Raw genomic sequence first — 1,153,433 nt, 5'->3', positions numbered from 1 at the left:
AAAGAAGCCTGGCACATAACAGGTAGCATTATTGAATAAATTAATGAACAGAATAATATAATTTACCAACATATTTATTCAAAACAAAATTGTAAAATATAGATAGTTAATAATTTAGAAATCTAAGAGTTAAGAACTTGCCCCAGATCAAAGGATCACTAAGAAGTAAATGAGTATGATTCTTTTGATTCCTGGTCAGTGGTCTTCTGAATGTAGTACACTAATGCCATACTGATCAGACCAGAAATTATTTAATTAAAACAGGAATGAGATACACCTTGCAACTTCCAATTTAATTCCCATCAACAGAATACCATTCACCCTGAAAGTTAATATATTTTTTCATAAATGCTATCATTTCTTTTCTTATTTTTCTAGTAATTGAAATATACTTAGACTAGCTTACAGAAAGGAATTCTATTGTCAGCCATGACAGAGTAGCTGATGTTGGATTAATCTCTTAAAGAAAGAAAAAATACACAGGAAATATTTGAAGGCAATAGAGAGCAACCACCACAGGCAGAATGGGACAGGTTAGAATATCTGAGGGAAGAGAAGGTGAGCTCCACCTTACTTTGTCTTTTTCCCTGAAGATGTTGATAGTGCAGGGATATATTTATAGTGAAAAACTGAGTCTTACTAAAGAGAAAGATACTGGAGTTCAGGGTTGCCAGATAATCTGAGATTTGAGGAGTAACATCAGGGGGAGGAGGGAATTCACCAACATAGCCTCAAACTGTGTGTGCAAATTCCCCTCTAGGATTTTACTGATCTCTAAAATGCAAATGTGCAGGACTAAACTGATAGAAACCTAGTAGAAAGTGGCATTGAGGGGTTAAAGTGCTGAGTAGAAATTTTAGCAGCTGCATGATGCTAAGGTTGAGTTCAAACAGTGCCAAGATGGAGGATTGTAAATATCCCATTTTGTCAGCTGAAACCCAGGAATGGCTATATCTTAGAAGTAACTGCCAAGACCCAGAAGGAAAGGTTAAGATGAAATATTATATTTTTGAAAAACATAAAACCTTTGGCAGGAAGAAATGACCTAATTATGTTCTTTCTGCATGACAGAAGAAAGATTAATCCTCCATGGAAGAATATAGTATCTTCTGGAACCTTAACCAAATTTCAAATGCAATATCCTGTATGCAATTTAAAATTATGTGGCAAGCTAAAAGAAGATCCAATGACTAACAAGAAAGAAAAGAAATTAGAAATAAATCCAAAGAGGATTTAGGTATGGAAGTTTTACACAGGGGTATTACAATAACTGGTTTGTATATTCAGGAAAACAGAGGCAAACATAGAAAATTATAGGAGAAAACAGAATTGATAGAATACAAGTCAATAGGATATTCTAGAACTGAAAATACCAATTCAGTGAACCAATTTGATATCATATTAGGCAAACATAGTCACAATAAAAGGGGGGGAAATTAGTGAAACAAAAGGCAAATCACGTGGCAGTAGACAGACTTGTATGAATTATTAAAATATAAAGATGATACAGAGGTATATGGTGTTTTAGTGATTTTTCCACTTATTCCAGGAGTTCTGAATGTATCTACAGGATGGAGGAAAGACAGAAGTGATGTAGAAGTTTTAGACTCCCCTTGTCTCTAGGGCACACAGGAGAGCTTCTGGGCAGGAATCAGAAAAGCTACTGGCTTAAGTGACTGAAGACTTCTCTCAAATGAATTCTAACACCTGGCTACTTTGGCATTCAAACCCTACTACTTGTCCAAGCAGCTTTACTCCTATTGAAGTTCTCTTTTCTCATGTGTAAAATGGGAAAGATAATCCTATTTCCCAAAGTGGTAGTGAGAACTAAATGAAATGTTTTACAAGATTGTACTATATTACAACCCCCTAGGTCAATTCCTGGCACATAATAAGAGTTCAACAAATCCATCTTTGTCTTGTTTCGTTTCTTTCCTCCAAGGTAAGAGTTCTAGTCTGGGGATAATTGGTTTCCCAGTGGTGAAATAAATGGTCGCATAAGCTCAAATTTTTTTAAAAAAAATTATTTTATTTTCCAGTAAAATGCTTTTTCCTGCTTTATGTAAAGTACTTTCCAGTGACCACCCACTTTTCCATCTTTTGTACTTCCTACATAAGCTAATTAAGTTAATGAATAGCCGCCATTCATCTGAGGCCAGCTAACTGATTATCTTTAGAAATAATATCATGAAAAATCCTCCAGTGTTAGCTAAACACATTCACAATTCACATTCAAAACTGATTAGTGTATTTGTTTGCCTATTTGAGCAAACAAACACAAAACCAACTCTGAAATTGCTCAGATGCAAGGGAAAATTAAACATTATTGGAAAAATGTGTCAATATTCCTGTCAAGTATTTAGAGTATTTCTTACTCTAAAAAAATTTACCTTACTCTTCTCTATATGCTTTTCAACTCCTAGGTGATAAAGATTTATCTGAGAAGCTTTTAATCATACCATTCAAAGGTATGATTGGCCCAAATACTTATAAGTATCATTGTATTTATTTTAACTGGTTATAAATTGCATTTAATAAAGTGCCCAAATCTCAAGTGTACAATTCAATGAAATATGAACACCCCTTTAAACTGCCATCCAGATGGACATATAGGTCTTTCCCATCACTGTTATCTCTGACTTCTAACTACACATATATTCAACTTGTTGACAGTGTCCCATCTCTTTTGATCTTTTTTTCTCTGTGTTTCTGTTTAGACATTTTCAATTGTTCAGCTTTTGTGTTTACTAATTTTCATCCTCTTTATTTAGTCTGCTGTTAATTATATCCAATGAGTTCTTAATTTTAGTTATTGTATTATTTAATAGAATAATTATTTGACTCTTTCTTGGTAAATATTAATCATCTGTTGAAATTCTCCATAATTTAACTCAACCCCATTTTCTTTAATTTTCTCCATATTTAGTGCTCTTCCTCCTAACAGCTCTTCTCTGCTAGCATTGCATTGTTTCGTCTTGTACATAGACAGCTCAGAAGCCAGCCAAGTATCTGAAGTCAATTTTTACACAGAATCTTGGTGCTTCTTATCTGCATCTACCTTTGCTTTCGTGTCTTTCCCAAAATGTCTCAGTGTTTTTTCTTTCCCAGTGAGGCTGGCAGTCATGCTTGGGCTCTGCTGCAGTTGGGAAAATTTTCTGAAGGGAGGCTGAGGTGAATGTGAGGCTCCTATCATATACCTTCCTTCTCTTAGTATGGCAGCTTCCAGTTGGTTGGTGTCTAATGCCTGTAACATTTTGTTTTATAGATTTTGTACAGCTTTGATACATTCGTTTTGGCCAATTTTTTATTTAAATGGAATCCTTCATTACAAATGTTTTGTGTTTGCCTTCACCCTCTCATATATTGGGTCAAGTAAGTTTGTTTATTCATCCCACATTATGAATACACCACAATTTTCCCCACAGTTCGTATTGCCAGGTTTTTTTTTTCTAATTTTATTCTCTGGTATGATTTAATTTGCATTTTGCCTTTAATTTGTATTTTCCTAAATATTAATGAAGTTTCTATCTTTGAATTTGTTTAGTGAATGTTAGCTTATTTCCTTTCTGAAATGCTTCTTCAAATCTCTTGTTCACTTTTCTATTATATTGTCTTTGTTCTTATAGAATTATAAAGGTTTTTCATATATCCTGAAATCTTTGTACCTTTGTGTTTTACAAATATCTTCTCAGACTCTATAATTTAATAGTGTCTTTTAATGAACATAATTTCTTAATTTTCATGTAGTCCATTTTATCAATGTTTTAGGTATGACTAGTCCTTTTTGTGTCCTATATAAAAAAACTTTCTTTACCTCAGCATGATCAAAGCATTCTCTGATATAATCTTGTATAATGCTTATTGTTCTTCTGTACAGAATTATATTAGCAATCTATCTGCAATAAATTTTATGTACTTACAATTGAAATAGGGGTAAAGTTTTATTTTTGTCATGTGCATATGTAACTGAACTAGCACAGTGTTCCCCAAAACATCTTCTCACTGTAATGTAGTGTCATCTTTGTAATATAATGTGTCTTTTCTTTTTTTAAGCTATTTGCTTCAGTTAATATTTATCCTCACTTGTATAACACCATACTGCTTTAATTAGAAAAGATTTTAAAAATCTTGACAAAGGGTAGGAAAATACCTCCTTATGTTGTTTTGTTTTGTTTTCTATCATTTGTTAGTCATTTTTGTGTCTTCGATTTTTCATATTTAATTTTGTAATTAGCTTGCATTTTTCATATAAACTTTTCTTAGAGCTTCATATTTTATTGAATATGTAATATATTTATGTAATACATATATAAATATATGTAAGCTATATCTTTTACATCTTGATCTTGATGTAAAAGATTATATATTCAGATGCATACATAAATTTGTGCAACATTGGTGAAAAATTTACCTCTTTATAATAAATGTTTTCCAATGCATGATTATATTCTCCATGTATTGGATCTACTTTATTTATTTATTTATTTAAATAAATAAATTTATTTATTTATTTTTGGCTGCGTTGGATCTCCGTTGCTGCGTGCGGGCTTTCTCTAGTTGCGGTGAGCGGGGGCTACTCTTCCTTGTGGTGTGCGGGCTTCTTATTCTGGTGACTTTTCTTGTTGTGGAGCACGGGGTCTAGGAGCGCAGGCTTCAGTAGTTGTGGCACACGGGCTCAGTAGTTGTGGCTCATGGGCTCTAGAGTGCAGGCTCAGTAGTTGTGGTGCATGGACTTTGTTGTTCCGCGGCATGTGGGATCTTCCCGGACCAGGGCTAGAACCTGTGTTGCCTGCATTGGCAGGAGGATTCTTAAACACTGTAACACCAGGGAAATCCCTGGATCCACTTCAAATTCTCTCAAAGTAGTTTATAATTTTCTTAGGTTTCCATATTTTAAATGCTTTATATCTTGGACTTAATTTTTTTTTCTGATTTAAAAGGTCTTTTAAAATTGTATGCCTAATGGGTTTTTTGCCACTTCTTTGATGCTAAATCAGCAAATATGCTAAATGTATTAAACAATTCTAAAAATGTATTTATAGATTTATTTTAATTTTCTCTGTACACAAATGTATCATCAGTAAATGATTACTTTGATTACTTTATTTCTGATCTTTGAGCCATTTTGTTAATTTTATCATATCACATTTTCAATAATAGAAGTGGAGATTTACTGAACTGGAGACATAGCTTGTATCAATATTATGCGAGGATTAACCTGTTTTTCCTTCTGGTGATGTCCTTTTAGGTGTTCTTATAAAAGTTTTTATGGGTACATAAACAGGTGACAAAGTTCTCTTTTTCCTTCATTCTGAAAGAACTTAGGAAAAATGTACATTTATATGTTCCACAAATATTTGATTAATTCACCTGTGAAGCAATTTGAGCTTAGTGTTTCTGTAGTGGGAAAATAAACATTTTTAATAATTATAAAACTGTTCACTATTTTTCATTTTCTTGTATCAATTTTGGTGCACTTTGCTTTTCTAATTCCTATCCAGTTTCATTGTAATTTTCAAATTAATTTTCATAAAAATTTTGTAATACCTTCTCAAAATTTGTTAATGCCGGTAATATATGAAGTGTTTTACTTTATTTTCATGACACTTGTGATTATTTTTCTTGATTATTTTCACCAGAAGTTTGTAAATATCATTAGACTTTGCAAAGAAACTTCTAGCTGCTACTGATTTTCTGAAATTTTTTTTGTTTAATAATCTTCTTTCTCTTCAAATTTTTACTATTCCATCCTTCTGTTTTCATTGAGTATAATATGATTTATTTGGGTTAATTTACTTCTTCCTGAAAAAAATATATTTTGCACTTTAACTTATAATTTCCTATTTATGCCAATTATGTCAGTTTCACCATGTCATGCTCAAATCTTCTTGAACATGACATACATACATATCTACACATACATTTGTTTGCTTTTCTATCAGTTACATAGATTTGTGTGCTAAATTCACCCACTAAGATTTATTAATTTTCTATAAAAATTTATTTTCTATTAAAAACTCAGTTTTTCCCTTCCTATGTAGGGAAAAAAAACAGTTCTCCCCTTTTATGTTTCTCTTCCCTGTGAGTCCCTTTATTACTTACACAGAACCATTTAGTTCTTTTTTTTTTTTTAATTGAAGTATAGTTGATTTACTACATTGTGCCAGTCTCTGCTGTACAGCAAAGTGACTCAGTTATACACATATAGACATTCTTTTTTTTTTATATTCTTTTCCACTGTGGTCTGTCACAGGATATTCAATAGAGTTCCCTGTGCTATTCATTAGGATCTTGTTGTTTATCCGTTCTAAATGTAATAGTTTGCATCTACCAACCCCAAATTCCCAGTCCATCCCTCTCCCTCCCTGCTCCCCCTTGGCAATCACAAGTCTGTTCTCTATGTCTATGAGTCTGTTTCTGTTTTGTAGATAGGTTCATTTGTGCCATATTTTAGATTTCACATATAAGAGATATCGTATGTTATTTGTCTTTCTCTTTCTGACTTCACTTAGTATGATAATCTCTAGTTGTATCCCAGAACGCTTTACTTCTGACACTTCTGGTCAACAAATGTGTGGAGGTTTTCCGTCCACACAAGCAATTCTCTGTGACACCATCTTGGTGTCCTACAATTTAACTCAATTCTAACACTTTCTACCCAGTGATAGGGTCATATCCCACAAGTTAAGGGCTCAGTTACTTAAGACTTCCTCCCTGCTCCCAGCTTCAGACACCAGTTACAAGTCAAAATTATCGCTTGTGCTTCTGACCTACTGGCTATAGATCTGAGGTTCCAATGACCCCCCTACTTGGGTTCCATTAATTTGCTAAAGCAGCTCACAGACCTCAGAAACACTTAATTATGTTTAGCAGTTTATTAAAGAATATGATGATACAAATAAACAGCTTGATGAAGAGATACACAGGGTGAGTTCTAGGAGGGTCCTGAGCACAGGAGTTTCTGTCCCCTTGGAGCTGGTGTGCTTCACATACCTGGTATGGATGTATTAGCCAACCCAGAAGCTCTGTGAACCCCCTAGTATTGGGAATTTATTGAGGCTTCCTCACTTAGGCATGATCTATTACTAACTCCAATTATAGTCCCTCTCCCCTTTCTGGAAGATAGGGGTGTGGGGCTGAAAATTCCAAGGTTCTATTAATTGCTTAGTCTTTCTTGTGACTAGCTTCCATTCAGGAGTCATCATAGCTCACTCAGAGTCACCTCAGTAGAACAAGAGATGTTCCTTGTGCTCTTATCACTTAGGAATTTACAAGGGTTTCAGGAGTCATGTGTCAGGGACTGATGTCAGAGATAAATATTAGAACAATAGATGTGCCTGGTGTTCTTATGACTCAGGAAATTACAAGTGTTTTAGGAGCTCTGTAAGAGGAATCAGGGGCAGAGACCATTATGTATACATTTTTCTATTGTTTCATAGCCCTAAACTGTGTACTCTATTATCTTCAGCTCTCTTTGATATGTACCTGATCATTTTTCTTCCTCAACAAAACCTATGCTCCCTGATTTATACTTAGGAAGCTAATGTTAGTAGGAATACAAGTAATAGTAGTAGTAGTAGAAGCAGTAGTAGTAGTAATTGTAAAGTAATTCATGGAATTACCATGTCATAGACGCTCTTAGAAATTTTCATATAGTATTTCTGATTTTCATATTCCCATTTTTTAAGTAAGACAAGTGGGGCTTATATATTCATCTTTCCCAGGCTTCTAAGCTACTAAATGGTAGTCCTAAGTTGTGATACCAGATCTATCTGCTTTAAAACATGTGCTTGTTTGAGGTTGTTTAATAATCCGTAGAAAAATTTCTGCATATGTTAATCTCAGGGTAAGTGCTCGTTCATGCTTCTTAATCGATTCACCTTAAATAAGTCCTTTTGTGTTTTCATCCTGTTAAAATTTGTGAGACATTATTCAAATTTGTTTTACATAATATTTCAGTAAAATTAAGTAAATAAAACAATCTTGCCCAAGTTATCTTCCTTGTTACATACAACATTTGTGATTTTTTTCTTCTTTTCATCATTGACCAAATAAAAGCCTGAAGTTTTCAACTCTGCTCTTAATTTAGTTATTATGGTTCAAGTAAGTTGTTTTTCCAAGGTGTTTTCATGCTGGACTGGGAGCCTCTTTTCTCAGCACATCTCCTGACTTAGCAACCTCCACTTAAAGTATCCATACCCCTTCTCTCATCAAAACCTGCTACAGGAGATAATTAGATATTGATTATTTATGATATATCAAAATATACAGCAATGATCAAACTCCTCCATCGTGGATGATCGGTGTTCTCAATGGTCGCTGAATGGAGGGCTTGTTCTATGGTTAGAAGAATTCCATGTATCAATGACCACATGGGGAAGTTGTGTGTTCTTATTTCCTCTAATATTATACATTTGCTTATTTACTCTATGATGCTCTTTCCACTACTACGTACGTCTGTAGGAAAAAGTTTCCATGTAAGAAATGGAGTTACCAATCAAATCTCCTCTTTTGTAAAATGGGGGCTTAACTAAATTATTTGGAGGTAAATGTTCTTTGATTACTTGATGTTACTGCACAACAAAGATCTCAATAATCGTTAGATTCATCATTGTAATTTGTTTAAATTACTGTTCTTCTTATGTAAAAGAAAGGCAAAACTCATTTTCCAATTCCATCAAACTGTTTAACCCAGGGAAGTCTGCTAAATTCATTCAGTTCTTGTACACAGTACACCAACCTTTGTGTGACATTTTAGAGATATTTCTGAAGTGTTAATGCTATTGCAAAGACTGGAATTTATATCAAACATTTTTTGAAATCAAGCAGTGTGTTCAAAGTTCCTTTGAACTTAATTATAAATGATTTAAAGTCTAATAGTCTTCAGTAAATGATTTATTATAACATCTAATGCACAGTCTTTTCAATGGTATAATAATTTTCTAGTTCATTGCAGCCATTTGAAAATGACATAAAAGCTTGTTTCACTTAAAATATCTTCTTGTTGCTAATGATTTATTGTTGTTCTCCCAAGGCATTCCAAATAGTTAATAAAATTTTCTTATCACTACAGTTTTAAAAAAGATTTTATGAATTCCACATCACTGCATCAATCATTTCTGTAAAAAGAAATCATCTTTTTAATTGATAATATTTTGTAAAACCAAGATAATGAACAAAGATATAGATAGAAAGATGACTGATAAGATACATAGATATTTAAATTAAGCACTAAATCAGACTATGTTCTAGGTACTTCAAATATATAAGAGGACAAAATAAGGGTCCTATATTTATGAAGCTTAATTCTAGCATGTTAAAAATCAAAGGAATTCAATAGTTCCCTTATCCTTAAAAGCTTCCAGATTAGTAACAGTACATTACTATGCCATTTTAATATATAGAGCCAGAGGTTTACTTTCCTTTACCACTCTCTTACTATATGTTATCAATCTTCAAATTTTAATGAACATTAGTGTTTTCATTCTTCTTTTCAGTAGAAACTTGATTTCTTATATGTGTTATAAGATAACTTTATATTTTACTCCATTACACAGTATTGTCTCATATTAAATCCATCTGTGTAAGCACACAGAAATTCTTTCATGTTCAAAGTTCTTAACACCTGCCTTAAATTGTATCCATGACAAAAAAGTATGTGTGTCAAACACACACACACACACACACACAGTAGCAATCAGTTGAACAAAAATGCAAGTAGCATTTCAAAACACTTCCATACTCTTACTTTGATATTTAAAGTATGTAGATATTTTGAGCAATATTAGAAAATATTTACACTCCCAGCAATTGTGAGAAGTTATAACTAGAAAGTGATTATGATGCAACATTTGGCAGATAATTTCCTAAGACATTTCATGTTTGAAGACATGCTAAGTATTCATTTGTCTTTGTTCTCTTAAATTCCTTTACTAAATTTTGTTTTAATTTGAATATCTGGAAATAACATACCTAATTCAGTTTCCTGCAGAAATTCCTTTACCAAATACCTAGGTATTTAGCTTTAATAGAAAGCTGATATGAGAATTTTAGATTGAAAAAAATTATTTCTGAGTCTGTTGCACATCTGTTGAAGACAATGGCATTTAGATAAGATCCCATGTAATAAATTCTGAAAAAATTTTGTCCATTCCTATAAACACATTTACTTTCATCAGATAGAGAAAACTTGTAATGAAACGTGCTTCCATTCCATGTTGCCAGGAAATGCAGCATTAACTCTTTAACAATAATAATAATAGGGTAATAATGATATAATAATTATTGTATAATTGAATACTTATAAGTATTGTATAATTATATATTATTACAATAATGTAATAACCTTATTTTAACCTTGTAATAAGGTTGAAAATATTAACAACCATAATAATGAGAATTCAGGTGTCAGTTTCATCTATGTCTTATTCTTTTTACTGTTTTGTTTCATTTTCTTTTTAAGAAGAGTTTTTATGAGGTAGAATTGACTTACTTCACATTTAAAAACACTCAAATTGATAAATTTTGATATATGTAACATCACGAGTATCAAGATAAAGAAAACATCCCTCATCATCCAAAAGTTTTCCTCTGCCCATTTGTCATGTGCCTCCTTTGATCGTTCCTGCCACCACCCCCCTACTTCATTACCAAATGAATATTGATGTACTTTATCCCTATATAGATTAGTGTGAATTTTCTACATTTTAAGATTAATAGATTCATATATTATATAGCATTTTTTGTCTGGATTTTTTCATTCAAAGTAATGATTTTAAGATTCATCCATGTAGTATATATCAATAATTAATACCTTTTTATTGTTAAATAAGATTGCACTGTATGTGTATACACTGTATGTGTATAATACAGTTTGTTTTTCCATCAACCTGAAGATGAACATTTGGGTTGTTCCTAGTTTCACAGTATTACAAATAAAACTACTATGATCATTCATATAAAAGTCTGTATGGATATTTGCTTTTATTTCTCTTGGTTATATACCCATCAGTGATATGAGTGTATCTTATGATATGAGTGTATCTTTTGTTTAAGTTTTAAGCAGCTGCCATATAGGTTTTATTTTTTTTTAATTATTTATTTATTTTTGGCTGTGTTGGCTCTTCCTTGCTGTGCGTGGGCTTTCTTTAGTTGTGGGGAGCAGGGGCTACTCTTTGTTGTGGTGCATGGGCTTCTCATTGCAGTGGCTTCTCTTGTTGCAGAGCACGGGATCTAGGTGCACGGGCTTCAGTAGTTGTAGCTGGCAGGCTCTAGAGCACAGGCTCAGTAGTTGTGGCACATGGGCTTAGTTGTTCTGTATCATGTGGGATCTTCCCGGAACAGGGCTCGAATCCGTGTCCCCTGCATTGGCAGGCAGATTCTTAACCACTGCGTCACCAGGGAAGTCCTGCCATATAGGTTTTAAATATGGCTGTACCATTTTATATTCTCACCAAGAGTTAATGAGAATTCCAGTTATACCATAACATCACTAATACTTGGTATGGTCAGTCTTTTGTATTACATCGTGGTTTTATTTTTTCATTTAATTAATGGCTAAAAATGTTGAATATATTTTCATGTAGATGTTTGCCAACTGTATATCTTCTTTGGTGAAGAACCTTTTCAAATATTTTGTGTATTTATAAAACATATTATTTGTACTAGTATTATTGAATTTTGAATCATTTATATGGTGCGAGTACAATACCTTTATCAGGCATATTTGCAAATACATGGGCTGACTCTATGGCTTGTCTTTTCATTCTCTTAGCAGTATCTTTCAAAGAACAGTATCTTTTTAATTATAATGAAGGCTGATTTATCAATTTATTCTTTTACTGATTATACATTTAGTGTCATACTTAAGCAATCTGTGCCTAATCTTGTACAGGTGGGTGAGACTCCTTTCTGAATCCTTGGCATATGATGATGGATCCTACAGCTCCTACCTACAAAGGCACTTTTTCCCATAGATGAATACCAAATTGTTGTAGAGGGGAATATGATGAGGGATGTCTTATTTGGTCATGCTGTTGATGTCACTAAGGTAAGCATGTTTACAGGCACTACAGTTGTTGTGATAAACAAACAGACATTCTCCTCAAAGAGCTTATATTCAAGGCAAAAAGACAATGAATAAACAAAGTGTCAGTAGGTGGCACATCTTGGTGAAGAAAAATAAAGCCGAGTCAGAACAAAGAATGATAGGCAGTACTACTCTGTTATAAAGGAGATCAATGAAGGCCTATCTTTTAAAATGTTATTTAAGCTAGACTTGAAAGATGAGAATAAGAGATTCAAGTGGTTATTAGGAGACAAGACAGAGCATCCAGTACAAATGCCCTAGGGTGAGAGTTTTCTTATTAAATTAAGTCATGTAAAATAGCCAAAAATTGACTGGTTTTCACCTACAAAAACACCTATTTCATATGTTCCAAGCTTCCATGTCAAGGAACTATGAAGAGGCCAGTGTGTGTGTGAAGAATGGGAATTGAAGTGTTCAGAAAGATGGGGTCATGGAATAGATCATTTAGCACCTTGTAAATCAGGTATTAGGGTTCATTAATATTAGACAGGTATTAGGGTTCACTCTGAAAGAACTGGAAAGCTACTGGAGAATTTGGAGGAGAGGAGTAACATGATTTAGATTTTAAATAGGTCACTCAGACTACCCTGTTGAATCCAGGTTGGTAGAAGGGTAAAGTGAAAATAAGAAGACAAATTTGTAAACGATAACAATGAAAGTCCTTGGACTTTGACCCAGTGTGGGTGCTGTAGATGTGCTGAGATGTAGTTAAATTCTAGACATATTTAAGATAAATTTTCAACCATAGTTTTAGACAGTTTAACATGAATTTGAGAGAAAGAAAGGAGTCAAGTATTCCTCCAATAGCTTCTGCCTGAGCAAACTGAAGAATAGAAGAATTGCTAATATGGGGAAAAACACAAGAGGGAAAATGTATTCTTAGGAGTGGAAACATAAGTCAAGACAATTCAATTTAAATAATTTTGAGAAATCTCTTGGGCATCTACATAGTTATCTCAAGAAAGCATCTGGATATATGAGTCAAATTCAGGGATGATATTTGGACTAGGTATGTAAATTAGGGATTCAGCATATACATAGCATTTAAACTCATAAAATTGAATGAAATCATCTAGAAAGTGAACATATAATCTATAATAACACCAACAACAGCAAATATATCTGGGCTTGAAATAATTGAATTGAGTGTTCTAATTACCAGAAATAAAAAGAGAAAAAAACTGTCAGAACTGTAAGCATGATTTAATGCTGAAACAACCTTGAAGTTCCAGAGGCTGATACAGGCTCTAAAAGTTAGGGGCCGATTATGTAACATCCACACGTGAATATTAAAATACTTCCTAGGTGCTCAGAGTTGAGGCTGTTGGAACTGAACTCCTGTACAAAGCTTGGTTATTCTAAGAATGCTCCATCTGTGAAAGAGGAACTAGGAAAACTCTGTTCATGTTTCCTGCAATAGAGCAAGATTATATGCCATCTGCCTTATCTCTTGATTAGGGAAAAATAACCCAGGAGCAGTGAAAAGTCAAGACCGCATAAGAGTTTTGGGGTTGAATAATACTTCCTGCAAGTTGCCCAGTTTCAAAGCCCAGACATTATTAAAATTGACCACTACTGTTGAAAACTATAGTAGGAAAAATATCTCTATTTAGAGACACTTGAACGATCAGAACACATGAATACTCTGTAGGGGAAAACTATTAAACCTCATGTAAGATAGAGCTAGTATCTCCCTCAGGAGTTAAGGGAAGGTTTCTTGTGGTGCTGGAAGTGTCTCCCTCTGAAGCAAAGGATAGGCACAATCATTATTCATTGTGTAAGATTCATGTTCCCCCAAATCAATATTTCTTTCTTGTAATGCAACCCATTGTGTTTAAATGTGTCATCATGCCCTCTTTACTTTTTCCTGTGGGAAATGGGGCTTGGAGATCCAGTGTGAAGATGTTGGTACTGATAATACTATGTTGAACAGGTCTTTGCCTCTGACTAGGAGTATCCTGTCTTATACCAACATCCATGAAACTATGGAAGGCTGACTTGTTACCTTGCAAGTAGGGTAAAATCTCACACTTCTTCCAGCTCTTAACAATATTCTCTCTTATCTTTAAATATATTCTTGAGCTCTCTTTCTGCTTTCAATGTCTTCTGTCATCTTGTGTCCTATGAACCTAAATTTCTAGGCAGTTAACTTCTCTTTGTTCTTTAAAAATCTACGTTAGGGAGCTTCCCTGGTGGCGCAGTGGTTGAGAGTCCGCCTGCTGATGCAGGGGACACAGGTTCGTGCCCTGGTCCGGGAAGATCCCACATGCTGCAGAGCGGCTGGGCCAGTGAGCCATGGCCGCTGAGCCTGCGCGTCCAGAGCCTGTGCTCCGCAACGGGAGAGGCCACAACAGTGACAGGCCTGCGTACCGCAAAAAAAAAAGAAAAAAAATCTACCTTAGGTATGCCTTCCTTGAGAAATGTTCCCTGTCACCATTTTAACTGGTTTTCATTATACTCCCATAATACCTCATATCTTAATATTTCTTTCTTTTTATCCTTACGAAGAAAATTTCTTATTTCTTTTCCCATGGCTAAATTTTATCAAATCTGCTTATTCTTAGTGTTCCTAGAACCAGATCCATGTGATCTAGCACATGGATGACTTTAAAGAATGAGTTAATAATATCTCCTGACCCGTGTTAGAATGCGCCAAAGATCTCTTCAAATTTTTTCTCATATATACTCAAACCTTTTATCAACTATTTATGACAAACAGCTAAGTGACAGAGTAAAGGAGTGATCGATTATTTGAATAAAACCTTCAGAGCTAAGGGTGACTCACTGAAACAAAAAATGTAGTTTCATTGTCACATTTATCTTGGAAAAGTATGTTTACAAGGAAAAGGATAAGGTTATCACTTTATGTATATATATATATATATATGTATATATGTGTATATATACACACATATATATATATAATGAAAGGAATTTAGCATTCTGTTAACCTTCTATCTGAATTCTGAAATCTGGAGGATTCTTTTTTATTTTCAACATCTTTTTTGGAGTATAATTGCTTTACAAAGTTGGGTTAGTTTCTGCTGTAAGCAAAGTGAGTCAGCTATACGTATACATATATCCCCATATCCCCTCCCTCTTTTTTTCCCCACTGCTGAAGAAATAATTAATTTTATTTTATTTATTTATTTATTTAATTTAGTTTTTAACATCTTTATTGGAGTATAATTGCTTTACAATGGTGTGTTAGTTTCTGCTTTATAACAAAGAGAATCAGCTATATATATACATATACATATACATATATCTCCATATCTCCTCCCTCTTGTGTCTCCCTCCCACCCTCCCTATCCCACCCCTCTAGGTGGTCACAAATCACTGAGCTGATCTCTCTGTGCTATGTAGCTGCTTCCCACTAGCTATCTATTTTACATTTGGTAGTGTGTAAATGTCCATGCCACTCTCTCACATTGTCCCACCTTACCCTTCCCCCTCCCTATGTCCTCAAGTCCATTCTCTACATCTGCATCTTTATTCCTGTACTGCCCCTAGGTTCTTCAGAACATTTTTTTTTAGATTCCATATATATGTGTTAGCATTCGATATTTGTTTTTTCCCTTTCTGACTTACTTCACTCTGTATAACAGACTCTAGGTCCATCCACCTCACTACAAATAACTCAATTTCGTTTCCCTTTCTGGCTGAGTAATATACTATTGTATATATGTGCCACATCTTCTTTATCCATCCGTCTGTCGATGAACACTTAGGTTGCTTCCATGTTCTGACTATTGTAAATAGTGCTGCAGTGAAAATTGTGGTACATGACAATTTTTGAATTATGGTTTTCTCAGGGTATATGCCCAGTAGTGGGATTGCTGGGTCATATGGTAGTTCTATTTGTAGTCTTTTAAGAAACCTCCATACTGTTCTCCACAGTGACTGTATCAATTTACATTCCTACCAACAGTGTAAGAGGGTTCCCTTTTCTCCACACCCTCTCCAGCATTTATTGTTTGTAGATTTTTTGATGATGGCCATTCTGACTGGTGTGAGGTGATACCTCATTGTGGTTTAGATTTGCATTTCTCTAATGATTAGTGATGTTGTGCATCCTTTCATGCGTTTGTATGCCTTTTTTGCAGAAATATTTATTTAGGTCCTCTGCCCATTTTTGGATTTGATTGTTTGTTTTTTTTGATATTGAACTGCATGAGCTGCTTGTATATTTTGGAGATTAATCCTTTATCAGTTGCTTTGTGTGCAAATATTTTCTCCCATTTTGAAGGTTGTCTTTTCGTCTTGTTTATGGTTTCCTTTGCTGTGCAAAAGCTTTTAAGTTTCATTAGGTCCCATTTGTTTATTTTTGTTTTTATTTCCCTTTCTCTAGGAGGTGGGTCAAAAAGGATCTTGCTGTGATTTATTTCATAGAGTGTCCTGCCTCTGTTTTCCTCTAAGAGTGTAATAGTGTCTGGCCTTACATTCAGGTCTTTAATCCATTTTGAATTTATTTTTGTGTATGGTGTTAGGGAGTGTTCTAATTTCATTCTTTTACATGAAGCTGTCCAGTTTTCCCAACACCACTTATTGAAGAGGCTGTCTTTTCTCTACTGTTTATTCTTGCCTCTTTTATCAAAGATAAGGTGACCATATGTGTGTGGGTTTATCTCTGGGTTTTCTATCCTGTTCCATTGATCTATATTTCTGTTTCTGTGTCAGTACCATACTGTCTTGATTACTGTAGCTTGGTAGTATAGTCTGAAGTCAGGGAGCCTGATTCCTCCAGCTCCATTTTTCTTTCTCAAGATTGCTTTGGCTATTCGGGGACTTTTGTGTTTCCATACAAATTGTGAAATTTTTTGCTCTAGTTCTGTGAAAAATGCCATTGGTAGTTTGATAGTGACTGTATTGAATCTGTAGATTGCTTGGGTAGTATAGTCATTTTCACAATGTTGATTCTTACAATCCAAGACCATGGTATATCTCTCCATCTGTTTGTTTCATCTTTAATTTCTTTCATCAGTATCTTACAGTTTTCTGCATAAAGGTCTTTTGTCTCCTTAGGTAGGTTTATTCCTAGGTATTTTATTCTTTTTCTTTCAGTGGTAAATGGGAGTGTTTCCTTAATTTCTCTTTCAGATTTTTCATCATTAGTGTATAAGAATACGAGAGATTTTTGTACCTTAATTTTGTATCCTGCTACTTTACCAAATTCATTGATTAGCTCTAGTAGTTTTCTGGTAGCATCTTTAGGATTCTCTATGTATAGTGTAATGTCATCTGCAAACAGAGACAGTTTTACTTCTTCTTTTCTGATTTGGATTCCTTTTATTTTATTTTATTCTCTGATTTCTGTGGCTAAGAATTCCAAAACTATGTTAAATAATAGCAGTGAGAGTTGGCTACCTTGTCTTGTTCCTGATCTCAGAGGAAGTGGTTTCAGATTTTCGCCACTGAGAATGATGGTGGATGTGTGTTTGTCAAACATAGCCTTTATTGTGTTGAAGTAGGTTCCGTCTATTCTGATTTTCTAGAGAGTTTTTATCACTATTGGGTGTTGGATTTTGTCAGAAGATAAATTTGCATCTATTGAGATTATCATATGGTTTTTATCCTCAATTTGTTAATATGGTGTATCACAAGGATTGATTTGTGTATATTGAAGAATCCTTGCATTCCTGGGATAAACCCCACTTGATCATGATGTATTATCCTTTTAATGTGCTGTCGGATTCTGCTTGCTAGTATTTTTTTGAGGATTTTTGCATCTATGTTCATCAGTGATATTGGCCTTTAGTTTTCTTTCTTTGTGACATCTTTGTCTGGTTTTGGTATCAGGGTGATGGTGGCCTAGTAGAATGAGTTTGGGAGTGTTCCTCCCTCTGCTATATTTTGGAAGAGTTTGAGAAGGATATGTGTTAGCTCTTCTCTAAATGTTTGATAGAATTCACCTGTGAAACCATCTGGTCCTGGGCTTTTGTTTGTTGGAAGATTTTTAATCCCAGTTTCAATTTCAGTGCTTGTGATTGGTCTGTTTCTATTTTCTATTTCTTCTTGGTTCAGTCTCAGAAGGTTGTGCTTTTCTAAGAATGTGTCCATTCCAGGTTGTCCATTTTATTGGCATATAGTTGCTTGTAATAATCTTTCATGATACTTTGTATTTCTGCAGTGTCAGTTGTTACTTCTCCTTTTTCATTTCTAATTCTGCTGATTTGAGTCCTCTCCCTTTTTTTCTTGATGAGTCTGGCTAATGGTTTTTCAATTTTGTTTATCTTCTCAGAGAACCAGGTTTTAGTTTTATTGATCTTTGCTATTGTTTCCTTCATTTCTTTTTCATTTATTTCTGATCTGATCTTTATGATTTCTTTCCTTTTGCTAACTTTGGGGTTTTCTTGTTCTTCTTTCTCTGATTGCTTTAGGTATAGATTTAGGTTGTTTATTTTAGATTTTTCTTGTTTCTTGAGGTAGGATTGTATTGCTATAAACTTCCCTCTTAGAACTGCTTTTGCTGTGTTGCATAGGTTATGGGTCATCGTGTTGTCACTGTCATTTGTTTCTAAGTATTTTTTGATTTCCTCTTTGGTTTCTTCCATGATCTCTTGGTTATTTAGTAGTGTATTGTTTAGCCTCCATGTGTTTGTATTTTTTACAGTTTTTCCCTATAATTGATATCTATTCTCATAGAGTGTGGTCAGAAAAAATAGTTGATACGATTTCAATTTTCTTGAATTATATAAAGCTTGATTTGTTACCCAGGATATGATCTATCCTGGAGAATGTTCCATGAGCACTTGAGAAGAAAGTGTATTCTGTTGTTTTTGGATGGAATGCCCTATAAATATTAATTACGTCCATCTTGTTTAAAGTGTCATTTAAAGCTCGTGTTTCCTTATTTGTTTTCATTTTGGGTGATGTGTCCATTGGTGAAAGTGGAGTGTTCAAGTCCCCTAATATGATTGTGTTACTGTCAATTTCCCCTTTTTTGTCTGTTAGCATTTGCCTTATGTATTGAGGTGCTCCTATGTTGGATGCATATTTACAATTGTTATATCTTCTTCTTGGATTGATCCCTTGATCATTATGTACTGTCCTTCTTTGTCTTTTGTAATAGTCTTTATTTTAAAGTCTGTTTTGTCTGATATGAGAATTGCTACTCCAGCTCTCTTTTGATTTCCATTTGCATGGAATATCTTTTTCCATCCCCTCACTTTCCGTCACATGTGTCCTTAGGTCTGAAGTGGGTCTCTGGTAGACAGCATATATACAGGTCTTGGTTTTGTATCCATTCAGCCAGTCTATGTCTTTTGGTTGGAGCATTTAATCCATTTACATTTAAGGTAATTATCAATATGTATGTTCCTATTACCATTTTCTTAGTTATTTTGGGCTTGTAGGTTATTATTTATTATTTTATAATTAATTATTTTGTTATTGTAGGTCTTTTCCTTCTCTTGTATTTCCTGCCTAGAGAAGTTCCTTTAGCATTTGTTCTAAAGCTGGTTTGGTGGTGCTGAATTCTTTTAGCTTTTGCTTCTCTGTAAAGGTTTTAATTTCTCCATCGAATCTGAATGAGATCCTTGCTGGGTAGAATAATCTTGGTTGTAGGTTTTTCCCTTTCATCACTTTAAATATGTCCTGCCACTCCCTTCTGGCTTGTAGAGTTTCTGCTGAAAGATCAGCTGTTAACCTTATGGGGATTCCTTTGTATATTATTTGTTGCTTTTCCCTTGCTGCTTTTAATATTTTTTCTTTGTATTTAATTTTTGATAGTTTGATTAATATTTGTCTTGGCGTGTTTCTCCTTGGATTTATCCTGTATGGGTCTCTGTACTTCCTGGACTTGATTGACTATTTCCTTTCCCATATTAGGGAAGTTTTCAACTATAATCTCTTCAAATATTTTCATTCCCTTTGTTTTTCTCTTCTTTTTCGGGGACCCCTATAATTTGAATGTTGGTGCATTTAATGTTGCCCCAGATGTCTCTGAGACTGTTCTCTATTCTTTTCATTCTTTTTTCTTTATTCTGCTCTGCAGTAGTTATTTCCACACTTTTATTTTCCAGGTCACTTATCCGTTCTTCTGACTCAGTTATTCTGCTAGTGATTCCTTCTAGAGAATTTTTAATTTCATTTGTTGTGTTGTTCATCATTATTTGTTTGCCCTTTCGTTCTTCTAGGTCCTTGTTAAATGTTTCTTGTGTTTTCTCCATTCTATTTCCAAGATTTTTGATCATCTTAACTGTCATTACTCTGAATTCTTTTTCAGGTAGACTGCCTATTTCCTCTTCATTTGTTTGGCCTGGTGGGTTTTTACTTTGCTCCTTCATCTGCTGCGTATTTCTCTGTGTTCTCATTTTGCTTAACTCACTGTGTTTGGGGTCTCCTATTCACAGGCTGCAAGTTTGTAGTTACCATTTTTTTGGTGTCTGCCCCCCATGGGTAAGGTTGGTTCAGTGGGTTGTGTAGGCTTCCTGGTGGAGGGGACTGGTGCCTGTGTTCTGGTGGATGAGGCTGGATCTTGTCTTTCTGTTGGGCAGGACCAAGTCCGGTGTTGTGTTTTGGGGTGTCAGTGAACTTAACATGATTTTATGCAGGCTCTCTGCTAATGGGTGGTTTTGTGTTCCTGTCTTGCTAGTTGTTTGGCATGGGGTTTCCAGCCCTGGAGCTTCGTTGAGTGGAGCTGGTCTTAACGTTGAGACAGATATCTCTGGGAGAGCTCTTGCCAATTGATATTATGTGGGGCCAGGAGGTCTCTGACGGTCCAGTATCCTGAACTTGGCTCTCCCAGTTCTGAGGCTCAGGCCTGACACCCAGCCGGAGCACAAAGGTCCTGTGAGTTACACGGCTTTTCTGCTGACAGCGTCCTCTTGGAGCCTGGCTCTATCGTGGCCGGTGAACCCCGAGTAAACTCAGTAAGGTGAAATCTGGAGGGTTCTTGATCCATTTTCTGAAAATTTTTACCTGATTATTGTATTTCACTAATACAATAATCATAGTCTTATTTTACCTTTTTAACTATAGATTGTATATAATATATTTATATATTTATGTTACATGAATTCCTTCCATGGCTCAGCAGCTTGTGTGTAACAGATTATAAATCTACCTCCATAGATAATCCTCCTTTCTCCAGGAAATATAGTGTGTACTCCTGTAAGACAACGTGGCACAATCTCTCCTCTTAGGTTTACATTTGCTCTTGTATCAGTCTTGAATAATGACTTAGATTTCTGTGATATTTAGCTCCATACTATGGACTTTTGTCCCCTACCCACCTGGTTACTGTCAATGCACAATACTAGATTTGGGGGGAGAAAACTGTGCTTACTTTAATTTCCAAGTCAAATTGGACAAAAAACTCTTTACACAATACAGATAAAGCTTTTCTTTAGATTTTAACCATATTCAATAAAACTAATGTGAAATTAACGAAATAAAACAGAAAATTGCTGACTATGAATTTTCATTGAGCCCATTGCCCTGATAATTCTCTGTGGGATCCTTTATGTGTTACCCTCCTTTTAAACATGGCTGTTTTCATATCTAGCTCCCAGCCTGTATTCTTATGAGTAGCCAATTTTTTTCCACCATCTAAGTTTCAGTTGTTCAGTTTTCAACAGCTCTAACTAGAACACTAATCAGAGACACATTTCAGCTTTGCCAAGGCCAATCCAAGTGCATTTAGATATTTTTTTCAGCATTAGATAAGTATTGTGCCCTGTCTTTTGTTGCAATAACTGTGTGTGTGCACACACACACACACTTTTCCAAGAATAAGCAAGATACATGAACATATATGCACACGTATATATACACATATGTATTTCATATGTATATACGTATGTTTATATAGAGAGGAAAACATTTCTCCAAAAAATATGTTGTTTGCTTAGTTTCAATTTTGTCGTATGCACTTGGCTTTTGAAATAATCACATAGAGCCATTTTTCTCATTAAAGGCAACACTATATCATTTCTTACACTGTGTTTCACTTATTTACTTCATTTCATGGTCCCTTGGGCATTGAGTTGTGATCTCTACATCCTATCTGTGTGACCTCATTTTTCCCCCCAATTTCTGCTATTCCCATCAAGGTTTTAAAGATTATAAGGCCAAATTGCTCAGTTGGAAGTACCATAACATTTTTTCACACCTGCTATCTCTACAAAATGAAGTTGCCCCAGTCATACAGTCCAGATATATTAGATCAACTCTGCTTTTCATTCTTTCCTTTTATATCTCTTCATTCAGAGATTGTAACCTTTCCCTTGTGAAGCTGATAATTGAGCTCTCTTCCAAGTACCATACTCTTTTGCCCTAAGCTTGGTGAGAAATCATCAGTATTTAAATAATTCTTTAAAATTCTATCTTCTTTATTAATAAAGTGAATAGTTAAGCCCTTGGGTCTGTGGAGTCAGAACAGCCAGCTGGAAACCTCTGTAGCTGTGGGATAGCTGTGGAATTTGGGGCAATTTACCTTACTTGTTTCCTCCTCAATTTCATCATCTATAAAATGGTGACAATGTGGGTAACTCTCTCAAAATGTTTTTATGAAGAATAAATGAGGTAGTGCTTATGAAGGCATAGAGTTAAAATTTAGTAAAGCGACCTATTATTTTATTATTTATATGGTAACATATAAAGTGACTTATTATTTTATTATTTATATAGTAGCATGTGAAAATTTTACCTCTCACAGATAAGCACTCCATAGATATATCTGATGACACCAATGATGATTTTATGTACAGTATCTCTCACTACATTTACAAATCAGAGGGAGGAACATGTTGAGTACATAAGGTTTTAAAATAACAGCAAGAACAGATTTAGTTACTTCAAGATTTTTTTAAAGTATCATTTGTAAGATGCAGCTGTGGTTTGAAAGTTTTTATACAATATACAGTAATTAGAACTTTCTTCCACTTTCATTTACTGCAAATGAGACACACTAATTGATGAATTTTCCTGCATGTACCAAAAAAAGTCAGATACTTATTGAACACATCTAATGTGGTTTTAAAATTAAAGAAGAATAAATAAATATTTTAACTTTAAGACAGATACCCCAAATATTTATCCTAGGGAACTAAGACTTGCAATTTAGATGTCTTATCATCTTAGCAGCTGACATTAGCAAACACTTTACATTCCACTAGAATTGACTCTCAATGTATTAAAATTGTGTTGGGTCCTAAACTCTCTTCTTAAAAATTATAAATAGCACAATAATATTATTTCAAATTTGACTGAATTCCTACTAAATATTAAAATACCATACATAGAAACTTATTTTGTATGTTTTTATATAAGCATGTATTTCTGACATTATAAAACTTTAAGGAAATGTATAATTTTCTAATGAAAGGAAGACAAATCTTATTTTTAATTTAAATCTTATTTTTAATTTAATTGATTTATATATATTATGAGCTGAACAATCCTTATCATTGCATTAAAGATGTCACTTGTTTTGTTATGATGAACAATTGGTAACATAAATCTGTAACCTACACTATCATAGATTCTGCCATTTGGCACAGTATGGTTATTTCTTGTAGCCAACAGTATACATGAACATGGCTTTGCCAAGGTAAAGAGGAAATATAGGCTATTATTGCTCCCTTGTAGGTCTGTCAAAAAGAGCATTTAATATACTTATCATGCATTGCAATAGTAAGTACAAATAAGATAAGCATGATGAAGATAAACATAAAAATAATTCTAAATAGGGAAAAATTTGTTAAATATTTAACAGTTGAAATATGCAGTGATTTCTGGTTCAAGAAATCACCAGATTAGATTAAACAAAAATCTCCACATTCCCTTTCTCCAACTCCCAGTGATGTAAGTATAATAATTGTTTTATAAAACACATGTTATGATCTGAAATTCTGTGTCCCCCCCAAATTCATATATTGAAATCCTAACCCCCAAATCTGATGGTATTAGGAGGTAGGGGCCTTTGAAAGGTTATTAGGTTGTAAGGGTGGAGCCTTCAGGAATGGGGATTAATGCCTTATAAAAGAGGCTCCACAGAACTTTCTTGCTCCTTCCACTATGTGAGGATAGAGCAAGAAGATTCAGGCTATGAACCAGGAAGAGGGCCTTCATTAGGAGGCAGTCATGCTGGTGCCTTGATCTTGGACTTCCAGGCTCCAGAACTGTGAGACATAAATAGTTGCTTACAAGCCACCTGGTCTCTGGTGTTTTGTTATAGCAGCCCAGATAGACTAAGACAACACTAAACGCATAGCAGTCCTGAGAAGAAAATGAGTGTATAACAAGGGAACCAAACATTTAAAGAAATCTTAGAACCCACAGAACAGATCTTGCATGGGTCGACATATAAGAGCAAAGAGGCCTGTAGTCTAAAATATCAGAGGAAAGCAAAATCTTTCTCACAGAACTCACAAAGGAGAATTAGTTTGGAGTAAAATTTATAAACAAAAAAGGTATAAAAGCATAGGTCATGGAAGAAACAGCAGTCACTAAATCCATTAAGAAAAGCAGAGTAGTCAGTTTCCTTCCCCTTTCATAACCTAGTTTACCCATACATATCATACACGAACTAAAATTTGAAAATATTTCTCTGAAGAAGATGGAGTATATCTCAGGAAGGATCAATTTTAGATATTTGTGTCTGTCAGAGAAGCTGAGAGTGCCTCAAGATAACCTGTACCATTATAGTAGTCTGTGACAAGAAAAAAACGCAGTAGTGTCCCAGAGTCAGTTATTATAAATGGCTTTCTCCCCTTCAATCAAGGCATCTTAAATTCAGAAATATGCATTCAGAAGCTTAAAATTGGTTCAAATGTGATTTAGAAATCCTACTTGTAGGAATCAGCTCTAAGTGAAAAAAATCAAAAATGTGTTGAAGGTTTATGTCCAAAGGTAATCATTGCAATAATGCTAGAAACAGGAAATGGATACCTTAACAATGAATTATTATGCAATTATCAAAAATAGTGTTTATGAAGAATATTCAGTGGCCAATATGTACAGTACAGTACCAATATTTTAGCAGTAGTTCTCTCTGTGCCAGAGATATGGGTGATATTCCTCTTTATTATTCTATATTTCTCCAAAATTTTATAAGTATAGTTGATATATTTTATGAGAACAGTTTCTTAAAATTTATAAATATACTATAGACAGTAAAAATCAGTAGATAATAAGTGCTTAAGTAGTGTTGAATCAGAGAGGAAGAGTATAGGGATTCTCCAGGACTACTCAGTGAATACACAGAAGGCTGAAGACTTCATATTTGTACCAAAATTTTAAGAAGTGAAGTCAAAGAAATGTGACCATCACTCATGATGAAAAAGAAATGATGGTAGAGTGCAGAGGATTTTCAGGTCAGTGAAACTACTCTGTATCATACTGTAATGGTGGTAAGTGTCATTATAAATTTATCTAAACTCGTAGTATGTACAACACCAAGAGTGAACCCTAAGGTAAACTATGGATTCTGGGTGATAATGATGTTTCAGTATAGGCTTATCCATTGTAACAAATGTACCACTTTGGTGGAAGATGGTGATAGCAGAGGAGGCTATGCATGTGTAGGGGAGGGTTATATATGGGAAATCTCTGTACCTTCATCTCCATTTTGCTGTAAACCTAAAACTACTTTAAAAATATAAAATGTATTTTTTAAAAAATGATAATCATGATACATAAATATAGGATGTCAAGGAAGGTATCACAAATAGATCAATTTAAAACATAAGGCCACTTGGTAGTGTATATATGTCTATGCTTCTCTCACTTTGCCCCAGCTTACCCTTCCCCCTCACCATGTGCTCAAGTCCATTCTCTATGTCTCTGTCTTTATTCCTGCCCTGTCACTAGGTTCATTGCTACCTTTTTTTTTTTTAGATTCCATATATTTGCGTTAGCATACAGTATTTGTTTTTCTCTTTCTTACTTCTCTCTGTATGACAGACTCTAGGTCCATCCACCTCACTACAGATAACTCAATTTCTTTTCTTTTTGTGGGTGAGTAATATTCCATTGTATATATGTATCACATCTTTATCCATTTATCTTTGTTGTACAACAGAAACTAACACAGCATTGTGAAGCAATTATACTCCAGTAAAGATGTATAAAAAAAAATAAGGCCATTGATATAATCTATGTATTTCAGCAATCTTAGAAGTTTATGTTTGCATTCATTTATTTAAAAGTATTTTTATTATGTCATATATATTAAGACCTAAATTATATTAATACTTTGTCACTACTGCAATAAGACACATGTAAAACACCTTGATTATTAGGTGATAGTACATATATCTTTGTTAGCCAATAGCATTGGAGTGTCCATGTATTCCTAAGTTAACATGACAAGCACAAAACTGGATGATATGCAGATATGAGCCTTGTAATGGAACATACCAAACAGGGGTCATGGAAAATACACCTTTTGTTTAGGACAAGCCCTATAGTCAAAAGAGACTTGGATTCAGTAATGGTCACTGAGAAAATAAACTTGTTACGCTTTATATGATTTCTGCTTCAATACATATAATTACTATTTTATCAATAACTTTAATATGTCTGCTGATATTACACCAATACCAAGTTCATGACAACTTAGGATAAAAACTGAAATATGTGACCATTTTGTAGTACTTCACATAATGAATTAAAATACAGTATAATAAAGCAAAAGTCCAGATTTCAGAGTCAAAATGTGAATAGCTTATGTAAATAAGTAACTAGGCTTGTTTTTTGAGTGTTCTTGTACCAGTAAGAGTCCAATATCCCTAGTACCCCAAATACATCTAATCAGCTAAAGTGTCAAAACAATCTAAATCTACAAGCTTAATTTTCCCATGCACTAATCATTTTCCCACTTAAACTCATATAGTTCTAGCTTGAAAATAGCAATTTTACTAGAATTATTATTGTCAAAATTTTGTGAAACATTTGTATTATCTGACTATGTACTTAGCACTTCACAGAACATATGGTATCAATGACTGCCAACTAACTAAATAATAATTAATATTGGAAACTTAAAAAGAAAAATTTTAATATTTTTTAATGTAGAGTAAGGGCCATATTAACAATAAATAAATAAATAACCCCAAACAGGATATGTTCTCAATGTCAAGAGTAGAATTTTAATTCAGACTCTATCATTAGGCAAAGTAATTGTGAGGCAAAAATATTAAAGGCATTTATTTATTTATTTTTAGCTAATATTCTTAGTTTATCTTTTAACAAAGTCAGAGTACATTTTGATTTCAACTCAAATTTTCCAATTTCAAATTCATTCTTGGGATGCCAACCACAGAAGTCTTCACAAATAGCACTGGGAGTTTCTTGAAGTCATCAGAAGGAATACATATCAATCCTTGAAAGATTTAGGAGGGGCTGCTTGAGGTTTTGAGGCACTACTTATTCAACTCTATTACTAGAGAAACATATATTATAAAATATCTTATCATACAGTACAGATAAATATTGTTCAAATGCAGCATGATAAATATAGGGACACATAATATTGATGAAACTAACTTTTTCCTGTTATATTGAAATATAATTGACAAATAAAGCTGTATATGTTTAAAATATACACAGTCATGCTTTGATATTTAAGTTAATGTATCCATCACCTCACATATCTCGTGTGTGTGTGTGTGTGTGTGTGTGTGTGTGTGTGTGGTGATAATGCTTATGATCTAGTCTGAGCGAATTTCAAGTATACCATACAGTATTACTAACCATAGTCATCATATATTAGATCCCCCAAACTTACTCATATAATAGCTGAAAGTTTATATGCTTTGAGTGACATGACCCCATCTCTCACACACCACAGGTCCTATCAGCCACCATTCTACTCTCTGTTTTATTGAGTTAGACTATATTTGTCTTTTAGATTCTACATATGAGTAACACACAGTATTGGTCTTTCTCTGTCTGACTTATTTCACTCAGCATATTGTTCTCCAGGTTGGTGTTGTCACAAATGGCAGAATTTCCTTATTTCTTATGGCTGAGGACTATTCTGTTGTATATATTTCACATTTTCTTTATCCATTCATCTGTAGATGGACACTTATGTTGTTTCCATATCTCAGCTTATGTAATATTGCAATGAATATGGGAATGCAGATATTTCTTCAAGAAAGAAGAACAAGATTTTGTTTCCTTCAGATATATGTCCAGAAGTGAGATTGCTGGATTATATGGTAGTTTTATTATAATTTCTTGAGGAAACTCCATGTTGTTTTCTATATTGACTATACCAATTTACATTCCCACCAACAGTGTACAAGGCTTTCTTTTCTCCACACCTTTGCCAATGAATTGCTTTTTATTATTGAAGTATAGTTGATTTACAATATTATAAACTTTCAGGTGTGCAGCATAATGAGTCAATATTTTTAAAGATTTTACTCATTGTAACACATCTTTTTGATAGTAGCCATCATAACAGATTTGATATGACACCTTACTGTGGTTTTGATTTGCATTTCCCTGATGATTGGTGATGTTGAGCATCTTTAATGCACTTGTTGACTATTTGTATGCCTTCTTTGGAAAAATGTCTATTCAGGCCCTTTGCCCATTTTTTAATTGGATTATTTGGTTTTTGCTGTTGACCTATATGAGTTCATGTATATGAATATTTATATATTTTAGATATTAACCTCTTATTAGATATATGACTTGCAAGTATTTTCTCCCATTCCATAGGTTGTCACTTCATTTTGTGGATTATTTCCTTTTTTTGTGCAGAAACTTTTTAGTTTGATATAGTCCAACTTGTTTACTAATACTTTTGTTGCCTGTTCATTTAGTATTAGAATCAAGAAATCATTACCAAGACCAATAACAGAAGTATTCCCCCTGTGTTTTCTTCTAGGAATTTTAGTTTCTGGTATTACACTTAAGTTTTTAATCTATTTTGAGTTAATTTTTATGAATGGTGTGTGATAGGGATTCAGTTTTGTCCTTTTGCCTATGGATATTCAGTTTTCCCATCACCATTTATTGAAGAGACCATCCTTTCCCCATTGTGTGTTTTAGATGCCCTTGTCAAAGATTATCTGACTGTTTTATGTGCGGGATTATTTCTGGGCTCTCTTCTCTTCCATTGGTTTATATGTCTGTTTACTTGCCAATACCATACATTAGCTTTGTAATATATTTTGAAATTAGGCAGTGTGATATCTCCAGCTTTGTTTTCCTTTCTCAAGACTGTTTTGACTATTTGGGGTCCTCTGTAGTCTGTGTAAATTTTAGGATTGTTTTTTCTATTTCTGTAAAAGATGCTATGGAATTTTGATAGAGGTTGCATTGAACTGTAGATGACATTAAGTAGCATGAAATTTTAACAATATAAAGGATGTCTTTATATTGGACATATAGGATGTCTTTCTATTTATTTATATCTTCTTTAACTTTTTCATTAATGACATTTTTCACCTCCTTGGTTAAATTTATTCCTAATTATTTTATAATGTTTGATGCTATTATAAATGAGATTGTTTTCTTCATTACTTTTCAATAGTTTGTTGTTAGTGTATAGAGATACAGCAGATTTTTATATGTTGATTCTGTATCCTACAACTTTACTGAATTTGTTCATTAGTTCTAACAGTTTTTTGGTGGAGTCTGGAAAGTTTTCTATATATGACTATGTTATCTTCAAAGAAAGACACATTTATCTCTTACTTTCCAATTTAGATGCCTTATATTTCTTTTTCTTACCTAATTGCTCTAGTTATGACTTCCAGTACTATGTTGAATAGAACTGGCAAGAGTGAGCAACCTTGACTTCTTCCTGATCTTAGAGGAAAAGCTTTTTTACCCGAGTGTGATGTAAGCTGTGGGCTTTTCATATATGGTCCTTATTATGTTGAGGTACATTCTTTCTATACCTAATTTGTTGAGAGTTTTTATCACAAAAGTATGTTGAATTTTGCCACTTTCCTGCATTTATCAAGATGATCATTTTTTTTCTTTCATTCTGTTAATGTGGCATATCACATTTATTGATTTGCATATGTTGCATATTTGCATCCCAGTAATAAACCCAACTAGATCATGGTGTGTAATTTTTTAAATGTCAGGGTCCATTTAGGAAACAGAAATACCACCAGTTATTATTTTTTTAAGTTAATAAATAATTATTAATGAGAATTGAATATGTATTAATTATGTAACTGGAAATACAGTGAACACTAAAGTGTAATAGAGTTAGCAAGTGCAGGAAGCAGCTTTCACTCCTAGGGCTGGGCAATAAAGGGAGAAAGCAATGGAATTATTACAACATAAAGTTTGGAGGAGCTTCACAGAGAGGAGGCTAGAACAGCTGAGAAGGGGACATAGCTCAGCTACTGACATTACCTCCAAATTTAAAGGAGGGGTCCTATCGGACTGGGACATTGAACTCTGCTGAGAATGTGCTGGCTGACTCGGGCTGGTGTCTCTGAGAGGGCATGAAATTGGTTTTAATACAAACGGGATTCAGCTGTCATGGTGGGTACAAAGTGCCAATGCCAGGGGAAAGAAGCATTGCCAGAGTAATGCTTCCAGAAATAGGAAACAACAAGGAAGTCAACCTCAAGCAAACAAGAAAAAATAATGTACTCTCTTTCCTCAGTATTTTAGTTTCCTGTTACATGCCTACTGGCAAAGGTTAGTAGGAAGCAGCTGACAAAGCAGAAAAGTGGTTTGCAGAGTCCCAGGTGCAGCCTCTCAAGATGAGTAGAGAAGGTTGTGCTTGGAGCTGAAAAACCATAACTTAATAACCAATATATCTTAACAATCTAAGTGACTTACACAGCAAGAAAACAGATTAAAGCCGAGACTTTAGCATTCTTTCTGCGTGTACTGAAGTAGCTTCACTTTCCTCTATATCAATGAAAGGAGAACAGAACCTGCAATTTTTGGCAGCACGTATTATATCAAGTGCATACCAGATTGTGGAACTCAGTCACCTCATCTGCTGAAAGTCTGAGATTGTATCTAAACTTTCTAGACCATACAGAAATAATCCAAAGATAAAATTTTGAAATGAGATAAGCACTACAGAGTATCTTAAGCATAATTTAAATCAAGAGAATTAACAAAATAGGTTTTCCTAAGAGGTCATTTTTACTTCGTCTGTTCTCCATACAAATCCTGAAGGCTCCCGTCTGAATTGTGTGGCGGTTGATTAGTAAGAAAAGCTGACTTCACCAAGCCTACAAGTGGCATATTGCTTTGATCAATGTCTAATATGTGGAATCTTTATTTACAAGCCTGAAAGAATTCTCAAGAACAAATTTGGTCCTGTCTACTACTTTCAGGAAGGGCATGTGTTATATCACCATTTTAATCAATTAGCACATTTAATTCTTGGAAGGTTATGTAATATGCTTAAAATAGGGCATTATAATTTTTTTTTATTTTGTAGGACATAAAATTAAATAATTTAAATTGTCCTTTGTTACCAGTTTTAGATTCTTATTTATTTAACCAGATGAGTTATGTAAGTTACCAATTCATATTTATATCCAAGAAAAACACAAACATGCTTACTTATGCCAATAGTATGCTAGAATCATCTTGTACTGACTTACCATATATGATTGCTAAATTTTCAGAAAATTTTCAGAATATGTTGAACTCAGATGTTATTAATGGTTAAATTATATAAACTTGCAATTAAATAAATTATATTAAAAACAAAGGTAATAAATACCCAAAACTTAATACTTTCTATTTCTCTGCAGTTTACAATTATCTGTGTTTTTGAGGTAATTATGCCTGTTATATCTGCATGGTGGGATTATTATAAATGATGCGCTACTGAATATCTCTTCCCAGCTCTATGTTCAGTAATGTCAAGTTGATAGATTGGCACTCAGCTATGGTGAGAGAATTTACACCTCAGAAATTGGCAAACACTATAAATCAGGACTTGATTTATTATTTTATTGATTATCTAGAGCAGAGGCTGACAAAAAACATCCTGTGGATCAAACATAGTCCAGAACCTCTTCTCACACATCTCTTTTTAACACAGCGATACCCATTTATTTATGTATTATCTAGGGTTACTCTGGAAATAACAAAGATGGAGTTGAGCAGTTGTAACTCTATGGAAAATATCAGATATGCTGACCTAAGGGCTCTACCCTTCCCTTTTCCCTCCATCTAGCATAATTTTGCCCTAGATATTCATGTTGTTATCCTTCATACTCCTCTGCTCAGATGTTATCACTGAGGGTTTTTTTCAGATCATGCTCCCTAAATATTATTATTTTCCCCTTTCTCTGTCCTATTTTTCTGACATATATTTATTTGCATCACAAACAGACATTAGTGTATTTGTCAACTATTCTGTATTTTTTTTCCTCGCCCACTAGAATGTAATCTCCACAGGAACAGAGGTTTTCCTGTTTTGTTCTTCACAGTATTTCTCATGCTGATGAAGGTCTGGGAACTAATAGCTGCTCAACAAATTGTTGGAAAGAAGAAACTTAGGAAGTTAGGAATGGAGGAAGGGAGGAAGAAAAATTTTCTTTAATGTTATCTGTCCAATGCTTTTTAACCAAAAAATATAAATCATTTTGGAGAGAATCCAGACACATTCTGACTCATCCTTTTAATTCTCATTTTCACATCTTCTTTGTTTCTAATGCTCGGCACTGTGATTATATGTACCCTTGAAGCAATTGAGTTTTTTAATATTCTCAGTTTTTGATGGAAAAATTAAGTTCTTGCCTAAATCAAAACTAAAAAAGCATTGCCATTTATCTGCTAGCATCCTTTATATTAGATAAAATATAAGTACTCTAAGATAATTCACACAAGAAACTACTCTTTTTGGGAGCAGCCAGCTATATTTTCCTGATAATTTTTTAATGCTTACTGTCATGAAGGCTATAGTAATATTGAATATAAAACACTATATTGACAATAATTGTTACTAAAAAATAATTTAGTGGCTTAAATATTGAGATTTACCTCCCTGAAAGCAAAGGTGTATATCTATGATAATCATTGAAGCCCCACTGCCCTGGGGATTCTAATTCCTTGACAACATCTGTGCTTCAATTTTTGTCTAATGTCAGAAAGATGACCATATCTATGACAAATTTCAAATTAAAATAATTATCCTGGGTAGATTTTCATTCTTTTACATTAGATTGGAAAATATAAAGATGTGGGCATTGATTTATCTATCCCCAGGTAGGCTTAATATTACATCCTTCTAACACAAGCTAACAAATTTATATTGAGTGCCAGATGTTAGGTGTTTTATTAGACACTGGAGTAGTATAATGGTGAATAATGTACAAAAATAGTAGCTAAGATTTATTGAGTACTGTATACCAGTTACCCTTCTAAGTGCTTTGCTTGTATTAATTGATTTAATCTTCAGAAAGGAAAGAAAGCTAGCTTCTCTTTGCTTATTGTGTCTTTTAAGTTTTCAGTTATCTACCTCAAAATTCAATATTTTTCACTATCCAAATTATTCTCCTGATCCTGGATAGCAGAAAACACACACAGATACATTTACTGCTCTCAAAATTATATTATTATTGTTATGTAGGAATCACTTTCTTAATGATCTCAAGGTTATTAAAATCTGATGGTATCACTAGTCTTAAAATTCTGTTGTTATTACCTTCATTAACCAAGCTGTGTAAGGAAATCAAGGCCCAAAGAGAAAGATTAGAATAATAACAACACCTAGATAGCACTTACTGTACTCCATCCTCTGTTCTATATTCTTTAGCTATATTAACTCAGTCTTCACTGAATAAACTCATTTGAGTCTCAAAGAAACTGTTTGAGGCAATTACTATTATTATCATCCCCATTTCTGAGACTGTGAAACTGGAACTGCAGAGAAGTAAAGTAATTTGCTTGAGGTTACACAACAAGCAAATGGCAGAGCAGATTGTTGAAGCCAGATAACCTGGCTCCAGGATAAATTGCTTAAGAGAAGATTTTTAATGTACACAGATAATGAGAAGCTAGAATGATAAGGGAGAAAGATAAGAGACTTTAGTTTTATACACACATTGATTTAATCTCACTCATGTACTTTCAAGCTGTGAACTACCCAGCAAGTAGACTAAGCATGCTAGGACTCAATATCTTCATATGTAAAAGAGTGACAATTGAGGGTTGTGGTGAGATGAGAAATCACATCTGATAATCCAATACCTGATAACACAATAAATAATTTTAATAATTCACATTACCTTTTTTGGATTTTGCTAGAGGATATTTGTATATATAATAATATACAGAGATTTTCTTTTTGATTTAACTTTAGCTGTTTTTAAAAATATGAAAACAAGTAGAGCTTTTTAATAATAAATTATGAATGAGAACACAGAGATAGTCCATTACCTAACAATATTAATAAAGTTGAAAGTGTGAAGAATTCTTAGAAAGTACCTTTTAATTATGAAGCAGTGTTTCTAAACTTTGAGGAAACTTTGTAGTTTTCTCCTTTTAGGGTTTGTTTCCCAATATGAATAACATGAGATAGCTAACCTTAGAACTCATTTAGAAATATTCAAATTGATTAAAAGTCACAAGCAGTTACTTCAACTCTTGTACCGGTGTTTATTCCTGGCGACATACAATTCCTTCTCATAGAATATTGGGAATTTGCTCCAAGTAATTTAAGCAGAAGAGAGAGAAAGGCAGAGGGGTATGGGGGAAGAGAAAGAAGAAGGAGAAGGAGAAGGAAAAGGAGAAGGAGAGGAAGAGGAAGAGGAAGAGGAAGGAGAAGGAGGGGAAAAGGAAGAGAAAGAGGTAGGAGGAGGAGAAGAAGAAGAAGGAGAGAAGAGAAGAGAGAAGAGAAAGAAGACAGAGGAGAGAGGAAGAGAGAAATACTGGTTGAGCTCAGTCATGGTATTTAAAGGAGTATGCAGCCATGTAAGAACAAAGAGAAAGCCTGGGGACATGATGTCTGTTAAGTACTTAACCCTGGTTAATTTAATGAGAAAAATCCACAGTCATCTTTTTTTCATCTTCTGCGGTGGTGGAAATTTAGAACATGTTTTGTGTCACATTCTCATTCCACAAAATTTCCTTCATATTTGAAGATAATACAAATGCCAGATGAATTTCTCCACATGTGTACTTACCATGTTGTAGTATGCAGCTTTCACTTTGTTACATTCAGATTATTTGCCTCTATTTATATACTATGACAGGATGAAACGAGCCAAAATATAAGAAGTATCTACTATATCTATCATAGTAAATAATGGTTTTACATTATTAAAGAAAAACATTTATATCCTTGTTGAAGGACGGTAAGGCAGGCTTTATTCAGGACTATGGCCATAGGTATAGGAATTACTGCGATGGGGTTTTGTGTAGGAGAGAGAGATTGGGCTCAATTCTGAATACAACAAAGAAAAGTGGGAATTTATAGCCAAGAAGCAGGTTGGGGAGGGTTAGTGGATGGAAAATTACTAAGATGAAACATAAGGTAAGGGAGATTTTGGCCAAACCAACTAACAGAATTCTTGCTGAAGGCAGGCTGGGGTGATCAGATATCACCTGAAAGATGGTGGGGGATGAGGAATTTGGTCAGATAGTGAGGGTGAATAGATGTTAAGGGTGGAGGATTCTGCCTAAACCAACTTAGCAAAATTCTCCGGCTCTTAAGGACATGCCAATGACGGGGCTTAGTTGAAAACGGGCTCAGAGGAAACTGACTAGAGTTTGGTCAAGGAAATAATTTATTTTAAAGTATTTCTTAATATTTCTCCGTCTTCTTCAATAGCTTCCTTACATCTCAACATAATTTTTGGGAGGAAAATCAGTAATAGTAATTTCTTATCTAAATTCAGTTGACACAGTGTTGCCTCCAATTACCAGCTTCATGAAAGCAGCTTGAAATACAATATTTTTCTGATGATGAACAGAAAAAGCTTCTCAGCAGAAAAGGTTCAATGCACTTTGCACATTCATATGCACATTTAATGACAATGAAGGTGTCACTTGATTTCAGAATTTTAAGTTATCATAGAGGCAAGTGGAATGTTTCAATACAAGTTTAACATTATAGCATATTATTTATTATAAACTCCCAAGAAACAAGCCAGTTTCTCTACTGCTGAAAGAGGAAAAGCAAGTTTAGGATTAAAGCTTCCTTTTCATCTCTCCTCAGATTTGTGTCTATATTTCTTTTACCCTTCCATTTTTCAAGCAGCTTCTTCTAGTCTGTATTTAGAGAAACAGCTGGCCGTTATTTTGTGTCAGTAGCCCCATGAAGTAGCTATGGGGTTTCTAGAAAAAAAAAAAAGATAAAATTTAAAAAGTAGTTCTAAGTGTGTTTGCCAGGTGGCAGCTGAACTGTTTACAAATTAAAATTTTAGGATGGCAAAAATTTATTAAGATTTGAGGGTGGACAGTTTTCCAAGAACTAGTGATGACAGTTACATAAGCATTTAGACATATTCGTAGATTTAATATGTTATTTGTAGCTGTCACTCTAGAAAAGTTTACATGCTGGGAAATCATGAGCCTCATGCTAGAACCTGCAAATTTTCTAAGATTAAAGCAAAGCTCTGGATTATTTCTAATTCATCATTCTACCATCTGTTTAATGTGGATTTATCACTAGTTACTGGCTTGGAGTAAGTAATCTTTAAAATCTCTATTCAATCTGAACAGTGATCTGTAAAATTTTATCCATCAAGCAGCTGTAGGACTCCTATAACTCATCCAGCATCATACTTAATACAAATTCAAACCAAAAACAAAAAGGATTTATATCCAGTTGTGGCCAAATTGTAGCTCATTGCTGTAACTTGTCCTATGAATCTGAGGATTGCAAAAAGAACAGCTGCATGGGCAGTGCTACACTTTTCTTATTAACCATGCTCAGTTAAAAATTTCCGGAGAGGAGGTTTTTATCTTAAGGGGCTGATTGACTATGGCACTGATGTAAATTTACTTAAGTTGCAGAGCCTGGTTATAACACTAGGTCCCTATTTGTCTGATAATAAGATCTCAATTTTTTGTTGATACTCAGAGTGTATCATCCCTAATGGTCCTAACAGTTATGAAGTTCTAAGATGCTATAATTATTTTTATTTTTCCTCTTTTATATTTTGCTTTGTAGTATGCACACATAAAACAACAGGTTTTCACTTGTCATAAAGTCCATTATGTAAATATACCTATATTTGTATAGTATTCTATCATTCCTGTACATTTTATATTTAGGTGCCCATATTATCTCTGAGGATGTGAACTCATATTTGTTTCTAGGCTAACCAGTTTTAAAAACCAAGGCAGGGACTTCCCTGGTGGTGCAGTGGTTAAGAATCTGCCTGCCAATGTAGGGGACACGGGTTAGAGCCCTGGTATGGGAAGATCCCACATGTCGTGGAGCAACTAAGCCTGTGCGCCACAACTACTGAGCCTGCACTCTAGAGCCCGCGAGCTACAACTACTGAGCCCGCATGCCACAACTCCTGAAGCCCATGTGCCTAGAGTCTGTGTTCCGCAACAAGAGAAGCCACCACAATGAGAAGCCCGCACACCGCAATGAAGAGTAGACCCTGCTTGCTGCAACTAGAGAAAGCCTTCATGCAGCAACGAAGACCCAATCCAGCCAAAAGTAAATAAACAAATAAATAAATTTTTTTAAAAAGTAAAAATATTGATAGTAATAGACTAATAGTATACTTGTTGAGATATATGAAGCTGTGAAAATCAAAGATTGTCAAAGAAGGTAGTAAAAGATATAGAAGTGTTTATTTTTGAAAAGAGATATCATCAGACTGAACCTAAATGTAGAAGGGCAAAACTGAAGGAGGACAAGTTTGAAGTTTTATTAAATAACAAAAGAAACAGGTATACTGCTTAAGAAAATTCTAGTAAAATAAAAAGAGGACGTCACTTGTAACTTATGAAATGAAAGGAGAAATAAATTTCATGACTCCAGTTTTATGGAATGTAAAATATAATTAGATTCTAGAAAAACATAGGTAGACTCAAATATCATAGATATATCTTGTACAATTTAGGAAAGGTAGGACTGTTCATAGGAGGACTTAACAATTCATGTTTGTTACCTCATAAAGACCTTTTCAATCATTGAAAATCCCCTATTCCATCTGATCTACCAGTTTGTCAGTCAAGGTGCCCAGGCAAACTCAATTTAAGTTGTACATGTTGAAAGGATATTTCTATTTCTATGTTAGTTAGGATTATTTTTGTTGAATGCAGAGATAGCTTTAGTAAATCAGGGAATTTCTTAGGAGTTGATGTTTTTTCTTGACGGATATGTTCTACTAAGGAAAGGGCATCAGTTCTGCTGGACTTCAATAAGACCTGGAACAAGAGATTTGAAAGTTCTCAGCATATTTTCTTCTCTCATCTCTGATTTTCTGTGTGACTCAGACATGTCTATATATTTGAAATGACTATGGTTTCTGAGCTTCAGTCATTGACCTGGAGGAAAAAAACCTCAGGAAAGAGCTCTACATGACCTAGTTTTGTCTGGTTTCTGTGCCAAGAAAATGTGGTTAGCAGAGGGTCATTTTACATAAAATGGTGTTTTTATTTGGTAATTATTCAGATGGAGGAGAGTGTGCATTCTCTGAGAACTTTAAATGCCAAAGAGACAAACCTTAAACAATGATGATACAATATATTTTGCAATCAGATAGGAAAACATAAAGATTGAAATTATACACTGGAGGTGATGGTGTGCAGAAATGGATGCTCTTCTAAATCCTAAACCATGGGATAAATTTCTAGCACCATTTCAGTGTTGTCAACACTATATATTACAAATGAAAATTATCCTCATACAGTTAAAAATTATTAAGAAATCTAATTATAACCCAAAGAATAAATGGGCATAGATTATCAGCACCTCACTATAGAAATGTAAATGAGAGTAAATGCCCCAAATCATTCATGACTAAAGATATGCAAATTAAGACAAAGTGATATATCACTTTTTAATTAAAAAATTAAAAGCCATGGGATATTCTTGTTTGGTCCTCACGAAGCTTGCTCCCGGGAGAGCTGCACTCTAATATAATATTTTGGGGAGTATATTTTTGTTCAACTTTCTGGAGGACATTTACTCTTGTAAACCAAAATGTACTGTTAAAATATATCCTTCAGACAAAATAGCAAAATTTTCATATTTTAAGAAGTGTTATGCTGTTTATAATAGAAGAAAGCTAAAAGGAAAAGAAGTAGTGGATTTGTGAAATAAATTATGATAGTATTACATGGTGGAATATTATACAATGAAAAGGAGTGTTTGCTTTCACTAATATGGAGAAAAGAGAGGGAAAGAGATTAACTCCTTAACCACAAAAATATTTCATTCACTTTGTGATAACACCTAAGACCTTGCTTTTTTCCCAGAAACTATACCAGCCTGAAATCCTTTCAAGCTCCCATTATCTGATCACCTTCCCACTACTCTCTATAATACCCTCATGACAAATAGTTAACCTCACTGGGAATTCCCAACTGGAATTCCATTGGCTCCTTCTCTTTTTAGTATCCACAACTTTGCTTTTATCTTCTTCTTTATCAAATTTAGATTTCAGGGCTCATAATTATAAATGTGCCCTTGCAGATATCCTCAAATATCTCTTCTTTCTCTCGTCTCTCCCTCACTCTTTTTCTCTCATCTCCTCTCTTTCTAATTTTATTCACAGGGTGAAATGTCAATCCTGGATTAAATTTTCTATACATTGTCCATGAATTCACCTTAGGAACTGACCTTGCTGAAATAAATCTCACAACTAGGGCCCAGTGATTTTATTTTAAATTCATTATCTCCACAATATCTAATCTATGTTGGTTGACTGATAAGCTGACTTCCCTATGATCTGATATGCCTATGTTATAACTTCTCCTTTTTCCTGAAACTTCCAATTACGTATATTTTTCCAATAACCTCTACTCATATTTCCTTAAGAAAATGAAAGCTATTACATGGACTTATCTGCATATTCATAATGTCACATGCAAAAAACCTACTTTTTTCTTTACTTAATTTCTGCCTTCCCTCTTGTTACAGTGGAATATTTTCATGTTCTTATAAATTATGAATTTTTCTCCTTGAGCCATTTCTCACACACTCTTATTCTCTCAAAGACCCCTTCCCTCAGTTATCCTCTCTATCCCCACACAGAGCCAACCTCTTATTTTATACGCCCAAATTCTTATAAATATGTCATCATGTTCTATTAAATCTCATCTTGGAAGACAAAACAGAAAATTTTTATCCCACATATCTCCTATTACTCACTCATTAAGTTGGCTCCCACTCCAGACAAATCTTCAAATAAACTTTCTGTATTAGCTGTCTCTACTTCTTCACATACAGCCATTGTTTCAAAAACAACAAACTGGACTTTTTTTCTGCACTTCTTATCACTAAAATTCTTTATTCCAGGTGCCCAGCAACTTCCACAGTGCTAAATATATATATTTATTTAGAATTTATGTATGTATTGAGATTTTCTGCCGCTTTTAATATTGGTGGCTACTCCATTCAATTGAAGGCCTTCTTCATCTGGAACCATACCCTTCTGATATTTATTCTCTCACAATTCCTTTTTGCTCTTTGCTTCCATTATTAGATCTTTCTTCTATTCTTAATTCTGTATACGGAAGCTTTCCAAGGATTTATCCTGGGAACAGTTCTTTTTGTTTTGTCCAAAATCTTTTCCTGTGAGATTACTACAAACGCCATTGCTTGAAATAGTGTTAAAAACTGGTATTTCTCAAATGTATCTTGAGCCATTATCTCTCATTTTAGTTGCGTACTTTTTCATTCAACTATCCATTTGATGTATATTTCTACCTGAAACTGTGTTGAAAATTTCAAAAATAATATATCGAAAACAATATTCCTGATTCTCACAGTTGAAAATGGCACCACCAACCCTCCTGACTCAGCACATAGATTATTTCCATTCCTTCTTTCCCCACCTCTATTTCTTTATTAAGTTCTATTCTTTTTATCCCCAGTATATGTTTTAATACTGATTATCACTGTTGATTTCCACTGACATTAATTATAGCCCAAGTCACCATTATCTATTATTCCTCCAAGTTTATCTTCCTTCTTCCAAGTTGTTTTATGTTTTCCAATAGATTCTTCACAGAACAATAGGAGTAACCTATTAAAACAAAAACAACAGAAACACACTATATAGCTTCACGATTAAATGCGTGCTGTGGCATATCACTGATAAAATCCAAACTCTTTATCATGAATCATAAGACCTTGCTTGCATGATGTGGTTCTGCCTTGCCCTTCAACCTCATGTAATACTGTGTCTCTCTTTACGGCTCTGCTGACACTGGGAGATTCTCTTTTCTTCGAACATGCCAAGACTTTTTGAATTTAGGGCATTTGCATACTGTTTCCTCTAATGCTATTATTCTTCCATTATTTCTTCACAAAGTTGTCTCATTTTTCTCCTTGAAGTCTGTATCATTTACTCTGTTTCTACCTTCAAATAATATAAACTTTGTTCCAACTGGCCTGTAAAATAAGAAAATCGATTAGCCCATATATTGGAAGTCCAAATGGTATGCTGACTTCAGGATATTTTATTCTAGTGGCATTGGCTCTAGTTCTCTGAGGGTTACTTCTGGGGGGTGACTTGGATCTCAGTGTTTAAAAATGGCTACATCATTTCCAGGCTTCATAGCTGCATTCCATAGTATCATACATGGAGACAGGTTCTTTTCTGCTGTTTCTATATTAAGATTTTGTATTTTTAATATCCTCAGAAAGACAACTTTATTCTTTAAAACTAGAATTCGCAATCTTTCCTGAGTCAATGCCTATAGAACAGGAAATAACAGGAGCTATTTTAATTAGTCCTGTATCATCTGTCTCATTCCTAGGTACTGTTAGCATCCCTCCATACATATAAGTTGTGGTTATGCAAATGCAACTCAGAGTATTTTCTAAGTGAAAGAGAGACGGTAACTACCATCTCTTCTGCAAGAACTCAGTTCAAGTATCCTATTTTCAGATACCATCTGTGGTCATTCCAGCTAACACAGCTACCTCTAGCTTCCTCACTGCTCAAGAAGATGCATGAAGGTAAAGACTTGTTAACTTCCATAACTTCTTCAATGCCTGGCACATATTAGATGCTATGTAAGTTTTCTATTGCTGCTCTAACAAATTATCACAAACTTAGTGAATTAAAGGGGCACAAATTTATTATCTAACAGTTCTGGAGGGCAAAATCCAAACTGTATCTCACTGGGCTAAAATTAAGGTTTTGGCATGGCTATGGTCCCTTCTGGGGACTCTAGGGGAAAATACCTTTTTTATGTCTTTTCCAGCTTCTAGAAGCTGTCCACATTCCTTTGCAAATGTCTCCCTTCTACCTTCAAAGCCAAAAATGGCAGTTGAGTCTTTCTCACAATGCTATACCTCTGGTTCTGACTCTACCTCCCTCCTCTTCCATATTTAAAGGAACCTTGTGATTAAATATGGCCCACCCAGAAAATTCAGGATAATCTGCTCATCTTAAGGTCAGCAATCTTAATTCATCAGCAAACTTAATTCCCTCTTCCTAGGTGACATAGTACACTCACAGTTTCCAGGAATTAGAATGCAGACATTCTTGGAGGGCTATAGTCTGCTTCCCACAAATGGTAAATTAACATGTAAGCTATGTAAATAAACAAAAATTTTAAAAATACTAATATAGTAAGAAATATGTGGTTTAAAGCAAATTAAAAGGTAACAAAAAACATACTCATAAATTGTCAACTATTAAATTTGTTGCTTAAAATTGTGTTAACAAGGCAACATCACTTATAGAAAAATATATTAAATAATGACTGTATGTTGCAGACAATGCATCTCAAAATTATAAGGTGTTACTTATAATAATCATTGAAAAAGTGAAGTGTACAGTTCTAGGAAAACACCTAAATTAAACAGCTAGATATGCAAAGCTCACTAAAGTGCTATCAAAAAACTAAAGAAGATAACTTTCAGGAAAAAGACTGTCATTTGTTAAATCAAAATTGTGGATAATTTGGTATTATAGATGCCTAAGATGAATATTGACATGAAGATGAGGCAGGGCTTCCGTGGTGGCGCAGTGGTTGAGTCCGCCTGCCGATGCAGGGGACACGGGTTCGTGCCCCGGTCTGGGAAGATCTCACATGCCGTGGAGCTGGTGGGCCCATGAGCCATGGCCGTTGAGCCTGCGCGTCCGGAGCCTGTGCTCTGCAACAGGAGAGGCCACAACAGTGAGAGGCCCGCATACCGCAAAAAAAAAAAAAAAAAATGAGGCAGAAGCAGAGGCTTAGATGGAGGAAGAGGCAGGAGCTGAGGAAGAGAAGGAGGAGGGAGAAAGAAGAAAAGGGGAGAAAGAAGAAGTGGAGAAAAAGAAGTCACAGAAGCAGCAGTGGTAGAAAGAAGAGTACATGGCAGCATGAATTCTAGAGAAAATGCAAAATAAGGCAAAATCCAAAGGTGGCCTTTATGTGTATTTATTTTATATTGAACAATTGACTGAATAATGTGATGGGAAATAGAGGGGAAATGATGAGAAAACTGTATCTTCTTCTAACAACTTTGGGTTAAAAGGTAGGGATTGTAGAGCTAATATCAAAGCAGGTTAATTGTTAAGATACTACAGATTACTTCAACATCAGAATTTATATAGAGGGAGACATGTTCATGGGTTTACTATAAAGCAACTATGAAGACAAAGGCCAGTACAAGTTGAAGAAAGGAGAATCATACCAAGTTCTAATAAATGCTACGCTCAGAGAGAGGAAGATAGAACTATTCACCAGAAGTCTGTGGCTCCTGAATCATAAAGAAAACAGTTATGAGACTAGATGAACTTCAGTTTTCTGTCTCCCCAGATGCACTTCACTTCAGACTTACGTGCATCTATACTGCTGAAAGTTGCCTGTTTCCTTCCCATATGAACAGATTGCCCCATTTTCAGGCTATGGTTAACCTGTTTCAATTCTATATCTCAGGGTCTTTGACACATATTTTTGTTCTTCCTCATATGTTAAACTGTTCTAAATTGTCCATTTTCCTATCAAAATGTATGATCTATTCCAGGTAAAGTCTCTCCCATTGTAGAGGAAACCTAACCAGGAGAGAGTGAGATAATATATTCAAAGTACTGAATGAAAAAATCCTGCCAAACAAAAGTACTTACTCAGCAAAGCTGTCCTTAAGAAATGGAAGAGACAGAAAGACTTTCCAAGACAAAAATGCTGAGGGAGTTCTAGACCTGCCTTACACGAAATCCTTAGAGGGAGCACTTCAGTTGAAAGTAGGATTCTAATTAGCAACATTAAAACATATGAGAGAATAAAATTCACTGGTAAAAGTAAGTATATAGTCAAATTCAGAATACTCTAATACTGTAATAATGGTATATACATCAATTTTAACTCCAATATAAAATTTATTTTAAATAAGTTATAAAGTTATTTAAAAAACTATACCTAAAATAATTTGTTAGTGGATATGTCATATAAAAAGATGTAAACTGTGACAGAAATGACAAAGATGTAGCAGATCATCAGCAAATATCATAATTGTACCTAAATTATCACTAATCTAGGTATGCCCAGAGTTTGTATCCTTCTCTTTCATATAGCTCAGCTTCTTACTTACACTTGTAAACTTTCATATGAATGAACAGTCATAACATACTGAATAATGACAATTGAGACATTGTTAGTGAGACAGGAGGTTGAAAATGCATTATTTTAACAGATGAAAAATAGAGCTCTACTTTAGGAGAGTCATTACCACTATTTAGGACAATATGTTGGCAGGATACATGGAGGTGGAAGATGAGGTCCTGAGACTATTGACTAAAAGAAAAATGTGAACCAAAAGAGTTCACTTTCATGAGGAATTGACACTTAGATGAGGAATGGAAGAGTGCAGAAGAACTCTGTGTGTGTGTGTGTGTGTGTGTGTGTGTGTGTGTGTGTGTGTGTAGGGGAGTTGTAGATATGAGAGAGAGAGGTGGGTAACATGAAAGGGGGCAAGAACCAGTAGGTGGAGAACACTGGCAAAATTCACTCCCGGAGATGGTATGACCATGGTATTGGAAGGATGGAGATGTCTAATATGCAATTTTAATTTGCTGCATTTTCTGTAATGTGAACTCTGATTCTCTGAACTCTCAACAAGTCTGATGCTCATAACTGTAGTGACTTGGAGTGTAAAGTAATAAGGCAGTAAGAGGACAAATGAATGGTTTTGTATTCAGCCCTCTAGTTCTGATGACCATGCTGATGAGCATCCTTTTTTCTACAGGGAAAGTACATCCTGAAGGTTCAGTTCATGACCATCACCAAGGTGAAATTTATCTACCACTGAGCTAAAGAGTTGCAATGAAGCTGCAGTTTGGAAGTAATTTAGGATATTATGTGGGTCAGCCTTCTTTTCTCAAATACATTAGGGGGAAGTGAGATTAGAAAAGGAGAAGCTAACATCTGGATTACAGTGATGTAAGCACTTACTTGCAGATGGAGGGTGATTTAATTATTCTAGGAATTCCTATCTCTGTCGATACAGTGCAGTTAAAATTAAAAAAAAAAACTTCTATGTGATTTAGAATGCCTCATAGAACTTTATTTTTTTTAACATCTTTATTGGAGTATAATTGCTTTACAATGTTGTGTTAGTTTCTGCTGTATAACAAAGTGAATCAGCTATACGTATACATATATTCCCATATCTCCTCCCTCTTACCTCTCCCTCCCACCCTCCCTATCCCACCCCTCTATTTGGTCACAAAGCACCGAGCTGATCTCCCTGTGCTATGCAGCTGCTTCCCACTAGCTATTTTACATTTGGTAGTGTATATATGTCCATGCTACTCTCTCACTTAGTCCCAGCTTACCCTCCCCGTGTCCTCAAGTCCATTCTCTATGTCTGCGTCTTTATTCCTGTCCTGCCCCTAGGTTCTTCAGAACCTTTTTTTTTTTTTTTTAGATTCCATATATATGTGTTAGCATACGGTATTTGTTTTTCGCCTTCTGACTTACTTCACTCTGTCTGACGGTCTCTAGGTCCACCCACCTCATTACAAATAACTCCATTTCATTTCTTTTTATGGCTGAGTAATTTTCCATTATATATATGTGTGTCACATCTTCTTTATCCATTCATCTGTTGATGGACACTTAGGTTGCTTCCATATCCTGGCTATTGTAAATAGTGCTGCAATGAACATTGTGGTACATGACTCTTTTTGAATTATGGTTTTCTCAGGGAATATGCCCAGTAATGGGATTGCTGGGTCATATGGTAGTTCTATTTGTAGTTTTTTAAGGAACCACCATACTGTTCTCCATAGTGGTTGTATCAATTTACATTCCCACCAACAGTGCAAGAGTGTTCCCTTGTCTCCACACCCTCTTCAGCATTTGTTGTTTGTAGATGGCCATTCTGACCGGTGTGAGCTGATACCTCATTGTAGTTTTGATTTGTATTTCTCTAATGATTAGTGATGCTGAGCATCCTTTCATGTGTTTGCTGGCAATCTGTGTATCTTCTTTGGAGAAATGTCTATTTAGGTCTTCTGCCCATTTTTGGATTGGGTTTTTTGATATTGAGCTGCATGAACTAATTGTATATTTTGGAGATTAATTCTTTGTCAGTTGCTTGGTTTGCAAATATTTTCTCTATCACAGTATGTTATAATCCACATGATGTGAACTTTAAATCATGTAACTTTGGGGCAGCAAATAGCAGATTTTATTGAGGGTGATGGAGCAGGCACAAGATAAAAGAGAATGAGGGGTGAGAGTAATATGAAGAGGAGAATATACTTTAAATTTTGAGATTCAGAAAGCAACCAAAAATGAGCAGTCTTTTGAGTCATGTTCTTCTACATGCAATAATCCATCTGTCAGATAATTTTTTTCAGTCATTTAAAGTTTGGCTTGTTTATGAACCCCACCACGTTCCCCAAATGCCCCATCTGCAGTAATACCACTTGCCAAGGGCATTCACAGGCAGAGGGTATCTGGAGAACATGTTTGCCTTCCAAAGTAATACACAGAAAATCATGTCATGTCAAATTCTGACTAATATACAGATATAAGTAGCAACTGTTAAGATGAGAAAAAAATCTCTACTGTTGCTGAGTTCTAAGCAAGTAAATCAGAAAACTTCTGCATCTTAAGACTGATAGGAAATAAAAGGGAAAACTCCAGCATAATTAGGTTATCAAATGCAACAGCAGAAAATACCAGATTAAAATAAAATGTAGGAGACTAAGACAGTGTCTAAGATATATGAGAATAAGAAGCTTAAAAATAAAAATAATAAAATGTTCTTTAAAAAAAAGAATAAAGTAATTTTTTACTACTATACAGAAAGTATCACTGCATCTTCATTAAGAGACACCAGGGCTTAGCATCAGGTTCACAGCATGGTATTACATATATATTATTTGTATATGTCTTAACACACTCATTTATTGTCTTTTTTTTAATAAATTTATTTATTTTATTTATTTATTTTTGGCTGCGCTGGGTCTTCATTGCTGCACATGGGCTCTCTCTAGTTGCGGCGAGCGGGGGCTACTCTTCATTGCAGTGCATGGGCTTCTCATTGCAGTGGCTTCTCTTGTTGTGGAGCACAGGCTCTAGGTATGCGGGCTTCAGTAGTTGTGGCGCACGAGCTCTGGAGCGCAGGCTCAGTAGTTGTGGTGCATGGGCTTAGTTGCTCTGCAGCATGTGGGATCTTCCCAGACCAGGGCTCGAAACCGTGTCCCCTGCATTGGCAGGCAGATTCTTAACCACTGCACCACCAGGGAAGTCTCTCATTTATTGTCTTTATTCATTGTCTAGTCTAAGGATACCTTTAAGTGTTTTTAAGAATAACTTTTTAAGTGGGTAGAATAAACTGGTTCTGAGATCTCTTCCCCAAATGAGTAGAATACTATCTTTACAAGGAGTACTGCAATTTACTGTCACCCTTATATACACAGGAATAATGGCAAGGTGTGAATAGAACAAACACAGCATGTAAAATTGCTTTCAATCTCAGTATTTATTCCTCTTATGAGTAAAAATGTCATTTTTGGAGTTCTTTATTCATTCTAGAGACTACTATGTACCAGGCTCTGTGCTAGTCTGGAAAACAGAGGCAAAGAGAGGGGTCTTTAACAGCATTGATTAAAGAAAGCTTCCTCATGGAGGTGACAAGATAAATCTTCCTGAAAAACAATAATAAACCGGGCAAAGAAAGCATGGTGGTATTTTCAGTGGCACTATTCTGGGATGTCACATTAGTGACCCATAAGGAACGAAACATGCCCTCCTTTATCTTTCTTTGTACAGTCCTGTCCACACTGATCTGAACTTAGCTACTTGGCTTCCAACTATAGCCAATGAGATCTTAACAATGTGATGTAAGCAGAGGTTCATATGTACTGTTTTAAACTGTTTTGTGTCCCCACCCAAATTCATATGTTGAAGCCCTAAACCACAATGTGACTGTATTTAGAGATAGGGCCACTAACAGAAGTAATTAAAGGTTAAATGTGGTCATAGGGTGGGTCACTCATCTGATAGGATTAGTGTCCTTATAAGAAGAGACACTAGAGAGCTCACTAGAGAGCTTTCTCTCTCTGAATGCAATCACCAAAGAAAGGCCACGTGAGGACATAGAGAGTTTGCCATCTGCAAACCGTGAGGAGAGCCCTCAGCAGAAACTGAATTGGCTGGAACCTTGATCTTGGACTTCCAGACTCCAGAGCTGTAAGAAACAATTTTCTGTTGTTTAAGCCACCCAGTCTGTGGCATTTTGTTATGGTAGTCCAAGCTGACTAAGACATGCATTTTCACATGAGTTGGAATGTGAAATCTGGTACCTACCCACACTTTTATGGAAGTCCAGACTATCTTCTTGTATAGAAAGGCTGCATGGAAAATCCCTGGAGGGTGAGACACCACGTGGAAGAAAATTGAGAATCCAACTCTCTCCCACATTCACACGCAGCCATATGAATGACTCAGCTGACACAACATGGAGCAAAGGACCCATCAAATTTGCACAAAATAAGTGTAACAAATATTAAATTATTGTTGTTTTAAACCACTGTGTTTTGTGATCGTTTGTTTTGCAGCAACTATTAACTCGAACAGGCAAATGGCTTGAAAAAGATGCTGTATTTGGGAACATGCAGATAGTTCAGTTGTGGTAAAAAAAAATGTGTAAGGTGAGAAAGAGATGTAGTTCATTAAGGATACTATCAAGAAAACAATTTATAATGGAATTAGAGTATTTAGTATAATAGTATAATAATTTGTTCTTTATTATTAAACTAATACATACAATTTTTGTCTGAATTGTACATTGTTTTGTTAATTCACTATGTTGGAACACAGTGATAAACCAAACATATATAGTCTCTGGCTTGCAAGAAAACTTCGAGGAAATTTGGTTTAAAAGGTGTGACTCTACAGCTTCCTATCTTCCCCCTATGTAGAAAGCTAGAAAGAGTATCTTTCCCACCATAATAGGAAAAAAGATGGATAATTTACATTATCATTATGTTTATATAACCCAACAGAGAGCTAGGGTTACAGGGCAACCAAGTACTATGAAATCTTAAGGAAAGACAGGCACCTCAGAGAGGGGACACATGTGAACACTGGCTTACCTGTAGCAACAGGAGGACAATGGGGCCCCCATAAAGCAGGAAAGAAGAATTCAGCTACAAAGTTTAACAAATTACTAAAGGCTAAGTGTGTTTGTGTGTGAGTATAAACTCCTAGGAGCTGCAAACACAAAGTGAGTACACACACACACACGTACACATACACACACACTGGCCCTTCTCTGTGGACCACTCTGGTATCCCTGAGAAAGCCTTTATTTTACCCTTAGTAAGTGAGTAGACTCCTAAATTTAATTCCAAGTTTATAAAGCTGAAGCTGTGTACAATGATGACCCTGCCTCTTAGTGTCTCTATTTTTTTTTCAAGCAGAGTTTGGTGTACTGAGTAATAAATGGAACATATAAGCATATATGCCTCATCCCTTCTGATGATGAGAACATGAGTTTCTGCAAGTGATCCAGACTATGGCACCAGCCTAAATACTCTGGTTTGAGTTGGGGAACTGGAGGATCAATTTCAACTTCATCAAATCTCCTCAGGCACTGTCCAGGTATAAATGAGCATGTGTAACAGAACAGTGGTTCAGTGGTGCAAAGTTGGGAACATATGATGGCTGTGGCAGAACTTTGATCTTTTGCTCTTTGTGGATTTTTGCATATCTAATTCACGAGCTGGGGCATTCTTACTTAGAACAGTTTATAGCTGACCAAACTAGTTGTAGTCCTGCTTCGATATCCCATGAATGGCTCTAATGTTTTAATACTGGCTTTTATGCTCATTAGCAAACACAGGTTTACATTTTTGCAAACTCCTGGACTCCATTCCCAAGCCATGAACACTGATCTGGGACTATTTATAACAGAAGGAAATGGCACATTTTAAATAATTTACACAAAATTTTTTCTCTGTTCTTATTCTCCCTAAGAAGAGGAAAATGTTATATAATTCAATGAATTCTTGACCTATAATGGTTAAGTAGTAAGATACATATTATTATCAGAGAACATAAAATAATTTTGCCTTTAAAGGTTTTGAATATAATCTATGACTAATATAAAGTATACTGTTTTATTTATTATTTTTCTTTTTGCTATACTTGAATCTTGATGAAAGGTTAATGAAACAGGTCTTTGTAAATGTATGACCTAACCAAAATCTAACACCAGACCATCCATGTCATCTTTCCTTAGGCGTTTCATAAGTCTTCAGATTTAAGACACACACAAGCCTAAACCACCAGGCTTGGTGTACTATATAAATAAAGTGTTATCAACTAGTAGCAGAAAAACAAAAAGGAACATTACATAAAGAAGTAATAAAGAGTCTTTGTGCAATTGCCCGTATAGTTCACTGATGGAATTGTCACACAAAACTCTAGGACAATAATTTGTGTTCAGAGCTTGAATCTGAAACACATAAATTTAAAATATCAAGCAAATATAAGATCTTCATGTTATAATTTCTTGACTTCAAGAATTTTATCTTGATATCTACCAAAGACTTTTAGTTCATTGTTTTATTTAGATATTCAAGTCTATAACAAATTTATTCATGAAGGGTATTTCGGTATTGCTGAGGCAAAGATGCAGATCACCATTGTTTCCTTTATCTTGTATTTTGAAAAGAAGATTCATGACATATGATTTGACTTTGAATTCTTTGAATGCTAGATGGTAAATGAGCCATAAATTTCTTCATTGTAGGAATCATATTGGAAGGATTATCTACATTTGTTTTGAATTTCCAGTTCAGATTCTCAAATTTGAGCCAAAACTATAATATGAACAGCTGGTAAACAGTTCTGGTATCTCTGATAATTATCAATATAATGGAAAATTTGAGAAATAACAGAATAAATTACCAAAAATTTATACTGATTCTCTGAAAGCACAAATTATTTTGAAGTAATAAGTTAACCCATTTAAGGAGCTTTGTAGTGACCAACTCACTAAATTACTGTTGTCACCTGGAAAAGTACAAATTTAAAATAAGAAAACCTAGATTTGAATGCTGGCTCAGCAATTTGTTATTTGTTTGTTCAGGATGAAGTTAACAGTATAAATTTCAATTCTCTCATCTACAATAGGGTAGATGAAATTAAATAAATAGATTCTGGACCATCATAGAGCTGAATTATTATTATTTTTTAATTGTGGTATGGTTGATTTACAGTTTTGTATTAGCTTCAGGTATACAGCAACCTGAATTCAGTTTCACATGTATAACTGTGATTCAGTTATACATATATTTATATTTTCAGATTCTTTTCCCTTATAGTTTGTTACAAAATGTTGAGTGTAGTTCCCTGTGCTATACAGTAGGTCCTTGTTGATTATCTGTTTTATATATAGTAGTGTGTGTATGTTAATCCCAAACTCCTAATTTTTCCCTCCCCACCCCTTACCCTTTGGTAACCATAAGTTTGTTTTCTATGTCTGTGGATCTATTGTTGTTCTGTGTATACATTCATTTGTATCTTTTTTTTAGATTCCACATATAAGTGACACCATATGATATTTGTCTTTTTCTGTCTGGCTTACTTCACTTAGGATGATAATCTCTAGGTCCATACATGTTAGAGCTGAATTATTGTTAGCTTGCGTTGTTATTGTGGAGGGAAAACTTTTTTCTGCATTCCACACTTTCTAGGAAAAGGTATTTCCATCTACAATTCTGGCCATTGGATCTACACACAACTATTGCCTAAGGCATTACCTGAGTAGTGGAAGACAAATATTTTTTAAAAATCCTCAATTAGGTGTTGTTAATCTACCAAATATCCTAAATTAGCATATTAATTCTCTTGTCCTTCTCTGTAAACTTAAACTTTCCCTCAGGTGGAGGGTTGGGAATAAGCAAGCATATTCTCATACATTAGCCACGCTTTCTTTCATCTTTATTACTAAAAAAGGTCATATTACATTTCCTGTATGATCTCTCTCTTGTTTTCTGTCTCAATTAGTTTAGAACTACATTTAAATAGAGGGGTATTGATTATTGGGTCCCATTTGAACAATAATTATCACCCATCTCATGGCACAATTTTGAGGGAAAAGGGATAATCTGTGTAAAAATGCTTAGAAAGAGGCATGACACATATTAAACGTTAGCTATTATAATTTTTAATATTTTTCAAAAAATCTAAACATTCTCAAGAAGTAATTGAAGTACAAAGAAGATCAAAAGAGTTTATGGCTCTTGCATGTCATTTTCACTAATAACAACACATCACATGAGTGTAAATGATTTTCCAGTTCACGGCATGAATTAGACTGCATTCCAAGATATTTTATTCTTGCAAAAGATTTGTATGTGTGTAAATATCACATCTTCTCCTAGTCATCTCAATTAGTCACACTGTACTAGCAAATATCTTAGTGGAACAAAAATTTCAGAATAGGATTAGAAATACATATGATTTCAATAATAAAATAAAGGTAATGATAATACTTTTAGTGCTTGAATAAAGAAGTAGATTCTAACAAATAATATATTTTACTGTCTTTTGAAGAAAACAAACATATTCAAATAACAATTTTGATCCTCGCCGTCTTGTCTATTAAGAATTCTAGTATCTTAGGTTTTTACAGTGTAGTAGGAGATGAGCATAAGCATTTAGGTATTAAATAGACAGAAAAAAGCAGTTTGTATTTGGAACAATTTTACAACTTGTTTTTGACATAAAACTAGACTTCAGCTATAACTTTTTGATGACTCTAGACCATGATTCAAAAATGAGTGTCATAAAAATTATGCTAGATCTTGAATGTATCCTATTGATAGAATATATTCAAACATATTAGCAAAATAATTCACATCTGATCTGAGAGTCTTACAAAATATGTAATACTGTGTGGAACATTATACCCTTTGAAAGAATTTCACATCAATGAACTAGCATTTTCATCATACAGATTCTTCAGGTACTATGAAATATTATTATTAATAGACAGAAGAATAGACACTTGGAGAAGTAAAGAAATCCCCCTAACTTGAAGAGGGATTAATAGTAAGATTTTGATGCTGTTCCATTGCCATTAGATCCAGGTATCCCAGCAAGTTTCTCTTTTTAGCACATAGAGAAAATGACTTTTTTTTTTTTTGTACAATGCACTGAGGTAAAAAAACCAAGGTTTCTCAAACCAGAAGGTACAGCACTGGGCCACCTGTTCTCCCAGCCCAGCTCTCCCAAATGGTGAGGATTTCAATAATCAGCCTTAATAATAAAGTACTGAAATATTTAAACAACCATTAGAAAGCTTTGATAGTATTTTGCATGTTTAGATTTCCTGGTGATGTCAAGAACGTTATTAATTATACACTGTTGTTCACTAATTTTAGTTCATTATTATATAGCATGTATACATCATCTTCAGGCACTGTAAGACTTTAAAAATTGTTTTATAGTATGCCTTAATTACAAATAAACTAGTTATATTAAAAAGCAAACACTTTTTCACCAACCATTCAATTTTGTGCACACAAGAGTAAGAATGTATTTTAGATCACCACCATTGTTCATTTTTACTTTAATTGAAATGTTTAATAAGAATTTTAACGCATATCAAATAGCATTTTGTGATATAGTAGATTGAGTGGTTTAATAATATTGCTTATTGAATTTTTCCTGATTTTTCAGAACACATAATACTGGAGACAATGAACAGAAAGAAAGAAATTAAACATGTAATTGACATATTTAAAAACAGAAAAACATAGACTATACTTCTCACTCCAGCTTCATTATTGCCTTGAGACAGACTTTTATAAATCATTCTAAATTAAAACTTAAAAATCATATATTTGATGTTCTGAACTGCCATAGAAAAAAAGAAAAGTTATTTCAGACCAAATGTTAATAAGGTGGTGGATTACTGGCTATAACACTATGGAATGCTAATTGATGGTAGAGATACTAGCTCTAAAGGAAAGATTTTAACAATAATGTTCTCTGATGATATTGTTAGTGCAAGTTCATGTGCCCGATGCACAGTGGGGCCAAACAAACTGAAACATTGGAGTGTGGAGCAGAGAAAGATTTATTGCAGGGCCACGCAAGGAGATGGGTGGCTCAAACCCTGAGGTCCCCAAGGGTTTTGGCAAAGCTTATATAAAAGCCAGGTAGGGAGGGGGTTTGCAGGGTATGTGATCAGCTCCTGCACATTTCTCTGATTGGCTGATGGTGAGGTAACAGGGCGGTGTCACAGGGGTTAACATTATCAGTCCTTTGGCTCCAGGAGACCTGGGGTCATCAAGTAGATAACATCTTCCATTTGGTGAGGGGTTTTCACATCTGTAAAACAACTCAGGAAAATTGCATCAAATATTGTTATCCAGGTACATCAAAGAGGAACTAAAGTAGAGGATATGGGGGAAGGGCCTGTCTCAGGGAGGTCCCAGAGGGCCCTGCTTGGTTATAGTATTTAAGCAGGTAATATTTTTATTTTAATATACATACTCAAAGAAAAAAGTTACATAAAATTTTGCTGTTATTTCATTGAACTATTACCTAATTAATAGGAGCATAAAATATAAATTTTAACTTTTATAAACCCATTCAAATTCATCCTGCTTAAAAATAATCTCTTTTAAGGGATATTACAGCAGTCATTACTAATTACACATTCAAAAAAGAGACTAGGTCTTTACAATTTAGGAAGCCAAATATAAAAACTGAAACATAGTGGTAGCCAGGGTGTCCCTTTAAGTATATTTTATATACTTATTTATTGATGAAACTATACTCATGGAAATGTGTGGATCCAAGTCCATGCTTGTTCTTAGAACAAAAGCCTTCCTTAAAGCTATATCTAATTAAAAATTTTAAAGACTTTATTCATTCAATTTTATATAATTTGTTAAACTAGTCACAATGTGTAGTGGATCCAGCAATTCTAAGACATAACTGTAGATGTGAGATGTGCTTTTATAGATAAATCAAAATGATTTGGAATTCTAAAGAATATTCAGAGGGAGCTTCTTGTATTAGAAATTCCTCTTAGAGAAGATCAAAGTAAATCTACAGTCTATATAAGAAAAGAGTTAACGTTCTGTTTGCCTAGCAAACCAGATTTGGTCTAAAATCTTTGGTTAATGTCTTCAACATATGTTTCATTATGTTTTATGTGCCACATGTCTATTTTTCTAAATATATCCAAGGAAAGCTATTAAATCATAACATTCAGCAAATTCACATTTCTATAACAAGATTGTATCATTCATTTCTGTACCATAATAGCATTACATCCTATTATGAATCACATTATAAAGAGTTTAGAAAAGGTTTTATGAATCTTTGAAGAAAAATTAAGACACCTATTATCTGCATTCTTATATTTTATTATACAAGATATTCAATCTTAAAAAAGTCCTTAATCTTTTAAATCAAAATATTTTTTTAAAAAGGCAAGAATTTGGGTATTAGAGGAATTGTAAATATAAGCTCAATCTAAAAACTTAGGGAGTGAAGAGATTTCCCAAAGCTATCATACTTTATAGAAATGTTACCTCTACCAAATAAAACAGAAGTAACAGTTGTCTACTGACAGTTATGTTCACTGTCAGTGAACTATGGCTCTAGTCAGCAGGAATGTTATGAGTCCCTGTTGCCCATGCAAATCATCAGGACATGTTTTCATTGAGAAGAGAGTGATTAGGGAACTATTTTTATAAAATAAGTCATGTCCTTATGGGACGGCATCATGAGTTAGAAATTTTTGCAATCTAACTTATGTTTATTTTTCTTTTACCTTCACTTTAAGCCAGAGATAAATTTGGTTTATTCTGCCATTTAATGAATATAAATTATATAAAGGTGCCTACCAAGCATACTATAATAATTCAGATGGAATTTTATTACAGGATGTACCTATGCACAGAACCGCAATCAAAAGCCTAGGGGTTTTGTTTTCTTTTTCTTCCAAATCTCTCCTCATCCATTCTCTGTGTTGGCTTCCTTCTCATCCTGGTAGTAAGGTGGCTTTAGCAAAACAAGGCCTTATCACACCCAAAGAAGTAAGTCTATGTCTTCCAGAGGAATTTGATAAGATCAAGGGACCCTCCCGTCAAATTTCCCCTCATATTTCATTGGCCAGGATGGAATGTTCCCATTTCTTAAATGATTCCCAACAAGATAAATGAGATTTCCCTTAGGCCTCATATGACAGAGACTGGGTTTTCAGCTTCTCCCCAATACAAAGCTGCAAGGTGGAGAGTTGTAGACATGAATAGTTTAGGTTCTGTAAGGAAGAGAGAAGGAAAGAATGCTAGTAAGCAACTAACAGTTTCTATCATACAGGCTATACTAAAGAGACTAAAAATATGTGTATATACTAATTGCTATAAAGCATAATGATATGTCTCTAAATATATGCTACAATACTGTTCACTAAAATCAATGTCAGTTACTTATAATCAGTGATTTATGATCTAAATATCTGTAATTAATTCTTCATATGGGCCATGGAATAAGCCATGTAGACAGAATGCTCTGTTCACAGAGATTATCTTTCTGGTATTATCTGAATGTTTTTTTTCAGTGATTAATCAAATAAAATGAATATTTTCCCAAAATACTATCCAAATAACTATTCATGTCAATCATTCAGCATGCACTGATTGAGCATTTTTAAAATTATGTATGAGCTAAAAGGGGATAAAAACAAGGTAAGTATTTACTGCTGTTGAGCTTATATGCTAACAATTAGTAACAGGTGTCACTAAGCCAATAGAAATTTTTAAATTAATCAGGAAATTTAGATTTCATGTAAGATGAATATTGAAAATTGATAAAGAAGTCTATAAGGAAGGATCAACTAGTTTAAATAAACAATAAAAGAACATGGATATGCTTATGACCAATTATTTAGTGTGGTGTACTACAAGAGTACAGAACATTTAAGGAATGGATACTTATTTTTCCCTAGTCAGTAATTAGTTCCTTTTTCTTCTTCTTTTTTTTTTAGCAAGTAATATTTTCATCTTCACTTATTATCATTTGTCTTATTCTCAAGCATGCTTTCTCCATGTATCAATGGAGGTGACTCCGTAGTTTAGGATTTTGTAACCCTTACTGCCAGTGCTTGCTTCTAGAATGAAAAAGATTAAGCATCTCTCCTTCAGCATCCATACCAATCTCTAAACATGATATTTATTGGCTAAACGATACTCCCACGCCTGTAACAAGGAATGTGAAACAAGTTGACATATGGCAGGGAAGGCTGTTTCCAAAAGGAAGAGATGCTAAGCTAATGAAAGTAGATGTCTATTACATGATATTTAGAAAGAAAAGAAAATCTCTATTCATAGCTTAAATACAAGTGGTAAAAAAAAGGGAACTGCCTTGAATACTAAGGTTTATATTGTCGTGAGAATGGGAGAAACAGAGGCTTCACTGATGAAAACTGGAAGATATATTATTCTTTTGCAGCCCCAGAACACTTAAGTGACTGACAAATGGTCAAAAATAGGACTTGAATGAATATATGAGTGTATAAATGAGTTAAAAAAGGTAAAGTCAAACAGATCATTGAAATACTTGCTATGTATCAAGCCTTGTATTGAAAATACAAGGAATAAAATGACCCGGTCTTTATCTTCAAGGATTTGAACCCTGTTGGGGAAGATATTATATATATGCATATAATTATGATAAAAATCTCATAGATGGTGATTACCATTTGAAGTATTCCAGAGGTAAAGGCAAGATGATTAATATCAAGTGGACTAAAAGAGTTGAAAAAGAATCAGGGATAGCTTTTTAAATGAAATTTGTATGCTTGGGCCTTTGATGGTGGATAGGACATTCACTGAGTGTTGGCTGACATAATTTAAGAAAAGGATGTATTCCCCATATGACTGAACATGGTTTAAAGCAATCAATAAATAATGATATTCTGGCATATAACAAACATTGCTGAGTTCCTATGATGTTAGCCACACAGTTCTCAGAACCAGGGGATGAACTGAACATTTCTCATTTCAACTTACATCTTAGCGGAGAGGGCCAAACAAACAGAGGAAGAGTAAAAAAGGAGAAAACAATACATACCAAGAAATGTACAAACATTATGAATATTTATTATCTATTATCCTCCTCAGGTACAAAATTAAGATTAAAATTAGTATTTTCCTTGCAGTTCAGGTAACCAGTGCCATAAAAACATTACAAAAGCAACACGAGCAATATAAAAGCACTATGACCAGAGACTCAATGTAACTGTGGTAATATAAGTCCTGGAGCAAATCAAACCAGCCAAAGAAATTTAACTTGACAATTCCTTTTTCCTCTATAAATTAGGATGTTAAAATTCATGCCAGGAGAATTGAAAGAAATAGTTCATAATTTATGGATGTCAGTTTCATACATTTTTATTATACACATTATTGTCAATAAATACCACTTGGGATTTCAAATAAATGATGACATTAAACTAAATACACTGAGTGAGTCTCTGTAGTGGGCTGATAATATAAACAGTTATTTACAATAGCTACACATTTACGAAGATTATATGTTATTGTTGAAAGCTCTATCTGTAGTTACATTTATTGTATTAATAATACAGTATATCATATTGGATTTATTTATACATTTAAATCTGGATGATGTGAGATATTTTAATGAAAAAGCTAACCATTATGATATTTCACTGAGAAAATAGCAAAGAGAAATATTTTGTGATCTTTTGAAACAGAAATTACAATATTGCAATGTCAAATTAAGTCTTCCTCTTTACTTGGAAAGTGGCTTATTGGGATTTAAGGGATTTATAATAAACACTTCAATGTGATAAATGAATTTATCCAGCTATTTATTTTAATTTTTTCAGATAAACCCTTTAAAAAGAAATCTCAGAATAGATATAATTTTCATAGTTGTGCTCAAATACATGCAGGGTGAGATTTATCAGAAAGAAGCTGGCTTCCTGGGCAATGCTCCACAGTGGCTTAGAGGAAACTCTCCTGGTGTTAATTGGCAGTTTGTTTTTCACAGGACCACTGTGGCTAAATGATGCCCCTGGAGCTGTAAGGAGGAGAGAAATGAGAGAGAAATGATCCACTTCCCCATTCTGATTCCTTAATTCTAGAAAATTGCTGAAACAGACAAATAACAAATATATAATCCAAGCTTCATTGCCCTTTGTTCCCACTCAATTTTACATTCATTTCAATAATGTAGATTCTGTGCATATTGTTTTATACTCAAGGAAAACTGTTTCTGAACAAATATTTTTCTCTTTTAGAAAGATGGCCTTGACGTCCTGCCTTAATAGCCTGCGGTAATTATCTTATTTTGAAAGAGAGACTTCGTCACATTAGGGAAACCAATATGTACTTATACATTGTCAAGGTTACAGCTCTTATTTTAATAGGAAACCGTTTTGGTCTAAATTTTCACATATATTTAAATAATCCATCACATATCTATCTTTTGATGTGAAAGATTAACTTGATTGTGTAAGACATTCCCCTCACCCCCATTCCATCTTGATATAAAGAGTTACTTTAAAAATATCTTCTATAAAAAAAAATCTTCTATAGAAAACATTTGATTTGGGTTTTAGTTAATATTTTAGTATTTCTTCTGGAAATACTTTTTTTTTTGTAATGGGGTGGTATTGTTTCTGCCTTAAGGGAAAAAAATCCGGGCCAAATATAATATGATTAACTGAAGATATGGGAATATGTGGAATAATTTTTCTTGCTGTTTCTAGTCCATTTCCTACTCTTCTCCACCCTGTTGAGAGCTTGGGATAGCTGGCCCACCTCACTGGGCAGTCTTGCCCACTAGCTTCTCCTTGGTTTTAATTAATGCTGAGCACTAGCAATATGTCAGGAGAGGGGAGACTGAAACTGAGCTATGTATTCCCTTGACTCCTTCTCTCTGTAATGTCATGAAGTGTGGCTTTTTTACACCACCCAAAGCCAGAGCTTCTATTGATACCACTCGGCTCTCTCTTTTTTTTCTGGCAGAGTAAGTGATCCCTCTTCTCACCCCTTTAGTCATAAGAGGGCCAGTGATGCTGGGGCCATTCATGCTAGCCCCATGACTTGCACTATCTGCCTTGAGTTTCCTCATACCTTTGTTAAATAGAGCCATTATTAAATTCTTTTCAGATTAATTTGCGTGCGCCATCTCTTTCTTCCAAGACCCTGAACAATACAGGGAACATTTTTTTTCCCCTGCCACTACTGTTCTTATTCTGATTATGCGTAGCAATTTTATAATATCTATTAGAATTCAGTAGAGTATAACATATATTACAGTAATGTGTGTACTTGCCTTCCATTGTATTAGATTGTAAATATTTTGATAGCTAAGACCTTGTCTAATTCATTTTACCCTCTACAGAACACTTAGCACAGGGATTCACATTGTAGGAACTCAAGTAATATTTTATAAAGGTTGAGTTATTTGTGGGTAAATGAAGTCTGGGTGAATTTATTTGTTATTTATTTCTTCTTTTCATTCATGGGAAACAAAACTCTCTTAAATATATATTTCTTTTTCTCTTCAAAGTAAGTTTTATTGAGTGAATAAGCAACTCATTGTCAAAGAAAATAATTCATTTCTTTCTAATTGAGTAGTATGGTATCACCAGAGTTATAAGTAGAAGGTATGAAGAGCTTAACTTTTGTACTTCCTTCACCATTTTTTTTTTTAATCCTTGAAATGTAAAACAGATTATTTTCTTTTTTTTTTTAACATCTTTATTGGGGTATAATTGCTTTACAATGGTGTGTTAGTTTCTGTTTTATAACAAAGTAAATCAGTTATACATATACATATGTTCCCATATCTCTTCCCTCTTGCATCTCCCTCCTTCCCAACCTCCCTATCCCACCCCTCCAGGCGGTCACAAAGCACCGAGCTGATATCCTTGTGCTATGTGGCTGCTTCCCACTAGCAATCTACCTTACGTTTGGTAGTGTATATATGTACATGCCTCTCTCTCGCTTTGTCACAGCTCACCCTTCCCCCTCCCCATATCCTCAAGTCCGTTCTCCAGTAGGTCTGTGTCTTTATTCCTCTCTTACCCCTAATTCTTCATGACATTTTTTTTTTCTTAAATTCCATATATATGTGTTAGCATACAGTATTTGTCTTTCTCTTTCTGACTTACTTCACTCTGTATGACAGACTCTAGGTCTATACACCTCATTACAAATAGCTCAATTTCGTTTCTTCTTATGGCTGAGTAGTATTCCATTGTATATATGTGCCGCATCTTCTTTATCCATTCATCCAATGATGGGCACTTAGGTTGTTTCCATCTCCAGGCTATTGTAAATAGAGCTGCAATGAACATTTTGGTACATGACTCTCTTTGAATTAAAGTTTTCTCAGGGTATATGCCCAGTAGTGGGATTGCTGGGTCATATTGTAGTTCTATTTGCAGTTTTTTAAGGGAACTCCATACTGTTCTCCATAGTGGCTGTGTCAATTTACATTCCCACCAACAGTGCAAGAGGGTTCCTTTTTCTCCACACCCTCTCCAGCATTTGTTCTTTGTAGATTTTCTGATGATGCCCATTCTAACTGGTGTGAGGAGATACCTCATTGTAGTTTTGATTTGCATTTCTCTAATAATTAGTGATGTTGAGCAGCTTTACATGTGTCTCTTGGCCATCTATATGTCTTTTTTGGAGAGGTGCCTATTTAGGTCTTCTGCCCTTTTTTTGATTGGGTTGTTTGTTTTTTTAATATTGAACTGCATAGCTGTTTATATGTTTTGGCAATTAATCCCTTTTCTGTTGATTCATTTGCAAATATTTTCTCCCATTCTGTGGGTTGCCTTTTCGTCTTGTTTATGGTTTCCTTTGCTGTGCAAAAGCTTTTAAGTTTCATTATGTCCCATTTGTTTATTTTTGTTTTTATTTCCATTACTCTAGGAGGTCGGTCGAAAAATATCTTGCTGCAATTTATGTCATAGAGTGTTCTGCCTATGTTTTCTTCTAAGAGTTTTATAGTGTCCAGTCTTACATTTAGGTCTCTAATCCATTTTGAGTTTATTTTTGTGTACGATTTTAGGGAGTTGTCCAATTTCATTCTGTAACATGTAACTGTCCGATTTTCTCAGCACCATTTATTGAAGAGACTGTCTTTTCTCCATTGTATATCCTTGCCTCCTTTGTCATAGATTAGTTGACCATAGGTGCGTGGGTTTATCTCTGGGCTTTCTATCCTGTTCCATTGATCTATATTTCTGTTTTTGTGCCAGTACCATACTGTCATGATTACTATAGCTTTATAGTATAGTCTGAAGTCAGGGAGTCTGATTCCTCCAGCTCTGCTTTTTTCCCTCAAGATTGCTTTGGCTATTCAGGGTCTTTTTTCTCTCCATACAAATCTTAAAATTTTTTTGTTCTCATTCTGTAAAAAATGCCATTGGAAATTTGATAGGGATTGCATTGAATCTGTAGATTGCTTTTCAAGTATAGTCCTTTTCAAAATATTGATTCTTCCAGTCCAAGAATATGGTATATCTCTCCATCTGTTTGTGTCATCTTTGATTTCTTTCATCAGCATCTTATAGTTTTCTGCATACAGGTCTTTTACCTCCAGAGGTAGTTTTATTCCTAAGTATTTTATTCTTTTTGTTGCAATGGTAAATGCGAGTGTTTCCTCAATTTCTCTTTCAGATTTTTCATCATTAGTGTATAGGAATGCAAGAGATTTCTATGCATTAATTTTGTATCCTGCAACTTTACCAAAGTCATTAATTAGCTCTAGTAGTTTCCTGGTGGCATCTTTAGGATTCTCTATGTATAGTATCATGTCATCTGCAAACAGAGACAGTTTTACTTCTTCTTTTCCAATTTGTATTCATTTTATTTCTTTTTCTTCTCTGATTGCCATGACTAGGACTTCCAAAACTATGTTGAATAATAGTGGTGAGAGTGGACATCCTTGTCTTCTTCCTGATTATAGAGGAAATGCTTTCAGTTTTTCACCATTGAGAATGATGTTTGCTGTGGGTTTGTCATATATGGCCTTTATTATGTTGAGGTAGTTTCCCTCTATACCCATTTTATGGAGAGTTTTTATCATAAGTGGGTTTTGAATTTTGTCAAAAGCTTTTCCTGAATCTATGCAGAAGATCATATGTTTTTTTCTTCTTCAATTTGTTAATATGGTGTATTACATTGATTGATTTGCATACATTGAAGAATCCTTGCATTCCTGGGATAAAACCACTTGATTAGGGTGTATGAACCTTTAAATATGCTGTTGGATTCTGTTTGCTAGTATTTTGTTGAGGATTTTTGCATCTATATTCATCAGTGATACTGCCCTGTAGTTTTCTTTCTTTGTGACATCTTTGTCTGTGTTTGGTATCAAGGTGATGGTGGTCTCATAGTATGAGTTTGGGAATGTTCCTCCCTCTGCTATATTTTGGAAGAGTTTGAGAAGGATAGGTGTTAGCTCTTCTCTAAATATTGATAGAATTCACCTGTGAAGCCATCTGGTCCTGAGCTTTTGTTTGTTGGAAGATTTTTATTCATAGTTTCAATTTCAGTGCTTGTTATTGGTTTGTTTCTATTTCTTCCTGGTTCACTCTCAGAAGGTGTGCTTTTCTACGAATTTGTCCATTTCTTCCAGGTTGTCCATTTTATTGGCATATAGTTGCTTGTAGTAATCTCTCATGATCCTTTGTATTTCTGCAGTGTCTGTTACTTCTTTTTCATTTCTAATTCTATTGATTTGAGTCTTCTCCCTTTTTTCTTGATGAGTCTGGCTAATGATTTATCAATTTTGTTTATCTTCTCAAAGAAGCAGTTTTTAGTTTTATTCATCTTTGCTATGGTTTCCTTCATTTCTTTTTCATTTATTTCTGGTCTGATCTTTATGATTTCCTTCCTTCCGCTAACTTTGGGTTTTTTTTGTTCTTATTTCTCTAAGTGCTTTAGGTGTAAGGTTAGGTTTTTTATTTGAGATGTTTCTTGTTTCTTGAGGTAGGATTGTATTGCTATAAACTTCCCTCTTATAACTGCTTTTGTTGTGTCCCACAGGTTTTGGGTCATCCTGTTTTCATTGTCATTTTTTTCTAGGTATTTTTTGATTTCCTCCATGATCTCTTGGTTATTTAGTAGTGTATTGTTTAGCCCCCATGTGTTTGTATTTTTTAGTGTTTTTCCTGTAATTGATATCTAGTCTCATAGCGTTGTGGTTGGAACAGATACTTTATATGATTTCAATTTTCTTAAATTTATGAAGGCTTCATTTGTGACCCATGATATGATCTCTCCTGGAGAATGTTCCATGAGCACTTGAGAAGAAAGTGTATTCTGTTGTTTTTGGATGGAATGTCCTATAAATATCAATTAAGTTCATCTTGTTTATTTTGTCATTTAAAGCTTGTGTTTCCTTATTTATTTTCATTTTGGATGATGTGTTCATTGGTGAGAGGGGGGTGTTAATGTCCCCTACTATGATTGTATTACTGTCGATCTCCCCTTTTATGGTTTTTAGCATTTGCCTTATGTGTTGAAGTGCTCCTATGTTGGGTAAATAAATAAATACAATTGTTATATCTTCTTCTTGGATTGATCCCTTGATCATTATGTAGTGTCCTTCTTTGTCTCTTGTAATAGCCTTTATTTTAAAGTCTATTTTGTCTGTTATGAGAGTTGCTACTCCAGCTCTCTTTTGATTTCCATTTCCATGGAATATCTTTTTCCATCCCTTCACTTTCAGTCTGTATGTGTCCCTAGGTCTGAATTGGGTCTCTTGTAGACAAGACATATACGGTTCTTGTTTTTGTATCAGACCTTCTCTGTCTTTTGTTTGGAGCATTTAATCCATTTACACTTAAGGTAATTATCAACATGGGTGTTTCTATTACAGTTTTCTTAATTGTTTTAGGTTTGTTATTGTAGGTCTTTTCCTTCTCTTGTATTTCCTGCCTAGAGAAGTTCCTTTAGCATACGTTGTAAAACTGGTTTGGTGGTGCTGAATTCTTTTAGCTTTTGCTTTTCTTAAAGGTTTTAATTTCTCTGCCAAATCTGAATGAGATCCTTGTTGGGTAGATTAATCTTGGTTGTAGGTTTTTCCCTTTCATCACGTTAATTATGTTCTGTCACACCGTTCTGGCTTGCAGAGTTTCTGCTGAAAATTCAGCTGTTAACCTTATGGGGATTCCCTTGTATGTTATTTGTTGCTTTTCCCTTGCTGCTTTTAATATTTTTTCTTTGTATCTAATTTTTGATAGTTTGATTAATATGTGTCTTGTCATGTTTCTCATTGGATTTATCCTGTATGGGACTCTTTGTGCTTCCTGGACTTGATTGACTATTTCCTTTCCCATATTAGGGAAATTTTCATCTGTAATCTCTTCAAATATTTTCTCAGTCCCTTTCTTTTTCTCTTCTTTTGGGACACCTGTAATTCGAATGTTGGTGCAATTAAATGTACCAGAGTTGTCTGAGACTGTCCTCAATTCTTTTCATTCTTTTTTCTTTACTCTCCTCTGTGGTAGTTATTTCCACTATTTTATCTTCCAGGTCACTTATCTGTTCTTCTGCCTCAGTTATTCTGCTAGTGATTCCTTCTAGAGAATTTTTAATTTCATTTATTGTGTTGTTCATCAATGTTTGTTTGCTGTTTTGTTCTTCTAGGTCCTTGTTAAACGTTTCTTGTATTTTCTCAATTCTGTGTCCAAGATTTTTGATCATCTTTACTATCATTATTCTGAATTCCTTTTCAGGTGTACTGCCTTTTTCCTCTTCATTTGTTTGGTCTGGTGGGTTTTTACCTTGCTCTTTCATCTCCTGTGTATTTCTCCGTCTTCTCATTTTGCTTAAATTACTGTGTTTGGTGTCTCCTTTTCCCAGGCTGCAGGTTCGTAGTTCCTATTTTTTTTTTTCCCGTCTGACCCCAGTGGGTAAGTTTGGTTCATTGGGTTGTTTAGGCTTCCTGGTGGAGGGGACTGGTGCCTGTGTTCTGGTGGATGAAGTTGGATCTCATCTTTCTGGTAGGCAGTACCATGTCCAGTGGTGTGTTATGGGATGTCTGTGAACTTAATATGATTTTAGGCAGCCTCTCTGCTAATGGGTCGGGTTGTGTTCCTGTTTTCCTAGTTGTTTGGCATGGGGTGTCCAGTACTGTAGTTTGCTGGTCATTGAGTGGAGCTGAGTCTTAGCGTTGAGACTGAGATCTCTGGGAGAGCTCTTGTCAATTGATATTACATGTGGCCAGGAGGTGCCTGGTGGACCAGTGTTCTTAATTTGGCTCTCGTACCTCAGAGGCTCAGACCTGACAGCTGGCCAGAGCACCAAGACCCTGTCAGCCACATGACTGGAGAAGATGGGCTATGAGTTGGGTGTCAGCCACTGCCTTTTTGTAGCTCTGTCTCAGCTGTCTCCAAAGGTCACCCAGGTACATTGTTTTATTCCACCATTCCTCAGAACTTGTACATGCCAGTCTGGGATTTGTAGATGTCCTCTTGATACTCTTCATTGAAATACCTTGCACTCATTGTGGTGAGAGATATGCTAATAGTGTTGGTTCTCTTCAGTTCAGAGACTGGGACAGTTGAGGCTTCATGTGTCTAAGTCAAAAGCAGATGGACAACAGACCCAAAGTGATAACGTGTCAGATTCCAAGAAGGCTTTCTGCAGCACCCGAGCAGCAGTCCCAAGCAGCCACTCCGCTCAGCTGCAGCACTCTGACTGGGGAAGTTGGTGGGACCCTCAAATGAGGATTTCTGCTGGCCCTACACCCTGACTTGTCCACCCAGACAAGGAGCTGAGGAGAGCGTCTCCTCTCCCTGTCTCACCAGAGGAGGGGACACCTCTCATTTATTTTTAATGTTGAAAAATATTCCATTGTCTGAATATTCCACAGTTTATTTAATTGTTCACCTACTGAAAGACATCTTGGTTGCTTCCAAATTTTGATGATTATGAATACAGCTGCTATAAATGTGTATAGGTTTGCACATAAATTTTCAACTCCTTTGGGTCAATACCAAGGAACAAAATTGCTAGATCATATGGCAGAGTATGTTTGGTTTCTGTTAAAAACAAAACAAAACAAATACAAAACTCTCTTCCAAAGTGGCTGTACCACTTTGCATTCCTACCAGCCATAAATGAGAGTTACTGTTGCTACACATTCCCACCAGCTTTTGATGTTTTTAATGTTCTTGATATTAGCCAATCTAATAGGTGTGTAGTGGTGTCACATTGTTTTAATTTGTATTTCTCTGATGATATAAAATGTGGAGAATTTTTTCATATACATCTTTACTATCTGAATATTTTCTTTAGTGAGGTGTCTGTTAAAGTCTTTGGCCCATTTTTTAATTGGGTTGTTTTCTTCCTTATTGTTGAGTATTAAATATTTATTTGTTTATTTTGGATAATGGTTCTTTATCAGATATGTTTTTTGCAAATATTTTATCCTAGTCAGTAGCTTATCTTCTCATTTTCTTGACCTTGTCTTTCACAGACTAGAAGTTTTTAATGTTACTGAAGTCTATATTATCAATTATCCTGTCATGAATCATGCTTTTTGTGTTGTATCTAAAAAGTCATTGCCATACCCAAGGTCATCTACATTTTCTCCTGTGTTATCTTCTAGGAGTTTTATAGTTTTGAATTTTCCATTTAGGTCTAAGATCCATTTTGAGTTAATTTTTGTGAAGGGTGTAAGGTCTGTGTCTAAATTTCTTTTTTCTCTTCTTTCTTTCTTTCCTTTCTTCTTTCCTTCCTTCTTTTTTTTTCTTTCTTTCTTTCCTTTTTTTTTCTTCCTGATATGGAAGTCCAGTTGTTCCAGCACCATTTGTTGGAAAGACTATCTTTACTTCATGGCATTGTCTTTCCTTCCTTGTCAAAGATAAGTTGACTCTATTATGTGGTTTATTTCTGGGCTCTTTGTTCTGGTCCATTGATCTATTAGTCTATTCTTTTATGAATTCCACACTGTCTTGATTATTGTAGCTCTATAGATTCAGACTGACTATTTCTTATCATAATAAGAGTTTTGATAAATTGTGTCTTTCAAAGAATTTCTCCATTTCACCTAGGTTTTCTAATTTGTGGGCATAGAGTTGTTCATAATATTCTTTATTATCCTTTTAATGTCCATAGGATCTGTAGTGATGTCCTTTCTTTCATTTCTGATATTAGTAATTTGTGTCCTTTCTTTTTTTCTTTGGTTAGCCTGGCTAGAGTTTTATCAATTTTATTGATCTTTTCAAAGAACCAGGTTTTGATTTTCCCTATTGATTTACTATTTTCAACTTTATTGATTTCTGCTCTAATTCTTATTCTTTCTTTTCTTCTACTTATTTTGTTTTAATTTTCTCTTTTTTTTCTAATTTCCTAAGGTATAAAGTTAGATTTCTGATTTTAGATATTTGTCCTTTTCTAATATGTGAATTCAGTGTTGTAAATTTCCCTCTAAACATCACTTTTGTTAAACCCCACAAATTTTGTTAAGTTGTGTTTTCAATTTATTTAGTTCAAAATATTTTAAAATTTCTCCTGAGTTTTCTTTTCACCCATGTGTTATTTATAAGTGTGTTGTTTAATCTCTGTGTATTTTGGGATTTTCCAGTTATCTTTCTGTTGTTGATTTCTAGTTTAAATTTCACTATGGCCTGAAAGCACACATGTATGATTTCTATTCTTTAAATGTGTTAAAGAATGTTTTATGATTCAGAATGTGTTCTATATTGGTGAATGTTCCCTGTATGCTTGAGAAGAATATGGATTTTGCTCTTGTTGGATGAAGCTGTCTATAGATATTAGTTATATCTAGTTGATTGATGATATTGTTGACTTCAGCTATGCCCTAATTGAATTCCTGCCTGGCTGGATCTGTCCATTTCTGTTAGAGCTCTCCAACTATGACAGTGGATTCATGTCTTTCTCCTTCCATTTCTATCAGTTTTTGCCTCATGTAGTTTCATGTTCTGTTTTTGAGTGCATATAAATTAAGGACTGTTATATCTTGTTGGAGAATTAACGCCTTTATCATTATGTAATGCCCCTATTTATCCCTGATAGTTTTCCTTAAAGTCCACTCTGTCTGAAATTAATATATTGATAGCTGCTCCTGCTTTCTTTTAATTAGTGTAAGCATGGTATGTTTATCTCCATCATTTACTTTTAACCTATATGTGTCTTTATATTTCAAGTGGATTTCTTGTAGACAACATGTAGTTTGGTAGTGTTTTTTGATCCACTCTGGCAGTGTCTTTTAATTAGTGCATGTAGGCTACTGACATGCAAAGGGATTATTAAATTTTTGGATTAATATCATATTTTTTACTCTTTTCTATTTGTTGTCCTTGTTCCTATTTTTATCTTCCACTTTTTCTGCATTTTTGTGGTTTTTAAGTGAACATTTTATATGATTCCATTTTCTCTTCTTTCTTAGTATATCAGCTATACTTTTTCTTTCTTTTTTTTTTTTTTTCACTTTTCCTTAGTGGTTGCCCTAGAATTTGCAATATATACTCACCACTAATCCAAGTCCACTTTGAAATAATATTAAACCACTTCACAGGTAATGTGAGTGCCTTAAAATAACAAAATAATACTAGTTCCTCTCTCCTGTCTCTTGTGTCATTGCTATCATTCATTTCATTTATATACAAGCATACATAAGCTTACTCACACACACATATAAAATACATTGTTGGTATTATTATTTTGAGTGAACTATTATTTTTTAGATCAATTAAGAGTAAGAAAAATATATATGTTTTTAATTTTACCTCAAATATTCCTTTTTTAGTTCTCTTCCTTTTTTAATGTAGATTGGAGTTTCTGACATATTTCATTTTCCTTCTCTCTAAAGAACTTTAAGACTTTTTTTTTTCTGAAGAACTTTTAATATTTCTTGCAAGACAGGTATACTGGCAACAAATCCCCTCAATTTTTGTTTGTCTGAGAACGTCTTTATTTCTCCTTCACATTTGAAGGATAATTTTGCAGGGTACAAAATTCTATGTTGGTAGCTTTGTGTTTTTTTTTTTTCTCTCAACACTAAACACTTCACTCTCTTCTTGCTTGCATGCTTTCTGAGGATATGTTGGATAGAATTCAAATCTTTATTCCTCTACAAAGTTTTTTTTTTCCTTATTTTCTGTAGTTTGAAAATGATATGCCTAGGTATAGTCAAAAAACTATACCTGTTTTTTGTTCCAATTTTCCTGTTTGGTGTTCTCTGTGATTCCTTGATCTGTGGCTTGGTGTCTGACATTAATTTGGAAAATTCTCATTTATTATTATTTCAAATATTTCTTCTTTTTTCTCTTTCTTCTCCTTTTGGTATTCCCATTAGACACATGTTTCTTCTTTTGTTGTTTGTCCCACAGGCCTGGGATATGCTGTTCTTTTTTCTTTTTTTTTCTTTTTTATTTTAAGTCTTTGTTCTTTCTGCTTTTTAGCTTTAAAAGTTTCCAAGAAGATACTCCCAAGTGCAGTATTCTTTCCTCAGGTGTTCTCAGTTTACTAATAAGCCCATCAAAGTCAATCATATTTCTGTTGCAATAATTTTCATCCTAAGTATATCTTTTTGGTTCTTTCTTTGTTATTCTGTCTCTCTGATTTATTGCTCATTTGTTCTTGCATGCTGTTTACTTTACCCATTAGAGACCTTAGCATATTTACCTGAGTTATTTTAAATCCCTCAGTCCAATAATTCCAACATCCCTGCCATTTCTGCTCTGATGCTTGCTCTGTCTCTTCAGACTGTGTTTTTTGCTTTTTGATATGCCTTGCCATTTTTTCTTGATAGGTATAAACGGTGAAAAGAACTGCTATAAATCAGCCTATAATAATGTGGTGATGTGTGAGGGAGGAGAAGCATTCTACAGTCTAATGATTAGGTCACAGTCTTTTACTGAGCCCTTGCCACTCTGTGAAATTTACAAGTGTTTCTCAGGTTTTTTTTTTTTTTTTTCTTTCCTGTCAGGTGGGAGAAGACAGCTAGAGTGGGCTGGAATTGGGCATTACTCCTCCCCCCAAGTCAGTTAGGCTCTGATAATACTGTAACAGGTTAGGCTGTGGTTAATCAGTTTCTCCTGAGCACAGACCTTTTTAAGAAGAGCAGAGTGCTCTGTTGTATTTCGAAAGTTTCTTTTCCCCTTCTCTTGCCGGAAGCAGGAAGGGATTTTTCTCCAGTATTTATTGTGGGAACCTGGTTCAGCTCCTGGAGGTAAATCTCACAGAAATGTGGAGCTCTTCTCTGACTGAGCCCTCTTGAAGTTTTTCTGTCTCAGAATTGTTCACACTGGGCATGCAGCAATTCTTCGATTACAGTTCAGCTTTTCCTGTCTTGGTACTGGTTCCTTGGAAGTTTCTCCTCATGAATCTTTGCTCCAGTAAGGTAAACCATGACTCCCTGTATTCGCCTGCTTTTCTGGCCTTGGGGGCAGCATTTGCTCTGTGTTTTTACCTCTCTTATGGATGATAGAATGGTTGTTTACTTTTCAGTCTGATCTGCTTTTCACCCGTTTGGAGGGAACAGTGAATTCCAAGTTCCTTACATGTGGATTGGAACCTGGAAGTCCTTTGATACGCTTTATTCACTTTTGTAAATTATGTGTATTGTGTACTGTTAAACCTTCCTTGAATTAAATGCCTGATTGCTTAGCTTACCTATCACATGCTTGCTATCCCTCCATCAATGCAATATTAGGTCCAGTGTTTGGGATTTTTCAAATCTAATAACACCATTACCCAGGCAGTCTTTTTCATTATTGATTGAGTACCAGCTGACCGGAAAACTCTATTGCTAGCTGAAATAGTGCATACTGTACAGCAGGTTTATGAGCATTTTTGCTAATTTGAGGATTATAAAAGGAAATCATGGGCTTTATTTTTATTGCCATGGTCATACTACAGCATTTTATCAAGCAGGAACACATGAGTATGAAAATAAACCTGGTTTAAAATAACAAATTAAGCTAAATTAACCATGAAATATAAACCATACAGAAATTAAAAACCCTTTCAACTGATTACTTAATTTAAGGCTCATTGAATATTGTTTTCTTCTCTGTGAAGATTAATTTTATTGGCCATATCAACAACATGTTTCTAGTCTACTCAGATTTACAATGTCCTAGGCATTTGGTATGGTCAATTTACTTACCTAGTTTTAATTAGGTAATTATAGTACAATCAATACTAAAATGGTAGTGACAGAGCATTTTTACAAACAAAATTTCAAAACAAATTTTATTATTCTTGAAGAAAATTCACCAAATACTCATCAAAAATCATGTGAAAATTTTTTCACTTGTACAAGCAGAAGATGGAGGGATAGCAAGCATGTGATAGGTAAGCTAGGCAATCAGGCATTTAATTCAAGCAGCAGAGACTCTTCAACTTAATTGAAGAGTCAAGTGTTTTTCTAGTATACTCATTAAGTGATGACAGCAATCAGGTGAATTGAGGTCAAACTAATTTTTCTTTGGTGTTAATGATGTAATTTGCCTTCACCTGACTTACTGCCTTACTGTTGCTAACTTTACCATGTTTGTATGTATGTAAAAAAAAAAAAAATGTAAGGACAAATACAGACGGAAAATAATAAGCTTAATTCTCCTTGTTGAAAATAAGGGAGACATCCTAATTCTCCTAGAGCCTTTACATTAGGAGACTTGTAATTGTTAATTTTCTCATCTCCTTGAAATGTATGAAGCCCTTTAAAAGCTAATTTTGCCTTTTGCCAACTTTAAGACCCAGAAATGCCTTTCTCAAGGACGTGTAAATCATCTCTCTGAGATAGAGAGCACCCCTATTTCCAAGTTTCTCTGGTAGGAGAGGAGCCTAACAAGTGGATGTCAAGTTGTAGAACTACCTCTTGTCATAAATATATGAAAAGTTTATTTTTTCCTTAGTGTAAAACCAAATAATTGACACAAATAGCCACCCCAATTGCCAAGTAAATTTAGAGTAAGTTGTTGTGACAAATGGTGCTGTCAAGTTCTCTTACTTGAGGACTAGTTATTGTTTAGCTTGAGAATGTGTATGTAATGGGTTGTAACTTCTTGGCTAAATAAAAGGGTGAAATTTCTTTCTTCAGAAATCCCTTAGCAGATTATCTGTGATGCACATCACAGTCTGCTTCAATGCTTATTCAATAATAAAACTGTTTCACTCTCTTTTATGTTTGTAGGAGAGGTTTTCTGAGATGAGATGATATTTTATTTTTAATTATATTGTATTTCCCAACAAATAAAACTATACATTATTTTTAGCATTTGAAATCAAAAAGAAATTGGAGTATAACTAGCAGAGAGCCCTTAAGTCAGCCAATGAAATAAGATAACATTTTTAAAAACAATGTTACTATTAATTTTAAGATGTCAAGACATATGCAGCTACTTATTTCATGTTTTGAAGTATCAGAACTTCAAAGAATCAAAACCCATAGAAATATAAATTTTTGAAAATAGTTTCAAACAGCCTGTGATAACTTTTAGATTTTATATTATTTTCCCAAAATGCTAAATTGCATTGATTTTTGGAAAATAGTTCTTGATCTTGAACTCATAATTTGAATGCTTTACAGTTTGATTTTTTTATGATACAAAGCTTACATTTTTCCAAATATACTACTTTTCTCAAGATGGGGAGATGTAGACATTCTGCCATGTTTCTAGATTAGTATTTGATTCTCATACACTAACTCTAATTATCATTCACTAACACTGAAAAAGAAAAACTTGACTATACATTGTAGTTACAGATATTGCAGAACTAAAAAAATCGGTGGACACTTCTTTTTTGTATGTTCGTGGGTAGAATGTTATATTTGTATGACTCAGCTTCCTTACTTGTGAAATGAAATAATAAGACTATATACCTCATAATTTCATTTAAAACATTAAATGAGATAATAAGGCTTGTGGCTAATATCTGGACATGTAAACATTGAAATGTCAAGTGGTTTGGTAGTTACAGATGCAAGTAGTGGGGAATCTAAATTAAATAACCATGGCCTAAATATAACCTCAGAGTATGATATGCTGCATATGTAGATGCATGAAGAGACAATTACAACATACCTTATTAAGTAAAATATACAGATTAGTAACTGAAGATATAGAGAAAGTCTCCTACCAAATTAGAAGAGTCAAAAGAAGCTTTTAGATAGAGGTAACATCTTTGAGTCTTAGAAGATGAATAAGAAGCCCAATAAGAAGGTCTGAGGACATAAGTAAAAAGTTGTCAGCATGAAGAAAGAAAAGTAAGAAATTAATTCAATGGGAACTGTAAATGATGCTGCAGAAGTACTTCCCTAATTGTACACCTAATGACAGCCAGCCTGAGCTCTAGCTGCAAATTTAATTAACTACCCCCGTCATCCCCCCATTTTCTTGTGTGCTGACTGACCACATTATAGGAACAAAAGAAGAGGGATAAGTAAGGAATCATATTCTATTTCAGAATCATGTTTGTTTATTTGGAGGGCAAAACTACAGAAATATGATTATTGTCCACTAGACTATTTTATCTGTCTACATACATGGAGTTGTCTCAGACAACTTCTTGAAATTGGAAAGTGGGGGAATCACCAACTTTGTGTATGGAAACAAACTCTCTATGTATGTGCCCTCTGACTCTCTGTATTCATCTGACCCCAAGAAATCAGTTTAATTTCAGCCCTGATACCAGGCCCCTTAACTGATATAGATCATTAAATAAACACTAACCTCTCAATCCCCAACTCCAGTTTATTGCAACAAAAATGATAGCTGGGAGAGAAGGTGATGACAATGTAATACTTGGTTTCAGATGGCAAGGCTGATGTGAGAATATTGTGACAGTATGAACACTGTATTTACTTAATGTGGCAGAAAACAAAGTATTGAAAAAGAACCAGAGTTGTTTGCTGTGTTTGTGTTGAAAGAAATACAATTTTGAAATAAGGGCTAAGTGGTGTACTTCAGTAGTGGAGCAAAAAATATTAGTATTAGTTTAAATCAGAAATTCAGAATGGATTTTTTAAAAAGAACTCCAGATTTCAAAGTGTTGTGTACTGAAGTGGTCCTTCAGCTACTCTGTGGACCATAGCAGAATAGCAAAGGAAGAGCAGTGTAAAGGAGTTAAACCATGGAGCTGGACAGGTAAGAGGTATGAGTCATAACAAATGAAAGGAAATAATTATAAATTATGAAAAAAATTTAGCCAAACCATTAGCCATAAATTCAAGAAAAAAATGTAGTAGAGGGAAGTATGTAATAGAAAGTGTGTAATATGTCTCTAATATAGCAAAATACCACCCTGGGAAAGGGCATTGGGAGTGATGAGTAATGTCTATGTTTGAAGATTTACTAAAGAGATCCTCAGAAGTCTGGCATAAAGAGTAGAAGAAGAGGGCTTCCCTGGTGGCGCAGTGGTTGAGTCCTCCTGCCGATGCAGGGGACACGGGTTCGAGCCCCGGTCCGGGAAGATCCCACGTGCCGTAGAGCGGCTGGGCCTGTGAGCCATGGCTGCTGAGCCTGTGCGTCCGGAGCCTGTGCTCTGCAATGGGAGAGGCCACAACAGTGAGAGGCCTGTGTACTGCAAAAAAAAAAAAAAAAAAAAAGAGTAGAAGAAGAAAACCAGGAAAAAGAAGAAATGGTTTTATGGCTGTACAGGAAAAACAAAGGGTACAAGAGATGTCACACATTCATTCATTTATTTAATAAATAATTTTGGTACTCTTGATAATATAATTCTATACTGGTAGTAGATTCAAGAAAAAGTGGTGGAGTATGACTAAAACTGGATTAGAATAAGGCACAACACTGCTAAATAAAACTGCATTATTTATGACATTCTTTAAGCACTTAGGGAAACAATGGAAAGACTGAGACTAAAAATATGTAAATGCCATTGGAGAAATCATTTTATATATAGGATTGTATTCCTGTCTCATTAATATTATATCTCAATGTTGAAACACATGGAAATAGTTTTCTTTGAAAACATGATACTCAAATTCATTCTACAGAGAAATCTCAAAGTTTAGAGATTCTTTAATTTTTTTTATTCTTAATAAACATATTAAAGGTGTCACTGGTGATTTCAAAAGAGAAAAATTGAAGGTATAAATAGATTTCTTTTGAAATAGCACTCAACACATTTTTTCAATACCATATTAACATTTTCAGACCTATTGCAGAGTGAAAAAATTTAAACCCATGTAACAGCACCCAGATTTTATAATTAACATTTTGCTATGCTTGCTTTATCCATAACTATCCACCTATTTTTCCCTCTATCCATCCATCAATTCATCTTAGTTCTTATTCATTTCAGAATAAGTTAGACATTAGTACATGCCTCCTTCACCAAATACCTGCATCATGCATATTATTAAACTAGAACTATTGAAAACTTTTTTGAAAGTAGAAGCAAACTGTTATAAGGAATTAGCCCTTTTTCCAGTAACTTCTTATTTTAATAGATTTAGGCATTTATTCTGTGTTTTTCTGTGTGCCCACCATGGACCATGAACTCTTCTAGGTCAGAGGATATCCTTCTATGTGTTTATGTTGTCTTCAATTTTTTCATCACTGTCTTATTGTTTCCCAAGTATGGGTCTTTTACTTCCTTAGTTAGATTTATTCCTAGGTATTCTTTTTGGTGTGATGGTAAATGGGATTGTTTCTTTAATTTCTCTTTCTGATAGTTTGTTAGTGTATAGACCTACAAAAGATTTCTGTATATTAATTTTGTATCCTGCAACTTTACCAGATTCATTGATGAGCTCTAGCAGTTTTTTGGTGGCATCTTTAGGATTTTCTGTGAGTAGTATCATTTTCATCACTGAGTGTGAAGTTATCTGTGGGATTTTATAGGGCCTTTATTATGTTGAACCACAACCCATCTCATTGTGGTTCCTTTTTTATATTTTTAGTTGTAGAAGGTCTTTTCTTGTAGGTTCCAGTTTTTCTCGTCAATAGGTTCTCTGTAAATATTTGTAATTTTGGTGTGCCCTTGAGTAAAGGTGAGCTCGGGGTCTTCCTGCTTTACCATCTTAGGAAATACAAAGAGGTACTCTTTTTGTGTAAAGATAACTCAATGAAAAAAATTTTCCATGATTTTATACACTTAATCTTAGGCTTTGTTTAAATATGTTCATGTTGTAGTGTGTTTGTATGATAAAAATCTATAGCACAACCATTCCAATTTTGGGGGCTTTTTTTTTGCCTATTAAAGGAGGCAATTTATATTGTTTCATAGTTGTTGTGATTTATTATGAGGAAAAATGAAGTTCACACAAGAGAAAATCTAAAGACTATAAAAATACATGATATAGATCTTCATGTAGGTGCTTTAAACATAGTGATTTCACTGAAATGTTTTTAAAACCATTTGATTTTGAACACTATTTTATAATCAGTCTATTGAAGGAAGTATATAGACTCTATGAAGGGAAAATTTTAATAAATACAGCACCCTCAAGATTAATATCCCATGTTATATGAGTCCTAAAATTAATTGTTGCCCTCATAGAGTAATTTATACTGTAATATAACAGCAAACCTTAAATTGAAATTGCTGAGGAGATGTATTTTTATACCATGATAGTGATATATCAACAGACATGTTTCCAAAAATTAATATGGTTATGCTATGGGGAATAGAGTATAAAAAGCAAATGCTTGAAAGCAAGGACATAATTCTACAAGTGATAGTTCAAGCATAAAAACATAACTCTGCCCTAGGGCATGATCATAAGAATAGGTAAAAGGAATAAATGTGAATGATATTAGAAGGAATAAAAGATGAGTCCAGACTTAGTGAAATTAAATATGGAGAACAAGAAAGGAGAGGTAGGGGCTTCCCAGGTGGCGCAGTGGTTGAGAGTCCACCTGCCGATGCAGGGGACACGGGTTCGTGCTCCGGTCCAGGAGGATCCCACATGCCGCGGAGCGGATGGGCCCGTGAGCCATGGCCGCTGAGCCTGCACGTCTGGAGCCCGTGCTCCGCAACAGGAGAGGCCACAACAGTTAGAGGTCCGCATACCGCAAAAAAAAAAAAAAAAAAAAAAAAGGACAGGTAAGCCAGTGGTTTTTCTTGTTCAAGCCAAAAGGTCTAGAAAAATAAAGATACTATTTGCAGAAATAAGGCTGATTAAGTGAGGAGATATTGAAAATATCTCAAACGTGAGTTCAGTATATTTATTGTGGAATTTCCAGTATCAGTCACACTTTAGAACCCCAATCTTTTTTGCACAAAAATTTTATTGGTTCTATTTTTTAGGAATAACTATTTCCTTATTTTAATTTTGTTCAATTTGAAATTTAATGTCTGGATAAACATATCCAAAACCATAGAGATGTAAGGAGAGATGTCAAGGAAAACTTATGGAAATGAAAATTAAAACCAAGAGGAAAATGGAATAAAATTCTCTACCATATAAGCCTTCATAAAAAGACTAATTCTGCATCCCACCACAAAAGTCAGACTTAGTTAGCATCTTATTCCCACCCCCACAAAAGGACAGAATGAGATGAGAATTTTGAATGTAGACTATTCTATCCACTTCCTACACTCTTCTCTTTCTGGAACCCTGATTATTTTAATATTTTTACATTTGATTAAATCCCACAGATCATGTAGGCTTTCTTTTCTCCTTTTCATTCTTTTTCCTTTGTTCTTCCCTGATTGAGTTATCTCAAAGTTCCTCTTCTCTAGATTATTTATTCTGTCTTCCACTTTTCTGCTTTACTGCTGATGATGATCTCTGTTGCATTTTTTATTTCTTTTATTGAATTCCTCAGTGCTAGAATTTGTTTGGTTCTTTATTTATGATTTTTCTCTTTGTTAACTTTGTCATTTTATTCATGTATTTTTCCTGATTTATTGAATTTTCTGTGTTTTCTTATTTTAAATGGTTTTCATCTCCATTAATTATCAGTTTACTTTTTTCACTCAATATTAATTTTTAATATTTATTATCGTTGGATAAATTTATTTATGTTTATCGTTTTGATGGCTACATTTTAGTTTTATGCATTAATAAATTAAATATATTTACGCTGTCAGTGAGAAACAACTTACTTCCGTACTTCTCTGTTACAAACTCTGCTGCATCTAACGTGCTTTTTCATGCTTTATGGGGCATGACATATTCAAATATAATAGATATTTCCAAGTTGCTGTCCATGGTGTCTGTGCCTATATTCACACATATCCTGTGCTTTACTGGTCACAATAAATGAGCCACTGAAATAATCATGGATAGATTCTTTTGATATCATAGGAATATGACTCTTCAGAATTTCATTGATACATTAAATACAGTTGGAACAAAAAATCCCCGAAGTATATTACCTAAGTTGAAATATTGAACCTAAAACTCTTTAGGTGGGGAAAAGAACTACAAAATGCAAGAAAGTTTTGAAAGAAAGAAAAATTTGAACCTGAAATTCTTTAGGGGGGGAAAGAATTAAAAAATTAAAGAAAGTTTTGAAACAAGGAAAAAATGAATACTAATTATAGCAGATAACAGGCATAAGTTTAATACTGGCTTAAAGTTTACTTCTATACCTTGATAATTCTTTATATATCTATTACTTGTATTATTAAATTAATGTGACTTTTTTCATCTTTAAAGAATGATGAAATTGGAATACTTATGTGAATTTCTTATTCTATTTCATTTTTCCTGACAGCTTTGGTTATGAAATATAATTTTCATATTGACAGCTTTACAGTATTACCATTTTATTTTATAACAATAATTGCCAATATCATTTTAGTCTAAACTATAGATTTAAATATTTTCTCTATTCACTTATCAATTACATAGAATTCAGCCTCACAGTTTCTTTAAGAAGGGTTTATGAAAACTACAATTGCTGAATTATTTTATGGTTAAAGTGTACCTATTATCCTCATGCTTGAAGGACAATTTGCCTGGGTAGCCAATTCTTTAGCCACAGTTATTTTTTCTTAATTTTTTTTTTTGGAACTGATGTAGAAAACATGATGCAGAGTTTATGATTAGCACTTTTTAATAATAGTAATAATGATACTATTACTACTACTAATATTACTTTACCATTAAAACTATCCTATTCTCTTTCCATAGTGCCCAAAACCTTCTTTCTCATTTTTGGATTCCTGTATTTTATGAGGCCAGATCTTGTGGTTTACCATTTTTTTAATTCCCCTTGAACACAAGGTATCATTTCAATCTTCACAGCATGGTCTTTTAAGCTGGACAAGTTTGTTTTTTTTTTTCTTAAATCCTCTTTGAATGTTGTTTCACTTCAGTGTGTTTACATCTCTTCCTTTGTTGTTCTTCCATAGCTATTCTCTTTCATTCTCTGTCTCTCAATTGACTTTTCTCACTCTATCTCTCATGTCATTTTTTCCCCCTCTTTAAACACTATCTGTGTACTTTTGTGTTATTTTTCTCTCTGTTTTTCATTTCTCTGAAGGATTTCCTTTATTTATCATTTCATCCCTGTCCATATCCCTGCATATTTCAACTTTATGTTATTTCATACATCTACCTGAGACACTGTATATCTGCTTTTAGTTCTTTAATTTATGTGCACTTATGGCTATAGGGTCAGATTTTTTTGTTTTAATCAAAATTTAGCTTATTACAGCATTGATTTCTGATGGATATTCTCATGTAACAAATGTAACGTTTGTTTCCTTTACTTTATTCCATTTGGGTCATAATAATCTTGTATAGCTCCTATTTGTATCCTTTTTGGATTATCAGTTATTTTTGAGATTGTGTTCTTGTTGCAGAAATTTTGTATGGAGAAGGTATCAAACGGTACTCTGTATGTCAGGGATCCTTTCCAGTTCAGAGTAAATTTTCTGTGTTTTGGACTTAACTACAAAATGGCTTACGTTTCCTGGATAGCTACAGGATATTTGGCAGAAGGCAGGGAGAATAAAATGTATGATCGTGTACCAGTTTGCTGGTAAAATTAAAATTTCGGAATCTCAAATGAATTCCCTTAAAGACAAGGGCATTTATATTAGTTAAGGTACTACTGTTTTCTCTAACAAACATACCCCAAATTGTATAATGGCTAAAATTTTTTGAAATTTATTTTCCCTTACATTGACTTGAAATTTGTATAATTGATTTGTGTCGTGATCTCTCCAAAGATTCAAAGACATGGTTGTTAAAATTTCTTGTCTTCACAATCTTCACAGTATAGCTTCAATTCCATCATGCTGTCTCTAACACACTGGCAGAGGGGGACATACTGCACAGATTCTAGTATAGAGAATATTATGTGCTGAGCATTGAAGTGATACATATTTACTTCCATCCTTATTCAAAGGGAATTGTTAATTAACAGATAGCTCTCTTCTAAGCAATTATTCAGTATCTGGGTTCCTTCCATCTTAAAATGACTTTTCCATCTTACAACAACTTTTCCATCTTACAATGACTTTTCCATCTTACAATGACTTTTCCATCTTATAACAACATTTCCATCTTACAACAACAGGTGTTGTCCAAAGTGCACTATAATTTTATTAGGAAATATCTTGTTCATTATCATGTAAAATGGAAGAGTAAATGGAGAATAGCATATCAGAGGTTTTGTACTGGTCAGGCCCAAGAGCATTATTTATCACTTGTATACATATTCCACAAGCTAGAACTAAATACCCGCCAATACATAGTTATAAGAAAAGCTGTAAAAGTTAATCTATTCATATTCACAGGACAAATAAATGTGTTTTTCTGAATAACTAGGCATTCTCTGCCACATTTATTAAATATATTAAATGTTAAAGATATTAAATGATGTCTTTTAAAGATATTAAAAGTTAAAAAAATATTGAGCATCTTGGTAATTTTCCTAGTACGTCTTTTGTTAAACTTAGGTATTACTCTCTACATTACTTTGAGTAGGTAGTAACACTGTGAGGCCACCTACGACCCACTTTGAACACATTGTGCCAACATTTTTTGAAATCTCTGTGGTCATGCTCGTTTTTGTGACTGGTTTCTCAAATATGGGAAAGGCTACAGGATCAGGACAAGTATACAAGGAATCTACTTGTCACTTGTGTATTTCTCTCATCCAGCTCTCATTACTCCACTGAGGAGGCCTTATCTATTCTGGGGGTGGTGAGGCAGATAATTATTATATATGTTCTCACATGTTTGGGAAAAATTGCTTCCTGTCTTCTCTAGGACCTAAATACTTAAAAAAGACAAGACAGAAAAAGAGTACTTAATTTGTCAGTTTTCTTCTGAAATCAGCTTTCTTAAGGCAAGGATCAGAGACAATTCTAGATTAATAAAAGAGTGAAAATATGAAGACAGAACAAGAAGCATGAAATTGGCTGAGGGTAGAATTGGAATGGGGAAGAGAAAAGCGATACGTATTGATTAATGTTTAAAAATTAACTATATCTTTTTGCTTCTTTGCCCACATGCCCACTCTTACACGTTGGCAAAGAAAATTTCTCTCTCATGCAGATGCCATTTAAAACTACTCGTCCCTGCAGTGTTGCAGGTTTTGCTAGTTATGTGTTGGACAATTTCTTCCCCATGGTCATAGTGTCTTCACATATGCTTGAGGTTATAAGCATGATTAAGAGACTTACCAGTTCAGTTAAAAGGCAGATCCCTACTAATATGTCTGTAGGAAATATTGTTACTGAATATTCATTTCTTTCTCCAATAAGTGTTAATTTTTAGATAAACCATAACTTTAAGATAATATCTAATTATATCTAATAATCATATACTATGAACCTGTCTTTTTAGGTATACTTCTTGGATTTAAAATCTTTATCTTACTGACAAATGCTAAGAAACCTATATTTACATTTGCTTACTAGTTTCTGTCAAGTACAATTCATCGAAGAAGATTTAAATAAATCTTTAATACAATCATTAAAGATTAGTTTTTATCATGTTTGATCCATTATGTTCATTAGGTAGGTTAATTACAGTAACTACCATTAATTTAATATAGTGGGTCCTATCTTGACAAAACTTTTAGAATAGACGTAGGATCAGAAGTAACTTTTTTACTTACACTGTGCACAGACCACAGAAAGACTGGAGAGAAAGACTGATACTGTTTGCTAAGGCAACATAAGTAATAGAAAGATTCACAGTGATACTCCCAACTTGCTCACAATGGGGACACCTTAATACCACTGCACTTCTGAGACTAGACAAAATTACCCAAGGATAAATAAGGAACAGACAAAGCCACTGACAGCACTGGAGGATGTGTGCCAATGAAGAAAGAAAGCCCAATTATGCAATTACTTTGTTAGATCAAGACCAGAGGTAAAATGAAATGAAAGACACACTCATTGGCTATGAATGTAGACTAGACAAGACTGAGAATAAGATTAAAATTCCTTTATAACTTGTCACTACTAAATTATACTGGAAACATAAACATTATACTGGAGGAAAAAGAACGGTAGAAAACTCAACATGACTAAGATTATTTTTGTTATTTTGAATGGAAATTCAAATGCAGAATAACGAGTTACAAAAAAAATTTTTTTAATTATATTACTTGCACATCTAAAATTGTGAAGGACATATGTGTGCATTTTCAGAAGGTCATCTTCTTGTTGTCTGTCATCTCAGTCAACTTGTGGATTAAACTCAGCCCATATAACATTCTTTTTTGAGCCTTTGAAAACTCTATATGAATCAGTGCAATGATCTATAGAAAAATGAAATTTTAGATTCCATCTGGGCTTTCTCCATGTCAGTATCCTTGATTTCTGCTGCCCCTTGAGTTTTCTACATATTCTGTGATCTCTCCAGTCCTCTTGCAAAGACTATTCTTCACTTAAATTAGCCTGAATTAGGTTTTGGTTTCCAAGAATCAAAATATTCCAACCCTGCACCCTCTCTGGTGAAATCTTCAGAAATATTGAGTTACTTTTGTTCCTTATCCTTGATTCTTTTTCCTTTCCTGTCTTGTTCATTCTTTTCCATGCATCAGTTTTCCTCTTTAAGAGAGTCAAATCAATTTTTGGTTTGTGAAGGAAAATGTATGCATAGATATTGACTTCTGCTACCAGCTACAGTGAAATTGCCTATATTATAAAGAATCTCCCCCTTGAAGAATCATAATGGCTGGATATAAAAAATATCTCTTTGATAGCACCAGACAGAAGAATAGGTTGCCTGGACTTGAGTCAAGATCCCAGAGAGAAGGAAAATATGATAGTGTAAGTCCAAACACTGTCACCTTCTGTTCTTTTGCAAAGATATTGGTACTTGAGGAAAACAAAAGCATGGATATGGTAGGGGAAAAAAAGCAACTACGGGTGCTATTCACACAAAGTGAGATAATGTCAAGGAGTATTGAGGATGCAGGAAAAAAATGAATGTGCATTAATGGTAGGAGTATAAAAGCAACCTAGATATGCTTAAATAGAATTCATAAATATGTACAGCAAACACTCTGTTGTGTATAAAACTATCAGAAATTATATACACGTATAACTATTAATTTAAAAATTATTTATAATCATTAATTCAGAAGCAACTTAAAAGGTAGTGGAATGATCAGCACCAATGAAATAAATGATCTTTATTAAAAGTAGAAATTTCTTTCAAATTTATACTATTCCTAAACATTTGAAACAAAAATAACCTATTTCTTTATTGTGCAATTCTCTTACCTGCTTTGATTTTGATTTTCTATCTCTGTGACAACTGAACATTTATATAAATGTACATACATGAATTAATGAATAGACATATTCTTTAGAATTAAAGGCAGTAATTTAAGTGTTCCTTGACCTTGAAGTGTGTTGGTTCATTTTTGCTTTACCTGTTATACAACTGTGAATCAATAACTGTCCAATCTCTGGGGAAAAGCAGTACATTTCATTTTCTAGCTTTGCTTTATTTATGACAATTTAGTTGGCCCATGGCATTTTATTCATCTGAACATTAGCTGCTAAGAATTCTTGCCTCTAGGTCATTATTTTTCTCCCTAAATCATGAGATTATAAACCAAAAATAAAAAGTAAGAAGTGGAAGTAAAAACTTTTAAGATAAACTGTATATTTCCTTTGATGTCGAGTTGTTTTTTTTTTGTTGTTGTTGTTTTGTTTTGTTTTGTTTACTTCCTGGATAGTGAACAAAGCAGTGGGGAAGAAAACTCAGTTTCATTTTCAGTTTAATAGTAATTCCTAATCGTACAATCAGTAGCTTAACTATACCTCTGGTCAAAAATAAGACATAAAAATTTCCAAATATCTTAGTGTATTGACATTATTATTAACACTACATTGTTTTTCTGAATCTTTAGAAATATGGAAAATATCAGAGGACCTAAAAAACTTCTCCTAGTATCATGTACTCTTGAATCTTGAATCACAATACCCCTTTAATATTTGAAATCTCCTTACTATTTGAAATAAAAGTATTGATAAAAACTTTATAAGGCAGAACCAGTATTCATACTGAGACTACGTAAATTAATTTAAAATGTTTGTCATGTACACCACAAAAATATTTTGACTATAGTCTATCAGTGAAATTATAAAACAATAGCTTGATCAAGAAAGGGAGGATTAAAACTACATGTGGAACCTAAAAAAAGAAAAAAATGGTATTGATGAACCTAGTGGCAGGGCAGGAATAAAGACATAGAGAATGGACTTGAGGACATGGGCGGGGGAAGGTGAAGCTGGGGTGAAGTGAGAGTAGAATCCACATATATACACTACTGAATGTAAAATAGATAGCTATTGGGAAGCAGCTGCATAGCACAGGGAGATCAGTTCCATGCTTTGTGACCACCTAGAGGGGTGGGATAGGGAGGGTAGGAGGGAGGCTCAAGAGGGAGGGGATATAGGGATGTATGTGTGCATATGGCTGATTCACTTTGTTGTGCGACAGAGGCTAGTGCAGTATTGTGAAGCAGTTATACTCCAATATAGATATATTTTTAAAAAAACTACATGATATCATTATAAATCTAATAATCCCTTTTAAAAAAAGATAAAGTGTTGAATGGGAGGCAGAAATATTGACTAGATACTTATTTACTAGGAATAAATTTTTCCATGCAATAAATACTAAGATAATTGAAAAAATATATTAACACAATTTGATTTATTAGAAATTAGATTAAAAATAAGATTCCATAAATTGAGTTGAGGCTTTGATAAAAATTCTATTATAATATTTAAACTTGAGTATATACTGTATAATATGCTAATAAAAGTTTAAGGTAAGGAAAATGAATTACAATTAAAATGAGGTGTTACTTGTAAAAGTTTATTTTTTTAACATTTTTGACAAAAGAAACTACCCAGAAACTCACAAGGTACGAAAAACGTAAGACAGTAGTATAGAAATAATGATGTCTGTTTATAATATAAATAAATATAAATAAATAAGTATACTTATAATTCAAAGGTGGCTCACCAACAACTGTATGATTATATGTGAAGGGTTTAATATGAGTATATAATCAAACCCATATTATTTTATCACTAAATTTGATTGTAAAAACAAAAAAATCAACACAAACACAAATGAGAGAGAATAGATTCATTGGTTAAAAAAAAAAATAAGAGCTCTGGTTTTTAACTTTTAAGGTGTTAGATTTAATTATAGGATATTATAAAGGGTTAAAAAACATGAGTCCATTAAGGCACTCTGTAAAATTAGGATCGCTCACTACACCTAACTTTCTGCTCTCCTGTCTGGTTTCCAATGGTTGTGTTAATGTCACCTCCATTAGTGCTTCTGATTGAATCATCATAGTCTCTGATAGATCCCCAACCAAAAAGTTCAAAGAATTATGCTAAAGAGTTACACTTTCAGTGAAATGATTTCAATTTGAATTGTTTGCCTGTTTGAGAAATCCCTGTTTCCTCTTGTCATAAACAATATTCAAATAATAATTAGCCAGCAACAATTATGTCTTAATGAGAGCCAAGAGAAACCTAAACAATGCAATGCTGTTTGCTTTACTGTTTTATTTAAAAATTCTGATTTTTCAATGATAGTTCAGAATCAGTGAAAAATGATTTCATGTATGTTTCTAAACTGTGTTCAGTAACGAGAATCTAGAGATCAGCTGGACAGTGTTTAGTCTTGGTTTCCTCATCTGTAAGCAGTGCTCATGATTCCTCTCCTGCAGTGGGAGCATGATCTATAGATAGTGAAGTATGCACTTCATTACACAGTGAGCACAGGCCTGTCACAGTTGGCAATGAGCATGTGACATTTTTTTCTAAAGGCACTTCTTTTCACTATCACTTTCACCACTACAGAATAAAAAGCAATAGCTACTATCTACTTTCTCTTCAACTACATGGACCACCCGTTCAGTTCAGGAAAATAAGTGGCATTTAAGAAAATCTATGTGGAATGAAAGCCCACTGATTTATTATAAATTTTATTCAAAAAATATGGTTGAAATATTTGACAGTGTGGGCAAAGAGTTAACAAAAACCTTTCCCATGCTGCATGAGGCAAACATCTTTGTTCCTGTTTCCCTGGAAACCGAATATAGGTGAAAATGAAAACTAAATTGCTAGGCAACATCATTTATTATTAAAAAATGACTGCTCATTTGTGTACTGCATCTGGCCTGGAAAAATTATAAAAATGTGATAGGTACAAACTATTCTATTCATCCCTGACTGCAATGACTCTTGTAACTGGCTATGCCTCTTATGAGGATCCTGAAAGTGAAGTCTGTAAAGATGTTACAAAGATTTTGACACATATGGGATGCTGTGTTGGTCTACCACAGAACTCTGGCAAAAGAAGAATGTCTGGCATTCTTCTGGCAATGGGTGTTCCTGTCCTAAATTCTTCTCATTAGATTGAGGTTCAGTGTGGTCTTTGTCTATCTTTTGAGTTTGAATATTTAGTAGAGTCTAAAAAACCTCATGATGAGCATTGCAGATAGCAATGGCAAAATACCCCCAAATTTATCCCCCTTCAATTTAACTTAGTTTTAGTTGTTCAATTTAGGACATTTAAGGATACATTTAAAAAAAATTTGTTTATGTTATCTAACCTGAATTTTTCAGCTACAGATTGCATTTATTCTATTCTAGAAATGATCTCAAAACCCTGTGTTAAAATGTAAGAATCGGTCTAGGTCTAAGAGAGTTTCTCTAGTGCTGATTAAAAAAAATAATAAAGGCATTTCTATTTGTGTATCTGACGTAACATTAACTTCATTACCCTAAAAAGCAAAGTACTGATAGCTTAGAGCTTTATCAGTTTCACAGGACGATAGAAAAATCTTTATGTAGCGTTTATTACAAGTTCTATGGCATATTTATTTTTTAATATTATCTAAAAAATCACGGAGTCCAATATACTGTGCTAATGGCTAGCAAACTTAAAAAGACAATAAGACTTCACTATCAAGAAGGTAGAAAAAAAAAAGAAGGTAGGGAAATTGCAATTAATATATTCTAAAATTAGCTTGGAAATAAATACCTATAGTCAATATATGAGAGTACTATACACTGAAACTAAGTATACTTGTAATTACAACAAATGTAAAATTCATCTGAGATTTTAATCATGTCCCTTCACATCCATGCCTTTTTGTATCCCTTTCCTACATTGACTCTAAGTTTGGTGGTTGCTTTGGCCAATGGAACATCAGCGAAGTGGTGCAAGCAGAGACTTAGTTAAGTCCTTCTACACGGGGGCTTGCCCTGTTAGAACTCTGCTGCCACCATGTGGTAAAACCTGGTCTAGCACCCTTCTGAATGAATAGAGTGAGAGGTCGCTGGGAAACTGTTTTTGTGCTATGGCTGTCTTTGTTTAATCACAGCCAAACATCTGGTGGTTGGCTTGAGGACATTGCAGGTCAGTAGGGCTAGCAGTCATGACAAAGTAGATGTAGAACAGTGGAGAGTGATGGAATCCACAGGCACCTCTGAGTCTGTCTATTGCCACTTCATCTGAATGTGAAAAGACCAGAGAGTTCCTTCAATTCCACATTCCGCATCTTGTGTATATTTCCCCTCTTACACAGAGGTATGAAGGTGAAATGATACTAGGAAACACATTTCCCAGTTTAACCAAGTTAGCCAACACATTGTACACCAGAGTCCACCTCTACATGGTATCTATATACCTTTTTTAACCATATTTAACTTCAATGTAAAATAAAAGTATGTTCCCACCTAACGATACAACTTGTACTACTGAAAATATATTAACCCTCTCCCCATAAGTGGTGATACAAAGTCCCAAGTGGTCCTTAATCCATCTGGAAATGATGTAGAGTTTCACTCTACACTTTGAAATATGTAACTTAAGTATAGACATGTAAGATTAACCACAATTAGAACATCTATGTAAGAGTAAACAAACTAAAAAAGGAAAAAGTGTCAGTATATATTTATATGAACAAGCTGAAAAATACTCATAATTGCTACAATCATGTTAGGTTCAGTCAGAGGAATATGGGATAGCAATATATCATAGAAATGATACCTTTCACAGTTGTTGGTATAGCTGGTGAAGGTCTAGAAATGGGAAATTGGGGATCAAAAAAGATAAATCCAATCTCATCCTGAGAAGCCAAACTTCCCAGTTACCAAAGGGAGAACAAGGAGTAGGGCCACATAGAGTGGCCTATGGGAAACTGTTGCCTCTGTGTAGATCTGCAGAAAGCAAGAGGTGGGAATGAAATCAAAGAGAGTGAGGAAAAGCTGTAACTCAGTATCTGCATATGTCTGTGACCAGTCACCAGGCATACCAAGATCCCCCTTCAGGGCATAGCTCTCCAATTGTAGGAACTACTGTTGACTGACAGCCCTCATCTTTCAGCCTTCTCTGAAAATTTCCCTAAGCTGAAAAGTGCCACCTTGCCAAAATTCATGCTGTGATTCCAGGGACAAGCTTCATTTAATGACCTGTCTGTATAAAGATATAAAACCCTGGCCCCTTCACTCCAACTCCAATCCATTCCGAAAAGCTGAGCTTCAAACAATCCCCAAAGTGTTGACTGAGCATTTGGCGAATAAATCACAGCCCATCTTCTCTCTTTGCGTAATCTTGCCTCTTTCCCTGCATGCTAACCTCCATCCTAGAGTCTGCTTCCTGGGGTCTGAATTGTTACCAGAAGAGGGACCTGAATAATTAGTGCTAAATTATGTAAGAGCTGTTTCACTTGGTCTCCATTATTTTGGAATCCTATCATAAGTTCATTAAAGGAACCTCTTATTGTTGGCCATGGGCAACAAAAGAGACACACCATCAAGATTTTAAGTAATCTGCTACCCTTCTCACCAGCAAATTTCTTTCATTTTTTCTTTACTTTCGATTCCTTTTTTTTTTTTTTTTTTGGAGGAAGAGAAGGGGGCAGATACAGCATTTCCATAGAAACAGTTATCCGGTGGTTTTCTGGATATACACAATTTATTCACTCTAACATGTTCAATTCTCTGAACTTCTATTTCATTTAACAGAGCATTGCTTTCTTCAAGTTTCTAGGAGATATCCTTGTGATGCCTTTGCACTATCTCACAGGGTCTTTGATCCTGTATCCTGAGAAAATGCTGCATATCAATAAACTGTCCTCCTCACACAGCTTTATGTTCCATATACCTTGATACACTCAGAATACATTTCTAGATGTACCATCCTGGCTTCCTGTGGTGTATGTTGATCAGGGGCCAGTTTCTTTGGGATAATAATTACCCCTACCTTCCTTGGTAGGCTGAGCACTTTCTCCACTGGTAATGTTGCAGTTTAATTCTATTAATAAGATAGTAATCAGAAGTAAAGGTGAGAACTGATTTTGGAGGTATGGGGGTGTGCTGTCTTGAACAATGAAGGTGATTCCATCATCTTAAAATCCTTTAGAGGAAGGAGTAAACCATTCTGCAGGTTTCTGCAGGCTTCAAGTGTTTGAAGGCATATGGGAACTCAAGATTTTTAAACAACTCAGACATCTTCATTCCATTCTGAAGGTCCCACTATTTCCCAATCAGTGCCTTGATCTTGATTTAGCAGACCTGCTTAGAGTAAGAATTTAGTGCTCTCTGGCACTCTGTTAGTCTTTTTATTGTTTTGGTCCTCCTGAGCTTTCTCAGCACTCCGTCAACAGGGGATTGGTATCTCTTTATATACTACCAAAAAGTCCCTTTGACTTTCACACATAGCTTTTAACTGATTAGCTTTACATTGTCTCTCTCTTAAGCATCGATTAACCCCAATAACAGCTATCAAATTTTAATATCCTGTTAATTATTTCTCCCATATTTTTCAAATGCCTGATATATTGCTCATTAGTACAGGACTCAGCGAAGTTTTCCTGTAAAGGGCCAGATAGTAAATAGTTTAGTTTTGGGTCCAATACAGTTTCTGTAGCACCTACTGCAACCTGCTGTTGTAGGGGAAAAAGCAGTCATAGACAAAACATGGGTAAGTTTCAATAGAAGTTGTTTTTTTTGTTTTTGTTTTTTTCTTCACAACAGGTAGTAAGTAGGCTACAGTTGTCTAACTCCTACTAGTGCATGTACTTCTTTGGTTTATCACACCAGTTCACGACGTGTGAAAGTTTCAACAGATTCTATGCCAGAACATGCTAGGCATCATCCCCCATAACTCAGAGAAATACGTTCCTATTATTAGCAGGGTTTCATTGTCTTCTGGCATTTGGTGTTAGGAAGAAGTTTTAATTAATCTAATTACAATTTAATCTAAATTAGAACTACATAATTTCATTCTTTTGGAATATTAGAAAACTTTTGGTATCTTGATATAAAAAGTAAATTTACAAAACTAAGCATGAGTGGTCTCTTCCCCATAAATATTCCTGAAATACAATAAGGTCTTTTAAATTCTCAGGTTCATGTACTTTTAATCTTAGAACACTATTCTGTCATATCTTTGAGTGTTAATTCTAAATTCTTCTATAGGAATCCCATTACTATTCACAGGTGGACTTTCTACTCTTTCACACTTTTTTTTGATCACTTTATGTATTAATAGAGCTACAATTTATTGAGCAAGTGCTAAATGCCAAGCATTCAGCTAAGTTATCTATTCACATACCCAAGTTTACGTTCATCAAAGCTTATGAGGTCAGTATTTTATAGAAGAGTCTAGAGAGGTGAAACCATGGGAAGTTGATACAAGTACTAAGAGTCAATCTGGTTGGTCAGGAGGCAGAGGGGCACAGGCAAGAGCCTGGCCCAGAGACTTTATTGGAGTTTCCAAGGGAACAAAAATGAGGCAGGGTAAAGACATTGAGTAAGTTTAAGACTGGATAGTTTGAATAACTTCAGAGGGTTCTGGGTAATGTTGATGGTCCATCATTGTCCAGTACCTGGCCCTGGACTGATTTAGGGCAGGGGGAGTATTGGCTTGGTATATGAGAATTTGATAAAGGAGGCGGTTGTGGGTGTGGGCTCTGGATTGTTTGGTTTCTATGTCAAAGGCATGCTCTAAGGAGAATCCTTTACTACCTCTAGGAATCACCTGCTAGCTCCAGCAAGGGCCATCTTTCCAGGATCATGGCTTCAAATGCTAGAGCATCAAGAATACAGAACTTGAGAAAATATAATCAATATATTCTGTCTCAACAAAGTCTATTTTCAGCCTTCTGGAGAAAAGAAAATAAAGATTTAACATACATTCTTTTGATATCTGAAGTAAATACTCCCCAAAATATTCTTTTCCTCTGATTCTTCAGGGCATTATATTCCTTGGAACAGTTTCATCATCATCACTATGTCTTTTTTATTATTTTTGTTTGGTTAGCTGATTGATCTCCCAACATCAAGCATTGTGTAGTCAATCTAGGAATTAGGTTTGTCAAGAAAGCTGATGTACTGTTAGGGTTCTTCCATGGCCTTATTTCAGACTTAAAGCTAGAGATTGTGACTGGCTGTACCCAATTCATGTTTTCTGGTGGGTTTTTATCTAAGGTGTTAGTAGGTGAGATTTGCCTGTGCTCCGACTCTGTGGTTCTCTGCTTAGAAAGAAGAAGAAAAAAAAAAAACTCCAGGTATTTATGGTGCTTGTAGTATTCTTTGGACCCTTTGCATAAAAACTAAAACTTCCCAATGTGTAACTCAAAATTTTTGTCCACAAGAGGGATCTTTATGTCTCAGAATAAAATCTATTGCTACTTATTCCATATATAATTTCCTCATCCCACTTTATTACCAGCATGTTGTATAATGAGAGTTATAACCTTGTGTATGGATAAAAGAGTAGTATCATAATTAAAGAGGGGAATATCAGAGGGATCATTTTCCTGACAGTATTCGCACAGAAGATCTTTTTATTTGAGTTGATACATACTTAACGCATTTTACATGATAGACAACTATGCAATTTACATATCTTCCTTGTTTTAAACAGCAACATATGTAGATACTAAATCAAAAATTTAGCAGTTTTGCTAAAGAATTTTTAATTTTTAAAATCTTACTTATTTGTCTAGGTTTTAATGTTTTCCAGTATCTCCAATAAAGTAAATATACATTTCAGTTTGCACAAAATGGTTGTAATTTGCATCTGGTTCAGAATTTGTCTCTGAAATGAAGTGTCTTAGTTTAGACAATATATTATATGGTTACCCTATCTATGATCAAAAAGTCTCTCACAGAAAAATTTTAAACATAATTCTTACATTAAGTAGGAATTTTTAGTCTTGTAATCTTGGGCTGTCATTTAAACCCTCAAAACTTTGGTCTCTGCCTCCATAGAAGTCATTTGGGCAAGAAAATTAAATATTATATAAAAACATTTGTATCAGGCATGGTGTCAGGCAAATATAATGTGGTATATAAAATTGTGCGAAACTAACATTCTAGAAATTTAATTCTTGAGGTTTCTGAAGGTTAATATCGATCACTTTTGCATTGCCTAGAAGTCAATAATGAAAGCACGTTTTAAATTTAAAGGTAAATAATAAATTCACAGAATCTAAGAAGTCATCAGAAAGCTAAGAAAATATTATTTGGCAGGCACTTTCAGAATGCACCAATAGCTTCTGGAGCATATAATTTTTAAACTATTCACGTAAAAAAGGATTTTTTTTCCTCTAGAAGCTTCTGGTACTTGCTAAGTGAAGACTAACCTCTACCTAGTGCAAAAGACAACATAAGTTCCAAATTGTGTAGGAACAACATCAGTAGAAGCCCACTGGCAGCTTATTACATGCACAGGTCTTAATCTTCTTTCCTGATGGCTTCACAAAGCATCTCCCAGTGGCTTCTTAGTTAGTTCTTACATTAGATACCCATCCATGTTCACCTTACCTGCTGAGGATTTTTCCAGGCTTTCTTCATAGCTCACATTATGTAAATTGCACCACTTTTCTTCAGTAGCAGAAACAAGACATTTATAAATGCATCTTTGGTTAGTTATTTAATATGAGTAACTCAACTTACAGATGTATAACAAAATATTTTTTCACTATTTTTTTCTCATATGTGTTTAAAGGTGGTATTGAGCTTACATCAAAATTGTTGTTTTAAACATGAGCTATTTCAAATACACAAAAGTACAAGATTTTCTGCTATTTTTTTGCAGTTTTACGTAGGCCTCTCACTGTTGTGGCCTCTCACGTTGTGGAGCACAGGCTCTGGACACACAAGCTCAGCAGCCATGACTCGTGCGCCTAGAACTCTGCACCATGTGGGATTTTCGCAGGACCGGAGAACGAACCGGTGTCCCCTGCATTGGCAGGGGGACTCTCAACCACTGCGCCAGGAGGGAAGTCAGGTATGCAGTTATTTTTAAACACTGTTTTGGTTTAAAAAAACACAGTCACAGATCAAATTTCTCCCGAAATCTACAAGTTTGCAAACTTTGCTCTAGGCAGTGGAATTGACACAAAGTAAATGGTGAAAATATTGTGCTATTTAGTGGAGACAAATAGCCCTTAAGGGCAGTAAATGGACTTAGCTAGGCAGTTCCTCAGTACCAAAATCAAAGGATTAGGTTTATGATAAAATTCTTATTCCAGCAAAGAACTGTTACACTAAGTACAACTAAGAACTAAGATAGAACAGATGGAATACAGGTGCTCAGAGCAATATACAATACTTGGAGATCTCATATGCAGTTGGGTTTGAGGCTATTAATACTCTGCTCATGTTGATTAGAATTGGCTCAGAAATTTGTAGTGACTAAGTCTGTCTATGCTAAAGGAGCCTAAATACTTTCAATGATATGAGAGTGGGGAAAAGGCTGGTAGACTGCTCTTACTTCCAAAAACATGAAGAAACAAATCTTACTGTTTTTCCAAAGTTTCCCCTTACAAGTGACAAACTCAAAATGACTCAAATATTTGCTTATAGGAAACAGGAGATATCTTCTTCTTTCTCGTGGCCGAATAATAGTCCATTGTATATATATACTATGTCTTCTTCTTTATGCATTCATCCATTGATGGACACTTACATTGTTTCCTACCTTAGCTGTTGTGAATAACACTGCAATGAACAGGGACATGAAGCTATCTCTTCAAGACCCTGTTTTCATTTCCTTTGGATATATACCTGAATATGGCTGGGGATATAACATACAGCACAGAGGTTATAGTTAATAATTCTGTATTATATACTTGAAAGTTGCTAAGAGAGTAGATCTTAAACTTTCTTGCCACAAACACACAATATAATTGTGTGACCTGATGAAGGTGTTAGCAGACGCTATGGTGGTAATCACTTAACACATTGTACACCTTAAACTTACACAATGTTATATATCAGTTATATCTCAATAAAGCTAGAGAACCAAAAAGGAAACAGGAAAGCAGTCCATGTAGAGAAGTTGTGTATGGAATGGTAGATTGAAAACTGGACGATAATATTTCACAGCCCTCATCAAGAAGTGAAGTCTTACTCTACACCATGAACCTATGTGGCCTTGTGACCTGTGTTGACCAACAGAATGTTGGGGAAGAAAGGTTTTAAGGTTTCTGAAGCATGGGTCCTGAAAAAATCTTGAAGTTACTGTCCTTGCTCCATTGGAATTCTACCCTAAGACTGTCCTGTAAAGAAACTTGTTCTAATCTATTGGAATTCTGCCACATAGAGCAGAACCAAGGAGCCCCAGCTGACAGTAACATGAATTGCTGAACAGTATAGTGAAGACATTTAGATCTGCCTGCCCAGATGATCTTTAAGTTGAATGCACCCTTATGAATGAGCCCAGACAGCAACATTCGAGGCGTCACCCACCCGACCCACAGAATTATGATGAGAAATAAGTCAGTTGTTGCAAATCTTACTGGCTTAAAACCATAACATCTGAAACACTGTATTTCCTATTAGTTGAGAAATTCAGAGAGAGGATTCACATATAGTTAAATTTGGAAGAATCACATCAGCAGAGTAGAAGCAAGAAATGCTAAAGCTTAAACTTTTCAGCTATATGGTTCTTTAACGTTGTAATACTTCTTTTTTTTTTTTTTTTTTTTTTTGCGGTACGCGGGCCTCTCACTGTTGTGGCCTCTCCCGCTGCGGAGCACAGGCTCCGGACGCGCAGGCCCAGCGGCCATGGCTCACGGCCCAGCCGCTCCGCGGCATGTGGGATCCTCCCGGACCGGGGCACGAACCCGCGTCCCCTGCATCGGCAGGCGGACTCTCAACCACTGCGCCACCAGGGAAGCCCGTAATACTTCTTTTGTACCCCAGAGATCTTGAAAGTTAAGCAGTTACATGATGTCAAAAAGTAGGGCAGAGACCTTTTTTCTTTTTTATTGTTTCCTAATAAATACCACTGTAGTCCTACTCAGCAAACCAGCTATCAATATTGTAATGCTATAGCCAACAAAATTAAAGGTAATAAAATATTTGTATTTTAATAAAACATAATGTCATAGTCCTACTAGCAACTGAAATAAAATTACTTGACTTACCACATTAATATTTATTTGCAATATGAAAATTTTAGCACTTTAATAATATGGGCTTCAGTGTATTTTAAACACAGAAATATCCTAATTGATATCATATGGTCATTATACACTTAATTTTGTGTGCTATCATATTTTAGTAATTATGAGGCCCATAAAATTAGTTAAGAGAAAACTAATAAAAGGTACCATTCTTTTTGTTTTACTATGAATATGGATATAGACACATGTGGAGGAAGATTTACATTTATTAAATTAATAAATGTAAATTTATTAAATTAATAAAAAATGTTTGTGATCATCTTAGGAAAAAATAACTGATTTACACCAAAAAGGAAAATGTAGCATAGCACTTAGGTATTCCTTTTTCTTTACTCTTCTTCTTCCCAGTGGATACAGAAATTACTCTTCTGTTTTCATTCAGTTAAATTCTAAAGCAAGTTCAAGATCCTTTCAGACTCTTCATACTCATGCTGTCATGTCTGTACCTTAAGTTTTGAGTCAGAAAGAGAAAGAAGGCTTATAGTGGCATTTGGAATATAACATTGCTATTTTTACTTTCATCTCAGGACTCTCAATTCATGATAGGTTCTGAGAGGAACTAAGATTGAACAGGAAAAAAATAATGTAACCTTAGAAATTACTGCTATAGAAATGCAGAGCATTGGACTAGACTTTGAGAGTATTTGGGCATCGTATGCATCCTAGCTTGTCTTTTAAACTTGTTATTTCCATTATGGATGGAAAGTGAAACCCCACAATCTCTCCTGCATTCACACATTTGCTCGTGAAGGCCAAAAAAAAAAAAAAAAAGTATGAGTTAAGCCATCTGAAAGCAGACTCTTCTATTATTGTAAGAAGCTAAAAGCAAAACAAGCTACTTCAAAGCCTCTGTTACAGAAAATTTCACCGGCAGGTAACCAAAAATAATCAGGCTGACAAAATGTAGCAAATGGAGAGTTGAAATTTGTTGCAAAACCAATAACTATCTTCAGACAAGAAGAATTGTCAATTTCAGATTTATTACTCATTTCTGTGTTTGGTAATAATGTTTTGCACTCAAAAAATTCTATCAAAAGAGTCCATTGGACTTCAAAATTCAGTCATTGTAATAAAAATACTTGGAATTAATAAGGGTATGTATTCACAAAGCAAATCCTGAAGGCATTTTAAATGAACATTCTACCTATTACAAAATACTTTACCTACACCCCCCCTTGCTGTTTCTATGTTATATGTTTGTATGTTATAACCTAAAATGGATAAAATGGCATTATTTTCAGAGGTTATTTTAAAGGCCAAAGGTCACAAAAAAGATATTGTGAGGACTAATAAGAAAATATAACACAGAGTAGGTAATGAAAAGTAAATATTGCAGTGATCTTTTATAATTATTGTAAATCATAGTGTTTTCTGAAAGAAGGCCTGTGTTATGAGCCTTTTAGTCTTACTTTTTGATCATAACATCATATATTACCTGTGCCCTAGAGAGTTCAAATAGGATAGGGAATGTCAGAGGTGCTCTTCTACCAGAGATATAGTACTTTTTTTTTCTGAGAAAGATATGTAGGAATTACTTGTTGTATCATAGATTAGAATGAAGTTGAGAAAATACCTGTATTGCCAAAATAACTGTAAAACACAGAAAGAATAAAGCTTAATCATGATTAGCAGTAAAATATGCACATATCCTAAATTTATAGGAAATGACTTTCAAACTTATAACAAAGCATGAAAATATGTCTACTATTGTTGATATGTTAAAATGTATTTCAGATATTTGCTTAAACTTTGCTGCATTAATATGCGTCACCACTTTTATCACATAGTGATAAAGTATTATCACTGTGTGGTGATCAAGTGTTATTACTTTTTGAAATAAAAAAGTGAAAGTATAAGAAATAAAATAATAATACTTAGTCTAACAAAAGCTTTCCTATAGGATTTTATACAAGATATAAATGCTATGAGTAAATAGAACAAATATTACTGGATATCTGCTGTTTACTAGACACCATGTTATCTTCTATATATATGCATTGCTGTTAAATATGTACAATACTACAGGGGTTGTTATTATCCTTATTTTCCAGTGAGAAAATTAAAGTTCAGAAAAACTAAGTAACTTGTCTAGTTGTCCCTAGTGAGTTGTAAATTTAGGGTTTAAATTCAAGACTGACCCCAAAACATAATCATTCCACTGTACCACACTACAGAAAATCACTCTTCATCTATATGAAAGTAGTGCAGCAGTCAATCCCTGTGGATACTCCATACCCCACTATGCTGATGTGCAGTGCACCACCATAAGATATATAACTACTCAAAATTTGATGAATATTCTCTATCACCTTGTGCAAGTGGTTCGAAAAACTAAGAAATTCTATGGTTCTTAGCAAGATTATGCTAGGCACAAATGAGATATTTTCAGCTTCGTTCAGTAGAAGAAATATTCCAGGCAAATTTTGAAGTTGGGCAAAGACTCCCATAAATGGTCTGTAAGTCCAACCAATTTCCCCTGAATTAGGAGATGGTCACAGTGTCTAGAAACATTCAGAACTATGATGGCATATTTAGTTTCTCTGTATCTGACAACACCTAAAGTATAGATTGAATGTATAGACCTGCAGTGAGAGTAAATGAATAAATATGGAACAAATACACATGTAGGGTTATATTTGGAGAAATATGGTCTCGGTATTATTATAGTGTTTAAAGACCTCACGTTTTTCATATGGACAAGTGGAACAGATGGAATTGTAGTGAAATTGACATTGCTTAAGGACACCAGAAATGCACTTGTTACTTTCCTGATTAGATCCATTCTTTTCTCCCTGACTCTGAAGAGTTGGTCTGTGTAGTGAAATTAATAATAAGGGTAATTCTAAAGAGACTTCAGTAATCATGAAAGTGATGGTACTTATAATATTTTCTCCAAATTAAAGAAATGAGAAAGTTAGATACTTTAGAACTTTCAACTTCAGAAGCAATCATATCTATTGGGATGAAACCAAGCCCAACATACCAAACTTAGGTTGTGATGTTCATAACATATGGGGAGCTACTACATTTCAATTATGAAATTATAACTTGTAGTTGTTACTGCAGAATGCTTATCGCCTCTCTTTGTGTTTCCTACCAATGGAGGAAATATAACTCCATTTGGCATACTCAGGTTTCTTTCTATGCTGGGAAAGTAGAATTGATAAATTTGGGAATCATATCTGGGTAGGAATACAAACCTCAGCTCTTTCCTAGTTTCTCACAGGAGCAAACTGCTTGCAAAGAGCACATGGTCTTCTTTTCCTTCCAGGCTTTTTCTTATAGACAGTGACTTTGTTTGGTTCAGTGTTGTTGGTGCCTGATGGTTAAGCCTGTCTCATTCTGGGCATCAAGTGCGTGGCCTGACTCTCACACTAAGCTGAGTTTTCCAGCTTTGCTTCATGAGAACTATAGGTGATAGCTCATTCCCTGTGCTTTCTTTTTTGTTTCATTTCACAATGTTTTCAGAATTCAGTTGATAAATTGGTGGGGTGATATTTATTGAAGACTCTCAGAGGCTCAAATAGTATAATATTTATTTCAAGTGCAGGAATCCAGAGTCATGGAGAATCTGATAGAGTACAAACAGGGACCTTTCCTAATGGTCCCAATGAAGCACAGTACATTGCTTAAATGTTGACTAAGACTGTATGACTTATTCCTTATCTTAACCTCAAAAACCTGGCATAACTCTGATATTGATGTCTCTAAAGTTATAATCAGGAAACTGATTATCATAACATCACCACAAATCACACAAGTGTAATGACACTGTTTAAGCAATATTTAGAAATGGAACCCCTGGCTCTGGGTTTAAGTGTACTTCCATTATGAATCTGGGAGTTTCACTGAAATTATATGAGTGTCTTAGGAGGAAATATGTTGCAGGTGAAGTGTATATTCTGTAGTTCTCCTTTTGCCTTGGAGAGTATGGCATTAACTATAACAAACTAGATTTGCAAATCTGTATTTTGAGGCCATAATTTTATATTGCCTTTGTAAAACTCATAGGATGATGCCAGTGCAATACCAAGGATGTGTTGTTTAGAATGTCACGGGAGCCAGGCTGCTATTCCCACACTAATGGGGTAGTTGGAGGGAAGATCTAGTCGAGGAAGTGCAGGCTCTGTGCAGCTGAGGCTGGAGAAGAGTAACTCTTCAATAATACTTTGTATGGCATCAAAATCTAGGGAATATATAAGAACGATAATGGAAATATGTTACACAGAGGCACCAGAGGGACTTTTAAGGAATTGGAATGTTCCACTAGTACCTAGGTGTAATAGAATAAAGCAAAGTTAAAATTATTGCTATTCCTTAAATTGCTTATTAAAGTAAAATACAGATATTAGATGTGTAATTGAGTTTTGACAAATGGGTACCAGTGTAATAAACATAGCAATCAAGATAGAGATATTTCCCCTATCCCAGATAGTTTACTCACATCCCATTTCAGTCAATTCCTACCCCTCTTCAGAAACTACTATTCTGATTGCTATAGCTTGAAATTACTCTCGCCTATTCCTCAATTTTTAAATTTATTCTTCAATTTGCTTTTGTATCTGGCTTTTTTTTTTTTGCTAAATATATACAGTTTTAAGATTCATCCATATTGTTATGTCATAGGCAGTTTATGCTTTTTCTATTTTAAATGAACTTTATTGAGGTAAATTTATATATCACAAAATTTAAAAATTTTAAGTGTACTATTAAATGAATTTGGGAAAATATGTATAGTTCTGTAACCATATACATAATCAAGATAACTTTTTTCAAACTCAGTGAAATAAAAGTCCAAGATGATACCAAAGTAATTCAAGTAAACTGATATACTAGAGATTTTATAAACTGTAAACAAAGAACAAGCATTTTTTCTATCATATCAACTAGTAATTTTGCTAAATTCAAATTTTATTACAAAAATATTCAAACAAAAAATACAAAATTATGCAAATTGCTTGGATTTTTTATTATATTTTCTAATCTCTAATATGGGAGTGCTAAAACAATGTTGGACAGTGAAGAAATAAAAGGAAAAATAATGACACTGAAATCAATTATAATATTTGGGATTAGGAGGTATCAACACTTATTTGGAGCAAAACCTTTATTTGAAAAGATACAGGAATGAAGAGTTTGAAAACAATAGCAATAAAAAATAGGTTGGACTGCCAAAAGGGTAATAGTATCAGAATCAGCACAGAAAGCCCAAATTGATGGAGAATAATTTTCTGTGTTTGTTGTTTTACGGTGTCCGTACATAAAACATTTAGATTGTGTTTAAGAAACCAATATGAACAGTTAAGGTATGATAGAGGGCCCATTATAATAAAAATGTTTTCAAAATTACTTTAAATTGCTACATGTAATATGGAATTTTTTCTCTGCCTTTGTGTCAAAAGTTTAGAGAACTTACTGGAAATCAATTTGCCATAAATTCAAATCTAGGAAAGTAGCATACATCCTCTGCAAACCTTGCATACATTATTTTTTAGTCTTTGTAGGATACATGAGTGTCTGAAATACCGTACTCTTGACAACTAGTGACAAGTAATGATCAGACACACTATTAATGTCTATTTATTTTAACAGCAACCAATACATACAATTATTGCTTGTATCATGGTAGATGAGAAAAAGGGTTAAAGACTACCATGGATGAACAGAAACAGAGTACAGTATTGCTGAGAAATACAGGAATAGATCTTTGTGTTGTAATTATGGTGGGTTTTTTTTTTAAGATGGTATAAGGGTTTTATAAATAGCCTAAAGGTTTTAAAAATATTTTTTTGAAAAATGGTTAGAAAAAGCATTAAACCAGTGTGTCAGCAGATACTGAAGACAGAGAAAAATAGTGAAAAAAATATACTAAAAACTCAGCCAGCTGATATGTTAGATAGGCTTTTATCAGAATTGCATGAGTTAGGGTTCTCTGCCTTGACTGAAATCAGGTTAGTAATTCTTTGTTACCTACCCACAAGGAATAGTCTCAAGAAAACTACCTAGATATTAAATTGTCACATGCTTCAAGTTAATAAACCTTTAAATTATGGTTGGATTTTTAATAAAGACAAAGATAAAGACACATGAGGGAAAGAGGGAGAAAAGGAAAGAGGAAAAGAAGAGAAAGGAGGAAGAGTGTGGAAAGAAGGGAGAGAAAGAAAACCTCTTAAGGTATTTTGCCTAAAGGCCCTTGACATCAGCAAAGCTCCACTTTTTAACTTACTGCTTCCAGACCCAACTGCACTATTTTTATAGCTTTATTTCTGGACTGAGTTAGCAGAGGATTCAGTTAGCAGTTACTCTCCAGGGCATATCTGCCAGTATTTTCTTTTCCCAATACATCTTATTTTAAGCTATAGCAGCAGTAAGAATCGAAGCCCTATTCAGCAAAATGAAGATTCCTTCAATATGTTTCTCTGCCACAGTGTTCATTCCAACACCAGAATATAATCACTTGGGCCTCAGTAACCATACAGTGGTAATGCAAGAAGCCTAACTTCTTCCTTCCTGGTTTTCAGGTAAAAGGAATGAAAGCATGGGTGAAACTAAAACTAAAAGATCGTTAACATAATGTCAATTCTGGTGTCCCGGAACTCTGTTATAGCTAGAGATCAATAAAAAAAGGGAGAGAAGAAAAATACACACACACACACACTCCCACACATATCTTTCAACTTGTATTTTTAGTCCCCTTTGTTGGAGAAATATAATTAAAAACAAAATCTTTTCCCAACCTAGATTGTTTCCACAAATGTAGTAATGAAAGAAAACATTTTTATTACTGAATAAACATTAAATCAGACTGTGATATACAAAACAGGCAATCCACTAAGAAATGGGAAAGAAAGAAATCCCACCCTTTTACAGAGCCAAGCAGATACAACCTGTTACATACATGTTCTCAAGATGAACAATAACTAATCCTCAAATAAGAAGACTTGAGAGTACTATTGGTCACACATAGTTCATCCTAGTAATTGTAGTGACCATCTATGTTGGCTAATTGTCTTAACCCAGAGGAGAAACTAACCTCTCATACCTTTTATGACAGGAAGTAGTTTTGCAGCTTGCAGCAAGTTAGGCTCCTACCCTCCCACAGAAACTGAAAGACCGGGGAGCTTTCTCCTTTGATGTTTACATTTCAAAGAGATGGCTCTCAGGTCCCTGAGAAAGACATTCCTCGGTCTTAGAGGTAACAAAAGACCTATCTAGTTTTCAAAAGGATTTATATAAATTTCAAAAGGAGAAAGTACTTAACAATTATAAATTTTCTAAAGTAAATGCTCTAAAAAAAGAGGGAGAGTTCTCTTACTTTATTTTCAACAAGGAAAATTAGCATCATATTTTTCATTTTAATTTCTGTTTCCACATTTCAGTTATTTTTTAATGCATTATGTATTCAAATGTACACTAATATGTAATTAGTGCACTAATATATTATTACTTAAAATTCTCATCAGTTTCACTATTACAACTTATTTTAAGAAATATCACAAAAAATTAAAAAAAAACATAGCAGAGGACCAATATCTCAGGCCAAAGTGATCTAAAGCAATTAAGTGAAATTAAGCATGAACTTATTTTTCACAGCTGTATATCATAGATGGTCCAGGGTTTCAGGTAAAACAAAGTTTTAGTGTCTTAAAGTCAAGTGTTTTATAGGGATAGAAGGAAATCCCAGAAGCAAATAAAGTTTTAGCTTCTTTTAAATATTGAACTCTATGATACTGACTAATCAAATATCAATGTAAACCATTTTCATTTTGCTTGACCAACAGAATTCATCCCTAATCCAACCCAAATAGAAGCAAAGACTATACTAAAAGAGTTTTCTAAAACCTAACAGAAAAAATAAGTAGCATTATAATTCCAAACTTATTAGAATCTCTGTGTAAATTTAAGTATAAAATTCTAATGAAATTCCTAAACCATTGCAAGTTAAATTTTCTGAAATAACTGCATAAGAATAATTTTCTGTATAGCAGTGGTTCTTAACTTGGGACAGTCCTCCTCTTTTCCTCCCCAGGAGGACATTTGGCAATGCCTGGTGCGTTTTTGGCTGTCATTAACTGGAGGAGGGGGTGCCAATGGCATCTAGTGGGTAGATGCCAGGGATGCTGCCCAACATCCTACAATGCACAGGATAGCATGCCCCCACCACCCCAAAGAGAATTATCCAGTTCCAATGTCAATAGTGCTGAGGTTAAGAAAATCTGATATATTATAGTTAATTTTGTGACAGTAATTAGCATAATTCAACTTTTCCTTCACACTGAGATGTCTAACATGGTATTGATCTACAGATTCTAAGTTGAAACTAAAGTTGATATTGATTTGCACTGAAACAAAGAAATTATAAATATGAATAGATCATTATTCTAACCTGTAAAAAGCTTAACAATTTTCTTACATTATTGAATAACCTGGCATAGAATGCCTGAAGCTGACAAGATGATAAAGCAACATATGTAATACAGAGGTAAAAGCTATCCATAAAGTCTTCTATCTTGACAATTTATTGTGAAATGATTTAGTATCAAAAAAGTAAAACACATCAATAAAATATAGGGGTTATCTCCAGTTTAGCAGACTAAATCTGACATGCACAGTACTTCACATTTCTAACCAAAAAATATGCACAAATTAAATCACGTTAATATCTCCTATAACAGTTGGAAATAATAGAAAATGGCAAATCTTTGGCTACAGAATATTAAATACTTTAAGGATGTAGAATTCTTTTAAAAATACTGTTTAAAAGCCTTGAACATGAAACCTTCTTTAGAGCCATTACCATCTGAAAAATATCTGGGAGAGAGTTAAGTTGTATTTTATACAGTGAAGGTTTATGTTATATGAGAACAGACATTTCTTATCAACACATATATTTATCAAACTCTACTTCTTAATATGGGAGAGACAACTGCCTTTAAAGGTCAATTAGGTATTAGTTCTATTGCCCCAAATTTAGGTCAAAAATATAAAGTTTATTACCAGCAACAGAATGGGATTCATATATTCTGTTATTAAACAATTAAAACAAAAGCTATATTTCCATGGTTTGAGTGGTAAAGGTACAGAAATCTGGTGGTAATAATAATTTTATAGTCATCTAAGGAGGATATTTAAAATCCTCACCTACTTATATAACATTCTTCACTTCTGCTTAAAACATAATTTTATCAAAGTAGGTAAGGCTATTCATAAAATTACTTCATGCCCAAGGACCTGAAATTCCCTTTGCTGTAATTACATTGTTTCAAAATCCATTAGTTCTCCAACACCATCTCTGAAACAATTTTACTATGATTGTATTGTATCAAAAGCTGTATCTTTTATTCACCAAATAATGGACTTTTTTTTTTAAACTTTCTTGGCACCAGATAAGAGATGCATCTTCACTTTGATTATACTTGAACAAAGTCTAGAAAGTCTACTTTCAGATGAGTCTTCCTTTGTGCCATTCACTGTTATTTGCAAACCACTTAAAGTCCCATCCTGAATAAACACAAATTCTCATTTAAGGGAGACTTCCAACTCATAACGGTGAAACAAAAATAAAAATCCTTTGAGATACAGTTCAAGTTTTTGTGCCTACTATATTCAGAGTAAAAAATCTGAAACAAAAAAAGGGAAAATTAATTTAAAAAAAGAAGAAAAGGAAAATGTCTAAGGGCTTCCCTGGCAATAGGTTCGGGAAAAATATTTTTTTATTTTTGTATCTCACAGCTAAAAGATGTATTTTAGGAAATGTAAGCTAACTCTTCCATGTCTTTCTATAAAACATAAGCACAAAACCAAAAACTAAATATTTGTAGTTTTGTTAAAATAAGAGCTGACTTTGAATTAGAGTAAGGCAATTTGGAAATAATTGTAAATATCATTAAAAATAATACATTCTTTCCCTCCTTCTTTTTCTGGCTTCCTTCAGTGCCTTATTTCTTTCACTAAATGAAAGGACTTATATATAAATTGTTTTTGCTTAATGGCATATATAATACATATAAATATATTATAATACATATATATACATTTTCTATTACTGGACTACAAATTACTACAACCTTAAAACTACACATATTTATTATCTCAGGATTTCTATGGGGCAGAAGTCCTGACATGACTAACTGGGTTCTCTACTTAAGGCATCTCAGAAGGCCGTAGTAAAGGTGTCAACTGGAGCTGTGTTATCACTTGAAGGCTCAGCTGGGGGAGGATCCGATTCCAAGTTCACTCATATGGTTATTAAAAGGATTCTTCTTCTGCTGGACCAAGAGCCTCGGCTCCCTCTGGGCTTTTGTCCAGAGGCTAATCTTAGTTCCTCACCATATGGGCCTTCACAGGGCTAGGTCACAACATAGCAACTTGCTTCATCAAAGCCAGCCAAGAGGAGAGTCTGCTAGAAAAGACAGAAGTTACAATATTATATAATTATGGAAGTGGCATTCCATCTGTGCTGTATTCTATTAGTCCAAAGCAAGTCACAGGTTCTGCTCATATTCAAGAAGGACATTAATACCAGGAGAATAAGGTGGTAATGCGATCTTAGTCTATTACATACATTAGCTAATATGTATTGAAAATGTAAGGTTCTAGAAACTTCTCATTGTCCCCAATTCTTCATTCCCTCTGTAGTACTAAAAGTGGTAAATGGTAAATCTTGTCTAGGGTTATAACTTGCAGGAAAAAAATGCTACAGGTTTTCCTCCCTTACAGCTAATCATAGGTGGCCAATGGAATAGGAGCAAGTTATATGTACAACTTTTCTTCCCACATTTTGGAATTTGAATGAGTTAGTGAATTGTCTTTGATTGCATAGCAACCCTGTCTAAGCACTTTACATGTATTAACACATTTAATTATCACACTTCTGAAAGGGAGGGAGTCTAATTATCCTAATATTACAGAAACGGCAAGTGAGGAAAAAAAAGTGAAATATTTTGTCCAAATGCACACAATAAGTTCTGGTGCCACAGTTTGAACACAGTGAGTATAAATGTGGAGCTTACAGTTTTAACATTATTAGTTTTCTTCTTTATGATTTCACAATTTGCATTAGTCATCTATTTAAAAACATTTTCAACTCAGACCAAATTATTACAACAGCAAAGAAAAAACATCAGCATGTCATGGAAAATTTTCCAAATATCCACTTGATTTCATCAGTGATGACTCCTATGTTGGTATCACAGGAAAGTAGCCCTCAGTGGGCTAAGCTACGAGTGCTTTGTACTTATTGATAAAATTTAAATTGTAGTTTATATATGATGGAGTTTTCTGAACAGTTCTCTATAAGAAGAAAAATATATAAGAACGACCTATCATTATACGGCTCATATGAAATAAGAAAGACCTAGAGGTTTTTGCTGAACGTCCATTGCTTTTGATATTATTAATGAAAATAGATTAGTTTGAATAAATGGAAAAAATAAATTCAATCCCCTAAAATACCAGACATAAATGTTTTTTTAGGTTCTCTAGCATATTTAAGTAATAGTTTACACGTTAATACCAAAAAGTAAATTTCTTGCTCTCTGAATTAATTTCTATTGTTTTTATTTCCAACCAAGAGGATAAACACACACACACACATACACACACGTACACACACACTCTAGAACAAGTTAAGTAGTGAAAAAAGACAATGTCAAGAATTACTTGTTATAGCATTATGATGAATAAAATAACCTACTGTTGAGATTCAAACCCCATCCAACTGGCCCAGAGCCAGAACTTCTTCAAATTCACTGCACTGTCCCTACAACTCCATCTGCTGGTCATCTTTTATGGGAATTGAAACAAGCAAGCAGAGCTTCCTCTTGTTAGACCTCAGATGGGAACATGCACAACTGGCAACTCAAATTCTTTGCCACTCCTGCATGTCCAGGATGACTGCAAAAGCATTGCAAGTGTTGATTTGGTGGTTAAAAATACATTTTAATTTTAGTGGATAGGCAAATTAGCAAATATGGAATCTTTGAATAATGAGGAAAGATATATGTCAATTTGAGATAATACTTGTAAAATTATTTTCCCACTCCACTACTTGAAAGAGTATGCTCTTCTTTCACCTGTACCAGTGGCTCCCTGTGGTGACGACCCTTAAAGAAAGGTCTGTGACTCCTTAGAAATTCTGATTTCTTTTGATGAAGATAGAAAAATGGTGACAGCTTCACTCCAAGCTTTTAAAAAATCATCACATTTAAATTATTTATAAAATAAATTTGTGAAAAGGAAAAAGTCAAGTGTGTTCTCAACAGCAGCTGCAAACAACAAAGCAATTATACATAACATGTATAATTTTCTAGTTATCAGAGGGGATAAGAGACACAGCCAAGTTCTGTTTATTATGATATAGGCTTTTTGATATATTTTAACATTAATCAAGCTTCCAGCATTATTTAAAATAACCCCTATTTTTAGTCTTGTTATAATTCTTAATCTAAATTTCTCCCTGTTATCATGCTTCATGCTTCCTTAATTAATTTTTTTTGTCTATCCATCAAATAGATGTTCTTTGCTTCACTACTTCATGCACTATGTATCAATTTGATAATGAAGGAAAACAATTCAAGGCTTTATTGAATTTTTATTTTTAACTCACTAGCTCTGAACTTAAACATTATGTATAAAACATTTCATTTTCATCATGGGCATTTCTCTCAAATACAATAGTAATATAGTAATATTATTTATTTTACACATTACTATATATTTAGGTATTAGGTTCTCATTAGGTTAATTTATTATTAAATAGTTAAATGCTATTATTTTGTCCATGTAATATGTAAAAAATGACTCCATCCCCAACTACTGTCACCTTCTCCTTCCCCCAAACCACCACAACAACAAAAAGTAGAGTTTATCTGTAAACTATAGAAACATAAAATAGTATTTATTTCCACACATTTGTATGGAAAGAATACAGTGCTAATAGATTTTTACTTTTGCTGTCCCACCAACTTTGAGCAAACCAGCACTTTCTCTGTACCTACTATTTAATCTATACAGTCAAAGGAATACTATCTATGGTAGACATACTACTGGTTACGGTGAGGCTCAGATAAGAAAATATTTTGAGGTTATTTTATATTGCAAGAAAATTATAAAAAGTAACTATTCCATTAGATATTTTTATGGAGATTTTGCTAAGAAGTGACAAAAATACAGTATATGATAATTAAAACTGTTCATATAAAAGTAACTATGTGCAGTGACACTTGATTTTTAAAATTCTGCGTCAACACTACCACCTCCAAAGAGGATGCCTTATAACACTGTCTGTCAAAATTCATAAAACATAACAGGCATTACAGGCTATTTTTAAATTACTGTTGTTATCTGTGGAGTTTACCTGTCAAAGGTTTGATATCAATAGAAGATAGTTGTGACAGATAAAATAATGGCCCCCCAAAGATCCCACAGCTTAATCCTTGTAGCCTGTAAACATGTTACATTTCATGGCAAAAGGAATTTTGTAGAATTGATTAAGATTAAAGACATGGAGATGGGGTGATTATCCTGGATAATCACAATGAGCCCAACCTAATCATGGGGATACTAAAAATTGGGCAAGGAAGGCAAAACAATGAATCTGAAAAATAATACAGAAGAAATATATGAGGTGTGCAAGGGACTTGACCCACCCTTGTTGGCTTTGAGGATGGAGAAAGGAACAAGGGTCACCTCTACAAAATGGAAAAGGCCCTCAGAAGACAGCTGGCAAGAAAACAGAGACTTCATTCAATTTTTTTAAATTAATTTTTATTGGAGTATGTTTGATTTACAACGTTGTATTAGTTTCTGCTGTACAACAAAGTGAATCAGTTATACATATACATATATCCACTCTTTTTTAGATTCTTTTCCCATATAGGTCATTACAGAGTATTGAGTAGAGTTCCCTGTGCTATACAGTAGGTTCTTATTAGTTATCTATTTTATATACAGTAACGTGTATATGTCAATCCAGTTTCCAATTTATCCCTCCCCCCCACATTTTCCCCCCAGTAACCATAAGTTTGTTTTCTACATCTGTGACTCTATTTCTGTTTTGTAAATAAGTTCATTTGTACCCTTTCTTTAGATTCCTCATATAAGTGATATCATATGATATTTGTCTTTCTCTGTCTGACTTACTTCACTCAGTATGACAATCTCTAGGTCCATCCATGTCACAGCAAATGGCATTATTTCATTCGTTTTTATGGCTGAGTAATATTCCATTGTATAATACATTCCTCTGTTAATGGGTATTTAGGTTGCTTTCATGGCCTGGCTATTGTAAATAGTGCTGCGATGAACATTGGGGTGCATGTATATCTTTTTGAAGTATGGTTTTCTCCGGGTATATGCCCAAGAGTGGGATTGTTGGATCATATGGTAGCTCTACTTTTAGTTTTTTAAGGAACCTCCATACTGTTCTTCATGGTGGCTGTAACAATTTACATTCTTACCAACAGTGTAGGAGGTTTTCTTTTTCTCCACACCCTCTCCAGCATTTATTGTTTGTAGATTTTTTGGTGATGGCCATTTTGATCAGTGTGAGGTGATATCTCATTGTCGTTTTGATTTGCATTTCTCTAATAATTAGTGATATTGAGCATCTTTTCATGTGCTTCTGGACATCTGTATATCTTCTCTGGAGAAATGTCTGTTTAGATCTTCTGCCCATTTTTTGGTTGGGTTGTTTGTTTTTTCAATATTGAGCTGCATGAGCTGTTTGTATATTTTGGAGATTAATTCCTTGTCAGTTTCTTCATTTGCAAATATTTTCCCTGTTCTGTGGGTTGTCTTTTCGTTATGTTTATGGTTTCCTTTGTTTCATTCTTACAACTGGAAATAACTGAATTTTGTCACAACCTGAGTTAGCAAGGACACCGATCCTCCCTTAAAGACTCCAGATAGAAATTCTGCCCTGCCAACACCTTAATTTTAGCCTGGTGAGAGCCATGTTGGGCTTTTGATCTGCGGAACTGTAAGACAATAAATTTGTGTTGTTTAAGCCACTAATTTTTTGGTAATTTGTTACAGCAGCGATTAGAAACTAATACAGTAATTGATATGACAACAAGGAGAGTATGTCAGGAGTTAACAGGGATTGTGGCATTGCTGATAAAGTTCAGCTTCACAAAGATAGTTTCACACTGACCTCTTCCCCTTCTCAAATCAAAAGGTAGTCTTTATAGATTTATTACATTTATATTTTTGAATTCACTTCAAGCATATTCTCTGCCAATGAATCCTGAAAAAATAATTCTCCAAGCTTTCTATGTTTCCAGAGCATGCAATGCAAAACTACTCTTAGAGCACTTGTGACATTGCATTTTAAATTTGTGTTGACATGTCTGCTCTTCCATTAAAAATTAATTTTGTTAGGGTCAGATTATTGCTGTTGTTTCTTATTGATGTTTCCTTCTTCTGTACCTAGCATACTGCCTGGCCCAAAGCAATTTCTCAAAATGTTTTTGTTAAATAAGTAAATGAGGATAAACTTTGTCTTCCCAACCAAATGATTAGATAGAAACAAAAATAATTGCTTATATATATTTTTACCATCTTATAGTTTATAAAGCTTTCTCATTTATACATATATATGTATAATTATAGTTCTTAAAGCTTTCTTATATACTTATATACATATTTTAGTTATTAAGTTTAGGATTTGTTCTCCTTTGTATATAAGTAACAGTCCCACTATATAGAATTGTCAGTACTGTCCCGTTAGTTGTATCTTTGGATTTTTCCACTTATGATCATATTTTAATGAGATATATTGACAAGAAATTTTGAAGCAGCTGTCCTTTAGTGTAGTGGCAATCCTTAGCTATAAAACTCTGAGGCTAACAGTCACAGAAAAACATAGTATGACATTTAAACACTGAGGAAAATGAAAGACTATTGATATTAAACCAAACTTTAATAACTGCTTCTAATGATCTAAAGAGTTTTGTTTTTCAGTCACTTTCACATAAAAAGGGGAACAATTTACACTTAAAAGCTAGCCACTGATTTTCTAAATGCTTCTGTTATGTAATAATGGGTTGGATTCAGTTATGATGCACACTAAATCCTATCTCATTTGTTTCTTTTATACTTAACATAGGAACAGAATTTGATAGTTTAAGTGGGCATTCAAAAATCACTTAGGGTATTCTAATTTAAGGACCAACAAACTACCTAATAACTTGTAGATTTCAGAATTCCAGCTCCAAATATAGGACCTAGAATAAGATAGGCACTTAACTCTTTGTTGAATAAACAATGCCTGGATCTAGGAGCTTCTAGGGCTATTGTCTTACCTGATATCAATGCCATATATGTTTAGAACATATTTTAAGACAAAAGATAAATGGAGTTGTTACTCAACATTAAAAGTCATCAAATCATGAGATCGAAAACTGGAACAATAAGAGGATACATGAAAAAGATAAATGGATGTTAATTTTGAGTTCAAAGATCACATAAAATTTTGTAATGTTTAAAAAGTTACCAGGAAAATATAAATTCCCAAAAATATGCATTCATTTTACATGTGTTAGGCATTCTGCTAGAACACAAGGATACAAGAATGATTATTACATAGTCCTTATCCTGAAGGAGCTCACTATCTTTGAGCAATTTGTCACAAATATATAATGACATGAAAATGTGATAGGAAATACAGAGAGGTGTGCATGCATTACTACTTTGAGAACATGAGGGGTGACTGCCTAATTCTTTCTGGGATAATTTGTAAACTACAGATATGGGGTAATAATTCAGTAGGACTTTAGAACATAATTAGGAACTTTCTAATTATTTAAACAAAAGAAGTCATTACAGGCAAAGAGCACATTATATTAAAATTTAAGAGACACAAAAGTCCATGGTATTTCCCATTTTAGTGTTAATGTGGTTAATAGGATTTCCAGTTAACGTGGTGAGTGCTTTATGGTCAGAAGTGATTGGAGAAAGTATGGAACTACACATTGAGACCAGCTTCAAAAGGTCCTTGTATGACATTACAATGAAGTTGGATTTAAAACATGCAATGCAAATGTGTTAAAGATTTTTAGCAGGTTATTGATATTATTAAATCTAAGCTTAAGGTAGAAAAATTTACAGTCATATGGAGGATAGCAACCTTATATTTGTTTAGTTATTTACTTGTTCATGTATTTATTTCAAAAGCATCCACAGACATCTCTTCTATGTCAGGTAATATTCTAGGTTCCCTGGAAATGGAACAAATATGACATAGAAATTTTTTGCTCTCAGGTATCTTCCATCCTAGTGGGAAGACAGATGTGCACATGAGAAATGAGGAAGAAGAAAACAACAACAAAAATATATTAACCCCCCAAAAAAAACTAACCATGAAAAATCTAGTCAAGAAAAATAGCGAAATTGAGAGTTCTGGGATAAAGCATAGCCAGGTCATTCCTCTAGCGAGTGAATTAAGGAGGAGTGCTTTGAGGAGAAACATCTAAGTGAAGACTGTAAGCTGAAAGGGTTAGCCTAGCAAAAAATCTAATTAGGAGGAGATAAGAGTTAATTCAGAAAGCCCAAGACCAGATAATTTTGATCTGCCTGAAAAATTAGATAGGACACAAATGTAGCTGGAATGTAGTGAAAAAGGCGAGAATGGGAAGAAAGATCTAGATGGTCAGTGTAGTTAGTCAGTGTATGATAAAGTCTAAGGAAAACTGTAAAGATATTTAAACAGAAATGTCATGTAAGAGGGTTTATCTGTTCAAAAACAAAATTCTTCTCATTATGTAATATGTATGCGTGTAGAGGTGGGGTGAAGAATGGAAGCACGTGACCAGGAAGGCTATTGAAAGATCCTAGAGATGTACAATGGAAGTGGCCCTGGAAAGACAGAGAATGGATACACAGAACCAATATTGATACTTTTAAAAAAGTCAAAGGAACTTATAGAGAGGACCCAAACTAAGTGTGTAATATGTAATAATGGATAGGAAGGGTGGATTAATATGAAAATATATAGAGGTTAGAAAGAACAGGATGCTGCATTTATCTGTGTATGTATATTGGTATCTCTACTTTGTTTCAAAAGTGTTTCATACAGGCTATATATATATTTTTTTCCAAGGTGAAATAAGCATTTCCATTTTTTTTAATATCTTTATTGGAGTATAATTACTTTACAATAGTGCGTTAGTTTCTGCTTTATAACAATGTGAATCAGCTATGCATATACATATATCCCCATATCTCTTCCCTCTTGCATCTCCCTCCCTCCCACCCTCCCTATCCCACCCCTCTAGGTGGTCACAAAGCCCCGAGCTGATCTCCCTGTGCTATGCAGCTGCTTTCCACTAGCTATTGGTTTTACATTTGGTAGTGTATATAAGTCCATGCCACTCTCTCACGTCGTCCCAGCTTACCCTTCCCCCTCCCCTATATATATTGTTTTAATTTCAGTCATTATCATAGTTCTACAATACGATACTCCAAAAATTGTTTATTTGGAAACGTAATTAAAATAAGTAAAAATGAAAATCAGAAGATGATAATATTGCTGAGACTATTTGTGCAAACCACGATGTGCTGGCATGGTTGAAATAGTCTAAAATCAAATCAAATTAAATCACTTAGTATTTCTGCTTATTTGGTGTATGTGTATGTGTTTGTGCACTTATTTCTTTGTTTCTCTAAACCAGCTTGACAGCTTTTATCTTTTTGCAACTTTATCAGTTTTCATGTAAATTACAGGCAACCTGATTTTACTTCCTTAATTGTATAATTGGTATTTGAACATAATGTTGAAGTAAACAACCTATTCAATCTCATATGCCACCATTGTAAATATTGTTGCATTTTACAAAATTATTCTTTTTGCCCATGTTCCCCTTAGAATTTCATAATCTTTACAATTTAAAGTAAAGGAAGTTGGCTGAGATCTTATTTATTTTGTGTTTGAAGAGTCATAATTACCCTAATTATCTGCTCCAGTGCAACATTAAAATGTTTTAACACTCCGCTTTATCTCCAGAGGAATATACTTAGTTTCTAAGAAGTTACCATCTGTTTTTTATTTGAATACTCACAGTAGGTTAAAAATGTACCTGTGTGTTCAGTGCTATCAACATCATCTGTCATGAAATTCCTAGTTCAGGCACAGATACTCTGCAAATGACAGTAGGAGGTAAAAAACAAGTGCCACAGTGAAGAGAAAAACCCAGATTTGTACCATCTCCTCTCTCTTCTCTACCTAGGGAACATAGAAACTCCTTTCATTCTTCTTTAAACTCTTTTCTTTCTCCCCTTTAAATAGACTTTTAATAATCTTCATCAATCTGAGAATTGTCTTTGTAACCTTCCTTAATTCCCTCTATTTCTCTGTTGTACATATTTTTTTACAAAGGATTATGCAAATATTGCAATTGGAGAAAAGGAAAGTATGAAAATTAATGGAATAAAGATGTTGAATGTCACAGTAACATATCTGGATTAATTTGAAACAATACAGAGGACATCTAAGTTTGGCTTAAAGATGCACAGATAATATCAGCCAAAAGTACCAGTTTATGTCATTTATATCATTGTAAACTTTCAATCTTGATTGCAACTACTGTCTATCAGTTGGATAGTTTAGACAAAGGACAATTATTGGTTTTGAAAAAACTTTATAGTGGTTTGTAAAGATTTTTTCCCTTATGTCACAAATCTGTTTGAGAATCTAATGAAGATTATGTATTCTCTCCCCAAGGGAGTAATTATGTTCACTCAATATTTTATATTAGGTTTAGAAAATTAATGGGCTCCCTGAAATAGAGTGCCATTTTGACCTGTCATTCAAGTCTGCATTTTAATAGAAGGACAAACTTCAGAACAGCTGTATAAAGTTTTTGAACCTTCAAGTAAAAACATAAAGACAACTGTGCATTTAAGTGCTAATTTTAGACAAAATGATTGTATTCCTTCTTACCAAAGCACAGAGGAAAACAAGTATTATCTTGTATATAGCCAATCAAGGGTAGTGCATACCCCAAATGAATTTTCTTAGACTATACTACCAGCATGTCTAACATAAAAAAATTTTGATTTGGGTATCAGGAATCTAAATTTACTAGATAGAGCAGAAACTGAAAATATGCAAATCTTCTAAAATTGATACTAAAAGTTTTAGAATATGAGTGGAATCATAGAGTACTTGTCCTTTTGTGACCAGCTTCTTTTGCTTAGCATAATGTCTTCTTGGTTCATCCATGTTGTAGCCTGTGATATGATTTCCTTCTTTTTTAAGGCTGCATAATATTCTATTGCATAAGTATACCTGGATTGTATGGCTATTCTATGTTTATTTTTCTGAAGATTCTTTACACTATTTTCCATAATTTCTATAACTTTTTCTATTCCCACTAAGAGAGAAGAAGGGTTCTAAATTTTTTGCAACCTCACCACATTTATCATTTTCTGTTCTTTTGATAGTAGTCATCCTGATGGGTATGAGAAAATGTCTCAATGAGGTTTTGATTTGCATTTCCCTAATGATTAGTGATGGTGAACATCCTTACATGTGCTTTTTTTATATTTTATTTCAAGAAACCTCTATTTGAGTCTTTTGCCAATTTTTGAAATTAGGTTATTTGTTAAGTTGTAGAAGTTCCTTATATATTCAGGATATTAACCCTTTAGTGGATATGTGATTGGCAATTATTTTCTATTATTCTATAAGTTGCCTTTTCACTCCCTTTATTGTTTTTTCAGACATGCAGAATTTTTTAAGTTTAGTATAGCCTCATTTGTCTATTTTTGATTTTGTTGCTTGTGCTTTTGGTGTCATGTTCAAGAAATTATTGCCAAGACCAATGACGGAAAGTTTTTCCCATATGTTTCATTCAGGAATTTTATAGATTCAGTCTTACATTCAAATCTTTAATCCAATTTGATTTTTGCATATGGTGTAAGGTAAAGGTCCAACTTCATTCTTTTGCAGATGGATATCCAGTTTTCCCAGTACTATTTGTTGAAGATACTGCCTTTTTTTCCCATTGTGTAGTCTTCTTGCCATTGTCAACAATCATTTGATCATATATGGGAGGGTTTATTGCTAAGCTCTCTATCTTTTCCATTGGTATACATATCTGTCTTTATGCCAGTGCCAGGTTGTTTTAATTAATATTGCTCTGTAGTATGTTTTTAATCAGGGAGTATAAGGCTTCCAACTTTGTTCTTCTTGCTCAAGATTGTAATTCAAGGTCCCTAGAGATTCCATACAAATTTTAGGATATTTTGAACTGTTTCTGCATGATATGGCTTTCAAATTTTGATAGGGATTGCACTGAACCTGTAGATTGTTTTGGGTAGTATGAATATTTTAACAACATTCAGTCTTCCAGTATATTAGCATGGCATGTCTTTCCATTTATTTGTATCTTCTTTGATTTCTTTTAGCAATGTTTTGTAATTTTCAGTGTACAAGTCTTTTACCTCCTTGGTTAAGTTTATTACTAAGTATTTTATCTTTTTTTTTATCCTATTGTAAATAGGTTTTTATTCTTAGTTTCTTATTTGGATTGGATATTGTCAGTGTATAGGAATGCAACTGATTTCTGAGTGTTAATGATGTATCCTGCAACTTTGCTGAATTCACTTATTAGTTTTAAGATAGATTTTATGGAATATTTAGGGTTTTCTATGTATATGATCATGTTGTCTGTGAACAGAGATGATTTTAATTCTTCATTTCTAACTTGTTTGCCTTTAATTTCTTTTTCTTGTCGGAATACTCTGGTTAGAAATTCTAGTACAATGTTGAATAGTAGTGGCAAGAGTGGGCATCCTTGCCTTGTCCCTAATCTTAAAGGAAAAACTTTCAGTCTTTTCCCATTAAGTATAATGTTTGATGTGGGTTTTATATACATGGCTTTTATTATGCTGAAGTAGTTTTCTTTCCTTTTATTTTTATTTTTTGATTTCTAGTTTATTGTTTTTATCATGAGAGGGTGTTGAATTTTGTAAATTGTTTTTTCTGCATCTATTTAGATGATCATGTGGTTTTAGTCCTTCATTTTGTTAACGTTGCATGACATTGATTGATTTTTATATCTTGAACCATCCTTGTATTCCTTATAAATCCTATCTGGTCATGATGTATGATTCTTTTAATTTGTGTATGATTCGTTTAATTTGTTGTTGAACTCAGGTTGGCAGAATTTTGTATAGGATTTTTGTGTTAATATTCATCAAATATTTGTCATGGATATTGGTCTTCAGTTTTTGTTTTTTTTCTTGCTGTGTCTTTTTCTGATTTTGGTATAGGGTAATGCTGGCCTCATAGAATGAGCCAGGGAATATACCCTCCACTTTAATTCTTTGAAAGTTTGAGAAGAATTGACATTAATTCTTCTAAATATGTGGTAGAATTATTCAGTGAAACTATCTAGTACTTGATTTTTTTTGCTGGGAGGTTTTTAATTACTGCTTCAGTCTCCTCGTTAGTTAGAGGTCTGTTCAGATTTTTTATTTCTTCATGATTCAGCTTTGGTAGGTTGTATGTTTCTAGGAATTTATCCACTTCTTCTAGGGTATTTATATTTTTTTGTGTATGATTGTTCATAATAGTCTCCAATAATTCTTTTTTATTTCTGTGTCATCAGTTGTAATATTTTCGCTTTTACTTCTAATTGTAGACATTTTGAGTCTTGTCTCTTACTTAGTCTAGCTAAGGGTTTGTTAATGTTGATTTTTTCAAAATATCAAATCTTGTGTTCATTGATTTGTTCTATTATTTTTCTATTCTCTTTTATTACTCTCTCATCTGATTATATCCTTTCTTCTGTGGACTTTGGTTTTGTTTGTTCTTTTTCTAGTTCCTTGAGGCATAATGTTAGGTAATTAATTTGAGATTTTTCTTCTTTCCTTAACATAAGTATTAACCATTATAAACTTCCCTCTGTTTTTGCTGCATCCCAATGTTTTGTTTTAATTTTAATCCATTTTCAGGTATTTTCTAAATTCCCTTGTAATTTTTCTTTTATCCAGTGACTGTTTAAGAGTGTGTTGTTTAATTTCCATATATTTGTGGATTTGCTTGTTTTTCCTTTGCTTGTGATTTCCAGTTTATTTCCATTGTGATCAGAGAAGACACTTTGTACAATTTTAAGCCTCTTAAATTTGCTAAGACATGTTTTGTGGCCTATAATGTGGTCTGTGTTCAGGAATATTTCATGTGTGCTTGAGAAGAATATGTATTCTGTTACTGTTGGGTAGAGTGTGGTGTATGTGTCAGTTACTTTCAGTTGGTCTGTAATGTTGTTCAAGTCCTGTATTTCCTTGTTGATATTCTTGATTTATATCCATAAATGAAAGGATATTGATGTCTCCTACTATTGTTGTATTGCTCTTTCTTCCTTCACTTCTGTCAGTGTTTGCTCCATTTATTTAGGTGCTCTAATGTTAGGTACATACATATTTATAATTTTTATATCTTCCTGGAGAATTGACTCTTTTATCATCCTTATGACAGCAATTTTGAATTCTTTGTCTGAATTTTTTGTTTTAATTCATGTATCTCTGTTTCTTAACGTTCAGTTTCTGGAGATTTATATGTTGCTTTAGATGTGTTATGGTTGCCTGTTTTTGCTTGCTTGTTTTTGAATTTCTTGCTTTGTTGTTGTTTTTGTTGAGAATTAAGCATCCAAGGAATCAGTCAACTCTCTCAGACTTTGCAGTCTGGTTTCATACAGAGAGAACTTTCTCTATACAGAGTAGCTAGACATTCTGGAGACCTCTCAAGGCTTTTCTGGGTATTTATCCTCTCTGGGTTTCTGTGTGTTTATCTCCTGTTTGAAAAGGTTTGTCAGTTTTTACTCAGGCCTCTGCCCGACTTCCCCTTGTCTTTCTACAGTATTGTGGCTTCTGTGGTGCTGTAGTAAATCACAGTCCTGGTGCTCCATCTTTTGTCTGTCTGAGGTACTATAGATTTTGGTGTGTGGTTGATGTCTTTGTTCTCGGAGATCCCCTAACTGCCCCCACCCCTCCTGCAATGTTTGAATGAAGGCAGAACAGACTCTGGTCGCTTGGGAAGCCCCCCTAAAAGGCAGGTGGACATACATTTTACTCCTTTCCCTCCCCAGGGAGAAGATAGGAGTTAAAGATTTCCTCCCAAATGCACTACACGGCACTGTGCCAGTGGGGAGGGGCTTTGAACGAGAGACAGTGGAGAGTATCAGGAATTTGCACTCACCTGGAGTGCAAGAACTAGTTTCTGGACTTCTCACAGAGGTATTTTGTTGGTTTGTTGTTATTAAATTCATGTCTCCATGGAGGAAGGTGGGTCTTGGGCTTCCATCAACTTGCTGATGTCATTCCTGTTGAAGTCCTACAATACAATAAGTTTGGACATATATACACTTGTAAAACCATTATGACCATCAAAATACAAATATGTATATTACTCTCAAAAGTCTCCACGTGCCCCTTGGAAATTCCTCCCACGAGACTCTCCACTACCCCATCCTCATCTCCATCTAACTATTGATCTGTGTTTGTCACAAGACATTATTTTGCATTTTCTATAATTTTATACTAATAGAATTATAAACTGAATACCCTCTTTTGTCTGGCTTCTTTCACCCAACATACTTATTTTGAGATTCATCATGTTGTTTACATTCATCCATATACATTCATGCTCATCAAACATTCTTTTTATTGCTTAGTTTTATTCCAATATATGGATATACCACAACTTGTTTATCCATTGACCTGTTAATGAATGTTTGGTTTGTTCCCAGTTTTTGATTAATACAAATAATGCTGTTTTGAACATTTGTGCATAAATGTTTGTATGGATATATGCTTTCAGTTCTTTTGGGTAATTACCTAGGAGTTGAAGAATTGAATCATACAGTAGCTTATGTTTAAATTTTTAAGACACTATCAAACTATTTTTCTGAAGTGGTTCCATTTTACATTCCCACCAGTAGTGTATGGAAGTTATAGTCATTTCACATTTTTGCCTGCACTTGATATAGTCAGTCTTTCGTTTTACAATTCTAGTAGATGTTTAATAAATCAAATTGTAGTTTAATCTGCATATTCCCATTAATTAGTGATGGCATCTTTTCACATGCCTATTTTACAACCATATGTGTTCTTTGAAGTATCTGTTCAAAACTTTTGCCCATTTTTAATTTGCACAATTTTATTCTGTTTTCTTTTTATGTTTGTGTCTTAAGACTTATTTATACAGCCCTGACACCTTTTATCAGTTATATGTTTTGCAAGTATTTTCATCCAGTTTATGGCTTGCCTTTTCATTCTCTGAACAATAACTTTTGAAGGTTGGAAATTTTTAATTTTGATGAAGTCTAACTTATCAATTTTTCTTTTATGTATCATAGTTTTGGTTTCATTTCAAAAAATTCTTTGCGTAACCCAGGTCACAAAAATATTCTTCCATATTTTCTCTGAGTTTTTTATTTTTAGGTTTTATGTATAGGTGCCTGATCTATTTTAGTTAATTTTGTATACATAGACATTCACAATATTTGTCTTTATTTTTCAATTACATCTTCAACCCATTATGCTGCCAATTTACTTTAATATGGAGTTCATAGTTTAGAGCACTAATATCAATTGGATTAAGAGTTTAGCAATACAACAATTATGTTTAATTTAAAATCACTAAGAATCTAAGCACCTGATCTTTTTTAGTATTTTAGTATTACTAACTAGACTCTTTGTATGTTACTAAAATAGCGATTACTTGATTGCTAATTTTTCTGCTTTTTGTCTGACAGAATTATTTCCAGATTAAAAATAAATAAATACTTAGTTGTAATTAAACAACAAAACTATGTTCTGCTTTCACTAGCTTCCTAAACCTATAGTAGAAATAATTATAATCCTGTGAATTATAACTTAGAAACAGGTAGACTACTGTAGATCATAATGGAGAGTTTGGTAGGGGACAATATACTAAAATGAAAATATAGAGATCTGATACACAGATTGAGCATTTATTTTCTGTGTTTTCTAGGACAAAGCATTTTATTCTTTTAAATTTCCTTCCTGATGAATGCAGAAAATTACGAGGTAATATTGTGCACTAGAATACTGAAATTCTAGTTCTTATCAAAATAGACAATTACTCAAGAGTGCTTATGTCTTGAATTATTTTTGATCACATATTCTTGATCATGTCATATATTTTTCTTAAACTACTACTATATCAGTGTTATCTGTGTGAACCTTTTTGTGTTTTCTTTTCCTGTTTGTCAATCACATAAGATTTTAGAAGGCTGTATGTCCTTAGAGTGGTAAAGAGATTAGGAAGTATAACGGGAGTGAAATATGATGCCATTTGGAACAAATGTTACTGGAAAATTTCTCTAAAGATGAAAGAGTATTTTTCCAAAGAAGGGAAAATCATCTTAGTATATTTCATGTTAAGTATCAATAATTATATATTTTGACTATTAGGATAAATACATTTAAGACAAGTATATACTCTGGGATAGCATGAAACTAGACAATATTTTCAAGGAAGAGTTAAGACCCAGAAACATATTTTACAAATGCTTCAAGAAGATCAAATAGTATTCTGCCTATTTGGGACTGAAGAATTGTTTCAGAAATGTAGTTATGGTTTTCTTTCTCCTAACTGAGTTTGCTGGAATTTGGGGGAGGAGGAATAGAAGCTGGACAGATGCCCTGTAATAGAAAAATTAAATCTACCAGTCATATTTATAGAGTGTTGGTGTGTGGTCTTCTACAAATATATTATTCAGACATGAAAATAACCTTGTTAGAATGGTTCTGGTTCCTTCATAAGGTGGACTAAGTGTCATCTATCTGCCCTGTCTCTCCTACTGAATGCAACTACAAACTTGGCAAAATTCAGTAGTTATATGAGGACTCTGAGAAGTCAGTATCTGAAGGAGTCTTGGGGAAGAGACAAAAATTTGATGCATTGCCAGACCTGCAGAGACTCTCCCAAGTACCTCTGCCCCCTAACCCATATTGTCAGGCCTAGACTCAGTGGCAGGCATCCAGATACCTGGATGTATACCCCAGGTGAGAACAAAAAGGGCTTCAAGAAAACCCTCACTTTGTGGTCTCAGAATCAGAAAAGAGGACTTACAAGGGTCAGCCAGCGAGAGTGGGAGAAATCACCTGAGTTTTTTTTTTTTTTTTCTTTCCTCCTTTTCTCCTGCTTTAGCTCTCTGGCAGTGTCATACTAGAACAAGTGGCAATGGTAATGGTGACAGCAGTGACAACTGGGCAAGTGCCCAAAATTCTGAGGGAGAGGAATTCTATCCCCTCACCAGTACCAAGAACACGGACAAATCTTCATTGCTTATTTTCTCTCTCTGTCTTCCTACCACTGGGCTCTGGGAGCAGACACAGTCATAGGAGGTGTATGGTAGAACATAGAAACTAAAGCCCCAGCTTTCTAGATAGAAAACCATATAAAGGAGCCTCCAAGGAGCTGGATAATCTTAGAGAGACTGCAAAGAGAAAGGAGCTCAAGAGTGCAATGCCATTAAGTGATGTATAAAATTCTAGGCTCACCTCTGAGCTGCCTATATGTAAATTTAACACTAAGTAACATATTTTGGAATGAAGAATAGACTAAACTAGGAGTCGGCAAATTTTTTTATAAATGGTCAACTGACAATTTGGGCTTTGTGGGCCATAGGTTGTCTGTTGCAACTAGTCACTTCTGCCATTATAGCAGAGAGGAGCCATAGACAATAAGTAAATAAATGGGCATGGCTTGTACCAACAAAAATTTATTTAAATAAAAACACAGTGAGTTGGATTGGAACCATTGGCCATTGTTTGCCAAACTCTGAGCTAAATGACTGCCTAGGTCCAGTTTAATGTGGCAGTACATCAGTCTACTATAACTGCATAAAAATATACCACCTCACTCTTTATCATGCCTCTACATTTCTAAATAAAATTTAACTTAGACCAAATTGCATACTCAAAATATTATTGAATGAACCAATCAACCATCCCATCACTCGAGTAATAATCAATAATAAATCAAGGGCTTCCCTGGTGGTGCAGTGGTTGAGAGTCCGCCTGCCGATGCAGGGAACACGGGTTCGTGCCCCAGTCCGGGAAGATCCCACATGCCGCGGAGCGGCTGGGCCCGTGAGCCATGGCCGCTGAGCCTGCGCGTCTGGAGCCTGTGCTCCGCAACGGGAGAGGCCACAACAGTGAGAGGCCCGCGTATCGAAAAAAAAAAAAAAAAAAGAAATAATAAATCAATTTGTTCTACATTCCTAGAGTTCCTTTTGTCATATAAGTTGTCAAAGATCTAGTACTTCTTGAGTTCTTTTCAAAACACCTTGCTGAATCATTATGTATTCTTGCCAGCCAATGTAGAGACAGTGAAGTCATTCAGTTTTCCAGGGTAAAGATCATCCATGAAGAAATGAAAGCCTGTCACTCTCTACTGGAGTTTCTTTTTTGTGTGTGCAGTACGCGGGCCTCTCACTGTTGTGGCCTCTCCCGTTGCGGAGCACAGGCTCTGGACGCGCAGGCTCAGCGGCCATGGCTCATGGGCCCAGCCGCCCCGCGGCATGTGGGATCCTCCCGGACCGGGGCACGAACCCGTGTCCCCTGCATCGGCAGGCGGACTCTCAACCACTGCGCCACCAGGGAAGCCCTGGAGTTTCTTAGAGTATACAAAGAGAATAAATATTTTTCTAAGGGAAAAAATAAATAATGAGAATGATACCATTTCACAGTTGCTGATAACAAGCCTTCAGAGAGTCTCATACAGGTATCAGGTTTTGTCCTCTCTGTTTTAATTTTATTTTTGTAGACAAAAATCTCACTTGTTTACTCAAGAGAATAGAGACCAGGGTAAACCATTGATTCAGGATTAAAAGCCAATTTGCACTTTATGATCTGTGCCTTGAGAGGTTACTGTTTCCCTTTAGGATATAGTGAGTACCAGTACCCAGTCTTTGAAGTTGTATGGAAGCAAAAATACCTTTAATACTCTAAAGACATAGTTCTTTATGTAGTTAAATATTAACAGGAGCATCTAACTTACTGTTTAAATTTTAAAGGTCATCTCAGTGAGAAACAAGGTAACTAAGGAATAAACTCTGTTTTTTCCATAGGATGTCTTAATTTACAATAGAAAAACTCCCAAATGTGTCTGCTAATGATGCTTCAGGGAAAATACTGCTAGTAGTTGAAACTTGCAATTACTTGGACTTGTTAAATGCTGAAAATTAAGAGGAATGTGGACAAGTAATGGTGTTATGTTAACAACAACCCTAAATGTCAAATATTTAGCTATGAAATATTTGTATGATCAGTGATCTAATATGCATTTTAATTATTTTCCACATTGTGAGTCTTTATAAACAAACTTGCTGTCTTTATAACTCAAAGTACTCATATTCTGTACCAAGAATAACCAGAGGAATGGATCTCGACAGATTATGAAATAACAGTGTCTCTCCTAAGATTCTCACAGAATCACCTAGGAGAAGTAGTAGTTACGAGAAGACTAACTTATTTTATAGGATCAGTCTGCATTGCCCAGAAAGAAGAACTATGCTTGCAACCTAGAGCAATTCCCTTGAGGAAATTATATAGTCAATCTGCTGGCTAGTGGGTCTGCAACAAAAGCCTGTAGAAAACAAGATTAAAACAAACTTTCATCCATGAGAGGTGTAGTGAGAAGTTTGCTGCTTCCCTTGATTTTCAAAATGTCAGTCACACACTAGGTAAACAGTGAAAGTTAATATAATTGGTTATTGCTGGTACCAAAGTGCCAAAGTGTTGTAGAGCCGTATAGCTCTCTATGTGAGAAGAATATCCTGGAGCTTTAAAGGTTGTTCAGGTTTTCTGAAAGCCAGAAGCCTCTTTCCCTAATAACTTTGGCATGCTGCAGCACCTGTAAATACATGCAATTAAACAGAATGGACTTAGTAATTTGAATCAAGCTAAACTTATAATTTATTTGCAGGAAAAAGAAAAAACACCCATTTATAATTTTAATATTACTCTAAATTTTTATAAGGACAAAAATTTAATACTATGTAGGAGATATTTTGATTGTTTATTCATTTTATTCTCCCCCTGCCTCACTCCGCTCATTCTGGCAGAGTCTGTATGTTGTGTAGATGTTTATCCTCCATCTGCCATGATTTCCTCTATGCCTAGCCCCAGATTAGTCTAGCGACTAGACTGTAAACTGTAATCACCTGGGTACTTTTAAAAATTGATAATGCCTAGGCCCTAGCATGAGAGATTCTAATTTAATTATTTTGAGATGGATCACATGAATTTGTAACTGAGAAAATTCCCATGTCATTCTAAACTGCAGACATGATTGATAATCAATGGAATAGACAGAGTTATCATGGAAATGTTATTTCTTTGCCAGCAATTACCTTCGATAGGGGTATATGACTAATTTCTAGCTAAGGAGAAATGAGAAGAAATCCTGAGAAAGAGACTCCTGAAAAGGCTCTCTCACTTTTATAAAAAGGAAATTGCAGGAGAAAAAGGGACTCCTGAGAAAGGCTTTTCTTACTTTTTTTAAGAAGAAGTTGCAGGAATAAAGAGTTCATTTGGAACTCCTAGACATTGTTGTCTGGGTAGTAATATAGTGATAAAGAAGTGAGCACGTATAAGAGACCATATCAAAAAGCCAAATATGATGACATCGAGAAATGGAGGGAGTTTGGGTTCTTGAAGGTATTGTTAAGTCATGAAATGAAGAAACTCTAGCACTATTATATTTTAGACTTCTTATGGGAGATGCAGTCATTTCGGCAAAATAAGGCATGAAACAAAAAATAAATTGAGATCATAAACTATACAGACCTGGGTTTGAATCCTTAGCCTTTAAGAAGCTGTGTAACTCTGAATGATTTATTTTATCTTCAGTTTTTTCACCCATGAAACCATTTTACCACCTACTGTAATGTGGGCAAAGTGTGTAGCACAGTGCTGAAATATAGCACATGCTCAGTAAATACTGGTTTATTATTTAAATGAAATAAAAGATAAAACTAATATCAAAAGAATACATGCCAAAAAGCCATCCTAAATGACAAAATTGTCATTCCAGAAACTTGGAGAAGAAAGCGAACATTTCACACTGTCAGGATCATTGAAGCCTCTTTGGAAGAGATGGGAATTGAGTTGAGCCTTGAAAAAAATGTTCTAGTGTGTTAGTTTAGTTTTATGGGTGGAAAATTCCAGTGCTCAGAGATGTTAAATTCCTTTTCCTTATTTCTAAGACTGTATGAAAGTAGTAGAGCTTGGATTTCAATCAACACTGTGAGATCCAAAAGTACTTGCTCTTTTCACTACTGCATTATAATCCTTCCTAAACCAGCCACTAGAATGAAGTATTCTGGAAGATGAGTGGATGAAAATAGAACTAAAGAGAGATGTTGGGACCACTTACAGATGATTTCTTGAAGAATTCAGACTGTGGGCTGGGCTTGCTATAGAAAGATTTGAAGTAGTCTCTGAAGGACAGACCAAATTTAAATATGAAGGGTGAATATTGAAGGAACATGTGGCCTCAGGAATGTATATTTTAAATTTTAAATGAAGCAGAAGGTATACTTAGTAAAAGGGCGACAATGAGTTGGAAATGTAGTCTGAGCCAGAATTCTACAAAGCTTGAATGCCAAAGAGGTTTGTATTTTAGTTAATACATTATATAGAATTTTGAAAACCTTTGGAATAGGAGAACGGCAAGAATAAAGTAGTGCTCTGGATGATTTATTTAAAATGTTGCAGCACAATTTAGAAATAAAAATAAAACGAGATAGTTTGATCAATTAAGACTTTAACAATGGTTAAAGTATAAATATAAGAGCTTGAAACAGGGATCCTAAGAAAAGAAGAAGAATATAGGGGACATTAACTAGAAATAGTCCATTGAATTTTGTAATTGATGGGCTATGGATTGGAGGTCGGGGGAACCAACAAAGAAAAACTACAAATATGTGATAATAAATGATATAAATAAGTGAACAGAGAATTATTAATGGTGTCATTGAAAGAAATATTTCAAGATGAGAACACAGTCATTTAGCTTAATATATTTGAATTTTATAATGATAATAGAAAATAATTTAAAAACTGTTTTGTTTATTCAATAAATATTTTCTAAGTTTTAACAACATGCAAAAGCACTATTCTAGTTGCTGGATTTATGGTGGTGAATGAGATAGATTTTGTTGTTGTTCTTTTATTCCTGCCTCTATTACTACTTCAATATGCTTGGGAGCAAAGATACACAATAAAATGGTGTTAATTAGTAAAATGAAATGCCACTAAGGTGATAAGCAGGATGATATGATAATTACTAGAGACTATGAGCGTTATTTTAGTTAGGGCAATCAGGAAAAATCTTTTCAAGGAGATGACTCATGAACTGATTCCTGTGGATGAGAAGAAAACATCCATTCAAATAGCCTGTGGAAGAGCAGTCTAGTCAAAGATACTTGCAGGCATGAAGCCCCAAATCTGGATACAAGGGCAATATAGCTGGGGCATGATCATCAGTGGGGAGAGAGGTCCAAATTATATAAAACCATGGAGATCAGCTAAAGAGTCTGGGTGTTAAGTTCAGGGTAGCCAGTGAAGAGATACAAGTACAGTAAGCCCCCTACATACGAATGAGTTTCATTCCAAGAGCGTGTTCCTAAGTCCAGTTTGTTCGTACCTAGGTACCCAACTAACACAATTGGCTATATAATACTGTACTGTAATAGTTTTATAATACTTTTCACACAAATAACACATACATAAAAAGCAAACACAAAAAATATAGAAAACATTCTAAATCTGACAGTACAGTACCTTGAAAAGTACAGTAGTACAGTACAATACCTGGCATACAGGGGCTGGCACACACGTTTGCATCTTTGAAAGTTCGCGACTTGAAGGTTCTTTTGTAGGGGACTTATTGTAGTAGAATGTTATAACCTTACCACAGATTATGCTCTCTTCTGTGTAGAGAGAGAGTGGAAGTAGGAAGTCTGGTATGGAGAATACTCCATTTAGAACAGAGAAGTGATGATGATGGCTTAGATTGGTAGTTAACAGAGAAAACAAAAGGATTTGAAACCTACTTTAAAGGTAGAAATGATAGGACAAACTAATCATATCAGCTGTAGGAGATGAGAGAATTTGATAATTTAAAAATGTCTACTTTTTAAATGTATGTTTCTTTGCTTGAACAATTGGATACTGATACCATTTACTGAGATAAGGAAGATTTGGGAGGAATAACTCTATGTATTATACATATGTGTGCATATGTATGAAATATGATAAGCCAATCATTTTAAGCATTATTCAATAGAAAAAGAATTGTCGACTCTATGAAATAATCTAAAACTTTGTAGAATCATATATATGTCAGTTCTATGCAGACATTAATGTAAGTCACTTTGTTCGAATATTAATGCAAGTTTTGGTTTCTGAGTATTGTGGTGATTATTGACTTGCTTTTATAATTTAGAGTGAGACAAGTAAAATAGAAAGGGAATTTAAACTAAAACTTAGAGTTATTCTGTGGGAGTCACTCACTTCCAGTTCTAAAGAGAAGCCTGGAGTAGCAGAGTGTGTGTCACACCAGGTGTCCCTTAGCTCTCACAGCACTTTCTAATTCACAAAAAGGAGCAAAACCAGGAAATGTCATTCCACAAAATCTGGATGCAAAACTGATTTTTCTGAAATTCATCATCTGTTTGCTCAAACAAATTTTCCAGAAATTAAAACCATTTACTTTACACCACCAAGAATTAAACTGTTCTATTAGAGTTCATTGTTGATATAACTATAAACTAAATTTTAAAAATAAAATTATATATTTTTTTCCTTTTGCTGTATTTTAGGTGGGGAGGCATTAACCTAAAGTATCACAGGTTATCAAAACAAGACACACACTTTCAGATGTGTGTGTTTGAAAAGTTAGTAGTTTTACACAAGCAGCATGATACATCTTTTCCTGGTAACAACATTTATTTTCCTCTTTTACTTCACATGTGGGAAACTAGAGTTACTTTACATCAAATGATACCCATCAGTTTTTTGGTATTGTCATGTATGTGCCAAATGTACATCAGGGACTAGTTTTATTAAAGACAAATACTCTATAATTGCTTACATCTCTCCTGAAGGGAAAGAATTATGGTCACACAGTGAAAACACTTATTTCTAAATCATGTTTTAATGGATTATTATAAAAGCAAATCAACTAATAAAATTTTGCCCCAATATATATCCTATCCTACATTTTTTTCAATCCAAAAGTCCATTCAATTTTGAATGGCTCAAATGATCAATCACATTTCCTAAGGCCCTGAAATTTCTTTACAATAAAAATGAAAACCAATCATGTTCTTCTTAATTTAGTCATTATCTCCCCTCACTTTTTCAAATTTTTGCATTGAATTTAGACACATTTACTCTCTTCATAGCTATAGACACGTTTTATTACAGCATGAGTAATTTTGCTTCATATAAGTCATATGCCAAAGGATTATTAAACTAAAAGCATGGGCATGCATATGACTCAGTTTTATTTAAATCAGCCTCCTCCAACCTCTCCTTATTTGAAAAGAATGCCATTTTAATGCCATCCCTCTGATCCTCCATTGTATTCTCTTATTAATAAGATGGTAAGAAGCAACACTAAGGAACCCGGTGGTAGTGGTGAGGGGAGTGCTGGCAATCACATTTATAAAATTTATCAAGCAAGAAAGTGGAACTAATGCATAATACAAGCTTTATATTTTGTTAGAATTTGTGTAGATTCTAAAAAAGAATGATGTCACAGTGGGGTTCAGCGAATATCTCTGAGATCATGGCAATTATTTCCCAAGTATTAACTCAGATACTACTATGTATTTTTATACAAAAGAAGGATAAGAAACAGGCAGTATCTACCTATTACATTTCAGGTTATTTAACCTTGTTTATACTTCACCACAACCTCCAGATTCTTATCATTTTTGTTCATTTTATCAATACTAATCAAAATCGTGATGGCACTGCCAGTATCTGGCATATTATTGGAGACAGAAAACATGGTGGCAGTAACTCAGCCTCTGCCTTGTTCCAAGGCCATGGGTGTTGTTCTACAATTTTCTTTCTTTCTGTTGTTCAGCGGTTTTAGCAGGTTGCCTTCTTCTGTATACTTCTGAATCTTCTCTCATAGGAAACTGTCTAGAAACCTAGTCTCCCCACCGCGAGAGACATGCCCTTTAACCATAGCTCTGGAGATTGCACTCTGGAGATCTCCCTCACTGTCATCTACTTGTTTTGGACTGTTCAGGTCCAGTTGTTGAACTACACAGCAAATGAATATTATTAAACAACTTGAACTTTACTCTTTATGAATTAGACCTAAGAGATTAATACAGTAGAGTAAGCATGAGACTTAGGAGAGATGGTACCTGAATTATATTAATAACAGCAAGCAACGTGAAACATGAAAAGAGAAGAAAAGTAGGGATGTCTGCTCCCAGTTCCACGTAGGACTATAGTGTTAGTGGGGAAGGATTTTTCACTCTTGACTCTGGTTATAAGACATCCTCAATTTCTCCTTTATCAAATGTGACATCCTCTACTTTACCTTTTGCATGACAGCCAGAGGGTCAGTCTTTTTGCTAGGAGAAAAATAATTATTACTATTACAAATTCTGTAACATAAATTTGCTCACAGATTTATTATATATTTTACAACTCTATTTTAACTGAAAAGCTGTCAATATTCTTATGACCCATAAAGTTTTAAAAAATCTAAATTTTATTGAGAAAAGAAAGCAGGAATTATTTCTCAGCAACTAGCTATTAGAAATATTTTAATGATTTAATGAACAATATTCCAGTCAAGATAATACATGCAGACAGCACAAGAATGACATATGCTACTGAGTGAACTCTCAGCATTTCTAAGTACCATTTCCCTCTCCACATGCATGTCCTCTGTGTTTGAGTCATTATCAAAGCCTGACTTCATTTTAGGGGATGTGAAAAGAAAGCAAACTCTTCTCTGAGATATACAAATGTATATAAAGTGTTTCAACAACTGAAACAATACCATATGAACTCAATGACTAGTGATTAAATGAAGTTCATCAGAAGAGAGTTTTTATTGCCCATAATCTTTAAAGTATAATCTTGACTTCGAATCCATGAATAACTGTCTTGACAGTTCCTCTAATCTGGATTGTAGTGGATCATTGCCTCACATTGCTTTTATATCAATTGCATCAAATTGTTAGGTGAGTCAGTATACATTTTACAAAATATGTGATGCATAATATGCATAATAATGCTGAAGATTTACTATTTTTAAAATATGGGATAAATAATCTAATATATTATTTTCCTTAATTCAGGTTTCCTGAACACACATTTTTTTTTTTTTCTAAAACCAAGTCCTTTTCAAGTGCTATTTCTTCACTCTTAGAGTCTCTTTTCTCTAGTTTTACTGCCTCATTCTTCTGGTCTCCTCCTTCAAGCCTCAGTAGAAATAGTACCTTAAAGAAGTCCTGCCTCAGGAGGACATCTAAAGTACTTTCCTCCTCTCCCTTTACACAGTTCTTTCACACAGAGTATTTAATTGCATTTGTACTCATTTTTTAAGATTTTGTTTGTAATAGCTTAAAAAAGATTTCCTCATTATGCTCTAAGCTCTGTCCACCTTCCATTTTTTCAGCACTAACACAATTCTTAGCATTCAGTGTATTCTCGATATATGAATGAAAGAACTGATGATTATTAAGTTTATGCCCACACATATACAAATGTATTTGTGTGGGAAAATTTGTATATGCCCACACATATACAAATCCAAACAGCAGAACCACAATTGGAATATAAATGCATGCATCAGTTCACTGTTTCTTCTATAAGAAGAAAAGCAACAAAAACAAATCTATCTCCTCAAGGAGCAGTATATAGAAGTATTTTTACGTTGTCTAAAATAACCAACAGAAACTAGACAGTAAGTATTTAGTATTTTAATGGTACTTTGTGACAATCTGGCCCTCTATACCTTTTAGCATTATGAAAATTAGTGTGCCCTATTATAGCAAAACCCTGGCTAAAGGAACCTGGTGGAAGCACGATACCTTCAAAACCAAAGCTATTTTCACAGCAGTGCAAATTACTGCTTCAGTTAATCATGTTATGACAAAATCCATTATAATGATGGATAGACCCAAGAACATTGTTAATATTGAAACAAAATGTAAAGAAACTAGTTGTTTCAAGTTTGTAATACAGAGTTTCCTTAGTATAATTGTGGGTAATAAGATAAAAGTAGACTTTATATGAAGATAAAGATTTTGTTTCAGAAAACTATTGATTACAATGATGATTAATGAGCATAACTATTTTAATGAAAAAACAAATTACTAGGAAAATAATTAATAGTAAAGTATTTATGATAATTAAAATACAGCCCTGACATAGATGGACTCTATATGGGCTTCCTTGCATAAGTAACTGAAAAACCATTTGTGTGTAGTAGAAGATGAAGGTGAAGGTCTCCTAGGGTGTGTTTCTGTTTGGGCATACAATTGATTTGGTTGATTTGTTATTTTGCTTAGTGCATTCATAAGTGATCATATAAAGAAACATTATATAAAATATTATATAATACTTTAATACTTTATATAGAATGTTCAAGGAACTCTGGTGATTTCAGCTAAAAACATGTATGAGAAATTCCATTGTAAAATAAAATATTCAGATTTATTTCTGATTTTTTAGGAAGAAATATTAATAAAATTAACTGTGAAACTATTTGTGAGGGTATATCAAAAACAAAAAAATGTTTTTCCTAATAAAGGTATAGCTTGAAGGAAAGAATGCTATATTTAATATTTTAGCACAATGCCTGACACCTAACTGTTGGATGAATGAATGAATAAATGAAAACTAGTTACAAAAGTAAGTAGTGAAATCACAAATCCCCTACTACAATGAGGTGCTTTTATGAAAACAAAGACCATTCCTATACCTTGTCATTAGACTGAATATTTTGTGGTTGGTTCTCTTTTTCCCTCTATTTTCTCTGTTTATCAAGTGACAAATACTATACGCAAGGCCTTTGTCTAAACAGTGGTGATAGTGGCAGTAATGTGTTCAAATATAAATCTAAAAATACAGTATTTAAAGGAACAACTTCAGAGCTATATCTTTAAAAATTAAGAAGAGTTTCCTCAGGACAAAAAGCGTGAGTGAGGAAGTTGAAATGGCCTGAAAGAGAGAACAATACACGTGGTACTATACAAAACAGGGACAGTTTTGGCATAACTGGAAAATAGAGTCAATAAAGTGGGAGGAAATGAGATTGGTAACAGAAACTTGATAAGTTGTCAGGGTGTTAAAGGAATCAGGCTTTATTAATTTTTTTTTAATGTGGAATTTTAATAGGTTCTCAATTAGAGGAGGGGGAAATCAATTTTTTTCATCTTAGGACCTCTAATACTAGTGATTGATCAACTGGCATGAAGCATCTCCTCTTTGTATTACTACCTACCTGTGCTTAATATTTATTCAGAGTCAAACAGTTGTCATAAAAAAAATTAGATTTTTTTTCCCTTCTCTTGCCCTTCTCTTTTATCACACTGGGGAAAATCAGCAATTACCAATAACAGTGAAATTATACAACTAAATCTTGGCTCTGAGAAAAAAAAAATGATTCGGATATCTTAGTAAATGCATATTAAAAGAGGTTAAGGACTTGAGACTCAACCAAAATATAATTCTAAATATCATTTTAGTTACAAAGAATACTTATTTCCCACAAAAGAGCTTACATTTTACTAGAGGAGATTTTGCTCATTCATAATGGCTATAGATTATCTTTATTCCCTGAACTCAGGAATGTATCTCAAACTAAATAAAAGATATAAAATAGCACCTATCATTAAACCATGCCCTTCAGTTATATAAAATGTCATAGGCCAGCTTTTAGATTAACATTGACTGTATTTTGTTTGTTAGTGTGAAATACAGATTCTTTCAAAGAATGTCTCTGTTCTGCCAGGACTTTTATGTTCTTTTCTGACTCTGAGCTTTGTAGATCGTATTTCTTCTGGCTGAAAAGTTCCCTAACCCTCATTTTCATGACTATCTATCTTTAAGAATCAGTCCATGAATCTCCTTCTCCAGTGGAAAAGTTGATATTTTAAGCACAATCCAGTTATATTGCGTCCCTCTGTACTGCAATTTATTTATATATCTGTTTCAACCATTTCTTTGAATAAAATTGGGTCTTATGCATTTCTGCATCCCCAGTAGTATAGGGGATGTAAAGATATTTTCCTTTATTGGGATCAAATAGATACAAGAGATAGAATGCCAATTCCAATTGGCTCATGGGAAAAATTAAAATAATGTATTTTTTTTCCTCATGACTGAGAAATTAAGGTGACCAGCACCATTCTCCTCTTGGCTTTGTCTTATTGTACACTCTATTCACGTGGTGAGAGAGACACCTGCCAATCCCACCCCTTCAAGAAGATTCAGGTTTACAGGAGTACTTAAATTTTGTGAGAGAGACATCTCTCACTGCATATGTAACAATCTCAGAAAAAGAGATTGGACTTACTTATATGTCTCACCTTGGACCAGTCACTTTACACAAGGGAGAATTATTTTGAAAGGGCACCTTAGGTAAAATGCCTGTTTTTATGGTGGGGTAGTGGGTCTCTACTTTCATCCCCATTAGAATCACATAGATTTAGGTAGTGAAGGAGGTAGTTCTAGAAATGATGACAGTGAGGTCAGATAGAAAATAATACATGTTCATATGTAAGTAGTCTTTTGAGTCAGATTGCTTTAATCTAAATCCTGCCTTTAGTGTTTACTAGCTATCGTATAAGGAAAGTTTCCTTAAGCATACTGTGCCCCAGTTTTCATTCTATAAAATGGATGAAGAATAGTACCCAGAAATAGTACTTCCCTTCAGATGATGAATAAGGAATATCTGGGATAATGCAACTAAAAAATCAGCATAACAGTTGACAAATAATAATTACTCAAAAATATTGCTATTATGACAATAATGCAATTCTTAAGCATTTCACAGTCTGGTCCTTAGTTGAATATTTTGTAATGGAGCATTCATTTATGAGGGGTTTAAATAGCAATTCATAGGCTTCTGGCTAAGTGCTCTGTACGGATACCTAGGAAGGGGAGGAAGGAAAAGTGAGAATTGCACCTCATCTGGAATTGTAGGTCAACTTTTATGTTTTACATTTTGTGCCTCCAAGAAGATTTTATTTGGAAACAGAATTCCACAGCTAAAATACATTTTGCAACCTCCTGCTGCTCTAAGATATCATCTTTATGGGTCTAGGTATATCACAAATTGTACACCTAAAAATAAATTATTGCAAGTGTGTTGTGCTTGTTACAAGAAGACTGAACAAAGAGTACAGTTGAGTAATGTCATACATTGTATTGCTCCAGGATAGCAATTTATAGCCTCCACTCAACTGAGCATATTTCAGGAAGGTCACTTTTATAGAGAGAAGATGACATCATTGTATTATAATGCTATTAACCATATCAAATATAATATATTTAAAGAACTGAGGATGCATATCTTCTTTTTCACCCTAAAAGTATCTTATTATTTCTTTCACAAGTGTAATCAGTACATTGACAGATAATATAGCAATTTATGAACTGTGGACAAAAAATGAAAGCATAGAAACACAAGCATATTAGGATTCCTGCTATGCTTATCTCGTTATCTCAGTCAGAGCAGAAGAGATTTTAAGATGTTTATGACACTGTTTTCAAAAGATCATTTTAAAATATTTCAGAATCTGAATTTAATAATGTGTGTGTGTAGAACACAGGTATGGTTCCAGAAAAAGCCTTCGTACTTTCCTAAACATTTTAATGAATACAATTTGTAATATCTATCACTTTTTTGTGTTTCTCAATTGCTGAATTTTGAAAGAAAAATCTACTTTTTCAATCATCTTCTAGAAAAACACAGGTTTGAACTGTGTGGGTCCACTTATACGCAGATACTTTTTCACTACATACATACTACAGTACTGTGTGATCTGCAGTTGGTTGAATCCACGGATGCAAAGGGCTAATTATAAAGTTATAGGTGGGTTTTTGACTGCATGGAGGGCCTACATCTCCAACCCACGTTGTTGAAGGATCAACCATAATAGTTCAGTTTTGCAAGAGGAAAAAAATGGCATCTGACAGTATCAAAACTTAGAAACTTAGAAAACTTAGAAACTTAGAAAAACAGATTCTTTAAATTTGGGGTACAGGTATCTGAATAGTTGTATCTCCACTGAGTTTATTCACTAATTTTGGACTTTTTTGTATTTGTTTTGTTTTAATCAAGACTAGCTTGTAACTGGCCATCTTCCTTGTAATTTTAGTTTATCAGCTTTAAAAATTATGGAGAATAAAATAAGACTCCTTTGAAAGAGCTTATTAAAAAGATTTATATTTTTATACCCTTTAGATAATTGATTTCTGGTATTAATAATTCTTGTTCAGTTAGAGGAGAAGTGAGGTATCTGATCAAACACAGAAATAGTGAGCAAAATCCATTTCACCCCTCTGCCCTCCCAAGAGAGGGAGGATTTTTTTTACATGAGATAATAGGAGAGATCTGTCAATATAACATGAAAACAGCTAAGTAAATTGTGAAATATGTGGCATAAATTACCACACATGATAAAATCATAAATTGTAAGTTTTATGTAATTCCTATTATTACCATGTACAGGTACTTCTATGCTTTTCACACCAATATCTGTCATGCCACACCTGTGTAAGTTTAACATGTAAAAAAAGACATCTGTGCCAAGAAAGAAAAGTTTAAAATTAATTATGATCTGTACAAAATTATTTAAATATGCTGACATATCATACATTAAAAGTAGACTTAAAAAGGCTCAATGACAACTTGAGGGAGAGATGAGAGATATTCAGGTACTCTAAAGGTGGTCTTACTCTAGGCTTAAGGTTCTAGTCTTTGAGGCAAATAGAACAGAAGGAATATGTTCATACATCATGTATCTTAGTTGATATTATGAATAGAAGGATGTGATTCTAACCTTAAGATAACCACATGTTGGAATTAGTAGATAAGAATTTTAAAGGAGCTATTGTATTATATGCTGAAGGATGTAAAGAAAGATATAGATTGTGATTAACATGGTTAAGGAAATAGCAGGAAAAAAACTGGAGAAGCTAAAGGGGGATGCTTTGGTACATAGATAACATCCTGCAAGATGTGGATTGATGGACAATTCTTGTTGCATTACATAGATTGATACCTTAGTCATGCTAATTACTGAATTTAAAACTGGCCTAAGTTACACCTAAACTGGTATTTATTTTTTACCCTGTGCACCCTGTACATTATATTCCAATCCCTAGAAATTTTTATGAACCTATGTTTCTCCTTAAGAGGACTGTGATTCTGTTAATGTAAAGGATGATGTGGTATAGGTTTTCGAATCCTAATGTGAAACATAATGGCCATAATGTCTTCTCTACCATGTTCCTCACTTCCTCCGAGTCTTCACCAGCAGAATTGTTAACATCCATATTTCTACTAATCTGTTGAAGACAAACTAAGCCTTTACTATCCATGTTGCTCAGTATTCTTCAGCCTCTGCCTGTTGCCCAGTTCCAAAGCCACTTCCACATTTTCAGGTACTTGTTACAGAAGCATCCCACTTTGAAGTTCTGAGAGCTCCATTAGTTTCTTATGGCTGCTGTAATAAGTTACCAAAAATTTAGTGACTTAAGAGAACACTAATTATTTTACAGTTACAAGTCCAAAATAGGTCTCACTGAGCTAAAATCAAGAGCTGTATTCCCTTCTGGAAGTTCTAAGGGAGAATCCATTTTCATGCCTTTTCTAGCCTCTCATGGTTCCCCACATTTCTGGCTTGTGGACCCCTCCCATGTTCAAACTCAGCAATAGATGGGTGAATCCTTACACCGCATCACTCTAACTCTGAGTCTTCTGCCTCCTTCTTCCATATTTAAAAATCTTTGTGGTTATATAGGGTCTGCCTGGATACTCTAGTGTACTCTCCTTAATTTAACATCAGCTGATTAGCAACTGCATGTGCTACCTTAATTTCTTCTTTGTCATGTAACAGACCATATTCACAGGTTCCAGGAATTAGGATATGGGAATCTTTGGATGGCCATTATTCTGTCTACATACAGGCCAATCTCACTTGTGGACAAAATAATGCAAAAATAACTCAAAAAACATAAAAATTTAGAAATATATTATCATCACCCTTATCAACATTCTAGAAAATACTCTGAGTATTTAGTATATACTATATCCTGCTCTAAAAACTTTATCAATCTGTAAATCACATGTCATAAGTAGTGGGTCTAGGATGCAAAACCAGGCAATTTGGCTCTGTGCTCTTAACTACAATGCTATACTCTCTAATTATACTTTATATATATATGTGTATATATATATGTGTGTATATATATATGTGTATGTATAATAATGCATGTATATATATGCACATTTTTATAAAGTATTTGCGATATAAATATTCATATAAATATAACTTAGTTTCACTTATTCTGGAAACATATGGAAGGTGTTATGGGCTGAATTATGCCTCCTTAAAGTTCATATGTTGAAGTCCTAACCAGGTGGGCCCTAATCTGATCAGTTGAAGTCCATAATAACCTTTCAAGGAGGAGGGAATTCTAAGAGCAGACTGCCTTTGGACTAGAGCTCCAATATCAACTCTTCTCTAGGTCTCTAGTCTTCCAGCCTACCCTGGATTTTGATTTTGAACTGACAGCTTTTGAACTGACAGCTTCCACAATTGTGTGAGCCAATTCCTTAAAAAGTTCTTTAGATAGACAAAAAGACAGATAGATTGTTATGTATGTAAATGTAACTCCCTCCCTCCTGCCTTCTGCTTCTTTGGAGAAGCCTTATACACAAGGTATAACAGATTAAGGGAAAAACACAACATGTAAAACATCTCAATAAATTTAAGGATAAATATGTGATAAAATTCAGCATCTTTTTATAAAATCTCCTTGTACATTAGAAATAGAAGTTAACTTGTGTTCCTCAAAAGACACAATTAAAGGTATAAATAAGAGGGAAATTTATAAACTAAGACAAAAAATTTGTAACACATCTAATTGGCAAAGGGATAATACCCAGAATATATAAATAACTCCTGTAAACAAATTAAAAGTTAGAAATTAGTATAAAAGTGGTCAAGAGATAAGAAGCATTTAATAGAAGAAATAAATATAGCCCCAAAACATTAGAAAGGATATTTTATCTCATAGTAATGAGAGAAATAGAAAACTATGAGATATCATTGAATAATCTACCAGATTTATAAAAAATGAAGACATCTGACAATACAGAAAGATTTGAAGAATACAGTACTTAAGACATTTATGCATTGCTGGTATTAATCCAAATTTATAGAAGCACTATGGAAGACAATTTGCCTTTTTTGTTTGTGGGAGATTTTTCTAACCTCTGAGCCATAAATTCCATTTTGAGGTGTAGAATAAGCAAAATTTTTCACATATACACCAGGATACATGTATAAGAATATACAGAGCAGCTTGTAAAATTTTACTATTTTTTTAACAGCAAAACACTGAGGATAATAACCCCAGTGTACATTGACAAGAGAATGTACAAATATACTGTGGTACAATGGAATCCTACAGTTGCCTTTACAAGCATGGATAAATATTAGAATAACTTGAACATAAATGGTAAAGCACAGAAAATTGCATGTAGTAAAATGTAAGTGTATAAAGAAAATAAGAAACACTTAGTATTTTCTAAGGATATTACATACTTCATGAAAGTATAATCAAAAAAACAGAAACAGTAAATGCAATCAGTATTTCGTATAACTTTTTCTAACAAAACTTTCTAACCATGGATCCTCTGTCATGTAATAAAATTAGTTCTTCATTGTTTCACTTAAAGGTTTTCAAAACACATTTGTAATTAATATTTCACGAAGTATCAGAATATAATTGCTTTAAGGTTTTGTAATATTCTTAGTATATTACTAAAAGTCAATTAATATAGTAAAATATGGGTCCAGTTATAGTAAATTATGGGTCCAGTCCAGTTAAACTGGTCAATAACAATGAATGGTATTTAGATTCTATTGATTTGGTGTAAATTGTGCTATTAACATATTTAGGAAAAAGAAACAATCCAAATCTTGAGTTCAATATAGTATTTAGAATTATAACTATTAAAAAACTTATAAAGAAAAAAGTTACTGTTTTAAAATAAAGATTAAGATACACTTAAGCCATTTTATGTAGAAAGAGAAAAATGGCTATGTAGGTGAAAATCATAAACAGATATTAGATATTTTTATTTGAGTTTTTTTTAAGTAGGAGAGGAAAACAAATATTATTGCCAGAAAAAAGGTTTATGGTCACACTTGGGAATTTACTAAACCATGTACTGAATTTAACACATTTTAAACAATATTGAAGGGAATAGGTTCTTATACTTATAAGGTATCTTCCATAAACATATGGTTAAAAGACTGATAATAGACCAATTTGAACAGTTTTGCTGAAACATGCATTCTGTACAATATGGTATATTATAGAGTGTAGAATATTGTTAAGGTATTTTGCTTAGCTTTAAAGTAAATGATTTGTACAAAATTAAGTTACTTGTTTTGTTTTAATCAAGTTAGCTTCGGAAGACCTTTATAGGGAAGTGAGATATCTGGATCCAAGAGGTTGGGCAACTTAAGCACAGAATGTTACTGGAGGCAATTTCCAGTCATGTTTAAAGGCTTAGGCTTTGAGCTATACAGATGTGTTCATTTTCCTGATACCATCACTTACTGTGAAACTTGAAGAAAGTCACTTAAACTTTCCAGGTCACATTAATTCATTTGTGAAGGGGATAAATAATTGTGACTCTTTCACAGGCTGTTTTAAGCATTAAAGATAAAAAGCACTAAGCACAATTCACATCTAGTAAATTCACATAGGCTAAATACTTAATAAACATTAACAATTAATACTATGGGGTCACCATGCAACGAAGAAAAGAATATAAAGTTAGGGAAGAAAACGGAAATACAAACCTAATTAACTCCAAATTAGGAGGCACGAGAGGTAGCTCCATCAACAGCTCTTTGTGAACAGTTGGATAGATAAATTTAACCTCTTTGCATCTCATTTGTAGAATGAAGGAGAAATATAGTGGGTGGATAGTGATTTCAGAGTGTCCTTTCATTTCAAACATTTAGTGATTTTCATAACTGTGCCCTGTGCTAGCCCTAACTACAACAAGCTGCGAACAACTTTTCTATTCAGTGAAAATGCCTAAGAAGTAGCTTTCTCTGGAATGTATTTTAAGCTTAAAAGAGTTGATGTGCTGAGTGTTAGGGTAGAGAGCAAGAAGGTCTTACAGAATCTAGATTATTAAATATCACACTTGTAAGTGTGAAAAAAGTCAAGATCATTATGACTACATTTACTTTTTAATTCTTATGTTAGCAGGCTTCAAAACATTCTTATAAGGGGAAAAACTTATTTTAGAAACATTTTGTACTCCTTGGATCAGATAAGGCAATAATTTCTCTCCCAGTCTAATTGGAGGAAGTGGTTACAATAAAGCAAAAAGAGAAGAAGAAGAAGAAAAAAGCCCTTCCTGGAGGTTTCCACTGCCTTAAAATTACTGCACACTCTCATTAAGCAGTAATGGAAATGGAAATTACTTGCTCTTATGGCCCTGAGCGTATTCCTGTTAGATAATTTGCATACTGTTTAGTGATTGGATTACTGGTGAGGCTGAGAGGTCTCAGAATGCATTTCTGTGCATTCTCATCTAATTCTACTGCTGTGAATATGAGGAGAAATCATTTCCTGAACTTAATAAGGTGATCCTTTTGGAAGCATACAAGTCTTCTTTAGATTTCAGATGAGTATGAGAAGTGTAAACTCTTTTGATGTTGGCCCAAAGCTGCATAATTTTTAAAAGCTTCAAATATACTTCCCATGGTATGTCATGGAATGTTAATAACTTTCTTAACAGTTCCAAATGTGATGAGCCAGTACTTACTTTTACAAGAATGGCTGGTATGGAATGAAAAAAAAAGAAAATCAAAAATGGCAAAACAGTTTCTGGTTAATATATACTCACCACTTTTTCCTTTTTTCTTCTCTGCTTTTCCTTTATTTTTAAAAATTTATTTATTTTATTTATTTATTTTTGGTTGTGTTGGGTCTTCGTTGCTGCACATGGGCTATCTCTAGTTGCAGCGAGCAGGGACTACTATTCGTTGAGTTGCACAGGCTTCTCACTGTGGTGGCTTCTCTTGTTGCAGAGCATGGGCTCTAGGTGCCGGGGGTTTAGTAGTTGTGGCTCGAGGACTCTAGAGTGCAGGCTCAGTAGTTGTGGTGCACGGGCTTAGTTGCTCTGAGGCATGTGGGATCTTCCCGGGCCAGGGCTTGAACCTGTGTGCCCTGTATTGGCAGGAAGATTCTTAACCACTGTACCACCAGGGAAGCCCTGCACTTTCTCTTCTAGTCACTTTTTTACTACTTAAGGATATGTGACTGTCTCCCAGTATAAGTCCCTATGAAAGTAAAGAGAGTGTTTATTTGTCTGTTGCCTCCAGGAACTAATAAGTCACTTTGTAAATATCAGGCATTAAACAAATTAATATATATTTCTGCAAATCAATTGCTATCATCTTTCTTCACATATATAAATACACACACACAAAGGAGTGAATTCAAAAAAAAAGTAAAAAACACATAGAAATTAATTCCTACAAAGTCCCTTCCTAGTCAAGGTTTCTCAACAGTCATGAAAAATGATCTGTGCTATTCATTTCATTAGACATTTTTTTCTCCCTAGTGAAGAAATATGAATGATAGCCACACAAAAGTATTGGGTATAAATTGAATATTTAAAATATGATCAGACATTGTTATATCAATATTTCAGTAGTATTTGTCAGTATTATCTTCAATAGCACAAATGAGGAATTTGCTCACTGTTAGACCCAAACCTAAAAACCACTGAAATTTGTAAAGTGAACATGGATATTGATGTTTAAATGAAGCACTAGTATCATATGGTTCTTCAGAAATGTTCAGCATTGGGAAAATATATGAACAGTAGAGAGGAAAAATGTTTATTTTTAAAATGTTCTAGGGACTTCCCTGGTAGCTCAGTGGTTAAGAATCTGCCTGTCAGTGCAGGGGACTCGGGTTCGATCCCTGGTCTGGGAAGATCCCACAGGCCGTGGAGCAACTAAGCCCATGTGACACAACTACTGAGCCCTCATGCTTCAACTTCTGAAGCCCACGCTCCTAGAGCCCGTGCTCTGCAACAAAAGAAGTCACTGCAATGAGAAGCCCACTCACTGCACAAAGAGTAGCCCCCTCTCGCCACAACTAGAGAAAGCCTGCGTGCAGCAACAAAGACCCAACATAGCAAAACTAATAATAATAATAATAAATAAAATGTTCTAAGCAATTTTCCTTAGCTTAGGCTTATTTATGCCATTTTCTTTTCTTTTTTTTTTAATTTTTTTAACCAGTTCAGTCTTTCACTTATAGTGGTTTCTTAAAGGGAATTTTGAAATTGAAAATCGGATCATTTGGAATAATAATCATGTTAATAGAGACATATGTAACATTTTATCTGTCAGCTTAGGACTGATATTTTATTGTGAGCTGTCCGAGATCAGCCTCTTGAGAAACAGCAGTATACTAATACTTAGGTCTGAATTCTTAGGATGTAGGACAGTGCCAAGTACAAAATGAGAATTCAATAAAGATGTCCTAATAAATTTATCAGATAACTAAAATGGAGACATTATCACAAAAGGAGACTACATAGAAAGACACTAATAAAAAAACATATTTCACATTATGTTAAGAACACATAATTTAAAAGAAACTTTAGGGCTTCCCTGGTGGCGCAGTGGTTGAGAGTCCGCCTGCCGATGCAGGGGATGCGGGTTCGTATCCCGGTCCGGGAAGATCCCACATGCTGCGGAGCGGCTGGGCCCATGAGCCATGGCCGCTGAGCCTGTGCGTCTGGAGCCTGTGCTCCGCAACGGGAGAGGCCACAACAGTGAGAGGTCCACGTACTGGAAAAAAAAAAAAAAAAGAAAAAGAAACTTTAAAAATTCAGCACATAATGAAAGAGAATGAGTCCTAAATCTCATTCTCACATCCTAGTTTAAAAATATATTCTCAGAATAATTTTAAGTAAATTGTTTAATCTCTGATCTTCAACATCCTTAATATTAAAAATAGAAACATATATGTTATATGGTTCTTATAAAAATTAAATGAGATACATTCTATTAAATTCTGGACAACTGGGCTATTAATATTATTTTTCTTCATTCTTCTTTCCATTGTTTTTTTGTTGTTAAAAAAAACATGCTTATTAGAAAAAAATAACGTCAAGGATTTTAAGTACTCATAGAGTTAAAAATTCAAGTCCACTTTCATCCATAGCATTGTTGTCCTGCTGAGAAGGAACTACAATTAACAGCTCAATTTTTTCAATTTTATCTATTGACAAAGCATACATATAGAAATATGAAAATGGAATAGTAATTCTATTAGTTAGAGTAAAATCTAAGCTGTTGTAATAAAGAGGTCCCAATATACACTGTGGTCCAAAGCACGTGGTCACATCTGATACATTAACTCTTTCTTGAACCCAGGTTCCCTCCATCACGTTGCTATGTCATTCCCTCCACAATGTCCATATCTTTACAGTTAAAACTGTCTCAGCTTCACATTATAGTATTTGCAAAACGCTAAGTGCAAAATATTTTACATACTTAACTCATTTAATTCTAAAAATATTATCTGTTAGATATGACTGTTATCCTAATCTTTCAGAAAAGGAACTGGAATAGAAGCAAGTTAAGTAGCTTGCCCAAGGTTACCTAGCTAATAATTGGCAGAAGTTAGTATATATTAAATCATTCTTCTTGAAACTAAATTTATATTGGGTATTTTTTTCTATTACTGTAAGCAACAACTATTTCTACTGGACACATTTCTAAAGGTAGAACAGATTGAAAAAAGTAAATACAGCTTTTGATTCTGGCAGAATCTGATACTATTTTCCAAATAGCCTCTTGCAAGTTATACTCTAACAGGCTGTGAGAATGGAAGTTCCCTGACATCCTCACCTACACTGAGCTTTATAAATTTTAAAATATACTAACATAATAAACAGTGCTTTATCTAATTATTGTTTTATATTGAACTACTCTAATTACTTCTGCAGTTCAACATTTTTATATACATTGTGTATTTTCATTTTTTTGCCTATGACTCCCTCTCGCCTCAGTTATCCATGGAATTACTTTTCTTAAGAAAATGAGGATAAGGTGTTACAAATAATTTTGTGTCTGCCCCAAGGTTAACTTTGTATATAGCAGGCACTAAAACAACAGACAAAAAATCCAAAATCATAAATTTCTAAGAATCTATCTGTATACAGAGAAAGCAAGAAAAAGATAATGAGCATACCTTTTAAAGAAAAGAGGTTACAATACTTACAAGTGAATTTATGCAACTATCCCTCCTCCACCCTAAGTTTTGTAATATGTTGGAAATATTTTTTCCAATGTATTACTTGTTTTAAAAATTTCTCTACGGCATCATAGAGAAATTCATAATTTTTTAACATATTTAAGCTTGACTTTTTCTGTTCATTGACTTAAGAACTTTATTCATTTCTAAGTAAACTTCTGCCATTTTATTATGCATTTTATACATTTCATAATTCTATTAGATATTTAATATTTTGTCTTGTTCTTTATCCAAGTTTATATAGTCTTATATCCCCTTCCAGTTCAGTTATAGTTTTTTTTATAATTAAAGTCTTTAATCAATCTGTAATATGATTTCTTTCTCTCTGTTTCTTTCTACATAGTTTTTTGACTTTCTCGCCATTATTTTGTAGTTTTTTTCTTCTTGTTTCACTACCAACTCTGTTAATGCACACTTATAGTTTGTTTTACTTTTCTTTTTCTTTTTTTTTATTGGAGTATAGTTGATTTACAATGTTGTTTTAGTTTCTGCCGTACAGCAAAGTGAGTCAGTTATACATATACATATATCCACTCTTTTAGGTTCTATTCCCGTATAGGCCATTACAGAGTATTGAGTAGAGTTCTCTGTGCTATACAGTAGGTTTTTATTAGTTATCTATTTTATATATAGCAGTGTGTATATGTCAATCTCAATCTCCCAATTTATCCCTCCCCCCCTTTTCCCCTTGATAATCATAATTTTGTTTTCTATATCTGTGACTCTATTTCTGTTTTATAAATAAGTTCATTTGTATCATTTTTTTTAGATTTCACATATAAGTGATATCATATGATATTTGTCTTTCTCTGACTTCACTCATAGGACAATCTCTGGGTCCATCCATGTTGCTGCAAATGGCATTATTTCATTCTTTTTTTTTTGCATTCTTTTTTATGGCTGAGTAATATATAGCTTTTTAAAATATCCAGTATGTCAAGTACTTTTTCTTTTCTTTTTGTTTCCAAAAATGTCTTGGTATTTTGCACACTAATTCTTACAAACAGCCTTTAGAGTTAATTTGTCTAGTTTGTTACAAAACAAAGCTTTCCCTCTTTACATGGAAACTAAATGATTAAGTTTTACATTGATATGCTTAAAATCGTTTTAATGTAAATTTAAAGTCTAAGTATATATGATTTCATTACAACAGTTTAATAGGAAAACAGGAAAATTTTGTTTTTATCTATTAGGTATTTCCATTACACAAATTATCGCCTTTAAAAAAATTGAGATAAAACCATCCATTTGTTTTAAAGCTGCAAAAATATATAATAATAAAAACACTTCTACTGCTGAACATTTAGAGAACAAGTTTAGAGGCCGACAGGATGCAGAGGAAGCGGGTGATGCCAGGCCAGGTGATCACTGACTGTCCCTCCCTGTCCCTGCCTCCCAGCCTAAGACCACTGTGAGCTCTCCCAAAAGGGATGAGTGGACCTAAGCCAGGACTGGGCAGGGACAGGAGGGAAAGGGACTTTGGAGGTAGTTGGGCTCTCCTGGCATTCAAGGGCATAGTGGCCAGCCAGGACAGTATCCCTGGGTTTGAGGGAGAGGCTCCAAGGGGGCCCAGCTCTGGTTGAGGACTTGCTACCACTCTGGTGCTGCACGTCATTTGAAATGGGAGTTCTGGAAGCTGCCTGCAGAGCAGTTAAAAGCAAATTGCCCAGCGCCCAGCAGCTGTAAGAATAGGTGCTAATCCATGTTCTCAAAATGCTGCCAGCTCTTGTCCATGAAAGGTGTGGATATTTGTGGTCTCTTCTGGAAGTTTTTTAAATGCAACCAGATTTATATCTTGAGTAGAAATAATCTGGAAAGCAGAGAGGATCTTTCCTGAGTAGCAGTGGTAGAAAGGACCTTCCAGCTGTGGCTCTACCTGGGCTATAGCCCTATCACCCAGCTGGACACCAAAGTATCAATGTTTAATTCAATTTTCCTTATATACTTTTAAAAAAAGCTTTATTGAGATATTTACATAACATAAAATTCACCCATTTAAAATGTACAATTCAGTGGCTTTTGTATATTCACAACCTTTACAATTTTAGAATATTTCACCCCAAAAAGAGCCCCATAAGCACTCTTCTCTCCCCCTCCCCTACCCATTCCACTCCTAGCCCCAGACAACTACAAATCCATTTTTTTGTTGCTGTAGATTTGCCTATTCTGAAATTTCATATGAATGTTCCTTATTTAATTTTTTGTTTTAGTTATGGTAATATATGTATGTTGACTAATGAACGTAAATCGAAAGATTCTATAAACTTGTAACATTAAATGGTGTGATTTAAACCTGTATTTGAATTGTTATAAAATATAAATATTTTTCATTTACCAAAAAAGATACTATTGTTTACCTGATTTTAAATATAATAAAAGACTAAAGCTACCTAGTAAGGTATAATACACAATATTTAATACTATGGAGAATGTTTAATACTATGCTCACTTCTATCAACTCCTAAATATTCCTGGAGTATGCCTTTTTGTCAGTCTGTATGTACTAGTTATGCAAAATAGTTTTAAGGTTAGTCAAAGGAAAATATAATTACAAAGATAAATCTTCCCCCAAAGTACTCAACACATCCTCTACACACACATGCTTTGATTGTCCTAAAAGTCATTGTATCAATTAAAACTGTTATTCTTAAGCCTATTCCCTATTACTTTAGCCATGAAGTCAGAGCCTATTTATTTTACAATGTTAAATGAATTTTGCTTCTGAAGCAGTCAGGAGAAATGTTCCATGAGGAAAATACAAATTGTACTACAAGTTGTGCTTTGCAGATCTGGAGCAAAGTACCCTTCTCTAACCACATTTTCACTTGTGTTCTTCCTGAATTTCCTAGGATTCATTAGGGATGTATTTACTCCTTCTGTATCTATCAATGAGGTCACTGTTGACATTTGGGCTTTTTATTGTGCAATTCTGTCCTGTGCACTGCTAAACATGCAGCATCCCTTGCTTCAAATTACTAAATGCCTGTTGACTTCTTTATCTTATAGTTAACAGCCCAAAGTAGAGTTTCACCCATTTCCAAATTTTTCCTAGGGAGCGTTGCAGCTTTTCTTCCTGCATTAGTTGAGAGTCAGTGCTAGAGTAAAAATTCAGTAACATTCTTACCAATCACTATTTCAGTCCAGGTGTCTTTATCACATGTACTAAACAAACAATGAGTAGGCCTGGTCTTCTACTCATAATACTCGATTTTTCCCCCACTGTATGTCTTTGCTCATGCTGCTTGTCACTGAAAATTGCTGAGGATTTTTCTGTGATGTGCTGTCTGCCTACCTTATAACTCTGGCTAAATAATATTGACAATAACTAAAAATCAACGTCTCAGCATCCATTTGCACAGTTTTCATACAATTGCCTCCTTTTATTGGATATTGACACGTTCTTACGATTTTTTTTCTGGATGGCTAAAAACTTTGCCTTGTCAAAAGGCGGTTGTTTTAACTGTAACCAGGAAAGGTCCCTATTTATTCAATGCCAAAGTGATTAAGGAACTCTGGTAGTTCTATCACCTAGAAGCTTCCTTGGTCTTACCATTCTAGTTTTCATGGAAATAGAATGAATGAACGACATATTCAAACTGAAATTTGCGAAAGTATCTAAGGACTGTCAGTTCCCATAGCCAAAAGCTTTGCTCTTAGCTCTTATGGTCATTAGGTGAACTCCAAATCGAGTTTATACCCTATCTCCATATGAGTTAGTCATCAGAGAGCCTCTGCGTCTGGGATCACACCCCAATCCTTGACTCTGTTCTTTTATGGGTTGATTATGATTAATTACTATGAAGATTTAGCATAGTATATCCAAGTTTGTAATTAATAGGTGCAGATAGCTTTTCCCATAAGTAAACCACAGAAACCTCTGCATGAGCTTCAGTCCAGAGACCTGGTTTATAGAAATGATACCAATGTAAGACAGGTTTTGAGCCTTGTTAGAAAGGACCATAGCAAGTACTATTAAATACTAACAAAGCAGTTTAAATAACAAGGCATAGATCCCTGGGATCCAGGTTTCCAAAGCCATTCAATACATTATGTTTCCACAACCTGAACACTCTTCTGTTTGGGGATCTAGAACTGAAGTTTTCTCAGGATTCTCCAGAAGCAGATAACATCATAGTTTTTCAAGAAACTCAGATCAAGCAACATACTTCCGAAATTAGACACTAAGATTCCCAGACAAAGAACCACAAATGCCATGGGCCACTGAATGTCACATGATTCTCTGTCTTCTCCTCCCACCTCCCTATTTTCAGTCATATTTACTAAGGCACAATTTACATACAGTAAAATTGACTATTTTTAGTATAAAGCACTAAGCATTTTGACGAAATCATAGTTTTGTAACTACTGCCATAGTCAAAATATAGAAAAGTTTCATCACCCCCCAGAATTTTCTCATACCCTTTGTAGTTAAACCTTCTTCTCCTACACAACCTTTGTGAGTTGCTGTTCTGTTCTCTGTCCTTACAGTTTTACTTTTTCCAGAATGTCATATAAGTGGAATTATGCAGTATGTGATTTTTTGAGTCTAACATCTTTCACTTAGAATAACAGACCTGAGTCTTATCAGTTTGTTTTCTTTATGAGTAGTATTTTAAAACTCACTGTCAAAGAATTTTACAAAGTTGCTACATTTTTTCGTATTCCCACTGCAATGTTTGAGGGTTACAAGTATTATGGTGTATACTAACCAACACTTGATATTGTCAGGTTTGTTTGTTTGTTTGTTTTATTTTTTGTTTTTGTTTTTGCCATTCTAATCGTACTATGGCTTTAATGGTTTACTTCTTTGGGCTTTTTGGACCTGATCTGTGGTTTGATGTCTTTCATTATTTTTGGAAAATTCTTGGCCAGTATGTCTTCAAATACTTTTTCTTCACAGTCTTCTACCTCTCCTGATTCTAAGCTTCTTATCATTCATATATTGCAGTGTTTGTTAGTGTATACAACTCCCACATGCTCTTTTCTTTATATTCATTATTTTTGCTTTTTGCTTCTCAGTTTGGGTAATTTCTATTGATTCCAAGTTCACTGATTCTTCTTCTGGCTCCTTCAAGGCTACTATTGAACCTGTAAAAGGCATTCTTCATTTCTGTTGCAGTATTTTTTATTTTTCAATTTCCATTTGACTTTTTTTTTGTAGTTTCTATCTCTTTGCTGTTCATAAATGTTGTTCACTTTTTCTACTAGAGGTTTTAACATCCTAATATTTATTTTAAATTCCTTCCCTGAGATTGCCAACACCTGGGTCATCTGAGCCTAATTCTATTAATTACATTTTCTTTTGACGATTGATTTTTGGTGTCTGTTTTTGATTGAATGCTGGACTCATATTAGGATAGTACCAACTAAGGTAAATAGCATGTAAATAGCCATGCCTCTTACTCTACTAAGCCATCAATATTTGTTGGGGAGGGGGTAGTTGGAGTCAGTTGAGTCAGAAGTTGAGCTAGGTTTGGGTTTGTTATTATTAAGGTTACCTTAGTCCTGCCACCAGCTTTAAATTCCTCTAGAGTTACCTCCTCCCTAGGATAAATCTGGTCTGCTGAAGGAACTTCATCAATGTTCCTGTTCTGTCTTCAGCTTTAACCCTAACCTGTTTACCCTTTCCCCAGAGAGTCTCTCCATATTCTTACCTCTTCTTCAGTCGGAAACTGTTCTTTGCATATTACTCAGCACTTGCTAGCCTGTTCCTGTGGGGAATAGCCACTTTAAATGGGTGAATTTTATGTTATGTAAATATCTCAATAAAGCTTTTTTTAAAAAGTATGTAAGGAAAATTGAATTAAACATTGATACTTTGGTGTCCAGCTGGGTGATGGGGCCATGGTCCAGGTACAGCCACAGCTGAAAGGTCCTTTCTGTCACTGCTGCTCAGGAGAGATCCTGTATAGGAGTCCTGTTTTGTCCTTTTTCTTATTGGCTCTGCTTCACTGTGTCTCAGGAATTGGGTTTTCTCAGTGATACTTCCCCTTGCCCATTGTTAAGAGACCTCTAATAATATTGGAATAGGATAGTGAACCCAGAAACATTTTCTATCTCTTATCTGGGGGTTAGAAGCTTTCTTTTACTTTCCCATGGCTTCAATTGGTCTTCACCTGTGTTCTGGGGGTAACAGGGTTGTATACCCTCCCTTTAATAGCATAATGCTTTCATTCCTTAGGGGAGAAAAATATGAGTGAGGCTTTGAAACTTGTTTCTATCAGTGACCACTTCTTTCCTCCAAGCCTGCCTCACCTGCAAAGGCTTTTAGGCTTTTTCTGATCTCCCATTCTGTCCCAAACTTTCTTGTGAGCTCCTGCTGGAGATCTATGGATAAAAGCCTGTGCTTATGTTTGAACTTGCCTTGTAATGGCAGCTCTTAGAGTTATATGCTTTCACTCTGTCTTTAGTAATTCATTAAACATGCTATCTAAATGTGTCTTACTGTCTTGTGTCTCTTCCTCCCATGCTCTGTCACTGATGAGACAGTGCTTACATCCTGTCTCTCTTTGGAGGCACCTGCATTTTTTTAGATGTCAGTCTAGTTGTTTGCCCTGTTTGCCCTGCAACTTCAACTCTGATGGGTTCAATAAAAGATATGATGGATAGATTATCCATCTTTTTCTTGTTATTAAATTGAGTTTGGCATTCTTCCAGCTTTCTGCATCCTAAGTGGAAGCCAGATATCATTTCTTTTTTTTAATAGCTATAGCTCCCCTTTATATTTGTTTCAAAATCTAGATTCTTAACTATCAAGGATGAAATCTATAAGGTTTTCTGTTTTAATTCTATATCTTTGGTTTCTTTTTTAAAATTAATTTTTATTGGAGTATAGTTGATTTATAGTGTTGTTAGCTTCCACTGTACAGCAAAGTGAACCAGTCATACATATATGTATATCCACTCTTTTTTAGATTCTTTTACCATATAGGTCATTAGAGTATTGAGTAGAGTTCCCTGTGCTATACAGTAGGTTCTTATTAGTTATCTATTTTATATATAGTAGTGTGTATATGTCAATTCCAATATCCTAATTTATCCCTCCCCCATTGGTAACCATAAGTTTGTTTTCTACATCTGTGTGTGGTTTCCAAGTGCTAATCCCTAGTATTTTGAAAAATCTCGAAACATAAAGGGAAGGACTGAAGAGACGAGAAAACTTGGCAACCTGACTACTGTGCCATTTTCCAGGTTTTCTAGGTCAGAATTCAGGTGTGTGGGGGGGGTGGGGAATGGTATTTGTTTTCCTGTTTAGGACTAGAGAAAATAGGTGAATGGCTAAAGGCAGCATTTCTGGGCCTATTAATAATTCTACCTTCTTTATACCTTGGCATCACTGTCCTATGTTGCATTTTGTCCAGAGTTTCAAATCCTTCTATGCAGCCATTGATAGATTAATGAAGTAACCATAGAAAACCATAACTCAAAGGAGAAACTGATATTCATGTTTGATAATAAACTATCTCCTAAGGTTATAGACCTCGCTTAGTTTTTCAGATGCATAAACCTTTGGTAGTAATTGCATTAATTTTTTAGTCTGCTGTAACAAATTACCACAAACCGGGTACCTTAAAAGAACAAGGATTTATTCTCCCACAGTTCTGGAGGCCAGAGGTCTGAAATCAAGTTGGCAGGGCCACATTCCCTCTGGAGGCACTGGAAGAGAAACCATTGGCTCTTCCAGATTCTGGTCACTGTCAGCATCCCCTAGTTTTCTTGGCTTGTACATCACTCAGATCTCTACCTCCTCTCCACATAGCTTTCTTTGTATGTTTCTTCTCTTCTGTGTGTTCTGTCTTCTAAGAATACTTATAATTGAATTTAGGGCCCAGCCAGAAAATCCAGGATGATCTCCTTATCTCATGAGTCTTAATTTAATTACATCTGCAAAGACCTTTGCCCCAGTTAAAGAAACATTCACAGGTTGTGGGGATTAAGACATTTTAGGGGCTACCATTACAGTAACAAAGTACTGAACTCTGTTGTTTGTCCTAAATATGTTGGCTCTCTCGCCAATGCTGACTAAAAGGAAGGACTCTTAGGGAGCGCAAAGTATTAAAATATTCTTTCAGTGACCCTTTCAAGATCTTAGCCCACAAGTGTCCCATCCCACTCTTTCTAAACTCAAATAGTGCAACCAACAGCTGCTATCATAACTCTGTTGTTGCTGCCTCTATTTCCTATCTTGACTAATGCAACCTACATTTTCCCATTCCTTCTGAGGACTTTAATAGTGAACAATTCTTAGAATAAACTGAACCTTAATCTTCTCCAGTCAATCTTATACAATCTGAGAGTCTTATTCCACGTCCGTGCCTTTCTAAAACTGTTCTTGCATTGAAATGTGTGATTACATTTTTGAAATTTTTGTTGGTTTTTCTTTCACAAAGTTTGAGGCTTAACATTTTCCATGTAGACTTTTAAACCAGTTGGAATAGAAATCATTTTATTTAAGATTTTAAAATGTTTACTGACCAACTACATTTTTGGATAATAATAGAATAATAAGGATGCTAGATAATGTGATGGTCGAAGACAATATCTAAGCGTATTCAAGGAGTTTATAATATTGTGTGCTCTGGGCTTTTTCTGATCTCCTATATCATATTTATCTCAGCTTGGAGGAAATATCTATAGGAGTTAAACTTTCAAAACTCCAAGCTCAGGGTGTGTATTTAAAAAAAACAGCTTTACAATCTAATATCTGTGTAACCTTGGACAAATTCTATTTCTAAAACCAGTTCTCATATATAAAATTGGGATAACAGTTATACTTAATTTATAATACTGTTATCAGCATTATATGAGGTGCTGCATATTAAACTCTTAGCCAATGATGAAAACACAGCAATACAATGTTAAATTTTAAAATAAGATATTATCATTTAATACTACCATCTCAAAATTCTGTATGGATTGAGTTTTAGATCACTTTTGTCCACTCATGGTATTTTCAAGTTAAGGGAGATACCACGTAACCCATAAAGATTAGTATAAAATGAAACATCCAATAGGTTCATATAAAATTTCCTTGAACTGCAGTGGATAAAGTCTTGAAAGATATAGATCTTAGGCAGTGTTACTGAGAGAATATGTATCAATGAGAAGAGAAAGATGTCACAGTAAAATGCTTGAGAAACTGGGATGGGATTGAAGAAGGTACACTCAAAGAAATGGAAGATAGAGGGAATAAAAAAATAAAATAGTTTTATTTATTTAACAATTATTTGTCTAGAGCCCATCCTAGAAGCAAAGGCAACCACCAAATTATATTTTGTTTTACCTAAAATTCAGTGCACAGATTAGCCTATCTAGTATATTTAGGTCTTTATATATGAGCACTGTTGTTTGTAATCACGATTTTATCTCCCAAATGTCTCTCAAGCTGGTTGGTTTTTTTTTGGCGCATTGGGTCTTCACTGCTGCGCGCGGGCTTTTTCTAGCTGCGGCAAGCTAGGGCTACTCTTTATTGCAGTGCGCAGGCTTCTGATTGCGGTGGCTTCTCTTGTTGGGGAGCACGGGCTCTAGGCGGACGGGCTTCAGTAGTTGTGGCTTGCGGGCTTAGTTGCTCCGCGGCATGTGGGATCTTCTCGGATCAGGGACCGAACCTGTATCCCCTGCATTGGCAGGCGGATTCTCAACCACTGCACCACCAGGGAAGTCCTCAAGCTGTTTTTTGATATTAAGACTTCAGTCTAATGGTTTTAGATGAGAAAGATCTGCTTTGTATATCTTGGTAAATCATTAATATCTTTTAGAATGTAGCATGTGTTCATAAATAGAAAAACATAAGATTTGTGTTTTACGTAGGCTATTTTATGTTATTTTCAAATAATGCAAATTATATCCCAAATTTGACTTAATAATTACATAGCACTCTTCCATGCATCCTATGATTTTTTCCCATTTATATGAAAATGTTTTTTCTAGTCAAATACATCTTTGTATAATTTGAGCAACATCACCCTTCTTATTTACATTTCTATTGGAGCAGGACAAAATTTATATTCATTTTTTCATGGATTTATTTTGTTTATATCAAATTTTTTATCCATTTGATCATTTCACATATGTAGTTTTCTTTACTATTTTTACTTAAATCACATTAGTATGCAGATTATTACATTAAATATACAACTTTTTTCATTGTCATTTATAAAATGTTAATTTGGCCTGCTACTATCATCTATTTATAATCTTCTATTTATCATGTGTATATTTGGTTTGCTGGCTTCCTTTTTAGCTAGCAAATAATATTCTCTAAGAATCTAAGAAATCATTTTATTTGTAATATCGAAGTTTTATAAAGGTCAGTTTCATAAAGTATCTTCTTTAGGGGGATACAATGAATATCTCTTGGTCCTCACTACCAAGAATAAGTATGCTCCTCTTGTGTAACTGGTTTTCCTTTACATTACTGGTATGCTATGTTATGTTTGTAATTATGTTTGCTTTCGTATTGGAGGCTAGGAATTTTAGGGCAAAAGTTTTGACCCCTCTAGTTAATACATTCAACTTTTAAAAATATAGATTTGTGATATTTTTGTGAAACTTTGATAAAAATTGACAGATGACTCCATCTGTCAATGGAGATGGCTATCTGTTTATCAACTGTTCACATAAATTCTAAAATTACTGACCAGAGAAAGCTATATTTTCACTTTGGTTAACTTCATTAATAAACTGATGAACTTTTTAATATATGTCAAGTGCATATTATTTGTTTTGCTTCATCTATGTAGCATCAGAATATTTAAAAATTCTTCTGCTTCCTAAGCTTTTAATTATAAAAGTTACAAATCTTAAACACTTAGAGTAGGATAAATTCCAAAAAGATGAGTTAAATTTAAATTCTTCATAAACAAGGCACATTATAGGACATTATAACTTTATTTTCAATATATAGTAAAACAACTGGTATGGCTGGTTGTCATGTGTAAATGATATTCTCATCCTGGTTCATCCTAAAATTTATATATAAAATTAGCTCTTGTATGCAGCAAAAACTATTTATTTTACTATTCTTAAGCTACTCTTACATTGACAACAGATTTTTTTCCTTCTTAATTTCATTCTAGTATACTTAAAATTTGTTTCTCACAAGTAACTTAGGGGACTTCCCTGTAGTCCAGTGGTTAAGACTCTGCGTTTCCACTGCAGGGGGCGTGGGTTCAATCCCTGGTCCAGGAACCAAGATTCCACATGCCACGCAGTGCGGCCAAAAAACCCCCAAAAAACTTAGTTTTTATAACTTACCGTCAAATCATCCAGGGTTAAACGGAGATGAAATTGATTAATTATGCAAAAATCTTTAACTGAGACTTCTCCATTCTCTGTCAGTCATTTATTGTATATGCATTTTCAGTTTGAAATTATGATCTTGAATCCAGAAACTGTTTGTTGTTTTCACATCATCTCTTCAGTGCCTACCATAGTGTTTGGCTATGGTATGTACTCAATTAATATTTAGATAATAAATGTTAACACACACTCCTCAGAGAAGAAAAAAAATTAAGTCTAGATTGCCATTCTATCAGAGCCTGTTTTATTGTCAGGTTATTATTAATATTTGACCCCTCAGCTATAGTCTCAGTTTTGCCTTAGGCTTTTTCTACTGATTTGCCCAGCTAAGATTAGGAACCATTTGAGGATCTCTAAGACAATACTATGGGGATTCATGCTCCCAGTCTATTGGTTTTGTGCTGTTCACTACTATTAATATATAATCTGCAAACTTCTATGTATAAAATAGATAGGCAACAAGGATATACTGTATGGCACAGGGAATTATAACCATTATCTTGTAATAACTTTTAATGAAGTATCTGTAAAAATACTGAATCACAATGCTGTACACCTGAAACTCTTATAATATTATAAATCAACTATACTTCAATAACAAACAAAACAACATATAACCTGGTTTAGCCATATAAAATTTTTTCAGTTTGAATGAGTAGTTAAAATTTAGTAACCAATGATTTGTTTCATTTTAGTAATTCCCCCAAATAATTTCTAATTCTGTGTTCTAAGACCACTTAACACACTACAACCTTCAAAAAAACTGGGACCCATTTCAAAATTGTTTTAGATGTGATGAAGTTTGGACAATCAATTCTTCTTATGTCATTCAGTGTCCTTATGTGACTCCTTTTTTCCACGGTATATTTATTTGTCAATAACATGTATTTTTTGCTCTAAGATTTCCAGCCTTGATATTTCTGTGGCTATATTAACTATTAAATAGTATCTCATATTGGAAGACATATTGAATGACACCCCTGAAAACTGAATTTCTAGGCTGTAAAATATAGTTTATTTCTTTTATCAATACAATCAAACAATTTCCTGGAGATTATAAATCCTTATCACATTGCTTACATTTTTATCTGGGAGTTCAAGAGACTTGCTCAGGCAGGAAGGGAAAATAGCACATTATATTAAAGGGCATGAGGAATATGATTTGATTATATGATTATTCTATGATTTTTCTTCTCTAAAGTAACTCTCCTATTTTCCAGTTGTATACTTTTATGGCTTTTTTATTCTTGTTAAAAATCCACTTTGGTAAATGTAGAAAAAAATACAATTCTGAAAAGAGTTTTATGACTAACTCATTCCAATAAGTAACTTTTATACTTTTGTTTCTTTGATACTAATGTTATGAGATAATTTACTCTTTAGCTTCAAGAAATTTGCAGATAAAACATTTTAAGAGAAAAAAAATTACTCCAAGGACTCTGGAATTTTATGATTCTGGGATTCCAAAGCTTTATATGGAAGATCTTCTAAAATAGCTCAGACATAATTCTTCTGACAGACCAGTTTTGTTTGGTGCTGCACAAATTTCTCTCACACACAATTTTGTGTCTTAGTGACAGTTACTCAGTTCTCATATGGTATTTGTCTTTCTCTGACATTTTCATTTAGCATAACGCCCTCTGGGCTCATCCATGTTGTTGCAAGTGGCAGGATTTCCTTTTTTAAGGCTGAAAAATATTCTGTTGTATGTATCTACCACATGGCCTTTATCCATTGGATCCCTGGATGGACACTTAGGTTGTTTCCATATCTTGGCTATTGTGAATAATGCTGGCAATTAACATGGATAAAAATAGAACTACCATATGATCCAGCAGTGTGACTTCTGAGAATATATCTGAAGGAAATCAAATCAGTATCTCCAGGAGATATATGTACTATGTTTTGAGGAACCTGCATACCATTTTCCATTGATGTACCAATGTATGTTCTTACCAACATTGTACAAGGGTTGTATTTTCTCCATATCCTTGGCAACACTAGTCTTCTTTTTGATAATAGCCATCCTAACAAGTGTGTTGTGGTATATATCTTATCACAGTTTTGGTTTGCATCCACCTTATATTTAGCAATGTTGAGCATCTATTAATACACCATTTCTTTTGTTGGCCATTTGTATGTCTTCTTTGGAAAAATGTCTATTTGTGTCCTTTGCCAACTTTTTTATCAGGTTGATTTATTTTTTTGCTGTTGAGTTGTATGAGTTCCTTAGATATTTTGGTTAACAGCCCTTTATCAGATACATGGTTTGCAAATATTTTGTTCCATTCCATAGATTGGCTTTTTGTTTTAATTTTTGGTTGTTTCCTTTGTTGTGCAGAAGCTTTTAGTTAGATATAGTCCCATTTGTTTCTTTTAGCTTTTGTTGCCTGTGATTTCAACATCATATCCAAAAAAGCATTGCCCAGAACAATGTCAAGGATTTTTTAACCTAGGTTTTCTTCTAAAAGTTTTAGGGACTTTCCTCGTGGTCCAGTGGCTAAGACTCCACACTCTCAATTCAGGGGGTCCAGGTTTGATCCCTGGTCAGGGAACTAGTTCCCACATGCCACAGCTAAGAGATCGCATGCTGCAACTAAAGATCCCACATGCCATAATGAAAATCCTGCATGCTGCAACTAAGACCTGACACAGCCTAATAAATAAATAAATATTAAAAAATAAAGTTTTAGGGTTTCAGGTCTTACATTGAAGTTTTTAATTCATTTCAAGCTAATTTTTGTTAGTGGTATAAATTAGGGGTCCAGTTTCATTCTTTTGCCTGTGGATATCTGATTTTGCCAACAACATTTATTGAACAGACTATTCTTTCTTCATTGTGTGTTCCTGGCACCCTGTCAAAGATTAATTCATATGTGAGGGTTTATTTCTGGTTCTCTATTCTGTCCAATTGGTCTATGTGCCTGTTTTTAATACCAGTACCATACTGTTTTGATTACTAAAGCTCTGTAATAGAGTTGGAAATCAGGAAGTATGATGCCTCCCACTTTCTTCTTTTTCAGAATTGATTTAGCCATTTAGGGTCTTTCCAAAAGATTTTTAGGATTTTTTTCCCATTCCTGTGAAAAATACCATTAGAATTTTTATACAGATCACATTGAATCTGTAGATCACTTTAGGTAGTATGGACATTTTAATAACATTAATTTTTCCAATCCAAGAACATGGAATATCTTTCCCATTTATTTGTGTCTTCTTCAATTTCTTTGATTAGTCTTGTTTTCAGTGCACAAGTCTTTCAGTTCCTTGATTAAATTTATTCCTAAGTATTTTATTACTTTTGATGCTATTGTAAATGGTATGGTTTTCTTAATTTCTCTGATAGTTTGTTGTTATTGCATAGAAATTCAACTGACTTTTGTAAGTATCCTGAAACTCTACTGAATTCATTTTTTAGTTCTAATAGTTTTTTTGTGAAGTCCTTAGGGCTTTCTATATATAAGATTATGTCATTTGCAAAGAGAGATAATTTTACTTCTTCCTTTTTGACTTGGATGCCAATTATTTCATTTTCTTGCTTAAGTGCTCTAGCTAGGACTTGCAGTACTATATTTAGTAGAAGTGGTGAGAGTGGGCATTCCTGTCTTGTTCCTGGTCTCAGAGGAAAAGCTTTTAGCTTTTTACCATTAAGTATTATGTTAGCTGTGGGACTGTCATATGTGGACTTTATTGTGTTGAGATACATTCCTCTGTATCTAATAATATGGTTTAAGTTTTTATCATGAAAGAAGAGTGAATTCTGTCAAATGATTCTTTTCATCTATGGAGATGATAACATAATTTCTATCCTGCATTCTGTTAATGTGATATATCATATTTATTGATTTACATATGTCAAATCATTCTTTAATCTCAGTGACAAATCCCACTTGCTCATGATATATGATCCTTGTAATGTGCTCTTGGATTCAGTTTGCTAGTATTTTGTTGAGGATACTTACATCTAAGTTCATCAGGGGTATTGGCCTGTAATTTTTTTCTTCTTTTACTGTCTTTCCCTTGCTTTGGTATGGGGGGATACTGGTTTTATAAATGAATTTAGAAGTATTCCTTGCTTTCAGCGTTTTGGAAAAGTTTACTAACTTTTGGAAAAAGTTTACTAACTTTTTGGAAAAGTTGGTATTAATTCTTCTTAAGTGTTGGTAGAATCCTCCAGTAAAGCCATCTGGTCCTGGGTTTTTATAAGAAAATTTTGATTACTGGTTCAACCTCTTGTTATTGGTTCAGATTTTTTTGTTTCTTCATGATTCAGTGTTGGTGAGTAATATTTTACTAGGAATTTATTCATTTCTTCTAGGTTATGCAGTTGTCCACATATAATTGTTCAAAATAGTCTCATGATCCTTTGAATTTCTGTTGTATCAGTTGTAATGTCTCCTCTTTCATTTCTGATTTTATTGGAGTCTTGGTTTTTTTTCTTAGTCTAGGTAGGGTATGTCAATTTTATCTTTTCAAAACAGCAGCTTAGTTTTATTGATTTTTGTGTTGCCTTTCTAATCTCTAATTTTATTTATCTGTTCTAATCTTTATTATTCCTTCCTTAAGTTTGTGGTTAGTATGTTCATCTTCTTGTAGTTCCTTGTAATGTAGTTAGGTTGTTAAAGATTTCCATTTTTTTCTTAATGTAGATGATTATCACTATAAACTTCCCACTTAGAACTGCTTTTGCTGCATCCCATAGGTTTTGTTATGTTCATTATATTTGTCTGGGGATATTTTTGTTTAATTTTTATTGGAGTATAGTTGATTTACACTGTTGTGTTTTCTGCTGTAAGGCAAAGTGAATCAGTTATACATATATATATATATATATATATATATATATATCTTCACTCATTTTTAGATCTTTTCCCATATATGTCATTACAGAGTATTGAGTAGAATTCCCTGTGCTATACAATAGGTTCTTATTATCTATTTTTATATATAATAGTGTGTATATGACAACCTCAATCTCCTAATTTATTCCTCCCTTCCCGTTCCCCCTTGCTAACCATAAGTTTGTTTTCTACATCTCTGACTCTATTTCTGTTTTGAAAATTTTATTTGTACCCTTTTTTTTTAGATTCCATGTATAAGCAATATCATATATTTGTCTTTTTGTCTGACTTTTTACTCAGTATGACAATCTCTAGGACCATCCCTGTTGCTGCAAATGGCATTATTTCATTCTTTTATATGGCTGAGTAATATTCCATTGTATATATGTACCACATCATCTTTATCTATTCCTCTGTTGATGGACATTTAGGTTGCTTCCATGTCCTGGCTATTGTAAATAGTGCTGCAATGAACATTGGGGTGCATGTATCTTTTCAAATTATGGTTTTCTCTGGCTATATGTCCAGGAGTGAGATGCTGGATTATATGGCAGCTCTATTTTTAGGAAACCTCCATACTGTTCTCCATTGTGGCTGTACCAATTTACATTCCCACCAATAGTGTAAGAGGGTTCCCTTTTCTCTGCACCCTCTCCAGCATTTATTGTTTGTAGATTTTTTGATGATGGCCGTTCTGACTGGTGTGAGGTGATACCTCATTGCAGTTTTAATTTGCATTTCTCTAATAATTAGTGATGTTGAGTATCTCTTCATGTGGAGATTTTTGTTTGATTTCTTCTATGATCCATTGGCTGTTTAGTGGTGTTTTCTTAAATTTCTACATGTGTGTTAATTTTTCAGCTTTTCTTATGTTATTGATTTTTAGTTTTCATACCATTGCAGTCAAAAAAGATACCTGTTATGATTTCAGTCTTCTCAAATTTGTTGAGACTAGTTTTGTGACCTAACATATGATCTTGTTGAAGAATTTCCATGTACATTTGATAATAATATATATTCTGCTGCTATTGGATGGATGTTCTGTATGTCTCTGTGAGGTCCATTTGATCTAAAGTACAGTTCAAGTCTATTATTTCCTTACTGACTTAATCTTTCTAGATCATCTACCCATTGTTGAAAGTGTTGTATGAAGTCCCCTACTATTGCTGTATATTTCTGTCTTCAGATCTGTTAATTGCATAATGCATTTAGGTGTTCTAATGTTAGGTATTTATATATTTACAATTGTTATATTTGCTTGATGAATTGATCACTTTTCGTTATATAATGACCTTCCTTGTCTCTTGTTGCAGGTTTTGCCTCAAAGTTGATTTGGTCTGATATAAGTATAGCTACCCTTGTTCTTTCTTTATTTCTATTTGCATGGAATATCTTTTTCCATTCTTTTATTTTCAGTGTATGAATATCCTTAAAGGTGAAGTGAGTCTTTAAGCAGAATATAGTTGGTCTTTTAAGAAAAAAACTTTTACCTTTTCACTGAATAGTTTAATTCAATTCATTTACATTTGGAGTAATTTTTTTTTTTTTTTTCAGTATGCAGACCTCTCACTGTTGTGGCCTCTCCCATTGTGGAGCACAGGCTCTGGACGCGCAGGCTCAGCGGCCATGGCTCACAGGCCTAGCCGCTCCGTGGCATGTGGGATCTTCCCAGACCGGGGCATGAACCCGTGTCTCCTGCATCGGCAGGTGGACTCTCAACCACTGTGCCACCAGGGAAGCCCTGGCATAGTTATTGATAGATAAGTACTTACTATGAAATTTTATTAACTCTTTTCAATTTGTTTGTTTTGTAGTTCTTTTGTTTTTCTTCCTCTGTTGCTGTCTTACTTTGTGAATTTATTTTTGTAGGGACATGTTTTGATATTTCTCTTTACCTTTTGTGTCTTGCACACCACCATTACAATATTATTGTGAATTTGACTATATGTTTATCCTTATCAGTAACTTTAGACTTTCATATGTTTATTAATGTCCTTCACTTCAGCTTGAAGAACTCTCTTCAGCATTTCCTGTAAGGCCAGTCTCATGGTAAGGAACTCCCTCAGTTTTTGTCTGGGAAAGTCATTATCTTGTCTTTATTTCTGAAGGACACTTTGCTAGGTAAAGAATTTTTAGTTGTCAGGTCTTTTTTCTTTCAGGTCTTTTTTCTTTCAGCATTCTGAATATAACATCCTACCCTTGCCTGACCTGGCAAGGTTTCTGCTGAGAAGTCTGCTGATAGTCTTACCAAGTTTCCCTCACATGTGATGAGAGTCGTTCCACTTGCTGATTTCAATATTCTCTGATTAGAAGCTCTGATTAGAAGGTATCTTGGTGAAGATCTCTATCAGCTCAGTCTGTCTGTCTGGGGACTTTTGAGCTTCATGTACCTGAATGTCTCCATCTCTTTCCAGACTTGAAAGTTTTTAGCCATTTTTAAAAACATTAGCTTTCTGTCCCTTTCTCTTTCTTTCCTCTGTCTATTCCCATAATGTGTGCATTTGCTTTTTTGATGGTCTCTTGTACATACTGTACATGATCTTCATTCTTTCTTTTTCATTTTTGAGGTCTGTTTTCAAATTTGCAGATTTTTTCTTCTGCCTGATCAAGTCAGCTGTTGAAGCTCTTTACTGCATTTTTCATTTCATTTACTGTGTTCTTCTGCTCCAGAATTTCTGTTTGGTTCTACTTTATGATTTCTATCTATTTTTTTCATGTATTATTTTCCTGAATTCATTGTGTTGCTTATCTGTGTTCTCTTGAATCTCACTGAGCTTCCTTAAAATTTTTGTGAATTCTTTTTCAGGTAACTCGTAGTTCTCCATTCTTTGGGGTCAGTTACTTAAAAATCATGGTGTTTCTTTGTTTTCTTGATTTATTGTGTTTCTATTGGCTTTGCATTGATATCTGCATTATTGAGGAAGCAGTCACATCTTCTAGCCTTTTCAGACTGGCTTCAGTGTGGAAAGAAAGATTGTCATCTGCAGATGGCTGCAAGGGCACTGGCTTGAAGGGTGCAGTCTTTCTGGTTCTGAAGAGGGTGCAGTGGCATAGTCTTAGTTCCTTCATTTGAGGTTGCTGTTGGTACAGACCATAGGGATCCTTGGTGACCGATGTTGCAGGTATCCGCAGTGGCAGTGAATAAATGAAGAAAGTAATAATAACTAACTATTTATAAAGCAATAAAGCACTTTCTTTGGAGCAATGGTAAAGAATTGCAAAATTCTACAATTAAGTTTTACCTTACCACTAACACACTTATGAATTTATGAACATCAGTGTCTGGCTTTTGTGCTATCTTCTTCCCATCTTAAACTACCCAAACCCTTTCATTACTTCTAATTTATTGTAATAAAGCAGAAATTTAAAGTTTTTTGAAACTGTATTTTGAAATCATTAAGATACAGAAAATTTCTATATGTAAAGTATTAAATATTTTGTTAGTAACTTTCTTGTACTCTCAGAATTAATTCAATTCTTCTTAGTGGTTCCTAGTTGTGTGTGTCTTTTTCTGGCACAAACACAACTTGTCTCATTGTTTTTATATTGAATTCCAACTTTAAATGAATAATATTCTCTTAGCTTTATTATCTACTCCTAGATCTCTCCTCTCATTTAGCTCCAAGATCTATCATTTATTCTGTTAAATGATGCTACACTGTCCAGGTGAAGGGACATAGTAGTTCTTTATCTGTCCAGAATGTGTTGATTATACTTATATAGAGCTGAACCCTTCACACAGATAGTGATACAACTTGGATTTAAAAGAATTTAAAATGCTTTTCCTTTCAAAACATTTTAAAATAGGTTCAACCTTGGATTATGGATTTGTAAAAAGGATATATGATTTCAAATGTGCCCTGTGGAAAAATTCTTAACCTATCAATCATCCAATGCTCTAACCTTAGGTAAGCCTTAATTTCATTTTATATATCAAATCTTTTTAGAATTTAAGAAAACAAGGATTTTTTTTGTATTTACTATGAATTTTTGGTTTTGCAGTTTTGGTATATTGTCCTTGTCATCTCCTCCTCTAAACATGATCCCTAACTTTATATTATTGAAATTTGATACATTTATTCTTTATTATTATTATTTGATACAATAATGTATCAATACATTATTGATACAGAATAAATGTATCAAAGCCTGCATCCTTTGTTAATCTTTTAAGAGAAGCCCCACAACATCATTATCTTTCTCACCAGACTTAGAATGAAACCTCATTGAAGTCAGTTATTTCATTTGACTATTCAATCCTAGCACTCTGCCTATTGCATAAAAGGCTGGAAAAGTGCTTGCTAAAATGAACTTAAAAGTTATTATTATCAGTGCTTGCTTGCTTTTGGCTATTTGTTATGTTTAGTACAATTTGCAAGCTATGAGTTCTCTATTTCATGTTTATAATCAGTCTCAAGCTAATAGAAGATACAGAAAAACATTTTTAAATAGCATCATTGCTCTATACACATGCAAAAATGCTTCTAACATATTAGAAAACCACATTTAAATATATGAAGGCCCAGTTTTGCTGTTTTTGCCATATGTAAGCAACTACCACTAGTGTTTCCTTGTCTTGTGAGGATTGTTTAAATTAAATTCATTAAAAATGGTAATTATTTAACTATAAATAAATCACAAAGAACAAGAATAAGTATAAAAGACATTCACAATAATAGAATTATACTTCTTAATGGATTTTTCTAGCTTGGATTGCAAATATCATTGCAAAGTGTAAAATATGTACCAAATAACTTAATTGTGTTCCACATACACAATAACTAATTTCAGCCATTTTGTTCAGGACCATGGATGTGCCAGCCAAGGAGGAATGCTCTGCTCAGCTATCCCATCAAATAAGTAAGTACTTGCCAGCTAGCTCAAGGAGTGCAGTTAGCTGACAGCCTCCAGCTATTAATTATTTCAGGGGCCACTGTATAAGATCCCTATTGCCCTCCTGCCTGGTTGCTCTCAACAACAAGGCTAAGAAACTTCTTAGAACTCCTAAGAAACACCTTAAAAGGCTACGGCATATACCCATTACCTTGCATGGTTTTCCATCTGAGGTGGTGCTCTTCCCTGGCAACCCCAGCAAATGATTAAACAACACAAGAGGATTACTAGGACCTGGCCTTTTCTGTCTCCTATGCAGCTCCTTTACCAATTAATCTTTGCTTTAGAGCTCTTCATTGGGCTGGCCAGGACACATTTGTATCAATATCTGAGGTTCTCTTTTACCAATCCTGTTTCATCCTCCTTTTTTCTTTTATAGGCATAAACCTGCAATAGGCCACTTCCATTCATAATTCTGTATCAGTATCTGCTTTTTGGAGGTTCTAACTCAGCAGACAGAGAGTAAGGTTTGGGGACTACATCACTTTACTAACAAGGACCATATTATAGGGAGTTAATGAGAGATGGATGATACCTAGCACAAAGTGTTGCCTCAATTGCTATAATTCTCACTGGTAGTTATTTAAAGACTTAAGAGAATGTTTTGGTGGATGCGGAATGCCCTGGTCATTTCAGTGATTGATTCAGGTCCAACCAGAAACATCTGGGTCTGATAAAGAAGGAAACTATTGCACCCCAGGGACCTACAAGAATTAGCTCACATTAGCTGAAGTTTGAAGGAGTACCTTTGGGACTAGATTTTGAGTGTATCTAATCGAGGGGGCTGGAACATAGGACTAGATAAGGGAGAGATTATTGACTTGAGCTCACATACTTAAGACACAGAGTTTAACATCCTGACAAGTATCTTAGGGCATAAGCACACTCTTTTTACTAGAAGTTACTTCTAGTAAGTGCAGGCTATCCTGAGTGAACTTGATATGCCAGAATTGCCAACACAAATGGTAAAAGAAGGGATTAAAAGGCTTAGAGAATTGGGCATGATGGAATGGATGTACTGTGTGTGAGGCCAAAAGTTTCACTAGTGTATCATGTTGTATAGGAAGACTGTCAGGTGTATGCTGGTGAGAGGGACACTAAGAAGTTCCATCATGGTTCTCCTCTACAGGTCAGGGCCGATGATAAGAAAGGCTATTCATGAGCCTGGCTCATTGATAGCAATGAGATCATGAGGACCCAAAGTGACAGAAATGCACAAAACATAGCATCTGGCCAGGGAGCCCACTTTATAGCAAAGGAATTATAGGACCTATGACCATGGAATTAACGGATTTATCATATAATGTACCATCCAGAAACAAGTGGCCTGAGAGAGCATTGGAAGGGCCTACAACAGGTGCAGCTGCAGTGCCTTCTTAGTGGCAGTATCCTCTAAGATAAAGTATACACACAGAATCAAAGAACTCTATATGGCCTTGTGCTCCTAGTAGGAAGAACACATGGGTCTGAGACCAGGGGATGGAAGAATGAGTGTCCCACTTACCAATTATTCTCCATGACCCACTGGGTGACTTACTCTTCCCATCCTCACATCTCCGGGATCTGCAGGGTTAGTGGTCCTAGTCCCAAAATGGAACCTTCTCTTGCCAAGCAGCATACAAGGACTCCAATGAGTTATAAGCTATGGCTATTGCCTGGACACTTTTGACTTCTTTCTTCTAGGGCTCTACAGACAAGAAGAGGAGTCACCATGTAAACAGGAATAATTGACTCTGATCAGCAGAAGGAGATGGGACTGCTGTTAAACAATTGAGAGAAGGAGGACGATGTATGGAGCTCATGTGCTCCCCTTGGCAACCTACTCTTATTCCCTTCCCAACTGTGAATACAAGGGGTAAGTCCAGTAACCCTAGTCTGACAACAGAATGATTAGTAGAAGCTCAGAACTCTTAGGAATGAGGATTTGAGTGACACCATCAGGTAATCCCTGAGACCGTGGAGGTTATAACAAAGGGCAGAGAGAAATTAGAATGGTTAGTGGAGAAGGGAGATGATGTGTATCAGTTACATACCAGATCTCACTGTAGTGATGAGTGTTGTATCAATGGTTTATCCCAGTCTCTTCATTCTTTTAAGTCTTACCTTAGAGGGGTCCATTGGAACCTTGGAAAGACTCCTGCCAAAATGGATAAGGTACAGGGCTAGACTTTGCCACACATGGAAGTGTGCTGCTCAGATCTTCAGTCAAGAAAGAAATCACCAGTGAGCTGGACAGATCAGCCAATTACTCAGCCTGTTAGCGTTACTAGAACTTGGACATTTTTGCCAGTTGTGGGACTCCTGTAATGGGCAGTCTTTGCTCTTAAGCTCTCATCATGTAGCTGAGAATTGTCATATCTGCATCATGATCTAAGCCTCTCCATGTCTAATCCTGCTGCTCTCCCTTTTCCTTCCTGCTGCAGATGTGTCAGCTCTGCAGCACAGTCCAGTGACTTTCCCTGCTAAATCCTGTTAAGCATCTCCTTTTTATCTATCTTTCACAGGCATTACTCCTCAATAAACCTCGTCTGCTTCTCAGGGGACCCAGTGAGCACAATAGTTATGTTAACTTAATGGTAGTCTCAAAAGAATCTTAGGATCTGGAACTGATGTAGCTTGTTTCCACCATCTCCACATCTCAACAGGAAGCAGATTTCATAGATTCTTAATTCTGATAAAACTTGTGTCTCTGTAATCTTGAACTGACAAGACTAAAATTCTCTTCTTTAGTCAGACGCTATAAAAACTAGTAGCTTTTATCCCTGACAGAACACACAATCTATTCAAACATATTATTCAGTAAGATTTTGAAATGTAATTCTTCACTACCATTCATAACTAGTATTAATAACCACAGAACAATGTAGGTGAAAAGTAGGAGTAGGCGTTTTGAAGATATGTGAATATAATTTTAGAAAAAGTCCTTTAAAAACTGACTGAATGCAATTTCCTTATTCAGGGTAGTGAAAGTGGGTGATTTTTCTTTCTAGTCCTTCTTTTGTATTGCTTCATTTTATTAATATAGGAAAGAAAGACTCACCATTTTTGTTAAACTAAGAAAAAAACCTCCTTAAACTCCTTTAAGACCAGTTGATATATGACTCCAAAATTCGTAGTTAGCCATTACACACACAACCTTAAAATTTATAAAATGTTCTCCTCCTTTGATATAAATTAAAAATAAAAACAGGCAGGATAGACAGTGGCTATAGGGTAAAAATATGCTGTAGTTAAATACAGTAGAGTGATGAAAGCCTATATGAACAAAATCTGGATATAATTAATAAGGTATAGGTTAAAAAAATGCTGTCAGATAAAAATGTTAAGACTACCTACTTACATAATGAGTTTCCTAAAATAAAATATTGGCTCTTTGTCATAGTTTTTTTAGAAACAGGAATATAATATATATTTAAATTACACCTTATGTTTAGGGAAGATATTGTTACTCATACTAGAATGCAATGTAGGCACTAAACAGTATAAGCTGCTTCCTGAATAGTGGGATTGTAAACAGTATAAGCTGCTTCCTGAATAGTGGGATTGAATTAACTACTGTCTTAAGCACTGTTTGTTTTGCCCACAAATGGATTTGAATTGAGGGTTCTGGAAGACAACACCATAGTTATATGAAAAGGAAAAAGAGAAAATAAGTTAAAAAAAATCAAGTTCTCTAAGTAAAACAGAGGCCAGAGATACATATGTTAATATGAATATGGAGAAATCAATCTAATTCAACATTCCATCAGAATATCAGCCAAAGTCCTCTGCTGAATCTGTTCCAGAAATACTCATTAAAAAGAAAACTCAAGAATAACTGACTGACTGAAACACAAAATCAGACTCCTTTGCCCTGATATATCTGCCTTTATTCTAATTATTTCCTTACTGCATATTTTCTTGCTTAACTTCAGTGTTTATTTTCTTTCATTTCTCTTTTTTCTTCCCCACATTTCAAACTCATTTCATCTTACATCATTATGTAGTATGCATTCTTACTTTTTCACATACTTTCAGATAGGCTCTTTCTCTGTCAATATTTCCTTGTCAATAAATACTTTCTGTGTTGTTTCGGTTGCTATACCGGTTATTATGTAGGTGCTTCTCACAAATTTTGTGTCAATAAGAACTAGACCAAATTGTGAGAATGCAAAGTTCTTATTTAATATAAAATGGAAGTAGCATAACAGTTGCTTATCATTATTCAAAAAGTTGTATAAACTAGATGTTTATTCAAGTTAGTATCAGATTTTTAAGAAATATTTTATAAATTTCCACCTTTCATACTGTGTTGACTGAAAAAAAAAACACTTGACATGAGAGCTGTGATTTGGGGCTTACTGAGGACTATAGCCCAGGAGACAGCCTCTCAGCTTTGAGGAACTGCTCTGAAGACGTGGAGCAGGGGTCAGTATATATGTGATTTTGGTAAAGGAGCTACATGCAGTCAAGCACACATTTTGGTAAACAGTTGATGTTAGTCAGAAGAGCAGATATCTTTGTTGATGTTAATAATTTTAGTACTTTTCTAGGTATGAGAAGATGCGAGATATTGGGTTCATAAAATTTTCTCTTGAAAATATGTAACTCTCTGAAGGCTTGTTCTGCCAGTTTTTCCCAGAGCATGGAGTGCCTCATTCTTGATCCCCACCTTAAATTCTCAGGGTGTGTTGGAGGTCAACTAAAGTGGCTAATGACCTAATCCTTGTAGAGCTGGATGGTGAGCAACGTTCTTATTTGGTGTAAGTGATATGTTGAAAGTGTAACATTCGTATAAAGCATTCCCGGAGTGAATTTTACAATACAGGTACTATTCGCGAATTTTAGGAAGTACATTTACACATGTGAATACAGACACACAAACAAACAACACACTACCTAATGCTGAAAAGGAAGGCATTACGATTCTTAATGTCCCCCATTGTATAGGAAAGGAAAATAAGGTTTAGAGCAGTTAAATAAATTTATACAGAAACAATCCTGTAAACAAGGCCTTTGCCTCCATATGCCATTTCTATTAGACCATAAGTGGCAAAAACATGCTTCGTAAGAGAGAGTTGCTTTACATGTCTGTGAATTAAATATATTTTCTCAGTTTATAGTGTTATTTTAGAAGTGACAGTTCAAAAATAAGCAGGAAGGGATGGGATCCCCTGGACAAGATGGTGGAATAAAAGGACCTGAGCATAACTCCTCTCACAAAAACACCAAAATTACAACTCACTGCTGAACAACCATCGACAAAAAAGGTCTGGAACTTACCAAAACAGATATTTCACTTACAAAGACAAAGAAGAAGCCACAATGAGATGGTAGGAGGGGCGCATTCGCAATATGATCTAATCCCATATTCATTTGTGTGGGCAACCCACAAACTGGAAAATAATTATATTGCAGAGGTTCTCCCACTGAAGTGAGGGGTCTGAGCCCCATGTCAGGCTTCTCTGTCTGGGGGTCTGACATCAGGAGGAGGAGCCCCCAAAGCATTTGGCTTTGAAGATCAGCAGTGCTTGATAACAGGAACTCCACAGGACTGGGGGAAACAGAAACACCACTCTTAGAGGGCACACATAAGATTTCATGTGCACCAGGGACCCACGGGAATAACCAGTGATTTCATAGGAGCCTGGGCCAGACCTATCTGCTGGTCTTGGGAGGTCTCCTAGAGAGGCAGGTGGCTTCTGTGGCTCACTGTGGGGACAAGGACATTAGTGGCAGAGTTACTGGGGGGAACTCATTACTGTGATCTGACCTGGAAGTTGCCTTTGACTCCAAGACCTGGCCCCAACAGCCGAAGGCTCTAGGCTTGGGAACACAGCCCCATCCATCAGCAGACAGGCTGATTAAAGTCTTTCTGAGCCCACAGTCACCTATAAACACACCCCTTAACATGGCCCTGCCCACCAGAGAAAGAAAAATGAAGCTGGAATCAGGCTCCCCAACTTCAGACTATACTACAAAGCTATAGTCATCAAAACAGTATGGTACTAGCACAAAAACAGAAATATAGATCAATAGAACAGGATAGTCCAGAAATAAACCCACACACCTATGGTCAATTAATCTATGACAAAGGAGGAAAGGATATACAATGGAGAAAACAGAGTCTCTTCAATAAGTGGTGCTAGGAACACTGGACAGCTTCATGTAAAAGAATGAAATTATTACATTCTCTAACACCATACACAAAAATAAATTCAAAATGGATTAAAGACCTCAATGTAAGACTGGACACTATAAAACTCTTAGAGGAAAACATAGGCAGAACACTTTTTGACAAAACCACAGCAATATCTTTTTTGATCTACCTCTTAGAGTACTAAAAAGCAAAAATAAACAAATGGGACCTAATCAAACTTATAAGCTTTTACACAGCAAAGGAAACCATAAACAAAAAGACAACCTACAGAATGGGAGAAAATATTTGCAAATGATGCAACCAAAAAGGAATTAATCTCTAAAATATACAAAGAGCTCATGCAGCTCAATAGCAAAAAAACAAACAACCCAATAAAAAAATGGGCAGAAGACCTAAGTGGACATTTCTCCAAAGACAACATACAGATGGCCAAAAAGCACATGAAAATCTGCTCAACATCACTAATTATTAGAGAACTGCAAATTGAAACTACAATGAGGTATCACTTCATAATGGTCAGAATGACCATCATCAAAAAATCTACAAACAATAAATGCTGGAGAGGGTGTGGAGAAAAGGGAACCCTCCTACACTGTTGGTGGAAATGTAAATTGGTACAGCCACTATGGATAACAGTATGGAGGTTCCTTAAGAAACTAAAAATAGAGCTGCCATATGATCCAGCAATCCCACTCCTGGGCATATATCTGGAGAAAACCATACTTTGAAAAGATACATGCACCCCAATGTTCACTGCAGCACTATTTACAATAGCCAGGACATGGAAGCAACCTAAATGTCCATCAGCAGATGAATGGATAAAGAAGATGTGGTACATATATACAATGGAATATTATCCGGCCATGAAAAAGAATGAAATAATGCCATTTGCAACAACATGGATGGATCTAGAGATTATCATACTGCGTGAAGTAAGTCAGACAGAGAGAGACAATTATAATGATACTACTTATGTGTGGAACCTAAAAAAATGGTACAAATGAACTTATTTACAAAGTCTGTAAGAAACAGACTTACAGACTTAGAAAGCAAATTTATGGTTATCAAAGAGGAAAGGTGTGGGGGAGGGATAAATTAGGAGGTTGGGATTAACATATACACACTACTATACATAAAACAGATTACTAATAAGGACTTACTATATAGCACAGGGAACTCTACACAGTACTCTGTAATAACCTATGTGGGAAAAGAATCTGTATATGTATAAATAAATCAATTTCCTGTACACCTGAAACTAACAACACTGTAAATCAAATATACTCCAATATAAAGTTTAAAAAAAGAAATATAAATAAAGTAAGTAGGAATGATTTGGAATAAAGTTAACTTTGGGCCAGAACTATTCATTGCAATATAAAATGTATTATTTAATATGATTGCTACATTCCTTGAAAATTGATTGGCTGTATTAGATTTATTTATTATGCCAATGACTCTCCTTTATTTACTATTTACAAATTATAAATGTGCACTTATGTTAAAATAATTTCATGAAAATTAAATAAGTCTATAATCCATTTTCTGACAGCTTGGGGCCAAATGAACCAAAACCATTCCAAATATGTGGGATAAATAAATAAAGACTTTAAAGAGCCTAATACTAGTTCTGGTCAAGCTTTATTACCAAATGAATTAAGATTAGTTTGGGATCCGCAGACAAATAAGCAAAACATAAACAAAATAATTATTAAAAATGTGATTTGTAAAGATCTGGGGATGACAGATGACATAATAGATTTTAGACTTACAATGATGTATAAAAACAGTACCAGAGCTAATAATAATAAAAACAATGAGTAATATGGTCTGTGATATTACTGAAGGAACAATGTTCTTTTAAGAAGTGGGTCAGTGTTGTTCTAAAGAATGAAAATTTCTCAATATTAGCATAATTTTACTCATTTACTTGATTGAATATCATGACTAAGTAATAAATGATACTGATGATCATACTAATAAAATATATTTATTGAAGGCTAAGTGTCAAGTAGCTAATTTAGTAGAAATAGCTAATAGTAGCAGTCACATTATATAAATGGAAAAAGAGTATCTTGGAGATATTAAGCAAGGTAACATACCTGGTAAGCATTGGAGCCAAAGTATAACCCAAATAGTCTGGCTTTGGCACAGCCTGAAATAGCTAAGCTCTAATGCATAAAGTTCTCAGGTGTATATAAAATGTGACTTGAGTTTCTGTTTTACACTATTTGGATTCAACTCTACAAGTAGCAATGGGAGATAATGTTCTCTGAACAGCTCTTTAAAAAGTCTTTTTACATAAACCTTTAATAGATTTTAATAATGTTATTTATATATTTATTATGACAACAAAAGAGTATTTTCATAGAGACTCATATTAGAAATAGCTTAGATAAACAGATAAAACTTACCATAATGCAAGTGTGCCTGTGTATTTCTTTAATCACTGGTATGTCTGCCCATATTTCATCTGTATTTGTTTTGTATAGTATTTGTTTTCAATTGAAAAGTAGAAGGACAGAATTGCCCACAGCTTGAATTATGTTAAGTCACAGAGGTGCTTTTAACTTTTTAGTATATATTTAATGAATATGTGAGTCTTTGTCAAGTATTTTTAGGGTTCTTCAGACAAAATTATCAATAAGAAATTTTGCCTGCCCTCAATAAGATAAATTTCTATGTTTATTATTACAAGTTTTAAAAATTATATTCTAAATTCACCTGTATTACATTTTGGAATTTATAATTTTTATTAAAATAAACATGGGCATAACTAAAAGAACAATTTTTTAAAAATTAAGTATTATTTTAAGCTAACTTCAACCCTGTAAGGCAGGTCTTATGATCATGATATTGAGATAGGGAAAATTGATATTTAAGATGTAGTACATTTCCCAAAAGTGTATAGATGGTATAATAGCAAAATATGGTTTTAAACTGATGAATCTTTTATTGCAAACTGTTAGGTTTTCTAGTATGAAGCACAGCATTACAGCAACAAAACTCCAAAACCTGCAAATCAATTGGGCAAACCAGCCTTTATAGTTGTGCGTATCTATGGAACAAACAACTATCCCTTGTCTTATAAATCCAACTATTTTTTGTATTTCATTGATTCTTCCCCTTTAAGGTATCATTATAAAAGAAATTGTGTTTAGATTTTTACAGCTAAATCCCCAATTTTATACACACACACACACACAGTAGTCGCTGAAGGCAAAATTATTTCTGTAACAAATGTGTGCATTTTTTGGTCCCTTTCAGTACATTGTATACATGAATTGTGTATAGAGCACAAGGATCGAATGTATATTGTTTGCAGTGTGATCATGTCTTAATATTCCTTTCCTATTTTGCACTCTGTCTCCTTTGCTTCTCAGAAATCAGTAGTGTGATGGAATGGTTTAAAATATTCACAAAGTTGTCAGTGTTTGAATCAGATGTAATAATGCTGTTAGTGATATCAGGATACTTTCGTTTTTCAAAATGAAAGAGATTTACTATTTTGCCTGATTGTAAAACTAATGCACATTCCTTGAAAAAATTCTATAGGAAAACAGAAAAGTGAAATAAGTAAAATTTAAAACAATCAACAACAGCAATTGTAACAGCTTAGGAAAAACCACTTTTAGAATTTTGAAAGACATCCTTTAGGATGTCTGCATTTCTCTTTTTCTCTGACATGTGTTGTTGTTTGTTTTACCAGTGGAACTAAGAGAACAAATTTTCAACCTTCCCATTAATTCCTCTAAAGAAGTTCTTTAGCCAGTTTTTTTTGGGGGGTGTAAGTCAAATGAAGACAAATTTTCTGTTTTCCTTCATCTTAGAATGTCTAATTTTCATCTTCATTTCTGAAGAATGTTTTCACTGGGTATAAGATTCTGGCATGACATTTCTTTTAGCACCTGAAAAATGTTCTGTCATTTTTTTCTGGCCTCCATGGTTTCTGATGAGAAATCTGCTGTCATTAAAATTGTTTTTCCTCACGGGAAATTTCTACTCTCACTTTTTTAAAGATTTTTTCTTTTTCTTAGTTTTCAGAAGTTTGATTATGATGTGTCTTGATGTGGATTTCTTTGGGTATCCTGTTTGAGTTTTCTTTGATTTTTGAATCTCTAGATATCTATAATTTGACAAATGTGGGAACTTCCAGCTATTATTTTTTTGAATACTTTTTCAGCCCTGTCATTTGTGTCCTTTCCTGGGATGCCAATGAATGAATGTTAGAATTTTTAAATAGTCCTGCAGACCTCTTAAGCTTTGCTGCCACTGCTGACCTCTCATACATTTCTCTGCTAAGGGACCATACAGTTGCTAATACTGCACACCCCAGCTCCTGGAGTCACCACGTCACCATGCATATCTGGATCTGGAGCCACCATACACTCCTATACTTGGCAAATCTCATGTCACTACGCCCAGTGTTACTGTGAACATTTGTGCTCCTCCCTCTTCCCCACAGTTAGCACCATCATGCTCCCTTTATCCCCAAATGAAAATCTTCCCTTACTGAAGCCAGTCTATGAGGTTTGGCAGAGGTGACTGCTGTTTTAAATGCTCACACAGCAACACAAAAATAGAATACAACAATCAGGAAACATTACAAAAGCAAAGGCAGATTACTTTCAGTAATCTACCATAAATATTGATCCATTAATTGCCTGATAAATAATTCAAAATAATTGTTCTAAAGAAGTTCAACAATCTTTAAGGAAACACAGATAATTTTCTTATTTTGAAAAATTAATACAAGAATGAATGAGAATTTAAAAAAGAGAGAACATAAGAAGAACTAAACGAATTCTGGAGGTAAAGAATACAATGACTGAATAAAAAGATATAAGAGAGCTTCAGCAACTGACTTGATTAAGCAGACAAACAAATCAACAAATTTGAAGATAGGTGACTTGAAATTACTCAGAGGAGATAAAAGAAGAAAGAGTGAAGGTAGCCTACAAGATACATGGGACACTTTTAAGCAAGCCATGTTGCAGTATGGGCATTCCAGAAAGAGAAAGAAAGGAACAGAAAGCTTATTTAAATAAATAACAGAGAACTATCCAAATTGTGGGAGGGAAATAGATATCCAGTCTTAAATATCCAAAAGTTGCCATAAAAGGTTGAACATAGAGTTCTGCACCAAAATATTATAATTACTTTGTCAAAAGTCAAGGATAAAAATTTTGAAAGGAGCAACAGAAAAGCAATTCATCACAAACAAGGAAAACTATATAAGTTTATCAGTAGTTTTCTCAACATTACATTTGCAGGCCAGGAGAGAGTAGAAAAATATATTCAAAGAAAAAAAAATCTGCCAACCAGGAATACTATAACCTACAAAACTATCTTTAACAGTGAAGGGATATAATGCTTTCCTAGACAAACAAAATCTGAGGGAATTTGTCACCACCAGAACTGCCTTAAATGAAATGCTTAAGGGAGTTCTTCAAATAGAATTAAAAATATGCTAAACAGCAACTTAAAAGCATGTGAAAATATAAGTCTCACTGGTAATGTTAAATATATAGTAAAATACAGAGTAAAGTAAGAGTGTAATGGTGGTGTGCAAATTACCCATAACCCTAATAAATATAAAAGTTAAAAATAGTAATAATAACCACAACCACAAAAATATATAACAGATTCACAATATTAAAAGAAATAAGCTCTGACTTTTAGAAAAGAAAGTACATGTGTGGGGAGGGCAACAGTGTAGAGTTTTTCTATGCAATTAAACTTAAATTCTTATCAAATTGAAATTGATGATCATAACAACAAAGATTTATACAAGCTTCATGGTCTATACAAAGATGAAACCTCTAGTAGATACGTGAATGGTAAAATAATGAAACCAAATCCTTACCAAGAAAACATCAAATAACAAAAGACAACAAAAATGGAAGAGAACAAAAGAACTACAAAGGAGAAAAAAGAAGATTGCAATTGTAAGTTCTTAGCAATAGTTACCTTAACCATAAATGGATTAAACTACTTAATCAAAAAGCATAGAGTGACTGAATGAATTAAAAAAGACAAGATCCAGTGATATGTTGTCTACAAGAGACTAACTTTACATATAAATACACATAGTGAAGAGATATAAAAATATATTTCAGGCATATGGTAACCAAAAGGATAGGGATGGCTACACCTATACCAGAAACAATAGGCTTTAAGTCAAAAACTGCCACTAGAGAAGAATGTTCTTCTAGAAGAAGAATAACGTTTTAGAAGAATATCACTACATAAAGTCCTAACAATTGTAAACATATACATACCCAACTTCAGAGCACACAAAAATATATATCAAACATTGACATATCTGAAGAGAGAAATTGACAGCAATACAGCTATAGTAGGAGACTTCAATATCCTACTTTCCATAATGGATAGAATATCCAGCCAGAAAATCAATAAGGAAGTAACTGACCTGAGCGACACTATAGAAAAAAATGGGCCTAACAGATACATACAGAACTTTCCACCAAAATCTGCAAAATACACTTTCTCCCCAAGCACACAGAATATTCTACAAGATAGATCACATGTTAGATTGTAAAATAAGTCTTAACAAATTTAAGAATGAAATAATAACAAGTATCTTTCAGATTAAAATGGAATGAAATGATAAATCAGTAACAGAAAGGAAACATGAAAATTCACAAAAATGTGGAAAAAACACATCATGCACAACCATTGGGTAAAAGAGGAAATAAATTTTTAAAATACCTAGACATAAATGAACATGAAAATATAATTAATCCTAACTTATGAGGTACAGCAAAAGCATTACTAAGAGGAAATTATAGTGTTAAAAACCCATATTATAAAAAAAGAAAGATCTCAAACAACCTAACTTTACAATTTAAGGAAGTAAAAAAACAAAATCCAAAGTTAGCAGAAGGGAAGAAATAATAAAGATTAGAGCCAAAATAAACAAGCAACTAGGAAATTGTTAAAATGTACATACTACCCAAAGTGATCCATAGGTGTAATACAGTCAATATCAAAATCTCAAGCACATTCTTTACAGAAATTTAAAAAAATCCTGAAATTCATATGGAACCATAAAGTACTCCAAATAACCAAAGCAATCTTGAGCAAGAACAACAAAGCTGGTAACATCACACTTTGTGTGATGAAAATATGAAGCTATAGTCAAAACCGTATGGTACAGGCATAAAAAGACATACAACCAAATGGAGCAGAATAAACAGCCCAGTTAAATCCATGCTTTTGTTGTCAACTGATCTTCAACAAGGGTGTCAAGAACAGACAATGGGGAAAGGATCATCTCTTCAATAAATGGTGCTGAGAAAACTGGTTAACCACATGCAGAAAAGTGAAATTGGACCCTTATCTTACACCATATACAAAAATTAACTCAAAATGGATGAAAGACTTAAACATAAGATGTGAAACCATAAAATTACTATAACAGAAATTTCCTCTGCTCAACATCACTAATTATTAGAGAAATGCAAATCAAACCTACAATGAGGTATTATCTCACACCAGTCAAATGGCCATCATCAAAAAATCTACAAACAATAAATGCTGGAGAGGGTGTGGAGAAAAGGGAACCCTCTTGCACTGTTGGTGGGGATGTAAATTGATACAGCCACTATGGAAAACCGTATGGAGGTTCCTTGAAAAACTAAAAATAGAACTACCATACGATCCAGCAATGCCACTGCTGGGCATATACCCTGAGAAAACCATAATTCAAAAAGACACATGCACCCCAATGTTCACTGCAGCACTATTTACAATAGCCAGGACATGGAAACAACCTAAATGCCCATTGACAGATGAATGGGTTAAGAAGATGTGGTACATATACAATGGAATATTACTCAGCCATTAAAAGGAACAAAATTCGGTCATTTGTAGAGACATGGGTGGACCTAGAGACTGTCATATAGAGTGAAGTAAGTCAGAAAGAGAAAAACACATATCATATTTTAATGCATATATGTGGAATCTAGAAAAATGGTATAGATGATCTTATTTGCAAAACATAAATAGAGACACAGATGTAGAGAACAAATGTATGGATACAAAGCAGGGGGTGGTGGGAGGAATTGGGAGATTGCTATTGATACATATACACTATTGATACTATGTATAAAATAGACAACTAATGAGAACATACTGTATGGCACAGGGAACCCTAGTTAATGCACTGTGGTGACCTAAATGGGAAGGAAATCCAAAAAAGAGGGGATATATGTATATGTATAGCTAATTCATTTTGCTGAATAGTAGAAACTAACACAACATTGTAAAGCAACTATACTCCAATAAAAATTAATTAAAAATAAAAATAAAAACTCAGGAAAAAAGAAAACAGATTCCTCGACATTGGCCTGGACAATGATTTTTTGGATATGACACCAAAAGCACAACAAAAACAAAAACAGACAAGTGGAATTGCATCAAACTAAAAAGTTTCTGCACAATGAAGGAAACTATCAATAAAATGAAAAAGCAACCTACCAAATGGGAGAAAAAATTGCAATTCATATATCTGATAAGGCGTTAGCACCCAAAATGTGAGGAATTCATACAATTCTATAGCAAAAAAATTCCCAATTAAAAAAAAAGATCAAGGGACTCTCAATAGACATTTCTACAAAGAGAACATTCAAATGGCCAACAGTTAAATGAAATGGTGTTAAACATCACTAATCAATAGGGAAATGCAAATCAAACCACAATGTGGTATTACTTCACACCTGTTAGAATGTCTATTGCAAAAAAAGACAAAAGATGGCAGGTTGCAAGTTTGTGGAAAAAAGGGAACCATTGTACACTCTTGGTAAGAATGTAAATTGGTACAACCATTGTGGAAAACAGTATGAAGGTTCCTCAAAAAATTAAAAATATAACTACTTAAGATCCAAAAATCCCACTTCTAGGTGTATATCAAAAGGAAATGAAATCACTATGTCTAAGAAATATCTGCACTCCTCAATTCACAGCAGCATTATTTACAATAGCCAGGATATGGAAACAACCCCAAAATCTGTTGACAGATGAGTGGATAAAATAAATATATGTGGGACACATCCACGGAAATAATATTCAGTCTTATAAAAAGGGATGAAATCCTACTATTGCAATAACATAAATGAACCTGGAGGACATTATGCTAAGTGAAATAGGCCAGACACAGAAAGAAATACTGCATGATCTCATAAGTGGAATCTAAAGTAGTTAAACTCTGGACTTCCCTGGTGGCACAGTGGATAAGACTCGGTGCTCCCAGTGCAGGGGGCCCAGGTTAGATCCCTGGTCAGGGAACTAGATCCCACGTGCATACAGCAATTAAGAGTTTGCATGCCACAACTAAGAGTTTGCATGCCACAACTAAGGAGCTGGCAAGCTGCAACTAAGGAACCTGCCTGCCGCAACTAATACCCAGCACAACCAAAAAAATAAATAAATAATTAAAAATAAATAAACAGTCAAACTGGTAGAAGCAGAGAGTAGAATGGTGGTTGCTGGGGGGAGGGGAGAGGGTGAAATGAGGAGTGTTTGTCAAAGGCTACAAAGTTTTTATTTATGCCAGATGAATGAGTTCTGGAGATCTAATGTTCTGGAGTCATACCAATATGATTGTGGTTAACAATACTGTATTATATACTTGAAATTCGCTTAAAGGATAGATTTTATGTGTTCTCACCACCACCAAAAAAAAAAGTGAAGATAAGTATGTGAAGTGAAGTGATGGATAAGTTTATTAGCTTGATTGTGGTGATTATTTCACTATGGGTACATATGTCAAACCCTTAAGTTGTACACCTGAAATATATAAAAATTTTATTTGCCAGTTATACCTCAATAAAGCTGAAAAAATACGTTTGTTTTTATTTTAACATAGACTCTGTAGCTGTTGAGTTATTGACCATTTCATGTCTAAAGTAGATAAGAAAAAACAATAGAAGCAGAATTATTGAAATGACAGAACCAACACAAGGTTATCTTTAATGTGAAAAACAGTAGAATATTAAACTTACTAGATTTAATAAAATATGGTGATTTACTATAAAAAGAAGGAAAGAATTTATATGTTACAGTTTGAAAAATATAGTAAAATTTCATAAATTGAAAGTTAATATTTATTGGGTACTTAGTGCCAGGTACTCTATTGAGGGTGTTATATGCATTATATTGTTTTATCCTAATACTGGAAATTAGAGTTTAATTTTTCTCTTACCGAAGTGAGGAATATGAGACCTAGATTTGTTCAATAACTTGCTCAATGTCTCACACTTAGTGAATCAGGAGTTAATTGCTGAGATCCTGACTCTAGTATCAGCACTGTTAACTGCTACACTATCAGTCTGATGGCACTTAATCAGTCAAAGGATATTCTACAATGTGGTGGCTTAGAAATAATAAACTGAACCACCTCAATGATCATTTTGATATACTTACAGTTGATAATAACCAATGGTAACTAACACAGATATACCAATAATGATTCCTTCTATACTGTGATCACAGACCTCTTCCAAGGACCATTGTAAGGATCATATGATTTATTGCATAAATACTTTGAAGAGCTCTATCAAAACAGTGTTGAAGATCAATCCCTCTCCAACTTCTCGCTCCAAAAGAAATCCATGCCAATTCAGGGGGAGTCCATTTTTCCAGTTCATCAGAACACAAAGCCAATAGTCATGTTATGTTCCCTTGTTTCTTTCACGGCCCACATCACATTATCATCAAACTTCAGTCATTTCTATATTCACTATATATCTATAATATGATCACCTTTCACCAATTCCATTGTTGCCATCATGATCCAAGCCATCACTATCATCTTTCACCTGGATTATGCCAAAAGTCAGCTGTTCTCCCTGCTTTTGTAAGTACTGTTAAACAGCTCTGTGTCATCCCGGTGAGTCATATCATGCCAATCTGCTCAAAATAGATCTATAAGCTACCAAGGTTTTCAGGTGATTGGGAAAATTAGCTCCCCAGACAATTTTTTATAAACAGTTGGCAACTCCAATTTAAAGTTTGGTCTGGCACCAAACATTCTGAATATTCCTCCACAGGAAACATCTTCTCACATGTTCCATAAGAAAGAAGAATAATAGAAAAGAGTGGTCCCAAAGGAGTAGAATATTTTTATACTAAGGGCTCAGAAGAACTTTGGTGCTAGAATAATTCTTGGGGGGGATAATGGGAAGATCGGTGGACCTATTCCTTGTTTTCTCTTGTTGAAATTTGGCCTGTGTGAATTTCTGTTGTCCCTTAAAACATGTCTGTTCTTTAACAATGAGTCCTTGGAACTAGTCCATAGTCTTGGAACATGACAGATAGATGGATTAACGTGGTATAATGTCACCCTCATTGTCAATGACTGGGGCATCCAAGTTGATCAATAAATACTATAGTTAATATTTATTGAATGCTTCAAAAAAATTTTATATAGTACTTCATTTAATTCTTACAACCACCATATGAACTACAGAGTATTTTCATCCTACTTTATAGTCAATAAGACTGATTATATATATCTCATATATAATGATTTTCATATGTGTATATGTATATTATTTACATATATAAATTTTGTGCTGTCACAGAGCCAATAAGAGCTGGACACAGTTTTCGAACCAGATAGCTGGCCTTGGGGGGATTTGTATATAAAATCAACACCATGAAACTTTCTATATTACTGTTTAGAAAGGTGGTCAGGGGAGGAGGTGAAAAGGTAGTCACACGAGAGGTTGTAGTCTTTTTGTAGGTAATGAAGTGGTTACTTGTAGATTTAGGAAAATTAATAAAATAATCAAGTTTTTATTTTAGATTGTAGGAAACTATGATAATGGATTTAAAAGTGACAAAAACTAATAGGAAAACCAATTAGAAAGCTGTTGCAATATTATGCATGAAAAAAGTGATGACTAAAGAAATGTCTAGAAGGTAAAATGGATTTTAAAATTGATTACATAAGCAGAGGTTAAGTTAATGGGAGGAGTCAAGAATGATCCTGCATATGTGCCTAGGGGAACAGCATCTATGATAGAGACCAGAGGAGCAGCATTATGTTTAGAGAAATTATTGTTAGTTCCAATACAGACAGAGTCTGAGATGCCCTTATGACAAAATCAAGTGGCATGAAGTAACCAGTAGTAGGGTGAGATCCATACAATATCTTCTAAAACTAAAAATGGCTGTTCATCAAGCCTAGTAGATGGACCAGAATTAAACACAATACAAGTCAACTTTCAGCCTAGACATCTATCCAAAAAAGCATGAGACTATATATATAGGCATTTGTCAATCCATTAAAATCTATTAGCTATAACCCCTTTCAACCATCTCACTTTTAAGAACAGTCACACAAATAGGACCACCGCTGCTTGCTAACATAGCTTCCTATGAAATATTGCTTGGACCACCACTGCCAAAATTATAATTTTAATTATTCTGGTATGTGCTTTGTGGCTAAATAAAAACCACTCCTGCCAAATATAACTTCTAATTTATATATTATTTCTTTAGATACATTATTAAAGTTTTTGGTCATTTTGGTCACTTTTCTTGGTTGAAAGCTATGTTTCACTCCCTAAGATAATTAAGCATATTTAAACTCAGATTTTTAATATATTTCTTTCACAGGGTTACTCTCAGAAAGAAATTTCATTCATATCATTTCCTAGATCTCGATGCTTGTGTGTTAGGATGGGAGAGGATATTTAAATGTAGCCTTCAACAATTGAGAGCAGTTACCAAATTATTGCTTTGGAAATAACTAGGTATAAGAATTCAGCAAGCAGAATAAAGCTCTGGGACAGAAATGAGATTTTTTTAGTAAGAACTGTACTCTAGACAGGTGATGTCAGCAAGATGGAGGGCTAGGAGATCCCAGTGCTCATCATGCCCACAAAAAAATAATAACAGAAACAATAAACACATAACTATAAACTGAAGAAAATATATAGCTCAGGGAAAACTTTGGACTACAAAGAAAACCCAGCAAAAGTCCTGCAGAGATCAAGGGTCAAGGATGGTCTCAAAAAAGAGTACAGGAAGCATATTATCTGCATTCCCCTTATTCCCCAGTCAAGGGCAGCTCAGCAACAGGTGGAATCACTTCATATGAATTTCACCCCATGGTAAAAGGAGAGCACGAGAACCCTAGCAAGACTCATCACTGTGGGCATCTGAAGCCCTTGCTACAGAGGTATTCCGCAGTCTTCCTCAATGCTGATCCCAACTGATACAGCTGCCACAAAGTTTATCTGGCCCCCCACCCCCCAACCTTAATGCGTCTATTCCTCAGGGCTGGAGATGTTGCTGCACTAAGACATGCTTACAGGGGCCCCAGTCACTGATGTGCCCCACTTTCTGGGATCAGGATGCCACAGCAGTTAACTATGTATGGGACTAGAGTTACTGCTGCCTTGATTACTGTCCCTAGATCCCAGGTAGTGGTTCTGACCTATCATTGAAGGGGGCAAGCTGCCACTGTCCCGAACCCCACCCCCGTTCCAGGTAATGGTTCTGAACCATTGTTGCCAGGGTTGCTGCCCTGAACCCTACCCCAGGAGTCCCAGGTCACAGCTCTGACCCTCACTGCTAGAGCTATACTGCCACTGCTCTGATCCCAGTTCCCCAGGTCCTGAAAGATGGTTTTAACAGACCACAACTGCAGTCATGCTTCTGCTGTCCCATGACTGACCTCTGGGGCTACAGTTGTGACTTTGACCTATTATCCCTATGCCGTGCTGCTACTGTACCCTGCACCATGGGACCAAGCCACCACTTCACCCTGTCACCCAGAACTTATGCCTCTGCTGCTCCCTCCTTCTCCCTTTCCCTAGAGTTACTAAGTTAAGCCTGAAACCCAGGTCCTTGTTCCATGAGAGATTTGCACACTCCAACACCTTAGACCCCAGTGCCACAGCTGCAGCAAGTGCAGTTGTGTCCCAGAACTGAGGCACTGTTGTAGTTCTGCATGTACCTGATCCCAGATTCATGTTCCTACTGCTCTGTCAGTATAACAGACCAGGTGCTGAGAAAAATCCACTCAGCTAGAACTCCCCTCCCGTGGGCCAAAAGAAGAACAGGAAAACCCCAGGAGCCTTTGCCTCCAAGGATCCCAACAGTTCTACCCTCCACTGTCATCCACAGGACCTCTGCAGTCTTGGTCACAAAAGGCCCCTGCAGATTTTGCTGACATTGATCTCAGCTGACAGAGCTGCACAGAAATATGCCACTGTCTTCTCAGGAAATTAACATGCTGCATTCCACCCAGCCAGTGCCCTTGCAGCCACCCTCAGGTGAAGATATTTTTCCACCAAAACCAGTCTGAAAGGCTGGAAGAGGTGACTTTACCCTCACATGGGCAGACAAAAATGCAAAGCTATCAGTAACATTAAAAAGCAAAGAAATATCCTGGCTATTGTAAATAGAGCTGCAATGAACATTGTGGTACATAACTCTTTTTGAATTATGGGTGACCACCTAGAGGGGTGGGATAGGGAGGGTGGGAGGGTGGGAGACACAAGAGGGAAGAGATATGGGGATATATGTGTATGTATAGCTGATTCACTTTGTTATAAAGCAGAAACTAACACACCATTGGAAAGCAATTATACCCAAATAAAGATGTTAAAAAAAAAAAGCTAAGAAATAGGACACCAATAAAAGAATTCTCCACTAACTGACCCCCAAAGAAATAGACTTCTGAGTTATCTGATATTTTAAGAAGGCTCAGTCAAAGTCAAGAGAAAACAAAACTCAGTGAACTCAGGAAAACAATACATGAACAAAATGAGAAGTTCAACAAAGAGAAATCATAAAATAGAATGAAAAAAATACTGAGCTGAAGAATTTAATGAATGAGATGAAAAATACAACAGAAAACTTCAAGAGCTGGCCCAATCAGGCAGAAGAAAGAACCTGTGAATTTAAAGACAGATCTCTTGATATTATCCAGTTAGAGAAGAAAACTAGAATAAAAATAATGAAGAAGTCTATATGAATTATATGATACCATCAAGCAAAACAATATATTATTGATACAGCAGAACGAGAAAAGAGGGAGAAAGAGACAGAAAACTTGTTCAAAGAAATAATAGCTGAAAACGTCCTAAATCTGGAGAGAAATATGGCATTCATATACATGAACTTCACATATCCCTAAACAGATTTAACCTCAAGAGATCTTCAATGAGATGCCTTACAATCAATCTCTCAAAAATCAAAGCCAAAGAGAATTTTGAGATCAGCAAGAGAAAAAAGACTCATTACATACAATAAAATTCCATTAAGGCTATCAGCAGATTTCTCAGTGGAAAACTTACAGGCCCAGAGAGTGTATAATGATATATTCAAAGTGCTAAAAGAAAAAAAAAAAGGCCAACCAAGAACACTTTACTCAGCAACATTGCCCTTCAGAAGTGATGACTAGATAGACTTTCCCAGATAAACAAAAGCTGAGGGAGTTAATCACATCATAACGCTAGAACTGCTTTAAAAGAAATGGTAAAGGGAGTTCTTCAGTCTGAAATGAAAGGACACTAAGTAATAACATGAAAAGATATGAAACTATAAAATTCACTGGTGAAGGTAAATACACAGTAAAATCAAAATACTCTAATACTGCAGTGTCACTGCGTAAATCCCTGAACTCTAGCATATAGGTTAAGAGACAAAAATGTTGATAATAACTATAGCTACAATATTATATCAATGGATACACAATATAAAAAGGTGTAAATTAGGACATCAACATAAGTTGGGGGGGGTGGCAAGTAAATAGGGAGAACTTCATATGCAATTGAAGCTAGGTTATGAGCTTCACAGTTATAGCTTTAAGATTTACTATGAAAGCCACATGGTAACCACAAAGTGAAAACCTTAAATAGATAAATGACAAAGAGAAAAAAATTCAAAGTATACCAGCACAAAAAAAACCCCACATCAATTCACAAATAAAGCAAGAGAGAAAGAACACAACAAAGTAACTACAAAACTATCAGAAAGCAATTCTTTAAAACGGTGATAGTAAGTCCTACCTCTCTATTCTAAATGTAAAGGGCTTAAATTCTCCAGTTAAAAAACATAATAGCTAAATGGATAAAAAAGCAAAATCCAACTATATGCTGCTGACAAGTGACTCACTTAAGCTTTAAGGACACTCATAGGATGAAAGTGAAGGAATGGAAAAAGATACTCCATACAAATGGAAACCAAGAGGGTAGAGGTTGCTATACTTATGTGAGACAAACAGACTAAGTCAAAAACTATAATTAGAAAAAAAAGAAGGTCATTACATAATGATAAAGGGCTCAAGTCATCAGGAAGACATAACAACTGTAAACATATGAACACATAATATTGGAACACCTAAATATATTAAATAATTATTAACAGATCTGAAGGGAGAAACAGACAACAATACAATAAGAGAAAAGGACTTCAATATCTCACTTTCAACAGTGTATAGATCATCCAGCTGGCAAAATCAACAAGGAGATAAGAGACTAGAATTACATTATGGATAAAATGGACCTAACAGATACATACAGAATATTTCATCCACCAGCAGCAGAATACACACTCTTCAAGTACACACAGAACATTTTCCAGTTCAGATCACATGATAGGTCACAAAACAAGTCTTAGCAAATTTAAGAAGATTAAAATCATGAGTATTTTTTGTGATCACAATGCCATAAAACTAGAAATTAATAACAGGAAGAAAGCTAGGAAGGTCACAAATATGTGGAAATTAAACAACATACTCCTAAATAATCACTGGGTCAAAGAAGAAAAAAGGAAGTAAAGAAGTATCTAGAAAAAAAAATAGAAGCGCACATGAAAACCTATGGCAGCAGTCCCCAACCTTTTTGGCAACAGGGACCGGTTTTGTGGAAGACAGTTTTTCCACAGACCAGGGGGTGTGATGGTTCAGGCTGTAATGCAAGCAATGGGAGGGATGGTTCAAGGCTGTAATGCAAGCGATGGGGAGCAGCAGATGATGCTTCGCTCACCTGCCGCTCACCTCCTGCTATGCGGCCTAGTTCCTAACAGGCCACAGACCGGTACCAGTCTGCAGCCTAGGGGTTGGGGACCCCTGACCTATGGGATGCTGTAAAAGCAGATCTAAGAGGGAAGTTTATAGCAATAAGTGCCTACATTAAAAAATAAGAATGTTCTCAAATAAACAACCTCACTTTACATCTCAAGGAACAAGGAAAAGAAGAAAAAACTAAGCCTAAAGTGAGCAGAAGAAATGAAATAACAAAAAACAGGAGAGAACTAAATAAAACAGAGACCAGTAAAACAGTAGAAAAGATCATTGAAACTAAGAGGTAATTTTTTAAAAAAACACAAATAAAATAATTTTAAAAAAGAGGATTCAAATTCAGAAATGAAGAGGACATGTTACAACTCATCCCACAGAAATACAAAGGATTATGAAAGACTACTATGAAAAATTATATGTCAACAAACTGAATAACCTAGAAGAACTGGATAAATTCCTCAAAACATACAACCTATGAAGACTGAGTCAGGAAGAAATAGAAAATCTGAATAGACCAGTAATGAATAAAAGTATTGAATCAGTAATCAAAACCTCCCAACACAGAAAATCCCAGGACCAGATGGTTCCACTTTTGAATTCTACCAAATATTTAAAGAATAACTAATACCAATCATTTTCAAACACTCCAAAAAATTGAAACAGAAGGAATACTCTCAAACTGATTTTACAAGTCCAACATTACAATGATAACAAAACCAGATAAGGACACTACCAGAAAAGAAAAGTACACACCAATATCACTGATGAATATAAATGTAAAAATCTTCAATATTAGCTAACTGAATTCACCAGTACATTAAAAGGATAATTCATCATAATCAAGTGGCACTTATCACTGGCATAAAAGCATGGTTCAACTTACCCAAATCAATAAATATGAATATCACATTTATAGTATGAAAGGTAAGAATTATATGATCAACTTAATACATGCAGAGAAAACATTTGACAACATACAACATCCTTTCATAATAAAAAACACTCAACAAATTGGGTATAGAAGGATTGTTCCTTAGCATAATAAAGACCATATAAGACAAGCCCACAGGTAACATGATACTCAATGGTGAAAAGTTAGAAGCATTTCCTCTAAGATCCAGAATAAGGTAGGAATGTCCACTTTCACCATTTCTACTAACCATAGTACTGGAAGTCCTATCTGTAGCAATTAGGCAAGAAAAAGAAATACAATGTATGCATATCGGAAAGGAAGAAGTAAAATTATGTCTGTTTGCAGATGTCATAATCTTTATACAGACACCCTGAAGACTCCACCAAAGAACTGTTAGAACTAATAAATGAATTCAGTAAAATTGCAGGATATAGCATCAACATACAGAAATAAGTTGTATTTGTATACACAATACATAATTAATGGATCAAAATCCATTATTATGCTCAACATAATAATCAATGTAATGAAACCACAAGGAGATATCATCTCACGCCTGTTAAGATGGTTATGATAAGAAGAGATAATAAATGTTGGCAAAGATGTAGTGAAAAGGAAACCCTTATATGTTGTTGGTGGGAATATTTAACAGTACAACCATTATGGAAAACAATATGGTGGTTCCTTAAAAAATAAAAAATAGCACTACCATATGATCTAGCAATCCTACCCCTGGGTATGTATGAAGGAAATGAAATCAGTATCTCTAAGAGGTATCTGCACACCCATGTTCATTTACAGCATTATTTACAATAGCCAAGATACGGAAACAATCTAAATGTCCTTTATCAGGCAAATGGACCAAAAAAATGTGATTTTATATGTACGTATGTGTATACACACACATACACACACACAATGAAAAATTATTAAGCCATGAGAAAGAAGGAAATCCTGCCTGTGTGACAACATGGATGAATCTGCAGGGCATTAGGCTAAATGAAATAAGTCAAAAAGAGAAAGACAGGGGCTTCCCTGGTGGCGCAGTGGTTGAGAGTCCGCCTGCCGATGCAGGGGACACGGGTTTGTGCCCCGGTCTGGGAAGATCCCACATGCCGCGGAGCGGCTGGGCCCGTGAGCCATGGCCGCCGAGCCTGCACGTCCAGAGCCTGTGCTCCGCAACGGGAGAGGCCACAACAGTGAGAGGCCCGCGTACCACAAAAAAAAAAAAAAAAAAAAAATGAGAGAGAAAGACAAATACTGTATGGTATTACATGTGGAAGCTAAAAAAAGAAGAAAAAAAACAGATTTAATAGAGACAGAGAATAGAAGAGTGGTTGTCAGGGGCTGAGGGTAGGGGAAATGGGGTGAGGTAGATCAAAGGATACAAATTTTGAATTATAAAAAGAATAAGTTCTGAGGATCTGATGTATAGCATGGTAACAATGGTTAATAATATGGCATTGTATACTTAAAGGTTGTTGAGAGTAGATCTTAAGCATTCTCACCGTTAAGGAAGTTACCTATGTTAACAATGTGAGGTAATGGATATATTAATTTCTTGACCTTGGTAATCATTCTACAATGTGTGTGTGTGTGTGTGTGTGTGTGTGTGTCTATAAAATCACTCTGTAGTTTAAAATTATATAATTATATTTGTTAATTATTCCTCAATAAAGTTAAAAAATTAAAAAAAAATTATGAATATCAACCAGAATTTCAAGCTAAGAAAGCCAACCTATGCAAATCATGGTAAATTACTGAGAATTAAAGACAAAGAGAAAAATCCTTAAAAATAGAAAGCAGATATTTTACCTGCAAAAGATCAATGATAAGATCAAGAGTTCATTCTCAAAGAAATAATGGAAGCCTTCAAATATCTACAAAGTGCTTTATAAATTACCTGCCAATCTAGATTATATACCCAGTAAAAATATTTAAAATTGAAAGTAAAATACAGATTTTTTTCTAGCAAATAAACACTAAGATCATCAGCTAACTTACATTAAAGGAAATTCCAAAAGCTGTTCTTTAGGCAGTTCTTTAGGCAGATCGAAAATAATTCCAAATGGAATCATGGAGATATATGAAGGAATGAAGAACAATGCAAGGGATTAATGTTTGGCTAGATATAAGTAAGTATGAACTACATAAAACAATAAGAAAGAAATGCATTCTATACAATGATAATTTTAGTGTACAGTGGCCTCCAGACTGTTCCCACTCTAATCTATTCACAGAACTGTAAAACATGTTGGTTTATGTCATTTTATTTAAGTTATTCCAGTGGACCCTGATGTCCACAAGTTTTAGTTGGCCATGAAGATGAATCTGCCTTGTGCTTACCTCTCTGGTGTTTTCTCTTACTACTCCCTTCTCTCAAGTTATGAATTCTATTTCAAAGCACCCACCTTTCTTCAAAAGAGCGATGATATCTTAAGCCCTCTCTCATTTTCACAGGCTGTCTGTATAACTTCTGTATAACTTCTGTATAACTGTCTGTATAACTTCTGTATAACTTCACAGGCTGCCTGTCTGTATAACTTCTCATTCTTTAAAACTCAGCTTTGATATTTATTCCAGTAAAACTGCCTTGGCCCAACTCCTGTCTATCGGTGATTTGTAAGTAGTTAGGGATAAGTGTGGGCCAGGTGAAAATTCTATGCGTTTACAACATGACCCTCTATACTTAGCTCTATCCGCTGACATCACATAATGAAGTGTTATAATGTCTTCCTTCCTGTTATACTGTGAGAATTCTTGACTGCAAGGACTCAATGCTCTGTGGTGACCTAAATGGGAAGGAAATCAAAAAAAGAGGGGATATATGGATACATATAGCTGATTCACTTTGCTGTAGAGTAGAAACTAACACAACATGCAAAGCAATTATACTCCAATAAAAATTAATTTTAAAAGAGATTAACTGATTTCCTAAACTGTACCAACTAATGTGATTGGCATAAATCCTAATCTCTCAAGGATAACACTTTACAAAGGTTTAAAGTAAGTATAAATCTATCTATACTCATGTGTCATTAAAAGGTACAAATTAAATGCTATGTGTGCTTACAAGATAGAAAAGTCAAATTTTGGACAGGATAAGGGGCAAGTCAATCTTGATCAGAAAAATATCACAAAAGAACATAATTAAAGATTTTTTTCCCTTAAAGAATAGATAGGATTTCATAAGGCAAGGTGTTTGAAGAAGTTATTCTAAACTGAAGAATTAATGAGTGCAAAGGAATGAAAGTGGAAAGCATGAAAGTTGTTTGGGAGCAATTGGTTGTGCTAAACAGCTACAATATTACATAAATGTGCAGCAGAAGTGGGTAACAGACTGGAAAGGTCTGTTGAGGCCATTTTGTGGAATTATTTGAAAATCAGGCACATGGATTTGTGTTTGACCCTTAGATGTCAATTAAGGTGGTTGAACAGGATAAGGATTAAATCAGTATTTTGCTTAAGGAACATTGATCAACCATAAGATGAGTCAGAGTGTGGATGAGCCAGAGACAGGAACACCAATTAAGTTAAAGGCAACAGGCAGTAGGCTTGTGAGAGGATTAGGTCTCATTAAAATTGGAATGGAGTAATGAGGATGGAAAGGACAAGGTGGACTTGAGAGTTAGAGGATACTGGCAGAGACAAAATAGTTGATGTTGAAGTGTATTCCATATTTACTCCAATACAGAAATTTAGATAAAACACAGAAAATGAAGAGGTGAAAATTAGAATTACCTAATGGGAATTCACAGTGATGGTTTTACAACAGGTTCCCCCCCCCCACAATTTTACTGAGATATAATTAACATATACATTGTATTATTTTAAGGTACACAACAAGTATTTTTGAAGCAAAGTGATTTTGTTTTGTTTTGTTTACAAATTTGCTGGGAGTTTTCTTTAACAAAGTATTACAGATTAAGTTGAATTCTCTTATGTTGCCCTCCCTTGTAATATTGCATTGTTATTATATAAATTAAGTATAAATTAAGTGTACATTCTGCTCACGATTTTTAAAATTTTCTACATATATATGAATATAGAAGATAAATATGTAATTTTTAAACATTTTCTTAATTGAAATTAAATCTTTGTTGTTCTGTAATTGTTTCCCAAAACTATATGTCATGTGCTCTATCTATATTGACATATATAAATTTAGTTAAGTTATTGTTAAATTTTGTATAGTCTAAGTATGTAACAATGTATTTTTTACTTCCTTACAAATAAATGTTTAGATTGATTTTTCTTTTTTTATTATTTAAAGGAACTTTTTATTTTGGAATAAATTTAGATTTACAGTAAAGTTGTAAAGATAGTTCAGAGTGTCACCGAATATCCCTCACCCCTGAATACTCCTTATTCGTTTAAATTTCACCTAATGTTATTCTGTTATATTACAGTGGTACATTTATTAAATCTTAGAAAACAACATTACTATTGTAAATTTACTTTTGAAAGCAAAATTATGTATATAGATATATATAGATAGATTTATGACCCAACAATTCCATCTCTGATAGACAATCTATAGCCATCAAGCCGATGATAGCCGGTAGATAGGTAGGTAGCTAGGTATATGGAGGGATGGACAGATAAATAGATATATGTACACTTAACATTTTTTAAGACTGAATTATTGAAAATACAATGTACTAATATATCCCCTACAGAACCATTCCAATTGACTTTGGGAATAATGGGGAGTTTTGTTCTGTTCTTCAGAGAATATTCTTGTAAAATTACATGTTAAAAGCCTATGAACCAGAGTGGTTATTTTCACAAGGATATTGAAAATAATTTCTTTGTCATTAACTGATATGGCCATGTCCTAGTCTAGGCATAATTAGATGTTTTTAATTGCATGACAATTGCCAGTTAAGATAAATATTGTTAATTGCTTTTAACAAAGAAAACAATGGATAGTGGGGATTTTGTTACACACACACACATACACACACACAAATGTTAGAAGAAACCTTAAAATTTTAAAAAGAGTTGGAAGAAACCTTGAGATCTACTCAATTCCACACTGTCTTTGCACAGAGAGGCAAACAAAGTACTAGTGATGGGAAGAGATTTTTCTCAGACCAAGCAGCTGATTAAGTGTATCAGCAGGGAGCTAAACCCACTTCCTCTGATTTTCAGTCCAAACCTTTTATTTCCACTGAAGGGTTTTGATTTGGGGTGGGTCATAGGGCTGAAATGAGGATGGAAATATAAAATAAATTAAGTTGAAATTAATTGAATTTCATTTATAAACAAAGATGTTGTTTTGACTTACTCTTATCAAAAAGGGACAGTTATTATCACTCTTAAAATTTAGGGAAAAAGATATAAAAGTTTGTCCATGAACTTAAAAAGAGCCTCATATTAAATTACAGAAATAGAACATCTGTGAAACTACCACTCAAAATGAATAAAAATGCATATTTTAAAATCCCTTGAAACTTGTGGTAGATTGAAAATATGACCTTAATTCTTCACTTTTTCCTATATCTATACCCTTTGTAATGTGACTTTGCAGCTACTCATGTCAGAGAGAACCTATTTCCTCTCACCTTGCATGTGCTTTATGACTTCTTTTAGTCACAGAACACAATGCAAGTAGTGTTACCAGTTCCAATTCTGTGCCACAAAAGAAGCTTTGTGTACTTCTTCCCTTTCTCTTGAAATCCTACCCAGAGACTGTTTTACAAGAGGTCGGGAGAGGATTCACCTCGGCTGAGACTATCCCAGACCAGCCAGTCCCCAGCTGACCCAGCAGGTGATCTGGCAACTGACCACACATGCAGGAGTGAGATTAGCAGAGGGTAAGTACATCTGGACCAGATCACCAGAACCATCTTGATGACACACTGACTTATGAGATAAATATTGTTTGAAGCCATTGATCTTTGATTAGTATTTTTAAGACAACAGCTAAGTGATATTCCTTAATTGATAAAGTCAATGTTTACACAAAGGCATGGAAATTAGATTATGTGTTACTTATGAGATATGTGAAAGCTCTTTGAAAACAAGTAATATTTGATTCCACAATAAAATACATTACAAAATAACACTCCATCAGAAGGCATAAATCTGGGCTGGATCACAAGGTTAAAATATTCCTCATCAATTTTTCAAAAATGATATACCTTGCTCTGGTTATGATTACTTAATAATAATATCAATATGTTTTTAAGATTGGATTTTATAATCTCATCTAATTTGTGTTTATTTTGAGCTTTTAAAATATTTTAAGTTCTTTCATTATTTAAATTATGTTATGTATCAAAATCAGTGCCAAGAAAATAGAAACAAAAAGTCTCAATTTTAATAACTATGCTTGGTTTAAAAATGACTTCTGCCACAGTCAAACAGAGAAATAGAGAAGTAGAATCTTGGCTGTCAGAGACTGGAGGGAGGGAGAAATGGGGAGTCGTTATTCAACAAGTATAAATTTTCAGTTAGATGATTAAACCCTAGAAATCAGCTATACTACAATATTGTACCTATAGTTAACAATACTGTATTGTGCACATAAAAATTATGTAGATCTCATGTTAAATGTTCTTATAACAATAAAATTTTTAAAAAAGAATTGTAAAGCAAACAGTACCAATGATAGGATGGGGTGACAATTCTGTAGCTTTAAATCATTTGGCATTCAGTTTACAAAAAATGAATTAGTAATAATTGCATATTAAAGCATGCTTCTTAAATTATATCTATTAGCTAAGTGTAATATTTGTATGTGGCCACTAGATAGAGCTAGTATAATATCCTGAGAGAATAACAGAAGTATATGAAACATTATCTTATACTTAGCATGTGAATAGACTGCTTTTCTTTATATCGCTTCCTATATGATCCCATGCAGCTCTGAATTTGTTAACTTTAAACTGATAGAACTCAATTCAGCTCTAATTTTCACTAAAATACATTCAACCACCAATTTTATTAGTTTCACAATAGTGATCTGCATATAATACATTATGAAATTTAATAGTGGTCATAGTTCTAAAACCATAACATAATATTTTAGGCTGTTTTAGTATGAAAATTGTCCTAACTCCACCAAAAATCATTTTTGATGAACGAATATGTTTTTTGCTTTTTGATACTTGCATACATTGTTGTACTTATCACGTATGGGGAAAATCAGACTTTCTACTTTCAGATAACGATTAAATGTAAAATAAGGAATATACAAAAATAAAGGTTCACACTAATGATGAGATCCTTAATACAGAATAAATTAGACAGACTTATATAGAACATTTTTTCTCCTTTCTTTTTATTAAGAGAGAGAAGACTTCCATTATAGAGCCAGCAATAAACAATACAATTTATAAGAAGCTTGAAGGCAGAGATCATGGCCTTAGACTTCTTTTCTACCTCCTATAAACAACCATCATTATCATCATCATCATAAAATAAGAACATAATATGTCCTTGGAGACTCATTCTTAAAGATCACTTATTTATTTGTTAGCTATATTAGTATACTATTTATAAATATCCAGAAATTAATTTGACCATTATTCAGTGTAATATATGTAGCTTATTACAATTTCAAATTAATAACATTTTTAACACTTAATCTGTAAAATGATTTTAATGTTATGTGATTTCAGAATGAAGTTAAGAGTGATTGACTTTGCTAGTCAATAAAGCAAAGTTTTTCAGATTTTGCTGAAAAGTCAGAATCCCCTAGGAACATGTTAAAATGAACATCCTAGACCCTATCACCAGAGAGCCTGGCTTAATTATGTGGTCGGTCCTAGAAATGTGTATTTTACCAGATGCCCCTGCTAGTTCTAATTTAAAAGTTCATATACTGTAATTTCAGGTTGGCCCTAAACTGAACGTTGACCCTAAACTAAAATCTAAACCACAGTTTCTAAGCTGCTAAAATTAAGCAATAATACCTAACATAAGAAGTTGCAGGGATTAAATCAGCTAACACACGTAAAAGGGTAACAATGCCTGGCAGACGGTAGCAAGTCTATAAATGGCGCTCATTATATTACTTTCCTCACTTATGTCTAGTGTGATTATTCTCTGACAAGATATTCAAGGTAGTAACTGATGATAGTGATGTGTATTTTTGTTATGGTTATGTGATTTTATTTTTCCTTGCTATTTATTATATTATGCAGTTCCTGTTAATCACATGCTTACCTGAGTAGCAATATCACTTTGTCTATTGATAATTACTTAGAGCCTTGTTCATTTTTTTAAAAACTATGTTTAGGAGCAGATTACATTGCCACAAGGTATGTCCGCCTTGTTTAGCACAAATGTAAGTTGTCAAGAAAAATATACAACATGCCTTTTCTTACAAAGAGCTCTCAAGCAGGAACTTCAGTACTCCCTCCTGAAGAAAATAATTCAATTGAGTGTTGTCATCTAGTACTTTAATTTTTTTTCTTGTCATAGGGCTGTTCATAAAATTGTTAATGCATGACCCTCAGCATCGTCCATTGAACTAAGCTGCTTTTATAGTCCTGAATTTACATAATCCTTCTTGCTGGCATTATTCTATTATCTGAAGAAAAATATGTGATGTGTACAAAATACACTGAACCCTCTCTTAACAGTTATCTTTTCTTTGTGAAGTGATCACTCTGAAAAGATGTACATTGATATAATGTATTTATATGGATTTTGAATAAAAGAGCTGTTCCTCACTCACATATTGAAAAATATTCTGAATTAAATAAACAATGATAATAAGATAGGCTACATGATAAGTCTACATGATAATGTACTTGTCCAAATACTGAGCTGTATATTTAGAAGATAAAGTATTTCAAATGTTTTCATCATGCATTTTTCTATCCACACTCATAATTAAACTTAAGGGAGTTAGAAACAATATTAATTAACATTTATTGAGCACTTCTTAACTTCTGAGTATTCTCCTAAGTGCTCTGTATTTAATACTGCACTTAACCCTCATAAACTGATAAGGTAGATAGTGTTTTTTTTCCTGCCTTTATTGATGAAGAAACTGAGACACAGAAGAGTATAAATAATGGGCCATGGAAGATTCAAGATTTAAATCCAAGCTGTCTTATTCCAGAGCCTCTGCACTGGAATCACTTCAGAACCTCCTCTCCCTTTTCATTTTCACAGCCCCATCACTAGTTGAGGCTCCTGTTACCTCAAGGAGGTCTGTAAGAGGGACATGGGGTGTCAGCAAACACCAACAGAAGTTTGGTTTTAATCTTCTTTTCCAATCTACTTTCTAGTAATTCAGTTTCCCATCGCTTCCTTTTCTGTTACAGCTGGTATTTTGAATTTGCCCACCTCTATTGTAACAGGCCAATATCATAGTCATCATTCTACATTCCAATCAAATCCTTCATACTTCGTAAATTTTTGTACAGATCTCTCTGGTGCAAATCCTGGTAGGAGAAACTTGAGAGATTAATCTGACAAGATCTTAAAGATGACAAGATCTTTAGGTGACTAAACTCCAAAACCCTCTCTCCTCCAATATACATTTATTTCCCAGAAATAACCTCATGCTTTGGGATACTGAGTGAGATCCACTTCCTCATGTGCACTGAATTTACAGTATTTAGAGGTGACCTACATTGTGATTCATAACTCTCAGTGTGGCTATTGCAAAGGAGAATAAATCATTAGCTCTACTGGTCAAGTGACACACCTAATGAAGAGCCTCAATCCCACAGGAGAACTTATCTTGAAAAATCTCTAGATGTGAGGTTACAAATGAAGGTGCAGTGGGTACAATGCTTAGGTTTTCACTTTGAAACTCCCACTATATCTTTATTAAACATTGTCTTTATCAGTGGTCCCCACTTTTTCTTTGCTAATGTGAAAAACTGTTTATAGATCGAAACATGGTAATCATTATATATCCAATATAAGTTGTTTTAACACAAAAGCTATAACGGTCTCAGTAACACATTTAAAGTAATTTGAATTTTGTTCATTGCAGATGTACATTATCACAAAAACACGTGAGATAAAATTTTTATTCACTTAGAAGATAATGTGTGGAAACTGAATTTGAGAATTTCCTATAGTAAATCTGTTGCCTGCCATGACCTGAGAACCACAAGTTGTAAACCTCTCATTAGGAGAGCTTACTTGGAATTTTTTCCATTTACTGCATTGTAATATAACTCTGCTTCCTCCTCTTTCTTCTCTCTCTTCCTCTTCTCCATTTTCTCTTTCTTCCTCCACTTTCTCTTTTCTTCCTTGTCCTTTACCTCTTGTCATGTTAGCATCTCTCTTTCTTCTCCTTATGATGATTATGCAGATACACATTTTGATCACCGAAATATGACTGCATGGTTTGGACAAAATTTAGTTTAGAGCCAGCCTCTGAAGTCTCACTCATGGGCAACCACCAATCTCCCCTGTATGCCGGCTAAGAATTCCAAGTATTATCCAGGCATGGGAGCCTGATCTGTGATTCCACAGATTATCCCGTTATGCGCTCATTTTAGTAATCATACTTTCTCATTAGTTATGTTTCAAAGAAAAGTATGATGAAGGTATATTCTAACTGTACTGATATTATATAAAACATTTTTTGTTACATTAAAATAATCTGTAAGTTCTCTGAAGAATCCAGGAGACAGCACAATATGAATTTACCTTTTTGTTTCAAATAGCTTGTTAAAATCAACACAAGAGAAAATGAAAACTAATAATGATTAGGAAAGTTAATTTCTCTGAGATTTTTAACCTTCCATAATAATTTAGATAGTGTTATAGGACTGGCTGAGACATACACAAAATTATATTAATGCAACAAATGTGTTTTTATTACTTTGGGGAAGCACATAGATTTTTTGTGGGGTTTTATAGTTTATTATTATCACTTAGCAACATTTTTCATAAATCTTTATTTTAAATTGAAGCTTCAATATATTCATTTATTTCTAATGTTTTATAAATCTGACTTTTAATACATAGGTGATAATTATCTGGCCCTGGATTTATTTTGGAAGAGTAAGGATTAATATCAGTATACATTTTAAAGTTTACAATATTTTTTACTGTGTAATATAATGGTTATAAAAGGAGTTATATCATTATTAGGATTTATGTTTTATGTTTTTCATTTTATAATAGAGAAAACCAATTTCAGAGCCCTCACATCACTTACTCAGTATCATAAAACCAAAGGGACAATAGGGTAGACAAACATACCCTTATTCCCATTATATATAATTATTCTATGTGTGGGTTAGCACAAAATCTGTTAGGCACTCCATGGTTATTTGACTCAGTATAGTTACAAGGAATAGTTAAGGAGGGAAGGATCACTGAGAGGTCTAACAAAGAAGCATAAACAAAAGCTACCAGAAAGGTTTATGGTTCTGAAATCAGGAACTTGGTCAATTTTTCTTAACAAGACTGGCAGAGTCACAGAGTCAAGAAATAACATTCTGGAAACTTTAGGTAGTCCAGTATTACTAGAGTATCGGGTTGATCAAACACTATGAAACTACTAATATTTAAGCATTTCTGAACTATAAAAATGATAATTTTGTCTAGTTGGATATAAAAAAAAGGATGCACAGGAATTAAAAATGGAGAGATGAGTAACATTAGAAAGGTACCAGGTCATGGAAGGTATTGTGTGCTATGATAACAAGCTAAAGTTGATGTTCTAAATCATTCAGAAGCACTGAAAACATTTTAAGCACAGGAATATCACAATCATATTTTCATTTAAAATAAACCCCTCTGGATGTTTAGAAAAAAACCTACTTAAGGGCAGGATCAAGGAGATTGCATAACTACAGGACAATAAATTAATTACACTTAGTTGCAATTACTCAAGAAATAATGAGGATCCAGAGCTGGCATTGGTGAAAGGATTGGGTAGATCAGATAAATATTTATATGATACAACTGGTAATATTATTGAACTATTGACTGTAGTATTGATACAGACAAAATAGTAGATTACTCTCAAGTTTCTGGCTTGCATGACTAGGTGGACATACTTGAATTCAAGTGGCAAAACTGTGATCAGGTAGAAAATTATGGAGAAAAAAATATATACATATAGATAGGGCAGGAGCCTGTGTATAAATCAAACTCACAGGACAAGCCAAGAAAGAAGGGGCAACAATTTAGGCTGATAAGGAATAGTCAAGGGTATTAGTAGGGTTCAGAAGAATGATTCAAATGACAAGAGAAAAGAGAGGGTAAAAAGAAATACCAACATTATTGTAACCAGAAGCAATATCAAGAAAATCAAAGCCTGTAAAACATGCGTTGTATTTAGCAACTTATAAGTTATTCTCTAGGAGAGGAATAGAGTTCTCTGAAATCCTGACAGTCACAAAATTAAATATGAAAAATATCAATCTTTTGTGGGCTTGTTATAGTTCTTTTTTTTCACCCTTTTATTTTGAAAGATAATTATTTTTTGTGATTTTGTTGCTGCTGTTCTATTTGCTCTATAGACTGCTACCTCAATAAATGAGGTCTTTGGAAACAGTCAGGCTAACATTCTAATATGGTGTGTACTCAAGATAGAATACCTAAGAGAGGCTGCTCCCACTACCCTACCCTTGTTATGCCATTGGTTACAGAAAGAAATTTGGTCTAACAGATTGGGGATTAACAGCATAATTATGTTTTGACGATTTTAAGTTTGAGATGCATTTTGGACATCCAAATGAAGTTTATGAGTAGGCAATTGGGCGTATACTCTAGCACTAAGGAGACATTCCTTTTGGGGATAATAATTTCTAAATTATAAGCTAACGGATAGTACGTGATATCAAGGGAGAGTGTAGTGCAGAAAGGAAAGCCAGTAATAGATCCCATAAACACAAAGAGGCCTTGTAAACAAGAAGCAGCCAGCAAAAACAAAACAAAAAACTGTGAAGAGTGGTAACTGAGGTGAAAAATATAATTCTAATGGTGACTTAAAATTAAAAAAGATGTTAGGAAATTGCTTCAAGAAGGAGAGGATGGTTAATTGTGACAAATATTGGTGATACTTTGTTCAAGATGAAGTCAAAGAGTTGGTTATGGGCTTCCCTGGTGGCGCAGTGGTTGAGAGTCCGCCTGCCGATTCAGGGGACACGGGTTCATGCCCCAGTCCGGGAAGATCCCACATGCTGCGGAGCAGCTGGGCCCGTGAGCCATGGCGGCTGAGCCTGCGCGTCCGGAGCCTGTGCTCCGCAACGGGAGAGGCCACAACAGTGAGAGGCCCGCGTACCACACACACAAAAAAAGTGTTGGTCATTATCTTTGGCAGGGTGAAGTTAATTAATGTCTTTGATTAGCACAGCTTCTATTGAATGGTGAGGGAGGTAGACTGACTAGGTTGAGGAGAAAAAGGGAGACAGAGGGGTTGAGTAAAACACTTTTAAGCAATTTTGCTGTGTAGAGAAAGGTAAATAGCAGTAGTAGGATGTGATATCACAGGATTTTTAATAGGGGATACAAAAGTTTTGGTGTCAGTTGAGTCAAATTCCCAGTGAAACACTAATGTATTTTCCTTCCTCTAGAGTAAATACTTTGAGACGGAATGGCTGGATCTTCTTAAAGGTATATGTTTACCTTTTTTTTTTTTTTTTTTTTTTGCGGTACACAGGCCTCTCACTGTTGTGGCCTCTCCCGTTGTGGAGCACAGGCTCCGGACGCGCAGGCTCAGCGGCCATGGCTCATGGGCCCAGCAGCTCTGTGGCATGTGGGATCCTCCCGGACCAGGGCAGGAACCCGTGTCCCCTGCATTGGCAGGCGGACTCTCAACCACTGTGCCACCAGGGAAGCCCCCTTTTTTTTTTTTAAATGACTAGTTTCCAAAGAGTTAAGCCATGTTACATTTGCAACAGCAGTGTATGAGAGTTCTAGTTACAGCATTTCCAGGCCCACAATTGATATTATCAGTCTTTCTAATTTAATTATTCCAATGTATGTATAGCAGGTTTAATTTATATTTCTCTGGTGACTAATGATGTTGGGTATCATTTTATATGCTCATTTGCTATTAGTAGCAACCTGGTCAGGGTTACAATGCCAATAAATATCAATGTGAGTTTGAAACCCTAACGAGAGTTAAGTAGTTGTTGTGAAATAGAACCACAATAATAGGGCATTAGCCATACTTGGTATATAGCTTGGTTCAGATATTGAAGATGAAGTAAAAGATAATTCAAGTATGATTTTTGAAATCTGTTTGTCCTAAACAACTGGAGAAAGCATCTTTCTAAAATTTTGATAATATATATAATACAAAAAATAACTAAAATGGAAAAATTTAAGCATAAACATCAAGACTTTCATTAAATTTACAATGTTGTGCAGCCATCACTACTATTTCCAAACTTTTTCATCGCCCTAAACAGAAATTCAGTAACCTTTAAGCAGTAATTTCTCATTCTCTCTTCCCGTCAGCTCCCAGTAACCTCTAATCTACTTTGTCTCTATGAATTTTCACATTCTAGATATTTTATATAAATCAATTCATACAATATTTGTCCTTTTTTGCCAGGCTTATTTCACTTAGCATAGTGTTATCAAGGTTAATCCATGCTGTAGCAGGTATGAGAACTTCATTTCTTTTTATGGCTAAATAATATTCTATTGTATTTAGATACCATGTTTGTTTATCCCATTCCTCTGCTGATGGATGCTGTGTTATTTCTACCTTATAGCTATTATAAATAATGCTGCAATGATCAGTGGTGTACAAGTATCTGTTTGAGTCCTTATTTTCAATTCTTTTGGCTATATAACTAAAAGTAAAACTGCTGGGTCACATAACTTTATGTTTAATTTTCTGAAGAGTCACCATACTATTTTCCACAACAGCTGCACCATTATACATTTGCGTCATCGATATGTGGGGGTTCCCATTTGTCTACATTTTCACTAACACTTATTATATTTCCCCCTTTGTTTTTTTGAATACTTCAATCCTAGTTGGTAGGAAGTGGCAACTCACTATGGTTTTGATTCACATTCCCCTAATGTCTAATGAAGTTGAGCATATTTTCATATATATATTGACTATTTGTATATCTTCTTTGGATAAATGCCTATTCAAGTGATTTGCCCAGTTTTTATTCATGAGTTTTAGGATATATTATTTGCAAATATTTTCTCTCATTTTGCAGGAAATCTTTTCACTTTCTTGATAATTTCCTTTAATGCAAAAAAAATTAATTTGATGAAGTCCAATTTATCTGTTTTTTTTTCTTCACAAGCAACAAGCTCGTGTTTTTGGTGGCATATAAAAGAATTTATTGCCAAACCCAAATTCATGAAAATTTACCTCTGAGTTTTATTCCTAAGTATTTTATGGTTTTAGCTCATACTTGTTTATCCATTTAATTTAATTTTTATATATGGTGTGAGGTAGGAGTCCACCTTTATTCTTTTGAATATGGAAATCCAGTTGTCTGTCCCAGCAACACTGGTTGAAAAGACTTTTTTCCCCATTGAGTAGACTTGACATTCCTGTCATAAATCAATTGTCCATAGATGTATATGTTTATGTCTGGACTTTCAATTCTATTCCATTGGTCTATATGTCTGTCTTTATACCAGTACCATGCTGTTTTGATTACTACAGTTTTGCAATAAGTTTTGAAAGTACAAGTCCTCCAAATTTGTTCTTTTTCCAAATTGTTTTGGCTATGTGAGAACACTTGCAATTCCATATAAATTTAAGGATCAGCTTTTTCATTTATGAATAAAATTCTGTTGGAATTTTGATAGGGATTGCATTCAATCCTTACATTATCTTGGGTAGTATTGATATATTTTTACATCTGTGTGTTGAGGCCTATATTAAATGACTTTTTCTTTAAAAAAGAGTCATAGTTTATCTACTGGAGGATCATGAAATGTTATGTTCCATTCCTTGGATCCAGATAGAAATTCTAATGTGCCAAAAGTAACTAAAAATACATTGAACAAATCTATTTGTGGGAGAAAAAAACATTTATTTGTTTTTTTGATTTATATTCTGTCATAGCTTAGCAATTTTAGATTTAAACTTTCAGTGGCCATTTTAAAAGCCATACATAGTTCTTTTATTCTCTCTGGAAATTCTATGCTTTATATAAAAAGGCCTCAATATTTGTTTTTGAGTGTGACTGCCAGAACCACTTCAAACTACTATAAAGGACATATATATCTTCAAACTACTATAAAGGACATATATATATATATCTACACAGGGAGAGAGTACTGGTGATTTTTATATACAAGGTAAATTCTTATTTTAACCAAACATTTGCATAGTATAAAGAGAGGGAGTATAACATAATGACGAAAGCATAGGCTCTTGAGTCAAACTTCCTGTATTTGAATCCCAGCTTCACCATTTATCAGCTATACAGCATTAGGCAATTTAATTAAGATCTCTCTACTTCAGTATTCTCATCTACAAAATGGGAATTATAATAGTTCCATCAAAGGGTTATCCTAAAAATTCAGTTATTTTATGTTTGCAATGCACATAGCAAGTGTTCAGTAAAGGTTACCTATTATTATTATAACTTACAAAGGACATTTTTAACATATTCTGTTATCTTATCTGCAGAGTAACATTGTGAAATAGAATATTATTAGCCCCATTTAACAGATGAAGAAACTAAAATTCACAGAGATTGTGACATGCCAAAAGCATACTGAAATCAAAACCTAGAAAGTTTTAGTTATGCAAGGTGAATAAGTTCTAGAGAATTTAAGAGGGTAGAGTTCATGTTATCTGTTCTTACCACTTTTTTTTAAAAAAGCAAAACCTATAAAATCAGATGATATTAAAACCAAATAATTGATTCTCAGACCTACAGCCTTTCTACCAGAGTAAACTGCTTCTACTTGCTATTTAAATTGAACAATTTAATTGAACAATTGAATAATATAAAATGAAATTATGTAATATAACAGAAGAGAAAATGAAATAATGAATTTTCACAACAATTTACAGAAAGATAGTTCCCTTTTCCTTTCATTTATATTTGTTTTTTTCTGGTTTCAGAAGAGAGAAAGTGAATAAGTGGTTGTGAAATTTATGTAGTGGTTAGCAATCTACCGAATGTGGAATCATATTTAAAATTTGTACTACTCTGATTTCATAATAAATAATCACATTTTATCCCAAGTCCCATAAATCTGGATGCAAACACAGCAACAGTGAGATATGCTTGCATATGGGCCTTTTATTTGAGTAATTCTTGATCATTGACTCATATTTTAAGACAATTTACCTTGTTCATTTTTGGAACCTCATAAACATAAGTAAAAATAAAAGACTGCACTGACCTTTTTTCTTTTAAAGATTCAACTGTACAACTTAGAGCAATATAAAATGTTTTAATAAACCTATTAATTTAATTTAATGAATCAATTATCTAGTTAGTTAATATATGTCTATGTATGAATTTTACTATTATCATCCACTACTATAATCAGAGGCAGTTAAAATATTTTGATTGTTGTCATGGCTTTGAATTAGATGTAGAAGAGATTATAGAGTTTGGGGGAGTGACTTCCATTGCCTTCATACAGATGTCAATTGAAAGACAGCAGAACAAGTACCATGTAATCAGAATATTAAACATAGAGGCATACAACACATGCACATAGAACTCACAGCTTAATAAAAAGCTTCTTTTGTAAATGGCATTATTACAAAATAATATAATCTTATGAATAATATGCAGAATTGTATATGATACCTGAGATTATACCTACTCTGAAAGAAGAATTATTGGTTTTCCTGGACTCTAATTAGTTAAGATAATGATGTTTAGATTTGTCAGTAGTCTCTTAAAAGGTAGTAAATGTAAATTATAATTTACATTTAAATTATAATTAAAAACTTCAGCAATTTAGTAAATAGTTATTGAATGTGCATTCTACTTGAGACAATATACTGACTATTAAAATGCAAATACTTAGAATAAGACTACAGAATAATATCCTGAGACTAAGGATATTACACTCAATAGGACAATCAAAAAAAGAAATAAAGTTAGTCTAATGTAACTTGTTCTAGGAAAGTCATCCTAGGTACTATTGATCAATTCATTTTAGAAATTCAGCAAAATCATTGTCAAACATTTTTAATAGGCTTTATCTTTTAGAGCAGTTTTAGGTTCCAGAAACATTGAGCAGAAGGTAGAGAGAATTGTTAGACTTTTTGGTCTATGTTGTAAATTCTTTTATTTTCATGTTTTGAAAATCATTTATCTGCAGAATTTAATTATTTTCCTGTGCTACAAAATTATTCTTTAAACTGTAAACGAAATTAATTCATACTTAGTTTCAGTGAAGTTATATGATGGCTTATTATTTTAATAAGTAGTTAACACTAAAACCTCTAGATTTCTTTTTCAGTGAGTAAATGATACACAATTCAATAGACAACATTTGGACAACTGCATAACAATAAGGATGGGAAAATTAAGTCATAGGTATCACCAGCCCAAATAAATTTTCAGTTGACTGAAGATTTACAAATAAAGAGCAAAACTATGAAAACACTAGAAGGATGCTATACTACATTAGAAAAATAGTCTAGTGATAGGGAATTTATTTGTAGGCAAGATACAAAATGAAGAAGCTATGAAAGATAAATAAATACATTTATTATGTAATATTTGAAAATTATATATGTCTAAAGATGCCATAAACAAAATTGTATATTTCAAGTACATACTACTAAAAACTAAATAGAAATTATTTGTAATTCTCTCTAGCAAGAAGACATGATATTTTAAAATAAGCCCAGAAAGAGGAAGATCAATAGAGACTATAGGCCAAACTAGTTAAAAGATAATCCAGAAAATATACAAAATTCAAAGGAAATCAAAATGAACAGTTAAAATGCAATGACAGAATTGAGACACATAGGAGACAATAAAGAATATAAGTGATAAAGTATGAATTTACATAATGATATGAAAATTTCTCCTAGGATGAAAATGAAGAGAAAAAGGAATGAAAAATATAAGAGAATGAAACATGGAAAACAACTAACCTGCCTAAAAATTATGTGTTCCAAAAGATAAAAGAACTATCTGAAAGGAGGCACTGGCCAGACTAAACTGAAAACAGCTTAACCAAAAAAGGAGAAAAAAGCCTCAGTGTTCAGGTAAAAGGGTTTCACCATGTTTAGCACAGGGATTCCAGGGAAAAGAGTATGACTGATGTCCACAGATTGGGTCATCTCACCCCCCCAGTGATTAAGGTCCTCCTCTGCTGTGGTTGCTTTTTGATGAGCATTCAAGTGAGATACAAATATCTTCACACACTGTGTTCATTCAGAAGTCTATCCATATACCTCTTCCCGCAATCTCTTTGTCATCAGTTTGTGAATTGTGGAAATAAAAAAGACCAACCAAGTGAGAGAAGCAAAAGCTATTTTTTCTGAGCTTGCTATAGCAAGGGAGTCAGCCATGATAACTTGCATTTTAGCAAAGACTAAAAGGCAGGCAAAAGCGTGGAAAAGGTTGACAGTGAGGAAAGAAGGCTTCAGGTATGCACTGATTGGAGGTGGTTGGTATAGGGAAGCTGTAGGTAGGCTAAATAGAAGGGGTCATCTTATGTGATTGGTTAGGGGTGCGTATTTGGTTTTATATGGTTGGTAGTAAGTTGGATGCAGGGACAAAAATTAGGGAAGCTGTCAATTATTAATCAAGTCCTGGGCATGTTGGGTCAATTGCTATTAAAAAAATAACTTGCTGAATGGTTACCAAGGTTAACAATCTGGCTTCCTGTAAGTCTGAATTATAGCAGACTGGTTTCCCAGGCTATTTATTGTAGACAATGGGGCTGGTTTCTTGGGCAGTTTACTTCAGATTGTGGATCTGAGTTCTATTTTTATACATAGTCTGGCCACTGTCCATTTGTATATTTAGTCTCTTGGTATTGGGTTTGTCCCAAGTACTGGATCATTATACCAAACCACTGACTACTATGACTGAATCAGTGCAGATCGTATCTCTGGCTACAACTACTCTCAAGCAAAATGTATACCAGGTGCACTACTCAAAGTTCTCTCCAGTGAGGAGAGTCCCCATTTACTTCTGTCCTTCAGAACCACCCTGGAATACAACTACAGTAGTACTGAATTCATTCAGTTGTGGGTATTGCCTTCATATTGTGTAGAACTATCTGTAAAAACACACCTATCTTTTTTATTCCTCAGTCATTTGGTCATTAAGAACTTGCCATGAGGCCCTAAGTATGGTTATGAGAGAAAAATCAATTTGTCAGGAATAGGCATTTAGGCTGCTTGCTCATCCAACTTACTTGTGCTATCAAGGCTTCTTTGAGCCCAATCTTGAATACACCACTCCTGCTTGACGTTAGAGTGCTGCTGTGCACACACAACTTTATGGCTTGGTGTGTCAGAAAATACCCAGCTCATTATCATCAAGTTTCCATTGCTATTTGGCCCAGTAGGAAGTTAGAAGCTGTCTATCTCAAAAAACAGTAGTTGTCTGCAGAGTATGGCGTGGGCTTGCCTCGAAAACTCAAAGTACTGTGGTATGATTCACCTATAAGTGCTTGTCAAAAGTTCCACTTAGCATTCCTAACTGCTACAGACTCTCCAAGCACCAGCAGAGATGCTGATCATTTGACCCAGTGACAGAACTGCTTGTATGGGATCCTGTATCTGTTGCAGTCTTTTCTCACTCTTGATCTCACTCAAAACAGGCAACCTTTTATATTACTTGGTAAGTGGTTTGGAGTGTTATACTCAAATGAGGAAATACGTTGCTTCCAAAATTCAAAAAGATACATTAAGCACTGTGACCTCTTTCTTAGTGGTAGGGAAGCAGATGCAGCAAATTCTCCTTCCCCTGAAATGGATAATTCAACCTTCCCAAGATAGCTGGGCACCTAGAAATTTCACTGAGGTATCAGACCCCTAGATTTTTGTGGGATTTGTTTCCTACTCTCTGACATGTTTGTTTCTTACCAATGTATCTGAAGTAGTCCCAGCTTTCTACTCTCCAGATCCAAATAATACATTATCATCAATGTGATTGACTAGAATAATGTCTGGAAAAGATTCCTAAATACTACATTATGACTTAGAGCTGGTGCATTGGTACTGTCCTAAGGTGATACAGTGAATGTGTGTTTCTGGCCCTGCTGAAAGAAAACTGGTCTTCACTGTCTTTTTTAACAGGTATAAAGAAACTGTTCATGAGATTGATAACTGCATAACTCATACTAGGTATTAGGGGATGTATTGATTTGCTCCAGTGACAAAGCCATATCTGGAGCAGCAGCTGCAACTGGAGTCAACAGCTGGATAAATTTATGATAATTTACTGTCATTCTCCACCTTTCTTCACCAAAGGTCAAATACATGAGGTAAAGGGGAATATGGTGAGGGCCATCATTCTTTCATCGTTTTTGTCCTTGATGGGAATATTAATTTCCATAGTGCCTCCTGGAATGCAATATTCAGTTTATTTTATTATTTTGATAGGTAGAGGCAGTGCTGATAGTTTCCACTTGGTTTTTTTTTTGTTGTTGTTATTATAACCCACACTCCATGGGTCAGGGTACCAATGTAGGGATTTTACCTACATTGTGTCTGAATGTGTTTATTCAAACTATATATTCTGGAATTGAGGAAATAACCACAGGTTATGTGAAATAGATTTGAGCCAAATCTCTATCATTTCCTACGCTTCATATTTATCATCTGAAAAATGAGGTATGACAATAACATCTACTTTATACTGTTGTGAGACATAAATAACCCTAAGTGACATGCTTATAAAGGTTCTGGCATCTAATAATCCTCAAAAATATTAGTTTTTTTTTTAAATTAAGGTTCATGTAAAGTATTTTTACTCTGTTGACAATTCTATATCACAGTACAAACTTGATTAAGTAGAAAAAAAATAAAGAAATCAAACTAAAGACATTGTAGCTAGATAGCTGCTGAGAATAACTGGTGGTCTGAATTCTCTCTACCACTGAGGCAGAAATAGCACCATCCTTTGCAGATGGGAAGTCAAGAGAATAGAAAGATTTCATCCATGAACATGAAAGAGATATAATGAACTTCACAACTGGCATTTCACCAACCCACAGGACAGAGTTTTGGTTCCTCCCATGCTTCATAAGCTTGTCACCTGTTAAGGATCTCCAGGGCTGGACCAAAGTTCCAAGAGTAGTATCTAAGTAGGCAAAGAAACATAATCTAAGAGGTCTCAGCAAACAAAAGGAAGGGGGGTTGGAAAAGAAAGCACTCACAGTATAGTGAGCTGGAACTGCTGTAAGAGAGAATAACTTAAAATAAATATGAGCACTTAGTATGATTTAATTATAGCACAAAATATTTTGTAGGATATGTAGGTAGGTAGATAGTAAGACTGTTATTTAAGTATCTGTGCAATACTTTAATTGGATTTTTTAAATATCAGAAATATGGTTACTGAATTATGTTACTGAATAAAACCCAGCTTAGGAATTCATTAAAATTAAAGAAAATTTTCAAAGCACACAGCAAATAAAATTACAGAAGGAGCAAAAACTAGCAGGAAGAAAAGGCAAGAGTTAAATAAATAGGAAAAAATATCCTTGAGCTGAAACAAGATCAGATTCTGTAGATTAAAAGGCTTCACTGAATTCCAAGAGGATCAACGAATAAAGGAAAACCCTTAGGTGTATTCTGATATAATTCTTTAACTCTAGGAGTAAAGAAAAAAACCCTATATGCTTCTAGAATAAATAACTACTTAGTTACAAAGTAAAAAGAATCAAGAATAAATGGGATCTATTAATCCTGACACTACAAGTTAGAAAACAAAAGAATATAAACAGTCAACAAGTCACACACACTCAACACACACAGTATAAAAACATATTTGCAAATATGGGAGAATTTGAGGAATAGAAACCTTAGCATAAAGCAACATGAAAAGAGAAAGAAAATCACTTCAGCTATCTCCTACTAAGTAGAAAGCCAGTATTTCTTTCAATAAAATACCTAAAACTTTTTTTTTCTTTCTGGGGTCCTAATAGTATTCTTGCCCATCTCTGAGTTCCACATGAAGATATGTAATACTATTAAGATTTGCTTACCCAATAAAGACATGTTTCTTACTCTCAAATTTTTAATGCCTACCCAAAATACATAGAGCAAATTGGGAGGGTGTGCTTTCCCCACAGCAATTTTTACTGTTAGAAAGGTGAAATAAAAATTAGGTCTATTTATGTTCATGGATAGGAAGACTCAATATTGTCAAGGTATCAGTTCATCCCAACTTAATATATATAAATATTTAATGCAATCCCAAAGAAAATCTTTTTTGTAAGATTGAACATATTTTTTAAATTATTTTTTCTAGTTTGTGGGTTTAGTTTATTTTTTAGTCTTTAAAAAATTTTTATTTCATACTGGAGCATAGTTGATTAACAATGTTGTGTTAGTTTCAGGTGTACGGCAAAGTGATTCAGTTATACATATACATGTATCTATTCTTTTTCAAATTATTTTCCCATTTAGGTTATTACAGAATATTGAGCAGTAAATCTTAGCAAGTTATTTTGTGTATATTGACATACCAATTCCAAACTTTATACTGAGGAACAAAATATGCAGAATAGTCATCATGATATGGAAGGAGAAGAAGAAAGTTGGAAGACTGACACTATCAAACTTTAAGACTTACTGTAAAGCTACAGTAATAATGACAGTTTAGAACTGGTGAAAGAAAGACAAATAGATCAATGGATCAGAATACAGAGCCAATAAATAGACCACATAGACATACTCAACTGATCTTTGACAAAGGAGAAAAGGCAACGTAAGTAGTGTTTGAACAACGGATCATCCACATGCAAAAAAACGAATTGAGACACAGACCTTACACCCTTCAAAAAATTAACTCAGGTGGATCACATACCTAAATGTAAATTGTAAAACTATAAGTTTCTAGAAGATAACATAGGAGAAAACCTAGGTAGCCTTGGGTATGACACTGATTTCTTAGATAAAACACCAAAATCACAAACCATGAAAGAAATAATAAGCTGTACTTCATTAAAATAAACACTGCTCTGTGCAAAACAATGCCAAGAGAATGAGAAGACAAGACAAAGATTGGAGAAAATATTTGCAAAAGACACTGCTGATAAAGAACTGTTATCCAAAATATACAAAGAACTCTTAAAACTCAATATGAAAACAAACAACTTGGTTAAAGGTAAGCCAAGACCTTAGCAGACACCTCATCAAAGATATACAGATGGCAAATACGCCTATAAAAAATGTTCCACAAGCTATATCATCAGGGAAATGCAAATTAATAGGAGGAGAAGTTCTGGTTCAAGACGGTGACACAGGAGCTTTCTGAACTCACCACTTCCCAAAGACACATCAAATCTACAGCTACATACAGAACAGTTCCCTTTGAAAGAAATCCAGAAACTAGCTGAACAACTCTTATATATCAGGCAAATTAAAATAAAAAAATCGACATTGGAATGGATAGGAGGCTGAGACACAAGCTCACCACAAACCCCACCCCTAGCACAGTGTACACAACCAGGATGGAACACCCAACTCCCAACTGCTTCTGAGGAGTCAGATATTTGGACCCTTCATCTAACACCCCACCTTGTAAGACTTCTACCTGAGTGTTGGGACTCCAAAGTATCTGGCTTTAAAGCCAACTGGGATTGCATCCATGAGACTCACAAGGCTTTTGGGAACTTGGAGACAGTTCTTAAAGGGTTTATGATGGCTATCCCTCCAAGGCCCAGCATAGAGACAGCAGACAGAAACATGTGCACTCTTTCTGTGAAAGAGGATAGACAATTTGCTTATTTTAGAAGATTTGACTTGAGGCTTCTAATTTAACACACATCTAGGGACTAACTGCAATAATCTCCAGAGACTGGGGAGGCTGGCAGGCACTATCCATGTAGTCTCCCTCTGCCTTACTCCAGGTCACTGGTATCCTAGAAAGGAACTTGTACACACATCTAGTGCCCCAGTTTTTGCAACTGTGACCCAGAGAATACCCCTGATCATCAGGGTCCAGTGGCCAGGACTATAATAAAAAGAGAAATAGTTCCTAGCCAGCTGTCCCCTCAGGGCACAGTGCAGAGGCAGCACACAGAAACCAGTTTTTCCAGGAAAGCAAATTAATAAAATGGCAATAAGTCCATACCTAGCAATAATTACTTTAAATATAAATGGACTAAATTCTCCAACAAAAGACATAGAAAAGTTGAATGGATAAAAAAATAGCACCTAATATTATTCTGCTTATAAGAGATTCACTTCAGCTTTGAGACACACAGCCTGAAAGTGAAGGGACTGAAAAAGATATTCCATGCAAATGGAAACCAAAGAAAGCTGGAATACCTGTACTTATATTAGATAAAATAGACTTTAAGATAATAAAATAAGAGACAGAGAAGGTCATTATATAATGATAAAGTTACAAATCCAACAAAAGGATATTTATTCACCCAACATAGGATTATCTAAATATATAAAGTGAACATTAATAGACCTAAAGGGAGAAATACACAGCAATACAATAATAGTAAGGGACATTAATACCCCACTTTTATCAATGGAGAAATCATACAGAAAGAAAATCTGTAAGGAAACACTGAACTTAACACATTAGATCAGATGAAATTAATAGACATTTACAGACATTGCATCTAAAAGCAGAGGAATACACAATCTTCTCAAGCACATATAGAACATTCTCTGGTATGGGTTATGTTAGGCCATACAACAAGTCAATAAATTTAAGAAGATTGACATCATATCGAGTGTCTTTTCTGACCATTATGGTATGAAACAATCAATCAATTATAGGAAGAACACAGGAAAATTCACAAAATGTAAAGATTAAACAAGTTGCAACTGAACAACCAATGAGTCAAAGAAGAAATCAAAAGAGAAATTTTTAATAAAATACCTGAGACAAATGAAAATGGAAATAAAACATACTAAAACTTATGGAATACAGCAAAGGCAGTTCTAAGAGGGAAGTTTATACAGATAAATGTGTGATTAAGAAAAGAAAGATATCAAACAACCCAACTTTATACCTTAAGGAACTAGAAAAAGAAGAACAAATGACGCCAAATGACTACTAAAGTTAATAAAAGGAAGGAAATAACAAAGATCAGAATGGAAATCAATAAAAGAGAGACTTAAAAAATCAATGAAACTAAGAGCTGATTTTTTGAAAACATAAACAAAATAGACATGTTCGAGAATCACAAAGAAAACAAAAAGAGGATTCAAATAAATAAATCTAGAAATGAAAGAGAAGACATTACAACTGACCCCACAGAAATACAAAGGATCATAAGAGACTATTAACAATTATAAACCAAAAAACTGGACAAACTAGAAGAAATGGATAAATTACTAGGAACATACAACCTACCAAGACTGAATCATGCAGAAATGGAAAATCTGAACAGATTGATTACTAGTAAGGAGATGGAATCAATAATCAAAAACCTCCCAACAAACAAAATTCCAGAACCAGATGGCTTCACTGGTGAATGATACTATTTGAAGAATCAATACTGGCCATTCTCAAACTCTTCCAAAAAATAGAAGAGGGGGATATACATCCTAATTCATTTTACAAGACCAGCAATACCCTGACACCAAAACAGAGAAGGACATTAAAGAAAAAGAAAATCACTGGCCAGTATCCCTGATGAACATAGATGCAAAAATTCTCAACAAAACATCAGCAAACAGAATTCAACAATACATTAAAAGGATCACACACCATGACCAAGTGGGATTTATCCAGGTATTCAAGGACAGTTCTGCATCCAAAAATCAATCACTGAGATATACAACATTAACAAAATGAAGAATCAAAATCATATGACCCTCTCAATAGAAGCAGAAAAGCATTTGAAATAATTCAACATCCATTTTTGGTAAAAACTCTCAACAAAGCAGGTATAGAGGGAATATACTCCAACAAAATAAAGGGCATAGATGACAAGCCCACGATTAACATTATACTCAATGGTGAAAAGCTAAAAACTTTCCCTCTAAGACCTGGAACAAGACAAGAACGCCTACTCTCATGACTTTTATTCAACATTGTCCTGGAAGTTCTCCAGAGTAATTATACAAGAAAAATAAATAAAAGACATCCAAATTGGAAAAGAAGCAAAATTATCTTTATTTGCAGATGGCATGATATTATACATAGAAAATCCTAAAGACTCCACCAAAAAAAACTTAGAATAAACAAATTCAGTAAAACCACAAGATATAAAATTAGTTGTGCTCCTACATACTAATAAAGATCAGAAAGAGAAATTAAGAAAACAATCCCATTTAAAATTGCATCATAAAGAATAAAATACCTAGTAATGAATTTAACCAAGGAGGTGAAAGACTTATCCACTGAAAACTATAAGACATTGATGAAAGAAATTGAAAAAAATGACTCAAATGGAAAGATCTTCCATGTTCATGGATTGAATGAATTAACATTGTTAAAATGTCCATAGTACTCAAGACAATCTACAGATTTAATGCAATCCCTATCAAAATTCCAATGGCATTTTTCACAGAAATAGAACAATTTTAAAATTTGTATGGAAGCACAAAAAATTCCAATTAACCAAAGCAATCTTGAGGAAGAAGATCAAAGCTGAAGGCATCGTGTTTCCTGATTTCAATATATATTACAAAGCTACAGCAATCACAACAGTACATAATTAGCATGAAAAAAACCCCACATAAATTAATGGAACAGAATAGAGCCCAGACAGAAACCTACACCTATGTGGTCAATTAATTTATAACAAAGGAGCCAAGAACATACAATGGGGAAAGGACAGTTTCTTCAATAAATGGTGTTGGAAAAACTGGACAGCCACAAGAAAAAGAATGAAACTGGACCATTATATTACAACATAAACAAAAATCAATTCAAAGTGAATGAAAGTCTTAAATGTAAGATCTAAATCCATAAAATTCCTAGAAGAGAATATACTGGGTAAGCTTCTAGACATTGATCTTGGCAATTATTTTTCCAATTTGACACCAAAAGCAAATATAAACAAGTGTGATTACGTCAAACTAAAATGTTCTGCAAAGGATATTATCAATAAAATGAAAAGGCAACCTGCAGAATGGAGAAAATATTTTCAAATCATTTATCTGATAAGCGGTTTGTATCTAGAATGTGTAATGAACTCATGCAACTTAATAGAAAAAAAATCCAATTAAAAGATGAGCAGAGAATCTGAATAGACGTTTTTCCAAAGGAGACACACAAAAGGCCAGCAGGTACATGAAAAGGTGCTCAACATCAAAAATCATCAGGGAAATGCAAATCAAAACCACAGTGAGATATCAAGTTACAACTGTTAGCATGGCTATCACTCAAAGACAAGAGATAAGAAGTGTTGGTGAGGATGTGGAGAAAAGAGAACTCTTGTGCGCTGTCAGTGGAAATGCAAATTGGTCCAGTCACTAGAAAACAGTATGAAGGTTTCTAAAAAAAATTGAAAATAGAACTACCATACGATTCAGCATGTCAGCTTATGGGTGTTTATCTGAAGGAAATGGAATCACTATCTTAAAAAGATATTTGCACCCCTGTGTTCTTTGCAGCATCATTTACAAAAACCAAGCCATGGAAACAATCCAAGAGTCCATCAAGAGATAACTGGATAAAGAAAATGTCACACACACACATGCACACAAACACAATGGAATAATATTCAGTCATAAAAAGAAGGAAAATATGTCATTAGTCGTAACATGGAAGGGCCTTGAGGGCATATGTTAAGTGAAATAAATCATACAGAGAAAAACAAATACTGTCTGATCTTACTTATATGTTAAATTTTAAAAATCTAAAAAACAAATTCATAAGTACAGAGAACAGATTAGTGATTTCCAGAGGCGGGGGCTAGGGGCTGGGCAAAATAGGTGAAGATGGTCAAAAGGTAAAAACTCCAGTTATAAATAGTTCCTGAAGATGTAATTTACAGCATGGTGAGCACTGTTAGCAATATTGAATTGTATATTTTAAAGGTGCTAAGAGTAGTCCTTACAAGTCCTTCTCATCACAGGAAAAAAATCTGTAACTTTGTGTAGTGATGGATTTTAATGACTTTTTTTGTATATACACATCAGATCAGTATGTTGTATACCTAAAACAAATACAATTTTATATGTCAATTATATCTTAATAAAAATATTTTATATACATATACATACTCATACATACTCATACGTGTGTCTCATATATTTTGTTGTATATGAGTTTATATATGATACACACACACATACACATATGTACACCAACAACAACAATGAGAAACCACTATACACCTATTAGAATGACCAGAATGTGGAGAACACTGGCACCAAATGCTGGCAAGAATGTGGGCGTGATAGTCTCATTCATTGCTCTTGGGGATGCAAAATGTTACAGCCATTTTGGAAGACAGTTTAGCAGCCTCTTATAAAACTAAATGTCCTCCTACCATACAACCCAGAAGTCTTGCTCTTTGGTATTTACCCAAAGGAGTTTAAAGCATGCCCCCACATAAACTCTTACGGGGATGTTTACAGCAACTTTATTTATAATTGTCAAAACTTAGAATCAACCAGGATGTCCTTTTTAAGTAAATGGATAAACAAGCTGTGATACATCCAGCCAACGGAATATTATTCAGAACTAAAAAGACATGAGGTATCAAGCAATGGAAAACCACAGAGGAAACAAATGAATATTACTAAGTGAAAGAAGCCAATCTGAAAAGGCTATACACCATTGTACCATTCCAACTATATGACATTCTTGCAAAGGCAAAACTACGGAGACAGAAAAACAATCAGTTATTGGGTAGGCAGGGATGGGGAGATAAATAGAGCATAGAAGATTTTGTAGGGAAGTGAAAATACTCTGTATGATACCATAATAATAGATGCACATAGTTATGTATTGAGTATTTGTCCAAACCCAAAGAATGTATAATACCAAGAATGAACCATAATGTAAAGTATCAATATGTACTTTGGGTAATTATGATGTGTCAATGTAGGTTCATCAGTTGTAACAAATGTATCACTCTGGAGGATGATGCTGACAAAGGGAGAGGCTATACATGTGTAGAGGCAGGAGATGTATGAGAAATATGTTCCTTTGCTTCAAAATTTCTTTGAACTCAAAACTTCTCTAGAAAACAAATCTTACATAAAATTTTATTAAATAATTAAAAATTAGGTCTATTGCTTGTCAAGGCACTGTTAACAGAATAAAAGATGATTTCTAAGATTTAAAGATTCTTTTGATGGTGGGACATGACACACTAACAACTGGATATCTGGAAAGCAGAACTCTTTGTTACAGCTTCAAAAGGAAGTATGCTGCCACACAGGGCCATACAGAGGTTTGCACCCTAGGAAAGGGTAACAGCAACTGGAGCTGCAGGGAACAATTTATGTATGTCAAGCAGGGTGAGATTAGCTGGGTTTTGCAGGGTTCCAATGGATTGTTCACTTTGAATAACTTCACAGATTCAGGGCTTAGGGGCTATCTCTAGTTGTCTGGTATCTGGTATTGGAGTGATTAGAGAAGGTTCATAGTGTGTCTAACAACAGACTGTGAGAGCTCCATAAGGAAAGTATTTGCCACGTGTACCTACTTAGCCGCTCAAGTAGGAGAACTGACCTGTCTCTAGCAAGGGCCTTGAAAATGGATCAAGAGAGCATTTTTAAAAATATTAAACTAGGGCTTCCCTGGTGGCGCAGTGGTTGAGAGTCCGCCTGCCGATGCAGGGGACACAGGTTCGTGCCGTGGTCTGGGAAGATCCCACATGCCGCGGAGCAGCTGGGCCCGTGAGCCATGGCCGCTGAGCCTGCGCATCCGGAGCCTGTGCTCCGCAAAGGGAGAGGTCACAACAGTGAGAGGCCCGCGTACGGCAAAAAAAAAAAAAAAAAAAATATATATATATATATATATAGAGAGAGAGAGAGAGAGAGAGAGAGAACTATCAAAAATCCTTAAATAAATAAATAGTTCAAATCCATCCTCAAAATAAAAAAATAAATAAAATATTAAACTACCTTAAAAAAATGCAAGCCAGACTTGCAGAATATGTTCACAAACATATCTGATAGAGGACCCCCATCCAGAATATAAAATGCTTTAAAACTCAACAAGGAGAAGACTGAAACCTCAATTAAAAAGAAAAATCTGGAAAAATTTGAACAGACACTCCACAGAGAAGATGTAAGATTGAGAAATAATCATATTAAAGGATGATCATTAGTCATTAAGGAAATAATTCAAAGTAAAGCCACAATGACATACCACTAAACATCCAGATGCTGGAAACAAACAACTTGTGAACTGATGAAGAAAATATGGTATAACCTTAGAGTAGAAATCTGCACAGCAGTAAAAGCAATAAACTCCTGATAAAACCAATAACATGAATGAAACTCAAAAGGAACATGCAAAGTGAAAGCAGCCCAACACAAGACTATAAACTCTATGATTAATTTATGTAATAGCCTGGAAAAGGTAAACTTACAGTGTCAGAAAGCAGAGTACTGACTCCAGAAGCCAGTAGTGGACCACAGAATGGGTTGACTGCAAACGGGCATGAGGGAACAGTGTACAGTGGTGGAAATATTTTATATCATGCTTTTCAAACTCATAGAATGGTATACTTCAAAACAGAACTTTTCATATGCAAGTTATACATTGAAAAATACCGATTAAAAAAAAAGGGTACTATGACTTGGTTATTTGAAATGACAGCACCCAATTCCTTTACAGAATAACAGAATTTACTATTTAATTTCTAGTCACAATTCACAGCTTTACTCAATTTTTCATCTTTAAACCATTTAATAATTGTCAAGCCAAAATCACTGATCCTTCTCTTGTAAACCTTACAGTTGCCTTACACTTTTAAGAAAGTCAGTTTTACACATATATTCCTATACCTCTCACTAGATTTTAGTTTTTTTAAATAAAATAATAAATGTTTTATAGTTTATAAAACATTGTAGAAATAACAGTTACTATTATTCCTTATCTTTCATGTAGGAATTGTTCTTAACTCATCTTTGAAGGGAAATTAGCAATGCATACAATATGATTTTTGCTCAATAAATATGTGTTGAATGTAGTTCAACAGATGATTAAGTTCCTTATTTTCTTATTTGTGTGCTTCCAAGTTGCAACATTTAATTTAGGCACAACATGATAGCATTATCCTTGCTTATCAAAGCTGAATAGTGACTAACAGTGACTATCTTGTTTTTCTGTCGGTTTTGCTCATCATCACATTTCTTCCAAGTGAACTATTTATTGAGTTTCAGTAGCACTGAGTGCCAAAGGACAATTAAATTGATCTTCAACAAATTACTAAGAAACACTTCCTGGATTTTAATGTTTCCCCTTAACTGTGAAGCCATGGAAGCTCCACAAACAAATGGGTTGCTTAACAGACGCCACTGCTAATAATGTGAAAAGCTCACGCTACCCAATACTGCTTACATCTCTATAACCACTCTGATGTAACCAAAAATTGATTGATAAAGACACAAATAGTTGCTATATTTTTCACCACAAGCTACACTCAATCCTTTACAAACACACACACTAAAATATTAAATCCATGCTTTAAAAATGTTTTTCCCTTGTTCAATTGCTTTGACATGAAGGATTTGGTCCTCATAAGCAGTTTATAAAGTTGACGAGACAGTTTCATTTTATAGATAAGAAAACAAAGGCTCAAAGAGTAAAAACTATATCTATCTATCTATCTATCTATCTATGTTTATTTGGGGGGAGGGGTTCCACAATTCCACTTTAATTTCAACACAGAATTGTTTAGTTACCTAGATGTAATTTACTCTGTTTTCAGAAATCTAAGTATGAGCTACATGGGAGAAGCTCCATGTATAAATTTTAACAGGATTTCATCAACAGTGCTTACCACATTGCTTAATTCATAACACCTGAAATAGAAAGTAATAACTACCACTTCTGAAAGTTCCAGAAACTGTAAGTGGTTTATATATTCAATTTCATTAATCCACACAGCAGCTTTGTGAAATGGGTACCACTGTTCCCATGTTACTTTCTGCCACTCATGCCCCTCTGTTCCCCTATGTATAAGTTTTCTGTCGCTGCCATGACCAAGTACCTCAAACTTAGCAGCTTAAAACAACACAAATTTATTATCTTACAGTTCTGAAGGTCAGAAGTCATAAAATCAAGGTGCTGGCAGGCGTCACCCCTTCCTAGAAACTCTAGGGGTGAGTCCATTTCTTCATGTTTTCTAACTTTTAGAGGTCACCCGCGGCTCACAGCTCCCTTCCTCCATTTTAAAAACCAGCAGAGTTGAATTTCTCTCTGACCCTTCTGTAGTCACGTCTCCCTCTGACCACAACTGTGAAAGGTTTTCTGCTTTTAAGGACTCATATAACTAGATGGGGCCCACCTGGATAACCCAGGATACTCTCCCCCTCTCCAGGTCTTTAATGTTAATCACGTCTTCAAAGTCCCTTTTGCTATGTAAGGAAACATAACTACAGGTTCCGAGGATTAAGTTGATTAAGTCGTGGACATCCTTCCAGGGCCATTATTCTGCCTGCCACACCTACATCATCAGTTTTTCAATGACCATTCCCTTATGCTTCTGACTAAACTGAAACCTAGCTTCTTTCTGAAGGTATTACTTTTCTCACTACCTTCACAAATAAAAGTTACCCTTCCACTTCCCATGCTCCAAAAGCACCAGAAGTGGGACCTGTGTCATCTTAGTTCCATACTGCTAATTCCCAATCATTATTTCAAAATAACTATTCTTATGAGTTTCTTACCATACAGACAAAAAATTTCCACCCCACTTTGTAATTTTCTCCCTCAGTAATTAGGCTTAGTGGTCCACAATAAATTTTCTCCCTGTGTGCCACTTATTCCCATGGTCTTATCCTGAACTTTGCATGTCAATCTAAGTTGGACTACCAACATACTGACCACTTATTTTTCTTTCTTCCATGTTTGTTTTTGCCTTTTTATCTGAATTAAAGAGAGAGGAATGAATTTCATCTTTATGTGCCTCAGTGAGCAGAAAGAATATGAACATTTTCCCCAATTATTATTCTGTCTCTTCAGATTCACCAAGACTACAGCCAGGAAAGAATTTATTCAATTACCAATTGGCACATTTTAAAAGGCAAGTACGACAAAAGAGAAAAAAGGATAAACTTTGACAAAAAATTTCTTCCAGAGGTCAAGGAAAACATCTTTGAAGTTAATCTCCTCTAGGTGTTCCCATGGTCAGTGCCACCACTATTCCATCCAGGATCTAACTTGGTTCTTTGTTCTGAGGCTGTGTTCCTATTTCCTGAATGAAACTTTTATTATTCAATAAATCTTGCCATAGAGATATCCAGCCACCTTACAGGTGAAGAAAAACCTACTCACATATGTAGGAGTGGATCTTATTTCCTGAATCCATTTTTTCCTCTCCCATTTATTTACCACAATTTGAGTGTGAATATCTTGGCCTTACCTTCCCAAATAGTTGCTAAATTTCAATTTAGTGTCAGGTGGAGTGAATAAAAAGTAATTTTTAGTCACTAAAATACTAAAGTAATTTCAATTAGTGTCAGGTGGAGTGAGGGGCTTGAAGTGTTAGTGGAGGAGAAGATCATAGTAGTGGTGAAATGAATTCTGGGACTCTACCATTGAAAATAGCCATGAATCCATCTGTATTGTTATCCTCACCTGCAAGAGCTTAACACATGATAATTTCTCTAATTAATGAACCTATTAGCTCAAGCACACATATATAATCCAAGGACAGAAATTCAGGTGGAAATATGGTCCAGTAAAAATCCATGTGGAAAAAGGAAAACTTTCCTAGTTTAGCAAGTTGCCTACCACTTCTTACAAAGAGAGGAATTCTCATTTATATGCAGGATATTGTTTGGTTTGTTTTCATGCTTTATCAGAATACAAATGTAATAAATTACCTTCTATTAGATTTCTCCTTGGTTATCACAGGAAAGGGCCCTTGCTTGTTCATTCTACAAGGAAAAGAAGAAATTATGTTATTATACTCAGTTTTCTTTTGGATGTGGAGGAAAGGAAGAAGAAAGGATAGTCACATTTTCCATGTATACTTTAGAATCTAATTTTTCTACCTAATATTTGCATCCCATAACATTGTAAATTCTTAGGGTTCTTCAATTCTTTAGTGCTTCTTTCACCTGTAACTTTAACATCTTCACTAATGTTTTCTACTGGCATGTAAGCAGTATTTGTTTATATAAAAATAATTATAAGAAAATGAGTAAGAATCATGGATAATCTTCCCTTACTTCACTTCCCCCACCAGCAACTTTTTTCAGCTTCTTACCTACATTTAGAGCCAAAATCATTGATAAACTTGCCTAAACTTTTGAGTCTGATTTACTCATTGATCATTTACTTCTTATCACACTGAAATTGGGCTTCAGTCCCCATTATGCACCAAAATATTCTTCCCCAGGTCACCATTCATCTCCATGTTATAAAATCAGTAGACATCTCAGCAGCTTTTAACCTCCTTTAAAAAATATTCTTTTCTTAGCATCTCTCATCCTTTTCCTTACTGACTTTTCCCCTAGTGATTCCTGTTCAGTATCTTTTTAAGATTTAAGTAAGATTTAAGATTTACTCTTCCTCCAACAGTCCTTTAAATGTCAGTGTTCTTCAACTTCAGGCAATTTCTCTTCTCAGTCTACCACTCTTGCAGTATGACAGTATCATGAAGGTGGCTTCAGTTGGCACCACCATTCTGCTGAATTCTAATTCAATATCTTCTATTCAGTCTTTTCTGAACTTCAGATTCATATAGCTAACTCCCTCTGGCTAACATTTACATCAGACCCTCTTAAGAATCTCACTCATAGCAAGTCAAACACAGAAATTTTTATTCCTGCTTCACACTTAAAGTCTACTTAAAAAAAAACAAAACAAACAAAAAACAGTGTATCCTAGGTAAAAAGTGACCCAAAGTAACAGTAAGCTTTAAGATATTTTTGGACATATTTAAAATTTTTAAAGTTGCAGATTGTTTTGTTCTTCCTACAAACGTATCCTTGAAATTATTCTGTTTGTTGGGGACAATTACAACAATATGTATATTTGTAATGCAAATATAGTTCAAGAAAACAAATTTTTGGGAGAAAACTGAACAAAATGAAAAATCCCAAATGCAAATATTTCCATGAAGACACTGAGTGTAACCTAGTTGTGTAAATTAGGTGTATTATGCATTACCAAAACAATTACTCTGCAGGGTTTGTGGCTTCCTTGGGAAAATGTTTATTTTTCTGTACATGAATTTATTCCACTTTATGCATTTTATTTTACTCCATCTGAAATTGCTGAGGTGTTTGGTGAAAATGTCCTCGTTTTTGGAAATACATAGCCGTAAGTTAATTTTTTTTTTTTTTTGGAGTACGCGGGCCTCTCACTGTTGTGCCTCTCCCGTTGCGGAGCACAGGCTCCGGACGCGCAGGCTCAGCGGCCATGGCTCACGGGCCCACCCGCTCTGCGGCATGTGGGATCTTCCCGGACCAGGGCACGAACCTGTGTCCCCTGCATCGGCAGGCGGACTCTCAACCACTGCGCCACCAGGGAAGCCCCTAAGTTCAAATTTTATCTCTATTACCTGCTAGACTATAATAATAATTTACTTAATCCCTCTTAGCCAGTTTCCTCATCCGTAAAATGAGGACACTGATATTTGACCTACAGCCTTGATGTAAAGATCATGTCACCTTACTAATCCTGCATGTATACATGTTAGTGCATATAACTGGGACTCAAAAAGAGGGAAACTGTTAATAATAATATTATTAACAACTTTGTTTTCTTTGGTTTCTTATGTACATATTGCTATAAGGAAAGAATGAATAAGCAGTAAATATAAATACCTGATTCCTAAGTTTTGTTTTCTATAGTTTTAATTCTATGCAAATTATTTGCAATTATTTGTTTTACTTAATATCTTTTGAGTTTCTATAGTGTCTGTAAATGCTCTCAGACTACTCAACACAGGGTATACTGAACAAATCAAGTACATATAGGAACTTACAGAAATGAACCCCAGACCAAAGCAGTATATTATCCTTGAGGAACTTAGAGTGACCATATCAAATTATTATTACTAAGTACCATGAACTTTTCCTATGATGGTACTACCTCCTCTTCCTTAAGTTGTAACTACCCTTTGTGAGAGTTATCCTGAGCATGGTATGACCTTCACTCAATGATTTCCTAGAACAAATTGTCACAAACATTTTAAGTCAATTTTATTCCTTTTATTTTTTAATATTTGTTTTGTTTTTATTTTCTTAATTAAGAAATAGTAAAAAAAATTGATATTTATCTAAAATAAAAATGGAGCAAGCTGTATAAACAATAAGAATCAGACTTTTAAAATAGCATTTTAAAGCTTATTATAATGTTTAATTTTCATTTAATTACTATCAAAATATTATTTTAGAGATCTATCTTTGAATACATTTATCAATGTAACACTATGCCGTAGAGGTGATTTCTCAGAGGGATTTTTATATAACTAAATTATACCAAATAGAGTATGTATTAAACATTTAGAATCATCTAAAAAATAATTCTTAATGATTATTAATTTCAAAACCCTTACCAGGCAAATAATTTGGAGTCTTTCATGCTTACAAAATACAATTTTCAGGCATCAATTCACTTTAAGTAATAATTAAGCTAATTATTTTAAGAAGATATGTTGACCATATTTTCAGTTTTATTGGAATTCATTTATAGATTATTTTAACTTCACATTATTCTGCCTGGAGATAAATTTCTATAATTGTTAGTAATAAACTATGTTAAAATATCATCTGCCATTCATTTTATGCAACTTAAAAATTGTGAGAACATATCCAATTCTCTGGATGGTATCATCATAACAGTTACATTAATTCACATTTTATATTCAGCTTTTCTATACTGAAAGCTAATTTAAATCATTCTCATTTGTCTCAGTTTCTTTGCTTATCTAAAATGAAGCTGATTAAGTCATGTTAGCATTTATAGGATTAGAAATTGTTTAACAGAGTAATTTATCATTTTGCTCTCCTCTAGTTTTTTAAAACTGGTTGTCAGGATAATTTTATTAGTACTGACAACTATAACATAGAGAATTTTTCCATTAAATGTGAGAAGTTACACTAAAAGAATAAAATCAACATAATTTTTTATTTAGTACAGTGGTGTAGAAATTGTATTCAAAGCATTTTCAATAATAAAAATAGAGCTAAATGTTTTAAAATATAAAATTCTAATGAAAGGCAACTATTTTGAATAGTTTAATTACAAAACATCATTTTATGCTTTCACCAATGTATTCAACAAATACTTTAGATTCTATTTCTCAGGCATTTTGCTAGACTCCAATATCCTGAGTGACTGTGAAAGTCAAGTGACCCCCGTCAAGGAGCTAACAACTTCTTTTATTACCAAAGATACACTTCTCATCAGAGAGATTACTGATTAAATTTTATATAAGTCAATTTTATTTTCTATTTTGATATTCATGGTATCTTTTATAAATATTTACATAATTATATCCTAAATTTTAATGTGAACTATCCACAATAAAATATAGTCAAAAAGTGTTTAGTTTATCAATGTTGTCTACTAGCTCAACCAAACATTCAGAACAAATCCAAAATAAGATTGTTAAATAATAAGTGATAACTGACTTTGATCATACATTGTAGTCAAACAAATCATTTTGACCTAGCTGAATTTTTTAATACCTTCATACAACAAAGTACACTGGAGATTAAGCCAAAAATAAAACTGTCAGAGTTTCAGCCTCAAAGACTGACCCACTATTGCTTATGGTTGCAGGACTTGTGCCTAAACTTTCCACTTCCAGTCTGAGATTCAAGTTTTTACAGAGAGAAGGGGCACATCTTCAAACTGAGACACTGAATGTTCTTTGAATTCTGAAGACTATTCCTTCACCTTAAATGGGTGTGTACATATATGCTTGTTTATAAATCTTGAATGCCCTTTCTCTTATATATTTCCCAGCTGAGAAAGAAGCTTGGAAAGGCTGATAATCCTTTGAAACAGCATTCCCTATATGATTCCTCATTTATTAATATGCATTAATTTATTTGAGCTCTAGGTCAAATATCTGGATTATTTTGTTTCTCTATGTCAAAAGTGCTCTTTTAAAACTTTATACTATCCCTACATGGTAATACATCTTATTCAGGCCCATGTCTCTCATTTTCTGATTATTCTTTTCTCTAGTTTCTGACTGCATAGATACTCCACCCTGTCTGTCATGATCTAACTTTATCACTCTGAGGACTGAGCAGAAACTGAAAACTAGAATTGCTTCAACTGACTTCTCACCACACTTGCAATGCTCTTGAGTCATGATCATGCTGTGTCTGCTTAGATGTCAACTAATGGGGATCCAACTACTCCATGAGGGGCAGTTTTAAGATGAGGAACATCTTTCTTATGCACAAAGCCTGCTTCCTTATGATGCCAATGATTCATTCATTCATCCAGTGCATAGTGAGCACCTTGTTATGTGCTAGACTCTGAATAAAACAAAACAAGATACAATATCTGCCTTGAAGGCAATTTATAGTCTACTGAGAAAAAGACTACAATGGAATAAGGATCTTGTTCTAATGAGACAGTAGGGTAACCACACCTTCCTCTCTTTCGGGAAAGTTCTTTCCAACTAATCCTTTCAATCTCTCATTAAACATCACTACAGGACCCTTGAACCTAGGAAGAGTCCTTCGCTATGTGTAGTGAGAGAATCATACTCTATTACTTTAGAGCTCATATCTCAGTTTTTATAATTGTGACTGTATAACTCATCACTCTCCTCTGTTACACTCTAAGCCTCATGAGAGTAGGGCCTGAACTGTATACTTTTTGCTCACCTTATTTCTAAAACAATGCCTGTTACATAATAGTAACTACTAAATGAGTAAATAAATGAATTAATGAATGAATCAGCAATTTTAGTATTGGTCCTACTTTTCCCCCACACTATAGCTATATTAGTTATCTGTTGCTACATAAGAAATTACCACAAAATTAGAGGCTTAAAACACCTATACTCACTCACAGTTTCCATGGATCAGGAGTTCAGGCAGTGCTTAGCTAGGTACAATTATCCTGTACCTTGGTGTGCAATCAGGGTGTTAACGGATGCTCAGATCTCATCTGAGGCTTGAGTCCTCAGTCGGTCCTCACTGATTTTTGGCAGAATCTAGTTCCTTGGACTTTGTAGTTTCTAGAAGCTGCCCACCATTTTCTGCCATCTGACTCTATCTACTGCATAGCAGTTAGCTTCTTGAAGGCCAAAAGGAAAATGTCACCTCCAGATATCTTTTAATTTTTTTAACATCTTTATTGGTGTATAATTGCTTTAAAATGTTGTGCTACTTTCTGCTGTATAACAAAGTGAATCAGTAACATGTATATATATACCCATATTCCCTCCCTCTTGCATCTCCCTCCCACCTTCTCTATCCCACCCCTCTAGGTAGTCACGAAGCACCGAGCTGATCTCCCCGTGCTACGCAGCTCTTTCCCACTAGCTATTTTACATTTGGTAGTGTATACATGTCAATGCTACTCCTTCACTTCGACCCAGCTTACCCTTCCCCCTTCCCGTGTCCTCATATCCATTCTCGAGACCTCTGTGTCTTTATTCCTGTCCTGCTCTTAGGCTCAACAGAACCTTTTTTTTTTTTTAGATTCCATATACATGTGTTAGCATACGGTATTAGTTTTTCTCTTTCCGACTTACTTCAATCTGTATGACAGACTCTAGGTCCATCCACCTCACTACAAACAGATCAATTTCATTTCTATTTATGGCTGAGTAATATTCCATTTATATGTGTACCACATCTTCTTTATCCATTCATCTGTTGATGGACATTTAGATTGCTTCCATGTCCTGGCTATCGTAAATAGTGGTGCAATGAACATTGTGGTACATGTCTCTTTTGGAATTATGGTTTTCTCAGGGTATATGCCTAGTAGTGGGATTGCTGGGTCATATGGTAGTTTTATTTTTAGTTTTTAATGAAACTCCACACTGTTCTCCGTAGAGGCTGTATCAATTTACATTCCCATCAACAGTGCAAGAGGGTTCCCCTTTCTCCACACCCTCTCCAGCATTTCTTGCTGTAGAGTTTTTGATGATGGCCATTCTGACCAGTGTGAGGTGATACCTCGTTGTGGTTTTGATTTGCATTTCTCTAATGACTGATGATGTCGAGCATACTTTCATGTGTTTGTTGGTAATCTGCATATCTTCTTTGGAGAAATGCCTATTTAGGTCTTCTGCCCATTTTTGGATTGGGCTGTTTGTTTTTTTCATATTGAGTTGCATGAGCTGCTCGTATATTTTGGAGATTAATCTTTTGACAGTTGCTTCGTTGGCAAATATTTCCTCCCATTCTGAGGGTTGTCTTATCGTCTTGCTTATGGCTTCCCTTGCTGTGCAAAAGCTTTCAAGTTTCATTAGGCACCACTTGTTTATTTTTGTTTTTATTTCCGTTTCTCTAGGAGGTGGGTCAAAAAGGATTTTGCTGTGATATATGTCATAGAGTGTTCTGCCTATGTTTTCCTCTAAGAGTCTTATAGTGCCTGGCCTTACATTTAGGTCTTTAATTGATTTTATTTTTGTATATGGTGTTAGAAAGTGTCCAAATTTCATTCTTTTATGTGTAGCTGTCCAGTTTTCGCAGCACCACTTATTGAAGAAGCTTTCTTTTCCCCATTGTATATTCTTGCCTCCTTTGTCAAAGTTAAGGTGACCATATGTGTGTGAGTTCATCTCTGTGTTCTCTATCCTGTTCCATTGACCTATATTTCTGTTTTTGTGCCAGTACCATACTGTCTTGATTACTGTAGCTTTGTAGTATAGTCTGAAGTCAGGGAGCCTGATTCCTTCAGCTCCGTTTTTCTTTCTCAGGATTGCTTTGGCTATTTGGGGTCTTTTGTGTTTCCATACAAACTATGAATTTTTTTATTTTAGTACTGTGAAAAATGCCTTTGGTAGTTTGATAGGAATTGTATTGAATCTGTAGATTGCTTTGGATAGTATAGTCATTTTCAATCAACAATGTTGATTCTTCCAATCCAAGAACATAGTATATCTCTCCATCTGTTTGTATATTCTTTAATTTCTTTCATCAGTGTCTTATAGTTTTCTGCATAAACCTAGGAAGGTTTATCCCTAGGAATTTTACTCTTTTTGTTGCAATGGTAAAAGGGAGTGTTTCCATAATTTCCTTTACAGATTTTTCATCATTAGTGTATAGAAATGCAAGAGATTTCTGTGCATTAATTTTGTATCCTGCTACTTTACCAAATTCATTGATTAGCTCTAGGAGTTTTCTGGTAGCATCTTTAGGATTCTCTATGTATAGTATCATGTCATCTGCAAACAGTGACAGTTTTACTTCTTTCTGATTTGGATTCCTTTTATTTCTTTTTCCTCTCTGATTGCTGTGGTTAAAACTTCCAAAACTATATTGAGTAACAGTGGTGAGAGTGGGCAACCTTGTCTTTTTCCTGATATTAGAGGAAATGGTTTCAGTTTTTCACCATTGAGAATGATGTTGGTTGTGGGTTTGTCATATATGGCCTTTCTGAGGTTGAGGTAACTTCCCTCTATGACTACTTTCTGAAGAGTTTTTATCATAAATAGGTGTTGAATTTTGTTGAAAGGTATTTCTGCATCTATTGAGATTATCATATGGTTTTTATCCATCAATTTGTTAATATGGTATATCACATTGACTGATTTGCATATATTGAAGAATCCTTGCATTCCTGGGATAAATCCCACTTGATCATGGTGTATGATCATTTTAATGTGCTGTTGGTTTCTGTTTGCTAGTATTTTGTTGAGGATTTTGGATCTATGTTCATCAGTGATATTGTTCTTTAGTTTTCTTTTTTTGTGGCATATTTGTCTGGTTTTGGTATCAAGGTGATGGTGGCCTCGTAGAAAGACTTTGGGAGTGCTTGTCCTTCTGCTTTATTTTGGAAGAGTTTGAGAAGGATAGGAGTTAGCTCTTCTCTAAAAGTTTGATAGAACTCACCTGCAAAGCCATCTGATCCTGGGCTTTTGTTTTTTGGAAGGTTTTTAACCACAGTTTCAATTTCAGTGCTTGTGATTGCTCTGTCCATATTTGTTATTTCTTCCTGGTTCAGTCTCAGAAGGTTGTGCTTTTCTAAGAATTCATCCATCTCTTCCACGTTGTCCATTTTATTGGCATAGAGTTGCTTGTAGTTATCACTCATGATCCTTTGTATTTCTGCAATGTCAGTTGTTGCTTCTCCTTTTTCATTTCTAATTCTGTTGATTTGAGTCTTCTCCCTTTTTTTCTTGATGAGTCTGGCTAATGGTTGATTGATTTTGTTTATCTTCTCAAAGAACCAGCTTTTAGCTTTATTGATCTTTGTTATTTTTTCCATCATTTCTTTTTCATTTATTTCTGATCTGATCTTTATGATTTCTTTCCTTCTGCTACCTTTGAGTTTTTTTTAATTGTTGTTCTTTCTCTAATTGCTTTATGTGTAAGGTTAAGTTGTTTATTTGAGATGTTTCTTGTTTCTTGAGGTAGGATTGTATTGCTATAAACTTCCCTCTTAGAACTGTGTTTGCTGAATCCCATAGGTTTTGGGTCTTTGTGATTTCATTGTCATTTGTTTCTAGGTATTTTTTGATTTCCTCTTTGATTTCTTCAGTGATCTCTTGGTTTTTAGTAGCATATTGTTTAGCCTCCATGTGTTTGTATTTTTTTACAGTTTTTTTCCTGTAATTGATATCTAGTCTCATAGCATTGTGGTCGGAAAATATGCTTGATACAATTTCAATTTTCTCAAATTTACTGAGGCTTAATTTGTGACCCAAAATATGATCTATCCTGGAGAATGTTCCATAAGCACTTGAGAAGAAAGTGTATTCTCTTGTTTTTGGATAGAAGGTCCTATAAATATCAATTAAGTCCATCATGTTTAATGTGTCTTTTAAAGCTTGTGTTTCCTTATTTATTTTCATTTTGGATGATCTCTATTGGTGAAAACGGGGTGTTAAAGTCCCCCACTATTATTGTGTTACTGTCCATTTCCTCTTTTATAGCTATTAGCAGTTGCCTTATGTATTGAGGTGCTCCTATGTTCGGTGCAAATATATTTACAATTGTTATATCTTCTTCTTGGATTGATCCCTTGATCATTATGTAGTGTCCTTCTTTGTCTCTTGTAATAGTCTTTATTTTAAAGTCTCTTTTGTCTGATATGATTGCTACTCCAGCTTTCTTTTGATTTCCATTTGCATGGTATATCTTATTCCATCCCCTCACTTTCAGTCTGTATGTGTCTTTAGATCTGAAGTGGGTCTCTTGCAGACAGCATATACAGGTCTTCTTTTTTTGTGGTACACGGGCCTCTCACTGTTGTGGCCTCTCCTGTTGTGGAGCACAGGCTCCGGACGCACAGGATCAGTGGCCATGGCTCATGGGCCCAGCTGCTCTGTGGCATGTGGGATCTTCCCAGGCCGGGGCACAAACCCATGTCCCCTGCATCGACAGGCAGACTCTCAACCACTGTGCCACCAGGGAAGCCCCCAGGTCTTCTTTTTATATCCATTCAGCTAGTCTGTGTCTCTTGGTTGAAGCACTTAATCCATTTATATTTAAGGTAATTATCAATATGTATGTTCCTATCACCATTTTCTTAATTGTTTTGGATTTGTTTTTGTAGGTCTTTTCCTTGCCTTGTGTTTCCTGCCTAGAGAAGTTCCTTTAGCATTTGTTGTAAATCTGGTTTGGTGGTGCTGAATTATCTTAATTTTTGCTTGTCTGTAAAGTTTTAATTTCTCTGTTGAATCTGAATGAAATCTTTTCTGGGTAGAGTATTCTTAGTTGTAGGTGTTTTTCCTTTTATCACTTTAAATATATCCTGCCACTCCCTTCTGGCTTGCAGAGTTCCTGCTGAAAGATCAGCTGTTCACCTGATGGGGTTTCCCTTGTATGTTATTTGTTGGTTTTCCATTGCTGCTTTTAACATTGTTTTCTTTGAATTTAATTTTTGATAGTTTGATTAATATGTGTCTTGGCATGTTTCTCCTTGGATTTATCCTGTTTGGGACTCTCTGTGCTTCTTGGACTTGATTGACTAATTCCTTTCTCATGTTAGGGAAATTTTCAACTATAATCTCTTTAAATATATTCTCAGACACTTTCTTTTTCTCTTCTTCTCCTGGGACCCCTATAATTCAAATATTGGTGCATTTAATGTTGTCACAGAGGTCACTGAGACTGTCCTCAATTCTTTTCATTCCTTTTTCTTTACCCTGCTCTGCGGCAGTTATTTCCACTATTTTATCTTCCAGGTCACTTAACCACTCTTCTGCCTCAGTTATTCTGCTATTGATTCCTTCTAGAGTATTTTTAATTTCATTTTTTGTGTTGTTCATCATTGTTTCTTTGCTCTTTAGTTCTTCTAGGTCCTTGTTAAATGTTTCTTGTATTTTCTCCATTCTATTTCCAAGATTTTGGATCATCTTTACTATCATTACTCTGAATTCTTTTTCAGGTAGATTGCCTATTTCCTCTTCATTTGTTTGGTCTGGTGGGTTTTTACTTTGCTCCTTCATCTGCTGTGTGTTTCTCTGTCTTCTCATTTTGCTTAACTTACTGTGTTTGAGGTCTCCTTTTCACAGGCTGCAGGTTCATAGTTCCCGTTATTTTTGGTGTCTGCCCCCAGTGGAGGAGGTTGGGTCAGTGGCTTTTGTAGGCTTTCTGGTGGAGGGGACTGGTGCCTGTGTTCTGGTGGGTGGGGCTGTATGTTGTCTTTCTGGTGGGCAGGGTGATTTCCAGTGGTGTGTTTTGGGGTATCTGTGAACTCAGTATGATTTTAGGTAGCCTCTCTGCTAATGGATGGGGTTGTGTTCCTGTCTTACTAGTTGTTTGGCATGGGACATCCAGCACTGCAGCTTGCTGGCCGTTCAGTGGAGCTGGGTCTTAGTGTTGAGACAAAGCTCTCTGGGAGAGCCCTAGCTGATTGACATTATGTGGGGCCAGGAGATTTCTGGTGGTCCTGTGTCCTGGACTCAGCCCTCCCACCTTGGAGGCTCAGGCCTGACACCCAGCCGGAACACTGCCAGCCACAGAGCTCCGAAGAAAAGGAGGAGAGAAACAAGAAAAAAATAAAATAAAATAAAACTAACAGACAGAACTCTAGGACAAATGGTAAAAGCAAACCTATACAGACAAAATCACACAAAGCATACACCTACACCCTCACAGAACGAGAAAAAAAAAAATATATATATATATAAATGAAGAGAGCAATCAAACCAAGAAACAAATCTGCCAATGATAATAAGCACTAAATACTAAACTAAGACATAAAACCAGCAACAAATTCGACACAGAAAGCAAACGCCGAGTCTACAGTTGCTCCCAAAGTCCACTGCCTCAATTTTGGTACATTCTTTTTCCATTCAGGTACTCTTTAGATGCAGCGTTTTATCAAGTTGATTGTGGGGGTTTAATCTGCTGCTACTGAGGCTGCTGGGAGAAATTTCCCTTTCTCTTCTTTGTTCACACTGCTCCTGGGCTTCAGCTTTGGTTTTGGCCCCGCCTCTGTGTGTAGGCTCTCCTGCCCCGACAGGAGGCGGTTAAAGCAGCAGCTGATTAAGGCTTTGTTGTTCACTCAGGCGGTGGGGAAGGGGGAATATGGTAGTCATAATTGGAATGCAGGGTGAGCCTAAGGCGGCAGTGGCTGACGTGACGTTTCAACAGCCTGAGGCACACTGTGTGTTCTTCCGGGGCACTTGTCCCTGGATCACAGGACCATGGCAGTGACATGCTGCACAGACTTCCAGTGGGGTGTGGATAGTGACTTGCACTTGCACACAGGATTCTTGGTGGCAGTGGAAGCAACGTTAGCAGTTCATGCCCATCTCTGGGGTCTGAGCTGATAGTCACAGCTCCCGCCCGTCTCTGGAGTTCGTTTAGGCGGTGCTCTGAATCCCCTCTCCTCGCACACCCTGAAACAATGATCTCTTGCCTCTTCGGCAGCTCCAGACTTTTTCGTGGACTCCCTCCCGGCTAGCTGTGGCGCACTAGCCCCCTTCAGGCTGTGTTCATGCAGCCAACCCCAGTCTTCTCCCTGGGATCTGACCTCTGAAGTCTGAGCCTCAGCTCCCAGCCCCCCTCCCGGCGGGTGGGTAGAGCTGCCTCTCAGTCCAGTGAGTGCTGGTTAGCACTGATCCTCTGTGCAGGAATCTCTCTGCTTTGCCCTCTGCACCCCTGTTGCTGCGCTATCCTCCGTGGCTCCAAAGCTTCCCCCACCTCCATCCCCACCAGTGAAGGGGCTTCTTAGTGTGTGGAAACTTTTCCTCCTTCATAGCTGCCTCCCAGAGGTGCAGGTCCCATCCCTATTCTTTTGTCTCTGTTTTTTCATTTTTCTTTTGCCCTACCCAGGTATGTGGGGATTTTCTTGCCTTTTGGAAGTCTGAGGTCTTCTGCCAGTGTTCAGTAGGTGTTCTGTAAGAGTTGTTCCACATGTACATGTATTTTTGATGTATTTGTGGGGAGGAAGGTGATCTCCACATCTTACTCCTCCGCCATCTTGAAGGTCTCCTCCAGACTCTTTTAAATAGTTGTCAAGAGTTTAGCTAAGCTACTCCATGGTATTACTGCTTTGGCGTCCATTTTGTTTGGCCAAGTAGCATGCAGTGACCTCAAAAACTAGTCTCCTCATGCCAGCACATGCCTGAGATAGCAGCCTGTAGAGTCACAAACAAGCATATGTTCCTGAAATAACGTCCCCACCAGTCCTTGAGACAAACAGTCTCTTCTGCCTCCCAATGCCTTCCCCTTATGTGCCCCTAGATAAGACCCTTGTGTGGTTTACCAAAACTCCACTCTTTTGTTTGAATTAATTAATCTGGCCTTAGCCTGGGATCCCCAAGGCACTCTCCCCATGAACCCTAATAAAGGCATGTTCCCCTTTCTCTGTGCATTCTGCCTTGACATCTCCATGTGGCCTCTATACAAGGTACTTCATTCAGGACCTGTGAGTATTAAACTTTGCGATTTCAATTCCTCTGGTAGTCTGGTTTTGAATCAAAGCTCACCATCTGGCATCCTGTGCACCGCTGAATAAGTTTTAATTTGACAAATTCATAACAAGGGTTCACCTCATTAAGCCAGGCCCATCCAATCTCCCTTTTGATTAACTTAAAGTCAACTGATTAGGAACCTAATTATATCTTTAAAAACTCTTCACTTTTGTGGTTAATCCCTTACCACAATACAAAAACTGTATTTCTGCACATGGAGCCAAAGTTTATATTTTTAGAAGTTATTCATAACATGGGTTTAGGATAAAATATACCCTTAAATCCCATTCCCAGAAATTCCCTCAAGGTAGGTTTTCACATTGTATTTGAATAATTGGTATCTGGAAACTACATGCAAGAAACTTTATCATTTGCTAAAACATCTTTGTGTATGTTTTTTGTCTGTATGCTAACTCTTCAAAATACTTTATCTGTTAAAATAGACTTCAATATTTCATCAAGGCTTGCATTTTTTTATATGCTTCTGTATTTGTTTATTTTGGCAGTTGTGAGGTATATAAGCTTAAGTTCAATTTATTCTGTAAGGTATCTATGTTAAAAAGGTATCATAAGAAATGGTTGAGGAAACAGTATTATGTTAAGCCCTTAGAAACTTCCCTCTGTGTGAACAAGGAATAATAACACTGCATGCTGTTGTTATACCACAAATGGAAAACAAATTTTACTACCTCTTCTTAAGTGCAACATGACAAATATTGCCAAATTATTTGTTGGATAAATATATATTTCTAAGGTATTCTCTAGATCTAAAAACTTTCATCAGAACTTTCATGAAATTAGTTTGGCATGATTTTTCCTGAGTAGCATTGCATAAATTATTATGCACAATAAGAAACAGACTACACAGAAAGACCACTGAGCATATTTCTAAGATACCTATCCAATAAAACTGTGCTGTCATTGATTATTTCAACCATGATAGATAGAATTCTTGTGATTCCATAGTGTCCAGAGGATTGAGAGAATGAGGTAGTGGGAAAAGGAAGTAAATAAAATTGCTAAGTAAATAAATAATATTTGAAAAAAAACCCTTCTATTGTTTCATTTTCACCATGTGCCCTCTTCTTTTGTTTGTAGTTTGTTTTGCATTTGAGCAAGTGATATAAAGTCCAAATAAAAGTGATCTATATAAAGAAAGTTTATCTCACATAACAAGTTGTCTAACAGAGGACAGACCCAATGTTGGCTTAGCAACATCATAATCCCCTTGAGGTTTCAGACTGTCTCTTCACTCTACTCTCCTTAAGATTACTCCTCAGACATAGTGCAAGATGTAGTACACAGCCTTTCCTTTGACATTGATAAGTGTTGTTAATATTTTAGTCTATTCTTCCCAACACACTATGTTTATCATATAACTGGAATTATACCATGTATCAAAGCTTGCAAGTTAATTTTTTTCTACTGGATTTGAATCCATCACATCATACTATCAATATTTTAATAATTCATTTTTAGACATAGAAGCTATTCCCAACTTTCAATTATTAGTGTATTATTATATTACTTACACTCTCAACTCACTGTGCATTGTTTATCTGATAATACTAGTGACATTAAATAGAGTCCTATATTTAGGTACTTTGATAATTTAAAATTGTTGATATTTTAAGCATCTTTCCAGTTCTTATTTTATTTATATATAAAACAACTTTCTTATTTTTCTTTTATATATAAAACTTTAGTAAATTTTAAAAAGCACTACACACTGCTTTGAGTCAGCTTTTTAAAAAACAACTTTGAGATCTCTTTGACATCTAAAAATTATATATATGCATATTTAAGGTGTACAACTTGATGTTTTGATATATGTACACATTGTGGCAAGATCACCAAATGTAAGCTAAATAACTTATACATCAGCTCTATATAGTTATCATTGTGCATTTTTATATATGTTGAAAGATTTAATTCAAGATTTATCTTAGAAAATTTCAACTATACAGTATAATAAACCATTGTTAACTAGCGTCACCATAGTGTATATTAGACCTCCAGAACTCATCTATCTTGTATAACTGAAACTGTACTCTTTGGCCAACATCTCATTTCCCCCTTCCCCCTGCCCCTGGCAATCACCATTCTACTCTCTGATTCTATGAGTTGGACTATTTTAGATTCCATATGCAACTGAGATCATGCAGTATTTGTCTTTCTGTGTCTGGCTTATTTTACTTAGCATAATGTCCTCCAGGTTCATCCATGTTGTTGCAAATGGCAGAATTTCCTTCTTTTTAAAATCTGAAAAATATTCTATTATATATTCACATTTTCTTCATTCATTTGTCTATCAATAGATACTTAGGTTGTTTCCATATCTTGGCTATTGTGAATAATGCTGCAATGAACATGGAAGTGCATATATCTCTTTGAGATTCAGATTTTATTTCCTTTGGATATATACCCAGAAGTAGGATTGCTGGATCATATGGTAGTTCTATTTTTAATTTCTTGTGGAACTGCCATACTGTTTCCGTAAAGGCTGTAGCAGTTTTCATTTTCACCAACAGGGTATAAGGGTTCTTTTTACTCCATATCCTTGCCAGCATTTATTATCTCTTGTCTTTTGATAATAGCCATCCTAACAGGTGTGAGATGATATTTCATTGTGCTTTTAATTTGCATTTCTCTGAGGATTAGTGATGTTGAGCACCTATTCATGTACTTGTTGGCCATTTGCAAGGTTGCTTTTTTTTTTCTTTCTTTTTTTGGGAAATGCCTATCCAGAACCTTTGCTCACTTTTTAATCAGGTTATTTGTTTTTGTCTATTGAGTTGTATACATTACTTAAATATTTTGGATATTAATCCCTTATCAGATATATGGTTTGAAAATATGTTCTCCCATTCTGTAATCAAGTTGCATAGGATGTATACAGAATGTACATATCTTCATGTAAAAAGTTAAATATACAAGGATGTAGAACATATAAAACTCAATTCAGTGCTGGTGGGAGTAATGAAAAACTGTACAGACACTTTGGAAAACCATTCAGCCAGTGTCTAGTTAAGTTAAATATAAATTTACCATATGACACAGGAATCCCACTCTTAGATATCCATACAAGAGAAATGGTCATAAAAAGAACTGTAAGTGAATGTGTATAGCAGTCTTGTTTACAATCATTCAAAACTACAAAGATCTCAAATGTCCATTATCTGGTGAATAAATAAACAAATTGTGGTATATTCATACAATAAGATACTATAGAGCAACAAAAAGGAACAAACTGCTGATAAATGCAAGAACATGTATGAATATTCTAAGCATTGGTCTAAAGGAAGGAAGCTAGACACCAAATGTTACCTACTCTATGATTTCATTTATATAATGTTCTAGAAAAGGCAAATCAGATGGACAAAAATCAGACCAGCAGTTGCCAGGAAGTAGGGGTAGGCATGATGGAAGTATTTTATATTTTGATTGTGTTAGTGGTTATATGGTGATATATGTTTGTAGACCTCTTAGAACTATATACCTAATATTGGTGAATTTCACTATTATAAACTATAACTCAATAAATCTAAACTTAAATTTAAAAGTTATTTACTTAAATTATTAAGTCAATGTAATCTAAATAATCTAATCATATTATTATGCACAAAACTATCTTAAAACTGTGAAGAGTGACCATGGGTATAAAGCTAACAATTCATTTTTTCCAATCTCTTTACAAAGAAAAGACAGAGAATGATGATAGAGTATTCTTTTCTCTGACTTAATATTATAAAAATTTATGAACATAATTATATTACCTTGATTCACATAAAAGTGAGGTATAAATACAAAAAGCATCATTGTAGTCATGAGAAAAGATAATTTAATATTAGAATATATATACCTAAAAGTTTAGATGAGACTTAAAAAATATAACTAAATGTTCTCTTTTTGAAAGCAGATGAAGATACAAAGAAGGATTGAAGTTTATTTAAAATATTTTCCAAAAGTTATAATTTAAGATTCATCTATCAGAAAACAGAATACATATTTTAATAATTTTAATTTCTTCTTTTGCTTTCAATCCAAAAATTTAACTTTAATGACCTTGCAATTAAGGAATCTGATAAAACCTCCAAATAATGATTTTTTTCTTGAACAATAAATTAACTTGTTAGAGAAAATATAAAACGTTGTTTTTTTGTTTCTTTTTTTTTTTTTCGTTACGTGGGCCTCTCACTGTTGTGGCCTCTCCCGTTGCGGAGCAACAGGCTCCGGATGCACAGGCTCAGCGGCCATGGCTCACGTGCACAGCCGCTCCGCGGCATGTGGGAATCTTCCCGGACCGGGGCACGAACCCATGTCCCCTGCATCGGCAGGCAGACTCTCAACCACTGCGCCACCAGGGAACCCCTAAAACTTGGTTTTAACATGACACTATAATTTGAAGAAGCAATTGAAAATATTAACAGATGACTAAACTAGTTAATGTTACTGTAGTATTTTGGGATATATATGTATATATATATACACACAAAACTTCATATATATGAGCGATATTTTGAAGAAAAACAAGATAAAGATGCCAGGTTCATTCATGGAAAGCAGAAGAGTGAATAATATTATAAAGAGAGGAGGATTTGGGAAAGAAATGATAGGACACTGAAATGTCCCTGAGGGCAGAATTTGGCTCAATGCTGAGCTAGATTTTTACTCAACGTAAGGAATAACTTTCTATCTAACTAAAAGTACATGGATCATTCTATCAGCTGAAAATCTCCAGCAGGGAATGGATGATAATAATATGCATATAATAATGAAATGTCCTGCACTTGCTGAGAGGTTAAACTAGGATGACTCCTTTAATTATAAAGGTTTCTTTATTCCATTCTAGTACGGTATGAGTACATGATGCAATGTAAACAATACAGATTTTTTCCACTGTAGGAAAACAAGGTAGAGAACAATTCTATTAGAAATGATAGATACTTCAAAGATTTGGTTACATTGGTATTTAAATCATATTCCCTAATTTCATGTGAGTACAAGTTAGTCAAGTCCTGCTCATGTTTATTCAGTTAAAGTAATAAGTAGGGACTTAATTTCTCTAGCTCAAAGCCAAATTTTACTTTTATTATTTCGAGGAAAGTGCAGAGATTCTTACTATATTATGGATTTCCTCTTGAGTTTCAATAATAGTGAAGAGCACTTATTTGATTAAAAAGTAATGGTCAGCTGCTGGAGGATTCTGTTGACAATTTATAAAGAAAGACCAAATTCATCCAGGAAAAAAATTTTCCCGGAGTCTTTTCCAAATGAATCTAACACACGAATGTGGCAGAACTCCTGGTGGATAATATTAAACAAAGGAAGCTTACATCAGCTCTTATTTCTCAGTTGAACTGGGATGTTCAGTCCACACCAAGTAAAGTAAATGTATAACAAAAAAAAATCAGCACATTAAGCAGAGAAGACATCCACTCCTCATAAAAGATATCTTGAAGTTCACATGCATCATTGTAGAAAAGAAGAAAAGAAACTCATTTTTGACGATACAGAGAAAAAGAATACAGAAGAACAAAGGAGTAAATGAATACTGTCATATTTTGCAAAGTCATGTTATTAAAATAATACTTCTGGGATCCCAAGAGCCATGATTCAAGATCCTAAATTATGATTCAAAAATCACCCCCACCCCAAATGCTTTTAGCATTTATTTTTAAAGGATGGAGTTTGATATACTTTTTTTATTTTTCCACCTACAATTTGTATCCCAGTCTGTCTCTTCTTACATGTTTCATCCAGTTCTATTAAAAATCCTTTCTCACTTTACCATGTGTGATTGAAAGGGATTCTAGGATTCAGTCTTTTCAATACAATGTTTTCACTACTTCATGGTCCCTAGCAAGGACATATTTTCCTTTACTGTTTGTATCAATCAGAGTTCTGGCTAGAAACAGAGCATATTTGGGGTAACATGAGAAAAGTTTAATATTAGATTATTTACTAAGCAATAGGGTATTATAGTGTGGTTCCAACATTAGTAGCAGTGGTTACAGAAATAAGTACCCCTAGGTCTGAAGAGGCCAGGGAAGGGAGTAGCTTCCAGACACTGAAGAAGAAAGCCACATGCAAAAGGCTACCTGGGCAGGAGCTTAGATTGAGGGATTTAGCCAACCCAAGGCAGTTTCACAGAGAAGGAACTAGGTGAATAAACATTTTAACCTTACTCTTCCCTGTTTCACCATTCTGCTGTTGGGCTTCCCCATCAGCAAATCCAACCTGAAGGCAGAGGACAAGGGAATCTCTTGGTTTATCTCCCACAAGGCAGATCCATGGGTACCTAGAACATGGTGAAGAAGGGCAGAGAGGGTAGAGACTAGATCCAAAGGGATAAATGGAAGATATACTTTAGATGTTTAGGGGTAATAATATGATAGATGTCAGTTCTTATTGATGAGCTTGAGTAATTAAGAGTGTTATAATATAGACTAGGAAAGTGAAATTTTATGTAAATATGACTGTTTCCAAGCCCTCTGTGAAAGCCTTAGATAAACCCTTTCAAAAGGGTTCCCTTTTGTCAATGTCCTCAACTTTTTAAAAAATTCTTTACCTATACATAATTTCATCATACACAACAATATAACTTTTTCAAACCACACTTCTTGGACACACAGAATTTGTTCTTATCACAAGATTCATTCCCTGTTCCCATATGTATATTTCTCAAAGTCAGAATTAATATTCCCGACATAACAAAGAGACGGCTGCATCAGAAATGTGCATGGGGCATGCAGGCACTCCAAGCAGAGACCACCTGGAGGTCTTCCCGCCAGACACACTTCCATATTCACCCACTTGGCCATAGGTAGCTGTAGCATACATCACACATACATAAGCACAGTCATGCACACCACCGCCCCCCATCCCCCCCGCACTGCACACACACACACACAGAAAATCGTTATTTCTCTGACAGTACAGTCTAAACTGCAAGGAGGAAAATAAGCATTTTCCCAACTGGGATGTATTCAGACCCCATAATTATCAAAGTCAGCTCTCTCACAATGTTATTTCTTTTGTTTATCTCCAACTGCCCTCTGTATTCAAATTGTGCCCTCTTGGGCCTAGAGAGAATAAGAAATACACCCATTATTGAATCATATACAGCAGAAGATCATTTATCTAGGAGTCAGAACACCAGACTCATCCAAATAACATAATCAAGGATGACTTTCTCTGATCCTCCATTTAAAACAACAAATAACAACAAAAAAGTCAAAATAATTGAAGAATTGTATGTTCTACAGCACAGTGTATGGTAATGCCATCTTCTGCTTAGCTGTGAATGACCACTTAGGTATATCACAGTGGCCCAATTTTTTTTTTTTTTTTTTTTTTTACTATGTTTTACTATTTACTATGGGAGCTGAGAAGTACAGACCATGCAAATGGAGGGAAGTGGTTACTTTGGAGTCAAAATGAAAATACTTCTGGCATAGTGGTCATAAGTAATAAACAAAATACTAATTAGGTCATATTACATTTGTATAAATTATGTTACCACATTCTTATAAATCAACAATTCTTATGAATCAAATTCTTACAATCAACAAGAATTTTCCATAAGTGCAATTAACATATATTTGCTATTATCGAGGGTTGTTATATATCAGTTTAGTGCTGTATGTTTGTATTAAAATTCAAATTATCTGAGTAAGAAATAAAAAGTAAAATAATTATGTCTAGGTCACTAAATGCTTTATATAATATTTGAGATTTTTATTTAACATTTTAGAAAATGATTTTTTTTATTCCATGGGAAATATGGCAATATTTAATACATTCTTCTGTTGATTTATAGAACATGTATATTTCTATTTAACATGATTATTTATTACATATATATTTTTTCAAAGATGTTTGTTTCTTATTACATCTCATATCCCATGTTATGGATTGTGCTTTATGTAATAAACCTCTCCTTCTTTTTTTTTTCTATTACTGTATATTTTGGAATTAAGAAAGATAGGTTTGACAGAGTAAAAGATTTTATAAATTTCAGGTGAAATATTTTAATGTGCTTTTTTTTTTTAATGACTGCTTCTGAAAAGTCAGACCTATCTCAAACTTGGAAATAATTGCTCTCTACTTAGATTAAGTATTTAGACAAGGTGTTGAACTCTTTCCTGGTCTCTGTGAAGAGGGAAAGGCATTCCATTTTTTTTTTTAATATAAGAGAAATATATACAGGGAATATAACACAAGCCATTTATGAAGATTCATTTATATATTGTTGGAGAGTCTTCATCTACCTACAATGAAGTCTAGAACTTACCACTCACAAAAAAACCCACCTACTTTGTAGAGCCAGCAGATGAGCTTAACATTAATTATTGCTCTTTCTTCCTCAGGTGATCAAAAGCAGTAATGGTTCAGAGGAAAAACACACAAACATGAGCACTGCATCCTGACTCTGTCAAATGATTGTCGTATTCTTTTGGAAAATGACTTAACTTCTCTGAATCTCAGTTTCAATCATTCATTCATTCTAAAATCATTGATTGAGAAGCTACTAGGTGTAGGAGCTATATAGCAATGTTATTGAGGGTTTACTTTTGTCGGGGAAGGACACATTATGCAATAAATTATACTTTAGTCTCTAAATCACATGCTGCAAAAAAGCAGGTTTTGGGAACTAAGAGAGCATATAACACATGTATCATATTTAGGGAAGTCAGGGAAGGTGTCTATTTATTCTTTATTTAGATTTTGGAAGATATAAATTTCACTGTACTATTCTTCAGAGACAGTCTATTGTCACCACTTTTGTAAACAACATAGAAAGTCAGTGCTAGCATTTTCAGTGTACCTTGTATTCCACAGTCTAAACCAGTCTATTAAACAAGTGCAGGGGGCATGATACTCAGTTCAAAGTCATTCGTCAACAAATGGAATTTTTCATTTGTATATAACACAAAATGAATACTTCTGTGCTCTCATTCTTCAGGTCAAGCAGAATAATAATTTAAAAATCACAACAAATAACTTTAAGTAGTTTCTGGACATTCCTATCCATTCCCTTTTAGAGTCATGCCACAAATATACACATTGCTAGGAAATGGCAGTGAGGGGATGGCAGAGTTCTAATACTGTCCCCAGTCAATCTTTCACTGGAAAAATGGCCCTGAGGCCTTTATTATATCTATCATAACACCCCTTCAAGTCTTCTGGGTTTCTCCTATTTCCTTGACACTTAATTAATTGATACAGGAATCTTTTGAGAAACTATATAAGAATCTTTCTTTCTAGAAAACAGGCTACCAGTGCCCTGTGCCTTCTGAGCCAGCAGACTTCTTTCTCTCCCTCTCCTGTCAGCCTAGGGTAATCTCTCACTATTCTTTTTTTTTTTTTTTTTTTTTTGGCCACACCATGCAGCATGTGAGATCTTAGTTCCACAACCAGGGATCAAACCCGCGCCCCCTGCAGTGGAAGCATGGAGTCGTAACCACTGGACCACCAGGGAAATCCCTCACTATTCTTAATTCACATCTTCCTTCATGTGTTTTCACCTTGAGGGACACAATAGCAGTGCTTTAAGCCTTACCACATTCACCTCTGGCATGGACACATAACAATGTGGTTGAATAACTCAGTACAACTTGAATTTGGGAAAGGAGAGGAAAATGTAAAATTTTGAGTTCTGAACCCTCTAACCTACCCATAATATTTTCACACTAATTTTTAACATATCTTGAGGATATAAAATTATTAATTCATGATACTTAATGTCAAGAGAATTACAGTCTTTCAGAGTCGTATATTTGAAGAAATGAATAAAGTAAACTATTACTCCAACAAAATTGTATATGGTCTTGGTCTGTAACGGGGGGTTCTAATAGAGAAGTCATTATCTTATTAGACAGTAGCACTTCACCTTAGGAAGTAAAATACGAATAATGCAAAGGAATCATAAGCTCCATACACATAACTATTGACTTACTGGGACATCTTAGAATGCCTAATACACTTCAGATCTTAAGAATAAGAGGATTTGAGTTAAAGGGAGTTTGGGTTCAGTCTATAACTATCCAGATAATAAATATCTAAGAAATATAAAAAAGGAATTGGGTACAGAGTTGATGTTTTAATTAATCTGCTATTTTTCTCTCCATGGTATTCCAAATATGAAGAAGTGTGTCTAACCTCATAAAACTTACTTTCCTCTATTCACATTGTATCAAAAGTTTATGCCCACTGTTACTGAAAGAGTCTGTTGTTTCTAAGCTGTTTTACAATGTTTTCTTGTTTGAGATGTTCCCCTTGCCACACGATTTACAAAGTTTATAGTCTGACACCAAGTGTTTGATGAAAACAAACAAATGGAAAACACCTCTCAGAATTATGAGCTGAATGTTTTGTACATAAATTGATTGATTAATAAATGCTATACAAAGATTTCTATTAGACAAGGAAAGTTTTTTAGTTTTTTTGTTTTTATGTTTGTTTGCTTGTTTGTTTTTCAATCTCTATGTAGCTAGAAATTGGGCTCAGAAAGAGACATGTTTCTCCAAGGGTAGGCAGAGAAACTTGAGGTAGGAGATTCATAACTCAAACCATTATGAATACAGTTCACTCATCACAAGGGAAACCAAATAGGAAGCTGCTGATGGAGTATAACCTCATGGAAAATATGAGGGAAACAGCCAAGAGTTTGTGCCAATTTTGAGAAGCTTCTGTTCTTTGAGAAGATCAGAATTGTCAATTTGTCAATGATTACACTGCTATATTCTTATTCCAATCACTATGTTCAAAGTCTTATCTTCAAATAAATTTTATTCAACTAAAAGAAAAAAACAAACATGTAGTGTTGAAAGAACCTTCTCCTTTCTTTCTTTCCTTCCTGCCTTATGCCTTTTTTTCTTCTTTTAATTTCTTTATTCATACATCTATTCAGTGCTTATTTAGCAGAGAATCAGATGTTATTTCTGTTGTCCTATCCAAAGTCAAAATATGATTGTTTTTTCCTATACATCTTTAAAAATTATGAAGAATAGGCACTTTGTGAGAGGATAAAACAAAATATTTTTGTTTCTATTTTTCTAATTCATTTTAAAGAGAAAATATAGTAATTAGATCTATAGGAGTGAAAATTTTTCATAGTTTTAAACATTTTAAAGCTAGAGGCTGAAGGAAAAGTACTAGATCTCTCATGAGATAATGCATTCTTACATGTTTTCCAGCCTTATTTCTTCATCAAAGAAAGTTCAGATGAGGAAAAGGAACTCAACTTCCCAAAGCTTTGTGATTCACCTATCACTAATTTAAAAGAGCATTACTCATTCTGTTTCATAGGCTACACCAAGGAGATGTTTTACTGTATGTCTTTTAATCAGTGAATGTGAGGTGAGGTCCTCTCAAGAGGTTAAAAGTGAGTACAGAGAAAAAGAATATATGATTTTCAGATTCATGATTCCTCAGATTTGTTAGAGATGCTTAACTACTCATTACAATGGATTGGTCCAGATTTAATTTCCTGTGGTTTTTATTGGTTAATGTAACTCTTTGCAAATCTTAGACATATATTTTATTACTACTCCTATAAGCAAGTTGTTTTTCATGCATGTGATTTATTAAATTGCAATATTTGAAGATAGATTTTTTCTAAATATTCTGTCTTAATTTAGTTTAAGAAAAGTTTTTCATTATTTGGAAAAACATGAAAAAAATGAGGGAACTCTCTTGGATGAAGAGAGTCCAGGCTAAGGTGAGAATTAGTAGTCTTTGAAGTAAGGGTGAGAATGAAGTATAGATTTATGGAAGGAACATCTTGTCTAGTTCTGGCTTATGCCACTTGCACTATATTAATTTGGAATCTAAGTAAATTAAATACAATGATGAATGCAACCCAAACCCATAAACTTTAAAACATTTTTCATACTTATATATTTTAATTAATTTTTTAGTAGCTCACTATTAGGTTATCTTAGTCTTTCAACTGACTTTACTATCTTAGATTCTCTATAATGACAATGAGTCAAAAATCCTTGCAGTGTAATTTTTTGACCAATACTTAGTCTCTTATTCTGCCTTAGCTGTTTATTCTCTTCCTTTGGTTTGTTTTAAATCTCCTCACCTATGCCTATTTGTCTAACTCATCCTTTACTTCTATTCATCTAGAATGAGTATAGCTGTTGTTTTACTGCATTTTACCTCTTAACTGCAGAGTAAAGCCCAAAGGCTCTGAAGTCACACTAACCTCAATTCAAATATACAAGTGAACAAGGTTATTAACCTTGATGAAATTTAGTTTCCACTTTAGGAAAAGGCAGATATGAATATCTACCTCAAACGTTGGAAGGCTGAAAAGAAAAATAAATATTTAATAGGGTGTTCCATATGGATCTTTCACTTTGGCATGGATTTACATGACACATGTTACTTACAATGAGGGAACTGAGGTTCAAATAGACTGATTATAGTTGTGAAGATGGGATAAAGCCTAGATCTTTGACCTCAAGTTTAATTTCCTTTCTGTTATCACCATGATGATACATCTCAAGTGATAACATTTTTTGTTTTTGCAAAATTGATTTATAATATAGAAATATTTGAATGTACAAAAAACTCCACAAATCCCATTTGCCCTAAACCCACATGCCCAGAAACTACATATAAAATATTTTGATGTTATCCTTGGAAAATCCTTTGTATATAGTACTTACTTTTGAAAAATAAAACTCTATGAAATTAAATAGCTTGCCTTTAATATTTTCATAATATATGTTTAACATATATTGTCTTTTAACATACAATGTATGTATTTAACATACATTGTCTTTCCATGATATATTAGATACATTCCTGCAAAATCAATTTTATTACAATAATAGCAATCTATAATATGGATAAAACATTTTCCAAGTTCCATAAGACTTTCAAAATTTTTTTAAAATGGTGCTTTGGTAAACATCTTGTAACTACCAATCACAAATTCTTTAAGATAAGTTCTAGATAAAAATTCACTGGTAAACACATAGAGCACAGCTGTTTGTTTGTTTGCTTGCTTTTTGGCCACGCCATGCAGCATGTGGGATCTTAGTTCCCCGACCAGGGATTGAACCCGCATTCCCTGTATTGGAATCATGGAATCTTAACTACTGGACCACCAAGGAAGTCCAAAGCACAGCTGTTTTTAAGGTTTATTCTTTAAATTATACTTGAGACAGATAGATCATAAAAATATCTTTTAAAACCTTTCCCTACAGTTTGATTAAAGTATTTTAACTTTAAAATTGTATTAATAGATAAATTCTGGATTTTTTTTTCTTGGAAAACAACATGCACACAGTGGAATAAAAATGCCACTCTTTTTCATTTCATTTTATTTTTGGCATGGTAAAATGTAATTCTCCCGGATCTTACTCCCCTGCTTAAGAAATATATGTTTAGGTAACTGTTTCCTTAACATAAGAGCAAATGAATGAACCTTAGATCCTTTTTAATTTTCTGCAGCTTTAAACTATACAGATTTTTCATGTTTTGCAAGTGCGAGTTGCCCATGTTTTTATTTTTTAATAAAGACATACTGTACCATAATTTCAATTATTCCCTAGCATAATTTCCTTTCTCCTATTTCTGTCATAATACTAAAAAATAAAGGTAATAGTAGAAACTGTCTTATAAGGAAAACAATTTTTGACCATCAGTAGCAAAACATTTTTTACATGTTTTAACTAACCGATTCTGTTTCATAAGCAGCCTGCGTAGCAGGCTATTTAGCATAAAAGAAATGTTTAGCTTTATTAGATATTTAGCTGAATATCAACGTGTCTACAAGTAATCTCTTGTATTTTCCCCAGACTTTCTCATCATCAGTGTTCATCCTCTCGGTAACTCCATTTATCTAATTATCGAGGTAAAAAATCTTGTGACATCCTTAAATCATATTTCTTTTGCAGCACTTATTCAACTCATCAGGAAATTCTGATAGAATTGTCTTTGAAATGTATCCTGAATTTGATTCTTACCCCCAGTCCAAATCAACTCCTACCTGGACTGCAGCCATCCTCTCCTATCCAGCCTCCCTGTGGTGACTTTTCTCTAGGTCAGTTCACACAAGTGATACTTTTTGAACTTAAAACAGATTGTGTCAACTACCTTGATCAAACCTTCAATGGTCTCTCATCCAACTTAGCATGAAATCCAGATTCCTTCTCTGGCAACAAGTCTCCACATGATCCTTGGTTTCATCATTCTTAAAATGTGGAAAATAGTAGTATTTACTCCCTAACTCTACTATGAGGACTGACTAAGATAATGCATATAAAGGGCTCAGCACATGACAAGTCCCACATAATTATGAGATAACACTTTTACCTCTTCTTCATGAAACACACACCATAAATGGTGATTTTTTTTTTTTTAATCCGGAAATGTATAGAGAATATAGATGTCCTCCACTGACTGAAAGATCCTGGACATACAATCAAGAGACCAAGTTTCAAATTCTGACTCCAATTCTTACTAGCTAAGTGGCCCTGAGCAGTTTACCTAATTTTCTTGGCATTTTCAATACTTTTACTTCATTCCCATCTCTAAAATCCCAAAATATCACCTGGGTTTACTTTAAAGATTAAATGCAATACTATACTATATGTAACTATTCAGCTATAGTTTTCAAAAAATATTTAGACACATGTATAAACTACATACAGATATAAGTTTTTTACTATAATGGGAGATATATATATACATATAATTTTTTCCTATGCCTTAAGTATACCGTTTTCAGTATTATTCTGGATTTTTATAATAGTAACTAATCTCTACTCATATCTCAAGTAAAAGCATAATTTCTCTTAGTTTTTGTCACATTACCTTTTTAATAACTTAATGGAAGTAATTCAGAATGCAGAACACTTCAGATCATCTACATGGCTCTAAAAACAAAAGTCTGCATTCTAAAATACTTCTTTATCTGGGTCTGTATTTTTATATTATTTTATATTGTATATTGTCTGTCATAGAAGAAGAATGTCCTTTGAAAATGAAATTACTAGATAGTAAATAGTAGGTGAGAAAAGCATAAAACATTTGTGGCTGTATCCATGTAAAAATATGGGGCAGAAGAAAAATACTGAAATAACTTTATTTTATATATAATATGATTCAAAAGCATTTGAAATGTAAAATCATATCAGAGTAATGAAAAACATTATTATTTGCATAAATTGTATGAGCAGCTGACCAGTACCCTTTTTCAATATAAAAAGGAAATACTCTCTATTATGCAGAACATAAAGGATTTGTTTTAAAATTTTATTTGTTATTCTGATCTCTATAAAATATATGTATGAAAGCAGAGTCTCAAACTGATATTGAGTATAGGTTATCTAAACTACAGAATGATTATACAACAGCAATTAAAAAAAAGAAATAGCATCATGAACTTTAATGCTGAATAATAATTCTTGATATTAAAAACTTAAATTTGTATACTACTTAAGACTATCCAAGCATTTGTATCTATAATCACACTTTGATCTCTTGACAATCCTATAATGTTAAAAATTAATTTTCTGTTCAGGACAATATTATATATTTTTAAAGTAATCTACTGATATAGAATCCATTCACGTATTACTTTATTAATACAATTCTCATGTGATAAATGCACAAACTGGGGGTCAAAATATTCTAATTGACTTGACCAAGGATTCATAACTTTAATCTTCTGATATCAACTGTAAGGTTCATTTCAATATGTTCAGCTTCCTCCATAGTACCAAAGTTTATTTGATATGAAACAATGTTAAAATCAAACTTATTCTCTTTTGTTTTGGGTTGTAACCTCAAAGACCAAAGAGCATAAAGTAAGTACCACGTATTTCATATTTCAAAGATAGGTGCCAGATCATCTATGGAAGGCTTGCTAGCTAAGGGAGTATCCCAAAACCAAGACTGTGAGATTTAATCCAGTACCAACCTATCTTAAGGAGGATGAAGAGTTAAGTAGGAGTTGTTTGAAAAGTGTTCTAGGAGTGCTGGGGAACTCCTAAGCTTCAAAGTTTAATAACTATATTAGTCACTAAAATTGCTGTCAAACCCAAGTTCATTTGCCAAACACACAGTGAGGCCAAAAAAACTGAAAAGTTGGAGTTTGGAGCAGAGAAAGATTTACTGCAAAGGCCAGGCAAAGAGAAAGGGTGGCTTGTGCTCAAAAGACCCAAACTCCCCAATGGTTTTCAGGAAAGAGTTTTTAAAGGCAAAATTTGGTGTAAGGGCTGCAGGGTATGTGACTTTCTTCTAATTGGTTGGTGGTGAGGTAACAGGGTGATGTCTCTGGAATCTCAGTCTTCTGGTTCCAGTCTAGGGTCTGCTGCTTGCAGTCAGTATGTAGTCACCATCCTCTGCCTGGGTGGAATCTTAGTTTCTTCAGAACAACTCAAAGATACACATCAGGTTGTTACTGATATCTCTTCAGGAGGAACTGGGAGTCCTTTACTCTATTGTCCTATTAACTGCTTGAGCCTACTCTTTGTAATTTGGAGAGGGCCTAGGAGATTAAAGCCTTTCTTTTTTCCCCTACAAACAGAAACAGGGGACATGGAGGGGCTTTTTATACCCAGGAGGGCCCCTCAGTGTCCTGCTCCATTTCAATATACATCTATCCCTGTGAATTAAAGAAAACAGAATAATTTTATTAACTAAGAGTAACTAGGAAAGTTTAGGTTTGCCTAAGACTTCATCCTAGGCCAGGAAATGAAATAAGCCACAAAACAAATGTGAAGGGACAGTGTTCTTCTGGAACCCAGTTTCATCCCAATATTTATTGTAATAGTTGAAGTTCAAAGATATCCAAAACAGAGTCTGAATTCCAGATGTGTATGTCTCAACTATATAAAATGTTTCTGTATCCCCTTTTCACATTATGCAGGCTTTTTTCAGGCAATGAACACTAATATTTAATATCAACTTTTTAAAAAGACACTAGCATAGTTGCATCAGTATAATTGATTATTTTCTTCTAAGAAATATAAGTAACTTTTGATTTGTGCATTATTTATTTCAATTTACTATTTAACTTAATTTCATTGGCATAAGGTTGAAACTCAGCAGGACCCTCTGGGGCTCCTGGGCACAAAGGCCTTTCTGTGTCCTCCATTTCTTGTTTGTAGAACATAAGCTTCATTCAGCCTCCACAACATTCCCTGCGTTCCAAAGGGCAGGTTCAAACAGTTGCTAATCAGAAAAGGGAGAGGATGCGGAGACAAGGGAGGAGCAGTCAAGAAATAACAGTGCAGCATTGTGACAGGGTCCTGGTTCCCCCTCAAGGGATATTCATAACAATATCTTTGAGCTGTTTTGCTGATACTAAAACCCCCACCAGGTGAAAGAAGACAACTGTATGCTGCTCACAAGCACATAGATCACGGACCAGATTGATTGGAATTAGAAGGTTGGTGATGCTGACTCCCAATTACCTCACAACCAACCAATCAGAAGAATGTCCACAAGCTGATCAGCCCTTCCTCTTTGAACTAGTATGATAAAATTCCTCACTACCCCCTCCAGGTCAGGACACACAGTTTTGAGGGCTTTATAGCCCACTGTGGCCCCCTTTCCCTGGCAAAACAATAAAGTTATTCTTTTCTACTTCACTCAAAATTCTGTCTCCAAGATTCAATTTGGTGCCAATGCACAGAGGCCAGGTTTCAGCATCAAGGTTAATGGTAAAATGTACTACTTCTGTAGTTTTACCTTTATGTATGAATCAACACCAAGAAAAGAGTCATGGGCACAGTAATAATTTAGGAACAATTTGACCTTGAAATAAGCCAGTGGTGACCAAGAGAGAATGCTTAAGGAAATAGCATTGTGAAAGACATTTTAAGTCTTTCCGAGTGCTTACATGAAAAGGAGCTCACTTATGGGAACATTATTTCTGTGATGTACATTTTCTTAAGGTAGGGTGCATAGTAGGAGAGGGGATAGGAAATAAAATAGCAATGTAAATTCCTTCTCTATATAGGGCTTCTCAAAATCCCTTGGGAAGATTTGGTATTTGTTTATTTTTATTGTGATATAATTGACATATAACATTGTATAAGTTTAAGGTATGCAATGTGTTGGTCTGATACATTTATATATTGTAATATGATTACCACCATAGCATTAGTTAACATATCTATCAAGAGACATAATTATCATTTCTTTTTTTGTGGTAATGAAATGGAGCAGGACCCTGTGGGGATCCCAAGTACAAATCCTTTGTGTGCTCTTGCTTGTAGGAAATAGGTTTCATTCAGCCTCCTTGACCTTCCCTGACTTCCAAAGGGCAGATTCAAACAGTGGCTTATTGTGCTCGCTTTGGCAGCACATATACAAACAGTGGCTTGTCAAGGAAGGGAGAGGATGCAGAAATAAAGAAGCAGTTAAGATAGTCAGAAAGAAAAAGACAAATACCATATGCTAACACATATATATGGAATTTAAGAAAAAAAAATGTCATGAAGAACCTAAGGGAAAGGCAGGAATAAAGACGCAGACCTCCTAGAGAACGGACTTGAGGTTATGGGGAGGGGGAAGGGTGAGCTGTGACAGGGTGAGAGAGAGTCATGGACATATACACACTAACAAACGTAGTAAGGTAGATAGCTAGTGGGAAGCAGCCGCATGGCACAGGGATATTGGCTCGGTGCTTTGTGACAGCCTGGAGGGGTGGGATAGGGAGGGTGGGAGGGAGGGAGACGCAAGAGGGAAGAGATATGGGAACATATGTATATGTATAACTGATTCACTTTGTTATAAAGCAGAAACTAACACACCATTGTAAAGCAATTATACCCCAATAAAGATGTTAAAAAAAAAAAAAAAGAATCAATAGTGTAGCCATGGGCAAGGTCCTGGTTCCCCCTCAAGGAATATACATAAAAAAATACCTTCAAGTTCTTCTGTAGGAACTATGGCCCCCACCCAGGTGGAGGTTGGTAACTTCAGGCTGAGTCCAAGATTCCTGGAACAGCAACCTGGTACCTCACCATCAACCAATCAGAAGAAATTCTGCACAGAGTGGAAGATAATGAAGACTCTGAGACCCTCACCAAATGATTCTCCCTTTACAAACTTACATGATTGAAAAGGAGGCAAGAATATAAAATGGGAAAGAGACAGTCACTTCAGCAAGTGGTTCCGGGAAAGTTGGACAGCTGCATGTAAATCAATGAAGTCAGAACACACCCTCACGCCATGCACAAAAATAAACTCAAAATGGCTTAAAGACTTAAACATAAGACATGACACCGTAAAACTCCTAGAAGAGAGCATAGGCAAAACCTCCTCTGACATAAATCATACCAATGTTTTCTTAAGTCAGTCTCCCAGGGCAACAGAAATAAAAACAAAAATAAACAAATGGGACCTAATCAAACTTACAAGCTTTTGCACAGCAAAGGAAACCATAAAAAAGAAAGACAACCTACGGAATTGGAGAAGATATTTGCAAATGATGTGACAGACAAGGGCTTAACCTCTAAAGTATACAAACAGCTCATACAACTCAACAACAAAAAAACAAACAATACAATCCAAAAGTGGGCAGAAGACTTTAATAGACATCTCTCCAAAGAAGACATACAGAGGGCCAGTAGGCACATGAAAAGATGCTCAACATCAGTAATTATTAGAGAAATGCAAATCAAAACTACAATGAGGTATCACCTCACACCAGTCAGAATGGCCATCATTAAAAAGTCTACAAATAACAGATGCTGAAGAGGGTGTGGAGAAAAGGGAACCCTCCTACACTGTTGGTGGGAATATAAGTTGGTGGAGCCACTGTGGAAACAGTGTGGAGATTCCTCAGAAAACTAAAATTCCTTCCTTCCTGTCAATGTTGTCCTCCAAAAGAAAAGAAATTTGTGATTGATAATGTCCACTGCAAATAAATGAAATAAAAGCAGCCAGAACACTTCTGCTCTTTTATTGCAGGTAGCAGATAAGCTATATCATTCCTTGCAAAGTCTGAGTGAGCTGAGCTTTTTCTGACCACAGCACCACTATGATAATCAATAATTCCCATCATTAGAAGGCAGAGTGTTTTGGGTAGTGTCCAGGCATCCCTTGTGGTTGAACCATATAATGAAACTGAGCAGAACCCTGTGGGGCTCCTGGGCACAGAAGACTTTCTGTGTCTCCCGTTTCTTGTTTGTAGGTCAAGGGATACACAAAATATCTTTGAGCTCTTCTGCAGAACTAAAACCCCCAACAAACAGAAGATGCTAACTACTTGATGAAACATTCTTCAGAGATCAGGAGACCACCTGAGGCCAGATTAAAGGAATGCAGGCCCTGCACACACCCTGATCCTTATCAGCAACCCAGCCCTTGAACCAGCCACTGCTATAAAACTCCTCACTAAATTCACCCCAGTAGGGACACACAGGTTTTCAGGGCAGGAGCCTGCTGTACCCCACTGTGCCTGGCAAAGCAATACAGCTATTCTTTCCTACTTCATCCAAAACGCTGTCTCTGGGATTTGATTCAGCACCAGTTCACAGAGGCCGAGTTTTTGGCATCAATAGGAACTAAAGAAATAAGAAAACACATTTGATTTTCTTTTTTTCTCTCGAATCTTCACAACAGTGCCCAATACATATTAGAAACTCAGCAAATATTTGTTGAAGTAATTAATGAATGCAAGAAGGAGGTATAAAACAAAGAATGTTGCCTACCATCCAGTTCTACAAGAATCAAGTCATTAGCCACTGCAGTTGGTGACTGACAGTACACCCTGAAAGGAGTTCAGGGCTAAAAACAGGATAAAGCACTCTGTGCTTTGGAAAACAGACTTATTATATAGTTAGCATTATCTCAGAAAAAAAAAAAATTAATGAACCCAGATTCTTATATCTTCTCATACATAGAAAAGTGCTAAAACCATTAACTGAGATATCTGATATGCATGACTAGCAGTAACCTTTCACTGAGATGTAAGCATGACTGAAGGCATTCCCTAGCTAAAATTATGTATGTACTGGCTTCTCCCCCTATCTCTTTGGACCAGTCCCCCCAGAGCTACTGAGAAGCTGCTTCCCAGGCTATATTCCTCAGTAAGACCCTGAGGAAAACTCAACTGACTGCCCTTACATTGTGCATTTTTTCTTCAGTCCACAGAAGAAAGGAGAATGATTAGTCTCTGACAGTTACTGTCCTAAAATTCTTGTTCACTACAATAACAAAAACAAAGGAATGATCTAGTCCAGAGAAAAGTGGCATCCTTAATCTGGACAGATTTCAAAATGGATTATTATTACAATTCTCATTTGCTTATTTCAAAACTCATCAAGTACTTTCCTGCAAAAAATATACTCATTGTTGAGCATATTTCCCTGAAGCCTGTCTCATATTTATGTTTATAAAATCCAGGTGTGTCTGCCTCCTATTTTAACATAGGTGAGTAGGAAGTTTAAACCCACTTATTTATTTCTTGGGACATGATATGAACCAAATGAGGGAATTATCCCATTTCAAAACAATTTTAACAGCTTCAATTTCAATGATAGATTTATACTAGATTAGGACCCAAATGTTAATCACATCTGCTGTTCAAAGACCCTCTCTAATTATACGTTTTTATATGTAGGCTTCTTGATATTATCTGGAATATATACTTGCAGATTCATATAGCCATAAACAAAAACTTTAAAATGGATTTGTCCTTTATGCAAATAATGCCATAAATTTTCATACTTCTTTCAACTTTATACTTTGATAAGCAGTCTATAATTTATTCATAATGATTCTGTGTTCACAATAATCCTGTGAAATAATTAAGGAAAGTACTATATTACCCACTTTTTAAATGTTAAACTGAGATCCAAAGTTGTTAGGTTTTTACTAGAGGTCACATAGTCAGGAATAAAGACATTGGCATTTCAACCCAATTCCTGATCCAAATGTTGTTTATTATAGTGCAGTTGTCCTCAAACACTGATGTACATAAAAATCACCTATGAAGCTTATTAAAATGGAGATTAGCCTGGTTACTCAGGAGTTCTAACTCATAGTCTGGGTGGGGGACATAAATATTGATTCTCAATAAGAATTGAACCATGTTTTGAGAAATGCTGTATTATACCATGTGACCATCAATAGGCATGCCATGTCATTTATGTTTTGTTATATATGTTTTTGTTATATCTCTTATTATGTGTTTTTGTTATATCTCTTGAAACTGAGCCAAATATAATAAAGTTTGAGATTGCAAATTGCATGAAGACATGTGCCAGGAAAAATTTGCCTCATTATTTTTCCTAGGCATCTGGCAAATAGTATGACCTTCACAGTTTATAGGGTGAATGAATATATAGAGAGTTATATATAGTATTCATAACTTTAATTCTAAATGGTTGCTCTTATTTCACATAAATTAATCTGCATTTTCTCTTATTAATCATATTAAATGTAAATTACTTTCAAGCAATTCAGTACATGGCTTCAAAAATGTCAGTGTGTGTCTCCTATGTTTATATGTTCACACTTCAGCTTTAGAGACTTCTAGTTCTGTTCTATGTGAATGCCTTTTTTTTTTTTTTTCAAATAGTCACTTGACATGGCTCTCCATTCATTCCATTCATTTAGTTCTCTTTTTCTGCCAACAGTTTATTCTGAAAATTTTGAAAACTAAAGAATGGTTAATTGAGTTGTAGAGTGAAAACCTATATACCCACTACCTAGAATGAAAAATTAACATTTTATTTTACTTGCTTTAACATATATCTGCCCATTCTCTATCCATCTATCCATTCATTAATCCATATTATTTTTGATGCATTTGAAGTTAAGTTGCAAACATCAGTGCACTTCCTCCTAAATATTTTAAGAGGCATAAAATTAGAGCTCAATATTATTTTATGTTCTTTTTTTTCTTTTGAGATAAACTTTCATACAATGAAATGTGCAAATGCTGAGTGGATCATTCCAAGTCTGACAATCACCTACAACTCCTGTGTAAAGCAAGTATCTACCAGGTATATTACCCTTACCCCAGAAAGTTTCCACATAAATCTTCTTAGTCAATACTGCCTGTACAAGTCCCTCTGAACCAAACAGCGCACTGATTTTATTCTGCCACAGATTAGTTTTTCTTGTTTAGAGCTTCATATCATTGAAATTATAGCATAATTTACTTTGCATATTGCTATTTTTTTCACTCAGCAAAATATTTCTGAGACCTATATATGTAGTTGCATATAGCAATAGTTTGTTTTCTATTGTTGAATAGTATTCCCTTGTATACCTCAGTTTTGTTTCTCTATTCTCCTATTAATGAACACCTGGAATATTTCTTGTTTTAGCTATAGTGAAATAAGTTGCAATGAACTTTTTTTGTATGAACAAATCTTTTTATGGATATTATCAATTCTCATCAGTTGTAGTACCATTTCAATTGTATAATTTATTGTGAGAATCAACAATTATAAGCTCTAATTGCTTCATATTCTCAAAATATTTGGTGTGTTCAGTCTTGTTAATTTTAGTCATTCTGTGAGTGAAATTTGATAACTCATTTAGGTAATAATTTGTATTTCCATGATAACTAATGATGTTAGTCTCTTCTTCATGTCTTTATTGGTCATTTGTATATCTTCATTTCTGAAGTTGCTGTTCAAATCTCATGGTATTCCAAATACTTTTACACTAGAACTTTTGTTATTGTTGCACAGATACCTGAGGCTCTTCAATTAAACAAAAATCTGTTCTTTTTTTTTAACTGGATAATTTTTAGGGTTATAATCACATTCACTTTTCTTTCTTCGTTTGTCAACATTGTCCTCTTAAGCTCATCAAGTGAATTTTGTATGTCTATTATTGTTTTACAATTCCTGAATTTTTAATGGTTCATTTTATAGTTTTTATTTCTTAGCTGAAAGTTTTCTATTTGTTCATTAATTACAAGTATATTTTCACTTATGTCTTGGAACATTGTTTTGATTACATCTTTTAAATCCTGGTCTGCTAATCCCAAAATCCAGTTCATTCATCACAGACTTCTGTCTGTTGATTATATTTTCTTTTATAAATGAATAATTTTCCTGTTTCTTCACATAATGAGTAATTTTGAGTTGTGATCTGGACATTGTAAGTGATATGTCTTAGAGACTCTGAGTTTTGTTATATCCCTTTGAAGAGAACAGATTCTTTTTAGTAGTTATTCATTTAGCAGGAACATAACTAAATCAAACTATAAACCCTCCTCTGTAGTGTATGGCAGCTCAATTTCCATTCACTTATTTTAGCCTTAGCTGCTCTCCTTGGGTTCTGTTCCCAACTTCTTTGGAAACAACGTCTTTGGAAAACAACTTAGAATGAATATATAAATATTAAGTATATAAATAAGAGTGATATCTTTAATAGCTGCAGTAAAGTTTGGAGTAAATAGAAGGTCTTCTTTGCAACTTGCCCAGATATACTTATCATTAGATATTTTTATGTTCCCTTATGACTTCCTATATTTAAGAAACTGGCAAAGTATGTACATCTAAGCAAAGTATATTTATATAAAACTATAAGCTTTTATGGGATTACATTTTAAAATAGCAGTACTCATGAGGGCACAGTGCAAATTTAACTTAAAATGTTATCTTCTGAAAAAACCAGAGGCTCAGTTAAAATGATGACACATAACTTTTTAAAAACTTGTTGACAAATATCCTGTTTAAAGTGGCAGACTAGGATTCAGTCTATTTAGATTTAGTAAGTTTGCTAAACACATCTTTATGATACCTGGTTAATGTGTTTCATTACACATATAGTCAATAACATTTGGGTTGGAAACCCTAAAGAAAATGGGTTAGAATGAGAATACTTATTACAACCTCTCAGTGAATCTACCCTTATTCCAAAAAATGGATATTGTAGCTATCTTAAATTATAACTTTTCCTGATGTCTTTAATGATGGAAAATAACACAAAAACATTTCAAACATTTCCATGTAACTATTGCAAAATCTGAGGATGTTTTGGGGAGCATAATGGGAAAAGCCTATTCAAGTACATAGTCTCTGTGAAAGTTAAAACTAGCATGTCAGTTATTTTCTTCTTCACATAAGTAAAGATCTACATTCTGAGAATAACTAACTTGGAGGCATAATTGTTCTCAATTTACCAACCTAAATGAAAAGATACACTTAGAATCTAGTATATGAAAAAAGAAGTTCATCAAGCTCCTCTTAGAGTATAGGAACATGCCAAATAGAATAAAGTCATAGTTAATTCACCAATCACAGTGACCTGCAGGTAGCTTATAGAGTCCCAAAAGAAAAAATATATGACAACTGTCTTTATATATAAGATTAAAGCTGATATTTAAGGCATGTTACAGGCACAGTTGTTTTCAACCTTTACTCTGCATAGCATTATTGATTGTATACCCAAGAACCATTTCTTCATATTGTTCCTTGTCAGGAGAACCCCAGTTTGAGTGCATGGTAATGTGTCCAAAGAGCAATTAAATCAAGACTAAGTCAATCACAGAATTTCCATTGCTTTTTCAGGTAATCGGTCTACATGTGGCCATTTACCTCAATTCTTGGCAGTAAAATATAAAGGAGCTGCTGGGAGCTTCTAAGAAAACTTTTCTGCTTGATAACAGTGGCCTTTTGCCCCACGACTTCTTTCTTTCTTGGGATACTTCTGTGTAAGGATGTAGTGTTTTGATCTTGTGAAAGTTAATTTTATGTGTCAACTTCACCAGGTTAAGGGATGCACAGAGAGCTGGTAAACATTATTTCTTGGTTTTGTCTGTGAGGGTGTTTCTAGAAGATATCAGCATTTAAATCACTAGACTGAGTAAACAAGATCACCCTCACCAATATGGGTGGGCATCATCCAATCCACTGAAGGCCTGAATAGAACAAAAAGGCAAAGGAAGTGTGAATTCACTCCCTGTGCTTGAGCTGAAACATCCATTTTCTCCTGTCCTTGGACATCAGCACTCAGACAGGGACTTACTTACACCATTGGCCACCCGTACTCCCCACCAATTCTCAGGCCTTTGGACTCAGATTGAATTATATCACTGGCTTTCCTTATTCTCTAGCTTGACCATGGAACTTCTCAGCCTCCATCACCGTGTGAACCAATTTGTATAATTAATAAACAAACAAACAAATAAATTCATCCTATTGTTTGTTTCTCTGGAGAACACTGATTAATACAGAACTCTAGCAGTTACCTTGTAGAGATGACATTGCCAAAACTCTTCAGATATTGGAGCAGAAGAAAAGGAAGAGCCTAGGTCTTTAATAACATTGTTAGCCACACCCCCGATAATGACACTTGCTAGATGAAATAAGTTAACGTCTTTATTGGTAAAACCATGTTTATAAATGATTCTGAAAACTCTCAATTGAATGAATATTTCATTTTAAGACAGTTAATGTTCATTTTGGACTTTTTGCATGTCTGCAAAAGTAAGTTAGAGAAGATGGCTGATTCTGTTGATGGCTTTAATTCTTCAATTTTTAAATTCATTTCAATTATTCCATTCCTCATTTGAAGAATGCTTCAATTCTTTTCCTCTCTCTGCCCTGTATCATGCCTTTTCTCAAATGACTTGCAATTTCTTTCAATTAAAAAGCAGTTGAATATGGACACAGCAGTGTCAACTGCTTTGGTTAGTAGAAGAATGCAGAAGTGATAGTATCTGTATCTGATGTTAACCTCTCTTAGACTGAAAAACTATAGAAAAGTTTGAATGATATTTTTTACTTTCTCACCTAAGTAGCAGGAGTCATGTCCCATTTCATAATTTAGTATGGCACCAGGAACTCCTAAGATCGCCTTCTCTAACCACCTATACACCTTGAACACTATTGCTTAGATGAAATAGGATTTCAGAGTTTACAAAGCAATGCTTTAACAACTACTTTAGTAACAAATATAGAAGTGCATGCATTCCTTTGGATTGCAAGACCCTGAATAAGATCAGTGATAAACGGAGCAATCTGTATTTACTGGAGGATTGGGAACTGAAGTGTTAAACTGATGCACACTTCTAGAGTTTTTCTCTATTAATGATATTGCAATTTCCTCTGATGTAAGAGACTCTCAGTTCAGGTTACTGGCAGAATATGTGTACCTCTGGAGACCTTTTTCGAATTTAGGATTTTCTCACTCTCAATATGTGAGAAATAGAGGCAAGTTTTTAAATTACTGATTCATTACTTTTGGACCTGCCCTACCATGCCACTATTCCACCTGCAAATATCTGTATTTATTTCCTTTTGAAAGGTGTTAATACAAAATTTTATAAGAGCATCATGTATCATATTGTAGAACATGTAGAGATTTTACATAACTGATAATATAATATAGCTCTCCGATAGTAAGCACAATTTAAGTCATATTAAACGTATTGAGATCTTTGAAGGTATAAATGGTCTAGAATACTTCACTATTTAATACAATTCTTTAATACCTGCCTTAAGTATATATTATTTTTATTTTTGTCACACCTCTAATTTTGTGTTTTAGAAACAAATATATTCTTTACTCCCGAATAGAGGATGGATCATCTCCCAGAATTTTGATTATTCTTTTAAAAATTCTCTCCCATAGACACACCAAAAATATAAATTACAAAAATTATATATTTGTTTCTAGTGGTCCTTGTTTTGCCTATCAACACTTGTTTTAAAATTCAAGAATCTTAAATTTGGAAATGACAATATATGTCCTTGTTGATCTCTCTTGCTCAGAAGCAGCTGAAAGTTTTTAACCAGAGCCTACACCCCCCCACACACACACAATGGTGCTTGCCCAATTCCAGGATATACCTCTCCTACTGTAGTTATAATAAATTTGTGTAGTTAGCATGGAAATCATCCTGCAGATGACAGTAAAATGTTTGAGGAAAGGATGCTTTATCCGTGTATTCACAGATTTTGGGGTGTTAGTAGAAGGATGTTTTTAACCTGCAATTTGGTAGAAAAATAACGCCATTGCCTCTCTTTCATTTTACTTTTATACAAAGGCACAAAGACTAATGATAATAATAACAAAAATGATAATAATAGTAATAATTTACATATAAACTGATTTATATCCATATGATAATTCATAATTTTATTTAGCATTCCTTACTTTCATTTATTCAGTCAATAAAAATTTACCACTCCAGACCTTGTACTAAGTGCTGGGAATATAATGCTAAATAAAACAGAAAAGACCTTGCTCTCATGGACTTTAGGATATTCATTATCGAGGGGAAAGAAAAGTGAACAATTAAAATCATATATCAAAAATTATTAAGTGCTATGAAGAAAAATAAGTCAAGGTAAATAAATATGACCAGTTGTGTTTGGTTTGGGGAGGGGTGTGGAATACCCTTGAGGTAAGGCCTTGCCAATAAGGTGACATAGAACAGGGACTGAAGAGAGTGAGGAAACAGGCATAAGGCTATCTGGAGAAGGAACACTGGATGCAGATGCAAATTCCCTGAGTCAGAAGTGAGTTTCATGGGTCCAGGACCTTCGAGAGGGCCAATGATAGAAGTGAAGCCAGTGAGAGTAAGAGTGGTAGGAAATGAAGTCAAAAAGACAGTGGGTGTCAGATTTTATAGAAGTTGAAAGTCATTGTAAAGACTGTCCCTTAAAAATACACACAGTAAAGACAGTGAGTGCGTATGGTTTCAGAGACTGACCTTTCAGAAAGAATGCTAAGCTCCCAGAGCAAAGGTACAAGTTGGGTTGATGAATTCTGTCCAAAATTTTTCAAACTGATTTCCAAAAAGGTGCCACTCTCCCTATCCAAATTTTCTCTTCCTCAAAAACTTCATTATTCTTGAATATTAATCAGAAATAATTTATTAAAATTAATCAGAAAGTAATGTTCTTGTGTGAAACAGAGAACTGAGAAACAGAGAAAGTGAGTAGTGTATAGAAGATAGGAAATGACTTGGAGCTGAGACCATTATTAATCTCCTTTATTTTATCATGAACGCTATGGTATGTAGCAAACTGAGACAAGTCAAAAGCTTGTGTATATATCTTTGCAGCAGATACTCACAGACGCTTACTCTATTAGCAACAAACATAAATGGTCACCTCAAATAAAGCCTATGTTTTAAACTAGGATAGAGAAGAGACATCCACTTTTCTGAGTTAGCACACAATACTGCTGGCCTCTAGAAGGCATTCTTAGTCTATCATATTTCATCTCAGATATGAATCACAGGTTGTTAATAAAATGCTATAACTTCTAACCATCTCCTTCAATGGCAATATAGAGGCTCAAAGATTAACTTTCATATAACAGTTATGTGGTAAATTCTACCATTTCTCCTATGAGTGGGAGTGATCCAGTATGTGGCAAATGAAGTCAGCATGGTGGAATGCTATCATTTATCTTCCTTAGATTCTCCTACCAACTGAGGACCTCACTTGTGAGCAGGTGAGCTTTTAGCCCTTCACATGCTCCACTCATGGCTACACTGCAGAGGGGTAAATGTGGTCGGGTGGGTGAGGAACCATGTGTTACTTCTCATTCTCAAAGGTGAAGGCACAGAAGTATTTGGTTTCCTCAGCAATCCACAGAAATAATCCTTTCCTTATTTTATCTCACCTATACATTTATAAATCCTCCTCTGCATCCTTTTTGGTTGATTATGAAGGACTGTTCATTTTTTAATAGAAGGCCTAGTTTTTCTCTGTTCATTCTATCCACCTTGTTTTCACTGAAATTTGACTCTGTCAATGATTCTCCACTGTTCTTTTTATCATTTCCTATCTCTTTTGTATCATCTTCTGCTCAATTTATAAATATGCTCAAACTCCCTGACCAAAAGATAAAAAAAATTAAAAGATAAAGAATCTGCTCTATTGGCATAGGATCACTCTTTCACAACTACTATATTTTTTCTTTACTTCTTAGTTTAAAAGAGTAGACATTCTCTGTCTCGACTTCCCCTTTTGCCCCTGGTTATCAGGTAAGATTTCTCTGGCAATGTACTTCACAATGCAAAATTCAGTGGACAATTTTATTCTTATTTTTCTTGTTCTTCAAACATTTGAATGGCGTGTAAGTTTCTGCTACATATAGGATTTAAATGAATCTATTGTGTTTAAAAACTAGCCACTTATTCCTGACATTCCTCACATCTTTGGATCTCATAAAAGCTTTTCCTTGAGTTGCCTTCTGTCTTTCTGAACATCCTCAAACCTGTTAGTAGAAATTTCTTCTCTCATCCCTTAAACATTAGCATTATTCATGGCTCTGTAATATGTCACTTCTCTTCTGACTTTCCAGATATGCTATCCATATAATCTCATCCACTTTCACAATTTTAACAGTCACTTTACGATGATGTCTCCCTGATTTATCGCTAAAGCTGACTTACCCCATGGGTTTTAGACACAAAAATCCAGCAGGCCCTTTTATTTCAGTAAAGAGGAAGATGAAGAGAAGATTGAATAGAAAGAAGAGTAAAGAAAAATAGCTGAACTTTATTAACATTTGTAGCTTTATTTAATGTTTCATCTAACATGCATTACTATATTTAATCCTCACAAAACACTAAATTCAATTACAAATATTAGTATAATAAATCTTGCCTATGAGGAAACTAAGGCTTAGAGAGGTTAAACAATATTCCTACTGTCCTACAGCCAACAAAGAACACAGAAAAGAATTAGAATTCATGTGTGTAAAACTTAAGCCACTGTTCTAGTCTCCATTAAACAGTCACTTCTACAAGTATGTCATACTCAACATGTCCAAATTATTTCTACCTTCTATTCCTGTATTGTCTCTTCCTCTATATGTTAATTATATTTATGACACTTGTATCCACTCAAGACATAAAACTTGTCATTCTTACAGGCCTACAATGACCAGGCTGTCAATCTCCTCCATTTTAACTCCCGCTGCTGCCTAAAGTGTGTTTCAAGCTGCAATACTGTGGGACAGCTTGTATTTTCTCAGTGTTGCTACGGCAATTCATTTCTCTGTGACCTTACTCATTTTGTGTCCTCTGCTATCCTTGTTTATCTAACTAATTCCCACCTATCCCTTATGACTCAGTTCAAGCATTCTACACTCCATACATGGTTTCCCAAAACCAAAGCCACAACACCAAGAGGTATCAATCACTTGTAGTTAGAGTAGTTTTATTTGGCTATTACAACAAACTGCCAGCAGGTGGTCATAAAGCATAATTAGGTATCATTAAGAAAGATGATTTTTTTTTTCCTAATTTCCACAAAGTCTTACGAACTGGACTACCTAAACTCTAAAATTTGAATAAATGTCCCTCTTATACTCTCTGAGTCCTCTAATTTACATCAATGGTCAGTTGCTTACCCAACCACAATTTCTAGCCTTTCTTCCTTTCTGCCAAAAAAAGCTCTATATTACTTTCTATGTACTTAAATTCCAAACATTTACATATGGAGCCTTTTCTTCCACACCTAGGCAGTGCACATGTGGCCCAGTTTTAACCACTGGGGTCTAAGACAAAAGTCTGCTGAGAGTAACTGAGAAAGATTTTACTCCTCAGTAAAATGAGAGAGAAACATAAGGACGCCAACTCTCTCCAAACGCTCCCCATATTAATTTGCTAGGACAGCCACAACAAAATATTACTGAATGGGAGGCTTACACAACAGAAATTAATTTTCTCATTATTCTGGATCCTGGAAGTCAAGATCAAATCTACTTTTGTTGCTATATCTACATTTGTTGCTATAGTGAAATAAGACTATCAGCATTAAAATCCTTCATGGGTTGCCAACTTGCACTGGTGCTACATTAGTCAGTTAAAACACAAGCTATGATCCCTACCTTCTAGAAATATAAGAATCCAAGATAAGAACAGTAAGAGAAATATTAAGACTACATGAATAATCAAATAAATAAGGAGCTATAGGATTTGTTGTTGGAAAGGAATGGACACCTTTCTTTTAATTGGTCATTATCTTAACTAGGAAATGTAAAAATGAGTGTGTTAAAATCGTACCTTCAGAACACTTTCAATGATATTTTTTTAACAGAGTTCCTAATATGCTATTGATGATAGGTGATTTTTCTGTTGGGTAATGACAGCTTTTTTTTCCCCAAAAAGTTATATTTTGTAAAATTCTCCATAAGATCATGTTTTTGGATTCTGTATTACATGTTTGTGCAAATGGACCTGTTCTTTATTGTATTTGTTTATGTCCATATTGCTTATTATATATGAGCAGTAGGATAAGAATTTTTTTCATAAATAAAGACAAGTATAATATCATCCTTAAGGTAGAGTTTTTTCAACTTATTTCACTGAGTTAAACTCACAGAGATAATATGTATGATATTCTCCATGAAAAAAATTTATATACTTTTAGTTATATTCTAAGGCTATACTTGGTTGGCAGACCTACTAAATAGAAGGAAAAATCCTCAGCTTAAAGGTGAAAACTTTCACACAATTCATCTTTACACAACAACCATTTCAAAGAAAAAAATAAAAGGTTTTGGCTCTAAATGCAGGGAAGTGAACAATCGTTCCAATACCTTTCCCCAAAGCTGGGTCTATTTATTTTCAGAAGTCAAGAATAAATAAATGCCTGAGATTACTGCCAGTGGGATCCAGAGAATGATATAGGGTACTGTTGACAATAAAAGCCTCTATAAAGTAGTTTTTGTGGAGTGACACCATAGTTTTATAAAGCCACCAGGCATTGTGAAGTACATTACACAGACCTTAAGGTGGTAAAATATATATATATAATTTGAAATAAAAATCCAGAAATGATATGTTTTCAAAAATGTTTCTCACTTGTGAAAATACCGGTCAATGTTTAATCCTGGAGGCCATTCAGTTCTTAGTTCCTGGAGTTTAAAGATTATAAAGATAGCTGCTGACCCTACTTGTTTGCTTTGACAAAGCAATCTACAGTATAGAAACTAACAGCTTGATATTGGTTTGGTATTTTATAAAAGCATAATAAGTGAATAACAGGTATGAAGAATGCATCATTTGAAAAAAGAGGGATGATTTAGGACAGGGAGGATGATCGGCATGATAACATAGTAGTTACATTTTCCATACTGAGTTTCTATGAAACTGAAAAAAAATGAAGGAGAAAGGAGAGAAAGAAAGTGAATTCTGAGCATCTGTCATTTACTGTAGGTAGTAATAAATATAGACAATCAAGCAGACATATGGCTATATAAAATGGAAGTTAATAGGTCCTGTTCAGAAGGTTTACTAAATCCAAACAATCTATTTTCCCCACATGCATTTCCCTTCAATATCATATCTACCCAGACCCCCAAAATATCTTTAGTGAAAGCTACCAGATTTTGTGAAATTTTAAAACTGCTGATGTTTTTCTATTTCATTTCAGTATGGAAGCAGAAAATCTGCTCATTTTTGTTCTCAAGAGACTTTTGAAATATAGACATAATATTAAAATGTCTAACAGTTAAATTATGTGTCTAAATAAAAATTTAGGATGGAGTTTTTGATCAAACTAATAATAATTATACAGACTATGTATACTTAGAGTGAAAGGGGACTCACTGATCCTTTTAGGCAGGTAAATATGATGCTTTCTTCAATGAAGTACATGTCTTCAGGAGACACAACCATGAGGATATGTGGAAGGAGGGCACTAAGAAATCTATCTGCAATTAGCAGGATCTACCATTGAAATTAGTGGCCAAATAGATACCACATCTAGATCTTTGTCAGACCCAAGGTGTTGTTATACACTATTTCTCAGTATTTTACAATGAAAATGATCACTTGTACAATTTTCTTCTTTCTCTCTTAAATCATCAATTTCTCTTTCTGGGAGTCTTGAATCCATAAAAATACATACATGCAATTATATTTTTCAGTTTTTAAAAGTTATTTCTTTTCCATATCCCCTTCTAGCTACCATCTCATTTCTCTTTTTACAGCAAAAGTCTGGAAAAATTATCTGCATGCACTCTTTCCATTTCCTCTCTTAATTTTCTCTGTTTTCATACATAATTACTTTTTCTCACCAGAATTCAAGACTGCTCCTGTTAAGGTCAACAGTTATCTCTACCATCTAAAGCTTAATGTGAGTTCTCAGTCCTTATCTTGTTTGAACTCTCAGCCATATTTGACACCACTGCTTACTCCTGCTTCACTAAAATAGTATCTTCCACTGGCTTCTAAGTTATCGCATATCACCTCTTGTTCTCTTAATTACTCTCTGGTTACTCTGCCTTAGTCTCTTTTGCTGGTGATTTCTCATATCCAACAAATAAATGTTGGAATTCCCCAAGACTCAGCCCTTTGACCTATTCTGTTCTTTCTCTGCATTCACTCTTTTGCACTCATCCAATTCCTTGGACTCAAATGACATCCATTTATTGACCACTCCCCAATTTTTATCTGCTTCCTAGGCTTATCTCAACTCCAGTCTCATATATTCAAGTGCCTATTCAATATCTCCACTTGGATAACAAATGCATTTCAAACTTAACATGCCAAAAATCAAACACCTACTCTTCTTTCCAAAATTCATTTTTCCCCCCAATCTTCCTCAGTTTAGTCAATAACAGCCACATCCTCCAGGTACTTGCCTCAGTCCATCATTCCAGACTCCTCTCCTCCTCACACTCTCTATCATATCTAACAGAAAAGACTCCATGAGTATACATGTAAAATACATCTGGTATCCCATCATTTTTCACCATCCCCACTGCTACCACACTGTTCTAACGTACCATCAAATACCCTGAATTATTGCAATAATTTCCCTACATTCCTGAAATCTTCTCTCATCACAGCAGCCAGAGTGATCCTTTTATGATGTAATTCAAATCTTGACACTCTTCTCTTGGAAATGCTCCACTGGCTTTCTCTTTCACTTAGTAAATGCCAGACTCATCCTATTGCATGGAAGGCTGTAAGATCTGGACCTGTTACCTCACTAACCTCTTTTACTACTCTCCCTAAACTCACTACATTGTAGCCACACTGGTTAGCTTTTTCTTGAATGCATAAGTCATGATCGAGACCTTTGCTCTGGTTGTTCTTCCTCCATTATAAGCTCTTCTATCAATGTCCACATGCCTTGCATCATTACCTATTTCATCTCCAGTTGTCTTCCTTGACCACATTATGTAAAATAGCACCTCCTCCCATTTCTAGCACTTCTCAAAGTCCTCTTCACTGCCTAATTTTTCTCCATTATACTTATTACCATAATATAATCTATAGGCCATTTCCCCCTCAATTATTTTTCTCCTCCACTAGAATGAGCATAAGGGTTTAAAACTCTTGTTCATTGTTGTATTCTCAGCCCATGGAACACTCTCTGACACATAGTAGGTACTCAATAAAAAATAATGAAGTGATGTTGCTGAATTTGAATATTTTTGTTCAGAGTGAACATTTTATTAATAATTGTGAATGGACAGAAAAAAGAAAAAAAAGGGATGTATATGTGAAAGTTCTGAGAAAGCCAATGGAAATTTTTCAGTTGATTGGCATTCCTTGTCAGAACTCAGTTTTACCTATATAGTGATCTATTCAAAATCTTAGAACATTTAATCTCACATATTGGTAATTTCACATTCTGAGTGGTTGATTGTATTATTTCAATGTTTGGTTGTTAATTGATAGTAGCATGATTATGTTTATATTTACCGTCCATAGCATATCTGCCATGTGTCAGGAACTGCAGTACACATTTCACAGGCACCACTTCAAAATCCTGTCATCCCAAAGTCTGACTTCAGCCGTGGCTTTAGCAGCCGTTTCCAGGTGCAGCAATTGGTTTTTCATCGGATGCCCTCAGGAAATTATGTTCATTCAGGCATGTACAACCTTGTGTTGTGAGGGAGTGAACACTGGAGGGACAGCCCATGAGCAACAGGGAATTAGAACTGATGGATATAGGTTTCATTCTTTTGTCATCTGTTTAATCAGTTCTAAAATGTATTGAATAAGGCTTTTCATAATATACTGCTGTGATCAGACATCCGTGACCCATAGTAGTAGTGAACTCAGAAATGCATTCTTGTACTGGTTGTCTTCCTTGTTTCACATCCCTGTCTTATATTTCTGCTTCATGCATGCAAGTGCATTTCAGTTTCTGCCTTTGAGGGAGCCCCAGTCTGGAACTGTATTAAACATTTTAAAATACTTTTAGTTTATTCCTTTGGAAACTTATTACTAGGTATTATTACAATCTCCATTTTTTGAAAGAAGAAAATGAAATTTTCATCCAATTAACATATCTTGCAAAGATAAAGAGTCAGAATTGAAGTCAGTTTTGTCTGACTCCAGCTGTATGTTCTTTCTATGGGGTAGAAAGACCTAAACTAGTGAGCTAATAGGTTTTCTGAACTCATGGTGCTTTTTGATTTAAAAATAAAATGTACAGGTTATGGAGTTGATAATGCACAAAAATGAAGATTACAGGACAATTAATTCATCAGGAAAAAAAACTTTAAGAGAAAATATAAATGGGCCTGTAAATCATTATAATGTGCCATAACAAAAATGTGAGGTCTTTCTCATGTTAATTCATGGATACGTGATAGATATTTTTTGTTCGCTTCATCCTTCTCTGCTTTGCAATGTATTTCATCTTTATGAACTGGAAAAGCAAGCTCCTTTGCCTTCTGGTTACAGTTAGTTTCAGCTGGTGGGAGGCACTGGCAGAACATAGGGTGGGCTAGAGTATGGCCAGGGTATCTTTTGCTTAGGTTCATTCACTGCCTCTAGGAAACATCTCAACTCCTCTATGTAATTCTCTTTGACTTGTGGGAAACCCTCCTATCCCTGCTGATTCAAGTTCACTAGCCTTGGGATACTGCACCTTTCTTTAATGGTTCTCTTAACTTCACCCACAACTTTATAATTAGCTTCTTTATTAAACTCTTCTTAATTATTCCATTTTTGAGTATGCCATCTGTTTCCTCTTGGGATTTTGGATCATAAAAGAGACAACCAAATAATCTTAAAAATATATAATATTCTTAAACAAGAAATAGTTGAAAGTAACTAGGGACAGATTGTCCACTGAGGAGGGAGGAGGGATACAGTAATTATTAAGGGAGATTAATAGTTATATATTAAAGAGGAAGAAAGAAAGAAAAATAATGAGTTATTTATGGGCCCAAGTGGACACTTACAGTATAATGTGAGAAATGCAAAGATTGATAAACTTATTAACTATCTAACTGAAAGCCTTTGCTATGTATATTTGGTAAGATAAATACATGATTCAACTTTCAGTGGAGTTGGTCATCAATAGACAGAATGTTCACTATTGTGGCTACCATACTTAACAAAATGTCAACCATGACCTATAGATTATATTGATTATATTCTTGATGTACACTAGCATAGGCATTGACCTCAGAGATGTTCACTGTGAGCTGCATGGTTTGGAATTTGAAATCATTTTTATAGAAAAAACATTCTTATTACATGTAGGTTTGCATTAAATGGATTTCATTCTACACAGGCTTCCTATAAAATGGGATCTAAAATTATGTTTTATGGATATGAAATCATTAAATCTAATCTTAATAAAGAAAATTTCAAAGACTGCTACAGAACTAGAGATTTATATAGTTGTAGAATAAAAGATTAATGAAGTGGAAATTCTGAAGTACAGCTTCCTGCATTTCCTTCTCTTTTTAGACTTGGTACACAGCCTATTACCTGACAATTTTGTAATATATCTCTTCACATTTCTCTCCTTTTTATATGACTTTCACTTTAAAACTGGTAACTGTTTAAGCATTTATTTTTCTTTAGTAATAAATAACCCTCTCAATAACTTTTAAAAGTGGTGTAAGTTTCAAAGTATGAGACTTCCTGAGTGTGTCCTCTGCCAGTTCCTATTAGAAAAAGCTGTTGCTCACAGGAAGATAAGGAAGTTTTGACTTTTACATTTTAGATAAGCATTTTTCATGTTATTTTACTTCACTATGGGCCCAGCATGTATTCCTGTAAGCATAACTAGAGCGACACAATAGATTGAACAGTAGGTCTACTGCTCATGTTATCTGACTATCCTTAACATTTTTTCACTGCCTTGATGAACTCTCCTGTTTTGCACCATCCTTCTTTATTTTTATACTTTGGAAAGAAAATTTAAATACAGAATTTACCTCTAGATATTAGAGCTTTACAAAAATGTTTCTTTATTGAAAATCATAGCACACCTAAAGAAAAATCCACAGAATGATTTTTCTCAAAGTGAATAGCCATATTACTTCCCCCAGGGGCAAGAACAAAATATTTCCAGTATCATCTCAAATCCTTTTTCTCTTTCTACTTGCTATTTCCTCTTTACCCTACTAAAATGTTACAGTTATTCTGATTTTTGTACCAATCACTCCTCCCTTTTCTTTTAAATTTTACTCTTTAAACTTGCATTGCTGACCCCATAGTTAAGTTTCATCTGTTTTTATTTTGGGGGTACATGTATAGATGGAATCATACTGGAAGTATTCTTAGTGCATGGCTATTTTGCTCAAAAGTATTTCGTTAGATTCACATATGGCATTGAACATGGAAATAGTGTGTTCATTTCCACAGTTGCCTGACATTTCAAATTTGAATATATACTGTTTATTAGTACACAATGCTAACATTTTTTTCCAAAGTGGTAGATTTACTCTCACCAGCAGTATGGGAAAGCATCCCCTTCATAGTTTGGTCCTGGGACAGAGTGTGCAGATGAGCTGAACTTGTGTATAATTTAGCAGGTGAAAGTAAGGCAGAAACCACTACTTTTGGAAAATCATGGCAGTTCTAATTATCCAGCCATAGCCTTGCAATTCTGCACTATACAGCTCCTCTAACTAATATAATTCTTATATTAGTTACCTAAATATTTTATAAAGGTTATTTAGTATTGATACCAAACCTGAATAATGAGATAATATGTTCCATACACTGACAAGGATGGTAGATGTGAAAAGGGAAAGAAAAGAACAGTTGTAAGAGAGAGAGCAAGGAGAAAACACAGGAGCAAGTGAACAAAATGATGAACCAAAGAAAGAGAATGTTTGTTAACAATGATTCTGGTTCATCAGGTCTAAGTAAATGAGAATATGATGCTGTATTTTATTAATCATATAGAGAAGTCAGGAGGGAGGGTCTGCTGTGTGGGATAATGTGTTTAGACGGAATATTTTGCAGAATGTTTAAGGACGACAGAAGATTAGGAGAAAATGAACAATAAACACTGAAAATATGGAACTTGGTTGACATCACAAATGAATAAATGATTTTGGGGATCACTTTGAAGGCAGTAGTGCTTCTCACAGGGATCACTATCTTATGGTTAAGTAAAAATGGTGAAAAATAAACCTTTATATCAAGATTATATACACATACTTGCATAAGCCAACATCAAATGTTGTAGCTGTTGTCATTTTTTTTTTTTGCAATCTTATAGAGAGGCAACTTCATAAGTAATTCGTTGTGCTCTACGACATTAGTTAGTATGTATCACATATCTGTGGTGTCTCAAATCTTAGATTACCAATTTCTTGAATGTGGACATCATACCCTATACAGCACTGGCTTCTTAACAGTATGTAACACATAGTTAATATTTATCAAATGTTTGTTTAATTAAAGAAGGAAACGATAGAGGAATAAGTGAGAGATGGACAGATAAGTTTGGTGGCATCATTATTCTGTGTGTAACTGAATACATAAATCTTTCCAATTTATATAGAAATTAAAGCAAATGAGGAGTCAAGGAAGATTGCCTTGCCTTGTAGAGCTTAAGGTCAAATGAAAAGTACCATCCATGTAGGGAGCCTGGTCAAATTAAATGTCCTGGGGATCTAGAGATGAAAGTCATCAGAGACTTCTGGTGTGAGGTGGAGCAAATACTCTTACACAAAACCAGACAATCTTTTCTTAAACAAAGTCCTGTAATACTGGCAATAAAGTCAAGAACTTTATTCCTTCTGTCTTCTCCTTAGCTTTTTGCCATCTCCTGCCTGAATCTAGATCCAATCAAATAGTGCTTAGCACTTTAATTTCTTAATTTACAATCAGTCCTGATGTGGACTATTTGAATTCCCAAAGCATTGTCATATTCTGGGGTCAACTAATATTACCATCAAAGTAGTTAAATTTTTCCTTTTTATAGTACATTATAATTCACAAATATTGATGTGTTATCTTTCAGTTTTTAAAAATAATCTTATAACATAGGATTATTATCTGCCTTTAACATATAAGAATTTGAAGAAGACAAAAATGATAGCTAATAAATTACAGAATGGGGACTCAATGCCAGGCTTGAATTCTAGACATACCACTCTTTTCACTGGGGAATGACACTGGGAAGGGATGCAACTGGGTGTCAGAAACAGAAACAAACACACACAGGGTTTGCTGGAGGGCAGGCTGATCATTTTTTTCTCATACATGTCTGTTCCTTGAGTATCTACCTTTTTTCTTGAACAGTCTTTTCTGTTCTTCAGTTCATTGACAGAACACAACCACCACCAGTCTCTAAGCCTTACTTTTATGACAGAGATCACTACTTACTGACAAAATACCATTTTTTTCAACTTCATTCATAATAGAACTATGATTCATAGATGATCACCCTGCCTCACAGAATAAAGATAATATTTCCTAGCCTCTTTTCTTATAGTGGTGGCCAAAGAGGTAAAAGCAAAATTTGTTTGGGAAGAAACCATAAGTTAGCGTTTGATATTTTCCTTCATCCCTCCTTCCTATCGACTGAAATGCAAATATGACAGCTAGAGTGCTGGCAGCCACCTTGGATGATGAGATCGACAAAAAGATGGAAATTACTGTTCAGGAAGGCAGAGTAGAAATACAGAAGGAACCCTGTTCCCTGTTGATATGGTATCACTAAACCAACAAAGGAGTACCTTCCTCAAGATTTCTTTAATGTGAGAGATGAATAAGCTTCTACTCACTTAAGTCACCATAGTCATTCTTTTATTAATAATCTAACTTAACACTAACTGACACTATAGTATTTATATCCAAATGTCCAAAAAGTCATCAGTATTTCAAGTTCTAAAATTCCAAGAGACTGAGTTATAGAACCTAGATCAGATTCCTGCCACTTAACATCAACTTTATTTATAAAGGGAAGATCATATTTTAAAAGTTATTCTTTCCATGATAATTATACGGATGGAGATAACTGTAATTCTCAGAAAATTGAAGGACCAGACAGGCAACACAATAGGTGACCAAAGCAACTTTTCCAAAATCTTTCATATCTGTGAGTGACCATTGGTTTTTTTAATCTAAAATTCTATTTTCTTGTATTATTTTTAAAAGTGAGTCATGGTTAATATAAATAAATGAAAATTATGAAAAAATATCTTATGACCTTAAGCAGTAAAATTTACTATCACTAGCTCAGATAAAATTGCTAAGAGTTAAATTGTAAGTGTTGTCTGATCTTTTCTATCTGCAGTGTGAAATGAAGGAGAGTAGATTGTTTTAATTTCATTAATAAATATGCCACATTGGATTTAAAAATCGTGCATAACATGAATGATATATATATCATTGAGAAATGTCTGGAACATGGTATTATAGTCTAGGTAGGACCATGTGATTCATTAACTTTTCATACAATTGTCTTGACAAGGCATCTTCTTGTGAATGCAACATATGCTTGTTAATAAAACATTTACAACCATCATTTTGTCATAAAATCAAAGAAAAAGGATATTTACTTGGCAGATGGTACAATCATAACAGTTTATTGGTTTATATAATACCAAAGTTTGTTTAATTTACATTGTTAACTTTTTTACCACTTTGTGAATAACAAAAATTATTTAGGTGTGAAATTTAAAAATATTTACCCTAAATGGTAGATTGAGCAAATCTAAAATATTCAGGACATGTTTTTAGCTTCTACATATATTAACTCCCTTAAAAAACTGAATATTAAGATAGGCAGAGCAAGATTAAAATGATTTCCTATACCGTTTGATTTTTTTCCACATGGAATTTATTTCTATAAACTAAAAGTTGTTAGAAAGTGTAGACAGAAACTTTATTTCATGCCAAGGAAATAGAAAATCTATATTAACATTTTGGGAAGCAAAACGCCAGGCAGTGTGATATGGAGAGAAATTCTCAGGGTGAATGTCGAAAAATAAACTCTAGTCACATTTCTGTATTAAGTAGCTATGACCTTGGGCAAGTCACTCAGTCTTAGTATACATCAGTTGTCTCATGTATAAAAGGAAGTTAATTTCATCTGACTTCATGTGAATAGTGTGAAGACAAAAATATGCTAATGGGCAGTGTATTAAGGAAATATTAAAATTTCCAAGGATGGAGATAATCCAATACATAGAAAGTAATCACAATTTGTCAGACTTAACCATGCAATATTTCAAATAATTTCAGTGCAATTCAGAGCATCTGACACAAGGGAAAGAGGATGAACTGTTACTGAAATTTGAGAAATATATATTTTTAAATTTTTGTATACCATTCTATTTAATCAACACATTGTATGAGGCAATATAAGACCGCATTATTTTTCTGGCAAATATACCACACTTGTGGTCCAATAGAAAAGAGGCAAATGAAGACCCCAAGTCTATGATCACATATAATTATTAATAAATTGATCTCTCCACTCTTGCTTTCTGCAGTTTACTTTTCAAAACTTTTCAGGCAGAGGTAGGTGCTGGTATGAGTGTGCATGTGTGTGTGTCAAAAATAAATTCTAGTCACATAAATTAATACATAAAAAATAAATGTACAAATAAAATCCCCATTAAATCTCCATCTGATTACTTTCACCATGTTGGGTTTTTGTAGTTTTGAAATACGAATTTTGTCAATAAACACATTAGTTCTCTCTTAAGGTTAATGTGTCCTAAAAACATCTGAAGCATACACCTATTTTCTCATTCAAGCTCACTGATAAATAATTCAAATATAGAGAAACAAGCAGAGTTCTATTTCACTTCAGGCATCCTAAAGGGGTTGCTTGTATCAATTTACTTATTAAAACCAATGGAAGTAGAAAATACTGTCATTTTCTTCACTGTGCACAAGAATATATTGGCTTAGGGAATAAATAATAACAAATTTTGGAAACCTCTTATAAAATCTATCCACACATTATTTCTATCAGCATAGAAATATCCTTCTGCTAATGAGAAATATTTTGAAAAGCCTTGTTGAAATATAGATACATCGTGTCTATACGATGCTTCAGATCAATCTTATTTCCTTATCAAGAAATGGGGGAAAATAGCAGAATTATGTTAGTTATTCTCTACTTGTCTCTCTAAGTCTATTTTCAACTCTTCTGCCCTCTTTGTGCCTCAAGAGGATACCCTATATGAATCACATTACCCAGAGATCCTGCTCTTAACTAGGTTAAATTGCCCTCAGAAGCAAGATACAAGGTAAGTTTGGAGAACTAGAGTACAAATTCAGAAGAAAGCAAAAAGTTTGATTTGATGCTGTTCTCAAATCTCCTAAAATTCTCCTAAGGGACAGAAGATACTTCACTGTTGGAAACAGGGCCAAACCTGTATCTGGAAGCAAAGTGATCCATTGATGAAAAGATGAAAAGCACAGAAGCAAGAAGCAAAGGACATAACTACAAAAGCATTTAAAAGTAATGACCTCAATGATTGCAAATATTCAGTTATTTTCAAATATTAGTTATCATTTCAGTATTTCCCTGTATTTCAGCATAAAAATAATAAGAGCTATGATGTATTTAACTTCTTCACTATCGTGATTTTAATATAAATATCACCTGTAGTCTCATTATGGTCTTAGAAGTTCTATATTACCGAATTCAATTTTCAGAGAATGAAAGAAAAAGTTGGAATGGCAAGAAACTGTCCAGAGCACATGGCTATCATTATATAATAAAATTTTCTTTTCTCCACAGCAATTAAAGCAAAAGAATGCCTAAAAATTTTCATGAAGCTTCCAAATAAGACCTCTTTAGTAACAACTATTAGTAATAGAAATCATTAGTTATTCCTTGATGCAGGGAATACTAACAAAGACTAACAAAGTATATTTTGACTAATCCATTTTCTGAAATGTTCTTGGTAATAAGTGTTAGAAGGAGGTCAAAGTCACTTCCCTTATTTGAAATGAAAAGGTAATTCTACTCCTTAGAAAAGAAAGCTTTTCCAATTTTCCAGGAATTTTCATTTCCAATTTTCCAGGAATTTTCATTTCTAAGCTGAAAATCTTTTAGCACTTATATCTGATAATAGCTATTACAGTGCACACATCAGTCTACTATCAGTCGTTGGCTCTTCCACAAGTCAAAAGTGAAATATGGGTAATAGTAATGTGAAAAATGAGATGCAACTCTGAGCTTTGATCAAATTTTAATGTTATCAAATCATGTTAAATTGACATGTTGATGACAATGTTACATATTTCCACATCTGATAGCATCCTGCTCAAAAGCTATTTCCCTCTGAAAAAGAAATAGGAGATGAAGTGGTTTAATTTAATTGAATAACTGATAAAAATAATCAAGGGTACTCCAGGTTTTGGTATGGAAAAAGAGGAGGAAATGCTTTCCTATCTCTAGAGACATTGCAGTAAAAAAGATGATAGGAATGGAATATGAAATACAGTTTGTGGATCCCTTTATGTTACTAAGTCACTAAAACTCATCTCACAAAACCAGGCAAAAGCAATGGAACAAAGGTCACAGGTAGGGAAAATCACTACATAAATGTTTGAAAGCTGTTTGATATATTTGGTTGTGTTCAATATCAGTTCAATATCATCATGGCCTGTTCTGAGAATTCAAAAATAGGGAAAAAGGGGAATTAGCAGATATGATAGTGAAGCAGAAACAATTTTAAATGGCCTGTGATATTTAAGATATTGGGATAAAGAGGGTAGGAGCTCAAACAGAAATACCAGAAAGCAATCACAGTGAGCAGGTATGAGGGATCCATCATCTTACATGATATTTTAGAGTCTTACAAGAGCGTCGCCTGCTCGGTTGCAAAGCTGAAAGTTTTAAATCAAAAAAAGCCCCAGAAGTAAGGGAGAGAGACACTGATGAGTTAGAATTGCTGTTTCTCTGCCCATAAGGCACAGAAAGATCCTCCTGGAACACTGGTCTTGTTAGCAGAAGTGAGATTTGGGACACCTTACTTAGAGAATGTGAAGGGTTACCCACTCTGAAGTCATAAGTTAGGAATGGCTTTCAATTCTAGGAAGTGATACAAGACAGAACTTTAAAACTCAGAAGTGAATCCAGTTCTGCATCATTGGTAACAAGTTGAAGTAATTGAAGTTCAAGAAATACAATCTAAATGTGTCTGACTACACATTATTTCACCACCAGCCTGTATTTCTGAATGTTTTCTGTACGAATGCCATGCCACTCACCAAACAGACCTGCAACACTCTCCAGCGTTTCATTCCTTGTGCCTTGAACATGTTTTTACCTCTCTGCCTGGCAGGCACTACCCTCAGTCATTTGCTGGAAAGATTTACAATTATCTGTTGACATTTAGATCCAAGAAGACTGCCCTGATTTCTTTCCGTTATAAAAATAAAAACTCAATTGAGAATTAATTGACCTTTCAATTGTCCAAGACTGTGTCTTACAGAACTTCTTATATTCTGTTTCAGTCACCTGGATCTCCTATCAGGCTGTGAGATACCTGTGAAAAATGTCCATGACCTATTCATGTCTTTAAATCCAGTGCTTAGCACACTCATGTTTAACATAAGTGATTTATTAATAACTAAATAACTTACCGTCTTGAAATCTTGTTCTGAGTACAGTCATATCTCAAAGATATGGCATATTTGTTTTCAGATCACCACAGTAAAACAATTATTGCAATAAAGTGAGTCTCACGAATTCTTTGGTTACTTAGTGCATATAATATAGTGTTAACATAACTTTTAAGTGTGCAATATCATTATGTCTAAAAGAACAATGTACCTACCTTAATTTAAATATAATGCTGTTGGAAAAATGGTGCCAATAGACTTGCTCTATGCAGAGTTGCCACAAACCTTCGACTTTTAAAAAGTGCAATATCTGTGAAGCACAATAAAGAGCAAAAGAAGGCATGCCTGTATGTGGTCTTTAAATTTTAGCTTTATATATTAGGAAATTTATAATTAAAATTAATTTTACATTATTATAATTTCAGTGGAAGTCAAACTTCCACTGAAATTGGTCATGAAAGCACGTAGTTTTAATTTTTAACTTGTAAGTTTTTTCCATTATATCACTGTTATGGTTTAATATGTCCCTCTGTCTTCTCTACTAACTATAATTTGGTGGTTGGATCAAATATACGTTAGATATTATTGGCAAGACTAATTTACAAATAGTGATGTGATCTTCCACTAGGTCATTAATAATGTCAGGCTGTCTTTTTTATTCCTTTAAAAGCTATTTATGCTCTTAAGACTTTTTGGGGGGAGGAGTGGTTGATTTTGATTTTGCAAAGATGTGTCATAATGTGTTTTTCTGAGTGTGTGTCATTTATCATGGTAAGGCTTGTTGTTCTCACAAATATGAGGTTTGATGTCTATCAGTTCTACAATATTATTATTTTTTAATATTTATTTATTTTTGGCTGCTTTGGGTCTTAGTTGCGGCATGCAGGATCTTCTGTTGTGGCACGCAGGCTCTTCGTTGCACCACGCGAACTCCTCTCTAGTTGTGGCATGCAGGCATCTCTCTAGTTGCAGCATGTAGGCTCCAGAGCACATGGGCTCTGTAGTTGTGGCACAAGGGCTCAGTAGTTGCGGCACACAGGCTCAGTATTTGCAGCGCACTGGCTTAGCTGCCCCGCGGCATGCAGGATCTTAGTTCCCCGACCAGGGATCGAACCCTCGTCTCCTGCATTGGAAGGTGGATTCTTAACCACTGGACCATCAGGGAAGTCCCAGTTCTACAATATTCTTAATCATTATACCATCAACCTGGTCTTTCTTCCTTCTCTTAACTATCTTCTAATGTTATAAAAGTTGATGTTTTAAAAGTCTCTCCTTCCTATCTCTTAATCTCTTATATAATGTCTTATTTCTTTATCTCTCCACTCCATTCTGTGTCTTTTCTTTCTCAATTTTCTAATTGGCTGGCCCATTTATCAAATTTTTATATTTATTTTTTACTTTAGTTAGTATTTTTATAAATGGTCAATTGTGGTCAGTTTTTTATAGTGTCTTGCCTCTGATCCAAATATTCAATTCCTTCTTTTGCTTGTATAAATGTATTAAACACATTCCTTTTATATTCTCTGTGTAATGCATACAAATTCAACATTCTTTGCTGTGGCTTTAAAAAAAATTCTTATTCATGTTGATCTGTATCTCCATTTTCTAAAAAGTGAGTCCATATCTCTTGTAACTGTATTATGGGAATTATTTGACGTCATATTTAAAAATAATTCAGCCGAGAGCTTTTCCCTGCCCTTTCACCAGGTGGTGAGGGGTACTAAAATTCCTGGAACACTTTAGCTTAAATTTTTAAACTGAGTCTTTTTGAACCACATAGATGGTAATTCAGCCTCTCCTCTATGGAAGGCAGCATTGTGGTAAGAATTCTCAGGGAGAGTTTTCATGACCCCCTCCCACACACACTTCTGCTTCAAGGCTGTAGCAGGCAAGAATCTAAATATCTTCTCTAAGTGTGTTTTATTCTAGATTTTTTCTAAAGAATGTGTTGCCTTCCATAAACTCCAGCTTCATCAAATAGCTTCTTGCAAAGCACATTAATAAAATCACAAACTCCAAGCCACCAGGTGTTGACAGATGCCCTCTGGCCACATCTAGAGGCATTCTAGCTCTCTGGATTCATGTTTTTCCATTGTTTCTAGTTTGTAAAGATTTATCTTAGTCTCCTGTTAGCTCAACCATGCATTTTAACCTGTGGGAATTATATCAAGTTTTACCTTTTTCCCCGATTTTTCTTTTACTTTTTGGTATTTTCCCTATATCAAATCTGCAGTTTTGTGGGGAAAATGAACAATTTTTAACTAATTTACCCAAAAAATGTTTGATTCCAAAAATTCAAATATGTGTTATCTTTTACATATAATATAATCAAAGATAGAACATGTTGTTTGGCACCAGTTTGAGATATTCTCTGTAGAACTGAAATTGTTCTATGTCTCTCAGGCAACAACCCACATTGAAACTGATTAGTTCTTCCCATTCATTCATTTATTTACTTACATTTATTTGACATCACCACAAACTCCTAATTTTGTAAACTAATTAATTTATAGCATTAATCAATCTGATTATGTACTTTCAATGAGCAAATGAGGATATTTATCATTATTAATTTAATGAATGAAACTTACTTTTCATCTGTTGTAAACATGCCTCCTATTAAGAAACAATTTTCTAAAAAGACATCTATATCAAATTCTAGTAAAAATGACTATATCGCTGAATAGATTCTTTCTCCAAAATTTGTGTATATCAATAATACACAATAATTTTTTTAAATAAATCTTTGTTTCTTCATGTTTCATTGATAGTAAGGGTTTTGACACAAAGTTCAGTGACGTTCATTTTTTCTAAGTGATACAAAGGTCTAATATTAAATGCTGATCTAATCAAAATGGATTTTTTTTTTCCTTCTAAGTGACCTTATGTCATTTGGAAATAACATATGCTTAACAGTATATGGGATAATGGGTTCTGAATGGTATCGCTTCTACTCCAGAGTCTATCAACACTTTAAATGGTTCAATAACAGATGTAAAATGCAGAGTGAATATAAAAAGTTTATATTAATTAAATCATGATGCATAGTTAAGCTGAGATTAAAATATTAACTTCCTTTATATCTATAGATTACATATTAGTTCAACCTTCTCTTTTTCACATACCTCTTTTGCCCATCAGTATAACGCATCACTGTCACTTAGAAGGAAAAATTAAATAATACTGACTTACTTGATCATAGTTCTAAATAATACAAATCATATTTTCCATAAAACAGCAGTTTTAGCATGTTTATTGGGAACTTGCTATAAAAAAGTGGGATACTCTTTTCTAACAATAGGGTACCTCTCATATTTCTGATGGATTATTATTCTTCAAGCTCAACAATAAGAAAAAGGTATGTTCCTATAACTTTTGGGATCAGAATGTCAATCAACATATTTGCCAATAATGTTTCATTTTATGTGTCTATAACAAGGCAAGTTTTTGACCCAACTTTGGCTGGCTCCTCCAGATACCTTCTACTGTGAAGAGGTAAGGAAAATTTATATCAATTTTAAATTACAAAATTTGGAATCAGGTAGATACCTGAGAGAGAACTAGATTGAGGATCATAACCCTTTTCCTATAGTTCTTGGAACATTTATTATAATGCCTGAGATGATCATGGTTGAGATCAGTGAGCAGGAAGACAGACTTAAAGTCTACATGAGGAAGGAAATCAGACACCTGAGCTTACCACTGGGTCCTAAACAGTTGTGGTCCTGTACTCTTTGGGACTCAACATGTCACTAGGTTAAAAAACTTGTTGTCTCCCTATCCCATGTGCTTGCTTTCCATATAATAACAGTACTTCTGAGTGACCTTTATGGGGTATAACAGTGAGATACATGACCCACAGAAGTAAACATATATTTACTCTACACACACATATAATTTAGTTTAACATTGCACTGCATGTGATTTTTCTCTATTATTTATAGTGTTGCAGTAATAAACTTCACATATCTTGGCATATATGCATTTTAATGTCTGTATAATTGATTTCCAGAAATGGAACTGCTGAAAATGAAAGAGAGCTTAATCCAATTTACTTTTCCTTTCTAACATTTATGCTTATTTAATATTTTTCTTTCACTTATTTAGAAATGGACACATTAAATTCATATTCTGATTTGGAATATGATCTGACAAAATCTCTTGATCTATTTTCACTACCAGAATATACAAGTTCTGCATTGTGATATTTCAGATTTTTTTCACCACATTTCAAATGAAAACAGTTTGGATTTTTGTTTCCAGGAAACACATATTGGATATGACTTGTTTAGCACTCAAATGAGTGACTCATGTTCTATGGCACTATTTCTACATATAACTACAGAAATATGCAGGTGGCTTGTCAGAAGTAAAAAACATGATAGAGCTTCTCACGCAGATTTCACAGGTGTTTCACAAAAGGCATGGTCAATTTTTTGCTTGGTTTTCATAAAAAGAGAAAAAGTAAATGATTTTTATGTAAATACACTGCTGAAATTGTTCTAGCTTTGGATGGGGGAAGTCTTTATTTCAAGTATGTGTATAGTTTAACACTCCTTTTGGCCAGCTCCTGCCTGGAATGCTGATAAATATTATATGTACTGCACAGTCTTGGATTCTGACTCCAGGTGCTTGATCCACGGATGTGTCCCCTTAACTACTCATAGTTCTCTTGCATGCTTGTTTCCCTTGTTTGAAGTGACCTCCCTGAATTTGACCACACAATTCACTTTCAGAATCAATTGTCCTTCTATCTGGTCAGTTCTCTAGTTGAGAATATTGTCTATTCCATCCCCACAGAGTTACTGATCTTGCTAATCATCAATCTTCATAGAATTTGCTTTTAAAAAAATATTATATAGAATAAACAGGATATTAATTGTTTGAATAATTAACAAAAATGGTAATATTTTCCATTATCTAGTAATTTCTAAGTTTATAGAAACCGTGAACCAGTGGGAAAAGTACTGGACAATGACAAATCCCAGGTTCCAGTTTGTGTTCCACGTCATAAACACTATATAATACTAAGCAAGACAAATAAGGTTTCTAGTCTTAGACCTGTAAAATGGTGAACACGTATTGATCTGCCTAATCCTAAGTTAATTGTGAGAATTAAATATGAACAATTTCCTTTGTATTAGGTAAATGCTATACAAGCACTTTCCTAAGCACCTTATGGATGTTTATTAAGTAGGAAGAACTTTTTATCCCATTTTTAAGAAATAAGAAATTAAGCCTCAAGGAGGTTGAATAATTGGTATGAGATACTGAATCAGAAAAACACTCCAAGATTTATGATTTCTACTCTAATTTGGATTTCCTTGGGCAAAAATTAGGAAATATATATGCCTTTTTTTTTTTTTTTGGCTGCGTTGGGTCTTCATTGCTGTGCATGGGCTTTCTTAACCTTTGCGCCACCAGGGAAGCCCCTGTCTGGCTTCTGAACTGAGGACAACATTACAGTTAGATTATATTTGATGGTGACCATGATGATAGCTAACTTCACAGTATCTAGAAATTTGCTTTATTGTTATGAAAGGATTTTAACTTCTCATCTCCTTAAACACACACACAACACACACACACACACACACACACACACACACACACACACACACACACTATGGACTAAAACAAATATTGAGAGCTTTAAAAAATACCATTAGGGCTTCGCTGGTGGCGCAGTGGTTGAGAATCTGCCTGCCAATGCAGGGGACACGGGTTCGAGCCCTGGTCTGGGAAGATCCCACATGCCGCAGAGCAACTAGGCCCGTGAGCCACAACTACTGAACCTGCGCGTCTGGAGCTTGTGCTCCGCAACAAGAGAGGCCGTGACAGTGAGAGCCCCGCGCACCGCGATGAAGAGTGGCCCCCACTTGCCACAACTAGAGAAAGCCCTCGCACAGAAACTAAGACCCAACACTGCCAAAAATAAATAAATAAAAAATACCATTAATAAAAATATTTTAATTCTGAGTTTTCATCTACAGAAATATTCTGAAGCACTGACATCATTTTATTAGTACCTCTCCTCACAGGGATGGCAAGCAGCCTTTTAAAATATCATCTTTTAAAAGTGACTGTGCAGTGATGGAAAGGTGCCATTTGCCCTACCACATTAAAATCCTCATTTTCCCGTTCATAAGGCAAACACTGACCCAGATGCCAAGCTGTGAACCTCAGTTCCCCACAGCAGCGTCTGGTCCCCTGGCAGCATCATTAAGTGGCTACACTGGCCCCTTTAATATTGTCTGTAGGTCTCACACATCATTATGCTGCTGATGGCTGCTCTGGGTTCCTGTGTCCTTCTGCTTAACTTGTCCCCTTGACTGATATGTTTCTATATATTTTCTGAATTTTACAATTTATTAATTAGGCAAATGTCATATGGTTCTTGTACCCATGAAAAACCATCCATGGACAAAATGAAATCTATAATTACTTTCCATCTCAATTCATTTTGAGATAAGAGTGCTTACTTAAATCTCAATGTGGAAAAGGTTTTTTTTTCCCAGTTCTGAAACTAAAAAGGAATGTAATTTATGTGATTTATGTAATAACAACAATCAGATCAATCCTTTCTTTGAGAAGGGAACTCATAATTCTTAACCACAGGAAAAGAGGAACTACCAAATTTACCTGTTGGCATTTTTCTTCCTGTCAAGTCAATCACTAAAGTGTCTGTGACTTCATAATACTTAGGATAAAAATGAAAAACAGGTAAACCTATCAATACATTAATCATATGGCTCTACACTATCAACTAAACAAACTGACAAATGTACCCTTCCAATGGGTATCTACTAGATGTGGAAGGGAAAATGTCCTGAGTTTAGATTATATATGGAATCCTGTGCAGTAGCGAATGGCTTGGCAGGTGGTCAGGGACCTAGAAAGAAAAGTTCAGAAGATCAAAAGGAAGAGGTTTGGAGTAAAGACATGAAATTGGACATAAGGAAAGACCAGAAATTTGTTCTCTAGGAGATAGTATGAGTTTGCCTTTTTTGTCTACAAAGCCTCAGCCAGCCCACTCTCTGCAAACTTAAGAAATGTTTGCTCAGTGGTATGGAATATCACATATCATGTACCTCACATCCAACCAAGGGACCCATAATAGGAGTATGAAGGAGGTATGAATGAGCCAATGAGCATAGGATACTCTGTCATTTCACCCAAAACCTGCTGTCCTAATAAAGCACTGGAACAGCCTATTGAAGATAAAGTTGAAGCACCAGCTCAGATGGGATATCATCCCCAGGAAGCAATATACACATTGAGTCAAAGAACCTTCTATGGTACTAAATTCCAATAGGAAAAATACATGGGGCTGCAAACCAAGGGGGAGAAGTAAAGGTGACCCTGCAAATCTTGGCTCTTCAGAGTTCCATGTCCTGAATGCCAAAGGAGGAATACTTACATCAAGGGCTGCTGCAAAAGTCCCATTCATTATAATCTATAGCTCTTGCCTACATCTAGTAATTTTTAAATGGTATATGGAATACTGTGGACTGCACATTATAGAGACCTTGGAGTATAGTATCATTCATTACTAGTGTTGACTCGACATAACAAACAGCTAAATTATTGGCTGATCACTTAGATCCTGTGGAGGTTTGAGTATAAAATAGGTAACTAATGAGAGCTTGACTTTTGAGCCAAATAAGTTATACGGACTTGGTAAACAATCCAGCATTACACGAACACACTCTAAGAAAGCGTAAAATCAAAACTACTATGTATAAAACAGATAACTAATGAGAACCTACTGCTTAGCACAGGGGACCCTACTCAGTGATCTGTGGTGACCTAAATGGGAAGGAAATCTAAAAAAGAGTGGATGTATGTATACATACAACTGATTCACTTTGCTGTACAACGGAAACTAACACAATATTGTAAAGCAATTATACTCCAATAAAAATTAAAAAAAAAAAAGTCAACCTCTATTTCACATTCAACAGCTGAAATCTCTGCTCTGTCCTCTCAGCTTTCCATCTGTCCCTTTCTTCTGGGTGCATTGGTGTCCGCCTGACACATATGCAACTCAGTGTTCAACCAAGGGTTTGAAAGGAGTATAAACAAAGATTTTTTGGGAGATGAGGGGTCCCCCTGCTGGAAATCCTTTGCAGGATTTCCTTCCTTAATTTCCAGCTGATTCCACAGCCCTAAACTCTCACACTTCAAGCCAAAGGACTGTGGCTCTCTCTTTGAGTACTGCCTGACCCATGTTGTTCAGACTCTGAGGTGCACTCAGGAAAAAGCCATACAGAGGTAAACCTTACCTTGTGAGCTTTCATTCTTTCAAAGGTAAAATGTCCTTCAGTCTCTGCCTATTTTTAGACACTCTACCATACCATTATATAGTTTTTCTTTTAAGCATTTTATCTAGAATTTACAGAATTATATAGAATTTTTAACTATATAAATTATATTAGATAGAACTATTTATCAAATATTGGACTGAAATGCCAATTAATTATTTTTTATCATTCTAACTGTCTTAATTCTGTAGGTTTGAATTCAACTTGGATATAGAAATCCATCTTTGTATTTTTCTAAAGGTAAAATTAAGTTAGAAAATTGGTTACCGAAATGATGGCCAAAGTGTGGCAAGTATGGCAAACCAGAATTTGGCACATCTAGGATACGAATGCAAACATTGAAGGCAGTGTTGCTGGAGCCCAGGTGCTAGGGTTATCCAGCAGAAGCAGGAACTATGTTGGGTCACTCGGATAAGATTTGACAGCATGGAGGAGACTCAGCTGTTTCCAAATATATTGCCTGGGTCAGAGAGACAGAGAAATACCAAGGCTTCCCTCATCTTCCTGTCCTTAAGCTCCTGTTAGTACCTTCCAGTGGCTGAACCCAGCAGAAATTAGCTGATGAGGGAACCTGGAAGATGGAAAAGGAATCTAAAGATGTCATCTGTCCTGTCCTGCGATACTGAACAGAAAAAAAAAATGTTTCTGAGATTATCCAAGAAATTATAATTTGCATTTTTAATTTATATGAATTTAAAGTTATGAAATAGTTTTTTCTTCTTCCTACATAATACAAGTGATTGAGAATATTTAACATTATATATACATTTATGAATTGTCAGGCTTATACATTATTGTGATTTTAACGTTGCCTCATTTATTTCAACCCAACTCTATATGATTATTATAATTAATATTTTATGAAGTCAGTATTTACTTACATAAATCTCATATTTACAACTTTCTTTGCTCTTCTTTCCTTCTGGCATCTCACAACTAAATGGATGGCTTTATATCACAAGCATGAGCTTTAGAATTTCTTTAGTGAGATTCTGCTTGTGGCAAATGATTTCATTCTGAAAATATTTTTGTTTAATCCTAATTTTAGAAAAGTTGTGGAAAAGGTATTCTTCACTGTTGGTTATTTTCTTTCAGCACACTAAAAATAGCATTCCACTGTTTTCTGGCTTCCATTGTTAATACTGAAAGGCAGGTTGTCAGTCTATCTTTTGCTCCTTTGAAGCAAATAAATATGAAACTATGTCAATAAGTACAATTCACAAAATATATATAATTTTTGGATTCTACTCATGGACCAGTATAAGGAGGCTATGCTCACAGATTATTTTATTTCACATAATATGGAAAGAAATGATTTCTCTGAGGCAAGAGATTTAAAAAGCTGCACATCTTTTATTTGGAAGGTAGTTTAATATATATAGTTCTTCCCACTGGGTTTTTCAACTGCTATACTGGTCAAATAAAATAGGAACCAATATGAGAGCTGTTATCGTACACTAAAAGTAATTTATTTTTCCCCTTGAGTATTTTTATACATTTTATGTTTATTCATATAAATGCAGAATGAGCATGGTAATGCTATAATTTGTTGAGAAAACAGCAATGCTGTAGAATTAGCTTTTCATTTTCCTGTACTTCAGCTAAAGATTTTGGCTTCTCCTCCTCTCCATTCATTTTAAGAAGTCATTTTACCAAAATAAAAAAGTGAGGTATATAAAATAAAATCAGATAGTGATATTTTAGAACTTACTTCTAGTTATCTGCTCATTTTTATTTAAATCAGGATGGTTTTCAGCAGAGTACAGCAGGAAAAAAAGTTATCCTAATATAAATATCTTAAAATACACTATTAAAAAAAAAGCAATATCATCATCAGCTATGAGGGGACATTAATCCAAAAATCATTTGTCAAGAAATTGGTAAGAAATGTCTTTAGTCCCACAGGTAGGTAGGACTGACACTTTCTTGCCCATATTAGAATTCTCTACCTAATGGAATTGTAGGCATGAGCTAATTTTTCACATAAACCAAACAATATAAGTGATTATAAATATGCACAGCAATGATGTATTATGAAGAATGTAAACTAAAAAATACTTTACTCTTGATATCTGATATATATATGTTTCTTAATTATTTTATCTTGATAACCACAGGTGAAAAACTGGACAAGGCTTGGCATAATGCAATGAATTTTATGTGTAATTTGCGATAAAAATTTCTAAACCAAAAGTTCTGTAAAATCACAGCCAGTTATGTTGGTTTTCTAGTCACTGGGGCATGAAAACACTATGAACCAGAGATGTCAAACAGAATTTTTTTAATTAAAAAAAATTTTTTTTATACAACAGGTTCTTATTAGTTATCTATTTTATACATAGTAGTGTATATATGTCAATCCCAGTCTCCCAATTCATCCCACCACCACCATCCCCCCCCCGTCACTTCCCCCCCTTGGTGTCCATATGTTTGTTCTTTACATCTGTGTTTCTATTTCTGCCTTGCAAACCAGTTCATCTGTACCATTTTTCTAGATTCCACATATATGCGTTAATGTACGATATTTGTTTTTCTCTTTCTGGCTTACTTCACTTTGTATGACAGTCTCTAGGTCCATCCACATCTCTACAAATGACCCAATTTCATTCCTTTTTTATGGCTGAGTAATATTCCATTGTGTATATGTACCACATCTTCTTTATCCATTCATCTGTCAGAGGACATAGGTTGCTTCCATGTCCTGGCTATTGCAAATACTGCTACAATGAACACTGGGGTGCATGTGCCTTTTTGAATTATGGTTTTCTCTGGGAATATGTCCAGGAGTGGGATTGCTGGGTCATATGGTAATTCTATTTTTAGTTTTTTAAGGAACCTCCATACATTCCCACCAACAGTGCAAGAGGGTTCCCTTTTCTCCACACCCTCTCCAGCATTTGTTGTTTGTAGACTTCCTGATGATGCCCATTCTAACTGGTGTGAGGTGATACCTCATTGTAGTTTTGATTTGCATTTCTCTAATAATCAGTAATGTTGAGCAGCTTTTCATGTGCTTCTTGCCTTCCTACTCGGAAAGACTGTTGCTGATGAGAGTTCCATATTGGGGAGGAATGTAAGGTAAAATAACAATGAGCTAGTTTTTCAAAAGACCACCAGTTAATTTTTCATTTGCCATGAAAATTAATAATGAATAATTCAAATTTTCTTGCAGTTCTTACATACAACTGAAATTTTAATAATAATATTTATTGTGTACTTTGTTTTCTTAGATGTTTTGTAAGAATTACTAATCAATGTGATGGTCATTTTTTGGAAACAATTTTGTTAATTCTTAACATCCAAACCACCATAGATGATTAATTTAAACCAACTGTGGTAATTTCATTCACTTTACCAGAGATGTTTAGCAAACATTATGTTACCAAATACCGGGCAACAAGACTTAAATCAGGGTCTGCTAGGATGCTTTTCGAAATGGGTAAAGGAGGGAGAGAAGATAGGTAGATAGATAGATGCATGGATAGATAGATAGATATTGAAAGTGACAGTCTCTTTTTCCCTTTGGATATTGTCTGGTCATATGCCCTGAAGTAACTATAGCCAACTTGAACCAAGAATTGTTTTAAAAACAAAGTCAAAACTTCAGAGATAGCAAAGCAGAAGAATTTGAACAATGTGGGTAATAGAATATGTCTTTGAGCCACTGAGTTTACCAATTCTGGAGCCATCACAACTTGGAATTTTTTTTTAATATGAGGTTATGAATTTTGTTATTGCCTAAATAACTTTGAGTTGGATTTTCCACTAACTGCAAATGTATGCTAATTTCCTCACCTTACTAAAGAAATGAGGAAGCAATGAACCATAAAGAATAGGAACTAAGTAATATCTCCCCAGTTACTTGGGATGAATCCAAGACATAAACCTAAATATGCCTATATCTAAATCACTGCCTCATTTCAATACACCATGGGAACTAAGTCACATACTGCCATAGTGGACGTTATTGAGGTACACCAAGAAAATAGACATACATTAAAATACTTCCTTCTCAGACTATTTAAAAGCAAGTGATAAAATTGGTATCTTAATTTGTAAGGAATAATTCTTAATGCAATTATAAGTATAACTCAGTGAGTCTGGATTACAATCCTAACTGCCACAAAAAGATACGCAATGCCTCAAATACCACACACTGGTTTTATCATTAGTTTTAAATTTTAACACAAATAAATTAATTGGTTTTCAGTATATTTTATCTTGGAAAGTGAGGTTTATTTGTTTAAAAAGCTCAGTTTGCTTTTAGAGATACACAAATGTTTCAGTGAAGCATATGTTATAAATTTTTAAACTTGCTTTAAGGCAGAACAATCATTTCTTCATAGCATCCTTTCCTTTATTTCCCTTATCATCACTCTTAAATAAAGCTTCTGTATGTTTAAAGTCAGAGGCTTTTTCAGATAATGAATATAATGACAAGGGTTTTTTTTGGTTTGTTTCTTTTTAACCATTGGAAGTAAAATGTAAAGCATGGTGACAAAATCATTTAATGAAGTATTTTCTCCAAATTCACTGTTTTATCATTTTCTCCTGCTGTAATTTAAACAATTGCCTTCAGTACCTTGCAAAATTGTTCCTTTACATTTAAATGTTACTACTAAAATTTGGGGATCAGGATTCAATTATTTTTAATAGTTTATTTACTGGATCAGACTACTAATTTCCCCTTTGTTCTGCTAATATTTTATCCTTTGCTTCCCATCAAGTTTGTTATAGGAAATAAAAATATTATTATATTACTTTAATAAAGAGAGTGGAAAGTTGAGGAAAAAATGTTAGCAGAAAATCTAAAGAATTTGGCCTGTAAATAAGAAAAATGGTTTTGAGTCTGCAGGCTGGGATCTTCCAGTACTACATTTCTCCCATTGGCTTTTCCTGGAGTCAAAATAAATAAACTTTGTGTTTCACAGACTTTGGTCTCTCCTGCTCTGTTAGCTGGTATTACCTGTCTTGGAAGAGGGTGGGGCTTATTTCTGGGTGAGATAGTCAGGGGTCATAAATATTTGGGCAGCCTTCTTCTAGATCACCCTGGTCTTCAATAATGACAAAAATGCCAAGGATTTCCCAAGAAATTGAAAGATTAACAATTAACACATTTTAAAATCCATGAAAAACTAGTTCAGTGAACATTTCTGAGCCAACCATCATAAGGATCTATCATTATCCATGACTGTAGTTGGCTGAATAATGGCCACCCTAAGACATCAGCTCCTAATCACTAGAACCTGTAAATTTTACCTTAAAGGGAAAAAGGGTCTTTGCCAATATCATTAAATTAAGGATCTTGAAATTGGGAGATTACTCTGGATTATCTGGGTGGGTCCTGATAATAAGGGTGTCTTTATAAGAGGGAAGCAGAAGGAGATTTGACACAGACAGAAGGAAATATGATCACAGGGGCAGAGATTGGAATTATGTGCCTCCAAGCCAAGCAATGGCAGTGGCCACCAGAGCTGGAGAGGACAAGGAAGAAATTTTCCCCTAGAACCTCCAGAGGGAGCACAGCCCAACTGTTATCTTGATTACAGGCTGTGTGATATAGATTTTGGACTTCTGTCTTCCATTAACAGTGAGAGAATGAATTTCTGTTCTTTTAAGTCATCAAGTCTGTAGTAAGTTGTTACAGTAGCCACAGGAAATAAATACTATATCTGTAATAAAGAAATATACTCTGAGTTCTTTTACAAATTCACATACTCCACTACATTTACAACTATTTTTAAGAAAATGCAACTCTGTGTCAATCATTCTTTAGGTGTTCTAAATTTGGACACCGTGGAGTTGCCTACACAGAGTGGTGATGGATGGTCCCATCCTATTCCTTGTACTCAAGTACAAGCAACTTGAAAATTAAATTATGAATTTAATTCTGTTTCCAGGATTACTTTCACTGTAAATTATCTTACCCTTCTTGTGCAAGTTCGGTAAATACATCCCATTAGGGATTCATGACATTAATTTTTTTGTTGTGATTTTTATGTCCACACAAATTTTCAAAATTTTAAAGGGCAAAAATTTTGAATCAGGGAGGTTGTAAATATGCACACATCATCCATATGGAAATAAGTTTATAATGACAATGACCTAGCTGTTTACAAAATTTGTTTCAATTCTGACTGACAAGAGAGGTAAAAATTACATCAATTTAGGGGGCATGATCCTATAAATCCTCACAGAGATAAACCCCTGCTTATACTGAAAAGAAAGTTTTGTTTGCTTAAAGAGTAAGAATTAGGTTGAGATTTGTGGCTTGTATGTGACCTTAGTAGTTCCAATTGTGAGGTATTTCAAAATATTTTCAATTATTTTGCTTAATACAGAATTATTTTCATATTACATCAAAATGTTCTATGAATTTTATATTTCTTTTTTTATGGTCATGAATGATTTTTGACAAAATAACTACTTCACAAAGTTTAACCCTCAAAGGACAATCTCCTTTAAATGATTTGGACATAAATTTTGTCTCATACTGTGACTTACATTCACTGAATGATTACTAGGGAAAAAAAATCTATGAAAATCAAAATGAAATAAAGTATCTGTCAGATGTGAGATAGTACAACTACATTCTTGCATAGAAAGGACTTCAGAAGATTAAGTACAAGGTTTCAACCTAAATTATGTAAAAGCAAAACTAAGGAAAATTATAGGATGCGATCATAGAGTATGTGAAAACTACACATTTGAAAATTCCACTAAGTACAAATTACTGTACACAAAGTTTCTTTTTCTGGCCATTTCATCACATTCAGACTTTTGAAAAGCAGTGAAAACTGCTATAGCTTTTTGTTTTGTTTGTTATTTTGTCTTTTGCATGCATGCACCTCTTGAGGAATAATGAGAGTCCACCAATATGTATCATTTTGCAAAAAATCAAATCACATTTTCAGCTGATATAATTAGCATGGTCAGGTACTAGATTATTCACTAAAGCCTCAAAGTTTAATTATGAAAGATTTTCAAACTAGAAATGCTATGTGTTCTATGGGAAGATCATTACCTTAGGAACAAAAACTTGTACATGTGTCAAATAGAAATCACTCTTGAAAGTCTAACTAAAATAAGAGTTACAGAAAGCTGCCAGGATTATGTGTTAGAAGATTAAAGAGTCTGGCTGCAAATTTCAGACGATCTAATTCTGTTCGACACTAAGGAAAAAAATGTAAATTCCTTTATGTGTTCTATATTGGCTAATTCAGATGTCTCACAAAAAGAATTCAATTGGAGTAAGAGAGAAATTTAAATTCTATCACATTAGTACTTGATATCCTTACAGTATGAATTCATCTCTGGCATATTATGATTTATTAAATAGAGAGTTTTCAAATACACAATGACATTTTACTTCAAGTATAACTTATGAGAGCTAATGACATTTTTGCAAGCCCTATGAGTTCAACAGTCTATAAATTTAGATAACAATCATTACGTGTTTCCTACATTTTTATCAGCTATTTTATGAAGCTTGTGGATCTTACTGAAAGGTAAGGTTATATATTTATAACTTATAAATTATAAAAAAGTGTTAATTTACTTCAAACCTAGCAATGCAGATGGACATAATATTTTTAAGTTACAGTTGCCAGAAGAGTCCTAGCATCAGAAAAAAAAATTATTTGAAATTCAAGTACCACTCAGGGAAAATTTTCCATAAAAACCTATACTGGAAGAAAAAAACTATAAATAGTTCACTTTACAGTAAAAACTGGAATATACTAAGATGTAGCAGGAGAATATCTTATTTTTCAAAAAGAAAGCTTAAACTTGCAACATGCTTCAGAAGAAAAAAAAAATGGAAAAAAAAACCCACCCCTTTGTTCCATGCTCTAGACACTTTTTTTTTTTTTTTTTAGGTCCTTGGAAAAATTCTCTAAGAACTTTATACACTGTTCTTCTTTTCCTTAGATCTCTATTCTTTCCAGTCTTTACCTGGTCATGTCTCACTTCTTCAGATGTCAGCTTGCAGGTTTTGACTGCTACCTTGTCACTGGAGATGTAATTAAGGGCCAATCTGTGTTCTCACTGTATGCTTCCCATAATCAAAATATAGCAATTGTTGCATTATTATAAATGCTATTTATACTACCTTCCCACAAGACCATTAAGGCCCTAAGTTCAGGGACTGTATCTGTCTTGATCACCTAGGTCTATATAAATAATCAGCAAATAAGAGGAGCTCAGTAACTATTATCTTATCAAGTAAGTGAATGAATGAGGAAGTGTGTGAACAGAAAGGACACTGGGATTGAATGCATATGTTACTGACTTTTCAAATAAGAGGTGTAAGAGTTTGTCATTTTTAAACACTGCAAGTTTAATAGGGAAGAACAAATCTGACTCCATATTGGATCTGTTTCTTTTACTTTAACCTTTGTATTCTCTTGCTTTTACTACAAGTTAAGAATGTTGCCTATAGTCTGAAATATACAGGATAGCTCATTCTCAAGGCTCTGACCTTCAAAAGTATAACATTTTCCCATTCATATAGAGATAAAAATTTTTAGAACAGAGAATAACATTCATCTTGTTGGAAGTCACATAAACATCATGAGTTAACCTACAGAAACAGCTGCAAGAACAAAGGATTCTCACAGGAAGAAGTCTGCAACAACTAACCACACCCCCTCCCCCTTTTAGTATAAAAGAACCCTGAATTGTAACTCCAGTAAGATGGCTCTTTGGGACACTAGTCCACCATCTTCTCAGTCTGCTGGTTTTCCAAATAAAGTCAATATTCCTTGCCCCAACAACTGGTCTCCTGAGTTATTGGCCTATTGTGTGGTGAGCAGTATTAGATTGAACTCAGTAACACAAGAAGATGTGATAGCCCCCAATTAGGAAAACTTGGAATTAGTTTTCCCATTTACTAAATCACATTAAAGAAAATAAACTTTACACTAAGTAATAAAGAATTCAAATGTTGAATTTTAGAGATTGTCTTGACTTTCCGACAAGGACCCAATTTTATAAATCTAAGTTTAATATAGCCCCTAATCCTTCCACACCATTGGCTTCAAACTTTTGGAGTAGAACTTGTCCAAAACTCACCAAAATGCAAAACTCAAGTACACTTTTATCTAGCAATTCTAAAACCATGCAAAAAATACATATATAAGAACATTCAATTGTGCATATTAATGAATAATTATAGACAACCCAAAACTCCATCTTTTGGAGACAGGCTCAATACATTAAGGTACAATTACATTCCAGGTAGCTATTTAGATCAAGGAAGACGGTTTAATATATTAATAAGAAGATTCCAACATACCAAACATACTGTTTGATGATAGCAAGCCCATTACATTAAAATATATAAACTATGATTGTATTTTTTCTCTGTATACACCCACATCTATCTGTCTATCTACCTACCTACACACACACACACACACACACACACACACATATTCATTTTTAACTCAATAAACACTTCTTGAGGAATTACTATGGGCTAAGCAGTGCTCTGTTCAGGGATTATAAATTGGCAAATAAGAAAAACAAGGTCCTTGGTTTTTTATTATACATTTTAATAAAAATTAATGCAATGTTCATAAGTGAATATGAGATGGTCTGGAAGGAGGCACAGGAAAGTTTTAACAGTGCATAGTTAATTTAAGACTTAATTTAAGAGATGAGTAATTTAGCAAAAGCTAAGAACAGCTTTTATAAACTGCTCTTTATATTTTTGTATGAAGTGTTTAAATTTGTTAACAATCAGCATGGATTCATTTTGTATTAGAAAAAAAAAAGAATTAAAACTTTTACTTGAAAACTTCAGCTAGCCCACACAATTTAATTCCTCCAAAAGTGTCCTCAATTATCTCACATCATAACATATGAATTTCATTTTGGAACTTAACATGTTTTTCTTTTGTTTTTTTAAATAGACTTTTTTTTTTGGAGCAGTTTTTGGTTTATAGAAAAATTGAGCAGAAGGTACAGAGAGTTCTCATATACCTCTGTCCCACCGATACATAGTCTCCCCCCATTATCAACATCCCCCACCAGAGTGTTACCTTTGTTACAACTGATGAACCTACATTGACATGTCATTATCACCCAAAATCCATAGTTTACTTCACTTTGGGTTCACTTATGGTATTGTACAATACTTTCTATGGGTTTGGACAAATGTATAACAATGTGTATCCACCATATAGTATCATACAGAAAAGTTTCACATCCTAAATATCCTCTGTGCTTTATCTATTCATCTTTCCCTACCCCCAACCCTTGGCAACCACTGATTTTTTTATTGTCTCCATAGTTTTGCCTTTTTCAGGTTGCCATATATTGGGAATCAAACAGTTTGTAGCCTTTTCAAACTTCCTTCTTTCACTTAGTAATATGTATTTAAGCTTCCTCCATGAGTTTTCATGGCTTGATAGCTCATTTCTTTTTAGTGCCAAGTAATATTTCATTGCCTGGATGTATCACAGTGTGTTTATCCATTCATCTACTGAGGGACATCTTGGTTACTTCCAGATGGTTTTGGCAATTATGATGAAAGCTGCTATAAATATTCACCTGTAGGTTTTCATATGGACATAAGTTTTCAGCTCTTATGAGTAAATAACAAGGAGCACAACTGCTAGATTTTATTAAGAGTAGGTGTAGTTTTTAAAGAAACTGTCAAACTTTCAAAGTGGTTGTACCATTTTGCCTTTCCACAAGCAATATATCAGTTCCTGTTGCTCCACATCCTTCCCAGAATTTGTCAGTGTTCGGGATTTGGGCCTTTCTAATAGGCTTGTAATAGAATCCTACTGTTGTTTTAATTTGTATTTCCCTGATAACATATGAGATGGAGCATATTTTTATGTGTTTATTGCTTATTGTACATCCTCTTTGGTGAGAATCTATGCAGATTTTTTGGTCCATTTTTTAATCCAATTGTTTTCTTATTTTTGAGTTTTAATAGTTTTATGTGTATTTCAGATAATAGTCCATTATCAGATATAGCTTTTGCAAATATTTTCTTCCAGTCTGTGGCCTCTCTTTTTATTCTCCTTCACTTAGCATAATACCCTCTAGAAACATCCATGTTGTCACAAATGGCAAGATTTCTTTCTTTTTTATGGCAGAGTAATATTTCATTTCATATATATACCACACCTTCTTTATCTAATTGTCTATTGATGGACACTTAGGACACTTCCATATCTTGGCTATTATAAATAATGCTACAATAAACTTTGATCTGCATATATCTTTTCAAATTAGTGTTTTTGTTTTCTTTGGGTTAATTCCCAGAAGTGAAATTGCTGGATCCTATGACAGTTCTACTTTTAATTTTTGGAAGAAACTCCATACTGTTTTCCATCATAGCTGCACCAGTTTACATTTTCACCAACAATGCATGAAGATTCCCTTTTCTCCACATCCTTGCCCACACTTGTTATTTGTTGTCTTTTGACGATAACAATTTTGACAGGTGTGAGGTAGTATTTCATTGTAATCTTTACATTTATATTTCCCTGATAATTAGTGATGTTAGGCATTTTTCATGTGTCTGTTAGTCACCTGTATATCTTCTTGGAAAAATGTTTATTCAGGTCCTCTGCCCATTTTCAGTTGGGTTGTTTGTGTTTTCATGTTAAGTTGTATGAGTTCTTTATATATTTTGGATCTTAACCTCTTATAGAATATATTGTTTGCAAATATCTTCTCCTTTTTAGTAAGTTGTCTTTTCATTTTTTTGATGGTTTCCTTCACTGCATAAAAGTTTTTTAGTTGGATATAGTCCCATTTGTTTATTTTTGCTTTTGTTGCTCTTGCCTGAGGACACAGATACAAAAAAAAAGTATTGCTAAGACCACTAGGAACTTTATGTTTTCAGGTCTTACATTTAAGTCTTTAATCCATTTTGAATTTATTTTTGCTCATGGTGTAAGAGAGTAGTCCACATTGATTCTTTTGCATGTAGAAGTCCAGTTTTCCCAACACCACTTATTGAAAAGGCTGTCTTTTCCCCATTGCATAATTTTGCCTCCCTTGTTGTAGATCAATTGCCCATGTAAGTTTGGGTTCATTTCTGTGCTCTCTATCCTGTTTCATTGATCTATGTGTCTGTTTTTGTGCCAGTACCACAATGTTTAAATTACTGTAGCTTTGTAGTATAGTTTGAAATCAGGGAGTATGACACCTCCAGCTTTGTTCTTCTTTTTCAAGATTGCTTTGGCTGTTCAGAGTCTTTCTGTTTCCATCCAAAATTTTAAATTATTTGTTCTGGTCTGTGAAAAATGTCTTTGGTATTTTGATAGGGATTGCACAGAATCACAAATTTTTAATTTTAATGAAATTCAGCTTATTAGTTCTTTCTTTCATGGATGATGCCTTTTGGTAAGTTATATCTAAAAAGTCATCACCAAACCCTAGGTCATATAGTTTTTTTCCTGGTATCTTCTAGGATTTTTACAGTTTTACATTATATATATATGTATATGACCCATTTTGGGGTTAATTTTTGTGAGGACTGCAAGGCCTGTGTCTCGATTCACTTTTTTACATGTAGATGTTCTGCTGCTGAGCACCATTTTATTGAAAAGACTATCTTTGCTCCATTGTACTACTTTTGCTTCTTTGTCAAAGATCAGGTGACTTTATTCGTGTGGGTCTATTTCTGGTCTCTCTCCTCTGCTCCACTGATTTACTTATGTATTCTTTCACCAATTCCACAGTTTTAAGTGTTCCACACTGTAGCTTTATAGTAAGACTTGAAGTCAAGTAGAGTCAGTCCTCCAACTTTGTTCTTCTTTAATACTGTCTTGGCTATTCTGTGTCTTTTGTCTCTTATATGAAATTTAGAATAAATTTGTTGATGCAGACTAAATAACTTGATGGGATTTTGACTGAGATTGCATTGAATCAATTGAACAAGTTGTGAAGAACTGTTATCTTAAAGATATTGTCTTCCTATTCATAAACATGGACTCTTTCTCCACTTATTTAGTTCTTTGATATATTTTATGAGAGCTTTGTAGGTTTCCTTATATAGAATTTAATATATTTTGTTAGATTTATACCTAAGTATTTCATTTTGGGGGTGTTAATGTGTAAAGGTATTTTGTTTTTAATTTCAAATTCCACTGGTTCAGGAGCTCCTTTCTATTTGCTAGATGAGATGCTGCCTGATTTATGAATCACTGAATAAAGCCAATCAGATATTTGAAATTTACTTACTTGAATTTTGTTTTTTAACAGATTTGGTGGCAGTGAAAAGATCCAAAGGAAATTTCTGATGACTCTGCAGACAAGAAACACAGGTGTTATTTCTGAGGGCCACAGGTAAGTTTCTCTTAGTTCTGAGCTCCACTATTTTTATAGCTAGTTCCCAATCAAATTGACTATCCTGTCCAGGGCTTACCAGGTCAGTTTGAGCTGACAGATGGTTCCATCTGGAACCTGAGTCCCTAGACCTTGGTTTAGTTTGTAGTTCCCCATTTAATTGTGATCCCTAGCCTTTGGTTCAGTTCTCAGATTTCACATTGGGAACTGCTGGTGGTTCAGTTCACAGTTCTCCATTTCATTGAAACCCTGGTTCCACAGTCCTCACTGTTGAGGTCTGCTAGATCAGTCCTTTCTCTAGTCCCCAGTTCCACATTGGGAATTGCTGATGGTACACACAAGCCCTTCCCTTGGCCAGTTTTCTGTAACATCTCTTTGATTACTGCTGATGTGTTAATGTAATGAAGCAGGATGCTATGCAGCCCTCCCTGGACAGCCCCCCTCTCCCATATCTTCTGCTTTAGCTTCTTTCTGAAGAACCTAGATCATAGTATCTGATGCACATTTCCTGAGTTGTTTTACAGATGCTAAAACCACCAGCAAATGGAAGAAATTAACTCCTAGATGATCATAAGCATGTAGCCCCAAGACCTACTGGAGCCTAAGGATTGAGGATGTTAACCCCTGTGATACTGCCCTGTTACCTCACCATCAACCAATCAGAGAACTGTGCATGAGCTGATCACAAACTCTGGGATGCCCCTCCTTTACCTTTCCTTTAAAAATGCTTCACTAGGGCTTCCCTAGTGGCGCAGTGGTTGAGAGTCCGCCTGCCGATGCAGGGGACGCGGGTTCGTGCCCCGGTCTGGGAGGATCCCACGTGTCGTGGGGCGGCTGGCCCCGTGGGCCATGGCCGCTGAGCCTGCACGTCTGGAGCCTGTGCTCCATGGTGGGAGGGGCCGCGGCGGTGAGTGGCCGGCGTACCGCAAAAAAAAAAAAAAAAAAAAGCTTCACTGAAAACCATCTGGGAGTTTGGGTGTTTTGAGCACTAGCTTCCCCATACTCCTTGCTTGGTCTCCTGAAGTAAATGCTGCACTTTCCTTCACCGCAACCTGGTTTCAGCTAATTGGTTTTACTACACATGGGCGAGCAGACCCAAGTTTGGTTTGGTAACATTAATGTGCACATGAGGTAAAGGCTATTGCTAACGAGAATCTCAAAAGCTCAAAACTGATGGGCATATGGATCAAGAACTTAAAAACTGTTAGAGCACTTACCATCTAACTCTAAAATTCCTGTGTTAAGATACGTTGGTCACAGAACATGTTAGATTGACACTAGGTCACCTGCTAACCTCAAGAAAATTTCCATGCAATGAGATGTACTGTAAATATCACCCAATCCCCTACCAAGAGGCACAATCCTCTTAAGTATTAATTTGACTCTGAGAAACCAAAGGCTTTGCTTAAAAAAAAAAAGGAATTCTTAAGTTCCAAGGAATCGAGGGCAACAAATTCTGACACACCTACTTATTTTATGTCTAAGAACTGTGGTCCCAGAAGTTATAGATATCTATAAAAATGGAAAAATGTTACTAAAATCTGTGTCCTGAGAACTCGGCTTGGTAACTGTCAGGTTGAGGGCCCCAAAATATGGACAGACAGAAATGTGGGTTGCACCCCATTTGCAGCTAGATTTGGGTGGACACAAATGTGGGTTAAACTCCATTTGAGGCTAAGGTCCTACCAAACTGCTGCCAGCCCTCAGGGGAATTATAATCTAGAATTACAATGGTCATTATGAGGAACATTCCAATTAAACAAGATCATTTACGAAATACATTCAAAAGCAAGGGTTCCCAAATAAACTGAATTGGATACATATTTTAACTGTCATGCAGAAGCCTCCAAAAGTCCTCAAAATTCCAAAATACCTTCATTGAAAGATTCATTGCAAGAAGCTAATAAAAAATTAAATATACAAAAGGTAATTAAAATTAAAGACTGTAAGGCTGATTTAACTCTTACTGCTGCCCTCTATGCTCCTTTATTTGAATACTCATTCTTATATGACGTTTTGTTTGAAACATTATAGTTTCCTTAATGTTTTATTTCTTGAGATTTAAGGAAACCTTTTCTCTACAGCTATCTGTGACTTACAGCAACTTGGTAAAGTATACCTTTGTAAACAAAGATGAAACATTTACTTTTCTCCCTATCTGATTCCTCCAGAATTCAGAAAGTCTCGAGAATTATTTTTGTGGCAATATAATTACTGATTTGCAGAAGTTTGATAAGAATTTGTTCTCCTTATAACAACACACAATTGGAATATTGGCTAAATAACCAAGGCTTTGTTTGGAATATCATATTTGAGAGACATGTACATAGGCTCAGACACCAGACAGATTTAAGGAACTGCCTGGAAAAATTGGCCTGGAACCTTGCTTCCATGGCTCCTGGCAGCATTACCAGGTGAGTAAGGAAGGCCACTTCCTGTCAGGCTCAGGAACATCAGGATAGTTTGGGGGGACATTGAGAAAAGAGGAATTTACCCTAACTATAGGTATTGAATGTAAGATTTGATGGTAAGTCCTTGGCTTGGTTTCCTGACCTCAGATTCTTTTAAGAGTTCAATCTGAGATTCTTTATGAAAAATTCCAGCAAAGCAGTCTTAAAAGAGCTTACATTATCAATCACTATCCTTGCTGTAAATAATCAGGACAAGATTAATAAAAACAAACTAGTTTTACTATAATTACCTTTGGTTTAAAAAAATGGGGGTAACTGTAGCGAGAAGAAAATATGTTTGTACCTTTGTGTATGTGGATTCTAGGTCTGTTAATTGTCTTTGAGGTTTTGTTATATAACTATAACTGGATTGGATCCTGAATTCTTCCAGTTTCCTTAAATATCTGGCTACAACCCTGCAAACTAACATTTCTAATTTTCTTCCACCTTTATGATTTGGAATCACTAAGAACATAGACTGCCCTTGCATTTTCTTGGAAGGGACTAAACCAGGTCCTCCTTACTACCTAGATGGCAGCCAAACATCAGAGACTTTAATCTTGGATCCACATCTCCTACTTAGAATGGTCTCCTTTAGACTCTATGAACTGCATACCAACTGGAGAACTTGGAAGACAAGAAGTGGGCATCAAGGTAGACTGCTTCCTCCCAAGATGTCAGATCAAGAATGTTTCTTTTCATTCTTCTTTCCCTCTCTAACAGTCCTTTTCTTAATTCTTATACCACAAAGATCCTTATTATACTTTTGTACTTCTTTTGCCTAGATCTGGCCTGGAAAGATAATGATATCTCAGACCATTACAAACAGGGGTAATGCAATCTCCAAATAACTGCTAGACTTGACACAAAGCCGGTAGTTTTGCCCATCACAAACTTCCCACTGATTTCCAATGCCTCAGTTTCTCTGGAAAAACTCAGCCACCTCTATTGTGTCAGACTCCCTAACCCTGGGGGCCCATTTCCCTGTCTCTGGTTAACAACCCCAAACCCAGGAAACACTGTGTTCAGACTCTGCACAAAGAAAAGGACACAATGCAAGAGTAACCAGAATAAAAACCACCTGTGTGCTCTACAGACTCTTAAATTTTACTGTCCTCCATGGCTGACACCTTTCTAATTCTGGGCCACAAACTCAATAAGAATTACCAAGAGGGATTCATGATTCAAAATTAGCTTTCTTTAACCAACAAGGTGAAAGGCCTGTACTCTGAAAACTATAAGACATTGATAGAAGAAATTGAAAATGACAAAAATAAATGGAGAGATATACCATGGATTGGAAGAATTAATATTGTTAAAATGTCCATACTACGCAAAGCCATCTACAAATTCAATGCAATCCCTATCAAAATAACAATGGCCTTTTGCAAGGATCTGGAACAAATCATCCTACAATTTGTATAGAAACACAAAAGACCCTGAATAGCCAAGGTAATCTTAATAAAGAAGAACAAAGCCAGAGGTGTCATGCTCCCTGACTTCAAACTATACCAAAAGAATGAAATTAGAACACTCCCTAACACCATACACAAAAATAAATTCAAAATGGATAAAAGACCTAAATGTAAGACCAGAAACTATAAAACTCTTAGAGGAAAACATAGGAAGAACATCTTTGACATAAATCACAGCAAGTTCTTTTTTGACCCACCTCCTACAATAATGAAAATAAAAATAAACAAATGGTACCTAATTAAACTTAAAATCTTTTGCACAGCAAAGGAAACCATAAACAAGATGAAAAGACAACCCTCAGAATGGGAGAAAATATTTGCAAATGAAACAACTGACAAGGGATTAATCTCCAAAATATACACACAGCTCATGCAGCTCAATATCAAAAAATCAAACAACCCAATCCAAAAATGGGCAGAAGACCTAGACAGACATTTCTCCAAAGAAGACATACAGATAGCCAGTAGGCACACGGAAAGATGCTCAACATCACTAATTATTAGAGAAAGGCAGATCAAAACTACAATGAGGTATCACCTCACACCAGTTAGAATGCGCATCATAAAAAAAATCTACAGACAAGAAATGTTGGAGAGGGTGTGGAGAAAAGGGAACCCTCTTGCATTGTTGGTGGGAATATAAATTGATACAGCCACTATGGAGAACAGTATAGAGGTTCCTTAAAAAACTAAAAATAGAATTACCATATGACCCAGCAATCCCACTCCTGGGAGAGAAATTATGGTTTTCCCAGAGAAAACCATAATTCAAAAAGACACATGCACCCCAGTGTTCATTGTAGCACTATTTGCAATAGCCAGGACATGGAAGCAACATAAATGTCCACTGACAGACGAATGGATAAAGAAGATGTGGTACATATATACAATGGATTATTACTCAGCCATAAAAAAGAATAAAATTGGGTCATTTGTAAAGACATGGATGGACCTAGAGTCTGTCATACAGAGTGAAGTAAGCTAGAAAGAGAAAAACAAATATCATATATTAACGCATATATGTGGAATCTAGAAAAATGGTACAGATGAATCCATATGCAGAGCAGGAATAGAGACACAGACGTAGAGAACAGATGTGTGGACATGGCAGGGAAGGGGAAAAGGGGGGTGAGGCGAATTGGGAAATTGGGATTGACATATATATGCTACCATGTGTAAAACAGATAGCTGGTGGGAACCTGCTGTATAGCGCAGGGAGCTCAGCTTGGTGCTCTGTGGTGACCTAGATGGGTGGGAGGGGGGCAGGGGAGGAGGTCCAAGAGGCAGGGAATATATTTATATGTATAGCTGATTCACTTCATTGTACAGCAGAAGCTAACTCAACATTGTAAAGCAACGATCTCCCAATTAAAAAAAAAAAATTCAACTGTGGTAAGAGAGTAGCTATAAGATATAAGGAAACTCCACATGATATCTAGACATGATGAAGAGTATCTAAGGAAGGACAAATTGTTAAGCAGGAGTTCAGACCTCCTTGGAGAAGGTGTAGTTCAGCCAACTAGATAGCAGAGAAGTTGGCTTGTTTGCCCAAGCCAGCACTGGGCCATATTTATTGGGCCAGCAGGCAGCAGCTCTCTGAAGTGCAGATGGGAAAAAGGAGATTGGCAACAACAGGTAGCATGCAAAGGGGCTCAATACTCTCCCGCAGGTTGGGTGGTGCTAGGGATGAGGCTGCAATGTCACCGAGGGGTCATGCGTTCTCTGAGTGTGACTGGGCCAGAGCTCCACAAGACATCCTTATGCCCATTGTCCTGACCCAAGCACAGCAGCCAGAAACTGCAGAAAAAGCCCTTTCTCCTGTGAAATACCTCCAGTGCTCTCTAATGAGAAAATGTAATATCATGCTCACGTTTAGCAGAAATGCTTAAAGGGATTCCATTTATTATCAGAAAGTGTATACTGAAGGGTGAATTTGGAGCTAAAGAAAGAAACTGAAGAAAGAAATTGACAATTGGCCCTATAACACATAGCCTTTGCCTTGAAAAAGCATAATTTGAAATATGTAGAATTTGTGAGCAGATTAAATAAAAATCAGCATTACAGAGGACCATCAAGGGAAGACATTCTTGTGAGATGGATAGAACACAACAGTGGGAAATATAGGTCCAATTTTATATTTGACTACAAAAATAGAGAGTTGACAAGAGGGACATGTCTCTCTTTTTTTGTTGTTGTTTTTTGGTGAGGGGGGGCATGCCATGCAGCTTGTGGGATATTAGTTCCCTGACCAGGGACTGAACCCAGGGCCATGGCAGTGAAAGCACTAAGTCCTAACCACTGGACCACCAGGGAACTCCCAAGGGACATATCTCTTTAGAGAGTAGACTCTAGTTATAGAGCAGATACAAAAGAACAAGTTACCCATAGTCTCTATTCCTTCATATTTGCAGTTTGGAATAACCTCATTAAGACCTCTTCAAGCCTGGCTCAATCTCATGGCATACTGTTTCAATTCCCTTTTATAATGCGGTCCTCAGATGTTTTCAGTTTCCTGTTCCTGGGTCAGGTGGGTAAGATGCCCACTTGATAGGGAGTTTTTATGGACCATCCATCTTCCCTCAAAGGGGACTTTAAAATGAGTAGGCTGGTCATAATTTCTTATAAAATAATTCAGAATCTCAGTGGATAACTAAACTTAATATACTAACTTATTTTCATAATCGTCTTTAGGAGCACCTAGGGTAAATCATAAATCCCTGGCTATGGGAACTTAACTGGCTGGGAGCATATGAAATATAAATCATTAATTTAAATAGACAAGATGATTCACAGTATAAACTAGCCATAAAATACTTTACCCAGACATATTATTTTTGTTCTTTCTTGATGTCTTTTTATTAACCATGATTATTACTTTGTCTCAAAAATAAAAGTGAGCTGAATAGTACTGATAAAATATTATTCAATATATTTTCACTCCATGGAATGACTTTTGTGGGTGCAATACATTTAAAGGTCTTGTGCTAGACAAATATAATGAAAGCCCAGGGATCTTTATCAGGTGAACAGTATAAGAAGAGCAAAGACATTATAAAGATTGTGTGCTCAACAAAATTATAGGTTGACAAACTCTTGTGTAAAAAAGCTGCCTTGAGGATGAGCATGAGGAATAATGAGGGGATCTACTAAAACCACATGAAGAACCAAGTATCTATCAAAAATGTCAATGAGTTTTAATTTGATGATGGAACTCATCAATGGCAATAACTACTGTGTTTCCTGCAGTCATTCTGAGCAGGGAGATGATCAATTATTTGTTTAATACATAGTTACACTGTACCTATTGCATGATAGGCAATGTTATAAGAATTGAGGATTTAGCACTGAACAAGTCAGGCTAGGTCTGTGCTCCCACGGGGCTTGTACATTACTGATGAGAGACAGGTAGGGGAGGAAGAAGTGGAAAAAGAATGAAGGAATTTAAGAAGGATTATAAGGTAATGATTGTGGTAAGTGCTACAGATTTTAGTGGTGGCATTGGAAGTGGCAAAAAAAGGTCAGATTTACAGATTTAAGACATATTTCAGATAAGAGCCAATAAAACTCACTAGCATAATTAATGAAGGTATGGGGGAAAATAGGTAGGATATATTTGGTTTTCAGTTATGGGTGTGAGTGTATGTGTGTGTGCACTAGTGTTATGAAATTCCTGACTGATGAGTTGCAGCAGTCCTGGAAGACATGAAAATTGGTATGTACTCAGGTGAAGACACAATATAAAAGATAGGTAAAGAATGGAGTGAGTAGTTTCTCTCATTCCTCACCCCTACTTACCAAGCCCCAAAGGATGGAAGGGGCCAGAAACTATCCTTGACAGTGAGACTGCTATTGACTCTGTAGATATATTTTTGCTTCGTATACTTGAAAGCTAAGTAAACTGATGGTGTGAACATATTGTGGACACTCTTGTCATTTCCAAATCTGGAACCAGCTGCTATGGCCCACAAAACAGTTTGAAAGTTGATTAGACATTGATTCAGAAATATCACCTTGGGAATTGGTAATAGAAGTCTGGAGTTCTGGGATGCAGTCACGGATTGACATCTAGATTATGCAGTCTTAAGCTTGCAAATGGTACTTAGAAATACTGAACACAGTAGGAGAAATTAGAATTGAATATTGTTTTTGTCATAGTTAAAATCATTGGTAACAATTACAAAAATGGTTTCAGTTGGGTGATAGGGATGAAACTTGATGGAATTGAACAAAAATTGCATGGTAAAAAAAAAAAATGGAGACAGCCAGATTAAATACGTTTCTCAAGGATTCTTGCCATAAATGAGAGAGAAGTGGGATGTTATCTAGAGAGGAATAAGAGACTACCAGAGGGTTTTATTTGTGGTAGGAGACATTACAGCATGTTTGTTTGCTGATTAGGATGGTGCAAGTGAGTGAGGACAGGGCATGAGGGGCAATTAAACAGTGTTTCTGAAGGATGAGATCATCTCACGATAACAGGGTTGGACCTGGATATGGGAGGGAGTCCATCCATAGTAAATAGAGGCAGAGTTGGCATACAAAAACAAATAAGATGAAAGATTTTTGTGGTAAGAAGATACTGTAGTTTCCTTACTATTGCTCCTGGTTTCTCAGAAAAATAAGAAGTAAAGTCATAAAATAAGAGAAAAGGAAAGAAATGTTAGGTGTTTGTGGATAGAAGGATAGGAGTGAAAAGGCTGTCTGAGAGAGTGGGGAAGGAAATTTTCTACAGAAATGTGGTAGGTTTGTTGTAACAGTGGCTTTGTTGGTACTACAGATAGGAAGGGTGGTGTATGCTCTTCTGAGACAGGGGCATTTAACAAAAGCACTAAACAAAAAGGAGGCAGCCATGCAAATATCAGGGGAAAGATTATTCCAGGAAGAAGGAATAAAAAAAAAAACATCTTAAGGTAAGAACAAGCTTTTGTTTAAGGCTCTGACATAAAGCCAGCACTGTTTGAGCATGGGTGTGAGGAAGAGGGTACTGTAAGATGTGGTAGGAGAATTAGGTAAAAGCCAAATCTCATCAAGCTATGTGAACAAGGGAAAAAAGACCAGATTGATAAAACACATAGTCACCCATTAAGGAGATGATTTCTGGTGTGTGTGTGTGATTTTATCTGTTTCCTAAAAAACTGGGACCTATAGGAGGCAAGTACCACAAGATACCAAATGATGTGCTTGACCAAAAATAAAGTTGACAAAGGGGTGGATAAAAACCCATTTTGAAACTCTTACCTCATCACCAACCTCTAGATCATCTCAAAGCAGTGGAAGAATTTGTCAGGAAGCAGACACTCTGATAAATAATCAGTTTTTCTTAAGTCTTTTGGCTTCAACATGGTATGGGAGGTATGTGATGGGACCTCACCAAAGAGGCCTGCCTATCAGTGTAATGTGATGGTATCAGAAACAATTTACATGGGAAATAGTGTCAGAGAGAAGCACTGAGAGTGAAGTTACAAGTGGCCAAATGTTGGAATATGATCCATACCAGAAAAAGACATAGTTGGAGATCTCACTAGAATGATGGATCTCAAAACAAAACAAACAAAAACCCAAACACAGAAACACGCTTTTAGGCTTCTAATTTATAAAAGGATATGACAACAGATATAACAGCATGAGTCATGTAAGACTTTGCCATTTCTTCTAAATTCTTCTTTCCTCTATATCAGATTCTGGAGGATCAAGGAATAGAAATTATAGAGCCAGGGAGTTGATGGAGAAAGAAAAAGAAGCTACGAAGCATGTTTCTCTTTCCTACAATAATCTCAAAAATCTGGATCCAGCCTAAGCTGTAGAGGGAGATATTTTAAATTGTTTGATAGATTGAAGAATTTTGATATTTCACTGATCTGGTATTTCTAATACCAGAGATTAAGGCTGCTAATCACTATATAAATGTAACAAGAAAAATCAATAGAATTAGCTCATAAAAACAGCCAGAAGTGGAGAGTAAAATTCCAAGAGTGATTTTGAATGGCATGGTAAAATGGTACAGAAATGTGTCTTTCTTATTCACTCTGAGTCCAGCTCTGTTAATAAGTAGTGAGTCATCTGTGTGTGGTGACAGAAGCCTTTTGAAGGGTTTTAGTCAGGAAATAACATTTACTAATTAACAGATTGAACAGATTACTTTACTGGCTGCATGGGAAGATTTTAGGAGACAGTGAGGGGACAAATTGTGAATATATGACAATAGCCCAGACAAAAGATGATGGTGACTTGGGAAAAAGTGGTTATTAGTGAAGATGGAGAAAAAGAGATAGTTCTGAGATATGTTTTAAAGGGAGATTCAATAAGACTGGATGGTGTGGGAGTAAGGAGTGAAAAGAAATGAAGACTAAGTGTTAGATTTCAGGCTCTAACAACTGAGCACAAACACTTATGGAGATGTAGAAGACTGGACAAGCAGCAGAGCGCAGTTAAAGAGAGCAATTCCTAGTTCTTTTCTGACCATATTGAATCTGAGGTGCCAACTAGTCATCCATTTGGAGACGTTAACATTTGGAATCGGTGGAAGAGAGTCTGGAGCTGTGGAGGAAGGCAGGAATGGGTGTGCAGTTTGGAGTCCTCACTACACGGTATTTTAAATCCTGAGTTTAAAACAAATCATGTAGGAAGAATTAATATAAATAAAAGAGAAGTGGTGCCAAGTTAGAAAGTGTGACACTATAACATTTGGAGTTGAAAGGGAAGAAACAAATGAAAAGGAAATGGAGGAGCCACAATGATCAAGGAGCTAGAAAGAAAAACAACAGAGTGTTGTACCTCAAAGCTATGCGAAGGAAGTTTCAAGAAGTAACTGGATGACAGTGTCAGATGCTGCTGAGAACTCAATTAGAAAAAAAGAAAGGGCAATTACCTTTTTATTTAGTAAAAAGTAAGTCCTTGATGACCTTGGCAATTATTCTCCGTGCATTGATTGATAAGGAATACAGAGTTTGGAGAGCTGAGGAGAGAATGTGAGATGAGCAAATCCACACACCAACTACAGATAAAACACTCTACTAAGAAGTGAGTGGAAGACAAGAAGCTCAGAAGAAGAAAAGGATACATGGTTAAGAGCCATTAAAAAATAAAAACAAATAAATATATTGAACATCAAGAACATGTTTGAGCACTGATAACAATGATTCAGTGGAGATGAATCATTCAACAGTGCAGGGTGGAGGGTGGGTTTAAAACAGCAACATTCTCGAGAATTGACCGATGATGAAATACAGCCCAAAATTTGAAGGTGTGGCCTTGACAGGAGCAAAGATGCTTCTGTTGTTAGAGGAACAAAGGCAGAGAGGACAGAGACACAGGAAGGTATGTTATTTTTATGATGGCAAATGAGAACATCTCTCTATGATGGTTTTTATTTATCTTCTCAATAAACTGTTTCAGACAAGAAATTTCTTTCACCTCTGGGTTTGAGAAACTGATTCTCAAAGGTATCAATTTTCTTTGCCAGTTCAGCTGGCAAAGTCACTGTAATGGGCATTGCTCCCCTTTCTGAGCGACAATAGCAGATCTAACCTCACACTTTTTTTTCACTTTTCTTGAGAGACTGGGGAAACTGCAAATAACCTACTACACAGGACTAATTTGGAGAACCATACTTACAATCACATATGTTATTTCTGTTTTCAGCCCACAGAACAACAGCTTTTTATAGAAAATATATCCTACCCCTCAAGTGAAGGGTATGAAAGATAATGGGAAGTTATGTTATGTTATCTTAACTATAAACAATCACCCTCCCCCAAATAAACTTGCATTTTAAAAGCCCAGATATTTCTTATATTTAATTTTGCTCATTTTTAGAATGAATTAAAATGAGCTTTTCCAATTTATAAAGAATTAAGTCCATGAGAGCCATGGTTAATGCTATTAAGAGACTAGAGATGTGGGAACTTAAGTCCAACTGAAAGAAAGCCAGTAGCCGTTGGGTCAGGGATGCAGCATACATCTCCAGGGGTACCATTTGTATAAATTACAATGTGGATATGTCCTGGAGTAGTTAACTGAAGTGGTAAACTCAGTGGTTTACAACTAGGGTAAGGGTTTGTCACAAGGACTATTTCTTGGCGGAAGAGCCCCAAGAAAATCTAATCTAGTGTATTATCAGCTTGATTACAGTCACTCAGAAGATGACTTATTCCACAATAATCCTTAATTACATCTCATTCCCTCTAAGGTGGAAATTCCTTCTATTCCCCAAACCCCTTTTAGGTACTAATAAAATGTGTCATACTTAATAAATGAGAGAATTCTATTGACGTGTCCTACTAGAAAGAACTTTAAATATCCAAGCTACTAACTCAGCTTACGTGTGTATGCACAGATTCAGGGGCAGATTTCAGCACGTCTATTTTATACCTCCCTTGTAAAGAAGCCAAAGTGAACATTATGAAAATAGGCATCCTCATGGGATATTCTACTTTAAAAGGTCATAGTTTGGCAGACAAAATGAGTATGTTTTTTTCTTAGCCTCAAAAAGGTTTGGAACCAAAACAGAATTTCATAACTAAGAAATGGAAATGGATGTCTTCTGATAGAATAAACAAATATTGCCAGAGTTGTGACTAGTTGTCCTCATAATACTGCATGTACCCTATATTCTGTATAACATGTCTTCTCTAGTCTCCATTTTTGTTGCTGACCATAGGGCCTAAGTTGAAAATTATAGTTTCTTGCTTCCAACCCTCATTTTGTATTCCCCTTCCCATTAGCCACTGCTAGACTCAGCCTGTTGAACATTTTTAACTAGCAGGTAATCCCAATTATAGTACTCACTGGTTCCAAGTTATCTTGTATTTGTTGGGTTCTCACAGTTTCCCACTGATTTCTGTTATTGGTCATGGGATACTAAGAGCTGCCCCAATGAATCCTCAGATTTCTGGACATAGCCTTTGTATTAGTTTCCTATTGCTGTTGTAACCAATTATTACAAACTTAGTGACTTAAAACAATACACATTTATTATATTATAGTTCTGGAGGTCACAAGTCTAAAATGGGTTCACAGGGTATTCCTTCTTTAAGCTCCAGGGGAAATTCTGTTTTCTTGCCCTTTCCAGCTTCCAGAAGCTACCTACATCTTTGGCTCATCACCCCTTTCCTCCTCTTCAAAGGTAGCAGTGTAGCACCCTCAAATCTCTTTCACTCTGTCCCTCTGTTTCCATCTTCTGTCTTTGTAAGGATCCTTGTGATTACATCATTGGGCCCAACTAGGTAATTTCAACATAATCTCCCCATCTCAATACCTTAACTTTAATCACAACTGCAAAGTTCCTTTTGCCATATACGGTAAAATAGCTCACACATTCCAGAGATAAGGAACATCTTTGGGGAACAATTTTTCAACCTACCACAACCCTCCTTTTTTTCATTGTGTAGCATCCATCCAATTTTTTCTCGGTAATTTGAATCAAATACCCCAGACAGTAGAGCAAACCTCTTTTCTGCCTGTTGGCTTACTGGTGTGAGTCGTCAAAAACTGTTGGTCAACAGTCTTAGCTTAATATTGTCTTGGGCACTATGACCTACAAGCTATGAGTTGAAAGCTATGGACAAGAGAAGGAAAAAAGTCTCAAGATTCTTAAGTATGATACAAAAGAGGTCTCATTCATTTAGACCCCCTTAGTTCCTACACTCATTTTGTCAGTGGAGGAAGTAACCCTACATATCAGCCTCTGATTTAAGAAATAAATGGTACCCTATAGAACAATAACCCAATATCACAAGGTGTATCCCTCAGACGGAGTTCTGAATGAATCTATAGGAAGCCATTTCACCATGCATAAGCCTGTGATAATATGAAGGAATTCCACAGGTGAGAGCCTATTCCGGCATATCTTTTGCCTTAAAGTGAATTCTCTGTCTAGTAGAAATTTACATGTATAGCATGTTGATGAATAGTGCACCAGGGTCTTGGACTGATCATTCTGACTCCTTAGAGAAAATTGGTATAATTTTAACAAATTTGTGAAGTTGTTTAAAACTTCACAAATTGGTTAAGTACAGCCATTATTAAAAATTATTTAAAATTACTCTGGGAAAAGAAAACTTCCCTGTTTCTTAGTGCTTCTGTAAAAAGATCATGCTCATACCTTGAGAATTATGTTTGTGGCTATCTGTCTAAATTTCTCTGGTCCAAAGGGTAATAAAACTTCTCTTATCTCCCTAAGAGAATCAAATAGTTACATCCCAGACAAGGTTCTTAGGTTAAGCTCCCAAGATGCCAGAAACCCTGGGTGCTATCTCCCAAAGTTTGAAGCCAAAATTTTGGAGAAATATCTAGGTCATAAAAGACATCACCTGGGATTTATCTGGCCCTTGGAAAGATGCATTTACCTTCCAAGGTTAGAGTACATTAACAGAATAGGAGAACCTTGGATTCTTTCCAACTGCCCCAAAGAAACAAAAGTGGGTTTGTGTGTGTGTGTGTTTATTTTGCTTTGTGTTTTCATTCTCTCTCTCATTTGAGAGAGAAGGGGCATGACTGTCTCTCTCCTACAGAAAATGGAGAAAATCCATTGTTCTCCATCTTTTGTCTATATTGTGTTTAGCTCCTTAGGTAGGATATGTGACCTGGTTTTTATCATGTCACCCCAGGGTTAAAGCCCAGGGCAAAGATGGGACATCTGTGAGCTTTACTATTTACTTTAAGTAATAAGACATTTGTCTCTGATTTATAACACTTCATGTGTGAGCGTTCAAGGTGAAATTAATAGAGATGAATATCAAAAATCCAACACTTATGATTAAATAAAATGTATTAAAAGCAAAGGTAATACCTACACAGATTTTATCATTTCTTAATTATTTTATTACATTTTACTATTTTCTGTGGTCTTGAATTATGTCCACCTATTTTGTCTATATGATGGAAATACTATAATATTAAGCTATTGAATTAGTTCAAGTTTAGTGGATGACACATTGGCCATAGTGGTAGTATTTACAGCATGAAAACTGGAAAACACTACACTCATAAATGTATTGTTTTGTTGATTGTCTAGACTTAAGAAAGTGATAGAGAAAATGTTAATAATAGATACTCAACTTTAAAGTATGTCATGTCTGCAGCTATCACATTGTGAATAATAAAAAGAGACAGAGACAGAGAGAAAATTTCCTTCCAGTATTCAAGAACTATTATCCAATGTAAAAAAAAAAAATTACATACATCAGAACCAATGAGTGAAATTCCTACATACCTCTTTGTTATTTAACTTGTGTCTTATCAGTGTAAAGGAAAATAACAATCATCCTTCATGTTTGAATGTCATTAATTCGTTAGATGCAACCACAGTTGGTCATGGATAGAAGTCAGCATAAATCATCACACTCATTTTGTAAGAATAAACTGGTTCCATGGAACTTACAATAAACAGTTTCGTACATTATAATGTTACTTATACATGTATCATACATATCTTATATCACTATATAATTCATATTAAGTATATGTATGAATATACATGTGTACTTTTTTTCTTGGAAAACTGGTTGTTAAATATTTACCAGCACGACACCGTTAAAGCATTCTAAAAGTCCACTAATGATGATACTGGAAGAAAAGTTGTTACCATGGAGGCAAACCCATATGCAAAATACAGATGTATTCCAGTGTCCCCTGCTTGATGGAAGAGGTCAAATGAAATCCATCTGAGCCCCCAGGAAATGGCGCTACACAAGGATCTCAGCATAGGGCTTTAAGGTTGGCAAGAGGAGAAGTCAGCAAGGCTCAGCATTGCAGTAACTTTGGTAAGAGGAAGTCCAAATTGTTAAGGTCATACATAACTTTTCTCTACCCCTACCCCCTAAATAGCTCATCTGCCAGAATTAGGGGTACAGAAAACTAGATCATCCATTTAAAGATTGCTTACCTTCTCAGACAGTTGAAAAAAATAGGCCTCTTTTTTAAAATATTCAGCACTGAAGAATCATCTACCTAGCAACATTAACCAAGACTATACTTAATACATTAATCCAGGGATTTTCTTGCATATTTCACACCAAGTAGGATTAGACATTATAAGAAAAATGAATACAATTAAAAAAATTTAAGTGGGAAATTGACTGTCATTATCTTAGCAAATGGTATTATCATCTTATATAAAGAACTGAAATGATAATTTGCTGACTGACTGTTGAAAATATGTGGAGACATTTTCGGGAAAGAATTATTTTTATCTGGAAAGATGATTTTCTTAGCTGAAGTGAAGATGCACAAGGCACTGATGAACTCCCTCAACGCCTCTATTTATGGACCTGCAAATTGTTCAGGTTTGTCAGGATTATATATGAATTTCAACTTCTCTGTTAATGCTGAGGCTGTTAAGGAGAAAAGGCAAAGCATACTCTTAAAGCTGATCTTTATTTCATAAAAACTGCCTTAAAAATCCATTAGGGAGATATTGGTTCAAGATGGAGGAGTAGAAGGACAGGCTCTCATTCCCTCTTGTGAGAACACCAGAATCAGAACTAACTGCTGAACAATCATCAAAAGGAAGACACTGGAACTCACCATAAAAGATACCCCACATCCAAAGACAAAGGAGAAGCCACAATGAGACGGTAAGAGGGGCACAATCACAATAAAATCAAATCCCATAACTGCTGGGTGGGTGACTCACAAACTGGAGAACACTTATACCACAGAAGTCCACCCACAGGAGTGAAGGTTCTGAGCTCCACATCAGGCTTCTGAACCTGGGGGTCTGGCAACGGGAGGAGGAATTCCTAGAGAATCGGACTTTGAAGCCTGGTGGAATTTGATTGCAGGACTTCGAAAGGACTGGGAGAAACAGAGACTCCACTCTTGGAGGGCACACACAAAGTAGTGTGTGCATCAGGACCCAGGGGAAGGAGCAGTGACCCCAGGGGAGACTGACCCAGACCTACCTGCTAGTGTTGGAGGGTCTCCTGCAGAGGCGGGGGGTGACTCTGTCTCACCGTGAGGACAAGGACACTGGCAGCAGAAGTTCTGGGAAGTACTCCTTGGCATGAGCCCTCCCAGAGTCTGCCACTAGCCCTACCAAAAAGCCCAGGTAGGCTCCAGTGTTGGGTTGCCTCAGGCCAAACAACCAAGAGGGAGGGAACCCAGCCCCACCCATCAGCAGTCAAGCAGATTAAAGTTTTACTGAGCTCTGCCCACTAGAGCAACAGCCAGCTCTACCCACCATCAGTCCCTCCCATCAGGAAACTTGCACAAGCCTCTTGAATAGCCTCATCCACCAGAAGGCAGACAGCAGAAGCAAGAAGAACTACAATCCTACAGCCTGTGGAACAAAACCCACATTCACAGAAAAATAGACAAGATGAAAAGGCAGAGGGCTTTGTACCAGATGAAGGAACAAGATAAAACCCCAGAAAAAGAATTAAATGAAGTGGAGATAGACAAACTTCCAGAAAAAGAATTCAGAATAATGATAGTGAATATGATCCAGGACCTTGGAAAAAGAATGGAGGCAAAGCTCGAGAAGATTCAAGAAATGTTTAACAAAGACCTAGAAGAATTAAAGAACAAACAAACAGAGACGAACAATACAATAACTGAAAGGAAAATTACACTAGAAGGAATCAATAGCAGAATAACTGAGGCAGAAGAACGGATAAATGACCTGAAAGACAGAATGGTGGAATTCACTGCTGTGGAACAGAATAAAGAAAAAAGAATGAAAAGAAATGAAGACAGCCTAAGAGACCTCTGGAACAACATTAAAAGCAACAACATTCAAATTACAGGGGTCCCAGAATGAGAAGAGAGAGAGAAAGGACCAGAGAAAATATTTGAAGAGACTACAGTCAAAAACTTCCCTAATATGGGAAAGGAAATAGCCACCCAAGTCCAGGAAGTGCAGAGAGTCTCGTACAGGATAAACCCAAAGAGAAACACGCTGAGACACACAGTAATCAAACTGGCAAAAATTAAAGACAAAGGAAAATTATTGAAAGCAGCAAGGGAAAAATGACAAATAACATACAAAGGAACTCCTATAAGGTTAACAGCTGATTTCCCAGCAGAAACTCTACAAGCCAGAAGGGAGTGGCATGAGATACTTAAAGTGATGAAAGGGAAGAACTTACAACCAAGATTACTCTACCAGGCAAGGATCTCATGCAGATTCCATGTAAAATCAAAAGCTTTACAGACAAGCAAAAGCTGAGAGAATTCAGCACCACCAAACCAGCTCTACAACAGCTCTACAACAAATGCTAGGAATGCAAAGGAACTTCTCTAAGTGGGAAACACAAGAAAAGAAAGAAAAACACAAAACAATTAAGAAAATGGTCATAGGAACATACATATCAATAATTACCTTAAATTTGAATGGATTAAATGCTCCAAGCAAAAGACACAGACTGGCTGAATGGATACAAAAACAAGACCCATATATATGCTGTCTACAAGAGACTCACTTCAGACCAAGGGACACATACAGACTGAAAGTGAGGGGATGGAAAAAGATATTCCATGCAAACGGAAAGCAAAAGAAAGCTGGAGTAACAATACTCATATCAGATAAAATAGACTTTAAAATAAAGAATGTTACAAGAGACAAGGAAGGACACTACATAATGATCAAGGGATCAATCCAAGAAGAAAATATAACAATTATAAATATATATGCACCCAACATAGGAGCACCTCAATACATAAGGCAACTGCTAACAGCTATAAAAGAGGAAATGGACAGTAACACAATAATAGTGGGGGACTTTAACACCTCACTTACACCAATGGACAGATCAACCAACCAGAAAATTAATAAGAAAATACAAGCTTTAAATGACACAATACACCAGATAGGTTTAATTGATATTTATAGGACATTCCATCCAAAAACAGCAGATTACACTTCTCAAGTGCGCATGGAACATTCTCCAGGATAGACCACATCTTGGGTCACAGATCAAGCCTCAGTAAATTTAAGACAATTGAAATCATATCAACCATCTTTTCTGACCACAATGCTATGAGATTAGAAATGAATTACAGGGAAAAAACTATAAAATACACTAACATATGGAGGATAAAAAAATATGTTACTAAATAACCAAGAGATCACTGAAGAAATCAAATAGGAAATAAAAAAAATACCTAGAGACAAATGACAATGAAAACACAATGATCCAAAACCTATGGGATGCAACAAAAACAGTTCCAAGAGGGAAGTTTATAGCTATACAAACCTACCTCAAGAAACAAGAAAAATCTCAAATAAACAATCTAACCTTACACCTAAAGGAACTAGAGAAAGAAGAACAAACAAAACCCAAAGTCAGCAGAACAAAAGAAATCATAAAGATCAGAGCAGAAATAAATGAAATAGAAACAAAGAAAACAATAGCAAAGATCAATACAACTAAAAGCTGATTCTTTGAGAAGATAAACAAAAGTGATAAATCATTAGCCAGACTTATCAAGAAAAAGAGGGAGAGGACTCAAATCAATAAAATTGGAAAAGAAAAAGGAGAAGGTAAAACAGTCACTGCTGAAGTACAAAGCATCCTAAGACACTACTGCAAGCAAGTCTATGACAATAAAATGGACAAACTGGAAGAAATGGGCAAATTCTTAGAAAGGTATAATCTTCCAACACTGAACCAGGAAGAAATAGAAAATATGAACAGACCAATCACAAGTAATGAAATTAAAACTGTGATTAAAAATCTGACAACAAACAAAAGTCCAGGACCAGATGGCTTCACAGGTGAATTCTATCAAACATTTAGAGAACAGCTAACACCCATTCTTCTCAAACTCTTCCAAAAATGTGCAGAGGAAGGAACACTCCCAAACTCATTCTATGAGGCCACCATCACCCTGATACCTAAACCAGACAAAGATACTGTAAAAAAATAAAATTATAGACCAATATCACTGATGAAGATAGATGCAAAAATCCTCAACAAAATACTAGCAAACAGAATCCAACAAAACATTAAAAGGATCACACACCATGATCAAGTGTGATTTATCCCAGGAATGCAAGGATTCTTCAATATATTCAAATCAATCAATGTGATATACCATATTAACAAATTGAAGAAGGAAAACCATATGATCATCTCAATCGATGCAGAAAAAGCTTCTGACAAAATTCAACATCCATTTATGATAAAAACTCTCCAGAAAGTAGTCAGAGAGGGAACCTACATCAACATAATAAAGGCCATATATGACAAACCCACAGCAAACATTCTCAATGGTGAAAAACTGAAAGTATTTCCTTTAAGATCAGGAACAAGGTAGGGATGTCCACTCTCACCACTATTATTCAACATAGGTTTGGAAGTCCTAGCCATGGCAATCAGAGAAGAAAAAGAAATAAAAGGAATTCAAATTGGAAAAGAAGAAGTACAACTGTCACTGTTTGCAGATGACATGATACTATACATAGAGAAATCTAAAGATGCCACCCTAACACTACTAGAGCTAATCAATTAATTTGGTAAAGTTGCAGGATACAAAATTAATGCACAGAAATCTCTTGCATTCTATACTATATACTAACGATGTAGTATATATATATATACTAACGATGAAAAATATGAAAGAGAAATTAGGGAAACACTCTTATTTACCATTGCAACAAAAAGAATAAAATCCTTAGGAATAAACCTACCTTGGGAGACAAAAGACTCATATGCAGAAAACTATAAGACACTGATGAAAGAGATTAAAGATGGTACCAACAGATGGAGAGATATACCATGTTCTTGGATTGGAAGAATCAATATTGTGAAAATGACTCTACTACTCTACAAAGCAATCTACAGATTCAATACAATCCCTACCAAATTACCAATGGCAGTTTGTACAGAACTGGAACAAAAAATCGTAAAATTTATATGGAGACATAAAAGACCCCAAATAGCCAAAGCAGCCTTGAGGGAAAAAAAGCAGAGCTGGAGGAATCAGACTCCCTGACTTCAGACTATACTACAAAGCTACAGTAATCAAGATAATATGGTACTGGCACAAAAACAGAAATACAGATCAATGGAACAAGATAGAAAGCCCAGAGATAAACACACGCATCTATGGTCAACTAATATATGACAAAGGAGACAAGGATATACAATGGAGAAAAGACAGTCTCTTCAATAAGTGGTGCTGGGATAACTGGAAAGCTACATGTAAAAGAATGAAATTAGAACACTCCCTAACACCATACACAAAAATAAACTCAAAAAGGATTAGAGACCTAAATGTAAGACTGGACACTATAAAACTCTTAGAGGAAAACATAGGAAGAACACTCTTTGACATAAATCACAGCAAGATCTTTTTTGACCTACCTCCTAGAGTAATGGAAATAAAAGCAGAAATAAACAAATGGGACCTAATTAAACTTAAAAGCTTTTGCAAAGCAAAGGAAACCATAAACAAGACGAAAAGACAACCCTCAGAATGGGAGAAAAATTTGCAAATGAATAAATAGACAAAGGATTACTCTCCAAAATATATAAAGAGCTCATGCAGCTCAATATTAAAAAATCAAACAACCCAATCCAAAAATGCGCAGAAGACCTAAATAGACATTTCTCCAAAGAAGACATACAGATGGCCAAGAAGCACATGAAAAGCTGCTCAACATCACTAATTATTAGAGAAATGCAAATCAAAACTACAATGAGGTATCACCTCACACCAGTTAGAATGGGCATCATCAGAAAATCTACAAACAACAAATGCTGGAAAGGGTGTGGAGAAAAGGGAACCCTCTTGCATTGTTGGTGGGAATGTAAATTGATACCATCACTATTGAGAACAGTATAGAGGTTCCTTAAAAAACTAAAAATAGAATTACCATATGACCCAGCAATACCACTACTGGGCATATACCCAGAGAGAAACCATAATTCAAAAAGTCACATGCACCCCAATGTTCATTGCAGCACTATTTACAATAGCCAGGTCATGGAAGCAATCTAAATGCCCATCAACAGATGAATGGATAAAGAAGATGCGGTACATATATACAATGGGATATTACTCAGCCATAAAAAGGAATGAAATTGGGTCATTTGTTGAGACGTGGATGGATCTAGAGACTGTCATACAGAGTGAAGTAAGTCAGAAAGAGAAAAACAAATATCGTATATTAACGCATGTGTGTGGAACCTAGAAAAATGGTACAGATGAACCAGTTTGCAGGGCAGAAATTGAGACACAGATGTAGAGAACAAATTTATGGACACCAAGAGGAGAAAGCAGTGGGGGGTGGGGATGGGATGAATTGGGAGATTGGGATTTACATGTATACACTGATGTGTATAAAATGGATGATTAACAAGATCCTGTAGTATAAAAAGTTAAATAAAATAAAATTCAAATATTTTAAAAATAAATAAAAATTAATAATTAGGAAAAAATCCATTAGGATCTGGCATTTATTCAAGAAGAAACATCTCAAGTTAATTATTTACATTAGAGAAACTGGTTACAAATCAAAATTTACCTCTTAATCTAACAAAATACTTCCATTCCTCCCTCCCCAAATTACTACTTACATAACTCCTTTCCGTAGGACTCAATTTCTCTTAAGAAGCCCAGGTTCATCTATCACTTCTCAGTTTCTCTCACATATATGTACATGTTGTACATGGGAATAAACAACCAATGTAAAGCTCCTTGTTTCGGAAAATCAAAAATTATTAAAATTTTTTCAAATGTTATTACTTTTTGAATATATTAGTTTGAACTATATGAAATTGCCATATTTTAGATCAAATACAGACTAATAATGGAAATTTCTTATGGTTCAACCTAATAAGTCATGCTCATTTTAGCATAAGAATTAGGTTATGTAATTAAGAACCAATTTAGTTTAATCTAGGTAAAATGCAGTGGTGAGCTTATTAATGCTGTCAGTAATCTAAATATCAAACAAGGTGGAAAATGACAATGAAGAGAGAGGTAGGAGGTTTGCAGTCAGTCCAAAAAAAACTCTAGATGTTTTATTATTATTCACAACCAATCAGGTATAACCTCACACATTAAAAAAAAAAATGGATTTGACCAATTAACAAGGATCTAAGTCACCAAAGGTGATACAGCTTAATACAAGGTGTTACCATGTATTCTGAAATGCTGAAATAGTAGCTTTCTTCAAGAAGGAAGAGGAAGAGATTATTGAATGTCTCTTAGAAAGCCAGACACTGTGCTAGACATTTTGTATGAGGCATTTCATCTAGTTGCTAATAAACCTGATGATATCTTGTCCCACTTCTTCAGAAAACTGAAGCACAATAAATTGCTTAAAGAGACACAGCTGATAAATAGCAGACCTGGGATCTCAGCACATATCTCACTGAATTCAGAGTCCATGCTCTTTTTGTCTTTTCTGGACTTAATCCAAATCAATTCAATAAGAATAAAATATAATCACAGAAGAAATTCAAAGAAAAAAGAAGAAAGCGATTCAAAAAAAATCTTAAGGCAGAGCAAACGGGTTGCTTCACTGCAAGTTTGTCATTGGACCACAGAGAATATTTGCATGAATGCTGTAAGCATTTTTTCCCCATAATCAGAACTTTAAAATCCCCACAACTATAAAATTATTCTAGATGAGAACTCATTGACCTGTAAAATATCATTTGAAAATGAAAGTTGTGAGTTAGAAAGTACAAGCACCAAGAAGTACCCTTATAATCCTCTTCCTTTTCTCATATGGAATGCAATCAGCTTAAATACTCCAGTGGCATCCTTACAAATTTCTCACACACATGACTGTGGCCTTTGAAAGGCAAGTTTCATCTCAAGAATTACTATCGCTGCTTCATTTACAAACTCCTCAGAGATGGCAAAAAAGAAAAAGCTGTAAAAAGTATACATTTCTAACCTTATGAAACAATTCCAGAGTCACTCGTGTATCACTAGTATAATCATTTGCATTGTGTTATTAAGCAAATAAAATGATTTAATAAAATAAACACTAGTAGGGATTAAAATTAAACTATTCTTTTTTGGTAAATATGCACTAGGTCAAATAAATTTACATGTAACATTTATGTTCTCTGATAAAATTACAAATATATGGCTAAAGTCATAAGTTGCAGCTTGTTATTGCATAATCCTACACACATGCAATTAATATAAAATGTGCTTATGATTCTATTGAATTATGTAAGGTCACCTACGCTGAACATGACAAATATATGAAGAGTTGAATCTTATAAATTGTTTCTTGTTCAGAAGATGGTCAACAAAGCCAGTCAACATCAGAAACCATAAGAATAACCCAGAAGTACAAATTGGACACTTCCTCTTATATTTCAGCTATTTCAAGCTGTCAAAATGTTCAATATGGTTTTGAAACACTGTGAATCTCTGTAAACTATTAACTATACTTCAGTTATCCATACCTTAATTTGGTTAGTATCTTACTCATCAAGGTCCAAACTGTGAAACTTTTGAGCTAGAAGTAATCCTCATTATCAAATACCAATATGTCTCTCTATCACGGTCCTCATCACCTTTTACCTTCTATTATTCTATTTGTCAATAAGTCTTTCTTTCCTTACAATTTGTAAAGCCCTTGAAACTAGGAGTATTTCCTCCTGTATCTTTACATATACACATATAAAATACATGAATTTTCTACAGTTGAATATTTTTAATACATTAAATACTTCAAATATGTTGTTTTAATTGGCATACCACACTGAACCTTATCCATAATAATAAATCCAATCCAAGTTGGGTTGTTTATATTTTTTCCTAATTAAAATTCTGCTTCATAAAAACAATTACATTGCTTTTCACTAATATGAAGAGTCTAAACTTCCCACCCTTGGGTGGTGGTAAGGAGATGGAAATTATCACTTTTTACTTAACACATGGGAAATTACACTGCAACTGGTAGCATAACACTCTGTACTTGACGATGCTCAAAATACACTATCTTAAAGGTTTAATCCATCAGAAATAATACCAACACATACTGGATCTAAGTATTAGTGAAACCAGATAGGTCATTGATGCATGTTCCTGAGTATCCCCTAACCCATCCACTATCTTGGAATATTCCTGTTCCCAGGCCACAAGATTTCTCACATCTGCCCTGTGACGTGGTTCTTTGAATTGCTGATGAGGCTGAAAACTTCCTTCTATGCATATCAGTCATTCCAGTTTTCTCTTTGATTAGCTGCCCAGAATTAAAGACATTTTTAGACATGCAAGCATTATAAATATGGAATCCAATGCATGCTTTCCTTAGTATGCTACTGGAGGATTGACTAACCAAAATAAATTTAAAAGTAAAGTAATAAAAGAAATACAGGGGGCTCAAGGATCATTGAATCTTACTCAGGCAGGTAGCAAAGGAGATGTTCAGCATGTTGCTGAAATGAAAACCAGGCTTGTAAGTGGGCAGAAGAGCTAGAAAGCAAGTGGTCCAGACAGGGAGATTGAGGGCACTAAAGAAATGCAGGTGGTGTTATGACCTGAGGCACTTCAGCAATGAAGGAGTTTTGTATCTGTGGGAGCAAATTAGTGACAGATTCATAGGCCATAAAAAAGAGCTAATGAAAAGATGAGATAAAAATGTACTTTAGTGTCGGGGAAAAGCTATATTCACTACAAATGTAGTCCATGCGGCCCAAATGTAAACTGCAGTTTTTCACAATAATCAAAACTCTAGAAGTCTAAAATTGATTTTAAAAGTTTTGTACCATATTGTGAAGCTGGGGCTAGAAAATGTGCATTTGTTTTATGTGCGTGAACAAACACTCATGGGCAAGAAGGCAGACAAAAAATTAAAATACTCTTCTTGCACAGTAATACGATAATAAAGTCTCATCTATAAAGAAAAACTGGAGAACAAATATATTACTTATTTATATCCTTTATAAAAATGGAAGCTAAATAACAGAAGAAACAACTGAAGGCTTGAAAGTGATTATCTCTGGGGATAAGGAAGGTAGACTGCTGTTTTACTCCATTATTTTGTGATTTTTTTGAAATGGTGAGCACATGTGCACTGCTTTATCTGAGTGAATTCTATGAGCTTTGGTGTAAAGGCGCAATGCTCTAGAGAATATCTGTGATTGTTCAAGGTGCTCCTTAACTTGGGGTCTGTTCAAATTAATTTCCAAAGTTGGATGTTTTTGATACCTCCTAAGTAATAGGAATTTAAACCAGTCTTGTATGAGGACAGCTTACAGTTATGAATTCTCTGGGGTGACTTTTCATTCTACAAACAAGTGCCAAAGCTGTGGCAAACGTACCACCTATCTCCCTTTACAGAATGGATTATTTTTAGTTTCTCTGACGCTGAGATTGTAGACGTTCATTCATCTTTGTGTGGGGTTGTCAGTCTGATTCTCTACCATGCACAGACACTAGGTCTTGCTTCTTTTCCTCACTGCAACCATTAAAACAAATTCTTGAAGCAGGTGCCCTTAGGGCAGCTATGAACTCAACACACAGACTAAACTGGATTCATGCTCCAGGCTCATTCTTGTCCTCGAGGAGTTTGCTTTGTTTCTCGATTCAGCTTTGTATTTTTAAAAGATGTTTTCAAACATTTCATCGAGCATTAAAAAATCATAACAGCTTGAGATATGATTCACATATCACCTAGCATTTTAAATTGTTTTGTAGCAGAAACACTTGTAGAACATTTAATCCTACATATTGTTGGAAGCGGCAGACTTTAGTATGTCTTTGATTATTTTCTTCTATCCATTTTCTCTCCATATTTTTTCTGGATAATTTGCCAGATACACAATTGCCTAGACTGATTCTCTAAATTCTTATTTTTCACTACACTTTTTCATCTCTTTGCATTTTCAAGCCTACTCTGGATTTTCTCATCTTTTTCTTATACTTTTTCCACTTTTTTTCTTCTGCTCTCATATTTTTCATTCCAAGGGCACTTTCTTGTTTTCTGAGTGTTCCTTTCTATATAATTTTTACTGTATAAATACAGTATCTTCTGTCTCTGAGGATATTATATTTTTTGAAAGTTGTATTGTCTTTTAAAAATTTTTAACTTGCTTTATTCTTTTTCCTTTGAGATAAGAAGATATCTGAAATATCTAGAGGTCCACGGCTATTCATTTATATTTAAGAGTGAAAATCTTGTGGTTTTGCTACTTGGAGGTGGTAGTCGGGGCTCGTCACTACGCAATCACTATACAGTGTGCCTTGCCTGTTCCTTTGGGAGACAACTAATTCCATTACCTAAATTCTTTGGACTGCTAAATTTCTCCACACAGGAATCTTCCACTCTCTTGCGTAAAGGCTGAAGTCCAACTGACAGCTTCTGGATGATGGGTGGAAGAAGGGAGTCAGCAGTCTTGTTATTTAGCATGAATGTAAACATTTATTAATTCCTCTATTTTTCGGTAAGGTTGCCCTTTGCTATGCTTAGAGTTTTTGAGTGTAGAATCTCCTTTCCAATTTCCCCAGACTATAAACCTCCCTTGTCTTTTCATGGTGAGAGAACTGTAGTCACTTGGCTCTTGTGATGGAGGAGGCCATCTATGATTTTCCACAAATCCTTTATCATTTCAGCCCCACTTCCTACTAGCACTGACTCCCCAGAAGTATCCAGGGCCTAGAATCCTGATCACTGTGGATGGGAGAAGCAAATAACCTTCTTCTTGTTGGATTCCCCTCTTCCACACAAGTTTTAGCATTCTCAGCTTTCAGTCAGTGACCACTTTGCCATTTACTTTCTTCTTCCAAAATTATGTTGACAACACTCATCCAGGGTTGTCTTCCCTCCCGTTCTCTTTTTGCCCTGCATGTATACCAGTGCTATTCATTCAAGATTATTTAAGAATAATTTTAGGAGAGTGTAGAAGGCGAACATTTAATTAATCCACCATGTTTAACTGGAAGTATACTTACTAATTTTTATTTCTCTAGTAGTTACATGTACCTATTTAAGACCTGTATTTATTATTTTTTTTCCTTGCCAAATTTTTATACTTATTTTTATCTGTCTACCAGACCACAAGAATCACAACAAACTACCACCTCCCTCTGGTCTTCTACTCCCAAACTATACTCCCCCCCTGCCCCCCTCCCCGGACACACACACACATATTGCCATCATCCTAGAGTTTTCATTCTGGGCTTCTACCATTTATGTGGCTTGGAAAGTGAGTATGAGGAGGAGAGATGGTTATTTCATAGGTGAAAAGAGCAAAATTTGCTCATTCTTCCTGGTAATGACTAGGTATATTCTCCTGTATTTATTTCTCTTCTTGTTTGAGTATTCCTTTTGTGAGTGTTTCAAAGTGTTTTTTTTTGGTCATAAAACATCTATTTTTATAAATGAGAATCTTTATTTCAGACTTGCATGTAAATTATATTCTAGGAATATATATATAATTACAAGTTTGAAATTTTTTTCAAATCTTTGAAAACCTTACCATGTTTTCTTCTTTCATTTGGCGATGCTGTTTGAAAACCTAAGTCAATGCATTTTCTTTATTGGGACTTTAGTTATAATTCTTTAACTTTGAAGTTTACAAGTGATTGATTTCAGGTGTGACTATTTTGATTAGTGTGAGTTTTGTTTAAAATTTTCTAATATCCTATACATTTCATTAATTTGGGGAAATTTTAAATTACTGTTTCCTTTAATATTCCCTCCCTTCCATTTCCTAACTATTTGTCTACGCTCACACTTTGAACTTAATTTTTTTGACTTTTATTTTATATTTTATATTTAGTTACCTCCTCCTAATGCCCTCTGAAAGAGTTACCAGTTTATTATTTGACTTCCTAATTCAACTTTATGTTGATCTACACTGTTTGTCAACCCAACTGTTGGCTTATTTCAAAATTTTGCATGTAATATTCTAAGTTGATTATTTTAATGACTTCTTGCTCCTGCTTTATGTTTCCATTATCCTATTCATGTCTGAAATTTTTTTTATGCTTATTTACAATTATTATATTTTTAATATCTATTAATTGTGCTTCATCACATTTAAAATTAGAGGAAAAGTCAAGCCTCAAGGCAGAGTCTCTGGTGTTAACTACAGACTGGCCTTCCTCCTCCATGTCCATCCTCTTCTACGGCGTGGCATTCCCTCAGGTAACTGCCCTTGACAACAACCTTTTTTTTTTTTTTTTAAATAGTTGCCTTTCTGGATTTTAATCATGTAGTTTTTGGAGTTGAGTACTGAGAAGAAGCGAACTCTCAACCACAGAGAACCCTCTGCCAGATACTAAGTTGCCAATGTTTACCTACAAAACCAGGACGGCCCCTGGGCTTGCACTGGGGAATAAGCAAAAGGACAAAAGCAAAGTATTCTTCCCTAGCCTCTTGCTTTTCTTAGGAATCCAGCTCTTTCCATTTCCATCTCAAACTGTAATCAAATGTCTTTGGCCTCCACACATTTTTCTCCATTCACTTCTTATGTTAGGTTCCAAAATCTGTCAGATTCACTCACATTTCTCTATCTCCAGTATTACATTCAGAGAAGGAAGTCAGCAACAGCCCATGTTAATTAGTTGTCCATGATAAAAATGTAAATTAACATTTTCATTCATTTTGTATATCAATGATTATTTGAGATAAAAAATGCTATAGAATTAATAGTGAAAGCTGTAGGGTTAGCATATGACCTATATTAATTCCTGATGTTTCAAAGTCATATCCAAAGAAGCTCTACAAATAAACACCCAGGGCAAAAACTGGTTCATGAGATACACAGTGAGGGAATTTCAAGACATGATAGTCAATTAGGAGATTTCTTCCTCTAAAATAATTATATTAAAATATTTAGTATAGGGGCTTCCCTGGTGGCACAGTGGTTGAGAGTCCGCCTGCCGATGCAGGCAACACGGGTTCGAGCCCCGGTCCAGGAGGATCCCACATGCCGCAGAGCGGCTGGGCCCGTGAGTCATGGCCGCTGAGCCTGCGCGTTCTGGAGCCTGTGCTCCACAACGGGAGAGGCCACACAGTGAGAGGCCCGCGTACCGCAAAAAAAATAAAAAAGTTATATTTAGTATATTCTCACAATGCTAAGCCCAGGCAAGTTTGTATCTGCTACCAGTTGAAATCAGCACAAGATAGAAGACATCCAAAGAGTAGTTTGCCAGTTTTAAAGTACTTCACCTGTCACGTGTAAAGTGCATTCAGATTAGTAATGGTTGCTCCGAGTTAATTTGGAATGGTTGGGAAATGATCTACATTTTTAGCAGAGTCCAAAACACTACACCATTTAATAAGCAAAAAACACGTGAGAAGAGATTGGTCTGCAAGCTGAGGCACCCAGATAGGTCAAAAGTTTATGCAAATATTCATAGATACCAGTGTCATTGATAAGAGGACTGATTTTAAGACACAATCTCATCCAAAATTTTGCAATAAAATTACATGTCTGTAAGTGATTAGAATTCACCTAAAACATCCCCATGTTTTCCCTCCTTTTATTCTATTTACAATGCAAAAAAATACACACACATATTTTAATTGTTATAGTATCATGAGCTACCCAGCTTAAAAAGACACGTTATTACATTGAGTTTCAATCTGAATTACTGAGTAAGAACACTTCATAGAAAGGAAAGAGAAAGTGGTTACTAAAAGAACTATGATTTTGCAGTCATTAAAAGACTATTGATAGGTTAACTTCCTTAGTGGCTCCTAGAAATATCTGTTGTTAGACTGTAATTCTCATTACCAAAAATTTAATGTTTTTACCTCATCTCTGATTTCCCTATAGAAGATAGTATCCCCATCACTCTGTTCCTTTCTACTCTATTTTTCTTTGTTGCACTCTTCTTCACCAGCTCTAGTATTGTGTCTCCCTCCCACTAGAGTACAAATTTCAAGGTAATAGAGACATAGTCTGTTTTGCTCACTGCTAACCCCCAGCACCTAGAACAGTGTCTGTTCTAGTAAGTACTAATATGTATTAGTTAAATTAACGAGCAAAGAAAATTAGAACTCAGAAATTAAAAGGCCTTTTTATCCAAAACAAACAACTTAGACAAGTAATGCAAGATACACACAGTAACAGTGGGTTTGGAATCCTCAGTCCTCCCTGTGGCTACGCACAAACTACAGTACATCAACACCATGATGAACTTTCCAACTGCTGATGGTCAGTCACACTGTTGCATTGACATGGCTGATGTAGTTCAAAACAAGATATTTAGGTAACTACTAAGATGATTTTTGCTCCAGAAGTACAGTCTGACAGGAATGATAACAAGACAAGCTGTGATCCGTAAGGGATCACATGAGCATAAATCCAGCAACTGGATTAGTTTCCTAAAGTAGAAATGGTTTATGTCATGGTAAAAAAAAACAGATTATGTTCTCATCCTTAAATTTTAAGCAGGGTTAAGGAAAACATGTAAACTCCTAGAGCCTCCCTGATTTACTCTGAATTCTTTGATTCTTTGCGTACTTTTTATTTTCCTGGTTGATCAATGTGGGATTAAATCAAACAAGTTTGAGTGGTAAATTCTTTACTCAACACCGCTGGCTTTATTAAAGATCTATCTTGTGACTTTTGGAGAAACCTTTTAAGTGAGAATACATAAAGTATAAGATTTCTAGTAAAGAGTGAACCAGAAAATCCTCCAGAATAGTTAGTTTTGTAAACAGGATGGATATATCAATACTACTACTTATTCCGGCCAAGTGGCACCTGGACAAGTGCTATCTAGAAACTAAACTTCCTGAAATCAGAACCATATCCCTTATCTGGAGACTTAGAGGGAGTTTCTAGGGCAGATGGAATCAGTCAATCAGGGAACCAAAGACTATGTAAGCCAAAGACTACGCAGAGGATAAATATAATGAAGGTGATTAAAAGTTCAGAAAATAATATTGCCTCAATTCTCTCTCATGCTATCCTAATAGCACATATTTTGACTTTTTCATGATTCAGTTTTTTAGTGTTTCATCATCAATCCTTTGCTTAATTTGAAGCATAGATCTCAAGAACTACCTCTGTCTCAAAATATATTTATTACCTACCAGGAGCACAAGTTACAGATTTTTCATAAACTGGCTTTTTCAAAAAATGGGATACATGTTAGACTAGCCTTCACTGTGCAGACTTAAGTGGTGAGCACAGACTTAAGAGGTGCCTCTGTGCACCATGCTTTAGGGGTGGTGTTATTAATTATGTTTATTTGATAATCAGTAAAAGATGAATATTCCACTGAGTAAAGAACTGATTTTCAGTGGGACAGAGGGGTCTAAATTTTCATTACTAGCACTTTATGGCATTGTGAAATGTTGAGAACATCTGACAATGTTTAATCCAACAGGGCTCTGATATGGTTTTTCATGGCCAGAACTTGATCAGGAAGCAGACAAGTAAAAACATCTAAGAAGCTGGACTTTTACCTTTGGAAACAACTTAGAAGATCCTGATGATATGAGGTTATTTTTTCTGTGGGTATCTACAACTACAAGTTGGATATGGTCATGGTGCAGATGTAAGTATTCATATGAGCTTTCCTGTAATGCTTTTATAAGGGCTGCTCCTAGTTTTCCATTTAGTATAGACTTGATACTTGGAAGAGCTTATAGTAAGGCTTTAGATGGGTTTTAAACACATGTTGTCACACTTTAGCTAACTTGATATTCAAAATCTGCTTATACTCTCAACTACTTCTTAGAAGTAAATTAGCAGTACAGGAATTGCTGTCTATTAAATTTTACTCAACCTGTGAAATGGGTGTGCCAGTTACTGGCAGTTAAAACCGGCAATCCACAATGAGGAATGGAACCATTTGAACTTGTCATATATGATGTAATTGAGTCAACTTTTCTGATAGATTCGATTAATGTGAAAATAAGCATATAATTGGTAGACAGCATTCACATCAATTTTCCCTTAATTCAGGGCAAAAAAAACCCAACAAATTTGTCATGTTATCTCTTTTCCCATGAGACATAGAAGAGTATGCAAACATGACAGGGAAAAATAATCTGAGGGACCACCAGCCAATCATTTCAAACTTGTCACAAATTTTCTGCATATGAAATTAAATTTTCTCTTTTATTTAAATTTGTTTAAATTTAGACTGTGATCTTAAAAATTCTTCACAGCTTCTAGCAAGCGTTTTAGAAATAGTATATTTAGTTTAATAAAAAAAGAGCCATCTCTGATTTCCAGAGTTGTCACATCATATTATTTGAAGTGTCCGATTTTCAACAAATTTATGAAAATAAAAAGAACTCAGAGGGCTCATGGTTGCACATATCTGTGACTATACTAAAAAGCATTGAAATGTACACTTTAAATGGGTGAGGAAATTCCCTGGTGGTCCAGTGGTTAGGGCCCCACGCTTCCACTGCCAGGGGCCCGGGTTTGGTCCCTGGCTGGGGAACTAAGATCTTGTAAGCCATGCAGCCAAAGAATAAAAATAAAGAATAAAAGTGGAAAAAAAAAAAGAGCCATCAAGAAGGAGAAAAGGAAATCAGTACCCTGGCTGCAGAATCAGAATCATCTAAGGTATTTTTTTGAATAGCTTACTAAACATTTTCTTTGAAATATTGTCAAATTATCTCAAATTAGGTTTGAGAATTAGTTTACAAATCTAGATGTGGCCTCCTAATGGCATATCAACACAGTATAGAACCTTAAAAGAGATAAGAAATTTTAATATCTCCCCAAAGTTATATTAGAGAAAACAAAAACGTGAAAGACCTAAAACCCAGAACCTCATACGGTTAGTAGAAAATGACGATGAAAGAAATAACATCTTTGAAATTTTGCTAAGAGCTCTTACTTCTTTAATTTTATGTGACAAGTGTTGAACACCAAAAATTTTAAAGATATTTAAGTTAATGCAGTTATCTTTTATTTATTGGCTATCTAAACATTTGGTTTTGTCACTTCCCCGAGTGGGTCCAGTAATTTTTTTTTTAACAGACTGTGTTGTGTAGGTGTGGCCTTTGCCCATGAAACCCTCAGAGATTTAACTGCTTTAAACTGTTGCTGATGATAAAAGATGATTTAATTTTTCATGTCCAATTAGTGCATGTATTCAATCAGAGAAAGGAGACTCTTCCACCTGCATCACCTTGTAGTCCCACGCTTGGGCCTTTCTCCTGCTATGTTCAGAAAAAGTCAATGGTTTCCTCAGGGGACAAAGTTAAGATGCCTTGCCCTCACCTTCATGCTGTCTCTGGGAAGAGCCAGTTTCTTTCTTCTGAGGCTCTTCATTTTGAGCACTTTCTTATCTGAGCCTCTCTCTACTCATAGTTTCCCTTATTCAATAAGAAGCAGGGAAGCTCAACTTCTACTTCACCAGAACTGACTTTGAACCTATCACTCAATTGTCTGTATTAACTTGGTTAAGTCCAGCCTCTGCACGGGGGATGCCACAGGACATCATCCTGGTGGAGGTTTGGGGAAATTGCTGGTTCTGCCCACTAGATCCTAACCCGCGTATGCACCAGACACTTCTTTCTTTCCCAGGCTTCTGATTCAGGATATGTTGCTAAGTATTTTGTTAAATGACTTTACTAATAGACCTTGCCACTGTTTAAAATGGCCCTGATTCCTCCTCTCCCACACATAAACAAATAAGTCTTTTATTAAAGAAGGAATAGAGAGGAATTTGACTAACCTACCTACTTCTTTAACAGCTCAAAATCCCCCCCTTTTTTTTTTTCCCCTGTTCCATGACTTGTGACCTTGGCAAAGACCAAGAATGTACTTACATTTTCCCCATATCGCAGCTAGGAAGTTCCATGCCAAAACACTCAGGCCTGAGAGAGAAATATTAGTTATTAAACATTTGGATTTCATGTTCCTATATATTTTAACCTAAATAAGTTTTTATATACATTTATTCAAAATACTAACCTGTGCTAATTTTGTTTCCAGGACAGAAAACTTACAAAACTTATTTTATCTTAAAAACAAGAGAAATTGCTTTTTTCACACCATATCCACAGAATTTTCAAGTCTTAATTAAGTATTTTTGATTTTCAACTTGGAGGGCATCCAATCCAAGTAAATAATCATTCTTAGTTTGTGTCTTTAAACATTTTTACTTTGAACCCAATTATTTTCTTCTCTCAACACAGATTTTCATGGCCAGAGCTCAATAAAGGAAAAAGATTTAGAACACACTCTAAAACAGAGTTTCACAGTAAATGTGAGAAAAAGGAACTAATGTGGCCATTACATTTTAATTTTTCTGATAATTACCTTTCTTTTAGCATCTTTATATTAAAATTATGCATTACTTTTTTAACAATTTAATGTAAAGAGAATCAATTATTTTACTAATATTTTTGATCAACATTGCTGGTGCATAGGACAACTCTGTTAGTGGTAGTAGTATTTAAATGCCTTTTAAATTAGTAAGCCATGATCTTTAGGCCATTTATCTCAACCTTTATTCTAATGTAATTTGGTCTAATGAAATGGCTATGTCACTGGAGTATGCCACCTAACCTTTGTGCATCCTAGTTCTACATTTGCAGAAATAGTTTATCACAGGTCAGACCCAAAGACTAAAGAAGTTAATATATGCAGATGACCTTGAACAGTGTCTGACACAGAAGAAAACCCCAAAAGAATTACTGTTATTATTATTAATATTGTGAGAGTCCACATGTCTACTTCTATCTAAAATATTTTTGACTTGAGTGTATGAATTTTTTTTAAGTTTTCATGTCAGAATTACTCAATCATAATTCCATGTTTTATGTTTTGCCCTTGTGCACTGTTTGCACATTGTTTCTTTTCCCTGTTAGTTGTTGTTTACCAGCTTGCTGATTTTTGTGAAAGAAGTAAATATTATTATGGACAGTATAATTTTTGCCTTTCCCATTTGATAAAAGCCATGAGTGAATTTTAAATGTTTTCATCATACATTTCCCCTTCTCTTTCTTCAGGGATGAATCTCAAACTTGTTAAAGAAAGAGTCCATCGTAGGGGCTGGGAAAGGGTCCTGCATCTAAGAGTGAGCTTCACAAGGAGCCAAACTGATCATGCTGTGTTAATATTATCTCACTTCTAGACAGTCACTCCCTTTTTGCAGGTTCCTCTTATTTCCTGAAATATGATAAAACATAAAAATTGCTACAGTTCAGGAGAACTAAAGAAAAGAAGCTAGGAAGCTGCTGAGGTTTACTTGTACAGGTGACTTTTATGGGGGGGAGGGCAGCAAGGAAAGATACCTTTTTCTCTGTTTTATATTTTGATGTTCTTATCTCCCAAAACATGCAGGCGCATGGAGAACAATTATCATTAGTTCTTTCACACTATTATAGCACTATTATTAGTTTTATCCACTGACTAAATTTATTAAACCTAAAAAATAGTTGTTATAAATAGATACATGAATAGAGCTAATAAATATAAAGTAGAGTTTCAACAAATTAGATTTTCCAAATACGTAAATACTGATTACAAATTGTTTCAAAGATTTTAATGTCTAATATATAAGATCCTCTTAAAATGTTTCAACCATTTTTAAAATATAGGCAACAAACAAAATAATTGTAACAGGCTACAAAAATGTTAATACCAACTTTTAAATTTCTTTTTTGTTTTTCTCTATATTTTCATTTATACTATTTTTTTCATCTATTGAGAAAGTTGGGTTCATTAAATACTAGAGCAGTTTTCTCTCTCACTCTATCCCACATATAAGCCTCAGGATTTAATTTACTCAATTTCTCTTATTTTATTAGGACTCATTAATTTTCTAAATAAGTTTTAAAGCTAAAAGTTTGAGCTTTCTGTTTTAAAGCCAAAATAAGAAGAATTTTGTCCATTATGCTTTGTGTTTTTAATCTGTTCACTTAAGAAACAAACTGACAAATTGTACTTCCAGTGCCATTAGAAGATTAACTATTTTATCTAAGTCAAATTATCTAGTTAAAAGCATTTTAGACTGGAAGTATCTTACCCTAAAGAAGTGTCAATTATCCAACTACTTGAAACTATCATGTTTATAATTATGTTGGACTCTCATTATTGGCATTTTTTTTTACCATGATCCAAGCTCCAATAAAAATTTTACTCCAGATAAATAAATAACTCCGTCAGAAGTTATTAGAAGTGTGATGCTGTAGATAGTGATGTGAAATTATTTCGTTACTTCACAGTAAGAACCAAATCATGAACTTCACCCTATTGACCTCATCTGAGAGCCTTTCTCGTTGGAGTACTTATTTTGTTGAGGTATAATTTACATATAATAACATATTAAGTATGCAATTTGATGAAATCTTGACAAATAAATACATTTAGTTACCACAATCTGAACATAAAATATATCCATTACTCTAAAAATATTTCCTCCACCCAAACTCCCTTCCACAATTTACAGATCTGAATTGCCACCTAATGACATTTCCTTTCAGACTGAAGAATTTTCTTTAGCATTTCTTATAGTGCCAATTTGTTGGCAATAAACAAACCAAAAATTCCCAAAAACAAAATTTTTAGAACAAAAAGAATACTTTTTGTTCTAAAAATGGCTTTATTTGCCTTTATTTTTGAGGCATAGCCTAGTGGGATATAGAATTCTTTATTACAGGTTTTTGTTTTTCCTTCATACTTTGAAATAAATCATTCCAATGTTTCTGGCTTTAATAGTTTCTGAGAACTCATCCATTATTTTATTGTTCCTGTTCATATCATTACATTTTCCTTTGTTTGCTTTCAACATTTTCTCTTTCTCTTTTCCTTTCAACAATTTGACTATGATGTGTCTGGAAGTAGAGTCTTTGTGTTTTTCTTACTTGGGGTTTGTTGAGCTACTTGGATCTATAAATTAATATTTTCCACAAATTTGGGAAATTTTCAGCCATTATTTCCTCAAGTATTTTTTCTGCCTCTTTTTCTCTTGTACATTTGTGTAAATCTATTTGACCATATGTTGGACTGGTTTAAATTGTCCCTCCAGTCTCTAAGGCTCTGATTATTATTAACCATTTAAAATTTTATTCTTCAAATTGGGTAATTTCTATTGATCCACCTTCAAGTTCATTGATTTATCTTTCAAAAATAGATTGTTTTTCTTCTCTCTGCCTGTTTTGTTTTGTTCTGCTTTGTTTTGTTCTGTTTTGTTTCATTTTTGTTTTTTGCTGTCTCCAGAGATGTCTCTCTCAGACATGCATAGTTTAGCTGTCAATCATGTCTGTGTGCAATCTATAATTTATATTTAGAAGTCACTCCTTCAATGACTTTTAGGATGCTGACTTTTCCCTTCTTATTTCCAGCTGTTTTTCCAGCTCAATACTATAATAGCTGGTATCTTTAAATGATAAGGTTTCTGTTCTCCTGATCTCTCATTTACTTTTATCCTTTTTTTGTAGCTAAATCCAGAGAGGGTTAGGTTGTCATCTTAATCCAGGAAATTTTTAATTTTTAATTTTTACTCTTTCCTGTTTCAATTTTTGAGATAAAATGTTCCTTAAGTTTCTGTCTTTTAATAGCTCTTTACCTATTTCATTGAATTAAAAAAAATTATTTACTTGGCATTTATGTGACTACTTCATTGCTTTGCCATTACAAGAAACCCTAAACTTCCTTAGAACATTTCAATATCTGTATATACCAGGAAAGAAACTGTCTCAAGCTTGTTAGTATTACCTAAATAAGTTTCTTGATCTCCTAAGCATATGGCATAGTTAAATCAGAATGATCTGATATATAGGACTCAAAAGAGTAAAGTATGATTATCAAAAACTACCAGAAACAAAAATCAAAAACAAATAAACAACTAAAAAGGCAAATAAATCTCATATCAGAAATAAGTCCACTAGTCAGAGAGCCCTCTCCACCAGAAAGACCCTAGTGGAGAATATAATAAATTGTTATTTATTTTGAGTTGCAGACTGGAGTGTGTGGCAATGGTTCTAGATCCCTCTAGCAGAGCTCATCTGAATAATGACACCATACCTTAGAGACACAACGCCTACACTTATTTTAGAAGACATGTTGCTTTGGTTTGCACTGGATATGAGTGCTCTTCTTTTTTGAGATAATTCCAAAGAAGTATTATGCAGATACAATTTTTAAATAGCATAGCAAGCTAGAAAATACATTGATAAAGTGTGATCAACAGGCTATATTCTAATTAGGACTTTGACTCATATACAAATATTCTCAAACATCAATGTCATATATTAGGGCTTTGACAGAAGAACAGAGAGACTACCTGCATGTCATGCCATGCAAACACAAATCCATCTTAGGTTTTGACTATAAATGTTAAAAAATAAAATTAGAAATTAAATATGAGGATGCTAAGGGCAGGCAGATCATCAGGAGAAAAGCTGAGTAGAGAGCTAGTCAAAGGATTCTGGCACTGAGTTAGAAGAAAGGACACCACCCAAAAGCCATGAGTGTCAACCAAAGATTCCAGCAGTGTGTTATTATTCATAATTTTTAATAAAATTCCCTGTAACTTCCTCCAAAATGTATTTCATATTAATAAATTTGGAATTGTTGAAAATTTTAATTGTGTTCTCACAATAGATAATTTTTAAATTAAAAATAATTTCTTCACAGATGCTGAGGTAACTGGTAGGCTCAAAGAAAAATACAGCTTGATATTAACATTATTTTTTGTACTGAAATGTATAAACATTTCAGCTGAAATATCCCTTAAGATATTTTTTATAAAGGATTTTTACAAGATAAAATTAACTGAATAATTTTGTATAATTTTGATTATTTGAATGTTTCACCAAATTTAGATATTGTGAAATATAAACCTCAATTCCATTACATTCAAGTAGAACATAAATCTATTTTAAAAATAAAAGAAGCATAGAAAAATTCATCCAAGTATATATATTCTAAAGAACAAAGATCAGGGCTTCCCTGGTGGCACAGTGGTTGAGAGTCCACCTGCCTATGCAGGGGACACGGGTTTGTGTCATGGTCCGGGAAGATCCCACATGCCGCGGAGTGGCTGGGCCCGTGAACCATGGCTGCTGAGCCTGCGCGTCCGGAGCCTGTGCTCCGCAACGGGAGAGGCCACAACAGTGAGAGGCCCGTGTACCGCAAAAAAAAAAAAAAAAAAGGATCAAATTTCAAAATTAAATATTTTAAAACAATTAGATTAACTGTGATAAACACACAACAATGTTGATAGATCACCAAAAAACAGCTCTGGTTTTAAAAAGCAGGAAACAGGAGAATATTTATAACATTATCAAAGTATTTCAAATAAGATACATACATTCACTATGCCCAGTATTTTTTCAGATATCTCACATCCAAGGTCATAACCCAAACATATTAGAGTAGGTTCCTATGAGGGGAGAGAAAAGGAAGAGAAGATTGGAAGCAAAGGCAAAAATAGAGTTTGATAAACCAAGTAAAACAAACATACTGTGCCACAGCATAGCAAAATTTAACTGGAGGAGGGTCTTCCACACACGCATAATAGTGTGCTAAGATCTGCCCAGTAAAATTAATTCATCTCTTGTCTGTCTTGCAGTCCAAAACAAAATTCATGGACACATAAATATACTCCGTGAACATATCAGGACTACAGTCCATGAATTTATCATGACTATAGAATATCACACTCTGAAAGAAAAGCAGCAAGGGCAGAAGACGGAACCACACTTCTAGGAAGTTACAGCAAAGAGAGGCACATGTTGAGTTCATAAGCTTTATAAGTGAAGGTTAGCAGAATATGACAGTTCAGGACACCCTACCTCAAAATATGTATAACTGATTCACTTTGTTATAAAGCAGAAACTAATACACCACTGTAAAGCAATTATACTCCAATAAAGATGTTAAAAAATATATGCACCTTGGAATATTGATTATTTTGATCTGTAGGTACTTGGAAAACAGCAAATGCAGGGAGAGGCTTTCTCTGAACTCCCCTTCCCTGCCTAAAGACAGAAACTCAAAAAGGAACTCAATTGTCATAAATGCTCTCCCCAAGGGTGTCATCAGCCAGGGAAGATCGACTGTTACCAGGAGAGAGGAGACTAGAAGTCAACACCTCACCCAGATGAACTTTGTTCAAACCATCACACTGATACTGAGCAGGACCCTGTGGGGCACCTGGGCACAAAAGCCCTTCTGGTCCCCCATTTTTTGATTATAGGAAATAGGCTTCATTCAGCCTCCAGGATTTTCCCTGAGTTCCTAAGGGCAGGTTCAAACAGTTGCTAATTAGGGAAGGGAGGGAATGCAGAGACAGGGGAGGAACAGTCAGGAAACAATAGTGCAGCCTTGGGACAAGGTCCTGATTCCCACTGGAGGGATATGCATAACAATATCTTTGAGCTGTTTTGCAGAGATTGAAACCACCAGGTGGGAGATGTTAACTGTATGGCGCCCACAAGCACGCTGACCCCAGACCTGATGGAACCAGAAGGTTGATGATGCTGACTCTCACTTACCTCACCACTAACCAATCAGAAGAGTGTCTTCGAGCTGATCACACCCTCTTTGAACCATTATTGTAAAACTCCTCACTACCTCCTCCAGATTGGGACATACAGTTCTAAGGGCATTAGCCCACTGTGGCCCCCTTTGCCTGGGGGCAATAAAGCTATTCTTTTCTACTTCACCCAAAACTCTGTCTCCGAGATTTAATTCAGTCTGGTGTACAGAGGCTGGATTTGGCTTCAACACTTCCCATTGAAACCGAGTCCCCCTAAAACCCAGTTCCTCTGCAGAGTTTATGATTAACCTCTCTATCCAAAATGTTACTCTCTTATCCGACACCTGTTCCCCTCAAGATTGAAGGATATCAAAGGGGGAATCAAAACTGAAGAGGACTCTGTGAGCCCTCCCAGGTACAAAAGTTTTTTGTGTCTCTTGTTTTTTGCTGGTAGAAAAAAAAAGGCTTTCAGCCTCCTAGGCCTTCCCTGAGTTCCAAAGGGCAGATTCAAACCCTTGTTAATTAGGAGAGTGAGGAAGACAGAAAGAAACAATAGTGTGCTGATGGGGCAGGGTCCTGGTTCCTCCTCAAGGAATATACATGACAATCTTATCCATATCTCTGAGTTCTTCTACAGGAGCTAAGGCTCCCACCCAGGGGCAGGATGATAACTTCAGGCTGAGCATAAGCATGTGGACCCCAGACTAGTTGAAAACAGAAGGCAGATTCCTGGGACACCACCCTGTTACCTCACCACCGACCAATCAGAGGAAGGTCACACATCCTGCAGACCTCCCCCTAAATTTTACCTATAAAAATTCTTCCCTGAAAACCATCAGAGTTCTGGTCTTTTGAGCCTGAGCCACCCTGTCCTCCTTGCTTGGCCGCTGCAATAAACATTTCTCCACTCCAAACTTTGATGTTTCAGTTTGTTTGGCCTCACTGTGTACCTGGCACACGAACTTGGGTTTTTGACAACATCATTTTTTCTTCTAAAGACCCATTCATCTTTCCTAAAAATTATTTACTCAACCCTAAGAGGCCTATATTCCTTCTCCCCTTTCCCTATTAAGATGGTATTTAATCCTGAATTGTAAGCCACCTCAGGAAGTTGCTCATTTTTCCCTGGGCATCTCACACATATACATGAGATATACATGTTAATAAACTTTTGCTTATTTTTCTTTTGTTTATCTGTCTTTTATTACAGGGGTCTCAGCAAAGAGCACAGAAGGATAAAAAGAAAATTATTTCTCCTCCCCTACATAAGTTTGTAGAATGGAACTCGAGCAGCCCCAGACAGTAAAAATGAGAATGATTCCTACAGACAGCAGAAATCTTTGGGTGCATGATGTGATTTTTCTATTCCCTCCCCACCCATATTCCATACGATCATACAATACACAATATTGTGTGCCATTGGAAAATGTATCGAGAAATATGAAGAGGTCACCTGGGTTTGATGAAGTTAAGTTGGGGATATCAGATACAGAGAAACCTGAACAACTTAAGGGAGTGAAGAAGTGAAGAGCAAAAATCATAGGAAGGTCTTTGAACAGCCCTAGGCTGTAAGAGTGTACTTCTAGTTCAATTAACATAAGGGCTTAAGGAAGAAGAATATCCACCGCCCACCCCAAGACATCTGTGTTAACTAAGAATTGATGGAAACCAACGTTTTCTGGCATTTAAACTTCTATTTTCTGAAATTTGGAAATATAAAGATTCATGTAAGTAAATGGGGAAAAAATGTATTTTCCTAAGTACATGAAGATAAATGGAAGAACAGAATAAAAGTACTTTTTCCATCTAAACCACTCAAGCTCCCCTTTGATTACATTTAAGTTACTCCTTTTCTTGAGCTTAATTTTACATATTTTTTGTGCATTGAATGAAAAAATGTCAATTTTCAGTATGCATTTATCATTTGATGCACTGCTATTTTACAGGGTAATTTTGTTCTGAGTTAAAATGAATAGATGTTTGCTAACTCAATCCTATTCTTTAAAAGTTAATCCTGTGTTAATAAGAGTTAGGAGTCAATATTGCTTTAACTCATTTTCATATTTTCTTATAAAAATGCTTTTTGTGTTCTAATATAAAAATAACAGCTTGATTGCAAAATAAAATCTCAATAGTAATATCTCATCAATTTCATTTACTTTTAAAATGAGGACTGTGCTAGTAGAAAGAAATAAATCATAATATGTACTTAGAAGTAGTTACTTTTTTTTCACATATGTACTTAGAAGTTGTTACTTTTCTTCATGTATAAATTATTTCTTAATATGATATCCTTAAGATTAAAGTTATAATTGTAAACATACTGGAGAGTTTCAATTGAATACAGAAAGAACATTTGATTGGAACTAGAGAAATTAGCCTTATGCTATGAAATATACTTAATATAAATATAATTAATTTAATGAGATATATTTAATACATATTTATATAACTATAAATATACAATATATAAATATGTATTTATACATATTTGTATATAAACATATGTATTTGCACATATTTATTTTCTTTATATATTTTTTTGATATATCCATTTCTGAGAGGAGTGTATCACAATCTTCAAATATAACTGTTGATCTCTTTGTAACCGAGTAGGATCCTATGGGGCCTTCCTGGGACAGATCCCTCCCCCATATCCTCTGCTTTAGCTCCTTTCTGAAGTACCTATAGTATCTGATGCATATTTCCTCAGTTGTTTTACAGATGCTAAAACTCCCACCAAATAGAAGAAATTAACTACTTGATGACCATGAACACATAGCTCCCAGATCTACTGGTCCTTAAGGATAATGTTAACCCCTGTGACACTGCCCTGTTACCTCACAATCAACTGATCAGAGAATTGTATAAGAGCTGATCACATACCCTGGGTCCCTCCGTCACTTTGCCTTTAAAAATGCTTTGCTGAACCCCATTGGTGAGTTTGGGTATTTTGAGCACTAGCAGTCAGGGCACTAGCAGAAGGGCACTTGCTTGGTGCCCTTCAATAAACACTGCACTTTCCTTCACCACCACCCAATGTTGGTAGATTGGATTTATTGCACAAGGGCTAGTGGACCCAAGTTTGGTCTTGTAACATCTTTGTATTTTCATTTTTCTTGCAGTTCTCTAGTTTGTTGCTTGATGTGTTTTATAGCTATAATGTTAGGTATATATGTATTCATGATTTTCATATTCTCAGTATTATATTCTTCCTTAACCAGATGATGTTATTGTCTTAAAATTGCTTTAAAACATCAAAATCTATCCACCAAACTTTTTAGATTTATATTTCCCTGCTATATCTATTTCCATCCCTTTATTTTTAATATTTTTCTAATTTTTTAATGTGACATTTTAGACAATAATTGCCTTGTCTGGCAAAAGTGATAAGTATTTAGGGAAGAGACTAAATTCAGTGTAGTCTTTTATGCCCTTTTCAATATACTTAGTGTAGTATGTCTCAGACTGAAAAGCCTCTGGTTTTATCATCTGTATCTCTATCTTGGCATTGCTATTTTCCCAAACTATAGCTTTCTCCTCAGCAAGAGTCAGCTACTTTTGGTGTATGAAAGAGGTAAGGCACGATGGACTTCTCAAAGGCTAATAAGTCTATGTGCACCTGTTAACATCTTCCCACCCAAATCCTATTTCAGAGCTGCTTTGGGTGCTGCTGTTTTCTACCTTGTGGCAACAAGGAATGCAAACAACACTAAAGACCTAATGGTAGAGAGAAGTGGGCATAAGTAGAAAGCTCTCTTCTAATTTACTTTTCATATGTGATAACTGGTCCTATTCCCTGAGATGAGTTTTGACACACAACTGAAAAGTCTCTTGTTACTGTGACTGTTCCTGGCACAGGACATTCATACAATTCAAAAGTTCTCTGTTAAATATAGTTTATTTGATAGAAAAGGATACAGAAAACTGTAGAGAACCAGAATCTTGGAGTACCTGAAGCTTCCTATTAAAAGTTTGCTTCTCTCATTTTCCCAGAAAATTCGATTTCCATGAGTGTACCAAAGAAAGGAAACATGAGGGAGGAAACACTGTCCAAAAAAAGTCCTGGCTGGGTTATCAATGGAAGCCTCCTGTGCACTATTACAAATGAGGTCCCTTGTTTTGAGAAGTACTGAGCAAAAATTCAGCTTGGAGAAGGCACTCTGAGTTTTATTTCACACTATTTTAGCATCACGCACCTGTTGGCCTGTGTTGTGCCATCATTCTGTGTCCTCAGAGGACTATACAGAACCAAGATATGTTCCTGTTCGCAGCTGTGTTAGCAAAACGAACTTAGTATACCTTTATCCACTATTCTTTTGGAAGTTCATCATTTTAGTGGTAATTGGATGTTCCCACCTATACCTCTACTCTGTCTGAATTGTTTTCTTAATATCTTATTACATTTAGAGTATAAATTCAAATGTACTTACATGTGTAAAAGGTTTTTTATTATTTGGTCACTGAGTTTTCTTTAAGCCTTACATATAATCATTCTTTCCCACCTGTTTGATCAGGAACTCCACATCTTATGCAAGAAAGAAGCCTCAGCTGTCCTTCTATCTCTTATCAAGTACACTCTGGAGGCTGAGGGTGTGGTTAGATGTGAATGCCCAGGTATGCCCGACTTTAAATGCAACACAGGTTAACTCTCGCCTTCTTGTGTTTTGGATAGACTGTTGTAGCATAAATTCTAGTTCAACAGCTCTGCCATAAAGGGAGCAGCAATTTCCTGAAGAATGAATAAATCAAGCTGGCTCAGTAAGACTTGACTTATTGTCTTCTACCAAAGACTTCATTGCCTGCAACATCTGGGGACAAATATCCTCCTCTTAATCCCTTTTTGGCCGTATTTCACTCATGTTAAAGAGTATTTGTCTCTTTACTATACCAGCTATTGTTACAAAGGAACACCACAGTTAAAGTTAAAAATAACTTTCTCAGAGGTCGAGTAATTGTTTTACCACATACCAAGTCCACAAAAGTATTTTCAATCTAATATACATTGGTTGTGTGACTACACTCTCCAAGACACATTCTAGATTTTGTGGTTTCAAAAATAAATAAATGTAACCTGTGCCTTATGAAGATCATAGTCTAGAAGCAAGTAAGAAAAATGCCATAGCAGGTATACCATTAAAGAATAAGCACCCTGATGTTAAAGAAGCACCGTAAACAAAGAATGGTGAGATGTCAGGTAAAGGCACCATCAGTTCTGTCCAGGAGGGTTGTGAATTCGTCATAGAAGTGATAATATCCAGGTTAGTTCTGAACAGGTGATGACTATTACTTGGTAAAATAAAACTTGGCCTACACTAGAATATTTAAAGAGATTTATTTCTCTGGATGATGAGAAATGTGGAGATAGGTGGCTGCCAGCATAGTCAGTGAGCCACAGTTGTTGAGCAGTAAAGTCAGGCCCAGCATCTCTTTGATTCAATTGACCTCTTCATGCTTAAAAAAATGGACACTGCAGCTCCAGATAATAAGTCCCGATTCAGGACAGAACTAGATAGAAATCTCTAGCAAAATCTGCCCTTTTAGTAGAGAAAGGAATATTTTTCTACTGTGAGACAATTTTTATGTTCCACTGGTGAGAATTTAGCCACATGGCCATCTTGAGTGGAAAGGGGATTTGAGAAGAGCATGTCTAGATTTTCTAGCCTCTAAAGCAAAAGGCAATAAGGAAAAAGGTTAACGTGGTTGGTATGAATTAGCCAATCTACAGGGTCAGTCCAGTTGAGTAGAGATTCATCACACTGAAAAATAGAAAAAATGAAGTTTAAGGCCAAGAAAAAAATAAAAAGTGAGATTGAAGACAAGGAGACTTGGAAGTACAAGCACAGGAAATTTGATGTGAAAAGAGTAGGTATGAGAATGGAATTACACATGAATTCTCTAAATTCTATAGCATTAGCTGTGGTTAGTAGGATATATATTTGTATTAAAAATAAATTTGATATATCAGTTTTTAAAGGTTTATAGAACTACATAAGCCTTGTCTTTACTTTTCTTTCTCCCCCCTAACGATGGCTTAGAAAACTTTTGATTTTTTGTTTCTCCCCAAGCTACCACTGCAAACATCATGAGTAATATAGACCAATTTAATCAAAAATTTTGCATATTTCTTAGGTGTCAGACACTTTGCAAAGCACTGGAGTTATAAAATTAGACTGCATTCCGAAGAAGTCTTGAATTACGTGGTAACATATTGAAACCTAAAGCCATGTTCCAATTTTTAAGTGGTGCCGTAAAAGAACCTAATGTTTTATTAGTAATACTAAGTGACATTATGATTTTAAAGCCTTTTCCTTATGAAATTAAAGTCCGTGGTACCTTAGTAGAACCATATTCCATTTACAAATAAACTAAGCATGTTCTTATAATATGTTCATTATGATTTAATGTATTTATTAAATCAAGGTTTAGAATGGGAAAATGAAAGTGTAAAATTTCCATTTAAAAAATTAATTCATATTCAATAATTCCTCTGAAAAATCCAGAAAGGGAGAAAATAATCTTTTAGGCAATACATTTGGCAACATCAAGAGTTCTTTCACACTACCTTGATGGAAAGGGAGTTGGGGAGCAAGGAATACATATAGGAGAAACTCTGAGACGCAATTTAAGGACATTCAGAACAAAACCAAAGGGTTTTCCTTTAAAAAATTGGGTTGGATACTTAGGGAGAATACTATAAAAGCCACAAGAGGTTTTGTCATAGTCTAGAAATTCTATATTAATTTTCTAGGCTTGGAAATTAATTTTGTCAATATATTCTAGTGTGATGGAATTCTCTGGATCAGACTTACCTAACTACAAAAAGGTAGGGAAAAACATGAAAAGGCCAGTTTATTGATATAAATAAAATATAACTAAGCCTGGAGAAATGACAAGAGACTGAGCACTTTTTCATAATTAACAAATATGAACTGAAGGCCTATTCTGAGCCCAGTAGTGTTCTAAATGTGCATAACATGAAATCAAGATACTCAAATTTTCTCCTCACAGGAAGCTTACATTTTACGAAGGAGAGTCAAACTTAAAAAGTTTAATTAATATATGAACAAAAGAAAACATACTGCAATAAATACTATTAAAATAATTAAAATGAAAGAACCATTGGATGGCTAATTTAAATTAGATTGCCATGGAAACTCTCCTTGAGGAAGTACCATTTTAAGTTAAGGTATGAATGAATGCCAAAAAGGATTGTATTGTAAAGTCAATAGGACAAGCATTATAGGCAGTAGGAATGTTGATGGAAAAATGCTATAGAAACATCTTGACAAATTTGTGAAAACAAAATATTCTAATGTGGCTAAAGCAGAGTGAATGAGACATAGTGTGGTATGAGATGAGGATGGAGAGGTAAGCAAGAGCTGATGACTTAAGGACGTGGCCAGAATAAGCAGTAGATCTTTTTCCTAAGTGCAATGGGAAAGCTCTGGAAAATTTTAAGCAGGAAGGAGGCATAATAATGCATGTTTTAAAAAAGACTTTTCTAGCTGTTGTGTGGTAATCTGAATGGGAGCAAAAGTGAAAGCAGGGGCAACATTTAGGGGACTACTGTGGTATTCCAAGTCAGAGATGATGGTACTGTAGCCTAGAGAACTAAAAGAGGTGAAGAGAAATCAATTCAAAATATGCTTTCCCAGGATATTGGAAAGGACATACAGATGAAGTGGGTGTATCAGTTAAGATGCTTTCAAATGCAAGAAATAAAATGTCTAATTGAAAGAGGCTTAAAAGACTCTCATATTACAACATATATGGAGGGAGATATTTCCAGATTTAGTAATTCAATCAAGCATCCATGATTATTCTGTCTCTTTATGTCTGCTATTGTCAAAATTATTGGCTGATAATTGTACATCTTACATATAAATGACAGAATATGGAAGAAATGATCATCTTTTTCTCCTTCTTTGCTTGTCTTTTAATGAAAATGATTTTCCTCCTGTAACTCCCATGCACACTTACTTTAAGGTCCCATTGACTATGATCAAAACTCATACTTATATTCTATGATATTCTAAAGGGAACAGAAACAAGGAGAGTTCTGGCATGTTTAGCTTCTCTTGTGAGAAATGGACTGGTAGTCATAGATGAATATGTTATTCAAATTCTCCAACTGTAATGTTCCCTTAAAGAAAAAGTATTCTTTTCCTATGTATTACATAGCAGTGAGACTTAAGCTATACATCAAATCCCATTTTGCTATATAAATGGCAAAATATTTGTATGATGTTCAACAACAAGTGTTTTTCTGAAAAATATATAGATAACTACACATTAACCTTATTCTGACTTCACATCAGCACTTCTGTGTGTTAAGGACCAGCAGCTGCTTATGTCAATATAATGCTATAATGCTTATGTCAATATAATGCTATAATGCTTATGTCAATATATGCTATATGCTATAATGCTTATGCTATATATATGCATATATATAGCATATATATATGCTATATATATACTATATATGCTATATGCTTATGCTATATATGTCAATATAATGCTATAATGCTTATGTCAATATATGCTATATGCTATATGCTATAATGCTTATGTAAATGCTAAAAAAAAGAAGCAAAATTCCAAATAATGTTAAACTGTCCCCATATCTACTAACCAAAAATAGAATAAGCATATACTTTTTTAGTATCAGTGATACACTATTAATAAATGTATTTATTAAGAATATGAGACATGAATATATAAATGTTTATATATTAACATATCAATAATATACTATGTTTATTAAATGATATATAAGAAATTAGTCCAGGATAATAATGAATGAATACACGATGTCTCAAACCTTAGTTACAAAGTCTGATTTAAGCTCTATCTATATAGAAATAGTTTATCAGGAAAAAAGAAGTCAAAGAATGTTTTAGTAAGGATCAAAAATTGTTACATAACATCACATCATTTAATACTTCTAAGATAATCTGTAGTTGAGTCACTAGCATATTCTCTGCATGATTTCAAAAACAGTTGATATTTTCAGCAATCAGGAAAGTTTTTCTTAATGTTTCCTGAGGTAAATTTGCTAACAAAATTAAAATGAATCTTTAAAGTAAGCAGCAGAATTTTGAAAAACTTTACTCTTCACAGACACAATTTTCCAAAAGACAACTATTAAGATACAACTCTGACTTATATGACATTCATATTATGATATGTCAAAAAACAACTGGTTGATGAGTCAATAAGTGAATGATGAAGGAATGAATATTCTCACAATGAAAATTCTCCTACCTGACTCTGATCAAGCCCAGACAGAAGGGAGAAGGCTTGTTTGTACATTATAATAAATATTCTGATTATGTGACCATTGGAAAAAAATGCTAATTTAAAAATTATTTTCCAGTACTGTAGTAGATTACTTTGAATAAAGGGAGAAAATTTCATGCTACTGGTTTTGAAGATCCAGTTCTCAGTGTGTCTGGGACATTACCATAGTAATTTTTAGAAAAACCTATAAAAGGTGGAGATACTCCATCAGTGAAACTTTTATTTTTCCTTGAACTGCTGTAGAACTGAAACTTGGACGAAAAATCTAAAAAAATTTTAAAAGAAGGAAGAAGAAATTCCTAAACCACTTAGGAGGTATGATTCTGATGCCAAAAGAGGAAAAATATCATGGTTAAAGTGTGAAGCAAATTCCTGAGTTCACTGTTACCCATGCATTTACTACTTTATAATTTTAAAATCAATTTCCCCACATAATAAGAATAGCAATAATCAAAAACACTAAACACACACATTTACACACACATCTTTAAACGTTAAAAAACTGACCCCTGAATTTGAGCTTTTTTTTCTTTTGTTATTGTTTTTTTTTTTTAACATCTTTATTGGAGTATAATTGCTTTACAATGGTGTGTTAGTTTCTGCTTATAATGAAGTGAATCAGCTATATATATATCCCCATATCTCCTCCCTCTTGCATCTCCCTCCCACCCTCCCTATCCCACCCCTCTAGGTGGTCACAAAGCACCAAGCTGATCTCCCTGTGCTATTAAACTGATTCAGAAGATAGTGTTCACACCCTATCAATATTTGTGGGTTGCAACAAAAGCAGGGAAATTTAAGCAGTTAATGCATATATTAGACAAAAAAGGATCTAAAATCAATAATCTAAGCTTCCATCTTCACAAAGTAGAAAAAGAAGAGCAAATTTAATCTAAAGTGAACAGAAGAAAAGAAATAAAAGAGCAGAAATCAATGAAACTGAAAACAGGAAATTAATAGAAATAGATCAATGAAACCAAAATCCAGCTCTTTGAAAAGATCAACAAATCAAAAGCCTCTAGCTAGGTCAATATATTACAAAAAGAGGACACAGATTACTAATATAAAAAATGAAAGTTGGGACATCACTATGGATATCATGAACATTAAAACCATAATAAAGGAAGAATGTGAACAACTCTGTGCCCACAAATTTGATAACTTAGGTGAAGTGGACAAATTCCTTAAAAATACAACCTTCCAAAACTCACACAAGAAGAAATAGATAATTTAAATAGACCTATATCTATTAAATAAATTGAATCAACAATTAATTATGTACCAAAACAGAAAGCAGCAGGCCCAACTGGATTCACTTGTGAATTCTACTAAACATCTAAGGTATAAATTATACCAATTTTCTACAATCTCTTACAAAGATAGAAGCACAGAGACTACTCCCTAGCTCATTTTATCAGCATTACCCCATTACCCCACTATGAAAAATCAAACAAAAATATTACAAGAAAAAACAAACAAAAATCTACAGACCAGTATCTCTCATGAACATAGATGCAACTATCTTCAACAAAATATTAGCATATTGAATCCAATAATGTATAAAACAAATTACAATGCCATGACCAGATGCTATTTATCCCAGTTATGCAAGACTGGTTCATCATTCCAAAATCAATTATATAATCCATCACATCAATCGGCTAAAGAAGAAAAATGACATTATTCTATTAATATACACAGAAAAAGCATTTGACAAGATTCAAAACCCATTCACATTAAAAACTCTCAGTAAACTAGGAATAGAGGGAAATTCTTCAACTTAATAAAGAATATCTATAAAATAATCCTACAATTAACATCATACTTAAGTGTGAGGAGCTCAACACTTTCCCACTAAGATCAAGTGCAAAGCAAGGATCTCCCCTCTCACCACAGCTTTCCCACATTTTACTGGAAGTCCTAGCTAATGCAATAAAATAATAAAATGAAATAAGAGGTATATAGATCATGAAGGAATAAATAAAATTGTCTTTGTTTGCAGTTGCCATAATTGTATATATAGAAAATTTGAAAGAATTGAAACAAATTTTAAAAACCTCCTGGAAATAATGTGCTTAGTGCAAAGTAGCAGGATATGGGGTTAATATATAAGATTGAATTGCATCCCTATATACTAGCAATGAACAAGCAGAATTTGAAATAAAAAACAATAGCATTTACATTAGCACCCAAGAAAATGAAATGCTAAGGCTTAGATCTAAAAAATATATTTAAGATCTGTACAAGGGAAATTAAAAACTCTGATGAGAAGTATCAAAAAACTAAATAAATGGAGAAATATTCCATGTTCATAGATAGGAAGACTCAAAATTGTTAAAATGTTAGTCCTTCACAACTTGATCTATAGAGTCAATGAAATCCCAGTCAAAATCCCAGCAAGTTACTTTTGGATATCAAAAACCTGATCCTAAAGTTTATATGGAGAGGCAAATGACCCAGAATAGGCAATATAATATTGAAAGAGAAGAAAAAAAGTATTGGAGGACTGCTACTACTCAACTGTAAGACTTATTATAAATCTACAATAATCAGGACACTGTGGTATTGGCGAAAGAATGAACAAATAAATCAACAGAATAGAAAACCCAGAAATAGATCCCCATTTATATAATCAACTGATCTTTGACAAAGGAGCAAAGGCAATGCAATGGAGCAACAGTAGTCTTTTCAACAAATGGTGTTGGAACAACAGAACATTCACATATAACAAAAGTTAACTCAAAATGGAGCAGAGACCTAAATATAAAGTAAAATACAAAACTATAAAACTTCTATAAGATAGTAGGATAAAAACCTAGATGATTTTAAATATAGAGATAATTTTTTAGATGTAAGGCACAATCCATGACAAAAATAATTTATAAGCTGGATTTCATTAAAATTAAATATTTTTGCTCTTTGAAAAACACTGTCAAGAGAATAAAAAGAATCCACAAACTGGGAGAAAATATTTGCAAAAGACACATCTTATAAAGGACCTCTATCCGAAATATACATATAATCTTGAAACTCAACAAGAAAACAATCTGATTAAAAAATGGGTAAGAGATCTTAACAGACACCTCAACAAAAAACAGAGAGAGATAGTAAATAAGGACATGAGAAGATGCTCTACATCTTGTATCATCAGAGAAATGCAAATCAATACAATATTGTGATACCATGACACCTATTAGAATGCCCAAAATCCAGAATACTGACAAAACCAAATGCTGGCAAGGATGTGGAGCAATAGGAACTCACATTCACTGGTGGTGGGAATGCAAAATGGTATAGCCAGTCTGGAAGATAGTTTGACAATTTCTTACAAAAGTAAACATACTCATACCATATGATACAGCTATCATGCTCCTTGGTATTTACCCAAAGGAGTTGAATAGTCACGACCACACAAAAACCTGCAGGCAGATATTTATATCAGCTTTTTTCATAATTTCCAAAACCTAGAAGGTATCCTTCAGTAGATGAATGGGTAAATATACTGTGCCACCCCCAAACAATGGAATGCTACACAACACTAAAAAGAAATGACCTATCAAACCATGAAAAGACATGGAGGAAATGTAAATGTATATTACCTAGTGAAAGAAGCCAGTTTGAAAAGGCTACATACTATCTGATTCCAACTATACGACATTCTGAAAAAGGCAAAACTATGGAGACAGTAAAAATCAGTGGTTTCCTCGGTTGGGGGTTGAGAGGGATGAATAGGCAGAGCACAGCAGATTTTTTATTGCAGTGAAACTACTCTGTGTGGATACATGTCATTATACCAAACCCATGTCCAAACCCATAGAATTTACACCACCAAGAGTAAACTAATGTAAACTATGGACTTTAGGTGATACAACATTAATATTGGTTCATTAATTTAACGTACCACTCTGGTGAAGGAATGTTAATAACGAGTAAGACTATGTAATATGTGTGGGGGTAGGTGTTAATATGGGAAATCTAACTCTGTAATCATTTTTGCTGTAAACGTAAACTTACTCTAAAAGATAAAATCTCTTAAGGAAAAAAATAATAAAGGTAGTGTTTTTCCACCTGAGAATATCTTTTTGGTTTTAGTCAGTTATACTCAATTGCTTTGTACATACATACTTCATAAAATATACCTTGTTTGGTAAACTGATAGGCTCTCTTTCCATGTTAAATGCTAAAATCTTTTCTTGGTGTACTACAGTAAATGTAGGACTAGATGACACAGCATTTGCTTCTTTGAGTCACATGGCACCTTGCTGTTCAGAGATCAAATGCAAATAGCAACAGTGGAAGTTCAGGCCACTGGAATTGTTTATTTAGTCTTTTTTATTTTTTTAACAGAAGAGATTTTTATTTTAATTTTATTTATTTTTTATTTTTTTGGCTGCGTTGGATCTTCGTTGCTGCGCACGGGCTTTCTCTAGTGCGGCGAGCCGGAGCTACTCTTTGTTGTGGTGCCCGGGCTTCTCATTGTGGTGGCTTCTCTTGTTGTGGAGCACAGGCTCTAGGAGAGCAGGCTTCAGTAGTTGTGGCTCGTGGGCTCTAGTGAGCAGTCTCAGTAGTTGTGGCTCATGGGGTTAGCTGCTCTGCGGCATGTAGGATCCTCCCGGACCAGGGCTTGAACCCATATCCCCTTCACTGGCAGGTGGATTCTTAACCACTGCACCACCAGGGAAGTCCCTAGTCCTTCATTTTTTTTTACATGAGTTCTATTGATGCTGTTACACTCTCATATGCCCAAACAAGATCATTGAAGCTGTCATATTCTGATATTCAGAGTAATTTCTTGAAATATTTCTAGGCAAAGGGACTCAGTTGCAAACTGGACTTCCATTGTTTCTGAATAGTTTCTCTGCAACATTTTAGCTTCTGTAGTATGAGACTTATAAAACATATACTTCAAAAAAGAATCTCTACATAGTATTCATTTTAAGTTCACACACAAAATATCAGCATTGCCTGTGGTTAATGACCTCCTATCTTTATACCTATTGATTATGTTTCCTGATTTATTTTTCTCTCTTGAGTATCCTCCAGCTAAATTCACCTTTTCTCACCCCAAAATTATTTTTCTTCAGTAAGTGACCCTGCTATTATTTCTTGCAGGCATGGAGATTTTCATCATCTCCATGGATATTCATATATATGAATATATATGAAAGGATAGGCCTCTCAAGTATTTTTGTTCCTAAAAATTATCAATGTTTTGCAGTAGGAATTTTTCATTTCATTAGCAGTAAATACTGTGTTACCCGTTTTAGCATACATAAAAATGCATCCCTTCCTATTGCATTTATGCATTTGGCCAAATGCTTTCACATTGCAGTTAAATACAGTATATTAGTTGACTAGATTTAGCAGAAGGAGGGAATTAAGTTGTTTTTTTTCTGTTGCATATGAATAAAAAATTCATTCTGCAAAATATCTAGTTTGAATCATGTTTTTTGATTGTTGCTGTTTTCAAAGACAATAAAGTAAGTTGGCTGAAACTGTCAGAGAAAATTTATACATAGAAAGCTGTACACCTGTGACTTTGCAGATTTTTACAGGTACTGTTTACAGGTACTGCTTCTTCAGCTCTTCCCTTGGTTCTCTGTATCACCAGCTCTTCTCAGCCTCTTAGTAATAACTTAAATGGCACCCAATCAGAAAGACCTTCCCAAGGAAAATAACACAAAATGGCTCTCTTGTATCATGTTTTATAATGCTTTCATTTACATAATTACCTACTGTGCCTTTCTCACACCCTAATGTAAAGTTCCTGTCTGATACCTAGTTTTTATCTTATTCACCATTATATCCTCAAAACTTAGAGTACCTAGTATATAATAGGTTCTCTACAAATATCTGTTGGAAAAAGAAAAAAAAAAAGGAAAGAAGAAAATACTGTTCTACAGTTTGATTTCTTTCCTTTTACTTGTTTTAAAATGTAGTAGACTAAATGGTGGTCCCAGAGATTTCAGGTTCTAATACCTGAAACCTGTGCATGTTACCTTACATAATACATTTTTTGCAGAATGATCCTAGATTATCTACGTGGGCCCTTAATGCAATCACGCGTGTCCTAATAAGAGAGGAAGAGGGATATTAGACATTCAGAGGAGAAGGTGATGCGAAAACAGAGGCAGGTAACGAATTGAGGGGCTACAAGCCAAGGAATGCCAGCAGCCAACATAAGCTGAAGAAGCAAGGAATGAATTCTCCCCTAGAACCTCCAGAGGAATCGTGGTCCTGTCAACACCTAGATTTTGGCCTAACAAAACTGAGTTTGGATTTCTGGGCTCCAGCACGTGAAATAATAAATATCTGTCACTTTAAACTGCTATTTTGTGGTAATTTATTAAAGCAGCCATAAGAAACTAATACATACCCTATTTAAAACATAGAAAAAATAAAAATAGTAATTTAATTCCTATGTATTCTTACCCAAATGTAATAAATATCAATATTTATCGTATATGATTCAGATGTTTTTAAAGACATGAAACAATAAAGCTATAGTACTACTCTTCTCACACCACCCCAACTCCCCAAGGACAGGCACTACCTTGAAGTAAGTTTGAATTCTTCCCATGCATGTTTTCATATTTCACTATGCATTTAGGAATCTCTAATTAACATATAGTATTGTGTTAAATTTTAAGTCATTGTTAACATAAGTACCATATCATTTATGTCATTATTCAGTGTTTAGTCACTAAACATTATTTTTCCGAAATGTTTCATCTAAATTCCTGTAGTTCTAGTTCACTCATTTTAAATGTAAGACCATTTTGTATCATAAGACCAAACATCTATTTATTTTCTTTTGATGAATATTTATGTGGTTTCTAATTTGTTTTAATTGCAAGCAATGCAACTAACATCTCTGAGCAGGTTTTCTTGGGCATTGTTTGAGACTTCCTCCAGCAAATATTCTTATAAGTGGCTTTGCTGAGCTGTTTGAAAAGCACATATTCAGCTCTATTTGCTATTGCCAAATTACTATGCAAAATGATTATACCACTATGGGTACATGACTGTTTCTATTTCCACATTCTGCATAAAATGGTACCTCATAATTTAAAAAATATTTGCATTTCCCTAATTACAAATGATATTGGATCTTTGCAGATCTGATTGCTTGCACTTTGGATTTTTTAAGTTTTCAGTAAATATCCTTTGGCCCTTTGTGCGTTTGTGTGTGTTGGGGGGTGGGAGGGGAGGAGGTATGTATGTTACTATTTTTAGCAGTTATTTATATGAGTAATACTTTTATTTAGTTTTATGTTTAAACTGTCTTCTAGAAATCTGCTGTCTATGCTTTACTTTTTTGGGGGTTTTTTTTGGGTTTTTTTTGCGGTACGCGGGCCTCTCACAGCTGTGGCCTCTCCCGTTGAGGAGCATAGGCTCCATACGCGCAGGCTCAGCGGCCATGGCTCACGGGCCCAGCCGCTCCGCGGCATGTGGGATCTTCCCTGACCAGGGCACGAACCCATGTCCCCTGCATCGGCAGGCGGACTCTCAACCACTGCGCCACCAGGGAAGCCCTATGCTTTACTTTTTAATCAGGTCTTTTCTCATATGTAAGATTTTAAAAAATTTTAGTGAAGACTTCTTGTGGTTTATGGGGTTTTTGCACTTTATAAAACTATCCCTATATATGTTTGAAGCATTAAAGCTTAGTTTTTTACATTTAAATCTTTAATCCTTCTGGAAATTACTTTATGAATGATGGAGTAAAGATTTCATTTTATTATTTCACATGATTAGAAAAATTTTCCACCACAATTAACTGATTTTATTTGAATCAATTCAATGGGTACTAGGAGGGCTTAAAATATAGCTATTTAAAGAATTTAAAAAAATAAAAGTAAAATGTGGTGCCCCAAATCCTTAAGTAAATTTTTGGTTTAATCCTCTACCTTCTGAAGCAATACTCCAGGACACTCCACGCATTGGCATACATCTGTCTTCCCTTCTATTATTGACATACAGTATAGAGGATCCTGACTTAAACAGAAAACACTGCCTGAAGAAAATAGAAAAGTTCAACTCTAAGTCAGTTTTTAAAAGTGACAAGCATCTCTCTTGAAATTCTTTACTAATTATAATTCAACCTGCAGGAAAGTTTTATACTGACAAGTAGTTACGATGATTTCTAAATGTCAAATCTGCCATGGTAATGCTAAGACTTCGTTCATGAAACAGTTTCAGGTACAGGTAATAGAGTCCTGAGTAAGAACATCAAGGTTCCTGAACCAAACACAACAAAGAGGGAAGATAGACTATAATTAGGTACATTAACAAATAAGACTTATTTTAGCTATTAATAGATGCTACAAATAACATAAAACCAATTGATGTGATGGAGAGGGATGGGGGTAGGATTCTTAGGTTGATCAGGAAAGAAGTCTCTGAGGGAGTGACAACTGACCTGTGATCTCAGTGACCGGAAGGAGTCTGTCATGCTAGACATGAGGACAAAATGCTCCAGGATGAGGGAATACCATGCACAAATAACAGACATGGATGTGCTCAAGGAAGAATAAGAAGGTTAGTGTGACTGGAACACATGAAACCATAAACACATGAAGTCAAAGAGGTGTATATGTGTAAGGAATACTAGTTTTACTCTAAGTGCAGTTTGAAGACCTTGGGTGGTTTTAAGTAGGGACGTCGATTGGTTTAGCTTATGTTTCAAAAGACCCTTCAAGCCTTCTGTTTAGCTCAGTCAGTAGAACGTGAGACTCTTCAAAGACCATTCAAGATAATAATAGATGAATGTATTACAGGAGACAAAAGTGGCCTGAGTGAGCAATTAGGACGTTGTTGTAGATTTTATAATATTCTAGGCAGAAAAATTGGAGTCCTGGACTAAGGATAATTGTAGTAATAGTATAAATGTACATACATATATTTGATAAATATATACACATATATTTGATGTGGATATATATATATATATATTTGAGATAAAATTTGAAGGTGGCACTAAGATGACTTGCTAATGAAGGAAAGAAATTTGGAAGAAGGGAAAGAAGGAAATCTAGGACGGCTTTGTGGTTTGGGGCTTAAAAACAGTTTTATGACTGCCAGATTGTCACCACATTTCTTAGTAAAGGGACAGGAAATTTTCTGGCCACTTATCACCTTTAAAGCATAACCCACCGTACTCTTTGGTGTGAAGTCAAGCTATGAAGTAAGTCAAAAGGCAGCTACATCTACAAGATGACTTCAAGAACACTGTAAATGGAAATCACTAGCATCTGTTGAGTGTCTTCTATATGCTATGACTCTGCCATACCCTCTTTACAGTTTTCTTCTAATCTCTAAAACAACCCTTAAGTTAGATATTGTGTTCTCCATCTTAAAAGAGAAATTAGAATTCCATAAAAAGTAAGCAATTTTCAAATTTACAAAGCAAATGCTACAGCCCAATATTAAAATTAGATTTGCCTGATTTAGTACTTTTCCCTCACCATACTTACATTTACTCAAAGGTGTCTTTTTAACAGCTGGGGGTTTTTTGTTTGTTTGTTTTGTTTTTAAATATCTTTCCATTGGGTCTGAAATTCCAAACATCAAATGTACTCTTTTGAAAAAGATATGAAAGCAGGGAATTGCCTTGAGAAAAAAATGTTAAAGGTACATGTTCTTTTAAAATATCTTATATTCCTTTATTTTAAAAAAAGGGATAGTAATTGCTTCATAAAAATGTTTTCTTTATATAAAGTAATAATTTTAAAATCTATCCCACTATTTGTCACAATAGCTATTTATATTATTTACCTAAAATGGTGTACAAGACTCTTTCATGAAGGATACCCCATTAATTGTTATTGCTATTAATTGTAATAATATTTAACCATATATTTCTACCAAAATAATTGCAGTTTAGATAATCAATGGAAAACCACCAAAGGTAGACAACTCTGAGTGGGGATTGTCTCCTGTTAAAAGAGTTTATGTCTGGGTCTTCTCTGGTGGTGCAGTGATTAAGAATCCGCCTGCCAATGCAGGGGACACGGGTTCGAGCCCTGGTCTGGGAAGATTCCACATGCCACAACTACTGAAGCCCATGAGCCTAGAGCCCATGCTCCGCAACAAGAGAAACCACCGCAATGAGAAGCCCACACACCGCAACGAAGAATAGCCCCCACTCGCCGCAACCCGCACTCAGCAACGAAGATCCAACGCGGCCATAAATAAATAAATAAAATTTATTAAAAAAAAAAAAAAGAGTTCATGTCTACTAGAGGTTGGGCAACAATTTAAATTCATAAACCATGCTTTGGACAAATTTAAGATCATTTCGCCATTATTGATGTGTACAGCATTTACTATAGGTATCTAATAATTACAGTTATGAACTACTTTCGAGAAAAACAATTTTTCATAAAAAATTATAACAATTCAGCTTTCATGATCCATCTAGTTTTTTCAAGGTATAATACTTTTGACAATAAAAATACTTTTCAATCTCTCGATGTAGTTGGGATTCAATGCCAATGAAAACAATATTGAAAATAAAATTCTTACTTAACTACATTCAAATTTGAAGTATACAGTTCAGAGGGGGTGGATTTGGGCTCGCCATTGTTTTTTATTTTTCAACCTTATCCCTGAAAACTATAAACAAAAAAGTTGAATTACCAGTTGGCATCATTCACCTACACTACAATATGCGTTTTCTCCTTTTCTCTTACTTTGTAGCAAAGAAAAGTTTATAAAACTTTTTTTTTAAGTACTAATCTAGAGAATTAAAAGATAATTTCAAAAATTTTAAAGGATTTTTATACAAATTATTCATATAGAATGTATGTACAGAACCAATATGATTGGAGTACCTACTGCTTGTTTTATTTGTACTTATTCTGTTTATAAGGAAGTTTTGAGAAATGACTGTTACTCATAATAACATCATGCATATTCATAAAGTAATATTAAAGGATTATTTTCATGGTGTCATTATTTACCATTTATGCAGCAAGGCTTGATGGTCTCTGTATCTATAAATAATCTAAAAATTGCAGGCTTTGGTGAATAAATTAAGTCATTTAAAAAGGAAAACTGGAAAAGAATACAGAATACTAAATATCACATATATATTGTTTAATAGTTAGATTGTAATTTATATTGAGAGGGGGAATGCAATTCTTTGTATTAATTCCCTATCTGATCTTATTTCATCTCTCTTAAATGCTGATGAGTGTGTCAGAATATACATGTGTGATGGGGCAAAGTATGTGAATTCCATTCAGTTAAACAACAAAGTAAATTTTTCAAAAATTCCAAAAGATTTATAATTACTAGCCCTCTCAATGCCTGTCATAATGGTTTGCCATCTAAAACAGATGTTGTATTTGCTCATTCAAAAAAATTTTTTAAACAGGTAGGTTGAGTAGAAGAAACTTTCTCATTAAAAACAAACAGAGATTATTAAAGTATCTTTTGAGTGTAGTAAAAATTTGTAAAATATTTTAGTTGAAAGAACTTTCCTCTGAATGGCTCCAGAACTAGCAAAATTGAGGTATGTGGCATATGGGATACAAAGAACTCAGTGATATATCCTTGGTAACTTATAATTTGCTAATTAACTTAATTATTATTAATACATAATATAATATGATTATTACATATATAAGATTATAATGTATAATAATGTGTGAATTATTATATATTATATGGATTATAAAATATAATCCATATAATATATAATTCTATACAACACAAACTTCTCCTAATAATGGGTCAATGTATTCTAAGCTTCAATTCTATCATTGATTTATTAAGTTAAGATAACCACCTGCTATCTTTTTAACTCACTTCCTCTCCAACTGCTCAGAACCTTCAGCTTTTATTCTACTAGCCTTCTACTTTCCTTGACCATACCTCACATTTCAAGGTCCTGATTAAAATCACCCCTTCTTACATTTCCACTCAGTACCCTTATCCAGTAAGACTTCAAAGTTTGTCAAATCCACCTGTTTACTTAAGCTATGTGTCCACTCAACAGTCAACGGCTGGAGACTAATAGATAACTATACTGAGTCTTTATCACTTTAAATTCTTGATCACCAACTTCAAATGAACTACTCACCAAACAGCTGCACTAATCATTCTTCCTGATGACTACTTTATAGCTTCTCTTTCTCCTCATACATGCATATTATCCTCCACCCCCACTCTTGATGATAATCCTACTAAATATTTAATTGAGAAAATGTAGGGGGTGTGGAATCAAAAGAAGACTTCCACTGACCCTGACCAACCACATGTATGAATCTGTGCTGGGACCACATGCTCTGCTTTTTAGCTAATTATAATGCTATGGGTTAAAGTGCAGGCCCACTAGATCAATTCTCCTTTTCTATAAAAGGTCCGGGTTTTTTGTTTGTTTGTTTTCTCACTTTTTATTTTTCCTCTAATCTCCTCCTTAAATAGAACTGCAATTTTGGAGGAGAGGCAAAGGAAGAGAAAACAAGAAATTTCTTTTCTTGTAATATCGTACTAATATTATATACTATCATGGTATAGTATGGTATTGTACTGTACTAATATTATATTCTGACTTCTAACTCTCTGGGCCTTGCAGATATTAAAACTCCTTCTATCCTGGACAGCTTTCAAGGCTCTTCAGAAGTTCCCTGCTGGGCTCTTCTAACCAAAGATCCCTTGATATGTCTGATACCTCTTCTTCAGCTAGACACTTTTATCTCAGGTTCACTCTCAGACGTTAACTCAGTTTCCTCACCATCCCAGGCAGTTTTCTTTGATAGAACATAAAAAGTCTCTATGCAAGATGCCACTTCCATTTTGCCTACCTCTGGTCCATAGAAAATGGTCATATATTTCTTGTCATCGGTGAGAATGTTGAAGGCCTATTGCAGCCCTCTGGTTTCCCCCTTCTGTTCTGTCACAACCACATTAGCTATATCAGGTGTCAGTCCTAGGGTCATCCAACTGCAGGGAATGCAAATCAGGCTTCAGGGAATACTTCAGGTTTCAGGTGACTCTTTAGGGACTCTTCTCTTGTCTCTCATTTGTACTCACAGTTTAGTGTTCTTCTATTCTGGTTGCTATGTTGTGTAACAAAACATTTTAAAACTTACAAGTAAATAATTCATGTTATTGTGCTAACAGACTTGGTGGGTCAGGAATTTAGATGGAGCACAGTGGGATGACCTTTCTTGTTCCATGATATCTGGAACCCCATCCTGGGAACACTTGAAGGTGGGAAGTGACTTGACCATTGGGGTATAGAATCATCTGGAGGTGTTTTCAGTTACATGCATAGCAGTTGATACTAGCTACCAACTATGACCTCTCTTGAAGTTTTAGACAGACACCAAATTTTACCTTTTCTGGTGTCCTGCATATGGTTGGATTTTATACATTGTGGTTTAGGCTCCAAACTGATTACCCAGCTAAAAAGGTGGAAGTTTCATTAGCTTTTATGGCATAGCCACAGAAACATAAAGCATCACTTCTGCCTCTTTCTGTTGGTTGCAAGTGAGTCACTGCTCAGATTCAAGGAGAGAGAATTAGACTTTGCCTCTAGACAGCAAGTATCAATGTTCTAAAGGGGCATTTGGGAAGAGAGAGATTATTGTGGCCAACTTTGAAAATACCATATACTACATTTTCTCTTAAGGTAATTTTACTAACTACATCCTTTCATCAAAATACACATCCTGGCTTTTTTTTTATAATCTTGATCTGAATGATAGGTTCAAGTGTCATTGAATATGTTATTATGCATTTCTTTGGTAAATTATAAATCTTTAAGTGTCACCTAACTTTGGTATGACACATCTTGTTATACAATTTTAACATCTAATTATAGAAAAGGATAAAAAGAAGTAGCTCTTCCACTGTCTTCTGTCACCTGGTAACAACCATCCCGCATCAACCTCTCTACACACGTGAGTAAAGAAACCTCCAGATGATTCTCAAAATGAAGCTGCCTTTCTCAGCCACAATAATAGGAAATTTTCCTTTTGCAGTTTTTAAGTGGTAGAGGAAGAACTTGGTCCTTTGAGCTGGAACTTCTAAGTTTTAGTCCTAAGGACCTTACAATCATAACAAGAAATTTACAAAATAGAGAAACAAATAGTGTAATTTAATGATTTAAGTAGTTAAATAGCTTTCTCTTTGATAAGATATACAGAATACAGCAACAACCTGATATAGTTTTGTAATTATCTGAAGTGCTATGAAGCCAAGAGACCTGAATTTTCTATATGATCATTTAAAAGATCACCTCTATTACAAGAAAAGTTGCATTTGTACAGATATTTCTCCTAGCAAAAGTTTCCTTTTTAATTATGGATTTCATCTCTGCTGTATGTGTTCATTATGACCTGATTATGTGAAAAGCGTGTTTGTATCTCTGTGTCTATAGTATCCTATGAGAAGAGAGATCTGAAAGGCTTCAGAAAGAGTTAACACAATACTCAACTCTCACTTACATAAGGCTAATAAATGAAAGAGTCTGATAATTGCAAAAGTTCTACCTAGAATAGAACATTGTTATCCTACATATGGTACTATTTACAGCTGAACAATCTAATTTTTGGAAAATAGGCATAAATATTATATATTCTGGAGATAACAATTTTAAAAGCTGTAAGGTAAGACCACCCTGTGGGTCTCTCTTAAAGAAAGAAGATATTCTGATTTTTCTTTTGTCTTAAAAGACTAGATCTGAAGACAGAAAACACAGCTTCAGGAGGTATAACTTACCTTAGAGGAGGGGCATACCATGCCTTAGTTCTCGCAGCTACACTCTGAGCAGTGTAGACCTGTCTAAGTGCATTCCCAGTGAGTAAAGTTAAGCTGGCGTTAGCCATAGGAGGCAGACCAAGAGCTGGGCTAGGAGAGACATTTCCCAGACATTTTGAAATGTGGGACTGGATCTAAGAGTAACCATAATTAGAAATAGCTGAATCTCATCCTCTCTGTTGGAAAGCAATTTGTTATCTCTGATCTTATTTAAAGTTTTGCTTTTATTAACTGTTACTGGAGGGAGTCTAGGAAAGTGTTTCTCCTCAAACTTAAAGTACAGGAAGAAAAGAAATAGAGCCCTTAGGAAAGGTGGGCCAGGCAGTCCTGAAGTTGATTTGAAATAGAGTATTCAATAGCCTGTGGACAGACTGGAAAACCATTATCTAGAGACTGCTTTCTGTTAAAGCAAGTGACAACCAAGAAATATTTATCTAACATGTAGGTTTTGGAAGGTAAACCTCAAAGCCTTCAATTTTCCATTTTAATCTAGATGTTTAAAAAATTGATATAAAATCAAAACATGTTCTTTGGAGTTATGGAAATAACCACCAAAATAAATAAACGCATATAGGAAAAATGGCTCTGTAAGGAAAATGGAATAAAGATTTGAACTCCTATAAGTTATATAAAGTTATATGAACTTCTTTAACTCTTATACACACACACATACACATATTGTTTTTATAAAAATAAACAATTAGAACTAAATACAAAAATAATTCAGCAGCTCAATTTTATACAAGATCTGATGAGGCCAGGTGACATTTGAATTACATATCTTTTGATATGCAGAAGTGAGTGAAGGAAGAATTGGGCAGAAGAAACCATTTCAGGAATGGAATTGAGGAGAGAATGTGGGAAGAAGTTGTTTGGTTAGATCACACTATGTAAAATAGAAAAGTGAAAGGTAGGATTAGAAAGTAGAATGAGATTCAATTGATAATAGGTAGGATTAGAAAGTAGAATGAGATTCAATTGATAATTTAAGGACTATAAATTTCTTCAATAACCATAAGAAAGACATTAAATGTTGTTAGGTGACAGAGCAACATGCTTATGGATCTTCTTTAGAGAGATTAAAATGATAGCATTATGTAAGAAGATTTGGGGATAGGAGGGATCAGAAGCAGAGATGCTACTTAAAAACATATTTTAATCATTCGGTAAATAAAATGGATTCCAGAATATGCTAAAGATAGAAAGGTTAGGGAGGAGACTTGGATGTTATTGTAGAGGTACGATCAGTAAGCCTGGATATCTGGAATCATCTAGAAAAAAAGAAAGAGTATCTGAAGTGATTCTAATATTTTAAAGCTAAGATAACTCAAAACTGGAGATTCCAAAGTAGAAACAGAAAATGGAGGAGAAAGAAATATTTGGGGAATAATTAGGAGGGGCGGGAAACTGTAGTTAGCTTTTGGTACATTTGATTTTGAGTTTCTGGCAGAACAACCAGATAAAGTTTTTTTTCACTAAGCAGTTGGAAATCTAAGTATAAACCTCTTTTATGTTCAGCCTTTTTCTTGAAATGAAATACAGAATATTTCTTAAAACTATTAATAGTTATCCTAAACTGCTTAGAGAATGCAATCATAAAAATAAAATACCAATTGCTACTCCTAAAGCTAATTCCCATTAAGTATTGAAAAATATGAAATGAATGAGTTACATAATTTTATTGTACCAGATATTTTTGTCTATGTTCACAGCTCTATTAGTCTAGGTTAGGCAATATTCTATTATGGAAAAACAATACTCTATAAAACACAACACTCCCGAAAGCAGTTAGTGTAAGGGCATTCAGATTGAAGGGCAGTTTTTAATACACACTTAAAAGAGGATTATAATTTTACATATATAAGGTTATGAATCATTCATCCTTTCAGAGTAAAAGAAAAAGTCCTGTTTTATGGCTTAAATTTCCATCTATATACTGTTGACTTACAAATTGCATATCTGGCCTAGACAGACTTCTCTCCTGCATTCCCTACACATCTGTCTAACTGCTTTCTTGAAACATGTAATTGGATTTCTAAAGCTAGTGTTCATATAAGTTGTCTTAACTGGGACTTCTGAAAATAAAAATGGTGCTAAAAGTAAAAGAATAAAATACACACAAAATTTAGAGGACTCCTTTACAAAACCATTCAATACTATCAAAGGGCATTTATGTTCATTTACAAAGTAATTCTTCAAAGGTTCAAATATCTCTACATGAACATCAAAGAGAGTAAACATCACTATTCTTGGAGACATTTTTGTCTCCAACAGCAGTTTTTTGTTTTTTTTTAATTTTATTATTATTTTTAACATCTTTATTTGAGTATAATTGCTTTAAAATGATGTGTTAGTTTCTGCTTTATAACAAAGTGAATCAGCTATGCATATACATATATCCCCATATCTCTTCCCTCTTGCATCTCCCTCCCTCCCGCCCTCCCTATCCCACCCCTCTAGGTGGTCACAAAGCGCCAAGCTGATCTCCCTGTGTTATGCGGCTGCTTCCCACTAGCTATCTATTTTACATTTGGTAGTGTATATACGTCCATGACACTCTCTCACTTTGTCACAGCTTACCCTTCCCCCTCCCCATATCCTCAAGTCCATTCTCTAGTAGGTCTTCCAACAGCAGTTCTGACACCAAATACTTGAACTACAGTCAATTTACTATGTGATATGTAGCATGTATATGTATAGGTAAATGCATTTAATTCCAAAGTTTTTAACTTAGTAACTTTTACAATTTTTAATCTTTTAGATTTTCTGCACCAAAATTTGTTTTCCTAACATCACTTCATTCTATTTTAAATGTTGAACCATTTAGTTGAATTTATAACAATAACCACAATTTTGTCAGATATTTCATCTGATCACTATAAATGGTCAACATTTTTACTTTTATCTTATGAATTTCAATGAAAAAAATCAAGCCATTATTAGAATGTTTTTTTCTATCTGAAGTATTTAAAGTCTTTGATATAAAACTGGCATCATCTAACTGTGAAGTACTTCTGTTAATGGAGCTATCACTTCACATTTCATATGTGCACAAGAAAACTCAAAATCCTAAATAAGAAAAATTATTTTAGAGGAGAAATTCCATCTGTTAAAAAAAATCTCATCAAAATGAAAAGTCAAACATCAGAAAGCGCTTAAACACACCTTCTGCAGTTGCATGCGTTAAATCATTATCATCAGGCAGAACCTTTTTAAATGACAATAAATGTTTGAACTAGATTTTTGCCGTCTGATTTACAAGTTGTCAGTGGAACCACTTTGGCCCACTGTTTCAGTCAGCTCAGGCTGTCATAACAAAATACCATAGACTAGGTGGCTTAAACAGGAGAAATATGTTTCTCACCATTCTAGAAGCTAGGATGTCTAAGATCAGAGTGTCAGCATGGTTGATTTCTGGTGAGGACTCTCTTCCTGATTTCAGATGGTCCTTCTTGCTGTGCCTTTGCATGGCCTTTACGGAGAAGGGGAGATGTTTCTAACTTCCTCTTCTTATACAGTCAACATTCCTACCGGGTCTGGATCTCACTACTATGACCTCATTTAACTTCATTTTCCTCCCTAAAGACTCTATCTCCAAATAGTCACAATGGAGATTAGTTTCAACATATGAATTTTGGGGAGACACAGTTCATTCTATAGCACCCACACAGTGGATGAGAAAAGCCCCAACATACTGTGCAAGTACATGTTCATTATCAACTTTCTTAAAAAACAAAAATTCAGTATTAAATGTTAATTAAGTGATCATTTACTTGAGCTTATTGCTGTCAAAGTGCATTACCAAACAATAAAGTGAAAAAAAAATTTTATACCTACACTATAAATTCAATGATAATACTACTATAGCAAGGGTATTCAGACTACTGTCTCTATATTCTCTGGAAGGACTTTTCAGCTATTTCTTGTACATATTTCACATACACTTAGCTTATATTTGTTGACAGTTTCCACTAACTTGGCTCACCATAGGCCCGGAGTCTTGTGCCACTTGCAAGCACATTCAGGCCATAGTACATCCAGTATTGAACATCTCTCCTACCACCACCAGACCAGAGGAACGTAGTTGCTGTTGTTCCTATAAATTTGGTTTTATAACTAAGTGTCCTGCATACAGTCCTTGAAAGGAAAATGTCAGTCATTTTCAAATGGAAAGGTTGAAAAGAATGACAAGTTATTTCTGGTCTTCTTTCAGATTACATCATGTATTAAAGTGAAAACTCTGTTTATTCTTCACATGTCTACCACACTGCTAGACAAGACTACAACAGAGGTTGTAAACATGAAGTGGAAGTCTATCAAAGCCAATCTGCTTTATCTTAATGTAACTATTTATAGTGGGCTGAATGGTTACCCTCTGCCCACCCCCGAAAAATGATAGGTCCATTCAGAACCTGTGAATGCAAGCTTATTTAGAAAAGGGATCTTTGTAGATATAATTAGGGACCTGAAGACGAGATCATATTGGATTGAGGTGGTCCCTAAATCTAGTTAGTGTGTGAGAAGAGATGAGAAGAGGGAAGGGACACACAGAGGAAAAGGCCATGTGAATATGGAGGCAGATATTGGAGTGATGCATTTATAAGCCAGGGAATACCAAGGATTACTAGAAGCCACCTGAAGCTAGAAGAGGCATGGAAGGAATTTTAGAAGGAATCAACCCTGGCCCTCAGAACTTTGAGAGAATAAATTTTATTGGTTTAAGCCACTCAGCTTTTGGAAATTTGTTATAGCAGCCACAGTGAACTATTACATTACTAATATGAATATTTTGTGAAAATATAAAATACCAGGAGACATGCTGCATTGTACTGAATATAGGCAACAGGTATGAACCAAAACTTTCCAGGCAACTTTTTTAAAGCATTTCTCAAATTTATTATGTTCAGTTGAACTCCTTATGTTGTTCTCCTAGACTCCATTTTTTAATCTTCCCCTCAGTTAATAATTCCATGTTTCTTCTCAGGTAAAAAATGTATGGAATTACCCATACTGTGGTCTTTCAAACTTAGATTGAAATTATTTGTAAGTCCTGTCAGCTTTAACTCTGAAATTACATCTAAATTCTACCACTTCTCATCACCTCAACTATTCCCACCTTGGTCCAATACTGTTAATATTTATCACCATTTCCTCACTAGTCCCTGCTTCCAATTTTAAATGCTTTAGTCCTAAACATAGTAGCCAAAAAGATAGTTTCAAAATTGAGGTCTGATCATGTAACTTCTATATCAAAACTCTCTTGCTTCCCATGTGTTATGGGTTGAATTGTGTCCTTAGAAAGACATATTGAGGTCTTAATCGTCTAGTACCTCAGAGAGTGAACTTATTTGGAAATAGGTCATTATAGATACACTTAGTTAATATGATATCATACCTAAATTAATTACATCTACAGTACAATGACCTATTTCATTATAAAATATAACCAATATGAGTGATCGTTATTAGTTATAATGGAGGATGACCAATATAACTGGTGTCCTTATAAGAACAGGACAGAGAGACACACAGGGAGAATGCCATGTGACGACAGAGGCAGAAATTGGAGTGATGCAGATGCAAGCCAAGGAATGCCATGGATCTATGAGCACCACCAGAAGTTAGGAGAAACCAAGGAAGGAATCCTCCCCATGAGCCTTCAGAAGGAGCATGTCACTGCTGAAAACTCGATTTCAAGTTTCCTGTCTCCAGAACTGTGACAGAACAAATTTAAATTTTTTTAATCCACCCAGCTTGTGGTACTTTGTTATGGCAGCCCTAGGAATCTAATACAGAACGCCACCCCGAGTAAAAGCTAAAAGTGTTACAATGACCTGCATGGTCCTTTACAGTTTGGTTCCCATCTTGCCCATAATCTCATCTCCCACTACTTTTTTGCTTTGTTCTCTCCACTGTAGTCACATTGGTTGTTTTTTTTTTTTAGTGTTCCTCCAATATTCTAGGCATGCTCTTGCCTGACAGAATTGTCATTTTCTGTTGTCTGCCTGGAAAGCTCTTTCCCCAGATGTCTAGATGACTTGCTTTACTCACCAACACTGGGGCTTTATTAATATGCCACCATCTTCATTAGAATGTCCCTAGCCACCATGTTTAAAATTGAGACTATAGCTCAAACTCTCAAACTCTCTACCCCAGTATCCTACTTTTAAAGTGCTACTTTCCATAGCACTTTTCCTGTACTTATATTGTATATTTCAATAATTTTTTCTATTTTTATCACCACTATGTCTCCAGCAATTGGTATAGTAGCTTGTATATAGTAGGTATTCAACACTTCTTGAAATAATGAATAAATTTTAAAATGTGGCCTATTCAGGGAAATCTGAATAATTAAGTATGGCTGTGGTTGATTTCTGCTTTCTTGGCTGGGTATGAAGGGTTAGAGATCAGGATAAAAATTAGTCAAAAGCCAGATTGTAAAGACCATGTATGCTTATCAAATATTTGGAATTTATCCTTTTTTTTTTTTTTTTTTTTTGCGGTACGCGGGGCTCTCACTGTTGTGGCCCCTCCCGTTGCGGAGCACAGGCTCCGGACACGCAGGCTCAGCGGCCATGGCTCATGGGCCCAGCCGCACCGTGGCACGTGGGATCCTCCGGGACCGGGGCATGAACCCGCGTCCCCTGCATCGGCAGGCGGACTCTCCACAACTGCGCCACCAGGGAAGGCCTGGAATTTATCCTTTAGTGCAGTTGTTTTCAAAACTGTTTAGTTGAAATTTTGTTATAGTTGCTTGTAGTGAAAAACATTATTCAAACAAAACCTTCAAAAATATGTAAAAGAGGTAAAGTTAAGCTTCTCAATAGGAAGCAAGAATGTGGGTCCCAGAATTCTGCCGTCTCTCTGTTCCTGTTTTCTTTTCATAACACCTGAAGGTCACTGTATTCTCTTGGGGATTCCTGAGACCACAAGTTGAAAGCACTACTTTAAGCAACTGAAAACCTCTGAAGGATTTAAGCAAAGCAGTTACATGGTAAGATTTGCATTTTATTAGATAACTGAGGCAATAGTATGAAGGATAAGTCAGAGGCTTGCAAAACCGAAGGCAAAAAAGGTCAATAGGGAGAACACAGTGATGCACAAGAGCTGTGACTAGGACCTGAATCAAGAAAATAACAGTTGGGAAAATAGTCAACAAAAGAGAGATAGTGTTGCAAAACTCTGATTAATTGCTTAAGTTTGTAGAATGAAAGGGAGAAAATGGAGACTTTAGGTTTCTCTGTTGAGTCACTGTGTAAGCAATGGTGCCATTTACTAACACAGGGAATATAGAAAGAGGAGCAGATCTGGACAGCAGTGAGTTCAGATTGTAGTACATGTAGGGCCATCAGGTGAATGTGTCCAGTGGCTTAGGGGAAAGCATCATGTTGAGATTTAGATTTGGGTATTACCTTATTCAGCATTCACTTACTAAGTCAAAAATATTCATTGAGTTCTTTCTATATTCCAGCTGTTTTGCAAGTTAAGTATCATACAATGGAAAAAAAACCAGTCATTTTCCTCATGTATAGTGATAAGAAATGATAGCCAAAAATTCAAAGCATGGAAAGGAAGCTATTTGTCCTTTGTGTGCCTGGACAAAGTAAGAAGAGCCAGAAAAGGGCTTTATCAATTTATTAATTTATTGCCTTTCAGCACCAAATTCACCCTTTTTGCCTGCTCTGTAAAAATGAATCTTGGCCCTTTAAATATATTTTTTTCTTTGCCAGCTGCCACAATGTTAAGTTTTGTCAGTCAATGGTAACAGAGAGACACTGCAGGAGAAAACAGTTTTGCTTCCTGGTTTGGGTGTGCTCCCTTGGCAGCATCATACAGCACCTGCTAGCAGCTTCTCAAGCATCCAATTCTTGCAGAACACATGGTTTCCCCAGTGCCTGACTCCTTCAATTCACAGTGCCTATCGTCACTCAAAAGCCAGCACCTACTGCCAGCAACCTCATCAGACAATTTTGTCGTGAGTATCTCTGATGAGACACCTCCCTGTGAAAAGCTTTTCCTGGCATTCTATAGAATGGATTTCCTGCAAGCTCTGCTATCACTATAGCAATTTCTCTGCCATTCAGTGAGTCACAGTAATGCTCTCTCCAACAAGGTCTGGATCACATTTCTGGTGGAGAGGGAACTCTTCCTTGGGAGCTCTATATCAGCCCTCTGAGTGGCGGCATATTATATTATATTATATCATATATTATAGTACATTATTTCATTATATTATATTTCCATTGTTATACTATTTCATTATTTTATAAATTTGCTAATCCTAGTCTTTAATTATTTCCATTATTATATTATTTCTATTATTATATTATTTCCATTATATCATTTCCATTATTTTAATATTATTTCCATTATTATTTTATAAATTTGCTAATCCTATAGTCTTTAAAGTTTTCTATACTGCTTTCTAGCCAACGTCTCATTACTCTATTTTCATATTGCACTCAATAATTCCTTATGCTATACTTTCCCTGTTCAAATTACTCTGTGGTTTCTTTTCCCTGATTTGCCCTAGACTGATTCATATAGCAAAGAAGGAAGATTAAGAGAGATATAAATAGGAATACAATAGCTTTTCAGATGACAATAAAATTGAGAGTTTCAAGAAGAGAAGATGAAATTCCAATTTTAAATCACACTGGTCCAAAGCTCCTATGGACATGCTCCTGTCTTCCCATTCACATGTATACTAAGACATATTTTTTAAAAAGCCCAATATTAAGATTGACCAAAAATGAAACAAAACATAAACCAGTGCCAAACCCTTGAAGGAATCTCAATATAGGAAAGAGAATGCTAGATTTTGTAGATGAGGGTTGTTGGAAATTGAATATGCTTTGCCTAATGGCACAGGAAAATATTATGAAGAAACTGCAAGAATCATGTGCTTTGCCTAATGGCACAAGTTTTGATGGACATCTGGAGCAATTGGAACTAACACACACTGCTGACAGGAGTGTCCATACACTTCTCCTAGGACCCAGTCATTCTATTCCTAGGTATTGGCCCAACAAAAATGCACACATATGTGCTCTAAAATATATGTACAAAAACACTTATAGTAGTATTATTGATAGTAGCCAAAAATGAGAAACATCTCAAAAAGAGCACATCAAATATACCAATAGATAGATTTAAAAACAGTGAAGCATTTATATAATAGAATACCACAAAACTATAGAATGAATGAAGTTACAAGACACAGAAAACATGGATAAACTTTGCAAGCATAATTTTAAATGAAAGAAACCAGACCAAAATACTGTTTACTATAGGAATTCATTTATATAAAGTTCAATAAAGGATAAAACAAATCTTTGGCATCAAAAATCTGGAGAGTATTTAAGTTTGATGAGTGGGGAAAGAACAGTGTTTAGCTGGGAGCACTAGAAGATTTAGTATTATTTCTTGATTCAGATGAAGTTTAGACAGTTATGTTCAATCCTGTGATAATTACTAAGGTATAAATTTATGCTTTATACACTTTTTCATACGTATGTTATTATTCAATGAAATTTTTATTAAATAACATAGTTATTCCCCATACCAGGAATAATACACTAAAATATAAAATTATGGAATTATTAGAAAATAGCTAAAAATATACTCTAGACTATTATGAATTAAACTTAAAATCATTATAGGAAAAATAATATCTTAATAATCTAAGAGATATAACATGTTCATGGATGGTACAATATAAAAGTGAATATAACAACTATATCTTTATAACAATCTATATATTTGAAGAAATAGTAATTAAAATTCTCATAGATTTTTTTTAGGAATGCAAGAAATTCATTCTAATATGTATGAGAAAAGAAAATTGTCCATACATTAAAAAAAGATGAACAAAGGAAAAGAATCGCCTACTAGATGTAAGAAATTTTACAATTGCATGGAAATAAAATTAGTATGATATTAGTGTAAAAAATAGACAATAACTAAATGGAGAAGAGATAACTCAGTAATAAAACAGCAACAGATTAAAGATTGCTAAGAAGGAAGAAAATTATTGCTATCTGAAGAGTCTGCATATATACAAGGCTGACATTGGTACAACTGCACCAGTTAATAAAATATAAAATACTGAACTGCTAGTAAAAAGCTACCTCCTCTCCTTCCAAATTTCTTTCTATCCCCCAACTTTGATACAATTCAACAACTAAAGGCATAATGTCTGTTACAGGGGTGCCCTCTAGAATCCTATCAAATACTATCTGTTTACTTGGTGAGTACTAAAGGCACTCAGCCCACAAAAATCTTGATAACTTGGTACCACTATTGGCTCCCTGAAAGACCACAAAAATGACCTGGATAATGCTTAGGGTCTATTTACCAGGTCACTCATTGCCAGACTCATTCTCACATGTTCCTCAGGACAAGACATTTCTTACTACACATTGTGTACAAAAGACAAATTGAATATGAAAGGTACAGTTTGAAAGGATGTGTACAAAAGACAAATTAAATATGAAAGGCACAGTTTAAAGGATTTTTTTAAATGGGGGAAATGATATACTACTCAAAGAGTAAGAAAAAGAAAGCCAGAATGGCTCTATTAATACCAAACAATAATACACTTCAAGAAAATGAGTATTTTGAAGTATAAAGATGGACACTGCACAAGGATGAAACTGTCAATTCATCAGAAAAAAACAATAACCTTAATGGAGATACAGACAAACCTACAAATTTGGAAATTTAACACTACTTTCTTTCTAACTGTTGGACTATCTAGTCAAAAAGTCAGTAAGGTTGTAAGATCTGAACAATATTTTAACTAAACAATTTGTATTACAGAACAGTACTCCCTACAACTATAGAATAAACATTCTTCTTAAGAGTATATGGTCACTCACCTAGAGAGACTATGTGCTTGTTAATCCATAAAATAACTATCAATAAATGTAAAAAATTAAAAGTCAACAGAGTATGTTCTCTGACCACATGGAATTTAATTAGAAATCATTAAAAATAGAACATCTGTAAGTGCCCCAAGGATTTACAAGTTGGATAATACACTTCTATAGTAACACATGGGTATAATCAAGAATATAAAGAGAAAAAACACAAATTCCCAAGAAGTTAACAGAAAATTTTACTATAGATTCTACAGATATTAAAATAACTAAATTTTATGAACAACTTTAAGCCAATTTTTAAAAAAAATATATAAAAAAAAATAAAGTGTTGATGAGGATGTGAAGAAATTGGAACCCTTGTACACAGTGTACCCTTGTACACTGTTGCTGGGAATGTAAAATGGTGCAGCCACTGTGGAAAACAATATAGAGGTTCCTCTAAAAATTAAAGAGATATAGAATATAAGCCATCAATCCCACTTCTGACTGTATATCAAAAAAAAGAAAACTGAAATCAGGGACATGAGATACATTTGTACACACATGTTCATAGCAGTATTATTCACAATAGTCAAGAAGTAAAATCAACCCAAGTGTTCATTGGCAGATAAATGGATAAACAAATGTGGCATATACATTCAATGTAATATTATTCAGCCTTAGAAAACTGGGAATTTCTGCACATGCTACAGTATGGATGAACCTTGAGGACATTATGCTTAATGAAATAAGCCAGTCATAAAAAGACAAATACAGTATGCTTCTAGTTAAATGAGATATCTAGAGTAGTCAAATTCATAGATACAGAAAATAGAATGGTGGTGGCCAGGGTTGGGTGGGAGGAGGAAATGGAGAGTAGTTGTCTAATGGGTATAGAGTTCCAATTCTGCAAGATGAAGAAGTTCTGGAGATTTGTTGCCTAACAAAGTGAAAATGCTTAATACGACTGAACTGTAGCCCTAAAAATGGTCAAGATGGTAAATTTTAAGTATATTTTTACATAATTTACAATGTGAAAACAATTATGTTTGATAATGTGAAAAAAAGAATAAATGAAAAAGAAACAGTGATAGAAACTTAGATTCTGAGATGTAGGTAAAAAGAAATTAGGACAAAGGATATATATAAAAATCATATATAAATATATATGTATGCAAATATATATTCATGTGTATATACACATTAAGACCCAAAAGGCTTGTGTATGTGTGTGGTCATTGAATAAACTAGTTCATGATCATGGAGAACAAATCTGTCTTGTTCACTGCTATATCTCAAAGCAAAGCACAATGTGTAGCACACAACATTCGATCAGTAAGTATTTTCACATGGATGAATGAATGAAGCAATCAGTTCAGTCAGTATTTAACAATTATTTCCAGTTCAGTCATCATGAGAAAAGGATTATATATTGAATTGTCCAAACTTGAAATTTTGAGATTGAAAAGATGTGTTATTAAAATTATGCTGTGACAACGTGCTTAAACCAAGGAAACCCTGGGAAATCTGAGACATGTGGTCACCATAATTATGGGTGAATAACTGGTTTGGGCATTGAAATTATAGTGGTAAAACAGCAGGTATGATCTTCATTTTCATCAAATCGCAGCCTAGTAGAGGAGATACATTAAATATATATTCATTCTAATTAATGCATAATTTCAAAGTGTATAAGTATTTGGGAAGGAACGGAATACCATCTTTTAGGAGTATTTCCTAAACTGAGATCTGCAGGAAGAATGAGAGACTTACGAACAAGGAAACACTATGTGTGTTGGAAACTAGTGGGCGGGACTAGAGTAAACTTTAAGGGAATCAAAAGATGTCCATTCAGCTGGAACACAGAAAGTATTAGGAGAAAGATGCAGATAAGTCTGACAAGGCAGTCAAAGTTTGGATCATGCCAAACCTTTTAGAAAATGGCTTTTGTCTTAACTCCAAGGGAAATGGAGTTTATTGAGGCCAGAGGGATAACAATAATAAAGAGGCAGATGATATAAGATTGATAAGTTAACTGGTAAATTAGAAGATAACTATAAAAATACAAGAAAGAAGAATAACCTTTTAAACAATCTTAATATGAGAATTCCAGATTTTACTCACAAGCATCATGTAATATTTCTTACATTCTAAAGTACATTGTGTGTGTTATATTTTTATTTAAATATTAATATAATTTGAGACTCATACACAAAAGAGAGATTATCCATGAGAAGATATTTTAGTTTATAGAAAGTTCAAATCATTTTTGTCTTCCCTGTCTCCCATGGTATTTATTAACACTGTGAGTCCCCTTTCAGATGGCTTCTAAGATCAAAAAAAGAGAAATTTAAATTCTACTTCAAAACATTTCCCTTATGTAAGAATTAAAATACCTTAGGAGACAGAATCTGGTTGTTAAAATAAAGTTTTATGTTAATTACAATTTAACTCACGTTTCCAATAAATCTTTTCCTGAACGTTATTTCAAGAAAGAGTACCACAATGACTTAAATTTCAATTTTGGTTTAATTGATAATAACTATAACTCTTCCTTGCTTAAAAAAAAAAGTGGTTGATTAAAGGCTACAATCTCTTTCCTGCATTTCCTAAAGGTGGTCACAAGGAAGGGATCAACTAAATGAAATATCTATATTTATGCTAGAGATATTAGCAAAAGTTCTTTGTAAAGATGGACATCCAGGTGTTACAAAAAGGAGCATGTATCAGAAATTTCCAATCTCAATTGAGTCATGCAAATATTTTCTTATCTGTTGACTATTTGCTCATAAAATGTTTTTGTCAGCATTGGTTTATGATTCTTACCAGGACCTCCATCCCCAAATTAAAGAGGAAAACATACACATTAAACTATTAGGGAAATTCAAGCCAGAATGATAAAGCAATAGGTAAGACTATGACTTAATTTCCTATGCCAGAGGGACCCTGAATGCGTGAAGTAGAGATGATTAACTTTCCATCATAAATTTGTGTCCCCCTTTCCATAGTATAATAATATCATTGAGAAGTAGCTGTCTTTCTGGGAACTACATGTTCAAGTGGCTTGCTACTATATGGGACCATAGTATATATTATCTACCCTCTATTCTCCCATCTGCCAGCTAAATGCAGAAGACTCTGAAACACAAGGAATGGCAAAACTACAGAACAGAAAGAAGCCTGAGTCTCTAACCAACCCTGAAGTAGAAAGCTACTCATGAACTAGGACCTTCCATACTGAACTGTTAAATGATCAAGAAATAAGCTTTGCTTAAGTCAGTGAAATTTTATGGTTTATATTTGTCAGCAGTTAGAATGCTAACACATCACCCAATGGTGAAAAGAGTATTGTAACAAAGAAAGAAAAGCTATACCACTGCTTTCCTTTGAAAAAAGTAGCTTTTGAATGCTCATAGTAGCATTATTTACAATAGCCAAGATGTGGAAGCAATCTAAGTGTCCATTAACAGATGAATGGATAAAGAAAATGTGGTATGTGTGTGTGTACATACACACACACACACATATACACAAATGGAATACTACTCAGCCATAAAAAAGAATGAAATTTTGCTGCTTGGAACAACATGAATGGACCTGGAGGGTATTATGCTTAGTGAAATAAGCCAAACAGAGATAGACAAATACTAGCATACTAGTATACTAGTATGCAAATACTAGTATGCATACTAGTATGCAAATACTAGTATGCATACTAGTATACTAGTATGCAAATACTTGCATACTAGCGCTTATATGTGGAGTCTAACAAATAAATACATTTATTCTAACAAATGAATAAATGTAACAAAACAGAAACAGACTCACAGATATAGAGAACAAAGAGTGGTTATCAGTGGGAGAGGGAAGGGAGAAGGAGCCAGATGGCGGTAAGGGATTAAGAGGCCCAAACTACTATATAGAAAACTAATAAGCTACAAGGATATATTTTACAGCACAAGGAATACAGCCAATATTTTATAATAACTTTATAAAAATTTTGAATCACTATGTTGTATACTTGAAACTAATATAATATTGTAAATCAACTATACTTCAATTAAAAAGTATCTTTTTCCTTCCTTGATTTGTTGGATATTCATATAAATGTGTTTTTCAATAATTCTTTAAAGTGATTGATATTGCTTTAATCCCCAAACCTTTCTGCATTCTCAATGACATTTCCTTTCGTTAATTTCCTTTCGTTAAACAGTTCAATCATTTTGACTTGTAAATTAGAGCTTATGATATACGGACAAGTTGCTCTTTTCAAGTGAAGCTCTCCTAATTTTCTTGGTGGCCAAAGGAAAAAAGAAATCACTGACATTTAATTGAATTTCACTGTTAGATGTGCAATTTATATTGTATGAATAGTGTAAACTCATGTCCTTTGAATTTTAGAAGTAATTTATGCACAAATGTCTTTAAAGAATACACATTTCCACAATAATGTAGTTGGACTCAACTTTTGTAACACTATGCCATTTAGAAATAAAATTTAATGCATATATTTTCTGTTTTATCACCAAGGCACTGTTCTGCTAGACAAACAACTCTATATCTTCTGCTTTCAAATGAGTCTCTGCAGGTGTGCTGAAAATCCTTACTCAATATTTTATCTAACAACCCTCATAAAAATATTACATTTCCCCAGCTGCTCATTATGCATTCTCAAATGTTTTAGGAGAAAATAAGTACAATTCAAAAATTAAAATAAGGCTTGAAGTAATTAATGCATTAAATTTCTATAATATATATTATAAGCATAAGGATGCATCCTTTAAGTCTACAGGTCATATTTATTCAACAAATATTTACTGAGTGAATGTGTCAACTAGGCACTATAAATGAAATGATATACTGTAGTTTTTACTATGTAACAGGAAAATCATAACTGCATATAATGAGGACAGTTATGAAGGTAAACATAAGGTACAGTGGTGGGTAGGACAGAGAAAGGAGGGATCATCTTTTTTAACCCTTTCATTTGGCAAGCAAGAAAATTGAGGAACTTGCTCAATTAGAATAATAGTGGTGACTAAACACCAAATCTATAGAATTCGTTTCAATTCCAAAATTACTTGTTGGAATGTAAAACACTGTGCTCATCACTCTGTTGGATACAAAGATAAATAGACATGCAATCTTATCTCTGTTGACTCACTTACTAGGTTGCAGCAGTGTTTGCATGTGAGAGAGGGATGGCTCAGGCTAGTTATGCCACGCTACAGTTAAAGTAGGAAGGAGTTTCATCTGTTGCACTATTGCATCATGAAACAACATAAATTTATTGCTTGTGTCAAGATTTCAAAGATGAATGCATGTAAAGAAAACACTGCAGGTCAAGTAATAGTTGGAAATATGACCTGTAGAGTATACTTAGGTTAATAAAAATAATCTGAGGCAAATATATTTTCATGATTTTATAATTACAGCCATGCTATGTTGTTCCTCTTTTTTTTTTTTTTTTTTTTTTTTGCGGTACACGGCCTCTCACTGTTGTGGCCTCTCCAGTTGCGGAGCACAGGCTCCGGACGCGCAGGCTCAGCGGCCATGGCCCACGGACCTAACTGCTCCGCAGCATGTGGGATCCTCCCGGACCGGGGCACGAGCCCACGTCCCCTGCATCGGCAGGCGAACCCACAACCACTGCGCCACCAGGGAAGCCCTATGTCATTCCTTTTAAAGTAGCTTTTAACTTCATAGCTTGTTACAGTTTTTGTAATTGTAGTCCCCATTTATTAGGTATTTAATGACCTAAACTTCATGGGGTCATATTTTCCACCTATTCACTCAAAATTATATCTAAAATAATAATAACTGGCACATACTATATGTTTAATAAGTGTTTAGAGAATGAGTATGAATAAATGAATGAATGGACATGTCTGTCATGGTGCTGAGTGCTATAACTACATTGTCTCATTTAATTCTTATACTGTGACATTATTATCCTTCTTTTCAAATGAAAACACTGAAGCTTAGGGTTAAGTAGCCTGTTAGGTTACACTAGTATTAGGAGCCAGTTATATGAAAACTATTTTCTTAACCATTATACCATCATAAATTCAGTCTAGAAGAACAAGGAAATACTCTGAAATATAAAACAGAGAAGTCATATTGGAAAGAAAGATGTTGCCAGAAATCTGAATTGTGCATTTTAGTTTAGGATTTCTAGAAGATATGGAAAGAAAAAATAAATCTTTAGAGTTGTTTTTATTCTTTTCAAAAATAAATCATACAAAGCCACCTGCAGATGCATGACTTTGCATTTGCGTTTTTGCTTGCTTGATATTTTCCTGGGAAAACCTAGATTATTGTGGAAACAAGCATTAAATGATAGGTTGACCCTATTTTCAATCATGAACTTAGAAAATAATTTTTGAATAATTCTTATATCTACAGTATACACAGAAATAAAATACATACCTTTATACTACAGCTGAGGGAAAGTATTTTTAAGTGACTGAGGTCATGTTTTTCAAGTATATTTCACTCTGATTTTAAAGCAACATATTTATTAGACTTATTTCTCATGTAGAAAATGAAAATGGTGCAATTTTTTTGATAGGCATAAATCTTAGTACAGGTTTACCCCACTATCTGAAAGAAGAGCATTCCTATGAAACTTTTTGTAAGCCGAAATGGCTTAAAGCAAAGAACCAATTACCTCAGGAGACATCCTGCCAAGGGGTGCACAAAATAAATCAAGATAAGGCACAGATGCTCGCAGACACTGTTCAAAGCTACGGCGGTTTGATGCTGAGATGTGGAGTGTAATTCCCAGGAAAGGAGCTTGGTGGTACCATTAGCCCTGATCTAGATTTGCACTGCCTCTATAATAGCTCACTGCAAAACAAACCCTGAATGCTATTTTTTATTTTTTTCCTTTTTTCATGAAAGTGAAATTCCTCTTCAGATGTCTTTTGGTTAGCAAAAGTAGGTGCTAATGTAGGTCTTTCCTAAAAGCAAAGTGGCCTAAGCAAACTTTGAAGAAGTAGGGGATCCCTGTAAATACCTGTAATGCATATAATCTATATTAGTAGGTGAGTAAAATATGTTTTAGACATAACATTTTATAGAAGCAAAAGTTATTCTGGCAGGCATCTTTTGTTTGACTGGATTGTTTTTGTTTTTCCTGCGGAGAGTTCCTTCTCTTTCTTCTTATGGATCTGCCTCTGTCAATCACTTGATCTTACTCCTCTATTAAAAGAAGATACATGTTGGGCAAAGAGAGAAACTAATATCTTAATACTAGTGATTTTGTGTGTGTGGAGGGGAGGGAAATGCAGGGGGATGTGCGATTCCCAGAGATACCAACAATGGTTCACTCTGGAGGACACTGAGGGAGGGTCATTCTGGGTAAGGGAGAGAGTCAGCCTGAGAATGAAGCCAGATGAAGGAACACAGAGTTAATAGACAATAATGTTGGGCACTACTGGGCTTTTTCATTTTTTCTGAAAAACAATTTTTCTGCCATTTATTTTCCCTGTTCTCTCTTTTTGGAAGTTCTATTAGATACAAAAATGCCTGGATTGAGCCTCTAAATTCCTCATCTTTTTTTTTTTTTTTTTGCTGTACACGGGCCTCTCACTGCTGTGGCCTCTCCCGCTGCGGAGCACAGGCTCCGGACGCACAGGCCCAGCGGCCATGGCTCACGGGCCCAGCCGCTCCGCGGCACGTGTGATCTTCCCGGACCGGGGCACGAACCCGCGTCCCCTGCATCGGCAGGCAGACCCCCAACCACTGCGCCACCAGGGAAGCCCTAAATTCCTCATCTTTTTACTATTTTCCTTTTTTTCTTAGTTTTAAAAGTTTTATTTTTGGGGATATTCCCTCAACTTTATGTTCCAAATGTTAACAAATTTGTTGAAAATATTTTTACTATCATATTTATAATTTCAAGGCATCTTGTTCTATATTTTCTTTTTTTTAAATAGCTTTTTATTCTTATTTCATAAGTGTAATGTCTGCCATTGGATCTTTAAAAATATTGATTTTGGTTTCCTTATCTTCTTATGTTTATGCATTTCTCAAGATCCTTTTTTTATTTGGTTATCCAGGTCTCCTATGCTTTTCTCAAATGCCTATTTTTTTTCTATATTCACATTAAAAATGCAGGGAACTTGCGCTGGGGCTGAATACTGTCCTCCAAAATCCATATCCACTTGGAACCTCAGAATTTGACTTCACGTGGAAATAGTCTTTGCAGATGTAATTAATTAAGTCAAGACGAGGTCCTGCGGGATTAGGGTGGGCCCTAAATCCAGTGACTTGTCTCCTTATAAGGTAAAGGCAATTCAGACACAGAGACACACAGAGGGAGAAAGGTTATGTGAAAATGGTGGCAGAGATCAGAGTGATAACAACTACAAGCCAAAGAAACTAAGGATTGCCAGCAACCACCAGAAGCTAGGAAGAGGCAAGAGCCTTCAGAGGGATCATAGCCTTGCATACACCTAGATTTCAAACTTCTAGCCTCCAAAACTGAAAGAGAATAAATTACTATTGTCTTTAACCACCCAGTCTGTGCTAATTTGTTCTGGCAGCACTAGAAAATGATTATGGAATATTTTATGAGGGTGTGACTTGTTAGGGTAATCAGGTGAGGACCAAGCCATTACATAGGTCTTCTTTCTTGGCTCATCACTATTCTGCTGGTGTGATGGAGCTCACAGGGGGGTGTGTGTGTGTGTGTGCGTATGTGTTTATAGTGGGGGTTGAGGGAGGGACAGTGATAATAAACTTGGCTGCTGGGATTCTCATAGCCAATTAAAGGAAGGAAGGTGGAGACTCTTAGCATTCCTAGAAGGACTCTCACTCTCCCAGTTTTCAGATTTCAGTAGAGGAGCAAACCCCTTCCTTCTGTAGTGCCTGGGGGCAGGAGACCAGAGCCTGTCTGGTTCAAGCTGTTCAACATGCCTCCTTTCTCTTGCCAGAATAGAAAAGTGGTACTCACCTGGTTTAGTGATACTCTGAGCATCTAACTACATACTTGTTAATCAAACTATCCTCTACTTATTTTCACAGTTAACTAGTGTCTCCAATTTCTTCTTAACTTGCTTTGGCCTTTCCTCTGCCGTTTGTAAGTTTTCAGCTTTCTGCACTTTGCTAATTCATTTTGGATACGTCAATGCACTTTCTTTTTGCAAAATTTTTTGATATCTATTCTTTGGTGTTACCTCCTTTATCACATCTTTACCCAGAAGTTTATAACTGTTTCATGTACTCATTAAACTTTAGTGGGATTTCAGGAAGTACTGGTTAAAAGCTCATGTGTCTAAGCTATCAAATTTAACTACAGGTCTTCAAATATTTATTTTTTAAGTATGTGTTAAACTTGTTTTTTATTCTGATTGTTCCCTCAGTTATTCATTATTTTCTGTCAGACAACACAGGGAAAAGAGAATTGAAATAACCTTTCAACTTATTGAATATGCCTTAAGCTCAAATTCTAAATTGTTTTCTGGTAATTTTTGTTCAATATTATTTAGCACTGATTCATACAGATCATTCTTAAATCCTTCATACTTGAAACATTAAAATGATACAAACTTGACAAAAATCTAAGAATTTTCAAAAAGACAAGCTATAAGTTTCAATAACAGGTGTTGCCTAACATATACTACTACTATAATAATAGGGCACATATGCCCTACTTAAGAGTGATGGAATACAAAATATATGTAACACTATATCTACAATTAAAATGTAACATATGTAAGAAGATATATGGTTTCAACTAACACATAATGTTTAATCAGGAAAATGAAGTATAAAAATTATTTTCTTCATTGAAAATTTCCTCAATAATCAAGCTGTAGTCTAGACAGAAGCAAATTGGACTAATGTGGTGGACACATGTACTGTCAATAACCTTTCTTGAATTATTCATCATTTTTATTTATCTGCCCAGCATTTAGCCATCTGTCTCCTTAGGTTTATAGCTCTTAAATATGGAAATACTCCAATATATAACTTTAATGATAAAATATTCCAAGGGACAAAATTGGCACACTCAAGTTTTACTTACATGATACGGTGAAAGATAGAATTTATAAAAATATCCCCAGGCTACATCCAAATTAACATAGACATATTTCAGAATATTTTGGTGGCATATGATCATAGTAATTGAAGATAGTTAAAACCAACTGCAGACCTCAAAAAACTGTCTCTTTGTTCCTTTAAAATATGGATTAATCCTTTACTTTCATAATTGAATTTATTTTATGTATGGAGACATTAAAATACCATTTTACCATGAGAGCAATTCTTTAGAAAAACAAAATGCACCTCATAAATTTGAGATGTTTTTCCGTATAATTTGTTCTTCTAGAAATCTACTCTGAGAAACATTTATCTCTTGTCAGATATTTATTCCATGGTGGGTGTAGGGGAGGGAACGAGATGATTAGAAATTGTTCACTAGACAATAAACTATTGAAAAATCCTCTGTCTTTACCTTCTCTCACAATCACTTATGTCTTAGACTTTGGCTCAATGACATTCAATTGTCTATATAGGAAGGAAGAGTAATTATTATTTTAATGAAAACTACCTTGGAGTTCCCTGTGTCTAAATAATCCCTTGGAGTTAAGCAGCATTTATAAAGAAATTTAATAAATTCAGCTTCTAATTATTAATGATTATTTAAAAATCCTTCAAGTGTGCAATGTACCTATATTCTCATTCACCACAATGAATTGAGTTGTTGAAACAAACCACCTCTGAGACAATGACAGATATTTTCCAGTTAAAAATACTGTGGTATATTCAGAACTTCCTTTCTTAATTTATTCGGCCCCGAAGACACGACAGATAAAATGGGTTGGCTCATGAGAAAGGTAGAGAGAGAAGAAATTTGATCCCTCTTAAGTGTGGCCCCACTGACCCAGAAAAGATGTCACAGGGAACTGATATAAAGCCCTTTCAGCACTTCCACCTTTGTACCACTTCATCATTCCTCAAGCTCAACCAGTTTTTCTAAGATCAATGCCTCTATCCAAATTGGATTCCACAGTCCTATATCAGTTATGCCTTTCTTTTCAGTGTTCAGAAAACAACATCTCTTTTAAGTTGATATGCCTTATTTTGATGAGGTGCTTGAATTGTTTCAGGCTTCACAGTAACACCTGTGTTTTGGCTCACATGCAGCTCCACGTTAGACACCTGTGGGCTATTCCCACTCAGGTCAATAACCAGAAATACAGCAATGGATTTATTCTCTGAAAAAGTAAGCCATTTATCCTGCCTATTTCTGTTTTAATAGGATCTTAGCTTCTTTGAAACGTGCTTAGTGGCCTGTTTTGTTCAGGGGTCACAGAAACTGCAAGCGTGAACTGATGGCATGTCTGGTGTGTATGGAAGTAATCAAGTGATTACTTGAGTATCAATGAGTTCCTTGCATGTTCTCATATTGTACACTGATGATCAGTCCCCAAATTTAGGGAAAAAGGTAGACAAAATTCTTAATTGATTAGAGTGATTGAAGAAATCAGGTTATCCAGTTTCCTCTGTTTAAATGTGAGGAAACTTAGCACAAAGGCATTTAAACCATTTGTTCAGGTCAGTGTTAGAGATGGGATTAATGTCCACTGTAGTGAATGGCTTCAAAGGACAGGTTCTGGAGTCAAGCTGCCTGTGTTAGAATTTCAGCTACGCTACTTGCTAACAGTGCAACTGTAGCTGTGTTGCTGAACCTCATTTACTTCTGGATGTTTTTGCTTATAAAATGGAGAAAGAAAGCCTCAGAGCTGTGAGGATTAAGTGAGATAAAGTGGATAAAATAAACAGTATATATACTTAGCTCATGCTCCTCTAGACCTCTGCTTCCCTAATACCAGTCTGTGGATCCTTTGCATCAGAAGTGAAGAGGATCTTTAAATGTATATATATACTGGGGCTTCCCCGGTGGCGCAGTGGTTGAGAGTCCGCCTGCCGATGCAGGGGACACGGGTTCGTGCCCCGGTCCTGGAAGATCCCACATGCCGCACAGCGGCTGGGCCCGTGAGCCATGGCCGCTGAACCTGTGCGTCCGGAGCCTGTGCTCCGCAACGGGAGAGGCCACAACAGTGAGAGGCCCGCGTACCGCAAAAAAAAAAAAAAAAAAAATATATATATATATATATATATATATATATAATGAATCCTGATGTCCAGCTTCTGAAAATTTGCATTCAGTGGAACTCAAGTGTGACTTGAAAATCCCTATCTATATTTATAAGACGGTTCTCCCTCTCTGCCAAAAAGGCCAACCTACCATATCCACAAAAATAACCCTCTTTAAGAGATCATTCTGTATATGAGGAAGAAATGGAGGGTATGTGCTTTTTACCTAAATTAGTTCTCCCCTACCGTAGTCTGCAAGATTCATCCTAAACTGGCCTTAATCAAACTCATCTTGTCTTCCTCTCTCCTTTATTCTCAGTGCTCCAGCCTCAGTAGTTACCTTTGAGCCCCTTGAGTGTTTTGCTATTGCTAAAGAACATTTGCACAAGCTTTCCTTTCCACCTGAACATGCATCTGCCACTGTCACTTTACCTACTTAACCCCTATTTTTCCTTATGTCAATTCCAATTTACCTCTTCAGCATCCTGCATGACAGTCTTGACCACGTAATATTTCCTCACAGCATTTGTAACTTTCCATCACATCACCTTATTTTAATCATTTGCTTTCATGTGTGTAATTCTACTAGACTCTAATTTCATGTGGGCAGAAACTTTTACTGTTTGAGTTCACCACTGTATCATTATTGGGCCTGGCACATAAGAGAAACTCAACAAATTCTATTTTAATGAATGAGTGAATGTTCCACAAAATATTTTGATAAAATGGTTTTCATGTTTAGGTTTTTTGGTTTTGTTTTCCCTTTTGCATTGCTTGACAAGCCATCCCAAATCTGATGGCTTAAAACAGCAACCATTCAATGTATCTCATGGATCTGTGGGTTGACTGGGTTTAGCTGGGAAGTTCTGCTCTTCTCTGTTAGTTCTCTATATGGTTCCAGACAGATGGTTGTCAGACTGGAGTGATTTGGGGCCTCCAATGTAATATTGGGATGGCCAGGCTTCTTTGCCTTTCATGCATTCTCAAAAACTCTCCTTCTTCATGTGCCCTATTTGTTCTCTCCAATTGGTCTTTCCAGTAGGGTAACTAGATTTCTTTGTAGTGGCTCAGGAATTTCAAAATGTCAAAAGCAGAAGCTGTCAATTCTTTCTTGATGCCTAGATTCCTCAGACCTGGGACATTCTTGTACCACCTTCAACTGGTTAATTCAAGCCACAGGCCAGTCCATATTCAATGTGGGGAAGGACTACACAGTTTTTATGTACGAACAGAGCACTAAATGCTTTACATAGGACCCAAACATTATTGAGAGATAGGGAATAATATCCCCATATCTAAAATGAGATAACAAAGAATAAGCAAAGAAAAGTAACTTTAATAGGGCATTACTCTTAGGTAGTGGAGCCAAAATTAAATCTCTGCTATTTTTTTACTCCAATACTTATATTGCTTGCTCTTGTAATTTTCATGCTGTTCTTCAGAAAGCCAAAATTTCTTTTATCCTGTCTTGGTAGTATTTTCCTTAAGCTTTAATATATAATTCAATATAAAAATATTAGCAAATGTTTCAATTATGTCCACTAATTTCATGAAAAAAGGCATAAAATAGAATTTTATATTCATAAAAATTTAATTAATGTAAGATAAAATTATAAGCAACCTAAGCAACTATGAGTTCAGTTATCACTAAATTCATCCGTTGGCACTTTTGACTGAATATTGAGGACCTTTTAGTGGGACTGAGTGATCCTTGAGTGAAAGTTGCCACGTGCTTTTGTGAGACTTTTAAACAGTCCACATAAATAATTAGTATTGTGGAAATGTCTGATCTATTTGACCTTTATCTTCTGTGGTTTTAAGGCCTGATATGTATTTTACATATACATAGATTCTACTCTAGGTTCTTGAAAATGTCCCTATATAGTATAATAGTATATAATCTGATCATATAGCTGTTGAGGGACTTTAATGTTCTGCTCATCTGTTCGCTGATGTTAGGGTTGTCACACATCTGCAATTTTAATCTCAAAATAAGGAAGTGTATATTAAAACACGAGGACACAGGATATCAAATGTGAGAAGATTATGTTGTATATGTGGTCTAAATCAGAATAATGGTTTCAGTTCCTAATGCCCTGTTCACTTAGAACTGCTTTGCTTACTTTTTCTGATTCATTATGATTCCAGGAAGGCAAACCCTTACTTTAAAATGTATATGACAGGAAATGCTTCCAATAGACATATTATACCTTAGTTTTTGAGCATTTTTTAAATCAGAGGTTGATACTCAAGAGTTGAAAAAAATCACTTGGAGTTTTCTCTATATCCTGAAGAATGCCTGAAATACGCCCTCTCAGTGGGAGCCACTCCATGAACCAGATTTGCATTCTTATTTCCCTTTACCCCCAACAGCATTTGATTTTAACACTGCCAAATTGTGTCAATCTGACAAATGTAAAATGCTGTATCATTATTTAAATTCACCCTTCATGCATAATAGCAAGATTGTCACATTTATTTTTGGCCATTCCTCTTTCCTCTTCTGTGAATTGCCTATATTTGCAATTTTTGAATTGGTCATGTGGCTGTTTTTCTTACTGACTTGTGGAATGAATTCTGAGTCCATTGTCCTCCATAAATGCATTACAAATATCTTCTGCCAATCTATGACTTGTTTGTTTCTGTTGTTGCTTCAGTTTAGTAGCTTCTTTTTTTTTGTAACATTGTTACTGGTGCCTTTGTGCTACAGTTTTAATTTGAAGTAAGAGTAATTTTCTTTGTGATTAATGCATTTTCTCTTTTGTGAAGAAATGTTTCAAAGAAATGCTTTTCACATTTAGGTCATTAATCAATATAGAATTTGTCTTTGTTTATAGTATGAGAGTGCTAAATTTATCTTACTTTCAGGGAGATAGTTAATTATTTCAACATGATTTAATAAATAGTCCATTCTTACCTCTTCCTGAGTGATTTGTATATACCAATGGCCTATATTCATGTGTGAGTGCTTCTGTTTTCTTGCATCCATTGGTCTACTTGATTAACTCACATAAGAACCACCCTATTTTAAAACTACAAAATTATTATATATTTTTGTATCTAGTAGATTAAGTCATATATTAAGATATATAATATGTAAAACTGCCTTTATTTATTTTATTTATTTTTTTTGCGGTACGTGGGCCTCTCACTATTGTGGCCTCTCCCGTTGCAGAGTACAGGCTCCAGACGTGCAGGCTCAGCGGCCATGGCTCACAGGCCTAGCCGCTCCGTGGCATGTGGGATCTTCCCGGACTGGGGCACGAACCCGCGTCCCCTGCATCGGCAGACGGACTCTCAACCACTGTGCCACCAGGGAAGCCTGCCTTTATTTTTTATAACCTTCTCTGTGCCTGTCTAAACCAGCTTTTTAAGTTACATATACATAAGCATACATATTCTCTATTTTTATTTTAATTTCAGTTATAATAAATTGTTTTTAAAAGAGGATTTTTTAAAAGTTAAGTCATCACATCCATTAAAATGGTATATCTCTACATTTTTTCTTTTATTCCATTGAGTTTTATAATATTTATATATGTCTCACACATAAGTTTTTATAAGTATTCCTAGGTACTATATATATTTGCTGCCACAGTGAGTGTGCGTTTTTCTTGTAAATTAAAATTTTCTGTAGATTTTCTTGAATTTTTTATCATAATGATACAGTTTTAGTTTTCAAAACCTTATTTTCTAAAATTTGATTATTTTCTTATTGCACTAAGTAGGACCTCCAATCCACTACTGAATAAAAGGGTAGATAATACTACTGGGTAACATTTTCTGAGTACTTCCTATATCCTAGGTTTTATCCAAAATATATGTAATAAGTTATTTAAAACTCACAACACCCTAGATAAGGTAATTATTCAAATTTTACAGATGATGAAAATGAGGTAAAAAGAAGATAAGTACCTGGTTCAAGTCTTTACAGCTAATAAATGACAGAGTAGGGGTACTGCCTAGCTGCCTGCTCTAGCCTGTTTAGCCATTATACACACTGTAACTCTAGTAGAAATAACAATGGTAGTCTAGCTTGTATGTACCTGATTTTAAAGGGATTTCATCTAATCATTTACCACTAATATTTGCTATTGTTTTTAGTAGTCCTTTTAAAAATAGCTTTATTGAGGTATAATTGATATACACAAAGCTGTACATATTTAATATATACAATATGATGCGTTTGAATATATGCATGCACCTATAAAACCATCACCACAACCACCCATTTGTTCTTTGTATTTATGAGTCTGTTTTCATTTTGTTTTGTTTGCTTTGTTTAGATTCCACATATAAGTAATGTGGTATGTGTCTTTCTCTGACTTATTTCACTTAGCATAATACCCTCAGAGTCCATCCGTGTTGTTGCAAATTGCAAGATTTCATCGTTTTAATGTCTCAGTAGTATACAATATCTTCTTTATTCATTCATCCATCAATGGGCATTTAGGTTGTTTCTATATCTTTGCTATTGTAAATAATGCTACAATGAACATTGGAATGCATTTATCTTTTTGAATTAGTGTTTTTGTTTTCTTTGGGTAAATACCTAGAAGTGAAATTTCTGGATCAAATGATATTTCTATTTTTAATTTTTTTGAGGAACCTTCATACTGTTTTCTATGGTAGCTGCACCAATTTGCAATCCCACCATTAGCGAACAAGGGTTTCCTTTTCTCCACATCCTAGCCAGCACTCGTTCTTTGTTGTCTTTTTGCTGATAACAGTTCTGAGAGGTGTGAAGTGGTACCTCATTGTGGCTTTGATCTGTGTTTCCCTGATGATGTTGAGCACGTTTTTCTTACACCTGTTGGCCATCTGTCTTCTTTGGAGAAATGTCTATTCAAGTATTTTGTCCCATTTTTATAGTTTCAGGACTCATGATTAATCTATTTAATATAAATTTAGTCTATTTTGACTTGACTTTCGTGTATGATATAAGATGAGAATCCAATGTTATTCTTTTGCATGTGAATACCCAGTTTTCCCAACACATTTGTTGAAGAGACCATCTTTTCCTCATTGTGTATTTCTGGCACCCCTACTGAAGATCAGCTAACTGAATATGCATGGGTTTCTTCTGGGCTCTTTATTCTGCTTCATTAATCTATATGTCTGTCTTTATGCAATGCTATACTATTTGAATTACTGTAGCCCTTCAATGTATTTTGAAATCAGGGAGCTTGATGATTCCAGTTTTGTTCTTCTTTATCAAGAATGCTTTGGCTGTTTGGGGTCTTCTGTAATTCCACATGAATTTTAGTATATTTTTTCTATTTCTGTTTAAAAAAAAGCTGGGATTTTGGGATCTTGATGGGGATAACATTGAATCTGTGTATTGCTTTAGATAGTATGGACATTTTAACAATATTAAGTCTTCCTAGAAACATACAACCTATCATGACTGAACCATGAAAAACTGGAAATCTGAACAGACCAGTAATGGGTAATGAGATTCAATCAGTAATTAAAAACCTCCCAACAAAGAGAAGCCTAAGACTAGATAACTTCACTGGTTAATTCTGCTGAACATTAAAGAAGAGTTAACACTAGTCCTTCTCAAACTCCTCCAAAATATTTAAGAAGAGGGAACACTTCAAAACTCATTGATACCAAAGCCAAAGACATCGCAGGAAAACTACCAATATTCCTGATGAATATAGATGCAAAAATCCTCAACAAAATACTACCAAACTGAATTCAACAGAACTTTTAAAAGATCATACACCATAATCAAGTGGAATTTATTCCTGGGATGAAAGGATGATTCATATGAAAATCAATTAATATGATATACCATGTTAACAGATTGAAGGATAAAAATCACATAACCATTTCAATAAATATTAAAAATAATTTGATGAAATTCAACAACTTTCATGATAGCAACTCTCAACAAATTAGGTACAGAATTTACCTCAACATGATAAAGACCATAAATAAGAAGCCCACAGTTAACATCATACCCAATGGTGGAAAAGTGAAAGCTTTTCCTTTAAGATCAGGAATAAAACAAGAATTTCTACTCTCATCACTTCTATTCAACATATTACTAGAGGTCCTAGCCAGAGCAATTAGGGAATAAAAGGAAATAAAAAGAATCTAAATTGAAATGAAAGGAGTAAAATTATCTCTCTTTGCAGATGACATAATGTCATATATAGAAAACCTTAAAGACTCCACAAAAAACTGTTAAAATAAATGAATCCACTAAAGTTGCAGGATAGAAAATCAACATACAAAAATCTTTTGTCTCTATACACTAATACTGAACTATCCATAAAGGAAATTGAGAAAATAATCCTATTTACAACAGCATCTAAAAATAATAAAATATTTAGGAATAAAGTTAACCAAGGAGGTGAAAGACTTGTACATTGAAAACTATAAAACTTTGATGAAAGAAATTAAAAACATGAATAAATTGAAAGACATTCTATGTCCATGGATTTTGTTGTTCTCTTTATTAGGTAAGGACATTTTTTTAATACTCTAAGTTTTCTATGTACATTACCTGATTGTTCCTTTTAATTTGTTAATGACTTATATATAACTCAATTACATAATGAATTCTATCAATAGATTTTTTAAATGTTAAATCATCTTTGTATTTCAAGAATAAATCCTATTTAGGCATAATGTATCTACACACACACACACACACACACACACACACACACAAACACACACACACACTCTACTGGGTTTTATTTGCTATTTATTTTCTGGTAACATTTGTTTTTATAACAATGAGATCTGAAAATTTATACAACTTACAGAATTTATAAAATGAGATCAGCAAATAATTTTCCTTTCTCAAACTGACTGTCTGGTTTTACTATAATTGTTTCACAGGCTTCAAAATTGAATGTATAAACTGATTTATCTTTTTATATTTTCTAAAACAGATATATAAGTGGGAGATTACTTCTTTGTAGTTGGGTAAAATGTGTCTATAAAACTATGTGGACCTGTTGCCTTTGTGTGAGTAGGTTTTGAATAATGATTAAATACCTTTATAGTTTCTTGTCTATCTCTACTTAACTCAATTTGAAAATTTTATTTTTATAAAAAATGATAAAATTTATCTAAGCTTTAAAATTGATCAACATTTTTCATGCTATTCTATTTAATTATTTCATTTCTTTTAAATCAGATGTTCAATACCCACCCAAGGAATTTACATTTTGAAAGTCCCCAATTATGGAGAGACCACTGTGCCCCACCCCTTTCACTCTGTCAGATATTCTCATGTCAGATATTCTCATTGTCAAATATTGTCATTACACTGTCTCCTCAAATCTTCCATATTTTGTAGACATCATCTAAATATGCCAGGGGGTTTCCTGATATAGAAACTCTTATGAAAAATTACTTAAATTAATAAAAGAAAGTACTAACTCACTAGTAACCTTAATCCTTCTGAAAATTCCACATTTTTATCTTTTTTTTTTTGTTTGTTTGCAGTATGTGGGCCTCTCACAGTTGTCGCCTCTCCCGTTGCGGAGCACAGGCTCCAGACGCGCAGGCCCAGCGGCCATGGCTCACGGGACCAGTCGCTCCGCGGCATGTGGGATCCTCCCGGACCGGGGCACAAACCCGTGTCCCCTGCATCGGCAGGCGGACTCTCAACCACTGTGCCACCAGGGAAGCCCTATCTTTTCTTTTTAGATCATGAATCTTACAACTTATTTTTTACACAAATAGGAAAAATAAATGGGGGCCCTATAATCATGGTAATAAGATATGGATTTTAGGATTCATGAGTGTGTCTTAGGTTTGTGTGCATTTAATTTTTACAAATTCTTTTAAACCCTGATAATTTAGGTTTAAGAGATTCAAGAGATAGTCCATAAATGTAATTTATATGGAAAACAAATATTTTCTATTCATTAGTTCTCTGGCCATCAGCATGGAAAATTTTTTCTAAATTCCAAACTTAGGCAATATTTTAATACATGTATAGGTGTATCTGTGTGAAAAATATAAACATAATGTTTTTATAGTTTGAAGAATGTCATAAAATGAAACTAATAACTAAATTTCTAAGACACATGAAATTATGTTGGATCTACAGAAGCCATTTGTTGATATCACAAGGTCTTATATTTAGTATATCTCTAGATAGCTATAATATACTTTCTCTAAACTATAATAATGTTTCTCTAAACTATAATAATGTTTCTCCCTCATATGATTGATACATGTCTAGCAGACCAACTTCATTTACTACCTGGAAGAGGGGAGAGGGTGGAAACTAAGAATGAGGAACTGTAAGTTATGAACTGTGAACCTGGAACATTGAATAAATTTTCTATTTAGCTTTAATAACAGACATTTCAGATAAAACTGCTTCATTAATAATAAATAAGACCAAGATTCAAAGGGACAAATTGCTTAAGTTCATATGGATGTGCAGTAGCCAAGCCAGGATTAAAAACCCATCTTTGATTCCAAGTTTCCATTCTTTCTATTACACTATGCTTTTTGGTTACTTATATTATTCTACACATAAGTTAAGTAACCAAAAACAAATTCTTAGGGGGTATAATACAGTGGTTAAGATCATAGTCTCTAGAATCAGACAATCCTTAATGCCACCATTTAGAAGTGTGACCTTGGAACAGCCAATAGTTTCTCTATAACTTACCTTAAAATGGTAATAATAGTTGCATCTGCCACTCTGGTAGAATTCATTCCCTTTCCAAAATCTTCTCTTCCCTGTAATGTATCCAGATACTTGCCATGGTTTTGTGCTTATTAACTTTAGACTTGTCCTCATAGTTTGCTTTGGCCAATGGGCTATTGTAGATGTGACATACAAGAATCATGAAACGTGCTTTGTAATCTACCATGAGAAGAGCATGACGTTGGTGTACTGATATCTTTTCAGCTTGGGCTCAACAACAAAAACACATAAGAAGTCCTGAGCCCAAACCACCACCAAGAGCCAAGTTCTATCAACCTATAACCTGAAGCACTCCGCCAAGCTGAGACCAATACACATCATCGTATCCACAATTGACTTGCAGAGCTTGAAAAATGTGGAAGGCACAGGGTTTGAGGTTGCTTTGTTACTTAGAAATTTTGTAAAAATGCCTAACATATATCGCCTCAGACTGCTAGAAGGGCTAAGTGTGTTGTTACGTGAAAAATAAATTGCTTTTAGATCTGACTTCTTCCTGATGTATTTCAAACACCAAAAAGAGTATTTAACCCAGAGTAGATGTGCAAGAAACATTTGTTGACTATTGAATGAATATTGACTTTCACATAGTAAGTGCTAAAAACAATATAGTCTCGTATCCACTCCCTAGAGACAATGTGAACTTGGATGATAACGGATTGTACAATATCTATTGAACTTTCTGTTCAGTTATACCTACTACAAATAAATGTAGTTAAGGAGTTCAAAACTAAACCTTTAGTAAACAAATATTTTATTCTGTTTGTAACTAAAGTTTTCATTCCTAGCCATAGGCATCAATTAATCAATATGTGCCAATGATCACAAGAGGAGTTTGCAGAAAGAGTATGGAAACTTAAAAATAATTCATTTTCATTAATCTGACAAAGAACAGTGTTAAACAAATTAGTATAGCTTACAAACGTGAATTTAAAAGTTGAGAATAGCTCAAACAACAGAACTGGCTATATTTTTATAGTGGTGTATTTAAAAAGAAAAAAAGAACATTATCATTTCATGTTTTGGGATGTATTTTATTAATTTAAGCAATGGATGAGTCAATTATTTCTGAACTATCTCTCAAACTATTATAATGTCTGTTTTTTCTTCAGTTTTATTCAATTTCTGTTCTAAAGGAAAGGATAGGGATGGAGATTTATGAGGCAGAGGGCTTAGAATTTTCCAATTGTTGGGAGTTATATGGGATTTGAGTTGGTGAAAAGAAGGGATCTTATCTGATCCTGCAAGCCATACAGATATAAAAAAAATTGAAATTCAAAGAGGAACAATGTAAAGGAAATGGGAATTCATTTTCTAAAAGAATTACACAGAAAACCATGTGTATGCTGATTACTGAAATTATATATCTAGTTCTGTCCACTTACATGAATACCAGGCACATATATCCAATGGCCTATTTAACATCTCCTCTTGGACTGCTGTTTTAGATTTAACATGTCCAAAACAGAATTCTTGTTTCTCAACACTAATTACCTCCCCTGACTTCCCCCAAGTTCAGTAAAAGGCAGCTACATTTAAATCTGCTCAGCCCAAAAGTCTGCAGAGTGATCTTTGCCTTCTCTCCCTTCTTTCTACCCCATATCAGCCAGCCCTTTTGTTCTGATCTTTGGATATGTCTTAAATTTACATCTAAGTGCTTCTCTGGACCCCACTATTACTACACTAGTTCAAATCACCGTTGTCAATCTCCTAGATGCAAACTATCTGTTGACTTCCTGGGTCCCCCTGATTCCATTCACGTTTTCCTGCTGTAATTTTCCCCGCAAGTTTTATTGAGATTAAATATATACAATTTTTAGATATAATTTTAAGCATACAGCAAGATGATTTGACTTAATGTTCTCCAGGATTTTATGTTGTCACAAGTGGCAGGATCTCCTTTTTAAAGCTGAATAATATTCCATTGAATGTGTAATATAAATATATATACACACATAATTATATTCCCTTGAGTGTGTAAATTATATCTATATATTTTATCTATTCATCCACTGACACACTTAGGTTGTTTTCATACCTTGGCTTTTATGAATAATGCTGCACAATGAATACAAGAGCATGAATATCTCTTCCAGATCCAGATTTCATTTCTTTGGATATATACCCAGAAGTGGAATTGCTGGATCATATGGTAGTTCCATTTTAACTTTTTGAGGAAACTTCACACTTTTTTCCATAATGGTGGTACCAATTTACATTTCTATCAACAGTGTAGAAGGGTTCCCTTTTCTCTACACCTTTGCCAACATTTGTTATCCTTTGGCTTTTTGAAAATAGGTACCCTAACAGATGTAATGGGATATCTCACTCTGGTTTTGATTTGCATGTCCCTGATGATTAGTGATGTTGAACGCCTTTTCAAGTACCTGTTGGTCATTTGCATGCTGTCTTTTGAGAAGTGTCTACTCAGATTTCCATTTTTAATTAGGTTATTTGTTTTTCTGCTACTGAGTTGTATGAATTCCTTATGTATTTTTGATATTAACCCATTATCAGATATATGGTTTAGCAAATATTTTCTTCCATTCCACTGTAGATTTTCAAACCAAAGCCAGAGTGATCTTTTAAAAATGTAAATCATATCAAGTCATTCTCCTCCTCCTCCTACTACATAATCATAAACTACTACATAGTCTGGCTCTACCCTCTCTCTTTCTTCCCTCATTAATTGCACTCTAGCCATTTTGATCTTCTTGCTGTTCTTCTAAGTATCCACACTCTTACCTGACTCAGGTTTTCTGTATCTGCTGTTTCCTTTACTAGAAATGTTAGTCTTCAAAGTCTTTGCACAGTACATTCCCTCACTTGATTCGGGTTTCTGCTCAATATCACCGCCTAAAAAGGCTTATGTAGCCACTCAATCTTAAATAACCTCCACAAGTGTATCACACTATCTCTTTACTTTGTTCTTCTACAGAGCATCTGACATCATATTTGTTTCTTGTCTGTTTTTTCCACTATAAGCGGCAGGAGGGCAGGGATTTGATTTTTATTCAGTTTATTTTCTAGCATCTAAATTGTGCCTGGCATATAGTAGACATTCAATAAATACTGGTGGAACAAATAACTTAGAAGTTATGGTAAAACCTGTTGTGTTTAAAGATTCAGAGATAGGTAGACAATTTTAAGAAATTTTGTTCCAGCATCGCTTTGCCCTTCTAACTCTACAAAATTCACTAAAAATGACCAATGATTTCAATATAGTTTCTTAATAAAATATAGTATAAAATGCTAACTATAGCAATGGTTCTTTTTTAATTTCTAGGAAGAGTAAACTAAGTTAAAAAAAAACTTTCTGATTTAGGAAGTTTTTTTTTTTTTTTTTTTTTTTTTTTTTTTGCGGTAAGCAGGCTTCTCGCTGTTGTGGCCTCTCCCGTTGCGGAGCACAGGCTCCGGACGCGCAGGCTCAGCGGCCATGGCTCACGGGCCCAGCCGCTCTGCGGCATGTGGAATCTTCCCAGACCGGGGCACGAACCCGTGTCCCCTGCATCGGCAGGCGGACTGTCAACCACTGTGCCACCAGGGAAGCCCAGGAAGGGTTTTTTTTTTTTTTTTTTTTTTTAAGAAATACTTTTATCTTTACCTATAAATTTTGAAATTTATATGTAACTTTAGGTGTGTATAGTGCTGAGTGGAGAACCCTTGTAAAATTTTTTAAACCTATTTTCTTAAATGTACTTGCATTTTTGTACTATTAAGTTGCTCAACAATGACTATTAAGTGTAAAAATAAATGTGAAATCAAAATACTGACATTTTTTACAAAATCTATACTGGAGAAGGCTGAGTTAAACAGGCTTTTGTTGTATCTATAATTTTTCTTTATGATTGGTCACTGCTGTTCTTTAAGTTGTTCATCATGATTTGGTAAGCTAAGCACTGCTTGTTTATCATACAAAGCACTGATGGTCTTAAAACCTTCATGGAAATGATAAAATTGCCAAACTTCACTTAGAAACTGCGTCAACAATTTCTCAAACTCTTCTTGAATACTGATTTATCCAACATGTAATCAAAATGCTTATTGTTTGTTTCTCATAACAGATATTTACAACAGCCTGCTTCATCTATTTATGATGATTTGTCAAGGGAGAAGTAATCAAAATATTTGTGAATGGTATCTTGGTTGGCCAAATGGTTTGACCTGCATGTGGTGACAGAGCCAGACAATTTCAGAATTTCTAAAAATCTCCAGAGTACCTGAAGTTTCTATAAAGAAGCATTATTATACCTTATATTATTCTGAAAGAACTTTACAAGGAACATGATAATTAAAGACATATTGCTAAAGGATTTTGAACATTTGTGAAACAAGGACATTATTCAATTCAGTGAGGCATTTAAGGTTTTCATTGAACAAAATATATACTATATAGCCTGTTGTTATATCAATTATGTAAATCTAAATGTAGTATATTCTTAGGCATTTTTTCTCTAAATAAAAGGTTATGTATCACTGATAAAAAGTATATCCCAGAGGAATTTCATGTTTTTATTTTCCTCTGTTCTATATATTTTTGAGTTAATTTTGACACAAATTGTTATTTTATACAAACTTCCAGTTTCATAAAGATTAACAATACAATATTATTGTCTTTTATGCTGAGTATAATTGTGACTTTTTAAAAGTAAACATTAGGGGCTCCCCTGGTGGCGCAGTGGTTGGGAGTCTGCCTGCCGATGCAGGGGACGCGGGTTCGTGCCCTGGTCCGGGAGGATCCCGCGTGCCGCGGAGCGGCTGGGCCCGTGAGCCATGGCCGCTGGGCCTGTGCGTCCGGAGCCTGTGCTCCGCAACGGGAGAGGCCCCAACAGTGAGAGGCCCGCGTACCACAAAAAAAAAAAAGTAAACATTAAAATTTTCTTATTTATAGCATGAACATTTTTATATTTTTCCTTTGCTCAGTAATTTTGCATGAATTGACAAACAAGATTCTTAATACAACAGAAGTAAGGAACAGCACTATATATGAGCCTGAAAGGCACAGTTAGTGGTAAGTTTTGATTTTATGTTGGAAGGGCTAAAATCTAACTAAAGACCCAGATGAGACTTAGACCTAGTTGTAAAATGAGACAAGGATCCTCTACTAGAGGGATAGAATTGTTTATTTTATATAAGTAATCAAGAACCTCCTAATTCTAGCTCACTTGTTATCTAACTACACATAAACATTGTCTCTTAATGCAGAGAAGAGAATGATTTGGCAGGTAGTGATGGGTAATTAAAATGAAAAGAGCAAATCCTGGATTTAACATAATGACATGTAATATTTAGGATGTTTGGGCAAAACTAATTTACTTAATGTAGTAAGGGAACTAATTTCAAGATTATTTTTGTTGTTTGCTGAATGTTCTAAGTTCTTCTTTTACAGAATTTCTAGTACTTTCCTGACTTCTCCCATTCATTTCTCCCTAATAGTTTTTCAATTCTATAAATATCAAAAAGAAAGTCTGTGGGATTCTCATATTTTACAATAATTCTAGAGATGAATGAATTTTATTGACTAGAACAGAAATTAAGATATACTTTTAATGACTAAGCTATAGCATATCCAGGTAGAAATAAACCAAGATTCACTGGTAGATCTGTCAGATGAAACAATATTAACAAAATAGTGGGATTTTGATGGCTTTTACCTTACTTGCTCATCCAGAACCACATTCACCTGTAAAGTGTCTGCTAAGTATATTTGGAGAGGAGAGAGTGTCCCACCTGTGCTTATAAGCAAGTTGAACACTGGGGAGTCCCACTGCTATTGCACTTCCCCTGCTGGGCTACTCCACCTCCTGCTGCATCTGATGGAGGCCTGCAGGTCAGCTGAGCAGTCCTCACTATTCACCCAGCTTCACCATCTCCTCCAAGGTTCCTTGCCGACTTTGCCAGGCACCTCGTCCGCCAAACCAAGGGGTCACTTGAAGGAGTAGTGTATACAAGCTTTCCTCTTAGGAAAGTCCAAGTTTAAACAGGCTGAGCATAAAAGCAAACGTTCATCCACCTGCCACTTTGCAGCTGAGTGACTCTGAGTGAAACTCAGAGTAAGTTTCTATGTCTGTAAAATGGGGTAGTAAATGTTTCCTTCAGGGTTTTTGGAGTATCGAATGAGATTATTTATGCCGCTAACTAAACAGCCAATAAACGTTATTTTTGTAAGTAATATTTAGTACACTTGATGAGGTAGAAAAGAACTAAAGAGGAAGCTAGCTAAGAGACATCATTTATTTCTGGCAATACAAATTTTATCCAATTTTAGCCAGCTTATCTGATGCTGCCAAAAAAAGGTTTGATATGGTCATGGATGTACATGATACGTAAAAACTTCAGATCAAATATTAGGGTAATATAAATGCAGAAGTATGTCTTATATTCAAAATCAAAGTTGTTTTGGTATGACAGAATAAAGTTCGGAGATTAACTGATGAATTAATGTGCTAAATGATATAGGCTTGGTAGAGAGAAGTAAACAACTTAGGAGAATATTAAGATAAACATACAGATAGGGCTTCCCTGGTGGCACAGTGGTTGAGAATCTGCCTGCTAATGCAGGGGACACAGGTTCGAGCCCTGGTCTGGGAGGATCCCACATGCCGCGGAGCAACTAGGCCCGTGAGCCACAACTACTGAGCCTGCGCGTCTGGAGCCTGTGCTCCGCAATAAGAGAGGCCACGATAGTGAGTGGCCCCCGCTTACCACAACTAGAGAAAGCCCTCTCATAGAAACGAAAACCCAACACAGCAAAAATAAATAAATTAATAAACTCCTACCCCCAACATCTCCTTTAAAAAAAAAAAATACAGATAAAGACAGTTACAGTTTATTCATGGGAATAATTATTGTAGTGCTTTGCTTACTCCCCAAAACATGAAATTAAAAAAGAACAATATTTCTTAGGACAATTTTATAAACACTGAGTGATAATAGAGGCTATTAATTCCACTTTCAGCGAAAAGCCAATATGTGATTAAAGGCATTAAAAGTGTCAAGCAAATAAAGTTTACTCAGTTGTAAACTTTGATGCATGTGTTTAAATGGTTTAGTGCAGGAACATCTTGCAGCTTTCACCAGACATTATTCAATTCCATATTTTTTTTACTGTGGTAAAAACAAAGTTTCTGAATCTACCAAGAAACTCTGAAGCATTTTTATGAGAGTATGTGAATTTGTTATTACAAAGCACACTCATTGTAAGAGTTTTAAAAATATAATTCATTTGAATTATTTATTCATAATGAAGCAAGTATTCACTGAGCACCAGTGCCAACTAATTCACTCTAACATACATCACTGGAGACCACTGGATGCTACTCACATGCTATATGCTGAACAAACAGATGAATAAGACTCAGTTTCTACTCATACATAATCTCATAGAGAAACAAACATGTGTACAACAGAAGATAATGTCAAATAGATTCTCTTCACTATGGTCAAAGGGCTATGGAACAACAAAGAGGGAGTGATTAATTCCGTAGTGTAGTGTGGCTCAAAGAATCTAGTATTCAGAGTCAGACAGGCCTAAATTTGAATCACAAATCTGACCTTTACCAGTTCAGACTGTTATTTTCCCGGCCCAGAATCCATTTATATTTCTTCCAAGTAACCACATCCTGACTTTCTTTCAAGAAATAATCCCGTTTTACTCTTGGTCCATGACTTTGAGTTAGACTGATCACCTACTTACATCCTCAAGTGTGGACAAAACAAGACTCAGGCCTAATCAATCTTCTCAATCTTCCTAGTCAAAAGACCCACAAAGCCTCCTCTTATAGCGAACGATTGTTAACATTTTGCCATATTTGCTTAATTCTTGCTGAAATATTTTTAAATAGATTAATTGCACCATTGCATTTTATCCCTAAAGATATTATTATATATCTCTATAAAACTAGATTTTTCTATTTCTGCTATATAACCACTCAACCATTATCATACATAAAAATTGGCAACAATTACCTAATAGTATATAGGCATACTCATACAGTATATTCAAATTTCCTGAATTTCCCGCCATCACTTTGCTTAGATCAAGATTCAAAGACCACATAGCTTGCATTTGGATACTATATCTCTAAAATCTCTTCCCATGTAGAATAACCCCTCCTCCCCAAACTTTTGTTTTTCTATGAGATTAATTTCTTGAGGCTGGGTTAGTTATCCTGTGGAATATTTCATCTTCTAATTTTACCTGAATTTATTATTTTTTTCATTTAACTCCTATCTCTATTTTTTGAATGTCATACATACAAAATGAGATAAAAAGGTATTAGACACAGGTTAAATGTATTTGGCAAGAATATTTCACAGGTGATACTCTATAATGACGCCTCATCTGTTTTTTCCCCTGCTGTTGGTAATAAGATTATTGACAGGGTTAAGACAGAGACACCTAGATCTCCCCATTGTGAAGCCACATTTTCCTGTCTGTGAGAAGCAATTCGTCTGTGAGATGAAAATCTGGTTTTATGAGAAAATCCAGGTCCAAACAACCTTTCATCTACTGATTGTAGTACCACTGCCTTTCCTTCCTGGAGTCAATCATTTCATTAGTGTTGCAAACTCCCAATTGCTTAGTGATATTCCTTCCATAATTATTAGTTGGTATTTTTCTGTAAATAAGTGCCTTCCTTTATCAACCGTGGCGTTTTTTGATTATCCAATATGGTTTTCATTGAAAACTTAGGAGATGTGCTTAATTCTTGCATTTAATTACCATTTTTCAGTAGAAGTTATTTGTGTAACAGTCACATTGGTGTTCAGCGAGATTTTTCTTTGTATTTTTCTGTTTTACTTTTTGGCTCTTAACATATTTATTTTAAAATACTATTTTAAATAGTGTATATCAATAAATAAACATAGTAGATATTACTACTCACCGATATCTCGGGTCTCCCTCCTCTTCCGAGTCTGTGAGAGGATTGCATTCCCTGCCTCCCTTTAAGTATGGGATGGTGTAATCACGCGAGAAGATAAAGTTAATAAGATACAGCTGAGAGGTAATGCAAAGTCAATTCTTCAGGCTCTCCCTTCCCACAGCCTTAGCAAATCGCTCTCTAGTTGGTGGGACTTCATTTCCTGGCCCCTGTATGAGGACCACGAGCAACTTTTGAATTATGTGTAGTAAGAGCGAGAACTATTTTTTTTATTGCTTTAAAACATTGATTTTTTAAAAAGTTTTATTACAACATAACTTATATCCCGACATATATAGTAAGATATTGTACAATACCTTACACAGGAGTTTTAAAATTATGACTTCAGAATTTGCCCATCACTAAAATATCCAAATGCAATATGGGAGTGTTTTCAAATATTCAGATAGTCTATGCTAAGCAGTGAAAACTCAGTTAACTCTTTATATTTTATACTTTCTTCCATATGCTCTCCTGTTAGGTATATGCTTGTGACTAGAATGTGCCAGCTCACTTGGTGACAGAGAGTTGAAAATACATTTTACTTAGATAATTGTAGTCTATCTCCAGATTGAAGTAATTGGCAGAGAGCTGGGAATAGCAGTCATAACAGTTGTTTAACTGAGAAGTGATTATCCATATCTGGCTACAGGGCTTGTGAGAAATCGAAAAGGCTAAATGCTACCAGTGCCTCTCTTCAGCTCCTAATCCTTCTGCAGCATGTTCATGTTTTTCAGCTTTCCAACTTTTTTTCCGACCCAATCTCTATATCACACCGAGTGCTATCACACCATATGCTGCTTTCTGCCCTTTCACACTTTCCAAGAACACTTGAAAAGCTAAAATCTATACTCTAGACTGGGAAGTAAGAAATGTTCAAAAATAAGCATACCACAAAGGAGAGAGTGATAAATACCAGAGGAGAGGAACAGATAAAGTGCTAAAGAAGTAGGCAAAAAGATTGTTTCCAGCTGTGAGGTATGAAAGGTGATAGTTTTCTATACAGAACTTGAAAGACAGATAAAGTATGGATGTATGGCTATGAGAGGGAAAGAGGTTTTCTAAGCAGACCATGGTCAAAACACTGGCCAGTGGAGGGTATGAGTGAACTCTCATCAAGGAGTTATGTTAGAGGAGAAATCATGGTTCCTTTCACCTCCCTGAACTAAAATGTGTGACCTCCTTCCCACCTGTGGGAACATTCACAATTCCTGATCTCTAGAATTCTGCAACCCAAGCCCTACTTATGGATGATTTCTGTTCATCATTGAGGTTACTATTTAAATATTACTTTTTCATGGAAACCTTTCTAACTTCTAACTAGTTTAGATTGTCGGTTTTAATTATTTATTGCATATGGGGCTTTTCTTTGGTTGCACTTAATAAAAGTCATTGTTTTATGTTTTATCCTACTTCCTCATCAGACTCTGAGTCCCACGAGAGAAGGGACTGTTAGTCCATAGCAAGGGCTCCAGACATAACTGATGATTAAATCAAAGCTAGATTTAAACCAGATAGGCATGTAATACTAATATTTACTCTACTGTAGGGGTTGAGAGCCAGGATAAATTAACAACAAATATGCTTCAAGTTCCCAAATGAGAGGAGGTTATTGAAGACAGCTGTATTTGTTTTCAGTGGCTGCTGTAACAAAGTATCTCAAATGTGGAGGCTTAAAACAACACATACTTATTATTTTATAGCTCTGTAGATCAGAAATCTGACACGGGTCTAATAGCCTAAAATCAACATGTAGGCAGGCCTGCATTCTTTTCTGGATGCTCTAGGGGAGAATTTATTTCCTTGTCTTTTCCAGCTTCTAAAGACCATCTGCTCCCTTTGGCTCATGGTTCTTTGAGAATCTTCAATTCTCAGCAACTTTGGATTGAATCCTTCTCATGCTGCCCTCTATTTCTTTTGACTCCTTCTTCCACTCTTAAATAGGCTTGTGATTATATTGGACCCACCTGGATATTCCAGCGTACTCTCACTGAAGTCTGCTTATTAACAACATTGATTTCATCTGCAACCTCATTGTCCTTTGCCACCTAACATAACATATTCCAGGGATTAATATGTAGATATCTTGGGAGGGTCATTATTCCACCTTCTACATTAGCTACTTAAATGTTGGAGAAAAATGATAGAGTATTTTAGCCTTATGAAATTACTGATGAGATTCTCCTTGTGCAATAACTAAATAATAATCCTAATTACTCCTTAATACCAAAGTAAATAAAACCATGTCTATAGGATAAAGAGGAGACATCAGTAAGGATGCTATGAACTAAAAGCTATGTAAGTGTGCACTATTAATAAGAAGAATCTTATTAATAAGAAGAATCAGAACCATGTGGGGATTTTACTACTTTTTGTCCCTAAAGGATATCATCTCTGATCTAATTCTGCCTCTCACTCTAGCTACATTTAACACACATTCCTTTTTTCCTTTCTTTTCTTAAAAGTAATCACTCCTCTTTGGCCTAGCTACACTAATACCTGAACATTTACATCTTGACCCCGATAACACTTTTCTTCTATTAGTGTCCATGCCTTTTCTATTTTCCATTTTCCTTTTACCAGATTGTAGACATGTTCAAAGAGTGAATTTGTTTCTCTTTATAAACCCTGTAGTTCTGTGATTGTCATATGTCAATCAGCTGTACAGTAAATGTCTGCTAAGTGAATCAAGTGAATGAATGTGGACATGGAGTAAAAGAATCAAATAGTTGAATCACATTATTTGAATACAAAATGGAAAGAAAATACTCTGTGATTAAGACTTATTTGAAAACTGCTTAGGACCGAATCAAATCAGCCACAAAAACATCACTTCCAGTTCTGATTTTAGCAGAATTATAGGGACATAGGCAACATAAAAAGGATCATTATAGTATTTATATTATTATAAATAGTTCAGTCCACAACACATTATATATGCTCATACTAAAAGGTTGTTAGATTTGTTGCCATGATCATTTTCAGCTGTTTTTTAACTAATAGTTTATATAAAAAGAAACAAATTTTAAGAGTTATCTCTACATTTATTTGGTGGGGAGAGGGGGTTGATAGTTTTCATTTTAATAGTCTGGCACTGGACTAGGCAGTGGGGAAATCATAAATAAATTGTAAGTCCCACATTCGAAAAGAAAATGAACTAGTCCAAGGGGTAAAACCCAGATGGTTTTAATACAGTCTATAAAGTATAGATATACTGAGTCGTATGCACATATATAAAGGGGGCCTGACCCACTGTGGTGAAGTCAGGAAGACTTCTCTGAGAAGCAAGTAGCTGAGACCAAATGGATAAGAGATGGTAGTAAGGCAACAGCTTTTTAAAAATATTATATACGTTGAAACATTTAGTGATTTTTATACATGGAGTGTGAGGGAGAGGAGGATTCTAGCTCCTGCCTTTGGGATGATTCCAATTCTCATCTGTAAGAGGAAATGGTGATGGTGGAGCATGTCTGGGGAGGAGAAGGAGGTCAGTGCTGGACATGTATTCCATCCATAGCTGAATGTTGTGCCAGAAACCTACCTGTTTACATTGCAAGATACATTTGCTTTAACAAATACTGTACAATGTTCTGTAGCACACTGACTATTTCTACACCTAACAATATAAATATCTAAACATTTTGTGATGGAACAATCATTAGGGCTGAAGTTTCATAGCTCATATCACCTATCAATGCTTCCTTTTTTTTTTTTTTGCGGTACGTGGGCCTCTCACTGCTGTGGCCTCTCCCGTTGCGGAGCACAGGCTCCGGACGCGCAGGCTTAGCGACCATGGCTCACGGGCCCAGCCTCTCCGCGGCATATGGGATCCTCCCGGACCGGGGCGTGAACCCGTGTCCCCTGCATCGGCAGGCAGACTCTCAACCACTGCGCCACCAGGGAAGCCCTCAATACTTCCTTTTAAGGGAACTATCTTGTGAGTCACAATGTTTCTGAGTCTGAATTCATTGCCATCTACAAATTCATGTACAGTTGAAATCCAGACCATCCACTGAGGTCCATTTTCAGTCACCTTTTAAGGACTTAGCATCTGGATTGCTCTAAATGTATTTTTTGTTAAATAAACATATATGAAATACTTACTACATACCGGGCACTAGGCATGGCATGAGGGGAGGGTGAAGAAGGCAATCAGTGACAGACAGGATGATCCCCACTCTTGAGGAGCTCACATTATTAAGACATAGAAAATGGAAATGTGGTAAAATAGTATATTTATCTTTTTATGAATATATTTCTTTAATAGGATGGTCATAAGAATGACACATTAGCACTGCCTTTCTGCTGTGATAAAGAATAAACATCTGACCCACAACATGGTAGAAAACTGGGGTACCAAGTGCCCACAGAAGAAATCTCCATTCACCAAAGAGAGGATGTTTCCTTGGATTCCATCATCTCTGCTCTAGCTTCCAGTCAGGTCTCCATGACTTGCCTGGAATCCTTTATTTCAGCACCTGTTATCCCTCTTTTCTCTTGCCACTCTGGACTCCTATAAGACCCAGGTCATCTATCCCATGTCTCATTCATGCAGGCCATCACTGGAATTCTGCAGCACATATCTTTAATATGCTGCTGCCCTGCCATCCTCAAGGCAGTTGGGGGTGGGGTGGGGGGAAACATAGCACCGTATTAGCGAAAGCAAACAGCCGGAGTATATTAGCAAATGACATTTGGACATATACCTAACAAGCTCACACAATACATGCTTCTTTCTTAAGTGATATATAGTCTCCTAGACAGCAAAGAAAACCCCTTAATTATTTAAACATGTATGGGCTGATTCTCCACGCCAGGCACAAGCGACACCAAGTGGATGGTGTTTCCTTCCTTCATGCACAACCCATGATAGGAAGTTTGTGCCTGAAAGCGGGAACCAGATCTCTATCATGGCTCAGCCAGGTTTGTCTTGGCTCTTCCCTACCTTTGAATGATGCCACCACTTTGCTTTCCCCTGTTTTGGGCATTAGTTCAGTTTTCAGAAGGAGGGATAAGATGGCAGAGAGAGGGCAGAAGGGGAAATGGGAAAGGTGTACCTGTAAAACAAAACAAAAACAATACAAAAAGCAAAAACTAGATTTAGTATTATGATATTCTGCAACAATAGAAGGTAGCTGGAAATACTATGCTCTAATGCAGACAACATGATACACAAGCCACAGGGGAAGAGTCAGTGGGGACAGTGTGGCACAGACCTCTTAAACTTGTTGGGTCTCAAATCTTTGTTACATTCTCAAATATTTCATGTTTGACAATGCCTAATTTAAGGTATTGTATTCTCCACATTTTCTAGCAATCTTCAGAGTAATAGAAAGCAAATCACTGTTTCTCTGGCAAGGGGCAGTCAAAATTAGTATCACTCTGTTAAACACTGGTATGTAGTTAAATGAAATGTCTCCCTCAGAAAAGAATGGAGAACTCAATAAAACCTCTATTCTCACAATATTTATAATTTTTCTGGTCCAATTTTGAGGAACAGGTTGTATTTGAAATGTTAAAATCTTTTTTTTTTGCGGTACGCTGGCCTCTCACTGTTGTGGCCTCTCCCGTTGCGGAGCACAGGCTCCGGACGCGCAGGCTCAGCGGCCATGGCTCATGGGCCCAGCCGCTCCGCGGCATGTGGGGTCTTCCAGGACTGGGGCACGAACCCGTGTCCCCTGCATCGGCAGGCAGGCAGACTCTCAATCACTGCACCAACAGGGAAGCCCTGAAACGTTAAAATCTTAATAGCAATAAAGGTTAAATGATCATTTTCACCAAATAAATGTCTACCTCTGAAATGGAAATAAATAATAACTAAAATAATTTAACTTCGGAAGCTTGTCATGGTGTTAGATATATGCAATGCATATCTAACTGTACATTTCATAAACTAGTGTGATGATAAAGAGATAATTGAGATTATTAAACTGTGGTTAGGTATTCACCTTTGAGAAATAACCTTACCATGCTGATTTTGTTAAAAGTAACTTTGCCAAGCCAAGCCCTACCATCTTACAAAATAATGATGTGTATCAATGGCTTGATTGAGAATATAATGCTGAAAAGACCTTAAAATATTTGTGGACAAATAGATAACTCTTTTGCATATTTGTCAGTGTGGTTTTACATTTACATTAAGGTTACTGAATTTATTAAGAATCGGGGTCAGAATGTTAGACTAATATGAAACCAAATAACTCAGATTCTAATTTTCTTATATGAACTCACAATAAATTTCATTTATCATGTGGAAAATGGCCTGACATTTTGAAATCAGGAGAAATCATTTTCTAAAAATGCAAGTCTAAATGTGCAATATTTGCACACTCAAGGAGAGGTTATTTAATTGATTTGAAGTTTGATAAAAAACTTTTTCCCTCAAAGAAAACTTCCTGTGAATTAGAATGAATAAGATGTGTGCTCAACCTCTTTCCCCAACAGATTTTGGAACAAGTTTCAGAGTGGAGGGAGAGACACAATAAGCTCCTAGATTTTTTTTTTTTTTTTTTTTTTTTTTTCAATACGCGGGCCTCTCACTGTTGTGGCCTCTCCCGTTGCGGAGCACAGGCTCCGGACGCGCAGGCTCAGCAGCCATGGCTCACGGGCACAGCCGCTCCGCGGCATGTGGGATCTTCCTGGACCGGGGCACGAACCCATGTCCCCTGCATAGGCAGGCGGACTCCCAACCACTGCGCCACCAGGGAAGCCCAAAGCTCCTAGATTTTGAGCTCTTGCAGAAGATGTGCCTTTGCCTCAGGGCTGCATTAAAAATAGAGAACTGACCAGTTTCATGAATAGAGAAATTCCACTCTAAAATGGCACGCTGGCACGCTGAGAAAGTCTCCCAGAGGTTCGCAAAGCTGAAAGTATTTTAGGCATCGGTCCTGAGAAAAACAGAGGAGTGGTGAAAGAAATTGTACAGTGCCACTAAATTTTCCATAGCTCCTATTCTTGTAGTTGGGAGTGAGGAACAATGAAGAAAAATCCTTTGAATATGAAGAATGAAAGTCATTTTTAATATCACCTATGTGGAATCTAAAAAATAATACAAATAAATGTATATGCAAAACAAAAAAGACTCACAGATATAGAAAACAAACTAGTGGTAACCAGTGGTGAGTGGGAATGGGGGAGGGAAGAATTAAGGATATGGGATTAACAGATGCAAACTACTATGTATAAAATAGATAATCAACAAGGATATAATGTATAGCACAGGAAGTTATAGCCATTATCTTGTAATAATTTTTAATGGAGTATAATCTGTAAAATACTGAATCACTATGCTTTATACCTGGAACTAGTATAATATTGTAAATCAACTATACTTCAATTGAAAAAAAAGAATCAAAGGCATTTCCTGTCGTCGATGTAATGAATGCCTGTGTGGAGAAAAGATAACCAGGCAGCAGATGAATTGCCCCTACTTCATGTCCTATCAATACCTGAGGACTGCACAAGACGGTGCCAGGAGCAACGGTGGGGAACCCTGACATGTCCAGAATTACACAGAATTGAACAAGATTTAGTTTCTGCTGTATAATAGAACTGTGACACAAAATAGAAATTAGATTGAGTTATATGAAAATAATGAAGGTTATATTTCTTGCACACTTGCTTTTGTGGACTGACATTTGAACCTGCTAAACAAAGATTTAGGAATCAATCAAGTTACCTCAAATAATTTGGGGGTACATTGAAGAAAGTACACATGGAAATAAAGACAATGAAATCTCATAGGATTCCAGGACCTGCAATATATCAGAGCCTTACAAAGCATAAAATATAATTTAGAAACTGGGAGATACACAAGAACTCTAGGATCGGGTTATCCCTAAGTGCCCTCGATAGCAAGAATTTGTTACTCTTTTCTGTGGTGACTCAGCTTCTCTCTACCTGCTTCTACTGCTCCTATGTCTAACAATCACCTCATATTTTTCTCTTCCTCCGTTCTCCATCTTACATCATCTGTGTTTTCATCACTTTTACCTACTTACAACTTTAGTTTGAGAGGTGCAGGCTCCAGCGTCTAATGAGTTCCCTTTGCCTTTTCAGCTTCTGCTCCCACTATAAACTGACTATTTCTGTGTTTCCAATTAAAATTTCTAATAGAGAGAACCTGATTGGTCCAATTACTTATGATTATGCCTAACTGAACAGACTTCATGGTGCTGACCAGCCATGGCTCCATAGGTCAAATATAGCATGAAGTTGTGGGTTAGATATTTTCCCTTAAATAAGACTTAATATCCATATCTCTGCCATAGGATTTATTGTAATATTTACAATGTGTTGCTTACTTGTTTGGACTCTTACTAGACTAGTGTTTTACAAACTACTATGCACTCCTAGGAAAAAAATATTTTGAACATACACTCTGAAATATAGTATATTTGTTTGGACATAATGAATATACAGTACTGTGCTAATATCATATTACCTTATAAGACACACTAACACAATAGAATTTAAAATTACTGAAGTACAAAAAAAAATTGAAAAAAACAGAAAACTGAAATATAAAACTAAGCTATACTTATTTCCCTCAACTCTAAAATCATCTTTTCTAGAATAAATTCAATTCACTTTGGACACCACAGTGCTGGATGAAAAGCCAATCAGGCTGACCGATGTTAATAATAGTAGTGGTACTAGTATTAAAAATAAGAATAGTAATAATAATAGCACTAGTAATAATGGAAATAGTAGGAGTTACAGTACTAGTAGTAGTAATAGTAATAACAGGTGTAGTAGTGACAGTAGTCACAGCAAACATTGATTGAGTGCTTATTATTCCAGGCACCATGTTACGTATTACCATATCATTTCTATTTTAACCTTCATAATGCTTTCCTGATACAGATATTAAATATATGTCAATTTTACGAGTAGAGAAACTAAGGCTTAAAGGGACTATATGGGTTGCTCAAAGTCACACTAATAGTAAAAGACTTGCCAGATTCCAGACCTGATCTAGCTTTGTTCTCAGCCAGATGTCTTAACCATCCCCTTACTCTGTGGTACACATTGGTGCTTTGGAGCTTTTACCATTTACTGGGTAGGAAAAAAAAATCTCAAACCCTATTTAATGGTAGGGAAGGGTTTATAATAGTCACCAGGGCTTGGATATTAGTTATTACTTCAAAGACTGAACTGGGCTGAGTGTAGAAAGCAAATCTGGAAAATCCACAACTGGACTGGACAGGGAAAGCAGGGACTAGTATTTCTAGTGATTATTTCTTAAGCAGTCCTTAGCTTTTCACATATTTAACCCTTTTCTCCCTTGAAAATAAGACTATCATTCTAATTTATTTGATCATTATTTCATGGATATATGAAATAATCTTTGAAATTACTTTGAAATCTATGAAATTACTTTCCTTGTATTATATGTAAGGAAATAACTATCTACTTGTCCATACCTGGGAAAACATACATGCTCTTTAAAATTCAACTGTGGAGTTGCAAATGCTCATTTAAATTCCTCTTGTTTTTGTTAAACATCACTTCCTCTGAAATACCTTTTCTGACCATTTTTCATCTGTCAACTGTTACTTGTTCCTTACTACAGCCTCTCCTAGCTCTTAATACTCACTTAAGTGTAACATCCATTACACCAAAGTTACTCATTTCTTTGGTCTAAACGCTAAAGATAGAGATTGGTTTGTATTGTTCCTAGGATCTGGCATTGTGCTTGGCTCAGGTAGATATTCACTAGATTCTGTATTGTCTAGCGAAGGAGGAAAGTAAGAACATGTCACATAAGTTAGAAGAGAGGAAAAAAGAGCACAATTATAAAGTTTTTCCAGGCACAAAATCACAAAGATCTGAGCTAAATCATTGGCACTAAAAGAAGGAAAAAAGAGTGACATCAAATGCTCATTCTATGTATCAGTTGACTTGGTGATCAGATATGTATAACAAGTTAGAAAAAGATGGAGTATATCAAAAATTATGTTTACAGATTATATTTTGGGCAACTGGAATGTCAATATGAAAAAGTGGAAAGTTTAAAATATCCCCTTTCGAGAGTGGAATGGGTTCATTTTCAAATATGTTCTCATTGAGACTATGGGTCAAATTTTAGTGAATCAAGAGACTGTAAATTCAGATTTCAATCACTGGAACTACAAAATAATCAAATCAAAATAATTTATACAGTGCTCAAGCATTCTTTTAATATAAAAGATATCTAAATTAAACATCAACCACTTGTTTTCTGATAGCTTGAAATTGACCCATCTCTCAATAAAGATTACCTGACGGGCTTCCCTGGTGGCGCAGTGGTTGAGAGTCCGCCTGCCGATGCAGGGGACACGGGTTCGTGCCCCGGTCCGGGAAGATCCCACATGCCGTGGAGCGGCTAGGCCCGTGAGCCATGGCCGCTGAGCCTGCACGTCCGGAGCCTGTGCTCCGCAACGGGAGAGGCCACAACTGTGAGAGGCCCACGTACCGCAAAAAAAAAAAAAAAAAAAGATTACCTGGCATGTTGGGAGTTCTTTGAGAAAAATGTCTGAACATGGAAGTGCAAATTAAAGTGCAAAGTTGAAACTTTGGGGACCCATGAACAGGGTACCATGGACATCTGTGCTTGGGACCAGTTAGGATATAATTGCAACAATCATCAGAGGTTTATTTGAAAAGTGGGGCTAGTTTCAAGAGCTGCAAAGAAGTAAAGGTAAAAGAAAAAAACAGATTCTACTAGGGAAGTGACCGTATTCTCCAAGTGTCTCTTCAAAAATGATGTGTTTGAAAGGTACAAGATGGAGGTAGGTATTTGGAAGGTAGAAGGTCTCCCTTTGAACTGAGAATACTCACATAGTTCTGGATAAATTAGGAAAAAAGTAAAGACCCCTAGAGATTCAGGTTAGAATCTGACACATGGGTATTCAAGACAGGATTAATATGAAAAATAAACGAAATATGATGGTATTTCCACGCAAGTAGGTGAAGAAGAAAAATGGGCAACTTCTGTATGGTGAAGAAAGAGGTTTAGAATGATAGTGAGCAGTGTTTTTACTTAAATGCAAATCAACATAAATAAATATATAATGGCAGCAATTATTTTCCATTTAATATAAAAAACCTGTATTGAATGCTCTGTAAAAATATATATATTTGTATGGCTTTAATTGCCTACTTTATAGACAAAGGAAGATCAATAAGAAAATTGGTAGCACTCTTTAGCCATTTAAATTTTACTTTCTGGGTATATTTATGAAATAGTAGCACAAAAGTAGTTCTTTGTAGCACTATACAATTGTGAGGGATGAAAAGATTACAGTTCCCAGAGAGACTGCATTTTTATGACAAATATTTAGTGATCTCCTACCGTGTGCCAGGCATAGTGAAATTGCCGTTCATTGTCTGGTGAACAAAGCAGAGGTGATTCTTCATTTGTTGGAGCTTCAGTCTAGTTAAGGTGATTAGAAGTTTTCACATGTATTATCTCATTCCATCCTCCAATCAGCTGCATGAGGTAATAAAGTATCATATGTGATTTATTTTCCAATAAACTTAGAGTGGTGAAAGTCATATGGCTATTTACCAAGAAAGACAGCGTTGGAATTAGTTATTAAACTGAATGTGATATTTACTGAAGGTTTATTATATGTTGCTAACATTACAAAGAGCGAGAAAATAACCTCATTTTCTCCAGTTCTGGGTTCTTGCCCCCTTTCTGTTAAGGCTATTCTAGCAAGTTTTTGACGAAAATGACTGTGAGAACCCTGGTCAGAAGTTTCTGTCCCCACTAGAAGTCATATCCTCTGCTAATTTCCAGCCTTCGTTCTGAGACAGGGCCCTGCATTCTAGAGCCCATACTTCCAGTGCTAGCATCGCAAAACGGGGTTTTTTTTCCTCATCGTGGGAGTGGGAAAAGCCATCAACTAGAGAAGAAAAGATAGTGCATGAAATGAGCAAAAGGTACAAAAGAGACCTGCTATGTTGTGAGAGAATGTATCTGTTGAATAAAGCAGAAGGAAATGATGGGAACATATTTTAAGAAATAAACCCTTGTGAAAATCTCTACCTCCAAAACCAATGCCAGGTCAAGTCCTTAACCACAAGTACATTCTTTGGAGACAAGTAGATATTTATTGATTGGAAAGTAAACACCAAATTAATTATTGCACTATTATCTTTCCAGTGAATAGCTATTTTTAAATCAAGGTTTTTTCACTTGGGAAATTATAGGAAAAAGTCACTGAAGAGTCAAAGGATTATTTCTCTCGACTAACCAATAATGCAGTAAGGTTCATTATTAAATTTTACAGCACATGCAGCAACACCTGACATACAGAAGTCAATAAATATTTGTGGAGTAAATGAATAGACCTTGGCACACACAGACCTAATAGCTGGTCCTAACATGTGGGGAAATGCATTTGAAAGGATAAACTTGGTGCCCAAGAAGTAATAGAAAATACTGTTAATCCTTTCAATTGGATTTTCCACACACAATCAGCATTTGTTTTCTAATTTTGGGGAAATATTTTAATTATGATATATTTTTTATATCATGTGATCAATACTTATGGGATCAACTGAATTGAAATTTAAATATAATATGGTATCAGCTATTGCATATGCAGGAATTTAACAAACTTTGTGTATTTTCTCTGACTTTTGGAAATAGACGCTTATGTAGAAATGCCTTCTTCAGCATTCAGTTATTTTCCATTTTTAGAGGAAGATATGTAAAGGAAGGAGATTAGTATTGATCCACAACACCAGTTTTGGGGACTAGTCCATACATTCTCACCTAGTTGTAACAGGGCAGGAAAGGTTTTTTTCCAAAGGCAAGAAAATGGACTACAGCTGTGCTTACACATTCTAATAGTAACAGTTGGATTTAATACAGGGAAAATATAGTCAAATTCTCTTCACAACCATGTAGACAAGTCAGACAGTTTACAAGAAATGCTTGTTTTTCAGAAGCTTTTCTTGAAACAGTGCAGATACAGCCTAAATTTCTTGGGTGTCAGGCTGCCAGTTCTTTAGTTTTATGATGAGATCCATGTCAATAAGATGGAAAGGCAGTCTCTCAGTGGCATGGTTGTCAAATATGAGCCGACATTCAACTCCAGTGGCCTTAAGAAAGAAACTTTATTTTTCTTCCCTTATTGAGATTATCAGAGAAGAAATGATTCACAACTGTATGGATTATCACATTCACAACACTTTAAATGGCAGCCAATGCAGCCAATTTGGGAATAAGGATAAAAGATTGGAGGACACTATTTTTTTTTATAGTTTACCTTTAATCTGAAATATTTAAGAATCATTTTCAAAGGTTTTCATTTAAAAATGGTATTTAATGGGAATGTAATATATAAGATGGAAATGAAGATATCATAAATGTATTATAGGAATAATATTTTAATCTATACTTTTTATATGAATTTTTTGTTAGGTATGCCAAAATTGTATTGGTCATAGGTATTATTATATATTATTATATAAACAATTATTATATACGTAATAAAATTACACATATATATGTATATGTGTATGTATATGACCTTACAATATATCTGTGTGTATAAATAGAGATATAGATATAGATGCCTCTCAATATATCCCTGCAGAAATAAGTCTAATTCCTTGGGCATAAAAACTTTTCAGTTGTAAACTTTTACATGAGATGCTTTTCCTATGGAATCTTACCTTCTGAAGAGTTTATTTTGTTGCTTCAGGGCTAGGGATTAATAAAAGATGCTGGTGGCCTTTACAAATAGGAAGCATGAGAGGAGATCAGAAGACAAGAGAGGAGGGAGGTCAGGGGCTGGGATTCCCTGGTTCTCTCCCTATTGGATGATCATGGTGTCTGGATCCCTCAGCCAAAATCCAAAGCCTTTGCAGGTGGCCTTCTAATGTCTCTGGTGATCACACCCCCACCTTGTCTCTTCATGCTTAAATAGTGCTGTGCCTAACCCCAGGAGCCCCATTATCCTTTATTGGTTTCCCTAAATTCAACCTACAGCTTTGTAAATAAGACTTTAAGAAACTCTCAAATTCCCCAGTCTGGGTGTGCCACCTTTTCCTGCAGGACGCTACCTGATACACAAGGACAGTATTAGCCCTTCTCTGGTGTGAGAAAGCTGAACTGTTGAATGTGTGCTTTCCCACAATGGGAAGGTATGCATGAACCAATTTAACAAATACAGAATAAAGGGTAAAGGGAGCTTTTCAATGAATAAATTTAGCTTCTCTCAGTTCAACAGACATTACTGATGTTCCCTGAATGAAAGAAGAGACACAATTATTGAATGAGGGAAGTGGTATGAGCTATTATAACTTACATATGAATTAAAATATCTTCTGTCAAAAGGAAACCTGAAAACACAGTTCCAATTATTTCTGAGCAGTTAAAAAATCTGTGGATCTTAAGTATGAGTGTTGAACATTAAGGATGAACCAACCCCTGCTCTGGTGCAGAGGTGTTTAATAAGTCCAAGTTCTTCAATGCTGATGGGTGGTTAGTGAAGGTGACAGTTTCCAATTTTGGTGTTTGGAGGAGAATACCACTGAGATAGGTTTAGGGCAATGAGTAAAGGGATTTCTGAGATCCAAATCTTGTTTAAAAGTTCTTGATTACAGGCTGGCAGTACCATATGGCTTGCCTCTGGTGTAGGGCTTCCTGAATGATTATGTCTCTCAAGATATTATAAGTCAGAATTTTAAAAATTTAATTCTCCTAGCTATTTCAGGAATCACAAGTATTCTCAGAAAATGTGGTGCTTAAGCTGACACTTAAAGTATAAAATTTAGATGAAATAGGTTTGGAGGTGAGAGATGGAGAAAGGTAATGTGTTTCAACTAGAGGAAAGATTATGCTCAGAGGCTAAGAGATAAGAGGCTTAGGGTAAAGAAATAGAGAATTGTTTAGTGTGGTTTAAGTTTAGAATGCTTCAGGGAAATGCACACTAAAATGTTGCTAGAGAGATAAACAAGACTAAAGTTATGACTAGAAGAAAATATAAATTTTATCCTGAAAACAATAAGAAGTGGGAGTGACATAATCAGCATTTTAGAAAGATCCATATATCCAGTTTAGAGAATAAAGTGGAAGCAGACAGAGTGAAAGCAGACAGAAGAGCTAGGAAGCGCTTGTGATAATACTATTGAGAGAAGATGCAATGGTATTTGAGATTTTTATAACTGAACCAAGCAAATATGAGAACCTATAAGAAATTATGAAATTCCACTAAAGCTTCCGACTCTGTTTCTCCTTATAGATTCCCAACATACAAAATACTGACTTAGCAGATGTATTTAGGAATTGTGGTCTATTAGGCAAAAAAAATTTTCTTCTAAAATAATGCCCTATTATCTTATTTAAAACAATAAACCTTTCACTAACAAATACTCAGTTTGGAATGTCACAGTTAACTTTCTATCCACCTTTTCTGGCAGCATTCTGTGAATAAGGGAAGATTATTCTGGTATCTGGGGAAAAATACTTTTCACTTTTCAAGAACAAAGTTGGTACATGTTTCATCTGTATGTAAGTTCTTTAGGTGAACTGTGTAGACAGGCAGCTCACCAAACAACCTAAGGGAAATTTGCCTAGTTTGATCTTAACTAAACATATTAGAGAATGGGTGGGATTGAGGTAGGAGAGCACTGGACTCTTTCAAGCTTCACTAGCTCAGAACAAGCTTATAAACATGTGAAAGTATTATTTAAGACTTGGGCTACCTTCCAATCCCTTGATTACTCTAACTCATTACTCTAAAAGATAATGAGGGCATCAGAGTTCCAAATTTCACATAAAAACACTTTAAAATAATTTATATTCTGATACGTTATTGAGTACAGAATTCAATTCCAAATCTAGATATACTTTCTTTAAGGCTCTTTGGAAAGCCTATACTCTGGAATGCCCATTTAAATGCTGACGTGTCCCAGGACCTATTGAATCAGAATATCTAGCTGAGTTTTATACATTTTATATGGCCTCAGGGAAGTCTGATGACAATTTGAGAACCACCACCTAGTGTAACAGTGTAAGTACTAGATAAAATTCCACTAATTTGACCAGTTAACTAGTATCAATGATTTGGAACAGTATAACAGTACTTATTTTTATAGGAAAGAGAAATTAAATAAAATGATTCTAATATTTTTTTTAAGAAAGTATAATTCCTCCACTAAGATCATCAATACAACTTAGTAATAACTGGTCAATCACACCTACATTTTATGCATTGCTCTCCTGTACCTTTCAAATACCTGAAGCATTGCATGAATAGAGTTAGTTCTCTTCACTGGGACATTTTCCCAGATAACCACTAGTGAAATATTTAGTAAAGGGACTGCCACCTTGTTCCAAGGACAATCCATATGGCACATACCACTTGGGATGCAGTCTTCCTTGACAGGTATGAGGTGACTCCATTTTAACATCTACCTTCTTGGATGACTCCAGGTATCAACTGTGTCCATTCAGGTCCACCAGCAAACAGTAAGATATTAGAAGTGCAAAAGATTTACTGGAGAAAAAAATGCCTTTGAACAATTAGAGAGGATGGGAAAGAGAGATGGGGAAAGCAGAGCAAATGGTATGGCAGATCCCAAAGATACAGCGGCTGGAGGTTATTAACCAAATTTGTTAAACCTGGGTCTGTCTGGAAGGGAGAACTCAGTACCCACTCCATCTTAGGAGGAGGTCTTAACCTACTATATATATATACATATGAAGGAATACAATATGGGGCTTTGGACCAGCTTGGATTAGTATCCTCTACAATGTCCTGTAAAACTCTGTTAGTCAGATCCTTTCTTTCTCTCCAGCTTATCTTCCTACTCTCTTCCCTTTGCTCTCAATGCTCCAGCTTCACCATTAAGTTTTGACTTCTTTGAATATCCTCTAATGTCAAAATATATTTTCCCTATTTGTGATAGATTGAATAACCGCCATCCAAAAGATATCAAGTCTTCAGCTCTGGAACTTGTAAATGTTACCCTATTCGGAAACAGAGTCTTTGCAGCTGAGATTAAGTTAAATATCTTGACAGGAGGCAATTATTTTGTATTTTAACAGGTGGCTCTAAATGTCACCACAAACTTTATAAATGATTCAAAGATAAATAACACTAAAAAGAGAAAGAAATCTGAAGATAGAGGCAGAGATTGGACAGACATGGCCATAAACCCAGGAATCCCAGGGCAGCAAAGAGAAGCTGGAAGAAGCAAAAACTGATTCAGGCTTTGAGCGTCCAGAGGGTGCACAGCACAACTGGGTTTCAGACTTTTTAGCCTTCAGAACTGTGAGAGAATAAACTCGTTTTTTTAACTCACTAAGTTTGTGGTAATGTGTTACAGCAGCCTCAGGAAACTAATACAATATTCCACCATGGATGTCTGTGGTGGGAGAGAGGGAGGCAGGGAACTAGGACAAAAATTTGCCACATTTGGCCTGATGGAAAAAGTACTGCATGTATTGTATCTCCTGAAATGTAAGCTGGATAAAGCCTGGATGGGACTTTGAGATGTGTCTCTTGGAAAGGAGTTTGGTTTGTTTAGTGTGTGGAAAGAGGCAACAGAGGGTGATTTGGTGAGTGGAAAAGTGAACTGTGGCAGAGACAGTGTTCATAGAATATTTCCTGTCCTATATGTCCCAGCTACCCTTGAAGTAAAGTTGGGTCCCTGTGATAGTTCTGACAATAGACAATGAAAGGAAGTGATGTGTGTAATTTCCTAGCCAGCAATGAGAAGTCATAATCCATCATCCATTCTTCTCTTCCCTTGAGTCAGAGACTGAAAGTCTCCTGTTGAACAAACACTTATAATAAAAATGATCCTCTTAGTCTGCTTGTCCTGCTGTGACACATTACTGTAGACTGAGGGGCTTATAAAGAACAGAAATGTATTTCCCACAGTTCTGAAGGCTGGGAAGTCTAAGATCAAGGCACTGGAAGATTTAGGGTCTGGTGAGGGCCTGTTTCCTTATAGATGGCTGTAACCTCACATGACAGAAGGCACAAGGTAGATCTGTAGTGGGTCTTTTATAAATGCATTAAACTATTCATGCGTGTTCCATCTTTTTGACCTAAGCACATTCCAAAGGCCCCACCTCCTAATAGCATCACCTTAAAGGTTGGGATTTCAACATATGAAGTTGGGGGGGACACAAATTCTCCATAGCAATGCTTTACCTATAAAATGGAGATGGGCTACCTGACCATTCTTAGAATTTGAATGAGTAAGAAAGAAACCTTTATTTTGTTAATTCACTGAGCTTTCAGACTTTGCTTGTGACTACAGCATAACCAGACTATAAAAAGAACTTAATATCTTTACTGGGAAGATGAGTTACATAAATACATATTACAAAAGATAAAATAAGTGCCAAGAGAGATGTGAATATTACACTGCCAAAGTTTGGAGAAAATAAATATAATTTACCTATTTATTAATTTTTATTCTTACATATGGAATCAAAGCAACATTAAAAAAAAACTTGTCAGAGGACCAGAATTTCTACAGGTGAAGATGTTAAAAAAGAAAACATTTCTAGTGAATAGTATGATATGAGTATAGATGTCAGAGTTTGTGGCATGTGGGAAGAATTTAAACAAAAATAAAACAGCAACAATAACAACAACAATAACAACTAGCATATACTGAGTACTTTCATTGGCTCATGTACTATTCTAAGTGCATTACTGGTATTAACTTGTCTAAATTTCATAATGGCCTAAAGAGGTAAGTACCTTATTACCCCAATTTTGCAGAAAATAAAACTGAGACTGAGAAATTAAATAATTTGCCCAAGTTTGAATAGCTTGTAAGTGGTGTGAACAAAATGTAAACCCAAGCATCAATGCTTTTTGTGAAAATTTGTAATATGGGACAAGTCTATCAGTATACTTTCATCTATAGGTAATGAAAAACTCAACTGGCAATAACCTTCATGGGAAGCAGAGAATGGAGTACTGAGAGAAAAATATACAGCACTGAATGCTAGAAAGTTCACGTGTATTTGAAAATTATGTGTATTATGTAATTGTTGGGAGCAGTGCTCTATAAGTGTCAATGAAGATTTTGTGGTTCAGATTTTCTCTACGCTTGCAGATTTTTTTCCTACTTATTGAAGAAAACTTAACTTATTTTTTTCTTAACTTATTGAAGAAAACTTTTCTTAACTTATTGAAGAAAACTTTTCCTTCCAAAAGGCCATAAAAAGTTCTGAAAGTTTTATAGTCATGTTTTTAAATATGATTTATACTCTCTCTGGGGTTGGTTTTTATGTATGATGCAAATGGTTCAATCTCTCCCTCTCCTCCTGTCCCCTCCCCTCACCATCTCTCCCTTTCTCTCCTTCTCGTCCAATTATTGAAAAGGTTATCTTTTCCTTACTCCACAGTGTCAACTTTGTTACAAATCAATTGTGTGTGTGTGTATATATATATATATATATATATATATATATATATATATATATATGGTTCTGTGCCTGTGGTTGCTATTCTGTTACCTTGGTCTACTGGTCTACACACAAAGCTGTACTATATCTTAACCATCATAGCTTTATAATATACTTTGATATCATACAGAGTTGGTTCTTTTTCAGCAGTGTCTAGATTCTTCCTAGACATTCATGCTTATGATCAATTTAATATCCCTTTAAGGTTTTACTGGATATATTCACAAAATCTTATTTGTCTATTTTTTGAGTGCTAGGAAACATTTTTTTAAAGCTAAGTTTTTGTTCCTGTGCTTTTACCCCATTCCTTTTCTATCTCAAATACTGACTGAAATTGAAATGAGATTTTATAGTTATTTACAGGTATTGTTTTTCCATTTCTACCTATAGCTCCAATACTAACCTCGGATCATTGTTAAAATGAGAATCTTCAAGTGTTTTCAACAAACTATAAAATTTAAAATTAATAGAACAAACAAAATCATCCTCTGTAATACTACCTAGTAGCTTAAATATTAGTTATGGCTTGAAAAAGAAAAAATAAAATTACCAGTTAAGCACAGAAACTAAAACAATCTACTTGAGCTATTTCTTTATTCTTGTAGTTCCTACTTCTGAAAAAAATTGCATCTAAATAATATAAAATATCGCCTATATATTTCAAATTAAAATTGGAAGTTTGCAGTCATTAATGTACAAAAATATTCTGAGCTGTAACAGAAGTCACAATGTAGGAGACTGGCTATTACTAGAATAATGACACAGGAGGTAAGTTGCATGTACCACTTTAAAATAAACTACTCCCACACATATTTTCAAAGCAAAATTTTTAAAGAAATTATTCATTTGCTTTTGTTCACAACTTAGTAGACTAGTAATGGATGAAAATTCCATTGAACTACATTTAATATTAAATAGTTTATTTTACTTTTTTTACATTTGATTTTGTTTAGTTTTCTTCCATGTTGATCATGATTTCTCTTTCATTCGACATATCTCCTTTCTTCCTACTAAATAAGTTGACTTCTTTGGAATGATTATAGTCTCCTCTGCCATTTCCTAACTGCATTTTTAAGTGCATTCTTGGAATACTTTTAAGACAATTTTTACATGTTTACTTCTTTTTATTATTTTTTTAAATTTTTGCCCACACCATATAGCATGTGGGATCTTAGTTCTCTGACCAGGGATCGAACTGTGCTCCCTGTAGTGGAAGCACAGCATCTTAACCACTGGACTGCCAGGTAAATCTACTTTTACATGTTAATGAGCAATAATTTAAGTTCTCTGTCCTCAAATTTGAAGTTGATGGGCTAAAACTAACAACCAAACAAGCAACTGTGAAATATTTATTGGGTGGTTATTCCATGCTTTCCCCCATACTTGGATCCTCAGGAAGTGTACATTAAAATATATTTCTATGAAATCTAATCTCTGTCCTGGAGGGATTTTGAAATCTATATGTGCAAACAAGACTAATTGAAAAAGAACTGGTAAGCTTCTTTGAAACTGGTCCATTGTATTGCAGCTATAATTTTTTAGGAAGACAGTTGTCAATCACCTTTAAGAACTTACTTGATAAAAGTAGAGCAATAATTTAAAGCAAATCTGATTATTTGTGAATGTATTTTTTCCTGGTAAGAGAATTTACCAGACAGGAGGAAAAAGACTCATTAAATGTCTTTAACTTCCTCCACTGAATTAAAAATTTGCTCCTTAGAATTCTCCTAACTTTGATTCAAGCTTCCACAAACTTTCAAGCTCCTGGGATTTCAGTTTCATATGTCTTCTAATGCTCTGTTGCAAAAAGTCATCTTTCTCTTTTTCCCTGAGCATAGTTGAAATAGGTTGGTGTTAAAATAACAAAAACAAAACTTCAAAAATAAAAATCAAATATTCAGAAGTACCAAGGGAAAGTAGAAGAATAAAATGTGCAAATGTAAAACAGTGTGAAATCATTCCAGACTAGTCGCTCCTAAAGAGAAGTGGTCTGTAGTGTTCTGCCTGTCTTAACCATCTTCTTTCATGTTCTATATATTTGGAGGAAAGATAAAAAAATAAAACTAGAAACTTTAGAAGTACAAGATCAGGAAAGTCCTGTATGCTATGCTATGAAGGTTCAGTTCTTCTTTATATTAAATTGGGATCCAGTGAAGATTTTAAAGACTTAGTATTAAATTTTTGTTTAGGGGAAAAAAATCACTTTGGAATCATATATATCCTATATAGTCTCATTGACAGCCCCACCCCCTCATTTAGCTCCTATAATTCCAAATAAAAACTGCTCTCCACTTCCCGTGCTCTAGGATGATCCATATTTGTAGCTACCTATTTGAGAGAGGAATGAATCCCAGAGACTCAAGATATTTAAAACTGGGCTTAAGACCTCCTCTCTTATGTTAATTGACCTGTATATTATTTCTCTTATACTTTATTTTGGCCAGCATATCATTCTCTATCGTCACTCCCCAAACCAGAATATTGGAGAGTCCATTTAGACTTCTTTAATCCATTGTCATTCTCTATCTCCCTGCACAGTTTTTATCACATTTTTCTAAGTCCATCTCCTCTATATCACCTCAATGCACACATGCACTCCAAGCCAACTAGAACTGCTTTATGTCAGGTTCCTAACAGACTTCATTAGAATTTTGTAATGTCTTCCCACCAAACTTTTTACTCTAAGCTCATCTCCCTTAATATGTTGTCTTTCTCTGCTTCCAGAGCAATTTTTTCCTCTAAACAAAAATTTAGTACTGTTACTGTGTCTTTAAAATCTTCAGTGGATCCCAGTTTAGTACTGAGAAGAGTTGAACCTTCATAGCATAGCATACAGGGACTTTCCTGATCTTATACTTCTTAAGTTTCTAGCTTCATTTTTTATATTTCCTCCAAATGTACCCTGGGCTTCAGGATTTCTAAACAACTATTTTACTCTAGCATACCGGTATCTCTCCATATTATGTCCCTGTGCTACTAGTCTGCCTGAAATCTTCCCTTTACTACCCTTTTCTATCACTATCTACTGTTTGGACTCTCACTCATCCTTCAAGAATTAACTTAAAAAGTTTTATTTTAGAATCAGCTTCATCCAACAGGTTAATCACTTCTTCTTCCATGTTTCACCTGGATAGACTTTATTATGTAACTTATCACAAAGCAAGATTTGTAACTGAAAACCTCACTATGGCTGCTTTATAAAGAATAGATGAGAAAAAACAGGACTAGATATGGAGAATGCACTTAGCAGGCTACTGCACTGACTGAGTAGGTCAAGAGATGATGCTAACTTGGACTAGCAATGGGATGGGAGAAGAATGAATGAATCCAATAAATATTTAGTAGGTAAAATTAACATAATATTGTCATACACTGGCCTATGGGAAATGAAGGTAAAAGAACTGTTAGGGACGACAACCACATTAATGGCATGAACGACCTAATAGCTGGGATGCAAACCATTGAGATAGATGCCACAAAATTTGGAAACTGTCTAGTTTGATATACTGAGTTTTAGGTGAATACAAATAATTCAAAGTTTTAAAGCAGGTTTCTAAGTAGGCAAAAAGATGTTCCTTCAGAAATGCTAGTAATGTAAACAAAAATTCACCTAAGTTCAGTATATATAATCACATACTCATTACCTAGAAATTTCAACTACCACACACGTTTCTTTACAGTCACATTTGTAATGGGCATCTAGTTCTCACGGTATGAAACTAATACTTACATATGCTATTTAAGTATTTTCTAAATATTTGTTTGGGATTTATGAAGACACATTCATAGTTTACTAAAAATCTATTATCATAACTTATAATAAATGTAGTAATAAAAATCTGTACAGTAAGATAACAAATAATCCCCAATGATAATAAACTTTTAACGAAACATTTCAATTGATAACATTACTGAAATATCCTGCAACTGAATTAACATATTCCCTTAATTAAAGCTAAAGGAAGAAATAAAAGAGCTACTTTTTTTATGAGCCTAAATTTAGTTGCAACTCATATTAGCTTTTAGTCTAAAGAAGAATACATCTGAGATAGAGAGAAACAGCCCCTGACATCCAGGAGCTGGCCTGGTACAATCAGCCAGGACTTGGTGTAGCTACAAGCTAGCCTGGCACTACAGCTAGATCCTGATGTTCTCCTATTAAACATGGACAATTTCACAGACCATCAATATTAGATGTCTATGATGTATCAAGACAAATATAAGATCCCTCCTTAATCATGTCTGAACAAGACAAAACATGAGTATTATCTAAGCCACAAAAATGACCAAACATCCCCGTTTTCTGACCAATACAAGTAACTGTTAATCTTTACGAGTTATGGCTAAACTCCAGTCTAGTGTTTCTTCCTTCTTAAGGTTTATTAAAATACTCAATCATAGAAATTACTCCTGCTTCCAATCTAGAGAAAAACCTCACTTCTGTAAATTCACCAAAATCATCTAACACAAGCAAAAATCCTCTAACACTCTCTTACTGAGACACACCCTGGGGAACCATGGCAAGCGCTCTTGTTTTCCTTCACTGGAACAAGTAATTAACTACATTTGTTCAAATATATGTGTGTTCCCAGTGGTCTTCTGCTGAAGGACATTAATTCTAACACATTTAAAATCAAATAAATGCAAACACTTGTTTTATATCACATGAACAAAACATAATCAATATTAATTTCACTACAAAGAAAGAAAATAATTATTAAATAAGTCTATTTCACTAAAGAATTGATGTTGGTTACTGACACACTTTCTAGAATAGAAAGAAATTGCCAAAATCAAGGAAGGTATGTGGAGAGCACTGATGAAATACTCATTTAAGAACCACTGACATCTCATTGTTATGTGATTTCTAAAAAATTCTCTCTTAAAGTTGATATCCCATGTGTGCCTGATGAATAATACATCAGTTTCATTTAGTGTCCCAAACTGTCTAGAAATTTGTAATTTTCTCACATCAAAACTTTTGCATAGGATCTTAAAGGGTTATTCTCTTAGCTGATCAAATTTGAGTAAGAAATTCTTTCTAAGTAGCATAATTATGAAAAAAACATTTGAATTCTTGTGCAATTAATATTAATACTATTAATATCATTTGGATCTTAGTCCATTTTATGTTTATCACAAAATACTTTCAAGTAATATTGCTACACATCCTTTTTAAAATTTAGAGCCTTAACACAAAGCAGAATAATTTTATAGCGTCAGCCCTTCAGTCAGGAGAAGAAATGTAGGGTCACCTTTATCCAAAAAGCTTTGATTTATCATTTATTTTATGCTAGTTACTATCTGCAAAGATTTAAATACCTTCATTACAGAATTGCAACAAAAGTATTAAATGAAATATATTTTATACATAATGCTTAATAAACATATAAGCAACATGTTCCCAGGTAAATAATTGATATCAATAAATATTAATTTTTCTTCCCACTTCAGTCACAGCCTCCCTCAGTGGAATGAGCTACAAACATGAATACGATTTGACCTTGGAAGGGTTCACACAATTTATATGAAGGTCAGAAGACATTTTATCACATAAATACATTAATATATTAGCTACAGTTAATGTAGGTAAGAGGGATTATAAGAGCATGAACTTGTTTTGCTTGGAAGACTTTGAAAGCTACTATGGGAAGGTGATAAAGAGGATAAAATAATGGAAAAGGAATATAAAAAAATAATATAGTTCTGTGCAGTTTCTCTTATGTAGGTTTCTTTGCCCATAAAATACACTTAGAGCAAAAATAGTTTTTGATTGTTTTCTGAAAGGTGTGCTGGTTCATATTTGTTGATGCTTTAGTATATTTCACACTTACTAATACTTTGAAAATACTAATTATTTTTCCTCATTCAGTTACTTTTGTGAACTACAATAATTAGTGTGGTAAATTCTTTTTTTTTTTTGGCTGTGACTAAAACTCATACTGGCAACGTATCAGAATTTATAAATAAATCTTCTTTGAGTTGCAATGTATTATTCCCTGTCTACAATTTCAGGTATTAAATAAGATATATCAATCAAGATAAACAATTTGATTGAAATGCTTCATTAGCTTAGAGAGAAGCCAACCTCTAGACAAATTATAAACCTAAATATTTGTGTGCTTATGTGTATCTTCCCAACATGCCAAAGGTGCTGTAGGTCTTTTTCTAAGTTATGTTCCAAGAAATGCTGGCAGTCTATGTAATGCTAATAAGTTAGTAAGTGTTCCATGGTTAAATATTTTTTGAAATATTTCATTTATTTTCTCATCTTCAATATTCAAGATGAACATTAGCATGTTAAATGTTCAGAGAACTTCTAGGGGAAACTTGTTCTATTCAAGAGACAAGGGACATATGAACTGCTAAAATGTCCTTTAAATAAAGAAACCACTTATTAAATTACCAGAAAATAATATGGTTTCTGCTTCTTTACAGTGCTAAGGAATATTTTAAAGTGTCACTTAATAATGATGCCTTGCACTTAGTTACATGGCACTATTCAAAGTAAAAGTACTTTAAATACATTTTAGTAACAGAAAATGAAATGTAGAAAAAGAAAATAGGTTGAATAGTGTAATCGCTTTAAGGAAAAAGAGATTCATTAACTCCATAAGCTCAAAGGAATGATCATAAAAAAAAAAAGACAACTTCTGGTCAGCTATTTTTTAAGGTTTTTCACGTCTTAAAATGTTCTGTAAAGTAAAACAAATACTGTTACAGTTATTTGGAGAAGTATTGATTTCCTAAAATATAGAGAATAAAGATAAAAATATTAGCTCAGGTTCTTTTCATTACTTTAGATACATTTTTTTACAGAAAGCTTACCTTTCAAAGGAAAAAATTACCTATTTGTCCAATATTCTTATTCTGGGCACTTTTGATACAATTCAAGCAGCAAAACTAAAGTGAAAATACACAGATATTTGATAAACATCTATCATTCAATGGATTTATTAAGTTTTCTCACTTTAACTCATTTAAACAGTTTGCTGTGAATGACATTATCCCTTTAGTTCTTAGTTTTTGTTTTGTTTTGTTTTTCCATATTGACAGAGTTGATGTGAGTGAGTCTCCTTAACTCACTTCTAGGTCTGAATATTCTTCTAAGAAAAGTTATCATCAAAGTAAAATCTACTTTTTAAATTTCAAACTAAGTTTTTTTCACTTAAAACTATATTTTTTATAATGTGATTAACATATATGCCTTCCTGGAAAAAAGTCAAACAAAAGATTGTAATTATTCACACTCCTGATAATTGTGATTATTTGTATTTTATTTCTTTGCTTCAAGACATTTATGTTTATATATGTTTATATTTGGAATAAAAAGGAAAATGGAAAGAGAAAAAGGGAGTGAGAGAAAGAGTGGTTTTGTTTTAAAAAACTAAAGTCTTCTTCATATGATTAACTTTGAACATGATTTTTAATAATTAGTTATATACGTATGGTAATTTCTAATGCAATCCCAGATCAGTGAATATTTATGCTGCTTATACACTGGTAAGTAGTGATATATTTTTCACCATATACAAATAAAGTATGATTTGAAAAGCCATGTCAAGTATCTCTCCCTGATTATCTCCTCTGGATAACCTATTGAGCAGAATTACTAGGCAAAAAGAAATGCTGATTTCCCTTACCCAATAATAGCATATCTTTAAATATAAATTTGACCCTTGTTTTGTCTAATTGATTTGTATTAAAACTGCAGGTGCTTTTTTCTTAAATTAAACTGCAAATGACATTTTATACATAAAGCTGCAATAAAGATCCCGAAGAAAACATATACAGATAAAGTAAAAAGAAAAGCAGAAATTCCCTATTGATACTGTGAATAGCTTATGATCATTTTGTCAATGTCCAAATTTTCCATGACATTAAATTGACCTAATATGCAGTTTTCAATTAACTCCATCAAATTCTGAATATTCTGAAAAATATGTATTGATGGCACATAACCCAAATCACTTCTATACTCCTTAATCTTATTCAGTAGGCTAGTCAAGGACTTGCTTATAATTCCATAGAAGTCAATTTTACTTTATTTTTTTTTTTTCTATTTGTATATTTTTTAAACATCTTATTGGAGTATAATTGCTTTACAATGGTGTGTTAGCTTCTGCTTTATAACAAAGTGAATCAGTTATACATATACATATATCTCCATATCTCTCCCCTCTTGCATCTCCCTCCCTCCCACCCTCCCTATCCCACCCCTCTAGGTGGTCACAAAGTACCGAGCTGATCTCCCTGTGCTATGCAGCTGCTTCCCACTAGCTATCTATTTTACGTTTGGTAGTGTATATATGTCCATGCCACTCTCTCACTTTGTCCCAGCTTACCCTTCCCCCTCCCCGTATCCTCAAGTCCATTCTCTAGTAGGAAAAGTCAATTTTAATTAACAGAAAAAGTGAGAGTGAAAGCTTACAGAAAAGAACATAGTTACCACATAGAATTATTATGTGATATCTCCTATATATACTTTAAGAATCTTTTATAGCTTGACAAAACTTTAAGATCCATGTGTTTCTTATACTTTTATTCATCCAATAGCCATTATACTTCATAGTAGAGTAGTATGCACATGTTTAGTGTTAGAAAATATTTGCTGTATCAATAAATTAATTAATGACATTTTACTATGTATACTCACTCTTTCCCATTAGGGATTTCTTCTTAGAAATGTTTCTTCTTTATGTTGTTACTTGGTAACTAAAGTCCAACTTAAGCACTCAATTTTCATTGCCAACAGCTCAAGAGAACAATGTTTTCTTCCCTGTCCCATCACAATGTACTTGCTGTAAATTCTAATCGCTAAAGCAGGGTTCTTAACCTGGTATGCAGATAGAATTTAAAAAATTTTTAAACACGGGTGGGAAAATGCTACACCTTTATCTTCATAGCTCTTCTCATTCAAATATAGTATTTCCTTCAGTAAAAAGCTGGGTAAAAATAACCTCTGATTTTGTCATTAATAAAAATCACAGACATTTTATGTCATGTCAAATGTTATGAATATCTCAAAATAGTGCTTATGATACTCTTTGAAATTACAGAAATTATTAGGCCCACTGCTTTTTTAACGTATCAGTAGAGAAGTACATATATATGTATGTATTAGTATCTATATATAAGTATATATATTCATATATATGTAGAATATTTAAAAATATTTTTATACTATTTTACTATCATTAATTTCCTTTATATTTCACTTTATGCATTTAAAAATTTCATCCTAAAAAGGGTGTTACAGACTGGAAAAGTCCTAGTTTAAAAATAAAGAGACTAGGAGCAGTTGCTCAATTGACTTGCTCTGTAATAGTTGTGTTAATTTACTTACTGGGATTACAGTGCTATCTTGTGACATTCTCCAGATAACATATTTCTTTCTAATAAGTTCCTTCAGGAGATGTAAAATCTTAACTCAAGGGTATGAAGAAGATACTTACTGAGAAGGAAGGCCTTTTGGTTTATTTTAATTCATACCATGTAGATGGATCTATATATTTCTCTATGTATCTCACTAGTCCTGCCAAAGCATATGGGTTCATCCCTATTTTCAGAGGTATGCAAATAATTACAAGCAAGATTTGGATCTTATGAGAGTTTAAGCACAGATTTTTTGTTTTATGTTTGCAACACAACTTATAGCTATGAATTTGAATGTGTAGAATATACTTCTTTTTCAAGACCAATAAAATTATTACACATGGGAACTTATTAAAAGTTGGGAAAGTATCTGGCAGGTGTTCACTAGTTCTGTTGCTTTGTATACTGAAGAATGAAATCTAATGTCCAGTGGCCATTTCTACTCCCTGGTAACTTTTAAATCTGCTCTTAAATTACTTTAGAATACCAAGCTCATGAAAGTGATGGCAGAAAGACCTTTCTCAGACTTTTACACATGTATATCTTCTCAGATCAATATTCCCTTTCCTCCAAAGTCATCCTAAAAAAAAAAAGAAAAAAAAGAAGCAAATCAATATTTCTTTCAGCCAAATTTCAAACTGCCCATTCTAAATTATTTCCTAGACTTATGAGCTTCTATACTTTTATAGATGTTCAGTTTACCTTACTTTATACCTATTTTAAATTTATAGATATTTACAGACTAATACTTTGACAGGCAATAGATTCTCTTATTCTCTTTAAGAAAGCATCAGCTAGTTATTTTTATTGACTTCTTTAGCTAATGTTATGGCTTTTTTTCCCTCACTTATAAGTGAAAAGGACAGGTAAAGTAAATCTGACCTTTGGTTTATTTCCACAGTCATTTTCATCAGGCTCTGTTATCAAGAGATCCTGGGTGGAACTTATGGCTTTAATGTTCTTAAATATAAGGGAAGCTCAAGAAGCCTCTTTTAAATTACTTCCTTAATTGAAATTTGCTAACAGAGTAGAACTCAAATGTTCTCATCAAAGAAAGAAATTTAAAAAAGTATGTACATTTATCAAATCATCGGTATACATTTTAAATATCTTAAAATTTTGTTATACTTCAATAAAGCTGGGAAAAGAGAAAAATACAATTACTTCCACTAAAATTGCTGCTTACCTTTGAGAGCATTAAAAAGATAAAGAGAACATAAAGAAAGAGAAATAATAAAAGGCTAAAAAGGATAAGACATGTAAAAGAGGAAAGAATGTTAAGAAAAACATGAAAAGAAAGAAAAATTAAAAAGTTGAAAAATAAAAAGGGAGGAAAAGAAAAAAAAAACACAGGGAGGAGTAAAAATAAAGACAAAGAAGAGAAAATATAGATGTGAAGTGAGTGAAAGGTGGAGGTAATAGAGTTAACAAAGTTAAAACAGAAACTACAATTATATCAAGAAACATTTATTTCTAAAACAAAGTGTAATAAACAGAGATAGACTGTAAAGGCTGGAGTTTGAGGTTTTGAAATATAAAGACAATGTATTTTGTGAAAAATAGTTATCTAATAAAATTGAATTTAAATAACTTGTGATTTGAACTTTAGAGAAACTTGATAACTTTCTTGAGTACAAAACTTTACATGTTCCATCTTGGAAAGACAGATTTGTTTGTGCATATTAATTTAATGGAGCAATTCAAAAGCTTATTGGGTTCATACTTATGAAGCATGCTTAACATAAATATCTCTAAGAAAATATACTACAGAAATACTAGAAATCATCAGATATATCTAAATTTAGATAGTATGCATTATTAAAGTATTTACATTTAATATAAATTCTAAGATGAGGTTCTTATGATACTATTATGTTTACTGGGAATGTACTTACTTTTAACAGTGTTACACTTGGGGAACTACAGAATATAGAGAAGAAAAACACCCATGTGTCATTATTATGTTGTGGACTAAGTATATGTAATATGCAGTTTCAGAACTTTACAACACCAAATAAAGATGGGCTCTTCATTCCTTTTACTAACTAGTACACTGGCAGACAACTTTGAAAAGAATACACGTTTTACAAAAGCAATTATCCATTTTTATTTTGTTTACATTGCACTGAAAATTTACATCATACTTTTACAAAGTTTTTTTTCATAAAAATATACTTCTTTACAAAAGTGTATGCATTAATATAAGAGGAGTAGCCAGTTGCAGAAGAAACATTGTTTAAACAAGATCTTAAATGTATTAACCTTAACATTAATGAATGAATCATTGTTATTGCAGTCATTTGAATAAACAAGAATAAATAACTGATGGGATAAAATTTAGAACAGCATCCTGTCAGTAGAGTACAATGTTGAGAAAATTATATGAATTTCCAAAACAATGTATCTCAAAGTGGTTTACAAGAAATTCACTATATGTTGTAGACATAGATCCAAGTAGCGCTCCAGGTGCAATGATTTCTCTTAGGCACTCTGTCTCATGATACAAAAAGTCGAGACTGTTTACAGGTTTATCCATATTTGAAAGGGACAAGAACAAAGTGTTCACACTGGGTACATAATTTATTCTATGAAATAAAACATGCTATAAAAAGAAGACAATGACCTATTAAATCAAAATGCTGGCATTACTGTGATACAGTTGTAAATGAGCCACCAATAACTTGCAAATACATATCTTAATTTGACTATGAAAGAAACCTGTCATATCTGAAAGCTGCTTCTTAAGAATTAGAGTATAGAAATTTTTAAATATATGAAAATTTGGTAAATCCACAACTTTAGGAAATAAATTTATATTGGTGATTTGAAAGTAATTTCTTTTTTTAGTCATTTTGAGTAGGGGCTGGTCCAAAATATATATTTAACTCATTGTTGACTAAAAGTTAAAAATTTTAAAAACTTAGAATTCTAACTCACTGTTAGGTAAAAGTTCAAAATAATGTTAAATAAATTTGAAGGCTCAACTGGAAGGATAAGTAGATATACCATAAACTAAATAAGTAGATTAATAGGTTCTATTTGTTCTTGCAGAAACATTGGAAAGTTTGGTAAAGAATGGTAAGTTTGATGTCTCAGATAACTGCAAAATTATCTTTATTATAGATAATTTTTGGCAGCTAAAGTGGTTTCTGAGTGACAAAACAGACTGAAGCAAGGAGTTAAACACTATCCCATGGCTCAATGAATAATACTGGTTACAACATAATGAGGGAAATCAGGAGGATAGCACGATGATCTTGCCATTTGCAGAAACTATGACAACCAGTCTAAAAAAAGATAGCAATATGATGCTGAAGAACAAAGACCAGAGAGTCAAATCAGAGTGGGCAATCTTATCGCTTCTGTGGCATAAGCTAGTTCATAAACATTTCAGGGCATGACTCAATCTGAAATAACCAGGGAAAAAAAGAAAACAATGACTCAATTAATAGGAAGGAACAGCTGATAGAGTGGTGTGAAATACTGACTTATGGGTGTGATGTAGCTCATGACAGTTAAAGAGAAGTCAGTGATCTATTGACTCTTGTAAGTATAGCTCTTATTTTCTACCCTATATCATTTTTTTAACCCAGTCCCTCTAATATAGTTTATAAAGCACAGAAATACTGATAGTGGATGCTCCTCCAATATATGCAAATAAGTTTATGTTTTAGAATAATCTCCTTTTTAAAAAAAGCAAATAAACTGTGAGTAAGCACTCTCAGAGTGCAGCCGATTTTTGTAAAACTCTCCATGGTAAACATGAAGAAGAATTATGGTCCAGTTTATGAAAAAACACTCTTCTCTATCATTCCTCGGGAAAAGGTGACCCAGCAAGTCCTGAAAAGTGTGCTTTAATTTGTTTATCAGTGAACTAAATGTGCACTGTTTTGTGTGTCAATTTCCAAGCTTTTGAAGAAGGCAAAGGTTGCCACGTTATACCATTGTGCAGACTGTGTTCAAGTTGGGATCGAACCGTACTGCCTTCCCTTCCACTGACTTCGAGTTGGTGTCATACATGGGATTTTCAAAAGCTGCTTGGCCATTGTTATTTTCATGAACTGAACATCCTGTATACTGTGTTTTGGGTGCAGTCCTGTTGATGAGAACATTGATTAGCTATATGTTAATTTTCTTCAAGAAATAGCAGAGTAGGGCTCAAACACAATGACTTGAGTTATTGTTAATGGATAATGTAACTTGAAAGTATTAATTGAGAAACCATAAACTCAATATAACACATTTGAACATTTTACCTGTCACTTTTAAATCCTGAGTGACTTATTATTTACATACAATATATATTTATAAAGAGCACCAATATGAGTAAGTGTAAATAAATGATATCATGGCTATTCTCATTAATTTTCTTATGAAATAATGTTATCATTATGAAATAGCATGTAAAATATAATTAAATTATGATGCTGATGAATTTTAATCTCATTACTCTTCATTCCTCAAATATTTACTGAGCATCTATTAAGTACTAGGCATGATCCTAGGCATTGGATATATTTTTTTTTTTTTAAGAAAAACATGAAGTCATCACTCTCATGGAGCTCATATTGCAATGATAGAAAGCAATGAATAAATTAAAAATAATAAAACAAGAAAAATAATAGATATTGAAAACTGTTTTGATAAAAAGGAAAATGGTTTATAGGACAGGAAGTAACTGGGAGCCAGTTTAGGAGAGGTAATAAGGAAAAGCATCTCTAAGGAGGCAAAATTTAATCTGAGACTTGAAGGACAATAAGGAGTCGGTTCTGCAGTAATAGGAAGGGGGTTCCAAGAAAAGTAGACATCTAATGCTGATGCCTAATTTGGGAAGATGCTTGGAGTATCCCAGAAACATAAATATTCAGTTGGCTTAAAATTATATACAGTAGAGCAAGTAAATTCAAAATCTCAAAGAAGAAATTACTATCTATACTGATATTCAAGTCATGAAAATAGTTTCCAAAGAGTTACTGATAACTGAACATTTGCCATTAGTTTATAAAACACATGGAATCTAGGCTGGCTGGTATAAGTTGCTCATCTTGAATTCTTGCTTCATTTTTTTATTTGTCTCCTTTTTGACTAACGTTTATTTCTAGTTTCTCTTTCCCACATCCCACTGCATAATTTGCTGACATTTGTAATGGAACAAAGGCATACCTGCCCTTACCTGTTTCTCAAACCTAATTCCTAAAAAGGCTTTGAAATAAATCTCCTGTTTACCCCAAACACCACAAATTTCAACGATTTATTTTAGTGTAATTTGTATTTGCCGTTATGCGCTTTTACTACCCCTAATGCATTTTCTGAATTTTTCTCCATACTAAAAACTGTTAGGTGATTTGTATGATGACAATATGAAAAAAAAACTATCTAAAGCTTCTTTCAAAAGCATCATCTATATGTTGTTATATAATATAAATTATATTGTTTACAACTTGCTCTTGCCAGGTGCATAATTCTAATGGATCATATTTGTCTCTCTTTTTTCAAACTAGATTCACAATAGAAACAGAAGGAACATCGTTTCCTTCTAATTAGGTAAGGATCATAAAGATGTAAAACAATTTCCTTCTGCTAATATTGAGCCACAGCTTTAAGTAAAATAATATCAAGCTTTAGAAAAGTTTACACATCAATGAAAATTAACTTAAAGCTAATCATTTCTAAATATAAGGGCAAAATCTATAAAACTCTTAGAAAACATACAAGTTGTATGACCTTGAATTTGGCAATGGTTTCTTAGGTATAACACTAAGCACAAGTAACAAAAGAAAAAAGAAATAAATTTTACTTCATCAAAATGAAAAACTTGTATATCAAAGAACACTATCAAGAGAGTGGAACTACAACCCACAGAAAGAGAAATATTTGCAAACCATATATCCAAAAAGGCCTAGTATCCACAATACATAGAGAACTATTATACCTCAACAACAATAAGACAAATAACCCAATTTTAAAAATGGGCAAAATACTTGAATAGGCATTTCTTCAAAGAATGTAGGCAAATGACCAACAGGCATGTGAAAATATGCTCAATGTCATTAGTAATTAGAAAAATGTAAATTAAAACCACATGAGATACCACTTCACTAGGATGGTTAAATGGAGGAGTACCATATAATCCAGCAATTCCATTCTTGAGTACATACTCAAAAAAACTGAAACAGATATTCAAACACAACGTGTACACAAATGTGTATAGCAGCACTATTCATAATAGAAAAAACATAGGAACAATCCAAATGTCCATCAACTGATGAATGGACATATTTAAACACAACACATTCAAACATACAATGCAATATTATTCAGCCATATAAAGGAATAGTATGCAGATATATGGTATAACATGGATAAAAGTTGAAAACATATTACATTCAAGAAGCCAGATATAAAATGTCACATATTGTATGATTCCATTTATATAAAATATCCAGAAGAGGCAAACCAACAGATAAAAAGCAGATTAGTAGTTGCCTGGGGCAGGGGTGGGAAGAGTAGGGAGTTACTGCTTAGTGGGTACAGTTTCCTTTTGGGGTGATGGACATTGTGAATGTACTAAATGTCATTGAACTGTACACCTACAATGGTTTCAATGATTTTATGTTATGTGTATTTTATCACAATAATAAAAAAGATTAGCATAGCTTGCTTTATAAATAAATTTAGTTATGATTTTTATCATTAATAGTATCTTATATTGACAAGGCCTAAACAGCTGCTAATGCACAATTGTTACAAATTTAAATAATATTAAATAAATCATTCTTAGATAATACAGATTGGCATTTATAATAAAAACATCAGTTTTGAGAAAAATACATTACATTTAGGTATTCATTCAATTATCTGGTTACCTGCATACTTTTTTCTTCTTTTTTTTTTTTTTTCATACTTTTTTTCTTAGTAAGGGATGGTCCCAAATAGTGGAGAATTGCATAGTGAAGCCCCTCACCAGGATGTTGTAATGGATGTAGTGAACAGGGACCAACGAATAATCTATATAGTCATATATGAAATATATCACAAATATAATATATTAATTCCATCATCTTCTAAAAGCAACAGAGATAAATGAGAGGATTAGAGGATTTTATCATCTGTCTCCCTGGGTAAAATCTGTCAGTATTGTTAGGTGAAATAAGAGGTTTGGACACAGCTTCTTCCTACTTCTCTAAATAAATCTGGCAGCAGATATCACCACTTCAATTTAAACCTTAACTTAGATTTGTATCTCTAAAGTTTCAATATGGATAATGTAAAAATAACTTATACAATTAGTTATGTACCAGGAATTTGACAGGCAAAAAGGAGGAAGGGTTAAGTTGAATGCTTGTGCAACTTAACAGAGCAATTTTAGTTGTGTGTATATTGCTGTGGTGGAGGGAAAGGCAGGGGAAAAAATGGTTTCAACAACCGTGGAAATATTTGGCACACAGAGATTTAAACAACCCAGGAAAAAAAATGCAAGTTAGAATTTGAACTAGAGAGTAAAAAGAACATGAAATATAGATTTGGGAAATGCTTTATACTTAAAATCAACAAACTTACCTTTGTTTATAAAGATAAAATCCAAATCCTGCAAATATAAGTGCAAAAAAAGGCACAAGAATAGCAATGGCCACAGAACTACTATTTGTACCATGAGGTTGATTTGAAGAATTTGAACCTTCTGACATATTCAGTCCTATAAAATAAGAAAATAACTTATAAAATCAACCCTACTTTATCACAATTGAGTTTTTAGTTTTGTGAACCAATTAATTTCTTCCTTGCTCAAGATATCTACTTGGAAATATCTGCAAGATGTACTTGGAAATGTACATAGTAAACAAAAATAATTCACAAAACTCCTTCAACTCATTTCTGCAATTTTGCACAGTGCCTACTATGTATAAGATATTTTTCCAGGAAAGGACACAGAATAAAAAATATGCAGAGTCTCTGAACTGAAGAGTTCATACAATTGTGGGAAGAATACAGAGCCACAAATAAGTATACACATCAAGGATGAATTCATGATCAATGTGCTTTAGGAAAGGAAGGAGTAATTCCATCTGGTGGTATGTAAGAATGCTTTCTGGAGGACTTATGAGCTTGACCTTGAAGATCAATAGAACAAAAAACAGGGGAGGAAGCAGGACCATCAGAAGCCTAGAAATGGGAAGGTGAGTGGCATATTTAGAGGATGTGACAAGCATTAGGCATGTCTGTGTGGAAAGGACATGTGGTAGGGAATAGGAGGGCAAAATGATAAATTATTTGAAAAGGCAAAAAAATGATTCTAAACAGCCCAAACTTTCCACCCACCTATAGTGAGGAACAACTGGATGTGTTTGGGGGAAAAAAAAAAGGCTCAGTGATAAGATACAAGATTTAGAACAGCGACTAGGGTGAGATGGACTTGAGGGAGTCTGGTCTGAAAGCAAGAGTAGTTTGAAGATTGCAGGAACATCCTAGATAAAAATGGAAATTAAGATGTGAACTGCAGCACTAGGAAAAGCATGAAAAGATAGATTCAGGGGAACTTGTTTGTGTGGATGAAAGGGAGAAGAAGGCATAGGATTTAGTTACGTTCTACTTGGGGCTGAGTAAGTGGTTATGACATTTGCACAGTTAGGAGATGAGAAAAATCAGGTTTGTCAACATGTTGGCACAGTGACTAGGGAAGAGAAAATAAATAACAAGCTCTTTTTTTAGAAAGAAATAGTTCCTTTTCTATAGGTGCTGTTTTAGACATGTAGTGCTTGAGATGCTTTAGGGAATATTATATGAAAAAATCTTGCATTCATTTATACAACTGTGTTAATATACTGTGTTAATAAATGTTTTATCCTGCTTTTAAAACTAACAATTTTGGCAAGACATTATCTGAAATGACATCTTATTAACATTGCTCATTTGGAGAAAACTGATTTGCCTTTTTTTTCTTTTTTTTTTTTTGCGGCATGTGGGCCTCTCACTGTTGTGGCCTCTCCCGTTGCGGAGGACAGGCTCCGGACGCGCAGGCTCAGCGGCCATGGCTCACTGGCCCAGCCGCTCCGCGGCATGTGGGATCTTCCCGGACCGGGGCACGAACCTGTGTCCCCTGCATAGGCAGGCGGACTCTCAACCACTGCGCCACCAGGGAAGCCCTGATTTGCCTTTTTGATAAATATTCAACTAAGTCATACCTTAGGCCAGGTTAAAAAGTGTTAGTACCTTTTTTATAAATTATTTTTCCAGGGACTCATAAAACTTATGTAAAAGTTCAAAGCAATGGAATTTTTAAGATAAACATCAAGTAGTAGATTTTAGAACATGAATTTATTCTTTATGCATTAATACCACAACACAGTAATGGGAGACAGTACACCTTAGGAAAATTATACACCAAAAGCTATGTTAATAAATACATTCAAATGAGACCATTAAATGTTTATACACATTTTAGAAGAGTTAGAAATAAAAATGACAAAACCCTGTGCCTCCCACCATGGAAAATTTATATATCTGAAGAGCACAAAGTCCCCAAACAGGGCTCACTCCTCAAAGTTATTTTCCCTTTCCAGACACTATGAGTTAAAGTGCCACTACATTTGTTTGGAGCAGTAAGAAAATTGTGACAATATTCAAATTGCAGAGAAGTATTTTCTCATATAATAAAATTATTTACAGTTTAATATGTTCTTTCATATCTATATCACTTTTTCTCCTTTTTACTTGCTTGAGGGCAAGGCAGTTTGTCATGTTTATTAGAAATGTGCTGAAAAACTAAACATTGTACGGAGCTGGAACACAGAGAAACAATATTCTGAAGAATGCAAATATTTAAAAGGTTATCAAATGTATCAATGTATAGTCCTGACAATGCAAAATTCAAAGTATAGTAAGTGTGTCTAATGTTCAGAATCCATTGTACTTTCTTAAGATATCTGGAGTAATAAAAGAACTACATGAAAATGAAAATGAATACATTACCCAGTCTTTGTAGTCCAAATTGCCCATAATCTTTGCCCTGAATAAATCCTTGAAATACATAAGTAGCTCCATCAGGCTCAGCAGAAACCTAAAAGTATTTGTAAGTTTGGTTAAAACTGAAGACTGGACACAGATATATTTTCCCAGCCTTAGAAAATATTCAGTTTTACTCTGAAATGAATATTATGCAGAATTCCTTCCCCCATATCTTCTACTATGTAAAACACAGAACACTGTGAAAATCTGCCATCATTAAAAAGCAAAATTTAAAATTTCATCTTTAAATAATTATGATACTGGAAAAAAGGGATTTGTTATTAACATAAAGATACAGATTCATAGACTTCTTTTAGGCTAAGAAACCTGTTGTCAAGAAAAAGGGCGATGATATGATGAAACAGAATGAGGCAAATGGTCAATTAAAATTTAAAATATAATAATACTGTTCTTTGTAGAGTAGATTACTGTTCGACATATATGCACTCCTTTCCCCCCACTCCCCATCAACCTTCACGGAAAGAGTATACTTTCTACCTCACTGAGTTGGATTTGGTCCTGTGACTTGATTTGGTCAGTGGAATGTGGGTGGAATTGACAATCGGTCAGTTCCAAGCCTAGGACTTAAGAGGCATGTTTCCCATTATAAGTGAAAGAAGCCAGTCACAAAAGACCACGTATTGTATGATTCCATAAATATGAAAGCCTAGAACAGGGAAATCTAAAGAGACAGAAAATAGAGTTGTGGTAGCTTGGGGTTGTGGGGGTGATGAGGGGTAGATGGGTGATAGCTACAGGGTATGAAGTTTCTTTTTGAGGTGATGGAAATATTCTAAAATCAACTGTGGTGATGGCTACACATCTGTAAATATATGTGTGTGTGTTTAATTAGCTCAATTTAGAAAATTAGATTTTTCTGGAATTTTAATGACAAACCAAAGCATAAATTTGTTATTAAAATTAGCAGCAGACTTTTAAAGAACCATACTTACAAAGCCATCCATGGCCCAATTTTCCTCCTTCATTTTCTTCACAGAAGCTTGAGTTGGTACTTTAATAAGATAGATGTGTAATATTAGGCGAGCTTCTTGGCTTTTATATACTCCTGTAAAATGTAAGGACATTTAGTCTATTAATTTTGCAAACAGTTATGCTTTACTTTACTATCTATAACTACTTAAATATATCATAAATACATGTGATAGAAAAGAAATAAAACAAGACCAAGTCAAGGCCACCTTCACCCATAATGCTTTTCACAAATCCTGCAATATATATTGATCTCTCTTTAGCTGAAATTTTCAACTCAAATCTTAACTGTGGGGTTTAAATTACCTATGCTATTAAAATTAAATATTACTGTTCTTAATAACATCATTCCAAGATTATTGTAAACAAAATAATTTCTTCCCCCAAACAAATTTAAAATGTTCAAGGATATGAATCAAATGTTAAAATTCCAGATATTTTCCTTAATAATAAGTTAGGTGCCAACTCTGAGAAAAAGAGTATTCGAGGTGCTACTGGCGCCACAAAGATGAATATGTTGTTCCTATCTAAAAATAGGATGCTTATGTGAATTTCTGATGAAATAGGAGATATAATGATAGAGATAGAGAATATGATGAATTAAAAGCCAGAAGAGAGAAGGATCATTTCACACTGGAGTGCTTAGGAAATACTTATTAAGAAAAAAGAGCATTTGAGCTGGATCTCAAAAATCAAGTAGAATTTTTAATTCAAGAAGGTAAATATAGGTAATGGCATAAAGGAGAGAAGCAAGATGACTACAATTTTTTTTTTTTTTTTTTTTTTTCCTGAACAGGAGTATTCCAAGAGTAGGAATAAGCTGGAATGTAAATGTGTTTAGGTGAATGATAGAATATAAGTTTCTAAGTAAAAATTTTGTGATTAACTGATGATTGAAATTTGACTCATTACTTCATTCACTTAATATTTCACCTATGTAATAAGGTATCATAAAAATTAGCTGGGAATACAACTATAATGATACATAGATCTTGACCTAAAGTAAATTACAATTAATAGGGAAAACATACAAAAGTAACCAAAATTACTGGGAAAATGTTATAATAAACTTTATGGAGACAAGGATAGAAAGTTAGCCTAACTATTTATGTTTGTTTATCTATATTTGTAGAAATTTGTTTTAAAATTTTTCTAAATTAGAATACATATACATTTAGTGCTAACTCTCTTACACAAGGAAAATAAAAATTTATGTTTCAAAGTTAAATAAATCAGTAGTCACATATTCCGTTCATTCATATAAAGCTTCTTTCAATTTATATCATGTAATTGTGTATATTTTAAAAATTAAAATACATATTAACTTCTAATACCTTTACTTTGGGTTTAAGGTAGGCTCATTCAACAATACAAAATGAAGCTTTATAGTTCTTGTAAAATTTACAAAATCAACACATATAATTTTATTTTCTATTTTATTTATACCACAAATTATTCCATTATTAATAATTGTATGGGATATATACATTGCCAAGAAATTTAAAAATACATATTTCATATTTTCAATATCAATACTTTTAAAATGTATTTTTAAATGAGAGCAATAATTCAAATTCATTGCGGCCCATTTTGTTCCAGATGCATTTCTTTTTTTTTTTTTTTTTTCTAAACATCTTTATTGGACTATAATTGCTTTACAATGGTGTGTTAGCTTCTGTTTATAACAGAGTGAATCAGTTATACATATACATATATCCCCGTATCTCCTCCCTCTTACGTCTCCCTTCCATCCTCCCTATCCCACCCCTCTAGGTGGTCACAAAGCACCGAGTTGATCTCCCTGTGCTATGTGGCTGCTTCCCACTAGCTACCTATTTTACATTTGGTAGTATATATAAGTCCATGCCACTCGCTCACTTTGTCCCAGCTTATCCTTCCCCTCCCCATGTTTTCAAGTCCATTCTCTACGTCTGTGTCTTTATTCCTGTCCTGCCCCTAGGTTCTTCAGAAAAAAAAATTTTTTTGTTTTAGATTCCATATATGTGTGTTAGCATATAGTATTTGTTTTTCTCTTTCTGACTTACTTCACTCTGTATGACAGACTCTAGGTCCATCCACCTCACTACAAATAACTCAATTTCGTTTCTTTTTATGGCTGAGCAATATTCCATTGTATATATGTGCAACGTCTTTATCCATTCATCTGTCAAAGGACACCTAGGTCGCTTCCATGTCCTGGCTATTGTAAATAGAGCTGCAATGAACATTTTGGTACATGACTCTTTTTGAATTATGGTTTTCTCAGGGTATATGCCCAGTAGTGGGATTTCTGGGTCATATGGTAGTTCTAATTTTAATTTTTTGAGGAACTTCCATACTGTTCTCCATAGTGGCTGTATCAATTTACATTCCCACCAACAGTGCAAGAGGGTTCCCTTTTATCCACACCCTCTCCAGCATTTCCTGTTTGTAGGTTTTTGATGATGGCCACTCTGACCAGTATGAGATGACACCTCATTGTAGTTTTGATTTGCATTTCTCTAAGGATTAGTGATATTGAGCACCCTTTCATGTGTTTGTTAGCAATCTGTATATCTTCTTTGGAGAAATGTCTGTTTAGGTGTTCTGCCCATTTTTGGATTGGGTTGTTTGTTTTTTGATATTGAGCTGCTTATAAATTTTGGAGATTAATCCTTTGTCAGTTGCTTCATTTGCAAATATTTTCTCCCATTCTGAGGGTTGTCTTTTCGTCTTGTTTATGGTTTCCTTTGCTGTGAGAAGCTTTTAAGTTTCATTAGGTTCCATTTGTTTATGTTTGTTTTTATTTCCATTTCTCTAGGAGGTGGGTCAAAAAGGATCTTGCTGTGATTTATCTCATAGAGTGTTCCGCATATGTTTTCCTCTGAGTTTTATAGTGTCTGCACATTTAGGTCTTTAATCCTTTTTGAGTTTATTTTTGTGTATGGTGTTAGGGAGTGTTCTAATTTCATTCTTTTACATGTAGTTGTCCAGTTTTCCCAGCACCTCTTATTGAACAGTCTTTTCTACATTGTATATTCTTGACTCCTTTATCAAAGATAAGGTGACCATATGTGTGTGGGTTTATCTCTGGGCTTTCTATCCTGTTCCATTGATCTATATTTCTTTTTTTGTTCCAGTCCCATACTGTCTTGATTACTGTAGCATTCTTGTATAGTCTGAAATCAGGGAGCCTGATTAATCCAGCTCCGTTTTTCTTTCTCAAGATTGCTTTGGCTATTCGTGGTCTTTTGTGTCTCCATACAAATTGTGAAATTTTTTTGTTCTAGTTCTGTGAAAAATGCCATTGGTAGTTTGATAGGGATTGCACTGAATCTGTAGATTGCTTTGGGTAGTATAGTCATTTTCACAGTGTTGATTCTTCCAATCCAAGAACATGGTATATCTCTCCATCTGTATCATCTTTGATTTCTTTCGTTAGTGTCTTATAGTTTTCTGCATACAGGTCTTTTGTCTCCTTAGGTGGGTTTATTCCTAGGTATTTTTTTATTTTTGTTGCCATGATAAATGGGAGTGTTTCCTTAATCTCTCTTTCAGATTTTTCATCATTAGTGTATAGCAATGCAAGAGATTTTTGTGCCTTAATTTTGTATCTTGCTACTTTACCAAATTCAGTTGATTAACTCTAGTAGTTTTCTGGTAGCATCTTTAGGATTCTCTATGTATAGTATCATGTCACCTGCAAACAGTGACAGCTGTCTTTCTTCTCTTTTTTTTTTTTTGTGATACGTGGGCCTCTCACTGCTGTGGCCTCTCCCATTGCAGAGCACAGGCTCCAGATGCGCAGGCTCAGTGGCCATGGCTCACGGGCCCAGCCACTCCGCAGCATGTGGGATCCTCCTGGACCGCGGCACAAACCCACGTCCCCTGCATTGGCAGGCAGACTCTCAACCACTACGCCACCAGGGAAGCCCCTGTCCTTCTTCTTTTCTGATTTGGATTCCTTTTATTTCTTTTTCTTCTCTGATTGCTGTGTCTAGGACTTCCAAGACTTTGTTGAATAACAGTGGTGACAGTGGACATCCTTGTCTTGTTCCTGATCTTAGAAAAAATGCTTTCAGTTTTTCACCATTGAGAACGATGTTGGCTGTGGGTTTGTCGTATATGGCCTTTATTATGTTGAGGTAAGTTCCCTCTATAACTACTTTTTAGAGAGTTTTTATCATAAATGGGTGTTGAGCTTTGTTGAAAGCTTTTTCTGCATCTACTGAGATGATCATGTGGTTTTTCTCCTTCAGTTTGTAAATATGATGTATCACATTGATTGATTTGTGTATATTGAAGAACCCTTGCATTCCTGGGATAAACCCCACTTGATCATGGTATATGATCCTTTTAATGTACTGTTGGATTCTGTTTCCTAGTATTTTGTTTAGGATTTTTGTATCTATGTTCATCAGTTATATTGGACTGCAGTTTTCTTGCTTTGTGACATCTTTTTCTGGTTTTGGTTATCAGGGTGATGGTGGCCTCATAGAATGAGTGTTCTTCCCTCTGCTATATTTTGCAAGAGTTTGTGAAGGATACCTGTTAGCTCTTCTCTAAATGGTTCATAGTATTCACCTGTGAAGCCATCTGGTCCTGTGCTTATGTTTGTTGGAAGATTTTTAATCACAATCTCAATTTCAGTGCTTGTGATAGGTCTGTTTATATCTTCTCTTTCTTCCTGGTTCAGTCTCAGAAGGTTGTGCTTTTCTAAGAATTTATCCAATTCTTCCAGCTTTTCCAGTTTATTGGCATATAGTTGCTTGTAGTAATCTCTCATGATCCTTTGTATTTATGCATTGTCAGTTGTTACTTCTCCTTTTTCATTTCTAATTCTATTGATTTGCATCTTCTCCCTTTTTTTCTTGATGAGTCTGGCTAATGGTTTATCAATTTTATTTATCTTCTCAAAGAACCATTTTTAGTTTTATTGATCTTTGCTATTGTTTCCTTCATTTCTTTTTCCTTTATTTCTGATCTGATCTTTATGATTTCTTTCCTTCTGCTAACTTCGGGTTTTTTTTGTTCTTCTTTCTCTAATTGCTTTAGGTGTAAGGTTAGGTTGTTTATTTGAGATGTTTCTTGTTTCTTGAGGTAGGATTGTATTGCTATAACCTTCCCTCTTAGAACTGCTTTTGCTACATCCCATAGGTTTTGGGTTGTCGTGTTTTCATTGTCATTTGTTTCTAGGTATTTTTTGATTTCCTCTTTGATTTCATCATTGATCTCTTGGTTATTAAGTAGTGTATTGTTTAGCCTCTCTGTGTTTGTATTTTTTATAGTTTTCCTGTAATTGATATCTAGTCTCATAGCACTGTGGTCAGAAAAGATACTTGATACAATTTCAATTTTCTTAAATTTACCAAGGCTTGATTTGTGATCCAATATATGCTCTATCCTGGAGAGTGTCCCATGAGCACTCGAGAAGAAAGTGTATTCTGTTGTTTTTGGATGGAATGTCCTATAAATATCAATTAAGTCCATCTAGTTTAATGTATTATTTAAAGCTTGTGTTTCCTTATTTATTTTCATTTTGGATGATCTGTCCATTGGTGAAAGTGGGGTGTTAAAGTCCCCTACTATGATTGTGTTACTGTCGATTTCCCCTTTTATGGCTATTATATTTTGCCTTATGTATTGAGATGCTCATATGTTGGGTGCATAAATATTTACAATCGCTATATCATCTTCTTGAATTGATTCCTTGATCATTATGTAGCATCCTTCTTTGTCTCTTCTAATAGTCTTTATTTTAAAATCTATTTTGTCTCATATGAGAATTGCTACTCCAGCTTTCTTTTGATTTCCATTTGCATGGAATATCTTTTTCCATCCTGTTACTTTCAATCTGTTTGTGTCCCTAGGTCTGAAGAGGGTCTCTTGTAGACAGCATATATATGGGTCTTGTTTTTGTATCCATTCAGTCAGTCTATGTCTTTTGGTGGGAGCATTTAATCCTTTTACATTTAAGGTAATTATCGATATGTATGTTCCTATTACCATTTTCTTAATTGTTTTCGGTTTGTTATTGTAGGTCTTTTCCTTCTCTTGCATTTCCTGCCTAGAGAAGTTCCTTTAGCATTTGTTGCAAAGCTGGGTTGGTGGTGCTGAATTCTCTTAGCTTTTGCTTGTCTGTAAAGCTTTTAATTTCTCTGTCAAATGTGAATGGGATCCTTGCTGGGTAGAGTAATCTTGATTGTAGGTTTTTCTCTTTCATCACTTTAAATATGTCCTGCCACTCCCTTCTGGCTTGCAGAGCTTCTGCTGAAAAATCAGCTGTTAACCTTATGGGGATTCCCTTATGTGTTACTTGTTGCTTTCCCCTTGCTGCTTTTAATATTTGTTCTTTGTATTTAATTTTTGATAGTTTGATTAATATGTGTCTTGGCGTGTTTCTCCTTGGATTTATCCTGTATGGGCCTGTCTGTGCTTCCTGGACTTGATTAACTATTTCCTTTCCCATATTAAGGTGGTTTTCAACTATAATCTCTTCAAATATTTTCTCAGTCCCTTTCTTTTTCTCTTCTTCATCTGGGGCCCCTGTAATTCAAATGTTGGTGCATTTAATGTTGTTCTAGAGGTCTTTGAGACTGTCCTCAATTCTTTTCATTCTTTTTTCTTTATTCTGCTCTGCAGTAGTTATTTCCACTGTTTTATCTTCCAGGTCACTTATCCGTTCTTCTGCCTCAGTTATTCTGCTATTGATCCCTTCTAGAGAATTTTTAATTTCATTTATTGTGTTGTTCATCTCTGTTTATTTGCTCTTTAGTTCTTATAGGTCCTTGTTAAACGTTTGTTGTATTTTCTCCATTCTACTTCAAAGATTTTGGATCATCTTTACTGTCATTACTCTGAATTCTTTTTTGGGTACACTGCCTATTTCCTCTTCATTTGTTTGGTCTGGTGAGTTTTTACCTTATTCCTTCATCTGCTGTGTGTTTCTCTGTCTTCTCATTTTGCATAACTTACTGTGTTTGGGCTCTCCTTTTCACAGGCTGTATGTTCGTAGTTCCCATTGTTCTTGTTGTCTGCAACCATTGGCTAAGGTTGGTTCAGTGGGTTGTGTTGGCTTCCTGGTGGAGGGGACTGGCGCCTGTGTTCTGGTGGATGAGGCTGGATCTTGTCTTTCTGGTGGGCAGGACCCCAACCAGTGGTGTGTTTTGGGGTGTCTGTGAACTTATTATGATTTTAGGCAGCCTCTCTGCTAATGGGTGGGATTGTGTTCCTGTCTTGCTAGTTGTTTGACATACGGTGTCCAGTACTGTAGCTTGCTGGTTGTTGAGTGGAGCTGGGTGTTAGCATTGAGATGGAGATCTCTGGGAGAGCTTTCACCATTTGGTATTATGTGGAGCTGGGAGATCTCTGGTGGACCAGTGTCCTGAACTCAGCTCTCCCACCTCAAAGGCACAGGCCTGACACTCAGCTGGAGCACCAAGACACCGTCAGCCACACGGCAGATCAGCAGAAGTTCAAAAGCTTGACAGTATGCTCTGTTGTTAAGGGTGTGGAGATACAGTCTCTAGTTTGCATTGCTAGTGAGAAGGCTAAAGGGTAAAACCAACAACAACTCTGTCAGTATGTCTTCATCAACCAAATGAGCAACGCCAATGTGGGACACAGGACCACTCACTCAGTGGAAGAATCCCATGCTGAGCTTCAAAGCTTCCAAGGTCTTGGCAGCTGGGAAGTGAGTCAGAGGGAGGGAGTGTGGGGCAGGAGCAGCTCCTGTGCATGTGCCCATGGGAGTCCAGATGCATTTCTAACATCTGAGGCATTAGTAATGAACTGGAAGGCAAAGAGCTGCTCTCTTAGAGCTTGTATTGCTGGAGTATAGACAAATCATGTCATGTCATACTATACTATACTACACTACACTACACTACACTATACTATAATTTCAAATAGTGAAAAGAGAATGAAACAAGATAAGACTGCCTATGACTAAGAGTGAGTCTATTTGTAATGTGAAGCCTACTTTAGATAGGGTCATCAGAAGTACTGTTGACAAGATGACATTTGAGGAAACATTTGAATGTCAGAAAAAAACACAGTATTCAAAGATAATGAGGGAAGTGCATTAGATAGAGGAAACATAGACCTAAGAAAGTTGAGCAGATGGATAGGGCTCTGGGTTCTGTTTGCCTGTTTAAGGTAGTGTAACTCTACCTTTTCTGTCTTAAATTGTAGTGTCCTTCTAAACATTCTCATTTGAAGACATAATTTTGTGACCATAGAATAGCTTGCAAATCACCGATCCAATCTCTTTGGTGTTATGAGAATAGAGAAGGAGTTAGTTATATTCAAATTAAAAGTTCTGTTCTATTTCATGACATGTCATTCTAGCCACATAGGAATATTCTTGAGGGAGCTTACTTCAGAATCACAGAGTTTTGTATTTGTGTAGTAATATTCATGCATCAATCAAAAAAACAGAAAGCCTTGTTTCTGAATGAATTATGAATGTCATCAAAAATATAGCAAATATTTCACAGTATAAAAATCACTAAAAAAATGATGAGATGATGGAAATGAAGGCATAAGGCATTGTTTGCTGTTCTTTAATGTGATACCTGAAAGTAGTAGTTCCATGTTGCTGTTACTGAGTGTTGCATTGACTCTCCCAGTGGAAGCATTGAAACTAGTAACTGTCAAGGTCATGGGTTGTTTCCTTCCTTTAAAATTGTAAGAGCCTTTCCATATATAATTTTGGGCAAACACATCATCAGGAACTGTGAATAGATTAAATAAACATATATGTTAATTTTACAGTGCCCTGTAAATATAAGCATTAAATACCAGATTAATGAGTATTAGTTTATTGAATAATCATATTTTTCTAAATATACAATAATACAGAATTTACATTATAAAATGAATTCTTCACATAAGTGTTTTAATTTTTTTAGAATAAACCAAAATAATAATCTAGATTTGTACATACATCATCAATGAGTGATAAATAAACAAAACCAATTAATGACATAAGACATATTTAGAATCCAGCTAAATATCAAGTTTACTTATATTTTGTTTCCTATAATAATATCTTTCTTTCAGAAGGAAAATAAAATGATTTTACTGGGCCAAGTCAGTCTATATACAAGTCCCAAGAGGCCTGCTTTTCTCCTAGCAGTAGGAATAGGTTCATAGGAAGAGCATAGAGTTAAAACCCCCCCTTGCATAAAAGCCCTGGGAGACTGTCAGGAGAGATGCTCCTTTGACCTTTTTTACCCCTTTACAGAATACTGAGTTCAGTTATTTCAATAATAGATGCTCCTGAAGAAGAACAGGGCTCTACCTGTTTTGCTCCTGACATCTTTGAGGTTTACAGGTATTTATGGAAATAAAAGAATTGTCACTAGAATTGGCTAACTCTCATGGGAAAGAGATGAACTGTGGTAGAATCAAAGAATATTCTAATGTAAACCTTTCATCCAAATAAGAAACACTCTTAATGTTAAATGCAGACAAATAAGTCATTATATTTATATAAATTAGTTATGTAATTTATAGCTAATATAAATTAGGTATGTCAAAGTCTTCTCAGATCCTGGTAAGAGGTTGAGAGAGCTTCCATTAATTCTGTACATCACATTAAAGCACATCCTCAGAAATCAGCTATTCAAAAGAGCCTGCCTATTTGTGTGACTGAATGAATGACATGGATTTAGAGGAAAGCCTTTTTTTTTCCCTAACAAGTTATTGACATTTGTTACCTGTTTTTCTCTACATACATCACAGTTTTTACTGCTCAGATCACAGAGACTGTGTTACAAATTGTACATTCCCTGAATTCTACTAGGCAAACAAGTAAAACAATACTATGGTAGAAGATGAACATACAATGCACTCAAGATTTTTTACTGAGTATTTCAACCAACATGATTATTTTTTTCTACGATTATTCAAAAGCAATATAGCAGAAGGACTAGAAGTGCAGGCACTGGAACTAGACCGCTTGTATTTCCGTCCCTCCTCTACAATTTATAAACTGTGTGGTTTTCCCTAAGTTACTTAACTCTCTGAACCCGAATTTCCTCATCAGTAATGTGAGATTAACACAGAGTTACAAGGAAGATTAAATGAGATAATGAATATGAAGAGTTTTGATAAGTGTTAGTTGCTATCATTAGTATTATACAGGTAAAATAGGGAAACCGTGGGTCTCATAGATCATTACATAGTTGCTAATAAAATATATAGTTAGTGAACATGCAGTTAGTATCATGAAAAATCCATAGTCCTGGCTCTGGGACCTTTGCCAAGTCACCCTTATAGTGGCACTCCCTCCCCAAACCTCAAACTACACAGCTATGCTCTGTATGTACAGGAGACCTTGCCTAAAAATTTGATACGGTGTATGCGTAAAAAGCCCTTGATTTGGTAAGCACCTTAAAGAGCAGTTAACTCAAAAATCATACCTAAAATAAGTTTGGAGGAGGGAGTGACAAGCTAAATTATCCTTCATTAGAAAGATCTGGAATTTGGAGGTAATAGGCTCTTAGTTGTAGAGATAGGAGGAAGAGCAAGGGAGAAAGATGTTCTAACAGTAGTGTGAAGGCATATAGTAGGTACTCAATAAATGTGTTATTCTTATCTTTCTGATTGTTTATTTTCCCTGGCCTGTATTATGCTTACTCTTTGATACCCCTGAATATTTAACGAAAATCTGCTACACTTGGTGATCTTGTCATTGTGCTTAGGAGAATTAAGGAAGTTGGTTGAAGGAGACTAAAGAGAACCCCCGTGGCAGGAGAAAATAGCAGTGGAAAGAAGTAGGTACCAGCAGCAGCAAAGAACATTGTATCCGGATTAATCATTGATGTGGTAGTAAATGTTTAACAACTGGCTCTCCAGAAAACAAACAAACCAACAAACTGGTTGTACTATTTGCTGATTCTATAGTGTAAATATTCCCGTGATGTCAGATTTCAAACTATGAACATGACATCACTGAACGCAGAGTCTGGAAGAATGCACAGAACTGGCTATGGCAAAGCTCTACCGGTCAGCTCCAGCATGCCACCACCACCCTCCACCTTTCTCACACATAACTGAGAAATGTAACTAATGATAGGATGGGAGAGGCAGACGCTATTTGGTCATTTAAATCCCTACGTACAAGGAGATGACAATACTTTCTATTGTTAAGTCTAATTTGAGATTTAAATGTGATTGTGTATTTGGCAGTTCTTTCTAAACTCTAAAATGTCATCTAACTATTACTGATGTGGAGCACAGTGAAAAGGAGGAAGACAATGATGGTTACGATCTTTATTTTTCAAGACAGTTTTGAATCTAAACTTTGTAACATAGGCCTCATAGCATTACCATATAGAGTATCATGTTCCTGACACTGATACCACTGCCAAATTTAATTGTTACTTTGGAGTAATCTAATCACTGTGTCATAATTTTAAATGAAATGCTTCTGTTTTCCCACTTAAGATGACATTGTTCTAGAGTTTTATAGATACCTTCACTCAGGTTAAAGAAATTCTTTTCCTTTCTAATTTATTAAAAGTTTTTAAAAATTATAAATAGATGTTCAATCTTACAAAGTAGTTTCTGTGCAAGTATTTAGATGATCATAATTTAGATGATCATACATAATCATAATTTTTGCATGTTTAATCTCTTAATGTGATAGATTACTTTTAAGGATTATTTAACATGAAAATATCCCTGTAAATCTATCATTAACCCAATTTGGTAATGATGTGTCATCTTTACTATAATGTTGTACAGTTAATCCTTGAACAACATGGATTTGAACTGTGAGGGTCCACTTATGCACAGATTGTTTTCAACAGTAAATACTATAGTACTACTGTACTGATCCGTGGTTAGTTGAATTCATAGATGCGGAATCACAGATATGAAGGAATCTTGGGTAAGGAGGAGCCACATACTGAGGGTCAACGATAAGTTATATGCAAATTTTTGACTGCACTGACGGCCAATGCCCCTAACCCACTTTCTGTTCAGGGTCAACTGTATTTGATTTGCTAAGGCTTTATGTAGGATTTTTTCATCTATAATCTTATGTCAAATGGGCCTGTAATTTTCTCTTTTTATAGTGTCTTTACCTGAGTTATTAGAGTTATGTTGGATCCATCAAATGAGGGTTTTTTTTGATAGTTTTATAAAACTGGGATGATCTGTTCCTTCAAAATTTGGTAGAACTTATCAGTAGAGGCATATGGAACAGGTTTACCTTGTGGAAATAGCTTTAACTATTACTTTGTTATGGGATTATTCGAGTTTTCTCCTATTAGTTATGTTAAAATCCACTTTTCTAGTAATTTGTCAATGTTTAAGTTTTTTAAAATTGACAGTTACAGTAGTTTTCTGTTATATATTGCTAATTTATTCAATCTACTCTATGTAGGTTTTCACGTTTCCTTTTGAAATGTTACTACTTTTTGTTCCTTTCTTGATCAATCTTAACAGAAATTATTCACTTTGTACATTTTCTTTTAAAGAACTACTTTTGACTCTGTTGAGATTCTTCTGTCATATTTTTGCGGTTTTTTTGGTTTGTTTGATCATTTTTATTACATTGAGTTCTGCTTTCTTTTGATCATTCCATTATACTTTTTGTATCTTCTTAACAGGGACAGTTATTAATTCTAAGGCTTTCTTTTCTTCTAATGTAAGGGTTTAAGGCTTTATATTTCCCTCACATCTTTACTTTTGCTCTAGCTCCCAAGTTTTGATATCTAGATTTTTCAGCATAACTAAACTATATTGTTATATTTTCCATTTTAATTTCTTCTTCAATTTATGAGTTATTCATCAGTATTAATTTTGTTCTTAATTTCCAAATACTGAGGAATTTAAAAATTTTATCCATTTTCTTATTAACTTTTAACTGCATCATGGTCAGGTAAGACTAACTTTGCTTTGAAATTTGTGTAGATTTTTTTATTGCTTAATATATGATCAATTCTTATAGCTGTCCCATGTGCCTTTAAAGAAAGTATATATTATTTAATTGGTTGATGAGAAATATATATATATATATATATTTTACATCAAACATATTAGTTTTGTTATTTAGTTCTTCCATATTCTTTAAAAAAAATTTTTTGTCAGCCTGAAATATTTATTGGTAGCCATTGGCCATGTTTTGCCCAGGACAGTCTAGATTTATACTTGATATGCTGGAGCTATTATTCAGGGTACACATCTGCTCCCAGATAAAGTATCTTTCTTGGAAAGTTCTGGGCACTGATTGACCATTGTGGTTTTCTTTCTTTTTTTTTTTAACCAGAAAAAAGTCCTTTAATCATTAATGGTAAACATTTTAACAGTGGACATGAAATGAAAGGTCCAATGTAAGATATTTACCTAAAAATGAGGCAAACCTAGTCTTATATTGAACACATTTTGAGTTATAATTACAACCCTGCACTAAGTCTTTGTTTTTCTTTTTTTAAAAAGTTGTGGTAAACAGGAAATAACAAGTGTAGGTGAGGACGTGAAACCCTGGTACTTTGCTGATGGGAATGTAAAATGACTCAACTGCTTTGGAAAACCGTTTGGCAGTTTCTCAAAAAAGTTAAACCTAGAATTACCACATGATCCAGCAATTCTACTACCACCCAAAAGAATGGAAAGCAGGAAATCAAAAAGAATCTCGTATACTAGTGTTCACAGGATTATTCACACTAGCCAAAAAGGTGAAAACAATCCTAATGTCAGTGAACAGCTGAATGGATAAATAAAATATGGTATATACATTCAACGGAGCATTATCGAGTCAGACACAAAAGGACAAGCATTGTATGATTCCTCTTATATGAAGTACCTAGAATAGGGAAATTCATAGAGACAGAAAGTAGAATAGAGGTTACCAGGGGCTGGGACCATTGTGGTTTTCTGAATCCATGCAACACTTTCTCTCTCATGATGACATATTTTTTGGTCACCTTAGAGAAATTCAGTCTGTTTTCACTGACTGTTGAAAAAAATCAGTTTCTCAGACTAATTTTTTTGGTAGGCAGTCCAGTTTAATAGCATGTACATTGAGAACTTTTTAAACCAACTAAAAGTAGATTCTAACACTCTACCTGGCTTATTACAACTGGACCAAATCTATTTCCAAGGTAAAGATTAAATGCTGAGCCTTTAATTTTATGTGTAGCTTTTCATTCCTACCATGTAAATAAAATACATACTAATACATTAAAAAGAAGCTCTCGTATACTGAGCCCTTACCATGAGCCAAGCACTTTGTGCTTCATTTTTATGAAGTTCATTCATATTAATCTAATCAATATATCTTTTGTATAGGTAAAGAAATGGAGGCTCAGATGTAGAAATTAACTTTTCCAAAGTCATAGGGTAGGCAGTGTATAACATGGGGATTACATCAAGGTTGTAGGACTTCAAGGCCCATATTTTTAACGACTAAAAATTTTATTTTTAAATCAAATTACTGAAAATAAACTGGACAAGTTCTAGAAGTTGCTGAACTTTTACTCTCACTCCAAGTGTATTTGGTTCCTTCTTTAAAAAATTTATATTTAAAAATTATATGTAAATCTAATTTTTATTTTAATGTTTTAAATAAACCATTGCCATTATTTTATAGCTATCTACAGATACTCTTGAAGGGAAATTTTATAGAGACAACTATATACAATATTTTTGGAATATTAACATGACACAGTATTACATTGCTCAAAGTTTGGTATCTTATAATACAAATTTTCAAACTTCAAATTCCAAACAGTAAAATGCATAGTTTTCCCATACTGAAATATATTTTTCTAAATAAATGGTCACTTTGTCAATACAACAGAAGATCACCTTGAGAAATCATGACTACTAGAAAAACAACTGAAATTACTAACCACTTAGCTTTGGGCTGGGTGTTCCTAGCGCAGGTCTAGGATCTTTCACCAATATTTTGGAACCAGCTATGAAAAGAAACAAAAATTTTACAAAATTTAATATAATTAATCACACACACACACACACACACACACACAGTTTGATGCACTGTCAATTTTATTCTTTGAAATATCATATAGTTTTCTCCAAAATGTCCTGTTCACTATAGCATCTCAGTCCTCACTCAACACTTCTGTTCAGCTAACAACTTCTATAATTATCCCCATTACAGTCCAGTGGGGAAAAGGGAATATCAGTGCTGCCTTAGTATTTTGGGGTCTTGTTTCTTATTTTAAAGGCATAAACCAACATGGAAACAGTTGATTCCAACATGGAAGTTGAGGGCTGAGGGTATGTTCCTGTTGCTTAAAGGCAAATAATTTGGGTAGGGTTCATGTTTAAGAGTTAAAAATTGTTGGGAATTCCCTGGTGGTCCAGTGGTTAGGACTTGGCCCTTTTACTGCTTGGGCCCAGGTTTGATCCCTGGACAGGGAACTAAGATCCCACAAGCTGTGCGGCATGCCCCCCCACCAAAAAAAAAAAGACTTAGAAATTGTTAAGGTACCCCATGATGTCATAAGAAATTGGCTAGTCTCAAAGGTAAAGAGTTAAACTAAAGTTTTTAAATCAAACCAAAAGGAGCTCAAAATCATGTGGGGTGCTGAAAGTGCCTGCAAAGTTGAAGCAGCTGTGATATGCAGTGCTTGTAGACCTGTAAAGACATACATCTTTTTCCTAAGAACAAAGTAATGTCTTTAAAGGTTTTAAGGGGAAGTTATTTGGTTGAACATCACCTTGGCTGCAAGGTGGAGAACAATTTGGAAAGGAGTGGGTATTGATTTGGGCAGAGAAGTTAGAAGGCCATTTCAGTAGTCTCAGTAGAGATAATGCTGAGTTAGATTACAGTAGCAGTGATGATAAACTCAAAAGTGGACAGAATTTTTTAAACCTACTAAAATTCTGGTGGATTTAAAGAGACAAGATGTCAAAGACATTTCAGTAGTCTCAGTAGAGATAATGCTGAGTTAGATTACAGTAACAGTGATGATAAATTCAAAAGTGGATAGAATTTTTTTAAACCTACTAAAATTCTGGTGGATTTAAAGAGACAAGAAGATGTCAAAGGTGACTACTAGATTTCTATTTATTATGTGATGATGGTACCACTGAGTTAGGGAACATCAAGAGAAGACTTACAGTGAAGGGAAATTGATGAGTTTAGATTTGCATATATTATTTAAATGTCTTTGAGAAATTCAAGAAGAGATATTAGGTAAGAAATTGAGCATATAATTCTGGAGCTAAGAGAAGATAAATGAGCTAGAAATATTAATTTGCAAATAACCTTCATAGAGGAAACTTTAAGTCATTGGCTTGAATGAGATCAGATCACCTAGGGAGAGAACACAGAGTGAAAAGAAGACTAAGAACTGAGCTTTAGAAAAAATGGGTAGAAAACATTAAGCTTAAAAAGGAAATGGAGAATAGGTAGCCAGAAATTTGAGGAGATAAAATATTTATTTATTCAACAAATATTGATTGAATACTTTTCACATATAAGGCACTGATCTAGTGGTTAAAATCACAGTTGTAAATACTTTGACAAAGTTTCTTTTTTTTTTTACATAAAAGAACCCTAAAATGGGCCATATTTAGATTTATTAAAGTTTCTTTTTTTTCTTTCCTTTTTCTTTTGAACTTATATTCTAGTCAGGGAAGGGCAGATGAAAGGACAGGAGAGTGGAGAAAGACAATAAAAAGTAAACAAATAAAAGAATAAGATCTCACACAGAAGGGATTCCTATCATGAAAAATTTAAAAAAAAAAAAGAAAAAAGAAACCTGTAATGTTCTAGCTAAGAGAAGAGAGTGAAAACATTTCAAGAGGAGAAAGTCATTTACATTTGTGAAGGCTACAAGACATAAAGAATTAGAAGGACTGAAAAAAAAAAAGAATGTATTGATCACTTTATCAAGAATTCTAGAAAAACCTCCTTTGTTCCTTCTTCTGGAAACATAACCCTTTTTTCCTCTGGTAAACTCATTACATCTTGTTCAGATGGGGATTGTCCTGATCAACCAAAGCAGCAACATGGGTGGAAACATCACCTAGATCTGGTCAAACTGTCATATCATAGTGGCTGAGAAATGAATTTGGAGATGGATTCCATTAAAAATTGTGGCAATCAGACTTTCATATAGTGCTTTCCTGACCAAGTTTTGGGAAAGACTCTTTCTACTAGGGTTATTCTACCAGAAGGATATAAACCCAGGAATGCTGGCAGCAATATTCCCTACTATAGTGGGTTGAATAGTACACACTCCAAATTCATGTTCACTAGGAACCTCAAAACATGACCTTATTTGGAAACAGAGTCTTTGAAGATGTAATTTGGTGAGAATCTTGAGGTAAAATATTTCTGAAATAATCCCTAAGTCCAATGACTAGTGTTTTTATAAGAAGAGAACAGGACATATAGAGATACATAGGAAAGAAGGCCATGTGAAGATAGAGGTAGACATTGTAGTGAGGCATTTATGAACCAAGGAATGCCAGGGATAGCCAGAAGCTATAACAAGCTCGAAGGAGGTAAGGAATGATTCTTCCCTAGAGCCTTCAGAGGATACATGGCCTTGTTGACACCTTGATTTTGGACTTCTGGCTTTCAGAACTGTGAGAGAATAAATTCCTATTCTTTTAAGTCACCCAGCTTGTGGTACTTTGTTATGGCAGCCTTAGAAAACTAATATACCTACTGTGAATAGAGAACTAGGAAAAGTAATAAAGGCAAGAATTAAAAATAGAGCATGGAAAAGAAGCTATAAAAAGGCCTGAATAATATTTCTGTGCCCTGGGATCCAAAAGTGTCTACATCACTCCTACTCTTAGAGTTGGTGAACAAATTTACATTGTTCCTAAGCTAATCTAAATTGATTTTTTTTTTTGTCTCTTGTATCTGAGGAAAGCTTAAACAGTACAAAATCTTCTGTTGAAAGCTTTTATAGAGAAAACTTACCTTCACAAACAGGAACTTTTCCACTCCAGGTGTTATCAGATCTACACACTCTATGTTCTGTTCCACCTGCTAAGAAGAAGCCAGGCTGGCAGGTATAAATTAATGTATACCCATGGGACGGAAGGTCCATTCCTACTACATTTGCATGAGCAGGAGTTTCTGGCTGTTTACAGCTGTGGGCTATATTAAGAAAAGGGAAAAAATGTTCATTTTTATAGACATGTTAAGAAAATTTTGAGATCGGAGTCACAATATATTTTTATAGGTATGCTAATGTCTTTATATAAATATAACTTGTTATTCTCATGAATCAAGGAAAGCTTATCAATGTAAATGTAAATGTTGTTTTCATAGACTAGCATTTCATAAACGATCATCTGTGGAACACTGGTGGTTGTTAACATATAAACAGAGAAAAAATAAAAGACTAACTCTGGATAATTAAGCTAATAAATGTATACTATATCACCATTTTAGAGAGTCACAATATATATTAGCATTTTAAAGGATCTAATAAGTCCTGCTTAAGATAAGTTTTAAAGTTGATCAAACTCAGATTTTCTATACCAGTTTAGGAAATATTAATATATAATTTTTATTTATTATATTTATTTAAAATTAAAAAGCATGTCTTCTAAAGGTAAATTCAACCACAATTTGCTCTGATATTCATATTTCCTAATGTAGAAAGTACAATTTATAATTTTTTGCATATGGAATTTTCTGGCCATATTTTGGGTCCATATGCTACCAGCATCTTTTCATTCATTTAATTTTTTGATTCCACTAAACCTGCACTTATGACACTCCCTGACCCTGCCGCTCAGTTCACCTGCTTTGTGTCTTATGATGACCATTCCCTTCTTAATCAGAAATAGATGCTACAAAGAATTCTCCCCCTAAGCAAGACAACATTTCTGATCATTTGTTCATGGATATAGACCCTTAAAGATGGTCTCTGAGAAAAAGTGTTCTGTGGACAAATTTGTTTGGAAAAATTTTTTTCCATTTGTTTCCTAGTGGATATGTACTAAGCTATAAATAATAGCTAATATTTTTAACATTATGTGAAAAACATTTTGTTATGTGGTTTATATTTAATATAATTCAGTTAATAAAATTTAATTCTCATTGAGGAAATACTGCTAAGAATAAACACAAATTGTCTGTTTCTGCTACATTCTTAAGCCCCATTATGCACCTATTAGATATTCTGAGATGCTCTGCAGTAACAGAAGCCATTTAATTTTATTTAAATCATCATATCCCATATGCAGGTCATCAAAGAATCTTAGTTTACTATGAAATACCTCAGTATATCCCACACAGCTGTTCTAAAGTATGTACACACTCTGAGGAATTCTCTTTTAAGGAATTTTGCCGTATTTAAATATAAGCCAGCCAGGCATGTGACATGACTTCTCAGTGGAGTGTTCTGCTGCTTTTCAGTAAACTGAGGATCCACAGGGGCCCCTGTGATTATTTGGGTGGTTCTGAACAGGGATAGAGTAAATTCACAGGACTTATTTGGACTTCAGCAAATCCTAAAAGCTAGAAACCATTCTGATGAGTATTTTTATTCCTGCTTACTCTTCATTTTTCTCCCCCGCAAAAAAGATGGGAGAGGAAATAAAAAGAGGAAGCAGGAGGGAAAAAGAGATAACTCACCAGCTAAAATTTATTTCTAACTGTATTCAAAAAAGACTGTTTAGTGATCTTTGCTCTTATTCAATCTGTACAGCAAGTGCTTTCAACTTAGAGTCAGTGCACATTTAGAAGCTCCAGGAAATCCTAAGTAGTATTCAAATTTTTGGTTAAGGTATTCATGCATATATCCTTTCATGGACATTTCTAGCTTTCCTCAGGTTCTCAGAGAATTTCACAAGTGAAAAAGATTGAGTCTCTACTATGTTGGAGCCTCCTGTATCTCACAAGTACTTCAGATTCATAGGTGCAGATCTATGAACCTAAAAAATAATCATCATCTAAAATTACCTGGTGACCAAACTGAACGCAATTACAAGAGCTTTTCAAAAAGAACAAAATTTTGCCCTGTGCCTTCTGACTTCTTAAAGAATAATGCTCCCCACTAGCCATGGGGGTATGCTACAGTAAAACACTATATGCATGAATTATATTTTATAATAACCTAAAAAAACAATGCAACACCTCTTTTACACACATATAAGTTTATTTTTCACATGTGGAAAAAAATGCATATAAATTCTTATCCTTCATAAGTATAATTTTCTTAGCCACAATACTTACGTATGCACTCAGGCTGAATTCCACTCCACGTGAGGTCAGGAAGGCAAGTACGTGTTGTAGATCCTTGGAGAAGATGTCCTTTTTTGCAGTGGAACTGTACAACACTTCCTACCTATAGCAAATTACAGAGAGAAAAACAAATGTCCCAATGCAACTTCAAATACAGCAACAGATAGAATAAAAACATGGACGAGAAAATGCTTTCAAAAGAAATTCTGCAAGGTAGAGGTTGGAAGGAAAAGAAACTGAAATCTGATTTAAAATAAAATTGCAGAAAAAAACTGAAGAAAAAAAACCTTAGATTTCTTTGTGTGCATATCATCATTAAATACTTGAATACAATGTATACATAGGTGCCAAATATTTGCCATGGTAATTTGAAGAAAATATATGATACCAAAAGGCCAATAAGCTACGTATGAATATAAGATGGACAAACAGACAGTTAAATAGAGACAGATAAATGATGATGGATAAGGGCAGATACGGAAATAAAGATAGCTAACAACACAAGAGGCAGTGAATATGTAAGACAGTAAATGCAATATGAGATTGGACATAAAGGTGCTTATTGAAGGTTGGATTGGTAGCAGAAAAATACAATGGAAGACATGCTATTTGCAATAAGCTTTTAAGGGATGTGTAATTTAGATAAATATATAGAACAATGGTTCTTAAAATGTGGTCCCCAGACCAGTAACCTCAGCATAACCTAGGAATTTGTTAGAAATGCCAATTCTGGAAACTTAGCTGAGACCCACTGCATCAGAAACTCTTAGGGTAGCAACCAGCAATTTGTGTTTTAAAAAGCCCTCCAAGTGATTTTAATGCAAACTAACGTTTGAAAACAACTGATATAAGTAGAAAAGATAAGAATATTATGAGAAAATGTATGGTGGTTAAAACATACATCATATAGTTTAGGAAAAAAAGAGAGCACTTTTGATTGGTTATCATAGATAATTTACACAGTGAGGTGGGAATTTGGGAGTAAAGTAGAAAGCTGTAAGATATAGGTAAAAAAGAAAACAGACCCCAGAGGTGTGTATACTCGGCTTTAACTTTGACTCTGATCTTGAATAAGGTATATCTCCTCTTTGAGACTTAACTCTCTCTATATAAAGATGATATTATTTCCCTTGCGACTTAAGGATTAAATAAAAATAGGATATATAATTCGCTCCACATGGGCATGGAACATAAGCTTTAAATAAATTCCAGCTATAATTATTAAGTCAGAGACATAATAATCAGTTTCTGAAGACTCTCAAATAGCAGGCTATAGCAATTGAATTTTTAAAATAAAAACATAAAGTTGCTAAAGCTTTCAGAGCAACTAAAATTTATGTAGAAAATAAAATCTTTGAAAAATTAAACTAACCACTGTATGGGGAAACTATGAAACAAAAAGAATGATGAACAGTAATTCTAATTATGAGGCTTGAATTGCCATTTTAGATTTGAGTGGATAAAGCTTGACCAACTTGTGGCAATAGACATGGGAAGGAAGTTGTTTACTCAAAATATATTAAAAGGAAAAATCATCAGGATTTATTAAATGATTAGAGGTGGAGGAGAAGATAAGGGGTACTTAGAGTCTGCCACTTCAGCCTTCCCCAGCATATGGAGTCTGACAATGTTCAACTGCTGTCTTAGGGTTTTTCACATAGACTGTGTTTCCTTTTTTTCCCATTAGTTCCTACTCCCACCTGCTAAAGCAACATGAGGCTAAGCTTAATGTGACATAATTCGATACAAGATTCCACTTGGACCTTGAGACTAGCTATATTCCACCATCTTTCTTATTCTCGTTATCACCCAGAACTATGCTACACTTGAAATGCTCAGTTCTAATAGTCATTCTCTTATAACAACCTTTATCCTTCCAGTTATCTCATATTATGCCTTCCATGACAGCATCATCTCTGCATCCAGGAGATCTCTTATCTTCTTAATGCCCAATTTTGTCCAGGGCTACTACATTGCTCCACTCCAGGGAGCACTTTTCATGCTGTACTCAATATAATCCTTCAAATTGTGCTCCAGAGCATGCCATTCACATACTCCCTGAAGTTGTGCAATATGGTGCTACAGATTTTTACTTCCTCATATAGTTTATACAACTGATCGAGTGGACTTTGCAATTCCATCCTTTAGTCAAACTGGCTCCACAAAACCCATCACCTCTATCAATCCAGCAATCTTACTTTAGGCTAGATCTCAGTTAATGGCCAGCCTTCTCCCATAAATCTCCCCTCATTTAATCTACCACCAAAGACTGACAATTTTACCTCCTAAATCTTTCTCAAACTGTCCCCTTCCCTCTTTTCCCACGTATACATCTTGTTTTAGTCCTCAACATGGTTTCTCAATGGTTCTCAAACTTTAGTAGATAACATAATCACCAGAAGGACTTATCCAAACACAGAGAGCTGAGCTCCCCTCAGGAATTTCTGACTGGGTTAAATCTGAGGGAGACCCTAAAATCCACATTTCCAACAAGTTCCCAGGTAATACTGCTGCTGCTCAGGGACCACACTTTGAGAATTACTGTTATAACCAATTATAATAATCATCTAACTTGTCTCCACTTCTCCAGTCTTGACCCCATTGAATTTATTTTTCACTCTAAAGTCAGAGTGATTTACTCAACATGAAAGTTTTACTTTATCATTATCCTTCTTAAAATCTTTACTGGCTTATCTCGCATAGGATAAAGTTACATATGTTAACCTGGTGGATAAAAGCCTCCATAAACTGATCACTAGCTGTCTCTAGCATCACCATTGACCACTTACTTTTACTCAAATTGTGCTCATATAATATTGAATTCCTGTAGTTCCCATAATGCATGCATATTTTTACACTGTCCCTCCCACATGGAATGCATTTCCCAACTATTTTTCCCTAGATCTTACCCTAAAAGATTTAGCTCAGACAAAATTTCTAGAAAGCTTTCCCTGCAGCAAGCAGACTAGGAAAGCTGTCTCTTATGTGCTTTATTAGTTCCTTTCAATGTTATCAATATTATCAACCTATCCTATAAAATCATCTATTCCATCTGACCCACACACCAAAATGTTAGCTCCGCTCAGCCAAGGACCATATGTTATTCACCATTATACACCCAGAGCTTAGAAAAGTGTCCTGAAAATGTTGGAGCAACTGAAGGAATGGGGACTAAGAACTTAGTATAAAATTATTTGATTACTTAAAAAGATTTAACATGTCTATCAGTTTCTTAAAATATAGTGATATCCCTTCCATACTTTAATTAACATAAAGTTAAATCATTATTTGTTCTTTGAAGAGTACATTTGGGTTATTTCATCAACCTTTATATTAGTAAGGAATGAGAGACATGATTGATTACATACACTTTTTTTTTTTTAACTTCTAAGACTTTTTCCTCATGTCTGTAATCTTTTCTGAAATCACAATAAATACTGCTTTACATATTAACCAGATACCATAGAACTAAAATCTATTTAAAGTTTTTCTATATATCATCAACACATTTAATAACAAAATTTTTGTCAAATTCACACTTATACCTAATATTTAAGATACCTAGAGTTATACAAATTTAGTAACTGATTTTTATTCAACATTTGTTGTATTCAAATCAATCATCAAAATTTTCTCTAAATATTAGTGAATTAATAATTTTGCCAGTGATAAATCTACTTAATAGTATATTTTACATATCTCTCCATCCTTTTCCAACTTGTCATGTAAATTCCTCTGACTATAAATAATTTCTAACATAAATAATATAATTTGAATATTTGTAGAAAAATAAGTAACATTATAAAATTTTCCATTATATAATTTTAAAAATTCTTGTAAAATAATTTATGTACAATTTTCCTGCCAATATTTACTAACAAAAGTGTTATTTGTATAAGCAATTATATAAAATGTAAAAATTAATTTTAAAAATTATTTTTATATCAAGATTTAAAAAAAATCCATATCAAGTTTTAATTGCAGTTAATGTTTAAATAAAATTTTCTTTAAATTGGCCCAAATTAGCATGTGGTTTACAAATGCACTATAAAATTATAAGACATGTCTAATTAGTAAATATGACTTACCTTCTTTAACTCTTTATTCCCTCTTTAAAATGTTACAGTTCAGTTCCTTAGTCATGAAATTAGAGATCTAATCATATGATTAATCAAAATTTTAGAAATTTAAAACATTCTGAATAAGATCTATCTTCCCTTTCATGATGTTTTATAGCAAATTACTCTTACTTTGCTAGAATTTTCATCACTGTATTTTTTTGTGTCTGATTTTCAATATCAAATATTTGCTTAACTGGAGTACACAGTATGGTTCCTAGCAACTTATCAAAATATATATATAATAAAGGCATCAAAAATTCATATGCTCCCTCTGTAATATATTTTAAACAACTATTTTATATTGGTATTTTTATTATGTTTATATTAAATACTTTACCCAAGAAAAGTTGAGGTAGCTTCTAATATAATTTTAATATATTAAAATTCATAAAATTTAAGTAGAAAGGCAGGATCATAAAAATGAAAGGATAACACATATACTTAAGATGAGGTGCAAGGGATTTTCGCTGACTGAGCATCAATTTTGGGCCCTGAGCTTCCTGAATGAGAAAAACAGAATTAAGATGTTTTATCAGTTTTTATTAAAAAAAATCAGAAGACTTCAATTTTAAATGTTTAATTTTACTTTTTTGTTTTAAAATTCATGTTATGATATTCACCATTTAAGGTAATACAACACTATGTAACACACCTGCCTCATTCAATGTACTTATGTACTTATTTCAATTATAAACTGGAAGTCATACATAATCACCATGGTTGTTTTGTTTTTTTATTTTGGAAAAGTCATTTAATCTAAAAATCATATTTCCATTCATTTCACAGGGATTGTCACATGAACCAACCAAATGTAAGAAAGCCAAATTTCAGAGGCTACTCAACAGAATCTGTATTTCTTTACAGATATGCTTAGAGATGCAAAGGCACATTTTTTTTTCTTTTGAAGCCTGAAATGGCAAAACGGTTTTGTGAATACCAGGGAAAAAGTTCTATTCTAGTCACAAATTACTTTTTAACTATGAAATTGGATTCTACACACCAGTCAATATTCAATACTGAAGTTTAAAAGTGCATGATATATGGTTGTTGTTTTTTTTTTGCGGTACGCAGGCCTCTCACTGTTGTGGCCTCTCCCGCTGCGGAGCACAGGCTCCAGATCAGCGGCCATGGCTCACGGGCCCAGCCGCTCCGCAGCATGTGGGATCTTCCCAGACCAGGGAACGAACCCGTGTCCCCTGCATCGGCAGGCGGACTCTCAACCACTGTGCCACCAGGGATGCCCCATGATATATGGTTTTAAATAAAACATTAAAGTGCCATTTTAAGTTCTTTATTGACATTATATCACACAGTACTTTACAGGTAGCCTAACTTAATTAAACATGTAAATATTTTATTCTCCAAAATATGAATAAAATGTCTTTTACAGTGCTTTTGAACACTCTAGTATTAGTATTAGTCTAGTATTAGTATTATTAGTCTAGTATTAGCTAACCGTTTATGAGTTAGATTTTTTTAACATGATTTTTAATAAGTTATTAAGTACTACAGCTGTAGATAGTAACCATTTGATAAATAGTAACAAAGTTTTAAAATGGTACTTAATTTATATCTTTGATCACTTCAATAGTCAATGAATAGCCTCTCTTGTTTCTCTAATTCCCAACCTTCAAATTTTAAAAGCTGTAAAATTTCAGCAACTGTCAGCTTATGTGGGTTTCTAGAAGAGAGTCGATGTCGTTACATATGTAAATGTGAGCTGTACATATACATACACAAATTCTAACACACGTGTACTTAAGAGTCATCAGATGAACCTCTTTTCAGAGGTACAAGGTTGACCCTGGTATCTGGATACCCAAGGAAGCTGCTTGTAGGTGTCCGTTTAGATTATTTTGCAGAAATGGTCAATGTAGAATGGTGTTGAATATCTTGGGCTCTCCCAGACTGCTCCAGCTAATCCTGACATTTTATTACAATATCAATATTCTGGTTCTCACTGACTACACTAAAGATAATTTTGGCATAAGAGTAATTGCTGCTCTTACATGGGTCTAGGACTGTGCCAAGCCTTTGCTCTCTAAAGCATTCCACCTTGAAAGATGTTTTCATCTTGTAGTATACTGTAAAATTTTTGTAAAAATATTAGTTGTAAACTTTTTCCGTGATAGATTGTTTTCTCCTATTAAGAACTATATTTACCCCTCTTAAAAATAACCCAAAGTTATTCAGTATGGTTCGGCCTTATCTTTTTAACTGCTTCTAGCATTACTTTATAACCAATCGTTTTTTCTTCTAAGAATAGAAGTGTTTCCATTATAAGACCACATTTCAGCCAGGGCTGACTCTGAATTATGTCTGGATTCTCTACATGGCTTCTCTCTCTGCTTTGGGAAGCTTTTTAGTTAGACAAGCACTGTCAGTGGTGAAAGGAAAAAGGCTAATTATTACTTGCTGGAGTCTTGTTTCAGGCATGCTGTAGCTTTGTGCAAGGTCCATTACGCTGCTGCTGTTGTCACTTGGATGCTATATTTACAGAGAAGTGGTTCAGCACCCAGCACACTAGTGATTGCCAAACACATCTGAGCATGTCATGATGAATTTTTTAAACATTAGCAGAATGTGTGACAGAACACCGAGTTTACGTAAAAGAGATGCGGGGCACGGTTGTCTAGGTAACTGATTACTGTCAAGTTTGCCAGATACAATAGATAACTGCCTAGATAGAATACCTAGGACATTCCTTTTAAAGTCAGGTAGCTTAGAAGATGTTTGGTTTCTTCAGTGTTCTCCACCTACTCGGGTAATATGGTTGCTCATGAAACATTCAATAGTAGGGTGAACTGTGGTTGCCAAGATGGCTACTGTTGTACCCAGGAGTCCTGTATCTATAAAACTGGGTGGTCCAGACTTGCTTTTGGAAACAGAAGCCAGAGAATGAAAGGTGTCAACAGTCACAAATAGTTGATCATGTTGTCTTTAGTTGATTATTTCTGTCTCCCTACCCCTCAATCAAGGATGCTTTTGTAGTCTCTGTAGTCAAGACAGAGCTTTTTCATAATGGTTATTTTGGTAGGGTTAAATATCTTATGTTTAATACCTTGGAATTAAATATCTAAAATCAGATTTAAAATATTTTATATTTATAATAATTTTACGTAACAAGTCCTAAATCAGTGTTAATGTGCCTTCCAAACCCCAGAGCTCAATTTAGAGTAATACAGCAGTTAGTGAAATATTTGTGTTTGGCATTTCCTCCATAATTAATCTGGATGTTGCATCAATCATTTTGATACTTATTCTCCTTACTACTAATATATTTTTAGCTAAAATTGTTCCAGTTTATAATATTTTAAATAAAAAGAGAAATTACTTTGAGTACTTCTTTCTAAAACTAGAGTTTTTGCATTCTCTAGCAACAGGTGATATATTCTTATATTTTAGTAATTATATCAATGTCCAAAAATCTACTATATAAATCTTTATAGAAAAGGAGATTGAACAAAATAAACACATTAAAGAGAAAATTAAGAAATGCAGAGTGCCTCTGCAATTTATAACTTTCCCCTTTCTCTTGTCCCTCCCAGAAGTGGGCTAGCTATAGCTATGATTTTATTTAACTCGCTACTGGTCACTAGATCAAACCAGAGGTAGATACAAAAGTTGAAACATTTTGATTCTCTCTCTGGATATTTGAAACTGAGATTGAGATAATTAATCACTTGCTGTATGTGGCTGAGATGTAAATAGAAATGATGCACCCTTTGCCATATGGCCAATCTACAGAGAAAGAAAAAGTAGATAAATACAGAGTAGTGTAAGAGACTGAGTACTGTTGTCCAGTTCCTAGATTCTAGGCTTGATGAGTCTCACCTAGATCCTTTCTCTTGTGGCCTGGGACACACCAACACATGGCTTTTAATGCCTTTAGGTTTAAGCTAGCTCAAAATAATTTTTCTTACTTGTAAGCAAGAGTTTTTGGTCAACCAGTAGAGAAGTCTTTTCTAGTTATATAAGGTCATATTTATTTGGAATCCATCTATAAATTGATATTAGTTAGAATTACATAACTTCTTAAATTCTGTTGACTCTATACAGGTTTAGTAAACATGATTTGTATATAAATATATAAAATAAGTATATATACAGACATACGCACATATCTGCCATAACCATGTATGAAAGTTGACACCCTTAATTTAACATACTCAGTATATCATTTGTAGTTTTAATAGAGATTATACAATTTTATTAGATTTTACCATATCTGAAATCTAGTCTATTCATATTTATCTAGATAGACTATAATGATCTAATATATGTTTATTAGCTGAAGAGTATGAATTCAGGGTTAGTTTAACTTTGTGATAACATTTTTCAATGATTCTAATAGAATTCTTAAAATTTAGAGTGAATGACTCTATTCATTTCATTGAATGACTATTCTAAACTCAATCTTATTTATTTCAATTTCCATTATCTCAAAGGGTATTTCCTAAAAAGGACTCAGATTCTTCAGAAAATCATCTGATTTAGTGTACAGACACTGACATCAAAATTCTGTATTCTGTAAAAATACTGCCATTGACTTGCTCTGTGATCAAAGTTAAGTCATGTTCTGTTTCAGTTTCTGTCTATATGATGAGGTCTAATACTGTTTAGCTAGTTCATTTTTCAAGATCTCGATCAACTGATAAAACATTTTATGGAGATACAAATCTAAAGTTTTCTGAAAACACCAACATAATAGAGACTGAGATGCTTTTTCACACTTTTGTATTACCTAGATAGGCCTGAGGCAAACAGGAAGAATTGGAAAAGCTATCAAATCAATGTTCATACTGTGCCTGAACTGTAGATAAATGGAAACTATTTTTAGCAACAAAAATATGGCACCTGTTATGAGTACTTCCTTTAGAAATGAATGTTCTTCGGGTTCACACTGAATTCCACACAAAATAGCACAATTTAGAAAACCCTGCGACACAAGGCAATCGGTTAGCGTGTAAACTGGCTATTTCCTTTTGGAATTGGTATGCACTTTGGCTCCCCTTAGGCCCCTGTAATGAAAATCTTGCTGAATCTCTACATAAAATCTAAACTGGAATAAGAAAGAAAAGAAAGTCAGCCACACGTGACTGGGCATGTTAAAGAATTCTAATATTACAATCCAACTCTGTGTTGTATAATAATAGGTTACAGTTAAATTATTTTTACAGAAATTTCCCACATCAATGAAAATGTTTAAAAATTATTTTAATATTATATACATATTATAAGAAAAAAGTCTTTTAGTCTTATTGCCTTCTAGAATAACCACATTTTTATATATTTGGTAACTCTTTGTCTCAGAAGTTTCTCTAAACCTCTTTTGAGGCAGAAGATAGATGGGCCTCAGGCTGAACAGGTTCTCCCCTATGGACAGAAACTCCATAATAGCAGAAACTCCATAAAAGCAGGATGATGGAGGGGGCTGGGCCCTTCCCAGATAGAAGATAAGAGACCACATATTCCTCATTCTCGAAGTCAAGGAGACCTTCCCAACTACACATGCGCAGAAAGGCTCCTTGGAGGTCAAAAAGGGAGGGGGCGCCACCCCATAGTAAGTGATGCCAACTACCCATAGCCCTCTTCACTAGAATCCATCTTGGCTAAGAGATGTGCACGCACACAGGGGAGGACCCTGAGATAAACCAAATACGGACTCAGAACCAGGCAAAACAAGATGATTGGTCAAAGAAACCCGGAAGAAATGCCCCATAAAATTGATTCAAACTGCCACGAGGGTGCGGATCTCTCTCTCTGAGCCCGCTCGTGTGTCTATCCACACATACTGTACTCATTTTCCTCCTAATAAACACTTCAGTTGCTTCACTACTTTCTGTCTTATGTAGAAATTCATTTCTTCATGGCTGATCCCTGGTGGTCTGGTGGCTAGGATTCTGCGCTATCACTGCCGCTGCCTGACCTCAATCTCTGGTGGGGAGCCGAAATCCTGCTTTAAGCTGCTGCAGGCCGAGGTCACCCGTATCACTTTCAACTACACTTTTCCTCATTGTCCCCATATCTTCCTGTAGAGGTTACCCATTTACTCCCTCACTTAATATTTCTCTTACATACTAGCTACTGCTTACAGATTTTCCTATGCTCACAGCTCTCTCCAATTTTAATTTTATCCTCATGGTCAGTTAGGCTATATCTTGAAGCATATATTCCTTCTAATTTCTTTTTATTTCCACTCTTTCATTTCCTGTTGCCTTTTTTAAAAGGTGTTTTTGAATGCAGATATAAGCATGACTTTTTTTTCTGTTTACATTAACAGGATTTTGCACATGAACCAAAGCCTTTTGATCTAGCTTATATTAAATGGAAATATTTAAAGTATCCATTCGATGAAATAACTCAGACAACAGAAAAAAAAATACAATATGATCTCACTTATATGTGGAATCTAAAACAACAACGAAAATCTGAACTCACATAAAAAGAGATCAGATATGTGGTTACCAGAGCAGTGGCGGAGGGAGGGGGCAGGATTGAAGGAAGGTAGTGAAAAGGTGTAAACTTCTAGTTATAAGATATGTAAGTACTAGATATGTAATATACAACAGTGATGAGTATAGTTAACACTGCTGTATTGTATATAGGAAAGTTGTTAAGATAGTAGGTCCTAATAATTCTTATCACAAGGAATTTTTTTTCTTTTTTGCTTTTTTTTATTGTATGTATATGAGATAATGGAGGACATACTCTCTGGATTGCTAACTAAAATTACTGCAGTAATCATTCACCATATATATGTCAAACCATTGTGCTGTACACTTTAAACTTATACGGTGATGTATGTCAATTATATCTCAATAAAACTGGAAAAAAATGATAAAAAAGTACCCACTTGAAATCCAAATGTACTGTTTTGAGATCCATGACGTGGCACTCCTGGGTTTTCACATGAGGTACGTGTGGGTTCTGAAATAAAGATTAAAAATGTGATATTCCTTTAAAATTAACAGTTTTATTTAAATGTATATTTCCCTCACATAAAATAATTTTAAGAGATCTAGGGTTTAATGAAAGGGCCCTGGGTAATAATAAAGAGTAAAATCTAATCTCCATGAACAGAAGCCTGCTAATCTTAAAGCAGGAAATTCAGGTAGACTGCAGTTTATATGAATTATGCAATTCTTGAACTTTGAACCCTTCTAATATAAAAGCACTTGACATCTAACTAACTCTGTGAATAAAAAGTTAAGGGAAAATGACGGATTTGAAAGAGGAACGCATACATAAAACATTTGCTCAACGACTTTACTAAGTTATAATATCAAGTAGGGTAATATTCCCTTCAAGAAATAAATTATTTTTCCAGAAACAGGACTTAGTTATTTGCATTTTTCACTGACACCTGTAGGAGATTCAGGCATAAAAATGGTAGGGCTGGTAGTCTCTGGTTTGGCTAGCTTGTATGACAGGTTATTTGGTTAGTTTATTCAATGTGGAATTTAATTTTAGGAGAAAAGGGAACACTCATATACTGTTGGTGGGAATGTAAATTGGTGCAGCTGCTGTGAAAAACAGTATGAAGGTTTCTCAAAAGCTAGAAACAGAACTTCCCTATGACCCAGCAATTCCACTCCTGGGTATACACCCCCCAAAAAACTAAAACACTAAATCAAAAAGATACATATACCCCAATGTTCATAGCAGTGTTATTTACAATTTCCAAGATATGGAAGCAACTTAAATGTCCATTAACAGATAAATGGATAAAGAAGATATGGTGTATATATATATATATATATATATATATATATATATATAAAATACTACTCAGCTATAGCAAAGAATGAAATTTTGCCATTTGTAGCAACATGGATGGATCTGGAGGGTATTATGCTAAGCAAAATAAGTCAGAGAAAGACAAATACTGTATGATATCACTTATATGTGAAATCTAAAAAATACAACAACTAGTGAATATAACAAAAAAGAAGCAGACTCACAGATATAGAGAACAATCTAGTGGTTACCAGTGGAGAGAGGGAAGGAGGGAGGGGCAAAATAGGGGTAGGGGATTAAGAAGTCCAAACTACTATATATACAATAAGCTATAAGGATATACTGTACAACACAGGACACATAGCCAATATTTTATAATAACTATAAATGGAGTATAACCTTTAAAATTATGAATCACTAAACTGAACACCTGTAACTTACACAATTTTGTACAGCAACTATACTTCAATAAAATATATGACAACAAAACACAAAAAAATTTAGGATTACAGAAATGTACTTAGAGCCATTTTGAAATCAAAGTACCTTTTTAATATTTTTGAAGCAAGTCTAATTTCACTTGAATATGCTTTATTAACTATAAAGCTCTATACAAATATTAGTACTGATATTTCATGATATTAATCTGGTAGCTTTTTTCTTTTTCATTTTACTGATAAACAGGGAAACTATTTTAAGCATTTATTCTAGAAGTTTTACGTACTCAAAATAATATATGTTTAACAATATTAATTTTCAGTGCCTTCCAATGGTTTCTATATTTTACATTTATTTTTCACATTTAGCCAACTATAGTTTATAGGATAAAGTAAACCATTAAACCTCCCTACTATCTATTAATTCCCAAATTACTGAGCATTATTGATCTTTAATTAATATTACCTATGCAGTGAGGTGATGAACCACTCCAAGTGCCATCTGCTTGACATATTCTGGTGCTAGATCCCACTAATATGAAAGGAGAATTGCAGCTGAATGAAACCTCTGACTGGTATATAAAGCTTTTGCCTTCTCTTTTCCCTTGGGCAGGTATACCAGGGTCACCACAAAACTTTGCTGGAAGTGAAAAGAAAGAGAATTATACAGTGATTTAGATTCATCAGAGTAAATGTCATCAGAAAAATGACAAAAATAACTGAAATACTGCACTAAAGTGACATGCTACCCATGTTAATCTATCCCAATGAAAATTTATCTTTTGTCTACATGAATAAATGCTGAATATTCAATTCAGCATAATACTTTTTAAAAATTAGTCTGATTCAAATATTTTTCCACCTAGTAGACCACCTTAACAATTGTAGATTTTTTGGTATTTTTTTGTTCTATACTGACCAGAATCAAACCACATATTTGTACATATATGCTACAAAGTTGGAGTGTATTCTTGAAAAGACATGTGATTCACAGATAGCTCTATCAGCAACAAAAAAACAATGGTCTAGGATATACTCTCCAGATTGCTATGTATTTTTTAATGTATATAAAAGATATAGTTATTTGTTTCAATGATACGTGCTCTGTTGAACACTCGGATCACGTATCCTAGTATCCGAGTATTCGGTTGTCTTCCTCTTCAAAATATTGGCGGGGGGTGGTGGTAGTTTTTTAAAGAGAAAAGAAGGCCATCAGAATCCAGATCCATACAAAACCAAGGAATCTCAATGTTCTACAATCACTGAAGAAATCAACTTGACAATAGTTCTAAACAAATTGATTAGATGATTCCATTCAACATATATTTTTAAAGTACTAAAAAACAAACACTATTCTAGGTAATATTAGGTGCTTGCACTTATTAGTAAACAAACTAAGGTTCCTGCACTTGTGGAGTTTATGCTTTTGTGAGGAAAGCAAACGAATAAACATAATTAATAAGTAAAAATGGTAGTATATGGGAAGATAATAAGTCCCATGGGGAAAAATACTGTGCGAAGGAGATCAGGACTGTACATGTGGATGTGCTAGAAGGTGAGTAGTGGTAGTGGATTTTAATAAGGTAGCATGGGTGTCTCTCACTGAGAAAAGATTTGGAGGAAAAAAACCATTTAGCCATCCATTCTCTCGCAAGGAAGAACATTGCAGATAGAGGAAACAGCATTGCCAAAGCCCTGTGCTGGGTCAAATGTAGCATGCTGGAGGGAGAGTAAGGCCAGTGAGACTGGAGCAGAGTAAGCATGCAGAACTGTAGGAGAGGATGAGATCAGATGGCTTCAAATCTAGTAGATAACTGAGGCGAAGTACATATAGCATGTTTTCAATTTCTTTTTTACTGTAGTCCAAAATACATAACATAAAATTTACTATTTTAACTATGTTTTAAAAGTATACTCAATTTTTAAATTTGCAGATTCAGCACCGGAAAGCTTATTCCCCTATAAAGCAAACGGAAATAACCAAATGTTTTTAAGTATAAATGTAGCCTTAAGATAGTTATAGGTTGAGTGACTATAAAATGCATCATCCAAACCAAGACACTTTTGAGAGTAAAAGGAGGATTCTAACTGGATAGGACACCTACCAGGATAACAGAATAAACAAGAATTGCTCCAGGAAACCTGGAATAAATGAATACCATATTTATAGAATACCTTAGTCTCAAACGCAGTGTTCAAAGACCTTCCCTGAAATTCAAGACTCTAAGAGAAACTTGGACTTTTAAACCTCTTTTTAGAAACATTTTTTTCTTTTAAAACAGTTAAGATGAAAAGTAATCATAAAGTAAATATTAAAATAAAATAAACTGGGGAAATGTTCCAAGTATAGTAACACATGTAAAATAAATATTTATTTATTGTGTTCTGTTTTAATTTTCACCATTTCTTAGATATTGTAAGCCTTAGTGGTACTTGGCATCCAAACACTTCTAGCAACATAATATCAAACCCCAAAGGCCAGGCTCCTTGTGTTATTAGTCTGTGTATCTCTAGCACATTTTAAATTCAATGGATATTTCCTCAGTGAGCATTATCAGTGGGTACTTCAGCTTTAGCAATCATTTCTATTACTAAGTTATCTCACAGTTATTTTATAATTTACTTCTGAAATGTTTCTCTAGCATATTTCTGCTGAGTCATTCAACTCAGAATCTTATCTTTATTCAATGAAAAAAAGAAAGGAGGAGAGATGCAACCACATAAACTCTTCAATCCCCCTTCCCAGCCCCCCCATCATTCAATCTGTTTTCTATCTTTAGATTTTCATGTACTAAACCAAACAACCTATTGGTGTCAAGTTTAGAGGCTTAAGACACAGGGTTTATTTTCAAAAGGCTTCAGTTCACAGTGATATAAACTTTAAGATAAAAAGGCATAGTTTGAACAGATTTAATGAGAAAAGATTTTCTTCTTTGTTAAATACCTAAAATTATTGAATTTGGCTATTCAATGGATAAGAGAATTGTCTCTTAGGTCTACCTCTCTGAACTGGAATTCATACTCTGCCATTTACTAGTAATATGACTTTAGGCCACACAATAATGTAGCTGGTCCCCCAAATGATGGCAGAGTTACCCAGTGTCCTTACAATTTGACCTCTCTGAGCCTGTGTCATTATCTATTAAAATGTCATGACTAAACATACTTAGCCAGGAGTTCTATGTACTAAAAATAATATATGTAAAGCAACTGGGACAAAGTGAGCCTTATTATATTTGGATATTTATTACAATTTAAATGTCTATAGTATGTATTTTATTATTATTTGCATTTTAATAGATCAAAAAATAAAACATTATATCAAGAAACTTTTTGATTGAGATTTTTTCATTCATATCAAACAAACTTTACCATAAACTCATCTCTGTAAAATCCCCTTGTTGCTATTTATTCTGAAGTAGCTGTAGAATATCTAGTCTCATTCAGAACACATTGGTCTGTTTTAAGATCATCCTTAGCATCAGAATTTTAAGGGTCAATTTGTGTGACATCAACCTTGAGGCTTGGAACACACTCTAATAAATCATATTACCTAGAAGGAGCTTCTTTAGATGTTGCATAAATTGAAGTCTAACAGACCACAATTGCAGAAGTAAATTAGTTTTATGTCTCATGCTCAATAAAACTGGTTAGTAATACTCTCTGTAGCAAATGTGATATGAATGATCTGATGGGCCAGCAAAATGGTGGCATGCAATCACTTAATAGGAAGCTCTTCAAATAAACTATCAGGTTTATGATTGGCCTTTTGAAATGAGAAATTTTAAATTAATAATGTAGCTTATTTTTTCCACTTTTTCAGTTATGGGTGGAGCTTTTGCATCACATTTTAAGAGATCCTTTCTTACTTCAAGGTCATTTAGGTAGTGTTGTAATATTTAAAACTTTTATATTTAATTCCCTAATGATTTGACATTGATTTGCTATTTGGTGTGAGACAAAGATTGTGTGTGTGTGTGTGTGTGTGTGTGTGTGTGTGTAAACGAATTGCCTTATTGCGTTAATTGAAATGTCCATTCTTTCCCCACTGATTTGTTCTATAATACATCAAGTATCAATAAAATGGTTCTGTGCTCTCTATTCTCTAACACTGGTTTACCTTCTATCCCTGTATCAATGCTGTAATGTCTTAATTACTATAGCGTTCTAAGTTTGATACCTGCCAAGGATTGCACTATATACCAGAGGTACAACAGTGAACAAAAACAAAAATCTCTGCCTTTAAGGAACATAAACCTGAGTAGAGGACATCACCCAAAAAAACAAGATGTGTAAAATGTAGAGTGTGTTTTGCAAACAAAGCAGTTTAGTCTAAAAGTTAGAGCAGAAGGAACATAATGGTTGGATTGCATAAAAAACAGCTACACTGGTAAATGCTGATTTTAATTGAATTTTAATTATGCATGGGAAAGAGCTTAACAATCTCATATTTGTCCTGGAAAAATCTGAAAAAAATTATGTAACAGCTGTAATCACAGTAAGTAGCTCTAGGAGAGTGAAAACATAATTTTAAGTATGGAAAGTATACTTACGTAAGCACTGTGGTACTTCTCCACTCCAGGTACCATTCCCTACACAGGTCAAAACAGCAGGAAAGGATAGTTCATAGCCTGGAGAACAGATGTAGCTAATACTAAAGCCCCAGTCGAAATTTGTTCCTTCCAACCTTCCATTAGAAATCTGGGGAGGAGTTGGGCAGGTAACAGCTGTAATTACATTAAAAACGATTAGACACAGCTGTTGAAATATCCTGGTGTTAAAAAAATAAATATCATTAGAAGAGGCATATGTGCTAATTCAACCTTTTGGAGGACAATATGGTGTGGCATGTTTTATTCTCCTGGTAGTATTCCTGAAACATCCCTGGAATCAGTCTTTCCAGGATGTGACTACTTGGCAACATAATGGCTACTGGTTGTCAGATATTCTCTTACAAAATAACAAGCTTTCTGACATCGAAGGGAAGGCAAAGAGAGGGTGACCTTCTATCCAGTATACTGCAACTGATAAATTACTGGTTTTATATAAAATTATTTTCCAGTGACATTTAGAAAGACTGAAGTGCTGGGTTGTTTGGCTATATAAAGTGTCAGCATTGTAGCAAGGAATTTGGGAGTAATTCTGTGATATTTTTGAAAACACAGATTATGTATCTCATTAAAATATCCAAATTTTGTTCTATCAACCACTTAGATTCATATGCTAAAACTTACTATATAGCTTCTAAATGCATTATAAAATTTTTAAACATTCAATTTTAAAATTAAGTTGTCCTCGAGCAAAGATGAGTTAGATAAGGTGACAGAGGTGAAGGGAAAAAGAGGGGTACCAATTATAAAATCTAAAAATGAGGAATGATTTTATTTTGATGACTAGCAACATATATAAATAAATTTTGGGAGTTGTATAACATTGTCATTATCAGAATCAATTAATAATGTATGAAATATTTTATATTTATATTTTAATAATGTATAAAATATAAAATGTCTGTTCATATATTTTCACAGACTAACTGTATATTTATAGTGATCTGATTAGGCAACTGTGTAATCAAGAAGAAAAGAAACACATTGGTATTATTCTTTTGTGTTAGATTACATCAGGGAGATATTAAACTCGCAATTCATAGGCATTTAGAGATGTACCTTAATGAGAAATCTCGATGATTAACAATCAGTCTTACTATAAAACAGTATAAATTATCTGACATTGTATCTACAGTATTTCACAAATAAAAAAATTGACAAAAAATTATGAAAATATTTTCAATGGAAAAACAAATAGCATAAAGTAGTAAACTTACACCTATATTGACTAAAATATTACTTCTAGATTGCATTCTTTAAAGAAACAGGTTTACCTTTTAAGAAAAAGTACAGTTCTACAATTCACGCTGATTGTTTTCAAATTATAGAAAGTTTTTCTTCCCATCCATGAATAACTCGACCCAGGTAAAAGTTAAGTTAAAGTTCTAGTTCATTATGGTTCATTATGGTTATATTCTCTTTTAAGTATTCATCAATCAATATAAATGTTGATGGTGATTACATAGCACAGAACATGATATTTTTGTTATTTTGGTTGTATGACAGTTCATTATCATTACTTACAATGAGATATAATGTTTTTGTTAAAATGTTTTAAAATCTTATATGTTATTATCTATATGGTTTAAAGCACTCAATTTTGGTACCAGAAAAAAAAGCAAAACAATACAAAAAAACACTATTTAAATTTACTTTAAATTTGCATATTAATGCAGAAAATATGTGGTGGTTATCACTTATAAATATTGAAGAAATCATTATCATACCTCTACAAGCTGGCATTACTCCACTCCAAGTGCCATTAGTTGTACAAGTCCTGATTCTGGAACCATTCAATTCCATTGTATAGCCTGGCTGGCACATGTAGGAAACATTTTGTCCAACCACATAATCATCTCCATATCTCAGTCCACTGGCTGGTATACCTGGGTCTCCACAACTGATTACTATCAATATTGGATTGGAAGAGCAGATAGTTAATGTGGCATGTATTTAATGGAAAGAAATAGTAAGCATATGCCATACTTAATATAAAAGTAGGGAAAATTAGTTATCATGCTCATTTTTAATGATAAAACATAAGCATATTTAAACCACATACTGGCAATTCCTGATTATGATCAGTTATTTATTACAGATTCTATACACATGGCTCAGAAACTGTCATTTAGACTCGAAAAGGCCAGGTTAGTATGCTATTATGTTGTAAAAAACTCTGATGTGGTAACCTCTTCTAACCTGAATTAAATAATCATGAAGAAGCTTTCCTATAGGATCGAGATTTCTAACATAACATTTGAAATTTATACTCCTATATATGGTTACTGAAATCTCTAATTTATCAGGCTTGCTGGACTGAGAGTATATTTTCTGCACAGTGCCACTCAACTGGATATTATCATAGTTTTTAACTAACATAATGCTAGGTGCAAAAATAATAATTTTATTGAATAAATGAAAGAATGAATAAACTATAAAATGTGAATTTATCACATACTGGGCAAGATACATAATTTGTGGGCCTAGTGAAAAATGAAAATGCCAGAGCTAGGGATAGAGAAATCAACTTCCCATTTCCATCATCTCATTGCCATCCCAAGTGACAGAAAAATCCTCAAGAAATTGCGACTTCCACTCTGGAATGTGTTTGCTTCCTGGATTAGGGGTGAGTAAGAGGCCTCTGTCAAGTGCTTGCCAAATCTGCCTTGTATCGCCAGTCTAGGAAAGGGTTAGCTGCTGCCCTGCCTCTGCCCCAAGACTCCATGAATAGAGCCAAATCCAAGCAGCCCCACCCACGCTTGCACCCAGACCCCACAAAGGGGTGAAGAACAGAGGTGAAGTGTGAGCCTCCTTCTGCTAATGACATGATGGACCGGCTGGGCAGAAGGCATCAGTGGCCCAGAGCAGGGGTGGGAGTGGGAAGGCCAGGCAGGGCCAGGGGCAGCAGGTGGTAGGGAGCTAAAGGCCTATAACCCATCCTAGAAAGACAGGGAGGCAGGGAGGCAAATTGTACAAGAGCAGACTCTCCAAACCTTCAGCACATGCTCCATTGTCCCAGTGGGCTTTGATTATAAAACACAAATTCAAAGATTAAATCATTAAAAATTTTGAGACAGTGATCACAGAGCATTAAACATCAACCACAGGAGGCTTTTGAGCACGAGATCCTAACAATCATGCTGGTCCATAAAGCTGTCTCAAATTACATATATAATATTCTCATTTATAAAATGACGCCACACAAAAACTTTCAAAAAGACTGATGACAGCATAGGAAACAGAATTAAGTCTAAATATGGCATTTAAGAACAAAGCATAACAGAGATCATATATAAGCCACAAAAGCACTTGCTGTTTTGAGAAACATGATTTAAGCATGCTTGGCTAAACGCTTTCTGGTGGCTAAGAGAAAAAGGAAAACACAAAAGGTCACATCACTTTTCCTTTTCTGGAGACAAAAAACATGTGGCATACCTGCCTTTTAGTATTTGTTTTGCCTTTTGAATTTTTTTTTCATAAAAGGACAAATAATTTTACCAGGTAAATCTAAGTTATACTGTCTCATTTTTATTTTGAATTAACAGTAATTAATTAATAGTTCCCATTTTGGAAGTCTAGGGTTAAAGACTAAAAATAGATTAAGACATAGAAGACCTTAATGACAATTAAATTATATTGTATTTATTAATTTACCATTAAAATTATGAATGTCAAGGTTTTTTTCATATTATTCTAATCTGTTGAGCCTAAGAAATTTAGGACCATGAATGATGACATTTAAATTAAAGAATAATATTCACAACATTCCGCCTGCTAATGCTCAGAGCCCTGAAGAGTTTGCTGAAATCACTCATTGAGTGTTTCTATCTGACTCCTAATAAGAGTTTTGTATATAGGATGATTTTAATTCTTTTAGTTACTGACAAGGAAAATATTTTTTAAATTGTACAACTGAGTTGAATAGGAAATCAAATCCTACTTGTTTACCATAAGATGTCAATTCTTTTGGCAGTTTTAAAACGTGTAATCATATAAAAATGAGTTTAAGACTTCATTTTATTTTACTTGTTATTTTATATTTTTAATCTAGATTCAAAGCTAAGAAGAAGGAAAATTAAAGAGAACACCAACAGATAGTTACTGTTTTCTGGGCAGCGCTTTACAGACTGAATTAGAATTCTGGCAAGAAAGAACAGCTAACCCAGTAGTAAGGCACATGAGCTGAGTGAGATGTAGCCACCGAAAGAAGACAGAGGGTTTATTTTAGAGAAGACTGAGGAAGAGTTCTGCATATCTTGGCAGCATCACGAATGAAATGCCTGATAACAACAGCTTTAGAAGGATTTGTTCTGGTGGTTTCATAATGAAGCAAAGGTCAAAGAGGAAGTTTCCAATAGCAACAATCTTTGTAAACAGCACCTGCTCCACAAGTCAATTCAGTCACCACCAGCTTGTTTTCAGCAACAAAAAGAGGCTTTCGGGGTTTTTTTAGGCAAAACCTTAGAATAGTAGCTCTTTAGGGCTTTCCCCTAAAATTCAGAGACATTAGTGCCTAACAACAGGGTGCTGTGGTTTAATGCAAGAGAATTTTTTCTAAGGTCACCAAATCCCTTATGTACACAGCAAGAGTGCACGCACACAGCAAGAGTGCATGCACACAGCAAAAGCGCACGCACACGCATGCATCCACACACCCAACAACCCAATAAACTCCATGAAGACAGTTATTTTGTCTCTTTTCTACACTACTGTATTCTCTGAGCCTAGTCTTGGGCATGACTCATCATAAGAGATTAAGTAAAATAGTTGTTTAAAGAATAAATGAGTGAATGAGTATGTAAGGAATAATTAAACAACTCAAATTCTCAAAAACACATGAATTGTTTGAAAGGTTTGAGTTTGGTTTTGTGTGAGCTTTTCTAATTAGCTTCTATCATGTAATTGATGCTTATTTGGCATCATTTATGATAAATCTAAGTATATAACCTCTATGCTAAATATAAAACATAATTGTACTAATTCTAGTCAATCTATGCCACCTCAAAACTACTTTCTCTTTTAACTTCTTAAATGAACATTATAAATATGCATTTTTTAAAAAAATATGATCACATTACCCACACTTTTACAACAGAATTCATTTTTTACTCAATATCTAATGAACATTTTTGCGTGTTAATACATATAGATCCATTTAACTTGTTTTTAATGACATGATATTCCCTTGCATGGATATACATGCAATATGATTCATGTAACCAAACCCCTGTGACTGATATTTGAGTTATCCCATCATTTTCCCACTGTACACAGTGCAGCAATGGACATGCTTGCTTGGACATCATTACACATGTGCTTTGCTGGGTTTCAAGTCCAGAACAGAGTTCTGTAGCACAATGAAGTTCCAGAAAGGTGCTCAAGCCACTTCCCCGGTAACACTTCTGATTCTACATAATCTCCCAACGCAAAAGTTAGTTTCCTTTTTATATCTCAGTAAGGTAAGTTTTCTCAACTTTAACCCTGGCACTATGACATTTGGGACCAATAATTCTTGGCTGCTTTATGCATGGGGGGGGGGTGTTTAACATTGATCTCTACCTGCTAGATACCAACAGTTCATCCCACTCACCTGCAATGTGACAGCCAAATACATGTCCAGACATTGCCCCTGGGAAGCAAAATCACCCCTGTCTGAGAACCGCTGCCCTGAAGGATAATTCTCTCTTCTTGAGAAGATTTAGATGACTTTTTAGCTTCATCTCCCCCAGTTTCATTCTGGGATAGCCCCCAGCTTTCTCTTGTGTAAGACTAGCCCAGCTCCCTGACCTATCCTCTACAAAAAAAATCCATGAGAATTCTCAGGCTGGTAAAAAAAAGACTGGGTAAGAGCCATTTCTGTGTTGGGTATTTGGAACAAAAAGCTGTAGTTTCATTCATCACTGGATATGATTAAGTATGCTGTCCCTGGCCCAAATGACTTGTAGGATGCAGGGCATTGATCAGTTTGGAAGCAGAAGTCCTGGTAGGTTAAAAAAATATCCAAGAAACAAATTATATACATATATATATATATATATATATATATATATATACACATATACAGATATATATATATATATTTTTTTTTTTTCTTCTTTTTCTTTAGACCTGACAGCCAATCCTTACTTGACAAGCCCTGTCCTGGCACAGATTGTATCTTTTTCCCAAACACTATGTGCCCTAGGTACCAGAGGTGGCTCTGCCTGTTAGATTTTGTGAAAGATAATGTTTCCATACTATTAGTATCTTGAAGGGTTTCTGTGTTAATAAAAAATGTATATATGTTTTTAATGAGTATTTACTTGTGCTTAGTTTTTAGATCTTCTCTCTCAGTCTGAACATTACAGAAGGGGACTTCACCAAATCTTAAAATCAGGACACTGTTACAAGCTTCTTGGTATTATAGCAAATATCTTTTCCTTCCAGCTTGGTTTAAGTTCTGTGGATGTTTCTTAACATTTATAATTTCTCTGCCAAAGTGTTCACGATATTTGAATGCATGATTTTGATCTCATGATATATTCTTTTACTCACCCATGAGAAAATTAGTTATTTGGGGGAAACGTCATACTCCAGCACTGGTGGTGGGTTTAATAAGGACCTGTCTGGAGATGCAGAAGGATAGGCATAGAGAAGAGGGAAGAGTTCTTGGTTTCGAGGCATATTTTTAGAGAAAGATTAAGTGTACAATTTCTCAATTCCTCTATAATCTGAAGCTGGAGAATATTAGCAGTTAGAATTTATGTGAGGAACATTTTATCCTTTTACCAATATCTGTAATAAGGTTAGATATGAGGAAGAAAAGTAGGGGCATTACCATTATTATTTAATTATGTTTATTCCAAAAATGTTTTCTAAAATCATGAAAATGGATAAGGAAAATCACAGGTGACACATCTACACATGTGACTGGAAAGGAGTGTTTTAAGAACAAAAAAATCTGTGTGTGTTTGTGCGTGTGTGTGTGTTTGTTTTGCTGCTGGGAAATCAAGCAAATAAAAGGTATATTTGCAAATCACTCTGGTAGGAAATTCTCAAAGGGCAAAAATGCTTGAAATGCCAAAGCTACTTTACTGCGTGTGAAATATTAGAGACCAGAGACCAACCTTACTAAAATTTGCCAGTTCCTGGCAAAGGGCTCTATGATAGGTTCTAGGTAAATGAGTTTTTATTAACTGAATCCATAAGTCATCCAATTATATTATATACCCGCGGTTCTCTTTCTATTTCATTTAAACTGTATTTTATATAAACTATATTACTATAATAAGTTAAAAATAAAATAATATTCTAAAAATTGGATCACTCCTTTGATTATCACTATGCAGGAGGTACTAGCTGCCTAAGGATAACTAGCCCAGTTACGGAGGGGGAAAACATTTAAAGTAACCAAAATTTTATTTTTAAAATGTAGAAAAAAAATCTAAATATAATTCAATTCTTTATATTTTACTTTCATTCAACCATTGTAACTAGATGATTTATTCAACTATATTTTAAGACTTTTATTAATTCTTTCCTATTCAAATCATCCTATATTGAAACGTGTGTCATGTAATCAATCTTGTTGATTTTATCTCTTTCAACTGATATTGTCCTAAATCTATCAGATCCCTATTTTCAATTATAATATATGTGATTCAACAGTACTCCTGTTCTTTTCTTTTGACTCATCATATTAAAATATTTCATCTCCTGCAAGATTTAGATTTATTATTGACATACCTGTACTATATGTTTGAACTCTCATCTTGAGATAACCAAAAAATTATTGCTAAGCTATATAGAGAAAATTGCAATTTTGAGTGGAAAGTACTGTTGAGCAAACACAAATTTTACAAGTGATCAGCTCATTAAAAAATGACATAACTTTGCAGAACTCCAATTGGTAAATGTAGACAAATTGGAAAAGTAAGAGAGGAACAGGCTATAAATTAACAAAACATTTTCATATGCCTTATAAGCAATGCCCTATATTTATATCATGTCAAATATATTTGACTATGGTAAAAAAAAAAATAGGAAATAAAGCAAGAAAACAAGGAGGAGGAAAAATACAGAAGGAGAAAATGAAGTGAACTTGATAACATTGCTTCCTGAGTTAAAAAGACTTGAGTTTAAATCTTAGAATCCACATTTACTAGCTGTGTTAGCACAGGAAAGAAAGTTATATTTTCTCTGTAAGATACCATTTCTTCAAATGTGAAATAGAGAGGATAATAGTATATACTTTATAGATCTGTTCTGAGGATTAAGTGAGAGAACTTGTGTAAAGCACTTAACATAAATCCTAACAAATGGTAAGCAATGACAAATTTATTTATTATGAATAGAAATAGTAACACTTTGAATGAAAAGAAAAAAAGGAAGGTTTTGTTTTCTTTAGGTGGGTTTTCCAAAAATTGGAATCAGGAATTTGGTTTAGAAATTTAGTTCAATATTTTAAATTTTTTCATACTTAATTTAATTCATTTTAAATTCATGTTTATGTCCTTGCATACAGATACTAGAAAAATAATGCCTACAAAAGGCAATTACATTAAATCAAAATTTATTAAACATATGCTTTATGTGAATTTAATGTTTCTGGTATATATAAAATATGAAAAAATTAATTTAATGGGAAATTTCATCCATTTATGTGGCAGAAATAACTGTTTAGTGGTGAGCTCTGTCAGTATTCAGTAAATCAGTTAAATGATTTGGTGCCTCAATTTCCTGACCTATGCATATAAGACTACAATACAATCTCTTCCAGCTCCAAAATTACATGATTCTATCAATCATATATTGAAATTAACTTCCACTGCAAATTAATGAGAAGGACTCTGAAACACTTGTTCTAATCAACAACAGATCACCACATATAAAATTTTCAGTATGTTAGATTCTTTAATTACAGGAGTTTAATCTGTTTTAATTTCCACTGAAACCTCTCTCTGTGTTTCTTTTTGAAGGATATTTTTATTTTTGCTTTTGGTTTGGGTTGCTACTGAGGTGTTTGCTGTGAAGTAAATCAACTGTTAAAATTCTCAGTTTCTAGTTTAATAGCAATTCATCATTTAAAAGCTAATGCTTGAAATACCTTACTCAACACAATATTTCTCCTTGAAGAACTGACATAAAAAAGAAACTTTAAATTTTGATACGTTATTTGCTCCCGGTCTGTGTTGAATTGAGTGTTTTTTAACTTGTTTAAAAATTCCTAAGGAAAACCAATTCAGTAAAAAATTTAATCTAATTTTCAATCTTAAGAACTAGTATGTGTTTTTCTTTACTAAAGTTGGAAAATACTTTAAATAAAAGACTTAGGTATTTATCCATGAATAAAAAAAATTGTTATTCAATGTGAAAAAAAATGTTACTCAGTATATTTCCTTTATTCTGAATATATTCATTATTTCCTTCTTTTTCATAACTATATATTGAAAACATACTATATACCAGAAACTGTGTGCTATGTTATCTATAAATTACAAGCCCTCTCTGCAAGTATTTTAAAATGGAGTGGAATGGTAAGTCATGTGCACTAATAGCTAAATTAAATTCATATGAGATATTTGAGTCAGTCAACAACTATTTACTTGGTCAATTTATGTATCAGGTGCTAGAGGGTCAATGATATAAACAGCCCCAGGTACTAATGCCCTATTAAGTTTATAGTTTAGTGATGTAAGGAACTGCCATAAAAGAGTTATACAATGTAGAGAGATCAGTTTTAGCCAAAGTGGATATGAGGAAGAAGTGCCCTAAGAAGGCTTTTGCCAAATGTGCCGTTTGAGCTAATAATTAAAGGGTACTAGGTAAGAGTTTTAAAGGCTCAGATTGGGGTGGTGTACTATGAAAACAGTAAAGCATATTTCTTAATTGTTAGAATGTTCAGTATTTTAAAAAATGAGACATTTTCAAAGTAAGTAGGAGGACTTCTTTCCTTCAAGATGGAGAAACAAGGAAGAATTTACTCTCCATTTGAAACAACTTCCCAATCCCACCCCCCTCAAAAAAAGTCAAGTTTCATCAGGCAGCAAAGCACAGTGATCCTTGAGTGACAGGAAACAAATGAGGTGATTGCTATGACTGCCTCGTCTTACTGCCCAAAGAGAGTTTCCAGGCTGTGGCACAGGGAGAAGGACCCCATGCAGAGCCCGGCAGACTCCCTGAGTTGAAAAGATGGATTGGACAGGAGACAACAAAGTGGACAGACTTAGTGAGACAGAATACAAGAGAGGACACACACACAGATCTCTGGAGACGTAAGGAGAAAACTCCTTGAGTTATTTGGCAGAATACTGATTAAGCCATGAGAAAACTGCCCAAGGTGAAGTAAAAAACTACTCGCAAAGATTAGATGTAACAGTATCTGGTGCTGACACAAGGCCAGGAATATAACTTGTTACTGATTCAAATTAACAACTGAGAAATATTTTGCTATTGCACATTTGGCTGATATGTTCTATTCAGTGCTTATTTCAACAAACTTCCAGCCATAGTGTGCCTTTACCTTTGAAGAGACACAATATACACGAAGTATCTCAACAGTTTTCAGGTAAGATATTAACTACAACTAACTTTCTCAAGAATCACAGATATGACATGGCATTAGTTTGACAGCATCCTCCTCTGAATAGATTATTTCAGCTATTTATTCAGGAAATACAAATACTCACAAAAGAGCTAAAGAAAAAGGTGGGGGATGCATCATTCGCCCAAACATGGTACAAGGCCTGCCTCCTTAGTAAATTTCTGGGAATTACTAGGTCAGCAAAGGGCTGCTCTACCACTGACACTGTCAAGAACTATTGACCTTCTCCACACCACAACATTAAAATAAGCTCAGCATCTTTTTGGATCCTGGAAGCAACATGCTTCTCATTTACAAATTTTACTTATGCCCATTTATGTTAATATTCACAAACGACTTTTAATGAGGGCCTCTACAGCAAAAGTATAATCTGTTCAAATTTCAACACACAAGAAACTTCCATTAGTCTCCTCAGAGCCTATTTCACTCAAGGGCTTTAGCAACGTCTCATGACTCCTTGAATGAGTCTCTGAACACATCCTAAAATAGCTCTTCTTTCAAAAATTTCATGATTTACATGATGCTACTGCAGTTCTTCTTAATATAAGCAGCAGTGATTTTCCAATGGATAGATTATTGTTAAATAAATTCTATTTTTCCATATATAGGCATTAATTTATATATAGGAATTTTAAATACATTAAAAAAATCCAACAAGTGGGTAATTTCATTATGATGCTGAATCTCTGAAATGCCACATTTTTTAACATCTCAAGAGGGCAAATCAGCCATCAGGACTTCCGACAATAGTGCACGAACCCAAAAATAATCAGTCTGCTTTTTCAAAAGCCAAGTCAACAATTAATATGTGCTACATTGGCAAAACAAAAGTACATTCCTTGTATTTTTAGTCTTGATTATAGCTGATAATTCATCTCTGTTTTTAACATACTGTAAAATTACATTTAATAGCACTGATATTCTGTGATCCCTCTTTTCTCTGCCAATGTGATACCTTGGAAGCCAACTGATTCTTAAACTCACTAGTGTACACTTGAACCGTAACACTATCATCATCTTTTAATGTGAAGGACAATACAAATATTCAAAACCTTGCCTGGTATGATTAATTACAAAACACACACATACATGTTTATATAACTATTTTTCACATACCTAGTGATACTTCAAAATACTGAGAAGAAACTTACTTGTACAGTTAGGCAAAGTTCCAGACCATGTTCCATTGGCTGTGCACTGCCTAACTGAAGGTCCAGAAAGGATATATCCCTCCACGCAGGAATAAATGACTGAACTAGAAAATGTTGTGCCATCAATCCGAAAGACTTTTCCATTGGCTGTTGTCCCTGGGTTACCACACTGTACAGCTATAAAACAAAATGGTTAAGAGTATATATAAAAATAGTGCATTTAGGAATCCTCTCACAAAAAGTTAAGGACTAAATGATTGTTTCAGATTATCCAAAGGAGCAATAAAATCCTCTAAAATAAGCATTGAATTCTCTTTTATAAGGAGCTGAAATTCAAGATGAATTTATATCTTATTAGTTTAATTACTGGGATACAAATCATATAAAAGCTACTTTTTAAAGAATTTTGTGAGTCATTTTGGTAAAACTTTGCACAGTAATTACTTGAGAGTATTGCTTTGGGGTAACACAAAGTCTTTCAAAGAAGAATTTTAAGAGTCTCTGCCTAAAAAGCAGCTCATGTAAAATTGGAAGATATGTAACGAGAAGAAACAAAGATTTACTATAATTATACTTGTAAGAAAACAGATATAAAATATACACTGATTTACTATAATTATACTTGTAATAAAACAGATATAAAACACGCTTAAATATTATAAGCATCATGTATGTTTTTATTTATATAAGTATATAACTGATTTGCACTAAAACTTTATAATCTCTATTTCTGGACCAAAGTGTACAAAAAATTAACTGAGTAAAAACAAAGTCACTAAAATTCTAGGAATGATTTTCATTAAGTTTTCAATGTATCCTAAATAGGAGTCAGAAACACAAATGCCTTATATGATTATTCTGTATTATGTTTAACTATTTGCCATCAATGGCATCAGTGAATTTTTTAAATATATTAAAAGCAAGCCTATGTCAAATGCAGTACCTAATTTTGTTGTAGTATAAGAAGGCATCTTAATACTTTACAGAATTTGCTATCTATACGAATATGAAGTGTACTTATAATTTCAGAAAGTACCACATATATCTCTTGCTGCATCTTAAATATTTAATTTTTTCAATCATTGGTAATGGTGCTGTATGTTTGTGTGTATGTGTGTATAGACAGAAAACTTATACATCTTGCACATTACAATTAGGGCATCTTTCTCTCATAAAGGTTAGTACCTGGAGAGTTTTCCATTATGTGTGTATTCATAATCTACCTAACTAATCTCCTGCTGATAAACATGAAATTTAGTTTAGTTTAGTTTCTCTATCATTTTTGGTTATAATGTACTCTAGCTTATATATACAACTATGTACATTGATCCTATTTTTATGATAAGTTTCTGAAAGTGGAATTTCTGGAAAATTTTAATTCTGAAAAATATTTTTAAGTATATATAGTGTTACCCAAGATATTAGAAAAATACACACTTGTATCAATAGTGTGAAAGTTTGCTTATTTTCACACATCCTCTCCAATACCATGCCCCATCATTTTTTTTTTTTTTTTTTTTTTTTTTTTTTGGTACGCGGGCCTCTCACTGTTGTGGCCTCTCCCGTTGCGGAGCATAGGCTCCGGACGCACAGGCCCCGGACGCACAGGCCCAGCGGCCATGGCTCACGGGCCCAGCCGCTCTGTGGCATGTGGGATCTTCCCAGACCGGGGCACGAACCCGTGTCCCCTGCATCGGCAGGCGGACTCTCAACCACTGCGCCACCAGGGAAGCCCCAATATTTTTATTTTCTTTAGGAAAAAAAATTCCTCAAAAGTGGAGTTAATAAAGCTAAGAATATATATGCATTTTTATCAACTTAATCTAAAATATAATTTTAAAAAACCTCTAGAAATGTTTTAAAGTTCTAGTTTTGCTGCACATATGCTACAATTTCATATTAAAGCAGGTGAAAAATGATGGTTTGATGTTTAATTGTAATATTCTGATTAGTAGTTACGTAGAATTTCTTCTATAGTTTGCAATTTTTTTTTGCTCTTCTGTATTTTCTGTTCATTTCCTCTTTCCAGTCATCTGCTAGAATCTGTTTTTCTAAGTGATTTGTATGAACTCCATTTTATGGGGAAAATATTAATTCTGTTTTATTTGCTACAACTCCTAGGTCTATTTTATCTGTAATGTGTACATTAACAAAACAAGGTCAGCACCAGGTTGCATTTCGTCTAAAAATATTTTGCAGTTCAGCTGAGCAAAGAGCTGGCTTAGATATCACCCACATAATGTACGACATCACTATAAAGACTTTGCCTTTGGAAAGTAAGTTTGAGAAATAAAGTGAAGACAGTGTGCTTAGTGTCTTTTGCTCCACAACTTTGTTCCCACCCTTTCCCTATAATAGAAACTGAGCTGCAATTCTCTCTTAAGATTATTAATTTAGTCCAGTTATAAAAAAGATAACTATCTTTCCTAGAATATGGACACTAATTTTAAACATAATACAAGTGTCTGAAAATATAGTCAATCAAAAAACTGTCAAGAAGGTTTTATTGGGAATTGTTTTCTATTTATAAAAACCATACATTTAGTATAACATCAAATAAATTTCATACATACCTTTGCAAGTTTAGTTTTTGCACTAAAATAATCTCAAAAAGAACAATTTAAATTATAAGGGTAATTTTCCAGCAACATTTCCTTTTCTAGGCAGTCTTGTAAAAATTATGTTTACTCTGAATCAGTCAGAACAATTAACAATTTTACTTAAACACCCCAAATATTAAGAATTCTAGTTATGAGCAATACCTATAAATAAAAATATCATTTATACTTAGACATCTGTTTATATTTTTCCATTTCTACAAACCTGAAAACTAAAACAGATCATGAGGTAATGTTGATGTGAGAACAACCTAATTTTTTCCTAGTGGTGTCAACAATACAGAGCACTGTGATAAAGGGAAAAAAAAATCTTTTTAACTTTTCCAATCCTGATATCTACTGTGATGTGAACAATGTATATAAATGATCCATGAGAGATAATTTTAATAACTTAATAATTGTTATCTATCATATTTCTCTTATAGGACAGTGTTGGTAAAACTGGAATGATACTGCTTTTATTCCATGGTTGAGGACAAGAACTGGTAGGAGTAATTTCACGAGCAGCACCCAGTTGAATTTGATACACATTAAATTCCAGCATCATCAATGTTATTAGTTTCTACTTGAGATTACCTTTGCATTCTGGCTGCCTTCCAGTCCAACTGCCATTGGGTAAACATGTTCTTTCTTCTGAGCCATGAAGGATATAACCAATATCACAGGCAAAACGTACAGAACTTTTGGTTCTGAAATTGCTTTCCTGTCTAGAACCATGACCAGGAGTACCTGGATCCCCACATGTACCAGTAGCATCACCTGCAATTCAGTACAGTTCAAGTTAACTTATTTCAATGAACATTTATTAAGTTATGATTTAGTCCAACATTCTTGTAGGAATTTGTTTTTGTGCATGTTGTGTTTTAATATGCTAAGTTGACTGGGTAAAATCGTAATTCATATTTCCTGTCTGACTCCAGTCATAAGAAAAAGCCTAAAGGAAAAAGAAAATAGTTGCAGAGTATGGTGTTATTTTCCATATCAGTGATATTTGAAGACGTTCAATAAGTTGAAGATATTTCATTAGTATTTCCAGAATCTAGTTCTTAACCAACGTAATGGAAAATTTATAATTGACAGTTCTTTGGGCTCAAATGAGAATGGATTTATACAATTAAAATTTAAAACATGGACTTGGCAATTTTCATCTTTCTTTCTCTGAATTGAAATCAGTTTCTGTTAAAATAGAACTGTGATATACTGGAAAATATAAATGTTAAAATATAGTATTTCTAAACTTTCACCCCCTAATCTTCTCTATCAATGACCACTGACCAAAAATGAATAAGCTGCATACTTCTCATACATGAAAATATAAAAATAAATTGTAAACAAAGACTAGAAACTCTGACTTAAGTTCTTAATACGGATTTTTTGCTCATGCCAAAGTGTTTCTCTTTTGATTATAGTGTTTAGGGTTTACTGGCTATTTATCATTTCGTAAATAATTTTAATTAAAGTTGCCACAGTATTAGTATACTTTTGAGACAGAGAGAGAGAGAGAGAAACAGAGAGACACAGAAAGAGAGACAGAGAGAAAGTTGAATACATAAGCATTGAAAGTGCTTTCTGTCTATCTAGATGCCTATTTTGACACGCCCTGTGTATTTGGAATCCTTCTTAATATTTCCTCATTCATGTGATGCAATATTAATAATAACATAAATATTTAAGGTCACTATTTCACTTTTAAATATATGTGTACACATTATTTTTACAACTAAGTAGTAGTTTCCCAATCAATCCTGTGTGTGTGTGTATGACAGAGAAAGAGAGAGAGGGAGGGAGAGAGGGAGAGAGAGAGAGACAGAGACGGAGACAGAGACACAGAGAGAGATGTGTGTTATATGTATTATCAGTTAGCTGAGTGAGTAAATTAACTATGATAGTTTTAAAAATCTATAGATTAAATTTGAAGACCCAGGTAGTTATTTCATAGGGTTTAACCACAATTACAAGGGGAATCTGAAACTAAGTATTTCACAACTTTTACCTCTAAAGGAAAAATAGTGTAAAACAACTCCTAATAAGTCATCATATGATCTCCACAGAGATAAAATAATATAAAGATAATGGACAATATGTAAGTAGAAAGAACAGGCAGAAAAATAAGCACCAATATCTGGCTGATAGGTAAAAACAGAATAAATAGTATCAAGTAGGGAGAAATCACAGCTCTAAAACTGAAATACAATTTCTGAAGAAAAACAGTAACTTAAACAGCTCAAAAAGATTTTTCAAATACTCACTCTGTGAACAAATTATTAATTAAAAGTAGACTGAATATTTACTTATTCTAAGAAAACTCTATTGGGATCATAGACACTCAGGAGCTATATGTTGTCTATTAATAACAAATAAAATTAGGAAAATAAATGTTTTTCATAAAAATTATTGGCTTAGTTTAATTTAAAACATTTTGGGCTTTATTTTAAAATTATGCTATTAAGTAACTGATTGCTTACAAAGTTCATCTACAAAGAACTGAATTCTAACAGGAAACTACTGATATAACATTGCTTTATAGGGAAACATATTTTATATCTGCTAAAATGGAATAGCTACTTAAGCTTGAATGGTTAGCTATTTTAATGAATAAAAAAAGCACTTCACAGAGAGTAGCATCCTAACACCACTTACATTTGATACAACACAGTTCAAAACATATACCTGTAATTTATCATTTACAAAATCAGTATTAATTTGTGTTCTAAATTCATACTACCTTAAGAAGAATTCCGATAAATGTAAAAATGTTACAGCTTCTCCCATGAGATTTTTAAAAGAGAAATGTATTATTGTATCTCTTTAGATTGTTTTGTGTATATATTCCAAATAATAATAATACTATTAATGTAATTTCCAACACATATCATCCAATTTTCCAAGTGGTACCTGAACAATGAGGTTGTGATCCACTCCAATGGCCATTTAATTGGCAAGTCCTTGATGACTGGCCGAGAAGGGTATGCTTTCCTGTGCAGGAATAGCGAACAGTGGACCCAAAGGTATACTTCTCACCAGACAGGACTGCATTAGGAGGAACGCCAGGGTGTCCACAGTCAATCACTACAATACATAATTATTGAATATAAAATTTTTTATATCTCTATCAAACAACCTGCACCAACTTTTTATGAAATAAATCAGAATTATCTGCTCTAATATACACATCATCCAGAAATCAAATATCTATATGACAGTTGAAGTTACAGGAGTTATTCTGTCATCCCACTCACCCTGAGCATGAGTTTAACAGGAACATTGTAAGTAAACTTAAATGATTGAATCGGTATAAGATTGTATGTGTGGGGGTAGTGAGTGTGTGTTTATATACATATGTGCATGGGTTGGAAGTATGTATGTGTCTAGATAAGGATGTGAAAGTTAGGGAGAGGAGTGATGTGGATTGGCTAAATAAGGTCATATAGGATTCAAAATGAGCCTATACAAAAATTAAAAGGGAAAAACTTAAGGGTAAAGGAGAGAGAATGAAGGTGGATCTGTGACACACAATGTAGACTACACATAATGTAGTCCAGATTCCACTCCAGGCCATTAATGAATAAATTATCCTGTATAAAGAAGATACTCAGTGGCTTATCAACCAAAATACAGCTAAGCCTAGCAGAATCAGATGTTAACACATTGAGAATTATCTTTATAAGCTAGAAGTAGCTTGGGAACTTACTGTGTGCCCCCTTTTAGTTGTAACTTGGAAAAATACTGAGCACAATATGACTCTAAAGTATTAAATAGCACACAAGGAGACATAAACTTAATAAAACCCCTGAGTACTTAGCACAGTATCAGCGAGTGCTATAGGAAATAAAGAAAAGGTAAAAAGTAAATAAGAGCTAAGAAAATCTGAAGGAGTTCATGTTTTCAGGTCCTACAAAAGATTTTTAACTTTAGTGTTGTAGCCACACAAGGCTAAGTAAGTGAATTACTTAAACCATTAGAGTAGTCAGTCTACAAAAAGAAATCAAATGCATTTTAAGCAAGGAATCAACAATTGATTTAATTATCTGCATAGAATATGAAATTAGATAGACACTGTATAAAGTTTTGTTTCTTTGTTAGTTTGTGAATGAGTACATGAATGATGCCACTAATTTTTCAAAAAATCTTACCCCATGAACATAAAGAAAGTGCCTCTTAAATAAAACATGATCATAAAATAATTTTATAATTTAGCCATTTAGTATAACAAAAAATTACTTGCCCAATGCTTTCTTGATACACTACTCCTTCAATCTATAAAGTTCTTCTCTCTCCTATCATGTCCAAGATTCATCAGCTCTGAGATGTAAATATATTTGAGACCTATCAATAAGCTGAATTCCTAGAATTCATGTTCACTTCTCTATGTCTTCACAAAATTTTGATTTATTTCTGTTAAATTATTGTCTCACTACACATGTTAATTATATGCAAAGCTGCTATAATTTATTTTATTTATATTCTACAATCACAACATATAACAAAATGCACTCGTATGCTGACTGACTTGAAAGATGATGTGTATTAACATTTCTTATGTGCATGTACCTGTATATAATAAATACTTAAAGTCAGTAAGTATTAAGTAACACCTTTGTCTAATTTCTCAAGTATTTTCAAGCACTTGTTGCTGTTTATATTAAACTAATTTTGCTTTAAATGAAATTTGAAATATTAGTACAATAGAAAATAAAAATGTAGTTTATTCTCATGGGATGGTAACATCATAGAGTATGAAATACATCTGCTTTTAATATTCTATCTGCTCCATAAAGGTTCAAAATCAAGGGATGACAGAGAAATATTAATCACATTATTACTAATAAAAATGGCATTTGGGCATTGAATTGGCAGGATATAGGGAAGTGTAGTTTCAAAATAAGACAATACAATCAATATGCTTCCTTCTGATACACAGCCCTAAATATTTCATAAAGACAGTAAATATACATGTTCCTTCCACGGCATTATCTCAAGGAAGAGTTCCCATTATCTACTTACTGATACATTCTGGTAAAGGTTTGTCCCATTGTCCATTTGGTTGACATATCAAAACTGAAGATCCAAATAAGAAATATCCAGGATTGCAGTCATAGAATACCACAGTGCCATAGGTGAAATTCCCATGTTCTATTTTACTTTCTCTTTTGGAATTGGCTGGAATTCCGGGATCAGAACAGTTGACCACTAAACAAATGACAAATTTTGAAATATATGTTTGGAATAATATACATATACTTATATAGATTTCCATTAGAAATGTAGTTTCAAAGGTAAATTTAATCAAACAAACCAAAGATTCAAGGAATAATATTAACATTTTAATGGGATATAATGGACTGAAATTGGTTTGGCTGAAAATATTGGAAAAAGGAAAACTTCTTTGCAAAATTGTTTTGAACAATAGCAACTCCTAAATATTACACTGAGTACAGATTTAACCTTTCAAGCTTTAAACAATTAGAAAATGGAAGAAAATGATAATTTGGTTGTTACTTTATCAGACAATACAAAATATATGTCTTTGGAAGTGGAAAAAACACAAAACAATTATCTTTAATATACTTCTATAGAGAGAACAATAAATAAACGTCTGATGCAGGTATCATGGTAATTTAGGCCTCAAACATTGTTTTGTTTTGTTTTGTTTTGTTTTTTTCCAGTATGCGGGCCTCTCACTGTTGTGGCCTCTCCCGTTGCGGAGCACAGGCTCCGGAGGCGCAGGCTCAGCGGCCATGGCTCACAGGTCTAGCTGCTCCGCTGCATGTGGGATCTTCCCGGACCGGGGCACGAACCCGTGTCCCCTGCATCGGCAGGTGGACTCTCAACCACTGCGCCACCAGGGAAGCCCTAGGCCTCAAACATTGTTTAACCAAAAATATGAAGATTGTCATACTGAGTGAAGTAAGTCAGATAGAGAAAGACAAATATTATCTGATATTGCTTATATGTGGAATCTAAAAAAAAAAACAGTACAAATGAACTTATTTACCAAACAGTAATAGAGTCACTGATGCAGAAAACAAACTTATGGTTACCAGGGGCAAAGAGGGGGAGGGATAAATTGGGAGATTGGGATTGATATATACACACTACTGTATATAAAATAGATAACTAATAAGGACCTGCTGTATAGCACAGGGAACTCACTCTACTCAGTACTCCGTAATGACCTACATGGGAAAAGAATCTAAAAAAGAGTGGATATATGTATATGTTTAACTGATTCACTTTCCTATACACCTGAAACTAATCCAAAATTGTAAATCAACTATACTCCAATAAAAATTATAAAAAATATTTAAAAAATTGAAAAGTTCCATTGATTATGAAGCAAACTGCAAGTAAAAAAGGTATAAATGATTTTATATACAGCCATAAAATAGGTACAAGATAACACAGTTAAGCAGCTGAAATAAAGTTTGTCAGTTTTGACTTCTAAAAATGTTAAAAAATAAGAAAAAGGAAAGCATTGCTAATGAGATAACATCAATATTAAATATTTTTGCTTTATTAGCTGAAAATTTTCTACTGTTCTGTCCAAACTGTTTCAAATGTTATCATGCGTGTCTAAACAGACACATTATTACCATGCCCTAAGCTGGAATATAGTTAGATTTTTACCTTTGCACATTGGTGGAGGATGACTCCACTGTCTGTTGGCCTGGCACTGTGCTTTTGTTGGCCCTTGCATAAGATACCCAATATTGCAAGAGAATGTTACCACATCATTAAAGTTGAATCCATTTCCACTTGTTCTTCCATAAATTGGACTACCAGGGTGACCACAGCTCACAGCTAATAGCAACAGGGCCGGGGTGGGAGAGACACGGAACAGAATAATTAGTTATCAATTATTACATGAAAATTATACTTAATCATTTCAAAGAATGTGGAAAGAAGGCCACTTTCATATGAAAATATACTTAAAGTAATTTTACTAATGCAAAGGAACAATTTAGAATGCCAAAATAGTCTAATATAGAAGTATTATATTAGTAAGTAGACAATTATTTATAATTGTAGTAATTACATGCAAGTAGTACACAGATATTTAAAGTTTTATGATAGCTTTTCATTCTATTTCATTTTAGGGAAAAATACTGAAATTCAAAGAAATTTGGGAATGACTGAAATTCATGTCACTAGTTAATGGCAAAAGGAATGAAACTAAACCAAATTTCCTTTTCTAGCTAAGTTTAAGAATTGCAGATAAATGAAGGCAATTTTTTGTATTTAATTTTGAAATAGTTTCTTTTAATATTATTTATCCAACCATTTTTATGATTAACAGATTAGCAAAATCTTGCTTGAAGAATAACTTAATGTGACTGCAATAAAAAATGATGCCTTATGCTGTAGAATTCTTAACATATTGAGATACCAATATTAAGATTCCCTAAACCAATCAACCTTACTGGTATAGTTCCTTCACTATTGATATTTAATAATTTAGCACAGTTTTTTGGGAAATAATGGTATCAATTAGATGCATTATTTACATCGTTTAGAGTTTTGGTTCTTTTTTAGAGTTCATTTAGTGCTGTCTTTTCCCAAACACTCTGTATTCCTGTGAACTGTTTTACTGCATTATCTCACTTTATTAATCACAGGAAGTCCAATAATACTGCTTCATAACTGGGCACAGTGAAAGACCCAAGTCACTTTTAGTACTTTAAAAATGACCCAAGAGCAATTAATTTTCAGCTGTATTGTTAACGTCAACCTATTCATTTGAAAATGTAACTGCATCTTATTCTTGTTTAAAATTATTGATAAAGAAACCTGTTTTACCCCAAGGGCCAATTTCCATTTATAGTCTCAATTATTCAGCAAGATAAATAATGGTATTAGTTGCCTATGCTTTGATATAATGAAAGGCAAAAAATCTGGGATGGATCCAGCATAATATTGCTGTCTTTAAATCATTAACCTGTCTGCCCCCTATACACACACACCACAGAGAAGCAATTTTGCTAACTATATGTTCTATTATCCTATTAAATCTCAACACATTAATGTATTTTCTATTAAACTAGAACTCCAAAAAAAGTCTGTTGATTGGATAAGAATTTGACAATGATAGAATTTATAAATATGGATGTAACTGGCCACAAATTAAATATTTCCTGTGAACCCATACTTAAAGACCCACGCATTATTTCTCTGAAGCATCCAAAATCTCTATCATTTGATCCTATAGTGTTAAAATTACAACGTATTTACAGTGTTTATTCTAATTTTCTAACACCATTTTTAATACAAATGTCAGTGATTGCTGATGGAAATTATTAGGAGAAAAAAATAAGAAATATATGGATAATTTACTTTCTGATCCAAAATAGGATAGATTGTGATATGAAATACTGTGTACTACTGGGTATTCAGTGGAGTAAGAAAAAATACTAGAGTTATTACTCAGCTATTTTAAAATTCATTTTATCCTTCATGTGTAAATTCACATCTAAATCAACTTAAAAGAGCAGATGGATATTTGTTGAACTAGTAAGATCTTTATTAAAACAATTCCAAAATTGTTCCAAATCCACAAAGTAATGACAGGCTTTCTAATATTTCTTCCACTTTCATGGTGGATGGTTTTATATGCTTCTGAACACACCCTACTTTAAAGACTAGTGTGTGTCAGTATAAAAAAATGCACTGTGAGAACTTAGTTATTTAAATACACACACACGTGCACACACATGTACATATGTGTGGATCTGTCTATATAATCATTTCTCTTACCTAAGAAAAATATTACTAGTAATTGCAAGAGAACTAAACAGAGGTCTCTAATTACTTTTGCCATGCTTACTTACGCACACAGGATGGAAGTTGACCAGACCAGTTGTGATCCTGTTGACATATTCTCACTGAAGAACCAATCAGTCGAAAACCAGGATTACATTGATAAACAACTGTGTCTCTGTATCCATAATTTTCTCCAATAACTTGACCATTCACAATAAGCTCTGGAATTCCACAGTGGCCCGCTGAAATTGGTCAAAATAATATTTTTAATATTGTGATCTAAATTTTATTATGATTTGTATATTTGTATACATATATAACATTATTAATCTTTAAATGTTTACTTAGAAGTATGCCACAAATAAGGCAAACACAATTATATAACATTAAGATAACTGTAATATACTTAACAAAATGCCTACTATTTGGGAATTAAAAGAAAACACACTTCCAGTAACAGTTGGGCCTGGAGGAAATTAGCAAACATTTCAATATGTATAAAAATGAAAATATAGCATGTAAAATTTTGAGGAATACCTATAAAGTATGCTTAGTGAGGAGCTTTACAGTGTTAAATGCTTTTATTAGAAAAGAAGAAAGATATAGGATGAAACAAGCAATATTTCACTTTATGAAAAGGAAAAAGAAGAGCAAAATAATGAAGAGGAAAAAAAAAAGGCCAAAATAAGTAGACAGAAGAATATATTAAAGACATTTACAGAAATAAAGGAAACAGAAAATAGAAAAATAATAGAGAGCATTACCTAAGCTAAAAATTCTTTCTTTAAAAATAAGAGAGAAGGTTCAAATAAATAAAATCAGAAATGAAAGAAGAGAAATTACAACTGATAGCACAGAAATATAAAGAATTATAAGAGACTACTAGGAACAATTATACACCAACAAATTACAAAAACAGGAAGAAATGGATAAATCCCTAGAAATTTACAATCTTTCAAGAATGACTCTTGAATAAATAAAAATCTGAACAGACCAATCACTAGTATGTGATTGAAACAGTAATCAAAAGCCTCTCAACAAACAAAAATCCAGGACCATATGGCTTCACTGGCGCATTCTACCAAACACTCAAAGATTAAATAGCTATTCTTCTCTAACTTTTCCAAAAAAATTATAGAGCAGAGAAAGCTTCCAAGCTTATTTTATGAGGCCAGCATTACCCTGATACCAAAACCAGATAAGAAAACCACAAAAAAGAAACCTACAGACTAATAACCCTAATAAATATAGATGCAAAAATCCTCAACAAAATATTGGCAAACCTAATACAACAATACATTAAAATGATCATACACCATGATCAAGTTATTCCAGGGATGCAAGGATGGTTCAACATCTTCAAATCAATCAGTGTGAAATACACATTAACAACATAAAAGATAAAAATCATATGATCACACTGAGAGATGCAGAAAAAAACATTTGACAAAATTCAACATCCATTTTTGATAAAAACTTTCAACAAAGTGGATATAGGGAGGCAATGTACCTTAACACAATAAAGGGCATATATGACAAGAACCTGCAGCCAATATCATATTAAACAGTGAAAATCTAAAATCTTTTCCTCTAAGATCAGGAACAAGACAAGGATGCTCATTCTCCTCACTTTTATTCAACATAGTATTGGAAATCCTAGCCACAGCAATTAGACAAGGAAAATAAATATAAGGCATCCAAACTGGAAGGGAAGAAATAAAACTATCACTATTTGCAGATACTATATACAGAAAATTCTAAAGATGCTACAAACTATTAGAAGTAATAAATGAATTCGGTATAGTTGCAGTATACAAAATTAATATACAGAAATCTGTTGTACTTCTATACACTAACCATGAATGATCAGAAAGAGACATTAAGAAAACAATCCCATTTACAACTGCATAAAAAAGAAGAAAATATCTAGGAATATGTCTAATCACAGAGGTAAAAAACTTGTACTTGGAAAACTATAAGACACTGATGAAAGAAATTGAAGATGACACAAACAAATGGAAAGATACCCCATGTTCATGGGCTGGAAGAATTAATATTATTAAAATGACCATACTACTCAAGGAAATCTACAGGATCAGAGCAATCCCTATCAAAATACTTTTCACAGAACTGAAACAAATAACTCTAAATTTTGTATGGAAACATAAATAGCCAAAAGAATCTTGAGAAAGAACAAAGCAAGAGGTATCACACTCCCTGATTACAATCTATACTACAAATCTACAGTAAACAAAACAGCATTGTGCTGGCACAGAAACAGACATATAGACCAATGGAACAGAATAGAGAGTCCAGAAATAAACCCACACTTATATGATCAATTAATATGAAGGAAGCAAAAAAATAGAATGGGGCAAAGGCAGTCTCTTCAATAAATGGTATTGGGAAAATTAGACAGCTATATGCAACAAAATAAAACTGGATGACTTTCTTACCCCATATACAAAAATAAACTTAAAATGGATTAAAGACTTACGTATAAGATCTGAAACCATAAAACTCCTAGAAGAAAACATAAGCAGTATGCTGTTTGACATCATCCTTAACAATAATTTTTTAGATCCGTCTTCTTTGACAAGGACAACAAAAGCAAAAATAAACAAATGGGACTACATCAAACTAAAAAGCTTTTGCATAGTGAAGGAAACTATCATCAAAACAAGAAGTCAGTCTGCTGAATTGGAGAAGATATATGAAAATCATATAACTGATGAAGAGTTAATATCCAAACTATATAAAGAACACATATAACTCAATAATAAAAAAAACCTCAAATAGTCCAATTTAAAAAATGGGAAGAAGATCTGAATAGACATTTTTCCAAAGAAGACATACAAATTGCCAACAGGCACATAAAAAGATGCTTAATAGCGCTAATCATCAGGGAAATGAAAATCAAAACCACAAAGAGGTGTCACCTTACACCTGTCAGGATGGTTATTATCAGAAAGACAACAAGAAATAACAAGTGTTGGTGAGGAGGTAGAGAAAAGGAACTCTTGTGCACTCTTGGTGAGAATGTAAACTGGCCCAGCCACTATGGAAAACGGTAGGGAGATTCCTCAAAAGATTAAAAATAGAGCTTCCATTCCATTTGGGTATCTATCCAAAGGGAAAAAATAAATACTAATTCAAAAAGATTTATGCACCTTCATGTTCATCACAGCATTATTTACAATAGCCAAAATATGAAAGCAACCTAAGTGTCCCTCAATTGATGAATGGTTAAAGAAGATATGATACACACAACACACACACACACACACACACACACACACACATGCACATGCACAATGGTATACTACTCAGCCATAAAAAAAACAGAATCTTGCCATTTGGAATAACATGGATGGGCCTTGAGGGTATTAACCTAAGTGAAATAAGTCAGACAGAGAAAGACAAATATCACATGATTTCACTTATATTTGGAATCCAAAAAACAAAAAAAGCAAACAAAACAAAACCTAGAGTCACAGATACAGAGACCAGATTAGAGGTTGTCAGAGGGAGGAGGGTTAGGGGGAATGTGAAATGGGTGAAGGGGATTAAAAAGTACAAAATTCCATTTATAAAATAAATGTCATGGGGATGTAATGTACAGTTTGGGGAATACAGTCAATAATATTGTATTAACTTTGTAAGGTGACAGACAGTAACTAGACTTACTGTCATAAACATTTTGTAATGTATACAAATGTTGAATCACTATGTTGTACAACTGAAACTAATATAATACTGTATACCAGTTATACCTCAATTTAAAAAAAAAAGAAAAAAACTATAGTAGACTAAGCAAAGAGAAATATGTCACTGTAACACAATCAAGGTAGTCAAAAGTTAGAAGCTTTAAAAAAGAAAAAGTCAACAACATTGTTAGACTCCTAGCTAATGCTATCAACACACACAAAAAAGAGAGAACAAAATTACCAATAACAGGAATGAATGAAGTGACATCACTACAAAGCCTACAGATGTTAAAAGGATAAGGGAATATTAAGAACTGCTTTATGCTGATACATTTAACAATTCAGAATTAAAGGACAAAATCTTTGAAAATTGTATCATCCAAAAACTAACACAAGATAAAATAGAAAATATGAATAGTCCTTTATCTATTAAAGTATTGCAATTCTTAAACAATAACCTCCCCCCCCCAAAAAAACAGACTCATTTTTTCACAGTAAATTCAATCAAATATTTAAGTAAAAAAGCAAGCAAAGAAACAAACAAAAAAACACCAATCTTACACAAACTCTTAGAAAATAGAAGAAAAAGAATCATTTCCTAACTTGCCTAATGAGGTAACCATAATCCCAATATTAAACCTGTAAAAGACACAGAAAAAAATGTCCTTCATGAACATAGATGCAGCACTGTTTAAAAAAAATTAGAAAATTAATACATGTAAAATACATCATGATTATCTGGGGTTTACCTAGAAATGACCAGTTGGTTTAAGATGAAATATTGACCACTGTCATCTACCATACTGACAGAAAAAAAAAAGAGAGAAACATACATGGCTATTTCAATAGATGAAAATCATTTGGCAAAATTCAGTACCCAATCATGATAAAAACTAACAACAATTAGCAATATAAGGAAATTTTCTCAACCTTATAAATACATCTAAGAAAAAAAGTTCATATTATATTTACTGATGAAATATTGAATTCTTTCCTCCTGATATAAGGAACAAGACATGGATGACCACTCTCACCAGTTCTGTTTAACATTGTTTGGTGGGCCCTATCTAGTTCAATACACTAATACAAAGGAAGAAAGTAAAAACATAAAGTAGGAAACAAAACAGTAAAACTATTTCATGCTCAGATGACATATACATAGACAATGTTATTTTAAGAAAATCCTAAAACAAGTAAGTGAACTTGCAAAGAGGCAGGATATTAGATAAATATTTTGATTAATTTTATTTTTATGTACTAACATCAAACGATTGGAAATGTAATTAAAAATGAACAATATCACTTATATTAGTGTAAACACACTAAAGATTCTGTGGAATAAATTTAGCAATAGGTATACATAATCTCTATGGTAAAAAAAAATTTAAATATTTGCTATTGCAAAAAAAATGAAAGAAGACCTTAATAAATGAATAAATATACTAATGAATAAATACACTAACTTTACCATGTTCAGGAATTAGAAGAGTTAACATTGTTAGATGCCAATTCTCCCCAGAGGATCTACAGATAGAATGCAATCCTACAGTCATTTTAAAAATAAACAATTAATAACCAAATTCTAAAACATATATGAAACTTCAAAGGACATAGAGTATCCAAAGTCATCCTGAAAAATAAGAACAAATTTTGAGGACATACACACAAAATTTCAAGATTTATTATGGAATCTATTCAACCAAAAGTGCCAGACACCCTTCTGGAAAATACAAACAAACAAACAAAAAAACACTCAACCTTACTTCATGATATATAAAACAACAAATGACTAAAATAAGTCATAGCTATAAAGTAAAACTGAAAACTGTAAAGCTTCTAGAAGAAAACATAAAAGAAAATCTTTGTGACTTATGGTTGAACAAGGTTTTCCTAAACAAGACACAGAAAGCAACAGCCAGAAAGAAAAAAAGATAGATTTTACAAAAATTGAAAACTTCTGCTCATTAGGACAGCATTAAGAAATGAATAGGAAAGTCATAGGCTGGGAGAAAATGTTAAAAAAAAATAAGAATATATAAAGAACGCTATAAGTCGTAATAAAAGGCAATTGAATATAAAAGATACTTCAGGAAAATTTACAGATGACCAATAAGCCCAAGAAATTGTACTCGATCAGTAGTCATCAAGACAATGCAAATTAAATCTTGTAAGATACCTTTTTGCACCCAAGAAGATGACTAAAATTAGAAGACTGGCTATACCATATGCTGCAGAAAATGTGAGACAGCCAGAACTCTTCCAGAAATTTTATTCCAGACTATGCAACAGAAAGGAATACACATGTCCACAAAAAGACTTTTACACAAATGTTCATAACAGCTTTGCTCATAACAGCCCCAAACTGGAGAGAGTCCATGTGTCCATCAACAGGGGAATGGCCAAAGTTTGGCATATACACACAATAGGATTCTACTCAGAGAATTTTTTTTTAATTACTGATATACACAACAACATGAATGAAAAAGAATGAAAGAAACCTTACACGAAAAGAGTACATAATTTAGGATTCCCTTCATATGAATTTCTAGAACAGGGAAAACTACCATATGGTGAAAAAAACAGAACAGTGACTGTCTCAGTGGGTAGGGGAGGAGACCTGCAGATTGACTATAAAGGGTCACGAGGAAGCTTTCTGAGGTAATGTTAATGTTCTACAACTATAGAGTGTTTAGTTACATAGGTGTACACATTTGTCAACACGTATCTAACAGTGTATTTATGATATGTGCATTTCACCATATGTACATTTACCAACATAAAAAGAGAAAGGAACCATGAGCAAATATTGAACTCTAGCTGATATGTATATAAAAACGTTTAACATGCAGTGTACTGAATTTGGCAACTTCAAAATGCATCAAAAAGTAAAATGAATTGATGGATTGATAGAGGCATTGAAGGACGACTAGATATGTGACAAGCAAATACAACAAATGGCTAATCATAAAATCTAGGTAGTAGACATATGTATATACATAGTCAACTCTGAATTGAAAAATTCATAATAATTGGGAGTTTGGGAATAAATACACTATATTTAAAGAAACAATCATAAGCACATTCTAGTGGCCATTCTAGGCCAAAAGTGTCTGGGGCTATAAGGACAAGTTGTTTGCAGTCATGAGAAGAATGGCTGGGCTACATGAATTCTTAAGGTTAATTCAAAGAATAAGATTCTAGGATCTGCTTATTTGGCAATTGCACTTTCCTCCTACTGACACACTTTTGAGTTTATATTAGACGTCAACACTACATGCTATGCAAGAATATTGTTGTCTTTATAGACTGAGAGACAATGTTTGCTTACAAACATTCCTTTTATGCCCTGTCTTTCCACAGAACAGAATCAGGATTCTAAATAGGTGAATAAAACCACTTCCTATACACAATATTCAATAAATAACGTATAACATACAATAGTAGTTCATCGGGGCAAAGAGTTATAAAATATAGTATCTTAAATTTAGTTTACATATATTTTCAAATGCAGAAGTAAACTAAGTAATCTGTAATTGAAATAAGCATAACCAAAACCAAGTTAGAAACTAGTAAGAAATATTTTATTTTATCATCTAATCCTATATTAACACATAATGATTTAATATCTTTACCATTTTCTTTTTTATATAATAGTCTTATAGCATAGTCAAATAAATATGTGTACTCTTATAAAGAAGCCATTGTTACTGGGTTTCCAAGTACACCTACTAACAAATATTCCTGAGAGGTTGAAAAAAAGAATTTTAACCAAAATCTCTAGCTATACCCTTTTAAGCTTCAAATAATGATTGTATCACCATAAATATTTTCAAGCTTATTATCAAAACAATATGTATTTAAACTGCTAAAATATAGACTTTTCTGTCATATGTCATATTTTTAAATAGTAAAATTTTAGAGACAAAACACTGTACAAATTTAGCAACACCTTGTTCATAATAATCAGCAATTTTTAAATTAGTAAACCTAAAGATTATGCCTTGTTTCCAAAAGGCAAGTGAGTAGTTATTATAACAATTATTATTATTACCTAATTCAATACTTGCTGTCATTTCTTGAAATAACTTTAGAGAAAAATAAAGCATAAATCATACTATTCTCTTAAGATAATTACTGAAGTCTCTGAAAAAAGGGATAAAGCCTAAATCATAATATTCCTTTAATAATAAGAGAAGGGGTAAGAAGAACTAGCTATTCAGTCTCTTAATGAACAGATTTTTACAGTGAATTAAAAAACCTAAGGGAAAAAAACCCTATTTTCCTAAAATCAGGTTTGAAAAATAGATTTTTAAAGTTTTAATACAAAGTAATACTACACATGTTGAAACGTTAGGAAATAAAAAGGGAGAAAGATATTTAAATGTGGAGCTTGTTTTTCTTCTTTAGTCATTACCTTAAGCAAATAGGTGAAAGGAGAATTGACTATGGTTTAGAATGAATTCACTGTTACAGTGATTAATCCAGCTGAGTATGCAGACATTCAGCAATTAGTTTTTACCTTTTATTTTCACCATGCCTGGAAGATAAATGTGTCTCTCCTTAATGACATAAGATACTCATTTGGAATGCTAGTTGATTAACTTTAAGAGTTATCTGTTTAATAGCTTTTCTACCATAAGATATTTTAAAAGTTAAATATTTTCCAGTTTTTATTATCCTTACTGAGTGAATATAAGTTATTATCTCTTATTATGAAAAAGGGCTGCCTTTCTAGAGGGAGAAAAAATGTTTGGTTAAAATGACTTAAAAATCTGTACCTAAGCATCTGGTTTCCAATCCACTCCAAAGACCTGAAGAAAAGCATTCACGTACAGCGGAGCCCACAAGCATGAATCCTGAATCACAGGTAAAGATGGCCGTTGAGCCATATGAAGTTTGAGTTCCAATCTTATTTCCATTTGGAGGTGTAGGTAGTTCTCCACAGGAAATAACTTGAAAACAATAAAAAAATAAAAACGCTTAAAGACATAGTCAATATAAACTTGTAACAAAACCATGCTGTGATTTGATATATTTACAATTGAAATTGACATTTGTAAAACATGTTTGAATCATTATGAAAGTGTAGAGAAAATAGATGACATAATTTAAAATTTATCCCCTTTGAGTTCCCATAAATCTTCTAAGTAACAGTGACATGTGATGAAGATATTTTGTTTGCATTTTCTGCGTAGCCAACCTGGTCACCCAACAGGTTGTAATGAAAAAATAATAATAACAAGACTAAGGGAGGATAATTTATTAGTCCAAAGTCTTTCTCTGACTTATCAAGTGACATTGGGCAATCCCTTTGACTTACCTGAGCCAGTTTCCTCATTATCTAAGATCATAAGTGCAAATAATTTTTGTTGCACACTCTACAGTTTATAAAGCCCTTTACATGTGAAATATCATTTGATTCTCACTAGAACCATTAGATTATAATTATATTTCACATTTTGGTTTTAGGTTTTAAAAAACTAAAAAATAGAGATTAACTGACTTGCTAGGTCATTCAGAACCCAGCTCTTATAACACCTTCATATTTAAAGACCACAAATGAAATTTCTTTCTAGAATAAAAACAATAATAGATAGCACTTATTGAGTGCTTTTGTACCAGACACTATTACTAACACTTTATCTTACGCAATTCTCAAAACAACTCTATGAGGTAGGTGCAATCATTATCTGAATTGTGTGCACTAGGATATGGACACATAAGAGGAAAGTAACTTTAATAAGATTCCACAGCCTATAAACAGCTAAATCAAAATTTAAACCTAGCAATTTAACTCAAGAATTGAATACTTAACCACCAGCCTTTATTCTGGCTCCAGCTCTGGCTTTCAGCTCTAGGCTTTAGGATTCTATTAGACAAATAGAAAATTTGCAGACTTTAAAAAATTGCATGTAGAATTTAAGATGTACCGATTGTTTTGAACTAATACCCCAAACAATCCTTTGAGGTAGCTATAATATTTATTAATATTAATAATACTGATATTTATATCATTTTAATTTCAAAGATGAATAAATGGAGGACCAGAAAAAAAATACTGTTCTTTCCATTTTTCTCAGTGAATTGTAATTCCTAGATTCCTATCTTTCCTGCATTCTTACCTGTGGGCAGGAACCTGATCTTATGTAGAACTTAAATTTTTTCTACATAATAAAGGATTGAACACAAAGAAACTAGACAAACATTTGTTCAATAAATGCTTCTGCTGTAGATAATTTTTTTCCTTCTCTTTGAAACATCCTTATCCCATGTGCCCTTTTAATGAAATTATAATGGAAGAAGAATGAGCCTAGAGGAAGATCCTGGGTGAAAACTGAAAAGAGTAAAGCAAAAATTTACAATACATATGCCATATTTTTAGAATATGTAATGTAATTTAGATATGTATTTTGAGATTTTTAATTCATCAATATGATTATCTTATAAAAAATGGCAACCCCCAAATCCTATGCTTAATATGGAGATTAAGAAAATAAATATTCCTAAGTAAAATATTACTAGGTACTTGCGTACTTACTATATATAGTTATGTTATGTTAAAATTTTAGTCTCCATAATTCAGACTTCAAATGTTTTATTAGTTTATTTATAAATTATGTATCCATATCATAAATGCTGTAAAACTGTGTTGAACATGAAATGAAAGGATGAATTTTCAGCCTAGCATATTTCCTGGTACTAAGTAAACTCAATAAATGTAGTAAAGAAAGTTCAAAGGAAGATCAAGATATTTCATCTGATTATCCTATGTTAAGTTAGCTTATCTACATTAGACACTAGCTATTTATAAGAATGTATGAAAATAGAATGACTAAGATGTTCAGTTTGATTCAATAAATATTTATTGAGCTCCTGCTGTGAATCAGGTTCTAGCTGATATTTTCAACGTGTAACACCATTAAATCATAATAACTATGAGATAGGTATTATTGTAATTTTCTTGTTTAAGAAATAGAATAACCATCATATAACATCAAAAGGCAGAGGTTTTAATTAGACTCCATGGGTTGAAACCCAATTATCCATCATTTATAGGCTCTGTGACTTGTGTAACAAGATAAAAATTCTTGGGTTCAGTTTCCTTTCTGATAAAATAAATATAATAATATCAACTTATTTATAGAATGGGAACTAAGGGATAAATGAAATAATACATGTAAAGGGCTAAAAGTAGTGTGTAGTTGTTTTAATAAATGATAGACCTAGAATCTAAGGGAAGGGTTTCTGAATCCAAAGCCCCTGTTGTTGTTCTTTTTAATAAGCATTTACAAATACCAAAAACAGTTACAAAATTTTAAGATGACTTGAGAATAAATGACCTTTTTAAATAATACTACCTCAATATTGCTCTAGCATATGTAGAAAAAAGAAGTGATCAAGCAATTCAATCACCAAGGATTGCATATGAAATGTTTAGCGGAGTGTATACTTACTTTGGCAATATGGTCTTTCATTTCTCCAACTCCAAGTACCATTAGGAAGACATTCAATAGAAGCAGGACCTAGTCCATGATAACCAGGATCACAGCTGAAAACTACCTTGGTTTTGTATTCATAATGGGAACCATTCACAATTCTCCATCTTCCGTGTTCCAGAGTAAAGGAGTTGATGCTTGGGCATGTAACAACTATACAAAAACCAAAGAGATAAATGCTAATAAGTCAGTCATGTCTGTTCTACCTCTTAATTATATCTCATGTCTATTCGATTCTTAGTTCACTATTTCCTGAGTTCCTTCACTATTGTGCCATAAAAGGTCTTTAGCATTTTTTTTTCATGTTAATCTTCCTACTCCCTCAGTTCTATGGTACTGCTGGCAGTTCTGTGAACATGTCATGCTATTTCACACTTGAAAGTCTTTGTACATATTATTCTATGCACCTAGAATCCCTATTATTGACTTTTCCATTCTTCTTTTCTTAGATTATCATATCCAAGTTTATTCCCTAGTACAGGAAGACATGAAGTATATTTTAGTGATGAACCAAACCAATAACATTAGTTTGTTAAAATTGTCTGACTTTCTTGAAGCTGATTTAAAAGTATTCTTTTTTCTTTTTTCCCAGCTTTACTGAGTTATATTTGACACAAAGTGGAAAAAAGGGAATACTTGTACAAGTTGTGAATGTAAACTGGTAAAGCCACTATGGAATACGCACATACAGCAGTATGGAGGTTCCTCAAAAATTGAAACTATAACTATCATATGAATCACCAATCCCACTTTGGGATATATATCCAAAGGAAATGAAATCAAGATCTCAGAGAGATATCTACACTCTCATGTTCATTGCAGCATTAGTCACAATAGGCAAGATACAGAAATAACCTACTCTCTTTTCTTTAAAAGTTTTGGAAGGACTATATTTTGAGGAAATTTGTTTTATGAGAATGATCTTTTTATGCAAGACTTGTGATATAAACTTCAGCTAATTCAAAACTTGCTCAGCATAAGCAGACACATTATTAGACACTTATGTTAAGATTGCAAATAATTTAACAACCCCATTTTAAATGAAATCACAGCTAAGTTGAAATGTTAGTACTAAATAGAACAAGTAATTGATTTATAGAGAAAAATTAAAGACCTTATTTAAAGACACATTTTCTAATCCTTTTCTACCAAATATTTTATCTGAATTATTTTCTATAACCATTATATAATATTCATTTACCTATTACAGTATTGATGGCAGGAATGAGAACTATTCTAAATGTAAGTAACCTGAAGAATTCTGACAAAAGTTGAATATTATGGATCATCTCATTAGCATCATTTATGTTTATAAAAATCAGTTGAATGTATTAAAATATAATTTTATTAACGTAAACAAAATCTTTTTTCAAAGACCTATGTATTGAAAACACATGCTGATTGATGGATGACTTTTTACAAAATAAATAAAACGTTGCTATGTAAAATAAAATGCCACTTTATTTTTTTGACATAAATATTCTGGAGCTTCTGAAAATGAGTAAAACTGTCCTTATACTGTATTTCAGTTCTTCCTAGTACAAGACAGCTTAATTTACTTCTATTTCCCTCTTAGACATCATTTTAGGGAATGGTTCTAAAATCTGAAAAATACATAAAATTTCAGATCATATAAGATGCCAGTAGAAACACAAGTGATGAAATTTCCTTAACATACATACCAACACAGCGAGGAGTCTTGTTATGATTGCTCCAAGTTCCATCTGATTGACAGACAGCAGTGGTAAGTTCCTTAGATGACAATCTATATCCATCATTACAAAAATAGGTAACTCGGGTTCCTACCAAGTAGTCTGTTGTGAGTATTCCTCCATTTGTTGGAGCTTTAGGAATCCCACAGGAAATTGCTAAAATAAATACATACATACAAAACCAAAGAAACAGAAAACTAATTAGATAAGTCTCATAGAGTATAAAGCATGTAAAACTATTTGGAATTTTATTAATTCCTCTGAAACAATTTCAGAATATCTTCAGCAAAACCTTTTTTGAACTACAACTTTCTGAATCAATTATTTCAAACTCTGATTGAATGTCTTTTTAAATTGGTGAATCTATACACTCTTAATACTTTATTTCTTGGTTTCTTACTTAGTTTCTTGTCAGCATGTGCATGGTTATCAGCATGCACACAGATTATAAGAGAAGGCAAGTTAAGTAAATATAGAGTGTATTAGTGCTAATACATGTGTGGACCTAGCAAGTTAGGTCAATTCAATTTGACAGTATTAAAGATTATAAAGGTAGTGGTAACCAACACTCATCAGGGTTTCGGCCAGGAGTAAAACAAATAGATTTATTTTACCTGGAAGCTGGATATTACTTTGTCTTAGGTCCAGCCAAACTCTATGTGCTTGTGCACCTTCCATGGAATATCATGTGTACGGACATATTTAATAAATATAGGGCTAGGACTTATCGTCTTAAAACCTAGTTTGGGTCTTCCTGCATTTCACTGATATGTCTCAGATGTCTTGGTTTTTATCTACAATAAATCTGATTTACGTAAAAGTTAGTTTTACCATAATGGGATAATTACAGTATAAATTTATATTTCAATAGTTTATTGTATAAAATCAGAAAACCTCTAAATTCTGAAATAACTAGTTTTATTGGTTTCATATAAGAGATTCTAAACTTGTAACTATTTTTCTCGTATCAAAAGAAATAATAGAAAGATACGAGTTTAGTTTGAGTATTTACAAAAGCTGTAAATATTCTGTCTCCATTTCAACCTAAAATTGTTTCTACTTCTCTTATAAAATCTATCACTTAGGTGTTTAATTTTAATTAATTCATGCAAATTGACTACAAAGTAAAAAAAAAATCTTAGTAAAACACATATAAAATTCTCAAAGTGGAATAGCAGACTCCCTACTGGTGAATAGCTTGATCTTTTGTAATTTGATAACCTGCAAATTATAAACAGAAAAGTAGTAATGTTGATTTAATAAATTATATAAGCAATCTCATATAATTATGTTATTATTCTTGCTATCTAATTATAGACCTCTAAAATAGTGTTGCAAAGGTAAATGGTTCCCTGATGTCTGTTAAAGCAATATTTGTATTTCCACTTAGGACTTCTGGGTACTTCAATTTGTAATAAACTGTTTCCCCACTGAATCCCCACCAAAGATCATGTATTTACTCATTTTTTAAAAATTAGCTGTACATTGTTGGGGTAGAGTAGGTTAAACTTAGAGCAAAGTAACAATGAAATTTAGTTTAAATAATATAGGTTCCATACATGTAGTTAGTATATAATGATTGTATTTTAGAATTGAAAAAAAGACAACATACTAAAATGATAGGATAAATGTGCCTGTAGATACTATACAATTTAACTTCTTAGCTAAAAAAAAAGGAAAACAGAGTTCAGAAGAACCATCATCACTGAGTGATTGTCAGAAGCTTCTCTGCAGAACTCTGAAACAAGCACAAATTAAAAGTGAAACAAAGATGTCCCCATACCTGTACTTGGTTTTTATATTAAATGTACTAAATATTAACCTGTTTTAAAAGTGTGTAGAGTTATCTTACTACGGTCTGATGGCATTTCCCTAACGGTTCATCATGTTGAACATTTTTAATGTGTTCATTTGCCAGCTGTATATCTCAAATGTTCACGTATATCTCATGTTGGTAGTGAATGTTGGCTGATATTTCCCTTTTTATAATAACTAAGAAGACAGTAAAAGAAATGTGTTAGAACTTGAAAAAAATTAAGTGAAACAGGGAATACAAAGTGACTGTTTCTGCATAACCCTGTACAATACTCGATTGTATAGAGGGATGATAATGGTTTAATTAGTGACAGGGCAGGGAGTCAATGAATGATTCGTTGATGTGTAGACAAAGAAATAAAACACCTTCTCAAACCGAAATAGAGATAACAGACTAAATTTTCTATCTTGAATTGTGTTCACATTGCGTAACCACAGCTCAAGTAAATATATGTGAGGATGTATAAGGAGACTGAAGAGACAAGAAGAATAAAAATAACTGAAGAATGCAAAACAAATTTGGAACAAAACAAAAATTGTGTGAATAGCTCTCCCCAATGACATTTACCCCTTTCATTTCAATTAGCTATGCCCAAACACAGGTCGCATACAACAAACAATTTTATAAAATAATGTTTTAAAATTGTTTCAGTGAACATAAAGGATCAATTTTGGAAATGATTCTTTGAGTTATAAATATTTTATCATGTTACTATGCAAAATATCTTATTTTTCAGCTACATTTTGATTTACCAAAATACACAAGCAGCTCATGAAGCTCAATATCAAAAAACCAAACAACCCAATACAAAAATGGGCAGACGACCTAAACAGACATTTCTCCAAAGAAGATATACAGATTGCCAACAAACATATGAAAGTATACTCAACATCACTAATCATTAGAGAAATGCAAATCAAAACTACCATGCGGTATCACCTCACACCAGTCAGAATGGCCATCATCAAAAAATCTACAAACAATAAATGCTAGAGAGGGTGTGGAGAAAAGGGAACCCTCTCGCACTATTGGCGGGAATGTAAATTGGTGCAGCCACTGTGGAGAACAGTATGGAGGTTCTTAAAAAACTAAAAATAGAACTACCATATGGCCCAGCAATCCCACTACTGGGCATATACCCTGAGAAAACCATAATTCAAAAAGAGTCATGTACCACAATGTTCACTGCAGCACTATTTACAATAGCCAGGACATGAAAGCAACCTAAGTGTCCATCAACAGATGAACAGATAAAGAAGATGCGACACATATATACAATGGAATATTGCTCAGCCATAAAGAGAAATGAAATTGAGTTATCTGTAGTGAGGTAGATGGACCTAGAGTCTGTCATACAGAGTGAAGTAAATCAGAAAGAGAAAAACAAATACTGTATGCTAACACATACATATGGAATCTAAAAAAAAAAAAAGGTTCCAAAGAACCTAGGGGAAGGACAGGAATAAAGATGTAGATGTAGAGAATAGACTTGAGGACACGGGGAGGGGGAAGGGTAAGCTGGGACAAAGTGAGAGAGTGGCATGGACATTAACAAATGTAAAATAGATAGCTAGTGGGAAGCAGCTGCATGGCACAGGGAGATCAGCTAGTAGCTTTGTGTCCACCAAGAGGGGTGAGATAGGGAGGGTGGAAGGGAGATGCAAAAGGGAGGAGAAATGGGGATATACATATATGTATAGTTGATTCACTTTGTTAAACAGCAGAAACTAACACACCATTGTAAAGCAATTATACTCAAATAAAGATGTTAAAAAATAACCTATTTGTAATTATAGAAAAATTTCAAATCAAGAACAATTAAAAAATGCTCCATATATAAATGTCATATTATATAAAAAAAACCAATGAAATTATAGTGCTGACACTACAAAGCAATTTCAAAACTTCAGAAAGTTCAGGATAATTTTTTATTTTAACCAACAGTTAATTATTTTCACTAAAGGTTTCTCAAAGATTATCTATCTATATATATATAAAAACAATCCTTAATAACTGAAATTTAATTGTTCAAAGTTCAGAGCACTTAAATGTTTATTTAAAATCTATATGATTTAGAAGTTATTATAGATATTTTAAATTCCTGTGATTCTAAAATTATGAGATCATGATTCTTTCTCAAACCAATTCTGGGAAACCATTTAATACTAAAAATGTATAAATACTCCTGCTATTCATTGGTCAAAGGAAAGCAGATGTTTTGCTAGTTTATTAAAATGTATCTATTCTACATGAAGTCAGTACCTTCAATGATGGTAACCCATTAAGTTTAGGATACATCCCAGAATTCTAGTAAGTAATTAATGTTTCTGAATCAGCAATATAAGGAAACAGTTCTTTCATTTCTCATTTATTTATACATGCCTATGAAAGCTATATTTTCATGAATTAGAAATTGCAATTTAACAGGTAAAATAAACCATTTTGGGTATCTGGTAATATCTATTCTCTGCTCATTTTAACTTGCTGCTGTTTAAATTTTAACTGATATTTTTATATTTTATTTGTTTTATATAAATTGCCTCCAATAAGTAGATGATAGGTAACATCCATTATTTATTAACTGAAAGCATCCCTCATTTTTTTTTTCAAATAATACTGAAAGTGATAAATGCATCCTTTTTTTTTTTTTACATCTTTATTGGAGTATAATTGCTTTACAATGGTGTGTTAGTTTCTGCTTTATAACAAAGTGAATCAGTTATACATATACATATGTTCCCATATCTCTTCCCGCTTGCATCTCCCTCCCTCCCACCCTCCCTATCCCACCCCTCCAGGCGGTCACAAAGCACCGAGCTGATCTCCCTGTGCTATGCGGCTACTTCCCACTAGTTATCTACCTTACGTTTGGTAATGTATATATGTCCATGCCTCTCTCTCGCTTTGTCACAGCTTTTACCCTCCCCCCTCCCCATATCCTCAAGTCCATTCTCTGGTAGGTCTGTGTCTTTATTCCTGTCTTACCCCTAGGTTCTTCATGACATTTTTTTTTTCTTAAATTCCAAATATATGCGTTAACATACGGTATTTGTCTTTCTCTTTCTGACTTACTTCACTCTGTATGACAGACTCTAGGTGTATCCACCTCATTACAAATAGCTCAATTTCATTTCTTTTTATGGCTGAGTAATATTCCATTGTATATATGTACCACATCTTCTTTATCCATTCATCTGATGATGGACACTTAGGTTGTTTCCATCTCCGGGCTATTATATGAGGGTTCATAGTTGTTATATATGCCTCCACATGCTGGGTAAAATAAATCAAATATAAATTTAAATTTCATATTACAAAATAATGTGATGTTCGAAAATTTTCAGAGTCCAATGACATTACATTTTCTTTATGTTGAACTTGTCTTTATTACTATACCTAGCTAAGAGACTCAACTACTCTTTAAAAACAAGACCTAGTCCAAAGCTCTAAAATGTGCCATTTGTTGACTTGTCATTTTTTTGCTATAGCAGGATACAATGCTCAGAGAGTGCCTTGCTTTTTAACAAAATAAAATGGAAATGAAAGACATCTCTGTTGAGTTACCTAAACAGTGAAGAAAAAATAATGTGGTAATTGGCTACATTTTCCTCTTTTAAATTTGTTGCACTGAGAGCACATTTTTGCATACTTGAGAGTGAACATCATCAGTGACCTTGCCTACTCTTATCCCCTCTTTTCTCTCTGCAGACTCCACACTAACACACACTCCAGCTCTGGGTCATTCATTTTCTGACAACAAAGTGACGGGAATGGTAGATGTATGAGTAAAGTATGCATATAAGTGGATAGAGTAAAGGCATAAATCACATAACAACAAATGAAGAATTATAAGACAATGTGTCTCATGCTCCTCAAATTTATCAGTCTGTGTTTTTCAGCCTTATTTTCCTTAGAGGTATCTCTAATATGCTTCTGCATATTTATAATATTGGAAGTTTCAGCAATCCAAATAAAAGTTAAACGGGGTTAATCTTTTATTAATGTAACATTTCTGGTTAATATACTTCACCTTGACAAGCAGGGACCGGTGCATCCCATGTATGATACCCATAGGAAGACTTTCTGCACACAGCACTGCTTTTCCCAACAAGTCGGAATCCTCGATCACAGGCCCAGCGGACCACACTATTAAGCTGTCCACCTGTCTGACTGATAATGTATCCATGAGGTGGGGATTCTGGTGTACTACAGTAGAAAGCTTTTTAAAAGAAAAAAATAAAAATCATATAAAGTTAATGAATCAGAAACTCTTTACAATCTAGAGTTATAAAAACCTTAAAGTAAATACTAGTTCATAAAAATTGGCCAATTCAATTGCCATCTACGTGAGTTTTACTTCATATGGACATATATTATTTTCCATCCACTTGACAATCTAGTGACATAACTTTTAGGAGACATAACTATTTCTGGGCTTTCTTCTGATTCTTATTGTCACTGGAGATGTCTCCTAATTGAAATACATTATACCTTCTTAATACCCTGGAGGTTCAAAAGCCCTACAAATAGTTTATTGAATTTTGGAACTGGTATTTCCTGTCATCTGAAGGGCCTAAATGCCACAGTTTAGTAGCAATATTTTAGAGCATGTTGTTTACATGTCACTTTGAAATTACCTGCAGACACCTATGTCATGTTAGTTCATGCATTTCATTTTGGTGGATGTCTAAAATAGTCCCTCCACATTCCATAATCCTCTCTTCCAGTTTATTAAAGAGTTTCCATGCTGCCAAGAGTGCTTATATATGGTGATAAAAAATGCCAATAAAATAAAACTTCTTTCATCTCCTGAAGTCTAGAATGTCAAAAGATAACGTGAAATGGCTTTTTCATATATATGTACTTTTGAGACTATTCAGCCTGGCAGGATCCATTTACCCTTTGAAACTGAAACTTCAATGTATTCATCTGAGAAAAAATGAGACTTCAGGGGTAAATAGTAAGAAATAGATTGGACTTAGAATATATATGTCATAACCTGTCATTTTCTAAAGGAAAAATTTATATTCAATATGTCAAGCTGTTCTTGGGGCCAAAAATGATGTTTTCATTACATTTATATCTAACTTTGTCATGAATATCAACATAAATAAGGATTAGTCTTTAATATAGTGAACTTATGCTTGTAACTGTTGGATTTGAATGATTTCCCTTTAAGTTATTATGGTTATTAAAAATATAATTTAACATTCTGACTTTTTAAATACAGTCTGGCACAACTTTAATAAAAAGACATTTACAAAGTTCACATTCAAATATGAAAAACCTCAAGAATGACTTGGGCGTATGTTTAAATTTTTAAACATTTCTCCTTTGCATGCCTAATAACATTTTTCAAATTTAATAGATATCTATTATAGGATAAAACTTGTAAACATGCTATAATGTCAGTGACAAGTTACTTCTAATATGTAAAAGACAAATTGCTGATAAAGGCAAATTATCACCTTATAGTTTTAAAATCAAAGTAGACAAAAATGGTATTTGCACATAACATACACATATGCAAATTTATATAAATGAGTAAAATTCAAGAGTTTATATTTACAACTGGAATTCAAAATTTTATTTAAGTCCATGTCTACAATTGTTGTGTCAGAATAATCTATAAAATATTTAAGAAAGTAATTTTCAGTAGGATTGATTAGCAATGACCCATAGCTTGGGGAGACATGGTCTGAACACTGGAGAGATAGAGATGGTTGATTGGGTCTGAAGTATTCTGTTATTGAGCACATACCTATGGCATCTGACATGATTTAGGATGGCAATAAAGAGAAGGGATATAATCTTTGCATAATGGAAAACTATGTACAGTTAACAAGAAAATTATTGTCTCAGTATTAGTAGACCTTATAAACAAGAAGGCATATAGGAAAAGCTATTTCATCTTGATATTAAGAAGGATTTTCAGCCTACATCTTTCTAGATATTACTCAATGAAAAGCAATGATGACAAAACATTTTTTTAAAACTAAATGTTTCTAAGTGATGTGTTCATCATTTTCTCTTTTAATATTTAATATATTTTAGCAAGTATCATAAATAGGTGGGCAAGAGTGAAGACAAAGATTTTTTCTACTGTATGTTTATCTTTTGTTTAAACTTCTCATTTAAAGGAGTTATATATATTAAGTAGATCAGATACAACTGAGCAACACTATTAACATTTTGTGAGAGTTCAAGGGAAATTTCTGCTGGGAAATAAAGCACTTAAAATATCAGAGTTTAATTTTTTTTTTTTGGCTGGAAATTTTCTTTTAATTATTTATTTATTTTTGGCTGCCACTGGGTCTTCGTTGCTGCGTGCGGGTTTTCTCTAGTTGTAGAGAGTTGGGTCTACTCTTCGTTGCTGTGCGTGGGCTTCTCACTGCAGTGGCTTCTCTTGTTGTGGAGCACGGGCTCTAGTTGCATGGGCTTCAGTAATTGTGGCACGTGGGCTCAGTAGTTGTGGCGTACGGGCTTATTTGCTCCATGGCATGTGGGATCTTCCCGGACCCCTGCATTGGCAGGTGGATTCTTAACCATTACGCCACCAGGGAAGCCCCAGAGTTTAATTTATAATTAACTTAGATAAGTCATAAATAACTTAAGTCCTTTTAATCATTTCAAAATTATATGAAAGACATAGCATTATTATCATTACATTGAGGAAACTGAGGCATAGAGATGTTACATAAATTGCTCAAGAAACATCAATGGAAGAAATATGATTTAAATTCATACCTAATTAAATAGTGTATGTGTCTGTGCTCTTTAATCACAACCATACTGAAGATGTAGGTGAGATCTGTACTGAAGTTATAAATATCACATACCTATATATCTTATCCGGAAGCCTTTTTTGTTATTGCCATGATCTGCTGACCATTGAAGAAATACTTCATGACCATTGCTTGTTATATTAAAAGCAGATGAATAATCCCCACTGAGTGAAACAAGCACTGGACTTTGAATATTTGGTCCTTCAGAAAGAAAATAATACAATTTAGGTGTAACTGAATAATTCATCTTTAGTATTTTATATATTTAGAATAGTATTAAATATGGTGAAATTAATCCAGAACCAATTTACTTCATCAATAATAACTTAAAACATAACATAAAATGTTTGTTTAAACATTTTAATTCCATAGCTAAAGCAGATACAATTTATAACATAATAATCAAGCTAACTACAATTTTCATATGGTATATAGGTAAGTTTGATGTTGATACTTCTAAAAATACCCATAAGATAGAATAAAATCATATAAGCAGTGTTTCTACTGAAGGTCTGAAAGTATAATTAGAGCAGTTGAATTGAATTTATGAATATCCAGTAAATATAACCCATGGTTACCATCATACACCTGAAGAACATCAAATTCCTTTTCTGTCTGGAAGAATTCTACAAACATGCTAATATTATATCCTTTTTCCACAGAAATGCTCCAGGCACACATTTGAAGATTTGGGTAACTGTCAGGATATCCAGGGCTCAATATGACTCCCGTAGAATCCAGGCGTAATTCATTGGCAGGACAGAGCACTGTCAAAAAATATACACCATTAGATGATGCTAGTGTTTTAGACCTAAGTGAAAGTTGCATTTTAAATACTGAAAGTTGCATTTTAAAGTTGCATTTCAATACTTTAATTGAAATGTATTTAAGTGAAAATTGCATTAAATACCCAGTTTTTAAATGTTTTCATATTAAATAACAATAAAGGAGATAATATCTTGAGCTATGTGTATAAAAAGACAACTTGTATAATAAGCTTGAAGTTCAAAATATGGAGGAATGACCTAAAATTTTATGGTATTAATTTCCTTTTATTATTACATGGAAGATACATTATTTTTCTGGACAATAAATACATAGATAATAAAAAGATAAGGTATTTTATTGCCTTCTATTTCTTTATATTATTTTCCCTATTTTCCTTCATCTTCTTACGTTTTCTCCCCTCTGCCTCTCTTGCCTATGTCTTTACCCTGTCCTTTTCCTTCCTTACTTTTTCTTCTGTCCTCAAACTTTAACTCACTCAGGTATGTGAGGACAGACAGGAAACTGCCCCATCTCAGAGGATTCATTCCAGGCAAAGTCACTTCTAATCTCATGAATATGCTTAAGCCACGAGGATTTAACACAATTTTGGGTCACCAGTTACCTTTCAGTTCTTCCTGCTATTTCCAGATCATAAGTGTAAGACAAAGCACAGCTCTTCATTTCATAACAGTACCTCTGCTGTACATCCTGAGAATGTGTGTGTGTGTGCACGTGTGTGTGTATCTCCAAGGTATAGTAAACTACTATACTTTAATTGTTGGCCTCAATAGCATTATGCATTGGACCAAATAATAGAAACATATACTTAAATTTGCATTTGGAATGAGAATGTGACCAAGATGATCAAATCCTTATCACTCAAATGATGCCATTTCAGCCCTTTTTTTTCCCTTAAGACTTTGAGTTTTATGGTGTGGGAAGAGTATTGGAATTGCTCAATATAGCCCAAACAGTATAGAAGTAAACCAATATATACCAAACAGGATTTAGTTCAATATGATATAGAACTTTTTACCTGGAAGCCACTGTAGCCACTACAGTAAAATGTCCTATGTATATCACTGATAAATAGTTTTTAAATGTAGCTTGGACCAATTTTTGAGTGTTATTACTGCGTACATCCTTGTTTCTCAATGTTTGTTCAAATAAACTAGGCTTCAAAATACCAAATACTGTTGCTAAAATACAGATGAATAGATGAAGGATTTATATATTTGTCACTTCCAGGGTGGAAGGACATGAAATATTTTGAATTATAAAGTCTTCAAGTAGTATAGGGATGGAAAAGAGTAAGTAAAATAGTGAATTATGGCAACATATGATTGTTCTTTAATCAAGTTAATAACTTGAAATAACTTGAAAATAACTGCCATAACTTCATATACAGATATTTAAACTTTTACTATAGAATACAGTATAGCTAATCTAAGAGTTGTTTCCTTTCTTTTTTTTTAAACTTCTATTTCTCTTATTTGAATCTGAGACATTTGCTTCTTGGATGTGATTTCAAGATTTAAAAAAAAAAAATTCAGCAAATAGTATTAAGTCCTCAGTCTAAAAAGAGAAACCTGATGTTCGCTTTTCACAAAATGAAAAATATGTAAAATAAATAAACAAATAAAGAAACTTGAAGGCTAGAAATGGAATGGAAAACTTGAGTCAAAGATGAAGAACATTAGTGAATATATAGTTATGGCATATTGAAATAAAAGATATATAACCATATGACAAACTGAATAAGTTTTAAGAAAGGGTTTCTGTTGTGTGTGCCCTGCTGTTTAATACTTCTGAAATATTTAACTAAGTGAGTAACTGGGTTACTGAACATGTTATTCCCTTACTAAAAGCCATTCAGCACCTTCAAAGCCCTTCAACTTCAGTCCCTGCCTACTTCTCCAGCTTTGTTTTCTGCAGCTCCTCCTCTGAAACAGAATGCTCCAAACATACTGGATGACTTATAATTTTTTTGAACTCAGCCTATCCATTAGTGCTTCTGTTTCAAAGTCTTACTCTTGTCTGATGCATTTGAAATGTTAGCACATCTCAAAACCCAGATCAAGTCTCATCCTCTGTGAAACAAACACTTCCTGAACCTCTCCTCCATCAACCCAAGGAGAACTGTTGATTTTCTTCTTGGTACCTCTGTCATGTATGCTTCTGTTATTGCAGTTAGCAATTTTATGGCTATCATTTCATCGCTTTTTTCATTTTCTTCTTAGGCTATTGTTATTGAAAAGCAGGTGCTGTACCTTAATGGTCCCAATGTTTTCAATTGAACAAATATTGCATATTACTTTTGAAAAACTGGTATGATTCAATATAATTTACTGTAAATACACAAATTAACCTATTCTCACACTAACCAACATACGACAAGAGTAAGACAATCATCAAGAGTAAATATGTGTACATTAGATACTGTTAAGCACCTTTTGTTCATTATATCACTTACTTATCACAGCAACCTTAAGAAATGTCTACAATTCTTATCCCCATTATGCATATGAGGAAACTAATGCCCAGAAAGTTTAAAGTACAGAAAGTCTCACACATTCAGCTAGATGGACCCCATGTTTTTAACTATCTGTAGTCACCTATTATATTTCATTTACATCAAACCCTTTGAAGAGCACCATATTTAGACTTGCTTTCCATGTTTTAAGTGTGATATAAAGAACTAAAGAGGATCCAGGGAGGAATAACAAAAATGATATAGCCTCTTTTAGGAAAAGTGAAAAAATCAAATAATTTAAAATAGACTAAAAACAGTATAGATTAGTTACAACAGATTCCAAATGAATGACAATCTTTTAGCGGGATTATGAATAAACTCAAACAAAATTTTAACTCAGCTTTTTAGCTTAAGTGCCTGGTCAATTAATTAATATAGTAATGCTGCATAAACTCATTCTGAGGGATAATTAACTTTTAGCTAGTACCCATAGTGTTATTATGAGACAAAGATTGATCATCCTTTTTTGTATTCTCCAGAGCAGATAGAATAAGAAGAAACACATTTACTAATCTACAGGAAATTCTGATTTTAGAAATATGATATTGAAAATCTGAGAGATGAGGGACTCAAATAACAAAACTGTTTTGTATTTTTAATTAAATATAATATTGAATTGGGATCCAGATATATAAAAAAGAAGTGTTGCTCTCCAAGAGCTCACAATGAAGTTTATACACTGGGTCAAGGAAGAAGTCCTGGTATGTAATTGCTTGTTCATTCAGGAGTAAAGGTGGTAGACTTCAGAATAAACAAACAACTTTAAGATGGCCTATAAAAATCATTGACTAAGAGCAAGGAAAATTCTTATATTGTTGCTGGTTATACCTCCAAACATGTCTTTCTTTTTGATACTGTAAAAGCCCCTTATGAAAATCCTTCTATCTTCTTGTAAGGATTCCAGTGAGGTAGAAAAATCAAACATTTATTCCTACTTACAGCATGCTTGTAATAATAAACAGAATTTTTGTTTTAGGCTCATTGTAACAGTTAAGATACTGCATAAAACAGATTTCTATTTCTCAAGAATAAACCCCAGTGAAGGAAGTAATCCAAGAAAATCTGGAGATGTATAATCAAGTTCAATTCAATTTTATTCAAATTAACCAATATTTATAATTAGTTACTATGTGTTAGGCACTGTTACAGGCCCTAGGAGCTATACAAGTTAATAATACATGATTCCTGAACATCAGAATCCCAGTACATCATTCAAGATCCATCATGGTCTTGCCCTTATAACATGGTGAATGCCTTGAAGTCTGTACCTCACTGTCTTTCATTTCTGTGTCTCTGCATATACCTCTGTCACTTGGACCACACTTTCCCTATCTTAGTTCTACCAAAGTAAGTATCACTTTTCATTTGGAACCTATGACTCAGGGAGCAATGCCTCCATCAAGCTTTCCCTGTCCTACAAACAGTTTAAAATCATGTGACTCTATAGCTCCCTGGCCTGTTTCCTTAGTACTGTATTGCTACAAGCTGTATGGCTGTCATATCCCTTACACCATGTTGCTTTCACAGCAGGGACCATTTACAACTTTCTGTCTGTTTGTTTTTTCCCTCAGATCCTCATTCTTAACAGGTGCTCAAAAAAGTTTAATGATTCTAGTGGTCAGAATAGAAACTACTTGCAGTCAACCTTGGAATCTTTATTTAAAGTGATTTTTCTTGCTTTCTACCTCCATTTCCACTCCTCACAGCAAAAATAATTTAAATAGATTGAATTGAGTTTGGGATAAACTAGAAAAATTAAGCCTTGGATGAATTAAAAATGTTTACTTAAATCTGAGAAATAATGGAATGAAAAATACCACTTATGAGTTGTATAATATTTAACATTATTGTCAGTTAAATATATAATTATATAAAATAGATTGTTCTCTATTTTGCTAGTACTGAATTAAACATAAAACAGATATTTAGAAATAAATAATCATAAGAATTGGTACCTTGACAAACTGGAGGCGCTCCATCCATCTGGAGTCGTTCTCCTAATCTGCATGTCAGAATTGCATTACCAACCAAAGTAAATCCTGGAAGACACTGATACCTAATAATATCACCTATTTAAAAAAAAAAAATGCAGAAGGGGCTTCTGATAAGCAACAAGGTAATGGTTAAAGTAAACAGATGTTTCAATATAAAATTAGAATATTTTTTCTTTCAGTCATTTTCAATCAATATAAAAATTCTATTAGTTATAAGCAGTGATGACATTCAAAATATTGAACTACTAGTATGTCATAAACACTGACCAATCAGAACTGAAGCCAATAATAAACTACAAGTAAGACTGTACTGGGGCAATCTGGTTAGATATAAGCAATAGTAGTAAGGAAATAATCCGGTTGGTACTGGTAAGATATTCATTAAAAATATATCAAGCAGTTAAAAGGAGATTCCTAGTTATTGCTATTAAGATTAGATGTACATTGGTCATTGATGTTTTCTTACATTTCTCAACAAATATGAATATTACTAGGATAATAATAATAAAAATTTATTATGATAACATTAGGATGTCTTCTTTTCTTACATAATTTTTCAAAATATTAGATATTATTACAGTTAAATTTCCAACCAAGTTTTAAAAGGACTTTATTTACGATCAAATTGAGCATAACCAACCAATTGTTTTCAAAGACATGGAAATAAAACATGTCTTCTAATACACCCTACATATCCTTCATTATACACATCAGGTTTATGCCTGAATTCAACACTACAGTGTTGGAAGGTAGCAAAATAATACTTTGGAAGGAACTACCAGAATAGTTATACGGTTCAAATTCCTGCACTGTTTTCTAACTGTACATCCTGGAAATACAGAATTCTTTCTTCTTGCCTAATACTCTCTTTCCTCTTTTCATTGTTACCCAGTCTTAAGAATTCTAAACAATCCCCATCGATCCAGGGAAAGAAGGTCTAAGACAGGCTGCTACTATTCTTTATTCTTATTTCTTTTAAAGTAAATACCTCTGCTAACAGTATGTTTTCTTTGAAAGTAATTTAGCAGACTTTACCTATTTCAAATTCATCATCTTCTGTCAAAATTTCAGCATTGGGTACAGGTGGTGGAGGTTGACACACTCTTAGTTGATAGGCTATAAAAATAGACAATGTTTATTCCTTCTCTGAGCAGCTATACATATTCACATATGTGAAAAAAGAAAATTACATAAGGTTTATTTATAAGAATAAAAATATATGGTAGAATTTATCAAGCTTCAACTATTTCTTTATTTAAAAAAATGCTACAACATTGAGGGAAAATTAATCATTCCTTAAATATTTTCCCATGGTAAGAATGCTTACCTTTTAACTCCTTATTTCTCACCCTCATTCTAGTCCTTCTGATTATGTGCTTCTATCTTGGCATAATCACAATTTGGAATTATACACTCATGTTTGTTTATGTGCTCAATGCCTAGCTTCCCAAGGTTCATCGCAGAATCCCCTGCATCTAGCAAAGTGCCTAGCATTCAGTCATAATTGCGAACAATACTCAAGGCTTACTCTATTCCAAGGAATATTATGAACATTTTATTTATATTAACTCTATTAGTCCTCACAAAAATTTTATTTATTTTATTACTTAATTTATGTAATGAGTTCTATAATTATTCCCATTATATAAAAGAAAAACTGTTAAAAGAATTAAAGAATTTGTCCAACTCATACAGCTATAATATGGCAGAGCTGGGATTTGAACATAGACAGTCTGGCTCCAGAGCCTTCTTTCACCATGCTAGATTAATATGTTTATGTTAAATTTTATGTTTCTAAACTGGTCATCCCATTAGATTAGGTAGATTCTTATTTGGCATAAGGTAAAGGCCACTGAAAAAAGGTCTCTATGAATCTAAGTATCATGACTACTGGCCCTATATGATATCTGTATCACAACTGTTTGCTTAGTTAAAGCCTTGTTTTCACTAGTTGTCTTCAAAGATGTAATATACTATTATTAATTTAAGAAACACATTTTACGCTGTTATAACCTTGAAGAAAAATGTGTTTTATATGCATAATTTTATTACTTAAACTTAGGAGTTAATTTCTTTATGTACCTCAATTCGGAGATAAAAAGAAGGAGGTTTAAAGGCATAGTAACTTGCCCGAGATCACACAACTAGTACAGGGTTTATCCAGAAGTCCAGCCTATGTCCTTCAATGTCAAAGCCCATATCTTCAGTATGGGCCCTATTGTGAGAGTATTATGAGAGTACTGAGGAATATCAACTAGACTAGTTAAGGAAAATTCTGATAAAAAGAAATGAATGAGATAAATTTTAAAGGATGAGTACGATTTTTTCCAGTGCTGAAGGGTAATCATTGGCAGAAGAGCATTCAGAGGAGGAAACATGAGCAAAAATTACAATTATCAAGGTAAAAGGTAGTTGTGAGAAACGCCAGAGAGGTAAGGGAAGGGGGAGAGGAAGATACAGAGAGCCCTACAGAGAGAAATCCTTATAAGATTATGCTTTATTTATTTATTGTTTTATTGGAGTATAATTGCTTTAGAGGAGAGCATTTTATCTGATCTTTGTTTGCCTGTAAACTTGTTTTTAATCTTCATGCTAATCAAAAATTATTTTATTTTAAAGAAGAAGCATATTTTTATCAATGAGGAATTCATGACTCCTGTCATCTGTAGAACCTGCTTAGAATGACTTAGATAACTCAGCTGGAGAGTTTAAAAGACTAGAGGTTGGAAATTATTATTATGAGGAAGATGATGCTCAGAGATACTGTGTTATTTTCCCAAGACCACGTGGGTGATGTGATGGAGGGTGTGAGGAGGTGTAATGTCCGTACCTCCTTCCTCTACAATAAGAGCAATTCTATTTTCATCAATTTTATAGATTTGAATTCTGAATAAATTTTCCTTCGAACAAATTTCCTACAATCTCCACCTAAGTGATTTCATTGATCCTTTTGACCTTAAGTCTGACTTTGTGTCTCAATTCCCAGTTTTACATCACCAGGATAAACATATCTTCTGAGCTCTTCACTACCTACCTCCTCCTACCCTTTACCCTTATTTTCTAATCACAGAACTCTGTTTTGTAGCACATACAATCATGACATGTAGGATACGATGCCCTTGCATAGTTATTAAATAAGTCAATGGTGTCTTAAAGGTGAATGGCATGTCAAATAAAATGATTCATCTAAAAGAGAACACAGATTTAGCTTAAATGTGTATTTTAAATGTGTAAATATCTATGTTACGCAGTTTTTCCATTAATGGTCATCACTTTGAAGCTGTTTCTAAATAGAACAATCCATGGAAAACATGGACTAAAATACATACTCATACTATTTAAAATTTTGATGATACAATTTAAAAGTTTCAGTTCTGCCTGTAACTGGATATCATGACTTGTTTCAACATTTATTATTTTCCATTTATTAGCTTACTTTTTCACTATTTGTGACTCCATCTAGGCTTTAAGTAACATAAGGGAGGAGATTCTTCATGTGTCTTTTTCACAATTGAGTAATAAGCTCCTTTCACTTTACTTATAATCCAACAAATATTTGCTAAGTAATACACAAAATACAGGTTTTTTTCAGGAGGGAAAGAGTCTCGAAACAAATAGTCTTCCCTAAGAAGACTCTAGCTCTAAAATTGCAAATGGGATGAAACAGAGGCAATTGTGGGTTAGAGTGCCTGTCAGTATCTTTTGAGGATGATCATTGTTTGAACAGTGCTCTGTTTTCATTCAAATGTGTACAGATGTCTGGTTCCTGGTCCAACAAATTTGCTTCTTAAAATCACTTTAGAGTTTAATTCTGGCAATATATATTGGTTATTTTTCATTTCCTATTTTCTTTGTAATGAAATAACCAACCCAATTCCAGAAAAGAATGCTGCTGCTTTTATCTACTTCAGTTCAACTGAGCTATTCAAGGCTTCTTCAAAAAAAGACACAACAGGACACTGGCAAATTGCCATTCCTTCTCTAAACCACAAAAGCACAAGTGCACAACCTTTCTGCCAAATAAGGATGCAGTATTTCTTACAGAGGAAAAGAAAATGTTCTATGTGCTCTTATAAATTCTAAGTTCTCTATAACCACTGTTGTACTTCAGTGGTGACCCAGATTAGTTCAAGTATGATAACTTCATGATTTGGGGAAGATTTGGAGGAGAAAAAGCACTGATAATTACATACTCAGTTATGTAATTCTGGTAAGGCTATTTCAAAAGTTATGTAAAATAACTTTAAGCAGCTCCACTTGAAAGTAGAGTTAGGAGCATTTAAACAAATGCTATCTGAGTTCTAATTAAGAAGAAAAAATAATTAGTAATTTTTTTTTCCATTTTGGAGAAAGTCTGCTAGTGAATTGATATGAACCACACAGGTAAGTTTCAGTGGTGCTTAAATTACTTACAAATATCACGTTTTATCTGTTAGTATTTTATAATCCATTTGTTTCTCTGCCTATAGAAGGGAGAATCTTTGAATTCAAGAGAAAATGTTCAGCCCTAGATTTGGAGATGAGATAGAGAAATGGAATGGATCATTAGAAATGGATCAACAAGAAGTTACTAGGTATTTTCCTAGAGATGGAAAAACAGAAGTATAGTAAACAAGCTTTTGGGAAATATCCTGAATTATCCATAAGAAAATTCCAATATCTTTTGCATGAAGTGACTTCCCCATATTCCAGTAGCTAATGGAAAGTATCCTACCTTAGTACTGAGACCATTAGAGTCTGAAAAGTAATGTGCTAAAGGTCTCTTCTCTACACGGTTGAGTTGCCTGGCACATTAGTAGATAACAGAGCACATCAGAGGTGACAATTTTTTCTTTGTCAGTCTCTATTTTCCTTTTTCTGTTTACTATCATAGTTTGGTTTGTTTGGGCTATGAAGGAACACGTTTTAGCTCTTTAACCATCACTTTATTCTGCATATTGAAAAGAAAAGACTAAAGAAAAAAAAGCAAAAGAAAACAAAACAAAGCACAGCCCCTGTATGCTGTTGGCTTGGAGCCGGCCTGGCTCTAACTGATAGGCCATGATTTTCTACTGTTGACTGTAATCAATTTAACTAACAACTAACATCAGACATGATAGCTCTTTGACCTTGTTGGAAAAAGACAAAAATAAGACCTTTCCCAAATCATGTCTGAGCATAGAAAAGACAAAACAAAAACCATAAAACAAAATGAAAACGCTATCCAAACCACCAATATGACCAAGATTCCTCCATCTCAGCTAGTACGAGAGAATGCTGCTACCCCACGCCAATCATAGTTTTAGGTGTGTTCCATACCTTCCACCTTCTAGAAAAAAATTAAGATACCCAATTATAGAACTGCTGCAATTTTCTAAGAGCACCCAACCCAGAGGAAAAGCATGCTTCCCTGAACTTTCCAGAACCATCTTACACAGCCCAAATCCTATAACAAGCCCCTCCTAACACCCTCTCACTGAGACTCCACGGGGTTTCTCATGGTATGTTGTCCCACACATTACAGTGAGCCTATAAACTCAACTTTGTTTAACTACAGAGATGTTCCTGATGGACTTTGGCTGGAGGGGGTTGAGATACTGTAGAATAAAAATGCCATCTTATCACACACAGCAAAATACCAAAATATGGTAAGCAATTTTGACATGACTTTTTGTCATTTAAGTAATCACTAAGTAGTCATTTAAATAATAGTAAATGGCAGTATCTTTTCATCATTATAGTTTTACTAGTTTGGTTTTTTAGCTGTATATATATATAAAATTGTATGATGTTCATACCCCCTATGCTCTCTGGAAATCAAACAATGAAACATTTCATCAGCTCAATGCTCTATCTACTGAAATATGAAAGGAGGTCAGATCTTTACGTTGTGGGAGGCAATGGGGTCACACAGTTCAAAGCAATGGTGATTTATGTTTTATATAAAATGTGTCCTTATATCTACAGTAGTCTCTTTTAGGATGAGACTTTGTGGAGTTAAATATACTTGTCCCCAAATACAGCATTCATTGTAAAGGCAATATAACCTTAAAAGATGACCTAAAAGGTATTACAGGCTTTTAAAATACATTTCTTAAAAATAATCTGAAATTCAATATATAATCAACCCACTCATTCACAGAAGCTGTGCCAATAACAGAAAGCAATGGATAATATATATTATTAAATTGTATTATCCTAAGAAAATCTTCTGTAATGATTGAGGTTCCCTAATATCTGATATTAGAAAAAGAGGTACCCTGGATAATAGATTTAAGCATTAAAATGATACTTTATGTTTTAAGTTAATAAATATATATTCTGGCTATACTACAGTGGTTGGCATAAGTCAGATTCCCAATAAACTTATCTTATTTTCTCATCACCATAGCACATTTTGGAAACTACAAAGAGGAACACACTAATCTGTGATAAACCTACCAACATATTGTTGTTAGCCTGTAGATCCTGGGGAAGAGAAGCACTAAAAAGTTCAAAGTTCCAAGTTGTAATTAGGAGAGGTATTTTCTAGAAAGTGAGATGACTTATCTTGATAAAAATGAAAATCATTGCCAATTTTTAAAGAAAAATTATGTTTACATACCATTAAATATAATCTATGCATGAGATAATACCAGCTTAGGACACTACCTGGCACTTGGTAAGAACTCAGTATAGTTTAGCTATTATTATGATTGCTGTTATTGTTGTCATTATTTAAAAAGAGGTCAGTCCTTAAGTCAGACAGACCTATTTTGAATTCCCAGCAGCCCTTCTATTTATTAGTTCTCTGGCTTTATATATGTTACAAATTTCTGTCTTTTGGTTCTTTAATTATTAAAATAGGGATAATAATACTTATATTGCAGAGTTATTACAAAAATTAGCATGGAAAGCATCTAGCATAGTGCCTGGCATATTAAATATTCAGCAAATGGTAGCTATCGCTATTAGAGTGACTATACAAAGTTAGTGTCTGTAAAAACATGCAGTTGAAACAGGTTTTTTGTAATTTACTTTCAGGAAGTCATTGATTAGGACTGAATACTGTTATTATTTATTATAAGACAAACCCATCTTGACTCTATGGCAGATATCAAGAAAATTCAGGGGCTTCCCTGGTGGCGCAGTGGTTGAGAGTCTTCCTGCCGATGCAGGGGACATGGGTTCGTGCCCCGGTCCGGGAAGATCCAACATGCCGCGGAGCGGCTAGGCCCGTGAGCCATGGCCGCTAAGCCTGCGCGTCCGGAGCCTGCGCGTCCGAAGCCTGCGCGTCCGGAGCCTGTGCTCCGCAACCGGAGAGGCCACAACAGTGAGAGGCCCGCGTACCGCAAAAAAAAAAAAAAAGAAAATTCAGCTATTTCTTTAGGGAATTACGGTTATAGTAATACAGAGAAAGACTAGCAGATTTCCTCAGATGAAAAAGAAATACGGTATCTGAGATAAAGTGCCTCAACATTTATGCCTGCCCTATTTCTTCATTGCATAGAACTTTCATTTTCCAAAGCTTTTTAGGAATGTTATTTTTGATCATGAAAGGCTTTATGAAGGTGATGTTTTATAAAAGACATATCTGACTAGATCTCATAAAAACACATTTTTCTCCTTTCAGACATATTAAAAATATATTAATAAATAAAACTTAAATAATCAATGTGAACTTAAGAAAATATATGAAAATACTGATCTGTTAAATTTATAAAATAAGTAAACAAGTCCTAAGAAAACCACTTCTGACTTATAGGTTTGGGCATAACAGAAGGAGCTATTATATCACTAAGAGAATATAAAGAAAACTGAGTGGGGTAGTAAACCATTCTAAGCGTAGGTATATTAAATCACCTTAAACTAAGTGTTAAATAGTGAATTATCTCCCTGGTTAACTTATGAAAAAGTACCAAATGACCTGACCAGTTTTTTGTTTTTGTTTTACCATTATGAGAGCTCATTTTGGCACTAAGCTATAGCTACTGAATACGAGCCATGGATATGAATATTATATTTTTGGTTATATTAAATTGTACTAATTATATTAATACCAATTTGAAAACAGGCATCTTTTTTGTTTTTGTGAGGAGGGATGAGCACACATGTACATAACTGTAAAATCACCTTTTTAAAAGTTGTCACTAAGACAGCTCAAATAAACTCAATTGGACAACATTTTAAAAAGAATCGAACACACGTGACCATAAGACTAAACTATAATTACTTAGTCAATAATAAAACTATGAAAGGATTAAGAAGCATAAGTGTGATCTGTGTCCTCATAAAAGCACTCACTATTATTAAACTCACAAGGCATATAAAACAATACAGCATACTGTAAGTTCTGAAAAGTTTGGTGAAAAGAGTAAGTGCAATCATAGAAAAGATGGTAGTGATCCCTATGAGTTTGAATTATCAAGAAAAGGAGAAATGGGACTTAAGATAGGTAGAGTTAAAGAACTGAAGATGAGTAAGAAACCATTTAAGAATGGAAGTTCAGGGGGCAGTGAGAGTAAGAATCTAATGGGAGTCAGAGTAGGAACTGGGGAATAAGAATCAATGAACCAGATGATAGGGTAGCTTTAAATTTGATTTAATGAAGGCATCATGCATTCTTGAAAAGGTGAGTCAGGATGAAAGCACGCTTAGGAAAATTATGCTACTAGGGCTAGTAGAATATAAGGCATCTGTCAATTTTTAACATGACCCCTGGCTACCTCTCCAAATTTCAAGGTTATTTTAAGGTTTGGGTAAAATTGCCAGAGATGTTGATTCAAATGTTAGGCTTCTCTAAGCTCTGGCAATTGAGCCTTATTATAAAATTTAAAATATAAGTATAAATAAATATAAATACTCTATTAGAAAAACTAATATGTGAGGTAAGATATTGTAAGGAAAGGAATATTTACTGAACATACACTGTCCTAGGAACTATGCTAACTGTATATTACTCATTCTCTCCAATCATTTCATCTCTGCAATGCAATGTTGATGATAGTGATAATGACAGCACTTACATGGGTTGAGCTATACAAAATTGTCAATATTCAGCATTTCTGCCAACAATTTCATATGGTTCAACCTAATACATGCCAGTAATTGGAGTAATTTCTATATATACAGTATCTCGTTAATCTTCTCAGCAATTATAGCACGTTGTGTTATAGCTGAAGAAAGTGGAAACCAAAGGATAACTTGTCCAAAGTCAGCTGAAAAACAAAGCCCTAAACAAATATTTGATCTTCCTTATTCCTAAAATAATTCTATTTTTAATATACATGATTCAGAACCTAGTTACAAAAATCAGGTGAAACATAATTTGGAATAAGAATATATGTATATACATTCACATAAGTGTCTATGTAAATCTACATTCACATTTTGTATGTGTTTACCTACATTCTGTCATCCTTGTATTTTCTATGTAAAGATTTTCACATTTTCACACACACACACAAACACACACACAAACACACACACACAGACACTGACATCCTTTTCTCTGAGAATATTTCCCCTTTGAAATGTTTCCTAAGTTTTATAAGAATTTTCCACTCCCTATAAGATTATTTTATGGATATTTACAGTCCATCAATGAACAGTCCCTTCTTTATCACTTGTTCAGGCAAGATACAAAATAATAAAAAGTTATGCGGGGATCTGTGAAGAGAGAAAATGTACAAAATACAGTTCAGCAACGAATTCATCTTTTGAACTTAAAATCATTTAGTTTAGTAGTTCTTGAGCTATGATTACCTTTCAAAGTAATAAAGCTATTGTTGCAGCTTTAGACTGTATATACATACTGCCAGTACCAATGACCAATTCATTAAAAAAGGCAAAGGAGTTACTAAAAAAAATAAACAACCTGAATCAAAGTTATCTAACTGAACTCCCTGCTTTCTAATTGGCTATGCCAGATAATACATGCAGCTCTGGCCACTATAGAAGCACAAATCGGGCATCATCTACTGATTGATAAGTGCTGAGATTAAGCAAATCAAATATTTTCTGGTCTGTTCTCTGAGTATTTCTAGACCCAATGTGCTTTAAGTGTCTTTGTGTATAACCATATTTGACTTACCATATTTTTCATGTAATATAAGCTTTGAGTATCAAAGATTTTCTTACTTTGTGTTAAAAAAAGAAGAAAACATTAAATTGTATGTTAATGTAATGGACAAGGTACACATTCACCCTGGAAATTTTAATATAAGTTTTGCAAATTTAATTTAGTAGCTTATTGATCCTGTGATGCTCATGGAATTGGTCAGACAATGTCATATGAAACAGAATATGCTTATGAAACTATGGTCATAGCAGATGAAAGGATATAATCACTAGAAATAAACATTTTCTTATTTATAATGAAATACAATTTAACACAACAGGAAATTTAAAAAAATCCTCTGAAACCATCTGAATGTTCTTTCAAAAAGTTAATGTTATGAAGAGAGAACCCAGAATAATTATATACAAAGAATTGAAATTGAAACTCTTCATAAATTATTTCACGGGAGTAAAAGCTAAGAACTTAATGATCTGAAATAGTCACTTAAAGCTGTAGGATTCTAGAATAGATATAGTTGTGAAACAGAGTATAAATGAATGAGTAATGTGATCCAAAGCATAAAGTTATTGGATGCTAATTTTAGAAAGACTCACAGCAGGTTAAATAGATTAAACATTTTGTATTGAAAAAAATCGATTGATGTTTTAAAACTACATGCAATAAAATATGAACAGCTGGTTCTCTTTTATGCATTTCCATGCAAAAATAATTATTTTCTACTGGGGTAATTACTGACTGAATTATTTCCTATCTCCATTTGCTCACATTTTAATGTCCCTAAATGCTTAGAAGAGGCCATTCTTTGCAAGTAAATGTATTTGAAATGATAAAAAAAGTGTCAAATTTTAATACCTTTGCAATCATTGGTTGAATATACATATTACACTCAATTTTTCAAGGACAATTTCAAACAGTGCCAGACGAAATAGAAATGCCTAGATGATACCAACCGTGATAACTGAGCACAAAAAAGCCACTTGTTGTGAAATCACTGTGGAATTTGATTAGAATCTGATTTGAAGTGCTATAGACTGATTCCAAAGCAGTATTGCCACTGAATTGCCCGATCTGAGGTGAGTTTTGGTCTGGTCCATCCCTATAGGAGAGACATAGAGCAGGGAGGGGAGAAAGGGAGAGTGAGATTGATTTTTTGGGAAAGTTTCACACAAAGTCTAATGAAAGTATTACATATGAGATGATAAAGATGCAGTGGATGAAATAATCAACGAGTGCCAAATCATATTGGTATATGTTTATTTAGGTGATAACATATTTTAAAAGATCACATTTTTACCCAAAAGAAATGTACCCATATTAGCTGTAATCAATTAAATTGTCTTTGGTTTCCTGACCACAACCCAGATCTTCCCAAATGCTTGAAGTTTGCCTTCCTTTTATTTTCTTCAAAATAATCTTGAGAACCATAGACTGTTAAATTTAGAATGAATTTTAGAAGTCACATGGTAGTTCAATTAACCAATTGTCAATAATTAATTCAGCTATTTTATTTTTAGTTTAAATAGAGATGCTTTAATTAACAGGATAATAATAATACAAATATAATATTTTATGATGAATTATTACGACAGAAATTCAGTAGTTGTATTAAATAACTTATTGGAATACAGGCTTTTAAATTTCAGTGGTTCTGTATATAGAGAACTTTCTTACCTTAAACTTACTCTGATTTAATTCCCAGGTTTTGCACATTATTTTAATAACAAATTTAAATCATTTTTTCACCCATAAAGTTTTTGTTCTATGTGTTTAGCTACTTCATGGGCAAATAAGCTAAAATCTATTTCTCTTGTTTGTCTCATTCTCCAAAACACACACTGTCACCCTCAGTTACACCAATTCAAACATCAGATGGCAATTTGTACAGAGGACTGTGATATATTTTCATTCCTTCCTTGTTTCACTGCTACATACAGTTGAATCAATCAATAACAATGGTCTTGGCTTACCATACAGTAATGAAATCATAGATTGGTTCTGTTTGAAGAACAGTAAAATTGATGTAGATTCCATTCCCAGGGGGTACTTTTACAAGCCAAAAACAGTCTTGAAAGTTTGGGTATTCATCAGGATATCCAGGAGAGTAAATGGTGCCATTCATTGCAGTTATATTCCCTCCGCAAAGAGCTACAGAAAAAAACACAAAACAAAATATTTAAGTAGAATCGCAATAAACTGATTATAAAGAAAAAGGTAAACATTTCATACCTCTTAAACAGTATAAAAGACATCTGTGTTTTGTTTTTACCACAGTTAAGGTATGTAAAATGAAGCTGGAAACCATGAATCAAACAGTGAGCTTTTATTTATTTCTCAGCATGAGGTGTGCTACATAGTTATTCACTATCACTAGATTAGTAAATTGCACTGTTTTCTCTTCTTTCAAATACTTTATCCATATATACACTGTTCAACTTTTGTCTTATATCATGTATAAATATAAGGCCTTATAAAGAGGTTCAAGCCATTTTTATTTATAAGGGTTTTTTTTTTCTTTAGAAGAAATGAGCCCAAATTCAGTAGTAGTATCTGGGTTACTGGTTTATATATGAATGATTACTAAACAAACACAGATGCACTCACACAAACATCACACAGAAGAAGCTCTGAAGTGTTAACAAACTTTACTTTCGCATCCAGTGAAGAAGGTTAAGTCTCCTGCCAATAATGACAAAACCAGTTATTCATTATGAAGCCTTAGGTCTTTGATCTGGGTACTAACTATAATTCTACAACTAAAAGAAAAACTGTATATTTAGCATGCTATTTGAAGAGGAAAACAAACAAGAAAAGAGTACCAAATCAAGAATTATTAAACATAGATGATATCACCTAAAAGACAGCTTCAATTTAGAAGCATACCTTCACACCTTGGAAGTGGATGATTCCAATTGCGACTCACTCCATGAAGGCAAGTGAGAGCTGAATTTCCAATCAACGTGTAACCAGGGAAACATTCAAATGAAATGGTTTGCCCCACGGTAAAATCATTGCCGATTACAAAACCATTTCGAAATGGGCGTGGATCAGGACAGCTTTGCAACTGATAGGCTGGAAAAGGTAAAAAGAAAGTTTTTCCTTTTTGAATTTTGAAAGACCAAAGAGTATTATTTACAACCTGCAAAATAGATGTAGAGCTGCTTGCAGTTGATTATAAGTAGTAATTCAGTTTTATAATAAATGATGTCAGTGCATGATATGAATTTCTTATGTATAATTTTCATATTAAATTTTTAGTACAATTTATTAAGATGCATTGTTTTTTCTCCCACTTATGAAATCTATCTAAATTATAAGTTTTAGTGAAAATGTAAATTACCCTATAGCCATAATTTTAATCAAACATATTCTGATCCCTTTACCTATAATGCAACTGCTTCCTGGTTCATTGTATGTACATAAAATAAAATAAATATATGTGTAAGCCTAATTCTGAGCCTTTTTTAACCTTTTTTTAGCTAATTTTTCCTCTAAAAGAAACAAACCACACTATCTCTCTATTGAGTTTCTCCAAAGAAGTTATTTAACAATATAAAGTATTAGGAAACAAATTTCCTTCTAATATAAATTTTGCACTTCAGTTATCATGATATTTTCGGCACTGTAGTGTAACTGTTTATTTGTTCATACTACTCTTGTTCTACATTCTGCATGAGATCAAAGTTCCTGTTTTTTTATCATTGTATCTTAAAAGCCTTGCTTATTGCCTTTCACATAGTAGGTCCTTAATAAACATTGCTGAATAAATCTTGAACCTATAAACAGTACATATACTCGTATAGTATTAATATTTGAGACTTTATTTTTAAGAAGTTCAAAATCATATTATAATTAATAAAATTTAAATTACCAGCAGAGACTACTTTGCTACTGACCATTAAATTCCTTTTATAAAAAACTGTTTTTATTTTTTAGTAATTCCAAAGTTACACAAAGGTTCTAAGATTAGTAAGAACTCCAGTATGCCTTCAGCCACGTTTTCCAATTGTTAACTCTGACACATTTTCTTCATCATTCTCTCTTCCTCCCCCCACCCACCCCCGTCTATATATACATATATATATATACATATATATATATATGTATATATGTATGTGTGAACACACTTTTTTCTTTCCAAATTAGTTGAGAATAAGTTGACCCATCACTGCTATTTCATAAAGAAAAGGATACTTCTATGTAACCACAAAATTGAGAAAATTAACGTTGAGACCATTAAATTCTAAATTCCCCAAATCAAAAACTTATATTTAAAGCTGAATAAGCTACCATAAGTTGCTTATTAAAATATTACTCTAATTTTTAAATTAAAGGTTTCAGAATTAATTAAGTCTTTTTAAGATATTTAGTGCTTTTATTCTAATTTTTTTCATTTGAATTAATATTCCACAAACAAAATATATCAAAACCAAAAGAATCATGTCAATTGAAGACAAACGTATATCATTTGATCATTAGGAGTTGGGATATATTATTCTATGAAACAAACACTTTCAATTTTCACTCACATGTAAAAGATAATTTTTTTCCAGTTTTATTGAAATATAACTGAGATATAGCACTGCATGAATTTAAGGTATACAATAAAATGATTTGATTTAGATGTATTGTGAAATGATCACGATACGTTTAGTTAGCTAGATAATCTTGAATAGGGTAAGACTCATAGACAAATGTATGATCCTGTGATATTTTATATAACATTTCACCTTTCTATGCTATTTAGTTTAATAAGGATGAATAAGAAATAGATTTTAAATGTTCAGGAGAAAGTTCCCATCCTAATATCATATATAATACAGGGCTTAACAAACCCAATAACGTTGCCAGTAATAACGTTAGCTTCGGAACCAAGTTCTTTAGTAGAAGGGTACACTTAATTGTATACTATGCATTTTTCCAAAATTCAGAATGTTTTTAAGGTCTAATCGCAAAATCATCTAAAAATAACATTGCTTCTGTGAATCTGTATCAATTAACCTATATCTCAAAAAAAGTCATTAGCTCAACGATATAAATTCAGTAAAAGATACAGTTTTAAAATTCAGCGTACTTGTGTCAATCAAGATGGCTGTGTGGGAAGATGCGGAATTAGCATCTCCCCACAACTAGGGTGCCTGCCTGCTGCTGATGGGGGACTCTGAGGCCCAAGGAGATAGGAGCAACCCCCAAGTGAACCAATAGGACATGGGGGGACTGAGGGGGGAGAAGTGGAGGCCAGACAGGATTGGCACCCCTGAGGCCAGGGAGATCAGAGGAAGCAGGCGGGAGGACTCTCTGGGAAGGGTGGGAGAGGAGCAGTGGGCGATCGCCTGGCCCACTCAGGCTGGGGAGCCTGTTGAGCATCCAAGCCAGTACCCCCCCTCTAAAGCCCCCTCCAGGCCACGTGGGTCCTTGGGGGCATAGGAGGGAGGCTGGGGACATCAGTAGAAGAAGGCAGGAGGAGTGGGAGAGGAGCAGAGGGCGATTGCCCCACCCACTCGGGCCCAGGGAGCCTGCTGAGCTCTCAGGCCCATCCTCAGCCCTCCAAAGCCCCCTCCAGGTTGTGTTGGTCCTTGGGGACATAGGAAGGAGGCTGAGTGGAGAGCACGAGAGGCAGGCAGGAGGGGCCCTCCAGGAAGAATGGAAGAGGGATGGAGGGCAATTACCCCACCCACTTGGCCCAGGGAGCCTGCTGAGCTCCCAGGCTGGTCCCCTGCCCTCCACAGCCATCGCCCCCACCCCCCTGGCCACATTTGTCCTGGGGGTATAGGAGGGAGGCTGGGGAGATCAGGAGAGGCAGGCAGGAGGGTCCCTCCTAGACTGGAGGAGCAACAGAGGAGAGGAGGGCATTTGCCCTGCCCATTTGAGCCCGGGAAGCCTGCTGGGCTCTCAGGTGAGGTTCCCTGTCCTCTGAGACCAGGAGTGGGCGGCACATCTGGGTCCCTTCTGTTCCTTGAGCCTAAGCCTCACCCCCCACTGCTCCCAGGGCCTATCCAGCCCTGTGGGTCCTAAGCATAGGCCCACCCACCGCCCAAACCTTGCCCTTGCTTAGGCCCCACCCTGCACAGCCAAGACCTTCCCCTCTGCCTTTTTTTTCTTTCTTTTCCCTCCTCCTCTTTTTTACTATTGTGGTACTGATGTACATTCTGGATGTTGATTCATCTATATTTTTATTTTTATATTCATTCTAAAACATCTGTTAGTTTCCTAGTCTAATTTTATTTTTTATTTTGTTATTGTTCTCTCTTTTTTTTTTTGCCACCCCATGCAGCTTGCAGGATCTTGGTCCATGAGCTGGGGTCATGCCAAAGCTCCTGCAGCAGGAACTCCGAGTCTGAACTGCTGGACTAACAGAGAACCTCAGATGCCAGGAAATATTCATCAAAGTGAGGTCTCATGGAGTTCCTCATCTCAGCACCAAGACCCAGCTCTACCCAATAGCCTACAAACTGCAGTGTTGGAAGACTCAGGCCAAACAACCAGTAAGACAGGAACACAATGCCACTCATAAAAAAAGAAAAAAGAAAAAAGAGACAGCAAAAAAATATGTCATAGATGAAGGAGCAAGGTAAAAACCTACAAGACCAAATAAATGAAGAGGAAACAGGCAATCCACGTGAAAAAGAATTAAGAGTAATGATAGTAAAGATGATCCAGAATCTCAGAAGTAGACTGGAGGCACAGATTGAGAAAATAAAAGAAATGTTTAACAAAGATCTAGAAGAACTAAAGAACAAATGAACAGAGATTAACAACACAATAACTGAAATGAAAAATACAGTAGAAGGAATCAATAACAGAAAAACTGAGGCAGAAGAACGAATAAATGAGCTGGAAGACAAAATGGTGGAAATAATTCCTGATGAGCAGAATGAAGAAAAAAAGAATGAAAAGAATTGAAGACAATCTCCGAGACTTCTGGGACAACACTGAACGCACCAATATTCGAATATAGGGGTACCACAAGAAGAAGAGGAAAATAAAGGGTCTGAGGAAATATTTGAAGAGATTATAATCTAAAACGTTCCTAACATGGGAAAGGAAATAGTCACCCAAGTCCAGGAAGCACAGAGAGTCCCATACAGGATAAACCCTAGGAAAAACATACCAAGACACATATTAATCAAACTAACAAAAATTAAGTTCAAAGAAAAAATATTAAAAGCAGCAAGGGAAAAACAAAAAATAACATACAAAGGAATCCCCATAAGGTTATCAGCTGAGTTTTCAGCAGGAACTCTGCAGGCCAGAAGGGAGTGGAAGGATATAAAGTGATGAAAGAGAAAAACCTACAACCGAGATTACTCTACCCAGCAAGGATCTCATTCAGATTCTATGGAGAAGTCAAAAGCTTTACAGACAAGCAAAAGCTAAGAGAATTCAGCACCACCAACCCAGCTTTATAACAAATGCTAAAGAAACTTCTCTAGGTGGGAAACACAAGTAAAGAAAAAGACCCACAAAAACAAACCCAAAGCAATTAAGAAAATGGTAATAGGAACATACATATCGATAATAACCTTGAATGTAAATGGATTAAATGCCCCAACCAAAAGACATAGACTGGCTGAATGGATACGAAAACAAGACCCATATATACGCTGTCTACAAGAGACCCACTTCAGACCTAGGGAAACATACAGACTGAAAGTGAGGGGATGGAAAAAGATATTCCATGCAAATGGAAATCAAAAGAAAGGTGTAGTAGCAATATTTGTATCAGATAAAATAGACTTTAAAATAAAGACTGTTACAAGAGATAAGGAGGGACACTACATAATGATCAAAGGATCAATCCAAGAAGAAAATATAACAATTATAAATGTTTATGCATCCAACATAGGAGACTTCAATAAATAAGGCAAATGTAAACAACCATGAAAGGAGAAATCGACGGTAACACAATAATAGTAAGGGACTTGCAAACCCCACTTACACCAATGGACAGATCATCCAAAGAGAAAATAAATAAGGAAACACAAGCTTTAAATGACATATTAAACAAGATGGACTTAATTGATATTTATAGGACATTCCATCCAAAAACAACAGAATACACTTTCTTCTCAAGTGCACATGAAACAATCTCCAGGATAGATCACATCTTGGGTCACAAATCAAGCCTCAGAAAATTTAAGAAAACTGAAATCGTATCAAGCATCTTTTCTGACCAAAACACTATGGGATTGGAAATCAATTACAGGAAAAAAGATGGTAAAAAACACAAATACATGGAGGTTAAACAGTGAACTACTAAATAACCAAGAGATCACTGAAGAATCAAAGAAGAAATTAAAAATACATGGAAACAAATCACAACGAAAACATGATGACCCAAAACCTATGGGAATCAGCAAAGCAGTTCTAAGAGGGAAGTTTATAGCAATTCAATCTCACCTCAAGAAACAAGAAAAATATCGAATAAACAACCTACCCCAAATTTAAAACAACTAGAGACAGAAGAACAAAGAAAACCCAAAGTCAGTAGAAGGAAAGAAATCATAAAGATCTGAGCAGAAATAAATTAAATAGAAATGAAGAAAGCAATAGCAAAGATCAATAAAACTAAAAGTTGGTTCTTTGAGAAGATAAACAAAATTGATAAACCCTTAGCCAGAGTCATCAAGAAAAAAAGGGAGAAGATGCAAATCAATAAAAATAGAAATGAAAAAGGAGAAATCACAACTGACACTGCAGATATACAAAGCATTATAAGAGACTCCTATAAAAAACTATATGCCAAAAAAATGGACAACCACAAAGAAATGGACAATTTTCCAAGATTGAACCAGGAAGAATTAGAAAATATAAACAGACCTATCACAAGTAATGAAATTGAAACCATAATTAAAAATCTTTCAACAAACAAAAGCCCAGGACCAGATGGCTTCACAGGTGAATTCTATCAAATATGTAGAGAAGAGTTAACATTGATCCTTCTCAAACTCTTCCAAAAAATTTCAGAGGGAGAAACACTCCCAAATTCATTCTATGAAGCCACCATTCCACTGATACCAAAACTAGAAAAAGATATCACAAAAAAAGAAAATTATAGACCAATATCACTGATGAACAGAGATGCAAAAATCCTGAACAAAATACAGCAAACAGAATCCAACAACAATCATACACTACGATCAAGTGGGATTTATCCCAGGGATGCAAGGATTATTCTGTATATGCAAATTAATCAATGTGATACACCACATTAACAAATTAAGGAATAAAAACTATATGACCATCTCAATAGATGCATAAAAGGCTTCTGAAAATATTCAACACCGATTTGTGATAAAAACTCTCCAGAAAATGGGCATAGAGGGAACCTACCTCAACATAATAAAGGCCATATATGACAAACCCACAGCAAACATCATACTCAATGGTGAAAAACTGAAAGCATTTCCACTAAGATCAGGAACAAGACAAGGATGTCCAGTCTCACCACTCTTATTCAACATAGTTTTGGAAGTCCTAGCCACAGCAATCAGAGAAGAAAAAGAAATAAAAGGAATATAAATTGGAAAAGAACAGGTAAAACAGTCACTGTTTGCTGATGACATGATACTGTACATAGAAAATCCTGAATATGCCACCAGAAAACTACTAGAACTAATCAATGAATTTGGTAAGGGTGCAGTATTCAAAATTAATGCAAACAAACCTCTGGCATTCCTATACACCAATAAGGAAAAATCAGAAAGAGAAATTAAGGAAAAACTTCCATTTACCATTGCAACAAAAAGAATAGAATACCTTGGAATAAACCTGCCTAAGGAGGCAAAAGACTTGTACTCAGAAACCTATAAAACACTGATGAAAGAAATCAAATATGACATAAACAGATGGAGAAATATACCATGTTCTTGGATTGGAAGAATCAATATTGTGAAAATGACTATACTACCCAAAACAATCTACAGATTCAATGCCATCCCTATCAAACTACCAATGGCACTCTTCAAAGAATTAGAACAAAAAATTTTACAATTCATATGGAAACACAAAAGACCCTGAATAGTTAAAGCAATCTTGAGAAAGAAAAACAGCTTGAGGAATCAGGCTCCCCAACTTCAAAATACACCAGAAAGCTACAGTAATCAAGACAGTATGGTACTGGCACAAAAACAGAAATATAGATCAATGGTACAGGATAGAATGCCCAGAGATAAACGTATGCACATACAATCACCTAATTTATGACAAAGGAGGCAAGAATATACAATGGAGAAAAGACAGCCTCTTCAATAAGTGGTGCTGGGAAAACTGGAGAGCTACATGTAAAAGAATGAAATTAGAACACTCCCTAACACCATACACAAAAATAAACTACAAATGGATTAAACACTTAAATGTAAGACCAGACACTATAAAACTCTTAGAGGAAAACATAGGAAAAACACTCTTTGACATAAAACAGAGCAATATTTATTTTACCCACCTCCTAGAGTAACGGAAATAAAAACAAAAATAAACAAATGGGACTTTATTCAACTTAAAAGCTTTTGCACAGCAAAGGAAACTATAAACAAGACAAAAAGACAACCCTCAGAATCTGAGAAAATACTTGCAAATAAAACAACAAAGGATCATTCTCCAAAATATACAAATAGCTCATGGAGCTCCATATGAAAAAAACAAACAATCCACTGAAAAATTGGGCGGAAGACCCAAAAAGACATTTCACCAAGGAAGACATACAGATGGCCAAGAGGCACATGAAAAGATGCTCAACATCACTAATTACTAGAGAAATGCAAATCAAAACTACAATGAGGTATCACCTCATGCCAGTCAGAATGGCCATGATCAAAAAATCTAGAGACAATAAATGCTGGAAAGGGTGTGGAGAAAAGGGAACCCTCCTGCACTGTTGGTGGGAATGTAACTTGATATAACCACTATGGAAAACAGTATGGAGGTTCCTTAAAAAACTAAAATTAGAACTACCATATGACCCAGAAATCCCACTACTGGGCATATAATACACCCTGAGAAAACCATAATTCAAAAAGAGACATATACCACAATGTTCTTTGCAGCACTATTTACAATAGCCAGGACATGGAACCAACCTAAGTGTCCATCGACAGATTAATGGCTAAAGAACATGTGGCACATATTTACAATGGAATATTACTCAGCCATAAAAAGGAATGAAATTGAGCTACTTGTAGTGAGGTGGATGGATCTAGAGACTGTCATACAGAGTGAAGTAAGTCAGGAAGAGAAAAACAAATACTGTATGCTAACGCATATATATGGAATCTAAAAAAAAAAAAGAAATGGTACTGATGAACCTAGTTGCAGGGCAAGAATAAAGAAGTAGACATAGAGAATGGACTTGAGGACATGGGGTGGGAGGGGGAAGCTGGGGCAAAGTGAGAGTAGCATCCACATATATACACTACCGAATGTAAAATAGTTGGTTGGTGGGAAGCAGCAGCATAGCACAGGGAGATCAGCTCGGTGCTTTGCGATGACCTAGAGGAGTGGGATAGCGAAGATGGGAGGGAACCTCAAGAGGGAGGGGATATGACGACATGTGTATGCATATGGCTGATTCACTTTGTTGTGCAACAGAAACTAACACAGTATTGTGAAGCAATTATACTCCAATAAAGATCTATTTAAAAAAATGAATAGAATAAAGAACTAGTGAAGAAAATAATATAAAATTCAGTGTAATTCTCAAATAATATCTAGTGATCCTTGTAATACATTGTGGCACATGTCAATAATATTAATACAGCATTATATCAATAACAGTAACAAATGCTATATCTTTTAGGATTTTATTATGGAAATAGTGAATCTTTTTTCAAGGGCACATTGCCTGAGAAATATAGTTAATAAAGTTCAAAAAAAAAGATAACAACAACAAAAAAAATAAAGTTCAGATTCTAATTTTACCTCATTCAAATAAGAATATTGCCCTGAGAGGTTGAGGGAATTTGACGGCATAGAAAAGAAGATGAAGTCAGGTTCATCAAGCCCTATGCACTTGCTAGAGAAGGACCACATAGATAGCTCTGAGTCCTCCAGCAGCAAAAAAGAAACTCAGTCAGTTCCCCAACAATTTTTGAAATAATTAGTTTCCTTAGGAACATGGTTAATTTTGAACCAAGAGGTTACAAAAATTATTCCTATTTTATGTAAAGGATGATGTGTGATATGCTGCTCTTAAATTATGTATGCAAGCATAATACAAACTGTAATCATTTTAGACCCATGTAGTTGGATGTTACAATGTCTGTTTTAACTACTCTTAAATTTCCTTTTGTGTATATACTTTTATTCAGCAAATATTTATTGTGCTCTTACTCTTCTAGGCACTTGAGATACATCAATGAACAACACAAAGATGACTGCTTTGGTGGAGCTCACATCCAAAAGTATCACATACTCGTAAATCAACTATACCTCAATAAAAAATAATTTAATTTATTTATATATATATAATTAATTATATAATAATAATATTATAATTATTATATTATAATTTAATTATAATAAAATACTTTTAATTTAAAATTAAAAAAACAAAAATATCACATACTCATTAAATCCTTAATAGTTAGTGCAGATACATAATCAAAGTTTAAGTTAATTTTGATTAAATATTACAGTCATTGGAACTGCACTGTTTGTGTAAAATATCATAACTTTAAATATTTAATTTTAAATCTTAGACTTTTAAGATCTGAAATAGTATAGTAAAAATAGCTAAACTGCACTAAATATTTACTAATGATATACATCACGATAAATATTTTACATTCATTTTATCATATAAAGTTCAAAACAACTTATCTGAGAGGTACTATTACTAACACCATTATGAAAATGAAGAAATGGACTTGTGCCCTAGGCCACTTAAGACTGAACGTAGAGAATCAGCATTTAAGCCTAGGTCTCCCAGCTGTTTATTTCAAAGGGATGAAAATCATGCTCAAGGTCATGCAGCAGTTTTATACTAGAAATAGGCCTAATATGATTGTCAAATTATTTATTTTATATTCTCATAGCAATAGAATGGTATCAAGGAAGGTTATGTTATTCTTTCATTATAAAGTAAAAGAAAATAACTTTACATATAGTAGATGAGTACCACAATATATCTTTTCAATATACTTATTCTAGTATAAAATCAGAGATAAATCTTGCCTATCCACCATGCCTTGCTTGGCTGCCTTGCCTTGACTTGCTTAATTTGACTGTGTATTAAAATTAATTCAATCCTTTTTTCATGGTTAGAATTTGTAAGGCCTCAGAAAGACATCATTTCCCCCTATATAGTTGACTGAAAATAGCATTATTTAAAACTCTACCTAACTGAAGCTTGCTTTGATTTAGGTTCCTTTTTTTTCTAAAACACAATATAGAAAATGCTTAGAGTTAGATCGTTAATAGCTGTTTGGAGGCTAAAAAGCTTTCATATTTTTATTATTCCTCTCACCTTGGTATACAATGTGGAACCCTTGTTTGTTTTGTGAATAGTCACTGTGAAAATACAAGCTGGTTTCATGGGTCGTGCTAAATAGGGAAGATGATATTTGAGGACCACTGAGTCGGCCAATAACAGTACTAGTTTCTGCAGATCCACTTCTTACTTCCAAATAATCATGTATGGTTTCTGTAGAAAAATTTACAAACTGCAGATGCACACCTAAGGAAGAAAAACAAACATAATGCTACTCTATGTTTTTTACCAAATTAAATGCACACATATACACAAACACATGCTCGCATTAATGTGCTTAAGATACGTTTCCATTTAAGTTGAGAGGCATACTCTCAAGATCTGGGCCATGGGTCTGCTGTCTGCCCAGGGCAATTAGCTGTGCTATAGTTGAAAGTAACAGAATACTGTTCTCAAATGCCCACTATTTGTCACATGGGAAAATCTCATTTTACTACATTGTCACCATAGCAAAACTAATCAAGAAAGTGGCTTTCTTGCTCTTTAATACCATTTAAAACTGTATCAACCAATTTTTAAAGATGAAAAGCCACTCAATAATTTGTATTTTGTAAAAGGGCAATTTGAAGCCAAAATATGAGTGCAAAGTTTTATATATTAACATAATCAGATTTCACGACTGTGTTAGAAATTAGTCATATACAGGGGATAAATTAACTTCTCCAAAATATCATTTTTAAGCATGTAATTTTCAGCGTGCTCTTTTAGTATTTTCTCATCAGAAGATAAAGCCAAATTTTATGTAATATTCCCAATAAAATCTAGGGGTTATTGCTATATGCTATCATATTACAAAATAGTCTTAATATCTTTATAAACATAACTAGAATATGAGGTAGTTAAATATCTCTGGGATGGAGAAAAATAAAATAAAACCTTTATTGAGGTATGTTTCCTTAATTCAATTAATATTTGATTTTTACTGAATTTGATGGTTTTTTTTCCACAACTACCATTCTGCAAATTGTTAGTAATAAAATCTGACATTTATTGTGTTTTCTTTTTGCTAGGCACTGTTTTAAGTTTTTATACATGCTAACTTATTTAATGCTCATAGTTACAAGAATGAGGAAACTGAGGCACAGAGAAGCTAAATAATATGCTGTTTACACAACATCCTAAAAGAGGTGAAATTCAAACGCAGACATTCTGGCTCCTGAGCTCTTGCTCTTAATAACTAGTGAGGTTCTCAAGTGAAGTCATATTTTGTTCCTGGAAAAAGAGTTCCATGGAAATTTGCTGTTACATTGAAAAAGAGTTCCATGAACAAATAAATTTGGGAATTACTGAAAATATGCTTTAAAATATTAAACACATTCCTGGACAATCAGACAATCTTCTTAAAACTTTGAATGTACTATCTTAATATGTGAGGCTACAAGAAGTGCATATTTTTCTAAAATTTTCCTGAGCCCCTTTTCACAAATTATGTTGTCCATAATTGTTTCACAGGCAAGAGAAAATACTTCTTTAACTGTTGATGTGTATTCAATTTTCTTTTAAACATTTATAAATTATCTATTCAAATACATTAGAAGCAATATTTGATTTAGCCAAAACTCAAAGAAAACAGTGGGATTATTTAAATGTAACCAAATCAGAAATGGTCTCATGTTTTCATTTCTAAAATAGAGATGCATATTCTTTTTAATTTTTAATAAACTTGGTTTTTAAAATCAATGAAGTATTAGCAAGAGCTAAGTTGAAGGTGACATAATGACACTATTGCAAATACACGTAATAATTTATTTTAAAATAATTCACTTAGCTCCATAAATGACATGGGATGAGCCCTCTTAAGTGGCTAGTAAAAGACATAAGGATAACCATACTGTTTCAAATCTATTATTCATTTATTCTCTTTCAATCAAAGGGCATAGAATTTGACTACAACTTCAAATTAAGGGTATTCCCATGTTGTAGCCAGAATAATTCTCATTAGAAAGCCCCCCAGCATTCTTCTCTCAGTGGCCTACTGGTCTCCCAAAACCTCAGGCCAGTCATATAGTGTTCAAGTTTGTTGAATTTCTTTAGCTTTCTTATCTGCATTTTTCCATGTGTCAGTCTGTTTACCTAGAATTTCTTTCCTGTTCCTCACAAGCTGACCCTCTTTTATGGGCTTACTCTTACTTATATTTAAAGCCACAGTTCACACATCACTTCCTCTGATAAACCTTTTTTGCATTTCCTGGACTAGGCTGGATGCCTGTGTACAATCCTGTACTCTTTATTATACTTCACTGCAATAACATATTTGACTATTTGTCTCCTCATTGTGACTGTAACTTAACTGGGAAAAGGTACAAAGTCTGTTTTACTATGCATTTTATCCCTAGCACCTAGCACAATACCTGGAGTATAATGTGTACATGCTCAGTACAGAATTGTCAAAACTATGAGTTTCTGTGAATTTATGTAAAACATTTCAACATGAATTTTCATTCTGAGGCTATAGATGCTTTTGGGTAAATGAGGTACCTAAATTTAGTCCTCAATAAGTGAGATAGTACAGAATATATTAATTGCTCTAAATCCACCAGGTTTGTACTTCAAGGAGTATCTACTCATCTTATTCTTCTGTGATTTAATGAATAAGTCTATCCTCAATCTAACACTTCTATTTATGCATTTACAGACTAATGGGATATAAAAAAGCTGCAAAAGAATACGTTAGTGACACAAGAGGGAAAATAATTTATTAAATGTAATATATATATAATGCAATATATCCAAACACTGGCAATTGTAATATTAGAATTAGAAAGGTATTACATCTACACAGGTATTTAAATCTAACAGTAGAAAAATTGTACTAATACTTTTCAAATGTAAATCTTATTTATTTACAATGGCAGCTGGATTCAATAGATTACCAGAAAATAATTTATCTATGTACTGCTTGGTTTCAACAAGTAGAAAAGAGTTACAGAAACAATTATACATGAAAATCATGTTGAACTTAATCATTGCCACACACATCTAACTCAGGCTATATCTGTACATATTGATTGGAAAGTATCATAAACTGTATCTATTTATCATCTATGTATGAAATTTTAAAATGCCCATGTTCTTTCAATTATCCAAGTACTCCAAGTGAAATGTATATAATCCCAAAGTAAACTATAATTTGTGAATATTTCATAAGTTCTTATTAGACTTTGTTATTTCTTTGTAAGGATGCATTAATAATATAAAAATACTCTTTCACGTGTTTTTAATATACATACCAAAACCTATGGGCAGCTTGATTGTCCACGTACAATCTAAACTGCTGGGGTAGTTTCCAGGAAACCCAGGGCTGAGGATCACACCACTGAAATCTGACATAGAACCACCACACTGCGCTGCAAGAGAATAGAGGTCCCACTTAAGCCAAAGTACTTTATTGTATTAAAAACAGACTGAAATTCTTTCAAGTCTGAATCAAGTGTCTGAGTTAAAACTGGTATAAATTTGAATATTGTCAACTCTCATTCACCATGTACTAGTAATCAAATATAATCAATTGACAAGGCATTTTGTAAAAGAGCATGAAAGGGTAACATATTTCTTTCCTCAGCAGTAAATACAAGCTAAATCAATTATTGTACAGAAAGGAGTAGCTCATGTGCAGTGAATACAATCAAACAAGGAGCACATATCCTTTTCCATAGCAAGCAGTACATTTCTCATCCTGAAGTACTTCTAGAAATGTTGTGATTCATTCAAAAGATAATATAATTTATAGTAAAATCAAGCCAGCAACATACTATATTGATGAGGGATTCATTTTCACAATAAATGAATTCATTTTCCTCTTTTTGTGAGGAGGCTGAAGATTTTTAAGAAAAATATTGGTTTCTATCAGTAATATGCAAGGGATTCACAGACCATCAGATACTGTCTCACTTTATCCTAAAATAATCTGGACAAAAAATAGGGAAGTATAAAACAAGTAAAAAGATGAACCCATGTTTGAGAATTTAGGCATAAATCTATGCTTTTTGTAGAATCTGAATTATACTGATTTACAATTGATAAGCTAACCATAAATTATAAGAACAAATAATTACCCAAGTTTTAACTTTTACATGATTAGATAGAACTATTTAACATGTATTAATAGGTCAATTGTATTTTAGAAGCTAATTCTTTCCTCTAAGTATACATTTTTATCATTTTATCATAGAAGTACTAAAATACACATCTCAATTGAGGGTTGAAGAATCAAATTTCATGAATGCACATCAAGTTTGAAATTTACCCATACACTTACCTACAATTTCATTCATTTATTTATTGTTATGAAGAGCAACAGATAGATAATCAAACTTCAGGTTATATATCATAAAGGCAAATTCAGTAGAACAATTTATCAATGTTCTATGTGATATCAATAGCCAGTTTGACAGCTATGTTTAAATATGTGAACTGAATAAATTATGTATAAAGCAGATTTTACTAAGGGTATATATATAACCTTGTAGTTAATGTGCATATAAACCTTTCTTTTGAAGTTGTAATTACCATTGAGATCTAAAGATACACCTTTATATTTTTCCATCCTTCTCAAATCTCAGTTCATCCATCTTTAAACCAGAACAATTTTCAACATGTATAAACCACTAATGTTCACCAATTCATTTTCCTAAAATTTGATTGCCCACATATGTTCATTACACAATCTGATAATTAGGGCGTGGTAGAGAAAATATTTTGGCCAATGAAAAGTACTTTTAAGTTTCTGGCAAGAATGCAATTGTAGGTTTGTTTTGCTTTATTCTGAATTTTGAGTGAAAGAACACAAGGACTCTTTTGCTTTCTTGCCTTCACTATCTCAAGTGTTTGAGCTGTTCACTGCCCCTCTAATTCTGCTGTTTTCCATCTCTTTAGAAATGAGCTGAAAATCCTGGCCTCTGCATGGTCCACCTTTCTAGAGTGTAAATCCCAAAATCAGAGAAGAAAGAAGGAAAGAATAAAAAGTAAACAGATAATGAAAGAGAAAGAATAACAAACCATAAAGGATGAGAAGAAAAATCCAAAAAGTGCATCTGCCTTCAGCTCCGTACTCATGTCTATTTTCTTAGAGACTCTGCAATTTCATGCACCCCTAGGCCTTGATAGAGAATGCTGTGTTTCACCAGAAGTTTCACAGTAGACTTTTTTGAGGCCCATTATACTGTTTTTCTTAAGGACACAACCATAGCATAGTCCTCCGAGATAAAATCATCTTTGATTCTTCCTTCAGATTTGTCTCTATTATGTAAAAATCTCAAGTGACTTTTCTTTCCTTCCATCAAAATATCTGGCAGACTGTTTATTTTCCAGTTCATGAGACTGTAACCTTGATACCTGATTACTAGAGTTTTAAGACATTCTCTGAATCAGCCTCCTGCCTTCAGTTTCTCCTTATGATATGGCCATGATGTCAATTTAGACACTTTGTCTATCAAATATAGTACAAGTTTACTGTCCAAAATTTATAAAATACCAAAAAAAAAAAAGAATACAAAAGAAATAAGAGTGCTCTGGAATTCCACTACCCATAGATAGCCTGTCGACCTTTATATTCTTTTATTTCTCTGCAGAAAAATACATATGCACGTATATGTGTTTATATGTTTACATATATAATGAAAATAAGATCATACTGTGATGATCACTTTAAGATCACTTTAAGCCTTGTTACATTTTACTATATATTATAAACTTTGAGTTATTAAATATTCCATTATAATGTTCACTTCCTTTTTCCCCATTATTGGATCCTTAAATTATTGCATATTTTCACTATAATAACTACCGCTATGAATGCCCTGTGTATTTCAGGTTCAGTGCTAAATACTTTTATGCATTCTCTCATTTAATTCTCACGATGGGCCTATGAGGTGGACATTACTATCCCATTCAACAGATGAGCAAACAGAATAATACATTTGTCATACACAGCTATTGTACCTTAGCTGAAAATCAAATGAAGATATATTGGACATCAAAATATAAGTGTTTAATACAGTTTCATACAAATTTATCCTATATAATAAAATGTAAATTTTCCAGTTTAATTTTATTAAAATATCACTTCCATCTAGTACTTCCCTTGTTAACAATATACAATGGAATACAGGCAATCAAAATGTAGTATTTTACCTAAAAACTGAGCAATTTGTTAACAGTAATAATTGGTGCTAGTAATATAGCAAGATGGAAATTGTCATATCATAATTGAGTGGTATTTAAATTGATACAACCTTCTGAAAGCAATTTGGAAATATTAAAGCTTTTAAGTAGTTATATGCAACGACAGGAAGGCACATGAAAAACACTTATAAATAAAGAAATGTGTATAAATGTGTAAATGTGTACCAAATGTGTATAAATGTATATCAAAAAGACAAAAAACTAAGCTAACAAAAGAGAGTAACTATACAAATTAGACTATGCTATGTGCCATAAAGCCATTTTAAAAATCAAATTTTTAAAAACATGTTATGGTATGGGAAATTCTTCTAAGTGAATGTCAAGAAGGAAAACATTATAAAAAATATACATACTATAGAATCCCAAAACTTTAATTTGTTCATTAAACCATATTTATTGGATGCCTACTTAAGATAATAACTGTTCTTGGCACTGGGGATACAGTAATGAACAAAAGACCAAAACTCTGCTCTCGTATCAGCAGAATATATATAGTAATTATTTTGTCCTTTGTACTCTTTTATATTCTCAATTTTTGTACTTAATTGGATATACACACACATACAGACCCCACATACATAACACACACACACACATAAATGGCATTATCTGTATATATAAATTTTTATAATAGGCATTATATGTATATATACAATTTTATAACTGGCATTATATGCATAAATGATAATACCTGAAGAAATATATCATTCAAAAAATGTCATCCAATCTAAAGTCTGAATGCTTTTAATATCTTTTGCCAATTAAACACATCTTTACTCTTAAACATTATTTTCCAGTACTCTCCAACAAAAATTGCACCCGTGGTACATAGGCATTATGGACTGAATTGTGTCTCCCCCCAATATTCATATGTTAAAGCCCTAACTCCCAAATGCGACTGTATTTGGAAATGAGATACCTTCTTTAAAGGAGGTAATTAAGGTTAAACGAAGTCATAAGGGTGGAGCTCTAATTCAATTGTATTGGTGTCCTTATAAGAAGAGAAAGAGATAGGAGAGCTCCTTCACAGAGAAAAGACTATGTGAAGATGTAGGGAGAAGATAGTCTTCTACAAGCCAAGGAAAGAAGCTCTCAGAAGAAAACAACCCTGCCAGCTCCTTGATCTTGAACTTCTAGCTTCTAGAGCTGTGACAAAATAAATTCCCATTGTTGAAGCCACCCAGTCTGTAGTGTTAACGGCAGCCCAAGCAAACTAATATAATACAGGTTTGTTCACTGTACATGGTAGGGTATACAAGTCACACCAATTCTTTTGTTTTTGCCCTTTTTCCTACTCAGAAAGGGTAGTCTTCTTCATTCATTTATCTTAATTACACCTATCATCCAAATCTCTTTGTAAATTTTATGGACTGAATATATTTCCCAATGACTTCAATCAATACCAATCTCATCTTTCTTAAATTCTATCACATAGTCAATGGTATTATTTGACACTAAATTATTCTTATTTCATTTCTTTTATTTCTACAACTCTAAATGGTAAACAAATGTTTTAATTATGGAGACCATACCTCAAACTTTTTTTTTCCTACTCTATAGAGCCCAGTATATTAATGGTTGCATACAGACACCAGAAATGAAAAAGAGAAAAAAAATTAAGGTGGATAGAAATAATTGGAAGCTGCATTAAATTAGGACAAAAATTTGGGCCCATACTTTCAAAGCCCCAAATGTTCTTTTGATACATCCTATATCTCAACTGCCTGTTACCAACGAAGACATCTCATGGGGTGTCATGCTCCCTTTGGTAGACTCCAGCTTCCTTATCTATTTTGGCTCAATAGTAAGCAATAGTATATTTTCCTGATCTATGAGTACTTCTACTACATCATATTGAGAAAACTCTCTGGGAATCAAAAAACTTAATAACTTTTCTCAATTTGTGTTTTTAAGTCATCCATTGATATTAAAGTTTGGGGCAAAAAAAAAGTAAAAATTTAAAATTAAAAAAGAAAAAAAATGTGAAGCATTTATCTCAAAATATAATTTCCATAAAACCTGACAAAAGGTAAACTATATGTTTGAACAACAACATACATAAGGTGTACCTTTAAAATTTGATACAGCTAATAAATGATTTATAGTTCTTTAACTTACCCAAACAAATTGGGATTGGGTAATTCCATCTTCTCACAGGCCCAGGCATGCATGTAATATGAGAATGACCCTATATAAACAAGACAATGCAGTTCAGCACACATTTTTAAAAGTGTAAATATAACATAGGATAGTGAATGATAATTATGAAAACAAACTTAATAATATATTACATTTTAATATTTTTCAACATTACTGGAAATATTAGTGTGACTTAAAACAAGTAAGGTAATTATATACACTTGTGATAAAATGTAAAAAATAATAAGCTTTTGGTAGAAAAATTAAGACTCTTTATCACATTAAAACTGTGGTTTTAACATTGTTCTACCAAAACATTTTCTACTAAGGTACTGCAATAATTATATGAAGGAAATGGCCATATACATAGTGATTTATAATAAATTGCAATAATATTCAAGGTGAGATAGATTAAAAAATGATTATAAAATTCTTTCATAAAAAATTGAAAAGTCAACTGAGGTATATTAAATTTTAAAGTCCAGAAAAACTTGATTTCACTTCTGAGACTAATAATTTGGGTTACAAGTTTAAAGACTATAAATTATTAATTTTTACTTTTCTTTCCTCTAAGGAATTTATTTACTTAACACGTGAAATTCTGTCTCAATTTTTTTTTTAATTTCTTAATAGGTCTATGCTTTAGGGAGATTTTTATGAGGTCATAAATTGAGACCTTCCAAAACACCTACAAAAGAGTATTAATATAAATACGTAAAGTCAGAATATACATTGCAAATCCACACTTTTAGCAATACTTATTTGTAGTTGATTTTTACTGATTCGGGGAATTTATTATCATGGAAGTTTCATTTAATGCTTTAAGTATCACTTTCATTTTTATTTCAAATTCTGAAAATCCAGGCGTTCAGTGGTCACATCCAATGTGAACAGAGAGAAAAGTGAACATTTATTTTGATTCAAAAATCATTTTTGGTTATTTGCAAACACAACAAATTTATTCATTCCAGCAATTTCTCTCATGAATATCTCACTGACAAATTGAATAACTTTTGATTTAATGTTAAATTATGCAGCCTGAGATCAATATTGTTTTATAACCTGTGTATTATCAATGATTAGTCTGTTAAAATATTCTGAAAGGGTAATGGAAGTCAAAGCTAAAAGTTTAAAATAGACTTACCTGAAGAGAATAGCCTTGATCACACTGAAAGGATACTACATCACCAACCATGTATCTGTCTCCAATTTTATTCCCACTGCTAGGAGTTTGTGGTTCAGGACAGGAATCCAAACCAATAGCTAAGAATATTTAGTGATAATAATATAAGTAACTTTCAAATGATGAATGCTTAAATCATGCATATTAAATTACCAAAACTGAATATTGGTGTCATTAAAACTAGATTTTACATTGAGACATTAAGAATGTTCTGTGAACAAGATTTAACGGTATATGGTTAGAGCAATGTGCTTTGGAACTCCACCACAGAACTATTTCAATTTTCGTGGCACCAACCATTAATTAGCTGTGTGATAATACGTGAATTCTTCTTTAACTCACAGCTTAAATGTCTTCTGTGAAATGAAACTAAAAATTCCTAAAAAGAAAATCCCTAAATAAAAATAAGAATAATAATTTATTGTGATAATAAAGTGAAATTATATCTGTAAAACATTCTTAGTAAAATGGCTAAAAAAATTATTTGCTATTTTGTCCATATCACCTGGTACCTTCTTCTGAGAGGGAGATTATGATATAATTCAAAACACTTCCATTATTTTTACATCAACAACTTATTTTTCAACATAAAAGAATAAAAGCATACAGAAGTAAAAGGTTTTTCTGAAATGATTCATTTAGTTTAGCATTTTTAATTGAAATATAGTTGATTTACAATGTTGTGTTAATTTCTGCTGTACAGAAAAGTGATTCAGTTATATATATATATATATATATATATATATATATATTATATATACTTTTTATATCCTTTTCCAGTATGGTTTATCACAGGATACTGAATATAGTTCTCTGTGCTATAGAGTGGGACCTTGTTGTTTATCCATTCTATATATAATAATTTGGATCTGCAAACCCCAAACTGCCACTCTGTCCCTCTTCCACCCTCCCCCTTGGTAACCACAAGTCTGTTCTCTATGTCTGTGAGTTTGTTTCTGTTTCATAGATAAGTTCATTTGTGTCATATTTTAGATTCCACATATAGGTGGTATCATATGGTATTTGTCTTTCTCTTTCTGACTTACTTCACTTAGTATGATCATCTCTAAGTCCATCTACATTCCTGCAAATGGCATTATTTCTAAAATGATTCATTTAAAGGAATAAAAATTGATGTTTTTGCCAAAACATTTTTTCAAACATGTGAATGTATTATTATTAAAAACTTTTTATCTTCAATAAGAGCCAATGTTTATTATCTATTTCTTTGTAGTTCACATTTTGAACTAATCTAATACATATTTGAATGGAGGGAGGAAGCAGTCACCACTCCAAAATCATTATATATATGTGTGAATATATATATTCATTATAAATATTCACACTATATATTTATTTATTAAAAAACATTGAAAACTAAATTCTAAAGTATGACTATATCGTATATAGTCCTTCTCTCTTTGACCATGTTATTTCCTTCTGATAGATGCTATCATACATAACACCACCCTCTCCATCACCTTTGTTGTATTTGACATAAACTAATAATGAATAATTATGTAAATAGTTGTTCAGTGTTTATCCCCCTCTGAGAATATAAGTTCCAGAAGGGCAGCTTGAAGCACAGAGTCTTAAGCAAGCACTCAATAAACATTCGTTGTATAGATGAATGAATACTATATAAAAGAAAGTGCATCCCTATTTTATTTCTTAATAAATACAAACGTCTATCTCTGCAAATGGAAGATAGTTTATCTAATAACATAATGGTCAGAGTAGCTAAAAATGATGTCACATTAAAGGATAGAAAATTAAATAAAAGCAGTGACATGATGGAGTTATGGTTAGATCAGAAAGTAAGGCAGTAAAGAGGAGGAGTAAATTGGCCATTTGGGAATGCATTTGAGGCAGTCCTAAAGGAGACAGGGTCATGTGGACTGTAATTCCAATGCCTGGTGCGGCAATTAGTTAGGTCCCTAAACATATGTCAAATCCCATATTTCTTGATTTTTGTAATCTTGAATTTATAGAACTAGGAAAGATAAGTTACCATTAAGTTGTGACCTACTGTTAAAATTTTAAGGGTTAAATGTCTCACTTCCCCTACTAGATTTTGAGATCCAAGAAAGAAACTGTCTTATATTTACTTTCATCTCATTCAGCACCCACTAATGGGTCTTACACATTAAATTCATCTGATTTCATAGAGTCCTTTTTAAGAATTACTAATCAAAAAAAAGTTATGATGTAAGCATATATGTCTTGTCAGTATGATTTCACTTTCCTTTGGTAAGGACTCCTTAGTTTCTTGGGAGTCCTGAACAGTACGTTTATTACCGTTCACCATTAAGGCCATTTATGTGGTCATTCTTGCTGAGAAGGCCAAATTTAGTACACGTTCATTTCTCTTTTCCTTCTTTCTATCAAGTACTCCATTCAGGGTCATACACATAGAAAACTATTAATATCCATAAGTGGTGATTTCCTCCTCTGGGAGGATAAATAAAACTACGGCACAGGGCTTCCCCGGTGGTGCAGTGGTTGAGAGTCCGCCTGCCAACACAGGGAACACGAGTTCGTTCCCCAGTTCGGGAAGATCCCACATGCCGCAGAGCGGCAAAGCCCGGGAGCCATGGTCGCTGAGCCTGCGCGTCCGGAGCCTGTGCTCCGCAACGGGAGAGGCCACAACAGTGAGAGGCCCGCGTACCACGTACCGCAAAAAACAAAAACAAAACAAAACAAAAAAACTACGGCACAGTGATGCCATAGAATATTGAGAGATTTTTAAGTGAGATTTTTCCATATTATATACAGACACAGCAAAATATTTATGAAAGAGTTTTAACTTTAAAATGTGATATAAAACTCTATAAACTATGCAATAACAATTTTGTAGGTTAAAAATTCTTATATGCAAATAATCACAGGGAAAAATAACCAAAAGGAAATATGTGAAATATTAGCAGTGGTTATGATTCTTCATGTGAGATTATTGGTGATTTTTATGTGTTTTCTTGTATATTCCTGCATTTCTGAAATTTTTATAATGGAATGTAAATAATAAAATCACTTATCTATTAGATGAATTAGTATTAGCAGAGAACTTGGGGGTACAAGAATATACTGCTTTCTATTTTTCTAGAAGAGATTGAGTTGGACCTGCTAATCTGTTTAATATGATTGTCTCAGGGAAGAAACCAAGGTAATGAAGTAATAGATAAGAAAGAGAAGTCATGTTGATGACCTCTCTCATTTTTTTGCATTTAATTATTTTACATGCACTAAAGAAAATAAAGCAGAGATATCTGAAAATGCTACAGTTCCTATTTTAAAGTCATTTGTTAATTTACAAAACAGTGATTAAATAGTTTTAAAAATGTCTTCTTTAATAATTATTTTTCATTTCTTTATAAGTAACAATAGCAATAACTTATTCATAGGAATCAACAAAGAAAAGGTATTTGTAAAAGTGTTGCAAAGGATTCTCTCCTACTTAACCAAGCCAATCAGCATATTGATTCATTTTCATCCTTATGAGTGTAAATTTTGTAAAATTATGTGCTTGGCAATCAAAGATGCTCTCTGAGTGAATTTTTTTAATGAGAATTGGATCAATTAACTAGGTGTTGTAGCCAAAAAAAAAAAACAGAAATGAATACAGGAACAAATCTATATCAAAAATTGCACAGAGTTAATTACACCTGCTGTCAAATTACTGTGGTTAGTTACCCTGGCTGAAAACATTAAAACCTCAGTTCTTCAATTTCCAACATTTATTTATAAACAAAAATTATTCTTTCCAATTCTGACCACAAGGCAACCTGGAGGAGAAAATGGTGTTAATCATATCATTTATATCTGATCATTCTGCATATATATATATATATATATATATAGTATTCCATAATGATTTTAACGAGTCTTTAATGCAATGAGAGAGGGAGACAGGGAGGATAAGAAAGCTAAATTATTGCTAAGACTCCCAGCAACATTGTTTTGTAAAAAGAAAAACCCCTTCATGAATTTGACATGACAACCCATGTATAAATATATTGAAAATGAAGACCAAAAATACTGGATTTGCATTCATGTGAGAAAAGAACAGGAACTGAACCACGTCTTTGAACAAGAGGTTGTATTCAGTGATAGTGAAGATCTTGTTATTTTAAACATATCACATGTCTTCAATTTAAAATTTTTTCTCTAAATAATGAATACAAATAACCATTATTTCTATGTTTGCACCACATTTAAGTGTTTTTTAATATGCTAGAATTATCATTTGGCATTCCATATTTATCATTATAACAGTTTGAGAATAATGTAGAAGTTGATGATAATCAAAGGGTGAATTCAATATGAGCTGGGCTACTAGTTTCTGGGCTTGTAGAAATCAGCAATGATAAGCATGCAGACTTTTTTCACCATAATGTACCTTGGATTAATTAATTAATCTACTAAAGAAAATTTGTCAAATACTATTGTTACATGTAATTGAATGTCGATTAAATTCTTTTAGAAGGAACAATTCTGACTTCAGAATTGTTCCTTCAGAACATCAATAGTCACTGATGAGCAGCAGTATAAGTTCAGGAACATGTGGTACAGGCTTCTCTCACGTTTACCTTGATCCTTTTATTTACTTACTTTACTTTCGTTTACCTTACTTAACATTTAACTCAGCATTACTCTGAGAAACTAATTGAATATTCAGTAATAGATACTACTTATCAAATTTTAGCCTACAGAATAAGGATAAGTGAAACAATAAAATAAATAGAATCTGGCACGTAGGTACCATTCATTCATTACATAAGTAATTATTGAGTACCTATTGTGTACTCTTATTGTGTTACATACATGCTGGAAATGCAAAGATCAATTAGCAACATAAGCAGTCACGCTCTGAAGAATTCTTGGTGGAGCAAGAGAGGGGGTTGGTTTAAAAGATGATTTCAGTGTAATTGAACAATCACAATATATGAAGGTTGTCTTCTGTTTAAATAATTATTTCACAGGAACTAATCTATGTGAATACCAAAACATAATACATTTTACCAATTCATGATAATGAAGGGGAAGGTGAATATGCTGTCCTGGCATGTTAAATGAATAATGTTTTAAATTATTTTTCCTTGTTTTATGGAAAAAAGGAGGGAGTGTTTTTTGGTAAAACATACTGTAGTGTTTTGGGAAAGGCAGCAAGAAATGAAGCTGCAAAGGGAGGCAGGATGCAGGTTGTGTAAACAGTCTTATAATCTTAAACAGTGTAGAAAGTTGTAGTTTCCTTCTGTGAGTAATGGAGGGAAAATTCAGTTATTAAGAACACAACCTCTGTCCTCTGTGTGCATCCTGGTTTCACTAGTTTCTTGCTTTTTAATTTTTATTTTTATAAAGTCTGAGATGATTTCTATGTCTCAGTTCCCTCACCTATAAAATGGATGCAAAAATACCAACCAACTTCATAGGAATATGGTGATGCATAAAGAAAACAATACATGCATAACACTTAGATAGTCCCAGGAACATGGGAAGCTCTCAACAAATGTTAACTGGCATTAGTGAATGGTTTTAAGCATGGAAGTGAGGTTGTCCATTTGCATTCTACTAAGGACATTTCTTTTTTCTGTTCTCATGAAAGTATGTCTCTGTATGTTTAAGATCAATAGGTCCCATATAAATACTCTAGGAGTATAAAGAACACATGTAAAGATTTCTATAGAGGGCCCAAAACTGAAGTACCTTCAGTTTTATAATTAATTCACAATGAAAAGTTTCTATATACAGCTAAACATATTGGCTTTTCTATGAGAAAATCCAGGAGACCAAGAGCAGTGTTATTGCCTCAAGATATAACCAGAGAAACTTTAGGAATACAAAAGTACAATGCTTTCCAAATTCAGAAACTTAGGCTGAGACATCTCTAAGTCAACAGCACAAAGACATGAAAAGTTAGATGATCATGAAATAAATTTTGGTTAAAAGAAAAGAGCAAACTATGCTAAAACTAGAATGGCCCTATATGATTAAGGAATGAAATGTGCTTATAAAGATCAATTACACTTATTTGTGTGTAATATATTCTAAGTTAATGGCAATTTAGATTAGAAATGACAAATATTAATAATTTAATTTGGGCAGGACATGTTTCTATAATTAATAGAAGATGATATGCATAAATTGGAACAAGAGATGATATGAGATGATATGCATAAATTGGAATAAGAAAACTTTTAGGTAAAAATATAAATCTTACAATCACTATTTTTCACAAATAATCAATTATCTAATTAGCCCAAAGGAGGAAAATATTTTTAGTGATTATAAAAATAAACTCATTAAGACCTAATGCATTATGTCTTAAGCATATTGCTCAAGGAAGGAGAGCAGTAAAATAACTATCATGTTGAATTGATATCTTTTGTAATTTATAAGCTACAGTTAAATGGATACATTTCTGAGCATTTAATATTTTATGACTTTTTATGATTTGGGTATTCAGACTAGCCCTCTAACTATTGCACAAGATGAAAAGATGTTTTCAGACCACCTGAGTTTTCACAAGATTGACAGAGAAATTATTAGTGGCAGGTATCATGAGTGCTCTCAGGTGTGGGAGGAGAAAAAAATCTATTCCTTAAGGTAACATTACCTTTGTCTTCCTCAGAGACTACATCCTGAGATCTTTGAACACCCCTAAATTTGTAACACCATTACTGCATGCAGTTTCTCCTTTTAAAATATGTACACTTTATAAGTTCAAAACCAAAAACTGCTCATTGATTTATTGATGTTCATTACCCCTCTAGGATTCTCCAGTAGTGAGATTTATATGTGTGCCTCCACAAATATTAGGAAATATGAGGGAAATTACATATGTATATTATAATCAAATAGTCATTTCAAGACTGTTAATGATGAGGCTGGACCCAGAATCCAAGTGGCAAAGCAACTAGAAACTACAAGTTCTCTTTGTGGAAGCCTATTAACAACTGATATAATTAATGGCCTTTCTTGCACTAGGGACATTTTCCCTAGCAACAAATACATTTGTGCAAGACATGCAATTATAACCAAAATCATATATGTCTAAAACACACTCACACAAATTGAAGAATAGATTCCCATCTCTCAGTGCTCTTGTGGATCAGGAAACAGAAAAAATGTGATAACTTCACAGAAGAAAAATGTTGGAAAAAATATATTAACTCAGAGCAGCTACATCTATTCACATGACTACTAAACCAGTACACATTCCCAACACAAAGAATGATGTAGCTTCATCTCAACTTATGATAGCCCATATCAGAAAATGTAAATCAGACTCTCTTAACAAGTGTTTCAGCTTATCTTGATTAAGCAGAGAAAACTGTATTCTCTAACCTCTGGAACGCTGGTATATTTGCCTTAGCTGTAGTTGTGTCTCCTAAGGTTGCTAGGCAAACATTTCTTCTTCCTACCTTCTTTCTCTTCAACATTCAATCCCTTTTGTTATTAACAGAAAGCAAGATTGACTTTTTTTCTTAATATTTTAATTAATATTGGCTACTTCATTATATATCAGGTAATTTGTTAGCATAAAATTAATAGAATTCATCAAAGTTTCAGAAACATGTAATTGGAGTAAATTTCCAAATTTATATTTATTACCTCACTTTGTGTGTCTGTAACTTAGAAAAAATGCTCTGATTTGTGGAACAACTACAACCTCTAAGAGAGCATAGTTTGAGCAGTATGACCATAAATGTTAAAAAATATATTCATGAAGGTGGTCAAAAGGTACAAACTTCCAGTTATTAGATAAATAAGTGTAATGTACTAGGGGTGCAATGTACGACATGATGGCTACAGTTAACACTGCTGTATGATATACAGAAAAGTTAAAAGAGAGTAGATCTTAAGAGTTCTCATCACAAGGAGAAATTTTTTTCCTTCTTTTTTTGTATCTATATGAGATGACAGATAAACCTGTTGCAGTAATCTAAATCTGTGGTAGTAATCATTTCACAATATACGTAAATCAAACCACCATTTCATACACCTTAAACTTAAACAATGATGTATGTAAATTATTTCTCAATAAAACTGGAAAAGATTTTTTAAAAAGTATTTGGAGACTAAAAGGTAGAAATATTAATCTCTATTTTCTAGAATTTTATTACTCAATTTCAAATGTTCTTCTATCTATGGAAGCTAAAGATTCAAATAGATATAAAAATGGGATTCTAAATCATTTTTGTCCACTACATTATATGTCCTCTGAAGTATCTATCTGGGATATGTGAGTATTAAGAGAACACTGAATTTATAGTTTAAAAGAAAAAAAATCAGTTTTTTATTGATTATCATAATTTGATTAACTTCTAAAAGCCTAACTGGTAAATTAATAAGTTTGACAGGGCATTCAACCCATTTCCAATCTTTAGGAAAACAGCTTTCAAAGCCATCTTGGTATTTGTCTTATGTATATGTATAGCTGATTCACTTTGTTATAAAGCAGAAACTAACACACCATTGTAAAGCAATTACACTCCAATAAAGATGTAAAAAAAAAAAGCCATCTTGGAAGACAGGTGTCTAATCCTAAATTCAGAAGTTCCCAGAAGGGGTTACATAATCTTTCAATAACTGATACTAACATTTAACACTTTTTACTGCCAGAAAAAAAGCTTTACCCAAACTGAACTTCTCTTCATGAATCGCTATGAATTATCTTCAAAATTCCTATAGAACATCCTTAGTCTACTGACTAGGCCTGTACTTAGTGTCCTAGTGTGGTAGAAAAGATTTTGGCTCCCATGATGTTACACCGGCAAGCATGCTATGTTACATGGCAAAATGAATTTGTGGATAAAATTAAGAAGGCTAATAAGCTGACCATAAAATATACAGGTTATTGGATGATTACCGGATGATTTTATATATATATGTAAAATGTGGTATCCTTTTACCATTTTTTCTTACATTGCAAGTAGCACCAAATGCACCTTCCATGTAAGTTTCATTCTTGAACGCTTATACCTAAACTGGCATTATCATTAGTTAAACTGGGAAGTACTTTTGGTTCCTAGATCCCACTGCAAGGTGTGAGATCTAATATTATAGATAAATAAAAGTGTTATGTTGATTTTAATTTATTTAATTTAATATCTAACATCTAAAAATCAAAGAAAAAGTCTAAAAAATTAAAAGGCCAGCTCTCCAAAGGAAAAAGCAAAACTGTGATCATATACAAAGTGATATCTAAAGTAAAAACCAAAACAAAACACCAGAAACCTAAGAACCATTCTCTACACCTCTCTCTCTCTCATCTCCAACATCTAACTGGCCATAAATCTTTCAATTTTACCTTACCATCTCCTGCATCTTTTAACATTTCATTTACACAACCACAATAACCATCTTCAGTTTCTCATTTGAACCACTGCTACTCCTTTCCTTGGGCATATTCTCTTCCTGCAATGCATTCCCCACTTTCCAAAATAAAAGGACCTTTGAAAATTCAAAACTGACCACGCTACTCCTCAAATTGAAATCCTTCAACGAATCTCCTCTTTCTACAAAATAAACCTGTCTGTCATCTCCTTAATCTAATCTTCTGGCACTTAAGATACAATGACAATGACAAATACAACCCAGTCATGTGGGTTCATCTCATTATCAGGAAAGGATGATGTTTCTTGAGGGTTTACTATGTACCTGGGCCTATGATAAACACTTTACATGGATGATCTCATTTAACTCTGACACAATCTTTCAAGTTATATGCTATTATTATCACATATTATAGGTGAGGAAACTGAGTTCTTAGGGAACCTTACAAATCACCTAATGTCACATGGCTATCAAATGGCAGTTCCAAGACAGAAACCTAAGTCTGATTCCAGGATAAAGTATCTTATGTCCACCTACATCCTTGGAGGTCCCTTCAAAGTACCAAGCTATTTCCATACATATACTTTCTTATCTGCCAAAAGGACTTAGATTTGTCCTTTTGTGAAGTCTTCCCTGACCCCACCACCAGGAACCCCTAACAGTTTTGATCACTACCTTCTCTGTGTCATCACCTACATTATACAAGATGTCCTCATACTTCGGCCATTGTGAGAGTAATCTTGGAAGGTTGGTGAAAAGTGCAAATGCTTGGCTGAATCTCATGAAGACTGACAGTCTGTTAGGGTGGAGTCTCATCATCTGGATTTTTAACAAGATTTCAAGATAACTATAGTGCACAATTATCTGAGAAGTACCAATTTATCTAAACTATAGTTACTGTGTTTACACTGTAATTTTGCAATTATTGCTACTTTCGTGTTCTTACTCTCAGTTAGTCTGAAGCTTTTTTTTTTAGGGCTGGGTCTTATGCAAATATGCAGCACTAACACCTAGAAAGTATACCTAACATTTAGTAGGTAGTCAACAAAATTTTAATAAACAAGTATGTTTGTGCTTATATTTTGGAAGCAATAAGGAGATGGAAAATTATGGGAGGAAATTAATTATGGCCTTTCTTCAGTAGATAATAGGAACACAATGATATGAAGTTATCAAAATGGACCTCTAGAAATATTAACGAGACCAAGGCATGAGAAGGATAAATTGGGCAGAAGGAACATCAGATCTGTATAATCATAATCATAATCATACTCATAATCAGGTATCCCAAAGTTAAAATGGCATGATCTCAAGTCAAAGGAGAAAAATTGCACTATATGATAAACATCAGCCATTTGTCAGCATTTCCCTTTTAAGTAAACACAAAGCAAGGCCTATGTGTTTAGTATGTGCCATCAGATAATCTAGCTTGTTTTTTTTCTGAAAACCTCATGACTGAGTAGGAAAATCAGACAGAGAAAATATTCACTTGCTAGAAGGAATCTCAGCCAAATTTCCTTTTCTCAAGACAGAAGAACATCTGCCATGTTTCCTGAAACATTTACTTAAAACTTACTTAAAATATTCCTTTAGGGATTTAGAAAGAGTCCACTTTCTTGGTTAAAAGGAAAAAAAAACCATGAAATCTGTCATTTTTACAGCAAACCTTAATGTCTTTTGCATCTGTTGCTGGTATTCATAGTGTGATTATGAGACTGTTATTTCTCCGATGTGATTACTTCCTTATGTTACCCTGTGAGCAGAACTGTTATATCAGGGGTTGTCAGAAATGAAATACCAAAGATGTGCAGTGAAATAGGTGTCTTCTCAATGGAGAAAAGCTAATATAACTACCTTGTTTATAACACACACACACACACACACACACACACAATTATTTTTCCCAGTACCTAAGTGCTTAAGCATTTTGGTTTTTCTAAATATTGAAACAAATTAAAAAAAATTTTTCTTAAAATCCTTGTTTATACTCATTTAAAAATATATTTTTTTTCTTACAGAGGATATTGTGTTCTTAGATCTCAACCACTGATTTGGGAGGCTTCTGAATACATAAGGAAGTTCTTCAAAAATTTTATGTCTAGTTAATACAATCTGCCTCCACAAGTGGACAGACTCTTGCATTACCACAAAATATTCTTCCACTAAGTGGATATTACCATTTTGAAACAGAAATTAAGGTGCCCTTTCCTCAAATAAGTCAGATTATTTGCAAAAAAATCATTGTGTTTGGGTATATTCTCTCAAGTTTCTGGAAATAATACACTCAATTTGCAAACAGTGAACAGACAGACTTTGAGATTGCCATGCTGGACACTGTACCAAAACCACATCTGCTCTACCCAGCATTTGATCCACCAAATCCATTGAAACTGCTTTTCAACATGTTATTGACAAAGCAGTTAAAATGCATGCCATAGCTAGTTTTATATATTTGTCTTTAAAGACTAGAGCAGAGGTTATTAGTCGTTTTAATTCTGTAAAGTTCTATTTAAATTTCCTTGTTCAACGTTTCCCCATTCTCTTGCACTTACTCAATATTTTGCAAATACTATGTTAATGCCCTTATTGATTAGACAATAGATTTGAAAACATTTAGAATATTCCAAAATGTATTTAATTAATTAAAGTAACAGTAGGCATTCTTCGGCACCAATTTCTCTACTGTCCACTAAATGTATCTCTTTTTCCCCTCCTCTCTTAATCTGTCCTTCTGTCCTATTTGGGCTCTTTTTCCCCATACTTTCTAACTTTCTTTTTCTCATATAATTCTCTACATTTCTTCATTTCTCTATTTATAGTTCCCATTTTAATTCAGGTTCACTGACTTTGTTTAAAAACAACACACAAAACTGGAGGATATTTTTCAGACAATATTACCACATGTAACTATTTAGTGAGGCATTTATTTAATTTCTCCAAAAAGAAAGTTCTTTTCTACCTGGAGAATATTTTAACTTCTTCTGTTAAGTTATAATTTGATAAAAATTAATGTTTTAATATACTTTTATAAGCTCTTTGTAGTACTGGTATTTTTATTATATTTACCTTAATCCAGGGATTATTTTAGAATTTTGTACCTATTAAAAGAAAGCATTCACTTGGACTGGAAGAATTAGTATTGTTAGAATGGCCATACTACCAAAAGCAATCTACAGATTTAATGCGATCCCTATCAAATTACCCATGACCATTTCACAGAACCAGAACAAATAATCTTAAAATTTATGTGCAACCACAAAAGACCTTGAATTACCAAAGCAATCCTGAGGAAAAAAAACAAACCCCTCCCAGACTTCAAACAATATTACAAAACTATAATAATCAAAACGGCACTGTGTTGGTGCAAAAACAGATGTATAGATCAATGGAATAGAATACAGAGCCCAGAAATAAACACACACACCTGTGGTCAATTAATCTTCAAAAAAGGAGACAAGGATATACAATGGAGAAAAGGCAATCTTTTCAGCAAGTGGTGTTGGGAAAGCTGGACAGCCTCATGTAAATCAATGAAGTTAGAACACTCCCTCACACCACATACAAAAATAAACTCAAAATTGTTTAAAGATCTAAACATAAGATGTGACACCATAAAACTCTTAGAAGAGAACATAGGCAAAACATTGTCTGACATAAATTGTAGCAATATTTTCTTTGATCATATTCCCAAGGCAAAAGAAATAAAAGCAAAAATAAACAAATGGGACTCAATCAAACTTATAAGCTTCTGTACAGCCAAGGAAACCATAAACAAAATGAAAAAATAACCTATGGATAGAATGGGCATCAACAGAAAATCTACAAACAACAAATGCTGAAGAGGGTGTTGAGAAAAGGGAACCCTCTTGCACTGTTGATGGGAATGTAAATTGACACAGCCACTATGGAGAACAGTATGGAGGTTCCTTAAAAAACTAAAAATAGAATTACCATATGATCCAGCAATCCCACTACTGGGCATATACCCAGAGAAAACCATTACTGAAAAAGACACATGCACCCCAATGTTCATTGCAGCACTATTTACAATAGCCAGGTCATGGAAGCAACCTAAATGCCCATTGACAGATGAATGGATAAAGAAGATGCGGTACATATATATAATGGAATATTACTCAGCCATAAAAAGGAACAAAATTGGGTCATTTGTTGAGACATGGATGGATCTAGAGACTGTCATACAGAATGAAGTATGTCAGAAAGAGAAAAACAAACATCGTATATTAATGCATATATGTGGAACCTAGAAAAATGGTACAGATGCACCAGTTTGCAAGGCAGAAATTGAGACACAGATGTAGAGAACAAATGTATGGACACCCAGGGGGGAAAGCGGCAGGGGGTAGTGGTGGTGGTGTGATGAATTGGGCCATTGGGATTGACATGTATACACTGATGTGGATAAAACTCATGACTAATAAGAAACTGCTGTATAAAAAAATAAATAAAATAAAATTCAAAAATTCAGAAGAAAACCAAAAAAAAAGAAATACAAAGAAAAAGAAATACCTACAGAATGGGAAAAAATATTTGCAAACAATGCTACTGACAAGGGATTAATTTCCAAAATATACAAATAGCTCATGTAACTCAGTATCAAAAAAAAAAACAAATAAACCAGGAAACCCAATCAAAAAATTGACTCAAGACCTAAATAGACATTCCAAACAATTCATACAGATGGCCAATAGGCATATGAAAAGATGCTCAACATCGCTAATTATTAGAGAAATGCAAATCAAAACTACAATGAAGTATCACCTCACACTGGTCAAATGGCCATCATCAAAAAGTCTACAAATAGAGCTTCCCTGGTGGCGCAGTGGTTGAGAGTCCGCCTGCCGATGCAGGGGACACGGGTTCGTGCCCCGGTCCGGGAAGATCCCACATGCCACGGAGCGGCTGTGCCCGTGAGCCATGGCCACTGATCCTGTGCGTCCGGAGCCTGTTGCTCCGCAACGGGAGAGGCCACAACAGTGAGAGGCCAGCGTACCGCAAAAAAAAAAAAAAAAAAAAGTCTACAAATAATAAATTCTGGAGAGGGTATGGAGAAAAGGGAACCCTCTTACAATGTTGGTGGGTATGTAAATTGGTGCAGCCACTATGGAGAACAGTATGGAAGTTCCTTAAAAAAATAAAAATAGAGCTATCATATGATCCAGCAATCCCACTCCTGGGCATATATCTGGAAAAGACAAAAACTCTAATTCTAAAAGATACATGTACCCCAATGTTCATAGCAGCACTATTTACAATAGTCAAGATATCGAAGCAACCGAAATGTCCACTGACAGATGAATGGATAAAAATGTCTTATAGGGCTTCCCTGGTGGTGCAGTGGTTGGGAGTCCGCCTGCCGGTGCAGGCGACACAGGTTTGTGCCCCGGTCTGAGAGGATTCCGCATGCTGCGGAGCGGCTGGGCCTGTGAGCCATGGCCGCTGAGCCTGCGCGTTCAGAGCCTGTGCTCCGCAATGGGAGATGCCACAATGGTGAGAGGCCCACGTGCCACAAAAAAAAAAAAAAAAAAAAAAAGTCTTATACACAATGGAATACTACTCAGCCACAAAAAAGAATAAAATATTGCCATTTGCGGCAACATGGATGGACCTAGAGATTACCATACTGAGTGAAGTAAGACAGACAAAGGCAACTATATGATATCACTTGTATGTGGATTTAAAAAAATAATACAAATGATCTTATTTACAAAACAGAAACAGACTCACAGACATAGAAAACAAACTTATGGTTACCAAAGGGGCAATGAGTTGTGGGAGGGATAAATTAGGAGTATGGGATTAACAGATACACACTTCTATACATAAAATATATAAACAACAAGGATTTACTATATAGCACAGGGAACTATATTCAACATCTTGTAACAACCTATAGTGGAAAAGAATCTGAAATAAATATATATATATATAGGCAAAACTGAATAACTTTGCTGTACATCTGAAACTAACACAATATTGCAAATCAACTGTACTTCAGTTTTTTAAAAAGTGAGCATTCAGCAAATGTTTTGATGGCTTAGTTAAGGCCTCTCAACAATGTTTAAAAAGTGGTGATCATCTTACCATCTTCTAATAGGATTCCACTTTGTGGTTTTTGAAAAATATGGTTAGCACTGTCCTTAGATTGCCTAAATACAGTGTCTAGTATTTTGCTTGTTTTTCTCTTGGGTAGAGAATCCAGATATCTAATAATTCTTAAGAAGTATCCGGGGACCAGTTTGAAACTAAAGCATCATTTTGTGAACATTTACTTTAGATTATGTGAATTCATTCCTAACAAATTAAATGCCAGTCCCTATGAGTAGCCTCTAGATCATTAGGAGAGTTGGTAGTCTTATTATTTAAAGCAACTGCTCGTAAGATACATTGATACACCATTTGTTCTTATGCTCATTCATTACCAATGGTAAGTTCTTTCTCACATTTTTGAGTAGTATTCAGATAACTAATTTAGAAACTATTAGCATTCCCTGATTGCTCGTTTTACAGAAATATCTAGTTGTAACATAGTTGGACAATAATCACAAATATAGGGAAAAAACACATTTCACATAATAAAGTTTACACTTGATTAGGACAGAGATTTATCTCATTCATCTTCCAATCCCTCTACAGTTCTAATCAGACTTTCCTTGACATGGTTAGGTACTCAACTTTACTTTTAAAATTAAATATCATAATTAAATATGCTTAAATTGTATATTTCTAGTATATTTTGCCTACTCTGTCAAAGATGTTAGCTTCTAAGACCTAAAATTGAGAGATTTAAATCCACTAGTCACTGTTTTCCCTTAAGAGTAGCAAATTCTCAATCCTTTGTTCTAAGAGTTATTAACACCTATTATTTGTTAAGATATGGCTTAAGTTCCTTCATTTATTGATACAAATAAGAGGTTCTAACCAAAAGAACAGCTTGAAAAATATTATAGATAACTGGATAAATAATTCCATTAAACTGTAATGTCCCTATACTGTTTACCTTATACAAATAAAGGACCTTTTTGGCATTCAACAAAATATTTTACTTTAGAAATTTGAAAGTTGTATAAAATAGACTAAAAAAGTTTCTTCAATTTCTTTGTTATTATGATAATTTAATAGTTTATATCATGAATAACTATCAAAACATATGCTGCTTTCGAACTACATCACCTATATGATGTCAAATTTCTGATTATGACATTCCACACCTTTCAGGAGTAGCCCTGCCTACAATCCTTGCAGGCAAGGCTGCAATCCTTGTAACATGCCACGTATCACAGCTCTGTCTAAACCTGAAGTTTGCATGCTAAAAATATCCACTCTTTCTTGTTTAACTGTAAAACTCCTGGTTATTTGTTAAGATTCAGCCAAAGTGTTGCCTCCTATTTGAAGTATTTCCTGAACTTCTTAAATGGAGCTGATTTCTTATTGCTTTTGTGCACTCTCCCATAAATATCTCTACTCCTGTATTCATAGCACTGTATTATTGCTTATCTCTGCCTCTTCTACTAGACTGTGATCTTCTCAAAACTGATACTGTGACATATTTATCTTTGCACTTCCCATATTGAGCATTGTGCCTATTATATAGTAGGCATTCAAAAATATTTATTGGTTGAATGAAAAATGAATGAATGAAACTTTTTGTACTTATTTGTCACCTATTTACACTACAATGATACATTTACTATATCTGAGGTTAGCAATAGCTGGAAAACGAACCTCAACATAAAACAAAAATAATTGTCAAAAATCAATTAATTACTATTTATTTAGTACATGCCCATCGTTGTCATAGCCTCTGTTCGTTTCCACAGGGCATTTCTTTTCTATCAGATCTTCCTGTGTAAGTAATGATGTTACAATGATGGATTGACTGGCCTGGACAAAGTGATATTGAGGAGATAGTACTCAATGGGATACCTTCAGAAAGCAAAAACCAACAGAATTATAAAATGTGTACAGACCAACGTGCTACATTCCTCTGTGAACACTAGCATAGGTGTAGGTATACTGATGTCAAATGATATATATCAACATTACATATTTGTTATCTTTTGCTTCTAGGTGTTGTGTCACTTATTCCTTACTCAGGCAACATATGTGTTGTGAATGCATTATAAGATTCAAGGACTGGTCTCAGTGCAAGAGACAAAAGGATATCCTAAGTGGACATGGTCCTGTACTAATGGCCAATCGTGTCTTCCTGGAGCTTACATTCTAGGAAAACAGTAAATAAACCCCAAATTTCCAAAATAATCACCCAATTACACTTGTGATAATTTTATGTAGCAAAAAACACACTGTCTCATATATGTATTTAATTAGAGTATGTAAGCCTTTTTTGTGTTTGAAAGTTTTCTAGGAAGTTGGGAGACAAATATATATTTTCTATGCCAACAAGAAAAGCCACTTACTCCAACTTCAGTTTTAAAATTTCTTCAGGATCCAGTTCTTTTTTTCACAATTTGAAAATACTTGTAATGAAACAGGAGTCACTACAATTGATACCACAGAAATTCAAATGATCGTAAGAGACTACTATGAACAACTGGACACCAACAAATTGGATAACCTAAAAAAAAATGGGTAAACTTATAAAATCATATAACCTACCACGACTAATTCATGAATAAACAGAAAGTCTGAATAGATCACTAATGAATAAGGATATTGACTCAATAATCAAAAATCTCCCAACAAAGAAAAGCCCAGGACCAGATGATTTCATGGGTGAATTCTACCAAACATTTAAAGAATTAACACTGATTCTACTCAAACTTTTCCAAAACACTGAAGGGGGAACAGTCACAAATTCATTTTATGAGTCCAGCATTATCCTGATACCATAGTCAAAGGCACTACAAGAAAACTGTAGGACAATAAGCCTGATGAATATAGATGCAAAGATCCGCAGCAAAATACTAGCAAACCAAATTAAACAGCACATCAAAAGGACCATACACCATGACCAAGTGGAATTTATTCCTGGGATACAAAGACGATTCAATCAGTAAACATGATACACCAATTAGCAGAATGAAGGATGAAAACACATGACCATCTCAATAGATGCACAGAAAAAAGAATTTGACAAAATACAAAATTCTTTCATAATAAAAACTCTCAACAAATTACATACAGAATGTACCTCAAAATAATACAGGCCATATATGAAAAGCCCACAACTATCATCACATTCAACAGTAAAATACTGAAAGCTTTTCATCTAAGATCAGGAGCAAGGTAAGGATGCCAACTCTTAACACTTCTACTAACATAATACTGGAATCATATACAAAGAAATTAGGTGAGGAAAAGCCATAAAAAGCATCCAAATCAGAAAGTAAAAATTAAAGGTAGCTGTTTGAAAATGACATGATCTTAAATGTAGAAAACCCTAACTTCAAGTACTGCTAGTACTAATAAATGAATTATGTTGTTTCTGGATACAAAATCAACACACAGAAATCATTCATAATTGATACACTGACACTAACATCAAACTCTTCTAAAAGGAAAAATTTTAAATGTTGCCTGGGACTTACCTGGGGGGCAATGGTTAAGAATCCACCTGCCAATGCAGGGGCAACTGGTTTGATCCCTGGTCCGGGAATATCCTACATGCCACACAGCAACTAAGCCTGTGCACCACAACTACTGAGCCTGCACTCTAGAGCCTGTGAGCCACAACTACTGAGCCTGCATGCCACAACTACTGAAGCCTGTGCACCTAGAGCCTGTGCCCCACAACAAGAGAAGCCACTGCAATGAGAAGCCCATGCACTGCAATGAACAGTAGCCCCTGGTTGCCACAACTAGAGAAAACTCCCATGCAGCAATGAAGATCCAACCCAGCCAAAAATAGATAAGTAAACAAATAAATTTATAATAAATAAATAAATAAATAAATAAATAAAATGTTCCTGTTTACGGTAGCACCAGAAAGAATAAAATACTTACGAAAACACTTAGCCAAGGAGGTGAAAGGATTTTACTCTGAAAACTACAGACTATCCATGAAAGAAATTTTAAAAGATACAAATAAGTGGAAAGATAGTCTGTGTTCATGAACTAGAAGTCTTAATATTGTTTAAATATGAGCTACAGATTCAATGTAATTTCTATCAAAATCTCAATGGTGTTTTTTACTGAATTAGATAAACCTAAAATTCATAAGGAACCTCAAAAGATCCAAAATAGCCAAATCAATGTTGAAAAAGATGAACAAAGTGATATCACACTTCATGATATCAAAATATAGCTACAAAAGCTACAATAATTAAAACAGTATGGTGTTGGCATAAAAATAGACATATAGATGAATGGAACAGAGGAGTGAGTCCAAAAATAACCCCCCACACAGTTAAGTTATCTTTGACAAGGGTGTCAAAATATACAATGGGGAAAGGATAATCTCTTCAACAAATGATGCTGGGAAAACTGGATATCCATAAGCAAAATAATGAAACTAGAAACTTATCTTACATCATATATAAAATTAATTCAAAATGAATTAAAAACTACATCATTGACTACATCAAACTAAAATGTTGCTGCATAGCAAACAATCAGCAGAGTTAAAAAGTCACCTACTAAAGAATGGGAGAAAATATTTTCAAACTGCATATATAATACAGTGTTAATATCCAAACTACATAATGAACTCCTACAACTTGATTAAAAAAATATAATCCAATCAAAAATGCTACGAAATGGGCAAAGGACTTGAATAGACATTTCTACAAAGATGACATACAAATGTCCAACAGGGATAGGAAAAGATTCTCAACATCTCTGATCTTTAGGGAAAGGCAACTCAAAACCACAACGAGATATCACCTCACACCTAATTAGGATAGCTGCTTGTCAAAAAAAAAAAAAAAAAGAGGAGTGATGTCAGCAAGATGGCCTAATATGTTTCTCATTCTCATTCACGTTCTTTCCTCAGCAACAACAATATGGCAATCATCCATGGACAAGAGTGCCTGTGGGACATGTGGAAATACAGGTAGAAGATTAGGAAACCCCAGTGCAGTGCAAGAACAAGGAGAGCCATTTTGAAAAGAGTCATTTGAGTCAGACCCAGGTGGCTAACTCAGAAATAATTCCAAAGCCCTGATAATTTAGCAACACCCCATTTGCTTTTGGTTCTCTCACCAGTACCATACGCCAAGAGACCCAGGAGGAGTCTCACCTACCCGTTCGTCAGGCAATAGGCTTACAGCCCTTGGTACTGGCTGTGGACCCTAAAGTTCTCCTTGAGCTAGCTCCATCCCCTCTCAAGCCATGGTCTGGGAGCCTCTGAAGAACACTGAATTGCACAATCACCCATGAAGGAGAGACTCTTGTGGAAGTAAAGGAGTCCAGCAGAGAAGTTCCAGCACATCATTAGAGCAAAAATTCAAGATTGGACACATTGCACAGAGTAGGAGGAACAGCTTGACTTTATCTGCTCCACCCTTCCCCCAAGGGAACAGGGTTTGGTGCCAAGAGATCGCTTTTTGACCCATGACTTCTCCTGTGGGGGAAGAAAGAGTCTGTGAGTGCGTGCCTGACTTCCCCAGCTGTGCAGGATGCTACCAAATAGGAAAAAGGCTCATTTTTCTCTCACCTCAACCTGAGTTCTGAGTTATGACATGCACTGTGAATAACTGGAAAACAGAAGCCAGGGCTCAGAAAGGGACATATCAAGGGGATATGGATCTTATTAAACAATTCAGGGACTCCATCAGGAGGCAAACCCATGAGCCAGTGGGGACACCTTGCCTATGGATCCCTCTAGCTGGACCACGGGCAAGCTTTTGCAGATGGCTAGTGAGCATTCACAGAAATCTGGCCTGATTCTGTGGATCTGGAAAAGACTACAAACTTGAGCATTTGTCACTACCCTCGGGAAAGCAAGGGTCTACAGGATTGAGAGAAGTCATACAAGCTTAAGAATTCTGCCACAAGAGAGAGCGAGAAGTGGAGCATGCATATCCATAGAAAGTATAAAAAACCTTCAGAATCCCTAGCAGGTCTGAGGAAAGGTACTTCTCTCCTGAAGTCAGTCATGAGAGTAACCAACCCCAAAGACATGGAGATCTGTAATTTACTCAGAAAGGAATTCAAAATTTTTAGGAAGCTGAAGGAGCTACAAGAAAACACAAAAATTAATTGAACAAAACCAGGAAAACAATACATGATCAAAATGAGAAGTTTAACAGAGATAGAAATTATAAAAAAGGATCAAACAGAAATTCTTGAGCTGAAAAATGCATCTAATGAATAAAAAATGCAAAAGAGAGTTCAAGTAGAAGAATCTGTGAATTAGAAGAGAGGATGCTTGAAATTTATGTAATCAGAGGAGAAAATAAGAAGAAAAATTCAAAGAGTGAAGAAAGCCTAAATGATCTATGAAATATTATCAAAAGAAAAGAATCTCTAAATTACTGGACTACCAGAGGAGAAAAGAGAAAGATAGGAATAGAAAGCTTATTAAAGAAATAGTGGATGAGAACTTCCTAAATCTGGGGAGAGATCTCAACAGTCATGTTCATGAAAGTCATGGGTCCCCAAACAAACTCAACTTAGAGAGATCTTCTACAATATGAATTACAATAAAACTGTAGAAAATCAGTGACACATAGAGAATCTTAAAAGTACTAAGAGAAAAAAAGCTTGTAACTTACAAGGGAACTTGTATAAGGTTTTCAGCAACTCTCTCTGGAGAAACCTTACATGCATGGACAGAGAGGGATGTTATATTCAAAGTGCTGAAAGAATAACACTGCCAAGCAAAAGCATTCTATACAGCAAAGCAATTCACCAGAGGACTTCAGAGGAAGGCGAGATAAAGATGTTCCCAGACAACCAAAAGCTGAGGGAGTTCATCACTACTAGACATGCCTTTCAAAAAAATACTGAAAGGAGTTCTTCAAGTTGAAATGAAAGGACACTAATTAGTAACATGAAAACATGAAAATGTACAACACACTGGTAAAGGTAAGTATATATTCAAATTCAGAATACTCTAATACTATGGGGTGGATTAACCATTTAACACTATTATAAAAGTTAAAGGACAAAAGTTTTAAAAATAACTATAGCTACAATAATTTGTTAATAAATACAAAATATTGAAGAGGTAAACTGTGACATCAAAAACATAAAAGGGGGGCTTCCCTGGTGGCACAGTGGGTCTCTGCCTGCCAATGCAGGGGACACGGGTTCAAGCCCTGGTCTAGGAAGATCCCACATGCCGTGGAGCAACTGGGCCCGTGAGCCACAATTACTGAGCCTGCGTGTCTGGAGGCTGTGCTCTGCAACAACAGAGGCCGCGATAGTGAGAGGCCTGCGCACCGTGATGAAGAGTGGTCCCCGCTTGCCACAACTAGAGAAAGCCCATGCACAGAAACGAAGACTCAACACAGCCATAAATAAATAAATTAATTAATTAATTTAAAAAAACATAAAAGGGAAGTAAAAGGGAATATAACAATCATAAATATATGTAAACCGAACATCAGAGCAACCAAATATGTTAAGCAAATGTTAACAGTTCTGAATGGAGACATAGACAATACAATAATAGTAGGGGACTTCAATACCCCGCTTTCAACAACTGATAGATCATCCAGACATCAAATCATTAAGAAAACACTGAATTTGAACTATACTTTAGACCACATAGACCGAAGAGACAGAGACATATACAAAGCATTCCTTCCAAAGTAGCAGATTGCAAGTTCTTCTCAAGTTCAAACAGAATATTCTACATGACAGATCATACATTATGTCACAAAAACTGTCTTACCAAATTTAAGATTGAAATCATATCAAACATCTCTTTTGAGCACAATGACATGAAAATAGAAATCAGTAACAGGAGGAAAACTGGAAAATCCATAACTATTTGAAATTAAACAATACACTCCTGAACAATCAATGAGTCAAAGAAGAAATCAAAATATATCCTGAAAGAAACAAAATCAGAAATGCAATATACCCAAACTTATGGGATGCAGCAAAAGCCATTCTGAGAGGGAATTTTATAGCAATAAATGCCTGCATTAAGAAAAAAGAAAGATCTCAAAAAAAAAAAAAAAAGCTAAATTTACAACTCAATGAACTAGAAAAAGAATACACTAAACCAAAAGTTAGCAAAATGAAGAAAATAACAATTATGAAAGCAGAAATAAAATAGAAGAATATAAAAACAATAGAAAAGACCAAAGAAACAAGGAGCTGGTTTTTAAAACATAAACAAAATTTAGAAAACTTTAAATAGATTAAAAAAGAAAGAGAACTCAAATAAAATCAGAAATGAAAGACAGGGCATTACACTGATACCACAGAAATACAATGGATCATAAGACACTGCTATGAACAATTACACACCAACAAATTAGATAACCTAGAAGAAATGGATAAATTCCAAGAAACAGACAGCCTACCAAGACATAATAAAGGCCACATATGAAAAACCCACAGCTAACATCACAGTCAATGGTGAAAGGTTAAATGCTTTTCATCTATGATTAAGAACAAGACTAAGGGTGACCACTCTCATGACTCCTATTCAACATAGTACTGGAAGTCCTAGTCAGAGCAATTAGGCAAGAAAAAGAAATGAAAGGCTTCCAAATAGAAAAGTAAAAGTAAAACTGTCTATTTTGGAAGATGATATGATCTTATATAGAGAAAAATCCTAAACATGCCACCAAAAAATGTTAGAATAAATCAATTTAATAAAAATGCCGCATATGAAATCAACATAAAGAAATCAGTTGTGATACTATGCAATAGCCATAAAATATCTAAAAAAGAAAGAAAACAATCCCATTTATAATAGCATTGGAAAAAAATAGTAAAATAGGACCAAATTCCACCAAGGTGGTAAAACATCTGTACAATAAAACTCATAAGACATTGAAGAAAAAAATCTGTAGAATACACAAATAAATGGGAAAATATTCCATATTCATTAATAGGAAGAACTAATATTGTCAAACTGTCCATACTACCCAAAGCCACCTATAGATGTGGAAATGAATATTGGTACAGCCACTATGGACAACAGCATGGAGGTTCTTCAAAAAATTAAAAATAGAACTATCATATATCCAGCAATCCCACTTCTTAGTATATATTCAAAGGAAATGAAATCAGGATCTCAAAGAGATACCTACACTACGTGTTCATTGTAGCATTATTTGTAATAGCCAAGATATGAAAACAACCTAAGTGTCTTTCTACAGATGAGTAAGAAAAAGATGTGGGACATATATACAATGAAATATTATCCAGCCATGTAAAAGAAGGAAATCCTGCCATTTGCAATAACAAAAAATGACCTCCAGGTTATTATGCTAAGTGAAATAACTCAGAGAAAACAAATACCATATGATCTCAGTTACATGTAGAATTTAAGAAAGACAAACTCTTAGAAACTATGAGTAGAATGGTGGTTGCCAGTGGCTGGGATTGAGAGAAATGGGGAGATGTGAATCAAAGGGTACAAACTTCCAGTTATAAGATGAATAGTTCCGAGGATCCAGTGTACAACATGGTGACTATAGTTAATGATATTGAATCATTCAAAGTTACTAGGAGACTAGATCTTAAATGTTCTCATCACAGAAAACAAAAGTGACTATGTGAAGTAATGGAAGTATTAACCATCCCTATTGTGGTAATCATTTTGCAATAGATACAGGTATCAAATCAACACATCATATATTTTATTTATTTATTTATTTATTTATTTATTTATTTAATTGAAGTATAGTTGATTTACAGTGTTGTATAACATTGGGGTGCATGCATCTTTTTGAATTTTAGTTTTCTTTGGATATATGAGGAGTGGGACTGCTGGATCATATGGCAACTCTATTTTTAGCTTTTAGAGAAGCCTCCATACTGTTTTCCATAGTGGCTGCACCAATTTACATTCTGAACAATTCATACTGTATATTTTAAACTTACACAATGTTATATGTTAGTTAAATCTCAGCAAGCTGGAAAACTAAGACATTTGCATCATGTTCACAAAAGAAGCTGGTTTATAGTTTTATACTGAGACAAGTATTGGGACCTATGGTATACGCCACAAAAAGTAGATGGAATAATTTAAATGGCACTGTGATTACCTGGTTTTTAAAGATCTGGTAATATTTCTGGGTGAAGCCTTTTGGACCAGGTATGTTTTTTTTGTATTTTAATAACTATTGTCTATATTGGTCCTATGATAATTGGTCTATTTAGAATATCTGTCTTTACTAGTGTCAATTTTGGTAAATTTCATAATGCATTTTTGTTTATTTCTTCTTATAGTTCATGCTGATTTACTTTAAGAATTGTTGTTGTTATGTCATTTGGTGCAAAAATACTCAAAACTGGAGTTTTTGTTATGATTTGTACTCTCCATGATAACTATAAAATGCTCTTATTTATCTTTAAAAAAAAGGTAAGTGTTGGTGAGAATACGAAGAAATTGGAACCTTTAAACAATGTTGGTTGGAAGGTAAAAGGGTATAGACACTGTGGAAAACACTATAGAGGTTCCTCAAAAAAATTAAAAGTAGATCTACCTTATGATCTAGCAATCCCATTTCTGGGTATATTTCCAAAAGAAATCAGAACCTCAAGGAGATATCTGCACTCCCATGTTCACTGCAGCATTATTCACAATAGCTAAGATATGGAAACTACATAAATGTCCATCAAGGGAGGAATGGATAAAGAAAATACATTATATACATACAATGGAATATTATTCAGTCTTAAAAAGGAGAAAAAAATTCTGTTGTATGTGACAACATTGGTGCACTTGATGGACATTATGCTCAGTGAAATAAGCCAGACACAGAAGGACAAATACTACATGATATCACTTATATGAAGTATAGAATAGTCAAACACATAGAAATATAAAGTAGAATGTTGGTTTCCAGAGGCTGAGAGGAGGGAGAAATGCGGAGTTGCTGTTCAATGGGTATAAAGTTTCAGTTATGCAAGACGGATAAGCTCTAGAGATCTGCTGTACAACACTGCGCCTACAGTTAACACTACTGTATTGTGCACTTAAAACTTTTGTTAAGAGGGTAAATCTTATCTTAAGAGTACTGACACTTAAAAAAAAAGAAAATGTAAATTCTGATGAAAATAATCAGAACTTTATACATATAATTTTGTAGTTGAAGAAACACTTCAAAATCTTAAGAAAGTAAGCCCAAATGTTCTCTTTTGACAAAGTCCATTAACTTTCTATATTCAGAAAAGTAATATTTAAAATTAATATAAATTTGTTCTTAATTTTCCTGAATAGCACATGATATATTTACCTGTGTATTCAAGGTGAAATCCAGCAGCAGAAACACTGATGTCTGATTGAAAATTTAGATATAGATTATTAGATGTACTATTCAAAAGAGGGGGAATTGTTGTTCCTGAAACGATAATTGAAAAAGTAGTTCAGTGATCACATAATAAGTATTATTAATAAAACTAAGTTAACTATTAATTAGCCAGTAAGTTATCACTGAAATTATATATTAGTAAAGTGTTTTACAAAATTTTTAAGTAAAAATATTTCTCACATATTTGTCTTTCATATTACTGTTCTTGACTATCTCCAAGGAGACAGACCTTCGAGAGCACATTAGATTGCTCCCTAAAAATAGGTAGGAGCAAAAAAAGAAAGCTGGTGAAAATCAAAGCAGTAAATTTTACTAGTCACCTAAAATAAATATTTTGAATTTCATGTGGATTTCAATAGTTCATGTACAAGCTAATAATAAACTTAGTTTTAAAGTCTGCATGCGATTTTTATGGTATAATAACAAAATTTTATATGGGCTTAAAGATATATTCATTTATTGGCCTTTATTATGATATTTAAATATATACATTTATGTTCTATACCAGGTCAAGTACCTTGATGTTTCTTACACCCTGACAGCAAAGCTGGTAGTTAGCATTCAAAAAGATGCCAATTATGAACTAGTGTCAGCCTTGTCTCCTAGCAAATGCTTTATAATCGTGTTCTTCTGAACTTCGACAGGAAATCAACTTTAATTATTCAATTACTGAGTTGAATATATAACATATCTGCTTGAACCAATTACTTCTTGACTATTTGACATTGAGTAATAGTTCAAGATCCTTAATTTTACAATTCAAGCAGTTTCAAAAGACAACAATAAAAATAACTGTCAACGGTCTCAAGATAAAGTTCAACAAACATCTGAGTTGATAGTGTTGCAAACATTTTTTTTTGTAATTTTCTAGCTACTTCACACTTTACACAACTCTATGAACCTTAACCACTGAGCCTTCTATAAGAGAAACCAGGACAAACTCATTAAAGAACACGTGATTGCTTTTTTTTCCCCCCCGAACTTGCTCTGTCTATAGTGTCCTAACTGAATCACTGAAGACAGAGGTAAACAGAAACTCAAAGGTCACTCAGACTGCCTTTGGTCTCTGAGGATCTTAGTGATTAAGAGCTCTGACTCTGGAGTCACACCAGCTGGGTCCCAGTCTCATTCTAACATTAGCTGTACGACCTCGGACAACTTAATTTCTCTTAGTGTCAATCACCTACCAGGACTGCTAAAAAGATCATTCAAAATTCTTTCAGTATATCTGAAATATGTAAGTTTATAGTTTAGCTATGTTTATATTTCTAGAGTTAAACACTATAATCAAAATTAAAGTAAAAGGTACAGTTAAAATTAAAACTTCATTTTATCCTAAATATGCTATAAGAAGCTGTTAGATAAATGCATAAACTACCTTTAGAAACCATAACAAATTTTAAAACCTTCTGGTCTTGGAACATATGTATATAGTATGAATTTTATATAATTTAATTCATTTCATAGAATTGATTTTGTATTTTCTTTATTCTCACTCAACAGTACCTGGTAGCATTTACCATGTTGTTACACAGTCTCTATAATTGTTCTAATGGCTGCATAACGTTCTATTAAGTGAATATAACATAATTACCAAGCACTGTCTAATTTTTAACTATTACTACTCATCCTTTTTTTTTTAAGGGACAGGGGCATACATACTATTCCTGAACCATAGCTCAACTAAAAATAATACTAGTAACACAAAAACATCAATAAATAATTACACAAATATAGTAACACTACAGTAAGGTCTTAAACATCAATTTCATTACCTTTAAAGCCTTTCAAACTTCTAACCTTGTAATTTAGTTCATTGCATATAGTTTGTAAAAAGCAAAATTAAAACCACCAAGTCAGAGTTCTAGGGAGCTCTTCAAAGAGAGAGAGAGATCTTACATTCCTAATTATAATGTATTTTAATTAAGCTCAGCTCTCTCATTTACCTGAGTAACTTCCAAGTCTTGGAGCATTGTTGTCTCCCCCATCATAAAAGTCCAGAGAATCCCAATTATGTTCTGTAGCAAAGCTGACAACTTGCACCTATGAAATAATAAGTACTGGTAAGAACACATACTTCTAATGAGACACATATACTATAGTCTACTTATCTCCTCTGCAAGAGAGAGCTTAAAGCCTGGACCGTATCATTGTGGCCCTTCATGGAATGACTTTAACAGAACTGATCTTTGCCTTTATGGCACTGGCCTACATGCACTAACTTTTATAATAAAAGCCTCTGAGGCATCTAGGAGTGTTCACTATGGGTATAACATTGAAAATGTCTGTCACTATCTCAGCTTTGGATTAATCTAATGTCTTAGTGCCTGGAATCTGAATCAAGGCATGTTCCAAAACAGTTGTTTAACTTTTTTGTTTTGGAATGTTTGATTCTTGTCAGTGACTGAGTTTTCTCATTTGCTTTACCTATTAGGAAATAACTAGATTTGTGGTCCACATTGAGGACCACATAAGCATATAAGACCCTATAATATATACATTTTTTGAACTAGGTTTATCCTGGATACATTTTATTATGTTTTACTTTGCATAACCTTTGCTAAATTTCCTGTCTTTATTTTATTTTTAAAATTAACATAATAATCCACTATGTACATATTTAATAAATTTCAACATGGATAACCAAAAATAATACTTTATAACTGATTTGGGTATGTCTTTTAAAGATTGTTTTTATAAATAGCTATATTTTTGTAAATGGCATCGTAATAACTAAATCACTGTGAAGGTCCATTAAGTTGATAAGGAAAATGCTGGAGTATAATCCTCTCATGTCTATTAAATTTTATTTAAAGAAAGAGGCATGTGTTCCTTTGTTGCACTTCACTTGGCACAACTTGAGCTTTTGCAAGAACCCAGAAAACCCTCACAACTGTGGATGTTATCTATTGTTCTTTATTACATATTTTATAGTTTAGGAGGAGGTAAAGGAATAGCCTTACTAAATTTATTTTCATTTAGCTGAAGTCTGTTATAGATGTAAGCATCACACTCATTCACTAAGTACTTCTAACAATTGCATTCATTAAAATTTTCTTATCCACAAAATAGGCCTTCATCATTCTTCCATTCAAATGAATGCTGGAGCTTCTTTTCCAGGGATGAGTGCCACATGGCAACAGATACCCTGCCTGTGTGACAGGCATTAGGCCCAATGGCAATGTTCCAGGACAGAAAGAAGACTGGAATTAAAGCTGTATGATTGTAATATAACCCCCGACTCCTTAAACAATGGTCAATTCTCTCTTCATATCTGAATTTTCCTTTCCTTCAATTCAGGAAAAGAAAAAGTCACATTTGGCTTAAAAAAGAAAAAAGAAAGAGAAAATAAAAGTAAGGATTCTTGCAAGAGTTGACAATTGAGATAAGCAAAATGTATCGAGCGGTTTTCCACTGAAAGAAACTGAGTTAGTAAAAACGTAGAGGAGACAAGCCATGAGGGAGATTTAGTGACCCATCAGTAATCCAATTTAGCCACAGTGGAGGGTATTCACACAAGAGAAAATAGGCGTGCAAAGTTAGAAAAAGTAGAGAAAAGTTAGAAAGAGTAAAGGTTCTGGATAAATACAAGAAATATTAGCGTTAGAATATTAGCCGGGCTATACAACTTCCTGGCTCCGTCTACCCACTGGCATGTAACCTGAAAAGAATTGTTATTCTCTCTGTGCCATAGATTTTTTACATAAATCACTGTAATAAAGGCATATAATTCATAGGTTTGCTGTAAAAATTAAAGGATTTTACCTTAGAATAGTACCTAGTGCGTACTGAGGATTTAATGTGTCTTAGCTAAGGAAGAGAATGAGAGAGAGGGCTATAAAGACTGAATACCAGCATAATAATTGTGCAATTGAGGAGTATTTCATTGAAGGTTTTAGAATGTGGATTGAAGGCGCATAATCAGGACTGTGCTTTAAGTAGGTACTACTGAATTGAGTGAAGAAAATAAAAGTGAAAAGACAACTTTAATGTTTATTGCAGTAGTCCACATGAGAAGCAATGAAAGACTAAATAAAGTAGGTTAGTAGGCAGGAATGGTAGAAAGGGGGACCCGAAAGTCACATCACATGTGTTGCTATAGGGGAAATTACTGGATCTTGTGTGATATGAATGGGACATGGAAGTGACAGGAAAGATTTTAAAATAATTTTTTTTTCCTGAGTTATTGAGATCACAGGGATGGCATAAACAAAAATGTAGACATCCTCAGGAAAACCTATTACCTTGGAGAGAGGAAGAAAATCTGTTTAATTCTGGACATATATATATATATATATATATATGAATATGGCTCCCAAAGATATCAGATCCTGACCTCTTGAGCCTGTAAATATTGCCTTGTACAGAAAAGGGTCTTTCAGATGTGAATAAACTAAATATCTTGAGATAGGGAGACTATCCTAGATGATTTAAATGAGCTTTACATGCAATCACACGTGTTCTTATCAGATGTCAGAAAAGATTTGACACAGACAGAAGAGAATGCAGTGTGATCACAGAAGCAGAAATTGGAGTGATGTGGTCAGAAGCCAAGGAATGCTGGCAGGTACCAGAAGCTGGAAGAGGCCAGGAGAGGAATCTTCCCTAGAGCCTGAGCAGAGGGGAGAGTGAACGGTGGTGGGAGAGCAGCCCTGTCAGCACCTCAGTCTCAGGGCAGTAAAACTGATTTGGGACTTTTGGCCTCCAGTACCATGAGAGAATAAATTTCTGTTACTTTAAGCTGTTGAGTTTAGGATTTGTTACAGAAGTCACAGAAAACTAATGCAATTTGCCACTAGGATTCTCGGCAAATTGTGAATGTAGTTTGGCATATTAAACACACAGAGGGTATAGGAGGCTCAAGTAAATAGCTGAGGACCCACAATGACAGAAAGCCAAATGAGAGTCAAGTAAAAGACTTTAAGTCTTTTACTTAAAGGAGCAGCTACAGATTCAGTGTTCAGAAGAACTTTAAATTAGATGGAGTTGTTCATTATGACAACAGGATAGCTTTATGAGGTAATGAATTTCCAATAACTAAAGCCTGGTATCCCTCATAGAAACATGCAAATTGCATTTTACTTTGGATGATTATATTGACTCATTATCGTCTCATTCTACAAATTGACACAATTAAGTAAACAACATTTTTTTAAACTGATTCATCACATAAAAATTGCTCTCTGCTTGATAACTCTGTTACTGTTAAATGTAGCTCCTTTGGAATTCTCCCTCCAATGTACCTTGCTAAAATAAACAGGCAAACAAATGAATACACTCCTCTCCACACGCTTTTCATGTAACAGTAATACAACAAGTTATTTTATTTGTTGAGGTTATTTCCTCAAAATGCTCAATCATCCTATCTTATTTGTAACTTTTTCAGCATTCCAAATGTTTTTTCTGTTCTTTCCACCAGTGGTTATCCCATTTCATTTCATATATGATTTATTGAATATTCATATAATTCTTTATTCACACACATGTTTAGCCCAACAGAATAAAATAAATTAAACACTGCTTTAAATCTGGTGTACTAGCCAGGTCGTTTTTAGGCTAAGTTAGTGAAATTTTAAATATGTCATATAGTGTGTTTGTGTGTGTGTGTGTGTGTGTGTGTGTGTGTTATAATTTTCTATGATTTAGTGACATGTCTAAAATTAGCAAACATGTAAGAGGTTAATTAGAAAAAAGCTCTTGGTAGTTATATAGAGTATTTAAATTAAAAGTCCAATATGCTTCACACTCTGTAAGTTTGATAAATGCTCTGCTAAACTCAAATTTTGTTTTCTAAAGTACAATCATTAAACACAATGCTTCCTCAGTGAAAGATTTTTTTTTAACATCTTTATTGGAGTATAATTGCTTTACAATGGTGTGATAGTTTCTGCTTTATAACAAAGTGAATCAGCTATATATATATATATATATATATATATATATATATATATATATATATATATATATATACACACATATATCCCCATATTTACTCCCTCTTCCATCTCCCTCCCACCCTTCCTATCCCACCCCTCTAGGTGGTCACAAAGCACCGAGCTGATCACCCTGTGCTAGGTGGCTGCTTCCCACTAGCTATCTATTTTACATTTGGTAGTATATATAAGTCCATGCCACTCTCTCTCAGTGAAAGATTTTATAGTGTCATTGATACAAGTGTCCAGTTTTGAACAGTGTTTGGCTAGGGCAGTGATATATCACATAACATTATCTGCAGATGTCATATTAGTCCATCATGCTATGTTAACTCCTTAAAGTGGCTTAAAACTCCACGCCTTTTGCAGATATTCATTGGTTCATTCTAAAATATTTACTGAGCACAGACTGCAAGGTACTGTGTTAGCTGCCAGAACAGACTTGGTTACTGCCCTCATGAGTTTATAGGTAATTAAGTAAAAGCAGTAACATGTGACGAGTGTTACAATAAGGAAATTATAGGGATCTGTGAGAACATATACCAAGAGGACTTAATGTGGTTTCAAGTTCATGGAAGTTCTTCCACAGGAACTGTTTTAACCTTGAGACAGAAATAATGAGTAAGAATAAGCCAAATAAAAAGAGATGATGGAGAGTGTTGCCAGCAGAGGGAAGAACATTCACAAAGGCCTAGAGGCAAGAGAGAGAAAGCCAGTTTTCTATAAAGAACTAAATCAGAGGCAAGAAATGAGGATAAAGCACAAAGGTATAATCAGCTGTGTCGAGGAGCTAAGGATAGCGAGGACAACTGAGGTACTGTAAAGCAGGATAGTTATAGCATTAGATTTTTATTTTTAGAAAATTACTCTCTTTGCCCTGTGAGGAATAGATAGGAGGAGAATATGAACCCAGGACAGGGATGATGGCCACCTAATCTTGAGTGGTAAAAGTGTGGATAGAGAAAATAGACTTACTTGAGAGGTCTGTGAAAGACAGACCTGACATAGTTCTGTGTGCAGCTGGAGACAGAAAAAAATCATCTAGGTTGTTGGCTTGTGCAACTGAATGGTTAAGGGGTTCATTCTGAGACAGACCACAATGAGGAAGATCCACAACTTTGAGAAAAAAGTCATGAAGACAGTTTTGAACAGGTTGAATTAGAGATGTTAGAAGTTTAGCTCAAAATGTTCAGTGTGCAGTTGGATTAATGGCATGCAGCTTAGGTGAAAGGTGTGGGTTAGATATTTAGGTTCAGAAATCATCATTTATTCAAACTACTAGAGCTGATCAATGAATTTGGTAAAGTTTCAGGATACCAAATTAATGCACAGAAATCTCTTGCATTCCCATATACTAATGATGAAAAATCTGAAAGAGAAATTAAGAAAACACTCTCATTTACCACTGAAACAAAAAGAATAAAATACCTAGGAATAAACCTACCAAGGGAGACAAAAGACCTGTATGCAGAAAACTATAAGACACTGATGAAACAAATTAAACATGATACAAGCAGCTGGAGAGATATACCATGTTCTTGGATTGGAAGAATCAATATTGTGAAAATGACTATACTACCCAAAGCAATCTATAGATTCAATGCAATCCCTCTCAGACTATTAATGGCATTTTTTACAGAACTAGAACAAAAAATCTTAAAATTTGTATGGAGATACAAAAGACCCCAATAGCTAAAGCAGTCTTGAGGGATTAAAAATGGAGCTGGAGGAATCAGACTCCCTGACTTCAGACTATATTACAAAGCTACAGTAATCAAGACAGTATGGTACTGGCACAAAAACAGAAATATAGATCAATGGAACAGGATAGAAAGCCCAGAGATAAACCCACACACCTATGGTCAATTAATCTATGACAAAGGAGGCAAGGATATACAATGGAGAAAAGACAGCATCTTCAATAAGTGGTGCTGGGAAAACTGGACAGCTACATGTAAAAGAATGAAATTAGAACACTCCCTAACACCATACACAAAGATAAACTCAAAATGGATTAGAGACCTAAATGTAAGACTGGACAGTATAAAACTCTTAGAAGAATACATAGGAAGAACACTCTTTGATATAAATCACAGCAAGTTCTTTTCTGATCCACCTCCTAGAGTAATGGAAATAAAAACAAAAAGAAAAGAAACAAATGGGACCTAAGGAAACTTAAAAGCTTTTGCAAAGCAAAGTAAACTACAAACAAGATGAAAAGACAACCCTCAGAATAGGAGAAAATATTTTCAAACAAATCAACAGACAAAGGATTAATCTCCAAAATATATAAACAGCTCATGCAGCTCAATAGTAAAAAAACAAATAACCCAATAAAAAAATGGGCAAAAGGGCCTCCCTGGTGGCGCAGTGGTTGAGAGTCCGCCTGATGCAGGGGACACGGGTTTGTGCCCCAGTCCGGGATGATCCCACGTGCTGCAGAGCAGCTGGGCCCGTGAGCCATGGCTGCTGAGCCTGTGTGTCCGGAGCCTGTGCTCCGCAATGGGTAAGGCCACAACAGTGAGAGGTCCGCGTACCGCAAAAAAAAAAAAAAAAAAAAATGGGCAGAAGACCTAAATAGACATTTCTCCAAAGAAGACATACAGATTGCCAAGAGGCACATGAAAAGCTGCTCAACATCACTAATTATTAGAGAAATGCAAATGAAAAATACAATGAGGTATCACCTCACACCAGTTAGAAAGAGCATCATCAGAAAATCTACAAACAACAAATGCTGGAGACGGTGTGGAGAAAAGGGAACCCTCTTGCATTGTTGATGGGAATGTAAATTGATACAGTCACTATCGAGAACAGTATAGAGGTTCCTTCAAAAACTAAAAATAGAATTACCATATGACCCAGCAATCCCACTACTGGGCATATACCCAGAGAAAACCATAATTCAAAAAGACACATGCACCCCAATGTTCATTGCAGCACTATTTACAATAGCCAGGTCATGGAAGTAACCTAAATGCCCATCGACAGATGAATGGATAAAGAAGATGTGGTATATATATACAATGGAATATTACTCAGCCATAAAAAGGAATGAAATTGGGTTATTTGTAGAAACGTGGGTGGATCTAGAGACTGTCATACAGAGTGAAGTAAGTCAGAAAGAGAAAAACAAATATCGTATATCAACGCATATATGTGGAACCTAGAAAAATGGTACAGATGAACCGGTTTGCAGGGCAGAAATAGACACAGATGTAGAGAACAAATATATGGACACCCAGGGGGGAAAGTGTGGGGGGTGGTGGTGGTGGCGTGATGAATTGGGCCACTGGGATTGACATGTATACACTGATGTGGATAAAATTGATGACTAATAAGAAACTGCTGTATAAAAAAATAAATAAAATAAAATTCAAAATAATAATAAATAAAAGTCAAAATAATAATTAAAAAAAGAAATCATCATTTATTCAATCCTTCATTTAAAAACGATGTTTTCTGTTTATCTGCTGTGATTCAGGTCCTGGACATCATCAGCACATAATGGTATTTGAAGCTGTGAAAATAGACAAGGTGGCAGAGAGAATGGTATAATGTGAGATGGACAAAGGCCACAGAATCTCACAAACACCATATCTGATGAAGTGAAGAAGAGGAGATCATGTTCCTAGATGTAGAAGCAGAAGCCATACATGTAGAAAAGAAAACAAAACAAAATCCAAGAGAGTACTGGGTAGAATGGAGGGAAAAGTTGTTTTAAGAGTGAGGGGAGAGGGCTTCCTTGTGGTTGAGAGTCCGCCTGCCAATGCAGGGGACACGGGTTTGTGCCCCGGTCCGGGAAGATCCCAAATGCCGCGGAGCAGCTGGGCCTGTGAGCCATGGCCGCTGAGGCTGCGTGTCCGGAGCCTGTCCTCCGCAATGGGAGAGGCCACAACAGTGAGAGGTCCGCGTACCGCAAAAAAAAAAAAAAAAAGAGTGAGGGGAGAATGGGTAGCATAGAATGTTGCTAACAAAATAGGAAGGATGAGCAATTCAATGGATTTAATGGCATGGGTCCTCAGTGATCACTATAAGAATGACTCAAATAGAGCACTGGATGCTGAAGCCACATTGCAGGGCGTCAGAAATAGAGGATGAGAACTAGAGGGGAAATGCCAAGGGTATTATTATTTTAAGATGAGATAGAAATGGTCAAGCTGATGTCACTATATAGATACTCTAGGGTAATCTTCATAAATGTATAGGCAGATGATATAGTAAATGTTCTAGGAAAGTTTTAAAGGCATCACCTCATTTCAGATTGTCTGGACAATCCTAAAATCTTTATTAAATCTACCAATAATAGGATAGGGTTGATTGGTTATCTTCGAATTTTACAAGTTGACCATAAAATAATAGTACAACTAGCCAGAATATCAGCAGTTTTTGGATTGTTAATGTTTTTAAAATACTGAAAAAGTGCATTTCAAGTTTTTTCATTGATTTATTGGCCTATTTTATACCCGACACCTGTTAAGTAAGTTTTTTGAATTTTCTGAAAAGTTATAAAGATAAATTCAAAAAGTTTATTATTTTTACTGAAAATTATACTTCTATCCTATTTCAGGTTTAATGAATGATGCCTTGGCTACTTTTTCCATGACTGATATATATCTCAAGATTCTAAAGGAAAACCCTATGACTCAATTGGAGAAACAGTCGTTATTTTTATAAAATATAGACTATGTAATACTTTGTGAAGCATAATTGTGTTCCATCGGGTAAATACTGACACAGCAGTAAAATGCTACCAACTCATCCAGAAATAATTTCCTTCTCAAACAGAGTAGCTGGTCAAATTGCTCCCCCCACAAAATGGTCACAATTGAAGTAATATGGTAGATACTGTTTACCGTCTATAGAATAGCATTCATCTTCCTTGCTGACAGAGAACGGTTTTGTTCAATTAAATGAGAGTTGTGTACGCCAGAGAAGGCTAAGCCCCTTGCCTGATCCAGGTACCTAATCTTAATTTTTTTAAGCCAAATCATAGTAAATCTTCTGTTATTGCCCAGTGTATGGCTTAAAAATGGGTACCATTGTAATTTTGGTCCATAGGACAGGAGGGAAAGTCTGCTAAACGGTTTCTTGAAAAGTTCTCTTAACTGTTACAAAAGTACATAAAATAGAGAGATTCCATTTTGTCTATTGGCCATTGATGTGGAAGCCTGTTATGCCTAGAGCTTTTGCAGCCATCTCAAAACCATGAGAAAGGAAGTCCAAGAGTTAAGCCAACATGCTAAGAATAGCAGAACAGAGCGATGGAAAAAAACCTGGGTCAGGAATTACACAACTGAACCTCTGAAGTAAACAACCCTTAAACCATCCTACTCAAAGTTTCCATGTTATGTGGAGCAACACATTTTTCTTACTGCTTATGCTATCTTGAATTGGCTTTCTGTTACTTGCAGGTGAAAAAATTAATGGTAAGTATCTTTCTTTTAAATTCAGCCACATCTGTCAAAAGCACTGGCTAAAATTCTAGAAATTACGTGCATCCTTGTCATCTCTGAAAAAATTAACTTCAATTATACAATGAAAAGAAGAAAAATTTAAATATTCTTACTTGAATGCCAGCTCCCTCTGGCACTGTCATCTTCCATACACAATTCAGATTGTTGTCATAAGGCTCAGGGTATCCAGGAGACAAAATAGTCCCTTTGCGCTTACTTAAAATTCCACCACAGGGCACTGAAAGTAAAGCAAGCCAAGAAAGGGAGTTCATTCTAATGCAAAGAATTAAAATAGGAGAAAAGGTCAGAGATAACATCTCAGACAGATGCTAGACTTGCAAACACAACCAAATCATACTATGTTTTAAAACTCATAAGAACAATGAAAATTGTCTTCCTATAGCACAAAAACCTTTAAAAAATAATTAGACAACATTAATGGAAAACTTACAATGGCATATCTAAAGTCATACTATAATTAACTCAATAATAGCATATCATTTGTATTATATTACTGACAAGTTCACTGACACGTGTTAAAAATTGTTCATATCTAGGTATAGAATTTTTTGAAGAATTCTTATATTTGTTACTTTTCTCTTCATGTATCTTTTGAGTAGTAATAAAATCCTTTGCAGAGTAATAGTGATGATGATAACAGTTATGTTCTAACATTTATATAGAGCCTATATACCAACACTCTTCTAAGGACTTTACATATTGTAACTCATTAAAGCTTCCCGACAATCCAATGAGATATGAGTAAGTATTCTCCCCATTTTACAGCTGAGGAAATGGAGTCACTAACAGATTAAATAACTTGCCCAAGATCACACAGCTAGTCAGAGATGAAGACAGGATTTGAATACTGGTGGTTTGGCTCCACGTTCATGCTCTTCAGTGGAAAGAAAATACTCAATATGGTTCCAGTCTGGTTACTGCCAGTACAACTACTACAAGAAAGACTAAGTATGGAGACCTGCTTTGATGTCAATAAAAGCTTCTAACAGTATTAAAAGGTACTAATCTTAAAGCAAAATTCCTACACTGCTGGTAGCGTCAGCTTGATTCTGGGAATGACCTAGCTTATGATTTGAAATACTGTGTGATGTTGGACGTGTTCCCTGAACTCTCTGAAACTCAGATGCCTTGTCTGTGAAATGGTAATGAAATTGTTTCCGAGGGGCTTTTGTGGAAAATAAATAGGTATGATAATGTACATAAAGAAGCTACCACACTGCTTGGAATGCAATAAGAAATCAATAAATTATATTTCCTTTCGCTACAACTACTGTTATTTTAGGTTCCAATGGCACTGTGATTCTTGGACATTTGTCCTAATCTGGCTATAATGGTGAGATACCAGGATATATTTTTGTAATAATTTTTTTTAAAAAGGTAATACTATAGCTTTGTGCCGCTTCTAAAACTGAATGCAAAAATCTAGGGTAATTACTCAAAAGAATACTACAAACTTTTTAAATTTTTAAACTTTTAAAACAGTGTGATAAAGTATTTTTAAAGAAATATTTTTTTAGCTCATCCTCCTTCTTCTGATCCTTTCAATGTAAATGCTGTAACACTGTGACCTACACCATCTTCTCATCTCTTTGTAACTACCGCCCCTCAGTGGTGGCATCCATTTACATGTCATCTATAGATTATGACTACTAAATGTTTATCTCTAACCATGACTTCTACCCAGAGTCCTACAATATATCGACTAAGTATCCCAAAATTCATACATCCAAAACAATACTTTTGAAATTCTCCCCCATCTATACTATTTGCCATCTCAGTAAATGTTACCACCTAATTTATCTTTCTTTTCAAATTCACATTTACATTTATATTCAATCTGTCAGCAAACTTTGTCAGTTCTATCTTAAAAATATACCCCAAAGTTCACCGGTTCTCATCACTGATCATGGTCTTCCAATCCACATCACGATTGACTTTCCCCTCCCCTTCTGCAATAGTTTTCTATTCAGTCTTACTGCTTCTACTCACCCCCTGCCCCTTACACTAGCCACAGTGATTTTCCAGAAACTGAGATCACATCACTCTCTAGCTCAATGAATTCCCACACTACTTAGAAAAAATTCGAACTCTTCCCAGACTTTGAGGTTCCATATGACTTGGCCTCTGCTCTGCCTCTCCAAACTCTTCTATCACTCTTGCCATCATTCACTCTGTTCTAGACACATGAGATTCTTGTTGTGGCTTGAACATGACTAGACCTTTCTCCCCCTCATAGTCTATAAATGTGCTTACCTCCTTGACTTTTATTTATATACCTCCCAGCCCACTTCATTCACCTCATTTGGATGTCAAACAGCAACATGCCCTGGATGTCTTCCTCCAATCTTCAGCCTCTGCTTTACTTTTCTCCATAGTATTTACCACTATCTGAACAAAATGTAAACTCCATAAGGGCAGAGATCTTATCTTCTGATTCAAAGCTATGTTGCCAGTGCCTAGAAAGGGACCTGACGCTTGGTAAGCACTAAATAAGTGCTTGTTAAATAAATTATTGAGTGACTGGTTGCATATCTGTATATATCTTGTGATTACAAGTTACTTTGTTACCATTCCTGCATCATTCCTTTCTTCCAGTATTTTCCTAAACAAGCCATATTTAATTCTACTTCAATCATTTTTATTTTTACCAACAAAATACTACATTATAAAAGTATTCCCAGATATGCATTACCATATAATAATGTTTTACAAAGTTTTACTGCCCATGTATATAACTTAGCCTAATATTTCTTTTCTATTTTAAAAAGGATGCATTATAAATTTTCCTTCTAATCAGTATTATACAACATAACATATAGATTAAGAGAACAAACTTTAGAATCAAGCAACCTGGGTTCAAATATTAATTCTTCTTTTGTTTCTAAACCATAGGGGTTTTACTATCTATAAAAGAGAAATAGTATTCTTATCTTACTCCTGGCATTGGTGTCAATATTAAATGAGATAATGCTTAATAGCACTTCATACAAATACTAGTAAATGCTATTCATTATTATATTTAATAAGTTTTTCATGGTTGAATGGATGGGTGAATAAATGAATCAATGAATGAGGATTCAGATATTGTATATATTTTTTCATCTATTTCTTTCCCACTCTGAGAAAAGATGGCACAGACATGGGTTGCCATACTTACGTCTAAGGCCACATATTGTCAGAGCTATTAGTGGCTACAGGGTGTTTATCACAGAGTCTCAGAGGGAGGAGAGTTTGGGATATTAAGAGACTAAAAATTTTAAGAAATCTGAAGTGTAAAAAGGTCAAATTTAGAAGATAAAACTCAGTCTTCAGCAACTTTTTCAAGTTTACCTCTGTTCCAAGTCCAATGTTCTTATAAAAATATTATTGTAATTTACCTAAGAATGACTTGATATGACAGATCTGTACAAGATTATTAAATATTGTTTTCTTACGCAGGTTAGTTAAATTTGTGGATACCCTAACTTAGTATTTGACCATTTTAACTATAAGTACAACTTGCACATCACTTCTAATGGGGCTGCTTTCAAGCCAATAGTTTAATTTTAGTATGTCGATTTTTTTGCAAAATTACTCAACATTGTATTCTGTTCTACTATGACAGAAAAAAATGAAAGTGTTGATAGCGGCAATAAGAACTGTGAAACTGAAACAATTACAATTGAGATGGAAATCACTAGAAATGTAGGGCACTATTTTCTTTTGGTTTCAATTGGATGCTCACTTGGTTTAAGGTGTTAACCGAGTATTCATTGAACTAGTGAAGGCGGAGAAAATATAATCATTATGTATAATACCCTGAATAGACTGTCAAAGATTATATCTAAACTGCAAGGTATAAATAGAGAATTTGTTCTTTCTAAGAATAAAATTAACCATGTAATATGTAAATCTACCTATGCATCTTTCCTATCGATTCTCAAAAAAGTCTTGTGGCTTCAAGATGGCTTGTAAAGGTCTAAGCAAGCAAAGTGAGCAACAGCATCACCATGCAGTGAAAGACTGAAGTTAAAAATGCATGGACCGGGCTTCCCTGGTGGCGCAATGGTTGAGTGTCCGCCTGCCGATGCAGGGGACACGGGTTCGTGCCCCGGTCCGGGAAGATCCCACATGCCGCGGAGTGGCTGGGCCCGTGAGCTATGGCCGCTGAGCCTGGGCATCTGGAGCCTGTGCTCCACAACGGGAGAGGCCACAACAGTGAGAAGCCCGCGTACCGCAAAAAAAAAAAAAAAAAAAAAAAAAAAAAAATTCATGGACCCTGGATTGGGGAAGTTGGCCAGTTGTCCTACCTCTACAAAAATTCATGAAATCATCACACTTATTTGCTAAAATCCATTCATTGAACAAATGTTTATGGAACACCTCTTGTATGTCAGGTCTTCTTTTTGTTGAGCAAAAAACAGAATACAGTGGCAGGGAGAGGAGGGCAAGAAAGATTAGGAAAATAAACAAACAAATTATATATAATCTGGTGAGTGGTTGCTGTAAAGAAAACAAAAAGGCAGGATAAGGGTATAGAGAACGAATGGAGGATGAATAGCAGAAAATTATTTTAGATAGGATGGCCAAGGAACAAAGGTGAAAACTTGAATGAAGCAATGCAGTAAGCCCAAAAGGTATTTTGGGGATGCATGTTCCAAGGAGAAAAAATAGAAAGTTCAAAGACCTTGAAGCAGTTAAAATTTTATCCAGATAACAAATATTGAAAATGAACACAAATTAAAGATAATTCTTTGATATCAACCTAAGATAACTCTGCACTTGACTCTCATATTTGAATTTTTAAGACATCAAGCCTTTTTCTTTTTTTTGAATTTTTGAACACTTAAAGGCATAATCATTTTTATCCATAACATTTGAAACTAAAAATATTTATAGTAAAAAATAGAAATGCAAAGTATATTTTCATTTATGTAAAGATTAGCAGTGGGACCAAATGGTAAAACCAAAACTGAGCTATCATCTGAATGTCATTTAAAATCTATTTCTTGTCTCACACAAATCCCATATGTCCTTCTGTTATATATTCGATTTTCTGTATTTACACCTGTTCTACAAGGTATACATTATTTTTTAAGTGGCATAAGGTAATATATCCTTTTTGTGTGATCTTGGCAGGAAACAGAAGTCATCTGATACAATTTTCTTCTATCTCTAAGTATGCACTTTCAAACCAATGCAACAGAAATATAGGAGGTAGGGTGTTTAAAGCCCAGGGGCTTTTGACAGTGGTGGTGTAATGGCTCCTGAGTCCCTCATGTTTTGCCCTTAAAAGTAAAAAGTGAAGCTGAATCCATGCTAGGGACAGTCCACTAGCATTTACTCCTGAAGTTGAATGTCAGCCATAGCATGGTCTCAAAGGCTTTAATGCCTGGTAGGAGTGCCGGTCCTTGCTGAAATGAATCTGTAATCAAATGGCCTGAGCTTCCTTTTCTTTACATGGATTTTTATTTCTTATGGCAAAAACACTAGGATTAGTCAACTGACACATATGACATATGAGAAAGCTTTCTAATAATCATGTAGAATAGGGGTTTTCTTCTGCTTTAAACAAAAATGGTTTATGTTTACAGTGTAAAGTTCTTATTCTCTACTCTTCATCTCACAGAATATTCTATTTTTTCTCTTTCCCCTTTTAAACTGTTCTTTCATGTTTCTTTTTTCTTCTTTAATGTCAGCTCACTTCTCCCTTTTATCTCCTTCCTCTTTCTAATTCTTGTCTCATCCTCATACCTTCATGGACAAAAGAAAATATATATTTTTTGGATAATGTAATGTTTGAATATTTTAGGGTCAGAAGAAAATGCAGAGTGCACACCTTGATTAAATATATATTTGTACAACCAATTAGAATTATAGTAATCATTATTTTAACTTTAAGTTTATTTTTATTTTAGACCCTTACAAACACTGAAAACAAACCAAATCATGAATATATGCCTATTGTTAGAACTCTGCTCCTTTTTAACCAATTGCTCTTAAATGTATAAATTGATGGAAAGAAATTTCACAATCCCCCTAAATAGCATATTCTAATAAATAAGTACTATTATCCTCTAGAAAATTGTCATTACATTTCCCCAAAGCCTTTCTGAAAATTTTAATTGAAAGAAAAATCTTGCCTTCAAGGAACTCTAAATTATTAGAATTAGAAAGAATGACACAAGTCCATGCTTTTAGCCCTTTCCAAGATGCAAAAATCTTTGGTGGAAGATAATTTTTACATATAATAACTTTAAAGTGTTATTAAAACAAGATATCAACAAATGAAAAATGAGTAATATCAAATCCTTTATCAGCACTGCATATAAATTTTTTATCTTAGATCTAATACCTTGAGAACTGAAGTCTTATCTTCTGATTTTATGGTGGAGAATTTGGCAAGTACAAAAACAACTTAATTTTTGAATACTTAGATGATTCCAAGAACTATGCCAAGGCTTTAAAACATCTAATAGCCACAGTAAACCTATAACTTTCCTGTTTTATTGATATGGGAATTGAGAATCAGAGATTATGTAAAATTTCCAGGATCACCACAATTTCATGTTAAAGTCAAAGCCTAATACTACTACCCAAGACTTAATTAACCCTTATGCTGAGAACCTACTACAATTCCCAGTTATAAGGACTTATTCAGTTTTACATGATTCTTTACAACTTTTCTCCATTAATTAGTACATTAACGTGATAAATACATAAACAGAACTTTAATAAGTAATTCATGGATTTACATTTCACTGCTTTGCATATGTAGGTTCTTTGAACACTCTGAATAGATGAATGTTTTCAATAATATTTAAAGATTAATGAGCTAGTTTATGCCTTTCCATAAGTCATCATATCACTCTACCTTTATAATTATCTTGAGGGAATTTTCATAGTATATATGAAATTAAATGAAGACAGCTACTTATCCAGTTATCTTCCGTTATATGGTATTAATATTTTCTATCAGTATGTACATAAAGAAACTAAAAGTGACACAGAAATTATGCAAATAATTACTGGGAAAATTGAGGCAGAAATAATTACTGATTCCTGATATTTAGAGAGAAATATTTTAAAATCTATTGTGAGGCTAAAGAGATTTATTATCATGTGTCTTTCTTCAATTATTAAACTGACTTAAAGCAATGTAATTTCTGATTTATACATGTTGTATGACTAATTTTGGCCTAGACATATAGGAACATTTCTCTCAGCTCATGGTCCTTTAGGATAATTTATTTATTAGTATTTTATAAGAGTATGAAGTCAACATATATTGTGCTTCCTAAAGAAGAACATTATCTATTTTCTCTTATGAGAGTATAAAAGTGTGTAAAGAAGATCTCTTTGTTCTGTTAACCATAGCTCTATGCTAGGTGCAAAATAGGAGGAACATCAAGTCCAGATGATTTATTCTCCTTTACTTGTTGTTTGTCAAAAGTATACTTGAACAGGTTAAGAAATTCCACATTATAAATAAGACATAGAATTCCAATTAGGAAATTAGCTCATCAGCCAAAACATAAAGAAAAGCAATCTTCTATAATGTACATTGAGGTCTGGAGTCAGAAAACCTTATCTTCAAATCCTGCCCCTACTTTACTGTTTATTAGGTTATGTCACTTTAAAAGAAAACTGTTTTACTTCTCTAAGACTCAGCTTATTCATCTGTAAATTCTGAGAGTAACTTCTCCATAGATTTCCTGTGAGGATTTAATTAAATATGTATTTATATTACTCAGCATGAAACCTGGAAATTAGGAAGCATTAAGTAAGTGGTAATCATATTAGAAACTGGTTATTTAGCTGAAGGATGAGAAAGTTGAAGAGTCATTTACAGTTTTCCAGTGTTTTAAATTATTTTTTGTAGGGAGTTTTCAACAAACAAAAGAATAATAAAAGAATAGTTCACATTCCATTTATTGTAGCAGGAAGAACTAAACTACTGGTTTGTAAGAAAAGTGGTGATATCAAGTTCCTACAGAGATAAGTGACCATCAATCCTTCCTTTTTATTTACGATAGTCCCAACTTGTACCACTTTCCCAGCACAATTATTAATAACGTCCTGATTTGAATGGTAAAAGATTTAGAGCAGTTTTGTCCTATACAAAGTACACGTTCGATGAATGCATATCACCAGACCTTATCTTTACTTCCTCAGTAATGAGTGTACATTCCATATAATTTCGATTAAAATCAATTTAGAATATATTTTATTCTAATTAAATATGAATTAACATTGTATTAATCTGTGTTAAAATATGGTAAAATGTGTTTTAAAAAGTTAAAAATAAAAACTATTGACACGTAATTTCTTTTCAGGTATGGGAAGAAGTGTTATTAAAAATAGATTTTATATATTTATAAATGTATATGTTATATTGTTTATATGCACACTCATGTCTTCTCTATCAAAAAGTGGAGTATTGAGATTATTAAAATAAAGACAAAATTTTGCTTATCTTTTATTTTAAAAAAACTTCCTCTCATTTTCCAAGTCACATACCAATAAAACTTTAATGAGAAAGAACTCATTAGAACTATTTCTTAACCTGAGATTAAGCTTTACTACGCTTCTTTTAGTTTAATACTATATAATTTAAAATTTTAATTTCCAGATATGCTTTTGGAACAAAGAAGAAAGCAACTTCCCAACAGTCTACATTTTCCACATCCATGGAATTCTACAAGATCCAAAAGTCATTGTAATGATCCTGAAATATGATAAGATTCTAAACTATTTTTATGGTTTAGAAAATGTTTTAATCTGCTTCAAATAACTTAGCAGGGCTAAGTTCATACAGTGTTTATTTTATTTATCAATATAAATTGGGTACAACATTATAAAAATATAGTCTGAAATAATGAGATTTCTGGCCAACCCTACACCATCTACTCATTCAAATTGTTTCCACTTATATTTGTGAAATACTGGGAAAAATTATTATTTTATATTTTTATACATACATATAATTTATAGAGAAGAGAAAAACATTTATTTACTAATGCATATTTTCTAATTTTTTTGATGATAAAATACACCCAGAAAAATCAGCTTCTGTGATCCTTAAAAGATAGGTAAATTCCTTACATATTGGCATAGAAATCTTTGCATAAACTTTTAAAAATGAAAAATAATATTTATTTCAAAGGATGGTAGCACATAATAATTCCATATTAATAGCATTCCAATTCTGTGTTATTGGAAATATGTATGTATATTTTCATTGATTGCATTTCATCTCAATTGCATCAAATAGTCACTCTAATTTGCATATTTAGATACATCATAACGAACAGTTTAAAATTAATGTAAAACTATTATATTTGAAACAAATATTGAAAGATGCATGATAACTAATTTTGATATATAATATGTACAATCACAAAGCATACAAATTTATAAACTTACCAATACAGGTAGGTAAGGAGTCATTCCATTGGGCCAAAGAATTTGGCACTGAATCACACCTAATTGCAAAGGATCCATGGAGAATATATCCAGGATTACATTCAAAAAGAACCAATGAACCAACTGCAAATTCATTGCCAATCCTTCTTCCAAACCTTGGTTCAGGCACAGAACTGCATTGTGTGGAACTTGTTCTAGGAACAGCTGCGTACAAATAATTGTTGACTTTAATTTCATATTTGGTAGAGAAATAGAGATTTCAAAATGAAAGTATGCAAACAGATTTCAAAGAAATCTTCACCAACTTGAACTTTAGTTAACAATTTGAATACACTTATAAAAGTTTATACATAATGAAATACAATTCAAAATGAATAAATATTGCTATTGTCATTAAGATTTTTTATTTAAAAACATTTCACTTTTGATCCTTTAAACAACATCGGTTAAGGTTTTTTTTTTTCTGTTTTTTATGTGACCACACTCATCAATATAAAAATGTAGCTTGAGTAAGATATTTCAATTTATGGAATGAAAGCAAAGAGATACATCTTTTTTTTTCTTTTTAAAATGGAATACCAAGCTTACAAAAAACAGATGTCAGGTTACATAAGGTAATGTCAAGTTTTTTTTTTTTTACAGTATTTGGCCCCTAAAAACATAAATTTAAAAAAGCAAACACAGCACTTGATTAATTTCATAGCATGTTCATAAACTTGGTTGTTCAAAATATGTTTGTTATTGATGAAGACAATACGTTCAGGCTAGACAGAAGTCAGACAGATTAACAACAATAGAAGTTTTATTTTAATAATCATACAATATCAAATTTGAAATTGCTTTTAGGCTTTATAGGTATGTCTTTCAATTGTGACTTCTTTTTGATTAAGTAAAATAGAATGATAACAGGATGTTTTTTCTTTTTAAAACACATACAGATGGGACTAAGGAATTTGATAACAGCCCAAAAAATGATAGGATGAATTCCAAATAGACAGATTCCTCATATGTGACTTGAGTGAAAATAACTTCATTTGTTAGAGTGCCTTTTAAAATTCATAATACCACAAATTGTTTACAGAGGGAATACTATTAAGAATGAAACAGTATAATATTATAGCCAATATTATAATTGGAATAAGAGGGTTTAAGAAGAATATCAAACCACTAATGTTTATAAACTTATTAGGAATAAAGTTCAAGATATATTTGAGAATAACAACTACATGATCATACATAATTCAAACAAAATATTCAGATGATAGGTCTTAATTTAGTTTTATATAATGTGGAAGTGTGTCTATAAAAGGTGACAAAAGAACTATGTAAACTGACTTTGAATTGCACAAAAATATTTAATAGTCATGAAGAAAGTTTGAATTCTCCTAAGAGAATGAGAGACTAAAATTTTAGAGTGGAGTAATGATTTCCTTGGCATGTCTAAGTACATCAGCACAAAAAGTTTGTGTATTTTTAATTTAGAGTGCTAGACTCTAAGGAAATAGAATATGTAGAGTGAAGCATTGTCAAAAAAACACACCAGATGTTTTGAAAACAGTATGTTGGGAGGAAGGAAAAGCATGCAGCTAACTTGAGAATGATGATGGAAACAATAGGTCCTTTTTGACTTTGGTCAAAGTAATAGTGCTCTAACAATGGGGGAGGGGACAGGGCAAAACTGTTTTTAAAAAAACACACAACTTTTACCTCTCCTATACGGTTATGAGGATCTCATCATTCAATAACTCTGGACATAGCATGGAAACTGATATCATTCCTTAGTGTGTTTCTATGCTACACAGTCACTTACCTTGATAAACAAAGTGAAATCCCTTAGCTGTTACTGGTCCAATTGAAGTAAATCGAATTGTGATCTGATTACCTGAACTCAGTGGAAGTGATTCTCCTACTCAACAAAACAAACACTAAGATATCATAAATAATTTCATTCAGTAAACCTAACAAATGATATTAATTTACACTGTCATTTGAAAACGTCAATCTATGTTCTATTAAATTACTTTAATATATCCTACCACTGACAACACATTTTCTTTGGGTTCAGCTTCAATTGCAACCTTTTTACTGGAAAGCTTTTATTACGTTTTGATAATATTGCCTCATTCTGTAAAGAATCTTTAAATACTACATTAAACACTAAGTGACTAAGTCACACTAAGTGACTAAGTACTATATTTACTTGATTACAATCCCAGAAAACAGTTGGTTATATTTTTCTCATGAATTTGAATTATTCTTGTGTTTCTATTCTTTTTTTAAAAATAAAGAATGATTCTATTTTCAGTTTATTTCTAATATGGATGACATAAATCTCAACTTTCACTACAATACCAATCAAAGTCAGTCTTTAATCAATAACTGATGCATGGCAGTTCTATTAAAGGATACCTGAATGGGATCCTGAGAGGGAAGATAACAGAGAAGATTGCTGAGTTGGCCCATCATACACCTCAACAACATCGTGGAGTGATGTCTGGAAAAATACAAACTGGCCAAACACCACTGATCAACAGGAACCAGGAGAAGCAAACAAATCACCAACCATCCAAAAAATGAAAACAAAAAACAAACAAAAAAAAAATAGAAAGAGGAGGAGAGAGAGAACAAAGTATTACAATTTAATAGTCATCTTTTTTTTTCTACCTTTAAAAGAGGATGTGTGCCAATTGGTTGATATGCCTGACACATGTACTTCAGGTCATAAAAGTAATAACCGTGGCCTAAAAGCAATAAAATTGTAAGAATATTATTTTTTTAATTAAATTAAATGGGTATAACATTTAATTTAGCTCAGAAATCATAAGGTTGGCGATTAATACTGTATAATAACTACTTTTTTATTTTTCTATTGGTAGATTCTTTTCACTTTGTGACTCTCTTCTCTTTTTCTAATTTTTTTTCCTCTTTGAGATGACATAGACAAAGTTTTAGTTTAGGGGATTTATCGTAGATTGCTTTTAAAATGCTATTCCATTATAAATAACAGTGTCACTAGAAAAATATCAACAATATACTTCTAATGTATAGCGTTTAATTCACATTCTGAAAATGGTCCCTAAATATTTATTGTTAATCCTCTGCCAAAATAAAGACATATTATTTATGATTCCTCAGCAACTGAGATATTTTAATTTCAATTGAGATATAAAATTCTACAAAATGATTGCTTTTTCATGGTAAGTACAGATCTGATGTACTTACCAACAGAGTTTTATAAATGTCTCCTTTTTACTTCATTTTGTACTTTTCCTTTAATAATATATTAACTTTACATGCAGAAACTACCCAAACTATAACTTAAAAGAAAGAACCTGTTACAGAACAGAAATCAACTAGTGTTTTGTGATTTTAAAAAGTGAAATAGGTAAGAAAATTCATCCTCAAAACATTTCATTGAATAGAAAAATTGTGGGGTTTAAAAGACTATGATTTTTCAGAAGTTTAATAATGTAAAAGCAAGGTAACTTGTAAAAATTCAACATTATATTACTGTCATTGAACTATACATTGCACAAATATATATAGTTTTTTAAAGTTCTTCATATTTTACCCCTTAAATCGAGGTTATGGTCATCCTATGGTGGTCATATGAAGACAGGCTTGTTCATTTGAAACATGCTGAGTTTTGTATTTGAAGCCACACACATAATACTGTACACAAAGCTACATGTATTTTTTTTGGCCTGCTAAAATAAGCTGTTGATCTCAGTCCAGTTCTTTGTGGGGTAAAAGAAAACAAACACAGAGTGTTGCTACTTTCAATAATTCCTGAACCTTAGAGGGCTGACTTTCATAAATGATCCTCCTTAAAACATGATGTCATAGAAACAAATTTATGTTTCTATCAAATCACATACATGTAGTCAATTATTTTAATGGTTTACAAGTCATATGAAAAATTTCCAGTTCGACCTTTTTAAAATATCCATATTTGATGGTCTACCAAATCCCAAGTTATTTCAAAAATACTCCTAAAAATATTAAGAAAGTTTTTGTTTTCTGTTTTTGCATTTGTTTAGATTGGTGTTTGGATGATCTGTTTTCAAAAGTGTCTTTTAAAGTTTCTATTAAAATGCAGATGTTGCCATTGCCTTTCTAAGTGCCCCCTCATCCCCCCCAAAATCAAAGTAGACTAATCACTAAGAACTTTGCTAAACTAAGTACTCTGTGCAACAAGACTCTTGATAGATAACATTCTTTCTCTGTATCTTTCTGGGAAGTCATTAGGGAAAAGTGTCAAAATTCAACATCCTTTATCTCTGTCTTCCTACCTATCTCAAATATTCCATTAGGAAACATGTCCAATTTCCAAGCAAACCACTATATTTACAAACAACATTTAAAACAACCAATATACACAGTGATCCAAGATCTTTTTCTAAGGAAAAAGAAAAAAGTACGCCCTCTTTTCTTCCTGTTTGTAGGCTTCTTGTTCTCAAATATTACTTCTCTACAGATAGACTGGAGTTTTGTGTCACCTGTAAATTGGGTATGTTGAGACTATAACTTTTAATAATATAGCCAGTAACACCATATATTTGCATCATATTAAGTAAAGAAAACTGTAGGGCACTCCCTTTTGAGTGATGTTAGTTTCTAATTTATTGTAGTAATTCTGTGATGAGATAGGGGAGAATTGAGAAGGGTAGGGGGTGAGGGAGTTGAGTGTTGAATCTTCCCTTATTAAGCAATCAGTATGCTACTTCTCTTCAACTGCAACCTTACTCTGTTGTAATATGGCCAATGGAAATTTTAAGTTAAAAATAGCTTTTATTAGGAAAAAACTCTGAGAGGGTACTGAATCATTATACGAAAGATGAAATTTTAAAGTACATGTTGAATAAGTGTTTTGTAGTATGAAGAATCAAGAACACTTGCACAGTGATCTTACTTCCTACACATTATCAGGTTAACTATTGTCTTACTAAACCGATATGCTACAATTCTGAACCAAATCTCCCCTGATCAGTCAGAATCTCAAGAATTAAATCGTTACTCCAATGTTTGCTTCCTCATTCTGCCTCTAAATGTCTAAATTTACTTAGTTTTCTTATGTTCAGATAACAGTAGGTCCTTTGCTTCTAAAACATTCTGAATAGCCAACCGCACCCTTTGCATAGCTGAGACTAAAGTAGGAAAACAAAAATGTAAACATTTTAAGGTGAACCAAAAGGTAACTAGTTGGATGCTGTTTTCTGGTAAGCAAGACATTGTCTAGTACAACATTCTGGGTCCCCTGTGTTTATGGGGGCTGTGGTGTAATGCAAAGGATTATTATTATCCAATAGAACTATTTGTAAATTCATCCTACATATCATTGTAAATTCATTTCAGTATTTCATCTGCCTGTCTATCTATCTATCCATCCATCCATAATCTATATTTGGTTCTTTGAATTCTTTCTTGAAACACTGTAACATATTACAGGGTCCCTCATTAATTAATGAGTTAAATAAAAATTTTAACACATGTTTATTTTATATTTGTATGGCAGCCATGATTATGCCCTCTTTAAAAAAAAAAAAGGGCTTCCCTGGTGGCGCAGTGGTTGAGAGTCCACCTGCCGATGCAGGGGACTCGGGTTCGTGCCCTGGTCCGGGAAGATCCCACATGCTGCGAAGCGGCTGGGCGCGTGAGCCATGGCCAGAAACTAGTACCTCAACCTAATAGCTGGACCACCATTTTTTTTTTCCTAAGGCTATATTTAACCCCTGAAGTCTGGGCTGATCATGCTTTCTGGAATGATTAGCAACCCTATTCTTTTTCTTAGTTTCCAACAGAGGTATAAAATTCTTTGCATCTCAGCTCCAAGCTCTTCTTTCTCTTTCTCTGGAGATTTGCATGTCGATATCAAAAGCATTTTGCTCTCATGCTATTAGTATAGGTTATAAACACTAAGCTGTTTCTTAAATGAGACACCATTTTAAGGAAGTTTCTCCTTCTTTAAGCATAATAGATGTTAAGAATAATGTCTCTCTTTTATTAAAAATCCATTTTTATAATGTTAGATGTATCACTGCAAGCTAGATACAGGAAGAAAGGGAAACTTAGTAAGGTAGAAATAAACATGTAAAAATCTCTACAAACAAGCCAATGCAAATAACCTATTACTAAACCTGAAACTACTTCCAAGCCTCTTATTTCCCATATATTTTATCCTACAATACAGCTTATTAATTCAACTAATATTTGTTGATTCTATGAGGTACCAGGAACTGAACTAAATGCTGGGGATAAAAAGTGACTAATACAGAAAGGGCCCCATTAATTATATTTATGGTCATTTAGGTGGCAGCTTACCTTTATTCTATGTATGATAAGATGTTAGACTAGCCAATTACATTAATTATAAACCAACAATGGTACTTTGGGCACATCTTTCCATACAGATCATCGGTATGTTAATCGTTTAATCCATTCTTCAAAGCAAGTCCTCTACCAACAACTTCTAATGGGCAACATTTGGGGGGAGACCCAGACTGCATTTTAAAGAAATCCATAATTTAGATTTTTAAGAATCACTTAAATAGAGGAAACCTCTAACTTAGATTATATTGGTTAGGATATTTACCCCAACTTTAAAATTTGCTCTCCCATGAGCAAATAAACTCAGAATGAAACCAGGCATTGTGTCTATCTACTCTTCTTTGTATATGAAACAAGGTTTACTTGACATTTAATTTTTACAGTATCATATTCAACCAAGACAATATCATATTCAACCAAGACAAAGAGGCAGGGTTCCATTTACTGAGATGGTCTTCATGGTTTAAGTATTCAACAAACTTAACTTTCAAAGAGCTTTTGTTTCCTGTTCTACACCAAGCACTTTCAAACCCATCTCCTTTAATCATGTTCATTTAACTCCTAAGACTTTGTCCATTCTTCTTAATTTACCCATTTCAAATGTAAGTCAATAAATAATAAGAGAGGCCTAGGACGGCAGAAAGAAACTCCTGAGCATTAGGAGTTAACTGTGAGAATACTCTGTGCAGATGAACAGTCTCTCTGAAAATATCATTGTGGGAAACAGTACAGTGGGTGCTTAGGGTATGACACAACACACTAAATAGTGCAGTGCCCAGAGGGTTGTGCATTTGTTTAAAATATGAATCAACAGAACAAAGAAGTTAAAGCTCCCTTTTCCACTAAACTCTACTCTGGAATATTGCTGAAATGTTCCGCCACTGCCTAAGCAAGTCAGGAATTTTGGATGTTACATTTAATTTTTGTACCATCAAAATAACACTGTACAGACAGCCTCTTCAATAAGTGGTGCTGGGAAAACTGGACAGCTACATGAAAACAATGAAATTAGAACACTCCCTAACACCATACACAAAAATAAACTCAAAATGAATTAAAGACCTAAATATAAGGCCAGACGCCATCAAACTCTTAGAGGAAAACATAGGCAGAACACTCTATGACATAAATCACAGCATGATCCCTTTTGACCCACCTCCTAGAGAAATGGAAATAAAAACAAAAATAAACACGTGGGACCCAATGAAACTTAAAAGCTTTTGCACAACAAAGGAAACCATAAACAAAACGAAAAGACAGCCCTCAGAATGGCAGAAAATATTTGCAAATGAAGCAACTGACAAAGGATTAATCTCCAAAATTTACAAGCAGCTCATGCAGCTCAACAGCAAAAAAACAAACAACCCAATCCAAAAATGGGCAGAAGACCTAAATAGACATTTCTCCAAAGAAGATATACAGATTGCCAACAAACACATGAAAGAATGTTCAACATCATTAATCATTAGAGAAATGCAAATCAAAACTACAATAAGATATCATCTCATACCGGTCAGAATGGCCATCATCAAAAAAATCTACAAACAATAAATGCTGGAGAGGGTGTGGAGAAAAGGGAACCCTCTTGCACTGTTGGTGGGAATGTAAATTGATACAGCCACTATGCAGAACAGTATGGAGGTTCCTTAAAAAACTAAAAATAGAACTACCATAGACCCAGCAATCCCACTACTGGGCATATATCCTGAGAAAACCATATATCAAAAAGATTCATGTACCACAATGTTCATTGCAGCTCTATTTACAATAGCCAGGACATGGAAGCAACCTAAGTGTCCATCAACAGATGAATGGATAAAGAAGATGTGGCACATATATACAGTGGAATATTACTCAGCCATAAAAAGAAACAAAATTGAGTTATCTGTAGTGAGGTGAAGGGACCTAGAGTCTGTCATACAGACTGAAGTAAGTCAGAAAGAGAAAAAAAAATACCGTATGCTAACACATATATATATGCAATCTAAAAAATAAAAGAAAAAAAAAAGGTCATGAAGAACCTAGGGGAAAGACGAGAATAAAGACTCAGACCTACTAGGGAATGGACTTGAGGACACGGGGAGGGGAAAGGGTAAGCTGGGACAAAGTGAGAAAGTGGCATGGACACATATACACTACCAATTGTAAAACAGATAGCTAGTGGGAAGCAGCCACATAGCACAGGGAGATCAGCTAGGTGCTTTGTGACCACCTAGAGGGGTGGGATAGGGAGGGTGGGAGGGAGGGAGACGCAAGAGGGAAGAGATATGGGGATATATGTGTATGTATAACTGATTCACTTTGTTATGAAGCAGAAACTAACACACCATTGTAAAGCAATTATACTCCAATAAAGATGTTAAAAAAAAATAACACTGTACAGAGACTCACTGATTTGGCAATTAATTAACTTTAAATGAGAATAATAAAACAAACGTGGATGTGGTTACTGTTATTCAGTGATCAGGATAGGAGTTATTGAATTAAAAATTAAAAATTGAGTTTATGCAAATAAAGAAGGGTTTCAATTTTATTTCACATTTGTTTTCCTCTCAGAAGGGAATAATTCACAGAGTATCCCAATGGCATGCTAGTGTAGGGAGGAAAAAACTCAGAATCAGACTGGGCCATAACTAAGGGAACTGATCTAACCACTTCTGGGACAGGTGGTGAAGAGTTAAAATGTCCAAGAGGCTGTGGTAAATTCAGGTCTGATTCAAACTTGCTTTGATGCAAAAGGGTTCTAACTTGGTGGAGGAAGGCCCAGTAGGTCTTTCTGGGCAGCAGTAGTTCTAGTAGTCAGATGGGTAGTACCGTATTGATTATGATGTCAAGGTACTGCAATGACAAGATTTGTTAGCTCCATGACAGAATGGATTAAGCAGCTTAAAGACTGTCAGCATCTGCAGCTGAGCAGATTTAGAGGACTAATATTTTCAAATAATCAATCTATGGATCTGAAATGCCCTAACAACTGTCTACTGAAGAGTGAAGGATTCCAGTTCTGGAATCAGACTCTCAAGGATTGAACCTAGGATGAGCCACATGAGAAAGTCACTTTACCTTTCCATGCCTCAATATCCACATCTGTAAAACAGGGATAATACAAGTACTTAAGCTCACAGGATTGATGTGAATATTACATAAATTGATACTTGTAAAACACTTTGAACAGTATCTGAAACATAGTAATAAATATTAGTTACTAATAACTCAGTTTTGTAAATATATATGCTACTAATTGAACCTGAATGTTTACTGATAGGCAAAATTTAATTGACCTTTGATGTTAAATAGCATATCTTTTCTAATTCTCTGCTTTCCAAACATGCATATTTAGAACAAATGATAGAACTGATTGGGTTAGAGAGTATTACAGCTATTTAAACCAGGGTTCATTTGTCTTTTGAATTCAAAATGGCTATGTACTTCTCTAACTACTTGATTTTACATTCTATCCTTTCGGATGAAATAAGAAAATGTAATTAGTAGCTTTCTATAAGGTCTAAGAAAAGGGCTACAAGGTGAGAGAGCATTCATCTTTTGTTTTGTTTACTCCCTTCACCTGAAGTCCATGCCGCTCTATTGCAAAGGCATTGAAACTCCATCACAAAAGAAATAGTTTCACACAGAAGGGAGGCTGGGCAGAAAAAGGAATAGACACATACAAATTCCTATTAGATCTCAGCTTGATTCTCAACATGCCTGGTACTCCTTTCGCAAAATCTATACATTCTTTTGTATTCTAGAGTTCATTTTGATAATATTAGGCACTCAGCTTGTTGGTCGCTCCATTACACATTTTTTAACAAGTCACCTCTGTTGTTCAGCTTGCATTTTATTCACTAACACAGCACAGAAGGGCACACACATGTGCACCCACACTACCAACAGAACAGAAATAAATAAGATTCAAATCAAGGATGTGTTTACAACTGGACTTGATTATGTGCAAAAGCATAAAAAATAACTGTTGGTGACATAATCTATCAAAAGTTTTTCTAGCTTTATATGAATTTTGCCTCATACTTTCATCTCATATGAATATTTCAAAACAATAGCACAGAAATGTCCATGCATGCAAAAGGCTTCCTTTCACAATTAATAACATGTACAGAACTCTTTGCTCTCTGTATGCTCTGGCAGTGAAACTACTTGTGTAAATAGCTTCAAGGTTGCATTTTGGGATAATTATACTACCACTTGGATACCTCATGATTTTAAAGGCTCTGCCCCTTAAAGATGAGTACAAGGTATCCAATTAAAACTTCGAGTTGCACAGCAATGTGAGTGTACTTAGTGCCACTGAACTCTACAGTTAAATATGGTTAAAATAGTTATGTTTTATATTGTGTGACTTTTAGCACAATAAAAAACATTAAAAACCCTTCAATTTTATGAAAAATATATATAGATGTAAGTTAAATATATGACAATTTACTTTGAAAAGTTCTAAAAAGCAGAATTTTAAAAATCAGTCCCAAATAAAATCAATGTGTTAATTATTTTTAGAGCACCATCTAGCACTAGAAAAGTTTGGTAGAAGTTGCATTAATTGATGTAATAAGTGAGAGTTTCTTCAGTATTTTGGGAAGTTTTACATTTTTACGTATCAGTGAGATTCCAAATACTCATGGTTATTATTATAGTACAATACTATTAAACTATGAATTCACAATGAGGCGTGTTATACTAATACAGCATTTTAGTTAAGGTGAGCCAAGTGAATCATATATTAATTATCTAGGGGCTACTGTTGATACAATATCCACACAAAAGCTTGGCTCCATCCTGGATGCTGGGGCCAATTTTGCCCTAGAGCAAACAATCTCTAAATTCTAGGTTAGCAGCTCACAAAAAACAGTGAAATCATTCTGGCTCTGAAAATAAATATAACAAAATCTTATTGCTATCTTGTAATAATTAGGAAATAAAAGATGTTATTTAATAAAAATTCATTGTTCTGACCCAATTATCCAGTAAGTTACAAGCTGCAGAAATCTAGTCCTACTTTGAACTCGTAACAGTAAATGAAATCCTAACTTATTTTCCTGTAGTAATGTCTTGGGTGATACTCTTGTCAATCCATAAACTAGGCTTACTGAATAAATCCATAATAACTACTTTCAGGCTTCTCTAAAGCTGGCTTTCTGTCTATAACGTGACCATTTGCTTACTACCAAAAATTCAAAACTACCTATTTGACATATTTTAAAAATATAGCATTGTAAAAAAAACAAAAACAAAAAACAACAACAAAAAAACACTTGTAGCAAAGATAGTCCAATTTTATTTAATTGATCCAGGAGCAACTATCCATTCAACTGCAAGCCAGTAACTTATCTGCAATTTGGCAGCTGTAACATTTCCCAATAACTGAAAATTAATTTGGTGTTTAAAAAGTAATGAGAGGGGAAGAGCTTCAAAATGGCGGAAGAGTAAGACGCGGAGATCACCTTCCTCCCCACAGATACATCAGAAATACATCTACACGTGGAACTGCTCCTATAGAACACCTACTGAACGCTGGCAGAAGACCTCAGACCTCCCAAAAGGCAAGAAACTCCCCACGTACCTCGGTAAGGCAAAAGAAAAAAGAAAAAACAAAAGACAAAAGAATAGGGACGGGACCTGCACCAGTGGGAGGGAGCCGTGAAGGAGGAAAGGTTTCCACACACTAGAAGCCCCTGCGCGGGCAGACTGCAGGTGGCGGAGGGGGAAAGCTTCGGAGCCGCGGAGGAGAGGGCAGCCACAGGGGTACGGAAGGCAAAGCGGAGAGATTCCCGCACAGAGGATCGGTGCCGACCAGCACTCACCAGCCCAAGAGGCTTGTCTGCTCACCCGCCGGGACAGGGGGGCGCTGGGAGCTGAGGCTCGAGCTTCGGTCGGATCCCAGGGATAGGACTGGGGTTGGTGGCATGAACACAGCCTGCAGGGGGTTAGTGCACCACGGCTGGCTAGCCGGGAGTGAGTCCGGGAAAAAGTCTGGAGCTGACGAAGAGGCAAGAGACTTTTTCTTGCCTCTTTGTTTCCTGGTGCACGAGGAGAGGGGATTCAGAGCGCTGCTTAAAGGAGCTCCAGAGACAGGCGCCAGCCGCGGCTATCAGCGTGGATCCCAGAGGCGGGCATGAGACGCTAAGGCCGCTGCTGCCGCCACCAAGAAGCCTGTGTGCGAGCACGGGTCACTATCCACACCCGCCTTCCGGGGGAGCCTGTGCAGCCCGCCACTGCCAGGGTCCCGGGATCCAGGGACAACTTCCCCAGGAGAACGCACGGTGCGCCTCAGGCTGCTGCAACGTCACGCCGGCCTCTGCTGCTGCCGGCTCGCCCCGCACTCCGTACCCCTCCCTCCCCACGTCCTGAGTGAGCCAGAGCCCCCGAGTCAGCTGCTCTTTAACCCCGTCCTGTCTGAGCAAAGAACAGATGCCCTCAGGCGACCTACACGCAGAGGCAGGACCAAATCCAAAGCTGAACCCGGGGAGCTGTGCAAACAAAGAAGAGAAAGGGAAATTTCTCCCAGCAGCTTCAGAAGCAGAGGATTAAATCTCCACAATCAGCTTGATATACCCTGCATCTGTGGAATACCTGAATAGACAAGGAATCATACCAAATTGAGGAGGTGGACTTTGGGAGCAAAGATATATATATACATATATATATTTTTTTCCCCTTTTTCTCCTTTTGTGAGTGTGTATGTGTATGCTTCTGTGTGTGATTTTGCTGTATATATTTGCTTTTACCATTTGTCCCAGGGTTCTGTCTGTCCTTTTTTTTTTTTTTTAATTTTTTCTTAATAATTATTTTTTTATTTTACTTTATTTTATTTTGTTTTACCTACTTTCTTTCCTTCTTTCTTTCTATTTTTTCTCCCTTTTATTCTGAACCATGTGGATGAAAGGCTCTTGGTGCTCCAGCCAGGTGTCAGGGCTGTGTCTCTGAGGTGGGAGAGCCAAGTTCAGGACACTGGTCCACAAGAGACCTCCGAGCTCCACATAATATCAAACGGCGAAAATCTCCCAGACATCTCGATCTCAACCCCAAGACCCAGATTCACTCAACGACCAGCAAGCTACAGTGCTGGACACCCTATGCCAAACAACTAGCAAGACAGGAACACAACCCCATCCATTATCAGAGAGGCTGCCTAAAATAATAAGACCACAGACACCCCAAAACACACAACCAGACGTGGGCCTGCCCACCAGAAAGACAAGACCCAGGCTTATCCACCAAAACACAGGCATTAGTCCCCTCCACCAGGAAGCCTACACAACCCACTGAACCAACCTTAGCCACTGGGGACAGACACCAAAAACAACAGGAACGACGAACGTGCAGCCTATGGAAAGGAGACCCCAAACACAGAAAGTTAAGCAAAATGAGAAGACAGAAAAACACACAGCAGATGAAGGAGCAAGGAAAAAACGCACCAGACCTAACAAATGAAGAGGAAATAGGGAGTCTACCTGAAAAAGAATTAAGAAAAATGATAGCAAAGATGATCCTAAATCTTGGAAGTAGAATAGAGAAAATACAAGAAACGTTTAACAAGGACCTATAAGAACTAAAGAGCAAACAAACAGTGATGGATACCACAATAAATGAAATTTAAAATTCTCTAGAAGGGATCAATAGCAGAATAACTGAGGCAGAAGGACAGATAAGTGACCTGGAAGATAAAATAGTGGAAATAACTACTGCAGAGCTGAATAAAGAAGAAAGAATGAAAAGAATTAAGGACAGTCTCAGAGACCTCTGGGACAACATTAAATGCACCATCATTCGAATTATAGAGGTCGCAGAAGAAGAAGAGAAAAAGAAAGGGACTGAGAAAATATTTGAAGAGATTACAGTTGAAAACTTCCCTAATCTGGGAAAGGAAATAGTTCATCAAGTCCAGGAAGCACAGACAGTCCCATACAGGATAAATCCAAGGAGAAACATGCCAAGACATATTAATCACACTATCAAAAATTAAAGAAAAAATATTAAAAGCAGCAAGGGAAAACCAACAAATAACACACAAGGGAATCCCCAAAAGGTTAACAGCTGATCTTTCAGCAGAAACGCTGCAAGCCAGAAGGGAGTGGCAGGACATATTTAAAGTGATGAAGGAGAAAAACCTACAAGCAAGATTACTCTACCCAGCAAGCATCTCATTCAGATTTGATGGAGAAATTAAAACCTTTACAGACAAGCAAAAGCTGAGAGAGTTCAGCACCACCAAACCAGCTCTACAACAACTGCTAAAGGAACTTCTCTAGGCAAGAAACACAAGAGAAGGAAAACACCTACAATAACAAACCCAAAACAATTAAGAAAATGGTAATAGGAACATACATATCAATAATTACCTTAAATGTAAATGGATTAAATGCTCCAACCAAAAGACATAGACTGGCTGAATGGATACAAAAACAAGACCCGTATATATGCTGTCTACAAGAGACCCACTTCAGACCTAGGGACACATACAGACTGAAAGTGAGACGATGGAAAAAGATATTCCATGCAAATGGAACTCAAAAAAAGCTGGATTAGCAATTCTCATATCAGACAAAATAGACTTTAAAATAAAGACTATCACAAGAGACAAAGAAGGACGCTACATAATGATCAAAGGATTGATCCAAGAAGAAGATATAACAACTGTAAATATTTATGCACCCAACATAGGAGCACCTCAATATGTAAGGCAAATACTAATAGCCATAAAAGGGGAAATCGACAGTAACACATTCATAGTAGGGGACTGTAACACCCCACTTTCACCAGTGGACAGATCATCCAAAATGAAAATAAATAAGGAAACACAAGCTTAAAATGATACATTAAACAAGATGGACTTAATTGATATTTATAGGACATTCCATCCAAAACAACAGAATACACATTCTTGTCAAGTGCTCATGGAACATTCTCCAGGATAGATCATATCTTGGCTCACAAATCAAGCCTTGGTAAATTTAAGAAAATTGAAATTGTATCAAGTATCTTTTCTGACCACAATGCTATGAGTCTAGATATCAACTACAGGAAAAAATCTGTAAAAAATACAAACACATGGAGGCTAAACAATACACTACTTATTAACCAAGAGATCACTGAAGAAATCAAAGAGGAAATAAAAAAATACCTAGAAACAAATGACAATGAAAACACGATGACACAAAACCTATGGGATGCAGCACAAGCAGTTATAAGAGGGAAGTTTATAGCAATACAATCCTACCTTAAGAAACAAGAAACATCTCAAGTAAACAACCTAACCTTACACCAAAGCAATTAGAGAAAGAAGAACAAAAAACCCCACAAAGTTAGCAGAAAGAAAGAAATCATAAAGATCAGATCAGAAATAAATGAAAAAGAAATGAAGGGAATAATAGCAAAGATCAATAAAACTAAAAGCTGGTTCTTTGAGAAGATAAACAAAATTGATAAACCATTAGCCAGACTCATCAAGAAAGAAAGCGAGAAGACTCAAATCAATAGAATTAGAAATGAATAAGGAGAAGTAACAACTGGCACTGCAGACATACAAAGGATCATGACAGATTACTAGAAGCAACTCTATGCCAAAAAAATGGACAACCTGGAAGAAATGGACAAATTCTTAGAAATGTGCAACCTTCTGAGAGTGAACCAGGAAGAAATAGAAAACATGAACAGGCCAATCACAAGCACTGAAAAGGAAACCGTGATTAAAAATCTTCCAACAAACAAAAGCCCAGGAACAGATGGCTTCACAGGTGAATTCTATCAAACATTTAGAGAGGCACTAGCACCTATCCTTCTCAAACTGTTCCAAAATATAGCAGAGGGAGGAACACTCCCAAACTCTTTCTATGAGGTCACCATCACCCTGATACCAAACCCAGACAAAGATGTCACAAAGAAAGAAAACTACAGGCCAATATCACTGATGAACATAGATGCAAAAATCCTCAACAAAATACTAGCAAACAGAATCCAACAGCACATTAAAAGAATCATACACCATGATCAAGTGGGGTTTATCCCAGGAATGCAAGGATTCTTCAATACACGCATATCAATCAATGTGATACACCATATTAACAATTTGAAGCAGAAAAACTATATGATCATCTCAACAGATGCAGAGAAAGCTTTCGACAAAACTCAACACCATTTATGATAAAAACCCTCCAGAAAGTAGGCATAGAGGGAACTTTCCCCAAAATAATAAAGGACATATATGACAAACCCACAGCCAACATCGTCCTCAATGGTGAAAAACTGAAACAATTTCCACTAAGATCAGGAACAAGCAAAGGTTGCCCCCCTCACCACTATTATTCAACATAGTTTTGGAGATTTTTGTCACAGCAATCAGAGAAGAAAAAGAAATAAAAGGAATCCAAATCATAAAAGAAAAAGTAAAGCTGTCACTGTTTGCAGATGACATGATACTATACATAGAGGATCCTAAAGAAGCCAACAGAAAACTACTAGAGCCAATCAATGAATTTGGTTAAGTAGCAGGATACAAAATTAATGCACAGAAATCTCTAGCATTCCTATACACTAATGATGAAAAATCTGAAAGTGAAATTAAGAAAACACTCTCATTTACGATTGCAACAAAAAGAATAAAATATCTAGGAAAAAACCTACCTAAGGAGACAAAAGACCTGTATGCAGAAAATTATAAGCCACTGATGAAAGAAATTAAATATGATACAAATAGATGGAGAGATATACCATGTTCTTGGATTGGAAGAATCAACATTGTGAAAATGACTATACTACCCAAAGCAATCTACAGATTCAATACAGTCCCTATCAAACAACCACTGGCATTTTTCACAGAACAAGAACAAAACATTTCATAATATGTATGGAAACACAAAAGACCCCGAATAGCCAAAGCAATCTTGAGAAAGAAAAACGGAGCTGAAGGAATCAGGCTCCCTGACTTCAGACAATACCACAAAGCTACAGTAATCAAGACAGTATGGTACTGGCACAAAAACAGAAATATAGATCCATGGAACAGGATAGAAAGCCCAAGGATAAACTCACACACATATGGTCACCTTATCTTTGGTAAAGGAGGCAAGAATATACAGTGGTGAAAAGACAGCCTCTTCAATAAGTGGTGCTGGGAAAACTGGACAGGTACATATAAAAGTATGAAATTAGAACACTCTCTAACACCATACACAAAAATAAACTCAAAATGAATTAAAGACCTGAATGCAAGGCCAGACACTATCAAACTCTTAGAGGAAAACACTAGCAGAACACTCTATGACATAAATCACAGCATGATCCTTTTTGACCCAGTTCCTAGAGAAATGGAAATAAAACCAAAAATAAACACATGGGACCTAATGAAACTTCAAAGCTTTTGCACAGCAAAGGAAACCATAAACAAGATGAAAAGACAACCCTCAGAATGGGAGAAAATATTTGCAGACCAAGCAACTGACAAAGGATTAATCTCCAAAACATAGGAGCAACTCATACAGCTCAATATCAAAAAAACAAAAACCCAATCCAAAAATGGGCAGAAGACCTAAATGGACATTTCTCCAAAGAAGATATACAGATTGCCAACAAACACATGAAAGAATGCTCAACATCATTAATCATTAGAGAAATGCAAATCAAAACTACAATGTGATATCATCTCACACCAGTCAGAATGGCCATCATCAAAAATTCTACAAACAATAAATGCTGGAGAGGGTGTGGATAAAAGGGAACCCTTTTGCTCTGTTGGTGGGAATGTAAATTGATACAGCCACTATGGAGAACAACATGGAGGTTCCTTAAAAAACTAAAAATAGAACTACCATATGACCCAGCAATCCCACTACTGGGCATATACCCTGAGAAACCATAATTCAAAAAGAGTCATGTACCACAATGTTCATTGGAGATCTATTTACAATAGCCAGGACACGGAATCAACCTAAGTGTCCATCAACAGATGAATGGATAAAGAAGATGTGGCACATATATACAATGGAATATTACTCAGCCATAAAAAGAAACAAAATTGAGTTATTTGTAGTGAGGTCGATGGACCTAGAGTCTGTCATACAGACTGAAGTAAGTCAGAAAGAGAAACACAAATACCGTATGCTAACACATATATATGGAATCTAAGCAGAAAAAAACAAAATGATCGTGAAGAACCTAGGGGTAAGATGGGAATAAAGACACAGACCTACTAGAGAATGGATTTGAGGATATGGGGAGGGGGAAGGGTAGGCTGTGACAAAGTGAGAGAGTGGCATGTACATATATACACTACCAAACGTAAAATAGATAGCTAGTGGGAAACAGTCGCATAGCACAGGGAGATCAGCTCGGTACTTTGTGACGACCTAGAGGAGTAGGATAGGGAGGGTGGGAGCGAAGGAGATGCAAGAGGGAAGAGGTGTGGCAACATATGTATATCTATAAGTGATTCAGTTTGTTATAAAGCAGAAACTAACACACCATTGTAAAGCAATTATACTCCAATAAAGATGTTAAAACAAAATTAAAAATAAATAAATATAATTTTTAAAAAAGCAATGAAATCTAGAAAAACACTATAGGAAATTCTATTGCATGTTTAAAAGAATTAAAACAGAAAAGCAAAATTAAAAGTTTACAGTGTTAGAATATTTTATTAACACCTCCTTTTACCTCAATTTCAATTTGCATGAGCGTTTTTCTTTAATTATCCTTAAGATATTTTTCTACACATTTGGCAGAATACATCTGCCAAATCCCAAGTCTGTCAGACAGATTTAGGTCAGGAAAATATTCTCACATGTACTATAATATAGTCTTGTGGGATTGTTTATTATTATGAAAAGTTCCAAACATACATGAAGTAGAGAGAATAGTACGATAAACACCTTTGAACCCATCATCTACTTTCAACACTTATCAATATTTGCCAATTTTGATTCATTTGCTTTCTCTTATCCCCTTCCCTGTATTCCCACACTGAGAATACTTTAAAACAACTCCCAATACCACATCCTTTTCTATAAATGCTTCAGTATTTATTGTTAACACTTATAAAAAATAATAACAACGCGACTACCATATCTAACAAAACTAGCAACGATCTCTTTCTATAATCTAATAACAATTCCTTGATCCCATTTCCCAAATTTTCTCCAAAGGGGGAAAAAAAAGAAAAAAAGAAAAAGAAAAAAATACCCTTATAGTTGCTTTGATCAAATCAGGATCCCAACAAAATTTATAGATTTCATTTGGTTGATATGTCACTAAAGTCTCTTTTAATGTTGAAAATCTCTGACCCCCATCTTATTTTTATTGTCATATATTTATGGAAAAGTATGGTTTTTTGAAGGCAGGGAGAATAAAAATAGGATAAAACTCAACTGATCAAAATTTTACTGTCATCTAGTTTTTGCTGAGAGTTATTAATTTTATGAAATTATTAAAGCAAGCAGTTTTCTCTGTTTCGAGAACAGCTCTGGAGGTAAGAGGGCTGATAATGTGGACACGGTTCCTGATCCACCTAAGTCCCATTTCAACCAGAGCAGCTTTGTTTCTCTCTGCTTTATATCCAGGACTTTCACATAGAATCCAGCATTAAGCCTGGATTCAAATTCTTCCCTTTACTGAATTCTTTAACCACACTCTGCATACTGCCTCCTACATATGCCACATCTTTTCTGCAGGCAAAGCACCCTGAACCCCTGAATTCTCAAAGTTCCACTGCCTAAGGCCTTTTTACTTCACGGAATTTCCATCCATTTTAGGATGACAGAATGGGGGGGGGTACATCATTAAATAACACTTTTAAGGAGTTTCTTAGTTTTTCCAAAAAGTTATCACTAAAATCTTTTTAACTTGGGCTCTAGCCTCATCCTGCTGAGAGTCATGTTTGTACATATTCATAACAGAGGGAATTCCAAGAGCACTTACTCTTATAATAGAATCCTATCATGTTCTGAGGTTTATTTTCCTGGACCAAAGTCCATTAGAAATGCACAATTAAAGGGAGAGAATTTGCTACTGCTAGAAATTTAGAAAATAGAATATCTGATATATTCATTTATTTACTAAATGGACAAATGTTATATTTTTTAAAAACCAAATGGCATAATATTAACCTGTTATCATTCATTGAACCGTTACTATATGTAAGGATCTGTGCCAAGTTCTTTACACATATCAGTTAGATTGATCTTCAAAACAACCTTTGAGGTAGCACTATTATCTCCATTTTTAAATATGGAAAAAATGGAAACTTAAATAACTTAGGACAACTATCAAAAATTACAAAGCCAGCAAGGGGAAGAGCTAAGAGTTGAATTCATGGAATACAATTCTGTCTTGAGCCTGTCTTAACCATTACCTATAGAGCCTGGAGTCTACTAGTGAACAAGCAGCCTTGAAAGTCATTGAGGAAATCCTACTACAACAAAACCTGACAAGATCCATGATAGAGATTCTGAACAAAAAAGAAAAAATGAAATATTGGATATTTTGTTGAGAAAAATGGAGAATGTATTTTATAGTATATTTATAAATGCATTTGTCCTAAATGGCCAAATAATTATTTAGTATCATTAACAATAGAGGAGTAAATTTCTATATTCTTGAAAATAATATCATTTATATAATTTATATAAAGATGTATTCTTAATAAATAAGTTGTTTTATGTTCTGTAGGCTCAACACTTTTTAGGGGTAGATTTAAGAATTCAGGGAGTAGCAGAATCTATTAAGTAACTTTTGTACTCATAATTATTAAAAAATAAAATGTTAGTCATAAAGACCCTGGGATTTGCAGACTTGTAAAGCTAGATTTGATCAGCTTTGGTATTTACTATTGTGTGATACCCACTCCATAGGATTGTTGTGAAGGGTGACATATAAAGCATCTTGCCCAGCAGGTGCTTAATATACACAATAACGCTAACACATACACACACACACACAAATGTACACCATACCCTGTGACCTTTCAAATCTCTTCTTTTAAAAAATTTAGAGTCAATATATGGTTTTGTAAATAAATGAAATTAATCATTCATTTTTTCTAAACTTTGCCAAATGTGATGCTCAGTAGTAATAGTAGTAATCTTAACAATGGAAACAAATAAGAATGATAGAATATCAGTTTTGAAAGAGACTTTATCAGTCATTTAGTCCAAATCATCATATTCTATAAATATTCTTTTAGTCCATTAACCTTCCACAGGGAATATATATACACATAAAGGAGCATTAAGGAATTACTGAAATAAATCTACCTAAGATGCATTGTTCAAGGAACACAATGAATTGTACTAGTGGAGAAATGGTCTTATTTATTGTTTCAGTTCCCCAAAAGACTTTTCTTCTATAGTTATTTTTATTCTTTTCAGAAACAATCTCAAACTGTTTTGTCCATAATCACAGGAAGAAAAAAAACATTTTATGTTAGTCTGGAAAGGGCTACTCTTCTAAATACAACTGAAGTAACAAATCTCACTACTGTTGTCTTAATATATTCACCATCACTGTTGTTGCCCTTGTCATTGGATTATTGGCAACATCATTATCATCACTATCATAACCAAAAGCATCTAATCGTCATCCAAAATTTCATTCCAAACATGCACACCTTTTTAAGTTAGCTATTATTTACTATGTGTAAAAGACTACATTAATTGCTGAGAAACTTAAAAATGGAAATTCTACACCTTGAATTTCAGCTTTTCATACAAAGACACTTTTGACTAGAAATCATTTTGGTATACAGATAAGGCTGAAACAAATTTGAGACAGTTTTTTCCTTCACTTGGTGCACATGTAAATCTTATTTGCATTAATATCACTAGTTGATAAGCAATGAGACTATTGTTGTTTGAGTCTGTGCCTCTTGATGCAAAACTTTTGTATACATAGATCAATTTATTTCCTTTTAAGAAAATTGACATATTATGTTAAAACAAACCAACCCTCCACTGAGCTATTAAAATCCAATTTTTGAGAGGTGGTCTTTCATTAACAACGAACTGGATCTTATGGAAAATTAGTGATGATTTAATAAATAACCAGTGGTGATTAATAAATAACCTGTCTCTAATCTCATGTTGGACCAATCTACAACTTACACATGGGTTGTGTCTGAAAGATACTACCAGCAGGCTGTTAACATTTTAAAATGCACATTCTGATGGAAAAAATGTAAAAATGATAGGTATCCAGATTAACTCACAAGATCAACTTGACCTGAAATCAGTGTTCATGAAAATTATAGAATATTTTAACTGTACAAGGGATTTCATGATCATCTGTTTCAATTCTTTGTTTTACAAATGAGATAGTTGAAGTACAAAAAGACTGAATGATTTACAATATCAATCCTGTAGGAAAATGCATTCTAAGCTCCAGTTAGAATTTCAAGAATCATATCCCAACAGGGTTTGGGACTTCACTGGGACAAGAAAGGTTAAAGTCTGTAGCCATGAATAATTTAATTACTAAACCTGCATGGACAACACTGTTTAATCTTTTTATGCCTGTAGCATTATATTCAAAGGCATGTCCAAGTTGATCACTAAGGTGGAGAAGTGGGAAAAAATGTTTATACTGAAGTGTAGTATTTTCAAATTGGAATATAGATATGTGTAGTAGTCTGATAATGATTGTACGCTTGTTCTGCCTTATTCTCATCAGATTTGTATCTTTTTTCCCCCACTGTTACAGGGTGAAAGCCCTTGTACTACTGTGTGATAAAGTATTCAAGTTCCTTAGGTTGTTTAGATGTATCAGAAGTTGTGAAGTGTAGAATCATTCTAAATATTCTAAATTGCTTAACAAGCTACAATTCTGATGGAAATATCTGATATTACATTATAAAAGAAGCTTTTTTACTTATATGTGTAAAATGTATTCATAGAAGTGTATAAAGCATTTAGCTTTTAAAAGAAGTTATGTGAAAAATGTGTTTTGGATTGTCTTCAAAGGAAAAATGGTTGGAAATTAATCATTTTGTATCCAAGTACAAAAGGAGCTAAAATAGCATCACTTCCACTCCTCCAAATTTACTTGTAGGAATAGTTAACTGTTCAAAGCCCTGATCAAAGGTAAAAAGAGAGAAAGATCATCTAAAAATATGAGTTTAAAAAACAACAAACTAATCTACTTTTTTTTCTACTTACCACGTGAAACATAAGAATAATTAATAACTTTTAACTAAATACGTAAAAATTAATTTATAATCATATTATTATTAATTAAGAATCTATAAGGAACATAAATTATTTGTGCATGTTGTATTGTGTGTTGGTTAAATGGTTTACAAAGTCTTGTAAGTAACTTTAAAACACCAATGAAACATTCTTTTTTCTTTTTCTCCAATGAATAAAATCTTTTTTTTTTTTTTTTGGCGGTACGCAGGCCTCTCACTGTTGTGGCCTCTCCCGTTGTGGAGCACAGGCTCTGGACGCGCAGGCCTAGTGGCCATGGCTCACGGGCCAGGCCGCTCCGCAGCATGTGGGATCTTCCTGGACCGGGGCACGAACCCATGTTCCCTGCATCGGCAGGCGGACTCTCAACCACCGAACCACCAGGGAAGCCCCTAAAATCTTGTTTTTAACGCAGTTTTTGTCAAAACTCTCCCTGGAGATCAAGGGTACAGTATATAATCCCATAACAGTATTCAATGTTGCCCATATATGTATGACCTTCATTCAAATTACCATCAGATAATTTTTGCTTATTTTCACATTTCTATTCTTCTATTTCTTTTTTAATTTAATAAAAATCTTGTTATTTAAATGTTTCTTATATAATAGTTATTCTAAACAAGTAATTATATTTTATTTCTTAAATGTTAGTTGTTAGAGATTCTTTACAATGAAACAATGCTAGACCCTAATTAGCAATAACCATTTAGCAAAAAGAAAATTACATGTAAAATGAAACAATTATAATTTATTAGGCATAATATATTGCAAAATAAATAAGAGACCCTGAAAGCTTTTGGACAGTATGCTGCAAAAGGGTCACATGTGGCTTATAGGTAAAGTTTTGAAATCAGAACTATTAGAAACTGTAGACTAAATTCTATTTTTATACACTTTTTCATATTTAGAGATGATAAGTATAGTATTTTAAATAATATTCTTATTTCAATTTCTGAACTCCAAATACTGTTTTAGGTTAATCTGAATTTAATTTATGGACTAGGTAATTCATTTAAATTCAGTGAAGGGTAAAAAGGGACCACGAAAAAAAATCCAAAGGAAGTCTACTGTCACTCTTTTATGGCCACATTCACTACACTTACTTATGCTGCCAGGAGTTTGATTGTCCTGGGTTTTATTTATGATGACCTGAGCAGTAGCTGTTATTATCCCCATTTTGAGGATGAGGAATCTGAGGCCTCAAGGCCACCCCAAGAGAAACTTGTGCAGCTGAGATTCACAACCAAGTCTCTTGAACTAACACCTACCTTTATTACCACTGTACTAAACAATGGCATATCAGGCATATTGCACATTCAGAATGGACATTCCCTTTTCCATATGGTAAAAAGTTTTCATTAATAATCAGAAAATGGATAAGTAATAATGGCTAGAAAAGAAAGTGAAAACATTTCTGTTATTGAACTCCGTGCATAATAATACATATAATTATATGCATAATATGTATAATTATACAATAATAATTATATATAATAATGTATATTATAGTAGTAAAAATTCAAAATAAGAAAATAAATGTTATAGTACAATCAAGGAAAGATGTACTGGAGTAATATTTTAATTATATGAGTGTAATTTTGAAAAATATGGAAAAACAAAATTTTACTGAAGTTTGGACTGTATTTCAGTTTTTAAAACTTTATAGAAATAAAGAATTCCAAGTATCTACACAGGATGACTTAAGTGAAATAAAATCTCTTTCTTTGCCTTACAATCACTGCTCTATTATGTTAATATTGTTTAAATGAAGGAATGCAGAGTATACTGCAACTGAGGACACAAACCAAAGTGAGCTGGAAGGATTCCAAATCATTAAAAAACTTACTCTAAAAAAATGATTGTGTTTGCTTAGTTCTAGTGGGTCAAGGGCAAAAACACAAAGTAAAATGAAATAGCACTGGTGAATTGGTGTGTGTGTGGGGCATATGAAAACATTTTAAAAAATTAATTGCACATTTCAATATGGTTTGCATTGATTGCAAACTTTATATAATAATTTTAGAAACAATTCTTTTGCATCAAAGAAACTAAATAGAATCACATCATGTTTAATTCTTTATTTTTCATTTTATTATATAAAAAGCTGAAAAAAATGGAATTGTTCCATTCAATTCAATGAGTAGTTCCTGGCCACTCTGGGACCCCTTCCTGTACACTCATGAAGCCAGCCTGATGCCCCCACTTTCATCTCCTAAAATTGTTATGTTCTCCCCAATGTTGCTGACCTTGTTTATCTAGACTCTCTATATCATTTTCTTAGCTAGTGTCTATTCATCTTTGAGGACTCAGCTCAGAGAAGCTATCACTGAGTACTCATCACCTTAGAATTTATTGGATTAAGGGTTGCTCATAAAAGTCTTCATAGTATCCAGTGCTTATTCTGGTCATATAAGTCATTATATTATTTTGAAATTTTAATTTAAATATCTTTTCCTCCACTACTTGATATTATCTATTTGTGTATCCCTGTGTATCCTACTTTCCTAGCACTCACCACATGTTTGTGCAATAAATGTAGAATTCCAATTACGTACCAAAAAACTAGAAATGCTGAGACAATGTTTTCACTCTTTTCAGGTAATCACAATACATTGCAATCATTTTAAACACCAGGTGTTAAAAAAGATTGTGTCAGCATGGCCCTCCTTTTTCATTTTCTTTGTTTTGTCTCACAAACAATCAATATTATTTAAGCAATTATCAATCATATCTGACAGAGCTTCCTTAAATATAAATTGAATTGCCACAAGTTGCTTAAAAAGAATAACAAAAATGAGGATATTTAGTTCAGTTCACTAGAGATTTATGGCCTCATGTCCTTCAGGAGGCAATACAGAATGCTACCAATCCAATAAAAACAAGCTGCCTGTTCTCTGCCAAATCTCTGCTAACTTGAGGAAAGACATCTTCCTGGTCACCTGATCCTTTTAACAGTATTTGCGATGACCTACTCTGGGTCCATGTTAGGTCCTGAGGTACAGGTTCTGCCCCTTGATGCTCCTTCCTTGAGTGCCTCCTTCTGATAGCCTCATACATAAAAGCACACAAGTCATTACTTTCTAAATATGTCTTGATTCTAATTGACCACGCTTCTCCTCTCCATTTCCATCATTACATCCTCAGTTCAGGCCTATGTCATCTCCTCTTTACTGTCCTGTGTATAAATCTGGAACAATTCCACTTCATTCTCCACACCATGAAAGTGATTTATCTACAATGTAAACCTGATCATACAACTTCCCTATATGACAGTTTTGCTGTAGAATTGAGCAGATGGGCTACATGAGTAACTCGATATTTTCATCTTCTTTCCCCCCCCCAACTACTTCCCTGGCACTTAATTTCTAAAGTTTATCTAGTTCCCTAGTTTATCTAGTTCTAGTACCACAACTACTATTAAGAAAAATACTCATAGGCCCTTTTTCACTTTCTGATATGAACTCAAGATCATTAAACCATATTAGTGTTTTATTAATGCTCATTACACAATAGCAACTGTTTTGCAGTTTTTAAAGTCTTGATCTGTTATTCAGTCCCTAGAAAAGGGATGTGGAAGCACTAAAAGCCAAACTAAGATCAGAGTATTAAGAATTTAAGCACACACAAAAATATTCTTAAAACAGAGATGTAAAATAATTTCATTATATGAAATTATATGAATTATAATTCATTATATGAATTATATTATTATAATTTCATTATATATGATTTCATTATATAATTTCATTATAGAAGGTAAAAACTTAGATATACCAAGCAACCATGTAGAGATTTGACCTAAGGAAGAAAGAAGAGGGAAAAAACCCTGGAAATTTGGCTTCAAGTTCATGGCCAGATTAGAAGTCAGGTTAATATCCACTTATTCAACAAATATTTATTGAGTGCTGATAATGTATAGATAAAAATTCTTCGAGCTGAGAATATACAGTCTCTGCCCTCAAGGATCTCACAGGCTAGTGGAGGATACAACATATTAGTATACACTTATGACCCTGTATAGTAAATTCAGCAGTTAAGATTCCTTCCTTAGTGTTCTGTTTATGCTAATACTTTCTTGGAATGCCTTCTTTCTTCCCCTCTACATGTATGACATCTACCACTTAGCCAAAAGAAAATAAGTCTCATCTCCTCCCTAATCCCTCTCTGAATTCTCATCATTCAACCCCCATGTTTTTAACTTCCTTGAATTCCTAGGTATCAATACCTGCACCACTCATTCTGATATGCACATGTTGCCATTAGTTCTTATTTAAAGATAATCCTTTATGGCAGCCACTCATGCTGAAATAGGCACTGTGGACACAAGTGTAAAAAACAACAGGCACAATTTGAGATCTCATAGAAACGGCAGTCTAGCACTGAAGACAGTCATTAAATGCTGAATTATAGGTAAAGGAAATGAGTACTATGACCCCAGCGTGTGGCACGATAACATGAAATTACAGCAATATTTTTTGTATTACTAGTATGAAAAAAAATATAAGAAAGGCTTCATACAGCACCTCCTACATGGATTTCTTCTCAGGCAGAGGGTTTCAAAGGAAACTGTGGTTAATCACTAAAAACTGTGGGAAACCTAACCTAAATCACATTGAATTTTACTAATATATATAGACAATCAATAATTTAAAATGTTTATAACCAAAATCTCCAAAACATCAAATTCATTTATAAACATGGAATAAGTCTTATTCTGCTGAAATAAGTCACCAGAGACTTTCTCCCCTTTTTATAGAGAACTTAAAGTTTAGAAATTATCAGTGATTTGTCAGTAAACAACATTCACTGAGAAATCACTACCCTTTAGACTTTATAGAAATATAACAAATTAGAGTTTAAAGTTTCTGTACTTCAGCAACAGGTGGAAATAGAATAAAAAACTGTCCAGTGCCCTGAGTAGGTTAAAACAATGCAAATTAACAATCTAATTCTAAGCAATACCCATACATTTCTAATGCCAATAAAATATCAATCATTTTGGAAACTGAGGCCAGTGTCTTCATTTATCCCTAATAATTTTTTCATAAAATCTTCTTACAAATACCTTTTATAATGTCCCACATGTCTGTGGCAGGGAGGAAAACAAACATAAGTTTACTGAATGGGAGTACTTGTACTGTATATATCATGTCAGGAAGCTTTAGAATCAGTTTTCAAACCCCAATTCTCTATTTCCCCTCCATTACTCTCCTCCCTAAACAAATCCAAGAATTAGCTATAAAACGATTCAGTGCAAGAGTGACAAAGGCGAAATTAAGCCTTTGGAAATTAAGAAAAGGAGAAAGCCGTTATCTCCAACCCCTGTTGCCTCCCTCTATAACTCTTCCTAAAGTAGATACATTATCCTGCGAAAAAAATGTTACGTGATTAAATCCACACATTTATGTAATCAATCTTATTAATCATTATCTATGTCAGATACTCAAGGTCAGACTGAAACATGTGGGCATCCTCAGCTTGCTGATAATTTGTTGCTCCTTCAAACCAATATACCTTTTTATGTTCAAAACATGGGATTTATCATATGTATCTGAACTTAAGAGTATTTATGAACCAGACAATACATATCTTAGAAGATGTAGTAAACTACTCACACAAATAACCCGGTAAACAACCCTCTGCCAAACGTTAGTAAGTTTCAGAATTTCAGTTGATGGCAACTGCTGATTTCAGCTGATACTCAGTTCACTAGTCTAGAAATTGATGGTACAGATAATACAGAACCTACATTAGCCTGTCCCAAATGTACTAAAGAGAGATAGTTCAACAGAAAGAAAAAGGGATTTAATTTAGTTGTTAGGTGTGTACATGTGTGAGTACCTGAGTGTGTTGTGTTTTCACTTCCACTTGTGGTACTTAGATGGGGATTCTAGATAGGGATGGGATAGATTTTTATTTCTGTGGGTTGATGCCCGTGCAGCTGCCTAAGTTCTGCCAGCCCCAAGATCAAGCTCTGAAGATAATTAAAATATTATTGTCATCAAGCCAGTCCCTACCCTCACAGATACTAAGGTTAATAAACTTTATTAGAATATAAGCCATTGAATAGCAGAAGAGATACAAAACTGAAAGAAGGCTGAACTACCTCTGGATAAGAGACACCTGATGTCTCCTTTTAGTTTTGACGCTTAAAAGGTATATTCTAAATAGAAAATTACTAAATAGAAAAATTAGTTTTTAATGTTACCATTAAAATATCAGTACTTTAAAAATGTTATTTTTGTTTAAAGCTGATTGGTAATATAAAACAGGGGTGATCATTTATTCAAGAATAATTTCCTGAAAAGACAGTTTCTTATTATATATTTAGTTTATATACATAAAACATACAGTAGTGAACTTTAAGTTGTGGATTGTTAGTAATAATTTAGAGAAAAGGACAGTAAGAAAAATGAATGGTGATGAGGTATGGCATGTGTCTACCGTTTAATTTCTTTCGAGAGGCAGAGCTTGAACAACAGAGGAAAGATGGATGATTTCTGTAGACTGTACTACTCAGTAAATATGTGAAGGCCACCTTGAGCTGTGAAATCTACTCTGTCTACAAAGTGAACATGTTTTGAACTGACCCATGCTTGTCACTCTAATGTGAATCTTGCTATGCTTTATATCTGCATGTTACTTTTCAGAGATTCGCTGGTTATGTGACAAGCATTCGTGAAGTACTACATAGTGAGTGATAATAACCACAACATAACAAAAATGGGGTAGAGAGGACATAATGCTTAGTAACAACCTTTTTCCTTTCCAAACAAATTTCTCCTCCCCTGTGCCCAGGCTGCAACTTTTCTCTCTTCTCTCTTAGAGAATATACCTCTCTTAGGCTCAGTCTTAACCTCTGCACCTCAGTTTTCTTTTCCTTTCATCTCTCTAGTCTGCCTCCCTCTCTCTCTCCTCTTGATTTGACATTACACCATCCTAATGAATCATAAGAAAACTGGCAAATACTTCCTGCAGGAAAGAAAATGAGTGAAAAAAGCTGTAATGCGAAGAAGGGGTAAGACTATGAACACTCACATGATAATAAATATTTTCCTATCATACAAGAGTTAGAAAAACATGCCTATTACATTTTGTATTCCCCTTTACTGTATACTCAGGGTTTCAGAAAAAGTGTTTTTACACTGAAGGTCAAGACTCTAATAAAATCAATTTATTAGATCAGAGCAAGCATTATAATTTTATGAATTAGAACAATACTGAACAGGGTAGAATAGAATAGAACAGGGAAAAAAATAGAATAGATCAGAGACATCTCAGGGAAAAAAAGGGAAACTAAGTATGAACTGTATTGAGAGGCAAAAATTTCTTCTTCATGAGGGTGTCAGTCAAAAAATTTGAAAGTTTGTGATGATATTAGGTGCTAACCTATTAATTTGTACATAAAGACAAAATATTAATCTTGAAGAATATTTACTTTAATCCTTCATTAAAACTAGTAATTGAGATCCAACCACATTTTGGCATGAATTACAGGGACAGAAGACCATGTCCCCAATTAAATTATTATTTCAGAAGTACAGGCTGATCAGTTCAAACAAAAGTGTGTGTGAGAACAGTTCTATCATTGCTTATTTAGAAATAAATTTAGAGTAAGCTTATATTCCGAGAAGACAAAATAACTCATTTTAGACAGCTACCTCCCAAGGGCAGAAATGATCTACAGCAGGGAAAGAATGAAGAATGCTCCTTTTATGTTTTTACCAGCTGTGTGGTTCTTGTGGGCAGAGAAGTCTAGGAACATATCTGTCACCTTTAAAAAAATGTACCCAAAAATGATCATAATTTTTTGCTTTACAAATGACTGCAGAAGTACTTTTTACTCAAGTTAATAATTAACTTTTGGATTTAGTGAGTTAAAAAGAAGGTAGTAAATCACCTATTTCAGTGGTAAATTCTTTGTGTTAAGATCAATTATTTCTTGCATTTATTGTATGAATATTATGGTAATTGCACAGAGTTTACTTGCAAATTCCCATTAATGTGTGCATATGATCTAGTAGCTATTTTGTTTCTTAAATAGGGTATAGGTGATAAAGCTGTCAGGAAATTGGATAGACTTTTAAATATTCTAACTCCAGACCCCCCTCCATTTGCTGACAGAATAAACTTAGAGATCTTTACCTATGCCCAAGCATTCTTGAGAGGTTATTCAAGGCAGTGTGAAGAGGTAGCTATGAATAAAGTCTAATAGACTTGAGCTGCAAACCCAACACTAAGGCTCACTAACAAAAGGATTTGGGCAAGGTAATAAAATAAGTCTATTTCATTCCATTGTTTTAAAGATTAAATGAGATAATAATGCAAACCCCTCACATAATGCCTGACATATGATCAGCATGATTGTATTTATTTTTATATAACTTCCGTGGCAGAGCTGGGATTGATACCAGGTTGGTTGTTCGACTTATAAATGCAACTTTCAACCCACTCTACTAATTTACTATCATCATCATCATTTCTGTAGGTAACTTTTTAAACATGTTCCTTTTACTCTCCATCTCCAAACAGCTACAAGCATTCTCTCTCTTCTATGGGCCCTTTAGTATTTATAATCTATACCACATAATAGTGTCTAAAATGCTGTATAGTTACTAGTACTATATGTGTTTTCATAGTGGGGCTTTCTTTTCCCCAGAATGAGATCTTAAACATCTCAAAAGAGAGAAAAAATATTACCACTTGATTCCTCTTGGCAAATGTAAACTTACTGTGACGTTAAAGAAGCTCCTGTCTTGCACAGGCTCCTTCAAAGACCCTGGAAGAGGACTAGCAATGTGTTCACAAGAATATACGGTTTGGCAAAATTTGTGAAAGCAACATATTCTTTTTCTTAAAGAGGCCTCCTCCAAATAGATCAGCTTTAGGCCACACAAAACCTGTATCCATTCCCACCTCTGGGCATGAACTCAAAGAGAGAGTTCATTTATTTGTAAAGTTGCCTCCAGCTTGAAAATCTTTGATATTCTAATTTTTTGGAAACGAATTCAATGACTAGTTCACCAGAATAGGTCTTCAGTTCACAGTACATCTTGACTGACTGCATAATTTCAGCAAACAGGGAGATGCACATTACTTCATCTGCTCTTAAGACAGTACAGAAGCTATTCTTGGAGTTGGCAATCAAAACAGTGTTTAGATTTTGGATGGGGAAGTGAAACCAGAGACACTGGGTACTGTCAGCTTTGGGAAAATGTTTTTAAAATAAACTAAGTTTGATTTAAGAAAAATAATGTATGGAAAGGTGATGAACAAGTAGTTATTTTTCTGAAAAAATAGAATACTTTTTGGGGGTGGGAGAGATAGAATTGAAATCACAATCATGCCAATAATAGTAATAATAATAACAACAATAAAATGATATCAACAATAAGCAGAGTGCTAAGTGCCTTATAAACACTATCTAAACTCTAAACAATTCTGTGAGGAAGGTATTAATATTCCTGTTTCACATGTAAGGTAGTTGACACTTAGCACTAAATAATTGCACATGATCATACAGCTAATAAAAGATAAGCCAGCACTAGAACCTAGCCCATTTGACTCTCAACCATTGCACCTACTGCATGTATACTGTATGTCAAAACTGAAAATCTTGACTTTTAAAACTAGGAAAGTCATTGGAAAACTTGTTTATTCATCATGAGCTTATTCCTAGGGTCAGATTTCTTAGGTTCATTTCAGTGAAATAAGATCTAGGCTCTGGAAACTAATAAACCCTGGGTGTAGGACGCAACAACTTAAAATATTTTTTGTTAAGTAATCATTTTTCACAGCAGTTAGTACAGTGCTTACTAAGACAAAACAATAGATAGGGCACATTTTTTAACTTGGGTAGTTTTCAAGATAGCTTTAAAAATGATTTATGACTTCTCTCATCTCAGAATTGTGCCCGATGTACCATGCGCTGAAGACAATGTGCACTTTTTCTCTGTATATCTTTTCACTGTGTTGTCAATGTTAATTGGTGGATATACTGCTTTGGCCTCTCTCAAACACTTTGCAAGGATTTTTAAATTAGTTCTTGGGTATTTATGAGCATAATGCTTTTCCTATAGATGTGAAATGAAGAAAACCATTTTAAACCAATTAAACTTAAAAATCATTTGTGGCAATGCTCTGAGTACAAGAGAATAAAAGATAAATAAGACATGGCATATTCCCTCAAGTGGTTTCCAATCTAGTGCAATGGTTGTCAAATAGAGTGTACATGGGAAGCATCTTAGATCCTTTTGAATTTGTGAAGGAGCAGACCCCAGAGAACCTTAGTTATAATGTTGAAATAGAGACTAAGAAATCTATATTTTTAAGAAGTACTCTAGTGATTATTATATGGCTTCTTCTTACCTTGAGAAACTGATCTAACAGAAAAGACAGACATATATATAACTTATTGTAATATAAAATATATTAAAATAAGCATGATAGAGAAAGTTATAAGGTAAGAAAAGATTCTTTTCTGCATCTTTTTTGGATTAAAAAATCACTGCTATAGTCATTCTTCACTCACAAAGAGAATCAAGACAAAGACATAAGCATCTAAAAAAAAGTCCCCTTCTTTTATCCATGTATAAAATTATTTATAGTATGATATATATACTACATCCCATACTGCTGACTAAAATAAACTGTTCCCAGTAACAGAAGTAGCTGTCTGCTTTAAAAAAACGTTTTATTTTATTGTGTATACATATGCACATTTTCCCCCAACCTGCATTGTTATTTAGTAATATTTATTTCTTCCTAGGCTCTATCTGGATGTTTTATGCTAGTGTAATTGGAGTCTACTGAAACTCTGGCATTTAAAATATATTATTGGAACTGAAATCAGTAAATCAATAAAGTGAAATGTGTTACAAATCCACACAAAGCAGAGACATATGCATTTGAATGAAAGTGAATGCCATTCTGAGTAGTCAACTGTGGATGCTCAGTGGGAAATCCTCACGGCTTTGTGTCTAGTCTTTATCCAATGTGGACTTTACATTTGGCTGAATGACAGGCTCTTATTTGAGCACAGCTAGAGGCTGATTAAGTGAGGTTCTGGCTACACCATAAAGAAATTCACTGGATTTATATAAGCTTTAGTACCTGAACCAAAAGGGGAATAAAGAGTTATATCAACATTAGAATGCTGAAAAGGAATAGCTTTTGGAGTAAAATCAACAGTTGAAATCAGTTGAAGTATCAGTAGATTTAATTGTCTCCAACGTGTTCCATGCATTTCTGTCAATTATCTCCAACAAGCAAACGAGTTCTGCTATATTTCACTCATTTTAAATGTCCTATAAAAGGGAAAATAAAACTGTAGTTTAGTGTATACTTATTTAAAGGAAGAGTTTATCTATAATTTGAACATGCTCTTTCAGGAGAACAGATTGCAAACACCTCAGATTAGGAGTCATCTCTGCCCACAGCCTTTGGCATAATGAGGGGCTCAGTGTTATTTATGATCACTGAACTGACAAAGGAAAGAATCTCTGAATACAGAAATAAATATGTCGATAAAATGTAGGCATGCAAAAAGACCTTATTTTTTTCTCTTTGGAGCTCTTTTGGGGCTATGTATCCATACAGATCTGAACTATACGAACAATGTAATTTGGATATGGAAAGCTTTTCTTGTATGACAGAATACACTCTTTTTTTTTCTTTTGTTATATTTTACTATTTTTTGTTAGAGTCCAAGTCGGTGGCTGCAGTATTTTTATTACTGTTAATTCTTACAAATATGTCACATGCTTGGTAAATATAGTAGAATTATTCAGAGGAAAAAAAAGTGATTTTTCCAAGCTCACATAACTAAAAAGCCCAAGAGGGGTTCTCTAGCTTCTAAGAAGATACCTTGCATTACTCAGACTTCAGTGATGTCTCCCTCCTTTTCCCTTCTGTGTTATTCAAGGTCCATTATACATACCACTTAGCACTTGAGGATATATTTTCATTTAGTTTTTCATTTGTTGTGCCTCATCTACCCCCCCTTTTGAAAGGCAGAGACTAAAATTTCTCTCAAAAACAACTCCAATATTGACCAAGTTCTCAATCACTGAGACTGTACAAAGTCAATTTGGATTTCTTCATATCATCTAACTTCTCCAGTCATGCCCAAACAATCACTGAAACCAGAAGAGTTATCTCTGATATGCTTCTTGAATTCTATCATTTTCCTTCCATGCACACTGAAAGTTACCATAGCATTTACAATGACAAAAAATATGAATATAAGTAAAAACTGACCCATTTAAATTTAAGAGCCTGAGACCAGCTGTTGCCATTTTAAGAAGTGACTTTGTGAAAAGAACTGATCAAGAGGTAGACTTTCTTGGAGACAGATTTTGATTTCTCCTTACAAAATCTAACATGGGATAGAGAGCTGACCTTTCAGATTCCTGCTGGAGTCACTAAGGTGCTATTTTGTTGAGTTCACAGTCAACTTTTCTACTTAAGTGACTAAATTAATCTCATTGACATCTCATACTGTCCTGAATTTTCAGAATGGTGTTATCAGTACTAATTTCAGGATTTCTTTTTAAAACAGTCTCTAACTCTGTTCTTGGATTTTCTACGTGAAATCTGAAGTAACTGGGTATAGCAGGGTAATAGTTAATTTAAAAAAAAAAAGTAAAGAAGGAGGGAAAATAACTCAACTGCCTTCAAATGTTTTTTCATTTATGAAAACCTACCAAATGAATTGAAGGGAATCCCTAGTTTTCTCTAGGTAGTGTTAAACTGGCCAAAGGGGTCATAGATTACGTCTTATTTATTGTGCTGTGGCTAGTGCACAACAGGCTCTTAAATGGATAGCTATAATTTGGTTAAGTAAATTTAAAAACAAGTATAACCCAGTACAATAACTCCTCGATGCAGGATATTTGCAAAATAGGCTTTTACACTACATTTTAAATGAATTTTCTGAATCTTTTCCAAAGTAGGCCCTCGATTCTGAGGAAGGATGGAAAGGAATAGATTTTAGTTTTGGCTGTTAGTCACTGTCTTGTACTCTGGCTGTATTTACAAGACATTAAAACTCCCCCAGTTTTCTCATATGTAATAATAATCATACTTTCTCTGCATGCTTCACAAGTATTGTGGTTGATAAAATGAGATTCTGTATCTAAATGTACTTTGAAAAATACTATGCAAGGTAATATAATTTTAAAATAATACTTTCTTTTTGGAGACTGGAACAGTTATCTCAATAATGATAGCATAAATGTACATAATCTGTACAAATCTTTTTAGATAAACAGTGTGTATACATACAAGAAATATTTATGGAGGCATGAGGCGTAATAGAAAGAGTGTAGAGCTTGGGAACATCATCATCATCATTATTAGCTTTGCAATATCTGCATTTACATCTCAACTCTGGCACTTAGTAAGTGTAAGACCATAGGTAAATTTCTTAACTCTCTGAGCCTCAATATCTCCATCTAAAAATTACATAATTTTGACACACCTCAGAAAGATGTTTTTTCCTTCACTTTTACTTCGTTCTCCTTTTCCCTTGTAGCTTAGACAACGTAGTATCCCCCAGTCATTTTAGATTTTAGATTTTATTAGGGCATATGGCCACCAGGCTAGAAACTCCATTTTCTGGGCTCCCTGCAGACTAATGTAATTTTGTGATGAAGTGCTCACCAACAGAATATGAGCAGAAGTGATGCAGACAACTTCTGTGTTATCCTTAAAAGAAAATGAGTCTCCATTTCATCCAACTGACCTTTCCCAGAAATCGGAATGCAAATGTGACACAGGTGAGTCAGATTCAACCATGCAGACAAGGCCAACAGCTTGGTCTAAGGGATGTCAGAGCAGAGTGGCTGGGCAGACCCTGTCTATCATGGAGCTGTCTTCATGGGACTCCTATTTTGTTCAAGCCACTGTATTTGGGAGTCTCTCTGATGCATTATCTTAGTCTCTATCTAATAATATCTTTCCCTTTTTATTTGCCCTTCACTTCATTATTTTATTGAGTGTCTACCTGGTGCCAGGCATTTAGGTATGGATTTAACTAGAAAACTTACATAAATTGCTTAGCAGAGTGCTCAGGACAGTGATGCTAAGTAAATGTTCTTCTTCTCTCACTAAATGCCAGGGGCTATAGTGACACACAGGAGACATAAAATGTATAGGCCCAACCCTTATTCATGACCCTTACAGGTAAAAACGAGACATGCAGTAGCAATTATTTTGAAATAACTTACCTCATGATTATTTAACTGCAATTTGGCCAAAGTCCAAATATTAAGGAAAAATGAATTATTCCATTAAAATTTGAGAAATATGAATTTTTGTGGATAAAAGAGCATAGGTCAACAAAATCAAATTTCTAAGATATAAATGGGAAAAATACATCTTATTAATAGTTTTGAAAATGTCATGGGAAAAACAGTAGTATATTAATCTCTACAGAGGATGTTGCTTGTACAATTTCTTGATCAAATATGGTGAGCATATAGGTTTCTCTCTTTTTTCTTTTTTTTTGGCTCATCTATTTACAGATGAATGGGGAAAAAAGCTAAAGTGAGAAGGGAAAATACTCTAGTTACGTCTATCATTATATTAAAATCAGCTATATTAATTTCAACAAGAATAAGCTTCATAAGGACAGATAACATCTGGTCTAGACAATCATTCTTCTCTCAATGGCTAGCAAATGTCTGGCCCTTAATAATAACCATGGTTTCAATAGTATTTATTAATTACATTTGTTATTATTAATACGTAGTAAATACTGCTATTGAATGCTTGTACATGCCAGACCCTGTCCCAAGCACTATGTGTATGTTCACTGTTTAATCTTCATAACAGCCCTATAAGGTAGGTACAGTACTTATTCCCATTTTTCAGAAAAGAAGGAGGACAAAGTGATTAAGTAACTTTCTCAAAGTCATACTGCATTTCAATATAGTAGTAGAGATGAATAAATTTTTCTGAATGCATAAGTTCCACATAGTTTTGGTGATTCATTTAATTGAATTATTCCTTCATGTTTACAGAAGAATTACAGGAAAAGGTTTTAAAATGAAGCATACATACAGGATGGCTGAAATTTAAAAGACATAATACTGGTGAGCACACAGTACAAATCTAATACTCATACATGTTGGAAAGAGTGCACAATGGTAAACCACTTTGGAAAACTATTTGGCAATTTTGTGAAATTTAACATATACTAACCTGTGATCCAGCAACTCCAAGAATAGGTATTGACCCAAGAAAAATGTAGACATATGGACACAAAATGATTTGAACAACAATGTTCATAGAAACTTTGTTTGTAATAGGTCCAAACTGGAAATAACCCAAATGTCCATTAAGAAGAGAATAGATAAACACCCTGTGGTTCATACAATGGAATACTACTCTTCAATCAAAAACAACAACAAACTATTGATTCACACAATAACACGAATGAATCTCAAAAACCATGTAGAACAAAAAAGCCAGACATGAAAGAGTACCTATAGTAATATTTCATTTATATATCATTCAGGAAAAAACCAAACTAATCTATAGTGATAAAAATGACAACAGTGGTTCCTAGGAAACGGGGGAGAGAGCTAGGGTAATTGACAGTAAGGGGGCACAAGGGAACTTTCTTGGACAATGAAAATGTTCTACATATTGATCTGAGTGATCGTTACAAAAGTGTATGTACACTTGTCAAATGTCATCAAGCTGTACACTTAGGAGCACTGGGTTTTATTACATGTAAACTATATCTAACAATGTATGATTAAAATTTAAAAGAAGCATATGATATTAAGAATAGCTCCAAGAAAGAAAACTGTTCAACACTAGACACTGCTAAGAAAGGAGGAGGAAAAAAATCCTTTCTGGAGAAATATACATAGTCATTTTTCTGTGATAAGATACATATAGTATGGCCTAATGGCAGCTACCATATGAAACTATTTTTTATAAAATCATGTTCAAGTGTAATTTCATAAGCTGGTGCTTATTGTTGTAATTCCTTCTTTCATGTAATGGAGACTACAATACTGCACTTAAAGAGTCAAATAAAGTGTTTGATAGTGGAGAAGTAACAACTTTAATTTCCAGCATTGTTTAGATTTTTTGTAACAGAAGGTATATTATTAAAAGCTTTTTTGGACAAATACTGCATTATTCCACTCATATGAGGTATCTAAAAGAGTTAAACTCATAGAAACAGAGAGTAGAATGGTGGTTGCCAGGGGTTGGGGAGGGGGAAACGGGGAGTTGCTGTTTAACGGTATAAAGTTTCAGTTATTCAAGATGGATAAGCTCTAGAGATCTGCTGAACAACACTGTGCCTACAGTTAACACTACTGTATTGTGTACTTAAAATTTTGTTAAGAGTAGATCTCATGTTAAGTGTTCTTACCACCACTATAACAACAAAACCTTTTCTTAAACAGTTCCAGGAAGAGATAAGCACATATTTTTTCCCTAAGGAGATTTTATAAAACTTAGAATTTAATATTTTTCTATATTTCACTCCTGAGTCAACCAAGACTCAGAGAGATCACTGAACTTTCCTGAGCACATACAGCTAAGAAGTGTTAGGATCAGAATTTAAAACTTGGCAGTCTAAAGACATAAATTGTGTTCAACTCATTAGGTTATCCTGTGTCCCCTGACTATACTGTGCCCCCTGATCACATGCTCAGTAACAAATTGTCTTACTTAAACAAACACAAATTTCTTCACAAGATATCAAAAACATTATTAGATATGGAAAGAACTCTAGCATAGTGGTCCACTGATACTGACAACATTTGGGGGCACCAAGAATCAAATACATAGTGTAGGATTTATAAATCAGGAGACCCTCAAACTTAAGTGTACGTAAGAATGTTCATTTTAATTAACCCTCCTAAATAATTCTTATGCAGGTAGCTTACAGTTCGAGACCTACTGCTAAGGGCATTTAAAATTTATGTGTAAATAGGTATGACATTTGAGAGCTATTTAGGACATGCTAAAACAGAGTTGTTCATCTGATTTCTACCTATGGTTTCAGAATGAAGAGCTTTTGTAGATCTGTTGATGTTATAGTTTTTATATTTTTCTTGTGGTTATTTTGAAAAGTTTTTACAAATTCTTTTCCAACAGAAAGAGTGCTAATATTTGTTATATATGTGAAATTTCTCCTTTTTTACTTTTTATTTCTCACTTCAGTATTTTTACTTCTATTTTAAAAATTGAACAAATATCTTTGAGAATCTACAAAAGATAGAAATAGTTTATATAACTGGAAAAACTTAATTCCATAAGTAAACAAATAATCATGAAAATTGTAATTATAAAATTTTAATTGACTTAATATGGTGCTAATTTTTTTTTCAAAGCTTTTGAAAGAACTTACAGTTATAAACCTGGAGTAGTTAAAGTTAAGAGGGGTGAATATCCAAGGTGCTCTTTGTTAGGAACTGGAAGGAATCTTTGGGATCAGTGATCCATATGTAGAGTGGATTTGTTTGATACTCTAGGTCCATTCAAATTTATTTTTCTTGAAACATACCTTGATTATTTTTTTTTTCCTGCATTACAAACCTTATTCTGAACTCATATGATTTGGGTGGGACTGGTTCTACACCCAGCCCAGGTGTAAACTTAATCAGTTAAAGCAAATCAATATTTCTTATTCACTGGCCTTAGTGGGTAGTTCAGGGATTGAAATGTAACCTGATCAAGGTCCTTGAGATACTAGGAAGTATTTGGGGGGGATTCTTAGAAATTAAAATAAAAGCTTCCTTTCCTTTTTCATGTATTAAACAAATAATCAGAAGAAACTCAATATTCTAATGGTGTGTCATAAAAATCATGAAGTTTGAAACTGTCAAAGCCAGTTTACCTCCAAGAAGGGAGAGCCTTGATTTGTGGTGTGGGAGTAAGGTTGGGGACATAGACATGAAACATTCAGAGGAGTCTGATGATGAAGCTGATACTGTGAAAAGCTGAGCACAGAGACAGAAAAATCAGCTACTGGGTGCCATGGTTTTATCCACTGGATCAAGTGTCACCTAAAGCCAGTGCCCTCTGGAAATTCCAATTGTATAAATCAATGTATATTTCTTGTTAAATCAGCAATAACATATATTTTTCAGGCTCAACCATCTGGAATTTATTTTGAATGATTCATCTGTTTGTCTTGAGACTTCAGACATTTCTGAAAGGAAATAACAAATGTCTACTATTTCTATTTTAAAACACTATAACTGAAGGGATTTAACAGTTCAGTTTCTGTCTATAATCTGAAAACAATATTTTTTCTAATACATTAGAAAAAAATTAGAAAAGTATACTATGAAATAAAATATGGTATAAAGTTTATAATGTGAATAGAGGCTGATATTTTAGAATTATATATTAATAGAGGCAGATATTAGAAGTTTCAAAGCACTTAAGCAAAATATGACTCTAAGAGTACTTGGATATAAATTGATACTACCTCTTTTTGTTTCAGTTATTTCATATCAGAAATAATTTTAACATTTGCTGAGCTGAAATATCTTGCAAGACATAAACAAATATAAGATGTATTTTTTTGGACACAACTCATAAGATAGCAATCTTATGTTTTAGATAGCCCACAAATATATTACACACGGATATAAAGATGCTTCAAAGAAAAAAACGCCAGTCTTTGAAAATAATCTGTAGAAACTGATATTTAAGAGCAAATAATTAAAGTGATAGGACTGTTTTGAAATACAAAACATTTATCTAAAGCACTGCTTCATATTTTTCTCCTCCACTTAAAAGTTTAGAGAAAGAACCAGGAGAGTGAAATGGACCTCAGGAAGTATCAGGGCAACCTCCCAATTCATGTAGGTACCCATTTACAATCTCTACTTAAATGTCTTGAGTGATGGAAAATTCATGGTGTGATAAGGAAACACATTTCTTGTTAGAAAAACCTAGTTTCTAGATCATCTTTTCTTATAGTGTGCCAAAATTTGCCTTCCTGCATTTTCTTCCCATCCATTCACATTATTTCCTATACAGTTCCTTGCCAGTAAGCCTTCCTTGAGATGTTCCCTATTCTTTAAATATTCCTTACATAATATGGCTTCCAGAAATTCCACTACCCTTGTCAACTTTCTCTTGGGGAAAAAAAATCTTGTTTTTTAGCGATTCTATTAAACAAAGTTCCTGACCTAAAACACTTTTTTCTTTTTTTTTTTTTCTTTTAACCTTTAGGCTGTCTTCCTAGGCTCATCTAACACAGGAAGAGAGTATCTACCATTCAAATCCAAGGCCAATATTTCCCATGTTTCCACCTTCCATTAGATACAACGTAGTATCTTCCGTATGGTGCTTACCACCTTCTGTCATTTATATGTACACAATAACACTCTAAGATGATTATCTTCATCTTACAGATGATAAATCTGAGGCCTAGAGAGGTTAAGAAACTTGTCCAATATCATATTTCTGTTAAGACTGAACGCTAGATTTAAAAATTAGGCTGTTTGCAAATTTAAGAAACACACTGTCAAAGGTTAATATGATTTTTGAAAAGTGAAATTTAAGACTGATTGCATTTTCATACATTGTAATTAGTGCACAGAATGGTGCATATCACAAATAGTTTGAACCTCCAGAACACGGAAGCTTTAATAATTTCATTTCTGGAATGAACAACTGATAAGAAAAAAAACAACCTGCAGAAGTTGAGATAGTTGTAGACAACCAGCTATAAGCTCTTTTTGTATTTTTGCTGATGACAGCACAATGATTTCAAAATACCAACCTAATGAAAATTGATATAGTCTTGCATACTGATAAACACCCAAACATAAGTGGAAAGTGATGCCCAGTATGCAGTGTAGAAAATAAAAGTCAAAGAACAATTACTTGTTGGTCAAGCAATGTGAGGATATAGTCTATAGCAAAGAAGCATGTTTTAGGCTGTAATAGTTTGAAAATGTAACTCATTATTATCACTGAATTACTTTATAAAATGATTCTGTACTATAAACTAACCTTCAGATTTTAGTTTTCTAAAACATTCCAATCAGAGAAGGAATTTATTGGCTTGCTAAAATTAGTATTTTGGCCTACTTGCATATATATTTCTCTGTGTAAATTTTTTTCAAATGTCATCTGATTTATAAATCAGTAAGTGTTGTTAAAGAGCTTAAGTCTCTAGGGGCCTGTTCAAACCTTGGTTGGAAACAGCAAAGCTGGGGACTGAATTTGGTGAGTTCATTTGGGTATGAGAATCCCATGAGGCTCCTACTGAACATATTTTTTTCCTGGACATTTTAATTGTAAGAAGTGCTTTTGAACTTGTAGTTGACTGGCCTGCAGCTTCTATCCAAGTGACGTAAGCTTTGTTTCAAAAGAGCAATTGAGTTCAAAGATCTAGGCAATTTCTTACACTTCTTGGTGGGATGTAAATTGGACAAATCTTTCCAGAAAGCAATTTAGAAATATGTATCATCAGGAGCTTCAAAAAAGTTCATGGCCTCTGACTTAGTGATTCCTCTTCTGGGAATCTAGTCTAGAAAATAATCCGAGATACAGCCAAAGCCTGATATACATGTTTATTACAATGATATTTGTCAAGTAAAAAAGAGTGGTAGAAGAGACAATCTGAATAGCCAGCCTTATAGAAATGATTAAATAGACTTTGGTACAAAAATACAATGTAATAAAAATTATGCAACTATTAAAATGATGATAAAGAATATTTAGCTGCATAAGAGAATATCTAAAATATAGTTGGCTAAAAACATTGAATAGAAAATGATATGTATTCTTTGTTTTCTATTTCATTAAAACTCATGTAAAATACCAGCAAAAAGAAGCCTACATTTTCATAGTAATTTGCCTGGATAGTGGAGGCATGGATGGTTTAAAACAAATTCTTTGCGTTTTCTATTTTTTTTCTAGAATTAGTATGAAATATTTAAAATAAGCCAAAAATATATCTTTTAAAAATTTTGTTAGAAGCATTATTCTTAAAAGTTTTAGGAAGCATTCAATATGATTTTAAAGTAAAATTATTATTTTTTTAAGTGTACTTCTTTTTTGTTTGATTAATTTTGTGGCCTTTTAAAACTGTTAGTGAACCAAATCAACAATTATTTACAAATATAATCTTTAAAAGATAGATTTTTAAATTTAGATTTTAATGGTGTTTCTGTTTTATTGGATATAAAGATATTCATTGTTTAGAAATTTTTTTTTAACAAAGCTTGGGATCATTTATTACCTTGGTTAGATGTTAATTTTCTCCATGACATCTGCTCACTTGGCTTACATTTCTGCCATGGACCCAGTGACTGAAATCCTCCCCAGCTGTGATTTATGATCTGTTTATATACAATCTGCCAGACCACACTGCCATAAAGCCTGCAAAATTCTCAGGTAAAAGGAAAGCAAGGTTATATAGCTTATCCCAGACTTCCCTATGTTACACTGTTTAAATCTTAGCAAACTACAAAATTGATCTTGGATATAAAAGAATCAGAATAGTTATAAAACAAACCCAGATCTGGGTTTTTGAAGCATATTTTATTCTTCAGTGCTGAATTCAAGTTTTTAATATGTTGTTGGGATGAAAATTTAAAATATGTACATCATACCAATACAGTCTTAGTTTCTTGAAGATACGAGGATCTTTAATTGAAGAATAACAGAGCTGATGTGAGAAAATAGTTATTTTTTAAAGTAAGCTTTATATCATTTCTCAAAATGTATGCATATGGTTTAAAAAATTAAGAGTAGACAAAAATGAAACCATGTTTTCTATATTAGTAAAATTTTGTGATTAAATTTCTTTAGAATTTCTTAAACAAGGAAATGACTACATAATCTAACACATATAACTTTCTTGCAAAATACTTGGTGGAAAGGCAAGATTTTATTGAGGTTTTAATACATTTGTAATGACAGCTTTAACTCTTTAAGAGGCTGTTTTCAGCCCTTTCACATAGCAATGGATTGTCTGGTAATTATATCGTACATATGTTGCTTGTTTAAATACTGCATTTTTTCTTTAATTACTGGCTTGAGAGCTCAAACAACTAACCTATGCACATGTAACCTCATTCCACGCTATGCCAGGACATGGCTGTTCTAGGCACATCATCATATAAATTAACAAGTCAGTTCACTTGAGTAAACAGGGGCATTCAACCAACTAAAATCAGATATATGCCTTTACTTACCATGACATTATTTGTAAACAAGTAACATTTACTGCACAGATAGTATGCAACATAGATCAAACAAAATAAGTGATGTTTATCTTTTAAACTTACTTTTCAATGACTATAATTTTGCTACTTTCACCACTGCAGCATAAATTATAAAAAAATTCTACGTCCTGAAATATTTTGTAGAATTCTATTTCCTGTCTTCTGAACCATGATCTATGAAATATAGTGAATAGAAAAAAATATATTAGCCAAGAAAAAAAATGGCCTAAGAGAGGTGATGCTATTGCAAATATTAGTTAACTGAGCATTTTGTACATGTCATGTACTATGCTAAATGCTCTAAATAAATAAATCTCAGCAGATTCCTGATTCTCACTAGAAAGCCATTGGGCTGGGATCGTTATTTCCTCAGAGGAAGAAACTTGAGTAAGTAACTTGATCAAATTAACCAGCAAGTCAGTGGCAGAACTGGGATGAAAATGCACCTCTACTAACCAACAGAGTAGTCAGGGGAAATAGAACATACTAAATAAATAGGCCAAGATATAACCAAAGTATAAAGAAATTCACAGTGAAAGATGTCCCTAGAAATATTTTTTCAATGCCCTCATTTTCAGAGATGAGGAAACTGAGACCAAGAGATGTTAAATGACTCATCCAGCTTCACTCAGTTTGTTAACTGACTGTCTAAGGGCTAGGACTTGGTCTTTTAGCATCTAAAAAGATATCATACCTACTTAAATCTAAAAAAATCTAAGTTATAATAGAATAAGTAACTTATATAATAATATCACACAGCAAACTGCCTCAGTGGGAAAACTATCCTAGGCAATTCCTCAGTCAACTCTTGGTAGTGCAAGCTGGGGATTAAAATAAATTAAAGGTATAGATTTTTATATATTTTTTTATTCCATTCTTTTTAAAAATAGAATCCTTTGAAAGATCAATTGCTTTTTAAAGACATTTCCATACAGAAAAATTTAAATTATCTACTCATGAAAAGTCTAGTTTCACCCACATAAAATACCCCAGCCCCAGTCCCTGGGATTGTTTGGAAACAAATCCCAGATATCATATTGTTTCCTAAGTAAATAGAAATTAAAATTTTAAAGCAGAAAAAATGTGGAGGATGATTATGTTTTAAATATTATGAAGAAAAATGAGCTGTAGACAGCTGGAAGAAAATGTCTAATGATATACCTTATAAATAAAGTAAGAACTATGAATGTGGACTTTATTTTTCAAACAGAAAATCCACTGAACAATTAGAGCAGAAATCAGCAAAAAAGAAGGCAAACAATTCAGAAAATTTTAGAAGGACTTAGCAAATTAGTGTGGAGATCAATCACCAGATAGATGAAAGTTAGTGATCAGTACCTTGTAGAGCTCGGATTTCATTAAATAAAGTATTCTGGTATAGTCAAAGTTGCTGTCCAAGTACAGTAAACTCTAATTAGAGATAAATGTTCTATGAAATACTATTAATGAAACATGTATGTACTTCCCCAGGATAGAAGAGTGTCTATTACCTGAAGAAAATAAATAGAACCAAATATTTGTTCAGTACCCAAAAATATATTTAAAATAGAGTTCTTAAATATTATATCCCTTAAAATTAACCAATGAGAAAACAAAATATTGAAACGATTATAACTAACCTTTACGTGGAGCCCTACAATTAACAATATGGTTGTGTACGTGCGCACATACACACATCACTGTTTTATGCTCACAAAAATCATATGGATTAGGATGGGGCAAATATAATTATCCTTGTTTTATATAAGATTGTCCCAGAGAGGATAAATGCTTTGCCTGAGGTTACAGTAGTGATAAGGCATATAGTCTTACTCTCTAAGACTGGAAACCAGCTCATGTAGCTACAAAGTTTGTCATCTTACAGCAGAGGATATATTTTAGGTTTAAATGGATATGGCTAGACTCGAACCCTCATTAAATATGAAAGTAAATGCAGGAGATAGTATTTAAAAACCCATTTTTAAATAAAAAGAATACAAATATTAATCTATCAATCAATTATAACTTATACAATGGATATGTACTTGAGAAATTATAACATTGCACCTTGCACCCTTCTCCAGCATAGGATTCGAATTCTAGTCCTTCTACCTTACCTCAGGGGATGGATGACAGGACAAAATAGAAATAATGGTCAATTTCACATCTTTTGAGCTTCAGATATGAAGTCTGGGCATCAAAATAAAAAATATTTAGAAATATGCTTGGCTAACAGGTGGAGTTATTCCCCTATCCTATTCCTCTTGTACCACAACATACTGGGTAGAAGATTTCCTACACTGGAAAGGAAGAGAGAAGTGTCCACAGGCAAGCACACAAGTTGGTCACTGATGAGAGTCTCCAAGGTGAGCATCTACACACAGTCCTCTCTAGACCAAACCCTTAGAGGCAACTTTGAGTGGGATTAGGAGGTACTTAGGCCTCAATTGTTGAAAGAAATTCAGATGAGCATCAGTCTTTGACATAGTCCTACACACCTAGGCATTCAGATGTATCTTGGGAGAAACCAGGTGAAGGGTGATGGAGCAGCAAATTCTGCACTGGCAGTTTGACCAGAAGGAAATGAGGATGCTTTTTGTGGATACTACAGGACTAAACGCTACATCCTTAACCTTTCCTCATTTCTTACTTTCCTCTGCCCTGCTCCCAAACTCTCCATCTTCACTCTGGCCTGGCATTCTCTAAACTTTAGACCCTTAGATAAAACTATGAATAAGATGGGAAGTTACATATATTGAACATTTGAATTTGTGACACGAGAATTATATAATTCCATATAAGAACTTCACAAGATATTTCTCCAGACAATTAATTGAAATACTTAGGTAGGAACTATGGGTCACAGAACATGCTGTAGGATTCTAATTACATTACATTACATTACATTAGCATTACAACTTTGAAGAATTTCAGTTTAGACTAAAAATTCTCAATAAAAACATATATCATTATTTCCAAGAAATCCAAAGACAGGTAATGACACTGCCAATAAAAATAAGATTTTTGGCAAGAGGGAAGACATATGGGAACATATGTTTATGTATGAGACCAGACCATAATCTGGTCTCTGTCTGCCTCTCCAGTTTCAAGCATATTAGTTTCTGAGTAGTGCTTTGCTCTTCACCCAGAGAGAAAATTATGCAGTTCCTTTCAGAAACCATTTACCATATGTCTATGCCTTTGCCTGTGTCATTTTCTCTGGCTGTAATATTGTTCTTCAAGTGACTCACACACACCATATCATCAGGTAAATGTTTCTGACACTGTGACCCCCATCTCCCAAACCTGCCACCAGTCTGCCTTAGGTGTTTCTCATCTGTTTTTCCTTAACACCCTCACAAACACCTATTATAGCAGTTTTCACATTCTTTTAAAATAAACTCTTTAGTTATCTAGTTCCTTTCTTATGCCCTCCTAAAAGGCAGGAACCATTGTTTACATAACCTCTATACTCAGATTCTAGCTCAAGGCTGAGTGTATACTACTGTTTGCATAAATAATTGATCCAACTAGTGACTAATTGCCACTCACGAGCAATATGAGACAGATATCAACCCACAATGAGGTTAGAATTAATAGTAGCATATTTTTATGAATTTAGAGATGGTGGACAGGAGCAAAGGATAGGAAAAAGGGAAAGGAAGTCATTAAGTTTCCGTACCTTTAAACTAAACACAGCAAACATATTAAATTGAAAATCACATCATTCCATAGATGAGTTTTGTTTGGACCATACTGTGTTTTAAACATTTTGGAATTTAACTGTTTTCAAGAAGGCATAGTTCTTTAGTTCAACATGGTACAATTTCTTACTGACTATACCTACATCCTGATCTCATTTATGTTATCTGCCATTAAGTTAATGCTTTTGATTTGAATTTTAATTGGCAACTCCTGTTACAATGAAATTAATATTATACTAGATTTAAAAACATATGTTATATAAAAGGCTGCTAAGAGAAGAAATATGACAGATGAAACTCTGTTATTTAGTTTGGCATTTTAGTAGATAACACAGCCTCAATGAATTTAGAAATCATTCCAGTTACACATCTGTTTTAGAGTTTCCCCTTCTCAGCAAAAGCAGTTAGGCTGAAATATTAAGAGTCTGCATAAACTGTAGGAGAATACTAGTTGAATCCTTAACTCAGGGACTGGGACAACTCTTTTATAGGGCGTGATGTGTACCATGTGTTTGTATGCCAACCACAAAATAAACACTATCAATCTTTTAACTTATCTGAAATACAACTTACTGAGTTTTCAAATGAATGAATGATTTCAAACTTCCGTTTTGTTAGGTCTAAAGCAGATAAATCACACGACTCACCGAAACAGAAAAAAATAAACATTTGTATTTTAATTGTAATCAGCACTGGATTTGCAGTGTTAAACAATTAGAGATCATTATACTATCCTGAAGTAACAGTGGGAGAGTGTCAAAAATGATGAGTGTTCCATGTTTACAAAAGACTCTGCCTGTGGCATGCTGTGTGCTTTTGTGAATCATTTATCCACTAGCTTTAATCTGTCAGAGTATGAAATATTACAAATGTGATTCTGCATGACAGAATAATGAAACACTGAAAAAGGCTGTATTTAATGACTTCTCCATAGAAAGTTTTCCAGAAAATGTTATGAATACCTATATGGAACTATACTGTTTTTTTTCTTTTCTTTTCATTATTTCAAATTTCTCTCATATCAAGTTCTTAAGGGAAGACCATCAATTTTACAGTAAAATTTTCTAGGTAATATTTTCTCCCTGTATATGAGTATTCAACATCATCAAAGGAATTATTTTGTACCCAAATACCAGTAGGGGAATAGAGTAAGAAATTAATTTCCTAATACCTGTAGTGAATGAAAAATGGAAAGTGCCCTTAAAAGTACTTATGGAACGTTAATGATAGAGGTGACAAAGGCAAAGATGACAGTCAAGGATATTCTGATACACTGAAAAAAAAACAGAAAAAGAAGAAAAAGAAAGAAAGAAAATATAAAAGAAGAAGGTAACATGTCATTGTTATATAATTTATTTTACTTCTTCAGGAACATAAAAGATTCAGAATTTATGTTAAATATATAGTTATCTTTAGAATTAACTGAAATTACACAAATCCATGTAATTCTATGAGCAGACTCTTGAATTTCAGAAAAGTTGGTAGTACTTTCCAATACATTACTTCTCTAGCTGCCAGGAACACGCTCTTTGAATTTAAAAGTAAATTTCACATATTTGTTTGAACTGGGAAGGTCCTTGGAGACCACTGTATCAAAGCTTTTCATCTTATAGATCAAGAAAGTGAGGTCCAGAAAACTCAAACAACTTGCTCAAGGTCATATGGCCAATCAGAGGCAGATAAAGGACTATAATCCAGACCGTTAGACTCCCAATTCAGCTTATTTTCCACTATTCTACAATCACTATCAATTCTTCTCTTCAATCAGTTTATTATTGTTACCATCATTGACTTTATGACTTTAAACCATATTTCAAAATAATCTTCGGCAAGCTGATGCCAACTGGTATTAAACACCTGATGGGGCAACTACTGAACTTATCATCTTGGTAAAATAAAGCAAAAAATAAAAGCAAACATGAGACAAATACTAATAGGGTGAAACCTATTAGTTTATAACCACCCTTTAAATAAATGGTTGTAAAATGTCTAGCCTGATGTTCCTGTGCTATAGTTTTCATAGTTTTCTTTTGAATTATTAAGCATAATTTATTTCCTATAACTGATTTTAAAAATGAAAGAAATGTGAAACATCAACCTTGACACCCATTACACAGTGAATGCAAATATACATTTATCATAATGACCTGTTAGACCTTTTGACGGTTATTTTGAAAATTCAGCTAATCATATTCTAGAGAATATTATAGTTATTGTCTTGGAGTCCAAAAGGAAATAATTTTGCTTAAAGTGGGGAAAGAATATAATAGCAATAGGAACTTATATACATGATATACATTAACATATAAGATATTATACAGTTTATGAATTACAGCTTTATAAACTACAGCTTGTATTAAAGGGTCTGAAACCATGTTCTGATGTTTGACTGCTGACAGCTTTCAAGACCCCCCCACCCACCCACCTTCCCCTTAGGCTTCATATCTGGGCAAGCTGGTTAGAAAGCCTGAGTTCTCCCTCTCCTAGGGCACTAGTGGAAAGTTCAAACCATGAATGCACTGATCTGGACATAGGAACCCTCACCCCACTATCACCCTGTAACCACAATAAAACCCCAAAAGTCCATTTCCTTTCCCTGCTCTCTTATGCCATTTTGGACCTGTTTGGGAGGCTGCCTTGTTCTCCCAAGAAAGCCTCATTACGTGAGAAATAAAAATCATACTTCCTTGGTGTTTGTGTGGTGACATTAGTCTCAAAATCCAAACCAACTACTATAGCGTTAGCACAACAATGGATGCAGTAAAGAGGGTGTCTAGGCAACGACCACCAGACTCCTTTTTTGCTTTGAGTTAGTAACTGGCTCTGTTACCTGCTAGCAATCTTGCATTTTGAGCTGTGCTGCTTTGTGCTACATTTGCTGAGTTCCAATGAATCTTTATCAAATATTTAATCAAGAAGTTTTCATAATTGACATTTAGGAAAAAGAGTTAAGCCCCTCCTCAAAGTGACTCTGGGTTGTGTGTCTTAGCCTGGACCTATCTATGTGCCTCAGGCTGAATCGCGTATCTTGATTCCAGCATAAGCTATGAGTAATGCTCAGTTCAGAGAAATGACTCTTACTCTGTGACTGTTGGTTGTGGGTCGCAACCAGGCAATGGCCCTTCTTCTATAGAGTTCTCAGGAAAAATATTGATACTCTGTGAAATATATGGTCCCATTGGATGGCCAATTGTGTGCAAGAGCAGTTACCATGTGGCATGCTGAGGTCTGCACTCCTAAAAGCAGATGATTCACTGCTCTATAAAAATACTTTTGCTATTACTGCTGCTCAGGCTTCTTTGCAACAAAGATCTTGATCCTCAAGCTTACAGAATAAAACATTTATGGCACCTATGTGGCAAAACTAAGGAGGTAATTCAAACCCTACTTAAATGCCTCCTGCTTAAACCCTATAAAGCAACAATTGTTATGGTGGAGGTCCCTAACCTTGATGATACAGATTTGACACTACGGAGGAAGAAACATAAATATGAGCAGAGTAAAGAGATCTTCCCTCCTCCAAAGTACATCCAGTAACCAATAAACAAACAAATAAACTAATTGAAAGGGAGGTTCGCAATTTGACCCAATTAGAAATCTAAATTTTACTACAATAATTTATAAAGTGAAAATGTAAAATGTCTCAAATTGGCTTTTGCACCTCTACAACATGAGTTTTGAATTAACTTTTAATATTTACTGAAATGCACCAACTGACAAACCCTCACGGCTTTAATCAAAACAGAGGCTCAAGTTATAGTTATTCCTGGGGATCCCACTAAATTTAAATAAGGAGGGCACACCCTATAATCTAGAGGAGTTGTGAAATATAAAGTAGTGAACAAATAAGTATGCTTCATTTTAATCATCAGAACTATTGCACTGCCTAAATATCCCATAGTGGTCATGGAAGAAGCTCTAACCAAAAACATAATAAATTAAACTATATCTTTGGCATTTACAACAGGCTAACAAATTGAGATCCCTTGGACTTTTCGTCACAATTAAAATAGTTAATATGGTTCACTGTATATTAAAACAGGGTCTTCAGGGCTTCCCTGGTGGCACAGTGGTTGAGAGTCCGCCTGCTGATGCAGGGGACACGGGTTCGTGCCCTGGTCTGGGAAGATCCCACATGCCGCGGAGTGGCTAGGCCTGTGAGCCATGGCCGCTGAGCCTGCGCGTCCGGAGCCTGTGCTCCGCAACAGGAGAGGCCACAACAGTGAGAGGCCCGCATACCAGAAAAAAACAAAAAAAACCAGGGTCTTCAAAGATTGAAGCCCATTGTAAAAGACATTTAGAGAAGGGATATTTATCTCCACTACTTCTTCATTTAATAGCCAATTTGGCTGTTCTTAAACCTGGGAAAAATGAATGGTACCTCACAGTAGTTTACGGCAACCTTAATTCTGTTGTTGCACACATTAAGGGCCCCGTTATCAATACTATTGAAATTACTGGCCCGATCCAATCACTAGCTGGTAACGTTGTGCTACTATTCATTTGGCTCATATCACCTGCTAAATGCCAATTTCAAAAGCCTCTCAGCTACAGTTTGCCTTCAACTTTGATGGATATGCTTTTTGCTTTCCACTTTGAAGGGACAACTCTACCTGGCTACCCATGAGGTTTTCAACAGCCTAGCCCCTGCACACTGTATTGGTAGGCAAGATGGTAACTGCATCCAACTTTCTCCATGGGCACAGGTGACACCACATCTTCCTTCAAGGAGATTCATTTGCCACGATCATTCAAGACAAACATATACAAAAGAACTTACAAAATGGGGGAGATTTCATTTCCCTACACATGACAGAATGCCCTATCACCTCAGTTAAATCCTGAGAAATTAACTGATCAGTCAAAAGCCACTCCATCCTTGACACCATTAAGAAACAACTATCGACCCTCACGGCACCACAATGTTAAAACAAGCTCAAAATCTTTTAGTAATTTTTGGATTTTGAGGGCAACGTAGTTTTCATCTATAATTTTAATTAAGCCCATTTATCCTGTTACTAGTAAACTGGCCTACCTTGAATGGAGCCTCCTACAAAAAAGCGTCTAGAATATTTACAAATTTTAGTACAGCTGGTGCTGCCCCCAGAGACTCCTACACTGTAAAGGCTTTAGCAACCTCCTCTCATGCCTCTTGGAGTCACTGGAGCAACCATAATAGCCATAAGTTGCCCATGGACTTCTGATGCAAGAAGCTCCCTCCTGAAGCCCTATGCCATATGCCATCACAGCAACAATGCTGCATACTGGGATCTCCTGGAAACAGAGGCTCTCACAGGCTCTGAGACCATGGCACTCTGTATCCACCTGCCCATTATGCCTTGGATCATGGAGGTAGCACCCTGTAAGTTTCATATGGCCACTAAGGCCCCCTTCCTAAAATGGAAATGATACATATATATTATAGCCAAACCTAGGCCCTCTGGAATATCCCACCTGTATGAAGGTGTGGCCTTGCCTGTCCTTAGTTCCTTGACAGATGGCATGTTTTTTCAGGCAGTCACTACTCTTCTGAACCCCTTAGCTACCAGAGGAGCTTCTTGGGATCCTGAGTGAATAGCAAAGAAAGTTTCTACATGTTATAAACAGTATGGCCACCATCATCACACATGATTGAACTTCCTAGAGAGCTGTTGCTTTTAATACCTTAACTAAGACATCTCTGATAAAAGATTCAATGATTAGTACAACTGCCCAAACTTTGGGCAGTCAACTTTACACTGACTGCCCTTATCAACAACCAGCTCAGCTGAACATTTCTATAGACCTTTGGGCCACTGCCAATTGCCTGACCACGTGGTCCAATGTTGCCCCTTATCGGGAAAAATTTGGGGGAATCTTGTCTCAGACATACTGAAAATATAAATCAATACCACATGTGTCTCTACACATACTAAAGCCACAATACGGGAGAGACCTTCAAGATGGTGGAGGAGTAAGATGTGGAGATCACCTTCCTTCCCACAAATACATCAGAAATACATCTACATGTGGAACAGCTCCTACAGAACACCTACTGAACGCTGGCAGAAGACCTCAAACTTCCCAAAAGGCAAGAAACTCCGACGTACCTTTGGTAGGGCAAAAGAAAAAAGAAAAAACAGAGACAAAAGAACAGTGACAGGACCTGCACCTCTGGGAGGGAGCTGTGAAGGAGGAAAAGTTTCCACACACTAGGAAACCCCTTCACTGGTGGAGACAGCGGGTGGCTGGGGGGAAGCTTTGGAGCCACTGAGGAGAGCACACAAACAGTGGTGCAGAGGGCAAAGTGGAGAGATTCCCGCACAGAGGATTGGTGCCGACCAGCACTCACCAGCCTGTGAGGCTTGTCTGCTAAGCCACCGGGGCAGGTGGGGGCTGGGAGCTGAGGCTCCGGTTTCGGAGGTCAGATCCCAGGGAGAGGACTGGGGTTGGCTGCGTGAACACAGCCTGAAGGGGGCTAGTGGGCCACAGCTAGCTGGGAGGGAGTCTGGAAAAAAGTCTGGAACTGCCTAAGAGGCAATAGACCATTGTTTCGGGGTGTGCAAGGAGAGGGTATTCAGAGCACCAACTAATCGAGCTCCAGATACAGGCGTGAGCCGTGGTTATCAGTGGGGACACCAGAGATGGGCATGAAACGCTAAGGCTGCTGCTGCAGCCACCAAGAAGCCTGGGTGCAAGCACAGGTCACTATCTATACCTCCCCTCTTGGAAGCCTGTGCAGCCTGCCACTGCCAGGGTCCTGTGCTCCAGGGACAACTTCCCCAGGAGAACACACGGTGCACCTCAGACTGTTGCAATGTCACTTTGGCCTCTGACCCTGCAGACTCGTCCCATATTCCGTACCCTATCCTCCCCCAAGCCAGAGTGAGCCAGAGCCCCCTAATCAGTGGCTACTTTAAGCCCATCCTGTCTGAATGAAGAACAGATGCCCTACACGCAGAGGCAGGGCCAAATCCGAAGCTGAACCCCAGGAGCTGTGTGAACAGATAAGAGAAAGGGAAATTTCTCCCAGCAGCCTCAGGAGCAGTGGATTAAATCTCCACAATCAACTTGAAGTATCCTGCATCTGTGGAATAACTGAATAGACAACGAATCACCCCCAAATTGAGGCAGTGTACTTTGGGAGCAACCACAGAATTGGGGTTTGCTTTCTGCATCTAATTTGTTTCTGGTTTTATGTTTATCTTAGTTAAGTATTTAGATTTTATTATCATTGGTAGATTTGTTTATTGATTTGGTCACTCCCTTCTTTCTTTTTTGGTTTTCCTTACTTTTTATTTTTTTAAATGTTTAATATTTTAATTTTTTATTTTAATAACATTATTCTATTTTATTTATTTTTTCATCCTGCCTCCCTGCCTCCCTCCCTCTCTCTCTCTCTCTCTCTCTCTCTCTTTCTCTCTTTCTTTCTTTCTCTTTTTCTCCCTTTTCTTCTGAGCCATATGGCTGACAGGGTCTTGGTGCTCCAGCCAGGTATCAGGCCTGTGCCTCTCAGCTGGGAGAGCCAAGTTCAGGACATTGGATCACCAGAGACTGACTGGCTCCACGTAATATCAAATGGTGAAAGCTCTCCCAGAGATCTCCATTCCAATGCTAAGACTGAGCTCCACTCAACAACCAGCTAGCTACAGTGCGGGACACCCCAAGCCAAACAACTAGCAAGACAGGAACACAATGCCACCCATCAGAAGAGAGGCTACCTATAATCACAATAAGGTCACAGACACCTCAAAACACATCACTGGAAGCAGTCCTGCCCATTAGAAAGACAAGATCCAGCCTCATCCACCAGAACACAGGCACCAGTCTCCTCCACCAGGAAGCCTACACAACCCACTGAACCAATCTTAGCTACTGGGTGCAGACACCAAAAACAACAGGAACTACAAACCTGCAACTGGCAAAAAGCAGACCCCCAAAACAGTAAGTTAAGCAAAATGAGAAAACAGAGAAACACACAGCAGATGAAGCAGCAAGGTAAAAACCCACCAGACCAAACAAATGAAGAGGAAATAGGCAGTCTACCCAAAAAAGCATTCAGAGTAATGATAGTGAAGATGATCCAAAATCATGGAAACAGAATGGAGAAAATAAAAGAAACATTTAACAAGGACCCAGAAGAACTAAAGAGCAAACAAACAATGATGAACACAATAAATGAAATTTAAAAATCTCTAGAAGGAATCAATAGCAGAATAACTAAGGCAGAAGAGTGGATAAGTGACCTGGAAGATAAAATAGTGGAAATAACTACTGCAGAGCAGAATAAAGAAAAAAAGAATGAAAAGAATTGAGGACAGTCTCAGACCTCTGGGACAACATTAAATGTACCAATATTTGAGTTATAGGGGTCCCAGAAGAAGAAGAGAAAAAGAAAGGGACCGAGAAAATATTTGAAGAGATTATAATTGAAAACTTCCTTAATATGGGAAAGGAAATAATCAAGTCCAGGAAGCACAGACAGTCCCATACAGGATAAATCCAAGGAGAAACATGCCAAGACACATATTAATCAAACTATCAAAAATTAAATATAAATAAAAAATATTAAAACAAGTAAGCAAAGGAAAAACAACAAAAAAACATACAAGGGAATCCCCATAAGGTTAACAGCTGATCTTTCAACATAAACTCGGCAAGCCAGAAAGGAGTAGCAGGACAGTTTTAAAGTTACGAAAGGGAAAAACCTACAACCAAGATTACGCTATCCAGCAAGGATCTCATTCAGATTTGACGGAGAAATTAAAACCTTTATAGACAAGCAAAACTTAGGAGAATTCAGCATCACCAAACCAGCTTTACAACAAATGATAAAGGAACTTCTCTAGGCAGAAAAGAGAAGAAAAGAAAACAACTACAATAACAAACCCAAAACAATTTAGTAAATGGTAATAGGAACACATATATTGATAACTACCTTAAATGTAAATGGATTAAATGTTCCCACCAAAAGACATAGACCAGCTGAATAGATAGAAAAATAAGACCCAAACATATACTGTCTGCAAGAGACTCACTTCAGACCTAGGGACACATACAGACTGAAAGTGAGGGGTTGGAAAAAGATATTCCAGGCAAATGGAAATCAAAAGAAAGCTGCAGTAGCAATTCTCATATCGCACAAAATAGACTTTAAAATAAAGGCTACTACAAGAGACAAAGAAGGACACTACATAATAATCAAGGGATCAATCCAAAGAAGATATAACATTATAAATATATATGCACCCAACATAGGAGCACCTCAATACATAAGGCTAATGCTAACAGCCATAAAAGGGGAAATCGACAGTAACACAATCACAGTAGGGGACTGTAACACCCCACTTTCACCAGTGGACAGATCATCCAAAATGAAAATAAGTAAGGAAACACAAGCTTAAAATGATACATTAAACAAGATGGACTTAATTGATATTTATAGGACATTCCATCCAAAAACAATATACACTTTCTTGTCAAGTGCTCATGGAACATTCTTCAGGATAGATTATATCTTGGGTCACAAATCAAGCATTGGTAAATTTAAGAAAATTGAAATTGTATCAAGTATCTTTTTTGACCACAACACTATGAGACTAGATATCAATTATGGGAAAAAATCTGTAAAAAATACAAACACATGGAGGCCAAACAATACACTACCAAATTACCAAGAGATCAGTGAAGAAATCAAAGAGGAAATCAAAAAATACCTAGAAACAAATGACAATGAAAACACGACAACCCAAAACCCTTGGGATGCAGCACAAGCAGTTCTAAGAGGGAAGTTTATAGCAATATAATACTACCTCAAGAAACAAGAAACATCTCAAACAACCTAAACTTACACAAAAAGCAATTAAGGAAAGAATAACAAAACCCCCACAAAGTCAGCAGGAGGAAAGAAATCATAAACACCAGATCAGAAATAAATGAAAAAGAAATGAAGGAAACAATAGGAAAGATCAATAAAAGTAAAAGCTGGTTCTTTGAGACGATAAACAAAATTGATAAACCGTTAGCCAGACTCATCAAGAAGAAAAGGAGAAGACTCAAATCAATAGAATTAGAAATGAAAAGGAGAAGTAACAATTGACACTACAGAAATACAAAGGATTATGAGAGACTACTACAAGTAATTATATGCCAATAAATGGACAACCTGGAAGAAATGGACAAATTCTTAGAAAAGCACAACGTTCTGAGACTGAACCAGGAAGAAATAGAAAATATAAACAGACAAATCACAAGCACTGAAATTGAGACTGTGATTAAAAATTTTCCAGCTAACAAAAGCCCAGGACCAGATGGCTTCACAGGCGAATTCTATCAAACATTTAGAGAAGCGCTAACACCTATCCTTCTCAAACTCTTTCAGAAAATTGCAGAGGAAGGAACACTCCCAAACTCATTCTATGAGGCCACCATCAACCTGAGACCAAAACCAGTCAAAGATGTCACAAAGAAAGAAAACTACAGGCCAATATCAATGATGAACATAGATGCAAAAATCCTCAACAAAATACTAGCACACAGAATCCAACAGCATATTAAAAGGATCATACACCATGATCAAGTGGGCTTTATCCCAGGAATGCAAGGATTCTTCAATATACACAAATAAATCAATGTGATAAACCGTATTAACAAATTGAAGGAGAAAAACCATACGATCATCTCAATAGAGGCAGAAAAAGCTTTTGACAAAATTCAACACCCATTTATGATAAAAACCCTCCAGAAAGTAGGCATAGAGGGAACTTACCTCAACATAATAAAGGCCATATATGACAAACCCACAGACAACATCATTCTCAATGGTGAAAAACTGAAACCATTTCCTCTAAGATCAGGAACAAGACAACGTTGTCCACTCTCACCACTATTATTCAACATAGTTTTGGAAGGTTTAGCCACAGCAATCAGAGAAGAAAAAGAAATAAAAGGAATCCAAATTGGAAAAGAAAAAGGAAAGCTGTGACTATTTGCAGATGACATGAAACTATACATAGAGAATCCTAAAGATGCTAAAGATAAACTCTTAGAGCGAATCAATGAATTTGGTAAAGTAGCAGGAAACAAAATTAATGCACAGAAATCTCTTGCATTCCTATACACTAATGATGAAAAATCTGAAAGAGAAATTAAGGAACACTCCAATTTACCATTGCAACAAAAAGAGTAAGATACCTAGTAATAAACCTACCTAAGGAGGCAAAAGACCTGTATGCAGAAAACTGTAAGACACTGGTGAAAGAAATTAAAGATGATACAAACAGCTGGAGAGATATACCATGTTCTTGGATTGGAAGAATCAACATTGTGAAAATGACTATACTACCCAAAGCAGTGTACAGATTCAATGCAATCCCTACCAAACTACCAGTGTCATTTTTCACAGAGCTAGAACAAAAATTTTCACAATTTGTATGGAAACACAAAAGACCCCAAATAGCCAAAGCAATCTTGAGAAGGAAAAACGGAGCTGGAGGAATCAGGCTCCCTGACTTCAGACTACACCACAAGCTACAATAATCAAGACAGTATGGCACTGGCACAAAAACAGAAAGATAGATCAATGGAACAGGATAGAAAGCCCAGACATAAACCCATACACATATCGTCACCTTATTTTTGATAAAGGAGGCAAGAATATACAATGGAGAAAAGACAGCATCTTCAATAAGTGATGCTGGGAAAACTGGACAGCTACTTGTAAAAGAATACAGAAAAATAAACTCAAAATGGATTAAGGACCTAATGTAAGGCCAGATACTATCAAACTCTTAGAGTAAAACATAGGCAGAACACTCTATGACATAAATCTCAGCAAGAGCCTTTTTGACCCACCTCCTAGAGAAATGGAAATAAAAACAAAAATAAACAAATGGGATCTAATGAAACTTAAAAGCTTTTGCACAGCAAAGGAAACAATAAACAAGATGAAAAGAGAACCCTCAGAATGAGAGAAAATATTTGCAAATGAAGCAACAGACAAAGGATTAATCTCCAAAACATACAGGCAACTCATGCAGCTCAATATCAAAAAAACAAACAATCCAATCCAAAAATGGGCAGAAGACCTGAATAGACATTTCTCCAAAGAAGATATACAGATTGCCAACAAACACATGAAAGAATGCTCAACATCATTAATCATTAGAGAAATGCAAATCAAAACTACAATGAGATATCACCTCACACTGTTCAGAATGGCCAACATCAAAAAATCTACAAACAATAAATGCTGGAGAGGGTGTGGAAAGAAGGGAACCCTCTTGCACTGTTGGTGGGAATGTAAATTGATACAGCCACTATGGAGAACAGTATGGAGGTTCCTTACAAAACTAAAAATAGAACTACCATATGACCCAGCAATCCCACTACTGGGCATATACCCTGAGAAAACCATAATTCAAAAAGGGTCATGTACCACAATGTTCACTGCAGCACTATTTACAATAGCCAGGACATGGAAGCAACCTAAGTGTTCATCGACAGATGAATGGATAAAGAAGATGTGGCACATATATACAATGGAATATTACTCAGCCATAAAAAGAAACGAAATTGAGTTATTTGTAGTGAGGTGGATGGACCTAGAGTCTTTCATACAGAGTGAAGTAAGTCAGAAAGAGAAAAACAAATACCGTATGCTAACGCATATATATGGAATCTAAAAAAAAAAGGTCATTAAGAACCTAGGGGCAAGAAAGGAATAAACACGTAGACCTACTAGAGAATGGACTTGAGGACACAGGAAGGGGGAAGGGTAAGCTGGGACCAAGTGAGAGAGTGGCATGGACATATATACACTACCAAATGTAAAACCAATAGCTAGTGGGAAGCAGACACATAGCACAGGGAGATCAGCTCGGTGCTTTTTGACCACCTAGTGGGGTGTGATATAGAGGGTGGGAGGGAGATGCAAGACTGAGGAGATATGGGGATATATGTATAGGTGATTCATTTTTTTATAATGCAGAAACTAACACACCATTGTAAAGCAATTATACTCCTATAAAGAGTTTTAAAAAAAATTAAAAAATAAAGCCACAATACAAGGCCTCACCAAGACAGTCCATGTCATTTACAGAGTTCTAATCATTATTGATAGTGATCAAGGCACTCATTTCACTTCTCACCATACTGCTGAGCTCTAGAACAAGGTAGTCAATGAATTTTCATCTCCTTTAGTAAATGGATGCAGGTCTCACACAGTGCCATTGTGGCTTTAAACAAGTTCAAATGTGGCACATTTCACTCAGTCAGACACTAACAGTGAATTGTGATGAAGGTGATCATCTTTGATCTTTAACTGCTAACAAGTTTCAAGCTCTCCTCCATCCCCCAGTTTCCCTTTTGCCTGATATCTGGGGCAAGCTGACAAGAAAGCCTGTGTGCATTCTCCTTTACAACCTTTGGGAAGTTGAAACCTCACAAGCCCTGACCATCATGTGGGGGCTTTCACTCCAACACCACCCCTATAAAACTCAAAGCCAGTCAGTTTTCTTTGCTCCCTTAAGCAATTTTGGATCTGCTTGGATCCAGTCTTGGTTACTTCCCTGCTCTTCTCAGAAAGCCTCATTAATGAGTAATACATCCTTTTGTACCCTCTTGGTCTTGTGTGGTATCATGAGTCTTGACATCTGAACCAAATCTGAATGGGGGATCCTGTTCTATCTGTCACCAAACATGGCTTCAAATCTAATTATAGAAATAGTAACCAAATAATTAAATAATATGATTATAAATATATATGATAATTACATTTTCCTAACCCTAAAATGTTAGGCTCAAAAAAATAAGAGTTTCCTTTCTTACAGGCACACAATTAACAAAGTCACTTCTGCATATTGACATTAACACAATCATCAATTTTAAGAGTAAAAGAGCTCCCTTTTCTTTTCAATTGCTCTGTATCTAACAAGTGATGATAAAGAGCAAATATAAATATCGAATAAACACACATTTTGTGAACATTATTTGTCATTGTTAGATAAGTAAATTCAATATTTAGAAAATACTAATCATTGAATTTGATGCAATTGCACTGTTAAAAAATAAAGTGTCATACACTTTAAATATAAATTATAAATAGCCTTGAATGACTGTAAGAGTTCATTCAATACTGAAAACTTCACACCAGGAAAAAACAGAATGCCAATAAAATGATTTAGTGACTTAATGAGAATATAAAAAGAATCTCAAAACAATTTGTCACTAAAATATGGGGAAAATTAATAACAATAAATTACTGAATTAAGTATAAAGACAGGTAATAAAAACATAAACTATGTAAACAATGCTGAATAAAATATGTCATTTGAAAACACCTAAATATAAGATCAGAAGGCAAATGGTCAACAACAAGGGATTAATCTCCAAAATATACAAACAGATCATGCAGGTCTATGTCAAAAAGACGAACAACCCAATCAAAAAATGGGCATAACATCTAAAAGGACATTTCTCCAAAAAAAGACATACAGATGGCCAAAAAGCACATGAAAAGATGCTCAACATCACTAATTATTAGAGAAATGCAAATCAGAATTACAATGAGGTATCACCTCATACCAGTCAGAATGGCCATCATCAAAAAAATCTGCAAACAATAAATGCTGGAGAAGGTGTTGGGAAAAGGGAGCCCTTCTACACTGTTGTGGGAAAGTAAATTGGTACAGCCACTATGGAGAACAGTATGGAGGTTCCTTAAAAATCTAAAAATAGAGCTACCATATGATGCAGCAATCCCACTCCTGGGCATATATCTGGAGAAAACCATAATACAAAAAGACACATGCTCCCTAATGTTCATTGCAGCACTATTTACAATAGCCAGGAAACGGAAGCAACCTAAATGTCCATCGACGGAGGAATGGATAAAGATTTGGTACATATATACAACAGAATATTACTCAGCAATGAAAAAAGAATGAAATAATGCCATTTGCAGCAACATGGATGGACCTAGAGATTATCATTCTAAGTGAAGTAAGTCAAACAGAGAAAGACAAATATCATATGATATCACTCATATGTGGCATCTAATTTTAAAAATGATATAAATGAATTTATTTACAAAACAGAAACAGACTCACAGATTTTGAAAACAAAGTTATGGTTACCAAAGGGGAAACGTGTGGGAGAGAAAAATTAGGAGCTTGGGATTAACATATACACACTACTCATATAAAATAGATAGCCAACAAGGACCTACTGTATATCACAGGGAACTCTACACAATATTCTGTAATAACCTATATGGGAAAAGAATCTGAAAAAGAATGAATATATATATATGTATAACTGAATCACTTTGCTGTACACCTGAAACTATCACAACATTGTAAATCGACTATATGCCAATAAAAGTTTAAAAAAAGGCAAATGGTCAAATATATGCCTGAGTTTTAAAGGAGAATATACACAGAGCAAAAGAACGGCTATCAGTTTTAACATAAAAGATGAGACTAGTCAGTTAACCTTCCATATGCAGGTCATAACTATATTGGTGCACCTTAAAAAGTCCATATATACATATATATACACACATATATACATTTATATATAGTGTGTGTGCATCTTAGTTTCAATCCATTTTGCTTTTTCCTTCTAAATACTAAGGCAACCTAAATTTTTAAAGACTACTTTTCAGAGAATAACAGTTTCACACAGAAATGTGAAAGATATATTGTAAAAATAAATTGCATTTTACAATCCTTAAGTGATTTCTTAAGTCTATAAGATGGAAAGGAAGTACTAAATTTAATGACTATAATAAGAATTAATGAGATGGTTGTTAACAGATCATGATCAGTTTTAATATAATATTACAATAAAGTTTGAAATTAATTTAAAAAAAACCAGCTATAACCCTATATTGTAGGCAATGTCACAGGGAAAGATGTTTCTAGATTGACTGGAGGAAAAATACTACAGTGGGAGATAGGATAGAAAATGGTTGCAAATAACAAATATAAAATATGTGGAATTAGGATAAAAGCTTAAGATGATGACAGCTAATTTAAAGATAAAACAAAACAAAAATCCTCTCCCACAGCAATACACAAAAGGTTTTAGTAACTCTATGTCCCTTGTACAGAGTAGACTAGACTGACAATAACTCTGTGATTTAGGGATTCATGACTTTGAAACCTATCCAACCAAGAGTCTACACCAAGAACAAAAGATGTGAGAGAGGGCATCTTAACTGGGAAATCTAAGAAGGAAAACCTGAAGTGGTTTTCATGCACACTTCCAAGATCCCACTGTGAAAGCTAATCTTGGGAAAGAGTAAGTTTTGTATCCTAACAAATATGCATTCATAATGGGTCTTTTAGGAGGTGAGACTATCTGGAAGGCTAAACACAAAGTTAAGTCACCACAGACTATCCTTGGATTTCCTCAAGGTGCTTAACATGTTGGAATTCTCCAAGAAATCTGAATGTTAGTTTACATTCTACACAGTAAGGAAGGACTTACTTAAGCAAGGAAGGACTCTTCCCTAGGGTCTGCAGAGGGAGTGTCATGCTACTGATACCTTGATTTCAGGGGCCTAGCCTCCAGAGCTGTGAGAGAAAAAATCTCTGTTGTTTTAAGCCACTAAATTTGTGGTACTTTGTTATGGCAGCCCTAGGACACTAATATATTTCTTTTACAGATACTCCCCGTAATGTAAAGAGCAGGTGATAGAAGGGGAAAAGGGGAGGGAGATCAGAAAGTGATGATAATTTCACAAGGCAATATTCCATGTGAAACTAATTCAGGTACAATACCAATTAGGAATCATTTCTCCTGAATTATAGTTTTAAGAGGACCTCCAGGTTTTTAAAATCCCATCTCCTTACATTGCTTCAAGGATCTTGCTTTACCAATTGGTCCATCTAAAATCTTCAATTTTGCCCCCCCACTACTATTGTTCTCTTGAGCTTTAAAGTAAAAACTCCATTATCTTCTACCCCAAGAGAAAACAGTCAAAAACAAACATTAGCCTCTGACTAGTATGCTACTTTAGCTATCACCCTAACTCTTTCTGTTTTATCTCAGCCAAGATTATTGAAATAGAAGTTCACAACATTTTCCCCAATTTTACTAACCACCCCCTCCCTGCAATATGATTTTGGCCCCTACACTATAGGTATAAATACACAATATTAATAAAAATATTTTCCATCTAACAATGTCAACAGTTTTCTTATATTCTAAAGCATCTTACCTATACCAAGTTCAAAATAATAAAATTGTCTGCCATGTTTTTGGCACTTAAAATTAATGTATGAAGAACTTTAGTAACCAAACCATCAGGGGAAACAACTTATAATTTAAAATTGAAAGATGAAGGAAAATTAAAACTTATTTTATTAATAGATAAAGTAGGGCATTTTTTGTTTTTGGCCACACCGTGTGGCACATGGGATCTTAGTTCCTCAACCAGGGATCAAACCCGTGACCCCTGCAGTGGAAATGCGAAGTCTTAACCACTGGACTGCCAGGGAAGTCCCAAGTGGGGTATTTGTAAACCAAAAAAATCCAAGTGAAATAGTTTAACTGTTAGAAGAAAGACAGCAAAATATCAATAACTGATCCATAATTGTTATTTTTCTAAGTATTTAAAACAACTTGAATCCTTCAGAATGAGTATTACCAAAGTAACCCTAATATCTGAAGTTGAAATGAAATCCAATGATGCTGATGAAAGCGTTATGAATTCATGATTCTCTTATCTAGAAAAACTGAAAGATAGGAATTCACCGACAAAATAGTATTCATTAAATCAACTAGTAGAGTCACGTTATGTGCACATTTAATTGATATGAATTCAAATCTACGCTGGGCAAAAATAAATAAATGAAAGTAATTTGGTATTAAGTGACCTGTAAGAAACCAAACTAGCTCACTAGCTCACACTGCAAATTACAGTGTTATCTTTCTAACACTGGAGGAAAAATGTCCTGTTAGAATTATTGAAATAATATGGCTTTAAAAAAACCATGTAGGTGATCTTCTATGGTTGATTTAAGGTATTTCATGGTTAATGTTGATTCTATATGATTTTCTCCTTACATAATGACTTTAGAACCTTAACCCTTGTAAAAAACTGCTATCCCAATATACGAACTGAGTGTATTGACAGATCTTATGCTAAATGATTTTAAGAATTAAACTCTAAGAGTGTCAGCATATAAAAGATATAGAAAGAACGGACTTGAGGTTATGGGGAGGGGGAAGGGTAAGCTGTGACAGGGCGAGAGAGAGTCATGGACATATACACACTAACAAACGTAGTAAGGTAGATAGCTAGTGGGAAGCAGCCACATGGCACAGGGATATTGGCTCGGTGCTTTGTGACAGCCTGGAGGGGTGGGATAGGGAGGGTGGGAGGGAGACGCAAGAGGGAAGACATATGGGAACATATGTTTATTATGTATGACTGATTCACTTTGTTATAAAGCAGAAACTAACACACCATTGTAAAGCAATTATACCCCAATAAAGATGTTAAAAAAAAAAGATATGGAAGAAGAAATGATTATAATTTGGGATAAATGACAAGAAAAGGGAAAAAGTGAGAAGTATGATATGCTATGAAGTGATACCAAAAAGTCATAAAACAGAACTCATAGTGGCAACAGAAATTATGGCAAAGAGAGAATGAGAGGAAGAAGAAGAAAAATAGAAATTTGATCTGCAGAGATCCAGTAACTGTTGCTTGATTATCTCACATTAAAGAGGTAAAGGTAGGAACAGGAAGAAATCTATGATAATCAGTAGTTTTTAATTCCTCTACTCTGCTCCCAGAAAATTTTAAGTGATCAATAGGTGGTTGGATAGTCACTGGAGATATAAAGCACAAAGTATTTGTTTTCATGCTTTAATTACATAATAGAAATGTTTTATTTTTAGCCAGGCTACTCTTAAGACCCTAGGGCAATCCAGTAATCCAGGTCATGTTTTGGGGGCGATGAGAGTGCCTATGAATGTGAACATAAAAAAAGTGTGTCTGGGCTTCCATGGTGGCGCAGTGGTTGAGAGTCCGCCTGCCGATGCAGGGGATGAGGATTCGCGCCCCGGTCTGGGAAGATCCCACATGCCGCCGAGCGGCTGGGCCCGTGAGCCATGGCCGCTGAGCCTGTGCGTCAGGAGCCTGTGCTCCGCAACGGGAGAGGCCACAACAGTGAGAGGCCCGCCTACCGCAAAAAAAAAAAAAAAAGTGTGTCTGTATGTGCACTCGTGTGTGTATGACTTACTATGTTATTATACCAATCACTTGCATATTTTTTATTTAATTATAAAATAACCCTAAGAAATAGACATTTACCACTTCTATTTCAGAGATAAGAAAAGTAAGACTCAGGCAGATGATGTAATTACTCCAGTGAAAAAGAGTAAATTGAGTTGTGTTCTGAATCCAGAAATCTGACTCCAAAGCTAGCATTCTTAAACCCAATAGTATGAACTATGTAAGATATCATATATACATATATATTTTTTTCTCGTTTACTACTAACAACAGCTCTGCTCCATAGACATAATGATCCCTGCTTTACAAATAAAGAAACTGAGTCTCAAAAAAGATTATGTAACTTGTCCAAAGATATATAGCTAAGGTGTGACAAGTTGAAACTAGAATTCAGTCTGTTTGACTCTGAGTAGTTTGAAGTAAAGAATGATGCAACATTTATAAAAACAAAATTAGTTTCCTTACTAATAAATCAAAGTGCATTTGATTTTACCCACAGATAATCCAAAAGGACTTGTTTAAAAAAAAATTAGTGTTAAAAACCACCAATTATTAGTTGCATTATTTCATATTAAGATAATTAAATTTAACTTATATTAACTCTGCTAAAATAAAGATTCCATTCATTAGGAATCTATTAATTTAATTTTATTTTAATCAGTACTTTTTTCTTCTCTTTTTGAACATACATGCATACATATATAGGATACTGTAAAATACCTCCAGGTGACCAAATGTTTATGCGTCAGAAAAGGAAATGCCTGATTTTCTTCCTTTTCATTCCTTTGATTGCATGACATCCCAAGAACAAGTATAAAAGAACAAATTAATGGTTTCCAAAGAGGACTCAGATAGCCATGCAGTCTCCTGGACTAGCATTGCTAGGATTCTGTCATCAACCATGTAATATTTTTGGCAGCTGGGGCCTATAAACCCCTCTAGCAAGGGAAGGACTCTCTTGGGCACAAAAGACAACAAAATAAAATAAAATAAACATGATTAAGTGGATGATGTTTTTCCTTCTAAACTGTTGTTCTCTTCACAATTAAAGAACTCAACTCTGATTTAACCGATCACATGCTAAGAAGAAGAAATAGTTTGGAGAAAAGAAACAGACACCTTGCTAATGCTAACATCATCAATTCTATTTTAAGGTTAAAATAAAAGGTTTAGTACTTCCCTTCTGATGACAATGTTCTTTTAAGTAAGTTGAGGATCTTGGACTTGTTTCAGAACAGAGAAAAGGAGGGTATATAGAGCATATATAGGTAATATCTCATTATAAGAAATTGGACTGGAAGCATCAGCTTATTTTATAATCAGCAGAAACATTAAGTCAATATGTGATCCAACAATCTTGATATGATCAAATCTAGGTCCTTCTGCTATAACACTTGTCATCCTGACTCAGACATTCATTTCACAGCAAATCCTTTACCATGTAACATGATGCTGTAAATCTAAATTCTAGAAGTCTAAACATTCAGCCTCTCTCCAACAGTTTACTGCTCACTAAATTTCCTTTGCCTATCCATCCATAAAGAGAGCTAAATCTGGGTTAGATCCAGCTGGATTTCAGATCCAAAACCTTTAGAAGCCAGGTAAGTGACTTCTAAGACTTGTGATCAAGGAGATGTGAAGGCAGCAAAGGACACATTGTCTTCTCAGTGCCAATGCAGAACAGATTGTCAGGTTGACAAGATGAGCTGAAATGTCCTTTGCTGTCTTTTTATATTCCTTGTTGTCCCAGAAACTAGGTGCCTAAAACCAAAATCTTTTCTTTCTGGAAATGTGTTAATAAAGTATAAAACTGATATGATTGTTTTGTACATATTATTGTCATTATTATAAAGTTCTATATTTGATTTTATGCATATTTTGCAGAGCAGACTTTGCTTTATGCTCTGGTAATTTCCCATTTTATGAAATTCCAATATGAAGGCACTTGCAAGGTTACTGGATGTACTTATTTTTAAAAATTAAAAACAATCCTGTTTTCATTTTTATATTGTTGTTCACCTGTGCACTTGACTATAAATTCAAAATGAGTAAAATAACCTTAAAATTTTATTATTACAAAGCTACTATCTAAAAAAAATTGTAAAGTACTTTATGAATAGTAAATATTTTCATTAAAAAACAACTAACATTTTGATAGCATATAGTGAAAATAAAGCATGTCTGGAATGATACTCTATATGATGAGATGTATCTTACTTACCAAACTCCTTGGGAACTGCTATAGAATAAACACAATTATGTCCCACACTGTAATTTTTTGGATAGTTTGGTGATAGAACAGTGCCTTCTGAACCTGTAGAACGACTTCCACAAGGTGCTGGAAATAAAAAAAATGTTTAAAAAATATTATTTTTAGAAAAACATTTAAAAATTCATACTATGACTATTTTCATGCTATAAAAATTATGGCTACTGGATTTTAAGGAATATCATTTATTTCTATCTTTTAACAATGTCCCCACTGTCAAATATTTTAAAAGTCAAAAATTGTGCACATGCAACAGAAAGCTTCTTTTTGAGTATTCAGATTTACTCTTCTCAGAAACAAAGTAATATAATAATGTTGCAATGGTGCTATCTATCTCTAAAGGTAATAATGGTGGCCTGCTTTCATTTATGATAAAAGTATAAAGATAATCATCTCTTTTATAATGATGAGAAATTACACATGCAGTGGGAAATTGTTTTACTCACCACGAGGCTTTGAAACTCTACACAAAATCAACCTTGATTATGCTACCACCAACTGAGGTACTTCTATACACAGCACAGGGATGGCTGTACAAACACATTCATCCACTCATCTAAGTAAAATATTCTCTCACCAATCTCTATCTGCTTATGGTTTACATTTAAATCAGAAGAGTTGCTGATGGTGCATAGAGAGAGACATTATTGCTACCTCAGCCCCAAATGTGCTACGTTCCTAAAAAAGATGAGGGTGAAACAAATGTTTCTGGAAAATTTGTAGATAGTTGTTCTGTTTTTCACAAGATAGGCGGATGCTTTGGGATTTGTAGTTCTGGAACACAGAGAAAGATTTGGGCTACTAAAGGAGTTATAGGTATCAAAAGCAAAAGGTGATAGTTGATATTATTTAAATGAATGAGATCTCCCAGAAAAGTATGTAGAATGAGAAAAGATGGCCAAAGAGGAGGTCAGAGAATGCCAAGGTAGAATTAGTGAGAGGGTGGCTACAAAGAATTTAGTCTCTTGGGAGCCAATGGGGAGGAAAGTTTCAATTAAAAGAAAGTGTTCAAAACCATCGTGTTGCAAAGTGGTAATAAATGAAAAAGGAATTTGAGGGGGGCTGGCGGTCTAGAGTATTAGGTAGCAGGGAGCTACTTCTCTATGCCTCTGGTCTCCTCCAGGCGGGGTTTTGCCTAGGCTTGCTGGCCTGCTGGCTCCACCCCTTACCCCATGGAGATGGAATGATGGGTGAGCCCAGGACAGAAACTTTACTTCTGGTTGGGAGCCATCCTGCCTGTAAAGCAGCTTGCTGGTCTCCTCTATAGCCTATTTAAGGGTGAACCTGTTGAGGGGGTGGCCATGGTTGTTGGGAGAGACCTGCAACTGCACAGGAAGCCCATTGTTACTGCTCAGCAGCTTTATCAATATTAAAGCTGATGGTCTGCCTTCCTTCAGCTTATCACTTAATTCGCCTTGAATGTGTGTAGGGAGGAGTCCCTTCAAACACCAGAAAGGAACTTTTTGGTATTATTGATACAGTAGTTTTAACCAGAGCCGCTTTCTGCAAATTACAGCCAGCAAACCAAATCCAGTCTGTACCAAAGGAAGTCTTCACATTTTTAAAGAGTTTAAAACAACAACAAAAAAATAAATCAGAATACATCCCAGAGACATATGTGGTCAGCAAAGCCCAAAATATCACCTGGCTTTGTACAGAAAAAGTTGCTAACCCTTGAACTAGAGTAGAGAGGGGTAGCTAGGTTGTAGTTGGATGAAGAATCAGTGGTTTATAAAGAGATACAAAAGTAATCAGAATCTTAACCGTAAACAGAAGGAGAATGTAGGGAGTAGTTGGGGGAAAATGCAAAGCTGAATGAGTTTTTGTTATTGTTGTTTTGTTTAACAGGAAGGACAGAGTCATTAAAGGAAAATCTGGAGCACTGACTTAGAGGCTTGGGAAAGATCAAAAACTAAACTGGAGTGATTAAGTTTAGAAAGCATTAATGACAGTCCTCTGTGACTTGAGAAAAACAGCTGAAGAAGACTGAAAATACATAGGTTTAGGTTTTATGCTGGGAATTTATTGGAGTTAATGCCTGAGTTTCCTTTTAAAGAGAGCTGAATGCAATGGTGTGTTAGGTGGCTTGAGAAGAGTCATGACAGTTCGAAAAGTTCAAAATGTTTGATGGATTTCTGGCCAAAGTTTAAAGATACAGCAATATATTTAAAACACACACATACAAAGCAAACAGTAAGTTGTACTGAGTTGGGTGGCTAATGAATGTTCTACCTTCTTTCCTTTTAATGTTCTATAAAATGGTAATAAATAGTTAGAATTAAACATAGTAAAATTAGAACTCCTTAGAACAACAAGTTGACAATGACGATAATAACCAAAGAAGCACTGCTCTCATCACTCATTATTGTATGAGATTAGTCAGGTGTATTCTTATTTCAGCACTGATAACTTTATTCAACTGATAATAGTACTGATGAGAGAATCACTCAAGAATAAGCAGCATGTTTTATGTTAATTTTCTTTCTGATCTTAAGGTGCTCCAAAATGACAATACTTTGAATGTACGTGACAAAAGCTCTTATTTTTATATTTTGAAACAATGAATAGAAATGAGAGGTTCTAACTCAAGTTCAACTTTGTGACTTAGTCATGAACATTCTGCCATTCTACATTACTATGCATCTGATAGCCTCAATATGTTTTGAATATTTTATTTTGCATAATGGACTCTTGGGACAGCTCTTGTTAAAAATCTCATTTATAAATATGAAAAAAATATGAAGCTTTTTAACCACTAATGAATATATACAAGGTTGTAGTATAATCACAGCTCTTTATGGTAACTAATATTATGTTAGTTTTTGTTATTTGTACTGGTAGCAATAATTTTACATTTTTTCTGGTCAGTGCTTACAGCATGGCCTAATTTATAGTCAATTATGTTGAATATTGTGGTGACTGACAATATTTTATGTAGTATGTAAATAAGAGAAAATTCACTATGCTGTGAGGTACAGATATACTGTAATCTGTTTTATGTTTATAAAAATCTAAATGGAATAATGACTAAGCCAGGCCAGCTTTACTAATTCTTGTAATGTTGGTTCCTAGAAGCTTTCTGTATTCTTTCTTCCTGTTTTAATTTCATTTTATTGGCTAGTACAGAAAAGGTCAGCCGTTATCTTTCTGGCTCTATTAACAATCAGTAGAAGATAAAAGCAAGACAGAACTTTTAATTCTATGCTTGTTTTTGCCATTTGACTATACCTGTGGGCCTTTTGTCAAAATGGCTATGTTTTTCTAAACAGCCTATATCCATTGTAATGCAAAGAACTCACCTGTTCTTGATTATAACTTATGTGATACGTATGACTACTCTTAAATCTCTATTTTAATAGCATTTTTGTAGAACACATATATTATGAGAAGAAATGGTTCTGTGATTAAGTAAGTTTAGGAAATACATGGGTAAAATAAATAAGGTTCTATGCTATGAGACTTAACTGAGACTTTAGTAAGGTTTGGGGAATGTCATACTTGTTCTTACAAACTTATTTGATCATGGAGGCTCTCTTTCATCTCACAGGACCAATGTTCCTCAGAACATACTTTTCGAAATGCCAAACTGCTAATTCTAAAATGTGCTATCGCTTTGACAATAATTCTAACATTTATATTGTTTGCTGTAATTATGATTTCATAGCACTAAAGAATTGTGTTTTATGTATACATATAAAACCTAAGTTTTTTTTTTTTTTTTTGCGGTACGCAGGCCTCTCACTGTTGTGGCCTCTCCCGTTGCGGAGCACAGGCTCCGGACAAGCAGGCTCAGTGGCCATGGCTCACGGGCCCAGCCGCTCCGCGGCACGTGGGATCCCCCCGGACCAGGGCACGAACCCGTGTCCCCTGCATCGGCAGGCGGACTGTCAACCACTGCGCCACCAGGGAAGCCCCAAACCTAACTATTTTAAACACTTAAAATGTCAAACTTAGCCTAATATAAAATGCCATTATTGTTTTTAGAAACAATTTTTTATTGAGGTATAGTGAATTTACAGTGTTGTGTTAGTTTCAGATGTAGACAAAGTGATTCATACACACACACACACATATTTTTTCTTTTTCAGGCAAAATGCTGTTATTCTTGACACTTTTCCCCTGACTCTTAGAGTTCAATATATCACTGATTTGTTGCTCGTACTCTCCTGTAGCTTTTTAGCCTCTCTCTCTCCTCTGCCACTGTAACTGCTGCAAACCAGACTCCCAACAGTTTCCATACGGGCTCTTTCAACAGACCCCCAGTTCCACTCATCCCCACAAGTCCTTACCATGGCTAGTGATTTTTCTAACACATAATAAGTCTTATAATGTTTCTTTTCTCTTCCTAGAACAGTTCTGATACACAGTATATTCTCCATAAAGGTCTGTTGGATGATTAAATAAACTATGCTTGCCAAGACCATGATACTATAAAATGGTGTTCCACAGTCAGCACATAACACAAACATTTCACTTGGTTGAAATTACCCCATAAATTGACTTGAATCCAAGACAATCAAGATATACCCTCTCCTGCTTCTGCCGCTCCTGGTGCTGCTTGTGTGCTCGTTCCGTGCGGACCTGGTACCTCTTTTGTGAAGTGGCAGCTGAAGAGACTCCGGTGCTCGCCATGGCCAACGAAAAGCCCAAGGAAGGAGTCAAGACTGAGAACAACGATCATATTAATTTGAAGGTGGAGGGGCAGGATGGTTCTGTGGTGCAGTTTAAGAGTAAGAGGCATATGCCACTTAGTAAACTAATGAAAGCCTACTGTGAACACAGGGTTTGTCAATGAGGCAGATCAGATTCTGATTTGATGGGCAGCAATCAGTGAAGCAGACACATCTGCAGAGGTGCCTGAGGTTGTTTTATATTCAAAATTACCAGTTTTTAGAAAGAATTTTTCATGGTTGGAAATGGAGGATGAAGATACAATTGATGTGTTCTGGCAGCAGACAGGAGGTGTCTACTAAAAAGTGAACCTGCTACTTTACTCCAGAATTCTGTTCCTCTAGACCAAGAAGACATTCTAAATTAGAAAACCACAATTAGGTTCCACCACATCCTGACCACTCCAGTATAGTTTTCTCCACTCTTTGATTTTCCCCACCCCCATTCCTCTATTGTACCTAAAGTAACTGATATATATGTACAAGCATATTGCATTTTTTTAAACTAAATGGCCAATGGTATGTTTTGATCGACATCAAATGGAGTTGGGATGGAGAAAAATACTGGTTCTGTGAAAATACCCCCTTTTCTCCATTAGTGGCATGCTCATTCAGTTCTTATCTTTATATTCCAGTAAGTTATTTTGCTCTCACTGTTTTTTTTTTTTTTAAAGAAAAAGAACATAAAAATGCTTGCATACCTTCCCTGATTGGAGAATTTTAATGTTTTTCACTTATTTGTCATTAAGTAGGGATAAATTACTCTAAAATAAATAAATCCTAGATAGTTTTCCCTTCAAGTCAAGCATCTTTCTGTTTAAATAAACTTCCTGTTTAAAATGGGGGAAAAAAAAGATATACCCTCCCAATAAATCCATGTAAGCCTATGTTTTTTTTTTCTTTCTGGGATTGAAATCTTTGCTGTTTCTCTGATTACCAGGAATCACTGTTGCTTTATATTTAGAGACACTATTATGTGTAAGATATGTATCTTTAAACATTGGAAATATATTTAATCATAAGATTTTTACAATCTGAGAGCCAGTCACATGGACACTGAGTTTCACTGAGGGAATGGCAAACTCATACCTACCATTTCACAGTAGCAAATCCTTGCTAACATTTTATCAGTCTGTAGCATACCCTCACTGAGGGAGCGAAATCACCCACGCAGTTTAATTTTGTATTATTTTCCTTGTTCCCTCTTTTCCTGGTTTTTTTTTTTTAAATCCTCTTTTGGATGAATTTGTATGGTTTGATTTGTACAAATAAAATATGCCCATGCTGGAACTATACTGTGTATACTTGTGTTACTCTTGAACTACGATGTGGTGATACAACAGACAGATGTGGTTATCTCTAGGAAAATCAGCGGATGAGACTGAAATTAAATGTTAAGGCTGCTAGTGCAATAAAAAGGACTTCCCACCTATGGTTTGATTATGTGTGTGGGATGGAGGAAGAGGACTGAAGAAGAACTGAGATACCTTCCCACTGAAGGTAGGAAGAACAGAAGAATCTCAAATCATTTACATTGTACATTGAAGAGGTCCTTCTTAAATGTCCAGAGACTTTATATTATATACACTGCAGCCTTAAGCTACTCACAACTTCAAATCTCTCTTTTCACTTGTGGAATGTATAATTTATTATCAAATATGCTCTATAATGAAAATTATTATATAATGTATAAATTTTTCTCTGCAAGCAAGTTAGGTACTTTCAAAAGTGATGAATTCTTGCAGGTCACAAAAGAGCAATATGGTATATTAAATAGATGATTTACTAGATGTCGCCTGTGACTCCTTCAGGTTGAAAGAACTGCTGTACTTTACAAAAGTGCTGGTCCACTTCTAGTAAATTACCTATGCTCTGATATAGCCCAATTGAATATCCCAAATCATAAATCCTGGTATAGAATGTGTCTGAAAGCTGTATCTCTCATGGAGGTCTTTTTTTTTAAGAGAAGGACTTATGATAACCCTCTGTGATATGAATTTATAATGCAGACAGCTGTTATTCTCAGTATAGACTTTAAGATTAAAATTACTATTGCTTTTTTCTCTTTGTTCAAAACCTTCATCTTAGCAAAAATACCTAACTATTCAGCCATTCATTTCATGTGCCTCTTCATGTTTCCTATATAAGTAAACAAACTTCATTTTGTATATCTGCCTTAGATAATAAACCTCCTATAAGGCTATTTTATCATAATGGTGATAAATATTACTTTAAATTATAAACTATTACTCTAAGTCACATTTATTTTACTCTTCATTTTCCTCTGCACTTTGACACATTCAAATTATGTATCTGGAAAACTAAGAATAATATTGCTAAGGGTAATAAAAAATATTGCTAAGGATAATAATAAAACTAAGGATAATATTGCTAAGGATAATAAAAAATATTGTTAAGGATAATAAGCAATAATAATATTGCTAAAAATAATAATAAAAATATTGCTAAGGATAATAATAAAAAATATTGCTAAGGATAATAATATTAATTATAATAAATAGAGTTTTCTATTGTTTCATCTGTTCACTGAAAAGAAAAAGAGCAAAAATCAGTCTTCATAACTTGTGAATTAATTTTGTGTTCTAATTCCGCACTTCTGTTTAACACTAAAAAAAAAAAATCCATCTTAACATTATAATCAGTGGTTTATAAACCATTTTAATGACTCAGTAAGTCAACTTAGTACAATATGAACTTCTATATCTTGTCACCTCACCTCACTAATTGCCTAGACTCATTCATCTGCTTTTGCTGGCTAGGAAAACATTACCTTCACCCTTCAGTGCTCTATGAGCTGTGTTCTCCATCACAGAGTACGTTCTTTGAAAAAGAAGAGTTCATTCTGTGACAAAGGTCTATGAATAGATATGTTCCTTTGATAGATCTCCCATGTTACCATATACAAATTCTACTAAAAAAACTAATGGTCTCATGGGTGTTGGTAGTTCATCTATGATACCTACGTCACTAATTTTTAACCTCATTTTCAAGATTGAGATAAAATTTACATACCATAAAATTCACCCTTTCAAAGTGTACAATTGAGTATCTTTTTAGCATATTCACAAAGCTGTGTAACCAACCCCATTATCTAATTTGAGAATATTTCTGTCATCCCCAAAGAATTCCTATAGTAATTAGCAGTCACTCCCCATCTGCTCCACTCCCAAGACCCTAGAAATTACTAATCAATATTTGTAGGAAACTGTGTATGAGAAGGCAAGTTCTTAAAATGATTTTAATCAAATTATTAGTGCATTTTTAAAACTACAATCCCTTTTCATTGCTTACTTTATTTCTCTGTCATTGATTGTTAGTGATAGCTGTCTTTTATTATTAAAAAATTACTTAAGACAGCTAACATATTAGTATAAAGTAAATTTAGAGAGAAAAAAAGAAACTTGTAACAATTTTTTAACTCCTACCTCATCTTCTCACAAACGCTGCTTTCTCAGGAAAGTTTTTTCCCTGTCTCTGGACTAGCTCAGAAGCCCCCATCATACAGCATTCCATCAATTAGTTTCAGGACATTGATTACAACTTGTAATTATATATGTATTTGTATGGCTCTTTGATTAAGGTCTGTTTCTATCTCTTGACTCCATGATCAATTAAGTCAAAGTTTCCGTGTCTTTTTTGCACACTGTTTATAACTCTGGAGCCTAGTGTAGTGTTTGTGTATATAATGGACTTCTAATACATATACACCATAAATATTAGGAAGAATAAAATATACATTAGATTAATATCTTGCTGTTGACTAAATGCACAGCATGTAAAACTCATAGATTTTTCAAACCCTTTGCTCAGGGTAGCACAACAAATGCAATACAAAACCCAAAGCTTTGGAATCAGAAAGGTGTAGTTTTGAATTCCAGCTTCACTATTTACTGACTGAGTAGCCTCTCTTACCGAAGAGAAGAAAATTCAAACTGGAAATGAAACAGGAGGTGTCTGTTCCATCTGGCATACGATGTGGTCTTAGATGAAATGAATTAAGAAACTCTCCTGACCTACTCCAGCATCTCTTGGAGGCGATATTATGAGGCTTTCATAAACGCCTTAGGAAGATAAACTAACCTCATCAATCCCGGAAGGAATACAAAACTTAGAGAAAGGGCAGGAGGAACTTTCCTGGAGTTTCTACCAAAACTTTTCCCTTGAGAGAGACAGGGATGCCTTTTTTTTTTTTTTTTTTTTTGTGCTATGCGGGCCTCTCACTGTTGTGGCCTCTCCCATTGCGGAGCACAGGCTCCAGACGCGCAGGCTCAGCGGCCATGGCTACTGGCCCAGCCACTCTGCGGCATGTAGGACCTTCCCGGACCGGGGCACGAACCCGTGTCCGCTGCATCGGCAGGTGGACTCTCAACCACTGTGCCACCAGGGAAGCCCTCTCTGGATTCTTTATCCTTTAGAAGTCAGGGGGAAATAAGAGCTAACAGTACTAGTGAAAGGGAGCAGAAATCCTCTCATCTTCCCCCTTTTCTTATAATTCAGGGGTTTCTTTCCCTTGTTCCATAAATTTGGATAGAGAAAGATATCTATATTTTCATTAGACCCTAACTAATTTTTTATAATTTTAGCATTTCCTTTAATTTCAAATGTAAGTAACAAATTACATTAGCATTAGAAGTAAATGGGACTTTGTTGCCAAATCACATATTTTTTTAATATTATATATAATTGTTGCAGATACCTCAAAATATTGTTTATGCTCATCACTACTAAAAATTATAGTAGGTACTAGAGTCTTGCTGCTGGAACTTCTAATTTAAGGCATTAATTAAGAAGTGCATATATTATTACATCAAAAATGTTTTTTCAATTATAGATTTTATGTACTTTGAAAACTATATTTCAATATTATTGGTTTTTCTTTCAAGCCTACATGATTTATTTTACTTTGTACATTTAAAAAGATGTTTCTAAGGTCCATAGGCTTCATCAGAGTACACACACACACACACACACACACACACACACACACACACACGAAAGGAACCTCTACTATTCTAATTAGATTCCTCCCAAACCACCTGTCCTTGTGATTTTCTATCTACTCTTTTTCTTAAGGAAGATTGGTTCAGAGACTGTTGTTTTGACCTAAGAAGATCTGGAAAATATTAGTTGCATTGGAGGACCCTTTCTTTTCTGCTCTTTTGTCTCCTTTCCTAATAGGACTGATAAATTCTTCCCAGCATCAGAAAGGTCCTAAAACTCAGGTTTGGAACTTTGGGAGAAACACCTAGTCTTAGAGTTGACTTATACTTGAAGTTATTTAGAACCATAGCCTAAATATGGTTCAGATTTACTCACTAACTCTCCCATGTGGCTCAATCTAACTCACTCAATGTGTTTTGGGGTCAGGAACCAGCTTCCCTGTTGCTCAGAGAGCTCTATTTTGTCACCTTTTATGTATATATCTCCCTCAAGAATCTTGGAATGAATGGTTCACTGGTTAAAGTATAAGTATAAAATGAAATTTTCTGTTTTTAATAAAGGGAAGGGAAGCAGTAATCTCCCTCTCCCCTCTTTTACAGTGTCTCTTTTAAAACACAGTAGACCAATCTTTTCATTTTACAGTCAAGGCTTCCAGCCGTCTGACCTTTGAAACTATAAACACATACTTCTGAAATTAACTCAGAGTTCTTACAAGGTATACTCACAAGGTATGCAAGAGAAAAGGTACACCAATTTGTCTCTCAAGGAGATAAAAGAAGTGTTATTTGTTCTTTCTTTACTGTATACATTTGTGTGAGATTCTGTCTGGTCTTTATGGTATCTTTCACAGACTGCCTGCAATGTGAATTGTATTCCAGATACGTTTATTCAATTAAAAAATTGCTTCCTTTATCTTCTAGGTTTTGTGGAATGAACTTTGTTAGCAGACTTTTTGTTTCCTCAGTAGAAGAAAAGATTTGGCTATCTTTAGGTCTTTTGTCCTATTACCTTAATACAATTTGAATCTCACCATGACTTCTAATGGTTACTGTTACACGCTTTGCTTTCTTCATCTGTAAGGAGAGAATTGCTGGGTTGATTCAACTTTCTGTATAAATTTTTTTTCTTATTTTTCTGCAAAAACTGGCAATACATGAGGAAGGCATATTTGACGTCTGACTTAAATATAGACTAGATGGTAGTGGAGAAGGGGGGCATCTTAGTATGATGAGAGGCCATGCGACTACCCCTCTGGAGACATGGTGTAGTGACTGAGATGCCAAAAGCACGGAAAATAAAAATGGTTTAAATATGAGCTCCAAGTCTGTGGTCACAAGAAAATATGCTCTGAATTATAGGTATTGATTTGCAATTGAACTGCTTGTCACATGGGCAACTCTATATATGGTATGCTCCAGAATCCAAACCGGCAGGGATTTATTAATAACAATGTTAATGATTCTCTAAAGGAGCATGCAGGAGGCCAACTGGAATGATAATGTATGTAAGAGTGCCTGAAAACTAGCAGGTGCTCGATAACATCAGCTTCCCTTCCCGTTTCCTTTCGTATACGTTTCCTCCATTCACATGAAAACGAAGTGTGCTTTGGTTTTATCCCAATACTACCTTAACTTTTTTCAACACAGAATGTATTACACTTCTTTGTAGAACACGGTTCTGACAAGTAATTTGTGTATTATGTCTGTGAACAAAATTCCTATGTGTAGCTGATTAAAGGCGGATATTTGATGATACTTTAAAACAATTTAACTCTAGGCCTTTTTTCATGAATCTTTCATCTACATGCTTTAGTTATATCACATACTTAAATGAAATCAAATGTTAAATGGCTTAGTGTATGAGACTAGATAATCTCTATATGCATTTATAATGGAATGGGGTCTAGACTCGTTTCACATCTCAAAAAAATCTTGTAAACCTCAAGGATATTTGAAATAAGGAATTAGCAAAAGGCAAATTATGCCATTTAAACAGAAGATCTGGAATAAAAGTTCAATTATTTAATTCTTCATAAAAATATGATTTAATTAAAAGTAGGTCATATGAGGTTACTAATGAGAGATAACTCTAAAGTTGGAAAGCTACAATCACAAAATGAACTTTTGCTTTGTTTCAAAACTTTCTCTTCAGTTGCTAGGGTAAGAGAGCTCTCCTTTTAAAAGCTTTCATCATTTCACATGCAGTTGGAAGTTGAATAAACAGTGGTGTCAGATGACTACTGGATGTCTAAGTTTAACATAGTTGTGTTCATGCACTTTGATCAGTCGTACAGGTCATTGGCGATTCAGTTAATTTTTTTTCCAGAATCCAGGATTTATGTTAACATGAGCAAAACAAAGGTATTAAAAATAATGTTGCAGATTTAAAAGAGAACTGAGTTAATGACTATATCTATTAAGGCATGTGTATTCTGTGCAGAGCTATATTTCAAATGAAATGCAAAAATCCATTTCAGGTGAACACTTCTATATCAGTTATTGGTAGGAATTTACCTTTTCTTAATTCTCATACCTAGCCTAAAGGAAGATTACAGAAATAAGTGGAGAATCCAAAATCTCACACTTATTCCTGGTGCCATGTATTCATTCATGAAGCATTTAAACAACTAGTATGTTGGTTAAGAGCCAGGCACTCTTAGGCTCTAGAGATATAAAAAGATCAATAGAAGGTCATTTGTAGAATTGCCCAGCCTACCTTTAGGGCAGTGATTAAGAGCATGGACTCCTAAACAAGACTGCTAGGCAAGTATGACTCTGAGCAACTACCTGAATCTCTCTTTGTCTTGGTTTCCTCATGTGTGAAATGAGAATTTTAGTAGTCCCTAATTCTTGGGGTTGTGGTGAGATATAAAATAATATGTATATAAAACTTCAAACTATGTTCAATACAGATAAGCTATTATCTCCTCCCCATGCACACTTTGCCTATTGAGCTGCTTGAAATTCTACCAACATTCTTGTTTACTCTTGCTTCTACATTTTTATATATGCTGAACCCTAGGTGTGAAGTATAACATCTCCTCATGCCTTGTGTCTCACCTGGTTCCTTCTTAATTATACTTTTAAGACTCAGTTCATGTATCACTTTCATAAGGAAGACTTCCCTGATCTCTCTTTGTAACTGGGTCAGAGGCACCTCCATGCTGCTCTTAAGATACTCTACTTTTATTTCTAGCAATGTACCTTATCTGTCTGTATCTCATCAGATGGTAAACTCTCCAGGGGGGAAGGACTATATTGAATTCATGTCTTTATCCCTAATAGTTAGTACAGAACCAGGTATATAGATACACCTAAACACCTGAGAAAAAAGGAATGAATGATACTCTCTCTTTAGAATAATTGGCAAACTACTGATTCTTTAACAGTCCAAATACGTTTATTCTTAGGGTCTTATCATTATAATTATATATTATTTGGGTGCTCACTGTAGGCTACAGCAGTAGAAAAGATCGAGAACATTGCATTGGTCCAGTTACAGAATAAAAAATCATGGCAATGTACAGCATGGTGAATATAGTTAATACTACTGTATTGCATACATAAAAGTTGCCAAGAGAATAGATCTTAAAAGTCCTCATCACAAGAAAAAAAAATTGTATATACATATGGTGACAAATATTAACTAGACGTACTGTGGTGATCATTTTATGATACGTATAAATATCAAACCATTATTTGTATACCTGAAACTAGTTTAATGTTAGATGTCAATTATGCCTCAATCAATCAATCAACAAAATTATTGCATTGGTACTGTGGTCAGTATCCCCAAATTTAATGATTTACGTATCAGAGATATCTTTACCCAGGATATACTGTTTCAATTTCAATTTTAGATACATTGATTTCATCCTGGGAGTTTTGGGGAGTCAGGAGAAAGTAAATAGAAATGGCTTTTCTACTAAAAAGACAAGTGATCATATGCCTACAAGAAGTGAAAAAGCTAGCCAGCTAGAGAGCTGGGGAAAAAGCTTTAGGCAGAAAGGACAAGGAGTGCAAAAGCCCTGAGGCAGAGTGTGATGAGTGCTTTGAAGAACCATCCAGGAGGCCAGTGTGGCTCAAAGAATGAAGTAAAAAGGGAAAATATTTAGGAAGGTCAGGTTGTATATAGGTAGATTAAGTAGAGCTTTATATTATATGATCTTTGGCATTTATTCAGATTTAGGAAGCACTGATAGATTTTGAGTAAATATGTGATATAATGTGATGTATGGTTTAAAGATTACTTTTCTGTGTTCAGAAGAGACTGCATGGGGAAACAAGAAAATGAGAGAAACTAGTTAGGAGAGAGGTTAAGAGGTAAGAGATGACTGGTGCCCTAGATCAGGGTAGAGATGTATTTATAAAAACAAATGGAATACCGTTAGGTGAAATAAATCAAGTAATGAATATTAAGGGGAAATATGGATTCTGTCACCATTTGTGTTTTAATACATTTACCTAATATTGAATCAGATCATGGATAAGAATGCTATATGACTTCTCTTTTAATCTAGTATGTCTATAGATAAAATATCTCAGGGTTTCAACAGATATGAAAAGTATGAAAAATAAGAAGAGAAGAAATTATTTTCCAAACACATTTTTTTTATCACAAAGTGAATTGCAGGTACAGATATCCTGTTCTGCCATCATTTAATATATGTGACATTCTCATGAGATCAACTGCAGGATTTCTCGACATTGAGAAGGACCCACCACAGGATGCTATCATTCTGGATCTACTTGTGACAAATATAATCTCGCAGTGTCCAACATAAGCTCTTAAAAGTATTTTCTTCAGATTTAAAATGTACACTTAATCCTGAACCATGATAAAAATCTATCTTCTGATGGCATTAAGGATCACAGTCTAATAGCTAACTCCCTACTCATGTACTCTGCAACAAAGGCTACCAGTCAGTCAAAATTTCCTGCTCCCATTATCAGAGACTTTTATCAGGATTCCTTCTATAGGGTAAGACTTAGCATAAAAAGCAGCAAAGACTGGCAACCTAATTCTCAAACATTGATGAAATTACAAATAGAGGCATAAGCAAATTAATACATGACAAAGGCAATTACTAGAATAACCAAAAATAATATAACTGAAACACTGAAGAGAGGAGCTGCGGATGTGACATAACTATTTATCTTTTATATCAGGGAATCAGTAGATATTGTCTAATATTGGTAAATCAAGGAACAGAGCTTCATGTTATGCAGAGTCACAGAGAGGGCCATCAGAGAAAATAGAAATTATTAAAAAACTCAGCTGAGGAATAGGAGAATAGAGAGGGGTAGGGCAGATGAACATTGGTTTATATTGCTTTAAATGGTACGCTTCTCTGTATTCTTTTCTTAGTTATCATATGCACATTTTACTTTGATTAAAAAATACAAAATTTACCTTAAAAGGAATTTATGCTTATAAAGAACAAACCCTTCTAGCTCTATTGCACATGATTTATGCACTAATTTTGACTTTTAAAGTATTAATTTATTAAATCTGAAAGTCAGTGAGTCCTGTATATTTTGGATTTCTGTATAATCACCATGAGGGAAAACAAATAGATGCATATGAACCTGATCAAGAAACTAAAATGTATTAAGCTCTCCTTAGTGTGTGACAGTAACAGTCACAGGACTAAACACTTTAAATAAGTTATTTAAAATAATTCTCCCAACAAACTTGCAAATTACACAATATTATCTCACGCTTAGATATGCAAAATAAATACATTGAACAAGGTCACATAGTTGACCCAGGCTTTTTCCTTGTCTTAAAATCATTGTTTAGAGTTAAGTATATCTAGTTCTAAAAAATGGGCTTTCCTTTTTTCTCTGCTATACTAGAAATGATCAGTTATGGTCATATGTTTATAATGAATGTACCTTAAATTAAAGCATTCATTAAATAACTTCTGATTTTTTCTTTCTTTTTTTTTTTTTTTTTGCGGTACACGGGCTTCTCACCGCTGTGGCCTCTCCTGTTGCGGAGCACAGACTGCGGACGCGCAGGCTCAGTGGCCATGGCTCACGGGCCCAGCCGCTCCACGGCATGTGGGATCTCCCCAGACCAGGGCACGAACCCGTGTCCCCTGCATCGGCAGGTGGACTCTCAACCACTGCGCCACCAGGGAATCCCAACTTCTGATTTTTATATCTTGGCATTATGACTAAAAGTCTGATGATAACCGTTGTAAGTGATGGTAAAAAATATTCTCTTTTAAGAAATTTTAAAATATCAACTCCTGTGCTATTTTTAGGAATGAGTGAATGTGTATTCATATAATAACATTAATAAATTAGATTTAATTAATATTGAAATGACAAAAATGTACTAGTTCAACTAAAACATAACATACAATGCAAAGTGCAATGCATGTTTTCCAGTGATATGCTTCTTTTAGAACATTGTGTTAAAAATCACATGTATTAACATGCCAGTATTTGCTGGGAACTTTACTAGGCCCTCTGCATGTATTGTGATTAATAGCTTAATCTTCACAATAATCTATTGAGTTAATAACTATTAATTTAAAGATTTGAAAGGCTTTAAAGATTTAAAAATCAAGGCTCAGCTTGCTTCAGGTTATAGATACAGTAAGAGGACATGAACTCAGGTCTGCTCTTCCCTCCAAATTGTCTGTAGATACTACTGTTCAACCAACATGAAATATACTTAACTGGGCTATAATTGACCCATGAAACATTGGAAATATTGGAAAGACATAGGATTATCTTAGGCGAGCATATTATTTGTGAATGCAATATATTTTGGAGCTCCTGCCTTTCCCACCTAAGTCACTGAAGTCTACCTAGTTAATTATTTATTCCAGTGATTAACATTTAGCTTCTTGATCTGTAGTTTTCTGTATTCTTTGATTTTTCCCCATCAGATTTTTGATTATTTCTTGTCTGGCTCCTGGAAATTTTCTATGGTTTCTTAATGATTACTGACAGTAAATTGTGAAAAGTGTTTTTCTAAGTTTAGTATGCTTTTCTGCCTATAAACAGATTTCTCCTTTGTATGGCTCTAAATTCTAAGATAATAAATCACTCTTTCTCTTACATTTCCTATAAACTTCCATGTCATCAATTATTTTTTTCTCTTTGTCAGGATTAAATCCAAAGTAATTATTTCTCTTTTTATTCCCTTTAACTTCTGATGGATGAAATCGTTAATTCAAGTCAAGAATTAACCAATTGTTCTGATATTAACAGAATGACCATTTAGTAGCTACCTATCTTTTCTTAATTTCTTATAACAACATTTTGAAGCAAAGATTTCAATTATCCATGTTTTACAAATGAGAGACGATATGCTTAGAGAGGTCAAATGACTTGTGTAACTCAGAAATCACACACATATAATTCAAATGGGTGAATACATTATATAACTAAGAAAAATTACCATGTGTATTAGTCCCCAAAAATCCAAACTTTTAATCATCAGATCAGAGTTGCTGGTTTTTCCTGTTCCACTGAAATTCACAGTAATACATACACTTTATATCATTGCAAACATATACATACACACCTACATGCACACACACTCAAATATGGGTATATATTTATTTACTGCACTTTATTTATCTCTGTATATATAACTGAAAACAGTTCCAGAAAACAATATCCTTACTACGTTCTTTGAATTATAATGTTTTTGTCTTTATCTTTTATTTTATTTTATTCAATTTTATATCAATTATAAAAATGCTAGTCACAATCCAGTGAATTGATTTTATGACTCACTGGTGGTGACCCATAGTTTGGAAAATCTGCCCTGAATGGTATCATTCCCATGTCAATTTTGTACAATGCGTTAGGATCATTCAACTGACTAGAGAGTCTGTGGTAACTTCCCATGGTGATATCATTGTTTCTCCTTACTAAACTGTATTTTGCACTGTATCGCTATCTTCAATAATAAAGTTATAAAAGAAAGACAAATTTCATACGATATCACTTATACGTGGAATCTTTTAAAAGGGTAAAATGAACTTATCTCAAAACAGAAATAGAGTCACAGAAAACAAACTTATGGTTACCAGGGGGTAAGGGGGGAGGGATAAATTGGGAGAATGGGATTGACATATACTCACTACTATATATAAAATAGTTAACTAATAGGACCTACTATATAGCACAGGGAACTCTACTCAGTACTCTGTAATGGCCTATATGGGAAAAGAATCTAAAAAAGAGTGGACATATGTATATGTGTAACTGATTCACTAGCAACAGTGAGACTACCAATAAGATGATAGTGCTTATTAGCAAAGTTGATTGCAATGGGATATAAATTAAAAAGACATAAATGAAAAGCCATTTGAGGATTCAATACAATTGTTAAATGTCACATGACTTTTAGATTTGTCAAAATCCTTAATTTTGATACACTGCACATTTCAGCTTCAAAATGAAAACAAAAAACAAAAACTTGGTTTTCTAGCCAAAAAAAAAAAGAGTTATGTATAAGTATGTGATTTTTGAACAGGCAGTATTAGGCTTTTACTAATAAAACTGTTTTATTTAGTTATAATACCCATCTCCAAGAGCTTGAAGTTAAAATTACCAGGGTCTGCAACTGAGTTGTATGTAACTTTCCTTGAGAATGACTTGTTTTTCATTAAAATAATTTTTAAACCACTCTGTGTTCCACTTCTGTGTAACACTCTGATATGGGTTTTTGGAAAGGCCACACGAAACCAGCTTTATGAAATGGTGGATTGGCCCTTATTTTGGAAAATCCTCCAGTTATTTATCAAGAAATATATATCCATGAATTTCTGAACCATCATCATTAAGACCTGCTTCATTGTTAACTGGGGACTCCCACAGTTTCCCTTCTTTTGTCCACTAGGTCATCTGTTCAAAACCATTCTGAAAGGGCTGTTCATTTACTGTGGCTAACTGCTTAGCAAATTCCATATCCCAAGTGAAGGTGATGTTTCTGTTTCAGGTGCCTCTTTTAACTGCCTTAATCTCAAAGATATTAAGTCTCTTCTTGAATATATTTTTCCTAAGATTTTTTTCTAAGATAAGTGATCTTCTTCTGGTTATGATCATTGTCAGATCCTTCAGCACGCTGAAACTGATGTACTGGTCTTTTAGTAACTCTAGCTGTAGTAGATCTGGCAACGTTCATATCTGATATTATGTTACTGAAACTAATTTTAGGTATTTCTCCATCTTTTTGTGCCCTTGGGTCTTCCTTATGCTGCTGGAGCTGCCTGAGTAGCTCCAATTTGGTCATTGTTTTTAGACAACCTATTCTTAGGAAAAATGTCTATTTTTCTATATCCCTATTTCAGATAAAGATTTATCACTGATTTTTGATAATATTTGTTATTGCATTTATCTACTTTTGTTGAAATGTCAGTTTCAGTGTGTCTGTTCCTCATTTACTCAGTCAGTATTTCCTGAGTACCTGAAGTTTCAGGTACTCCTTTAAATCCTGAGGGCACACAAATGAACAGAAGAGGTAATATCCCTGCTCTCAGAGAGCTGGCATACTATAATGTGCACATTGTTTTAGAGACACCTGGGAATATGAGCACTTTTTCAAAACCATTTCTTTACAGAATCCAATTTTAAAATCCTTGATAAAATCTCTGCATTGCCTATACCACACTTGTAGACTGTGTTTTAAATAGTTGATTTTTTAAAAAAAACAGAAGCAGGTTTAAACATTTCTTGATTCTTTCTAATAATAAAAACTCAGCCAAAAAGTATTTTCTTACCATGACAACTTGGTAAGGCTCTATTCCATCCAGGTCTTCCATCATCTCCTATGATACAGGTGAGTGTTGAATAACCTTGAAGAACATAGCCAGCATCACAGTAATAGGTGACTGTTGACCCTAATTTATAATCCATTCCAAGTCTGGTGCCATTCATTATGTTGCCTGGATCAAAGCAGGACTCTCGGAGTTTTGCTGTAAAACAATGTTGATATAAAATTAATTACTTTAAAATACAATAATCTATGAAACTTTTAATATTTCTTCATTTCTACCTCTAGATAAACAGAAAGCACCAACACCCTTTCTGCCTCTGTTTGAGGGCTCAAAGTACAAAGTAGTCCTTAACCATATCTGACGTTTTGCTAATTCACATTGATTAGTAAAAGATAAAATTCTTCATTGGTCTTTTCATTAAAATCAGTATCTAATATTTATGGTCAAACAGGGTTTTGTGGTTTATTATAAATTATGTGCTATAATCCATGCATAAGTATTTTAAATGAATTATTTTGGAAAAGAACTTATTTCTTTATTTAATATTTCATTATTTAAAAGATCTTCCCCCCAAATGATGTACACTCATTCCATGTGACTGAACATAGATACAGTACTACTGCCTATGTTGATCTCAGTTCATCACTAGGAAGAAAGTAAAAGCCCCTATGTCTCTGCCCTGATACCATTTCTCTTAACCTACCTCATTCCCCACATTTCTGTCAGAGGTCTGCCCATTAAAACAGAGTAACAAAATCTTTATAATATCCAAACCATGATCTTTTTGGACAGAGAGTCTATGTCAAAGCCAATAACTTTCAAAGCTAATAGTAACAGACAAATTGAAAAGTAAAGTCCATTCACAACAAAGAACTGTTTTCTGTGGACCCAGGTAGTAAACTAGAGAGACTGAGAGAATATTTTGAAAATATGTAGAGAAACAGATTAGTTCATCCATTCTGGTAAATAAGTAGTAGAACACTGTGTTGTTAACAGATCTGGGTAACACCTTAATATTTCCATTTTATTATTATTATAGATTACTTAAGAAATAAGAGAGATGAGCAATGTAAGGGACATCGCAAATTCAAGATAACAAATGTGATTTTCTACATTAGAATTTATATTAATGGGAATTCAGGAGGTGGGTGTACCTTTGGATAGGACTCGTGGAATCACTGGAATTTAAGTCAACAATATCTTGGTGTTCAGCTATTACAGAAATCATATTGTTATAATATATCAAAATCTGATTTATTTTAACAGAAAAAATATTTTTATTCCATTCATTAAAGTTTGCAGAGTTCCAAGTGCTTCAACATTTATAGGAAATGATGAGAAATTTATGCTTTAGGAAAAAATACTTCAATAGACTTCTCTGAATTCAACTAAAGAGGAAGCGGTGGGGGACTCTCCTGGTGGCACAGTGGTTGAGAATCCGCCTGCCAATGCAGGGGACATGGGTTCGAGCTCTGTCCGGGAAGATCCCACATGCCGCGGAGCAACTAAGCCCGTGCGCCATAACTGCTGAGACTGTGCTCTACAGCCCACGAGCCACAACTACTGAAGCCCTGGCACCTAGAGCCGGTGCTCCGCAACAGGAGAAGCCACCATAATGAGAAGCACGCGCACCGCAGTGAAGAGTAGCCCCTGCTCGCCACAACTAGAGAAAGCCCGTGTGCAGCAACGAAGACCCAACGCAGCCAAAAAAGAAGAGGAAATGGTGGAAACAAACTTTTACATGATTTTAATATTTAGAATACCGGAGGAATGGAAAAGGTCCACTTTTTTTCCTTCCTTCCTTCTTTCCAACAAATAGTTAAGAGTCCATTATCCAACTAACACCAGAAATACAGCAGTGGACAATGAAAAAATATTCTAGCCCTCATGGCTTTTACAGTCTATAAAGAAATTAACTAAATAAATACTTGTGATTGTGATGTGTGCTGCATAAGAAGAAGCATTCAGAACCTTCCTGAAGAACTGACATCTAACCTGAGCACTGAAGGGTAATGAGCAGACTAGGTGAAAGGGAGATGAGAGACATGAACGGGGAAGTTGTACTAGAGCTTGTTAAGTCCGATAAACCTGATTTCTGAGCTTCACTCCAAAACTAAATAACTTGATCTCCCAAAGGCATGTACAAGCATGCATACACACACCAGCACAAGAAATTTGTATTTCATATATCATATTCAGATTTCAATAAAAAATTGCTCCCCAGTCCAAGGAATTATATTTCTTCCCAGATAAAATATGCATATGATACTATTTTAAGGAAAGAACCAGTAGGCTCTTTGGTCACTAAGAATGAGGATTTGGTGTTGCAGAGGTTGGTTTGTTTAATTTTTAGGAATAAAACCTGACATTGATCCTTTTCTTAAATAAGCAGGAAAACACAATGTAATTTTTAGGCAGAACAGCAACCTAACATTTACAGCTGTCCTTCATGAAACTGAACTAAATTCCTTGAGAGAAAAGGATTGAAATTACTATTTAAAAGGATTAATCTCTTTGACAAGTCTAACTGCCTAACATTCATCTTTTGAAAAGTTTGCTTTTTTCCTTCTTTAAAGTTTTCCCCAAATTTTCAGTGACATATCAGTGAATCTGTAATATGATACAAACCTCCTACTTTTGGAGGAAAGGGAAACATGGTTGACAAATTAAAAATATTGATTCTGTAACAATTTTATATTGCTAGCCTCATTTTGATAGTATTCATTTATCTCATTATTATGTTTACATACTGCTTTAAATCCTTGAATTTAAAGGATTAGCTTTCTATAAATAGCTTTCTATGAATAATACTGCCCTTGTTTATTTCCCTGTATGCCACAGCAATTACATCTGGAAATTTTGAGAACATCTGGAGAATCCTTATATAAAGGGCTAAGAAGCAGATGGAAAGATGATTTTAGTTTTAGAAAAAAAATGTGAGGCAGACAAGTTGATAGTATTTTAATTAATAATTAATTTAATAAAATAATTTACTTTATGAATAATTCATTTTATGAATCATTAAAATTTATGAATAATAGTAATTTGCCTACTGAATAGATCCCAGGTAAAAGAGCCCCTTGCTTTATATTCTCCAAATAAAGCATATTAGATGATGTCTGCTGGAAGACAGAAGTGATCATAAGCAATAGAGCTTATATCTTAGCTATAGATTTGTTTTTCATTTTTACAAAAAAAATATTTTTCAGAATTTCTTCCACATGAAATTAAAGTATTGTAAATGCTTATTTTAATGAAAAAGTTTGACATTAGAACGCTGAAAAATGTGTCTTGAAGAAGATCCAATTGGAAAAATTAAAGTTTTACTATGTTCTTGTTTTCATTTTATTAATAAAGACTTACAGATGGTATTATAATAAGGTTAAACTCCCTTCAAGCTGTGTATGCATTGTAGTCCCCTCATATGATCATAATAAGTCCCGACAGGCTCTCTCTATTGGCAGATCCATAGTTCACAGAGGGCCAGATTTCCCAAGGTGCTTTTTGAAAATAAATATAAACCACACATGTATCTCTTTTATTTTGGAAAACATTGCTAAAACGTAAATTAAACAATTGGTGCAGAACACCTCAGGGTAAAGCTGAAATGTAATAGGTTGCTCTGTGAAAAGATGTATCTTACCTTAAAGTCATATGTTAATTTAGAAAGTAACTCATGATACGTTAAGGTTCGTGGAGAAGGTGGCTAACTTATGCCATATATAAACAACCATTGTTAAGTCTGCCACTGCAGATTTTTGGTGCATATAAATTGACATCCCCTATCAGCTAAAACACCAGCTGCCAGGAGGTCCCTTTCAGTAGCACAAGACTGTATATATTCTCTCTCCTTCATGTAAATAATATATTTTGTTAAAATAATATAGATATCACTACTATGAGTCACATTTATTAAATATTATAATTAGAATTATTTAAAACATACTTGACATCATTTAAAATAGCCTTAATACAAAAACAATGCAAAAGAGAGCATTGTTTAAAATAAAATACGTATCCAAGTATGAATTTCTTAATATTGTATCTCATTGAAATTACCTTAAGATAAATGGAGACAAGACTGATTTAAACTCTTTGGGGACATTGCTTTCAAGTTAGCAAAACATCTCCCCTTACCTTCAAACGTCTACTTCTTTGCTCCAGTTTACTACTGTCTACAACACTGGAGCATATCCACCATTTGCTTTATGTAAATGTAAAATGGTATTCCTTCTAGAATCCATGTTAGCAAGCCTGTGTATTTGTGATGTTTGACTATAGCATTTGTTCACTGTTCAAATGCTTTGCACAACTACTATGTATTTGCAAACAAACAGAAATAAGATTCAGTCTATCTTCAAGAGGGAGATGAATAGATAGGTATGAACACAAGCAATGGCAACTATACTCTGGTGTGAGCTCTAATAGAGGTAGGTGCTGGACCTATGGCTTTTTAAATAAAGACCTACTAATACCATTATTTAGAGCAAGTCAGGACTTAAAAGCTTTACTTTTTCAGTGCTAACAGAAATCAACAGAGTCAAAGTATATAACATGAATTACAAATGACAGAGGAATAGTTCTTACTATCCAGGACATCCAGTTATACGTCAATTCATTTTGGGGGTGCACATTTTATCTTGAAAATTCGGACATGTTTGTTTGCCTATGGCAGAAATAAACATCAAGACTACTTTATTAGCTTTAAGGAACTAGACTATTAAAGAGATAACAGTTTTTAAGAAATAGGGAGGTTGATAGGAAAAGACAGATCCTGGAGACCCTGAAGTGGGGGATGGAATTTCCCTACAGATGAGAATTTTGAGGGCCAGTCCAGAAAATTAATTAGGTTGGATTTGGAGAGTATCATAAACTCAGCACTAACTTTGTAAAGAAATACCATCTGGAGTACAAAAATAAGACCTCATGAAATTGTGTGTAAGTGGGCACTGGTGTAGTAGCTGAGGATGGTGGGGAGTAGTTGTAGGGTCCAAGGAGAAGAATTATAGTTCATGGAATGCTTATGTATTTCTCTCTGCCTGTACTCTTATATTTTTATTTGCCTTTACTCTTATTGGAAGTAATAATTTATGTCATTTTACGCAATTCATTTTAACAATCTGATTCTCAATTTTGTCATTTGTAAAATAGGGATAGCAATACTTATCTCATAATGCTATTAGTTAACATTTTTTTGTATTTATAAGTGTGTCTGCTAAAGGGAAAGACAGAGATACTATATTGAAAGAGTTAATCATTGTAATTAGAATAAAGTATCACATAATGAGTAATAAATATTGTCCTATTTAAAAAAACATTGCATTGGTGTCCCTTTTCCTATGGCAGCATAAATCTTAACCTTTTGGAAATAATGGGACATGGAAATTGATCAAGACAGGAAACAGGAAGGGAAATACATTCAGCTGAGATATGGCAAGTAGGTTTTATCTCAAGTGCTAAATTACATGGATTTAGTAATGGCTACCTGGAATGTAGAGAAAGGATTGTGAAGTCAAGTTCAGTTTCCATGACAAAGAATGCTGTAACACATTAGCACAATCTGCCCTGAGTATGGTAGAATTTGTGGCATTCTTCCTGTGTCTGTTATCCTATGGATCTCTGGAAATGTTTTATTAAATACCAATTCAAAATAGAACCTAGCTTTACTGACTTGCTTACAGTTTCCTTCTCTCTTTCTCTCTTTTTCTCCCTCTCCCTCTCCCATTCTCCCTCTCTCCCTCCCTTCCTCCCTTCCTTCCTTCCTCCCTCCCTCCCTCCCTCCCTCCCTCCCTTCCTTCCTTCCTTCCTTCCTTCCTTCCTAAACAGGTCTTGTTTATAAGCCTATCACCTTGCAGATATAAGCAGCTACTCCTAAAGAGTCAAGTTCTCATTTGTAAAATGCAGGACATGAATGTGTCTCTAAGGTTTCTTACATTTCAATAATGTTATGATTCTAATTATGTCTTGACTTAAAATAGAAAACACCTCTTTAAGCAACTCAAAATCGATCAGTTAAATAATTATCAAACAATTACAATGTGTAGGCATTATTCTAAGGCACTCATTGTATAGTGGTAAATAAACCGAGTTCTTGCTCTTAAGAAGCTTGTATTTTAGTATATATGTAGGGATTTAGTGGCATCAATGGGAGTGTGTATATTAAATAAATAAGCAAATAACTGAACAATAAAATATCAAGAAATGCTATGACTTTGATAAAAGGAGAAAATTTTGATAGGATAGAAAAATCAAAAGGAGTAGAAAGCTCAAAATAAGATCAAAAAAGCGAATAAATATTAATAAACTCAGTACATCAAAAAAATGAGAAAAATACAATATATATGTACTTGAAAATAGGTTCCCATAATATATAAAACAAAAATCACTAGAATTTTAAGAAAAAACTAAAAATTAAGAATTATAATAGATTTCCCTAACTATTTCAATAATTGCTAGGCCAAGCAGATTTTTCAAAAATGGCAAGGGCATAAATATTTGAGAAATATAATTAGAGAGCTTGATTTAATGAGTATATATAAAAAACTGCACCCATAAATTGAATGACACTCTTTTCTCCAAGCACACAGGGAACATGCATAAAAACTGACCATATAAGAGGCCACAAAACACATCTTAACATATGCCTCTTCCAGTGGGAGAGTTCTGGCATGTTGCTCAAGTTCAACTCTCCATAAGACCAATGCTTCCTAAACCATAGTCACAAAGTCTAAGCTTTCCCATGATCCCCTGGTTTGGAGCAGCTAGTATTTTCATACAACCCCAATAAATAGCTGGCACCCTAAATCCTTACTGTTTGGTAGCAAATAGCTCATATATTCTCCCACTGAGCAGGCCATTTTCTTACTTTGCTCTGTAAGATGAGAGACCCATAGAGGGTTCAATCTTTCCATCAGAATGAAGTCCATATCATGTCAGTGTTGAGCAGATACCTTGCTCTGGCAAGCATTTCCAAGTAATGATGGACATATTGGAGAGCTCCAAACAACTGTTTCCGGCTGACTTGTTTTTCATTTCCCTAAAAAAGCCTTCCTTAACCCATGCCATGCATGCCATGGGAAGTTGTGGAATTTATCTTGACTTCCTTTGACAGCCCTGAGGAAACAAACCCTTCTTCCCAGTGCAAATTCAGAAGGAGTTTCAATTGTATATGTAATATTATATTTATTAAAACAAGAATAACAAGATCTGAAGCAAATATGGCACCATGTTTGTCAAGCTGGATGGTAAATACTTTGAAGTTTGTTTTACTATTCTGTATAATTTTTAGCTATTGAAAATATTTCATAATTAAAAAAAAGAAAATCTAAGCAGTAAGTAATAAATTCAAAGTATGCATTTTCAGAACTCAAATGATCCCTTTATCAGTTTGTCCTTTATGGACTCAACTACTGAAAAATAAATTTTAACTTTAAACAACTAAGATCTAATTTGTCCTTATAGTCATTGAATATAAAACTTAAGAAAAATATATTTATAAATATCCAGAGCATTGTAATATTGATTCATTTAAATACTTGCAGAAATATTCTAAAATATTATCATCATCACAATTTACCCTATTCTGAATATTGACATATTTAAATATTTTTTGACATTTTCTGAAACATGATTGTCAAAATACTTTGTGAGTAGTATACTTTGTGAGTATTCTCTTTATCACTGAGAGTAGTCTCTGAATACCTGATATTTGAGTGAATCCTCAGCTTCCAAAAAATGACTTTGCTTTTTAAGAAATATTTTGTGGTCTCAGCCAACTCCTGCAGTATACTAATTGCTTATTTGTTTGCCTGATACATTTCCTTTGGTAGTAATTAGGAAAATGCTAATTTCCTTCTCACTCATAGGAAAAGTCTACAGTGAGAGCTCTTTTGTGAGCTGAATTGTAGGTAGTCTGCATTAAGAAATGCATATATTACTAACATCTGACAATGGTCAATACAACATTATTCTCCTGTATAAAATGTTCAAAATTTAAATCATGATGCTAAAATCAAATGTTCACATTTACCTTTATATTCTAAATGAAATCCAGTGTAACTAACAGATCCATCACTCCGAAAAGCCAAATGCATGGTATTTGAGCTGCTTTCTATTCTCTCTGGTAACTTGCTGTCTTGAAAACTTCCAATCAGTGGGCTATTACTGTCTGGTCCATCATATATATAGAGGAAGTCATAGTTTGGTTCTATGCTAAAACTAAAATGAAAGAAAAAGAAAGCAAGCAAGAAAGAAAGAAAGAAAGGGAGAGAGAAAGAAAGAAAAAAGTGGAATGGTTATTACTAAGTTATTAAGCATAATAGTCACATAATCATGTATTAATTCAATCAACATCTTTAAAAATAACAACAGACCCTGTCAAAATAAGCTAATTTGAAAATTCACCTGGCAACAGCACACTGAATATGCATATCAAATCAGCACTGGAAAAGAGAAAAGACACCTTGATATTTTCAAATATTTCTAAGTTGGCATTGTGTCTATAGGGAATAAAAATGACTGTAAGGCAAACAGTTTATAAGCTGATGAAAGGATACAGGATTTGGAGTCAGAGTTTAGGTTCAAGCATTGCTTCTGCCTTTGTTAGCTACATATCCTTATGCAAGTTACTTTATATCAGTAAAATGTGTAAGACAATAACCATTTTTAAAAATTTTTCTTCCAGATATTTTACATCATAAAAATGCAACCTCTCTTTTGTCTGTCAATGGTACTATTTCCCTTGAACTTCAAAATTTAAGAGCATTTTTGCTGTTTTAAAATTCACCTCAACATGTCAGATTCAAACAAAAGTTGTAAAGACAAAATTTGCATTTAAATTACTCAAAGCACCACACATTGTACTAGGTATTCTTTTTCCTGAAAGTAAATATATTTTCTTCTTTTAGAACCTAGTATAGGCAAATCAAACCAATACACTCTTCATCAAAATTAGTGTGTGAATAAAGACATTTTAGCATGTAAACTATTCAAATCAATATTTGAATATTGCAAAATTTGCATGATAAACTTGCCTTAAAACCTTCAAAGTATGAGAATTGTCCCATAGTGATTATAGAACCCACATACTTAGAAGGCAGAAGACATGTAATCATGTGTCTATTACCTAACTCATACTGTGGCAGAGGAAAGGATGGACTCAAGTGGGTCATTAAGAAAAGTCAAGAAGTTCATGATATAAAATAAAACCAATAAACCTTGCTGTTGTTAAACATCCATCAATGGAGAAACTATTTTGTCAAGTTTTACCACCTCTGCATCTAAACAAAAAACTTGCTAGGTTGGGAGATACTATTTCCAAATCCACTAGATTGATAGAGGTTGTTTCCACAATTCTAATCCTTTATGTATACATGTACAAGGGAGAGGAATCTAGCTAGTTTACTTGCACATAAATAGTGGTGAAGAAAGACTGGGATAATGCAGAGGTTACCAACTTCCCGTATAAAGGGACAATGCAACATGAGAAAACTGGGGGACCACCATATTGTTATATTTTGTTTTAATAGTAGCTTCACATGTCTGATTCAGTTAATTACTCTTGAAACCTTTCAGAGAGTATTAGGCCTGAATTTTGGTAATGTAGCAGAAGTCAGTGGTTAAGGTCTTATTTCATTACTTACTACCCTTGTTCTGGGGTAAAACACAACTTTCTGAAAGTCATGTCTTTTATCGTTAAGGTTCGATGAGAATTACAATTTCCTTACCTATCTCACTATTGGAAGAATCACTAGAAACAAGTTCTTTGTAAAGGATATAGTAAGTATAGTCTAAATGTACTATCTTTGGAAGGCCAAAAGCCTATTTAACAATAGTAATTTCAGTATTTTTTGTTTTAAATTTCTAGTTTGGGTTTAAATAAATAATTCAAAATATTGATTTATAACTTCTCTGGAAATGAGAATAAAACAAAAAACAATCTTTTTCTAGGAATCTTTAGAATGTTATCTATAATAATTATTTTTCCTTAAAAACTGGAAAGATAGTACATTCCAATAGTATGTTCTATTTTACAAAGCACTTTCATAAATATTAACTTGGTCTTGTCAATAATCCTCTGGTATAAGGAAGAGATTATCATTTCCATTTTCCCAATGAGGCCCTAAAACGTCAGTGGTCTCCCTAAGATCACATAATAAATGACACAGCTGGAAATCAACTTTTGGTCATGCACTTCATGTAATACAGCCTTCTACCACTCAGTTATTAACTACAATAAATTTTTTAAGTAAACTAAGCCCTGTATCATACACCCTGACATTTCTAATGTTGGTACTGTCATTTCCTCTACTGTAAAAATGGGAAAAGTAGTACTTACTTCAGGAAACTGTCTTATAACTGAGTCCTGGCATATAACTAACATTGTCATCATTGTTGCTTTGTTATTACCAATTATCAATGTATCACTACAAATTATAGAAATAATTCCATATATTTTTACTTTTTAAATTTTTTATGAGTTTGAATTACCCTTTTTTTAATTTCTTTTTTTAAACCTGGCTTCAACATATTAGAAAGATTTTTCAGCTTAATATTTTACATAAATAACAAGCACCTTTGACATGCTAGCAGAAGAAGGGGCTGTGTTAATACAGCCAACAGACATCAGTCTTGGACACTGAAGATTAGGAACATTTCTAGTTAGAAACGCTTTAAGTTGCTGGTACCTAACATTCCCATTGAAATCTTAAGGAAAAGAGTTAGGTCAGGTTCTGTGAAACAGCTGTTAGCTCCATGTGAGGAAACAGAGGCTCATTCATATAAATAACTTACCCAAGGTAACACAAATGATAGCGGCAGAGCTGGGGCTCAAACTCAGTGGTTTCTTTGCCACACGGGAAACTGCATCCTCTACTGCTTCAGTACTAAGCTAACCCTGCAGCTGATACTGCTAACTAACAAATGTAAATTTTGGAACACCTCATGTTAAGTTCTATCAGGAGGCAAGTCCTGCTGAGAGAGTATAGGAAAATATCCATCGAATTCTTGTCCGCTTGACTTAATGAGACCACCAGCAAGGACAGCAGGTAGAATATGTATCTTCCCAAGTCCAGTGGTGGTGCTGCACCTATGGGTATTTAGATACTTCAAAAAAGTTTTCGGTGGTACACATATGGGAGAAAAAATTCCTTGAAATACTGACCTTTTAATCTTTAAGTTTAGGACAAACAGAACTTTTTGAAACAGTGATGGTAAGTTCAGGGAGGGAGGAAATGTTATAAAGAGATAGCATTTCGTGACAGTCAATAAACTACTCAACCTTTAACACATCTCCTCTATATTGCAAACTGGTGAAAGATGCTCACTCATCTGTAGTTCTGTAGCCTTCAGAACTACATTGGCATCTGTGCTACTATACAGGGATTTGTAAACCGTTTATTGCAAAATATTAGCATTGAAATCGGTAAAAAACAACAACAAAAAAAAAAAACCTAAAAAATGTCATGCAGAGAAATAAATTTGCCTAGTGAAATGCTAAAGCAAATGAGCAAAAAGATTTTTAAAATGTGGAAATGTATGGGAACTCACCTGATAAATGCCAAGGAGATAACATAGTCTGTGTTCACGGTGAGAGTCCAGTCACAGTCCCTGCTGTGGGGATATGGGTGAGGGAAGTTTGGTGAAAGAATAAAGCCTGAAGATCCTGTTAAATTGCCTCCACAGGGTGCTTTAATTTAAAACAAACAAACAAAACCCCTTAAGTGATTAATAAAATGTATTATATATCAGTATTTGTAAAAACACTTATTTTAAAAAGTTTAGGTTTTGTACAGATGATTTTTTACAGTACTGGATGCTTAAATACTGCATTATCTTTCAAGAAAGACAATTAAAATACTAAATACATACATACATACATTGAATTTAGCTCCTTTACTGGCTTCAAACAATAAGAAAAAGTTATATTTCTTTCCCTTTCTATTACTATTTTGTTTCATGTAAAAGAAAAGCATTAAGAAGAGGAGTAAAAATGGTTTCACCCTGGTTACTAGGAAAAAATCTGAAGGTTACTGCAAAAAAGATAGAAACAAAACAAAGCAAAACAAAATCTCTAATAATAAGTGGAATAATAGAATATGAGATATTTAGCTCATTTTCAAATCTTCCCTGCTACCTTTATTTACAGAGGAAGAGGCTTTGATAATGGTTAATGAGTGAAAATGGATAACTATCTGAGAACCAATAGCACTTTACTCCTATACTGAGTGTTAGGATATTCTTAAATTCTAGTTGCCTGACTTGTTGATGAAAATAGACAGTTGTTATTATTGTGGCCCAAACAAAGGTTTCTGTAACACTTCAAAGGAGAGTCTCAAAAAATTGTCAGAGAAATTCAGAGATTAGATTCTTCACGGGATTATTGTCGGAGTCTGTTAAACACAGATTGATCAGGAAATAATATATTACACAAAGTTGGCAGCTGCAGAAAAATAGATAAATTAAGATATGGAGGGTCCTGGTGGTGGAGTGTGAGAGTAGGGATGTAAATATAGGTATGCGCACCGAGAAAGAGAGAGATTGAGACCGAGATTGGGATTCTCATGATGTAATGACATCTCCTACACATAATCACCACATCATCATTGTTATCTGAGTTTTAAAATTATAGTTTTCCTCAGATCAATTTTACCATTCAGTTGTAAGGCATACGGGATTCTCTTGACAGCATAAAACTGGTTTTGGAAGGAGGAGAATTTTGGTTCTGGTAACATTTCAGATATTTGTTCTTTGCCTGAGCCTAGATATGCAATATCATCATTAGAATTTGGTAATTTTTACCATCTTAAATAATGGATGTCTGCTATTATTGATACATTTCCCCATGACCCTCTGCTACCTTTGTCTCAGTGCCTCAGTCACAGTAGATGACCTACTCTACTGAGAATATTTATTTGCTGAGCCTTAATTTATTTACCACGACTTACCTATCACCTGTATGGTTTTTGTGGTGTATCAAATGATTAAACAAACTACCTCAACTTTAGTTCTCCCTATTCAAACTTCAACGCTTCCTGAATATTTAACAAGTCCCTCCTATTAATCAGGATAACACCCTCGACTCAATCACACAATCTCTCTTCCTTCTCCAGAACCTGTGTTCATTTGTCTCCTTTATTCTCTCTGGTTTCTTCCCCTTTGTCCACAGGTGCTCAAGTCTCTTTCATCCTAAAAATAAAACAAAGTCTCCTCTAGCCTATTTCCTTTCACCTTTTCTTCAACTGAAAATGTTGAATTTTACCTGATGGTTAAGAAATCCCCTCACCCTTCTGTGTTTGGTTATATGGGTTCACTGTGAAAAACCACCCTTTACCATCTGACTCAGATAAGATTCACTTATCAGGTCTTTGATAAAATCCTTTAAATAAGCCCCCTCATTTTCCTATGACAAGACCAGACATGGACCCTGCAAATTCCCATTCTTTGACTCAAATGATTAGTTGAATTGCTTGACCTCACTGATCAATCATAATAAACTGCTTGTAACCAAACTTTGGTCAAGCTTCTCTCCTTTCTCTAGGTCCTTGAACTCTGGCTCTCCCTCAGCCTTGAGTGAGCACACAACCCCTCCTGAGGATAGGCTGGACTCAGAGTACAGCATTCTGGGCCACTCTTTCATTTCACTTCCCCACACCTGGTTCTTTCCAGCCTTGTGTACTCCTCTCTATAAAAGAAAAATCCCCTTTTCCGAATTCTTCAGGTGCTGGAAGATCTCACCATCACATTGCTCTTCCTATCATAGTAGTACCACTACCCACACACTATAAAAATCCTTTTTAGTTTTTAAATGATCACCATCATGAGTTTGGTGAACATCTGTCTTATCATATAGTTACAAAATTAAAGAAAAAATTTAAAAAATTCCTTGTGATGAGAACTCTTAAGATTTGCTCTCTTAACAACTTTCATAGATAACATACGGCAGCATCACATATCATGGTGTATGTTACATTCGCAGTACTTATCAATCTTGAAACAGGAAGTTTGTGCTTTTGAACCAATTTCATCCAATTAGCTCTCCCCGACCCCCTGACTCTGGTAACCAAAAATATGATCTCTTTTTCTATGAGTTTGTTTGTTTTTGAATTATAATTGACCTACAACACTGCTAGTTTTCGGTGTATAACATAGTGATTTGATATTTCCATACACTACAAAAGTAAAATTGTACAATAATTCCTTGTTAATAAAAGTCTCTCCTCACTATTTTGAATTTGTTTTTTATTTTACAACTACACCTTTTGAAAAGGAAGTCTAATCTCATTCTCTCTTTCATCACCTATGTACTATATGTACCTGTAGGCAGACTAACATGATTAGCAAAGCAGGTCACTGGGAAAAAATAGTTTCTTAAGTTATATCTTGAAGAAAAGTACCAAAGTATTCATCCTGAAAAAACTTATCTCAGGCTTAGAATTTTTTTTTTTATTTGAAATTATATTTAGAGAGACAACAACCTTTTTGTTGCTTAGGGACTCTAGATGTCTTTATGTGGTCCTTCCCACCTCTCCTGCTCTCTCCACCCATTGCTATTTCCCTTAGCCTCCGAGCCTCCCACACATAACACTCCCTAGCTCATCCTCAAATGACTTTTGTATTGACTAATATAGGAGGGTATTTTTGCCTTTATCTTTCTCTTCATATCTGCAGTCATCCTTATCTGTTGACTTTCACCGTAAATTCACTCTCCTCGTTTTTGGAACTCCACTTCTAATTTTCTTCTGATGTCTTTGTACAGATCTCAGTTTTATTGGCAAGCACTTCTTTCACTTCATCTTATAATTTTGGTATTCTCCTGAATTCCTTACCTAATCGTCTCTAATTTTCACGCTATTACATTTTTCCTTGTTGCTCATGTCCGAATTGTGAGTTTATCTTCCACTTACATACTGATAACCCCTTTTTCCTATCATCTCCAACAGATTTCTCTGCTTAATTCTAAACCATATGCTCAAGTGCTTACTGGCTATCTCTACCTGATCACTGTGGGTACATCAAGCACAGAATATCCAACATATCCAAACCTCAACTCAAATTTCTCCTGTATTCCTAGGTTGTTTGGTTAGCACTATCATCCAACCACATATATTCCCAAGCTAGAGGCCTAAGATTCTTCCCTTTTCTTTATTGCACCCTTGACTCCAGTCTATCAAGAAGCACTACCAAGACCCTACCTCAGTTCCTCATAGATATTTTTCAATCTATCTCTTCTTTCCTTTTCTAATACCACATTTCTAGATCTGACTCTTACATGCCTCCAGAATTATTGCAATATTTTTTGTTTCCCATGCCTCTAGTATAATCTCGTTTCCTCCATTTCATCTTCCCAGTGAAAACATCTAATCATACTACGTCCATGCATAAAATTCTGCAGTTATTACACATTGCCTAAAAGATAATGTCCCGACTCCAGTATAGCTTTCATGTCTTGACTCCTGCAACCTCTCCAATTGCATCAACCACCAATCTAGACACATAATTTACACTCAAAACTATCATTTGCTTGTTCCTTGTATTTACATGCCTTTATGCATCCTATTTATTTTTCCTGACATGTCTTCCCTTCTACCTCTATATAACTTTTACTTAGGTCTCAAGATTCATCACTGCCTCCAGGGAGTTTTCCTAGAAATTCTCAGCCTGGACTCTGCTTCAGCTCTCTCCAACACACTCTAGTATCCATAGCAACCTGTGCCTATCTCCATCATTTCCCTTACCATATTTTATTTAAATATTCCTTTCAGGTATCTGTATTCATCACTAATCTGCAAGCTAAAGACTGTGTTTTATATGTTATTTTCTATGTGAGATTTAGCATATACTACACATTCCATAAATGTTTGTTGAATTGCTATTGACTCCTTGTATTGATTGTGAAGATTAAAGATGAATAAGTCTGAATGGCAATCTAATTTATTTTGATAAAAATAATAATTTGTTTTGATAAAAGCTATATGTTTTGATTAAAATAATGACACATTTTATCTTTGGAACTTTAAAAATCATACGTGAATTTGAAATATGTTAGAAAAATATGTGTAATAGCAAATGCAGTTACATATGTGTATATATATATGTATATATGCACAAAAGGCAGGAATGCTTTTTGTGTTTTTTTTCACATTCTAAGGAAGTGGTATCATTTGTACTTTGGGGGATCATGGGGGCAATTTTATTTGTTTGTTTCAGTTCTCCTTATTTTTCACAGGAAACTTTGGTCTTTTTTATTGTTAGCAATTTTATACACATGAACACATCCACACGTTTATATGTGTATATCCTTTATCATATAAGATATAGGAAAATCCATTACACATATTTTTAAGTATCTTACTGGATATATTTTGTGATTATACTATTATTGGAGCATAAGATCCTTTAAAATTCTTTTGATTCTATTATTAAAATTATTTATTGAGGTTTTCCAGATAAATTTCATAACTGTAGTAGATTTTGAAAATCTATAAAAGCCATTGAGACAAGCTGAGACATATTATCTAACATTTGTATATCCCAAACAACTCAGTAGTAAAGAAAACTCTCTTTGCATTTAATATATTAAACCTTAAATCCCATTTGGAAAATACATCTTTTACTTTTATGCATCTAATCATAAAGCATCCAAAATAAGATTCTCTTTAAATCAAATATATTTATGAATTAAATTTTCAGTTAGGTTCCATAGAGTTCTGACACATTAATGATTTGTTCTGCGTGTAATTTCTTATGAGACAGTTATACAGGCAACTATTGATAATGATTTTACAATCTTAATTTTTCTCCCCTATTCAGTTTTGTGTCTACTGTCTTAGCAGCCCACCCATACTAATGTCTTTGTTATTTACCTTCATATTGAGTGCTGTTACTTTCCCTCTGGCAATGTCAAAGTAATCTTCACACTGTCAATTCTGTTAGAATGAATTCTATTAACTCTCTTAAAAATGACTGTCCTTCTGCTTGGTGTTTGCTATAAGGTTGACTACTTCTACATGCAAGCAAAATGCTTTATGCTCCAGGGTCTGAGACATAAACTTATGAAGTTTCTAAAAAGTTCAGGGTTTAATCTTTGGCATAGTATTTCCAATCATGGAGTTCTTTCTTATAAGTTTCAGAGGTCAAGTTTTCTGCAGCTTAGCAATTTTTCAGACTTTTTTTTTTTTTTAAGGTTACTATCTTCCTCAGAGAAACTCTAATGCATACCCTCTCCTTAAGCAATCTTTTCCTACCAAAAAATTATACACAACACCACTGTCCTTACAAAAAATTCCCACAATCTGCTTAATTAAAGTAAAATTTGGTGTTTAACTTTTATTTTCTAGAATTATGACTTGCTGGCTAAAGTCTTGTCTACAAATGGAATTTTATAACAGCCTATCTCAAAATTCTTTACTCTTTTAACCTTTTGGATTTTCGTGTTTTCTAGCATTTCAGTGTAAAGCTGTTAAATGTTTCAGAATTCTCTACATGACAACATTTGACATAATATAGCCTTTCTAGTAATTCTAATAAATAACACCCGTTTAATAGGTCTAAGAATCACAATAAAACAATAAGTTCCACAGTAAGTCTGTGGAATTCTGTCATTTCCTCTTTACACAAAGATTCCCTTTACAAGATACTCAAATTCCAATTAATTTGAACGTGGCATTTTAGTTTAATTGGCATTTTTTTTAGGTTAACTGTCCAGTAAACAAATGAAAACTTCATTGTTTCAGTCCCTTTTCCTTTGAAAATATTTTTTCTCCGTATTTTTTCCTCTGCTTTTATGAGTGTATTTATAGTAAATGTAAATTAATCAATGTTTGATGATTTGGAATCTTGCAGTGGTACATAGAGAGCAACATAGGTATAAACGGAAATAAACTGCAAAGGAAAATATGGCTAAATCTGAACTGGCTCAATGTATGCCCTTATTTTGTGCTTTTTTTATGTCCCTTTAATAAGCCTTTTCCTTATCATCTGCTCCATTTTCTACAGAAGTCTACAACTATCTGTCTACTCCCTGCCTGGTTTGAGCCTTTAGATGTGTTTTGTTCTGTGTATTTTGTTTTTTTAAATTCCAATGAATAAAATACAAAAAATGTGATATGAATTCAGATTTTTTAGTTTTCACTTTACTAGAGAAGTTCACAAAAGGATTTATTGTACTGCTAAGTCCTCAATGCCTAGGTCAACACATAGGACACACTAATGAATTTGAGTTTGCAGCTCTTGCATAAGAAGAATAAAATGGGGTAAAGTAAATCTGAATAACTGAGTGCTTGATTTGTTCACTTCTGACTGAGGTACTAAACACTCTTTTCCTATTATCATGTGATTTCCCCAGTGGGGAAATGATTATTGAAAATGTATTTATGAGTTAGATATAAAGTGAACAAAAATAAGGTTTTCTCTCCTAAAAGTGCTAAATTTGCATGCTATAAGAAATACACCGAACAAGATATGGAATCTTCTCCCAAGGTGCTTGCAGTGTAGTAAGGGAAAGAATATGATAAATAAAATTTTGAGTACACATAACGTACTTTGGGCAAACTGTATTATACATTCTAGATGATGCCAATTTTAAAACACTTGAGCTCAAGTTTTGAGATTAAACTAGCTGAATTTAAGAACCTTAATAACGAGATTTTTTTTTAAGATTATATAGCAAGTTTTCTCACTATTTTTACTCCAAAGGTGGTATATCCCTCTAACTTTTTCTCAGACCCAGTAGGGAAATAATATGTATCTTAATTTCTAGAGTTAAACTTGGAGATTCAAGAATAGACCATGGATTCAAAAGGCAGAGAGTTGGAAGTACGAACCAAGTGGTTGCAAATCCTTAGATCATCAAAATAAAAACTGATAATTCATTTGGAATACATGGATTGAAGGGAAAGTCAAAGCTTTGAAACTCAAACATAAGTTCTGATAAAATTTTCTTTCTTAGAAGGAATAACCATTATTGAGGCAAGATCAACCTGGCCCATTTTAAATAGAGTCTGAATCCACTCTTTAAATTTTAAAAGTAGTGAATAACTACATTTGTATAGTAGAAAGGGAAGATGAAGATTTTTCAAGAACTTTGATTCTATTTTTTCTTTGGAATTTTATTTTATTTATTTTTTTATACAGCAGGTTCTTATTAGTTATCTATTTTATACATATTAGTGTATATATGTCAATCCCAATCTCCCAATTCAACCCACCACCATCCACCCTGCCACTTTCCCCCCTTGGTGTCCATACATTTGAAGAACTTTGATTCTTTATTGTTTATAGACCCTCTCCTCAGGGGAAAAATAACAATAATTTATAATTTTGTGCATTTTTGGAGGGTCATAGACCTCTGAAATCTTATACTCCCATATAACCTATTCCAGAATACTGTTCTTAATTAAAACACTGAAACCAGTTTTTAACCATTGTTTTACACCTGTATAAAATTTTAATTATTCTAAATTCATACCTATACAAACTGGTGGGCTGGGCTGCCAGAAGTATCGATTTTCTACCTGAATGCAGGTTATTCTTTCCTCTCCTTGAAGCTCATATCCTGGGTCACATTGAAAAACAACAGTGTCCCCAGGTTCTCGTCCATCCCCATTTCGAGTCCCATTCATGGGAACCCCTGGGTCACGACATGCAGTGGCAACAGAACCTATGAAAAGACAGAAACAAACCTTTAGTTTTGATGCTATCCAAAATCACCTTCAAAGTTCCAGATCTTATATTTGAGAAGCTTCCACATATCTATGTGCTTTTAGAAAATTAACTTAAAAAATGCTTGGGGTTGGGCTTTCCTGGTGGCGCAGTGGTTGGGAATCCGCCTGCCAATGCAGGGGACGTGGGTTCGTGCCCCGGTCCGGGAAGATCCCACATGCCGCGGAGCGGTGGGGCCTGTGAGCCATGGCCGCTGAGCCTGTGCGTAATGCTTGGGCCGTAATTCCCTGTGCTATACAATATCTTCTTGTTGCTTTTTTAATGGAGTATATAATCTGTAAAAACTATCTATGAATCACTATGCTGTACACCAGGAATTAATATAATATTGTAAATCAACTGTACCTCAATTAAAAAATGCTTGGGCTAATTTTTAAATACCTGCACAATAAATACTTTTTAATTGTTTTTGGTAAATAATTTATGTGTTAACTTGCTTCAAGCAGGGACATGGCATTTTAGTAGCTAAATAATAAATTTACTCAAAATCTGTTTTTTGATACTACGTGAAAGACACTGTGAAGAGGATGAAAAGATAGCTGCAGACTGGAGGAACATATTTGCATGGGCTATATTCCACAAAGGACTTGTATCTGGAATATATAAAGAATTCTTAAAACTCAACTGTGAAAAAAAAAGAAAGAAAAAAATCCAACTAGAAAATGGGCAAAAAACATTTCAATAAAGAGGATACCAGATGGCACATCAAAAAGTGTTCAATATTATTAACCATTAAGGAAATGAAATTTAAAACCACAATGAGATATTACTACATACCTATCAGATCAGCTAAAATAAAAAATATAGTAACACCAAATGCTGGCAAGATTCTGCAAAAAACTGAATTGCTTACCCATTGCTGGTAGAAATGTAAAATGGTACAGCCACTCTGGAAAGAAGATGGCACTTTCTTGCAAAAATAAATGTGCTTACCATAACCCAGTGATTGTACTCTTGCCCATTTATTACAGAGAAATAAAAACCTGAACGTGGATGTTCACAGGAGTTTTATTTGTAATAACTAAAAACTAGGAACAAACCACCTTCAACAGGTGGATCATTAAACTAAATTCATACCATGGTATACTGGTCAGTAATAAAAAAGGAATGATGATATACAAGACAGCTTGAATGGATCTGAAGGCAATTATGATGAGTAAAAAAAATGCAATAGCAAAATGTTTTATACTGTTTGCCTCTATTTATGTAACACTCTTGAATTGACAAAATTATGAAGTTGGAAAGCAGATTACTGGTTACCAAGAATTGTAGGGGGAGGGGATGGAAGGAGATGACCAGGACTATAAAACAGTAAGTAGAAGGATCTTTGTGATGGAACTGTACCGTGGCTTACCTCTGGTGGTGGTGATCAAATCTACATAAAACTATATACAAAATAAACATACACATAAAAATGAGCATATATAAAACTAATGAAATCTGAATAAGGTTCAAGGATTGTTATCAATGTCAATTTTCTGCTTGTGATATTGTGCTATAGTTATCCAAGAAATCATCATTGGAGGAAATTGGGTAAAGGGTATACAGGATCTCTATTATTTCTTACAATTGCATATAAATCTAAAATTATTTAAAAATTTCAAAAAGTTTAAAAAATCATTAGAGAAGAGTATGGGACCACAGGAAAGCAACTGTTCTTCTATATACAGTATAGGGCACATATAATAGTATAATTAACTACAATTATTCAGGTTAATGGAACAAGATATTACTTTGAATTACCACAAAGCAGATTTACCCTAAGGTGTATGATAATTAAGTATCAAGGCAAAAAAGCTATTAAATTTTTCATTTAAGCTACTTATTAAATTATATTCATAAACGTAGGATTCAGTCCTTGTACAAATTATTTTTTAAACTGCATATTAAAGTAACTACACAAATGGCTGGATTACAGACACATAACTGGTATTCACTCATTCATTCATTTACTAACTTAATATATTCCAGACACTGTGCTAGGTGCTAGGAATACAAAGAAGAAATAGGCAGACATAAAACTGAACAGACTTCAAATTGTTCAAACTGCATAGCGGTGGCACCTACAAACAGATTCTGTTGTATACATCCCTAGTAGGTAAGTAAACAGGTACAAAGGTAGGTAGGTAGATACAGATAGATAGATAGATTCACCAATATACCAAACAATTTGTTACAATCTACCAGGTGTACTTTTTGTATTGATAGCTCATCTCCCTAATACTCATACATAGCAATGAAAGCAGAGAATCTACACACAAATATTGTAATGTTCTGACTCTCAAAGTAGTTTGGGAATCAAGAGGACCATATCAATTAAAAAACTGAAAAAAAAAAAAAAAACTAATGTTGGTGGTATGTTAAGTCTGAGACTGCATAAAAGCAGCAACAACAAAAAAGTTGTTGATTATATATAATCAATTATATATTATATGTGATTATATATATATATATATAATCACATATATATATACACACAAAACTGAACAGACTGCAAATTGTTTTATATATCTTTTCAGAAAGGGTAAAATAAGGATATTTTTATTTTAAGTTTTTTAACATCTTTATTGGAGTATAATTGCTTTCCAATGGTGTGTTAGTTTCTGCTTTATAACAAAGTGAACCAGCTATATGTATACATATCTCCCCATATCTCCTCCCTCTTGCATCTCCCTCCCACCCTCCCTATCCCACCCCCCTAGGTGGTCACAAAGCACTGAGCTGATCTCCCTGTGCTATGTGGCTGCTTCCCACTAGCTATCTTTTTTACATTTGGTAGTGTGTATATGCCCCTCCTACTCTCTCACTTAGTCCCAGCTTCCCCTTCCCCCTCCCCATGTCCTCAAATCCATTCTCTATGTCTGCATCTTTATTCCTGTCCTGCCCCTAGGTTCTTCAGAACCTTTTTTTTTTTTTTTGGATTCCATATATATGTGTTAACATATGGTATTTATTTTTCTCTTTCTGACTCACTTCACTGTATGACAGACTCTAGGTCCATCCACCTCACTACAAATAACCCAATTTCATTTCTTTTTATGGATGAGTAATATTCCATTGCATATATGTGCCACATCTTCTTTATCCATTCATCTGTCGATGGACACTTAGGTTGCTTCCATGTCCTGGCTATTGTAAATACAACTGCAATGAACATTGTGGTACATGACTTTAAAAGGTTATTTTTAAAAGGGTTAATTTCTAAAGGGTTACTTTTTAAAAAGGGTTACAAGATGTAGACTGCAAATGTTATTTTACCGACCACTTAAATTAAATCTATGTATAATTATACACATCATCAGAAATCCTAACAGTTTTGCTTCATTTTACTGACAAACTAGTGCTTCTGAGCAATGGCCAAGGATGAAGACGTTACATGTATAATTCCTTTAATTCTCCTAGCAAACCAATGGGTCAAGTGCCATTATTGTTTTTATTTTAGAGGTGAGAAAACTAAAGTTTAGGAAGATTAAGTAACCTGTTCAATATTACAAAAACTAAAGAATAGAGAACCAAGGTTTGAACCCCAGTCAGTATGATTTCAGAAGCCAAACCCTTAAATGTTACACTAGACTGTCCTCTTCTACCTGTTAACTGTCCTAGAGATACATTTTCTTTCTCAGTTAAATATAATAAACCCCATTAAGAAATGATAAAAAATACAGATTATACCCATAAATAGAAAAGCTACAGTGCACATAAATGTGTCCATTTTAAAAATATTTAATCTTCTTTCATTTGAGTTATTTTTGAGAGAGTTATTTTTAGTTGTTAATAGAATAACAATCAGACTCATATTGGAGAATATTGAGGGAAGTGGGGTAGGGACTTGGTTCCAATTTCCAATTGGATTTGTTCTGTAATACCTATCAGTGTTCCTTATCAGAACATCCATCAGGCATTACAGGGTCTGGCAATTATAATCTTTCAATATTGATAGACTTTTTTTTTTGTAAATGCTTTTGTGATAAACTCAGTCATTAAGCTTTTCTTGAATTGCTCTGGAATGGTTTCCACCAACACTAAAACTGATCTATGAATTGGTTTTACAATACAAAAGTGGAGCTGGATGTCCTACATACAAGATTTACACTTAGGATGTTTTAATCGGAAAGGAGTGATATAAAGGTAAAATGTGCTACAGCTTTCAAGCTGAAAAGTAGAATGATATACAGATTATGAAAAATATTCTTTTGTTGTTGTTTTTGTTATTGTTGTAGAGGCTTCCTATGTGCTGGACTCTGCAAAAAGCTTGAAGCTTAATATGAACATTCTCAAAGTAAAAACATACATAAAACAATGTTACAAAAACACTGAAATGAAAGCAGCTGGTATAACCATGTCTTACCAGAGTTTGAGGGAAAAAAGATGTTTTGGCCTTATTGTCAGAGTCACTGTGCTTAAAGATTTAAAGTGGAACCTAGTAGCTAAAATATAAAGGCTTCAATATGATAGCTAATATATAATATGTAAAAATATTCATTTGCCTTTGGACTGGCTGACTTGAAGGAAGAGAGGTGGCAAAATTGTACTCTGCCTTTTTCTCTCAACTAATAAATAAATTACAAGTAAGATTTTAAAACACAATAGAGAATGATGGGGTTTAGTGAAAGACCAAATAAATTTTTTCTTGCAATTACTTGAGTTCTGAAAGCAATTAGTTAAATACACACAGAAAGAATTACTTGCTGTGAATGCTATTGTCTTATTTTCTTTACTTATTCAAAGTTTAATCTCTATACTGGTTATACACTGTGTTTTTGGGTAGACAAAATTACATTAATTTTGGCATCAGTCATTCTTCTTTTCTGTATTAAATAGAAACTATAGCCATTGAAGAAAATAACTAAACATTTAAAAAGTCATTCTGTGTCTCCTTGGAAATTAGGACTGAAATAATCTCACAAAATTAGCATGATTTAAAAACAATTATATTAGAACTCAACAAGTATTAGTCACATATGTAAAAATAGATTAAGAATTTTTATTTGACATTTGTTTAATTTTGTGGAACATACAATTCTCAAGATATATAATTCTTATTTGCATTTTATTACTGTTGTTATATATATATATATATTTAAGTAGATGTTTGTTCCTCTCTATTCTCTTCTACTGTGGAATAATATACAGGGTGTTTCTATAGAATGAGGACTTTTTTGCAATTAAGTATTTTAATTTATCAACTATTTTAAAGATATAAAAATTTAAAAAGTATATATTAGAAAATAATATAGCTGCCACCAGTGTATTAAGATAGGTAAGTTCTATTTATTATCTCAGTTTTTTGTTTTTGTTTTTGTTTTTTGCGGTATGCAGGCCTGTCACTGTTGTGGCCTCTCCCGTTTTGGAGCACAGGCTCCGGATGCACAGGCTCAGCGGCCATGGCTCACGGCCCCAGCCACTCCACGGCATGTGGGATCTTCCCGGACCGGGGCACGAACCCACGTCCCCTGCATCGGCAGGCGGACTCTCAACCACTGCGCCACCAGGGAAGCCCTATTATCTCAGTTTTTTAAGTCCAAATTACTTCAAATTTAATTGATGAAGTGAATATCTGTATTTGTTCTATTAGGTTTAAGTTTGTCATTTATTCCTGATTTTTCTTAACATAGATATGTAAAGTAAGCATAAATTCCAACAAAGATAAAGGGTCTTAACAAACTTGTTATCTCACCTGCAATATCATGAAAGGAACATTCTAGAAAGTGTATATAATAGGCTTATATGCTATCCTATCCAAATATATCTTGGATTTAGTTTTCAATACCTAATGAAATTGACTATGAAAGATGACTTCCCTTCCTTGTCCCCCCCCAAAAAAAGAAATGGCCATTTACATTTTGGTTAGTCTAGAATAGGAATTATCAGCTGGTTAGTCTGTTTCACAGCTGATTATTCAGTAAAAATGATAATAGTCACAGGGAAAAGGTATATAAATAGAAGAGTATGTGACTAGTTAATATTGTCATTATGTAATATTTATTGGACACTTACTGTCTTTCAAACACTTGTACTATGATCTATATCTCATTTGATTCACAAGAAGTCTGGGTACTATTAGTATCTATATTTTCCCAATGAGAAGATTGAGGCTAAAAAAAGATAAGAAGCCTGACCAACCTCACATAGTTACTTAAAGTGGATGAAGTGTCCTGTGCAGACATGAGACCATTACCGAGGGACATTTCTTAAATAAAAGTGATAGAGTGTTTGCAAAAAAAAAGTGTTGAAAGTGTGAACTATAGTATAAAGCTCAAGTGAAATAATGACTTCAATTGAAATTTCTAAAATATGTTATTAATCTTTATTGTCATTTTAAAATCAGAAGAGCAGCTACCTACCTGCCTATCATTCTGATTGGAATAGTCCAAAAACCTAGATGTTTGTAACACTTAGCTTTAAATGTATTAATTTCTTACTTAAAAAAAATTTCACAGATATTAACAATACAGTCTTATTCACAGGATTCCATTGGTGTATATTTTGTCAAACTGAAATAAATCTGTGTATCTAAGAACGAGATGTAGTTGTTCAAGGTGAAGGGCAATCAGAATAGATACCAATAAAATAATGATGATTACTATTATTGTCTGTATTGAGAGCATACATTGTGCAAAACACTTAACTAGAAGCTAAGTTTATACTCTTAGGCTAAAACACAAATCGTTATGAAGTATTATTATCCCTATTTTAAATGGGTAAAATGAGTCTCCATGATATTAAATGTTTGCCCTTAGTAGAGTTGGAATTTGAATCAAGAAACAGCAGGGCTCTTAGCCATTAGGGTATACTGTCTCAGCACAAACCTATCCCATTACCAGATAAAACAATGAAAAGCCATGCCCTACTAATGGAACTCTGACCGTTGTTTATTAACAAAAGACTTGGGCAAAAAAGTTAGACTTACATTGAAACAGAAAGGCAAGAACAGTTTATAACCCTTCATTACACACAAACAATTTCTTGCTCCTGATATTTCACCATAAAGGGAAGCAGAAAAGAAAGACTCAAGGTTATTTTGCGGGTATTACTAGAAGTAATAAAAATAAAATTTAACCTGATATATGCCAAATTTAGCCATGCATGTGTCAAATGGTATTAAGTAATTACAGTAACAAGAACATTTCCCCTCCAATTGTTTTTCTCATTCTTGTTCTTCCTGTCCTCTCTTTTTTTCTGATTTCCTTCCTTACAGTTCTTTAAGAGAGTAGAAGCAATAAGATAGTCGCACCCTCACCAAATCTCTGGTGTCTGCATCCATATTCTCTACTTCCTCTCCCGTAGCAGCGAAGAAGGTGCCCTTGCTCTATGTAAGGCTAACCCTAGTTCTTGTCCTGCTGGTATTAAAACCTTTCTATTTCTCAAGGACTTCATTTCTGAAGATTTTTCATCTCTTCTGAATCACTAGGTTTTCCTTTTGTACTGGGTCATTCTCAAAAACATACAAATGTGGCTTACAACTTCCATCTTAAATAAACAACCAAAATCCTCATTACATTCCCATTCTCTTCTAGCTATTTTTGTCATTTCCCTCCTTTCTTTAGTAGGAAACCTATTAAACATCTGTCCTGAGGGAGATATCTATACAACTGTCTCCAGTTTCATCTGCCATTCATCAGACATATACACTAAACTGTCCTTGTTAAATCTAGGCTGCCAAATTCAATGATAACTTAGTGCCTTCTTTTTTCAGAAAAATCTTAGCAACATTTGTCACAGCACTTTTTTTCTTGGCTTCTCAGTCATCAGACTGCTAGTTCTCTTTTCTGGCTTATTTGCTGCTCTTTTTGGTATCTTTTGCTATCCCTGCCTTGTTAACCCAATGACTGAGAGCTGTAGTACCTCAGGGATTAGTTCTTAATGGTTCTGCTCCCATCTTTCTACAACTTCTCCTTGGATAACTTCACCTTATCCCATGGTTTTAAATGCTGTTTTTAGTTGAATGCTTCCCAAATTTATACATTCAGTCTTAATGTCTTTCCTGAGCTTCAGACCATTCTATTCAACTGACTATTTAACTTCTTGTATATCTAATAGGCCCCTCAGCTTACCATGTCCAAAACACTTGCAAAATTATAAAATCTTTTAATTTTCAAATTTTTGTAAATAAAAATGTAAAAATTATTAAATTTCACCTGTGTATAAAATTTTTTCCTATGCTACTGATATCAATAAAATCAAATAAATATTGTTCCATTTGAAAGTAAAAATTTCTCATTGCAAATTTATTTCTAATTTAATATAATACCCAGATACAAATACTTTTGTTAGAAATAAATTCACCATAGAATGTAAAATCCTGACATAAGAAATAAACTGAACATTTGCAAACATACAAAATCTTGTAATTTTTACTTTATTTTTTATGCAAGTGATTTTAATCTGTATGGTAGCATTTACTTCTAACAAAATGAATTTTTATATCTGGTTATTATAATAGGTCAGAAATAAATTTGTAATGACAAACTTTTCCTTTAAAATTGAACTGTTTCTATTCCACCAAAAACCACTTGTATCCATAATAGTTTTTTCTTAAAAATTCTCATGACTCAGGGTGTGAAAAAAATAGATATGTAAAAGTAATACCATTTTATAACTACTTATCATGTACAGTAAAAATAATTTTTCAAGATGTTATTAACATGCTAATTATATATAAGTGTATGTAAATTAAAAAAAGAGTTTATGCTCAAGTTAAGAAAGTTTACATTAGCTTTTCTTAGGAATTGTTTTTACAATGCTTTTAATCTTCACCAATAGTCTAAATCCACTGAAAGAGTTACTGCATTTATTGTTAAGCAACATGGGATCTTATCAAATCAAGCATTGCTATACCCTAGGAATAAATTGCCCTTATATGTAAGACATTGAAGAGAATCTTTCACAATAGTTAAAAACAGTTCATCAAGGATAAACAACAAAGTCCTACTGTGCAGCATAGGGGGCTACATTCAATATCCTGTGATAGACTATAATGGAAAAGAATATATAAAAAAAGAATGTCTATATGTGTGTAACGGAGTCACTTTGCTGTACAGCAGAGACTGGCACAACACTGTAAATCAACTATACTTCAATGAAAAAAAAAAAAAGTTCAAGTAATATGTGTGGGGGACTGCCCTGGTGGCGCAGTGGTTAAGAACCCGCCTGCCAGTGCAGGAGACACCGGTTTGAGCCCTGGTCCAGGAAGATCCCACATGCCACGGAGCAACTAAGCCCATGCGACCCAACTACTGAGCCTGTGCTCTAGAGCCCAAGAGCCAGAACTACTCAGCCCATGTGCCACAACTACTGAAGCTCTTGAGCCTAGAGCACGTGCTCCGCAACAAGAGAAGCCTGCTCAGCAATAAGAAGCCCGTGCTTAATAAATTTTTTTATTAAAAAAGTGTGTGAAATGAATGAATGGATGAACGAATGAACAAAATTACAACTAGTCATTTCAATGTATGCTTAAGGTTTGTTTATAATTTAGCATTTGTTTGACACTGGGAAACATTTATTCCAAGACTGCAGTAACAACATTTATATTACATTTTAATTTGCTTTAATTAATCTATCTGGATAACCTGAGGCTGTTTTCAGAATACTGATAGCACTAAATACTACAGAAAATGACTGAGTTCTCACCATTTTTACAACTCATCAGTACTGTAAATATACTTCTGACCTCTCATTTTATATTTGTTTCATCTAATTGAGCGTATAATTTAATTGGAAATGCGCACCTCACCTAATACATATTTCACAGTCCTAACTAGCACATGTATAAGTTTCAACTATATTATGGATGATAATTCAGAGATAATGTCTGAATTACCATCTTGGTGACCTTGGGCAAATTAACAGTCCAGTTTGCTTATGGCATTGCTCTGTGCAACAAAGAATAAATACACTTAAATCACTCATAAGTTCTTGTGTCCTTTCCATTCAGAAAGTAGACACTTTGGTATAAACTTGTTTATCTCAAGAACTTTCAAAAGAGAAAAACCTTAGATTCTATACAGTTGGATAAAATCAAGAGCAGAAGACTTGTACTGTAAATTGTACTGTTGTAAGAAAGGGACATTGACCAGGTTGTATTAGTTCCCTGAATTTTAACTGCCTCATCAGTAAAATTGACATAGTAATAATTTTTTACCTGCCTGATTTAGTATTAGAATATAATCTTAAAGTTCTATTCTAACAATTATATTGTATAATTCTATGAAAATATAAACTCTGAGATAAATCTTTAAAGACCACTAGATTTTACTATTCACTGTGTAGTTTGTCTAAGAAGTTGTTGTATATTATTTTTCAATATGTCAAGAAACTTCAGCAAGGTCACAGTCCAGATTTGGTATTCACAAGGCCTTACACTCTTCCAGTTTTATTGCCTTATATTTTTGTATTGACTAAGAAATGACACGATATTCTCCACTTCACTATCTATAAGGAAATCAAGCTGGGTAATGGGAATATTTAACCTGGAAGGAAATCCCATCTAGAATCAAATCAATCGGAAAATATGTGAAATGCAGATGGTAACCTAGAGGTGGATTTCACCCTGGAGAATTTTGCCCTTGACTGAGTCCCTGCTTTGTACAAGATCCATCAATTTTACAAAGAATGTTCAACATCATTATTAGGCCTACACTCTGCTAGCTACTCAGTAACGTGGCTATCTTTAGAATTTCATTATGTTTCTAAGGGTACATCTAATGATATGGCAAGTCAGGTTAAAGTAGATAGCAGCATGGCAAGAGATTCCCCTCCTATCAACCCTGGAGGGAAACAAAGCTGCCAATGCAAAAGAAACCACAAAGCTAGTGTTATAATATACTCCAAGTACTTTATATAGAAATACCTTTTTAAAATACATATTTACTCATTTATTTCACCAGGTAATTGTTGTGCACCCACTATAAGCCAAGTATGTTTTATATTGGGGATGAACTGTAATAAGAGCCAACACCTCCATACCATCATTGATTCTTGTTCTCTAATACATGGACAAAAGTGAAAATAAAATCACTGGTCTAATTTCTTTGAAATCAAAAGGCATGTTAGGTTGAAGACTGTCAAAGGTACCTAGACAGGAAACTGATTTTATATCCAAGGATTATAAAGGATTATATAGAAGTCTAATTCAGAATTGAATTCTAATATTTGGAGATCACCAGAATTAATGAGCAAAAAAAGAGTAAAAACATATAAATATTGTTTTACATTAGTCTTGACTGACAGTATATAATACCAGTGTGCCTTTAATTTTACATTATTAAAAAATTTCCTACTCAATCAGTTTCATTTAACATTTACTAAGTACTAAATACCAGGTACAATGCCAAGTTCTGGTGAAACAAATATTAATAGGATAAACCTTGCGCTTCAAAGGAACACAGTCTAAGAGGGACAGCAGATGTGTATATGTCTTTAATATAATAAAATGTTTATTAAAATCAGGTGACATTTGTCATTGAAAGTGAAAAATTGTGGGCATGAAATAAAAAGCTAAAAGTAATTTAAATTATGTAATTAAAAATATGTACTGATTTACCAGATTGATAATATTACATTGATGAACTTTTCAAAATAAGTATCTACGCAAAAACTACTAAAAATAATTTCTAAAAAATTAAAATGCCATGTCTGTGCACACAAAAACATCTTTATATGAGTTAATTAAACATTAAAAATAAGATAAGCAAAATGATCATTTGTGGTACAAATGTACGTTCTCTAATTGGTTTCCTAGGCATATTTAATGTCATTTTACTATTTTTTCTTAAGTATGTGGTTTTCAATATATTCTTATTTTTATTGGTATTGTTAAAGGTATTTTTAATACATTTTAAATCGTTGGCATGTTAACAGAGGTCTCTACAGGCCATACTATTTTTAATTGAGAAAGGTTTTTCTTTATAGGTATTGAGGTATCTGGTAGGACTAATTCTTTAAAATAGAGGAAAGTTTCAATTTGATTTTATTTCATACAACAATGTATAAATATTTCAGCTTAAGTATTTTCACAGATAGTAAATTTTTACTTCTTTTCAGATACCTTTCTTGACAAAAAATTTTATAATATAAAACTTACCAAGTTGTCTTAAATTATGATTTTTTTTGGAATAGTTCACTTGTAAGCTGTATAATTGTATGTTTTCTCAATTTTATTCCATTATAGTATAAAATATAAATTCAATCTGATTAAAAAATAAGAACTTCATCAAAAGATACTCTCTTTTCACAAGTCAAACCATGCTACAGGACAATAATAGTTTCAAATTTTAATTTTATACAGTGTTTTAACTTTTTCATAAAAATAGCATTTAAACGTCTTCCTATTTCCAAACTTTGTTTTCAATAATTATAATTCACCAAAATTTTCAAAAGCTGAAGATCTTTAACATGCCAATAACTGAATATTTTGATTAAAGATTTTCATATGATTTTAATATAAATCAACCAAATTTAAAGGTTTTATTTTCAAAAATTTCAAAACCATAGTAGGGCATTTTGGTTGATTATGAAAAAGTGCTTCAGAGATGCAAACTTTTCTAGGTCTGAATGACAATGAGTAGCGAAAACAGAACCTGGTACTGACATACTAAAGTTTATGTATTTTTGAATCAGCATTACTTTTTCATACACACAAAAAATGTAATTCAATTATTTTGATGTATATAAAAAATTTGTAAATTTTAATGACAGTTTTATTGTGAGGCGTAGAATTTGCTTGGTTGCAGTTATGAATTACATGTGCACCACAACCAATTCTAAGTATATATCTGTTTCTTAATTTTATAAGAGCTTTGTTTTTGTCATGAAGTTGTGTGTCACCAAAATTTATATTTGTATTATTATCACAAAACAAATAGTCTTATCCTTAACACTATAATTTTGATATGTGATGTTTGTCTCATTTAAAAAATCTTTAAAAGATAATTGTTTGCTTCAAGTTTAAAAAATGTATTGTGGTGTTAATATAAATAGAGGTAAGATAAATGGAAACAATAGTCGAAAGGAAAGAAGGGGGAAATGTAAATACACTCTCATTCTTTCATTACATATGACGTGTGTAATAGAAGTTAATGGTAGGTTTTGATCCTAGATATATGCTATTAATATTAGAGCAAGTACACCCCCACCTCCAAAATGTTTAGCCAATAAGTTAATAGAGGGGAAGAAAATGATGGTGGTAATGCACAGGTGGGTCCAATAAAAGTAAATAGCAATACAGCAGCCAAACAAAACCATAACAATTACATTATGTGTGAACGGTCTGATGATTTAGACTGCAATTTGGGGGAAGGGGAAGTTGGGACAAAGTGAGAGAGTAGCACTGACACATATACACTACCAAATGTAAAATAGATAGCTTGTGGGAAGCTGCTGTATAGCACAGGGAGATCAGCTCCATGCTTTGTGACAACCTAGAGGGGTGGAATAGGGAGGGTGGGAAGGAGATGCAAGAGCGACGGGATATGGTGATATATGTATACATACAGCTGATTCACTTTGTTATACAGCAGAAACTAACACCATTGTAAAGCAATTATACTCCAATAAAGATGAAAAAAAATAAAGACTACAATTAAAAGGCAGAAATCGTCAGACTGTATAAAAAAACAAGACTCAAGCAAGTAGTATCTCAATCATGTGCTGTTTAAAGTAGAAACCTACTTTAAACATAAAGACAAGTTAAAAGGATGCTAAATGAAACACCATGCAAACACTAATTATAAGATATTCATATCAGACAATGCAAACTTCAAGACGAGGAAAATTCCCAGAGAAAAAGAAAGCTACTTCATTGTAATGAAACAGTCAACTCATTAAGAAGGCATAGCATCTCAAATGTAAACACCTAGTAACAGATCTTCATGATACACAAACATGACAGGACATGATAAGATAGAAAGAATAAACAGGCAAGTCCACAACTGCTGTTGGGCATTTCAATGCTACTCTTTCATTAGTGGATTAAAAAAAACAGTAGACAAAATATCAGTAATAATATAGAACACTTCAAACACAATGCTATCAACCAACTGTATCTAATTGGTATTTAATTCACAATAATGGCAAGTGTACATTCTTTTCAAATGCACATGGTTCTTTTAGAAAAATATATGCTGGACCATAAAATAAGTCTAAGTAAATTTAATTATTGAAATGTTAAAATTGTAACTAAATTTATGAGATGTTCCATCTTTATCACAATGAACTTTCAAAGACTATACTCTGCTTCATAAAAGGGAGGGAAAAAGAAAAACTTTTGCTGGAATTAAAATATTTGAGGTGATTAATGTTACTGATGTGACATATAAGATTGGACTCATTTAACTATTTGGGAAGTTCTTCTGCTAAGGAAGCTGGCATGTTAACACTTTTCATATATGCAGAAGAGAATTTAGAACATAAAGTGATGAAATTAGTAGAGTTTTCATTTGTTCTAAATGAAAACTCATGCTTTTTTTTAAACAAATTTATGTCTTCTAGTTTTCACATGGTCAATGACACCACATGATCCCCATGTATGTTAACATACATTGTGTACAAGTTGCATTTTCATCATCAATTTTCTTTTGTTTTAATTGAGATGTTACTGTTTTTTTTTTTTTTTACATCTTTATTGGAGTATAATTGCTTTACAATGGTGTGTTTGTTTCTGCTTTATAACAAAGTGAATCAGTTATACATATACATATGTCCCCATATCTCCTCCCTCTTGCATCTCCCTCCCTCCCACCCTCCCTATCCCACCCCTCTAGTTGTTCACAAAGCACTGAGTTGATCTCCCTGTGCTATGTGGCTGCTTCCCACTAGCTATCGGTTTTACATTTAGTAGTGTATATATGTCCATGCCACTCTCTCACTTTGTCCCAGGTTACCCTTCCCCGCCCCCGTGTCCTCAAGTCCATTCTCTAGTAGGTCTGAGTCTTAATTCACATCCCGCCCCTAGGTTCTTCATGACCTTTTCTTTTTTTTTGGATTACATATATATGTGTTAGCATACGGTATTTGTTTTTCCCTTTCTGACTTACTTCACTCTGTATGACACACTCTTGTTATTGGGGTTTTTGATGATTAGCACAACAAAATTAAAAAAAAATTTTGATGATTAGTAGACATTATGAGCAACTTGTATAAAATCCTTAATATGTAAGTAATAAAAGTCTAAGAACCATGTAGTTAATCCAAACAGGTATTCCAACAACTTATCATATTAAAATTTGTAGGCAATTTGTTCATAAAATAAAAATATCAAGTATCCATATCTTAAAATATTAATATACTGTTAGGTCTAAATCTCATGTTTAATATCATATATACTACATTCTCAATCAAAATATTCCATTTCACATGAGGTTAACAAGTTATTAGGAAAAACTGGTCTATTAATACCAATGATATCAGGGTCCCAGGGATAAATCTAAAACCAGGGAGAAATTTTATTTAGGAAATAATTCAACTGAAAAGAACATAGCTATAGTAGATAGGTACTTTAAAATAATCATAATAATAATCAATTTAATACATCAAGTACTTTAAAATGACAAAGATGTTGTTAATGTATTATCATGGCTCCAAATCACCATTTAATTATGTTTCATATTTTAGAATATAAAATTGCCCCTCTGTAGCTTAAAAGAATGTTAATATAATATACAAGACAAGGAAGTCTCATTTTTTTCTGTATTCTACTACTTTTTGATTGTATAGAAAAATAACCAATCAGTACATGATTTACCCTCTAAAAATATTTTTACAATTTACCTAAATATGTTTAATTGAGATGGGATCATGTGGAACTCCCCACTTTTTAAAAAATGTGTTTCTGGATGTACTAAAATGCTTTGATTCACAAATCATAATAAACAAAAATTCTTCTAGCTCCTTTCCTGCTATCTTTTTGGGTTTAGTTTCAAATTTTGCAGGAATAAGTTTGTCTGACATCCTTGTTGATCTCTGCTGGGTCTTCCTGACAGCCTCCTTCAGCTGAACTTTCTTTTAGAAATCTTGGTGGAATTAAGCTTTCTTAAGAAATGAATATTCAGAATGTACTTTCTATCCCACTGCTGCCATAAATGTCTATTGTAAAATAATAAAACAGTATGATAAAATAAATAATTGTTAATTTATCCTATAAAATAAATAACAAACACTCATGGCAAGAACATTCAGACTATAGCTCTACAGCACATCTGTGCAACCTCTACTTCTGTGGATATTTCAAGAATACATACTTCTCAGTGATTTGGCCAACTCATGGCCTGACAGCTTTATGTATCTTTCAAGCCACAGAATAGATTATGACATAACTTGCTGTCATACAAAATAGCTGGCAGGGCAACAGTATCAAATAGTTCTCCCAACACCATCTAAGATCAGAATGAGTTAGATGTTAATATCTGAGAATATTTTCATTTCATCTACAAGAGCCCTATATGCTACCCATGAAGGGGAAGTGTAAGTTACCTGGCATCCACAAAAGACTGGAAAATAGAGATGGGTTATCAGTATTTGTCTTTCAAAATTAATCATGTGTTATAATTACTCTGAGCACTGGGAATATATCTCACACATTACTAGATGAGATCAAAGACAATAGCTAATAAATACACCTTGGCTATTTTAACAGAACTATTAATAACGATACTTTGTTGAAAATGGAAAATACAGACCAAATGTCAAACAAGTCAGGATGCCAGGAAAATAGGCATAAACCAGGGTTGTCTTGGGCAAACGAGGATATACAGCCATTCTAATATAATACACACATAGTGCCAGGGCACTGCAGATACGGGAGTGACTAATTCTGCCTAGAAGTTCATTAGTACTTAAAGTGTCATTTGATCTGGGCCTTGGAAAATGACTAAGAATTTATGGATTTTTGAATGTGGACTTAAGTGTTCCAGGAACATGGAAGAGAGTTTGCAAAAGAAGCAGAAATGTGAAAGGTCAATGTCTTTTCAGGACAGTGCAGTTAGATGACTAGATGTATGTAACTGAATAGTGAGAGATGAAGCTGGCAGATAATTTGGGTGCAAATTGTGGAGGCTTTAAATGTAATTCCATAGTTTTGAACTTATGACTGTGTAGCCATAAAAGAATTTTAAACAAAGGAGTGATGTCTGATTTATATTTTCAAAACATCAGTCAGGTGGAAATGTAGAGAAAAGTCTGGCTGGAGAGACAATGAAGTGAGTGGCTAGTCGACTGCTACAGCAGTGCAGGCAGTAATAATGAGGATGGGAACAAATGCAGGGGCACCATGCAGTCCTTTAAGGCCGGGAGACATCAACGTCTCATGACTAAGGAATCCATCTCCTTGAGAATTTTCAACAGTATAAGATATGGCCCTTGGTATTTTGTATTATCCAGCAGGGGCATATTCTTAAAAGAGATGTCAAAGAGTGAAGAGCACAGAAAATGCTCTGTCAAAATCAACTATTCTGTGGGCAAATGACAGCATGATACTTAAAGATGTCCTCGCTGAGGAACTAAAGTGGGATGAGAGAAGCAGATTACGAATTAAAGTAGGAGATATATATAGAGCCTGACTGCTGAGAACCAAGGGCAGAACATAGGAGAACATAGGACAGCATGAGGTAGCCACGTCAGACTTAAGTAGCTGTGATTAAGCAAAAGAGTCTTGCAGAATATAACACCAAGAGGCAAAGCAAAAGACTACAAAGACTGACTAGATCATGGAATAGAAGGCATGAGGCTGCTGATAGTGGCTTGACAGTGATTATGAAGTTGGTATGTGACCTACATTTCAGTTAAATTCACTTTGCACCAAGTTCACTGAAATCCATTTTGTTGGTTACATTTTGTTGCTTAAGACTGTTTTGCTGCTATTTCCTGACTCATTCCTCTTTTAAGTTATTATTTGACACTTAGCTCTTTGCTCAAAAAAGGAACAGGCACTGTGGTGGTGATGGTGGGTGGAATGGGAACAGAATGAAAATCTGACAATTAAAATAATGATACAAACTGATTTGGCTACTATTGTTCTAGTTTATGCCTGTTGTCCAGCTTAATTTTTTTTTTTTTTTTTTTTTTTTTGCGGTACGCGGGCCTCTCCCTGCTGTGGCCTCTCCCGCTACGGAGCACAGGCTCCGGACGCGCAGGCTCAGCAGCCATGGCTCACGGGCCCAGCCGCTCCGCGGCATGTGGGATCTTCCCGGAACGGGTCATGAACCCGTGTCCCCTGCAACGGCAGGCGGACTCTCAACCACTGCACCACCAGGGAAGCCCCAGCTTAATTTTTAAGTGTCCCCTTTTACTCTCAAAAGTTATCTTAGATTTGAACAATAAATTACATGATCACCCTAAATAGAATGTTTGCTCTTTACGGACATTTAGAGAGGCAAAGTTCGTATAATTAAAACATCTTCAGAACAATGAAATGATAAACCATGTTTTCACATCTTTATTTGGAAAAAAATTATAGCTAGTGCCTAGAGCATGGGCTGGAATTTGTCTTATAAAGAGAGGTCAGAGGATGTTTGTAAAAGAGATGGTTTTATAAACATTTAAAAATGTTTTATACAGAGGTCAGAAAATATTTTATAAAGAGAGGTCTTGGTGCTGAGTCTGGAAGAATGAGCAAGACTGAGAAAAAATTTAAAGTAAAAGAAACTTTAGGGACAGAAAACAGTACAGGGTGTGTGTGTGTGTGTGTGTGTGCGTGTGTTTATGTAACTAAGAAGATTTGCCTAAGTGAAAGGAAAGATGCACTCGAGAAATAGCTGGAGATAAATATGCTTACTATCTGGTCCTTTAATAGACTCTCCTAGAATGAACGAATGAACAAATGAATAAATGGGTAACATGAGATAGATTTATCTTGGGAAAAGGAATTCAGGTAAAACACTCAAGTGGCAAATTTTGACCTGCAAGCCAAATTTGACCCACAGTCATGATTTATTGGACTACAGACCTTAATATTCTCTTTAAGATTAGTTGTTTTCTTTGACAATTAGATGACTTTACATAAAACTCTTTATTTCAAGTTCCACTTTAAAATTAGTCTGTCTTCCTATAGGGCAAAATGACTTTAGCCAGAGGGGGCAGGAATGTACACACTCCACCTTTCCTTTATTCCTTCTCACTGCTTCACTTGTATAAATCATCTGCTTTTTGGAAGTGTGACCTTAGATGTGGTTCTTGTAAGGAAAATCAGAAAGACAAGCTGATTAAATTGTAGAACTTCATTGTAACTAATAACATATAATGAAAATCTTTGTATTTCCTCTAGAATATTAATAAATAATAAATAAGGAGAGCAAAAGAGTAGTAATAACTGTTAAGTATTTACTATGCACCAGGCACAGTGTTAATCTCCTTTCAGACATAGGTGGATTTGAGTCACAGCTGCAGGCATCTGCTAGGGTGTGACCTTGAACAAATTAACTCACTTTCTGAACCTCAGTGTACTGTTTGGTAAATGGGGATGATGCAACATATCTCATAATGGCTTCTGTGAGGATTAAATAGATCATACAAACTACTTACGGTTCTTGGCACCAAGCAAGACCTCATTCATGAAAAAACTATTTTCACATTTGAAATCTGAACACTTATAAAGCTGTATAGGCATAAGTTACAGAAGATCTCCAACCCAGAGACTAATTTTCATTGATTGATGCTATTCACAATATATTAACTCTCCAGGTAATTTTATCTCAATGAATAGGTTTTTAGTCTCAGATCAGTAGTACACATTTGTATGCATCTTAAAAGAATATTATGGAGGCAGATTTATTAAAACTCTGGTATGATACATATTGTTTCCATAACTTTAATATGCCCTACAAATGCAATAAATATAAAAATGTATTGCTAATTTCACAGACAAATGTGCATTAAAAATTCCAGAAATGCATATAAAGCAGTCTGTTTCTATTAATCAGATGTACTTGGCACTCACAAACAAGAGCCTGAAGCACCTTTTCACATGACTGCCTTCAGATATTTAATCACAAATAACCATGTAAGTGTAAAACCTTACTAATTTAAGGTAAATGAAAGGAGAGCTGTTGGTTGCCAAACTACCATTATAAATAACTGAAATTGAACAGCAATCATAAGCAGTTTGCTGACAAATTGTTCCTAACTTCAAATAAAAAAGAAATAAACAGTAGAAAATAGAAGATATAAATATGAACAATGTTTCATTTATAAGTGTTTCAGAATTACAAGCCATTTATGTTCATTAATTACATAATCATTCTCTTATTTTTCATTCCTTTTTTCTTTGTCTCAAAAGATACACTAAGGGTACAAATTGAAAGATACTGATTCTGCTGATGTACACGTCTCTCACATGAGCCTTATTTATAACAAAACAATTCATTTACTTTAGTTGATTATGCCAAACAACTGTCTTCCATGAACAAAAGGTCTGTCAAGTTAATTATATATTTTTATTGACCAGTTGTTAATCTAAAGTGGTATATTTTCGGGCCAGTCATTGAAAAAGTCCTTCATGCTTTTTCTAAAGGGTTCCAATTTTACATTTATTCATATAACGATAATAGTTCACTGGGCACTATTTACTACTCAATACTAAGAACTGTGCACATGTGATCATGTTAAATCCTAATAATCTATTTATGAGATGAGCATTATTATTCCTATGTAAATTAGAAAACTCAGACTCAGGTGATGAGGTGAGGTGTCCAAAGTCAGCAATTAGTAAGAAGACAGGATTTGAATTAAGGCACATTTGAAGAATACTGGTTTGCACTCTTCCCATAGATGATGTTGGAAATCTCAGCAAGTTTCAATTAATAGGACTTTTTAAGGCTATACAATTAGAAGATCCCTTAGATATTTTTCTCAAAGAGATAATGTGTGTTGGTAATAAGAGTGAAAAAATAGCAACTAAAATTTTTGAGTTTTCATTTATTTTCTCCAGCCATTAAACCAAAATCCGTTTTACAGAACAGCATATATTTAATCACTTAGCAGTGTCATAAAAAGAAAAAAAAGGAAAAAGGCCATGAACAATAGTAATTATAATGAATGATATTTCATTGTTGTAGAAAATCTTTAATTTAATAGTAGATCTAAAATATTTTGTCAAAGCTTCCTGTGAATATATAATTAAGATCTTTAACAGAAGAAAAATAAAATTAGTAAAAATGTAGGGTTGCTTCTCTTTTAATGGCAAATATTCATTTCCTTCCTTATCTCCAAAAATTGTACATTCTAAAATATAATTTTATGGTAAATTCAAATTACAAGCTGTATAATGTAATTATTTCATTTGCTGAATTATTTTAACACCATCTTTATGGAAAATTGGTTTGACAATTGGAGAGAAGGTCTCAATAATTAATTAATTAAAAGTTAATTGTATTTCTTTTTCTTATGTTTTACCTTAAGTCCAGATGAATAATAAGACTAGAAAGAGGAATATTTAAGATCATTAAAATTTTAAAATTAAAGTTTTGAGCAGTAAACAGAACTATTTAAATAGCACTCCTATTTTTTATTTAAGAAATAAAAAAATAACTCACTTGAAAATTGAATTGCAAATCCAGATTTGCTGATATAAAAGTCCGTGTCGAACTGGATGGTTACTATGTTGAGGGTGCTGTGGATTCCTTCAGGAATAAGAGAACCACTAATTTCCTTTAAAAGCATATCATTTTCTGGTGGACCATCCCAAACTCGGAGTATATCATGCGATGCTTCCGTATCAAAAGCAAGAAACTGTAGGCTGTGGGAGAACCATATATCTCTGATTATCTTAAACATGGATTCAGTTTTAAATAAAGAATATAACAAATATTCATCTTGCTTCTACTAGATATTCCTTTTATTCTATCAGATAAAAATGAATTATGTAAACTGCATATATAAACTTAATGAATTTTTCTTGAGCAGTATAAATTTTTTTTAGAATATGATTAAATGTACTATTATATCACCTCTGCAAATTATAAAAACTTTGGGTATACAGACTATCCCTGACTTATGATGATTCAATTTAGGATTTTTTTGCTCTAAGATGGTATAAAAGAGATATGCATTCAGTAAAATCTGTACTTTGAATTTTGATCTTTTCCCAATTGTGATATGCTGTATGATACTCTCTCACGATGCTGGGCAGCAGCAGGGAGCTACAGCTCCGTCAGTCACAAGATCACAAAGACAAACCGCCAATACATTTACAACCATAATATACCCATAAAACCATTCCATTTTTCACTTTCACTATAGTTTTCAATAAAGTTACGTGAGATACTCAACACTTTATTATAAAATAGACTTTGTGTTAGATGATTTACTGTAGACTAATGTAAGTGTTCTGAGCATGTTTAAGGTAGGCTAGGCTAAGCTATGATGTTCAGTAGGTTAGTTATATTATATGCATTTTCAACTTATGATATTTTCAACTTACGTTGAGTTTATCAGGATGAAACCCGAGGAAGATCTGTACATTCTTTTCAGTGTTCATGACTTTTAACTGTGGCAATGGCAGGTGACACTTAGAGGATCTCATATGTGCCAGGCACTGTGCAAAATGCATTACATCGATTTTCTTCCTTTAATTGTTACCATGACCCAATGAAGCAGGAACAATTTTTATCTCAATTTTACAAAAGTAGCAAATGGGGTTGAGATAGATTAAATAAGATTGCTCAAAGGGTGGCAGAGTCATGAATTGAACTCAAGTTATCTAATTCCATAGTATGTGTCATTTCCACTGTTTCAAGTTTTTTGTTTGTTTTATCAGACTCAAATGAGGTTTATTCCGCAAATGCAAAAATGGTTCACATTCAAAAACCAGCGATTACATTTCACCACAGTGGCAGATATAAGGAGGAAAACAATCACATGAAGATCTCAATATACACAGAAAAAGTATTTTAAAAATTCAGTATTCATTCATAATCATCACACCCAGTAATCTAGGAGTAAAAGGGAACTTCCTTAATGTGAAAGTGTCTACCCCCAAAAAAATGCACAAAAAAGGAAAAAAAAAAAGGTTTCATGTTAAATCTATTTTGCTTTGTGTCTAATCTAGACAAAATTAATGTCTGATTTTTTTGCACCTAATGCCAAAAATTAGAAATCCAATTATATCAACATGCTTAACTCTCTCTCTCTCTCTCTCTATATATATACACACACACACACACACACACACACACACACACACATACCACATTCATGTGTGATATGTGATCTGGGTTGTAATTTAATATCAAATATTTTTCTTTAATTTTTAAAAATACCAGAATTCTGTTGAGTTTAGTATTTTCACATTTACTATTTCTAATATTTAAAATAAAACAATACGTGATGTATCTTAAAGAAAAGTAGGCTGAGGTTCGATTCAATTTGTAGCTGCAAATTGCCTTGCAAAAGTAATGTACCAGTTCACACTGCATCCAACAATACATGGAGTACACCTTGCAGCATGTTATTTGAAGGACAATATTGGTTTCCCATAAAACTGCCTTCATCACCCATAAGCCTGTTCGAAAATCCATTTATATAAAGCAGCAATTCTTTTTTTTTTTTTGCAATACGCGGGCCTCTCACCGCTGTGGCCTCCCCGCCGCGGAGCACAGGCTCCGGAAGCGCAGGCCCAGCGGCCATGGCTCCCGGGCCCAGCCGCTCCGCGGCATGCGGAATCCTCTTGGACCGGGTCACGAACCCGCGTCCTCCGCATCGGCAGATGGACTCCCAACCACTGCGCCACCAGGGAAGCCCCCAGCAGCAATTCTTAATGTCACTGTTTTGTGAGTGATAACACAATTGTTAGCTCATATGTCAAGGGGAATTTGTTCATTTACTAATTCATCCCTAGTCATAACAATAATAGTTAAACTAGAACTGAGAGCAGGTGCGCCTTGGAAACCTGACTGGTGTTAATTTAGGAGGCTACGGTTCTGCCATCATCTAAGAGGAAATTATGTGAAGAACTGTGAGCCACCTAACGAAACTCAGCAGGAACAGAACTCTAACATGGTTAAAGGGGAAGAGAGCAAATGCTTCAGAGATATGCCTAAATCTAGGGAAGACAGGGAATAGGTACTGGGTCCTCTTCCATTCTTATTTCTTCTAAATGTTCATGAGGCTGAACTCACGACAGTGATCTGCACAACTCTGTATACCTATCAAAATGATGGACTCAGCGTCTTAAGTCATGCAGAACTGAAAGTATAGCATTGCCAACAAGTAGGAAAAATTCGCACCTTCTGTGTGCCCTCTTATAACTGAAAAGCTTCTCTATAAGGGGCTGTATGAACTACTGTTGTGGACCACAAATCAATAAATCATGCTTATGAATACTTTTTTTTCATATTTTAAACGTATAAAAACCATGTTTTTCTTTGCCAAGGTTAAAAAACATTGAAAAATCTTGATATTAATTGATATTGTATATAGAGGCTGATCAGGGAAATTCAGATTCCCTGGTCATTTTGAAATAATAAAATCCATTTACCTGACAATGTTTCCTGGATCTACCTCAATCATCCACATGCAACGCAGATTATTATCATATGGAAAGGGATAACCAGGAGATAAGATTCTTCCTGATGATTCTCCTTTAAAACGACCTCCGCATTCGGCTAGTAAAAAATTAATTCAATTTTAAGTCACAATTTAATGCCAATCTTTCTAAACAATCTACAAATTTCTCAATAGTATATATTTTTTCACCTGAAGGAAAATAGAGATTGGTTTCTCCTCTTATTGAAAGTATATATTTGTATATGCTTTCTCAGTTTAAGGTATTAATTGAAGCAAGAACATACTGTACAATAAAAAAAGAATCTCAAGTCAGATCATATAAAAATAGTATAATAAACCTAATTAGGGAATTGAAAAAGTACACACTCAAAACTCTGAGTTTAGGCTTCCAAACATTTTAAGATGTGTTGTTAAATAATGATAATGTAAAAAGGGGAAACAGATGGCAAGTTGCTCACTGCTAGTTGATTGTAGGCTGAATAATTCATCTTACTACCTTACCTCTGAGAAAAACTAAGCTTTACTGCAGTCCCTCAGGCCTCCTAAATTTCATTGTCCTTTTATTCCCCTTTAAATCACTCTAAACTCTTTCGCTTTTAACCTCCCGAAAGTCAAAATGGCATTTTTATTAAATTTTTCTTCAGTTAAATCTAGCTCAGTTTTGATTTAAACTGAAATCAAACTGGTCTCTGATTTTTATAAAATTTATCAAATTAAAAATGTAAGCATCATCATACAATATAATAAAAATTTTATCTTCTGGGGAATTCCCTCTCCATTTTAATAATATTTAATATATTGGGATATCTGGAATGATTTTACTTGGATAAGCAAATAATCTAGAAAGAATTCTCTTTCTAGAGAAGAGAGAAAGTAAATAGTTTGCTTAATTAGTATATTGCTCTGCATCTCTAAATCCTAGAAACCACAGTGTAGTAATACATTATACATTTGAAAATTTTCCAGATTATCATAGTACCAAAAAATAAACCAAATCCATACTATTTTACTTCTTGCTTAAATATTTGAATATACTGCTATATTTATTTTGCTTGTTCTCTGCAGTGTTACTGTCTTACTCAAATTCAATGACTGAAGTAACAATCTTGGATTTTGTTTTGTTTTGTTTCGATTATTAGAGCAAAGAAGGTCAAAGACAGAAAGTTTCAGCATTTGGAAAAGACCTAATAATATCGAATATCATAGTTCAAACCTGTAGGCTCTATTCATGTAGGTAAAATTGTTTCAAAGATTTTAGGTGTTACATTTTAGCACACTATGATGGTTAGTCTTATGTGTCAACTTGGCTAGTCTACAGTACCCAGTTATTTTATCAAACACTAGTTTAGGTATTGCTATTTATAGACCTGGTTAACATCTACAATCAGTTGACTTTAAGATTACCCTTGATAATGTGGGTAGCCTTCATCCAATAAATTAGAAGGCCTTAAGAGGAAGAGCAGAGTTTTCTAGAAAAGAAGATATTCTCCCTCAAGCCTGCAGCATTAAGTCCTGCTGGAGTTTCTGGACTTTTGACCTTCCCTCTGGATTTTGGGCTTGTCAGCTCCCACAACTGCATGAGGCAGTTCCTCAAAATAAATACATTTCTTGATGACAGATAGACAGATCTATATCTAGATCTACTAATCCTTCTTCTCTGGAGAACCCTAACTGATACACATACCTACAGAGGGCTAAGCAAGTTTATTTTGTATTGCAACATTAGCTTAATTAATTTATAATAATAAACTTAAGTTGTTATTATTATTTATTTATTTTTTTTTTTTGCGATACACGGGCCTCTCACTGCTGTGGCCTCTCCCGTTGCGGAGCACAGGCTCCGGACGCGCAGGCTCAGCGGCCATGGCTCACGGGCCCAGCCGCTCCGCGGCATGTAGGATCTTCCCGGACCGGGGCACGAACCCGTGCCCCCTGCATCGGCAGGCGGACTCTCAACCACTGTGCCATCAGGGAAGCCCTTAAGTTATTTTTAAAGTGAATAAAAAGATATCTGTATTCAAGAAGTTACCATCACTTACTGAGGTTTTTCTCATTTTTTAAATAAAAATTTTGTTGGATAACCTAGAACTGTATAGCTATAATAATTCATTTTTCATCATTTTAATGATTTATCACTATTATTGGTATATATTTCTTATGAGAACAAATTTGACTTCATTCCTCCAGATTAATTTTTAAGCAACTTCAAGGCAAACTGGAATTTTGGGTACTGTGTTTATCTTGAATCTAAACATACCTCTTTCTTTTTCTATATTTCTTTGGTACAAATATTATTGGTATTTTGATTTCAAATGAACCAGTGTGATATACCATACCACTGGGGTTCATATTCTGACAGAAGTCTTACATTTGTAGATAAAAATGAAGGTGTAAAGGTTAAAGTTCTTTGGCTTTGGTGTCTCAAAAATTAATTTTTGTTTGCTCAATGTATAAGCTACAGAAACATAATTACCTAGAAATAATCCATATAATTGAGAAAAAGTTTCTTATTTGGCAAAGGCAAAAATATAATCATAATAGATATTTAAGGTTAATGGGCATAGAAAATTATGATTTTAGGCCAGGTGGTAAAGCTATTAATTATTGCCAGTAAAGAACACCATCTAAAATAGAATTTCATCTTCTGTTCTCATGGAAGTCATAGCATGACACACCATGTGTCCAACTCTTTCAGCTGTTATTCCTGATCAACCATCATTAAAAAAAAAAAGATTACCCTTCACATGAAATCTTGAGCAGTGTCACGTCATTAAATTTTGACTTGGCAGATTCATAAACATAAAGTGCATTGATTCATTGCAAACAAAATTAAAATCTTCTTTCTGATCCCAGACCAAATGTCCTATTTGCATAAAATTTTTCCAAAATATGAAAAATGTCTTCACCTTGGTTCAACATATAAGGAAAATATATGTTTTTTAATGTATTTGTTTATGATTTAAATTTTAAAGACAACATGGTAAGTCAGTATTTACAAGTTTATACTTCTGTGCTATTGCAACCCTTAATGATTTTCTGAATATATTTCATATTTACATCAAAGAACATAACTTCAGAGAGAACTAATCAGTGCTACATTGTTCTCATAACCAATGACAGTGGGTTGATTGTTGGTCATATTCCAGAATCTCAAGCTTTGTCAATTTAGGTTGTTACTGTAGTATTATCCTCATAATCTATCCAAAATTCAGATGCCATCTGAAAGGAAAGCACTATAATTGCATTCTGTTTAGACAAAAGTATGTTTGCTTTCTGTGTGAATCACTGTTTTAATAAACCAATAGAAAACTCATGTCATCAAAAACACTGCAATTAGTTGTAAGACCTCTAATAACTAGCATTTCATTTTTTTCTATTTGAATTCCTTCAAGTTTTGTGGAGATTCCTATGTTGACTATATCAACTAACAAACATTAAAATTTGTCTCAAAAGGTCCAGGTCTCCAAACTCATCAAATTGTATACATTAAACGTGCATTTTTTTTTTTTTTTTTTTTTTGCGGTACGCGGGCCTCTCACTGTTGTGGCCTCTCCCATTGCGGAGCACAGGCTCCGGACCCGCAGGCTCAGCGGCCATGGCTCACGGGCCCAGCCGCTCCGCGACATGTGGAATCTTCCTGGACTGGGGCACAAACCCGTGTCCCCTGCATCGGCAGGCGGACTCTCAACCACTGTGCCACCAGGGAAGCCCTGTGCATTTTTTAAAGATACCAATTACAACTTAATAAAGCTGTTTAAAAAAAAAAGTTTAAGTCAATTTTATCCATATGGGCCTGACACAGAATGGATTTGTGCTTCCACAAATGCCATTCAGAAATAAGAATTGCTAAAGAATCATGTTTGTTCCCTACTGAGGAGTTAGTGTTTTGTTTAAATGTTTTGATATTGTTTAAGTATCTTTTCTTGTCCTAATATTCCAGCCTGGCACTATTTGATATTGGAGCAAAAAAAGAAAAAAAAAAAGCAGATGTCTTTATCAACACTTTTCTATCCACCCTGCTTCTCACATAATACCCAGTTATTTGTTAATCAATCTAAAGATGGTAGCAATAAAATTGTATTCCAGCTATACAAATAAGAGAGAAAATGATCAATCTATAGCTTCATATAGGCAATATATCTGATATCACTGACTCTCACATTGCCTTTTGTTACTGAAATTCATTTAATTATGTCATGATACATACACATAAGAAAAACATATGCACTTTTAGTTTTTGAAAAAGTATATAAAGACTTTGAAGTTATTGAGAATAGTTTACTGTTTTTTAATCTAGCTTGATACCAGCATAAGCAACAATTTTGTATATAAAAACAAATCTAAAAAAACCCAAAAAAACACACAAAAAACAAAACTGGTCAATGTGATTCAATAAATGTGTATGATTAAGAGTTTCAGCATATTTTTGTAGTGAGTTAAACTTTGTATCAAGATAAGATAAACATAATGGCTTCAAACCATTTTTTACCCAAAAAAGAGAATGTACTTACTGGTAAGATTATGAAAAGAACCCTCTCACTCTCCACAAATCTGAGCTATGAATTCATTAACTTTTTCATTAAAGTATGAGTTGTGTGTGGACAGATTGAATAACTTGAAAAGGTACAGTACATTTTAATAACACTTCCATAGAAGTATTTCATGAAAACCTAAAGCAGTATCCTACCAATACAGGATGGCAGAGGGTAGTCCCATGCCCTTCTCTCCCCTGTCATGCACTTGAGAAGGCTACTTCCATGGAGAGTATAGCCTGGATTGCATCCATAAATGATAGTGCTACCAGCAAAATGGCCTTGGTCACTGATCTTGTATCCAAATTGTGGAATGCCAGGATCCTCACAATGTGAAAGTTCAAAACCTATGAGAAAATACAAGTTTATTAAAGACAAAATTTAACAGGAAGATTAAAACTGTACAAATCATCCCTTTTTATTTTTTTATATGATTACATGCTTTTCCCTGGTTTTATTACTCTTACCGTATTTAATTTTGTTCGTTTACAGCCACCATAGAGAGCTTTTTCTCTCAAAAATTAGAATTTGTTGTATTATTCAAATTTAGCAATGCTACCCCATGGTCTATATGACTATATCATAACTTATAGTAGTAAGATTCTTGCCTGCTTCAAGTGATTTGCAGCTAATAGATTCTGACCAATGTAACTATTATGATCAAATAATGAAAAATTAAAATCCATACAAAATATGTGAAATCATAACTATCCAAGTAACAAATGTCTCCACTGCAAATATAACTTTAGACTGCTTTACTTTTATAGTCTTAGAAGAAAGTGAAATAGCCTTATATTTAAAATATACTTTATCAAGAGTTAATATAACACAGTAATCAGTTTGAAGAACTCTGAATTTTTATTTTCTGCCTTCTTCAGAATGTACGACTCTCAAAATTTCTCACAAGGAAAAAAAAAAAGAGTAGGGTGTAGAGAACATATTTTTGATTTCTAAAGGGTTGGGGCTTTCCACATGACTTTTGCTGGAAACTTGTGATCTTGGGCTAAGTGTAACACTTGAGAAGTTAAGTTACAACTGTTTGAGTAGTGAGAGAACTGCAGAGATGAACCTAACTCTGAAGGGGGTTTGTGTTTACATTTCAAGGAAGAATGAGACCCAGAACCTTACAGATGTCTCTAGATTATAAAACTTGGAGACACAGGAGGCTAATCTGACTATTGAAACCCTAAATTTACATTCCAAAGGTTAGAATAAAAACCGAGAATTCTTTCTATCCCACCTCCAAAGAGCAGAAGTTTTTTTCTTCCTCCTTTCAGGAGAGGAGTTAAAGAAAACTATCTTAAGCACAGCACGTGCATTTTTCTTTATTCCTTGTCCCTGGTCACTTGTGTAGATCTTTCCATCTGATTTTCATCGTGTTACTACAGGGGTAAGGACTGGGTCAAAGGGATGCTGACACAGTTATTATTATTACTATTATTAATTATATCACTTAAATGATAATAATTAATCTCTGTAGATCCAGAATACCTTGTGTGTGTATTCAGAATAAAATTAATAAAGATGAATATTAAAACAGTCATAGCACAATTCACTATTAAGATACTGAAAGAACTAGAAAAAGGTACTTCAGAATGTAAATCAAACATGACACTAGTTATCAAAATCTAACCTCCCTAGCTAAGGAATTCTTCTGCCCTTAATGTTTTACAAATTACATAAATGTACGATAAATGTAAGATATAATGAATGCACCAACAATAATTAGGTGCTAAATTATATCAATTATAGCTTCTGGGACTAGAGGATTATGATAAATATTCCAGATAGCTTCATGAATTAGGGAAGTCTGTGATTTCAAGACAAATGATATTTGACAAAAGGAGAACTTTTTTATGTACATCTTAAATCATATGATAGTCAAAAAGAGATTTGTATCTCTTTTGTAGGCACAGATCCTTGACCAAATTAATCTAAATTTGAACTAGAAAGCAAAAAAGGATTTATTAGCTCACTGATGACAAATCACTAATTTATAGTACTGACTTCCTAGAGTGTCAAAATAAACATAAAATTACCAGAAATGTACAGCTAGAAGTACTGAATTTACACTATAATTCTGTATGTTAAGGTCTACATTAGCTCTTGGAGAACATAAGGAGCTCTTCCTAGTCTCTTCTAGGGGTTCTTCATCTTTCCCTCCTCTGTTAACCAACAGAATTATTTCACACACCTTAATTAATTTACAATCATTTGTTCAATAATGTTCATAAGTGAGTGTGATTCTTAGAGGCAATTATCTCTAGGAGACAACTGAAAAATAAGCTAAGATAATGTTGTTGAGAAACTGAAATTTATGAGACAGTTAAAAAACCTTCAGGAATTTCCTATATGGGTCAATCTGTGACAGCCTCATTAGGGTGAAAATATGTTAAAATAAGGCAAATGCAAACAGCTTCAGAAACAGAGCCATACAAGAGGTTAGAAGTTGTTAACTCAAATTATGACATATATGAGATATAAAGGATACATGGTCAGGCAAGTCAGCCTTTCAAAAACAGAAGTAGAAACAACAGAAGTAGTAACAAAATTTTTAGGACATACTGCTTTGATTGGATCTGCACACTTAACACTACATTTAAAATGTCCCTGCTTGAAAATAACAAGTTTGAATTCCTTTTACCAGACATAATATTCAGTTTATTATTCAAGATTCAGCCACTTTTGAGTTTTACCACATATCATTTATCAAAATAAAAATGGAAATTAAGCCCTCTTTTCAAGGTTTATTACCAAATTCATCCTTCCTTAATTTGAATGCTTTGTAAATGTGGTTGGCAATTGCTGGTGATGAGGTATAACGGAGATATTCTTTGTAAATTAAGATAATTTATAATACTTTGCATTGTAGATGAAAATGCACATGGACAACAGTACATAAGCTACAAAGCACAACATAATTTAGTCCAATTTGGTGGAATTATTGTTGCTTATTCATAAATATTCAAAACTGTCTTATTCTTTTTTTTTTTTTTTTTTTTTTAACGGTACGTGGGTCTCTCACTGTCGTGGCCTCTCCCGTTGCAGGAGCACACGCTCCAGACGCACAGGCCCAGCGGCCATGGCTCACGGGCCTAGCTGCTCTGCGGCATGTGGGATCTTCCTGGACTGGGGCACGAACCCGTGTCCCCTGCATCGGCAGGCGGACTCTCAACCACTGCGCCACCAGGGAAGCCCTGTCTTATCTTTATGGAAACATTCAGCTGCCAGTCTTTTCATTGAAAAGCTCAAATACTTGAAACTGACAAATAAAGATGTGTATGAAAAAACATATACTATAAATATTCACCATTCCTTGTGCAATTTGATACTCTGATGAAATGAAAATTTCTAGAGCACAAAATGAACTGAAAATCCTCAATTACCTAAATCCTTTTGACTTGCTAAATAACTTAAACTGAGATCTAATTCCTTTCCTGCCACCATATAGCAGATTTCTTTAAGGATTTCTAACATTTTAAAGTTACTATTTGAAATCTACAAGACAGTAGAAAGGTCAAAACAACAACTTCACCATCTGGTACTATGGAATAGTTGCTTCGGATTAATAGTAATATTAATTCAGATTAGTTTTCAGATTAATATTTACATTAATTGGTTCATATTCACATTAATATTGTTATTAAGAAATAAATAATGCAAAACAAGTTAAAACTCCTTTTATGTCTGTCTCCAATCCCTTTCTGGTCTTTCCCTACTGAGAGCTAGCAAATATTCTCAATTAGTGTATTATTTTCACACATAATTTATATTTTTAACACATATCTATACGTCTATGAACAATATATAGTATGATTTGCAAGCATCTGTACATTTCATGAATTATACAATTAAAATAAGTCTTCTAAGCCTTTATTTTTTGTCCAGCATTGCGTTTTTACTTTTATATTTACGCACACACATACATACACACTTTATTCATTTTAACTACTAATGATATTCCATTGGAGGTATACTCCAAAATTGATTTACTTATTCTCCAGCTCATGGACATTTATATTGTTATATTGCTTATATTATTCATTGTTATAAAAATGCTATACTTCTATGTCCCCATTTGCACATATGCAAGTGTTTCTATGGTGTATGCAGCATGTAGGGATTCATAGATCATTTTCTCCTCAAGATTAAATCAAAATCTGCTAATCTCCTATTTAACTTCTGCCTTGGCCAATGAAAGATAAATAGTTCAATCCCTGCGTCAACATAATTTCTGTTCAATTTGTTTATGAATAATTGTGGATTCACATAGGGTGATGTTATATCTGGTTAGCAAAATAGTAGCAATAGTACAATAAGGCAGATGGCTTAGAAATATAAATGATATCTGAAAATCACTTTTTGAATGTAAGTAAGCATTTTTGATGTAACTAAAATAAGAAGGTCCTTATATGCTTTATTTCTTTGAAATCCACCTAAAATGTAAGTATATATTTAATACTGTTAAAGTGAAATTTTAGAGTATTGAATGATGAATGAAGATATGTTAATTTTATGTACTAAAAGTAAGAACTTTCCAAATTGCTAAATAAAAAGGGAATTAGATTGCTAATAAGGAAACTGAGAAAGTAATAAGATAAATATGTTAGAGAAACATATCTTTTTTTAAACCAAAAACCTTAATAAAAGTTTAAATAATAAAGCAATATTCTACCATAATCTTAAGCTCTATAGAATTCTTTGGTGGATTTAATACATAATATTTAGCAGAATAATCTTTAAGAATGATATTTAAGATTTGGTTATTAAATTCCACTTAATCCATGAGTCCTGCAAGGAAAAGTCTTATTTTAGAATTCTTTATATTTAAATAAGGATGTATATAAAGCAGAATGTCATTTTAAAATTCACAAGCAGAAAATAATCCACGACCATACATAACACTGTGATAATCCTCTTTGGTTCAGACATAAGGAAAATAAAGAGAAGAAAGCACTGAAGAAAAATTATGTATTCCTTTTTTCTCACTAATCAAACTAATAATCAGACATATCAAACTTTGAAATGACCAACTTTATAAGAATGCTTTAAGAAGACAATCCTTACAGTTTTGAGTCTTGAAAAGCTATATACTTTTTTTTTTTTTTTTTTTTGCGGTACACGGGCCTCTTACTGTTGTGGCCTCTCCCGTTGCGGAGCACAGGCTCCGGACGCGCAGGCTCAGCGGCCATGGCTCACGGGCCCAGCCGCTCCGTGGCATGTGGGATCCTCCCGGACCGGGGCATGAACCCGTGTCCCCTGCATCGGCAGGCGGACTCTCAACCACTGCACCACCAGGGAAGCCCAAAAGCTATATACATTTAATTTAACTTTTTAATTCTATTTGTTGAGTAACTTTTAATGTAATTTATTTACTTACGTAAATTATAATATATCAAATTATATATGTAAATTACCCATTTATATAAATATATCAATAGTAGCAGTGTAATCAAATTTTGGAAAAATCATTCAAAACAGTTACTTTTCCAGCAAGTATTTAAAAGAAAAAAAAAAAAACGAAGTTAAGAGTTTAAACAAACAAACAGAAAAGCTTGTGCAAATGATTGCTTTGCATTTCCAACTGGAGGAATAGGAGATAAGGTAAATAATTATTTTTTCTTTTTAATTGCCGTTGTTCTAAATCCCATGTATAAAGTTCTGACTAGAAAATATGTTACTCAAAGCTTTTCCCACGATTTAATCTTTGGGCATGAAAAAGTAAGTGATATTATTAAATATGCTAGTTTGTGTCTTGCACATCTTAAATTTGTACATCATTCTGGATAGTGGGATTCAGCTTTGCCTGAATGTTAATTTTTAGCCATCAGCCAAATTTAGTATATGCATAATTGGCTCAACCTAGACATATCTAAAAATAAATTTTACTAGATATCACCAAATTTCTCCTATGTGACTATACCAACTTACATTCCCCAAAGTTCATGAGTTTCAAGTTCTTCAAATTATCATTTAGTATCATACCACTTTTTAATTTTTACCAATTTTGGCAAACATACAATAGAAAATTATGTTGGCTTTAATTTTCATTTCTTAATTTCTATCAAGCACTTTTTGTCTTTTGCTTATTGTTACTGGAATTACCTCTACTGTGAAATTTTTTGGCCCATATTTTCTTTTAGACTATATTTTTAAATTGATTTGTAGGATTCCTTTCTATGGAGTGTATGTTTTTCTATTATATTGTAAATATCTACTTCTAAAATATATCATTTAAATTTTGTGTTTATGGTATATTTCCCTATAGAGAGATTTGTAAAAATAATAATAATAATAATAAGGACTGGGACTTGGTCAATAAAACAGAAGCCACTTAGATATTTTGAGTTGCTCAAATTCAATACAAGAAATTAGAGGGAAAATACAAAGAAATTCAGAGGGTGTGAAGGTCAGAAGATCACTGCTGGTTTTCAAGAATCCAGGAGTTCAGGGAAGCTGCTGCCACATACAACCACCTGCCAGCACCACACTCTTGCCTGCAGATGCTGCTGGAAAATAATGGCTTCTTTATCCATCCTACCTTTCAGCTCTCACATGTTTGCCTTTAATTGGCAGAATCTAAGGAGAGATTTTGGCTGGCAAGAGCAGGGGAAATGCAGTTGCCAGATTTTTAGTCTCTACACTTATGGGAAGTGCTTAGAAGGGCAGGAATGCTCCTGAGTATTGAGAGATTTTTGCTCATGTATCTTCTTTGAGAAATCTTTCTTCGCCTTAAAGACACAGCTATTCTAGGCCACATTTTTTTCTAAGCGTTTTAAAGTTTTGAGACTTGCATATGTCTTCAATCTGCCAGAAGTTAATTTTATATAAGAAGTAAATTAGTAGGTCATTACATATTTAAGCTCAAAATTTACAAAACTTTTAAGATGTGAAGGTTATGAAGATGACTCTTCTGTTATTCTAACATGAAGAAATTATATCCAATATTGTATATATAAATGACAGGTAATCAAGAAATATTTCTTCAACATTTTAGTAAGAATACCTTGTACTATATAATGCAGCATTAGTCAATACTTCCTTTATTGCCTGGTTAATTTTCAAGATTTAAAGAGTAACAGAAATGCCAAATGTACCTGTTAAGTAGTTTATAGGATACAGATTTACATAGAGTAACATTGTTGCTTCTGTGTAATCTACTTATTTTCTACTTGCATTTGCACTGAATAAATTATATACTAAGAGTAAAGTTAGAGTTAATAGGTCATCTGATTATTTTTCATGGTTAACATTGTCAAGACCATATTGGTAACTAAATTAAAGAGTTTAAATAGGGTAATTTATTATATATTTATAAAGCTAGTATGCAAGAAATGTCATCACAAGGTAGCTATTGCCCATCTTTAATCTGAATATAAAATTTGAAATGGCCATGTTCCATGTAGATTACTAAACTATTTCAAGCAACAAAACTCAAAGGCTAAGAACATCCAGATATATCTGAACTATACCCTTGGGATAATGGACATTTTCAAATGGGATTTTTAGAAAATTAAATGTGCAGACGTGATAACAAGGAGACATCTGGGCCCAGAGGTAATGCCTAATGGCTGGGCATCACGGACTTTTGCCAGATCAGCTTTTGAGAAGACAATCCTATAATCTATCAAAAAGGTGCATTTTAGCTCTTCATTGGATGATTGTTTAAAATACCCAATTCCTTTCTGCTGAATGAAAGTGGATTAACTAGAAATAAATAGAGCCAGAAAAATCTGCAATGAAGCATATTTCCAAGAAATAGAGTTTAAAGATTTCATGAAAAACGTAAGAGATACTAGGCCTAAATCATTCTTTGATAGTAAATTTGGCCAATAAAAAACATTCAGATTCTTAGGCATAAATGACAAAAGTTTCTTTAGGAAGAATTGCATTAACATTTTAAAAAATTATTATTTTTACATTTACTTCAACAGTAAAAAAAAAAAGATGTAAATCCATGGAATTTTAAATATAAAATATCGAAACCTTGGATTGGAGGTAATATAGTATAGTGATTAGGCTTGCGAATTCTAGAGACAGAGGCCCTCAGCTCAATTTCCCTATCTGCACTTATCAGCTATGTCACCTTGGGCAAGTAACAACTTTTCTGTGCTTTGTTTTTCTTCCTCTTCTCACTGAGGATAATAGTACTTCCCTCATAGAGTTATATCTGTATCTAGTAGGTAGTAGATAAATGTTAGCTATTATTTTAACTCTTATATTTAATGTTTTAATAATGTTAAATGCTTCTGTGTGCCTTTTAAATAAAATCTTAAGTCCCTTACTATAGTCCACCTCACCCCTGCCTAGCTTCAAACTTTACCTCTCATTTTGTCCCATTCTCCTTGCTTACACAGCTCCAGCCAAATAACTCAAGCTGAAGTCTCTTAGGCCTTTGGACTTGCTGATCTATCTGCCTAGAACCCTCTACCCTCAGATCTCTTATTATAATTCAGGTATCAATTCATGTGACACCTCCTGAGACACAGTCCCTGAACAAACTGGGTACAGTAGACCTATCTATCCTATCATCCTGTTACAAATTATTTCTAAATGCAGTTCTCTTATCTTTTGTTCATCTCTTTCTTTTCTGTCTTGTCTCACTAAAGAGTTAGCTTCATATGGGCAGGAACTTTGTCTTCTTCAGTGTTCTCTTTATTCCCAGAGCACAAAACACTCCAGTGGAGAAAGACAAAATTTAAACCTATGAATAACTTTCACATTAATAAGTTAATTCCAATAGAGGAATAAAAGGCAAGATAAGACATGTGACCAAAAAGAAATGACATTTCTACAACTCAGCCTTCAGAGAGAAACACAGTAAAAGACATCAGATTTAGGAATGCATTCTTGAATGTGTATTGAGCGGCTGAGGGGATCTGGTCAGAGTATCCTATCAGGTTTTGCTAAGTTCTATTATTGAATTATCCAGAGCAGAGTGATGTTTTAGGGAGAATATTGCATTGAGATCCTAATTTCTGACCTTTTCTTCCAACTTTAGAAGGCCGCAATAGTAATTTTCTCTCACTTTACTCCCCTATACCCTCTAGGAAAGACAACTACATATTTAATTACTTTATGTTGTATAAAGCACCTGAAAATATGCCTCATCTAGATTTTTATTTGGAATAAGATTCAGATTTCTCAAGGGCAAGAGTAACTGTTAGCCATTTTTGAAAAGAATGGAAGAGTGGCCTGACTCAAGGAGGGAGTTAATTCTGAGAAATTGGAGGGATGGAAGAGCAATTGGATTCCCTAATGTTAGTCAAGGTCTGACCAAGTTTGTCACAGAGGTTTTACATTCAACCAGCATAGCTATCCATGCTTCAGTTCTCTAAATCAAACTAGACTTCACCCAGAAAGTAATTTGGGAGAAGAAGGATCTCTCTACAAAAGACTAAGTTAAGAGTTTTCTTGACAACTCTAAAGGATGAAGACTGAAGAGATTTAATTCGCTTTAGAAAAATAAAGGAGTGGGAAATTTTCTCCCCTCAAATGTGGTGTAGCATTTTCATACCAGGTATGTTGTAATTTATTTATTGGTTAAGGAAAGTGAGAGAAGCTCACTGTCTTCTTAGTATAGTAGAACTAAAACTATTAATAATGGGTGAGCCAAGTGATTTTCCTTTCTAGGCACTCAAGAGTCTCTGGACTTCCATGACACCATTAATCACAGAGGCATCTATTAATACAATATCTTTAAACTTATTATGTTTTGGAATATCTGTTACAGCTGTACATCATAGTAAACACTGTACACTGTCTTCTCAATAGCTCTTCTTTTCTTCTCCCTCATGAACAAAACCTTGATTTTGCTCCCAGCAGTAATTGAAGCATATCAGGCAGTATATCATCATAGTCAAATAATAATCCAATATTTTAGTCTGACAAATGCTTCATTTTTCCAGCTTGCCTTGCTGGGAAATTTAGGCATAACCACATAGCCCTGTTTTGGACAAAGAGAGATAAAAGAATGTCTGACAGAAGATTTTGCATTCCTGATAAAAGGGACATATATGGCTGACACTACCTGCTCCCTTTTTCTTTTTGCCTTGAATATGTTCAGTGTTAAAGTAGCCATCTGTGACCATGTCACAACAATCATGAGAACAAGAGTGAACACACTAGGAGTGCTACAGCAAAAGGACAGCGGCATGGCCCTTTAACAACTGAATCAAGATCTACCTACCTTTTCTCTCTTTACAGCTCTCATATGATAAAAATAAATCCTAATTGTTTAAGCCATAGTTAGGTTTACCATTACTTGAAGTCAAAAGTGGCATCTCAACCACTGTTTCCACTAGTTCATTTGCTATTCTTAGTGACTGTATAATGAATGGACTAATAAGACAGTTGAAATAAAACACAACTTAAAGGCCTGTTCTAAAATATTTCTTCATTTTATTCTCAACCAAATGCAATTCTGTCTCTTAAAATGAAAATAACTAGACAACAGCAAATGTCGTTAAGTCAAAAAACAGATAATAGAAAGGGAGATAAAAAATGACTATCATGGGCTTCCCTGGTGGCGCAGTGGTTGAGAGTCCGCCTGCCGATGCAGGGGACACGGGTTTGTGTCCCGGTCCGGGAAGATCCCATATGCCGCGGAGCGGCTAGGCCTGTGAGCCATGGCCGCTGAGCCTGCGTGTCCGGAGCCTGTGCTCCACAGCGGGAGAGGCCACAACAGTGAGAGGCCTGCGTACCGCAAAAAAAAAAAAAAAAAAAAGACTATCATTAGATAGGGCAGGCGTCATTAGATACGGATGGTCATAAAAGGCCTGTTTATGCTAAAACTAGTGAGAAGCTAGGCAAATGGGATTAATCTGAATTAAATTATTTGCTCTATTTCCCTTGAATGTGTTTAGCATGTTCTCTCTAATCTCTGTAACTTTCTTCATCTTATTCCCTTTGCCTGGAATACTCTCCACTATTTCTTTCTGTGATCCACCAACACAACCTTTAATTCTACTTCATTCATGAATCCTTACCTGATCTACCCTAGCCAAATTTCCTCTCTCCTGTCTCTAGTCCTCTTAATGTGAATATTGGAACTCCTCTTTACCTTACAGTGTTCTCTCAGATGTTTCAGAAACAAAGGTGGAATAATCTTAAGGGGAACATACCACAGAATGGCAGGGGTGGGGTTGGGTTTAGAAATGACTGGATACAGGGATTCGAACACAAAGCCTGTTCTTTTCCATTTTCCCCCATGTTTGCACATCTTAGCAAATTCTCTCATGTTCAAAAATTAATTACTGCTTCTAAGAAATTTAGGAATACAAAATATGTGGCCTAGTGCAATCTTCTATATCACAAAAACATTTTACAAAATCAGTATTCAGACTACATGTTAATTTACCAAGAATATGTAAAAAGTTGTAATTGGACTAAAACTGACTAAAGACATTATGAATTGAAATGGCCCCATGAAGAACTATGCATAACATGTTTGCAAAAAACAAAACAAACAAACAAACAAAAATAACCACAATACCATGTGATAACAGCTACATTAGCTGTGGATATAGACTACTGAAAAAGAAGTGTTAAAGAGTAGGTTAACTCTGGCTGAAGGAATCAGGGTAAGCACCAGTAGGGAAATATTTGAAATGGTCTTGAAGTTGAATAGCTCAATTGATGCCCAAGGTGGGTGGGGCATATTGAAAGAAAAAAAAAGCCTGGTTACACATGCAAAGGCTGGAAACCAAAGTATATTTGGAGGATGGGAAGTAGCTTCTTTCAAAGCTAGGAAATCTGTGGTTAACTATTAAGATAATTGCAGATATGTAAAAAGATTGCCATTGTAAAAAACAGAAGTAACACTTAGGAACAAATACATTTAATAACAGATGTGTTACTACTTCCAGGACCCTCCTTAACAAAGGAGCTCAGCACATAGCCATTGGATCAGAAAATCTTGGAGCATTTACTGACCCGGGGATATCCAGAGACACCTTGGAAGCAGACTATAAATATTTTAGTTCCAGAATATAGACTGAAACGTTTCAGTTTCAGTTCTGAGACTGAAAAACATTCATAGATGTATGTATGCCCTTTTTAAAAAATAATTGCTTTTATACTCTCTTCCCAGTTCTATAGCTTTCCATCTTCATAATGATGCACATCCTATAATGAACAGCCAGAGTCATTAAGATGAGTGACTTCAAATATTTTCTTTTTAAGGATTTCTTTCTTTTCTTTTTTTTTTTTTTTTTGACAACCAGTAGCTCACAGCAATGACAAAAAAGTCAATGATTTTACTCATTCCAGACACTTGAGTACCCTATACAATTTTATATCCAGGTATGGCCTACAATGCCCAGTATCTTTGCATCAATAATCTCACATTACCTAGAATTTACATATCAGAAAAGGAAATCTAGGTTTCCCCTATGAAACCCACTGACATTTTAGACAAAGAGAAATACAAAACGATGCAGAACAAAGAAACACCATTATGTAAACATTGAGCCCTGACTTGAAAAATGTCACCAGCCCTGTCAGAAAACAAAAAGAGAAAGAGGAAAACAGATTAAAAAACATTTGCCCTTCTAAGCAGATCACACCAATTATATTTGAGCAATAATCACAATACTGTTATTTTTAGTCCATCACACAGCAATATCTGTAAACACGATTTGCTTGGATTTTCATTTGTCTTTGGGAGGACGTCATAAGAAATCACATTATACACAAGAGTTTTCAGGATTTAAAAATATGTATTCAACATCATTTTGTTAATTTCTGTTGTGTTAATGTTAATAATTAACAATTCTAGCACAGGTAGGAAAAAACCTTTAAATAAACAAGGAGCAAGAATAATATCTCAGTATTATGTCTCCTGTCTCCTACTTATATCATTAAGAAAGAGCATTTTCAAAAACAGTAATTTGATTCAGATTCCCTTTAGGATCCCATGAATACCTTTGATGCTGTAACCATTTCAATGTCCCCATTTCTGTAATACCTTTCATTCGACTTCTTGAGAAAATTTATGGAATTCATTCAATTCTCTCAAATATTCTAACAGTAAAAGGGATTTCTGAATACTGTTACTTAATTTATTTTGCTATATTACACGAATATTCTGAACTTCCAAAAACTGATTTGATCCTGTAAATTGTAAATTTATTAACACACAACCAGGAATCACCACAGTTTTTCATGCACTTTACTTTCCTAGAACAGTTCTTACACAGAGCAGAAACTTAATAAATATGTTATTTGAATATGACTTAATGTTCATTGGCGTAATTAGTCTATTTCTTAAATTATGATACAGGTAAAATAAGTTCATTTTGTTCATATAACAATTGATGTAACCCAGCTACCTATGGCTCTCAACGATTCTCAGTCTTTGAGCTTCTACCTGTTTAAATGTCATAAAGCTGACTTGAGTATAACACAATAGTTCTATATAAGTTTATTTTTAACAAGGCAATTTAACACAAAAGCAAAACAAACAAAAATCTTAGCTACTCTTCCGTGTAAAATCATTTGAAACCATCCAATTATCATTAAGGGTGACCAACTATAACTACTATACATGTATTGCATATGTTTTGCAATTACAGGTAGGAGCTCAAACACTGGATTCCCATTTATTTAAAAGTTTAATTGTATTTCTTAAATATTTCATGTGAAGAATACTGCTATTTTAAAATATATAAAGAAGTTCAAAGTCACAAATTACTTAAACTTTCTGAATCTTAGCTGTTTCAACTGTAAAATAGCAACAGTTAGAATACCTGTAAGTTTTTAAGTTAGGTTCAAATAAAATTATATACACAGAAGGGAGCTGTAAACAGCAAATTGATAATCAAATGTTGAATATTACTTCACCTGGTGTACTGCAATTATTTAATAAATATTTAGCATCAGTGTTGGGCCTTTTTTTTTTTTCTTCCAAAATACTTACTGGTATAGACAAGTTGAAAGCCTTCATCTGTCCCTTCAGAATCAGAATTAAATTCTAGCCAGAGATGGTTTGAAGTACTACTAAGGGTCAGTCCTCGCATAGATGCGCCAGTAAAAGCACCTAGTAGATGAGTTGTTTTATCTTTTCCATCATAAATCTGCAAAAATATATTTATAATTAAAATGTAAATTTGACAGTAATAACCAATTCAGAGCATGTATTTATATCTGTGAAGAAAATGAAATTACTACACTCTTCATAAATCAGGTCACTACCTGTTTCCCAAGAACAACTGCATATATTAATTCCTACAAATATCAGGGTAAGAAAGTTAGACTCCACATGGGTAATTTTAATATTCCAAGCTCAGCAGACACTAAGTAAAACTCAAAATCATGTTATAAAGTTTTTATTCTTATAAAAACAATGCTTCTAATGGCAGACAATTTAAAATTAAGAATACCTATAGAAAGTTTGGTTTCTAAGATTGGTTGGTTGGTTGGTTGTTTTTCTAAACTTGGTCAAGGGCACCAAACACCTGCTTTTCTAATAACATGATTAATATAAAATGTACTTGCTTCTTTTGCAACTTCTATTTACCCATGTCCTTTATTTCATATCTGACACTTTTAAAATGTTAAAATAGTACTAAATGCATTTAGAAGCTGATTTAACAAGGCAAAAGTATACAAAGCAAAACTGACATGTTCCCAAAGCTCCCTACCTCATTCCCATTCTTCGGAAGGTGTAGCTTCTCATTGCCCTCTAATTTGCTTTTGTTTTATCAAGGCATTATAGACATTTCTTCAGGTCAGTGGATAGAGATTCTTCCTTTTGAGAGCTGTGTAATATTTCCTTCAATAGCACTACCACAACTTGCCCTACCATTCCATATATTAATAAACTAAAGTTTTTTGCCACTAAAGGTAATGCTGAAATAAACAGCCTTTAGATGTTATTTCACATTTCTTTTTTGGTACTTGTATTTCAGTAAGAAAGTTTTCAATATATTGAATCTGGGGGCTAAAATGTTCATGTATTGTCAGATTATTTTCCAAAAAGTGTACAGTAATTAAATTTAGGGTTTGCCAACAATGCATATTACTATTCTTTTTCCTTTAAGGCACATATTTTTAATGTGGTAGTTATTACCCCCAAGGGTGTGAAAATTGTTCTTAGAGTTCATAAAATCTTGGATATTATGATCATTTGTGGTCCTACAAAGACCAACCCTGACAAATCTCATTCCACAGTACTTAGTTTCATGAAGTTGGAGCTTGGGGCTCCTTCTGTGAATGATAATGAATAGAAACGACTGAGAAATACTTCTGAAAGTTACCTGTTTCTTGCCTGAAATTGCCTTACTTCTGACCTGTCATAAGAGTAAAAATTATGTCGCTAAACCCCTAATCCGGTGATCTTGTCATAGCACCAGTGTTCCCCCAAAGTGGTATGCATTATATTCATGTCACCTAGGAGATGATATTTAGGTGGTACATGATAGAACTTTTATTATTATTATATTAATTTACATGATATATTTTTCTTGTGCTAAATTGTTGGATTTAACTTGATCATCTATTCAGAATGTTTTCTACAATTTGTAAATAAAAACTGATGTCTAACTTTTTTTCTTTGTATCAAATTATCCTTACAGGTTTTAGTATTAAGTTTATGTTAATTTAACAAAGTGAACTGGAAATATTTTACTATATTTCAAAATCTGGATTATTCAAATAAAATAATGAGCCTTTGCTTTCTACAGATTCAAGGAATTCTTCAATTCAAGGACATATTCTTGAGTTTTTGTTTATTTAATTATTCCTTGTCAATTTTATTATTTTATTTTCCACCTTGAATGCCTATTATTTACATATTCAGTCTCCAAAACTGTGTTGCAATTCCTTTACATTTTTTTCTTCTGAAATTTATCTATCTTTCCGCTGTATTATGGCTTATCTTCCACTGGATCTTCCACACTAACAACTAGATTTTCAGCAGTAACTAATCTCTTTTTAGGTCTTCTATTTAAATCTTAAATTTTTAAATCATTGGTCAAGTTCTAGAAAGTCAGTCTGTCTGTTTGTCTCTCTCTCCTCCTTCTTCCCTCCCCCATTCTCTGTTTTTGGTACTCAAATTGCATTATCTTAAGATATCTCACTTGTTTTATGTATTTAACTTGGTCTTTCTTACTTCTGGTTCCTGAATTCCATTAACTATGTGTTTATTTATCTTTAGGTAGTTATAGTTTTATGTTTCCTTATTATTGATACAGGTTTTCGATGTTGTAAAGACAACAATGCTTTTATTTAACATGCTATACAAATGTAGTTTTTGTTCAGAGCCCCTAGTATCCTTTCTTAACAACCTTACTCTATAATTTTTCTGCACAGACTTTCTGAAGTCTCCAGTGTCCAGGCGTTTCCTGCTCTCTCTCTTTGTGCCTGAGGGAATCTATAGCTTCATATGCACCCTCCAGGCTCCACCAGTTTATTTACTTGTTATTTTATTACCACTGAGAGGGAGTGGAAATAAGAAAGAGAGGAAGTGAGTTGTAAAGTCAATCCAACATGCTCACTGAATTCCGAACAGCAAACACCTTACTGGTCTCCCTCTTTGTTTTAAAAGGTCTTTCTGTCAATTTTATAAAGAATGTGTTGACTGTTAAAATGAGTATTTGACTACTAGATAAAGGGCTGTATGGACTAATTTCTTAAAATTATATGGGAGTACCAGGAACCCCTTGTGGAATCTAATTTATCATACAAATTCATCTCTGTTTTAGTTATCAGCAAGAATTTGTCTTCAACAAAGCTGAACCAAATGTTGAGGTCTGTTAGCTCAGGAATTTTTTTTGTTTGATTACATAGGAGCCAACTTTTCATTTCTTAAGAATAGTAGCCATCAGCAATAATTCAGAGACAAGGAAACGTATGTCAGAAAACGCAACTTTTGCAGAAGTGTGATCATTCAGCTAGGAAATTTTGGAAGCATGTATAAAATTGTTAGTTCAAAATGAAAAGCAAGTGTTAATTAGGAAGGCTTTAAAAAGAGAAGAGTTTTATAGCTATGATCAAGTCCGTGCTGTTTAACTTGTAAATAAAATCCTTCAAATGTATTCAAATATATATGGGCGCATAAAGGCAACAAGGAAGGACAAAGCAGTGTAGCCAAAGACAAATTACATTTGAAGTAGACATGAATGCAATCATACAAATAAGAAAATAAAACAAACAAAATGTGCCTTTCATTTAAAAATAAATTTACAGTACAGAGTGATTATACTGGGTCTGATCAGAATCACATAGAAATTTTGACATTATTTCTCATTGCTTTTCTACTTAAAATCAGGATCTTTAAGTATGTTTTTATTTATTTGAGACGATTTTCTTTTTTCTAAAATATATTATTATTTTTGAGATATTTCTTAATATCTATTTTTATTTTTCAGAAATTTAGAAAGCTAAAAAAGACTAAGCTAATTATAATAGTATACTTTTTAATTGGAAGGGAGAGGACTGGTGCTCACAATAGAAATATTCTTAGTTACTTAGAGCCTAATTCAGATAATGAAGACTTACTTTTATATCAAATGTAGATTTCAAGTTTTCTTAAGAATTAATATTGTGAAAGGCATTGAGGGCTTTTATAACATTAGTGAAGCTCTTTGATAAGACTCTAATTTGTTATAAGGTTGCAATTAATTTGGTAGTCCTACACTAGAACAGACTAGAACTTAATACTGCCATGTTTCAATTATAAAACCTTTTGTAATGGATCAGGGCCTGAAATTAGTTATGGTGTACAGATCCTCCTATATATGGAAGGTCAAACTCTATTATGATGAACTGCTTATGGACACTTAAAACTGTTTTTGTTGTTAATGACATAATAAATGTATGATTAGAAAGTATATTCCCAGTCATTTCTCTAGTGAATTTAGCAAATAAGCTATTATCTGAACCCAAGAGCAAAAAGTACATAAAAAAGTAAAATAAAAAGAGAGAAATTACACATGCATGTGAGTATAATCATACAAACCTTCAAATCATTCCTGCTCATGAATACTAGAATTTTCATTTTGGCCATTTGTTTTATAGGTTGATTTGGAATTTAAATAATTTTTTATAATAAGTTGAGTTAGAGTTCAAATTTTGAATGAAAAAGAATAAATAATTTTTACAATTGTTAAAAAGGACAATATTTTAAATCTTATTATGTTCTCTCCAAAGATGATATGTAACAGAGAAGAAAACATTTGTTTGTACTCAAATATTTGTCTTTACAATAGCTATATAATGTGTACTCAATTAAGAGTTGGTATGTATCAGGGAGGGAGTTGGGAATGCAATGAGGGGTCAGGTTTTCAGGGGCCTTAGCTTTGTGGTCCCAGCTCTACCATCAAAGCTGATTGGAATGTCACACATCATTTCACTTCTGTGATCTCAGTAGGGGAGAAAAGGAAGGGTTTTATGAGGCCTATCATAGCACTCTATACAATATGGATATTTACAGAGTGCTTTTGAAGGGAGAAATAACAGAGGATTATCAGTGAACAACAAGCAGAGTTAGTAGATACATGTGGTAGACTTATGAGATCACTGGTGGGCTAGAAAATATTTAAAACCCAGCTCTCAAACAAACCAAACTGGTGAATGTACATACCCATATATACGTTTTTTAAGTAAATTTTATTGATATAAAGAGAGATTGACAGACTTTTTCTGAAAAGGTTTAGATAGTAAATATTTTAGGCTGTTAACATCTCTGTGGCAGCTACTCAATACTGCCCTTCTAGCACAGAAGCAGCCGTAGACAATGTGAATGAATAAACACAGCTTTCTCCTATTAAAACTGTATTTACAGAAAGAGGTGTCAGTCTGATTTGGCTCACAGACTGTCATTTGTGAATCACTGATTTAAGGGATGTGTAGCATCCTATTTATACACAGGAATAAAATATACAATACTCATTATTGAAAATTCCATAGAGCTAATTGATTCTTACAGAGTGCTTTCAGTGTTTTTTGCCAAACTTTTGTAGCTGCAACTTATAACTGCAACTTACAGACAAAAGTTGTTCTTAAATGAACATTGCTTGATTTTTTTAAAAAAATTATTTTTATTTATTTATTTTTGACTGTATTGGGTCTTTGTTGCTGCATGCAGGCTTCCTCTAGTTGCAGCGAGCGGGGGCTACTCTTCTCTGAGATGTGCAGGCTTCTCATTGCAGTGGCTTCTCTTGTTGCAAAGCATGGACTCTAGGCGCACAGGCTTCAGCAGTTGTGTCACACGGGCTCAGTATTTGCAGCTTGTGGGCTCTAGAGCCAGGCTCAGTACTTGTGGCGCACGGGCTTAGTTGCTCCGCGGCATGTGGGATTTTCCTGGACCAGGGCTCAAATCCATGTCCCCTGTGTTGGCAGCAGATTCTTAACCACTGCACCACCAGGGAAGCCCTATTGCTTGATTTTTTTGTTAACAAGTGAGATGAAAATGAAACATCAAAAACGATGTTATATCAGAATGTCACTGGTTTGTAAATGATATGAGCAACTTCTTTGCTAAACTGAATAATAGTTTTCAAATACTAGAAAAGATATTTTCTCAATTTTTTGTGCTATTCATAATATAATGGCTACAGATACAACCCGTTTCTACTTATGTACTGACAATGAGCAAAGCAATAAATCAAGTCAGGGTTTGTAGTATTTGCCAATTTCTGCAGTGTAAACACTTTACTATGGCTAATATCAAGCTATCAATGTGACATTGTTGAATACAGAGTTGGGAAGAGATGGACAAGCTGACATAGTATTTCCAACACACAGATACAGTATATATAAGTAAACTCAAAAGCACCGATAAGGGCTTCCCTGGTGGCGCAGTGGTTGAGAGTCCGCCTGCCGATGCAGGGGACGCGGGTTCGTGCCCCGGTCCGGGAAGATCCCACATGACACGGAGTGGCTGGGCCCGTGAGCCATGGCCGCTGGGCCTGCGCGTCCGGAGCCTGTGCTCCGCAACGGGAGAGGCCACAACAGTGAGAGGCCCAAGTACCGCAAAAAAAAAAAAAAAAGCACCGATAATAGTTAAAGTAGTAAAATAATTAGGAAATGAAAAGTTGCATTTATTACCTTGGTTTTTTAATTTAATTGTAATTCAATTGTAACAATTTAATTTTTAATAATGGCTATGTTTACAACCAGCTCACAAAAGTACTGAAAATTTAACAATAGGCTCTCACACGTGGTACTGCCAAAGATTCACAAATAGGTTATGAAAGAGCTTAAAAATAATACGTCTTAGAAAACAACAATAGCAACACATTAATAACCCTCTCATCATATTTCTAAAAGAATGTTATTAAGTCCTTCAACTATCTAGTTTTTCATAAATATGATATACATCTCCTAACCCTTTCTTTTGGACTGTCAAAACCAATTTTGGGATATTTTACTGGCTCTTCTCCATAATAATCCATTTAGTCTACATTTTGCGTAAGAAATGTCTTTAAACTTCATAATGCTGACTGTGGTAAAAAGATTGTCTTGAATTATTTCCCTGCTACATTTCTTTATCTAAACATAGTGCTTAGTCTTTTTCTGAAAATAAAAACAAACACAGCGACAACAAAAACATAACTAGTATTTCTGATTGGTATTCAGCTTTTTTCCTATCCAGCTGACAAGGAGAGCTATTCATTATTGACAGTTTAGAGCCTACATATAATAAACACCATCTATAAATGTTAATTAAAAGAATTAATTAAGTTACATATTTTGAGTGAGGGATTGGGAAGTTCAATATTATTGCCCATTGAAAGTAAAAGAACCAAGGAAAGATACATTCATAATTCCCAAACCTGCTGGTCATCACATAATCTGGAGGGCTTTATAAAATTCCTTAATCCCAGGTGCAAACCAACTGAACCTACTTTCCCCAGATCTACTGAAACTTTGCTAGTGTGGTTATAAATAACTAAGGTGTTTATAAAAAGCAAGAGGAGGGAGAGAGAGAGTGGGTGAATGAGTAAACAAGCATCATCCTACAGGATGAGCTACTGGAAAGGAAAGTTGTTTTTGTGTGTGTATAGATATAGATAAATAACACACATTGTTTTTTATTGTTGTTGCTGTTTTGTTTTTATCAGAATCCAATACAGTGATGTAATATAGTAAGTTAAACCAGAAGAAAACAAACCTTCTTCCAAGCCTTATACATGTAAAGATTACAAGAGAATGTCATTCCAAAGAACATAGCCGATCCTACCACATAAAGAAAAACAGTGCTTTTAAATCTCTCAGTCAAGGGGCAGAGAGTTCCATAATGGGCTATTTTTTTTTTCTTATTTCTTCTTATGTCTTAGTTGGAATGGAGAAAGAGAACTGACTCTAGTAGGTTTAATATTGGAAAGTGCTGGGGTTGAGAATGGGCTCTCATGGATTAGTTTGCAGTGAGGCAAATGACCTTCCATCCTGATAGGACTCTGGGCTTAACTGTCTTTGAGAAGTAATCATTTGTCCTTTGCGGAGTACATTGTCTGTTTGTGCATGCCTAACTGTGCCTGTGTCAGTAGGTATCTTTGACCCAATAGTCATCCATGGAATTAATGAGAAGAATAACATACAAGCATTTTACATCTTACACTGGTGGAGAGATCATGAAGACAGACAGCGTTTAAAAGCCCATCCCCAACCATCTCTGTAGTATGGCTTACTGAAGTCCTTTTAATGTGGTAATTTAGAATAAATCCCAGGTTAGACTATCAGTAGAAGGATAATTGAATTGGTGTGTTTCCAGGTTAATTTTAGTATATAATCTTTTCAACTTTGGAAAACATATATTTATTCTAGGAAAGACATAATTTTTAAAAAATTTCTGGGAATATAAATTTTCATCCTTTCACTCATGAAAGAAAAGTCACTATTTTATGAAATCCACTAAAGGGCCTTAAATTGAGTTTTTCTGCTTTCCTTTGTCTCTCACCATCACGTTCCCTCACACTGTCACTTATTACTGAGGTCCCATCCTTCCTCAAGGGAACACACATCACAAATGCATATGACTTTACTTCAAATAAGTAATACGTTAGAAAGCACTCTGAGAAACATATTAGGGCTATTTTTTAAAAAAAGCATCACTTGTTATCCCTAATGAATTTTCCAAAAAATAAACATCATTCAGTATGGAAAAGTAATGTAGAAATGTCAAGCATCACTGAGAGCAGAGAAATATTTTAGGAAGGATTGTGGTAGGCATGGGGAAGCATTTCCTGACTTTTAACTTACAAATACATGTTTATTATTGTTGCTATGTGATACAGTTTAGTAGCTACACTCATATTTCTGATCTATACCTTGATACAGTTTTTCCCCACAGTTAGCCAAATAAATAAATAAATAAATAAATAACCACTGCCTTAATTCTAAGTACAAGTATCCCATTAATCTCAATGTTGACTCCAATTTAGCAAATAAACCTATTTTAACAGGAAAATCCAAACAATGAACTGGAAGTTGAAGATATAATACAGTGAGTTTCTGTTGCCTATTGAGGAAAAGCACAAAAATTGGGAATGGCTCTAAATTAATACTAAAATTGTATATATCTAAGTGTACTGCAGGAAATCTTTCCCATGTCTATACAAATCTTACAAGCATAAAGAACTGTGTTAGAGAACCATCAGTTATCATCAAATTAATATTCTTTTTAAAAGAAGAACATAACCAACAACCTTAAAATCACTGCTTAAATAAAAGTCCCCCACCCCAGTCAACCTGGGATATCATAAATTTTTTCAAGATTTGTGAAAACAGAAATATGTTGAATTTCTTACCTGGATTAATGAAATCTTGATAATGAGAAAAAAAATGTATGTGATCATTTTTTAAATATTTAAATGTGATTTTATAGAAGTGTTTACTTTTATTCCGATAATGAATATAAACTATATTTATCAAAACACTTACTTTGAAAAATATGGATCAGCAAGTATGAAAATATTCATTTGCCTAAAATCGGATCATTAAAAAAAATTTCTTTTGGCAGTGCCATGCCACTTGCAGGATTTTAGTTCCCCACCCAGGAACTGAACCTGTGGCCACAGCAGTGAAAGCACTGAGTCTTGACCACTAGCCACCAGGGAACTCCCTTTAATCGTATCTTTAAATTTGATTATTTCAAATTTTTTAAATAAATTAACAAATTTTGTCCTAAATGTTTATTATCAACAAGGTATATTTTTTCTTAAATAATTTACAGATATTGTTAGATATATTCATAAATTATAAACTTTTTCATAGTCATAAATGCAAAGAGTTATCTATGTATCAACAGAAATAAGTTACTTAATAAACATCAAAATAAAAATAAATAAATGTCCATTTATGGATTATGTTTCATAGATAATATTTATTGAATATAAGATATTTGGCATGAAAGTGTTATTTTGGTGTTATTGAAACATTAAAATTCATGTATCAAAAAACAAATGGTTCTAAAGAATCTAGGGGCAGGACAGGAATAAAGACACAGATGTAGAGAATGGACTTGAGGACATGGGAAGGGGGAAGGGTAAGCTGGGACGAAGTGAGAGAGTGGCATGGACTTATATATACTACCAAATGTAAAATAGCTAGCTAGTGGGAAGCAGCCGCATAGCACAGGGAGATCAGCTCAGTGCTTTGTGACCACCTAGAGGGGTGGGATAGGGAGGGTGGGAGGGAGATGTAAGAGGGAGGAGATATGGGGATATATGTATATGTATAGCTGATTCACTTTGTTATAAAGCAGAAACTAACACACCATTATAAAGCAATTATACTCCAATAAAGATGTTAAAAAAAAAGAAAACAGCTATGTAGCAAATTGGGTTCAGAAACTAAATTACAAAGCACAGGAGAGACTACTGGAGTAGAGGAAGTGAATAGCTATTGGTAATATCTTAGGGCATTTTCACTAGACATTTTCTTTTTTCTTCTATTACAAAAAATTCTGTATTTTCCTTTTCAAAACAATATTATAAACGGGTTTATGTCATGAAAAATAATTCATGTATCATAAAATCAAAATTTACTTATTATAAATAAACATTAGAAAGAAAACATTCTATCTCAGTAAAAATACTGACAGGAAAATGGGAAATAATGTATAATTTAAATCCATGAATGGCAGAATCAACTTATGGTTGATTATATATACATATATATCATATACATGTATATATGTATTAATGTATACTTAATGACTAAAATGATCAAAATATAAATATTCTGAGTTCACCTACCTTAAGAACATCTCCTTGTGCTAAATGAAATGTTCTGGCTGAAATATTGATTCCCTTTCCTGCTTGAACCTGAATACTATAAATGCATTCATGGTTGTTTTCATAGTTGAGTGGATAATTCGGAGAGAGCAGAATTCCTTCATTACTTGTTGCAGATGCACCACATTCAGCTGCAGGTAAAACAGAATATTGAAGTACAGTTTAATAGAAAGCATTATCATTTCAAGTAATGTAATGTATGGAAGCGTAAATGTATTTTATTTTAGCTAGAGGCTAACATGAAAATAATGTACAGAAGGGCTTTACGTTGTAGATGAATCACTCCTTCTCATATAATAGATAGGAAGAAGGGACTACTGCCTCTGGACAGAACACTGTACATAAATAGAAATACACAATAGTTTCAGTATTTCCCCCCCAACCTTAGATGAAAGGATAGCATGGAAAAGGATGAGGGCAAAAGATTTTCAGGATGTATTTTAAGTTTGTAGATCTCTGATTAACTTATTATGTTTAAATTTATAATTTACTTATTTTAAAGTATAAAAAAAGGGAAGAGATCAATTTCATTTTAGAATGATTCTTTACCTTTAAATGCTTTACTGTTTAAATACTTAAACATTAACAAAAATCAGGTAAAAGAAAAAAACCTAATGAGGAAATGAAAATGATCAAGATGGAGCAGTCAGTATAATATCAATAATAATAATATTATTTTAACAAAGCATAAAATAATAATAAGAACTAATGATATGATGCTAACAATCAGTCACATGAAGTGTCACCCAATAAAGCTCCTTCAAGACCTTTTAAGGTAAAACAAAAACAAAAAATTCATAAACTGCCAATATTGATTTAAATTATTTCTATTTTAATAATACTTAAAGAGTTTTATAGCGTCAGCCTTACATTTAGGTCTTTAATTCATTTTGAGTTTATTTTTGTGTACGATGTTAGGGGGTGTTCTAATTTCATTTTTGTACATGTAGCTGTCCAGTTTTCCCAGAACCACTTACTGAAGGGACTGTCTTTTCTCCATTGAATATTCTTGCCTCCTTTGTCATAGATTAGGTGACCATAGGTGCGTGGGTTTATCTCTGGATTTTCTATCCTGTTCCATTGATCTATATTTCTATTTTTGTGCCAACACAATACTGTTTTGATTACTGTAGCTTTGTAGTATAGTCTGAAGTCAGGGAGCCTGATTCCTCCAGCTCCATTTTTCTTTCTCAAGATTGCTTTGGCTATTTGGGGTCTTTTGTGTTTACACACAAATTGTACATTTTTTTGTTCTAATTCTGTGAAAAATGCCATTGGTAATTTGATAGGGATTGCACTGAACCTGTAGATTGCTTTGGGTAGTACAGTCATTTTCACAATATTGATTCTTTCAATCCAAGAATATAGTATATCTCTCCATCTGTTTGTGTCATGTCTGGTTTCTTTCATCAGTATCTTATAGTTTTTGGAGTATAGGTCTTTTGTCTCCTTAGGTAGGTTTATTCCTAGGTATTTTACTCTTTTTGATGTGATGGTAAAAGGGATTGTTTCCTTCATTTCTCTTTCTGATCTTTCACTGTTAGTGTATAGGAATGCAAGAGATTTCTGTGTATTAATTATGTATGCTGCAACTTTACCAAATTCATTGATTAGCTCTAGTAACTTTCTGGTAGCATCTTTAGGATTTTCTATGTAAGTATCATGTCATCTACAAACAGTGACAGTTTTACTTCTAATTTTCCAATTTGGATTCCTTTCTTTTTTTTCTCTGACTGCCGTGGCTAGGACTTCCAAAACTATGTTGAATAAAAGTGACTAGAGTGGACATCCTTGTCTTGTTCTTGATCTTAGAAGAATCATTTACATTTTAAATCTGCCTCATTTCCTCCTCACTAGCTTATTAGAATCTAGGCATGCTTGTGGGGGCATGGAGACAAAAGTTCCCAGGTCATACAGATGATCCAGAATACACATATATGTTTATCAGTTAGATTATTTATTAGGGAATACAGACAGTTTTAAACTATGTTATAGAATCATGTAATTCTGAGAATATGTACTTGAATGCCAACTTGCAAAATACTGAAACACTGATTAGCAGCTCAGGCTTTAAAATTCAAAGATTAGTTTCAAAATTAAGCTCTATCTTCTATCTATATGGCTTTGGCAAGTTATTTATTCTCTCTAAGCCTCAATATTGTAATTATTATTATGGAAATAATAGTACCCTCTTCATAGGGATGTTTGTGTGTGTGTATTATTATATGTAGATAATACATGTAGAGCATTTAGCAGGAAACTGGCATACAACAAGAGATTGATAACATTAAAGCTATTATTATGAATATTTTAAGTATAAGTACTAATGGTGGCATCATGTTGTATACAAAGAAAAATAGTTTAGGATATTTATACTGTCCCCAGTGTGACTATTCAGGTGTAGAAAGACACTTAGGTGTGAAAAGCCAGAGGACTCTTTCTAATTTTGGAGAATTATTTATGATATTAAAATTATTTTAACTGAATATAACACCCCCCCAAATAAAGGCCAAATGATAATTTACTTCAAAATATACTAATAATTTATTGTAATGTTCTCAAAATTTGAATAGGTAGTAAGTGCCTTCTACTATAAACACTGGTTTTTAGTGTAAAATATAAAGGAAATTTTCCTTTCATATCAACAATAACCTGCTTTTGTTATATTTTAATTTTCAGTTGATTTTAATGGAAGAAATGTTCACATATTGGGGTATGGGGAAATCATTCTGGCTAATACATTATTTAACTTGAATTTTATGCTAATTAAAACAGCCTGTTTGTGGCTTATTGGACATACATTGTACATCTGCTTTAATCATTTAAAAAAAAAGTGTACACTGACCAGAAGCAAAGAATGCCCATGTTAAAAATAAAGATTAAATGCCTCCTTTCCTGGGATGCCAATGCTGGTACTCCTTTGGTAATAAGACTCCCTTCACAGATGCCAATGACATACTGACTTGCTGTACACATGCTGATCTGTTTTTTTTTTTTTTAAACCTTAAAGGGATGTATCCCCAACTTGCTTGACTTTCTTTGTTCTGAAAAGATATAAAACTGTGCTGAAAACCATGCTTCTCTGGAGCAGTTCCTCAGAGTTATCTGAGAGGCTGTCTCCCAGACTATAATCCTGTTTGGCTCAAATAAAACTTTTCTATACCTCTTACAGATTGTTTATTGAATATTTCCAGTGACATTTGCATTATAAAATGACTATAAATGATTTTCTACTTGGTGAAATAAAATCAGGACTTAAACCAGAACGGAAGAATTAAGGAAGAAAATTTGGATTAAATTAGCACATTTCTCATTTAATCAGGACTCATCATAAATTATGGGGCCCAGTACAAAAGGAAAATGTACTACACTTGTTGAAAACATGTTAACAATTTCAAGAGATCAGTAGAGCATTAAACAAAGCATGGCCCTTCTCAGCATGAAGCTCCCCACTGTGGGACTGCATGGGTTTCACATCCATAAAGCCAACTCTGCATTTATTCTTCATAAAGGTACAAATCTACAAGGTAAAACTTATTTTCTCCAGTTTCATAGATGAAGACACCGAAGTGAGTTTTCTTCCTAAAATTGAACAAATGGTGTGTATCAGAGCTGGGATTTACCCTGGGATTTATTTATCAGTCATCGTCTATGGTGTTAAAAGGGTGAACATATAATTTCTCTTCCAGATCAAAGTACTCTTTTAGTATGAAAGGAGGCATTATTAATAATTATCCCACACAGCAGTTGTAAATTGAGACCATCCCAGATAAACTGGTAGTTGGTTCACTTTTTTCTTTACACTTTAACCAATGCACACAGTATTTAAGGACATTATATTAAAAATTAAGAGGATTATTTTGTGCAGGCTGGGGTATGTCCTGGAGGTCAGAATACATTCATCCCACATATAATTTATAAATCTGCATTCCATTATACATAATTATTAACGTTCAGAATGATAATCTCATATCAAGAAAAGATCTTGAAACATAAAATGATAAAAATTTGTTCAGAATGTTCTACCTACATATACAGGAAAATGAACAAGTTTATTTTTTGATGAGTTTCAATAAAATAAAATTTTCTACTAACAATAAGTTATGGAGGAACTTCTTTAGCCACAGTGCCAAACTCCAGAAGCTAGGTGATTAATAAACTTATTTTTACATGGAACCTCATCTTTGATTTTACCTTTTAATTTTAAAGTATACAAAACACTGGCTCCCCAGCACTCGATGTAGTACTAACATTTGCCCTGTATAAGCTTTCTTTCCACCCTTAGGCTACAGCAGTCTTGCTTGCCAACTGGAATTGAACAGGATCGAATGTTGAAATTAACAATTAACTTTCCACAGTTTGACCTTCTGCCCCAGTCTAGCAATGAACATACTTCTATGTCTGGTCTGTTGTGTAATAACCTAAGAATGATATTTTCCAAATGCAAATCTGATCCTGTACCTTCTGCCTAACAAATACTCACCATCAGCAAATCAAATTCACAGACTGCCAAACAAGGCCATTTATAATGTTACCGCTGCCTTTCTAGCTATTACCCACAATTCTTTCCCATGGACCTTGTAATTCACCTATCCTGAGCTACTGGCCCTTTGCCACAGTGTCACACTCTAAGCCTTTGTACATGATGTTTTCTCCACATGTAAGCACCACCTCTGGTCCCCAAGTGATGCAGTTTCAGGGTCCAAATAAGGAAAAAAATGACTTGATATTAAATAATACTGTTACGGTTCTTTCCAGCATTGGGTGGCTGTGATGGTGAAAGGAATAAGTGAAACAATGTCATGTGGAAGTATAAGAGATAATTCTCACAAATAGTCATGGCTGCAATGTTCATGAATGTCCAGGGAAAATATCCAAACTACAACATTTTCATTGTATATGACATAACTACCACAGCAAGTTTTTACAAGGCACATTTTAAAGTGAGAATATATGAATATTGGCAAACTGTTACTGAATACTCTCAAGATATGTTAAAATTAACTGAGAAGAGGAACTAGCAGCACAACAGCTAACCTCAAGAGAGGAGAGGAATGGCTATTTGATTGTAGGAAGGTAAGGTTACTTAAAAAAAAAGGGGGGGCTTCCCTGGTGGCACAGTGGTTGGGAGTCCGCCTGCCGATTCAGGGGACACGGGTTCGTGCCCCAGTCTGGGAAGATCCCACGTGCCCCAGAGCGGCTGGGCCTGTGAGCCATGGCCGCTGAGCCTGCGCGTCCGGAGCCTGTGCTCCGCAACGGGAGAGGCCACAACAGTGAGAGGCCCGTGTACCGCAAAAAAAAAAAAAAAAAAAAAAAAGACAAAACCCATCAACTACACAGGAAAGCGTAATTTGAGTAAAGGAAGTCCTAAAATCCAAGTGATAAAGCTGAGTTGAAAAATAGCCATCATCTCCTACCAGAGTGACATTTATGGACAGTATTCAGCTGTCACTGAACAAACACAAATCTGGGACTTATTGCATCAGGGCAATGCTAGGGTTTCGGTCAGATGCTGTGACAAATTGCACATATAATGTAATATGTGTCTGTGAAACATCTGTCATAATAAATATAAGCTTAACAGAGTACCTTGACAGGTAATGTATACTAAGATGTTTAAAATGGCTAGAAGCAGATAATAATATGCTCTGATTTGGAAAAAACTGATTGATTCATTTGATAAATATTTATTAAATTCTTACTCTGTACTGAATGTGGGAGGCAGAGTGTTGGAGCTCCTCATGTAACTTACTTTCCAGTGGAACGACAGATGTTTACTACATAATCATTCAAATAAACATATAGTACGTGAAAACATGTAACTGGAAGCCCTGACTGTTCTGAGTAAAGTCAACACTTCCCTGAAGGACTGAAATGAGGATATTAAGGGTGATGGCAGAAGGCGGGTTGGGAGAAAGAATATCCCACACAGAAGGAACATGTCTGAAAACACTATGGGGGGGCCCATGACAGGTTCTGAGAACTAAAAGACCCAGTATGAGAAAAACTTTGTGTAACATCTAGTTAGAGGTAGGGTTTCTTTTGTTGTTTATCTGGTACAGTAGGGGAAAAAAAAATGTTCTTTTGAGGTGTGTATGAAAGGAAAATGTCACTAAGTTGGTTGCAGAAGATGAAGAATAGAGGAGAAGATTGAATGAGCTACATTCATAAAAAATTTTTTTGAGATTTTGAGTTAGAAAAGAATTGCTTCAGAGTTCAGGTTTGCAATGTTCTGTGGAAGTGAAGAAAGGACACTTTTCCCTACCTTAACATAAGCACAGCACCTTGTTTTTATTATTTGGTCTAGAATGAATACATGTTCTTGATAACTGATGTCACTAACTTATAAACCCTAAATTTGTTAATATGAATTTCCTACAAAATAATCAATGTTAAATAATCACTATTAATCATGTGATAATGTTTCTTCTCTCTGATTTTAACTGAGAGGTCATCTTTAAATGACCGGAATTAATAATATGAAAACATTACATAATTTAGCAGAGCGTTAGGGAAACATTTTTGGAGAATAGGCCCTCAGGGCTCTTTATAGGATATAAATATTTTCTGTGCAATCTCCAGTCTACATGCTGTTTATTATGATTCCTTAATTTTGTGAAAAACAAATCCTACTCATATAAAATATTTTTTTTAATTTAAACCTACAGATTAAGAAATCTATTTGAGTTACCAAAATGAAACTCTTTGCTTAGTTGAAAATAATACTTTGATGAATGTGGCTTTGGTTGGATTGGAGTAAGAGAGATATGTGTACTGGACTCAGGTGATAAGAGTCATAGCTACAGTGAGGAATTCAGTAGACCAAGGATACCCACTGAATTTCATATTTTTCTTACTAAAAAACAGGACAGCCTATGCATCATTAATCTCCATTACTGGGATAAAAACAAAACACAAAAAAACAACAACAACAACAGAACCTGGTAGCGTCTATTGCACACAGTCATATATTTTCAGATAAACAGGTAAAATGTTTTTCAGTAACTTGGCTAGGAAATTTGAAAAATGTCTATGACTAGTGACGTTTGCAATTATTTTTAAGATTTGCATTGCAGTTGAATCTCTTCTTTTATGCTGGAAGGCACCATGGGTTTTTAAAAATTGTTTTGTGAAAGTGATTAAAATAAACTTGACTTGTATTATTCAAAAAATCTTAGAAAGTTTCGAACCTAAACATATGGTATCCTAAGTCAAGTAAAGTATAGCATTAAGCAGAAATATATTTCCTATATGTTAAATTATTACCAGAGGAAAAATAATGGTTATATGTGATCGTGTTCACATAGGAAGGTGTGGGGACACTGAAACTGCCATAGTCAAATCAATCACTTTTTTCTGTCATATATGTGAACTTACTTTATTTTTTAGCTTTTATCAGCTAATTGAGCGCACTTTGTTCCATATCTAATTTCTACTGTATTTCATCAAGTTAAGACACCATTGAAAGATGCATCATTATTTTATATGTTTACAAGAAAGCAAAAATGTGTGAATAATCTATGGTAGCCATTGATTGTGAGATACGTACTAATTTCAGAGATATTAAATTTTTTTGAAACAGGCATCTAAAACTGTAAAATATAGTAAAATATGTTAATAAGATTTAATATATTTAGGAACACTTCTAATATTCCTTTATGACTTGGCAGTATTAGTAACACATTCGCTCTTTTGTTTCTTTGTTTTTGGCCATGCCATGCTGCATGCGGGACATTAGTTCCCCGACCAGGGATTGAACCCTTGCCCATTGCGTTGGGAGTGTGAAGTCTGAGCCACTGGACCGCCAGGGAAGTCCCCACATTTGTTCTTTAGAAATGTTTTGTCAGATTTCTTTTTCTCAAATAGATACTCAGTGCTTGGATTCTTAGAAGGGGGTGAAAATTAGAGTGTAAAGAGTTATTAATTTCCTTATGCCACCACTGAAAATATGTGAACCATTAGTATTACTTGTATAAAGTCAGGTTTTTTTCCCTTGCCTTTGCTTTTCTTAGACAACAGTGATACTTAACTGGCTTTCTCTTTCTAGACTCTCTAAATACACTGCATGCATGTATCCAAGCACAGATTAGTGCTTGTTAAAGTTATTTACAGATCAAGAGTGCCTTAAAATTTTTTCACTGGAAGAATTTAAGTTGGGATTTGTTATTTTTCACCTTAAAAATTCAATTTTATAGCATTTTCTATATTCATTTTTTTACCATGAAAAATCACAGTAATCATTATTGCCATGCAGAATTATTCTTTTACCAAGACATAAGCTCAAAACTTTTTTTAAAATCAAATACACTATTTTCAGTGAAAAAGTGTGGAGGAATTCCGATAACCTGACAGTGTCCTTCCATGGTTTCTTCCTTCCCTACACAGCTATTTAGGGTCTACTGTGCAAAGTTAATTTACTCACTAAAAATAATATTATTAACAAATAATACCTATAGACATACCAGATACTATGTTAGGCATTTAGGATAAGTTCCTTATCCTCATGTAATATGTAGTATAGAGGACAGACAGACAGGGAAACTGGTATGTGCACAAATGTGTAATCTGTAGTGTGATACAAGGTTGTGCAATGGCCTGGGATGGTAAAAATGAGGAAATTATACATTTTAAAGTATCAATGAGACAACAATGTCAGGGAAGACTTCATGGAATAGGTTATCCTTGATCTGAATCAAAGAAGTGATTACAATATATGAAAAAGAGATTCCAGGCCAAGGGAACTGCTAAAATGAAAGCACAAATGGGTAAATGAGATTGACATAGTTAGAAGAACCGGTAGCTCATATGCCGTTCTAAGAAATTCAGATTTTATCACATAGGCACTGGAGATCCACTGAAGAGTTTTAAGGAGAGAAAAATATGATCAGATTTGAGAAACCCATTAGGGCAGCTCTATGGGGAATGGATTATAGCCCTGGGTTCCTAAAGGGATGAAAACCTAGAGAATATTTATTGTAGTGTGTCAATTAGAAGATGGTGAATGTTTGAACTAAAACGATGGAGGAAGAGGAGATTGAAAGTAAAAGTTATAGAAGGAGGAGTGGCTTTGCGTACGTTGATGAATTTATTTTTGTACGTGATGAATTTTGTATGTCTATGGGATATCAGGGGGAGAAGTCCACTAAGCAGCTAGACATATTTGTAGTCATGGGACTACATGAATTAAGAAGAAGAGCAAACTAAGTCCAGAATTCATGGAGCATCAGAATTTAAGTGGGAGGCAAAAGGGACATTCACAGAAGGTAGTATCATGGAAGAATAGGGAGGGGATAGTTTCAAGAAAAAAATTCTCAGTAGTATTAAATGTCAGAGAGAGTTAAATTAAGATGAATACTAAAAATTCACTGCTTTGGGTAGTTAAGAGGTTGGGAAGGAAAAGAGTAAGACAAGGACTTTAATGATATTGGCTGTAAAGGGAGGTAGAAAGATACAAGGATAGACAGCAGTGATTCAGATTTAAAGAAAGGTTTTCTGTTGTTGATGTTTGTGGAAGTTGTTCTGTTTTTTATTTTTGTTATTTTTGTTTTAGGTTATTTTTGAACTTAAGATTTGAACGTGTTTATGTTACAATAGTACAGATATAGACGCTCAACAGGGTTTTCAAAAGTCATCTCAGATTCTGAAGACTTAATAGTCTAGTATCCTAAACCTAGACTAATAAGGAAGTTACTTGGGAAAATCTGTGTGATTTTTAATGTGATAAGTGAAGACACACATTTGAATTCCACATGTACTATGATTACTACTATGAAACAACATACATATAAGAAAAAGTACTATAAGAATATAGCAACAAATTCTATTGTAGTTTTTAGATAAATGGCTCACTATTTTAAAATTTAGTGAAAAAATGGTATCAGGGATGATCAAAACATGTTTCCTATTCAGAAATTAAAATACAATATCTTTCATCTAAAATAGTCTTAGATTAAGCATAAGAGTAATAAAGTTCTCTCCTGGGACTGCGGAAGAATGGAAGCAAGAGATGGGAGCAGACAGCTTTTTTATGCATTTTCCTCTTTGTTTTTCTGCATTACTTTAGAGTGAGCACAGTCTTTCTAATATTTTTAAATGAAGGATAAGGAAGCAAATAAGGGACACATGGTTTCTTAAATATTAGGGTGATTTCTATGCTATTGAGTGCCCCCTACTACTAAACTACATGACCCAAATGTTATAGTAAGCAAAAAAATTTAAAGCATATAAAAGGGCACGTTTAAAGAGGGAAGTGTATAATATAATGAATGTCTAAGGAATATGTTAGCTAAGTTCAGGTATTGAAAAAAAAACACACAATTTTTCAGCTGAAGATAGTTATTTATTCCCACTTAAACTCTCCAAAACCAATAATATGTTTTTCCAAACTGTAACATGCAACTTTTCATTTAAATGACTTTTTTCAGGTAAGGTTTCAGGGGTGGTTACCACATTTCTCTTTGAATTCAAAAAGTCCTGAAGCTCTTAAGAACTGTTTCCAAGGCTCATCTCCACAAATAGAGTCATAACTAAGTTTGGCATTTATTATAAATAATTTCTGGCATGATGGTTGATCCTGCCCTAAGCTCTAAGCTACAGCCTTTGTGAGCAGAGGGATGTCCCTGTTTCTCACACTTAAAGAAACACTATGAAGGAGCCTCAACAAAATGTAAAGGAATGTTTTGGTCTCTCAGAATCTCTGTCCTTTGGGTAACATACATAATCCCAATTCTCTAATATTTCCCTAGTTCCTACCATCAAGTTTGAAATGGTAGTGCTAAATATGAGATTTTCCCAGCTGTTTGAAATCCAAGTTGTTGTTGATTTCACTTCTTCCCTTCTTAGTGGTGATAAAGAACAATTGTATAACATGATCTAAATAACCAATAGGTAAGTGGCCAAAGGCCATTTTGACTAGTACCTCTCCAGTTCTGCAGAAATCCTGAAACAGATCTGTCCCCTATCCCTAAAAAACAAACAAACAAAAAAAAACGAAATAAAACTCATAAGGAAAGTCCCTAGGTCTGACTGCCCCTTCATCAGCTGAGCATCAGCTTCTGATTCTCATCTCTTAGCTATACTCCAGAGGATGAAAGGAGTAGACTTCAGGCCTTCTCTTTGTTCAATGTATATTATGTCACAATTTCAATTCAGGAAAAAGCCTCATGCTTTCCTCCTAAAACTGTATTAAAATGCACCATGCTAAGTACTCAATAATTACATTCATATACTGTAAAGCAAACTGTAACTAATTTTTGAAAAATGTGGCATTTTAGGTGAGTTTTTAAGATGTGAGAGGATTTACTATGGACTGAAACATTTTTTTGCAAATTAAATATGTCAAGAGAAACAAATCAATATGCTAACAATTTAACAATTTCTAAATAACTTCACAATGGAAAGTTTTAGCTCAACTTCGAAGGTTTCAAGGGGATAGAATGACTGAGGAATGCCAGTCATAATGTAGGTAAGCCTTGATTCTACATCTGTGAATACAAAAATCAGGAGCTAGAGTCCCAGCCCGAGACTACATACATGCCAGCAGGTACACCTTCTGGTTGCTAAATACCTTTCGAAACATTCCTTACAGGAAAGATAGGGAGTATTTACATTCTATGGAATGTACCAAATTAATCCAAGGAAATGAACTATCTTGGGTTTTGCCACTTTAGTTAACTAATTAGTTGCTATCTTCTTGATATTAATAGATAAAAGAGTTAGAAAAAAATATCTTCAGAAAAAAGTAGTCGAATTTTGAATGAGCACTTAGGATTCCACACATGTACACACACATAAAGTCCAGAAATCTAAAAATAATTCAAACAATCAGAAGCAAGATGCTAAGCGTTAATAGTGCCAGCTGTATGTTTTGTTCCAAAGCATGATCCTTAACAGACTATTGGCTTTGGAGATGGCTTTTGTATTCAAACTAGGTATGAAGCATTGGTTCTGGTGTGGCATTTGTTGTGGGCAACAACACACGCTGAGTCATTATATACTCCCATTACAGATTCTAGCTAATGAAATTAAATTCAAACGTGCCTTCTTGTGTCTACTGGACAACAACACTGAATACAGAATAATTTGTCAATACAAAATATAAGAATCCAAATTTCCTTTAAGTGACAGAAATGTAAGCATGTAAAATATAGCACTGTGAATTAAAATGTTACATTTTAAACACATAGATGAATAGAAATTCTAATGCATAGCAGGCACTGTGCTATTTGCTGGGAGTAGAGGAGTGAAATAAACAGATTAAATAAATTTCTATGTGATGTGCTATGTGCTCTAAAAACACATATGAACAACTTCAATGGGAGCCCTGTGAATGGAATAACCAGTTTGGCCTGCAGAGGAAAGTCCACAAAGAATGTGAAACTTAATCAGGTTTTGCAGGCATGAAGTGCAATCTGCAAAAACAATTGTACAATGCCCTTGGTTTTCCTAAGAGATGTCTCATCTCATTACGTTCCTCATGTTCTTAAGAGGCATTACCAACCAGATATGACAGATATATAAACACGGAATTTTTATTTTAAGAGAACTAAGGTCTGCATGATTGTGAATAAAAAACTGTTCCACTTCCCTGGTCTTCTCTGTACCAGTTTCTTAGGCACAGTGGATGGGTTGAAGATTCCTTGAAGATCATAGCTGTACATTCTCTGTCTTGTATCTTAATAGGATGTAACAAATAAATCATAAGAATTTAGGGGACAGACTGCAGTATGGGGCAACATGCCAGGCGATTATAAATTATAGGACCAGCTGGAGAGTGGTGACTAGCCCTCCCTGACTTCTCCATAGCAACACTACTGATTCTACAGTAGATGAGTTCCAAGCAGAGTTTGAGATCAGTGTTCTTTTGAAAAAAATTTATTTGGAAGGGAAAAATATTGTGATCCTGCAGTGTATATTTTTAGACAGTGCGGATTACAAACTTTTAAAAAAATTAATCTGCCAAGCAAAAATCACGTGTTCTAAAACTAACTGAAAGAAAATGATCTCTATACACATGGTTTGAGTATTGCTCTGGCAAACTGCCATCTAAAAGTGCCTGTATTTTTCTTTTTCCTTTACCAGTGTTTGTTATGCTCTGTTTTTCTTTCTTTGCTCCTTTTTTCTCCACTACTGCTGCTATTAAGATAGAGGTTTTTGTTTTCATTTTGTTAGTGTGCTTTTTTGCTTAAATTTCTTTATGGAATAAGTGCTCTTTAAAGCAAAAATTAAAAGGAGAAAACCTTGTAGCAGATGACGTGTGTAGAATTTCATTTTATATAAATTTGAATTATACAAATTTGAAATATCTTAATACAAATATTAATAAATTCTCACTTTATACAAATAATTTTAATTTACATAAATATTTCAACTAAAAAATAATAATCTCACAATTTCAAAGCTGTGGACCAAACTGGTTGTAAACCATGTTTATTTTGATGTCACATAACCTTCCCCCTTTATTTTAACTGGAAACGCCTGCCATCCTTTGGTACACTATGCTTTGCATGATAAATACTTTGGAGTGCTTGTAATGACATTCTTTGATTCATCTCACAAATATCTATTGAGTGTCTAGTATGTACTAAACACTATTCTTCGTACTAGAGATTCAGACATGAAAAAAGAGAGAGATGAAAATCCTTATTTTCATGAAGCATCTATTCCTGTGAGGGCAGACAGGAAACAAACAAGGACAGAAAAATAAGTAAATTGAACAATAGATCAGATGGTCATAATTGCTAAGGAGAAAAAGCAAATTAGAGAAGAGACATAGGAAGGGTATTCACTGAGGGTATTCACTGAGAAATCACATTTGAGCAGAGATCTGAAGGAGGTAAAGGAGCAAGTATGCAGTTATTTAGGGAAAAGTACCACAGGCAGAGAGAATAACAAATACAGTGGGAATCTGTTTGGCATTTGGGGAAACAGCAAGGAGATCACTGTGGCTGGAGCGCCTTAATTACTTTTGTAGCAAACTCACCACTTTTTCTGCTTCTACTCTTCTTCCCCTGGAGTCTGTTCTCAACTCAGAGCCTGAATGATCCTTAGAGATAGACATTCTAGGATCCCTATATGTTCATCCCTTTGACAATCCTTTGTTCAGAACACTTTAATGGTTTTCCATCTCATTCTGAGTAAAACCAGTCCTTGTAATGGTCAACAAAGCTCTACATGATATAGTCTACCCTCATCTCTCTGTCCTTACCTCATTGAATTTTCCCTCTTCCTTCTTCCACCATGCTTTGTTCTCCTCTCCCTTACTCTATTTGGGTTCTGATGAAGAGACTTATCAAAGGGACAAACGTAGAGGGATTCTAGGATGTACGTCTTTAAATGATCATTCAGGCTCTGAACTGGGAACAGTCTCTGGTGAAGCAAGGGTGCTCACCATTACTTTGCTATTATTCTAACAGTCACTTTAATTATAATTTACATGTTTTGTTATCTTATAAAATTTTCTTTCAAGCATCCAAGTGTTCATTAAATTGTAGTTATGCTAATGTCAAAATTTTTTTTAAAAAAAGGAAATAAAGAAACTTTAGAATGGAATTTATATGTGATAAAATACAACAAATATGCCTAACTACCACAATATGCTTTGTTAATTTAGGAGATAGCAGTCCACAAAATATTATAAAAATGCTGAAAAAAATTTTAAAGCAGCATTAAAGTGAAAAAAAAATCACTACTATTTTAGACTTAACAATTTATGCTTTCACCTCTTCATTTATTACTGTAGGAAATGTGCACATGATTTAAGAGAGTTTGAATTGTGATGTCTTTAGGAACATAAAATATGCTTGCATAAAATGTGACCACTCTGTACAACTTCTAAATGTTAAAGTTTCAACACAGTTTATGAATGTTAAGCAAGTTGTTGTTTAAAAGTAAATAGGAGGAGCATTTACCGAATATTATTTGTTAAATCCAGCAAAAAAGCTTCCTGGAGACAAAATTAAGAATATTATGTTCATACTTTAGATATTTAGACATTTTCCTAGTCAAAATGACATTTTAACATGTTCTAGTTTGGACATTTACTACATATATATAGTCTTATTTCTTCAAAAATCTTCCATGACAGTTTCAATCCATACAAATTTCTATCTTCTTAGGACTTCTCTCAGAACACTCACTTTGGCACTAACTTTTTGGTTCATCTCCCATCTGACATTCATAATATAAATTTGTCAAAGGTAAGGTCAGTGACAGTTTTTACTTTTCTGTAGAATGCTTCATTTGCTGAAAATATAACAGATTTTTAAGTTCCTACACCTCCTCTGAAAATTTCATTTCATTGATCAATCTATGATTCTCAAATTTATTTCCAATCTAGTTTTCTTTATCCATCTCCAGCTTTGTATATCCTGCTGTCCACCACACATTTCCAATTGTACATACCATAGCAGCTCAAATCCCCAAGCAAAAGGTATTTGCTCCAACTTCTCAATCCACAGCCTTCTCTGCTTGCTTTGTGCCCTATCTCTGTGAACAGCAGCTAAATGGCTTGTCAACAGTACCACAGACGTATTCTTCTTTTCCTTGATACCCGCCTTTTGCAGAAGCTGTTACCCCTCAGTAGATTTTTCTCTCCCTGATTCACACTCATCCTCCCCATCCATACATAGCTAATGCCTTCTCATTCCTCAGTTTCCTTTAGAGATCATTTCCTCTGGGAAGTCACTCCTCTTTTAGGGCATTTATTACACTCTATTGAAATTGCCTATTTACCTGTTTATGTCTTCCTCAGACTGTTTGCCCTTTGAAGTCAAGGAACTTGTCATTGCTCTGGGACACTATATCCCAATTGTCTAGCAGAGTGGTCAGCCCAGAGTTGGTGTAATTGAGTGGATACTCAGTTAATTTTTATTAGTTAAAATAGTACTTTAGAGTATTAATCTCAAACTAGGTTCTATATTCTTCTCAAACTAGGTATATATTTTTAAAAATAGATTTAATAAGACCAATTGCTATTTCTTACCCCAGGAAATGTGAATAGAGATGGTTCCCTCTTTATGTTTATGATTATCTCTAATCGGTAAGTTTGGGAGATGAATTAATTCAACAACTTTAATGTTTATGCCAACAGCTGTAACAGCTGAGTATTTTAAAATAACAGCTGAGTATTTTAAAAACTTAAACATAAGCATCTGGGAATGAATGAAGAACCATGTGTAAAAGGTAACATTGCTGTACTAAATTGGTTATTAAGAGGTTTTTGAAACACTAAAATTCCAATCCTGGCGACAGGCATCTAAGAGGCATACAGAAAATGGGATTTAAACTAAAACTAATTTTAATTTCTAACTTTGTATAGATCTTGGTTTGAAATAGAATACTTTATTTTAGAAGGAAATAGTTAACTGGAAGTCTGAAAAATAAATTCTAAGAAAAAGAAATTAGCTGTCTGTGGTGAACAGATACAAAGGACCTTTGCAACAGAGGTCTTCGGTTCACCCTGAAGTTGTTCGTAACTGTGTATGTGTATGTATGTTGGGAGGAGGAAGCTGGGGGAGAGGGCCATTGAAAGCTCTGGAATGGCCTAGGAGAAATATCCTTCCAGCCTGTTTATCTCATTTTTCTCTATGATCTCCAAGCAATGTTGTGATTACTGATTTGGTATCCCTAGCAACCTGATGTCAGAAAGAATATGATAATGACAATGAATAGTGCAATTGTTGGAATGAAATATATCCCTCTTCCAATAAATTAATACATATATTTAACAATCTTGCCTGGTATGTAAATACACTGAGAGGGCTTCAACAAAGTTGAGTTCACACCCTGCAATCTGGTCCTGAATTAGGGGACTAACTGCCCAGGATAATGCCACTCTTTGAAGCCTCAACACAGTCAGCAACCAAGTTGATCCTTCATATGACAACTCTGTACACAGAAGGGGTTTTGGAATCAGATTCATCTGGCTTCAAGTCCAGCTTTGTCACTTGCAAGTCAAGTGATTTTTGGCAAGTAGTCAACTTTGTGCCTCAGTTTTCTTATCAGTGAATTAATTAAAATTTCTTATACTAAGTGAGAATTAGAAATCATAAATTTAAATTGTCTAGAACCAGGCTGGGCACATAGTATTTACTGAATAAATGACAAACAGTAGTAAAAGTGGTAGTATTAGTCATCATAGTAGTAGTTTAGTAGTAATATTGCCTTTCTCTAATTACAACACCAGGTCTAAATATTGGTTACAGTGCATTTTGTAAGCAGAACTGTCAAAGACAATCACATAGCACACATTGACAGGCCCAGAATGCAATGAAAATTACACTGTATTGAAATGATTAATTGGAATTTAGAAAATGAATAAAAACTGACAATAGCCCTTTAGAGCCTAGTAATATATTTAATTAATCAGTCATTTACATAATATATAAACTCAATTAATTTAATAAGTATAGAACAGAAGAGCTGAATTTAGATATACAGTATGAATTTTTTGAAATTTAAAGACTTTCTAACTTAAGTGGAAGGTTACTTAATACCTTAAATTTCTTTGAAAGATCATAAATAAAAAAGTGATTTTAAATTAAAATAATGTTACAAAAATATTTCTGAGATTTTTTTATGTTGTCTTTAGAGAATTGAAAGTTTATGATTTGAAGAAGCCTGTTTAAGCTTTTTTAGAGCATAGCAGTCAGGTAAAACCTAAAGGCTGTTATTCTAAAACAATATACTACAAAAATATTATTTACTGGTAATTTGGATACCATACTTTTATCACTTTAAAGTCCTCTTGAATTATATATTTTAAATAATCATAAAAAAATTCTGTTTTTTTGCAATGACCTACAACACATTCAATTTTTTAAAAAAACATTATAAGATGATACCAACAGATGGAGAGATATACCATGTTCTTGGATTGGAAGAATGCACATTGTGAAAATGACTATACTACCCAAAGCAATCTACAGATTCAATGCAATCCCTATCAAACTACCACTGGCATATTCCACAGAACGAGAATAAAAACTTTCACAATTTGTATGGAAAATCAAAAGACCCCGAATAGCCAAAGCAATCTTGAGAAAGAAAAACGGAGCTGGAGGAATCAGGCTCCTTGACTTCAGACTATACTACAAAGCTATAGTAATCAAGACAGTATGGTACTGGCACAAAAACAGAAATATAGATCAATAGAACAGGATAGAAAGCCCAGAGATAAACCCACACACATATGGTCACCTTACCTTTGACAAAGGAGGCAAGAATATACAGTGGAGAAAAGACAGCCTTTTCAATAAGTAGTGCTGGGAAAACTGGACAGTTACATGTAAAAGAAGGAAATTAGAACACTCCCTAACACCATACACAAAAATAAACTCAAAATGGATTAAAGACCTAAATGTAAGGCCAGACACTATCAAACTCTTAGAGGAAAACATAGGCAGAACACTCTATGACATAAATCACAGCAAGATCCTTTTTGACCCAGCTCCTAGAGAAATGGAAATAAAAAACAAAAATAAACAAATGGGATCTAATGAAACTTAAAAGCTTTTGCACAGCAAAGGAAACCATAAACAAGACAAAAAGACAATCCTCAGAATGGGAGAAAATATTTGCAAATGAAGCAACTGACAAAGGATTAATCTCCAAAATTTACAAGCAGCTCATGCAGCTCAATATCAGAAAAACAAACAACCCAATCCAAAAATGGGCAGAAGACCTAAATAGACATTTCTCCAAAGAAGATATACAGAGTGCCAACAAACACATGAAAGAATGCTCAACATCACTAATCATTAGAGAAATGCAAATCAAAACTACAATGAGATATCATCTCACACCAGTCAGAATGGCCATCATCAAAAAAATCTACAAACAATAAATGCTGGAGAGGGTGTGGAGAAAAGGGAACCCTCATATACTGTAGTTGGGAATGTAAATTGATACAGCCACCATGGAGAACAGTATGGAGGTTCCTTAAAAAACTAAAAATATAACTACCATACGATCCAGCAATCCCACTACTGGGCATATACCCTGAGAAAACCATAATTCAAAAAGAGTCATGTACCACAATGTTCATTGGAGATCTATTTACAATAGCCAGGACATGGAAGCAACCTAAGTGTCCATCGACAGATAAATGGATAAAGAAGATGTGGCACATATATACAATGGAATATTACTCAGCCATAAAAAGGAACGAAATTGAGTTATTTGTAGTGAGCTGGATGGACCTATAGTCTGTCATACAGAGTGAAGTATGTCAGAAAGAGAAAAACAAATACCATATGCTAACACATATATATATGGAATCTAAAAAAAAAAAAAATGGTCATGAAGAACCTAGGAGCAAAACGGCAATAAAGACGCAGACCTACTAGAGAATGGATTTGAGGACACGGGGATGGGGAAGGATTAGCTGGAACAAAGTGAGAGAGTGGCATGGACATATATACACTATCAAATCTAAAATAGATAGCTAGTGGGAAGAGTCGCATAGCACAGGGAGATCAGCTCAGTGCTTTGTGACCAGCTAGAAGGGTGGGATAGGGAGGGTGGGAGGGAGGGAGACGCAAGAGGGAAGAGATATGGGGATATATGTATATGTATAACTGATTCACTATGTTATAAAGCAGAAACTAACACACCATTGTATAGCAATTATACTCCAATAAAACTGTAAAAAATAAAAATAAAATAAATAAAATAAATAAAAAACATTATATTTCCTGAACAAATTTTGAGCTGAAATTTAACAGTAGTAAATTCTTTTTGTGTGTGTGTATAGACCAATGCAAAATGTAGTATACCAAATTCTATCATAAAACACATGAACTTGAACAGTCAGAACCCACAGTACATGAGATTAATTTAGGAGCTCTGAACCATGACAGTATGGTGTTTCACAAAAGTTGAACAAATATGGGCTTTTATTCTCAAGAGTTAACCTATTGACAATCTAAACACATTTCCTGAAATGTCTTTTTAAATGCCAAAAGCAATAGTCATGAAATTATTGAACGTGACCATTTTAATTGAGAGTTTGTTGATTTTTCCAGATAGTTAAGATAGGACTGTAATTGGTACCTAGAAGCATGCTGAAAACTACCTTAACCTGAAGCAAAAAGGTTCAAATAAAATATTTTTACAGTCACTTTGGACAAGATATAGAATGTGTGCATATCATAAAATGTAACCAGTAATGTAACTACTAATTGCAAAATCTATAATAGGCTGTCACCAAATATGACTCTTAAAGAAAGACAATTATAACCTACATACTATAAGCTGTATGAGAAAGAGTGGTGGTATTCTGGGGTAGCTTTCACATATATATAGTGTAAAAGCTCACAATTATATATATGTATAAAAGCTCACAACTATATATACAGAGAGTCCCTAGGGATATCGGAGCTATCATAAACAAAATATAATAAAGGAAGAGTGAAATTAATGTATTCTGTTATATAAATTCCATCTGTAGAAGAAAATAATATTTATGGGAACTAAGTATAAGTCTTGTTTTCACTAGAAGGCACAAGCAATTTATTATCTCTGGAATTAAGGAAAGAAAACCTCATTCTCCCGTTATTTAGTATTAGGAGCAGATTATTTCCATGAAGAATGGCCACAAAGCTTCTTTGAGCTGCCATTGAAATGGCAATGTTTGGTGTACTTCACATTCATTAACTAGAGGCACAACATACTACAGTAATTAAAAATGAGTCTAGAGTCCAAACACCTGGGTTCTCACCTGGGTTCTACCTATGTGACCTCGAGCAAGTTACTTAATCTCGTGTGTCTTCATCTGCAAAATGAGGATAATTATAGTACTAAATGCAGTTTTGTTTTTAGGATTAAAGCAGTTAGCACATGTAATGGATTTGGAACAGAGCCATGTATCTGGTATACACTCAATAAATGGTATCTATTATGGTGTTATTTTATCCTCACGTATGATAATGGTATTTTTTAGTGTTGTTCCCGTTTTGCTGTTCCTGTCATGGAAATACATGGCATCAACATACACATCCTGAAAATGCCTGTGCTGCATATATTCCCACTACACAGCATCCCTATCCTATAAGATAAATAAACTATAGGCATTTACTGAATGCTTGATTTCAGAACATTGCATTAATGGGTTATGGCATTGTCAAGTGGCCAAGCAGTCCCTCAGAAGCAGTGTTAAAGGGTCACTACTGCAGCTAATGGGTTGTCTTGCCACTCTTCCATAGATTTGGCTGGTAAGGAGACAGCAAGTCCAAATGGATTCAGTTTATTACTTATACAGGAAACATAAGATCAGCATAATGGCAACTCCTTGTATCCCTTGTCCCACAGATGACATTAAACCAAAGAGGCCAGATGACAGATGGCATGGGTTCAGGTCACTCTGCCACTGAGGAGCTAACTCTAAAGTATAGCCAGCCAAGGCTTATCCAGAAGCTTGCAAATGTACCCTAAAAGGGGAGCAGCAAAAAGTCCTGGCTCAACTGAAACTAGGGAGATGAATGAGAAACCACCTGATGCCAACTCCTTACCAGGCTGCTTACCTCCCCTTCTTCCAGAAAGAACCCCAGGACATTCTGTCAAGAGTTAGGTCAGACCACAGACAAGCTTCACCCACATGACCATGTGGAAATCTACTATACAGTAGAGCTGTTTCCTTACAGGCTTGTTTTCCTTGAAGAATTTGATAGTAATATATGTATAAAATTTTCACAACAAAATAATACAGATTATGTGTAGTTGGGAGAGGAGTAGACTAACATTAATATATACAAACTTGATCTCCCATGTTTCAGCACAAGGAGAAAATAATATTGACTTACAGTTTTTCTTCTTTAGGCAAAACATTAATACTTATGCTATAATATAAGCCAACTGACTTTATTTTTTCACACTAAAAAAATTACCACTTCTTTAAACATGCATACTTCTGGCCCTGGCCATTATTAAAATAGAGTGAGGAAGAGCATGAATTAGTGTTTTAAGCACAAGTGAAGCTTTTGCAATTCGGGGTAGATTATGTGTAAGTACGCCTCGGAGAAAACAACCCGCAACAGCTAAAAATATTCCGGTTCATTAATAGAGCACATAGCAATTTCAAATCCATAATTATCTCACTGAATAAAGAGTCTCTCATCTGTTGTTTAAAAGGACACATTCCACATTGATCCCTGAAGGTCGAAAACTAAAAATTTCAGATTATTAAAAAAAAACAAATTCCACTGCCAGGGCACATGCAGTTAACCTGTCCTTCTCTGCTTTCTATGAGCCAAATCCTAGGACCATTACATTGACCAGTTGATTTCAACGATTATGACTTTTACTATCTATCACAGTGTACACTAGGGATTCCTTTCTAACCCAAACCTTCAGAATGAAAACTGATTCGTGGAAACAGGAATCCACTAAGAAACTTAAGTATGTATATGTGTTTAAAGGACCATTTCTTGGCTTTCAACTCAGACAATGCAGATGAAGAAAGAACTTTCACCTTTCCTTTAACTTTTCTTTTCGTTTCCTTCAACATACATGTTTGCAGTTACTGGTGGGACTGAGCTAGAAGAGTCCTTTGTGTACCTCTTTGCATCCATATATTTATACAGGAACAGAAGAAATTTGTGGGAGAAAAGGTAATGAAACCTGATATCCATCAGGCCTCTATTCCAACTCTGCCTTTGAGGCTGACATATATAAAAATGTGCCTGATAAATTGGAGTGGTCGTAGTTGAAGTCAAAATTCAGGAGGGGAAATTGGAACACGAGTTCAACATGAGGTTAGGAGGAGAGGGACCAGCAAAGTAGAGGCCTGAGGGGAGCACTGAATTGGGGCTCCATCTGCTGCTGCGGCTTCTGAAATCCATCCAGCCTCAGCTACCTCTGAACAACAGGCTCATGCTGGATAAAGTAGTTACTTGTGAATCTGGAATACCTATGATCAAAGAGCTCTAACACTTAGGGTTCAGCGGGATTATCTGTAAGATACTTCTGACTGAGTCTTACACAAAGGTAAGCATTGTCTTCCTTTTGATTACACGTTATTGAGGCCAGAATACAGAGTGGTTGTTCAAGATAACATAGCTAGTAAGTGGTAAGTTATTACTTAACTCCAGATCCTCTAACTTGAAATTTCAAAGTTTTTCTACCATGCCAATTATTTGAAGCAAGAGCATGAAGTAATTCAATAGCAGTTACTCAGGAAAGTAGCCAATGCATGGATTACGAGTGATAGGAAAAGGAAGAAAGATCTCCTGACAAGAGAGTTAAGACTACTAAGGAAAGTGCTCTGGATGAAGATGGAAGAGTCATCTATGTTTAAAAAAAAAAAGAATCAGTGCAAAGATACTTTTTCCTGCCTGACATCATGGCATATAAGATTCAGACTATGAAAGAATGACTGTTGAGAGCAGAGGACTTTCATATTGTAAAAGAATTACCCAGAAGTCTTCAATTTCTTATAACTCTCAAGTTAACCCAAATTGAGAAAGAGCAATTAGGAACAGAAATAGAAACAGAACAAGGAATAGAATATGGTTATTAAGTCCTAGTCAAGACAGAAGGCTGATATTTTAAAGAGTGGTATCATGTCTTTGAAAAAGGAGAAACTGCAACTTTTCTGCAATCAGAATACCAGCAGGAATTATCCCAAACCAGATTTACCAATGGAGCTTAAGTTTTAGGGCCCCTCATGTGCACAGGTTCCTTCCAAGGCTGTGTGCCTAAGTTTACATTCAAAACTTTGCATTATTCTTCTTAGACAGGGTTCCCAAATTCTTTGAGCTTTAAGTACCACAGAACTTAAAAGCAACTAGCACAATCTGTACCATCACGGAGTATAGACACAGATGATGTGGCAACAAAGAGCAAGGACCATAAAGAAAGATGGAGACCCAAGCCATAATGAAGGGATTAACTAAAGTTACTCCTGGCTAAAAGTTTTATCAATATTCTAGAAAGGAGTGTTCATACTGAGTCTGTAATTATGCCTGCATATATTACAAGTCATATTCATGGTTAATGCTTACAACCAATTCTTCTGGGGCTCAGTTCATTTCAAATAATTCTATGATTTGTACCTCTATTTTGGTTTGGATAATCTTTATGTACATAGGCAGCTGAATCAACATGATTCACAGAAATCATGAAATCAGATTGCGAACTATGATTTCTGATTCTTTCACTTATCAACTGCATGACATTTTATTTAACCTCTCTGTGCCTCAGCTTCTGAATCTATAAAGTGAGTACCTACACAGGATTTCTGTGAGGATGACATATATGTGAAATCCTAGATCAATTCTTGGTAAGCTCAACAGCTGCTTTATTCATTTCATTGCTTTCTCTGCTGTCAAGTAGTAGCTGTTTTCCCTCCCATACTTGACTTCCTACTGGCCTGAAGGTGAAGTAGGATTGCTTACTGCTCATCATTGTTCATTCCTTCGCTCATTCCAGGCTTCCAATAACATATTATCAGACTGTACTTCTCCTGTTGCAGTCACCTACCACCCTTTTCATTCCTTGACAGGATTTAAGCTCCTGGCTCATTGTCACACTCAAAACGTGACTCTTGTCTTATTTCTTCGTGCTTTCGATATTTCCAAATCCATTCCCTCTCCCACTCTTTTATAACTATTTCGTACCTTCATTTCTCTTCTCAAAGATACAGTGCCGGGCTTCCCTGATGGCGCAGTGGTTGAGAGTCCGCCTGCCAATGCAAGGGACACGGGTTTGTGGCCCGGTCCGGGAGGATCCCACATGCCGTGAAGCGGCTGGGCCCGTGAGCCATGGCCGCTGAGCCTGCGCGTCTGGAGCCTGTGCTCCGCAACGGAAGAGGCCACAGCAGTGAGAGGCCCGCGTATCGCAAAAAAAAAAAAAAAAAAGATACAGTGCCTCCTCCTCCACCCTTCTCTCAGCTAATGATCGTGGCCATCTACTTCACAGAGAAAACTAATCAAAAGCAAACTTCTTACAAGTTTCTACTAGCACAGCACTACATTATCCCACCCACCAGCGTCTGTGCCTACATTCTCTGCTTTTTCCTGTGACCCGTCACTTGGGGTGATCATTTGTGTTCCTAAGGTTTGTACATTGTACTGCACCTCTGCTTGTACATTATTCTTTCTTATGCAAAGACAGCTCTACTAATTTGCAATCAATTTCTCCTCCTTATCAGTGTTTCCACTTCGCTGGATCACTTTCATTAGCATATAAAATATGGCATTTTTCTTCTACTTTATTAAAAAAAAAACTCTTCAAGCATGTGATCTGACAGCGTTCATAATAGTGGAATATCTAGGTTTTATATAACACCTAATAAGATATAAAATGTTGTACAAGCGTCTCCCACAAACGACTATGGTTTAAAAAAAAAAAAAAGTTTAACCAAAAACTAATCAAGTGTTTAGACCTAGCCTGCTCTTTACAGGACAAATAGCAAAGGGGTGGGGGTGGAGTAGGAATGGAAAAGTGGTCTAACCAAAAAAGTAAATGAAACAATAAGGAAATAATCAGAAAAATCTGGAATATGGAATATTTTGCATGACAAGTGGCTCAGTCTCTTCAAAAAGTCATGTTACAGGAAAAAATAATAAGAGACTAAAGAATCATAACAACCAAATATCAGCCTGACCTTGATTTGGACCCTAATTTGAAAAAAAATAAATAAATGTGTGTGGAAAAACTGGGGGAAATTTGAATATGGACTGGACCTTAAATGATTCCAGGTGTGGTAATGGTGTTAAAATTATGTAGGAGGATGGCCTTATTTTTAGAAAAGCATCTTAAAATATTCTGGGATGAAATATCTGATGTCTGTAAAATAACTTCAAATTTTGCAGAAAAAATAATACAAAAACAAATATGGCAATATTCAACAATTGTTAAACTTCTATGGTACCTATATGGACATTCTATTTTTTCATCTTTGAAGCAAGTCTGAAAGGTACTATCATAAAAAGTTTGGGGAAAAAACTCTCGATCCAACATTCCCCTTGAGCTACCACTACATTACACAGATCTTCTTTCCAGGAAAACTCCTCAAAGTGAGTTGTCTATATTCACCCTGCAATTCTCCTCCCATTTTCTCAAACCTTCACCCTGTCAGTTCATTGAAACTGCATTTGTCAAGTTCACCAATGACTTTCACATTTTGGTGTATATTTGTACCCCTCATCTAACTTAACTTTTCAGCAGCATTTGAGCCAGGGATTACTCCTTTCTCCTTGAAATGCTTTCTTTCTTCCTTAGCCTTTAGGACATCAGTCTCTACTTGTGTTTCTCCTATGTTACATACCCCTCCTTCTCAGTCTCCTTTGCTAGTTCTTCTTCATATCCCAGATTCCTAAACATTGGTGAGGTCAGAGCTTGGCTTCTTCTCAATCTATATTTACTCCCTTGCTTATTTCATCCAATCCCATGGCTCTCAATAGCATCTATATACAGAAAATCTGTAAATTATTTCTCAGCCTGGAGCTCTCCCATGATTTCCAGATTGTGTATTCAGTTGGAATTCTCCTCTGTCTGGAACATGGAGACCATGTCACACAAGTAGTGTGTATTTCTCCCTATTCTCTCTTTGTGGTACACTCAAGATGAAGTTGGCTCTTGGAATGGTCTGAGGTCTGGCTATGATATAAAAGCAGTGGAAAAGCATACAAAAGAGGAGTTCTGTGAATTCTGATTGGGAAGCCAAGATTCTGCTTCTGAATTGGAGACGTTACACTAAATTGATTCCAGGAATTTGCAATAACTGCTGTTGCATGTAACTTGAGAAAATTAAGGAGGGTTTATGATCAAACATTCTGAAGATCTCTAGCACAAACATTCTCAGTTCTTAAAACTACTCGCTCCTATTCAATTTTACCACTCTGGCCCATGAGCTTATGTATCAGGTACTAGAACCCCTTCCTAATGGATTTCCCTAATTTCAATATAGCAAACTGAAGCTAGAGAAACCCAAATCCATCATTCATACATGTAAATATCTGAAAGATCTTGTTAAGATGTAAATCTGACCATATTATTCCTTTGCTTAATCTTAATGGGTCTCAGTTACTCCTTAACATAGCATACAAGATTTTCTGTCATTCGAACTCTGCCTCTCAGTTTGTACAGCCCTTGTCCTGTTGCATCAAGCAATGAGAAATGTATTTTCAGCTTCAAGTTTCCTAAAGACAGAGACCTTCTACTTTGACCTGTATGCAAGGTAATGAATTTAAGCTCATTCATGCTGAATGAGTAAGAACTCAACAATGTAAAATTGGATAATAAGCACTGCGTTATCCTGGGCACTCAGCTACTTCAGTGAACAGCTTCACTGTATTTCATTGGTCTCATCTGTAAAATGGAGGTAGTAACAATACCTAACTACATCATACACGTGGAAAAGACTGGATTAATACAGGTACATCACTCAGCAGAGTAAAAACTTAATAAACTTAAACAGTTTCTTATTGTATCTCCATTTTATAGATGGGGGTCAGAGGGGTTAAATATCATGTCCAACTTGTAAAACCACTAAGTTGTGAAGCCATGGTTTAAACCTAGGGTATCTTTTTTCCAAGTCCAGATTCTGTACCATATGGAATATTACAGAGTTGCTACTTTTAATATATAAATTCTAATAAAACATATAAGCAGGCTTCTGAACAACACACAAAAATGTGTGAAATAAGAACTGTCATTGAAGGAAATATGGCCTTCCTGAATTGATTAAAAAGCAGAAATAAGAGGGCTTCCCTGGTGGCACAGTGGTTGAGAGTCCGCCTGCCGATGCAGGGGACACAGGTTCATGCCCCAGTCCGGGAAGATCCCACGTGCCGCGGAGCGGCTGGGCCCGTGAGCCATGGCTGCTGAGCCTGCGCGTCCGGAGCCTGTGCTCCGCAATTGGAGAGGCTACAACACTAAGAGGCCCGCGTACCGCGAAAAAAAAAAAAAAAAGCAGAAATAAGAAAGTGTTGGGAGACGCAAGAGGGAGGGGATATGGGGATATACGTATAGCTGATTCACTTTGTTATACAGCAGAAGCTAACAAAACAATGTAAAGCAATTATATGCCAATGTTGTTAAAAAATAAAATAAAATAAAAAGGTTAGTTACACACTTGACTACACCTCTAATTGAACTGGGACTCAAAAAGAGTTCCAAAAAAGCCACTCAGACCCAAAAGAGATTTGTAGATATATTAATTTTACTTCTTTGACTTATGTTATATCCTTACCTAGAGGGTCTTCCCCACCTTTTCTATTTAGCAAAATTCAGCTCATTTTCACAAATATGCCATTTTTGAGAAGCTGTTCGCTATCCTTCCAAAAAAAAAGTTATTCCTCTTTCCTATATTATGGGTTCTATTTCTCATTTCCATCTCATGATGTCATAATTAATCTTATTTCCCCTTAAATAGAGTAGCAGATCTTGGAGGAAAGTACGTTTTCTATTTTTACCTTTGTCACCCAACTCAGTGCTCACTAAGTATTTGTTGAATTGGATTGATTTAATTTTTGCTTGGGTGGTAGAACAGATAAATATATCAAACCCATCAATGTTTTCTAACAAAATAATGACTAATATCTAATTACCTTGGTTATATCACCATCATCTAACACAGCATGCCAAACAGTGTTGTCACTCTAAGTTTGGTGAATTAATGAATAGATGAATGAAGAGATGATCGAATGAATGAAGACTAACTTTCAAAGGCTTGGGTTTAGAGTTTCCCAAAGCTAAAATGTCAGAGAGCTTAATGAGAGAACTCACTCCATTAATATGAACAGCAGTTTTGGGAGGAGTGAGACATATTCCTAAGGAATAAAAATATCATAAGCAATAAATATTAAAGTTTTTGAAAGTATTCAATGTTATATCATTACCTATGTCCAAAAATAATAATTCTAACCCTAGCTAGATCATATCACAATATTCATTGTAATTTGATTCTTGTTATTTTTATTAACATTTCTATGGACAATGCATATAATGAATAAAAAGTTTCTTAAAAGCCTTCAAAAACTGGGAATGGATTAAATACCATAGAAATACTTAACCTGAAAATTAAGTAAACAAATTCAAAGAAAAATTCCTTGGCAAATTCCATAATTTTATTTTCAATCCCCAAACCATTCTCTTTTTTCCCCTGAAGAAAATGAAAACAAATAATGTTCACAGAATGGCAACACGCTTTTCAAAATGGTAATGTTACTTGACTGTGTTACTATTACAATGCTGGAAAATTTCCAATAAAGTATGAAGCAAAGAATATGGACTACAAGATTTGGAAGACAGACAGATCTATACTTTACTTGCTAGCTGAGACACAATGTAAATTACTTCACCTCTTTGGACACTGCTTTCTCAATACAGGTAATAAGATATTGTAAGAAGTAAATGAGAGAAAAACCTTATAGTACCAGGTGCACTGCCATGTACATTATAAACACTCAACAATATTATTTCTCTTCTTTCTCCATTATAGCTTTTGGCAGACTACTAAAAAACTGAAAATTCTTTAAAGATATGATTTTCATATTTAGGCTATTTGGTTTTGACTAATCAACAACTCATAAGTCCCTTGATGCTCATTAAGGCTTCAGAAATTTGCATGTTGTCTTTATTCCTGCTTGATTCTCTTTAGGTATTTCTTTGTACATTTACAAGGAAGGCATTTGAGATCAATAAGTGAAATGTAATCAAATGAGGATGTTTCAGAGAGGGGACTATACAGAAAGAAAGAAAGAGAGAAAGAAAGAAAGAAAATGATAGATTTAGTGATGATATCCTTGAAATTGTTCTTTAGGAAAAAACCTATAATAGCACGTTAATATTTTCCAAGCTCACAAGAAAATGAGGACTGCATTATTCTCTCTTCATCAGAGAATCTCAACTTTTTGTTTTAACCCCACACATCTGAGGGTAATACATGGTTTCATTATTGATCATGGCTGACCAGTGCAGTAATCTTGATTCCTGGGGAAGAGTGGTTGCGTTGGGATGATGTAAGAGAGGAGAGACTCTTACCAGGGAAATGGAGAGTTTGTAGTTTTATAAAATTCACCAGATAGTTTTTATTTGCTCTTGTTTAGAAAGAAGAAGGCAGGATGTTTTTTAAAATACCATGGAATAAATATTGAATGAATATTTATTAGATGAATTTAAAAAATTTGGGATAAGGTGGCATACACAGCCTAGACCATAATCAGAGGAGTTTTTCTACAAATTTTCCAAGGAGAAAAATGTATAACCTGGCTTTCCTTTTCCTTTTACACGGAGACGATATGGTGATGAAGCCCTCATGTAATGTTTTTACACAGGTAAATGGCATTAAGTGGTTTCAAATACCATAACTGAACATAATTGAACATTATAATAATCTTACATTATCAGAAAAACAGATAATGTTTTTATCATTATAATTTTTAAATCTGAAAATAAATAAAAAGTTTTTCAGGACAAACAAAACCCAGGATTTATTTTTAGAAAACTGTGATTAGACTCAGTTGAGATTCCAATTTTACAAGGTAAGAAATGGTTATTATTTTACGCCTGCAGAATTCTGTAGCCAAGCATAATAGAACATTAACTAGTGCAAATTCAGAAAGGTGTAGTAAAACGCATGAAATAAAAACTATCCATAACCTTTAGAAACACAGTTTTTGTAGACTGATTAAAACACATGAAGAGAAAAATGTTATCTATACATCGAGCATACCAATAATTGAACTGGTATTCAAAGACAGCTACAAAGAGGGTACTCGGGTACAATACAGAGATGTAGAAAATGGCTTGCAGCCAGAAATTTAGTTTGTGGGAGGTTTAATAATCCCCTAACTCCTTTCCTTTAAAACACCTGCTTGAAGGGCAATATTTAAATTCTGAAAATAACTTCCCAAAGCTTGAAGTTCACTTTCCTTTGTGTTTTCTCAGTAATTTACCTTGAGGTTTTTTATGATTACCGAGGCTATTGTTTATTTAAATAAGCACACTCTCTCATACCTGACCCATATGTCCCTTCTTGATTCTAGATTTAACTTACAATGCTTATTTTATAACATTATATTATTTCCATGGCAACAATTGTCTTGGTATATTAAACAAAGGAAGATGACTTCAGCTGATTTGCCCTGTAGTGAAGGAGCTGGATTTGAGATTGGTAAACTTGAGCTGAAGAGAAAACAGTTAAAAAACAGAAATAAGGATGAAAAAAGTGAAATTCATTTTATTACATACCCTTGATTAGGGGCTGAATGCATTTACTAGGTAGAATAATCACTGTCCTACTCTCATGGATTCACCCTAAACCTACCCCCAATTAGTGCCACTGAACTTAAGGCAGATTGGTTCCTTAGCACAATGCACAGTTACTAATAGATAGTTCTATTCTGTCCCAGTGTGCTTTTGTCTGTTTTCAAAGCGCTAGGTACATTTGAACATATCTTAGCTAAGTGTATTACCAGATGACAAATAATAAAAACTTTTATTAGGAATCAACCTCTGTACTAATAACATACATATTTTTGGTGTTATTTTCAATATTATGAGGCTGAAATAAAAAAAAAAATCTATACACACATATACACAAAACAGACACATGGACTTTACAAAAAACATAGAATTAGAATTAATTTTAAAATGTATTTGCCTTATGTAACAATGACCTTTCCTTCTACTTTCAAAGGCTTTTAGGTACTCTCAATCTATTGCAACTTCAGTTAAATCCTACCCTCTCCTGAGACAGGGCATCAAAATGTAATTCAGTTACAAGTAACAATAACATTTAACTATCTCCTCCAGTTATCCGCACTGCCAAAGATAGCATTTCCTGAGAGCTACAGATGTCACTGTTGTAAGCAAGAACCAGTTTGGGGATATGTACAGAATATCATGACACTGGCTTATTTAATGCTTTTATTCTTTATGGCTCATATTTACATATAGCAAAAAATTTGCTCCCAATATAATCAGCTTCAAATAAAAATTCTTAATATAAATTACTTAACCTCCCTATGCCTCAGTGTCCTTATTCAAACCTTATATGACCATGCCAGGCATGTAGTAAACACACAGCAAATATTAGCTTTTATTATTACCTCAGGTAAAATATTTCTTACCTGGCACTAATATGTGCTAGGGACAAATCACTTTCTAATTAAGTAAAGACATATTAAAAAATAAAAAGACATATTAAACTAAAAACCAAAATTACTTTGTCTAATGCAAAGCCGATGAATTTCACGTTTTCCAGGTTAATAATACTGTATTTATTTTTCTTTAAATCACTACTTACAGGTTTAATCATTTCTCCTTTTTTAAGCATGTTTCCCAATACGTCTAGGTTAAGTTTATAGACACAGGTGAAGAACTAGCATGCTGTAGGTATTTCTGAACATGGGCATAATTCTCCACAAAAGCAGTAAGAGGTCACTTAGAGGTTGCAGAGAAAGCAAGTGCCTCTGGTACTTTTGTGATTCTAAAGTGAGACTCTTACTGTTGCAATTGCTTTAAGGATGTGACCCTGAAGCACAGATTCCAGTACATACTCCACTTCCTGCTCCTCTTTGTAATTCAACTCTCTCTAAAGAAGTCTGTATCCTCTATGTAATCCCAGAACTAACATCTTCTGACTTTCCAATTGGCAGGCAAATTTTGGCTTGCAACAAGATTTATAGTCAGAGCATGAGGACATATAAGGGAAATGAAGTGTTTTTACAAGTCTGCTATTTTAGGTTCTCAAAAAAATTTTTTTTTTAATTTGTCCAAATAAATCTGAGACTCTAATAACACAGAGGATCATTTCAATGAGTCTTGTTGTGAGTGAATCACCATTATAAGTAAGTCACGATCTACTCTAACTTGTTTCATGATGGTCACATGGTGAATTAACTTTATACTGTCTTATGCTCAGAATGGGCACCTGTAATATGCCAGAGATTATGGCAAACACACAGGAGGTACAAAGATAACTGAGATACAGCCGTTACCTTCAATGGCGTCACAGCCATCAGATAAAACAGCATGTATTCACTTGCCAACTATAGTATAATAAAGTAAGTTCAGGAGCTTACTTAGGTTATATTACTCACTTAGATTATAAAAGGCTCTCCATAAATCCATTTGTTTATAAATCCTAAATGAATGAGAAGAATTTAAGCTCACAGTCCTCAATGTAGTTATATTAAATAAGAAATGTGCATTGTCTTTTCCCATTTACACTGGCTTCTTTTTTATGGTTCATATTTACATATAGCAAAAATTTGCTCCCAATCTAACCTGCTTCAAATATTATTAATATGTTTACAGTGAAAATTGTGGATACTCAGTTTCTATCAGGCATATATTTTCCCTTCCTTTTCATTCCATTAGGGGGAAAAAAAAGTCAGCCAGTCTCCTTGTTGAGCTCTGAATTTCACTACATATTGGGAAAGATTTATTCCATATACAGATATGAAGTACTATATTTTTTCACCATATTCAATTTTTATAAATTTATCTTTTTTGTTTCATAATTATTAGCCTCCTCTTAGAGCTTAAAATTATGATAGAAACAAAAAAAGATAAATTTATTTATTGTTCATTGGTTGGTTGATTTACTTATTAGACTTGAGGGGTTCTGTGTTAATATCTACGCAGCAAATGCATTATAGACTAAGGAATAGTGTGATGGTCCAGGCTGAAAAGGTATAGTTCTTTATTGGTGTTAGGCTGAATAGAGTACCTCTGGAGTACAGCTTTGTTTATGTTAAAGTTAGTAAATTGAAAATGTAAAAACAAAGGAGCTTTGCCCCTATTATATATTCATTTCTTTATCAACTCAACAAGTTTACTGAAAGCTTTCTATATGCTAAACACTGATATAGATAAAAAGGCAAGTCAATACAGCATTATGAATCCCAGAAAGGGTAAATACAGAAAAGCACATGCAGCCTGTAGGAAGGACATCCAACACTTTTTAAAGGTCAAGAAAGGCTCCATATTATGATGGGTAAATAAGATGAGTCTGAAGAATAAATCATTTAGGTGAACTTATGGGGTGGATAGGAGTAAGAGGGTAACATTCAGAATTTAATTTGAGGGCAATGGAGAACAATGGTAGAATTTTAAACAAGAGAGTGACATCATCAAATTTGTATCATAGGAAGTTCATTCTGACTCTAGTATTTAGTTTGGGGAAAAGGGACAAGAATGGAGACTAGAGTCTGTTTGGGCTATTACAATAATAACTAAATAATGAGAGATAATGGCATCTTTACCTACGGTGTGGTGGTAGAAATAACAGCTCAACAGATTAAAATGCAAAGCCTCCTCCAGCCACTGAACAATGCTTTCAGTGCTTTCTCTCACTGTATCTTTGCATGTACCTTCTTAGAGATAAAGACATTATTTGTTTGCTTGTGCCAACACAAGTGAGAGTTTGATCATTTGCATATAGAGTAGACCTCAACACATCCTTAGCATCTTAAAAAGTAGAAAGTGCTTGGAGTGTTTGGGAATGGCATGTGGCATCTTGTCAATGTATTCCAGGATGCATATAGGGGAATGACTAAAAAGAGGGCAGTAAAGCCAACCTAAGAAGGGACTCTGGAATTTCAACTGTATCTAATAGGCATGAGAAATCACCTACCGATTTATGCAGGGAATAGACAGATGATCTGATCTAAGGTTACTTGGTGTCAACTTTAAGGTGAACCTCCCATTATACCCACCTTTTGGCATTCATGCCTTAGTACAGTACCCTCCCCTTGAGTTAAGTGGGACCTGAGACTTGCTTCTCATTACTCCTGTGATTTTATAACATTATGCAAAACTGCATCTTGCTAGAGACTCACTGGACAGACTTTCCTTGATGTTTTGATGAAGGAAGCATCTGAGCTAGGGAAGTTCACATGGCAAGGAACTGTGGATGGTCCCTAGGAATTGAGCAAAGAACTGAAGCTCTCAGTCCTGTAACCACAAAGAACTGATTACTTCCAATAACAATGTGAATTTGGAAGAGAATACTGAACGTCGGGTGAGAATTCAGCCCTGGACAACATCTTGTGAGACCCTAAGAGAGGACCCAGTTAAACCACACCCATACTCGCTACCCACAGAAACCAAGAGAAAGTAAATGTGCTGTTTTAAACTGTTAAATTTGTAGTAATTTGTTACTCATCTACAAAAAGGATTATAATTAGTAATGCTATTGAAGATAAATTAGATGAGGGAAATTTGGAAACAGGAAGTCCAGCTAGCAAAGAAGAGATGATATAGTAGGATTATACATGTAATTGAGAAAACATGAGCTGGAATCAGAAAAAAAGCTGACTTCAAGCTCTTTACCAACTTAAATAATTAATCTGGATAGTTTATAAAATGGGATAATAACATTCTCTCAAATGGTTTCTAAAAGGAATATATAAAGGGAAACATATTGTTTAACACAATGCCTAGCACACATTATCATTATTGAGCTGTAACGTTTATGAGGACTAATAAGAACTGGACTAAAATAAGGGTAATGAGAATGGAAATGGTGGTAAATTTGAGCAATAGCTTTTGGTAGTAGGTCTCAGTGACTTTCCAATATGGATAGAGAGAAAGAGAGAGAGGAGGACGTAAAAGGTGACACAGTTTCTAGCCTGAATGACTGGATGAGAATGATGCCATATCTGAATGAAAGAGTGCAGAAGGGAGAGCTGATTTGGTGGAAGAGATAATGAGTTCTGTTTTGGAGTGTGAAGTCGGTGTGCTTGTGGAAGGCCATCCATGTGGAGAGGGCCAGTGCACAGCTGGGAATACGGACTTGGTACTCAGAAAAGATGTGGGTATATGAAAGGATCTGGAGATGGTTGTGAATTAGGTTACCCATAAATTGCATCAGTGTACACACACACACACACACACACACACACACACACACACACTCCTAACACTCTTTCTGTAAAAACATGAGAAATCCAGGGAAATTTCTCCCAGCAGCCTCAGGAGAACTGGATTAAAGCTCCACAATCAACTTGATGTACCCTGCATCTGTGGAATACCTGAATAGACAACGAATCATCCCAAATTGAGGAGGTGGACTTTGGGAGCAATGATATAGATATATTTTTCCCTTTTTCTCTTTTTGTGAGTGTGTGTGTATGCTTCAGTGTGTGATTTTGTCTGTATACCTTTACTTTTACCATTTGTCCTAGGGTGCTGCATGTCCATTTTTTTTCTTTATTATTACTTAAAAAATTTTTTTTTCTTAATAATTATTTTTAATTTTTTATTTTAATAACTTCCTTTTATCTTCTTCTTTCTTTCTTTCTTTCTTTCTCCCTTTAATTCTGAACCGTGTAAAGGACAGGCTCTTGGTGCTCCAGCCAGGCATCTGGGCTGTGCCACTGAGGTGGGAGCCAAGTTCAGAACACTGGTCCACAAGAGACCTCCCAGCTCCACATAATATCAAACGGTGAAAATGTCCCAGAGATCTCCCTCTCAATGCCTAGACCCAGCTCCACTCAATGACAAGCAAGCTACAGTGCTGGACACCCTATGCCAAACAACTAGCAAGATAGGAACACAACCCCATCCATTAGCAGAGAGGCTGCCTAAAATCATAATAAGGCCACAAACACCCCAAAACACACCAACAGATGTGGACCTGCCCACCAGAAGGACAAGATCCGGCCTCATCCACCAGAACACAGGCACTAGTTCCCTCCACCAGGAAGCCTACACAACCCACTGAACCAACCTTAGCCACTGGGGACAGACACGAAAAACAACGGAAACTACGAACCTGCAGCCTGCGAAAAGGAGACCCCAAATACAGTAAGTTAAGCAAAATGAGAAGACAGAGAAACTCACAGCAGATTAAGGAGCAAGGCAAATACCCACCAGACCTAACAAATGAAGAGGAAATAGGCAGTTTACGTGAAAAAGAATTCAGAGTAATGATAGTAGAGATGATCAAAAATCTTGGAAATAGAATGGAGAAAATACAAGAAACGTTTAACAAGGACCTAGAAGAAAAAAAGAGCAAACAAACAGAGATGAACAACACAATAAATGAAATTAAAAATTCTCTAGAAGGGATCAATAGCAGAATAAGTGAGGCAGAAGAACGGATAAGTAACCTGGAAGATAAAATAGTGGAAATAACTACTGAAGAGATGAATAAAGAAAAAAGAATGAAAAGAATTGAGGACAGTCTCAGAGACCTCTGGGACAACATTAAATGCACCAACATTCGAATTATAGCAGTTCCAGAAGAAGAAGAGAAAAATAAAGGGACTGAGAAAATATTTGAAGAGATTACAGTTGAAAACTTCCCTAATGTGGGAAAGGAAATAGTTAATCAAGTCCAGGAAGCACAGACAGTCCAATACAGGATAAATCCAAGGAGAAACACGCCAAATCAATCAACGTGATATACCATATTAACAAATTGAAGGAGAAAAACCATATGATCATCTCAATAGATGCAGAGAAGCTTTGGACAAAATTCAACACCCATATATGATAAAAACCCTCCAGAAAGTAGGCATAGAGGGAACCTTCCTCAACATAATAAAGGCCATATATGACAAACCCACAGCCAACATCGTACTCAATGGTGAAAAACTGAAACCACTTCCACTAAGATCAGGAACAAGACAAGGTTACCCTCTCTCACCACTATTATTCAACATAGTTTTGGAAATTTTAGCCACAGCAATCAGAGAAGAAAAAGAAATAAAAGGAATCCAAATCGGAAAAGAAGTAAAGCTGTAACTGTTTGCAGATGACATTATACTATACCTAGTGAATCCTAAAGGTGCTACCAGAAAACTACTAGAGCTAATCAATGCATTTGGTAAAGGTGTAGGATACAGAATTAATGCACAGAAATCTCTTTCATTCCCATACACTACTGATGAAAAATCTGAAAGTGAAATTAAGAAAACACTCCCATTTACCATTGGAACAAAAAGAATAAAATATCTAGGAATAAACCTACCTAAGGAGACAAAAGACCTATATGCATAAAAGTATAAGACACTGATTAAAGAAATTAAAGATGATATCAATAAATGGAGAGATATACCATGTTCTTGGATTGGAAGAATCAACACTGTGAAAATGACTTTACTACCCAAAGCAGTCTACAGATTCAATGCAATCCCTATCAAACTACCACTGGCATTTTTCACAGAACTAGAACAAAAAATTTCACAATTTGTATGGAAACACAAAAGGCCCCGAATAGCCAAAGCAATCTTGAGAAAGAAAAATGGAGCTGGAGGAATCAGGCTCCCTGACTTCAGACTATACTACAAAGCTACAGTAATCAAGACAGTATGGTACTAGCACAAAAACAGAAAGATAGATCAATGGAACAGGATAGAAAGCCCAGAGATAGACCCATGCACATATGGTCACCTTATCTTTGATAAAGGAGGCAAGAATATACAGTGGAGAAAAGACAGCCTCTTCAATAAGTGGTGCTGGGAAAACTGGACAGCTACATGTAAAAGAAGGAAATTAGAACACTCCCTAACACCATACACAAAAATAAACTCAAAATGGATTAAAGACCTAAATGTAAGGCCAGACACTATCAAACTCTTAGAGGAAAACATAGGCAGAACACTCTATGGCATAATTCAGAGCAAGATCCTTTTTGACCCAGCTCCTAGAGAAATGGAAATAAAAACAAAAATAAACAAATGGGACCTAATGAAACTTAAAAGCTTTTGCACAGCAAAGGAAACCATAAACAAGACGAACAGACAACCCTCAGAATGGGAGAAACTATTTTCAAATGAAGCAACTGACAAAGGATTAATCTCCAAAATTTACAAGCCCCTCATGCAGCTCAATATCAAAAAAACAAACAACCCAATCCAAAAATGGGCAGAAGACCTAAATAGACATTTCTCCAAGGAAGATATACAGAGTGCCAACAGACACATGAAAGAATGCTCAACATCATTCATCATTAGAGAAATGCAAATCAAAACTACAATGAGGTATCACCTCACACCAGATAGAACTGCCATCATCAAAAAATCTACAAACAATAAATGCTGGAGAGGGTGTGGAGAAAAGGGAACCCTCTTGCGCTGTTGGTGGAAATGTAAATTGATACAGCCACTATGGAGAACAGTATGGAGGTTCCTTAAAAAACTAAAAATAGAACTACCATACGACCCAGCAATCCCACTACTGGGCATATACCCTAAGAAAACCATAATTAAAAAAGAGTCATGTACCAAAATGTTCATTGCAGCTCTACTTACAATAGCCAGGACATGGAAGCAACCTAAGTGTCCATCAACAGATGAATGGATAAAGAAGATGTGGCACATATATACAATGGAGTATTACTCAGCCACGCATAGTACAGGGAGATCAGCTGAGTGCTTTGTGACTGCCTGGAGGGGTCGGATAGGGAGGGTGGGAGGGAGGGAGACGCAAGAGGGAAGAGATATGGGAACATATGTATATGTATAACTGATTCACTTTGTTATAAAGCAGAAACCAACACACCATTGTAAAGCAATTATACTCCGATAAAGATGTAAAAAAAAAAAAAAAAAAAAGAAACGAAATTGAGCTATTTGTAATGAGGTGGATTGACCTAGAGTCTGTCATACAGAGTGAAGTAAGTCAGAAAGAGAAAAATAAATGCCGTATGCTAACACATATATATGGAATCTAAAACGAAAAAAAAAAATGGTCATGAAGAACCTAGGGGCAAGATGGGAATAAAGACGTAGACCTACTAACGAATGGACTTGAGGTTAAGGGGAGGGGGAAGAGTAAGCTGGAACAAGTTAAAAGAGTGGCATGGACATATATACACTACCAAACGTAAAATAGATAGTGGGAAACAGATGCATAGCACAGGGAGATCAGCTCGTTGCTTTGTGACCACCTAGAGGGGTGGGATAGGGAGGGTGGGAGGGAGGGAGATGCAAGAGGGAAGAGATATGGGGACATATGTATAACTGATTCACTTTTTATAAAGCAGAAACTAACACACCATTGTAAAGCAATTATAGTCCAATAAATATGTTAAAAACAAGATTAAAAAAAAGTACATTAGAAATCCCTTGGAAATAACTGAATTATGTGCTGCTTGAATGAAAAGAACCCACAACGAAAAACATAGAGAATGGGAAAAGGATCTTTTCTTCTTTCCTTAGAGATGAATGACTAGTAAATTTCCAAATGCAAAGGGGATATTTAAGTTGACTAAGCTTGGTAATTCTGCTGCAGAGATAAGCAAACTATGGCCTGAGGGCCACATCCAGCCTCTTGCCTGATTTTCTAGATAAAGTTTTTTTGGAAAGCAAACACATTTATTCATTTGTGTATTATCTATTGCTGCTTTCACAATGCAATGGCAGAATTTAGTATTTGTCATTGAAACTGTGTGGACCACAAAGCCTGAAATATTTACTGTCTAGCATTTATAGTAAAAAAAAAAAAAGTTTACTCATCCGTGGTCTATTCCATAAAAAATGGTAGTCTTTAAAAATAGTGCATCAATAAATAAGGTAATAAAGAAATGCCACCTGGTATACCACAACACCAATCTAAAAAGTTCGAAACTTGGTTTCTGGCATAACCTTCCACTGATTACTTATAACCTTTCTGTAACAGCATTTTTTCAGCTGTCAAGTAGGAATAATACCTCCTCTGCTTACTTCTGAAGCTTGGAAGCAGGAAACTATTTTAAAAAACTATAAAGCATCAAAGTATAAGTTATTATTGATATTATAGATTTTTTATATTGTCAAATCAAGAAAGTGCACTCACTCATAATTATATAAGAAAAATATAAATATACATTTCTGTATGTAATTTATTAAAGGAAACTTTCTATTATTTTTTGTTATATTTACAAGAAATATTTGGGTTGAGTAGAACTCATATTGGCATTATCCTTTCCAGGAAAGAAAAGCACAGAAAATTAAGATGTTTGCTTAAAGTCACCCAACTAATTAATGGTAGTGTCTGAGAGCTAGTGAAATCTCTTAATCATAATTTGCTTTCTACAGCACCGTGTATCTACAATGGTGATACAATTTGATAAATCAGTCATATTTGACATACCTGTGTGGGTATCTGAGATATGTAATTTTAGTATAGGGAGTTCAGAGGTTGAGATGAAATAAACAGATTTTTTGTTTAAAGATGAACTGTCTCTTCAAGTGCAATTTATCCTTTCCTGTTTTGAATTTTTAATAAAATTTTCAATTTAGAATAGTTTTAGATTTACAAAGAGGTTATAACGATAGTACAGAGTCCCCGTATATGTTTCACCTGTTTCCCTTATTTTTGACCTTCATTTTAAAACTAAACAATAAGTAACCATCAGTATATATCATCTAGAAAGTTAGAAAAGTGAGAAAAATATGTAGATGTGTAATGTAGAGTTATCATTTTTCTCATTTCACTCATGATTAAGGGAAGATGTTGTTACTTGTCCAAGGTCAGATAAAAAATTGATGACACAAAATTAGAAATAGAAGTAGATGTGTTAAATAGACTATAAGGATGAATGAATTAATGTCTTTAAAATGACTTCAAAATGTATGGACTTCTTAAAATGTGTGGACTCTTGCCTAAAGACAAATCATTACTAATATTTAACTTGCTAATTTACTTTCCAAAACAAAATGTTTTCATTAGCTCCTAGTTTATTTGTAACATGACCTGGCATGGTTCCTGGTATGTTTGGAAGCTTAATGAAGACATGCAAGTTTTTTGGGTTTTGTTTTTTTATTTAGAAAGATGACAATGGGAATGCCTGTGTTTTTTGTAATGTGAACTTTAGAAAGGGAAATTAGGTACTTATTTTTTGACCAAAAACAAGTCAGTGTTTCTCATTTTCAAAGTAATCAACTTTTTTATACTTTTTTTTTGGATATTTGATTGCAACTTAAAAATGTGACCAGATATCCATATCCACAGCAATGTGGAGCTACAGGATAATCATTTAAATATAAAATATATCCACTGAAATATCATTTTACCTATTATTTTTATCTTTTTCAAAATGTAAAACATAATTATATATATGTATTTTTTAAAGGTAAAACTTTCCCCTTGATCACTAAGTAGTAAATGAGATTACACGTATGAAGTACTCAGCTGCTGATGGCACACTAAAATTTTTCATCTCCTCCTTTTCTTCTTCCCTTTCCTCTCTTGCTGGTTGGTGAAAATCACTGTTCACCACTCAGTCATCATGGCCCTTAGGAGAACGAATGGTGGTAAAGAGAGTTGCAGGCATAAGGAAAAGGGACTAAGGTTTGTTGAGCAAGTGTCACTTGTTGAGTGGTACATTAGGTGATTTACATATCTTTTATTGCTTAGAGCTATAAGCTGTCTTGCACTATGGATGTAATTATCCACATTTTACATTTCAGAAAACTTGGCAGGAGAGAGATCTGAACAACTTTCCAAAGATCACATAGCTTAGGAAAGGCTGAAAAGTAAATATGAACTATCTGCCTGCAATGGAGGCCACTTCTTAGAGAGAAGAATCCCTGTTACTGAGTGGGTGTTACAATCTCTACTGGTATCAAGATTCTTCTCCTGCCTCTACAAATTTCCCTGCACTTACGACAACGTGGATGGACCTAAAGGGTATTATGCTAGGTGAAATAAGTCAGAGAGAAAAAAACAACCATCATATGATTTCACTTATACGTGGAATCTAAAAAATAAAACAAACAAACAAACCAAAACAGAAATAGAATCACAGATACAAAGAACAAACTGGCAGCTGCCAGGGGGAGGGGTGGGTGGGAAAAATATGTAAAGGGGTTTAAGAGGTACAGACTTCCAGTTATAAAACAAATAAGGCACAGGGATGCAATGTACAGCATAAGGAATATTGCAATAAATGTGTACGGTGACAGATGGCTACTAGACTTATCGTGGTGATCAATCTGTAATGCATATAAATGTTAAATCACTTTGTTGTACACCTCATACTAATATAATATTGTATGTCAACTATACTTCAACAAAATAATTTAAAATTAAAAATTTCCCTGCACTTAAGTAACCCCCGATAAATGGGTCACAATAGAAGAAATTTCCTCTGATTGAAATAGAGGACAGCCTAAGGAGTTTTCTGAAGCTACGTATCAACTGTAATTAAGACCAGATTCCCTCTCAACTTTATTGAAGCTGCCAGTCAAAGATAGCGGTGTGCTTTTGTTAATGGAGCGCAAGTCTGGGCCTCAGAAATTGTGCTAGGCATGGCTATGCCCCTGAGTTTGTGTGAAACCTTGAGTTTTTTATAGACATTGTATCTTCACTGATAAAATCATTATTCTAAACCTACTTTCAAAGCATAGGTGAATTTTTGGAATGGTACATAATATAATCTTTTATAGATTGTAAAGACAATATTATGGTGTTATTATATTGTCTCATTTTGTTAAAATATTACCTTAAAACATAAATGCAGAGATTTCTCAGGAAAACATTATAAATAATGAAACATTATTTATTATTCATCTAACATCTAGAATTAAGGTAACTTTCACCAAATTCTACCAACAGAGATTGGAAGACACTAACCAATTTATACACTAAATATAGGATCAAAATTAAATATATAGTAAAAAATAAACAAAAAGTAAGTTTCCAAAAATTGCTTTATCAGTTGCCTTATGTCCAGAGTCAGGCACATTCTTACATAACCTAGGTATACGTAAGTCATTTTAGTAAATGTCAGTATTAGTTTTACACATGACACAAAATTTTAAGTCTCATCTATGATTTGTTCTGGGAATGCACTGTTTGCAACCTTGTACCAAGGAAAAACCACCTAGCTTCCAAATAACTGAAGCAGAAACAAACTTTTGGAATACAACCTACTCATAATTTGGCCACTGTCTGTAACATAAGCTTTCTATGAGCCTGGCGATGCTGAGTACTAAATGATGTTTTTAAACAAGTATGCACTAGAGAATTGGCTTTAGAGATATATGAAGTGAAAAGCACAAAGAATCTAAGAAGAGATAAAATATGTCCAAATAAACTAGCATTGCTAAAACTGCATCTGTTCATATGAATAGTTACAAATAATGCACATTTTATGTGACTGAAGATTGTGAACTTTGAAAAGATAACAAAATAAGAAATATATACATACGCATATACGGAACCAGAAATGCAAAAAGGAACATATTTGTTTTAACGAATAGGCAAAAGAGTGAAGAAAAATTTAAAGAAAATTGGAGAAATAAAATTTTTAAAAAATCATACTATTTGAAAATATTTCTCACCCTATCGTGTAACTTAAATGTATACCTACAGTGGACTTTATTAAGGACAGTAAACTTAATTGTATACTTTAATAAGCTTAAAAGCAAGCACAGTTAATTTTAAAATGAGGGGAAAATTCCCATGGCAATAACTTTGTTTTCTAAATTTGTCCATAGGGTGATTTTATGTTATACTTCTCACTAAAGATTTAAGCACGAATAAACCTACTCTCAAAGAAATACTTTAATATAACAAAACGAACTTGAAGTTACTTGTTTTGTAAAGTCAGATTTTCATAAATCTACTTATTAAAATTTATTGTAAAAGTGGAGTAAACCTTAAAAATGTAGATACAAACACTTTCTTCTCAGCCTGTGTAACATCCTGGTATGTTTCTGGTACTTTGAAAGAAAATATTAATCAACTCTTTGTGACTTAGAATTCTTTCAGATTTACCTTTCCCTCAGTCTTTTTGAGGTTAAACCATCCTAATGAAAAGAATTTGGGTTTCAGAATGCGAAAGACTGTATACAAATCACGGTTCTGCCACATATAACCTTGACGATCTTGGGCAAGTTGTTTAAAATCTCTAAGACTTAGGTTCTTCTGATGAAAAATGGGGGGAATAACAATAACGGAATTATAGTAAGAATTAAATGAGGTAAATACATATATAAAAGAGCCAGGTAGACCCTCATAAAGGTTGGTGTTTTATAACATGGAATTCATTCCGTACTATAATTGGTTTTATAAACTAGATCGGCGGGTTGGATAGGCAGCAGATTATTCTCAATATAATAAGAGTTATAACAGCATCTAAGTTCTGAACCCCTCCTATATTCCAGGAATTGTATTAGGTGTCTGACTGGCATGGCTAATCTCTTTAACCCTCATAACTAACATTAGCAAAATGTTGTAACCATTTTGCTGATGAGAAAAGTGAAGTTTAGAAAAGTGAATTAACCCAATATCAAATGACCAGGATATAAACCTAGGCACTCTGTAGCCCTCATTTGGACTATTCCCAAGATTCTCATTAATATTCACACCAAAGAAAAATGGAAATGGGAGCAATTCAGATAAGGAGGGGAATTCCATATCTGGCAACAGCAGAAAAAAACCAAAAAACCCCAAAACCCCAAACATAAAAACAAAACAGAAGGACTATATATGTCTTCCTGGAAAAGATGCTCTGAGAGTATGACTACTTATCACCTCCCAGCCTCTGTGGCTGCTTGTGCCATTTCTATAAAAGCCTATGATTTTTAAAAAGAAATTTCACCTGTTGAATATCAGCTTGTCTGTTATGTAACCCTTAGGGGCTGTGAAAACAATCTCATCACTATAAAACTTATTAACTTGAAAGATCAAATTTTTTTTACTAGATTTGGGGATCCACAGGTATTCCCACCACATTCTAAACAGTGGACAATATATTGAATAAGTCATAGAGAGTATCCTCTTCTCCATTTGCATTTTCATCTGTGGGGTATATTGCCTCCATTAAAAAAAGAAAAAAAGGACAAATTCTTAAACCACAGATCAAATCTTTACCAATGTGCCTGATTTTGTAGCATATTATAACTTACAAAGATTTGTGACGCACCATTAAATTTACAATTAAATTCAAATTAAATGGTTTTGAGAGTTTTAAGAGCTTTATGAAATAATAAAATGATCTTTTGCATCTTGTTCTATTGTAAAAATGAGTACTGATAACCACTGAATGGGTGATGACCTAAAGAAATTCTTGCCTCTCTATTTCCTAATATAAATAAAAATGACTTTAAGTCCTAGTGAAAAGTCCTCCATTTTCTCTACAGATTTTTTTTTTTAATTTATCAGTCAAAATATTCATTTCCAAAGGTTGAGGTGGTGCTCCAAACTTTCAATATTTTAATTATTGCAATTCTTTATCTCATGTGAAATGAATTCCCATCTTAATTCATCTATCATAACAGATTAATTCTATAGATGACACATACTGAGTCAATACGTGCCTTGATGGTCCTTAAATTATCTATTATTTTCCCTTGTAATCATGTTTCCTACATGTTAATTCTAAATTATAAAATATTGTCAAAACTTCAGTTAGAAGTCATGGAAAATCATCTATTAACAGAATACAAGAATGCAATTTTCTGTAAGCTCTCAAAATATGATTCTGTCATCTACCTATTTATCTATCTGTCTATCTATTCATTCCTTATTCTCATCATCTGAAAACAAATTTAGAAGCATGGTTGGTTGAATAGAACAGTTGAGAAGGTAACTGAGGTATACCAGATTGCCAAGTGGAAAAAACACTGAAATAACTAATATGAAAGAAATGAAGAAATTCAACAGATTATTAAAAAACGAAGGGTGTATAACCATGCAACTCCATGGACAGTGACTACACATACAAGCAAATGAAAGCAGCTGACCACGTACCCACACACCTTGGCAGAGGTGCACTCCACACTCGTCGGCCGCCACCAAGACAGATGATCTCTGGCGTCCCTTCCAGACGATAACCTGATGAGCATGAGAAGGCCAGAGTGTCACCAACCCCAAAGCTGAAGCCAATTCGGTTACCATACTGAGGAATTCCAGGATCTTCACAAGGTTCCAGATTATACTCTGTAATTGGATGAAGAGAACAAAGAAAATGTTAGTAGTAACCTTTAAGGGTATATTCCTATTTGCAAAATGGATGTTTTTAGGGCCAGCCATACATTTTAAAAGTTACTGTATGTAAAATTATGGGTATATGCTGATGGCACACATAATTTTCTTCTTTTGTGAAAGGTCTACTAATTTAATGAATACTCTTATGTGTGAAATTCAATACAGGTGAGAAAATGTCACCTTCTGAGTGATACATTGAAAATGTAGCTATTTATCTTGTATTTTTTCTTCTGCATTAGAAAATTTCCATTTCATAGATTTTTGACTTATAATAATGGCATAAGAGATTCATATTTTCAAATGCAAAATGCCATTTAGAATGAAATGATTTGCATTTTGAAATGACTTTTACTTAATGGTTATAGTCTAAATGACAAAGGCTCTTGTGCCTCTAGTATACAAGAAATTCAATTCATCCATATTCTGAAAAACATGTCACTTCAGATGCAAGGGTTTATGTAAGACTGAAGTGCTCATAAATTGAAAATTGTATATTATAGATTTATACAAGAAAACTTCCTCAAGCAATGAATGAGCACCATGAAAATGAACAGTTAAACACTCTTCAGGGTATGAGAGAGTAGAGTTAATTAAACAACAATATTATAATTTATATACAGTCCTAAGAAGAAGTAGCTTATCTAAAAATATTTCCAGAGCACATGCTTAGTATGTAATTGCAGTGGAGAACAAGAGGGATTGTTTCACGTTGATGAGCTATTATTTTATTGTTTAAAAAACTTATTTGGATATACTTTTAACATTCTAGGTTAAAACTGATTATGCTCATTTGCTATTCACTATGAAATACCTTAATTATTTTAGAAGACAAGTATTTTCATGTAAATACTAGAATAACTGTTGAAGGATGAGGTTAGTATTTTTATGATTTTATTTATATAAATTATATATTATTTATAAAATTTTGTATAATTGTAATATTATAAATTTAATGTTAGTAGGTTGGCATAAGATTTACTTATTAATTTGCTTCTGTATTCTCTTTCACTACTCCATTTAACTAGAAAGTAGAACTAATAAGAATACATTTTTATTCACTTTGGTCTTATAATTTTTTTCCTGTAATTCAAGTTATAATGTTGCCTACAGATGAGGTTATTCTAGAATAAAAGAATAACCATATTAACTTGTTTCTGTATCATCTAGTTGCAAATGAATAAACTAAGTTTGTCTTAATCTTGGCCTATAAACTATGCCTTTTTCTGAAACACAAAACTAGAATATCACTGGTTTAACTAACATTTCATTTATGGCCTAATTGAAACTTTAAATATATGTATGAATTTCCATTTTAAGTTCAACTGGCATTTTAGCAAGTTCTTCTCTGTTAGAATTCTGCAGGATGCAAGTTAAAGAAATGTATTTATTGTATTTCTATTAAATTTTTTAATGAATTGATTTATTTTTTGCTATTGTTTAAAGGTTCCCTTTAATATATTACTATAGACAATCTTCAAGGCATTTCAACGTTTCATTAAAATTTGTTGGCAGATAATTTCTTTGTTTTCTTCTTTATTTCTTTTCTCTTTTTTTCTCTCTCTGTTTTGTCATACATAACAAAAGTTATGCTCATACTTTTAAAAATCTGATTTTTAAACTTGTTTTCTTACCAGAGAATGTAATATTGAATCCTTCATATGATATTGAAAAATCTGAAATGAAGCGCAACTGAGCCCTGAAATTTCCATAGAGACCAGCATTGATTGTTGAAGGAAGTTCTGAACCAGTCAGGCGTGCCAGTGGTTGGGTAAAACTACCATTCTCTGTGATGAGTAAGTAGTCATGATGGTCTTCCAAATGAAAGGTGTGAAAATTGAACTGCACACCTATTAAGGGAAAGATGAAAATTAGACTTATAAACTATATCAGTAAAACACATAGAGCTGGGGCTTCCCTGGTGGCGCAGTGGTTGAGAGTCCGCCTGCCGATGCAGGGGACGCGGGTTTGTGCCCCGGTCCGGGAAGATCCCACATGCCGCGAAGCGGCTGGGCCCGTGAGCCATGGCCGCTGAGCCTGCGCGTCCGGAGCCTGTGCTCCGCAACGGAAGAGGCCACAGCAGTGAGATGCCCGCGTACCGCAAAAAAATAAATAAATAAAAATTTTTAAAATGTAACTCTTCTTTTTTTCTCTCTCTCTCCACAATGAGCCTTTTTTAGGAGGGGTCCAGAAATTAAGTCAGTCTTTCAAATGTTCTTCAGTGTAAATGTGGTAATTGACACTAGACAGATGTAAATGAGAATGAGGTGTCAATGTGGCAAGGAGAAGATGCTCTGCCATCTAGATTAACTGATATCTAAGTTTACAGAATAATGAATGGAAATTCACATTAAGTCAATTTGATTTCAATCAGAGACTAAAACTAAGAAAAACTAGGCAGGTAATACAAGAACAGATGGAAAAAAAAGAAGAAAAAATTCATTATGCATGTTTTTCTTAGAAAAATGCGGTTGTTCTGATATGCACTGAATTAATACTTGGGAAAATTAAAAATTCTGTTAGATAGTGATGCTAATAAGCCCATTGTCAAGTATTACATACATAGTCTTTCTGAGACACACTTTCTCCATTTGAAAAATGGGGTCCTAATAGGGTTGTCTTGAAGTTTAAATGAGACAATATAGGGGATGACTTGGCACAGTGCTTTCACAGAGGAAGTACTCAGCAATCGTTAGCTATCGTTATTGTTTAATCCTTCAACATGAAAGTAAATTGGTTTCATGTCACTCTGTCCTAGTCAGCGACTTTATAAAAGTAAGCCTCTGTTTATCAGATTACAGTTTAAGCAATAAAATCTGTTTTCACTGCAGCAAAACAATATAAGACCTTCTGCTGAAGGTCAATTAATCCAAATAAGAATATGATACTAAGAACCTACTATATTATAGGCATTATGGAATATAAAAAAAATTAGAAGATTGTAAATAACTCATGGTCTATCTGAGGGAAAAAGATACATAAAATAAAAGTTCAAACATTATGCTAAGTGCTATAAAAGTGATTAATGTGAGTCAATATAGGAGCATAGAAATAGAGGTAGTTTGTCAAAGGTATCAGCAGAGGCTTCTGAAGGCAATGGCCTTCAAAAGTGAACAGATGTTTGTGGAATAACAATCCTGGGATAGACATTTCAGGAAGAAGAAGTGGACAGGCAAAGACATACAATCTTAATAGGGCAATGGGTGTTGAAGAATAGTGAGAAAAAATCAGTGGTTTCAACATCATAGTACCTTCTCATAAAAGTGATAATTCAAGAAGCCTTATTAAGGCAATTTTTGTTACAGAAATATAAGAAAAAACTTGGGCTTGAAGTCAAAATATCATGAATATCTAGGTTTTAGTTAGTTATGACACTAACTATGACCTTGAGGGGGTGACATATTGACACATGTGTGCGCGTGCATGTGCGCATCTGCATGTGCTGGATGAGAAGTTAAATTATATTACCTTGACAATTTCTCCAAACTTTAAGAGATTATCCTTCACATAACTTTGGCTACATTTTGGAATAGTTGTACTTCCAAACAATTTTGTTGGCTCGTAAAAGAAAAGCATATAATCTGCATTTCTTGCCATGTAAATACAGATTTAATTAACACTTGCAATCTGTGAAGATGCAAAACCTTAAGTGTTAATTAAACCTCTATTTACATAGCAAGTAGTACGTAGCCCTCCATTTTCTTGTATAATACAAGGAAGCTTATTTTGAACTCCATTAATCCACTACACACTGAAATAATAATAACACTGGATGCTTTGGTTAACGTCCAGCAAAGAGTCTTCCATTATGGAGAGCAACAAAAATGACAGTTTACAAAGTCTTCTACCTCATTCCTGCTGTACAATACCACAATACTCATTTTAACAGCATTTTTTCTCAATTATATTTAATTTCATTAAAATAACAATCCTTATATAATCCTCACTGTCAATAAAAGGATGTATAATTTTAATAAAGGCAAACTTCATTTGTATCTCAAATATTCTATCAGAACTGCAGATATATCTCACATAGTTGAACAGGAGTGTAAAAACACATTGTGTAAAAAACACAATGAATTCAAATTATTAAATAAAGCTTTAATTTTTAAAATTGTAATATCATCTTCTCATTGCTAGGATTTTGTGGGTGGGGTTATTTTAGATCTTCTATAGTAAAGTTAATAAGTACAATGTAATAGTAAAAACCAATAAGAATAATATAAGAATAGAGCTAATACAAAAACTACTTCTCCAAAGCAGTTTTTATCATGAATAAATTAACTCTTTTTAAAAAGATTAGCATGTAGATTTTTTCAGGTAAATAATTTTCATCCATTTTCGTTTTGATATATTAGAATGCCCATTTTCCCAGTGTCAAGTTTTTGCCTTAACCACTTATATTGCTAATATACTATTTTGGTTGTATTGCATGAATAAACCATACTTAGTACTACAAGGAATTTCATTTATTTGTTCAAAGGACATTTATTAACATCTATCATATGCATAGTGCAATTTTATACTCTCATTCAATTATGTGAGATATAACTTCAGTTCTGACAGAAAATTTGAGACAGATATTTCTAGAATGGTTATAAATTTACACAGGAAATATAGCTATAATAAATAATCATAAACATTTTAAAAACGAGTGTATATAAACATGTACTGTTTGCTTTACAATTGGTTCAGCACTTCAGAGTATCTTCCTATTCCCCTTTGAACTTTTGAAATCAACCCACTGTGCCAGAGACAAAAGCCATCCTGTTTGAGATTCTGTTGATATGAAAATTCCAAATAACATTAGTTTAATATATCAAAAGAAAATAAATATCTCATATTACCATTCTGACAAAAACATGAGTATAATACTATAGAAAAGTAAATATAATCCTCTGCTGCAGTTACTCAAATTGAATTTTGTGTTAGCATATTTTAATACTGATCTGGTTTTGCTCATGCAAAATGACATTGTAAAGGACAATGAAATAAAAATAGATGCAATGAAAATTCAGAAGATAGCCCATTATCATTGTATGAGGCAAATTACCTTTTCCATGGGTTACATCAACAGTCCACGTACAATTCAGAGAATTTGGATAAAATTCCGGGTAACCAGGTGATAAGATTGTTCCACTAGGCCCTCTAACATCTCCTCCACATAATGCTGAAAATACAAAGAAATGTAGTCATCTGATCAGGTATAGTTAGAGAGGCAGAGGCTGAACAACTCTCTCTTAAAATAGAATGAGTCTGATTATTTTTGCTTAAGTTACTTCCTGGTAATAACAGCAATGTGTAAAGACCTCTTCCAATACTAAGAAATCATTTCGTCCTTTGCAGCAGCAAAGAGAAGAAAAAGATATGTAATAGTATCTGAGAATTAATACTGGCCCCAGGAGAATTTAGCTCAACTTTCCACATTTGCATTTGAAGTACATACTTATCTTACACATTTCTAATTATAAGCAACATTTGCATAAATTGGTAAATTAAACATGAGTAATTAATTCTTTAGCAGTCCCCCTTTTACTAAGTTTTAAGAAAACAAATTGTTAATTATACAAAATTATTTATTTTAGATTCCTAAAGGGATATATGTCATTCTTCATAGAATTCTTTTTAAAACTGAAGTAAACCGAAATTTTGAAGGGTGCTTCTGCACTTGTACATTTCTCTGGGAAATATCATGAACAAAAAGGGGTTTCTGAGAGGATATTGATTTTTAAGTAAATACTCCAAGATAATAAAACTAAATAAATGTTTATGAACTGAGGTCAAAGAAATTGAAATTTAATTCAATGTTCATTTACTCTAGAATAAATGACAGTTTACAATGCCTTCTACCATCAGTGGTTATGATATGCCAGATAATTTTACCAGTATTAAAAATTAAAGGAAACAAAGATATAGTCAGGTAAGAATGTACATTCTCGTGGAAGCAGAGAAAAGTTGACTCCTTATTCTATTCCACTTGGAGATGTCTACTCTCTTGGACATGGGCAACATGGGTAAGGGCAGTAAGAACTGTGAATGCAACATACAGCCTTATCTGCTCTGATCCTTGCTCAACTTCTCTGGGATACCAGAAAAGTGAGTTTTGGCTTTATTGTCTTCCATGATTTCTTCCAAGTGGCAATGCTGAGAAGGAAGAGTTGAGGCAATCTGGCTGCTATTCTACACTGACCTGACTAGAAATAGTAAGTCTGCAGTTCCTAGAAGTATTTAAGCAGGCTTAGATTTACATAAATATACACACAATTAAAAATCACTCTTGGGGCTTCCCTGGTGGTGCAGTGGTTAAGAATCCACCTGCCAATGCAGGGGACACGGGTTCGAGCCCTGGTCCGGGAAGATCCCACATGCTGTGGAGCAACTAAGCCTGTGCACCACAACTACTGAGCCTGTGCTCTAGAGCCCGTGAGACACAACTACTGAAACCCCTGCGCCTAGAGCCTGTGCTCTGCAACAAAAGAAGCCACCCTATCAGAAGCCTGTGCACCACAATGAAGAGTAGCCTCCGCTCACTGCAACTAGAGAAAGCCCACGCACAGCAACAAAGACCCAACACAGCCAAAAATAAATAAATTAATTAATTAAAAAAAAAGAAAAGAAAAACAGAACACTCTTCCCTTTGCTACTTCTTTTACTTCACTAAGGAGTAAAAGAAGGTCTTGACTAGTACCTCACTTGAAGTTGTCTTATAGGCCACCTTCTTGAGACCAAGATAAGGCTATGCTTCCAATTTCATTTATTATTAAGACATTTACAATAATATTCATGGTCTGGAAGCCTAGGCTCCTGTTTAGAGCCTGCACAGACCTTTATTGGTGATTATTCTTACTGAAACTTTCAATTTTCGTTCAATTAAAAAAAAAAGCCTCATTGAGCTTTTTTGATCAAGTTAAGGGCTAGGTATACCATTTCCATTGTATCTTGATGGTTCTAAGTTTTTAAAATTTCCTTGTGAAAATTTCCTATTTTTCAGTCACATATTCCAAGGAGTACAGAATATCCATAAACTATTTAAACAGCTATATGTATTTTTTATACAAAATTCTTAAACATGCGGCATCACTGAGGAAAGAATAACAAATCTACAATTGTACCCTTCATTTTAAAGAATCTTAGTACTTTACTATTGCAGAGAATGTGGGCAGGAGGCCGTGTCATAGTAGACTTGTGCACAGGATCTGGATCAAGGCTGCCTGAGTTTCAATCCTGATTCTGCCATTAACTAGTGGGATGACACAGGGCAACATACTCAATCTCTGTTTGCCTTAATTTTCTCATCTGTTAAGTGGTGATCATAATGGCACTTACCTCATAGAGTTATTTTGATAAAACAAGTTAATATACCTAAAGCACCTACAGCAGTACCAGCACATGGTAAACCCTCATTAAATGTTAGCTATTATTATTATTATCACCACCAACCCTCACTGACTAGTGTGCTTTGTGAATCAATTAACTATGGGCTATGAAGAAACTATAAGAGCTGACGTGTATAAAAGTGAGGCATGCTGTACCTTGAATATCCAGGCAATCTAGGCCAATGGAGGTTATACTCTTGGATCTGGAAAATCAATTCTGTTTATTCACTTCTCCTCCCTTTAACCCCAGGAAGTTTAGATTAGTTGCCTCCGGGGAAAATGTTTAAACTGAAGGAAAACCCTAATCAAATCAGTTTACTAGTTATAAGTATTTGAGTTCAGTTAATTTTAGAGGCTTTATACAAAGCTCAGACATTCAAAAAATGAATATAATTTAGCCCTTGTCCAGTTATGCTCAGAATGAAATGGGGATACAAAAGAGGAGGACACATGGTGAAGAATCATGAATTCCATGATTAATAATTTGGACTTTCATTCCTAGGAAACAGAGAGCCATTAAGCATCTTTTGACATGGGATAGAGCATGAGATATCCTTAGTGTGAAGAAAGGAGGTTAGATTGAAGTAGTTGGATATTGAATTTAAGGTTGATTGGAGTTGCATTGACAAGAGATGATGAGGGCCTATGTTGCTCCCAGGAAAACTAGATACACTCACTTTTATTATTAATAATATTTAAGCATGCTGGTATACTTGGACATTATTTTTATTCTCCTGCTTCTTCTGATAACATTGTCGCCACACCGTTTTACTTTGGTGAATTTACTCATGCCAATTATGTGGCTTCACCAGGACCTGACAAACATAGTACCTTTACACCACAATCATTTGTCTCCAACCACAAGGATGGATGGACACAGGACCTGGAGAAGCCAATCGTAAAGTGTGCTTCTCCTTTTCTACAGTTACGAGTATAATTATGGACTGATTAGAGACCTTTCCTGGGATTTTTCTAATTAGAACAACAAGGAAGAACTCTCATCCTCCTCCGATTCTGGAAATACGAGGTTACATGTTTCCATCTTCATGAGAGTGTATTCTCCACTTCCCGTATGGAAAAAGCCTGGCTGCAGTTAAAGAGAATGATGCCAATAGAGAGAGAAAAGCCAAGATGGAAATAGAGATATCCTTGAAAATGTTTGAATTCATGATTATAATTAGCAATGAGAAGTATGCCACCCATACCTTTTCTAAGTTTGAAACTTTGAACAACAAATTCTGCTTTCATTTTTTAAAATCAGTTAGAGTTGGGTTTCTGTCACTTACAACCACAAGAACGCTATTACAAATGGTATTGTACCAAATACAGGGAAGAAGTGCTGATGATTCTTTTAAACCTCGTTATAAAAACAAATTGACCGGGCTTCCCTGGTGGTGCAGTGGTTAAGAATCCACCTGCCAATGCAGGTGACATGGGTCCTGGAGGATCCCACATGCCGCAGAGCAACTAAGCCCATGTGCCACAACTACTGAGCCTGTGCTTTAGAGCCCGCAAGCCACAACTACTGAGCCTATGTGCCTGCACTTAGAGCCCATGCTCTGCAACAAGAGAAGACACCATGGTGAGAAGCCTGTGCACCTCAACGAAGAGCAGCTGCTGCTCACTGCAACTAGTGAAAGCCTGCATCCAGCAACGAAGACCCAACACAGCCAAAAATAAATGAATTAAATAAATAAATAAACAAACAAAGAAGCAAAAAAAACAAACTGACCTAAAGCTGTTACAGAAAAATGATGGCACTGACAGTATTTGAAAATTTAATTATGAAATGACAAACTTAATCTTCCACTTGGCAAAATAATAAAAGTTAGGAATAGTGTTATAAATAAAAATTAAAGCCCAGAACTAAATAATGAATAGATTTACATTATGTGTGTTTTTATAAAGCAAGTGTGCAAGCACTTCCCCATCATAGGAAACCAGCTTCTTTCACTGTATTTTCATATGTGTTTTCTGAAAAATGAAGGATTGCTGACTTAGTCTCCACAGAAACAAAGAAGAGGTAAGGACACTGGTATAATATTTTCTATAGCCAGGAACTTGCCACCACAGGGCAGTCTGGTACATTGCCACAGTGCTGCGTAGCTAGGTAAAATTTGGACTAGTACATGTTGCCTTTCAGGCAGGAGGTAAATGCTCTATCTCTTCATTGCATTCATCTGACACCAACATGACACCTTCAATGCTATTTTTTCAAGGACCTGAAGCACACAATGGGCACCTAAAATGGTTACCTCAACACATTTTAAAAATACACATAGCATCCTTAGGCATGGGGTAAGTCTGGCTGATTATCAATATTAATTCTTTTGTTTCTTTATTAATGGTTTGATAACATAAAATTGGCAGACTTCAAGATATTCTTTTAAACATATGAAATACTTATATTTATGTTCAGCCTCACATTTTACAAGATTATGTTGATTTTTTTTTTGGTTTATAAATCAGTTTATTTTGCATATTGAATGAATTCTTACCATCACATGTTGGAAGTGGATGACTCCACCAGTGGTTTTTCTCACATAGAAGGGGCTCTTCATGGCTCAGCCTGTATCCTGGGTCACAACTAAATGAAACAGTAGATCCGATGGAGAAATCATGACCATAGCGATGACCATGTACAGGTATGCCAGGGTCCAAGCAAGAATAGGTGTTCACTGTAACACCTGGAAAACAAAGGGAATATGAAAAAGAGTAAGCTTGATGAGAGTCAAATTGCTGAAATTGATTCTCATTCCTTCAAACAATTGTGAGTGGTAATTTTTACAAATAAATTAATGTGCCCATAGCTTTATTTTAAAAACTAGCAGTTTATTTAACAAATTTTTTGACATTTCCTACCCACAAGGACCAAAAAATCAGGCCATTAGTTATATAAAAACTTGAAAATGTACAATTATCTATCAAACTTTGTATTATAAATTATATATATACACACATATACAATAATAATCATAGCAATAATTAATGTTTGAACTTATTATATTCCAGGTAAAACTCTAAAATGTTTGCAAAATTTGCCTAATTTCGTCATTAAAATAATTCTATGAAATTAGTTTTATCATTAAAACTCCATTTGATTGCTTTAGGAGGCTCTAAATATGTCTTCAGAGATTGGTATCTGTGTCTATGGATTTGTTCTGCATCCACTTATCATTGTCTTGTTTTATGTAATATTTAGATATCCAAGAAACATTATTACATCTGTATTTCAAGAAATACAACATAATAAACCCCCTTGGGGTTGAGGGATTGTACTAAAACAAAAAAAGGAAAGTCTATTCTGAGTTACTTTTATTATTTTAATGTGTTTTGTAAACGATAAATAATCTTATCTTATTGGTACAGTTTTTGTAATCTTCCTGTTTTGAGAGGAAGACATAAGGGGTAAAAGTGCCCAAGACAGGGAATAAAATAAAATTCTAGAGTGCAATCACTGGTAGCATTGCAAGAAATCCTTCCCATAAAATTTTGGTTCAACTGGAGAGATCGAGTTTTCTCTTTTACTGGATTCTATTAAAATACAAATTCACCAAACACCAAATACATTTTTAATGTTTTAAGAAGTATAATAATTAAAGTTTTACTCTGATGATTTTGAGGCATGTGAATGATTCATTTAAAGAAGATAGTTTGGTTTCCTTCAGCTTGAGAAACTTATTAAGAAAGTGTCAACAGAAAAAGTGTTTTATTTGTTTTCTTGGTAGGAAAGGGTTTGAGATGTTACTAAGTAAACCAGAAGACTAATTAGAATAAAAATGAAAGAAAATGATCTTTTGTAAACAAATTTAAATTGAAAATCACTGCCTCCTGGCCAGATTTGACCAAAATCAATGTCTTGCACCTCTCATCAACCTCAGCATTTCTTAGCCTCCACTCTACCATTTAGGCACTAGCCCTCAATAATAACTTGGACTATTTCACCAGGGCCTATAAGTGACAAACTTGCTGTCTGTAATAAAGACTCTGCCTTAGCTAAACTTGTTAGGCTCCTCCAAGTCCTTCTTATGATTAGGTCTGACCCTTGGGCTCTGTCCTTAGCCCATTTAGTTCAGTTTTAGCAAGAATCTGAACTAAATCTGTTGGGTCAGTTTATTAAAAATCCTCACACTTTTAATAACACTTTGCATGATGGTTTAACGTAATCCTTAAAATAATCCTGTGTCTGAGAACATGATTACAACCACATACCTTGGTTGAAATGGGACTGAATGTGATATATCGGGCATAGGATAGAACAATGGACAAAACGAAAAAGGTGTCTGCCCATTCTAGCATATTGATACAAATTAATTGCTAGTGAAAATTAATTTTGAAATAGATTTTTTTTTTAAAAAAATGACTACTCTGACTCAGCTTTAACTAATAAATGCTAAAGATCTCAATTAAAGTCCTTTAAATTCATTTGAATTCCCAAGCATGTGTTAATCCTCTCATTGCATTTTACAATAATGTTTAGGAAATATACTTCCATGCCACAAAGCTCTATATAAAGGGAAGTAAATATAATTAAATGATATTGTGAATAAGGTTAAAAAGAAAATAGCTATAAATATATATTAACGATTTTAAAAACCCATGCGCCCAACCAGATTTACTGAATAGAGACACCCTACATGGGATATAAAGTTACAAATTTTAAATGCTGAAATTTTCTCCTGAGGGGGAAGGGGGCATAGGAGACTTGAATATAAAAAGAAGTGATATAATATCTATCTGAAACTGATATAAAGATATCTTGTAGTAATCTTAAATGTACTGTTAGATACATTCACCAAAACTGTTTTTCATGAAAAGATATATGGCAATGTATTTTAGATGTGTGCATATGTGAGTTTATATATATGTATGCAACCATACATCATATACAATACAACCACATTTATTTATTTAAATATGTCAGATGTTTATAAACAAAACAGAGACTCGTTTCTATGCATATACCAGCATCAAGTTTTAAAAAAATCAGACATATTTTAGACTTCTTAAACAAAAAGTATTTTAAGTGAAATTATTCTAAACTGATTCCAACACTGTGAATTAGAGCCTGTTTTAATATATAGCCTTTGGCTAGTTATGTTAGCCATAGCTGCATATATATGAGTATGTATTTTACTTTTCACTGTTAATATAATTTTCAATACTTCATACAAAATAATAAAATTGAATATTTTTAATGGAAATGTATGCAATGAGTATGAATAAAATATAAAAGTATGATTGAATTTATGAAGTAAATGCTAAAAGAATTTGTCAATGTTCATATACATCTTAGACTGCCATTTACTGCCTATTGTTGGCTTTTCAGCACAAATAACGATTATATGAACTCATTTTTAAAGATTTTTTTATTTGCTATTTCTGACGTTTCCTTAGTATTTCCCTTCATAATGATATTACATAGATATTGTTGGAAAAAATCTAATACAGGATTTACTAAAACACATACCTTGTAACCTATTAGCATTCTCATAGGTCAAGGAAAGCTTTGATCTTCTTTTCTTTAATAAATCTCCTAGTTCTCTTAATGATACAATGGTAATACCAAAAGTATGGAAAACAGAGTAAGGAGATCAAAAAACATGTTGGCATTACTTACTTTCATAATGAATCTTGAAACCATTATTAGAACGGCTATTGTCTGTTGTAAATAGAAGGTATATAAAATTACTGCTACTAAATAGAAACTGGGGCACCTGTGTGCCATTGTAAGATCCAAGCAAGGGTGACAGAAGATTTGGCCCATCATGAACTTCCAGAACATCATAATTCAGTTCAGTCTGAAATCTACGGTTAAGAGACATATGTGAAAATATATTTATTAGAATAACACTGTATAGGAAAATAACACTTTAGATTGCTATTTAACTTATTATTTATAATTTTTACCAGCTTTATATACAATTTTCTTAAGCTTTTCTAATATCTTATATATCATTTAAGGCCCCACCATTTAAGAATACCAAAGTTATAAGCTCTTACTCCTATGGACAATTTTCATTTAAAAAGTATGAGTACATACTTGTTGTTCACAAGTAAGATTTCTTTCAAATGTTACAGATTACCTTCAGTAAATAAATAGCCTTTTCATTAACCAAGCATGTTTTTGGAGTCATCTTTCTTTTGCTTTCCTCATTTCTATGGAAAACTATGTATTCATTTTCAATCTTCAATTAGATCATCAGAATTTCATCTTAACAGTATACTTATTTATCTTCAATCAGATCATCAGAATTTCATCTTAACAGTATACTTCAAATCTCACCTCTGCTTCATATAGTTGTTTTATTTTTGATAAATCTCTTTTGGCCATTACATTTTTTATACAATTTTTATTTAGATTTTTGGCTGTTGTTGCTGCTATTGTTTTCAATTTTTTAAAAGATACAATTGTTTTATAAATTGTATTCAACACAGAGCTACTTTTAACATGTATAACATATCCATAATAAAATAAAATTTTGCATTCCTTCCTTGCACTTCAAGAGTATACCACAGTCTGAATCTGGATCAGAAATCTTAGTTGGGGGAAAAAACATCTACGTGGAATCATGAATAGTTGAGCATCTTACTCACTTCCCATAATGAAACTGCAGCCCAGAACATTCTATTCCTGCCTTCACCAAGGTTTTCCTATACATATTTCAGCTTTCAGCTTAAATTGGTCCACAGGAAGCCCTTCCCTGACCTCACAATGTAGGTTAGTTTTACTATATTGCCACAATTTATTGTGCCTTTTGTGACACTAATCACAGTTGTTTGCTTGTTTGACAGCTGTCTCCGTTAAGAGTCTATAAGCTCCATGAGATCAGACAGTTTCTGCTTTTGTTGATGTTTTGCATATAGTAGACACTCAGTAAGTACTTATTGGATAAATGCAAGAATGAATGTATTTTAAAGAAAACAATACTTTCTTTTCTCTAGGGCTGTTATCAATTTTATCAAAAAAGCACTCAGTATGCTTGGATACTTCAGTACTAACCATGCATTTTCACCCTTTTAGAATATATCTTCCAACACATTTTTTGGCAACTAGTTATATTCAGTACACTTTTAAAAATAATTATAACTTGAAATGTCCACCAATTTTCAGATAATAACTTTATCATACCTACCAGTCTTTTCCAGTATTACAAGATTAAACTACATTATTACTCAGAAAAATAAAACTAAAACAAATAAAACTCAAAACCTGGTAAAAAAAATTGAAAGAAACATTTAAAAATTAGAAACTTTATTTCATTATAAAATCTCCAATATGAATATAAACATGGCACAAAAGTAGTCAAAATGTATAATGCTATTTAAGAAAGACAAAGGAAATAAGCAAGACTTAGTAAAATGAATGAAATTCATAAGTTTATCTTACTCTTTATTTTGCAACCTGGAATATATTGTATTTGTCTAAAAATAACTTTTCCAATAATATGATTTAGAGTAGTAAATGTATAGGAATACACTATTTCCTTTAAAAAAATGATCAGGCAATTACGCATTGTGAATCCATTATTTGATTGTTTGGTAGTCAGTCTATTGTAGTGTGTGTGTGTGTGTATATATATATATATATATATATATATATATATATATATATATATATATATATATATATATAACAATACATATACAAAAGATTTTTTTTTTAGGAGTTTTTTTTTTTTTTTTTTGCTGTCCACAGGCCTCTCACTGTTGTGGCCTCTCCCGTTGAGGAGCACAGGCTCCAGACGCGCAGGCTCAGCGGCCATGGCTCACGGGCCCAGCTGCTCCACGGTATGTGGGATCCTCCCAGACCGGGGCACGAAGCCCTGTCCCCTGCATCGGCAGGCAGACTCTCAACCACTGAGCCACCAGGGAAGCCCTAGGAGTTTTTTTTTTAACTTTTATACAGCAGGTTCCTATTAGTCATCCATTTTATACATAGTGTATACATGTCAATCCCAATCGCCCAATTAATTACACCACCCCCCCACCCCCCACCACTTCCTCCCTTGGTGTCCACACGTTCGTTCTCTACATCTGTGTCTCTATTTCTGCCCTGCAAACTGGTTCATCTGTACCATTTTTCTAGGCTCCACATATATGTGCTAATATGCGGTATTTGTTTTACTCTTTCCAACTTACTTCATTCTGTATGACAGTCTCTAGATTCATACACGTCTCTACAAATGACCCAAGTTCGTTCCTTTTTATGGCTGAGTAATATTCCATTGTATATATGTACCACAACTTTTTAATCCATTCGTCTGTCGATGGGCATTTAGGTTGATTCCATGATCTGGCTATTGTAAATAGCGAAGCAATGAACATTGGGGTGCATGTGTCTTTTTGAATTACGGTTTTCTCTGGGTATATGCCCAGGAGTGGGATGGTTGGGTCATATGGTAATTCTATTTTTAGTTTTTTAAGGAACGTCCATACTGTTCTCCATAGTGGCTGTAACAATTTACATTCCCACCAACAGTGCAAGAGTGTTCCCTTTTCTCACACCCTCTCCAGCATTTCTTGCTTGTAGGTTTTCTGATGATGCCCATTCTAACTGGTGTGAGGTGATACCTCATTGTAGTTTTGATTTGCATTTCTCTAATAACTAGTGATGTTGAGCAGCTTTTCATGTGCTTCTTGGCCATCTGTATGTCCCCTTTGTAGAAATGTCTATTTATGTCTTCTGCCCATTTTCTGATTGGGTTTTTTTTTTTTTTTAATGTTGAGCTGCATGAGCTGCTTATATATTTTGGAGATTAATCCTTTGTCCGCTGATTAGTCTGTAAACATTTTCTCCCATTCTGAAGGTTGTCTTTTCGTCTTGTTTGCAGTTTCCTTTGCTTTGCAAAAGCTTTTAAGTTTCATTAGGTCCCATTTGTTTATTTTTGTTTTTATCTCCATTACTCTACCAGGTAGATCAAAAAAGATCTTGCTGTGATTTATGTCAAAGAGTATTCTGCCTATGTTTTCCTCTAAGAGTTTTAGTGTCTGGTCTTACATTTAGGTCTCTAATCCATTTTGAGTTTACTTTGTGTATGGTGTAAAGGAGTGTTCTAATTTCATTCTTTTACATGTAGCTGTCCAATTTTCCCAGCACCAATTATTGAAGAGACTGTCTTTTCTCCATTGTATATACCTGCCTCCTTTGTCATAGATTAGTTTACCATAGGTGTGTGGGTTTATCTCTGGGCTTTCTATCCTGTTCCATTGATTTATATTTCTCTTTTTGTGCCAGTAACATATTGTCTTGATTACTGTAGCTTTGTAGTATAGTCTGAAGTCAGCGAGTCTCATTGTTCCAGCTCCATTTTTTCCCCTCAAGACTGCTTTGGCTATTCAGGGTCTTCTGTGTCTCCATACAAATTTTAAGATTGTTTGTTCTAGTTTTGTGAAAAATGCCATTGGTAATTTGATAGAGATTGCATTGAATCTGTAGATTGCTTTGGGTAGTATAGTCATTTTCACAAAATTGATTCTTCCAATACAAGAACATGGTATATCTCTACATCTGTTTGTATAATCTTTAATTTCTTTCATCAGTGCCTTATAGTTTTATGCATATAGGTCTTTTGTCTCCTTACGTAGATTCCTAGGTATTTTATTCTTTTTGTTGCAATGGTAAATGGGAGTGATTCCTTAATTTCTCTTTCATATTTTTCATCCATAGTGTATAGGAATGCAAGAGAATTCTATGCATTAATTTTGTATCCTGTAACTTTACCACATTCATTGATTACCTCTAGTAGTTTTCTGGTGGCATCTTTAGCATTCTCTATGTATAGTATCATCATGTCATCTGCAAACAGTGACAGTTTTACTTCTCCTTTTCCACTTTGGATTCCTTTTATTTCTTTTTCTTCTCTGATTGCCGTGGCTTGGACCTCCAAAACAATGTTGAATCATAGTGGTGAGAGTGGACATCTTTGTCTTGTTCCTGATCTTAGAGGAAATGTTTTCAGTTTTTCACAATTTAGAATGATGTTTGCTGTGGGTTTGTCGTATATCGCCTTTATTATGTTGAGGTAGGTTCCCTATATGCCCACTTTCTGGAGAGTTTTTTATCATCAATGGGTGTTGAATTTTGTCAAAAGCTTTTTCTGCATCTATTGAGATGATCATGTGGTTTTTATTCTTCAATTTGTTAATATGGTGTATCACATTGATTGATTTGCGTATATTGAAGAATCCTTGCATCCCTGTGATGAATCCCAATTGATCATGGTGTATGATCCTTTTAATGTCTTGTTGGATTCTGTTTGCTAGTATTTTGTTGAGGATTATTGCACCTATCGTCATCAGTCATACTGGTTTACAATTTTCTTTTTTTTGTAGTATCTATGTCTTGTTTTGTTACCAGGGTGATGGTGGACTCACAGAATGAGTTTGGGAGTATTCCTTCCTCTGCAATTTTTTGGAAGAGTTTGAGAAGGCTAGGTGTTAGCTCTTGTCTAAATGATTGATAGAATTCACCTGTGAAACCATCTGGTCCTGGACTTTTGTTTGTTGGAAGATTTTTAATAACAGTTTCAATTTCATTACTTCTGATTGGTCTGTTCATATTTTCTATTCCTTCCTGGTTCAGTCTTGGAAGGTTATACATTTCTAAGAATTTGTCCATTTCTTCCACGTTGTCCATTTTATTGGCACAGAGTTGCTTGTAGTAATCTCTTATAATCTTTTATATTTCTGCAGTGTCAGTTGTGATTTCTCCTTTTTCATTTCTAATTTTATTAATTTGAGTCCTCTCCCTCTTTTTCTTGATGAGTCTGGCTATGGGTTTATCAGTTTTGTTTATCTTCTCAAAGAACCAGGTTTTAGTTTTATTGATCTTTGCTATTGTATTTTTGCTTCTATTTCATTTATTTCTGCTCTGAAACTGATGATTTCTTTCCTTCTGCTAACTTTGGATTTTCTTTGTTCTTCTTTCTCTGGTTCCTTTAGGTGTAATGTTAATTGTTTATTTGTGATTTTTCTTATTTTTTGAGGTAGGCTTGTATGGCTATAAACTTCCCTCTTAGAACTGCTTTTGCTGCATCTCATAGGTTTTGTATTGATGTGTTTTCATTGTCATTTTTCTCTAGGTATTTTTTGATTTCCTCTTTGATTTCTTCAGTGATCTCTTGGTTATTTAGTAACGTATTGTTTAGCCTCCATGTGTTTGTGCTTTTAACGTTTTTTTTTCCTGTAATTTATTTCTAATCTCATAGCGTTGTGGTCAGAAAAGATGCTTGATATGATTTCAATTTTTTTAAATTTACTGAGGCTTTATTTGTGACACAAGATGTGATCTATGCTGGAGAATTTCCATGCACACTTGAGAAGAAAGTGTAATATGCTGTTTTTGGATGGAATTTCCTATAAATATCAATTAAATCTATCTGGTCTATTGTGTCATTTAAAGCCTGTGTTTCCTTTTTTTTTTTTTTTTTTCACAGTTCATGGGCCTCTCACTGTTGTGGCCTCTCCCATTGCGGAGCACAGGCTCTGGATGCCCAGGCTCAGCGGCCATGGCTCACTGGCCCAGCCTCTCCGCAGCATGTGGGATCTTCCCGGACCGGGGCACGAACCCGTGTCCCCTGCATCGGCAGGCGGACTCTCAACCACTGCGCCACCAGGGAAGCCCTTGTGTTTCCTTTTCAATTTTCTGCTTGGATGACCTTTCCATTGGTGTAAGTGAGGTGTTAAAATCCCCCACTATTATTGTGTTACTGTCGATTTCCTCTTTTATAGCTGTCAGCAGTTGCCTTATGTATTGAGGTGCTCTTATGTTGGGTGCATATATATTTATAATTTTTATATCTTCTTGGATTGACACATTGATCATTATGTAATGTCCTTCCTTGTCTCTTGTAACAGTCTTTATTTTAAAGTCTATTTTAACTGATATGATTCTTGCTACTCCAGCTTTCTTTGGATTTCCATTTGCATGGAATATCTTTTTCCATCCCCTCACTTTCAGTCTGAATGTGTCCCTAGGTCTGAAGTGGGTCTATTGTAGACAGCATATTAATGGGTCTTGTTTTTGTATCCATTCAGCAAGCCTGTGTCTTTTGGTTGGAGCATTTAATCCATTCACATTTAAGGTAATTCTTGATGTGTATGTTCCTATTACCATTTACTTAATTGTTTTGGGTTTGCTTTTTTAGGTCCTTTTCTTCTCTTGTGTTTCCCACTTAGAGAAGTTCCTTTAGCATTTGTTGTAGAGCTCATTTGGTTGTGCTGAATTCTCTTAGCTTTAGCTTGTCTGCAAAGCTTTTGATTTCTCTGTTGAATCTGAATGCGATCCTTGCTGGGTAGAGTAACCTTGGTTGAAGGTTCTTCCCTTTCATCACTTTAAGTACATCATGCCACTCCCATCTGGCTTGTAGAGTTTCTGCTGAGAAATCAGGTGTAAACCTTATGGGAGTTCCCTTGTATGTTATTTGTCATTTTTCCCTTGCTGTTTTCAATAATTTTTCTTTGTCTTTAATTTCTGCCAATTTGATTACTATGTGTCTCAGCATGTTTCTCCTTGGGTTTATCCTGTATGGGACTCTCTGAACTTCCTGGACTTGGGTGGCTATTTCCTTTCCCATGTTAGGGAAGTTTTCGACTATAATCTCTTCAAGTATTTTCTCTGGTCCTTTCTTCTCCTTCTGGGACCCCTTTAATGTGAATGCTGTTGTGTTTAATGTTGTCCCAGAAGTGTCTGAGGCTCTCTTCATTTCTTTTCATTCTTTTTTCTTTATTCTGTTCCACAGCAGTGAATTCCACCATTCTGTCTTCCAGGTCACTTATCCGTTCTTCTGCCTCAGTTATTCTGCTATTGATTCCTTCTCATGTATTTTTCATTTCAGTTATTGTGTTGTTCATCTCTGTTTGTTTGTTCTTTAATTCTTCTAGATCTTTGTTAAACATTTCTTGCATCTTCTCGATATTTGCCTCCATTCTCTTTCCTGGATCATCTTCAGTATCATTATTCTGAATTCTTTTTCTGGAAGGTTGCCTATCTCCACTGCATTTAGTTGTTTTTCTGGGGTTTTACCTTGTTCCTTCACCTGGTATGTAGCCCTCTGCCTTTTCATATTGTCTGTCTTTCTGTGAATGTAGGTTTTGTTCCACAGGCTGCAGGATTCTAGATCTTCTTGCTTCTGCTGGCTGCCCTCTGGTGGATGAGGTTATCTAAGAGGCTTGTGCAAGTTTCCCGATGGAAGGGACTGGTGGTGGGTAGAGCTGGCTGTTGCTTTGGTGGGCAGAGCTCAGTAAAACTTTAATCTACTTGTCTGCTGATGGATGGGGCTGGGTTCCCTCCCTGTTGGTTGTTTGGTCTGAGGTGACCCAACACTGAAGCCTAACCGGGCTCTTTGTTGGGGCTAATGGCAGACTCTGGGAGGGCTCACGCCAAAGAGTACTTCCCAGAACTTCTCCTGCCAGTGTCCTTGCCCTCATGGTGACACACAGCCAGCCCCCATGCCTGCAGGAGACCCTCCAACACTAGCAGGTAGGTCTGGTTCAGTCTCCTATGGCGTCACTGTTCCTTCCCCTGGGTCCTGATGAGCACACTACTTTGTATGTGCCCTCCAAGAATGGAGTCTGTGTTTCCCCCAGTCCTGTTGAAGTCCTGCAATCAATTCCTGCTAGCCTTCAAAGTCTGATACTCTAGGAATTCCTTCTCCCATTGCTGGATCCCTAGATTGGGAAGCCTGATGTGGGGCTCAGAACTTTCACTCCAGTGGATGGACTTCTGTGGTATAAGTGTTCTCCAGTTTGTGAGTCACCCACCCAGCAGTTATGGGATTTGATTTTATTGTGATTGTGCCCCTCCTACTGTCTCATTGTGGCTTCTCCTCTGGATGTGGGGTATCTTTTTTGGTGAGTTCCAGTGTCTTCCTGTTGATTATTTTCAGCAGTTAGTTGTGATTCTGGCGTTCTTATAAAAGGGAGTGAGAGCACATCCTTCTCTGCTATCTTGAACCAATCTCCCCCCTATTGTAGTATTGAAATTGGAGTTTCACTTTGATAGCTAGTCAGTTGATAACAACCAAATTAAAGTGCACAGAAGAGTCAGGGATTACTTTGAACTGAAACATAAAGAGACTTAATTCTTAATAGAATAGCAACATTAAATGGTGATACAGAGAACACTGTTCAGTAGGAGTGAATCTTTGAAAAGAAAATCCTCACAGATTTGCCTCAAGGAACAATAAAAATACATTATAATAACAGGGGAAATGGAATAGAGTTACACAATAATTTGAATCTCTTTCACTTTGTATTTTAAGATAGTTGTACAAATTTCTCATGAATTGCCTCAATCTAGTGTTCATTTGTTTATGACATTATTGTTTATCATAAACGAATGTTATGGAACCACTAGATGATATTAAAAATGAAATTGAATCTATTCTTACTCAATTTCTGGTGTCTTTTAAAATGTTCTTTGTGTAATCCAAAACCATCCTGACTAAACTGAAATAGTTCTCATTTTAAAAGCTGCACTCAGGAAGACTGATACTGATAGCTTGTGAACAAGGAGATAAGGACAGGAAAGTGACTAGAAAGACAGGTTTAGGATTATTACTAGTAAAATGAATTCAGTTAGGAGCTGCCATATAATGAGAAACTTTAAGAAGTGAGGGAAGAAACAAAGCAAAAATTCCTCTGCAAATCTGAGAATAAGACAACAATTTGGCTATGTTAAGAAGAGATAAACAATGAAAACACAAATGTCCATTGGTGGTGTTGTTATTTTGTTGTGCATTTGATAGGAAATTGTAATTCTTAAGATTTTATTGACTTAAGCTACTTGAGATAATCTCAAGAAGCCAACTAATGGCTAATATATTTGTAACGTTTTTAGTGGGTTTTTTTCTGTAGATTAATTCTAAGCAATCATGACATTTGAGAATATAAAAAAACCCTGCAAAATAGCTATGTAGCCACCTTAATTATATTATCTAATTTTTTAAATTTCATTTTCAACCTAATTAATTTAGGTTATTCATGAATAGTAGAAAGCAAATGATGTTACTCTGCAATAAATACAATCCATTATTTGGAAATAACTTCTATAAAAAAAATATTCTCAGGATGAGAGGAACTATTAAAGAGTTCGCAACCAGTGTACTTATAAGAGCTCGGCTGGAAATCAGAAGGGAACTAGTTTTTTTAAGAACATAATTCTTGATGGATACTTTAAAGATGATATCTTTTTCTCAAAACAATCTTAAGGGGGAAATGAAGCACCAAGATATTATAAGGTCACTAAATAAGGAGGTGTTAGATGTACATATTTCTGATTTCAAAGTGACTATTTTATGATACCACCTAATGGATAAAATTCTCATTTATAATTTTTAACTTGATGAACATTGTTGCTCATTGTTTTGCTACAGAGCTACTTCTAACCACATAACAGCTGTTTTTAAATGTGAATTACTTTAAACAAAACAGTTTCTGACAGAGCACATAGAGTATGGGCAGCCCTAAAGCAATATCTCACACCCTTAAGGGTCTTTAGATAAAAAAGAAATGGAAGATTTTAAAATAATTTTCCCTTCAAATAGCTCAAACTCAAGAATCTTATGGGCTTGTGTGTGTGTGAAGGGCAGATGGAGGATTCAAACCCCCAAACAAACATTTCTGTTTAGAACATTTAAAAGAATTTGGGACTTTATTTATCTTAGTCACAGAAAGTATGATTCAAAAGAAATATACTGAAACAGCTGTGCCTTGTCTAAGTTAGTGAAAATACCATCAATAAATACATAAAGCATTCTAACTCTTGATTCTTCCAGTGTTTGGACTAATTAACAAGGAACAGCTGAAAAAAAAATTATTGGTATCAAGGAAGTGAAGGAGCTAGGAGATTTGTAATATACTTGAGCACGTAATTTAGGGATTAAGAAAAGAGGCACAGTTGACAAGTCCTATTCAGTGATGCTAATGGGAGAAGCCAAAATCTTTGGACTCTGAGAATCATTTCTCACCCCAGGCCTGTTATGGTTCAATGTACAGAACTGTTTTCTGTTGCTCTGCACAAACCCTAACAGTGAAAATCACTTTTCAATTTGACTCTCTTGCTTCCAGCCTAATTTAAAAGATCTGTGTCTCAGGAAACAGATAAGAGAATAAGAAAGTGGCAGAGAAAAAAGTACTAGGTAAACCATATGCATAGAGATTAAAAGGTTTTTCTCTCTAGCATTGCATCTTATAAAAATGGCTGGAATGAGCTGTCTACTGGAGCAGTGAGTAGCCTTGCTGAAAATCAGAAGAGTGACCTAATAGAGCCAATCTTCAAGAACTGGAAAGAAATGCTTTTGTGCCCACGAGAAACTCTGGTCTTAGTGCAGGGGGCGAGGCCTCTGAACGCAGCCCCCTATGACCAAGTGGAACTAGACTGAGCACAGAGGAAAAGAAAAAAGTTTGGAGAATCCTGAAGTTGTAAACCTGAGGCCCACATGTAAACCTGGGTGGAAGCAGTAACCTGGGCCACAGACGCCAGCCAAAGCCCCAAACGCTACGCTCTGGTGCAGAGAAGGCTAGTGCTCAGCGTCCTGCATGACTCAGATACGACGCCCAGCCCTCAGGCGACTGCACCTGACCTGGAAGCCCCTGACAGGAGGTGGCCCCTAAGGTGTCTCTGGGACCCAAGGAGAGGAGACATTGACAGGACGCCTGGACCTCAGGTGATTTCGTGACAGGACGGCAGACTGAGTCGTGTGGCTGACAGGGTCTTGGTGTTCCAGCTGGGTGTCAGGCCTGAAGCTCTGAGGTGGGAGAGCCGAGTTCAGGACATTGGACCACAAGAGACCCTTTGGTCCCAAGTAAAATAAATTGGCGAGAGCTCTCCCAAGAGATCTCTGTTTCAATGCTAAGACCCAGCTCCACCCAGTGGCCAGCAAGCTCCAGCACTGGACACCCCATGCCAAACGACTAGCAAGACAGGAACACAACCCCACCCATTAGCAGAAAGGCTGCCTAAAATCATACTAAGTTCACAGGCACACCAAAACACACCACTGGATGTGGTCCTGCCCACCAGAAAAACAAACTCCAGCCTCATCCAACAGAACACAGGCACCAGTTCCCTCCACCAGGAAGCCTACACAACCCACTGAATCAAACATACCCACAGTGGGCAGACACCAAAAACAACAGGAACTACAAACCTGCAGCCTGCGAAAAGGAGACCCCAAACACAGTAAGTTAAGAAAAATGGGAAGACAGAGGAATATGCAGTACATGAAGGAGCAAGATAAAGACCCACGAGACCAAAAAAATGAATAGGAAATAGGCAGTCTACTTGAAAAAGAATTCAGAGTAATGAGAGTAAAGATGATCCAAAATCTTGGAAATAGAATGGAGAAAATACAAGAAACGTTTAATAAGGATCTAGAAGAGCTAAAGAGCAAACAAATAATGATGAACAACACAATAAATGAAATTAAAAATTCTCTAGAAGGTATCAATAGTAGAACAACTGAGGCAGAAGAATGGATAAGTAATCTGGAAGATAAAATAGTGGAAATTAAGAAAAGATTGAAAAGAATTGAGGATAGTATCAGAGACCTCTGGGACAGCATTAAACGTACCAAGATTATAATTATAGGGGTCCCAGAAGAAGAGAAAAAGAAAGGGACTGAGAAAATATTTGAAGAGATTATAGTTGAAAACTTCCCTAATATGGGAAAGGAAATAGTCAATCAAGGCAGGAAGTGCAGAAAGTCCCATATAGGATAAATCCAAGGAGAAACATGCCGAGACACATAGTAATCAACTATCAAAAATTAAATACAAAGAAACAATATTAAAAGCAGCAAGGGAAAAGCAACAAATAACATACAAGGGAATCCTCATAAGGTTAACAGCTGATCGTTCAGCAGAAACTCTGCAAGCCAGAAGGGAGTGACAGGACATACTGAAAGTGATGAAAGGGAAAAACCTACAACCAAGATTACTCTACCCAGCAAGGATCTCATTCAGATTTGATGCAGAAATTATAACCTTTACAGACAAGTAAAAGTTAAGAGAATTCAGCACCACCAAACCAGCTTTAAAACAAATGCTAAAGGAACTTTTCCAGGCAGGAAACACAAGAGAGGAAAAGACCTACAAAAACAAACCCAAAACAATTTTAAAAATGGTAATAAGAACATACATATCAATCACTACCTTAAATGTAAATGGATTAAATGCTCCAACCAGAGACATAGACTCCATGAATGGATACAAAAAAAAAACACCTGTATATATGCTGTCTACAAGAGACCCATTTCTGACCTAGGGACACATTCAGACTGAAAGTGAGGGGATGGAAAAAGATATTCCATGCAAATGGAAATCAAAAGAAAGCTGGAGTAGCAATTCTCACATCAGACAAAATAGACTTTAAAATAAAGACTATTACAAGAGACAAAGAAGGACAGTACATAATGATCAAGGGATAAATCCAGGAAGAAGATATAACAACTGTAAATATTTATGCACCCAATATAGAAGCACCTCAATACATAAGGCAAATGCTAACAGCCATAAAAGGGGAAATGGACAGTAACACAATAATAGTAGGGGACTTTAACATCCCACTTTCACTAATGGAGGTATCAACCAAAATGAAAATAGATAAGGAAACACAAGCTTTAAATGACACATTAAACAAGGTGGACTTAACTGATATTTATAGGACATTCCATCCAAAAACAACAGAATACACTTTCTTGTCAAGTGCTCATGGAACATTCCCCAGGAGAGAGCATATATACATATATATATATATTTTTTTTATTTTTTATTTTTATTTTTATTTTTTTTGCTGTACACGGGCCTCTCACTGTTGTGGCCTCTCCCATTGTGGAGCACAGGCTCCAGACGCGCAGGATAAGCGGCCATGGCTCACGGGCCCAGCCGTTCTGCGGATGTGGGTTCTTCCCGGACTGGGGCACGAACCCGTGTCCCCTGCATTGGCAGGTGGACTCTCAACCACGGTGCCACCAGGGAAGCCCAAGAGCATATATAGGGTCACAAATCAGGCCTTGGTAAATTTAAGAAAATTGAAATCGTATCAAGTATCTTTTCTGACCACAATGCTATGAGGCTAGATATCAATTATAGGAAAAAAACTGTAAAAAATACAAACACATGGTGGCTAAACAATACACTACTAAATTACCAAGAGATCACTGATAAAATCAAAGAGGATATCAAACCTATCTAGAAACAAATGACAATAAAAACACGATGTCCCCAAACCTATGGGACTCAGCAAAAGCAGTTCTAAGAGGGAAGCTTATAGCAATGCAATCCTACCTCAAGAATCAAAAAAAATAAACAACCTAACCTCACCTAAAGCAGTTATAAAAATAACAAAAAACCCACAAAGTTAGCAGAAGGAAAGAAATCATAAAGATCAGATCAAAAATAAATGAAGAAGAAATGAACGAAACAGTAGCAAAGATCAATAAAACTAAAAGCTGGTTCTTTGAGAAGATACGCAAAACCGATAAACCATTAGCCAGGCTCATGAAGAAAAAAAGGGAGAAGACTCAAATCAGTAGAATTAGAAATGAAAAAGAAGAACTAACAACTGACAATGCAGAAATACAAAGAGTCATAAGGGATTACTACAAGTAACTCTATGCCAATAAAATGACAACCTGGAAGAAATGGACACATTCTCAGAAAAGCACAACCTTCTGAGACTAAACCAGGAAGAAACAGAAAATATAAACAGACGAATCAGAAGCACTGAAATTGAGACTGTGATTAAAAACGTTCCAACAAACAAAAGACCAGGACAAGATGGCTTCGCATGTGAATTCTATCAAACATTTAGAGAAGAGATAACACCTATCCTTCTCAAACTCTTCCAAAATATAGCAGAGGAAGGAACACCCTTAAACTCATTCTACGAGGCCACCATCACCCTGATACCAAAACCAGAAAAAGAGATCACAAAAAAAGAAAACTACAGACCAATATCACTGATGAACATAGATGCAAAAATCCTCATAAAAATACTAGCAAACAGAATCGAACAGCACATTAAAAGGATCATACACTATGATCAAGTGGGGTTTATCCCAAGAATGCAAAGATTCTTCAATATATGCAAATCAATCAATGTGATAAACCGTATTAACAAACTGAAGGAGAAAAACGATATGATTATCTCAATAGATGCAGGAAAAAAATTTTGACAAAATTCAACACCCATTTATGATAAAAACTCTCCAGAAAGTAGGCATAGAGGGAACTTACCTCAACATAATAAAGGCCATGTATGACAAACCCAGAGCCAACATCATTCTCAATGGTGAAAAACTGAAACCGTTTCCTTTAAAATCAGGAACAAAGACAAGCATGCCCATTCTCACCACTATTATTCAACATAGTTTTGGAAGTTTTAGCCACAGCAATCAGAGAAGAAGAAGAAATAAAAGGAATCCAAATCGGGAAAGAAGAAGTAAAACTGTCACTGTTTGCAGATGATATGATATTATAAATACAGAATCCTAAACATGCTACCAGAAAACTACTAAAGCTAATCAATTAATTTGGTAAAGTAGCAGGATACAAAATTAATGCAAAGAAATCTCTTGCATTCTTATATACTAATGATGAAAAATATGCAAGAGAAATTAAGGAAACACTCCCATTTACCATTGCAACAAAAAGAATAGTGTATCTAGGAATAAACCTACCTAAGGAGACAAAAGACCTATATGCATAAAACTATAAGACACTGATGAAAGAAATTAAAGATTATACAAACAGATGTAGAGATATACCATGTTCTTGGATTGAAAGAATCAACACTGTGAAAATGACTCTACAACCCAAAGCAATCTACAGATTCAATGAAATTCCTACCAAACTACCGATGGCATTTTTCACACAATTAGAACAAAATATTTGACAATTTGTATGGAAACACAAAAGACCTGAGTAGCCAAAGCAATCCTGAGAAAGAAAAACGGAGTTGGAGGAATCAGACTCCCTGAATTCAGACTATACTACAAAGCTACAGTAATCAAGACAGATGGTACTGGCACAAAAACAGAAATATAGATCAACAAAACAGGAAAGCCCAGAGATAAACCCATGTACATATGGCCACCTTATCTTTGATAAAGGAGGCAAGACTATACAATGGAGAAAAGACAGTCTCTTCAATAAGTGGTGCTGGGAAAACTGGACAGCTGCATGTAAAAGAATGAAATTAGAACACTCCCTAACACCATACACAAAAATAAACTCAGAAATAGATTAAAGACCTAAATGTAGGGGCAGACACTATATAACTCTTAGAGGAAAACATACGAAGAACACTCTTTCACATAAATCACAGCAAGATCCTTTTTGACCTACCTCCTAGAGAAATGGAAATAAAAACAAAAATAAACAAATGGGACCTAATGAAACTTAAAAGCTTTTGCACAACAAAGGAAACCATAAACAAGACGAAAAGACAACCCTCAGAATGGGAGAAAATATTTGCAAATGAAGCAACTGACAAAGGCTTAATCTCCAAAATTTACAAGCAGCTCATGCAGCTCAACAGCAAAAACACAAACAACCCAATCCAAAAATGGGCAGAAGACCTAAATAGACATTTCTCCAAAGAAGATATACAGATTGCCAACAAACACATGAAAGAATGCTCAACATCATTAATCATTAGAGAAATGCAAATCAAAACTACAATGAGATATCACCTCACACTTGTCAGAATGGCCATCATCAAAAAATCTAGAAACAATAAATGCTGGAGAGGGTGTGGAGAAAAGGGAACCCTCTTGCACTGTGGGTAGGAATGTCAATTGTCACAGACGCTGTGGAGAACAGTATGGAGGTTACTTAAAAGCTAGAAATATAGCTATCATACGACCTAGCAATCCCACTACTGGGCATATACCCTGAGAAAACCATAATTCAAAAAGAGTCATGTACCACAATGTTCATTGCAGCACTATTTACAATAGCCAGGACATGGAAGCAACCTAGGTGTCCATCGACAGATGAATGGATAAAGAAGATATGGCACATATATACAATGGAATATTACTCAGCCATAAAAAGAAACAAAATAGAGTTATTTGTAGTGAGGTGGATGGACCTAGATACTGTCATACAGAGTGAAGTAAGTCAGAAAGAGAAAAACAAATACCGTATGCTAACCCATACATATGGAATCTAAAAAAAAAACAAAAAAGAAAAGAAATTGTTCTCATGAACCTAGAGGCAAGACAGGAATAAAGACGTAAACACAGAAAATGGACTTGAGGACAGGGAAAGGGGAAGGGTAACCTGGGATGAACTGTGCAAGTAGCACTGACATATACACAATACCAAATGTAAAATAGATAGCTAGTGGGAATTAGCAGCTACATAGCACAGGGAGATCAGCTTGGTGCTTTGTGATCACCTAGAGGGGTGGGATAGGGAGGGTGGGAGGGATTTGCAAGAGGGAGGGGATATGGGGATATATGTATACATATAGCTGATTTTCTTTGTTATACAGCAGAAACTAACACACCATCATAAAGCAATTATACTCCAATAAAGATGTTTAAAAAAAAATGGCTGGAAAGATTTTTTCCCATGGAAGGTAAATTTGGAATGGTCTGACTTCGAGCACTGCCTGTACAGTGCACATTAATTCACTTTGGAGAAACCTGATGGTATCTAAACAAGATAGCAAAGAGGCCCATGTAACTACACGTTGCAAGAGATAGGCCATACATATTAAGAACTTTGGGCAGAGAAAATAGTGACTTCAAATAAAAGTTGAAAATCAAAATTCACAAGTGTGGTGGTCTGAATTACAACTATTGCTTTGCAGTCTAACTGCTTCTCAGGTAGGCAATTCTATCAATAGATAGCCTACCTAAGGCTGAAGGATATCAGAGGTTATTTATTTAGTGATGGTTAATGACTATCATTTTCAAACAGGGAATGCTTTTTAATACAATAATGCACTTTGTTAATAACACAATTTCCTCATATTATTTTATGCTTATGTAATGCTTCTAAATTGAATATAACTTTTTTTTGAAATTTAAAGTTGGCTACAATTTGAGTCATCTGGGAGGTGAAGAAAGGGTGAATTCTTGGTAGAACTGATTTCTGATTTAGGGGAAAAAAAATCTTAATCTGCATGTTTGGAAAGAAAGGCAAAATTCATCCCTATCATCCCATCCATCACCGAGTTGGGAGCTCAGAGCAACAAATAGCTAAATTGCTCTGCTTAAGTAACAGGTACTTTGAGACTCACCCTTTACATACTGGAGTGGGCGACTAGGGAGTAGGGAAATGAGGGCTGAAGATCCTGATAGGGAAAAGACTAGATAGAGATGGGGAAGGGTCTGGGCTAAGGAGAGGGAACTGGAGAGAGAGATGCAATCGTTCCAGTGATGGGAACTACCAGGAAAATTTTAGGACAGTGAAGGTTTATTTAATCTTAAATTATTCTGGATTGTGCAATAATCCTCTTTGGTTATCCCTTGTTCTAAGGTTTTTGTGAGAATGAAGGCAAGTGATCCAAATAAAGAGCAGACTAAGGAGTTGAGAAAGGGTAGCAGCCTCTGGATCTCACAACAGAGATGACTCTAAAAGCAGGAATTCAAAGTCAGAAGTGAAGAAAAGCATCCCCAGGAAAGCTCTGAAAATATAAACAGGGCCTAGACTTACCTTTGTAACTGAGATGGGGCTCAACTTTTAATTTAAATATTGAAGGATGATGATCAGTGAGAATTATATGGATATAAATGTTATGAATTATGTAAATATAAGATGTTTTAATTACCTTAACGTCATAACTCCTGATACAAAATAATGTTAAATCCAAAACTGGAAATACTAAAATCATGTACTTAAACTTATAATACATGCAGTTTTAAAAAATATGAGATCAACTGTGATAACCTGACAGATATGCTAATCCTTCAAATTTGATACTCTAAATTTAACAAATTAAAAATACATTATAAATCTCTGTCTTATTGACACAAATCAGTATAAGTTTTTAAATTATTCAATGATATGATCCAGTAATATTATGTTACATGGTATACTCCAAACCAAGTAGAATTCTGTGTAATACAGTAAGGTTGGTTAATTTGGGTCCCACAGTAATGGAAAAATGTTATCTGACAAAGATTTGATTCTGAATAAATAAGATGCTTTTCAAGCTTCTCTAAAATTACAATGGCAACACAGGCTATGTCAACCACTGAATAAAGAATATGTTTTTAACATCACAACAAAAACTGCCAAATTATTCTAAATAAAACCATTTTCTTAATGTGTAGGTTATTATTATGGGCTGAATCATGTCCCCCTAAAATTTATACGTTGAAGTCCTAACTCCCTAGTACCTCAGAATGTGACTGTATTTGGAGAAAGTCTTTTAATGAGGTAATTAAGGTAAAATGAGATTATATGGGTGGACCCTAACCCAACATGACTTGTGTCCTTATAAGAGATTAGGAAACAAACACACACAGAGGGAAGACTATGTGAAGACACAGGAAAAGGGCAGCCATCTATTAGCCAATGACTAAAACCACAGAAGACAACCCTGTTGACACCTTGATCTCAGACTTCTAGACTTTAGAACTATGAGGAAATAAATTTCTGTTATTTAAGCCACTCAGTCTGTTACACTGTTATGGCAGCCCTAGCAAACTAATATAGTCATAGTAAAGTTGTGTAGGTCATAATAAAGCAGAGTGACCTCATGTAAAATGTTTAATATTTTATATCTGTCAAAATAGAATCTGTTTTCCTCTCAAGTTTTTACACTAGCATGAATAGATTAATTCAATGAAGGAACTCTTTAATCAGGGAAAGATCATGTTATATTTATAAAATTCAATCATCAGAGCATAATTTTGCTGAAATTATATATATATTTATATGTTTACTATAATGTTTACAGGAGTTCTTTTTTTTTTTAAGAAAAGGTTGGGAGATGAGAGGGGTCAACAATATAATTGAAAAATTATATAGATATTTCTATTTGGATTTCAGAATAGTGATCCTATCACAAGTCAGAAGATTCATTCTTTTAAATTTTTAATAGTCAATATTATAATCTTTTAGGATATAGATTATTTGATCAGTAATACTAATTATCCTAAGGAAAAAAAAACTTGACTGACCAATCATTAATTTACATTAATTTGACATAGCCATTTTTCTGAAGGACCTGTAAGTGTAGGTATATAGGTATAGGTAGTATGTGTAAGCAAATGTCTTAGGCTGCAATACGGTATCAATTCAAGTATGTTTACAGCACCTTTGCCTTTCGGAATCTAGCAGGACAGAATCCACAGGCCCTTCAAAGTATAGGACGACTAAACTTACTAAGTTATAGGTCATAGGTTCATATCACAGTAGTATGCATATATATGAATCAAAAAAGGTCCATCTTACACATTCCATTCATACTGATAGAGCATTAAGGAAATAGAAAATTAACTTGAAAATAGGCTGAAAGGTTAAAAGGGGCAAACATTCTGAAACACTCAATGTCCAACAATTGACTACTGTAATAAAATTAAACATTAATATGGAAAGTAAAATGCAGAATCTCAACTATTCTTTTAGACAATTTTTTTTTAAGTAGAAAAATATTTGCAGAGACCTTTCAAATGTAATTTTGATAGAGTGTCCAGGTTCAGCTTCAATCACCCATTCACAATTCAGAGAGTCTTTATAGTATCCTGGCCATCCTGGTGAGAGAATCAATCCACTGGGAGCTGAAAAATGGCCACCACATGGAGCTGAAAAATAAAATCAGAGAACAAGAAAAAACACAAATTTTAGAACAAGTTGCAGAAAATATTTTTAGTACTAACTGTATTTTTTAAAATTAATTTTTGCATGTACATATTAAATGTTATTTAATATTGTTTTTGAAAGTAAAATTTCATCCAGTCATTCTATTATTGAATGATTATTTTCCCTAAAAAAAGTAATTTACTTTTTGAAATATGGCTTAGTTACATACTCAGCATGTCAGATAAACTCAAGTCTCCCAATTATATCCCTTAAATACGTTCTTGTGTCTCCATCATTTTCAAAACTTGAAAAAAATATAAGCTGTTAGTTTTACTGTCTTTTATTTTCTGATTTATGTATCAAATACTGTTAATTCATGCTATACAGTGTCTAAAACTTCGATCTTCCTTTTACCAGAGTCCCTATTACAATTTTAGGCCTTCATTCATTCAGTCTCTTCCCTGATTTCCCATCTGCTAATTTCTCTCTTGCTTCAATCCAGCTGTCAGAATAATGTCCTTCAATTTACAGTTTCATCATACCATTTGCTTTCCTAGACAGGTACCTTGATCTCTTCTCCCTTTAACATCAGATTCAACTCAGCTTATCATTTCAAGAATTTAATCTTCTGCTTTCCCCTAAACTCATACACAATTGAAACCACAATCATAGCATTTTAATCCCAGTAGGTACTGATAAGGTAATTTAGTGTAAGCACCTCATTTTGAAGAGAAATAAACCAAGTTGAAAGAACAACTTGTTAAAGTTCACAAGACCTGAAAGCCTCAAAAGCACTTTCAAGTCAGTTTTTACAAAATAGGACCTCAAAACCAGTCCTCTCCCATTATTTCCAATATTGGTAAATGAAACCACCATCCATGGATTTGCATAGCCCAGAATGTTAGAAGTAGTCATCTTTCATATTTCCATTATCCTTACTATTTATTCCCATATCCAATCCATCCTCAAGCCCAGTCTTGTTTCTCTATCTCTATAGCTACCAGATTAAATTACCATAATTTCATCTCTGGTATAAACCCTCCTAACTGACCCTCTTAATTGGTCTCTCCTCATCCATGCTAACTATCCTCCACACTATGGCCAGAGTAATTATTTAAACCTCAAACACTTTTAAATGGCATTTTTCTGTGTTGACCAACAAGGCCCTGAATGACCCTAGCTATTGCCTTACACTCTAGCCTACACTCCAAACTTCTCCCCTTCACTCTGCAGCCCAGCTACATTAGCCTGTTCTATACCTTCAGGAGGTATACAAAGTGGAGGGTGGGGGGTGGGGAATGAAGCAAAGAGTATTTGAATTATTGAAAATTATTTGGAAAGAAAAATAGTCAAATGTATACTATATCGGCTTTTCAACACATTCGATAGAGACCCTTCTCAATGACTTACTATGCTATATTTTTATTTTCTTTAATTCTTTCCATTTAAACTCTATCTCATGTGTTTATATTTTTGTCATTGTTGTTTAATTGTTTATTTCAGTTTTACCTTACAGAATTTCTAAAACCTATTGTTCTAGACACTATTTTTACACTTTTTCATTCTTTAAGTAATTTGATATAGCCCAAATAAAATAAGAAATATTTAATAAATTGGCCTAGGAATCAAGCATTACTACAAAATGTCCATTTGAGAAAAATATTTTCTGTGAAATTGCCAAAATTTGTTATTTGTATGAGAAAGAGCTTTCATATAAAACTAAATTTTCTTCCTTAGTAGAATTTGATTTTGTTTCTTAAAAAGCTTTCAAAGGAGACCATTCTGATGAGGATTATTTACTCTTCCTTGCTATGATGACTCATAATTAGGTTTCCTGTAGGGTTATTATGTATTTCAAAAATAAAATTATGTGCATAACAGTCATTTAAACTACCATATTTTAAAAGACAGAGTAAAGTATTTTGGTGAGTGAAGGTCCTGGAAATATAGAAAAATCCCAATATGTTATCAACTCAAATTGTTCTAGGAAAGTATCTGTGCACTTCAGTCTAATCATGATTGAAAGAGGTAATAAGTCATAAAATTAGCAACTGAGTAATGGGCCATTAAAGATTAAAAAGTAGAGTACCCAGAAGCATTTCAGCTGGTCCCTCAGTCCAACATGTTAGAGAGGCAGAGTTAGGAAGGAGCTTTAAAGGAAAGGAGTAGCATAAAGATGTGGTGACTGTTTGTTTCCTGAAAGGACTTTCCCAAATAGTGACCCTGCTACAAAGTGAGTCTTCTCCTAATTAACATACTACATTCTGAACTGGCTTCTTTCTCTCACACATAGGGTTGGAACTTTACAAAATTATTATCTCAAAAGTATGGAGACAGCCTCCCCAAGGGAGTGTGAAACCTAAGCGAAGAAACAGATGCTAAGTGCAGATCAGTCGAGAAAAGCCTCATGATCACAGTGACTAGCAGCCACATGGCAGGAGGATGTTCATAGAAAAGCCAAGGTGGAGCAACAGCAACAGAACATGGAGGGGACAAAGTGCAGGACAAAATAAGGGGACACCAAGTGTAAAGAAAACGTTCAAGAGAAAAAGGAAAAAGAGAAAGCTTTGGAAAGCTAAAATAACTAATGGTAATAAAAATAACAAAGATTTGAATTTGTAAAGAGAAACTTAACTATAACATGAATAACAATACAAACAGAAAGGCAATAAAGTTAATTGCACCAAACCTTACAATTTTGCCACATCCATGTACTGCTTATATAATTAATGATTTTCTTTAAATAGACTTACTTTTATTTTAACTTAAATGATTTCTTTAAACTTGCCCTAAGCAAAAATATCTGTAAAATCATTGCTTTTATGTATTAGTTATATTTTTCTATAATGCCTAAAAATATGTACCTATTGAAATTTAATAAATGCTTATATATATAAAACACCTAAAAGTTTGTGTACCTCCAAGTATAAACATTCTGTAGTTTAAGAAAGACTTCTGTAAAAGACAGTATCTTTGACTGAACAAAGGAAACTTGGAACATATGGAAAACAGAATGGAGATCAAGATACAGGGATTTATTTTCAAGTCCTATTCACTTATTCATCATTTACTCATTCATATTTCAGTCATTCAGCAAACAATTGTGTGTCAAGTGTGCGCCCACGTGGTATTTGTACTACTTCTAACATTTATCAAATGGTTTCCTAGGTGCCAGGCACTATGTAAGAAGTCCTTTGTATTATTTTATGTAATACTCAAAATAATCCAACCACATATGTAGGTAAGAACATCGATGTGTAGAAAATTTAAATAATTTGCACATCAGCTAGCAAGGATTTGAACAGAGGTAATTTGACTCTAGAAACTTCTTTACAAATGCAATTAAGGTATTCTTTTTCCTTTTACCACACTGCCCATGTGCAAAACACAGAAACATAATCATAAAAGGTAATAATGTCATAAATTATATAAGAAAGATATGTCCATGGGACAAGGGGTCTGGAACAGGACAGGAATTAAGGCTTCACAGAAGAGATTCTATTTAATTTGAGTCTTCAAGGATGAGTCAGAATTCACCAGGAGAAAAAGAGAGAGAGGATATTGTAAACGGAAGAAACAGCATGTGCTTAAGAGCAGAATGCTGAATTAGCATGTTTTTGAGTAATGCCAGTTACCTTTTTTAGGGAACCAAGAAGTGATGAGAGATGAAGGAAGAAGAGTAGAAAAGGACCTAATGGGACTTCCCTGGTGGTCTAGTTGTTAAGAAACCATGCTTCTGCTGCGGGGGGCATGGGTTCAATCCCTGGTCAGGGAATTAGGATCCCACATGCCATGCAGTGTGGGCCAAAAAAAAAAAAAAAAAGGACCTGATATGCTATATTAAGGAAAGTGAACCATAGAAAAATGAAAAATTGTAGACAAGGGGTGGGATAGGGAGGGTGGAAGGGAGACGCAAGAGGGAGGGGATATGGGGATATATGTATACGTATAGCTGATTCACTTTGTGATACAGCAGAAACTAACACACCATTGTAAAGCAATTATACTCCAATAAAGATGTTAAAAAAAATTGTAGACAAAGGCTACATAAACATATATAGACAAATAATACAATTTTCATTTAAATGAAAGTTACAGGTACAATGAACTAGAAGCAGAGTACCTGGAGTTGATGCAATCAATTAGGAGACTGTCACAATTATCTAGGAAGGTATAATCAGATTCTGATATATGGTGGTAACAGGAAAGGGCTAAATACGGAGATATTTAGGAGACAGACTCAAAAGCATTTATTGATTACATGCAATGAGAGAGCAAGATGAAGGAGTCTAAACTGGTCACTGGGCCCCTGGCATGTACAACATTATGGAAGACAATTCCATTCACCAAAATAGGAAACACAAAACAGGAAGGAATTTTATATGGAAAGTTAATAAGATTCAATATTGAGGCTAAAAGTTCTGTGAAATATCACAAGAAACAACAGAAAATAGAATCTGGAGCTTTTAGTTATACTACGTGTCATTTTCAACATAGGCTGATGTTAAGACTTCAATATAAGTGAAAGATTAAGGTGAATACTTAGAGAAGAAAATAAAAGAGGTTTAAGATGTAACCTTTGAAAAAATATTTTAATTTAATACAATTTAAGTAGGTACTGACCATTATGCATTATAACACAACAATGGGACAAGGCTGGGATGGACTATTTCTGTTTGGGTCTTCCTCTCTCCTAACTGTGTGTGAATTCAGATGATTGTAGTTGGTAAAATAAATAAATACCTAAAGTTTAGTAGCTTAACACAGTAGTTTATTTTTCACTTGATCAAAATGGCCTTCATCTTGACTAAACTTTAAACAGGCTTCTTTAAGACTCTCAACCCGTCACCCAACTTCCTCCATTACTTTACCACTAGCTCATCTCAGCCCTTACAAACCTTCCCTCAGTGCATTTGAATTCAATCACTCCTCCTTATTGCAATAGTCTTGAAAAAAGTCTTCCTTGCCTGTTTAACTGGTGAAATTTTTCTTTGATACACTCATGTAACAGTACAATGAAGCGTGCCTATCAGCAAAACAGCCATGCTCCTTCTAGTCTCTTAAGACCCAGGATGACAAAGCCTCAGTCATTTTCAGCAGGCGATTTTCTAGGTTGCCATGGAAGTCATTTCCATTTTAGCTGGCAGGAAAGGAAACAGAGAATAGAGGACTACTCTGTGTATGCTTTTTATGGACCACAGCTTGGACGTTATTTACATTACTTCCACTTACTCACTTGGCCATACCTAACTTCAAAGGAGGCTGTGAAATGAAGTCCCTCAGCTGGAGAGCTATTTCCTACCTACAACTCTGTATAATGAATGGGGTAAGAGCTTAAAGGTAAACAGCTGGGCATTTCTGCTATGCCAACTAAGACAGTCATAATGCTTTCCAGTTTAGAGTATGCTTTTATATACATTACTTAACTTAATTACTTTAATAAGCTTGTAGCATAAAAATGCTTGTTTCTTTTGTATGCCAGTTTTGCAGGTAAGGAAAAAAATTATCAAACATATGACTTGATGAGAAACACAGATCTGGGTAGTAGCAGAGGTGAGATTCAAATTCAAATCTTCAAATTCCAAGTTAGAAACGACTTCCATGATAGATGTATTGTATTAATTTTCCAAGAGAGATACTTATTTAAGCATATCTATTCTCTTTAAAATAGGTTTAATGAAGACAAATGGATAGTTAGGGGGATAGAATATTCAACCCAAAGTTTTTAATGTAAATTTGAGATTCTAACCACACAATTTTAAGTGCTTCCCTGACATTAATTTATTTATTATTCATATATTTATTAATTCAAAAAATTATTTAGCTTTTGATGTATATAAGATACTATGCCAGGTGATGAAATTTTTTAAAAAACCTATATGACATTATATCTGTCCTCAGGAGACCCACAGTTTCTACAAGGAAGACAGGCACAGCTAACATGAAGAATAAATATATGCTTGAGCCAGATAGGCTGGAAATGTAGGGAAGAGACAGGTGACATCCCAAGGGCATTAAGAAAGAGTTCTTGAAGGAGATTTTGTCAGAGGTGAGTTTGATTAAAAAAAAAAAATGAATAGAAGATAGGAGTAGAGGGACAGAAAGAGCAGAGAAAGAATAAAGTGAGAAATACTGAAACCAAGCAGTATGCTGTGGCACCCTCCCCGGTACAAAAGCTTCTCCATATACCCAATTCCTTGTTTGTAGGAAAATAGCTTCAGCCTCCTAGACTTTCCCTGAGTTCCAAAGGGCAGATTCAAAGAGTTATTAGTCTGGGAAGTGAGGAGATGGAGACACAAGGGAAAAGCAGTCAAGAAACAATAGTGCAGCAGTAAAGCATGGTCCTGGTTCCTCTCCAAGTGGTATACATAACAATGCATCTTTGAGTTCTTCTACTGGAACTAAGGCCTCCTCCCAGGTGCAGGATGGTAACCAGGCTGAGCACAAGATTCCTGGAATACCATCCTGTTACCTCACCACCAATCAATCAGAAGAAAGTCACACACCCTGCAGCTCTCACTCCAAATTTTGCCTTTAAAAACTCTTCCCTGAAAACCATCAGGTAGTTGGGGGTCTTTTGAGCATGAGCTGCCCATTCTCCTTGCTTGGCCTTACAATAAACCTTTCTCTGCTCCAAACTCTGACTTTTCGGTTTGTTTGGCCTCGCTGTGCATCGGGCACACAAACTTAGGTTTGACAACAATACTAATGTATGAGGGAAAGTCAAGTAGTTTTTTTGTTTCTGAAGCTTATAGTTAGTGGAAAATGAGGAGAGGAACTTTTGGTTTCATGCAGTGGTTACTTTTAAACATTTGCGGATACCTAGAGGTGAGTTTAGATTAAAAACTTGTTAAAATGCAGATTCCCAGAACACATTTCTAGTAATTATAAGGTAGGACCCAGAGGGCATTGTTAACAAAACCCTCACTCCACTCCAATCCCTCAGGTCATTTTATAGCTCTTGGACCACAGACCAAGCTGACAAAATCTAAGAGGATATGGCTAGTCTGTAGCTCCAAGATGCTCCTGGATAATCACTCAGGTTCCTGGGATAAAGAGGTAATTTCCATCTGTTAGTGAAATACAGATTGTTGCCTCTAACTTCTCCCCATTTTAAATAATGAAAACAAAGCATAAATGGTAAAGTAGAAATAGTTCATTTATCCTGTTTCATTTTTCTAAGGCCTGAAGAAAGTCTGTTATAAATAATTTTCATTGGAGTGATGACTCCTTTCTGTGTTACTTTGAGTAGAATTGAAACCATGCACCTCAGATTGGGACTTGAACCCACATGCTGGGACTCAAACCCAGCCAAAAGCCTGATTGGGGCTTGGACCCACACATCCAAGACTCAAAGCTGGCCAAAACCCTGATTGGGACTTGCACTCACGTAGCTGGGACTTGAACCCGGCCAAAACCCACAGTCTTCCAACTGAGATCACACACCTGGTTTCAGGACTTAATGAAGCTCAGGTTCTTGATGTCTCATCATAGAAACAATTCAGTGTGAGACAAAGTGATAGGTAAGAAGTGGATTTATTTAGAGAGAAACACACTCCACAGACAGAGTGTGGGTCATCTCAGAAGGTGAGAAAGGCACCAGGGTATGGGGTTGTCAGTTTTTATAGGGGTGGGTAATTTCATAAGCTAATGAGTGGGAGGAGTATTCCAGCTATTACAGGAAGGGGAGGAGATTTCCAGGAATTGGGCCACCGCCCACTTTTTGATCCTTATGGTTGGCCTTGGAACTGTCATGGTGCCTGTGGGTGTGTCATTTAGCTTGCTGATGTGTTACAGTGAGTGTATACTGAGGCTCAATGTCTAGTGGAAGTTGAGTTGTCCGCCATCTTGTACCCATTTGGTCCTAATCAGTTTATGTCATGTCCTCGGGCTATGTCATTCTTTCAAAGGTTGTGCCCTGCCCCCTTCCCTCCTGCTTCAGAATGGACGAATTCAAAATACCCAGTATGCTTTAAGATATGTATGAAGAGTCAGATGTGTTTCAGACTGTATTCAGCTAAAATTCTTTTGAATAAAAATGCTTCAGAATTTTGGTGCTCTTTCATCTGAGAAGTGGCACTTAGGTGCTCAGAAGGGAATTGAGGACCAGAAGAAGAGCTAGGTTTTGATCTTGGGGATTATAAACAATGAAGGTTCCATTTCTTCCCTTTTTTTTTTTTTTAAAGTTTTAAACTTGCTTTATGGTTGGTTATAGGTGTGGTAAGTAATCACCTGCTCTGTCTAACCTCAACACACTGGATGATGTTTCAAAGAAAATTATGGGAAACAAGTTGCCTCTCTCTCTTGGATAAAAAGAGAAAGTCAGAAACATAGGGATTAAAGTGCCAGAAATGCAGACAAGCAATCACAGCTCTGAACCTCTTTCCATTTCTATAACCCCTTCTACCCTTCCCCTACCCAGTTCCACAGAAATTAGGAGCAAAACCCTGCAGAGTGCTATTAGTTTTCCCTATGGTAATCCTCTAGGAATTTAATACTACCCTTAATATGTAACTAAAAGAGGAGTCTATTATTAGACATGAATAGGTATATGTGTGTGAACACACATTCTCTCTATGAGAACCACAATATATTCTGATCTATGCATCAGACTGTTACTCTAATTGCTCCCTCAAACGAACTCCCTCCAGAGAGTGCAACGTCTGTGAATGAGAAGGATTTCCTTCCCTTTGAGGCTGAGATTCAAGAGAAAATTCCTTATCCTCAAAGGGGAAGTTCATTGGCATGCAAGTCCAGACTTGCTGTCAAACAGTTCTCCAGGGACCCTAGTCCCATCCTATTCACTCAAGGAATTCTCTAAGATATCCCATTACAGTAAAAAGGAACTTAAGCCATAGTTATGCAGGGAGTTCTCTACTGAGGGCAAGGAAGTTCTTGCTTGAGTAGGCATTTTATGGAATATTCTGAAATCGGTGGAATGAAAACAGAAATTGGTTTCTTTCTTTCTCTTTTTCTCTTTCTTTCTTTCTTTTCTTTTCTTTCTCTTTCTTTCCTTCCTTCCTCCCTCCCTCCCTCCCTCCCTCCTTTCTTAATTACTGCCTTCAAACATGCACTGACAAATCTCCCTCTCCTTAAAGAAGTGTTGGGTACATCCTTGAAAATTCTCATCACTTACAGTATTAAAAAACTTGGTCCAATCCAATTTAAAATTCTGTCTTATTTTCTAAACCTACCCACCCAAGGTGCATCTTTGAGCACCTTGGAGGATGGAGAGGAGGGTGCTGATGGAGGACCAGCACTTGATGATTCATTCCTCCATTCGCTTCAGCAGTTGGAGCAGAGAAGATGCTGTATCCTTTCTCAGCATGTCCCCTTCCTCTTCCCTTTAGGTCCTTTTTCCTGTGGGGTGTTAGGGCTAAAATGAGGAAAAGTGTGCTGTCACAGTCCTCTCCTGACTGTTGCTGTTTCCTCACTAACTCTAACTGGTCCCTGAGATTTTCTATTTGTCAGATATGGAAAATGTTTTGCTCTTTCCATAAGGATAATAAATGAGATCTTTGTAAAGGCCAAGAATTAGAAGGGTGGCTTCTCACTTCTATCAGGAAATTTCCTGATAGAAGAGAAGATCAACCTTTTCCAGTTACCTCCCTGCTTTCACCCCTGACAGTACATCCTATGGTGTCTGGTTGTTGAGTTTCTTTTACCTAGTGGCTAAGCCAGGGTACCTTCTTTGGTATTCATTTGATGCAGAGGAAGCTCACATCATTGACTTGCTAAATGATTTCAACTAGCCAGCTTTCCCTCTCTTTAATCTGCCAGTTTTGATCAATTTTCTTTCTCTTGTTCATTCAGCATAGAAGGCAGATCAGCAAGTACACTGTATAATCAGATATCCACCTGGCGATTCCAGTTCCTCTTTTTCACAGGCAACTACATTCCCTTATGAGGGATTCTTTTAGAGTCCTTCCCCTTAACTTGGCTTGAAGAGGAGACTAGCATCCTCCTTCCTATGGGGAGATAAAGGAAAAGATGAACAACTTTTGACTCCAACAGTTTAGGTAGGTAGGTAGGTAGGTAGATAGATAGATATAGATCTCAATTTCCCTCACTTTTCTTTTGCTGCTTATATAAACTGGGAGTGGGATATCTGAGGTTATGATTGAGAGAAATGAGTCAGTTAGAATCCACTTAATAAGACACAAAGGAGGTATCTGGACCTCAATTTTTTATGGACAGGGATACTGCAACATTTTTCTCCTTAGCTGGTGTGGTATAAGTTGTCATTCCCAAAGTAACAGGAAATTTTGCCTGTATACCTTGTTAGTCATGCATTTTGCTTTCACTGTTTTTCTTCTCAGGGAGGCTACAATGATAACAATATTAGAAATTATTATAAATCTTCACAAGGAAGGAAAAACTTTCTTTCAGTTAGTCTTAACTTAGCATCTTAATTAAATCAACCACTTTGAGCCAATAGCATTCACCCAAGTCTTCCAATGTATTTTATTAAATATAACCCTCTTTATCTATAAAGCAGTTCAATGAATGTATTACATCCTAATTATATTCAAGAACACGACCATGTAATCCAGAAGGCCAACATTCTATTTCCATTTTTATTGAGGGGATTGCTTTAGATCAAAGAGGGCATTGCTAGCTACAGCGAAGAGGGCATGGGAGACAAGGAGCCAGGTAAAAAGTAGGAGAGAAGCAGATAGTATATACGTATCAGGGCCTTCTGAGTCCCATAAGAGAAATAACTGTGAAGGCATGGGTAAACTGAATAACAAACCGTTTCTACAGAACTGAATAGGAGAAAGGGCAGAAGCAATGAGACCAGTTACAAGACTGTTGCAGTAATCTAGGCCAGAGATGATGGTTGCTGGGACAAGGATGTCAGCAGTTAAGGAAGTGAGAAGTAGATGGGTTTTGAATATAGGTATTCAAGGTAGAGCTAACAGATTTTTCTGATGGATTGTGTATGGTTGTGATAGAAAGAAAGGAGTCAGGAATTACTCCCAAGAGTTTTCGCCTGAATTACTGGAAGAATGGAGTGCTATTAATGATGATAGAGAAAGTCTGTGACAGTATCAGGTTTGGAGTGACCGGGGGGATCTGATCAGTTTTGGACAGGCTAAGTTTGAGATGCCTATTAAACATCTAAGTGGAGATATTGAGGAGGAAGTTGAATAGATGAGTCTGGACTTCAGGACAGAGAAGTAGACGAATGTAAATTTGAGAACCATCAACACATAGGTGTTATTTAAAGCTGGAAACTGGATGAAAAGCATGAATAGAGTGAGTGGAAATAAGAGAAAATATTCAAGACCTAGCTCTGGAACACATACAAACAGAGATCATAGAAATGAAGAGAAACCAGGAAGAGAGACTAAAATGATCCTGAGTAGTATATTTATTAAAATGAAATTTAATAAAATATACAACTTTTAGATTCGTCCAACATTTTTCATGAACAGTTAAATAATTTTATAACTTTATTAAGGAACATTTGATTTTAAAATGTAGATGGCGTGTATTTCAGATTTTATAAAGAAATAATGAATACATTTTAACCCAACTCTCATTTTTTTTTTTCCCACTCTCATTTTTGGTCTGCAAATAAATCCTTCTCATCCTTCAGTCTACATGAGTATAATTAGGTAGCATTTTTTTTATAATGACATTCACCAATGAATAATAAATCCTCATATCCAGGAACAGTTTCCTTATATGACTGCAACAGAGACAGAAAATAATGTATGTCCAATTGTCCTGCTTTTTAAAACAGAAAACTCTAGATAACAGTGCTCACTGCTTGTGAGATAGCCTGTTTTATTCAGCTCATGTAATTTATTTCTGTTACCGTCTAGCTCTTATAAGCATCTGAGGTTATGACATTGAGCATTTGGATCTATTAGTGGACTCAGATCCATCAAAACCTCCATTTTATGGCAGTTGGCTTCACCAAACTAGAGGACATAAGTATCCAGATGAATTTGAGCTGAGTGCACGTGCTGGAACAATATGTTCTGGATATGCAGTAAACTCACAGCTATATTTAAAAACAAGATAGCTAGGAAAAGGTACGAACAAAAGATAGGACCAGAAGCACTTGTAAAAAGTTCATGACAGAGCAGACTTAAAGCCAATTTACCATCTAACCATAGACTCGTTCCCCACTACAAAGGGTCTCGTGCATCTGATAAAGTGAATCAAAGCTGAGAAAAATAAGTTAATGATGGTTGTACTCAAGAAAGAAGGTCTCAGACAAAATAGACTTTAAACAATAAATGGTAAAAAGAGACAAGACAGAAGGCCAAATAATGATGCTCAGATCACTTGAGGTATGGACAATAAGGCAGGTATGTCTCAATCCTTTGGAGCTAGCCCTTGGACAGGAAGAAAATAGGTGGGCAGAGACCAGTAGGTTTCCTAAAGCCACTAAGGAAACCTCTCTGAGTGGGTCAAATATTATACCTTAAATGTTGCCTTCTATGTAGCAGTATTAGTCACAAGGAATAGTCCAGTGACTAGAAATCCTATGGGATTTTACTGTGTGAGAAAAAGATTCCAGGATTTGTGGGTAAGGGCTGACTCCAGTTTGCATTGCTTGGTGCAGTAAAGAAAATCTAGTATCCCACTAGTCCTTTGAGAAAAATGAGTAAATGCACCATCTTACCTGTGTTTCAGGAGACACACACACACACACACACAGGTGAAGTGAGAAATAAATCCAAATGTACTTAAGGTTGTCCCTTCCCTCCCTATTCCAAATTTCCTAGAACCAAGGCTGATAGAAGCAACTTTGAAGGATACATGTGGGTGAACCTGGCAATGCCCTCAGAGGTCCCTGAAAGGAATTCTGATCACATAAAAAGAAGGAAAATGAGTGAAGAAAGAAGGGATTCCAAGGGGAAAGATTCTTATAAGAAAATTGCACTTCCCGAGGGCTGAATTTACGGAGGACACTCACAAGGTGCCCAATAAGGCGCTTGGGCTGTGTGAAGAATGAATGTGAGGGGACTACAGCAGAAGAGAAGGAGAGTGTTTATGCAGTTGCTATGAGTGGGAAGCTTTGGTGGAGAGAGAGAAAGAAGATTTTTAGGAAGATTTCTAGGTAGAAAATCATGAAAATCCCTGTGTCAGCCCATTAAAGGAGACCTATGATAACCATTCACACTATTCTTCATGGTTTTAGGATGTCTTTGAAGTCACTATGCAGAGATTGGCCCTAGATAGAGCCAGTTATATTCAGGTTACTGTCTAGGTGTGGGTGAAAGAGTCATTTATTGTTACTAAATTGAGTTACTAAATTGAATTCAAAGTGAATGGTTTCAATGCTAATTATAAAAATTAATGTATTTTGTTTTCAATTAGCAAAACTGAAAGATCACAAGACTTTATAAAGCATCAAATCTTTCTTCCTCATGAGGAAATTCAATCACCCCATTCTAAAGAAAAAGGTTCAAATTTTCACAAAGATAGCCTAAATCTATCCTTAGCTAATGTATCAGTGTTGAACTTCAGGTCAATGAATAAAATGTATAACCCAATTCTGTTAACAATTGTATTTAAGCTATCCAAAATAAATCTAAGTTCAGCTATGGGATCACAGAACTGAAACATATGTGATTTCATTTCTCCCTTTTGGTTTGAAGAATTCTTATTCAAGGCCTATGGCTGACAAAAAGTTTCTTTTCACTTTTCTCAAAGATTTTCCACAGTTTTAGGGTTGAAGACTGGTTGATGTGGGTGGACCACTAATTTGCCAATATGCCTAAACTTCTACACTACTGTGACAGAGAGGAGTTGTGGGGAGAAGGCAATCTTTAAGTAAGTTGAAGCCCTGGGTTTTCTTATCAAAACATTTTATAGTGACTTCCTTTGCTCTATAAATTCTGATTAAAACAAATTCTTTCTGTTTTCTAATTTTAACACACAGCAATCCATGCATATTAGCAATTTTTAACAATACATTTGATTTTGGAGTTTTTTGTGTGAAGAAAATAAAAGTAGAAAGTTATTTGTATTAATGAGAATACATAAACATGTACATATTTCACTATATAAAGTGTTTAATACGATGATAATAAAAAAGTTTTAGCTAAAATATTAAGCATATATTGGAAGCTGTGAGAAAGCCCCAAAAGAAAAACTATAATAAATAATAAGCAAAACTTTTCTGTCAAAATATGGAAGGTCTAAAGAACAAAGATTATAGGCAGAGAGAGCTTCCAGACATAATTCTTTGTGTAAGTTGGAGTGGCTGTGTGGCAGCTTGGGGAATGGGGGAGGAAGTGGTGTGATTAAAAAAAAAAAGAAGGAAAAAAAAGAAAACAGGAAGAGAAAAACAAGCTTTCCTCAGCTAGTCTCAGGCTCTTCTCTTTAGTACCTAAGTAGAATTCAGGCAAAACTAAAGGAAATCTTTGCAAACCTTAATCAGAGTCTTAGAAATGAAACCCACCAGAGTTAGTTATACAGGAGCTGAAATCAGTCTGCTTTATTGGGTGGAACCTGGATCAAAACACAGCCTGGGATGTGGCAGGTAATCTGGCAAGTGCCACTGTACGATCGCTTCCAGCCCACTACCATTCTGCCTTCCCTGGCTCCAGCCTTATCCTTGGTGATGTTCCTACCTCGTGTTGGATCCAGAAATTGGCAGGTAAGCCAGCCAACTGCATGTAATTCCACTCACATATGAAGAAAAAAATATTCTTCTCCTTTATACAGTTCTCTTTAGGATGTCTGAAAGGCCTACTGGCCTGTGCCAACTTAGTTCTGAATATTTTGTTTCACTTATTTTTAAAAGTTAAACACCATTCATTTTTCATGGTGAAAAATCTCACTGAAATTGCTCTCTCAAATAAAGCAGCAATTCATCAAATGATTCGTTGATGTCAACCTCATTATTCTCACCACCCCATGCAGCTAGGCACCAAGCAGCTCCTAAACCAACACCCAAGTTAGGCAAGTGAGAATCCAATGAGATTCAATTATCTGGAGGTAGTCTCTGCCTGTCCACTGAAACTGTAAACAACTCCCAGTGCAGGGGAGGGAGAGGCTCACGTCATGTCACTTCCAAACTAACGTGGCTTCCTGTTGCCATAGGATAATTTCTAATCTGCTTAGCACTCTTTACAAAGCATTTCATTCTTCAGAGGTCTCTGTATTCATCAAACCCTGTCCCTCTATCCTTCACTCCAGTCACATTGAACCAGTACTATGTCTTCTGCCTGAAACAAACTTTTATCTCCTACTTTTCCTTCAAATACTAATGTAGGCTTTCCTGACTTATACCCCAAGTCTAGGTCAGGAACTATGGTTAAAAGAACAAATGAGCTCCAGGGCAAATTATGATGGAAAAAATTTAACACTACTTCCATTCTTCTCTTTTTATTTTAGTCCTGTATTGTGCAACTCCATTATGTTTTTTTAGACATAATAGCATAGTCATAGCCATTGTCAGGGTAACCCCTACTAAGCCCATAATATTTGAGGTTTGGAAAAGAACAGTGAAGTCATCTAGTTCAGCCCCCTGATGTTACAAATGAGAAGGTGATTAGAAGAGGAGGGAGATGCTAATTGAAGGGACTAAGAGGAAAACTTAATTGCATGGTCTGGATTACTTCATCATGAGATATTATGAAAATGTTCAATTCAATGAAACTCAACATTTATAAGTAATAGCTGTATTATTCAATTGTCTGTTATATATTAAATATTCCCAATTTACCAGCTAGAAATTGAGAAAACAAATGTTTTGGAAAGTATATATTAAATATTCTCAATTCACCAGCTAGAATTGAGAAAACAAAGGTTCTAATGTCAGTTTGGGCACAGCTAACAAGAATAATTGGGAAAGCAAGAAAAAGAAGAAACCACTTAAAATTGTCACCTAATCACTACATGGTGACCTACTAAAGGGTGTTTAATGGCCCTAGTTCATCTGTCTTAGTAAAAGTCCTTTTATATATTTTTAAATAAAATGGATGTGTAACCTTAGAGTAGGAGAAAAATAGAATTCAGAATGTTACTTCCTACTGTGACAATCCTAAATAAACCCCCCCAACGCTCTTATAGATTCTATATTGAAACGCTATATACTTGATATGTTTTAGCTTTAAGATGATCATCCTTCCTTCTTACCAATATAATTTGTGACTTTATGCGACTATATATATTCAAAGATATATAGGTACTTCCAAACATTGTGTATGTATATATAGATACATAAAACACACATATATTTTGTCCTGAACTTTCTTGACTGCATTTCATTGGGCAAATCAAAATTGAAAAAAAAAATGTTTAGTGAATTATGCCTACCAAAATTATACATTTTAAATAATGGGTGCTTTAGCATAAATTTATTTATTATGATTAATAATAGTTAATGCTTTTTAAAAAATAAATTCAATTTATACCATGAATAGTTAAAAGACCAAGAAAAATATGACTGGAAACTATAAAATATACTCAGCTGTAACTATGAAATATATTAAAGGTACTCTACACATGCAACCAATATCTACTGTTTATTAATGTGTATCTTTTAATAAGAGCTCCTTTTAAAGGGAGCTTCTAAAAGATTTCTAAAAATTAAAATAATAAAAATAAAAAATAAATATTAAAAGTGTAATTTAACTACATACTATATGTCTAAAGTATAACGCTAAATGATATTTTAAGATTACAAGAGTCCTGGTAGAACAATGAATTTCCTGTTATGGTTTCTAGTGCATAGTTACGATGGAATTGTATTTTGCACTGACCATTGTGCTTACCTCCACATTTTGGAATTGGTCCACTCCACATCACTTTTCCATCCATAAGAATACACGTAATTGTTTCTGTTCCCTGGGTTTTAATAAATCCTTCTTCGCAAATAACTGAAATCGAACTTCCTAATTGAAAGTTGTCCCCAAACCGCCTTGCATTGATTGGTATTCCAGGATCAGGACACTCATTATGTCCAAATGCTTGAGAACAGCAAAAAAAGAGAAAAACACACAAACTAGCAGTATGAGACAGACCCTTGTGTATTGGGGATGAGAAAAAATGATTTTTAAAATGGTTATGCTCATTTCTAGAAAAGCCTTTATTTAAAAAAAAAAAAAAAAGAGAGAGAGAGAGAGGCTCTCCTCTGACCATACCTTTTTCTCTCTGATGTGTAATGGATGTGGTTGTTTTAAAATGTGAACTACACTCTACAATTACAAAACTTCAAAATAGAATTGTTTCTGCTTATTTCTTGAAATCATTTGCCTTATCTAAGCAAAAATATCCAGTATAAGCTGGACAGAATTCCAATTAATGTGAATACAGAGCAGGCTGATACAGAGCAGGTTGACTAGGCCCCTTTGAAAATTTTTCTTGTGATTCATTGTTTGGAACGAAGAGATCGTCTCACAGTGAGTATTAAAGTGAAATGTTTCAATCTAGTTATGAAAGTCTTACAATTTCTCTATAATTTTCCATATATCATTTAGTCTTTGCCATCCAGGAAAAGGGAAAAGAGGTAATTCTTTTGCAAACACCATGTTCTAGGCACTGTGATAGGAGCCTAGATATATCTAAAGATATATTGTCACCTCACTTAACATTTAGAATAGCCTGATGAGCAAAGTATAGCCATTTACTCTAAAGAGTAATGTGAGATTCAGAAAAAGTTAAGTAGCTTGCCTCAGATCATAGAGACAGTATTGAAATGGATCCCCTGGTCTGGCTTTAAATTTTTTCTTCACAACATATATATTTTTAATATTTATTTATTTATTTATTTATTTTTATTTTGGCTGCACCTGGTCACGGGATCTTTGTTGCAGCACGTGGACTCAGTTGCAGCATGCATGTGGGATCTAGTCCCCCGACCAGGGATTGAACCTGGGCCCCCTGCATTGGGAGCACAGAGTCTTACCCACTGGACCACCAGGGAAGTCCCTCTCCACAACATATTGTATCTTGGATTATTTGTCTCATGTCTCTCAAGAGAATGTGAGTTCTTTAGTTCAGGGTCACTATCTTATTTTACCTTGTATCTCCCAGGATGCGTATTTAGCCCCGTCCCAGCAAGTAGCAGAAGTGTAAGGACAATATGCTTACTTAAATTTCTCATAGATTATAGATTACATGAGCCCTATAAATTTGCATTATAAATGTTTAAATTAGTATAATATAAGTGGAAGAATATTTAAAGTAGCAAAGTCTAAATATGTAAAACATATTTTAAGGGGTATTTACAATTTAATATTATATACATACTGCATGGGTACATGCAGCTATTTAAAATTTTTTCACTAAATCATCACTGTGATACTGTTCATAAATTATATAATTGTATTATCCAGTCTCCTCATTTTTAAGTTAAACAGTATAAAATAACGTTAAGGTAAATTCTAAAATATATAATATTTATTTTGTAGGTACATTTATTTCTAATTATTGTTTTCTGCTGTGCTTTTAAACAGCTCAGTATCGATTAACCCTGGTTGCTCTTATATATAATGCCTGCTGGATAATTTTTCAGAAAAAAACAGCAGTAGGAAGCATTGAATATAAGAATTTTAATACAATGGTTTAAATTATTTACTAGAGAAACAGAACAAGGAACAAGAGGCATATTTCCATAATACCTTCAAGATACCATAAATATTAAAGTTAAAAATATTATTCATTTAAGGGAATTCCCTGGTGGTCCAGTGGTTAGGACTTGGTGGGGTCTGGGGTTCAATCCCTGGTTGCAGAACTAAGATCCCGCAAGCTGTGTGGCAAGAAAAGAAAAAAAAAAAAAAAATATATATATATATATATATATGCATTTAAGACAACATAAAACTGTAAATAGATAAATGTATGTGTCTATATTTATACATTTATACATATATATGAAATATTTTAAAAGGGACTTACAGATAAAGCAACCATCTTATACAGCATGTCTCTCTGACACATGTCACAGCTAATTCAACTTTAATGATGTGCAATTACATGTTGACAACTTATTAGTGACAATGTTCACTAAGAGTGTCACTTTGAAAAGACAATAACTGCATTTTGTTATTAATTGACAAAGCTCAGCACTGAACGGGCTGGGGCAAGGGTGAGGGTGAGGGGTGTGCAGTGCTTTTTTAAAGAGCAGGAAATTAAATCCTATTATAATGTGACACTTAAATAACTCATCAAGTTGGTCAGAATCTGACAGAGTGTGGTAACTTTGAAGAAAACAATAAAAATCACTAGCATTCTACAGCTTGAGGTAAAACATGTGCACACGGAAGCATTAAAATGTAAGTTTGTTAACTTACTAATGTACTTAAAACTAAGTAAGTTTGTTAACTTACTAAGTTTGTTAACTTTTCTCATTTATGTGATTCATCTTTTTGCTATATTTACACCACGTTATTTTCAGAAAAATAATATGCATCCTTTTGAAATACAAAAAATATGGGTGATAGACAATAGCTAAATAACCTCGAAGAATTCTTAAATCTAAAGCAATGTAATAAATACAATAATAAAATAAGAATTGACAGGGAATACTTCAGAAGACAACTAAACAACAACTGTTAATGTTTATTGAGTATTTATTAGGTATATATGCTGAATTATTTACATGCATTACCCTATTTACTCTGATTAAATAAAATTCATATTTTATGGCAAGATGAAAATTTAAACATAAATTTTTCTCTGCCATCTTGGGCTTCTTCCTTCCTCTTTAGTGTGTATCGTTCATCTGCATTAACCAGACCTCCTTAGTAGATAACAGTCCTTCTTAATCTCATAAGGGATCACGATGACCCACTACTTGCTTTGGATGTGCAGATCTGGATTGTGTAAACTGTTAATAGGTCATTTGACTATAACCCTTTGTCTCAAAAACTTACATAACTGTGCTTTGACCTCTAACAGGTGGAACAGTCCTCAGAGCTTTCTGAAAGACTGTCTCCCAGGTTATAATCCACAGGTTGGCTTGGAAAAAAAATGTTCATTTCTTTCTTAGATTGACCACTGATTATTTTTTTCATCGACAGCTCCTTACAAAAACCCAGTATGACTTTATGGATGAATACTGAGGCTCTGTTATTAAACCTAAAAGTGTAGCAAAACCAAGATTTGAAGTTGCATAGTTTGACCTTAGAGCTGATATTCTTAATCACTAAGGTATTTTGCCCCCATAGCATCTTTGCTAAGTCAGCTCCGTAACCTACTGCCCAGAATTAGTAATTTCCTTCTCTGTGATACTTTGATAGTCTAGCTAATTTTGTCTTTGGAATTATAACTCTGTGTTGTCATTATTTGTTTAAAATCCTCTACTGGTATATGAATATCTTGAAGGAAGGATCTATCCCCCTTTTATGTTTGCATACCAATAACAGAGCAAAATATGTTATGTACAGTAGGTTTGAGATTATGCTTATAAGATTTAATAGAATAAGCTAATATATTGGTGATATAGTAATTATATTTAATATATATCTCCTTAACATCAGGCCTCTCACAAAGAGAAATGACACAGTAAGGAGTAAAAATATGGTTAGAAATCAAGGGCTGAAAGACTGTCCCTGATACAAATTATGTATATGACTTGCTCAAGTTTCCTATCTGTGGAACAAGAGAGCTGTTTTGTATGATTCCATTCTAGCTCTAATGTGTAGAAATATGTTATATGGAAAAATTAAACTTACTGTTATAAGTGATGTTAAAGCCACGTCCTGACATTGAGTGGTCAGCTTGAAATTCCAATCGTAGTATATGACTATTACTAGTAAGATGAGAAGGCACCTCAGCCCCAGTAAAGGTTCCAAGAATTGGGGAGTCTGGAGAGTCTCCATCTTTAACAGCAAGGAAGTCAAACTGGGATTCCAGATCGAAGTCATTGAAAGAAAGGTGTATCCGACTCCCTGGTTCAGAGATTATTGTCCAGATGCAATTTAAATTATTTCCATACCCTTCGGGATAATCAGGAGAAAGGACTGTTCCCATTGGTGCAGTAAAGTTAGAGAGGCAAGGAACTGTTAAAGTAGGAAGATTATAAAAAACAATAAATTTTCAAATTTATTACCTCAAATAATTCAAATTACCTTATTTTGCCACAGCCAACAATTATAATAATCAATTAGCAGTTTAAAAAAATATTAAACAATATAATCTATCTTATAAAACAAAAAAAATATGCTGTTGTTTGCACATTATTAAGGAAGGCTACTAGTACTTTGAATTACTGTATGTTTAAATATGCACAAAAATATAATTGGAGTAATAACAGCAATTTATTTTGACATTTATCATGTCCATGTTAGAGTGCAGTGCAAAGTTTTAGTTTCTGTGCTTAAAAAAGTATTGGAGAAGTATATAGACATTTCCAAAGAAAACAATAATGCTCACAAAATGACTGAAAACAAACACACACAAATATTATGTAGGTATTAACATAACTGGGATAATACAACCTGGAGAAAACTTGGAGTGAGGGTAGTAACTAGGTGAACTTCACTCCTACCATGGCCATGGGATGCTCTGATAGCTTATAACACAGATAAGGAGATGAATTAACACTTATTATAGCTGCCACTAGGGGCTAATGCTGGAAAAAAACTAAATAAGAACTCCCATACCATACTAAGGTTGGTCTTTATTTCCCCTCAGATTTATTTTTTTAGCTTTTAAAAAATATGATTTAAAGGTTCACACAGAACATTTAGAAAGTAGAGGAAGGATTAAAAAACAATGATTTATTACACAGAGGAAAAAAAGATAATATTAGAAAACGTTTGGCCTCCACTCACTTTAAAAGTTCTCAGTACGTGTTTAAAAATGTTAAATATTTTAAAAATGTTAAATAATCAACATTTTCAATAAAGGAAAATGTGTGTTTTGCAGCACAAATTAAAATTCAGATAAAATGCAGGTCTTGAAAACTGCTAAATTTTTTAAAAAACAGTTATATATTGAAGTAAAGTTTGTGCTAATGCCTTTGTAGGGAATAAAGGATTTCACAAATGAAAAGCATGATCATTATAAGTTCGATACAGATGAAAAGTCATATTTTAAAACAAGAAAATTATTTTTTACTTTCATGATTATGAGCTTATATGTTATCATTTGTAACAAAACTAAATGCAAAATTTTCAACATTGCATTCACACCTGGTAAGCTGTATTTGTTGGTAATGAAGATAGTATTTAATTTAACCTAAAAGTGCATCCATAGATAAAACAAATTATATTTTTGTTGCAGCTAAATTGGAACGCTTTAAAGTATTTGAAGAAACACATTATTTTAATCCAAGCATATCACAAACATTAATGAATTTTATTCTGTGCAATATAAATAAATGGCACTTAAGCAGGCATTAGTGTGAGCATCTACAAGAAAAAATAAGTTAATGCATTATACATAGAATATAAGCTTTAAATATTTTAAGTGTTTCTGATTGCAAATAAGCATATACTACCTTGTTAAAATAAATGAGCCTAATAGAATTAGCTCAGATGTATAATTTCCATAAGAAGTATTCTATCTATAAAGTATAAAATGCCACCAATAAAGTGTTATGAGGACATATGTAAACTATACTTTGCCATTACCAAGTGAACTGTGCTAACTTTATTTAAATCTGCAATGAAATTTATAATTTGGCATAAGCACACTTGTTAAAGATAGTGTTGAAAAGTGCTACTCATTCAAAAATAATTACACAGTTCCAGTTCTTTGCAATTAATTACAAAAGCAATTATATGCAAGGACAGGGTAGCATATGCTATCTGGAAGCAAAACATTTGGTACTCACAGATGCAGATGGGTATGTTTGCAGACCATTGGTTATTCTCTTGACAAACAATGGATTTCTCTCCAATTAATTCAAATCCAAACTGGCATTCGAACCTTAAAACATCACGATTAGAAAATCCATCACCTTCTCTAATTCCATATAAGGGTGTACCAGGATCACCACAACTTTCTTTTTCAATTTCTGTAAAAATACATGATATGTCAGATTTCAAGGCTTTCAGGCATATGATATCCATACAGCAAATTTAAGAGATGTACACTCTCTATAGCCAAGATATTTCAGAGCAAAAGAGGAAAATGTTCTCCAATCTTAATTTTCTCTTACTACTGTTATGGACATGATTTGAGGAAATGATCTTTAGGGAACAGTTAGTGCATTTCTCTCATTTTGTAGATAGGGAAACAGGTTGTTGGAGCTAATGCAGTTGTTCTTAACAGAACAATTACGAAAAAGATTCAGATTATCTGTTTGTACTACATACATACACACATAAATATACATATGTATTTTCCCCAAATCTCAAAAACTTTTCTTATTTTTGTAATCTGTACATGATACAGGAAATCTTTGGATTGAAACCAGGACACAAGGTGATATTCTCTGCCTATGTGCTCCTAAAACAATCAGTGAATACCCTCCACACAGGATCTGCCACTCTCCCTAGTACCTGTTGGTTGAATTACTTCCCCAATTAGACTCCCCAAAAAGCTACTCATGTCAGGAATCAATTTTTCATTCCAAATTACCCATATATGTTCCTCAACAAATGTTTTGTGGATGAATTAAATTGAAGGAGGTTGAAAAAAAAAATCTCTCAAGAGCACATTAAAACACCCTTTCGACATGTGCTCAAGGAAACTCCAAATATCTGGGATCTTCCTTGTGAATCTAGGAATGTCAGTTGCAGATTATTGTGGTAATTGTTTTGGTTTTTAAGTTACATGAAATCACATTAATACAGTAATCTTCAAACAACAGCAAAAAAAATTAATTTAAATTTAAAAAATAAAACTTTGAGATAAAGTTATGGTCTCTCTTGACACTCCAACAATCACACATTCCGGGTTCTTCTGTAATCTACTAGCATCAATTTGTTGTGTATCTTTACAGTTCTTTATGCATGCTTTTATAATAATACACATATATAGGTACTATGTAATATAAACATCTGTATTTTTGTAAACGTAAAAATTCTCTTCACAAAATCTAGGTAGTATTGCTTTTTATATATATAGTAACTTGTACTATACTGTCAATATATTCTATAACTTGCTGTTTTTTGAACCAAACAATAATTTTGGAGATATTTTTGAATGTCCTTGTATCCTTAGCAGAAAACATAGTTATAATGATTTCTTTAATACACTTCATTTGATTTGATATTTGTTTTTATCTGTGTCATAGTGACATTGGTCTATCATTTTTCTTGTGCTGTTCCTATACAGACTTAATATCAAGGGAAGAGGTTAGCAATTTTCCAACATTCACTAGTCTTTTAGACTAGTTTGCATAAGAGGAAAATTGGATCCTTGAGTGTAACAATTTGCCAAAAATGCTGACTGAGTCTGGTATAATTTTGAGATAGGTATCTGACTACCATTTCAATATCTTCTAGGGTTATTTTATTATTAAAGTTATTTTTCTGGGGGGGAGGAAATATTAGCAACTTATATATATATGTTAGAGAAGTGCAATTTTCCAGTTAGTTTAGTAGTAATAGAATTGTGTTACAAAATCTTTAAATATCTCTTTACAAAGATGTCATAAACTTTCTCACTCCCAATGCTATTTATTTGTGATGAGTCTTCCAGTTTTCTTTGCCTCATACTTAAAAAACATTGTCAAATTTACTAGTCTACTCAAAGAACCACATTTTGCTAATCAATTCCATTGTTTTGATTTTATTTAAACATCTTTCATTTTTATCTTTTTGGATTCCACCTTCAACTTTCTTTTGCATTATTTTGCTATTCTTTCTCCACCTTCTTGAGCTGAAGTCTTAGGGTTTGTTTTTATATTAGTTTATTTTCAGTCTTTCTTGTTTCCTTAAAAAAATGTTTTTTAGTCTATAAATTTTCTTCAGAGTACTGTTTTGATATTTAGAGCTTTTTTTGTTCACTTCTAAATAGTCTGTAATTTCCATTTTGATTTCCTCCTTAACTCATAAATAATTTCAAGGTGTTTTTAAATATATGGGTCTAGGCTATCATTTTGTTGCTGATTTCTAATGTTATTGCTTTAATATTCAGTATAAGTATATCCAGCCTCACAGAGGATAAATCAATAAAATATATTCAATTCAATTTGCTATTATATTTGTCAAATTGAAATTATATGACCTTAGTTAATTTTTTCTACCCTCTCTGATAATTTCTAAAAGAACTGTGTTAGAAACTTGTACAAGTCTCTGAGATAGCCTCATCCACCAGAGGACAGACAGCAGAAGCAAGAAGAACTACAGTCCTGCAGCCTGTGGAACAAAAACCACATTCACAGAAAGACAGACAAGATGAAAAGGCACAGGGCTATGTACCATATGAAGGAACAAGATAAAACCCCAGGAAAACAACTAAATGAAGTGGAGACAGGAAACCTTACAGAAAAAGAAATCAGATTAATGATACTGAAGATGATCCAGAACCTTGGAAAAAGAATGGAGGCAAAGATCGAGATGATGCAAGAAATGTTTAACAAAGATCTGGAAGAATTAAAGAACAAACAAACAGAGATGAACAATACAATAAATGAAATGAAAAATACACTAGAAGGAATCAATAACAGAATAACTGAGACAAAGAACGGATAAGTGACCTGGAAGACAGAATGGTGGAATTCACTGCTGTGGGACAGAATAAAGAAAAAAGAATGAAAAGAAATGAAGACAGCCTAAGAGACCTCTGGGACAACATTAAAGATAACAACATTTGCATTATAGGGGTCCCAGAAGGAGAAGAGAGAGAGAAAGGACCCGAGAAAATATTTGAAGAGATTATACTCGAAAACTTCCCTAACATGGGAAAGGAAATAGCCACCCAAGTCCAGGAAGCAAAGAGAGTCCCATACAAGATAAATCCAAGGAGAAACATGCTGAGACACATAGTAATCAAATTGGCAGAAATTAAAGAAAAATTATTGAAAGTAGCAAGGGAAAAATGACAACATACAAGGGAACTCCCATAAGGTTAACAGCTGATGTCTCAGCAGAAACTCTACAAGCCAGAAGGGAGTGGCATGACATATTTAAAGTGATGAAACGGAAGAACCTACAACCAAGATTACTCTACCTGGCAAGAATCTCACTCAGATTTGATGGAGAAATCAAAAGCTTTACAGAGAAGCAAAACCTAAGAGAATTGAGCACTACCAAACCAGCTCTACAACAAATGCTAAAGGAACTCCTCTAAGTGGGAAACACAAGAGAAGAAAAGGACCTACAAAAACAAACCCAAAACAATTAAGAAAATGGTAATAGGAACATGCATATCGATAATTACCTTAAATGTGAATGGATTAAATGCTCCAACTAAAAGACAGGGGCTCGCTGAATGGATACAAAAACAAGACCCATATATATGCTGTCTTCAAGAGACCCACTTCAGACCTGGGACACATATAGACCGAAAGTGAGGGGATGGAAAAATATATTCCATGGAAATGGAAATCCATCCAAGAAGAAGATGTAACAATTATAAATATATATGCACCCAACATAGGAGCACCTCAATGCATAAGGCAACTGCTAACAGCTATAAAGGACACTACAAACAAGCCAAAAAGACAACCCTCAGAATGGGAGAAAATATTTGCAAACGAATCAATGGACAAAGGATTAATCTCCAAAATATACAAACAGCTCATGCAGCTCAATATTAAAAAACAAACAACCCAATCCAAAAATGGGCAGAAGACCTAAATAGACATTTCTCCAAAGAAGACATACAGATGGCCAAGATGCACATGAAAAGCTGCTCAACATCACTAATTATTAGAGAAATGCAAATCAAAACTACATAAGGTATCACCTCACACCGGTTAGAATGGCCATCATCAGAAAATCTACAAACAACAAATGCTGGAGAGGGTGTGGAGAAAAGGGAACCCTCTTGCACTGTTGGTGGGAATGTAAATTGATACAGCCACTATGGAGAGCAGTATGGAGGTTCCTTAAAAGACTAAAAATAGAAATATAATATGACCCAGCAATCCCACTCCTGGGCATATACCCAGAGAAAACCATAATTCAAAAAGACACATGCACCCCAATGTTCACTGCAGCACTCTTTACAATAGTCAGGTCATGGAAGCAACCTAAATGCCCATAGACAGACTAATGGATAAAGAAGATGTGGTACATATATAAAATGGAATATCACTCAGCCATAAAAAGGAACGAAGTTGTCTCATTTGTAGAGACGTGGATGAATCTAGAGACTGTCATACAGTGTGACATAAGTCAGAAAGAGAAAAACAAATATCGTATATTAACGCATATATGTGGAACATAGAACAATGGTACAGATGAACCAGTTTGCAGGGCAGAAATTGAGACACAGATGTAGAGAACAAACATATGGACACCACGGGGGGAAAGCAGCGGAGGTGGTGTGATGAATTGGGAGATTGGCATTGACATATATACACTAATATGTATAAAATGGATAACTAATAAGAACCTGCTGTATAAAAAAAATAAATAAAATAAAATTCAAAAATTAAAAAAAAAAGAACTTTGTTCAAGTTCCAAACAGAGTATGAATTTTGCCACATTTCCTGGTAGCTGAATCAAGCTCATTACATAGTTCAAACTGCATTGTGTCGTTCAATTTATTTAGCAAATATTTATTTGAGAACCCATGATGGGCCAGATTCTCTTCTAGGTACTATGTGGACTAGATCAATGAATAAACAGACAATAATTCCTGCTCTTCGGTGGTGTATATTCCATTGGAAGTTCACAAATAATAATAAATAAAAAGTGTTATTTTAGAAGGTGATGGATGCTCTGGTGGGGGGTGGGATGATGCGCAGGGAATAGCAGGGCTAAAGTGCTAGGTGATGGTGGCATGACATTGTTGTTAGGCTCAGAAAATTTTATTCCTCTTATACCTTACTGAAATTGTTTCTGTTATTGAAAGACTAGGTTATTCTTCAACTGAAATGTCTTTCTTTTGCCCTCAATATTGAGTGATAATCGGTAAGGTATAGAATTTTAATTCAAAATTATTTTCCCTCAGCATTTTGAAGATATTTTTCCCTGGTCTTTTATCCATCCAGTATTCCTGATAAAAAAATATAACAAACTGATTTTAATTCTCTTTGTAATTAACCTGTTCCCTGCTCCCTCTCTTCCCTTCCCATAGTTGTTAGGATTCTTTTTTAGACTTGCTGTTTTTAAATGTCACTATCATCTACCTAGGTACTGGTTCTTAAATTTTTTTTTTTAACTTGGTACTTGATAGATTTCTGCTGTCAAATAACCTGTAACTTCTTTTTTTTCAGTTCTAAGAAATTGTTACCATTATTTCTTTTAAAATATTATTTTGTATTCACACTCATCTCTCTGGAACTCTTTCACATTAAACATCAGAGCTTTCAGATTTAGCCTTCATGTTGCTCGATCTTTCAAATTTTCATTTAAAAAATTCTCTATTCTGCATTCTAGAAGTATTATATATGTAAAATATGTATATATATTATAAATTCAAATTTATTAATTCACTGGGTACTTTTATCTAATTCTAATTCAACCTATATACTGAAAAATTATGTTATCATTTCTTGAATATTTAATGATTTATTACTTTTTATTATTTCATAACCTCTTATTATTTGTTCATGGATACAATTCCCCCCTTTATTTTTGTGAGGATATCTAGTACAATTTTTTTTTTCTTTTTACTGTTTCCTTGGGTACAGGCAGAAGTTTGCTTCAAGAGCAGCAGACTAAAGTTTCTTCTGAAGCAGCATATTTGAAAATATATTTGGTGAATCATAATGGTTGTCAAACTTACGATGAAAAGTGCAGGAGGAATTTATTTGGGGGAGGAACAAATTAGTTGGTTTTGAACCAGCTGTCAAATAAATGTTTTTATTTGCTTGCTTCTGTAAACTTCAGGCTTATTTCTTCTAATGTCAGAATCATGTCATACTTCTAGGTATAAATTATCTCCTCTGTTGATCTGTGGTGCAGTCCACTTTTATGGTCTTCATCCTGAGTTGGGATGAAGACCCCTCTTGATAACTGCATTTGACTCTGATTCCATTTCTGGGCATTTGGCTCTGTAGCTGAAATATTTTCCTCTGTAGCAATTACTACAGTTTCTCAGGATTGCCAGTGGCCTCTTCCGTGGTGGCTTCTGGCCCTGATGAACAATGGCTTCCTTGGCAGAAGCTACAGCAACAGCAGCCAATGGAGGCATTGGTTTATGAAATTCTCAGCTTACCTCTATATTCCATATATATATATATATGTTTATTTATATTTATTTATCTCAGAGATCCCCTATGGCCTTATAATAAATGAAATGTTCTCTTCCTATTCTTCAGCATCAGTGTATTTCTTTTTAATATGTTTTCTATCATCTTTGGGTTAGCACTGAGAATAAGTGCTTACTCTATTATACTATTTTGAAACCTTATATTTTTCTTTGCTCCTTTAATACAAAATTCTTTAAATTAAGAATATATTTTCAAATGAAGGTGTAATTTTGAAGCTGCAATACTCTCTTAGACTGAAAGACAATAGGCAGTAAGGAAAATAAACACATACCTACTGTATATCATTGCCTTTGAAATTTTTTTTCTATCCAGGAGGCAAGACTAATATCTGAACAAATAATTCATATGCAACATATCAGTATTATAATAGAGTTTTGTACAAAAATCAATTATTAATAATAGCTGCTATCATTTGTTGAACATTGAAATTGTATTGACATTGTGAAAATATTTTTTAAACACATTCGTTATATAATTTAATCCTCATAACAGCCATATGATGGAACTATTGTCATCTCCATTTACTAACAAGAAAAATAAAGGTCAGAGAAGTTAATTAATGCTATAGGCTGAATATTTGTGTCCCCCCAAAATTCATATGGTGAAACATAATCCCTGATGTGATGATATTTGGAGGTAGTCTTTGGGAGGTGATTAAGTCATGAGGGTGGAGCCCTCATGAATGGCATCTCTGCCCTTATAAAAGAGGACTTCAAAAGGCTCCTTGCCTATCCTGCCATGTGAGGACATAGGGAGAGGACAGCCATCTGTGAACCAGGAAATAGGCTCTCACCAAACACTGAATCTGCCAGCACCTTGATCATGGACTTCCTAGTTTCCAGACTGTAATGTTTGTTGTTTATAAGCCACCCAGTCTATAGTATTTTTGTTATAACAGCCAAAACAGACAAGATGTTAACTTGCCTAATTTCACAAAACTTATGAATAGTAGAGTTTAGGGTCTTTCTGAAGCTAAAGTCTTAATCACCAAATTATTGCAAAGAAATTTCCATTCATTAATTATCCACTTATGAAACATTTATTTAGTTTCTAATATGTTTCAAAAATAATACTAGCCACTAGGGATATAAAGACAAATAAGATATAGCCTATGCCTTAAATGAGGGCACAAAGGAGGTACAGCAAAGTCCCCTTGAATCGGTGGTTGGCAAATTGGTAAAGGTTTCACAGAAGAGGTGACCCTTGAACTATCTTAGAGTTATTTCACTGTGTGAACTGGGGAAGAGTAAGGAAGGAAAGGTATCCCAGGTGGAAGGAGAAGAGCAGTATCAGAAAAGATACAAAGTCTTTTCCCTTTCCTTTCTTTAGGTGGGGTGGCTTGGTTGGGGTTAGGAGGCTGTCTGAGTCCATTTAAGATACTGTAAGAGAATACCATAGACTGAGTGGTTTGTAAACAACAGAAATTTGTTTCTCACAGTTCTGAAAGTTGGGAAGTCCAACATTAAGGTGTCAGCAGATTTGCTATCTGGAGAGGGCCGATTTCCTGGTTCACAGACATATGTCTTTTTGCTGTGTTCTCACATGGTAGACAAGGGGCAAGGGAGCTCCTGGGGTACTAATTCCATTTATCAGGCTCCACTCTCATCACTTAGTCACCTCCCAAAGGCCCTACCTCCAAATATCATCACATTGGGGATTAGGTTTCAAAGTGTGAATTTTAGGGGGACCAAATATTCAGCCTATAGCAGAGGCAGTGATGGTGGTATCAGGAGTTGAGGAGGTAGTGAGGTCAAGTAAGTGACAGTGTGGCTAGAGGCCAAACAAGTAGAAACAAGGCCAAGGAAGCAGCCAGTAAGGTTGTAAGATTAAGTATATATTATGGGACTGTGCAAATCATAAATGTATTGAGGATAAGGGTAACTAGACTTCTCACTATCAAAAAGGGGATGTGGAAAAAGGGAAGGCTACAAAATTCTGAGGGGTTGAACTAAAATTGGAGAAATTGGTGTTAATTAATGTTTAAAATATAGATATACATAGATAGAGATGACTGTGTGTATTATGTCACACATAATGCACATATATTTTCTAGCCTCATCCACTGAGTACTAAAAGCAATAAGTACTCATAGCAACAAGTACATGAGTGCCCACATTTTGGTGTCCAAATCCCATTCTTCACTAAAGGGAACCAGGAAGTCTGCTTCCAGGGTTGGTCAAGGAAAAGTACAAGACAAAACTGGAACACTTGTTCTGTCAAGAAAAGTGCTTAAAGAATGATGGGGACACATCGAAAAGACAGAGGTCAGCCTGAAGGAGCTACACTAGCCATTCTAGGGCAGCTTAATCATCAAAACAACGATAATGATGGATTACAACTAATTGAATAAAATTCAAATGCATAAATCCATCTGATATAAATAAATGGGTAAATAAATGGAAGAGAACACTCTGTCTCCATGTAGAATGACAGTTAAAAAAATGTGGAATTATTAAAAATAAAAAATCAACATTTGACAGCCTCACAGCGATTTTGGATTCTGGTGAAGAGAATCCAAAAGGTGAAACTGGTCATGTTACCATGAAAAATCCCAGAAGGCACTAATTTTACGAGGTGATCAAGGATCACATAACCAGTGTGAATTATAGTGACATTGCCTCCTGATGCAATGCACTAAAACAAGGAGCATCATTTCTGTCAAGAATGCATGGCTGAGGGTACTTCCCTGGTGGTCCTGTGGTAAAGAATCTGCCTTCCAATGCAGGGGACGCGGGTTCGATCCCTGGTCAGGGAACTAAGACCCCACATGCTGTGAGGCAACTAAGCCCACGTGCCACAACTAGAGAGAAGCCTTTGCACCACGTGAGAGGATCCTGCATGCCGCAACTAAGACCCTGATGCAGCCAGATAAATAAATAAATATTAAAAAAAAAAAAGAATGCATAGTTGAAGTCTGGATATGAGGAAAGATTGGATGGACTCAGATTAAGGGACATATTCCAGAATGAAAGGCCTGTATTCTTTAAAGCTATCAGGGTCATGACAGACAGGGAAAAAATGAGGAACTCATTCAGATTGAAGGAAATGAAAGAGACACAACAAGTAAATGCACTGAAACTTCATGGGTTGAATCCTGACAAGAAAGGAAAAAGAGACATTTTGGGGTAGTGAAATTTGAATGAGGTCTGTGAATTTTTTGGTAGTGCTATATCAATGTTGATTTTCTAATTTACTCTTTTGCTATTTTGGAATTGCACTCCTCATTAGTCCATAAGCTTCTCCTCAGCCTTTGTTTCCTAGAGAACCAAAACTAAGATAAGTGACCTAAAACTGGCAAACAATTAGTAAACAAGGTAAGGGACTAGGCTATCTAAAGGTCTCAGAACGATAAGATTATTAGCTGCCATTATTGAGAGACTATTATTTGATAGGAGGTTTGCTAAATACTATAACTCTGTTTACTCATGTATCTCTTATTGCAACACTGAGAGCAAGGCACTATTTATTCCATAGGTGAAAAAATGAGGTTCTGAGAGGCTAACCAAAGTCAAATATGTAGAAATAGCTCAATTGAGTTTCTATTCAACATCTACTTGACGCCAATGACCACACTCTTTTCCATTGTTCAATGTTGCTTGAGAGAAAGGACGGAGAGAATACTGTGAGCCAGGCACTGGAATAATGCAGGAAAGAAACATATGAACTTGATTCCAGTATTGGAGCAGAAAAGACAGAAACATTAATTTTAAGAGAGGTTTTTGTCTTGAATGCTTCAACACACCAATCTCACCTTTATGGTATCAGCGTGATTTTAAAACTATTCAGATCTCTTCAAATTCCTTACTATGGAAGACCTTTATGATCTAAGCCTTTCCTGTTTTTCCTACCCAGTCTGCCACCATTTTCCTACTAGCCTCCAAAGTGTCTGGCATGTCAAGACACTCGCTGTTCCCTTTCACACCTACATGACCTAAGGCATGACATCTCAGCTGGGACAGAAGACAGCCAGTTTGTAACACCTGGGGAAATTCCTATACGTCTCTCAAGGTCACACTATACCTCTTCCATAAAGACTGCCCTAAGCTTGTAACTGTAGTCACTTACTTCTTCTTTGGGATTCTATAGGCCTTAGGAATACTTACATTGGTCCATACATTTTACTATAATAATTTATTCACTCATTTGTCTCTTCCCATGAGTTTTTATTCCACTTCACATTTCAAGTGTCTATACACACAGTGATGACAAATATTCATATATCATTTATGTGTCAGGCAAAGGTCTAAGCACTTGTTACATTTAACCTTGACACAACCCTATGCACCCCAAAGAGATAAGTAACTTGCCTAGAGTGACACAATTTTAAACGGCAGACCTGGAATTTGAACGCAGATGGTGGTTCCAGAATATGAGTACTTATGCACTATACCTTCTCTCAGAGCCCGATGGTCAAGAATCGTTGTGGAATATATCAAGAAAGAAAGAAGGTAATAAAAATTAGCATACAAAAGTATGTGGTTCTATTAGTAAACGATATAGGCGATCACAAATTCCCATAGAGAACTATATATACAGAAAATCATAGAGTAACACATTCCAGCTATGTCTTTTGAATGATTTAAAATTTATAGTTGTCTTATAATTGCAGGAAATTTGTGCTAGATATTTTGTTTACCCCTCAAGAACAATTCTTTACCCTCTACTGCCCAGAGTTTTGTGACCCGAGGTTGGGAGTAAAGGCTGAACCACATCGACCCATAACAGACAGGCTCCTATACTACTCGACTTTCTGTTTGTGTAACCAGTGGTCCGGAAACAGACCACACTGGCAGGAGAGAAGATGAGAAGGCTGGGAGGAGAGTGCAGTAGAGGTATTTTCCCCCGTCTTCTTCTCTGCCGGATCAACATGGAATGGCTGTGTTCTTTTTTACTGAAAGGCACGCTTATGTCAGGCTGTCCTTTCCATACAGCAATCCTCTGAGCTCTATGAAAGTGATAATGGCTCCCCACTGTCACCAGCCATGGATACTGCATAGCCCCTTGTTGGTTTCCTTAAGATCTGCCCACACATGGCCAGTTGTGAAAGTGCCATTTGTTACCTGCATTGTTCCTGACTGATAGAATACAACTTACCATTGAAAACTCAATGCAACACCAGAAGAACTTAGTTAGCATCCTACTGATTCTGGATTTTATTATCTTATGATATTTTGTTTCTTGGAATATAAAGTGGGGGTGAGATTTCTTTAACAAATGTTGCCTCCGGTGGGAGTCACCTAAATACTGTGCATCATTCACAACTAAATTTGGAGAGAACAGAATGAGTATCCATTCCCAGGGTAAGAGGCTGGCACCCATGGAGTACCAACCTGGTTCTGCTGTTTCTCCCTGCTGTGGAGGCAAAGAAATCAGAAACTGGAGAAGAGGTACTGAAATAAATGAGGGTGGGAGGTCAGATGAAACTTAAGCAGAGCACTTGGGAAGGCTCTCCTGCAGTGAGTTGAGAATAAAATAGGAAATAAGGTTTAAATGGCAGTGGTTGAAATTTGTAGAGCAGGACTCTTTCAACACCTTTTTTTAGTGATCAAATAACTTTGATCCTTGATGCCTAAAGTAATAGACTCTAATTTTAAATTCAATCAGATTTCCAGCCAAAAACTAACATCTAGCCTTAAAGTGACATGGAAATTCTCATTAATCAATCTCTGACCTGACAACAGTTGACACTGTAATTTAAATACTTCACAGAGGAACTGTGTAGGTTAAAAGAAAGTGATCTGTAAAACTTGCAGTTTTGCTGATTCTTAATGTTAAGAAGCCTCTTGGGAGTCTCATTACCTTAGCAACAGGCTTACAAAGGTAGTGAAATATAGAAACATGCAGCTAAAAAAGACCTTGTGAGTTAAACTCTGTCTCACCTTCAAGGATCTCAGACAAATGAGACTACAGTCAACGTTTAAGGAAATTTTGAGATGGAAAGCTATAACTTCCCAGGCAAAGTAATGAAGGACATATTTGCAATAATGTGTAAAGTGTTTTACAATCATGATGAAAACACTGACATTAAAAAGTATGCGCATTGCCATGTGTAAAACAGATAGCTAGTGGGAACCTGCTGTATAGCGCAGGGAGCTCAGCTCTGTGCTCTGTGGTGACCTAGATGGAAGGGATGGGAGGGGGGTGGGAGGGAGGTCCAAGAGGGAGGGGATATATGCATACATATAGCTGATTCATTTCGTTGCACAACAGAAACTAACACAACATTGTAAAGCAACTATACCCCAATTTTTTAAAAAAATAAATAAAAGCTTCAGATTAGCTACAACCATTTAATAAAAAATCCAGAATTTTTATCCTAAGAAAAGACTCCCAAATTTTACCATTTTGCATAGGGCTGGTGTAGAAGAACATCTTGCAGCAAGTAATTAAATAATATACTGTTTTGGCATACTGTATAGCAAACAGAGGCACTCAAAACAAATAAACAAACAAACAAACCCTACTCAATTCTTAAACATATTTCACCTTAAAAATTATTGAACACCTTAATATGTCCAATAGAATTAGGAACTTGTGATAAAAACAATGAGCTTTTCTTTGGTTCTAAATATGATGCTATTTGACATATCATTAATTTGGAGATGGCAAACCATTTATATTCTGTCACCTTCATGCCCAGGTCTCAAATTTGGAGGATAACTGAGGGGGCTATAGTTAATGTCTGTGTATACAATGAATTTCCAAGCCTTCACAGTTGCCATGGTCTGAATGCATTCCGGCGAAATTCAAAGATGATGCCATTAAGAGGTGGGGACTTTGGGAGGTGGTTAGGTCATGAAGGCAGAGCCCTTATAAATAGGATTAGTGTTCTTAGGAAAGAGGCTCCAGAGTGACCCTTTCTCCCCTTCCACGTGTGAGGAGGACACAGCAAGAAGGCAGCAGCTGTGGACCAAGAAGAAAACTCTCATGTTGACCATGCTGGAGCCTTGATCTTGGACTTTCAGCTTCTAGAACTGTGAGAAATAAATTTCTATTTTTTATAAACTACCCCATCTCTGCCATCTCTGGTATTTTGTTAGAGCAACCAAACCAAACCAAACCAAAACAAAACCAAAACAAAAATGAAAAAACAACCTAAGACAATAGGTATGGAACCTACATGAACCCGTATTATGTAATATTTTCCTCCTACACAGTTATTTATCAGACTTTTTTCTGGCCATGGCTTTCCTGGGGTTTTGGGTAAGACCCTACTTAACAATTATAACTCCACCCTCTTTCTCTCTTTCAAGAGAACTTGTTGGGATACAAGAGAGTGGGACCAAGGTTGTTTTTCAAAAATGAGTAAGTATCCTCTCATTTAATTAAAGAGAAATAAATAAAATTTTTAAAATTAAATGAAAGAAATAAAAGTAAATAGATAAAAAAAAGATAAAAAACACCACAATGAAACAACTTCAAAACTGAGAACATTAATAATGCTTAACCAAGTAGTTCCCTAGTATATACATTTATTTGATTGTACAAAACAATTTAATGAGACTAGGTAGGAATCAATTAAAGAAAAAAAAAAAAACACTTCTTGATGTTCCTGATGATAATGAAGTATCTTAGTTCAGGGAATTTAAAGGCTAGTCTTACTAACTTAGTATAATCAATTAATCTCAGTTCAGTTTTTACTAAGGATCCACTATGTACCAAAAGTTGTGCTAGGAACTATGGACACAAAAAGATATATGTCATTATCTTGGTCCTTAAAAAAAAAAACACATGGTATACCAATTCACATTCCCACCAGCAGTGCAAGAGTGTTCCCTTTTCTCCACATCCTCTCCAGTATTTATTGTTTCTAGATTGGTACAGCCACTATGGAGAACGGTATGGAGGTTCCTTAAAAAACTACAAACAGAACTACCATATGACCCAGCAATCCCACTACTGGGCATATACCCTGAGAAAACCATAATTCAAAAAAAGTCATGTACCAAAATGTTCATTGCAGCTCTATTTACAATAGCCCGGAGATGGAAACAACCTAAGTGTCCATTATCAGATGAATGGATAAAGAAGATGTGGCACATATATACAATGAAATATTACTCAGCCATAAAAAAAACGAAATTTAGCTATTTGTAATGAGGTGGATAGACCTAGAGTCTGTCATACAGGGTGAAGTAAGTCAGAAAGAGAATGACAAATATCGTATGCTAACACCTATATATGGAATTTAAGAAAAAAAAAATGTCATGAAGAACCTAGCGTTAAGACAGGAATAAAGACACAGACCTACTAGAGAATGGACTTGAGGATATGGGGAAGGGTAAGGGTAAGCTGTGACAAAGTGAGAGAGAGGCATGGACATATATACACTACCAAACGTAAGGTAGATAGCTAGTGGGAAGCAGCCGCATAGCACAGGGAGATCAGCTTGGTGCTTTGTGACCACCTGGAGGGGTGGGATAGGGAGGGTGGGAGGGAGGGAGATGCAAGAGGGAAGAGATTATGGGAACATATGTATAACTGATTCACTTTGTTATAAAGCAGAAACTAACACACCACTGTAAAGCAATTATACTCCAATAAAGATGTAAAAAACAACAAAAACAAAAAGAACTCATGGTACATAAGAGCTGCCAAACAACTGACTTCAGGATATATAGATAGATAGAGATCTATGTCTATCTATCTATATCTATCTATATCTAGATATTTTTTAAATTTCTTGACACATATTTTTAAGTAAAAGAGAATGAACTATGCTCTCGTCAGCACCTATGCCACAAAATGTAAATGTTTTAAAACTTCAAAATGATTTGAAAAGTTAAGTGCATTTCCTATATATTTGAAGATGAAATGTAAAAGTGACAAGTAATCCCTCCTTCCTGACTTGCCCTGAGGTAGTATCCTTAAAACTTGACCCACTGTTTATACTTAGGGTCCTTCAAAATACTTTCTTAGCATTTGCCTTAAATTAGCAACTAAGTACAGGGTCTGTGGCAAAAGGACAATGAGGAGGGCTGATTGAGATTAGGAAACCCAGTAATACGCTCAAGGGCATTTTTATAATAAACATCTCAAATCAGTTGATGCCATCAACCAGTAACCCAGCTAACTACAGATAGTGTCATTATCAATTTTTTCAGGGACAGCGACCTTGCTCATTTATATACATTCATTCTTTCATTTGTTCATTCAATCCTCTATTAGTATGTTCATTCAAGAAAAACGTATTAGAATTGTACTATATCCCAAACATTGGGAATGTAGAGGTAAGACAATCTATCACTGCTTACCAGGAAAAGACAAGTATGCAGATACATATAAAAGTATGATAAATAATGTAGTTTTACAATAAGATATATGCAAAACATGAGGAGAAAATGAATAATTCTGCTTAGGAGCTGAAAGGCAAAATGATTCTATAAACTGAAATATGAAGTAAAATTAGGCAGATCTGCAAGGATGTGTGTGATTGGGGTTGCGGTATAGTGTGTGTGGTAGTTTGCGACATTTCAGGTAGAGGAAACAGTTTGATCAAAGGATGACAGTGTGAAACATCACATTTGGAGAAATTCAAGTAACTCAGTATGGCTGGAGTTAGGGTGCAAGAAGGGTAAGGTAAGAGATGAGGATGGGAGATGAGGGGACCCTGTGTACACTCTGAGGGACCTTTGACTTTATTCTAAGCAGAGATAAGCTATTGATAAGCATTTTGATGATGGACACCCCCCAAATATTCCACACATAGCAGACACACTAATCTCTTGTGAAATAAATGAAATATGCTACAGAGTCAATTAAAGAGACATGACCTCACTCCCTTTGGGACTTAAAGTCTAATACTGGAGCAGAAAAATGGAAGTATCAGGAAGCATTCCTTTTTATAAGAAGACTCAGTATAGCATTGTTCACTTCAACCTCACTTAACCCATCTATTCTTTAAATATTTTCTTTTGAAGTACAGTGAATGAAAGACCAAAGTGAAATACAGATTTTTGTCTAAATCTCTGTAGCTACATGTTTAAAAGAGTTTGCAAGCAGGGATAGATCAATATTTTTTGAACTATAATAGCAATCAAAGTAAATGGATCTTTCTTTTGAAAGTACCATAACTGTTAGCCTAAGAACATCATTCAAAGACTTCTAAACATTCTTGCTCTTACTGTATCTACCAGATGGTCAAAGGACATCAATTATTTGCAGGTATATCTATAAAGCAAGTAAGAAGAATCAACCACTCTTATTATTATAAAAGACAACATTGAAAAAATCCAGAGTGCAACAAATGAACAGAATATGGCTTTTGTTCTAAAAATAATAACGTTGATATAGTATTAGCCCTTTACGGAATGAAGTCCTGGGACTATCCACATAAGCTCTTTCAGTCAAAGAACAGGTATTGAGCACCAGTGTGTGCTCAACCGGGGAGCTCCTAGATGAATGGGCCTGGGTGTTTGCTCAAGGAGATAAACATAACATTTAATCCGGCATTTTGGAGCACTAATGATAGATATGAAAACAACAAATAAAACATAACATTAGGTCTCTGGGGCTGATTTCTTCATATAATTTGGGTCTCTGAGGCTACTATGATAACCACTTCTCCATTGTCTTAGTCTATATTTCAAGCTCTGGGAGTTCTATTTTCAGGAGAGGACCCTATATCCATCATATATATTTTAGTTTGAATTTGAATTATCATGTAACTTCTTACAGGTTATCTGAATTTTAACTCATCTCAAGTAGTAAGATGAATGACTAATTTTCAAAGTACAACTTTTTGTATCTTTTCAGAGTAGAATTGATAGTGTGAGAATGGAGAAGACTAAAGATTTTGGAGTAAAGAAGTAACACTTAAAACTAACCTGCAATCTATGAGAAAAGCAGATTCAAGTGAAAAATCTGGAGCTAGACATTGGAATAATTCAAGAAAAGTAAAGAGTATCAGAGTTGTGACCAAAACAGAGGTGAAAAATGCCAGTGAAAGACAAATGATAAAACCTGTGAGTTATTTGAAGTGTGAAGTACGGAAGGAAGACTAAACGTTGAAAATTATTATAAAAAATATTTTCTAAAGCATGGGTTCCTTGAGTTAAGAAGGATTCTGGCATAAAAAGGGGGCTTAATAGTCAAAAGAATTTATGATATACTTTGGAGAATGTTAAATGAATTTAGGTAGCAATTTTCAATCCTTTAATGTATTAATCTCCATTGTGAAAGTTTAAAAGGGGTATATAGTATATGGCTATGAGTTTAAAACTTTTTTTTTTTAATCTGGTAGACTGAATATACACATGGAAAATGGCCAGACTATATATGACAAGAGAACCTGACCCACATGAGAAGTCCAGGGAGCCAGAATACAACCTCTGCAGCAAACGGTCAAGAACAGTCAGAACTGGTCAAAGACAGCCAACTTCCCTCATTTTTGTTCCCACCTCCAACTCAGAATCAATCAGATAAAGCCAAATATGCTGCTCAGATGAATCAGATAAGATGTTCTGCTTCTAGCTAGCACACCTCCAGGTTCCCCTTACCAATAATTTCCATCAGAGCAAACTGGAGGCCTGGTTTGCTTGCTTGCTTGCTTCCTTCCCTCCCTTCCTTCCTCCCCTCCTCTCTTCCTCCCTCTTTCCCTTCTCTTCCCTTCCTTTCATCCTCTCCTCCTTCTCTCTCTCTCCCTCCCTCTTTCTCTCTCTCTCTCACTGTAAAGGTTTCCCACTCTATTGACTGCCTTAAAGTTTCTGCTAAAAGCAAGTGATGGTCGCTGACTCCCTTGGTACAGTAAGCTCTGAATAAATGATCACTGTTTGTTTTCACGTGCACGGTCTTAATTTATTTTCAATGACTCCAGTACAGTTTATTTATATATACACACCAACATACACACATAAAAATAACTGCAAAATATGTTTCATAGAACAATGCATAACTCCATGAGCATACTATAAGCAGTATCCTCTGGCACTTTATATTCCATTCCATTCTGTTTATTTAAAAAAATGCTGATTCTAACTTATTAAAATTATTTAATGGACCACTAATAAATATGACTTTTACATTGCAAAGCAACACAGACTTTCTAAAGTTTATTTGACTCCAGAGTCATGTGTTCACAAACTATCTCTTGGGAATTGTTTCTACAGCTTACTACCCTTGGGAAAGGGTGTATACATTTTGAGCAGGGATTAGTGGAAGAATGGGGATGTGATTAACAAGTAAGAAAATCAGAATAAGAACCTGTTTTTTAATGACAGGTATTTAGTTCAACATAATTCTGAGTAGGAATTACAGCTCAGATAAACAGAAAAAAAGTACTGAAAACAAGAAAGAAAAGAGTTTCATAAAATTCTAGTTTTCTTTCTTGAAGCTTCTTTAAAGTTTATCCTTCCTCTCAAAGCAAGAATTTTGGTTTTCTGTCCTACTATCTACTATGAAATTGGAAGTATGCATTGGACAGAACAAATCTTAATAAAGAGAAAGTCTTGTTTATTAGAAACTGAAGGGACAGTCTAAATGCAGATAAAAATTTTAAAGAGGTTTAGTTCTCCTGGTTGAAAATAGAAGAGACTCCCTCTCACCTTCGTTTACCTTAGAGCTTTCACTGTAGAAAACTTGGAATTGTGAGTTCTTTCTGTCTTTTTCAAATGTGTATAAAACTTTTCAAATGCTACATAAGCCACTCGTCAGTCTCAAAGTTTAGGGATGTTTCCACAAGAACCTCTAAGCCATCTCTTTGAGATGTAATAATCAGGGAAGACAGCACCCCTATCTCCCCCTTTCTGCGGGAAGGAGGGAACCTAACTTTGGTGGGCACCTCACTCCAAGTTGAAAAACTACCTCCTGTCATAAAAATATGAGGGGTTTATTTTTCCTTTGGGTAAAGCTAACACGGATAGTCATTCCAATTACAGGTGAATTTAGGATGAATTATGTGTGGCAAATGGTGCTGTCCAGTCCATTTACTTAAGGACTATTTATCATTTATCTTTAGAACATGTATGAATGGATTATATCTAACTGACTATATGAAAGCATAAAATGTCCTTCTGTCTTTGCAATCTCTTTCATGGATTGCCTATGATCCTGGCATAATGCTTATTAAATAATAAAACAATTTCCTTTGCCTACAGTTTCTATGGTGAGGTTTTCTGGGTTAGCAGGAGATTTTGTTTTTAATTTTATTTTCCCAACAACAACCACATACAGAATTATATTTTTTTTTTCTTATTGGAAAGTACTTCTATTTTTAAAGGTTTTGTTTTGTTTTTGTATTAAGGTTTGGTGGTGAAAGAACTGGATATGGGAGAAATACAAGGAAAATTGGAGAAATATACAGTGGACTATTGTGAAGGATGCAAAGCCTAAATAATCCATTACTTCATGAGTATTCTTACATTATACAGCAATAATATATATATATATATATATATATATATATATATAGTTTCTTGCTTGGAGTGGCTATAGTAGAGTTCTTTAACGTATAATATAGACTAGATAAGCCATAAATTGTCTTCTAGCCACATGATTCTTTTTCATATATTATCCATGTTAAAAAAAAAGAAGATATTTTTCACGAACAGCCACTTGACTCTTCCAAATGGCCTTTCAATCACCATATAATTGAATAAAAAAAGTCTGATAAAAAACTAAAGGAGTTTTAATTATACAAGTTTAAATTAATCCTACCTTTAGAACTTAAATTCTCTTTTGAAATCAGAATTTTTAACCTTTCCATAAATTAATCAAGAAAATATTTTAAAGCAGATTTATATAACTGGCAAACTAAATATTTATATTTTAAAAGAAATGATACAAATTTTACTTTAACTTGTAAGCATTCTTAAAATTCTAACATGATTCATGCTCAAATTCTCCAGAATAAATCTACTGTGTAAATCATGTACACAGGTATTATTTGCTTTATGAATTCTCATATGCATGTGTAAAGTCAAAGTCATACATCAACACTAAGATAAATATAGATACCCACACTATATCTATATGTCTTCAATAACAGACATTTCATATTTATTTTACAAAAGCATGTTAAAAATGAGACATTAGGCTCAAAACAGAGTCACTTGTGCTAAGCCCCTCATTATCAAACCAAGTCTTAATTACAGTTTCAGATCTCCTAGAAATGGAATCTTAAGCCAATCAATCAGGAATTACTTGATCAGCACTAGTTAGGTAATGTACCTGATAAACCATCACCATAACCAATCTGTTTTTTTGACTAGTACAACTTCCTTGTCCCTGCTCCCTTCTGCCTATAAGTCTTTCATTGTACAGCTCCTCGGAGCTCCTTTCTATCTACTACATCAGATGCTGCCCAATTCATAAATCACTGAATAAAGCCAATAAGATCTTTAAATTTACTCAGTTAGTATGCAGAAAACTATGACACTGATGAAAGAAACTAAAGATGATACAAATAGGTGGAGAGATAGACCATGTTCTTGGATTGGAAGAATCAACATTGTGAAAATGACTATACTATCCAAAGCAATCTACAGATTCAATGCAATCTCTATCAAACTATGAATGGCATTTTTCACAGAACTAGAACAAAAAATTTCACAATTTGTATGGAAACACAAAAGACCCCGAATAGCCAAAGCAATCTTGAGAAAGAAAAATGGAGCTGGAGGAATCAGGCTCCCTGACTTCAGACTATACTACAAAGCTACAGTAATCAAGACAGTATGGTATGGCACAAAAACAGAAAGATAGATCAATGGAACAGGATAGAAAGCCCAGATATAAACCCACGCACATGTGGTCACCTTATGTTTGATAAAGGAGGCAAGAATATACAGTGGAGAAAAGACAGCCTCTTCAATAAGTGTTGCTGGGAAAACGGGACAGCTACATGTAAAAGAAGGAATTTAGAATACTCCCTAACACCATACACAAAAATAAACTCAAAATGGATTAAAGACCTAAATGTAGGGGCAGACACTATCAAACTCTTAGAGGAAAACATAGGCAGAACACTCTACGACATAAGTCACAGCAAGATCCTTTTTGACCCACCTCCTAGAGAAATGGAAATAAAAACAAAAATAAACAAATGGGATCTAATGAAATTTAAAAGCTTTTGCACAGCAAAGGAAACCATAAAAAAAGATGAAAAGACAACCCTCAGAATGGGAGAAAATATTTGCAAATGAAGCAACTGACAAAGGATTAATCTCCAAAATTTACAAGCAGCTCATGCAGCTCAATAGCAAAAAACAAACAACCCAATCCAAAAATGGGCAGAAGACCTAAATAGACATTTCTCCAAAGAAGATATACAGATTGCCAACAAACACATGTAAGAATGCTCAACATCATTAATCATTAGAGAAATGCAAATCAAAACTACAATGAGATATCATCTCACACTGGTCAGAATGGCCATCATCAAAAAATCTACAAACAATAAATGCTGGAGAGGGTGTGGAGAAAAGGGAACCCTCTTGCACTGTTGGTGGGAATGTAAATTGATACAGCCACTATGCAGAACAATATGGAGGTTCCTTAAAAAACTAAAAATAGAACTACCATATGACCCAGCAATCCCACTACTGGGCATATACCCTGAGAAAACCATAATTCAAAAAGAGTCATGTACCACAATGTTCATTGCAGCTCTACTTACAATAGCCAGGACATGGAAGCAACCTAGGTGTCCATCAACAGATGAATGGATAAAAAAGATGTGACACATATATACAATGGAATATTACTCAGCCATAAAAAGGAACAAAACTGAGTTATTTGTAGTGAGTTGGATGGACCTAGAGTCTGTCATACAGAGTGAAGTAAGTCAGAAAGTGAAAAACAAATACCATAAGCTAACACATATATATGTAATCTAAAAACAAAAACAACAACAACAAAAATGGTCATGAAGAACCTAGGGGCAAGAAGGGAATAAAGACACAGACCTACTAGAGAATGGACTTGAGGACACGGGCATGGGGAAGAGTAAGCTGGAATAAAGTGAGAGAATGGCATGGACATATATACACTCCCAAATGTAAAACAGATAGCTAGTGGGAAGCAGCTGCATAGCGCAAGGAGATCAGCTCGGTGCTTTGTGACCACCTAGAGGGATGGGATAGGGAGGGTGGGAGGGAGTCACAAGAGGGAGGAGATATTGGGAGACATGTATATATATAGCTGGTTAACTTCATTATAAAGCAGAAATGAACACACCATTGTAAAGCAATTATACTCCAATAAAGATGTTTAAAAAAAATAAAAATAAAATAAAATAAACTTGGACCTACTAAAGAAATAAAGAAAAATTACTCAGTTAAATGTTGTTTTTTTAACAAGCTTCCCTGGTGGCACAGTAGTTGGGAATCCGTCTGCCAGTGCGGGGCATGCGGGTTTGAGCCCTGGTCCAGGAAGATCCCACATGCCACAGAGCAACTAGGCCGGTGCACCGCAACTACTGAGCCTGTGCTCTAGAGCCTGCGAGCCACAACTACTGGTTAGGTAAAGCAGTTTGGTAGGAAATCAATTCAGTTGAGTTTGGGAAGTCTGTTAGGTATCCAAATGGAAATATCAAGAAACCGGATGAGTGTCTGGAGCTCCAGAAGGAGGTGGCAATGCGAGTTGCCACATGGATGGTATTTAAAATATACAGCCAGATGAAATCACCGAGGTAGTGAGTTAGAGAAGAGAATAGGACAAAGGACTATAACATTACATGATGGGGCAGAGGAGGAGAAACAGTTTGGTAGACAGAGAACTCAGAGAATGTAGTGTTCTGGAAGACAAATTAATAAAAGTAGAGATGAAAACTAAACATTTAATGGTGACTTAAATACTGCTGATTTGTCAAGTAAGATGTTGTTGAGGCCCAGGGCAGTTTGCCCCAAAATATGCCTCAATGGTTAATTGATTATTTTGAATTGAAGTTACTTAAGAAATGGCCACTGTAAGAGGTAAATTCTTACCCCTCTTCTCTGTCTCCCTGAAAGCAGAAAATAAATCTCTCACGTAAAAGGTGCCTTCCCAAAAACAAACTCGTTTAACTAATTAAGTACTCAAAGCCTAAGTTTCTTTGTCCTGACCACTCACAAATTCACTGTTTCTTTGTCTAAAAAGTATAAAAACTGCCTGCTTTGCCACTTCTTAGGTCCTGTTTCTATGAGACCTCCATGTGCACAAATTAAAATGTGTTTCTTTTTCTCCTGTTAATCTCTCTTGTGTCAATTTTATTATTAGTCCATCCACAAGAACTCAAAAGGAGTAGAGGTAGAAATTTCCCCCTCCCCAGCAATGTGTACATCAAATCTACTGTTAGACACAGCAATGTGGAAGATATTTTTGACTTTGACAAAAGAAGTTTTAATATCATGGTGGTAGTGAAAACCTGTTTGAAACAATGAATTTAAGAGACTATGAGAAAAGGCAAATCAGAGATAAGCAAGAATGACAAACTCTGCTGAGAAATTTTGCAGCAAAGAGAAGCAAATATATGGGGTAATAATAGGCAGCAGGTGAAGCAGAATCAAAATAAGTTTTATTTTTTTCCCTTTTTTATGGAGGGAAAATAAATCCATGTTTGTATGAGCATGGGAATGATCCCATAGAGACAGAAAGTTTTATTATGAAGGAGAAAGAGGGGAGACTGGCTGGAGCAATGTTCTGGAGTAAGTTAGAGGCAGTGGGATTTAGCTTACTAGTAAAAGAACTGGCTTTAGGTAGAAGCATTGGTATTTCATTTATAGTAACGGTCAGGAAGATACCATGAATAGGTAAAACTTTGATATCTGTATAGATCTGGTGGTAGATATGACATATAATTAATGTCATCTAAAATAAGATGAACACTAAAGGGAAACATGTGAATGTTAATTAGATTCTTAACTCACCCATAGTAGTACAAACGGAAGCCAATTAAATCCCAATCCATGAAATCTAAATCTTTTTTTTTTTTTTTTTCCAGTACGCGGGCCTCTCACTGTTGTGGCCTCTCCCGTTGCGGAGCACAGGCTCCGGACACGCAGGCTCAGCGGCCATGGCTCACGGGCCTAGCTGCTCCGCGGCATGTGGGATCTTCCAAGACTGGGGCACGAACCCGTGTCCCCTGCATCGGCAGGCGGACTCTCAACCACTGCACCACCAGGGAAGCCCTCTAAATCATTTTTGCACAACGTATTTATACAAATTAGTTTCTAACACAACTGAAATACATTTTTTTTTGTATATATTAAAAGGAACTGACCAGCAACTACTTTTATTTGCTTTTGCAACATCAAGATATAGTACCTCAAAATTACATACCTAATTTAGAACAGACAAAAAACCATTCAAAGCATTTTTCAATCAACTACTATGTAAATTATAAAGTTTGAGTTAATTTGGATTTCAAGTCGTAAAAGGTTTATTTCTTATTAATCTTTAACTAGCAAAAGGAGACTTAGGCATGAAAGGGGAAGAAATATGAAATTGCAACCTATACATGACTGTTGTGAGCATGCAGGCCACTAATTCCTGTTGAGAGATATTAGCAGTTTTATATAACTATTGTTCAGGTTGGCTAGGACATGATATTAACTAGCATATCACCTCTGCTTCCTCCTAGGCTTAATATACATTCTTACTATTTAGGCAATGACAATGATTTGGGCCAATAATCAAAATAATTTATGCAGAGCAAAGAAAGCAGTGGCAAAGCAGGGAGGAGTACCATGGTCTGAGTGTTTCCGTTCTCCAAAAGTTCGTATGTTTAAATTTGAATCTTGAAAGTGATGGAAAGATGCTACCAGAAAACTACTAGAGCTGATCAATGAATTTGGTAAAGTTGTAGGATACAAAATTAATAGAAATCTCTTGTATTCCTATACACTAACAACAAAAGATCAGAAAGAGAAATCAAGGAAACAATCCCATTTACCATCACATCAAAAAGAATAAAATACCTAGGAATAAACCTACCTGAGGAGACAAAAGACCTGTACTCCAAAAAAAGACCTGTACTCCAAAAACCATAAGATGCTGATGAAAGAAATAAAAGAAGACACAAAAAGATGGAGAGATATAACATGTTCTTGGATTACAAGAATCAATATTGTGAAAACGACTATACTACCCAAAGCAATCTACAGATTCAATGCAATCCCTATCGAACTACCAATGGCATTTTTCACAGAACTAGAACAAAACATTTCACAATTTGTATGGAAAGACAGAAGATCCAAAATAGCCAAAGCAATCTTGAGAAAGAAAAGCAGAGCTGAAGGAATCAGGCTCCCTGACTTCAGACAATACTACAAAGCTACAGTAATCAAAACAGTATGGTACTGGCACAAAGACAGAAATATAGCTCAATAGAACAGGATAGAAAGTCCAGAGATAAACCCACGCATCTATGGTCACCTTATCTTTGACAAAGGAGGCAAGAGTATACATTGGAAAAAAGACAGACAGCCTCTTCAATAAGTGGTGCTGGGAAAACTGGACAGCTACATGTAAAAGAATGACATTAGAACACTCCCTAACACCACAGACAAAAATAAACTCAAAATGAATTAAAGACCTAAATGTAAGGCTGGATATATAAAACTCTTAGAGGAAAACATAGGCAGAATACTCTTTGACATAAATGGCAGCATGATCTTTTTCAATCCCCCTCTAGAGTAATGAAAACAAAAACAAAAATATACTGAGACCTAATTAAACTTAAAAGTTTTTGCACCACAAAGGAAGCCATAAACAAAACAAAAAGACAACCCTCAGAATGGGATAAAATATTTGCAAACGAAGCAACGGACAAGGGACTAATCTCTAAAATATACAAACAGCTCATGCAGCTCTATGTCAAAAAAACCAAACAACCCGATCAAAAATTGAGCATAAGATGAAACAGACATTTCTCCAAAGAAGAAATACAGATGGCTAAAAAGCACATGAAAAGATGCTCAACATCACTAATTATTAGAGAAATGCAAATCAAAATTATAATGAGGTATCACCTCACACCAGTCAGAATGGCTATCATCAAGAAAGCTACAAACAATAATTATGATGGAGAGAGTATGGAGAAAAGGGAACCCTCCTACACTGTTGGTGGGAATGTAAATTGATACAGCCACTAGAGAACAGTATGGAGGTTCCTTAAAAAAAAAAAAACTAAAAATAGAGCTACCATATGATCCAGCAATCCCACTCCTGGGCATATATCCAGAGAAAACCATAATTCAAAAAGATAAATGCACCCTGGTGTTCACTGCAGCACTATTTACAATATCCAGGACATGGAAGAAACCTAAATGTCCATCAACAGAGGAATGGATAAAGAAGATGTGGTACCTATATACAGTGGAATATTTCTCAGCCATAAAAAAGAATGAAATAATGCCATTTGCAGCAACATGGATGGACCTGGAGATTGTCATACTGAGTAAGTAAATCAGACAGAGAGAGACAAATATATGATATTACTATTACTCACATGTGGAATCTAAAAAATGGGTACAAATGAAATTATGTACAAAACAGAAAAAGAGTTACAGATGTAGAAAACAAACTTATGGTTACCGGGGCGGGGGAAGGAGGAGAGGGACAAATTTGGAGATTGGGATTGACATATGCACACTACAATATATAAAATAGATAACTAATAAGGACCTACTGTATAGCACAGGGAACTCTACTCAATACTCTGTAATGTCCTACATGGGAAAAGAATCTAGAAAAAGAGTGAATATATGTATATGTATAACTGATTCACTTTGCTGTACACCCGAAACTAACACAGCATTGTAAATCAACTATACTCTAAAAAATTAATTTAAAAAATTAAAAAAATAAACTCATCCTAGGATTAAAATTGAAAAAAAAAAAAGAATGAAAGTGATGGCATTAGGAGGAGGGGCCTTTTGGAAGTGATTAAGTGATGAGGACAAAGCCTTCATGAATGGGATCAATCTCCTTATAAAAGACACTCCAGAGAGCTACCTTGCTTCTTCTGCCATGTGAGGACACAGCGAGAATTCAGCGGTCTACAACTCGGAAAAAGGCTCTCACCAGACATCTACCAGTACCTTGATCTTGGACTTCCCAGCCCCCAGGACTTTGAGGAATAAATTTCTGTGGTTTATAAGCTCCCCATTCTATAATATTTTTGTTAGAACAACCCAATTCGACTAAGACAGGGAGGTAGCTGGAGGAGGTGCAGATATTAAAGAGTGTGTCACTTATTCTTTGTAAGCATAATACTGAGCAGTGTCTCGTGCATGTGCATAGTATACTGACACAACAGTATTTGTTGATTTGATGTGGAGTTTAGATTCAGGTTGTATTTTGGAAGAGGAATCATTGCTCATACAACCAGCAAGATTTTAGTCTTTACTGTCTTGAAATCTTCTTTATCCCATACCTTTATTTGCATAGATAAGACAATAAAGCAATTGAAGATAATAAAAAAAAACTAGATCCCTGGTTAAATTAAAGTGAAAGATGCAGAGAAAAGAGTGATTTGATAAATGGTATTAAATTTAATGCTTAATTAATAACACGAGGCAACAAAATGATACTACATCAAATGGATAAAGAGAAGAACCAATGAGGATGATATTCAAGAGAAAATTGCTGATTAAAACTCACTTTATTCCCTAATTTTGGTTATGACCAAATAAAGAAATAAAGAATTAAAGACAAAATGACTGTGCTACTTTGACTAATTTGTTTGGTATTATTCTTCAGGTAGTATTTCTAAAGTAAAAAGACACAGATAGTATTAACAAGTCTCATATGCTGTTAAATCTGCAATTTTCTTAATTCAAAATATACATTGGATCCATGCTGAAACTATAAAAATGTATAATTACTTTGAAGAATCATTTTATTTACAATGAGTTTTTCATATACTATGTTAAGGCTGTATATAAAATCCCCAGCAACAATTTGTCAGAGAGATACATTGTGGACTGCATCTGATTTTCCACCAACTGAATATAATTAATTGGTTGTAGTGCTACAGATATGAGATTATGAGCTAAATAACACAAACACAAAGGATCTCTCTTATTGAGCAATCATAATCTTCTGTGGCTTCTTTCCAACTATGTTTAGCATGTGAACAAGATATTTTCTGTTGAATTAAACTAACAAAGAGGATGATTGAGCATTTAAACTCCAAGGACTATTCTTGGAGGGTGTTATATACTGCTTCAAGATTCTTAATGACTTCAGTAGAAATGGCATAATTTTCCTTCCCACTTTGAAAATTGGCTTTTTAAAAATGCTTACCATCAGCCAATATATAATTTAAAATGATAGAATGAAAATGTAATTGTTTCCATTTTTACATTAATGGTACTGTATAATATCAATTATTTTACAACATATGATTTTTAAAATTTAGGATTGATTCTATAGCATTAGTCTATTTTATATTAGTTTTCTGAAAGTAAACTCTTATTCAAAAGGAAATGTAATAGTGAAATATTATTGGATTCTAAATGGTAGTTTTTAAATGTTTAAAATTTGTATTTACTATATGGGAAGTCATTTAATTAACCAAAAAGGTGATTTTTAAAAAGTCAGATCATTAAATCTTAGTATTGAGAATTTGATTTGTCATATTTTCCAGATGGTAAACTCTTGTGTTGGCATCAATTTGAAATTATCTGGTGTAGTGCTAACTTCCTTTTCTGACAAGCATTTTCTTGTTATTTATCATAAAGAAAAAAAAAAAGCATTAACACTATGGTTAATTGGGGGTAGTCATATGATAGAAAATGCAGATCATCTGGAAGCATTAAGTTTTGGCAGGTTCAGCCCAAATTCCCCTCCATTAAGATTAGAGAAAGTGCTCTCAAGACAATAAACTGATTATGACAACCAAAGAGTACAAGTAAATTTATTAGATGAATGACTTGGAAAATTGAACAATAAAAAACAGAGGTAACATAAAGTTCCAAAACAGTGAACAAAGAATATTTGAGTTAGATGTATTTTATCTGCTTATAATAACTAAAAATAACAAAAAATTAAAATACACTACATATATACCAGAGTCAATGGGGGTTAATTGTTAAAAACAAAAGAAAACAGGTATGTACACAATCAAACCCTTTGTATATTTCCATTCAGTATGAATGAGCACTGTTAACATGCCTTTATTCCTTCAGATCTTGTCCTACATGTATATATATATATTTTTTCTTTTGTTTTGAACATGAATGATACCATGCTATGAGCAGCTTTTGCTACTTGATTCTTTCAACAATTATGAACATTCATCCATGTTTATATATACAAAATCACATTCTTTTTAATTGCACTTTATTTTAATTTAATTATTAAAAATTTCCAAACTGAGAGAATTTAGAAATTTGTTTACTTTTTATATTATAAGTAATGCTTTGAAGAACAAGCACATATTTTTATTTTTGCAAAACAATATTTCTGTGGGACAGATTCCTAGAAGTAAAATACGAAGTTAAAAGTTATGAACTTTTGGCTTCCCTGGTGGCGCAGTGGTTAAGAATCCACCTGCCAGTGCAGGGGACATGGGTTCGAGCCCTGGTCCGGGAAGATCCCACATGCCGCGGAGCAACTAAGCCTGTGCGCCGCAACTACTGAGCCTGTGCTCTAGGGCCCGCGAGCCACAACTACTGAAGCCCGCGCGCCTAGAACCCGTGCTCTGCAATGAGAAACCACCGCAATGAGAAGCCCGAGCACCGCAACGAACAGTAGCCCCTGTTCTCCACAACTAGAGAGAAGCCCATGTGCAGAAACAAAGACCCAACGCAGACAAAAATAAATAAATACATAAGTAAATTTATTTTTAAAAAAAAGTTATTAACTTTTTTGGTTTGTTTTGCTGTATTGGCTAAATTTATTTATTTAGTTAGTTAGTTAGTTAGTTACATTATATTCCCACTAACAGTGAATAAAAGTACAGGACTCGAAAGGTGGGAAGGCATGAAGAACAGGCATTGGTCTTTGAGCAGGGACCTGGGAGCAGGGCAGTCTTTCATTTCACAGGAAGGAGGAGAGATAAGAAGGGTAGTGATACCACTAGCTGTATAGATATGGTGACAGGAAGCTGAGATGTTTCTGACTAATTGCTTCTAGTTTCCTAACAGAGTATGAGCTTAGATTATCAACTGGTACTGATGTGTGTGAGGAATCTGAAACTTTAGAAGGTATGAAACAGTGGTCTTAGAGTGTGGGAAAGAAGGAACTTAGTTGTGGTAGGCCCCCCTAAATCCTCCCCCCTCAAAAAAGCTACCCAAATCTCTGGAACTTGTAACCGTTACTTTATTTGGAAAAAGAGTATATGCAGACATAATTAAGTTAAAGATTTTGAGAGGAGAAGATTACCTTAAATTATCTGGGTGAGTCCTACATGCCACCCTAAGTGTCCTTATAAGAGAGAGGCAAAGAGAAATAATACAGACACACAGAAAAGGCAATGTGAAGATGAAGGCAGAATGTGAAGTGATGTGGCTATTAGTTTAGACAAGCTGGGGCAGTCAATAGAAGCTGGAAGAGACAAGGAAAAACATCTCCTCTTTACAAAGCCCCTGAAGGAATCACAACCTTGCCAGATTTCAAACTTTTTGCCTCCAGAACTGAGAGAATAAATTTCTATTGTTTTAAGCCAACAAGTTTGCGGTAATCTGTCACACTAAGAAACTAGTGTCCTTAAGAAACTAATACACGAGTGAAATGCATCATCTTATAATATTAAATTAACATTTGGGTTGCATAGTTATGGATATGAAGTATATTTACTTGGTCAGGTTCTGTGGAAAGAGGATATTTGCTTTCAACCAGGACTGGAGTATTTCTAGATAAGTATGGTACTACAGAAACAGTGAGAAGTAAAGAAGGCAATTTAATGGTTTTGGAAGAGATTGGTTATAATAAAGGACTAAACTGGAATCTAAAATGGAAACAAAACATGAGACAGTGATGATGAATAGTAAAAGAATTAAAGAAAAATAAATTGGATTTCTCAATAAATTGGGATTATACTTCTTGCGAAGTGCTAAAATAAGAAAGCTAGAAGGGAAGAAATAAGGTCACTGACTGGAAGCTTGCAGTAGAAATGCCACAGGAAGTATAATTATTGGTGATAATAATAACATTTCCTATGTGGCCAAAATGGCATGATGGCAAACGATGCTTGGGAGTAAGTGAAGGAAATGAGATATTAGAGTTTTAATATGGGTCATCTTCATTTAGGTTTGTATATATGATTATTTATACAGCTTATAGTGGTGTGACAGTTGTAAGTTCTGAAGTTTGATTTTTCAATGGATATTGTAATGCATAGTGGGGAATGGATATTTGCTTTTGTTTTGGCTTTAAAAAAAATCCCCCTAGCATTATTTGCCCACTTTGTGTGTGTGTGTGTGTGTGCACAAACATATCCTGATATTGATATGGGAAAATCAACTTCTATTAACTTGCTCATGGTATTTAAGTAAAGCTGACTGCACCCCATTCTCACCCCCCAAATCTAGTTGTGGAATTGCTAACAGGACTAAAGCAAATTAGTACTGTCTGTTACTTTGTCACGTAATTGATTCAGTGAAGGACACATGACACAAGTCAAGTAAATAATCTAAATCTGGGGTTTGCCTTTGATCAAGAAAATGGGTGTGCTATTTCCCACTGTAAATATATCTGGACAGGCATAGCCCAGGAAACTGCTGGCAGTGCTCTTGAGACTATACAGGTAAAAATACCTAAGGATGGAGGTGACACCAAGGAAATGAAAACAAGGAACAGTGGGTGACGAGCAACTTCTATTCATAAACTCAAACACCAAATCAAGGTTTATCTGACCCCTTAATTATTTAGCTGTTCAGGAAGTTTAAAAAAATAAATTAAATTAATCCCTGTCATTGAATTAATCCCACTGGGGTAGTATTATTATTTTTCTTTGTGACATGAAATAGAAAGTACTCATTATAGACACCTGATGTTACTGTCCTGGGCTGCCACATCAGTGTCACTGGTAATCTTATTTTAAGAGGATGGATCTACTCTAAAAGTGAAGTAAGTGCTTCAAGTTCTCCCGAGTTACTGAATTTCTACTATGACTGCATCTACAGATGAAAAGCAATAAAAAAAATAATAACCCACTGAGAAAAGTCATACTATTGGCACGACATCAAATAGCACAGAATATTCATCAGAAAGCTGTGCACTATTTTGAATTCTACATCTGTATTGATACATTATATGAATACAAATCTTGGTTTCCTACAACTAATGCTTCATTTTCCATCACTATGAGTTTACGTGTTAGATAGCACCGTAACATTGAAGACTTACAAATTAAGAATAACAACACTGATAGAAGAGCATTTTCAACAAATTAAGTTTTAAAAGTTTTTGTTGAATACATCTTTGTAATTTGTACTAGTTATAATATTATTTTGTAACTCTTCAAATATACATCTACAGCCTGAATTGTGAAAACTTTCTATAAAGTTACAGAAACTTAGGCTTATTAGGAAACCTCACTAAAATGGAGTTGGAAGGCCAGAAGAGGGACTTCTCACATGTGTATCCCTAGAGGTCAATACAGATTCCAACAAAAAGACATGCACCTTGCATCTCTGGCAGGAAGCGACACTACTTGACTACCACCAGCAGAAAAAAGAAAGGTTTTCTCCTTGTCTGGCAACAGCTCAGCCAAAGAAAGGCTGTCACAACTCAGCCAATGAAAAGTCACTATACTTTGAGCTCAATTTTCTCCAATAGCCCCTCGCAATCTACCTTCTTTACAAAAGAGCTTCCTCTCCTTTGTTTTACCAGACCTACAGGTGGTTTGCCTTTGTTTTACCAAATTGCAATTCTTTGCTGCTCACAAATAAACCCATTTTGCTGGTAAAATAGCTGGTTGTTTTCTTGTTTCAGGGTAACAAAGGTAATATCAAATGCCAATCCCTATCGCATTTGCTACAGCTTTTTTCATAGCTGTTTTCTAGCCACCTTCATTAGAGATTTTTGTTTCAGAAAAATATTCCTGACCTATTTCTTCAGGCGACAATTTGCAATAACATGCTCAATGAACACTTGTTCATTGACTTGAATTAAATTATCAGAATTAAAGGTAGTTACGTAATATAAAGTATATTCACAAGTCAGATAATTGAAAGAAAATTGTCAATCCTGAAAGCTATATATCAAGAGTAGGAGTCAGTGCTATTCAAGAACTAATGGGGCTATGCCTTGAAAACTTGTCTAGGTCTTGTCCATGATGTTACAAATATTAATTTACAAGACAAGCAGGAATGTGTTTGGGATGTTGCCTTGTCTTTTTGCCAATGCCACTATAATTCTGACTCATGGTCAGTGCATGGGAAGTCCAGTCATGTTGATTAATTTCAAAGACTTTTTTTTTTCTTTTGGTGGAGTGATGACAGTAGCAGAAACAATGGAAATATTGCTCATCTTTTATCAGGTGGCATTGATTTTTCAGCTATACTCTTGAATTCCCAACTCTGCAAGAGAGATAAAGAGCGGATTCAGTATTCTCTTGCTATCATGATGCAAAGAATAAAGTTGTATCAGCAGAAACTAATTTAACACAGAGACAGCCTCAAAACCTGTTAAGTTCTCCCTCAACTAAGATGGGAAGAGAGTGAGGAAATTATATACTGAAAGAGGCTAGTATTCACTAATTTTAATGGTTTTGTTCCTTTTACATTTGTGTACTTATTTAATTAGATTAATTTGGGATGACATTAACCAAGAATAGACATTGTCCCAATAGATTTATTTTAGAAGCTCTGCATGTAAAACAATAATTTTCACAAATTATTTTAATTCAATCTTCACTTAGGAGAGCAAGGGTTAACTCTATAAAGTTTGGCTGTCAAAAAAGATATTAAAACTCATCGATGTAACCTTATATGTAGTTAGTAAGAACTTACAAATGTGTATCTTACAATAAACTAAATGTATATTAAAAGAAAATATATTTTATCTCAACTCACACTTGATCAAGTAAAGGGTAGGATTCCTTTCAATATATGTTTTTAAAATATACAATAAGTTTTATTTTACCCTTTTTCAGTTAAGAATGTGTTTGAGCTTTTAAATGTCATCAACTAGCCCTCAAGGAGGATGACTTCACTTCCCTACCATGGTACATACTTGGAAGTAGATATAGTAAACGATATTATGTCCTAATAAAGTAATAATAGTTCTTCCCCCAAAGAATACATGACTGTCCTTCCCCTTATTCAGCAAAAATGTAAAATATAAAATAAAAAAAAATAGATATAATCATGCCACTCCAGATTGAATAGGTCATTAGATTGATGCATACTTTATTTCACAATTTAAAATGTTTTTGTATTTCTATTTTGGCTAAATAAATAAGAATTTTAATATATAGTTTTACACATAAGTGCTTGTTAGTTATTTTTTAAATAAACCTGAAGTCTTTTATAAAGAAATATCATCTATTAATATCAATAAAACTACTAATTAAGGAATACAGTACTTCTTTGAATTTTATTTTATTTATTTTTTATACAGCAGGTTCTTCTTAGTTATCTATTTTATACATATCAGTGTATACATGTCAATCTCAATCTCCCACTTCATCCCACCACCACCCCTGCCACCACTTTCCCCCCTTGGTGTCCATAGGAACACAGTACTTCTAAATGTAGACTGTACAATTAAAAATAAGGATAAATCCTAATTATGCAAAAATGGGTTGAACAACTTTAAAAAGTAAAACTGGAGAAAGAGATAAAAAGGTAAGTGATTTGTAAATTATAAAGTAATTGGTATTGAAATAATTAAAAAACTTTAGAATATATGTATTTACTACTTTGGTAAATATATTATGAAAAGAGCTTTTAGTCATATGGTAATGAGATTATGTTAGTACTATTCAGAGAGAGAAAAAAGAGAGAAAGATTTAGAGAGAGAACACCAGTGAGAGATACAGCAGCAAAAGAACAATATTGACTTTAAACAATAATAATTAAATGCTAATCTTAGTATGAAACTAACACTTTTCTTTGACACTGGGCAGAAATGTTAGTGAACATGTTGAGATTTGAACACACCTAAAAGGCAGATAATAGTAACACCTCAAAGGGGTGCTTGAGGCTTAATTAATTTCTCCAGAGTACTCTAGACATGAGAAAATGCATATGCAGCATGGGCATTTCATCACTATTATTCCTCCAGGAGTTTTCTTTTGATATTGCCTACGGAGGCTACATGGAAGACTGCCAAGTTATTGAACACCCCGAAGGAGCTACAAATACCTTATTTAACAGTAAAACAAATCAATTAAAAGACAGACCTTTGGAAGAAACCTTAAGTAAATGCAAGTTGGCTACTTGGGGATGAAAGAATGGATCAAATAAATTAACATTATAATTTACAGTTTAAGAGAAAGAGAAAATAATGTATGTATATAAGCTAAAAGTCTTGAAAGAATAGGAGGGAGGAAAAGAGGAGAAAGACAAGAAAGAGAAAGAATATATATACATATATAATATATCTTAAGATGAAGAAAAGAAAAGGAAGTAAAGGGGGTTAATTATAAGGGGGACAGCAGGTAGATGGAGTGGGTATGGGTTAAGGTCATGTTAAATACTAGTAAATTGGCAAAAAAATAATTTAGATGGTCATGAAATTTTAAAGTGTTTGGAAAGCTGTTATCTCTGCAAAATTAAAAAAAAATAAGATTTCTGCAGCAGAATTGCAATTGCTATTCAGAAATCAAATGATTTAGTGAGTTATTTGATCAAAGAAATGATAGACCATTAGTTCTTCTAGTCAGGGCTGAATTCACAAGGTTTTTGTGATGATTTATTGAAAATATTTCCATGTAAAACATTTAGAAGGATGTTTAACAAATAGAAAGTGCTCAAAAAACTTTTTAAGAATTACCATTACTCAAATTATAATGAATACACAAGTTAAAGTTGCACTGATTTCTTACTATATCTTTTTTTCTCTTTGAAATTAAATATTTTATGGTTAAATTATTAACTCAGAAGGTTTGATACTTTAAGAACAATCCCAAGTCATGGTTTGAGTGATACTGAATTTTTCTAAATGATTTTCAAACTTGGAAGAGATCTTCCTCTCAAAATCAATTTAATATGTGAATATTTTTTGTACTTCCAGAGGAAGTAGCTAACTATTTTTGTACTTCCAGAGGAAGTAGCTAACTATTTTCAAATATGAGTAGCAAAAAATAATTCACTCACCAGATATTTGGCAAACAACTACTTTGTACCAGCCCTTTGTGAGATAATATTCCGGGAATAAAGATTAGAAGTTGATCTAAAGAAGTTTACCATGTAGTGAAGAGAATTCAGATACATAAATATTTTAATAAATTAGAACTGTTAAGTGCTAAACAAGAATAAATTACAAATGACATGAAATTCCTGAGGATACAGTTATATTTGAAATGATAATTCATAAGAGAAAAAAATTTTTAATAAAGTACCTCCCTGTGTTATAGTCATGCCTTTGTACTGTTTACAGCTTCCAAGGAAAAGGCTGTACTGTGAAAGGTCCCTGAATTTAGAAGGAAGGAAGAGTTCACTGGACAGTTCTCTTTTTGTGTCTTGTTTTGAAAGTCCCTCTGGTGGTGGCAGAGAACATACATAAATTTAAAAAAAAAAAAATTGTTTTCTGGGACAAAAGTGTCTAACTCTGAGAGAAATCCTTGAGTAAAAAAATAAAAATACTTTCTATTAAAACATCCCAATTACTCTACAAATCTGGCTTGTCCTATTTACAGTTAAATATGAGCTGTATTAGATAATGGTTATTATCTAAGTCTGCTGATAAATAAAACAAACACATCTACAGAAAATCCTAGAAAAGTTAGAAAAGCACAATGTGAGTGGAGGAGAAAATTAGGTGTAAATTTGGCTTTTCTCGCCCCCAACAATCCAGGAAACAAACAACTTGAGTATATTAAATCCCAATGGGAGGTTCTGATCTTGCTAATAATGAAAAAAATTCTGGATCAGAGTTTTCCAAATAAGTGTTAATTAGAAGTATTCTGTATTCATATCTCAGATATCCATTTATCTTAATTTTCACTGACAAATATTTTACAATTTTATGTTCCAGTGTTGTGTGCTAGACTAAATACAAAGGTAAATAAAGAGACAATTCTTTCTGACACGCAGCTTGTAGTCCAGGTGAAAGAGAGAACATGTAAACCAATACTTGTAACCTTCAGGCTGCTAAAAGGTGCTCAGAACTTAAGGTCAGCTTTCTCCCTGAATGAGAGGTCTGGGTCTATTGGGTCAATGTCATTTTAGGAAAATATATGTTTCAGGCACAGCCACTCTAATATTGATCACTGTCACACTCTCACTCACCTCGTGGAGAAATCTGCCAAGAATAACATAATACTTTTTGCTGTTTTTATTGATTTATCACCCAGCTTTGACTCCTTGGGCAGGAATTAGTTGTGGGTTAAGATGTGTGACTTTAACACAAATCCTCATCCATGCACTATCAAAATCTAAAATTTTAAATTATATACCTTAAGAACCAAGGTACCCAGGAAACTGAGACCATATCTCAATTTTATGAAAACAGACTGTGTTCAAGTCCTCTTCTGTTTAAATTATACTTTAGTAGCTAATTCACGTTTGGAAGCCTACCAGCTAGCATAATATGGGCATGTAAGTATACAATATATGTAGAATGAATGAATAAATGGTCTCATTGCTTTTGGATGAGTTAAACACCAACCCCTTGTCACTGACAGATTTCCCTTAGGACCTCAACAATTTTTCCCCATATTTCTATAAATGTTTTTTACACTGCTAACAGAATTAGCTTTCTTCATAAATGTTTTTGTTAAATCTTGGTAACTCTTAGTTAAAACCCCTTCCTGTGTTTTCTAGATCCATTCACATTCTGACCTATCTGCCTAACAGGCCCACACCATGGGTTCCTGGCATTCTAGTCACAGGCGCCTGCTTGCAGCCTCCTGACCACCACATTCTCTGTGCTTCTGTGTCCTTATGAGAACTCCCCTCAGCTTGCAGTATAATTTCTCCATTTCTCTGCTTGGTAAATGTACTCAACGCTTCAGGATTCCACTGGTCTATGAACTCTGTGAAGATCTGCCTATTTGGTGTTCTTTGATTTTCTTCTCTTTGCTGTTCTATAGAGTTATGGTTAACTCTATAATATTGTTAATTCAACGTTGTGTATTTATCTCCCCTGCTGGGCTATGAGATAGAAACTGTACTGTCTTATACAGTTTATATTTTTAGTGTAGTGCTTGACTACAGTAAACTCTATTGAATAGGCAAATGAATAAATGAATGAGCATATTTTAGTCAGTGAAGAATGGAAGGAAATCCCTGGACCCATGCCAGCAACTAGTTCCCTGACAGAAATTAGAGGTTTTTCATCTAACAAGCTCATAGAAATAGCTGAATCACTTTTGCAAAAATTTACTTTCACATTTTAATTGTTTTCTCTTTAAGATGTTTTGAAAATACTTTAATATTGTTAAATATTTACCTCGTGCTCACTTTTAGAAAGGTTAAGGTAAGCATCAATGGAACTAAAAATCTAGGGGAGAGATAAGACTTGAAGTAAGGCAGAAATAATTAATTGGATGAACCACTGGGCAGCTTTCTGTATCTAGCACAATTTGCTTGAAGGGAAGGCATATGCAAATGTAGATATAAGAAAACACTGCATATAAAAGGGCATATTATTTCTGGAAACTTCTGAGAACTTGACAGGATACCAAATTTAGTAATAGGTGGAGAAGCAAGCATTTAATTAGCACCATTTATGACATACTCCCTCTCTGGAAGATTTTTGGAATTACCTAAACTAGAGCTTCATCTCTTTAAGGCTTTAGTCTTTTGTTACAAATGCTGAAGCTTTTCAGAGGTAATATATTGATTACTTATTGATGTTTGACACTTGAGATGAGATCAGGCGTGTTCAGGGTGCCATGGCCATAGACAAGTGCTGGACACTGTAAAGTGATCCATAGCTAAAGGCAGATTTTCTTGAAAGGTAAAGGATAGAACTTGACACAGAAATTTTAAAGGGAAAAGTGCTATGACAGGTTAACGTAAGTCCTGGCTTGCCCTGGACAGTTTAAGTTTATGCCTATGGTGTCACTGTTGTTATTAATAGCATCCCATATCATTCTCAGAAGTGCCCTGGTTTGAACAATAAACTACACTGTCACCTCAACAATGAGGCAAAAGAAAAATGGGAGTGATGAGATACACAATAAAGCTGCTGGATGTGCCAAAACCAAATATAGACTTCATAACGAGTGACCCTGATTCCTTAGGACTAATTCCTACTATTCTAAAGGAAGCTTTAGCTGTATATCTCATTTATGCAGTTAAGGAATACGATAACAATGAAGAAAAACCTTTCTTGACCTTTTCCAAGTAGTGAGTTTATGAATCCATTACTATAGCTTATATTTCCACCCATGCAGATCTTTACTGCAGATTAAAACATTTAGTGTCTGAAGTAGATTATTTATTAATGTAAATTATTGTATAAACTCATCTCCTATTCTTAGAACTATGATTGCATTCTGATGATACTTTGATAGCTAGATGAAAAACAGTCTTGATCAGTAATGAACATGTAAGTGTACAGTGATATAACCTGACCTTGGTTTATAAATTGTGGTATCACTGCTGCAGATGAATGTTGAGGGGAGGGGAGATTAGCCCAGGGTTCCATAAGTGCTTATGTCAGTCTGGCATTTTTGAAGTAGAAAGTCTACTAATATTTAAAATGACTAACCATCCATTTTATACATTTGAAGTTTGCATCTCAAAGACTGATTAAATAATCCTTCCAAGTAGTGGATCAAAAGATGCAGATGTTTGCATCCAATTATTCAGGGAAGTCCTTGGTATGTAAGTGTTCAGTAAAAATCTTCACATAACAAAGCAATACCCATAATACAAAATTATTCACCAATGAGCTGACCACTTATATAATTATTATTATGCAAGAATTCCAATAATTTAACACTAGTGAATAGCTTCTTTAGTGCAAAATTTTTGGAAAGTAAATTTTGTAAGTCTTGCAAAATAATAACACACTAGGTACTTCAGAAGAGACATATTTGAATTTCAGCTTTGAGAGGCCCTTGAGAAAAGTGGGAAACCATTAAATAGTTTTTCTCAAAAATGGCTCTCGTTGTGATCACACTGTGCAAGTCAAATGTGAAGTGAAGGATATTTTATTGCACTTAATATTATTTTTCAAAAAAAAAAGTCCAAAAGAACAAGCCAGCATTTGACTCATTCTTTGTGTATTTTAGCAATCCCACTTCTGAGTATCTATCCAACAGAATTGTAACTAGGATCTTTAAGAGATATACGCATTCCCATGTTCATTGCAGCATTATTTACAATAGCCAAGATATGGAATCAACCATAAATGTCCATTAATGGATTCATGGATAAAGAAAATGTGGTATATACATACAATGGAATAAAAAAGAAGAAAATCCTGCCATATATGACATCCTGGGTGAACTTTTAGAACATTTTGCTAAGTGAAATAAGCCAGTCTCAGAAGGACTAACAGGATATGATTCCACTTATATGAGGCATCTAAAATAAGCTCATAGAAGCAGAAAGTAGCACGGTGGCTGCCAGGGCTGGGGTGGGGATGGGGGATGGTAAGTTGCTGTTCAACAGGTTTAAAGTTTCAGTTATGCAAGATGAGTAAGTTTTAGAGATCTGCTGTGCAACACTGTGCTTATAGTTGACAGTGCTGGACACTTTTTGTCAAGAGTACATCTCATGTTATCTGTCTATAATTTTAAAAAAAGGAGGCAAAAAAAGATTATTTGAGTAATTCAGGCAATTTAGGTAGAGTACACGAGTTGTAATGGGTTGAGGAATGAATAGAAATTAAAATGAAAGAAGCCGGTGAAAATTTTTAAAGATATTTGTGAAATAAGAGAAAATTGATGAAGGGTGGTCTCATAAGAAATGAAAAGCAATGGAATCAACAGGCTTGACAAAAACAGGTATAATTTCCTCTGAGATAGTGGAAAAAAAAGACCTTTAAGATGACATATGTTTCTGTTTTCAAGAGGTTCAGGTATAAGACAGATTGTGTTACCACTTAATTTCCTACCTTTACCCCATCCATACCCATCTGCCACATAATATACATATAATTTAGTGCATATATACTAAAGCTGATATAGAGTTGATTGAAGAGGACTCAGATTTCTGGTAAAATTCTTTTAAAATTATAAAATAGTGTAGTAACACTTTCATATTGAAATGATTTTTGCATAGGCGTATAATGCAACATTTCATTATTAGTGCCTCCTTTTCTGTTATCCCCAGAGTCCAAAAATGTCTGACAGGTTATTCTAAATGCAAATAGGATATACACAAAATACATCTGTTCAGGAAATCGATGCTTAAGTTACTTGATTAGAGTTTAGTCCTTATGCTAGGTAGAAAGTTTTAAGGCTTTTTTCTTCCCATGAGAGGGAAGTCTGTACAATGGGTTGAAAGTACAGTTTGGATATTGTATTTTAAGAAATAGATATTTTTTCTTGCCTATCACTTAACTGTGTAACACTTCAGAAATTTAACCGATGAGAAAAGTTATTTACTAACTGGTACAAAGACAATTGTTTGATTTTACTATACCCAAGTTCAGGGAATAGAAACATGATCCATATTCTACTCTTGAGGAGTTAAAAAAAAGTGTATAACCTATAGCTATACTAGATCATAGAGTAACATTAATAGCACTAACTGGTATTTTATTACCATTTTCCCTCCTCATACATAACAGATTCAATAGCAAGGAAATGAAAATGAAGGCTAACTACTTATGAAGATTGCATAGTTTTCCTGCAGAGAATGTGAACAGCCTGGCCTGCTTAGTGGATGTGTGACCTGTGCAATCACACTGGGCCCCACTCTCAGAAAAGCCTCACTTTCGGTTTAATGCTTTTTTTTTCTTCTGCCATCTTGAAATTCTTAATTATTTTGAACAAGAGATCCAACATTTTCATTTTGCACTGGGCCTGGCAAAACATGCACCTGGTGCTACTGGACATAAAGGCATATTTAGTACATATTCATATAAGTGCCTGTGTGTACACATGTACATGTACTTGTGTGTGAGTGCTTATGCGTACATGTGGTTGGAAAAAAGAACAAAAACTATGCTGAAAATAATGGCAAACCAAATCTTAATACACAAAAGCAAATAAACTTGCAGTAGAAAATAGTTTAAAAGTTCTTCATATTGTTAAGGATATGGCAAAGTTATTAAAGCTTAAACTCTCCCAGAAAAAAAAAAAAAAAAAAAACATAGTGACAATTATTTTCAAAGGAGGACAGCTGGATATAGAATTTCTTAATGACTAGTTTTAATTCATACAAAGATTACTTCGGTCTTAGTGAAGAATCACTTTGATTTCTAAATAAAGCTATGTATTGAGTCACTTTTCAATAAGGAAACAAAGTAATAACATCTCAATCACTGGGATTAATATTTTCTTGTGACTGTGTATATACACAGAAAAACTTCAAAGAATCCTTTTGGAAATATCAGAATGGATATTTTAATTTTTTGTGAAAATTTAGTTAAACTGCAGTGACATCTCTCCCATATATAATTTTAAATCATTTTGATCCATACTACTTAGTGAGTGTAACTAAAGAGTACATTTTTATAAGTAGCAATACTTTAAACTGATTCATTTGGAATTATTCCCATGGATTTATATTTAAGAGGCAAAAACTTTTTACTGTAGTAACTAATGTGAGAAATTGATGGATGTGATGCAGTTTAAAACAAAATTTTAAAAATAATGATATGAATAAGAAGAATATTTATATAGTATCTTTCAGTGTATATGATGCTTTCATCCATATTGACTATCTCATTTAATTCTAACAAGCTTCCTTGTCTTTTCCATTTACAGAAGGGGAAACTGAAGTATGTTTCAGAGAGAATAAAGGACTTATCAATGCCACCAAACCTGTAAATGGTAGTGCCAGAATGCTTTCTGTTATGCCATACATAATAAAACATCATTGCCATTATTACTGATAAGCTTATCCATGTAAAGAATTTACTGTTAGTAAGTTTAAAATTCAGTTTAAAAATGAAATTAGATTGGATAATAAAAATCTTCTCTTAATGATAACTCACTTCACACATAAGAGTATTTTGGACTGTGCACCTATGCCATGATTATTTATTTATGTTTTCTATATTCTAAGCAACAGGCTAGATATTTTTGCATTTATTGTCTGATAGCAAAAATAAACTAATTACTTACATTTTAGAAACCCTAAAGAAATATACTATCTAAATCTCCTCAACTGATTTTTGTCTTATTTTAAAACAAGATTAATATGCTTACATTTTTAGAGAATTTACAAGATTCAAGAGAAGTAACTTGAAGGATGATTAGGTAGAGGAAGAGGAATGAAAAGGTGTTGAAATTAACAATTTCCCCTTTTCAAATATCATGTGGTTTCTTTTTGATTTTTAGAAAAATGTAAAATCGTGAAGGCTCTTTGGTAGTGTGAAACTTCATTTAATATTTAAAATGTACATTGGACTTTAAAAAATGTATTTCTTTAAAAGGAAAATAAACTGTCTTTACCATATGCTTTTTCTCCAGAATGCCTGCATTATATAAATAAAAATCACTGTGATAAATATTTGGTTCAATTTTGTATACCTCCTGGAATATGCCAAGTAAAACAATTACCTGCCCCTTATGCCATGATATTTCATTACAAACAAATGATTAAACAAGATAATATAAATAGATATACAAGTAAGCAAATATTATATAACTGCTAAGTAAAATCATTTCCTGAAAAGAATCTTAAATATATGAAATAGTCTTTTAGGCAATGTTATTATATACAGCAGACTAAATTTATCTTTATGAAAAGATTTTCATTTTAAAGAAAAGAACTAAAAAGAAATGAGCATTTAAAAAATCTGTTTCAGGGCTTCCCTGGTGGCGCAGTGGTTAAGAATCTGCCTGCCAATGCAGAGGACACGGGTTTGAGCCCCTGGTCCGGGAAGATCCCACATGCTGCAGAGCAATTAAGCCCATGTGCCACAACTACTGAGCCTGCGCTCTAGAGCCTGTGAGCCGCAGCTGCTGAGCCTGTGTCCCACAACTACTGAAGCCCATGCGCCTAGAGCCTGTGCTCCACAATAAGAGAAGCCGCCACAATGAGAAACCCACGCACCGCGGCAAGGAGTGGCCCCCGCTCTCCACAACTGGAGGGAGGCCGGGTGCAGCAACGAAGACCCAATGTAGCCAAAAATAAATAAATAAAATAAAAAATCTGTTTCAGGTGTACTTTTAGAAATTTCAGCGTGTTGAACATACTGCAGCAATTTGTCCACACTACAAACAGCTGTCTTTGTTATGTTGAAAGATTATTGCTGAAGGAATATTATTGACAGCCTAAACTGAATCCAAGAATTTCTAAATCAGAAGGAAGTTTATGAATATCATCAGTCTTTGAAGAATAATGCTTTACACACAATACATAATTCCCATGTCATTTTTGGATATATTAATGCATATATATTATAATAGTACAATTCAAGCTAAGTAATTTATTTCTAACTTTTAACTCATTTCTTTAAGTGAAGAACACTGGAGGAAAGTTTCTTGTTACTAAAATACAGTGTTTATCATTCAGTAAATACATTCACAAATTTAAAATACCTATCTTGATTCAATTACTGTAATTATAAAAGTCATGACAGTAAGTCATAATTTCACATGGAGAATTAAAAGGGAGAATAGAACTGTCTTTAGTATAGGAATTATGTTTTCATTACTCTGTCCTATTTATTTAGTTGGTTACTTGTTTTGAATTACCAAATAAAATGACTTTGGGCATAGATGATATGATAAAGCCTCACAGAATTGGGTGATTTAAAGGGTGAAGAGTAGTCAGCCAAATTAGAATAAAGACACATTTCCAAGTGCAGACAGCACCACAAACACAAGGACAGACACAGGAATGGGTAAGGTGTAGTGCAGGAAAGGTATGCAGGCAGGTCTGGCTAGAGAAAATGGTTCAGGGAGCCACACTGAGGAGCCTGGATTTATCCTGGGCACATTATGAAGTTATTCAAGGTTTTCAAGCAGGTAAATGACCTGGCCACATCTCTGATTTAGAAATACAGCTCTGAAAATTGTGTGCATTGGGGAATGAAAGGAGGATGCAGTACATACAGTAGCTGGAGCAAAAGTGAGCACAGCTTTATAAAGCTGAGCCTGATCAGCTGTTGCAGAACATATGTGGAACAAATTGATAAATTGTAAATTGGCTTAATTTGTTAGTAGGCTTGTGTTTCTTTAAAAGGAAGAAAATAGTCTCAATCATATGCCATACATTCCAATTATAATACACAACAATATGTTTATGCATTTTTTCCCTAAAAGGTAAGATTTGTATAATATTGATTTTGACCTTTTTAATACTATATAATTTATTACACTTGGCTATGATTTTTTTCAAAATCATCATGGATACTCAGGAATGCTTGGGAAATAAGAACTTTAGCCAACACATTGCTTTCATAGTAATAAACCTTTCTTGAATATGAGATTGTATAATTAATGAAGTTAATATAAAATGAATATATGTAGATATCCAAATAAAAACTGACTAATGTCAATTCCAGGTTTTCCTTTTGTATTTTGAAGTTGTTTTAATTTTTTACAGACTTCAAATATTTTTATATTCTACTGAAAAACTTCATAGTCCTTAAGAAATACACTAATAATAATTAATAAACAAAATGATTCTAGATAAGGTAGGGCATTTATTTTATGACTTCTGAGAACATGCTTAGCTCCTAAATCACAAAAGGAAGATGAGAAAGAAATAAGAACTAAAGGAAAATTTTGCTAATTTTTTTCTTAATAACCATTTTGCTTTTCATAGGGAAAATAAATCAATGTGTGGTGATATGGTCACTTGGTTTTCAGTGTTTATTCCCACAAATTTCTAATTTACCTTTTCAGTGCAGCAGGATCCAGAAAGGTAAAAACTATATTTACCAGGTTCCCTTGCAGCTATAATTCTGTATGCTAATTAAATTATACCAATTATATGTATTGTGAGATATCTGGCAGAAGGAAAATACCAATCTACTGATGCTTTTGACTGATTTTTTTCTGCTGACAAGTAAAGGCTTTAGAGATGTGCACTACCTGCCGCCCCTACCTCCCAGCATTTTTACAGCAATCACTTTTCAAGCTTTATGGGTGTTGAAAAAGCAACTCCAATGGAAGAAGCTTCCCAGTCTTGGCTATCTGGTCGCTCACTTTAGTTACAGTGGTATGTCTTTGTCCTTAGGGTTTTCAGAGGATGCTGCTTAATTTCCTATCCTCTTGATTGTGGTAGAGTTTATAGTAGCTACCCGTGTAGAATTCCAGCACTCTTTCCTGGAGAACCATATCCAGCCATAGCATTATGTCTAAAAAATTTACATATTTTAATTAAAAGTACTTTATTGCTAAAAAATGCTAACCATAATATTTGCTGGTGGAGAGTCTTGCCTTGAATTTGACGGCTGCTGACAGATCAGGGTGGTGGTTGCTGATGGTTGGAGTGGCTGTGGCCATTTCTTAAAATAAGACAACAATAAAGTTTTCTGCATCGATTGACTCATCTTTTCACCAATGACTTCTCTGTAGCATATGATGCTGTTTGATAGCATTTTGCCCAGAGAACTTCTTTCAAAAATTGTGTCACTTCTCTCAAACCCTGCTGCTGCTTTATCAACTAAGTTGATGTAATATTTGAAATCCATTACTGTCATTTCAAGAATCTTCACAGCATCTTTACCAGGAGTAGATTCCATCTCAAGAAAGACTTTCTTTGCTCATCCATAAGAAGCAACTTCTCATTTGTTAAAGCATATCATGAAATTGGAGCAATTCAGTCCCATCTTCAGGCTCCTCTTCTAATACTAGTTCTCTTGCTATTTTCACCATATCTTCAGTGACTTCTTCCACTGAAGTTCTGAAATTCTTAAAGTCCTCCATGAGAGTTGGAATCAACTTATTCCAAACTCCTGTTAATGGTGATGTTTTGCTCTTCCCATGAATCACATATATTTTTCATATTGTAAATATTATATTTCTTTCACACACAAAGTTGTATGAGATATTTACTAGTTTTAATACGTATCCACAGGATTAATACTCATATGGAGTATAACATGGAAAAGTGTGGAACTAAAGAAATAAGTCCGCTCTCACTCCCTCTTGCGAGAGAACTGGAATCACAACTAACTTTTGAGCAATCATCAACAGAAGACACTGGAACTCACCAAAACAGATACCCCACATCCAAAGACAAAGGAGAAGCCACAATGAGATGGTAGGACAGGCGCAATCACAATAAAATCAAATCCCATAACTGCTGGGTGGGTGACTCACAAACTGGAGAACACTTATACCACAGAAGTCAACCCACTGCAGTGAAGGTTCTGAGCCCCACATCAGGCATCCCAACCTGGGGGTCCGGCAAAGGGGGGAGGAATTCCTAGAGAATCAGACTTTGAAGACTAGTAGGATTTGATTGCAGGACATCAACAGGACTGGGAGAAACAGAGACTCCATTCATGGAGGGCACACACAAAGTAGTGTGTGCATTGGGACCCAGGGGAAGGAGTAGTGACCCCACAGGAGACTGAACCAGACCTACCTGCTAGTGTTGGGGGGGTCACCTGCAGAGGCAGGGGATGGCTGTGGCTCACTGTGAGGAGGAGAAGACTGGCAACAGAAGTTCTGGAAGTACTCCTTGGCGTGAGCCCTCCCAGAGTCCACCATTAGCCCCACCAACAGCCCAGGTAGGCTGCAGTGTTGGGCTGCCTCAGGCAAAACAATCAACAGGGAGGGAACCCAGCAGCACCCACCAGCAGACAAGTGGATTAAAGTTTTACTGAGCTCTGCCCACCGGAGCAACAGCCAGCGCTACCCAACACCAGTCCCTCCCATCAGGAAACTTGCACAAGCCTCTTAGCCTCATCCACAAGAGGACAGACAGCAGAAGCAAGAAGAAATACAATCCTGCAGCCTGTGGAATAAAAACCACATTCACCGAAAGACAAAATGAAAAGGCACAGGGCTATATACCAGATGAAAGAACAAGATAAACCCCCAGAAAAAGAACTAAATGAAGTGGAGATAGGCAACATTCCAGAAAAAGAATTCAGAACAATGATAGTGAAGATGATGCAGGACCTCGGAAGAAGAATGGAGGCAAAGATCAAAAAGATGCAAGAAATGTTTAACAAAGGTCTAGAAGAATTAAAGAACAAACAGAGATGAACAATACAATAATTGAAATGAAAAATACATGAGAAGGAATCAATAACAGAATAACTGAGGCAGAAGAACAGATAAGTGACCTGGAAGAGAGAATGGTGGAATTCACTGCTGCAGAACACAATAAAGACAAAAGAATGAAAAGAAATGAAGACAGACTAAGAGACCGCTGGGACAATGTTAAACACAACAATATTCGCATTATAGGGGTCCCAGAAGGAGAAGAGAGAGAGAAAGGACCCGAGAAAATATTTGAAGAGATTATACTCGAAAACTTCCCTAACATGGGAAAGGAAATAGCCACCCAAGTCCAGGAAGCAAAGAGAGTCCCATACAGGATAAACCCAAGGAGAAACATGCTGAGACACATAGTAATCAAATTGGCAAAAATTAAAGAAAAATTATTGAAAGCAGCAAGGGAAAAATGACAAATAACATACAAGGGAACTCCCATAAGGTTAACAGCTGATGTCTCAGCAGAAACTCTACAAGCCAGAAGGGAGTGGCATGACATATTTAAAGTGATGAAACGGAAGAACCTACAACCAAGATTACTCTACCTGGCAAGGATCTCATTCAGATTCGATGTAAAATCAAAAGCTTTACAGAAAAGCCAAAGCTAAGAGAATTGAGCACTACCAAACCAGCTCTACAACAAATGCTAAAGGAACTTCTTTAAGTGGGAAAAACAAGGGAAGAAAAGGACCTAGATAAACAAACGCAAACCAATTAAGAAAATGGTAATAAGAACATACATATCGATAATTACCTTAAACGTGAATGGATTAAATGCTCCAAACCAAAAGACAGAGGCTTGCTGAATGTATACAAAAACAAGACCCATATATATGTTGTCTACAAGAGACCTACTTCAGACCTAGGGACACATTCAGACTGAAAGTGAGGGGATGGAAAGAGATATTCCATGAAAATGGAAATCAAAAGATAGCTGGAGTAGCAATACTCATATCAGAAAAAATAGACTTTAAAATAAAGAATGTTACAAGAGACAAGGAAGGACACCACATAATGATCAAGGTGTCAATCCAAGAAGAAGATATAACAATTATAAATATATATGCACCCAACATAGGAGCACCTCAATACATATGGTAACTGCTAACATTTATAAAAGGGGAAATCGACATTAACACAATAATAGTGGGGGACTTTAACACCACACTTACACCAATGGACAGATAATCTGAAACAGAAAATTAATAAGGAAACACAAGCTTTAAATGACACAAGAGACCAGGTAGATTTAACTGATATCTATAGGACATTGCATCCCAAAAGAGCAGATTACACATTCTTCTCAAGTGCACACGGAACATTCTCCAGGATAGATTATATTTTGGGTCACAGATCAAGGCTCAGTAAATTTAAGAAAAATGAAATCATATCAAGCATCTTTTTTCACTAAAACACTATGAGATTAGAAATCAATTACAGGGAAAACAATATAAAAAACAGAAACACATGGAAGCTAAACAATACGTTACTAAAAAACCAAGAGATCACTGAAGAAATAAAAGAGGAAATAAAAAAATACCTAGAGACAATATGTTACTAAATAAGCAAGAGATCACTGAAGAAATCAAAGAGGAAATAAAAAAATACCTAGAGACGAATGACAATGAAAACACAACGATCCAAAACCTATGGGATGCAACAAAAGCAGTTCCAAGAGGGAAGTTTATAGCTATACAAACCTACCTCAAGAAACAAGAACAATCTCAAATAAACAATCTAACCTTACACCTAAAAGAACTAGAGAAAGAAGAACAAACAAAACCCAAAGTTAGCAGAAGGAAAGAAATCATAAATATAAGAGAAGAAATGAATGAAATAGAAACAAAGAAAACAATAGCAAAGATCAATAAAACTAAAAGCTAGTTCTTTGAGAAGATAAACAAAATTGATAAACCATTAGCCAGACTCATCAAGAAAAAGAGGGAGAGGACTCAAATCAATAAAATTAGAAATGAAAAAGGAGAAATTACAACAGACACCACAGAAATACAAAGCATCCTAAGAGACTACTACAAGCAACTCTATGCCAATGAAATGGACAACCTGGAAGAAATGGACACATTCTTAGAAAGGTATAACCTTCCAAGACTGAACCAGGAAGAAATGAACAGACCAATCACAGCAATGAAATTGAAACTGTGATTTAAAATATTCCAACAAACCAAAGTCCAGGACCAGATGGCTTCACAGGTGAAATTCTATCAATCATTTAGAAAAGAGCTAACACCCAGACTTCTCAAACTCTTCCAAAAAATTGCAGAGGAAGGAACACTCTCAAACTCATTCTATGAGGCTACCATCACTCTGATACCAAAACCAGACAAAGATACTACAAAAAAAGAAAATTACAGACCAATATCACTGATGAATATAAATGCAGAAATTCTCAACAAAATACTAGCAAACAGAATCCAACAAGACATTAAAAGGATCATACACCATGATCAATTGGGATTCATCACAAGGATGCAAGGATTCTTCAATATACGCAAATCAATCAATGTGATACACCATATTAACAAATTGAAGAAGAAAAACCACATGATCATCTCAATAGATGCAGAAAAAGCTTTTGACAAAATTCAACACCCATTTATGATAAAAACTCTCCAGAAAGTAAGCAGAGAGGGAACCTACCTCAACATAATAAAGGCTATATACGACAAACCCACTGCAAGCATCATTCTCAATGGTGAAAAACTGAAAGCATTTCCTCTAAGATCAGGAACAAGACAAGGATGTCCACTCTCACCACTATTATTCAACATAGTTTTGGAAGTCCTAGCCACAGCAATCAGAGAAGAAAAAGAAATAAAAGGAATCCAAATTGGAAAAGGAGAAGTAAAACTGTCACTCTGCAGATGACATGATACTATACATAGAGAATCCTAAAGATGCCAGCAGAAAACTCCAGGAGCTAATCAATGAATTTGATAAAGTTGCAGGATACAAAATTAATGCACAGAAATCTCTTGCATTCCTATACACTAATGATGAAAAATCTGAAAGAGAAATTAAGGAAACACTCCCATTTACCACCACAACAAAAAGAATAAAATACCTAGGAATAAACCTACCTAGGGAGACAAAAGACCTGTATGCAGAAAATTATAAGACACTGATGAAAGAAATTAAAGATTATACAAACAGATGGAGAGATAAACCATGTTCTTGGATTGGAAGAATCAATATTGTGAAAATGACTATACTACCCAAAGCAAGCTACAGATTCAATGCAATCCCTATCAAATTACCAATGGCATATTTTACAGAACAAGAACAAACAATCTTAAAATTTGTATGGAGACACAAAAGACCCCGAATAGCCAAAGCAGTCTTGAGAGAAAAAAACGGAGCTGGAGGAATCAAGACTCCCTGACTTCAGACTATATTACAAAGCTACAGTAATCAAGACAATATGGTACTGGCACAAAAACAGAAATATAGATCAATGGAACAGGACAGAAAGCCCAGAGATAAACCCACACACACCTATGATCAACTAATCTATGACAAAGGAGGCAAGGATATACAATGGAGAAAAGACAGTCTCTTCAATAAGTGGTGCTGGGAAATCTGGACAGCTACATGTAAAAGAATGAAATTAGAACACTCCCTACACCATACACAAAAATAAACTCAAAATGGATTAGAGACCTAAATATAAGGCTGGCCACTATAAAACTCTTAGTGGAAAACATAGAAAGAACACTCTTTGACATAAATCACAGCAAAATCTTTCTTGATCCACCTCCTAGAGAAATGGAAATAAAAACAAAAATAAACAAATGGGACCTAATGAAACTTCAAAGCTTTTCCAAAGCAAAGGAAATTACAAACAAGCTGAAAAGACAAGCCACAGAATGGCAGAAAATATTTGCAAATGAATCAATGGACAAAGGATTAATCTCCAAAATATATAAACAGCTCATGCAGATCAATATTAAAAAAACACACAACCCAATCCAAAAATGGGCAGAAGACCTAAATAGACATTTCTCCAAAGAAGACATACAGATGGCCAAAAAGCACATGAAAAGCTTCTCAACTTCACTAATCATTAGAGAAATTCAAATCAAAACTACAATGAGGTATCACCTCACACCAGTTAGAATGGGCATCATCAGAAAATCTACAAACAACAAATGCTGGAGAGGGTGTGGAGAAAAGGGAACCCTCTTGCACTGTTGGTGGGAATGTAAATTGATACAGACACTATGGAGAACAGTATGGAGGTTCCTCAAAACACTAAAAATAGAATTACCATATGACCCAATAATCCCACTCCTGGGCATATACCCAGAGAAAAACATAATTCAAAAAGACACATGCACCCCAATGTTCATTGCAGCACTATTTACAATAGCCAGGTCATGGCAGCAACTTAAATGCACATTGACTGACAAATGGATAAGAAGATGTGGTAAATATATACAATGGAATATTACTCAGCCATAAAAAGGAACAAAGTTGTGTTATTTATAGAGACACAGATGAATCTAGAGACTGTCATACTGAGTGAAGTAAGTCAGAAAAAGAAAAACAAATATCATTAACGCGTATATGTGGAATCTAGAAAAATGGTACAGATGAACCAGTTTGAAGGGCAGAAATTGAGACACAAATGTAGAGAACAAACGTATGGACACCAAGGGGGGAAAGCAGCAGGGGTGGTGGTGGTGGTGGTGTAATGAATTGGGTGATTGCGATTGACATGTATACATGGATGTGTATAAAATGTATGACTAATAAGAACCTGCTGTATAAAAAAATAAATAAAATAAAATTCAAGGGAAAAAAAAGAAATAAGTCTATCTGAAAACAAAAGCACACATTTCTTAGGATTTAAAAATTTTGCACATAATAAGGTTGCACAGAAATTACTGGCTGTTTTTATAAACAGAATGAGGTATTAGTTAATCTCTAAAGATGAGTGCAAAGAGGAAAAAACCATACACACAAAAAAATACATAAATTCATACTAAGACCTAGAGCACCAACAATTAAGAAAGAAATGTGAAAAAATGTATAAAACAGCTATGATATCACTACTACAAAATTATTAGCCAGGGATGAAATCATTAGCCACTTAACAATCTCTTGGCAATATTAAGTTTTCAACTTTCTTTCAGTCTAAATGTCTATGAGCAATACAATCACTTCCTTTACTCCAATTCTTCTGCATGGTTCTGTGGTAAATATTCAACCATACCTTTTTGAAGCTTTCAGTAGAAATTAACCAAGATACTGCTTGCTATACTTTGCTGAACGACTCAATTATACAGTTTGACGTACATTTTGCAACCCGAGTCAGAGATGCTACAGAGCACGCAATTTTAAATTAGCAAAGGTTTCACTCAAAAAAAAGCATTCAAGTTCACACAATTTAAATCTACAATAACTTTTAAAATTTAACGTTTAAATATTTATCGGCAAACTCATTCTTTCCTTGGTAATAAAACTGGTCATGTTAATAAGTCCAAGGGCAGGTAGAGAAAAAAGACCAGGCAGAATTATAATCTTTTCTTAAAGAACCTTGCATAATCAGGGAATTTAATAATTAGCTATTCCTCTACTAACTGAATGTTGCTGAATTTGTCAAAAACAATTTAAATATATTTAATAGCTATGTCAAATTAAGTGAAATCATGCACTTGTCAAAATAGTTCACAAAAAATTGGTTCTGCATCAAAGATCCTGAAGAAGAGTCAACTAGTTTGGTTTAATGACAACAGAAAAAGGACTAAATACTGTCCTGAACAGTCAGTGTATGTAGTAACCATATTTCCTCTTTGTTGAGTGGCAGTCCTATAGTGCGTGCTAGATCCGTGGAATCTATTTTCAGTCTGTACTGTATGTCGATTCGTGGCAGTGTCAAAACCACTAAAAGAAAACATTTTCTCCATATCTTCGAGCATGTCATCAAACAACCCACCTCCAAAAGAAAACTCCTGGAAATGGTGCCTTAGTCTACTGGAACCATCCTGGCATGTCTGGAAGTGATCTGCAAAACACTTCTTGGACCGAGTGTTTTGGTTTTGACCAAAAAAAACAAAGTCTTTAAATAAGTCATCAAAATTGAAGTTAAATGACTGCTCAGAAGGACTTCCACTAGCTCTTTGTCCTTTACCATTAGTAAGAGCACTATGTCCAAGTGTATCATATTCTTTTCATCTATTAGCATCTGAGAGTGTTTCATATGCTTCTTCAATCTCTCTGAATTTTGCTTCAGCATCAGGTCTCTTATTTTTATCAGGATGGCACTTCATGGCCAACTTGTGAAAGGCCGTCTTGATTTGGCACTCTGATGCTGACTTTGGCACACCTAAGATACCATAGTAACTTTCTGAGGTCAAAATTAATTCGGTTACCGTTAAAATGCAGGTTTCAAAGATGAAAACTGACTGGGGAGTATTCATTTCTAATATCCTGACCCTGGCACCCTACGCGCATGTGGAAAACTATTGTTGCTGCTCAGCCTGGCGTCACTTCCAGCCCCAACCCCTGAAAGGGCAGCGCTGAAGACCACAAATGTTTTTAATGGCATCTAGAATGATGAATCCTTTCCAGAAGGTTTTCAATTTACTTTCCCCAGATCCATCAGATGAATCACTATTTATGGCAGCTATAGCCTTTTCAAATGTATTTCTTAAATAATAAGACTTGAAAGTCAAAATTACTCCTTGATCCATGGGCTGCAGAATGGATGTTGTGTTAGCAGACATGAAAACTACATTCATCTTGTTGTACACCTCCATCAGAGCTCTTGGGTGACCAGGTCCATTGCCAATGAACAGTAGTATTTTTTTTTTTTTTTTTTTTTTTTGCTGTACTTGGGCCTCTCACTGTTGTGGCCTCTCCCGTTGCGGAGCACAAGCTCCGGACGCGCAGGCTCAGCGGCCATGGCTCACGGGCCCAGCCGCTCCGCGGCATGTGGGATCCTCCCGGACCGGGGCACGAACCCATGTCCCCTGCATCGGCAGGCGGACTCGCAACCACTGCACCACCAGGGAAGCCCCGAACAGTAGTATTTTTAAAGGAACTTTTTTTTTTTTTTCCTGAGCAGTAGGTCTCAACAGTGAGATTGAAAATATTCAGCAATCCATGTTGTAAGCAGATGTGCTATTTTTAGGCTCTGTCGTTCCATTCATAGAGCACACGCTGAGTAGATTTAGCATAATTCTTAAGAGCCCTCGGATTTTCAGAATGGTAAATCAGCACTGGCTTTAAGTCACCAGCTGCATTTACCCCTAACAAGAGGGTCAGCCTGTCCTTTGAAGCTTTGAAGCCAGGCGTTGACTTCTCCACTCTAGCTATGAAAGTCATAGACAGCATCTTCTTCCAATATAAGGCTGTTTTGTCTGTACTGAAAATCTGTTATTTAGTGTAGCCACCTTCACTGATTATCTTAGATAGATCTTCTAAATTACCTGCTGCAGCTTCTGCATCAGTACTTGCTGCTTCACCTTGCACTTTTATGTTACGGAGACGGCTTCTTTCCGTAAACCTCATGAACAGCCTCTGCTAACTTCAAACTTTTCTTCTGCAGCTTCTTTACCTCTCTCAGCCTTCACAGACTTGAAGAAAGTTAGGGCCCTGTTCTGGATTAGGTTTGGGCTTAAGAGAATGTTGTGACTGGTTTGAACTTCTCTCCAGAGCACTAAAACCTGCTCCATTACCAGCAATAAGGTTGTTTCACTTTCCTTATCATTTGGGTATTCACTGGAGTAACACTTTTAACTATCTTCTAGAACCTTTCTTTTGCATTCACAACTTGGCTAACTGGTGCAAGAGGCCTAGCTTTTGGCCTGTCATGACCTTCTATAGCCTTCTCAGTAAGCTTAATCATTTCTAGCTTTTGATTTAAAATGAGAGACTGTCACTCTTCCTTTCACGTTAACACTTAGAGGCCACTGCAGGGTTATTAGTTGGCCTAATTTCAATATTTTATTCTCAAGGGTCTATAATTTGTATGCATGTATACTTTCTTTATTTTCTTTTCTTAAGTCAGTTGCCTAAAAATTTAATCATTTGTTCTCTTACCTTTTAAACTTCTTGTTTTAACAATTCAGCTTCCATTCTCAACTTAGCAGTGAAGCCTATGATAAACGAATAAATCCACAAGTGCATTTCGCACAGCTTCTTAAACAGTTTTTCCATAATGTAACTAAAAGCAGTGCTCTTTGACAATAGTCATGTTTTTGATCATATACATATCAATCAATAATATATAATAATAAGATAATACTTATTTTTTCTCAAGAATTATGCTATGTGTTTTATGTGTATTACCTCATTACCTATAAAATAAATCTTATATGTTACCCAGTCTTCAAGCTGAAAAAAAATTGAGGTTTATGTTGATCTTTTCCAAGATCACACAGCTAGTAGAGTTGAATCAAGAATTAGGATGTGCTATATACAATGGAATATTACTCAGCCATAAAAAGAAATGAAATTGAGTTATCTGTAGTGAGGTGGATGGACCTAGAGTCTGTCATACAGAGTGAAGTAAGTCAGAAAGAGAAAAACAAATACCGTATGCTAACGCATATTTATGGAATCTGAAAAAAGAAAATGGTACTGATGAACTTAATGGCAGGGCAGGAATAAAGACGGAGACATAGAGAATGGACTTGAGGACACGGGGTGGGGAGGGGGAAGCTGGGGTGAAGTGAGAGAGGTGAAGCGACTTATATACACTACCCAATGTAAAACAGTTAGTGGGAAGCAACAGCATAGCACAGGGAGATCAGCTTGCTGCTTTGTGACAACCTGGAGGGGTGGGATAGGGAGGGTGGGAGGGAGGCTCAAGAGGGAGGGGATATGGGGATATATGTTTCCACTATCTGTTTCCACTATCAATTTTTGTAAGATGAATAAATATTAGTTATATTACCATGCCATCTAAACTAAAGAGCAATACAAATATCATGTTGGTTACAGAGGAGGGTATCATATACAATCCTCTTTGAGGTTGATTCTGCAGAAATTTATTGCAAATAAAAAAAAGAGATAAAAAAAATTAACCTCAATCCAAAATCTGTACTAGAAACTGGTGGCCCTCACTCTCCTCCAGTTCTGTTCCCTTGGATAAAGGTCCTAAAGATTTTTGGAAGAAATAGTAAAAATAACAATAACAACAAAAGACTCTTTAGAAGTTAGAATTAGTTTTGGGGACAAAAGAAACACATTAGTATTAATTTTATTCAATAAATAAATATTATTGTGTAGCACTGTAGCCTACGTGGTAGTGGGACAGCAATATGCCTCAGCAGCTAAAACTGGGGAGGTGGGGAGTGGGTATTGAGTGGCTTTATATATGAAGTTTCATGTTGTCTTTGATTCAAACATGAGAATGGATGGTCTATTCGTGGCTCTATTAAAAACTCAGTCCTTGCCAAGAATTTTCTTTCTACCAAAAGAAGCCTAAAATCTTTCTCTGATAGTCACAGAGAAGTACTATAGAATGCTACACCAAGACTAGAATATACTCAGGGCGGAGGGTTAACTAATAAGTTACTGTGCATCAAAACCAGAAAGGAATGAAAATACCCAGCGATAATTATTCATAAACAATTTACAAGTATGTTGAATGAAAAAAAACCTCCTGACAGTACAATTCATAAAAAGGATACTAAAAATGAGCTTTCTGCAAGCACACAAGGAGGTACACAGAGGATGGTCTATGTTACAAAAACAAAACAAAATCCAGTCATGGCACAAGACAGCCTTATATGATGTTAAAAAGGGAATGTGTAATTGTTAAGTTTGCCAGAAATCATAATAAAAAGAAAAATAATTACCTTTTGAGTACCTAATTGTTTGATTTTTTTTTCAATTCTATAATTTTATTGACCATCATGTAACACATGATTCTTGGTGCTGGGAATAACAAATCAAAAAGACTGAAATCCCGGCTTTACATATTCACATGGGAGGAGAAAGTTTATACACAAATAAGTGAAACATAATTTCTTGATGGTAATAAGTTCTATGAAGTAAAACAATGCAGGAAATGAGAGAGCATAGGTGCTTTGTTTATGACAGTAAAATTTTTAACAGTGAGAGTATGTGAAATATAAGCATATATGCAGGTTGAGAGAAGAGTAAGTATAAATCCTTAAGGTATGTAGGTGCTTGGCATATTCATGTAACAATAAAAAGGCCACTGTGGCTGAAACAGAATGATCCAAGGGTAGCGTAGTATGAGATGAGGTAAGAGAGCCAATGACAGGGTTTACATGCTATTGTGTTAAGCAACTTGATTTTTTCTATTGCAAAAGCAAGTTTTTTTAAAAAAAAAATGTTCTATTCACAGAAGACCAGTAAAAGTAGTAGCTCTTATTGTTTAAAAAGAAAAGATTATTCTGATGTTTACTAAAAATATTCTATCTTTCTGAAAACATACACACAATTATGCCTGTAACCTGTCTCTCCATTCTTATTTAAAAACTCTAGTACTCTGGATAAAAATTACTGACTTGAAATATAAGCCCATCAATTAAGTCTCTTAATCTGTGTATGAGGTGTTAAGATATTCACATGTAATTTTAATTTTCTTTTCTACTTGCAAATATTCTTTGGCTTTTTTTTTTTTTAACATCTTTATTGGGGTATAATTGCTTTACAATGGTGTGTTAGTTTCTGCTTTATAACAAAGTAAATCAGTTACACATATACATATGTTCCCATATCTCTTCCCTCTTGCATCTCCCTCCCTCCCACCCTCCCTAGGGTTTTATTTTTTAATTACAAAATATCTATTCAAAATATTATATCCCTCCAAACTAAGTAGTTTCTTTTCTTTTCTTTTTTCCAGTCAAAAGGAAATCTTGCTTCAAATCACAATCATTTGTAACCTATGGGCAGTAATGATGTGGGTCTATATTATCCTGGATAATTATTTTACATCTTCTGTTACTGGCCTTACAAAGTCACAAGTGGTAACCTTATTTCCTACTTCACTGAGAAATCCAAATCAATCAAAAAGAAAATTTTACAGACTCTCATCATTCCATTTACCCACCTACCATCTCCTATCCTCTTGAGCACTAGATCATCTATGTTTTCTCCTAATCAAGAACATCATTCCAGCGATTCTCCTTTCTCTACTACATCATAATTTTTTTCACTCTCTAGTTCATACCCAACAGGGTTAAAAAATGCTAGTGTTTCTCTGAACTTTAAAACAATACTTCTCTTGATTTTGTGTCCCCCACCAACTACTACTCCATTTCTCTAGTCTTTTTTGCAGTCAGTCTTCTGAAAAGAACAGTCAATAATCCATGTCTCCAACTCCTCACCTCTCGCTCTCTCTTAAAACCACTCTAATCAACCTCTTCCCCAACAACTCCATAAAAGCTGCTGTTGTAATAAACACCAATATCTTTCATCTTATAAAATTCAATGATAAATTCTTAGTCCTTCTCTCATTACCTATCATGCAATATAATCCTACTGGTTATACACACTTCTCTTTGATATACTTTCTTCATTGGCTTTCAAGGCATTGTTCTCTTTTTTTTTTTTTTTTTTGTTCCCATTAGGAGGAGACAAAGAAAAGAAAGAGGGTAGGGTAAGTGAGTGATATTCTAATTTTTTTTTTTCCCCCAGAGAGTCTATATATATATATATATATATATATAATCTAAAAATATATAAAATAATAGAGGTATATATTTATTTATCTAGAATTGTTGAGGTAACAGCACCCAGAAAACTGAAAATAAAAATAGATTTACAATGTTCCCTGTGGGGTAAGAAGGAGAGATTAGTACTCTTTTTATCATAAGCTCGTCAGTTCTTGCAACCATGTGTACTTATTCCTTGATTTTTTTTCCTTGATAAAAATGTTTTAAAATAAGTTTTTAAGTACCATATGTAATTAAAAAAACTAAAAATGTCTATACACTTATTTCAGTTGGAAAATGGAGTGGCTAAGATGAGAAGTAAAGCACATTAATTTCATAGTTTTCATTGCTGGTGTCAAAAGTTACTACATAACTCTGATAAATCAACAAGTAGAGGTGTAGGTTTAGGTATAAAGTTATGGTGGTAAGTGGTATTAAAAATAAAAATATTAAATGAAAAACCTGTTACTTTGGGGCAAAGGTTTGGAGATGAATGGGAGCCACAGATATTGGGTTGGCCAGAAAGTTCGTTCAGGTTTTTTCCCACATGATAGAAAAACCTGAACGAACTTTCTGGCCAACCCAATATTTTCTTCTGTTTAATGTTATTTTAAAAATATCTTTATTTTTTAATATAAAAGCATGTATTGCTTTTATAATTAAAATAATTCAGTTTTACAAAGAAAGACTAAGTAAAATTTAAAGTAATACATTTATAGGAGAAATGTATCTCTTTTACTATTTCTGCAAAGGATGAACATAATTGTATTCCAGGGCAATGGCTGATACTTAGGCAATGCTGTTAAATAAAGTTGAATTAAATTGGGGGAAAAAAGGCCTCATTATAAACATGTGAAAAAAAGTGGTGTGCAGAAACAGCTCAAGAGCCTCTATGCACCAGGAACTCTTCCTGAATGTATAACATCGTTTAAATGATTCTATAAATGACCTGTTAGTGGAAAGAACATTAAGGAAGTATTAGAGGAGATCTATATAGAATGGGAGCAGAGCGAATAAACTGCTGTTAGGAGTTACCGTAGGAAATGCCTATACACACTTTACACCTTCTCAACTTATGTAGTACCAGCAAAGAGTTTGTTCACCCCCAATACATAAGAAGTTTTAAAGACACTGAGACTTAAGAGTTCCACTCACTATCCCAACTTTCTTTGTGCTTACAAATCATCTAGTTTTTAATTGACTAAATTGCCTTTGTCTGTGGTCCTTATGAAGGAAAAAAAAATGAACATAAATTGCCAAAACTTATCTTGAAATATTAAAGTAGTTTTGGGAAGAATGGGCCTGTGTGGTTGGAGAAAGGCTGGATAGGAGAAAAGTTTGATGAATAATACAAGGTGCGCATGCAGAAAGTACAGCACACTTGATAGAAAGCTGTTGGAAAGTAGGCGAGAGTGATGGGAAGTATACATACTGGTATTTGACAGATTATATGAGCACTGGATTCTTCGTTCACTCGGGATAGACACAGTACAAAGTGGTGGAGGGACCTGATTCAAAAAGAAGAAAATGCTGAATGGAGGTCTAAGTCAGGATGTAATCAACTCTAGTCTTCCTCTATCACAGTGAGAGCTATTATATTAGTGGAGATAAAAGTCACTTTAGATCTCCTTTCAAAATACACAAACCTACAGTTTTATCCAAAATATGGGGAGAAGCTGAGATTTTAGGGATATGAATTATGTTGAGAAGAGAAGCTTTCATTTTCCTCAGAGCAGTAATTTCAAGTGTTTGTTAGGAGAAAATATAGTAATTACTGCATCAGACAGAGTTCTAATGGGAAAAGAGAAACTTCTCTGTTATTGAGACAAGAAGGATTAATATAGGAAATCAAAAGTTTACAAAACCAGAGAAGAGCCTGGAGAGTGATAGGACAGGGAAGCGGCTTCCAGCATTCAGTAAATCAGAAAGTGCAAGAATCACTGGGAATTGCTGCTGACAATCCCAGCTGTGTGTAACCCTCAAAGGAGGCAATTTTCAGGGAGAAGGCCGTGAAACCTCTGGTAAAACTATGTATCTGCCATTTGATGAAGCCCCTGAACCCACCTGCCTGTTGAGGGACAGCAGCTTTTGCTTCTTTTTTGCCATAAAGTCTCTTGTGAGTGCCTCCCATTGGAGAAATCAATACTGAACAGGGGAGTCTGTCTTTAAATAGATGAAGACATGTTTATTCTCTCCTCCAAAGGAAAGATGCACTTCCGCAGCAGTTACTGTTAGTTCCCATCACCTAGCTCAGTCACAAAGCCTCTTGACATCTTAAAGCCTATATGACAAGGCTAACCACCACCAACGTGCCTTATATTAAATTGTAGAGAAATAGAAGAAGAAAGAACAAAAACTGGTCTATACGTATGCAAACATGTCCATAACAAAGCAAGGGAGAAAATACTGATAGTTATCCCATTCTTTTTCTTTTCCTGCAATTGTTTACAAAGCCATTTTTGGTGTCTATATTTCTTTCTTCACCATGTGTTTCATATTTTTCCCTCAGCCACCACTTCAGCTGGTCATGATGATATGACCAAAATCTTTATTGAAGTGTCTGAGCCATTTATGAACCTGTTGATATCTGCTGTAATTTTTCATTAATTTATTTCTGTGCAAAGTATTCATTGGCAGCCTACAAAATCTACTGGCTTCCATACATACTCCTTCTTGATCCCAAGGTACACCAGCAACTCTATCTCCCGTTTATAATCAGGGTCAATCACCACAGCCAATACAGTAAATCCTTTATTTGCCTGTTGATGGGTGGTTTAAGAAGCTGAATACAGTCAGGGTACAATCTCCGCCACAAGAAAATCGGAATTGTTGCATCCCCTAGTGGACTTCCTTTGTCCTCTTAGGAAGTAAGACCTCAACTAGCAGAGCTCAGAGCTGTGGAGATTAGAAACACATATTTTGTGAGTGATTTCTTAGGTGTAATAGTGAGGGGTACCACTTCACTTTCAACCCTCAGTGTCCAAGACTGTGTTCTGGCTATGTGAAAAGAGGGGTACAGGTTTCCCCCACTATCCAAAAACAAAGCAATCCTATGAAACACTTTGTAAGCCATAGAGAGTAAAGCGAAGAAGCAATTACCTTAGGACACATCTTACTAATAGATGCACAAAATATACTGAGATAAAGCATAGATGCAACAGACATAGTTCAAAGCTGTGGCAGCTTGACGCTGAGATGCTGAGCGTAGTTCCCAGGAAAGGAGCTTGGTGGTGTCACTCTCACTGCCCAGGGTGCACATTGCCTCTACAACAGCTAACTGAAAAACAATGCTGAACGCCATTTTCATCTTTTACTTCTTTTCGTAAAAGTGAAAAATCCTCTTCAGGTTTCTTTTGGTTAGTGAAAACAGGTACTAATGTAGATCTTTCATGAAAATGAAGTGGCGTGAAGCAAACGTTTGAAAAGTTGGGGTGGTGGTGGTGGTGGGATGAATTGGGAGATTGGGATTGACATATATACACTAATATGTATAAATTAGATAACTAATAAGAACCTGCTATATAAAAAATAAATAAATAAAATAAAATAAAAAGTGGGGATACCTGTATAACATATTGGTTATTTGTTCCAAGTCTATACTCAATGCATATTTTAGAACAGCTCATTAAACTTATAAGAGCAGACTCCCAACAGGTGTCTGGACCAGCTGCAGACCTTTCTCTTCTCTGGTACCCAAATAAAACCAATGAAAACTTAAAATTATCCTTAGGCGTTCCTGTTTTAAAGACTGGATTTTTACCCAAAATAATAAATCCAGAATAGCAAAATTTCACTGGTAATGTGGACAGGTAAACATTTCTCCATTAAGCGACAAAATGGGAGCCCTTTCACTAACTCTGTTTTAATTCTTCATGGAAGAATGCTCTCTAGAAATAGGAAGTCTAAGAAAAATTCCCAAGAACGTAATTTATTTTACCATCTGCTTTTCTTAGAAAACAGTTAATAACATAATTGCCTCGACATCATGTTCTGAGTTGCGCATATTTTACACTGGAATGCAAAATTCATTTTTTTTTTTTGAATTGTGGAAAGGATGCCTTGAAGTTTTTAATTCTATTTTTGATTTTACATTTTGGAAGCATCTTATATTTTGACCCCCACCCAACTTATTTATTTCAACTTTTAAATTGTAGCAAATTTTAGTACATTGAAACAATGAATAATAATGTATCATACTGGTGTACAGAAGGTTTTTTACTAGAGTGTCTCAACGAGTTTTTTTGCTTATTTTTTTTCCCATTAAAGAAAAGATGTTTTACTTGAATTATTAGAGAACGAGAATGACTTGTTACTTCAAGTACCCATGATTCTTGTAGTCTGTCTACCTGTCTGTCTGTCTATCTATCTAGCTAGCTAGCTAGCTAGCTATCTTGTGGATATATTTGTTTAAGACAAGTTAGGGATAAAGACCTAAATATACAACTGAAGGAATTAATCAAAATCCCTACTGGTTCTGATTTTCAGGAAGGAGGGCAGAATCAATGAAGTAAACAACTGTGAGATAAAGGAGGCTTTGCCCATTGTATTAAGTGGTACAAATATCACTTGTCTTTGATGACCTATCCTAGATGAAGCTGTCTGCGCTACTGAAAGGTTAGTGATAGCTTCATTACAATTAGTTATGATATTACATAAAAATTCTCTACTAGGATCAGAACTCAATTTCAGAATGATAAAGAAAGCCCTAATGACAGATTCATAAAATTTACATTGTATTGAATTATGTACAACTAATATTATGAATTTTATTTGGTTCCTACTAGATGATAAGATCTTTGTTGGCAATGTTTAAAGAGTAACTACTGAATAACAATTACTGTGATAGTATATCCATTCTGTATTTGATTAATATACAGGGTTCTTTATGTTATTCAATTTGAACACCATAAGTTGATTTTATTTTCAAACTATTATTGTAAAATGTGTTATTTGCTCTTAATAACATTTATGCTATTCACTGTAATTTTCTTAGTCGTAATAAAATTTTGACTGAAAGAAATTCTTTTTTTGAGGAAAATTATGTCTTGTAGTAATAATTATTATTCTGAGAATAATAGCTATTATTTATTTTAGTGTTGTATGTGCCAGGCACTTTTCTAAGTACTTTAAATGTGTTCCTTTCAATGGCACTATGAGATACTATTATTAACCATATATTACAGATAATGAAATGTAAGCAAAGTAAGTAACTTTATGAAGGTCACACTGCAAATAAGTATTGGGATCCAAATCCAAACCATGCCATCTGATTCCAATATTAAACTCTTAACCACTGCACTCACTGCTATCCCACAAATACCTCCCATCCCTGGCATATGACACTATTCTATCATCAATTTTGTTAAAAATAACTTGAGAATATGACATGGCCACAAATAACCAATGTAACATGCAGATTCTACATGAAAACTTCCAGGAGTAAAACTTTTTTTCTAGCAGAAGTAGATGAAAGCGTAAGTCTGCCTTTTGGTCTTCAAGAGCAGTCAGAGGTTGGCGGTAGAATTGCTCACTCTCCTTTTAGAGTAGACTAAGACGATCTCAGGCAGATACTTAACTTCAGTTACTTGTTGGGACAAAATGAAATGTCAGTTTTTATTTTCTTTTTTATCCTTAGCACTACACCTAAATATTAGATTATTAATCACTAAAAGGTTTAGTCCATAACTTTTATTAAAAGCTATTATGTGTAAATGCAGATCATTCATTAACATAAAGGAATTTAAATACTGCTAATGGAAATTGAAGCCTATTAAACTAACAGTGAATATTGCATTGTTTGGGGGCCAAACGAGTATTGTATAAATTAAGAAAATAATAATTTATTGTTATATTTTTTCTTGAACTTCAATGAGTTTTTAAAATAATTTGTAACTTAAAGTGTTTTCACATTTCTGTAGTCATATTTCCTCCCAAATCTCAGCATTAATCTCCAGCTTCAGCAGGAATAGTCAGACCAGTGCTGCTCTTTTAGGGGAATGGCTCAGTGGACCCCTGAGAGTCCTAATTTCAATGTGTTTGATTTAAAAGTCTTATGAGGCATTGCTAACAGTATCTGTTACTGGAAAAAATCTCTCCTTCTTTAAAACCTCAGTACTGAACAATATTCTCCTTTGTGAAGCTGTGATTATTCAAACAAATTTCTCCCCAGAGTCGTGCCATTTTCTAGTACAGGAATTTCCATAAGAAAAAAGTGGAGGGCTGATTAAGAAGTCACCCATGTCTTTTTTTAAAGAAGTAGATGCAATCTCTGTTTCAATTAACCGTGGGACATCTTCAAATGACCTCATTCACTCTTCTAATTTATTTACTAACATGGAGCCAACTCACAATGCACTTACTGGAGGGACCATGCCCTAGTTTCATTTATTTCTCATTAAATGTGCTGCTGAATAGAAATACCTCAATCACCTACAAAAAAGGAGATCGCCAATGGAATTCCTAAATAAACTGATTCTAGTTGAAGAAGACTGCAATTAATTTTGATATTATAAATAAATATGTTGTAAAACATATAAACATATATGTTTATAAATATATGTAGAATATATGTAAAAAATACATAGCTAATTTAATCTTTTCACCCTTTTCTTTTACTGTCTGACTTGGGAATTGAATATTTTGGCTTCAAATAAACTACTGAAATCTATACTACAGGTAAGATCTAGAAATATTTTTCATTATGAATCTTACCTTATTTTATTCATACCCAAGTATAAAGTAAGACATTGGTATTATATGGAATTCTGGCTCCTGTAACTTTGTATCAAAGCTATTTAGGAAGTTGTTAAAAATACTTACAAAAAGTTTTTTTCTTCTTCTTCTGTGTTTAGTTCACACGTTTACAACCACAATATAGAAATATTTTTGATTATATACTTGTATTGGTAAAACATTTTTGAGCATGCCCTCATATTTGTTTCATTTGTATACAAGTGCTACTGTATTAATACATCATATTCCATGCATGTGTATATGTATGTATCGCACTTGGAAGTTATAATTAATGAGATTGGCTCCATTGTATCATCAGTGAAACTCTACTTGACTCCAGCCAAATATCCTGAAGGTGAATGTTTTAGTTAACAAGGTGAACTATGTGAACAATAGTGTATTTATAATTATTTACCTTTAATATGACTTTTTGCTTGAAAAGTTATATTGTCAACCCCAAACTTCTGGTTTACCTTCTATTAGCAGTAGAAGTCATTTAATGCAGCTGCTTTGCGTAAGTTACCACCAGATGGCATTTCTGTGTTTTTGATTATGCACATATTTCTGAACTAAAAACTATTTTATTAAGTGAGGTTCTTGCTAAGTTCTTTGGGCAAATATTTTACTTCTCATTCAAATACATACTATTACCAAACAGCTGTTCTGTCCATGGTACTATGCTAAATGTGCTGAGGGCTACAGAGGTAAAGTGTCAACACCTTTAACTGCTTGTATTTAGAAAATAAGTATTCAGTAGAGCTCTTTATCTGACTTTCATTTAATTAAATTGCCAGATTCTTCGTTGTTTTCCATGTTGTTTGTAAACATACTGAAAATAAGTAGTAGGCAAATTATAAAAGCTTCAATATGACATTCCAAGAAGTTTATACTTTACTATATATTATTTAAAATTAATTTCCTAAACTGATTTCACATAATATAATCGACACAGATTTATCAAAGTTTTTTGTTTTTCTTAATTGGTTGGTTGGCTTTTGGCTGGTTTGTGTTAGTGAAGCAGAAAATTACATGATCAAATTTATGCTTTATAAAGATAAATTTGGAATGAAAAGGCATATACTAGGGACATAAGAGACCAGTTAGAAGACTATAGTGAGTCAAGTAAAAAAACAAAAAGAATAAATGGCTGAGATGAGATAAAGGTATATCCCTCTTTCTAAGAGATGGGATCATTTAAACAAGTAATTGAGAAAAAGAATGGATGGGAGGTTGAGAAGAAGATGATTCTTAAGTTTCTGAAGAAGATGATTCTGAAGTAGATGAGTCATCATGGTGGGGGGTAGAGAATATGAAAATAAGGTTTTTAGTAAAATGTAAAGACTTTGTTTTGGACATGTTGATCTTAAAGATTTGTTGTACAACCTGACGAAAATATTAACAATTTGACATGGAGTTCAAGAAAGAGGCGAGGGATATATTTTATAGGGAAAAACCCTATCAAATATATTTAACAGAATCAACAGTAAATTTTTCTCCTTCCTTTGTCCCCACAATATATTTTATTAATACCACAAATATTACTTGAAATTTAATAGCCTGACCACATTATCTAAATAACAATGTGTCATCTATCATAACTCTGAATCCACATGCCAAAATAATGTATCTGAAAATAAGGATCTTTATTTCTATTTTTAGTCCAGAAAAACTGTATCTATTATATGTTAATTATTTTGATTTAAAATAAAAGGCAGTCCAGTGGTTAGGACCCTGCGCTTCTACCGTTGGGAGCACAGGTTCTATCCCTGGTCGAGGAACTAAGATCCTACAAGCTGTGTGGTGTGGCCAAAAAAATAAAAAAATAAAATGGAAATGTTTTCTATTAAATTCAATTTTTATGTAATTTTTAAGTAATTATTTTTAAGTAATTTATTTTTACTTAAATTAAATTTAAGTAAATTTAATTTAAGTAAATTAATTTAAGTAAAATTTAATTTAAGTAAATTAATTTAAGTAAATTTAAATAAATTTAAGTAAAAATTTAGGTAAATGTAATTTAAGTAAATTTAATTTAAGTAAATTAAATTTAAGTAAATTAAATTAAGTAAATTAAATTTAAGTAAATTTAAGTAATTTATTTTTATTTAAATTATTTTTAAGTAATTTTAAGTAATTATTGAAATTTGTGCAAACAAATTTTGCTTTCAAATGAACAGAAATATAATTTGGGGTATAGAGAATAATCCTGTTTCATGTGGGAACTATATTACTTTCAAAGTGTTACATTAATATACATTGGGCTCTGGACAGGATTATGAAGTATAGATGCTTCTCTGATTTTCCCACACAGGAAATTCTTATGTTTTTTTTATTGTTGTTGTTTTTCTTTTTTTTCTTGCTAGTGGCCCTATATTTTAGAAAATTGCAACTAAGTCTTTCCCTTCTCATTTAAAGGCAGCTGAAAATATTGAATTTCACTAAAGGTTTAAACTTTTTATATCTTCAGATATAATTATTTTGCTACATGGCTTTAAAAAAGAAACACTTCCAACAGAAGTAACACAAGTGACATTTTAGCAAGTTCTAAGCTGTTAAAATGAACTAAGAAATGGGAATTTTAATGGGAAAAACGTCTTTCAGAAATACATTCATGGCTTCCATTGTTATATTTGCTTACTAAGGGAGATTTAAAGGATTTGTTGAATGAATGTAAAGAGAACATTTTCATTTATAAGCAAAAATTTTTAAATATGCTGTTCATAATTTTATATAAAAGCAATATACAGTTCTTTGAAGGTTTAATAAAAATATCAAAATTAGAAAAAGGCAAAGAAGAAGAAAAGTATCCCAAAAAGTAAGTTTCTGGATCAAGACAAGTTACATTTTTCTAAAAATTCTTGAGCTTGTATTTTGATTAAAAGTAATTTAGCCTAAGTTTATCTTACTCTTAAATAAAAGTATATTTGTTTAAATTTTCAATTTATCATATTTATGCTTAATGATAAATTTGGAGACTATGTGTTCAAAACTTTTTCATTTGGTATTTCTCCTATAAAGTAATGGTTAAGTAGCTATAATTAAGAAATTTATGAAACCTTTTGTTTTATCATTAGAAGTGACTTAATATAATTTAGTCGTTATATATTTATTTGTTCTTTGAACAGATAAAATATGATAAGATAAGCACATTAGCCCTGGCCCCTTCTGCCTTTATATCTGAGTCTACACTATGATATTCTATACTATATATATATTTACACTCACACACATATAAATGATCATTATCTGAGGTATTAAAATGTGGTGAAGATGATATTTTGTTGTATACTGTTACACAATGGTGATTCTTCTTAAAAACATATATTGTTAATGTAACAATGGTAAATAAAAGAATAGCAAAAGACTGGTGAAAACAATTTGTGGAATATAGCCAACTTAATTCCTTTTATTAATTAGTAGGGAAGTCTGTACTGTTACAATCTTGAACATATTTTTTAATATTTTATATGTTCAAAACAATCAATTTAAAATATTTGCTGTTTGCATTAGTACGTTTGAAAATTACAGTACCTTTACAAAAGAGGTTAGCAAACAAATCTGTGCAGAATAGTTCAGACTCAGGGAAGCACAGTAGCTGTGGTTGGATAAAAGGGAGAGCAGAAGTTCCTGAATAATATGTGAGGGAAGGGCATTCCAGGACAACTATATAAGATGGACAAGGAAAGAAGATCGAAAATAACATGACTTGTTCCAGAAACAAAATATCATTGGTGCATATAGTAAATGATAGGTAATGGAGGAAGTGAGGAAAAGAGGGTCATTAAGGTTTAATCATGGAGAACCTTTAATACCTTGATGAAGATACTGGATTTTACTCAAGAGATAAATGCTAGACAATAAAGGTGTCATGAAGGAGAATAACTGGGCAAGATTTATATTTCAGATATTTACTCTGAGCAATGAAGGGGATGGTTTGAAGAGGACAGGTAAACCAGAAGGGAAGATGTTTTAAATGTCCAGGCGTGAAATGCTGAGGTACTGAGACACCGGCTGAAAGAATACTAACAAGGGGATGGATCTGAGAAATAGGTAACAAGCAGCGGCAGGAGGAATTAGTGAAACAGTAGATGTGGGGACTGAGAAAAAGTGAGGGGTTTAGGATGACACTAAGGTGAATACGATCATGAAGTGGTTGAATGTATGAGACTGATTTTTTAATCAAGTCTGAGTCAGGACATATTTTTTCTTGGACAATTGAAAAGTGAGCCAATGCGATCCAGTGTGTGGAAGGTGATTAGAGTCCCTGGCTTTCCACATGAGCAACACGCTGCAGTTTCTCAACCTAATTTATACTGCATATGTCCATTCTCTCTCCTCACTATTTATTCATTCTTCACTCAGTGAGCATTTTCAAAGGGCTTACCATGGCTAAGTACTTACTTGCTGCCTTTTTTTTTTTTTCCCCATGCACCCTGTTCCCAAGTTTCTATTCTAATTTCTCATTGGTAAGACTTTGTTAATTTATGACAGCTCTCCTCTTTGTGTCTGGACCTCTCTCTATTGTCCTTTATTTCTAATCAGACACATCTCCTGGATATATTTTTCAAATGCTCATTAAAAATCAGGAACTGTTACAAGCTTGAACTAGTACCACTAGCTAATAATTTCTGAAGGAAACTAGTGGTCCATCTAGAGTTCTCTGTTGCCTCTAAGTCTGAGTGATTAGACCACAAACTCTTCTCTGAAGTATTCTGTTTCTTTCATGCCTATTATCTAGCCCACCCCATACTGCTCTCATTTCCTTTGGCCTTCCCTTTACTAAGTTTTCTATGATGAAAACATTTCTGTAGGATCAGTGATTGTATTGGAGAACAGTTCTCATCTCTGTCTATCCTCCACCAGGGAGGAAGGAGTCAGGGACACAGACTTACTTTGTGAGAAAAAAACTTACACAGTTTAAACAACGTAAGATAGAAAAATTTAACCTACTTGACTTGAATCTAATCCATGTTACTCCACACTAGGAAAATGAATGGCAATTAAATTTTTCAGAAGAAGAGTACACTTGCAATATATATATACATATTTGGTCAGAAGTTATAAAGACAGATGAAACATAACACTTGACGTAAACCCAAGATCTCTCTCTAAATCCAGGACCAGAAATCAACTTCTTTTTTATGCTTTCCTATGCATTTCTTTGTTTTTGTATCTTCTAGGAATTTGAACTTGGTAAGTTATATGATATATTTTGATGATGAAAAAATATATATATTTATAAAATATCAATAGGTTGCTGCTATAAACAAAGATGTCTCAGCAACTCATACCTGAGAACATTTATTAATGAAGGCTATACTGCCACTTTTTAAAACTCAGCATCTTTACTACTTCATACAGTAGACAGTAAATGGTAAAAGAAAAGCCCTGAGAAAGCATTTTTGCTGCTCTTCATGGCCCCAGGGGGAGAAAGGCTAATTTTCTTTGATAGCTGGCCACTTTGTTCTGGCCATGGGCAAAGGGACAAGTAGCACCAAAGAGATAGAACTTATGTTCTAACTTGAGAGATCAGTCCTTCTAATGGCACAGCAAATTGCAGTCATTAAGAATTCTGGAATTAGAACTGGGGGTTTAAATTCCAGTTCAACCACTTATTAGATCTGTGACCTTGGGCAAGATAATGAACCTTTAAAGCAGCTGCAAAATGTAAGTAATGTCTTAGCTTTCAAGCCTTTTGTAAAGACTAAGGGAAGTCAGGAATAATAGACAATTAATTAGGGCCTATATCACAGGAATGTACAATAAATGGTAGAGTAATCTTTGATAATTTGCCTGCTATAGAAAACTTTGGGATTCCTGAAATAAAAATAAAGTAAGAAGATAAAAAATGTGCAGGAAGAATTTTGGAGAAAATAAGAGATTATGAAGCTGTACATGAACAAAGAATTGAAGAGGACAGTATGGAAGCAAGTTAAGTTTGCTTAAGCAAAAGACAGCAAAAGACAACATCTTAGAAATGATACTATAATGATTTGACATTGGGCTAACTTGCAAAGGGAGAGTGGTTAATTTTGGCAGCAGAAATGCATAAAGGCAGTGTGAAACAACATAAAATAGTTATGTGGCCATATACAAGTTACTTAACTTCTCTGTGCCTCAGTTTCCTCATCTGTAAAAACTGGTTAGTAACAATACCTAGGCCATTAGGATTGTATGGAGTTTATATTAGAGTTAATATAAGTATAGCACTAGATTCATGCTTCATACCTACTAATTGCATTGTAAGTATGGCTATTATGATTACTGTTATTTTAAATAACCAGTTGTATAGATGTCCAAGTAATTTGCATATGATTATCTACTTAAATATGGACTCATAATTTTATCAATAATATCAATTTAAATTATTTTCATAAATGACCTTTCTGTTTAATGTCCACTGAATGAAGCTATTTATTTACACGGCCTTTTCCCTCTGCTATACTGTTATTTCTTGGAGTTCACTCAGCAAGGCTTTTATATCTCTGAATCCTTATTAAACTAGTTCCTAAGCCTGGCTGTACATTAGAATCCCCTAGGGAAACTTAAGAATGCTAATCTCTGAATCCACTTTAGATAAATAAAATCAGACTCTGTCTCCTGAGAAGGGGTATATTATTAAAGTGCCCCAGGTGGTTTTAATGCACAGCCAGGAGTAAGAAGGTAGTGTTTTGCAAAGAAATTTCACATAGTTTCTGTTCTTCCTTCTTTCAACCAAAACTTAAATGATTTACAATGACACCTATCTATCAATATCTATCTGTCTCTATCTATCTAATCTATCTATCTATCTATTTATCTATCTATCTATCTGCTAACTAACATAACTACCTACCTATTTATCTGACAGGAGAGTTTGATGCCCAGAAGGCATTAATAAAGGTTTGATAAATATAGCAGTCAGGATCCTGGCAGGCAACAAATGGCACATTGAACCTGGGTGTGGACAGAGTTTGATAAAACTAACAAACAGTGCAGTTCCTTGGGCTAGCAATAGCAGGATGCAGCTACCATTCTCTATATGTCTCTTTTCTTTATTGTTTCAACAATTTTCTCCCTCCCACTTTGCTACTAAACTAAAACCCACAAAATGTTTGTTACTAATCTGCTACAAAATAAGGACTTTTCCCAAAATGTAAAACAATTATGTCCTTAAACATACTGTTTAATTCACCTGACATTTTTTTTTTTTCTCCATAGTGAGGCTCTGTCAATAAAAGTGGTGCATTTATTTACATTCTGGCACAAACTTACTATCTCTTGGTGGACTTCTCAGACATACTTTATGGACCAGTATTTTGAGTAGCACTGTACAAGATTATCCACATCAGCATGAGAATTAACTGAATATCTCCCATGTAAAAACAAAACAATCGAAAACCTCCTTTTGTCCCACATTTCCCTCCAACTATTATCCTTCTACAGAGTTGTCTGTTACTTATTGCCTCTAATTCCTCTTCTACCAAGCACTCAAAAAGTCATTCCCATCATGCTTTGTCAAGTCACTCATTCTGTCAAATTAGTAGTCATTTTTCAGCCTTCACCTTCCTTGATTTCTCAGTAGCATCTGACACAGTAGATCATCTGTGACAACTTCTACTCTAAGTTATTGATTTGTATATACAACCACCTACTCCACATGCTTCCTTGAATATCAGTAGGCATTTCAAATTTATTATATGTAAAACAGAATTTTTGATATTTGTCCCTGAACCTGTTCTTCTCACAGTCTTAACTCTTCTCACAGTTACCAATTTTTTCAAATCCACAATGATCTCTCACCTGTACTCTTGCAATAGCCCCTTAACTAATTTCCCTGTTTGTCTTCTTAAGGTGCTTTTTTTTTTTAACACATCAGCCAGAGTGATCCTTAGAAAATATAAAATACATGTTTACTCTTCTGCTCAAAACCCTACAATGACTTCCCAATTCTGGGTATAATTCAAACCCTATTAAGACCTACGAGATCTAAACACAGCTCCCTCCACTTTTGCTAACTATCTCTGTGACATCATCTCCTACCACTGTCCCTTGCAGACATTCTTATGGCCACAAAGGACATTTTCTGTTCTATGGAAACACTTTAATGTTAGTCACTTTTCAGAGAGGTAAAAGGCAATTACTTTTCAGTGTTCAAATTTTTCATCATCAATTTATGGTGCTAAATTTTAAATCTTATGAATCTTATAAAAATGTTAGAAAAGATATATCTGTGAGCATTCATTATGCAGTCCATGTTTGCAATCTTCACGAGACATAATTTGCTGATAATACGTGTGATGAGTTGCACCTTAGAAATTACAATTTTAGATGAAGTTTCATTTAATCATATGTTTTGGCTGTCTTTTAATGTATCCTCATTTGACTTTTTCAGAGTCAATAAAAGAGTTTTCTGAGAAGTGACATCAGCATCATGGTGGCATAAGACATTCTCTCTTCCCTTCAATCTACAACCAGTAAAACATCCATAACTCAACAAAGGTGTCTCTACCCAACATACCAGAACACTGGAGAATTCCACACATCCATACATCTAAAGGTGGGTTGACTGGGACACATAGAGGTGGTGGAACCAGGGGAACAGTGGAGATGGTGCCTGTGACACCAGATGGATGGCCAAGACTGCTGAGCCCTCTAGCCCCAGAGAACCTGGTAGCATCAGGGAAGGCAATGCATGTGACTCTGGCCTTCCAGCCACATCCATACCCATGGTCACAGGGAATCAGGCAGCAGCGGCAGTTGGGCCTGCAATCCCAAGCTTTCAGCTGCAGAGGTGCATGTGACACCAGCCCCTCTGCTGGCAGTGGTGGTGCTCACAAGCCCAGCAACCCCAAAGAGGTATCCGCGCAACCCCAGCTCTCCCCCTCCACCTCTCCTGCAGCAGTGGAGCCAGTGACTCAGGAAAATCACCCCTCCCCCACCCCCACCCCCATGCAGAAGAGACATCCACTATCCTGCTGCCCCAGGCAGTGATGCTAGCAACACCAGCAGCAGCAAGGTACCAATGACCCCAGAGGCAAAACAGTGACAAAGAGGTCACCAGGCAACAGTTCTCTGGCAGATGCCCTGGAGGGTGGAAAGTGCAGATTCTCAAATATAACCAGAGGCAGCACAGGTAAGAGAAACCAAAAACTTGTGCTATGGTGCCACCTACTGGAAAACAAAAGAAAAACCTCTAATTATAACCCAGCAAATAAAATCAAGCTGCAGGGAGTGTGGGGGGTTTTATCTAAACAAGCAAGGTGTTCACTACTTCAAATGGGCCGGCAGAAAAACAACTAAACTCATCATGCACCATGAAGAAACACAGTAATGTGGTATCAAAAGAAGAAAATGATTATTCTCCAGAAACCAAAGTCATGAAATATTGCAATCTCACTGAAAGAGAATTCAAAATAGCCGACATGAAGAAACTTAACAAGCTTCAAGAAAACTAAGAAAGGCAATCCAATGAGCTCAGAAATAAATTAATGAACAGAATGAATACTTTACCAAAGAGACTGAAACTCTAAAAATAAAAAAAAAAATTCTGGAGCTGAAGAACTCAATGCATTAGAAAGCACTGGAAATAGAGCAGACCATACAGAAGACAGAATTAGTGAGCTTGAAGATAGAAATCTAGAAATTATACTGGTAGAAAAGGAGAGAGAATTAAGATCTTTAAAAAAGAATAAATTCTATATGAACTATCTGACTCTATTAAGAAGGGCAGCATTAGGATAATGGGTATCCCAGAAGGAGAAGAGAGGGAAAAGGGAGAAGGAGAAAGACAAATACTACATGATTTCACTCATATGTAGAATATAAAAATAAAATAAAATAACAAACCAAATAAAAACAGACACATAGATACAGAAAGCAAAGTAGTGGTTACCAGAGGGAAAGGGGGATGGGGTGAAGGAAAAATGGGTAAAAAAGATCAACTGTATGGTGATAGATGGAAACTAAACTTTGGCTGGTGAGCACGCTGTAGTGTATACAGAAGTCAAAATATAACGTACACACAGAACATATAGTGTTATAAACCAACGTTACCTCAACTTAAAAAAGTAAATAAAATAAACTTTTATTTTGGCTAGAATCAGAATCATATAAAAATTGTAAAAATTACATAATATTTTCTCATAATTAAGGACAAATTATTTAACTAGATAAACCTGTAAAGTGTTTAACATACACATATATATTTACCTATATATAGTTTTGTTTTTATTTACATAAAATTGGCATTTATCAACCTTCCACAGTTAATGAACATCTGACTAAAATAAAGAAATATATAACACTGATGACCTAGAAAGCACTGCATAGTATTTTAAACCTATTACTCTCATGTGTAACCAATGACTACAATGAATCAAACTTACATTAGATTTTTACCCGAAGAAAGTTCTACATTGAAGATAGTGAAGTGGAACAGTTTTATTAATAATAACTTAGCACACAAGCACAGTTGTAGTTTTCAAATTATTGCAAATATTACTGAAATACAAGTAGTCTTTCAATTCTCAACATATTTCAGGTACATTAAAAAACAACAAGAACAACTCCTCACCTCCTTCAGGTAAATGGTGTTTCATGTTCATTGAGGGTTGCCTTGCTCACTCATTGTAAAGGTACTGAAAATATTCACCTAATTAGTTCCAAAATATCTATCACTATTTTATTATTCAATTGTTATCTTGACTTTCATCATTTAAGGTATCCTATCAATGCCAAAATTATTGATTTGTATTTATTTTTTTAGAAGTAACACACTATATTGGGAAAGAAAACAGGAATTCAGAGTAAGGAAACTCAGAATTCAGTCATATCCTACCTGAAACAGCCATTTGACTCTGACCAACTTATTTACTTCTCTAACCTCCTGTTTTCTCATCTGTAAGTTACAGTTTTCAATCTGATGACCTGCAAAATCTGTGTCAACTCTAACTGTCAAGACTATATGATTATGTCAGGAGAACAATGGTGGCTGCCTGCTTCTGAATCTACCCTTCAATGCCCTAAAAACTATATAAATAACCAAGGATGAAAATAAAACCATGTATGACCTGTCCCTTCAGAATACTGCACTCCTACTTGTCTATAAATAGAGAAAAAAAATTCCTACAGAGTTCAACTGCATGACTGTGAACACAGAGTAAAGAAGGTAAGTTTAAGAATGTCTGTTAAAAAAAAAAAAAAAAGAGTAAAAAGGCACAGAGGACATAAACAAAGCACAGGTGAAATCATCACCAGAAAGAGCAAGTCAAACAATAAGTGTCAAAATACTAAACACAGCACTTGGGCTTAGTTGTTAACAGCACTGATTAAATGAAGGGGATTTAAATTGTGTGGGACTAGAAGTAGCAGTCTCAGAGAGCAATAATCATGAAAGAGACACACATTTAGTGAAAGAATAGTATTCAACAAAAAAATGAGGCAAGGAAGGAAAATAATTTTATATAAAAAAAAAGTAAAAAATAAAGAATCCTGAAGAAACAGAGAGAAACAAAATGGCATCCTTCTCTTACCCCCACCAACACCATCCATAAAAGAAACTGTAAAAAAGAGGACAGAAGAGAGCATTCTCAAACCAGGAATACTGTCCATGAAATGAACAGAAATAAGAAAAACCACATCTATACAAAACTACTGTGATAAATCAGAAATGGGAATCAACACATTTTTGATGATAAAATTTTCCTCTGAAAACAATCATGCAGTTCAATAAAATTGTAATACAACACCTCAAATTAAATAAAATATACTCAAATGATGAACTAGGGATATTAAAAACATCATTGGGGCTTCCCTGGTGGCGCAGCGGTTGAGAGCCTGCCTGCTGATGCAGAGGACACGGGTTCATGCCCCGGTCTGGGAAGATCCCACATGCCGCGGAGCAGCTGGGCCCGTGAGCCATGGCCACTGAGCCTGCGCGTCCGGAGCCTGTGCTCCGCAACAGGAGAGGCCAGAACAGTGAGAGGCCCGCGTACCACAAAAAAAAAAAAAAAAAAAATCATTGAATCAGATAATAAATAGTAGGACTATAAATGGACATAAGACAGTCTATAATAAAACAAAAGTTGATTTAACTAAGGAAAGAGAAGAAAATGATAACATTATACTAGAAGTGAAGATAAATAAACAAGGAATCCAAGAGAGAAAGATTCAAATGAAAATTTTATAAAGGACATTGAATAAAAGCAGGGAATAAAACAGAATTCAAGAAACAAAATTGAGTTATTTGTAGTGAGACGGATGGACCTAGAGTCTGTCATACAGAGTGAAGTAAGTCAGAAAGAGAAAAACAAATACTGTATGCTAACACATATTTATGGAATCTGAAAAAAGAAAATGGTACTGATGAACCTAGTGGCAGGGCAGGAATAAAGACGGAGACATAGAGAATGGACTTGAGGGCACGGTGAGGGGGAAGGGTAAGCTGGGACAAAGTGAGAGAGTGGTAGTGTATATATGGACATATATACACTACCAAATGTAAAATAGATAGCTAGTGGCAAGCAGCCGCATAGCACAGGGAGATCAGCTTGGTGCTTTGTGACCAGCTAGAAGAGTGGGATAGGGAGGGTGGGAGGGAGGGAGACGCAAGAGGAAGACATATGGGGATATATGTATACGTATAACTGATTCACTTTGTTATAAAGCAGAAACTAACACACCATTGTAAAGCAATTACACTCCAATAAAAATGTTAAGAAAAAGAAAAAGAATTCAAGTGAATGAAAATGAAATACAGAAGTAAAATGGATCAGAAGCGGAAGTACTTGAAATGAAAGACAGATAAACAGCACAAGTTAATTTAGTACTCCTGAAGAAGAAAATCAAACAGTGGAACAAAATGTATATTTACATGTATAATCTAAGAAATTTTCCAAATATAAAAGAAGCCTGAAGTCTAGATTTGACCTTTCAAGTCTAGACCTACCAGCGCCAGTGAAAGCCAACATGGTTACAGTCACCTCTAAGACTGAATCTTTCAAACAAACAAAAAATTGTAATGAATCTTTCACTTAAAGAAAAAAAAAAAATCCTTGAGGGCCTCCAGGCAGTAAATTGAAATAACTCACAAAGTCACAAGAATGAGATTGGTATCAGAGTTTTCCAAAACAGCATGCAAAGTAAGGCAACAGTGGACGAGCACTTTCAAGAAAGTTAAGGGAATAGAATGTACTCACAGGATATTATGTCCAACTAAGCTGTCCTTCAAGTTAAAAATATATATATATATATATATATAAAAATTATACATGTATAGACTGTATATATATATATAGTCTCGAACATGAAGAACTGATAGAATATTGTACACATGTGCCCTTCTAAAGAATGTACTAAGAGCAGAGCTTTGTCTAACAAAGAGATGCCTGGAAAAAGTTTGGCAAAGAACTGATTGTGAAAAATTTATTTTAATTTTAGAGCTAAGTTTAAAATAAGGGTGAAATCATGGATAGAATAATAACATATTGTATTTTCTGCCGAATACGACAACAACAACAACAAAAAAAAAAGAAGGGAGGATTTCGTTTGAGCTTTCAGGAAAGCAGGACAGCCTTTATTGTTACCACTGGATCTAAGGTGCTGTGAGGCTAGAACAGCTGCATTCATCTTGGTACCCTCCTCATCCCCTTGTCCTCTTATTGTAAATGTTCTAAGCACACTTTGTTTCCTAATTTAAAGAAAACAGAAGCCATCAGGTATGAAAACCCAAACATCCTTAATTCTCCCCTCTGCTCCATACCGATATATTTCTCTGCATTCAAACCCATCATTAGTCATTTACTTCTGATACCTGACAGCATATCTATTCCTGCTTATGGTGGCTCTCCATGATCCCATGTCTTACAGTTTTCTCAGGGACACTTGTGTGCATTGTTGAGTTTCCAGTTACCTAATTACCACCAAATCTACCAAGAGTTTATAAATGCCTTTCTGGATTTTGGACCTTATTCTATAGCATACTAATGTACATTATAATCACTACATTTTAGCTGATAGTAACTACTTGTTCTTCAAATCTTCCCACGAGAATCTACCATACTAAAGAACCAGCCTCCCAAATAAAGAGCACAGATCTTTTTCTTGAGTTCCAGCTGCAATATTAACAGCTCCAATTTGATGTCTCACCGTGAAATTATATGCAACAAGCCTAAATGTATTTTATTCCCCTACATTTACATCAGATCCTTCTTCCCTGCAACACATTTCCTTAACGTCACAGCTGTTCACCAGTCACTCAAGCAGAAAGCTGGGTGTTATCTTTGATTATCCCCTCTATTTCAACACTACTCTCACAGCATCTGTTTAGATTCCGGGGTCTGCCAATTTTGTCCCAGAAAGGTCTCCAGACTCTACAGTCTTCTTACAAGCTCTTTTGCCATTATTTTGGGTTTGGGCTTATCTCTTTTCTGGATGATTGATAGCTTAATTTACTTTTCCCTTTGATTTCTCTTCTCTACAATTATCAGAATAATCTTATCCAAATATAAATAATAGAATATTACCCACTACTTAAACCCCTTCACAGTCTACCTATAGCCTCAAGGTCATCTCTTGTCTCATTTGCTGGTGCCATTTCCTTCTTACCATTATGCTTCAGAAATAATAACCACTTGTAGTTGACCCCTTTCAGCCAGGTGTTTCAGGATTCTTGTACATTTGCCTATGCTCTTTACTCTGTCTAGGATGTGCATACATCTCCAACTTTGTTGACCTGATATTACCTCCTACCTAAAGCCTGCCCTGATACCTTGTCCCTTGTCAAATTATTAACTTTCTCCTCTGTGCTATCACTGTGATTAGTACAAGCCTCTATTATTACATTCAAGACAGTGCATTTTTATTTGTTTATGTCTATGTCTACCTCTTAACTGACAAGGCAGGGATTGCCTTAAAAGAAGAGTTCATGCCCACAGCAACTCTCATAATGTAAATCTATAAGCTAGAGGTATTGAACAAATGTTAATTGAATGAATACATGGATGAAGAATACAAATTATAATTTAACGTATCACTAAATAAAGCATTTATAATTTTTAATTCCTTAGCTTTTACTTCTATTCTTAAGAATAATTTATAAATTAAAGGTTTTTTTGAAGTAAACTAAAACCATTGTTCTTTTATATTTAATATTGCTATATAAATGTTTGTGAATAAATTAATATATTTAAATATTCACATAGACTTTTTCATTATAGAACTAGTTAGAGGCAAACAAAATGCACGGATTATTATTGACAATTGAGTGGACCTCAAGTCACATGATTATTTAAACGTTGCACTTAACATACTGAAATTATTTGCATACGTGAAGATTAAATGATAATATTTCCAACTTCTAGCATGATGTTTGGTGTATAATTGGTATGCAAGCAATGTTAATACTGTGCCTTTCCTGACAGTTCCAAGTAAGCCACATATGGAGAGAGTAGATTTGCAGAGGTCAGCTTATCTTTTAGAGAGCAAGAGAGTCCAATTTCCATTTTCCTATTGGCTCCTTATCTAAACTATGGGAGGCATAACAGCAGCACTGTGTATGCACAATGACCATACTCTTGTAATTTACATTATCAAAAGGAGTGCACTGGATACAATAAAACAGTGTTCTAACCCATGTGACTATTCTTTTATCATTATTACATTTTTCTCCTTTATTGACTCATATTTCTTAGTTTTCTTCCCCTATCAATTTTGCCAAATATTGAATACATACACACATGCTTGTGTGCATGTGCATGCACACACACACACACACACACACACTCCACCAAATTATTTTTCTTAGGAAAATAGGATCAGCTTTTAAATATAAACTTCAAATTGGCTGAGACTTAGGTGATGAGAATTTGAATTTTATGTCTTTCAGAAAGACATAATTTATTTGTTTTCATTTATCTTTGGTATGTTGCTGTCCAAATCCCATCATCTAGGCTAGGTCAGATTTCCAAATCTCATTATAGTAGGCATGTTTTGTAGGATGTCTTGCATTCTCCATTTAGTTGGACTTCGATCTCCTATCTTCAGATCAGAAGGTGATGGGAGTATTGCCTTAAAACACATTGTGAGCAACAGATTTGAGGCAGTGTGAGCTTGACCAAAAATCCTATTATATATTCCTGAATGTTAATAAACATTTAAATTAATTTTAAAATTAGGCTTCAGTCCTAGAGCAATGAATATTACATTGTTTCATTATGTTTCCCTCAGAAGCCTTTGTTTGTTAATTCTAAGACAGGACTAGTTGAAAAATAAACTCATGGGTAAGGATTTTTAGCTGATTCACTGGTGTAAAGACTGATGACAGTATAATTTATTTTATTTCAAATCTCATCCTACGTTTTTATTGACCTTCCAACTTATTCTGGAAAAGGACCCTAAACATAACTGTGGCTTTGGATCTGATGATTTAGCATGTAAACAGCCTTTGCACATTAGTTGGTATTTTATGTTTCCACTTCAATTTTCTTATTTTAAGCTAAAAAAAAATACAAAAATTAAGAAGGTTATACATCTTTTCTGACCAAATTTGGAGATGTTGTACTTCCCCCCTCTGAAAGAAAAAGATACACAAATGTTGTGATCATACAATATCTTTTAAATATGTGTAAAAATTCAGAAAACATTCCCAGGCTTTGGTAGGTTCTTCCCTTAAACAGAAGCAAGATATTTCCCTTCCCACATAATTTCATAGCACACAAAGCATAAACAAGAAAAAAAATATGCCTAATGTAAATAGATATTGGCTGCCAATTTAATTCTTTATTTTATACTCTATTTTACAGTGTATGTGTTATTTGAATTTTTATATTTGTATGAGTCATTTCATCCTGTTTAGGGTGTCCATTTAATTATCTAACATAGTTAGATACCTGCATAGTTTCATATGCAGATGGGTGCAAATATTAGTTGTTGATGATTTAAGAACCATAAAATTTGTGAGCATAGACAACACGATTATTTCAAAAAGTGTAAATCAAGATATTTATGAAAAGATTAATCAAAATGTCTCTTGTTCTTCAAAGGAACAGAATAAAACAGATTTTCTTCTATTTGAGGAATTGTTTTGAAAATGCCCCAAACTGGTGACTTGATTTCATTATGTAATTAAAAGACAGAGAGAATATTACATCTCCCTATTACTACAATGGATATATCAAGCAGAAATGATAATATTATTATTTTGAGTGTTTTTTTTCAAGTAAATTTGAGTCAAAGTTTTTCTCTGAAATGAACTTAATGTAGTATGAGATGTTGTGAAACCTACAATCAATATGGATGACAGTAGAGGGTACTGGCCAGAATATACTGCCTGCTGATGCCCTTAGAAAGTTTTTTTTTTTCTTTCTTTCTTTTTCTTTTTTTTTTTCCCCCTAGCCTGGAAAGTAACCATGGGAACTGAATAGTAGACCAAATTAGAAAACAATATTAAACCAATCAGTGGGAAAAAACACCTAAAGATTTCAAATACTCGGGACTTCCCTAGTGGTCCAGTGGGTAGGACTTTGAGCTCCCAATGCAGGGGGCCTGGGTTCAATCACTGATTGGGGAACTAGATCCCACATCCAAGCTGCAACTAGGAGTTTACATGACATAACTAAGAGTCAGCATGCCACAACTAAGAAGTCTGCATGCTGTAAGGAAGATCCCGCATGCCACAACTAAGACCTGGTGCAGCCTAAATAAATAAATGTTAAAGAAAAAAAGATTTCAAATACTTCTATTAATATAAAATACTACCATTTTATAACTGTTTCTAGACATCTTTGGGAGTACTATTGGGTTTCAATTTTTTTAACTTATTATTTTTTAAATTTAAAAAAAATTAGAGAAGTTTTAGGTTGACTGCAAAATTGAGTGGAAAGCATAGAATTCCCATTTACTCCATACCACACACACACAGCCTCACCCACTCCATGTACCACACTGATGAACCTACACTGACACATCATCATCTAAAGTCTAGAGTTTATATTAGATTTCACTGTTGGTGTTAAACATTCTATGGGTTTTGACAAGTGTGCAAGAACATGTATCTATCACTGTAGTATCATACAGAATAGGTTCACTGCCTTAAAAGTCCTCTGTGCTCGGTCTATTCAGAGCACAATTCCTGGCAACTACTGAGATTTTTACTATCTCCACAGTGTTGCCTTTTCCAGAAAGAGATATAGCTGGAATTATACAGTACATAGCCTTTTCAGATTGGCTTCCTTTATTGAGTAATACACATTTAAGTTTCCTCCATGTCTTTGTATGGCTTAATAGCAAATTTTCTTTCAGGGCTGAATAGTATTCCATTGTCTGGATGTATCACGGTTTATTTATCCATTCACCTACTGAAGAACATCTTGGTTGCTGCAAGTTTTGATAATTACGAATAAAGCTACTATAAATATACATATGTAGTCTTTGTGTGGATATAAGTTTTCATTTCATTTTGGTAGATAAATACTAAAGAGTGTGATTGCAGAATCATATATTTAAGAATATGTTTCATTTTGTAAGGAACTGACAACTGTCTTCCAAAGTGGTTGTACCACATTGCAATCCCATCAGCAATGAATGAGAGTTCTTGTTCCACATCCTCATAAGCATTTGGTTTTGTCATTGTGTTAGATTTTGGCCATTCTACTAGGTGTGTAGTGGTACACACCCTTCTTAAATTGAGTTGTTAATTTACTTATTGTTGAGTTTTAAGAACTATTTGTGTTTTTTTTAATAATAGTCCTTTATCAGATGTGTCTTTTGCAAAATGTTTTTTACCATTCTGTAGCCCATCTTCTCATTCTTTTTACGTTGTCTTTTGCAGAGCATAAGTTTTTAATTTTAATGAAGTTCAGCTTATCTATTACTTCTTTCATGGGTTGTGCCTTTGATGCTATATCTAAAAAGTCGTCACCATACTCAAAGTTATCTAGATTTTCTCCTACATTATCTTCTAGTAGTGATATAGTTTTGCATTTTACATTTAGGTTGACAACCCATTTCGAGTTAATTTTTGTGAAGGGTGTAAGGTCTGTTCCTTCTTTTTTTTTTATTTATTTTTGCATGTAGGTTTCCAGTTGTTTCCACACCTTTTGTTGAAAAGACCATCTTTGCTCCATTGTACTGCCTGTGCTCCTTAGCACAGATCAGTGAATCTTTTTTCTGGGTTCTCTATTCTGTTTCATTGATCTATTTGTTTATTCCTTCACCACTACCACACTGTGTTGATTACTGTAACTTTACATAAGTCTTGAAGCCAAGTAATGTCAGTCTTCTCACTTTGTTCTTCTTCAAAACTGAGTTGACTATTCTGTTTTGTTTGGTTTGCTTTTTTGCCTCTCCATATAGACTTTTGAATCAGTTTGTCAATCTCCATAAAATAAGTTGCTGAGATTTTGGTTAGAATTGTGTTGAATCTATAGAACAAGTTGGGAAAAACTGATACCTTGACAATACTAAGTTTTCCTATTCATGAACATAGAATATCTCTTTATTTAGTTCTTCTTTGGCATCTTTTATCAGAGTTTTATAATTTTCACCATATAGGTATTATATATTTTTTGTTAGATTTATACCAAAGTATTTCATTTTAGAAGGTGTTAGCATAAACAATAATGTATTTTTAACTTCAAATTCTGTTATTACTAGTTGGGTTCTATTTTATTTATTTATTTATTTATTTTTATTTATTTATTTTTGCGGTACGCGGGCCTCTCACTGTTGTGGCCTCTCCCGTTGCGGAGCACAGGCTCCGGACGCACAGGCTCAGCGGCCATGGCTCACGGGCCCAGCCGCTCCACGGCATGTGGGATCTTCCCAGACTGGGGCACGAACCCGTGTCCCCTGCATCGGCAGGCGGACTCTCAACCACTGCGCCACCAGGGAAGCCCTGGGTTCTATTTTAATCACACTAAAATATTCTTCCATGTTTGACTTATTTGAAGACAAACTAAATAAATGTTGCACTTCCCAGAATATGATAGAAAATTTTTTGAGTAATCCACATGATGTGAAAAAATAAAAACTTTATAAAATGTGGTATTTTATGTAGCTATATAATAGATATATTTTCTGTGTAATAATAATATTATAAATATAAGACTTTAAGTACATTTTCTCATTAATTCTTACAACATTCCATTAAGGTAAAAACTCATTCTTATCATTTTACAGATGAGGAAGCTGAGACTTCAAAAGATTAAAACACTTCCCCAAGGTCTCCAATGAGCAGGCAACAAACCTGAAATAAACACTTTGTCTGACTCAGAAGTCAACAAACCTAAATTCAACACTATGTTTGACTCAAAATCTCATGCTTTTAATACCTGAATATCATCACACCTTATTATTAAACATGGGAAATGCCCTGATGGCCAACATTCATTTGGTATATTTTGCCAAAATATTTCCATTTTTCTTTCAATAGAAAGTCTTATTATTATTTTTATAGATGTTCCAATCCTTCTTATGTTACTGTTAAAAGTTGGCATGAAATGAAGATACCACGGGAGTTATTTAAGTTTGGTAAACATGCATGATATTTACAATGAGGAACAATATACACAACAGCATTGAAATATATTTTCTTGACAAAATATATTTTGCAGGTTTTTGACTACTATGAGCACCTCCATTTCTTTATATATTTTCTTGCTATATCTCTTTTATATACTGTCATTAAGGTGTGTTTTCTTTTTCTCTTTTCAGAGAGAACTCTTAACTTCAATCCCCACTTCATCCTTAACTTTTCATTTCAGAAGTAACATCCCTTGTCCAGTTCTGTATCATCTTGTTTAGACCACTGCAACGATCAGCATATGTGACTTTATTCCAAACTAAACTGTCTTCTTATTGAGGGTGGAAGATATATAACTGATCCTTAATAATGTGGGAGTTAGGGGCACCTACCCTCCATGCAGTAAAAAAAAATCCAAGTATAAGTTATAGTTGGTACTTTGTGTAGATAGTTCCTCCATATATGTGGTTCCTTTGTATCTGCGTTTTCATATCTATGGATTCAACCAACCACAGACTGTGTAATACCTTAGTATTTATTAATGAAAAAATCCCTTGTATAAGTGGACCTGCACTGTTCAAGACCCGTGTTGTCCAAGAGTCAACCATGTATGTATGTATGTGTGTGTCTGTGTGTGTGTGTGTGTGTGTGTGTGTGTGTTTATGTATATTCCTGACCTTCCCGAGGATTGTCTTCCTGTTGGGCTTTGTTGTGGTGCTGAGCTTCCTCCTGGGGAGCTACCTGGGGACAATGCTGGCACCAGGCTCGGTCACCTCTGTACCACTCATTGGTCATCTGGTTGGTGGTGGCCAGGTACAGACAAAAGCACAGGTTATATATATATATATGTATATATATATATATATGTATATATGTGTATATATATACCTTTTGCCTATATACGTATATGTACTTTATATATAAATAGAGAGAGAGAGTTAGCACTTGTTGCAAACTAGATTGTTTAAAAACATTTACTCTCTTCTCCCACTTTTTTGGGCGGAATTCCCTTTCCTACCTCTTTAAATCTGGGCTTGCCAATTGACTTGATTTGGCCAATGAATTTTAGCAGACAAGAAGCAAGGAGATCTTTAAACATGTCTGTTTGGTTGAATTTTTATCCTATGCACTTCTGTCATTGTCAAGAAAACACCATATCTGGTCTAGGGCACTGGTGTCAGAAGAATGAATGAGGCATGAATTCAAACTCAGCCTAGATCAGCACACCCTCAGCCTATGCACAGACTTGTGAAAATAAATAATTGTTGTATAAGCTAATGAGTTTGAGAATGGTTAAGATTACCACTGTGTCCAAGAAATGATATAGTACCACATTCAGAAAACAATTTATATAAACAGGTACCTCTTTGCACATAGTCAGATTGGCACTATTCCAAAATTCTGAATAGTTTTAGTTCTGATAGGTTTAATCAAGATTTCTTTCTCAGTTGAGATAAGCAAAAATAACATTGGGATTTTATTTAATCAAACAAATAACTTTGTTCTCCTCTGCCATTAAACATCAAGTTCTAAAATATAAATACCTCACATATCTCACATCTTACCTTCTGCTTATAACAGATAAGGAAAAACATTTTAGTCTCCAATGATTCTTTTACTTGCATTGATACTTCACTTTCATTTGAAATATCTTCCCCAGTTAAGGTGGATACAATGAATAACCATGAATATAATATGTATAAAATTAAATTATTACTGGCATTGAGGGAAAAGACACATTAATTTGATTAGAAATTGTGATGATTATAGATTATTTGATAAAGGCCCTGTACAACCTACAAAAGTGTATTTGTCAATCAGCCAACTATATATACCTTGGATCTATGGAGAAATATGAAGTGTGAAGCAATGTAGTGCAAGGGAAAGTGACCCTCTCAGAAGCAATAGCTCATAGTTCCACTTTGGGCTCAGGCACTGCCTATAATGACTGTGAGAAAAATCGATCTTTATGGGACTCAATTTCCTCATCTTGGAGGAAATGAGTATAATTGATTCAATTACCTCAAAAGTCTCTCCCAGCTCCAATGTTCTATGATTCCATTATTTAAGTAAATACTAGTCCCTGTCCTAAGGGGAAAATTGGAAAAGCTGTCTACCTGGGAGTGGGTGGAATGATCTTTTGCTTCCATGGAGAAAATGAATATCTTTCAGTCTCACAGATTCATATGTGTCTTTTGCAGCAAAGCATAACCTGCTCCTTCCTTCCCATCTCTCCAGTCTTATCCAGGACTACACCATAGCTTTTTCTCTTTCCATTTCTGCTACACATCCAGGAATTCTAACAACTCCTCAAATGTAACTTGTCATCTATACACACTGGTCATGCTGTCCAGCTTCCAGCCTCAGTAACTCCTACACAGCTTCAGGTCTCAGTCCATGTTCACTTCCTCAGGAAAGGTCTCCTCGAGGCCTGCATTAGGTGCCTTGTTATAGTCTCCCAAAAGCACATTCTCTCTTTCATTTTTAGCACTCTTTACATTTACAATTATTTGTTAACTGTCAGTCTTTGTCCCATTAGACTGAAAGCAGTGACTAAGTCTCTTATTTTTTGCTATGTACCCTATCCTCTTCATGATGCCTAGGCACATAGTTGAAACTCAATGAATATTTTTAAATAGACATGACTTTTAATATTCTACTGCCACTCATTCTCATTCTGGGGGTATAGAAACAAAAAGCTTAGTCCTCACAGCAGACTGTGATAAAGTCAAATTGAATATTTTAGCAGCAGTAGTTTTCTGAAGAAACTTGATGTATTGAATGTAAAAATAGAATAAATCCTTTAAGCTAATAAAAAGCAACAATGAAAATAATAATACTTATTCTAGTAAAGTTTCCATGGGTTATACTTAACAGTTGTCTTTATTCTGAGGGCAGATTGAAATGTTATCATGAAAATCCCACATATAATACTATGTGTTACTTAGTAGTTTTTCCAAGAAAGAGAAACACTTTTAACAGATTACAAGATTTCTTAAAGAAAATGAAAATGATACAAAGAGAAGAAATATCTCAAAAGACAATAATGAGAAAATCCAAGGGGGCTCACTGGTTCTGTGTTAGCAGACCACCACCAGATAGAGAGGTGTCACATCTGGAGGAGATTCTGAGAGAGGAGTTTATCTTGAGAACTCACACAAAGCATGTCCCGCTGATAGCGTATCAGTGTACTATAAGGAATGGATATTGAGTGTAATATTCTTGGACCGTATAATAAATATATCAATATTTAATTTACCAAATCTAATAAAAGAATGTTAGAACTCAAAGTAAATGCAGAGACTATTTTGTCCAAGCTCGTTTTAAAGATAAACTTTCCTTTCAGCAAGTATTGAATCAGTGATGTACATGGCATACCTTAGAGGAAAATAGTTATTCATACAAATGAACTTAGATTCCAATCTAATCACACAAACACTGAAATATATCTCTGTAACACGCTAATATTATGTTTGTATATTACAAATAATTTAGTTCCTAAAAAAACTAAAAAGTTTATTTTTCAGTATAATTAAAAATTATTTTCATTATTTACAGAGTGCATTTTAAGAGTCTGTTAAATCATCATCTAAATATGTTCTTTAGATGACTTTGATCTCATTAAATTGAATTCACTTGAGTTAAAGAACAGGATATGGGGAAATAGGAAATATTTATAAATTAAAAAAATGATATAACTGTGCCTTACATAATTTTATTTCACTAATTTGATTTTATAGCATTGGAAAACTAAGAAATACAACACGTGGGAAGATTTGGGGGATTCATAAATTTCTAACAAAGTCTCTAAAGATCTTTATTTATCATTCATTCATTATTAGTTTTCTGCTTTAAAGTATAGTTTTAAAATTAAATATTTAAGAATCAATTGCTAGGGCTTCCCTGGTGGCGCAGTGGTTGAGAGTCCGTCTGCCGATGCAGGGGACACAGGTTCGTGCCCCGGTCTGGGAAGATCCCACATGCCGCGGAGCGGCTAGGCCCGTGAGCCATGGCCGCTGAGCCTGTGTGTCCGGAGCCTGTGCTCCGCAACGGGAGAGGCCACAACACTGAGAGGCCCGTGTAATGCAAAAAAAAAAAATAAATAAATAAAGAATCAATTGCTAATAACATAGTAATTCTTTAATACTAAAAGCCATTTTGGTTTAGCATTAATCTCAGTGAGCTTTTTTGCAGATTACAGTTTGATATATTTATTGGACCATCCATTTGAATTGTGGTAAGTACTATGGGAGTATAATGATGGATTGTGCAGAATCTTTGTTTCACTGTACTAACTAAAAGGACAAAAACCTACACCCACCATTAGCTCTTTTGCCAGATACCATTGTATATCTACACTGTATAAATATCCTTATATGATTAATTCTTTTTTTAACTGACTCTAATCAGAAATATAACAAGGCTTAATCTTGGGATTCTACGAATGGTGATTTTGGAGAAATATCCTAATAAAGAGATGGAAAAAATCATATAAGTGGAACAAAATTTTAAAATCTCATATAATTGGAGAAAAAAAAGAATGTGTTCAGTTTAAATAAAACTCAGTCCCTCACAAGAACAAGTCAGGTTTTCTTAGGCAGGTACCAGAAGGATTAAGAAATAAGTAATTGATTATAACAAATTTTTACTTTGTACCACCTTTCTTAAGACTAAAAATGTTTTAATGAAAAAACAGAAAAATGAATGCAATTTTCAGCACTTCTTTTGCTCCTTGGGTATAAATTTACCTTGTTATAATCTCTATTATATCACTGACACTCTTGTTTGTAATACCTCAACCTACTAAAAAGAAAAAAGAAAAACTTGAAATCTGCAAAGTACAACCACTTAAGCACTTCAAAAATAAATTCCGAGAACATGCTATTCTCTCTTCTACTTAAAGTTATTTTAAATGAAACATTGTTCTTGCCCTCTTGTCAAAAACTATCAAAACATTTTCCTCATAATCTTTTTCTTATTTCTCTCAAAATAATAATACCATTAAAAATAAAACAGCTTATATTAGTATTCATTTTGAAACATTACTTGGTAATGTTAGCACAGAAATTTGTTTACAGCTTCATTGGGGTATAACTGACAAACAATAAACTGACCATATGTAAAAGGTGCAGTTTGATTAATTTTAACATATGTATACACCTGTGAATCATTACCATAGCCAAAGTAATGAACATTTATCTATCTACCACAGAATGTTTCTCTGGCCCCTTGGTAATCAATTCCTCCAATGCCCCAAAAATAATCTGCTTTCTGTTACTATGAGTTTTAGTTAGCATTTTCTAGAATTTTGTATAAATAGAATTATGCAGGATATACTGTGTTTTTGTTTTTGTTTTTTTTTGGTCTGGCTCTTTTCACTGAGCATGATAATTTTGATCTTTATCCATGTTTTGCATATGTTAATAGATTTTTCCTTTTTATTGATGAGTAGTACCCCATTCTGTTTATATACTCACCTATGGATAAATATTTAAATTTCTTCCAGTTTGGGGAGATTTTTAAAAATATATATGCTATGTATACTTATACAAGTCTTTGTATAGACATTTGCTTTCATTTCCCTTGGGAAAATGTCGAGGAGCAAAATGGCTGGGTCGTATGGTAGGTATCTGTTTAAGAAATTGTCAAACTGTTTTCAAAAGTGATTATAACATTTTATGTTCCCACCAACAGTGTTTGAAGTCTAGTTATTCCACTTCCTCCGCAGGTCAATACTTTTAATCTTCACCATACAGTGGGTACATAGTGGTATCTCCTTGTGGTTTTAATTTGCATTGCCTTTATGATGATGATGTTGAACATTTTTTCCAAATGCTTTTGAGCCATCTGTATCTCTTTTTTGGTCAAGTGGATGGCCAGTTCTTTTACCAATTTTAAATTGGATTATTTTCTTTACCCTATTATTGAGTTATTAAAATTCATTATATACTCTGTATACAAGTTCTCTATTGGGATGCTCAAGATCAGGGTGCTAGCATGGTCAGGTTCTGGTAAGGACCCTCTTCCTGGCTCACAGACAAGCACCTTCTCTCTGTTTACTCACATGGCCTTTTCTCATTGTGAGTACTTGAGGAGAGAGAGTAGGCTCTCTGGTGTCTCTTCTTATAGGTCACTAAACCATCATGTAGGTTCCCCCTCATGACCTCATTTAACTCTAATTATCTCCCTAATGCTCCACCTCCAAACCATCACATTAAGGGTTAGGGCTTCAACATATGAATTTTGTGGGGGGACACAAACATTTGGTCCATAGCATATAATATGTTTTTGGTCTGCTAGCTAAGAAAATTTTCCCTAAGCCAAGCTAACTATGCTTTTCTGCTAGTTTTTTTTTTTTTTTCCCCCAGAAGTTTTGTAGCTTTAGCTCTTATATTTAGGTCTATAATCCATTTCAAGTTAACTTCTGTGTACTGTGTGAGTTAAGGGAGGGTTGAGGGTTTTTTTGTTTTTTGGGTTTTTTTTTTTTTGCTTTTTTTGGCACGTGGGTATACAATTGTTTCAGTATTACTCATAAAAAAAAAAAAAGAATATCCTTTCCCCATTGAATTCTTTAGCACCTTTTCTGAAAATCAACTGACTGTATATATGTGGGTCAATTTCTGAAGTATTCATAACAGAAATCTTAAGAAAGAGAAAATAATCAAAAACATTTTACATACTTTTTTCCATTATCCTGCAACATGATTTCAGTGATAACTAAACAAGATTATGTCTCAGTGTCATAATTAGCCATGTAGGAACCAAGGAATTGATGTTATTTTCAAAACATCTCAATAATCTCATGATATGATTTGAGAATTAAAAAAAAAAAAAAAAAACAACTGGGACCAAAATTTAATTCATAAATAATGGCAGTAAGGCACGGGTCCTAAGATTAATAAAGAATGTTGCCCATTATGGATGTACACTGTTAGTAGAAGGTGATTACAGAACTCTAATATTTCTATGTTTCCTTTCCTGAAAAAAAGTAAAGAATGTATTGAATATTACTTTCTCAAATATAACTGTTCCTTTCTATGAGTACACATTGTCCCTGGACCCATCCATGGTGTTTTTCCACCCTAAAAAAAAAAAAAAAATTAAAATAAAGAAAGAAATATATCTGATTCTGCAAGCAATGAACTGTAATATAGATCTTCCCTTTTTTTCTATGTTGAAAGAATTAAATAACAATGAGATGGCAAGTGTGTTAATCAGGGCTTAATTAGCTATAAGTGACATAAACTGAACTCACCATGGCTTAAACAAGGAAGAGTTTATAGCCTTATACAATTGGAAAACCAAGGTCTAGTATTCCCTTCAGGCACTTAGGAGTTTCAAGTTTTTCTACAATACTGTTTTTCATTTTTTCCATCTGCTGGTTCTGCCGGCAACAAAAGTTGACCACCAGTAGGCACCAAGTTAAATAATCCTTAATATACCACCTCAAAAAAGAGATTTTCTTTCACCTGCAATCTGTATCAATTGCCCCAGATCCTAAACTGTTAACCATATCAAAAGGAATTTTGATTAGTTCAGCCCAAACCTATAGAGCCATACAGAAGTGGAAGAGATAAAGTTCATCAAGCCTAAAGTAGTTCAGCTCTTAGAAGAAAGTGGAAGGATTGCTGGGCAAGCAAGAAAGCGGATGCTGGCAAACAGAGTGAGAAAAAGTATTTACTCTTTTGAATTAATTTATGCCATAAATAATTTGGATAAGATATCTTTACTAATTTTTTAAGAAAAGTTTTTTAATAAATAAACTATGTATGAAATGTCAATATTTGAAAACTATTATCTATATCCTAGAAAAATTTCTAACAAAATATAAATAATCAAAATTAATCCAGGAAAGGATATGAAGAGACTTATAGCCATAGAAAAAAATTAAATTTCCTAAATATTTACCTTTGAGTAAAAATGACAAAGTGGTTTTATAGCTAAGTTCTCTCTTACTCTCAAAGACAAAATGTACAATAAAACAAAAATTTAATTTACAGGAGATCCACTTTTAATGCTATCTCATGCAAAATCTATGGATGATAAGAAAAAGATATCTTTAGATCAAATCTGGAAAGTTTTTTTAGCAGGTGTTCCATTTAGAACCAACAGACTACTTAACAGAGAGCATGGTAATTATGAAAATTATTTTTAGTAGGCGAAGCTGCTAAAGTTATCTGCACATCAAAATTTGAAACTTCTCAAAATGAACCCTACTTCAACTTTGAGCTCAGGTTTTATATTATGGAGGATGCAAAAACACGATTTTCACAGTAGGAAAACTAAACTTTTGAGGACATACTTTACCCTGTATTAAATCATATTATATAGGTCAACTCATTTGTTCAGCTTTATTGAACAATCATTAATTACCTATGATGATATAGCAGGGGGTTGCTAATGGAAATATAAAGATGAATATGATGCATTTCATCTGGTTAGGTAGTATATACGATACAGCGTTTATAAAACAGAGTAAGTGTTCTTTTGTAATGGGGGGAGTTAAGGAAGGCTTCACAGAAGAAGAAATATTTGAACATTGTCTCACAGCATGAGTGATGTGATGCTGAGTTAGAAATAGAATATGGATCCAGATAGAATTTATTGAGTGTAAGGAGAAGTGTGAAACAACTTGCTGGGTTCAGAGAATTATGGATCGTTTTATAAAACTGGATTGTAGGGAGAAAAAAGGTGGAAGATAAGATCTGTGGAGCTTCTGCAGTTCATCTTTAGGCAATAAAAATTTTGGAAACATTTTACGCTGTAGTGTAATATGATCACCTCCCTGCTGCTGGGAGATCATCATTAGCAGTGTGGATGTTAGACTGAAAGAGACCAGATTGAAGGGAGGGAAAGAATAAGGGAATTATTCATTTAGAATCTCCTGGGTTGGTTTGTTTCAAATCTCACTTTGGTGGATATCTGTATATGGATAGTTGGATATATTTTTCTCTGTCACTATATTATGATCTTCCTAAGAGAGAAAATATCCGGCTGTTGTTTCTTTTCCTTTTGGCCACACCACGTGGTGATCAGGATCCTATCTTAGTTCTCCGACCAGGGATCCAACCCCAGCCCCTGCAGTGGAGCATGGAGTCTTAACCACTGTACCACTGGGGGAAGTCCCTGGCTGTTCTTTCTATACTCAACAACTCATTCAGTAGCTGGCACATAGCAGATCCTTAGGCAGTACATATATTTTAAAATTATTTGTTGAAATCTGAGCAGAAAACAAAACAAAATAATGTTTAATTGTGCTACTTTACAAGGTACTTCCAGCTCTTGAACTGCAGTGGAATGGAGAGCAGTTCAAGAGTTGTAAATATCGACAGGTCTCCCCTGCGGCTCTAAACTGTTCGTGAGCTTTAATAACTGGGTTCTTTGCTGAAGCATTGTCGTTAATGATTAATACAGTTTCTAAGGTTTAAATCACTCTAGACTTTCTAACAGTTTAAATTTCTTAGGGTGAAGAAAATAATAAAGCCAAGAGGATTATAATTTACAGGGGAAAAGTAAGGAAAAAGAAAACAATCAAGACATAGATATTTGCAACAGAAGCTGACCATTCTTTAAACTTTGTAACTTTGTTTTATTTACTGGGGATAGATGTGGATTTTAAATGGAGGAAGAATATATTTAAATCATAATCAGGCTAACCTTTTTATTTTTTTAAACTGACATTTATACAGATTTCCTGAACTATTCAAATTAATATAGTACCAAATTTAGTCTCAAGTTAAAAACACAGAATGCATGTGTCCTGTCTCCCTGACAATATCATGCATTCATTTCCCCGTGCCAGGATACAAAGGCATGGCAAGCCGATGTCTGAAAAAATAAAGTCTGTTTAAAAATTATTATTATGCAAGTAATAGAATTCTGTCTACTTAATAATCCATTGTTTAATTGATAAGATAGAGAATAATGACTTTTACAATAGAAAAAATAAATTCAAGCAGCATAACTTTCTGATGGTCTCTTTCACATTTTTATCTTTTAAAGCATAGAATTTAACTTAACTTAATAACATATACATATTTTCAGTCAGAATTTCAAAATTGCTTTTCTAATATGTCCATTGTGTGTATACCTGTATATCCACTGTCTCTATTTGACTTAAAAAAAAGTTAATTGTGGGCTTCCCTGGTGGCGCAGTGGTTGAGAATCTGCTGCCAATGCAGGGGACATGGGTTCGAGCCCTGGTCTGGGAAGATCCCACATGCCACAGAGCAACTAGACCCGTGAGCCACAACTACTGAGCCTGAGCGTCTGGAGCCTGTGCTCCGCAACAAGAGAGGCCGCGATAGTGAGAGGCCTGTGCACCGCAATGAAGAGTGGACCCCGCTTGCCGCAACTAGAGAAAGTCCTCACACAGAAACGAAGACCGAACACAGCCAAAAATAATTAATTAATTAATTAATTAAAAAAAGTTAATTGTGTGTCAAAGATATGATTTCACAATGTTTGCATCTCTCTCTTATAAATGGAACTAAAACAAAAGATTGTGTTACACACATGTAATTCATCATTAATCTGCAAAACTATCAATATTGGGATAGGCAGTAGCAATTTAACACTTTTGTGATCTGTAATTTACATAGGAGTTGATAATCTGAACACTGATACCATGTATTTGATCTGAGAGATACACTGACGAATTACAAAATAAAAATAAAAATAGTAATAATTGGTACCCTGGATTCTTTAAGAAATTAAGTCTTTACTTTGTATTTAAGTATTTAATAATTAGTAGATTTTTTGCCAGGCAATTTGTATAAAGTTTATAAAATCACATTGTCTATTCTGGGAAAGGCTAGGAGTCCAGAGTGCCTAAAGCACAGGCACTGTATAGTGGACTGAGGGAGAGATTAGGTATGCAAAATATATACATTTTAAAGGGAAAAAAAAAAACAATTTTATTTAAAGAAAAGTGATCAACACTTTATAGTTAATAAATCAACATTTATAGTTAATTTAAAGAGGCAAGTATTTTGTTGAAATACATTCTTATATGCTGGGAAACTTTTATTTTATAGATACAATTAAACTTGAATTTAAAAGTATTCTCTGGTTTTATTAAGATAACGTATTTCCCAAAGTAGCAATTTATCATACCTTTGTAGTTAACCTTGAAGCCAATAGATCCGACACTTTCATCTGTTTGAAGGTGCAGCCACATTTGGCTACTCATGCTTACTATCAAGTCTGGCACAAAGCTTCCAGTCAGCCTAAAAACGGATGGACAGAGAAGGGAGAAATGGATTATTAAAATACCCTCTGTATGCAAATTATGAGACAGATATGTTTCTCAATACTTTCTTGGTTAGAAGCAAACAGCTGTCAGATAAACTTATAAGACTGTGTTGTTATAACAGAACAAACAACATAATTTAGTGATCAAGGTTTATTATAAACAAGTACTATTTTATGTGTTTAACTAGGTTAGATCTTTCATATCCCCGAGGCAAGATGCTAAATTTTATTTTTTTAATTTATTTATTTTTTAAAATTTTATTGGAGTCTAGTTGATTTACAATGTTGTGTTAGTTTCTGCTGTACAGCAGTGAAGCAGTTATACATATACACATATCCACTCTTTTTTAGATTCCTTTCCCATATAGGTCATTACAGAGTACTGAGTAGAGTTCCATGTGCTATACAGCAGGTCCTTGTTAGTTATATTTTTATATATAGTAGTGTGTATATGTCAATCCCAATCTCCCAATTTATCCCTCCTCCGTCTTCACCCCCCGTAACCATAAACTGTTTTCTACATCTGTGACTCTATTTCTGTTTTGTAAATAAGTTCATTTGTACCAATTTTTTTAGATTCCACTTGTAAACGATATCATAGGATATTTGTCTTTCTCTGTCTGACTTACTTCATTCAGTATGACAATCTCTAGGTCCATCCATGTTGCTGCAAATGACATTATCTCATTCTTTTTTTTTTTATAGCTGAGTAGTAATCTATTGCATATGTGTACCACATCTTCTTATCCGCTCCTGTGTGAATGGACATTTAGGTTGCTTCCATGTCCTGGCTACTGTAAATATTACTGCAACGAACACTGGGGTGTGTGTATCTTTTTGAATTATGGTTTTCTCCAGATATATGCCCAGGAGAGGGATTGCTGGATCATATGGTAGTTCTAGTTTTAGTTTTTTAAGGAACCTCCATATTGTTCTCCATAATGATTGTACTAATTTACATTCCCACCAACGGGGCAAGAGGGTTCCCTTTTCTCCACACTGTCTCCCACATTTATTGTTTGTTGATTTTTTGATGATGTGGTACCTCAAGGTACTTTTGATTTGCATTTCTCTAATAATTAGTGATGATGAGCATCTCTTCATGTGCCTGTTGGTACAGGGACATTTTGCCTGAAGTAGCTTCACACATTTAGGAGAAGGGACGGCAGGGTTAGGACCTGGAGCGTCTTTCTGCTCTAGAAAGTTCTACACCTATTTCTTATTCCTTTTCATTTCTAGATGTCTATCTGCTTATCTTTTTATTCTTTGATACTTCCTACGTTTCCTTGTTTTTTTTTTCATTTCCACAATTTCCAAAAATGTATTTGCCCTCTTATTTTTTTTTAACATCTTTATTGGTGTATAATTGCTTTACAATGGTGTGTTAGTTTCTGCTTTATAACAAAGTGAATCAGCTATACATATACATATAGCCCCATATCTCCTCCCTCTTGTGTCTCCCTCCCACCCTCCCTATCCCACCCCTCTAAGTGGTCACAAAGCACTGAGCTGATTTCCCTCCTGTGCTATGTGGCTGCTTCCCACTAGCTATGTATTTTACATTTGGTAGTGTATCTATGTCCATGTCACTCTCTCACTTTGTCCCAGATTACCTTTCCCCCTCCCCGTGTCCTCAAGTCCATTCTCTACGTCTGCATTTTTATTCCTGTCCTGCCCCTAGGTTCTTCAGAAACTTTTTTTTTTTAAGATTCTATATATATGTGTTAGCATACTGTATTTGTTTTTCTCTTTCTAACTTCACTCTGTATGACAGGATCTAGGTCCACCCACCTCACTACAAATCATTTTCGTTTCTCTTTAATGGCTGAATAATATTCCATTGTATATATGTGCCACATCTTCTTTATCCATTCATCTGTCGATGGACACTTAGGTTGTTTCCATGTCCTGGCTATTGTAAATAGAGATGCAATGAATATTGTGGTATATGACTCTTTTTGAATTATGGTTTTCTCAGGGTATATGTCCAGTAGTGGGATTGCTGGGTCGTATGGTAGTTATATTTTTAGTGTTTTAAGGAACCTCCATACTGTTCTCCATAGTGGCTGTATCAATTTACATTCCCACCAACAGTGCCAAGATACTAAATTTTAGATCATTGAAAATCTTACACTTCTTTTTGAACTGAAAAGAAAAAAAGAATCTATAAAAATCTTTAACTTGTTTTTTTAACACCAGGAATGTACTTCATTTTGACATTCAGGTTTCATAGAACTGTGTTCTAAAGAAACATTGTGAAAAATATTTAAGTACTGTGCAAAACAATAAAATGGCAAGGAGTATAATATAAACATTCGCAATACTGATGTTAGGCTAGTCATGTCATGTATGTTGTACTGGGAATAATTTTATTTTAAAGGATATTCTGCTATTGCATCACTGAATCTAGGCATTAATAATCTCATTCAGTAATGCTCAATTTTATAACCCTAACAGGGGAAATTACTTAATGTTTCCTTTGTCATTAATAATGTTTTAGTCACATATTTGAACTGAAGCCAAGGGTCATATAAAGCCGGAAAGCAAATGAGTAAATAAGATCTTGAGGGGAAAAGTCTGTCAAGAATACAAAGAGAAAAAAAAAAATGGATTCACTGCTGAGTAAAATATCCATAATGACTAGGACTTCTAAATTACATACTTAAAAATAAGTTTGTAAAAGCAGAAATTCTTAAGTGTTTACCTACTTTATTGGTAGAACCATGAAGATTTCTGAAAAATTGCACGAGGAGAGAAGGTATAAAGTTTCCCTTCCTAATAAAAAGGGTACCCTAAGAGAGCAGTGTCCTGGATGGAGGCTATACTATAATTAGACCAGCAGAGGGCAACATGGAGGACTGTATCCTTGAAGCCACCATGGCAGCAGAATGTCCTGCTCACTGGTCAGCCACCAAAACTATAGAACATTATCAGCAGACTGCATTAGCAATACAGCTATGCCATCAGTGCCCAGTGTTACAGAATTTATGGGAATCCATCACAAATGAACCCAGTTAAATATTATGATTTAATTATGGGATTGTGAATAATATTAAGGAATAGTGTGAGATATAAAGATACTATAAGATATTATAGAATTTTAGACTACATTCACTTTCTTCTTGCCAAAGCAAATTTAAAATTATTATAATGTAAAAGATACAAACACATACATTCTCCTTTGTAACATATGTGTATATCTGTATGTATTCATATACATACACATACGCATTATCGTTTGAAAACTTTGTGGCATGTGAACTTTCAATTTTCAAATTGATGAGTTCAAAAGAACTAGTCTTTTGAGCTATGGTAAAGAGACAGGTTTATGGGCAAGAGTGAGGACTCAAGCTCAGAGACATGAAAGAAAGTAAAGTAAATCCATTATGAAATGGGCATGAGAGCTTAAAACTATAGGATGTGCATCAGCTATACCATATCAAATATGCCAACAATCTATCTCATAGTGAATATGATGAGATTAAATCATTCCTCTTTATTATACCCTCCTATATCCATTCAATCCTGAACTCTTTTACCAGCCCAAAACCTCTAGCACACATAAGTTTGTCAGTATTTCATAAAGAACAGCTAACATATATAGACTAATCGTTCCACTGCCAATTTGTTCTATTGGCCGTGATTCTACCAGTTCCCACAACCCATTGGTGGTATAAGGGTAAATATAAATCTAAAAAAAAAAGGATTAAATTAAACATTTCCCCGATATCAGAAGGTAAAGAAAAATTCCCCTTTCTCTCTAGCATTTCTCTTACGAAACTTGAAATTATAAATTATAATGTTTGTTACAGATGTATGTAAATCTTTTAAGCTAAATAAGCCTCTTGTCAATTTTTGCACTACATGAATGACTTTCTTGCAGGCCTTAGTGCTACCTCTTTGAAATGTGAACATCAAGGAAAATGTCACCCTGTCTCCCTGTTTCTGTGGGAGTTTAAGCCTAGGCATATAGCTCCATGATGTTAATTTCCTGCTTTTCATAAAGATAGGAGAAGTTCTATTTTCCCTTTTGATACGGTCAATTAACATGTATGTAAATAGATTGTATCTGCCTGATATATAAAGGGTAAGATTTAGTTCTCTTTGCAATCTCTTTAGCAGATTGCCTATGATGTCCATCACAGTCTAGTTGAATGCTTATTCAATATTAAAACTGTTTCATTCTTTCTACTTTTATGGAGAGTCTTGACTGGGTTGGCAGGAGATTTTTTTGTTAATTATATTTCTCCAACAATTTGGTGATGAGTGTGGGATGCAAATGGCAGTTCCAAAATTAAGTGGACCAGATGAAGTTCTTACGGCCACATAACAGTAGTTTAAGAGACCCTAAATTATAAAAAGTCTCCCTCCTAGTGCTCTGCTCTTTTGGAATACTAGCTAGATGAACCACCCTCTGCAAATTTAAGATTTTTCTATTGAGTAAGCATGGGTAAATTGGGCTCTAAAATCCCTTCAGGATCATGATTAGCTTTGATGATGGAAAAATATGGGAAGCCAGGAATGTTGCCTGCAGTTCTTAAACAACTACTATCTCTGTCACATTTGGAATACTTATGAGAATACAGTCTTTCAAAATTTATGAGGGATTTAGGAGGTCCACATTATAAGCAAATTAATTATTGGTATTTACTGGATGGACGTCATTCTAAGAGTAAAATTAAAAATGATTTGGAAAGCCAGAAGGAAAGACTGAGGAAAATGGAAGAATTTACTTTAGAAAACTTGCAATTGTAAATCCTTTTTCTGCCCTTTGAGGTGTAAATCTTCTACAACCAGGAATGTCTCTCTCAAGGACTTGGAAGCCATAGATCTGAAATAAAATCATCAAAGGAGATAGCATTCCTGTTTTCCTGACTCTGTGGGAGCGAAGAGCCCAACTTTGCTAAGTAACTACTAGCAAACACAGATGACATATTAATATTGACTAATCTCCCACCTAAAGTTTTCCAGTACTTTTCTACTAGCTCACCCCAGCATTTAAACACCATCCCACCTTGTCCAGAAGAGTTGAGTTCAGTTTGTCTTCCCTATAACAGTAGTCTTGACCCTCATTAGTCTTTGCCCCTATTGCAATAGTCTTGAATAAAGTCCTCCCTGACTGTTTAACTGGCCTGACATAATTTCTCTCTTATAACAGTATAGACATGATCTGGTCTTACAAATCCAAGAATCCAATTATTGGCAGAGTAAAACTGAGGCCATCTTACCAATTTTTTTATAATATCAAAGTAAAAGTAACTGATATACATCCAGATACTCAGTATCTAAATTTGACACACACACACACACACACACACACACACACAAACAGTTGTGTTTACTAGTTTGATTGCAAGGAAGATGCAGCAGGAAAACTATCACATAAGAGAAACAGAAATCTGGCATTCATAGTTTAAGACTGCAGTAGACAGGCGTAAAGTCTCTTGATTAACTTTGAGATACAAGTTCCTTCCAGTCCAGGTACAGATAAATAAACAAAAGTGGATATTTATTCAAACACATGGAGGCTAAATGATATGCTACTAAACAACCAATGGATCATTAAAGAAATCAAAGAGGAAATCGAAAAATACCTAGAGACAAATGAAAATGAAAACATGACAATCCAAAACCTATGGGACCCAGCAAAAGCAGTTCTAACAGGGAAGTTTATAGTGATGCAAGCTTACTTCAGGACATAAGAAAAATCTCAAATAAACAACCCAAACTTACACCTATAGCAACTAGAGAAACACAAACACAACCCAAAGTTAGTAGAAAGGAAGAAATTATAAAGATCAGAGCAGAAATAAATGAATTAGAGACTAAGAAAACAACAGAAAAGATCAATGAAATTAAAAACATTAAAAGATGGTTCTTTGAAAAGATAAACAAAATTGAAAAACCTTTAGCCAGACTCACCAAGCAAAAAGAGAGGGCCCAAATCAACAAAATCAGAAATGAAAGAGAAGTTACAACTGACACCACAGAAATACAAAGGATCATAAGAGACTACCACAAGCAACTATATGCCAATAAAATGGACAACCTAGAAGAAATGGATAAATTCTGAGAAAGGTACAATCTCCCAAGACTGAACGAGGAAGAAGCAGAAAATATGAACACACCAATTGCCAGTACTGAAATTGAATCAGTAATTTAAAAACTCCCAACAAATAAAAGGCAAGGACCAGATGGCTTCACAGGCAAATTCTACCAAACATTTAGAGAAGAGTTAACACCTATCCTCCTGAAAATGTGTACAGAAACAAAAAAGACCCCAAACAGCTAAAGTAATATTGAGAAAGATGAACAGAGCTGGAAGAATCAGGCTCCCTGACTTCAGACTGTACTACAAAGCTACAGTCATCAGAATAGTATGGTACTTGCACAAAAACAGACACATCAATCAGTGGAACAGGATAGAAAGCCTGAAAATAAACCCATGCACTTATGGTCAATTAATCTACAACAAAGGAGGTAAGAATATACAATGGAGAAATGACAGTCTCTTCAACAAGTGGTGCTGGGAAAACTGAACAGCTACATGTAAAGGAATGAAATTAGAAGATTCTCTAACATCATATATAAAAATAAACTCAAAGTGGTTTAAAGACCTTAATGTAAGACTGGATGCTATAAAACTTCTAGAGGAAAACATAGGCACAACACTTTTTGACACAAATCGCAGCAATATTTTTTTGTATCCATCTCCTCGAGTAATGGAAATAAAAACAAAAATTAAAAAATGGGATCAGGACTTCCCTGGTGGCGCAGTGGTTGAGAGTCTGCCTCCCGATGCAGGAGACATGGGTTCGTGCCCTGGTCTGGGAAGATCCCACATGCCACGGAGCGGCTGGGCCCATGAGCCATGGCCGCTGAGCCTGGGCATCCAAAGCCTGTGCTCCGCAACGGGAGAGGCCACATGTACCGCAAAAAAAAAAAAAAAAAAAGATCAAATTAAACTTAAAAGTTTTTGCACAGCAAAGGAAACCATAAACAAGACAAAAAGACAACCCTCAGACTGGGAGAAAATATTTGCAAATGGAGCAACCGAAAAGGGATTAATCTCCAAAATATACAAACAGCTCATACTGCTCAATATCAAAAGACAAACTAACAACCCAATCAAAAACTGGGCATAAGACCTTAATAGACATTTCTCCAAAAAAGACATACAGATGGCTAATAGGCACATGAAAAGATGCTCAACATTGCTAATTATTAGAGAAATGGAAACTAAAACTGCAAAGAGGTATCACCTTACACTGGTCAGAATGGCCATCAACAAAAAGTCTACAAATAATAAATGCTGGAGAGGGTGTGGAGAAAAAGGAACCCTCCTACACTGTTGGTGGGAATGTAAATTGGTGCAGCCACTGTGGAGAACAACATGGAGTTTTCTTAAAAGACTAAAAATAGAGCTACCATATGATCCAGCAATCCCACTCCTGGACATATATCTGGAGAAAACTATAGAAAAAATATATGCACCCCAACAACATTCATAGCAGCACTGTCTGCACAGCCAAGACATGGAAGCAACCTAAGTGTCCATCGACAAATGAAAAGATAAAGAAGATACGGTGTGTATATATATATATATATAGTTATTTATTGTTATTTATTTATTGTTATATATATATAGAACAATAGAAAATATATATAAATATATGTATATACAATGGAATATTACTCAGACATAAAAAAGAATGAAATAATGTCACTTGCAGCAACATGGATGGACCTAGAGATTATCATACTAAGTGAAGTAAGTCAGACAAAGGCAAATTTCTTATGATATCACATATATGTGGAATAAAATGAATGAATTTATTTACAAGAAAGAAATAGAAAAAAAAACTATGGTTACCAAAGGGGAAAGGGGGTGGGGAGGGATAAATTAGGAGTTTTGATTAAAATGTACACACTACTGTATATGAAATAGGTAACCAACAAGGACCTACTATCTAGCACAGGGAACTATATACTCAACATCTTATAATAACCTATAATGGAAAATAATATAAAAAAGAATATATATATACATATATATGTTTAAAAAGTGGATGTTTATTAATCATGTAGATTTAACTGATTTTTATACTAATACAATTATTGATTTGGACTCAGGCAAAAAATGGTTCACAGTCTGGGTTTGTCCTCAAGACTTACAACACTTAGAGTCATGTATACTAAACACTGTAAGTTCAGTATGTGCCTTCAACAGGTGCCTCATAATAATACTAAATCATGGTTCTGAGTATTTTTGTGTTTCCTGTCTAGAAAAAATTATTTTGAAAGATGAATAATTACTGAAGGGCCCAGATCATCTCATAAATATAATGTTACTTATGTGATTGATGAGAACTAGGAGAAATTTACTGGGCCTGTGAAGGAAAACACTTAGCTAAAAATTTAGATTCAGGCTCCAGAATGAAGCTACTCCACAAAACTGAATCAGGTAATATTTCATATGAAACTACAAAATAATACTCATATTGTTAATCATTTGAAAGTGTAAGCAATATACACATCACAACAGTTTGTAAAATTAATGTATGATGAAAGAAAAATTTTGACCATTGCTAATCAAAAATGTGCTTTAACCATTCACCACTGGTACAATAAACGTAAAGGCTAATATTGCACTGAATTTTTAAATTCATCTTATTGTAACCCTGACAATTGCTTTGCTTTGTATTTTACTGTGGACTTGCTGTATATTTAGATGAGTGCAAATTGCCAAGATAAAGCAGAAACAGCAATAGAGATAAATAGAAAATTGTAGCTTTATTATAAAATAGTCACAGAAAGAAAAATTATAAGTGCAAACGCAAATCTAAAAAAAATCCAAAATTTCCCTAATAACAAAAGGGAAAAATAACTCTCCTCCCCTCCCACCTCTCTTTAGCATTTCTTTTAGAAAACTTGCAATTACAAATGATTGCTTTCTCTTTTTCTTTCAGATGTATGTAAATGTTTTAAAAGCTAAATAAACCTCTTACCAGTTTTGCACCCCAAGAATGTCTCACTTGGAGGCCACTGGAGTCATCTCTTTGAAATGTGAACATGAAGATGGATGGTGCCCTGTCACCTGTTTCTGTGAGAGTTAAAGCTTAGGTGCTTGGCTTCAGGATGTAACTTCCTTCTTGTCATAAAGAAGACAAGGATAGTGCATTCAGGTTACTATTTAAAAAAAAAAAAAAAGATAGGAGAGACCAGGTGGTTTATAAACAACATAATGCACTATCCTTTTTCTTTTGATAAGGACAATTAACATGTGAAATGATTATATCTACTTGTCTATATAAATGAGTTAGTTTTTTTTTCTCCTTTTGCAGTCTCTTTAGCAGATTGCCTATCATGTGCATCATGGTCTGATTTAATCCATTTTCAATAGTAAAACTAACTCATTCTTTTCTTTACTTTCTGGGAAGGATTCACTGGGTTGGTAAGTGACTTTATATCGATATTTGTATTTTCTCAACAATGGTATGTCACTTAAAACTCTGCTCTTTGCATCCAGCGTCAATGGCTAATTAATCTCGATATCCTTTCAAAGACCTTGGTTTAGACTAAAACTGCTTAAGACAACTTTTTATTCAACCCCCATCCCTGACAATAAGGGGTGCTTCTGGGTCACAGAGGAGGGAGTCTTATACCATTCTCAAGAAAAACTCCGAAAAGAGTCTTCAAATAGTTTTAACATGTTTTTAATACATTTTTTGAACCAGTTATCAGTAAACTTAAATTAAAAACTTCTTTAATATGTGTTTATTTACAAGCTGTGTAACCTCAGCATTCATAGTGCATTCTAAGCTTCTTAGTTAGTCCCTTCATGCTAAAATAAAAGATTAAAAGCCCTAAATAAATGCACTCAGAAATATTCCTCAAGCTCTCAAGTACAATATAAAATAAAAGAGAAGATCTATTAAATTTCAAATATGCTCAATGCCTGATTTTCCTTATAATCACTCTAAGCATTATGGGTGTATCCATTAGAAATAACAACTATAGTCCTACATTGGAACATATTTTTTGTATTGTACAAGTATGTAACTTTTGCCTTTTATATAAATGCATTTAATATTCTTCCTTCTAATACAGAGCTATCAAGGATGATGTATACCTTCATTTCTGGATACATGAAATTAACTAAGGATGATGATGATGGCTGCAAAAATTAGATTAAAAAAAACCCTGAAATATCACCATTAGGGTGACATCAAAAAGTGTTATCACAAGAGGGTAGACAGCAAAAGGAAGAAGAAATACAATCCTGCAACCTGTGGAAGGAAAACCACATTCACAGAAAAATAGACAAGATGAAAAGGCAGAGGGCTATGTACCAGATGAAGAAGCAAGATAAAACCCCAGAAAAACAACTAAATGAAATGGAGCTAGGCAATCTTCCAGAAAGAGAAATCAGAATAATGATAGTGAAGATGATACAGGACCTTGGAGAGAGAATGGAGGCAAAGATCGAGAAGATGTAAGAAATGTTTAACAAAGATATAGAAGCATTAAAGAACAAATAAAGAGAGATGAACAATATAATAAATGAAATGAAAAATACACTAGAAGGAATCAATAGCAGAATAAGTGAGGCAGAAAAACAGATAAGTGACCTAGAAGACAGAATGGTGGAATTCACTGATGGGGAACAGAAAAAAAACAAACGAATGAAAAGAAATGAAGACAGCCTAAGAGACCTCTGGGACAGCATTAAATGCAGAAACATTCGCATTATAGGGGTTCCAGGAGGAGAAGAGACAGAGAAAGAACCCAAGAAAATACTTGAAGAGATTAGAGTCAAAAAATTCCCTAACATGGGAAAGGAAATAGCCTCCCAAGTCAAGGAAGTGCAGAGAGTCCCATACAGGATAAACCCAAGGAGAAACACGCTGAAACACATATTAATCAAATTACCAAAAATTAACAGCAAAGAAAAATTATTGAAAGCAGCAAGGGAAAAATGACAAATAACATACAAGGGAAATCCCATAAGGTTAACAGCTGATTTCTCAGCAGAAACTCTACAAGCCAGACCAGAGTGGCATGATATACTTACAGTGATGAAAGGGAAGAACCTACAACCAAGATTACTCTACCTGGCAAGGATCTCATTCAGATTCGATGGAGAAGTCAAAAGCTTTACAGACAAGCAAAAGCTAAGAGAATTCAGCACCACCAAACCAGCTCTACGACAAATACTAAAGGAACCTAAGTGGGAAAAACAAGAGAAGAAAAGGACCTACAAAAACAAAATGAAAACAATTAAGAAAATGGTAATAGGAACATACATATCGATAATGACCTAAAACGTGAAGAGATTAAATGCTCCAACCAAAAGACACAGGCTTGCTGAATGCTTACAAAAACAAGGCCCATATATATGCTATCTAAAAGAGACCTACTTCAGACCTAGGGACACATTCACACTGAAAGTGAGGGGATGGAAAAAGATATTCCATACAAAGGGAAATCAAAAGAAAGCTGGAGTAGCAATACTCATATCAGGTAAAATAGACCTTAAAATAAAGAATGTTACAAGAGACAAGGAAGGGCACTACATGACGATCAAGGGATCAATCCAATAAGAAGATATAACGATTATAAATATACATGAACCCAACATAGGAGCACCTCAATACATAAGGCAACTGCTAACAGCTATAAAAGAGGAAATCAACAGTAACATAATAATAGTGGGGGACTTTAACACCTCACTTACACCAATGGACAGATCATCCAAAATGAAAATTAATAAGGAAACACAAGGTTTAAATAGACCAGATAGATTTAATTGATATTTATAGGACATTCCATCCAAAAACAGCAGATTATACTTTCTTCTCAAGTGCACACAGAACATTCTCCAGGATAGATAATGTCTTGGGTCACAAATCAAGCCTCAGGAAATTAAAGACAATTGAAATCACATCAAGCATCTTTTCTGACCACAACGCTATGAGATTAGAAATCAATTACAGGGAAAAAAACATAAAAAACACAAACACATGGAGGCTAAACAATATGTTACTAAATAACCAAGAGATAATTGAAGAAGTAAAAGAGGAAATCAAAAAATACCTAGAGAAAAATGACAATGAAAACACGATGATCCAAAACCTATGGGATGCAGCAAAAGCAGTTCTAAGAGGGAAGTTTATGGCTATACAAGCCTACCTCAAAAACAAGAAAAAACCTCAAATAAAAAATCTAACATTACACCTAAAGGAACTAGAGAAAGAAGAACAAACAAAACCCAAAGTTAGCAGAAGGAAAGAAATCATCAAGATCATAGCAGAAGTAAATGAAATTGAAACAAAGAAAACAATACCAAAGATCAATAAAACTAAAAGCTGGTTCTTTGAGAAGATAAACAAAATTGATAAACCATTAGCCACACTGATCAAGAAAAAGAGAGAGAGGACTCAAATCAATAAAATTAAAAATTAAAAAGGAGACATTACAACAGACACCACAGAAATACAAAGCATCCTAAGAGATTACTACAAGCAACTGTATGCCAATAAAATGCACAACCTGGAAGAAATGGACAAATTCTTAGAAAGATATAGCCTTCCAAGACTGAACCAGGAAGAAATAGAAAATATGCACAGACCAATCACAAGTAATGAAACTGAACCTGTGATTAAAAATCTTCCAACACACAAAGTCCAGGACCAGAGAGCTTCACAGGTGAATTCTATCAAACATTTAAAGAAGAGATAACACCCATGCTTCTCAAACTCTTCCAAAAAATTGCAGAGGAAGGAAAACTCCCAAACTCATTCTATGAGGCCACCATCAGCCTGATACCAAAACCAGAAAAAGATATGACAACAAAAGAAAATTACAGACCAATATCACTGATGAATATAGATGCAAAAATCCTCAACAAAATACTAGCAAACAGAATCCAACAACACATTAAAAGGATCATACACCATGATCAAGTGGGATTTATCCCAGGGATGCAAGGATTCTTCAATATACGCAAATCAATCAATGTGATACACCATATTAACAAATTGAAGAAGAAAAACGATATGATCATCTCAATAAATGCAGAAAAAGTTTTTGACAAAATTCAACACTGATTTATGATAAAAACTCCCCAGAAAGTAGGCAGAGAGGGAACCTACCTCAACATAATAAAGGCCATATATGACAAACCCAGAGCAAACATCATTCTCAATGGTGAAAAACTGAAAGCATTTCCTCTAAGATCAGGAACAAGACAAGGATGTCAACTCTCACTACTATTATTCAACATAGTTTTGAAGTCCTTGCCACAGCAATCAAAGAAGAAAAAGAAATAAAAGGAATACAAATGGGAGAAGAAGTAAAACTGTCTCTGTTTGCAGATGACATGATACTATACATAGAGAATCCTAAAGATGCCACCAAAAACTACCAGAGCTAATCAATGAATTTGGTAATGTTGCAGGATACAAAATTAATGCACAGAAATCTCTTGCATTCTTATACACTAATGATGAAAAATCTGAAAGAGAAATTAAGGAAACACTCCTATTTACCATTGTAACAAAAAGAATAAAATACCTAGGAATAAACCTACCTAGGGAGACAAAAGACCTGTATGCAGAAAACTATAAGACACTGATGAAAGAAATTAAAGATGATACCAACAGATGGAGATATATACCATGTTCCTGGATCGGAAGAATCAATATTGTAAAAATGACTATACTCCCCAAAGCAATCTACAGATTCAATGCAGTCCCTATCAAATTACCAATGGCATTTTTTTACAGACCTAGAACAAAAAATCTTAAAATTTGTATGGAGACGTAGCCAAAGCAGTCTTGAGGGAAAAAGTGGAGCTGGGGGAATCAGGCTCCCTGACTTCAGACTATACCACAAAGCTACAGTAATCAACACAATATGGCACTGGCACAAAAACAGAAATATAGATCAATGGAATAGGACAGAACGCCCAGAGAAAAAACCCATTCACCTATGGTGAACTAATCTATGACAAAGGAGGCAAGGATATACAATGGAGAAAAGACAGTCTCTTCAGTAAGTGGTGCTGGGAAAACTGGTCAGCTACATGTAAAAGAATGAAATTAGAACACTCCTTAACACCATACAGAAAAATAAACTCGAAATGGATTGGAGACCTAAATGTAAGACCAGGCACTGTAAAACGCTTAGAGGGAAACATAGGAAGAACATTCTTTCACATAAATCACAGCAAGATATTTTTTGATCTATCTCCTACAGTAATGGAAATAAAAACAAAACAAAACAAATGGGACCTAATGAAACTTAAAAAGCTTCTGCACAACAAAGGAAACCATAAACAAGACGAAAAGACAACACTCAGAATGGGAGAAAATATTTGCAAATGAATCAACGGACAAAGGATTAATCTCCAAAATATATAAATAGCTCATGCAGCTCAATATTAAAAAAACAAACAACCTAATCCAAAAATGGGCAGAAGACCTAAGTAGACATTTCTCCAAGGAAGACATACAGATGTCCAAGAAGCAAATGAAAAGCTGCTCAGTGTCACTAATTGTTAGAGAAATGCAAATCAAAATTACAATGAGGTATTACCTAACACCAATTAGAATGGGTATCATCAGAAAATCTACAAGCAACAAATGCTGGAGAGGGCGTGGAGAAAATGGAGCCCTCTTGCACTGTTGGTGGGAATGTAAATTGATACAGCCACTATGGAGAACGGTATGGAGGTTCCTTAAAAAACTAAAAATAGAATTACCATATGACCCAACAATCCCACTACTGGGCATATACCCAGAGAAAACCATAATTCAAAAAGACACATGCACCCCAATGTTCATTGCAGCACTATTTACAATAGCCAGGTCATAGAAGCAAACTAAATGCCCATCGACAGACAAATGGATAAAGAAGGTGTGGTACATGTATACAATGGAATATTACTCAGCCATAAAAAGGAATGAAATTGGGTCATTTGTAGAGACGTGGATGAATCTAGAGACTGTCATACACAGTGAAATAAGTCAGAAAGAGAAAAACAAATATCATATATTAACACATATATGTGGAACCTAGAAAATGGTACAGATGAACCGGTTTGCAGAGCAGAAATTGAGACACATAAGTAGAGAACAAACGTATGGACACCAAGGGGGGAACGCGGCGGGGGTTGGGGGTGGCAGTGTGATGAATTGGGAGATTGGGATTGACATGTATACACTGATGTGTATAAAATGGATGACAAATAAGAACCTGCTGTGTAAAAAAATAAATTAAATTAAATTTAAAAAAAGTGTTATCACCTCACTCACACCTGTTAGGATGGCTATTCACAAAAAGGTAAGAAGTAACAAATGCTGGTGGGAATGTGGAGAAAAAGGAACCCTTGTACACTGTTGTTCAGAATGTAAACCGTTACAGCCCCTATGAAACAGTATAGAGGTTCCTCAAGAAATTAAAAACAGAAATACCCTAAGATTCAGCAATCCCACTTCCTGCTAGAGATATCCAAATGAAATGAAACCATTATCTCAAAGAGTTATCTATAATCCCGTCTTCACTGCAGCATTATTCACAATAACAGGGCTATGGAAACAACCTAAGCGTCTGTCAGTAGATGAATAGATCAAGAAAATTTATGCGTGCACACACACACATATCGTTCAGCCTTAAAAAGGAAATAAATTCTGTCATTTGCAACAACATGGGTGAAACTGGAGGGCATTAGGATAAGTGACACTAAGTCATATAGAGAAAGACAAATACTGTATGGAATCACATATGTGGAACCTAAAAAAATAAAAAAGAGAGAGAGTATTAATTCATAGAAACAAGAGAGTTGCCAGGTATTGGGGAGTGGGGGAAATAGGCAGAGGTTGGTATAAGTGTACATACTTTCAGTTATAAGATGAATAAGATCTGAAAGTCTAATGTGTAACATGATAACTATAGTTGATAACAGTGAACTCTATAACTGAAATTTGCTAGAAGAAGTAGAACTTAAATGTTCTCACCAGAAAAAAAAAAAAAAAGGTAAATATGTGAGTTGATAGATGTGTTAATTAACTTGATGGGGGGGAATCCTTTCACAAAGTATACATATATCCACGTTGTATAATTTAAAATGCTTTACATTTTTATTCATCAATTATACCTCAGTAAGTCTGAAACAAAATTTTAAAAGCAAATAAAATAGAAAAGAAAGTGGATCAAAATACTAGACGAACAACATAGAGTTTTAAAAATAAAAATACATGAAGTACTGTGGAATGATGGGACTACATAAATGTTAATTCAATTAGGTAACTGAGTAGTGAATAATTGTGGTTTTTACTTCATTTATGGTGTTGGACTTCAGAAGTTTTAATTTATTGGTTAATTCTAAAGCATAATGTGTGTGAGAGTCTTTGGAACAGTTATTACAGATGCAAAAAGATGTCTATTTCAACACTTGTTTGTTTTTTTGGTGGGGGGTGTACGCGGGCCTCTCAATGTTGTGGCCTCTCCCGTTGCGGAGCACAGACTCCGGACGCGCAGGCTCAGCGGCCATGGCTCACGGGCCTAGCCGCTCCGCGGCATGTGGGATCTTCCCGGACCGGGGCACGAACCCGTGTCCCCTGCATCGGCAGGCGGACTCTCAACCACTGCGCCACCAGGGAAGCCCCTCAACACTTGTGTTTAGAAGAATTTTAAGGTCAAGACCTCAGCACATACATCTTTGTACTCATCTGTGGATACTTCAGTCAAATATTGGGTTGGCCAAAAAGTTTGTTTGGGTTTTCCATAATTGCTTACAAAAAACACAAAAGAACTTTATGGCCAACCCAATATTTAGCATTCTAACAAAGTGCTGTGCTTTTGTGGGAAGAACGCTAATGTATTTATTTACATACCCTTTCTATATTTTGTCCTAATTTCTTTCCTACAGCCGCTTTCAAAATGCCTACCATATTACAAATATTCCTGATAAAAAGAGAAAAAATACCAACTGAAAGCTTCTTTAGTTTAGACAATTTGATCCAATTGAATCCAATGCCAAAAAAACCCCACGAAAAACCCCAAACAAAACCATAGTAATTGCTTAAATTGCAGTAAAACCATCAGTGTTTTCACAAAACAAACCAAATTAAAACAGTAAACTGCCTTCTTGTTTTAGTAAAATCATCCATGTTCTCCCAGTCGAAAATGTAACTATCGTCACAATGAAGAAATAATGAAGAACCATAAAAATAAACTATCCCTTATATTTAACATTTTTGTTGCTAGTAATCAAATGTCACAGAGATTATTTTATACTGCAGCCTAAAGTAATTCTGAAATTCCAAGAGCATTTATTTATTATTGCCCACTAGCAAGTCATTTGAATGACTATGCATCAAATTTTGTCCACACGATGAGATAATTGCTACTGTCAGTTTGATTGTTTTTCTTGCATGTGGTATTAGTAAGTGCTGCTGAAACTCTGGTGCTAGAGACTAAATGTCCCCCTGCTGCCAAAACTTACATGTTGAAACCTAATCTCCAATGTTAGGGTATTTGAAGGTGAGGACTTTGATAGGTGATTAGGTCATGAAGGCAGAGCGCTCCTCAATGTGATTGTGCCCTTATAAAAGAGGACCCAGAGAGATCCCTGACCCCATCTGCTATATGAGGACACAGTAAAAAGATGGCCACCTATGAACTGGAAAGCGGGTTGTTAGCAGACACTGAATCTGCTGGCACCATGATCTCTGAATTCCAGACTCTAGAACTGCGAGGAATACATTTATGTTGTTTATAAACCACCCAGTCTATCCTTTTTTCTTTTTTTTTTTTTTTAATAGTAGCCTGAATGCACTGACACCACATAGACCTGCATAGCTCTCTACTGCCTGTGGTATGTCTTTGCCATTGTCTGCAAAGATACCCCATCTGCTGACATGTTTCAGTAGATGTGTCTTGATGTAGAGCAATTTTTCTGCTCCCATTATAATTCATGCCACACCTAACAATGTTAACACAGGCTCTGTGTTAGGTATTTTGGGAAATCCAAGATGAGTAGTAAACAATCTCTGCAATCGAGGAACCTAAAATGATTGTGAGTGTGTATGAGTGTGTGTGTGGGTGTGTGTGTGTGAGTGCAATGGAGGAGGGCAAGGAGGAGTGCAAGGCAGAAATAAGAGCAGTGAGAAGATATCAGATTGGCCAAAAAGTTCCTTTGTTTTTAAGTAAAAATAAAAGACACATTTTTCATTTTCACCAAGAAATTTATTGAAAATGCATTCATCATTTTGTTCCACTACCTTCTGACATTTTTCAGGCAATTTCATAATTCTATATTGCCAAAACATTTTTTTCTTTTTGAGCAAAGAACTGTTCCAGGTGCCTTTTATAGTCTTCCAGGGAATTGAAATTTTTTCCATTAACAGAATTTTGTAAAGACTGAAATATCAATAAATGTAAATCTGAAGGGGCAATGCCTGGTGAATACAGAAAATGAATCAGAACTTCCCAGTCAATCTGTAACAGTTTTTGCCTGGTGATCAAAGAAACATGCACAGTCTTGCATTAACCTGATGGAAGATTATGCGGTTCTGTTAACTAATTCTGGATGCTTTTCGTCAAGTGCTGCTTTCAGTTGGCCTAATTGGGAGCAGTACTTGTTGGAATTAATTGTTTCATTTTCCAGAAGGAGCTCATAATAGAGGACTCCCTTCCAATCTCACCATATACACAACATCACCTTCTTTGGATGAACACCGGCCTTTTGGTGTGGTTGGTGGTGGTTCATTTCACTTGCCCCGCGATCTCTCCCATTCCACATTATTGTACAGTAACCATTTTTCATTGCCCATCACAATTCGTTTCAAAAACGTAACGTTTTCATTACATTTAAGTAAAGAATCAGAGAATCACATGCGGAAATATGGTCAATAAGGTTTTTTTTCTCTTAATTATGTGGAACCCAAATATCAAAGTGATTAACATAACCAAGCTGGTGTAAATGATTTTCAACACTTGAGCTGGATATTTTGAGTATGTCAGCTATTTGGATATTTTGAGTATAGCATCTCCCGTGTGGTATAATGTTGACTGTTCTCAATTAATGTCTCGATTTCATCACCATCATCTTCAGCTGGTCTACCCGACCATGGAGCATTGTCCAGCGAGAAATCTCCAGAAAGAAACTTTGCAAACCACTTTTGACACATTCGATCAGTCACAGCTCCTGCTACATACACTGCACAGATCTTTTTTTGCATTTCAGTTGTGTTTTTATCTTTCTTGAAATAATAAAGCATAATATGCCAAAATGTTGCTTTTTTTCTTCCATCTTAAATATTAAAATAGCTATACAAAAATTTTCCAATTTTGATAAGTTTTTTTTTTAAAATGCACACTGATATGACAGCTGTGACAATACAATCTAACAAAATGGTTTCGAATGAAGTTAAAGACAACTAAGTGCTACTAGAGCCATCTTAGGGAAAAAAACGAACAAAGGTTTTGGCCAACCCAATATTTTTTTTTGTTTGTTTTTGATAACTTTCATATAGGGGTGAAAGATTATTCTGAATAGTCAATTTTTCTAAGTCCTTTTTATACTGTGGCCATCAATCTCTAACAATATTGCCTTGTTGCTATATTTAGTATATTCCCTTCTTTCATTAGCCCATGGGGTTGGTTGGTATTTAGATTTTCATTATTAACAGGGGACGGTACAAGAGCAAATTTGAGAAGTTGTAAGTCCCTGGTTGTAAGAGCGTTTGCTCAAGGCAAATATCACATATAGCAGTCTTGTACCAAGGTGGCATTTTGAAAGAGTAAACTGTTGAAAAATTTTATAAAATAATATATCTTCAACAAAGTAGCTCTTTAAAACATATGCACCAATGAGCTGAGAGCAATAATAATATATGAACATAAAAAACAGCTACCTTTTCTATAAATCTAGTACGAATATTATTTATTAAATATTAAAATAAAGAAAATATTTATTTAAAATATAGTAACACAAAGTAGAGTTTGCATGTGTGTGTGCGTATTTAAAATAAAAAGAAGAAATATAGATGAATGAAACAGGATAGAAAGCCCAGAGATAAACCCATGCACATATGGTCACCTTATTTTTGATAAAGGAGGCAAGAATATACAATGGAGAAAAGACAGTCTCTTCAATAAGTGGTGCTGGGAAAACTGGACAGCTACATGTACAAGAAGGAAATTAGAACACTCCCTAACACCATACACAAAAATAAATTCAAAATGGATTAAAGACCTAAATGTAAGGCCAGACACTATAAACTCTTAGAGGAAAACATAGGCAGAACACTATATGACATAAATCACAGCAAGATCCTTTTTGACACACTTCCTAGAGAAATGTGAATAAAACCAAAAATAAAAAAATGGGACCTAATGAAACTTAAAAGCTTTTGCATACCAAAGGAAACCATAAATAAGATGAAAAGACAACCCTCAAAATGGGAGAAGATATTTGCAAATGAAGGAACTGACAAAGGAATAATCTCCAAAATTTACAAGCAGCTTATGCGGCTCAATACCAAAAAAACAAACAACCCAATCCAAACATGGGCAGAGACCGAAATAGACATTTCTCCAAAGAAGATATACAGATTGCCAACAAATACATGAAAGAATGCTCAACATCACTAATTATTAGAGAAATGAAAATCAAAACTACAATGAGGTATCACCTCACACCAGTCAGAATGGCCATCGTCAAAAAAATCTACAAACCATACATGCTGGAGAGGATGTGGAGAAAAGGGAACCCTCTTGCACTGTTGGTGGGAATGTAAATTGATACAGCCACTATGGAGAACTGTATAGAGGTTCCTCAAAAAAACTATGAATAGAACTACCATACGACCCAGCAATCCCACTATTGGTCATATACCCTGACAAAACCATAATTCAAAGAGTCATGTACCACAATGTTCACTGCATCTCTATTTACAATAGCCAGGACATGGAAGCAACCTAAGTGTCCATCAACAGATGAATGGATAAAGAAGATGTGTCATATATATACAGTGGAATATTATTCAGCCATTAAAAAGAAATGAAATTGAATTATTTGTAGTGAGGTGGATAGACCTAGAGCCTGTCACACAGAGTGAAGTTAGAAAGAGAAAAACAAATACTGTATGCTAACACATATATATGGAATCTAAAAAAAAAAAAAATGTTCTGAAGAACCTAGGGGCAGGACAGGAATAAAGATGCAGACGTAGAGAATGGACTTGAGGACACGGGGAGGGGGAAGGGTAAGCTGGGACGAAGTCAGAGAGTGGCATGGATTTATATATACTACAAATGTAAAATAGATAGCTAGTGGGAAGCAGCCTCATCGCACAGGGAGATCAGCTTGCACAGCACAGGGAGATCAGCTCAGTGTTTTGTAACCACCTAGAGGGGTGGGATAGGGAGGGTGGGAGGGAGATGCAAGAGGAAGGAGATATGGGGATATATGTATATGTATAGCTGATACACTTCATTATAAAGCAGAAACTAACACACAATTGTAAAGCAATTATGTGCCAATAAAGGTGTTAAAAAATAAATAATTAAAATAAAATAAAAAGAAGAGTTCCCAGGGAACAGTGTTGTTAGCCCATACTAACATATATCTGAGAATGAGATTTTACATTATAAAATTTTTCAGGACAAATCAGAATTTGATAGTCATAGGATAGAACCATGTTTGGATATCTAAGACAACATTTTTTTTCACCTTCTGTAACACGTTTGTTCAAATACAATGTTATCCAATATCAATGTATACTCATAAAATTTCCAGGAGCATCTTGGAAAAGAAGAGTTTTCTTTCTATTTTTTATTTTACAACGGTTCACTTAATTATTCTTTATAGTGTTACTGTGACTCCCTTAATGGAACAGCAAAGTGTGTGAGAGAAAATGTAGGAAAAGGAAAGAGAATCACATTTCTCATAGAATGCATTTTTAACTATTTCAGTTTGATGCCATACAGATGAGAAGGGTGGACAAGTAATCAACAACTCCTCCCTTCTTTATGCAACGAAATGAGGGTTGGAAGTGTATTCAATGCCTGTAATTGTACTATCATCACTGTTAGTTCTCTCAAATTTATTACATCCATTTTTACCATCAGGCGAATTTATATATAAGTGTGAAAATAGCACATGTAAAACAATCTGTGAGAAAAAACTTCTTTTAACAGTCTTTAAAAGATATTAACATGATTGTTCAAATCCATTATCTGAATTATTATCAACTGGTCAAGTTTATATTCTGATCTCTATTGACACTTGTCACTATACCACCATGAAGCTGCCATGAATGAAAAATCCTACCTCAAACTGGAGGAAAAAAAAAAATGCCCTTCAAGTAAGTCCAGTGGAGAGAAAATTAACATGAGCATGAGAGTGAGAAAGAAAAGGCCACAAATAAGCAATACAGTACAAGACAGCAAATGGCTGAAGCAATAAATCTTTGAATTGTGAATTTAAGTTTGCAGCTTAAATTCACATAATTTTAGGAATTTTCATCTGATAAAATTATATGGAGTACTTAGTACTGCACACGATGTTCAATTACAGTGTATTCTCTGTTACTTAATAAATTTATTGCTTATAACTGTGTCATGAGTATTTCTTCAGAACCAAAATTTCAAGGTAAAGAGATATGGCACACTGAGATTATTTATAAGTTATTGAATTGCAAAACTGACATACTTTGTACTTAAGGGGAAGAAATTATAAGAATTATTTTTTAAAGCTTTTCATAATTCATTTTTGGAGGACTATTTTAGCTGTTGAACATGTTATGACCATATGGATACATTTTTTTATTGAAGAGAATATGACAATTGATTTTAACTTTTAGAATCTAAATATTGAAGGAAAATTGGAAGCGAAAACACCCTTTACTTCCAATGCTTAATTCAATCCTATGACCTAAATAGAATAGGCTGGGATGTTCCTTATCTGGTTAAATATTTTAAAAAATGAGGTATCCTGTGTTTATTAAACTAATCAGAACTTATAAACTTAAATATATAGGCTGAATTCATCCTCCTTTAAAATACTTTCAAATATGAGATTACACGGCTCTCTGTTAAATGAACATATTTTCTGTGTTTTACTATGTTTCTGACTTTCGGCTATTTAATATTTTAAAATAAATTTATTGAAAAGATAGTTTTAGTGCCGAAAGTTAGTCTCTGGAACAGGGATCACACTTAAGAGAAAAGCAAAAAGGAACATGTAGATGAGTAAACAGTTTGCCAAATAAAATGCCTAAATGGAGACTAATTTTACCCATTAGAAGAACGTTATTTAAAATAAATTCCCTTCAACTGTTTTTTTGGGTTTTTTTTTTTTTATACGTTCTTGACCATTAACCATGCCATATGCAATACTGTTTTTAAACTTGGGCAAGAGAGGTCCCTTCCCTGATCCCTTCGTCTGACCATTCTGTAGCCCACCTCTTGCCCAGGGATGTGCCTGCTCACTTCACCTATGAGATCCTAGACTAATTTCCAGCCCACAATGTGGTAAGAACTGAAATTGGGAGTAAATCTTTCAAACTTCTAGAGTAACTTGAAAGAGTAATTCTGTCTGGTGAATTTCATAATAAAAAAACTTGGAATGTATTTATATGTGCTTTTATTTCATTTTCCTAGAAATTTTTTTTTCACTTTGTATAAGTATCATTTCAAGACGAATTAAAAATAAAAACAAATCTTCTATTTTATAGTTTGTTTAAAAACTACTGTTCCACAACTCATTGGTACCTGGTACCCTGGAATTTCCTGCTACCTGAACCTTCATAGGCCTCTTTTCCAGGTCCACATTCTCAGGGTCAGAACACATGACCCATATGTGCACTCTTAGACCCAGTGGGCAGTGTTTGCAGGGAGGTGTGGCAGCTTGAATGTGTAGGCTGGGAAGTCTACATGTAACGTGAAGGATGGAGCTCAGTTTGGGAATAGAGGGTGGCCAGGTGCAGGCTGGGGCTGGGACCACTTTCCTACACCTTCATGTCCCAACAAGAAAATCACACAAGTCCCAGAATTCTAAATTTAAACTTGTCCTTCTAGGTTGTTATGAAAGTGTATTTGTCAAGGTAGGAGGATGGAACATATTGTATTTAACAATATGTAGCTTAATTTATAACTTTTAATATTTAGACATTTGATATGTGAGATTCTGTCTGTATTCTTACTCTGAGCCTTGCAAATGTCCAGATGAGTGGGCCTGCTGTTGAGAAAGCTAAACTTATTAAAAAATATGTCTCAGGTACACTCAAATTTATATCAGCTTCTTTGGTAGATACAAATCCAGTGGGTTCTCTTATCACAGACTCTTAGAGTTCAGAGGAAACTGTGACCTAACTTCAAGTTTGTAAAATCTCTGTTAGCTAGTCAGACAGCTTTTATTCGAACACCTCTAGGAGGTAGGTGCTACCTAGTTCTGTTGTAGTCACACTTACTCAAGGAAAAGAAAGTTATATTTTCAGAAATGTGTAATTGTGTTCTGAGGAAGAAAAGCAGGTTTAAGAAACACATTTCTGGTTACAGACAGACAAATATAAAAAAAATCACAGATTTTTCAAAATTAATACAACTTCTCAGAGTGAAGGAATTATAACAAGTAATGAAATAGAACTACTGTGTAAACTAGGGACAATATGATGACAGGAATGTGAGAAAAGGAAAATGTAATGTTTTTTTCTTCATTTATTCTACCAGCAGCAGAAGCTTAGTCTGTAAAATACAGCTATTTCCACTTGACTACTCATTCAGGTCATAAGACCTCTTTTCATTAACGTATTTGCTCTTTATCTGGTCTTATGTTGCCTACCTAACTTTGGGATCATCCTCAAAAAAAAAAAAAAAATCAATTGTGAACCTATTTCTTTCATTTAATTATCCAATACTTCTCATGTCATCTGCTACTTGATCCAATTCATACAACACAGGATTATAAAAATCACTTAAAATATTTATTCACCCTGTCTCCCAAAATAAAAGGAAATAGAGACATTATCTGCACTTGATAAGAATTTTGAAAAGCACAGAAAATACACTAATAAAAATTTTACTAGATCTTTTTGAAGCAACTGAGGTCAAAATTCTTAAAAGAAGGTGTGCAGAAACTGAAGGACTGTGGCATGTTTACAAAGAGGTTCTTGTGATTAGCGAAGAGTTCATTTTTAAGAAAGTGTACGGCTGTATTTAAAATATAAAGGGGTTTTCCTCTTAGTACTTAAAATTATATAGTAAATATCATTGCCTTAATTCTTCTTACTTTGAGTTTTGCAAAAACATAATATATATGATTATGATGTCTGCATATAAAATGTGTGTGTGTGTGTGTGTTTGGGTGTGTGTGTGTGTGCGTGTGTGTGTGTGTGTGTGCGCGCGCGCACTCATGCGCTCATCTCATAGTCTTCTGGTTATTTAAACATAATGTATTATCTTTCTTACTCTCTCTTAGCCCTCCCACACTCTCACTAAAGGACCAATTTAGATCCAATGATTGAACAGTCTAAAAAGTAATGGTCACAGAATAAAGCTTTAATTTTTATTTCCACTGGAGGTGAAGTACTCAATGTGAACTTTGAATATGATAGTATAGGGAAATCCATTTGGAAACTTGGTATTCTTTTGAAAATAATAATTAATAACCATTCTGTGTTATTAATACAATAATTTATTCTATGAAGAAAATATCAACAGGTATATCAGAATTCATTATTGTCTACATAATTTTTTAACATTAGAATAGATTAAATTATATGGTTCAAACATAATATTATTTTTTTCTTTTAGCATGTGGGACTGTACAGATTACTGTTTAATCCCAATAAATGTACTCTTTTATGCTTACCATTTCTAATGGTTGGGTATTTAAGATAATAATTGTGATATTTTCCTTCTGTGTCTTATTAGATTACTGTAAATTTGTATGTCTATAACCTTTCTGCTTGTAGTTTTGTGATATTAATTATCTCATAGATTCTTTAAGGCAGTGGCTAAAGGAGTATACAGCATCCCTGATCTGGGATATTAGTTGTACAAGATGACATCTATTATTTCATTAGATTCTGAAATACTAAGTTTTATTTAGTGGTAGATATAGTAAAAAAGATGTTTAAGAAATATTCTTCAGTCAACTGACTAGCTATCCTGCCTTTCCCTGTCCATGCTTTGAAGAATCTAAACCTGAAATCTAGTCCTCTATCTTAAGCAGAAAAAAGGAAAATATGTTCCATCACATACATGTTCTACAGTCTCATTTTTGAAGTACATATAATGTGATCTATCAAATAAACATGTAGAAAGATAGGTCTCAGAATGTGTGAGGATAACTTACAAAATTTGCTATATTATCATTAATGCCCAAGAAACTTCAACTTTTCTAAAGTGTCAGATAAAGGAACAAATATATGTATTATTTGGGAAATAATAAATAATAAATTTAAGGAATAAACCAAATTTTGTGTTGTATCATGTGTCACATGCCTATAGGCCCAGGCAGGCAATGCAAGGGTTCTTAGATGCTCAAGTGAAAAACGAGACAAGGTTGAAGGGCCATGAGAACCTATGGGCTCTCTAAAGAGGGCAGAAGAGAGTTCCAGCAAATTTTGCCATGTGATAATCCAGTCCTAGTGTTGCCAGTCTGTCGAAAGAAACAATAAATTCAGATTTTTTATATGTAATTTTCAATTATTTAAAACACTGTATAGTTGACCCTTGAAGAACATGGGTTTGAACTGCACAGGTCCACTTATACATGGATTTTTTTTTCCAGTAAATACTACAGTACTACACAATCCATGGTTGGTTGAACCCATGTATGTGGAACTATGGATATGGAGGGCTGACTATGGGATTTGGGCATGTGCAGATTGTGATATATGTGACAGTTCCTGGAAACAATACCCCGTGGATATCAAGGGATGACTGCACTTCCCAAACAACAACCGAAAAACATACTTACTGATCATATTAGTTCTGTGGCTGTCAATTTCTAATACAATATTACAGTATAATGAAATCCAAACTATCAGGTACAAAACCACAAAGAAATCTAGGAGGAACTATATATAATTTCTGAAAGATATTAGTCTAGCGTGGTGAAATGTCTACCAGGTACATCATCCTGATAAAAATGCTGAGTATTTTTAGGGGGTTGGAGTTACAAATAATTTGAACAACATAAACAAATATACAGAACATGTAAAGCAATGGCTCTTTGTCCATCATTATCTTAGGAAGCACAAAGTGGAATTGTAGTAGGCTCAGAGATAAACAACAAAATTGTGGTTGATCAATGATATCCATGTAGTAGGTGGAGGAGAGAAGTTGAAGTTGAGGTCAAGAATGCATAAAGATAAGTAAGAAGAGAAGGGATTTTTTTTTTCCTGAAAAGATAACTAAGATGGAATAGTATTGGGTCTACAATGTACACATAAGGTAAATCTTTGGTGTTATTACAGGATTCTGCAATAACAGTACTATGAGAACTTCTTGTAAAATTAAAAAGAAAAGGAAAGGAAAGAGGAGGAGAGGTTTGGAGGCCAGCAGGGATTACAAGTGCAGCTCCTCAGGACTGTATATATTTGCAAACTTTAAAAGCTTCTGCCTGAGGGTCTGGCATCCAATCAGCCTGAAACTAGGTGATCACTGAATTCCTTTCTTTGGAACACTGACAAGTCTTGGCACATGCTGAACAGCAGGGGGAAATCAGGAATAAATAAGGCAGTATATACAACCAAAAAGATTTAAGAGACAACAAAGATCTAGGGCAGGGTTGAATGAGAAGGATCATCACCTACACAAAGTCACTACTTCAAGACTGATAGAGGTAGCAGTTTTGCCTAATATATAGAAACAGACACAGAGAATTAGGCAAAATGAGGTGACAAAATATGCTCCAAACAAAAGAAAAAACAAAACATCAGAAAAAAAAAACCTTAATGATATGAAGATAAGTAATTTATCTGGTAAAGAATTCAAAATGATGGTCATAAAAGTGCTCACTGAACTCAGGAGAAGAATGGATGAACACAGTGAGAACTTCAACAAAGAGTTAAAAAAATATAAGAAAGAATCAATCACAGCTAAAGAATGAAATAACATGAGTAACATAAATTAAATGAAAAATACACTAAAGGGAATCAATAGCAGATAAGATGATACAGAAGAAGGATTAGCAATCTGGAAGACAGGGTAATGGAAATCACCCAATCAGAACAAAAAGGGGAAAAAAATTAAATATGGATAGCTTAAGGACAACATCAAGCACAAGAATATTTGCTTTATAGAGATCCCAGAAGTAGAAGAAAGAGAGAATGGGGAACAAATGTATTTGAAGAAATACTGGCTGAAAACTTCCCTATCCTAGAAAGGAAACAGATATCCAGATCCAGGAAGCACAGAGTCCCAAACAAGATGACTCCAAAGAGACCTACAAAGAGACACATTATAGGTAAAATGTCAAAAATTAAAGAGAGAGTACTAAAAGCAGTAAGAGGAAACCAACTAGTTAATATAATGGAAGCAATTTTTTCAGCAGAAACTTTGCAGACCAGAATGGAGCAGCATGATATATTCAAAGTGCTGAAACAAAATAAAACAAACAAACAAACAAAAATTTACAACCAAGAATATTGTATCCAGCAAGGTTATCATTCAGAATTGAAAGTGAGATAAAGAGTTTCCCAGACAAGCAAAATCTAAAGGATTTCACCACCACTAAACTGGCCCTGCAAGAAATGTTAAAGGGACTTCTATAAGTTGAAATGAAATGGCACTAATTAATAAGAAAACACATGAAACTAAAATTCTCACTGGAAAAGGCAAATATATAGTAATGGTAGTGGATCAATCACTTATAAAACCTGTGTGAAGGTTAAATGACGAAAGTTAAAAAAAAAAAACCTATACAATAATTAGAGAAGACACAAAATAAAAAGATGTAAAACATGATGTAAAAGACATAAAATGTGGAATCAGGGAATAAAAATGTAGTATTTGTAGAATGCATTTGAACGTAAGTGACTATTAACATAAAATAAACTTTTCCATATATAAATAGTTATATATGAACCTTATGGTAACCACAAACCAAAAGCCTATAATAGATACAGAGAAAATAAAGACAAAAAAATCCAAACATGATACTAAAGAAAATCATTAAACAATCATCTAACAAACAAAAAAAACCAAGACCCATCTATATGCTGCTTATAAGAGACTCATTTCAGATCTAAACACACACAGACCAAAATTGAAGGAATGAAAAAAAATGTTTCATGCAAACAAAAATAAAAAGAAAGCTGGGGTAGCAGTACTTACATAAGATAAAATATACTTAAAATAAAGACTGTAACAAAAGACAAAGAGCATCACATAATGTTAAAGGGATCAATCCAACAAGAGGATATAGCATCTGTAAATATCTATGCACCCAACGTAGGACCACCTAAATATATAAAGCAAACATTAATAGACATAATGGGAGGGGTCCAGAAATCTACATTTTAAAAAGTGCACCAGGTAATTGTGATGCAAAAGACCGAATACTGAGAGAAAGCATATCATAACCTTTTGAGGTTCATCACAGAAAAAAAATATATACATGCCCTGGACATTTCTTCTTGCCACTACCAGAGGTAGATTATTGGAATGGATACCCAAGGATTTGGCGGTAAGTTCCTAACATTTCCCTTTTCTCAATTTATGTTCATTCTTTTTGTTCACATTAAGAACCTTTTCAGTATATTAGCTCAACTCTGAGAGCTGCTCATTGCTAACTACTTCACATCAAACCACTGATAAACTCTCAACTACAGATCTTGATGACCAGGTCTTTATTATTGTCTCTGGGATCAATTTCATGATTGTTTTTTCCAGTCTATTCTAAAACTCTGTGAGGGCAAAGGTATTTTCCAAAATAAGGCCAATCAGCCACTCTGCAATTTCACCCTAGGCCTCTTTTGCCAATGAGTTCCTTTCTGGAAATGGATTCTTAAATAACTGTGTTTGGATCAAGTACCTTAAGCACCACTGAAGAAAGACTAATAAATATACTATTTGCAGGTTGATGATCATAACTAAGGTAGTATGCTTCTTCTGTTGGTGATAGTAGGAAGAATCAATGAAAGAAAAAAAAGTAAAATTTCATACAATTTTATGAAGACCTAATAGGCTAAGTCAAGAAAGAAACATTGAGAACTTACACTTGGAGCACTGTCCTTGGGTCTCCAACTTCGCTCCCGTCACCAATTGTCAAGGTGTCATAGCCAATTTCCAGATCGAATTCTTCAAAATTTATCTGGATAACCTAGCAATAAACAGAAACAAACATCTCAAGTATATTTCATTATATAATAAAAGCAAACAAAAATGCACTGTGGACATACTATATATCTATAGATCTATAATTATCTGTATAAGAATTTCAAACTATGGCAGGAGATCATGTGAAACTATTCCTATCAATCATTATAACATAATTTTTATTTACTCTATTGTATCTTCTGTAATAATTTTTCAGTGAAATGGCATGGCTTCTGTTTATAGGACACTCTTATTTGAGGAATCTGAATGCAAATCTAATTTAAGAAGGCTTTATGAAAATGTATAGGTACCTGAAGAGTGGTTACATTTGCATATATTTTTATAAGCTAGCACAGAAAAACACAGAGTATACTACTTCTATGAAATAGTAAAGCTTAAAAAATGTTAGAGCTAAATTTGAATCTAGATCACTAAATTTAAAGGCATCAGGTTTATTTTTGTGTATCCTTTGGTAACAGAATCCCTCATATATATTATATTTTGCTGGCAAAACTAGGAGCACAATTCTTTGGGAGACACATTATACCATAACAAAAAATTAATATTAATTCTTACCAAAATACACTCATGCATTCATTTATTGTTTATATATCTATGTAAAAATTCATATTTAGTTAAATTGCAATTCTTAAATTAGAAACCCAATATTAAAGAATAATAAATCAAGAATCCATATAAGAAGAAATTACATAAATATCATCCTATATATAATCATGGCTTGAGCAAAAAATAATTTATAATAAAGTATTATTCAACATGAGTTAAAGAAAATGAATGGCTGAGATTACCAATAGTACTAGAGAATAAATGAAAAAAAGCTTTAAAATTTTTTAAATTATTATTTAAAAACTAATTTTTATAATTGTTACTTTGGTATCATAAAAAGAAATTCTTAAGAAAATGAGGGATTTCATACCCTGACTCTTTTTAGCTTCGTAACAAAAAAACAAATTTTTGATTATGTCTATTTCTTGATTTTTAAATCATTTTTTACTAGCATTAATTAAAGCCACTGTTTTGGTCAGGTTTAAATGCAGAATATATAAAAACACTGAATTTTACATGGCTACAATTTAAAAGTAAATGTTTCCCTGTTCTACACTGAGTTAAATGTAAGTATTCTCAATTAATAATTGCCTGTTAATAGAGATTAAGTTGTTCCCATTTTTTTGCTATCAAAAGCAACATGGTTACAACCAATCTTAAATATTTTCTGGCTCAAATGTACAAGTACTAGCTTATATATGTACTTATGAGTGCAATTTCTGGATAATAACAAAACAAAAATTATATTTCATAATATTGTGCCATATGATTTGGAAATTATTTTACCAATTTAAATGCCTACAACTTGTGTGCATTAGGTTTCATTATTTCTACCAATCTAGAGGGTGTAAAAAATGACTATTCTTTTGCATTTTCTTCATTAGTAATTAAGTTCTTTTTTCATATGTTTGTCATTTATGTTCTTTTTCAGGTTTTCTGTTTTTTACTTCTTGACTCAAAGTTATTTTAATTTTCATAGAAACATGTCAATGCTGAAAAAGTTTTCAAATTTATTGTCATATAATTATTTGCTTTCTTTTAGCCTATGTTGTCTGTACTCTTGTCCTATTTCTATTTCTAACATTATATGTCTTCTCTATTTTTGTTTACTATTTTTTATTGTGCTAACTATAATATATATTAAAAAATCAATATTAGCTATTTTTAAGTGTACAATTCAGTGGCATTAATTATCAATATATTCACAATGCTATGCAACCATCACCATCTTTTTCCAAAAGTTTTCCAAACCAAAACCTTGTTACCATTAAGCCATAACAATAACTCCCCATTTTCCTCTTTCCCCCATCTCCTGGTAACTTCCAACATACTTTCTGTCTCTACAAATTTTCATATTCTAGATATTTTATGTAAGTGGAAAAACACAATATTTCCCTTTTTGTGTCTGATTTACTTCACTAAGAAAAGTCTTTGAGGTTCATCTACATTATAGCATGTATCAGAACTTCATTCCTTTTTATGGCTGAATAATAGTCCATTGTATGTATACACCTAATTTGGTGTAACCATTACTCTGTTGATGGACAATTAGGGTGTTTCTATCTTTTATCTATGGTGAATATTGCTATTATGATGGTGTAAAAGTACTTATTTGAATCCCTGTTTTCAGAGTGAAATTACTGGGTCATATATTTAACATTTTGAAGAACTGCCAAGCTGCTTTCCAGAGCTTCTGAACATTTTAAATTTCCACCGGCCATTCATAAGGGTTCCAATTTCTCCATATCCTCACCACATGTTATTTTCTGTTTTGTTTTTATCATACCCATTCTGGTAGGTGTAAAGTGGTATCTTACTGTGGATATAATTGCGTCTCTCTAATTAATGATATTGAGCATTTTTTCATGTACTTATTAACCATTTGTGTATCTTCTTTGGTAACTGTCTATTCAAGTCATTTACCCCTTTTTATTTATTTTTCTCTTTTACTCCTTTTAAAATTAAGTCATTTGTTTTATTGTTGTTGAGTTTAACAGCTCTTTACATATTCTAGATATTAATCCCCTATCAGATATATTAGTTGCAAATATTTTCTCCCATTATGTGAATTGTCTTTCTGCTCTTGTGATAGTGTTCTTTGACACCACAAAGTTTTAATGTAATGAAGTTCAGTTTACCTATTTTTTATTTTGTTCCCTGCGCTTTTGGTGTCATATTTAAGAAACCATTGCAAAATCCCATATCATACAATTTTTTTCTATGTTTTCTTCTATGAATTTTATAGTTTAAGTGCTTAAATTTAGGTTTTTGATCCATTTTGATTTAACTGTTGTATACAGTGCAAGTAAAGATCAAATTTCATTCTTCTGCATGTGGCTATCCAATTTTACAAGCACCATTTATTGAAACAACTATAGGCAAACCTTGCCTTATTGCACTTTGCTTTATTGTGATTGGCAGATATTGTATTTTGTACAAATTGAAGTTTTGTGGCAAAACTGTGGTCAAGCAAGTATATCAGCACCATTTTTTAAACAGCATTTGCATACTTTGTGGCTGTGTCATGTTTTGATACTTCTCACAATATTTCAAACTTTTTCATTACTATTACATTTATTATGGTGATCTGTGCTCAGTGACTTTTGATGTTTCTTTGTAATGGTTTTGGGGAGCCACAATCCACACCCACATAAGACTGCACACTTAAATGATAAATGTTGTGTGTGTTCTAAGTGCTCCACTGACAGGCTGTTCCCCCATCTTTCTCTATCTCTTTGGGCATCCCTATTACCTAAGACACAATAATATTGAAATTAGGGCAACTAATGACCCTACAGTGGCTTCTAAGTGTTCAAGTGTAAAGAGGAGTCCCACCTCCCACACTTTAAATCAAAAGCTAGAAATGATTAAGCTTAGTGAGAAATGCATGCATTTCGAAAGTCGAGACAGGCCGAAAGGTAGGCGTGCTGCATCAGTTGCAAGTTGTAAATGCAAAGAAACTGTTCTTGAAGGAAATTAAAAGTGCTGCTCTAGTGAACATATGAATGATAAGAAAGTGAAATAGCCTTACTGCTGATATGGAGGAAGTTTTAGTGGTCTAGAAGGAAGTTCAAACAAGTCACAACGTTCTCTTAAGTAAAAGCCTAATTTAGAGTAAGGCCCTAACTCTCCTCAAATCTATGAAGGCTCAGAGAGGTAAGTAAGCTGCAAAGAAAAGTCTGAAGCTAGCAGAGATTGGTTCATGAGGTTTAAGGAAAAAAAGCCATCTCCATAACATAAAAGTACAAGGTGAACAGCAGAAGCTGCAGCAAGTTACCCAGATCTTGGTAAGAAAATTAATGAATGTGGCTACACTAATCAACAGATTTTCAGTGTAGACAAAACAGCCTATATTGGAAGAAGACACCATCTAGGACTTTCACAGCTACAGAGAAGTCAATGCCTGACTTCAAATCTTCAAAAGACAGGCTGACTCTCTTGTTAAGGGTATATGTAGCTGACTTGAAGCCAATGCTGATTTACTGTTCTGAAAACCTTAGGAATCTTAAGAATTATGCTAAATCTACTCTGCCTGTGCTCTATAAATGGAACAATAAAGCCTGGAAATAGCACATCTGTTTACAACATAGTTTATGGAATATTTTCAGCCCACTTTTGAGACCTACTGCTCAGGAAAGAAAAAGATTCCTTTAAAAATATGATTGTTTATTGACAATGCACCTGGTCACTCAAGAGCCCTGATGAACCTGTAAAACAAGATTAATGTTGTCATGTCTGCTAAACAACATCCATTCTGCAGCCCATGGATCAAGGAGTAATTCTGACTTTCAAGTCTTATTATTTAATTAACACATTCTGTAAGACTGTATCTGCCATAGATGGTGGTTCCTCTGATGGATCTGGGCAAAGTAAATTAAAACCTTTCTGTAAAGGATTCACCATTCTAGATGCCATTAAGAACATCTGGGATTCACGGGAAGAGCAAAATATCAACATTAATAGAAGTCTGAAAGAAGTTGATTCCAACCCTCATGGAGGACTTTGAGGGGTTCAAAACTTCAGTGGAGGAAGTCACCGCAGCTGTGGTGAAAATAGCAAGAGAATTATAATTAGAAGTGGAGCCTGAAGATGGGACTGAATTGTTGCAATTTCATGGTAAAACTTTTAACAGATGAGAGTTGCTTCTTGGGGATGAGCAAAGAATGTGATGGAATCTCCTCTTGGTGAAGATGTTGTGAAGATTGTTGAAAGACAGCAAAGGATTTAGAATATTATATAAACTTACTTGATAAAGCAGTAGTAGCATTTGAGAGAACTGACTCCTATTTTGAAAGTTCAACTGTGGATAAAATGCTATCAAAGCATAGTGCCTGCTACAGAGAAATCACTGGTGAAAGGGAAGAGTTAATCAATGTGGCAAACTTCATTAATGTTTTATTTTAAGAAATTGCTACAGGGACTCCCCTGGTGGTGCAGTGGTTAGGAATCTGCCTGCCAATGCAGGGGACACGGCTTCGATCCCTGGTCTGGGAGGACCCCACATGCTGCGGAGCAACTAAGCCCGTGCGCCACAACTACTGAGCCTACCCTCTGGAGCCCATGAGCCAGAGCTGCTGAGCCTGTGTGCTACAGCTACTGAAGCCCACACACCTGGAGCCTGTGCTCCCCAACAGGAGAGGCCACCACAATGAGAAGCCTGCACACCGCAGTGAAGAGTAGCCCCCGCTTGCCAGAACTACAGAAAGCCCGTGTGCAGCAACGAAGACCCAATGCAACCAAAACTAAACAAATAAAATTGATTCTTTAAGAAAAAAAAAAAAAGAAATTGCTACAGCCACCCCAACCATCAGCACCACCACCCTGATCATTCATCAGCCATCAATATCAAGGAAAGACTCCACCAGCTAAATGATTATGACTCACTGCAGGCTCAGATTATGGTTAGCATTTTTAAAATAGTTTTAATAGTTTTTAGTGTACAGATCTTTTACCTCCTTGGTTAAATTTATTCCTTAGTATTTTATTAGTTTTTAAAAAATTTATTGAAGTACAGTTGATTTACAATGTAGTGTTAATTTCTTCTGTACAGCAAAGTGACTCAGTTATACATATTCTTTTTCATATTCTGTTCCATTATGGTTTATCACAGGATATTGAATATAGTTCCCTGTGCTATACAGTAGGACTTTGTTTATCCATCCTATATATACTAGTTTCCATCTGTTAATCTCAAACTCCCAATCCTTCCCTCCCCTACCTCCCATAAAGTATTTTTTAATTAAGATCTGTACACTGTTTTTTTAGGCACAATGTTGTTGCACACTTAATAGACTACAGTATACTGTAAACATAACTATTATACATACTACAAAAGAATTGTGAGACTTGCTTTATTGTGGTATTCGTTTTATTGTGGTGGTCTAGAACTGAACACACAATTATCTCCAAGGTATGCCTGTATTCTTTCACCATTGAATGTTTTTGGCACCTTTGTCAAAAATTAATTGCTCACAGACGGGTGGGTTTAGTTCTGTGCTCTCTTAGCTTTTGTTTATTTGGGAATATCTTGATTTATCTTTCATCCTTGAAGGAGAGTTTTGACAGATAGATATAGAATTCTTGGTTGACAGTTTTGTTTTCAATGCTTAAAGATATTGTCTCACTTGCTTCTCAGTTTCTTTTTCTTTTTTGAAATCAGCTGTTAATATTTTTTAGGATTTGTTGTACTTAAAGAGTCACTTTTCACCTGCTGCTTTCAAGATTCTCTTTGTTTTTACCTTTCAACCATTTGACTATAATATGTTTAGGTATGGATCACTTTAAGCTTATCTTACATGGATCACTTTAAGCTTATCTTACATAGAGTTTGTTGAGCTTCCTGGATGGGTAGATTCATGTCTCTCTCAAATTTGTGATCTTTCTGGTCATTATTCCTTCAAATATTCTTTCTGTACCATTATTTCTATCTTCTCCTCCTGAGAGTCATAAAATACATTTGTTGGTCCGTTTGCTCATATTCCACAGGTACCTAGGCTCCTTTCACTTTTTTCACCTTTTTTCTTTTCTTTTTCTGTTCTTCAGACTGAATAATTTCAATTGTCCTATCTTCAAGCTTACTAATTCTTTCTTCTGCTGATCAAACCTGCTCTCAAAACCTCTAGGTTTTTAAAATTTCAGTTATTATGATTTAAAGCTCCAGAATTTCTATTTGGTTTCTTTTTTATAATTTCTATCTCTTTATCGATATTCTCATTTTATTCATATATCATTTTCATCATTCCCTTTAATTTTGTCCATGCTGCTTGAGCATAATTAATACAGTTGTTTTAAAACTTTGTCTAATAAGTTCAATGACTCAATGTCTTCAGGGATATTTTCTGTCAATTTATTTTGTTCCTTTCAATGGCCATATTCTCCTGTTTCTTTGCATACTTTGTGATCTCACTGTTGTTTCTGAAAACTATCCATTTGAATATTATAACATGGTAATTCTGGAAATCAGAGTCTCTTCCTTCCCCAGGGTTTGCTGTTCTTGATTTTTGAAGACTTGTGTCCATCCAATGTTTTAACTGGAATTTCTTTAAATTCAAGGAGATTAAAAAAATATCCATTTCAGCATGCTTGGGCTGCTATAACAAAATACCATAAACTGGGTGGTGTATAAACAATAGAAATTTATTTATCACAGTTCTCGAGGCTGGGAAGTCCAAGATCAAGGCGCGGTTGATTCAGTGTACGGTGAGAGAGTTTCCTGGTTCACAGAAGGCCATCTTTTTGTTGTAACCTAACACCAGCAGAAGGGTCTAGGGAGCCCTTTGGGGTCTCTCTTACAAGAACGCTAATCCTACTCATGAGGTCTCCACCCTCAGGACCTCCCAAAGGCCCCACCTCCTAATACCATCACACTGAGCATTCGGATTATGAATTCTGAAGGGACAGAAGCATTCAGATCATAGTAAGACCTCTCCCAGTCTTTGAGGACTGGCTCAGTGATAGGATATTCTTTAATACCTAGCCAGACCATTTATAATTTTGTCTTAGCCTTCACTTGCTGCTTGCATTAAGCCTATAGATCAGATAGTGGTGAAAGCTTAGGGTTTTCTCTGGTCTCCCTCAGCATGTGTCTTGCCATGGGCATGCATGTGACTTTCTAAATTCCACCATATACTGGAGGGCTTTTGCATGTCCTAATTTCCTGAAGAAACTGTTTCTTATTTCTAGTAACTCACTCATGGTGGCTTGTTTTCCTATGTGTTTAGTTATATTTAACAATAAACCCATTTTTATTAGGGCTTCAGCTGTGAGAATCTTGAAGATCTTAAACTGGGTATAATTTCATTCATTTTCTGCTAACTGGATCCAAGGGTTACTACCAAGCTGGTGGCAGTTTAACATCTGGTGAGGCTTTTAGCTAAATACTAAAGTTTCAAGTTCAGCTTCTTCACCTATAGATCCAAAGAGACTGGGCCTCAGTCTTAGTCTCCTAATTCCAGAGACTTATTGCCATTTGCCACAAGGAAAACCAAGCTTTCTTTACATTTCATCTCCAAGCTTTCTTTACATTTCATCTCCTACTTTCATTTCAGTTCATTCTTCTTTTAATTATATACGCATAATTGTACTTGTGTTTGTATGGTATGCATGCATAGTCTTATAGATTTTCTTTATTGTGAACCAACAATGCACTGAAAAATGTGTTTCTTGTATTTCAGTGGGAGGGCCTTTCAGAGTACTTCATCTGTCATCCTTTCAAAAGATTAATGACATGATCCACTTTACCCCAAGCCATTTCACAATAGAGCCATGAGTGCATTGCATTTAAAATTAGGGAACGTCACTTATTAAATGGCTTTAAAAGTCTAATAGGCTAGTAGATACAAACTAAGAATGTAATAAGTGACTGGTTGATTGCTATTTCTATGCCAAACCCTTGACAGTCATTATTGTTTAGTCATGTCTCAAAAAATTTGGATACCCATTTAATGATAGATTTTATTTTGCCTGAATTGTAACTGAGGTTCATGCATGTATATATGCAACAATGAGAACTCGACTTCATTTTAAACTATGTGATGAATTAATTACTAACTAAATCCATACATTTTCAGATAAGCACTTAACCACTGAGCTGTCACTGAAATTTTAGACACTTAAAATTCTTGAACAGTTTCAATGACACTGAATCACTGAGAAGCTAAAATAGTCTGAATTTGTAGAACACATTCATTTTAATTTGATTCTTATATGCTTAGTTTAAACGTCATTACTGGACTGGTTCTTCTTTTTTCTTCTTTTTTTTTTTTTGCAGTACATGGGCCTCTCACTGTTGTTGCCTCTCCCGCTGCGGAGCACAGGCTCCGGACGCGCAGGCTCAGCGGCCATGGCTCACGGGCCCAGCCACTCCACGGCATGTGGGATCTTCCCAGACCGGGGCACGAACCCGTGTCTCCTGCATCGGCAGACAGATTCTGAACCACCGCGCCACCAGGAGAGCGCTGGACTGGTTCTTTAGAAGTAAAATTTATGCATAAAAAGAATAAAAACTACTTTGGCCTCAGCTGGAGACATTAACATAAGTAAAGCATTACAGTAAAATTCAAAAATTGTACATTGAGATATTTCCAAAAATAAAAAAAATAAAAACAGTAGAATGTATAAAAGTAATTTGTAAAAACAAAACCAAAACAACAAAACATTTTTTTCACACAAAAATGTAATAAGTAACATCAGGAGTGTGATGTGAAATTTTCTTTTTCTGGATTCTCCTGTAACATGGAGGAGAAAATATCCACTTTCCATCCCTTTATCTTTGTATAATATGAAAATGAAATGAAAAGGTAATTAAAAAAATCAGTACTCATCAGTGTAATATAACTACTTTCTCTACATATATAGTTGGCAGTAGGGCTGAAACATTTAGTAGGAAAATAGGAAGAATATAAAGCATATTAGAAGAGAAAGGAACGTCATATATTTTGCCTTTCGTATTTGTTCCTAATCATTTGTGGGTGGGAAAAAGACCTGCATTTAGGTCATAGGACTGTTGAAGCAAAAGCTGTGATAATAAAATATGCCCCTAAATATAAAATAATTGTCTTGATTTTTTAACCAAATAAGCCATACTCTTGGCTTCCACTTGTAAAGTGCTGATTCCAAATTACTATATGATGTTGCTAATTGAGGGCTATGTTAAAAAATTTAAGCTACTAATGTAATCAATTAACAGTAATCTCATGCATATTAACATTGGCTTTCCAGAAGTGAGAAATCTGTAAATAATATTAAATATTAAATGGTTAGTAGATCCATTTCCCATAAGGCTTAAGACATGGGTTTTCACAAGGTATTTTGATAGAACTGGTATAGAACCTAAGTTTCATAATTGTCATTCTCTCCATCATTCACAGAGGGTTTAAAACCATGACTTCTCCATCATTGTTTTATGAAGTCATGTGGAATCCCCATTTATACACTTTGTATCTTTTACCCATGAAATTTGTTTAAATTGGCAAACATTTATATTGTGTGAGTCCTGGGCTCAGTGCCACATATGCACTGCTTCATTTTAACCCTAAAACTATAGGTAGCGTCCATTTATATATTAGTTTGGCCACTCAGAAGCTGAATATCCTCGTGTCTGCAAAATTAGGAGGCTTGGTAGGAAGCATAGTATACTTCCCAGCATGGTTAGATGTTATCTTCCTCATCATTAACTGCAACCAGAGTGTAGGCATGAAACCTAAGCTCCCCGAACCATGGATTCTGGCAGAGGGTGGCAAAAGCAGCAGAAACATCCAGTTTTAGAAGCAACAGTAGTTGTAACATGTAATGGCACTGATGTCCTAGGGCAGCATTATCCAACAGAAAAAAATCTTCCCACAAGTCAGAACCAGAAGCCATATCCGACTATGACAAAGTAAAGTTCTAGTGAGGTAAAATGGGTTCTGCTACATTCCAGGCTGATCAAGGAACTCATCCCCCTTCCATCGAAGGTAGTCTTCACCAGTCTTCTTAACCAGCAGGATATGATATTGATCTATGAACCAATGACTGACCTCTGAAGTTTCAACTATGACAGATATCACATGTATTTGGGATGTGATGATAACTGTCTATTGGCTATAGGCCTCTAGATAATGAGGAACTAAATCTGGATATAATGGAGAAGCCAGCACAATACTTGGAGATACTAGAGTTGTACGTAACTGGCTAAGATTTTTGGTTTTCTCTATTAATGAAGACAGCATTTTTTCATGTAAACATTTTTCAAAGTGAGTGTAGGGAAAGAACTATGCATCTGGATGAACATTTGATAACAAAACGGGTGGATTGTGGCAGAAACTATTATTACTTATCCAACAGCCATCTTACTTGTTCACTCTGGACTTTTCTCTTCCGAACAGGACATTGATTTTGCTCAGTTATGTATCTTTCTGTGTACATTCTTATGCTTTAGGGACTGCTGATCCCATACCAAGTTCCATGGAATGGCTCCTAATGAGTCTATGCCAATATTAGCAGTTCCATTTCATTTGTCACGGATAAGATTAGATCTTACTATGTCACTTAATTCTGGTCAGTCAGTGGAAGGCGAGGAGCAATCTTCTGGGCGTGGGGTGCTTTTGGGAAAATATTTCTTCATGCTCAAATGAACACAAAGAATCAGTCTGCTTTGGAGGTGACTGGATCTGGATGTACTGACTAGAGCTACTGCAACCATCTTGCAATATGTAGTTTAAGGACAAAGCTAACACATGGAGATGCCCAGAGCCAAGAGATGGATGTTTCTACTGTATGTCTGAGACTTGCGTACCTCTGGATAGTATGCTGTGCTAAATAATGCATTTTCTTATTATTTAAACCATATCTTTCCCATACTTAAACTGAAAACATTCTAGTGGATACATCAGTAGATTCAATTCTAAGTTTTACAAAATGTTTTGCCCAGTAATTTGTCTGTGTTTATTTGGCTAAAAGTGATGGGACTAAATTCAATCTCAGACTCCCCTGATGTGACAATCCAAGTGCTCAAACTTCACACTATTCTGCATTTGCATAGTAAACGTCTGCAACTTAGGAAATACCTTCTGTCTGCCAAATACCTGATATATAATAGCATAACTTCTAAGTAAGTTCTTTGATGTTGCACATATGCCTCATGTTTTAAATAGTTATGGCAAGGGAAGATAATTTCTGAAATCTGACAAGTAGCAAACATTGTGTCAATTCCTTGGGGGAAAAATACAGAAAGCATGGATTGGTATAAGCGATTTTATCTTCCATGATAAAGTCTGTATTTTTTTGCCTCAAAATAAATCTGGAAGCTGATGAAATTTCTTAGTATTTCTCCAGTCACTATTCTCTGTATTGGCCAATTTGCACCAATATAACTAGTATTGGAATTAAATGAAGCTTTGATGATATTTAACTAAACAAATTAATGATGCTTTAATATTAATACCAAGCTAATCACATTAGTGAGACAAGATAATATAAGGGTACAGGCAAAGATATGGTTTAAGTCTCTCTCTGTCATGGAACGTTACATTATTTTGGGGAAGTCTCATAACTATAAAAGAGTGTTTATAATTCATAATTCCTAAGGTTGAAGTAGGTATTACATTAGTTTGTAAAACAGAACATACTGTGCTTGATATACAGTAGGCCTTCAATAAATGGCAGTTATTATTAGCTAATCATAAAATAAATGTTGACATCTGTTCACAATGGATCTTGAGGATGAAGTTCTATTTCTGGCAACCCCACTGTGATTTAAGGAGGAGAGTTTCTTCCCCAAAATCTATGCTGCTAGAAATTTATCTTTTCTGGAAGAAAATAATATTTTCTCTATTAAGCTCATTTCAGAATGACTATAATTCACTCTGTTATTAACAAGTATATTTCTTACCAGTGAGGAAATCCAGAATGCATATATACAAAATATACAAAGTATAAGCTTTGCATACAAAGCTTAAGGTATGTAATGCTATATTACACAATCAATTTGACATATAATTAAAGAGCTTCCTTATTCATACATGTCTCAGACCTTAGCGATCACAGTCCAATTTGGAGACAAGACATAAACAAGATAAATACAATACCCTGTGTTAAGTGCTTTGGGATATGGACACACAGGGTTAACATGGGCAGAGATAAGAGCTGCCCAATCCAATTAAAGAGTAAAATGGAAAGATTTCCCCCAAGAGAAAATCCCCAGGCAGTGCAAAGGAAGGTAAATACGGGAACTGGGGAAGAACACTGTAGAAGAGAGCATAAAAAATGGCACAGTAGAAAGAAATATTCTTTTTGTTTCTGTAATATCAACTGTGAAACAGGAAGTGATTAAAAGGAAGGCTAAAAATGGAGGTAGGAGCTGTATCATGTTAAGGACTTTGAACTTTATCTTATAAATGAGTAGCAGCAAATAATGAGTTTTGAGTGGTGTGCTGACAGGGTTTTATTTGCTTTTCATATGCTCACTTTGGCAGCAGGAACAATCTGTATTTGAAGTGGAGTAGGGCAGTTAGAGAGATCGAGGGACTAAACTTGAGCTGTAAAAGTAGGGATGGAGAAGAGTGGACTCAATCTAGATTTTTTAAACCCCCCCCCCCGCCAAAAAAAATGACTGTAGTCCTTTTTCCCTTTTTCTCTTTTCATACATATAGAAGCACTAGTCAAAAGCTCACTCAAAAATCGATGCCTCATAGGACTATTTTATCAAATTTTATTGGGTATAGTCTAATTCAGACAAAGCAGAATATTCAACCCGTTTGTCCAAAATATCATGTATTTCAGAATAATCCTAAAATTTTACTGTTTTGTGATATGTATTGTGTATGATATGTATTACATGTGTACATGGAAAATTAGTGTTCAATAACTGTTTAATTAGTAATCATCCTAATTTGCCTATTTTTATAAAAAGGTAAATTTACATGAAATTTGTGAAACAAATACTGTAAGATAAAAAAGGTTTAAATATAACACATATAAACCCAACATTTATTTATTTGAAAGTAATCTCATTTTAGAGGAAGAAGTTAATCTCTCATATTCTAGAAGGATTATACACTATAATATTATATATTTTACGACAGAAGATGTATTCCAAGACTCTTGGACTAGACCATTCAAAAATGAGGAGTGCCAGCCTAGGGAATTCTCTAGGTTCATTCACTTTGCTGCCAGAATCAGGTTAATAGTTTCAATTCTTACAAAGGCTCATATTTCAGAGACAGGAGGGGAATCTGGAGACACAGTAAGATACTGATGGAACGATAAAAGCTTTCAGCTTTGTTTATTTTTCTATGCCTTTTGTATTTGTGCACTGCTCTTCCCCTTTAGGGGGTTGCTGGTATGTAACAATGACATTAAATATGGCACTACAAATGTTTCACTGAAGGGAAGAAACTACACAAAATGAAAAATGCATCAAATATTAAATCTATAACAAAACTGTACAAAACCATTGGTTCTTTCTGTCATTTATTCATGTTTTGCTACTGGAGGCTATAATTTAAATTTCATAATATATATAAATGATCAACTTGAACTTACAAATTTTGAAGAAAATGCTTGCAGATACTGTTGCTGGTTTTAGGAGGATATTCATTACAAATTTGTACATGTTAGGTTGTACATATTGAAACAAATTTTAAACAAATATGAGTACGTCTCATTAAAGTGAATTTGGTAAGAAGCACTATTTTGCTGGGTTTTGTCACTCATTAATAATGACGTCAGTCTGATCCAGAATACCTATCTCTCCATTTATTCATCTATACTATTTTTATGCAGAGAACCTTTGACTTGAAGCTTTATTAAAAAATGAGATTAGTTTAAAATGGCTAAACATACAACATGGTAGAGAGATACTATACATTTTTGTATATAAATGAACCATACAGTGGATTCTAATTCCCATTCTCAGTTTATTTTTGTTGTTTTTCCTTGATACCAAAGAGGAAGGATGCAAGATATTAGCTTCTCAATTCATGGTCTTTGTTGTTAACTTTATTTTTGCTTATGTAATTTCTTCAAGTGTTAATGAATCTTTAACAGTTAATATTTATGGAAGACCTTGTTTACTTCCAAAATTATCTTCTTGAGTAAGCAATTTAGGTAGAAGCCCAAGAAGTTAGGGTATAAGAGGAATTATTTGCCACTGAACTCACTGTTTGCCAGTTATCCAGGAAGAAAGATTGCTGGTCCATGAATGAATATTCTTCGGGACGAGTGGTTGGGAAAAGAGTAGGGAGAGATATTTATACTATTTGCTGTTTTGTGAACTGCACTTCAATTAATAAGCCTCTTTTGAAAATTTTGGATGTTATGTTGAAACACAAATCAGATAAATCTTCTTCCTAAAAACTTTTAATTTGTTTAATTCATTCTATAAATTTGTATTTAGAGCCTACTCTTTACCAGGTGCTATTCTAGTGCTGGGGATATAGACAAACTTTCCTCCCTTCTTGGGGAAGTATACAAAAGATAGAGAAGCAGCATATAATGCCATACAATATGAGATCTTCAAATACTGATGTGTTACAAGATGCTACAAAAAAAATAAAGCAAGGAGATAGAGATGGAGGCGGTCAGTGATTCAGGGGAGAGAAAGTGACACTTAAGAGATATCTAAATGAAGTAAGAGATATCATGCTTCTCATTACATTTTTGGATGGATCGCAGAGGGCCCTGTATGATCCGAGCTTTAATCAGCTCTATAGCCTCCATTTCTTACATTCTTCTCTTTACCCACTATGCCACAGGAACGCTGTCATCTTTTTAGTTTCTAGAAGACACCAGGCTCTGGCTTCCGTGGTGGCGCAGTGGTTGAGAGTCCGCCTGCCGATTCAGGGGATGCGGGTTCGTGCCCCGATCCTGTAAGATCCCACATGCCGCGGAGCGGCTGGGCCCATGAGCCATGGCCGCTTGAGCCTGCGCATCCGGAGCCTGTGCTCCACAACGGGAGAGGCCACAACAGTGAGAGGCCCGCATACGGCAAAAAAAATCTTGAATGTATTGTGACTTGTTTTGGGCCCTTAACATGTGAACTATCCTGGAGAATGTTCCATGTGCACTTGACAAGAATTTGTATTCTGCTGATTTTGGATGGACTGTTCTATATACCTATTACGGACTTAATTTGGTGTAAGGTGTTGTTTAGGTCTATTGTTTCCTTATTGATTGTCTGCCAGGATGATCTATCCATTGATGTAACTGGGGTGCTCAAGTCCCTTACTATTACTGTATTGCTTTCAATTTCTCCTTTTAAGTCTGCTAATATTTGCTTTATATATCTTGGTGTATGTTAGGTACATATACATTTATAAATGTTATATCTTCTTGGTGGACTGGCTCTGTTATCATTATGTAATGCCCTTGTCTTTTATTATCGTCTTTATTTTAAAGTCTACTTTTTCTGATATGAGTATCATATCAGCTTTCTTTTCATTTCCATTTGCATGGAATATCTTTTTCCAACCCTTCACCTTTAGTTTGTGTGTGTTCTTACTCCTGAAGTGAGTCACTTGTAGGCAGCATACAGATGGGTCTTTTTTTTTTTTTTTTAATCCATTTATTCTCCCTAGGTCTTTTCATTGGAAAATTTCATCCATTTACATTTAAAGTAATTATTGATAGGTATGTACTTACTGCCACTTTGGTAATTGTTTTCTGGTTTCTGTAGTTTTTCTCTGTTCTTTTCTTCCTCTCTCTTTTCCTTGGGTTTTGGTTGTTTTCTTTAGCATTATTTTTAAATTTCTGTTCATTTTTTTGTGTACTTACTTTATGTTTTTTCCTTGTGATTATCATGAGGCTCACATACTACATTCTAATTAAATAGCAGTTTGTCTTAAGTTGTTAGGAACTTAAATTTGAACACATTCCAAAGCTGTATATTTTCACTTCCCCAAGTGTTTTACACTTTTGATGACACACTTTACATCTTTTTATGTACCCCTTAACTAACTATTGTAATTTTAGTTAATTTTACTACATTTGTTTTTTTTTTGTTTTTTTTTTTTTTGCGGTACGTGGGCCTCTCACTGTTGTGGCCTCTCCCGTTGCGGAGCACAGGCTCCAGACGCGCAGGCTCAGCGGCCATGGCTCACGGGCCCAGCCGCTCCGCGGCATGTGGGATCTTCCCGGACCGGGGCACGAACCCATGTGCCCTGCATCGGCAGGCGGACTCTCAACCACTGCACCACCAGGGAAGCCCCTACTTTTGTCTTTTAATCCTCATGCTTGCTTTATAAGTAATTGATATACTACCTTTGTTATATATTTACCTTTTCCAGTGGATTTTTACATTGTTTTCTTATTATTTAATTACTGATGTTTATTTTCAGCCTAAAGAAGGTCCTTTAACATTTCTCTCAGGGACAGTTTAGTGGTGGTGAAGTTCTTTAGCTTATGCTTCCCTGGGAAACTCTTAATCTCTCTTTCAATTCTGAATGGTAACCTTCCTGGGTATATTATTGCAGAATTCTTGGTTGGTTGTTTTTTCCTTTCAGCACTTTAAATATGTCATGCCACTCCTTTTGGCCTGTAAGATTTCTGCTGAAAAAAACAAAAGAAAACAAAAAACTGCGGATAGCCTTATGGGGTTTCCCTTACATGTAACAGGTTGTTTTTCTCTTGCTGCTTTTAGTATTCTCTCTTTGTCCTTGACTTTTACCATTTTTAATTATAATGTGTCTTGTTATGTGTCTCTTTGGGTCCATCTAATTCAGAATTCTCTGTGCTTTCTGGACCTTGATGTCTGTTTCCTCTCCAGATTATGAAAATTTTCAGCCATTATTTCTTCAATATTTTTTCTCATTTTTTTCCTTCTGGGACCACTATAACACAAATGTTGTTATTCCTGTTGATCTTGTCCCAAAGGTTTCTTAAGATGTATTCAGTTTTTTAAATTCTTTATTCATTTTGCTGTTCTGTCTGGGTGAGTTCCATTGACTTGTCTTCCAGCTTGCTTATTCATTCTTCTACCTCATCCAACTTGTTTTTGAACCCCTATAGTGTATTTTTCAGTTCAGTTATAACTTCTGTTTGGTATTTCCTCATATTTTCTGTCTCTTTGTTGAAGTTCTCACTGTGTCTGTCCATTCTTCTCCTGTGTTCAGTGAGAATATTTATGACTATTACTTTAAACTCTTTATAAAGTAGATTGTTTAACTCTGCTTTATTTTGTTTTCTGAGGCATTGTCTTGTTCTTTCACTTGGAACATAGTCCTCTGTCTCCTCATTTTGCTTAATTCTCTGTATTTGTCTCTATGTATTAGGTAAATCAGCTACCTCTCCCAGTCTTGGAGGAGTGACTTTATGTAGATGTTCTGTAGGGCTCAGAAGTGCCAGGCACTCAAGAGGTGTCCCCTATGTGGACTGCATGCATTCCCCTGCTGTGGAGGGGCTGCAGCTGCTGCTGCTTCAGTGTGCTGGTGGGCAGGGCTGGCCTCTATTATGGTTGGCTGCAGGACCTGGTCATGGTAGCTGCTGAACACTGGGCAGAGTCACATCCCAGCTGGTTCTGTAGCTTGGCCAAGGCACAGGAGTAGGTGGAGCTCTTTGTGGGGCACATCCACTGGCAGTAACAGGTTAGATGGAGATTTCCTAAATGGTGCTCTCCAGAGATGGTATTAGCAATGTACCCTGAGATTTCAAAAATGGCTCCCACCAGTGTCTTAGTCCCCAGAGAGCATCTCAACTGGTTCCTGCCTCTCCAGCAGACACTTTAAGATCAGTAAGGGAGTCCCCTTTACCTTTGACCTTTTCAAGTGATTGAAATCACTTTTCAATCTGGTGATTTTGTGCTGGTTTTCAGGTTGACTGAGTCTGCATGTGACCCCTTTAAGAGTGAGTTTTCCATTCACTGTAGTTCTACAGTTTTCCTGGATGTATTACCCATTGGTTTTCAAAGCATGTGTTTTAGGGGCTCATCTTTCCTGTGAAGGATCTAAGGGTTGGGGTGCCTGACGTGAAGTTCAAATCTCTTGTTTCTCAAGGAAAATATCCATACCTTGTGATCCTTCCAGACTGTGAATCGCTGTGGCTGGGGTGTGTCATTTTTCCTTGGCATGACTGCATCTCTGTTTCTCCTAACTGTCCCTTTACCCTTTGTGGCTGTCCTTTCACCCTTTGTTGTGGAGATTCTGTTGTGTTTTCAGGCCCCTTTCAGAGGGAATTATCCCATATGTAGTTGTATATTTGTTGTATCTGTGGGAAGAGTTGAGTTCAGGATCTTCCAATACCACCATCTTGAACCCTCCCCAATGATTGCTTTTAAGTTATCAAACATAAAGAAAAACATAAGCAATGATTTTTGAAGAAACTCATAGATATTGAGGGGTTAAGTATCTTGGTTAATTTGGGTTTATACCAACTAAGAGAGCTCTGCGCCTGTGGTTTATGCCAGTAACTGTCTTCTCAAAAGAGTTCTGACATGGTAATCTATGTAAGCAAATCTTCCAACAGTATTTGTCAAAATATATAGTTATAACCTGTAGTGCATCATAAAATTGATTTAGTGAGGCATGACCACTATTTTAAAAATAGATTACAAGTTAGAATCAAAAAACAGAGAATTGCATTCATGTAGTAAGGGAAAATTATTTTTTAGCATTGTATGTATGTATGTATGTGTGTGTCTGTGTGTGTGTGTAACTGGGCCACAATGTAAAATATAATTGTGGGAGATGGTTGAAAATACTTGGATTTTTACAGGGTATCTTAAAATGGATATAAACCAACAGATCAAAAATTAATGTCCTCAATCAGCTATTTGATAAAAATAGCAAAGAAAGTAATTATGTCTTCCTTAGAAAATAAATTCGATTTTTTTTATGGAGAGAAAGAATAGATAAAAGTTTGGTAGATTGGTTAAGAAAAGCAAGGAGAAATGTGATGGCCTCTGTGAAACTTCAGGTAATTCAATAATGAAAATGAGTTAAGCTTAGCAAAGTAAACATCTTATAGAGCAGGAGATAATTACCACATTTTGCTGACAATTATAGGTAACTGCTATGACATAAAAAAGATTTCTATCTCCATACAAGATTAATACAATGTGTTTCTCCCATACTTTACAATGAATTTGCTTCATGTTTATCTTAGTATAAGATACTTATGTCTTAGTGTGAGATACGTCACTGTAAATAACACACATCTTATAAAGTACACAGCATTGACCTTTGCTACCTATGTGATCTCAGACACGTTATTTATCTTCTTTATTAAATGCAGACATAAAATTATTTATCTATTAAGGGAAGTCTTAAAATTAAATAATTCATGGAAAGTGCTGTGAATGGTACCTGGTATGTTACTAAATGTTCAATAAATATGCGCTTATTTTTTCTCAAGTAGTTCATGATTTTTTTTCCTTAACAACCCATAATTTGCACAGAGAAGGTATTTGATAAATAAACATTTGCTGAATTGAATTGAATTGACAACACGGGTTGGGTAAGTAAAATGATTTCCTTTGTGAAGGTGAAGAGTTAGATTTAGTAATTTTCCCAAGGTTTATACAGCTAGTTTAGGGGAGCATAGGCTTCTGACCTAGTTCTTATGAGTTGTAAATCAGGGCTCTCCTATAAGGCAAGTGTAATTGACCACTGAGTTGATTTTTAAAACAACCCTGCTACTCTTATGATTGTTTTATGAACATAAAACCCAAAACAGTCTGGAAAATAGCATACTTTGTATCTAATAACGAGTTAATGTTTTTTAAGTATTTATTAACTCTGCTAAGTACTCTGTATGCTTTACCTCACTTACTTCTCATAACTTTGAAATACATGCTCTTATTACTCACATTTTATAGATAAAGAAACTGAATTTCAGAGAGGTTAAATAGCCTGATCAAAGTTGTTAGTTGGTAAATTCGAAATCAGTATTTGAACTACAAATCTGACCCAGTTTTATGGACTCTACCACCAACCTTTCCTTAATCTAACTCAGATAAGATATCATATATTCTGAGAGGAATTTTGACTCTTCCTATTTAGGTCCTTGCTATACATTCTTACAAGGAGAAGCAGGATAGAGAGAACAGAAACAGAAAACTTGCTAATTTTTCAGCTGCTCTTTTGTTCATTCAGCATTATAATTTTGTTTGAAGTACTGTGGCATATACATATTTAGATGTATTATTCATTTTTAGTCAAATAGAAAGACAACTCAACCTTTAGAAGTACCCATAATATGAATCCTCTATTAGTGGAGAGAACATTAATAACTTCTTATAATAAAGAAAAGCTATGTGATCTGTGGCAATAGAGAAACACTGAAAGGAAAGGCAGCTATGTATAAAAACATGATATACCTGAATGATATGTCAAGCAGAAAGATATAAAGTGAAAAGCCATTATTTATGGCCTCTTTAAAAATAAAAAACATATACTTACAACCTTCAAAAGCATGTCTCAGAAAACACTAATTTATAATTTTAATGTGTTGTCGTTTATATGTTAGTTGGGATAGAACTGCAATATTTAACATTTTTTCCGTATTTCTCGTATGTTTATGTTTTATATAATGGATAAGTAGGAAATATTTCAGAAATCATATGTTAGGTATGAATTTTCTTCACTGCACTTCCCTCATGATGTCTTTGTTTTTGTCTTTATGGTTATGCTTTTTCACCAGAGACGGTTTTCAGTTACCTTATTGGTGTTCACCGCTGTGATGACCCAGACACATTGTGCATTGCTGTCATACTGGAATGGAAAGTTGGGAGACGTAAAGGTTCCACTTGGTCCTTGAAGATTAGAGCCACATGTCTTCACTAAAAGGGAAATTGCATTTTAAAAGGTGAACGTGCCACATGCAAAATCATAGCAATAAAATAACTTGCAAATAGACTTTAAATTCAAAATTGCACAATAATAACCACATTGAAATATATATTATGACATTCTAATGTGACATCGAAATGAGAGTGTTTTTTACACCCTGAAGTTCACAAGCTCATATTTTAAACATTAATCGAAAACTAGTTATGAAAGTGTGAAGCATGATAAGTTGTCCTCTGACTGTAAATAGGTTAGTTTAATTAGTGAGAGCTTATATTTATTCAATATTGTGTTAACAAAATTCTACAAAGAGGAAAAAGCAAATCTTTGGATTGATTAGCAATTTAAATAGTGTTTTCCTTTCTATTAATTAAGTACACTAGGACTCATAATAGCATAATAGCATAAAACTCATAATTGAAACATCAATATTAAAACTACTTTTTCTGTTCTTATAACTATGAATTGAGCCATTCAGATTACAAAAAGAGCTACACTGAGGTAATTTTAAGAAATTCCCACAAAAGTCATGTTATAATATTTCCTCAGTTTTCTAACCCTTTTCTCTTCTAATTAACAAAAGAGTTTCTGACCACACTGTATATGTCTTGACTTCCTTCTTGAGCACCACAAAAGTTTCTTGGTGGCATTACTTTTGATATGCATTTTTTTGCCCCATTCCATTAAAATCCTGCCTAAGTCATCTTTTTCCAATCCATCAATAATTCATTGTACTTTTAAGTCATGTACAGTTTAACATAGATTTTCATATGCACATAAAACTTTACATATAATCACTTTAAAGATCAGTTTATGGAGGTCCCAAAAGTTTGTTTGACTTGTCCAAGATCACTCAGCTAGTAAATAACATAGTCAAGATTCGAGCTCAGGTCTTCCAACTTCAAGTCTTATCTTTTTATCATGAAATCTGTGTCTCTCTAGTACGTAAGTGTTTTTTAGCTAGTTTTTTTTTTTTTCCCTTTAGCTCATATTTTAGCATGAATCTATTCTAGACAACTTTGTGGTGATTTATTGGTTACTTTTAATTTTCTCTTGTTTGTGTCTGACTTCTATATTTTAAACAATAAAACTGTTATTTTATAATAAGGAAAAATTAACAAATGGTATTTTTCTTCCTTCAACATCAATTACCAACCTTCCCTTTTTCATTTACTACACCCTTCTTGTAAGTCTTCCATGTTCATTACTGCATTTTCTTCTCTCCTGTTCACTTTTTTTATTTTTCTCAATTTCCAATTTCCATAGTAAAAATACCTTGCTGATTTTAGGCTACCAAAGCTTTGTCAAGGCCTCACAAAATTTCTGAATATTTAACATTTGGTTTCTTTTTTACAGCTTTATTGAGATATAGTTGGCATATAACATTGTGTAAGTTTAAGGTGAACAACATGATGATTCACCTCGCATAATCACCACTTGTGCATGTGTGTGTGTAGTGAGAAATGTTTAAGATCTACTCTCTTAGCAACCTTCAAGTATGTGATACAGCATTATTAACTATATTCACCATACTCTACATTATATCTTCAGAAGTTATTCATCTTATAACTGGAAATTTGTTCCCTTTAACCTAGCACCTCCAGACTAACTTTTGTGTGTGTGTGTGTGTGTGGTATGCGGGCCTCTCACTGTTGTGGCTTCTCCCGTTGCAGAGCACAGGCTCTGGATGCGCAGGCTCAGCGGCCACGGCTCACGGGCCTAGCTGCTCTGCGGCATGTGGGATCCTCCCAGACCGGGGCATGAACCCGTGCCCCCTCCATCGGCAGGCAGACTCTCAACCACTGTGCTACCAGGGAAGCCCCAGCCAGACTCACTTTTGATAATTACTATTCTACTCTCTGTTTCTATGAGTTTGTCAATTTTAGATTCCACATATAAGTGAGATCATTATATTGCAACTTCTCGTAAGTCTTCCAAGCTCACTACTTCATTTTTTTCTCCCCCATTCACTTTTGAAAGTATTTCAGTCTAAGTTCTCTTGTTTCAGTGTTGAAATGGCTGTCACAATGCCAGAAATGACCTCCTAAATCTAATAGTATCTCTTCATTTTTTTCTACATATGTAATCTCTCAGCAGTAATGGAAAGTATTGACCAACTTTGAAATTCTCAGCTGTCCCTTACATAGTCCTGAATCTCTTGATTCTAGGCCTATTTGCTTTGAATAGTATGCTCCATACCCTGTGTTCTGGTTCTATTTTTTTCCCAATCTGACCTTTAAGTAGCATAATATTAAACTATTTCACAGTCTATTTTCTCTTTGTTCAATGCTCTCTCTGAATAGTTATTCCAATTCAATTTTACGGCAACAATGATCATTTGTGTTGACAGCTCTCAAATCTACAACACCAATTTTGTCATCTCTCTTGATTTCTAGAGTAAATTTTTTCTCTATCTACTGGAAATTCCATGAAATATTTTAAAGTGTTTAATGAAAACTTTAACTAACCCCTCCACCTCCTTCCCATGCGTACATATGCACTCCTCAAGACCTATGTATTCCACTTCTTAAACATCTTATCCTTCTTTTTCTTCTTTTCCCAATACCCAGTGCTTCATAATCATCTTTTTCCTGGACTAGATATAGCTACTTAACTCCTTTCCTATACTCCATTTTCACTCTCTGTTCCATCCTCCTTAGTGCTACTACTCTTACCTTTCTAAAATACAAATTTGATTATTTCACTTAATTGCATAAAAACTTGACCTGTTTCCTATAGGATAAATTACCAACTGCCTAAAATAGAATATAAAATCATTCCTGTAAGGATATAGGTTTATTTTCCAATACAACTTCCTGCCATCTTATACTGTCATACACTCAACTTCTGCCAGAAAAAAATAAATTATCTTTTTTCTTTGAATATATATACCTTTTATAGTTTTCCACTTTTTCCATGCTGTTCTCCAAGGCTAAAATATTATTCCTTCTTACATTTGCCTGCGGAAAATCTATTCATTTAAACAAAGTTAAACCAATGTGCCACTTCTTTCTATAGGAAGTGTTCCCAATTCTTCCACTCAGGGTTCTGTAATGGATTGTAGTCCTCACAGCACATCATTTGAATGGCATATCCATAAAGGTGTTTAAGTGCTAGTGATGTGATAAAGAATGCAGTATAAAATACTTAAAAACTTTATAGCAATAAGAATTTTAGAGCAATCACATGATTGGTTTGAAGTTAGTAGAAACATCTTTCTAATTGGACATACTACTTCAAGTGGCTTTTACTACTTGGTAATTCTCTGGCATGCTTTGTTTTCTAAAATGTGCAAACACTTACAGTCCTTTGTGGACAGGCCTTGTTTATCATCTCTGTTCATTAACTCCTAGTGCATTGGCCTTCATGATGTAGAAATGTTTACTGAAAGAACAAATATCCAAGTTCTTTGGCACAGCTCTTAAATGAACTGTAAAATATGTGCTCTCTATATGCTGATATAAAATCCTTAAAAATATGTTTCAGACTGGGAAACTGTCTTTTTTGAAAATGATTTTCTTTTCACATAAAAATAAAGAAAAAAGCACTCATAAAATGACAAGTAAGAATCACTCATAAAAATGCTGGTCTTCCTGACTGCTTCTGTCCAAACCAAAGAGTAACCACTTAACAAGTAAGGTTTTATTTCTGCAAATATTTTCATTTTGTAGGTGTACATGTTTTTACAAAATTCTTGGCTTTTTGTGTGTTTGAGTGTTTTAAGAAACTGAGCTAATTCTATACATATTCCTCTGAAACTTATTTTCCCCTCATGTATCATGAATACTGTTCTAGGTCAGCATATGTAGATTTATTTAATAGATTTCACAGTTGCAACGGTAGCTGATGGATGGATTGAAAATTTTTGACAGCCTTCAACTATGAGAATAGCACATGGTAATTAGGGGTTTCCCTAATCCTGGGTTGGGGAATGAGAAGACCAGCCATTTGAGCAATTTGCAACAGCTGACCCATAGCAACCAACATACAATATAACTGAAAGGAAAAATTATCTTGTAAGCCACTAAGATTTCGTGGTTGCTTGTTATACAGCACATGCTAGTGAAAGTTTGTTTTAATTTTTTCAGCTAAAAACCATAATCCAGGAATGGAGATCTTAGTACCTATATCTTTATATTTGTGCTAATACGTGTTCTTTATATTTGTGCTATCATGGCAGAATGAATTCTTCACAGGCTTACTTAGCTACGATATGTGAGGATTTAAAAATTGGATAAATATGTGTAAATTACTCCACACTTTTTTTCAGTATACTCTCAAAAATGGTATAAAGGAGTACAGGTCTCCACATTCTCACCAAAATAATAGTGTTATCTATTTGTGTTTTTGTCATTACATTAAATATGTTAATAACATTTTGATTTCCTATTCTCTACATTATTAGTATGGTTTAGCAGAAGTTTTTACTGTTATTTCTATTTCTTTTGCTCTGATTTTTCTGTTCATGTACACTTTTCTAGTTTCAATTGTCCTTTTCTCATGGTTTTACAGAAGTTTCCTACATATTATCAGTATTAACCATTTTTTATGCATGTTGTAATTATTTTCCCAGTTTTTTTTTTAATTTGTAAACTTTGCTTTTAGTTAATTTTGTCTGAAAACTTTTTTAAAAGTACATGTAAATCTGTCAGTATTTTCCTCTAGGGTAGCTGTGTTTTATGTCTAGGTTAGGAAAGGTTTCTTCAAATCTAGGTTTTCAAAAGTAGAAAAGGTTGAAAACACCATCTAATGTTTAATTCCCATACTTTCAAATTTTATGTTATATTTAAACTTTTCATTTATCTGGAAATTATTTTTGTATGGTGTGAAGTAGGGTAGATAATTATACTTTCCAATATATGGATATCTGTTTTCCCAGTAGCATTTATAGTAAACTCTGTTTTATTCCCCACCAATTTAAAATGCCATATATACTATGTTATGTTATGCTCCACCCCCACTTTCTCTCAGAAATCCATACATGGATCTGAACTGGTATTTTGTGTATTGATTCACTTATCTATGATTATTTCTCTGAAATACCATATTGTTTAATCACTTTTAATATAGACATTGCAAATCTCGTCATTGTTCAATTTCATTATTTTCTTTGTTATTCTTGAATATCTACTTTTCCATGAACTTTTGGTATGTCAGTTTGTGAAGTTTAAAAAAGATTGGTAGTCTTATTGAATTATATTGAACTCATACATCATTTTGATACAAATTTTCTTCTTCAATGTAGCATTAATAACACAAAGGTGAAAGATAAATGTGATTACAGTAGATGCTTATTAAATGTTTGATAAATAAAGCAGAAATTCCTGATTTAAGTTTTAGAAACACAGAAATAGTAGAAAAAGGAGAAAATTTTCTAAATGTAACAATGAATGTACGAAATTAAAAGAAGTATTAGACTATATAATAAAATGTGAAAACTTTTGCCATTAAAGATTAGAATAAAACATGGATGCTCAAAATCTGTGACAACATTCAACATTATCTCAGAAATTCTAGGTAATGCAATAAATAGGAAAAATTTGGAAAGGATTACAAAATAAAAAGGTATCATTTTTTTACTTACAATATGCAATTTGCCTACCTAAACTCAAGAGTTAATAATTTGTCTACAATTTATACTATGTTATGTTTAAGAGTCATGTAAACTGGCTTTGAAGAAAACATGCATATGAAAATTTAAAGTTTTCTTTTATAAAAATAATGATTGGCAATTCAAATGGAAAGACCCAATTCACACAAGCAACAAAGTAAATGTGTAATTTTGAAAAACATATTTGGCAAGAAAGGTACAAGACTTCTATAAAGAGAACCATAAAAAACATTCTGAAGGAAATGAAATAAAACCTGTGTAAGTGAAAAGACAGGTTGTGTTCTGGATGGGAAGGCTTGTTGTCACAAAAATGTTAACATCCTGATTTCAGCAGTTTAAAATGAATTGATACAAATTAGCTAATTTTTATATAGTCTATATATCTATGATTATTTTAACTCTTAGTTGTCTAATATAGTTATTTTACAATATTCTATATGTCTTATTCATGTTCCACCTATATTTTTAAAAAGGTAAAGAAGAATAGCTAATTCATCCTTTTCTAGTCTTGTTTTTGAAGTAAAATGAGCCTATATATAAGGAGACACTGTGAGCTACTGTTAAGAGGATTATGCCCTTTCAAGAAAATGATGTAAGTATAGTAGCAGAAAACAAACAAACAAAATTAATCCTTAACGTCTATCAATATACCATAGTCCTATTTTTTCCTCAGGTCAAGCACATAGAGTTAACTATGCTTTGAGAAACACCTAAGAAAAAGGTTAAATACAATGAAATATGTTTTGGTTCAACTGTAACCTCCAGGCATTTAGATTTATGCTGGATATAATGTTTGAACTACTCAAGTAAGAGAAGCAAAAAATTTATTTTTTGGTTGAATAAGAAAGATACAATTCTCAGGTTAAATATTCTTTTTGCATGGAATATACCAGCTGGGTCCAGTCTGTAGTGGTCTCTGGGTCTAGTGAACCCTGAAGTATCTCTTTCACTCTCTCCTTCCAGAATCTTCATGAATTTTTAATAATATTGAGGGACTATTGTGATCCTGTTCCAACATATTCTCAAGATCTGAAAATTCCTTAAAGCTCCTTCCACTCACTTACTTGCAATTCCTTAAACACAGTGAGAATGTTTCCACTTTAAGATGTTAGTACTTGCCTTTTTTCTCACTTTGTATAGGTTTCTCCTCAAACAGTTCTTAATAAATAGTCTATTCTGACTAATCTATATGACTAACCTATCTAAACGTTAGATTTTTAAGTATCACCTTCATACACTACATACACTGAGATATACATATTTACACACAGTATATACACATGCATACATGTGTACACACACATATATATACCATTGTTTACTGTCTCTTTTCCTTATTAGAATGACAGCTACATGAGAGCAAGGACTAGGTTTTGTTCACCATGGTGTCTCCAGTGCCTAGAACAGCGTGTGGCCCATAGTAGATACTCATTAAATACAGGAATGAATGAATGAGACCATGATTAAAATAATGAGAGTCACAACAAAGATTTGATTTTGTTTCTGGTTTCTATCTTTCTTCCCCCCACCTCCTTTGCATGTAGTGGCAATTTAGGCTACCACCCTTTTGTGGATATTGTCATCCACCTAGGATTCACTAACAGCTCTGTGAACAATTAATCTCTATTGTCTCCTGCTCTAAGGCTGTGTCTTAGGTATGTTGGAAGATTTCTAGCAAGTAACAATTCTTTGTTATGAGGGGCACGATAGCCTATGTCTTTAACGGAGTTATGATGATGAAGTCCAAATAGCTTTGTAGTTTGTGTATCTTTACTATCCCTGCATCTTCAACTTACTTTGTGTTCATACTTGAGCAAATCCAAACCATCTGAATCTCATTCTTTTACCTGTAAACTTAGACAGTTACACTATATCACCCATTCTCTCTGACAGGCATACAATGACTTTACACTATATTATGCAGTTATCTCTGTGCTCTTAATGGTTTATCCCAATAGATGCAATGAGATTAGTAGAGCCTGGAAACTATTTTGTTGTCCAATCTCAGAGACATAGCTTTATTAAAATGGTTTGATGACGTATGAAACATGGAAATTATGGATTTTTTAGTAAAAAAAAAAATCAATTTGAAATCTGATGTATTTGTAACATTTCCCTTTTCTTTCACCTGTGAATTAACATTGTGATCTTACCCTAGCAGAAGTATTTCCATTTCTATCTTTCAATATCCACAGTGATCTCTTTTCTTATTATTCAGAGATGAGACTCATAGTATTAGATCATTTCTGAGAATAACTTGACATTGGCCACAGAATAAACTATATTTCTTATGCTACACAAGAGGTGATAGACAAAGCAGGTGACATTAACTTTAACTTAGTAGAGTTTCTATTGCTCCTAGAAACTCTTAACTTGTAACTTGGAAAATTAGACGTTCTAATAACGTATGACAATCAATGTATACAACAATGAATAAGTATGAATAGCCCAAACTTTGTGAGCTTCACCAAATCAGAATGGCTTAGACTATGGGAGATGTACCAACAAAAAACTTATTTGTGTTAGGGTTTCTGATAGGGCCCTGCTAGGTACGACAATAAATATTGCTAGGGAGAAACATAAAATGACTAAAACTGAATAAGTGCTGGTACTTAATGATGGACAACTTCTAGTATTCAATGGGACTTGAACATGGAGAGACATGGTATGGTTACCTCCCAGACATGAAAGGGAACTATCCCCGATCTCATAGAGGTAAACTAGGGCAAGCGTTACTCACAATTTCTTTCTATTCTGTCTTTGCCCAAACACCACCAGTGGTAATTGAACTCTATCCTTACTATCTATACTTTGCAACAAGGTTGATAGCGTGTGTTTTTATTATGACATCTGATTAAAGCAGAAAGTGGGTTTTTTGTTGGATTGATTTTAATTATTTTCTTTCCAAAAGACTGTCTCCTGGGACTAAGACCCAGGAGAGGAAAAAGAGAGTTGTGATAGTATGTCCAGTCATTTAATAACTATTTAAAAATGTAAATTTATTTTGGATTCCAAGATAGTGAAGCAAACTATATGTTATAAATAAGAAATATTCGATGGTGGTTGTTTGAGGGAATCAGACTTATTATCATTTTGTAAACTTCAGTAAGAATCTAGCACCTAAAACTTTATATGTCTATGATATAAACTGATATTAAGCTTATATTATAAGTTGATATAAACATAAAATTTAAACTGATATTATAGCAATACATTATTAATGTCACAAAGCAAAATTGATATTTTTATTATTTACTGATCAAATATGTTCCAGATCTAGAAACAAATAAGATCTAACAGTTAAGAACTTTTGTTCAGTGAATGTAATGATCAAATTGTTCACTGAAAATAAAAATTAACTTTCCCATTTCAATGTAATTTTTCTGATAAATTCTACATACTAATTTTAGATGATATATTTTAATTTATTTGTGAAAGTTAAATGCTGTACAATACTTATTCTGCAAATTCATGTATTCCGAAAACATTAAATGAGTGCATTATTCTGTTTGACGCACTGTGCTAGACACTGAAAGGTAAAGAAGACAGTCAAGGTCTCTGCCCTCATGGAGTTTACAGTCTAGAAGAGAAGAGAAATACTAAACTAGTAGATAAAGTTGAATTTAAGAGATGCTATGAAAGTAATAGATCAAGAAAGGCTATGGAAGGAGATAACAGATCAGGAAAGACTACTCATATGAAGTGACATAAAAAATAATTGTTTTATTTCTATGTTTTGCCCCCCCACTTATCTAGTAATTTGGGAGTCTTTCTCCTATGGCTTTTATAGAATCCTTATAAAGAATAAACATTATAAAAAAATTGAGGGTGAACTTGTACAACAATAACACGGTATTCATTTCCATGTAACACTTTTTGAGACATCTTTTAAAGTTAATATGTGATCATTACTATTGGAGATGATTGAATGGAAATGCTTTAGGGACATTCTAAGGAAAACAAACAAAAACAAATAAACACCCCATGTTGGCAGATGTATATGTGTTGAATATAAAATAATCTACTGAGAAAAAATGACTGAGAAAATAAAATGGCTCAAGAAATTTAAAAATTTCTAAGACAAGTTATAGGAGATACAAAACATATATTAGTTCAAACAGAAAATAAATATTTTTAAAGTTGTGAAAAATATTTTATAAATTAAAGGAAAAATTTTAACGAAGTTATTAGCAACCTAATGAAGAAAAAATGCTTTGAAAATGAAAAAGGTTTGGGGAATTCATTTTTAAGTGGGATCAGAAAAGATTTGCTGTGAACAATGAATAAGTCTTGGTAGAAATTTATTATCAAAGTGGACAAAGGAAACCAGGACAAATGAGAAGAATACCACCAGAACTAGTGTCTGCTTTCTTAATGGACATAAATAGAAATTGTGGAGTTTTCACACAGAAAATAAACTGCATTAAATAAGGTACAGATATATGACTTAAGTGTCAAAATTTTACTCCTTCCGCATGATATTTGGCATATGTCTTGAAGGACTACGTTCAAAAACAATTTATCTTTCTCTTGCATTTTTTTTTCTGGGGAGGAAACTGCTAATAGCTTGGAAAGTTTCACACAGAGTTATTTTCATTATGAAGTGAAATTCTACATTGGAGTTTCCTCTATAACAATCTTAAACCCAGAAAAGTAGATTTAAGTAATGCCTTGAAATATGGTTATAATGCTTTCAATATGTCAGAATTTCATTTTGGTCTTATTTTACTTGTTAATAATTATTTAATATAGTATATAATTTCAACTACCTGAAAAAATGTTGAATTATTAAACTAAGACCTGTTATTAAACTTCAGACAAACAGGTATAGAAACATTTCTTCAAATTAATTAGAATTCTCATATTGTTGACTGTTGGTCATGAAACACACACACACACACTCATACATACACACACGCATCTGAAAGTGAATGATAAAATCTATTTAAATCAGTGTCTGGAACTATCAGAAAGTAGTTCAGTTTAATAACATTTAATTGGACATCCTAGTCTCTACGTCTTCATGAGAAGCTGATAAAATGTCAGAAGTAGAGTAACAATTAGGACTAATCTTCAAATACATCTTAGTGTCATCTGCATAAGAATGAAAGTCTAATCCATGTCTTCACTAAAAGGACGCATATAAATGTGGAATAATAATGAAATGAACCCAAAGCAGGGAACTGGAAAACAGAGGACATGCTAATGAAAGGGATAGAATTCAAATTAGCAAGGGGCCAACTCCATAGGATCAGATAAATTTGATTAAAACCCAGCAAACGCAATTCCTATTAAAAATGAGAAATAAACATATAGATTTCCAATGCAAAAAAAGTAAGCAATTTTTTGTTTTCTTTTCCTAGTTCTTAGCTGTGAGTAGTTTAATCTAGTCATGAAGGTCATGTTTACATATAATACAGCCTCTCCTTGTGCTTTGTTTCACTGAAACATGCCATTGGTATTAGGATGAGAGCACATATAGCATCAAGTCAGTAACAGAAATGATTTACATGAATTAATATTTTATCATGCTTTATGATGAAAATAAAAGAAAATCCAACTTAATCTAGGTTTGTTAGTAAGAGAAACAAATTAGGTGGTAGGATAGAATGAGATGAATTATCATGCACAACATACATGGAAACTATAGTGTTCTTAAGGCCACCCGGTGGGGAAAGAGGGTGGAAAAGAAATGGGAAGTAGAAGAGTAAGGAATAAGATGATGTGAGTAGGAGGATGGTGTGTAGTTACGAAGTCAGAGGAAGAAACACTTCAGCAACTGGTTGGACAAAGAATTTAACAGATAAGTGTATGTAATATTGAATTTCAAGTTGTTTGCTACTTTTGATGTAGACTGCCCTCCTTTTCCTAAATTATCCAGAAGATTAATCAAGCAAGTCATTACCTAGTTATCACCTGCATATTTAAAAATTGTTTTTGTTTGTTTGTTTAGATAAAATTGGGGACAATGTCTACTTGAATTTATGTAGAACAGAAATAATCTAAAAATCAGAAATTTAAAGACAAAATTAACCATTAGACATTAAGTTTCCAGTTATGAGCAAGAAATTCACTAAAATCTTTTAGAAGAGTTTAGACCTCCTTTATTTATTTATTTTTTTAAATTTTTATTTATTTATTTATTATTATTTTTTTTTGCGGTACACGGGCCTCTCACTGTTGTGGCCTCTCCCGTTGAGGAGCAACAGGTTCCAGACGCGCAGGCTCAGTGGCCATGGCTCACGGGCACAGCCGCTCCGCGGCATGTGGGATCTTCCCAGACCGGGGCACGAACCCGTGTCCCTTGCATCAGCAGGCGGACTCTCAACCACTGCGCCACCAGGGAAGCCCCTCCTTTATTCTTTTAATTTTTATTTTATATTGTAGTATCATTGATTAACAATGTTGTGTTAGTTTCAGGTGTACAGCAAAGTGATTCAGTTATATATATAAAAGTATCTATTATTTTTCAAATTCTTTTCCCATTTAGGTTATTACAGAATATTGAGCAGCATTTCCTGTGCTATATAGTAGGTCCTTGTTGGTTATCTATTTTAAATATAGCAGTGTGTACATGTCAATCCCAAACTCCCAATCTATCCCTCCCCAACTCTTCCCCTGGTAACCATAAGTTCATTCCCTAAGTCTGTGAGTCTGTTTCTGTTTTGTATATAAGTTCATTTGTATAATTTTTTTTTAGATTCCACATATAAGTGATATCATATGATATCTGTCTTTCTCTGCCTTACTTCACTCAGTATGATAATCTCCAGGTCCATCCATGTTGCTGCAAATGGCATCATTTCATTCTTCTTAATGGCTGAGTAATATTCCATTGTATATATGTACCACATCTTCTTTATCCATTCATCAGTCTATGGACATTTAGGTTGCTTCCATGTCTTGCTATTGTAAACAGTGTTATGATGAACATTGGGGTGCATGTATTCTTTCAAACCATGTTTTTCTCTGGATATATGCCCAGGAATAGGATTGCAGGATCATATGCTAGCTCTATTTTTAGTTTTTTAAGGAACCTCCATACTGTTCTCCAAAGTGGCTGCACCAATTTACATTCTCACCAACAGTGTAAGAGGGTTCCCTTTTCTGCGCACCCTCTCCAGCATTTATTGTTTGTAGACTTTTTGATGATGGCCGTTCTGACTGGTGTGAGGTGATATCTCATTATAGTTTTGATTTGCATTTCTCTAATAATTAGCAACGTTAAGCATCTTTTCATGTGCCTCTTGGCTGTCTGTATGTCTTCTTTGGAGAAATGTTTAGACCTCCTTTGAAATCAGAGGTTAGACTATCTGATCTACATCTAAAAAGGCAGGGAACTTCATTTGACAATTTGTAATTTTAAAATGCACCATGCTCTAACTTACTTCCATAGCTTTTCACATGCTATTTTCTTCATCTCAAATATTCTTTTTTAGCTCTTAACCTGCTAGCTAAAATTAATTCTCCCATATCCTTATTTGTATTAGAGCTTTAACACTCTATATTTTTGTTTACCTACAAGCAATTATGTTCCTTTATGTCAGCAACTATTTTATCTCTAAGTGACATGAAGTTGGTTTAGTGTATAACACATAGTAAATGCTCAAAAAACTTTTCAGAAATTTTAATTGATGAATAATTAAAGTGAAATATACCTAAATATAAGAAATAAAAAAGGTGAACGTTTACAATTTAAACGCTTCAATTAAACTGCGAGGAAAATAGGCAATTCATCAAAGAAATGTCTCAGGGAAATTGGATATCACTTATAATTTTTGACAATCTTTCAACCTAGTGGAAGGTCAAATGAATATTTGATGATGATTTGTTATAATTATTTTATGGAGGATATTTATTCAACACAAAACATTGACTTAGAATGTTTCCATGCAGAAATGAATAAGATAGGATCCTTTCTTTAACGGATTTGAAGTCTTGAGGAGTTAGATACAAAGAGGTTATTTTAATAATGTGTAATAAGTGCTAGATAAAGGTAAGCAGGTGTTATAGGAGCATAAAAAGTGGACATTTTTGCAACCTGGGAGTTTAAAGAAGGCATCCTTGAGATGATGTCAGAGTTGAATCTTGAAAAGTTACGACACGTGAACTTAGAACAGAAATTCAGGATAGGCTTCCAGGCCGAGGGAAAAGGGGCACTAAATAACATATTGTGTATAAGAAAACTATGTAATTCACAGAAAAATCTAAGATTGTTTGGAGCTGGGGAGATTCTTTAAATGGAGACGGAGAGGTAAATGCCTATTCAAGGAAGGCCATAGATGATAGTCTATGGCAGTTGCTGGATTATTCATATTTGGTCAAAACTAAAGGGATAGTTTGCAGGTGTAGAACATCATTTTACTTAACTATGTCTATATTTTTAACGTGATCAGTCCAGGTGCCAAATGCAGAATGGATTTAAGAAAGTAAAAACTAGATACCTGGAGACAAGAATGAAAAAGTCAAGTCATGTACTTTTTTCCCCATATACTTAAGTTTTTTTGTTGTTGTTTTGTTTTGTTTTATTATATTGCTCTATTTAGTTTTAATGCAGGGTCACAACATATTTATTTATTCACTCATTAATTTAGTCAGTCATTCACACAACCAATACTATTTATAAAAGAACTACGAATCACTCAACAGGATGAGAATTGGTGATCATATAGTCATAAACCAGGCCCTGCCTCCCCACACACCTCACATTTTCAGGATAGAGACAAACATGAAACATCAACTATAAGATTAACTAAATAATCTTAAAAAACGCTACAAAGGAAAAGTATAGGGTGCCCTTGAGAGTATATATTTGGGAGACTTACTACAGCAAGAGGAGTCAGATCATGAAGCACTTTCCCTTAAAAGACTCATTAATACAAGATGGCTTAAGGCATGGCAAAGAAGGACAAAACGTAAAAAAAAAATCTGGATTATGTAGCATAGTTTTAAAAAATTAAATAATTTATTTTTTCCAAATATATCCTACAACCAAACCAAGTTCTAATATTTTCTTTGAATCCTAAAAATATGCTTTCATGAATTGTTAGGAGTTACTGTGGCTAGATTTTAGCTCTTTGTGATGCTGCTAAGCAAGTTTTAAAGTAGCAGGACTTCCCTGGTGGCTCAGTGGTTAAGAATCTGCCTGCCAATGCAGGGCACGCTGTTTCGAGCCCTGGTCCGGGAAGATCCCACATGCTGCAGAGCAACTAAGCCCATGCGCCACAACTACTGAAGCCCATGTGCCTAGAGCCCGTGCTCCGCAACAAGAGAAGCCACGGCAATGAGAAGCCTGCGCACCGCAATGAAGAGTAACCCCCCGCTCTCCACAACTAGAGAAAGACTGAGCAGCAACGAAGACCCAATGCAGCCAAAAAATAAATTTAAAAAAACCTTTTTTTTAAACCACTTTGTTTTAGGCTTACTATCTTTTGCCCCTCAATCTTTTTATTCATACCAATAGGCTTAACAAATCCCTGGTTGTATGAAAACCATGTAACAGGCAACCATTTCCCAAAATAATGGGGTTTCATGAGAAGCTTTTTACTGCTCAACACCAAGTAGAATATTCCTCTAAAGTGGCATCCAAGATCTTTATAAAGGAAGTAAAAAAAAAAAGAGAGAGAAAGAAAAAAAAATAAGGACTAGGAGACTACTTCTGGGAATTGAGTCAGTGAATCCCAGGATATGAGAAACAATGATATACAGGAGACTATATTTCTCTATGCAAAAGAATTATATTTTTAAAATTATTATTAATTATTTCAAGGAACAAAATATAAGATTCTATAGAACATCAACTGCCAAGATCACTTGTTGTGTTTACACAACTCATTCCTATTCCTAGGAAATTGGCAGGTAGGATGGCATTATTATATTAATCCAAGCCAAAGTTCTAAAAATTATATTTAAAAATATTTTATATATATATATAAAGTACAGAAGCCTTGGCACAAAGCTACCATTAGAAAAAAAAAAGGACCAATAAATTGGTCCTAAATTATGTAGACATTGGATAGAAAAGGAAAATTAATCTATCCTTTGTCTGCTATACTGAAACAAGTTGGATGAAACTTTAAAATTTTGAGCCCCAGAAACAGGTTAAAGGTCTCATAAGTGGAACTCTAGGAAATAATTTCTACAGCCTGATGTGTTGACAGGTGAATTAGCTTAATTAAATCTCTCAAAAATTTTAAATCAGTAAAAATACAAAAAGCCCATATTTATTTCATTTCAAGGAGTGAAATATAAATGTCAAAATTAGGTATCACATGCTCAAAGGCATACAGTTGATCACCTGGTAACTGTGTTGGGGGTGGCATATAAAAAGAAGGGTGTATGTGGCCATCTGGAAAGCAATGCCCTTAATAAAGGAGGAGACCTCTACTGAAAAATGTTTAGATACATCCGAACTTGGGCCAAGATTGCTAGTTCTAACTTTTCAAGGGAAGTTCATGTGAAATCTTCATTTTTTCAAATGTCAAATTCTTTAAAATATATCGACATATAATAGCCAAAAACACCCATAGGCTATTTCTGGACCCCGACTTATAATGCCTGAGCCACATATTCATTTTTATACAAAATTAAAACAAATAGATTTCAATGAAACAGTTTGAAAACATAATTGCAAACTATTTCAATTACAAGATTGCAACAAACTTTTAATGGTTCTAATTGAAAATCGTTATTTAAAAATTGCTTTCACAATAAAAATCCCTTATCAATTTATTTATTTTATTCTCCTCTTCAATGTCATTTATTATAAATACAATTTTTATTTTGGAATAATTTTAGATTCACAGAAGAGATGTAGAAATCATACAGACACTCCCCATGTACATTTTACCCAGTTCCTTCTAATGTTAATATATTGCATAACCATAATTTATTTATCAAAACTAAGAAAGTATCATTGGTATATTATGATTAACTAAACTCCAGACTTTTTTGCATTTCATCATTTTTTTTTAACTAATGTTCTTTTTGTGTTCCAGGATCTAATCCAAGACACCACATTACATTTAATTATGTCTCTTTAGTCCCTTCCTTCAATGTCATTTTAAATTAATATTTTGCCGACTTTCCACCAATGTGTGTGTATGCGTATGTGTAAGAGAGAGAGAGACAGAGGTAAAGAGAGAGACAGGGAGGGAGGGAAAGAGAAAGAAACGGAGCACACGTACTTAGTTTAGAAGGTCAATACCCCCACATATAACCAACCTTAGAATAAATTTGAGGATTAATTTCTTAGCTGGCAAATCTTGGGGACTCGGAACAGGGTGAAGTTGATAAGGTAATAACATGCCACAGAAGTCTATGCACTGCAGTATAAGCATCTTTCTAGCCATAACTGTTAAAGATTCCTTTCCAAGGTTATAGTTAGAAACCTAAAAATAAAAAAAAAAATGCTACAAAGTATTGTAACCCAGACACAAAAAAATTTAGTGCTCTAGAGCAGCCTCTACATTATTGACATTTTGGACTAGATAATCATTTATTTTGTTGCAGGGGCTGTCCTGGCATTGCACTATGTTTAGCAGTATCCCTGTCTTCTACCCACTAGATGCCATTAGCATTCATCCCAAACTTGTGATAGTCAAAAATTGTCCCCTGGGATGTTGCCAAATGTCCCCTGGGTGGTAAAATTTTGCTCTCTTCCATTAAAAACCACTGACTTAGAGGAATATCTTTTGTTCTAACTAATCTCTTTGATTTTTTCTTATTCCTTTGCTTCTTTTTATTCTATACTTACCAATGAATTTTGGTGAAAGAGAATTATGGAAATAAGGCATAAACTTCAGCTTCCATTACAGTGGGAAGCTATCATAGTAAAGCTGTTTAATAGAGTGTTTGGACACTCCAGAAATAAATAAAAATCTTGTTAACTCAAATCAAATTATATGTTCTTCTTTCTGGGTCCTTCCCCTATCATTTACCTAATCCCTACTGTTACTTTAGGATTTAAATTGGCAATCTTCTGGGAAGATTTCCCTGATAGCCCTAATCCCACTCCACCCTGAACAGAGTGTTCCTCTCATTTTCCAATTTTTTAAAAGATCTCTATAAAGTAATTTATTACCAATTATTATCTTACTCTCTTCTACTGCCTTGTTTCCCCTCAGTATACTGTAAGCTCCTGAGGATGATTATCACAGTATTTCTGATTGCACCTGTAGGCAGTTAATAAGTGTTTACTAAATGAATGACACATTCAGGCAACAGAGTCTTGACTGAGACACCAAACTAAGGGATTTGGTATGCCAAGGAGCAGAATAAGGTTACTGGAGATGAACAAAAGAAGCCTCATGAAAAAAATATTGAGGCACAATATATCTGGAGCTGTCTGTATGTGTATATTTTATATATTTACTTTGAGAAAGTAACATTAATCACAAAATGGGATATGATGAAATACTTAACGTAATGATATAAGCTCTTCCCTTGGCAAAGTTGACAAGCACTTGAAATATCTGTTTCTTACTTGCTAAGACTCCTCCTGATCTCATGTTATCTAGTGGGCATGAGATTAAACACTCTCTATTTGAATCCAAATGCTAAATTCCTAAAAACTGTACAAAAATTTGCTATATAACTACAATTAATGAAAATAGGGCTGGTTTTTGTTGCTGATGTTTTATTTGTGTTGCCTTCTTCTCAAGAGATTTCATAGTCTCAATATCTCTTTGGTTGTATAGTTTATTTGCATTCTCAATGTTCATGAATACATAATTAGAGGAACTAATTTCTTACTTGTAAGCATACTGGTAATGTAAAGCTCAGTATCTACTCAACATCTTAGGAGGGGAGAGTCATATTATGTCTGGAATGTTAACCTAGAAAGAATGTCAGTGATGAACTATTTAATCTAAGTGAACATTTATAGGTGAATAGCATATAATGCTAAAATAAATCTTAAAGAATTTTAGAGGGATTTCTACTTTTTACATTCATTAAATCCTAACCTGTCTATACCAACCAATCAGAAATGCAAAACTACTATATATTACAAATATCAGGGTTGTGTTTTATTTTTCCTTCTGATGTAGATTTAGAATAAACATTGAGTACAAATTTTCAGTTATAAGATGAATAAGCTCTGAGGATCTAATGTACAGCCTGATGACTATAGGTAATACTACTGTATTGTATACTTGAAAGTTGCTGAGAAGAGGTGTGGCCAAGATGGCTGAGTAGGAAGACCCTTAGCTTACCTCCTCCCTCAGGCACACCAAAATTACAACTATTTACAGGGTAACTATTGATGACAATGACCTGCAGACTGGCAGAAAAGATTTTTCACAACTAATAACATAAAGTAGGAACTACAAGAGACTGGTAGGAAGAGTGGACACGTGGTATAGTCAAGATCTACAACACTAGGTATGCAACCCAGAAATGGGAAAATAACTGCAACTGCAAATGTTCTCCCCAAGTAGTGAAGGGTCCAAGCCCCATCTTAGGCTCTCCAGCCTGGGGTCCTTCAGTTTGAAGATGAAATCCCAGAATGTTTGGCTTTGAAAGCTAGTGGGGCTTGTATAAAGGAGAGTCAGAGGGCTGTAGGAAACAGAGGCTCTGCACTTGAAGGGTATGTACAAAATCTCACATTCTCTGAGTCCCAGCACAAAGACAGTCATTTGAAAGGAGCCTGGGTCAGACTCACTTGCTAATCTTGGAGGACATCCTGGAGAAGGAAAGTGGGACTCCCCACAGGGACATAAAAACTGATGGTTGACATTTTGGGAAGTTAATTCTATCACAAGGGTACTGGTGCTGGTGAATACCATTTGGAACTCCTCCCTCTAGCCTATTAGCACCAGCACCAGCCTTAGGACCCCCTAGACCCCACATCAAGCCACACTTAGACCCGGCCCCACCCACCAGCAGGCCAGCACCAGCCCTGGCTCCCCCAGTCCCTGTAACTAGCCACATCAAGACTCTGCCCCACCCACCAGCTTGACTGCACCAGTCCCAGGACCCCTCAGGCTACATGACCAGCAGCACCAGGATCCAGCCCCACCCACCAGTGGGCCAGCAGTCAGGGGCCAGTTCTTCCTACCAGCATGTTCACATTAGTCAGCTCTGCCATAACAGAAGGGCTCATGCAGCTCACATAAAGGGAACCCGTAAGCATATAGCTCTGGTGACCACAGGGAAGTGTGCTTCTGGGCCCCACAGAATGTCTCCTACATAAGGTCACTTCTCCAAGACTGGGAAACACAACTGATCTACCTAATACACAGAAATAAACACAGAGAATTAGGAAACATGAGGAGACAGAGGAATAAGTTCCAAATGAAGGAGCAAGACAAAAATTCAGAATAAAAAACTAAAGGAAGAGGAGATAAGCAATCTACCTGATAGAGAGTTCAAGGAAATGATCATAAAAATGCTCACCAAACTCAAGAGAAGAATGGATGAACACAATGAGAAGTTTAACAGAGTTAGAAAATGTGAAGAAGAACCAAACAGAGATGAAGAATACACTAACTGAAAAAAAAAAAAGCAATAGAAGGAATCAACAGTAGATTAGATAATACAGATGAACAGATCAGTGAACTAGAATACAGAGTAAAAACCACCCAATTCTAACAGAAAAAAGAATTTGAAAAATGAGGGTAGCTTAAGAGACCTCTGTGACAACATCAAACAGAATAACATTTGCATTATAGGGGTCTCAGGAGGAGAAAAGAGAGAAGAAGGTGCAAAGACCATATTTGAAGAAATAATAGATGGAAACTTCCCTGATCTGGGAAAAGAAAGAGACATCCACCTCCACATCCATTACATAATGAGAGTCCCAAACAAGATGAACCTAAAGAAATCTACACCAAAACACATTATAACTAAAATGGCAAAAATTAAAGATAAAGAGAGAATCTTAAAAGCAGCAAGAGAAAAGCTACTAATTAGATATAAGAGAACTCCCATAAGACAAAAGCTGACTTGTCAGCAGCACAGTATATTCAAAGTGATGAAGGGAAAAAACCTACAATCAAGAATACTCTACCTGGCAAGGCTATCATTCAGATTTGAAAGAGAGATAAAGTGTTTTATAGACAAGTAAAAGCTAAAAGAGTTCAGCACCACTAAACTGACCTTATAAGAAATGTTAGAGTCTTCTTTAAAGGAAAAGAAGAAGACCATAACTAGACATATAAAAATTACAAAAGGAAAATATCTCATTGGTAAAGGCAAATATACAGTAATGGTAGAAGATCAACCACTTATAAAGCTAATAGGAAGGTTAAAAGACAAAAGTAGTAATACTATCTATATCCATAATAAGCAGTTAAGGGATACACAAAACAAAAAGGTGTTAAAAAATATGATGTCAAAAACATTAAACATGGGGTAGGGGGAGGAGGAGTGAAAATGTAGGATGCTTAGAATGCATTCAAACTTAAAAGATCATCAACTTAAAATAATCATATATATATGGTTATATATGAACCTCATGGTAACCACAAACCAAAAACCTACAATAGGTAAACAAACAAACAAACAAAAAAGAGACAGAGAAAGGAATCCAAACATAACATTTAAGATAATCATCAAATCACAAGTGAAGAGAGCAAAAGAAAAGAAAGGAACAAAAAAAGAACTACAAAAACAACCCAAGAACCATTAACAAAATAACAAGCATACATCAATCAATAATTACTTTAAATGTAAAAGGACTAAATACTACAATTTAAAGACAGGGTGACTAAATGGATAGAAAACCAAGAGCCGTATATGGTATCTGTAAGAGACTCAATTCAGACCTAAAGATACACACAGACTGAAAGTGAGGCAATGGAAAAGGGTACTCCATACAAATAGAAACAAAAAGAAAGTTGAGGTAGCAATAGTTACATCAGATGAAATAGACTTTAAAACAAAGACTGTAAGGAGACAACTAAGGACATTACATAATGATCAAATGATCAATCCAACAGAAGATAAATCAACTGAAAATATATAGGCACACAGCATAGGAACACCTAAATGCATAAAGCAAATATTAACAAACATAAAGGAAGAAATTGGTAATAACATAATAATAGCAGGAAACTTTAACACCACACTTAGATCAACCAGAAAAAAAAAAAAATCAATAAGGAAACACTGGCCTTAAATGACACATTAAATCAGGCAGACTTTGTAGGTATATATAGAAGAGTCCATTGAATGTGATGAAATATGAAAGAATACACATTCTTTTCAAGTGCACATGGAATATTTTCCAAGATAGGTCACATGCTAGGCCACAAAAAAGCTTCAACAAATTTAAAAATATTAAAATCATATCAAGCATTTTTTTCAACCACTTCTGTATGAGACAAATCAGCTGGAAGAAATAAAATTGCAAAAATCACAAACACATGGGGCTAAACAATATGCTACTAAACAAAAATGGGTCACTGAAGAAATCAAAGAGGAAGTAAAAAAAAGTACCTGGAGAGAAGTGAAAATGGAAACACAATGATCCAAAATTTATGGGATGCAGCAAAAGCAGTTCTAAGAAGGAAGATTATAGTGATACAAGCCTATCTCAGGAAATAAGAAAAATCTCAAATAAATGATCTAACCTTACATCTAAAGGAACTAGAAAAAGAAGAACAAATAAAACCCAAAGTTAGTAGAAGAAAAGAAATAATAAAGATCAGAGCATTTAGAGAAGACTCTAACAAAGCAATCTAGAGATTTAATGCAATCTCTATCAAAATATCCATAATATTTTTCATAGAGGAAGAACAAATAAGCCTAAAATTCATCTGGAACAACAAAAGATCCCAAATTGCCAAAGCAATCTTGATAAAAAAGAACAAAACTGGAGGTAGCATCCTCCCAGACAATACTACAAAGCTACAGTAATCAAAACAGCATGGTACTAGCACAAAAACAGATACACATATCAATGGAACAGAATAGGTAACCCAGAAATAAACCCACGCACCTATGGTCAATTAATCTACAACAAAGGAAGCAAGAATATACAATGGAGAAAAGACAGTCTCTTCAACAAGTGATGTTGGGGAAAAAAATGGACAGCTACATACAAAAGAATCAAACTAGACTACTTTCTCACACCATATCAAAAAACAAATTCAAAATGGATTAAAGACTTCAATGTAAGACCAGAGAAAATCTGAGAAGAAAACATAGGCAGTAAGCTCTTTAACAACAGTCTTTAGCGATATCTGTTTGGATATGTCCCCTTAGGCAAGGAAGACGAAAGCAAAAAATAAACAAATGGGACTACATCAACTAAAAAACTTTTGCACAGCAAAGGAAACTACCAACAGAAGAAGATCACAACCTACGGAATGAGAGAAAATGTTTTCAGATTATATATCTGATAAGATATTAATATTAAAAATATATAAAGAACTCATACAACTCAACATTAAAAAATCAGACAATCTGATTAAAAAATGTACAGAGGCCAGAAATAAACCCATACACCTATAGTAAATTAATCTGTGACAAAGGAGGCAAGAATATACAATGGAGAAAGACAGTCTCTTCAACAAGTGGTACTGGGAAGACTGGACAGCCACATGTTAAACAATGAGATTAGAACATTCCCTCACACCATATACAAAAATAAACTCAAAATGTTTTAAACACCCAAATGTAACACCTGAAACCATAAAACTCATAGAAGAGCACAAGGTGGGACACTCTTTGACACAAATCATAGCAGTATTTCGTGGATATGTCTCCTAAGACAAAATAAAGAAAAGCAAAAATAAACAAATGGGACCTAATTAAACTTAAATACTTTTGCACAGCAAAGGAAACCACTGACAAAATGAAAAGAAAACCTACAGAATAGAAGAAAATATTTGCAAACGATGTAACCAACAAGGGGTTAATATACAAAATATACAAATAGCTCATATAACTCAATATCAAAACCAAACAACTCAATCAAAAAAATGGGCAGAAGACCTGAACAGATACTTCTCCAAAGAAGATATACAGATGGCTAACAGGCAAATAACAAATGTTGGTGAGGATGTGGAGAAAAGGGAACCCTTGTACACTGTTGGTGGTAATGTAAATTGGTGCAGCCACTATGGAAAACAGTATGGAGATTCCTCAAATAGAACTACCATAAGTGGATCCAGCAATCCCACTCCTGGATATATATTCAGAAAAAACAAAAAACACTAATTCAAAATAATACATGCAACCCAATGTTTATAACAGCACTATTTACAACAGCCAAGACATGGAAGTAACCCAAGTGCCCATCAACAGATGACTGCATTAAAAAGAAATGCACACATACACACACAATGAAATGTTACTCAGCCATAAAATGAATGAAATACTGCGATATGCAGCATCATGAATGGACCTAGAGGATATTATGCTTAGTGAAATAAGTCAGACAGAGAAAGATAAACACAAAACAATATCAATTGTATGTGGAATCTAAAAAATAATACAGCTGAATGTATATGCAAAACAGAAACAGACCCACAGATATATAAAAAAAACTTGTGGGTACCAAAGAGGAGAGGGAAGGGAGGAGGAACTAATTAGGGGTATGGGATTAACAGATACAAACTACTATATATAAAATAGATAAGCAGTGAGGACATACTGTAAAGCACAGGGAATTATACCCATTATATTGTAATAACCTATCATGGAGTATAATCTACAAAAATACTGAATCACCATGCTGTACACCTGAAACTAACATATAATATTGTAAATCAACTATACTTCAATTAAAAAAAAATGCCCAGAGGATCTTAATAGACATTTTTCGAAGAAGACATAGAGATGGCCAACAAATGCATGAAGATGCTCAAACATCACTGGTCATTAGGGAAATGCATAACAAAACAACAAGGTGATACCTCCTCACACCTCTCAGAATGCTTATCATCTAAAAGACAGCAAATAACAAGCATTGACAAGGATGTAAAGAAAACGAGACCTATGTGCACTGTTCGTGGGATTGTAAATTGGTGCAGCCACTATGGAATTCAATATGAATGTTTCTCAAAATATTAAAAACAGTATCGCCATATAATCCAGCAATTTCACCTCTGAGAATTTTCCTGAAGAAAACGAAAACACCAAAAAAGAACCAAAAGATATGTGGACTCCAACATTCACTGTAACATTGCTTACAATTGCAAGATATAAAAGTAACCTAAGTGCCCATTGATAGATGAATGGATAAAGAAAATGTGGTATGTAGATATATATTGGAATATTACTCAGCCATAAAAAATGAAATATTGCCATCTGAGACATGTCTGGATCTGAACGCTGTTATGCTTTGTGAAATAAGTCAGACAGAGAAAGACAAATACCACAGGATCTCACTTATTTGTGAAATCTAAAAATAAAACAAACAAAACAAAATGAAAACAGATATAGATACACAGGAGAATCGAGAGGTCACTAGAAGGGAAGGGGTTAGGGAAGAGGGTGAAATAGGTGAAGAGAATTAAGTGATATAAACTTCCAGTTATATAATAAATTAGTCACAGGGATATAATATATAGCATAAGGGATATAGTCAATAATATTGTAACAACTTTGTATTGGAACAGATGGTTACTAGAATTATAATTATGATCATTTCATAATAAATGCAAATGTTACATCATTATGTAGTATACCTGAAACTAACATAATATTGTACATCAACTATATTTAAATTAAAAAATTAACAATTAAAACCAAAACAATTAATTTAAAAAAAGTCACCGAGAGTAAATATTAAGCATTCTTAGCACCCCCCCACACGAGTTAATTATGTGAATTAATGGATGTGTTAACTATTTTGATCTTAATAATCATTCCACATGTATATCAAATCATGACACTACTTTAAATATATACAATTATGTTTGTTAATTATTTCTCAATAAATTTGGAAAAAAGAAGATACCAGCGCCCCCCCAAGAAAGAGTAACTGCAAATATTTGATACAAAAACTATAAAAATTTGGCTCTGCAACCAAATTGCTTAGTAAAAAATATTGAGTTTGACAATATATTTGCATATGTGCAAATTTTATTTACCCTTTTAGTGCTCTACCCAAAATATATATCCAACATTTCTTGCCTTAAACTGTGTAGTTGTTTTAGTTCTGGCTGTAACCACATTTGAATTCCTTTCCTGGTTGTTTTCTTTTTCTCCCAAAAGGAGAAGGAGCAGATTTTTGAAGTTTAAAGATGGATGGATTGGTTCTGAGCTCAAGATATGTCCCCATCGCTCTGTGTTGCAGAATCTTTGACTTTCAAGCAATTCCTATCCTGGGAAATGGGCTCAACTCTTCAATATCATAGTATAAATCCATTGTGCTAATCCCCACAGATGATGGCAAACATCAGTAACAAAAACCCTGTCATGAGGATTTATTACATACCACATATTATATGAGGAACTTTACCTCTTTTATAGCATTTAATAATTTAAAACAAACTACAGCAACTATGAGATAAATATTACTTTTGAGAACTATAGCTCAGAAAGTGGACTCAGAGCCTGATGACATGGATTCAAATTCTGACTCTATTGTTTACTATCAATTTGGTTACAGTGAATCGTTGAATCTCTCTGTGCCTCATTTTCCTCACTTTTAAGAGGGAAAAAATAATATAGTATCTCATAGGTTTGTTGAGAGGATGAAAAGAATTGAGATACTTAAAGGTTTTCTAACATACAGTAAGCTCTATATTAGTGTTAGTTACTCTATTATTATTACTATTTGAATTTTACAAAGAATGTAGGTGAGATTAGATAATTTAAATTACTCACCCAAATTTATTTGAATCACAGCAGCTAGATGCCAAAGTCTAATTTCTTTTCTAGTATGCTATAAATACTAGTTGTAACTTTGCCAATTTTGGTTTATTTTTAAGGTAAAATTATAATAGAATACTATTGAGAAAATATATTCAGATCAGCCACCGTAGCTCTTTTTATTTGCACACATGAACATATTTTAATACAAACACTATTATACCATTACTTATGCACATTTATAATATGTCATTTTTTCATGTTTGAATACATGAAAATATTTCTTATTCATATATATGCCATTTATACCAATACTTAGACACACTTTTTTAATCTCTTGATCCTTGAAGACTAAAGCTTATAAATATGCAATGCGTAATTCTTTCCACATTTTCAGCGTATTATTTTTATGGTATGGATAGTGCATTTAATAAAATTTTAAAGATCATGAGGCTTGCAAAGGATGGACAGTTGATTACCTAATAAACTGATAAAATTCTTTACGTAGAAAGATAGCCTACATGATCCAAGAACTCAGGATTGTCATGAATTTCCTACAGCATGCAGACCATCACCAAAAAAGAAAACAGCAGTAATAAAATCACATTTATTTACTTCATAAATCAATTCAAACAGTTTCTGTTCTACCTGGTAATATAATCCTGTTCGTCAGTGAAAAATATGTTCATAATGCACTCCTGGGTGGGAAGCTGTGTGACATTTTCACCTCTATTTTAAGTTACAGTAAATTATCTCAGCAACTACTATTTCCCCCTCTGTGCATATATAACCATAGAACAGAAAAAATCCAAACCAAACAAAACAACAAGAATAAAAACATAAAACTGAAGCCAAGCCAAACCAAATAAAAACAAAACTATGAATCTTGTGAAGAAATTGACCTCAATGTCTATTCACTAGAAACATATCAGTGATTTCACCATTCCCTAGAGATTAGCATAAACAGTGCCCATGAGGGTTAGAGAAATAATCAGTATTCCCTTTGGAATTGGGGCCATACACAGAGCCAGGGAGGAATGAAACAGAGGTGTTTGCTATCCTTGAGTTTCCTGTTAGGTTATTCTCTAGAGATATAAATTTCTGAATATTGGTCAAGTATGATAATCTAATTATATGACCCCTCAAGCCAAAAGTCAAGTAGGGATTGATTGGGACTACCTGATATAGGCTGAAAGTGCCAAAAGGGGGCCCACAAAATTACATTTTAGAATATGTTTTCCAGAAACTATGCCTCACACAAGGGCTTAGTATGAGGCACGTGTGAGAGGTTTAACTGGTAATATGGTCCCAGGGAGCGGAAACGAGAAATACGACAGAAATAAGAAGCCAAGACAAGGACATACTATTAGGCTACCAATATGAATAAATGGTATTTGAAACTTCTGATAAAACTTGTAAAACGCCTCTCACAACAGCAGAGGAAACTGGAGAAGAAAGAGGGATGCACTTATTCATTTGATCGCATATTCCTTCTAGGTCAAGATTGACTCATAAAGCATTAGCTTCTCTACAGTTTCTGGAAGCATCTGTGTAAAGGTCAAGCTAGATCACAGACCCATGTGTCAGAGAGGCCACAGGTTAGGAAGAAAGATGCAGAAGGAGAGACCTGATCCTGTTCACCTGCACAAATTTTAAGTGTCACCAAGGCAGTAACTGGAATAAGAGATAAAAAGGATTTATAGAGTGTACAGAGGTTTTGGACACATTTCCTCCCTCGTTAAAATCATAATATTAAGATAACCAATTAACAAAAATTAATTTTACTGACTATTTTTAGAAAGTCAAATCGTTTAGGAAATGGCTTGTTTTAAAACTGAAAGCATATCTCTAGTTGGCATTATTGTATTGTCTAATGGGAAAAGAGAAGGTTAAATGCCTCTGGGTTTCTCTCCAAAACTTTCCTCTCTGTGCCCCTACATTTTTCACATTTTCCTTCTAATTCTTATAATTGAAATGCCAGGAAAATCCCCTGCTCTATTTCTGTCCCAAATGATAGATTTACAGAAAGCAATGAGATCCCATCATTACCCTGCTGATATTCAGCTGTGCCATTCACTTCCTTTGGATTCAGATGGAGCTGAGCCTCTATGCTCCCTTCAGCAGCCAAGTCCAGAATAGAGATGAGCTGGCATACTTCCAAATCATTAAAGACAGAGAGATCTGGCTGGTATGCTTGAGAAACACCAAGGGAAATGAAAAGAGGCAGTTTGGGCTTTCTCAAATGAGGTGACTCACACAGACCTGCCTAGTGTTTGTCAATTTCTATATCTCAATCCGCCCAATCATTCCCAGGCAGCACCTATGAAAATGAATGCCTTTTGTCTTCTCTCATTTAACTTGAATCTTCAATGAGTCAATGTTTGCCCAGGAAATCTTCAAACTGACTTATGAGCAGGTGAACATAACTTGTGTGTTGGTTATGTTGGTCCTGTGAAAAAAACCTTGAAATTCCTCAAAAGAAAAAAAGACGTATATCTAAAGTATTAATTATAAAGTCTCTATCAACTCCTTTTTAAAGAAGTAATTTAAACTAAAATATCCAAGTGAGCTGCGATCTTACTGACTCTACCCCCTCACTTCCCACCTCTAGAGAGTCTTGTAAGAGGATATATTTAAAGACAGGTCCTCAGAACCGAAATCCTTATAAATGGCCTCGAGTGTTTCCCATGTAAGACTGCTATCTTCTGATATGCCATGCCACGCCACCAGATCATCAATGCTGAGAAAACGGAGAAGAAATTTGCCTTCAGGATGTATTTATAAGTGTATAATATATGTGAAATGAGTATAGTTTTTAAAAACACACAAAAAAAGCAACTGTCGATTTATAAATGCACAATTTTTAGTGTCATAGAAGTATACTACAGTCAGTTTTGTCACTAATGATTTATTTCCCATTAAAGTTCATGTGAGAAATAAAACATCAATGACATTCTTCCCATCAAAAAGAAAAAAAATGCATCGTGACAATAGCATTTTACCATGTGTTTAAGTTGCCATTATCTAAGATAGATGACAGTTCTTTCAATGATTTTAGAGGCGATGATCTCTTTGCTACAAGCCTCTGGCACAGAGAGTAAAAAAAAAAAACTTGCAATAAGAAAAGCTATTTTAGAAACATGAGGTAACGTTACTTTTTTCTCCACTCTGTAATAGACATAGTTTCATCACGATGCCAGAAAAAATGTCAAGTTAAATTCTTTTTTGTTAAATGATTTCACATTGTAGGATACTCAGGATTAAACCCACAATACTGCAGGAGGCTCCTGAAATGCAGATGGTACCCGATTTCCTTAAATACCTGGAATTTCTACATATTAACTTTTTGAAATCTACATCCTCTTCAAACTTTTGTTGTTTTCCATTTTTAAAAAAAGCATATAATAAAGAATGAAAAATTCAGTTTCATTATTATGTGATCTTCACAGATGCTCAATAAGTATTTGCTGAAAGGTAATACCTGAGTTATAGATCTTGTTTTCCCATCTAATGTCTTATTTAATAGGTATGCTTATTTTGGGAGGAGGGCGGTGGAAAGAAGGAGTTAGAAAAGATATAGTATAAAAGAAGCACTCAGTTAATGCATTGTTGCTCAGGATTTCCAAGAACTAAGGATGCTACATTATCTTATTATTTATAAGAAGAGTCATTTAATTTAAATTATTGCTGTTAAGAGCACACACACATATATATGCATGTATGCATGTGTGTGTATACATTTACATATACACATATCATGGCCTTTAACATCCACAATATTCCAAAAAGGAGAACAGGAAAAGTATGATTTTCCCATTTTTACCTCAGGGAACTTGGTTCCAAAACCACACAAGAGACCTCCTTGGACTTCTAACTTCCGATCCAATAGTCCATCCTTTACTCTTTCTACTCAAAGTGTGATCTGCAGAGCAGCAGCATCAACATCACCTAGAAGCCTGTCTGGAACGCAGGTTGCAGGCTCTAGGCCAGACTTATTGAGTCACAGTCTGCCTTTATTAAGCTCCTCAAGTGATTACTCTGAATATCGAAGCCTGAGAAGCACTTCCTTCTGCCACAGAGCCTCCTTCACACAAAGCCACCCATCAATTAATTAAGATATTGATGGGAAACATTCTTTACCACATTTTATATCTAGTGATATAAAATCTCACTAGATTTTATCATCTGAGAGAAGGAATACTATAACAGGATGATGTTTCTTGGTGATATCTCTAGCAGTGTGGCCATTATTCAAATGCTATGAAGCTTATACAGAGAAGATTCTCCTTTTCCAGGTATCAGGTTCAATTTAGGCTGAGTGTACTCTGTTTAGCGTGGTTCTGTTCTCTTTCCAACTGAAGCAAAAACTAAAAGGACTAAGTGCATCCAGTCAAAGTAAATAGGGTTTCAAGACTACTAAAATTCTGCTATTATGCCTCAAAATTGATGTATGCACAACTATATGAAATGGGTTTAATTATTTCTGTTTTACCCATCAGGAGGCTTATAATTTGTCTGTGGTCCTATAGATGGCGGGTGGAGTGGGAAATCAAATCTATTTCCATCTGATGCCACAGTCCGTCCTCTTAACCAAAAGGCTACCCGAACTTCTAAAATTAAGGTGAGCCATTGCTCACATGTATGTGTGTGTGTGTGTGTGTGTGTGTGTGTGTGTGTGTTACTGCTTTGGGGAAATGTGGGGAGACGAGGTTATGTACACTCCAAAAGTCTTATGATCTTTATCCATGTAGTACTTCGATGTTTATTAAATATGAATTGATAGTATATGCTTTTTTTTTTTTTTTTTTTGGGTTCGCGGGCCTCTCACTGTTGTGGCCTCTCCCATTGCAGAGCACAGGCTCCGGACACGCAGGCTCAGCAGCCATGGCTTACGGGCCCAGCCGCTCCACGGCATGTGGGATCTTCCCGGACCGGGGCACGAACCCGTGTCCCCTGCATTGGCAGGCGGACTCTCAACCACTGCGCCACCAGGAAAGCCCAGTATATGCATTTTTATTTCCTCTTGTCTATTATTAATATTTGAAATCCATTTCTCTGTATATATTTTTCCCATTAATTTTATAGTATTTATATTATTAAGTATCCCCCTCCTTTACCATGATTCATTTGAATATATTATTTTATCTTGGTGTAGTTGAGTGAGTATAGTCACAGGCTAGGAATGTTTTCAAATATTTGCTGATAGGTAAAAATATAATTACTGTTATGGACATATAAAAGAAAAGGAGGTTTTATTACTTCAGTACTGCATATTTCGATAACTCTAGAGAAGATGATGGGATCCTAATAAGACACTGAATGTTAATTAGTTTCATTTTCTCATTCTGTAAAATAGGGGTGATTATGCCTTGCTGATAATGATTTTATTGCAACATCAAAAGAATGAATAATTTTAGTGTCACTCTATAGAAAAAAAACAGTTTTTTTGTTCTTTTACCAAGTAGACACTGAAAACTTAATTTATATATTATGAGAAAGTGCATTATGGAAATATCAATAACCTAACGTCAGCACTTTTGTACTTGTTGTTTGCACTGCTTGGGCTACTGTTTCCTCAAATAACATATATTTTTTCTCCCTCAATTCAGGACACTTCTTAAACAGCAACTCAGAGAGGACTTCTCTGACCATTGCATGCAAAACAATAGGCTATAATTCTCTCAGTTTTTCTTCATAGTTATCTGTCCTGCAATTATTCTCTATCTGTATTTGTTATTGTGGGTCTCCTGCCCTAGAATATGAGTTCTACAAGAATAGGAACTTTGGTTGCTTTATTAACCATTCTATCTTCAGAGCCCAGAATAGTGGCTTGCAAATAGCAGATTCATAGTAAATGTTTGTTGAATAAATGAATGAGTGAAGCAAGTCTATGTACAGCCATAGGCAAGGAATTAATAATAATGACACTACTACTACTACTTGTATCAGCTAATGTTCTTAACTATTTACATGCTTGTATCAGCAAATTCTCACAACAACCTGTGGGAGTAGATATCATTATCCCCATTTTCCAGATGAAGAAATTAAAGTTTAGACTAGACTAGATTAAGTCATTGATTGTCAACCTTGGTTGTACATTAGATTTATCTGGTAACCCTTTAAAAATACTGGTACTTAGGTTTCAACTTCAGAGTTCTGATTTAAGTGCAATCTCCACACTAAAGCAATTAAATTAAAATCTCTAGGAGTAGGTGCAGGAAATCGTATTTGTTTTAAAGTTCCCATGTGACTCGAAAGTATAGCCATCATTGAGAACCCTTCATTGGCTTCAATAAATTAAATAAATTTCCCCAGGTCACATGGTTAGGAAGTGGTGGAATAGAGAGTCAAACCCAGTTTCTCTGACTTCTACCCAATGCTTCTTCTATATTTTACACATCTACTAAGGTAGAATGTATGGTATTTTAGCACCTTGCCACCTGCAATATTGCTAACTGTGACTTTGAGACAATATGGTTATATATCTATAATAGAACAATTTTAAAGACTGTGATGTTCTTACAATTAGTTTAGTTGCCTTAAGTGAAAAGAACAAACAAACAAAAAAACAGAACGCACTTCTTGCTCCCTATTCCTCTGCACTGTAGAGGTGGCTTTATGGAGTAACATACAGAGAGAGAATCTCTATACCCTTTGAATACAGATGAAACACCAGGCCCTTAAAACTGTTCCTTTAAAGACGATAACAGTGTTAAAAAGAACAGAAATGTGTTACAAAAGCACTTTGCTATAACTTGATAAAACCAAATATGGAAGACCTCCAGTACTGGATACATTACATTTCAAGCCAAGTCTGAAAACTTAAAAAAAACAGGAAAAAAAATGAGATAGGGTCTCCATAATACAAAATTGGGAGCGATTAAAAAAAAAAAAAGAAACATGATTTCAAAAGATTTTACCTATGTTTTTAAGTTCCAAGAGATCATGACATCTCCAAGTGTGACAATGCTTTTAAATATGATAGCCTCAACAGTGAGAGATTTGTTTTGTGTGAGCATGGCTTTTAGCCAGATTTATAGATCTAGATAGCACCAGAGCACTGCATTACATAGTGATAAATAACACAGGCTCTGAAGTGAGGAAAACTGGGGTTTGAAATTCAGTCCTTCTACTTTTTAGCTGTAAGGTTAAGCACTCTAAACCTCTCTGAGACTCATCTGTTTTCTCATCAATCAAGTGGGAATTAAATTTACCACCATCATAACAGATTATTATGAGGATAAAGGAGCTAGTACAGAGAGAAATATTAGTGTAGCACCTGATTCATATTAAATATTCAATATTTGCTTGCTATTATTAGAATCATCACATGTGGTATTTTCTAGAATTAAAAAGGATTTGGATGCATTGGATGAATTCAAGTAGAATAGAAATAGAAGGTTCTCACATATATCTGCGGAGACATACCCCCATATGCCTAAATGGAATCTTTTATTTGCTAACTATTCGCATATTTTTCTAATAATTTTTGAGATAGGCAAGATGTGTGGAATGTATTTCTGAACAATTGTTGGAAGGACACCATAGAAATACAAACTTTCTAATTGTTTAGGTAGTTTTAAATTTTAAATGATACACATAAATGCCTCACTATTCATATCCATCAAATAACATGAAATGTAATTTTATCATTCAAATATGCTCATTGTTAGAGCCCAGTAAAATTTATTTGCTTATCAAAATTATATAATATATGTCAAAGTACTGTTTTTTAGAAAAAAAATGACCATCAAGACAAAGGAATGTATGATAAATATCTATATTTAGACCATCCGTCTATCTTCTTCACCATATGTCACTCTATTAATTGCTAATATAATCCTTATTATGCATCATCTCATCTGTAACATTATTCCATGAAAGTAAGAAGGCATCAATAACAACTACAGGAAAACACCTGCTATATGTGTTTCTGGTTGATAAATTTCAGCAGGCTCTTTCTGGTTTGCTCTTGAGCAAAATTTCCTAATTGCCTTTGCACAACAGGAAGTCTTCTACCAGGGCAACTTCCTCTGATTACAGTCAGCACACTACTATCTTCTTAAACTGTTTATTTTAATTAATTAAATCTCCCTACAATATTTATTCAAAATGTTTATTTAGCAACTATTATGTGCACAATAATATGGGCATAATGGTCACTGGGCTAAACATTGTGAAGAAGAATAAAATATGAGTAGGAACTTATAACATCTGTAAAAAGAACTTTGAAATCTATAAGAATAAATAAATACTGTTTAATGAGGGTCACAGCTCTTAGTTTAGCCAGCAATTATCTATCATATAAACTGTATACTCATTTTTTACTTTGTATATGAAGAAAAGAATTGAGCTTCATTATGATCCTTCTATTTAATTAAAGGCAATATATAAACAGACCACATTGGTAACTGTCTTCTTGGCAACAGCCAAAATAGATCTATTGAAAATTCAAGCATTTTACAAGTGTTGATTATTTTGTTCTTTCTGAGGTGGTTTTGGTTGAAGGGGCAAGTCTACTGCCCATGAAATGATTAGGAACCACTATCAAAAAGAACAGATTTAAATGCTAGATTGTGTGGTAAAGACAGTAAATGTGAAATAATGTTAAAGAAGTGGGGGTAAAGGATCATTGAAATAGAAAATAATTTTTTGAGGAGACGAAAGTTGAATAAGACTTTGAAAAGTGGGCAGAATATGGTTAATAGGTATGTTTTCATTTAGGATAAGTCAGACGTATACAAAAATCAGGGCTGTGATTCTGTTCAGTACTGAGATGCTGGTATATACGTTTGGTAAGAGTTAAAGAAACAACTGGGTGGAGATAAGTCATGAATGATTTTGGCAATCAGATGAGTTAACAATTATTAGCAGCAGCACCACAACTAGCAGCACCTCTATCCATATAAATGCTTGTGTTTCAGCCCATATACTAAGTGCTTTTATATGGATTACCTCATTCCATCCTCATACAAATCCTTAACTCCCTGTGAAGTAGGCACTGATATATAATAACACTCCTTTTACAAGAAATCTGATAATTATAAAGACGGCAGATTACTTGAGTAGAAGATCAGGAATTTAAACTGGCATAGTCTGATACCTGAATTCATATTCTTGTCTATTTCATTTCACTGGTTTACAGTATGAAATTAAGAAACAACATGGGGCCTTTGAACATTCTTCAGGTATAATAAAAGTGAGATTTTGATGGGAGTAGAATGTCAGCAATATGTATGATAAACTGTAGTCCAAATGAAGAGAAATGAGACAGATGCAGTACTGGAACTACAGAATGGTGACAGTGGTAGTGGCGGTTTAGCAGTACTCCCAGAGACACTTCAAAGGAGGAATGACATAACTAAATAGATTCCTGGACCCAATTCCAACGTGTCTTGTGGGGGGTCTGGAGCTTCCCCCACAACACCAAGCAATTCTTGGTGTTGGACACCAGGCTGGTGTCCTACAAGTCAACTCAATTCTGACACCCTCTACCTACCTGGAGGTAGCATCAGATTCCACAGGTTAGGATTCAGTCTATAGGACTGCCCCCAACCCCCGTCCCCCTCCACTTTAGATGCCAATCTGAAGCCAGGTTGTTGTCTATGCTACTGACCAATCGGTTACAAACTGGAGGTTCCCACAACCTTCTCCTTGGACTTCAGATGCCAGTCGCAAGACCATGTTTGTTACTTGTACTTCTGATTGGCTATAAATCAGAGATTCCAAAGACCATCCCCTTTTGGGGATTAATTTGCTAGAGCAGCCCACAGAACTCAGAGAAACATTTTACTTACTAGATTACTAATTTATTATAAAAACATATAACTCAGGAACAGCTAGACAGAAGAAATGCACAAGGCAAGGCATGGGGAGAGGGCTTGGAACTTTCATACCGTCTCCAGGCACACTATTCTCCTCAAATCTACAAGTGTTCACCAACTCAGAAGTTCTCTGAACCCTATCCTTTTGGGGTTTTATGGAGGCTTCACTACATATGCATGATTAACTAAATCACTGGTTATAGATAATTGATTTAATCTTCAGCCCCTCTCTTTTCCTCAGAGGTCAGGAGGTGAGGCTGAAAGCTCCTCTGTTGAAATAGAAAATAATCTCCAAGTTCTGTCTGTATGTTACTTCCTCCATCTCAATGCCTGACCATCTCCAAACATGGAAATAATCTTCCTCATCTGTATTTTGCAGAGGATTGTACCTCTCTTGTAAACAAAACAGTCTACTATGTATTACCTAGTTTTGTATTTATACCTTGTAAATCAATACAAAATAATAAAAACCATTACATACTATGGATCTCATGTAGTGTTAATCCAGCATACCTACTAACATTTATTAATGCTTGTGGAATCCAAAATAAGTGAATCAGTATGTTAGTAAGTGAATAAACAAATAACTGGATGACTGATGATGACCCCACTTTCCAATAGTTTTGCTTTTCTTTGGCCTTCTTTTCTAAGATTGTTTTTTTTTTTTGATGTGTACTATTTTCAAAGTCTTTATTGAATTTGTTACAATATTGCTTCTGTTTTATGTTTTGGTTTTTCAGCCACCAGACATGTGGGATCTTAGCTCCCCCAACCAGGGATTGAACCCACACCCCTTGCACTGGAAGGCAAAGTCTTAACCACTGGACCGCCAGGGAAGTCTCTGGCCTTCTTTTCTAATCTTGCCTTAATCACCTATTCCATTACTCCCATGAATGGTTCATGCCATTGTGCCTTAACAGACAAACACATTCGTTTCTTGGGGCTAAATAAATACTGACTGAAAATTAGTCAAAAAAAATTCTGTCCAATCTATCAAGATTCACTTTCTTAAAAGTTTCCTAGTTAACAAATTATCAATTCTCAAATAAATGCTATTTCTTTGAACAACATGAATGTCTGAAACTTTCTATATACGATTCATGTGCATAAATCTGCTTATTTGCATAAGCTCTAGCTTTGGGATTATCTATTGCATTTCCAACAAAGGAATAATTGTATCTGTAATGGTAAACTGTCAAATATCTCATATACATAACCCATTTAGGGAACAAAAATTATTGTCTGAGTTTGTGTAAAATCCATTAATATTAATTTCTGAATTGCTCTTTTTCTTTTAATTCATAATTTGCTGTTTGTGTGAACTTTCAGTCCCTTAAAAATCACCATTTCTTGATTGCTTAACCATGCAATACATAGACAGCAGCTATATTAATGACTTCTCAAAGGTGCAGTTCACTGATACTGCTACTTACGCTGCTGTCTAGAAAAAAGCATATTTATTCTGTCCAAACACCCATAAGACATGAAAACTATTCTTTGTTCAGACTGACAGTGGATAGTCACTTTAAAACTTCAATTACAATTTCAGCATGTCCCCTCCATTACTGTTTCCAACACCACAGCCAGTAATTTCTACTAGCAAATTTCTTTTATAAACCATACACACATGTGCCCTGCATGCAATGAGCAAATAAATTTGTGTATAAATGATTAATATCTGCAGAGATAAGATAAAATAATAACAATATATGAATCTTGAACATTAAAATTTCATACCTCCCAACTAATGACTGATGACTGTTGAATGAAATATATATGTATATCTCTCTATATATATATGTATATGTTTACATATACATATTTCAATCATCTATCTTAGAATCAAAGAAAATAATCATACAGTAATATTCAACAAATATTTCTTGAGATTTGTCAACACAGCTGTTCTTTGTGCTACAGGGTTTATGAAAAATAACAAAATAACATAACATTAGTTTTGCCTTTGAACAATTTACAATCATAATAAATATGATTCATTCTTTTTATTGAAATGAGAGTCTTGAATGAAAAAAGATGGTTTACAGCCTCAATCTCATTTTATGTAAACCTTAAATTCCATGATCTGGCTATAATTTCTCTTTTTATATGAGACTTTGTTTCTGCATTAACATTAATCTCCTTTTCTAGACTCTATCCTCTATTTTCCTATTCTCTCTTGCCATAAAAAATGCACACATATAATTTATGTAAAACTGAAGCAGGATATGTGGATGCCACCATTTTGAAGCCATGATTTTCAATTTTGTCCCTTATATCTATAATTTGTCTTGAGTGGAGGATATCATAAGAAATCAACTTTAAACAGTTTACTGTTCTATCATTGCCCGGACATTGATGAGAGTAACTCCCACAATACTTATTACTCAGTGTCCACTTTATAAAAAACAATGCAAGATATTTCATATCTTAAAGCCAGGAAAAAGTTTGCTTTTGTTGTGTCATTGTCATATTTCATAGACAACGGTTTTCGTGTAAACTTATGTTTTTTAAATTTGTTAGGCAGCTGTCATATTTAACATGTAAGCCATTCTTAAAAGTTTTTTACTTAAAACTTAAAGGCTTTTGCACAACAAAGGAAAACATAAACAAAACAAAAAGACAACCTACAGAATGGGAGAAAATATTTGTAAACGATGCAACTGACAAGGGATTAATCTCCAAAATATACAAACAGCTCATACAGCTCAATATCAAAAAAACAAACAACCCAATCAAAAAATGGGCAGAACTAAATAGACATTTCTCCAAAGAAGACATACAGATGGCCAACAGGCACATGAAAAGAAGCTCAACATCACTAATTATTAGAGAAATGCAAATCAAAACTACAATGAGGTATCACCTCACACCAGTCAGAATGGAAAAAGGAACCCTCCTACACTGTTGGTGGGGATGTAAACTGGTGCAGCCACTGTGGAGAACAGTATGGCATTTCCTTAAAAAATTAAAAATAGAGTTGTCATATGAACCTGCAATTCCACTCCTGGGACTATATCAGGAGAAAAACATAATTTGAAAAGATACATGCATCCCAATGTTCAGAGCAGCACTATTTACAATAGCCAAGACGTGGAAGCAACTTAAGTGTCTATCGACAGATGAATGGATAAAGAAGATGATATACAATGGAATATTACTCAGCCATAAAACGAATGAAATAACGCCATTTGCAGTAACATGGATGAACCTAGAGATTATCATACTAAGTGAAGTAAATCAGACGAAGACAAATATCATATGATATCACTTATATGTGGAATCTAAAAAAAGGATACAAATGAACTTATTTACAAAACAGACTCACAGACATAGAAAGCAAACTTATGGTTACCAAAAGGGGAGAGGGAGAGAGAGATAAATTAGGAGTTTGGGATTAAAATATACATACTACTATATATAAGACAGATAACCAACAAGGACCTACTGTATTGAACAGGGATCTATACTCAATATCTTGTTAACAACAAATAATAGAAGATAATGTAAAAACTAATATATATTTATATGCATAACTGAATCACTTTACAACTGAAAGTAAGACAACATTGTAAATCAGCTATATTTCAATAAAATTTTTTTTTAAGTTTTTTACCAACTTATACATAAGCTTTTGTTTAGGATCATGTAACTGTTTTACCTTATTTTCTCATTATCCCTATTTCACTGTTTTTTTTTTTAATGCTATTGCACTATATGGCATTTTGTAAACCTTTTTTTCTTCAATTGTGACTATGAATTTTATTTTATATTTTTAACATCTTTATTGGAGTATAACTACTTTACAATTTTGTGTTAGTTTCTGCTGTACAACAAAGTGAATAAGCTATATGTATACATATATCCCCATATGCCCTCCTTCTTGAGCCTCTCTCCCACCCTCTAGGGTCATCACAAAGCATCGAGGTGATCTCCCTGTTCAATGCAGCAGCTTCCCACTAGCCATCCATTTTACATTTGGTAGTGTATATATGTCAATGCTACTCTCTCACTTCGTCCCAGCTTCCCCTTCCCCTACTGTGTCCTCAAGTCCATTCTCTACATCTTCATCTTTATTCCTGCCCTGCCACTTAGGTTCATCAGTACCATTTTCTGTAAGCCCTTGATAATGAGAAAGGTAATGAATAAACATCTACCTGTGACATGAAAGTTTTACTTGAACCTGAGAGAAAAATCTAGGCTCTCTGTTCTTCTTACTCTGGGTTGCCATTGTCAAGTGAGTGGAATATACCTATTTGCTTCCATTTTATTATTTTCTATTCCTTCTTTAATGCTCTGAAATCTTGCTTCTCTCCCCAAACTATGAATAGTCTTTCTTAAGGGCTTTGTCATTTTACAGACATTTGAGCTTGGGTGAGTGACTGGATCTCTCTGTGTCTTACAATACTCATTTCTAAAATGGAGATAATAATGCCTCCATTGGTTTGTTTTGAGGATTTAAATGAGTCAAAGTATATGTAGTGGTTAGCACAGTGCCTGACACATAGTAAGTGCCTAAAAAAATTAAGCCTATGATGAAATCTCCTATACAATTCCATTTTCAGTTTTTTTATACTTATTAACAGGGTAACGTTTTTCTAATCTCATATAGAGTTGAATATCAACTTTGACTCTTTCTTGTCACTTTCTCCTTCCATATCCAACTAGTTGTCAAATACTTTGTCTTTTTCCCTTTATGACAGCTCTCAAATCTATCCCTTCTCTATTCACCAGAATCTGCCTGAGAGGACTATACAGAGTGTGGCAACTCAGTGAAAATATTCCCTGAGGGAGATGAAGAGTTAATGGAATTTTGAGTACTAAGACACTGAAATATGCAGAGATGTTATTACTAAAAATAACAACAACAACAGCAACAAACAAGCAACAAGAGAGCCAGTAAGCCAGAATGAGGTGTTAATTTTCAAATATAGCTAAATAAAGTTTAGAATGAAGAGGCCTCATTTAATTTATATGAAAATATTTAATTTGTAGGAAGGTGGTGGAAGTAAATCTTATCTGCAATTACTGGTAATATGAAAAGCCAGAGCACTCATTGATTTGTCTTAGTTTAAATTAACTAATTATAGAACAAGTGCTCTACCTCCACTGCCACCAACATCACTACTATTGGACACATAAGCAATTCAAATGGCAAATCATACAAGTGGAGGTGCAATTATGGTTTAAAAAATTTATATCCACATCAATGACTATACATGGTAATTCATGATTTTAAAAAAAGGCCAACAAAGTTACCACTGCCTTGTATTACATATTTTAAGATTCCAATTTGTTGCTATATGATTATTAGATTGGGAACTCCTTGAGAATCTGACACAGTGGTTTGCATATTATAGATTTTCAATAAATATTCTTAAATACATGAGCTAAATGTTTCCTGAATTACAGGTCAAAGATTCAACTGAAATTTATACTCAGTGGAATGAAGTTCAAACTATTAAAATGTGTTAAGAGAGCATTTTTATTTTAAAGACTGTTCTTTACCTTTACATACAGGCCTGTGATCACTCCAAGCAGCAAAGACTTCAGCTATCCGTTGACAGGTGATGCTCTTAGCACCCTGTAGGACATAATCTTCATCACAAGAGAACTGCACAGTTGATCCAAGGCTAAAATTGAGCAAAGGATTAAAAAACAGTATTAGAAGAATATAACATAATGGTTAGGCTCCGGTTCTACTGGCAATATCCCATAGTTCAAAAATGTTCCATAGTGACAAAAAAGATTGTTCTTTTAAAAAACCAAAATATGAAAATATGACTTGTACAAATATATAATAAAAATCACAAACAAGAATCTACTATAAATCAATAACATGCAGGTATTCGTAGGAATTTCAAAAAGCTCTCATCAAGTTTAATTATCTTGTTACTAGTTGTAGAAGCCAAGGTTAAATAATTGACTAAATTTCCCATCTTAAGTAAGTGGTAAATGTGAAGCAAAAAGTGGACTTTCTGACTTGAATCCCAGTGCTTGGGTTCATACCACATTATAGTACTTCTCTAGCAGGTATTTATATGTGTATTTACTTGGACACGTATATGTCCATCCACAGACACACATATACAGTTAGGGCTGCAAAACTGTGCTGATTGTTTTTTAGATAAAATTCACCCACCATTTCTTATTCCTGATCTTAGAGGAAATGCTTTCAGTTTTTCACCATTGAGACCATTTGGCTGTGGGTTTGTCATATATGGCCATTACTATGTTGAGGTATATTCCCTCTATGCCCACTTTCTGAAGAGTTTTTAACATAAATCGGTGCTGAATTTTGTCAAAAGCTTTTTCTGCATCTATTGAGATGATCATATGGTTTTTTATTCTTCAATTTGTTGATGTGGTGTATCACACTGATTTGCAGATACTGAAAATTCCTTGCATCCCTGGGATAAATCCCACTTAATTGTGGAATGTGATCCTTTTAACGTATGGTTGGATTCAGACTGTTAGCATTGGGTTGGCCAAAAAGTTCATTCAGGTTTTTCTGTAACCCTTATGGAAAAACCTGAACGAACTTTTTGGCCAACCCAATATTTTGTTGATTATTTTTTGTGTATATGTTCATCAGTGATACTGGCCTATAATTTTCTTTTTTGTGGTGTCTTTGTCTGGTTTTGGTATCAGGGTGATGATGGTCTCAGAATCAATTTGGGAGCATTCCTTCTTCTGCAATTTTTTGGAAGAGTTTCAGAAGGGTAAGTGTTAACTCTTCTCTAAATGTTTGATAGAATTGGCCTGTGAAGCTGTCTGGTTCTGGACTTATGTTTGTTGAGAGTTTTTAAATCACAGTTTCAATTTCGGTACTTGTGATTAGTCTGTTCATACTTTTCATTTCTTCCTTGCTCAGTCTTGGGGGATTGTACCTCTTCAAGAATTTGTCCATTTCTTCCAGGTTGTCAATTTTATTGGCATATAGTTGCTTGTAGTAGTCTCTTATGATCCTTTGTATTTCTGTGGTATCATTTTAACCTTTCCTTTTCATTTCTAATCTTATTGATTTGAGCCCCCTCCCTTTTTTCTTGATGACGCTGGCTCTTTATCAATTTTGTTTATATTCTCAAAGAACCAGCCTTTAGTTTCATTAATCTTTCTATTGTTTTCTTCCTTTCTATTTCATTTATTTCTGCTTTGATCTTTATGATTTCTTTCCTTCTACTAACTTTGGGTTTTGTTTTTCTTCTTTCTCTAGTTGCTTTAAGTGTGAGGTTAGGTTGTTTATTTGTTTTTGTTGTTTCCTGAGGTAAGATTGTATTGCTATAAACTTCCCTCTTAGAACTCCATAGGCTTTGGATCATTGTGCTTTCATTTTCATTTGTCTTTAGGTATTTTTTGCTTTCCTCTTCATTTCTTCAGTGTTCCATTGGTTGTTCAGTAGCATATCGTTTAGCATCCATGTGCTTGTGATGTTTTACAGTTGTTTTTTTTTTTTTTCCTGTAGTTGCTTTCTAATTTCATAACATTGTGGTGGAAAAGATGCTTGATATGATTTCAGTTTTCTTAAATTTACCAAGGCTCACTTTATGGTCCAGCATGTGATCAATCCTGGAGAATGTTCCACGTGCACTTGAGAAGAATGTGTATTCTGCTTCTTTTGGATGGAATGCTCTATAAATATCAATTAAGTCCATCTAGTCTAATGTGTCATTTAAGACCTGTATTTCCTTATTGATCTTCTGTCTGAATGACCTGTCCATTGATGAAAGTGGGTTGTTAAAGTCCCCCACTATTATTGTGTTACTGTCAATTTCTCCTTTTATGGCTGTTAGTACTTGCCTTATATGTTGGGTTGCTCCTATGTTGGGTGCATATATATTTACAATTATTATATCTTCTTCTTGGATTGATCCCTTGATCATTATGTGTCCTTCTTTGTCTCATAACAGTCTTTATTTTAAAGTCTATTTTGTCTGATATGAGAATTGCTACTCCAGCTTTCTTTCCATTGCATGAAATACCTTTTTCCATCCCCTCATGATCAGTCTGTATGTGTCCCTAGATCTGAAGTGGGTCTCTTGTAGAAAGCATATATACAGGTCTTGTTTTTGTATCCATTCAGCCTGTCTATGTCTTTTGGTTGGAGCATTTAATTCATTTAAAGTAATTATCAATATGTATATTCCTATTGCCATTTTCTTAACTGTTTTGGATTTGTTTTTGTAGGTCTTTTTTCTTCCCTTCCTCTTTTGTTCTCTTCTCTTGTGATTTTATGACTAACTTTATTGTTGTGTTTGGATTTTCTTTTCTTTCTTGTATGTGTATCTATTGTAGATTTTTGGTTTGCAGTTACCCTGAGGTTTTGATATAGCAGTCTGTATATAAATAATAGTGCTTTAAGATGCTGGCCTTTTAACTTCAAATGCATTTCCAATATCCTGAATTTGTGCTCCCCTCTTCTCCCAATTGCTGGCTTTGATATGTTTGTGTGCAGATGATTTCCTACCTTTAATTTACGTTTGCCTTTACCAGTGAGCTATTCCATTTGTAATTTTCTTGTTTCTAGTACTGGCCTTTTCTTTTGCACTTAGAGAAGTTCCTTTAGCATTTGTTGCAAAGCTGGTCTGGTTGTGCTGAATTCTTTTAGTTTTTGCTTATCTGTAAAGCTTTTGATTTCTCCGTTGAATGTGAATTACAGCCTTGCTGGGTAGAATATTCTTGGTTGTAGGTTCTTCCCCTTCATAACTTTAAATATATTGTGTCACTCCCTTTTGGCCTACAGAGTTTCTGCTGAGAAATCAGCTGACAACATTATGGGAGTTCCCTTGTATGTCATTTGTTGCTTTTCCCTTGTTGCTTATTAATATTTTTTCTTTCTCTTTAATTTTTGTCAGTTTGATGACTATGTTTTTCGGTGTGTTCCTCCTTGGGTTTATCCTGCCTGGGATTCTCTGGCCTTCCTGAACTTGGTTGGCTGCTTCCTTTCCCACGTTAAGGAAATTTTCAGCTATTATTTCTTCAAATATTTTCTCAGGTCCTTTCTCTCTTTTCCTTCTGGGACCCCTATAATGCAAATGTTGTTCATTTAATGTTGTCCCAAAGGTCTCTTAGACTGTCTTCATTTCTTTTGATTATTTTTTCTTTATTCTTTTCTGTGGCATTGATTTCCACCATTCTGTCTCCCAGCTCATTTATCCTTTCTTCTGCCTCAGTTACTCTATTGATTCCTTCTAGTGTATCTTTCAATTCAGTTATTATATTGTTTATCTCTGTTTGTTTGTTCTTTAGTTCTTCTAGGTCTTTATTAAACATTTCTTGCATCTTCTCAATCTGTGCCTCCACTCTTTTCTGAGATCTTGGATGATCTTCACTATCATTACTCTAAATTCTTTTTCCAGTAGATTACCTATTTCCACTTCACTTAGCTGTTCTTCTGGGGTTTTAACTTGTTCCTTCATCTGGGACATATTCCTCTGCCACCTCATTTTTTCTAACTTTCTGTGATTGCAGTTTCCATTTCACAGGCTGCGGGATTGTAATTCTTTTTTCTGCTGTCTGCCCTCTGGTGAATAAGCCTGTCTAAGAGGCTTGTGTTGGCTTTCTGGTGGGAGGCTCTGCTTCCTGCCCACTGGTGGGTGGAGCTAGGTCTTGTCCTTCTCGTGGGCAGGGCCTTGTTCAGGAAGAATTTAAGCAGCCTGTCTGCTGATGGGTGGCGCTGTGTTCCCACCCTGTTGGTTGTTTGGCCTGAGGTGTCCCAGCACTGGAGCCTACAGGCTATTGGGTGGGGCTAGGTCTTGGGGAGGAAATGGTGGCCTCCAGGAGGGCTCACACCAATGATTATTCAACAGAACTGCTGCTGCCCGTGTCTTTGTCCCCACAGTGAGCCACAGCTGCCCCCTGACTCCACAGGGGACCCTCCAATACTAGTCTGGCCCAGTCTCTTATGAAGTCACTGTTTATTTCCCTGGGTCCTGGTGTACACAGGACCTTGTGTGCACCTTCCAAAAGTGGAGTTTCTATTTCCCCCAATCCTGTGAAATTCCTGCAATGAAACCCTTCTGGCCTTCGAAGAGAAATTCTCTGGGGGCTCCTCCTCCCATTATCAAACCCCCAGGCTGGGAAGCCTGACGTGGGGCTCAGGACTTTCACTCCTGTGGGAGAACTTCTGTGGTATAATTATTTTCCAGTTTGTGGGCCTCCCACCCAGCGGGTATGGGATTTGATTTTATTACAATTGTGCCCTTCCTACTGTCTCATTTTGGCTTCTCTTTTTCTTTAGATATAGGGTATCTTTTTTGGTAGGTTCCAGCGTTTTTTGTTTTTTTTTTGTCTATGGTTGTTCAGCAGTTATTTGTGATTTTGCTTTTGTAAGAAGAGGTGATCTCACATCCTTCACTCAACCATATTGCTGGCAAATTAGGAGAGATTCTTAAATATATATTTTTATTATAACTTTTTTCAAAATATTGTCATTTAATAATATATAGAATAAAATACATGAAACAATCTCATTTTTTATAGATCTGAAATTACTATTCGTATACACAAAGTATTCCCACATTACACAAGCAGAAATACTTTCTTTATCCATATTTTATTCATCAAAAATTATGTCCTAAATGGAATGTTTTCATACATTTCTAAATATGTATATTTTAAACTTTATTTCAATGAAATACTATAATGATTTAAATGATTTGTAGCCTCAAACTATTCCTTGTATCACTTTTTCTTTTTAATATTTTTACTGTAACATTGGAATAACAGCTTGATTTTCCCCTCCAGTAATGAGGAAACAATGAGGATAAAGCAGACAAAGTATAGATAAAGTGCTAAGCTCCTCAGTAAGTATGTACAGTGTAAGGACTAAGGTTTGTTATTTGTGTTTTCTTTTAAGATTGCCTACCCATGTCAACCATTTTCACAACTCATATTTCCTAAATGTCTTATCAGCTTAGATAAACATACTTGGAATAACTTTCAAAAATCTAGGCTTACTATTTCTTCTATATATTTATGCAACTTAAAATAGACTTTTTAAAATTAGAGCTAGTTTTAATATGATGATATTGTCCTGTGCAATCTGGACCCCACACAACAATAGAGTATTTATGCTTTCACTGCTCTTTGTTTTCAGACATAGGTAATATGTCTTTTATGGAACTCTGTCAAAGAGGCCAGAAACAACTTTCCACAGAGACAATGATAGTAATGATAAGTCTTAATTGTACTGGTCTTGAAACGTAACACCAGAGGAAGGCTGCAGTGCAAGTTTACTCGAATTCAAATAAGCAAGCTTTCCTTAAGCATCTAAACTTTTTTTGACTTGGTGATGAAAAATGTAATAAGCCAATAGCTGCCTTCAAAAAACAGAATAAATTCCAGTATTGTGGTAAGAGAAGCATACAGTGAATATCATTCAAGCCATATGAGCCAAGAGAGCATGGATACAAGTTATGGGAAACCAAGGAAGAAGAAAGTCCATTTGAAGAATCGATAGGATTCTTATAGTCAAACATATTCTAGGAAGAGAGAAAAGCATGTGCTAAATTACTGAGCTGATAAAGTGTAGAGGCATTTGGAAGAACAGTTTGCCTTAAGCAAATGGTTAGTTTCAGGAAATAGTAGTTTGTGGGTTTTTTTAATGTTTCTTTCTAAAAATATGCATCACACAACTAAAATGATTTATTTTCTGAAGAGGCACATTTAGCAGTCTGTAACACAATATGGTAGAAATAGAAATATAATGTCAGAAAGTTAGGTTTGGCCTGTATTAAGGAGAAATTTAAATGCTAGAATGCAAATGTATAAGTGAGGGGGGAAGAACACCAAATTGCAAGCCATAAGCTCTATGCTCAAGGCATGCTTTTATTATTGCTAAGTGTGCAAACACCTGGCATACAGGTTTACTTATTAGCAAAATAGTGATATTGACACATACAATGTTTTAATTAGTAACAAAATAATGACATGAAAGTTCTTTTAAGTTAATGTATACTATATGTATGTGTGTGATAACTGATATAATTTCTTAATTCAATGAGCCATGGGAGATACAAGTTTATGATCCAGGGGTAATGTCTCAGTAGCTATATAATAATAACCTTTATCTGAAAGCCAAGTGTAATACATCTTGCAGTAGAATAAGAGACCATTACAATTGCACTGGTGAGAAGTTTTAAGTGTATAAAGTAGGATGGAGGCAATATGAATTGAAAATAATTAACAAGATTGAAGAAGCAGGATTTGGAGAAAGAGTGACGATTTTAAAATCTGAATTCACTGGGGAAATCATAAGAAAATAAAAAAAAGAAAGAAAAAGCTTTACTTTATCCTGGGTACTTCACTATGCAATTTTATGACTGTTAGATAATCTAGTCCTTCACTAAAACAGTACAATTTGGTATTACTCTTTCCATTTTTATTGAAAAAGAAACAGAACTTTGGGGAGAATAAAAAGCTTCTCTAAGTCTAATAAAAGAGTGGCGGCATCTAAAATTAAGTCCAACTGATTCCAAATTCCATGCTCTCTCACTCGTAATGATGTATATGTGTTGTGGAGAAAAGACCAGTTCAATTGTTTTAAGTTAACATAATAAATATCTATATCTCAGAAGAATGAAAATAATGAAGACCTGAGAGAAACATGGAAAGTCATGATTACTGAATCCTTCAGAAGTAATGCTATTCTTTTTTTTTTTTTTTTTTTTTTTTTTTTTGCGGTACGCGGGCCTTTCACTGTTGTGGCCTCTCCCGCTGCGGAGCACAGGCTCTGGACGCGCAGACTCCACGGCATATGGGATCTTCCCAGACCGGGGCACAAACCCGTGTCCCCTGCATCGGCAGGCGGACTCTCAACCACTGCGCCACTAGGGAAGTCCATGTAATGCTATTCTTAAAGCTGAATATATAGTAGAAGAGGGGAGTTTTGAAGATGGAACACTGAGGAATGTTTATTTTTTAGGGAATGGGAGGAGAAAGTGAATTCCTCAAGAGTGAAAAATGGGTGGTCAGAGAGTAAACTCACGGAAACCAAGATATTTTTTGGTCATTTAAAGACCCCCAAAAGAGATTACAATGGTGACAGAAGGATCAAGGGAAATGAGCAGTGAGAAAATTAACTTAATTTAGGGATAGAAAAGTCATTAGTAATTTAAGAGATGATGCAAAAAGTCAGATTACAAAATATTAGGAAATTATTAGCTGTGTGGTGAGGAAGGAAGTGCCACATGTGTAGGCTATTCTTCAGAAGATATTTTGTGGGAAGAGATAGAACACCTTTGAAGTTTCTATTAATGATGTCTTTGCAATTATCAAAGTTAGATATATAAATAAGCATACTACCATATTTACAAATCTTATGCTAGGAGAACGGGTGAAGATGGGTCCACATTTAAAAGTGTGATAGATTTACATCATGATAGTCAGACTTTCCTCATTATAGTCATGTTTTAATATTACCAGGTGAGAAGCATATTCCCTGCTCTTTCAATCCCAAGATATACCAGTGTTTTAATAATCCAAATGAAAACCCAAATTTTGGATCCAACATTATTCTTTGCTCTCAAGAAGACAAATTCATGCCCCTAATGGGTGACATCTCTTGAAAGGAAAAGTATCAGACAAGGCCTTTCCTGCAGAAGTAAAGTCTGTGAAACTTAAGAATCTCGGAGGCTGAGCTTTCCCAGACATTTAGTTATAATTTTAAAAGACGTTTAAATTTTTAATTTATTTTTCAGCATAGAAACTGCTGGCAGCTTCAATATCTCTTTGGCAGCATTTCTCCCTTTAAAAGTCTGTTATGCTCCATAGGAATTTCAAATTAGAAAGAAAGTTTTTAAAATTTCAAAACACAGATTCTGGGACTCTCACCTTGGAGATTAAAGCATAAAATGGTAAGTAAAATACAAGTCTATAAGATGCCATACTTTCCCAAGGATTTTCTTATATATTTCCTCAGTGATTAAAAAATATTTATTTTGTGCATACAAGAGTGTTTGTTTTAGCAACTGCTGCCTATAAATCATTTAGTTTTATGATGAGTTTGAAGTCCTGCTATAAGGTCATATGATCAGAGAAATTAATGGAAAAATTCTGAAGCTGCTGTTTTAAGCCGTTCAATTCACTACAGTTATTGAACTCTCTTCATCAGGCATGCAGATATATGAATAATCTTATTTCTGATTCCAAGGATTTTACACTTAGAAAAGTTTCTACAAGACAAGGAAAAAAAATATTTTAAGTACTGTAATGAAGATACACACAATGCTGGAGGAGTTAACCAGATTGTAACAGATTGTGGAAATAAGTAAAGCTTTAGGAAGGAGGATTTTAAGTGAGTCCTTGAAGAATGCGTAAGATGACACAGGCAAGAATGCTGGGATAGAATATTCCAGGAGGAAGAAACAACAAAACCGAGCAGAGAAGTCAGGGAAAATCAGACATATTTGAGGCAAACTATGTGAGGGTAATTTGTCACCATAAAAATATGGTTGGCAGACAAATGTGGCAACATTGGATATATTTTGAGATGTTTTAAATGCCAAAAATGAGTAGTTTGTGAATAAGTAGTCCATAGGAAATCTCTGCTGGTGTTTGAGTTGAAAAAACACATTGTTGCAGATATTTTTGGAAGACTAATGTGATAATAACTTGTACATGGATGAAAAGAGGAAGAATCTGCAGCTAGTAAAGCTGACATTGCAATTACCTAAAAATGTTTAAAAAGGGTTAACTACAATTGTGGCCATGGACACTGAGATGGGGGAGTTGTTCTTATCTGTCAAAAAACACGTCTCAATTGAAATATCTCTTTTCCTTCTCTCTAAAGTTCTCCTTCTCAGAAATTACTGCCATGCCAGGAAAATGAAACGTTTGAGTTTATTATACCAATATTCTAGAGAAGTATTTTAATATGATATTATAGTCAAAAAAAAACATACACATGTATGTGTGCATGCACACAGATATATATATATCACTCAGTTCAAAATATAAAATTGCTTGTATGTTTTTGTTTCATTTTTAATACTTTATATTTCAGAACAATTTCACATTTATAGAAAAAATGCACAGAAAGTACAGAAGGTTCCTATATGCACCCTTCTTCCCCCCCCAACACACACATGCACACACAAACACAGTTTCTTCTATTATTACCATCTTGCATTAGTGGGGTACATTTGTTACAGTTGATGAACCAAATCAATATTGATACACTTAATTAATTAAGTCCACATTTATACTAGGGTTCACTCTTTGTATTCTATAGGTTTTGACAAATGCATAATGTCATGTATTCACCTGTACAGTATCATACAGAATAGTTTCACTGCCCCAAATGAGTTTACCTACTCATCCCTCACCCTCTTCCTGAGGAAGAGTTAGCCCCTTGTTTGTTCTTCAATATCATGTAGGCTATTCTGGGTCTTTGCCTTTCTACATAAATATTAGAATTATTTTGTTGATGGACACAAAATAACTTTCTTGGATTTTTACTGAGATAACACTGAAGTTATAGCTCAAGTTGGAAAGATTTGACATCTTACTAATATTAATTCTTCCCATCCATGAACCTGGAATATTTCTCCATTGATTTAGATCTTTGATTTCTTTAATCAGAATTTTGTCATTTTCCTCATATAGATCTTATAAATATTTTGTTATATTTAAACCTAAGTCTTTCTTTTTTATTTTTTGGTGCTAATGTAAATGATACTGTGCTTTTAATTTCAAATTCCACTTGTTCATTGCTGGTATACAAAAAAAAAATTAACTTTTGTATATGTATCGTAAAACCTTGCTATTATCACTTACTAGTTCCACAAGTTTCTTTGTTGATTCTTTGGAACTTTTTACATAGACAATCATACAATCTGCAAGAAAAAAAGTCTGTTTCACTTCTTCCTTCCAAATTTATAAACCTTTTATTTCCTTCTCATGTCTTAGTGTATTAGCTAAGACTTTCAGTATGATGTTGAAAAAGAGTGGTGAGAGGGGAAATTCTTGTTTTGTTTCTGATCTTGGGAAAAAGTTTCTCACCACTAAGTATTATCATGTTAGCTCCATATTTGTAGTAGCAGATGTTCTTTAACAAATTGATAAAGTTCTCTTTTCTTTGTAATTTTCTGAGAGGGTTGGATTTTGTCAAATGTTTTTTGGGTTTTTTTCTTCATTCTATTGCAATAGTGATATGTTCTTTTTTAGCCCACTTATGAGATGACTTGAGTTCTGAATGTCAAGCCAGCCCTCTATACCTGGAATAAAACCCATTTAGTCATGCTGTATACTTCTTTTAATACACTGTCAAACTTAATCTGCTAATATTTTGTTGAAAAATTTTGCATCTATGTTCATTGGACATATTGATTTGAAATTTTCCTTTGCAGCAATGTCTTTGATTTTTGTATTAGGGTAGTGAGCACTCGTAAAATGAGTTTGAAAGTACTCCCTCTATTTTTCTGGAAGAGATTGTAGAGAATTGGTATCATTTATTCTTTAAATGTTTGTTAAAATTCACCAGTGAATCAATCTGGGCCTGATGCTTGCTATTTTGGAAGGTTTATTTTTAAATTTATTTCATTAAAAAAATTATTGGCGGGCTTCCCAGGTGGCGCAGTGGTTGAGAGTCTGCCTGCCGATGCAGGGGACACGGCTTCGTGCCCCGGTCGGGGAAGATTCCACATGCCGTGGAGCAGCTAGGCCTGTGAGCCATGGCCGCTGAGCCTGCGCGTCTGGAGCCTGTGCTCCACAACGGGAGAGGCCACAGCAGTGAGAGGCCCGCGTACCGCAAAAAAAAAAAAAAAAAATATTGGAGTATATTTGATTTACAATATTGTGTTATTTTCACGTGTACAGGGAAGTGAATCAGTTTCATATACATATATACAATCGTTTTTTTAGATTCTTTCCCCATATAGGCCATTACAGAGTATTGAGTAGAGTTCTCTGTGCTATACAGTAGGTTCTTATTAGTTATCTATTTTATATATAGTATTGTGTATATGTCAATCCCAATCTCCCAATTTATTCCCCCCCCCCCCCGCATCCTCTGGTAACCATAAGGTTGTTTTCTACATTTGTGACTATAACTTCTGTTTTGTAAGTTAATTGGTACCTTTTTATTAGATTCCACATATAAATGATATCATATGGTATTTGTCTTTCTCTGTCTTACTTCACTCAGTATGACAATCTCTAGGTCCATCCTTGTTGCTGCAAATGGCCTTATTTTGTTCTCTTTTGTGACTAATAGTCCATTATATATATATGTACCACATCATCTTTATCCATTCCTCTGTTAATGGACATTTAGGTTGCTACCATGACCTGGCTATTGTAAATAGTGCTGCAATGAACATTGGGAGGCATGTATCTTTTCGAATTATGGTTTTCTCTGGGTATATGCCTAGGAGTGGGGTAGCTGGCTCATATGGTACTTGTATTTTTAGTTTTTACTGTTCTCCATAGTGGCTGTACCAATTTACATTCCCACCAACGGAAGGTTTTAATTATTGATTTAATTTCTTTAATAGTTTTAGGTCATTTCAGATGATTTATTTCTTTTTGTGAGAATTTTATAGAAATTCTCAAGAAATCCATCAATATAACCTAAATTATCAAATTTGTATTTCTTTATTATTTCTCATATTTCTTTATTATCCTTTAATATTTGTGGATTGTATCTCTTCTCTTACTCTCTTTTCTCTTTCCCTCTCTCTCTCTCTCCCTCTCTCTTTGATTAGTCTGTCTCTAGAGATTATCAATTTTATTGATCTTTTCAATAAAACTACCTTTTGGTTTTATGGATTTTTCTCTATTAATTTCTTGTTCACTTTCATTTATATCTACTCTACTTTTTACTATTCTTCATCTTTGTATTTAATTTGCTCTTTCAAGTTTTTGTATGCCTTTTTAAAAGTAATATTTTTGCTGTGGTATTTTAAAAATATTATGAAAATAATATTTATATACATTATGAAGTGAAACTGTGTATATGCCTACCTAGTGTTCTGTCTTGAAAGTGTTTTATATATTCTAAATCTTGAAAGATTAGTGATTTCATAAATTTCTTAAGATCCCATTTGTTTAAAAAACAAGTATTTATTGAGTGGCTAAAACTTATTTTCAGTGAAGTTGATACTATACCAAAGGCCATGGACTGTTACAGCCAATATTCTAGTGGGGCTTGACAGAAAACATAAAAATAAAATACATATACATTACTTCAGTGGTGATGAGTACTATAAAATAGTGTAAGATAAATGAATAGAAAAGGCAATGCTATTTTATTATAGGATGGCAGGTAACATGAGAAGTTACCTGCTTCAAATTTCAAAGCAGTTCTAACTAGGTTTTGCAATGTTTAAGTAAAAGAAAACAAAACAAACAAACAAACAAACCACAAGCAAAAACTTTTAAAAGTACTTTAATTAATCCCTTCTCTCTTAGCCTCCGAATTTACAGACCAAAGGACACTGACATTTTGATTCTAATCAATCAATTTATATATTTTTATTTACGGTTTTGGTGGTTTATTGATTGCATTGAGTGACACTACACTGAAACCTTGAAGCCTGCAGGAATTGTTAGGGATTTAATCAAATCTGAGCTAAAAGAATAGAAGTGGCAATGGATGAGGGCTCAGACTCTAGAGATACTTCAAAAGAAAAATCTGTGTTTTTTCACCTCTGAGAATGATGTTCACTGTGGATTTGTTGTTCATGGCTTTTATTACGTTGAGGTAGTTTCCCTCTAAAACCATAATTTGAAAAGATACATGCATCCCAATGTCCAATGCGGCACTATTTACAATAGCCAGGACATGGTAGCAACCTAAATGTCCATCAACAGAGGAATGGATAAAGAAGATGTGGTACATGGATACAATGGACTATTACTCAGGCATAAAAAAACACAAAATAATGCCATTTGCAGCAACAGGGATGGACCTAGAGATTGTCATGCTGAGTGAAGTAAGTCAGACAGAGAAAGACAAATATCATATGATATCACTTATATGTGGAATCTAAAAAAAAGGGTACAAATGAACTTATTTACAAAACAGAAATAGAGTCACAGACGTAGAAAACAAGCTTATGGTTACCAGGGGATAATGGGGTGGGGAGGGATAAATTGGAAGATTGGGATTGACATATACTCACTACTATATATAAAATAGATAACTAATAAAGACCTACTGTATAGAACAGGGAACTCTACTCAATACACTGTAATAGCCTGTATGGGAAAATAATCTAAAAAAGAGTGGATACATGTATATGAAACTGATTCACTTTGCTGTACACCTGAAACTAACACAACATTGTACATCAACTATACTCCAATAAAAATTAAAACAATAACCCCCCCCCAAAAAAAAGAATCAGTGGTGTTTGGTGCTATAAACAACTGTTCCTACTTTCCTGTCTGCCCCTCACCCCCACCCTGCCCCTGGCTGCTTGTAATTACTACCAAGTTTTAAGTTTGGTTTGCTAGGAAATGGTGTTTCCAATTTAAAAACTCGAAAGCCACCCTACTATCTAAATAATTTTTGTGTGTTATAAGAAAATAATATTGCACTTGAAAATAAGACCTGAATTCTAGTCCGGTGCATAAGAATTGCTCTCCCTAGATCCTATGCCAATACATTCAGGGGCTGCTATAAGATTAACAATGGTAATTGGCAAATCTTGAGAAAATGTCTTGGTAGAGTTTTTTAAGATATGAGTAACAGAGAAAAACATGTTCTTAACAGCTAAGAAGCCAATAAACAAAAGTTGTTTTATATTTATGTATATTTGTGTGCTTATCTTAGAAGCCATATAATTTTAAGATTTAGGAAACAAACATTTATAGATGAAATCTTAATAAATGCAGCTTATAAACAGTTTAATGTTCTGTTATTAGAACTTCCATTCATTCATTTGTTTTAAAAATCATCTATGGTTAGGTCCTCATCAATTTTTCATATTTACAGATGGCATAGGACTTGTTTCACAATTTTCCCTTCTTCGGAAATGATCATTTATGGAAAAGTATGTTAACAAATGAGACATTTCTGGTTCTTTCAGTTTTAGCTGAAGCCCCAAGGCTGATAAATGAGGATATGTGCTCACACATTCTAAAAGAGGGGTTTCAGAACACTTGTGTAGAATTTGTTAAGGATGTATTAAAAAAAATTCATTCAAGATCATTAGAATAACACATAGCTTAGCTCCAGGAAGGATGCATCAGAAGATTTGAGGATACCAATTAATGAAAAGTTTGCAAGTTTAATTTCTTTGGAGGGAATTGGAGCATTTGAGTGGGTGGTCCCCACTCCTACCTCAACCCAGTTAGGAGGGAGGCTTCAAGAAGATAATTCAGTGAGTAAAGAGGCACTAAATAGTGGGGGAGACTGACTTCTTACACTTACCTGGATGTTTGTTAAATTGCAGAATGTGTGAGCCCTGGTACCTCAAAGAACTAGAGTATTACATAGATAAATGGGTAAAGGGCACCAGAAGAGATTGTCATGAGTTATTTTTGTGTTTTTTGCTTCTTTGTTGTTTGTTTTAATATTTATGGGGCAGGGACTGGTGCTTCAATCCAACAACCAAGCTTGCTTCCATATGAAGCAGTGATTCATCGTGTACCTGCCTAACAGAGGCTAATTTTCCTTTGAAATGATAGGGGTCCAGTAACAGAGAGTTAATTCAAGCCCTAACTAAATGTATATTGCTTCAAAATAAGCTGACACAGTATATCTTTTGTCAGTGATTTTTATTCCTTTACCTGCTTTCCCTTCTCTTATTCTTTGGGGTGCTTCCCATAGCCTTTTATATAAGAATGATTACTGTTTTATACTTTTTAAAACACAAAAAAAATATTTCTTTCCCTTCTGAAACAGATTAAAAATATTTTACCTGCTATTTCTGAATCGGTCTTGTTTATAGCTGAAACTGAACATGAAAGATGATCTAATCCACTTATCTTGTAAAGGACCCCCAACCTATAACTCTGCTTGAAATTTTCTTTGCTCCACATCCATGTTTCTATTTGTTATGCCTAGAAGAATCACTAGAAATTTCCTGAATGCACTGAATTTTATCACGCCTTTGCACAATCCTTTTAATGCTTGTACCTGGGAAGCTTAGTAATTCTAGACAGAAATCATATAACTAGGCAGATTCATTATCATCAATCTCAAAAGGACACTCAAAATTACTTAGCAAGGTAATATTTCTATATCAAACTTGCTCTCCCACTATTGGGTAACGACTATTTCCAGTTTTTCTCTCAAAGTTCCTCTCCCAACCATTCCCATCCTCTCTCTCTCATTTATATGTATGTGTGTATATATATATATATATATATATAAATTTGATGGTCTTGCTTGATGCAGCCTTCACAGAGTAAAAGTATTAAATATAAGGTCTCTCATTTTCCCTTCACAAAATCTGTTATTTTTGTTTTTTTTTTAATTGGGTCTTCGTTGCTCCGCATGGGCTTTCTCTAGTAGCAGCAAGCAGGGGCTTCTTTGCGGTGCGTGGGCTTCTCATTGTGGTGGCTTCTCTTGTTGCGGAGTATGGGCTCTACGAAACGCGGGCTTCCGTAGTTGTGGCACGTAGGCTCAGTAGTTGTGGCTCACAGTCTCTAGAGCACTATTCCTGTCCTTGGGATCATGTTTATTTTCTCCAAAAAAGTTATGTTCCTTTACTTATATCCACTAGGAATCTTTCCTATCATCCGTATTTTCCTCTCTACAGGATTATTTGTATCATCCAATAAACAAGCTCTGGTTTCTTGTATCTCTAAAAAGAAAATCTATTTGACTTCCTAATGACTATAGAACTGCTCCATTATTCTTCTGCTTTATGCAATTTGATGTTCCAAAGCTATTACCTATCTGAACTGTCTATTCACTCTTCAGCTTATTTCAATTTGTTTCAACCTTTGTCACTCCAATGAAATCACTCTTGCCAACAACCTTCATGTTGTCAAATTTAAGAGACAGTCTTCTGTCCTCATCATTTTCAATTGTATTCAAAATTCCTGACCCCTTTTAAAGGACTTCCTTCCCTTACTTCATCCATGCCTATTTCTCTTGCTACTCGTGAGAATGATTTGCTAGCTTCTTTTTTTTTTTTTTTTTGCAGTACACGGGCCTTTCACTGTTGTGGCCTCTCCCGTTGCAGAGCACAGGCTCCGGACGCGCAGGCTCAGCAGCCATGGCTCACGGGCCCAGCTGCTCCACGGCATGTGGGATCTTCCCGGACCGGGGCACGAACCCGTGTCCCCTGCATCGGCAGGCGGACTCTCAACCACTGCGCCACCAGGGAAGCCCCTGATAGCTTCTTAAAATCAATCATATCATGAAATAGCATAGAACTTTGGACTATGTCATAGATTCACTCATCATTCTACACTGTCTAACTGATGTCATCTATTCATGCTGCTTTAGGATTCTTAGTAACATCTACATACTGATATTTCCTTGCTATCTCTGAACTTTAATTATGTTCACCTATGAACTTAACATACCCACTTGTAAATCACTAAGTCATTTGAAGTTTACAATCTCTAAACTGAACTCTTATTTTTTTTCCCTCAAAACCTCTGGACTTCCACACTTAATTAAATATAATTATTTACCCTAATTTCATGATGTTCAAGCTGAGGAAATTAGGGATCATCCTTTTTTGTTTTCTTACTTTCCACATAAAATATCATTGGACACTGAGACTTTGAGTGTCCAAGACCCAAAAGATATCTTGAGTCTGTCTAGTTCACTGCTATCACCATAGTCTAAGTCTCTACCATCTTAAAACCAGACTGCTGCACTGGCCTTCTAACTAAAACTTGTTTTCTTCAATCCACCTATCTAAAGTATAAAGCATGATGTACTGAAAATATAAATTGAATCAGCTCTCTCTCTCAAAACTCTTTACAGCTTCCCATAATAGGTAGGTGACCTACATGAGTGAAGAAGCCTAGGAGTGACCACTGTGAACCAGAGAGTTTGCTTAGCCTACAGGGAACATCTGTTAATTGGTTGTAGTAGATGTCGCAATGAAGGTACATTGGTTTTAGCTGCCAAATCTAAAAAGGGAATACAAAAACGTGTGTGCACGTGCACGTGTGTGTGTATGTGTGTGTGAAATCTCCTGATTTTTAAATGTTGACTCACATATTTTAAAAACACTGTGTGTTTAAAACAAAACATATCTTCAGTGCAGATTAAGCAGAATGGCTGCCAATCTGCTTCTTCTGAATAAGAGCTCTGGTTTCCCCACATGTCCTCAACTTCATTCTATAGCTTTTCTATTGAATTCTGTGCTTTTCTTCAATTTACAGTCTATAATTTAGACTCTCTAATCTTTATTTTCCTGGAATGGCTCATCAAGCTCTTCCTCAGTGTGAGGCTCTTCCTTTCCTATAGTCTAAAGGCATAAAATTCTTCTGGTATCAATGAAAGTGGGACCTTCTTACACTGGGTGGATTCCCACTCTGACATCTTTATCCTCTCTCACAGAAGCTTAATTTTTTATTTTACTTTTTTATTTCACAGTACTTTTTAAAACTTGAGATTCATTTCATTGTTTATTGTCTTTTTTGCCATTAAATTTGAAGACCTATGGGGGGCATGTACTATGTCTGCTGTTAAGTGTTTTATTTGTTCCTGGTACAAAGCCAGGTACACAATAGGCAAACAATATATGTAGACAATGAATGTATAAACATATAAATGGTCTCTGGATTTCTCTGCCTCTCTATACCAGATTCCAATCATACTTCATACTTCCACCTCAACATTTGCCTCTGTGACCCTCATCTCCTAGCTGTCCAAAATACCATACCTCTTCTGTCTCCATGACATTCCGCATGTTCTTAAATTATAATGACTCTATTATATCTTAGCCTGACTGTGAGCATCTTGATGACTAACATCTATCAGGGTCTTGAAACATGACTGTAAGATAATCTTATGATTTGAAATCCACGAAAAGGTAATTTAACTCACTATATTCCTATTAAGTCTATTTCTAATAAACCTCATATTTTTGCAAAAAGTGAGACCAAATAAATATTAACAACTATTTCATTTATCTTATCATACTATAATAGAAGCTAGAATTAACTGAATACTTATTTGTCTTAAGCTTTATGATTACTACCATGCATACGTTATCTCATGTAATCTTTCCCTCAATCCATGAAACAAGTATTATTATCCTCGTTTTTAGATCTGACGAAACCAACTCTTGGAGAAGACAAGACAGTTTACTGCAAGGATGGGATGTGAATGAAGTTTGGTTTCAAAGCATAACGTAATATAGTGATTAAAGGGTCAGGATTTAGAATCAGGAAGTAAGAACTATCTTTTTATTCATAGGGATATTCTTTAGCACAGCATTTGTCCTTTATACAAACAATATAAAGAAGAAAAGATTGTAAATGTGTGGTATGTGTAACTATAACCATTATCATTTTTTAAATTTAATATATCATGAATATTTTGTGAAAATAAGTATTTGTGAATGTTAACTAAATTATCACTTACTATTTTATAGGATTTTTTGTATCTTTCATTTGTAAAATGTTACAGAGGACTACTGAAAATTCAAGATTTTTAAAAAATATTGTTTGATAGTGTAAGTTAATGGCTACCATATTCTACTACATACATTTTCTATGTTGTAAGTAAACTAATTTCAAATTTTAAAACAAATACTAATTTTAAGATAGAGATAAAACTTATTCAAGTTACATTTACTTCTAAAAATTACATATAAAATGTTTATAGAACATTTGCAGGAAGGTTTCACAGGCAGTACCTCATTTGAAACTCACCATTCTATGTGGTAAATTTGATATACATGTTACAGAAGAGGAAACTCAGGCAGAAAGGATTGAATAACTTACCAAAGATCAGACAATTAATAAGCAATAGAAGTTGAATTCAAACTCATGTCTTTCAAATCAAATCCCATGATTTTTCACTTACTACATGACAATAGATTAATCATTTAAACTCCAAAAAGTATCCTAATAAATTTGAGTAGTCACTTTAAAATACTGAAATATTATTAATGGTAACACATCAATGAAATCTAGTTGCCACACTTTTAAGTCACCAGGTCTTCATCTCCATATTATTAGTTATATTTGAAGTTAAAATTAAAATAAACCTTAACAAAATAAATAATGAAATAAACAATTTAAAATCTTACCTAAAATCTGATCCAACTCTCTTCCCATTTTCTGGTTCTCCTGGATCTGGGCATAAATTGGAAGCTGTTTTAATACCTCCCTCATTTACTGGAACAACAGAAAAAAGAAAAGAAAAAAAAATCAAAACATATATGATTAGGAAAACAAGGATGATATTCATTTAAAGTTGTACATAAAATATATTCTTGTATTTTGTTATTGTAATCACTATAGTTTATATAGAGAAAGTTAAATATAGTTTGATAAACCAATAATGAGAACAAAAACATTTTTTCTATTTGTGAACATATAAGAAAGTAAGTTTCATGTTCCTATTCAATGACTTACTAATCTGAATATTAACACATTAACAATTAACATATTTTTAATTACTATCAAATAGTGAAATCTCTTGTAATGTACTCCCAGGGTATCAGTGCCAGAGTTTCCATTAATTATTGGCAGTAGAGAAGTCACCACCAGTTAGGGCAGTGTCGTTTGGGTACTTATTATTTTTAAAGTTGCAATAGAAAAATAAGACCCTGTGGAAAAAAGTGTATTACCACTTTTTATTTGATATATAACAAAGAATTCAATCTGCCAATGTGAAAGTAAAACTGTGGCACAAATTATCAAGCATGTCATTGAATTATGATATAATGATGAAAATCAAAATAAGGGTTTTACCCTTTAACAATTTCCATGACTGTGTTTTACTTAGCCATTGTACACTTTCAGCAGTTTTTTCAGAACACCCAATTATTAAAAAGATTTATTAATATTTTCAGTGAATGTGATCACAGTAAATAAATAATTCCCCAAGACAGCGCTTTTTTTCAAATGGGAAGATCATTAAACCAGATAAGGTCTGAAATATCTGAGTGATATTGTTTCATGAATTCAATCTTATAGTGAATTAGAGAGTAAGTTCTATTTTCCTCTTTATCAACTTATCTGCGTTTTAAAGAAAAGAATGGGACCTGAGTAGAGACTCTAGAGAGGGAAAAATGTAAACTTTGAAATGGTTCTTGTCCTACATTGTGGGTTGGAATCACCTCTACAGCTTTTTTAAAAGAATAAAGACGCTTAACTTTTATGTCTAGATATTCTAATGCAATTACTTTGGGTAGGACCCTGTGGATCTGTTTTTTGTTGTTGTTGTTTTTGTTTGATTTTTTTAATAATCCTCCAGGTGATTCTAATGTAGAGTCAATATTGGGAACCACTGGATCCCTGCATCATTTATTTCAGATTGTCAACTTGTTCATATTGATTAGATAGCAAGATAACTCAGATGATGGTCCAACAGTCACAGCTCCGGTAAAGTTGCCATATTTTCAATTAGATATGAAATTTTGTGTTTGCACTCTTCATTCTATAAAAATCACTTTCCTAAATATCCTCAACAGTATCCTTATTGCTGCCAAATTACAAGTTCACCAATCCACACAAAGCATGTGATATTTTTGCTTTTCTTGGTCTGCTGACTTGCTAATTAATTTCTTTTTATCTTTCTGGCTTTTGTTCCTTCTTATGTTTGTTTTGGCCACTCTCTTACTTTAGCTGATTTCACATACAGAGAGCAAATTCAAAGACAATGATCCATAATTCTCCATATTTTATGTTTTCCTTGTGGCTGGAAAAATTACCTCTTTGCTAAGAATTTCAAATATATGGTTTTGTCATTTTTTTCCCCCAAGATCCGTCTTGCTCTTTCAATGACCTACTAGGTCAACCCACCAAAATTCTCATAGTCATTTCATGTGCATGCTCAAATCCAGCTTAATCACTGATGCTTTTGTTTCTCTATTATCATTCTCTTCCAATTCATCTTGAGTACTAGAACTAAACTTTCTCAACCACAGTTTTCATTACTGTCCAAATAGCCTATGATTCTAGATTTCTAAGTATATCAACTCTACTACCCACCAGCCACCAATATACATCCATAACTCAAGTCCAACAGATTCTTCATTCTTCTGTAATTTTACTGGTTAGCCATGCTTATTCCATGCTTTGTGTTTTCTCCAGGTCTCCATGTTTTCCATTTCTTCCTCTTCAGCTATCAAAATTCCATATAATTTTCAAGACTCAGCTCAAGTCCCACTTTTTTTTTTTTTTTTTTTTTTGCGGTACACAGGCCTCTCACTGTTGTGGCCTCTCCAGTTGCAGAGCACAGGCTCTGGACGCACAGGCTCAGCGGCCATGGCTCACGGTCCCAGCCGCTCCGCAGCATGTGGGATCTTCCCAGACCGGGGCACAAACCCATGTCCCCTGCATCAGCAGGCGGACTCTCAACCACTGCGCCATCAGGGAAGCCCCAAGTCCCACTGTCATGTTTTTCAAGATTTTCTAATCCCTCTTTTTACATGACATGAACAATTTTATATTTAATTTTTTAATTATTTTGTCATACTGTTAATAGTTTCATATTCCTTAGTCATATATACAAATATATTATACATTTGATAAAGATAAGGAAAAACATAATTATTTTAATATTCCCACAGGGCCTAGATGACTAATGACTTCTCAGTAAATATTTCCTAGTAGGTTGATTAAAAACAATGTGTTGTACACTGTTTTCAATGAGTATTTTTTCTATGGGAAGAACTATCCTATAACTGACTTTTGAAAATATTATAGTGTATGCTATTAAAGTGTAACTTTTTTAACATACGATAGAGATAAGAAAAAGAAGTGGCATGACTTAGGCTTTCTACACTATTATACTAAATTTATAACACAGATTATAGGTAAAAATAGATGTGTCTGTGAATACATTAGAAAATAAAAATAATAAAAAATTTCATTTTTTCCATTTCATCATCATTATTGCCTAGGTTAATATAAATTTTAACAATAGCTAAGACACAGTACTATGTGTCAGGAATTAATCTACACCCTTTACATGTATCAGCTCATTTACTCTTCACACAAATCTGAAGGGTAGCTGCTTGTATTATATGTTTCCTACAGGTGAGGAAACTGAGGCATAGAGAGGTTAAGACACATTTCTAAAGTCCTATTTCCACTTTCTGCCTTAGTCTAGGTTTCAACCTTGGCAGACTGATTCAAGAAATTCTACTCTTAACCCCTGAGCTCTCCATCCTGTACAGAAAGCTCAGAAAGGAAAAAGGGCATCAATACTTAAAATTCAAAACACTTTTCCAAATATTTTATCTTAGAATGCAGACCATATTTATAACTTTCACCATGTTCACTTAATTAATCCCAGTTCTCATGATTTAATTGTCAAATTACTTTTGTCTGTTTGAAAGTGTCCTTTAAACAGCTGTCTTTGGACACCTGCAATAGTGAAAAATTTCCCAACTTAAATTGTAAAGATAACGGGAGAGCTGCTGCATGATACATGTATTTAGTGTTCTTTAATTAAAAAATTTAAAATAAAAAATAAAGAACAAAGTATATAATCTCTTATTTTTCTGATATTTAGATGCTACATAACTGCCCATAGCTAGTGACGCCAAGACATTCAAATGAAGTTAGTATCCATTCAGTCAGCTGCTTTCACTACGTAATGCCATTCAAACAACTGGACAAATATTTATCATTTTTACTTCTTTCAATTTGTAACTTGTAAAAAGAACACGCGTGCTCTTTAAAAGTTAATTACATGGACAGGGTCTTGCCTCTTGAAAAGAGCATAACTACAGGGAATATCCTTTTTGCTCTGAACTTTAAGGACAATAATAATAATAATGTTATTATTATTATTATTACTAGTACTAATGCAATATGAATCCTTTTCCCCACACATCAGTGACAAAAAGAGAGGGCAGAATTTATAGAATTAAAAAAATTGGATGATTTATCGTTTCTTATAACATTGAAGTATATTTATTATATGTGCTTATAAAATATGCTATAGGAATTTTAATTAATGTACTATATTATTGTATATTCTAGCTTAAAAATACTGTAAAATTAGTCAACATCAAAATAAAATATTGTTATTACAAGCAAGTTTCTTAAGCTTCTGATTTTACATAGCACATAATCTACTCTAAAGATAAAAATACCTAGATCCTGAAAGTCATCTTACTAAAAGTCATCTCTACATTACCTCATCCAGCTGGTAGCATCTTAGATTTTTCTTTATATTAGATTTAAAAATTTTATTCCACCTTATAAAATAGAATGCTTGGGATCTTGTTCTGAACTCCATCATCATGAATGTGGACAGAATGTAATTTTATACTAACTTTATATCCTCCAAAGAGTTGTCACATAACTCATTTAGCTTCCCAATAAAATGCTGGATCCTTGCCAACTGAGACTGTATCTTATTCACTCTTTTTACCTTCTTAGTCTAGCATGGCGCTGCCATGGAGAAGTAGTTCAAATAGAATTGCGCAATGAATGTATAATAAGAATGCATCAAAGTATGGACTTGAAGAAGATGAAATAATTTTTAAAAATACATTATGGAAAGCTCACATTGTCTTTATAATTCCACCTTAAAATTTTAGAATAGCCTAGTAGAAAAGTTGGCAAGAATAAATGCACTCAATTCAACATTTTAAAATATAAAAATTTATTTTTATTTTTTAAATTAAAAATATTTTTTCCTTTATTTGCAAACCTACTCTCTTTGATAACAATGAGGGATGGAAAGAGACTACATAGAGTTCAGGTACCAAAGTAGGAAAAAGAATCTGAATTAGCTATTTAAACAACCAAATGCTTCCCATGAACACTACTGCAGTTTCCTGAATCTCTTATTAATTTGTTTCTTAGTTAAACTTTAAAGGTGCTATTAAGGGAAGATGCAATTTGGAAATGTGTGTAGCTCATGTCCTCCATAATTATGCTCACTCCTGGAAGTTCTAGTGACTGAATCGATAGTTTTTTCAAAGAACACAAGCTTTATTATTATTTTTTTCCTTTGAAAGTTTAATGTCAGATAAAAATTGTCTCCTTTTAAAATTATTTGGCTCTGTGTTAAATTAATGATTCAAAGAGATGAAGACCGAAATGCCTACTTGATAACAGATATATAATAATGATAAAAATTAAAGCATTATAACTTTCTCTGTGATCAACCATAGAAAATATATATTTGTAACTAGCTATTAAACATTTGAGAAAAAAATGTAGGAAAATAACATAATGTTGGCTTGTTATTGTTGCTAAAAAAAATTGGCATAAATAATCTGCCTTGATGAAAGTTGAATTATTTCTATTCAAAAATAAAAATAAGAGGGCTTCCCTGGTGGCGCAGTGGTTCAGAGTCTGCCTGCCGATGCAGGGGACATGGGTTTGTGCCCCAGTCCGAGAGGATCCCACATGCCGCGGAGCAGCTGGGCCTGTGAGCCATGGCTGCTGAGCCTGCGCGTCTGGAGCCTGTGCTCTGCAACGGGAGAGGCCACAACAGTGAGAGGCCCACGTACCGCAAAAATAAATAAATAAATAAATAAAAATAAAAATGAGAAAGCACAAGAGTATATTTTATCTCCTACATAAGCTGTAATAGATAAATGTAAAATGTATTTTAAAATTATGAAGTAAATTAACATTTTTTGCTTTATGAGTAACTTTTTTCTTTTTGTCTCATTAACTTTACTCCTGACAATTTAAAAGTAAATATTCTTTAAATTAAATATATACATATATATATATATATATATATATATATATAAAATCAGGGTTTATTTGTTTCCCCAGGTACACTGTTATGTCTAAAATTCCCTTTCTTGTTCATCCTCATAACCACTGTACAAGAACAATGAAAATAATATGTATGCCCACTAAGACAATATACCAAGTATAAAAAGTTACATACACATTTTTCTTATTGAATAAATTTGATGTGTAACATTGTGTAAGATTTAGGTGTACAGCATATTACTATGATACATTTATATATACTGTAATATTTATAATTGTTGATGATGTAGAGTTGAATACATCTTAATTTCAGTATAAATAGCCTAATTTTCCCAGGACATCTGAAAGTTTGAAGCATGAAGCATATAAAATAACATTTGTGTAACCAAAATGAGGAAAGGGTAAGAAAGTGATAGCCCATAATTCTTCTTAGATTTCCAAAATAAATAGATTAGCCAGACAAAATATTAGGAAAAAAAAGTAGTAAACGTAATTATTTAAGTCTGCATCATTTCCTTCATGTTGACATGATAAAATATGATATGTCAGAATAATTTCACCTAACAACTGTATGTTTATATTTTCTTGTATAGGAAAAATATCTTTCTCTCTGAAATGTATCAAATAATTAATATATGAAAAATACTATAGATTATTTTCCCTAAAAACTGTTATCAATTTTAAAAATATGTTTTAACACTAAAAATATAACAATAAATCATACTTATATAGCTAAATACTTTGAAATGAACTGTTTAATGCTTTCCAAACAGGTAACCCAATTTGACATTTTCCTACTGATATCTGCTATTTTTGGTTTCGTATTCTCAAATCTAACAAAATGTGAAAAATCACATTTTAAAATTAGGACACTTTAAAATATTTGATACCAACAGGCTCCAAGTTTGCTTCTTGATAAGTGAAGTAATTGCTCAATTTGTGCCATTTACTGTTACAAATACAACTCAATAAATATGTGGGTAGAATCCTTTTCTGATATAACTATAATGAATGATTTTTTTAAGAAATAGTTTTAAACTCATTTCATTAGATGATTTGGAATTGAATAAAAATAAATAATGTTAAAAATGTATTTTTGCTTAAAAGATAATATTTATTTAAAATAACTAATCTTATTTATTATCAATAAGGCATTTTAGAAGTCAGATGTGGTGTCATGAATGGCTTCTTTTAAAATTTATAATATGTATCTGCAGGAACAGTAAGGCAGGGTATTTCTACAAACTGCTATTGATTTATATTGAAAAAATGCATAGCTTTCTTATAAATCTTATTTTATGTTCATATATGGTAATATAACAATGAACATTCAAATTCAATGACCCTTAATCTGAGATTCATGGATGAACTTCAGATCATCTATAAATCCCTGAATGTTAAGCAAAATTGTGTATTGGGGCAGCACATAAATATGTGTACCTCAGTTCAATTCATGAGATTTTCAAAATAAAACAAAAATTAATTAGCTAGTTAATTCATTTATAAAATATCTGACTTAAGTGTTTATATAAATTAACTCAAATTAAAATATATTTTTCCTTAAATGAAAAATTGCTATTTAAAGAAATTTTTCCTTAGAAAAATAATTATGTTGAAATTTAGATACGTTCAAACAAAAACTCCTACAAGAAACCATTAATTTGATGATTTTTACTCATTTTTTTATCTCACATACTAGAATTAGAAAACTAGAATGCTATCAACATGCTAGATCTAAAGAGTTTTTTTCTTTTACATTTTGAAATAATCTGAGCTCCAAAGTTTACCACAATAACTCAATATGCATTTAAATACAAGAAAATATTGAATAATCATGCATGTTATATAAATATTAATGCAGTTAATTGGGTAAATACACAAACATTTTTATAAAACACACAAACAACACAGACACCACAAACTTCACTCTTGCACTAGAGAAAGAAACAAAAAAAAGAGTACACTCACAGATAGAAAACTTGTTGCTGTTGTCTTTCCCTGGAAACAATTTAAATCCTCTAGATTTAAAATCTATGGCCTTTTTCACTAGTTAAGAAAACAAACAAAAACATGTATCAGGATACACAAGTTTAAAATGAAATTCAAGTTAACAAATTTTGTTAGCATGGAATTATGCAAGTTAAAATAACTGCTTTCTTAAGCCTGATATAGGGTACCCAGAAGAAAATAAAGAAAAAAATAGCAATCTGATCACTAAGCAGTAAAAATACCAAGCAGTATAAAAGGATTTTAAGTGTACTATAGGGAGAATCTTGCATACATGTATAGGTACTTTTTAACACTACCCAGTTTTTATAGAAGAGCAAAACATTAACTCTTTATCATAAACTATTTGAATTCGTCAAATTTTATAGAATAAATTAAACTAGAAAAATAAAAATACTGATACATTATAAAAGTGGGATGAATTTAAGGAGCTTGGTTTTTAAAATAAACTAGTGTACTTTTAAGGTAATTTAGCCTAATTGAAATATTAGGACACATTTAAAAAAATGACATAATTGAAAAAACTTAAAATACATTCTAGTATTTCTGCCAATAACCATTTCCTTTCATACACATTGCTTGCGAATGATCGATGTTCAGTCCATATTGTACAAAATTTATGAAAGTGAATTATAACTTTTTGGATTTCATCTAAAATACCTTGCTACTCTCTTTGATATTATTATATTAAAAATCAACATCAGAAGAGGCTGGCATATTTCACTGTGTACTATATTAAAGTAGATATGACTGGATTTGCCTTAAAAAACTTATAAATTCAATGAAGTAACTTGGAACATTTTAAAAACAGTTTTTTAAGTATTTTGGATGAAGGAAAAAAGTATTATTTCCTTTTAAGTATAAATTATTTTATTAACTATAGCTGCTATATAATTTTTAAAGGGATAAACTATAGTTCAGAAGACTACTTTCTACTTTATTTAAAATTTTAATGACACCAAGTGAAATAAAGAAAAACTATTTAATTAAAACCTCACCCCACTAATTTAAAATGTTACGTAATCTGATCTAATGAGATATTTAAATAACAATTATTTTCTTTAAAAAAAGCACATGAACAAGAATCCAAGGGATATATTTAGCTTCCTCAATTACAATTTGAATTTTTTACATAATGCATTTTATGAGGTTTATAGGTAGAAATGATAAATTGAAACATTTAGGCAATTAGGTTTTGTTCACTTCGTGAATTTGAAAAAAGCAAAACTGATTTTTTTTAGTTTAAAATGATCATTTCACTAAATCTTACTTGCCATTGTACCCAATTAATGCAACTTAAGGATATTTTACTGCCTTTGAAACATTTTAAGGTGATTTTTTTCTTGTCACTACCTTCAAAAGTAGAGAGGTAGAGGCAGAGTCTTATGGGTTACTGAAATACACAGCTGTAAACTATCTATACATAGTACATATAAAAAATATGAAAATGATCATTGGAGTAGGATTTAAGATACCTGATTCTTAGCAATTAGTGGTTGTTGATTTTTGGACAAGAGTCTGCCTTTTTACCTGTCTCTTCTCTTAAAATAAGTAGCTAGGACTAGATGACTGCTCAGTTGCTTTACAATTTTGAGATTCTTTATCTGAGGCCCTTTATTTACAGTGAAAGAATGACTACATCTCTCTCAAGTTATGTTTTTCGTTGTAATTCTTTTCCACACCCCAGCCCCCAAGGTAAGCTAAAGTTTAGTCCTACTGTTGTATTTGGTTGGCTGCTCTAAATTTAGTTCTGCCACTTGTAAATTTTCCTGCTGCCTGAAAATTATTTTTAACAAAATTTACATTTTGTATTTTGAGGCATAATTCTAGATTCTCCAAATCCAAACATGAATTATAAGTAGGAATTCTACCTCTACTTTTCTCTGCATTGTAAGATTTGACTTTAAGTATTACAAAGGGGTTGGAAAATTTCATAGTAGTCTTAACACAAATCTGGAATTCTTAATTTTTTTTTTTAATGTAAAGATTGTAAAGATTGAGAAAATTGAAGAAGAAAAATCCAGAGGGTCAAAGAGCTCAGTTACTAGAAATAAAGGATTTTGAAAACAACTCTGTGTGTGTGTGTGTGAGTGTGTTTGTATAAACTAGGTTTATGTAATGGGCTTATATCTAAATTTGACTATTTGGCTGGTGAGGTCAGGGACAATACCTAGCTAAGAAAATGTCATCTGAGACCAAGAAGTTTTAAACAGTTTTCTGGTTCTGAAGGGACCTAACCTTATTTTTACTTATTTATTTTTTTGCAGTACGCGGGCCTCTCACTGCTGTGGCCTCTCCCGCTGCAGAGCACAGGCGCTCTGGACGCGCAGGTTCAGTGGCCATGGCCCACGGGCCCAGCCACTCCGCAGCATGTGGGATCCTCCTGGACCGGGGCACAAACCCGTGTCCCCTGCATCGGCAGGCGGACTCTCAACCACTGTGCCACCAGGGAAGCCCCTAACCTTATTTTTTAAAAGCATCTGTTTGTCAATTTAAATTGAAGAAAAGTGAAAAGTATAAATAATTGTAATACAGATGCAGAAGATGGAAAACCAGGAGAACAACTATTTTAGGAGATAAAAAGGAGTGAACAGAAAATAATGTAAAATTTAAATTCACCCAAAACTTTAAAATATGTTAAACAGGAAACACATACTTTAGATATTTTTATAATTTCAATATAAAGAGCATACAGCATATCTCTTCTTGAATAAATTGAAAGGACAAATACTGTAAGCACCAATTGCAAGATGCTGCTCTAAATCATAAATCAGTGAAATGTTAATTCTCAAATATATGCCATAAAAACATATATTATGTATTACAAGGTATATGTATTAAGTACCAACATGACATCAAGCAATGGCACTTCTAGTGATCCCATTTAACTTATAAAATTTATAAAATTAACCTGACCTTTGTAACAAGTGTATTCCAGTTATAAGCATGTCAAATTTATTTTATCATAAAGATATTAAAATATGTTGTGGTATTTTACATAATTTTATAAATATTAAAAGACAGTGTGCTGTTTGTGTCGATTCCTTCCACTGTACTGTGAGTTTCTCAAAAGCAGCAACATTATTTTACTCAAGTAGTACTATGATTGAATGAATATATGCTATATTGTAAATTCTGATTTAACTAAAGGTATTTTGTTTGGAGGATTTCCTTTGTTAATCATGAATTAGGAAGGAAAGAAGTGATAAAAGAATGAATGTTCAAGATGAAGCAACTTCATGTGTAAAGCTATTTTAAATACATAAAAATATGTATGTTCTAATAAATTTTTAATACATTTCATTAAATGCAAGACATGTAGACATATGTGCCAAGATCCCTTTCCTTTATTTTCTTCTGCTTTTCACTTTTCACATGCTAACAATTTTGTTCATTTTTGTTTATTACTCTTTTGGTTTGACTCATGCTTAGCATAATGAAAATACTTTATAATATAGAAAATGTCTGGCAGAAAGGAATATACTAGGCCAACAATCAAATCCATCTGTTTAGTTGTAAGTCCCAGACACTAGGGAAAAACATTTTGTTTCTGTAATCCTCATTTAAGCAGTTTAAACCACTGTAGGGGATTATAAGTGTACTATTTTCCAGATCAATTATTGTTCAGTTATGTTCAAAAAGAATTTGAATTTTAAAAACTTACAAAAAACTGATGGTGACTGATAAACCTCATCTAACTTCCAGGTTAATTGGCTAAAGTCACTTAATTAAAAGTCATCTAACTTCCAGGTTAATTGGCTAAAGTCACTTAATTGAAATTATTTAAATTACAATGCCTTATTATAAAGATTAATCATATATGCACATACATGGATAAATTGCTAGATTTTGTTTCAAATGTCAACACTTTTTTTGTGAAACAGGTGGCATATGAATTTATTTTTATGTTGAAGAATCTCTGTTAGTAGGAACAAAGCGCTGGTGCCATTCTTTAACATTAGGAAACTGACCACAATACACAGATGCACTAAAGGGAATTCAACCATCACTTGGAGGCTTAGAAAACATGACCTTTACGTGGTCTGTCTATCACCCAGCCTCTAAAACTTAAAGTCATAAAACATTCCCCAGCTTCAAGTTCCTTATTTTAAAATTGATAGACTCTTCACTACATAATCTCAAAAGTCACACACCAATATTTTTTTATTCTATTTCACTCCTATATATATACAGTGAAAATCTGTAATTTTTCAGAACATTTATCTTTGAAAAAGAAGAAACAGACATGTTTAATATTAGTGGGCAGAATATTTTTTTCATTGGAAAAAACTACTTTAGATTTGTATGGGACTCCTATAGAAAAACATTGGCACTATTTATTAAATGTTATCAGAACACCTAAAAGCCCTTTCATTTTCTACTTAAATTATATTCAAATACAACAATAAAAATAAAACAAATGAGACATTCTGTTTATTATCTTAATCTTCCAAATTTGTATTTATTTTGACAATAACTTATCTTGCAAGTGGTAGTAGCTGCATTATAAATCTACAATTAAGTGAGAATATGATGGTCCCTGAGAAAAGGAAAATAATTTATTTTGAGAAAGTCATTTGTATCCTACTGATTTATTTTTGTTATTTTTGCTTCAACTTCTCAAATGTACAATTCCTTTCTCTTCTTTTAAACTGTTTTTGACATCATGCTATCTATATAATTCCTATTTTTTATTTTGAATTAAGTATCATCTTTATCTTTATACTTAATAAATAAACTATACTAATAAAATAAATTTCATCAGTTTTTGTTTTGGTTATTAAAACTAATGTGTGCTCATGTGTGCGTGTGTGTGTTCCATTTTGAGAACATGGCACATCTCACCATTGACAGTAGATCCATTTACATGGGTATTAGAATATATAATCAATCACTTGCTAAGGGATTTTATATAGATCTAGATAATGTTAAAACACAGTGTGTTATTTGTGACATTTCTCTCACTGGACCAGGAGTTGGGAAACCTGTATTCTAGTCCCACAAGACATGGAACAAGTTGTTTAACTTCTCTATACATTCCTAAGAGATTCATTCATTTACCCGTAAGTATTTAGGTGTAGAATTTAGAGCAAAGGAAGCAGAAAAGACTAATTAATCAGAATTCTCGAATTCTCAATTCTATCTCAAAGATTAAAATGTTTTTAGAGATTCTAAAAGTATTTTACTATGTTCAGAGGAAAAGTTTTGTTTGTTTGAAAGTAAATTGTGGCTCCATGTCACAGGCCTAAAGGCACTAAAATTTAACACTTTTTTTCTACATCCTGTACTGGCAGAACTCTTCTTCAGAACATATTTAGCATGGAAGCGGCTATTTGGTCACTCCATCCATATTATCCTTAGAAGAAGAAATATCAAGAAACTACACTGATGCCAGGAAAAACTAGGTAGTATTCTTGTGGTGTCTGCTTTACTATCTTTCATATAAGAGTTACCACTGGATACAAATTTCTGAGAAAAGAATATTTGCTTTATAAATGTTGCTATAGTATAATTTTAGAAAATGATTAAGGTATGCTGCAAGTAAATCATATTTCTGAACTACATAGTAAAAAAAGGTATAATAGAAAATTCAACAGCATATTAGTAAGTGGTTCATGAGTCTTTGTGAAAAATATTTTATTTTAGAATATGTTAAAATAAAAGAAATAATACTGGCCTTCATTTGATGAGAAAATTAGTGGTGCAATGAAATATGTTCAACAGCACTGCAAATTCATTTGTAAAGACATATATTAGGGATATGCAAGATCCAAAATATTCTCAAATTTAAAATGAAAGACCAATTAATTTTAAAAGAAATGGTGTATATTCAATTTTATAATTACCTAAAATCTAATGTTTCTGCCTTTTAAAAATCACTAGAGATAAGTAATATGGTTTAGACACTCCAGTATTTTTTTAAGTCCTAAACGTCTACTTATGCTACCCTGCTAGTTTGTGGCTAGCACTTACTCTTGCATATTGAATATGTAAGTATAAAATTTATATGACACCCTATTTTTAGTTGAAAGAAAATTTACAATTATACATTGCACCATATACTTAAATTCTAAAATAAATTCTAAGAATCAGGACATGGCAAAAGTTCAGTAAATGTTAGTTATTTTATTATTATTTATAATTTTAAGATCTAGTCAGTTTCAGATGTCATTCCAATTGGGGATGCACTATACTAAAATTTTTCAACTACTTTGTGTTATGTCTTTTTCACTGTGTAGGGATGTTATACAAATTCATAAACTCTCCCTGGATTTCCAACTTAAATTTTATTTTTTATATAAAGTTATAAACCTCCCCAAATTCTTTGGTCAAGACAGTAAATTTAGTATAAATGTATAGAAACACACACACACACACACACACACATATATAATCATATTAGTTTATATGAACACATGTGTCGTTATTCAGCATACTTTAAGGTGTTCTTGTAACAGGCCCATTTGCAGTTTTACAAAAGAGGATTCTAAGGTTATAACATCTCAAAGTTGTAACAAGACCAGCCTAGACCCCAAATCTTTGAAATCTTACTTTTCAACCACTTCAGACTAAGGAATAAGTCTAAAATTTTTACTTGGAAAACTGAACAGAGTTGCAAGTGTGAAAAGGAGACATCATATTTTATAAAATCAATTTGTTAATTTTCACAGGTCTTCTAGATTGAATTAATTTTGTTATTTTTTATTTAAGAGACAGTAGATGCTAATGAATAAAGATGCTAAATTCTGTATGTGGGCTTTCTTCCCTTCCAGAAATGGAACAACTTCAGAAATCCATAACACTTACGTAGGTACCAGCAGATGCACCAGCAATGCTTGGCGTAACAGGTCTTACAGTTATGGTGTGCAGTAAAATGTCAGGATTATAAGAAAAATGTGGAATTTTATATATTCTCTTTAGGGATTCTTATAATTGGCATATTAAAAGTCACCATATGGGAAGAGTTACCATTGGTATGGTTCACGAATACTTTCAACACTTTTAAAACTGTCTCAGTCATCAATTTAATGAAATTTCAATCCTCATTTTCTGACAGCTTCAAATGAACTATTTTTAATCATCTTTAGTCCTGCAGTTAAATATTAAGATCCACTCAATTCAATCATTTTCTTATGTCCTTTTTTGTTTTGATAGCTCATATTTTTTGAATGGTAATTATTTCATGCTTGTTTTATTTTAATTTCTGTTCTCTTTTCACTAATTAATTTTACCAAATATAATTTTACTATAAAGTGTAACATGAAAAATGATAATACTCAATTTTTCTTTTTTTTTATGATTAGAATGACTCTCACTTTCACATGAATGCCTTAGAGAACATGAAGATTAGGCAAAACTTCTCAAATGACCTCAAGAACAAAAATATACCTGCAAGTTTATAATGTTTTCTAATTCAAAATAAATGAGGTAATTTTATGTCACATATTTGTTTTATGCACAATGTCACAGATCACTTATCTACAATGTAATGCCTTCCAATACGAGACTAATTGGGAAAGAAGCCAACTGCTTGAATAAGAGTGACCACGGTTCATGAGTATCATGACTGACGGCAGTGGAATATATTCTTCCATTACAAATTTAAGAACACTGAATAATTTTAAATATAACATCCAGAAAATGTTATTACTTTAATAAGTAACAATATTCCTTCATCCTTCAGATTTCAGATTACTATATTTTATCCAAGTTTTTCATGAAGGCTTGGTATCACTACCTGGATTGTTTTAAATAAGCATAGATGGACTCTGACAGTGTATCTGATACAGGGTTATGCTGCTAAATTCATGGCTATTGAAGACAGCAAAGCACTCTCATCATAATCCATCTATGTTTTCCTCATAGCCCAACTATATTGTCCACACGCCTTTCCAGACCTATTCTCCTCCTTGTTCTTTGTACAGAGGTTGATCTGCGTAGGCTACATCCTGCTACACAAACTGTGGCATTACACTAGCAGCACTGGCATCACCTAGGAACTTGTTAGAAAAGCAGATTATCAAGCCCCATCCCAGACTTAATGAATTAAAAATTACAGTTTAACAAGACCACTACGTGATTCTTATGAACATTTAAGTTGAGATGCTCTAGACTCTATGAACAGACTCTCTGATCCTCCGGAGAATTCCAGCAGGAGGATGGAGGGAGGGAGGAAAGTAAGATCGGGATTATCCTGCAGGGTCCCTCCCATTATGTTGACTGGAAATGTGCCCTTAACTGAAGGCTACCAGTCCTTTCATGCCAGACATATACATTTCTCTCTGTCCAACATCTCTCCCCTCCCTTATCCCAGTTGGTTGGAAAGGTGACAGCCCAGCTGCTACTACCCTAGCTGCATGATCCCTTGTGGTTCCTTTACATCAGCTCATTTAGAAATAATCCCTTTGTAAGTAAACCTTCCTTGAATTAGCCCATGTTCAACTGTTTCCCAAAGGACACTAATTGATATACCACTGGCACAAGAAAATCATTAGAAATTTGATTTTTCAGATACTATATTAAACATCATCTCTTAAGTTGTCTATAATGACTCACATACTTAAACAGATAATATCTAAGTAGAAATAGGGATGGTTGTTGCTCATCATTCTACCATTGGTTGCTTACTTGTTTCCTAGGGAATATTTTGAAATCTAGATCACACATCTTATGTTCTTTTCTAGCAATTATCTCCTCAAGAAGCATAGGAATTCACAAGGAGAGAGGAGATAGTGAGTTGGCTGTCTTGAGGTTGGAGAGTAATTGAAACAAGGGTAAAACTGGCAAGGAAAAAAAAAATGTGGGACTAACAGAAACCCAAGATAAACTGGATGTTGCACATTATTTTAGTAACAACTTAAACATGAGATCTATATGAACAGAGCTAAATACAGCTGTATATATCAGTTGTTTCCATAATTCTCTATCAATATTGCATTAGACTATATATTTTATTTCTAAGGAAATAAGCTATGTAAGAAATTTAAAACTCTGTGCTGATCGTTTCCTTAATTTGTTCACCTATCTTTACCCAATAAAATTTTTATGTAACTATAGCATATTTTCTTCTTGTAAAGACTCAAGAAGGGGACAGTATCATTTATTGGTTGTGTGTCTAAAGCATAGGTACTCTGCCTACTGTCTTATTTAAACCACAAAATAGCCACTCAAAATGAGATTATTTCCCTCCTTTCTGTAGATTGCCCAATACATATACTACTAAAATATATTCACTCATTTGACTTTGAACTACACCCATTCTAGCAACTACACCACCACCTGACTATGAATAACAGCATGCCATATATCCAATCAGAACTCCCAAGTGTATGCCCTGGGAAATCACAAATAGATTGGATTAGTATACCCTATCCTCATTTTTTTTAATGCAATGCTAATAATAGATAAATTTAAGTAGTCAATAAGATCTGATTTTAAGCATGGTTTACTTTAGTATGGAGCAGAACCAGCTTCATTAACTGAATTTAATACTGAATACTGAATAACATTAATTGTTAACTGATAGTGCCAGACATAATCCCATGGCGTGAAGCTTCTTAAAGGCTTATTTTAAAAGTATAAACAGATGAATAAAAAGGTGTAGCAAAAGTCAACTGCTAGATGAAACTCAAATTACCATACAGTCTTTTTAGTAAATCAACTTTGGCTGCATTTCTTTCTAATAGTAAAGTTCAGGAGAGCTGATGATCACTGCCACCCCCCACGAACACCCTTCTCCGGATGTAAGCCAACTAAATGAAAATTTTCTAACTTCTCTGGACTCTGGATAAAATCAATTTAGAAATTTCTCACACTTTAATCTCATTTGGTATTATTAAGAAATGCCATTTGAAGACTATTTTAAACAACAAACAATCAAACATCAACACTAAAAAACAATAGTCCATGATTTAGAATACAAATGACGATTACATATGAAGAGAAAAATATACCGTATGATCTACCCAAACTTAACACCATGCTGCTCTGCCATATATGAAAGTTCTTCTCTTCCTAAAATTGTAAAGCTTAATTATGTGATTTCACTCCGTGCACAGCAGGGTAGCCATATGCTCTAGAAAACTACATGCAAGGGAAGCAGCTTGTTGCAAAAGTGGGTGAAAATACCCTGAAATAAGTCCGAACAAGATAAAAATGTCTCTAATATAGGACCATTTTTTCATTCTCCAAAAGGCAGAGGAGTCCACTTTGGCACCAGCTTTGAGCACAAATAGGAAGTCTAGCCCCTTCAAAATATTTTAACAAGTAAAAAAGATATTAAAAGTCACAAAGCTCACATTGTGATCATCTCATTCACAGGCAAAATAATTAGCTCTGATAACCATTTGGGGAAATCAGTTACACATAAAACCATTGCCATCTCTGTCCTTTAAAGTTAAGACTCCCCTTTTAAGCTCTACATATTATTATTATTTCCCCTTGTTTGCTCATTCTGTAAAAAATGAGAAATAATATGTTAATATAAAGAATAAGCTATCAAAATGTCTGATTAATGATTATTGGTGGGCATAACAGTGGGGTAGAAAATCTGAAAAAATACAATTTATGAAATAAGATCACTGTTACAAGATGATGGCTGCAGTTAATGCTAAAAGATATACGCTTCCTAAGATTTACTTAAAGGAAAACAAAAACACTGGGTCATCAGAAGTTGTTAAAATCTCTGCAAAGGAATAATTCAAAAGCACGCCTTAAGAAGTAGCACTAAATAAAACTGTTAAAATGATTATTTGCAGATACGTCATTTGTGAAAAAAATAATTTTCACTGCTTGATATTGTCATAAAGATCCTCAGGCATTTGGAGTATTTTTATCCAATACCTTTTAAGATTGCATAAATCTGTTACCGAGTACATTCTAACATATTATTTTTTCTCTTCTTTCTCCCTAAAAATAACGTATTCAATAAAATGTAAAAGAATTAGAAATATAAAAACATATTTACTGTTATGAATGTTTTCACAATTTCACAAATGTGATGAAATGTGAAAATGAAATATGAAGATGATATTCAATAAATAATTATGTATTTAAATCATAAATTGATACATTTCTGGACATGTATTTTTAAGTTGCTACAAATATCAACATTAACACAATTTTCCACAAAATAATATGATTAAGAAAAAAGTCAAGAGAACAGTGAAAAAAACAACAAAAAAGGACAAGATATTGATAAAGAACGCAATAGTCAATATTTATATGTAGTATACCCATCTAAAGGTTAACAGTTCCCTATCTGTTAAATATGTGTTTACTTTAACAATGTCAAAGTTCTTACATAAAAGGCTAAGAGTTCATTTAATAAATGAAAGTATCTTACAAAAATCATATGTAATTAAATTTTAAAATGTCATAAATTTTCTATTCTGTTATTATGCTAAACATGCATGAAAATCAATACATCAGTTACTCTCATAAAGGACATGGGAATTCAAGCAGGCAAGTGCAATTTCGTCATTTATATAAAATAGAAGATAATGCTTATTTATTCAATCATGAAAATTTTTGATTTGGCAATCAATTTTTTATCCTTATTTTCATTATGTTTTGTTCCTGTCTATCAGACTTTCAAAGATTTGAAACATGGTAAATAAAGGGAAAGTAAAACCTTGTTTTTTCTGTTATTCAATAACACACTTTAAAAATATCATTTTAAGGTGTAGATTTAGGGTAAAAATTAAAAGTAATAAATGAGTTAAAATCTGACTTGGGAATGCTTTTATCATTTATTCATACATTAATTGATTTTTTTCCAGTAAAATCATAACTAATGTAATCTGCTCAGTCGTTCCTAAGGGTTGACAGAATTAATTACTGTCATTAAGGTTGATCTGGAAAATCCATCTGCCCTAAAATATCCTTTCCACTCATTAATTTCCCACCATTAGAGTCATTCTTACAGAATTAAAGTTTAGCTTTTACTATATTATCTGAGATAGTTTATCAACATTGTGATTCTTCTAGTGGAGAACAAGATCTCATGGAGAATGGATGGAGATCAGGTACTGTTTGGTAGGTACTGCTCTCTCTCCATAATAATCCTCATGTAAGTTTTTGCTATTCAGTATATCAGCAGAACCTGCAGTCTGTTAGAAATGCAGAATTTCAGATCTCATCCCAATCCCATCAAGTCACAACCTGAATCTGAGTAAGACTGCAAGGTGATTGTGTTTACACTGAAGTTTGAGAAGCATAGTCTAAGACTTAGACTCTAAAATCTCTATCAATCATTAATTGCACCTCCGTATACATTACTAATTTGTCTGCCTGTTCCTACCTACTTAAAATTTATGTAATTTCTTGCTAAAATGATATCTTATAAAAAGTTACATTAGATAATATAGAGCCTACCTACCAATGGCTTCCTGTCTCATTTACATTAAAATAAAACTCTTTACCTAGGCCTCAGAGCCTATATGGTCTAGTTCCTGCCTGTTTCCCATCTGATCTGCACTTTCTTTCTTGTCCACTGAACTCCAGGCACCTCAGGCTTTCTTTTTTGCAAGAAAAACTCAAGCTCTTTCTAGCTAGTTGTTTTCTCTGACATCTCTGCTACCATCAGGTAATTATTCATTTATTTGCTTGTCCTTTTCTCCCTATTTGAATATAAACTCAAAAAGCAGTGTTCATTTTGTTCAATGTTGTATAATAAGGAACTAGAAGAAAATATGACCTGCAAGCAGTCAGTGAACTTTTGTTGAAGAAAGAAACAAATAAAGACAGCAATAAGGAAGGAAAGAAGTAAGGAAGAGAAGGAGAGGAAGGAAGAAAGGAAGGATGGATGGATAAAAAGAAGGAAAGGAGGAGGAAGGGAAGGAGAAATAAAAAGGAGAAAAGAAACAGAATGAAAGAAAGAAAAGGAAAAATAGAGACAGAAAAAAATAAAGAAAAGAAAGGAAAGGAAGAAAGGAGGGAGGAGAGGGGAGGGGACAGAAAGGAAGAGGAGGGGAGGAGAGGGAAGGGAAGGAAAGGGGATGGAGGGAGGGAGGGAAGGAAGGAAAGTCTTGAAGAAAATAACTCTGTAGTTTTGTACACTACCTAAAAGGCAATCTAGAGTTGGATCCTCAAATGGAGAGCTTTTGGAATTTAAGGCAAATGTGTGGCAATGGTCCTGTGAAAAATGTTTATGTGTCTAAGTTTCCATTTACTGGGATAAGGAGAGTGACAATCTAACTTTTTTGATGGTAGTGTCAGCCACTTCTATGGTTGTTTTAACACTAGCTTTACAATGAGATAACCATAAAGATAAGTCCACGTCAATTCAAACATCAAGAGAAAATAGATGATGATGATAAATACATTAATTAATATACAAGATCTCTGGATAGATTCATATACACTTTGGATTATAAGGGACAGTGACAGTCATATAATTTCAACACTCTTTGATGTTTAATGCTTTCTAAATACCCAATTTGTCCATCAAGCTATGCTTGAATACCTTATTAGTGATTTAGGAATTTACTGTTTTCTGAAGCACACATTCTATATTTGAACAAAATTCAAGGCTAGAAAGGTCTTCTCTATTATATATTTTGTACCTTCCTGTGTTTTCATACACTAAGTTCTACAACCTATGGCAGAACAGGTTTGGTCTCTCCTACATATAACATATTACATCACATGTTTAAAGACAGCTATAACTCATCCTCACTCACATATCATGCTGCAGCAATTCTTTCTCTTAGAATTGACCAATAATTTTTCTCTATTATCTTATCTCTACAAATTTTCCTTTGAAAATAGAGACCATATCTTAAATTTCTTTTGAATTTATCATACGTTTAAGCAGAGATAATATGTTCAATAAATCCTGATACCTGATGGACATATATCTGTATCCACAAAGACTTAAGTAACCACCCATAAACTAACTTCCTCACTGTGATATTGCTTATGAAGATTAATAAAAAATGTTTCAATTTACAAATTTATACTCTATAAAGTATTAACAGAAATTTTGAAAACAGTACTAGTTGCTTGCAAATTGTTGAAAAGATTTAAAATATATAGCTACATGTGGCCAAATAGCCTATTAATGACAGGCACATACTAGGCACCCAAGAACTGCTACTTCCACACAATAGAGTTTTTGTCATATTATGGTCCAGTGTTTTAAACAAAATTTTTACATATCACTTCTGAAATACTGACTTTTGAAATAAACTGTAGTTAGTGTAGATGTAAGTCTGATAGTATATTGTTTTCCCTTTTTTGTTGGGCAATCTAAAAGTTCAGATGAGGGCTTCCCTGGTGGCGCAGTGGTTGAGAGTCCGCCTGCCGATGCAGGGGACACGGGTTCGTGCCCCGGTCGGGGAAGATCCCACATGCCACGGAGCGGCTGGGCCCGTGAGCCATGGCCGCTGAGCCTGCGCGTCCGGAGCCTGTGCTCCGCAACGGGAGAGACCACCGCAGTGAGAGGCCCGCGTACCACAAAAAAAAAAAGTTCAGATGAGCTTACTTGAAAAACTATTGCTTAAGATAAAATTTTTAAAAATTCCTGCTTTTGTCTGAATTAAAATTGCTGACCTAAAATGAATAATTTATGCTGAATTAACTACTCTTACCTTAAAGCTGAAAACAATAAAAAGTTCTACTTGCAAACTGGTAAATTAAAATAGGTTTTCTTTTATGCTGCCGTTATGGGGGGGCTCTACATCATATTCAATTTCAGTTAAACATAATTTCATGTTACTTTATAAACTAAGCTAAAACCCTGCTTGATCCTATTAATATGATCATTAGCTATTACACATACTATGGAAGAATTGACTACACTATGTCAAAACAAGTAGCGGCAATGACTATAAATGCTTATGACACATATTTGACTCCACAAGATGATACAGTCATCTAAATTTCTGCTAAGAAGAACAATAAAAGAGATCTTATAATTATTATAATTGTATATGGGAACTTTTCCAGAAGAATATATTCACATTTTTACATGAAAATAGCAACTACCATGGCTGCTCATTAACAGCTGACAGAACTTGTCTACATATTGAAAAAAAAGAAATACCATTCCACCACAATATATAAGAAAAACAATGTTTAAAAAACTTACCTAGAGTAAAACACATTTTAATGACTATTGTTTTAATAGTATAACCTCTTAGTATAATAGTATAAACCTCCTGAGGAAGAAAACCCAACTATGGTTGTCATCTATATTACTTTAACCTTAATATCACCTAATAAAAGGATTTGCATTAGGCCCTTTTGAACCATGAGTAAATGGAAGGATGAATGAATACTAGTTTAGCAATATGAAGACTGGGTTTTCATATGGGCTCTTCCAGACCACAATTTCCTGTATAAAAATAATGCTGTTGTAGTAGATGATCTGAAAGTGACCATTTAAAAAGATATAATCCTAGAAATTCAGGACTCTTTACTTATAATTTTGTAATAATATTACATATGTCCCGCTATTATAAGTCAACTTTGAATTGAAATCTCTTAGGGCTATAATAATAAACTATGGGGTTTAGAGATTGCTGAAAAAGGTATTTTAGGTAAATATTAAGAAATAATTTCAAAAAGAAATCATAAAGCAATAAACTATTCTGATAAAATTTAAAATATCATTAGATATTATGTTATCTAATTTAAACATCTGTATAATCAATAAGCTAAAAATATCAATTGTTTTTAGGTTTATTTATATGACTGTAAATACTCCTTTAAGCAAAGTTGAATACTTTATTTATTTTGGTATAGGTTCATCATATTTCTATTCAGCACTATCTACTCAAAGCATTTTTTATACATCTTAGCAATATAAACACAATTTACTAGTTTGAAACTTTTGTTCATCTCTCAATAATTTGTACAAATATCTTCTGTGCAGCCTTCCTTGACTTCTACACTTAGAGGTAGTCAGTCCCTCTCCTTTCTTCAATAACATTTCGAAACAACTGCTATGGCAGTGTTTCTCGTAATAAGCTTGTAATTACTCTTTTTTTTTAAGTTATATAGACTACATCATAGCACAGCCTGCTTTGTTCATTTTTATATCTCTACTATACAGCACAATATCATGTACATAGCAAGAGTTAAAATGTATTTGGTGAATAATAAAAATAATAACAATTACTACTTGTTAAACATAAGCCAGCAACTGTGCTAAATTTTTTTCACATAACTACCTATGAGGTAGGTATTCTCAGTTACTAAGAAATTGCAGGTTTGAGAGTTGAAGTTATTGCTCAAGATCATATAGTTAATAAGGGACAGAGTATAAACTCAGCCTAGCTCTCTGACCTCAAAACTAACCAGCAACGGTGGACAATTTGGTTTTTCCTTTCCATTGGGAGAAAATACTTGAAATTTTTTGTCATTTGTACCTAATACTGTGTTTAATCCTCACTATAACCCTAATGTAATACTGTGATACTATTTTACTGATAGGGAAATTCAACTCTAATAGTTCACATTACCTGCAAAGAGTCCCACACATAGGAGGTGACAAAAGTGGACTAAAATCCAGTCAATAAAGCTGAATTTTCATTTTGAAGTCTACTGGGCACTAATAAAGGAAACTGTAGTGTTAATACACTGTTTTTAAAGAAGAGCTAAGTCAACATTATTTATCAGTATTTTTCTCTTTTACTTGTTTATATTTCAACGTTAAAGAACCTTTTTAAATGGAGAAAAACAGAAAGGGTTTTCTTTTACTAAGAACAAATAGAAAGTGAAAAAAAACTTTTAAGAGGATAACTTAAGTTGAATTACTGATGTTTTAACTATAGTACTATAGGAAAAATTAATTGGAACAGTACCCTCTTGGGATTGAAAATGTCTTTGATAAATATTCCAAGTTTTTTTTCAAATTATTTATTAATTGTGCAGATTTTATAATTAACTAGTGATTTAAGGTTTAATTAATCATAAATTAATACATAGATTTTTGAATCTACACACTCACAAGTACCAAATACTATGAACAATTTCAGTGTCTTTGTTTTCTTTGTTTTCATAGTGGTAATAGTGTAAACTGTAAGCACTTTACCTCAAGTTACTGAGAATAGACAAATTAGGAATTAGTAATGATCAAAAGACATCATAAAAATGAAAGTTTCATAAATGAAACTTTCAAAAAATGAAAGTTTAATTGCAGTGTGAATAGAGAAACATGATGAAAAATGCCAAATTATCACAGTACAAAACTGTACACACTTGTAGACATAAAAACAAACCTATGCTATTACAATCTCTATCGTATATATGCTTTAGATGGTAATTAATTTCAGTAAAATAATATCCATTGTATTAAATTAATATTTATTCATATGAAATTTATTGAATTTATAGCTTATGTTCATTTATAAATTTTCTTTGATTTTATAAATGTGAAAAGGGCGTAAGCAAGGCATTTATATCTAGTTTTATTTTGTGAATTTTAAAGTGGTAATATAATAAAAAAGCAATATTTTATTTTAAGTACATGAGAATACTTTTGCCTTTCAAAGTAATTAAAAACACTGCTTTCTATAACTGTAACAAAATAGCTATCTTTAATACTGAAATATATGGATACTTGATTATATTGAAGAATATAATTTTAAGCCTTTAAGTCATTTGAGTGAATACTCTAGCTGGTGAAACTGTAAACATTTATTCATCAATTTACTAAATATTATCTAAATATGTCTATGGGTCAGAAGTTGTTCTAGGCACTGGGAATGCAGCCTGAACAAGACCCATCCACTCCTTACCTTACAGAACTTAAAGTCGCTAGTTACAACAATTTAAGCTAAATCTTGGAAAGAGAATTAGAATGATTTGGTTGAAAGGAAGAAAGAATAGCTTATGGGAGTGGCTTGAGGTAAAAAAGAACATGGTATGTTTGACAAACTAAAAGAAATTCTTTTTGGCCAAAAAAATAAAGAATGACTGTGAGAGAGACGAATTTGGAGATATAGGCAAAAAGCCAGATCACAGAGGTTCCCATGGGTCATCATCAAGTCTCGGCTTTTTTCCCAAGATCACTGGAAAAACAGTGGAAGCTTTAAAGCAGTGGAGTGAAGTGACTAGATTTTCATTTTTAAAAGGTAATTCTGACTACATTGTGCAGAATGGAATAGACAAACAAGAATTATTTTTTCTCTAAAATATCTAGAAAAATTAAGCAAGTTAGTTTTGTATTATTTTTACTGACTCATCTAAAATGTCAATTAAAGGACTCACTGCCTACATGCATCCTGTAACTCCTTTAGTGCTCTGCTCAGCCATGAGCTTTACAAAATCTTCCTTGTCCCACCAGGATGGATTTCTCTATGTTCTCCACTCTATCTCACTCTCTCGAAAGAAGGGACCATGTAATATTTATCCTTATTTCGCACAGAACAGAGCTCAGTGGGCATTTCAGACATGCTGGCTGAACTGAAATTATTCTTAAAAAGAATACTGTTTTCATGTCAGCCAATCCTAATTTAGAAATTTGGTCCTGCTTAAAGTCTTTGAGGACTGTTTTATATCTGAAAATATAGCTGTATATTGAGGTTTTTAAAAAGCATAATAGATATAGGATAACAGGTTTCCTTTACTTCTAACATTGACAATTTTTTTTCCCCAAATGTTAATAGTTTGTGTGTCAAATATAATAGGTAATGAGCCAACTAAAATCACTGAAATAGCAGGTTACTGAAGAAGAGTCAGAAGGACCAATTTTAATTAAAATAAAGATTTGATGAAAGTATAATAATTTAGGTCACTAAAAAAATGATGAATATAACATTCAAAATGTTTTCTGTAAACATAATTTAAACATCAATGATTAAAAATATTTATGACCAAGGTAGATGGCAGCATTGAATGAATATCATATCCATAAACACTATTTTAGAAAGAATATATGTGAAACAGGTCTAAATGTTCTGAATGCTGTAAAACAGCACTGGGAGATTATGACAACACTTGAGAAAATTTGAGCACTGATTTGGAATTTACCAAGGATGTAATCTTGATGCTTAATTGAAATTTAGCTGAATGTACTTCAAATTTTAAATTTTCAAATCACATTATTTAATCTAAAAATTGACAACTACTTATTCCTTTTTCAATCTGAATTATTTATTCAAGTTCTACAAAATATTTAATTTGTAGCATCAGAGTTTCTCAAATCACTTGATGGCAAACTTTGGCTGAAGCGGCATTTGTATCATTAGTTGATAAATAATAAACTTATGTCCGAAAATTACCTGCCTCTTTTTCAGTGGGTAATAGAATGAATACAGGAAAGTTTGTTAATGTTAATTAGCTCATGCAAATTTCTGAAGAGAGTGAGAATACTAAATTGAAGGGCTTTTTTCTTAATCGATATTTCATTAATATTTACACATTTTTTGTTTCCCAGTAATAAGAAAATCTACTTGATTAAGCAAATCATAAATTTGATAATGATCCCTATATTCACATGAGTGGAAATATTCATGGTAGGAGAGTGAATAGAGAACCAAGATGATATCATTTTAATCCTTTAAAGGAGACTATCACATGCTAAAAATTCATTTTATTTTTTATTTTTTTTGGCCATGCCACGCGGCTTGCAGGATCTCAGTTCCCCGACCAGGGATTGAACCCATGACCCCTGCAGTGGAAGCACGGAGCCCTAACCACTGGACCACCAGGGAATTCCCAAGAATTCATTTTAGAAAGCTTCTTATTAAAGAGAATCAAAGTAAGTACTTTCAGTATGAATTCTGATGGAAATGAGCTCCTGAGATATTTCTGTATGATTTTCAATCAATTTATGTAAAGATGTCATGATTTTTCTCCTTAGTGTGTACTAAGCATTTGAATGGTTTTCTATTACTTATATTTGGAGAATATATGATTATGAGTTGGAAATAGAGCTGGAGTAGATATTTTGTTCTCCAAATATTAATGTGCAATTAATTAATATTTCCACTGATGCATATATCAATATATATTTGTTAGTTTTTGATACTACACTATTTTTTTCCTAAACTGTTCAATGAAACCTGCTACCAAGAAACAGAAAATTGCTACACTTCCTAATTTTGTAAAACATAGGCTTATATTAATTGATTAGAAAATTACCAATATATGATTTGGCTCTGTGGTATTTTTATCTCTAAAAATTAAAGTAGGAAGTTAAGCAATATTAAATTTGGAGTCATAATATCAATGAATACCTGTTACCTTTTCAAAATGAGAAATCTGTTCTCAGTGCAATCATATGGGTCAGGCAATAGGTAATTCAGAAACAGTAGAATAAGCTATATAAAATAATCACCAGACATAATGTTTTCTTTTTTCCCAATCAAATTATCTATTTTCTCAATAATAAATTAACATTTGTGTAAAAAATTTTTCATGCAAATATGAAAATTACTACATAGGATAAATCATCAATCAGTAAATATGTGTACTTATTAATAGAAAAATGGCTTTTTTATTTTCATGTTATCTCAATACCATAAGTGGTATATAATAAGCAATGGGTATTTAGTACTTATTTTTACTATCTTTTATGCATTATTTTCTTTCTATTTTTACTCCCTCCTCCCTCCAACATTTGCACTGCATTTTGATTTGTTTTTTTTTCTAATTTTTGTACTTTCAAATTATTCAGGTTCTGACTGTTACTGTCTATATTTTTCAGCTACTTTGAACTCTTTCTTTCACTTCCTACATCTTGGCTCTGTTTGAGCTCATTCTCTAATTAGAATCATTACCAAAATATAGCTTTGGCTGTAACTAAATGGGCACAAGTAAAATAACATCCAATACCTCTATGAGTAACAACTGCAAGCTCTTTAGTTCTTTCTATCTGTTCAGCATTTCTTGGTCTTCTCCTTGTACTTTGTATATCTGCTTGATGAGGAGAGAGCTCGTCCTTGGATGTGTTGGGGTCCAGACCTGAATTTCTGATATTCTTTACTTGCACTCGCTGTTCCTCGGAAAGTCTATGGATGGTGACAGCTGTAACACTGGATACAGTAACATCTGCAGATGTGCTAGCAACAGCAATAGCACCAGTGGTAGTCCTGTTATGCTCCTCTAACTCACCAGTGGAGGTAGTGTGGGTCAATGGAGAAGAACCTGTGGGACACAGTAGCACTAGATGCTAACTTTTTCTTTTAAATTTTGTTTTTTTTTCTGATAAGTTTAATAAATTATATTCCCTCTATCATCTTAAGTATTATCAAACATGAAAAGGCAAAACACAAATACACCACTAAAATGTGAAGTAACCAGATCTGATGTTTGGTCTATATCAATCAACCTATGAATGGATATTATACACAAATATACCACATTTTAATTGTAACACATTAGGGAGAAAAAGGTGAAACAGTAAACCCTTTACATGGCCCTGAATCAATCTTATTCATTATTTATCTACAGATGTTTTTTAGCAACAAATGCCTGGCAAGTGACAAGTTTTGACAGAATGGGTAACTATGTAACCACACTTTTCTCAGAAGTATGCTTTGAATAGTCTGTGCCATATCACTTCATGATTTCTGGGAAAAATATCAAATTTTTCTATTTTAAGACAAAAAAGTGAAGAAAGGAGAATTTAAAAATCAAAGCCAAATTGAAAACAAAATGATTTTAAAAAATGAAGCTCTGAAAAACTACTCTATGTAAATGTCTATCTTAACCTCATTTGCCAGAAAGCAGTCAACATGATAAAATATTCAATGTCGTGAGCTATACATACTTTAGAATTTACCAGGTTGTTTTGGAAGTTGGGTAATATTTTTCAGAGTTTTAAAGTAAAACTTGAGATTAACCAATTTTCAACTAGTTAAAATTAAATTGTTTTATTTAGAAATGACTGAAAATTAACTATTAGCATGGAAATTTTATTCATACAAAACTAGCTTTAAAAAAAGGTTGAAAGTTTCCAAATATCTCATAAGCATGTCACAGTAATTCTCTACATTCTTAACCTTATTAAAGTTTCACTATAATTTTAAAATTGTTTTAAAGGTACCAAATTAGGATTTTCTTTTTTCTTTCACTTAAACTTTTTCAGAGATTGTGCTTGGTAGTACGTAATTCTCACATAAGGAAAAAAGATGTAACTTTATAATAGAAGCATGAAACAGAATGAAGATATACTTAGAAGGATCTTGACAGCTAAAATGCTTAACAAGAAAAAAATATTGAATTTTGGAGGAACAGCTACTAATTAGGAATAATAATCATGTCCTGGTTAGAAAACTTCTGAGTATTTTTTTAAAGCCAATGAGTGGTATATGTTTTTATATACTTGCTTTCTCAATAAACTGCATTTCAAAATTCTGTCCACAATGTATATTTAGATATTTTAGACAAAAATACATGGGTATATTTTATTCATTTTGCGAGAGAAAAAACAGCTATATCACGTAATGTGGTTTGAGCATGTTCTGCCTCCTTCCCCTCCCCCCACCCCGTAGGCAGATGCTTAGTAGGACTAGTAATTCGGGTTCCTGCTTTAAACTCTAAAAAGAAGTCAAACATGAACCCCTGTCATTCACAAGCAAGCAAAGGAGCACATGTATATTACTAATTCTTCCAGCCTGTGTTTTCGTATCATTTTAATTTGATTTACAAATTCAAAAAATTAAATGATTGTACTTTGTGGTGGGCAGGGGTAAATGAGGTATGACGATTATCAGATTATTTTAAAGACTTTTAATATACTGTAAAGCGTTAATCAGAAAAAAGTTGCTTTTGAATATTCATCCAAGTTACTTTGTGAATATTAAAATCTACTAAATGCATGTTGGTTATGCAAATTGGCCAGTAATATTTATTAAGCTAATATTTGGTAAGGGTTTTCTTTAGTCACATGATTAAGCAATAGCTACACATGCATTACTAACATTCAGTAACTGACCTCATGGTAAATCAGACATTTTGATGTTCATGTGCTCATTACTATAAAAAAAGTACCTGGTCCATATTATTCTGGGAAGTTTAATTGCACCTTTCTTTTTGAAAGGAAGTATGACAAAGCAGGATAAAAACTAATACTTTAGAACTTTTCCTGACTTTATCATAATTTCCAGGCTTTCAGGTTTAGTTTAAAAAAGGAAAGCATTTAACTGTAAACATATGTTGCTAAATGCAATCTAAAAGTATAAAAAATAATGGAATTTGTACTCTCTCAAATCTCAGCATTTCTACCTTTAGCAAGGAAGTAAATTAATAGCTATTTATTATATTTCATCACTGAAGGTCATTACAATTAATCCTAAATAATCTCTTGTATTTGGGTAAATGAATCTGGGGTAATTCTTAGGATGTGTCCAGGTTGCTTCTATAACTAATCTTTAAGCTCTACAGACTAATTTCAAACACCCATTTTTTGAAGCTCCCAGAGGATAAATACAGTTCTTAAACAAATTTGTGAGTTAGAACTGATCTTTAGTAGCGTTTAGATCCAGGACTTGCTAGCACTCCCAATCTTAAAATCTTCAGTAATAGAGTTCTACTCTGGCTATTGGTAGTGAATATTCAGTATTATTCTCTTAACCTGAATGCAGAACAGGGTGTAATATTTGAATAAAGCATTAAAAAAACATTTATTTAATAACCATAGTGTAATTAGCTAGATATTTTACTAACCAGTTCTTATGTTTTACTTATATTTTGTGTTCATAATTTTTCCTCCCCATACTATAATGCAAGGTCCCTGAAGGCTGAGATTTTTGTAAATTCCATTCATTGCTGAATCTCAAGTATCTAGGACAATACCCAGTACATAGCAGATGCTCAAGAAATATCCCTCAAAAAAAAGAATAAAAGAATGAATGAATTTAATAATAATTATAATTATTATTGTTAATAATAACAATAATAAAGAGGATAAATTTCATGAATGAAACATGACTATAATTTTTAATGTGGTAAATCATAGGTCAAACAGTATAATGAAATGAAGAATAATTACAAAGAAAGGAAAAATTGATGGTTTTGTTTTGAACTTTCAAAAACATCACTGAAAAAGTATGGAATCTGAAGATTTAAATGCATAAGTAATAGTTACTTGAAGATTTGTGTCAACATTCCCAAACCATGATAGTTTACAATGTTAGTGTGAAATGGATTTATTTAGAATGTTCAAATTTCTGTACAGTAAAAAGTAGATGTATCTCATAATGGCAGGAAATAGAAGTGCATCTAAATTTAGTTAGGCACTTATATATACATATATATGTAGTGGAACTATAAAAAACATTGATTTCCTTTATAAGGCAATAGAATCATCCATCACTATACAATTATATCATATATCGTATAATCATTTTATTTAAAATGTAGACCAATTTAGAATACTAATTTTGGTACCATTTTAAATTGGCAGTGTGTGAAACAGATTTTTAAATTGTCAAAATGCATCTTTTAACAGTTTCAAAATACTCAACATTTTTGCATACATAACTGTTTTATGAGGAAATTGCCAATGCTGGAAAAAGGCTTAGGATTATATATAGCAACAATTCAATATTAAATATATAATATATCTAATTCAATATTAAACTATAACTTTCTTTTAAAATATTTTAAGTATGCTACACAATTATGTAAGTATTATCTTTAATAGCACAGTATTAAATGCATGTTACAAGACATACAACCCAAATTTAGGAATAAACTGTACATTCAAAAAACCCATTCTTCATTAGAAATAAAACCATGTATACAAGATGTAGTTTATCACAATTAGATTACCCTGTCAATTAACTTGCTAGAGATATATTATAAATTTGATGTTTAAAATATAAATACATCTAAAATATAATTTTATTAATATTTTAATAAAAAACATTTTCAAATATAACAAAAATAAAATGAAATGATTTACACATATAAGCATGCTTCTATAAATCATAACTCTATGTCCTCTTGGAATTATGATAATGGAAAATGACATGTGTTACACATGTAAATTGGCAAATTTATATAATAGTACAATTAAATTATATAACTAAATTTGGATTTTATTATGTATCATATTAAAAATTATATTTTTGAAGGCTTTCTTATTTCAACAATCTGCAAGGTACTAAGCATAATTCATGTAAAGCGATTTATAAATGCATCATAGAAAGTATCTTAAATAAAAACTCAAAAAATTGAATTTGAATTTCATTTTGATTAAAATTTTAGTTTTACAGATTTTTTTTTAATTATGCTATATTGCTTTGTAATTATTGTCTAACTCATCACAGACGTAAAGAACAGAATATTTTGCTAGAGATATGAGTGGATGTCCCAAAATGCATACAGCTATACAAGTACATGTTAAAGATAACTACGTATCCATAGAAGTAGCTTTTAGATATTTATATTTGGCATGTTATTTTATATAAGACATATATTCTGTTCCATTGATTTTAGCATTTCAAATGAAACATTTGAATAAAAGCTTAAATAACAAAATAATCTTAATTGAATAATTTTGTGGCATAATGATATATAATGAAGAAAAATGCAATAAACATATTTAACATGAAAACATGCAAAAGAAAAAATATACAAAAAACATCAAAATAAAATATAAATACAACTAATGCAGCAATTCTATATGAGTCACATTTAGATATTCTATAAATTTTAGCATATGTATTTTAATTTGTATGTTGTATTTCTTCTTTCATTTAATATTACATGAAACTTACAGGAAAGTGTCAATAAATGAGGACTCTTGAAAACTAATTAAAATATGAGGGGGTGAAGTAAAACAAAGCCACTGCTTTGATACATGTTACAGTTAGGAAGCATACTGTAGTTGGGAAAATAAATATTTTGCATTTTAAACGTTATAAATTCCAGTATTCTAAAATCTGTACAGCTTAGCATTTAATAGTATAATCTGGTGGATGTGGGTGTACTATGAATATTCAATTTATAGAAGAGATAAGTAAACAAATAGAAAGTAGCCTTTAAATTGTAGGAAAAATATAAATAATCTACCTTTGATTAGTCATTACCTAATATAAAATTGTCTGACTAGGAAAATAAATGGACAAATCCTGAAAAAATTAGTTTCTAATTTAGTTTTAAAGAGCAGGTATATATTGGTCTTATAAAGTTTTGATTTTAAATTAAAATGCTTCATTTATTTTGAAACTAAATAAGACTATGATCTTAAAACATCTCATTAAATAAATATAAGATATTCTTAATTATAAGATACATCTCTAAGAAAGAAACCATTCAGCTATTAAAATATGATATGACAATGCAAAAATGCTGCCCCCTAAATCCAGATTTCTGATACAGAGAAATGGGAAAGAAGTTGATCTCACTAATCCAAGTAACAGATTTTCTATGATCATGAATTAATTAAATAAATTAGGTACACATTAATTTAAAAATAGAACTGAGAGTTTAAATAAATATTGTCTTTCTGAATTCACTGACATACTGATATATATTTACATTTATATTATATATTTATATCTAAATTTTTAAGCATTAAAAAGGGACACCAATATTAACTTTTGCAAGTGGACTTGTTATTGTTTATCAGATGCAAGTGATCTTAAATGAATAAATATTTGCAATCTAAGTTGAAACTGATGATAGCAAGATTTAGTGATACATTTACTAAATCCACACTTACTATGAGTAAATAAATGATTATAAAACAAATATTCAACAAAATATGTGCTAATGCCAAGTTGTTTATATACAAGATAAAAACTCCATATTCTGAATTGTTTGCAATTTTGATAAACCCACATGCCAAACCAGCATAAATGTCTTTACCTAAATGAAACATAGAAAATACCAAGTTTTAGAAAGCATACAGAGAGTACTCTGTTGGTCTACCACAACAAAACTACGTTGTGTGCGTGTGTGTATATATGCACACAGACATATATATGGTAATATGGTAATGTGGTATATATGGTAAATACATATACTTGTCATATAACATTTTATGTATGTTATATATGTTATATAGTATAAATCCATGAATGTTACACTAAATATCCTCACAGTTTGTCACAGAATGTGAGAGAAGAGACATCTAATTTCTTAGTACTAAAAATACAGTAAGCTCATGCGAGGGAAAATTTAAGTAGAGGGCTGTATGGGTCTTGAAGATTTTCTCTCTCTAAGAGCCATTTCTTGCTTCACCTAGTTGATTAAAGTGAAGTTGCAAAATGAAGCGTCAGCATCTTATCACTCCTTTTCATACATTTTTGGAAGTCTCAACAATGTGTAGTGGTAGGTCCAAGGTGTCTTTTTTTTATTTTAATGTGCCCAGTCACAAACACACACACCACTCACAAGAATATTCAAAAATGCAAACTGAAGCCTTTTTTGTGTAATTAAGCATGATGTTAATCCATAAAGTCACAATACTGACAATAAAACTTGAACACCTAGCTTTGAAGTAAGATTCACAACATCCTTGTCATATTTCATAAGAATAAAAGGATAGAATGTCCCTTCACACTTTCCTAAAACCACCTCCTAGAATCCTGCATTTTGAGACCTCTTTCTTGTAGCAGCTCTTACCTCTTAGCAGAACTAGAAGGACACATTCTGGGTTTCCCCCAAACAAAATGTAACTTAACACACACTTGTTTAATTTCCTTCCACACAAAATCTTGTGGAATAGCTGCCAGTTCTCATGGAATATTTAAAGGCATTGTTAGCAAAAAGGGATACCACATATCTTTTATTCCAAAGTGTAACATAAGGAACTCCTTCACTTTCAGAACACTGCTGCCTCTAATAACTGATATGTATTAATGACATTTTGAAAGTAGAAATCATGTCTTATACATGTATATCTCTCACTTCCCCTTGAATGTTTCATACATATATGAGGGAAGAATGAATGTGGATAAATGTACTTCTCTCTTATTTTTCAAAAACATAAACATTTCATTTTATGTTTAATTAATAGTTATTGAGTGTTAAATGTATTTTAAGGATATAAATAAGAAAGAAATTGGACCTGTTCAGATGTATTTAAACAATATAAAAACATAATTATAACTGCAATTAATATTGCATGTGCTAGAACATAAGTAATGAAAAGAGGAAGGGACATCTAAGAACACATAAATCACTCTTTCATTTGTCTTTTCTCAAATGAGGGTAGTGTTTCCCTTTTCTTCCATTCTCCAGAACCTTTCTCCCTCCAAAAAAATATTTTATAATGATGATATTTGGTATTGTGAAGGAGAAGGGAAAGAAGTAAGGGAAAGGAACTGGTGGAGTTACCCTTTATACATATCATGGTTGAAAGAAAAAATAAAAGAAGGCTTTATCCTGACCTAGCTCATCATGTCCCTGAGTCCTGCTTACTTTGACTATCTCAGTGTTTCCATGTTTATCCTCTATTTCCTTCTATAATGGCCTTCTAGATTGGGGAGGGCAGGGGGGTTGTCATTTTCTTACTAATTATAAGTGTTCCTCTTTTTTTTAATACCTAGAGTATAAAGTATACCTAATGCTGGTTTCATATATGTGATATGATTTAAAGGGAACCAAGGAGCTATTTCTCTCTGTGTATCCAGATGCTACTTAAAAAAAACGATGCTCTTTAGGATTAGGCATTGCTCTCTCATAGTTGTTCTCTTATCAGACAAATGCTTTTTTGGTTGAGAGAACACACATAGCAGAGTGATTGCTCAACTATTTAGTTTGAATTAGTTTATTGTAAAGTTTTCTTCTCCTCAAAAGAAATAATAGGGGCAGTTTGAGAAATATATGTTTTGACGAGGAGTGTGAAGGTTGCAGTAAGATCACTGAACACTACTTGTTGAGGCACTTATCATAGGTTGATATCTGATCCCATGTGGTTGTTATATGGTTTGAAATAACTAGGTTCATTATTAACAGGTGGGTGTAATGGAGGTGTGGGCAGATAGGAAAGTGCTGACATTCTGGAAGAAAGACTATTATGGTATTTATTGTGGAAAGGTTGCTGAGCAACTGGTGAATATCTGCATAAATATGCTGAAGTAGAGCAGCCTAATAAGAAACTCAAGCCAAAGGAAGTCTTATTTTCCTGCATCAACACTCTGTAAAACACTTTTTATCCTGTAGCAGCTAATTAATTAGTTGCAGGAGTGATTTTCTTGGGGAAAAAAATACAAATCTTGGCTTAAAAAAGTAGCATGTTGAAGGAAAGTTTTTTCAAAACCTTTAGAAATGGTAAGAACCTTGAGTCTACCATTAAAGGTTACTATTAACTGGATAGGCAAATATACATTATATATTGGGGTATTATATATAATTATATGTTGGGGTATTTAAAATATGTATTCCCACATTGAAAGGTAAATCTTCATATTTCTTCATGTAATTATTCTGTCTAGTAACCTTTCTTACAAAGACTACATTTTATTTCAAGACTCTAAGTAAAAAGACTGTCTTGCAATACCATCAATAAAACAAAGGTATGAAGCCTATACAAGCCTAATAATGAGTAAGAGTATTCTATTTGATTAAGATCACATACAGTTTAATTGACTGACTTTTGGATGAAAAATATTAAAGAAAAGGAAGTTTTCTTAATCATTAAAGTGGTTTAAAATACCTAAAAGTTTTACATCTACCCAGATGAGTTTTGTATATTCCAATTACAGGCAATAATAATGATTATCAAATCATTTTTCTTACATATACTTTTAACTTTTATAAGGATGGTGGAGACTTAGCTTTTCACCTGTGGAATGGTATCTAATCTCCCCAAATTTCTGAACACAGGTGATTAAAACACCATAAATATATTGGTCATTCTAATGGTTACTTTAAATGACTAGATAACAGACTATTTAAATAAACATGTTATAAAGAGGACTCAACATTTACTGAACATTTACTGTGTTATAGACACAGTCCTAAGTACCTATGAGCTTAGGATATTAAAGCTCAGAGTAGTTTCAAAACATACACTAACTCACTTTGCTAGTAAATTAAAAAGCTAGAACTGGACCCAAATTGTATAATCCCAAAACCACAGTCTTAACTCCTGAAAATCAGTACACCTCTACTTAGCCTCCCCAATACAAAATAGTGTGTAAACACTTGTGTCTCAATCAACATATAAGTTATTTATTTATGTTTTGTCTTCCTTGTATTTCTTCCCCCTCCTTCCCCAACACATGTCTGACTTTTACCAGGTCTCTCTTGCAACTCCCTTGCCTCAGGGAAGGATGGTTCTGCAGGACTAAAGGAGAAATTTGCTCTAAGATCTCTCCATAGCTTTTGTTTCCTAACAGTCTAGAATTCTTGAGGGGATTATCAAGTGACAGGAGAGAATCAATGACTTGGGTAGAGGTTGGGGGCCAAGGAGAGGCACTGAAGATTACATACACAACCTCCCTACTGCATCTCAGGAAGTGGAAGAGTCCAGGAATCTGGACTCTCATCTTTGGCTAAGATTTTCTACTCAGGCTTGTCATGGGAAGCCCAGGATCACCTGATTTCATGGGAAATTCGGGCTTGGACAGTGATGACAGGGTGCCACTGTCCAAGCACTGCAAATGCCCCCTGGATTCTTCTGCAACTCAAGGGAAGAAGAAGGTGCCAATGTTTTTTCTACCCTCACACACAATGACCTGGATAGAATTCTCCTGTCAGGGACAATAAGGTCTCTCAACTTTATCTGAATTTAAGAGAACAAAGTGACATTTCTTGCTCATGCAAGTCTGTGGATTAAATTTCATACCTGTTTCACTTGCAAATATAGCAAAAGTTTATACACACCCCAACAGCCTGTCTTGTTTTTTAATAATTCAGTTTCAGCTTAACATGATGCCTCTGTGTTCTTACTATTTCCTCCTTTAACTATTATAGTTTTTCCTCTCATAACAGTTATAAGTAATCTAATTTCACTTATCTTTGAAAATTATTTGCTGCTCAATAGTTACAAGACTTGTATTACTAAGCCTTCTTACCATGTTACAAAATTGGATCACTTTTTTTTTTCCTTGCTGCATGAACAAAAGCTTCTGTAAATTTCTGGTTCCTAACTTTTACCTACAAGGACTTCTCTAATCTTCAGAAAATTTCATAGGAGGAATAGTTTTTCTTAGCTTCACATAAATTTTATTATTTATGGAGAGTAGATACTTTACTATGAGAACTTTTGCCCTAAAGACCCAGGAATCACTTAGTCCTAAGCAACTATTCCCCCTGATTCCAAGTTCTAATAATCATAGCTTCTAACAATTACGGATCACTTACTTCATGCAAGTTCTATGACAAACATTTTCCATTTAGCCTTCAAAAATCATATGCAGAAGATACAATTAAAATTAACATAGTCCAGGATAAATAATTTGATTAAGGGCATTCATTCATGTATTCACTCAAGTGTTTGTTGTCTCAAGTCATTCATTCATTCAGGTATTCATCTAACAAGAATATATGAGTGCCCACTTTATGTCCGTCAGGCACTGAATAATTCAGAGGTGAGTAGTACAGACAGTACATTTCTGTCTGATTACATTCAAAGATTACATTCAAAGATTACATTCAAGTGGAAGAGATGAAGAATGGACAGATTAATATAGTAGCTAGTAGTAAAACACAAAGTGACATTTGAGCTAAAACCTTAATAAAATGAAAGAGTGGGAAATAAAAATAAAAGACTTGATACATCTGGCACTTTTATTCAGACTGTCAGATTCCATAGCTTGTATTCTTAACCTTGGTGACATACTGCTTCTTATTCAGTCAGAACTTGGGAATTTCACTTTATTTCTCTATAACTATGTTCCACGGTCTCTCGTGCTCTATATTTCTATGAAGTAATATGTATCTTCCTTTGAGACAATATTACATTTTGAGAGTAAAATTTATATATTTGAATTCACATTTAAGGAATAAAAATTAAAATAATAGCAATAGGGTCACTAACTTTTATTCAATGAACATCTATATTAAACTGCTAGCTAGCCATTGTTCAATGGTAGGATACAATGATGAGTGAGAGAGATAATGTAAACATAAAAGTCTGTCATACAAAGTGAACTAAGTCAGAAAGAGAAAAACAAATACCGTATGCTAACACATATATATGGAATCTTAAAAAAAAAAATGGTTCTGATGAACCTAGGGGCAGGACAGGAGTAAATACGCAGATGTAGAGAATGGACTTGAGGACACGGGGAAGGGGAAAGGGGAAGCTGGGACGAAGTGAGAGAGTGGCATGGACATATATACACTACCAAATGTAAAATAGCTAGCTAGTGGGAAGCAGCTGCATAGCACAGGGAGATCAGCTCCGTGCTTTGTGACCACCTAGAGGATGGGATAGGGTGGGTGGGAGGGAGATGCAAGAGGGAGGAGATATGGGGATATATGTGTATGTATAGTTGATTCACTTTGCTATAGAGCAGAAACTAGCATAACATTGTGAAGCAAATATACTCCAATAAAGATGTTAAAAAAAAAAAAAGAAACAACAAGTACCGTATGCTAACCCATATATATGGAATCTGAAAAAAAAAATAGGTCTGATGAACCTAAGGGCAGGGCAGGAATAAAGACGCAGATGCAGACATAGCAAATGGACTTGAGGACAGGGGGAGGGGGAAGGGTAAGCTGGGACGAAGTGAGAGTGGCACTGACATATATATACTACCAAATGTAAAATAGATAGCTAGTGGGAAGTAGCCACATAGCACGGGGAGATCAGCTAGGTGCTTTGTGACCACCTAGAGGGGTGGGATAGGGAGGGTGGGAGGGAGACACAAGAGGGAGGGGATATGGGGATATATGCATAGGTACAGCTGATTCACTTTGTTATACAGGAGCAACTAACACAAGAATGTAAAGCAATTATACTCCAATAAAGATGTTTAAAAAGAAATAAATTTTAATTAAAATAAAAGTAAAAAAAACAATAGACAAACAAGAAAAAACAATAAAATATGACACCACTATGTTGGTGTGTTAGATTAAATGTGGCCACACATTCTTTGCAACTCTTTCCATCAAGAGGTACAAACTATTTCCCCATGCCCTTGGATCTAAGTAGTCCTCCTGCCTTACTATGACCAACAGAGTAAATCAGAAGTGCTATTGTGTAAATTCTTGTGTCTCAGTTCCAACAGTCCTTACAGCTTCCACCTTGGCTGTCTTGGAATATTTCCCTGAGACTACCATACAAGGAACTATGTCTAGCCTACTAGAAAATGAGAGGCACATGAAGGAGAACTGAAGTGCTCCAGTTGAGAATATTGAGGCACTTCAATAAGTGAGGTCATAGTGGACCTTGCAGTCCAGTAAACCCTGCAGCTTAATGCAGCTATACATGTAAGCTCAGAAACATCCTGCAAACCAAGAGAATTGTGAGAAATAGTAAAGTACTGTTGTTTTAAGCCTCTAAGACTTGGGGTGGCTTTTACAAGCTATGGTTAATTGACATAATATAGGAAATGCAGAATTTTATAGGAATACATAATAGAAGCACTAATTTGATCTTGGGGATGACTTAATAAAGAGAAGCTTTCTGGAGGAAATATTTTATATTGAAAGCAGAAACATGAATAGGAATTTCCAAGGTGAAGACAAAGGAAAGAGATGGTCCAGACAGAGTGTGCTCTATGAACAAAGGTCATGAGACAAGATAGATCTTGTTAGCTTCTAGGAATTAATGGTCATTAGTATGGGTAAAACAGACTGCAAGCAGAAAACTAGAATTTAAGATGAAAATATAGGTAGAGGGCATATTGTAAGAATATGGTACAGCAGATATGGTACAAGGCATGAGATGATATTTGAACTTTGTATGAATCCAACAGAAACAGTCCCTTGATTCTACTCACTCTAATCAGCACCATATTTCTCTCATCCCTTCTCAGAACCAAATGTGTTTCTTGTAAGAAAGTATTATGATAGTATAGATTCTCTTTCCACTGATGGAAAACATAAAAAGCATTCTTAAGATTAAAAAAGTAAACTTCTAGTAATTCCAAAATGTGGTAACCGTGGGGTCATCTCTAAAACAAAATTTAAAATTATAAAATATTTGCATTTTTAACCCACAAGTCTTATATGTCTGTGTTCATTTCCCTTTGTTGTCATTTTTCTATTTTCCAGTGCGTCACCTATGAGGACCTACTTCATCCAGTTTTTCAGAATAGTAGGTGGAATTCTCTGTTGAAGTAAAAATATATTTCACAACAAGGTCAAACGAAGTCTTTCATTAGAGGATGAAATTTGTGTTACAGAATTTCAGTCACTAGCTACAAGGCTGCATAGAATTGGGGCAGATGTTGGGGGTTCTCAGTGCCCCCAGTCATGTCATACAGTCACCTACAGAGTCTATCTGCAAAAAGTCAGCTAGAATGTATCTTTATGTGTAATTACATTCAAAATATGCTCTCAAAAATTGTATTTTCCTTTCAGAAAGATGATTTCTGCCATAAAATGTTACTGAATCTGTGCAGTTTCTGGCTTTCCTGGTAGAGAGAATACTTTTATATTCAGACGAATAATTTCTAAAGTTCATTTCAGATGAAATTTCACATGGTGTGCCTTGAAACAAATTAGAATTAAAAAATAGTATGCCAGTCAGTCAGTAACATAAACTGAGGTTTGCAATATAGAAAAGAGAGAATGAGATACTTAAACTATTATTTTGTGATCCTAAAATAGTACATACAAGTTATATACAGTACATTTTCTTGAGTTGGCCTAGTGAAGTGACCTATAGCAATTAAAGATTATTTATAATGTGACTACATCTATACTTCTGCTTTTTGCAAAATATGATTATTTACAATCATTTTTAACACCACTTACAGATTAGAAAGAACACTGTTTTGCAATTAGTTCTTGGTTCGATACTGGCTATGCTGAAACTAGGAATAAAATTGTGGGTGATTTGCCTTAATTTCCTCATTTATCATGAAAAAGTTTGGACTGAATTAGTAGTTCCTAAATCTGTCACCGTGAAATGCTCCTTTCATTACATTTCCCTAAGAAACTATTTTTTGGAAAACTTCTGTCTTACATATAAACTAAATCACTTTCACAGTAAGAAATGGATGCTCATTTTAAAAAAACAATCATGTCACCTGGTAATCAGCACTTCTAATCACCATGAGGCAACCAATATATCACTGTGTTAGTTATAGTGCTAAGCAAAGAAAACTGATATTTTAGTTGGGGTGATACACTGTAATGGGTAAATTTTAAGTAAGCTTTTTGAAATAATGAAAATAATGGACCATTACTATTCTTCCAGGGAATCTCAAAAAGGAATCACTGGACTATGCAAGATGTTTAAGGTCCTTTCCAGCTCTACAAACCTATGAGTACAGAAAACTGAATTTAAATAATACACTTATTTTAATATGTTGTTCACCTGCCATCCTCTCTCTCTCTCTCTCTCTGTTTCTCTCTGTCTCTGTCTTTCTCTCCCCCCACTCCTCTCCCTTACCTCCTTCTTCCTTCCCTTCCTCTCTTTGCTCTTTCTGTTTTTCTTTCTTTCTTTCCTCCTACAACTGTACTAGACAGTTAATACATTCCAGGCCTGCCTCTGGTTGCTAAAATGATCAAAGGAAGGGAAGAGATACCAAGAAAGTACATATGGTGATTTCAGCAGTGTTAGCACTATGAAGGCACAAATATAGGAGGCAGAGTGCCTAGGTTGTTGAGGGTAGCCTAAATCACACTGACTTATCCTCTCTAAAATGGAGATTTTTGTGCTGACTCCTGAATGGTACCAAAAAAAAAAAAAAAACCTGTCACAGGAAGACTTGAGGGAACACTTTTCCACTCAGAGAAAATGGCAAATACAAAGAACCTAAGACAGAAAAGAAGATGGTATGTCTAAGAGGGCAGTGAGAAAATGTTAAGTAGTAGGAAATGAGGGACTTGTGTGCCATTTTAAGAAGTTTGGGTTTTATTTTCTGATTTATTCTAAGTAAGTAATATAAGGGAAGAGCTGATTTAAATTTAAACAAATCAATTTGCTATTAATGTGCATGTGTGTGCATGCTCATGTATGTGTATACGTGTGCATGTGTACCGGGAGTTGATTATGGTAGTAGTTTGCTGCTATGACAAGTAATATGTGACAAAGTGGCATGTGGAAGAAAATGAGGTAGGTTTCCTGGCTTTTTTCCCACTAGAGCATTCCAAAGATGAAAAAGTCTGAAAATAGCTACTACAGAGCTTCTGCACCAGACTTCATATTTGCAAAGGTTGAAAATGTAAATACATCAGACCAGAGAGTCCATATTAAGAGCCAAGAGCAGATCCATGCAGAATGAGGAACTGCCTGGGATGATACAGGAAGTATAATGAGTACTGAGGTTCAAAATATATCCAAATGGCTAATTGAAACTAATGTTCCAAATAAATAACAAAGTGATGGGAATGCTAAAAGCTGAGTAGCACAGTCCCTGAAAGAAACAGATGCTGTGAGCAGCAGGGAGACACCAGCGTAACTGGAACAAATGTGACTGTGAATAATGCTCTTTCATGACCCTTACAGCCTATCATATATGCTGGGAAAGTGTATCCAAGATATTTAGAAAAATTTCATCTTTGAAGTTTTAAGGAACGAGAAGGATGCCAAGGCTAAATAGGACATAAAAAGAAAATGAGATTATGGCATTCTACAGAATGACATGAGATGTGGTAATTCTTGAATTAAGAAAATGGGCTAATATATTTAACAAAAAGAATGCATTTCTTTGTTGGTTCATTTAACAAATATTTATTGAGTGTTACCATGTGCTAGGCATTATTATGCTGAGGATATAAAGGGAAAAATCACACCCCATCTTCCTTTCAAGGAACTTACATTTTTAAAGGGGAAGAGATACAATAAAGCAATAAATTAACAAAGAAAGGAAATGTCCAATAGTGAACTGAAGAAAATTTTTAAAGTGGCATAACAGAGAGTGTCTGGTACCTGGTCAATGAAAGCCTCTTTGAGATGAGGATATTTATATTATGCCCTAAAGGACAGGAAGAAGTCAACTACATGAAGGCTGGGGGATAAGAATTCCAGAAAGCCAGTGTTGCTGAGTCACAGGCAGGGAGGAGACGCATAGGTATGAGTTTGGTGATACAGGCAAGGGGTGAACATGTAGAGCCAAACAGTCAGCTGTATCAGTGAAGTTTTTAAATAAATGTGCTAGGAAGCCATGGTGAGGTTTTGAGTTTGACATCGTTTGTATTTTTTTTAAATCACCCTAGTTTGGTATAGATAATAGATTACAGAGAGGCAATAGAGTCAGAGGACAGACCAAAGAGAAGGCTAGTGCAGATATAAAGGATAGAGATAATATTTTTGATGACTGGGGACAATGGGTTGACTCAACAGGCAAACCAATAATCATGGGATAATTAAAATTTAAATGAATTTTAAATTAGATAGTATTTACCTAATTTATTATAAATATCAAGTATAAATGTGTGATTGTGCTGGTTGAAACGATCAATTTAAAAGCACAGTCCACATATGTGAAGTAATGTCCTATATTTTCATCTGATAAGTCCAACTCAATGAGTATGTATACTTCCAGCTACTAGCAGAAACAGAGTTGTAAAGGATAGCTGGATGCAAAAGGCAACTGAAAACTGGAAAAGACCACAAGCATATACTTCATTATTATTACTCCAATGAAGAAAATAAATAAATACAATAAAGAAAAAAATACAATACTATTTTGTCAATCTTTTTCATGAAAAATAATCATATAGGAAATTAGTTAAATTAGCATGTAAGTCCCCATTATGTCTAAAATGGCCAGGTACTGTGATAGATGCTTTAAAAAATACCATGGGCTATAATTATCACAATAATATTATATGTTAGAAATTATTATTTTTGTTTTATAAATGATAAAATTGAGATTTCAAGAGCTAAGAATTTCATGGGCTTGACTGTAATTCCAATAAATGCTCTTTGTTCTATAATACTACACTGACGCCCTACATCTTCATGTCCATCCCTTCTTCACATTATACTACTGATAAGTGTAGAACCAATACACCTATGCATATAAACCATATTTATTTATAAATTAGAAAACTTAATAAAAACAACTCACAGCATTCCCAAATGGGGAATAATAGTAGCCTTGCCAATCAAAAATAATAGAATTAGATATCACCAGTGGTAACAATGTCTTTTATTTTTATATTTGGAAAAAATACATGTGTAAAAGTCTGGAAATATATAAAATATAACTGGCTTAAAATATTCTACAAAAAATTAATAAATAAAAAATTTTTACCTGCACTTATTGTATAAAAGATACCTATATTTATAATTTCCAGGGCACTATTCTCTGTCTGAAGGTTAATAAGACATGTATTTTCCATTAAAGGAGATATAAAATTTCTAAAAATTAGCTAGAATCAAGGGAAGGTGGGAAAGGAGACAGATCATATCTGAATCTCTATATAAGAAAAAATATGGAGATAACTGCATTTAAGAGATGTAGGCAACTGATGGGATGGGGCAGCTGAGGTTGAGAGAAAAGTGTATGCAAGGATGAAGAAGTATGAAAAAATTAAGAAACTGACAGCTAGTTCAGTTTTGGTGCAAATAATATGAGAGGAGTTGGTAAAGGAGAAATCTATAAAGGGTAGCATGAAAAATATTAAGCAGTTTGAAGCAGTCATTTGTTACTCCTTGGCCACCCAGAAACCATAGTTCTAGTAAGAGAAATTTGTTTGAAGGATTTTAACTTGTCACATCTTTTAGCTTTTATCTCTGATTTCTAATTCTAAGTCTCATTTGGAGGTGTGATGAATATTTAATTATAATTTGCATTAAGAAATTTTAAGTAACTGAGGAGTTTAAGTATTTAAATTCTAAGTAATTAAGGTACCTTAAATAAATAACCAAAGTAGCCCATATAACCATGACTTAGTCTAATTCATATAACATTTTATGAAATCATGGGAATGGAAGCAGAAATAGTCAAATGAAAAGGAGAAGCCTTGTTTGTCATTTTCACATCCTTATCATTTCTAATACTGAAATTCTATTCAGATAATTTGAGCTGCAAAATGTAATTGTTCCATAAATTTTTTTATATCTGATTTGAAGGGTATATTTGCAGCTGTTCTTACTAATCTCAGAAAGATATAATTAAAAATAACATTTTGTCTCTTTGTGAGACAGGACAGTTTAGGTTGCACTTCCACCTTATGAGGTTCAGGATCTAATTTGAAGTCCATGAGGAGAAAGAAGATTTTGAAGGTGTGCACTGATTCAGTGGTTCTGGGAGAGATATATGTATGCATAGACAAGGAAATACCAACCTTTACCTCAAATTTACTAGGAAGCATACATGTATAGCAAACCACTTAATGGGAGACACACTGAGAATGATTAAGTAGTTTTTTGATATGATTGTCACTTAGATATTTTCAACAGGGTTTTGAGAAGAAAAGCTAGATGGGTTTGTTTCAAGTGGATGGGTGAAAAATATCACATAGTTTTAGACAGAGGATGGACAGTCATGAAGGAATCTGTGTAACTGTGTACACATACTCTATATCTTAGCAGCCTTAAAAAAATTAGATGAACTTTGGGATAGAGATGAACTCTTGACTCAAAAAGATAAATGTATTCTGTTAAATTTTAAGCATCAATGGAACCATATTTCTGGATACTGAAAGAAGTCAATCAAGACAGTGATGATAGTGTAATACATAACAGTGGTGGTTTCTGATGGAAGCCATACAGCACTTTGTTCCTCTTGTATAGTGGCACTGTACCAGGTTAGAGCATATGCTGCGATGTCAGACAGATCTGGCTATGAATCCCTACCCCAACAGCTAAGAAAACTTCATGAAATTGATTATTAATTAGGAATCTTATAACTCCTAATTTGTAAAATGGAGAAAAAAAAACCAGTACAGCATATGTTGCGAGAATGTAATGAAATATATGGAATAAAATGTTTGACATACTGCTCAGCAGAGAAGCAATGTCCAGTGGTAATGATGAAAAGAAAAATTTGATAGAACTTATTTAAAGGTAGTGATGGAAAGGCACAAAATTCTTTTATTCTATTCTAAGATAGATTCTAGCTCTTCAATAAACGTTACACATTTAAAACATTTTTATTAACTAAAAACTCAATTTCTAAATTATTTATCCTGGAACATCTGTTTCACCCACATTTTAAAGCAATTAGTCATTTCACTCAATCAAAGTTGTAATGTGCATTAATGATTTATGATTACTGATGAATACCTGTTTTCGTCATGCAACTGTCTCTATGAGATACAGTATGAATTTTTGTTGTATGAATATCTGAATAATAGCTAATAATCTTGTGGCAGGTAGTTATTGGCTAGGGAATTTACAGTCTGCAGAATAATTATATCAGAACTCCAAAATATAAAAATGGCAATTTAATGGTCAAAGGGATATCATATCTGCACTTTTCTTTGATTTTATATTAGTTGACATTATCAGAGGCTAAAATACTAATTAACTGAAGATGCTTTACAAGTTTAATTGTTTGACGCCTATACGGAACCGCTTCTACCATTTTGGTTGTCAGAAAATGGTAGAACTAATAATACAGGAGATAAAATGTATTTCCCAAATCTTGTACTCCTTCTTTCTAAAACTTCTTGTATAATGTCATTTCTTGAAAATTTGTACAGAAGTACTTAACTAAATATTATACTATTCACACACAAAAAAGTTTAAGTGAAATACATAGTGAATTGTATTAGAAAGGACATGAGTTTTGGGATAAAGAGACTCAGATACAAATTTTGTCTCTGTTCCACTTTATTTAGGACTTCTTTCCTAATTGTCTCACCTACTGCTTTTATTTTGGGAGATACCCACATTGGTGAACATCAGACTATGTGCATTTATCTTTTCTTCCATTCTTATAAATGATTTTATAAATTAAAATCATTAAAAATTTAAAATTTTTTAGAATGTTGAAATGTGTGACTCTTTCCAAATTGAAAAATAACCTTGAGTTAGCTATCATTCCTTGAGAATAATTTAAATAAAGAAGCATTTTTAACGACATTTATTCAGTAAATATTTATCCCCCTCTTCCTTCTATCCTGGGAGAAATATCCTTCTTCTTATCAAAGAAAAACAAACAAAGAAGCAAACAAAAAATCTACGCATTTGTTCTCTGGATCACATCCAATGACACATCTAGAACTTTGGTCTTTGGTTACATTCTTTGCTCCCTTGCATTATTAATTTCTTATTCTATATGGTCATTTACATAATTATAGAAAAATACTCTCAATCTCCAATGTTAAAAAACAGAAAATAAAGTAAAACCTTATCCTGACACTTCTAACCACCTTCACGTTTCTCTGTTCCTTCTTAGCTGGATTTCTTGAAAGCACTGTCTACAAAATCTGTTTTTATATCTTCACTTCATATTTATACCTCAAACAAGTTCATTTAGGGTTCTACTCAAATTTTACCAGAGAAATTACCTCTATGTTACCAATTCTATTCTATTTACTGCGCACCTACTATATGTCAAGAACTTGTCTAGGGATTCAGCATATAGCAGTGCAGAAAATAGGCAAATATCCCTATCTTTAAGAAGCTTATATTCAGATGATGAAAGCACTATAAAGAAAAATAATACAAGGCAGGAGGCAGGGATCTGAAAGCCAGGAAAAGAGATGTAATTTAAAATAGGGTGGTACAGAAGACCCCACAGAGAAAATGAGATTTAAGTGAAAATGTGAAATATATCAAAGATTGAGCCACACAAATTACTAAGGGAAGAACCTTCCAGACAGAGAGAACAGCAAATGCAAAGGCCCTAAGACAGGTGCACTTACGACACTTGAAGAACCAGCAAGAATGCTGCTGTGACAAAAGAAAGAGTGGGGAAGGAAGGGGTGAGGTCAGCCAAGGTAAAAAGGCTAAGTCATATAAGTAAATTAGACACAATTTTACAGCAGTTGAGATTGAATCATTACAGGGCCTTAGCTGAGCAAATTTTCAAAATACTATTTTGGCTGCTTTATTTCAAATAGACTACAGAAGGCCAAGGATGGAAGCAGGGAGACCTTTTAGGTAGAAGTTGCAATGACTGAGGCACGAGGAGATGGTAGCTAGAAATTGGGTGGTTGCAGTGGAGGTGGAAGGAAGTAGTTACAAACATTATGGATATTTTGAAGTTAGAGCTGATCATGACTGGCTGACATGAAACGTGAGAAAAAAAATGAGTCAATGATGATTTCAAAGATTTATTCTGATGACTGGAAAAGAAGAATTGTCATTTGCTTAATGACAGAAAGACTGGAAGAAGCAGACTTTTCAAGAAAATATCCATTCAGTTATGGAGATGTTAAGTTTGAGAAGCATATTAGAAATCCAAGTGGAGATGTTGTACGGCATTTGCACATGCGAAGCTGGAATTCAGGGAAGAAGATCTGCGCTGGAGATATAACTCTGGTAGTCATCAGCATAGAGTATTTAGAGCCACAGGATTGAATGAGATAATCAAAGAACTTCAGGCAAAAGCCTGAATGCGGATCAGAAGTCTGAGGGGAAACCAGTACGTGAGACTGAGGTTTCAGCAGTGAGTTGGGGGGGTAGGAAAAGAGTAGCATTCTAGAGGCAGAATGTGTTTCAATGAGGAGGGGAGAATTAATTGGGCCAAATTCTGTTAATAAGTTAAATAATACAAAAATTGAGAAATAGTGACCTCTGTTCATTATAGGGATAGACAGTGATTGGAAGTGGTCCAGGAGAGAATGAGATGAGAAGAATAGAATAGAATGAATATCCAAATATTCTTCTAAGAATTTAATGTAAAGAAGAGCAGAAAAGCTTTTAGAGCATGTCATGCTTGACCACTCCATTTTTCATGGAACATTCTGTTGTCTGGACTTCTACGAAACCACTGTCTTCTAGTTTTCCATCTACTTTACAGATACTTGGTAGATTCTTTTCAATATCTTGTTGGTTCCTGCTCCTCTACATAAAATTTAAATAGTGAGTTTCGCAGGGCTCAGTTCTGGGTTGTCACTTCTCTGACTTTGCACTTTTGTGTCTTTGGGGAAACTCAACGAATCCCATGGTTTTAAATGCTCTCTTTATGGTATGAATCCCAAATGAAACTTAGAACTCCTTATGAACTCCATATATAGATACTCATCTTCCTTCTTTACATACCTATATATGATCTTTTCTGTGATGACACAAATATACACAAAATATATTTGATGAACTAAAATATAAAAGGACTCAAAGAGTGTTTTTTCTTTCTTTTCACTATAAAATTTTTTCTCCTTAGAGTCTTTTATGTCTTACCAAGGAAATTTTAGAAGTCATTCATAATTTCTTCTCTTCCCTCGTATCAACATCCAATTAATCAGTAAGTCCTGTCCATGTCAACTCAAATTTATATCAAATCTGCCTTCATTTTTACCTCCTTATCCTAATTCAGGCAGTTGTTTTCTCTCACCAAGCCGTTTTCCCACTTTCATTTTTGCCCCTATTTTTCCATACATATGTGAAAAAAAACTCAAAGTTAAATCATACTGCCAACTCTCTCTTGCTTAAAATTCTTCTATATATTTTATCATTGCCTGAGGACATGATTCTACAACATTACTTCAGGTCACTTAATTCTTTTTTTTTTTTCTACCAGTGAGTAACATTTTATTGTAATCATTTCTGCGGTGGGAAGAGAATTTTCCACATTGGAAAACCCTTTCATAACTGTTATCTCAGTTGGTCCACCCAGATGAGTGGTGCAGAAGTTCATGGTACCTGTTTTTTGTTTCTTTTTTTTTTTTTTTAACATTTTTATTGGAGTATAATTGCTTTACAATGGTGTGTTAGTTTCTGCTTTACAACAAAGTGAATCAGTTATACATATACATATGTCCCCATATCTCCTCCCTCTTGTGTCTGCCTCCCTCCCACCCTCCCTATCCCACCCCTCTAGGTGGTCACAAAGCACCGAGCTGATCTCCCTGTGCTATACGGCTGCTTCCCACTAGCTATCTATTTTACGTTTGGTAGTGTATATATGTAAGCTGTGACAAAGTGAGACAGTGGCATGGACATATATACACTTAATTCTTAATTCTGCTATGCTTCAGCACATGGGTATTTTTTAGATCCTTCAAACATGTTAAGCTTTTTCTTCCACAGGGCCTTTGTTTATTCTGACTGGCCTGTTCTCCTCAGTCCCACTGCTCTGGGACTGCCCCACTCCACTCTTCTCATACTAAGCTTCTTGCTTTTTCATTACTTCATCAGGGAGCCCCCTCCATTTTTTTCATTTATAACAGACGTTTGCACTTACAATTGCTTTCTTTATTTATTCTTTTTTTTTGGTCTGTTTAACATATATATAATTTTATTTAACTGTTTCCTCAACTATATTATAACAGTCATGAAGGCAAGGATTTTGCACCTCTCTTTCATCATCCTGTCCCCTAGCCAAGTACATAGAACATCCTCAATAAATGTTTGTTGAATAAATGAATGAATGGATGGATAAATGACTGCCATGGGCAGGTCACAGTTGAGACTCTGTGTGAGTGAATTTAACATGTCTCTTAAGGAACTTACTGAGAGAGGAACCTACAAATAACATGAGACAAAATATCTCAAGTGGCCCATTTAAGTATATTCTACTGGGAAGAAATTTATAATATTAATACTACGAGCTGACTTTTAAAATTCTTAGTATGTGAGAAAATGTGTTAATTTCCTTGTATACAATTTCATCCAAAAGGACAACTCTTTTGAGATACACTGTATTAACATCTCTATTTTACAGTTGAAGAGACTAAGTTTATGAGGGTCCTAGAGCAGCTAAAAGGTAAAAACAGGATTTGAACCTAGACCTCCTTTTTCTAGAGTTTGCAGTTAGAACCATTTATCATAAAAAAATTCACCACTCACAAACTATATTTAAATTCTTTCATATTTTTTTCTGATACATGTATTATTTTTTTCACTTGTGTTAAACTATAGTTTTCTTAACTGTCTCTGTAAAAACAAAAAAAAATGCTCACTCATGGAGAAACAAATGTGGAATCAGAGCTATGAACCTTCTTTAATGAGGCAATCAGCTTTAATTGAAAAGAAAATTGAAATAATCACTTGGATCTAAATGTCTATATTACTCAACTATTGTATTGAATTTAACTTGGCTGTGTTGATGAGAAAGCTGGAGGTCAGAACTTACAGAGTTAAAGGAAGACTCAATTACCTCATTAATCAAGTTGGGCTCAAGGTCTGAAAAAAAGATTTAATTTGACTAGGTTATACCTTTTATCACATGCTACACATCCTTCTCATGTTTCCTGACATTTATTATAAAGAGATATGGATTTTCCTGTCAACTTGTCTTACTAAGGAACATGTCATTATTCCTCTGACATCTACCACAATTGACTTCAATCTTTACATAGACTTCCAGTTTGTAAAAAATGTCTAAATAATTACATGAGGTTATAAACCATAGTAAGTGTGAGAGATAGTGGGAATTCAGAACGTACTCATATTTAATAACATAATATAGAAATTAACTTGTG

The 1,153,433-nt window shown here is 34.3% G+C and overlaps 1 protein-coding gene and 3 pseudogenes across 1 annotated transcript; 1 reads left to right on the top strand and 3 right to left on the bottom strand.

Annotated features, from left to right (window-relative positions):
- Positions 1 to 445,661: 445,661 nt before the first annotated feature.
- On the bottom strand, positions 445,662 to 1,151,366 carry LOC137210719 (CUB and sushi domain-containing protein 3). Its single transcript, XM_067712783.1, has 65 exons — positions 1,151,345 to 1,151,366; positions 1,128,699 to 1,129,010; positions 1,100,297 to 1,100,384; positions 1,080,630 to 1,080,754; positions 1,038,795 to 1,038,916; positions 1,017,501 to 1,017,604; positions 987,124 to 987,236; positions 888,279 to 888,461; positions 886,174 to 886,500; positions 882,271 to 882,465; positions 865,389 to 865,527; positions 845,379 to 845,566; positions 842,257 to 842,445; positions 837,436 to 837,552; positions 834,017 to 834,232; positions 832,149 to 832,337; positions 785,472 to 785,641; positions 775,190 to 775,346; positions 761,427 to 761,618; positions 756,711 to 756,837; positions 753,769 to 753,971; positions 731,994 to 732,185; positions 724,076 to 724,214; positions 720,558 to 720,745; positions 712,532 to 712,726; positions 693,101 to 693,217; positions 624,648 to 624,761; positions 624,049 to 624,144; positions 622,239 to 622,442; positions 612,926 to 613,050; positions 603,370 to 603,466; positions 601,349 to 601,453; positions 574,623 to 574,741; positions 573,458 to 573,527; positions 568,387 to 568,503; positions 565,133 to 565,342; positions 554,554 to 554,742; positions 553,641 to 553,818; positions 552,624 to 552,769; positions 542,670 to 542,750; positions 541,596 to 541,709; positions 536,918 to 537,106; positions 536,394 to 536,540; positions 533,585 to 533,773; positions 527,709 to 527,894; positions 525,985 to 526,179; positions 523,309 to 523,482; positions 514,892 to 515,065; positions 512,694 to 512,867; positions 511,071 to 511,256; positions 508,962 to 509,135; positions 506,643 to 506,825; positions 503,449 to 503,625; positions 493,443 to 493,622; positions 491,659 to 491,832; positions 487,572 to 487,745; positions 485,785 to 485,858; positions 474,799 to 474,910; positions 472,531 to 472,710; positions 469,475 to 469,540; positions 463,184 to 463,342; positions 454,592 to 454,704; positions 453,603 to 453,690; positions 451,194 to 451,329; positions 445,662 to 447,729 (listed from the first exon to the last, which is right to left on the bottom strand). The coding sequence occupies exons 1-65, from the start codon at positions 1,151,364 to 1,151,366 to the stop codon at positions 447,570 to 447,572; spliced, it is 10,038 nt and encodes a 3,345-aa protein (XP_067568884.1). The 3' UTR covers positions 445,662 to 447,569.
- Positions 697,685 to 698,228, top strand: LOC137210509 (small ubiquitin-related modifier 2-like; annotated as a pseudogene).
- Positions 711,360 to 712,044, bottom strand: LOC137210663 (small ribosomal subunit protein mS31 pseudogene; annotated as a pseudogene).
- Positions 942,720 to 943,563, bottom strand: LOC137210508 (dnaJ homolog subfamily B member 9 pseudogene; annotated as a pseudogene).
- Positions 1,151,367 to 1,153,433: the final 2,067 nt, after the last annotated feature.

The sequence above is a fragment of the Pseudorca crassidens genome, chromosome 17 (assembly GCF_039906515.1).
Source record: "Pseudorca crassidens isolate mPseCra1 chromosome 17, mPseCra1.hap1, whole genome shotgun sequence".
In the NCBI taxonomy this organism is placed as follows: Eukaryota; Metazoa; Chordata; class Mammalia; order Artiodactyla; family Delphinidae; genus Pseudorca; species Pseudorca crassidens.
Note: the sequence above shows the minus strand (reverse complement) of the source record. Positions and strands in the feature narration are given on the sequence as shown.

Bases quoted from the DNA above. Each gene is read 5' to 3' on its own strand.
- LOC137210719 (XM_067712783.1), bottom strand. From the start codon at position 1,151,366: ATGAAAGTGGGAAAACGGCTTG. The intron at 1,038,917-1,080,629 runs GTAAAGAACAGT...TTTCCCTTTTAG, and splicing joins TCACAGGCCTGTATGTAAAG to TGAAGACATGTGGCTCTAAT. The intron at 503,626-506,642 runs GTAATCTCAAGT...TTTGTTTTATAG, and splicing joins AAGGCAGCCAGAATGCAAAG to CTGTACAGTGTGGTAACCCA.